The sequence below is a fragment of the Ambystoma mexicanum genome, chromosome 7q (genome assembly GCF_040938575.1).
Source record: "Ambystoma mexicanum isolate Mex_15411 chromosome 7q, UKY_AmexF1_1, whole genome shotgun sequence".
Taxonomy (NCBI): Eukaryota; Metazoa; Chordata; class Amphibia; order Caudata; family Ambystomatidae; genus Ambystoma; species Ambystoma mexicanum.
In genome coordinates, this window is record NC_090941.1 from 536,269,337 (window position 1) to 537,422,769 (window position 1,153,433).

The 1,153,433-nt window shown below is 46.2% G+C and overlaps 2 protein-coding genes and 1 pseudogene across 3 annotated transcripts; 2 read left to right on the plus strand and 1 right to left on the minus strand.

Moving 5' to 3' along the window:
- Nucleotides 1-20,491: 20,491 nt before the first annotated feature.
- Nucleotides 20,492-357,271, minus strand: GPALPP1 (GPALPP motifs containing 1). Its single transcript, XM_069640253.1, has 8 exons — nt 357,021-357,271; nt 307,309-307,426; nt 269,943-270,035; nt 241,715-241,811; nt 223,746-223,877; nt 175,151-175,315; nt 87,099-87,200; nt 20,492-21,019 (listed from the first exon to the last, which is right to left on the minus strand). Exons 1-8 carry the CDS (start codon nt 357,097-357,099, stop codon nt 20,801-20,803), a joined length of 1,005 nt encoding a protein of 334 aa, XP_069496354.1. The 5' UTR covers nt 357,100-357,271; the 3' UTR covers nt 20,492-20,800.
- Nucleotides 357,272-357,577: 306 nt separating this feature from the next.
- NUFIP1 (nuclear FMR1 interacting protein 1) lies at nt 357,578-903,776 on the plus strand. Of its 2 annotated transcripts, XM_069640255.1 has the most exons (10): nt 357,578-358,040; nt 430,115-430,206; nt 488,177-488,281; nt 512,374-512,436; nt 623,416-623,492; nt 661,297-661,389; nt 730,757-730,938; nt 771,106-771,228; nt 867,985-868,214; nt 902,532-903,776. In XM_069640255.1, exons 1-10 carry the CDS (start codon nt 357,710-357,712, stop codon nt 902,913-902,915), a joined length of 1,680 nt encoding a protein of 559 aa, XP_069496356.1. In that variant the 5' UTR covers nt 357,578-357,709; the 3' UTR covers nt 902,916-903,776. The 2 variants fall into 2 exon arrangements, with proteins under 2 accessions (XP_069496356.1, XP_069496357.1); XM_069640256.1 differs by lacking the exon at nt 430,115-430,206 and having other exon boundaries at nt 357,829-358,040; nt 902,532-903,047.
- On the plus strand, nt 644,358-645,128 carry LOC138528658 (proteasome subunit beta type-4-like; annotated as a pseudogene).
- Nucleotides 903,777-1,153,433: the final 249,657 nt, after the last annotated feature.

A 1,153,433-nucleotide genomic window follows, 5' to 3' on the forward strand; every position in this document is an offset into this window, starting at 1 on the left:
GGCTAGGATCACTAGTGCGTTGGCCGCCTTGATAGTGGACGCCGCAGTGTAAATCACCTTCTTTACCATGGCATCCATCCTCTTCCCCTTGCTGTCCGGAGGAATAGAAGACTAGGACGGGTTGGCCAACCATTTACTCGCAGCCGCCGATACCACCGAATTCAGCGATGGCTGCGACCACACGCACTTGGGTGCGGAGTCTAGTATGCAATATTTCTTCTCCAGTCTATTCCATTCGGCTGGAGACGTGCAAGGGATCTTCATGAGGGCCAGGCCCTCTTGTCAAACGTAGTCCAGATGGAGCACCACCATGATAGTCTTCCTCTGGGCTTTCGCGCCTCTGGTACAAGAATCCCACCTTCTTGGTTTCCTCGGGCACTAGTAGCTAGAATAGCTTGGAGGCTCTGGAGATAATGGAGTGGAACAATCCCACCTCATCCGGTGGGGGCACCCTATGTGGAGCATCCCAATGCTGAGATTCGCTGTACACTGAGACTATATCCTCGTGATCCGTCGTGGCCGTATCTGTCCCTGTATCAGTGTCTGGGTCTGCTGGGGAGAAGGGACCCGACGTGGTGGTGCAGGTTGAAATGGGGGCGTCAGATGACGCTTCCTCTTCTTCACTGGAGGCTGATCGGGGACCTGGGAGATCACAGGTGCAGGAGCCAGAGGCATCCTCATCTGGATCTCTGACAAGGTGTGCAGGGTCGACAGAATATCCAAGGAAATGTCCCTTGGCTGAGATGGCAGAACAGGAGAACTAGGCCCTGTGCCGTTGTCGCCGTCCTCCACATCAACATCCTTGTAGACCATGTGTAACTACTCCTGGTCTCCTTGTTTGCCCCCGAATGGTCTTGAACCAGGGCCTGAGCCTGTTGCCCCCTTCTGGCGTGCCAGCAGACTTTGCCAAAGTCACTGAGGCAGTGTCACACCTTGGGGGTAGGGACACCTTCTGAGCTGCAGGGGCTACCTTCGCAGGATCAGCACCCTTAGCGTTCGTGGCAGTAGCTGTCATTGACTCCATCGCCAACAAGGTTTTAGCCTCTGCCAGTTGAGCCTGCTTGGGCAATTCAGCTTTCTCCTCCATGCGTGGCTTCTTGGAATGCTCACGTAGTTTAGCTGGGGTAGATGACTTAAGAGGAGCTTGATTGCTGGCTAGCAACGGAGGCTGAAGGTGATGTAGAGCGCGCGCTATCCACCTTGGGACCCGCTTCCACGGAGAACGCTGACTTGCGGCTCTTGGCCTCATCTTGGGCCTTCATGGATGAGGCGCCCCCAAAAGGACATAGAAGACCTCTCCTCCAACTAGACGGTCCTGGGTGAGACATGGCCCTGCTTGGGGCACGGGTCATAGGCCACGCTGCCAATCTCGAACAATCTTTGCCCTTGAGGGGCGTGGAACTTCACCGACAGTGGGTCTCTGCTGTCGGTGGGTGAAGCAAAGAGCACACAGGCTTCTTTGAAACAAAAGGAACAAGTTACTTATTTGTAACAGTTGTTCTCCAGTATGGGTCTGGCCTGGATTCACATGCTCATGGGTATTCGCAGTCAGGCCAGGAATCCTCGGTAAAATAAAAATCAGTTTCAGCTTCGTTTCTCCTATAAAACAAACACTGAGCTCTGGGTCATACTGCCCCCAGCCAATGACTTCCCTCTACCCAAGCCCCTCCTCTGGCAGCCATCTTCAGATTTGGTAGTACGTGACAGTAGGACCAAGAGAAGAGCCGCAGAGGGGCAGGTGGGAGGGTTTCGCATGTGAATCCATGCCAGACCCATGCTGGAGAACAACTGTTACAGGTAAGTAACTTGTTCCTTCTCCAGCATGCGGTCTGGCATGGATTTACATGCTCATAAATAAAGAATACACAGCAGTACACACATGCACAACCACGGGAGGTGGCAAGGCTCAACAGAAGCAATTACTCTCACCGCCTCACAAGGATCACCTTCAGGCCGACTCTGGACTCCTCCTTGGAATCCCTGTCGACACAGTAGAATTTCGTGAAGGTGTGCGTCGACCACCATGCAGCTGCCCTGCAGATGTCCAGCAGGAGCACAACAGACAGGAACACCGTCGTAGCAGCGATCGCTCTGGTAGAATGGGCTCTCTGACAGCCAGGCAACGGTCAGTTTGCCAACTGGTGACAATGAGTGATGCAGCCTGAGAGCCACCTGGAAATGGAAGCCTTAGACAAGGCCTTCCCATGGGTCACAGGAGCAAAGTTCACAAAAAGCGGAGAAGTTTTCCAGAAACTCTTTGTGTGGGCCACATCCAGCGAGTGCAAAGTTCTCTCAGCCGGCGACAAAGGTGTTGAAAAAAAAAACTGGTAACACCAAGGGCTCGTTGAGAGGAAAATCTGACGGAACCTTGGGCATGAAGGAGGGGTGGTTCCGCAGCACCATCCTTGTCTTGTGGAAAGTGAAATAAGGTTTTTTGCAGGATAGGGCCTGAATCTCACCCACTCCTCATGCAGAGGTGATGGCCACGAGGAAAACTGTCCTCCACGACAAACTTGAGCAGTGCTGTATGCATAGGTTTGAATGGGGCCCCCATGAGTCTAGTCAGCACCACATTGAGTTCCCATGCCGTGAGGCTGGTGCCTTCACCGGGGTAACAAGTGAACAGTCTCTTGAACTCTTTGACGAGACGATGCGACCACAGCGAAGACCATCCCGAGCACCTGGTGTAGCGGGAGATAACTGCCAAATGTACCTTGATGGGGGCGTGATCCAGGCCCGATTTAGCCAACGACAGTAAATAAGGAAGCACTTAAAGGGCCGTGACACTCAAAGGGTCGATCTTCTGCAATCAGCACCAGATCGCAAAACGCTTCCATTTGTCCCCGTAGCATTTCAAAGTCGACGATGCCATGGCCTTGGTGAGCACCTCACTGCAATCCTCTGAAAGCTTGTAACTCTCAAACTCTAATGCTGCAGGAGCCAGGCCTTCAGGTTCAGAGATCCCGAGTTGTGGTGCAGGATTGAGCCTCCTTCCCCGGCGAGGAGGTCCGCTACCACTGGCAGCTTGACTGGCAGGGACGATGATGTGCTGAGAAGGTCTGGGTACCAGATCTGCTTCGGCCATGCTGGGGCGATTAGGATCATCCTGCACCGATACTGTCTGAGTTGATTGATGACTCGAAGTAGCAGTGGAAATGGAGGGAACGCATACAGAAACAGGTCATCTTAATTGAAGAGAATGCGTCCCGCATGCTCCCCAGCTGGGGAAACCTGCTAGCGAACATCTGGTACTTGGTGTTCGTCGCTGTCTCAAACAGATCGATCTGGGGACTGCCCCATTAGAAGAAAAGGTTGTCCACTTGATCCTGCTAAATCTCCCACTCATGGCAAGAACGCAGCTCCCTGCTGAGAGAGTCAGCAACAGTGTTTTTTACTCCTGCTAGGTGAAACGGAATGAAGAACATTCCCTGGGCGATGGCCCAGTGCCATAAATCCTGCACCTCTTTGGGGAGCGCCGTGGATCCGGTGCCCCCCCCTGCTTCCAGATGTATAACATTGTGGTGGTAATGTTGTCCTTGAGAGACGGGAGGTCTTGTCCTCTGGCGTGAAGACATCCGGTGTGTGCGCCCCATCCTTCCAGAGAAGCCTCCGTCGTGACCATCTCCTGGTATGGGGGCTGTGGAAATACATGCCTCCGGAGATGTTGGAGCACACGCCCCACCACCTTATCGCCCAACGGAACTCATCAGGCGTGATCCTGTCCTGCAAGCCTCCGGACACCTGGACCAAACGGATCCACAACCTGCAAAGCCAAATCAGGTATATGCATGACGAACATGCCGAGTAGACGATCGTCAGTGCTAACAGCCATTGCACCTTGCCCAAGATGGCTGCTATCCTCTCCTCCGATGGAACCGCCAGGCAGGACACTGCGCTGAGCCTGTTATCCCAGGAACAGCGCGTTCTGCGATGGAATGAAGCAGGACTTGCTAATTCACAGAGAAACCCAGATCCGTCAGAAGCTGACGGTCCTTGCCGTGTGCTCGACAGTGATGTCCTTCGACTTGGCCCAGATGAGCCAGTCGTCCAGGTACGGGTACACATGAATCCCCTGTAGTCGCAGATGGGCCGCCACCAGGGCCAGGCACTTGGTGAAGACTCTGGGCGCCGACTTTAGCCCGAAGGGAAGAGCCTTTAACTGGTAATGCTTCCCCTCAACGATGAAGTACAGGAACTTGCAATGCTTTTCGTTTATGGGGACGTGGAAGTACGCATCCTCTAGATCCAATGACGAGAGAAGTCTCCCTGCTCCAGCTGGCCCAGCATGTATCGTAGCGTGACCATCCTGAACATCTGGGATTTTATGTACTCGAGTCGTCGTAGGTCGAGAATGGGCCTCCAGTGCCCGGTCGTCTTTCTTACGAGAAAGTATCTTGAGTAAACTCTGGAACCCCGGAGTCGCCGTGGGACCAGCTCCATCTCGCCTTTTCTTAACATGGCCCAGACATCCAGCAGCAGCTCAGGGGTGCGTTGTTCCCGCCGGGCCATCAGTGGTATACACGGACACTTTCATTGAAATTCTAGGGTGTGCCCGTGGGCGAGCGCGTCCATCACCCAACGATCAGTGGAGATGGTCTCCCACATGCCTATGAAGTTGACCAGCCGGCCTCCCACTGGGGTGCATGGGTGGGGGCCGACGTCTTAGCCAGTTCAATTTTGCTTGGAGGTCAAAGGGCCACATTGCAGTCCCTCGACGACGGTGGCCACCTCCAAAGGCCTTGGAGCTACCCTTGTTGGCTTCCTAGGCTGTGGAGCAGGAGGGTTGGTGGTAAGAGGATGAGCCCCTGCCTAAACCCTTCGAGGACCTGCCAGGCTTCCCTCCCGAGGAACAAAGTACTGTTGTCGTTGCTGTAGAGTGCCTAGGGCACATGCCATCTCTGTGTCCATCTTGATGGCCTGGAGGGATTCATTACGGCGTTCCCGAACAGGTTGTCTCCATCGAACGCCAGGAGCAGGACCCTTGCCTGGACCTCCTGTCTAAAGTTGGTGGCCTTGAGCCAGCCACGACGGCGAAGGCCAACTTCATTTCCCATCTGGCTGAAGCCAGTGTCCCCAATGTCCGGACACTGTGATGGTGTGGTCCGACACCACCTCGCCTTCCTGGAGAATCTCCGAAGCCTCAACCCGCTTGTCACCGAGAAGGAAATCTAGGAGTGGAGCCTCCTTGTACCAATGCTCCCTGTCGCATCTGGCTACGATCGCTAAGGCACTGGCAGCCTAGACTATCGTCACTGCTGAGTAGATAACCTTTCTACCCATGGAATCCAACTTGTTCCCCTCGTTGTCCGGAGGGGCGGATAAGGAAGATACCAAACTCGATTTGTTCCTGGCAGCCGCTGAGACCACCGAGTTTGGCGACGGTTGAGAGCGTAGACACTTGTGTGCAGAGTCCGGCACCCTGTACTGTTTTTCAAGTCGGTCTCTTTTTGCCTTGGCTGAGGCGGGGTTCCTCAGCAGTGCCAGTCCCTCGTCCCAAACATCATCCAGGAGCGGGACCGAAAGGATGGTCTTTCTCTTCGCCTCCCGGCGCTGCTATAGGAAGCCTTCCTTCTCCTCCAGGGTGAGCTGGAAAAGCTCCATTGCCTGGGCGATCATGGAATGGAAGGATACCACTTTGTCTGGTGGAGAAGCACTCAACTGTGGCGAGGGGGTTTTCCATCCCGCCGTCATCCATGACGGTGGTCGCTGTCTGACTCTGTCCGCTGGAACAGGGGCATAGAATGTCCCCTCCTTTTCTTTGCCGGAGGTTCCCCAGGTGTCATCGGATGTGGTACTGCGTGCAGTGCCGTCGGTATCCTCCTTTGGATCTCCAACACCAGCATGTGGAGGGTCAAAAGAATGTCTTGTGAAAGGTCTATGAGGTACCTGGGGAGATGGGTCGCTGGGCCCAGTGCCTTGGTCGTCATCCCTGTGGATGGTGTCAACATCGTTATCGCCCTCGCCAGCTCTGGCAGCGTTGTCTCGATGTTTTGCTTGTCGTTGTCGTCACCATGAATGGTGTGGTCGGAAAGTATGTCCTCGTCGGATGAAGAAACCTCCGTTTCCTGGAGATCTTCATCACCCCCCCTTTTCTTTGGGTCCTGAGGGGTCGGTCTCGGGCTGAGGTCCGGCATCCCCTTCTCCGGAGTCTTCTCAACTAACTTGGCCGAAGCCTCCCTCCTGGGAGGAAGAACCATTCTGCCCGTCGTCGGGGTACCCTGGCCCGGGTCAGCCCCTATTGCCTTCAAAAAGGAGGCCACCACCAACTCGATGGGAGGATGATTTGGCCTGGTGCACCTGGGCCTTCACAGGCAGGCCGGCTCCCTTCGCCATCTCCTTCAAAGCTTGGTCGAACACCTTGTTCTGCTTGGCCTTCTTCTCCCTGGTCTTCTCCGGTGTCTCCCGCAGCTTTCCCGGGGTAGCTGACTTCCTTTTGGACAAAGAGCTGGAGCGGTGGCCGGAGATGGATGCCGAAGGGTAGGATGAACGTGCCCTGACCATCGCGGGACTCACAGCAGCAGCAGCGACCCCGACGCAAGCTGACTTGCAGTGCTTGGCCTTGTGTTGGGCCCTCACGGATGGAGTGCCCTCAAAGGACTTAGAAGCCCGCTCAGGTTGGCTGGGTCCGGAAGAAGCATGCCCCCGAGCACCACCCGGGATAGAGGCCCTGGCCTTGAGCCACCTCACCAATTTGTGATGTCGATCTTTCATCATGCACTTGGTGAAGCCACAACAGATTTCACAATTTTCTTCTTTTTGCGTCGGGTGTAAGCAATACAGGCACTCGGAATGTCTCTCCTCCGTGAACCCATTCCGCAGCCGGAGTAGGCCTGAAGAAACCTCTGGAAGCTTCCAAGAAGAACACTCTATGAAATCCACCCCTGAGGGGTGTGAAAGATACCGAAAAACGGGTCCCCTTTAATGGGAAGTATAATCGATGGAGCACAAGGGCTCGATTGACCGAAATGTAGATTTTTCCTATCGAAAAGTGAAAAAACACAGAAAAGCTCAAAGAGTGAAATGCAAGGACTTCCAACACTTGAACGTGCAGTAAAAGTCTAAAGATGGCTGCCAGAGGAGGGGCTTGGGCAGAGGGCAGTCATTGGCTGAGGGCAGTTTGACCCAGAGCTCAGTGATTGGTTTATAAGATAAAGACTGTTCAGAAATGATACAAACTGATTTTTCTTTTACCGAGGATTCCCCGCTTGACGACAGGGAATATTCATGTGAATCCATGCCAGACCCCATGCTGGAGAAATAGAACTTTTTCCGTCAAAAACATGAACAAACATACAAAGAGCAAACTTGAGGACTCCCAACACTGAAGTGTGTGGTAAAAATCGGAAGATGGCTGCCAGTAGAGGGTCTTAGGGAGAGGACTATCATTGGATGTGGGCAGTATGACCCTGACGACAGGGATTGGTTTAGAGGAAAAATAATTTAAGTGAAACTTTTTTTTTTTTTTTTTAACCGAGGATTTCCAGCCCGACAGGGAATATTCATGAGCATGTGAATCCATGCCAGACCCCATGCTGGAGAAGATGTCAAAAATAGCCACAGAGGGAGCAGGAGATGCAATCAGTGCAGTAAACAATGTATGTTATCCCACAGATCAGAGTGGGTAACATTTTTGGCCAAGAGGAAGAGGAAATGGGCCGAGAAGACCACTAGGTGGATTTCAAAACCCTCAGGGAAGAGGAGGATTTAATGGCAAACATCTGCAATAATGTTGGCATTGCAGAAGAATAGAGGACACATCATGAACATGTAGAAGCAGACGAGGCATGCAGCAAAATTGGCATGCTCCAAGAGGGGGGATGGGCTATGCTCTGCAATATAATACAGAACCAGAGGAATATTGTGCCCAAGATCACACGTAGGCTCAGATATATGCGCTGAAACCACAGCAAATGCAGCAAGTGCCATTACAAATGCAATCACCACAAGGGCAATCACAGAAAGAACCCATGCAAGCACAACAGGTACAACGCAGGAAGCACAGACACAGCAGGCCACAATGCCACAATGGAATAGGACTACAGGAGTCCAGCAAGCACCTGCACCCAAATTAGAGAGTGTGACTTTCATAGGAGGAAATCCTTCCACAGGGATGAATTTATATTCACAATAGGACAGCCCACAGAGCAACCCGATGTGTTCAGTACTAGCTGTGATACCAGACCCCCAAGAGGAACCAAGGGTGCAGGTGACGATAGGAGGCAAGACATTTTCATTTCTTGTGGACAGTGGAGCAACTCGTTCCTGTGTCTTTGAGTGAAAATACCCAGTGTCAGGTAATGCAATGAATGCGCAGGGATTTTCAGGGGTGATGAGTTCAGTTCCTTTTACCAATTCCTATAGGCGAACACAATATGTCCATGCCATTATTAAATTCTAGGCATACGCCAGTTAACATATTAGGGTGTGACTTAATGACGAATCAACATGACGATATCTTTTACTGATGAAGGAATAGTGTGTTCCACTCCAGGGACACATTATATGAATGTAGAGAATTTATGTTAGCCTTTACAGGCCAGTAAGCATTACGAGGGGTCCCTTTGGACCCAAAGGTATTTTTGTATTGAGTGACTGTTTTATTATCATGGTTGCCCAGATTTATGGGTAAAATAATATTTATTTATTTGTTTATGGTTTATATAAATCTTTACAAAATAGTTCATCAAAATAGTTCGAACAAATAGAATTACATTTTGAAAAGACAATAAAACAATGTTGATACATTATCTTCAAACACAAGTCGAACAATCATTTTAAACATATAATAGTCATGACAATTCAGAACTACTAAAACGTAAATAAACAGAAGAACATTAAGACCAAAATTAAGAACAGTTCGCATCAAGTCAATTTACAAAACGTTAAAAGATTTCATTAGCTTCTAAAACCTGTTAAAACCAATGTATTTAGGTTTCGATGTAAGGAGACAGTTCGTTATGATCATTTAAGATAAATCACAAATATTTTTTAAAAATGCCATTATTCTTAGTTTTAAAACAATCGAGGTGTTATGTCTAATTTGAAACCATAAGAATTTGGTGTCAACGGCGTGTAGGTGCAATACAAATTGTTCAAAGTAATAAATCCTCTGTTTTAAAAGAGCTGGACATTGTAGTAATAAATGCTTCAGAGTTTCTTCAGTCCCTTCTGACTTACAATGTCTACACCATCCCCAGTTTATGTTCTGGAGATTCCACCTTTTTAAAATATGGTTTGTTTTCAGGGTATCGAACCGAAACCTCATGAAAGAATTTCTAAAAATTTGTGAAGGATATTTCACTAAATAGTTCTCGAGAAGGGGGTAAAATTTCCAAAAGGAGTTTATCTGATTAATGGTGTTCGATTGTTGAACCATATCTAGAGTCATTTGCCAATCATTACATTGGAGTATCTGCTTCACTTTTTGCGGTTTATCAACATCTCCAAACTTACACCTGCCTTCAACAATGTTTTTTCAGTTACAATTTTTAAATTCACACAGTAAGGGTTAGATCGATTGTTGGCTGCTATCGTGTATAGGGAAGAGATATCATTTCTCATACATTTTCTCCATAATGACATTTTTCTCCAAACAATCGATTGTAAAGATTGCAGCCCAAATTCGTATCTGATTGCCTGAATAGGCACACCTTTAGGGATGAAGAACAACATATCTTTCCACGTATCTCTTTCAAGTTTTTTTATAAAATCTGAATCTTCAAGATCATAGAATTCTAAACCATAGGTGAGTTTAGGAATACCAGAAGTAATATAAAAGCGTTTCAGAGGTATGGCCGTGAAACTTCCATATTTGGCATCAATTTTCGACATCTGTCGCTTTATTGTTTCTGCTTTAACCTCGAGGTGTCTTTTGATTATGGCCATCGAGCTATTTGCTGTAAAGTGATATCCTAAATATCTTAGGACTAATTTACTTTTTAAGCGTTTTTCCTCGCAGCACCAGGTTAGGGATGATTGTCTTTTATTTGATTTTCCCATTCTTATAATAATAGTTTTCACAGCATTAATTTTTAGATGTAGATCAGCAGTAAATTTCACAAATGCATTAATGAGTTTTTGCAGACCAATTTTTGTGCGATCTAATAACAAAAAATCGTCGGCATATGCTATCCATTCAATTGGAGTTTCACCTAATTTCGGAGGAACAAGACCCTAACCCGATATGGCGTGAGTGGCTTTAGATACATATAAGTTGAATAAAGTGGCCGCTAACTTGCAGCCTTGTCTTGGACCATTAGCAATAGAAATTTCAGAAGAAAGTCGCCCTGCTGAGTTAAGCCTTACCTTGATCTTAGTGTCAGAATATAAATCGATAATCATATCTAATAGATGTCTGGGTTTCGAAAGATCAGTTAGGATTGACCATAAAATGTGTCTATCTACAAGATCAAATGCTTTAGAAATGTCCATGGAGGCCACAAAGATCACATAACCCAAGTTCTTAGCTGTTTTGGATTGGAGGCTTTTTAAAATAAGGCCTACGCAGACCGTCCCTACGTTCTTTCTAAATCCAATTTGTTTGACATCTATTATGTTATTGGTGGTTGCCCATGCGTCTAGTTCATCTAGTATAATGGACGTGAAAATGCTGTACTCAGGATCGGAAATTGCAATTGGTCTATAGCTTTCAGGAGCAGATCTAGGCCCGTGTTTAAAGATTGGAATTAATATTGCTGATCTCCATGAATATGGTATAAGGGTAGTTGCTAGGATATTTTTAAACAGCATGTGCAGAATATCCCACCATAGCTGTGGATTAGTTTTTAGGGTTTGGTGCTGCCGATTTCTTAGATTTACTAATAATATCAGTGATATTTTTAGGAGAGATATCCAGTGTCCATGTGTTTTTTTTTATGTGATGATGGTTGCAGCTGTCAGTATCATCACCGTACATTTTTGCAAAGTGAATTTTCCATTTGCGTTCGCTGATCGAAGTCAACAAAATCTTTTTTTGTGAAATCTGAGTCGCATTAATTATCTGCCAAAAGGTAGAGATATCTTTACCCTTAAGTATTGCAAGCATGTTTTCGCCGTCCGTTTGATCTCTAGCAACTCTATTAGCAATTAGCCAGTTCTTGTATTGCTGCTTAATGCTTCTTAATTTCTTTTCTCTTTCCACTCCCTTATCTGTTGTTTTTAGAATGCCTCGTAAGTCTCTTCTTAGCTGTTTTTTACGGTTTAGAATATCAATGTTAAAAGAGTGTACATGATTAGGGGGAATCTTAGTCATCTTTTTTTTACCACATGCAGAAACTATCACTTCACTAATATAGTTCGAGAAAAATGCAGGTGTCAAATAGTATTGACATTCTTCATGAGTCATATTCTCTTGATTTTTTTGTAGAAGTGATGTAAATCTCTTAGTATTGGAGTATGACCAGCGTATACGGGTGCCACTAGGATTAGCAATCAAACCGGCTTATGAAAATCATCGTCTTCATGTTCATTTGTGTGCGTTATGTAGGTTGACAGGAGATTATGATCGCTGGATTTCATTTCAATTACCATTAGATTCGATATATATGCGTCTAAGCCGTAAGAAACAAACACAATCTAGAATTGAACTGCAACCTTTCGCGTGCCAAGTATGGGTTTGGTTAGATAAAAGTACTAGACCCATCACTTCTGCGAAGTTCAGCCAAATAGCTCCACACAATTTAGCATTATCATTCAGGACTTTGGATTGCTTACTAGTCGCTTTTAGAGTACACATTAAAGAGTCAATTTCCATGATATTTATGTTGCAGTCTGCATTTAAATCACCAGCCATCATAACCAACCCATTGACCTTCACATCGCGCCAGGCATCAAGTTTTGTCGTTACTTCAGCTAGTTCTTTGATTAGGTGTGACACATTATATTTCAACGGATTCCAATATATGTTAATAAGACATATGTCAACCTGGGTGCTTCCTACTTTGATTGTACATGTAACTACAAGAAAGAAATTTCAGTTCAGACCATATCTCGGCGTTTCTGGCTTCAAGTGTATATTTACATGCGATTAGCAAGCCTCCCACAGGCCTCCCCTTGGGTCCTTTTTTCGCAGTTATTTGCCAGATTTCATGATCTTCCCAGGTAAACTCGGTTATGGCCCATGTTTCTTGCAAAAAAATCAGCTCATATGAAGCTAAAAGATCTGTTACTGCAGAATTATTTAGTAAATGCGCGTGGCCTCGAGTTCCAAGAAGCAATAGAGGTTCGAGTGGATGTGCTAAAGGGGTTTTGCCAACGCTTGCAGAGACGTGATAGCGTCTCTAAGTGCTAAAGTGAGACCTCTCCACTCTTGCTTTTCAGTACCAAAGCCTTCTACGTGTGTTTTGGGATATAAATGACTAGTATTACTCCCTACATACTTAGATACTATGGGTATTCCTTGTTTGAGGTCGATGTGAGGGTATGGATAGATATCAAAACCTTTACATTGCAGGGTTTCAGCTTCTTTCAACAATGTATCTCTGACCAGCGGTGTGGGAATTACTAACCGTACATAGTCCAATCTTTGTTTGTGTAAAAAATCTATCAGCACTATGTCCTGCAAGGAAACCAGTGTCAAGGAGGGGATCGTGGCAAATAGAGAGAGAATGTAAGGACGATTCAGAGACATTTGTTTACCTTCAGGAAACAGAGTAGTCATTATTAGGCTAGGTATCTCACACAAGGCTGGATTCTTTAACTCTTGGCTGTTTTTTACCCAGTCAACATTTTCCTCTGCTTTTTGTGTTTGCATTCTAGCCTCACCATGTACTTTGTTTCCAAGAGAGAAGTGTTTGTTATTAAGTTGGTCATCTAGAATTTTGTTTACAATCATTACAATTTCTGCTTGTTTGTCCACACATTCATGCCCCATTTCTTTACAGTTCACATGCGTGCCCTCTGCCGCTTTATCGGACAAGGTATTAAAGCCATTTTCAGCATTTGACACACGATCATAACAGAAGCCTTCAGTCTTTTCTGCTTCACAAATAGGACCATCAGATAAGGGCGGGTGAACTTTATTACCCAGTTCATTAGAGGTATGGGAGATATCAGAATTTTTATTATTATCTTTCGATACAAATTGCATAACCTCTTCCTGAAGAGTGTTACCGGGTGGCAAGAGTTGTTTTAATTGCAAGGTAGTTGGATCACCTGGTGTTTTTACCGGGATCAGTTTGGAATTAGAGTTATTTACCTTCTGTTTCTTAGATGTTATTTCCCCAATTTTCATTTTATTTTCGTTACATATGCCTGCAGCATTTGCTTTGAAAATTTCAAATATGTGGACTAGACCAGTTTTTAATGAAGATAATTGTGAAGCAATATACACAATTTCTAGTTTATTTTTCATGGTCCCTGAGATTGATTTTTCGGCTTCACTGTAGCCGTCTTGAATTGTCGATTTTACTAAAACTCTTCCATTCTCGCATCTAGACTCTTCATTGGGTCTACCTTTCACCATCTTGATATTTGTCTCATTGGTATCCACTAAGTCTTGACATTCTTCATCTATTATGTTTTTAAAGTTGACATCTCTTAAATATTTCCGCAATGTTTTGTTTTGATTTTTCTTTTGATTTTTCAGTTGCATTTGTTTTTTTTTTTTCTCTTTTTTAGATATTTTTACCTTATGTGGTAGAGTTATAGGTCTGGGCAATAAGTTTCTTGACTCGTTGTCCAGAGTGGTTTTCGCCACTGATTCAGGTTTAGAGACATTACTTTCAGTTTGTGAATCTTCTATGGCGATTGACTCTATAAATGGTGCTTTCGCTGAGTCGACAGTGTTGTCTATTTCAATAGTTTCGACTCTAGACTTGTCGTTAACATCATTGTTTGGTATTAATGATATTTTGCAGGTATCCTTATGTATTAACGCATTAAGGTTCAAGGGGACCTGGAGTATAGACATATTTATTTGGGTCAATATTTCGGTATGTTTTCTTAGTTCGCTCAACATTAATCTATTGAAAAGTCCCATTAGTGTATATAAGTCAGTGTTTTTAGAATTATCCATTGTGATCCCCTCAGCAGTCGGATCTTCCCCTTTCTCAGTACCATCAATATTTTCTTGAAGTTCAAATATATCCACATTCGCAGTTTTAAAAATATTAGGGGTGTCGTCCATTGACTGGTTAGCCAAGTCAGGTTCCAACTGAGTTGTTGATATTTCACCCCAAAAGGCTTTCACAATGTTTAAGGCATCAACACTTAAAGATGGATAGTAAAAAAAAAAAAAAAAAAAAAAAAAAAAAAAAAAAGTGTCCGTGATATTTAAAGTCCGTGTGAACTACAAAGTCTTACAACAAAGTAAGAACTACAAAGTCTTAGCATGGGAGCGGGTAGGCTTGTGTCTCGAATATTCACCTTCAGGCGACTAGTGTTGCAGTGAAAGACGTCCTCCTGCTCGATTTCGAGAGCACAGGCTTACAGGTTGCAGCAGCATACGGGGACGTTTCCAAACGGCTTCTGACCACTTGTCAGCATCTGTGCACAGTAAACAGTGCTTGCTGGTGCTTACTCGGCTTACAGAATACCTGATGAGATTTTGTTCAGACCAGAAATCCTTACGGATGATGAAGAAGGGCAGCTTATCCCCTTGGAGTTAGAAGCAGCAGTGGTTAGAGAGGAAAGTGTGGTTCTTCATGGGACAGAAGATGAGGGAAGAGGATTGAGAACAGTGGTAGCCCTCAGTGAAGCATACAGGCTGACAGATTTGACAAACAAGGAGCTGTTTAAGGATGAGCACTCAGACGATGAATTATCATTTTTCATAAGTCTCATTTATTGGATAAAAGTAGAGGATAGAGAAATACTGCTGATACTGGCGTAGGTAAAAAAGAAACTATTATCTTTCCAGGAAAATGTTGAGAAAGTGCCAAAGATTTTATGGACCACAAATCCATATGATGTAGGTCTATTAAAAGGAGTAGAAGCAGTTCATTTCACGCTTAAACCAGGAGCACTTTTGCCATGTGCAAAGCAATATCCCGTGTCCAGAGAGGCGGATGAAGGTATACTTGAGACCACTTGCACTTTGATGAAGCAAGGAATATTTATACCATCTGATTCTCCATTTAACACGGCCTCTAAACAATGGGGTCGAAGCAGAGTTTCCTTGAGTTCCAAATCCTGCAACAATATTGTGCAACATCCCATCGAAGGCCAAATATTTTACAGTTAAAGGTTTAAAGAATGGGTTCTTCATGAAGGGAAATTGAAAAGATCACAGGATTTTACTTCCTTTTCGTATAGAACGATCCGCCTGAAACATACTTGATTACCCTAGGGGTACTGTGAGTCCACTTCAATACTTAATAGAGTCTTCCAGATGGACTTAGGCAATGTTCAGCTCAAAGGTGCAATAGTTCAATATGTGGATGACATTTTGGTGTGCAGTGAAGAAAGATGTATAGAAGATTCAATTAGGCTTATGACTATCCTCTCAGATAAAGTATATCTAGTGGACAAAGAGAAGCTACAATATTATCAGGAAGAGGCCTTGTATATAGGACAGTTGGTTTCTCAAAGGGGGAGGAAAGTGACGCTTGAAAGAGCAGAAGCAATTATGAAGACCTCAGAACCTGAAACAGTGAGGGAAATGCAACAATTTTTAGGCCTATAATTATTGCAGGGTCTCGGTTTTCGATTACAGTACCTATATTTGAACACTTTTAAAAGGGCTTAAAGAAGCACAGGTGGACAAAAGTAAAATAATATGGACAGATGAAATGACTGAAGGATTAGAAAAGGCGTTCAGTACATCCCCGGTGTTGGGAATTCCGGATTATCATGAAGAGTTTTATTTATTTTCCCATTCAAATGGAGAAGCCATGACAGCAGTCCTTGCACAAAAAAGGACATTAGGACATGGACACAAACCATTAGCCTTTTATAGTGGGATTTTAGATCCAGTTATGAAAAGGTATTACCCCTGTGAGCAGTCTTTTGCTGCTGCTGCCTTGGGTAACATTATTTGTTGAGCATGCATTTGCAATTTTAGAGAAACACAAAGAACATCATGATACGAGATAATATTGAATCCTGCAATTAAAATGGTCAGATGTAAAACAGTGAATCCAGCAACGTTCATAGCTGAACCAGTATGGGAGGATAACTATGTACATGATTGCACAACGTATACTGAGAACTATAATGAAAGTCCCCAAGCTAGAGAAAATGTCCTCGTGGGGGGCAGGCAGGGGACAAGTTGTTTGTATTGATGGTTCTTCAAAAATGGATCAAACGACTGGAGAACGGCAGACTGGATCAGTGGTAGTAAAGCTGAACCGAGGGTGAATTTGAAGTAGTGACAAATGCGTGATGGCCTTCGCATTGCTCAGCACAGGCTGCAGAATTAGTGGTGCTTATGGAGCGCTTCAGAGATTCAAAGTTGAAGAAGTGACAGTGTACTTTGACTCTGCCTATGTGACGTCAACACCATACATGTAGGTCTGTCACGCTGGAAAAGGAGGAGCTTCATCCATGCAGACGACACTCCAATGCAACGTGCTGCCCTATTGGATAAACATATTGAAGTACTAGCACTGCCATTGACTCTAGCAGTCGTAAAATGTGCAGCACATTCTAAATGGACAGATTTAATTCCTTGTTGAAACGAAGCCGCAGATTTAGAAGCCAAACAGGCAGCCTATTTTCCAACCATTTCTAATTTTGAAATAGAAAGTGTTAAGCAAATGACAGGTCTATATTTCAGTTAATTGAGATACAATGGCGAGCACCAAAAGAGAAGGAATTATGGAAAAAAGGAGGAGATGTTCTTTATCCCCCACTGAGGCAATTTTGAGACAGGATAGCACTAGAAAGCCAGTTATGCCTCTAGCATTATTGAGGGTTACGCTGGAGCAGCTCCACTATCCAGCGCGTGTGTCTTGAGAGAGTGTAGCTGCTACAATAGCAGAAAAGTGGTTTTCACCAAACCTGTTCGAGCATGTGGCACAGTTTATTGTAAATTGCATTGTGTGCCAGTTATGTACTGAAGGGCACACTTTGTGAACAGCAAGAGGAACAATTCCTAGACCCAATGGCCCATTACAGCACCTACATGCAACGGGTACAGATATATACTGGTCGTGGTAGGACCTTTTTCTAGATGGATCGAGGCAGGTCCATACACACACCCTGATGCAACGTGTGCTGCCAAGTTCCTTGTGCGTGAAGTGTTCCCAAGATGCGGCGCGTGTGAGGTTTTGCAGTCTGATAATGGACTGCATTTTGTAAATGAGCTGTTTGAACAATTAGTTCTTCTATTAGGCATTATGCATACATTTTCCTCCGCTTATCACCAACAGGTGAATGGTGTTTGGGAACAATTAAATGGATTATTGAAGGAAAGGATTGCAAAAATAAAGATAACTTTAAAGAAGGGATGGCTACATTGCCTACCCCTAGCCTTAAACGCTTTAAGGAACCAGCCTGGCTCAGATCACCATCTAACTCCTCATGAGTTGTTGGTGACTGGACACTGCATGAGAACCCACCTTGCTCCTCCAACTAGGTTAAAAACTGATGCCCATAGTGAAGATATTAGGTGATGAGATGCATGATTACCCAACAACAATGACTGCAAGTGTTTCTTTCATGTCTCAACAGGTCAGGAATCGAAGGGAGGGGCCAAAGAGAAGCAACAAAGACTATCAACCCATTGAAACAGAGAATGAGTTAAAACAACCCAGTCTATACCCAGGAGACCAGGTGCTGGTACGAATGTTTGTACGCACTTGCATTACTTCCCGCTTTGAAGGTCCATGCAAGATGGAAGACCTCACACCCACAGTAGCCAGGTTAAAAGGACGAAGAGGCTGGCTTCATTTGCACAACACCAAGCCATATAAAGGTGAAACGCCGACCCCTCCTGCAAGTACCTACAGTTAAGCAAGAGAAGAAGCAACAGCATTAACCGGACAATGGGAAGTAGTTGTTGCAAATACAGAAAAGGAATGCAAAAACCAATGGCCTAAGATTGCAAGATTGTTGACATGGGTCGGCAATGAGGGAGGACCATTGCAGATACTACCCCTGAAGAATGAGTCTTTATGCTTCAGAAATAATGGCACAGTGAAAGTTGGAGAGAACAGCAAGAGTGGCTGAGTTTTTGATGTACCAGGCATCAAGGAACAGCAGTCCTGATGGACCATTATTTGGCCTGTGGATCAAGAGCATATATAAAGTTGACACCAAAATGGGGCGGAGATTGTTCATTGCTGCCGATAAGCTTACCTGCCTTAGTAGTACCAATAAATGACCTGCAGATTACAGACTTCCCAAACATTGATACACACCTGAGGAAGAAAAGATTGGTTTTATCAAAGTAGACCGAGGAGAGATAATTACTTCTCAGAAAAATCAATAGAAGCCTATTATGACATTCCAGATGAACATAATTTGTTTGTTAGAATAGCAGTGATATTTACAGCTATATTTCTGCCAAGAATGCAGCCTGCAGTGAACGCGAAGTGGCTGCAAATCACCAGATGGGAGCTGCTGCAAACGATTAACATGACAATAAAAGAATGTAATGCAGTCAGAGAAGAGTTGAGGGCAAACAGGCTTTCGGACCGCCAGAACAGGTTTTCATCTCTGTTTTCACAGATTCCAACTTGATTGGCAAATGCCTTCAAATTGCTTGGAGCAGTACTAGTGTTGGTATTGCTAGGATTTTGTCTCATAACTATCATCCTGGGACAATGCCAGAAGACAGCCAAGAAAGCTATTGGGATGAAGACCATGATTGATATAGATGCTGGAACTGGTGCGCAGATGCAAAATTAGTTAAGTACCCTTGAGAATATAAAGAGAAGTACCCTTGCACCTACAGGGATGAAGTTCTGCTACCCCAAGGAGCATAACAAATATGTAGAATGATGTATATTCTGTCCACCATCAGAAGATTGCTGCCACATGGCCTGGAGTGTGGATGAACATATAAAGAATGCAGGTCAACTGAGGGGGTGACAAAGATAGGAGTCCCAAAGAAACAAAAGTGTGACGAGATGATAAAAGAACAAAGAGGAATGTGGTCGAGGACTCGACCAGAGGGGGGAATGTAGAGGAGCAGTTGGACACATTTTCCCTAACTCCCGCTTCTCACTGGTGTCAAACCGGAACAGCAGAGAAGGGCCTTATGTGAGACTCCATGTGTTATGCCTATACCACATTGAGTGTACGAGAGATGATTTGCACTCAGACAACCGTATTGTATGTACCCTTGCACTGAAAGTGTGGAAGGATGCCAACACGCACCATTGGACATCATGGAATCGGATATGGGTTGCAAAGTCAGGAGACGCTTGAAGAACAGCTTTGTGTGCAAAACAAAGAGGAGTCTATGTTGGCTTGGGGAGGCAGACAGATAGTGCATGGACGAGACATACTTCTCTTAGATAAAAAGAGAATAAAACATCTGCCGCCAGAGCCAAGTATTGGACAATCAAAAGTGTATAAAGTCTATGGAAGGTAGAGCGAGCAAGTCTCTAGAGGCCAAGAGGAACAATGACACTCAGTATAATTAAATCAAATAACAGTAAATAAGAGGCTGAAATTGACACATTCGTGGTCTCTTCACATGCGACTCAGAAGTCGAAACGAAAAGTTATTCATTAAGCCGGGGGTAAAGATAGTGATGCGCTTTCACCCCCCTTGGATGTTCTAGAACAGGGAGCAGGCTACAAGGTCAACTACAGAAAGGAAACGTTGACTCATGGGCAGTCTGATGAGAGATGGACTAATTGGGAAGTAGGGAATAATCTGATGTGATTCAAGCACCCGGGATTCAGTTTCCTTACATGCTGCTAGCCAAGCCGCAAATCCAGGGTTGGATGAGAATGCCAACCAATCAGTGGGTCTATGGGACAACCTGCTCAACAATGTTGCACAGGCCAATCTGCTGCCATTTTGTTCACTATAATCAGTATTATACATATTTAGAGGTAGTTTGAGGTATGTCTTACAGATAAGAGACAACCAATGAAGTACTGACCTGTATACATTCTATAAATAGACATGTTCCCCTAACCAATCCCTTCCACAAATATTGTTTGTGTTTTGCCACGTAGGATATCATCGATGATGCATATTGTGGTATAAGACCTCTGCGTAATCAAGATTGTGTATGAGTGTGCATCCATCTGGTGCTTGTCAGTTGATCCTGCTTTATTAAACTGAGAATAAAGTAGTACTTTGCCATATTCTTTAAGTCTGTCAGGTTATGTGGTCTGAGATCTTTATTGGTAATTCCATCTTGTCCAAGAGACGCCTCAAGGTGCTAGGGCACAAAATTATCTGGTGAGTAACTTAACTACAGAACCCCTTAGCAAGCATACTGCTTGGTTTGTTGAGCATGTGCACATGCACCAAAGAAGAGAGATTTCATGTTGCTTCAGTGGATGCTGTGGGACACAATGTACGGTTAGATTTTGTATGATCTAATGTGGAAAGACAAGCGAACAATAAAAGCATTAATATTTCCCCAAAATGGTGTTTAAAACATTTATTTTTACAAGTAGCATTTACACAGTTCTATTTACATACCCCTCAACACACACGGAATATGGCAAAGAACCATTGGCCATGTTTAAAAGGTTGTGTAGGGGAAAGACGATCAGGTCAATTTTTCCCACTATTTGGTAGTACAAGTGAACACTAGCATCAATTCATCTAGTTATTTTCTAAACCCCTTTATTCTAAATGAAACCGACCATTACCTTTAAAAACAAAATACTTCCATAAGAGACATCTCAAAAGTATAAAAATATCACAACAAAACAGCTGTGTTGCTGCATTATTATAAAAACATGTTACTTTTGCCATGGGAAAATCTGGTGTTTAGCTCTCTAGATTTCTTCACAAGGGCTTTCTTCTGAGCGTCATCAAACTGATTTACTTTGAGGTCTTGGTCTCGATCAAAAGGCCTCCTCTCTTGAGGCTTTTTCTTTTCTTCCTTTGCTTTCTGCTTTAGTTTCTTTTGATGAATATCCATCAAAGATTCTGCTCGCTTTGAATCCTAACGGAAAACCAAATGGTATTTAATTCAAATAAGGAAGATATCATCAGTGTCTCTATGAATACAGCAATGGTCTAGTGACAAATGTTACTTGTAAAGCCAGTAGAAATTATTTTTTTTAAAAAGTCATTCTCTAACCGAGTATCACACAAATACTGACACACATGCTAGAAAGTTAAGGATCGCTGACGTTTAAAGTAACACACTCCAGAACCATATGTATCTATCATTTAGGTGGAGGCAAGAAGTCAGAGGTCTAGGGCATTGTCAATTCAAAATGGAAGACAATAATAGTGATAAATACCTGGAAAAATTGTGGATTAACAGTTGACTCAATTGGTTTCACGTACAATGGATAAAGAGTCCAAGTACTGGAGAACCTGTTGCCTTAATCTCTTTGATACCATTAGATCTACTGTTGCAGTCCAAACAAGCTTTATTCTCATCAGGATGGAAAATGGGATGAACACAAATAGGCTTAAGGTTTAAGGTACAACTAAAATAAAAAGTTTGCAAGATAAAGGTGTAGCTAAAGGGCAAGGTATAGTGCTTTAGGATTTCCCTACCTAGAAAGATTCCTTAGCTCTAACACACAGCATGCTTCTTAACACCCATGAGTAGTCTCAGGGATAAAACGCCAAGTAGCCTTCCTTTCCCCTCCAAGAGATGTAGTGCCCAGATTACATCCGGAGATGGAGTGCTCAGTTCCCTTTCGGAATATAGTGCCCAGCTTACTTACAGGATACAGTGCTGATATCAATTCCATCAGCCATTCCCCAGAATCCCACTGCTAGGTTGCCTTGTCTGGGAAATGTTAAAGCTTTTCTGGTTATCTTTCTCAGGCCTCTGAAGCCCCTAATCTCTCATGTAGTTTAGCATTCTGCAGCCTTTTAGTTCGGGACTCTTCAGTGCATGGCGGTCTTTCAGATACTTCTTGCAGGCTCTGGTACTCCAGCCATCACTGTGCTCCCTGGCACCTCAGCTCTTTCAGGCCCTTCAACCCAATCTTGGCTGCCTCTGTGGAACTGCTGCTGTCCACAACAAACTACCCCTCGGCCCCCACAGTAGTTTCCTACTGCTTTTTTTATGGGGCTCTGAGGCTCCAGGTACCTATGCGGTTATAACAAGGTCTGGGATTGTATCCTTGTGATTGGTTAAATACTTTCTTTTAGTAATTAGTATCAGGGATCGGGCTTCCGAAATGACAAAATGACTACTGCACTGCAGAAGTACAGGGATTAGTAGTGGATAAAACACCTCCTCGGCCATCAGCCTGTGAGGGGTCAGAAATGAAAGCCTGACACAGTTGTGCTATTTGGGTTATAGACTTTTATTCAAAGTAAAACGGTTGGGGCAAATGCCTCTCTGACCCCATGTCTCAAGAGGAGTTTCTCCACCCAAAAACCAAAACTAAGGCTCCGTCTTTGTCAGTATGTCATAAATCAAAACTGTCCTTGTGTCCAAAAAATCTACCCTAACTCTCAAACTAAAACAAAAAGTGACAAGGGAAATGTCTATAACCTGATACTTGCAAAAAGTGTTCCTAAATAAAAGTAGAATAGCTCCAACCTAAATGTTCTCCAAAATGGAAAAGACCTTCATTGCAGAGGGTGATTCACTTCCCCTGGATTCTTCACCGGTATCACAAAATGTCTCTGAATCTAACAGTTCCTTTGAGTCTTTCTTGGCCCACAACAATCCTTTTAGAGAACACTTTTCAGCCTTGTAAGATCCTCTGTAACACAAGTTCCTTCCTTTTTTTGACAAACACTGTTTCTGCTCGACACTCTTTGTAGATTTGTAATGTGCCTGGTGTACTCTCCTGCCAGGACTTCTCTCGCACTCACAGTTGCCTGGTATACTCCCTTGTCAGGACTGTCTTCACAACTGCCTGGTGTATGCTTGCCAGGACCTCTCACTGTCCTCTTCAAGTAGCATATACCTTTCTTGTTGGCTTGGTAAATCTACTTGACAATTACTTTACTTTCTGTAATTTCGCAATATTCAAAATCTTCTTGTCAATGCACTTTCTGTAACTTTACAATGTTTTTTTTCTCTTTGGCATGCTTGTCAAAAATGCCCCGGGGTACCCACTCTGCTCTGGCAGACTCACTGGTTCTCTGTAGCGTTTCCAGGCTCTCTCGTGCTTATGCGGCATAACTTTGCCACCGGCTTCTTACTCTGGGCAGCTTTGACATCTCTTCAGGCCTCCTCGCGGCTCTGCTCCTGCACGCTGGCTTCTCCGGTAAGGACAACACTGCTTCTCTTTGATGCTGTATGCATAGGGACCCTCTCGCGGTTCCTGGTGTCTCCATGGCAAGCCTCGCACCCAGCAGTTTCTATCCTTCTCTGCCACTGAGCTCCTTCGCTCTGCCACACCGGCTCGCGCCTCCAGCCTGTGTCCGCCTTCACTGAAGCAGTCACATCTTCTCCTGAGCTGCTTCTTACCACTTGGTTCACATTTTTAAAGATCCCGTGCATAGGCGCCTTCCTCCAACTAGCCCACTCAACACGTGTGTTGCTCTGTGTCAGTTCATTTAGCCTCCTCGTCTCAGTACGTAGGTGGTTGTGGGAAATGAAGTCCATTGATGGGTTTTGATGCATTTTAGTTTGAGGACCTTTTCCAATGATACCATATGATGGATCAGTTCTACATAAAGGGAAACTAGAACTGAAGAAGGTTTTCTTAAGAGTTTTTGAAAAAGGTATTCTTGGAATGGTTAGGTTTTAGATGAAGAATGAGAGGTTGATTTGTAGGGTGTTGGGAAAAAGCTTTTCTACTTTCCCTAAGAGTGGGGGGGAACAGACACATGGCACTAGGCCATTAGGGTATTATTCAGCAACAGGGGTTCTTCCTCATGGGAACATGGGGGATACCATTTCTCATCCAATGAAGCCATGACTCCCCTCGATGTGATCCTCCCTCATATAGCGCCCCCCAGGGTCAGGATCAGGTAGCAGCTGCCGTCCCCTGGCCACATAGGAGGAGAGCAGCACCGGGAAACCCGTGATGATACCATTGGATTCATGATAGCCCCATAGTACTACTAAACAAGCAGTGATCCCCAACATAAAGGTGAAACATTCACAGAATGACCAGAATACCTCATGCACCTCTTTAAGGTAGTATGGGAAAAGGTCAGGATATGCCCTTCAGGAGGGATGTGAGCTAGCACACAAGCAGGCCAAACAACAATAATACTGTTAAAATTAACGTGCAACAAGATTATATCCAAACAGGATACTTAAATTATCCTAAATTTCAAACACACTAATGAAAAACACTAACCCTCCACCCCCCCTGTAAGAGAAGACTTAGAATATGTAGCCATGTAATGAAAGGGGACACATCCAAGAATGTCAGTAGAAGAACAAGTTACTTACCAACTGGTAACGTTTTTTCGACTGGATGTTCCTCCAACGTATTCCACATCTGACATGTAATGTCCACAGCTGTGCACTTCGGAAACTTTTGCGGCAGAGGGCGTCCTGCGTCGATGACGTCGGGTCGATCTCCCTCGAAGGCCTCCGTCACCGGATGTTAGAAGTAGGACGCACGGCGCCCGTAGTCTCAGTTTATGTTTTTTCCCCCTGAACGTGTGGAACCAATCCAATGCCTGCTGGACTGCACATAGCGTTACGGAAACGTAAGATGCAATCACATAGGAAATTCTCCAGAGGGGCAGGTCGGGAGGGCGATGTTGAATACATTGGAGGAACATCCAGTCGAAAGAACGTTACCAGTTGGTAAGTAACTTGTTCTTCGAATGGATTGTGTCCTCCAACGTATTCCACATCTTTGACAGACTCCCAAAGCAGTACCATAAAGATGGAGGAGGGAAAAGAATTTATAATACCCAATCAGATGGCGGAATAAAGAAACGCCTTACCAAACGCCATATCTTGACCATAGATTGTATCCAGGGAATAATGTTTAACAAAAGTGTGGATAGAAGCCCATGTGACTGCTTCACAAATATTCCTAATAGGAACTCCCTGTTGGAGGGCGGTGGAAGTAGCCATGCCCCTAGTGGAATGATGTGCAACCCTCCACCAGGAGGGTCCTTACCCGCCAATCGGTAACACTCAGTAATGGTGAGGATAATCCACCTGGACAAAGAGCCGATCGTCCACTCTGACCCTGGACATCCTAGATATATAAAAGCTAAGAGATCTCCTAGGATTCAACTTATGGAGTCGCTCCTTTTCCTTACCAGGATAAGGAGGAGGATAGAAAGAAGGAAGAACCACTTTCTGGCTCAAATGAAATTCAGACACTACCTTAGGTAGAAAGGAAGGACGTTCCCGTAGTACAACCCTGTCCTTGTGGAACACAGTAAAGGGCGGCTTAGATGAAAGTGCCTGCAATTCACTCAGTTTGGGAGCGGAAGTAACCGCAACCAAGAACACCATCTTGAAGGACACCAATCTCAAAGGACAAGAGTGCAAAGGTTCAAACGGAGCACCCATGAGAAATTTAAAAACCAAGTTCAAATCCCAAACCGGCACCTGGAAAGGGGACGGTGGGAATACATTAGTCAGTTCTCTAAGAAATTGAGAAATCAAAGGCATCTTAAAGTAAGAGCATTCTTCTGACGAGCCCCTAAATATAGTCTGCGCCGCCAGGTAACCTTTAAATGGTACCTACATGAAGGACCCTATTGGCCAAGGAAAGAAAGAAAGACAAAACCATAGGAATGGAACATAGAAAAGGATCAACATTTTGTCCTCTGAACCAGTCACAAAACGTACGCCAACTGCAATGGTACAGGGATTTTGTTGCTGGCCTTCTGGCTGAAAGCAACACCTCCATCACATCATCCGGGAGGTCCCAATCCTTATAGCTCAACCTTTCAGATACCAAGCATGAAGGTTGGGAGTACTGACCTCTGGATGGAGAACATGACCCCCCTCTCGCGAGAGCAGATCCTCTCGGTAGGGAAGACGGCATGGAGGGCAGATGGACATTTTGAGAAGATCCGGGTACCACACTCTCCTGGCCCAATCTGGAGCAATAAGGATCATGTGGGACCTGAACCTCTGTAACCTCCGTAACACTTGAGGAATGACGGGGGCTGGAGGAAACGCGTACAGCAGTGGGAATGACCAATCCACCACAAACGCGTCTCCTAAGGCTCCTCTGAGGAAATTCCCTTGAGCAGAATCTCTCGCACTTCCAGTTGGCACTGGTGGCGAAGAGATCCACTTGCAGGGTTCCCCAAAGTGCGAAGATCTTCTCCTGAAGGACTTCCTGAGCCAACTCCCACTCATGAGAGACCATGCTCTGCCTGCTCAGAGCGTCCGTCGTCGCATTTTCGTCTCCAGCCAGATGAACTGCTGAGATCGAAATTCCCTGCTGGATGGCCCAGAACCAGAGCTGCATTGCCTCTCTGCACAACAGGAGTGACCCTACCCCCCCTTTATTTGTGAGGTAATGTATGGCTACTGTGTTTTCCGTCATAATCAGGACACTCTTCCCCCGCACAGATGGCAGAAAAGCCTTCATGGCTAGCCTGACGGCCCTCAGCTCTAAAAGGTTGATGTGGAGTTTGGACTCCAACGGAGACCAACGACAGCTGGTGGTCAAGGAGTTGGCATGAGCGCCCCATCCTGTGAGGGAAGCATCAGTCACTAGTCACCTCTGGCCATGGTTGCCAAAATGGCTCCCCCCTTCATCAGGTTTCCTTTGTTGGCCCACCACAGAAGATCCTGGGAGACCGAGAGTGGAATCTGAACGGGATTCGACATCTTGCCTGAGAACTGCGACCACTGCATCCTGAGGACCCCTTGCAGAGATCCCATCCTCAGTCTGGCCTCTGGCACTAGAAAAATGCATGATGCCATGAGACCGAGTAACCTTAAGAATTCGAAAGCCGGGAGACTCTGGGCACGTTGAAACTTGTCCACCATCTGCACAATGTGATGAGCCCTCACCTTGGGAGGCGAGCACTTCCCCAAGGACGCGTCCAACAGAGCTCCTATGTACTGGAGCTGTTGGGAAGGTGTCAGATGCGACTTCTTGAAAGTGAGGGAGAAGCCCAGCCTGTGGAGGGAGCAGCAGGTGAGACCGAGGTGAGCCAATGCTTGCTCGGGAGAGCGTGCATGGATCAGCCAGTCGTCCAGGTAGGCGTAGATGTGTATCCCCCCCTCGCCTGAGATACGCTGCCACCACCACCATGAGCTTGGTGAAGACCCTCGGGGCGGAGGTCAATCTGAACGGCAGGACCCGAAACTGAAAGTGCGAGTCGCCAGCCGCAAACCTCAGGTACGTTCTGTGCTTGGGATGAATCGGCACATGAAAGTAAGCATCCTCTAGTTCCAGAGACACCAACCAATCCTGAAGTTGAAGGGCCTGCAGGACTTGAGAAAGAGTGACCATCTTGAACTTGTCCTGCCTGAGAAGTTTGTTTAACCAACGCAAGTCCAGGATGGGTCTCAATCCCTAGTCTTTCTTTGGGATCAAAAAATAAGGGGAATACCAACCCTTGTTCCTCTCTGCTACAGGTACCAGTTCTATTGCGCCTTTCTCAAGCAGGGTCAAGATTTCCTACACATGGAGCGGATCTGGAATCTTCAAAGAGAGTTTCCCCGGTGGATTTTCTTGAGGCCGCTTTAGGAAGGGAAGGCAGTAGCCGTGGGCTATTGTATCTAGAACCCACGCATCCAAAGTAATGGCTTGCCACTCTTCGAGATACTGAGACAGCCTCCCTCCAACCAGCGAACCATGGGACATGGCCTCATGACTGTTTTGGAGCGGCATTGCCTGAAGGCAAAGAGGCAGCTGCCTGAGCGTTTTTGGCACCTCTATTTCCCCGACCACCACAGGTACTTTTTTTCGCTGGCCCCTTTGACTCGCGGCCCCTCTCGTTCTACCAAAGGAGGAGTAGTAACGAAAAGAATCTCCCCTCCATTGCTGTCCCCTAGGAAGAAAAGGCAGAGGTTGACGCACAGCTGCGCTTAAAGATTTTGCCGCAGCTATCGAGGTCTGCAACCTCTTAAGGCTCTCGTCAGCCTGGTTGCCAAACAAATGTGCGCCATCAAAGGGCATGTTCAAAAGTCGGACTTGCACATCCTGGGCAAAACCCGACTTCCGCAACCACGGAAATCAGCGTATAACAGTGCTCGCAGCCATGGCCCGACTAACACTGTCGGCCATATCTAAACCTGACTGAAGGGATTCGTTCATGGCATACTTGCCATCTTCACAGTTCCACAGAGTGTGTGAGAACCTTGCAAAGGCACAAGTGGAGTTGGCTGATTTCAATGCCATGCTCCTTGCAGAAAATACCTTGCAAGCCCAACCGTCGAAAAAAAATGTTCGTCCCTATCAGGAGGGATGTTAGGGTACGCCGCCTGCCTCGAGGTGGGCATAGTCGCCTGAACCACCAAACTCTTGGGAGTGGGGTGAGTGGATAAATAGCTGGAGTCGCTAACGGAAGGACAGTACTTTTCTGTCAATGATTAACAGCCAGAAGGGATTCCGGTGACTGCCAAGCAGCCGCCACCCTTTTCTGTAAAGTGAGATGAAAAGGTAACACCGGGTCAGAGGATGGACCTTGGTCCAAGATGTCCGTAAGCTCATCTTGTAAAAAATCTTCAGGAGGACTGGACCAGCCCAGATACTCCGTCACCCTAGCCATGAGCCGCCTGTATGACGACTCCACAGGAGCCCCAGGCCTGCCTAATTCCACTTCCGGAGAAGTGTCCAACCCACTGGCATCATGGCGAGTTGGCCTTAACTCCTCCAATTGACTGTCTCCAGAGGACAGGAGCCACATCCTGCTCAACAGGGTCCTCAAAATCAGACCTTTCTTCCTCCTCAAATGTCATCCAGAGGGAGGTGAAAACCAGGTCTGGGGACAGAAGAAGGCCTGGAGTCCACTACTGGACTCACATATTTAGCAGTAGCCTTCCTTGGAGGATCCACCAGATCAGGGTACTCCAACGGTAAATTCCAGGCAAAAATCCCCAAAGGCATCGAGGGCTTCGACGTTGATGCAGACGGGCCAATAGCTGATAAGAAGGCAAAGCCTCGAGGTCAGATTCCGACTGACAGCGCCGGCAGAGTCGACGCCGTCTTTGAACCTTTAGAAGGTTTCTGCGGTCTCGCTGGGGATGCGGACCAAGACCTGAAGGCACGTCTCTTGCGACTTTCCTGACCCTTGTCCGAACGGGACCTCGAAGGTTCCCGATGCGAGTCGCGTCGAGGACCCGAGCCCGAAGGCGTGCAAGCCATAGTACGAGACGTTCTCTGCCGGCTTCGTTAGAAGGTGCGACCGGAACCATGCCCTCCGATTGGAAAATCACCAACATCTGCTCCTTAAAGGCAGCCCATTCCTCCGGAGTCGAGGACTTTGTCGGGCATGCCACTTTCGAGGCACCATCCTCAGTGGAGGACAGGGAAGGCGACCGGTGACAACGCTTCCTAGAATGCCAGGACATGGAAGAAGAATGGCGGGAACCACTCCGGGACCGCGATCCCTGGGCCTTCTCTCGACACAAAGAGTCGCCTCTCGAGTCGTCGGTTGAAACCCCCTTGGACGATTTAGATTTTCGGGACTTACTGGGTTTAGAACCCCAACCCACCTGAAGCTTACCCTTATGCTACCGCATTTCGAATAGTCGTCGGTGTCATGGCTCTCGCCAAGCACCACAAACAAATGCGATGCGGGTCGGTGATTGTTATTTTAGACTTGCAGTCCCTGCAAGTCTTGAAGCCAGACCGCGGAGTCGGAGGGGTCGAGGAAGACATCACTACGATGTTACACACGAGGCGCGCTGAGTTCTCGAAGCAAACACGTTTGCAGAAAAAACAGAACTGAGGCTACGGGCACCGTGCGTCCCATTTATAACATCTGGTGACGTCGCCCTTGACGGAGTCCTTCGAGGGACATAGACCCGACGTCATCGACGCAGGACACCCTCTGCCGAAAAAGTTTCCAAAGTGCACAGCTTTGGACATTACATGTCAAAGATGTGGAATATGTTGGCGGACACAATCTATTTGAAATGTCATGTTCACTGAAGGTCTTTTGGAAAGGCAGGGAATAGTGTCTTTCTACCAACTAGGACCTTTTAAGGCAGGCCAGGTGGACAGGACCACTTCAAATACCTTGTTCTTGGGGCTCAATAGTATCGAGCCAAGCTTCCAAGCGCTTTTAAGTGGATCAAGTCAGCATTGAGACGCTGCAAGTTGGTTGTTCCCAATGAACTGCGGGTGTTGAGACAGTCGAGTCGGCTTGAGAAGGTCCAGCAATTCAGTGCAGTCCTGTAGTGGTGATCGGCTTGATTCGGAAGAACAGGCAAGTTATGGGTTAAGTCTGTGTTGCGAATTGGTCAAGTGCCTCACAGTGGCTCAACAATGCAATGCGGTTCTTCAGTGCTGTTCCGCTTGAAAAGGGTTGGAGTTCAGGCAGACAATGGGTTGGGTCAAAGACCCAACAGCAGATTGAATGCAGAAAAGTGTCAAAGGCAGCTCTTGGTGTGCATGTCAGAAAGCATCTGAAAATGGTTGAGCCCGCTTTAAAATGGATAGAAACAGAAAAGCAGGGTCCAGAGCGGTTCTTTGACCTCTGGTCGATAGGAGGACCCAGGACTTCAGTGGCAAGGTAAGTACTTGATCTGCAGTTTCCAGACATAAAGGGTTTTAGAAAAAATTGCAGGGTCAGTCACCTCCAATGAGCAGTTCCCAAGGAACAAGGTTAGAGTTCAATGTGGGGTTGCTACGTCACTCTGCGCTTTACCTCTTGAATGATTTATAAAGGCGACTGTCGCTAGAGGGGAGGGCTTAAGGTGTACCCATATCTTAGTTCCAAAATACTATACAGTGGGTCACCCCCCGTATTGCACAGGACCACTTAAGTTACAAATAAATAGGTTGATGCTATTAGCTGTGTGTCAAAGATGATTTTATTAGTTCAGTGCCCTTATGTCGACATGTATTTCAACCTCAATCGGTCATTTTCAAGGCAGGGCTTTCATGTTAAATTAATCATTTTGCATTAAATGTATCAGTATTGGTTGATTATCATACTTTTATCATTATTATCACATGCAAAATGTATTGTATATTAATAATTGGTTATTAGACCAACAGTGTTGATCCCAACACAAATATGACAACGATCCATCACATCGGCACATCCAAACACATAGTGTGACAGATAAGTCAATTAAGCCACAGACAGAAAAATTGGGTTGGTATGGGGAGGTACAGTGAGGAAAGACAAAAAAGGGTACACAAATTCCATTAGTTATCCATAGTCCCATTTGTGTACTATGTAGACCATATGTCGGCTTTGTTTTGCGAGTACTCCATTAGTTCCGTCGCCCTATTATTGTGAAAACAGCCACCACGACTAATCACTAGATACCTAGTTCTTATTACCCGATTGTTCCCAATTTAAAGTACTAATATAATTGTCAGTTTTAATTAGTGAAACACTATTACATTTGTGTCATTCTGATCATTGCTCCGTGCCAGCTTCATATTATCTCTCCACCCAGGTGCTTGCGAAATATTTAATTGCCATGCATTGTGTGTGTCAAGTAGCCCCATTCACCTCCATACTCAACTTATTGTGTTAATTTTACATTAGAATCCGCAACACCGTGCTGCACACTACCATAGGGGCTTACCAAACTCTCTTGAGAGGTGCTGTAGACAGTGAAGTAAGGCAGACGGGTTTGGTAGGCGAGTTCGGCCGCCCTAATGCTGCGTAATATGTTACGGTTGCTGGACCGAATGCGGGTGTCCTTTTCGCCGGCAGTTGATGTTTTACTTTCTGCCCCCTCAGCAGACTTAGCATGTGTCTTGTGTGATGCAATGATTACCGGGCAAGGGAGAACTGCCTGAGTTGGAATTGTACGTGACTTGGGATATGTGTAGTTCACTGCAGCATGATCTCGGAGACTCTGACTTCAGTATTTAGGAGTGTCAAAGGGATGTGTGTAAGCCGGAACAATGAACAATAACTGAAGAGCAGGTGGGGTATGCGCATGTATTGTGCTGAAGCCTGGTTGCCTGCTTAATGACTCTGGAATGTTAATGTTGTCACGTAAAGTACATTGCAAGGACTTGGGAGCGGACTACAGTAGAAGTTTCGGAGTGCCCCAGTACTCGCACTTTCACAACTTTTGGCCTTTTTGAAAAGCAATGAAATGAGGGCTCAGAAAGCGCTTTGGCTGCAGCTAATTTCAGTGTTATTCTAAAGCATTGCTTAATTATTTCTTGAGTATTCTATGCTTTATTGTTCTGTGTCTGTGCGATCTGCTTGAACGGATGACGACGTGCTGACAATGGAGGCATGTTAGATTAGGCCAGCTCATGCTCTATGTGCTTATGTTCATTGTCCTATGCCCCTGTGTACTGATTATGGTCATACTGGAGTAACATGGACTGCTGAGTTTGAGTGTGAATTTGATTTGGTGGTTTTTGAGAACATGCTTGGCTTGCTTATTGTATGTGATTGTTACATGAAATGTGGTGTGTTTGCAAAGTGTGTGGTTATTCTGCGCATTAGTTCATGGGGCCTGTGATACATCGGCTATGTTGGGGCTAGTGGGAGAGGGATAGCTGTATCAGTATGAGGGTTGTGATTTGGGTTGCGGAAGAGGATGCCTTATAGGGGCTTGAATAATGGAGGGTTAATTTTTGCTGGAATGTGGATGGGGAATGGACTTGTGATGAATGCATTCGTCTCCTCATATTTGTGGTGTTAGGTACGGTATGTTTGGAGAATTTCTGCAGGGTTTGACAATTTAAAATTTTTTTTATTCATTATTATTTTGTAAAACATGTTTATTCCCTTATAGTATATTGCTTGGCGCAATTAGATTTGATAAGTATGTGAGTGTTTACTGGTTATTGTTATGATTGGGGGGGTGTTGATGCTGCCAGGTGGGTTTCTTTTGATGCTTTCATATTTCTCGTTACTTGAGATGGTAGACTTTGGTGACATTGGTATTGTTTATTTTGGGTAGTATATGATGTGTAGTAATTAGAACTGTACGGTAGTGTTTCTTTTAAAGAAAAGAAAAAAAGTGGATTTGAGTAAATTGATTGGTATGTTTGGTTTTGCATGTTTTAAGTGGCTATGCAAATTAGGTAGGAGGGATGCAATGATATATGCAGTAGGTATAGGATTCTAGGAGATGGTTAGGATATGGTTTGGAGGTGTATATAGTCCACGGTGTCTTGGATTCTATTCAAGCCATGTTTATATTTTTTGTTCGCGTGTTGTCTTTTGTTGTCTCTTGTTGTCTGGGTGTGGGAGGAAGAATTGCTTAATTTTATTACACTGACTGGATACATTATAGAAATGCAAATTGGAATGTTGGTGTTGACCTGCTGGGATTTGCATACATGATGCTGGTTTCTGTTCAAGATGGGCCCGTTGTCTGTGTGTAGCTGGAAAGTGAAGGGGTTGAACTGCTTGCTTAAAAGGAAAAAAGTGCTGTCTAAGTTATGGCGGGAAAGAGTTGATGTAGTTCTGTTGCAGGAAACGCACTTAGTGGAAGGTGCTGGAAATTTATTGACTAATAATCATTACCGGAAAGTATATTTGAACAACTATTCCTCTAATTCCAGGGGCGTAGGAATTATGTTTAGGAAAGGTTTCAATGGTCTTAATGACACGGTGAGTATGGACTCTGAGGGTCGTATTATCTTGCTGGATTTGAGTATTGAGGGCAGATTGATAACATTTGGATCTATTTATGGTCCCTGTGCGAGAGGTGGGATGTTCTTTCGGACTTTGAAAGGGATGTTGCGTGATATGGGAGGAGAGTATTATCATTGGTGGAGATTTTAATTGTGTGATACATCCTGTTTTAGACAGGTCTTCGTCATGTGGTTTCACTGGGCATACGTAAAATAGGGAGTTCCGAGAATTTTTGGAAGCCTTTGATTTGGTTGATGTTTGGAGGAATTCTCATTGGAGAGATAGGGAATTTTCGTTTTACTCTCCGGTACATAACTCGTATTCGAGGCTTGATTACATCCTTATGTCAGACAGATTGGCGGCGAAGGTTTTGGATGTGAGAATAGGGGAAAGGCACCTCTCAGATCATTCAATCGTGACTGCAAGGTTGTCAGATGTTGCTGAGCGGAAAAGTGTTTATAGTTGGAGGATGAAACCATTTGTGCTGAAACATGAGGCTGCTTTGGTAGCGTTGAAGATGTTTATTACCACTTATTTTCAAGAAAATTGTGGGTCGGCAGATAGCATGATAGTGTGGGATTCCTTTAAAGCTTCTGTTAGGGGAGAGTTGATGAATTGGACTGCTAGGGTTCGAAGGGTTGAAGAAGCTAAATTAAAAGAATTAGAAGAGGAACTTGGGAAATTGCAGAGATGCTATCCATTGACAAATGATGTGAAATTGAGGACTAGAATGGCAGTGATAAAAGAAAAGTTACAAAGTGAGTTGAATTTGCAGGCAGAAAAGGGTTTGTATTATGTGAAACAAAAATATTGGGAAGGGAAAGATCGTGGAGGGAAAGTTTTAGCTAATAAACTGAGGAGTTATTCTGAGAGGGTATATATTCAGAAGATTGTGAATGATTGTGGTGAAGTCCTGGTCAAAAGGGATGAGATTGGGGATTGCTTTCGTTTGTTTTATGCCGACTTGTATAGAGAAGATATGGACCCACAGATGGAGGAGTTGGATAGCTTTTTTGAGAAGATTGTTCTTCCTGTTGTTTCGGAGGAAGGCAGGGAACTATTGGACAGTCCCATTGATAATGCAGAGGTTTCTTTGGCGATTGGGGAACTTGCAAAAGGGAAGTCGCCGGGAGTGGATGGTCTGACAGTAGAATTCTATCAAGAATTGGAGGAAGTGTTGTTGCCTATATTGTGTGATTTGTATAATTGTATGCTAAAGGACGGGAGCTTATGTGGGACAATGAAGGAGGCTATAATTATAGTGATTCCGAAGCCAGGGAAGGATGTAACTAAATGCTGTCATAGACCTATTTCATTGCTTAATGTTGATATGAAGATTTTCACTAGGATACTGACCGCTCGACTTAGTAAATATATGGGGGTATTGATTGAACGTTCTCAGACAGGATTTGTGAGAGATCGACATGGATATGATAACATTAGAAAGTTGTTGGATGTTTTGGATTTACCGGAGTCTGAGGTCAAAGATGTTTTACTTATTTTTTTAGATGCTGAGAAAGCATTTGACAAGGTGAATTGGAGATTCTTAAATTATACATTGTCAAAATTGGGGTTTGGGCCTTTGTTTATTAGGGCGGTTCAGTCTTTGCAAAATGGGATAACGGCTAAGGTATGGGTGAATGGTGGTTTTTCGGAGCCGTTGCAGTTGTTTAGGGGCACCCGACAAGGTTGTCCTTTGTCCCCCCAGTTATTTAATTTGGTGTTGGAGCCTTTACTGGCGTATATTCGACAGCATATGGGGATCAGAGGTTTATGTGTGGGGGACGGAGAACTTAAGGTGTTGGCTTATGCTGACGATGTGGTGGTTCTATTGAGTAATCCTGCTGAGGGAGGTGTCTTATTGAAGAGTATTTTTGAAGAGGTAGGTAAATTGTCAGGTTATAGGATTAATTGGGGGAAGACTGTGGTGTTTCCTGTAAGGTATTCACCACCGCAGGAACAGCTATTGGGTTGGGATTGTAAATGGTAGACTGATGGTCAAATACTTGGGTATACACCTTATTCGTGATATTAGTAAATTGGTTAATTATAATGTAGATAAGATCGTAGAGACTCTTCATAGAGATATTAGGAAATGGGAGCTATTTACGTTGACTGTTTGGGCTAAAGTTAATGCAATCAAAATGATTCTATTGCCGAAGGTCCTGTATATTGTCCAGTCGTTGCCTTTGCTTTTCACCAGGAAGGTATTGCGGCGGTTGGATAGGGTATTTCAAGATTTTCTTTGGGGAGTAGGGAAAAGGGCCAAAATTCCACATTATATCATGATTCGCAGTATTAAGGAAGGGGCTTTGGTTATCTGATTCTGAAGAATTACTGTGATGGTTTTCTCTTAAAAAAGTGTCTAGCTATTTTGTTGGTGATTTGCCCCAGGCGCCTTGGTGGGTGCAGATTGAAAAGCAGAAACTACTACCTTTTGACATTACATGTTTGTATTCATTTGGAATGTTGCCTGGGAGATTGAGGTCACTTAAAACAATTCTGGCGACAAAGGTGGCACCGACATCGCTAATAGTGGGAAATGATCAGGGATTATTTGTATACAAAGGGGCCTCTCTTTGGCTCAACCCAGGTCTGCAGATTAATAATAGACCTTTGAATTGGAGAGGCTGGATTAGTAGAGGCATTTTGAAGGTTGGGGATGTTTCGGGGGGAGACTGGAATAGTTTCATTTGAGAGGTTGGTGGAAAAGTTTGGGTTACAAAATAGAGAGTTGAGGAGATATGATATATTGGTGGATTTGGTATCGGAAAGGGTTCGAATGTTGGAAGCGCCAATATTGCAGGAGCCTGAGGTTCTTAACCTATTAGTCTGTGGACTGCGTAAGGTGTCTGACATTTTGAAATTTATGAAGTTAGATGTGCAGTGGACCGATTCGTGGGATAAATTGAGGTTGGCATGGACAGAGGAATTGACCCCAGTTGAATGGGAAAGGGTTTGGAAGATCCCGATTAGGGCTAAAGTAGATATGCAATTGCGATATATTCATCAGAGGATTTTGGGTAGAAACTATTGTACTCCGTCTCGTATGTGTACTCTAGGTATGACTGATAATGATAGTTGTTGGGGTTGCGGGAAGGAGAAAGGTACGTTAATCCATATGTTATGGAGCTGTGAGAGAGTCAAGAACTTTTGGTGTGATGTGGTTGATAGGATTGATCGGGTCTGGGACATTACTTATCCAAGGAACTCATCTGCAATTATTGACCGCGGGTTTTAAAATTGATTGGGTAATATCGAGTTGGATCGCCAAGGTCTTGTTGGTGGCTACAAAACAGATATTGAAAGTCTGGAAGACGAGGAGGAAACCTTTGGTAGAGGACTAGATTTTTGATGTGCAAGTTCTTTCTGCCTACGAAAAGACTATGTTCAGTAAATTGCACAAAGAAACATGTTATGATGAACAATGGGGGAATTTTAATGATCTTTATGGGTGAAGGTTGTTTGGTTTGATGGGGTCTATAGGTGTTGTATCTAGTCTCAAGAATTATATTGTGGGGGTGGGTGTTTGTGTTTTGTTCTGTGTGGTTTTCATGGTTGCGAATGTGGGGTTGTTATTTGTGAATAGGCTTTAACGGATATGTGATCGTTTCTTTGATCGAAGCTTTTAATGAAATGTATTTGACAGTGTATTACCGATCCATCTGCTATTTATGCATATATAATATTTTCTTAATTGTCGAAAATGGAAATAAAGTTAAAAAAAAAATTGCAACAGGTATGCTCACCTTGTTATTGGTTTTGTTTAATTTAGCATTTAGTCCTTCATCAAACATCCTATATCTGGGATAATGATCCCTGTTGTCCCTGCAATTTTAATGATAATATTTTCTCCTTATTGCACAACGCATATTTTTAAAATATGTGTATGTAAACACTGAATAATTTCTCTTTGCCCTTACACTGCTTGGCTCCTACCATTAGCCAATATTAAAAGTATGTTGGGGGGGGAGGGGCAATTCTCCCATTCTCCTTTAGGAAAAACACCCCCCTGCAACTTATAGGAATTCCCCCGCTTTATTATCTATGGGGACACATTGCTAGTTATTCGTTCGTAATGTTGCCTCACTTATTCTTTTCAGAATAATAGCTTTCTGCAGTAAGATCAGTCCCCAAAAAGAAGTAATTAAAGAATTAAGGTCCTTACCTTATACTGCCCCCTCGGGACAGTTTCACTGGTGTTACGTGTGCTTTTTTGCTGCGGACGTCATTTTAAAACCGGCATTTATTATTGTTTACAGTGTGACGCCACACGCTGGGCGCGTGCCATCACATGTTTTATTTCAACCATATTGCAGTGCAATTCGCTTACGTAATGTGTATACTCACTACCGCATAAGAGGCGAGAATTAATCTTGCTGTGTATCTTACCATAGTGACAAAGTTCTAGTTAGTAGTATTATATTATACATATGAGCATATGTTGGCGTCCTATTCATCAGATCCATATTTACATTAGAAGTCATCTTTTGACCCTTAAAGGCAACATGTGCTCAAACAGTATATATCCAATGTGTGCGCAATTTTAAATTAGTAAAGTTTAACCAAAGTATCCAATACAGTAGCAGAATCTAAAGCGGTTCTTGTACAACATGCTTATTTTTTGTATTTATATGAGTGTGATTCATGTCGTTCCCTGCTGCTTGCCATTTTGATCATAGCATTATTTACTTATTATGCTAAACGTAGCACTTAGTAAATAAACCATACTGTTCACTGTTTTCACCTACATTTACATGCGTCTATAGATCTCACAGATTGTTCCATTAGTTACAACATTGTGCAGTTGGTATAGTTCTATGCAGTTACTTATATATAAAAGAGCCTAATAATCTGTTCAGGGCGCAACTCCATGCAGTTCCTAAAATACTAAGTTATTCTTAAACCATATGTATTGTAATATTTGTTTTCAGTAACTTATGAGTGGTTATTTCTCTGTTAGTTGTGTAATTAAATATACTGGTATCAAATGGACAACGTTAATTCAATTTTCCAGCTCCTTTAGGTTCCATTACATTTGCGTATAATGACATTGCCAGTACTTTCCTTTGTTAACATTGTGTATCATTCCAGTTATATCCTTATCTCCTGTGAATAAGATACCTACAATTATTGGGATATTGCTCCATGTTTGATGCATCCTAACTTGTTAGTTAGGGTCTGGTATTCCCTCCCTTCCAGGCGATTATCGTCTTGCTTACGGACTAGAAAATAGATTATTCGCATAAACAAATACATCAGTACACAGTACATAGTCACTTAGTTAACATTATTGGCATTAGTAATACAAAAACAAGAATACACTACTTAATCAAAATTCCATTGGGTTACTCTCGTTATAAAAAATGCTACCATCTCATGATGTTTTCAGTCCAAACTCAGTCATGCACATTCTACATATCGTTTTGCCTCCATCTGTCTTACTTACAGTTCCTTGTCCCCTCCTCTTTTGCCGTGGGTGATCTTTTTGAGACTGATGAATTTAAGGTCCCTCGTGATCAATTTGGTGTGAGGCTTGCCAGCGTATGGTAAGTGGAAATGTAGCATTGTGACTCCCAACAGTCGACATATATTCCTGAATATGGATCCTTAACTCTCTGATTGTACGGGCAATTTAGATCTTGTGACATTCACATACAATGGCATACACAATAGAATTAGTAATGCAGTTAATCACAGCTCCAATTTTAATCTTGACTCCTTGTGTTCCAATAAACTCTTCAGTATTTCTATGTGTATATTTGCACCTAGTGCAGGTGCCACACCTTGAGAACCCAGTTCTCGTTGGTTGTAGCCAACTGATATTCGGTACTTTGTCCATACTTGAAAGATAAAACAGACTTAATTTATTTTTCAGGGTGCTGCCCTTGAAAAGATGATTCTCTGAGTTTCATCCGAATTCCCTTTTAAGTCCTTATCCAGGTGTAGCAGGTGCCAATGCTTCCTTACTAGTTTCATAATCAAGTTATTGTCCTTACAATATTTAGTCACAAATTTGGTATTTCCTTGAGTTATGTTCCTTTGCCGTTTCTTGGGCACCATGGTCACTTTTCTTTCCAACTTCTGAACTTTATCATGTGTCGTTTTTATGCAACCTAGTGCGTATCCACTTTCCAAAAATCGGGCTTCCAAAAGATTGCATTGTCAAACATGTTGTATTTATCAATGATTTCCGGTGACAACTTGTGACGTGCAATGCAGAATTCACCTCAGTCTTTTCGGTAGGTACTTGTCTTAAGTCTACTGCCATTTGTATAGATAGTTAGATCAAGAAAATCAATTCTCTCTTCATGACTAATATGTGAGAGCAATTCCAAAGTTATCATTAAGTCTCATCACAAATAAATCCAATTCTTCCTGGTTGCCTTTCCATACCATTAGAGCATAGTCTATGTACCTGTGCCACATTATGGCATGTTCCTTAAAGTCCAAATCTATGTATACTTGTTCATCCTCAAATTCTCCCAAAAAAAGCTTGGCCAAGGCTCTCGCATACTTGGCACCCATGGTCACTCTTTATCTGCTGGAAATATTGATAATTAAACATTCATTTATTATGGTCTAAAGTGACCCTCAGCATTTCCTTCAACATGTTGGTATACTCATAGTATGACGCCGAGCTGTTCCTGAACGTGTATTCAATTGCTCTTATTGCTAGTTCTTGATGTATAGATGTATACAGGGCCTTAGCCTGTAATCGGTTTTCCATTCTAGGTGTTCCAAAGAAATCAATACTTGAGTAGTGTCCTTCAAAAATGATGGTAAGTCTGATACCAAGGGAAGAATAACAGTGTTGAGATATTCAGAGATCCTTTCAGTGGCCCAGCCTATGCCACTAATTATTGGTCTTGTTTTTGGAATTAGGTCATAGGTTTTGTGCACTTTGGGCAGAAAAGTACATGGTTGGCATAGTGGGTTCCTTCACTGTTAAGTATGCTATCTCCTGGTCTGTGATTAGGTCCTGTTTATGCCATTTCAAAAAAGATTCTTTAGGATCAGCGATCACTTCCGGTCTTGTGTCACTTCTTTTAAATTCAACAACATCCAGGGGTTTGTAAATGTGAGTTGGCCACTGCGATATAGTATTCTCGATTCATGATAACAATACTTTCCCCTTTATCTGCCTATTTGATTACAACATTGTCTCATCAGATCTTGTATAGCTGTATATTCCGATCTTTTCATGTTGTCCAATCCCTTTTTCCCCTCTGTGTGTTTTTATCACTCAGTTTGTTAATATCTTGGACAATATTAAGAACAGAACCAATGACTGTCAATCTATCCCCATACATAATAAAGTGCGGAATGCCTATAAGTTTCAAAGGGCTGTTTTTCCTAAAGGAGAATCGGCGCACAGACTTTTGTTAATATTGACTAATGATAGGAGCCAAGCAGTGCAACTGCATTGGGGACAAAGAAATTAGTCACAGTGTGTGTATAAACATATATTAAAAATATATAACTTGTGCAATAAGGTAAAAATATTCTCATTAGAATTGTAGGGACAACAGGGATCGTTATCCCAGATATAGGATTTTTGGTGAAGGACAGAATGCTAAATTGAGCAAAACCAATAACAAAGTGAGTATGTCTTTGGCGGATTCTAATGTGAAATGAACACCATTCATTAAAGGAGTTGAATGGGGCTACTTGACACAATACATGATAATTAAATATTTTGCGAGCACCTGGGTGGAGAGATAATATGAACCTGGCACGAAGCAATGATCAGAATGACACAAATGTAATAGTGATGTACTAATTAAGACTGACAACATGGTATTAGTACTTTAAATTAGGATCGATCAGGTGATAAGAGAAAGGGATCTACTGATAAGTCGTGGTGACTGTTTTCACAATAATAGGGTGAAGGAACTAATGGAGTACTCACAAAACAAAGCCGACATATGGTCTACAAAGCATACAAATGTGACTAGATAACTTATGGAATTTGTGTACCCTTTTTGTCTCTCTCCCCTCGCTGATCCTCCCCATACCAACCCCATTTTTGTGTCTGTGGCTCAATTGACTTATCTGTCGCACTATGTATTGGGGTGTACCGATGTGATATTATTGATTTAATGATATTTGTGTAATATGTATGTTGGGAAACAACACTGTTAGACTAATATCCTGGCTACACAGTGTCTCCGTATGCAGTAGGCCTTGTCCAGCCAGCAGATCATCCCAAATGTTCTTCTGAGATGGTCTAGAGAAAAGGTTTGCCCTTTACTTGGAAGTCTGTCTTTACCGCTATGGAAGAAGACTTTGGAGCCTACTGTACCCCCAACAAAGGTCCAGGTGTAATACTTCTTCAGTAGTTCAAAGATGATTCAACAGAGGGAGGTGGTCTGAACCCCCTAAACAGGAAATCTATGTCATGATGCCTACCCCCGGGGACCTAGGCCACGTCCAGCAACCACAGAAGCAGCCATCAAGTTAACCTAAGCAAGCCCAACAACCCCTGCTAGGGGCTATTTGGGTCCAGTCCTGGTGCCTATGGCACCAGGCTCATATGGAGAGTCAGTCCTGGCTCCAGGCTCATAGATTAAAACGTACCTGATGCAGACCATACTGCAAGAGCTCCAAGCCAAAAGAGGCTTGGAAGGGACTACTTTACTTAGGGACTATTTTTTACTCAGGCGGGGCTGGGGAGGAATACTTACCTGGGACTACTTTGGGGGCTATTTAAACCACGCCCGAAGAGCAGCACACACTTCGGGTTATTCTGCATCCAGCAGCGTAACGCTCACAGTGCCTGTAAGTCTGCATCCAGCCTTCTGCCACACCCGCCTCGAGTTTGGAGCTCCTAGAAAAAGGGAGAAAGAAGGAGAAAAGGTTAGAACAAGAGCAATACCTTTAATCCTTACCTGAATTCCCGATCCATCGCGCCTTCGAGCTGTAAGGAAGAAGTTATTTTATGCGCGTCGCCTCGCCTGCTGCAGCGCTGAACTCACCGGCCTTCGCAGCATCTTCACATTCCACCGCATCGTCCTGCATGTTCCCGCCGCACTCCGGCACCTAAGGAGAAGACAAGAACAGCAAGGTGAGCCAAGGGAATACACAGAGGAATATTAGTTACCCTGCCCATAGACTTACCTGATTTTACCACCGGGGGTACTATTCCTCTTCACAGGTCGGCGCAGCTTCCACTGCATCTTCGCCGAACTCCGGCCCCTAAGGGGAAACAAAAGGACAGCAAGGTGAAACAAAGGGACTAACAAGGGGAACCCTCCTCACCACAATAGACTTACCTGATTTTACCGCCGGAGGTATTATTCCCCAAGACTTCATACTTTCTCTCAGCGCCTGAATAAGGGAGAAAGCAACAGGTTACATATTGACATTATTTTATCGAACTGTGTTGGAAAATACAAATCCTTACCAGAATACTACCAGTTGCCACGAGGAACTCTTCATTAGGGTCAAGCTGCAACCTGCAAGGAATCGGACAAGAGTGAAAGTCAGGCATTTGAACTCTTGCAAACTTTATACTTTCGGCGTCTTGCCGGGAATCTCAGAGTCAATATTGTTCTGGAACTCACCAATTCCTTCAAGCCAGTGAGGCAACTGGTTATCAACACGCCCCTGCCCTCAATGCAGGATGGAGAGCTCATCTTTTCAAACCATCAGGTGAGACTATAAGAGGGGACATCAAAGGCCATCTGTGGGGAGAACAGCGGGGGTGGAGGGATTTACGCTCAACTCCACGGGTGGTTAATTCCCTTTCTCCATTTGCAGAAGAATATTCCTACGGGCCAAGCAAACGAAGCTAGGTGGGCCAGTCCAGTCCGTCATCTCGGCCCTACGCGTCACATTCGTGGAGACCGCAGTTGTCCAGTTCCGATCGACGCCTCTGTGGAAGACAGGTGAGCGTAACAATCTACTACAGAGGATTGATTCTCTTCTAGCCTTCTGTAAGGGGTCCAATACTAGCTGCTATGCCAGGGTCTTCTGCCTGGTTAAATCACACCCAGACAGAGTACTTTGCAGTAATTAGTGGGATGGGGTGCATAGGATGTTTTGGGGCTCTAGGAAATCACAAAATGGTCGACCCCCCCTCAGTGCTGGAAAGTCTTCCTGGACTACTCTGACCCCTTCTGTTTGCCTACTACTCTTTGGTGTAGCCTACATCAAAGAGTATCTGTTAATTACCACAGTGGTGCAAGCTCTCCATTGTTCTGAAAGGACTTGACTCTGACGCAGTGGTTCCCAACTAACCTCATGGGGAGACGTTCTGTCTTCTGAAGGCGACAGGCCTTTATTATTTTGGGAGAAACCCAGTTCCCAGACGCTGGAAAGGACCCTTCAGTGTGACATTAGCAACCAAGCTGAAGATAATAAGAGACCAATAGGTTTTGGCCAGGATAATTGTGGCTTCCCAGAAACCACCAAGTCAAACCAAACGTGGCTTATATTTAGAGTTTCATCTGTCACCGGGTTCTGGGGAAACACTTTTTTTTTATTGACATAGCGGATATAAATCAACTTTACAATATCATCATAAGAGAAAACATAGTAAATTCATTATACAATCGAAAGTTAAAATAGAAAGACATTAAAAAACGTATTTTAGGACAAACATGCTAAACTTGCATAAACAAAAAAACAAAAAAAACAAAATCACAGAACCCAAGTTTAACACAACCAATGTTCAAATCAACTTATAGCCAATGTAAGTGGGGCCTAAACAGTTCTTAGACAGACATCTAGATTCTTGATCCAAAAACACTCACATCCACTGCACTATTCTCATGCTTATACCTGGGTTGACATCTCACTGACAATAGTCTCATTACTCTACTGTAGTTTCAGACCACGAAGAAACATAATTGCCCTTGTCTAGTCTGCGTGTAAGTTCTGGAATGTATTAATTTCCATAGAGTTTCAGGAGTAAGGAGACTAAAAAGTTCCATCAAGTATTTGAAGTGTGTGCATCGTTGGTCGATAAGTGCATCACACTCAGTCAGGAGATGGCTTAGTGTTTCTTCGTGATCTAGTCTCTCACAGAAGCAACAGTAATTGGCTGTGCTCTTGATAATTTTTCACCATGCCAAAACCTGTCTTGTTAGCCACAAGTTCAGCAGCAAACGAATGAAGTCATTTCTGTGCAGAGGCGATGGAGATTGCAACAGATAAGGCTCAGGTACACTATATTTTTTTATGGCAAACAGATCCAGGTCAAAATCTCAGTACTGGCTACATGTGGCTCTAGTGTTAATACAGTCTCTCTGAAAGAGTTTTGTCTTAACTTGATTAGGATTTTGAATCAAAGTGACTAGAGAAACATCTGCAAGTGTAAAGGCGTAGATGACTAACTTCCGCCACTTCGAGATGAATGAATCAGTCGAAGAAAGGACAAATTCTTATAGTATACCCAACATAGAAGAAGTTTGAAAAGCAATCAGACATTTTCTGAACAGAGCAACCAACTGCCACATGTAACGAGCAAACAAGGAAATCCAACCTAATTCATTACAAATCAATGCTACTGGTGTCGAGGGTGGAAGTTGCAAAATTTGTCACCAGTATTTGCCCTCGAGCCTTGACCAAAACACTTTTAATAGGGTCAATTTTGACTCAGATGCATAAAGAAGAATAGGTGTAGTTCTTTTGCCGATAATAAGTCAAGGCTGAAACAATAGTAAATTTGCCAAACTTGGCTTGGATAAGTAACGCTTGATGAGTGGAGGTAATCATTTTGTCTTGTAGTAACTGTTGGTGAGCAGAAATACCTCTTCGACTGGTGATTAAAGTGCCCAAATGGGTGTAGTATTGGACAATTTCAAGTTGAGTTCCACCCAAAAACCATTTCGGGGTTCTCTTGATGGAGTTCTTGGCTGGAAGAAACTGCATGGTCTTAGTCTTCTCCAAGTTTATAGCGAGAAGATTGTTTTCAGTATATGTGGCCAGTGCGTTCAGAGCTAACTGCAGACCCTTTGGTGTTTTAGAAATGAGCACAAGGTCATCAGCATACAGCAAAAACAACACTGCCTTGTTCGCCAGTTTAGGAGTGTCAGTGAGAAGATGTAAAAAGACTCTTCCAATGTCTGAAATAAAGATGTTGAAGAGAGCTGAGGCCAAGGTGCAACCTTGTCTCAGCCCTCTAAAAGTCTCTATGGGTTCAGATAGTTTACCGTCAGATGTTAATCTCACACTTATGGTATTCTGCGTGTGAAGGGATTCAATAAGTGACACAATGTATAAGACACCCATGCAAACGCAGTTTTTGGAACAAGAGCTCCCTCAAAACTGAGTCGAAGGCACATATAATGGTTGCTTCACGGTGCGATGATGTTCTATCAGTGAAGTGAGTGTTCCACAATTATTTGATTTTGGATGCTTCAAGGAAGACCTTAGCTGCTAGAGCTTTGGGCTCCATCATACTCTGTTTAAAGGAATCCAGTTGTCACTTTTTAACTGCCAAGTTGCCAAACTATAAGGCAGTAGCTGAGAGGTGCCAAAAGATCAGCCCCAACAGACTTATGTCAACACTATGCTTTTCAGCATGGAGCACTGTGAAAGGGGTGTCTTATTAGCAGTATTCACTTTCAGAGAAATAAGCATGTAAGCATGTACCGTTTTACATAAAAAAAAACAAAAACGATCTCAGTCTATTTTGACTTCATAGATGGAATTCTGTCAGAGCACTGCTGCAAAGAGCTGGACATTTAAATAACCTGGTAGCCATCTTGAATTCAGGCTGAAGTTCTGCCTCTTCAGCTCCCTGCCCGGTGCTTCTGCAATTTCTTTTCCTCGAAGGCATCCATGAGGGAACACTGTGCTCCGGTTATGAGTGTTGTTATTTAGTATCAGTAAATTAGTATCTCCCAAACATTACTATAACTCTGGTTTGGGGTATTCCCATGGGGATACTGGGTGCTTTTTACAGGCCTTAAGAACTGGTGAAGAGTGGAGGGGAGGAATACAACTTAGGTAGAAGGAAACTGGGAATCTCTGCCTGGACCACCTACAGGTAGCTCACAGCACTGTCCCCTATGCCGTGGTAGGCCAGATTTCAGGTCCTCAAAATACCCTTCATCTCTGGGGACAGGTCAGGTCACTGAATTTGCCATCTTTCTCTGTGACAATAACTTTCCAAACCATATTTCACTAGCAGCTGACTTCCATGGGGGGTTATCAACAAAACCTCTGATGGTCATTTTTGACTGAAGTAGGTACTTACCTGTAGTTCACTTGCATTGGTACATTTCAGAAGTTTCCCATTGTTTGAATATTACGTGTCATCAGGCTGGAAACCGTTGGTATAATACAATGCTAAATCAGTAATAATAAAAGTTTAACCTACAGCAATCTGCCTTGTTTATTTCCCTTTCCCACACAAACAATGAGAGGGAGAAGATTAAAATCCACTCACTGGAGCCACTCTAGATCTATACTCAACATTACCAAGTTCCCATTGGAGGAGGTTGTATTGCACATGAAACTAGGATGCACTCCAATACTGGAGATCTAGTTGCAGGTAAGTAATTGTTATCCAGCATTTGATCTTTCATACAGTGACATGATTTGAATAGAATACAGGACAGTCACAAATACACATTGAAAGAATGGAGAGGTTGTTACCATCTTAGCTAAAGACACGTTGAAGGATATGTTTCATCAATGTCTCGCCTTTTGAATCTGGGTCAAAGCAGGATTGTTTTGTGAACACACAAGGTTCTCTCCAATGTATGGCCCTTTACTTAAAGGGGCTGTGCAAGACTGAATTCCTGGTATACATGTTTCCTGCAGTCAATGGAGTTTAAAGTGGTAGAATCCCCTGCCTTTCTTCTCCCCCATGTAAAAGTGATGTCCAGCTGTGTGTGTTTTCTTTTGCTGCTCAATTATACCACCATATGATTAAGAGGTCTCTGCGACTTTGAAAGCTTATGGAACCATCATCTTAGCATAATACTTTGTTAGTCCAATAAAAAGGTATAAAAACTTGGATTTTGCTTATGTTTTTCAAGGAACTTCCAAACACTCTCCAGACATGCCGAAATGCTGATAACAAAACAGTTCCTGTTGCACAAAGATAATTGGTGACACATGGGCTCATGATGAAGGATCAGCACCTTCCCTCGTAAGGGGCGCAGGTGCAAAGACTGTTCTGTGGAAAGACTGATGAGCATCAGAAACTTGTCTTGCGCATGTTGGGGATATGAGGATCATATGGCAGGTCGTAGATGGGAGAGCTCATAGAATTTGTGGAATGTGAGGAAAAGGCATAGCTAGACACTGGCCATTCTGGTAGAAAGTTACCCCAAATAAGCCCCTCTCAGAAAATGCTGAGGCGAAGAGAGGGCATTTGGCTTTGTACAATGCAAGCGATCAAGAGTAAGACTCGGACACAGTGGCATGTAATGTATTAATTATAAACCTTTATTTGTCACAAAATAATAAGGAGGTTGTGTGAGGGGTCAGTGTGAGGCGGACAACTTGGTAAAGGTTTTCCATAAAATGCAATTTTATTAACACAAAAGGGTTTGACCAACACCTTACTATACCTACCCTGAAGTTGATTTCCCTGCCCATCAAAATAAACTAAAGGAAACACTAACAAAAGGAATTGGTCCCTCACACTTATACAACCAACACATTTATAAAAGGAATATATGGCAATTCAAATATAACAAAAATAACAGTTATGTTCGACATCAACCTGATCGTTTCTCCTTGTAACCTGGGTGAAATCCCCTTTTCCAGATTTAAAGCAGTACTTTTCAATCAGCAGTTCACAATTAGGAACGTTTTGTCTTGCCACAAAGTTCTTGTGATAAAGTTCTTCTTGCTCCAAAAGTCTCTCACTTGGACTTTCACCAACAGTTCGAAATACACAACAAGTCTGTCTCTCCACTTCTAACAAAAGGGTTTAACACAACCTCTTAAGGAAACAAAACACTTCCACAGTTCATCTGTATAAACAATTACATTTTGTCAGGATGGTTCCACGATAGTTCACAAAGTATTTAAGTGTCACTACTTCTTCACAGTTTAACCACAACACAGTACTTCAACGACTTCTTCCTGGTCCACTCACCTGCCAGGTCTAAAACTACATAGTTCCTGCCCTGGTATACTCGACTGCCAGGACTAAAAATACTTATACCACTTCTACAAATACTGTAGTAAAGTTTTACTTCAAACAACTTGGCAACATCTTTTGACGTTTAACATCAGTATTGATTACTTCTTTTGGAACAACATGAGACACAGTGTTGTTGCTTGTTCCACACCTGTGATTGCCACATGCAACACAGGTTATGCTCCTCTCCTCCTGAATACTTTCTATCAGGAGGGCTGCTCTCCTGCTACCTTGTCTTCCCACTCCTGCATCAGCCAAGTGCTGATAATGGGTTCTTATTACACTCTTGCCGCTATCTCTCTTTGGAAAACATGGGTTATACTCTGCTTGTTTCTGAATTGCCTTCTCACAACTTTGGAAATTATGGTTTTGTCAACTGATTCTAGTATTGCCTTCTCTTGGCTTTGGCAATACTGGTTCTTGATCACTTCTCTTAATATTGCCCTGTTTTGTCTTTGGAAATTGCTTTGATTGTTATAAATATAATTATACCTGTCTTGTCTGTACCCAAAATGTTTAGTATGCCACTTCAGCTTCTTTGTATCAACTCAGCATTCAAAGTCATTATCAGTCTGCCACTTTAACTTTGGTACATCAGTTCGGTAGTCAAAATGAACACTAATGGCCAGCGGGCGATAACAGAGCGTTCCACAGTATTAGTGAACTCATTGGTTGCTTCATACGCGTCCTCTCGCTCTGCTACCACTGACTTCTGCTTCCTACTACACAGCAGCCCGCTCCTTTGCACTCCCCACGGGTCGGACGAGGATTGTTCCGAGCTCCACAAACACTCCAGTGCCTACCTGCCACTGGAGCCCAACTTGTCCGGGGAAAGCTTTTTAAGTTAACGCTTCCCGCCACGCAACCTCTGCATTCACATCCCAAAGGGGAACGGTTTCCAAAACGCCGCTTCCCGCTGCGCCGCCTCTGCATACAACGTCTTCAAATGTAGAGACCCTCTCAGAACCAGCATCCGCTCTGCAATTAGCAGTGGATCCGGCATCTCTGCTCTCCTTCAACATCTGCTGCCATTGCAACGTGGAGTCACAACAATCACTCCACCTCCTGCTACTTCTCTCTATGGCCTGCACCTGAGGTGGCCTTTTATATTGCTCAGTCTCCCTCAGGTGTGGGTCCATTAGCAATATTAACCTGCAACTTGCAGACCAGTGCCTCGGCATCCCGTTTCCTCGTCCCAGTATTTTGGGCATCGTGGAACTTGAAATCCCCAATGTACAAATTACCTATTTTACTTTGAATGTTATTTCTAAATTTGCCAACTTCATTTCTATCCTTAATTACATCTTCTAAAGGAGGTTTAGAGAGACTCAATGATTGGTTATGATTTAGAGGAGATGTAAGTTTATCAGAACTTAGGATGCTAATATTCTGAGATTGGTATTTAGCCTTCCCCTGTTGACTACAAGAGTTGGTATCACAATACATATGGTCTACTTTGTGAAGGGGGGTTCTTGTTACATGAGTGCAACATTTTTCACAACCATCAAGATAAGGAGCTTTGGGAATGGAAACCCTACTCCAGCAGCGATCCATTACATATTCTGACATCACTGATTTCTTCCTGTGAGGAAGAAAAACACTTTCTCCCAATGGAGTCCAACTGTTCTGTTGGGGCCCTTTTTCCTCCCAGGTGATCCTCCCGGCTAATACCACCCCCAGGGTCAGGATCATGTAGTGTCTGCCCTCCCCTGGCCACCAGGGAGGAGACTTTAGGTCGGGTTTGTGTGAGGACTCTGCAGGATTCATCAAAGTTGGGAGAAACCCTATCGATCCCCAATACTAAGAGGGGTTTCCCTGCCTAAACGAAACTAAGGAAAGTCTGTGTCAGGATGTTAAACAAAAGAGCGTCATCCGTCCTGTGTCCCAAACCTTAAACTGACCCTTACACAGTAAACCCAAAAAAAGGCTTAATAAAGGGGATTTCTGTAAGCTAGGTACTTGTAGCTTTCTTTCAGAGTTCAAATCAAAGTTCTAAGGTGTCGAAAACAAAGGAATAAAGTTCCACCAGGAAAGGGGTCTTTCCTTCCTAGATTTCTTCTGGTAGTTTGAATGTCACTTTATGACAGTTCAAGGATGAATACGCTTCTCTTGAGTCTCCTTTAAATACAACATTCTTTTAAATATTCAGTTTATCCCACTCTGTATCTCAATTAAACTTAAAGGGGTATGGTTCTTCTCTTTTCTTTTGACGGTTCCTCTTTTTATCCGTGGTGTACTCTCCTGCCAGAGTATTGCGACTATCACTGATCCTGAAAAGGGGTATGGGTCTTCCATTTTGTATTCGTTTTCACTGTTCCACGGTTTCAGGTTTACTTCTCTTCTCACTCCTGATTTACTCTCCTGCCAGGATATTACAGTTCTGTTTCTTGGTTGCAGGTCCCAGACTAGCAGTGTCTGGTTTACTCTCCTGCCAGGGCTTTATATCCTTTCATGGGTGTGAGTCCCAGACTTGCTGTTAGCCTGGTTCACTATCCTGCCAGGGCGTTTCCAGTCACGCTTTCATCCAAGAAATAATGCTTTTCCAGTATTTGGGTCATTGACCCTTTCTCAGCAAAGTTCTAATTGGTATCCACTCCGCTTTCTTAACACTGGTCGTATTTGTGTCAATGTCCTTCTACAAGCATTTGGTCACTGACCCTTACTTCACACTGTTTGTGTTCGTATCAACCTCTCTCTCCAAGTATTGGGTCACCAGCCCTTTCTTAACACTGTTTGTATTTGTATCAATCTCCCTTTCCAGGATTAGGGTCACCGACCTGCTCTTAACAAGGTCTGTATTTGTATCAGTTCCACCAGTTACTTTAATTGGGCTTTCTCATGCTGTTCATGATATGCGACAATCGGTCTCAAGTGCTCCAGTAACCCACTCTCTCAGGGCTTACACCAGGCAGCTCTGGAGTTCCTTTTGCCCTTCCGGCGTCTTCTCCTTCGGTTTGCTTACTGTGGGTGCATCTCATTAGCTGTTTGGCTCCCGCTTTATCTTCCTTTGCATTTGGCGGCTCCAGATGCCTACAGCAATAAAGCGGTGAGCGTCTCTTGGCCCGGTTTCTCTGCATACCGTTCTCACCAGCCTCCTTGCTGACTTCCACAGTTTGCTCATCTCTGGCATTCCAACCAGAAGCTACAATCCGCTGCAGTCTCTGCCTCTCACTCGTATTCTGTTCAGCGGTGTGCGCTTTAAACTTCCCGGCATTAGTTCACATTTTCCAAAGAGTAGAACCTGGTATTTGCTTACTGCTTCTGGTCCTCCTCATTGTTCCATCCCTCTTCCTAGTTTCAGTACTAAAAAAGAGGCAGGGGTAAATAAGGTTATTGGTCAAGAAAATTTGGTAATACATTATCTGTGTCACAATAAACCATACAGGCATGTTGCAAAGGCACATGGGTGTCATTAAGAGTTACATCTGATTGTTTATTTTGATTCAGCGTTTTCCTTCCTCTCTGGAGTTTGTTCTCATCTACATGGTCCTCCCGCAGATAGCCAGCCCCAGGGTCAGTGTCAGGTAGCTTCTGCCTTTCCCGGCCATCCTTGCACAGGAAAGCTAACTGGGCACTCTTGGTTGTTTAAATAATGTATGGGCATGTGGTTTTCTGTATGGATGATCACAGTGGTCCCTTACCCGACAACGTGGAGAAAAGAACACATGCCCAGCCAACTGTCAAGCAACTCTAGGATATTTATGTGCAGATGCTGGTCTGTCACTGCCACATGACCTCTTCTGTGATTTGGCAGAGGTGTACTCATCCGGACATAGAAGCTATGCCTCAGTTCTTGACCTTTAAATGTGGTTCCTCGAGAAGATTCACCGCCATCATTTATCATCACAGAGAAGCATTGAATGCTCTGAGTATTAAGGGGTCTTCCCAACTGGGACTACTGACAGTCACTCTCTCCCTATATGGACCAAATTATGAGAATGTAACCGTCTATTCTGCAGATAGTGTGTCATGTGGACCTGTGACTGTAGAGGCATTTTTCAGTAATGTTGATTTTGGTTTCATTACAATGGATGCTGGTATGGTCTCTTTCTCTACTAGCAAGTAACCAATTCCATCTGAAGCCAGAAGAACAGAAAAACTCCAGGCTTGACCTAACATTGCAAACTTACTTTGTTGGTGGTCAGTGTCACGTGCACCTAAATTGCAGAAAATGCTTCCGTCATTGTTAGTCAACCAATCGGAATAAAGTGCAAAACTGCGTGTGACCTCCCCTGCTTCACACGTTTTTCTTTTCCCTGAAAGCACAGGACAAGTGAACATTGGGAGACACTGCATGCCAGTTTGGAGTTCTATTGATTTAAATGTGGCCACATGTTTGGAATGTTTGTTATAACCAAAGGACTCTGTTTTGTTTATTTTTATTTCTGTATTTATTATGGCATTTAGTGAGCGTGGGCCTAGCTTCGAGAAGCAATGGAGCACTTTACAGAGGTATACAACAATACAGATGCATAACAGAGCGCTTTTTAGAGGTAGCAACAGTACAGGTATATAGTGGGTGGGATACAGAGGGGTACAGAGAAAGGGTAAAGCTTTACAGTGTGGCACAGCAGAGAGGGGTGGACAGCGTCTATCGAATCAATAAGTGCAGTTTGACGTGATGACCTAGGTGTTGTTGAAGAGAGACTCCTTGAATAGGTGGGTCTCGAGTTCTTTGTAGGAGTACTGGGTCGAGTCTGATGCTGACGGGGAGGAGGTTCCATAGTCTTGGGTAAAAGGGCTTTTTTTCTGGTCCTTCCGTTTTGTAGCGGCAGATTTCAAGTCTGCACGTGTCCTGGCTTCTAGTGGTTGCTCGCTTCTGGGAAAGTGGGTGTCTCTATAATAATTCATCATGGAGATTACACTAATGAGATGTGTTCTGTGATTGCATATATCTTCTCTCCCACAATCTCACCCCACTCGTGAACAAACATACTGCATGACAATTACTTTGCATGTTGTATATGTATTGGTGGGTTAAGAGGTGAAAGGGGTATACAAGGGGGAACCCCCCATAAAATACAATTAAAAAAAATATTTGTAGTAAATAACACAAAATATATTACCACAAACTAATGTATTTCATTGAAATGACATAGAACCCACAAAGCATATCAACGGTATTTAATGGCTTCAGGTTCTAGATGTGTTGAACTTTTAGAAGAGCATCCAAGCAAGCAGTTGTGTATGGCATTTGTGATAAGGTAAAGCTTTTGGCGTTATAGGAAGATGTGTTTGTTATAGTTTAAGATTGCACGTGTTGGCGTGCGTGCATGAAGGGACACTCTCCATTCTTTTTTTGTCTTAGAGAGCATGGAATAGCTGGGCATGTGGTCTGAACCTTACTTTAACTCCCTTTTTGACCTGAGCAGGTATAATGCATACAGGTAGAGGCAGTGCTGTATATTTTTCCAGTGGCATAGATTGTATGGGTACTTCTTAACAGGTTTGCTATATATTTAGGCAAAGTACCCTAATTAACCAGCAGAGCGGCTGCATGCATTTCATGGCACAATGCCAACTATTCGTAGCAGGGATGATGTCATCCTGCCCACATTTTCTTAGCAGGACTGCTATGTTTTGGGATAGTAGCCGAATTCATCAACAGAGCTGCTGTAATATCACCAACATGCGTTGACATTTTCCACAGAGAGCTAAAGTAATAAGCAAGAACAGTGCCTGAACTCTTTCCACCATTCTCCTGAGCTGTTGTGATGCACAATGGTGGACTGTGTGTGAAGATGGCATTGCTGTCATAAACTTCAATCCATCCTACTCTGTCTTCTCGGGTGATTCTCTTTTTTCCCCACAGCTGCATGCACCCGCAGCAGCCTTTTTGGTGCTTAGCACAACCGTCTACTTCAATTCCCTCTACTTAGCCCAGCCACTCTATCTGGTGCGCCACCTCCAGATCTTGCAAAACACAGCAGCTAGACAACTCAGACACCCTTTTATATGCACATTTCTTTTGCCTTGAGACAAATGCATTGGCTTCCTGTCATTCAAAGAGTCCAATTTAAATGTATGTGCATAGTGCATCTGCCTTTTATGACATGGGAGCGGAATACCTGGAGCTTACATTTTGTCCGTATATGCCTAATCGTCCTTTGCGGTCTCAGGAGTCACTTACCATTCAAGTGCCCCGTGTCATGCTCCACTGTGTAGGTGGTTGCGCTGTTTCCGTTGCTGCTGCTAAGCTGTGGAATTTGCTTCTGCAGCTGTTACGTGCTACTAAAGATCATCTCTCTTTCTGCCACATCCTTAATACTTTTCTGTTTGAATACATTTTCCTTACTGCTTTTGTTTGATTGTGTCTGCTGTTATAGCTCCAAGATGCCCTCGGGTGAACGCTGTGCTCTACAAATGCTAATAAGATAAGAGTTCTTGCACTTTTCATAACTTCTGCCTCTCCCATGACCCATTACTGAGCGACACTGCCAAAAACCTAGCAACTTTCAAGCTGCATTATAAATCTCCTGCCTCACATGTAGGATAATCCAAACAGGCTTAGAGCATTTGATTGGCCAGTCATGCCAAGGTACGCCTCACATGTAACTACCAGTGCTTTAAACCTATGTTTTTTTCTTTTTTTGTATTGTTTATGGTACATTGAATACCTTAAATATATTACATCCAAACTAAAAATACAAAGACAGACAAATTAATTGTTAAACAAAGAAGAGAGTACAAAAAAGGAACATTCAATAAATAAACACTGATAAAAAGAATTAACCTCCAAGTAATACCCATGCTCCTTGAGATTCATCATACAATGAGTTAAAAAACCATCTCCACTTAATTTGATATCATTCAGAAATTTTAAGCGAATGTGATGTGATTATCACATATTAACTCTATGTGCCTTTCTGTATCACCAGCCTGTTGGGAAAATTAGGTCAGTGGGTAAATAAACCCTGTGGCAGCGATGCACATGTAACCTGCAGGTCCAAATCTGTTGATAGGGAAGTTAATGCGCCTGCATCAGAGGAACGTGTTTAAGATGCAGATAATATTGAACTGTAACAGAGCTGTCATCGCTTTGACTTATTAAAATGACGACTAAATGTTCAGTGATTCGGAAAATACACATTTCATCATGACTGCTATACTTGTAATGGCATACACTGCTGGTAAAGCATCTGCATTGATGCAAGTGCTGCATCTGGTGAGATAAACCTCTAATCCTAGAATTTCCAGCCTAACAGCCAAAAGCAAGTCTGCACACAAAAGGACCATCCAGTATTGAAGTTACACTAGATTTGTAGATAGAAAATGCCTTTTTAGCTTTTTGAATATTGGTTATTGCCATGTCAAAAGGCAAACAGGAGAGGAAGACCAACTCTGAACCTAAATAATACAGGGGAACAAACAGGTGCAACCGTAGAGCAGAGAGAACGTATAATGTAATAGACAATCCAAAACAGGAAGTGGAGCACCAGGAAGGGAGAGGCCAATGAGCTACAGGAGATAGAGAAACAAAGAAAGTGAGTAAGGAAACAGAGAAAAATAGTAGGGAGGGAGACAAACAAGATTGTGTGCAGTACCCTTTGGGAGACTACAGCAACCATGTCCTTCTGGCAATAGGTAACCCAACCTTTGGTATAAGTCTGTACTACACAGGTTGGTAGTGTGGCTGAGCAGCCAGGATTATCTCAAGAGGGGTCAATGTGAGCAGTAGGGTTTTTACACAGATTCACAGTGACAAGTATTCGAATACATTCTTACACTCAAGGTTTCTTGATTAAACAATTACTAACTTATTTAACAGTCAGTTTAATAAGCCTTCTTCAGAAGAGGCAATATATAGCACACAAGTACACTTCAAATAACATACTCTAAGAGTCTCTAAATCAGCAAGTACCCATTTGAGATGGCACACAGACACTGCCTACATCCTCAGGTGACAAATAACTAGGACACCGAGGACATTAATATATCACTAGTACATTTTGAGCAATACTGAGATTGGTGTCAAAGAAAAGGGTTTGGGAATAAAGCAAAGGTTAAACAAAGATTCTGAAGCAGGTAAGTACTATTGAACCCCCAATTCAAAGTAAATTGACTCTTTCCTGGATGAAAGGTAAAGCACAAAGTTAAAGGGAAGAAGAGTATTTCAGGGAGCCAGGACAGACAATGTTAATCAAGAAAAGTCTAGGTGTGCTGAAGCACTTCTTGCAGATAGGTAACAAGTATTGCACAATGTTTTAGAAGTCTTTGAAGAAAAAGTAGATTCAATGTAGGAGCACAAGCTGGGAGGATTGTGAGAGGCAGAGCTGCAAGCAACTCTACAAAAAGCAACCAACACATGTCTCAACTGAGAACTAGCAAGGCTACACAGAGGTAAGCAACCCCTTAGTTTTACAGTACCTTTGGTTAGAAGAAAGTGGTTCCAGCTGGCTTCTGTTCCTGTGTAGGTCTGCAGATCCTGTTGTTCCTGGGCCTCAGTCCTGGGGACAAGAAGGACGTCGTCTGGGGACTCCTGCACTACAACTTGAAGGTCGGCGGCAGCAATGGGCAAACTTCAAATCAGCTGCTCTTCGCAGTTTCAGCTCCTCGCGTCTCAACCAAATAGCACCACTGCGGTTCTCGGATACACACTATGGACTTTCCTCGCATCTGGGGTCCAGCACTCTGTTGAGGTGGCTCAGGTTTGGTCAGTCCTGCTTCAAGGGGGTCGGAGGATCTTCCTGGAGCTCGGGTTTAACTTACAGACACTCGCTCGATTCTGGTGTCCCTCTCCCTGGCATCGATTCCTGCAGCAGCAGTGGAAGTACAGCCAGCTCTGAGAGGACTTCCAGATGAGCTCATCTTGGGGTTGACTGGTCCCACCAACCCAAGGGGAGAAGTCATCCTTGCAGGGCTTCTCTAGTCAAGGCGAATTCTGAGTTTCAGCACAGCAGCAGGGCTTCACCGGGCAAACCAACGGTCCAGCAGTTGCAGCAGGCGTCTCTTCCAAGTTCTTCTTCGGATTCCTTTGTCCATTGGTCGACTCTGCCTTCCAAGCAAAAAGCCTCACCTTTCATGCAGGTTTCTCCCATACAGTCCAGCCTAGCTGTCAATCACACAGCAGGGTGGCTGTCCTCCAAGGACAGCCATCCAATTACCTTTGGGTGCATTCCTGTAACCAAGGGGATTAAGCACAGGGAGTTGCAGGCACCTCCCTCACTTCCTGCCCCTGTCAGACATACTGGAGCCAGAGGCGGGCTTCACTCGTGACGCTCGCCAAAGACAAAATGAACAAAGCGACCAAACCTAGTTTGGCGCACAGAGTAAATCTCAAGAAGGACCTTTCCAACAGGAAATGGCAAAAAAAGAAGACCAGGGCCATTTTGACAGAATGGGCACACATGGGTGCCTTACTGTAGCTGGGAACGCAGCCCGTGGTAAAAACACACAATGGTAGTAAAAAGTAAACCACTGCCACCAGCCATTAATTGTAGAAAGGGTAACATAAAAATGTTACATGAGCAACTAGACAAAGGGGATAAGATAGTGTGTACTGGGTCTAGAAAGTTACAAAATGTAAGTAAAGTCAATTTCACTTCACTGCTCTTGGAAACAGTAGTTTCACTAAGAGAAGGTATTTAAACCTTTGGGAAATCTAAGACTTCCCTGTGCCACTGAACTGAAGGTGATTAGTGACAAATTGTACAGATGATGCCTATGGAGTTTGCCAGACTCCAAATTGAACAGAAATGCATTAGAGAGTGGGGAAAAAGGTCTCCCTTTCTCCAGGCTACCAGTCTCCCTCCCACCCACACACCCATCCAAAACACACCCACCCACACACCCGGCAGAACAGACCGCAACACATCAACACAATTATGAGAGGCAGATCTCAGAAAATGAGACACAGGGGAAACAGAGAAGCAAAGGGAAGGAGATATACAGCAAAACATGGAGTGGCTGTCAAACAGGTAGGGCCAGGCAGCAACAATAGGCACAGAAGTGACGCTGGAAGAATGAGACACACGATTCATGAATCACCCGATGTAATTAGTGTGATGGGGTTACGCCACAAACAACTACACTGGAGACTTAGATGACGTTCCAATTGTGTGTGTTTATTACAGATTTTTCCAATAGCCTGGTCAGTGATTCTCAGGAAGATCAGGGCCAATCAGGATTTTGGGAAACTTTGGCGCTAGAGCCGTCCCTCTCCCTCTCTCGACTACCCCAGCCTTTCCCTACTCCCTAGCACAGGTGTCCTTAATAATGCAGACTTGAACTCATTTCTTTAGTGAATTTACATTGCATCTGTTGTTATGCCAGAGTTGTCAGAAAGTTGATTAATTCTTGTGCATTTTAGTTCCAGATAAAGATGAGATAATCAATGTTTTGTAACCAGATCATGGGCCTCATTACACAGTAGGCGGTGGACCAAGGTGCTAATAGCACCTTGGTCCATGCCGGTAAAATACCGGCACCGCCTTGGTGGAAAGGGGAATTACCGCCCTATTCCAAGGTTGGTGGGGCGGTAATTCCCCCCTTCCCCCATTGCCCTTCCCCATTCCCATTTTTGCCCCATAGGGCATAATGGGAATGGGGAAGGTGCTAATTACGGTACCGCAAATTTGCGATGCCGTAATTAGCACCAAGGTCCCTTAGCGGGTTGGTTTTTAACACCTGCAAAAAGCAGGCGTTAAATTCTCCAACCCGCTAAGGGACCTCGTAGTAAGGCGGTAAGGGTTAACGGTCACCGGTACCATTACCGGTGACCGTTAACCCTTACCGCCTACCATGGAATGAGGCCCCATGACTTTGTCCATGAACGTTTGGTCTGGAATTCTTTGAGTAACACTCCATGGTAGGATTGCATGCTTAGGTGGGTGAGTGAGGTACCCATGACTGTGCTTCTTTCCTGTTCGAAATACAACCCCATTAAACACAAAACCAGCATTCCTAAAGGAACGTTTTACATCTCAGCGAGCATCCTGGTGTGGTTCAAGAAATGACTTACCTTGGTGTTAAAGAAGTACTCAAATGCATCAATGTCTGTGTTGTTCTCAATGATCTAAAACGAGACCAAACCCGTTATGGCTAACCAGTAGCTTTCTTGAAAGGGTAGAATACATAGTTTTCCTAATAGATCAGTTGTGTCCCTTAAATGATGCTGGGTGACAAACAGGGGAAAATTAAGTAATTCATGCATTTGTATTTTCTAGTAACGTGGCTTCTGATGATATGACTGGTCATTCTACTGGCCTTTTGAGGCAGCTATGGGTGTGACTAGAAACTGGTCAGGAACCTTTTTTCTTCCCATTCAAACACTTCTGCCTCATACCAAGTGTCTAGCAATCAGTCATATTTGTTCTGCATGGTGGAGTCATCAAGCAACCTTGTATAACAGTTTGTCTCTTCGTTGTTGAATTGCTTTTCCAATGTAGTTGTCAGCATCCTGAATCACGTTACTCCCCTTATTCACAGATTTAATAATTAAAGTATTGTCTTGGAATAGTGTGTCAAGAGCAGTTTGTAAGTCTTTGTTCAGGCTGCTGTAATTCCTTTCACATCCGAGTTTGAGATCTTCGTTGATCAGTTCTTGATAGACATCTATTACTTTTTGTGTTGGTATACATGTTGATTTGTCTTAGTCTGCATTTTATTACCGGTTAAGTGTTTTTGACAGGCCCTCTAGATTCGGGTGGGTTACAAATATATGAAGTTCAATACTTGCAGGTACTTGTGAGAACATGGTGAGCTTGTCAAGTTCTTCAGTAATGTGGGCAGATTGCAGCTAGTAAGAGTTTTTTTTACTGTTATTGCAAAGGATGTTGCTAGTTTTATTTCGCAAATGAATTGGTAGAAAAACCTGTGCCATTGTGAAATCTGGACAAAAGGTTGCGCCCTTTTGCAGGAACAAGGGTTCTTCCTTAGTGACTGGTCTGCACGAGAGATTGGTGATCTGCAGCTAACCCATCTTGTGTGCCATTTTATATATGTAGTAATGCATCTATACAGCAACATTCCATATAGGAACTTTAATCATGTGAGATATTTGGGTATGTTTAATATATTTAAGCAATGGAACTCTGTAATGAAAAAAAATACCAACAAAATAAAGTAGAGTGCTGGAAAAGAGGTTCAAACCCAGCTCCCAGGCTTCCCCATTGTAAGAGTCAAGAACACACACCTCTACACTACTACTTCATCTATCTATGATAAGCTCAGAAACAACATACTCCACTCAGCCAGTCTGAAGCTGTCCTCTGCCCAAACAAAACTTTTATTGGTGGCAGAGATTTCAGAGTTCAGAGTGCCTTTCTATGGAACTCTTTGCCTACGCCCTACAGGCTTATGGAGGACCAACCAAAGTTCTACTATTCGTTAAAGATTACCTTATTATCTAAATTCAACAGTTGTGCTTCTCAGGCTCTGCTCTTTCCTAAAGCCTGCTTTATGAACTGTTTATGTTAAGACAGGGTCAGCATCTTCACCCAAAATCTACAAACCGGTCTCGAGACCAGGAAATCTGGCCAACTAAGGCCCTCGGCCCATTTTGGAGAGCACCTGGAAGAGATAAAGGATGGATCCCACAGTCAACCTGCTCATTTACAGGATAAAACCCTTCTGTCTCAGCCTTCCCCTCTCCCTCATTGTTATGCTTGAGCTAAAACATGGCGCTGGTGTGCAGTGCATTCTGGGGGCACTCAGAGCCATAATGGATATTTACTCCATGCCCCAGTGAAAAGCTGTACTTACTTTGCTGAGAGTTGAATTTACTTTGCTGAAGAAAACTTGCTTTCCAAACCTGGTATGCAGTTAAGGACATTCTGCTGGGAAAGCTGGTTTTGTTATGTCTTGTTATGAGTTATGGGACTGTTTTCCGTGGCGTTTGTTCTTAGGAGAGGGAATCGCTTTGCTCCTTGAGGTTACTGTCGGTTGACCCAGCTGGCAACCAACGGTTACCCATCAATGCGCAAGTGCATTGCCAGAAGGTTCAAGAAATTACCACCCCTTTTTGAGGAGTGCATATTTGCGGAACCCCTCAACGGTCAGATGGGACAAGTACAAAGACCTCAGTTGGAAGGGGGACTCCTTTGTCCGGCATACCTGTGGGCTGTTGTGCTCTCGGCCTGGCTGTTACCAGGGTCTTCCAACCGCTTCTGGCGAGAGGAGGGATTCAGTTACGCCCACGGTGATGTATTTTCTTTTGAATTCTCTGTCTTTTCTGTGATTTATTTCTCTGTTATCACTTGTTGCTTCCAAGCTTTGAATAAATAGCCGTATAAGTGCTCATCATTTTCTAAGCGTGTGTGTGGTTGTAAGTCATTGCGTCGTCTACCTGCGTTCATAGTATTGGCTCTACAATTGTGCTGGTGATTAATGACTGTCCGTGCACTCTGGGCGAGCAATACATTTTTGGCGACGAGGATGGGATATTTGTGATGAATTGCTCCAAATATTAAAGAATCTGTTTGAACGCAGATGGGCTTTGTTTAAATTACAAGCGAAAGTAATTTGGCAGCGAGTGTTGGACTGTGTTAATCTGTTTTTTTTTTTTTTGGTGTGTGCGTGCCTGCGCGAGTGACTGCAGTGTGGAAAGGAAATATATGGTATACATTACTCACCGTAATCGTATTTCTGATGCTTGTATCTGCTTAGATTCACATGCTGTGCATAGGCCGACATCTAGTGGAAGCTGCGGAGTATTACAGTTTGTTTTTCAAAACTCGAAAATGGGCGTCGACACAGGCGTGCCAGTAATACTATCCCTAGTGTGACGTCCACTGTACCCAAGATCCCTCACGCGTCTAGGATCCTCAGATTGTATTTTTTCTGACATGAGGAAGCATGAGGAGTAGCGTGAGTACAGATAATCCAAGCAGATAGACAGAAAGGTAAGACTACAAGCAATCATGCGCCTTCTCTCGGAGGGGAGGAAGGGTGGGTCGCATGTGAATCTAAGCAGATACAAGCATCAGAAATACGATTACGGTGAGTAATGTATCCCTTCTGAGGCTTGTGGAATCTGCTTAGATCACATGCTGTGCATAGATTAGCGAGCAGTACCAGAAGAAGGAGGTGGGATGTGAGAAGGGTCATGAGCAAACATGTGTCTTAGAACCGCTTGTCCCACTTGTGTATCTGTCTTGGAATGAGTGTCAATGCAGTAATGCTGAGTAAAAGTGTGAATAGAGCTCCAAGTAGCTGCTTTGCAAATGGTGTCGAGGGGAACATTTGCAATGAAAGCCAGAGTGGCCCCAATGCCTCTAGTAGAATGGGCCCTTGGCGTAAAAGGCAGAGTTTTTTCAGAAAGAGAGTAACACAGCTGTATACAGTTGATAATCCACTTCGAGATCGCGCCTTTAGAGACTTGATCCCCCTCTCTGCCTGTAGCTACGGAGACAAACAGTTGATCTGTTTTCCTTAGCGGTCTGGTTTTATTTACATAGTAGAGGACCGCCCTACGCACATCAAGGGTGTGTAGTTTCAGCTGAGCTTTGCGGGTTCTGGAAGAAAGCCGGAAGCTCGATGGACTGGTTTACATGGAACTTAGATATAAATTTAGGTGAGAACCTAGGGTGTGTGCGTAAAACCAGTTTATCTTTGTGGATAGTAAAGAAAGGATCCTGCACTGACAGAGCCTGAATTTCACTGACCCTTCTTATAGAGGTAATGGCTACTAAGAAGGCCGTTTTATAAGTCAGGTGTTTGAGACTACTTTTATGCATGGGTTCGAAAGGGGGGCCCATGAGCTTAGCTAGCACCACATTGAGGTCCCATCCTGGCGGTGGGTTCGAAATAGGAGGGTGAAGTCTCTTTACTCCTTCCATGAAGGCTTTAACTACTGGTACTTTCCACCACGATACTTTGTTATGGGATGTGGTGTAAGCCGAGAGGGCTGCCAGGTGTACTTTCAGAGAGTTAAAAACCAAACCTGCGTCCAGTAGGTGGAGCATGTATGTTACAACGTTGGAAGGAGTGCAATCAACTGGGTTGATTTGTTTATTCTGGCACCAAATAACGAATCTTTTCCACTTGTCAAAGTAACAGTGCCTTGTGTTTGGTTTCCTGGATTCTTTTAGGATGTCCATGCACCTCTGTGGTAAATTGAGATGGCCAAACTCTATGACTTCAGGAGCCATGCTGCCAGGTTCATTGAGTTGGGTTCCTGGTGCACTGTTTGACCTTGTTGCTGGGACAGTAGGTTGTACCAGGCTGGGAGTTTGATGGGTTCGCACACCGCCATCCTGCGTAGGTGTGGAAACCACAGCTGTCTCGCCCACATGGGAGCAACTAGGATGAGCGTCATCGATTCCTTCTTCATCTTGTACACCACCTTCCTGATGAGAGGAGTTGGTGGAAAAGCGTACGCAAACATCCCTGACCAGTTCATCCACAGGGCGTTCCCTTGGGAGTCTGGCTGGGGGAACCTGGATGCAAATCCTGGGCATGGTTTGTTTTCGCTTGTGGCGAATAGGTCTATAGTGGGGAAACCCCACTGAGAGAAGAGATCTTCTACGATGTCTCTGTGAAGGACCCATTCGTGTTCTTCTGGGAGGGAGTCTCTGCTTAGGGCATCCGCTAGGGAATTGAGCTCCCCTGGAACATGTTGTGATGACAGGAAGATGTTCCGTCTGAGTGCCCATATCCAGATTTTCTGGGCAAGCTTGGACAGATTTGGCGAACGAGTCCCTCCTTGTTTGTTGAGATAGAACATGGCTGTCGTGCTGTCCGTCCGGATCTGCACCGACAAGTTTAGCAGATGGGGCTCGAACGCCCGAAGCGCTCGGAATACTGCCAGAAGCTCTAGCAGGTTGATGTGGTTCTTGGCTACTGAGTGAGACCAGAGACCCTGAGCTGTGTGGTGGAGAAGGTGAGCTCCCCACCCAGTCAGGCATGCATCTGTAGTCACCACTGCCTGTACTTCGGGATCGTAAAAGGGTTTTCCCCTTGCGAGATTCTCTCTTGTCCACCAGTGTAAGCTCTGTACGAGTGTTGGCGAAACGACCACTAGATCGTCCCACTGACCACTTGCCTGAGACCACTGTTTCGCCAACCATTCCTGCATGGGACGCATGCGCAGACGCGCGTGGGGGACCAGGTAAATGCATGACGCCATCATGCCCAGTAACCGCATCGCTCTGCGTACCGTTATTTGTTGACCTGACTGATAATGTGGAATTTGCAGTAGTATATTCCGAATTCTCTCTTCTGAAGGGAAGGTCAACCCTTTCTGAGTATCTAGGATTGCTCCTAGGAACTGTTTTGAGGTGCTTGGCACCAGACTTGACTTCTTCTCGTTGATAGAGAAGCCTAATTCGTGGAGGAGGTCGATAGTCCTCTGAATGTTTGACCTGCAAATTCCTGGGGTTTCCCCCGTTATGAGCCAGTCGTCCAGATAAGGGTACACTGGGATTGCCTCCCTGCGTAGGTGTGCAGCTGCCACCGCCAGTACCTTGGTGAATACCCTTGGTGCTGAAGCTATCCCGAATGGCAGTACCTTGAATTGGTAGTGGCGACTGTCCACCTTGAAGCGCAAGTATTTTCTGTGCGCTGGGAGCATGGAAATATGAAAATAAGCATCTTTCATATCTAAGGTTGCCATGTAATCCCCCTTTTTTAGGAGGGGGATTACCTCTTGTAGCGTGGTCATACGGAATTTTTGGGGCTTGACATACTTGTTGGCAGGCCGTAAGTCTAATACTGGGCGCATTGTCAAATCTTTCTTTGGCACAAAGAAGTAAGTTGAATAGATACCCTTGTTTACCTGGTGTCCTGGGACGAGTTCTATCGCGTCCTTTTCTAGCAGAATGGCGATCTCCTCGAGAAGGATCTTCTGATGTTCTAAGGAGTGTATTCTTTGTAGTGGAGGGTGGTTCCGGGGACGCTGCAGTAATTCTATACAATATCCTGTGGACACTGTTGACAGCACCCATCTGTCTGAGGTGATCCCTTCCCAAGCCTGGGTGAAGTTGGAAATGCGTCCCCCTACTGGGGTTGCGTGAGAAGGGACCCTGAACTGAGCGTCACTGCTTTGGTGGAGGCGTGCCACCTCCCTTGTTGGGGCTGCCTCTGCCTCTTCCACGACCTCTCTTGTTACCCCTGCCGTAACTTTGGGTAGACTGCTGGTTGTTGTTCCATTGTGTACCCTGTCCTTGGGCATAGTTGCCTCTTTGTGAATTTTGGCCGCGTGGGCGACGAAAATTACTGTTCCCCCTCTGGTTAGGGGGTTTGTTGGTAAGCTGGCCAAGGGATTTGAGAGTCTCGTATTCGTCCTTGGCATTCTTAAGTGCGTCTTCGACCGCTTTCCCAAACAATAGCTCGGGTTCCACCGGCTTGTCTATTAATGAAGCCTGGGTTTCTGTTTTGAACCCCGACTGCCGTAACCACGCATGTCTCTTGATAACAGTACCTTCTGCTATCAATCTTCCTGCGTTGTCCGCGGCGTCGAAAGTTGCTTTTAATATGCAACCAGACACGGCTCTCCCTTCTGCCGAGATCCGAGCCAACTGGCCCTTTAACGGTTCAGGAGCAGAGGCTATGAGCGCCGCGACCTCTTCCCATTGATGGCAGTTGTAACTTGCCAACAGGGTGGTGGAGTTTGCAATCCTTGCTTGGTAGGCGGACGTTGAGGCTACCTTCCTGCCAAACCCGTACAGTTTCTTGCTCTCCTTGTCGGGAGGAGCTTCTGACGACGATAAGGGTGTCCCAGCCCTCTTCCGAGTGTTGGTAACCACTAGGGAGTCTGGTTTAAGATGTCCTCTTATATAAAGAGGGTCAGACTGGGCTGCCCGAAAAAGTTTTTCAACTCTGGGGTTGACGGCTCTGGTGAGGTTAGGATTCACCAGGGATGGATCTATTCTACGTTGGATGGATCTAAGGATAGGGATGGTCTGAGCGACCGGCCTCCTCTCTCCCACCAACTCTTCTGCGAAGTCCCTTTCCTCCTGTACACCGTGGGCGTCGATGTGAAAATGTTCTGCTGCGCGAGCGAGAACTTCATTAAGGAGGGGCTGGTTATCAACTGGCGAGTCGGTAACTGGGGCTTCGCTCTCTACCGGGGAATCTACTCTGTAAATTTCCTGTTCATCTTCTACCTCCTCCAGGTCCTCATCAACCGCATAGTATTCAGTCCCGGTTTGTTCCTCCATAATTTCAAACTCCTGGTCCCCTACAGGGAAAGGCTGTCCTTGGTATCTGGGGAGTAGAGTATGGAGTAGAGCAAGGCTGCACCTCAAAGGGTTCAGGTCTTTCGAACCGGGCCTTTTTACTTAGGGGGATAGGATCAGAGGAGCCTGAGGGTGTGGCCCCTTGAGGGTCATACGAAAGGAAATGCTCTGGGTTTTTGTCATAAAAATCAGCTAAGGAAGACATCCTTGACATGACCCTGTCTATGTCTTCACTGGACCATTCTTTGGAACAGGGTATGACTTTAGTAGGCAACTTAGAGGACTTATCAAGGGTACCCTTGCTGGATGTGGATGTCCCAGTAGATTTGTGTTTGTCTGTCTGCTTAGGGTGGAAGGATGGTCTTACAGGAGTGGAAGGCTGTGCTTTCCGCTGTTTCCCCCCCTCCCCGTGCGTGGAAAAATGTTTTCCCTGCCCCTTGGAGGACCCAGAGACTTTCGACGCCTGGCGTCGAGGGTCGGGAGAGGTATCTGTGTGTTTCGAGCGTGGGGCCTCGCTGGTGTTAACTGCGGCCTCGGTCTCCTGGAGCGCGGCCTGGGGGTGGAAGTCGTCTTCGTCTCCCGACGATCGAACTTCCGTTAATCTAGGGAGCGAGGCACTCTTGGCAAGAGTGGATGATTGCCTTGCGTCATGAGGCGATCTCGATAGAGAGCGCCCAGAGGACACCGAGTCGGACCGTTCTATCTGTGCCTCTTTCCGAGAAGTCGACGTCGTCGAGGTTCGGTTGGACTTAGTGTACTTAGTGTGTGTAGGGTGTGTAGCGCTTGCGTCGCCGGGGGTCTTCCCCATAGCCGCCCTGCCGGACAACCTTCCGAGGTCGGGGACCTGCGCTCGGCAGTCTTTCGACGCCGTAATGCCCTCGCCGTCCGAAAGTACGGCGTCGCTGCCATCGCTGAAGGCGCCCTCCGCTGCCATGGCCGCCTGCCTGGCGTGGTGGGCCCAACGCTTTGTCGAACGGTCCTTAAGTGTCTTAGGCTTAAGCCTACTACACGCTCTGCAGTTCGCTTCGGGGTGGTCCCTCGGCAAGCAGAGATTGCACGTGGCGTGCCTGTCGACCCAAGGGTACTTGCGGTTGCACTTGGGGCAGAATTGGAAAGGGGTACCCTCCATACGCACCTTGAGGCAGCGGGCTGGTAAGTGTAGGAAATATATAAGGTGTACCTATATACCAAGAGTGAAGAGTATGTACCACCCCCCACTCTCCCTACTTGCAGGGCCGAGGCCAGCGGCCTACTAGGCCCGGGCCGAGGCCAGCGGCCTTCCGAGGCCCAGATCCGTCGTGCAGCAGCCGACGGTCGATGTCTTCTCCAGCCGTCGTCGAGTGTCGACGTTGGGGTGGGGAAGGATGTCAATAACTAAAGTTAAACTTCAATAATTAGCAAAAGTATAGCTAAGGCCAGGGGACTCCGCAAGATGCTTCCGACCAGTATGGCGGAAAAAAACAATCTGAGGATCCTAGACGCGTGAGGGATCTTGGGTACAGTGGACGTCACACTAGGGATAGTATTACTGTCACGCCTGTGTCGACGCCCATTTTCGAGTTTCGAAAAACAAACTAATACTCCGCAGCTTCCACTAGATGTCGGCCTATGCACAGCATGTGATCTAAGCAGATTCCACAAGCCTCAGAAATATATATATATATATATATATATATATATATATATATATATATATATATATATATAGGTTTTGTACATTATTGCAATGATGAATAGTTTGCTCAGGAAAAAGAGCGTTCCAGCTGGCGGTGAATGTGCTGATGTTATCATTCCAGGCTGGGCTAAGAGCCCATATGATAAATTGGCCAAGGTGTGGGCATGCGGCGCGGGGCTAAGTGAAACATGAGATCAGGGATTGGGAGATGCTGATCCGTCTGATGTAATGTTGTGCTTACAACAAGTTTCAGCAGAAAGGGGAAGGGAATGTACCGCGCTGGGTAGGCGGGGTTGGGTCCTCCTGCATGCCTATAGGAAAATGCATCAAAGGAATTTGGAAATGAAAAATGATATTTTGCGAGTGGAAAAAGAGTTGGCTGCAGAAAAGCAGATTCAAATGAAACTTTTCAAAGATAAAGCTGACACATACCAGGCCGTGGCCGAGAGGGCAGCAGTCAAAGTAGCCCGGTATAAGTATAGGAAAAGACGGGGAGGGGTCAACCAAAGAAAGGTGGCAGCTGTAATCGCTACCGCCGGTGTGGACTGGGATCCAGATAATTGGGATGGTGACATTTTTGACTCAACCAGTCCAGAGAGCAGCTCGGCAAATGAGTCAGATCCCAAAACGGAATTTAATCAGAAGACAGTGGTGGCTAAGCCAGTTAGAAGACGGCGAGCCGGGCCCCACCCACAGAATCCTGCGGGCGGGGTTGTGGATTTAACCACGCTGGAGGATTACACCCAGCAGGAGGTTGGGGAAATTATTACTCGTTTGAGGCAAAATTCAGGGGAACCTTTATTGACATGGATGGTGAGATTGCTAGATGGGGGCGTTGCGGGGTTGTTGGTAGATTCCACGGACTCACCGCGTTTTCTACCCTTGTCAACTGACACCAATGTACAGGAGGTCTTAAGGGCAGGGCCGCCCCCTGATGAGAATGGTCAAGATTCACAGGTGTCTTTGTTGCACCTAGCATCCCAAGCATGTAACCGTTAATACCCCATTACCACAGATTGGCCTAGCGAGGAAACAAAGTGGTATACTTTGAAAGAGGAAATTCAAAAGGTCAGAGAGCATGCTATGAAAGAGGCAATTCACGTAGATGCTCCAGGACACATGGGGGGCCGTGCCGCTCTCAGTTTCAACTAAAAATATGGTGATTAGAACTGCACCGCCTGCATACAAAAGTGTCATTATGACTTTGCTTGTAGGTATGACGGGCAAACCCACTGATGAGGTAGTGGATGCCATTCGGCAACTGGCAGATATAGGGGAGTGGGACAAGAGTGATGACAAGCCACGGGAGAGAGAGGGGCATAGTGAGAGAAGAACTGAAGGCAGGAGGCAAGATAGTAGAGACTCCCGAGTGTCCAGGAAAGACATGTTTTTGGCTTTGTTAAAAGATGGTGTGCCACAAGAAGAAATTGATGGCATTGAAACTAGGGTAATGTATGAATTATACAACAAGAGATGGTTTGCAGCCAAAGAGCCCTATAAACAGGTTAAGAAACAGGAAGTAACCAAGCCACAGGGGGACACCTCACCTTCCGGTCCTCCTGAGGAAGAACAAGAAGGGTCTATGGGGACACCTTTCCCGTACCAGCCAACATACGGTGATTTGAGGAAGGTGGTGAGTGCAATGCTAGAGTCAGGTCACACTCATTCAAAATTTGACTAGGGTTACGGCCAAGCTACGGCAGCGTCTTCTCGCATAAAAGTTGATAGGCGGCCCAATGTTAATGTTAAGATTTTTTGGGGGCCAGGAAATGCGCAAGGGGTGCGAGCATTGATGGACACCGGGGTGGAGGCCTCTGATTGATGGCAATCCATCACGATTCAAAGGCAGACAATTTACTATTACAGGTCTCGGGGGGAAAGGAGACCCTCGCAGCACAAACTGAAGTGGAGATGAAAATAGGCAATTGACTAGGCAGAAATACCAAGTGTTGATTGTCCCGATACCAGAGTATATAATTGGCTTTGACATTTTCGAAGGGTTGACTTTGGGACTTGGAGGTAAAACGTACCAGTTTGGGGTGAGTGCATTGACCTCCACACCCATTACCGTAGGCAAATTGAAGATGCCCCCAGTGCAAGTGCCTGTGGCAACCAAGTGGGTACCAATGAAGCAATACCGCATTTCTGGGGGGCACAAGGAAATTTCAGACACCATCAAAGGGTATGTGGAGGCGGGTGTGTTACGCCCTATCACTACCGCATGGAACAATCCTCTCTGGCCTATCAAAAAAGGGGATGGGTCTTGGAGGATGACGGCGGATTACCGTGAGTTGAATAAACACACTCCTCCCTTAGTGCCCGCGGTCCCAGATGCCATTACCTTGATTGAGAATGTCCAAAGGTTTGAGGGGACTTGGTATGCAGTGGTAAATTTAGCCAATGCATTTTTCTCTGTGCCAATTGCTGAAGAGTGGCAAGAGCAATTAGCATTTTCTCGGGGCGGACGTCAGTACACCTTTACAAGGTTACCTATGGGGTACATACATAGCCCGACTATCTGTCACCGGCTGGTGGCAGAGCACTTAGACAAGATACCGTGTAAACCTGACATACAAATCTCTCACTACATTGATGATATTTTGATTCAGGGCAAGGATGAGCGCAGTGTGCAAAACCAGTTAGAAGTCATTACGGAAGGATTGAAGAAGGAAGGGTGGGAGATTAACCCGAATAAAATTCAAGGCCCAGCTGAAACAGTGATATTCCTAGGGATTCAGTGGCATAATGGGCATCGAGAAACGGTGCCGAAGGCCCAACAGAAAATACTTGAGTTCACCACTCCAATGAAAAAAAAGCAAGCTCAGCAGTTCATAGGGCAGTTTGGGTTCGGGAGACAGCACATTCCCCATCTAGGGAAGTTACTGGCCCCCCTCTACAAAGTGACACGAAAGAAATAAGAGTTTCAGTGGGAGGAAAGAGCAGCAGAAAGAATTTGATTTGGCGAAAGACACCGTGCAGCAGGTGCTTGATCTATGGCCATTAAAGGAAGGCGAAGTGGAATTGAATGCATCTGTACAAGACAATTATGCTAACTGGAGTGTGTGACAGAAACAGGACAGGAAACATGTGCCATTGGGGTTCTGGAGTCGTAAGTTACCCAATGCTGGTAACTCATACACTCCGTTTGAGAAGCAGTTTCTGGCATGTTATTGGGCCCTTGTTGATACCGAGCAAATGACGGTGGGCCATGATGTATTGATGAGGCCAGAAATACCGATTATGCAATGGGCAACGGTCGTAGGTGACAACGTTTTTTCAGTGCCACGTCAGCAAAGATACCAAGAATAGGACAGCCCACAGGGAGTACTTGCGTGTCCAGTCCTATCCAACACACAAAGTGCAAATGAGGAACCACTAGTGGCGGGAGAGATAGGAAACAAGCAGTTTATCTTTATGGTAGACTCTGGATCAGAAAAACCATGTCTCACAGAAGGGCGGTTTCAGCTCTCGGGAAGAAATTTGGAGACGCAGGGGTTCTCTGGGGCTATTTTAAAAGTTCCTTACACAAAAGATCTTGATTTAACAGTAGGGGGTAAAACAGTGCACGCACCCTTATTGTATTACGAAGACGCGCCAATCAATTTTATGGGACGAGACTTGCTCAGTAAATTAAACATGACCTTATCCTTTACTGAAAGAGGGATAGTGTGCTCGACGCCAGGGGTATACCCCGTACGAGCACTCCTGATAATAAGCACGATTACAAAGGAAGTTGCAGTAAGAGGGATTCCCGTTGACATGGACATGTTCGTCTATGGAATACAGGTATTAGCCCGAGTAGTGCCTGAAATAACACAAAGAGAGTGGCGAATACCATCAGACTTCATATTCCGCCCAATCACACCAACAGATTTAGTGCCAGGCACAATTATATCTATAGACATTGAGGCAGTTCAAGTTTCCAACAAACGCATTGTGGTCATAGGCCTGGACGCCCACAAGTGGAGAAGTGGGCTATGCATAGAGCCGAACATAATGCTAAAAGATATAACTGATGAAGAATTGTTTACCGATTACGAGGGGGATGGAGAAACAATAATGGAAATAAGCATACCATGTGACATTATGATCCAATACAGAGAAATACACAACCCACTCATGGCTAAAATAAAGGCCCCACTGACAATATTTGAGGAAGACATGGCCAGGGTAGCACCTGGAATTTGGACTACAGGGCCACACGATGTGGGATTGTTGCATGAGGTGACTCCCATAAAGATAAAACTGAAACCAGGTGCCCTCCCACCCAGGGTGAAACAATACCCAATATCCAAAGAAGCAGAGGAAGTTATTAGAGAAACAGTGAATGCACTCCTAAGCCAAGGTATCTTAGTGCCATCAACTTCCCCATGCAACACAGCGATTTTTCCGATTAAAAAAGCGAAAGGAGGAGGGTGGAGAATGGTCCAGGACCTCCGCCCACTCAATGACGTCATCCAAAAAGAGTTCCCATTAGTGCCTAACCCGGCATGAATATTGTGCAGTATACCAAAAGAGGCAACTTGCTTCACTGTCATCGATTTGAAAAATGCATTTTTCTCTGTGCCACTTGCACCAGAATCGCAGTACCTCACAGCCTTTACATTAGGAAACAGCAGGTATGAACACCGCAGACTCCCACAGGGGTATTGCGAGAGCCCAAGCATTTTTAACAGAGTACTACGAGAAGACATCGGAAACAGATGTAGGGAGCACCATTATACAGTACGTAGAAGACTCGATAACATTGCTTAACGTATTGGCTGCCAAGGGATACAAGGTGGACAAAGGAAAGTTACAATACTGCCTTGCAGACATTGTATATCTGGGCCAGCAAATATCTAAAGATGGAAAAAGAATACTACCAGACCGAGCTGCTGCCATTCGACACATCATCATACCAAAAACAGTGAAGGACATGCAGACATTTCTTGGCATATGTAACTATTGCCGAGCATGGATCCTCGATTATGCAGCATACACACGGCCAATGCTACAAGCACTTAAGAAAGCACAGAAGAACAGGGCCTCAATAAAATGGACACATGAGACAATTGCCCAATTCTCCCGATTAAAAGACCTTATTGCAGACGTCCCAGTCCTTGCAAATCCAGATTATGAAAGGGAATTTTTCCTGTTTTCACACAGCAATGGAACATTGATGACAGCAGTATTGACACAAAAGACATCGCTAGGCCACAAACCATTAGAGTACTACAGTGGAATATTAGACCTAGTAATGCAGGGACATTTCGCTTGCGAACAGGCCCTCGCCGCAGCGGCCTTTGCCATTGAGAAAAGTGCCACGATCGTAATGGGATGTTCAGTGACGCTATATGCGGAACACTCACAATTTGCTATCTTGGAAAGATCAAAATCTACTCTTACAACACAGAGAGCATCTGCTTATGAAATAATAATATCAAGTCCAAATGTACACATGGTCAGATGCAAGACAGTGAACCCAGCCACATTCATTACAGAGCCATGCACAACTGAAGATTTACAGGAACACGATTGTAGCACGTATGAGGGAGAGGGCGATGACATTCCCAAAGCAAGAGAAAATGCCCATACAGAAGGAGAAATCTATTTCAAAGACGGGTCAGCATCCATAAACTCAGACAGGAGAGAAACATGTGGGGATGGCAGTAGTGCGCATGGAAGAAGACACACACGAAGTGATTGTTCAAAAGCGCCTCTCCTCACATTACTCTGCACAAGCAGCCAAACTGACTGCACTAATCAGTGCATTGCAAACAGCCAAAGATTGTGCCGTAACAATATATTCAGACTCAGCTTACGCCACCACCACATTTCCCTCAGGGCTATCACGCTGGCGAAGGAGAGGGTTTAGAAGAGCAGACGGGTCCCCCGTACAACATGCCACATTGCTAAATGAACTAATAGAAGCTTTAGCAGAGCCATCGGTAGTGGCAGTGGTTAAATACCAAGCCCATACCAATAAAACAGACGCTGTCTCATTGGGGAACGCGGCAGCAGACACAGCAGCGAAGGAAGCCTCGTACTTCAATAAGACACCAACATCAGAGTACGTTGTAAAAACAGCCACAGCAGAACAACCAGCAGAAGCATGCAGTAACACGCCCATAACACAATTGATAGAACTCCAGAGAAGGGCCCCACCGGAAGAGCAGGAAATGTGGGGCAAACGAGGATGACCAATCAGCCACAGATCTCATTTGGAGACAGGAAACGACAGGCAAGGTACTGATGCCTGTAGAATTATTAGAAGTAGCATTCCAACAACTGTATTTCCCAGCTCACGTTGCAAAACAACACATCGCCTCAGACATTCAGGAGGATTGGTTTGTTCCCAATCTGCACGAATAATTGTCTAAATTTGTGATTGAATGTACTACATGCCAAACTTACAATTCAGGAATGACATTACGAACTCTGTGTGGCACTTTGCCACGCCCTACAGGTCCATTCAGAGAACTAAATATCGACTACGCCGATATGGGAGAAAGATGTAATGGAGCGAGATACTTGATTGTGGTGGTATGACCTTTTTCGCGGTGGGTGGAAGCGGGCCCCTGTCCCCATCCAGATGCAAAATGTGCTGCCAAGTTCCTTGTGCGAGAAGTATTCTCGCGGTGGGGAATCTGTGACGTGATCCGTTCAGACAACGGCACAACCTTTGTGAATGATCTCTTCAAAGAAGTAACCTCCCTTCTGGGGGTGAAACAAACTATGTTCGATTTATCATCCAATGGCGTTGTAGAGAGGATCAACGGGCTGCTCAAAAGCTATTTATCGAAATTATGCAGCACGTTGAAAAACAATTGGGTATATTGTCTGCCCCTAGCACTGTTCCAACTCAGAAATCAACCATGTAAGGATCACCATTTGAGCCCGCACGAAATCGTGATGGGGAGAAGAATGCACACGCCGCTCTCTCCTGTTAGGAGGGCGTCTGATGCACACAGGGCTGCCACAGTGTTGGGGGAAGAGTTTAAGGAATACCTAGCACAGCTAACGCGCGCAGTATGCAGCATAGCAAAACAAATTGCTCCGCCATTTACTGAAGATGTAGCAACAGACACCTCCATGCCTGCAGCAGATAGCCCGGAGGGGCCTTTAATGCCAGGGGAACACCTCTATGTTAGAAGTTTTGTAAGAAGGTGGAATTCACCAAGATCTCATGGTCCATACACAGTGGTGTACAGCACCACAACTGCAGTTAAAGTGAAGGGACTGAAATACTGGGTGCACCTCTCGGACGTGAGAAGGGCGCGCGGTGTCGCACTCCCCCAAAATGAAACAGACTGTGTGGATGGCATCGCTAACACGGTCTGAAACGATGAAAACTGCAACTAAGACAGGGAAAGAATAGTGAAAAAGCAAAATGTTTTTTATATATTCTGTCTTTCTCTCGCTATTTTTTCTTTTTAAATCTCATATGAATCGAGTTCTTTTTTCTATTTTTCTTCACTGTTTTCATGATAAATGGAAAGAAATTGTTAAATGCCTAATTGAGCAAAAAGATGAAAAAGAATGAACAATTGCAAATATATTTCTTTTCATGATGACTTAACGAATTTGTCTCGCCCACATAGGTTCAACATGAGCCAATGCGATGAAACGGCTGAGCAGGCTGAAATGTTAGATAGAAATAGGGATGCCACTAGGGCCAGTAGACTGAGCAATGTAGAATGCATTATAAAATATGCTGCCATACTATTTGCAATAATGAGGTTTTATTTTATTTAGTATAACGTTGTTTTATTTGTGGCAAATGAAATGAACAAAGGGGGGAGCGGGGCTAATATGACAAAACCAGGGCCTAAACTAATATGGACTGGAGTAACAACCATTTTGAAGGACACTTATAACGTTGAATCAAATAGCATAAATGCAACGCCACCCTATGAACAATTGCATGTGAACAAAACTGCTATTCCATTGTTGAGTAATACTATGGCCAAGGAAATAGAGCTTGGATGGAATGTAAATGACGATTACTATTGGTTGACTAACTCCAGAAATACAAGCATGCACACACACAAACGGCACCAGAAACCACTACAGAATACACACATGTCACCATGAACAACATTGATGATGCATGGTCCAGAATATTCCCGCTGCAATATCAACGAGTTGATACCCAATTAAAAAACAAAAGACGGAGGAGAAAAAGGGGGGCGGGAAAAAAAAACAGATGAACAAGTTACTTTCTTACCTGGTAACGTTCTTTCGATGGGATGGTCCGACGACGTATTCCATATCTATGACAGGTTATGTCCACAGTTGTGCTGCTTTGGAAAATCTTTGGCGTCTGCGTCGATGCGCCATCCCCGAGGACCTCCTCCGACGGCCCACGTCACCCGATGTGATAAGTAGGACGCACAACGCCCATAGCGTCAGTTATAGTTTTTTCCCAGAACGTGTGCCACCAGATTTCTGCCAGTCAGACACACAAGGCCTTGCGGAACGCAAGCTGCATTCGCAAAAGAAATTCTGCAGCAGGGAAGGCAGGGAGGGAGCGATATGGAATACGTCGTCGGACCATCCCATCGAAAGAACGTTACCAGGTAAGAAAGTAACTTGTTCTTCGAGGGGATTGGGTCCTCTCACGTATTACATATCTATGACAGACTCCCAAAGCAGTACCAAGCAAGGAGGTGGGAAAGAGTTTAGAATACAAATTTAGCATGCCCAATCAAATTGCGGAATAGAGAACTGCCTTGCAAAAGGCCAGATCTTGCCCTCTGATGGAATCGAGGGAATAGTGACGTACAAAAGTATGTACTGAAGCCCAGGTGGCTGCATCACAGATGTGACGAATAGGAACTCCCCTCTGCAGGGCAGTAGACGCAGCCACTCCTCTGGTAGAATGGGCCCGCAAGCCAGCCGGAGGGTCCTTACCCGCCAAGCGGTAACACTCAGAGACAGCTAAAATAATCCAACGAGACAAAGTCTGTTTCGTCACAGCTTGTCCCAAACGCTTTCCAGCGTAACCAATTAAAAGTTGATCGTCCACTCTGACCTGGGACATGCGCGAAATATAAAAGCTCAACGCTCTCCGAGGATCAAGCCTATGGAGCCTCTCCTCTTCCTTACCAGGATGTGGAGGAGGATAGAACGCCGGAAGAACAAACTTCTGGCTCAAATGAAATTCCAAAACCACCTCCGGAAGAAAAGAAGGACGAACTCTAAGGACAACCCTGTCCTTGTGAAACACAGTGAAGGGTGGCTTAACTAAAAGTGCCTGTAACTCACTCACTCTGCGAGCGGAAGTAACCGCAACCAAAAACACAGTTTTCAGAGTTAACCTCAAAGGGCAAGAATGTAAAGGCTCAAACGGAGCACCCAAAAGAAACTTAACAAGGTTCAAATCCCAACCTGGCACCAGAAAAGGTGACGGAGGGAACACATTAGTGAGCCCTTTCAAAAACTGCGAAATTAAAGGAATCTTAAAATAGGAACACTCTTCAGACGAGCGCTTAAATATGGACAGCGCCGCCAGGTAACCTTTAATGGTCCCCACTTGCAAGCCCCTGTGGGCCAAAGAAAGCAAAAAAGACAGAACCATGGGAATGTCACATTCAAAAGGATCCACATTCTGAACTCTGCACCAGTCGCAGAACTTTCTCCAACGGCAACGGTACAGAGACTTAGTTGCTGGCCGAGAACAACCCCTCCATTACGTCTTCAGGGAGGTCCCAATCCTTATACCTCAACCTTTCGGATTCCAAGCGTGAAGATTGAGGGATCTGACCTCTGGATGGAGAACCTGACCCCCTCCCGTGAGAGCAGATCGGTAGGGAAGACGACGTGGAGGGCAGATGGACAAGTCTAGAAGGTCCGGGTACCACGTCCTCCGGGCCCACGCCGGAGCAATGAGGATCATCCGGGAACCGAACCTCCGTAACCTCTGCAGCACTTGCGGGATGACGGGGACTGGAGGAAACGCGTACAGCAGTGGGAATGACCACTCCACCACGAACGTGTCTCCTAAGGCTCCTTCTGGAGGAAATTCCTGCGAGCAAAACCTTTCGCACTTCCGGTTGACACTGGAGGCGAAGAGATCCACTTGAGGGGTCCCCCAAAGGGCAAAGATCTCCAGGAGAATCTCCTGAGCCAGTTCCCACTTGTGAGAGATCGAACTCTGTCTGCTCAGGGTGTCTGCCGTCTCGTTGTCGTCTCCGGCCAGATGAACAGTCGAGATCGAAACTTCCTGCTGGATGGCCCAGAATTCGAGCTGCATCGCCTCCCTGCATAGCGGAAGTGACCCTGCCCCCCCTTTTTGTTGAGGTAGTGCATGGCCACCGTGTTGTCCGTTAGAATCAGGACACTCTTTCCGCGCACAGTCGGCAGAAAAGCCACCAGGGCTAGCCTGACGGCCCTCAGCTCCAACAGATTGATATGGAGTCTGGACTCCGACGGAGACCAACGACCGCTGACTGTCAACTCTTTGGCATGAGCTCCCCATCCCGTGAGGGATGTGTCCGTCACGATCATCACCTCCGGCCAGAGCAGCCAAAATGGGGCTCACTTCATCAGATTGCCCTCGACGGCCCACCACAGAAGGTCCCGGGCCACCGAGGGCGGCACCTGAACAGGGTCCGACAGCCTGCCGGAGGACTGAGACCACTGGAGCTTGAGTGCCCATTGCAAAGATCTCATCCGCAGACAAGCCTCTGGCATCAGAAGACTGCAGGATGCCATGAGGCCGAGCAGTCTCAAGAACTCGGACGCTGGGAGATTCTGGCCAAACTGAAACTTGTGCACCATCTGCTGAATGTTAAGAGCCCTCACCTGAGGAGGAAAACACTGCCCCAGGGACGTGTCTAGCACTGCTCCGATGTACTGGAGCCGCTGCGTTGGTGTCAAATGGGACTTCTTTAAATTGAGGGAGAAGCCCAGCCTGTAAAGGGAGTGGCAGGTGACGGACAGATGATCCAGGACTTGCTCGGGAGAGCTCCCCCTGATCAACTAATCGTCCAGGTAGGGGTAGACGTGAATCCCCCCCTTTCTTGAGATGCGCTGCCGCCACCACCACCATGAGCTTGGTGAAAACTCTCGGGGCGGAGGTCGATCCGAACGGTAGGACCCGAAACTGAAAGTGCGAGTCGCCAACCGCGAACCTCAGGTACTTCTTGTGCTTGGGATGGATCGGCACATGGAAGCAAGCATCCTTGAAGTCGAGAGACACCAACCTGAACAGACACTGAAGTTGAAGGGCCTGGAGGACTTGAGAAAGAGTCACCATCTTGAACTTGTCCTTCCTAAGGAGTTTGTTCAAACCGCGCAAGTCCATGATGGGTCTCAATCCCCCGTCTTTCTTCGATATCAAAAAATAAGGGGATTACCATCCCTTGTTCCTCTCCGCTACAGGCACCAATTCTATGGCGCCTTTCTCCAGCAGGGCTTGAATTTCCTGCGCAAGGAGCGGATCCGGACTCTTCAAAGAGAGGCTCCCTGGTGGATTGTCGTGAGGCCTCTGCCGAAAAGGAAGACAGTAGCCGTAGGTTATGATCTCCAGAACCCACACATCCGAAGTAATGGCTTGCCACTCTACAAGATGCTGCGCCAGCCTTCCCCCAACTGGCGAACCATGGGACCTGGCCTCATGACTGAGTGGTAGCGGCTGCGGCGTTGCCTGCGGGCAAAGAGGCAACTGCCCGAGCGGCCTTGGCACCTTGAGTACCTTTGTTTCCACCTCTGGCCCTCTTACGATGGCCTCTTTGACTGCTAGCTCCCCTCGCTTTACTGAAGGACGAGTAATAGCAAAAGGAATAACCCCTCCATTGCTGTCCCCTAGGACGAAAAGGAGGAGGTTGGCGAACTGCAGCGCCCAATGACTTCGCTGCAGCTTTGGAGGTCTGCAACCTCTCAAGGCTCTCGTCAGCCTTGCTGCCAAAAAGGCGTTCACCGTCAAAAGGCATGTTGAGGAGCCGGGACTGCACATCAGGAACGAACCCAGACTTCCGCACCCACGCAAACCTGCGCATTACGGTGCTCGCCACCATGGACCGGCTGGCTCAATCCGCCAAGTCCAAACCCGACTGAACGGCCTCACACATAGCATCCTTGCCATCCTGAACCATAGCAAGGAAACCATCCCGTTCGTCCCCTTCGGGAATATGATCAGCCGCTAATGCAACACAGTTGCACAGAGTGTGTGTGAAACGAGACAAGGCACATATGGAGTTGGCCGCCTGAAGCGCCATACCCCCCCGAAGAAAACATGTTCTTCGCCCAGCCGTCAAAACGTTCGTCGTCCCTATCTGGAGGGATGGTAGGATACGACGCCTGCTTTGCCGGGGCCGTAGCCGCCTGCACCACCAAACTCTCCGGGTGGGGTGCCTAGACAAGTAGCAGGGGTCGCTACTGGCTGGATGGTATTTTCGCGACAAAGACTTGCCCACTGCCGGAAGACTCTCCGGAGCAGTCCAAGCCGCTGCCACCCTTCTCTGCAGAGCCATATGAAAAGGTAAAACCGGGTCAGTGGGTGGACCGAGATCAAGGATGTCCGTGAGATAATCCTGAACGAACTCCCCTAGGGGAGCTGACCAACCCAAGTACTCGGTAACCTGAGACATAAGGCGCCGATATGAAGAATCGCATGAGTGCCAGGCTCCGGCTGACATAACTCCACCTCCGGAGAGGTGTCCAGTCCACTGGCATCATGCAGCGACTGCCTCAGGTCATCAAACTGGTTATGGCCCGAGATAAGGTCATCTGGAACCGTAACCAGGCCGCCATCAGCGCCTTCATCACCCTCTGAAATGTACTCCAGGCAGGGAGAGGAAGACCTCTGTGGACCAAAGCAGTGCCGGACCTTAGCCATAGCCTTTCTAGGGGAAAACCCCGTGCCATGGGGCCCCTCCGACACCACCGCCTCCAAAGGCGCCGAAGACGCCGAACGAGTCGGCGCCGGCTTCGACAGAAAGGTCGGCGCCGGCAGAAAAGGCGTCCAGCGAATCGGCGTCGACAGCTGCAGCGCCGCCATCATCATCGGCGGCGGCGACACAGTCCTCGAAGCCGGAGCTCCGAGCGAAATCGTCGACGACCTCGGCACCACAGGTGTCGACGTCTTCTTTGAAGACGGCACAGGATCACACGGTCTCGAGCGCGTCGAGGACCGGGACCTGGCACGGGCATGGCGAGAACGGCTACCCTTGTCCAAGCAGGACCTCTCCCGCGAGCCGTGCCGACCAACCGAGCCCGAAGGCGTACGAGCGGTGTCTCTCGACCGGTGCCGACCGACCCCACTCGGAGGCGCGGACGGACCGGTGCCCTACGATTCAAGAATCGCTAGCATCTGCTTCCCGAAGGAAGCCCATTCTCCGGTGTCGCTTGCATGGAGGGATAAGCGACCCGCCGACGGGCGGAGTCCTCGGAAGAGGACGGGGAAGGCGACCTATGCCGGCGCTTCCGGGAATGCCTCGAAGAGGCGGAGGAGTAGCGAGACCGACTCCTGGAAGGAGACCCACCGGACTTCCGACGATGACGTGCAGAGTCGCCCCTCGAGTCATCCGTCGAAAGCCCCGCAGACCTCGACTTCCGGGGCTTAGACACCCGGCCTACCGACAGCTTCTTCTTGCGTTCCCGCAAGGCCTTTGCCGTGAGCGACTGGCAGTCGACACAGTCGTCCGTATCGTGCGCCTCCCCGAGGCACCAGAGGGGCAGGCGTTGTGCGAGTCCGTGACCGACATCTTGGACCCACAGTCCCCGCAGTTCTTGAAGCCCGGACACAGGGTTGAAGATGAGAAAGACATTGCCACGAGCAGGCCTTCACAACAAACCGAACAGGTTCAACGAACCGAGAATAGAAAACAGCAAACTCCAACGAGTCGAGGCGTACCAAAATTCACGAAGCGAACACGATCCCGGAAAAAACGGAACTGAGGCTATGGGCGTCGTGCGTCCTACTTATCACATAGGGTGACGTCGGCCGAGGTCCTCGGGGACGGTGCATCGACGTCATCGACGCAGGAGCCAAAGATTTTCCAAAGCAGCATAGCTGTGGACATTACCCGTCATAGATATGGAATAATGGCCCCCACACTATTACAACTCAAGGAGATGTGTGTTACCTTATGACATGCAATGCAAAAGAAATTGGCAAATGCCAACAGCTCAATTTAACCAAACAGCAAAATCAAACTGTGTTCGAGAAATGATTGTGTTCACGAGTTCCACGCATATGTACCAGCGTGAATAACACTATGTCTTGTAATCATACAGTGATAGCTGCCAGTCATCTGAATCATGTGAAACTTCCCACCGGATGGCTCTTTTCATGTGGTAACATCACATACACTTATATTCCAGCTAACATTTCCGGAGGTCCATGTGCCTTAACTCTATTAGGACCAATGATGTTCCCTTTACACCCAGCGATATCTCGAGGCAAAAGGTCAACTTTTGAGTCTGTGGGTGTATCCCCCGATTGTGATTCACATGTGTATTTGCTATCAGAAGCGGAGGTTCTAGCATTAACTAGCATTAACTAGCATTAACCCTTTCATTAGTGGGAGTTTGGGGTTTAGCTGCTGGCCGTTACAAATCTTTGATCAAATTAGCATGTTTAGTAGTCAAAGGACTCAATCATACTTCTCAAGCATTAGAAGAGCTACTCCTTGATAGCAAAGTTATTAGAAAAGCAACTTTGCAAAACAGGGCTGCTGTTGATTATCTATTGCTAAAGCATAATTTAGGTTGTAACGCAGTTGAAGGTATGTGTTGTTTCAATCTAAGTGACCATTCACGATCCATTGAAAGTCATATTCGAGGTTTGAGGGATCTAATTTCTCAAGTGTCCCAAGATCATACTGGGAATTGGTGGGATTGGTTATTTTCATGGATTCCTTATATTGGGTGCACACTGCGTTACGCTTTTGCTTGTATTTGCATTATATTAGCTATTATAATAGCTTGTTGTTGTTGTATTCAATGCATTCACAACTTGGTTTTAATATTTCGTCGGTTTCAGAGACCGGCTCAACTGCCACTGGGCTATGGAAGATAAATATCCAAGGGTGGAATTGTTATGCTTGAGCTAAAACATGGCGCTGGTGCGCAGTGTATTCTGGGGGCACTCAGCGCCATAATGGATATTTAATCCATGCCTCATTGAAAAGCTGTACTTACTTTGCTGAGAGCTGAATTTACTTTGCTGAAGAAAACATGCTTTCCAAACCTGGTATGCAGTCAAGGACATTCTGCTGGGAAAGCTGGTTTTGTTAGGTCTTGTTATGAGTTATGGGACTGTTTTGCGTGGCGTTTGTTCTTAGGAGAGGGAAGCGCTTTGCTCCTTGAGGTTACTGTCGGTTGACCCAGCTGGCAACCAACGGTTACCCATAAATGCGCAAGTGCATTGCCAGAAGGTTCGAGAAATTACCACCCCTTTTTGAGGAGTGCATATATGCTGAACCCCTCAACGGTCAGACGGGACAAGTACAAAGACCACAGTCGGAAGGGGGACGCCTTTGTCCGGCATACCTGTGGGCTGTTGTGCTCTCGGCCTGGCTGTTACCGGGGTCTTCCAGCCGCTTCTGGCGAGATGAGGGATTCAGTTACGCCCACGGTGATGTATTTTCTTTTGAATTCTTTGTGATTTATTTCTGTGTTATCACTTGTTGCTTCCAAGCCTTGAATAAATAGCTGTATAAGTGCTCATTATTTTCTAAGCGTGCGTGTGGTTGTAAGTCATTGCGTCGTCTACCTGCGTTCAAAGTATTGGCTCTGCAATTGCGCTGGTGATTAATGACTGTCCGTGTACTCTGGGCGAGCAATACACTCATCCACACTGTAATCCATTTGTGAGAGTAATGGCATTGATCCTGGTCTTCACCAAAGAAGTGAAAACAAGGCTCAAGTGAGAGCAACAAACCGGAAAACAAAGTGATCAGTTAGTGCCGCTGGACACGAGCTGATAACATTGCTAATACTTTGCAGGCAACGCTTCCACATACAACTACCCTTGTGGGTTCTGCAGGAGTCTGGCAAGAGGGTGGAGGCTGGAGCATGAGCCAGTGCGTAGATGAGTATGTATGGCTGCTGGGCAATCTGAAGCCAAAGACCATGTAGAGAGCACACTTGTGAACTACTGTTAAATCAAATTGGTAAAGCAATGGGAACAACTGAAACGAGACTCAAGGAAGCTTAACCAATAAAATTATTTATTGGAAAATTAGGACTACAGAAACATGGACAAAAGGCTCAAATAAGCCAGTGAAAAAGTGGCAGTTGATGGGAACCGGCAGATGAGGAACATGCAGGCTGACAGAAGAAGCCACAGAGCACAAAACTGAGAGCTGAGTGGGCCTAAGAGACATGAATGCGTCAGGAGCTATGCCATGGCCAAGGAAGTGGAGTGGCCTATGAGAGCTGAGGTGGTCATGGAAGCTGAATGTCCCTGATCTCTTGGAAGGCCAACAGAGCCAAGTGGCTGAACAGAGTGGAGTGGTCCAAGGGAATGGTTTAATCTGCTATTTCATTGAAAGTTTTTCTTTGCTTTTTTCCAAACTCATAACATTGACAGTCAATTTGAAATTTATACTAAGTATATAGTGTGTTGTTGGTCGGCCACAACATGCATAACATGCTCTGTTATGAAGTACGTACAAGTCTATGTAAGCTTGGATACAGCAGGTTACATCACTGAATGTCAGTAGCCCTCTTGCCCAGACTTACTGAACATATACCACGTGCATGCTGGGGATGGCTAAAACCTTACAAATGGGCAGTGAGGGTGGAGGCTAGCACCATACCTAGGAGAGACTGAAGTTAATTTGTTAGATTTCGGTTTGATGTATCAACAATGTGGAAAAATAAATAAATATGTGGGAATTGGATCCCGAAAAATGCAGGGTGCATTTTGCTGCAAAGGGTACATTGTACTGTATTCATTTATATTTGAGGTTTGGTGCTTTGAATTCTTGTCAACGCTCCAAAACCTAAGAGGGTGTGGTTTGCATTTCCTGATAAACATTTAAATACAATCTGTGTACAGTATCACATGGTCCAATTTCAGAACAAAATCAGGACAGCAGGCTATGGATTAACCTTGGTTCTATCACACAAATGCCATACATCATAGCGAAGGGCCCAACCAAACACACAAGCCTCAAAGATGCCACTGGAATAGGGATATTCAGATTCAACAAAGAGATTTGGGAGCAAATGCACCTTACCAAGAACACAATCTTTCAATAGACAGCAAAATCATCCAAGGATTGTGTCCTTATTCTGCATTTCATACATCCAAAATGAAAAACCAAAATGAGATGATCCTCGGTTCAGGAGTTCATAGTTTACTGTGTATGCTTAGTATATGCAATCATCCAAGATGTTGTCCACAGAACTGGAAACAAAACAATGTTACCGAAACTGCTATGCTAACTTAAATCATTGATGATTTGTAGTAATTGTGCATTTGATTAGATTTTGTACCATTTGATTTTTGATACACTATTTTCATTCCATTATCTCTGAATGTAAAAAATAAATCTTACTGTTCAATTGTCATGCCTAGTCTTGTGGCAAAGTCAGATAATAGGATCACCTGAGCAAACAAAATCAACGTTTCTGGGTTTATTGCATAGTTAAGGGAATAAACATCAACTTTATGGTTACTAAAAAAAAGGTCACAATATTAACTTTTTTTATTGTTGCCCAAATTTATGTATTTTGTAAAAGTGCAATACAATTTTAAAAATGCAGATCTTTGCAGTTAATGGAAATATTAATGAAATCAAAGCCAGACCAGTCTTCTGCAATGTAACTAAGGGGTGCACATACTAAATCTGAGCAACTATGTTCCTTTGCAAAAACAGTACTGTGAGATAAGCACTAGCCCTTTTCATGAAGATGGATTGACTTGTTTTTAAATTCTTAATTATGGTAAAACACAGGCAAGCTATTCCTGTTTGTGCACAGCTTTACTTTTTGCATATTTCAGCATCAATTTCCACAGTCGCCTGCATCCGCACGATATTGCCCCAGTAAATAATATTCAGATTGAACAACTTGTATTCATTATGCAAAAAAATGTAGGATGAGCAATAAATTATACAGAGTGGAAATGCACCTAGTTCGTGCAGAGCATTTGCCTTGCTAGGCTCAAATGTGCTACCATGGAGAACTGAAGCTGCAGAAAAAACATTCCTTAAACGAATGCAGTGAAGTAGAGACCTAATGTCAGGGCTCCAGACATGACTTTAAAGTGAGAGTATTTGATTTGCTATTTTTTGAGGTTGGGAATAAAATGACTAATATAGGAAGCACTGCTCTGTTGGTACCACTGAACTGAACACATCCTTGGAGCTATGTTGGTCCATGCAAAGAGGGAAACATTATAAGTGTACATTGTTTCCTTTTCTTTGGAGGATTTGTATTTGCAATTTAATTTGTTGGGTATATTTGCGTTTTTTCCAGGGATAAAAAGTTGCTAGTACACCATTTCTGTGCAATGCTGTCTAGTACCATAAAGACCAGTAGGTGGAGTTCCAAAGACAATCTTGTTTGTCTTACTTACATTGTATGAGGATACCTGCACAGCCAGTTTCTGGTCTCTTTGCGAAAGTGGCACTTCCTCCTCAGCTTTAGGGGTGGTGGAGGCCTTTCCTTCTTGTTTTTCCTTAAAAAGAAATACCAAAGTTACATGTAAAGGAATTAAAGACAAAAGCTGAACTGAACTTGATGAGGTCATGCTTTACAATTCATCAATGGCTTACAGTACAGGCGTATGCCTGCGTATCGGCAGGCCAGAGAAAACTGTCCATGAAAGCAAACCTTTTCAAAATGTGAACCCACAAAATACTAACACAATGCTGAGCCAAAAGAAACATACATTTTACACTCTTAAATAGTAAGAAAGGTTATGCCCTAGAGTCTTACTGGTAATTACCATCACGCATCATCCAACCTAGACCTCCTCTCCACAGTCCTTACATTTTTCAACACCAGTGTGACAAATGACTGCTGCCCTGTGCAGAAGTACTGGGATGAGAAATGACAAACGCCTACTCAGCCCCACAATTATACTAAACCAACAGTGATCCCAATCCTAAAGGTGAACAAGGCACAACCTGAACGATAAATCCCCTTTGCCTCTTTTGGTAACGTGGGCCTCGGGTAGGCTATGCTATTCAGAAAGGGATGTGAGCTGATAACAGTAGCAACCCAAACAGCTTTAGTTCTAAGAAGCCAAAATAAAAAAGGTCCAACCAAAATTCTCCAAATATAGGACTTTCAATCAAACTAAGAATACGCACAATTTATTAAAACACTACCTGGCTCCTGTTTGAGGGATGACAAAAGCAGTTTACACTTAAAAACACTGAATACATACAAACACAAATATTCACATTACAAAATCAAAAATTTCAAAGTTAGAACGTCAATTACATATCCTCGTAATACAGTTAGTTTATCAAGGTTAGTACTGTCTCACGAATCACTGCCGGATTCCATTATACATGTCTTACCTCTATTTTCACGCATTTTAGGTAGTACCTGCTCCCAAATATGATAAGCTGTTGCTGTAATCACAAGAGATTCGGCCAAAGATTGTAGAACAAAATTGGTCCGACTGTATGCTGGTCTCACTGTCACAATTCACTGAATCCTTTCCAATAAAAACTGCAAAGTTCCATGCAACTTGTCAAGATGTGTCTTGAAGTTTCTATGTGACAGGTGCACAGACGTCGGGTGCGCGATTTGCATGCAATTTCAGCCCACAGACTTGTATATTCAAATACAGGTAGTATGTTTGTCGTAAGTATACAACAAAGCACCAAAGCTTAGGACATCAGAGGTAGGGTCTTGGTACTCCAGCTAAGTGTGCCTGTGTCATGTTTTCAGCATATCCTTTTTTTGTTGGCTGTGGCTTCTATATTCAGCACTCCGTCTCATTTGAATGCCTTTACCTTGTGTGATTTATAAAAGGCACCAATATCTTCTACAGTGGGGATTTCAAGTTCTAACAGTTTCAAAAGCGCCAATGACGTGTTAGCCAAATCCCCAAGGACCAAGTTATTAGGTTTACTCTTCATGTGTTTCGTCATGAGATTAATCAGCGTTTCCCTTTTGTCTTTTTTATTTATTGTTTATGGTTACATACAAACCTTTACACCAAACAATCATTACATTACAGCATCAAAAGAAAACACAGGGCCCCGTACAATCATTAAAAAGGCAGAGAAAAGGAAAACGGTTGCTTGGATCAATGACAACAAAGAGTCAAGGTATTTCTCACAAATATATGCCTATAAAATGTAAAAATCTTAAAGTATCTAAAATCAAGGTCACATGATCCTCGCTAAAAATCATTGCCCAGATTCTATCAGGGGAGAGATCAATAAAATCACTTTTTTTTTTTTTCAAAAATACATTTCTTGGATTCTTCAACTGATCCCATCCTGTTAATGAATGTCTCAGGGATCAAATTTCAAGTCTACAGAAGCAACAGACCTTCGTGGTTAAACACTCTCGGTTTCAAAGTGGCAAAACGTCCCTTGTGCCCCACAGGTTTAAGCAAAACCTCAAAAACTCTGACCGGTTTCACGCACATGGAAAAGGAGGACCTTCCAAGCTCCAAGGTCAAATTAATAACTCCCAAAGTGTTTGTAGTTCTGGCACTCTATTCTTTTACACCAATCCTAGTTCCAGATCTTTAGTTTTACAGAGGAAGGGATTATTTAGCAAGGCTTCCCATGATGAACCCGCTTCCTCCAGCCACCCAAAACATTTAGTTCTCCATTCAGCCAAAAATGTGGGTCGGGGAGCTTTTACTGCCATATACCAAAGGCTTAACAACGAATCTTGTGGGCCAAGGAATATTTTCCTCGAAGCAGCAAAGTCTTCCATTTGACAATAGCCTTTAGGGGAAGTAGCCCCAACTCATAGTGCAAAATCTGAATCGGGGTGGAGCTAGGGACTCCTAGGACCTTCTTCCAGAAAACTCCCTCCAATTTATTCCAATGTTTATTATCCCCGAAACACTTCCCCTCTACTCCAAAAGTGAGGGTCGGCACCACCTTTTGCTTATAGAAGATTAAAAGCGGTAGACACGAGTACGTACCATACCTTCTACGTATAATCAAAGCTTGGTAAGCCGCAGTTTCCGTCTTAGTTCTTAGGCTCCTTCTATAGGCCTGGTCCCCCCAGGTAGCCGTTATAAGGACACCAAGGTACCTGTGTTCAGACATCACAATTAATGGCGAGCCACCAATTTTCCACTGTCTCCTAGATAATCTTTTCTTTACACCTGGAGTGAAATTCATAATATTTGATTTCTGAACATTAAAGGCATGGTCTAGTAAAAATTTGTATTGTCCCTACGGGTCGGCCATGTTTTTTTAAGCCCAAGTGGCTCAATTTTAGAAAACTTTCCTATGGACCTTACCCGAGTTTTCGTCCATTAAACGCACGCGAAAACAGGTACCAGGGAGCCGCCATTTTGTGATAATCCTATCACTTGCCGCATCGCCCTGGCTGACCTGCTTCTGCGGCACTAAATCAATTCCCCCGCCCCTGAGCCTGTCATCAGCAGACTCATACCGCCCATTTCCCAACGCCAAAGCACGTCTTGTGTCAACATTCGCTGCACTTCAGCTAATGACGTGTCGCCATGGAAATGGCAGGACGCCTCTTTCCTCAAGAAGTATAAACAGACCGTTTCACAACACACAGCAGCAGATTTTCGATTCCATTCCTCTCTCTGTGTTACTTAGAGTATTTTGTGACTCGTTTCTGTGCTCTAGTTAGCTACCTTCGCCGCTTGTAGCCCGTGTGAACACCTGTACCATCTCGGTAAATTATTTTACTTTGTTTACCACACAATGGCTACACTAATGCCCTACATGTACGAGCCCGAGTATACCGAGGAGGAACTACTGGAAAGGGAAGCACGCGAAAACGATGGGGATTCGGACGGCAGTTGGCAGGACGAATCAACAGATGAAGAGCCTGGGCCTAGTCGCATGGACGGCGTCTCCACCTGGTGCACATGCAATCGGTGCGAGCTAATGCCAACCGAGGAGGAGAACTGCTGCTGCCGAGAAAACTCGCCTGGCCTACATTTCAGAAGGCGGGCCACCACCGGCATGCATCACCGAGCTACCAGACTTCAGGGCAGCCTGCCTCACACGGGCCGTGTTGAGAATAATGATGGTGCTTATGCACGAACTTCGCGCAACTGTTCGTCCTCGTAATCAGAGTAACGAGTAAGTATACTCTGCTTGTCATGCCACTCCTATTTCATGTTCTTCTACTATATCCAAAATTACATCTACATATCATTGTAACGCATGTAAGACGTTCAATAGTGTGCATTGTCTAGATAGCATTTGTCCGTGCAGAATGCCATTATTTACAAGAATTGTCATTGACAACAAACGTTTATTAAACTTATCTTGGTCATTTAAAAACAGTTTGTTTCATTCCTTTTCACAGGTGGTACAGGCTGGTGGCCTATCGTTCCTTTACATGGTGGCTCCACGGGAGGCTTGGACACCGCGTTCGAAGAGTGATACCCGCCTGTGCCGTTCGTGCCATTAGAGAAACGTTCCCGAGTGACAGCGGTCAGTACAGGGGATTTTCTCTCACTGTGCTGCAACCTGACCTGTATAATCTTTAAAGTCTTGTATTTTTGTGTCATGAAAATAAGATACAAAATAAAACACCACATATATTTTAACAACGGTTGTTTCGATTTTTTAAATGAATCAAGTGTGTCTCCATTCAAGGATGGACGTCGGACATCTGTGCTCCGAATGGGTGAAGGTCTGGTTGCTGTGAAGCAGGGTGGTCACTAACTATCTAAGCTAACATAACATATTCTCGATAATGCATGCACTAAATAACACTTGTTCAAAGTCTTTCAGTAGGTTATGTCTCTATAAAAGTCACACATATATCTATACTAACAATTACCATTGGATTACACAGGCCTTAGGGTCTTGACCACTATAATACACCGGTTGAAGTGTGTGTCACGATGTCCGCTCCCGGGGAGCCGGCTCAGGCCCTGCGTCCCCGAAAGCGGACATCAAGTCCCCGGGGAAGGTCCCAGCAACCCCTTATAGGGGCCCTTTGGACAGCATCCTGGCGCCTATGGCGCCAGGCTCATTATGAAAGTGTTTGGGTGCACTTACCTGATGCAGACCATGCTGCAGAACCCCGGCCTCCTTGAGGCCTGAAAGGAACTACTTTACCTGTGGGACTCATTTACCACCCGGGCGTGGTCGGGGAAGGATACATACCTGATTGGAGGAAGGACACATTCTAGGAACTTCTTCCAAGGCTATTTAAACCACACCCGATCAGCCACACGTGCTTCGCGTTGTTCTGCATCTAGCAGCTGGACGCTCACTGTGTCTGCTCCTGCATCTTGACTTCTGCCACACCTGCCAGCATCCTGAATCACCTGCAAAGGAAGGGAACAAGAGAACAGAAGAAGGAAAAGGCCTCACCTGCTAAATCTGCATCCCAGAGACATTTCGCCGACAATCCTGAAAAGGAAGACATTTATTTTTAAAAGCACATCGCATCAATCGCTGCAGCGCCGCATTCTACTCACCTTTACTGGGCGCCTCCATGTTCTGCAGCGACCATCCGGATTCGCAGTCGCGCCCCCGCGCCTAGGGAGAAAAAGACAAGAACAAAGGTGAGAGAAAGAAGGGAAAAGGGAAGCTAAAACTCCATGTCAAGACTTACCTGTTGGGTCATTCCCTTTTCATTTCGGGTCCGCGCCGCATCCAGGCATTTTCGGACCCCGGCCCCTAAGGGGAAAAAGACATCAGCGTTAATGAGTGAATGAAAAGACATTACCAAAACACTCTTTAAAGACTTACCTGATTTCCACAAGGATTTCACCGCTCACCTCGGGTCGGTGCCTGTTCAAGGCATTCCGTACCCCGGCCCCTATGAGGAAAAAGACACTAGCATTAGAACATTAATGCATGGACACAAGGGGAACCACTTATAGAAAACTTACCTGGAAGCCAAGCAAGTTTGGTTCTCACCCATCCGAAAATCCAGTGACGTAACTGGATACCAACGCGCCCCTGCATCAGAAGCAGGATGGAGAGCTCGTCCTTCCAGACCCTAAGGTGAGACGCTACGGGGAAGCACAGAAGGGTTTTGAGGAGGGTGAGAGGGGTAAGTGGGAGGCCGATTGTATTACCCCGCAGACAGTTAACCCCATATTCTCACCTACAGAAGGATACTTCTGCGAGTCAGACAAGCCAGATCTGGGGCCCGGTCCAGTCCGTCTTCCGAACCCTGCGCATCACCTTAGACGACGACACAGCAGCGCGAACCAGGCCAGCGCCCCCGTGGGAGTCAGGTGAGCGTTCCAGTGTGGGTCTGTGCTCACAAGAATCTCCGGTATGTGGCATTTGTTATTGATAAGCAACGATATACTATCAAAGGCGGTTCGCGCCAGTGGATGAGCGCTGGCATGGGGGGGTGTCAGGGGCGCGAAAGGCCAAGGTGCCAAACTGCATGTACACTTCAAAAGGTATCCCATGCCAAGGGGCCATTGCTCACATGGCCTCCTCAGACCCCGTGTCTCCAGCCAGGCCTCCCCTTGAAGCATGCCGCCCCCCTGCAATCCACATAAGTGTGTCTCCATTCAGCAGTCTTCCTGTGCCTTATCTGCACGCCCCAGGCCCATCCATCCCACCCCCTCTATCAAAGGCGGTTCGCACCCGGGGATGAGCGCTGGCATGGGGAGCTGTCACAGGCGCGAAAGGCCAAGGTGCCAAACTGCATGTACACTTCAAAAGGTATCCCACGCCAAGGGGCCATCACTCACATGGCCTCCTCAGACCCCGTGTCTCCAGCCAGGCCTCCCCTTCAAGCAGGCCGCCCCCCTAAAACCACGACACACATACGTCATTCATTCACAAACACACCCCTGTTTCTAATACTTTATAAACCACTTGATATGTCTCATGAGAACATCTTTGTGCTTTGCAAGTCAACTCCTGAACGTGCTACCTGGCAACCATTGAGATCTACGCTAATCTGCTTGTCGTCGTGCTATCCGTGAACTTCTGTGACCGATCAGTGTGCTACCTGTGGCCACCCACCTATTCTCCTGCAACATACTGCTCTGCTTGCTGAATCCAACTGTTTGTTGGTCAAGGTAAGGCCATGTATCCTGGTCATATTTCGCAGATTTTTAAATTTCTATCTATTTGCGAGTAGAGTACACAATAGTGCTATGTTCATTGGTCTCATTGCTATTGACTTGAGTTTCCATTGCTATGCTATCAATAGATTTATTTATTTTCATCTGTCTATTGTCATCGAATTGCATCCTTCGGGGGTCCAGTCTATAATGTAAGCATTTTTCCTTCTCGTGCAAGACAGAACATCCAAGGGACGAGTCACATGTTCAGATTTTAGTCACATCATTTATACATTTCTGCAACTTATGCAAATACTAAGTCGCACATAATGAACAGGTATAGTTCTTGCGACCAAAACAAACCTTGCATTGATCATTGTATGATTCATTTACTTTTGTATCAAATCTTTTTTCTTGAAGATTGTATAATAATGTCTATATTTACTTTTCAGATTTATCAACAATGCCTGCCTGTTCGATTAGCGGTTGCCCTTCGAAGACCCATGCAAAATCTGAAGGCACTACAATGCATGTATTCCCGAAAACTGTTGATCGAATAAGAGAATGGGTCAGACATTGCGGATATCCACTGGATGAGCTGGAAAGTAGAGTCCAACAAGTCTTACAGGACAAGAGGGGTGATCGATACCGCATCTGCAGCCGGCACTTTTCCTTGGGCATGTACACAACATCTTGGGTAACAAAGAAGAATAAACGGCGAACGACAGGGAAATTGCTCGAAAACGCTATTCCCACTCTATTCGTCCACATTCCGCCACCGGTGAGTCAAGTGTCCGGATTTAGCTTTAGGCCTTGCGGTAGTGTGTAGGTAGCCGAATGGATTAATTGATATTGTAGGTGTTCTATCCCTTGTAATAATTTCGATATTGATATGAGTGTATAGTTTTTTGAGTAATGACATTTATCAATATATTCTTTTTCGATTTCATAACCCACAAATGCAATGTATATATACGGGAACAGGGAACTGTGCTGTATTGAGCATTTTTCAAGTATTCTGTCGCCTTACATGGCTATTTTTAATATTGGCATTTCATTATCAATCATTAATTTACCTTTACAACTTCTTGACTATCCCTTGAATCTGAAGCAAGAACATTCTACATCCTTGACGTGGTCGCAGTTATCAACCACTTCTAGCGTGTATCAGGTAATCTTACTAGGCTAATCCGCTACATACTTGTTTTATGCATGTCAAGTAATAGTTTTATTCTATCGTGTAATTATTTTACCGAATGTTTGGTTAGTGCTTTCCAATTGATCTACACCTTAGTTATCGTCCACTGGTGTTTGTTTTCAGTTATAATTAGTGTTATCCATTCTAATGCAAGTAGTGTCTTTCAGGGAGATACTGAAGCGTCCGCCACATCTACAACATTTCTAGATGTTCTTCACCAGCAGGAGGTATGGATACTGACAGCTCCATCGAGCGTCATCATCAGAGCTGGAATTCTTGTCGTTTGATTGTTCTACACAATGTTTCATTCGTGGTTAGCCGTTGATATATACCTGTGCTGTCGACCCCAGGTGTGTGTTATGTTTTCACTATTGTAATCCTCACTAATGCAAGTACTATGTTTCAGGCAGTTGATGGAGCGTCAACCCCTGCACTTGATGCAGAGCCTGACATTCAAGTAATTCCAGGGGAAGTGGAAGCGGGACCATGCGTATACGAATCGGCGCAACAGCTTTCGGAAGTGCGCACTACATTTGCAACATCCATAGATAAACTTCAGCAGCAAGAGGTATGGACACGGACAGCTCCATCATGCGTGATCATATAACGTGATTCAATTTGCTATACTTTCTTCCCTATTAGCGCAAGTGCTGTGTTTCAGGGAGACGACGAAGCTTCCACTACAATCACAACATCCAATTTAGATGATGCAGATGTAAATAAATCGGAGAAATAAGTCGATGAAATGTGATCAAATTTAGATTTTCCTTGATTCTTTTAGACAATGCATCATTTGTGGTTATCTCTTTATATGTACCTGTGCGTTCGACCCCAAGTGTGTGTTATGTTTCCAATATTGAAAACCATAATAATGCAAGTATTGTGTTTCAGGGAGACGACGGAGCTTCCACTACAATCACAACATCCCATTTAGATGATGCAGATGTAAAGGAATCAGAGAAATAAGTCGATGAAATCTGCATACTTATATTTTCCTTGATTGTTTTAGACAATGCATAATTTGTGGTTATCTCTTTATATGTACCTGTGCCGTCGACCCCAAGTGTGTGTTATGTTTCCAATATTGAAAACCATACTAATGCAAGTACTGTGTTTCAGGGAGATGCGGATGCCTCCTCTCCAATACAACCATTCATGGCAGTCCATGCAGAGCCAGAGGTATGCATACTGACAGCTCCATAGAAATAGATCATCACTGGTCGAAAACTTGTTGTTTGATTGTTGCACACAAGGTTTAAATTGTGTTTGGCTATTGAGATGTACCCGTGTGTTCGTCCTCACGTGTGTTTTATGCTAACAATATTTTGATACATAGTAATGAAAGTACTATGTTTCAGGGAGATGATGGAGCCTCATTCCGTGCCGTATATGCGGATACAGAAAATATAGTCGTTGCAGCGCAAGAGGAAGGGAGGACATGCGGAAACGAATCGGAGCTACAGCGTGCAGATGTTGAAGGTCGAGTCAAAAAAGTTGCAAAGAAAAAAACCCAAAAAAAGGTTAGTTACAAACAGTTCATAATTTAAAAAAAATGTTTGTGCTGGGGACTATTTTATGTTTTTTTCCAGTCAATTGGACTACACTTTATCTTGTGTTTAAACTGAACATCCCTTTTCCAATCTCTCCTCCAGTTACCCATGGGTGTCAGAACTATACATACACAGACAGTGAAGCGAATGAGAGATGTTGCTTGTCAGACCATGTACACTATGGAGGAACTATTAATTGAGGCGAGGCGTGTTCAGGCTCGAGATGCTCATGTCCAATGGCCAGAACATGAATTAACTGTGTTTGGAGACTACAGCAAAGTTGCATTGGACCATAGCTACAGTGCGACCGCACCACCACAAGAAGATGTTATTGAATGTATTGAAGATAGCTCTGAAGTAGTTGCAGATCAATTCACACAATCTACACCCGCCAAAAATTTGCCACCCAAAAACCTGTCGACATTGTTGTGTTCTCCCATCAATGTTGAAGTAATAGATGTCGAAATGACAGAGAATGAACCAGCCGCAGCATCCATAGACGCATCAGAACTTGATATCAGCGATATTACTTTCCAATGTGTTGAAATCTCCACAACGTCACAGGCCGAAACAACGTTGACGCAGGAAGACAGTCTAATGAAAGAGAGCAAATACATTGTATTCAACAGTTGTTTGATGGAAATTATAAGTATGCTGAAATGTGTGCATTCCATTAGAGGGAAAGTATGTGGGAAGCCATTGATTAATGTGACTCGTCAAATAAAAGGCACTAACGTCAAAATAAATGCCGCCTGTAGATTAAATCATAGGTTCTCATGGTCTGCACAACCGATGCTGGGGAAACTGCCAGCAGGCAATCTACTGTGTGCAGCTGCATCACTTTTTAGTGGCTCCAGTTTTAGAAAGCTCAAGGCTTTCTTTCAGTTTGTGGGACTCCATTTCATTTCTAAAGCGCTGTACCACATATACCAACGTGATTGTCTGTTTCCGGCCATTAGTGATGCTTGGAAAATTGAACAATTGTCTCTTGCAAGTACATTCGAAGGCAAACGATTCAGGCTAGCCGGCGATGGACAGTGCGACAGCCCTGGATTTTCTGCCAAGTACTGCACCTACCACTTTCAGGACATGGATAGTAAGAAAATTTTGAGTTCGGTGGTCGTGCAGGTAACACAATTTACATCGTCAGTGGCCATGGAGAAGCTAGGATTTATAAAATCAGTGGAATATCTACAATCAAGGGGAATGCACATCAACCTCATAGCCACGGACAGACACGTTTCAATTGCCAAGACAATGAGAGAGCAGTTCCCACATATTAATTATCAATTTGACATATGGCATCTTGCTAAATCAATCAGTAAGAAAATCTTGGCTGCAGGAAAAAAAAAAGGTTTTGAAAGTATTTTGTAGTGGTCCCATTCTATCACCAACCATCTTTGGTGGAGCTCAAAAACTTGTGAAGGGTCAGTGGAAATACTACTTGAAAAATGGCAGTCACTGATGCACCACTGTACCAACGTTCACCGCTGGACAGCAAATCAACATTTCCATCAATGTGAACATGGCCCTTTGTCCCCAGAGGAGGCACAGAAGAAGAAGTGGTTGATTCCATCTTCGCCGACACACAAAGCGATTGAGAAGATTGTTTTCGACAAAACTCTATGAAGAGATTTGAGAGGACTGACAGAATTCTGTCACACAGGAGATTTGGAGGTGTTCCACAATATGTGCCTAAAGTACAGGCCAAAGCGCTTGCATTTTAGCTTTCGGGGCATGAAACATCGCACTCTACTAGCGGTCTTGGCCCATAACAGAAATGTCGGACGTGAACAATCTAGGACTAGGGGTAAAGTAAGGATGCCTCGCTACACTAAGGTGTTTTCAAAACGAAGTAAGCAATGGGTGATCAAACCAGTCTATGATGAAATGCAGTTCGACTTTGTGAAAGGCCTTATTGTTGCTGTGTAAGAGAAGCACAGATATGGAATTTTGGACGTTTCTGTGCAGAGCAGTGATCCATTGCCACCGAACATTGCGACTGTGCCATGCCCACCCGAAGCACAGCTGGTTGTGAAGTACAAATCCCGGTTTAAATAATTGCAATACGATTGTATTTTTGTAAATAAATGTTATTGTACAGTGTACCTGTAACCCTAACCCCTACCTTCACCATCATGGGTGGCGAACAAGCTGGGTGTCATCTTAGAATTCTCTATATTCACCTCATATATGTGTATGTATATATTTTTCTCATGTCTCATCTCATGTAAATGTAAATGCTGCGCACTGTTGCGCACTGTTAACGGAGGGGAGGCTTGCATATTGCAAATAATAAAACAAACAAACAATAAATCTCACTTTTAACTCAACTCCTGTGGTACTTTATACTTTCCCTGACCTTCCGCCAAAAATTAAATGTCTCAATTTTGGCTGCAAAGCTCGCAGACAACGGGGACAAAACTGGGACACTTAGAACGCGCCAAGCGGGCCGTGGCATTTGGCAAAGAAGCCAGTTCGCATTTGCACATTGAGGCGCACTACATAGAGGGATTCTAAACTTCAAGTTCTCACAGATGCCTATACTACGTGATGTTGCAAATAAAGAATGCGAAGGACAGCGGCTTTGATTTTCAGCTCGCGCCCAGATGAGGCCCACAAGTCGCACTGGAAGTATAAGGGTCTATTGTTTTTTGACCTTGAGACAGGGACCATGCCGAAAGAACTACATTTGAAGGGGGTGCGCAATAACGTAAGAGACGATAAGGCAGAAAATTCAGAAACTAGACCGAGTTTCATTTTAGTTCAGTATACGAAAAATCGTTGTCAAGAGCACGGTCCGTTTTACAGACTGCATTACAAAGAGACACAATGGAAATTTCAAATATAATGTAAGTAAATCTTTACACGCTTTTATACCGGAATGAAGATTTAATGAATGGATGCATGAATAAATGAATGAATGAAGAGCTAGGAAAAGCAAGGAAAACGTGTTCGTAGTGGGAACATGGGCATGCAGGTCCACTGGTCTCACCGATCTCGGTCCTTGGCCCAGCCACTTTTCCCTGCAGTGCCTACTTGCACTACGGGACTGTCTCTGTATCCTTCAGCCCCTTCTCCCGGCATTTACCTTGCTCTTGCCACCAGCTGGCCCTATTATTTAATTTGTATTCAACTAACCATGTACAGCACTTTTACCCCCTCTACCCCCTTCCCATGCGCGATCAGAAAGACACCTGGCCTAGTAGGATCGTTGTCTGTCTGCCCTTGTTCCCCACCTGCCTCGTCGCGCCTTGAAACACTTGAGTATAGGCGCGTTACAAATGCCATATCATATATCATATCATTCCTCACGCATGTAGACTGTAGTTTATCATTGTGTGTTGGCCTCGATTTATTTTGTTACTTTTCGCATTGATTTTAGAGCCGAACATACTCCATTGAACTATCCTTGCAAGCAAATAGTTTCTGATCGGCTGTAATAAATAAAATGAGTAATATTAATGAAGATCGGCTGGCGAGACTAATTATAATTTTTTTGTTTTCATAACAGGTATATTTGCTCCCCTTCTGCTACTGCCATCGGTTTGAGACACCAGCAGATGGCTTTTACAGTAGACACCTGCAGCTTCGTGTGAATAACTGGAGCACACTGACAATTTTATGGGACGATCGCCAAGGGCCCACATGCCCTTACGCTGTACTAGTGGCTAGAAGCAACATATCAACCTTTACGATGGACTAGTGCCTAGTTGATGGAACAGCCTTGCGGTTCACCGTGCTTCCAAAGTGCTTCTTTTAATGAAAAGCAACACCCTGTGTACCGTTGCGGATACAGATAAAAGAAAATAAATGGCTTTCGGAGTTCATATGGCAATTGCTGAATATTCTCTAAACATTTAATGTCAAATAAATGTACTTTACCAAATGTACCGTGTTGCTGTTTGATTTTAAAGTACAGTTTCATATTCCGAATTGTGGCGCGCTGTGTTGTGAGATGGTCTGTGTTGGTTTCCGGGTTCTGTGTGGAGTCGCGTAGAAGACGACTGGGCGCGTTTGCCTACGCAGCACAGTAACGTCACGGAGAGGCGGGGAATATGAATGTTTGGATAATGTCAGGCTCAGGGGCTGGGGAATTGATTTAGTGCCGCAGAAGCAGGTCAGCCAGGGCGATGCGGCAAGTGATAGGATTATCACAAAATGGCAGCTCCCTGGTGCCTGTTTTCGCATGCGTTTAATGGACGAAAACTCGGGTAAGGTCCATAGGAAAGTTTTCTAAAATCGAGCCACTTAGGCTTAAAAAAACATGGCCGACCCGTAGGGACAAAATAAAAAATTACTAGACCATGTCTTTAACTGTCAGTTATTTTGGCAATAGTCCTCCAATGAACTCAACTGCCTCTGGAGGCCAATCAGAGTCAGGTCTATAAGGAATGGATCATCCGCATAGAACAGCCACTGAACATGGGTGGGACCCAACTTGGCGGAAAGCTCCTCACTTTCCTCAACTTAATACCAATATCTTTTACAAACAGATCATATAATACTGGGGCCAATATACAGCCCTGCTTTAGTCATCTGTTCATTTTAATCTGCCTGGTTAAGTCCCCCAGATGATTTTCTCCGAGTACAGGTGCTTTAAAATGTCCAACAAATACGCCGGGCTACCTCATCCCTCCATTTTACCCCATAGCATGGGGCGGTCAATTGCGTCAAATGCCTGTCTGAAGTCAATAAGAGCGAGGAAGACTGGGTGGCCAGATTGTAATGCCATTTCTTTAATTGTGGCTAAGGGCGCTAGGTTTGAGGCAGTGCCCATACCAGCTCTAAATCCTAATAGAAATGTGTCTTTTTGCCACTTCAGCAAGTCTCTTAAAAACAATCTTGCAAATGCCTTCCCCATAACATCCAGTAAAGCTATGGGCCAATAGTTTAATGGATTGGATCTATGCCCTTTTTTAAAAATTGGGACAAGAACTGATTTTCCTCCAAGAGTTAGGGATTTGTTTGACTCTCAAGGTATATAAAAACACTGTATTCATTAGGGATTCCAAGATGGCCGCCGTTACCACACCACTGTGAGGAGCATGCGCTCACCCGGCGTTCCCCAAAAAGGCGCACTAAGAGGCGAGAAACCCCCCTACTCCAGGGCAGGAAAGCTGGGGGAAATCCTTGAGTAAGGTCCGCTACCCCCGATGGCCAGCAGCGGCCTGAGATAAGGGCGGAATCAGGTGGAGAACAGACCGAGAAGTGTCAGTGGGCCAGCGGGAGGGGCGAGGAGGCCCAGCGCCAGCGGTACGCGAGGAGAGACCTGACCAACGCAGACATATAATCGGAAGATCCGGGAGGGGCCGATTTAACAAAGACCCCCCCCGAGCAGACCAGGGGAATAGGTCAACAAAGGAGCCCTGACGGACAGTTGGTGGTGCCCGGCCCCAGCCGGTGGAGAGACCTAGGGCACAAGCACGCTGACATTCTAGGCCCCACAGGCGGGCTAGGACGAGCAGCCACACCTAAGCAGTGGACAACCCCAAGCACCCAGGAAGCACAAGTAAGAAAGGGAACAGGTTGCCCTGGGAGGCAGAGTACCCAACGATGGAACAGTGAACACAGGTGCAAGGAGACCCAGCATGCAGAGTCCGACAGGGGGGAAGGGTACCTTGCCCCGATCACTATCTTAATCAGCATCGCCTGACCCACCACACTGCAACCTCGGCTCCCCATAAACCACCATCACACTGTACCGGGAGGGCTGGTGAGCGGAGCTATAGCTCGTGGGGGGAAACCTATGAAACACAGCCCGAGGGGGAGCTGGTTCTAAGGGCTACGAGGCTTGGATCCTGACGGTGGGCGGACTTGGGTCGCAAACGTGGTGAAACATTACGGACCCCCCCCAGCCTGAGCACCCAGGTGGGCGAGCCGTCACCCTGGAACCAGGTAGTCCTAAGCACCAGCCAAAAGAGGACACAAGCGAGGAGGGGGTGCAAGCTCCAGCCAGAAGGTACGGGTGCCCGAGTACCAAGGGGGAAAACCCCAAACAAACAACAAGCAGTGTAAAACTCATTGGTGGACTGGATCTCCGCTTCAGCAGGGCAAAACCCCAGTGCGGGCAGACAATGACTGCGAAAGCAAACACAAAGCTAACATCGGACCCCACAAAGGTATTTAAAAACACACTGTAGACACTCTGACAACCTGGTGTACAGCGACTCCCCATCACCTCCCACAGGGAGCTTAAAGTAGATTGAGAAAACAGGGCATCATCACAGAGGCCCCTGTTTGCAACCCGTCACAAGGGCAGACGGTCCGAATATCACTAGTACACCAGCAAACCTCATAAGCTTGGAAGGCAGAAGCATGAAGCATGCACCCTGGGCACTGCGCAAGAAAAGCCGAGATCAGATATAGATGGACCTTCCCATTCAGGATGGTCTTCACGTGGGAGGGCAACCAACACCGCATCACAAAGTTGGAGGAAGGGCTCAAGATCCTGAACATTGAGGGAGAAGGGGACTAGACACACAGAGGGTGAACAAGAAGGCTGGTCCACGAAAGGCTTCAAGAAAAGCCCTGGGAATGGAGGAGAGTAGAAGAGTCCAGGCCTAAAACAAAAACCCCTGCGGGGTCCCGAGGGACAAAGGCCTAAGCTCCCAGCTAGAAAGATCTAAAAAATTAATTAGAAAATAAAACAAATATAAAGACAGGCCCAAAGCGGGGTGACCCAGCGAGAGGATAAACACTTAGCTTGGGGGGTCTCCCAGATAGAGGGGGATTGCACGGGTCAGTCAGGGGGATGGTTACAGTACTTGGAATCGGGGGGAGGGCTTGGGAGCAGTTCCACTCACACTTTTGTTCTTCGGGAGTTGAATAGAACTCAGCTCCCATGGCAGCGTACATGGGTGGGGGAAAGCTGAGCCGAGCTTAGCCAGGAATGGGGGTGGACCGGGAGGGGGGGGGGGAACCAAGAGGGATGGTGATCGCTGCAGGGTAGGAGCATACAAGGCAAAAAAGGTAGTAAGAAGGGGCTCCATCTACTCTCACTGAATGTCAAAGGGTTGAACATACCATCAAAAAGGCAGAAGCTAGAGAGTCTCCTGCAAGAAGTAAAACATGATACAGTGACCCTCCAGGAGAGCCACATTTGTTTGAGAGATGAGGACAAACTTAAGATAAGGGGCTAGCCCCATGTGCTGCAGGCGAACGATAAGGGTATAGTACGAGGAGTCTTCATAGCGTTCAGCGATCTAACTGACCCAAGAATAGAAGGGACAAAGGCAGGCAAGGAAGGTAGAGATCTTTGTCCAGCTAAAATGGAGGGGGGGGGGGCAAATTGCTCACAATAGCCATGGTGTATGCCCCCAAAACAGGACAGGATGAGTTCTTTCGAGGGGCAATGGCAAAGCTTCTCCAATATTTGGTGGGACAGTGTATATCAACTGGGGATTTCAACATCGAATGTCACCCAAACGAGGACAGAAGCATGGGAAGTACCCCGACATCCAAACGTTCGTCCCAGAACCTGGCTAACCCTGGTCGATGCCCAGCATGAATCGCAGGGGGGCGCCAAGGGGTATACGTTTTTCTCTCATGTGCACCGAACCTTCTCAAAAATCGATTATATTTGAGTCTCCGTCACACTGCTCAGATAGATATGGAGCATGGAACTGGGGCCCATAGTCTTGTCAGATCACGCTCCCCTCCTATTGGAATTTCAATGGGGAAGGGGGGTATCAGGGCTGTGGCAGCCCCCCCTCCCACAGACCCCCCTCCCATCCCACGCCCACACCTGCAGAGGCACACAGTGATCCGTGACAAGATAAGGGATACCATTCGCAAATACTTTGAGAGAAACAAGACCCCCGCTCAGAAGGAACAGGTCGTGTGGGATGCCTCTAAGCCAACCATAGCGGAGGGAAACTAATAGCAAAGAAAGCACTGTGAGCCAAACAGGAGAAGGCCTTACAAGAAGAATAAGAACAGCGCTTAAAGGGGATGATGACTAGAATGGAAACTGATAAGGGGGTATCAATCAGGAAACAATAAAGACACCTCAAAGGGCAAATTAATACGCTACAGACCAAACAGGCGAAAACGTAGTTATTTATGAGACAGTGATACTGCATACAGGCAAACAAGGCCAAACAACTTCTGGCACAGCAGGTAAAGAAAAAAAAAGGTGGCTAGAACAATACTCTGCATCCAGACATCTAGGGGTAACGTTACCACAGCATCAGAGGAGATTATTCAGGCTTTTACGAAATACTATTCAATCCTGTACTCCTCAGAGTCCCCAGACAGGGACCTCCAGTAGACATTCCTGAGATCATGCTTGCTACAAAGCCTAGATAAAAGCCAAAGAGACGCCCTGTAGAGAATCATCACAGAGGATGAGGTCTGGGTGGCGATCCGATCCCTACCCCCGAATAAAACTCCTGCCTGCGGGGAAGCGGATGGCTGCCCCGCAATGTTCTATAAAGCATTTCAAGACATTTTGGCCCTGATGAGGACAACCCTCTTTAACCCCTTTTCCACTTCGGGGCACATCTCCTGATCCATGGGAAGAGGTGAAGGTGATTCTTTTCCCCACGCCTAATAAGGATAAAAAACCAGTGTACCTCATATCGCCCTATTGCACTGATAAATTTGGATGCCAAGATTTTTACTAAAATCTTGACCTCCAGGATGGACAAAATAATCCCGGGTCTAATGCATCCTGATCAAGCAGGCTTTATTAGGGGGAGACAAACGTTCGACAACATAAGACGAATATATCACCTGAACGAAAAAACAAATAAGGTCGGCCTCTCGGCGGGGGTACTAGCCTTGGATGCAGAGAAGGCCTTTGACCGCATAGAGTGGTCATTCTTTTTCCTCACGATGGAGGCCATGGGGATCGGCCTGGGATTCCTCTGCCTGGTCAAGGCCAACTATCAGACAACACTCATTAGGCTAGCCATCAACGGGCAAATCTCCAAGGCGATACAGGTATCTAGGGGTACCAAACAATGTTTGCCCCATGTCCCCGGTATTATATGCAATATACTTAGAACCCCTGTTAGCCAAGATTAGACAGCAGACAGGGATAAAGGGGGTCACTTTTGGAGGGGAGAAACACAAAGCGATGACCTTTGCGGATAATCTGTTAGTAGCATAACCTCTCCACTCCCAGGGCTAGTGACACTTCTAGGGGAATTTGGCAAAGTAGTCGGCTTCAAGATCAATAACCAAAAATCTGAAGTAATAATCCTTCAAGGAGACAGATCCACACCCCCCCTGACCCGCCAGATACAGGGAAATTCATACGAACAGATGGAACTCTCAAATACATAGGGGTTACAACTACAAGCTCTCTAAGCAACATGTACCAAGCAAACTACCAACGCTTGCTAGAATCAATAAATACATAGTTGAGGGAACGTGGCCCCCTTCACATATCATGGATGGGCTGGATCAGCGTAATTAAAATGATAATCTGTATTATTTTCAAGTTCTCCCCCTGGTGATAATTCAAAATTATTTAAAGCCCCTATTTCGCACGCTGAACATTGTAGACTCGGAGGGTACTGTCCCCGGATGAAAGGGACTTCACCTTCTACTCATATGTGCATCATACTTTCTCTAGAATTGACCTGATCTTGACCTCGCCACCGATCCTAACTTTCACCGATGTGGTAATTGGCCCCCGGATCCTCTCGGATCATGCCCCAGTTACATTGACCTTGCAGTCCCATGACCCGGAGCCCCTCCACGCCACCGGTGGTGCTTATATGACCCTATTCTGGGGGACATGGCTGTGAGAGACTCAATCGCCAGCTCCATCAAGAATATTTTCGCTGAAAACCAGGACGAGGACACTTCCCATGCCATGAAAGCGGTCCTTAGAGGAGAGCTGATCGCCCAAGGTGCCGCATTCCACAAAAGAAAGCAGGCGACTCAAGATGTCCTGGAGGCTGAGGTCCGCGAAGCTGAGGCTACTCACAAAAGGAAGGGCTGGGCCCCCAAATCTTACAGGATCCTACAAATGGCTAGGAAGAAGCTTGAAGCTCACTACGCTGAGGCTATGGCGAATCTGCTAACCAGAACCAAGCAATGGCACTACGCCCACAATAACAAGGCCAATAAACTCCTGGTTAACAAACTGGCAAAGGTGAAGAGCAGGAATGCCATCCTCGGCCTCCGTGATCCACAGGGGGTGATCCACTATGCGGACCATGAGAAAGTACGCTTGGCAACCGCCCACCACCTGGAAATAATGACGGCAGCCCCAAAGGATCCGACCAAGCAACGTTCATACATACGAGAGGCGGCCCTCCCGCACCTGACCTTGACGGCCAGGAAAGACCTTGACAGCCAGGAAAGACCTTGAAGCACCAATTACGACCGAGGAGGTGGAGGCAGCCATTAAGAGCCTAAAATCTAGAGCCCGGGCCCGGATGGATTCTCCACCCACTTCTACAAAATCTTCCAGCCCCAATTAGTGGCCCCCCCTGGCCCGCCGCTACAACTCATTCGTGGCCACTGGAACGGTCACCCCAACAATGAAAGAATCGATCACAGTCCTTATCCCCAAGCCTGGGAAGGACCCCCACGACATTCGCTCGTATAGACCCATTGCCTTGCTGAATCTGGATGCCAATATATACTCCAAGATCCTGGCCAATCGTCTAGCACCTATCCTCCCGAACATCATAGACCCGGATCAAACAGGCTTTATACACCATAGGTCGACGAAAGACAACATCCGCAGGGCTCTGGACCTAACTGAGATCGCCCCTCGGGACTCCCAACAACTAGCTTTACTGGCGCTGGACGCAACCAAAGCGTTCGACAAGGTGGACTGGTCTTATCTGCGCCTCACTCTAGAGGCCTTTAGCTTCGGCCCGACCTTCCAGAAAATGATCTTCGCGAACTACCAGGCCCCTAGCACTAGGCTGAGAATCAACGGCCGCTTATCGGACTCGTTCTCCCTCACGTGCAGAATGAGACAGGGATGTCCTATGTCCCCCTTGTTCTTTGCTTTGGCCATGGAGCCGTTGGCTCAACGAGTCCGGAAAAAACCCTTAATCAGTGGCCTGAGTACTGGCTCGGCGCAATATAAAGTGGCCCTCTATGCGGATGATGTTCTGCTCACCATTACAAACATCGAGGGATCCATGGGGGAGGCCTTAACTGAAATCCACAACTTTGGGATGGCCTCGGGATTCGCGATCAACTTCCAAAAGTCAGCGGTGCTGGGAGTGGGTTTGACTCCGGCTGAACGGGAGTCCTTGGAGGAGAGAGGTCCTTTCCAGTGGAGCATCAAATCGATCCCCTACCTGGGGGTCCAGATCCCCGCACATCCAACAAAAGTCTATCGGGCTAACTTCCTGTCACTCTTCGAGGAACTGGAAAAGGATCTGACCCGCTGGCAATCACAAGAGATCTCCCTCCTAGGCCGCATCACGGCATGCAAAATGAATTTACTTCCTCGCTTCCTCTACACCTGTGCCGCCCTCCCGATCACCATTCCGCCCCCCCCCCCTACAGCGGCTCCAGAGAAAGATGGTGGTCTTCATCTGGAGGGGGAAGAAAGCACGCATCCCGCGGAGAACAATGATGGCCAGCACGAGACTGGGAAGCCTGGGCGTACCCGATCTCCGTAAATACCAAATGGCGGCGCAACTAGCCCACCTCCAAGCATGGGGGCTTGACACAGGTCGGCCGAAATGGGTGGAAATCGAACAATCCTGCCTCTCTCTCCCCCTTCGCTTCCTCCCGTTCCTAGCTACAGCCTTACGTCGAAGTTGGCCGGGCACTCCAACAGCCACAAAACAAACGATAAAGGCCTGGGAGTGGGCTCGCAGACACCGGGGTGTCCCAGGAGACCTGAGAGCGCTCTCCCCAATCTTCCTCAACCCAGCCTTTTCCCCCGGGGCCCATCCCAAAAACTTTAGAAACTGGGTCACAGGGGGCCCTCATCACTCTGGGACAACTCTTCAAGGGGAACTCCCCCCTAACCTTTTAACACTGCAAAATGACTTTCCAGTTAGCGGAAACGGATAGGTATTCCTACGCCCAACTTAGGCACAGGTGCTCCCACCCACAGACCCGCGTGGCGGCCACGAGACCCTTCACCTCACTAGAGCGGATTGTGAACGACCTACCGGCCCGGGGAAAGATCTCTGCCCTATATAGACTGCTGCAGGAGGATCCCCTCCAGTTTAGGCCTTCCTACATGTCTCAATGGGAAACGGACCTCGTCACACCATTGAGGATCACACGTGGGTCGACATCTGGACAAGAACGCGGACGACATCCCGCTGCATTACCAACCGGGAGTGTGCCCATAAGCTACTCCTGCGCTGGTACTACCCCCATCTATGCCTTCCCCACTTCCAACCGGCACTAGACCCCCACTGTTGACGACTGAGGCCTTCCAGGATCCTACTTCCACATGTGGTGGACCTGCCCCCGATTGAAGGTGACCATTCCGCTCATGCCCGAACAGGTCCTCCTAGGGATTCCACTGCCAGGCTCATACCCGCGGTCGGGGAGAAGAGCTGCCCTGGTATCCCAGTTCTGGTTAGCGGCTAATATCATGGTGGCCAGCACCTGGAAGTCTGCGGACAGACCCTTGATGGCCCTTTGCTGGGTTAAACTCTGGGATATTTTGATAGCCGAGAAGATCACGGAGGCCAAAGATGGACTGCTTCACCGATTTCGAGACATCTGGGCGCCAGTACTGGACTATCACCTGAACTACCCGGCCCTGACCCACACACCGCGCCTGATTGCAAGAGCCCTTCACACTATGGACGACCCGCTACCGCCACCAGTCCAGTCCGATTAAGGCCTGAGAACTATGCTTGCCAGGGAACGCATGGGATGGGAGAAGGGGACTCAGGGTTTGCACAATTTGAGAAGCTACATGTAATGCGTTTGTATAATTTCTCCTGTGTGTTGATTTACAGATAAATTTAAAAAAAAAAAAATTCTTTAAAGCCCTGAACAAACGGGTGGTAAATTTCATCTGGCAAGGGAAAAAGCCACGGGTTGCTTGGAAGGTCATGACGGCTCCGGTAAGGGCAATTGGAATGGGTGTCCCCAACTTTCAAACACACTATCGAGTGGACCAGCTAACGGTAATCCGAGAATGGTTTAATAGAAACCCTGACAAGATTTGGTGAAGAATGGACATGGTGGTGGTGGGAAGACCCCTCGAAGTCAAGTGGTACACAAAAAGGGACAGACCTCCCGTCCCCAAACATGTACAGAAGGCAGATAACAGCCATGGTAAGCGACACGTGGGATGCTGTGGTCAGGGGAGCTGGTATTACATCTTACCCATCCCAGTTTACACCTCTATACCGTAACCCACAATTCACCCCAGGGTTAGAGAAAGGGGCGTTTACTAGGTGGGAAGAGGCAGGTTGCGTGCGAGCAGGGGACATGATGGAAGGGCAGGAGGTTAAGTCATTCCATCAGTGTAGGCTTCGATGCACACAGCTGAGGCACTGGTTACTATCCCCGGTTACAAAACGAGCCATAACTAGGGAGTTTACACCGCTGGAAAAATACTTACTGACTAGCTCGGGAGATCGCCAGATGATAAGCAAGTTGTACAATCTGTTCTCCATACCAGTGGCCCAGACTCAATGGACCTGCATAAAGCAATGGGCGGACATATTACCCCTCCCAATCTCTGAGGAACAATGGTGGCAACTGTGGCAGAGGATCCCAAAAATGAATGAGGGGGATGCAGATCTGGGAAATGTGGATTAGGATGCTGGTGCAGTGGCACTTCACCTCAGAGAAACTGCATAAAATCTACCCCTCTGCGTCCCGGACATACTGGAGGGGCTGCAACGAGGCAGGCACATGGCTACATGTCTGGTGGACCTGCCCAATACTGAAGCCGTTCTGGGAGGCAGTTAATGATGCAATGAAAGCTATCTTCGGCTTTCAAATACGAATAGACTGTGGGGGAAATGCTGCTGGGGCTAAACGAAGTACTGGACACACTCGTGACCAAACCCCAGTAGAAGGCATACATGGTCCAGAGTGTAGTGGCCCTTTCTTTAATAGCGCAAACATGTCTCAATCCCCAGTGAACAGGAATGGATAGTAAACATCTGGCGTTACACAGATCTAGAATGGGTAACTTATACCATCCGGGGAATAACCTCAGGAAATCTAAGGTCGTTATCGCCGTCTGGTTCCATTATAGGTTTAAGAGGCCTAAATAGCCACACAAATTGTCCCTTCCTGTGGTCCAAGATAGCCTGGATAGCTGACAGGAATTTCCAAGGCACCTCCAAGCTGTCAGCTCAAATCCCAGGCCATTTTTACATCCCGTCATCAAGCCCACCATGGGATGCCCCTTTTGACCTTTAAAGGCCGGGAGGTGAAGGCATGTGTAGCCGTCAATAAGAGGGGTGCTAAGCAGCCACGTTTGCTGAAGGCAGAAAAGATCTAGAACATGTAATGGGTTGCCACAATGTTGTGTGAGATGCCTATGGCCCCTGGTATTCCAGCTACTGATATAAATGTACCTTGGTGGGATGTCACCTCTTAGATAATCTCTCATCCCTGTCCCCAAAACCCCCAGGAGCCAAGACCAATCCTCCCCCATCACCCTACCCACTTGTGGATGTGAGTGGGTTATCTCTACACGACTTTGTTGTTGGTATGGACCCGTGGGGTAAGTGATCTTTAATGGAGCATAATTTGTGCACCAAACACCCTCTCCATGGTGGTACAGGAGGGGGGGCACACTTCACCTGCTGCCTTTCCCTGTCTGAGAGCACAAATAACATAGCCCAGTGCACAGAATGTTAAACTGTCTTTCATTGCCACCTGGCTAACCATGTCTGAGGGGATGTGTAAGAAGACCTGATCTACCTCCTGATCAGATATAAATTCCATTTGATGGATATCACTCAATTTGATCACATTTAGAGTTAAGATTGAGTGGAACAATCTTAAAAAATTACATCAGTTCAAGGTCATCGGGTAACTTGCAGCCTCTAGAGGTTCCAAAAAAAAGGCAGTTATTCTCTGTAAGAGTTTTGGTACAGTCCCTTGCGCCCCGGATTCACCTGGCTTACTGTACACCCCTGTATGTGTTCACCACCAGGATCAGGCCGATACCCCCAGCTCTGTGCTTCTAGGTCCCCCCCTATAACCTGTTCCCATAGGAGCACCCTTATTAGTCACCAACAGAGCTTTAGGCCCTTTTAAGTAAGTTAAGTCTCTTTTCTTCCAAGCTGGCAAAGGAAATCACTATTAGTTCCTCCGTCGGGAAGGTATCCTGCGAGCACAAGTCAGGCACACAGTAATCAAGAGACAGGGCCTCGTCGTCGACTGAATAGGTAGAAAGATCCTGCAGCTCCCTTTCCAGCTTTCTGCTAGATGTGTTCGAGGGTGAAGCAACTGAGTCCTCAACTAAAATTGTCTTTCCCTCTCCAGATAACTGTTTGCAGGGTGCTTTGCTCTTTCTTCCCCTAAACCTCTTCCGTTTCAAGGGTGTGGGGGGTATCTAGTTTGTGCTGACAGGGAAGATCCCAAAGAGCACAGGAATTTTCTAGATCTTACTTTAGAGGCTTTGTTTGAATGTGTTAGCGGAGGTTTTTTTCTCAATACTTTGGGTGGCTGATTTAGCTTTCCCTTTTGGAATATGTCAAAAAGCACTGGAGGGGCATCCTTTCGTCTCAGTGTTACAGGTTTAGGTAAAGGGTTCCTGCTGTAAGGGGACCGTGGGAGATACTAGTCAGGATTGTTCAGGGCCCCCTATAGCAGCTCCCAGAAGCAAAGACGTCAAGTCGCTGTGGGGCGAATGTGTTCTTTTTTTATATTAGGTCTGTACTCGGAGTAAAGGAACAAAGAGCCTCTACGATGGGTTTTGGCAACTCCTTCTAAATCATAGTTACTTTTGCCATCAGGACATAAAGTGAATTATCCTGGGCCTTAACTTTCTCGCTGAATAAGTTAGAGTTTTAGCAGTACGCTAAGAGAGTTATTTATTGTCGCTAGCGTTAACTCCAGAGGGGGCTGCATCGCGTTAGGAATTGCAAAGGAGGTCCTTGGAGTAGGGTGGGAAAATAAGACAGAAGAAGTTGTAGTCAATTCCAAGGAGTTGAGTGTGTGTATGTATAAGCACGGTGACCTGGATACATTGTCATCCTGGGCAGGAAGTGGTGTTAGCTCCTGAAATCTGTCCAACTGGTCACATCTAGGTACACTATCCTGATCATAAAGTAATTGGCTGTGTTCCGGGTAGTCTGCCGGACATGGGTCAGGGGCAATCATTTGGTCCCTTAAGTCTCTGCGTGGTTCTGCCTGTAAATGACCCAGAGTAATTTCGGATTGGGAATGGACTATCGTAATAGAGGTAAGGGAAGGAGGTACGCATAGATCAGAAATCAGGGGGATGGGGTCCCTGTTCACAAGGAACTCCCTGGCCCATGGTCTCCTTTGATTTTTTGTTGCAGTCCTCACACATCAGGGACAAGGAGTGTGAGCCCAGTTCCTCCGGATAAATCTGTACTTCCATCATAGCAGAGTCTGTAATGTCAGAGAATGATATCAGTGCAGCTTCGGGGCAGACTGTATGCACAAAGGAGAAAGATGCAGTCACAGCTCTCACTGTTACGTCTTGACTTTGATCTTGAACAATCGGGACAGATTTACTCCTAGGGTTCAAATAGTCCCTGATGTCTTTCAATCGCCTGACCAGTAAGGCAGCCCCTCTTGACCATGAAGTTAGCAGGTGCGTTTTCACGGGCACATTTGATTTCAATGTGTAGAGTCGAGACATCATTCAAGTAACTAAGAAGTGGAAGAAAAGCTTACTTGTCAGGACTGCAGTGGGATGGAAAATTCAACGAGATAACTGGATGCTGCAAAACACTGAAGTCCAGGGGGTATCCCTCCGTACCACCACAGACCACTCAGCTCCCCGCTTCGCACTTCCTATGGTGCTTTGTAGAGGAGACAGCCAGCGAGGGACAACAGACTCCACCTCCAGCAATAGAACGAGTGAAACCACTCTGCAGCTCCTCAGCTTGACAAATGGGCAGTGATTAAAATGGCAAGTACTTCACCACAGACCACTCAGCGGCCGACTCCGGAGGAGTTTTATATATAAATGTACAACATGCCATCTTTCAATGCACGTGAAGAGAGGTCAGCCCCAGTTCTGAGCGTATTACTTCGACAGGGACCATCTTGGGAAGTCCCAAGATGGAACTGAAGTTTCCCTTCTAGGCCCTTAAGCTATCCAATATGTTTTGCTGGCAGAATTTCCAGCCCATACATGGCACACGGGACAAAGCTCTTATGATGTACCTCCAATAGGCCTTCTATTGAACCTCCACATTTCTTAATTATAAAATTCTTTATGATCTGCCACCGGCCCATGACCTGTGTGTAGAGAGTATCTTTTTTGAATGTATTAGCTGGGAAGGAGCATATTGGCCGCCCCAAATAAACATACGAGTTTATCCTCTCAAGGTGTGTTCCATTTATAGGAAGGGCTTTGATGCTTGTTTTGCTCTAGGGTCATGACTTTAATTTATCCCTAGGCCATTTTCCTTTATGTGCTCATAGAGGGCGTAAATGGATCTCTGCAGGCCCACCGAAGTTTGGTCCATAAGGATTTGTTTGCGCAGGCCAGCCATCCCACTAGCAATTTTGGAAGGAACATTTCTGCATTCCTCCAAGTATATCTCTAGGTCAGAAACACACAAATTGTACAGTGCCGGGGCAAATAAATAGCCCTTTTTTTTATCCTAGATTAGTTTCATAGTTCTCATCGGGGCTCCTTCCAGCGACACTCTGACAGTTGCACATGCATTTGTGCAAAGGGCTTTGATGCAGTACAGCAGTGAAGGATCAATTACCCCACCATGTCAGTTTGCTCCACAGCCTTTCACGTATCGCAGAGTCAAAGGCTGTGTCGTAGTCGACAAAGCAGAGGTACAAGCAGTTCTGTTGTCCACAAGTTGCTCTGCCACTGGCACCTGTAACGCCCAGATACTGCGAGTTGTACTGCACCCTCTTCTAAAACCTGTCTGCATAGGGCACAGTAGATTCTTAGCTTCAGCCCAATTATTCAGGTTTTTTAATAGAATCATAGCAAAAATCCTTCTTCTACAGTCGAGCAATGCAAGGAGTCTGAAATTGTTTGGTTTTGACATAAACCCTCTTGTGTGTATCGGAAAAAGTATTGCTTGGTGCCAGCTCTCTCGTATTTCCCCACTGATCATGATAGAGGTGAACCATTAAAACAGTAATTTGGCCCAGACTACCAGATTTTTATTCATGACAATATTTGTCAGGCCATCTGGGCCTGGTGCTCTAGATGGTTTGAGCTTGGTGATAATTATAAAAATGTCTTCCTCATCAAATGAAATATTTTCAATATTTTCCAAATACCTTTCTGCTCCTGTCACATGAGAATCACATTTGCTATCCCAGTATAGTGTATCTATATGTCTGTATGCAAGTTTCTTCGCTAATAGTTGGGATTTCCTTCGGTATTAAGCCTGAAATATATGTACAGTATAAATAGCAAAATAGCTTTGCATCACAGAATTTTATAAGGCAATAGATCAATTTCCAATTAGATGAGCTTTTACTGACTTTGTGCATCTTTACCCAATGTTTATAATTAATACCCAGTGTTTTAAGTTTGATCTTCTTTTCTTGTTATATTAATTTACCAGAGTGTTTCATATTACTTATGGCTCTGTAATATATGTTCTTTGTTTTATAAATCTCAATGTCAAAGCCCACCAGGGGCCTCAGATGAGCCACCATATGTTGCAGACGTAATGATCTTGTTTATCAGTAGGTATATGTTCCCTGAATCTCTTTCAGGCCAGGTGCTTCCTAGGTCAATGCAGTTAGTAATTGTCATGTTTGCTCTATTAACCGTTACTGTGGACCATCTAAGGAGATTGCCTTGTGATAATGAGCCACCATAAGTCACCTTTTCTTTCACCTATATTGAAGCTGTTAGTGCTGCATAGTCACTTAGATTATTGAATGCCACATCATATGTCTGCAGCTGAGTGCGTATAAGCGGAGTAGCGAAAATGGCATCCAAACAAGATGTGCTATTCCCACTACACAAACGAGCCACTATTTGAGGGTACCAACAGTTACAAATCATACTCCATTAACATGTTACACCATTGTCTCCCCTTATTTAATAGTAAATGTTAACTTGCTATTTCTTTCATCAATTAAATCGCTGTGCTGTTCATCTATAGTGTGGTCATCAACAGAGATGCAATACGTGTTAAAATCCCCTGCAAAGATTACTGGCCCCACATGGGAGATGTCTTGCCATTTCCTAAGAGTTATTATTAGGTGGTTTTCTAGACTCAAAGTACTGCATCAATCCGGGGATTATAGAGGTTAATAGCCAAAGATTCCAAGTTCCTTTTGGGAAAATCGGCGATCTTTACACAAATACAATTTGCGTTGGAAGCTGCATGTTATTGTTGGAAGCTGCATGTTAACCTCAAACGCCTTTTTACAGTGTTTTACACCTATGCACAGGCCTCCTTTTGGTCTTCCCTATCCGCTGAGGCTCTGCGTGTAAAGATCTTTTATCCATCAATCACCAGTGCATCCATGATCCTGGTTTTGTGCAGCACGACCAAGTCAGTTTATTTATTTATGGAGTTTCCTGGCTGGTATTCAGTGAAACAATGGAATCCTCTTGTATTCCATGAGAGGATGTGAAAGGCATCTGCTTGAAAAAGTCAATACTGCCCGTCCCGATGTTCATTTGTCACCCAGGTAGCTCTTTCTTGTTGCCAAGTTACTACTGGGCAGATACACCAGCTGCTAGTATGTATACAGCACCTTCTTCACTTGTCTTGTTTCCAGTTGCCATGTCTGATTATTTCTTTTCTCATTTTGTTTGTTGTCAGTATTCAATAGGGGTGGGTAACATATTGTATAACAAACCCTAGACCGTAGATATGATTGGAGAAGGAGCATATACGATCCAATATACCCAGTGATACAAAAGTGATGAAAGCCCAGTTAGTACTACTATCCAATTCTGGCAGCACAATACTCTTTCTATCATGTGTGGTGACGATTTGCAGTTCTGGTATTAGCTGGAGCAGCAAGAGTACCTGCGCTTAATTTAAAAAAGGGCTTGCCCTTGTATTATGGGATTTCGACGAGTTGTATAGATTTTGTTACAGTGCGTTCAGTCAGTTTCACTGGAGGTCTTATGCCATGTATCCTGGCATAATTATAACAGTTCTGCATCTTCATTTGAGTAGATTCCGGGTCTCATTTTCCTGTGCAGGGTACTCGCACCAAGCAATATTGTTAGGCGATTACTGTTGTCTTTTATTTGAGTCTGTGTTTGCCTTTTTATATTGGTGGTGCTTTCTTGCATCACTCGCTGATTTCCTGAATCATCAGCTTCTTGTGTGGTTGGTTGCTGCTCTACTACATCTACACCGCTTTGTCCACTTTCCAGATGAAGTAGCCATAAGTTCAGTGTCCCTGTGGATCTGCCTACATTAGCCCTGCACCCCTGTTTCTTTCCTGTGCCCCCGTTTCTTCTTTCGATTGTATGTTTTTGGCTAGTTCAAATCGTTCTCGATTTTCCACACAGATTATTTCATGTTGGTTGCTAGTAGCGAGAGCTTGGCAATTTTTCCTCTGGGATAATCCTTTGGTCTTCTGCTATGTAGCCTTAGCGCCCCCTTCTTTGCATTTTGTGCTTCCTTCTCTTGTTTGTGTGTTTCAAGGATTTCCCTTCCTTAATAATATCCGTGTAATCTCTCACAGATTCCAGGCTCTCTTCGTGGATCTCCTTTGTGTTGACTAATCCAGGTGAGGAGAATAAAGATGGGAGTGTTGGAATCCACTTCTGTGGGATTTTGATTATACTCCTCATCATTTGAAAAAAAACTTTCTGATCCAATCTGACTGAGTCAGGATGATATCCACTACTTTGGCCAATATGTTTTTTGTTTCACGTTGTTCTTGCGCCAAATTTGAACACAACCCAAAAATTGCATCCATCGTTGCCTCAATTGCATTTATGGTAGGCATAATAGATGCCCCCTTTTGGTTGTCATGAGTAGAGGCCGGCCTTGTTGCAGTATCAAACCAAGTTTGAGTTGTCTGAGAATGTCAATAAGTGTCTATTTAGGGCAAGGCTAGCAGATAGATTGGCGTTTGTTATCTGTGAATCCCTGTTGTCTTGTCGATCTGCATAGTTTGCTCTTTTTGCGCTTCTTTTTGTAATCCAAAACAAAGGTTGAGTATTGAATTATTGTTATCTATAATGATCGATGTAGTCAGTGAGCCTGTCATTATTGTAATCTGAGCATGGTTCAAAATCTCATTTGATGGGTGATGTATATCTTTGCTAGTGTCCCCACCCTACTGTGTAATGCATATGATCTTGATAGGGCCAGGGCGAGGGGGTTTTGATGGACCTCTTCCGACCTCTGCCCCACCCATAGCCAGCATCAAGCAAGAGTAGGCTAAATTCCAAAAGAATGAAAAGTTATATCAGGAATTGCGCTCAATTTCTCGCCCTGCATGGACTGCGCCGTACTCTGCTCATAATCTGCGCTGGACATGCAAGTTGTTGGATTTTCACTGGTGATTCAGGTCGTTCTGTCGAATGTCGGGAATAGCAGGAAGCAACAGTGGGCACAAGAAACAAATTTATCAGGATCCAATAATAGCCATGCAGGAGTGCAATACCAAAAAGTCTTCCAAGAATACAGCACAGTGGCCTGCACGGACTGCTCCGTACTCTGCTCGTACTCCGTGATGGACATGCACTACGACGCGCACAATGTTGGCTTTCCTGCTGGTGATTCAGGTGGTTCTGTCGAATGTCAAGAATGGCAGGCAGCACCAGTGGACACAAGTAACTATTGGATCGAGATCCAATAATAGCCGCGTGGGAGTGCAATACCAACAACTCTTCCAAAAATACAGCAGTGTTCTGCACTGACTGCTCCGTACTCTGCACATACTCTGTGTTGGACACACAGACCTTCAATCAAACTAAGAATACACACAACTTACTAAAACACTACCCGGCTCCTGTTGGAGAGATGACAGAGAATGCAGACTGTAGTGAAAATGGCACACCCAGTCTTGTAAATAGGGACAAGACAGGCAATGTTTCAACAGCAAAGTCCTTAAAAAGAGATCTTTGGAAATAGGTAGACAGTAGGGTCTTCCAAATCACTGGGTCCAGCAAACGCGGGCCAGAGTAACAGGACCACCGCAAATACCTTTTTGCCTGATGCTTGCAGTTTAAGAGTGTTAAGCCAGGCTTCAAGGATATTTCTGAGGCAGTGATTCGGTGTTGGGTTGGTGAGCTGACTGGGTACAGCATATAGTGTGCGTCACAAGCAACAACATCCCATGGCACAAGGAAGCTTGGGATAGGCAGGGAATGTCTGGGTCAATTTTGTTAACAAATGGGTGCAAGCAGGAATCATGACCCAGAGCTGTACCTTGACTTCTGGGTTGCTGGGAGGCCTCCTCCTTGGTCTCCATGGGACAGGCGAGTCCTTTCTTTCTGCACCTCACAGCTAGAAGGCTGTAGAGCACACTTGGAGGATTCTGCCACCTCCAGTGAGAAGGGTTTTGGGTAACAGTGTTTCAGTTGCAGTAGGCATGATCCAGATAGGTGGTCAACCAAAATGTGCCCTTGTGGATGGGTAGGGAGAAGAGCCTGCTGCTTCTTGTTTGGAGTCCTCTCTCCAACGTTATGGCAGATAACTTTGGAAAAGGTTGTATTCCCAACAGAGTTCAAGATAAATCGTCATCCTTTTTATAAGCAAAACACTACAGCAGATTGGCCCAAAGCAGCCCTGTTAGCAGGGGTCCAATACATGCTGCAACAAGTATCCTTTGCCCTCTGATGTCATACACAGAGCTCTGTTGCCAGGAACTGGGGAAGAGTAAGACGATCTGGAAACCCTAGCAGATATCAAGATGGTGGAACCGCTCAGTGGACTGTACCTCTGTCTCAGGCTACTCCAACTTCGCTCTTTCCCTCGGTCTGCTAAACTTGAAATAGTCTCTGATAATCAACATATCTGTTGTGTCCTAGCAGGCATGTCTTTGAAGTGAGTTGCCAGCCCAAACCCTACGGGGTGCTCATGCCCCAGGAAACGAGAGGACATTCCTCCACAAGAAAATCAAAGGGGAAGCTTCCAGACCTCTGCCCAGTGGACGCATGGGTGGGGTCCCAGACAGACGAACATGAATTAACACAGTCCTGCCATAAATAAGTCACTGATCCGGGTTGACAAATATATAACAAATTGCTTTGTGGCTTCATAATTGTGTGACCCCAAAAACCACCCTGTCAAGCTAGGCAGGGCTTCTTTTTATAGATTTCTCTACTACCAGGCCCTTTTGAGACACAAAAGGAATGGCTAGTATTTGACTACAGAGGGCATCCAGTTACCTGCTTGGAATTTGGCTCCCATAGGGTTTCCTAAGGGGTGGACAAGTGATCTTTGACCAGGCTCTGCTTCTACTGCAAGCAGGGTCTGGGGTAAATCAGGAGACCACCCCAGCTGAGTCATGTGTGCACAATGATTTTACAGGGAGCACTTAATGAAAAGGTTTTTGATCAGCAAAGCCCACTTTTAGAGACAGAATTACTGCATCATTTTATGCCCTTAAAGATGGCAATTCTGTCCCAATCAGGTACTAGACACCTTCCTTGACAAGTCAATCCCATGAAAGCCTCTCACGCAGTAACTCCTCCAACTTAGTACTGATAACCCGCACATTTTTACACAATTATCTGCCAAAGCAGGGGTAGGGGGTCGTGTGTAGCTTGTAGTCTAGTAAGCTGGCCACACTTTCATGACTCTCCTCGAAGGCGTGATTGAATCCTATCCTCTATAGCCCCCATCATTGCCCGATTTGATCCACTTTCTGCTGATTTCTCTTACCTCTACAAGAGATCTCATGAGGAGTGGCTATCCCCCATGCTAGCGCCAGTTATCTACTTGAGTAGGCCGTGCCTGCCCAGGCCCCGGTGTGCTTCCCAGCTGCATATGGAGGTGCCAGCTGGGAGTCTCCCCTTGGACTTGTGCAGGGCTGGAGGCTTTGGGGGATGCACCTCTGGCTACCTTGGTCCCTAAGGTGTCTGCTGAGCCCTCTGGTGCCTGCTGGTGGGTGCAGCGCTCATTTCACAGAGGAGGGCAAACACACAAAACGCTGGGTTGATGGCGATCGCTCCCACCACATGCTACATCAATATTAGAACGGACGATGTTGGGTGATCTTTACAGGTCCGATGTAACCAGGGATGCACCTCTCACCGCTTGGCTCAGACTCATGCATATTTCCAAAATCTTACTCCGCAGCCTGTTTTCAAGGTCTATGTTGGTCTTAACTTGGCAGCCATCTTTCACGTGGGACTGGCTTTGCCCCTAAAAACTAAGCACATTGGATTCTCAAGGTACCGATTCAAAGATAATCGTGCAGGTTCTGTTTTTGAAATAATCACTAATGGAGCAGTCTAAAAAAGTGAAGCTAATAATGCATGTTTGCAAGTGGATCCTCTGTTTATATTAGCTGCCGCCAGGGGAAACATCTTCAGCGATATATTTGTATCATCTGCAACCTACTATAATTGACCCCCTGAACGGTTTATGATTCTGAAGAAGGGTTTGAAAGGATGCAGCAGATCCTTGCCATTAGGAGTCATTCCATCAACTTGAGCCCTATTAGAAGACTAGGAATTCTCTTATTGGACCAAAACTATACATTGCTAGATACATAAGTAGGAATAAACATTGTATCAACACTACAAAGAATAATTGTGAAAACTGAACTTGATACTACAGCAAGGGCGATTCAACACTTCTCTGCCAAAGTGGATGACTAAGAAAACAGTTTATGCAGAAATATCTGATTTATAGGAATTGCGGAAGGTGAAGAGTGATTGGACCTTCACAATTCCTTGTGTTGCTCTTTGGAAAACACGTACATATTGCCAGTCCAACGTCTATTATAAAGGAGAGGGCGCAGAGAGCACCAATTCCCAAATCTACTGAAGAACACCACAATGATGAATCGATAGAGCTTATTCGACAGAGCACTGTTGACACAGCGGCTCATGGAACAGATTTCAGGCCATAATAGGAGTGATTGCCTATATTTAATAGCATACATTAAATACTGTGGGCACCAGTATTGAAAGCAACTCCTCTTCCACCACTATAAATAAATATCTGCCATGAAGGTACTTTGTCAAGGTCGGTAGTCTGGCCTTGTCAAGGGGGTGTAGGAGACCTTACCCGTTAACGAGGGAAGAAAAGCTTGCGACACAGGAAGAGGAGGTCCAAAATCCTTACAACCTCCCTTCTCCTTGTGCTGAAATGTATCTGTGCAGACCCTTCTCTCCAGCCGTACCTCAGAAGCCAAATACTCGTCAATGTCCTTTTGTTGCTTGCAGGAATACAACATCTGAAACAGAATACTAGGAAACCCAGTACACCAAGGAAGTGAAGGACAAACACAGATAGGCAACAACCACCAATGAAATGGAGCCAAAAAGAGAATCAGTAACTAGTTTTCCGCAGCTGAGAATGGGGGACCTGTGCAAGGAAAACACTACCGGAGACTTTAAAACCCGGCGGAAAGAAGGGAGAAAACCACCCTGATATGCGGCAGACTAAGGAGCTTCACAGAGCCGGTGAGCAACACTGGCTTCTCCACGCTACAACCAAGAGGGCACCTGAACTACCATGAAATGACATGGAAGCAAAACCCAATTCCCAAAAAATACTTACCAGGAAAGCCCATGAGAAATGGTCCCATGATATGAACACAAACTTTGGCCAACTATGGCCATCTTCAACGATGCAAAGGAGCCCACATGGAGAAAATGGGAGGGGGCTTAGCCCACTTTCGATGGCGTTTCTCCACACATACCTAACCCAGGGGGAGAATCTACAGCTAGATTGGCCAGGGAGAGGGGACCAGTACCCAGAGGGTGGGGAGGGAGACCTAAGCAGGCCACAGGAAGTGTGGGTTGTTCGGGTGAGGCCAGAGGAGGTGGTGAACCAAGAGTCCAGTAGGAAGAACAAAGGACTACTGGAGTGTGGGCATATTTATTGGAGAAAGCGAGGTATTGGCTTGGTGAGTGCAAGGGTACTGCAGTGTGAGTGTGCATGTTTGTGTGGTGTAGGAGGGTCAGTCTAAGGAGTATATGTGAAGCGAATGGTACAGTGTGAGAGGAAGGTGTTGGAGTAGTAGTGGGAGGAGTGGTGAAGTAGTGGAAGGAGGGGCAAAGTAGTGGGAGGAGGATAGCAGTTGTAGGTGGCAGAGGAAAAGATCAAAGGTTGGGGGCAAGACAGGAGGAATGAATCCTCGGAGCGACAGCTGAGTGGTGGGAGGAGGAAGAGCAGCAGAGGAGTATAGTAGTGAGAGAAGAAGAGGAGATGCAACGGTGAACTTGCTCTAAACAGCCTGTATCCAACTGAGTAAGGACAAGGCACTATCCATTTCCCATAAAACCACTAACAACTGGTTAGAGTAGGGACAGTTGGTAAGGCCCTGAGGGAGGTTAGACAGCCTACATTTAGGGAGACTGGTCTAGATGAAGAAAGTGACTAGAGAGGAGGGCTTCGCTGCTCAGGAACAATAACGAGGAGTTACGCATACTTGGGATAGGGAGGCGGTACCAAGGGAGATGAGAGAATCGGAGTGATTCTTGTGCCATCTGTGACAGTTCTCTCTAAGGATATATCGCAGAAGTGTGACCCACTACTGCAGAGGCTTAATAAAACATCACTCTGGCAGTAGAGGGAACTCTGAGCTCTCTGAGGATTTACAGGAGTAATACTGTGAGATTACCAACGGAGCAGGGACACCCAATATGCACTGGATCATTATTTCTGTGTGTTTAAGTTGTAAGAGATCTAATGTTTTTTTCCCCCCTAGTGGGTCAGTGAACGATAGTTAGAAATATTATATATTTAAAGAATCAGATTAGTGACACTTGATGCTTTTACACAGGGTGCAGTCTTTAATTGTTTGTGGTAATGGCCTAAAGGGTCCTGGGCAGCGGGATATTCTCCTTTATTTCCTTTCTTGAATATCGTACTGTTGTAGAGTTAATTGTGCAATATTGAGCTTGTTGGCGGCCAGCCAGATGCCCTTGGTGAGTGTGAGGGGGTGTGGGGTGGGGTTTAAAGATAATGGACCCTGGGTTGATATTGTAGCTATATGATATTTTAAGACACAACAGGTGTCTCCAAGATGATGCACAGTATGATAATGAGTGTTTGTTGGGATTTGTTTATCAAGTTTACCAAGGTTGATTACTTAGGGCTTACGTCTGTTGGATGCGTTGGCACTCTGTGCCATTGGATACTGACATGATATATTTAGTTTGTTTGAAATAATTCCTTGGGGAAACCTGCACTGTGTATTTGTATATAGGTTCTCAGGGTGGCTGACTGGATGGAGGAGTAAGCTTGAGCATGTTCTGAATGGCCAATGGTTCCGAACTGGTTGATAATGCTTAATGTGAATGGTTTGGGTGGCCCACTTAAGCAGCAAAGAACTGTCACGTATCTTAGGTCAATGAAGACTGGCACATGCATTCTCGAGGAGATGCACCTTGGCGAGTGTGAAGCCCGGAAATTCAAGAAGGCATAAGTGGCACAGGAGTTTCATGCTTCATTTTCCTCAAAGAAGTGGTGGGTGGGTGTATTCCCTCATTACCCAATATCCCCAGTTATGCCCAACAGAAGTATTCAGAGATTCAGATTTAATGTAGCTAAATCAGAAATCCTCTTAATGTTTAGAGAACTAGTTTATTTCAGGCCGTCTTTCAGGGCCCTTCCAAGTGAAAACAAATAAGACTTGTGTACCTATGGGTGTGGTTCCCTAATGGCCTTCAAGAGATTTAGGTCTATAATCCTGTTCACAGGGAAAATAAAGAGAGACTTGAAATGATGGAATATTATTCCTATACTTCTGACGGGCAGAATAAATTTGTTAAAAATGAAGGTTATGTTTAGGCATATTTATCTAAGCCAAATGATGCCCATGGAAAGGAATTGTACAAAAATGTCGACCTGGGAACTGCGACGGCCGAAAATGCTGACTTTTCCTTTTCTTTTTAACCCCTCCCTTACACCATATATATATATATATATGTGGGGGGGTTAAGTGTATAATATTAATATCAGGGGGATGCAGGGGTCTATATATGTGGTGTAAAGAGTTTTTAAAAAAGTCTGCATTTTCGGCCGTCACAGTGATCACATAGATCCCCTTGGAAATGCCCCATCAAAGTGTAGAGGCTTTAAATGGTTTTTTCATGAGATTTGTGTGCAAGCACAAGAAACTAGTGTATTGCACTCAGAAGACCCGCCGAATTTGATGTTCCTTCCGAAGGGCAAGATCCCTCAGAGTTCCATGACACTCCATTATAGGTTATTCTCTCAAAAGGTTGGTTTAGAGTTCAGAACTTGGGGGCCTAGCTCTCCTTCTCCCACACTTTCTGTTCATGTTCTCACAATATGGCTACCACGTGACACTCCCTATTATATTTGAAAAGACAGATGGGCAGACCCTTATTGTGTGAGACGAATGGGCATTAGAAAAAAAAGTCCTGCTAGATAAACAGCAGGTTTCAGAAAGCACTTCTCCATAATGGATTAGTGTTCAGCTCTGAATACCATAACAGAAAAATACACATAGGTGAGATGCAGCCAAATCTGCATGCCTTTTTAGACGTGTCCAAAGCGTTCAATTGTATTAACCGCAAATTGTCATGGAGAAAGCTTGATCGCATTGGGGTTCCCTAAGGCCTCTGATGAATCCGATGGTGCCATCACTTTTGTCCCGGTGGAAAAAGGAGGAGGGGTTTGAACTCTAAGAAAGAGTCCCTAGCCCGAAGAGTGAAAGCAGGGTGGTTATATCCTGCTAAGCTCCGAGTCATCTTGGAGAGGAAGAAATACATCTTCTGGCATGTTGAGGAGTTATTGAAGTCTATCCCAAAGGTTGCTGCAACCTATATGGATAAGGGATGAACACGTCAGCTAATACTGTTGGAGTGCACTTACTGAGGAAAAGCACTTTAACGGATTCATCGCACAAGAAAATGTTGTGGTATAAAACTACGGCAGCTATATTCTTTGTTGGTCTGGGTTTCCGGGGGTGGAACTGCAGTATGGTTATTAAACCAGGGGTGGTCTATTAAATGTATGCGCATAGAATAACACATGGTAATAATGCTTGCTCTAGAGTTGGAGATAGCAAGGTAATTTGGATACTGTGCATATTTGACTGCCTTTTGAGGATGTTCGTAAAGTATTCTATTCAACTCTTAAGAGGGGACTGTGAGCAAAAATATGAGGGGGCTGGAGTACATAGGATATAAACAGTACACTGTATTGATAGGAGGAAAGGATTTTACTGAAGATATTTGGGAGAGGACTTCGTATACCATAGCATGGCTTTCCGAGATTCGGAAGAGTTGTTTATTGTGATGTTATTGTGTGGTTGGGCATTCATTTTATACTGGGGCTTCTTCTGGCAAGGGCTTGGCTCTTATTGCTAGTTGTATATTAAAATACAATAAACAGAAATGTTAAAAAGAAATAACATTAGGTCATGCTTGGAGGCTTTGTCCTTGTTCATGATTTAAAATGATAAAGATTTTTTGTATGATGTCTTCCATTTTGTGAAGGTAGCATTTAGAAGAAGGTTCAGAGCATTCGGAGGATTTTTATACCCGATTAGTATGCGTTAGACTCATCGTATTATGTGATGTTTATGTTTTTTGTTAAAGGATATTTTCTGAATAAAATGTTACTACTCTGTAAGCAGAGCCCGATAATCCAGTTCTAAGGACTATGTCCGAGTGTGTAGTAAGTTGGATAATTATAGTATTACTAGAAGTGTGCATCCATTCTAAACCGGAATCCTTAAAGGCTCAATATAGGCAGATTGTGGACAGCTCAGGGGGTAAACTGTCGGATTAAAGATTCGCTCACTCTTCTGGCAGAAGTTAAAGCCACTAGAAAGATTGTTTTAAGAGTAAGAAATCTCAGAGAACAGGAGTGAAGGGGTTTGAATGGAGTACCCATTAGAAATTTCAAGACTAGGTTTAGGTCCCACATGGAACTTGAAAAGGAATTGGGGGAAAACATTGGCTAACCCTTTGAGAAATTGAATCACTAAGGGCAATTTGAAGTATGAAGGCTCCTCTGCAGTGCGCTTGAAAATAGATAGCGCTGCAAGGTAGCCCTTGATTGTGCCAACTTTAAGCCCTGAATTTGTTAAATAAAGCAAAAAGGATAACACCATCGGTGTATTACATGAAAAGGGTTCAATATTCTTTTCTTTACACCAGCTGCAAAATTTGTCCCAATGGCAGCGGTATAAAGATTTTGTTGCTGGCCTTCTGGCTGAAAGCAACACCTCCATTACGTCATTCGGGAGATCCCAATCCTTGTATCTCAGCCTTTCAGAAACCAGTTTCAGAAACCAGGCGTGAAGGTTGAGGGTTCTGATATCTGGATGGAGAACTTGACCTCCCTTCTGTGAGAGAAGATCCTCTCTTTGCGGAAGATGAATCAGAGGGCAGATGGACATGTCTAGAAGATCCGGGTACCACGTTCTCCTGGCCCAATGAGGGGCAATTAGGATCATGGGTTTCCGGAATCTTCTCAACCTCCTGATCATTTGAGGAATGACCGGGACTGGAGGAAACGCATACAGAAGTGGAAACTCCCAGTCCACTATGAACGCGTCCCCTAGAGCTCCTCTCGGGGTAAATTTCCTTGAGAAATACTGATCGCACTTTCAGTTGATACTGGTGGTGAACAGATCCACTTGAGGGGTTCCCCAAAGGGCGAAGATCTGTTGAAGGTCTTCCTGAGCTAGTTCCCACTCGTGTTCTCTGTTCTCCCGCTCAGAGCGTCCGCCATCAAGTTCTTCTCCCCGGCTAGGTGAACTGCCGATAGAGAGATTCCTTCTCGAATTGGCCAGAACCAGAGCTGCATTGCCTCTCTGCACAGTGGCAGTGACCCTATGCCTCCTCTTTTGTTGAGGTAGTGCATGGACACTGTGTTGTCCGTCATTATCAGGACATTCTTTCCGTGTACTGATGGCAGGAAAGCCTTCAGCGCTAGTCTGATCGCTCTCAGCTCTAATAGGTTGATGTGTAGTCTGGACTCTGATGAAGACCAACGACTGCTGATGGTCAAGTCGTTGACATAGGCTCCCCAACCCGTGAGTGAGGCACCCGTGACTACGGTTATCTCCGGCCAAGGTTGCCAAAACTGTTCTGCTTTCAAGATGTTCTCCCGACAGGCCCACCAATGAAGGTCTCGAGCCACTCTGTCCGCGATTAGCAGGAGATCTGACATCCTCCCTGAGAATTGTCAGCACTGGGTCCTTAGCGCCCACTGGAGAGATCTCATTCTAAGGGGAGCCTCTGGCACTAGGAAGATGCAGGATGCCATGAGGCCGAGCAACCTCAAAAAGTCGAAGGCTGGTAGACGTTGGACATTTTTTAACCTGGTGACCATATGTAGAATATCTTTAGCCCTCACGTCTGGTGGCAAGGCTTTTCCCAGGGATGTGTTCAGGACTGCTCCAATGAACCGGAGTCTCTGTAATGGTATCATCTGGGACTTCTTTAAGTTGAGGGAGAAGCCCAGCTTGTGGAGGAAGTGGCAAACCTAATCTAGATAGATCTGAGCTTGTTCCGTGGATAATGCTCTGATCAACCAGTCGTCCAGGTAGCGGTAGACGTGAATCCCTTCCTTCCTTAGACTTGCAGCCACAACCACCATAAGCTTGGTAAAGACCCTCGGGATGAGGTCAGCCCAAATGGGAGAACTCGAAATTGATAATGAGAGTTGCCAATTGCAAACCTCAGGTATTTGGGATGGATTGACACATGGAAATAAGCATCCAGAAGGTCTAGAGATACCAACCAGTCTTGAATCTGGAGGGCCTGAAGGATCTGAGGAAGGGTTACCATCTTGAACTTGCCTTTTCTGAGGAATCTGTTCAATTCTCGCAAGTCCAAGATGGGTCTCAATCCTCCGTCCTTCTTTGGTACTAGAAAGTAGGGGGAATACCAACCATTGTTCCTCTCCGCTACAGGTACCAGTCCTATGGCATCTTTCTCTAGCAGGTCTAAAATCTCCTGCATAAGGAGCGGATCTGAAAACTTCAATGAGTTGTTCCCTGGTGGATGGCTCTGAGGAGTTTATAGGAAAGGCAGGCAGTAACCTTGGGCATCTGTCTCCAATGCCCAAGCATCGGACGTCATAGCCTGCCATTCTGACAGATGTCGAGTTAACCTGCCTCCTACTGGTGTCTTGTGAGGGGAGACGTCAGAGGTGTTTAGAAGCAGCTGAGGAAGATGCTGAGGGTAAAGTAGCACCTGCTGGTGCGGATTTGGTACCTTTGACCCGTCCACCATGGGTCATCTCTAGCCCCTTTGAGCTGGCTTTCCTATGCCTTTTCTGAATGCAGAGTAGAAATGAAAGGATTTACCCCTCCAGGGTGTACCTGTGGGGCAATTTGTAGTTTGCCGGCTTGCAGCCCCAAATGATTTCGCTGCTGCTTTGGATGTCTGCAATTTCTCAGCCTTTTTTCCAAATAGAGAAGTGCCGTCAAAGGGCATATTTAGAAGTCTGTATTGTACATCAGGAGCAAAACCAGACTTCCTCAACCACACAAATCTGCGGATTGTGGTACTCGCCGCCATGGCTCTGCTGATGCCGTCAGCAGAGTCAATGCCTGTTTGGAGGGACTCTCACATTGCATCCTTCCCATCCTTGATGATGTGCAAGAATGCTTCTCGTTCTTCCCCTTCTAGAAGACAGTCAGCCGCTGATGAAGCACACTCCCAAAGGGTGTGGCTGAATCTCGCTAGCGTGCAAGTGGTGTTGATAGATTTAAGCGCCATATTGCATGCCGAAAAGACTTTTTTTGACATGGAGTCAAATCATTTGTCATCCTTGTCTTGTGGTGTAGTGGGGTATACCGACTTACTGCTTGATGACGTCGCTGCCTGCACAACTAGACTCTCTGGAGTTGGATGCTTGCTTAGATATTCAGGGTCTGAAGCTGACACACTGTATTTAGCAGAGTGTTTTTTATTTACTGCAAGGATAAATTCAGGAGTCTCCCAATTTGCAGATATTTTCCTTTGCAGTGCAGCATGAAAAGGGACGATGGGATCCTCTTGGGGTCCCTTATCTAATATATCAGTAAGGTCATCTTGCTGAAAAGAGGGTGCAGGAGTAGTTCACCCCATAAATTGCATTATTCTAGCCATAAGGGCCCTGTAAGTGATGTTATGTTCTTCAGGTTCTGGTCTAGCAAATTCTGCCTCTGGAGGGGTATCTATACAACTGGCCTCCTGTAAAGACTCTTGTAGATCTTTCAATCTGTTTTCTTCAGAAATTAATTCCTCTGGTATGGACACTGTTCTTTGTAGTCCAAAAGGTCCATCATTGTCAGAGGCCTCCCCTTCCTCATATATAGAGGATAAAGCTATGAAGTAATCAGATCTTGGATAGGGAGTAAAACCCATTTCCAGAGAGTAAGGAGCCAAATTTGTGGTTACTGTCTGTGAAAACATTGTGGTTGTCGATGTAGACATTGTAGGTTTCGACAAACCTGTTAAAGGCATCGGAAAAACATTGAAAAAGGCACGGAACTCGAGAGTATCGGAATCCTACTATTAAATTGTCGACGCCACTCTCGACGTCATGGTCCGGGCTTTCGACACCTCTGGTGCCTGTGGCGTAGTAGAGGTTTTAGGCTCATCTTTCATCGGAGTCGACGACGGCATCGATGATACAGATTTCGATGAGTTTTATCTGATGATGTTTTGCCTTTACTCAAGGGTTCATGGCGCTCTAGTATTTTTGCTCGCCGGGTTCAACGACTGGCAGCGTTTTTGTTTTTCGGGTCTTTCACCCAGCCTCTAGGCATTTCCGAGGGGGTCGAGGGCGCTTTCTCGAAGACCCTAAGCATTCTTTTTACAAAATTCTTCCCGCTTAGAGCTGTGTTTTGTGGGGCAGGTGACCCTTTCCGGGGAACTTGACGAAGAGGAAGAGGGAGATCTATGGCGCCTCTTCTTAGAGTGTCTCGATCTCGAAGAGTGATGGGAACCGCTTCGAGATCTCGATTGGGAATGTTTCTTTTGACAGCAAGGAGACGAATGTCTCGACTCAGCCGAGGAAACTTTTGAAGCGGAAGTTTTAACAGCCTTACCTCTTTTTAACTTCCCCTTATGTGCCTTCAAGGCTTTCGCCATCACGGACATGCAGTCCTCACACTTTGAACACTGATCCCAGGCACCACAAACAGATTTTGTGAGGATTGGTTAGGGACATCTTATTTCCACAATCTTGAAATTTTTTAAAACCGGATCGTGGAGTCGATGGTTCGGATGAAGATGCCATCGTTAGAAACTTAGATTTTTGAAGAATTATGAAGATGTTTTTCAAAGAATGGAACCGAGCGTTGCGTCTCCGAGGCTCACGAAGCGCAGAAAAACGGAACTAAGCAACGGACGCTGCGTGAGACTATTTATATCCATGGTGACGTCATCGCTGATACGGAGGCCTTTGAGGGACACCACCTCGAGGGACGTCGACACGCAGCGCCCTCTACTGTGAAATGTTATTCCAAGGCCAGCAAGCTGGAAGTGGATTTATCAAAGATAAGCAATACGTCGGAGGACACAATCCCATCGAAGGGGTTGCTCTATATCGCCGACAGACGCCCTATGGCGGCAGGAAAACACCGGGAATATAATGTAATGCCATTATCGTTGTTACACACAACACTTACACAATTACACCATCCTACCCATTAGGGGAAGGATGTACTTGCTGCTCACATTGGAGAAGATTGGTTCTGTCCCAACCTGGCAGAGCATGTGGCAGAATGTATGACTAACTGCCTTGACTGCAAGCAATTTACAGCAGGCCATACACTAAGGGTATGAGAGGAGCCATACCTCGCCCACTGGGTCCATTCCAACACCTTCATGTCGATTATGTAGACATTCTTTAAGTATGTCAGGGCTACCGCTACACGATAGTGGTCGTATGCTCATTTTACCGATGGATCAAAGCTGGCCCGTGTTCCTATCCTGATGCCTTGCGAGCAACGAAATTACTGGCTAGAGAAATCTTCCCAAGATGGGGCGTGTGTGAGGTCCTGCGGTCTGACAACGATCCTCACTTCCCCAATGCAATGTTCCAGCATATTGCAACCCTGTTAGCAATACAACACACATTCCCCTGTACGTACCACCCGCAGGCAAATGGAATATGCAAGACGCTCAACAGTCTGCTCAAGGAGTGCATCGCCAAGATAAAAGTAACCTTAAATAAAAGTTGGCTCCACTGTCTGCCTTTAGCTTTATTCGCATTGCGCAACAAACCAGAGTCCAACTACCAATTAACCCCACACGAGGTGGCACATGTGACTTCCCCTGGTTTCTCCCACTCATGCTCTGAAGAATGCAGGTAAACAATGTCTAATGTATTGGGACAAGGAATGTATGATTACACCGCTGCCTTGATGGCTAGTGCCTCTTATTTCTCGCCAACTGCAGGCACAACGGAAGATGTTCAAAGGAAACTAAGAAGGAAACAATACAGAAACAAATTAAGAACGTCTGAAGACACCACAACTTTATCCAGGGGATACAGTTATCTTACGTGATTTAACTCATACCCGATTCAAGCCCAGATTCACAGGTCCTCACGAGATCAAGGAAATAACAGATCGGGCAGTGAAGATAAGGGGCAAGAAAGCCTGGAATTTCATCAGTGACACCAAGCCCTGTCGAGTAGAGGCCTCTGCAAGCAACGAAAGTGAAAGGGCCAACGTCCTGCATAAAAAAAGAACAGACCAATCAACAAGGAGTACTACAGCCCAGCAGAGGCCAACCTATGATTAATCACTCCCGAGCAAGAGAGATGGGGAAAAGACTTCTTATACATCCAGAGTGAGGATAAACTGTTCATTTATTATTTTTCTTTTCGGGCACTGACAGCATTGATTGTGAAAATAGCGACTGTGATTAACCCAGTGCCCATAGTTCCCCAAGATCCTCACCCTGCGACCTTTCAAGGCCCATTTGTAAGCTTTGTTATAAGATCCAACCATGCAAGAAGACACTCTCCCAGTTTATTCTTAGTGTTTTCCTGGCCTATTTGTCCCAAACATACCCAAGACTTCATCGAAATCCTTCTGTACTTGAATTTCTTTATGACCCTAGAATACGCATTCTGTGGGAACCGTTATTGCTTATTGCAGTAGAATATTGCGACTGCAGAGCTTAAAATAATACGTACGAACAACAAAATAACACATTTCTAACACATTTCAGGTGGTCAATCAATATCTTCAAGGCTACACAAGGTTCCGAAGTGGCGTAAGTAATGAATGCTATTATTAAAAGTGTGATATTATTGGACTTGTGTCCTTTTTTTGCTTGTCGTCTTTGCCCTAATTTTTAGGCGAATGTCTTTTGTTATAGAAAACAAAGCTGTGACCCCCTGCAAACATAACCCCAATTCCGGCAGATGTGGCTACCATGTCAGGTTGGGAGGTAAGCACTGCCAGACCAATAGGAGAGGTAGATGCAGTGCTGATGTAGATTTAGGAGGGGTTGATTCCCATCTCACTGATACTGCTCGAGTATCCAATAACATGTGGTACAAGCACATGACTAAAGTAGGTAAACAAACCACTGGAGAAAGCTACGATGTCTGCCCTCTCATCCCCTAGGCCATGAGTGCCTCCAGAACTTTTGTGGCAACTGAAATACCAGCAGCAAGAGCAGAGTGTCTTATGTACCTATAAATGTGTACCACTCGAGGGAGATTCCAAGGGAAAACGGCAACCCCGAGGTGGATGTCCAAGATAACCTTTCCCTATGAAGACCGCTATATAAAAACACTAGACATGATGTTATTGGAAAAAGAGCCAAGCTATACAATATATCACCAACGGCCCGCAAAAAGGAGACACAAAAACAATAACATTGAAAGAATTACCCTGTCCCAAGAAAGGACCAGCAGATATAGGAGGAGAACCAGGATGCTGGGAAAGACCATAGATGCTTGTATATGGCCAAGTATACACAGCCAAAGGATGGAAATAGGGAGTAGTGGGGAGCAAGGCGCATACGCTCCTAAGTGTTCTAGTTTGTATAGTGCAAGAAGAAAATGCCAAACGCCTGTAGGAATGGGAAGCAAGTGCAAAGCTACTAACATGGGTGGAAAATGAGGCTGGGCCCTGGCCCATAACAACACTCAAGGGGACAGAATTAGGTTTCCAAAATGACGGAGCAGTGAAGGTTGGAGAAAACAAGGAATGCAAGCAGACATTAAAAGCTCTATGCATGAAAGTTGGAACGGCAGTACTAATGGATCACTATTGGGCTTGTGGATCCAAAGCATATGAGAAGCTACCACCCAATTGGGGAGTTACACTTCACTGGTATACATCAACACGCCAGCATTAGTAGTTCCAAAGAAGGACATGAAAATTCCCTAAAATGGACTCTGCAGAAGAAAGAGGACGTCTGTCGAATTGACTAGTGTGAAAAGAAGAAACTACATATCGTCAGCGATGAAAGACTCTAGACGACATACCACCCGAGCTCCGATTGTTCAGCAGAAAAGACATTTTCTTCACGTCCGTCGTTCCCGCAGTAGAGGCCTAAACAAATGCAAAATGGCTCCAGATTATGAGATGGGAGCTTATGCAAACAATAAACTGTGAAAGGCTTCAAAGCCATAAAGGAAGCGGTGCGAGCAGTGAGGTTGATGGCCCTCCAGGATCTTCTCACAGCAAAGGAAAGAGGAGTGTATCAAGATTGTATCTTCTTGGTGTACGTTCATTGCAGCAAATGACGAAGCCAACCGGACATTCACTGAATCAGTTACCAGATTATCGCAAATGCATGCCAAAATGGAGGAAGAACAAAAGGCGCCCGAAAAGATTAAGGGTGGTTGTCATGTAGCTTCTCATGGATGGCCAACAGACTGAAAGTATTGCTGGTGGCATTAATTCTAGTGCTACTGACAGTGTGTGATAAAAAATATGCATCACACAATGCCGAAAGACAACAGATAAAACTGCAGGAATTAAAGTACTAGTAGAAACAATTTCCGAAGAAGACAAGATAATAGCAGCTCGAGATACCCGACCAGAGTAGTGTTCAAGGACCTCCACGACTACAAAGAATATTGGGGGAAATGGGTGTGGGGTAACCCTGAAGTAGACAGCCGTTACGTGACATGGAGTTTGGATGACCTTGCAAGATTTTATGGACACCTAGGAGGAATAACAAAGATTTGGCATGTCAGCCCAAAGGACAAGAAACGAGAGATGGCACTCGCTGTTTGGCCAACCCACCGGTGGACCAGTGTATTCCACGTATGGGAACAGATATTCTCTTAGACAACCATTCAAACCCTATCCAGCTGATGTCTTCGCCGATCAGGTTGACTGAGAATAACCAGCCGTGTTGACATCATTAGTGACAACACAACACAGCAACATTAGCCACAAAGTAAACTCACATCCCTGCACGAAGTTAAGCAGACACACACACACACACACACACACACACACACCATGCTTACACTGTTCTGTAGAGAGGACAGATAGATATACATACGTCAAAAGCTTTTTCTTTTCACTAGCCAAATGCAGAAACACAAAGAACAAAGCACACATGGAGCTAGCTTGCAACTGCTTCACCGCAACTAACCACAAAGAACTACGGGGCCGTATAAAGCACCTGTAAGTCCCTGATCATTTCTAATCTATAAAGAAAATATTAGAACATATAGAGAAACCAAAGAATTACCCCAGTGAATCCGCAGCAAATTATAGGCCTCAATATGGAAGAAGAGATGCAGACTCTGCAGCACGAAGCACAGTGCTAAAGTTCGCAGCCAAGGTCAAGGGCAGGCGAAAATGTCTGACTCCCAGGACAGGGAGCCACCTGTGAAATAACAGAACAAAATCCTCACTAATTGCAGAACGAAAAGCTCTGTTTTGTGGCCCTCACCCACGTGACTCAGTCAAGCCGAACAATTACTACTCATGCTGGGAAGAGCTATTCCCAGCGTAGCAGACAAGATTGATACATGCGTTGTCCACCGGAAATCGCAACCGTGAGGCACTTTCCCCGGCTAGGTGGCTATATCAGTGGCAACAATGAGGACACACAGTCTTTCTCATCACCTTGAGAAGGTACACCGAGTGCTGTGAACAGAACAGGGTCGGCAGCGTGGAGAGACCGACTCCAGCCAATCCAGACTCTCAGATCTTGGGGTGGTGCATAATGTTGCAAGGGCCAATGGTAATCATGCGACCCTGCAACAAAGTAATAGATAGTTTTTGGGCATCTCAGGTGAACCCTCCTGACATGGAAAGACTAATGGTGCAAATATAGGGGACTTCCATAGATAGCATCACCCAAGCTACCCAATGGATATGGCCCTTAGGTCTTTGGCATGGGTTGGTGGTTGTGATGTCACTAAGAAACAAAATCAAGTGACGCGGGCTCAGGAGCTCCGATTGCCAGAGATTTTGGTGTTTCCTGTATGATCGCTGTCTTTTGGAGAATAAAGGCGGTTTATTTGCCCCATGGCCGAGTTATCCGTTATTGCCAGGCGGTAAAGGTTCGGATTGGCCCTAAATACTCTGCAGACTTGTGACTGTATGGATACGAACACCCCCCCCCGTCCTCTGACATACTATTACAAAAAGGATCTAGCAGGGGGGAAACAAAATTGTGGTTGGGAAGGAAGACTGAACTAATTACTCAAAGAGCTGTGTTTTCAGCCACTTACGAAAAGGTCAGCAAGTGTCTTTCCAAACAGAGCTCGGGAGGTAGTGAGTTCCAAGCATGCGTCATTAACACCTCTTGCTCGTTTACTCCTTGGCATGCTCAAGTACCCCCAGTTACATGAACGAAGGGATTGGCGAGGGTCGTACAGTTTCAGGATTTTATTTTTGTTTTTTAGGTACACTGGTGCGTCACCATAGATACATTTGTGAGCCAAGAAGAGGGCTTTGAAACATTTTCTTGCTTTTACAGCCAACCAGTGGAGGTTCTTTCTGTCACCAGATACATGGTCCCTCCTTGAAATATCACAGGCTATGCGCACAACTTAGTTTTGGAGAAATTGGAGCCTATTTATATAGTTTTTATTTGCTCCGATCAGAAGCACATTGCAGTAGTCTAAACAGGGCAGAATAACAGCTCTGACTAGGGTCTCAAGTTTTTAGATGAAAGAAAGGGTTTAATGTGCCAAAGCACCCTGAGATGGATTTGGGAGTTGTGCACAATTCCATGCACATGCGCATCGCCTCTAAGTGAGGCATCTAGATAAGACTCCTAGCGTCTTCACTTTCTTTGCAATGTTGAGATCATCCCCCTTGATCACCATACTGGCAAATTCTGGAGTGTGTTTGGCTCGAGCCTGAAAAGAGACAAAGATCATCAGCTCAGTTTTGTTGCAATTCAAGCACATCCAATAATTGGACATTTTTTTTAGGCCATAGATATGCTGCAGCCTAGCAGAGTCTTTGCTATAATGTCCACTCAACTCCAAATTATGCTGACTCCATTAGGAGTTGCGTGTCATCAGCATAATTTGTAAAGTGGATACCCATGGTAGACAGCTGATCACAAAGAGGTTTGATGTAGAAGTTGAAAGATGTGGGGGACAAGCAAGCTCCTTGAGGAACCCCACAGTATATAAGTTTAGTTTTTGAGCTAGCCTCACCCAACACACCTTGGACAGCCTGTTACTCAAGAAAGAGCAGATCCAGTCAGAAGCTTCCACTGAGCAATTTCCAATGGTAGACCGTGTTTACAGCAGACATTTATGGTCCAATAAATCAAACGCGGCTGACAGGTCTAATAAGATCAGCAGCCCTGACCCACTTCTCTCTAGCATGTCCATATTTGTCTGCAGACCTAGTCGGTTCCGTGATTACTCCTAAACCCTGATTGATTAGGGTGAAAGATGCCTGAGTATTCTACATGATTTGGAAGTTGAGATGCAGCTATCTTACCACCCACAATCTTCAAGAGAAAATAAGTGTGCGTAATATGACGTAGATTACTAAGGTCCTTTGGGCTTAATCAGTCGGTTAACCACAACATGCTTAATAGCATCCAGTACTGATTTCCATTTAAAATATGCATTTACAAAATGCATCATGAATGCAACAAAGATGTTAGGTATGAGTTTTGAGGGGAAAACATCACCTGTACAGGTGGTAGGACACATAGCTTTTAAGACAGTTTCCATTTGATTCTTTCGTTGTGATGTTGAAGTTGAAACAGGGGGCTTCCATATGTTCCAACACCTGGGGTTCTAGGAGAGTCTCAATACTAGGACCATGAATTATTTAGGAACCAGCATTGTCAATTTTATCCTTAAAGGCTAGTTGTGTCTTTCTGCAGTCACCATCAGATAGGACAAGGGTCTGGGACTGAGGTGTAGTCTTCTCAAGCTTCCTGTAAATCTCAAAAAGTTTACTAGAGTTGTTTTCTGCATTTTCAATTTCATTGTTAAAGATATTTCTTTTAACTGCAGAGATTTTGTTTTTATAGGTTTTTTGGGTCTACTTTTATCCTAACCTGTTTTCTTCTGATGTGTTATTTTTCCAAATGCACTCAGCTTGTCATTTTTTCCCTTTTGAGAGTCGCGAGATCCAGATTAAAGAGGTACTGGTGTCACACGCTATGCCGGATGACCTTTGATTTCAACGGAGCAACTTTGTCTAGGAAAGGGGTCAACTGTGTGCTATATTCCTTCACCAGTACCTCTGGTGGATCGGAGTCTGCGGTATGAGCCATAATCATTTCCAGGCACTGACCTAATTCCACTGGCTTAATCCTGTTTAACTTTCGACCAATTGTTCTTTACAGTGGATGTTGTGTCCTATCTATGAGAGAGCTAAGTGGAACACTTCACAAAGCAGTGGTCTGACCAGATATATGCCTGGGTGTCAGTGATTTCCATAGAGATTTCTAGATGCAACCCAATTTTGGATTTTTCCGCCTGAATGGGTGGCTTCAGTGTCACATATTATAAAAATCATGTTTTAAGGTGTCTTTCTAAGTCTGAATTTCTTTTGCCAAGGTTGTCTTTTAAGCAACGTTAAAAATCACCAAGCAAGATGGTGGCACTATTGAGTTTATTGAGAGGAGCTAGAAGGTGGACTGATTCCTTGTTGAACTCTGCCATACTAATTGGGGGGCAGTAAATCAAGACGATGCTATCGCAGTTATTAGGATTTGGAGAGAGCTTTAGTAGTAAGGCCTCACATCCTGCACATTTTATAGGAGATTCAACATGCTGAAGATGTGTTTTTGCTAGAATGGCAACTCCACCTCCTGTGCCTTGTTCCTAGTGTTTATAAAAGAAATTGTACTCTAGGGAGTCGCTAAATCCATCTTTGGTCAAACGACTCACTTAGACAGGTCTCTGTTATGCACATCACATCCACTTCTTCCTCTGTAATATAATCCTGAATATTGCATGCATTTTTACAGAGTGAGCGAGTGTTCAAGAGTGTCCGATTAATTTTGCAGGGTTCCATTCAGGGCTTTACAGAGTTCCAAATCTGGAACGTCTTCTGCATAGTCAGCCAAGATGGTTGAAATTTCTTGCTTAGCCTCGCAGGTTAGACAGCTAAGGATTCTTTTAAGGGTAATAGCCTTATTCTTCAGTAGCTCCAGGTCTGTTGAGGAATGGAACAAATCTGCACCCTTAAGTGGAAAGCCCAGGGCTTTCTCCTGTGCATCTTGCTGCAACTTCCTTGCCATAATTCAAGCCTACTTACTGACATCTGCTCCAATGCACACTCACTTAAATGCTGTGCCCACATGATAAATAGCACAACGTTTTTGAGCGGATCCATGCCCAAATGCTTAAAATCAGATAAGCAAGATAAAAGGTTGTGAGCATCTAGTTACACAATGTCAATATGGCATTTGTGTTGGCTCGGTGTAAGGAAAAAGAATAAGTTACTTACCTGTAACGCCGGTTCTTGTGAGACAGGCATGGTATCATGAGAGACACAGACTCAGTAGAGTTTGAAAAACTTTATTTACTAAGGTTCCTGGGTTGGTGTAAAGCCTGACTGGGCACAACTCTAAAGCGGTAATTCCCTTAACTGATGTTTCCAATGGCCGTTATTGTCTAATAGTCCAAAATGAAAGTCTGTCTGTGTCTAAACCTATGCTTGCCCACTCTCTGTACACAAATGTGATAGGAAGTCTTTTCAAAACAAGAAAAATAGTGGTTCAACAAAAAGTGGGAAACCAAAGTTGGTTTCAAGTGGTCTTCTCACCAGGTGCTGTTTGGTCAATGTCCGAACCAAAAAGGAGGTAGAACTGCTACTGCCAAGGATCATCACCAATTTTTGTCAATAAATGAAGCAAAACAAGTAATTTACATTGGGGAACCTGGTATACTAGTACTAATGGATTGAATCCCTAAGTTCATAACCCATGAAATTGTCCAGAAGGGAAAAAGAAACTCACACACATCAAAGACTGTGGATATACATAATTTGTATTGAAACAAAAAAAATCAAAAGGCAATTGTGAAAGCATACATATAGCAGAATTCAATATTCTGAGCACAGACAAATGGTGAAAACAAAAAATTTCAAATCGTCTTCAGTACATGATTAGTTTGCAATATGTGGCATAACCCGAGAGGGAAAGGTACATAATTTACTTGAAATGCAAAACTTAACCCATGAATGAAACATGTGGAAATCAAAAGCGCCAGTAACTTGGCGCTATAGTCTACCTGTAGCCATCTAGGTCCTAAAGTAGCTTAAATGCAGAATGTATTTAATCTTTCAGGTGCCAAAGCATATAGTCTTGGTCAATGTCACACAAATTAGTTCAATTAACAGAGCTGTTCGTTAAACCTTCTCCACAGGGCCCATGTAGTTTATTCCGACTACCTTCAGTGTCCGAGTTCCTTGGGGTTCCCTTCCCCTGGCTTCAGCTAATTCAAGTTTTAAAACACCATGGAAAAATGGCAACAATTACTTTTGGAAGCTTCCCGGGGTTCCCTTTCCCACGCTTCAATCCTTTCATAGTCCAACAAAAACGTACAAGTCTCCAACTTGGTTGGGCTCCTTATGGTTCCCGTTCCCTAGCTCAGGCACCTGCTTTCTTGGATAGGCCTCTCAGGGTTCCTTTCCCCAAGCTTTAGGCCTCTTCCAGCTTTCAAACCCAAAACATAATATATCACAGTTCTTTCTTGATTGCACAGGGTGCCCTTCTGCAGGTTTAGGCCCCTTTAATTCAAAGCACAAATTCAGCTGGTTGGTAGGTTTCTCAGGGTTCCCTTCCCTAAACTTAGGCTTCTTCTAGCTTTTATCACCAAGTCAGTTTTATCGGAATACACTTTGTTTCCTTGGATTTCCTTGGTAGGCCTTTCAGGGTTCCCTTCCCCAAGCTCAGCCCTCTCCCAGGGTCATGATGTACCTTTTTTCTTATTGACAATCCTTTAATGGGGTAGAATCAGAGGCTTTTGAAAACGCCAGGCTCTTTGCTTTTCGTAGGTGCGACCGCTTTGCCCCTCTCTATGTTTACTTGTTTTTACTTTTGCTGATACCTTTTTGTTTCCCTTCAAATGCTTCCTGCACCCCTTTTCCTCTTTCCATGCGCACTTGCAATGTTTTTTTTTTTTTTTAAACTTTCTTTATTAAAGATTCAAATCACCACCACTAATATCTTTTAAGAGTGTTTCAACAATGGATGTCCACCCCCTACACAGCAATTGGGTTGTAATCCAAATTCAGTGAATCGACATAGGACCTAGAGCATAAAGTTGGTGTCGGGCCCGTAGACCAGGCAGGCTCACAGGTAATTAGCCCCCTTCCCCGCCCACACCAGCCCGCGTAAGCGACCCCCTCCCTTTCTAGGGCTCACGTGTCCAGTTCAGTGTTCAGAGACAGCAAATAGGTGGTGCGGGGGCCCCATATGTTTTTTGGCCTGTTTTGCTGCCCACATAGGTTCCCAAACTCTTGATCAATGTCACTATGCCATATCAGATCCTTGGGCCACATGCTCGTCGTCGGAGAGGAGGGGCTGTTCAATTTCGTTAAGATGCAACGTCTAGCCAGTATTATGCATGTCGTGATCAGTTTTCGGTATTGCTTAGGTATAGGCGGTATCCAACCGAACATACAGTACAGAATTTCACAGGGAACCATTTGTCCAACCTTTGGCAAACAACTCTCCACTACCCCCTCCCAGTAGGACCTCAGGATGGGACATGTCCACATAATATGGAGGGAATCAGCTGGGTCATGTCCGCAGCGGTGGCAGCCTGCGAGTTTCGTGCTATCTAACCGGTGAATGCAGGCCGGGGACATATATGTGCAATGTAAAGACTTCAGTTGGATCAATTGCAATCTTGTATTAAAAATGGCCCTTTGTGCGTATTTTCGCATATTATCATCCACTGTTCATCTGTGAAGGGAGTCCCAACGCCCCCCTCCCACTGTCGCCTGCACTTTAATGGCCCCTGGGGGGTGTTGTGTTGAATAAGCTTGTACAGAGTAGAGACCACCCTTTTGCAGCCAGGTGAGCTGAGAATATACTGCAGAAGTGGATCTGTCGCCAGTCTTTCGGGGAATGTCCGGGCCCACTCCTTAAATGCTGTTCTCATTCTGAGATATCGTAGGCTGCGGTGCAAGCCCCCACCCATCTTTTCTTTAAATAGCTCTGGCGTGACAAAGACCCCATTTGGATACATGTCGTCCAACTGGTGGATCCCTGCTCTCCGCCATTCATGGACTATAGTCTCATCACGGGTCAGGGATATTGTTTCAATGTACCACATTTCAATACTCTGATGAAAGGGGAAATCCACCCCCACCCTCCTCAGAGCCCTCCTCCATGCATGTTTTATGCATGCCACTGGGTCAAACTTGCATCTATCCAACACTCTGTGGGACACCAGGATCCCCTGAAGGGAGTAGGGTTCAACAACGCATTTTTCTTTGCGGACATGGGGACAGGCCCGGCCCCCGGCATCCACGTCGAGGCGAAGTACAGCTGTGACACCAGGAAATATAGCTACATATCCGGGGCTCCGACCACCCCCCTGTCCCATGGTAGACTTAACGTGTCCCAGCTGATGCGTGGATTGCAGGGGGGTGCCAGGCTAATCTGATCAGCAATGACCTCTCTGAAGAATCTGACACCCGGCCATACTGGGATATTCTGAAATATATACAACAATTTGGGGACAATCACCATCTTGGCCACTGCTATCCTCCCCAGCATCGATAGTGGAAGCCTACACCATCTCTCCATCTTTTCTTTCAGATCTCGCAGGCAGCGGAGGTGGTTATCCTCCAGTAGTGTGCGGACCTCTCTACTGACCCTTACTCCCAGGTACGTGACAGCCCGGGGTTCCCTCCTAAAACACTCCGTGTCCAGGGGGCTACCTGTTTTTTCGTTCAGGGGGAACAACTTGTGTATGAGCGCGATAGAAATAAAATATCAATATCAATGAGGACTTCCCTATATTCAGCTGTAATCCCGAGAATTCCCCAAACCTCAGCACCTCCCAGAATCGGGGCCAGGTTGCGCACCAGGTCTTTAAAAGGTATAGTATTGCATCGTCCGCATAGTGACACTAGTTCCCGGGCTCTGGCCATGGTCAGGCCCCAGGCCCCATGATATTTCCGTAACCGTGCCCCCAGCACCTCAATTGGGGCAGCAAAAATCAGGGGGGACAGCGGGCATCTCTGCCTTGTCCCTCTACACAATATAAAGGGTTCAGATTGTACGCCGCTCACTCCTATGGAGGCGCTCGACCCTGTATACAGTAATCTCACAGCTGATAAGTACCTGATGTGGAACCTCAAACAGAAAGTCCCACTCCACAGAGTCAAAAGCTTTCTCCATATGGAGGAGTGCAGCCACCGCCTGGACGTCGGGGTCGATCTGGGCTAGTCTATGTAGATTGGCAGAGGTCGATCTGCCTGGTATGAAGCCCCATTGATCCACATGTATTATGCTGAAGACGTATGGGAGGAGCCTGTCCGCCAGAATTTTGGCAAAGATCTTTGTGTCTAAATTCAGTAAAGATATTAGGCAGTACGAGGCGCAGTTTAGGAAGTCTTTATCAGGCTTTCGAATGAGGGTGACCAAGGCCTCCTACATCGTCGGGGGAAGGATCCCCACCCCGAGACGCTCTTCCCACACCCTCAGCATGTGTTGTGCCACTTCCGGGCCCCAAAACTTATAAAATTCGGCAGTAATGCCGTCTGACCCAGGTGCTTTGGTAGTGGGTAGGGCCCGAATCCGTGCAATAATCTCATCAATGGTGATGGGGGAGTCCAGCGCAAGGGTCGCCTCCTCACTAAGTGTTTGAAGATCGGCTTCCTGGACGTAGTCCACCATAGCCGCTCTGATGGGTGGTGTCCTGGAAGAATATAGTGTCTCATAGTACTGTCGGAAGGTAGCCGCAATTTCGGCTCGGCTCGGCTCACCACCACAACGCCCTCAGGTGTCCGCACGGCTGTTATGTCTGCATCGCCTCTCTCGTGACGGATTATTGTTGCCAGCAGCCTACCCGGGCAGCCTTCCTCACCACATCTGCAGGCCATTGTGGGGCGAACAAAAAACGGAATCTCCCTCTCAACAAGATATTGAAATTTGTCTAGCTCTGCCCGCAGGCCGGCTACAGGTCCCAGCCCATGACCCTCATCTACCTGCCCCTCGAGAATCTTAATTTTGGTTTCCGACTCTGTGAGCTGTCTTCGAATTGTTTTAGTACCCCCAACTCCAGGGAGAGGCAACCACCTTCAAGGCTTCCCAGGTTGTGCTCATCGAGTTTACGCAGCCCAGGTTGACCTCGAAGTATGATCTGATCAGTCTGTGAATTCGCTCTGAAACACTGGATCTGTTAATGCTGCAGATTTAAATCTCCAGACGGTCCGCTGCACTCCTTCCTCCTCAGGGCATACAGGCCAGAGGAAGGGCGAGTGATCCGACAAGGTTCTGGGGAGGACGACGCACTCAGACATCCAGTGGAGCAGCAAGGGTCCGGCCAGTAGCCTTGAAGATGTACTATGTGCAGACGAGTGAAAGGAGTACTCTGATATCTAGAAGCAGTATCCTCCATGCATCACCCAACTCTAGATCCTGCACGCTCCCCCGTATTACTTCAGCCACTTTGGAGCGTGGCCTATTCCCCCCTCCCGACCTATCTTTATCTGGATCGAGTACAGTGTTAAAGTCGCCCACCCAAACCTGGCACGTATGGAGGAACCTCTGACTCATATGGACCAGCCACTCATAGAAGCCTGGATTAACCTAGTGCTCCGGACACAATTACATATCTACCGTTTGGGTGTACGATTGTCTCAGCCGCTATAAACCTCAGTGACCTGTGTATCAGCGTCATTACGCCAGCAGAGTACGATGAATATGAAGTGTAGTGTCTGGATGCGCCCCATGATCTAGCAACGTCTTCATTCGCCCTCCCTTTCAGGGTTCCATGTGTTAATATCCCCGCAAAAATATTGGCATACAAAAATATCACCATATTGTTTAGGTGATATTAAGCCATGGAACCTGTGGGGGACACCCCCGCAAACCCCATATTTTTTAAAAAGGGAGGGAGGGGGGGTGCGCACTCGCACCCCCCAGTCCCATTTACCCCATAAATTATCCCCACCAATATCGCCTATGGCCTTACCACGCAACCATATATATGGCGATATTATTGGTGGGGATAATATTACCTGATACCCCTTTCAGGTGCGTCTCCTGTAGGAAGAACACCTTAGCGCTGTGGCGTTTGCAAAACCGGATCACTTTACGGGTTTTACACAGATTATTCAGGCAACGCATGTTCCAGCTAAGGTCCTTGACTACAATTGTGAGTGTTGTGTGTGTGTACCCACATCTGTGATAGCCCCCACTCAAGGTAGGTGGTGGTTGCCCCGCCGTACAAGGCAATGTGATGGGAATCATTTTCAGCTTTAACTGTCAACATTACCCCATCTCTCCCCACTTTCTTCCACAACTTCCAACCTCCCTTTCGACCACCCGCCCCCACCCACACTGCCCGCCCACAACTCGCAGTGATACAACACCCCCCTTCTCCAACCTTTAAACCTGAGGTTCATCCTGGGGCACCAGACACCTCGCCCCAAGTGACCGCTAATCTCCCGGCCCCGGCTGGAGGAGGGGAGGAGGGGGGCCGGGGGGGGGAACAGGGGGGAAATCTCTAAGCACATCAACTAGTCTGCTACGGGGCTGATTCGTTACATCACTTATTAACTTTACATGTTCAGTCTCCAACAGGAAGCCACTTTTGGGGCCAATATTGCCATCCCATTATATTGTGAGCCCTCACAGCCCTTACCACCCTAGGTCCGGTGTTAGCGCCAATCTTGTCTCTTTTTACGCAGTTATGAGCCATCACAGTTCTTCGGGAGGGAATCTATGAATTTGTGTACCGCACTTGGGTCGGTGAAAAAGTGGGCCTGGCCTTCGTGTTGGACCCTTATTTTTGACGGGTACATCATAGCGTACTGGATTCCCTTGTCCTGCAGGGCTCGCTTCGCCGCCAGGAAAAAAGTAAGTCCTTCTGGACTGATGGCGTAAAGTCTGGGTAGAACGAGACCCTAGAGTTCTCGTACATTAGGTGCCCCAGTTCCCTGGCCCTGTGCAGCACCGCGTCTCGGTCCCTGTAGTTAAGCAGGCGTGCTATTATTGGGCACAGGTTCTGACCTGGTCTGGGGGTGATCTGCGACACTCAGTGCGCCCTCACTACTAGAAATTGATCGGACAGCAGTGGGTTTTTCAAGACCTTTATAAATGTCTCCATGAAGGTTTCCATGTTCCTATGGGGGATCGACTCTGGTATCCCCACCACCCGGATGTTGTTCCTGCGGGATCTCTCCTCAAGATCCTCGTTGTTCTTTTTTATCTGTTTGATGTCCCTCCACAGTTCCTGGATGGCCCGTGATGTTTCCCCACTGGTGTCTTCCAAGGACCCACTCGCTGTTCTGCCTCAGATATACACCCGCTCTCTTTTTCAATGCGCTGTTGCATCCTATCTACTTTGTACACAAGGCCATCGAGTTTTGTGTTGACTGAGGCGAAGCCTGCTCTCATATCAGCTGGTACTTGGCTAAGCGCGGTCTGCTGAAGATCGCTGCTGGTGCATTCAGCGGGATCTCCCATGCCATGGCTGGTTTCTCTAGCCACTTCGTCGCGGGGCCCCAGAATCTTCTCGTTGCTCGTGGTTAGGCCTGTTTTCTGGGAGAACGTTAGGCGGGATTGCCTCATTACTTTTTGCCATGCGGTTCACTATTCCCTTCAGGCATGAGCTGCTCTGTGCTGCCGTGCCGATGGTAGTGCTGGCCCTGTGATGATGTCAGACAGCAGCGTTTGTGGGTGCAGCAATCGTGCTTGCTATGTGTTTTTGGCACTGCACCCGCTCGCCCTCCCGCCAGTCGCTGGTTTGAGCAGGTTAGGGGGGTTTGGTTCCCCTCCTTGTCGCCAGTGTTGCGCAAGTGCTGGGGGCTCGTATCCTCTCCCCACTCCACTCTAAGCTGGTTTGTTGGTAGGGTTCTTCCGTGGGCCGTTACCAGATTCGGTGGTATACATCGTGTGGCACTGCAGTTGGGCCCAACTGCTGTGCGTGACAGAGTCCGCTACACCTCCCGCCAGTGGCGCTGTAGTTGCAAGCCTGGTTCCAGGCTGTAGGCCTCAGGGACCTACTACCCACCTGGAAGAGGACAAGGCACCAGGGAGGAGTGAGGGGGGAATTGAGGGGCCCGCTGTGGCTCCAAGTGTTCAAGTGAGTAATAACATCTAAAAAGGGTGAGTCGCTCCCCGACGGCCAACCTCCCTCGCTCCGTGGGAGCACCAGCAAACAGACCGCCAAGCCAGCAGGTCCTGCAGGCCTCCTCTCCGCCTCGGGGCTGTCGCTACCACTCCGTGCCTGGGATCCAATATGGCGTCTCCTCTTCCTGTCTAGGATTATGTATCCAGATGCTGATCTGCTGCTGGCAAGGAAGCCCTCTCCCTCCAAAGTGCAATGGCGTCTTCCGCCCAGGGTCCTACATGTGTGCACTAGGCATGGGCGGCCAGTGTTGGAAGTACTCCTGTCAAGTCTTGTCGAGGCTGCACCACAGCGGGAAGCCTGGAGGGGTGCACAGGGCCTGGCACCCACCACGGATCGGCTCAGCTGCTCAGGGGTGGGCTCCCTGCCAATGCCCTCCGCTCCTCACCTGGATCCCCCGCCCGACTCCCGTCGCTCATGTCTTCCTAGGCAGCGTGGTCTTCCAGGCACCAGGGCGCAATGAGCCAGCGCCTCAGCCCGCTCGACCTCGGAGTCTCCCCTTCCTCTGGCGCGGCAAAGTGACTCCAGAGCTGGGCTCACCTGGGAGAGGCGGAGCACCCCTCCGATGGTCCCGCCACAGGTCCCCATGGGGTGTCCTGCCCCCGCAACCCCACATGGCACACGGCCCACGGCCGACTACAACAATGTCGTCGTCCTCGAGGCGAGGAGAGAGGCGCAGGACGCCACCAGGCACAGCCCTGTTCCACAAGCTTCCCGGGTTTGCTTGATTTCCAAACGCTGTAAGGGCGCTGTCAACATTCTTGGTTGGGCCGGGCACTAATTTTAGGCTGGTATGTGTCCTTTGGAGGTGTGTGCAATCTCGCCTTTCCCATGGCCGCAGAGGAGCAAAACGGAGTGTGGCCATCTTGGAGCTGGGCTCTCTAGCGCCCCTACTCTTGTTTTTCTTATCGTGCCCCTGGCACTAGTTCTTTTTATTCTTTCCGTGCTACCTTGCACCCACTTTTCTGTTTTCCTCTTCATCGTGCCCCTGGCACCTTTCCTTGACTCTTTTCGTGTCCCTCTCTGTTCCGTTACGGGCCAATCACACCCTTGTGCTTCTTTACACTTTCTCTCACTTTCCGCTCCGATCAGTCTTTTGCTCGCTTTCCACTCCAATCGGCTTTAACTTTCTGCTTTACTTTTCCTTTCAGCTAGGCTTTTAGCCTGTACACTTTCTGCCTCGCTCTTGGTTTCAGCTGTGCTTACAGCCTTTATGCTTTGCTCTTGCTTTCAGCTTTTACACTTTCCTTTCTTTGCAATTCCGTGCCCTTTTTACTGTCCGTGCCTTTCTCCTGCTCCGCTCTCATCCAAACGCACGCTCCCGAGTTTCTCTCACATTCTCCATGAAACTCACCGGGCAGCGTCGCATTGAAAGGCAGTTCCTCCAGGAAATGTAGGGTTCAGGTCAGGGTCTCACCACCTGCCCTTCAGGCACCCTTGGGGTCGGCACAGGCCCCAAAGCGAACAAGCACTCTCCAGTCCAGGCCCTGGCCGGCAGAATGTAGGCTTCGCTTCTCTGGCTCCCTGGAGGCACGGCTCCCTCGCCATGCTGCAGCCCTTAATCCACACCTGGCCAGCATCTCTTCAATTGTCCTCCCCCAGCCTGCAATTCCCGATTTTCTCTGCTCCTGGGCTCCACCGGTAGGGACTGCATCCCCAGCTGGCTGATTTCTGTGCGCATGACCACACCTTTTATAGTGAACAAACCTGTCAAGTGGAGTCAGGTGTGTGTAGTTACTATTGAATGCCTGACCCTGCCTGACTTTATCATTGGGGCAACCAGAGTTCTTTCCAGGGTAAGTTTCTCTTACTTTCCCTATGTTATTCCTATGGGTAGCCTTTACTGGTCTTAGTGGCCTCCCCCTCGTCTCAGTATTTGTTTAAAAAGGGTAGGGGGAGTTGGGGTGAGATTGTAAATATCCCCTTGAGGTTAAGGGAAAGAGTTTACACGTTTAATAAGATTTGGATTGAGTTCTGATCATCTGATCAGGGAATTGACAGGGGACATAAGAAAATCGCCCGATTCATTCTTCCCCAACTGAGTAAGTTGTCTCCTTTATGTCTGCCGATGGATTATGTGTATATGGTGCTAGGTGGTTTTCCCTATGATTTGGAGAGGATGAATCCATCTTGTTCTCAGTGCTCTGATCCTGTGTTACTTGCCCGTCCCTGTCCCCTCTTGGGTAATCAGCTCCTTCCCTTCTCACTCTGGTGTCATGATGGATAGAATGAGATCTAAGGATCTTGCTCCCTGGATTTGGGTCATGAGAATCCAGATATCCCCAAGAAGGCATCTGGGACTTCCTCCTCCACCAGAGCCCTGTGGAATTGGACTTTCAGTTTCATCTACCAGGGATTTAAAGCACTCTGGCGGACTCCCTCAGCAGGGAGTTACGCTCTTGCCATGAGTTGGAACTGCACAACGACCAGCTTCATTTATTACAAACGTGGGGCACACCGCAGATCGACCTGTTTGCCACCCACGACCACAGTCGCTGAAAGACCTTTGCCAGCCGCTTCCCCCATCCACAGAGCTTGGGAGAAGCCTTTGCATTTCCATGGGAGGGGAAGTTTCTCCATGCATTGTCCCTGATTACTTTGGTGCCTCGAGTCCTACACACCTTCAAACTATATAGGTGCAAACTGACATTAGTGGCCCCTGCGTGGCCGCGACAGTTTTGGTTCTCAGACAGCCTTGTCCTCTCGTCAACAATATTGTACCCACACCATTTGTTTCTGTCCAGGTATCGGGAGCGGTACTGCACCACAACATGGCCTCTCTCAATCGGACAGCATGGCACCTGTGTTACTAAGAGTTCGGGGCTCTGTCCCTTCCACAAGATTGCCACGTGATCCTGGCCAGGGCTAGAGCTCTGTCCACCTTGAAATGCTACAAGAGCAAGTGGAAAAGTTTTCAAGTATGGTTCAGGGGAGCGATGTTGCGTGGCAAGCCAAGATGGCAGAACGTGCTTAAGCTCCGCACCGAGAGGGGGATTCATTTTCATCCCTGTGCAATAAGTGTGGACAAACAGAGCTATAAAGTGAGACTTCAACAAACAAGCGGTGAGTGCACGATTGCCAGAGAAAACGGCACTGTCGGTGCTGAGGTAGACACCATTGACCAGGAATACCAGAGTACAAGTGACGGGAAGCAAGGCTTCCACTGAGGCCCCGCCCAGCTGCTATTCGGGACGCCGGAGCCAAGTGAGTCAGAGCGGCTACAGAGGGAGACCGAAGCTGCACACAGACAGTGGCATAAACTAAGTGCAACATCACTCTGGGGTGCCTGACAACCGCATACGCTTGCGAACATCCTCACCTGCGATATAGGCACTGCCTGACCACGGCCCCCCAGCTACATGAGCGCAACGATAAGTGCTTGCACACCTCCCGTTGCTGGACATATGGGGGGTGGATTACATCACCAGGAGTGGAAGAGCATTGCCTGCCCCAGGCTGGGGCGCAGATCATCCGGGCCAGATCTCTTCAGAAAGGCCTGTGGCGCAACAGTGTGACAGAGTTACCATTGACCATCTTAGGCCCAGTGGGGGTACACACGCGGCAACGGGCCAGCGTAGCCAAATAACCCTCATTTTGAAAACAGGCTGCCCGGCCCACACGGACACATTTTAGATTCACGCTGGGCCAGGGAAGTGGGCCCCCTGTCAAACCCACAATCCGCAAGCGCGACACGCTTTAATACACCCAGAGAATAAAGACACTACAAATACAAGCAGGAGGCGTCATGACAAAGGGTGCAGGGTACAAGAAAGGCGGCACTATCAACAGGTTCACAAAGCCCACCCCCAAACCTGTGGAGAAGTATCAAGAGGTCAGGGACTAACAGAGGAAGCCCAAGCCTCAGCACCTAATGATCTGCAGGGCATGATGGACTCAATGCAGCAGGGCAGCGGGGCTTTGCTGCAATAAATGACAAGCTGGATGGTATAATGACCAACGTTACTTCAACCCGTGCCCAACTGGAAAAAGTGACCCATCGAAAATAGAAATCGAGAGCCTCATCAGCAGCACCGAGGACGCAGTAACATCATTGCAGGACACCGTGACAGCCCTAACCAAAGATATGAGTCATGTGAAAGCTACATGTGAGGGCTTAGAATCGAGATCACGGATGAACAAAGTGCGCATTATAGGGGTACCAGAAGAGGCACTTGCAGGCAATATGGAGAAAGCAGTAGAAGAACTGCTACGAGAACTTCATGATAGAACGTGCGAATAGAGCACCAACAGGTGAATTACTGTGACAGGGACTTGGCACTGTAGGCCGCCCGCGAGAAACAGGAGCTAAAGATGGGATCCAAAACCATGCCCATTTTTCCAAACTACACTGTAGTTGTGCAACAAGGGAGGCGCACCTTTGCTGGTGTCAAAAAACTCCTTAGGGACTGCAATACTGCTCATGTCATGCTCTTCCCCGCTAGGCTACGCATAAATCGTAGTAACAAAACCTACTTTTTCACCCTCCCGGAGGAGGCAACTGCGTTCATAGAGGCTCTAATCCCACTACCTTCATGACGAGGGACTGCAGAAACTTGATATTTTACTTGCCAACACCCACCTGCCTTGATCCAGCAATGATGTGTTAATGGCACGAACTAGCAATCACCACGCGCAACCTATGCAACGCCCATTCTCGGGCAGCTTTACTGTCCCCCACTCGCAGCGGCGACTGTCGCCCCCCGGATGCAAGTGCACGCACTAGTTGGGTTCGTTTGGTTGGAAGGAGGAGGGGGGAATGAACAGAGTCAGAGGACTATGAGGGGGGGTGGGGGAGTTTGAGGGCGGAGAAGGGGAGAAAATGTTATACAATGCACATGGGGAAGGGGACAGAAACTGAGGTTGCATGGAGGGACACTCTAACAGAGATAGCCAATGCAATAGATACAGGATGACACCCACAAGGAAAGGCGGCTCCACTATGAAGATGCTAAACTGGAACGTTCAGGGCCTGAGGTCCCCAATAAAAGCTCCTACGGTCATCTCATATGCTAACAGGCTTGGTGTAATGATTCTATACCTCCAAGAAACCCATATGCTTAGTCACCAGGTCCATCGCGTGGCCCCGGGTGATCAGAAGTACTATACATTATACTCCACCAGGGGTGATGATACGATTACATCACTCCCTTCCTTTTACGCACCACGAAACTGTAAGCGATGAACAGGGAAGGTTTGTATTTATGCACAGGGACTTGGGTAATCACGCGTTTTTACTCAATGTATATGGTCCCAACATAGACGACCCTGATTTTGACAGTGCTATGCTTAGTAAGCGTGCCATATACCAAACAGCACTGGTACTCTGTGGGGGGAATTTAATACCATATTGGACCCGCAATCAGATCGCACTTCCACTAGGACTCAGATCAATGCAGCTCGCACTATTCAGGCACAAAATGAGGACCTGGGCCTCGAAGATGTGTGGCAAGCTTTGAACGCAACACATCGTGGGTACACATTCTACGGCTCGGTACACAACATGCATTCACGCATTGATCTAGGACTAGTCACACAAAGGTTGTTGAAGTGGGTTCTTGATTTTCAGATACTCCCCAGAACGTTGTCAGACCATTCCCTGATCCTGTTAACTGTACATGTGCACATTCAGAGATGAGAACACAATGGTACTTTATACCAGCAGCCTTAGAAGACACAGTATTCAGGTTTAATATGAAGGAACACATCACATGCCACTTTGAAAATAATGAAGGCTTAGTCACAATACAAGTTGCATTATGTCAGCCATTTAAGGCTTATATCAGGGGCATCGCTATGTCTACAGAACATAGGGTGTTGCAGGATATTAGAAGAGAATTGAAGCGGTGCGAGTCGGAACTATCATAACTGCAGCCAAAATATGTGGCTGACCCATCCCCGGCAACCAGACTAGACTAGATATTAAAGTAACCCTGGATAAACACTGATATAGCAAACAGGGAATTGCGTTATTTCGATAGGCCAGCAGCTGCCCAGCGGTATGGGGAGGGGGGAATAGACCGTCCCTTGTGTAGTGCGACCCGACAGTTCTGTGACAAATCTGGATACCGACATTAATGCTATGTTTTATGATTTTTACGCTGCACTCTACACCCTGAAAGGGGAGACTACGGCTACAGAAATCGATCATCTTCTAGTAGAAATTCCCACCGCTCTTCTATCTTACTGATGCTCGAATGTCACCGGAAGAACCCTTCAATATAGCCGAGGTTAAAAAAAGCCATTAAAGATCCCCAAAAGGGGAAGACACTGGGATCTGATGGGCTGGGTGCCGAAATCCACAAAGATTTCTTGGACAAACTCGCCCCCCCCCCCCCGGCCTGATGCATATTTGGTCAAAGGCTCAGGAAACTGGGTCCCTACCTGAGTCGATGCGCAAGGCTGTTTAATTATTCAGCTACTCAAGCAAGGCAAGACTGCAAATGAATGCAGGTCCTACAGGCCATTGTCATTAATACACATCAACGCTCACATTTTTCAGAAAATTCGAGTCATGCGACAAACCCCACTGATTCCACACATGGTCCACGAGGATCAGGCAGGCTTTATACCTGGGAGGTCAACGGCATTAAATCTACGCTGGATGTATTATATTATACAGGAGAGCCAGGGAGTGGCGGTGGCCCTGGACATGCATAAAGCATTCGATACAGTATACTGGCCCTTCCTAGTCGGGCTACTGAACAACTATGGATTTAGGCCCAACTTTTTAAATGGGGGAGGGTGTTGTATTTGCAACCATATGCAAGAGTATATACTAATTGCCTGCTATCCTCCATACTGCAGCTGGAAAGGGGCACTAGACAGGGGTGCCCACTGTCACCTTGACTGTTCACTTTAATCATAGAACCGTTAGCAGACCCAATACGTGCTCGCTTTGTTAGCACTGGCATCCACATAGACGGCTGACCTAACTCATCACGCTATACATAGATGATATAATGCTGTACGTGAGGGATACGGAGCCCCATCCCCAAAATATATGGACTGCGGTGCTAGAGTTTGGTAGACCTTCTGGCCTGCACCTAAACAGCAGTAAATCTGAAATATTTCCATTGACGGAAGGCACACAGGAACCCACAGACACCTTTTGCCTTCATTGGTCACCCTCGAGCATTAGATACCTGGGGATAGAAATAACACATACCCCGGCTCTAACAAGAACCCTCAATTATGATAGCCATATGACAAAAATAGCTACCAAACTGGAAAGGTGGAAATACCTCCCCATATCACTGGTGGGACGGGTAGCGCTAGTAAAAATGATTTACCTAAATTCCAGTACCTTTTTAGTAACATACCACTGTGGCTGGGGAGGTCATTTTATTAATTAACTAGCCAGAAAGTGCTCCTCATTCGTGTGGAATGGACATGTCGGAGTTAAGCGTCAACACCTCACATAGCCGTACGAAACTGGTGGACTCTCAGCCCCAGACTTTGAATTATATTGCTTGACAGCGCAAGCATACTTCGATGATCCGGGTCCACCACACAATAGACTAGAATAGAGAGGCACCAGGCAGCCCCTGGTTCGATGGTACACTTGCTTGCAGGCAATAGGTATCACTGTGCACACCAGCTTGACCTGATAGGCGCTACACTTGAAGAGGGGGGATTGCTAACACTCTGCCCCAAGAATGCTGTACTGTATAATAAATCATAGCCAATTTGGGGCAGACAGCCTTGAACCCGTCCAAAGATAAACTGCTAGCGGCACACAGGAGTGCTTCGGGTGTAACAGCACTGGGCGAGGTGTTCCATGAGGGCAGCTTTATCACATGGGAAATGATTAAGACACACATAGGCGACAAATCATGGGGGCGTGGCCTGGTGCTCATGCAGTGAGGCTGTGCTTTGCTTGAGCTCCAACTGAAGATCCTTACACTGATCCTGATCACTGTGTTTTCTGTTAAACTACGAGCGCATCCACATATCCCCGCCTGGACAATGGAGTCGGCACGCAGTTAGCTTGTTTCCCCAAATGAATACTGACATTTAATGCCTCGGGAGTGCTTATGCTGGGACCCAATCAAAGAGATCCGAAATAGTCGCCGATAAGTCCTAGTGGCACAGAGAGAACCACTGAGCTTATTCACGCTGGCGAGGCAAGCATAATTACTGAGGCTGGGACTGGAGCTACGACTTGAGCCTCTTGCTGGGCAGCGCAGCGGAGTGCTCAGATTGACACTGCCTAACAGCTTTCCTGTGACGCACGACAACTGGCCTGACAGCAGAAGCTACGGGTGATCGGGAGCTGGCGCAACCCCGCCCTGCGGATGCTGCGGACAACATGAGCCTGCCCGTGGCCACACTGCGGTGATACATCGAGCCACCAAGGTAAGCGGGCTGAGGCAGGCTTGTAAAGGGAGGACGACGGTGGCTGGGTACTCTGATCACGTTACAGCAGAGAAATGCTGAGGCTCCTGACACGGGGTGGGAGCAATATCCTTCCCACGGTGGATATTTATACACACCAGTGCCTTTTGCGCTCGCACCCACCCCAAACACAGCATAGAGAGAGACTTGCTGTGGCAAGTGTGGGCTGCTGCCCGTATTACAGCCGCGATTGGATAATCCACGACAGTAGCACAGGACGGCGCTCTGCTGCCCAAGCACTTACTTTGGCACTAAAACGATCAGACACTGCCCCTGAAAATATTTGTTTTCCACTAATGTTTGACATCAGATGAGCCTTGGACATTACTGTATGCAGCGTGGGGCACATTGGGCTGCTGCTCGTGTGGACCTCTGAGTGACCAACCCCATATCCATACTTGAGCACCAGCTGAGGGGCTGTGATTAAGACAGTGCTTTTGGCACCCGGCTGAGATAGGCCAGATAGACTGGAGCACGCCTTAGACTCTCAGCGAGATTGAGCCTTGCATGGGAACGACCTGAAGTTAACACACGGTTCATACACCGCTAAAATAGCCCACATTGAGCATTTTCATGAAGACTACCTGAATATATGACGACTACTGGCCTACACCACAGACTATGTCTCCTACCAAGAACGAGCACAAGGGCTCCATCATGGATTCTTTTGTTAGCCTGGGGAAGTCTCTGTTGCCAGATCCAGCTGTCGGAGCGGCACAGGGTGGAGCCCATACACCCCAACCTGACCCACAAGAAGATAAAGTGCTCGCGGCTATAGCTGCCTTATGGTCCTCCCTGGAACACAGAATTGAGGAGGTGAAGGTGGATGTCCAAATACTCCGCGAAGATGTGAGATCGCTCGCTGAACGGGTGAAGACGGCGGAATCACTGTTGAAAGACACAGTCACTACCACTGAGGACCGGTCACAGATTAAGTCACTGGAATACAGAAACATCATCCTGGAACGGAGCGCTGAGGACGCGGAGTGCTGCTCTCGCCGAAATAATGTCAAGGTACTTGGGATTCCAGAAGGCATTGAAGGTAGAGACCCAACGACCGATGTCGAGAACTTGTTCCTATAGGAAGTGGGCCCTGGGAAACTGTCACAGGGATTCGATTGTCGAGTGGGCCCATCGGTCTTTACAGAAGAGACCTCCACCTGGGTCACATCCTCGCCCAGTAATTGCTAAAATATTACATTTTAGGGACCGGGAAGTGCTCCTACAAATGTTCAAGAGAAGGGCTATCTACCTAGATTATACCCCTACCCCTCTAAGACAGCAGCAGAGAAAAATGTGTCCCAGTTAAAGTGAGGCTCTGGCAGAAAGGGCTCAAACGCATGCTAATATATCCGGCCAGACAAAAGTGCTCTACGGCGGAAAGTCATATTTCTTTGAAAGTCCAGAAGCTGTGTCCATGTGGATGTAACATAATAATAGAGGCTCAAGATAATGCTTTGATCAAGATGGGGGACCTTCGCCTTCCTAGAGATGGACACCAATAAACATTGAATCTCGCCATTACATGATGACTAGTGGAAGAGACTGAGGGCCGGTCTGCTGGATTATATGTTGTCCTTACGATGCCTGCCAGGATCAATAACTTAATGAAAGAATAGAAACTCAGAGAGAGTGGATCTGCAATGGTTTTTGGTACTCATTGCGGAAATTGACGCTAACTGGTCAGAGCAGGCGACATCGCCCACTGTCGACTTATTGAAGTGGTGCCTGAGAATATCACTATCTTTGTTCGGCACTGGTTTGTCCGAACGGGACAGTCCTGTCGGCCAATGTTTGCACCCTATGTTTAGGGGTTTGGTGTTTGTGTTTCGGTTAATATACCCAGATGGTGCAACGATACTCGCTTTGTCCTATATAATCTACACGGAGAGTAGGGCCAGGCGAAGCCTTTTACGACAATATAAATTGAATAGCATTACATGTGTTGAACACAGAAGAGAAGTGGCCACATGTGTTTTGCTGCACGTGAAGACATGCTTATATTGCCCTATATCACGGCCAGATAATGACAACACTAATAAATCATGAGGTAAATTACACTTCTGACATGGAATGCGAGGGGTATTGGTACTTATATTCGTAGAAACAGGGTGAAATATCGCCATCGCAAAAAGATATCTATAGCCCTCCTCCAGGAAACCCACTTGACGGCTGAGGAACAAGAAGTGTGGTAAACTGTTGGGGTGGGACTGTTTATGGGGCGCCATACGTAAGTTCGCCAGAGGGGTGCTTATATGGATCACTGACTCTCTTGCATTTCCGCTATTGAACTTAGACAAAGATGTGTGGGGCAGATACATAATTTTGCGGGGCTACCTTGGCAGTAAAAAATTGTCCATCATGAACTCTTTGTCACGCTCACCTGATTCCCACGGAGGCGCAGGTCTGGCTTCGAGTGCTGATGCTTCTTCAATGGTGAAGCGCAAAACTCTGAAGATGGACATGTAGGGCCCCTCTACTCTGGCTTCTCTGGCTCGTAGGAATATTCCCCTGTGCGTGAAAAGGGAGTATTACCTACTGACTGAATAATGCTCAAGCCTCCCACTCCCTTCCAACCCTCCACGATACCCTTCCACGATTCCCCGTGAAGTCTCACCTTAGGGTCTGGAAGGATGAGTTCTCCATCCTGCTTCTGATGCAGGGGCGCGTTGAAACCCAGTTACTTCACTGGATTGAGGTTTGATGGAAGTTCAAATAAGTTTGACTATTCAGGTAAGGCGCTGTAAGAGTTCTGTTGCAAGTTCAAAAGTTCAAGCTTATTAATAATGTTCATTGTCTTATTGCAGCAAGCGCTAACGCTTATGTCTTTTTCCCCTTAGGGGCCGGGGTTCGGAATGCCGGAGATATGGCGCCGACCCGAAGTGAAACGTGCAGTTCCAATAAATGACAGGTAAGTTCTGGATGAGCATTCGGGTAATGTCTTTGCATTCGCTCATTCAATGTCTTTGTCTTTTTTCCCCATAGGGGCCGGGGTCCGGAATGCCAGGAAGCGGCAGGACCCGAAATGAAATGGGAATGACCCAACAGGTAAGTCTTAGAAGGATACTGAGATTTTCCTATTCCCTTCCTTCTCTCACCTTGTGTTCTTGTCTTTTTCTCTCTAGGCTCTGGGAAGTGGCTGCGGATCCGGATGATCGCTGCTGAAGATGGAGGTGCCCAGGAAAGGTGAGTGAAATGCAGCGCTGCAGCGATCGAAGCGAAATGCTTTTAAAAATGATGTCTTCCCTTTCAGGATCGTCGGTGTGATGTCTCCGTGATACAGCTTTAGCAGGTAAGGTCTTCTTTCTCTCCAATTCTCTCTTATCTCCTTTTGCAGGTGACCCAGGATGCTGACAGGCGTGACTGAAGTCCAGATGTAGGAGCTGACACGGTGAGCGTCCAGCTGCGAGGAGCAGAACAACGCGAAGCGTGAGTTGCTGATCGGGCGTGGTATAAATAGCTTTGGAAGAAGTTCCAGGTATGTATCCTTCCACCGATCAGGTATGTATCCTTCCCCGACCACACCCAGGTGGAAAGTAGTCCCACAGGTAAAGTAGTTTCACTCAGGCCTCAAGAGGGCCTGGATGTAGCAGCATGGTCTGCATCAGGTAAGTGCACATTAAAACACTTGAACACATGTCTAGCTTTATGAGCCTGGCGCCTAAGGCGCCAGGACAGGGGTCCAACATGAGCCTGGCGCCTAAGGCGCCAGGACTGTGTCCAAAGGGCCCCAGCTTGGGCCCGCTGGCACTTCCCTGGGGGGAATGATGCCTGCCTCTGGGGTTGCTGGGTCAGACCTGGCTCCTTGGAGGTAGGCATCATGACACTCTTATTTCCCCAATCATACGATCCCATCATACATTCAGATGCTGTGCACCCACATTGCCTTACAGTGGGACGCCTTTTTAATATGGGGAGGGGATTGTGTATGAGATATGGTACTGGACACATCTACACCTCCCAGGAGTGGTCAGTCCCAGCTAACTGCAGCATTGAATACAGCGATTGCTGGCTTAGACCTAGTAGACTTCTGGAGGGAATTTCCCCCTGGGGTTAGAGAATACTCCTTTTACTCATCGCTACATCAATTATATACCAGGATAGATTATGTTTTTGTTGGATCTGGCCATCTATCAGAAGTTGTTGGCGCTGAATACATGGGTCGCACAATATCGGATCACTGCCCATTAATGGTTTCATGGGACACCTCGAACCACCATCCCAGCATGGCACATGCCCACAGATGCGCTATTTGACTCTGCCTTTAGAGAACAAATCTTTGTCATGCTGAGCTCTTTCCTGGAAGATAACACTGGTAGTGTGATTAGCTGGGGAACCATTTGGGAAACTTTGAAAGTTGTAACCAGGTGTGAGATCACTGCTGTAGCCGGAGGCATTTGAAAAAAGTTGAGGGGAATTGGAGATCCTAGAAGCCAAAGTGAACAAACTTGAGAGGCTGCACTCCGGTGTGTTATCCTTCGAGGGAGAACTTAGGGAGATTAGATCTAAATGTCGAACCGCATGGAAGAGTTTGTCAAGCTTTGACTAGACCACCCAAACACACACTGAAGGGGACAAGTCCAGGAAATGATTAGCTTGGCTATGTAGACTGGAACACCTTAAATTATCAACCACGCTACTATATGATGAATGCAAGGCGTCATGGAGAGCACAGACAGCGATCAATGAGTTATTTGCTAATTATCATGCCAGATTGTACAGTCACGATACCCAAATATCCTCTGAAGAAATTGCTGAGATGAAATCAGAATTCGGAAGCTCACCATCAGCCAGAGGGATCATTTGGACTAGGCTTTTACATTACAGGAGCAGGGTGAAGCGATAACTTCTCTTACTTCAGGTAAGACATGGAAAGCGATGGCCTTTCGGCAAAATTCTATAAAACTTACCAATCCACCCTGGCTATAACGCTCTTAAAGTCTTCGAAGAAGCTTTTGACACCAGTGTTCTCCCGAGCACTATGCGGGAAACATTGCTGGTCACCCTTCTCAAACCCTGAAAGCCTACTGAAGTATGCTACTCATATCACCCTCTGGCTGTGTTAGATCATGATGGAAAGCTGCTTACTACCATGTTGGCCGACGCCTTCATCGGTGCATTGCAACTCTGAAAATCCTGACCAGAGTGGATTTCTGCCTGGCCTTAACACTACTTTGAACTTGCGCAGACTACAACATATCATTGACCAGACCAATACCTGCAACGGACAATACATGGTGGCATCGTTAGATGCGGTCAAAGCTTTTGACTCAGTGTATTGGGAATGGATAGATGCAGCACTACCGGGCTTTGGGTTTGGTGCGAACTTCACATGCTGGGTCAAATTATTGTACACCTCTCCCACAGCCAGAGTACGATCTGGCTGGCAGATATTGGAACTTTGGACTATTCAGAGGGGGACGTGACAAGTATGCCCGCTTTCGCCAATGTTTCATGTATTAGCTTTGGAACCAATAGCCGTATATTTGAGACAAGAGTACCTGGTGCCAGGGATCAACATTGGGGGCTCTACACACCTGTTCTCCCTATACACGGATGACATGCTACAACATTTGTGTCAACCGCAGCATAATCTGCCTATAATACTAGAGGGGTTAGATGACTTTGCCAGGCTATCACACTGCATTCTGAAAGGCACTGTAAACCCTGCTCTTCGCCTGAACAAACCTGCACTATCGGCGCTCTTAAATATGTAGGACCTGCAAATGTATATCTAATCACTACCTACTGTATGAATGCAAAATCCTGTAACCCGACAAAAACTGTATAAATGTAACATTATTGTAATCTGTCTAATCAACCTATACCCTCCCCTGTAACTAAGTTATCCGCAAGTAACAGCACCTCCACGCCCAAGGGCTGTTTGTGTGCTATACAAGTATAAAAAATAAAATTTAATATCAGGAATCTCCTTCAATAAGCAAAAGTCATGCCTTTTTCCCCTAGCAGGTCTATGTGGGGTAGACGAGGTTGCATTACCAGAATTGGGCTTGAAAATGCAAACCACACTTATTTAGATATTTGTGCATACTAATTGTACATCTCCCTGAGGAAACACACGCATCAAGAAATAAATGACATTCTGGTCTGGACTGCCTCTCTCATGGGCAGGGTTGCTATCACCAAAATGATTACCCTCCCCAGATTCTTATATAGCTTCACTAATGTCCTTTTCTATGTAGAAGCTTCCGTTTTCCGAGAACTGGAAGGCATGCTTTGAGATTTGCGGTGGGGGCCGAAAGGGCATAGACTGGCGATTACTGCCTGGTCTCTCCCCTACAAAGAGAGAGGGGTTCAACTTCTGTGCCTGTATTATTATTACCTGGCTGCCCAGTTAAGACCTGCATTACTCACCGTAATAGCATTTCTGATGCGCAGAACAACCTTATCTCTGAAATGTAACGAAAGGGTCTAAAACTGAAAAGGCCTGTAGTTCGTTCACCAACTCTCCTTATAGGAAGGCTGTTTTATAGGCAAGATCTTTGAGACGTAGTGTAGGCTGAGAGCGCAGCTAAGTGAACCTTCAGTGAATTAAAAAACCGGGCCTGAGTCTAGCAGGTGAGTCAGGTACAATACAATGTGAGTAGGAGAGCAGTCAATAGGATTGGCGCCCTTGGAATTGCACCAGATAAAGCGCTTCCATTTACTGGACTAGCAGTATCTGGCGTTAGGTTTTCTCGCCTCCTTAAGTATGTCCATGCATCTCTGAGGGAGACATAGGTGCCCGAACTCTATGACCTTAGGAGCCAAGCCTCTAAGTTCAGGGTTTGCAGGCATGGATGAAGAGTCTCCCCCTTGTCTTGAGAAAACATGTTGTACGGGCAAGGCAGTTTCATTGGAGGAGAGAGGGGCATCTCCATCAGATGGGAGAACCAGGGTCGGCAGGCCCACATGGGAGCCACCAGTATCATGGTGACTGGTTCCTGGTGCATCTTGTGCACTATCTTGTTGAGTAGGAGAGTCGAAGGGGGGGAGGGGGGAGCGTAAATCCATTTCCCTGACCATGTTCTACAGAGACCGTTCCCCTTTGATCAGTTCTAGGGGTATCTGGAGGCGTAATTTTGGCATGGAGCCTTCTGCAGAGTTGCAAACAGGTCGATCCCTGGGAAAACCCATTGTGCGAAAACGTTGGAGACAATGTCTTTGTGTAGTCACCCTTCATACTCTACGGGCAGTGGGCAGACTCTGCTGAGCACAACCGCTAGAATATGGAGTCCCCCTGGAACGTGTTGAGACAACAGGAACATCCTGTGTTTGACAGCCCATATCCAAATGTTTTCGTACAGCTTGGATAGCCCTGGAGAGTGTGTGCCCCCTTGCTTGTTCAAGTAATACATGGCCATGGTGCTGTCTGTGAGAACCAGGACTGTCTTCCTTTGTAACTGTCTGAAAGGCTTTCAGTGCTTTGAATATGGCTAACAGCTCCAACAGATTTATGTGGTCGGATGCTACTTCTGGGGACCACACGCCGTACGCCGTCTGCTGAAGAAGGTGAGTTCCCAGCCCCGTGAGAGATGCCTCTGTCGTGAGAGTGGCTTCTACTGCAGGGGTGGTGAAGGTTTGCCCCTTCAAGAGGTTTTCCTTTGACAACCACTGCAGAGAGAGAACAAGGGCTGGCGAGACAATCACCAGATCTTCCCATTGTCCGCTGGCCTGAAACCACTGGCTGTTGAGCCACTCTTGCATAAGAAGCGCGTGAGGAACTAAGTAAATGCAGGACGCCATCATTCCTAACAGTCGCATGGCTTTCCGTACCGTAATCTCTCGACCGGCTACATATTGAGAGATCTGAAACAGCATGTTTTGGACCATCTCGTTGGAGGGGAAGACAAGGCCGTCTTCTGTCGGAATTAGAGCCCCTAGGAACTGTTTGACTTGACTGGTGTCTAGGCTGGACTTCTTCTCATTGATGGAGAATCCCTGCTGAATAATAGGTCTATCGGGGCGAAACAACTTTTCTACCCTGGGATTAACTGGTCTGGGCTGGAGTTAACAATGAAGGCACTAGACGTGTCTTAATAGAGTTCAGTAAGGGAATCGTTGTTACGCTCACCTGGCTCCCACAGAGGCATCGATCTGAACTGGACAGCTGCGGTCTCCACCAATGTGACGCGTAGGGCCGAGACGACAGACTGGACTGGCCCACCTAGCTTCATTTGCTTGGCCCGTAGGAATATTCTTCTGTAAATGGAGAAAGGGAATTAACCACCCATGGGGTTGAGCGTAAATCCCCCCACCCCCGCTCTTCTCCCCACAGATCACCTTTGATGTCCCCTCTAATAGTCTCACCTGATGGTTTGAAAAGATGAGCTCTCCATCCTGCATTGAGCGCAGGGGCGCATTGATAACCAGTTGCTTCACTGGCTCGAAGGAATTGGTGAGTTCTAGAACAATATTGACTCTGAAAAGTATGTAGTTCGTAGGAGTTCACATGTCTGACTTTCACTGTTGTCCGATTCCTTGCAGTTTGCAGCTTGACCCCAGCAAAGAGTTCCTCGAAGTAGCTGACGAAGTTCAGGTAAGGATTTGGCCAGAATGTAACCTGTGCTTGCTCCCTTATTCAGGTGTTGTTGAGAAAATATGAAGTTCGGGGAAATAATGCCTCTGGCGGTAAAATTAGGTAAGTCTATTGTGGTGAGAAGAGTTCCCCTCGTTTGTCCTTCGTCTCACCTTGTTGTCCTTTTGTTCCCCTTAGGGGCCGGCGTAGGCGAGGATGCAATGGAGACTGCGCCGACCTGTGAAGAGGAATAGTACCCCCGGCGGTAATCAGGTAAGTCTATGGGGGTAGTTACTATTGCCTCTGCTTATTCCCTTGCCTCACCTTCGCTGTTCTTGTGTTCCCCTTAGGTGCCAGAGTGCGGCGGGAACGTGCAGAAGGATGCGGTGGATCGCGAGTATGCTGCGAAGGCCGCTGAGTTCAGCGCAGCGCAGCAGCAGGCGAGGCGGCGCGCGTAAAATGCTTCTTTCTTCCAGCTCGAAGGCGCTGTGGATCCGGAATTCAAGTAAGGATCGAAGGTTTTGCTTATTCTAACCTCTTCGCCTTCTGTTCCTCCCTTTTTCCTAGGAGCTACAGACTTGAGGCGGGCGTGGCAGAAGACTGGATGCAGGCTTGCAGACACGGTGAGCGTTACGCTGCTAGATGCAGAATAACGCGAAGCGTGAGCTGCTCTTTGAGCGTGGTTTAAATAGCCTCCAAAGTAGTCCCAGGTAAGTATTCCTCCCCAGCCCCACCCGAGTAAAAAATAGTCCCTAGGTAAAATAGTCCCTTCCAAGCCTCATTTGGCTTGGAGCTCTGCAGCATGGTCTGCATCAGGTAAGCTTGCAGCATGGTCTGCATCAGGTAAGTTCTACTCTATGAGCCTGGCGCCATAGGCGCCAGGACTGACTCTGCATATGAGCCTGGCGCCATAGGCGCCAGGACCGCACCCAAACAGCCCCTAGCAGGGGTTTTTGGCTTGCTCAAAATAACTTGATGCCTGCTTCCGGGGTTGCTGGACCTGGTCTGGTTCCCCGGGGGTAGGCATCATGACAATAATCTGACTGGCAGGAGGCTTTTCCTTCAGTATGTCCTCTGCAAAGTCTGAATCCTGCACAGCCTCCTGTGTGGCGATTTGAAAATGTACAGCTGCCTTCTTTAAGATAGCGTTGAACGCCATTTGATCATTCACAGGTGAGGCCTGAGGGACTGGGGTGGTAAAGGGGAATCCATACACTGCTGATCATGAGGATCAGTGGGCAACACCGAAATATCCAACGTGCCCATTGGCGCTTTGGAGCGCTTCAACTTCACCGCCGAAGCAGAACCGTGGGTTGTGCGTTTAGTTTGGGAAACGGGTGTGTCCCTGTCGCCGGGATGGATCGTCCCCATAGAAGGACTCACGTTGTGCCTATCGGGCCGGACGCTGCGGAACGAGAACTTTCCGCGATATGGACATCGCTAGCTGTCATGATGCCTACCCCCGAGGACCCAGACCAAGTCCAGCAACCCCGGAAGCAGGCATAAAGTTACCCCAAGCAAGCCTAACAACCCCTGCTAGGACTGCATTTGGGTGCAGTCCTGGCGCCTATGGCGCCAGGCTCATATGGAGAGTCAGTCCTGGCGCCACAAGCGTCAGGCTCATAGATTAAAACTTACCTGATGCAGACCATGCTGCAAGAGCTCCAAGCCAAAAGAGGCTTGGAAGTGACTATTTTACCTAGGGACTATTTTTTTTTACTCGGGTGGGGCTGGGGAGGAATATTTACCTGGGACAACTTTGGAGGCTATTTATACCACACCCGAAGAGCAGCACACGCTTTGCGTTATTCTGCATCCAGCAGCGTAATGCTCACCGTGCCTGCAAGTCTACATCCAGTCTTCTGCCACGCCGGCCTCGAGTTTGGAGCTCCTAGAAAAAGGGAGAAAGAAGGAGAAAAGGTTAGAACAAGAGCAATACCTTTGATCCTTACCTGAATTCCCGATTCATCGCGCCTTCGAGCTGGAAGAAAGAAGTTATTTTATGCGCGTCGCCTCGCCTGCTGCAGCGCCGCGCTGAACTCGCAGGCCTTCGCAGCATCTTCACATTTCACCGCATCCTCCTGCATGTTCCCGCCGCACTCCGGCACCTAAGGAGAAGACAAGAACAGCAAGGTGAGCCAAGGGGATACACAGAGGAATGCCCCCCATAGACTTACCTGATTTTACCACCGGGGGTACTATTCTTCTTCACAGGTCGGCGCAGCTTCCACTGCATCCTTGGCGAAACCTGGCCCCTAAGGGGAAACAAAAAGACAGCAAGGTGAAACAAGGGACTAACGAGGGGAACCCTCCTCACCACAAAAGACTTACCTGATTTTACCGCCGGAGGCATTATTCCCCGAGACTTCATACTTTCTCTCAGCGCCTGAATAAGGGAGAAAGCAACAGGTTACATATGGACATTACTTTATCGAACTGTGTTGGATAAAACAAATCCTTACCAGAACATTACCGGTTGCCACGAGGAACTCTTCAGTAAGGTCAAGCTGCAACCTGCAAGGAATCGGACAAGAATGAAAGTCAGGCATTTGAACTCTTACGAACTACATACTTACGGCGTCTTGCCAGGAATATTGGAGTCAATATTGTCCTGGAACTCACCAATTCCTTTGAGCCAGTGAAGCAACTGGTTATCTACGCGCCCCTGCGCTCAATGCAGGATGGAGAGCTCATCTTTTCAAATCATCAGGTGAGGCTATAAGAGGGGACATCCAAGGCGATCAGTGGGGAGAACAAAGGGGTGGGGGGATTTATGCTCAACTCCACGGGTGGTTAATTCCCTTTCTCCACTTGCAGAAGAATATTCCTACGGGCCAAGCAAACAAAGCTAGGTGGGCCAGTCGAGTCCGTCATCTCGGCCCTATGCAACACATTGGTGGAGATCGCAGCAGTCCAGTCCAGATCGACGCCTCTGTGGGAGCCAGGTGAGCGTAACACTAATCCCCTCATCACACTCTGCGGCAATGGTGGCGGGGGAATTACATTCGGCCTGCGACATACCGTAGGCCGCCCACCGCTTAAAACGACGCTCCTTAAGAGTCTTAGGCCGTATAGACCGCCTCATTGTGGTCGATGGGAAGACAATTGTTGCACCGACGGTGCTGGTCTTTCCACAGGTATTTCGCCTTACAGTAAGGCCAAAATCTAAATTGAGTCCTGTCCATAGCGCAGGATATTGTTAACGAAAACAAACCCAAGGGAATAAAGAGAGGTGAAAAAAAAGGCATTCTTGAAAAGAATATGACCACCCCGACCCGACTCTCCCTACTGTAAAGACCGGCCAGAGGGCCCAGCCATGTGGTCGGCAGCGCCGACCGGATCAACAGCCGTCTACATTCTATACCAGCAGTCTTCGGCGCTGGCACAGGAATAATCAGCCGTTGAAGGGAGTGACAATGAGAATAAAAAACCAAAGGTCGAGAGATATAACAATAACCAATGTTTAAGAAGAGCTCCGGATTAGGGCGACCAGATAGCTGGGCAGAAAAAAACAATCTGAGGGACCTAGACGCATGAGGGATTTTGGGTACACTACATGTCACATTAGGGATAGTGTTACAGGCACGCCCATGTCGACGTCCCCTTTCGATTCTCAAAAGACAAGATGCAATACTCTGCGGTTACCACTGGATGTCAGACTATATGCACAGCATGTGATTCTAAGAAGATTAACAAGCATCAGAAGCTTTGTTACGAAATAGCTATCAGATGAACTTGAGTCTGAAAATGAGCTGCTCAACACACTGACGAGCACTGCCTGGCTTAGTGAGGCCTTATGCTCCCCAGAAAGCTGGAATACAACGCAACCACTGACATTACGCATGGGTAGACCGATCTGGTCTAGAACACTTAAGATACTCCGACTCCAACACCCTTACTCTCCCAACATTCCAATCCTGGTGGGTACATGCAACAATTTAGATGAACTAAAGGCTGTTTGGTGCTGGGAACGCGTCGGTATTACCACTTGGGGTGACATGTATGTGAGTGGAACATTCAAGAAAGAGAACTGGCTACCCTTATGCAACTGGAGGGACTACCAGGTGGGCAGTTGCCGAGGATGAGAGTAGCAAGGACCTCCAGGCGCAATTGGTGCGAGTGGCCTGCTGAGCCACAGTCAAATGCTTTTTTGGCATGAATGTATGGACTAGGGGAAGGTTGGAGACTTGTTTCCAGGTTGTATACGTGTCTTCTAGATGGTGCTGGCGTTAAACCTATTAAACTGAAAACACGCTGGGAGGCCGATTTGGGTTTAGAAATGCCCGATAGGCAGTGGATACCGATGTTGGGCTTTGTTAAAAACGTAATGCGCAATGCCATATTCAGTCTCATACAGGTGAATGTGCTTCATCGCATGTATATGACCCCCCCATAGAGTGGCCAAATTGAAAAAAAGGCACACCCTCCAACTGCCCCTGCTGTGGTCAAGACAATGCTCATTTAATGCATATGTTCCGGGAGTGTGTGGTGATAACGCGATTTTGGTCCCGAATTAAACAGATCTGTGAGGGAGTTGGGATTAAAAGATACCACTGGAACCCACTCAAATATTTACTGGGTGTATATCCCAGATTGAGTAAGCATAAACATGCCAACAAATTCATGGACCTAGCATGTATATTGGCTAAGCGATGCATAGCAATGACATGGAAATCATGCAAGGGCTCACAGTTTGATCTATGGTATAGGGAATGTATGCGTTGGTGTGATGCTGAGACTACTGCATGGAGTGGGACGATAGGCATGGATGGGGGAGATGTAAAACCTAAATTTGAAGCTTGGAGAGCACTTGTCAACTCTGTCTCTTACCCTTCAGACAATAAACCACTGTGAACTCTTTCCCCGGACATTGTGTGACTTACTTTCGAAATCCTAATTATACACAGGATACATATATTAAATCTGACTCCTCCCACTGAAATGTCAAAAGTTAACTGTTCACATGGCTCAAACTGGATAGGCTATGACACTGAACAGAGACTAGCATCATATAACTTAAACGGATGAGCACTGGGTATGTTTGTATTGTTTTGTTCAGTATATTGGTTGAATCACATGAAGATGTAAGCATACTTGATAATGTATAATGTACCTGTAAAATTCACCAATAAACTTTTTTTTTAAAGAAATAAGCGACACCCCATTTCAGCGGTTTCACTATTACCGGATCCGCTCTGCGGTGGCAGCGATGTGGCCGATGTTACCGTTGGAACCGAAATCACATCCATGCCTTACTTACATCATGTCACAGCAGGCGGGGAAGAAATCCATATCGATACTACATAAAATAGCGCAAACATCCCCAATACCACGGTCCGTAGACATCAGGGCCAAGTGGGAAAGAGATCTCAGCACTTCCATCACAGACACTGGACACAGATATGTAGACTCCCGAAACAGGTATCCCTGAATTTCAGATGTAGATTATTACAGTTTAAAGTCTTTAAAGGAGCGTACTATACAGCCGGTGGACTCAAGAAGCTGTTTCCCACCTCAGAGGGGAAGTGCCCGAGATGTCGGGACTCAAGCACTAATATATTGCACATGCTGTGTGATTGCCCTGCTTTAACTGCATATTGGGAAGCAATAAGTCACATGCTCGATTAAATAATAGGTCAACCCCTGGTATGGACCCCAAACGACTGTGTACTGGGCTATACTAAGAAATTAAATGTGTTGCAGCGTAAATTTGCCAATTTGGGGCTCCAATTATCTAAAAGTCATTCTCATGCGATGGACATCAAAAGAAGCACCTTCCCTGGAGGACTGGCTCCAAGATATGGTATGGGCTAACAACATGGACGAAAGAGACATAAAACAACAAGTGCCGAGTCGGCCAAGAGACATTTGGGCGGACTTTCAGTCATATCTGTTACGCTCACCTAGTCTCTGCGGAGGCGTTGGGGCACGGTTGTAGCCCTCCCTGAACTTGAATCACCCGCTTCAGGCTTCTCCCTCAGTAGAAAAGCTTTGAACGGTGGTATGTGGTGATAATGTTCCTGCGTGGAGATAAGTGTGTGAGTGTGCCAATCTGTGATTGTTGTACCTCTCAAACCCTTCACCCCAAAGTACGGTTTCTGTGAGCATTCGCCGGCCCATAAAGGTCACCTGATAATTATGGAAGATGAGTTCTCCGTCCTGCAACTTCTGGCAGGGGCGCGTTGAATAGGATCTAGTTCCTTCAGTGATCCCTGATAAGGATTAGTCCAGTCCAGCTGCGACTATGCTTCTCCTTATGATTGGTAATTCTTTCTTGATGTCTTTTGATGCTGTTCGTTCTGTTTAATGTCTTTATATGTTGCTCCTATTTATGCCCGCAATAACGTCTCTCTTCTGTTTTCTTCCCTTAGATGGAAATGTGGCCTCAATGTAGCTGTGAGACGTGGCCGGATGGAAGATGGATGCTACCGCAATGTTCAACAGCAGGTAAGTGATGGTTTAAGGAAAGCGCGAAGTATGGAGAAGCGCAACCTTAAACTGACTGTTTTTTCGATGTCTAACCGTGTTTTCTGTTTTTCCCTGCAGGCGCTGCTGTCGACGATGGAGCGTGCCGTGCTGCTGTGCCAAGACGAAGATAGGCGTTCCGGAAAGCGTAAAGATGAATACTTGGTTCGCCGAAGAGATGTACGAAGAGCTTCTCCCGGTTGGTAAGTACGCTGGCAGGAAGGAGGATATCCAGGAAGCAGGATCTTCAAAGGTAAGTCTGACCTCCGGCGACACTGAGCGTTACACTGCTTGCAAGTGCAGAATAACGCAAAGCATCTGTCTTGAGGATCGGGGCAGCTAATATAGCTGAGATCGTGGGCACGCCCATCCATTAAGAATACACTTGGCGCTGCTTAATGGATGGAATGTTCCAGGTTAATGCATCCTGCTTAATGGATGGAATGTTCAAGGTTAAAGGGATGGTCTAGTAAAAAATTTTGATTTAAAAAATAGATAGGTCACATAAAAAAAAAATATACTAGCATCCTCCGTTTTAAAACTTCCTACATAAAATTTTGAGCTATTCAAGCTCAAAATTCGAAAAAGCAAGCACAGGGGCGCCGCCATTTTGTGAAATGGAGGCCCTCCTGTGCTGGCTTTTGCTTTTGCGGCACTAATGAAGGAAAAGCCAGCCAGCTGTAGTAAACAAGTCTACCGCTGGGTGGCTTTCCCTTCATTAGTGCTGGGACTCGGAGGACGCGGACCGGAGACCAGAGCAGGAAAACTGCAGCTGAATCTCGGTAAGTGCTATACAAAAAATAAGCACTAGCTGCGGTTTTTTTTCTAGCTCAAAATTTTACATAGGAAGTTTTAAAACTGAGGATGCTAGTATATTTTTTTTATGTGACCTATCTATTTTTTAAATAACATTTTTTACTAGACCATCCCTTTAATGCATCTGAAGTGCTATGTCCATAATAAAAGCGTTTTGGTGTTAAATGGATGTTCTTGTTTACTTTTCTTCATGTGCATGGTGCCAAAGGTGCCAGGACAGTGTCCACCCAGGTCTACAGTGCATGCGACCCCTGCATGCCTGTGCCCCTGACTTCATGGTCATGACAATATCTGACACGTGAGAGTGTGGGAGATGGAAATACACGACCACCGCTTTGTCAAACCTACATATGAAGTGTCACACCATGTAACCAAAATATAGGTTTAGAATGCTGGCAAAATGTGCTGCTACCATGTGCAATAAATAGTGTCAAAAATTAAAGTATGGTGCAAAACGCAAATGGCTGCAGCCTCAGACCATCCGACCGGAGAATCTGTTGCCATATCTGTTGTCCCTGGCTCGGTCTGGTTGAACACATTCTTCCATTAAGGCTCACCTAGCTGCAATCTCCAGGGTACAACCGCACTGTGGCGTGCCATCCCTGTGGTCCCATTGGCTGGTGAAGGATTTTTTGCGTGGGCTGTTCTGGTCTTTTCCACTGCCGTCTCCCAGCTCCAGCATGGGAGCTCAATGTGCTTCCCGCAAGACTCATGAAGCCACAGTTTGAGCCCATGTACCAAGCATCTATTAAACACCTTTCCTGGAAAGGACAAGGCTGTTCTACCTACCAACCCATCATTTGTGCCGAAGGTGCCAACTGCTTTCCATATAAATCAGCAGGTAGTTCTGCCTGTATTCTTTGGCACACCAACATCTCCAGCAGAGCTAACACTGCACACGCTGGATGTGATGCGCGTACTAAGTCATTCCGTACAACAGATCAACAGTTTGTTTCATTTGGACTTTCTGGGCCTGGGAAGGCTCTCTCAAAGTCCTCCATTGCAAGATGGCTTGCTGCCTGCATCTCATTCTGCCATCAGCAAGCCGGCAGACCACTTCCCAACAAGCCCCGAGCCACTATTAGAGCTGTAGCTGCAACCACTGCTTTCCTCTCTGGAATTCCGCTGCCCGACATCTGCCGTGCAGCCACCTGGAGATCAATACATACGTTCACCAGGTTCTACTGTGTCGACAGACATTCCGCTGAAGAGCCTTGAGTCGGCCAGTCGGTTCTGCAGAACCTTTTTGCGTGAGGTGGGTAAGTGTCCAGTGGTAAGTTATGCTGCTTGCTTGTATGTGACCCACCGATCTACCCCGCATGGCTCGTCTTTTGGCTTACTCACATGTGGTGCCAAATCGCGAAGATGGCCGACTGGGGAGGAGTTAAAGGAGGGGTTCCTATTGGCCGTGAGCAGATAGAGCACAAAAGGGACTGAAAGTTTTCAGTTTAAGTTTAAATGCTCTATGTTACCGAGGATTCCAAGCCGGACGACGGGGAATATTCACAGCATGTGAATCTATGAAAGATCCAATGCTGGAGAAGTACTCAAGCCGTTTTCCATATTTTGAAAAGGTTTGCTTCATTGTTCAGTGGGTAGGGGATAGAACAAGTGACCCTTTGTTCCGTAGAGCCCCTGCATAGAATTCAGAGAATTGGGACTGGTGGCTGGTGGGGTGACAGGAAGCAGGCCTCCTCAGTTTGTATGGGTCTGTAGACTGTGTCCAGTTTCTTATTAAAAGGGGTCACCTAATTAACTGTTTGCCATATTTACAAAGTCATCTGGAGCACGTTGTTCAACAGGGGTATGCCTGATTAATCCCCTCTTTCAGGTAGGATTACCTGGTTCCACTGATGGGGCATCAGGAAACTTTAAATGTAAGCAATTACTTTGATCGCAATGATACAGCCGTGAAATGTCTTGGTAGATTTGAGTACTTCATATTTAATTTCAACTGGATCAAACTTTCCCATCGTAAACAAAGGATGTAAAGATTCTGGGGGCCCCCTTGGTACAGTGAGGGAGGATTTTGGGGTGATAAAGTTTGTAGCGATACAATTTTTGACATTCGAGTAGGCAGCGGCGGAGCCATCACAAAACTGCTGGGTCATACTGTGGTAGGAGTAAGGATAGGAATAGGGTCCTGCTCACTAGGTGTACTGATTGGAAACTCCTTGGAGGAAACAGAAAAGTGCACCTCCCTAATAAAGCCCTTGAAATAGGATTTCATGGCAGGTGTGTCCATCAGATTTTGACATCTGTTGACGAACCTCGCCTCAGATTGCTAGAACGTGCCAGGAATTGAGCCCTGTTGAGGTCAGGATAGATGCAGCCACCAGCTCTGAGGAGAGGAGCAACATGCTATCTTCCATGGGCCAGTAACTATCAGTGGAGAAGAACAGGAAAGGAGGCTGATATGTGGATCAAAGTTAACTTACCGCAGTAAACCCTGGGGAAAACACCTGAGCATTTATCATCAAAGGATATGAAGTGGCCATGCAAGGTCTTTCCATGGGCCTCAGGTTTCTGGGAGAGAATGGGTTTGGGACGACTTATTGTGTGCCTGCATCACCCATCTTCTGAACCACATTCATGTACTGAACAATAATGTGCTTTCGGAGTATAGGGTTCACCGATCACCCTTTCCAGCATTTAGCTCCATATGGACCATCTGGCTTTACCCAGGAGCAAGGGGAGGCAAAGGGAATTTCCCAGTAGTAAACACCAGGTGGTCATCATGATAAACCCAGTATTTAATTTTGTTGTGTTAACCTTAGGGCACTTGCGTGGCACCTCTGGGTTGTTCCTGGTACAAAGATCCAAAAGAGTCAGTGTCCACAACACCAGCATTGGCTTCTGAAATGGCAACCTCAGGGTTGCCCCAACTAAAGGGGTGTTCCGCCGATAAAAACCATGATGGATCCCTTTTCACCAAGCGGCACATGTGGAAACACTGCCTGCTAGGTCCTGGAATATCAATTGGAGAAGAAATACTCACTTTCACTAAAGTGACTCTGAGGGAGGCTTCTGAAAGAAGTCCTCCCACTACTGAAAACGCGGTTAGAATTATGAAATGAAAAAAGTGTGAAAGAATGCAGATGTTCCACTGATCGTCAGTGCCTAAGAGTTGTCCTACAATGACGCCTATGCAGAAGGCAAAGGACAGGGCTATGGGCAAGCCACTGTAGTAAGAAAAAAAGAAGCATTTAATAAAAATAAAAAAGTAAGTGTGCTGCTGTGCAAAAAAAGAAATATATACCTGCTGGTGCAGAGAAAAAGCATGGCGGATGAAGCGGAGGGTGAAGTCTGTTTGCTCAGGGCCAGGCATGTGTTTGCATCCATGCATGGATTGCAGCCAGGCATGTGTTTGCTCAGGGCCAGGCATGTGTGTGCATCCCGCCACAGTGCTTCACTGTTCAAATTTTTACATGTTTGTGGTGCAAACTGCACTTAGGGACCACATCCTGCAAGTGTGATGGAAAGTGGACGGGACATGCATGTTATTTTTACAACTGGGCCCAACAAGTCATTCTGCGAACCTTGCTTTCATGCTGGCTACGAATGGCTAAACACAGTATACTTACTTTGGCTTTCTTCTCTCTCTCTGCTGGAGTATCTGTCCAAATTGAACGGTCACCTGATTTTTCATTAGTTCGTCTCTTGAACGTTCTTGGGCCAAGACCAAAGTTTGTCAGTTCTGGAGGGAGCTCGGTCATCCATGACTCTCTTGCAACTTGCGTGGACTCATCCTTCAGGAGAAAAAAGTAAAACAATTAACCTATTTTAATTGAACTCGCCTGCTATCCAACAATGATTACACTTCTGTTAATTAATTCTGCTTCTCCACTGTGACATTGAAACACATGATCTTCCTGCATTTGCAAAACATGGCAAGTGGTGCTTGTCACATTTCAGCTTCTGAATAGGTGCCCACTCAAAATATGCAAAATAAAAACCCTGAAGCCGTAAGAGCAGGTTGGACAGCAAACAAAGTAAAAACTGCAAGACTCATACATACTGGAAACAAAGGCTTCATGCGCTCTGCAGGGGACTAATCCAGGTCCTGTACGAATGGAGAACATAGCGAGAGGGCAGCTCTGACCTAAACACCTCCTGCTGTCTTATTCTGTGCAACTAATTATTTTTGTGCTCAGAAGATATTTTGTGTTCTCTTAAAAATGGTAGGAGAAATGGCCTTGTGCCATAGGCTATTCGAGGGCATAGTTGTATTATACATTAGTGAAACCACTTGCCATACGACCAAAATGAACTTGCAGTTGAAAAGTAAAATACTCAACCCTCCATTGGAAAGAAAATTGGGTACGACAGAGATGTGTACGACAGGTATTCTAAATATTATGGATATAGCTATTTAAGAGGAAAAAAAGATATAGATATCTTTGAGACTCCCCGTTGTACACATTTTATATTTCTATGCAAGGTTTTGTAGTTACTGTACGATTCAAATGCAAGCTTTTTCTGGTCTTCTGGGAAGTATTTCTCTAATGCCCAATAAACTATTTAACAAATGTTCCTCACCCATTAAACGTCTTTCTGGTGTTTGTAGCTGCTTAAAGTCACATGCTTTGCATATTCTGCCATCTAGTGGTTGGTTTGGAGCTTCACAAGTTGTTTACTTTTGAAGGAAAAGTAGGCTTTAACAGGGTATTTATTGTCTGTCACTCTAGTTCCCATGTATGCAGGTTCCCCAATGCCCCTCAGTGCCTATGGCCAGAGGTTGCTTTTCTACAATTGTGTTGGACTGAGAGTATGTTGTGTTCGAGCTTGTGTATCCTCCCTCCCAACATCCACCCCTCCCCCTGCCCCTCATGTTATTGTATAGACCCTGAATGTACTACTTTGCTGGTCATGAGACACCCAAGCCTGTCTGGGACTGTATGGGTTAAGCTCTCAACTATAGTTGGGTGCTCCTGAACTCCAGTGAGGGGTGCTCGACTGTAGATGGCAGCATAACGTCCCTTGACGTGGGCATTTCTGTTATGTAGTGACTGGAGCTAATTGCAGCCAATGATTGCGGACTTCGGACAGATTGGAAAACGAGTGATTCTGAGAGGAGAAGGTGGGAGAACTGGGTTGATTTTACCTTTGCAAGTCACCCGTTTCCGTTAAAGTTTTGTTTTAACCCTGGCCTATGTCGGACTTTGTTCACACCTTCATAAACTGGCTCGCCATGTATCTTTGTACTATTGTACAAGCACCTTTCAGGGGAATGGCGCCGCCATCTATAAATGTGTTACTGCAAGTAAGTTGTGATCGAAACTACATACCTGTTTTTCAAATAAATGGAAATACAAAAAAACTGAGAAAGGTCTAGACCTTTTCAGGTGAGTACTGGTACAAATACAATCCGTCACTGAGAGGAGTCCCAGTTAGGATATCCGCAGACTCTACACTGCTCTATTGGAAAGGGGAGAATCCAAACACATGATTGTAGGAAAAACAGACATGCGTGTCTGTTTTTGTTGTCCCTTGAGAGGGTCTAGCCCATGCATTTAGCATGAGGGAAGTACCCAGGAAGGAATAGACATTGCTTTATATTGAAGACGACCAGCTGACTGTTAGTGGGTTATTTACACATGTGAGAGGGAATAAAGAGTGAGATATAAGAGGGGTGTACATCCTGCGCCCCAAGGGGATTCATGTGCCCCGTACACTTCCATTCTTTACTAAATTACAACGCTAAGGAGAGTTGTGTGGGGGAATAGCGGCCATGCAACACAGTAGTCGGTGAACGCCTTCACAGGGGTCCCTAGGTTGCATCACAAGAGTCACACAAAATGGATCAAACGGGGAGAGCAATGTATATCTCTTCCAAGACCTTATCCGGACCGGGAGGGGTACATATGTATGTATTCAAACCGGTGTGCAGATTGCTACCAGGCATTAGGTTGACCCAACTGTAACCACCTTTGAAGTAAAGGCGATGTAGCATGTTATTTGTGCCCGAGAGCTTTACAGGTTACAGGTCCAAAGAGGCACTCTGTGTGTGGAGTACAGGTGCCTTGCAACTCACGCTGACACGTTGCGCAGTGGTGTGTACCAGGAGGAAGAGGAGGTAGGAAGGGCTAAAAGTACATGTATTTGTTGTCAATATGAAACTGTGGTTCAAAGATAAAAACTATTCAAAGAGGAGATTGTTACGGGGTTGGATGGTCTCTGACTGCACACTTAAAAGACCTAACGATTTGGAATCATAAATACACAACACATTACACACACATATATATACACACACACACACACGTTATGGTTAAGTTGCCCTACTAAAAACCTGTGCAATTCACTAACAAAACTTTACATTATGGTTCAAAGTAAAACCGAAAAACCCCTGAAATTCGCCAGTTATGGTAGGCTAAGCAACCATACCTGCCCCCACCACTGTGCAATGCTAACACTAACACCCAGGACATGAAAGATGGCATCACAAATGTCATTGATGGCATCACTGATGATATCACATGTGTAGCCCCTTTGTTTTTGTTCACTGATATATATATATATATATTCAGTAAAAAAAGAAAACTTTGTTAAAGGGACGTTATGGTTCACAGTAAAACCGAAAAACACTTGACATTCGCTCGTAGACCAGGATGAATATTTCCTTCTCAAAAATGCCCACCCTGTTACACCTCTCATTTATTTTAACCCTAAAATTCATAAGAACCTTATAGATCACCCAGGTCGACCCATTGTATCCTCAATGGGCAGTCTGCTGGAAAACACATCCAAATACTTTGATTATTTTTTCCAACCTTTTGTTTCTAGTTTAAGCTCGTATATACGAGACACTGCTGATTTGTTGGCCAACTTAGATATCAATTGGGAACCAGAATATTTACTAGTGTCTTTGGATGTAGTCTCGCTGTATACCTCTATACAGCATCCAGCAGGTATACAGGCATGTCAGTCCTTTCTCGAGGGCAGATCTATAGGCTATCGGCAACATAATATGATGCGGTTACAAATGTTGTAGTTCTGCCTCGAACATAACCATTTTCTCCATGACAATCAACTGTACAAACCAACTCGAGGTATGGCAATGGGGTCTTGTATGGCCCCGACCTACTCCAACCTGTACATGGGATGGTGGGAGATACAGAAGGCATGGACAGAGGAATTGGAGCAGTGGACCAAACATATAAAATATGGTATCGATTCATCGATGACTTGTTTATAATTTGTGATGGGACCGAATTGGAATTCATAGAATATGTGAATATACTGAATGATAACACTTAACCTAGAACTCACTACGGTAATCAGTAAACAACATTTAATATTCCTAGATGTTCAATTTCAAATAGAAGATAACAAATTGACATCCAAATTATTTAGGAAACCAACAAGCTCCAATTCAACTCTCCATGCCAGAAGTCATCACCCTAGAGCCCTAATAGACTCTATTCCCTATGGGGAATTCTTAAGAGCCAAATGAGCATGCAGTAATGATTTAGATTACAAAAATGAAGCCAAAAATATAAGTCAGAGATTTGTCAGACGTGGCGATTCAAAAAACACCATCTCTAAATGCTATATGAAAGCAGAGACATCTACTAGAGAATCTCTTTTTGCCAGGCAAAAGAAAAGCAAGGACAACAAAATTAGGCTCATCACAGGGTTTAACCATCAGTCAAAAGAAGTCAAAAAGATCATAAATAAACATTGGAAGGTTCTGCTTACCGACCCACATCTTAAATCAGTTTTAGATGAGGTCCCCAATATTACATATTGTAAGGCTCCTACCCTTAAAACTATGCTGTCTCCTAGTATGGTAATAACTAAAGCAGCTGACAGTACGAAAATGACCAATTTAAGCAAGAATGGCTTTTACAAATGTGCTAATTGTAAAATGTGCAATAATATGTCGAAAGCTGCTTTCATCAGTGCAAATGGTTTAAGCTGGAAATATAAACATAGAATTTCCTGTACCACTAAATTTATAGTATATGTGATAAGTTGTACTTGTGGTTTACACTACATAGGCTCAACCATAGGACCTCTGAAAATGCGAATTTTACAGCATTATAGAGCCATTAAGAATGGGGATTTAACCTATTCACTTACCAGTCATTTCCAAGAGAAACACAATGGAGATGTGAGACACTTATCCTTCTTGGGGCTGGCACACATACCGCACAACAAGAGACTAGGCAATCGTCAACTTAAATTGAGGCAACTAGAAGCAACTATGATTTGTAAATTTGACACTTTGAGACCGAAAGGCCCCAACATAGATGCTGAAATGTATGTGTTCCTTCAAGCATGAAACTTACGCAGGCATATTAGCCCCTGGATGAAAAGCTATCGTATCTGCCATTTTTTAACATTGATACATGGGAGTGCCATTGAATAAGATTGAGTGGATCACAAAGAAATTGCCATATATGTTATGCTTTATTTTACCATCTTCAAGCAGAAATGTTTTTTAAAATAATACATGTGTTACTTTGCACATCCTGGCGTTCCCAGTTTAGAGGACTTTCTCTTAGTCATAGGAATTGCATTTTGCACATTACCTGTCCCTTTTCTGGGACATGGATGAATGAGATCCCTTTCATTCTCACGATTGCGATTTTTGCACGATGCAATTGATTTAGGATACTGTATTGCCATTTTGCACACTTGTGATGCTGCTAGTTAAGAGTACTATATTTATGTCATAGGAATTGCTATTTGCACTTTATTTGTCTCTACTATGGGACCTGGTTGAATCATTTACTGTACAATTGAATTGTTGACTCAAATTGAAACATTGGGTTGCATCCCTTAGGAAAAGGCTTTAAACTTAGCAATAACTGTGGCTGCTGACCTATAATTGATTTTTAGACAACTAATCAGAAATTATTACCAAGTTAGGTGTCAATACGAAAGGCAGGTGCTTTATTCGTGAATTTTAGGCACTAGCCCTTTAAATATGATGGTTGATGATCGCTGTCGAGTGCTCCAAGGCTTGTAAGTGCTTGCCCCTAGGGGGAGCTTATGTCTGATAGCGGCCATTTAAGCTGCTTTCAGCCATATAATGATCAACAAGCACATTAGTGCATCAAAATATACACCGACTTTTTCAAATGTATGCATTTTTTACAAAGACAGTAGTAAGCGCAACAACATCCCTGTTTCACCGCACAATAACAACAGATACGTATCTGTTGTAGTTGGAGATCTTCTCTTTGAGTCTCAACAATGTTTGTAGTACTATATTAATAGGAAACTAACCATTCCAATATGGAGGTCTTGGTAACGGGTATGTTAGAGACTCCTATAGATGCGGTCACATGATTGTTAGACACGTGATGCAACAGGAAGTGAAACTTTTTTACTACTGTCTTTACCCCTTTTAAACTCTATGGTGTTACCAGCACAATTGGATTTCAACAGTCTGAGGAAGCCTGAGCATTCAGGCGGAACGCGTGACTTTTTTCCACCCTAGGGGTGAGTGACTTTTCTGCAAACTTATGGCTGTCACAGGGGTGAATGCTTTCACCTTTGTTTTTAATGATGTGCTGTGATACGTTATAATAAAGATGTTATTTTAAAGTAGCAAGGTTTTGTGTGCTGGGATCTTTTTGTACTTGCCTTTTATGTGGTTTTTTGTAGTGTTACAACCGCGTAGGGGCTTGTGTGTTTTTGATAATTAACGGATTTGGCTAAAATTCGTTTTCCTAGCACCAGCCACTTTTAGAGGCAGAGCGCCATATTTTAGCTAAATTTGTGTTCTGATATATATGTATACACACACATACACGTTATGGTTAAGTTGCCCTACTAAAAACCTGTGCGATTCACTAAAAACACTTCACAAACGTGCCATTATGGTTCAAAGTAAAACCGAAAACCCCTAAAATTCGCCAGTTACGGTAGGCTAAGCAACCATACCTGCCCCCACCACTGTGCACTGCTAACGCTAACACCCAGGACATGAAAGATGGCATCACAAATGTCATTGATGACATCACTGATGATATCACACGTGTAGCCCCTTTGTTTTTGTTCACTGATATATATATATATATTCAGTAAAAAAACTTTGTTAAAGGAACGTTATGGTTCACAGTAAAACCAAACAAAACTTGACATTCGCTAATTATGGTAAGCTAAGCAACCATAACTAGTGCCACCTATGTGCATTGCTAAGACTAACACCCAGGATATCAAAGAAGAGAAAGGAGGAAGAAGAAAATGAGGTGGAGGAACTCTGCACAAGCACTTGCCGGGAGTTGCGGGTTTGGCGGTTGTTTTCCATTTTTGGGAACGTACCAAAAGCACGTGCAAACCTGGTCAGGTGTAACCAGTGCCAGTTGGTGCTGAGTCGCGGGAGACCTGGTGCGTACCGCTTTGGTACGACAACCATGAAGCGACACCCAACTTCGTTCCACAGTGCGGACATTCGCAAGGTGGTGCCATGTGAAGAACGTAGTAGATTGAGTTCCTCCACAGCATCCTCCGTGTCCGATCCTCTCACCACAAGAGACACTCCTGTGGGGGAGCGCATCCCTCCTGCTGCCTCATAAGCCATTCGCGATGCTGTTGACCCTTACATTTCGAGGGTCACAATATTGTTTATGTACTGCGACACAGTACTCTGCAGGGGGGAGAGTCTTCAAAGTGCTTTTGAGGCTACGGTCACGGAGCACCAGAAGAACTGCCCCCTACCTAAGTAAAGCCCACCCTACATCTTTCTCTCCCCACCTGCCCTTTCTTATCCCCGTGGTTGGTGTCCCATCCTTACGCTCCTTTGCCCTCCTCTCCTAGAGTGTCGTGTGCTCAAAAGCAGTAAACTGGAAAACAACCAAAATTACAAAAAAGGCTCTTTTCAGAGCCGCCTTTCTCAGTTTAACAATATAACTATCAAGTGACCGTTGTAGGCCCTCGCGCATTTTTCAAAAAGTCTGCGGACAGTCGCAGGACGCACAAAAATGGAGGGTGCAAGCTGAGCAAAACCAATGCACTTTTTGCTGGGAGTAAGTGGTGGCTCTGAAAAGAGCCTTTCGGTGGTTGGTGTGTGTTTCAGAAACTGTAGATTGGAAAAAACGGATTACCAAATAGGTGACTATGAATCCAAAAAAGATTGCAATGCATTTTGTAAATTGCGAAGAAAAATCTGATTGCCAGCATATGTGAGATGGACTCCATCTCTGCGAAAAATGAAAGTGCTGCGAAACAAAATGTTTTCATTGTGGAATGAGGACATGCCAACATCTCTTAGAAAGGCACAAACAGCCTTATTGACATTGCGCCTCGCTTTCTCCATTTGTGGACCAAATGCAGAAGAACGCAGCCATATTTGTCTTTGTGCAATACAGGAAAAAACTATTTGGCAATTTGGAAACATGTCCATGACCTTCGCAAGTCCTTGCTTCATTGCAAATTGCAAAGAAATTTCAGAGACATGGCCTAAACTGTTTCCTCCGCAATGAATGATAAGTATATCAGGATGACGCTCTGTCTGTTAAGTAGCACAGAGATGTACCAAGTACAGCCACCTCATGCCAGTGCACTTCCACATGAGGAAATCCAAGATCTGCAGATATACCACAACGTTCTGCATGCACCTTCAGCCAATGTATCCATGAGTCTCCCAAAATCCAGATAATCTGTTTTCGAGCAAACAGAGCCATAGCTGTCTTTTCTCCTCTCAGGAAAAAGACGTTCTCACTAAATCTCTCTGTTCTGAACACAAACACTGAACTTTATTGACCAATCCCGACCTTCGCACACTCTCATTTGCATGCGTCTCGACCCCAGAATCCCCGTTGGTAATACGCACTGCCTGCAAACTACCGCCATGTCCGCGGACACAGAGGATCAGAGCATGACGACTGTACATTTAAATATTATTCCCCTTTTCCACTATAAGGTGGGCACTGTAAAGAGCCGTTTTACTTTTTTTTGGGCAGATGCTTTACAGACACCTGTTATTTTGTTGTTTTAAAATATTTTTTCTTCTTACTTTACTCCTACAACCATTACAGAACCTTCTCCAAAGCAAGCCTTACATTCCAAAAGAACATGGCATTTCCCAAAGAAGATAACGCAACACCATCTGCTTCAAAATAAGCCGCATTACTGGGAACAATGTTCTCGTGGCTGAAGAAAAACATACCAGCTCCTAACATGAAAGCACACATGCCACGATTGATGTTACACCTCCCAATACTCTGATCAGGACAGAAAACAGAACTGTTGCCCCATTTTCCTCTATCGAGTAACCCAGAATAAATTACTTTCGCAGTTGGAAAGATGTTCATGACTGCTTGAACCAACTGTTCCGAATCTTCCAACAAAGTACGTGAATTCACGTAGCCCAAATGGCAAGCACCACAGTGCAAAAGTACCACATGAGGAGTGGTCATCCTATGCATGTCTCTGCAAACTTGGAGAATTGCTGCAACATTGCAATCCGTCTCAGCGCTCCACACCACCTCCTCTCACATCGAAATTGTGTGGCACATGCCTACTTTCAGCATAGTGCTGTAAACCATGGACAAAAATATCTCCAAGCACCAAAACCCTGACCCTCTCCACCTCTGCCATCTTCAGTATACGCACCGTCTTTCGACACAAAAGAACTATGTGAACATCTGATTGGCTGATGCCCACAGTCCCCTTTCCATGCTGGATTTGCTGTAGAACCCTGTATGTGACACGCCTTACCCGCGGACAAGCGTTGTCTACGTGCGGCACGTAACTCTTAGTCACTCCTTCTACCCTTTCCACATCACTCTCAAATCCATTTCCTCATTGGACACAGCTAAGCAGTCACACAACCATCCACCAATCACATTCAACATCTCTACATCTAACTCCGTCATCAAAACTCTGCACTTCAAATGTACCATTGATCACTCTGAATGCAAGTCGCATATCATTGCAAAGCACCTACTTTGAAAACTCTGCAAGTGTTGCAGATTTCTACGTACAGCTCCATGCATGCGAACATGCATGAGTATAAAGTACAGGGATGCATATTTTAATCAGAGAACATGTGCAACCCTTATGATTTCATTTACACAAATCAATGGCACTAAATCTGCTAAATCTGCATAGCCAATACATACCAATGCTCCCCCCTTTAAGTGCAAGATGTCTGATTTTTCATTGAAAAACCGCACTACTTCTTACTGTCTCCCGCATAACCTATACATACGTTACAACCCTCCCTATTTAGCGCGAAACTCGATTTTCATTAGAAAATGTCACAATATTTTACTGTATACCGCCTACATTAATGCTACTTCTAATGCGATCGTATGACAAAAATAAACGCTCCCAATTGCTGTAGTGACATCTCCCTCTGAGGGTCTCCCGATTTTTCAGATTCATACTTCTAATATGAAAGTAGTGGCATTTTCATAACCTAAAAATTGTACTCATTTCTGAATCACGTGTAACTAACATACTCAAATAACATACAAAGGCAGCACATAGTGAAGTGAAATGCACATATGCACTGTGTTGAAATATCAAAGGAGAATACTCCGATGAAAGATGCAAGATTAACGTGTACAGTAAAATCACTGCTTTAAACACACAAAGTTACTAACTTCTTTTTACAATCGCAATGAAGACTACTCTCCTGAAAATCAACAGCATCTACACTGTAAATGACATATCCAAAGAAACCTGCTCATTCCACAAAAAAAGTAAGTACAGTACTACCTTTATATTCTAACTATTCCTCAAAGAGACTGTGTTGGTTATTTATTTAATTTGCGCACCAAAACAAACATTGATTTCTGAACCATTCTACCCACAAATCCCCATTTATTAAACAAAGAATAACAGGCAGAATGGCTCACAAATCCCTGTGTTTTTGGAACTCAAGTAACATACAGAAGCCTTAGAATGTTAGTACTAGAAAACAAATCGCTGTTTCGATTTTATACCATTACGTTTACAATTAATGCTTCTCCTCAACACTAGCTCACTTTGGACTCTCATCTGAAGCACATTGCAGTATTATACAAACAGAAAAATAGCCTTCCCAAATCATTGTAAGAGGCCAATACACATTCACACACCACCACAAAGAGCTTCCGCATCAAACTCGTGCAGGCATGCACACAGCACACATACATTGTACAACAGACCAAACCATGCCTTCTTTAATTGTACAGACCCCAAAGAATGCCTACCAAAAAGCAAATCCGTAGAAAGGAACACAGAAATAGAGCAAATAAAAATAAAAGTGTCCAAACTAAGCATCCATCTGTAGCAGAGTTTGTAGAGAACGTTGGAACAAAACAGCTAATACAGTCGTTTAGCGAAACAAAGGAAGCTTCAACTACCGAAACTTTACCTCCTCCATCAAAATGTGGCACGAAACACAAAACTCTTCACAAAAAAAAAAGATCGGCTACCAGTACTGCTAACAATGCTCCTATTAATCCCGATATAGTAACAAGAACCCATAGTAAAAAAAGTATTTTAGCAAAAATGTTTCGCCACAGAGTCCTTCAGAATCTAATAAGAAGAGGAGCGAAATCATCCTCAACCCTTAAAACCTACCGTAGAATCCTACAAGCTCTTGTGGCAGTGTAATCCTTCTCAAAAGGAAGTTATTTATATTAGTGTTAAATAGGATGAAGCCACTAAAAAAACTAAGTACCAAACTACAAAAGAAACTTATCAATAAACGGAATGTCATCAAAAATAACTTTTTACATAATTGTGGAGGTGAATGGAGTCACAACCACAGAACCATATTTTAATGAAGAAGCATACAAACAAAATCAAACAAACACAATTGCCATCCATAGCAGTGGAGGGTATGAAAAAAATCAATACCATCATGGAACAGGAAACACTGCTTAGAAACGTATCCCCTGAAAACTCAGAATTACCTCTCGATTCGACTGAACCAGACCGTCCAGTATACAAATGGCCGTGCACGTCAATGTGTGCCATTCCTAACAAATCTTTCAAATCTTTATGCCAGTTCCTCAATCAGTATGTGAAAGGTAAAGACAAAATTAAAATGAAAGTGCTGCAAAATATGGATATCTGTCCAGTGTCCACAGGACTACAATGACATTCATTAGCCTGCATTTCAGGACCTATTCGCAAAAGCACCTTCCATGATATCAAAAGGATATCAATACATCATTCAAATGTAAGAAATCTAGTGTGTAAAATATACTATGCTAAAAGTCCAGCTTCAGAATTAGCCAATTTAAATAGCACTCTTCTGCATGGTACACCCAAATACCTACAAGAAGAAATCGACCGTATCCAGAGAAAATATTTTGGAAATGAAAGCCACTTACAAAATGCAATAGTTTTAAAACAGACTAGCACCAATTCTGCACATAGCAACCTTCTATTACACACAGACAAAAAAGAAATACTAAAATTAAAAAGTGCATCGGCTGAAGTACCAAACCACGTGTGTGTGTTGCCGCAGAAAGTTTTACAAAAGATGCACAAAAAATATAGACATAGCATACAAAATAAAAGACAATGAAGATTCCAAATGGTTTGAATTAGCTCTCTACCTTTTAGCAGAAAACAAATACCAAATAAGTGAACCCCTAATATGTTGCAGTTACTGCACTACAAAACTGGACAACAACCAAACTCCTTCACGTGTTATCACAAATAATTTGGAATTGTTCTCACTACCAAAAACCCTGAAACAACTCAATTTGTATGAGAGCATCATAATTCAAACAGTTCACCCATTTCAAGCAATTATACGCCTTCAACCAAAAACAGCAAAATTACCTCCCTCTGAATTGGTGAAAGGCATTTGTGGCAAAGAAATGTATTTGCCATTAGATGTAACAGAAACTATACACACTCTAGGAGTGCAACGTTTAATAGAGCATTCTTTAATTGTCTTGGTAAATGGTGTACCGACAAAAGACAAAAATTTGGCAACAACTGGTGGACTTACATAAAGTTAGACAAGCCTTGCAATATCTAAAAGACAATAACGAATACTACAAGGAAATAAATATTGTAGAAAGCTTAAGGGAAACTGAAAGAGTCATCAGAAACTGGACAATTTGAACTTCTGCATCCTGCTGCAGTATCCACTCTTTTTGACCATTACCCAATTCATCCATTGCATTCCAATGAAAGCATAGATGATGTACTAGAAACTTATCAAATGCGACAAACCAAAGCGTCACCAATGAGCATATGGGAAAAAAGTATAGAAGCACGTGCTTTTCCAATGCTATTTCCTACTGGCAAAGGTGGAAGATACAATGATAGACCCACTCAGATTACGGCATCAGAATACCGCTCATTACGAAAGTGTTTTCGCAAGATCCACATTGAATACATATTCCCCCTACTCTTTGAAAGTGAACTGGCAACCCTATGTTATGGAGTTGCACACATTTTGAAATCTGGAACCCACTTTCAAAATATGTCAGCTACGCAATTAATACAAAAAGTACAAGAAAAAGATGAGGTTTAACAATCAAGTATAACAAATCTGTTTGCAAACATGCGTGGTACAAAAGAATACTGGTTCCGACGGCACGGAGACGTACGTTGTATGATCAGAAACCTTGGGCCACCGACTTTGTTACACTAAGTTGTGCAGAATATGCATGGGAAGATTTACATGAGTTCCTACGCATATCAAACAAAAACAAAACCAACATAGATATATTAACACCTGGAGAACTTTGCTCTCTAGATCCAGTTAATGTGTCAAGATATTTCCATCATTGTTTCATTGCTATGCTATACTTTATTTGCAATAAAACTGTTCCTCCCCTCGGAGAAGTGCAACACTTCTTTTGGGGAATAGAATATCAAGCGAGCAGAGCACCATATATTCACAAGCTTTTATCGATCAACGGTGCACCCAAATTTGGTCACGACAGTGCTGCCACTGTTTTGCAGTTCATCCAAAAATATGTCACTTGTGAAATCCCTTCACAACTGACACATAGTGACCTGCATGGCCAGATTTTACAATTTCAAAGACACAAATGTGGCAAATATTGTCGTGGCAAATACAAAACAAAGGGAAATACTTCACCAAATGCCACTTGGTTTCCATAGACCAGTTACAGAAACCGGTGAAGTGAACAACTTCAGGTCTTCAGTTCTACATAGTGTTAAAGTTAAATCACCTAAGAACACGTATTACATAAAAAGAACAGAAGAATCAAAATATATCAATGATTACAATACAATCATTGCCCTCTTATGAATGCAAACATAGATGTGCAGTACATTGCAGACAATTCCACTGCTGTTGCACAATATGTTACAGCCTACTTAACAAAAGCAGAAAAAACAGAGCTTCAAGACCTCAGGGATGACCTATCAACAGATAAAACACTATCTCAGAAATTGTACACCCTAGGCATAGAAATGCTCTCTCAGAGAATGTGGCGCCTATGAAGCGGCAGATCGTTTAACCAGTACTGCTTTGTATGGAAAATCAGACACCATAGTATGGCTAAGTCTTGGTCCTGCTAAATCTAGAAAGAGAGTTCTGAAATCATATGAGGACATAGAAACAATTGCCAGATATGATCCCAACAACCAACACATTTTAAAAAACAATTTACTGGACACATACTATGCGAACAGGAGTAGCACTTTGGAAAAGCATGTGTCTATACCACATAGCTCAAAACTTTGCATACAAAAATAATATAAAACCCGATGAAAGCAAAGGTAGATATAGAGTGACAGATTGTGAAGGCAGCTTAGTGAAACTTACCAAACAAAGCATAATTAATCATGTCAAATTGTCATTAAAAACTCCTCAACAGAAAGAACTATATTACATGTCTCTGCTACAACTTTTTAAATCATGGAGAAAAGAGGAAAAGATACTAGATAACTATGACTGCTATGAAGATGCTTTCAAAGCAAATGAAAGCGCTATCACTGATGTGAACTTTACGAAGTACAAAACAATGGTGCACAATGAACAGCAACACGAAGAAGAACTTAAGGCCCAACTAGATAAGGACTCTTCCGACAGTAGTCAACCTTCTGTAACAGGAAGCCAAGAACCACTAGGACAGCCACTAATAGCAAATGAGGCAGAATTAGCTATGACAGAAGTGGAAAACACCATGTGTCACTATCAAGAAGATATAGAAGACTTAACTGTACAACAAGCAAAACTTAAAGATCAGCGCACCATTTTTGAAGACGTAACAAAACAAATTGCACGTGATGTACAACATGAAAATAAAGAATGTATCTGCCAAAATTACAAACCTATACTGCTGTACGTCAGTGGTGAAGCTGGGTCAGGAAAAACATTCTTAATCAAAATCATCAGCAAGTTCCTTCAACAATTGACAAACAACTGTCAGCTGTTGTAACTGCCCCCACAGGTTTAGCTGCCTACAACATAGGCAGTGTCACTTTACACCGATTACTACTCCTTCCAGTAGAACACCAAAACAAATTAGACTATTACAAACTTTCTGCAGAAGCTGCAATGGAACTACGCAGAGTATTAAAACAAATGAAAATGCTACTAAAAGATGAAGTGAGCATTGTCTCCAACCTAATGTTGGCTTTGATTCACCTCCAATTGCAAGAAGTACTTAAAAGTAACAACGAAGAACTCTTTGCAGGGAAACACATTATCGTTTTCAGAGATCTTCTACAATTGACACCAGTGAAAGGTGAACCTATTTTTAAAACCTTAGGACACAAACTCTGCCGTAAAACCGTTGGCAGCATAGGAAATGTCAACCTTTGGCAACATTTCCAATACAGAGAATTAACAGAAAACATGCGGCAATCTGCAGATCTCACTTATGCCAACATTTTAAAAAGTATTAGAGTTGGTGTACTATCTCAAGAAGCACAAGCAATATTGAAAAACCAGCACATTCATGCACTTTATGGCGATAATGCATGTGCTACTGATGTTATGGAACAATTAGCGCACACAAATGTCAATTATATGGCCTTAATGCCAACTCTTGCAAGCTGTTTCAAATTCAATGAAACAATGTTAAATAAAGAAATGCAACCAATAATGGAAATTTGCGCCACAGACAAACTAGACGTACATGGTATGACACTACCCATGTGTGAGCAAGCCACAACAAGACTAAATAGCTTAGAAAATTCAATCACCAACACAGCTGGGTTGGAAAAAATATTGAAATTATCCTTAAATTGTAGAGTAATGCTTAAACGTAACCTTGAGGTGGAGTAAGGGCTAGTTAATGGGGCACTGGGTGCAGTTGTTGGCTTTCAAACATACCCATGTGACAACAACATTCCGTTTGTCAATGTTCGCTTTGACAAACTTTCAGAAGTGGAAAGGATGGGCGCTCAACTGCTCGATTCCTTCTCTTCAAAGACATGTATGTACGTAGAGAACAATTTTCGCTAACTCTTGCATACGCAGTCACCAGCCATAAATCCCAAGGTCTTACCCTAGACAAAGCATTGATAGATATAGGAAACACAGTCTTTAAAGAAGGCATGAGCTACGTAGCACTTTCACGCTTACGTACACTGGACGGTCTATTTCTAATCATCTTTGATGCAAGTAAACTGAACGCTGATATTCCTTGAATTTTAGAATAAAATAGACTGCGTTCACTGCACACCCCCATCTGAAACAATATCCTGTTCCAGAAAAAGTAAAACGTGGTAAAAGAAAACTAATTCAAACAGAAATGCAACAGAATCTGACGGCAAATCCTTCAAAGAAAACAAAAGAAGCTAAAACTTCATCAATTACCACAAGCAAAGAAGAACCTATTAGGGAAAGTAAGCCCGGTACTTCTTCAAAGGAGGAACAGAAACTCCGAAAAAAAGCACTCAGATACAGAACTAGCTGGTCCATTCAAATTTTCAAATGAAACTGGTGTAGGTTGCTATGCAAATGTAGCAATGAATGTTCTATTTCAATTAACACCAATTGTTAACAATATTTACTTACAAAAACAGACCAATTGTGTTTGCAAATGTTAGTCCTTCATAGAAACGCAACAAACAATCCTGACAACACGTACAGTGCTCACGGAATAAGACAAGAATTGGATTACTGTGCTGGAATGGCGAGATTCACTATAAACTCGCAAGAAGATCCACAAGAATTTCTAATGTACTTACTATAAGTACTGGAAAACAAAAGCATACCTATAAATGAAATCGTCCAGATTTCATACATGTGGAAACATACATGCACTCTCTGTAACAATGTAATGCAGGAACAAATCCCAAATGAGTGATTTATGTATGCATACCCAATTGTGAATCCATTCAATTTTAGCAACTTGTACAGAATGCAAACCATGGCAGATTATGTGCTATGTGCAATTCAGACAATCGCTCCACCTTACTGATACAAACACATAGTAACTACATAATACTTATGCTTATACGTTATAATGCAGATGGTACCAAAAACAACTGCAAGCTGACTGGATTCACACACGGTCAAGTGTCACTTGGAAAGAAAACCTTTACAACAATAGGTATAATCTACCACACAGGAGCTACAACCAATGCAGGTCACTACACTGCATACATTAAAAAGAAATGTGGATGGTTGGAATGTAATGATAACACCATTACTCTAAAGCAGAGATTGCCAGCTAATCTTACAAATGCGTATTTAATCTTCTTAAAGCCAAAATTTAATAACTAATGTGTACTTCAACATTATCAAAAAATCAAGTAAAAGACTATAAACTTTTAGAATACGCCAACAGGTATCTAACTGCCCAAGAGTGTATAAAAACGACACAGATAAATGAATACCACAGATCCGTAACAACAAATGCAGTTAGAATACACCAACAGGTATCTAACTTTTAAAGATCTGCAACAAGGCAACAGACATAATATTAATCAGAAAGAACAAAGAAACAGTCAAAGAAAACAAAGAAATAGTTTGTAGCATAGCAAATAAAGGTTTTTTTTAATCCGACAAGGATTTTTTTTTCCCCCAGACCCAAGGATTTGAAAAACACAGAAACTGAGCAAAATGCACAGTACAATGGTTTGTAAACTAAATATGAGGGTAAAAAAAAAGAGCTAAACTGTCTATTATACAATGTAATAAGTCTTCATAAAATGCAAACACTAACATGCTTTTTTCTGAAATTTAAAAAAAGCATATTTCCGCCAAGTACTAAAGTCATATAAGACATATATGGATTCTGAACAAAGTAAACAGTAAGTAGAATTACAGTCATGTGATACATATTCGAATCTACACGTCTAATCTACGGCAGTAATATGGTGCAGTGGCTGTTGGCTGGGACTAGCTTTGTCGATGTATAACCTACCACCTATACCCTACGGCCAAGCAACCAAGAATATAGGTCCTACCCACAACCATTGCAGCATATCAAAACCATGGTGCTTGTACTTTCACTACTTATATGTTTACTCTTGGGTGCATGATCTGCAGCCATGCACCCAAGACGCTACGTCGTACACACAACCGTCGCACCACAGCACACCCATGTTCACTTATAACCTCACTGCTTATGACTTCAGTCTTGGGTGCATGGCCTTTGGCCATGCACCCAAGACTCTGGGTCCTGGCCAGAACCACCACAACATATCGCATCCATTGTGGCTTCTAATTTCACTACGTATAAAGTTGCTTTTGGGAGCATGGCCTTCGGCCATGCACCCCAAACGCTCCGCCCTCCCCACAACCACCTGAATGATGTTTGATAGTATGAGTGTACCTATACATGTAAAATGCTGCAGTAGTTGTGGCCACAGGCTACAGTCTTGGGTGTAAGGCCATAGATTTTTCAATGTATGGGTATGCAGTATATAATATCCATAGTGGCTTATAACTGCAGTGCTTATAACTTTGTTCTTGGGTGCAAAGACTCTACGTCCTGGCCACAACTACCACACCCATTGTGGCTTGTAACTACACTACGTATAAATGTGCTGTTGGGTGCATGGTCTTCGGCCATGCACCCATGACTGCAGGCCCTCCCCACAGCCACCCGAGTGATGTTCAATACTATGGGTGTTTCTACAGCTCAGATATGCTGCATGAATGAAACATTGTAACTGTAGCATGTACTCAATTTGTACCCAGGACTCTAAGCCCTGCCCACACCTACCAGATACATAATCGATTGTATGGGTGTGATGTATGAATGTGATATGCTGCAGTGGTTGTGGGCAGGGTGTACACGCTTGGGTGTATGGCATACAGCCTGCAGCCATGCACCCAAATGTCTACGTCCAGCCCACAACCATCGCACTATATAAAACCCATGTTGGCTTATAAATTAAGAGGTTATAACTTTGTTCTTGGGTGCATGGCCTTTGGCCATGCACGAAGAGTGCAGGCCCTCCCCACAACCACCTGATTGCTGTGCAGTAGTACGGGTGTATCTATAGGTGTGGTATGCTTCAGTGGTTGTGGCCAGAAGCTAGACTCCTAGCTGTATGTCCATAGATATTACAATGTATGGGTGTGCAGTGGCTTATACCTCCAGTGCTTATAACTTTGTTCTTCGATGCATGGCCTTTGGCCATGCACCCAAGACTCTACACACTCCCCATAACAATCTGATCGATAAGAAATCCTACAGGTGTATCCATTGCTGTGACATGCTGCGGTGGTTGTGGCCAGGGCCTACAGTCTTGCAAGTATGGCCTTCGGCCTAGGGCCATGCATCCAAGACTCTAGGCCCTGGCCACAACCACAGCAGCATGTCACATCCATGGCGGCGTACAAATCAATAGCATACCCATAGAAAAAAATCATTTAATTATGGCATGTACTCAATTTCAATGTTCGCTAACACCACGCGTGTCCTTAGAACAGTTTTAAGTTGCCTGCGCACAGCACGGACCGAAATCCTACCCTTATGAGACCCCTCATTTTCTGTACTTACAAACATCCTGAAGAAGGCGGTCATAGGGAATACATCATTAACACCTACCGCTTGAACAAATACATTTTTTCACCCATCTCTTACAGTCTGAACCTCCCCAAGCACTCTGACAAAGCAAAACAGTTTTCGAAATAGCATTTTGCTGCTGGTTGCCGCTGCGCTGTCGACGGATCCAAGATGTCGGGCGCATCCAAACAGTCTGACGCAGAACACGGCTCACTGCAGCCAATCGCCAGGGACGTTGTGTGTCCGCGGTCACTATGCCAGCCCCTTAGCCAATCAGTATCTTGTCCGTGGAGCGAACAGGGAAGTGTGACCGCGGAGCGGACATAGATATCACTAACTTTTTTAGACCTACTTTTTGGTCATTTTAAAGAAAAGTACTGCACGGATTGTCACCAAATTTACAAACGCATGCTTTTGGGACCAAGCCCCTGCCGCAAATTTGGTGAAAATCCATCCAGCGGTTTGGCCGGTAGCTGTGCGCAAAGTTTTCCACCATTCAGTCTATGGGGGAAAAAAAAGACGTTTTGGGACACCCCCCCCCTATAAATTTTCCCCCCGTGGACAATCGTCACCAAACTTTGCAAAAAAATTCAGAGTGGCCCATATACTTTTTTTGCAAAGTTTGGTGAGGATTCGTCTAGGGGGAGCTGAGTTATAGGCCGCCCAAAAAGTGCTCTTCCTATGGAAACAGCAACTTAACCATAACTACACAGCCACTACCGTGGCAGTGTAATATATATTATACATTACTCACCGTAATCGTATTTCTGATGCTTGTATCTTCTTAGATTCACATGCTGTGCATAGGCCCACATCTAGTGGAAGCTGCAAGAAGATTATTACAGTTGTTTTCGAAATTCGAAAAAAGGGATGTCGACAGGGCGTACCAGGAATACTATCCCTAGTGTGACGTCCACTGTACCCATGAACCCCCACGCACCGAGGACCCTCAGATTGTATTTTATCTGACATGAGGTAGCATGAAGTGTAGCGCAAGTACAGTTGTATCCAAGCAGGTACGTATTAGACAAGCTCAGAAGCATCCATGAGGGGAGGACGGGTGGGCACATGTGAATCTAAGCAGATACAAGCATCAGAAATACGATTACGGTGAGTAATGTATCCCTTCTGAGGCTTGTGGAATCTGCTTAGAGCACATGCTGCGCATAGATTAGCGAGCAGTGTTAGAAGAAGGAGGAGGTGGGATGTGAGAAGGGTCATGAGCGAACAGATGTCTTAGAACCGCTTGTTTATCTGTCTTGGAATGAGTGCCAATGCAGTAATGCTGAGTGAAGTGTGTATTGAGCTCCATGTAGCTGCTTTGCAAATGCTGTCTAGAGGGACTCCTTGTGCTCCTTGTGGAGTGAGCTCTAGGTGTAAAAGGCAGTGTCTTGTTTCATAGGGAATAGCACACTGTACACATCTGACTAGCCACCTGGACATAGCATTCTTTGAAATGTGGTCTCCTTCTCTGCCTGGTGCTACAGAGACGAACTGTTGATCTGTTTTTCTTAGCGGTCTGGTCTTGTCTACATAGTAGAGGACCACCCTACTCACATCTAGTGTGTGGGGTTTTACTTCAGCTGAGCTGGTGGGTTCCTCAAAGAAAGCTGGTAGCTCAATAGACTGGTTAGCATGAAACTTAGAAAAGAATTTAGGGGAGAACCTAGGATGAGTATGTAAAACCAGCGTGTCTTTGTGTACATCAAAGAAAGGATCCTGCACCGACAACACTTGTATTTCACTAACAATTCTTATGGAAGTGATGGCCATTAAGAAGGCAGGCAGTCTTGTAAGTCAGGTGTTTGAGACTAGACTTGTGCATTGGCTCGAAAGGGGGTCCCATGAGCTTAGCGAGTACAACATGGAGATCCCATCCTGTCAGCGGGTTTGACATTGGAGGGTGGAGCTTCTTTACTCCCTCCATGAATGCTTTGATGACAGGTACCTTCCACCATGAGATCTTATTATGGGAAGTGGTATAGGCTGATAAAGCCACCAGGTCGACCTTTAAGGAGTTGAATACTAACCCTGCATCTAGCAAGTGGAGCATACAAGTTAGAATGGGGGAAAGTGTACATTCTATGGGGTTAATTAGTTTAGACTGGCACCAAATTACAAATCTCCTCCACTCATAAAAATAACAGTGCCTAGTGTTAGGCTTTCTTGATTCCTTCAGGAAATCCATACATCTTTGTGGCAGATTAAGATGTCCAAACTCTACGACCTCAGGAGCCATACTGCCAAGTTCAGTGAGTGAGGTTGAGGGTGCACGCTTAGTCCCCCCTGCTGAGTGAGCAGATTTTACGGGCATGGGAGTTTGATGGGAACCCACATCGCCAGCTTGGGCAGATGTGGATACCATGGTTGTCTTGCCCAAATGGGAGCAACTAGGATGAGCGTCATCTGTTCCTTGTGGATTTTGCTCGCCACCTATCTCGTGAGAGGAATTGGGGGGGGGCCGGGGGGGGGGAGAAAGCGTAAGCACATTTCCCTGACCAGTTCATCCATAGGACGTTCCCCTTAGAGCCTTGCTGGGGGAACCTGGACGCGAAGTCTGGGCATTGACTGTTTGCGCTTGTAGCGAACAAGTCTATTGTGGGGAAACCCAGCTGAGAGGAGTTGTTCTACGACCCCTGTGTGTAGTTGCCACTCGTGCTCTTCTGGTAGGTGATCTCTGCTCAATGAGTCTGCCAGAGAGTTGAGTTCCCCTGGAACGTGCTGGGACAATAGGAATATCTTCAGTTTGAGTGCCCATTTCCAAATTTGTTGCGTCAGCTTGGATAGATTTCGAGAATGTGTGCCCCCCTGTTGATGTAAAAGATTGCTGTAGTGCTGTCTGTCCAGACTTGCGCAGATCGGTTTGCTAGGTGTCTCTCGAACACCTGAAGGGCTTTTAAAACTGCCAGTAGTTCTAGCAGATTGATGTGGTTCTGTGCTGCCTCATGAGGCCACAGACCCCGAGCTGTGTAGTGAATGGTAATGAGCCCCCCACCCAGCAAGTGAGGCGTCTGTTGTGACAATCGCTTGTACCTCCGGATAGTAGAAGGATCTCCCCTTCAACAGATTTTCTCTTGTCCACCAGCGAAGATTTTGTACTAGTGTTGGCGAAACAACCACTAGATCGCCCCACTGACCACTTGCCCGAGACCACTGCTTCGCCAACCACTACTGCATGGGTTGCATGTGCAGGTGTGCGTGAGGTACCAGGTACATGCAAGATGCCTAGCAAACGCATAGCTGTGTGCACCCTTATCTGGCAGCCGTCCTGATAATATGGTATTTGCAGTAACAAGTTTGAGACTCTGACAGAAAGACCAACCCCTCTTGTGTGTCTAAGACAGCTCCTAGGAACTGCTTGGTTGTGCTTGGCACTAGACTGGACTTTTTCTCGTTGATGGAAAAGCCCAATTGGAAGAGTAGATTGATAGTTCTCTTAATGTCTTGCCTGCAAATTAGGGGAGACTCCTCTGTAATCAGCCAGTCGTCCAGGTAAGGGTACACTGTGATTGCCTCCCTGCGCAGGTGTGCTGCCACCACCGCCAGTACCTTTGTGAATAACCTTGGAGCAGATGCTATTCCGAAGGGTAACACCTTGAATTGGTAGTGCTTGTTTGCCATCTTGAAACGCAAGAATCTTCTGTGCGCTGGGAACATTGAAATATTAAAATAGGCATCTTTCATATCCAGTGTTGCCATGTAGTCGCCCTTTTTTAGTAGAGGGGATTACCTCGTGTAGCGTAGTCATGTGGAACTTTTGTGGCTTAACATTTGTTTGCAGGGTGCAAATCTAATACTGGGCGCATTGTTAGATCTTTCTTTGGCACAAGGAAGTAAGTTGAATAACTACCCTTGTTTATCTGGTTGGCAGAGATGAATTTGATGGCGTCCTTTAGTAGAAGTGTGGCGATCCCCTCGAGGAGGATGCGCTGGTGTTCCTTGGAATGAGTCTTTTGTTGTGGGGGGTGGGTCCGGGGTTGTTGGAGGAGCTTTATACAATATCCGCTTGATAGATGGGAGCTGTCCACTGTGTCTGTGGCGATTCCCTCCCATGTGTGGGTGAAGCTGGATATACGCCCTCCTACTGGAGAGGCATGGGAGGGCACCTCACTTATTTGTCAGTTTGCCCAATGGCTTGAGTCTCATATTCTTCTTTGGCTGTCTTTAAGGCGTCCTCGACAGCCTAGTCAAAGACCACATTGGGCTCAACAGGCATGTTAATAAGGGTAGCCTGCATCTCTGGTATAAAACCCGATTGGCGCAAGCGTGACGCTTGATAATTGTCCCCTCAGCTATTTTCCTACCTGCGTTATCCGCAGCATCGAGATTCGTTTTTAATAAGCAGCTTGACACTGCCCTGCCTTCTGCGGCCACCTGAGCAAGCTAATACTTTAGGTCTGGGGCCGATGATAGTAAGGCCGAGGTTTCATCCCTTTTGTGGCAGTTGTAGCTGGCCAACAAGGTAGAATTGTTAGCAATCCATGTCTGGAATGCCGCAGAGAAGGCCCTTTTTCTGCCCATTGTGTAAAGTCTCTTGCTTTCCTTGTCAGACAGGGCCTCGGAGGAAGCTAGGGGAGTACCAGCCCTCTTCCTAATGAATCAGGCGTTAGTTGTACTCCGATATACAGTGGGTCGGAAGGGGCAGGTCTAAACAGTTTCTCTATGCAGGGGTTTACTGCCCGCGTAAGATTAGGTGTTTCTAGCGATGGCTGTATCTTTGCTGAATGGACTTGAGGAGAGGGATAAACTGATTTACCGACTTCTTATCCCCCAAGATTTCTTCTACAAAATATTTATCCTGTTGTTCTTCCTGGGTAGCTATTTGAAAGTATTCTGCTGCCTTGACGAGCACTTCATTTAGCAGGGGTTGATTGTCAATGGGCGAGTCCATGACTGGGGGGTCCTGATCAATAGACGAGTCCAAGACATACATATTTGGGTCAACCCCAAGGTCCTCCTCATCCCCGTAATATGGGTCTGCTGCCTCTTGAATAGAGCGGTCTTCATGATCCGGTCATAGAGGTCAATGACTGTGCCTTTGCCCTGGATTCTCGGGGCGAGACTTCTTGGCAGGGGATTGAGCAGGGATCTGCGACCCAGAGGGTGCTCTAGTGAGGGGTGTGGAGTGGAAGCTTTTGAAATAGTCAGGGTCCTTTTCATAGAAGTTGGCCATAAAGGACATTCTCCTCATGACCCTGTCTATATCCTCAGCCGACTATTGGTCAGAACTGGGGATGACCACTGGTTGAGGAGTGAGCCCTAAATCTTCATCAGTGTGAGGAAATAAGGTAGAAGGAGGAGGAGCCTTGTTTTTCAGGGTGGAAGACGGAGAATCCTGATACAGGTTCTTTGGGCCTACTATCCTGAGATTTCTCTCTATGAGGGGTCTTAGAGGACTTTTTGTTGGACTCCCTCTCTTTACCCTGGCCCCCTGAAGCGTGTTTCTTGACTAAGTGGGCCAATTTTTCCTGTATGGGCTCCTGAATCGACGCAGAACGTTGAATGTCGGGTGCGGGTTGAACCGGGCCTCGTCTGCGGACCATTGGCCCCCGGTAGGAGTTTTTTTGCACAACGTCTCTACCGCCCTTCGACTGCCAGGGCCTGTCATGAGGTGATCTGGAACGAGAGTGCCCAGAGGACAGAGATTCCACAGACCTCTCCCTAGATGCTGCGTGCTGCCGTCTGCTTGACATGTGTGTCAAGTCTCGGCTATGGGTTGTGTGCTTAATGGAGGATGAAGTGATATCGCTTTCGCCGCCGGGTGTTGTCCCCATAACAGGGCCGCCGGCCTGTCTTCTGGGGTCGGGCCTGCGCTTGGGTAACCGGAGTCACACCGTCGGATACTGCGGCGTTGCTGCCGTCGCTGAAGGCACCTTCTACCTCAATGGCCTCAAGCTGCCTGGCGTAGTGGGCCCAGCGTTAAGTAGATCGGTCCTTCAAAGTATTGGGCCTGAAGAGTCTGCACACTCAACCAAGAACCCCTGATGTGTGCTCTTGGGAGACACAGGTTACACACAAGGTGTTTATCGACCCAGGGAAATTTCCTATTGCACTTTGGGCAAAAATTTAATGGGGTCTTGTCCATCACGAAGTGACATGGCAGCTAGGCGAAAGTGTAAGAAAAGGGGCATATACATCCTAAAAATCACCTCACCTCTCTCCCTACTGTATGGGCCAAAGCCCATAGCGGCCTTCCAAGGTCGGAAAGGATCCGTCGAGGGAGTCTTTCGACAGTTGTTCTTCTTTCTCACCAGCGTCTGGTATTTCGATAATCGGCGATATAAAGGATAGTAAGAAGAAACTATTGGTAATTTGAAATGGTAAACGGCTATAAGCCGAAAGAGGAACTCAACTATAAGCATCAGTCTAGAATGGCAGAAAAAAACAATTTGAGGGACCTCGACGCATGAGGGATCATGGGTACAGTGGACGTCATACTAAGGATAGTATTACCGGCATGCCCCATCGACTTCCCTTTTTCGAATTTCGAAAACAACAACTGTAATACTCTCTCGACTAGATGTCGGCCTATGCACAGCATTTGATCTAAGCAGATTCCACAAGACTCAGATATATATATATATGACAATGCATTACTTACCGTAAAAGCATTTCTGATGATTGTATCTGCTTAGATTCACATGCTGTGCATAGGTCCGACATCCAGTGGTCACTGCGGAGTATTGCATTTTGTTTTTCGTAGTTGAAAAGGGACGTCGACAAGGCGTGTCTGAAATACTATCCCTATAGTGACGTGTGTTGTACCCACAATCCCTCACGCGTCGAGGTCCCTCTGTTTGTATTTTTCTGCCCTGAGGGAGCCTTCTAGACGTGAGTGAGTACAGAAAAGAGAGATATAAAAGGAAGTCTATGTTCCTTCCATCCGAGCGGGGAGGAAGGGTGGGCGCATGTGAATCTAAGCAGATACAATCATCAGAAATGCTTTTACGGTAAGTAATGCATTGTCTTCTGATGCTTGTTAATCTGCTTAGAATCACATGCTGTGCATAGACTAGCGAGCAGTACCCGGAGTTGGCGGTGGGTTATGAGAAGGAACAGTAGAGAAAAGATGTCTTAATACTGCCTGACCCACCTGGGAGTCAGATCTCGAGTGTGCATCTAGACAGTAGTGTTTTGTAAAGGTGTGCACAGAACTCCAGGTAGCCACTTTGCAGATGGACTCAAGGGGAACATTTGCAATGAATGCTATGGACGCCCCCGTGCCTCGAGTAGAGTGTGCTCTAGGCTTAAAGGGCAGTTCTCTCTTAGCAAGAGTATATCAGAGAGTGATGCATTGAACAATCCATCTAGAAATAGTGGACTTTGAAACTGCATCCCCTTCTCTTCCTGCTGCCACCGAGACGAAGAACTGATTAGTCTTCCTCAGTGGTCTGGTTCTTTCCATGTAGAACATGACCGCTCTGCGCACATCCAGTGTGTGTAGAGTTTTTTCTCCTAAGTTGGAAGGATTTTGAAAGAACGTTGGCAGTTCTATAGACTGGTTTACGTGGAATTTCGATATGACCTTCGGAGCAAACCTTGGGTGCGTGCGTAGAACCACCTTATCTCTGAACTGAAACGAAGTTGTCTAGAACAGAAAGAGCCTGTAGTTCACTTACCCTCCAGATGGAGGAGATACTATTAAGAAAGCAGTCTTAAGCGTGAGGTCTTTAAGAGATGCTTTGTGCATGGGTTCGAAAGGTGAGCCCATGAGTCTGGTAAGTACCACGTTAAGGTCCCATCCGGGAGCTGGGTTAGGTATCGGGGGGTGTATTCTCTTTATTCCCTCCATGAAGGCCTTTATAACAGGGATCTTCCACCACGACACCTTGAGTTGGGAAGTGGTGTATGCAGAAAGTGCCGCTAGGTGGACTTTAATGGAATTGAACACTAGACCTGAATCCAATAAGTGGGTCAGGTATAGAACAATATGTGTGGGAGAGCAGTCAATTGGGTTGATGCTTTTCCCTCTGCACCCGATGACAAATCTCTTCCACTTGCTAGAGTAGCAGTGGCGAGTGTTAGGTTTCCTGGCATCCCTGAGAATGTCCATACATCTCTGCGGGAGCAGTAGATGCCCGAATTCTATGATCTCAGGAGCCAAGCTGCTAAGTTCATGTTCTGGGGGCATGGATGCAGAGTCCTGCCCTTGTCTTGTGACAGCATGTTGTACGGGCAGGGGAGTTTCACTGGGGGAGATAGGGACATCTCCATCAAGTGGGCGAACCATGGCTGTCGGGCCCACATTGGGGCCACCAGTATCATGGTTACTTGTTCCTGGTGCATCTTGTGCACCACCTTGTTGAGAAGGGGAGTCGGGGGAAAAGCGTAGACAAATTTCCCTGACCATTGCATCGACAGACCGTTCCCCTTGGATTGGTTCTGGGGGTATCTGGAGGCGTAACTTGGGCATTGTGAGTTCTCCAGGGTTGCGAATAGGTCTATTTCTGGGAATCCCCATTGTGTGAAGTAGGAACATGTTTTGTTTGAGAGCCCACTTCCATATATTTTGGGCCAGTTTGGACAGTCCTGGAGAGTGGGTGCCCCCCTGCTTGTTGATGTAGTACATGGCTGTGGTGCTGTCTGTAAGGACCAACACAGTCTTGCCTTGTAGGTGTTCCTGGAAGGCTTTTAGCACCTTTAACACAGCTAGTAGCTCCAGTAGATTTATGTGTTTGGATGCTACGTTCGGAGTCCACACTCCGTGAGCAGTCTGATGGGATAGGTGAGCCCCCCATCCTGTTAGGGATGCGTCTGTGGTTAGAGTGGCTTCCGCCGCGGGTGTGGCAAAGGGTTTTCCTTTTTCCAGGTTTTCCTTTGTCCACCATCGTAGCGAGAGAACCAAGGCCTGCGAGAGCACCACTGGATCGTCCCATAATCCGCTGGCCTGACACCACTGGCTGTTGAGCCACTCTCGCATAGGGCGCATGCGCAGGCGCGCGTGAGGTACCAAGTAAATACACGACGCCATCATGCCTAGCAAGCGCATTGCTTTGCGTACCGTCACCTCTCGACCGGTCACATATTGAGGGATCTGAAACAGCATGTTTTGGACCCTCTCGTTGGAGGGGAAGACGAGGCCGTCCTTTGTTTGAATTAGAGCCCCTAGGAATTGTTTGATTTGGCTGGGGTCTAGGCTGGACTTCTTCTCGTTGATGGAGAAGCCCAACTGGAACAAAAGGTGTACAGTCTTTTGGGTATTGGAGAAGCATGTTTCGTAAGAATCCCCTGTTATGAGCCAGTCGTCGAGGTAAGGGTAAACTGGGATGGACAACCTGCGCAGGTGGGCCGCTGCCACTGCCAGTACCTTCGTGAATACCCTTGGTGCTGATGCTATGCCGAAGGGTAGCACTCTGGACTGATAGTGGTTGCCCTCTATCATAAACCTGAGGTATTTTCTGTGCGCTGGCAACATTAAAATATGAAAGTATGCATCTTTCATGTCCAATGTTGTCATGTAATCTCCCTGTGATAGCAGTGGGATCACTTCCTGTAAGGTTACCATACGAAACTTCTGGGGTTTGATAAACTTGTTCGCTGGGCGCAGATCTAATACAGGGCGCATGTTTAGATCCTTTTTGGGTACAAGGAAGTACACTGAATAAATACCTTCCGTTACCTGAGATAGAGGCCCGACCTCTATGGCTCCTTTTTCCAGCAGTAGTTGTACTTCTTGGAGAAGGATGGCAAGGTGTTCCGGTGTCATGCGTCGTCCCCACGGGGGTCTGTATGTTGGGGAACTGTTGAATCCGATGCAGTATCCGTGGGCTACGGTGGAAAGTACCCAGCGGTCTGACGTTATTCCCCCCCATGCTGGAAGAAAGGATGTTATCCGGCCCCCGACCGGTGTTGCATGGGAGGGGACGCGAATCTTTGCGTCACTTGGTGTTGTTGGGGGCTTGGGAGCCTCTGGGGGTGGACCCCCGCCCTCTCCCTTTGCCCCTGCGCTGCCCTCTTTGGCTGTACTGCCCACTATTGGTCTGGTAACTGGTGGCAGGGTACTGTTGCTGCTGATTCTGCTGTTGGCGTTGGCCACGAAAAAAGCGTTTGTTGCCATAGCCGCGTCTGGTAGTGGGCTTAGAGATCTGGTCAAGAGTTTTGATAGTATCGAACTCTTTTTTAGCCATTTCCAGAGCCTCATCCACCGCGTTCCCGAAGAGGTTTGAGTCTTCAACAGGTTTATTTATTAAAGACGCCTGTGTCTCCGGTTTGAACCCTGAGTTGCGCAGCCATACATGGCCTTTTAGGAGTATTCCCTGAACCAGGGAACGTCCCGCTGTCTCAGCAGCATCCAGAGAGTTCTTTACAATACTCTGGTTGACCTGGGTTCCTTCGCCAATAGTTGAAAGCAGGCGTGTACGTAGTGGTTCCGGCGCTTCTTCGGCGTCCTTGCGCAGTTTGGCCCACTGCGCGTCCGCGTAGCTAGCTAGTAAAGAATTGTTGTTCGCAATTCTTGCCGAAAAGGCAGCCGAGGATGTGACTCTTTTAGCAAGGGCATATAACCTCTTGCCCTCCTTGTCAGGTGGTGCCTCACTGGTGGACAGCGGCACCCCTGCCCTCTTCCTTGTATTAGTTCCTAAAAGGGAATCCGGAATGGAATGTCCCCTGATGTACAGCGGGTCTGAGGGTGAAGGGGTGAAGGAGTGAAAAGTTTTTCAATCCTTGGATTAACTCCTCTGATTAGTGCGGGTGTGGATAGCGAAGGGATGATTCTTCTCTTCACTGAAGCGAGGAGGGGAATGGTCTGGCTGACTGGGGGTTTCTCCTTAATTACTCTTTCCACAAAGTCTATTTCCGGAGAGATCTCCCCAGTGTCCAGTTCGAAATGTGCTGCTGCTCTGCGCAACAGGGCATTGAATGTGGGCTGATCGTCAATGGGAGACGTGTTTCTAACAGGTGAATTGTCAGGAGGATTTAGGTTCAGGACATCAGTGTCCAAATATACCGATGGGGATTGCCAGGGATGAGAAGGTCCTTCTTCTGGATTTTCTCCTAAGCCTTCTCCTACCATGTCTGGGCTGTCTTCCAGACCTTCCTCTTGGTTCTGCCCTTCTTCATTGTCCACAAAATCATACTCCTCTTCTAAGTATTGTTCCTCACCAGTGAGGTCATACACATTATGGAAGTCTAAGGCTGTGTCCTGCCTCGGGTATTTGGCCCTGGGGTCCTCCTGAGGCCCTTCTCTTGTTCTCTTGGGAGTGGGAGGGTTCTGGGTGTTCATAAACCTCGCCATTCTCTCCATGCAGAGATGGAGCCTTTCCATAGTTTCATGGGGTACCCCTGAGCGGTCTAGCGGGGGAAATTTAGTGTTATCTTGTTGAAAACGGCTCGACCTCTCCCACAACGTCGAGGAAAGTGTCCCGTCGCCCTCCGAAAAGCCTTCCGGTGTGCTGGGTGTCGCCCCGAATGTTTTTCTTCGGGCCTTTTCGGCGTGTCTTTCGGCCTTTGCGTAGCGCTCGACGTGTCTTTCGGCGTACGCTTCTGGGCGTCGGCCACAACGATCCTCGCCAAGCTCTCTGTGACTCGTTTGTCAGCAGAGGGCTGTGGTTTCGACGTTACGGGTGTCGAACGTTCTCCGGCGGCGTGCGCTCTCTGCTGGTGCGCGGCGGCCGATGGTTTGGGGGCGGCGCCCTTATTTGCCGAAAGCCCAGTCGCTGGTCGCGGCTGCGAGAGGGGCTTCAAACCCGAACGGTCCGAGGAGGCCGCCGGTGTAACCTGCGTTTCCTTGGGCACTGATGCTTTCTTCGTCTTTGACGAAGAAGAGCTATGGGTTGTGTGCTTATGTGTGGTATCGTGTGCGTCAGTGTCGCCGGGGTGTTCATCCCCATAAGCAGGGTGTGAGCCGAGCCCGTCGGGGCCGGGGACAGACGACAAAGAGCGCGAGCGCTCTTTCGAGGGGTGTACGACTTCCGTAGCGGAGGTCGTGTTATCACGTTCCTCGTCACTGTCAGTGGTAGCAGCGGCGGGTGAAGACCCGGCCTTCAACATAGCGTAGGCCGCCCACCTCTTGACCCTACGGTCTTTTAGAGTCTATGGCTTTAAAAGCCGACAAGCCGAGCAACCCTCCTCTACGTGATCGAGGGGCAAGCAGCGGTTACACCGTGAATGCTTGTCCTTCCAAGTAAACTTGCCCTTACAAAGTGGGCAAAACCTAAAGGGTGTCCTCTCCATAGCTGAGGCAATAAACCGTGATAACTACCCCAAGGGAAAGGAAGGGGAAAAGGAAAGGCATTCTCAGAAAAAGAATCAGAGATGTCCCACGACCCCACTCTCCCTACTGTATTTGGCCTGCGAGGCCAGGCCACGTGTTCGGCAACGCCGAAGGATCTCCTCCGCTCGTCCCCTCCGTCGAAGATCTTGCTCGGCGGAGACAGCTTCACAACTGCGTCGAGGGAGGGATCGATATATTAAATCTTTAAACAGGAAAAAACGACCAAAGGTCGAGGAGATGGAATCTGCAATGTCTCTCGAGGAGCTCCGCGTAAAGGCGACCAGTAGCTGGGCGGAAAAAAACAATCAGAGGGACCTCGACGCGTGAGGGGATTGTGGGTACAACACACGTCACTATAGGGATAGTATTTCAGACACGCCTTGTCGACGTCCCTTTTCGACTACGAAAAACAAAATGCAATACTCCGCAGTGACCACTGGATGTCGGACCTATGCACAGTATGTGATTCTAAGCAGATTAACAAGCATCAGAAATATATATATATATATATATAAAAATACACACACACACACACACACACACACACACACACACACACACACACACACACACACACACACACACAGGAAAGTTGTTTAATTGTATCCTTATGATTATGGTTATACCAAGAAAAAGCGAACACCAATCACATTGCACGTTGTCCTCGGTTTATAATTAACTTTTTGATATGGTTTGTCCAAAGCAGTGTATAGGTTGGGAACTATTGCCTGTAACTCAACAGGTGAAAGCCCTTTCTCAAGAAAAAGCAACCTGCACTTGGTGAACCGCATATACATTCTTGCTGGGGCAGCGGTTTTAAGAACTCAGAAGTACCCCTGACCTACTGTTATCTAGGCAACACCGCAGTGCTAGACATCTAGGGCCTGGGTTTGCCCCATCAGGGGTGTTGCGCACAGAAGGGGTGGGTGCACCCACAAAGAGGCTGGGCAGGTATTTGTGACTCTAAACAGATACAAGAACCAGAAAGACTGTCACTGGGTAAGTAACAAGTAGTCTGGGGCTTGTGAATCTGTTTAGACCTGCATGCTTTTCATAGACAAGCAAGCAGTGTTGGAGTGTGGAGGTTGGCAAGTTGAAGGCATAGCAGAAAACAAGGTGCAAAGCACTGCTAGACCCACCTGCGAATCCGCTCTAGTATCTATGCAATAGTCTTGGGCAAAGGTTTGCAAAGAAGTCCATGTCTAAGTTTTGCAAATAACTCCTAGCCGAACATTGGCTAGAAAGTCAGGTATAGCTCTGGTTACTCTGTGGATTGTGTCCTTGAGGTCGAGGTCAGTGCGCTTTGTGCAAGTGTGTAGCACTCCTGAATACAAAACATAATACATCTAGAAACTGTGGCACTTGCTTACTGGATTGCCCTCCTGGCCTATGGCAAGGAAATTCAGAATTGGCTAGTTTTCCATATGTGTTTTGTTTTGCCCATGTAGAACATTACTGCTCTCTGCAAGTCTACTGGGTGCTGAGGCAGGGTCAGGGGCTTGACCATTTCGGCAGGGGGTGGGTGGGAGGAGCGGGCCCACTCTTCAACTGGGGTAGGAGGCCTACCAAGGTTTTCACCAGAGCCAGTACGCCTTAAAGGTGAGGTGAGGGAGTTGGGAGGGACCCACTCTATGTTGCATGCGGAAGGTACGACTGTCCATCACGCAATGGATACCATACCCATGCTGTGTAGGATTCCATTTGTGCCATTTCAGGACTACCAACACCAGAAGGCCATGCATCAAAGGAATGTCGCCTAACTGAAATCACCACCTTCATGAACGAATTGAAAACATAGCACCGGTCAAGTGAAGCATTCCAACATCAAATTAAGACTCACCACATCTCTGCGATTGCAGAACAACCACCGAAACCTTCATCAGAGAGACAACCTTCAATGCTATCAGCAAAAAGGGGGCGGGTCTGAACAGTTTCAAAGTTTAGCGCGCTGCTATGGCACTACCCCAGGTGAAAGAGTAAGACCAGATTGCTTAAGAAATAAAAATCAGGTGAGCAGATGAACCAATGGAAGGGGGAATGAAAGGAGGATACAGGAAGTCCGGGGTAAAAAAAAAAAAAAAACACACAGCAAGAGCTATTCAGGTGAGGTCAGGAAGAGTGGAGACCAGGCAGAGGAAGGCTAGCGCAGCGGAGCATTGAGACAATTGTATGGGACATTGTTGCAGGTGAGGTGTTGGTTGTCTAAGAGTGTGGTGCCTGTATGTAAGAGTAAGGCTGTGAATGAATGAGCGTTTGCTAGAACATGCGAGTGGTGTTAGGTGTAAAGTAGGTGTATAAGTAAGTGAGAGAGAGAAAGGGGGTGCCTGAGGGAGTGAAAGAAGTGAATGAAAGCAGGGAAGGGGAGGGAGGAGACTGGAGAGAGGTAGCAGAGGACAATGGAGAGAGAAGGGAGAGGAGAGTGGCAAGTAGAGTGTAAGAGGAGACAGTAGATCGGAGGGAGAGTAGAGTGGAGAAGAGAGCAGAAGCCAGGAGATTATGTGACTTGTGGCGGAACATGAGAAAGTACAAAGAGTGGAGGGGGAAGGGAAGGAAAGGGAAGAAGGGAAGAGAGATAGAGTGAGCAGAACAAGCAGAGAGGGAGTAAGCAGACAGGAGAGAGGAAGTAAGCAGACAGGAGAGAGGAAGTAAGCAGAGAGGAAATAGGTAGTGAGCAGTGGGAACAACAGGGAGAGGAATACAAAGGAGTGCAATACTAGAGTGAGAGGAACTGAGCAGTTGGAAATGCACCATCCCAAAATAACCTATTGAAATCCTATCCAAGGGAGTAGTTTGGATAGGTTAAATCCCACCGGGAGAAAGATATCAAAGGATAAGACTGTACAAGGTAGGTATTTGCTGATTTTTAGTTGACAGCCTGGGGTACAGGGAAGCTTGGGCTAGAGAGGTGGAAAGCACACGGGAGAAAAGAGTGGGATTGACTTTTTGTGTGCCCCGTTTCAGTCACCAACACTCGAAATACCAAATCTTTTGAGTCCAAGAAAATGAAAATCCTTGAACCATCCTTTGAAGATAGGGTGTTCTTAAAGCCATTTGAGATAGAACAAAGATCTGTCTTCATGCGATTTTGGCTTTTGAAAGAAAGCGGGCAGTTCAATAGATTGTTTTATTTGGTACATTTTTATATGGATTTCAGTGAAAGCATTGGGTGGGTTGCAAAAATCACCTTGTCTTTTTGCATTGCTATGAACAGCTCAAGAAATGACAGGGCCCGTAATTCATTCACTCTTCTTATGGATATGAAAGCAAATATGAAAGCTACCTTGTGTGTGAGATGTTTGGAGGAACACTTTTGATAGTGTTCATATGGAGGAAGAATGAGTCTTACAAGACTGTGTTTAAGTCCCATCTTGGAGCTGAATTTGGGTTTGGCGGCAGTGCCAAGCTAGAGAAAAAATAATCCCGGAGGAGGTATACGTGGGATCGCAAGACTGCTTCCTCTGCGCCCCCAGACAAAGGAGCATTAGCAGACCCACAAACACTGATGACGACCATAGTAAGGGATAAGGATAAAACCCATTGATAACTCTAACCAAAGTATTGCTACTCAAAGAGAGCCATTTCAACCCCCTAAAAAGATCCAAACATTCACCATACAAACTAAAGCCTTTCCCTTTAAGGGAATGGAGATGCAACATTCTAAATGCACTGGCAAGTGTGTATATACATTGAAGAAACATTTGAGAGACTGAGTCATGCAAGCATAGACTGGAGGAGTCCCATAGATACAGAGTTGATCTCCACAAATAAACAGAATTAAATGAAACTTCTGCAGGTTATCCATGCAAGGGACAAAATTAAGACACTGTTCTCCCACTCGCACTGCATAGATTACAAAATGGCTGTTTCCTGGAGAAAAAAGCTTTATATGTGAACACTGACAAGCTTACCTAGAATATGTGAGAAACCAGAAGGTGTCTCGCCCAGTAGTCCATGTGGATCTCTCTCTCTCTCTCGCTCTCTCAGGTGGCCAGGGCACGGCCATCGCCTTTGGATCCAGACCCTGGGGGTGGACCAGTGTGGGAGGATCACCTGGGTTCGGGGTCCTCAGGGAGTAGGACACTGGATAGTGAGAAACAGCATCCCTCTCTTTCCTGTAACATCTTTACCCCATCCTATCAGATACGATATGTAGACACTTTACTCCACCCACAAACACTTTCACACGGCCAGCCCGCTCTGGGAGAAACCAGACTAACACCCAAGCAGTATACCTGATGTGTCCCAATACAATGGTCAGGCAATTACTGACCATCACTCACACCCGACTTCCATTAAGCTTCCCCACACTGGTACAAGGCGGGGCACGAAAGCACACTGAGCGAGGCAAAGCACATATGGAAACACTAGTTTCGAGATGGCAGCTGAACGAGAGAACAAAGATGGCAAAACAGGGAGGGGATCGCAAGGAGGGAAGTTTCCTTGACCTTGCCGACAAGAAACAGTTACAGCCGTTGAGGTGGAGAGACCAATAAAAGACCGGTCTGTGTTGAAGCCAAGGTTGTGCAAGCAGCAACATTGTATGGCGAGCGCTGGAATGAATATTGTTAAAACGCTTGTGATAAAAGATGCAAGTAAAATTGAACTGTTGACGAGTGTTTGAACCTTGAAGAGACTTTGATATGATACTTTGACAGAGTTTCCCGGCACTGTGTGGGTGCTCAATCGAAGGGCTCTGTAAGGTATCCAGCTAAGAATTGTGAATCAAAGGGGTCCTGCAACGGGTCAAGCAAAATCCTGTGCACAGTCGAAAGTCTTCCATTTTGATCTAGTAAAGAAAGTTTGAAAAATTATAAATTTGGTCTGAGCCCAGCGGAGGGAGACCAATTGAAGGTTTTGTGTTAAAGTGGGTCTGAGCCCGGCGTAGAGGGACTCGGGGTGAACAGCGAATCACCCAAGAAATTGTGCATAGAATCCTGAAGAGAAAGGAACTTTGAATGGTTGTCAGACCAGGCCCTCTGAAATAAGAGACTTTGAATGGCAAATAGACTTTGGCACACAAGGTCCCGATACTGAGATTTTGAACTGCACCCTAGTGATGGAAAAATCAGAGTATGTTGCAAGTTCGAGAGTGCAGTATTGTCTCGTGCTGAAAACGTGGGTAAGGGAAGCAAATGGCTCAACTATCCTGACATATTTCTTGAACACTTTTCTTTTGTATAAAATTGTTTCCCACACCAATTGTATTTAGAAGTAAGGATTGGCAATAGGTTTATTAGCATAGGCCCTTTTATTTTGACCAGACTCTAGTAGGACTGCGTTTATTATTATTTGATGGTCGCAGCTTGCTCCCATCTTTAGAGTTAGCATTAGATTGGCGTTATTCAAACACAATTGAAGTTCAATAAACACCCTTGAACTGTGATCACTTGTATCTGTCTTCACGGTTTGATACCATGCCTTCCTTACACTTACCAAATGTTTTACTGAATGTTGAATTACACACTGGGTAAAGAGAAGGACACAGTGCAAAGCAGGTAGTGCCTGCATGATTCCAAAGATGAGGGAAGGAAAGCTCATACATTTCCAGGGGAGTTTTAAAAAAACAAGGCGTCCACGGCTTTGACAAACTGAGGCCAATCCCCTTTCAGCCAGCATGAACACAGACAGGGGCAAGTCGTAAATGATCCATGACTCAATTGCACTGGACCTCAAACGAGGATGTTTATTAACCCATCACGAAACAATAAGTACACAATTATGTCAGGTTCTTTCAACAGACAATGGTAATTGCAGTGTAATGCTCTGACACACCACAATCTCACTCCCACCTTTTGGGACAAGAAACAAGCTGTGCTGTAATAAAAGATACATTTTATTTGAATTAGACCACACAATCAATGACCGGTAACTCTCAACTCGAATGTGCCTGAAATACTATAAACAGAGGCAAGTAGATATATAATATATATATATATATATATATAATTAGCAAGGCAATTTTATTCATAAAACTTATTCCAAACACACACACAAACACACACCAAACTATAAATGGGTGGTTATACTGAGTAAGGCATGCGTAAACTTACATGTAAAATGTTTATTTAAATTAGTTGTACTTTTCGAAAAAAAATCTAAATTACTTTTGAAATGTCATGAAAACAGAATAGTGAAGGAATCACTGTTCTTTCTGTGCTGCGTACAATTTTAATAAGTAATTTTAAAAAGTACATTTTATTTTCTAGGGCAGGGTTCTATAACTTGTGGCTCTCCAGATGTTTTGAACACAAGTCTCATGATCCCTAAGCATGGACTACGCTGGATATGACAGGTGGGATTTGAATTCCAAAACATTTGGAAAGCCAAATGTTCGCAGACCCCTGTCCTAGGGGAAAATGAAAGCGAAAAACCAACCACATCCATACGGGTCTACTGGGATTCTGTTCCCTTGAAGGACTAGCAAATACGTAAATTTAGACTATGGTCATCGCTGGGAAAGCAGATATTTTAAAATTTCTGTACATCTGTAAAATGCGTTAGCCACAATAATTTACTGACCTAGCTATATTTTTGTTTCAGTGAAAAACAAGGGCATTAATTTCCCAATAAGTAGAGGCCAGTACGCCCTGTACTATATTAGATTTTTATGGAGACATATTACTTTTAAGTATTCTTCTAGGGTACTGTGGCAGGGCAGAGATAGGAGTGTTAGGCAGAATCACCTGCAGTACCCTTTGGGAACACTTACAGGTAATTAGGATTACAATTGTAAACACAATTTCACCTTTGGTACAAGCCTGTACTACACAGTAAAGTGGTAGCGATGGCTGAGCAGCCAGACTTATCTCAAGAGTTTAAGCGAGCAGTAGAACAAGTTACACAAAGGACCAACCAATACAGTGATTCAAGTAAAACACTTACTAAAGGTTTCTTAGTAAATGAATATACATTTATTTACTCAATCATTTATAAAACATTACACTAGCATAAGCAGCTCAATATCACACACTAATACACCACAAAAGTCCAACCGGTAAGTCACTGAACAAGTTTAGCTCAAAAATGAAGTTGGAGCAAAATGGCACTTCAGATACTTAATAAAGGAGGGAAAAGACAAGGTTATAAGAATTAACAGCCCAAATACATTCATAGGCAGGGAAAAGGGTTTCAGTTAAATACAACCAGCAATTCTTCTCAATAGGTCTGGGCCAAAGTTAATGGTTCAGAGTCTTTTCTATAGGATAGCACAGTGCTGGTATATAACGGTTAAGTCTTTGCCACAGATTTTTAAAGAATTGGGTTAGGCGAAAAGTTTGACGAATGTTAGGGAAGGTCAAGCCTTTATAGTTGAGGAAAGTTTCACGCACTCTCTCGATGGCTGAAAAGATTTCCGGACCGCGTTTGCAAAGTACCTTTTTAAACGAAGAAAGCTGTAGCTGAGGCAGTTGTTCCTAGCAGTTCGAGCAGATCTCGCTGTTCCTGTGCTTCAGTCATGGGGACAAGAAGGACGACGTCTGGAGGTTCCTGCACTGCCCAGGGAAGAGGCCAAAAGCTGTAGCAAGACGTCGGTTTAAGGTGCAAGTGCCTTAAAGTCCATGAGCTGGTTTCTTTCCCTCTGGCTATGCGGTTTTCAACAGCACTCTGATGAACATTCAACCAGAATAGGACGGTGTCCAGGTGGCTTGCGAGTTGGTTGTTCCCACCAAACTCAAGAGAAGAATTTAACCTTGAAGGGCTTCTCTGTCATCAGAGTTTCAGGCAATTCGGAACTGCAGCAGGGCTTCACCGGTCGTCCAGGAGTTGCAGCAGTCCTCTTCGGTTCTTTCGTTCCAGTTGTCGACTCTGCTTTCCAAGTCCCAGAGACCTGCCTTTAAACAGTTTTTCCCCCCATTCATTCAGCCTGGCTGTCACTCATCCAGCAGGGTGGCTGTCCTTGCCGGACAGTCAGCCAGCCAATCACATCAGAGTGCATTCAGGTCTCCTAGGAGACTAAGCACAGGGAGTTTCGGGAACCTCCCTCACATCCTGTCCACATCAGACACTCTGGCACCAGAGGAGGGCTTCAGCACAGAAGCCTGCCAAAGGGCATGAACAAAGGGACCAAACCTGGTTTGGCACGCAGAATTACACACAAGAAGGACTTTTCCTAAAAGAAATGGCGAAAAAAGATGACCGCAGTCTGTTTTTACAGACAAGTCTGGGGCGCCATATTGAAAAAAATGGCTACCCCTGATTTTGAGCTACTGTTAGAAACAATCACGGTAGTTGATCTAAACCACTGACCCCAGCCATTTAAAATGGGAAAAGGTAACATTTTACTGTTACATGAAAGTAACAACCCCTCCAGCACTCTATAGTAAGATAGGGTGTGCTGGGTCAGTACATTTAAAGAGACTAGTAAATTCAATTTAACTTTACATGCCCCGAGGGACAGTAGTCATTCTCAGGGAAGGTATTTAAACCTTTGGGGAGTCTGAAAAGACACCCCTGTGCCACTGCACTGAAGGTGCTGTGTGACACACAGAAAAAGATGATGTCACTGGAGTTGTTTAAAAACTCCATAACCAAAGAACACAAAAGTAAAACACATCCAAAATACATGAAAGGGTGGGGAAAAAAGGCTCTCACTCTTTCCAGGTAAAAAATAAAATCCTAGAAGTCCAGAAAAGTTGCTGGGCGTCTCTAAAGGTAAGGGAAATTAACACATTTGGAGAATTCTCCCTAAAACTCGTTCCACCCAGACTAAGGGACAGGAGGATTTAATCCACTCCTGGATGAATCTCCTTACTCCAGTCTGTCAAACATCCTGGAGAGACCATCAGCATTTTGGTGGTGACACCCTGACCTGTGTTCAATGGTAAAATCAAACCCTTGCAGGCTGATTGAACATCTCAGTAGTTTTGGGGTTTCCCCTTTCATTTGCATCAACCATCTCAAGGGTTGGTGGTCAGTTCGAATCACAAAAGTAGATCCATACAAGTATGGTCTAAGCTTCTTCAATGACCACACAATAGCAAAGCATTCACGCTCAATGGTTGCCCACCTTGTTTCTGGTTCCTTCAGCTTCCTGCTGATGAAGCAATTGGGGTGCTCCCTACCTTTCTCCTCCAGTTGACTAAGGACTGCACCTATACCTGTGTTTGAAGTATCTGTCTGCACAATGAAGGTTTGGTTATAGTCAGGAGCGGTTAGGACTAGAGCTTGACCAAGGGCTTTCTTTAGGCCTTCAAATGCTTGAGTGCACTCCTCATTCCGCCTGACCTTTTTAGGGAATTTGGGAGAGGAGATCACATTCAAAGGAGAAGCTATGGTCCCATAGTGCTCTATGTAGTTCCTATAGTACTATAGGAAGGCTCTCACTTGGGTTTGAGTAGTAGGGGGTGGCTAAGTTTTGTACAGCTTGTACTTTGCTAGGCAATGGCCTGATTTCACCCCCTCCTACCTCATGTCCAAGGTAGACCACTTTACTCTGACCAATTTGACATTTACTAGCCTTTATGGTCAGATGGGCCTGCAAAACATGTCCTTAATGGCCAACATGTTCTTTTCAAATAGGGCTGAACACTGCAATGTCATCCAAGTATGCCATGCAGAAGTTCTCCATCCCATTCAGAATTTGATTAACCATCCTTTGGAACGTAGCAGGTGCATTCTTTAGTCCAAAAGGCATTACCTTAAACTGGTAGAGGCCTGCTAGGGTGGAGAATGTGGTTTTCTCCTTGGCATGGTCTGTCAGTGCTATTTGCCAATAGCCTGAAGTGAGATCAAATGTACTGAGGTACTTGGCTGAACCAAGTTTATCCACCAGTTCATCTGTCCTTGGTAAATGCTGGGCATCAGTCTTGGTGACTGCATTAAGAGCTCTATAGTCCACACAATCTCAACTCCTTGGATCCTGCCTTTGGTACTAGAACAACTGGCCTAGACCATGGACTGGTAAAGGGCTCTATTACCAAGATCAACCATCTTGTTGACCTCCTCCTTTAGGTAGGATCTTACATGATCTGACATCCTGTAACCTCTGTTTTTGACAGGTAAACAGTCACCAGTTTGAATATCATGCTGGCCCCAAGGGTCAAGCCTGGTGATAGTGAAAACAGGGAGGAAAGCTGATTTAACAGAAACTTGCACTCCTCCTGCTGTTCAGGTGTCAAGTTAGAAGAGAGATTAACTCCTACTATCTCATCTAAAGGCTGGCCTCTGAGTAGGTCAGGTAGAGGTTCACTCTCTCCTCTTGGGCTGAAGCTAGAAGCAAAGCTCCCACTTCTGGTCTTGAGACATAAGCCTTTAAACGATTGGTGTGAAAGACGCTGGGAGCCTCCTTAGGATTGCCTAAGTCCACCAGATAGTTGACCTCTCCAAGTTTACCCACAACCTTGAAGAGTCCTATCCACTTGTCCTGTAACGCCCTCTGCCTTGTAGGTACCATAACTAAAATGTGCTGGTCTTGAGTAAACTCAACCATATTGGCCTTCTGGTCATACCAATGTTTGACCAGAGCCGGACCTGCTTTTAAATTATCAGATGCTTCTGCCATCATGTGTGACATTCTCCTCCGGAGATCTATCACATTGTCAGTGACTCATTGGCTTGGGGGAAGGAGCAGTCTCCAACCCCTCCTTAATTAGGGCCAAGGAGCTTCTAACTTGATGGCCATAAAGAAGTAAGTTCAAAGGGACTAAATCCAACTCCCTCCTGAGGGACTTCACAATATGCAAAGAGAAGGCATATAAAGAACCCATTATGCTCTTCATTGTACGGTTGAACCTCTTTACCAATCCATTTGTCTGAGGATGGTAGGCAGTTGAGAACTTGTAAGTTACTCCACAGTTTTTCCACATGGCCTGCATGTAGTGGGATATAACACTGGATCTCCTGTCAGATAACTTCCTTAGGAAAACCTACTCTGGTAAAAATACCAAGTACAGCCTTAACAACAGCCTGACCTATAACAGTCCTCATAGGTATAGCTTCAGGATACCTAGTAGCATGGTCTACTACAACCAGGATAAACGGGTTTGCTGAAGATGTGGGAGGGTCTAAGGGACCAACAATGTCGATTCTTACTCTCTCAAAAGGAACTCCCACCACTGGTAGAGGCACCAAGGGTGCCACATTCTTGGCTCCACTCTTGCCAGAGGGTTTGCAAGTGTGACGGCTCCTACGGAATTTACCTACATCAGACCACAACTTAGGCCAGAAATATAAAGAGAGCCTTTCCTTGGTCTTCTTAAAACTTACCAGCCAAAGGTATCTCATGGGCTAACTGTAGGAACTAGAGTCTGCTTTCAAGAGGCACTACAATTCTTCTGTAGTCCCCTGGGATAGACTCAGTCGGTTCACTGTAGAAGAGGCCATCTTCCCAGTACAACTTATGCTTCCCTGGCTCTTGCCGCTCCAGCTGGGAAGCTGTCTGTTGGCGAAGACCTTCAAGAGTAGGACACTCTCTTTGACCTCTGCTGAAGTCCGCCCTACAGGGTCCACCTTCTGCCAGTAAAGACTGCAGCTCAGGATGGTCTGCAGGATCCAGATCTCCAACAGGAGCAAGGTCCTCTTCCAGCTCTGATTCCTCATCAGCTGAATCAACCACACAAGGTTGTTCCACACACTCGGCCTCAGCTGATGTAGGAGTCACATGTGTAACTTTGGACAGTCCTCTCGGGGATATCCTTCTTGGTAGCATAGGAGTGCTGGCTGGTTTCTTCCTGGAGGTTTTAAGTTGCCCCCTTTTCTCCTTCCTAGAAATTGCAGTCAGTAGGTCCTGTGGACTGGGAGTTATAGTTTCCTCTATAATCTCCTCTGGAGAGCCCCTTAAGGTACTCTCTCTGGCCTTCCTAGTCTGCTCCTGATTCCTTTTGCTGTGAGGCCTGGGCGTGCTTGATACAACTAAGAGTTTTTAAGTCATTCCCCAACAGGGCTCCCCACGGTACTTCACTCTGCACAGAGGCCGTAACCCCACACCTCCTCTTTTGTTGAGGTAATGCATGGCCACTGTGTTGTGAGTCATTATCAGGGCACTTGTTCCTTGTACAGAGGGCAGGAAGGCCATCAGTGCTAGTCTGACTGCCCTCCGCTCCAAAAGGTTGATGTGCAGTTTGGACTCCAGTTTGGAGACCAGTGTCCGCAGATTGTTAAACCACTGGTGTGCCCTCCCCAACCTGATACGGAGGCGCCTGTAAACACCATACTCTCCACCCATGGTTGCCAAAAGGGTTGCCCCTTCAACCCATTCTCCATGACGGACCACCACAGGAGATCCTGCGCAACCATGTTCAGGATCCGTACCAGATCTGTCATCCTGCCGGAGCACTGTGACCACCGAGTCCTGAGGGCCCACTGAAGAGACCCCATTATCAGATGGGCCTTTAGCACCAGAAAAATGCAGTATGCCATGTGTTACGCTCACCTAGTATCCACGGGGACGCCACCAGCCCTGGTTGGATGATTTGCACTCTCAAGCCCCCCTGTGGGAATCCAGGCCTGCTGCGACTCTGTAGGTTTGCTGCTTTACAGTCTTTATATGCAGTTCTTATGTTCCTCTTAGTTCGAATAATAATGTCTTGCTTCTTTCCTTTTAGGTATGGAAAGGTATTTTGGTGTTGTCATGCAGTTTGAAGATGAGCATGGGCTGGTAGGCGAAAGTACAGTGTGCGCGATGCTGTCCGGCGAGTAAAGCGCCATGCTGTTTCGCCTTTTATATTGCTAACCTGTGTCTTTTCTCTCCTTGCAGGTTGCGATGTTCCTCACTGAGTGCCGTAATGCTCCAGCAATGATACTGACTAGGAGATGACTACCCAGGTAAGAATTGTGTGGCTTTCTTCAATATTGATGAAATTCAGAAAGTTAGTGAAAGTATGTGAATTTGGTCTGAACCAAAATTCACCAGAGAATTTGTACATGGGAAATCCATTTGAAAAAGGAACTTTGATGTTTGTCGTGTTACATCAGGAAATAAGAGACTTTGAATGGCAAAGAGACTTTGGCACAGAAGGTCCGGATGTTGAAGTACTGAACTGCATCCTTGTGCTAGAGAAGCCAGAGACTTTGCTAAGCTCGAGTATGCTGCCTTGTTCCGTTCTGAAAACATGGGGAAGGGAAGCCAACGGCTTGAATTTCTTGTGTCTAACTGTTTGATACCATGCTTTCCTTACACTGCCTAGTGGCCTGACTCAAAGATTTCGCTGCTGCCTTAGACGACTGCAACTGTTCAAGACTTTCATCTGCTTGAGATCCAAACAAGTAAGACCCTTCAAACGGTATATCCAATAATATGGATTGCATGTCCGACTGGGTGCTGAGGAGGTCCCCTGTTCAAAATATCTATAAGGTCATCCTGCTCATATTCAACAGATGATCTACCCCATCCAAGGTATTCAATAACCTTTGCCATTATGGATCTATAAAATGCATCAGCATGACCTGAAACTTCAGGTCTCTCATTTGGATTCCTGAAATATCAGCTCCTCTGGAACACTAGGAGTGGCATATTCTCTACCAAAATTATAAATCGGGCTTTCTTCCCCCACCCCTTCCTCATAAATAGGGGCCATGAACTTCAAAAAGTCTTTTTCCCTGAGGTTTAAAAACCTTCAATGGACTTTTAAAAAGTCCTCTAGGGCTTCGACCTTGACTGTCGGTGTTGATAGACTCGACTTTGATGAATGGATCGGAGAAGGAGGATCCATTCGAGGCATTGAGGCCATGAGAGGCACAAGATATGCCTTTGAGGCCTTCGAATCCTTCAAGCTACTGTCTAAGCCCTCTGGCACGCGGGCAGTGGTTTTCACAGACAACACCCTGTCTGCTTTTCACGCAATGGGGTCAGGAGTCTCAAACAACTTCAACGAAGGGGCTGGGTTTGCCACCTTCTCAAACACTTTTAACATCTGCCATCTGAACTTTTACAGTTCCACTTGGCTAGTCCCCTTTTTAGGAAATCTTAACCATTTTCCTTCGGGCGAGGAATCCATAGAGGACGATCTGGAGCGATGACTGGATCTCCTCGAAGATTACATTTTTGTGGGGGTCACCGAAGACAAACTCAGGGATGGTTTGCCCATATCCTTTAACACTTTTCCAGTCATAGACTGGCACAAGCCACAATCTTCAAAGATGTGGCCCACCCCCGGGCACCAGAGACATGTTTGATGACTATCGGTTATGAACATCTTAGCCAAAGACTCAGCACATTTCTTGAAGCATGTTTTCGGGTTATGAGTAGACATTTTTGTAACAAACTCGTAATATACAGTAATTAACATGCCGAGTCGAGGAACTGCTTCGAGCAGTTGTGCGGAAAAACAGAAGTGATGCAACTGGCGCGGTGCGTGCCATATTTACCAAAGTCGACACCATACTCGAGGAGGACAGAGACTCTCGAGGGACACGTGGTCGACAACGTCGCACAGCACCCTCTGCTGAAAAAAGTTTCTGAGCTGCAAGCAGGATATCGGAGGATATCAAAGAAGAGTAATACGTGGGAGGACACAATCCATTATAATGATACAAATAAGACCAGTGTAAAGAAAGGGCCGGAGATCAAATACTTGGAAAGAGAGATTGATACACATACAAATAGTATTAAGAAAGGATCTGTGACACAATACTTGGAGAGAGAGGTTGATACGAATACAAACAGTATTAAGATAGGGTCAGTGATCCAATCCTTGGAAAAGGATATTGATACAAATACGACCAGTGTTAAGAAAGGGTCGGTGATCCAAAATTTGAAGAGGAGTTGTTACCAATAAGAACTTTGCTGAGAAAGAGTTGGTTACCCAATGCTGGAAAAGCATTATTTCTTGGATGGAAGAAAGAGCGAGTAGAGAACGGAAAAGCCCTGGCAGGATAGTGAACCAGGCAAACTGACTCTGGGACTCACACCCATGAAAGGCGATAAAGCCCTGGTAGGCGAGTAAACCAGGCACTGTTTACGCCTAAGAAACAGAATTGAGATATCCTGGCAGGAGAGTAAACCAGGAGTAAGATGATAAGTAAACCTAAAACAGTGAGAAAGAATACAAAAAGGAAAGCCCCATACCCTTTTAAGGATCAGAAATAAAGTCTCAATACCCTGGCAGAAGAGTACACAGGGGTAAAAAAGAGGAACAGTCAAAGGAAAAGAGAACCATGCCCCTTTAAGGTTATTTGAGATAGGAAGTGAGATAAACAGAAGATTTAAGAGAACTGTGTGTTTAAAAGAGACAATGGAATGCTTATCCCCCTAGAACAACCTTATACTGTATTAATATATTGGATGGTGAAAGACAGCCCAGCTTTAGCAGTTTTTCCCACAACTTAACTTTAAAACTGTGGAAGTATAATGAGTGGAGAAACTCAAGGGAGAAGTTGTCCCCCTTGAAACTGTGAAGTGAAATATTGTATAAAGAAAGACACAAGGGGCGAGCCCTTTTGAAACCGTGGAACATTATCTGACCTTTTTCTGGGAGTACCAGACAGACAGAGAAAGAACTTAAGAAATATAGGGGAAGGGAGGAGCCCTTCCTCTCATAGAACTTGAATTCCTTTTTTGTTTTTGGCACCTTAGAACTTTATGTTTGGAACTCCGAAAGAAAGCTACAAGTGCATAGCTTACAGAAATCCCACTGTACACATTGTTTTAGGTTTAGCGTGTCAGTTTAGGGTTTTTGGACACATGACTGAGGGCGCTCTTTAGTTTAACATCCTGACACAGACGTTCATTAGTTTTGTTGAGGCAGGGAAACCCCTCAGACATAGGGACAGGTAAGATTTCCCCAACTCCATTTTTTATTTTGACAATAAAGGTCCTATTTCATACTGAAACTTGTTACTGTGTCCAAGTCTTACTCTTGATCCCTTACAACAGTTTGAAAGGATGTTTTTCAAGGTATTCATAAATTGTTTCCACATTCATGGCTCGGTAGAATGATGCATATACTTCTTCAACCACTTCATAAGGCCAGATCCTCTTCTCAATAAATTAATCAGGTTCCCTGTGCGCTAATAGAGGGTGCCAATGCATATTCCCAGGTTGCAGCAATGAACATAAGCAAATCAGTATTTTACCATACTTGGGAGAAATTTGTAGAGACATAGTGGCCAACTGAAATAGGACTCTCTCATAAGTTTACGTCTCTATGTAAAGCAAGTCGATCATGAACTGTGGACCATACTTCTCCCCAAAACGCAGATACTATCTTGCACTCAAAATGTATGTGTGCGGGGGAACCTATTGAGTGACCACAATTCCAACACTTCGGAGAGGGGAAAGCAACAGATCAGTGCAATTTATTCCGTAGAGCTTTGTGTAATACAAAGTAGATTGTCTTCATAAACAAGGATGCAATGTTTCACCAGCAGTGATAGTTAAGAGCAGCAATTCACATACCCACCCATTTTTTATGCACCCATTGGGTTGGCAGAACATAGTTTCGTGACCAGCTCTGTAGACCCTAGATTCCAGGTGGCTCATATGAATTCTGCCAATTGAAGCTGGTATGAATGTTTTTAGCATTATTTTGTATCAGAGATAGAATAATGCAGCATTGAGCTGGTGCTGAGAGACCTCTGGGTGTTTGCATGTTCAACAAAATCAAACAACTTACCATAAATACAATTGGTGATATTGTAGAAATCTGCTAGACGAGAGACCATAAGTAGTTTGAAGTTATTCCTCATGTCCATCTATCTCCACGTTTAGGATACTTTCCCCCGAGACATGGAAAGGCTACCTTACTTTCTAAATAGGCACCTTTGATTAATTCAGACACATGTTTATGTCATGTAAAAACAACAAATACTTCAAGTTCATTAAGATATAGGAACTGCTTCTCATGAAGGCCAATAGTTTTATATTCAGAAAAGTCAGGCAAAAGCAACCACAGGCATGAGTATGTGCCTTTTCTGGGCATCATCAGTCAGATGGAGCCGAGATGCAGTGTCAACTTAAGCATATTGAGCAAGTGTCTGGGGTTGCCGTTGGAACTTTCTTCAGAAAAGAAACAAACCAGAGGCTCTTGCGCCATAACTTGGGGGCAGGTAGGCAAACGTCCCTCAATTACCTCCGGTGGTGAATTGGCTGAATTAAAACAATTGAAAATGCTATCTTTTTAGAACCATGCAATGCCTAAAAGCACAGCATAAAAACAGAAATAAACAACATACATCACCACCGGAAAGTTTTTCTTTCATCTTCTGCTCTCTGCGTACAAAATCTTCAACCACAGTATTATTCCCAGGGCTCTTTGCAGGAGTTGGACCGATGCCTCCTTCTTCCTCACTGCTGCTATCGGCTGTCTGAAGAAGTGAACCAAAACAGCAGGTTATTTTTAAATGAATGATTAGAAACCTACCAGCTTTGCAAATCCACACCTGAAACACATGCTTTTAGTTTGAGTTCTAGAGCAAACATGATTTTAGAAAATAAATAATCACACAATGATATTTAAATAATTTAAAAAACATACATCAAGCGAATCAACCATATTTTGAGAGGGCTTGTACATACTTGCATATACAAAGTATGCAACTAAGACATTATAGGATAGCTGCACTCTGCCAACACACCATAACAGGCAACACAACAGGATAGGAGGAGACCATTGATTCGGTTTGCGCCGAGTGGTTTGCCATAAAGGGACATGAATTTGTACTAATAGGAGGAAATCTAAGTGCAGGGACTCTGACAGATGTGGGTCATATAAGTCTTCATACACAGTCAGTGTGATAAAGAGGAGGGTTGACACAAAATGGCTATCATTCTTAAAGGAATGGGAACGGACTATGCTAAATGATAGAACAGCGGGAGATTGCCAGGATAAATGCAATCTGGGTGTTAGACATAGACAAACAGAAGGTGGTGGGGTAACTGTAAATAGATCAGGAAACCAGATAGGTTGGACCCAAAGAAAGATCAGTAAGGCTTGGATGGCCACAGAGTATTTCTATAGGCATGAGTTATCCTATCTTTCCTCGCACAGTGTGTCTGAAATGGGTGACCATTTGAGTGCGCTTGCCTTTAAGACTGTCGCTGGGTGAAAGACATTTGGTGGTTCACCCATATAAGAATACGAACGTGTTTGACACACAGTACAAGAGGAGAAAAGGTAAACTGCAGAGTAACATTAGAAAAGTCTATAAGACTTGGGGCCCCCTAAGCAGTATGGAGGCCCTCATAAGAAAGCATAAAAACGCGTATAAAAGATGCCTACTAAGACGAAGAGTAACAAAAGAACCACCAGTGGCAGCAAATGTTAAAAGTACTGTGCAGCAAAAGCTCCAGAGAAATCTGCCAACAGCTGGCCAAGGCCATGTGTGAGGGTGGCCGGGACTTGGTAAATCCTGTTCTGGCAGTGAAATGGTCTGAGTGTATTATATCTATAAAGCACAACTTGTCTGTGGGGTCTTCGAACATACAGCTCTGAATCATTGGCCTCCCAGTGCTCCAGTTGAGGAAATATATATGTATGGCTATTATAAACCTAATGGGCTTGCGTGCAGCAGGGCCAAATGGCCTGTCAAATGCAGTACTCAAGGGAAATTGCAGATCCTATTTGACAGGGTCTGCAGAGAGCGGGCTATTCCGGCAGCATGGCAAAGTGCGATTAAGCTCCCAGTATACAAGGAAGGGGATAGGGAGCTGCTCTCTCTTCTGGACGTGGTTGGGAAGCTCTTTGCATCATTGGTTTTAACTGAAATGCAGAGGGGGGGGGGGGGGGGAAATCGAACATACTGCATATTACCCAGACATGGGTCAGACCTGGGTCAAGTACAACCCATAACATCAGGTTGCTCGACTTCTTGATCCAGGAAGCCACTAGGAGGGATAATCCAGTGTTGTACCTCAATTTGTTGACCTTTCAGCAGCTTTTGATGCTGAATCGTGTGAAGTTGTGGGAAAAACTGCTAAAGCTGGGCTGTCCAAATTGGCTGCTGGATATTATTATTAATTTTCATTCCAATATAAGTGTGCAGGTGAGGTTGGACGATGGAGGAACTTTATCAGATGAGGTGAAAAGTAACATGGAGGTCAAGCAGGGATGCGTATTGCCCTCCTGTTTAACCTGTATCTGTCGGACCTTCCTAAATCTGTACTGTCCGAGATGGGCTCCTCCGTAGAGATTGGTACCAATCCAGTTGCTTGTGCCCTTTACGCCCACGATTTGCTCCTAATGGATCGGAGCATAAATGGTACTAAAGCAAAATTTAGGGCCCTGATGGAAATATGTAGCTAAAAATGACCTCGCTATGAATATGAACAAGACAGAAATTATGGTCATAGTGGGTGGTAAATTGCATCAAGTAAATCTGGGCTTTGAAGTGGGAAAACAAATACGTCAGTAGTTACTCATACCTGGGACTCAAATTGTCGGCTAGTGGTACCTACAATTCTATCATTCTAGGGGACTCACTTAACATGGACTGCCAGAAATGTCACATTCAGGGGAATCACACTTTGTCCATTCATGTATTCTCACTGCAACTAGTAAAGATGTTTCTATTGGTCACCAACATCAATTATTCCCAATGTATTTATTTAAAAAAATAAATTAAAAGTATTGTTATTTAGTTATTAAAACTTTTCACATTTATAGAAAATGATTTAAGCATCTAAATAAGCATTTCAATATACAAAATTAAAATGTCTATTACATGATTAAAATGTTTCCATAGCAGCATTATAATAGTAATCGATTCATACAATAGTTTGTTAATATCCATAACCCCATTCCCTGTGTGATTGTAAGCCTCCTCTTTGAATGTAGTCATGCCCTATCCAGTAGCATCTTTATTTGTGTCCTTAACATCAAGTTACCTATTGCGTTTAGAGTCGGAGGCCAGCAGTTAGTGCCTCTAGAAGTCATCACTCCCAATGTCTATTAGCCTATATACGTGGCCCCAAGTACTTTATATCTAGGTCACCCATACATCTACAAGTTGTCAATACATGCCGAGCAGATTCCAGAATATGCTTCTGATGGCACAGCCCACATGCCTTATTTCGCGGCTTTCCCATTCTGGGGCCCAGGATCTCCATGACAGGCAAATGATTCAAGCATAGAAATAATAGGAATCTTCTCATTACAGGGGGAAGGACACTTAGTTAAGTATCGTTGTGGTGTCAAATAGGTGGTTTGTATTGAGACAAATTCTCTCAAGTTTTGTGTGTGGCTAGGTGAGCATGATCCCACACTCTGGCCTTAAATTCCTTTTATCAGCCTAGGGTTGTCCTTTCCCCAGTCTGGGCTCCACTCAACAGTCTCAAACAGGTTTTCTACCTGTTGACCAAAGTTCTTTCAGGGCTCTTCGGTTTCAGACTATTCAGCATGTTACCCGTACAGGCTAACATAGGGCAGAGAGGCTCAGTTTTTGCTTTTATGTATACAGTGCCTCTTATTATTTGCATCAGGCCAGTGAGGGATGTGATACCCATTTCCAGGCAAATTTCCTGGATGGGTTCACAATTTGGTAGCCCCAGAATTCATCTCCACATGCCTCCTTCCGTCCTGCTAAACCAATTGGTTTTAAAGCGGCATAGTGCCTCCAACCCATATGCCACCGCTAGGAGCGTACACTGTCTGTATACTGTGAGAATCCCAGTTAAGCTATAGCCAGCAGTGGTGTCGGAAATTGTGTTTATGCGCATTGTTAGTGTATCGGCTCTTATTTTTTTCTCTTTTCATTACAGCATATTTTTAGTCATTATCAAGGGTCACACCCAGATATCTTCATTCTGTGACCCATTCAATGTGCACCCCATTGATACAGCAAATTCACACAACACCAACAATTCACATATATTCCGTTTTTTCCTGGTTCAGTATAAGGTTGGTTGCCTGAGCGAATTCATAGAAGGCCTGTGCTGAGCAGTTCAATCCTACAACTACATGGTCCAGGAGCACCACACCATTGGCATATGGTATCCAATGTTTTTTCCGATCTTAGCAAAGATTCCCTTTGATTACGCTCGACATTCCAGCAAATCAACCATGTAAAGGTTTCCCAGTCCTCACCTTGAGAAGCAACTTTCTCTCTCCAGCAGATTTCTGCGGTTTAAATCTCCCGGCTATTGGTACGCGCTCCCAACAACTAGAGCGCAACTTGCGTTCTTGGTCTTTTCCACTTTGCATCACTCATCTCATCTTCCTCATCCCAGTATTCTTGCAGTTATGGGAATTCAAGTCCATTCATGATGTTTTACAGGGAAAGTCTGGGTGAGCATTCTCGAAAGTCTTTAAGTACAAGTTAGTTCTGAATAACTTGTAAGCATAGTCTGAAGAGCTATTGTCATGAGTTGTGAAGGGTGAGATCTTGTTAGAAGATCTTCCGTTTCTTTTCTAGGGGAATGAGGTGTAACAACATGCCATTAGGGTAATGGGTATGGATGGGGTATCTTCAATAGAGGAAGGGGATTACCATTTCTTCTCCGATGGTGCCCTGCTACTCCCCTGGAGGTCGTCTCGCTCCCTCATGTAATCTTCCCTCATAGAACCGCCCCCAGGATCACTATCAGGTAGCGGCTGCTGTCCCCTGGCCACATGGGGAGAGGTAACCTTTGGGAAAGGAGTGATGACACCATCAGATTCATCAAAGTAGCCTCTGCAAGCCCCAACCCTCTGATTCCTAAAGGATTGAAAAAAAGCTTTGAGTAAGTCTCAATTTGAAGCTTTGGGAAGTGGCGCTTGGTAAGTGTGGATAGTGTAAGCTAGAGTCCAGAATCCAGAGAACACTACACAGGTGAGTAACCTTTCCTACTCCTGGATCGATTATCCACCATTTACAATGTGTGGGAAGATTTATATACCTTATAAAATAAACAGAGCATAGAAAAACATAGGTGCATAACCTGTTGCATGCAAGATACGGTCACAATGCATCAAATATAGATGCAACTTGCAGGAAGCACGTGCATAAACTCTGAACTAGAGAAGTTTAGTCTCTTTATGATGCATGATGGCAAACGTGGTACTGCTCGAATCCAAAACAAAACTTCAAGAGGGACTAAGGAATTGTAAAATGCCTTGCAACATCTGTCCACTGGCAAGCTTATTCTTGGGGTTACATTTTTATGAAAGTATGCTGCTGCTCTCTACGATGCAACAGATAACTTCAATGCTAAAAAAATTAATAACGCATTGTTAAGGGAGTTTTGGCAGAGAGGCTTCTGGCGAGGGATGTACAACCATTAACCTTGAGATGGAGAAGAGCATCCAGCCCAAAATAAAGTCAAATCTCTTAAATGCGGTAGTGAGGCAGAGAGATGAAGCTTAACTCCAGAAGGGGGATGTAGGCCGACACAAAATTATTATTAGTCCACACTTATCCATAGAAAATGCATCACACAGGTATACTTAAATAGGTTTACATTTATTATGTTCCACATATATAGACTTCTTTTAATTAAATATGTTTTTGAACACAAGGCACTATAAATATACATGGCATATTGTAAACACAGTCAATGTCATTGAGGACTCTATTTGCCCCTGTATTCAAATGGGGTCCCACTATCTAGGGTCAGCACACAACATACAGTGACAAGGGATGGGGGAGAAAATGGGTAGCAGATATTATTAAACACAAAGCTAAAATACTTAATGTCTGCACAAAAAAAGTAAGCTATTCTACAAGACACAACCCACTAACATTTTATTTTGGGGGCCCGCTACCTGATGGTGGTAGGCACACAACATATAAATGTCCATGGGGTACGAAGGGAAGGGAACCAGACAACAGAAGATACAGTAGTAACGGTCATACAAGATCCCTAGGCCAACACCAACCATAGCCGGAGGCCACCGATTGGCAACAGTTAACAAGGCAGTATACTTCAGGGGAACATTATTACCAGATCATCAGAAATATGTGTTAGCTGCTGAAGAACTGAACATATTGATATTTTTAAATGCCTAAAACCGAGAAGATTGAAATTTAACTGGGCACGAAGGAAAGTTAAACTCATGCAAGATAGAAAGGATTAAACACTGACAAATAACACATTTTAGCAAACCAGATAGGATTTTATGGCTTTGCAAAAGAGTAAAAGCAGGTCAATCTTGCGGAAGGCTAAGGGAAGAATATTCCTTAGCAACTGTCCCAGAACAGAAAATATGTGTATGCTATGATGCATCTAATGGAGTTATCACAGATTCCTCTGTGGTGATCTCCTCCCATGTGGAATGGGGACGGTAGCCGCTACCTGATCCTGACCCTGGTGGCGGCTATATGAGGGAGGATCACATGGGAGGAGAAAACTACCAGGGAGATGTTAAGACTTCATTGGACGAAACGTGGGATCTCCACCCCCCCCCCTTTCCCACGAGGAAGACCATCTACTGGCCAAGACCTAATGGCCCATTGTCAGCTGTTTGTTCCCCCTTGTACCCAATATTCTTTAGGTCAAACCCCAATCTATGACCTAGACACACAAAGCACCAACAAAACCGTTTGTGCTTCTGATATACCTTTATGTGAAAATGTTCTCAAATGTAAAGCCACTGTAAAAAACTATTTAAATGCAACATGTCCATGGACCCCAACTCTCATAATCGCTGAAGTACTGAGATGAGGAGGATGAAGGAGTTGGTACAAGGTAACAGGAGCTCCAAGCTCAATGTGCAGACTAGTTGTTCTACAGAATCACCTGTGCGCAGGACATTTAAAGATGGCAACCGCACTACTGAGGGTGGCAGTGCAGGAAAAGGCGTTGGTTCCAATGCAGAGGCTTTGGAGCGTGGGAGACATGTACCGGTATGGCGGAGCAGAGGAGTCCGTCGAGACAGAAGGAGAAATGCAGTGAGCGAGCAGGACGTACCGTGGTGATGCCAGGAGCTGCAAAAGAGTTCCTGGGCACTCAGCAGCTCAAAGAGGCAGCGTTCTCCATACCAGGATCTGAAGGGAAGCAGGCGGGTGACCGCGGAGCAGCGAAGAAAGCCAGGTGGACGTCTGCACAATCCCGAGCGGAAGCGAGCCACGCAGCAGAAGCGTTAACAGGACAGGAGATGCTGGAGAGAACCGGTGAGTCAGCTCAAAGCAAGTTGGGATACCGGGGCATTCTGGCGACTGCACCAACGACAATTTGAATGTTAAGAGATTGCTAATACAGAAACTACAACAAGACTGTTTGAATGCAGAAAAGGCAAATTACAGATTCAAGCCCCAATAAGATATGGATGCATGAGGTGCAAGCGTGGGGCAAAGTCTGAACAAACATTACCGCAGACAGATATACCGAGCCAAGAACGGTACATGCAGTTTTGGTGATAAGGAGGAACTGTGAAACACATAATAAGTCCAGGCAAGAGAAGGATACCAAGCAATTGAAACCCAAGAAGTCCTGGCAGGTCATTATACCAGGCAAGTGAATTCACAAGAGACAGCCTGGCAGGAGAGTGCACCAGGCAGTTTTCCTGGCAGGGGAGTATACCAGGCGAGTTGCAAAGCTACAAGAAATACTAAAGGACAGCGTTGGCTAGACAAAGGAGAAACTTGTGTTAAAGAAAGACGGTTACAGAACTTGTTTCTCAACAGGAACATTGTGAGTCAAAGAGAGACACAAAGGAACTATTACTAAAAGAGGCACTGCCATGCCATTTCACAATCCAGGGTAAGGGAACCACCCTCTGGGTCCCAGGTCTTTCACATTGGAGAACATTTTTGTTGGATCTACTCTAATTTTCAGTTGCGAACACGTGTTTGCCCACATCAGGTTGAAGACATTTCCTGTCACACTTTGTTTTTTTTGTAGTGTGAAGGTCAGCATAGGATGTTTTGGACACAAGGACGGCTTTTCAGTTATTGACATCCTGACACAGACAGATGCTTAGTTTTTTGTTTTTAGGTTGGTCTTCCTTATTGCTGTCCTTGTCTTGTTGTACGTGCCCTGTTGCCTGCTGGCTTTGGCGTGTTAGAAATACACAAATAAATACATACATACATACATAATTTGTCCGATTTTCATTTCTGACCCCTCTCAATGATCTGAATGATCAAAAGTAGATATTCAGAATGGACAGACCTGGCTGGCTTATAGCAGATAATCTTCTATTCAAATACTTTAGAGCTAGACCATGAAGGCAGTTGAATACCAGACAAAGAACCTTGAAGGAGATCCTGGAATGAACTAGAAGCCAGTGTAGAGAGTGTCTAAAGGGAATGATTGACTTCAATTTAGTCAACCTGAAGGCTAAATGATTTGCAGCACTCTGAGCCACCTGTAGCCAATCCAGGTGGTATTCAGGCAAACCAGCATAAAGGGCATTAGCATATTCCAATTTGTAGTGGATGAGTGCTCCAACAATCATGGCCTGATCATCTTTAGGAAGGAAAGGGACTAACTGACAAAACAGCCAAAGTTTGTATTAAGCTGATTTAGTAACTTCTGACTTGTAAACATGGTCCCAAGTCAAATCGCCAGATTACACCTACATTTTTTCCTCTCTTTGCATAGGTCAAAGGAAGACCAAACAAAGAAGGTGGAAGAGGAAGCAGGTCACAAAACTTAAGTCTGCGTCTAGGGCCAAACAGAATCAAATCAGTTTTTATTAGGATTAAGTTGAAGGTCATTCTGGAGCAGCCAATAGTTGTAAATCATCCATAGAAGCTTTAAGAGAGGAAATCTGTTTGACCTCTGATCTTAAAATATACCTTTTGCTTGCACTTTCACCCCGGCATCAGTTCTCAAATAGATTTGCTCTGCATTAAAGTTTGATCGTGCAAGCTTGGGTTGCTCGGTTTCCTCAATCTCTTTCTATCCCCTGTTTTAGATAGGTGGTGCAGCATTGTTGGCTAAGGAAAGGAGGGGCTGTAGTAAGGGGCAGTTAGTTTCTCCTCTGTCCACTTGGAAAAGGGCCACCAAACACTGTGGTTCTAAAGGTTATATGTCTGTAGAAATGTGATGTGATGCAGGTTACCTGCTGAATGTTGTGCGATATAGATTGAGCGTAGGGTAGGCCCGGTTTAGCTCTGCAGGTGGCTTCTATGCGTTAATTGGCCCATGAATCCATCACTCAACCGAGACGACCCCCCAGGATGGGTCATGGACAGCCCTGGGATTTAGAATGGTCTAAACCAGTAGCAAACAATAAGCGGGTTCATAAAGACCCCATATGCGCAGAAGAGCCATTTTAAGCCTACCTCGAGGTTTCCCAGAACAAAGGAAGCCCATAAAACAAAATGGCAAAGAGCAGAACTGAAAAATCTATTGGTGCCCCAATGGCTACCAAAAGGGTACATTGAGCTACCAGTGTGGTAAAAACACTTGCCTGCTTCATGCCAGAAGCCTCCTACCTAAATTCAATATAGGGTAATACAGTCACTGTAGGACACAAATGACTGGGGTTCTTTGGTAAAAGTCCTTCTGGCCACCACAAATAGGTCAATGATCCACAAATAAATTAAGGGAAAAGTAAAAAAAGGTTAGAGACCCTAAAGTGGGCTATAATTAGAATTCCCAAAAAACAGAAGTTCTGTATTAACATGAATGCATGAAAGTAAGTACATGAGAGGCATAAGCAACTGAAACTGCCTCTCTCTCATGAAACTGACATGAATTTAGTTTAGAAGGAAAGCACCTTGACCATGGTGCATACCACAAAAGATTATGCGGGCAGGGGATTTGGGCTAAAAACACAATAGCTGAACATGACTGTACACAGATTGCACCAGACAAAATGTGGAACACTCCCACCCCTTCAATGAACAGTTAATTTCTATACATTGAACAATAAAGGGCTAATCCTGCAAAAGCAAAGCTTTGGCACTTGTTTTTTACAAGGTGACACTATTCTGATATGGGAACAAGAGATGGACCAAAGTATAACAATTTGCCTCCCTAAACCTGAAGGGATTGCATTAACGTGAGGATGGATGAAACATGTGAAAGTAGAGTCGAACAAGTTACTTTCTTACCTGGTAACGTTCTTTCGATGGGATGTTCCGACGACGTATTCCACATCTATGACAGGTAATCACCACAGATGTGCTGCTTCGGAAAGTTTTTGGCGTCTGCGTCCTGTGTCGAGGACGTCGATACGCTGTCCTCGAGGGTCTCCTATGAGCCGACGTCCCTGGATGTTATAAGTAGGACGCACGACGCCCGTAGCATCAGTTGTAGTTTTTTCCCCAGAACGTGTGGCACCAATCTTCTGCCAGAACTACTACAGAAAGCCTTGCGGAAATGTAAGCTGCAATCGCATAAGAAATTCTGTAGAGGGGCAGGCTTCGATGTGGAATACGTCGTCGTAACATCCCATCGAAAGAAGGTTACCAGGTAAGAAAGTAACTTGTTCTTCGAGGGGATTGGTTCCTCCGACGTATTCCACATATATGACAGACTCCCAACGCAGTACCAACGAATGGCTGTGGGAAAAGAAATTAGAATTTTAGAATGCCCAATTAAATTGCAGAATAGAGGACTGCCTTGCCAAAGGCCAGCTCTTGCCCATGGATAGGATCCAGGGAGTAGTGCCTTACAAAAGTATGGACAGAGGCCCATGTGGCTGCTTCACAAATGTTACGAAGGGGAACACCCCTCTGCAGAGCAGTAGAGGCAGCCACACCTCTGGTAGAATGGGCCCTTAAGCCTACCGGAGAGTCCTTACCCGCCAGGCAGTAACATTCAGAAATTGTCAAGATAATCCATCTAGACAAAGTCTGTTTAGTAACAGCTTGTCCCAAACGCCTTCCAGCGTATTCTACAAAGAGCTGATCGTCCACTCTGACCCGGGACATGCGTGAGATGTAGAAACTTAAAGCTCTCCTAGGATCCAACCTATGGAGCCTCTCCTCTTCCTTACCAGGATACGGAGGAGGATAGAACGCCGGAAGAATGACCTTCTGGCTTAAATGAAATTCCGACATCACTTTCGGAAGAAAAGAGGGACGAACCCCAAGGACAACCCTGTCCTTATGGAACACCGTGAAAGGTGGCTTAGTGGCTAGTGCCTGCAACTCACTCACAGCGGGCGGAAGTAACCGCAACTAAAAATACATTTTTAAAGGTCAACAGTCTCAAAGGACAAGAATGTAAAGGCTCAAATGGAGCTCCCATTAGGAATTTTAGAACTAGGTTCAAATCCCAACCAGGCACCTGGAAAGGTGACGGTGGGCACACATTAGTGAGCCCTTTCAGAAACTGAGAAATCAAAAGGAATCTTAAAATAAGAACATTCCTCAGACGAGCGCTTAAATATTGACAGAGCCGCCAGGTAACCTTTAATGGTACCCACTTGCAGGCCCTTGTGGTCTAACGAAAGCAAAAAAGACAGAACCACAGGAATGGCACATGAAAAAGGATCCACATTCTTAACCCTGCACCAGTTGCAGAACTTTCCTTCTCCAATGGCAATGGTACAGGGACTTTGTTGCAGGCCTTCTGGCCGAAAGCAACACCTCCATCACGTCTTCAGGGAGGTCACAATCCTTATACCTCAACCTTTCAGAAGTCAAGCATGAAGGTTGAGGGACTTGACCTCGGGATGACAAACCTGACCCCCCCCCTCCCATGAGAGCAGATCGTCTCGGTAGGGAAGACGGCGTGGAGGGCAGATCGACATGTCGAGCAGGTCCGGGTACCACGTTCTCCTGGCCCATGCCGCAGCAATGAGGATCATTCGGGCACCGAACCTCCGTAACCTCAGCACCACTTGCGTAATGACAGGGACTGGAGGAAAAGCGTATAGCAGTGGGAAGGACCACTCTACTACGAACGCGTCCCCTAAGGCTCCTCTTGGAGGAAATTCCTGCAAGCAAAATCTTTCACACTTCCGGTTGACACTGGAGGAGAAGAGATCCACTTGTGGGGTCCCCCAAAGGGCAAAGATCTCCAGGAGAATCTCCTGAGCCAGCTCCCACTCGTGAGAGACCGTGCTCTGCCTGTTCAGAGCGTCCGCCGCCTCGTTTTCGTCTTGGGCCAGATGAACTGCCGAGATCGAAATTTCCTTCTGGATGGCCCAGAACCAGAGCTGCATCGCCTCTCTGCACAGAGGGAGAGACCCTGCCCCCCCCTTTTTGTTGACGTAGTGCATGGCCACGGTATTGTCTGTCAAAATCAGGACAATCTTCCCCCGCACAGATGGAAGAAAAGCCTTCAGGGCTAACCTGACGGCCCACAGCTCCAACAGATTGATATGGAGTCTGGACTCCGACGGAGACCAACGACCGTTGACTGTCAACTCGTTGGCATGAGCTCCCCATCCCGTGAGGGATGCGTCCGTCACGATCGTCACCTCCGCCCAGGGTAGCCAAAATGGAGCCCCCTTCATCAGATTGCCTTCGACGGCCTACCACAGAAGATCCTAGGCGACCAAGGGCGGCACCTGAACGGGATCCGACATCCTGCTGGAGGACTGACCACTGCATCTTGCGAGCCCACTGCAGAGATCTCATCCGCAGCTTAGCCTCTGGCACCAGGAGAATGCATGATGCCATGAGGCCGAGGAAAATCAAGAATCCGAACGCCGGGAGACTCTGGGCATGTTGAAACTTGTTCACCATCTGCAGAATGTGAGAAGCCCTCACCTGGGGAGGAAAACACAGCCCCAGGGATGTGTCGAGCACTGCTCCGATGTACTGGAGCCGCTGGGTAGGTGTCAAGTGGGACTTCTTGAAGTTGAGGGAGAAGCCCAGCCTGTGAAGGGAGTGGCAGGTGACGGACAGATGATCCAAGACTTGCTCGGGAGAGCGCGCCCTGATCAACCAATCGTCCAGGTAGGGGTAGACGTGAATCCCCTCTTTCCTGAGATATGCTGCCACCACCACCATGAGCTTGGTGAAGACCCTCAGGGCGGAGGTCAATCCGAACGGCAGGAGCCGAAACCAGTCGCCAACCGCGAACCTCAGGTACTTCTTGTGCTTGGGATGGCACATGAAAGTAAGCGTCCTTTAGGTCGAGAGACACCAACCAGTCCTGAAGTTGAAGGGCCTGGAGGACAGCAGGTGATTGAAGGAGCGGATCCGGACTCCAGAAAGAGATTCCCTGGTGGATTATCGGGAGGCCTCTGCCAGAAAGGAAGACAGTAGCCGTGGGCTATGATCTCCAGAACCCACACATCTGAAGTAATGGCACGCTATTCTACAAGATGCTGTGCCAGCCTTCCCCCAACCGGCAAACCATGAGACATGGCCTCATGACTGAGCTGAAGCGGCTGCGGCAGTGTCTGAGGGCAAAGAGGCAACTGGCGAGCGGCCTTGCCACCTCGAGTACCCCGTTTTCCACCTCTGGTACTCCTACGCTGGCCCCTTTGAATTGCAGCTCCCCTCGATCTACCAAAGGTAGAGCAGTATCGAAAGGAACCTCCCCTCCATTGCTTTCCCCTAGGACGAGAAGGCGGAGGTTGGCGAACTGCAGCGCTCAACGACTTTGCTGCAGCATTGGAGGTCTGCAACCTCTCAAGGCTCTCGTCAGCATTGCTGCCAAAAAGATGTTCACCATCAAAGGGCATGTTGAGAAGCCGGGCTTGTACATCAGGAGCAAACCCCGACTTCCGCCACCACGCAAATATGCGCATTTCGGTGCTCGCCGCCATGGACCGGCTGACATAGTCTGCCATGTCCAGACCCGATTGAACGGATTCACACATGGCATCCTTGCCATCCTGTACAAGGGCAAGAAAGTCATCCCGTTCCTCCCCTTTGGGAATATGTTCAGCCGCCAAAGAAACACAATTCGACAGAGTGTGAGTGAAACGGGCTAAGGCACACACATAGTTGGCTGCTTTCAAAGCCACACCCCCTGAAGAAAATATTTTCTTCGCTCAACCGTCAAAACGTTTGTCGTCCCTATCAGGAGGGATGGTAGGGTATGACACCTGCTTTGCCGGGGCCGTAGCCGCCTGCACCACCAAACTCTCCAGAGTAGGGTGCATGGACAAGTAGCCAGGGTCGGGCGTTACTTTTTCGGCAACGACTTACCCACTGCCGGGAGACTCTCCGGAGCAGTCCAAGCCGCCGCCACCCTTCTTTGCAAGGCCATATGAAATGGCAGTACCGGCGGAACCTGTGAGGTCTTCTAAGAAGACATCGACGCCATGTCCGTCGAGGGACTCTCTCAAGGCTCCACCTCCGAGGAAGTTGGTGGACCTTGGTCCAAAATATCTGTCAGGTCATCCTGCAGAAACTCCACTGGCGGCGCAGACCACCCCAAGTACTGCCAGGCTAAGGCCTACCGAGCTCAACCTCCGGAGAGGTGTCCAGACCACTGGCATCGTGCAAAGACTGACGCAGGTCTTCCATCTGGCTATGACCAAACAATAGTTTGTCAGGAACCTCATCAGGAACCAAACCTTCATCAGACCCTTCATCCACCTCAGAGATGTAATCCAAAGGCTGGAATAAATCCCTGGATGAGGGCACAGAAAAAGGCTCAAATGCAGGCCTTAGTGACTTCTCCAGGGCCTTCCTCGGAGTTTCCACCGATGCACGGGGTACCTCTGGAAAAGCCTCCACAAAAGGCGATGACGGAATCGCCGATGGCTTTGACACAGGCCTCGAGGGCGGAGCCCTGAGCGTGTCCTTCGACAGCCTCGGCACCGATGGCGTCGATGACTTCCTCGGAGGCAGAACCTCGAGAGAGAGTCCCTCGACGGACATGGCGCCGATGTCTTCTTAGAAGACCTCACAGGTTCCGCCGGTCTCGAGGGCGTCGAGGACCGGGACCTGGAGCGGGCATGGCTAGAGCGATCCACCTTGTCCGATCGGGACCTCGACTGCTCCCGATGATTGCACCAACTGCCCGAGCCCGAAGGCTTGCGAGCGGCGGCCCTAGCACGTTCTTTGCCAGCTTCCTTCGAAGGCGCAAACGGAACGGAGCCCAGCGATTGGAAAATCGCCATCATCTCCATACGAAATGCATCCCATTCCGCAGGAAAGGAATGCTTGTTGGGACAAGCAACCCGCCGACAGGCAGAGTCCTCGGACAAGGACGGCGACCGGTGACGGTGCTTCCGCGAGTGCCTCAAAGAGGCAGAGGAATGGCAGGAACCACTGCGGGACCGAGACCCCCTGGGACTTACGCCTACGTTCCGGAGAGTCTCCCCTCAAATCGTCGGTCGAAAGCCCAGCAGATTTCGACTTTCGGGGTTTGGAAACCCTACCTATAGAAAGCTTCTTTCGCTCCCGCAAGTCCTTCAACGTTAACGACTGGCAATCGTCACAGTCATCGGTGGCGTGGTCCTCGCCGAGGCATCAGAGGCAGACGTCGTGCGGGTCCGTAAGTGACATCTTGGAACCGCAGTCCCGACACTTCTTGAATCACATGATATCTTCACAAAACACCAAGTTCGAAGAACCGATAGAATCAGAAGAACCGAGGTGCGCCGAGATCTACGAAGCGAACACGTTCGCGGAAAAAACGAAACTGAGGCTATGGGTGTCGTGGGTCCTACTTATAACATCCGGTGACATCGGCTCGACGGAGGCTCTCGAGGACAGCGTATCGACGTCATTGACGCAGACGCCGAAGATTTTCCGAAGCAGCACAGCTGTGGTGATTACCTGTCATAGATGTTGAATACGTCGGAGGAACCAATCCCATCAAAAAGGTATTACTAATGTAGCTTCAGCATGCCTGCGGGATTCCACAATAAGGTTGTGTGCACCACAGGATCTACTTCTCACTAATACCTTGTGTATGTGGGAGGTGATGCAGAGCAGTCTTTATCAGAGGGCAAAAGGGGCACTTACCGCAATTCCCCACCTTGGGGGAAAGGGGAAAGGATGGTCCCACAAGACTGCCTGATCTAAAGAAGTTAGCTCCTATTGTTCAGCAAACGCGTCAGGATGTGTAATGGCATGCTGCTGAGCCTCTAAACTGATCGCATGCTTGTTTTTGACACCTGCATTCTGCTCCGATCAATTCATCCTGTAATGCGTTCCGTTTTAACTGTGCTATACATAGTTTGTGCGTTCACTACAACTCCTGTAGCATTCTCACATTTCTGTGGGTATTCTATTGATCATGTGCAATGGCCAAAGTTAAAATGTATATTGATATGTTTTCGTGCAGAGATGGTTCAGAAGATAGCTCAGTGGGTTAAGCTCTCATTGCAGCTCTCATTGCATTGTGTTCAAATTCAAGATTACAACATGAGATTCCAGCAAGTCCGACTCAGCCTCTCCTATGTCTGAAGTTGATAAACCTGCATACATACGTACTTTATTTTGTAGCACAATAGGCATTATCACCAACGTACCTTCACCAGATATAGTTTGCTATACAAACTAAAATAGCATCCGTATGATGAAGGTCTAAACATGGGTTCCTTCAACTGAAAGGTTGTGAAACCTATGCAGTCTCCCCCACTGAGGAGCATAAAATGATAGATGTGATTAGGTATCAAAATTCAAGATTGTAGAACCAAAGCGTTCATGCTTGCATCCGGTAAAATAGCTCAGCGGGTTGAGCGCTCGCTGCTGCGATCTGAGTGTGATCTGCAGATCGCAGGTTCGAATCCCGGCAAGGCCAACTCAGCCTTTCATCCTTCTGAGGTCGATAAATGAGTACCAATTTCGGTTGGGTGATACTGTATGTAAATATGTGCTCTGTAAAGCGCTTTGGATTAAGGCGCTATATAAATAACACATCATTATCATCATTATCATGGCTTTGCCAGCAGACGATAAAGTGATCCTGGACAAATAATCTTATGTCACCGACCGTGCTTTGCTGTCTTCTGTACCTGCTCACACGCTGGCGCCATTGCTTAGCCCAATACCGGATTTATGTTTTATGTAGGCCATTTAAGAGGAAATGTGTCTAGACAGAAGAGTGCAGGCCCGATATTGCAGCAAGCATATTTTAAGGTCTACTTATTTGACAGTTTGCTTTCTTGTCCAATTTCTGCACATCATAAATAACAGTCCACAGTTTTTTTGGTGTAGTTATAGCTTTAAAATACAAAAGAGAAACCCTGATGAAATCTTATACGATCACATCAATTAGTATGCAGGTACTTAAAACTTTCTTTGATGGTGGAGATAATGAAGCTAGAATCATTCCCATTTTGCATAATATGCTTTATAATGTTTTCTGTTTAACCATGGTCATGTTTGGGTATGTGATTTGTGTACTTTCTAAGTCAGTTCTATAAATTGTGATTATTTTGGTTCATGGTAAGAACTGAAAAGTAAAGTGACAAAGTGCAGATATTGCAGATTAGTTAAGAGCTGAAACTGAGATTTTCACCCAATGTGCGATCCTGGGCATCTTATTTAATCTTATATTGCTTAACCTGTCAAAATTGCCAGTCCATAAACCTTTAAACATTGAAGGCCATTCAGAGTGCTTTCATTCTCAGGACATAATCTACTAAAAAAAGAAAAATTAACTTAGGGTTTCACATGCTATAGTGTTGCTGTATCTAGAATAATAGTGAGCATTGATATACTGCACACCACAGCCACTGGTTTCTTTGCTCTCTAATGGCAATACCACTTCTAATCTCAGTCTGTCTGGATATGGACAACTTTTCAATAGCTATGAATCTGCATCCATTATCTATGCTGCTATGGTATGTGTAGCTTACTCCTTCCTTCTAATTGCTCTCCTCCATGTTTGAGCACTTTTGCATTTTGTGATCTAGCTAAACTGAGTCCTCCGTCTATTCTGGTTTATGTGCACCTTTTTCATACGATCTGTGTTCTGCATTTATACTACAGTCCACCTTCCGTGTGGCTGCTATTGAAAAAAAGGTGTCCTTGCTAATGTTAGAGCACAAGCACACTCGTCGTGGACTGTTAATATTGCCTTGAAATGCTACTTGTTTGTTATTCTGATGACAGCAAGAATGAAGAGGGTAAGGGGACTGAAAGTGAGTACCCATGTTTATTTTGATTGATTCAAGGCAGCAGGTCAAGCTATCAGTTCCGATTGTGACGAGGAGGTCGCGACCAGATATTTTGGATATCTTTATTTCTTTAGCTTGGTGGAGGGGGCCCCCAAATGTGTCTGTGCCCCAAGCCCCAATAGTGCTAAAAGATGGCCCTGATGTTATGTCAAGTGTAAGGTTGTACAACCATGTTGAGTTAAAAATTATTTAATTCAGTTGCTCTCGCCATAAACATTTACTGAATACATCATCAACCTGCATTCAAGTTGTGAATAGGCTTTTAGACCATCTTTCAACCTTTTGACTTACCTCAGATTCACTTTCAGAGGACCCAACATTATCTTCACTGTTGCTATCCTGATTTTCTTTTTTAAATCCAGGTGGCAAAGCAGGACCTATAACAACTCTATATTACATACAGAAAAAAGAATACTCAATTAGCATAGTTACAAACAGAAAGATAAAAAAAATCAATGTGCCAAAAAATGAAACCTATATTTATGCATGTATGACAAAAAATCATCCAGGGCTGTATACAAGTATCGCCCAATCTATGACATCAGTTTTTTTCAGCCTTTTCTCAGAACTGAGCCATGTCTTGCAGAACAAACAATATGTTGATATGGATTCTCCAGGCGCTATGCTTTTGAAGGGCTCCAGGAAAGAGGCATTCCCATCTAATTGCATCTATGCGGCCAATTTGCTCAGACACAGCAAAACGATTTTGAACTACCACTGTGTGAACTCTCGCCACATGTATAATAAACAAATCCTCCAGGAATGCCTTATTCAAAACTGCTTCTGAAAAAAAGCGTCATCTGTCCAGTTAGTACAGATGTATCGAAGGTCTGAAGCATTTTGCTAAAGCCCACCACGTTGGATGGAAGGCAGTGGTCTGTCGAGAACTCTTATGCAGGGCACAGTGCACTGTCCATTGTACAGCAGATCCTGCCAAAAGTGCCGTTTTGCCCACACAAAGGTGAAAAACGTCATGCCATGTAAAATCCAGGATCTCTGGAGGGGATGGCGGGTGCAGCTTCACGGTAAAGAGGACCAGTGTACTTGATCATGGAGATATCCTCATTCCAATTAGACTGAAGGCAATAACTGCGGTCGTGTTGAGAAACACTGGGTCTACAAGGAGATATCCTCATTCATGATGTCCGTCCGTTCATAATAGTCTTTTGTCCGATTGTGTCAACCATCACATTGAGGGGCAAGACATTCAGAGTCTAGAGCGCTTGATCCTAGGCTCACAGGTTGTCACAGAGTGGCCATCTGGTAAGGGAGGGAGTGGCAAGCTTTTTGGATTTTTTCTTTCTTTATTTATAGAACGCCAAAGCCTGAGGGCATCAGGGCACTACATAAACACAGCAAGACTTAGGAGACAAGACAATAGAAAAGACGGCAAGGAGATAGCAAGGGGATTAGCAAAATAGGTGAGTTTGCAAAGTTTTCCTTGTAAAATTCTGTTTCTGAATGGGAGGTCTGCTAATCAGATCTATGCCAAATTTGTCAGAGATGGCACACAAATCACTTTGACTCAAGGACGACTCAGGGTCTTTCTTGAAAAAAAATGTGGCCCCTACGGCTGTCCCTCTGTTGGCTCCATCGGTATCTCCTCTTTAACCAAGGCATATGTAACCCAGGATAGTGACCATCAACCCATACTGTCTAGTGGCAATCTTAGACTATGATTGGTTCCATAAAACGATGACTCTCTAACATACCTCAGGGAAGTTCTAGCTGGCCCTACTCCATCCAGTGTTTGGTACGGCATTGGGAAGTGCCTTGCAGCTCTTCCACACTCATTCCCTGCTCTTCTCTTTCTTCACTCATAATCCACTCCTCCTGCCTTTTCCCTCACTTTTCTGTCCCGTTTCTCCAGTTTCTCTTACATAATCTAGGCCTCGACTCTACTCTGAGGTTACCTTTCCTTCCACATAGCCCTACAGATTCGTGGTTTATCTGTCACTTTTACTCCCTAAAAATAGGAAAATACTCCCAAAAAATAAAAATAAACAAAAAATGGGAGACAGACATGTGTGTGCCCTTGCTTTCACTCACACAGCTCCATGGATATGTTTGGACCAGCAGTGCACGTAGTACCACAGGAAGAAACAGCTATTAATATTGTGTGATCGGAAGAAGTAAAGATGTATCTTTTAATGTGCATGCATAACTAGGTGCAAAGAAATATTACAAAAACATTTCCGTTTTTACTCAATTATAAAATATTCCCATCATTTTTACTCCCTAAAAAAATCATTTTACTCCCAGCTTTAAAAAAAAGGGAGTAAAATACTCTGACTTCAAAGGCTTATCTGGAGCACTGATTCCATGCCACTACACTACTCCTCTCCACTACAGTTTCGTCCTCCGACTACTACCGCAAAATATGCACTTGACACTAGCCATTGGCTAGCAATATTTTACTCTTGGCGAGTAAGAAATGGTGTGCTGTGTCTATGTATAGAATTGAGGTGGCGAGTGACTTATAGTTGGCTAGTAGCTTGCAACTTACTTAAATGTGTGCCCTCTGCCTCAACTTTTGATACAATAGCCTCCACAATCCAATGCTTCCTCCTACTAAGCTCTTGGTCCTCTTTCTCCTCCTCTGACCTCAACGAACAGCCGACACTTCCTGTTTCTGGTCCCCAATTAAATCTCTCTCCCTCTGTACTGACTGCCCAGTTTTCCCTCGCCAATCCGGTTCGATTTTCCCCTTCCAGGAGGGGTGTATGTGGTGGAAAGTCATGAGTAGGGAGCTAGGTCCCACCCACTTTCTCAGCATGGGCTTGCCGCCGGTAGATCAATGGCAGCCCTGGAAGTCTCATGTCCTTGTTTGTGTTAGGGCTGGTGTTCGAGGTCTTCTGGTCATTTAGGTGTGTTGTTTGCTGGGCAAGCTCTACACTCTGCCAAAAAAGTGGGTATTTCGGAATACTGGGTTTGTATATCGGTTTGCCTATAAATAGTACCCACACTCATGCTTCCAGGCTTCCTTAGCCCCTATCTAGTCTACCACCAAAAGAAAAACGATAATATATGCAGTTCCTGCTCCAGGCATTTAATGTTATGCGGTGAAGAGGGCAACAAGGTCTCAGAGTAGCCTTTTCAGGCCCTACACAAATCGGACTACTGGCTTAAGCTGGGAAAGTCACAGCATTTGCTGGATTACCCAGTGGTTAAAAAAAAAGACTAATGCACAAGGGGACATTACAGGTCTTATCTATATAGGTTCAGCTAACTTAAAAGTTATGATGAATTATAAACAGCTTAAGAACATAATACCCTTGTACCATGGTTCATGGTTTATGGGTTTTCCTTGTAACCCCCCTTTTTGCTTACTGCATTTTTCACTACACATTCATCGATGCACGTTCAACTCTTGGCGCTGACACACGCATCCACTGGTGTGGCAAAACATTTCTCTCAACGAACACAGGAAGTGTTTCTTACAAACTATTCCGGTGAAGCCTCCACATTACAAGGTACCACTTGAGCACATCTCAGGTCCATTACACATCTACTCACCAGCTACATCTCGTACCATGCATGGTTTGGTCTGGATAATGTCATCACAGTAAGGCCTTTGTTTTAAACCAAGCTTTACATTCCTGGACTTTTCTCTCATGCTTACAAATAACGAATGATAGTTAAGAAACACGCATCCTGTCCACCACAATCGTATTACATCACTCTCTCATTCCACGTTCCTTTGCACTTAGTATTTGTTCATCTGCTGGATAATCCGCTTTTCTAATAAATCACTCCAACCCAACCTCCCGTTTACTTTACACAGTTCTGTTAACACCCTGGGGAGGCCACAGTACACTACCATCCGAACAAGGTGGTCATGGGCGCAGTATAAATATTTGATAAAATAATATTTCTGTTAGTACTGGGAGCAATTGTATTAGTAGACAGCATTTCAGTACAGGCTAGCTCTGCTTATTTCCTGCGGGTGTCTCCATTTGAGTCTTGAGAAAACAAAAGCCAAACACCAGATAGCGTCCAGAATGTATAGGAAGGTCGGAATGTAAAGATATGGTGATAAATGAACTGCGTGAGACAATATACAGAGAAGGATGCAAGGGACAAATCGTTATGATCATTTGAAATAGATGACTGACTTGATGGTAACCCCAGGGAGTGGTAATAAGTGGGCATCGCAAAGTTGAGTCCAGTGTTTCATTTGTAAAAAAGGAATGGGGCCCAAATATTTTCTAGCACTCAAGTGACACCGTGGGTCGGCAGATCCCCACCACTGCTGCCCACAGTGCTGACATATTTGGGGTTACACCACAGCTCAACCCTGCTCACTGTGGATGATGGATGCACGGACTATCAGTGCTTCAAAATTAAAATGAGTCTGAGACAAAAGTGCCTGGGCTCGAAAATAAGTCCCTGAGCTGAGCCCTTGCAAACACCCCCACAAATTAAGCGCTGGGTCAGTCAATTTTTTCAGATAGGTTGGTGGTCCAGGATGATCTTGGAAGTGTTGAGCATATTCAAAGTGGAGAGCTCTGGAACAAAGAGGGTTGTGATTATCCCACACAGGAAATAGACACTTGACTGGGTTGGTGCTTTCCACCTGCCTCATACAGGTTTTGGAACAGTACTCTCACACTTGTGTCATACTGTGTTACTCAGAGAGAAGAGAAGATGTGTTGTAAACTTAACTTAGTAATGTGTCAACCCCAGTGTTTCCCTTAGCTTTCTTACCTGCCCCAATCCTACATGTGTTCCTGTTCTGTTCTTGCCCTCAGCATGCTTGACATTCCAAGTTCCCAGCTGACTGCTGCTTTCTTGTGGCATTGTTCCAGCGGGGACTGCCAGGACAACAGTTGGAAGTCAGAGGAGTGGAGAAGCACATTATCCTAAAGTAAATGAAGAAACATTGCAACCCTCCTTGGGCTCGGACCTCTTCATCATATCTTCGTGTCGCCATTTCGAATGCGGGCCAAACCCATTAGGAGACTGCACCTTAGAACAGAATTGACGTCGACCATCAGTGGGATCACATTGACTCGAACATCTTGAAGCCAGCTCAACCACAGCAAAAGTACCTAAGATACTAGCTTGATGCTGTCGAGCGTCGAATAGAAGAATAAAGGTTTCGTGAAGAAGCCCTTTTGGGGAAAATAGTGACTTTTAAAAAGGGATAGTCCAGTAAAAAAATGTATTTAAAAAATAGATGGGCAGTTTTCCGGGCTCCTCCAGCCCGGAAAACTTAGAAAAAAAAACGCAGCTAGTGCTTATTTTCTTTTTTAAAATAAATAGCACTTATCGAGATTCAGCTGCAGCTTTCGTGCTCTGGTCTCCGGTCCCCGTCCTCCACGTACAGCACCAATGAAGGAAAAGCCACCCAGCGGTAGCTTTTGTTTACTACAGCTGGCTGGCTTTTCCTTCATTAGTGCCGCAAAAGCAAAAGCCAGCACAGGCGGGCATCCATTTCACAAAATGGTTGCGCCCATGTGCTTGCTTTTGCGAATTTGGAGCTTGAATAGCTCAAAATTTTCCATAGGAACTTTTAAAAAAAATAGCGCTAGTATTATTTTTTTTATATTGCCTATGTATTTTTTAAATAACATTTTTTACTGGACTATCCCTTTAAGCCCTCCGCCCCCTTACCCAACTTGTTCTTGAAAGACATACACTTAAACAATTATACTGCTGCATGTCTATTCCTTGAACACCATGCTCATCTACTGAAAGTGTCCTTTCACAAAGGTCTGCATGATTCACATTTCTTTAATATGGCTGGGGTTTTCTAGTGTTTTCTAATTAGCTGAGTGCATTTTATTGTTTGATACAAATTTATATTTTTATAGAACCACACAGACATTCTTTTATTTTGGAAACATTGTACTTAAGTTGGTTGGGTTGCTACTGTTATCAGCTCACACATCTCCCGAGGCCTGCCTTCAGCCCATGTTACCACAAAGAGAGCAGGTGCTATACGCGTCGAGCTGTGCCTGTCACCATTCTAATTGGGATCAATGCTGGTTTAGTAGCAATGCGGAGGGGAGTAGGCAGTGCAGCCACTCCTACTCCTTGTATTCCTATTTTCATAAAGCAGGTTTTAGTGTGAGCCTTTTCTCCTTGTGTCACCATGAGTGGGTGTTCACTTCCAACAGTTACTGACACAGCTCCATTGAAACCTTCCAATTTATACCCTGTAAGTGATTTCAATCCGGCACACACCCAAGTCAATGCCTAGTGTGTAATGCACAACTGAAATCCTTATTTATTTTTGTCTAAAAGTTATTTATTCTGAACGATAAACCACTAATATCACGCCCCTCGCCTGGAACCTCCCAGGTCACACTGAACCAGGAATAAGGCTGGTTTGCAAAGTTAAAATATTTATTTATGGATTTACAATTCAATCACACTATGTTTTAATGGGTACACAATAATAACCAATGGGGTGATGTAACACTGAATAATCTCTTTAATACTACAAGGAGTAGTAGTGAGCAAAACAATTCAGCACAGAAGAACAAGTTACTTTCTTACCTTGTAACATTCTTTCGATGGGATGGTCCGACGACGTATTCCATATCTATGAGAGGTAATCACCACAGCTGTGCTGCTCCAGAAAATTTACAGCGTCTGCATCCTGCGTCGATACGCCGTCCTCGAGGGCCTCCGTCGAGCCGACATCACCGGATGTTATAAGTAGGACACACGACAACCGTAGCCTCAGTTGTAGTTTTTTCCACAGAACGTGTGGCATCAATCTTCTGCCAGTATGACCACAGAAAGCCTTGTGGAAACGTAAGCTGCAATTGCATAATGAATTCTGTAGCGGGTCAGGCAGGGAGGGAACGATATGGAATACGTCGTCGGACCATCCTATCGAAAGAACGTTACCAGGTAAGAAAGTAACTTGTTCTTGGAGGAACTGGGTCCCCTGACATATTCCATATCTATGACAGACTACCAAAGCAGTACCAACATATGGAGGAGGGAAAAGAATTTAGAATATAGAAATTTAGAATGCCCAATCAAATTGCAGAGTAAAGGACCGCCTTGCCAAAAGCCAGATCCTGCCCGTGGATAGAATCAAGGGAGTAGTGTCTTACAAAAGTATGGACCGAAGCACAAGTGGCTGCTTCACAGATGTTACGAATAGGAACACCCCTCTGCAGGGCAGTAGAGGCAGCCATACCCCTAATAGAATGAGCCTACCGGAGGGTCCTTACCCGCCAAGCGGTAACATTCAGAAATTGCCAAGATAATCCATCTAGACAAAGTCTGCTTAGTAACCGCTTGTCCCAAACGCCTTCGAGCGTATCCTATAAAGAGCGGATCATCCACTATGACCCGGGTCATGTGTGAAATGTAGAAACTTAAAGCTCTCCTAGGCTCCAACCTTTGGAGCCTCTCCTCTTCCTTACCAGGATGTGGAGGAGGATAAAATGCTGGAAGAATGACTTCTGGCTTAAATGAAATTCCGACACCACTTTCGGAAGAAAGGAAGGACGAACCCCAAGCACAACCCTGTCCTTATGAAACACCGTGAAGGATGGCTTAACAGAATGTGCCTGCAACTCACTCACTCTGCGAGCGGAAGTGACCGCAAATAAAAACACAGTTTTAAGAGTTAACAGTCTCAAAGGACAAGAATGTAAAAGCTCAAATGGAGCACCCATTAGGAATTTTAGAACAAGGTTCAAATCCCAACCGGGCACCTGGAAAGGTGACGGTGGAAACACATTAGTGAGCCCTTTCAGAAACTGAGAAATCAAAAGGAATCTTAAAATAAGAACATTCCTCAGACGAGCGCTTAAATATTGACAGAGCCGCCAGGTAACCTTTAATGGTACCCACTTGCAGGCCCTTGTGGGCTAACGAAAGCAAAAAAGACAGAACCACAGGAATGGCACATGAAAAAGGATCCACATTCTTAACCCTGCACCAGTCGCAGAACTTTCTCCAATGGCAACGGTACAGGGACTTTGATGCAGGCCTTCTGGCCGAAGGCAACACCTCCATCACGTCTTCAGGGAGATCCTAATTTTTATACTTGAACCTTTCAGAAGCTAAGCATGAAGGTTGAGGGACTGGACCTCTGGATGGAGAACCTGACTCCCCCCTACCCCCTCCCATGAGAGCAGATCGTCTTGATAGGGAAGACAGCGTGGAGGGCAGATGGACATGTCGAGAAGGTCCGGGTACCACGTTCTCCGGGCCCATGCCGGAGCAATGAGGATCATCCAGGAACCGAACCTCTGTAACCTCTGCAGCACTTGCGGGAAGACGGGGACTGGAGGAAACTCGTACAGCAGTGGGAAGGACCACTCCACCACAAACGTGTCCCCTAAGGCTCCCCTCGGAGGAAATTCCCGCGAGCAGAACCTTTCGCACTTCGGTTGACACTGGAGGCGAAGAGATCCACTTGTGGGGTCCCCCAAAGGGTGAAGCTCTCCAGGAGAATCTCCCGAGCCAGCTCCCACTCGTGAGAGATTGCGCTCTGCCTGCGCAGAGCATCAGCCGTCTCGTTTTCGCCTCGGCCAGATGAACTGCCGAGATCGAAATTTCCTGCTGGATGGCCCAGAACCAGAGCTGCATCGCCTCTCTGTACAGAGAGAGAGACTCTGCCCTCCTCCCCCTTTTTGTTGAGGTAGTGCATGTCCACTGTGTTGTCCGTCAGAATCAGGACATTCTTCCCTCACACAGTCAGCAGAAAAGCCTTCAGGGCAAGCCTGACGGCCCTCAGCTCCAACAGATTTATATGGAGTCTGGACTCAGACAGAGACCAACGACCGCTGACTGTCAACTCGTTGGCATGAGCTTCCCATCCCGTGAGGGATGCGTCCGTCACGATCGTTACCTCCGGCCAGGGTAGCCAAAATGGAGCCCCGCTCATCATGACTTCGACTGCCCGCCACAGAAGGTCTTGGGCAACCGAGGGCGGCACCTGAACGGGGTCCGACATCCTGCCGGAGGACTGTGACCACTGCATCTTGAGAGCCAATTGTAGAGATCTCATCCGCAACCTGGCCTCTGGCACCAAAAGAATGCAGGATGCCATGAGGCCGAGCAACCTCAAGAACTCAAACGCCGGGAACTCTGGGCATGTTGAAACTTGTGCACCATCTGCTGAATGTGATGAGCCCTCACCTGGGGAGGGAAACACTGCCCGGGTGACTACTGCTCCGATGTACTGGAGCGACGGAGTTGGCGTCAGGTGGGACTTCTTTAAATTGAGGGAGAAGCCCAGCTTGTGAAGGGAGCGGCAGGTGACTGACAGACTTGCTCGGGAGAGTGCGCCCTGATCAACCAATCGTCCAGGTAGGGGTAGATGTGAAACCCCCCTTTCCTGAGATACGCTGCCACCACCACAATGAGCTTGGTGAAAACCCTTGGGGCGGAGGTCAATCCGAACGGCAGGACCCGAAACTGAAAGTGTGAGTCGCCAACCGCGAACCTCGGGTACTTCTTGTGCTTGGGATGGATAAGCACATGAAAGTAAGTGTCCTTGAGGTCGAGAGACACCAACCAGTCCTGAAGTTGAAGGGCCTGGAGGACTTGAGAGAGAGTAACCATCTTGAACTTGTCCTTCCTGAGGAGCTTGTTCAAACCACGCAAGTCCATGATGGGCCTCAATCCTCAGTCTTTCTTCGAAATCAAAAAATAAGGGGGAATACCATCCCTTGTTCCTCTCCGCTACAGGCACCAGTTCTATGGCCCCTTTCTCCAGCAGGGATTGCATTTCCTGCGCAAGGAGCTGATCCGGACTCTTCAAAGAGATTCCCTGGTGGATTGTCATGAGGCCTCTGCCGGAAAGGAAGACAGTAGCCGTGGGCCATGATCTCCAGAACCCACACATCTGAAGTAATGGCACGCCATTCTACAAGATGCTGCGCCAGCCTTCCCCCAACCGGCGAACCATGGGACATGGCCTCATGACTGAACTGAAGCGGCTGCGGCATTGCCTGATGGTAAAGAGACAACTGCCTGAGCGGCCTTGGCACCTCGAGTACCTTGTTTTCCACCTCTGGTACTCCTACGGTGGACCCTTTGGCTTGCAGCTCCTCTCGATCTACCAAAGGATGAGTAATATCGAAAGGAACCTCCCCTCCATTGCTGTCCCCTAGGACGAAAAGGCGGAGATTGGCGAACTGCAGCGCTCATCGACTTTGCTGCAGCTTTGGAGGTCTGCAACCTCTCAAGGCTCTAGTCAGACTTGCTGTCAAAAAGATGTACACCATCAAAGGGCATGTTGAGAAGCCGGGCTTTTACATCAGGAGCAAACCCCGACTTCCGCAACCACGCAAATCTGCGCATTACGGTGCTCGCCGCCATGGACCGGTTGACGCAATCTGCCATGTCCAGACCCGACTGAACGGATTCACACATGGCATCCTTGCCATCCTGAACAAGAGCAAGAAAGCATCCCGTTCCTCCCCTTCGGGAATATGTTCAGCCGCCAAAGAGACACAATTCCACAGAGTATGAGTGAAACGTGCTAAAGCACACACGGAGTTCGCTGCCTGTAAAGCCATAGCCCCTGAAGAAAACACTTTCTTCGCCCAGCCATCAAAACATTTGTCGTCGCTATCAGGAGGGATGGTAGGGTACGATGCCTGTTTTGCCGGCGCCGAAGCCGCCTGCACCACCAAACTCTCCGGAGTGGGGTGCGTAGTCGAGTAGCTGGGGTCGCTACTCGCTGGACGGTATTTTTTCAGCAAAGACTTGCTCACTGCCGGGAGACTCTCCGGAGCAGTCCAAGCCGCTGCCACCCTTCTTTGCAAGGCCATATGGAATGGCAGTACCAGGTCAGTTGGTATTCCGTCACCCTCGACATAAGGCGCCGGTACGAGGACTCAGCGTGCGTGCCAGGCTCAGGCCTACTTAACTCAACCTCTGGAGAGGTGTCCAGACCACTGGCGTCGTGCAAAGACTGACACAGGTCTTCCAGCTGGCTATGACCAGATGGGAGTTCGTCAGGAACCATACCTTCATCAGACCCTTCATCCACCTCAGTGATGTAATCCAGAGGCTGGAACAAATCCCTGGATGAGGGCACAGAAAAAGGCTCAAATACAGGCTTTACTGACTTCTGCAGGGCCTTTCTCAGAGTTTCCACCGGTCTCCGGGGCACCTCCGATAAAGCCTCCTCAAAAAGGCGTCGACAGACGACGTCGAGCGTGGCGCCAAAGGCATCGACACAGGCCTCGAGGGCGGAGCCCCAAGCGTGTCCTTCAACAGCCTGGGCGCCAATGGCTTCCTCGAAGGCAGAGCCTCGAGAGAGTCCTTCGACTGCCTCGGCGACGATGTCTTCTTCAAACACCTCACAGGCTCTGACGGTCTCAAGGGCGTCGAAGACCGGGACCTGGAGCGGGCATGGCTAGAGCGATCCACCTTGTCTGACTGGGACCTCGAAGGCGCCCGGTGATCGCAACGACCGCTCAAGCCCAAATGCGTGTGAACAGCGTCTCTAGCACATTCCCTGCCGGCGTCTTTCGACAGCGTGGACGGAACAGAGCCCTGCGACTGAAAAATCACCATCATCTCCTTACGAAATGAATCCCATTCTGCAGGAGTGGAATGCTTGTTGGGACAAGCAACCCGCTGATGGGCGGAGTCCTCGGACGAGGAAGGCGACCGGTGACGGCGCTTCCGTGAGTTCCTCAAAGAGGCAGAGGAATGGCGGGACCCACTCCGGGACCAAGAACCCCTGGACTTATGCCGACGATGCGGAGAGTCGCCCCTCGAAAGCCCAGTGGATTTTGACTTCGAGGGCTTGGACACCTTACCGACAGAAAGCTTCTTTTTACACTCCCGCAAGGCCTTCGATGTTAACGACTAGCACTCGTCACAATCGTCCGTGGTGTGGTCCTCACCGAGGCACCAGAGGCAGGCGTCGTGCAGGTCCGTCAGCGACATCTTGGAACTGCATTCCTGACACTCCTTAAAACCCGGCCGCGGGGTAGAAGAAGATGAAGACATCATGGAAATCTCACAAACGAACCGGTTCGAAGAACCAAAAGAATAGAACTCAGAAGAACTGAAGCATGCCGAGATCTCCAAACCTAACACGTTCGCGGAAAAAAATTGAACTGAGGCTACGGGTGTTGTGCGTCCTACTTATAACATCCAGTGATGTCAGCTCGACAGAGGCCCTCAAGGACGGCGTATCGACGCAGGAGCCGAAAATGTTCCGAAGCAGCACAGCTGTGGTGATTACCTGTCATAGGGGGGGGGGGTGTGTATATATATATATATACACCCACCAGATAGCACTGTGGTTAAAGGTTCCCCCTGCACACCCCAGGCAATGTAAATAGATAGCAGGTATTCAGGAATGGCAGAATCACATAAAATATCAATGCCACTTTCCCCCCCAGCAATCACAAGAGATAAACAGAATCGTCTGTCAAGCTATCTTGAGAATGGAATGGTCAAAACACTAAATATGGTCAATAATCACATTCTTATAGGAGCCGCTTTGGATAGAAGCACACAAGCAATGATTTAATACCAAGAAAAAATTGAAATCTTAAAATTTAAGTCGGAAGCAATCAAAAGCTGTTTTACACGTGTCAGAATTTCTCCTGAGCTGGAGCTGTCCATTGTTCCCTTTTGCCTCTGTAGACCAAGTTCTTTATAAACCCTATAATTATCGCTTATGTGTGATTTCCTGCTTTCAACTTTTCAGGACCTTGCAAGTTCACAATGATATCTTAAACTAAGTGAATTGTAGTACCCAGCAATAATTTTGGATGCTCAAGGGTGTTTTGTACCGGCATTTTGCAGTTTCAGCAACCAAGAAAAAGGGATTTGAAGCAAGATTTTGGGTTTCATTTATCAAAGGACTGCTTTTTCCTTCTGTACTCCATTTTCACTTGTTGTGGAGCCCAGTGACATTTTTTTTTATTTTTTATTATTAAGTTCTTTTAATCAAGAAACTTGATTTTTCAACAAATATCATAAATAATACTTTTAAAACAATTGGCAAAATACAAAATATTAAGATGAAGGAATAATTGAGAAATTGTAACAATAACTTACAAGAATTTCAGAATATTCACAAGGATATTAACAATGGAAATGCAATAGTTGATGACATTTTTAGGAAGAAATCATATCATTCACGATTGTTAACATGAAATCACAAAAGTTACCAAACCATTAACGAGAACCTCATTAGTAGTTCGCTATATATGTTCACAATTTGATCTCTTGTCTTGGAGTTTTAAGCTGTAAAGATAATTCAAAATAGCGTATTTGATTAACTGAGTATTGGAATGAAACAATAGCTCCCACAATTTTTCAGTTGTTGTTATGACATAATCTTGTAGTAGAGGTTTAAAATGCAAAAGTCTCTGCTTAAGGAGTGATGGGCATTCTGCACATAAATGTTTCATGGATTCAATGGCTGCTCCGCAGAACCTACATGGAAGCTCGTCATCAGTTATTAATTTACGATTATGCAGTATTTCATGAGTCGGCCATAAATTTAAGCGAAAGTGCAGAAAATCATTTTGCAGTCGAGAATCAGGAAAAATCAAATATTTTTCAGTAGATCCATAACATTTAACGTTAAAGGGGTTATTGGCAAAAGAGCGGTATTGATTACACGCTCTTCTGGTTTGTATCCAATCAAACTCCCATAAGCGCACCTTGGCTTTGTTTGGATTGGCTATCAAAAGAGATGTAGAAATGCCTGCATTGGTAATGATTTCCTGCGCCTGCGTTCGCCAAGTAAGAGGAAATATATCTTTTGAGGTTAAAAGATACCTTGCAATGATGTTAATGAGGCCATTTTTGTTCTCAGCCATCAGGCATTTTCTGTAGAAAGTACACATTTTCCACTTGTGCATGGCATATAGGGACAACAATCCCAATTCGTGCCTTACGATACATATTGGCTGAGATAACGGGAGACCTAGCACTCGTTTCCAATAGCAACCCTCAAGTAGCGACCAATGATGGTATGATTTTTTTAGGGCAGCTTCCGTACCATACATTATGACTGGAACAAATTTTTGCTTATAATAAGTTATAATGGGACTTATTGAAAATTTGCAGTATTTAATTTTAATTAAACGTGCCTGGGACACCGCTGTCAGTACTTTTTGCTTAATTCTCAATTCATCAGGATTTGAGCTGCAGTTGTGCGTGACAAGGGTGCCTAAATAGATGCAAGATGGCACTATGCTTACAGTTGTTAGTTGAAGGGGCCATTGTTGTTTGGTGCAACGTTGTCTAGATGTTCCAAATTGTACGACTTTAGTTTTAGATATATTAACAGTTAGACAATTTGCTGCTATATATTTATCTAAGATTTGCAATAGGATGCGAAGACCATTCGCAGTCTTTGAAAGAAGCACCATGTCATCTGCATATAGCAGATGTTTGACGTGGGTGTTGTTGATTTTTGGCGAATCTGTAATAGCAGTTTCGAAGTACTCTCTTATGTCCGAGATAAAGAAATTAAATATCGCTGATGCCAATAGACAGTCTTGCTTTAAACCACGTGCAGTAATTATTGGCTCAGATAGTAAGCCTTCGTGGTTCAATCTAATTTGTATGGATGTACCACTGTGTATTTGAATGATCCACTTCAAGACATGCCAAGGGCAACCTCTGTCCATAAGTTTTTTGAATAATATTTCACGAGGTATGGCATCAAAGGCCATACGAAAGTCTATAAACGCCATGTATAATGCCTGTTTTCGCTGGCGAGCTTGGTGGATGATTGAGTTCAGAGTAATGACATTGACAGATGTGCCTAAACCTGGCAAAAATCCGGTCTGAAATGGATCACGCAACTTGCACACATCCAACCATATATTCAATTGTTTCAATACCAGGCGGGCGAAAATTTTACCCGGACAATCAAGGAGGGCAATAGGGCGGTATGCTGAAGGGTCTGCTCTATTGCCCTTCTTGAAAATGGGGACTATGATAGAACGTTTCCATGAATCCGGTATACTGCCCTTTGCAAAAATGTGAGAGAAAATTGTGATGAGTATGGAGGACCACTCGTAGGGGTGATCCTTAAGCATGCCATTGTGCAAGCCATCTGGGCCAATGGCTCTAGATCGACTTAGATTTTTTATGCATAGAAGAATATCTGCAAATACAAGTGGGAAGGCATGTGATGTTACCATATTCAGAGAACTCAGATTAAAGTCTGGGAACGGAGATTGGTACAAGGTATTAAAGTGGTCATGCCATTTATCATTGGTTACAGCAGATGTAAGTATAGCTGCTTGCGATTAAAGGTGGCAATGTTCAAACAATTCCAGACACCACTAGTTGATTTGGTGAGTATCTGTTTCAACATTTCTTCTCCGTTCTTTTGATAGTGGAGGGCTCTCTCACTTTTTAACCAGCATCTATAAATTGCTTTTACTTGTCTTTTAAGCGCAGATCTATTGGCCAGGGGTTCAAACTTTAGATTGCGTATATCTTGTCTTAGTTTAGTTTTTTTTTGCTGAAGAACTGGGTTATATGTGTGTTGATGCTTATATCTGATAGTATGATCTGGCAATTTGGTCTGCTTAAAGAGCTGCATCATGCTAACATAGGACTTGGGGGAATTATCAGTTGGGGAATTGAAACAACTAATCAATGCACAATTGTAGTGGACTAATTTCTCAGGGTTCCATTGTAAGCGAGAACCACTATTATTCACGTATAAAGAGGATAAATGGGTGGATTTATAGACAGGACGCTGACCAGATAGTACTTTGAGCAGCATGATAAATTTATGGTGATCGCTGGCAGGAGAGGGTACTACATGTAGAGATTCAATCTGGGGGAAATCATTTTTGCTGATATAAATGTAGTCTAGAGTTGCCTGTCGCGATAAATACGCCCAAGTCGAGCAGCCAGGTACATCACCAGGCACAGAGTTATTAACCATGATAAATCTCTTTCTTGCATGATGTTAGACCACATTAATTCTTCAGGCATATATTTGTTATTATCAAATGGCAGGATGTGTAAATTTAAATCACCGAGAATGATGGAACATGTAATGCTAGCATCGGCAGCTATAATGTCAAGATGAGCAGATAGACAGGTAAAAAAGGAATCGACAGATAAGTTTTGTCTACTCCAATATATGTTTACAATGGCTAAATTCAACTCACCTAGAGTCAATTTCACGCTCTGAAAATAGGGAGATGGAGAGGGATATTGTGTAATGCTAAAACCGCAATCATGCTTAATGGCAATAAGCAGACCGCCAGAAGGGCGCCCCATTAACTTCTTAGTTGCAGATGTTGAAACAATTGCATGTGAGGCCCAGCATGGGGTCTCTGTAAGCCATGTTTCTTGTAGAATCAGCAGGTCGTATTGGTTCATATTGCCATCTATTGAATTAATAAAATGAGCATGACCTCTAGTGTTCCAGCAAAGAAGGGTGATTGTGCCTATGTTATTTTCTAGTTATGAATGTGTACCGCAGTCTTGTGCGCTTGAGATTCTTGAGTCTTGGGAAAAAGATATAGTTTTAGTTGCATCATTTTGTCGGGACTGATAGATGGGAATTTGTGATTTCTCAATTTTATGAGCACTCGGTTTGGATTCCTGAGACAAAATAAAACCCATATCAAAGAAGACCATCCTTGCTTGCCAAAGTAAATCAAACACCAGACCTGAGCGGACATGTACTTCCGCTAGGTCGTCTAAATTTGTGAATTCCACCAAATCGATGTCAGTGGTAGAGAGTTCTTTCAGTTGTGGTACATCAGAACAAATATTCAAAATACTTGTCCTGTTGAGAACATAGTTGTGAAATTGTGATGCGCGACACTTTAAATTAAGGGAGTGAAGTCGCAGTTTACCTGGAACGTGCAAATCTTGCAAGTTTGTTATTCCTTTGCGGGCTTGCGGATCACTAGTCCTATTTGGATTTTGTTGGTGGACCTGTTGTTTGTTTGTAATGTTATATTCTTGTGGTGCAGTGCACATTTTGGGCAAATTAGTCACTAAGGGAATTCTATGGTCTCTATCACAGGATTTAAGTTCGTTCATATATGGGTCGATGGATGATTTAATATAGTCTTGTACCTCTTGTGGCGAGGTTGTGAATATAGGATTCGATTCATTTTGGATGTGGGTGACACCATTACAAGCCGCCTCAGAGATTGCTTGCGCCTGTGGCCGGTCTATTGAGGCGGACAGAACAGACTTATTCTTGGCCTTGTTGGAGGTCAAGTCAGTAGATAGTAGCTCACTCAAGTCCTTTGGGGGGCATATAATTAGAGATGATGCCTTCAGTTGGTCCACCGTTTGAGATGGCAAGATAATTTGGGGAGTTGGTAGCGAGTGGAGAGTATAAGCATGAATTGAAGCTCTTATTTCATCTCGCAATTGAGACATGATAGATTCAGTTTCTTGCTGCAAGCTAGTATTAGATGTTATAGGTATAGATACGGCAGTGCCAATGAGACCACACTGCTTAGTCATTGCGGTGGAGACATTGGCAACTGGAGTTGGGAACATAGTGAGTGGGATAGGGTTCGGAAAAATGGTCTGTTTCGCAAGGGTCACTAGATCATCAAGTGGCTTGTATGTGGCTGCTGTTGGAATCTTGGCCGCAGGAACGCCAACAGGAAGTGTATTTATAGGGGATTCTAGCCGAGTAGGAATTTTGATATATTTACGTGCAGTGTCTTTGGATTTTGGACAGTGGTTTTTTTTTTTACTTGATCTCTTCATCCTTTCTTGAACGACAAGCTCCTATTACTTTATTTGGTAAAGTTGCCGATGGTTGCGTGAAAAGATCAAATATGTTTGTTGACTTTTCAGTGGTTACTTTAGGGATCTGTGATGGGTCTAACTCAGACACTATCTGAATTTCTTCAAGATCTAGCTTAAATTGAGTAGAATTACAATTGTTGGGCAAATCATGTGCTACAGATCGTGATTGTGCAATTTCAATGAGTGACTGTTGCGTCACGTTGTCAGCCCCTGCTATATTAGATTTGCTAGGAGGCGATGATAATGGTTGTATTTCTTCATTGTTAATACTAGTCGCAGTCCCAAGACATGAGGTTTTGACACAGAATTGTTCAATAAGTTTGGTCTGGTATGAAACTTTGTGATCTAACAGTTCGTATAGTTTTGCAACAGTTAATAAAGCAGTATTCATAGCAGTCAGTGTGTTATTAAGCGCCGGGGCCTCGGGAAATGAATAACGTTTATCTTGGGATTTGTGTATAAAAAAATCTGATGGGCGACCCTCTTCATGAAATCTAGTACGCCGTGGAGTAGGCGCAATGAAAGATGGAGATTCGTTAATGGTTTGATTAAGAGTTTTGTCTAGTACTGAGGATGAAACAGAATTCAAATGATTGGAGCGTGAAGGGGGGCCAGGGATAGCAGGTACTACTGTATTGTTATGTGACTGATCCTCCTGCAATTGGATTAAGTCACCTGTATTTGAGCATATGTATAGTACATCAGTGCTAGGACAAGTTGAATTGTGAGATAAATTCATGGATTCCATGGTGTCTTCGCCCACCTCTCCCAATATTCGTAATTGCTCATGCGCTTGCCATAGATTAACCTGTGCAGCTACAGAGCACTGGATGGGTGCCAAGGGTAATATTGAAGTTACTTGTACCTGGGGTAAATCAATGTTTTGTGCACTGTTTATCGGCTGAGTTTTATGAACAGGAGAGCAATATTTCTGTTTATTTGAATTGAGATGAAAGGTATCATGTATGTCTCCCGCTAAACATGCAGACTCTAATGTGGTATCTGTAACTTCTGCATGACTGCTTGTAGGCGGAACGCATTCAGCAGAATGGTACATGGTTGAGATGGTGCTAGGTAGATCGATAGGGATGGAACAGGTAAGTGGAATATATGTTTGCTGTGCAGATTGGGGTATTGCTGAGAGTAAGGTTTCTGTGACACTGGTGGCTTGTGAAGACGCAATGCCAATTTCTGTTGTAATTACCATAGGTACAACAAGGGGAGACAACGTTCTATCCGTTGATCTTTCACAGATTGTTTGAGAGCGGACAGTAGCAGCACGCATTACCTGACTTTGAAAATTGGGAGAGGTAGGGGTAACAAATGGCAAAATGGACTGCTTTAAAGAAGGGCGAGAGACAGCAGTAAGAGGGCGCGGAACCAAGTTTGGCATGCCTGTTTTCAAAGTATTTTTCACCATAAGCATGGTGTTCTGCTATGCAAGAGTAAAAACTTAAAGATAAACAATTACGGTGTATATCAGAATAAATGATAATAAAATCCTATGTTAAATAACAATTCTCCTAACTTGCAAATATGTCAACTTTGATTGCATCGCCTTGGGAACGCCCGATGGCTTGAGGAGCAGCCTTAGTCCGTCTCTCCTCCCCACAGTTCAATAAATAACTAGTGAGCTGTACGATTTACCTTCTTTTGAGCCACCCGAGCCAAACAGCAGCAAAACAGTTCTTTACATATAAAATGCAGTGCCCTTTACTCCGCAGTCGGGCTTAACGCCGCAAGGGTGGCTGGGGCTGGTTTTGTAGGTAAGATGATGTCACGTGACAGCTCACGTGACCAACGGTGGGCCCCTCCTCCTCCAGGAAGTAGCAACGAGCTGGCAAGAGTTTCTAAACACTCGCAGTGCCAGTAGCAGGTTAGTCCAGGAAACAAATGTTTTTGGCAAGGTTCGTTTTTTTACAAATGCAGCAAACATTTTTCCAGGTGCGATTGCGCCAGTGACATATTTCCAGGCGCGATTACTCTGTTCCACCACTGACAACAGGCGTGGCAGATTGGGCAGCCATCTTTTTGTGTTGCAAAGTGCGATTTCCAGAGGTTTTGGTGCGCACAAGGGTTTTGCACCCATTTTGTGATTTCTGGCACCATCAGAGCACAGTGATGCCGCATGGCAGAGCAAAAAGTGGGTCAAAACATCCCACAACCTGCTAGCCTTCTCTATCTGCGATTTAAATTTTATCATTCTGCCTTTCCCACTGCCATCAATGACACTGTAGGCACTTGGAAATGAGAAAACCAGTCTTCAACACTTAGACCTACTGACTTTTATTTGCAGAAACAACAGCTTCTTTAATTCTGGGGAAAATGGGGGAAAACATGCCATCCGCTTTTCTTTCTCAAAAAGAGGAAGATACTGTTCAGGAATCATTCTGCTGAGGCTAACAGTGTTCGGGAGTTTTCTCCAGGAGATGGGGCTCTATTGTCTTTTATTCTGTGGAAACGGTTTTCCTAGGGAACATTCACCATAGATTCCTTAAAGTCTCATATTGTCTTATAAGCCTCTGTGTTCATTTCTCTATTATTCTCCAGAGGGGAAGTCTCCAGTTCACTCCCTCACTGGTGTTGCTTGTACTCCAGCCTCTTTGGCCCAGCCCCTCCCCTTATGGGGAAGGCTTCCTGGACAACCGTTAACACGGTCCTTTGCCTCTGTTCATTCACTCTTCCTCTCATTCACTTGACGCTCACACCCTTGCTTCCGGCTCCCTCCTCGGTGACTTACAACAGCTGCGAGCACAGCCATCGGATCCGATAGCTCCTTTGATGACAGAGATGGATGAGAGACGTCTCCAGCTGGGTCTCAAGTGCCGTTAGGGTCGTCAGCAACAACTCTTTCAGGGCTAACTTCTTCTTTTGGGATAAATGTCTTAGCAAGTCTCTATAAACGGGTTATTACAGGATAGGGCACAACGGGTGCAACTTGGACTACTGCTTCCTTATGGTCGGCTGTCAATAGGCCCACTCATAGGCCACACCTCCTTCTCAGGCCCCGGGCCCTCCTCCAACTCTTCTCTCTAAATCAAAAGACAGAAACCAGAAACCTGTGTCAGTATGACACTCTTGGAACCTTTCTTGTTCTAGAGCATTATCATTGGTCCAATTGTCCGTCTCTCCCAGGTTGTAACCTCCCTCCATTATGACCTCATCCCCCAAGGTCTGATTGGCTTCTTGCTAGAGGCCTTGTCCTGGCTCAGATCTTCCTTCTTTTCCACCGCCTTGTCACAGACACCAACTATAGCCCATTGACGGTGCCGTATGCTGAAAGGGTCATGGCAGTCTATACAAAGGGCTTTTCATGCCACACCAATTCCAGAGGTTTTAGAACACTGATGAAAATACATTTTAGATGGCAAAATAGAGACAATAAATATGAACAGAAAAGCATTTTTGGAGCCGATGATCCAGGTCTCCAGCTGGAACCAGACTAGACATAGTGCAACATGGAAACACAGTGTATGTGTTCTCAAAACTGGGTACAGGGACGAGGTTGCTGGACGAACTAATAATTCAGAGAACTCCAAGATAAAAGGCACTGCAGCAGTGGGTTACCACCCATCTCAAAGTTACAGCCCCGAAAGGCACTCTTGAAAACGTTGCAAGTACAGCTTGTTCAATCTGAGCTGATGTTTTTTAATCTGATAATTTATTCTTCATTTCACTGTCACATCATAGGAGAATTGCATTGTGCATTTCTCTCCCACATGCTTAATGTGATAATATAATGTTATGTCCAACAAATGTCTATGTCCAATGTAGATGTTGGGCTGTATGTGATTGAGTACATTGTTAATACATCTGAACTTGGAATAAAGAGATAGAACAAATACCGGCCACAAACTTTCCCAAAGAGAAGCTTATAACATTTACATTTTTTTGTTAAAAAAGAATAGAAATTGCTGCATTCCGGTGCCGTTTGCCTGAAACTTAAAACATTAGCTACCCCAACCACACTGGGTGGGTTTGGTGCCCCCGACTTTGAGGGTTACTGTATCGCTGCGCAAGCCCACTTTGCGGCATTCTGGTTTGACAGATTTCCCCCCCCCCCTGCACGTTAAACTCGAACGCCTGGCGGCTGGCAAATTGGCTGTTCGCTCCTTGTTTCTTCCTTTCCTAAGCCTCAAATTAGACCCTATGGACCCCACCGGATCCACGATAGTGGCATGGAACAAACTCTGGAAAAAAACAGGCACCCCACGGCCATTTCATGGTAACTTTCCTCTGTGGAACCAGCTCTCTGGCTCCCCTCGTGTGGACGCTGCAACGGTTCTCCACTGGGTTGATGAGGGCTTTGCCACTGTCTGGGACGCATTCACCCTGGGGACAATCACCGAGAGGCCAGACCTCCCCGATTCCTTGCGAGGATTGCCTTCCCGCTGGCTTCAATACGCTGGTCTCCGACCAAACTCTCAAGAGCAGATGGCCTGTATTCCCCTCGATCCCTCCTGATGATCCTCTCCTAGCTAAGATCATGATGGGTAGCGTCACCAGAGGGCGGGTTTCCAGACTGTACGCCCTCCTTCAGTGCAGGATGGTCCGCTCATGGGAGGGTCTCAGGGAGCTGTGGAGCAGGGATCCAACTGTCGAAATAACAGATCAACGATGGAAGTCTATAGGCCTCATTACACGTTGTGCGTTAAATGAAGCCATTTACCGGCATGGCGTTATTTGCGTCTCCGCCCTCGCAAGAGGCCGCTAATTGCGTACTATTACGAGTATGCGGACACGAGCATAGCGCCATGCCGGTAATGGCCCTACCGCCATGCCGTAAAAGTCCCCAAAAAGTCCATTACCGGCTTCGACTAAAGTGCTAATAGCACCTCCGCCTTCACGCTGCATGCAAATTGCGGGCACCGCCATTATCGGTCACCGTTAAAATGCGGAACCGGAAATAGGGTCATCGCATAGGAACGGTAAGGAGCACAGCGGCCATCTTTAAAAACACAATCCATTGCCATCCTCCGCATCCAGGACTCCTTTCCAGGAAACTCTGACACAAATCCATCCCGGATAGCCCAAAGATGCCCAAGGCTGTAAAAAAAGCTGCTGATCGCCAACGTAACGAAAAATTCAGCGATGAGGAGCTGATCATGCTCACTGAGACACTAGCGGCAAATGCAAATGTAGTCTTCAGCAATGACATGCGGCTGGAGACCATCCTCAAGAAGAAGGCCATCTGGGCAGAGGTTGCCCACAAAGTCAGTGTGGTGGGCACCACCACCCGCACAGTCAAGGACTGCCGTAAGAGGTGGGATGACCTCCGGCTCCGTGTCAGAAATAGTCAGTGAACCGCAAGCTGGCAATGGGCACAGCAGGTGGCGCCGATTCACCTCTGAAACTCTGAGTGGGAGGAGACCTGCGCATCCACAATTGGAGTGGAATCGATAGAGGGTGTTGGAGAAATGGAGCATGGTGTGGCCACTTCATCCGATGGAGGTGAGTGTATACATCAAAAAATGCACAGTGAAATGTGAGGGCCCCCCCAAATATGTGTCCATATTCAGGCCATGGATCCAGCCACAAACATACATGCATGCATGACCACATACACATGCAACACAGACCCATTCATGCATGACCCACCCGACATCCCCATTACCGGAATCCACAATAAAGAGGCCCCAATGCATAGAGCGGCATGACGTAAACATTCAGCATAAGGCAGGTAGAACCAATAACCGATGATATTCCCCATTTCTCATCCCTACAGGATCACAGACAGAAACTGAGGACCCACGCACTGCGACACCTCCTCCCCCATCTACAAAAAAGCCCAGGAAAGATGCGACAGGGGACACCGCCACCACCTCAAGGGTAACCGGGAGGAGTGTCCAGCAGCAGAGGGACAAAGGCAGCAGGAGCACAAGTTCCACGCAGCCCGAGGCCATGGCTGCTGCCATTGTTGCACCCACGGCAGTGTGTCCCATTGCATGTGAAATTAGCACGGAGGGCACGCACTCTTCTGCCACCAGTTCAACTGGTGAGGCAGCAGCCACTGCACCACTTTCGGACGAGGAGGAAGCACTTGACAGTGTGGATCGAAGCCAGACCCCCAGCCCAACACGCTCCATTGAGGCAAGCCCAAGGTTGTCATCAGGGTCAGGTAGCCATGGAGGATCAGCCACCCACACCGTGGAAGGGGCAAGGAGCCCCCAGGTGTCCTCACCTGATGCCAGAAGCGTGGACCAGGTGCAGCAGTCATCCCTCCTGCTCGTAGCACGCAACATGACCTTGCATCCATCAGCCAGAGGCAGGCAGAGATCACTGGGCTGGTAGGGCAGCATGTGGCCGAGGCAGCCCGTCTGAGGGAGGACCTCTGTATGTATGCAAGGCAGACAAGGGAGGGCATGGAGGCCTGCACGAACAGGATTTGCAATGAAATGGCCCAACTCAGGAAGGCCGTGATCCGTATAGCGGAAGCGATAGAGCGCCAATGCCCACCCACAACACAGGATCCACCGGGCACCTCCTTCTCTGGGAGTTCCCGGCAAACAAGCCCCCTGCGCCGCTCTCTGCGCAACCCGAGGCGCACCACATTCCAACCACCCAAATGGCGGAGGAGGCACTGAGAATTAGGGCCGGCAAGGACTAGGTTGCACATGTGGAGAAGGACACATACACACTATAAGGCTCACATGGGGGTGTTGTAGAGGGAGGAGGGTAAGGGTGTTTTTGGGAGTGATGTGGGGGAGGGGTGTAAGGGTGTTGTTGGGAGTGTTGTGGGGGGAGGGGGGTAAGGGTGATTTTGGGCGTGTTGTGAGGAGAGGGGGGTGAGGTCGTTTGCACAGTTGGGCCAAGCACTGTTTGTTTGAATTTTGTTCACAATACACTGTTGAGAAGTTGAAACACAGGCTTGGTCTTCATCATTGTGTATGTGTACTGTATTGGGGAGATGGTTCTTTGTGAGACTCACCACATGCATCAGGGCAAAAATACCCATCTCCATCCATAATAGTTTTCCCTTGTATCTCATGGAATCTGATACATCAGATGCTGACGCACATTGTGTCCCTTCTGGCCATCGCCTCTTGCATGTCCTGGCGAGCCATTTCAACCATTCTCATCACCATCCACATCATCCTCATCTGGTGGTTGCATGTCAGGTGGCATAGGCACATTCCGTCTTATGCACATTTTGTGCTGCATCACACATGCCATGGTTATCTTCGGCACTTTGTCATGGCCGTACAGGAGAGCCTCACCTGGCACGCTTAGACACCAGAGCTGTGTGTTTGAAAAGCCAAATGTCTGCTCCATCACGACGCGGGTACGGGTATGTGCAATATTGTTGTCCTCTTCCTGCTGGTTCTGTGGGTTCCATACAGGGGTTAGGAGCCACCTCTTCAGGAGATAGCCGGCTTTGCCTGTGGTACCTGTTACCGGCCACCTCTGGTGCGGCCTGTATATGTCACACAAATCGTCTTTGCATTGTGATTGGAAATCACAACTGACAGCATGCATGCAGACGATCTGCGTGACTGCAATGTGCAAAGCTGAGCTCGACCATGCAAGTCGACATGCCCGAATCATGCCTCCGACAGTAATAGAAATGTCCTGGGTGAGGCCAGGTCTCGGGTGTCCTTGGGCCCAGGCAAATTTAGCACTGCAATGCCAGTGTACTGCCATTCCAACATCCATGTTGCTATGCTGTGAAGCATCACTTCAGTGGTGCTATGGGTTTGTGTTCAGATGCTATGGCTAGGGGTGATCCCTTTGCATGCATTCTAGGGCACATTGCTGTATTGATGTTGTGCTGCCCAAATTCTGTATGACTGTCTTGACGGGATGTTGCTGATTTGTGTATTATGTGGTGTGGCATGATGTGAAATGTGGGTGTGGATGGATGTGTAATCTTTCGAAAGTCGGATTGTATTCAATGTTGTGCAGCTTCACATTTCATGTGGGGTCTTCTCGAGTACATTGTGGTGTGCCCCGATGGACATTGGCGTACATCTGTATGACCATTTGTCCCACGCACGACAGTCAACTCTGTTTCTCCCCCCCCCCAATCACACCGCCATGTACATGCCCTGCTAATCACCAAGTTGCCACGATTGTTGGCCGGCTTGTCGCTCCATGGTGCGTGGTATGGTTGAGTTCTACAGGACGACTGAATCATGGGTTGAGCCAGGATGTCTGGAGCAACAATGTGTGATTATCTTGTTTGCGTCACATGCCATTCGGACAATGATGGAGTGGAATTGTTTTGGACTAATTCATTGTGATGTGGGACCACCAATTCCGCAAGGGTACAGTTGATGGCCCTGATGCTACTTGGGATGGTTGCAAGTGAATAGATGCCAACCTTGGTGTTTGCGATCTCCTGGACAGTCCGTGGCAGGAATATGTGTTCATGTGCAAGCTTCAGGAGGGCATTGTGTACCTGGTTCGGCGTGCATGGGAATACTGGTTGTGAGATGCCATGCATCTGCCACACAGTATGCTGCTAGGAGCCTGTGGCCAGGAAGTGGAGCACAGTCACCACCTTCAGTAGAGGGGGGATTGCAGTTCTGATGTCTATGAGGCTCACGCTGTCGTCATGTATCTTATCCACGATGCTGGTGATGGTATCCCGGTGCAGACGGTACGGAGTATGTATGTGCTCAGGTGTTTGGTTACATGGACTGGCTTGGATCCTGGGTATTGGTGGCTGGCTCTGTGGTATTTCTTGGTGCCCTGGTGGTGCTTGCTGCGCCTGTCTTGCCCTACTCCTACTCCTCCTGCGTCTCCTCTGTGCTGCCGCCGCACTGCAATCGTCTCCTCCAGCCCATGCAATGCTGCCAGTATTGGAACCATTTGGTGTGGGAAGGTGTGTGGGAAGGGGTGTGGTGTGCTCTTTTGTGCTGCAAGTCTCCATTGCCTCCACCTGTGCTGGATGTGTCCACCTGTGGCAGGTGGGAACACTGCTCAGGTCTCTTAACGGGTGGTTCGCGATGCCGGTATTAGCGCCATGCCAGTCAGGGGTTTTTGGGTCTTTACTGTGCTTCTATTGCCATGTCCGCATGGCTTGTGATGCCGGTCTGGGGCGCGCGCGCCCACGGACTTGTCGCTATTAGTGGCACCGTACTTACCGGTTCCGCTAATAGCGGCAAGTCCGGGTCGTAATTAGCTAGGGAATTTAGCAGTACCGGTAATCGCTTAACGGTACCGTTACTCCCTTACCGCACAACGTGTAATGAGGCCCTATGTGTGCCCACACTCGAGAAGTCTCCCTTAACTCTAAATTTAAACCTCATCCAATTTAAAATACTCCACAGGTACCACTACACCCCAGCTAGGCTTCACCGCATGTCAGTAGATCGCCTGTCTGAATGTCCCAGGTTTAGAGCAAACAATGCAGATTACATACATATTTTTTGGTCCTGCCCAAACCTTTCCTCATTCTGGAGGGAGGTGTGCGCAACCATATCCCAAATACTCGAATGCACCATCAGCCCATCCCCCCCTTGGCCTGCCTCTTTCAAGAGTTCCCCCGTATGGGTTGCGAGTTCAAGAAACTTGGTGGATTGTGTATGTTACTTGCGACTTGCTGTATTCTGCTTCTCTGGTTGCACCCTGGAACACCCACTCTCCACCAATGGCTTCAGGCTGTCACCTGGGCCTCCTATACAGAGGAGGCTGGGCAAGCTTGCAACCTGTAGTAAGTAGACCTAGAAACATCTGGACCCCCATCCGTTCATATTTGCTCTCCTCCTCCAGTGATGACAAAGATGATACTGATGACCCCTTTTCCCCTGCGCATAACCTTAATTGAGTTATTCGCCGGATCCTTGGGTACTTACCACATTTGATGAGAAGCTCATAAGTTCCATTATCATGGTCCTGCGAGGCCACAATACTAGACTATATGTCTTTCTTATAAAGTGCTGATTGCTCATGTGTTTGCTGTTCTCTGTTGTAATGTCAAGCAAATTAAAGTTTTTTTTAAAAAGAAAAAAAAAGGAGAAAGGGTTCTCATCTAAATTAGCAGTGAAATGATTAGCAATAGCAAGAAGATCCTGAACTGGGATCACTGTGGGCCAATATGAACCAACTTTCCCCTACCAATTTATGCTTGGGCGATATGACGCGACGGCACTGGCTGACCCAGCCGCTAATGACCTGCTGCGCAATTTAAGGGCCTGAGTGAAGCCGGCGGCAATCAGCTGACCCCAGAAGGTATATCGCTATTAGCACATGTGGAGATCCTACGTGTGTGCTTAGGGTGAGTATAACGAATAGAAAAATAAATCTGATCTTCAGCGCTGCTCTCCATATTCCGTGGCAGTTTTCTGTGTTGATGGTGGGGACATCATCAATGAAACTGACTCTGAAAAGGGAGCAAGGTGCTGCAGCTGAAGGCAAGATTTCTTTTTTTACATTAAATTCTACTCAGATCCAACAGGTGCTAATGGGTGCGGATGAAGCAGGGAAGAGGCTGAGGAATGGGGCATGTACCATACAATATAGCCCCCGTTGCGAGCATCCCGATTGGCCAGCACCCACTTCCACGGTGCTAATGGGCTTTAAAGTTGGGCCTAATTAACTAAGTACTCATTCATGTTGTACATTGCAAGTAGGCTGAGTAGTCAGACAAAATAAGAGCATACGCAACTGTACCTGAAATCGAGCTACATATTCAAAATGTTAAGATTTACAAGTCCTCTCCTATTCAGCAATTCGAAATGTGAGTGCCAAGAGTAAAAAAGCAACTAAAGACAGCAAAATAACACATGCATAACTTCATGCACCAGAAGTGTAAGGAATGCATGCACAAATAAGAACAGATTAACGCACCACAAGGATTTACCTGTCTGGGGAGTGGGTCTGCTTTTTGAATCCAGGTGGAAGGGCTGGCCCGAAAAAGTCATTGTCATCCTCTTCCTCCTCTTTCGTGTGTTTCCTACAATAAAAAAGATAAATATTCATTAGTTTTAGATCCAAAGGAATTTTCAATATTGAAGACAGTAAAATTATCAGTTGTGCAGGTTTTATATCAAATTGGGCCAGTTTATGTTCATAGCTGCTTAGGTTGCTCATTCAATTTAACAAACTACAATGGGGAAAATAATTATGTTTGGAATCAACCCCTGTGGAGATCAAACGTTTAGAAACAGTGCTCAAATTCTTTTTGCAGTAGATACATTAAAGGGGAAGGAAAAACAAAGCGTATTCATTTTTATTTATATTGTTTTGTACAAATCTGTTTACTGTTACAATAAGCTGATACAGGAATTACCCATCATATGACCACAGTCCTACTATCACATAGGCTCAATTAAAACAGATGGTCTAACACAAACAAGAAATAGAATCACACACTAAACCACAAAGAATACATAAATAAAACGGGAGGTACAGTAAGCCAAACAATGTATGTCAGACTTCTGCTTTCACAGACATCAGGAAAGTCTGCAGATGTTCTGAAAAAATAATACTTTGATTCTAATATATTATCAAGACAGGTGTCTAATGTCTGTCCAACCAGAAGGGAGGCTAGGTTAATTTTAAATTTGTAGTTTTCTTCTTGTTTATTAATTTAGGTCAGTCAGTTAAGAGCTATTTCTAAGGGATAGCATCTGTGGTTTTCCAAAAGCTAAGGCGTTATATAAAAGCAAAATACACAAAATGACAAGGTCTCTACAAGTTTCAGAATAGTTTCTGTAACACACAAAGAACAAGGGATAATAAACCTGGTATTAACAGAGGCACATACTGATTGGTGGTGGCAGAATGAAGCTTGTAGTATCCCCTCATCAACATTCATCTACAGTGAAGTGGACCTCAGGACAACGGCATCAGTCTACCACCCATTGGAAGTGGCATACCCTCTGACACTGGAACCAGCAAGGCTTTCCCCCTCCACACAATGGGTGGCACCAGGTACATGTGAGCAGGAGGGATGTGGGTCATATATGTGCCTATTGATGGGTATATCCATGTAATATATTGCTGCCATCTTCAAATTGCTTATTTCTTATTGCTTTCCTGCAGATTTTGCAGAAGAGCTTGTAAAATAGATGAATGTCTGCAATAGCTGCTGCATCCCATGTAGGATGCTGTGATGAATCTGGAGAGTTCGTCCCTTCTTCCAAAGGGGAGCCACCCCCTTTGAGGCTAGGAAGGTGAGCCTACTAAGCAAAACCCTACCTAGGGGTTTGGGAAAGCAGGTCCTCACTGGGAGTGGCAGCCCTCCAAGGAACAAGGACTCCCATTCCCATGGGGAACTCACGATGCACCAGATATTATCTGCCTACATGGGAGCCGACAATAGTGACAATAGCTCTGTGCTTGGCTCAAGGTAATGATGAACCTTACACCCATTCAACAACCTGTGGTGAACGATATGTGGAGGAGAAACCACGCGCGGAAGCGAGGCTCCGATGTGAGTACGCCGGCAAGGGGCAGAACAGCGCTGCACATCAGAGCACGCTGTGGCACGGAGAGAGGAAAATGCAGAAGATAGAAGCCACTGTCCAGATACGGAGGCATACTGGGGCTGAGAAGCCAATACCAACCAAAGTGAAACTTACATGGAGGGACGACCATACTGAGGACATGGTGGGGCCAGTAACTGCGAACGAACACTAAAACCAGGAAGCGAGGGAGGAGTGAATCTTCCGCTCCCAACGAGAGAGAGAGAAGGGTGAGAGAACACCAGGAATAGCAGAGTCTGAAAATCGCTTGTATCCGGACAAGCATGCTGGGAGGAGCGCTGCCTAAGAGACATACCCTCACTGGAGCTGACCCCGTAACGTGGAAGGTACACAGCTTGCCCAGGTTGGGCGGGAGCAGAAAGTGGAAAAAGCGAGTGGGGAAGAAGGAAGGATTCTACTAACTCTGTATCAGGGTCACAGAGGCTCAGAGACAAAGACAGAAAGAACTAAAGAGAAGGGTTACGGGAGCCCTAGAAACTTAGACGATAAAACTCCAGAAGTGTCGCAAAACCTACAAGAGCTTAGAGGGATTGCAGATACAGCTAAGTGAAGTACTAGAACAAAGAAACCCAAGACTACGAGAGAGGTCCAATAAAGAAAGCTAAGAACAGACACGAGGAGAGCCCAGAGGCACCCAAAATCTGAATCTATTTGGGAGAGAGCAACCCAAGTGGTTGAGAGAGATAGGAGGGATCAGGGAAATACCCCTACATTTAAAGAACTTTGGACATTTTGTTTTTTCTGGAACTTAAGACTTTTTGTTGTTGTTGAACTTGGGAAACCTGAGAAACTTTGATAATCTGACAGGAATTGTGAAATAAGGAATCCAGAAACCAGGAGAGATACCTGGCACCCCTGGGAAATATTCTAGTATCAAAGACTGAGTACAAGGCACTTCACCAACATTTCTTGTATGTTTGTCTAAGTTGTAGGGCCAGTTTAGTGGACAAGTTGGTTTATAGTAACATTTTCGAACGTCACATTTTCGAAATGCCATTTTTTCGACACAAAAATGGTGGGAAAAAAAATTGAATGTTTTTTTTTTTACTAACAAAACAAACATAAAACATATAAAATAAAAAATACATTATAAAAATTCAGGATTTTTGTTCCGAGATTTTGGCATGTCGAAAATGTGTTTTAGAACATTTAACTGGATACCGGATAAGTTTGGATGGAGGACTATTTCTTTTGACTATTGACAAATACCTTAGTTGAGTTTGATAGGAAGCAAACTCTCTTTAGCAATTGGATTAGTGAGATGTTTTCCTTTGAAGTTGAATAAAGATACTCTGGTCCGAGCCCTTCTTCTGGCTCGCCACAGTGCCGGGGAGACCGATACCAACTTGTGAGCAATCTAATTAGCATTGTGTCTCTTGTGCAATGTCTCATGAGGAAGGGCAGGACGGAGGCAGCCATTTTCTGCCAAGAAAGCATTGCTATGGAACAAGTTACTTACCTGTAACTGTTGTTCTCCAGCATGAGTCTGGCATGGATTCACATGCTCATGAATATTCCCCGTCGTCAGGCTGGGAATCCTCGGTAAAGAAAAAACCAGTATCAGTTTCGTTTCTGATCTTTCTTTCGTAGTAATAACCAATCACTGGTCTCTGCGTCATACTGACCACAGCCAATGACTGCCCTCTACCTAAGCACCGCCTCTGGCAGCCATCTTCAGATTTGGAAGCACGTGAAGTGGCAGTATGACCAAGTGAAGAGCCGCAGAGGGGTAGGCGGGAGGGTTCGCATGTGAATCCATGCCAGACCCATGCTGGAGAACAACAGTTACAGGTAAGTAACTTCTTCCTTCTCCAGCATGGGGTCTGGCATGGATTCACATGCTCATGAATAAAGAATACATAGCAGTACACACATGCACAACCACGGGAGGTGGCAAAGGCTCAACATTAAGCATTACATCAAACCCAACATTAAGCATCTTACCTCCTCACCAGGCTCACCTCAGGCGAACAGGTTGCGCAGCACTGCTTGGCCGACCCTGGACTCCTCCCTGGAATCCCGATCGACGCAGTAGAATTTCGTGAAGGTGTGCGTCGACCTCCACGTAGCAGCCCTGCATATGTCCAGCAGGGGCACACCAGAAAGGAACGCCGTGGTGGCTGCGATCGCTCTGGTGGAATGGGCTCTCGGACGGCCAGGCAGCGGTCGGTTTGCCAACCGATGACAGTACATGATACAGCCGGAGAGCCATCTGGAAATGGAAGCCTTCGAGAGAGCCTTCCCCTGATTGACAGGTCCAAAATTCACAAAGAGTTGTGACGTCTTCCGAAAACACTTCGTGCGGTCCACGTAGAACTTCAGCGCTCTAGCCACATCCAGCGAGTGCAAAGTCCTCTCAGCCGGCGACGAAGGCGACGGGAAGAACACAGGCAACACCAAGGGTTCGTTGAGATGGAAGTCCGACGGTACCTTGGGCATGAAGGAGGGGTGCGTCCTGAGCACTACCCTCGTGTCGTGAAAAGTCAAGTACGGGGCCTTGCAGGAAAGGGCCTGGATCTCTCCCACCCGTCGTGCGGAGGTGATGGCCACAAGAAACGCTGTTTTCCACGACAGAAACTTCAACGGGGCCGAGTGTAGAGGCTCGAACGGAGGTCCCATGAGCTTGGTCAGCACCACGTTGAGCTCCCACGCCGGGGCCGGAGCCTTCACCGGCGGGAACTATCTGAACAGTCCCTTCATGAACTCTTTCACCAGACGATGAGACCACAAGGACGTCCGGCCCGTGGTTCTGGTGTATCGGGAGATCGCAGCAAGATGAATCTTGATGGACGCGTGTGCCAGTCCAGCTTTGGCCAGCGTCAGCAGGTACGGCAGTACCTGGGGAGCCGTAATCCGTAGAGGGTTAATCTTCTGTGCGTGGCACCAGACAGAGAACCTCTTCCATTTGTGTCCGTAGCATTTAAGAGTCGAGGACGCCCTGGCCTTTGCAAGAACCTCTCTGCAGTCGGCCGGTATGTCGTATCCTCCAAACTCTAGCGCTGCAGGAGCCAGGCCTGCAAGTTCAGCGATTTCGGGTCGTGGTGGAGGATGGCGCCTCCTTCCCTGGAGAGTAGATCCGCGTCCACCGGCAGCTTGATTGGTGGGGACGCTGATAAGTCCAGAAGGTCCGGGAACCATATCTGCCTCGGCCACGCAGGTGCGACGAGGATCATCCTGCACCGTGACCTCTTGAGCTGGTTGACGAGCCGGATTAGCAGTGGCAAAGGAGGGAACGCGTAGAGGAACAGGCCCTCCCAGGGGAACGAGAAAGCATCGCCCATGCTCCTCGCCTGGGGAAACCTGCTGGCGAACCTCCGGCACTTGGAGTTCGTCGCCGTCGCGAACAGGTCGATCTGGGGTGTGCCCCACCGTCGGAAGAGGCGATCCACTAGATCCTGCCGTAGTTCCCACTCGTGGCACGAGCGCAGCTCCCTGCTGAGTGAGTCGGCGATGGTGTTTTTTATCCCTGCCAGATGAAACGGCACCAGAAACATCCCTTGGGCGGCGGCCCAATGCCACAGGTCCTGCGCCTCCTTGGACAGTGCTGGGGACCTGGTTCCGCCCTGTTTCCTGATGTAAAACATGGTGGTGGTGTTGTCGGTGAAGATCCTCACCACCTTGCCCTTGAGGGACGGAAGGAAGGACCTGAGGGCCCAGAACACTGCACGGAGCTCCAGGACGTTGATATGGAGGGACTTCTCCGTCGGGAGCCAAAGGCCTCTCGCGTGCAGATTTTCGGTGTGCGTTCCCCACCCTTCCAGGGAGGCATCCGTGGTCACTGTCTCCTGGTGGTCTGGGGTCTGGAAGTCCATGCCCGCCGTCAGATGCGCGCGGGTGCCCCACCACCGGGCCGCTCGGCGGAAACTCTCGTCGAGTGTGATCCTCTCCTCGAAGCCGCCCGTTGTTTGGATCCAGCGCGCGTCCAGGAACTCCTGTAACGGGCGCATCCGGAGCCTGCACATGGGAATGAGGTAGATGCAAGAAGACATCATTCCGAGGAGGGACTTGATGGACCTCACCTTGGCCGCGTCGGAAACCAACATCCGCTGTACCTTGCCCAGGATGGACTTGGTCCTTTCCTCCGACGGGGAGGCCAGAAGGGACACTGTGTCGAGCTTCGCTCCCAGAAACAGTGCGTTTTGCGCAGGTACCAGGTGGGACTTGGCGTAGTTCACGGAGAATCCCAGGTCCGTGAGAAGTTGGACGGTCCTTGCCGTGTGCTCCACGGCGAGCTCCCTCGTCTTGGCTCGGATGAGCCAGTCGTCCAGGTAGGGGTAGACGTGGATCCCCTCGCGGCGCAGCTGCGCCGCCACCGGTGCAAGGCACTTGGTAAATACCCTGGGTGCCGACCGTAGTCCGAAGGGGAGGGCTTTGAACTGGTAGTGACGCCCTTGGACCACAAACCTGAGGAATTTTCAGTGCCCCTTTAGGATGGGAATATGGAAGTAGGCATCCTCCAAATCCAACGACGACAGGAAGTCTCCTTCCTCCAGCTGACCCAGGACGTGCTGGAGGGTGACCATCCGGAACTTCTGCGCCTTGATGAACTTGTTCAGACGTCGCAGGTCTAGGATGGGGCGCCATCCTCCCGTCTTCTTCTTCACGAGGAAGTATCTCGAGTAAACTCCGGAGCCCCGAAGCCTCTTTGGGACGAGTTCGATGGCGCCCTTCCCGAGCATCGCCTTTACCTCCAGGAGAAGCTGAGGGACGTGAAGCTCTTTCCTGGCCACGGGGGGGACGCGCGGGCACCTTCTTTGAAACTCGAGCGCGTGGCCCCGGGCTAAGGCGTCCAGCACCCAACGGTCGGTGGAGATGGACTCCCACACGCTGACGAAGCTCGCCAGCCGGCCTCCCACCGGGGTGCTTCGGTGGGGGCCCGACCCCACGGCCGGTTCAATCCTGTTTCGACGAGGCTTTGCCGCCTTGACCTCCTTGGCGACGACGGCGGGGTCCGCCAGACTTGCCTCGTCCTCTGTAGGCCTCCTGAGACGACGAGCGGGCCGCTTGACGGTAGGTGGAGAAACCGCCGCCGGAACCTTTGGAGGCGCCCTTGCCTCCGCTGCTCCGAAAGGGCGTCCGTCGTTGCTGCAGAACCCCAAGGGCCCGGGCCGTCTCAGTGTCGGCTTTAATGGCCTGAAGGGAATCGTCCACTGTTTTCCCAAACAGGTTGTTCCCATCGAACGGCATGTCCAGGACTCTGGTCTGTACGTCTTGACGGAAGTCCGTAGCCTTGAGCCATCCACGCCGCCTAAGGCACACGCCGTTGCCCAACTAGCGAAACCCAGTGTCGGCGATGTCCGTCGCAATAGTGATGGCGTGGTCCGACGCCACCTCACCTTCCTGTAGGATCTCCAGGGCATCCGCCCTCTTGTCGTCCGGTAGGAAGTCCAGCAGGGGAGCCAGTTTGTACCATAGCTCCCTGTCGTAGCGGGCCACGATAGCCAAGGCATTGGCCGCTTTAATCGTCGTCGCTGCAGACGAGATGACCCTGCGTCCCATAGCGTCCAATTTCTTTCCCTCGCCGTCCGGTGGGGAAGTCGATGTGGAGGCCGCACCCCCCCCCCCGCTTTCTTCCTGGCCGCCGCGGAGACGACGGAGTCCGGGGTAGGCTGCGCCCGGAGGCACAGGGGGGCCGCGTCCGGGTCCCGGTACTTCTTCACGTACCGGTCTCTTCTAGCTGGCGTCGTGGAAGGGTTCTTGAGGAGGGCGAGGCCCTCATCCCAAATGTCGTCCAGTAGAGGCACCGCGAGGACCGTCTTCCTCTTGGCCTCGCGCCGTTGATAAAGGAATCCTTCCTTTTTCTTCTCCTCAGGGCAGAGTTGGAAAAGCTCGGATGCCCTGGCGATCATGGAGTGGAACGATCCAATCTCGTCGGGCGGAGAAGCCCAGGTGGGAGGTGACGACGGTAGATCCTCGTCGTCCGTACCCGTCGCTGCCGTGTCAGTCCCCGTATCATCCCCTCGGGTGGACGGGGAGGAGGGCTGGACGGGTCGCGACGGCTGAAAAGGAGGTGGAGGGTGAATCCTTCTTTTCTTGGGCGGGGGAACACCAGAAGGTCCCGGTTCAGGATCCCCCGACGGGAGAGGTTCCTCCGTCGGCAACGGTAGTCTCGTCCTTATCTCTGAGCATAAGGACTGTATAGCCAACAAAATGGCCGCCGAGTTGTCTTGCGGCGCTGGCAGAGGGGAATCCGACGGGCGATCAGGGGTCCCGTCGGCACCCTCGACGATGTCGTCGTCACCTGCGTCGGGATCCATCCCGACGGGCCGGTCTTCATCCACGCCAAGGCCGTGGCATAAGACCTCGATCAGCTCTTCCTCCGAGGTTGAAGCCGAATCTACGACGACGCCCTGCCCCCCCTTTTTCTTCCCCGCTGGGGATTTCACAGGGGTCCTATCGATGGGCACAAAAGAGGACTCCCTCCGAGGTGGCAGGGAGACTCTGAGCCCCGAGGTCGCCACCACTGGTGTAGCCTCCACAGGCTGAGCCAGGGCCGCCGCGACAGTATCGATAGAGGGCTTGGCCGGATGGATTAAGGCCTTCACCACCTTAGGTGCGCTCACCGCCTTATCCTTGAGGGGGGGGGACACTGCCTCGCTCCCCCTCCGATGGGGCCTTCGAGCCCGACCGGGGCCTCTCCAGGAGCTTCGCCGGGTGCTCGCCCTTCCTCTTACCCGACCCAGAGCATTGGCTCGTGGCTGAAGGTGCCGGGGAGGGTGCGCCCTGCCTGGCGCCCGTAGAGCCCGACCGTTCGGCGCTCCCGGTGCCAGCGGACTCGCGGTGCTTGGCCTTGTGTTGGACCCCCGTCGACGGGGCGTCCTCAAAGGTCTTAGAAGACCGCTCGGATTTCTTCCTCTTCTTCTCGCCTGACGGGCTCTTCCCTTCCAGCCAGTTGGCGAGGCGTTGGTGGCGGTCCTTCATGGTCCGCTCCGACATATTGCCGCAAAACGCACAGTCCTTCTCCACGTGCGTCTTGTCCTCATGTAAGCAGTAGAGACAAAAGGAGTGTTCGTCCTCCTTAAAGACGTTCTGCAGCTGGCATCCAGGGCAGACCCTGAACAGCTTTCCGGGCGTCGAGCTTCCCTTCTCCTGGGCCATGTCCGGGCCTGAGAAGCTTCTGGAGTCCTCCAAAACGTAGCTCGACGAAATCTTCACCCTTGAGGGGCGCAGATGAATCCGACACGGGTCCCCGTTGATCGGATGGAGAGTCGGTGGAGCTTGAGGCTCTTTTGACCGGAAAAAACGAAGTTTTTGAGAAAAAAACATGAAAAATAGCACTAACGCTCGAGAGCAATAGCACGAGGATCCCAACACATGAACGTGCGGTAAAAATCTGAAGATGGCTGCCAGAGGCGGTGCTTAGGTAGAGGGCAGTCATTGGCTGTGGTCAGTATGACGCAGAGACCAGTGATTGGTTATTACTACGAAAGACAGATCAGAAACGAAACTGATACTGGTTTTTTCTTTACCGAGGATTCCCAGCCTGACGACGGGGAATATTCATGAGCATGTGAATCCATGCCAGACCCCATGCTGGAGAAGTGGGTCATGTTTCTCCCTGGGAATTATTATATCTATACTCACTTGTGAGACAGATCTATTTGGAAGCCAGGCTGGTCTAACAATCGTTTCCGATAGTGATGTTTATTGTCTTGACGTTATTTGATTTTGTATTCTTGCAATAAATCGGCACTGTGACCGACTTAATAAATAAAAAAAAAAAAAAAAAAAATCGATCCACATACAGGACTTTATACATTTTAGAAATCATTAAACAAACCAGGGTAAATATTCATGCTTCAGCAAAAGCTTTTAAAAAAGAAAAGTGTTAGCGCAATGTAAGATATACTAATTGACATGTCGTTTTGTTCACGAAGCGGGCACCACCGATTTAATGCCTCCGAGTATACAGTTTTAAAAAAAAAAAAAAAAGGTAGCTGGCGCCCCTCCAGAGAACAGGTTATCATGCCATGTTCGTTCTGGAGAGGGGCGCCTGCTACCTTTTTTTGAACTCCTAGTATACAGCCCCTCTCCACATTCAGGCACATAAAAGAACTATTAATAATACTTCTAACAACTCTAATCCTAAATAATACCAGACCACCTTTAAGCAAAACTTAATTCTGTGTCCATAATGCTGCTGATCGGCCAGTATAATACTCTTTTCATTTCACCTTTACATCAAATCAACTTCAGTCAATAGATAACCAGTCCAACACATTTCATCTTCCCCAGAGAAAAGCAGTGTAAAGAAATGACATTTATATACACACGTAAGTGTGAATCTTGGGATATGAAATTAAAATCCATGTGTACGCGATTTAAAGGCTGGCTAATATGAGTTGCATCCGAGTTCTGCAGGTTTTTGGGTCTGAAAAGCAATGCTATCAATTTAGAATGCACAAGACAGGTAGATGGTTTTATGATTTCCTAATACAAGCATCAATATCCCTTCCAATTTACTTCACAAACTAATCACTGTGTAATGTCAAGAGTGAGGAGAGGGTATTGTATATTGGGATTATTTTTCATGGGAATGGCATTAAGATGGCTAACTCCCTTTAACCTATGCAATTCACTTCTTTATATCTATGACTTTAACAGAACACACTGCGGCGAGCCAGAAGGACTAAGTAGCGCCATGGTTCAAGGCTATTTATTCAAAATAAAAATAAACTGCATTTCTAGCCCTATCACTATGAGCGAGTTCCATGTCTAACAAACTAAAAAGTGAGGGTGCTTGTCCAAGGGCAAAATGAAATAGATCTTAGTTAAAAATGCTACTCACTAACTGGGCCTACCACTTTAGCAAATCTTAGGAGGGAGGCCGGATCATTGGCCTCCATCGTTGGCTTCTGCATGGCCCAGTTGCTTTAAACGTTCAACACCTTCTGTGTTTCTCTACACAGAGTTCCCCAGTTTCTTGCAGTACAGTGCTCAGCCTCTCTGCAGGTTTTATATGCCAGGTTTTTTTAGTCTTTATTCACATTTCATATGGTTTCTTTTTCGGCATAAAACAAAGACTTAACACAATACCACCATTCGCTACTTGGTGCTGGACAATGTACGCGACTTGTTAAACACTGGAACCCTCGGCACCGTCATCGGTTTACTTCACGACTTGGTGGGGGCCTCTGCCCATACGCAGCAACTTTTTGGCTTTCCCAACCTCTACCATAATTTTCTCTCGATTCTCCCGGGCTCTCCAAAGCCCTTTGGCCCTCATTGAGGTTTTCCTTCACAGGACCTCAGTTGGGTGTGTGCCTTCTTCCAGCTCTCCAATTCCTGTAACCCTTGCTTGCCCGCCCATCTCAGCAGGGAGCAGATGCTTCCCTTTCAACCCGAGGGTTTTCTTGGCTCCTGTAACCTTTATTCGCCCCCCTCAGCAGTGTTGTCTCTTCAGAAGCAGACACTTCCCTTATGCTGCCCAGCTCAGCAGTTGCTACTTTTGTCTGGTCTCTGCGTTAGTTAACGGGCCCCAGTCCCACCACGTCTTCCTTGTGGTCACGACACCAGACGAGATGGCTGCTCCAGTATCTCTGTCTCTCTCCCGACCTGGGTTTCGTGGTCGGTTAGGAGGCCAGCGTTCCGGCATCTGGCTAACAATTTGTTTGCTCTCTAAGCTGCGGGCTTCGCGGTCTAGTGCAGCTCCACCCCACCAGGACGTCTTCCCATCAGAGGCTCGCCTCTGCGTGGGATTCTCGCTCATTGATTCAAGTTTCTCTTGGTTTTATGTACATCAGAGACAAAAGGGCTGTGTCACTGCTCTTTCACTGTGGAATTAAGTGAGATTCAGCATTGCTTGAAGCCAAAGAGTTTAAGCAAATGCCATTGTTTGGTGGATTCAAAACAGAAGTAACAAACAGTTTTTCCAATTCCCATGTAGGGAAATAACATACACTGGAATGGGAGTTCCTTACCAGAATGGGAGTCCTCGTCCCCAAGAGGCGAGCCACTCCCAATGAGGTCCCACTTGCCCAGGCACCTAGGGAAGGTCTTTCTGAGTGGGCTCACCTCCCAAGCCTCAAAGGGGGTGGCTCCCCTCTGGGGAGAAGGGACAAATAGATCAGATTTGTCACAACACACTATTAAGCATTTTTTCACTATGCTATGATGCTGTACTTTAAGATTTAGTTTGTTTACAATTGGAGAGACTTACAAGATTACTTTTTTTTATAAATTAATTTGTAGATCAGGAAAATTGAAAGTTGAATGATGATTTATTTTGGCTCCTGAGGAAGGGGGAATCCTGACATGCGTGGAGCTCCAATATTGATACTGTACAATTAAAATACTTGTGTGTTTTTCAAAATCTTCGCTCACATGATTTGTTTTGAACATACCCTACATATTGCGTGTACATTTCACCTATTTTTCAGTATGGTGGTGTGCAGGGGACGCAAGGGTCCTTATTACCTAGGACTCTTTTTTTCCTATTATCTATGATCTACCTTGAGCCAGGGTAGCATTAATCTCCCCCGCCCACCAAGTCTAGATAAATATTCGGTTTAGTTACCTTATAAAGACTAGACTGTAAGGTGTGCAAACCAGTGACAATTTTTCTCTTTGTACATTGTATCCCCTTCTACCCGAGGGAGTGCCACACTATCCACTGTGGTGTAGCCACACACTTATAGTTTAGGCATTATGTCCTTCTCCAAGATTAATTAACTTACCAACAAAAAGGCAACTACATTAGCTTTCGATGAACAAGATGCATATAGAATGTTAGGTCTTATCAAGGACATTGAATCTTCAACTCCTTTGACTTCCAATGCTAAGAGGATAATTTATCAGTTGGAAAAGCTTATTCGAAGGCAAACGTCACAATAAAAAACAATAAAAAAAAAGTGTCAACATTGGCGCAATATTACCAAGCCCAAAGGATCCCAAGAGGTCTGAGAGTATACCTCTGCCCCACCCTTTGTAAGGACAATCCAGACTTCATTAATGTGAAGAAGACCGTGGGGGGTGTCTGTACTTCTGCTCTCTATATGGTAGAAGAGACGCACAGAGGACCCCAGCCAAGATTCTCTATTACGGTAGCAATGGACGAGCAATCAAGGCCTAGCTTCTCAGGAGGTGATGCAGGCTGGTTCTTAAGTACAGTGTAGTCCCCAAGCCCCCACAAAGGAATGTCCACACACTGTATTGGTTAGAACACAGTCTTTATATAATCAATATTCAAGGTTATGTACACTTATCATAACAACTCACTTTGTACTCAGGAAAATCAACAATGGCAAATATATACAATTCTAAAGTGGTACCACCCTTTGTATTAGATCTCATTAAAGTGCATTAACAATACTGTAACAATGTCACACAGATCAATAGAGTGAAACCAGCAATAGAGAGAGGAGAGAAAATAAGATGGTTGAGCAATAGGCAGAATACTGGCCCCTATCACTGGACACAGCTCTGTGTGGAGATCCCCCCCACCTGGGCAACCTGTAAAATAAAGGTATAGCACAAGCCCAGTCCATATATTGTTCTGCAAGTCTTATTTCCTCCTATAATGTTTTTACCCCCCCAATGTACCTGGTGGAGTCGAGTTCTTCGAAGAGGCGTCGACAGATCCTTCTTGAGCGACCCCCTTTCAAGCGGGAGTCACGGATCGTCGAGAGGCGTCGAGAAACGTCGAGGAACTCGGCGTTCGGCGGCGGGGAATCGACGGCTCTTCTTGAATGCCTTCCCTTTCAAGCGGGAGACACGGGGCGTCGAACGTCCGTCGACGAACAGGGTAGAACGGCGTCGATGAGGCGGCAGCTTCGTCCGAGCGGTGCTCGTCGGCGTCGGAGCGTCGGCGTCCTGCAAGGCAGAGGCGTGCGGGGCACCTCGGTGACAATAGTTCTGGACCGCAAAGATTGTGGAGACGGAGGCCCAGCAAGGGCGTTGAGTCGTTCGAGTCTTTGTGGTCTTCGGGTGGCGGGAAACCCACCGGCAGGTTTCTCTTCGGCGCGTTGGTCGTCCTCGACTTTCTCCGACAGGATAAAGCGGTCGGCGGTGCGGACGAGGTAGTCCTTCGATTCGAATGTTCTTAGGCAAGGAGCGGACGGCTCCGGTCATCGGCGGCACGGCGTCAAGTGGTTCCCACGGCTGGGCAACACAACTTCGACGGGCCTCCAGCGGTTACACAAACCTGCGAACCCTGGTCGACGGCGATGGACTTCGACGGCGGCGATGTCCGGGTGCTTCACTTCGATCTCCTCGGCGGTCCCGTCTCGGGTCAGCAGCCTTTCGAGGGTCTGTCTTCCAGGGCGCTTCGGCGAAGATGGAGCGGTGCTCGATGGTCCCTCGGAGCACGGGAAGAGGGCGCCTTACCAGGTCCTCTCTCGGGTCAGTCTTCGACGATTTCAGCAGCCTTCGGATCGGTCGAAGCAAATGCCACAGCAGGTCTTCTTCTTCCAGCTGGATGTCGAGGATCAGCAGTACCAGTTACTCTTAAAGTGGAGACTCAGCTCCAGAACGCTTCTGAACGTTCCTGAACCAACTACCAGTGGTGAGAGGTCCCCAGATATACTATTCTGCCTCTCATCCACACTGCTGGCACACACTCAGCAGCCAATCATACAGAAGGGCATTCATGCAGTAAGTCAGCCAATCAGGCACACAGTGCATTCAGGCCACACTCCTCCCCTTCAGACACTCACAACAAGGAATGTGGATTGGGACAAGTACCCAGCCATTCAACACTACACACTGCATTCAGGCCAGTTTCGGGCAGGGCTGTCTCAGTGTTTGTCTCTCATGCCAGAAACCAGAACAAGGAGTGTATATTGGTCACACACTCCATTCACCCAGGTCCCACCCACAGGAGGTACCCACAACATACAGTCACTGGGAAGGCTCCAGCCAGTCTAGCTGGGCCTTCACAACAACACCATATATGGAACTTCCACCCAACAGCCAGTCAGGGGGAAGGGACAGAGTCAGGGCTTCCCAGGACTTTGGGAAAACAAGATAACAGGCAATAGAAAGCAAGAGGCCACAGGGGCCATCTTGTTTTCTATCAGGAATCAACTGATCCCAATGGCAGGGCCTGGGTATCCCAAAATGGAGGACACCCAGAGCACCTGTCAAATTCAGCATGGAGCTGCCACCAGCCCATACCCTGCTCTGTGGGCCACCCACAGGTGCCCAAAACATACACTAGGGGTACAGGGTTGTACCCCTACCCATGGGTGCCATAAGGGTATCCCATGGGTCTGTTCACCAAACCAAAAGGGAGAGCTGCACTGCCAGGAGTCCCACATGGACTCCTGGGCAGAAAACATGACAGAACACACGATAAAAAGCAGTAAAGGACAAGGATTCAGAGGCCCTGTCCCTCCGATGCATTTCCAGCATCACAATTAAGAGATGAGAGAAAATATTAAACAAATGCTCTCTTGATTCTGTTAATAGAAGAATTATCCAAATATGTGCCCCATCTAGACTCCGAGATAGACGCCCGACGCAACAACTTGCAGCATTTAAGACCAGTGAAGAATTACAGACTATCCTTGAAGAAGACAACATATCCTTGGACAAAAAGGACATTGAGCAAAGAAAGATCCGTAAATTTAGAAGAGTCACGCTATACTACTTGCAAGATATTGTCTATACCTGGCAGGAGTTCTATCAGGCCAATAGACTGCAACGTACTAATAGACCCCAACCCAGAGCACAAAGACAAGGCAGTAGTGATAGCAGTAGTGACACCACAGCTAGCGCGGGGGGAATACTCAAAGTTCTGTCACCCAGAACATTGACACCAACGCTTCAGGCTCAAGTATTTTAACAGTAGCTGGAAGACTAAGCTCCTCTGCAGGAGCAGTTCCATCTGCCTCCACCTCCTCAGCTCCTTTTTTAGAAAGAGGAAAACCCAACGAGGCTCAAAGAAATCTAAGGTTGAAAAACAGAGAGGTGAACAGTTAGTAGTCAATATCTCGAGTAAACAGCTCTCTAAGGCTCAGATGGATGTGTTGAACTTGGGTCTCTTATTTACACCTACAGAGGGCTTAGCTTTTTTGAAGAGAGAACTAACCTCTTTAAACTCATCTTAAAATGATGCTTAAAGGTTTTCTTTGACTTGCAACCTCCACAAGTGGAACCCTCTTCAATTATCTAGAGATGTGACCGAAAGGTAGTTTTGATCCTCAAGTTAACAACATAGCACTTGAGATAATAGAGAACAAGATGATTATTGACTTAAAGAACATCAACTACACCAAGATTATAAATAATAACATCCGTAAACAACAAAGTGACCTTATCAGACACCTAGCTGATGACAATAGACTTACTCTTAAACCTGCAAACAATGGTGGCGCATAGTCATTATGGACACCACATTTTATAATAGACAATGTAGAGACCTCCTGGATGACACAGACACATCCATCAAGATTGGTGGCGATCCCACACCGATGATTGCATTACTAATTAAAGAGACACTTGATAAAGCTTTACACAATGAATGGATGAACACAACAACTAAAGCTTTTCTAACTAAGGAATTTCCCATAACTACAGTGTTCTATGGTATGCCAAAGATCCAAAAAGATTTGAAAAATCCACCGCTAAGACGCTTAGTAGCTGGTACAGATTGTATATATCCTGGGGGTTAAATGTACTCTTGTCATAGCAACTGCAAAATGATATGTTATGCCTTTGCGCTAGCACAAGGCATAGTTAAGGTTTAGACGAAGTCTCTATGGAGTTTCAGAAAAAAGCGTTTCTGAATAACTTTCAAACCGCTCCATGAATAAATCTGAAAATATTTGTCAGTAATATTTCGAGGCAGCCACCTGTGCATGCAAAATTTCAGAATTATACATTAATGGCATAATAATTTTTTTCTTCATTACTTTGCGTTTTAAACCGCTTTTAAAATGGGGTTTTCCCCATAGGAAAACATTTTTTTCAACCCAAATATCTCAAAATTGGCTGCGATTATTGCAATTTTTGATATGCTCCAAGACCTAGCTTTCATCAGTAATTGGTACTGTGATGAATCCTGTGGAGTCATCACTGATCCCCACACTAAAATGTCCTCCCACGTGGCCAGGGGATAGCAGCCACTGTCTGATCTTGACCCTGTGGAAGGTATTATGAGGGAGGATCACATGGGACTCCTTTTCCATGTGTAGAAGATCATATAATCGCCGATTTCTTGATGTCATATTGTCAGTATACAAATCCTTTTAAAACTAAAAACTCAAAGACCTCTTCTTGCCAGACACCTTAAGCAGGATAACATTCACACTTCATTTTGGAACCGGAGGGACTTGGCGCAGGAGGTGAGCTTGTGTGTGAAGCCCTCAGGGTTCATGGTTGATAGCCAGGTCTGTAGGTCTGTATGTCTGGGTTTTAGGTGGTGTTGTTGAGGGGTAGGTATGCACTCTATCAGCGAGAGGCTGATTTTCAGCCTGTGTGTCGTTGGCCGATTGGTGGCGGTGGATGTTGTGTGTGTGTCTAGCAGGGCTGAGAGCAGCTACATCTATAGGCTGAAGATCACTGGGGAGAGGATGGAACACTGCGGGACTCCACAAGTGATGGGTAGCATTGGCGATCTAGTGGAGTCCAGCTGAACAAATTGCTGGTTGTGGTTGGCAAGGTAGGACTTGACAAAAACAAAGAGGTGATGGCTGGAAGGTTTAGAATTAATCTTAACCACTGGCAACGCTCTGGGCAACCCTCCAGACCACCGTTCTTCGCCTGCCAAGCCATTACAGAAGGGAAAGACCATATGCAAATCAGGCTTGGCCCCACCCCAAAAGGGGCAGTCCAGCCCGAACTGCTAGGCCACATCCCCTCTGCACGAGACCACAAGCATCCCCAAACATGTTTCGCCCTTGTTGGGGCTCATCAGTGAGGAGTAGCTTGGGTCTCTAGGCCCAGCAGGCACGGGACCCACGTCTGGGCATACCCGTCCCACTCGGGGTGACATAGCAAAAACAAAGAGGTGATGGCTGGAAGGTTTAGAATTAATCTTAACCACTGGCAACGCTCTGGGCAACCCTCCAGACCACCGTTCTTCGCCTGCCAAGCCATTACAGAAGGGAAAGACCATATGCAAATCAGGCTTGGCCCCACCCCAAAAGGGGCAGTCCAGCCCGAACTGCTAGGCCACATCCCCTCTGCACGAGACCACAAGCATCCCCAAACATGTTTCGCCCTTGTTGGGGCTCATCAGTGAGGAGTAGCTTGGGTCTCTAGGCCCAGCAGGCACGGGACCCACGTCTGGGCATACCCGTCCCACTCGGGGTGACATAGCAAAAACAAAGAGGTGATGGCTGGAAGGTTTAGAATTAATCTTAACCACTGGCAACGCTCTGGGCAACCCTCCAGACCACCGTTCTTCGCCTGCCAAGCCATTACAGAAGGGAAAGACCATATGCAAATCAGGCTTGGCCCCACCCCAAAAGGGGCAGTCCAGCCCGAACTGCTAGGCCACATCCCCTCTGCACGAGACCACAAGCATCCCCAAACATGTTTCGCCCTTGTTGGGGCTCATCAGTGAGGAGTAGCTTGGGTCTCTAGGCCCAGCAGGCACGGGACCCACGTCTGGGCATACCCGTCCCACTCGGGGTGACATAGCAAAAACAAAGAGGTGATGGCTGGAAGGTTTAGAATTAATCTTAACCACTGGCAACGCTCTGGGCAACCCTCCAGACCACCGTTCTTCGCCTGCCAAGCCATTACAGAAGGGAAAGACCATATGCAAATCAGGCTTGGCCCCACCCCAAAAGGGGCAGTCCAGCCCGAACTGCTAGGCCACATCCCCTCTGCACGAGACCACAAGCATCCCCAAACATGTTTCGCCCTTGTTGGGGCTCATCAGTGAGGAGTAGCTTGGGTCTCTAGGCCCAGCAGGCACGGGACCCACGTCTGGGCATACCCGTCCCACTCGGGGTGACATAGCAAAAACAAAGAGGTGATGGCTGGAAGGTTTAGAATTAATCTTAACCACTGGCAACGCTCTGGGCAACCCTCCAGACCACCGTTCTTCGCCTGCCAAGCCTAGAGACCCAAGCTACTCCTCACTGATGATCCCCAACAAGGGTGAAACATGTTTGGGGATGCTTGTGGTCTCGTGCAGAAGGGATGTTACCTAGCAGTTCGGGCTGGACTTCCCCTTTTGGGGTGGGGCCAAGCCTGATTTGCATATGGTCTTTCCCCTTCTGTAATGGCTTGGCAGGCGAAGAACGATGGTCTGGAGGGTTGCCCCGAGCAATGCCAGTGGTTAAGATTCAGTCTAAACCTTCCAGCCATCACCTCTTTGTTTTTGCTTTGTCACCCCGAGTGGGACGGGTATGCCCAGACGTGGGTCCCGTGCCTGTTGGGCCTAGAGACCCAAGCTACTCCTCACTGATGATCCCCAACAAGGGTGAAACATGTTTGGGGATGCTTGTGGTCTCGTGCAGAAGGGATGTTACCTAGCAGTTCGGGCTGGACTTCCCCTTTTGGGGTGGGGCCAAGCCTGATTTGCATATGGTCTTTCCCCTTCTGTAATGGCTTGGCAGGCGAAGAACGATGGTCTGGAGGGTTGCCCCGAGCAATGCCAGTGGTTAAGATTCAGTCTAAACCTTCCAGCCATCACCTCTTTGTTTTTGCTTTGTCACCCCAAGGTAGGACTTGAACCAGTGTAGGACCAGGTCCCTGATCCCCATGCGCATCAGCATGGGGATCAGCAATATGTATGGTGTCTTGAGCGTCTGGTGGTCTATTGTGTTGAAAGCGGCCCAGTGGTTGAATAGAACAAGGAGGCAGAGGTGGCCGTTAAGGATGTTGAGGGCGTTGACCACATGTATGGTTGCCGTATTCATGCTGCATCTGGGTCTGAACCCAGATTGGTAGGTTTGGAGGAGGATGTTGATGTTGATGTGTTGTTACAGTTGCGCAGCTACCGCTTTCTCGATGATCTTACCAAGAAAGGAAAGATGGGTGATGGGACGATCATTAACTAGGTTGTCGGGATACAAAGTGGGTTTCGTCAGTAGAGGGAGGATTTGTCCTTTCTTTAGGGTCAATTGGAAGGTGCCTTTAGTTAGGGAGCTGTTGATGATCTCCAGGAAGGGAAAGGGCTTCTGCAGAGAGCGTCTTCAGGATTCTTGCGGGGAGGATGTCATCTGTACACGATGTGGCTTTGAGGGTGGCCAGGGTTTCTACCAGATCCTCTGTCGAGAGTATCTTGAATGGTGCCGAGTGTGTGGAGTTTTCGTGAGGAGGGATGTGAGGTAGGTCTGTGGATGCAGAGCTGGTGTCTATGTGCTGTCGAATCTTAACGATTTGGTTGATTAAGGTGTTGATGGCAGTGGATTTTTCAAAGATTGTGGTATGGCAGGGTAGGGTAGTGGGTTGACACAGTGCTTGACCGTTTTGAAGAGGGATCTGCTTTTGTTGTCGGCTTCTGCTATGGTGTTCCGATAGTAAGAGGCCTTGGCTGTATTAATTAGTTGTCAGCGGGTTGCTCAGAGTTCCTTGAGGAGCTCCAGGTCAGATGCGGTCGTGAAGCGGCACCAGGTTTTCTCTCGTTTCCCGATGACTCTTTTGCCGAGGTTGAGTTCTTGCATGTACCAGGGTGCTGATGGTTTCGGTTCTCAAGTGTGCTGTTTCAGAGGCGCGTGTCGGTCGATGGAGGCCGAGAGGGTGGCGTTGAGTGCTTCCAGTAGAGAGTCACAGTTCGGTTGGGTGCGTTCGGTCAATGGGAGGTGGAGGTTGGTGAGGTCATCCATGAGGGCTTCCCACTGGGAAGTTCTTGAAGGACCTAAAGGTTTGTCTGATGGGTTTCTGCTGAGAGTGCTTTATTGGGGTGGTGTGCACGATGTTGAAAGGCGAAGCCAGGTGGTCAGACCAGTCAAGCGGGAGAGGAGAGCTGTGGTGGAGGGAAGGCAGTGTGGTGATGGTGAGGGTGTTACCTTTCTCGTGCCTTTTATTTTTTTTTCGTGTGCTTTGTGAGTCAGAGTTCATCGGTTTGGTGGCTGAACAGAGTATGTACGCTACACACGCTCATAATAAATATACTGCTTCTATACACAAAGTACACTGATATGTACAATGTTTACATTACACAAACCTACAATAAATGTACAGATTCTATACAAAATGTACACTGACATGTAGAGTATGTACTTTATATATTGTAAGGGTGCAGAAATAAGGCTTGGACACAAAGGTGGCAGGTTTCTGGGTATAGACTTTTATTGATAAGTGGGTTGGAAAATGTCTCTCGGTCCCTAAAGCTAAGAGGGGTTTCCCTGCCTCAAAGGAAACTAATGAGATTGCCAGGAAGTCCGAAACCAAATGTGTCCCAAAAACCTATTTCTGTCCCCAACACAAATAATCCAATATAAATGTGCAAGGATGATTTCTTTTCAAAACAAAAGTGTTTTTTTTTGTTTTTTTTGTGCTCCCAACCAACATAAAGGTCCCCAGTTTCACCAGTAGAAAAAAGTGCTGCAAAATAATGTTCCAAAATGCAAGATTCCAATGCTAGGGTTGTGCTGCATTCCTAAGGACTTGTTCTTGATGATAAATCACTCAGAAGGAACTGTTTCTCAGCTTCACAGTTCCTGTATCCAGTCAGCTTCACAGATCCGCTGCCGGGCTGCGGGAGCGGGTCCCAGACTTGCAATACTTTATACGGCTCGTTTGGTTCCCTTGTTAAGCATATGTTTTCTGTTGCATTATATCCTCTTCTCTTTTGGCTTTGGTTTCACAGATGGGTGCGAGTCCCAGACTCGCAATATTACGTTGTGCCCACTTGGTTCACTTCTTAGCAAGTGTGCAATTCTTTCTCATTTGCTTCAAGGTCCCAGACCCCCTCAAATATATAATCATATCTTGTTCACTTCAGGTTTCCAGACCCTCTTTTTTTGTGGGTGCGGGTCTCAGACTTGTGTTGCATCCATTTGGTTCACTCTCCTGCCTAGTATGCAACTCGCTCTCATTTGTTTCAGGTTCCCTGACCCTCTCATTTTTGGGTCTGGGTCCCAGACTTGCAACATTGTGTTGTATATATTTGGTTCACACTCCTGCCAAATATTCAACTGTCTCTTATTCACTTCAGGGTCCCAGACCCGCTCTGTTTAGAATCTCAGGCCCTCTCTCTCTTGCTTTTGGGTGCTGGTCCAAGTCTCGCACAGTTGCGTTGTATCCGCTTGGTTCGCTCTCCTGCCAAGTATACAACAGTCTCTTGTTTGGTGTAGATCTCAGACCCGCTTTCTCCAGCTACAGGCCCTCTACGATTCCCCGGTTCTCTCACAGCGACCAGTGTACCCGTTTGCTGCCTTCTTCGTGATTTCAGGAGTCTCTGGGCTGCTGTCTCCTTCCTGGAAGCTCTGGCAGCGTTTGGGGACCCAGCAGGGTCTGCAACGTCCCGGACGACTGAGGCTTCTCTCCGGTTGCGCATTCTGTTCCTTCAGCGCTTCGTCTCTCGGCCGGTTCTGGTTACCGCTCTTCCTCTTCTGGGGATGGCTATCTCTCGCGGCTCTCTCTGATGCTTTTGTTTGAGCTCAACTTTTATCTGTTAAAATTTAAGGCAGATTACAGGGCCTCTCTGTAAGGATAGAATGCCACCCACACATAGGGAGATCACAGACTTCACCACGCTTACAATGATCACCCTACCCAACATCTTGACCCAGATCAACACCAAACCCTGCCCAGTCTGTTGGGAAGGGTGGTGTAGTGGGTCTCCTTATTAATAAGGCCCTTACCTTGGCCCTTTGACAGCACCTCCTCCTTTTTTGAATATGCCACTATTCAAATCTTCTCTACTACTCCTCTCGCTGTTCTGGATCTCCATTGACCGGATGGCCCTCGGAGCTCCTTCGTCACTTCCCAGAGACATCCCCATTGCCATATTGGGGGACTCTTAACCCTGCAAAGCCCTCTGCAGTCACTAGCTTTGAATTTAACTCCCTCCTATCCAACTACTCCCCCTATTACCAGCCTATCCACTCTGGTTGGAACTCTGTAGACCATATCTTTCTCTCTACTTCACACTCCTCCTCTGACCTATCCATTGACCCCTCTGCCTCTGATCACTCCATTGTTCACATTAACACATTCGTCCCTCCATTTCTTCTACTCCTGTCCCTAAAATCTCTCAAATTCCGGACACACACAGGCCTCCTCGCTCTCCTAGATGCAGCCTCCTCCTGACCACCAACTCTCCCCTCCATCCCCTTTACTCTCGACTACTTCCCCCCTGCCTCTCCTACTGAATTAGCAAACATCCTTCGCAGCAGCAACACATCTTGCAGACCTATCGACCAGTTTGCTCCTCAAACATTGAAATACTTAGACCCAATCACCTGCCTTAAGCCCATAACTCTTTAACAACGTTCCCCTCTCCAATACATTTATTCCTGCCTCCTTTAAATCTGAAACTGCCCCATCTCTTCTGAAAAAATCCTCTGCTGAACCAAACATCCCGGAAAACTGTTGCGTGGTTTCCATGCTACCCCATTATTTATAGGTCCTTGAGCACGATCAACAGATAACAGCCTTTTGAGATCCACTTCAATCTAGCTTCAATAGTAAACACTCAAACAAGACTGTGTTTACGCAGGTCTACAACTTTCTCTCTGATGGTCACCACTCACCTTTTTGTATCAGTCTGGCGCAGAGCGGGGTGCCCGCAGCGCCATGGCTTCCGTCCCTTCATTGGGGAGGAAGGGCTGTCAGTGGGCTGTCCCACCACATCATGTGTCCGTCTGTTCTCATGGGGAGGCTGGGATGACACCGGGTCCTGAGAGTCCCATCCCCTCCCTGGAATTTGCTGTGCATTGGGCTCCTTGCCACCAGAGAACTCGCGTTTGAGGGTGGAGATCGGCGCACAGTGTATTTCACTAATGGGGGAGGGGCTCACCATGGGTCTACGTTTCCCAGTGGTCCCCGACTCAGACTTGTGCAGCTGCCATCTTAGACGGGGCATTTGGCGCCCATTTTGAGGTGGGATCACACAAAGATGTTCCCTGCCTTGTCCTATGCTTGCTCTACAACTGACGTTTTCAGCATCCAGGGTAGATTTTCTTGGCCTTGGATTTATTGATATCTTTAACTCTGGGCCTCCCTTTTCGACTGTCTGAGGTTAAAGGTCAGAAATCCAAGGTTCACCAAAACTACCATTCCAAAAAAAGCTCAGATTATTCGTTGACTTCTTCCATGTCTTCCTTGGATACAGATTTGGGCTTTTTTCCCCAGTTGGGAAACCCCTTCCCTGAACGAATACCCCATCAACATGCAGTCGGGTTGAAAGACCTTCTGGACCCTGAACTTGTTGGTGCAGCTGCATACTGTTGGTTCTACAGATCTTGGGGACCTTGCAGCCCAAACCCCCACCACCCACACAGATCACATTTTGTTTCTAATGTGCCTGAGAAAAAACATTGAAGACTAGAAAGTCCAATGACATCCATGGACTCCAACTCCCATAATCACTCAGGTATTGAAACAAAGAGGATGACAAGGGAGTTTCTGGAAAGTGACAGGTGTTCAAAGTACAACATGCAGGCTAGTTGTTTTTTCCAAGCCTTCAATGCGCAGGACATTTAAAGATGGCAACCGCACTATCAAGTTGAGTAGTGCAGGAGGAGACATTGCCACCCATGCTGAGGCTCATGAACGCGAGGCACACCGATGGAGCTGGCAAAACAGAGAAAACCGCCAAGACAGGAGAAGCGCTGGGTGAGAGCAAGAAGGGCTGTGGAGATGCTGTCAGCAGCACCGTAACACCTGAAGGTTAGGACGCTCTATGTCACAGCACGGGCCAAGAAGCAAAGCTGGCACGTGACCACGGAATTGCGCAGGACGCTGGAAGAAAGTCTGCACACTTTGAACTTGAAAGTGGGTGAAGCCGTGAGCAGCATCAGAGACACTAGTAGGAACCAGTGAGTCTGAACAAAGCAGTTGGGGACCCGGGGCGTTCAGACTAGCACGCCAACAAGGGTTTAAAGGGTACAAGATTGTTGATGCAGAAAATAAACAAAGTTTGTTCAAATGTATTCAAGGCAAAGTACAAATTCAACATCCAATAAGAATAATGCTTGAATGCAGACAAGGCAAAGTAAAAAGGCTATGTTTATTTGAATCAAGAGTGATGAATCCTGAGTAATCACTAAACACCTGTCTAAAGTCTTCTCCAATGTGGCTAGGTGAAGGCAGCCGCTACCTGATCCTAATCCTGGTGTGGTTACATGAGGGAGGATCACATGGGAAGTGACGGCTGTCAAGGGGAAGTGGTGACTCTGCTCGGGGAGACACAGTACTCATCTTTTTTAGGATGAGATTCCCATTATACCCAAATACTTAATGGTATGTTGTCAATGTACAATTCCCTCTCATAGAACTACCCAAACCACAGACTACAAAAAGTCTGCTAAATTGCATAAAATTGGTACATTGGGGATTCAGGAATTAAATAACACAACATATAATTGTTAGGTCTCTGCCTTATATATGAGGTCCTAAACCCTAGGGTAAATCACAAGCTCTTTTCACAACCTCCCATAAACTTGACAACTCTCAGTTCCCAAATCAGTTTAAGTGAACTAAATATAAAATTACCCAAAACATTATGGACTTCAGAACCCATAATGACTGGGGCAAGGAAGAGGGACTCAGTTGATATATTTAGGTACCATGAAGCTTAATGAGCATTCTAGTTGTGGTGGTATGAAGCACCTGAACAGGACATTTAAAAGAAGGAATGGGTTTCAGGTGAGAAGAGAAGACAACGCTGATGGAGTATGTTGGAGGCAGCGTATCCGCACACTCAACCCAACCACGGAAGCCACATGTACACAACCCTCCCACCTTGGCTTGCTCGAGATCCCCACATTAAAAGTACGGGCCACCTCCAAACCACCAATGGGAGGGGGGGGGGGAATAGGTAGAGGTTGTGGATAGGTATGGGGAGTTTAGGAAAACTGGAAAGAGTGTTTAGGGATACCAATTGGATAGGCAGAGGGGAATATAGGGGAAAAAACATTGAACTCTAAACAAACTTCTACACCCTGACCTATTCACTCAGTGGCGCCACTGTCCTGCATAACATGTTCCTAGACCGTACATTTCTTTTAGCTGTACACTGTCCTGCGTTATCCCAAAATACATGCAGTATTCCATTTATTTCCAGACCAGTCTACTCCATCGGAAACACATTTGTTGTCCCACTTGTTCCGGAATCTACCACCCAAAACACTATGCGTGTCTCACTTATTTTCCAAACTGCATTAGTGCATAACTCATTGCTTGACCTTGCATGCTTTGCAGATGGAATTCCCAACTTTCACTCTTCTTCGAAATTTCACAATGCAACAGTTCCACTTGTGGCTGAAACCAAAATTAAGCAGAATGGTCATACTCTGCCCACCTCTGCTATGAACAGAATCATAGTAACATAAATTGAGTCGCTACTTAAAACTTAACTGTGGCCCCTGAAACCTGTGCACGAGTTCAGCAGCGGTGATGTAGCCGCCTGTACACAGCTAAAGGACACGCCTCCAACTCCTATAGCTCCAGGGAAGCTGCCAAACTCCTCACTGAAGCCAGAAGTCCTAGCAGTGCTTGAAAACCAGCACATCAGCGTTGTCGGCCGGGTCCGTAATATGCCCCCCATTCCGGGAGGCTGGAGCTCTCACCGCCGCAGCCCAGGCAACTGAGGCTTTCAGCCCCGCAGCCCGGGAATCACCCAAGCAAGAAAACGCCAGACTGCGTTCAACACAAGGTCTCCGTGGTCTCCAGCAGCATGGCAGGCGCACTTGCAGGTGCAATCACAGGCACGCTGCCTGCTTATCAAGGCGATCCCATGTGTTCGTCCAGACCCAGTGCGCCCGGGTAATGTAGTCCTGCGCCAGAGTCTCCCTCTTCCCACACCCCAAATTACTCTGGTGCGGGCTACACCACTCTTTCCTTTCCGAACAGTACTCCCCCCCCCCCCCTCTGCAACAGAGGGGCCGGGCACTCCGGACATCTTCGATGAAACAGTTTAATTTTCAACGGTGCATGCACATTTTACGCAGGTCCCCAGGACCCGTCCTCTGGCCCATAACCCACCCAATCCACATAGTACCACAATGGCCCTCATTACAACCCAGGCGTTAAGGGGTTAGCGGCGCCGTAAAAGGTGTCGGCGCCGTTAAACCCTACGCCTGATTACGAGGTCCCTTTGCAGGTGGCACTTTAACGCCTGCTTTTAGCAGGTGTTAAAAAACCAACCCGCAAAGCGACATAGGAGCTAATTACGGCACCGTAATTTACAGTGCCGTAATTAAGCCTTCCCCAGTCCCATGGAGCCCTATGGGGCAAAAATGGGAATGGGGAAGGGCCATGGCGGCATGGGGAATTACCGCCCCCCCCAACCTTGGAATGGGGCGGTATTTCCCCATTCCACCATGGCGGACTTGTTACAACACCGGCACCAACCATGGTGCTAATAGCGCCATGGTTTAGCGCCGGGGTTGTAATGAGGGCCAATGTCTTCCCTCGTCTTTCAGAGCCCAAAATGCGCTTTACCACATACTCCTCTTGTTCCTCATTTCCCCCAACCCACCAGTTCTTGTGTTGCTAATCCAGCTTCTACCGGTTTCAATACGGACGCATGGAAGTGTGTCAACTGTAACAGAATCACATTAGGTTTTAACACTTCAACCACCTCAAATGGTCCCACATACCTTGGGTGCAACTTCTGTGCCCCCTTTAAACTCAAATATGTTGATGCCAACCATGCTTTGTCCCCCACTTTATATTCAGTTGGTTCATTCCTTTTCCTGTCTGCATGCCTCTTATGCAGCTATTTAGCCTTTTTCAAATTTGGAGGAGCCTTGTGCTACCCCAACTGAATCTCCTGATTGCGATCTTGTACCGCTGAATCTGTCTGGCAACATTCTTGGATGAAAGCCAACAAAAGAAGGGAGACATTTGCAAGGAGACCTGATCAGAATTGGTAGAACACCATTCCGCCCCCAACCAATTGTTGTCTTGCTGGGTCACTATGCAACGCAGGAACTGCTCCATTGACCGATTCACCCTCTCCGTTTGTCCATCTGTCTCAGGATGGTAACCAGTGGACAATTTCACCTGGATCCCCAGTTGGCTGCAGAAGGCTTTCCAAAAAATGTAATGTAAATTGCGACCCCTGTCCGAAACCACAAAAGATGGTAATCTATGCAACTTTACCACATTTTGCATGAACAATTCCACCAATTTGCCTGCGCTCGGCACCCCCTTACAAGGCACAAAAAGAGCCATCTAAGTGAAATAGTCCACCACTACCCAAATTATGCTATAACCTTTAATTTTAGGCAACTCGCTTGCAAGATCCATTGACATGTCCTCCCATGGCTTACTTGGTGTGGGTAACGGCTCCAGTAGCCCAGCCGGTCCGAGGTGAGATGCCTTATTCTGTGCACATACAGCACATCTCTCAATCCTCTGCTGAACCCTTTGCGACAACTGCGGCCACCAACATTATCTTTGTATCTGCTGGACATCCTCCGGACTCCTGCATGCCCTGCTAACGGTCCCTTGTGAAACCACTGTATAAACTGATTTTGCACCTTAATCTGGTGAACATGTATTTGACCCTCTCGATACATCAGACCCTCCCGAATATACCAACAAGGGTTTTGAGCACACCACTCCTCTTTCATCAACTGAGTCAAATGTTCCCGGAGTTGCATCAACCACCCCTCTGTCACAACCGCCATCACCCATTCTGTGGGAATGATAGCTCGTATCTCCCTTTCCACCCGTTCCTCTTCTTGCCGTCCAGACAAGGCATAAACCTTACCATTAGAATTTCCCGGATGATATGGGATAATATAATCAAACCCCGCAAATTACTGTGACCAGCGCAATTGCCTAGCACTGAGAAGTCTTTAGTTATTTCAGATTCTTATGGTCTGTGAGAATAGTAATGGTATGTCTGCCACCCAGCAAGTAATGTCTCCATTCCCCCAATTCCTTGTCTGCCACTGTGTAATTCCCCTCACGAGCGGTTAGTTCACGTGAGAAATATGCCACTGTTCTCATCCCGTTGAGGTAGAATAGCCCTCACCGCTTGCCCTCACCGCTTCTCACGAAGCATCGGTTTCCACTTGGAAGGGCTTGGTCGTATTGGGATGCTGCATAATAGGCACAGTAGTGAACGCCTGCTTCAATAATGCAAATGCCTTGCTAGCGTGCTCATCCCATACAAAGCAAACTCTTTTATTTAGCAATCTTGTAATGGGTGCAACTGTCTCTGAAAAACTGGGAATAAATCTGATATAAAAACGCAAATCCCAGACATGATTGCATCTCTAACGTTAGTTGGGCTCCGGCCATTCCGCCATCCCCCTTACCTTGATCGGATCCATCACAATCCCTTCAGGTGTCAAGACATCCTCCAGAAAGGTCACCATAGTGGTTTCAAATACAAATTTCTCCAATTTGACAAAGTAGATTTTTCGGAATAAATCAATATGTCATCAATATACACCACAACAAAACCATTCATAGACTCCCTCAGAACTTCTTGCATATAGAACTGGAATGCACCCATGGCATTGCACAAATCAAAATGCATAACCAAATACTCAAATAACCAAAATGTTGTCTGAAAGGCAGTTTATCATTCATTACCTTCGTTTACCTGTACCAAATGATACCCGCCCCTTAAATCCAACTTTGTGACAACCTGTGCTACCCGAACCTGATCCAACAACCCTGGAATTAATGGCAACGGAAATCAATTCTTCACTGTCACCTTGTTAATGGCCCGATAATCTATGTAAGTTCTCAAAGTTCCCTCCTCCTTCGGAACAAAGAACAAAGGAGAGGAAACAGGAGACTGTGATGGTCTAGAAAAATCAAATTTCCGACATCTGGTCTAAATACTCGCACAAATGCACATTTCTGGCCTCAATTAAAGCATATATCCTGCTACACAGTAACCAGGCATTTGGCCCCTACTCAATAACACAATGATATGGTCTTTGAGGAGGAAACATCTCTGCTTTCGTTTTGACAAATACATTTCCATAGTCTTGACATCAGTCTGGTATTTCCGTGTTTATGAAACATATAATGAGTTGGACTCACACTTGCTACCAATCTAACCACTCGCTTCCCCTCGACACTATGATCTCCACATTGCTTTGCTAAGAATGACACAGTTCTGGTCTGCCATCAATCACTGGGTTGTGATTTCCCCAACCGTGGCATTCCTAAAATGACCGTAAACTGGGGAGCTGCAATCAAATCAAACACATTTCTATCCTCATGGCTAGGGAAACAATTCATCTCAATTTCCTGTGTCTGTGTAGTAATGGGTCCAGAAGTTAACAATGATCCATCCACTGATCTTATTGGTTCAATCGTAAACTTTTGCTGAATGGGGATCTTTAATTCCTGAGCATACCCAACATCATTGAAATTGCCCATTGCCACTGAATCGATCATGGCCGCTGTTGTGACGGTGTACTCCCCAAATGTTAAGGTAACCAATATGGAAACGTGAGGTTCTCCCAGAGTGGCATTAGAAGGTGTATATGTTGGAGCCTGTAACCTCCCTCCTGCCCCCCGCATCACCCCCTCCACTTCATCTGAAAAGGACCCCCCCCCTTAGCAGTATTAGGACAGTCTCCCAAAAAATCTTGACGGCGGCTATCCTGCCCAACCAAGAAATTCTCAGGTTCGTCCATTTCGTAAGATCCACCTTTATGGAGGCCAGTATTGATGGATAGTTGGCCCGATACCACCTGGGGATCTGGGAATACCCAGGTAACGGATGCCCCCTGGGCTCCAGATACATGGCAAGGCTGCCTTCAAGCTCCTCCACCTCTCTCCCCCTCACTGTGAGGATGAGCAGTTCTGACTTGGCTTCATTGATCCTCAGACTTGAAAATGCCAGAATCCCTCCAGTGCCATCCTACAAACCTCCACCAGCTCCCCAGGCTTTTTGAGTGTGAGCAAAAGGACGACGGCAAAAGCCATGACTATGTTGGATCCCCCAGAACGGTATACCATGCACCTAGTTAGATTCCTGCAGAAACCGTAGGAGAGGCTCCAAATACATGGCATATAACAGGGGGGAAAGGGAAAGCACTGCTTGGTCCCTCTTCTTAAATTGAAGTGCCTAGATAGGGACTCATTGATGGCGATATGCACGACGGGGAAACATAGTACGCCTAAACCATAAGGATGAAGTCCTCACTCAGCCCCATCCTCTCCAACTGGGAGTTGCAGAGAGTAGGAGCAGGCAGATTTAGAAAGAGGCTTTTGCAGTAGTCCAGCCCAGAGAGAACCAGAGCTCCGAAGACAGTGAGCTTCTGGGGGAAGGAGAGGAAAGGAACCATACCTCTTAGGAGGTGCAGCTTGTAGTGTCACTTGTTAGAGACGTCAGAGATGTGAGGAGAGAAGGAGAGTGTGGAGTCGAAGATGGCTCTGAGATTTTTAGCCTCACAGGTGGGAGCAGGAAGAGGTCCAAGAGAGGCAGGCCAGAAAGTGCCAGGAAAGGAGGGATAGACATATATCTCAAAGTAAAGTCTCCCACCACTAGTACAAGCCTGCCCCCTTTATCCATCTTCGCAGCTCTCATCTTGAGGTCCATCGTGCCGCGGAGTGCCAAGGCCACCCCACATGTCTTGCTCAGGCTTGAGGCGTGAATAATTCTCGAGACGCCCCTAAATTTCAATCTCGCCTGGTGAGCCCTCAGGAGGTGGGTCTCCTGGAGAGCCAAAATGTCAGGACCCAATTTCCTAGTGAACAGCTCTAGCTTTTTCCTTTAACCCCTTAACTGCTGAGAGTTTTCCCTTCCAGTACTGAGCCCGTTTTTCAGTATGTCGCCATTCAATCCCTTGTAACATTTTTGCTACACGAGATCTCAGCTAAATTTGGCCCCTTTTCTTCTCACATGTAGTCAGCCATAACGCCACCAAGGAATCCTATTTTGCTGTATGGGGGTGAGAGAAAATAACAAAAAAAAAAGAGAGCAAATGTTGTGTTTTTTCAGAAAGAGCCAATAACATGATGTACAAAGAAGCCTGTGGTTGCAAGAGCTAGGAACAAATGGTTCGCTGTTCTGAATTCGCCATTTTCCAGGCTTTCAAGAACAGGCTGAGTGGAAACAAACATTTTTTTTATAAAGGTTACCATCAGTTTTGTGAGATGTAGGCAATTTTTCCCTTTTTTCCACAATAGTACATGCGTGGACGGAATGGAAGAGGAGGGTAGGAATGCTGAATGGGAAGGCTGTCTCCCACATCAGAGACAGCCGCCCAAGGCTAGGGATATCGCCTGACTATCGTGAAGTTCTGGCTGGTCTGCGTTACAGCTTTTTTGCCCTACGGGAAAGGAAGGGGACCCTGCCAGGGCTCCCTGGGACCGCCGCTGGGCTTAGAGACACTCAACCCACATGGGAGACGGGTGCCCAAGGCCAGTGGCATGACCTCCCCCACCCCCAACCATCCTGGAACTCTGGCTGGCCTGTGTTACAGCTTCTCCCTCTGGTTAAGGAAGGGGACTGTGCCGGGCCTCTCTGGAACCGCGGCTGGGCTTGTGGATGATGAACCCACATGTGTCATGACCACTGCTTCCAAGGAGTCAGGACCTACCCAACATCCTTGGAAGCAGGCTCATAACATATACTATCGGCACCAGCAAGTCCCAATAGGGACCTTTTGGACCTTGTCCTGGCACCGGTGGTGCCAGGCTCATAGCATGGACGCGTCCCGGCACAGGAAGCGCCGGGCTCATAACAAGTGTGAAAGTGCTTGGGTGGACCTACCTGCAGCAGACCATGCTGCTTACTTACCAGCAAGATGATGTTTCACTCTCTTCTGGCAGGGACTACTTTTCCTTCTGGGTGGGGCAGGCACCACTCCCTGGATCATTGATGCTGGACCCCTTCTGGAAGCAGGAACTCTTTTGCCTGGGCGAGGCTGTGGAAGAAGACACCTAAGCACTCCTATGGACTATTTAAACCACACCCGATTGGTGCAAGGTGCTTCGCGTTATTCTGCATCTGCAGCAGGACGCTCACCGTGTCAGCTCCAGCGAATCTTCAGTTCCGGATCCTGTGAATACGAAAATTACCTGCTGGGAACCAATCCTCAGTCTTCAGCAGCTCCTGCAAAACAAAAGGCACAGGTTAGGCAAAGGTAAAGTTAGCGGTTCAACTTACCCGATCCATCGGCAGCATTCAAGGCGTTTTTTCTGCATATCTCGTCCGGCATCGGGCCTGCAAAGACAAAGAACATTGGTTAGTAACGCTTAGTTACAAAACTGCTTACCTGTGTTACGCTCGTTCCAACTCTGCTAGCGCTGCATTCCGACACCTGTAAAGACAAAAGAGACATTAAGGTGCATTCTACAGCCCTAGAGCAGCCTTTCTACTTACGTGCCTTCGTATGCACCATCTTCTTGTTACGCTCTCTGCCACGAACCTGGGGGGAGCATCTTCTTCGGCACCGACAGCATCTGAAAGGGAAAAGACAGACATTAAGGAGATAAGACATTTGAAGAGAGCAATCTAAAGGGAACTTTAATACTTACAAGTCACGCTCGTGCAGCACACGGCGGCATCGCTCTCAACTTACCCTCTGCAATTAAGAGGCTGAACTCATATCCAGTGAAGTAACTGCACCCAGCGCCCCTGCATGAGACGCAGGATGGAGAGCCCAGCATTCACCTATTTAAGGTGAGCACAACAATCGACCGAGTACCACGGGGAGAGAGGGGCTTGGAACTTCTCCCAATCTTCCAGCCACTAATACCTTGATTTTCCACTTGCAGACACCTCACCCTTCAGGTCAAACTTTCGGCGAGAAAGGGGCCAAATCCGGGAGCCAAACGAATCCTACATCTGACATTGAAGACGGTTTCACCGCCCAGTCAAGACCCGCGCCTCCGAGGGAACCAGGCGAGTGTTACACATGAGGGACAGCAGCCCAAGGCCGGGGATATCACCCCCAGACTATCCTGGAGTTCTGGCTGGCCTGCGTTATACCTTCTCCCTCCGAGAAAGGATGGGGACCCTGCCGGGGCTCCCTGGGACTGCCGATGTGCTTGGAGATGGTAGACCCACATTGAAAACGGATGCCGAAGGCCAGGGACATCACATCCAAACGCCCTGGAGTTCTGGCTGGGCTGTGTTACTACTTTTCTCTCCTGGGAGGTATTGGCACATTGCCAGGGCTCCCTTGTGGGGAAAATCTGTACAACAGGGTAGCCAGAGCGCCAGACGGTTGGGGGCGATGCCTCTGGCCTTGGGCACCTGTCGCACATGTGGGTTCATCGTCCACAAGCCTAGCGGTTGTCCCAGGGAGCCCCGACAGGGCCCGCAGCCTTCGCCGGAGGGAAAAGCTGTAACGCAGCCAAGCCAGAGCTCGAGGGCAGCCGGGAGTGCTGTCCCCGGCCTTGGGCAACTGTCTCCAATGTCGGTCGACTGTCCCAAAATCCAGGGGCAGTCCCAGGGAGCCCTACAGGGTCACCATCCGTCCCCAGAGGGAAAAGCTGTAATGCAGCACAGCCAGAGCTCCAGGACAGCTGGGGGCACTGTCCCCAGCCTTTGGTGCCTGTGTCCCATGAGGGTCGAACCTCCACAAGTCTAGCTGTGGTCCCAGGGAGGCCAGGGAGGGTCCCGATCACTCCCCGGAGGGAAAGTAACTCCGCCGAGCCAGAGCTCTAGACGGCTGGGGGTGATGTCCCTGGCCTTGGGTGCCTGTCTCCCATGTGGGTTGACCAACCCCAAGCCCAGCAGCGGACCCTGGGAGCCCCGACAAGGTCCCCATCCCTCACTGGTGGGAAAAGCTTTAACGCAGACCAGCCAGAGGTCCAGGATGGCCGGGGCTGCTGCCCCTTGGCCGCCTGTCTCCGATGTGGGTTGACCGTCCCCTAGCCCAGCATCGGTCCCAGGGAGCCCGGGCAAGGTTCACATCCCTCCCAGGAGGGAATAACTGTAATGCAGCACAGCCAGAGCTCCAGGACGGCTGGGGGTGCTGCCTCAGCCATGGGTGCTTGTTTCCAATGTGGTCCCAGGTAGCCCTGGCAGGTTCCCCATCCATCCCCGAAAAGCAGTAACGCAGCCCAGCAAGAGCTCTGGGTCGGCTGGGGTTGCTGCTCCCAGCCTTGGTCGTCTGCCTTGCACGTGGGTGGGCTGCCCCTCAGACCAGCTGCGGTCATCGGGTGATCTGGCAGGGTCCCCATCACTCCCCAGAGGGAAAAGCTCCAATGCGGCATGGCCAGAGCTCCAGGACAGCCGGGGGTACCACCCCTGGCCTTGGACACTTGTCTCCCATATGTGGGTCGCCTGTCCCCAGGCCCAGCGGTATTCCCAGGGAGCACCGGCAGGGTCCCCATCCCTCCCCTGGAGGGAAAACCTGAACAGAGCCAGGCCAGAGCTCCAGGATGGTCAGGGGTGATGTTCCCATCCTTGGGCGCCTGTATCCCATGTGGGTCAACGATCCCCAAGTCCGGTGGCAGTCCCAGGGAGCCCTGGCAGGGTCACATCCCTCCCCGGAGGAAAAAGCTGTAACACGGCGTGGCCAGAGCTCCAAGACAGCCGTGGGTGCTACCCCGGCTTGGGCGCCTGTCTTCTGTGTGGGTCAACTGTCCCCAAACCCTGCGGCAGTCCCAGGGAGCCGCGGCCCCAGGGAGCCGCGGCAAGGTCTCTATCCCTCCTCAGAGGGAAAAGCTGTAATGCAGCCCAGCCAGAGATCCAGGACGGCTGATGGTGGCGTCTTCAGCCTTGGGCGCCCATGTGGGTCGACAGTCCTCAAGTCCAGCGCCAGTCCCTGGTAATCCTGGCAGGGTCACCATCTATCCCGGAAGGGAAAAGCTGTAACACGGCACAGCAAGAGCTCCACGACGGCTGGGGGTGCTGCCCCCTGGCCTTGGGTGCCTGTCTCCAATGTGGATGGACCATCCACAACTCCAAAAGCAGTACCAGGGAGCCCCGGCAGGGTCCCCATCCCTCCCCGAAGGGAAAAGCTGTAATGCAGCCCAGCCAGAGTTCCAGGACGGCTGGGGGTGGTGCCGCCGGCCTTGGGTACCTGTCTCCAATGTGGGTGGACTGTCCACAAGTCCAGCAGCAGCACCAGGGAGCCCCGGCAGGGTCACCATCCACCGCCAAAGTAAAAAGCGGAACCCCGGCACAGTCAAAACTCAAGGACGGCCAGGGGTGCAGCTCCAGTCCTTGGGTCCAGCTCCCGGCCTTGGGCACCCGTCTCCCATGTGGGTCGCCTGTCCCCAGTCTCAGCTGCATTCCCAGTGAGCCCCTGTAGGGTCCCCATCCCTCCCGGAGGAAATAAATGCAGCCCAGCAAGAGCTCTAGGACGACTGGGGGTGATGCCCCCGGCATTGGGTGCCTGCTTAGCAGATATGTCGACCAGTCCCCCCCTCCCCCCCCATCTCATAGGCGGTCATGAAATTTCCCAGCAGGGTAGCCATCCCTCCCTAGAGGGAAAAGCTGTAACGCGGCGTGGCCAGAGATCCAGGATGGTTGGGGACGCTGAGGCTCAGCGGTGGTCCCAGGGAGCCCCCACAGGGTCCCCATCCCTCCCCGGAGAGAAATATTCCACCGTAGCCCAGCCTGAGATCCAGAACGGCCGGATGTACTTCGACGGGTAATGGGCGAAACAGCCTCCCAGCCCCAAAATCTTTTCCCTGGTGGTTTAGTGCTCCTTACTGCTTCCTAGGGTTGGCAAAAGGGGGCCCAGACAATCAATGATGCCCCCGCAAAGAAGCAGAAAGGGTCTGCCCCTCCATGGGGGGACCCCCCCCCCCCCTAGTGTGCCTCTGGAAAAATTGCCTTATGTTGTTTTGCCTTCCTTGGGGGCAAATGGGTGCGAAACTGCGAAATGCCATCTGGTTGGCCTTTTCTGGAGGTGGGGGGCTGATTGGCCTGGGTCCCAGCCCAAGATCATATTCCTGGTGGCCAAGTGGTCCTTGCTGGTTTCCTTGTGCGGCACATGGACAGGCCCCCCCCAATGCCCAAGTATGATTTTTTTTATTTTGCTTTCCTTTCTTGGGGGGCAAATACGTGCAAAACAGCACCCATCTGCCCCCAAAGAAGCAAAACATAGTAGCATTGTTTTTAGGTTTTTTTTTCGGTGGGGGGCTGTTTGGCCTGGTTGGGAGGGGCACCCCCAAAATCAATTCCCTGGTGGCCCAGTGGGATTGCTGGTCGATTCAAATTCATGAATTTCTGCACAGTGGAGTATTAGAATTCATGGAATTCATTGGCTGGAGGGCATAGCCAACATAAAAGGACAGTGACGAGGGAAGAAGCATTCATGTGGTTTATAATGGGTAATATTTTGCTTTGGAGATGTTTTTAAGTATTCTTGCTTTGCTGTGCAGATATTATTGTATTCTGTGGGGAGAGTTCTACAGTGCTTGAATTATCATGTGGTTGCATATTTTCGACAGGCTAATGAGCACTTCACTGTGAAAGTTTTTTTAAAACTGTGCCTGAAAGCAAAATAATAAGTACACACAACATGACATGACATTCTTTTGTTGTGCGTGTAGTTAACAAGATGCCTTTATGGTTACACGTGGGATGATTTCATTTTTTTCTTCTTCAGGCTTTCATTTATAAGATCCTAAACCTCTACTTCAGTTTCTATGACCAATAAACAAATGAAACCCACTAGAAAATAATGTATTTACATTTCTCATGTGTAAAAAGGCAGCTCATGAGATCGAGTGACAGAGTGCACAAATCATTACCAAATATTCGCTGCTACTTTCAGCGCTCACCTGCGTTTTAGCGAAGGGCTGTTTTCCCCGTCAGAATCTTGAATGCTGCCTTCACTGTCATCTGATGTTCCAGAGCTTTGACAAGATTTAAAGCCAGGGGGCAATGCGGGCCCCGAAACTGCAAAAAACATTGAATAAATAAACATTATCGAGACAGTCATATCGACATACAATCCAAAGAATGAAAATATCTTTCGTATACTGACAAATGTCATTAAATGGTGCCCTTAAAAGCTGCCGAGTTTGCAAAAAGACAAGCAACTGTCCCTTTTCTAGCCATGTTGTTTTATGGTGTATACCCTTAATCCCATAAAAAGTATCGTATAATATTTAAGCATAAAACACAAAATGAGTTGTAACAAAACAACCGATCTGTAGCACTAGGTCATAAACGTTCAACATTTTAGTTGAAAAGGATTAGAACACACAAAGCAAGGATACGCTACGACAAATGGCCTTTTTACTTGATACGCCATCAATTCGTTTTAACTTAACGGTCTTGCAACTCACATGTCTATGGGAGGCTTGCACGTAGATTTTCAGTGTGCCGTACTACAATTTTGGGCAGCTCCTTCTCAGCCATAGTCTTTAGTATAATGAAATCTGACCAGTTCTAGAATGTAGTACTGGTGAAATAAATGTCACCTTTGGGGCAATATATATTCTCGTATACTGCGTTAATTTACCAATTTAATTCCAGTCTGTGAATATTTGGGGAGAGTGCTGTATGGTATTCAGGGTGTGAGTTCAAAAACCTATCTCACCACCAATGTTTCATTCATCAGTATTATCACTGGATAGTACAAGGTGCTTTATAAAAAAATAAAAACAATTGGTCACTTCACCAGCACATCTCTGCACTATTTTGGACCTTATTTATCTGTGATAAATGCCAGACAGCACTTCATGAGGCTTAGTCAATTTTACTCATAGGTGGTTCCTTACCATTCAACATTGGTATAAGCACTCCTACATGGGAAATTGTAATTGGTTATTTATAAGACGCTTAATACCGAGCGTTTTCCAAGCGCAGACCTGGGGAAATCGAACCTGTGTTGCTCAGCATCTTCTTGCTTCACAGGCGATCGTGCTGCCCCTCAGCTATCCTCGCGTGACAATTAATGTGCTATCACAGGCAACAATCATGCAGTGGCGAGTAGGCGACCAATGTAGCATTCTTTCAAGTGCGAATTCAAGTGTGTTTCATGAACATGCGCTGGCATAAACAAGAGTTTGATGACGCAAAAGTCCCACTGTGTAATTTTAGTATTTATTCAATGATCTTTTGATTAGTACTGTGATCACCGAAACGTGTTTCGACCAGTTCGGTCTTTTTCAAGGCACAGTGACTAATCTACATTCAATATGATATCAAAACGTAAAGTTCAATTTGACATTCATTTCAAACACCTGAACAAATTATATAAACAGAAAATTGTTTGTGTTGTATAATAAATACCATTCACAAATTGGATCTATAGTTCATCATGTCAATTAAAGGGATGACACGGAAAAAGATGTGAAATAAATTAAAACAAATAGAAAAGAAACAAAATTGAAGAACAGAAATAAATGATTAGGTATATGTAAGAGCCAATGTGACTTATTTGATTATAGTTTCTGTTAGTCCAATGAAATCAACAACCATGCCAGCTAAATAGAATGCCCCATGCCAAGTGCAATTATAAACATTTCGAAGATATATATGGTTAGGACTGAATTATATATCAGATTCAAGCAAAAGGTGGACCAGTGGATCACGATGACACAGATTATTCACCAATTACAAATTTTAATCAATAAACATAGCAAATAACTGTATGCATTGCTTAAAACAATTAACTCACACCATCAACGTATCTTTCATATTTCAGACATCCATTCTCAATCCCACACTTTCTCATTCACACATTCCTATATAAAACCAATTTGGCATTGTATACATTGTGTATTCATATTCTAATACTACACAGAAATGTCCATAGGTTGTAACAATCGTTTATGACAGAGTCCTTATAATCAGGTGTCGTATCTCATCTGGTTTTAATTTTCCCGATTGTTCATATAATCGTCGACACGTGTTTCGGTCCACATATAACAGAAATAACTGTCTCTCTTGTTTGAAGACCTTCTTCAGGACGTAGGGCAAAATATGGTTGGTCTGCCCTTTTTGGAATTGCATAAGACAATCTTAAAATCCCCACGTTTCAACTCTAGGGATAGCAAGTAGGTAGTTGGATTCAATCCTCCACTGGCATCAATAACCTTGTTAAGATCAATATCCACTTATTTCTGCGGTAAAATATTTTCTTTAGATGTCCTCAGACATTAGTAAGCGACCTCCGACTCCAAAACCCACATGCAGAGTGTTACTGTGTGAACTGAACAAATGCTGGTTAGTGTCCTCCAGCCTTAGTAGGATGCACACACCATCAATGGTATTTGCTTAGATCACTTTCCTCAGGAAAGTCTTGTTGCAGTACATCGCCAAGCATATCACAGACTCTAATTCTTCCATACCCTTTTATTAGAATTGATGGTGTGCGCAGCTTTCTACGAGCCATGCATCATACATAACTTACGTTTCAGCCTAAAATCCCCTACTCTACCCTATAATATGCACATTTAAAATGCTCAAGGTATATTTATACAATACAGAAACAATGTTTCGCTCTGCTTGGCATGATCCTTAGGAGCATAGCATAGCAGTAGTATAGCAAAGTTTTGCCTTAGGGAGACAGCAATGAAATTTTAACCATACAGGCTTAATATTGGTTCTAACACAAGGGCTTCCACATACACTATACAGTCCATAAACCCAAAATTCAGGCACCAACCAATCAACTATTGAGCAACTGGAAAACATACAATCCTGGGGTTACTGTTCTCCTCAAGGTGTCTATTTCAAACTTTGCCCACAAAATTTAGATCATAGCACAGACGTGCATTTTTAGCTGCTCTCTCGAATCTTCCAGGCTCTACGTATTGTAAGGGTGCAGAAGTAAGGCTCGGACACAATGGTGGCATGTTTTTAGGTATAAATATTTATTTATTGATAAACAGTTGGAATAATTGTCCTTACAGCCAAGAGGGGTTTACTTACCTCAAAGAAAAACGAGTGAAATTGTCAGGAAGTCCAAAACTCAAAGGTCTGTCGAACCGATCACTTGCCCTAACACTAATAATCTAAAGTAACTGTGCAAGGATGACCTCCAAGTAAAAAAGTGTTCTTCATGTCTTCAACCAACAGAAAAGTTCCCAGTCTCTCTGGTGATAAAAACGGATGTAGAACAATGTCCCAAAAAGACACCATTCCAATGCTAGGGATGTACTCCTTTCCCTTAGACTTCTTGTTTTATGCTAGTTCCTTTAGGGTTACTGTGGCCACTTTCCTCTTAGATAAAATGTCACTGGGCAATTCACAGGGTAATGTGTCTTGTGTTTGTGCTTGTTTGTGCTTCTTTATCCTAGCAACTTGGCATAGTTTGCTATCAAGCGTAGGATTCCTTCTTAAATGGAATATCACTTTCAGGGTTCAATACCCTCTTGCTCGCAAACCACTTAAGTGGGTGCGAGTCCCAGACTTGCAACACTTTACATGGCTTGGTTCACTCGCCTACAAAACCAGCGTTTTCTTTTTGACGGTCTCTCCTTCATTCATAGGGCAGAGGCACTCTTTTCCGCAGCCAACCTGGACCCATACTCATGGTGCACTGTATCGGTTTGGTTCACTCTCCTAGCAAACGTACAACTCTTCTAGCTTTGCCTCACTTGCATTTAGGGTCACAGACCCCCTTATTCTAGACCTTTTGTTTGGGTGCAGGTCCCAATGCTGTGTTTTGTCTGCTTGGTTCATTCTCCTGCCAAGTACACAACTCGTTCAGGGTTTCCAGACCCTCTTACTCTCTTATTTGGGTGTGGGTTCCATACTCAAACTGCTTTGTTGTGTCCTCTTGGTTCACTCTCCTGCCAAGTATACAACTCACTGAATACCAGACCTTCTGCTTCCAGCTTCATATCCATCCCGTTGCTTCCCCGGGCCTCTTGTCCGTCCCGGACACCCAGCTTACTTTTCTCCTTCTTTCTTACAGGCTACAGCTGTTCCCAGGCAGCTGCATCCCTCTGGCGCATCTCAGCTGTGCATTCTCTCCTTCCCACATTTCGATGGGGCCTGGGATGCCTGGATGACTCACTTGGTGGCAACCAGAGGAGTCCACTGATGGTGGACCATGTGCCGGTACTCCCCTTCCTCTCAACCCGGCTTCCCTTGCAGCGTTCGTCTGCTGCTTTTCTGCACGACTCCCGCTGTTCATCCTCAGAGGAACTCTCTCTCCCGTCTCAGTCCCAGCTGAGCTATTTTAAAAGTCCTGCGTGGTATTGTTGTTCTTCCTTAGACCAATCACTTGTGGTGAGAAACTAGACCGCTCTCTCTGCTTCTACAGAGTGTTCCTCAGACTCCCGGTCATCATCTTCTTCACAGTACCAGTTTCCAAATCACATGTACAACACTTTGTACTTTCTCTTCTCTATGGCCTGTTAAGTATGCTGGTTTGACTGACTTGCCAACAAAATACATTAACTAGGGTTGAAGAAGGGGTTGAGTGTTCTGGGGCGGGGTCATACTGTGTTCTCGGATGACAGTTGTCCCCAATCCCATAGACGGGTCCCTTCCCAATGTGATCCTCCCTCTGTGCACCACCCTTGCCCCATGACAAAGGTCTCCCCCTAGGGGAGAAGGGACGACATCCTCAGATTCATCACAGTATGTAAAGAGACAATGCCCAGGCTTATTAGGGGAGACTGCACACTTAATAAATAGTAGAGCACTGGAGGCACTATCTTTTATCCTTGAACGCGGGAACCAATGACCTTGTTTTCAGAGGCGCCTATGCAGGACAGAAAAAGAGAAAATGTTGCAGGTCCTCCACCACTGCTTGGCACATAGAACAATGTCCGTTAACCTCGTGCATTGCTCCTTTCACCAGGAGATTACTTACTAGTAGACAGATGAATCGTGCTCTAGTTGTGTTTTATAGTTGCTCCAGGCCAAATACTCTTTGATGGTGCCAGTGGCGAGGAGCATAAACACATATTTGCAGGTTTCCCAATCTCGTGTGTCTCTCTTGCTTCCCTCGTTATAACCTTTAGCCTATTTATGAAGTCTTGGCTCTCTAGGGAGTTGAATTGTGTCATGGAGTAGTTAAAATGGGTAATTGCATTAATTCATTTTAGCGTGTATTTTACATGTGTAAGCCCTTTAATGTTCTCTGCCCCTTTGTTACTGGCTAGATTTGACATAATGTATTGGGTAAACAATGCATTAGTGTTTGCACAAATTCAAATCCACAATAAGATGGCTTTTAAAGAGTTCATCCTGTATGAAACTCAAGCCCCAATTCATTCCATGTCGCATAGTTAGGGGCTGAACTGGGAAGAGCCACCAAATTCTTAAAGACTTTCTCCTCTTAGGACTGCCGAATGTTCAGAAAATCCCCAAACTGCTGCCCTAGATTTCACTACCCCAAGGGCACGTGCAGTGTAAATGGTCTTGATTATATTAAGAGGTTGTTGTTTATGTTGCTTTATGAAACGAGAAATACCCTCTTTAGACCGTTTCAGTCTTAGCACTTGCTGAGCAGTGTGGGCCTCTGCCGTAAAAGATTTTGAAAATCCTACCCCTAGGAATTTTGTACTCTGGGGATCGGTTTCAAATTACAGCACATAGTTGGGATTTTAATCTTCCTTTTCCCATACCAACATACCATGACCACTGTCTTGTAAGTCTAGTCCCTTCGTAAATATTGTATACTTATTAATCAAGGTTTGTAGGGCTCTTGGGTTTGAGCAATACATACCGAATCATCCGCATACAACAAAGCTGAAACAAGCTAATCGCCTTTTTTGGGACATCAGCATTACAAACTAGCAGTTCCTCCTGTAGTTTATTAATATATAGGGAAAACAACAATGGGGCTAATACACATCCTGACTGAATAGTGAACCAGGGTGTGCAGTGGCCATCAGTGCCAGAATTTACACAAGCCTCATTGTTAATGTGAGTTCCAAGTATGAGTAGAATGTTCTCTGGACAATTATCCCGATCGAAGGCGGTGCTTAGGTCCATAACCGCCAGATAAACGGGTTCCTTTTTTATGTACAAGGAGTGCACGATTACCAGAAAGATTTAACCCTTGTCCCAGCATTCCCAAGGATGGACGGAAGCTCAGTTGGGATGGAATTAGCAGCAACCAATTCCTCCATAATACGCAGCAGGCATCTTCCAAATATTTTGCAACTCTTGTTGAGAAGCGAAATCGTTTTATAGGCCTGGTGGCTGCATCGATTACCCGTTTTTAAAATTGGTATGATTATTGCTCCCCGCCAATTGTCAGGGATTATATTGGTCTTCAATATTGCATTAAAGAATATTGTTAAAAATGGTCCACATATTTTGATTAAATCCAGAAAATAAATCGATGGAATTCCATCCGCCCTGGGACAACTGTTGCATGCCTGTGACATAATGGTCCTTGGGACCCCGTTATAAGTAAGCAAAATATGCCCCCCCCCCATGTGATCTAGTCATGCTGACGTTATAACCCGTTAGGGGCCCTTGGTTGATTCTCCCACCCCATCCTTCTTGGACGCCCAGAGCTTTATAGAGTTCCTGAAAATGCTCAACCCACAGGTGGTCAAGGATCATTGTTTTCATGTTGCACAGCTGCTCATTATATAGGGGGCCCATATTCATTGCCTCCCAACATGGTTTAGAATTATACTCTAGGCGCCGATTCAGGCAGAGTTATCTAAATCTAGTTTCCTACTTTTGATAACACATTTATAATGGGCTGTAGCAGATACTTGCCCTTTGATGCGTCCCCACTTTTTAATAGGCTTAATAAATCCCTTTTAGCCCGTCTACAGTGTTCTTCTACCCACCCCCTTTTCTTTCTTAAATTTCCGCTGAACAGAGCATGAAACGTTAAATGCTTTGAGTAGACTAGGTAAACGTTTTATATATGTTTATGGAATTACCTGGGCATATGATAGCAGTGCCTGACAAATGCCCATCTAAAACCTACACACAAGTCAAAACTGTTGGCTTTGTCATTGATTGTTTTTAACAGGAATTTGGTGCATGGCACAGATATAAAATCAAGTAGCAGAAGGTACACTTGTTGAAGCCAATACATCAGGGACCGGGGGGGGGAATTCTCATGCCTGAGTGTACCCTTTTGTATTCACAGATTAGAAAACTCAGGTTGTTCTACTCTGTAGGGGATATTTGGGATTTTTTTTTTTTTATGTATTTGAAGTTAAGGTTCGCCCTTATGTGAAGTACCCAGGATTTCTTTAAAACTGCTTCATAGATGAAAAAACTTTATTTTGTTTCTCTATCCACAGGGTATAAAAACGAGAGAAAAGAAGATGCACATATATGTATTTCTGTTGGATACTAGGCTTTTTTGTCTTGAGACATAGTATCAGGTGGTTTCAAAGTTTTTGAAAAACAGTTCTCCACGTCTTTTCTGTACTGGTCTTTTTCAGTATTTCTCCAGAATCCAGTTAAAGATTTGAATGCTTCCCATCTTATTTTGGAGAATCATAAACCAAAAACACCCACCGAGTTTCAAACAAGATTTTTGACTCGTCTGGGTTGTTTTAGGTAAAAAAAGCCGCAAAATGCCTACCGGTTTCAGTGGCACTATCAAGTAGAAGCCACATTCATCAGGGCTGGGCAGACACTCAGGATAGGATGTGTCAACAAGAGAGGTTGCTGATTGAGAAGTGGATTTTGATAGGAGATCCGGCCTGCAGGTGGAGGGGGACAAAAAAGGGAGGGGAGACAAGGAAAGGTAGACAAAGCACCATTATAAATAATTATGAGGTTCACAATGGAATTCTTCGAAGGTACTGTCGTCCCGTGTTCTCTGACTCAGTTTTACCCAGTAGTGGGGGTCCCCAGAAAAATCTGTGTGGTCAGGGAAGGTAGGTTGATAAGTTCCCGAAGGAGCATGAAAAGGTTGTCATGCTCTGGATTCTGAAAGGAGAGGTAGTACTTTAGTCTCATGTCGGAGGGGGCGAAAGGTACGTGATTGCTTTTCAAAGTAAATTAAAATAGAAAGTGTTCAAATGCTAGGGTCAGATCAAACTGAGGTGACCCACGGCAGGTAAAATCAAGGAGCCTCAGCAACAGATCCAAATGTTGGGGTCATAAGGGAAATGCAGGGGGAGGGGGGGGGGGGAATTCAATGCTGCTAGCAAAAATGACACCCTCCGTATATATGATGTAAAATTTCATAACAAAGATTCCCAGGCTTAGTAATATTGTGAAGTTTTCGAAACCAGCACTGATTCATGCTTAGACCGAGAGGTCTGGAAGTGGTTGGATACTCATGGCAAAGTACCCCGAGTCCGGGGGGTGGAGTGAGCGTGCCGGCGCTGCGCCGCCTGTTATTCTATATGGCGCATCCGGGCTGAGCTTACCTCCTATGCTCATGTCAGGATCCCATAGGGCCGGCTCGCGAGCAATGCCGTCCTGTGCTCGATAGCTGGTGTCTGTACGTGTAAATGCGTCCGGCCGGGATTGATGATGGTGTTTTCTATCCGTCAGGAATGCGACAATCACAGAAATAACAATCTGCAATTAAGCCATTAACTCTCCGAAGACTGCTCAGAAATAACAATGGCGAACCAAGCTTCGACGATGCGATTTGATAGTACTAGCTCAAGGAGATGCCAAGAGGATGCGTTTTGGGAGGGAGCCCAGGTAGTGGGTGGGAATGGACATGGTGATTAGCATGGCCACGGGCAGACAATGAGTGGTTAAATAATCAAACAACACTGTGACACAATGCCATCAGTTAGGGTGGGAAGCCCGAGTCATTTTGATTTGTAATAATACAATTATATGGCTAATTCTGTTTCTAGCAGCGAGATCTGGAAATTATACCCAAAAAGCCTAATGCATGCATGTACCTTGCTGTGGTGTGTCCCTCCCTTGAAATCCCCAGCAGGGCAGGTTCAAAGGTCACAGGTGCATTCCTGAACACAGCTGTTGAAATCCAAAGTTCCAACAGACAGGTTGTTTTAATTATATGGACCTCTTGTTCAAAACTTCAGAATTGTATACCTGTGACAGGCTCAGGGCCCTGACCCTGTCACAGGACCTGACCCTGTCAAGAGGGAATGGAGACCACTCCCAACCTGGAGTGGGAGGCTTACTAGGTTTTCATCAGACCCAGTCCCACCCCAGAGGCAGGGTGTGGGAGTTTGAAGGGCTCCAGTCCCTGTCACTTCTACTTGTGCCTGCCTGCATGAAATGAGTACAAACGTTTATTTCCCCATGCCTGTAGTGCACAATCCTGACCAGTTTCTTTCTTGTCACTAGGTGTTCAAGCTCCATCATGCCTAGCGGTGGAAGCCTGGGTGAGCTGTATGACCGGGAGAGACAGAAGGGAGCGCTTGTGAGTCAGAACAACCCATACAGAGAACCAGCAGATTACTGAGACAGAGGGCCGTAACACCAACTCAGTGGATAGGCAGTACGGGACCCACCGCATTCCAGCAATATCAGCGCACCAGCCAAATCAGACAACACTCATCTTACCTGGAAAAGGGCAACTGAGCATCCCCCCCTGGTAAACTGGCATAGTTAATGAGCCAGAGAACCCTAATATGAAATGGGACGAGGAGTGTGATCACAGCAGGCCACCATTTTCTAAAGTAAGCAGACCCCCATATGTGAAAGTGGCAGGGATCAAGACCCCTTTTTGTGTGTTCCCATCTGCAACACCCCCCCGAACCCCCTCTCAGGAAAGGAAAGTCAACCGTTGTCCCGGGGAACCAGGTGAGGGAGAGAGCCAATGAGGGAAAGAGGAGGATAAAAAGGAGCACAGGAAGCAGGAAGATGTGGGTTATTTGGGTGAGGTCAAGGACCAAGAGGAGGGAGCACAGTGTAGAATAGTGTAGAGGAAAATTGCTGAAGGAGTGTGCAAGGTGAGGTATTGGTTAGCGGGAGAAAGTGTTAGTTGTTGCGCGAGTGGGGCTAATAGAGGGTGAATAGGGAGGGAATGAGGCAGTGACTGGGGAAGTGAAAGGAGAGGGACTCTGGGAAGAGGCGTGGGTGGAGTGTAGAGTAAAAATACTGCAACAAGGGGAGAGTAGTATTAATAGTGCCGAGAGGGGGGTAGCAGTGGTAAAGAGCAGAGGAGTAGGACCAAAGAGAACATCAGAGGCACATAATGTAAGAAGGGGAGAGAGTAAAGTGGGAGGTAGAAGGGGAGGAGTATACAAAAGGGAGACGCAGGATAGAACATCAGGGCAAGGAGTGCAAAGGCGTGAAGAAGAAGGACCAAGTGGGCCCAGAGTTTCTCAAAGGCACCCACCTTTACATTGCACTGAACTGGGGACCTAGGTTAGGGACCACCTATATTGTCCACAGACGGAAATAGTTAGAAAGGGCCTTTGACCATAAGAACCATCCAGACAGAATCTTAGTCAGTAGGGGTTACCGATCTCTAGAGACTATACTAGGGTTGAGGGAAACTAGGGAGTGAATGGCCCGCACTAGACAAGAGAGAGAACAGCCCTTAGTGAGCCCCTTTAAGAGTTTTCAAAAGAACAACCTTGAACTGTCTTCAAGAATTTGTGTGTTCTTGAGGCCATCTGTGTCATCTCAACGGTCTGGTGGCAGTTGTTAAAAACGGAATATAAGCCATGTCTAGGTCTATTGTCAGCTTGGTGGACACCGGCTCATTCATGACTGTGCCTGGTGTGCTTTAAACGGTCTGGGCGTACCCACAACAACTATGTTGGATACAGTCCAGGAAGCCCCCCCCCCTTTGATCTTCATGAGAAGGGTGGTCATCTTTCACCAGAGAACAGGAACACACCATGGGGGAGGTTCCCTGGGAACCAGTGCTTCAAAGACAGCCCTGGCATTAAATAGCATGTATAAGATGTGTTAACTGGGCAAATCTAGTTCAGGAAAATGTTCCACCCCAAATCAGGTGTGCACATTTTTATTTATTTAACAAGGTTCTTTCTATGAACCTGGGACACTCCAGTTTAACAGTGCTGATTCTCTACAACCCACCCCCAACCCCTGTCAGAACAAGAATCATGCAGGTCTGCAAAGAAGGACTATTTAATAAAAATCCAAACTAATCAAATCAACTAGAAATATCCATCTTTACCATTCTCCATGAAATCCTGATGTCAATGATTACTACAACGATGAATGATTAATACACTAGTCAATTCAATAATTAAAGCTGCATTTACCTTTTTTTTTAAAGCACACACATCACCACATGTACATTTGGTTTACCCGGAGTGCACATTCACCATGGGTTGAACAGTGAATGAGGGTTCGGGGCAAAGCTTTAAATTGTATAGAAAACAAAATCACAACATCCCGGCCGCTCAAAGTCTCTCCATTTTTCATGTGTTGAAAATAAACACCTACTTTTAACTAAATGAATATGTCAGTATTTCAAACAGCATTTCAGAAAACTCCATTTAAAAACGGCTATTTGACGTTCCTGCATGCAAGTCGCTTGCAAAAAGCAAAATGTCTATTTAACATGAATAGTTCCTAGATTCTCTTCAATGGTGTTTCTATTACATTAATGTGTAGGAAGTGTACATTTCTCATTTTTCAATGGGCATTTTAAAGTGAGAAAAACAGGTGACAGTTAAAAACCCTTTCTGTGGCGGTCGTGGCCTGGAGCACCAGCGATGTGGTCGCTCCTCTGATGGCCTCCGTGAAGAGCCCGCTAAGATATTAAACCTGGCGGGGTTCCGTTGCCCCAAATTTTAACTGCCCGCCTCTAATGTGGCACGAGACCCTGGGGCAGCCTTTGATGTGTAATTGAGGGTCACAGGGTGTCATAAACCTACCACTACTCCGACATGATGGCTGACCTGCGCTCGTCTCTGCCCCCCCCGCTCAGATCCCACAGAGCTAGTTCAAGACCACCAAACCCTGAGATTTGTTTCCCTCAATGTCAGAGGGTTGAATGCTCCTGCTAAGTGCAAATCTAAACTACAAAAACGCCAAGATGAGGAGGCTGCAGTGGCTTTACTTTATTATAAGAAACACATCTGCTCCCAGCGGATTTTGGGCGATTTCGCGCCAGACCTTTCCCTCTTCAATTCTTTGCATCGAGCAACTCCAAGAAAGGGAGAACAGCAATTCTCTACGCTAAGGGGCTGAATCCCCAGATTCTGGACACGAAACTCTGCCCCGAGGGCCGATATGTGGCGGTCAAATGCCTGCTACTGGGTGAACTGTACACATTCATATCAGTCTACGCCCCTAATTCTGGACAAACAGCTTTCTAAGACTCACTGGGCGATGCTCTCTCTTCCTTCGCTGAAGGTCAGACTGTAATTGGAGGAGACTTCAATGGGGTTCCTGACCCTACAAAGGACAGATCGCATCCCCGCTCCTCTGGGGACTTCACCCTTGCGCTTAGCCTCCTACGTCTATTCAGGACCTTAGAGGTGGTTGATGCATGGCGAGTACTGCACCCCTCAGAGAAGGACTTTTCCTTTTACTCTTATGTTCATAGAATCTTCTCAAGGATGGACCTCCTCCCAACATCCCTCCAGATGCTAGCATACACCAATAGTGCGACCATAGGATCAAGGATTCTATCCGATCATGCCCCAATGACATTGGAGACCCGGGCACGGCAGACAACTCCTACCTCCCTACGTAGATGGACCCTGTATGATCCAATGCTCAATGAGATGCAGCTGAGATACTCCATTGCAAAGTTAAACATTTCTTCAGGGAAAACCCAAACGACGATACCTCACCGGCAAACACCTGGGACGCCATGAAGGCAGTGGTTCGGGGAGAACTGATCGCGCAGGGAGCTTCATTTCACAAGAATAGATGACAAGTCCGCCAGATTCCTGAGGAGGAACTCCGAGATGCAGAGAAAACCCACAAGGGAAAAGGCTGGTCCCCAAAAACACAGCGAGCCATCCGCATTGCACGAAAGAAACTTGAAGCCCACTATGCCGAACATACGGCACAACTGCTGACCAAAACCAAACAATTCTATTACGCAAAGAACAACAAAGCGAACAAGCTACTGGTAGCCAAATTAGCAAAAACAAGGAGGAACAACACCATTGTAGGGCTACGTGACCAACAGGGTACAATACACTATGCTGAACAAGAAAAGCAGCAGCTGGCAGTGAACCACTTGACACAGGTTATGACCGACCCGCCACGAGACCCGAGGGAACAGAAGGACTATCTGCGGAAAGCGGCACTCCCCCCAGCTGAAGGTCTCCAGCCGGGACAGCCTGGACGCTCCAGTCACAGGCGAGTAGGTTGAAGAGGCCATGAAATCTCTTAAATCCCGAGCTCCAGGCCCCGATGGATACTCTGCCAGAGTTTACAAACTCTTTAGACCACAACTGATCAACCCTCTGGTGGCGCTTTTCAACTCCTTCAGAGGAGCTGGCAGTGTAACCCCCATCTATGCAGGAGTCAATCACTGTCCTCTTACCTAAACCAGGGAGGGACCCAAGAGACCCTGCCTTTTACAGACCTATTGCTTTATTAAACATTGAAGCCAATATTTACTCTAAAATCCTTGCTATCCGACTATCTCAGATCTTGCCAGAGATCATTCATGCAGACCAGGCAGGCTTTATTAAAAACAGATCAGCAGGGGACAACATCCGAAGAGCTCTGGACCTGGTAGACCTAGTCTCCCGGAAATTAGTATTGATGGCCCTCGACGCCACCAAAGCGTTCAACAGGGTAGATTGGGCCTTCATGTGCCACACCTTGGAGGTCTTCGAATTTGGCCCAGCATTCCACGCCATGGTTTCAGCTAATTATAAATCTCCAAAGACCCTCCTTAGAATTAATGGCTCCCTATCCGCCTGACCTGCGGGACCAGGCAGGGATGCCCACTATCCCCGCTTCTATTTGCATTAACCATGGAACCTTTTGCCCAGAAAAGCAGATTGTTTAACAGTATCAAGGGCCTCCAGGTCGCCCCCGCACCCCCCCCAAACACAAAAATCGCCCTATATGCAGATGACGTCTTGCTGACCATTTCTGAACCTTGTTTCTCACTGGAGCATGCCCTCTCTGAAATAGATAGCTACGGGAGGGTCACAGGCTTCTCTATCAATGTTGACAAATCCGTAGCCCTGGGGATTGGACTATCTGCAGACGAACGGGATTCCCTAAGCCCGCTATGCCCCATTCAATGGAAAGTTAAGACTATCCCTTACCTGGGGGTATAAGTTCCTGCAAACCCGAAGAAAATATATCACACAAACTTCCCCACCCTCTTTAAAGAGCTGGCAGTTGACCTGAAACAATGGGCATCCCAGGAAATCTCCCTAATGGGCCATATTACTGCCTGTAAAATGAACCTTCTGCCTAGATTTTTATATCCTTGCTCGTCCCTCCCGGTAGCAATCCCGTTGCCCGCCATTTGCAGCCTTCAAGGGACGATGCTCCAGTTTATTTGGAAGGGGAAAAGGGCTAGGATTCCCCAAAAGACAATGCTGGGTGACTCAAGGCTGGGTGTACTGGGAGTCGCGGACTTGCAGAGCTATCAGGTGGCAGCACAGCTAGCACACACCCAAGCGTGGCATTTAATTACTAATCGCCCCCTGGGTAGAGCTGGAACAGTCTTGCTTGCCTCTTCCCCAGCGCTTCCTGCCCCACGTCCCACCCCCGCTGTGGCGGCAATGGGAAGGCTTGCTATCTGCCACTAAACACACGGTGGACATGTGGGACTGGGCCCGGAGGCGCAAAGGGATCCCGAGAGGTCTGGGCCCCTTCTCCCTGGTGTTCTATAACCCGGCCTTCTCGTCCGGTACAAACCCTCAGAATTTTAAAAACTGGATTGCAGGGGGCCTGGAAACGCTGAGGCAGCTGTTCGAAGGAGACCTATCCCGCACGTTTGAACAGTGCAAGGAGACTTTTCAGCTTCAGGAAAGGGATAGATTCTCCTATATTGAACTTCGCCATTGGTGCTCTCCCCCCCAAACTCTTCAGTCTTTAGGAGGCTACACGAACTCTAACCCCCCCCCCATTCGAATTGACCCTTGAACTCCGACCCGGGGGAAAATCTCCACCTTATATAAACCTTTTCTGGGAGATTTCCTCACTACAAAAACCTGATGTATGGCACAATGGGAGGCAGACCTAGGGCACCCCATTGAGGACCAATCCTGGGTAGACATTTGGACCCGTACCCACTCATCATCCTTTTGTGTCACCAACAGGGAATGTGCCTATAAAATCCTGTTGCGCTGGTACTACCCCCCCCCCCCTCAGACTTCACCACATGAACCAAGCTCTTAATCCTGCTTGTTGGAGACTTTGTGGCCAACCAGGCTCCTTCTTCCACATGTGGTGGGCATGCCCTAAGGCACAACAGTACTGGAAACAATGCCTGGCCACCATCGAGGTTACCCAGATGGCCCTTCCTTTAGAACCTGAGCCCATCCTGAGCGGGGTGCCTCCACCACTTCCAGAACATATAGGACCCAATATTAGACTATGACCAGAGGTTTCCTGCCCTGACCTATAGGAGAGCCCTGGGTGACGGGGCAACCCCCCGGGGCGAACAGAGTAGATGGAGCAGAAGACATAACTGACCGAAAAAAAGGCTGGCCCTGGCTAGCGGTCGGGGGGGGGGGATGGGATGTATGCCATGTTGGACAATGCAGTAATATGTAATGTACTTTGCACCACCCTGCTTTGATTTAAAATGAACACATGTTAAAAAATAAAAAAAAAAAAACGTTGTTTTTCCTTGCTTGGTTCAGCAGTAACAGGACTCTGCTCGGTGATATAACCACATAATACTTCAATCTCATTACAAGGCATAAATTAGTTTTCAAAAGTTGATTAGTGGATTTTGCCAATTAGTAGGTTGTTGATAAGCAAACAAACCCATTTGATTAGCAATGTTTTACTAATATTTTTAATGTCACCCAATGTTATTTGTTCCCAAGACATAAAATGAGCAGCAATTCCACATTTTTGTGTACCAGTTAAGACGTTTGTGAGAGGAGTCAAGCCTTGCAAATTGTTTCAAATTCTGCTAGACCTGTAGGTCGAGTTACTTGGTTTACCTACTCAACCTAAGAGAAATGCATTTTACCATGTCAACGGATGAAAAAAATATATAAATGCACTTTCTGTAAAATGGTGCAGATCACCACAAACCCACTTTGTGTGGCACACTGCTGCCACCCAGAGACCCGCCATGCACAGTGAAACTTATTTGACATTTACTGCAAACAAAGTAAATGCTAAATAAAGGTTTCAAATATCCCTGGCAAACGGTACTCACCCTAAATAAAATCTACTCTACTATGCAAGTGGGCGAGTAGACTGAGCCGTGGATGAGCGTCTGTAAAATGTAAAAGGTTAGCTGCATGAATGGACACATATAGGTATGATAAAAAAGGTTCCAAAAACCGTTTGGCCAGCTCTCTTCCACAGGTGCAAATATAGAATAAAATCATAGAGCAAAGCAAGCGCTAGAGGCTAACTACAGTGTATGGTATTACAATAGTTCTGTAGATGTACAGACTGGATGTATTGATTACTACTTTACATTAACATCTAGTTAGCTTTGTGAATTCAATATGTAAGAGGTGTGACGAATCATGGGATTGTGTCACTTCTCCCCATGGGGTAACCCTTCCCTGTGAGGCTATGGAGGTGAGACCGCTACCTGATAATTCCCCTAGGGGTGGTAAGAAGCAGGAGGACTTCACAGGAAGGCATTTCCCTCATAGGGATGAGAACTCCCGTTCCATGACGGAACTACTTAACCCGTGTGCCCTTGAGATCTCCACAAACCCCACCTAACCAAACAGTGCTACTGTTATTTATTGTAGCACCCCCTCTTGTACTCAGAGACTGACCAAAACATGACCAGGAAAAGACAAGTGGTGACTGACTCAGAAAGCGGGGATGAACAGAGGTAGCCCCCCCCCCCCCCGAGAGGCAGACGATTGGTGAACACAATAAAGCACCCTCTAAAATAGGATCAGTGGATCCCTGTCCCTCACAAAGGCCCAAAGTTACTTCTCCTGTTCACACGACCAAAGTAACACAGGCTAATAAGAGAGAGCTCCAACACAAGAGCACACACAACTGATTCATAACCCGGGAACGAAAAAAAGCTGAAACCTAAATAACCAAGGCACCTTGGGGGGACACAGAGTCCTGCACACGCAGCTACAAAAGAAATGGAGACTACTCAAAGGACTAGAGGATCCAACAAGAGATCCAAACGTAATTTTACAATGAATTTGTAAAGAATTTTGTACTTACATGACGACCTAATCATCAACAGAGCTAACATCTTGAGGCTGTTTCATAGTGTCCCTGAATTAACCTCAATCCGCTCTAAGGACATTGACTTGAATGACTTCCCAGATGAACGGAGGAACAATAAGGTGGTCTTGCACCTCATCTCAAAAGGAAACAAACAACTGCTTGTTAGGGAAATCCCTCAATTGACTATTGTGGGATTTACTCTAAGAGACACTAGTCTACTAAAGAAAATTGAGAAATCAAATGATCAAATAAGATCTGTGCTGAAAAATACCCACCAGACACTGACTTCATTAGCTAGTGAGGACAGAAATAACTCATTGCCACCTCTAAAGAACCAGAGGTTCTCTGTGAAAAACTCTTACCAAAACACTACTAGCAAATCCTTCCAAGCTACACAAGGTAAGGAACAAGACGACCAATGGGAGTGGCTCGCTAGTGCCCTGGCAACTAACTCCTAATGTCCAGAGAACGGGGATCTTGTGTCATCAAAAGATCTTACCCTTGTTTGTTGGAACACTAGGGGTTTCAGACACTTGTCTGGAGAAGGATTCTCGTCATCCGAAACTGTTGATACAGTATGCATGCAGGAAACATGGTTAAGAGAAACCCCTATACTCCAGGGCTTTACGTCACATTTAAACCCAGCTTCTAAGGGCCAGAAGGGGTGCCCTATGGCGTGCTTATTATTCTTATTAAACAACAATAGCAGCATAAAGGCCACTTGGGTGAAAACGTGTCTCCCTTCATCCAAATTGTCCTGCTCGACAGAAAAATCCCAGAAGGTAACATCTCAGTAGGCTAGCTTATTTGCAACCTCTATTGGAATTCGACCTCCGAGTATGCAAAGCACTTCACTGAACAAGTGAAAAATAAAATGGGCGGTGCAATAGTCAAAAGGCCAGCCTTGAAAGTAATTGTCCGTTGAGATTTGAACATCCACTGCTTCAATCAGGACCTAGCTCTAGTCGCAAATGTTATGGCGCACTCAGACGAAGCGACTCTACGTGGATGGAACAGCAGAAAGGAACTTGGAATGAGAAACCTCGAAATCCTGAATGGCTGTACGACGGGGGACAACCCACCTAAAGTGACTTGGAAGAGAGGCCTTGAGGGTCAGATTATTTTTTTTTCCTTTTTTTTTTCCAAACTTTATTTCTTATTTTCAACAAGAAAGAAACATATCAAGTACAAAGCAAATGTTACTAGGCCAACAGGCTATCATCCAGGTAACAACATAAACATGAATCAAAGAAAACAATAAACCTCGAAATGCATATTAACCGCAGCACATTTAAAAACGTAGCCATGAGCGGTGGCCTGACATTCCAAATAGAGGGTCAGATTCTTGATTACCTTTTTGTTTCAGAAAACTACAAACCTTACATAAAGACCCTAGTGGTTGAACCCACTACCACGAGTGACCATAACATCTTAAAACTGCAAATAGGTCCTCAGTCAAACAACCCTCTGCCAAAGCTCAAAGACTTAACAGTACATCCTGGCAGAAATAGGCTGAAACCGACCACAAGCAATATCATTGCCTTGAGAGAGGCTCTTAATTCACCTTCTTTGAGGAAATATTTCGACTACCCTAGACACCTGCGTTTATACACGGAAAAACGCAACACAGGCAAGTTACCTGGCTTTCATCACAGGCACAAATTTGATGCTGAAACATCTGAAAGGAAGAAACAGCTGAATAAACTAAAAAGAGATTGAAAAAAAGATCTTTGCGATAACCATTGACGACTGGAAAAGGGGCAGAATAAGCTATAAAAAATGGCTAAAACACCACAAGCACATCACAATCCAGAAGGATGCTGAGCACATGCTACAGCTAGTAGCCACCAAAAACTCTGGAAAGATGTGGAAAATCCTTAATGCTATGGCAGCACCCCAACAATCCCTCCTAGCTGATCCAATTGCTGCGGGAGATTGGATTATTCACTTCAGTGCCCTTTTCTGAATCTTGTCCAGATGGATGCCATGGTGCATCTTCTTCTTGGTCTTTTGAAACAGCTAGGGAAGACATCTTGGACCCAATTAAAACTTCGAGTTCCACCAGAGCTGGAGGCCCCGATGGCCTAACAAACATGACCCTGAAGAGGAATCCTGAAGAATGGGCATCATTCATGTTTGACTTGTTCATTACCAGCTTCCTGGAGGTCATCAATCGTAGTTCCCAACTTCAAGAAGGGTGTCAGGATTAGGGGTTGGCAGGGACAGAAGCGACGCCAGAAACTGAATGAGTAGTTAAAACTACATTTCCCAGGAGCCTTTGGGGAGATTGGTAGTTCTCCGCCGTGCACGAGTGTGGCCAGCTAAGTGTGATTAGGAACAGTTTATTAAGGCCACATGGCGCACGGCAGGTGTGGCTTATTGTGGGTGTGTGCAGAGCTCCATGCCGGAGTGAATTTGTGAAGCAGCAGAGGCGACGGCGGGAGGAAACCATGTGGTTCGCATTACAGACAAGACTGCAGCTGTGAAGTGCCATCTCATCCAGCATCCGGGAAGGCTTCCGAGCCTCCTGGGCTTAACATAAGTGCCCAATGTGTATTTTGTCAAGCTTGAATGAGCATTTCTTTTTACACACACAAACAGTTGGTTGACGAGGGCGGGGGTGCAGAGGGGCGGCGCTGCACTCCACAGGTCCGCTAATGTACATGAATTACTGCTGCATTGTATACAGACTTTTTTTGGGGCTATTCCTTGTTATGTACTGCATTTCTAAGGACATTTAGACACAAGGTCTCTCTCAATGGGCATTAAGGGTTCTGTGGAAAGGAAGAATTATGGCTCTAAAAGACTATGGCCTGTAGAGGGAAATGATTATAAGAAGCATATTTCCACGTGTATATGTTCTTTCATGTCATTGTGATCAGTGTTGCTATCTGCTAGCCCGAGTGGGCCATGTGTTATGTCATTCATAAGGGGGAGCTCACCCAACTGTATGTGCCATACTGCTTGCTTTATGTAGTGTTTATGTCAATGTGTGACTGTGGTACATGTATCAAGATGTGCTAATGAGGTCTCAAGGGATTTAGAATGTATGTCATAATTAGGAACAAGGCAGGTTTAGGAGAATACTAGGAATTAAGTAGTGTAGGGTTTTTCCTGTTACTTCCCCCGACCTATCCACACTATGGTTCCCTTAAACCTCTTTCAGGTTTCCCTAAATATTCCCCACCCTGTCCACAACCTCTTCCTAACCCTCTTCCCCCCCACTGGCTGCCACGTGGTGTCCTGTTCACTCTACCAGGCACCTGTGCCAACCACGGTGGGAGGGTCGACTTCATTCAGCTTCTGTGGTTCGGGGGAGAGTGTCGACTGCTCCTCCCCTTTTGTTGTGTATCTTGACAAGGGGCGATAGGTCACTACCAGGAAATTATAGGCCTATCGCCCTTCTCGATGTTATTGTCAAAATATTTGCAGCCCTGGTCTTGAAGCATCTAAACACGTGGTTACGGGAAACCAAACATCGAGATCCATGGCAATCTGGCTTTGAAAAGGGCATCAGAACATCTCTGAATCGGTTTCTTTTAAATCTGCTGAAAATACTATCTACACAAAAAAAAGTAAGAAACTGTACCTGGCGTCAGTGGATTCATCAACGGCCTTTATCTGTGTAAATTGCCTAACTCGATGGAACAAACTAGCCACTTGGGACTGCCGCAAAGACATCTTAGAACCCATAAGAAGCCTCTATACCTCAACTACTTTTCGCATAAGATTGAACAAAGAGAGGGACCTAACTGAAGCAATATCTACTACAACCGGCCTAAAAGAAGGTCGTCGTCTAGCACCTGCAATCTTTAACCTATACACAGCCGATATGGAGGAGTCATTCACAGGTATAAGATATTTCCCTCCCAGCATTGCAGGAATACAGGTAAATCTACTACAATATGCAGACAATGTCATAATTATGGATGAAACCCCGGTCGGTCTGCAGATGCAATTAGACGCTTTAGCCAAGTACCTGGCAGCAAATTACTTGAGGATTAATCCATCAAAGTCGAGTTTCCTGATTTTTGGGAGGAAAGCTGGGTGGCAGGCTAAAGGATGCAATTGGTTCACTGAAGGAGTTAAAATACCATTGATAACCTGGGTGACTTACCTGGGAGTATCAATTAATGACAGTTCGGTTGACATTCATCATGAGGTGGAGCTGAGAAGGAAGATGGCGAAGATCATCAAACCAAGATATGGAAACTTCTCGCTCACAACGGTCATCTTCTATCATGCAAAGGTAACTCCTATGTTGACATACGATTCAGAGAGCTCTCTATCATTGCCTTGGAAAATCTGGCCCGTTCAAGAGGGCTTATTCTGGAGATATGACTTATCGTTGCCAAAATTCACTCCTGTGGCAATTATTAGAAGATGGCTGGGTTTGACATCGCTATATGCACAACAGTTTGGAAAAGCCTCTGCTTTTACCAATTCATTAATAGAAAATCCGGAGAACATGAAGCGGGCACTTTTTGACCAGGATTGGATCAACACATTGGATGCAATAACAAGAGTACAAGTTGTATGGCAAATGCTGCACAGACATCAGAAAGCGAGGAACAAATCTGCATTGCCTAATAAAATTTCCATCGGACTGGGCTTCGCTCCAAATTTAAGAATGTGTTTAAACCTGCTCCCGACAAAGGCGACACTTGAGGTCAGGAAACCAGAAGTCTCTAGGAATTCATTGTAGACTGTTGTCATCCTTTGGAATCTCTCCAACACTTGATCATGAACTGTCCGTGGATCAAGGACGAAAGATCAAACCTGGTGATCTTATTCTGAATACAGCACACTAACAGAGAGAGAAATCTAGGTCCAATTGATACAAGGATCTAGGATCTCTGTGACTTTTGCTCTATTGGAACTTGTTATGACTATTTGAAAGAATCGAAGCAATTACTAATGGCTAAAGCATGTAAAGATAGTGCTGTAATTATTTTACTTATTTTTTCTCTCAATTTTACGTCTACTTTGAACTTTTTATTTTTTTACTTCTTTACTATTAGCTTTATTGTTTTTTTTCTGAATTGGTTTCTTGTGCGGTTTCCTTTTCCTTGTTTTAAATAGCTGAAAAGTTTCAATTGAAACTGTTTGCTAATAAAAAATAAAAATATAAAGAGAGAGAAGAGAAGCTGGCACGAATGCTGCAAACCCCAGAAGAATCTAACCAGCGGGTGGTGAAGCAAGCTGCAGAGGTCTGTCCTCTTGACGGACAGGACACCGAATTCAGTTTGGAGGATCGCTTTGGAGAAGGCAGGAGTGTCTAGGCAACCAGCAGCTGGAAGAAGGTAGTCGGTGGCATGACCTTGCTGAAGTCGACCGTTCGGTCAGACAACTGCACCGAAACCAAAAGACAGAGGACCCTGCAGGACCAGTGTGTAACGGTGGGAAGCGGAGTAGGAACAGCCAAGCAGAGCGGCCAACTCCAAGAACCAGCGATGTGGTCGCTGCAGCAAGAAGGTAATGGGGGCCACGATAGACCCGGTAGGGGGTTGTGGAAGATTGAAGATTGTAGCGAGAGTCATCTCTCTCTCTCGTCAAAGTAGCCACCCTAAAGCTACTGACCCTGAAGAGTGCATCAGGAGAGATCTCCCTCATTTCAGTGGTTACCAGAGAATCAAGAATGATCAAGAGAGAAGAGAGAAGACAGAGTGGAAAGCTCTGGGAGCAATATCCCTGGCTCTGGTGAGTCGAAGGTTTGCAATCCAAGTACCTACAGGAGAGGTTGGAAGAAGTTGCAGGAAAAATCACAAGAAATGTGTAAAACATTTATAACACCAGGAGAAGGAAGCCATTCTCCTGGTTGGTAAATCAGACTAACGCATTAGACCAATGGGTTGAGCCTGAAAGGAACCCATTTCTTATTCTGGAACTGTCAACACTACTGAAGGATGGCGATATCAGAAGAAAGAGCCATTCCTCAGGTTTGTTTAGAACATATGCTTTTGGGTCACAAGAGCTGTGACAAATTCCTATAAAGAACCTGAAGGAGGGAGTCATCCTTCTGGATAACATTAGTTGGTTATGTTTTAGTGGTAGGGCTACAGTGGAGGAGAATTTAGGGCAGAGGATGATTATTATCTGTTGGACAATCACCCGGACAACGAGCACCCGAGTTTCCTTAGTTAGGCTGGGAAAACTCTTTAGAATATGGCGTTAGGTTTCTTCCCTTATTATTTAATATACATTTATAGACAAAATGCCACCTTTGTCTCAGACCCCTCTAGCACGCCACAGAGTAAAGTAAGAGATGGCATAGTAGGTAGAGAACTGAGTAAAGAGGGTGGAATGTTGTAGTTTGCAGCCACCTCACTTTCAGGGTAGCTGGTATAAAGCAACAGGGTGATGAAATAAAATGCAAAGGAGAATGGGATCAGCTCATGGGTTGGGCAGTAGTAGCACAGATATATGCAACCAGCAGGTCACAGAACTAGGTTTGCCAATAAAACATTTGGCTGTGTGATCATTTTTAAAAGTGCTCCCTCGCCACTATGATGCATCTTCCCCAATAAAATGAAAACTAGTTGACAAGATTTAGATACACTAACCTAAACCTTTCTGTAAAGCATGGATACAATGCAGTATTATACAGAAGCAATACTCTAATTATGCATTATGTAACAACTTACATTTTTAGGAATGGAATTGCATGGGTCTTAAAACAAAAAGAGAAAAAGAAAGTTAATACATACTGGTCTTTGCCAGACTCGATATAGTTAGCTTAATAAAAGTACCACCCCCGATTATTTCTGGTTTTCAATTATTTGAAGAAATAAATCTTGAAAAGCAGAGATGATTACTGCTGCACTCTCTCCCCATTAGATTGCAGTGATCAGAGAAAGGAGGGTGGGGGGTTGAGGGCAAGAGAGGAATTCAGGATGAGCTGGGCATTCATTGAACGGGGTAACTTAATAGCTAGCTTAGCTAAACAAGTGTACATTTAATTTGCAAACCTACAGAATTGCATAGAAAATATGCTATGCGACACTGCTTATTTTATGCCTTGCATTATTTTCCAAGGCATGTACATAGTGAGACATTATTTGGCTCCCAGTCTGTACTTGGCCATTGCGCAGAGAGGTAGTCGGGGGGGGGAATCTTGTTTTTGACAAGGCCAAAGCCTCTCAGGGACTGGTTAAATTCCGCCCCTCTAGTAATAGGTGGCCATCAGTCAGTAAAATGGGTCAGCTTTCCTCCACAGCCCATTTTCCCTCCATCTGTATTGGGACTGCCTGCTTCCTTTTCCACTGAGGAATGCCTGGGGTTGAGCTCTATATAAGCCTTTCTCACAGTGGTCTGCCAGCAACTCAAAATGAGTCCAAAAGGAAAGCAAGCTATTTGGTTCTTCTTTCTGTTGTCAATTATTCTTTCCATCACCTTCTTCCACTTGGTCGTCCATCCGTCGGTCCCCTGAAATCTAAGGTTTGGAGCTTTAAAGGTTGTAGGCCATTACTTTTTAGGCGCGTGTACCATATATCTATTCGAATTGGTCACTATGTGATTGGACAGTGTTCCAAATGTGACATCACGGCAAACCATCCCCTTTGTTCTCATTGGGCAGTGTAAGGAAGTTATGGTATCAACAGTAAGAAAGACACAAGTGACCACAGTTCAAGGGTGTTTATTGAATTTCAAAAGGAGTTTCAAAAACGCCCATCTAATGCTAAATCTACAGATGGGAGCAGGCTTTGACCATCAAATAATAAGAATGTAGTCCAAGTGCTGTCTTGCCAAAATAAAAGGGCCTATACTAATATAAATAAACCTATTGCCAATCCTTACCTCTAAATACAAATAGTGTGGGAAACAGTGTTACGAAAAAATTGTTTACAAAATGATATGTCAGGATGTTCAGGCCATTGGCTTCCCTTCCCCTTCCCCACATTTTCAGCACGGGACAAGGCGGCACATTCAAGCTTAACAAAGTCTCTGGCTTCTCTAGCATGAAGATACAGTTCAATCATTAGCATCAGGGCCTTCTGTGCTCAAGTCTCTTTGCCTTTCAAAGTCTCTTCTTGCAGAAGCACTGATGAGACAAACAAATATCCTCTTAGGATTTCACAAGTATTCAATTTCTCAGGTGATGCACCGGGCTCAGATCAACACAATGCTTGTAGGATATTCATGCATCCAATTTCTCGTAAAATATTCTTTCTCGGGTGACTCACGGTTGAAACACACCAGATGCCCCTCATCCAGGCTCAGATCTATTTTAACACAATGTTCAATTAGTCTCCCTCCGCCGGGCTCGGACCAACTTACTTTGTCATCAACTTTCTTTATGCTATCAACATTGAAGACTTATGATTGTGCACAGGGTTTTGCTTGACACGTTGCAGGACCACTTTGATTCACAATTTTTTGTCATTCTTTCACTTTCGCCACCTTTCAGTTGCATAACTTACAGAGACATTTGAATGAGCGCCAACGCGGTGCAGGACCACTCTGTCTAAGGTATCGCATCTTGGCTTTAAGGTCCAATCACTCATCTGTTCTTCAAATTTACTTGCATGGATTATCGCATACGCATCATAAACGGTTTGATTCAGCATTCATTATACAATGTTGCTGCTTGCAACCTTGGCTTCAACACACAACGGTCTGGTATCAGTCTCTCAAACTCCACGGCTGTGCTGACTTCACTGGCGCTGCTTTGTTGTAGGAGCCAAGGACAGTACCACGGCGGCAAGCGATTCTCTCTGCCTTGACTAGTGACGCGGGAGAGGCCCGTGTATCTTGACACGCAATGCAGGATTCTTCAGCCTTGTTTCCTGGTCTTACGGTTCCTTTTCTCGAAGGCTCATGAAAGTAACAATTCCTTGTCAAAAAGGTCAGGGGCACTTCCCTCCTTGCGATCCCGTTCTGTTTTACAATTTTTCGCCTTGTATTAAACGGCCATCTTCAAACTGCGGCTTCCTCGTGTGCTTTGCTTTGCTCAGAGTGTGCTCTTGTGCTCCGCCTTTTATCCGTGTGGGGAAGTGTAATGGAAGTCTTGTGTGTGCAATGGTCAGTAAATGCTGACCCTGCCTGGCCATTGTATTGAGACATGTCAGGTAATCGGCTCGAGTGTTGGTCCGTTTTATCTCATAGCGAGCTGTCCGTGAGAAAATGTTTGTATTGGGGAAAGGGGTGGGGAGGGTTGAGTTCCTAAGTATCCTATCTGATAGGATGGGGTAAAGGTGTTATATGAAGGGGATAATGTGTCTCGCCATCCAGTGTCCCACTCCCCAAGACCCATCACCCAGGTGATCCTCTCGCACTGGTCCATCCCAAGGAACTTGATCCAAAAGCTATGGCCGTGTCTAGGCCACCTGGATGACAGATCACCAGGGACAGACACTTTCAGGTGTCTCACAGCAGATTAATGAAGAGGGCAGGCAAATAGGTTTCTAACACAATTTCCCTTCCATTTGATTTGATGCATCTTGGATATTTTTACATTAAACAATGGCAATTTCCTAAAACATTATGCCAGACAATTGTGATTAAGTTACTAATTAGATTGCCATATTGCTCACTCAAGTGAGTCATCTCAGCAAGACATTGGATGTGTGAGTGAAGGATCTTTACTTTTATATTCTCAAATACTTTCACTCAAAGATTCAATTCCAATCTCAGATTAAATCATCTTAGCCAACATGGGTGTGAGGAAATATGAACCATTGACGTGCAACCTTTCATGCAAAAATATCATCAATATAATTCGCATGATTAAACAAATACCATAAAAATATTGTTTTACATTCAGCTGATGGGGGTTTTCCAATCTGAACAATGCTTTAAAAAAATGTTTCTACGACACTCAGCTGAAATGATATTCCCAAAATGATGATCCTGTATAGAACATTAACTTTTCTTTTTCTTTTCATGCAACAGGTTTAACAAAATAATATTTTATCTGCTGGCTTGACAACAAGTCATATGGCGTCGGTCATCATCATGGCACTATTGTCAAAGTTGCTTGAAACTAGACTGCCCAGACCTCAATGTTGACACAGCTCTCTGCCCTTTGGGTGATTATACCAGCTGGCTGTCACAGATGCCAGACGTCATGTCTCTGCAAGTGTGATCGGTATCCATTAGTGAATGGAAATCCTATTTGATGAGAGTTGCTGATAATTTGGGCAAGTCCGCTATGGGACTAGATTGCAGAATATAGTTCTACATTTTCATGAATTTGTGGGTGAACCCAGCCACAAAAGGAAACTATTAATGGGCATCATCTGTTTTATTACCAAGTCATGCTTCTTAGAACAAAGAGGGCATTGGATGCTTTGTGCAAGCACTTTGTCATAAAGTGCATCACCCAGCCTCAAATGCCGTGACTGTTTCTTTTGGGATATCCTCAGCATTGTTGTTTGGGTCGGAAAAATGCAATTTTGCTTTTCAGCCAATGTTGCTGGTTTCATGTACATACGTAACATATAAAGGAACTTTTCTCTTCCATGTTTATACATTATGTTTTGTTGTTTACACAAGGGCATTATAACATGTTTGCAATCAGGATCCTGTCAATTAAAAAGTACACTTCAAATCTCTTTATTGCAAGGGTACAGAAGAAAGACTGACACAGAGGGGTCATGGTGGTTGGCATCAACTTTTATTCAAGTAAGAAAATGATAAGAAACCCCTATTTTGCCCTAACTCCAAGAGGGGCTTCCCTGCCTCAACCACAATTACTAACGTCGTAGTCAGGATCTCAAAAGCAAAACCCATAATATCCAATGTCAGAATCCTAGCTATGTCGCTCACAAGTTTAAACTAAATAGAAAGTAGGTCTTCTTAGCCCAGAGGAATGGCTACCTTCCCCTGGACAAAAAGACAGTTCTGGATTTATCAGTTATTGATTAACAATATATTTTTTTTACATCTAAAACTTAATTTTCTGATAATTTGCAATAATGTCAGCAAATTGCAAAGCATTCGATCAACAACCTTGATGTATTTATCACAGAAACGCATGCAACAATAAAAGTAATCCTTTGGAAAAATGTACTTTGTCACTGAATAACATAGACCCTTTCACTTTATGAATGGTGTATGTTTTTGTTTACAAAAACTTAAGCTGCTTAGCGAAAAAGGGAATTGTTGAAACAAAATAACATTACACCACATTAAAGGGGCCACAATGTAATCAATATGTTTTGCAGGATGATCTCACACCAACTCCCTGCCACATCTCTGATGGTTATCAGTACAGTTTTCAAATATGTCTTTTTAAAATGTTACATGTACACAGTGTTTGCCTTTATGTCAATACTAACTTAAAAATTTGAATCAGACGATTAACTGTGTCTTTTTACATAGTTTAACTTAGATTGTAAGGTCGACAATCATTAAAACAACTTTCTCAAGATGCAATTTGTAAAATCAAAGATTGTAAAATTAAATTGTTTAACAATTTAACCAATGTTCTTTGAATTTGTTATGTACAAGGAATGTACTTAATTGAAGAGACACATGGACAAGAGGTATATATAAGATATTGTAAAATATCAGTTATCCATTTTAACTGTGATGTAATATTGAATATGTTTTCCATAACAACATTTTGTTATAAGTGTATATATGATTCTTGAAGTGGAAAAGCAAATTTCAAGGTTTACAATTTCAAAATGCTGTTTTTCAGCTTGGTCTGCAAATTCAAATTTGACTGTTTCAAGGAAAACTTGGAAGAAAAGGGTACATGCCAATGTTTTCTTAAATAAGTTGTTTATCAGTTATTTGATTGATATTACATTTTCATGTTGTAATTCATATATTCTGCATGTGTGCTATAAATTAAGCATTTTTTTGTTCTCTTCGATTAGAGGCCTAGGAAGAAGAGGAGCATAATGACTCAGACAACTACACCAACTAATGATGTTGCTTGCCAAACCGTTACTTGGGAGCAGCTACAATTGGAGGCTCAGCATGGTCCCTGCAAGATTCAGTGTCGTGATGCAGATGTCCAGTGGCCGGAATTTGAATGCCAGCAGTGACTCATGGGAAGTAACCCTGGAACAATGTTACAGCACACAACATCACGCAGAAGAAACAGACAACACAGAAGATATTTCAGAACTGATTAAAGACCCGCTCACACAATCCACACCCTCTAATAAAAATGCTAAGGAACATACAATGTTCCCCGTTTCCCCATTACATGTGAACAAATCAGAAATATCACATACAGAAATAACCAAAGCATCTTCGCTACTGATTGACGATTGTGCTTCTGATGTTGACTTACACTCTTCCTAGCATGGAATCGCAAAAAAGTATACTTCTGGACGATTGGCTATTGAAGGAACCAAAATACATTGTATATGACTGCTGCCTGATCGAGATTATGAAAATGATTAAATGTGATCATAAATTGTGTAGGAGGATTTGTGGGTACCCAATGGTGAAATTTACTCGCGACATTTACTCGCGTAGTCAAAGGCACCAACCTGAAGATCAAGGGTAGCTGTGCACACCAGCATAATTAGTGTTCGTGGTCTGCTCAACCTATACTTGGAAAAGTGACTGCTGGAAATGTACTTTGTTCATCTGCTTTGTTGTTTAGTGGATCAATGTACAGTAAAATTTCAGGTTTTTCTAACTTTGTGGGATTCGAGAACCTTTCAAAAATGCAGTACTACAAATATTAGAAGGATTTCTTGTTCCCCGCTATTAGCCAGGCATGGACACTCGAACAGATGTCAATGGACAATGCACTCACTGGTAAAAGGCTCTGGCTTGCTGTTGATGGACAGTTTGACAGTTCAGGTATTTCAGCTAAATACTGCACTTACCACTTCCAAGACATGGAAACCCCCAAAAAAGAGATTTCAGTCGTCGTGCAAGTATCTGAACGTACATCTATTCCCATGGAAAATATGGTTTAGTTAAATCCATTCAGTTTCTGCAATCCAGAGGAATAAAAATAGACCCGATAGCCACCGACAGGCATATTTCAATAGCCAAGGCCATGTGACAGCATTTCCCAGACATAACGCATAAATATGATGTATAGCATATCGCAAAATCAATTTTGGAAAATGTTACAGCTGCTGGAAAAAAAAGGCTACAGAAAACATTTTACATTGGTCACAGTCTATCAGCACCCATCTTTGGTGCAGCTCTAAAACTTGTGATGGATCTGTAGACATTTTGCTTGAAAAAAATGGACATTCATTGATGCGCCATTGTTCTAAAACACTCTTGGAAACGAAACGAAAATGTCCACGAATGTGCACATTGAGCAAAGAGCAGGAACTTAAGAAAAGGTGGTTGGTTCCATGCTCCCCTCCTCACACAGCACGTCAGAAGATTGTGTACAACAAAACTCTTACAAGAGACATGAGGGGACTCTCCGAGGTCTGCCACACTGGAGGTTCCAAAATATGTGAATAAAGTACAGGTCAAAAAAGGTTGCATTTTGGCATAGACGCTATGGAGGCCAGAACAAGACTGGCTGTACTTGCACACAACGGGAAAGTTGGAAGAGGACAAGCAGACTCTGCAGGGATGACTCCTTACAACAAGGATTTACCAAAAGCAGCAAACTGTGGGTGGCAAAGCCATCTTCCAGGAGATGGATTATGAATTTGTGAAAGATCTGACATGCAAGGAATTGATCCAGATTTTGTTTCCAGGACCCAGTCTATGCCACGGAACATTGCAAGAAAGATTTGCCTTTCCAAACCTGAACTTGTTGAAAGTTTGACTTCAAGATTCAAATGATGTGTGGCTCACTTCACCGTGTTTAACAGAGCCAGATTTAAGCTTTTGCACAGTGTTTGGAAACTCTTACATTGTACAGTTAATGGAATAGTATGTCACTTGAGATGTAACTGTTAAATGATGTATTTTGAATTCATTACTGTTTGTGAAGTAATGTGAGCAGATAGGCCTTAACAATGACATTTCTATTTTTCTTTGATTTGTGTATTTATTACCATCAATATAATTGATTTATATTAGAACAATAAATGTCAGTCTGGTTATTTCAAGTATGTGACTCAAATCAAATCAAATGTAGAAGAGACTGGTGAGCTTAAAACCAACATTCACCAGAAGCTACTGTAACGCTATAAACTAGCTCCTTGCTTCATTGTGGTAGCTTCTGGTGACCGGTTACTGCTGGATACCCAGTCACTGCTTGCAATTCCTGCTTATCCAATTCTAATTTCGAGCCCTGTTTGTAATGAACTCAGAATAGTTGAAGAATCGAAGAAAAGAAATTGGAGCAGCAGACATACAGATGGTCAGTGGGCCTCATTACGAGTCTGACGGTAACCTGCCGGTTTTTCCAGCTCGGTTACCGCCGGACTTGTCTTACCATTCCGCCTCTATGATTCCCGGAATTACCGGGGCATTACGACACCGTTGTCCCGGGAATTCCGGAGGCAGAATTCGGTAAATCCCAATTCCCATTCCCATTGAGTCCAATAGGACTCAATGGGAATGGGGAAGTGGAAACACCGGCACCAAATACCTCCCTCTTTGAGACATTTGGTCATCTAGCCGCAATTCTCTGCAGATCAGTCACTATTCCAGTATTCCAGGCAGAGTGTGTGGGGTAGACCTCTTTGCTCGGCAGGAGCAGCCCTCTGTAATGGCCTCCCTGCGCCTCTCAGATTTCTGCCTGATGTCATTAGGTTCCAGAAGATTCTCAAGACCAAACTTCTCTTCTTCATCTCCCCCCTGCTAATGCCCCCCTCTGTTGCATCGACTGGCTCCTGCTAAACTCCACAGGGCACCAAGCCCCCCTCGCCCAGTCAGCCTGTCTTCCTGCCCCTCTCCCCATCGCAACCTTCACTTTATCTTCTGGGTATCCTTTCCCTGACAAGCCTGGAGGGTTGTGCATCCCTACTGAGACTGTTCCACCTCAGTCTTTGCGCTTCACATGTGGTACTCACTCCCAGCTTCCCCTGGCATTTGCTCACCTGGCCACCCCTTAGCACTTGCCTAGTCCCTTTGGCCCTCTTCTTCCCATCATGCTCCCCCCGCACTTGTATACCTCCTCTTGCCCCACACCTCACTCCCTAGCATTTTCCCTTGAGCCCGACCTACACCTCCCCCCCCTACCTCCTCCTTACCCAGACCCTCAGACCCTCCGTCCTGCACTGCTTTTTACTGCTCTTGCATGATACGAACAACACATGGCCTAGTGAGACTGGTATTGTTTTTTTTTTTCCTGACCCCTACCAGCTTGTCTTGTGGTACCTTGAAACACCATTTTTTGTATAGGCGCTTTACAAATAACCCTTTAATAAATGAAATAAATGAAGTCTAACCTCGCTGGAAAGTAGGAATCATGATAAGTGGCTGCAGATAGCAATAGACCAAAGGTTTGTGTGCCAGAGTGTTAGCCAACATTGAAATAACTAGAGAAGGAATAGGTCTTGCAAATATGTGCTATGAACATGCGCCTGTGGCCTTTACACATTTACATCTTACCGTGGAAGCTCACATGGGGAGGACAACCAGGCGCGCATTCATCAATGCAGAAATGAACGCGATTGCTGGAATAGATATACATAGAAGCCAGTGGCTGCAACAGTCCAATCAGCCTGGTGCGAAATCCTCCCCCACCGCTTTCCCGGTCCATCCGGCTCTATATTTTCTGAAAAGAAGTGGCCTACTTTGGCCCAAAAAACTGGCCCCCCACTATTATCATTATATGTTTTTCAGGCATTGCCCTATTGAAGTATAGGGAAATCCTAAGCTGTCTGCACCTCGCCTGGATCATTTTTGAAAGAATGTGTAAATGTTGTGGGACCAGGCGCATTGATAAAGTTCAAAAGGAAGTACATATTTTCATATGTGGGATACTTGAAATATTTCGTTGTTTTTCACTGCAAAGCTTGCCATTAATATTGTTCAATTTTGAGGCATGTGTTCTCAAACCGAAACTCCCTCTGACAGGCTGTGAATGCTGGATGAAAGGTTGCATTGTTCTGTGTCCTTTAATCCACTGCACTAACAATTTGAAGGCCAAAACGTGTTGAATATCCACAAAGAAGTGATAGATTCACTATATTGAAATCTTACGTAGGAATGTTAAGTTTCTATTACTTAGATCTGTCTTTCGAAGCGGTTGGTCATCTGCCATTTAGGAAGAATGGAAGCACAAGACACAAGGTAAGCAAAGTTAAAAAAAAATGTATGAAAGTGAGGATGGCAAGTGTGCTATATGCTACATGATTTACGTTGTGAAAGATGAATGTTCAATTTGATGTATATAATGGACAACCTAGGTGTTAATTGTAACTTAAAATAAATATGTACATACAATTATAAATTGGATACTGAAATATATTTTTGAATTCTCGATTTTAGATAGTTATATTATACTGATGTGCGCCTGCCATGGGTACAGTTTACTGGTCGACTGCTTCTTTAACCGTAACTGGACAATAGTCATCAACAACCCATCTGTGATGACCATTATCTGGGATGATTGCCAGACACCAATCTGTCCTTTAGCAGTTGCAGTAATAAAGATCAACATGGCAGCCTACAGGTTCTGAAAACGTGTGGCTGTGAAAGTGTTGCTTTTGAAATTTAAACCAACAATTTCTTCTCTGTAATGGAATGCCATGTGTCTCGATCAGAAATCGGTGAGGGAAGATAATACCTTTCTGTGAAGAATGCAAAGACTAGCATTAATCGATCAATGAACAGAATCAGCATTATAGGCCACCGTTCACAGTTAAACAAAAAATTAGAACCATGCATGTTCGCTAGATTTAAATTCGACTGGAAAAAGTTAGCCATGTTTTTGTGCACTTAATTACCTCTTTTCAGCATTATGTCCAAATTGATAGTACTTGTTATGTTCCCGACTATTGCGGTTTTCTTCAAAATAAACTGTTTTTATCCTTTTGCGTCTGGTGTGGATGGGTGAGTTTATGTTCCTTGTTCTGCATTACAAAACGTAATGACGTTGGTGATGACAGGGTACATTTGGCTAGACTGCCCACTAACATCATTAAAATAGGTGGAGCTCATTGTGAGCGTCTAGTGATGTCAACGTTATGGGCAGGTGATCCGAATTAGTGCCACGAGGGCACTTAAACTTAGGGCGACGGATCAACGGATAAGAATAACACAAGATGGCGTTACCCGACCCATCGTTTTCATATGTGTTAAAGTTAGGAAAAACTTGGGTAAGTTATATTTGGAGTTTAATAAAATACATGCCCGATTGATTGGGCCAATAACATTTCTGACCGAACTACCCCTTTAAGATGTTTGCTGTGAGACAAAATGAACAATTGTTTGAATAAGTATCTTAAAAAACAGGTTTTGTTACACATTATGTATGTTGCTGCTCTTGAAGATTTTGGGAATGGAACTGGGAGTTGGATAAATGGCAGAGTAATGATTTAGAGCAGTGGATGGTTTAAATACGGAGCAGGATTGCTCCCAGATAATGTATTTATTTTATAATCAGGGCGCAGTGGAGACAGATTAATAAACAGATGAGGAAAGTGACAACGGGCTAACAGTCCAGGCTGGCAAAAAAATGCCTAGTAGAAAAATATGGCCTTTAGGGTATGACCGTTCTTTTTCCTGTGTCCGTTTGAATCTAGGGCATGTCAGTCGCATAGAGTCCTTAGATCTAGATTTCCAAACAGACATTTATGTGTCATGGTGTTAATTTTGAACTCTATTCTGGCCTTTCCAGGGAGCCAGTCTATGCAGTGATGTGTACTCATGTTTCTGGGCATTTTTTAGAACTCGGACAGCATCATTTTGCAAAATCAGTACCTTTTTAACAAAGGATTTACTCGCTCCACATAACAAGGCATTACAATAATCAACCCTTGAGTGTTTTTCATTAAGTTTGCAACTTGGGCATCCGCATTAACCGTTGCCTCAATTATAACGCCAAGTGTTTTCACCTTGCTTACTGTTTTTATAGGGTGTTGGTTTATGCAGAAATTAGCGTAGGAGGTTCCTAGTTTTTCTCTTGCTTGAGCCGATCTAAAGACAGGGAGTTCGGTCTTCTGGCTATTAAAACGCAGCCCTTTTTCTGCCATCCAGATTAGTATTTTTTTATATACGAACGCAACAAAGCTGGCATCCTTTGAGTAATCTCCACTCAGCTTAAAAATGAGCTGAGTATTGTCAGCATAATTTGTGAAGTGGGGTCCAATGGAGTCTAAGAAATCACACAACGGGTTGCATCAAATATTAAAGAGGGCAGGAAACATGCCCCTTGAGGAACTCCACATGTGATAATCTCTGGTTTCGAGAAAGCATTTCCTCAAACAATCTTGGACATCCTGTTAGTAAGAAATGCCTGAATCCATTCAATTGTATTGGCAGAACAGTTGTCAATTTCCATGATTCTTTGTAAGAGTTTAGTATGATCTACAGGATCAAGGGTGCTGAAACATCTAGAAGCATCAGTAGTCCCGATTTGCTGTTATCCAGGATGGTCAACATTTCAGTTTGCAGGTCAAGCATAGCGGTCTCCATCCCACGTAAAGTCTTAAAACCTGATTGTCGTTGGTGTAAGATGTCCAACTTCTCCAAGTGTTTCTGGAATTGGGTAGGAGCTACTTTGTCAACTACTTTCAACAAAAAAGGGGACATAAGTGATGGATCTAAGATTGGAGTGGGTTGCAGGATCCAGATGGGTTTATTTAATAGTGGGGTGACGGTTACATTTTTCAGAAGGTCGGGAAAATTGTTATCAGAAAACGAGGCATTTACAAAGCGAGTCAGGAAAGGTGCAAATATGTATGGATGTTCTAAAACAAATTTAAAAGGGAGGGCGCCTGTGCATCTCTTTGAGGGTTTTGATGAGGGAGTCCAATGTAATAGCTTCAAACGAAAATAGTGGATTTTTTTGAGCTTCGGATTCAGGAGCAAAGCTCTGGGAGACCGGTTTTACATTAGCCCGTTTCTTATTAGCAATACTACACTGTGCTTTGTAAACTTTGTCAGCAAAAGCTTTGTTCACTGCCTCACAGTCTGAGTTGTTAGGGATAAACTGTTTTGTCCGAGCTTTCATTTTTTTCAATGTCCCGATGATCTCTAACAATTTCTTAGTATCATTTGCAGAGCTTGAGAGTCAAAGTAGCCCCTTTTAGCACGACAAATGTCCATCTGATAGTTTTTCTCAATGACTTTCCATTTATATTCTTGCGATTGTGTTTTTTGTCCATATCGGTTTGGCTTTCCTCTTTTCTTGCTTCCATTTTTGGTTGTTTTCCCTTTCTCTGACTTGCTTCTCTTTCAAGGCTGCTACCCGATTTAGCATCTTATGAACCCATTTAACATAACTAGATGCCAGTGAGAGGGGCGAGTCTTGATTAGATGTAGAATGATACTAATACTTTCTGAACTCCTACAAGCTTGTACAATTATGGAAACTACCGCTAAGGGTTTGCCTTGCACTACACAGGCTCATACATCCAGCTAGGGAAGGGCCTAGCCCGCTTACGTTGTGCTCCCCGCCACCCTATGCCATGTCCGACTCCATTTCTCAACTGCGCCATTCCCTGCTCCCACTCCCCCGCCTAAAACTCACCCCCACACATGACAAGGGGAGACTAGACCTGACCTGTAATGCCCACCCACTAGTCTCACTCCCGCCGGACGGTCTCATAAGAACTTCTTGACTATTTGCTCGGACTGACCAGATACACTCTCACGCCATCATAGTCCCCTTGCCACTAGCCCACCTCTCACCGAAACCTCTGCCACATCTCTCACATACTCTCCCACCACTACTATGCTCACGCCTTATCACCGGACCGGCCAGAAGAATTAGACAATCTTCTCGCTCCTACCAACGCCACACACAACAGCAGAATAGGACACACAAATTGGTCAACCATTACCTGAAAAAACCAAGACTCAATAATCCAGTTGTGGAATTAATCTCTCACCCGATTAACAGCTCTCAGGCAAAGAGATCCACCCCTCTCATCCCTTCTCAACTAAAGTTACACATGCCAGTCGACAGATCCAACTGCCTCTCCAATACATTTGCACCTACCAAGATCAGAGCCAACACTAACGAGACCCTACACCTAAAAGGTCCACGTCTTGGATATTGTAGACGTCATTAAAACTAATGATTTAGACCTCATGGGTGTCACAGAAACTTGGCTCTACACAACTTCAGGCCCCCTCCTATCCCTAGCCATCCCAGAGGGTTACTCCATCTATAGGAAAGACCGAACATCAGCAAAAGGAGGAAGTGTAGCTCAATTAGCCAAGAAAGCCTTGAATGTCAGAATCTACACCGAACCCCCCCCCCCTCCACCTCTGGCGAAGTCATCACACTAAAAATTGCCATCACACACACTTGCACCATTACGTTACACATCGTTTACAGACCCCTAGGCCGACTTCCACATTCGGGGACGACATTTTCTCGCTCCTGGCCCACAATATGAAACCTCACTCTAAAGCCATCATCAAGGGTGATTTCAACTTAGCCCTGAATGACCCTCTGGATACGCAAGCAGGCTTTCTAGACAATTCTATGAAAGCCCAAGGGTTCACTCATAGAATCTGCACCCCTACCCAGTAAAAAGGGCGCACCGTAGACTGGTTAGCTGATACTCATTGTGTCACTGACATCCTCTCTATCGCCCCTACACCATGGCCAGCCCAATATTATAATCGTTTCTACTACTCTCATTAACAAAACTGTGAAATCTCCCCAGTCGTACCCACTGCACCATCCAGAAGCATGAAAAATATTAACTGTAACACCATGTTACCACTTCTAATGCCTCTATTAGACCAGACCTACCCAGATAACGATCTGTCAGCTTTGGTATATCAATACAACAAGGTTCTGCTAGAAGCCATTGATACTCGGAGCCCCTTTGAAAATCAAAAAAGCCAAACCTATTGCCCATATCAACTCCTGGTTTACCCCTGAGCTTCAAATCATGCATGTTTCTAAAAGATCAGCCGAAAACAATTGGCTAAAATCACCAACACCTGTGAACAAAACTCTATTTCAGACCTTAGCTAATAATTACAAGAAAGAAATCCTTAAAGAGAAAAGTGAAGCCTACAACCAAAGAATCTAGAATGCCGAGTCTAACTCAAGAGAATTATTGACTATCCTCTGAGAGTTGGAATCACCAGCACCAGCCCTCTATATAAGGTGCATATCGTGCCTATTTACGCATGTAATTATAGGAAATACGGATGATTTTTGTTTCTACTGCATACCATGTACGCTGTGTTTATTAATTTAAAAAAGCATACTTTCCACTACTAGATGGCACTGTAGCAAGCAAGCTCCTGCTTTGAGGCAGGCAGACCCTTCCCTTGCCAGTCTCTGAGACATGTATCCTAATCCAGGGCTCGACCGACCCCCTCGGCCGTTTCCAGGAACGCACGTATCCTTCTGCTGCGTTTTTTTTATTTGCAGAGCGAGGAGGCCACAAATGTGGTGACACCAAAGACACCAACCAGGTAAGCATCCCGCCTTTCTGCTGCTGGCGCTTTTCAATTGCATTTTTATTTTCTCTCTGACCACTATCTGATCTAATCTCGCATGGTCCGGGCTGTCAGAGAGAAAAAGAAATACACAATTTAAACCAGTTGAAAGTATTTTGTTTCTTCCAAGCAAATCTATCTGCTCGGGTCGGATGATCAAGCAACTGCCCATTTCCCAGCGTCACAGAACCCCCTGAGACACAGGCTGTGTCCCTGATGAACTCCACGACACAGTGTTGTCGATGCAGCCTGTGTGTCTCAGGGGGGCTGTGCCTCTGGGAAACACGTTTGCTTGGTCATCAGAAGCATAACCCGTTTTATGCATGATGGTGGATAGCCAACTGAAAATCCACAAGTCCCCTTAGAAATCTATAACAGTTAGGGAGCAAGTTGCATACCAAGCTATCCAACATTCAAAAGGGAGCTTTGTGTTGCTAGCGTTTAATAGCTTGATATCCTAAAAAGTAAAGTTTACTTCGATGTCCTTGGTTGAATGTTGTAAACCATACATAACAGGCTGGAGGTTTGTGACAATGAGACACACAGGCTGCATCCCTGATGAACTCCACAACAGTGTTGTCGACACAGCCTGTGTCTCTCAGGGGGGCTGTGACTCTGGGAAACACGTTTCCTTTGTCATCAGCAGCATAGCCCATCCCCCCCACCCCCGTGACTGTCTCTGTAGCCCCCATGCCCTCCGTTACCATGTCATGCCTCCCCTCCCTCCCCCTGCGACTGCCTCTGTTGCCCCATGTCCCCTGTTACTGTGTCAAGTCCCCCTTCCCTCCCCCCGCCCCTGTGACTGTGTTGCCCCATGCATCCCATTACTGTGTCATGCCTCCCCTCCCCCCACCCCCAGTGACTGTCTCTGTGCCCCCTTGCCCCCGTTACTGTTGTGTCTTGCCTCCCCTCCCTGACTGTGCCCCCATGCCCCATGTTACCGAGTCATGCCTCCCCCCGCCTCCTGTGACTGTCTGTTGCCCCCATTACGGTGTCATGCCTCCCCTCCCTCCCCCAGCAACTGTCTGTGCCCCCATGCCCCCCGTTACCATGTCATGCCTCCCCTCCCCCCGCCCTCCCGTGACTGTCTGTTGCCCCCTTGCCCCCGTTACCGTTGTGTCATGCCTCCCCTCCCTGACTGTCTGTGCCCCCATGCCCCCTGTTACCGCGTCATGCCTCCCCCCGCCCCCTGTGACTGTTGCCCCCATCCCCCCGTTACCATGGCATGCCTCCCCTCCCTCCCCCCCACCCCCGTGACAGGTCTGTTGCCCCCATGCATCCCGTTACTGTGTCATGCCTCCCCTCCCTCTGCGACTGTCTGTGCCCCCTTGCCCCCAGTTACCGTAGTGTCATGCACCCTCCCCCTTCCCCCGTGAGTGTCTCTGTTGCCCGCATGCCCCCCCGTTACCGTGTCATGCCTCTCCTCCCTCCCCCGCCCCTGTGACTGTCTCTGTGCCCCCGTTACTGTTGTGTCATGCCTCCCCTTCCTCCCCCTGTGACTCTGTGCCCCCATGACCCTGTTACCGTGTGTCATGCGAACAACTATTTTTTGGTGTGTTTTTATAGCGCTGAAAATAAAGTGGCTAAATCAGGATATTTTCTTTTGCATCTTATCGTTTTCCATTCAGGATGTGGAAAATAAAAAGGTACAGTGATATTATTTTTCCCCCAACATGCCGCTATAAGGATTTACATGTTGTCCTGATGCTTCACTATGCAATTTGGGTATTTTGCAAGTAAACTATAGGACAGTATTTTTGTAGGTCTTGAGACCCAAAAATTAAATATTTGTTCTAAGTAAACCGTAGAAGAAAGTGGTCATGCCCAAATTGATAGCGTGGGTTAAAATCCCTACTTCGCTTTTTAGCCTAAGTGTGTGATCCTGGGCAAATATTGTAATCTCACCCCAACTTCAACTGCAAAAATTGGTGTGCTTATGAATGATCTACGAGTACACCCTTACAATAGGACAGCTTTAATAAGTGTATGGCCACATTGGTGTACGCTGGTGCTCCTCTGCTAGTAGCTCCAATACTTCCGCATGGAAATGCATTATTGCTGCACTGGCTCTCCTCCAATCTCGTAACACTGGATTCGATAGGCAGGCAGGCTCACCAGCCAGTCAGAGCACCAAAAATTCTAGTATAGCAGACTGTGGTAGAACCAACATTACATTTTCTCCCCTGTTGCTCCCAGCCACTGAAGTGGTTTGGGCCGCCCAGAGTACTGCCCCACACTCTGCAATGTCCTGTTATGCTATGATATTGAGTCTTTCATTACACACCATCTGCCATTTGGACACTTTCTAGGAGCTTCAGGATCTGCAAGAAGTGGGTGTTTCAGACTTAAAGGAGAGAGTTAACTGATTGTAACATTGAAGTTGCACTAGAATAGCCTCATTACAAGTAATGAAGTTAAATGCCCTTACACAAATAAATTTGCCACCCCTCCACCGTCTCTGAAGTTAGTGCTTCTCCCAACATTTGAAGGGTTAGTCCCGTCTAAATTGTAGCCTCGGTGCACCCCTGGATGTGTGCACTTGTACTTACAAGTTATTTTATGGCAGAATATTTTCCGCAAGTGTAATAAAATGGTTAAAGGCAAGCCAGACAACTTTGAGCTACAACTCTTTTTGTCTACGGGTCCGATTTTACGTATGCATTGTGTGTATATGTTGGATACGTTTTACTCTCTTGCAGAGGAGAAAACTAATTTTTACTATCTTGAAATTGAATTTACTCTCATTTCAAAAATAATGCGTAAAATACTCCCACCTCAAAATCTTATCTGGGGCACTGACCAACAACCACCCCTGACTATACTATTAAAGACAAACAATGGTGTTCCAATATTCAAGGTGTCCTGGCAGACAAAATCTTGCAGCTTCAATAAAAAAATAGTCCAAAGAAAATCTAAACTCAACCTTAACCTTAACCCCACCATGCCAACCATACCTTCATCAACGGAACCTCACAAAGAGATTAAACTTAACTTCTTGCCTGTATCCACCATTAAAGGTCTAAAACCCTCAAGATGAAAGGGTGACACTTGTCCTGCAACATTGGTAAAAGAATGCATGACTGAACTAGCACCCTTTATAACTAGCCTCATCAATAGCTCATTTGCCACCAATACAGCACCTAAAAGCAGCCTGGGTCTTACCATTACTAAAAAAATAAAATAAAAAACACTTTAGACCCCACCGTCCCTATCAATTTCCAGCCCATCACTACAGTTCAATTTTTACTAAAAATCCTTGATTGTGCAGCCTACTTGCAGATCCAAAAATTCTTGGAACTCAATAATCTCCTGAGCGTGAGACAATCAGGCTTCAGACCCAGTCACGGAACAGAAACAGCCCTTCTAGATCTAAAAACACAAATTGACAAATACAAGGATAAAGACGACCTGTGCATCCTCTTACTACTAGACCTCTCTGCAGCCTTTGATCTGGTCCGTCATGATAGCTTATGCCAACACCTTGAAATAGCAGCCCACTTTTCCCCTGAAGCTATTAAATGGATCGAATCCTTTCTCTCCAACCGGACTATGAGGGTCTTCTCCGACAGCTCAGCAGCCCCTCCGGCCCTTGTCACTTGTGGTGTGACACAAGGCTCTTGTGTGTCACCCACCCTTTAGAATGCATTCACCAAGCTCCTGTTCGATAAGCTAGACGAAATTGGGTCTCTCGTATACCAACTATGCGGACGATACGCAAATACTTATACCGATCACTGGATGTTACAACACCGACACCAAAAATCGAAACAAATCTTGAGATCCAAGCATGGATGGCTCTCAGCGAATTATGTCTCAACGACGACAAGACGGAGCTAATCCTAATTGGAAATAAATCCAAGCTAAACAATCTTCCACAAGATTATAAATCATTTATCATCGATAGTGTTACCATCATGGTAGCCAACGAAATAAAAATTCGGGGTCTACATCAACTCCTCCCTCACCCTAAACAGACAGGTAAACGCCATATATTCCTCCGCAGCATATACGTCTAAATTGATTAGAGCTAGTAGACCTTTACTTTCGACAGACAATTCTATCACTCTGGCCAAAGCTTTGATACTCTCCAGGATTGATTATTGTAACTCAATATTTGCTGGAACTATCATCAAAAATACTAGAAAACTACAAGTAAAACAAAATAACGCTATCAGAGCTGCATTGAATATTCCCAATAATATCTTGACTACTAGGAGGAACATCCACCGGCTCCAAGTCCACGATAGGATCAAAATCCTCATGTTCACTCATAAATGCCTCACCAACAAGGCACCAGTTTATCTCAGTAAACTGATAAATACACTCAATCCAACAGACCCACACGGTCCGCATGCACTAACCTGATACAGAAGACAGAAAGCGGGAGGCTCAAGTTTTCCGGTACTAGCAGCCAGATGGTGGAACTCCCTCCCAACACAACTAAGAAATTACACATACCTCTGGTCATTTTGAAAAAACCTTAACACCCTACTATTTAAGCTAGACCCCAAACAACAGATACTGTGCCCCAGAGCACCTAGCCTACTGGTGGACACCCCCACTGCTACTATGACTAACACTACGCATACCCAGCCTCCAGCTATGGTATCTACTATTAACAGTGATCTCTAAGTAAGCATAGATTCATGATTGTGCAATGCATCTCTGCGAACCTATATGTAAGTTGTAACACACCCCTTATGGATGAATGTGCAAAGCATATGTGAGAATATATCTCTAAGTAAGCATAGATTCCTGATTGCATAATGCATCTCTGTAGACCTATATGTACATTTGTAACCAACTCCTTATTGATGAACGTACAATGCATATGTGTGAATATATACGCAAAACTGTAACAAACACGTAACCAATCTCTTAAGAAATAGCGCCTATATGCCTCTGGGCTATGCACACTTTATAAATGTTCAAATAAATCAAATCAACTCATTGAGGTATTTTTTCAAATCATTACATTGAATTTTATTAAAGTTTCTACTGATTACTTTTTGTAAGTTGTTAGTCCTTTTTTGGCACCCTTTTTAGGGAGAATAATCTCAAAGGTCACAGTATAATGGTCTCACCAAATACATGGTTTAATGTTGGAGCATTTATAGGTGTAAGTTTCTAGCAGCAACACAGTCAATGGCATTACCCTGTGCATGCGTCGGTTCTTTACTCAAAATGGTAAAGTCGTGGCTATAAAACAATTCAGTAGCTCCTGGGTCTTAAGGGTTCCCTAATCATTTGTTAAAATCACCAAGTATAATGGTATGGCTATGAGGCTTATTAAAACGGTCGACAGGATACCCGATATCTCCTCAAAGAACATGGGCATCTCGGTCGGCAGCGATAAATCAGGATAAGGTTTAGGCAGTCGTTGGGAATGATTGTGGCTTTCATAAGTATAATTTCACATCCAGTGCATGCAATAGGTGCTTGAAAGAAGTATATTCCATATTTAGCCATAATTTCCACTCCTCCTCCTCTGCGGTCTTCTCTGTGTTGTGCATGGACTTTCCATCAGGAGTAGGAAGAAAGATGCTGGGCCCACTTGAGTCTCTCAGCCACGTTTCAGTGACACACAATGTCTATATGTTCATCGAGGACGTTGTCAGAGATATTAACAGCATGTTTATCCAGTATGCAGATCTTAAGGGGCTGCCCCTCCTTAGTCGGTATTTGACATGAAGTGACTGTATCTTCCATAGTGTAGTCAGATTTGTTGACTATGCGTGTAATGAGGAATCATTTTCTACTCACAGCCTGGTGTAGCAGTTATGGTATTTACTAGGAGTTCCTATAAAACTAGACTATTTACAAATCAATGGAAAGGTATCCAGAGGAGGAAAGCAGCCAGCTCACCTGTGGACCTGCTCGCGGGAAAACACCTTCCGGGTCAACCTGACAACCCCGAGGGAGCGTGAGCACTTCAGCACGTCTAGCGAGGACTTGCGCAGACTGGCACCTCGCAGACTCGCTGACGCACCTGCCAGGTTTGAAATTGATCTGGTAACTACAAACTGTAGGGAAACTTAGTATTTAGGTTACAACGGCACAAACACTGTTTGTTATCAAATTAACACTTAAACAGTTACAAAACAGTTCCCTAAAAGCCTAGTATGATTTTAATATGAATAAACGAAGCGTACAAATCAAGTCGTCAGTAGGAATTTAAAAATGATAAAACTCGTAAAGTTAAAAAGAGTTACAAAAAATGTTATAACAATAAAATGTAAAACTTCCATCATATGGTGTTACAGGTGTTCTGAGCAAGGGTGTGTATGTATGTGTATGCGTTTTATTTCTTGGGGAAAACATGTATGTGTAAAACATAGAAAATATGTATTAATGTATTGCTCCAAGTTAGATGGCTTAAAACAAATGTTTTAATAGGTTTGTAATTATAAATGATACCATCTTTCATTAAACCAAAGCTTTTTGGGGTTGAGTTACGAATGGTCGACAAATTTCTTAAATTCTTGCATTCCAATTTGCATTTCCAATTTAAAATCCACAAGTTGTAAAGGGGATCCCTGCTCTTCGATCATAATCAAAGAGTGTTCTCCGGTCATCATTCCAGCCTTAACCAAGTTCGTCAATGCATCCCTCGCAGCTAATAAAGTTCCGGATAACATAAAAAAGCATGGATTACTCCATTGCTAAAAAAATTCAACCTTTGCCCTCTCACCGCCTCCAACTACAGGCCTATTACTAACACCCCGTTCCTGCTAAAAATCTTGGATAGGGTGGCCTATAACCAGATCGCTAGCTATATGGAACAAAATGAAATTTATCATAAATTTCAATCAGGGTTCCGTTTGAATCACGGAACAGAAACAGCTCTATTGGCACTCAAGTCTCATCTCTCACAGAGAATGGATGGTGGTCATATTTCCCTTCTCATGATATTAGATTTGTCGGCTGCCTTTGACCTGGTGGACCATAACATTCTGTGCACCAGGCTAAGACAGAATGCCAATTTCTCTGATGAAGCAGTTAATTGGGTCATATCTTTTTTGAAGAATAGGCTAAATAGAGTGGCCAGCGACATTGCAGAAGCAGAACCAACCATACTCATGTATGGAGTTCCTCAAGGTGCTTGCGTGTCGCCTTGCTTCTATAATATATTTATGATTCCCTTTTTCCAGATGCTTCAGAACGAGGGGATTGTATTTGCAAACTATGCGGATGACACCCAATGTGCCATCCCCATATCTGGTTCCCTTGTTGAAGATGAGGCAAGAATCAACAATATTTATAAGAAAATTCAGGACTGGATGGTACTCAATGGCCTAGCCTTGAATAGCGCAAAGACCGAGCTTCTAATCATCGGCTCAGAGGCCAAATTAGACAAACTAGGGCCTAGCTATTAATCGCTAATTATTGATGACTGCCGCATTGAGGTCATGAGCAAGGTGAAAACCTTAGGCATTTACTTGGACAAAAACCTTAGCATGAACGCCCAAGTGAATAACTTGGTCTCTTGCGCTTCCTATTTTCTCAAATTGTTTCGATGTTTGAGACCTTTCATATCGGAAGCCAACGCAGAAACATTGGCAAGGGCCATAATCAGCTCTAAGATCGACTATTGCTGCAGCCTTTTCATAGGGCTGCCAGTATCTGACATCCACTGGTTGCAAGTCATTCAGAATGGAGCAGTTAGAGTAGTGAAAGGCTTAGCAAGAAGAGACCATGTGTCGGAGGCCCAGCGCAGCCTCCACTGGTTGCTGGTTAAGGCCAGAATTATGTTTAGATTGCTTCTTATCACCCAGAAATGCATACATGGAGTTATGCCACTATATCTAAAAGAACTAGTTTCAGTAAAAAAACAACATCCGTACCCTTCGTTCTGATGAAACAAACATGTTGGCCATCCCACGGGTGAAAACGAAAAAATCCAGAGATTCAGCCTTCTTCACAGCAGCTCCCCTTAATTGGAATTAATTGTCTGTTACATTGAGGAATACCACCTCGGTAGAAATCTTTAAAAAAGGGCTTAAAACTGCGCTTTTCTCATAGGCCGGATTCGCCTCCTAATCACTCTCCCCACTTGTGAACCTTTTTGCGCCCAACTGGGTTTGTCTCTCCTGTCCGTTCTTTTGTTTTGTGAGAGTTTCCTTTTGAAGCGCCCTTAAGCCCTCGGGTACCTGGTGCGCTATATAAATGTTAAACATAAACAAACACATTTGTGCATTTCTTTAATAAATGTTTTTTAAATTATACTAATAATACAATTGAGCACCTCAATTTCTTTATGACTTTTCTTTGTCAGGTCAATGTTTTAATGTTTGTTTATACTGGTTATGTAATGCGTGTTGCAAGAGGTTTTCTAATAAACCATGATGTAATAATAAAACTAAATACGTTAAAAAAAGAATTAACAAATCCAACCGTTTTGGCTTGTGCATGGTGAAAATGTTTTCTTTACTGCTAGTGTGGGTATTGAGACATATGTCCATGTACCCTCACGATCTCCCCAGAATTCCAATTGCATGTTCAAGTTACCATCATTTGCCAGAATATGTTCACATACTCACATCATGCTACAGGCATTGTTGTCATGCAGCAAGAAAACTCTAAAACACAAAACCAAATGTACACCGGAGTGTATATATAAGACCATGGGCCTCATTACGACCCTGGCGGTAGGGGTTTAACGGGGCCGGTAGAGCTGCTGGCACCGTTAACCCCCTACTTCCTCATTACGAGGTCTGCTTGCGGGACCCGCTAAGGAAACCTGGTAAAATCAGGCGTCCTAAGCGTGTCCCGCAAGCAGACCAGGATGCTAACAACGGGCCCGTCATTAATGGGCCCGTTGTTAGCATCATCCCCATCCCCATTGAGCCCTATGGGGGCTGAAATGGGAATGGGGATGCACCGGGTAGGGGTTCCCTGAATGGGGAAATACCGGGTGCTCCAAGGTCGGAATGGCCGGTATTTCCCCATTCAGGGAACCCGGACACGGTACCAGGAATGGGGCTAGTCATGCCGCAAAAGGCGGCATGGTTACCTCCAAGGTCGTAATGAGGCCCCATCCATGTCTGGCAAACTTCCAGACTATCAATATTTATATAATGTGCGCAGCTTTTTCTGTATACTTTCCTCAGAATCGGGCATGCTGTTAACAAATGACAAGAGGTCTCCACTTCGCTCTTACACATCCTACATAATCTTTAACATAGAGGAATGTGACCCCAGGGATCTAAATGAGACATAATATTGAGATGTTTGAATTGAGGCAGAGTTATAATATGAATCTTCTGGTGAGAACATTATTAATTTTAGTTAAATAAATACACAGTGCGTTCATTTTAACACTTTGTCTAACATAACTGCTTATGGTTATCTTTTAGCCCAATAGCAACATGTTGTCCCTGTCCCATTCTAGGGCCTTATCCTTTAACTCCTCCATATCAACTTTCACATTTCTAGGATCACATATCTCAAAGTCGATATCTTCAAAGAACTTTCTCACTTCTTTCATCCATAAACGGATATCTTTTGAAGAATATCTCATCATTAGTGCACTAAAATTGGGAAAGCTCCTTCTCCTGTGTAGATAAAGTGTTCAACATAAGAATACCAGTCGCAATTTTTCTTTGTACCATCATAGAGGACAATCCCAATAGGCGAGGCCTAGGATAAACCTAGGGTTGGTCGCCAGAGATTACCTTCTAGCTTCGACAACCATATGGTGTCTTTATTAGGAATAATTTCGAGTGCATACTACTAGATTTATACACTGGTTTGAGTCCTTCTATAGAATGTCCACCCCAATGGGTTGTGATGCAGACATTTTTTTCGGAATCTCGGAATCTTTCCCATCACGTTGCCGCTTATAAATCAGTGCTTAAAGAACGTGTAATGGGGACACCCAAATAAGTATAACTCACAACAGTAGCAATGGGATCCGCATTCAGTTTCCATTTGAAATCAAGGCTTTACTTTCTGCTCGTATTAATAGTTATAATTTTTGTTGTGGCAAGATCACTAGCCCATTTTCCTCTGCATGTTGGCATAACGCTTAAGACTGCGCTGCAGCCCAACCTTGGTGTGGTCAAACAGCACACGGCCATCAGCGAAGGCGAGGCACACCAAGGGATGGGTTCCTACATGAGGAGGAAAATTATTGAATTTGGCAAGAGCCTTACCCATATCGGCAAAATATAAATTAAAAAGGACTGGAGCCATGGCGCACCCCTGTTTCAATCTGTGTTTCTTACTAGATCAAGGGCTCGATGCACCGTTCTGATTTGTTCTTATCTGTACTGTGATATTAGTATATAGGCATTGAATAAAAAATAAGTCATTGGATAATCCCCATCTCGCCATATTCCTTTTTAGCCATGCTATTTTCTAGATATTGACTCGCTTTACCCAGGGAGCCTCGCCATATGTTAGGGTTTGCCATGAAATGCACAAACACTCAGGCCATTTGGCAGATGTGTCTACGTGATAGGAAACATGACAGTTCCACCTCATAGCTTACCTACGTCTCTTGTCTTCCCCTATGGAGCTTTGTAGCACTTTTTGGAGTTAACCATGCAATGAACATAAAGTTAAAATGTTATAAAGATGTTGGGGGGGCAGTGCGGGGGTACTATAGAATGCTGGGGGATGTATTATGGTGGTTCGAGCGGGGAGCAACGTAGTCTAAAAACTACCCTGCACTCACGAGGAAAACCCACCACCTCCTCTGGTCTCTTCTTTCAACTGACATGGACCCTTTCATTCCACAGGCAAAAATCCCAAGCCTGATGTAACAACTATGACCGATAAACAAGAGCACCCCCGCTGGTACTCTCCCAGTTGCCCCCAAAAGCACCAATAAAGAATCCATTTAAGAGCAGAGGTTATTTCTCCTCTTACTGTCGCACGAACTGCCTCTCACCTTGGTTAGCCTCGTCCGGATCCCTGGCACGGACTTTGAAGCCAGGTGGCAGCGCCGGACCGATAAGCTCCCGGGACATAGTTTGAGTATTGACTACCAGTATGTCAGGAACAACTTGTGCACGCCGGCTCAGACAAACATGCGGATATGCGACTGCCACGCCCCCAGTACGGACCCAGCAATGCACTGTGAATTCGTGCAGTGAAATGGAGGAGGGACTACATCTAAGATCCCCCCTCAGTAGACACAAGAAAATTAGATGCTGTTGTACACAGGTCGTTTTTGGCAATAACCGCACACAGAGATGTACACATAGCTACCTTATCATAATAGGTATACAATAGAGTCTATCGTTTTACTTATCCTTATATATAAACAATGTGTTTTACGTAAATCTTTTTTATCGTTTGTTATAAAAAAATATATACTTCATAATTGAATATACTAATTCAATATTTTCAAAATACTCTGTGGCTTTCTTTCAGCTTTACACTGTTCGTTTAGTAAGCAGCTCCGCCTTCATCCTCTAAAATTGTATTTTCAGCTGCGCTCTGCTCGGTATATTCCTCCACCGTCCTTCTTTTGTTTTGGTGGCTCCACATGCTGGGCTGTCCTGACGCTGCTCCTGTGCGCCTAAACCATGTGTGCAGTTTACTTCTACCGTGACTGGAATTAGAGGCTTAGTTTACATGACTATGGATCCGTTCGTGCTGTATCCCCCGCCGGACTTCAGTACCCCTCCCCCCGGGTACCATTGCCCAAGTTTTGGCTCCCCACTACCTGGGTTCTGCACGCCACCACCCCCACCTCAGCCACCACCTGTATTGCGGCCCCCTGTCTTTCTGCCGCCAGAGCCACTGTGGGGCGTTGGACAGGGTTGTAATTTTCAAGCACCCCCCAGAGAAGACTGGTTCCAGGGTTATCTGTCCCCATTGCAGATCCTACAACAGCATGATCATCAACTACACACCCAGAACCACCACCGCCCCAACAAGGCATGGCACCAGGGTCATCCGCCAGGTATGTACCCCCACCCTGCGTCTTTTTGGTGTTTGGTCCACTGTCTAGGTTTGTGACTCTGGCTTCATTAGACCTAATCTCTGATACTCAAAGAATTCACTTTGCTGGAAAAGTGGGTGGGTGATCGGGGAGACATGACATCGCGATGAAAGGGGCTGACCAAGTAGGGCACATTCTGCGCAGGACACTTTGGAATAAAGTGTTTAAAGCTGTGCATTTTCAAGTCACTGTTTAAATACTTGCATTAATTTTACAATACCATAGGGTCCAACACCATGGGCTCAATTTTAGGGTGGTAAAGGGGTGTTTGTTCCCCCCAACTTTCGTGGCACACCATTTTGTCCCCAGGGGCACCTTTTCTTCAGATGTCATGTCCCCTGCAACATTTTCAGCAAAGTTACTCCACTGTCCAACACGAACATAGAGTCTGAAACGAGCAATGTTCACCATAAACAAAATGCAATTTACAGCGGCAGGATTCAACACAGTGAAGGCAGTGACAATAGCACAAAACGTACTTAATCCTCTGCAGTTAGCAAACACTGCACATATGGCACCCACACTTCGCGATGTGGGGTGAGCATGAAACGGCACAGTCTGAATAAATGCAGTCTCCATATCATGGCAATGCTTGTACAGCCATATGTGCATTCTGCGCTGGGGCCCATTCCACCAGGGCATGGTGACCCTCATACGAGCCACCACCAGGAGCAAGTTGGACAGGCGTCTGACGGTGCACAGCAACTCTCTAGTGCACCCCAGATGCGAAACCATAGAATTGTGAGAAACTTGTTCACCAACAATAAGTGAAAACTTGGCCAGGACACCCCCACCCCCCAAACCAGGATGCCTGCGGGCACCCCAGGTCAAATGAAGCAACCCGCCCTGTCCAAGGCTGCACTTGGCACAGGAATCTGGGGCGGTTGCAAATGCCTTGTGACGTTTAGCTGGGGTATGATCTACCTGGTGTAAGAAGTTGAAATGGATCAGCTTGAGTTTAGAGTTAAAGGACGCTTTTCGGGTTTGCCTCAGAACATATAGCCAGCCGTCTCTCGCGATGTCCCTTCCTAAAGCCTTTTCTCCGAGTGTAACCTAAATGCTTCGCCATCCCACTGAATATCTGATCTGAAACTGCTGTATAGACGTGAAACTAGGCGACCCTCCCCCTGTAACTGTAACAACCCATGTAATATTGCCTACGTGGGGGTCTGTCGGACGAACAATGGGAATGCCTCTTTGAAGATGTTCGGCACCCAGAAATATAGAAAGATATCCAGAGAGGAAGACCCGCCCCTATACCTTGCCTGTTGTAGAGAAGGAAACGTGTCCTCTACAAAGAAATCTCCGAAAGAGGTAATACCCAGCTTGTCCGCCCATTTTAAATAGGCCCTTTAGCTGATAATCGCCGTACCTGCCACATGCCTGACCGGGAGCAGTGGCGAGTATAAGGTATCAATCCCCAGCTTGCCGGCCACCTTCTGCCAGATCGCACACTTTCACAACATGCGGAAACCCAATCACCATCTTAGAGGCCTGGAGAATCGGAGCATAGGAGGTGAAGGGTGGCCATCGCCCTTTCCATCTGAAAATGAGGGCGGACAAAGTGCATGGAATACCAGTTAGCCAGCTCCACCCAGTAGTAGCGCTCCATATCCGATAGGAGGCAAGCCCCCCCCAACCCACTCTGGCCTGTTTCCCTGCCCAGAGTCAGGATTGTTGAGGGTGACTGGCGCCCCCCGCGCGCATCGCCGCAAGCCCCGGCCCCAAGAACTCAGACCCACATATCTGTCTTGGTTCGGGCTTCCCGGTCGCTCTAACGCGGCCGGGAAACGCCCCGTTTATTTATACTGCACGCGACGGCGTGCAACGTCACGCCGCCACGTGCGCGCCCGTCATCGGGCAGCGCCACACTCTTCCTTTTTCGGGGAGAACCAACAACTATCATTGAACTATTCACTGCAAACTATACAACACTGCAATTGAAACAAGTCATGAAAACAATGGGACAACGAAAACAAATCACAAAACCCCTGTTCCATGAACACCCCTTTATTGGCATCCACGCGGGTCCCCTTAGCTAGCCTTTCTCACCCTCCGGATCCTCGGCCAATTGTCCCAGCACATAATTGGTGAGGCGAGCTGGTTTCCCTCGCCCAGCCCTCTGGGGGTACCTCCGGCTCGCCTCCGGCACGGGTGATCTGTCCGCCGACGGACCCCGAACTGGGGACTCTGGCATGCAGGGTGGGTCTCCCTCGTTCTCCAGGACTCCTCCCAGGTCCGGATCAGGAGGTGGGTCAGTTCTAGGGTCTCTGATCTTTTTGAAGAAACTCACGTTGCGAGTCACTTCCGACCGTCCATCCGACGCAGTCACCATGGAGCCCCGGACGGCCACGACATCCAGTGGCTCAGGCTCGTACGGCAACGAGAGTTTTCCATACGGGTGTCGATTGCGAATGAGAACCTCATCGCCCGGCTCCAGCTGTTGTGGGCGAAGCCCCCTCCGCACGTTTTCTTGCTCAATTCTTGCTTGCCGGTCCATTTCGACTCGTTGGTCGTCAATCAACGCAGGTTCTCGCTCTCCGACCTCCGGCAACAGCCCTCGTGGACACCTTCTGAACATTGCCTCCGCCGGGGCCACCCCCGTGGACGCATGTGGCGTGGTGCGGTACACCCTCAAGAATTGGTACAGGGCTCTCTGCAGGGACTGCCCCTGTCCTTGGGCAATTCTAAATGTCTTATTGAGGGTCCTCATCAGGCGTTCCGCCTCCCCATTCGCTCGAGGCCACAGAGGCATGATCTTCCGGTGCACCACCCCGCAGCTCACCATCAGTTCAGCAAATCGTTCACCCTGAAATGGCGCACCATTGTCCGAGCACAGCGTGTGAGGGAATCCGTGAGCCGCGAACAACTTTTCCTCCGCCACTACCACGTGTTCAAACGCCACGGACTCCACGAATTCCACCTCGGAGTACCAGGAGTACTCGTCCACCAGGACCAGGAAGTGGGTGCCCATGGTGGTGGACCCAAAATCGGCATGAACCACCTCCCACGGATGGGTCCCCCTCGGCATCGCCTCGATGACCGGCTCCCGCTGTAAGGGCGAGGCTGCCTGACACCAGACACAAGCCGCCACAAATTCGTTCACCTTGCGTTCCAGCTCGGGGAACCACACCTTCATCCGGAGGCGGGCCTTGGTCTTGGCAGCCCCTTGGTGGCCCCGGTGTGCCAGTGCGATCACCTCACCCACCTTTGACTGGGGAACCACAATCCGGTCACCCCGAAGTAGCAGGCCCGACGCAGAGAAAGACAGTTCCTCACAAACCTTCCATAGTTGTTCTAAACCAGTTCGGGCCTCCTGAGTGCGTCCCGCCAGGGCCTCGAGCGCTGACTTCCAGGAGCCTTGCTGCATGGACTGCCTCAATACCTTGAACTCATCCTGTGCTGCCGCAGCCTCTAGCTCCTGGAGGGGCATGGCATTCGGCGTGGCTGCTTCTACCACGACTTGGACATGCTCCTCAGCCTCTTGCTCACAGATGTCACAATCTCCTTCTCCAGGCGCTCTGGGGTGTCTGGATAGGTAGTCGGCTGCGTTGTTTACCCCTGGCCGGTAAACCAGGGTCACCCCATACTCCAAAAGAGCCAGCATCCACCTCTCAATGCGTGCCAGCGGTTTGGATGATGACCCTGCTAGGATGGGCAGCAGTGGTTTATGGTCAGTAACCACCGTCACCGGGCGTCCGAGTACATAGAGCCGGAAGTGGCGACATCCCCACAGCACCGCCAGCGCCTCGCGCTCGATCTGCTACTAGCGTTGTTCAGCGTCTGACAGCGCTTTGCTGGCATATGCGACTGGCCGGACGCCGCCATCACGGTCAATCTGTGTCAACACCGCACCCAGGCCAAATGGGCTAGCATCAACGATGATCTCCGATGATAGGGCGGGATCAAAGAACGACATCGTGTCCTCGGCCGTGAGGGCACCCCTAATGTCATCAAAAGCCACCTGTTCCAGCGGACCCCAGTTCCAGATAGTGTCCTTTCTTGTCAGGGCCCGGAGGGGCTCAGACCTGGATGCCAGGTTCTTGATGAACCGGCAACAGTACGTGACCATGCCCAAGAAGCTTCGTCCCTCCGACACAGATTCCGGTGGTTGTGCCTTCTGTATGTCCAGTACCTTTTTCGGGTCAGGAGACGCCCCCCCTCCTTGAACACAAACCCAAAAAACTCCAGGGAGGGGCGCAGAAATTCGCACTTCTCCTTATGTAGTGTGAGTCCCAGCGACTGCAGCCTCTCGAATGTTTTCGCCAGACGCCTCAGGTGGTCCACCTCCGTCCTTGCGAAGACCAGAATGCCGTCGCTTATGTTTAGGACGCCCTCGAGGTCGGCTAGGGCACCCCGAATGATGTTCTGGAATACTTCCGCGGCCGAGGACACCCCAAAACTCAACCTCTTGTAGCGATATAGTCCCCGGTGTGTGGTGAAGGTGGTAATGTACCTTGAATCGGGGTGGAGGACGACCTGATGATATCCGGCCCTGAGGTCAAGCTTCGAGAAGAAACGAGCGCCCTGCACCTCCGCAATCATGTCATCCAGTGTCGGTGTGAGGTTGCCTCTCCCTCTTGATGGCCTTGTTGGGGATTCTCATGTCTACGCAGATCCTGACTGCGCCCGGTTGTTTGAGTTTCCTTGCCACCACTATGGGGGACACCCAAGGAGTCGGTCCCTCCACCTTCTCGATAATGTCTAGATCGACGAGGCTGTCCATTTCTTTGTCTACCTGCTCACGGAGGTGGAAGGGTACCCTCCGATGTTTGAGGGCCACCGGCTGTACCGAATCGTCAATGTGCAGCCGCACCGGCTCCCCGGCCATCTGCCCAATCCCCTTGAATAGGGCATGATGCTTCTCCAACAAGTCATTAATGTCCTCCAGGTAGATGGGGTACGCGAAGCTTACGATGCCGAGAGCCTCCGCCGCTGCACAACTCAACAAAGTGTTGTTACTCACTGGGGTCACGTAGAAGCGGGCTGTGATGTGGGCGCCATCGTGTTCTACTTTCGCCACAAAGGCCCCGTCCAGAGGGATGGGCTCCACACCACCGAACGCGAAGATGCGGGCCTTTGGCGTGACCAGCCTGGGCGGCTGATCCATGGCGTTGTAATGTTCTCGGGCCATGACGTTCACCGATGCCCCTGTGTCCACGAGTACAGGGACTGGAGACTGGTTCACTTCGACCACACACCTTGGTTGTCGTCGGTTCCTGCCTCTTAGAAGCTCCACACTTGAGACAAAGAATATGTTCTCCTCATCTTCTTCCTCTGCTTCTTCCACCTGAGCCTCCTCCTCGCCCTGGTCCACCTGGGCGACATTGGACGGCCGACCTTGGCGAGTGGAGACAGCTCGGCCTTGGCCCCAGTACGGGCAAGGCCGCCCTACACACCCTTGAGAAGTGGTCTGGCAACCCGCACCGTCCACAGGTCTTTCCAGCTGCAGGGCACTCCGCTGGGTGAGGCAGGTCGTATCCGCATTTTTGGCAAATCTCGCCTGCCCTCCCAGCTCTGTCCCGTGTGCCGCCGCCATATCTCCTAACACCTCTCCCCCCTCGCCACATCGCGCAGATCTCTTCAGTTTTAATGGGGCGCGATCCGGCCTCCATTCTTGCAGCTCTCGCCTCTGACACCTCCTGGCACCTTCCTTGCTCAAGGATGCGCTGGAGCGTTATCCCAGGCTCCCTCAGCACTTGGCGCCTGAGCTTGCCTGATGAGCACGCCTGGATAAGCATGGTCCTGATCATGTCCTCTGCATCGCCCCAGGCGCAGGCGAGCGACAGACGCCTTAGGCGCCCATAGAACGTGTCCAAGGTCTCGTCATCTTTTTGTTTGGCAGTGAGCATCACGAATCGCTCATAGTCCGCGTTGGCTAAGGGCAAGGATGATGCCCTGCTGCCAGAGGAAAAAAACGGAGGAGAACAACAATGAAATATTAAGGAATACATAGTGGGAATTAGGAAGAATGATCATTTTCACAATGGAGATTCGCCCCAGTAACACGAGAGGGAGGGGCCGCCACCCAATCTTGGAGAGAACCGATAGTCCTTCCATAGTTGTCACAAAACAGTGTCCTGACTATGCAAGATCTCCACCCCAACTATCGAATGCCTGTTGTTGACTCCCATGCAAGTCCAAAGTAGTCTTCACACACCTCCGTCCCTTCGGTGGGGCGGGGCGAAGACCACTGACTTACTATGATTGATCTTCAGCCCAGAGAATTCCTCAAACCTTATCACCTCATGCATTACCAAGGCATAAATTAGTTTTCAAAATTTGATTAGCAGAGTTTGCGAATTAAATTATTTTTGATTAGCAAACAAGCTCATTTGATTAGCAATTTTGTACTAATATTGTTAATGTCACCAGACGTTATTTGTACCCAAGACATGAAATGAGATGCAATACAGCAGTTTTGCATACCCCTGAAATAAGACATTAGTGAGAGGAGTCGGGCCTTGCAAATTCTTTTAACTTCAACTAGACCTACAAGACGGGTAACTTACTTTACCTATTCAACCTAAACATTTAAAATGTGATTTCTTTAAAATGGTGCCTGTCCCTACAAACCCACTTTATGTTTGGCACACTGCTGCCACCCAGTGGCCAGCAATGCACAGTTTTGACATTTTTTTCTGCAAAGTAAATGTTAAATACACGTTTGAAACATCTCTTGCAAATGCTACTGACCCTTTATAAAATCTACTGTGTGAGTGGACGAAATGACTTTGCAAGCCATAGATGAATGTCTGTAAATTGTAAAAGGTTAGCTACATGAAGGGACACAAATAAATAGATATAATAAAAAAGGCTCTGAAAACAGTTTGGCCAGCTGTCTCCTGAAGGTGGTACTATATAATTAAATCATAAAACAAAGCGTACTATGGAGGCCAACTACAGTGTTTTAGTATTGCAGTAGATTGTAGATGTGCAGACTGGCTGGCGCTATTGATCACTACTTTGCGTAAGCATCTAGTTCGCTTTGTGTATTCATTATGTAAGCGGTAAAAAAGAGACTAAGCTGAGTGGATTGTCTACCAGCCATAGAACTGGGCAAACTAGGTGGAATATTGTAGTTTGTGGTCATCTCACTTTCAGGGTACCTGGTATAAAGCAACAGTGATGATACAGAATCTCAAGGAATATGGGTTTTCTCATGGGTTGAGCACCAATTACAAGATGTATGTAACCTGCATCTTACAGAACTAGGTTTGCCATCAAAAGCATATGATCGTGTACATTTTCAAAAGTGTTCACTTGTCAATAGTGTCTATTCTGGGAGGATAGCTCAGCAGCAACGTGCATGCCTTGGAAGCAAGATGACACAAAGCAATGCAGGTTCGATCCCCGGGTCTGCGCTTAGAAACCTCTGGGTGTTTAAGCGTGTTATAAATACGCAACTAATGCGAACAAAAAAAAAACTGGGCAACTAAAACTCAACAAATTCCTGTAACAGCGCCTCGATGCTCGTGGGCTGTGTGAGCACTTTAAAAATGTAAATTAAAATATGATGCATCTTTCCCAACAAAATGGAATACAGTGGACACTATGAAATTTAGATGCACTAACCTAAACTTTACTATAACACATGGGGATGATGCAGTATGTTGCAGTATCAATACTGTTATTATGCATTATGTAACAACTTATATTTTAGGAATGGAATTGCATGACTATTTTTATATAAATATAAAGTTGACACATACTGGTCTTTGCCAGACAGTATATAGAAAGCTTAATAAAAGTATCATCCCTATTACTTCTGATTTGCAATTATTTGAAAAAGACATTCTTGCCTAGCATTCCCACACATGCCTTTGGCACTTAAGAGTAGAGGAGATGATTACTGCTGCACTTTCTCTCAATTAGCATTTTAAGTGAAAAGAGGGTGAAAAGAGCACCATGGACAAGAGAGGCAGGCATGCAGGGCGAGATGTGCATTCATTGAAGAGGTCATTTTGCTACAGTGTCCATTTGATAAGCAAACCTACAGAATTGCATAGCAAATTGCTATGCAACACTGCTTATTTTATGCCTTGATTACAGGGGACAAGTTATGTGACGGGTCCGTGACAAATAACGCCACATCATCCGCATACAGTGATAGAATCAATCTATGCAGGCCCACATGCAACCCCTGCTGGAAATGCCGCTCACGCAGACGGGCCACCAGCGGCACCAAAAGAAGCGGGTACAATGGCCACCCATACCTTGTCCCATGACTCATGATAATACTCTCGGACCGGTGGCACCCGACCACTATTCTTGTCGTCGGCTCAGCATACAGAAGGGACACCAAGGATTCGAAGCAAGCCCCAAGACTACGTTTCCGAGAACAGCAAATATGTAAGGCCATTCGACAGAATCGAATGACTTCTCTGCGTCCAACAGCACTGCTACTGCCTGTGACTCAGGTGCAAGCCCAGACAGGACCCCATAAAAATGGTGCAGTCCAAACTTAGTGCACCTGCCGGGTATGATTCCGGCCTGGTCCGCTAGCGTCAAAGGGAGAAGCCGGTTGGCCAGCACCATGACAAACATCTTATTCTCCACATTGGTTTATTTATTTGATATTTGTAAGGTGCCTATACAACAAATGCTATTTCAAGGCACCACATGACAAATGTGGGGCGGGGGGGGCAATGGACAAAGATAACAATACCGATCCTACTAGGCCTTGTGACATTCGATTGTGAAAGTGCAGTGACAAGAAGTGTGGGGGTGGGGAGTGTGCCGGTTTGCACGAAATGGGAAGTGCTAGGGTGAGAGGGGGAGTGCAGGGTTAAGAGGAGAGAGTGCAAGTGAGAGCGGGGGGAGAGGACCACAAGGGGTTAGAGTGCTAAGAGGAGGCCATGTGGACAAGTGGCAGGGTTTGCATGGGGTGAGGGTTCACATGTTAAGTGCGAGGAAGGGGGTGGACTTGAGGGGTGAGTCCTGGTGCGCTGTGGAACTCGGAGGGAAACCACATTAATCAAAGATATTGGCTGGTAGGAGCCACACTCCGCCCCTGGCTACGCCTTCTTATACAGCAGGATCACATTGGTCTCCCGTAGCGAAGGGTGGAGGGACCCGGTTGCAATCGATTCTGCATACACCCACAGCAACACAGTGGCAAGTACTGCAGCATAAGCTTGTAAAACTCCCCGGGAGACCATTAGGACCAGGGTACTTGGATCGGGATGCTCCTTAATAGTCTCCACCAAGGATGCTTCTCGATTAAGGCACTCCCAAAGCGGGGAGTCCACCCAGTACAACTCTATCTTTTCAAAATACTCCTGCAAGCTTGCCTCGTCCTGCGTTATAGCAGTAGGTGTACAGGTGTCTGTAGAATACCCAGAACGCAGCAACAATTTCTTTGTCGGCATAAAGGGGCCACCCCATAGGATCTATGATACATTCCACATGCAGCGATCTCCTAGTAGCCGGATCAGTAGGGCCCCAGGTTTCTGCCCTTTGCCGTATTGCCTCACGGCATAACCCAGACCCAGGAATTTAACCTCTGTGTCTGCGTTTGCCCAGAACGCATCTACCTCCTGCCGCAGCAACACCAGGCTGAGTGTCTGCCGTAGACGCGCCCCTCTAGCCATTTCAGTCGCCCTTCACTCGCCTCAAGGTCCCTCCTTATCAGTCTGAGAATCATATTTTCTTTGGCCATGCAAACGCCCCTGATATAGTTGTGAGGAGTGAGTAATGCGAGGCGGATAATTGCTTGTAGTTTTCTCAAAGTAAGAAATTTTACTAAAGTAAGAGTTTGTAAATTAAGCCTTGTTTGTCCTGCTGTATCGAGGAATTCCCTACCTATTCTAAAGGCTAAGGGAACAATCTCTGGCATGGGTAAACTGGCCCTCACTGTAAACAGCAAACATTCAAAGTAAATAAAGCAACACAAGATAATAAACAATAATTAAACAATATCTGGATGACCTTCACCTGTACTGGGTAACATCCCTTCACCAGGTTTTTAAAGTCAGCTTAAAAAATGTTTAAAGGAAAAGAACATTCTTGAACCAGTTCTTTTCAGTTCCAAGTCAAAACAAAAGTTCATCAAATAACAATCCTCTGGTAACAATTCTCTGGTTTAGAAAATAGCACCAATGTTAATCCTGGTTATCTTCTCTTCAAGATTATTTGCCAAAGTTTAAAAGAATAGGCATGACATCTCCAACTATATAAATAAGCGTTGGGAGATACCAGGGGCTTTTGTTATGGCAGAAAAAGGGTTATGTCTGGAGAGAACAGACTTTATATATTAAAAAATACCTTGGACTGCTGATGTATGTAAAGTATAGACTATTAAAAAAAGCAGACAGATTGGCAAAGGTTTATTAAATATTCTTAGCCAATCAGTACGCACCCAGCAAATTCATCTTAAACAGAAGGTACAGTTGCTAACGTATAAAATACAATCATTACTATTTTAAAATAACCCTACAATGGTAAACCCAAAATCTACAGTACTAAATTGCAATACAAAGTGCTCAACTTTAACCGGTGTCACTATAACACCTAAAATGTGCAATTCTTACAATTAATCCATAGATTTTATTAATGATCTATTAAACCTTTACTTGGCCAGCATGTTTAGTTCTTATTTGATCTGCATCAATCAGTAGAACGTCTTCAGGGGCTTCTTTTATCCTGGGTGCTATCTTTTGTGTTGCCTTATTACTTTCGGCCAAACACTCTTTTGCTGTGCTACAAGGCGCCTTGCACTCTTCACACCCTCTTTGCTAATCAAAGGTGATGTATTCTCTACCTATTCGTCATATGCATATTCTCAGTAATACCATTTATCTGTTTCACAGTAACAACTAGGAACCAGCCTTATTACTTTAGGCTTGATTGCTTTTAGGCCATTATCATTAGCCTGTGCATTGCAGCACCAGAGAAATGTATATGTCTGCCTCTGCCGACAACTGCCTGCAACAAATCCGAAAACATAGCAACAGCTGACTGCTCACCAATGCTACATTTTATTTATAGTGGTTGTATCGCCCATGATTATACTTGCGTATTGTGAAAGTCTCATCAAGGATAGAGTCCATGTATTTCACTCTTACATCTGGAAGCATAAGACCACAGCGTCTATCTCTGTCTGTGAAGATGAGTGCATACACTGCTCAAGGCCATTAAGTCTCGTATATATATCTCTAGCGCTATTACGTCACGTTATACAGGACGTTATTTCTTTTTTTCATTCTCATCTATACCATGATACAGGTAATGCTCCACTTGTCAATTTTCGTTTTTCCGTATTGCATATCGTGTTAGCGGACAAATCTTGTCTTGGTCTGCTCTGTCAACACCACACCGTGTATCAGGTCAGCCTCTATTATCTACACTTTATTACATTTTTTTCATGTGGTTAGTCATTGTCGATAGATATAGTTGCATGCTTACTTGTGGTACGTCCCTTTCTATGCTCTGGTGTGAGTCGTCATCAATGTGCACCAATTGCTGCCACGCGACTGAGCCAGATGCTTGCCAATAGTTACCATAGGTAACCTGTCCTTGTCTCGTATCTCAGCTCTCAAGACAGGATGTTTTGAGCGCCACCTTTAGGGGTGTGTATGTGCTTCTGTCACATTGGAGAAATTTTACCTACTATTTGTCGTAATGGAACATCACTGCTAAACTATTATCTATGCGTTGGAATAAGTGGTTTAATTTACAACACTTATGGAGGGCATGACTTAAGAGATCTTGTTTTCACCATCATTGCCAGTGGTAGTGTGCTACGAGTCATGTATGTCATAGGAACAAAGTTAGCAAGGATTGATTTTGTATCTATTTATCGATCCACGTGTGCCGGACTCTGGTAATAAATTGAAGATTCTAGTTTTACTAGATTGGTATGTCTATACAGAGCATACATGTATGTTTTGATGCACAACATGGACTAGTCATGTCTTAATATACCCTAAAAATGAGGTACCTCATACTATGGTCTAATTATTGATAACTACATGGTATAATTTCTTTCTGTATCCGATATTTCACTTGATATTTTCGTTGAGACCCACCTGATTATATTTGGTCATAAAGATCACTAGAAAAGTGTAGCTATGATGACCGATATGTCACTGAATAACTGGCTAATACCTGTGAGACACCTCAAGGTGTCTCACCCGCTAGTCCACGAAGATCTGTCATCCAGGTGGCCAGGACACGGCCATCGCTTTTGTATCCAGTTCCTGGTGGTGGATCAGTGCTGAGGATCACCTGGATGGGGGGGATCTTCGGGGAGTGGAAGTGAGACACCGGATGGTGAGACGCGGTATCCCCTTCCCTGTAACACCTTTTCCCCATCCTACCGGGTAGGATACCTAGGAACTCAACCCCCCATTTCCCAACATGACCACTTTCTCACGGACAGCTCACTGTGAGCGACAAAGGACTACCACCAGAGCTGTATACCATACATGTCCCTATACAGTGGTCAGGCAAGGTCAGAAAATTACTTATCATTACACACACACCTGACTTCATCACACTTCCCCACGTGGATAAAAGGCTGAGCACGAAAGCACACTTGGAGCAAGGCAAAACACACTATGAAACAGTAGCTCCAAAATGAATGACGGCGAGACCAGAGAGGGTTGCAAGGAGGGAAGTGCCCTTGACCTTTTCAGACCGTTGCTTTTGTGAACCTTGGAAAGTAAGAAACCCAAGACCATGAACTAAAGCTGAACAAACCTACGCTGTGCATCGAAGGTACCCAGGGCTCTCCCGTGTCGATAACCAAGGCAGGGAGGAGCGATTGCCGCTGTGGTACTGTCCTTGGCTCCTACAACAAAGCAGCATCAGTAAAGCACAGATGGTGAGTCGGAGAGACTGATACCAAACCAGCTTGTGTTTGAACCAAGGTTGCAAGCAGCAACATTGTATGAAGAAATCCAAAGAGGTCAGTATGTGATGAGCGACGCAAATATAATTGGAAACCAAGGGAGTGATTGAACTTTGTGGAGGCAAATAAAGATATTATAGATGGAGTGGTGCGGCACCACGTGGGTGCTCATTTGAAAGTCTGTGTTAAGTATCCAACTGATGCTTAATGTTGAAAAGCAAATCTTGAAATCGAAGTGGTCCTGCAGCGGGTCAAGCTAAACCCTGTACACATTTGAAAGTCTTCAATAGTTTAACGTGATCTACAATTGGTCTGAGTCTGGCTGAGGGAGACAAATGGGATAAGAAGAAGGGATCCGGAGTGAACCATGAGTCACCCAAAAAAGAATATTCTCTGAACATTACATTGTAAAAAGGGGATTGAACCCGGAAGAGGGGGGTCCACAGTAACAATCGTGATAGAAAAGAGATCTAAGCTCGACTAGTGGGATCCAAGGTGAATCGCCCAAATTGAATACTTGTAAGAATAAAATAACTTTGTATTTTGTTTCTGTACATCAGTCCCTCTGAGGCAAGAGACTTGTAAGAAGTAAAGAGACTTGTATACAGAAGTTCCTGATGCTGGTAATGCAACTGTAACCTCGTGCCATAGATGCCAGAGTGTGTGCTTTGCTCGGGTGAACCGCCTTGCCCCTGGCTGAAAACGTGGAGCCGGAAAGCCAACGGCCCGAACATCCTGACATATCATTTTGTGAACACTTCTTTCTTTTTCATGAACACTACCTCCACACACTTTGTAAATTAGCGGTATGATATGATATATTTTATTTATATCGTGCTCTTACACAGGTGTTTCAGAGCGTGACGAGGCAAGGAGGGGAACAGGGGAGAACAAAACAACGATCTTACCAGGCCCAGTGACATTGAGAGCGTGCAAGTGATAAGGATTGGCAGTAGGTTTTTTAGTATAGTCCCTTTTTTATTTTGACATGACTCCGCTAGGACTGCATTTTATTATTTGGTCGTAGCGTGCTCCCGTCTATAGATTTAGGTTTAGATAGGTGTTTATCACACCCTTGTAAAAGTTCAATAACACTCTTGTACTGTGGTTACTTGTGTCTGTCCTACTGTTGATACCATGCCTTCCATACATACCTCATTATTCGGTAACAGCACAGACCTTATTAACACCACAAATTTAACCAACTGTGGTGAATTGACTCAATTGAAAAAAAAACTGATAAGAACCGAACTTCATGGCTATGTTCTACTTGAATACCTGAGAAACAGAAAGCTACCACAAGGACTCCTAGTACACAATGAGCCAAGACTATCCTTGGATAACAAAGAATTTAGGATTCAGTGGAGCTATATAGAAAACAAATGTGGAAGAGATTGGGTGATTCTGATAATAGATACAGCCAAAGGAATGGTGGACACAATAGCGATCGAATTGGATAAACTGAAGAACAAATCAAGAAATTGGTACCGCTAGATGTTTTTAAGAAATGCGTTAACAAGATTAAAGCCGAAATGGTAAAGTTCAAAGAATATACAACAAAGGAGAGAATTAATAGGATTCAAAAAAGATCTAAGCACTTTCAGCTATTCCTGGTTCTCCTCCACCTCCCAGCCCGCCCACCCCACATGATTCGTTGAATTCAGTGCTTGTTAGGTCTTGCGACCCGTGCTAGCCCTAGCTCGCTTCTTTTTCCAAAAGGAAAGAAGGTGAGTGTTGTGCTTCTTTGCTGCTCAATTGGCCTCTAAATTTGTATATTTAAATGTGTCCCTAGGCCCCTCGGCACCAGCATCTTTCTCCCTTGCCCTCTGTGCATCCCTTCCTGGTTCCCCTCCACCTCCCGCCTCCCAGCCCGCCCACCACCTGTGATTGGTTGAATTCACGGTGCTGCTTGGATCTAGCGACCTGTGCTAGCCCTCGCTCGCTTCTTTTTCCAAAAGGAAAGAAGGTGAGTGTTGTGCTTCTTTGCTGCTCAATTGGCCTCTAAATTTGTATATTATATATTTTCCCTCCGGCCCTAGGCCCTCTTCCCCCTGCGTCTGCATCTTTTCTCCCTTTCCCTCAGTGCATCCCATCTTGGTTCCCTTCCACCACCCGTGATTGGCTCTCCACCTAGGTAATAACGGACCCCCCCACCTCTATGCCAGCCCTCTGACAGTGCAGCCCCTGAGGCGAATGGGCCCAAGGCAAAAGGTGGCTCCAGAAAGTGTCTGCAGGTGTCAGTGCCCAGCCGTCAACCAGCAATGACCAACAGTAGGTGTGTTTGAAGCCGAGGTAGAGCAATTACTCTTCACCCGCAACACCACTACATTGGGCCTACTATATCGACACAAGCTCACTGTCTGAAAGTCCCCAGCTTCAAGCTCCAGAAAGTGGAGGCACCAGCTTCCCTGTGCTTGCCTCCAAACTGTGGAACACACTACCACTGACCCTTACAACAGAACCGTCCTTCCACCTCTTCAGAAAGAATTCCAAAACCTAGATTCTCTCGAAAGAGGACTAAGTATCTTAGTTGCGCTGCACATCACCTTCCATCACAGTAATCATTGTCTCCTATATTGTCACCTCAACTATATCATCCTATGTTACCTTAATAACCTATCTTGCACCACGGTACATGTAATCTATGTAAATCTTGTATCATGTGCAACTGTACTTTTTTTGTCTTGTTACCTATATCATATGAATCTGTAAATTACCTGTGTAACCATTTATTCTATGTAACTGTAATATAATGCCTGTGTAACCAAGTAATGCGCCCAGATGCCTCAAGTTTAGGTGTGCTATATAAATAAACCCTTGAAGCTCTGCCAGTTTAAAAAACAATCAAAACACTGTGAATGTTGGCCTGCGCCACACAGCGAGACACTGTCCAGACTGACTTCTAGCAAACCCTCTCTCACTGCGCTGATTCACACTTATCTATATCACATCTAGAAGCCACCCCTTAAATATTACGGTCTCATTCTCTGAGATATTTATGCCTTCCTCGATATTAGTGTCTTATTCTTCCTGAGACATTACTGTTTTTAATCTGCTTAATCTGCCTGAGATATTACTATATCACATCTAGAAGGTACTGCTGTGTTTACTCTGCCTGTCCCACTTACTTAGAATTGTTCCTGTTGGCCTGTCTCGCATCTAATTAGTACACCAAGATCATGCTATGTTCTATTTTGCCGGTCTCAATCACTGAGAAATCATTCCGCTAGCCTGTTTCACATCTACATAGTGGACCTTAGATCCTCAGATATTACTGTGTTGTATTATCCAAATCCCAAATACTGAGTACTGTTCGGGTTCAGCCTGCTTCATTAACTCTGTTTCTGATCCTAAAAACACCCCCTGAGGTGGCACTGTGATTTACCTAACAACGCTACAGAATTAATTTTCACTCGTCCCCCCCCCCTACAACTACAAGTGCCACCTCAGATAGCACTGTAAGTTACTTGCTTAATCTCTAGGTGCCGCTTCCTAACCTAGACCTTCACCCTGCCCCAAACCCCTTAGCACTTTCCCACTACCATGGTGTCCAGATCCTAGTCACGGTTTGTACATCCAGGGTCTCGCATCTACCACTACTAGTTCCCCAGTCCTTAACTACCAAACTCCTGATGGAGACCCCAGCACGCATGAATCCCCCTCTCCCACCCGTCCCGATCCCCAGCCTTCCGCCTTCCTCTCTCACGCCACCTGGCCTGCGCTCTAGCACCCACCTTCATGACCCCCACCCTCTATCCCCCTGAGCACAACCCTAGACACCTCCCCTCGTACTTCATTACACCCTGTCGATGTTCGCCCACTCTCCTACCACCACTCTGCACCCAACTCTAAAATCAGAGGTGCACTCTGGCGTGCCAATCACCTCCCTCATCAAAAGCCTATTCCCCCACCCTCCCTCTGACACCTATTGAGAACTCCCTGATACCCCATGCCAAAACACCACACCCCCTATCAAACTCCCAAACAGCGCAAATCCACCTCTTCCTCCACTCCTTCCTTGCACCTTCCAAGGAACATCTTCCCTCCCTTTTGCTCCCCATCCCTCCCACTTAACCCATCGGAGAACTCGCCTTCCTCTCGCCACTCCCTAACCCGCTTCTCGACCCGCCAACAAACCAACCCCTTCTTATCCCTTTCCCTCGCTGAAAGCAGCACCTCTCGCCCTCGCAACAACGGTAGCTTCATCTCCCTCCCCTTCCGACCCCCCCACCTTCTCACACCCCATAGCACCAAAACCCACAAAATGCAGAAAACGACTGGCCCTCTTCCTCGACTTTCTACTGCTCACCATTTCTACCTCAACCTGTCCTTCCAATCTCTTCATCCTATACCCCCTCACACTCCACCCTGCCCTCGCCCTGCATGCACCCCCTCTCTCTTGACTTCTCGCCCTGTACACCAGAACCCACGACTCCTTCCAGACTCGGCCCAATTCCTAGCCCCCTAAACCCCATCACACCCACTGACCATCATGTCTCCACTCGCCCATCCCCCCTTCGACTCTACCAACACCACTCCCATATCTTCCTCCGCCAGCCTACTCTTCCCAGCCTCCACCGACGTAACCCCATCTCCTGTCACTCAAAAACCACTGGCACCCTGCCCCCTCCCTAACCCGCCTCACCCTGTCTCAGCGACCCAGAATGTTCCACCCTCACCCTCCTCCCCTCCAAGCTCCTCATGTTCCCACTCCGATGACCTCCACTAAAACCACATCCCATCACAAAGTCAACTGCATCCTTTTTTAATGGCCCCTCCGTAGCAAGAAACGGACACAGCATCTTTGACCTCTTGTCCTCTGACAAGCCCGACCTTGTCTTTCCGAAACCTGGTTCTCGGACGACTTTGCGGCTGTCGCACATGAAGCCCCCCCGGCTACTCGCTCATCCCTCACAATAGACCCTCCAGGGGAGGCGGAGTGGCAGTCCTCTTTATCAACATCTGAGTGTCATTTTAGGCCTTTGCAAAGGGTTTAAAATCATTTTGTGAGGGAAGGTCGAATTGTGATTCTGTTTGCTGCCTCTTATCCCTGACTACCTGCTGCATCTTTCTATCAACGCGTTATTTGTGGGAGAGGGAACATTGCAGGGGGAAACCTTAACGTGGGTGCTATCCATCCTAATTCAAAAAGTGTTCCTATTCATTTGTGCTTTGGATATGTTTTACTAGAAGGTTTACCAAGTGCATTGCTTCCATTTCCATTATCCATATCACCTCATTGGTGATTGCTGCCCAATATTAAAATTTGTGTGAATTTTACAATATTTATCTATTTTTATTTTCACCAACCGACCTGGTTCATGTTGCATTGTGACCCGGGGTATTTGTAATAGGGGTGTGTGGGACGGGTCGGGTACCGGCTCAATTTGAATTCGTTGAAATTAAAAAAGCATTTGAGCACCACATCCTAAGCTACGACAAAGTGTCCTGGTCCAGTGTGTGAAGCCCAAATTGAGGGCTCTCGCCCGGGATTGAGTTTGTTTATTCACCCGTGACCACCTAACACAGCAGACTAACCTTCAAGGTAAGAATACTGTGTGTGTCTGGAACACTGTGTTAAGCTGTAGAAACGCCTCCCCAAAACAAAAATCCTAAGTACCAGGCCCGTGCATAAAATTAAAGCTAAATCAACCCTAAAAATAGACAAAAAGCAATAGAATACAGATTACCCTTCGATAAATTTAATAAAGAAAGAGCACTTTCCAAAATGCCCACTGTAGAGGTCAATATAGCTAGGGAGCACCTTCTGCACAAATTTGTCAGGGGAGAATGGCCAGAACAAGATGAAAAATTCTGGCTAGTAGAAATGAGGCAACAGGTCACTGCCATAGACTTGGATACATGGCAGGACGGTGGCCTATTGCACCAAGCTTTGAGTGAGTTATACATAACTCCGAAAATTAACGAGGAGCAGATTAAATTGTCAGAATTGCGGCCTATATGTATCTGCATATGGCAGTGATGCGGGAAAAGCATGAGGAAAATACAACTCTTGTGCAAAATCAATCCGAACTTTTAGCTCGGATACCGACTGAACTAAAATTAGCGGAACAAAAATTGCAAAAGAGCCAGGATTTTGAGGCAGAATCTGGAAATGACATTCAAAAGCTAAAAGAGGACTTGGTTCTCCAACAGCAGAATAATGTAGACCAAGAGACCCAATTTAGATGCATTGAAAGAGGAGTGTAGGGAAGTGTCTCTGCAAGAGAGCCAGCAGAAGTTAAATCAACAAATAAACTATAATAGAGCCTGCGCAGAGCAGATAGTTACTCTGCAAGATCAGATATAAAAATTGGAAGAGGGAAATAATAAATGAATTAGGAGAGACCGCCACTCTCAAGCAGAATTTGAAGAGCGCCAGAAATTAGGCACCATAATACAACAAAGGGATGACCTGCCGGAACAAAGGGGCGCTCTATATCAGGAGAAAGAGGCCCTCCACCAGGAAATGTGTAATTTAAAAACCAATCTGGAGAGAAGGGAGTCGGACCTTCAGAGATAATGGGGCCCTCTCTGAAGAGAATGATGGACTTCACAAACAAGTGGCAGCTCAATAGCGGGTCATAGAGGCCAGTAAAACCCTGATTGCTGAGCAAAAGGCTCAGATCTTTGCCTACTATCAAGAGATGGGGGCTCATAAGGAGAAACTATCAAGGTTGGGGAAAGAGTATTCCAGATCTAATACAAACTGGAGGGAACCCGAACAGGACGGGACAATCCCTGATCATAGTATGATGGCCTCTGTACTAAGGGACTCAAACCCATTTGATACATTGAACACTGATGACTTCCTGTCTACTGGTTCATATGGACCAGAAACCATGAGACCGGCGGAATTAAAGAGGTTTAGTATGATGGTTCTGACAGGTTAGTGCCCCTCAGAAATTGATGGACGGGCATCCCAGTATAGATACCAAAATATTAAAGCTGATGTCTCTGACAAGGAAGTCTCCTATGAGGGCAAAGTCGGGGAATTAGAGCTACAGAAATATTACCTTCCAAGGGACCAGTTGGTTCAATTTGTAGAAAAACCGAATTAAATGAGCCCCAAAAAGAGCAATTTTTAGACCTCCACCCATTCAGGGCAGTGGTGGGGGATCCTCTGCCAACCCTGGAAGTAGGTAGGAGTCGGAAGACTACTCTCCTGTGCGCCACAAGGGAGTACAAACTAGGCCCCACCATTCGCCGAGCCCCTCCCAAGCTCAAAGAATCAGGGAGCGCCTAGAAGATCAGGAGGGGTCCTCCAACAGTAGCGCCTCCGAGTCTGAGGGCGAGTGGACTCGGATGACTAAGCCAAAGAAGGCAAATAAACTAAATGGCAAAAGACCCCATTAGGCAGATTGAGGCCATTTGGAGTTTCATAACCCCATACCACAAAAACGTAAAATATTCTGTCTGGGAACATTTGGCACTCTATGAGCAAATGATGGACCTTAAAGACAACCAGAACTGCATAGAGTATGCTAAGTGGACGTTCCCTCCAGAGTACTCCAGCTAGTTTGCTGGACTGGAGGACCAGAACCATTCAAGATGGTCCACCTACAGGGCGGCCATCTTGAAACACTTTTCCGCCCACAGAAACCCCCAAGAGGCTCGCAAAGCGGCCTACAATTTGCAGTGCGGGGAAGATCGGGCCCCACGAGAATTTGTGTAGGAGCTAAAACACACCTTTGCACAAACCACTAGGAGGGTGCGCACGGATAGCAGGGAGTTTATAACTACCTTCTTTCATGCGCTCCAAAAGTATATCATGACCCAGCTGGTGAGGGATTTCCACGATAAAAAATCTCTGGACTGGGTAATGGAGCAGGCAACACGCATTTATGAAGTCCAAAAAAACTGCAGAAAATAAAAATCAGACCAAAACCCCCAAACGAGCCAACACCCCTGCTGCTGCTAAGGTAGCAGAGGTGAAGGTTGCCCCCATTTTAGACCTAGCAATGGGGGAGCTTTAAAATGCACCAATCCCAAACCAGAGGCCAAGAAGGCCCTCAAGCCAATAACAAACAGTTAGCAATCGAGGAGGTAATCCCACTAATGGGACCCCTAATTCTCCTGAGTATATAAGTCCCAGGTACAAGGGCAACCGGCCTATCTTGGGGTGTGTATGGACTCCTCCCGCCAAGGGGGGAGTCCAGCCAGGTAAGTACTTCCCCAGGAAACTTCCCTCCTAACTTCCCTCAAGAGGGCAGTAATTCCCCAAATCCCAGGTTAGGTTTCCTTCCCCTGTACCCTCAAAACCCCAACCTGCAGGGCAACCCACCTTTCTTTCCCCAGTTTTAGGAGCCCAGACAACTCAATCCGGGAGAGGGGAGGCCAATGGGGGAGGGCTACCAAAATCCACCATCTCCAGAAAACTATGGGAGAAGGGATAGTTACCATTCCCGTGAACAACTGAGGTATGGGCAAAGACCCCCATACCAGCTGGAACGTGTGTCCTAACTGGAGCGCCAGGTCCAGAACCTTACCCAGGATCTGGGTCGCACGTTGAGGGCTCAACCGAACCCTCAGATGAACATGGCAGCTCTGAACCCCACAAACCAAGGGTCTGGCACCCCAGAACAATGACGGGGAGCGAACCCCTGACAGTTCACCGGTTCCAGAGGAGGAGGCACAGGGGTATGGGTTGTAAAGCCCTAGAGGAAGCTTCCTTCCTCACCCGTCAAAAGCCCCTGGACACCCTGGAACAAAAATCTCCTGCCCCTGAAAATCTGCAACCCAGGGAACAGAGGGTGGATAGGGACGGTGGAATTCCTCCCAAAGAAAAATGGATCCCGAGAGATCCTAATGAAGACTGGGTGGGTGTGGGGACTGATGCAGAGTCACCCATCCCAGAATTGTTATCCTGAGAAGAAAATAGTAATGGTTGTAGTGACTGCCACCCGGTAAGCGGGGGCAGCACAGAGCTAAGGGAGACGGGGGATTCCAAATCTCCCCTATTTCAGGGGGTCAGATTTGTATTACAGATCCCCAGACTTTGACACAGAAAGTTGTCCAAAATGCCACTGTTTCAGAGTCCAAAATAAAGTAAATAACCACCCAGCTTGCCCAAAATGCACATTACCTTTGCCCACTTGAGGAGAAGGAGGGTAGATTTTATGCCCCGGTTCAAGTGCAAGGGCAATGTACTTTTTCAGCATTGGTGGAAACTGGATCCCTAGCCACTCTTCTTTCAAAAAGGGCATTTTATCAGCTAAATTCAGGAAGGGGGAGAGATACCAGATCCCTCTCACCGCTCATCCTGTACAACTCCGCACTTCAGCGGGAAGGAAATTCCTGTTGAGGGGAGAGCGGATTTTGAAATAAAAATTGGGCGACACAAGGTGAAACACCCGGTCATAGTCGTGACTCCAGAGGGCACACCCTGTCCACTAGGGAATGACATCCTGCACAGGTTGGTCCCCCCTAATAAACTGTGAACAAGGTCCTTTGGACCCAGACTAAGAGGCCAATAAAATTGACGGAGTGTCAACCATGTTAGTTTAAATGGCACATGCCACATGGTTGAACAAAAACCTGATCATTTTGAGTTTCATTTCCAAAACAATTAAATACCTGACGTGTCATGAGGCATACCCCCGGGCATCCAGACCACGTCGATCAGCACCGGGAGCAGGCATCATGTCGCCTTGAGAAAACCCAGCAACCCCTGCTAGGGGCTGTCTGGGTTCAGTCCTGGCGCCTATGGCGCCAAGCTCATATGGGACAGCAGTCCTGGCGCCATAGGCGCCAGGCTCATAGGTGCACACTTACTGATGCAGATCATGCTGCAAGAAGATCCAAGTTCATGTGAGACCTGGAAGGGACTACCTTACCTTAGGGACTATTTTGTTACTCGGTGTGGTCGGGGAGGAATACCTACCTGGGACTACTTTGGAGGCTATTTAAACCACGCCCGAAGAGCAGCACACGCTTCACATTATTCTGCATCCAGCAGCGTAACGTTCACAGTGCCAGCAGCAGCATTCGGCCTTCTGCCACGCCTGCCTCGAACCTGGAACACCTAGAAAGAAGGAAAGAAGCAAAGGTTAGAACAAGAGTATTACCTGATTTCTTACCTGATTCCGGATTCATCGCATCTTCAAACCAGAGGAAAGACTTTGTTTTAAACGCGTCGCATTGCCAGCAGCAGCACCGCGCCATACTCACCGTTCCACGGCGCTGTCTCCATCTTTACATCGCTGAATCCCGGCAGCTAAGGGGGACAAGAAACAACAAGGTGAGCAGAGAGAACAGACGGAGACGATCTCTTTAGCCGCCATATGCTTACCTGATTTTACCGCTGGAGGTATTATTCTTCCGCACGCCACATCTTCTTATGCCGCACCTGTAAGATAGGGATAAAGCAGCAAGTTTAACCCTTGGCATTATTTACCGGACAGTGTTGGGTAACAGACTTTTACCGGAGCGCTTTCAGCTGCCAATCTTCTTATTGGGTCAAAGCTGCAAGATAAAAGAGGAATTGGACAGGAGTGAATTCCAGACATTTTGAACTCTTACGGACTATATACTTACGGCTCTTCGCCAGGACCTTTTGGAGTCAGGATTCGTCTACAACTCTTCCAATATCTTCAGGCCAGTGAAGTAACTGGTCATCAACGCGCCCCTGCATGCTTCGCTGGATGGAGGGCTCATCCTTCAAGAATATAAGGTGAGATTGCTGAGGGGGCGCTTCAGAGGTGATTAGTGGGGAGGACAGTGGGGGTGCTATCACTTGAATCCACAAGTGGCTAAATCCATCTCTCCACTTGTAGGAGAATATTTCTATGGGTCAAGCAGACAAGATTAGGAGGGCAGGTCCAGTCAGTCATCGCTGCACTAGGCATCACGTGGGTGGAGGCTGCAGCAGTCTGGTCCGACCGACGCCCCTGTGGGAGCCAGGTGAGCGTAACAGACGTGACAGTAATTGCTGTAGGACAACAAACTGGTGATGGGAACTCCTCTCCATTCCTGAAAATCAACTTTCCTTCCAGTTTAAGTGGCATTCCACACTGGAAGGAAATGTTTTGAAATGTTATACTAATTCACAATCTGAAAATCCCAATTCTGTAGCCAAAACTGATGACAAACTGGCACAAAGCGTAGCTGGCATCCAGAAGAAGGGCGAGCAGCTCTTCTTCCCGATTCAGTTAAATGACGGGGAAGGAGTCTGTTCTCACCCGAGTTCACTTGAATAGCGAAGAAAGCTTCATCAGCAAAGTATTATTCAGGAAACTCCCAAAAGACCAGACCCTGCCCACTGTTGAGTCAGTTTATCAGTGGGTATGGGGCCTGGAAATTCCCTGTTCCAAACATCTTCTGCCTAGCAGTTGTATGCTAAAAATTGCTATAGGTGACCAAAAGCATAGAACATAATTGTTGGCTCGTGGGAGGTGTTCCTTCCGCCTTTTACATGGGCAGTCATATCCTCAACCGACTCAAAATTAATTTGGATCCCAGTTATTGTCAAGCCCGGCCCCAAATGGAGAGTAAATCTCAGGGCCCTGGCAGTCCTAAAGAAAACCTTCCGGTCAGCCCCGTTGCTACCGTAGGCAATGGAAGTGCAAAAATGGAGAAGAGGTCACCATCCCAGGGCTCGCCTATAGAATCTGAATCCCCAAATGAGAACTGATAGAAGAGAAATGGGTCCATATTAATCAGTTTAAAAGTTGTCACCTTAGGCACACTTTGCAGCAAATAGGTCACATCTGGAGAATGAGAACCAGAAAAAGGAAAACTGGAACGGAACAGATGGGTTTAGAGGTATAATTATTTAACAGGGAGTATGTTTCTTCATTGTTAGGACGAAGGGGATTCTCCAAAATTCTCGCCAAATCAGTGTCTTGTGAGTGAGCATTTGTCTTGTTGTCGGAATACTGTCATTATTGCAATGCATGTGTGTCCCACTGCTGTCCACCTCTCTGGAGGGCCGTCAGTGAGAAAATGTAGTAACCGGTTCTGATTTATTTGATAGATTCGTACTGGTTCCACTCATTCATGACCAAGGAGGACCGGGAAAGGAAAGAGCCAAGGAAAAGCCGGGGGTGTCGCTCCACACCATAAAGAAAGATCTAAGGGGACGCTGTGGAGATTGCGCCACACTACAAGAGACCACAGGAGGATCGTGGAGTACCGCCATCTGATGAACCCCGTTTTGCTCCACCTGATGAACCCTGTTTTGCCCACCGGATGAGCCCCATTTTGCCCTACTGATTAATCCCACTTTGCCCAACTCTCCCTCGACAAGGAATCTCAGAAGAGTGGGGGAGGGGGGGGGTTTGTGGGATATATTTACCCACTCTGCTGTACTCCCTCCCATAACCAAGCTGCACTTCAGCACAAGCGGCAAAATGGCTGTACTGGCTCCTGTGAGCACCACTGCCTCACAGCAAAACCTCGTTTTGCAACTACAAAAAGATGGCTGCACCATCTTGCCAAGCACATATTGGGCAGGATGGAACGAGGGGGCGCACTGAGAAAGCCTGCCAGTGTGTTCTTACATGTACAAAAGAAGGGGGCGAAAAAGCAGCGCTGCTTTGCTGCAAGCCCAAAGTTCCCATTAAAAAAGGGAAATATTGACATTTAAAAATGAAGCCGCTCTGATGCTCTTTTTCCTCTGTTCCTCATCGCAATACTTTTATTAATGAGACCCTGCCGTGCCCATCCACGTTCACATTGTGATTCAGCAGACAAGAACAGTATCCCTGAATGACAGGCTGTTGTTCAGGTCTGAAGAAATGAAAAGAAGCTTTACTTCAGCTACACGGGTAACGCTTTACTTTTGGGCTACAAAATATCAAACATCAGTGCGTCAAAGAGGCCCTGGCTCTCTGGGCCTATGTCAATTTCAGTGCATCTATATTTAAACAAAGTGCTGCATACAAGAAACTAACTCTGGCTCCAAAACAATGTGGAAATGCAGATGCAAGAGATGAACCGAATTTGCAAGGAAAATGCTAGCAGTCAACACATGTTTAAAAGTACTTTTGCAAATAAAGAAAAATACTTGTTTAAAAGTGTATGTTGGCTAACGCCCTGTACTTATCTAGCAATGTGAAGGGGTTTTGTGCTGTGAAATGTATATGGGAGATCTGATTCCACAGGCTTTATTCTGATTTATAACAAAAATAAGGAATTGCATTGCATTGGTTCCATGGGGGAAATCGGCCCCAAACAAGTTTCTGCTGGGGGGGGGGGTGCCAGCAATAGATGGCCCCTCACAGTAGATGCTAGAATACACAAGCGATAATTGCTACCTTGGCATACCTTTGTCTGGGCTGAGGCCTCTTAAATGGAACTTCTGGAACACCAACCTGTAAAGTGGAGGGGGCCATAAACATTCAATCAAACTGGGAAACCCCACCACCACACTGGGCTGAATTGACAGTTGGTGGTAGCTGAAATGGTCCCAGTGAAGGACAAAGGATGCCCATTTGTTTCAAAAGACTATTTTATTAACAAACTTTGAAGACTGTTATTTTTGCAACAGAAATGCGCAGGAATGTAAGTTTTAATGTAATTTTGTGGGTTTTAATTTAAGACGTTGTAGCACTCACTGCAACAGTGGGAACAGAAATGGCAGAGAATTGGATATTCCAAGGAAGTGTACATGATGCCAATGTAAAATTCAATACTGACATGCCTGATGATAATCCATACACCCGTGTAAAGTTATAGAATTGTAGGCTGAATATTTCACACTAAAAAGTATTAGAAGGGCGAAACAATGTCTTACAAATTGTAGAGTTGGACTGGCATGTTCTGCATAAATGGGTAACCTGCTTATGTAATTTGTTAAAAGGCCCCAATTGTGCAAATGTGGCATTTATATCAAAACTGGATTTTAGCTAAAGTAACTGGGGAGCTTCTGGACATCGTAAAACTCGCCTCATAAATCTGACATCATGCCCTTGAAACCAACCAGCTGACATGGAGGTGGTAACTATCACCCCTGACCAATCCAGTTGTTTAGAGGCGTCCTTAGCTAAGCCGGTCCTACCATATAATTCTATGATGTCACCATGCTCTATAAAAAGTGTGGCTGACGGGACTCTGGACACACTCTTTCCTGAATTTCTTGCGCCTGCGTTCCTGATCTTCTACATTCATCTTGCCAGATTCAACTGTAGGGCCAAAGCATATCTGATCCTATCCCAGCAAGGTCAAATCATTGCTGACCATCGCAGCAAGGCCTCAATCCAGAGATCCCACTAAAAAAAAAAAAATAACCAAAGGGAAAAGCTGTGGTATTCTTTTGGGAAGCATCCTGAGACCAGCCCGGCTTTTTGCCCACTAACTGCATGCCTGCTGCAACCCTACCATCCAGCTGTCCTGATTATCCAGTGACCAGACAGGCCCAGCTGTTGTTCTGCTAGGAGAGTCTGCCGCTACCTGGTGACCCGAGCCCTGGAGTCCAGAACCCGGTTGACTGTGCCTAATACCAAATTTAAGAGCGGATTGCGAGTATTCCCCCCCCAAACACATAGTCTACCCCATCTTGACTTTTGTTTTTGTTCCACTCTCTAAGCAATCCTATCCATACCTTGACAACTTGTATAGACTGTTCTAATCCTCTGTACACCCTGTTCTTGTTTCATAGCGTTAGCGTTAGCGCAATTCTTTCATTCACCTCATCTTGTAACTCATTAGTAATATTTGGAGTAATTAAAATGAATTCCCACATAGATCAGAACCCGGCTGGAAAAGGTTTACGTTGCGAATCCATCTTTGAACGTATCGTGGCTTTCTTTACCAATATAGTCTAAAAAATTTAGTTTAAGTAAAATGTGCATTTCATTTTTAAAACCGATTTTTCTCTTTTGAAGTGCTCTATTTTCCTAAAAATAAACCTCATTCTACCTTCCAAATCTCTCTCAATTCACCAGCTATAGCCCTCCTTTCCCTTCCATATTGTCCCTGTGCTGTGCATCTCTCACTCTGCCCAAAAACCGCATTCTGATTCAGTGTTTTGCACCCGTTATTTGAAAAAGATAAATTGGTATTTAAAACTGCAAACTAGAAAAAATGCAACTTTTCCATGTTTGAATTCGGCTGCACTGGGTTTTCAATTTCAATCCGTTTTGTGAACTGTATGCTTTTGTGATACCTTACCATATGGTTGATAGTGAGATAACATCCCTAAAACTGTGATAAAATATATGTATATCCTTATTTATACACACATAATTAATTTATCAAAATCTGAGTGTCATTTTAGGCCTTTGCAAAGGGTTTAAAATCATTTTGTGAGGGAAGGTCGGATTTTGATTCTGTTTGCTGCCTTTTATCCCCGACTACCTGCTGCTTCTTTCTATCCAGTCAGAATTCGATTATTTGTGGGTGAGGGAGCATTGCAGGGGGAAACCTTAACTTGGGTGCTATCCATCCTAATTCAAAAAGTGCACTTATTCATTTGAGCTTTGGTTATGTTTTACTAGAAGGTTTACCAAGTGCATTGCTTCCATTTCCATTGTCCTTATCACCCCATTGGTAATTGCTGCCCAATATTAAAAATGTGTGTGATTTTTGTGAATTTAAAAAATAAATATTGTATTTTTACCAACTGGCCTGGTTCATGGTCCATTGTGAACCGGGGTATTTGTAAAAGGGGGTGAGAGACGGGTCGGGTACCGGCTCAATTTGAATTTGTTGAAATTAAAGAAAAAGCATTCCTATTGAGAACCACATCCCAGGCTAAGACCAAGTGTCCTGGTCCAGTGTGTGATACCCGATTGGAATCCTTAACTAAACCCCTCATCTGGACCGACCACTTTGTCATCCCCTTCTCCATCCTCGCCCTTACCCCTACAACCCCACTGGCCTCCCCCAAAGACCTGAAATGCTGGAACAAAGTGAAGATCTTTCCTGACCTTTTCGAAGCCCTACTTCTTAGATCCCCTTCAACAACCCCCCCCCCCCCCCCAGACAGAGCCTTAACTATCAACTCTTTTGACTCTTGGCTGAATGACTCACTAATTCCTCTCACCCCCTCATGCCCCGTTTCCTCACACAATGGACCATTTCTCAAATGGTTCACGTCTAACCTGTGGAACACCAAAAAACCGAATAAATCTCTGGAATGCAAATGGCGAGCATCTAAAACTGATCTCAGCAGATCCATGTTCGCCTTGCACCATCGTAACTACAAAGCTGAAATCCGAAAGGCCAAAAAAGCCTATTCTCAACTGCGGCAACCGCAGTAAAGAACTCTGCAGAATCCTATAGAAATTCATCAAACCCACTTGCACCTCTACCCCATCTCAATCACTCTGTGACTCCCGCTCCCTACACTTCTACACCACTGCTCTCAACAGAACGACCTCTCTAAACAACAAACTGTCCCTCCTCTCCCCCACCCACAACCGACCAATCTGACAAACACCCCCTCATCCCATCACCCGACCCTCCCCAATTCCCTCCACCTTCGACTCCTTCAAACCCATCTCCAGAGAAGAGGTTTCTTGACCTACTATCTGCCAGCAAACCGTCTGGGTCCCCCCTCCATCCCTGCCCTGCTTCTGTCCTAAAAGAAATATTCTCGTCCGCCTGCGCAGGAGAACATACAAGAGCCATACTAAATGACTCCCTCACTTCTGGCATCTTCCCTGATGCCTTTTAAAAATGTGCATGCCAAACCTCTTCTTAAAAAGCCATACCTCGACCCCCCCCCCCACCCCTTTGACCCTAAAAACTACAGACCCATCTCAAACACCAGATTCCTTGCAAAACGTATCGACCGAACAGCATACTCCCAGCTCAATGCCTTTGTAGAATTTAACAACCTCCTCGACACACCGCACAATCAGGCTTCAGACCACGACATGGAACTGAAACCACTCTTACCTCGATCTAGGATGATCTGAAGGTCACTGCAGACTCTGAAGGATGCGCTGCACTAATTCTCCTCCATCTCTCTGCAGCCTTTCACACGGTTAACCACTCAATCCTCCTTGACCACCTCCACTCCCTTGGAATTCGTGGCACTGCCCTCAAGTGGATTGCCTCCTTCCTCAGCAACAGGAAACAAATAACCCAAACCTGAGGTCCTTAATCTCATCAAAAACCTCAAACCATCCCTCTGCAAAGCAGACATTTGCCCTCCCAAAGTCATCAAGGAATGCGCCAATGACCTACGCCCCTGATTACTGCCTTCATTAATGCATCTTTCCAAACAGGAACTGTCCCAAACAATCTCAAGGAAGCCTGCGTGCGGCCACTTCTAAAAAAAAGGCCACACTTGACCCAGCGCAACCCAACAACTACAGACCGATAACGACAGTCCGGTTCCTCCTAAAAGTCCTGGACAAAGCAGTTCACATCCAGATCCAATCATACATAGAAGCTAACTCCATACTAGGCAAAAGACAATCTGGCTTCCGTGTCGGGCATGGAACAGAATCCGCATTATTAGACCTAAAAAATAAAATCTCACAGATCATGGACAAAGGCAAACCTGCCTTGCTGCTCCTCCTCGATCTATCAGCTGCTTTTGACCTGGTAGATCACCAAACACTCACCACCCACCTCACCCATGCAGCCCATTTCTCTAATCAAGCAGCATCCTGGATCACTTCCTTCCTTGAAGGAAGAGCCATGACGATTTACTCCGACACAGCTAATGCAGATCCTACCACTATAAACTGCGGTGTCCCCCAAGGATCTTGTACAGCCCCCTGTACATTATGGACACTAAGCCCCCAATACAACAACTTCAACATAGACAACTCCACCATCTCCGTATCATCCTCTGTCAAGACTCTAGGTGTTCACATTGATTCAAATCTATCGATGAACAAACAAGTCGGCGCCATAGCCTCTGCATCAGCGTTCAGCACCAAACTCATCAATGCCATTAAACCCTACTTATCCACCCCCAACCGCTTGGCCATAGCTAGAGCAACTATAGGAGCCAAACTTGATTATTGCAATGCCCTTCTAGCTGGCACCTCCGCCAAAAACATTCACAGACTGCAAACCACACACAACAATGCCCTCAGAGACGCCATGAGCATCCCTAGAAGAGACCATATATCCCACGCCAGACGTGAAGCACGGTGGCTCCAGGTCAAAGACTGTATTACTCTGAAAATCCTCACCATCACTCACAGGTGCATCAACCAAACCGCTCCAGCATACCTATCTGAAGCAATATCAAGGACCACATCCACTCGCCCCACCAGAGCTCAGTACACCAACCAGCTACACATACCACGCATAAAGGGAGCCACAGCGGGAGGTCTAGGCTTCTCCTATATTTCACCGAACTCTGGAACTCACTCCCTGCCACCCTTAGAGCTGAAACTTCCATCTGTCTTCCGCAACAACCTCACGGCTACTCTCTTCAACTAGCAAGTGGAGGACTGCCTCCTCCACTTCTGCCATGTATATTGTAATATAACACAAATGTAATATAACTATATTGTAACGTGTGTGTGTGTGTGTGTGTGTGTATATATATATCTAATGACTATGTAACTATATTGCAACCTGTGTGTGTGTGTGTGTGTGTGTGTGTGTGTGTGTGTGTGTGTGTGTGTGTGTGTGTGTGTATATATATATATATATATATATATATATATATATATATATATATATATGTATATATATATATTGCTAATGTCCATGTAACTAAGTAACTAAGCTTTGTACTGTAACAAGTGCCACAATGTCTTTGGGCTATTGTGCGCTATATAAATAGGAATAAAACAAACCCTCCTCTCCCCATTTGTCTCTGCTGCTCGCTCGGTTAACACTGGAGTACCGCAAGGAGCATGCCTATCTGCTCTCCTTTTCAACCTCTATATGACCACCCTTCCTGGAATCATCCGCATGCACAACATATCGTGCTACAATTATGCTGACGATACCCAAATCATCTTAAGAATCCCCATCTTAAGCACCAATCCCCAGCCCGACCTTGATGCCTGCCTTTTGAGATCATGACCGATGGATGACAATAAACCACCTCCTCTTAAACCCCACTAAAACCGAAATCATGGTGGGTGGCAACACTGCCCTTCTACCTCATCCACTCCCCTGTCCCTGGGCCCACCCCCTCCGCCCACCGACACAGAAAAGACCTTGGCTGCACCATGGACTCTGGTGTAACCCTCTCCCGTCAGATCAACAATGTGTCAAAATGTTGTCACTACCATCTCGAACGTCTCGGACGCATCTTTCCCTGCCTCTCCTTCCCGAACAGACTTGCGCAGTTCTGTCCGTTGTGATGTTGAGACTTGACTATGTTATGTTATGTTACTTTTATAGCGCCTTATTTACCATTGGTATGGTCTGAAGGCGCTGGTAGGTTGAACGCCCTTGGGAACCGAAGTTCGAGTCAGTAGAGAGTGTAGAGTCAAAGGTGCGTGTGTGCACCGGATATGTGTGCAGCTGATGTGGCATTCGTGTAATAGCTGCTTCTTAGCGGTAGGTGTGGTGGATGAGAGATCAAGAGTATGTGTTCGTTCTGGCAGGATTTATCCAGAACGATTGTGGTTGCGTTAGGCCTGAGAACGCCTAGCTGGGGGGGTGTAACCAGCAGTGTTTAGTTAGAGTGATGGGGAGTATGAGGCAGATGTTGGTATGAGAACAGCTATACCGAATGGTGTCATAGTATCTCGAATAGCCATAGTCTGAATGCTGATGAATCGAGAATCAAGCAGAAAATACTGACCGCGGTGTCACAGGCTTGTTTAATTAAAAACAAATATTGCAAGTTTTCCCTGCTTCCAATCATTACTTATTATAAGCAAAAGTTTATTCCAGTATTAATTTATGGCACTGAAGCAACATTAAAAAAATCATACAACTACTGGTCGTTAATCGAAGGATGTTACTGGAAACGTGTCCCAAGCCTCCCACTGTCACAGCCCATCTGCATTATCAGATATGAATTGGGCTTATTGTCCTTGTATGCTATGCATAAGTGGAAGATTTGCTCCTTCTATAGAAAATGTCTCATGGTGAACGGTGGAGTAGACTTAATTAACATCACTGCAAAGTATCTCTTGTCGTCAAATGATGCTTTTGCGTTGACTTGGAGAACGAAAGCCCAGGAAATTATGCAAGAATCTGGTATATCCACTTCTCTTTTAATCCAGAATCCAAACAAAGCAAAAACTCGTCTATGGGAGTTTGACTGGATTGAAACACGACGTGCGTGTAATCATTACTGCACATTTATTGATAATCCTTTTAACCTGAAACGATATGGTTCCACTGAGAACTACTTGCTATTCTTTCCTGATTCACGATCATGACACAATTTCCTGCGCTTTCGCTTGAACTTCTGGCCAACGCGTGAAATTCTGTCCAGATAGAAATCGCTGTCAATTGATGAACCCTCATGCAGATTCAGCAAATCAGCGATTGAATCGCTGAAACATCTTTGTTCAGAATGTCCCGCACTACTTACTCAGCAAATTTTATTCTTCAAACCCCCACTGCGAAATGATGTCATTACAACAAGCAATAAATTATGGGATCTTCTGTTTCATACAAATAGTCAGTCAGATATGCCATTGTGAATTATCTTAACAACTTGAAACTTCTAGTCACAAATCCGAACCATAGTAAATTGTGAGTACACCAGCCTATAGGTAGCAAGGACCGTTTTTGGGTTTGTCCTAATGTTGATGTTTCTTATCTTTCACGAAACTATCATGCTTATGAATAATGATTATTTCATTTCATTACTCATATCTGACATTGAACCATTTAGCTTCATGTGTAAATTTGTCATGGTTTTGCAAATTGAAGTAACAGTTTGTTTTTAATGAATTGACTTTGTTTTAAGAATTTGTAACATAATGTTGAAAAATCAAGTTGTCTTGATTAAAACAACTTCTTCTTAATAAAAAAATAGTATCTCTGTGTTCTAGTTCAATGGTGGTGTAAAGAGAGGAAGCGTGGTGATGTGAAATGGTGGGTTACAAGCCCTTTCAAAGGTTCCCTGCAGTCCAAACCGCTCCACGCACTCCAGTCCGCTCCACATGATCGTTCCATGCATTCGACTCTGTTCCATGTACTCCGATAGTTCCGTGTATTTCTAAGTTGTGTTATGCACTCCATCCATGTATTTCACCCGTACCATTTGCATACTTCCCGTACCATTTGCATACTTCATCCATTCCATCCACATACTTCATCCATTCCATCCACATACTTCATCCTGGCAAATGTTTCTTTGGGGTGAACCCGACTGCAGTGCTGAAGATCTGTTTTGTAACTTAGTTTGTTCTTCACTATGCACTAAGATGTGCCCTCAACCTCCCGCGCAAGGCACATATCTACGGCTAGAAAAGAAGTCCACTGGCTCCCGATCCGTGACAGAATTAAGCTGAGAACACTGGTCATCACCCACAAGTGCCCATCACACACTGCCCCACGGTACCTTTCTGACAAATTTTCTAGACACTGCCCCATTAGACCCACCAGAGCACCTTACCTACACCAACTAAAGATCCTGAATTATAACCTAAAAACAGCAGGGGGCTCCAGTTTTCCAGTGCTCGCAGCACAATGTTGGAACACCCTCCCCACTACAATTAGATCGGAAGCCGCATTCTGTCCATTCAGAGCCATGGTAAAATCATGGCTACTAGCCTAAACACCCAGATTCTCACCGTCATGACCTGCTAGCCGCCGCTCTCCACCTGTAGTAATGTTTAGTCTACCTACAGCATAGTCAGGACCAACCTGTAACCCGGTCCGCATTAGCCACTGTAGGGGTGTCACGGTATTAGTTTTATGACGGTACAATAACCTTCTTGCCAAATGACGGTATATCATGGTTATCGCGGTATAGCAGGTGGAGTTAACTAATCTTAACAAATATTTTCTAAAAGGTCATAAATTGTCAGATTTATCATCACAAACAAAAACAGGCACCCAGGGCCAGAATTGGGCTTTTCAACATACTTTCCACTGAAATGCCACCCCTTGCTTCCACCAAACACAAACACACGTGTGGAGAGGAGAGGCGGAGGGGAGCTCTGCTGCGACTGGCAAAGCAAACTGAATAGCTTTTCTTAAGTGGTCATTTTGGCTTTTAGCCCCCCCACTGGCTACTGGTGAAGATGAACATGTTGCTATTTTGATGACCTGCATGCCACAGATCAATGGAGTCTGATGGTAGTATACGCTTGTGCGCATACACACACACACGCACTCTCTCTTTACATTACAGCCTTCAGTTTACTTGCGGGCCAAAAGGTGTTCAGTAATCACGGACATGTTACACTTTGGCATGGCAGCAGAGAATACCCACAGAGATGAGTACATTTCGCACTGTGACTTATTATATGTAAATTCAATGATGGAACCAGGGAAATCCCCCATTGTCATACGTTTAGAAAACATTATCCATTATAAATATATAAACCCCAAACCGCCAACCCAAAGTAAACACTTTTCCTTCTTGGCACTGTATTTATTCTTCCTATTGCTAACATATTGATTTTGTGTCAGTCACGTGTGGTTTATGGAATGGCATTAAAAACTGCTCCAACTGAAACTACTTGGCAGACGGCACATCCAACAGTGCAAGACCAAGACTGCGCAGCACTTGCTTACTGCAGCCTTTCCAAATCAGATTGAAAAGCACACTTAGCGGTATGAACGGTATACCGGTATAAACAATGTGACGGGTATTATTGTTCAATTAAGTGGTTCACGGTATCTTTAACGGTATACCGTAATACTGTTACATCCCTAAGCCACTGTAACTTTTATTCCTCATTCCATATTCTCTGTACATACTTTTCTTTTCTTGGTATATTCTACTCTTGTATGTAAGCACTCAGAGCTTGGACTAATGTACGCTCTGTCTGTTGTAATATGATGTTCGTGCAACGATATGTAACCCTGCTGTACACATGATTATGCGCCCATTTACCTGAGGGTTCGGATGCGCTTTATAAATAAACTAAACTAAACATGGCTGATTTTGGATCATATCTGACATAAGTGAGGCAGAAAGTCTTTATAACAAACCCACTGTTGTGGTAGCCTGGGACACACCTTGTCTTAAACACACTTTATCGGGTTACTCTACAAATCCTAGTCACCACCACTGGCTGCTGTTAACATTGCTGCACACATAATGTATTCATTGTGTTTTGTACATGGCTGCACCTGCAGGACGAAGTGCGCCATAACCTTTCACTGCGTGCCCCATGCGTTCAACGTGCACAGGAATGCGCATGCGCAACGTAAAAACACAAAGTAGCGTGCTGCCATTAGTTGTGATTTTTGCCCACCATGTAGAAAAACCTCAGGTTTGTGCTATTGGATAGAGGATCAAAACACATGTCCAGTAGAAGAGAGACATCACCTAGACTAGGAAAGCTATCCTGGCACAGAAACCACAAGACCAGTGTATCTGTTTAAAATAGAGAGATAGAGACATAGGAGCCAGACCTCATGCAGATTGCTGGGTTGCAGGGTCTGCTCAGTCCAGAAGAGTGGGGGGAAAGGAAATACTGTGGCAAATGTGGGCAGTGTGCAGGTAAAGGAGGTCGGTTGGCAATAGGAGAGGTTGTTGGGCGAGCATTGAATCTTCACCCGATCAGGCCTCCATTCACGCTAAGGGACTAGCCAACACTTTGCATGCTGCTGGGGCACATATTGCTCTTCCAGTCATTTATTGGTATTCCAGTCAAATAATTAAGCTGTTCGTATTCCTCGCCTCTTGGGGAAATGGGGAACTTCTTTGACCGCAAACTTGCAAAGACTTTGGAACGGGCCTACACGGCGGCATAACCCGCCCTGAGCCAGGTAGGGCTGTAGGCGTCATCTGGCCCTATCTTGCATGATATTAAAGAGGTGGAGATGCTCTGGGGATAAATTTCCCTGGGGTGTTACAACAGGTGTACAAACATGGCGTAAAAGGTGTACACCTGGTTTTGCACCTGTTAACTCCCTTTATCTAGGAGCCCCGGAATACCATCTAAACAAAATCCAAAGAGCACAAAACGCTGCTGCTAAACTGCTCCTTGCCCTGGGTCCGAGAGACCACATCTCTCCGAGCCCTCCACATTTTCAAGACCCTCTGCGTCACTCACCATGCAGTTCACAAGACTGGCCCATTATACCTGCAAGAAAAGATAAAACCATACCTCCCATCCCGCACACTAAGATCAAGCACTGCCCTGCTCTTAGTAATTCCAACCTTTAACTCGGTCAGGATCGGAAGATCAGCCTTCTCAACCTTGGCCCGATCTGTGGAACTCTTCCCCCGCATATTCGACACACCCAAGACTGTCATTCCGCAAAGCTCTAAAAACGTGGCTCTTCCCGTAATACCAACCACGACCCTCTGAAGCGATTGATACCCTGGCAACCCGGTGACTAATGCTCAATGAAACTCCCAACGTTGTCATCCATGAATACCCTCACTAATTTAGCGATCGTCGCTAGTACCCTTTAGCACCTCTGCTTCCCCATGTTGTCGCTGGGTGTCCCCATCCCCAGGTTTCCAGTGATGTTGCTGTATGCCCCAGCCCCTCTGGTCCCCTGTGTTTATCACTGTGTACACCCAAGCCCCCTCTGTTCCCCCATGATGTTGCGGTGTGCCTCCAGGCTCCTTTTGGTCCCCTGGGTTGTCACTGTCTAGCCCCTGACCTCCGGTTCCCTGTGATGTTGCTGTGCACCCCCTTGTTCCCCGTACTGTCGATATGTGCCCTACCCCCTCTTTCCCGTGATGTCGCTCTGTGCCCCATTGGTCCCCTGTGTTGTAGCTGTGTGCCCTCTGGTTTCCAGTGATGTCGCGGTGCACCCCTCTGCGGTCACTGTATGGTCAGCCCCCTCTAGTCTTTGATGTCCCTGTGTGCCCCTACCCCCACCAGTTCCCTGTGTTGTTACTTCATACCCAGCCCCCTCTGGTCCCTGTGATGTTGCGGATTGCCCCCAACTCTCTGGTCCACATGTACCCTTCCCTCCTGTCTGTGTCTTGGCACTTGCGCTGTCTGGATGTTGCTATGCCGAGTACAGTGGCTAGTCTTCACATTCTTGCTGTTCATGGCCTGTGGGAGTGTCTTTGCGTTTTCCCTTGTCCCCTCCCTTCTCGTCTAGCACTTCTGATGCGCATTGTGTTTGGGAGCTGTGTGGATGAACCATCATATCATATCATATATCACTATGCTTACTCTCTACTCTACACCATCACACAATTAGAGTGCAGCTACACCCCTCGATCAGTTTGGCCTAGCTGCTCACATACGAACATTATCTAATGAACACCTCATCATTCTAATGAAATGCAGCTATATCCCACGAAAAATCGGCCTAGCTGCACACATAAGCGTCCCATTGGCCTAACGCAGCCAGAACCCAGTCTTGGTGTCCACCCGCCAGACTGCACACATTGAACCTATACCAATACCACCACACCTAATGCTAGAATGCAGCTACCATCAAGCAATTACATCAGCTGCACACTTAACTGGTGCACTCAAGCACCCTTCGACACCCTATTCTTTCAACGGACCTGGACTACGGTCCCGAGGGCGTTCAACCTACCAGCGCTTTGAGGTCATACCAATGATATATAGAGCACTATATAAATGCCAAATAACATAACCTAACATGAAAAGTCTTTTCCATACTCGAAAGAAGACTGCAAATATCAAGAGTGAGAAAACAAACTAAAAAGCATGTACGATTTGCAAATACGTCCTACAGCTCCACGGAAGAAAGCTCAGGAGAAGATAACAGCTATCAACTTAGAGCAGAGGTCTCCTGCTGGGCCTTCCTGAAAGCTCTGAAAACGTGGTTATTTGCCTAATCTCCCCGTTACTGGGGAATTCGAGGTCTGCTTGTAATTTGTTTCCTTATTGTCTTACACCAGTCTGTTGGCTGAGGCGCTATCTGAGTGTATCATGTAACCGGTTGCAACAGCGCCCGGATGCCTGTGGGTTTAGGCGCTTTACAAATTGATAAAATAAATACTGTGGTGTGTGGAAATGACTTTTAACAGAGAACTACATCGCGTTTCTAGGTACTTTCTATTGAAACGTCCTTGGTGCCGCCATGGGGGCAACTGTGGCTCTGAGCATAGCAAGCCTAAATGTAGAAATGCTAGAGGAAACAAAGATTTGTTAGCCTAAATCCATACAAAAACACGATAAAACGATTCAACAGATATATCGACGGCGTGTTGATAATCTGGGAAGAGAACAACTAAGCAGGAATCATCGAATTTGTAGAATGGCTGAATAATCAAGACAGATGTCTACAATTTACTGCAAAGCAAATTAATTTTCAGGATATTACCATATTTGCAGATACAATAAATAAATAGTTGGCAGTAAAACCATATCACAAACCCAACAGATAAAAATGCACTGTTGAAATTTGACTGCTTCCACCCAAAACACACTAGAGAAAATCTACCTTTTGGACAATTCTCCGGTTGAGAAGAAATAGTTCAGTCAAAACTGACTATGAAGGAGAAGCAAAGGCACTTAAGAATAAACTGATCAAAAGAGGATATCCTAAACCTATAGTTAAAAAATCATGTAACGGAGCAAAAAATAACAGGGAACTATCCTTGAATATAGAAATGAAAAAGAAAAGAATTTCAAGAAAATTGTGTTTGTGAGCACATTCTCAGACGCGTCCAATGAAGTATCTAAATCTATTAACAAAAATTGGAGAATATTACAAGAAGGGGAAAAATACCATTGGAACCACCTTTGATGGGCCTTTAAAAGGAGCAAAAACCTGAAGGATCAGATCATGAGAAATGATATTCGGCCCAAACCGCAGAAACAAATACATTTGCCCGAAATGTGGGAGATGGAAGAAGCTGGAGGCTATGTACCATGTGGTAGGTGCAAATGTTGTGCCACAACTGAAAGATCTAAAGAGATTGATGTAGGCCTTATCACAAAATGGCAACCGACTGCACTGACTAATTGCAACACTGAAATGGTCATATATGCAATTTGGTGTCCCTGCCCATTACTATATATTGGCAAAACCATAAGGAAGGTAAAAACCTGGATAAGCGAACACAAGAGTTGCATTCACAATAAAGTGAAAGAAGCACCGATGGTGGAACATTTCTTTACAAAAGAGCATGGATGTGAAAATATCAAATCAACAGTTCTATACAAGATAATCAAAAGTAATGATAGCAATGCAGACAATGACCGCCTGTTCAGGAAACCAGAAGAGTTGCTCTTTATGACCAAATGTGATCAGGTTGGTCTCAACGAATCGAGGGGCACAAGATCAAATGAAATATCGGATACAGAAAGAAATGATACGATTTAGTTATCAATAGTTAGACTATAGTATAAGGTACCCTATTTTTAGGGTATATTAAGACATGACTAGTGCATATCTGTGCATCAAAACCTACATGGATGCTCTGTATAGACATACCAATCTAGTAAAACTAGAATCTTCAATATATTACCAGAGTCCGGGACCCATGGATCGATTTTAAATAGATAGAAAATCGATGAATTCTAAATTAGTTCCTATGACAAACCTGACTAGTAGCACACTACCACTGGCAATGATGGAGAAAACGAGATCTATTAAGTCATGCCCTCTAGAAGTGTTGTAAATTAAACCACTTAGTCTAACGATGCATAGATTAATAGTTTAGCAGCGATGTTCTGCCGCCACAAATAATAGGTCAAATGGCTCTAATTAAGAATGTGACGAAAACACATACACACCACTAAAAGATGGCGCTCACAATATCCTTTCTTGAGAGCTGAGAACAGACAAGAACAGGTGGTCAGGTTACCTTATGGTAACTATTGCCAAGCATCGGGCTCAGTCGCGTGGCAGCAATTGATCCACTGAGATGACAACTCGCGCCAGAGCATAGAAAGAAACAGACTACATCGTACCACAAGTAACCACGTAACTGTATCTATCGGCAATGACTACCCACTTGAAAAAATGTGTAGATAAGAGAGGCTGACCTGATACACGGTGTGGTGTTGACAGAGCAGACCAAGGCAAGATTTTGTCCGGTACCGCAATATGCAATAAGGTGAAACGAAAACACTCCAGAAAAATAACAAGAATCACCGACAAGTGCGACCGTTTAAATGTTTAACACTAAGGGGCCTAAACACGCCAGAAAACCGCAGAAAGCTTGATGCTCTCTTGGGGTATCATCAACTGGACTTGGTGATTCTCCAAAAGACATGTATAAACTGTGCCTTCGCCGTGCCGATTAGTCAAATGCAGTGGGTAACTATGCGGGTGTGTTATAAGCATTGAAATCTGATCCCCATTGCAAGGTGTTAAGAACACAAATTCACAAAGAGGGACGATCTGTTTTTGCAACTTTGGGAATTGGCCCGATAAGATTAACAGTGGCTTTGATTTATGCTCCCAATACGGGCCAAGAGGCTTTTTTTTGAAAATCCATAATTGTTCAATTGGAAGCGTTTAGCGAGGGGTAAATAATACTGCTAGGGTATTTCAACATAGCCTGGAATGCCCTGCGCGTTAGGAGCGCAGCTACCAGTTCGACGCACCTGGCACCCTCTAAATTACTAAAACAAAAATTTGCAAATCTAACATTAGTGGATGTATGGCAAGCACTAATGGGGGAAACTAAAGGATACACTTTTACTATTCACATGTGCACAGTTCCCGCATTCGAACACTTCTTGATAGGGTTACCCATGTCACCTGCCAGCCAACCAAACATTCGGACCACGCACCTTTGATCTTAGATATTGATATTGCAGGGACGACTCGGAGGGTGTGGTCCTGTCGATTTCCTTTTGAGATCCTTCGGGACCCGGTGATGAGGGGTAAAATTGATAGCAAAAATAGTGGAATTCTTTAATCTGATTCGGACTATCATACTTCTGCAAATACAACTTAGGACGCATTCAAAGCAACAATACAAGGTATCTTTATAGCAGTGGCAGCTTCTAAATGGAAACAAAAACTTATTTGCAAATTGAACTCGAGTCAGAACTTCAACAAATAATGGGGAAAATGGAAACTAACTCAGGCCCAGCAATTCTAAAAGCATATAGAATAGTAAGTGTAAATTAAATTTACTTCAAGCAAAAAAAGCAGAAAAATCGCTTCTGCACCTTCGCCAGTTATATTATGTTAAGGCTAACTGGGCAGACAGTTTATTAGCTAGACAGTTACACCAAAAATAGCATTGCAAACTATTCAGTCAATTAAACTGCCAAAAGGGGAAATGGTAACGGAAACCCTGCAAATCATTTCGCAATTCCATGCATTCTACTTTAATTTGTACTGCACAGAAGGTCCAGACGAACAGTCTCAGCTATCGTACTTCAAAGCAGTTACACTCCCCCGGATTCCGATGATAGACCGGGAATCTCTCAAAAAAAGGTATCACTCCTGAAGTAGAGATGAGGGTTACAAATTCGCTACCTGCAAATAAATCTCGGTCCTGACGGATTGCCTGCTTTATTTTATAAGACAATTCTGGCAGGTATTTGTGCCAACGCTTGTGCATCTGTACCACTTGTTTACAAGGTCAGGTTGTATTTCTCTCACTATGGATGAGGCAAAGATAGTACTTTTTCCAAAGCCTGGTAGGGGCCCTGGCAGATGTGGATCCTATCGCACTTATTCATTTCGATGCCAAAATGTACTCTAAAATAGTCGCTAACAGGTAAGAAGGATTACTTCCCACTATTATACATCCTGATCAGCCAGGCTTTATAAAAATACGACACTCATGAAAACATCAGGGGTATATGTCATATCTTGGAAAAAGTGGGGGGAAAATGTCTGCGATTTTGTTGTCATTGGATGCTGAAAAGGCTTTTGACCGGGTTGAGTGGTCTTTTCTCTTTCAGATCATGGCTAAGTTTATAGCGAAAATAAAGGTAAATTATAAATTCCCGATAGCTAGTTTAGTGATAACAGACAGCTTTCTCCCCCTGCACCTCATTGTTCTTCAAAGAGGGACAAAACAGGGTTGTCTCAGGTCACCATTATTATACGCCATAGGGCTGGAGCCTTTTCTAGCAAGGGTGTGACAAACTGGAGATATTCAAGAAATACAATTCGGGGGGGATTGAGCATATGCTCTTGGCTATAGCAGAACCAGCAACAACTTTACCTGCAGTAAAACGCAAATTGAAGAATTATGGCTTGGAGGCAGTTTTAACAATTAATCAACGTCAAAAATACTAAACTTATTTTTGCCCCCTAGCAAAGTGCTCTCATTGCACACTCGAACACAATTCGGTTGGGCACAAAATCAAATCAAGCTACTGGGAGTGGTCATAACCTCTGACTTAGCCAGTTTATATGAAGCTAATTACCCTCCTTTATTGAAAACGATTATGAACCAACTGGAGAAAGGCATCCACTATCGATTTCCTGGCCCAGGTGATTGAATGTGATAAAAATTACCATTCTTCTGAAGGTACTATATTTCTTCCAAGCACTTCCAATTTGAATTCCGGCCCCTTTCTTTAAAACACTGCGAAAAAAGATCTCTGATTACTTTTGGAATAACACAACTCAGGGTAGCATATGAGGTTTTTTCCACTCCCACTAAAAGAGGAGGCCTGGATCTTCTTAATTTCCAAAAATGTTACCAAGCAGCACAACTCCGAATAGTAAAGGACTGGTGGGGTATAGATGTAGAGAAACGCTGGTTGCAGATGGAACGTGCAATGCAGGGACTGCAATTGGGTGACATGTTATGACTTCCCAAAAAAGATCGCCCCTTAATATTCACGAGAGTAAGATCACAAGCCTAGTGGAAGATGTTTGGGATTTAGCGGTTAAACAATATAGACGCACAACATTTCCCTCGCCTTTCACTCCACTATTCTTTAATGCAAATCTTTTACCGGCCCTTGATCCTCTGGCATTTCCCAAATGGAAACAAGCAGGGTGTCAGAAAATACCTTGCATGTTCATGGGTAAGGTCCCTAAACCCTTTACTCAATGTAAACATGATCTTGGACTGAATGAATTGGAGCGCTTTCAATATTTCCAGGTGTGTCACTGGATTCCTGGCTCCCAACCCCCAATTAAACGGGCGGCAACTAGGGAGTTTACCTCCTTTGAAAAATGCATTACCATGAATCCAGAGAACAAGGCCTTACCATCAAACATATTTAAAATAGTGAACGAGACACCTCCCAACTCTCCCCCACACTGTAGAACAAGATGGCAACTAACGCTGGGATTACAAATTATGGAAAAGGAATGGGAGGAGTTATGGAAAGTTATTCCCAATATACCCTGTCTATCCAAATATGGGAATTTTGGTATAAACTGCTAACCCAATGGCATTACACTGTGGCCTGTTTGCACAAAATCAAATGTTCTGTATGGGAACAATGCTGGAGACAATGTGGAGCGCATGGGGACTGGGGGCATGTTTGGTGGAACTGTCCGGTATTGGCGGGATATTCGGCAGAAATTGATATAAGTATGAAACAAATATTTGGTGTATCAAAGCCTAGCTCTATGAAGTAAAATTTACTGTTGATTTGTTAACCCAACGTGTGATGTAGCCCGAAACAAAAATGTATAACCTTTGTTATGTTACAATTAGCCGGACTATTAGGAATAGCACAGAAGTGGAGGTCTAAAGATCCATTGCTGAATGGCTATTTAGAATTTGGAATTTTGTTGCACTGGAATAGATTCCTTATACGATTCAGGGTGATCAGGCGAAATTTTCGCAAGACTGGTCAGAGGTGCATGGGTTTCTACAAACTGACTTTATTCTTCGATGTTGCCCTCAATATGTGCGTGTGCTTGGCATTAATTGACTCTTTGAAAATCGCAACCTATAACATGTAAGGAACTTTGGGGGAGTGGGGTATCCAGCTGGGTAGTGTAACGTTTAACTGTAAACATTTGAAATGCTAATAAAAAAACAAATGGTAAGACCCCCCCACCCTCCTCCATCCCCGGTGAGAATTGGGGATTCCCAAACAATGGAGAGAAGGGGGAAGGGAATGACGTGATCCCGTATTTTTTTATTCATTTGTCCCAGATGTCTCCCACCAGTTTAATTATACTGCTAACATTCATGTGGGCTGGTCTGACGGCCCTAGGGGGCCAAAGTATTTCCGCAAGGAATGCCTCACCACCACTCTCTCTCTGCTAACTCTGAGGGGTCAGAAATGAGGGTCAGAAATGAGAGGCGGACACAAAGTGGTAATGTTTTCAATATCGGACATCTTTATTCAGATAAGAGGGTTGGATTGGATAAAGGCCTATATGTCCCTATCCTAAAGAGAGTTTCTATACCTAGGAAACTAAAACTAAAGATCAGTCTGTGTCTTATCGTCAAAATGATATACACTGTCCTTGGGTCCAAAACATTAATCTGACCATCACACTAAAATGAACAGCTAACAGTGTAAGGAAAGTGTCTCTGTAGGTTTGGCAAAAAGTGTTTGATAGGCAAGTAAATAAATAAATTAAAATGATCTCTGGATCCAGATGGTGGTTCCCTTACCCTGGATGTCTCAGTAAGATGGCAAGTATCTTTCAAATATTGGCTCCTTAAAGATGGCAGTGTCTCTTTCAAACAACCACCTTCCAAGGATTGCAGAAATGTCTCTTTCAAACATCCGCTTCCTATGGATAGCACACATTTCTCTTTTAAGCAACCACTTCCTGAGTAAAATGCCATTTTCAAACAGTAATTCCTTAAGGATGGGGAAAGTGTCTCTCTTAGAAAAATATCTTACGCAGAACCACCTGGCAGGAAGCCTCTAGTTGGTTTATCAGATGATCTGGTTTACTCTCCTGGCAGGAATCTTTTTCTGGAGTCGGCAGATCCCCTAGTATGCTTCTCTGCCAGGTGTCTTCTCCCCAAATGCTCAATGCCTGATGTGTTTATTTCACCAGGGCTTCTTTTTAATGTTGTATTCCTTCACTGTATATACTTTCTTGGCTTGAGGTACTACTTGTCCCAACTTTCCCCACATTCGCATCTCATGTATGGAGACTTGTACAAGTTAACCATTTTAACTTCTTCAGTCATATTCATCTGCTTTTGGTAACACTTGTTCCAACTTTCCCCATATTGATATCTCGTATATGGAGATTTTCTCAAGTTGTGTCCTTTAATTCTTTAATTAACATACATTGCCTTGTGGCAACACTTGCTCCAATCTTCACCGTATTGAAATCTCATACATGAGAAAGTTCTTACTGCCTCACATGCCTGTTGGTATGCCCCGGGGGTCCCCAACGTCTCTGGGCAGACTCGCTAGCGCCCGGCAGTTCCTCCGACCCATGGCACATTGCTATGGTGAAATTCTCACCTCTGGATGGCGTTATCTGCTCTGCAAACTTTCTCCCCGCTCTTCCTCTGGCTCTGCGTTCGTTTGCCTGTAAGCCTGCTGCTTCAGGACTCGACCGCACTGCCAGTAGCTTGCCTGTTGCTGCCAGTTCCACAGAAGTCCTCTGACAGTGCCTGCAGTGTCTTCTGTGGGCTCATGCCACTCCGGTAAGCACTACCTGCAAGCTGCAGCCCGAGAACACCTGCTCTCACCAGCACGGTCCATTCCCCTGCTTCTTCCTCCTCCCCCCACTCATCCTCCGTTTCGGCTTCTCTCACTTACGAACTGGGGCACCATTTTTTAGTGTCCCGCACAGTCTCATTACAACAAGTAGGCCACATGTTCAGCTTAGTTTTTTTTGTGATTCTCATCAACTGCCTCTTTTGGTCTAAGTACTTGAAGCCTGCTGCAGTAAAAGGCGTTGTTTTAATGTTGACGCATGTTTTTTTTGGCTGCCTTCTTGTTTTCTTGCTGTAAGGCACGCCGCCCCAGGTGGAGAGGAAGAGGAGGGAGTATACCATTACCTGCAGGTCACCCTTTCGGCAAGCTTGCTGCGGGAATGGGCGCTGTTATAACGCTGTTGAAAGGGCTGGTGTTCCTGGGAAGATACCAGAAAAGGCTAAATACTACTGTGTTACTGAAGTTCTACAGCGGCTGGCGGGATGCGGTGAGTGAGCTGTCGAGCACCACCTGTTTAGACCCACAGTTGCTGCTGTGTTGACTTGCAGCTATGTCTAGTTATGTGAGAAAAACACCTCAGTAATCCGGCATGAGGCAGTGTGTTGTTGTACTATTGAAAGCGTGCAACTATTTGTGAGCGGCAGCGTGTCAGAGCGCGCAAACAGGTACCGTTTAAATACGGATTTAATATTGCACTACTATTTGTGGCCGTATGCCTACGTTGGATGTAGCTTCTCCTCTTGTGGTACCTAGTGGATTGCGACAGGCTGTGTATATAATTGTAAAGATAACGGACAAGGAAAGCAGCAGTTCTCTGGGCACAATATCACATCCTGTATTGCCAGAGGGGCAAAGGTAGAAGGAGGAGCTGATTTTAGTGCCTCTTGACTTGTTAGATGTGACTGAATTTTATCATTCTATTTTTAATGATTTTTGCTTTAAGCTGGTTTTATTTTTTTTCTTTGCACAAGGATTTGTACAAGGGATGCCAAAGGCTGATATGGTTTTCTAAGGACTATTCCAAGGATTATTGAGGACTACTAAAGTGCTGTTAATAAGAAGGGAGGGGATGTAGTTTATGTATATGCTTTCATTTGCATACTTTTACTTTTCATGGAATAGGTGATCTATTGTACTAAAAGGGCATATAAAAGGTTATTTAATATATTTTCAATATGTCCAAGAGGAGAGCTAGCTGTTAATTTTCGACCCGGTAGAGGAATTTTTGGCCCCATTTAAGGATGTCAATGTCTGGATCACTGAGATTAGGGATTTAATACAGGACATGGACTTCCTTGATTCTAGTGGTGCGAAGGGGACCAAATACATAGGCTCGGAGAGTACCATTTATTTCAATCCTGCCTCTAATTGTGCACATTTTAACTGCACTGTAGAGGGCAATAATGATGCAATTAGTGTTTGTCCTGAAGAGGCTTTGGCGGCGGGTTATTCCATCAGGGGGTTGCATGGAAGATGAGTAGCTAATGATGCACTTAAGCCATTTGAAGTTGATAAAAGGGATGGACAAGAAGGGTGAAACTTTGTTCTGCCCACTATGGTAGGATGGTGTGCAGGGCCAGGTGGGGGATGCATCGTGTGATATAATCAAAGTATATCCTGAGCAGGAATTAGAACAATTGAGAGATTAGTCTGGATGCTCTGACCTGTTTGACTTAATTTCCTAGGATAATTATCTACAACCCAATGTTAATGTAACATCCTTAGACCACGATGAGCAACATATTGTTATTAACCCTGCTATTGTTTTGCATGCATAATAATATATATGCAGTATTGAGCCCACAGAGCTCTTGCAATATTGAAGTAAGACCCAATTAAAAAATAAAAAAAAAAGGAAAATGGTCTGTGGCCTTGTCTTAAATGCACCAGGGAAAATGCATAGGGTAAAAGAAACTGAACCCGGGAAGGGCATGAAACCAAGACGTAGTGGTAAAGGGGGACTCTTGGAGTTGAGTCACCTGCTCCTGAATTTAGTAGTCCAGTTCCCAAGCCCACTTGTGGGGGTACCATCTTTCAGAAAGAAGGTCCATGGGGATCAATGGGCAATCAATTGGAGCAAATTCTAGCAATTTTACGAGAGCTGACATCTGAGGATAGGTCTATGAACAACAATATAAGTGATTTGGGAAAGATAACTGGGCCAATACTGGTCATACGAAACCTACAGTAGTACACTGTGGTCTAGTCCCTGAATGCTCCCTCTCCCCTCGAGTTGTTGCGAAGAACCTGCCACGATCCATAAACAGGTAAATAATCTAACAAACAGGGTTTTAAGATGACCTCTAAAGGAAATCTATCTATTAATGTGCTTAGGCTGTTGTTGGAAGTGGCACATTCCTGTGTTCAATGTAATGCTAATAGCTTTTGTATATCTAGGACTTCAGAGCCATGGAGGTGAGAGGCAGGATCCAAAAGATCAAAGGGGAAGGAAGAATACTGGGCTTTTGTTATGATGCTCCGAGGTTAACTGTTGGATCCTTCGAAAATCAGTATTCCCTGAAAAACAGATGTATTTGGACGAACGGATAGACTAAATCTAAATATTTCTTGCAAACCCCTTCCTGTTAGAAGGCCTAATTTCTATTGATTTTAGAGCTTCTTCCACAGGGCACCACAATATCACTGAGGGTTATCTACCAACATAAGATGGGGCTGTAACAGTGGGGAAAGGCTGGGGTAGGAAAAAGGGTGTCCCATAGGGGTCCAACAGTTTGTGAGCAGGATGATCAGGGATAATGTCTTTCTAACAAAAACCCATGATGCGCTTGAGGATCAAAGGCTGGAGGGTGTGGATTGGTTGGCAAATGTGCCTTTTGTCCAATGCAGCATAGCTGGTTTATGACAATATTTATTTATACTGAGCTGGGTTGTGTTTGTTGTGCAATTTCAGATTGTTTTATTTCATGAAGCATGGGCATTAGGACATCCAAGGCTATCAGTTATAGTGTGCTGGCCACGAAAGGTTCAAGGGGATGCCCTAGTGGCGGATTATTGGTCTGGATAGACTAAAGATTGAACTATAGGGTAGTTAGCTGTATAGTGAAATCTGCAGATTTGCAGCACTTGGCATTAGCAACTGAGGAAGGGCTATGCATGTATATATTGTTTTTAGTACGTAAAATTCCTCAGCTGTTTTTTCAGAAATCTGTGACCATGTCATGCAAGGACTGGGTATGGGTCCTGAAGCAAGATTTACAGTTGTTTCCGGAAAGCTTCAACATGCAGTTGGAGCCGCTTTGGGAACTTGAGGTTATATGGGATGAGCAAGATGAGGCATGCAATATTCCATCAGTGCAGACCCCGTAACCCCAGAAGATAAGTGGGGCGGCCATTAATGTAAGCAAAATGTTTTATGAGATGGAGCTAAGAGCATGTAACAGCAGTTTCCCTTGTGACCAACCAGCTGCTAAGACATACGACGGGCCTTTTGGCTCTTCTTTGATTGATATACATTGTTGTGTCGGCAGGGGCATAGTCTAAGATGGCCAAATTTAAGGTTTTAAATGAGGTTGACAGTGACCATAGACTTGACAGTAATGTTTAAATCGGATCGGCTTGCTGATAGTGGTTATATAGAGGAGGCATTAAATTAACCTGTGGTAGTACAGGGTCATGGAAGGAAGTGTGCCAAATGGTCTAAATTGAGTCAGTGTGACTTAGGCCACAACTATATGATACAATTTTCCTGCTCCTACAGAAGGTATATTCACATGAGACTAATGGGTGCGAGGGCATAGATTCCTTTGAGAAGGTGGTCGAAGGTATGTTTCCCTTTGTTACCCTAACGGCCAGGCAAATGAGATCTAAGACAGTGCATCTGAATGTAATGGTATGATGCAGAGTGTGATTTAGCTGAACAAGAGCTAACAGATATACTAAAACAGGGTATCCCTGTAGATAGATCTGTGTTACGTTTAAAACGCTATAAGTACAAGCTGATCACCAAACAGAAAAATTATTCTTTCCTTAAGTCTAACTGGGAATCTCTGGCTACTGCCCTTACTGCCAAGGACTATGTAGCTTTCTGGAAGTTGGTTTCAGGCACAGAGGTAAGGGGAGACACAGGCATTCAGTGTTCCCCCAACGGCGGGGTAATGGCTAGGCCGTTTCTCTGTTCTACATGATGGAGGGGAGCAGATAATTGTATCGGGAGAATTTGATGCCTGCGCCATTGGAAACTTGGAGGGCTGCTTAGTATCGGTAATGTAGAAAATGGAATCGCCTCACAGAAGTCTGGGAAGGCTGCAGACCCTGATAAAGTGCTGATCAACATTTTTAAGGAAGAACCGTCTGTATGGGCACCGATTTTATGGAAACTGTTCAGGGCCTATATTACCACGAACACTGTGCCAGAATCCTGGCGATTGGCAAAAATCGTGTCAATTTACAAAAAGGAGGGAAGGAGAATGCGGGAAACTACTGCCCAATATCATTGCTGGCTAGTTCTGGCAATTTGCAATGGTGGTCTTGGAATATCCAGACCTGGGGAACAGAAAATGGGGTGTGATAAGTATGCTACAGGCAGGTTTTCAATGTGGAATCGGAACAAATGACCAGAGCTTTTGGCTCTTCAATGTTATCCCAAAATATATCGTCCTGAAAAAAAAGAAGTTGTATGCCATTTTTGTGGATCTCAGGACTGCATTTGATGGTGTGCCGAGGGACCTTCTCTGGCAAGTTTTGGAGAGGAAAAGGATGCCCAGTGGACTAATATCTATGGTACAAATGTTGTACAGGGAAAACAAGGCCACTGTTAGTTGGCCTGGGGTGGAGAGGTAACGGAACAGTTTAATGTCAAAAATTGCATCAGACAAGAATGTGTCTTGGCCCCACTATTCTGTATCTTTATAGAGGAAGTCATTTATACATTGCTTGTTGAGGGCAAAGACTCTCCAAAATTGGTCAAGAGAAGGTAACCCGGGCTCTTCTTTGCCGACGATGCTGTCATTCTGTCTAGCTCCACACAGGGTCTGAGATCAACCCTACTGTCATTTACGAGCTAATGTGAACTATTGGGGTTGTCTTTGAATATAGACAAAACGAAAATGCTGGTTTTCAAGCTCTGATTCCAGAAACAGTGTAACTTGCACGTTAGTGTCGGGGGATTACCCTTGAATCAAGTAAAGTGGTATGATTACCTCGGAATACAGGTTTCTGAGAGTGGGTCCTGGGTTAAACAACTTGTTAAGGCTGTGGCTTCTCTAGAAAAATATAGAGGCGAGATCTCACCTGCCTTGGATCTGTATATAGCACAAGCTACATCTGCTGCTCTTTTATATGCAGCGAAGATATGGGGGTTCGCAGTCCTAAACTCCTCGAGTGTTGTGGAGAACAAATTCCTTAAGTGTATTTTATGGTTACCCAGGGGCATGCCTAATGCTCTTTTACGTCTTGAGCTAGATGTATGCCCATTTGATCTGTTGGCAGCATCTAAGCCTCAAAGGTATGGGCTTCGATTACGGCAGACCCCGGAACTGGGTGCCTTTAGGGAGGACCTGGCCTACCTACTAAAGCTTGAGGGGGGCCTCGAGTGTGCCTTGGGTAGCCCATGTTGGGAAAGGGTTTTACGAATTGAAGGAAATTGATGCTTGACTAAACCCCCTCATTGATCAACAAGGCAAGATCTAATAGCATCAAGAGGAAACTACAAGAAGAGTATTATAAAGAGAAAATGGTGACTGCCTTTGGAAAGCTGAAGTTGGCCCCGGTATATGTAAGAATTGAGCTCAATTTTGGATTTGAGAAGTATTTGGACTTTATTGATCCTCCGCTTGCTCAAACCCCATTTATATGCAACTTCGACTCTTACATTGCGTAAATTGTCCAGTCGAATATGTCTGTACATCGCCCCTCAACTCCTCCCTTTCCTCTCCGGAGCCTATTTGACATGCATTATCCGAACATCTTACATCTTACATCAACTTTAGGGATATGCGTTCATTTTAATCTACTGATGGTGCAGGACACTTATGTCTATACAGTTACCACTATACGCTGAGGCCATCAACTCCTGCACCGTGTGCCTCCAGGAGTCGAGGACTATGTTTTGTACTCCTTGGCGGGCTGCTTTCTGCCACACCAAGGTTTCTGCCAGCATCCATTTTTGTAGGTCACTCCACCATAGTTGCACCTCACGGCCCTTATGTGCTTTCAACCCAATTGCTATCCTACGTTTCGCCAGGATGTATGCTAGGTCTTTCAGTTTACTAACATGTTTAGCTTATTCCAGTTGCGCAAAAAAGCAGAGCATACAAGCCACCAGGGTACTCGTGTCTAACGTTATACCTGCCTTGGCCAAGGTTTGCGCTATTTCCTCCCAATATTGTCAGATCTTCGTTCAAGCCCAAAACGCTTACCAGATCCGCATTAACCGATCCACATTTCGGGCAGGTCTGTTCTGTTGCCTTGTTAAATTTTGAAATTTTCTTCAGAGTTAGGTATACCCTATGAGTTATGTACAGTTGTGTTAATTGGAGCTTCGCGTTTCTAGACACCTTTTTGTGATAGGACAGTATTCTACCCCAGGCTGCATCTGATAGTTGCAGGTCTGCCTCCCAACTGCGCCTGGTTTGTATCAGCATATCCCTCCTGTGTGACATTATATATTCTAGACACTGCGTGTCTACCCTCTGAAATATCGTACAGTGTTTCAATTATATCATCCTCCTGCCACGCTCCATCTGTCTCTGGTCACCTTTGCTTTAATCTATTGAGCATTTGAGCAGTGCAGCGTGTTATGCGTTGTCCTCCATGTATGCCTATTTCGGAGGTGAGTAGGCCAAAGTCCATCGGTCTACCTTCCCGTAATAGGTCCCCCACCGTTGCTACCCTTCTAGGTTCCCAGTACTTCCTCACGTTTAACATGAGTTGTGAATCCTCTGCCTTCAGTGACACAAATGGGATCAGGGGGGTCGGGTGGAGGGAAGTACAGTGCCTGTTGTACGAACAAGCAACAGGCTCTGTGCCGAATTGTTTTACCCAGCAACAGCACAGATTTTGGGGCACGCAGTGCTCCTTAAAATAAAATAATAGGCTGCAGCATCGAGGTGTCCTGGGTCTGTTCATCTGAAAGCCAGTTTGTGACAAATTGTAGCTGGCACACTACGAAATACGCTTCAAAATTGGGCACCCTTATTCCTTCCTGCTCGTAGCTCTCTGCAATTTCGTTAGCGCCACCTGGCATTTCAAATTGTGCCACAAGAAAGCTTGTCATATGGTGTCCAACTTATTGAAAAAAAGCCTTTGGCGATGTTATACAGGACGTTGGTAAAAGAGAATCCTCGGGAGCACCACCATTTTTAACAGCGCAGCTCTTCACATCAGCCAGAGTGGCAATTTAACACAGAATGCCATATACCTTTCTGCTTTCTACACCGCTTTTGGGGTATTCTGTAAATGTTCTGTCTTGGGGTCGTGGAAAATATCCACCCATAGGTATCTGGTTGTGGTCGGCTCCCATTTGATCGATAGCACAGGTCATACGCTAGGGGATTTCCCCCTGTACGCCACTAGGGGGAACAAACATGATTTCTGTGCATTAATCGTAATGCCAGATAAGGCTGCATAACGCTCAAACACATCCAAAATGTACTGTAAATTCATTTCTGGGTGTTGCAAGTATAATAGCATGTCGTCAGTGTATAGTGATATCAAATCACTTCTGCCCCATACAGCTGTACCTGCGTACTTGTATTCCTTTCTGAAGATACACTACCAGCGGTTCAAGGCCCAGTATAAACAGCATGGAGGACCAGGGGCAGCCCTGCCTGGTGCCTTTCTACAACTGCCATGGATACGAGATGTGGGTACCTGTTTTGACTCTAGCTATTGGCCTGCTATGTAGGAACTATGCCCATTTTATATATGTTGGCCCCATGCCGAAACTCCTCAGCACTGCCAATAGCCATGGCCACCTGACAGAATCGAAAGCTTTGACCGCGTCGCCAGTCCACGGCAGAACTATGTCTTCTGGCTTGGGTGTGGTCTATTATATGGTGTAGCCTCCTCAGGTTACACATTTCTGTCTGGGACATACACTGTCTGTTACAGGTGTATTTGTTTGGATATTATCGGCTTGAGTCTATTGGCCATTAAGGCTGAAAGGATTTTCCTGTCCTGATTCAACAACAATAGGGGTCTGTAAGATCTGCAGTCTGTGCAGGCTTATTGGGCATCAATAGTGGGACTATACTAGACTCTCTGTGACTTTGGCAGTGTGCCTGTGTCCAGCATTTCGTTCAACATAGCTAACAACGGTGGCACCACATCTGTTATGAATTCCTTGTTAAATTCACTGGGTGATCCATCCGACACTGGGGCTTTTCCTGTCGCCAACTCCCTTATGGGTGACTACAAGCTCCTCTATGGTTATGGCTGCCTCTAGCCTGTCTGCAGCTTCAGTGTCTAATTTGGGGGAGATCTATCTGTGCTAGGGCCTCGTATATTACCGATGGGTGTGTTACTGATGCTTCTGTGTATAACTCCTTGTAATACGCATAAAAGCACTCATTGATGCTTTTTTGCGTTGTACAAGCCACCCCATCCCTTCCTGCAAGCTCCATTATCAACTCTCGTTTAGACTCGCTTTTATAAAGCCAAGCCAGCAAGCGTCCTGGATTATCACCTTCAGCATGTTGTCTCTCTGCGTACTTCTTGTAGTTCAGCTTGCCTAGTCTTTCCCAATGTACTAAACATGCCTGTTGTAGCCAGGTTACTTCTTGAGCCTTATCGCTGGACAAGTTCCCAGTACAATCTGTGGCCTCTAGTCTGGCTTCCGCCTCACCTAAATCTTTTTCTATCACAGCTTGCATACCCTTTGACTTGGCTGTCGCCATCCCCCTAATCACTACCTTGAAGGCCTCGCACAGTGTGCCGGCTGAGACTACACTCCCAGTATTATTTTGAAAGTAGTCTTTCACCCCTTCTCTCAATTGTTCCCAAAAAACTGTATCTCTGAGGGACTCGCTTCTAAGCTTCCAGGTCAGGATACGTGCCCTAGGGGGACGGGTTTGCCATGTGACCACTAATGGAGCGTGATCAGACGGCACCCGTGCTTTAAACTCTGCCGTCTTAAATTCCCCCAGTGTCTCTTCTCCTGTAAATACATAGTCTAGTCTAGTGTATAGATCTTTGGGGGTGGTGTAATGGGAATATCCTCGAGCCTGCAGGTGTAGGGCCCTCCATACATCGGACAAGTTGAATGCTAGCAATAACGTGTTCAAGGCTTTAGCTGGCAGACCTGGATGTACAGACTTATCATCTGACCTTTCTAGGTCTGGGTTCAGCATGCAGTTAAAATCACCCCACCCAATACTATCGTACCATCCCTATATGTGTCTATTTGTGGCTACAACGAACGGAAATAGCCAGCAGTATCGTGATTCGGTGCCTATGTGTTGATACATAGCTCTTTGTTCGACAATCCAAGAACAATCGACATCCTACCATCATCATCCCCTAGGGTCCTAATGACTTTAAACGGTACAGACGGCGCCACCCATGTCAACCCACCTCTTGCAAATTCTGAGTATGGTGAGCCTAGAGTTGTGCTACTGCACTGTCCACCCAGGGCACTTTGTCTTTCCTTTGTGAGGTGCGTCTCTTGGAGTGCAATATCATTTTTTTGGCCACTCAAATATTGCATTATTCTATTGCGTTTAATATAACTATTGAGCCCCCTGATGTTCCATGAGGCTATTCTAAGGTCCCCCATCCCATATAAGCAGTCTCACAAATTTCAACAGTCTGATGCGCATATTGTACATTCCCTATGTGGATCTATAGACTAACTCCCCACCAACTACCCCAACTCCCGTACCCTCCCAATCCCCAACAATTTCCCACCTCAACTACTTGTGCTCAGACATCCCTACTTCTCACCCCTGCCCCAGATATCTGTCCCGATGACTGGGGTGCGGCAGGTGGATACTGAACGGTTGGTTTCCCAAAACAAATCCAAATTTAGGGGGGGGGGGGAAACACTTCTCTGCCGCGCGCCCTTGGATGGAGTGTGCACTGCTGGCTCCTGTGTTGCGTAAATATTCATGCCTTTGTTGTATACAAGGGGCTGCGTCCCTAGTAATCTGCAAGTCTTGTCTGGTCGCTCATCCGCAGATCGCTGCAAGCCTCTCAGCGTGTATCCTTTTCACCTGACTGCTGTTGAACCTCTTCGGTTGCCAAGTTTTCCATGTCCATCCATGTGTGTGCGTCCTCAGGGGTGTCAAAGAAGATGGTCATACTCTTGTTCAACACTTTCAGCCTGGCTGGATATAGTAGCATGTACTTAAGGTTTGCGTATCATAGCCTCCTCTTGACAGCCGTGAAGTGCAGCTTCTGCACCTTCAAGGTAAAGTCCTGCTATGCGGTGATACTTGCCAATGCTCGTTGTATTGTACCACCTTTCCGAAAGTGTTCAAGATCTTCTCTCTATCTTTGTAATTAAGAATCTTGGCTATTATGGCCTGTGGGGAGCACCTGATGGCTGTTTCTTCATCAGGGACCTGTGTGCCCTCTAAACCATGAAGCCCTGAGTAAGGGCGCCCGGGCCGATTTCTTGTAACAGCAGGTTTTCAGTAGCATTGGTGAGGTTCGTGCCCTCTTCCCCTTCAGGGAGACAGATGATTATCACATTGTTCCACCTGTCCCACCCTTCTGCATCTTCGACTCTTCCCTCAAGATTTTGCAGTTGCTGCTGCGTCCTTGGAGGTGTCTTCCAGGCTGGCTGTGTTCACTGCCACCTCTTGCTCCAGCGTCCCTGTGCGTTCTGCAAGGGTGTGAAGATCTTGTCGCAAAAGATTCACATCCGTGCTGATGGTGTCCATTTTGGTTTCCAAGTGAAACCTTCAAGGCTTCCATGGCATCCAGGACCAGCTGGTTTCCTTTAGCTTGATTAGGTTCTCCCTGTGATAGAGCCACTGTCCGGTTCTTCTCCTCCAGGTGTGTGGGTTTTGTGAAAGTGTCCAATGGACTTGGACTTTGGCACTTTAGATGCCATGGGTGGTTCTTCTGAAACCGATATATCAATTGCACTCTTGCCTGTAATTCTTCCAATTGGGCACCAGCTAGTATCAGCTGAGGGCTGTGTACTCTATTCGTGGGTGGCCAAAACTGCCACCAAGGATCTTCTGCTGTTTCGCTATTGGTGGCACCTCCTATCTTGCTGCAATTCTAGCGACCATATGCCACTCCGGAAGGCAACTACTATGCCAGTGTGTACCATGTGTTTTCCTGGACGTGTGTCAGTACTGGGGCCTTCTTTGGAGTTTCCTTCCCCAATGGAGGCTAGTTGGTAGCTCTGGAATTGGTATTTGTGCCACTGTTTTGGCTCTCCCCCAGGCTATTGTATACGGGCTGTGTGTATCAGCCTTATGTGCTTTGTGTCTTCACACACTGCCAAGTCCTTGTGCCTCCTCAGTCACCGTTTGCTGAAATAGCCGGTATTTACTTGCTGATTGTCCTGCTCCCTGGGATGTATTCCCTTATGTGGTTCTGCTGCTTCTTCAGAATTAGTCCACTGTTCTTTGTAATGGTGTAGTAAGCTTATTTAATCCTCCAAGCGTATCTCGCGTTTCACCACTGTGCTTTGCCCGTGTCTGCATTGATGTCTGTTTCACTACTTAGAACGGTGTGATCTGGCGGTTCATTCCGAGGGTGCACACTCCCTCACTTATTCGTGTGGGCTGGGGCCAACTTGCTGCTGCGCTGCTCCTGGTTTCCGGCATCCAACTGTGAGTGTGAGGGTCTGGGAACGACCGGGCCTGCCGCACTGATAATGTTCATTGGGCCTTTCGCAGCGTGATACCAATGCTCACTCTCTCTGCCCTGTGATGGCGACTTGTCCCTTAGATGTGCACTCCTGCCTCCAACGCGTGGCCCAACCTGCGTCGCCTCCTCGATCGCCACTGCCAGTTTAGTTCCACCTGGAGTCCCGAGCTGCTACTTTCTTCACAGTTCTGTGTGGCCGTACGTGCCGCGGCTGCTGTATCGTCTTGTCTGCACACCAGGCCACCCTATGGGTCTAGTCGTGGTCCGGGAAGCGGTAGGGGTGTTGCGCTTCACATCTCAGTTTTGCCTGCTTTGTTCTTTGCGACCCTCGACTACAGCCACGCAACCGCCATCTTGTTGTCGCTGCTGCAGGTCCGGTCACTTCCCAAAAAGTCCATTACTGCAACCAGCACACTGTCAATGTTACACTTCTCTTCAATTATGCAAACGTTGTTCCACAAGCTGGTGATATTTGTAGGGGATACTCTTCCGCCGATGCCACTGATGCTGGCCAGGATCATACATGCAGGAGCTTCGAATAAAGCATCCCTACTCCATGGCTGCCAAGCCACTTGCTCGAACCCCATTTATGAACTTTAGGGTTAGCACATAGAATGTGGCAAAGTTCACTTTGTCATGGGCTCAGGGGAATTCGGGTCAATGTCTGTTATGTAATAACTTTGAGGATTATCTGACCCATCTTAATGTTCTTTTGCTCCGCAACACGAGTCCTTAGAATTTGAATTTATATCTGAAGCCCCTATTGAGATCTTCAGGTGTTAGAACTACCAGAGAGGCTTTGGAGCTGTGTAAAAAAAACTGAATATCTGGGAAGAGCATATAGAGTGGCAAAGTACATTTATCGTGCCTGGCTCCTTGGATTAAAGAAAACATTGTTAACCATTTTGGTTTTAGGTTGCAACTGTCTTAGCTATTCTATTACACCTGTTCTAGGGTGTTACCAGGCCTCCCACTTCTCTCCCCTTGTTTTAATGAAATGCTTGTTAGATTTGTCTTTTAATTGAATGCATCATGCATTTCTTGTCGCCCTTTGATGGACATTTTCTAATGCTTTTGAATGTGTCCTTTGGTGATCACATTTTCTTAGTATACTGTGTTTGTGTATTGTTTTAAAATGTATTATGATGATCTCCTTTTATGGCTTTGTGCAGTAAAAATGTTATTATTGATTGAGGTTTTATGGGAGATGGAGCCCAGATGATTCACAGGACTTTTAAGGTGATTTTGTTTGGGATTAGTAAGCACAAAACATCAGAGAACAGAGGTGTTGTGCGTGTTATGTACATATGAGGTGTAAATGGTGTTCTGTCTAGAATGTCTGTCAGGAAGGAGTTTTAGATATGCCACCTCTATCGGAATGCAGAGTTCCATTGCCACTCAGGCATGGCCGGCCAGAGCTACCGACCCCCACCTCGATCCCTTCCACCCTACCCAATAGAGATGCCAACACCCAAATGCAATTGTTTCGGGACTGTGTCTTATGAATGCTCGAACAGGTGAATCCATGCTCCCGCCCCTTAGTTTCTCGCCAAAAGGTCATTGAGGGCCAGATCCTCGATTTGGCCTTTAAGGAGCTAGGCACCCCTAGCTCCCGAGACCACGCCAAATTCAGGTCGCCCATGACTATTAGTTCCCCCCACTGCTAAGCTCTCTAGAATCCTGATAAATTAAATAGACGCCTGCCCAAAAACTGAGGCAACCGTGCAGTTGCGACCCCACATGGATCTTCTCGCTACCATGCATCTTCTGGGTTTGTCGGCCATGGTCTCTTCTATCCGAACATCGGTCCTCTCCCTAAAGGCCAGCAAATGCCCTCCACCCCACCCCCCCTGTTTTGGTTGCTGCCGATGTGTGCAAGATACATGGGAAGTGTTTGAGTTTAATTCTGCCTTGGTCGCATCACAGTAAGTGTCTCTCCTGAAGAGCGATCGTGTCAGGATGCTGGCCCTCCATGAAGAGCTCCAGTTTGTTCCTCTTTAGAGGGGAATTGAATCCCGTAACATTTTGAGTTAGCCATTTGAATGTTTTGTTGAACTCTGTTTTAAGATGACCCTCTCCAGGACTCCCCTGACCCTTCCCCGGATTCCAGCTATTGCCCACCCTTTTCCCCCTCTTTGTAACCTCTTGCTTGCCTTTTCCTCCCTTGGGTCCCCACATCCCCTCTGAGCCTGCCCTCCCTCAACCGCAGACTCTTCCGCCCTCTCGGTTAGACGAGATCGAGTAGGACTGTTTCCTCCGCACAAACCTGTGACTGACTTAAGTGCCTACGATTTAGGCGTGACCAGCCATCTCGTTGGAGGCTGTGAAAATAGACCCTTGATCATCAGTCCTGTCATATCGACATTCACTCTAGGCTGTGTCTTGGTGCTAAAAGATAGGCCTGCCTAGCTTTGTGTGCCTACCAACATGATTAAAAACATACAGTCAGGAAAGTTCTTGGACTCAGAGATGCCACTCCAACACATAACTCGTGTGTCAAGTGTATAATTCAGAGAAATCATGTTAGCGTATTTAATATGATCCCCTATCTTCTGAAGGCTCTTATTCGCCTCACACAAGCTAAAGCAAAAAGCAGATGTACTATAACATAACATCACACCAGTGAACCATGTTTGAATAGATAAATAATAGAACAAGTGGTAGTTTTAGTTTAACAGCATGTGAACCTTAATGCTTATGGAGCTATGCTATACTATACGCCATCAGTCTAAACATTCTCAGCAAGTCCCCACCCTTCACTCACGTTTAGAGCAGAACGTGATTCACATGAAACAGTGCCTTCTGAGGTTTGCGAGTTCTGCTTAGCTGGGCCCGGCTGTCTCTGCTGCTGTTCTGCTCAGGACTCCTCTTCTCTGTACTCTTCCCCAGCCCTGTGGTCCTCGATAGACTGGCAAGTCTGCTTCTGGGTTTTCTCCCCCTTTTGCCCAGGCCTTATATGTAAGAAGGAACATGGTTTCCCTGCCGTGTGTGCGCGTCATATCCGATATGTGGAAGAGTAAGGCCTAGAGCTCAGCATGTCACTGTGCTCGCTGTGTTTAGGTCTCCTATGTAAGGCTCCATTAAGTATCAATAAGCGTTTTGTACTCATTCAGTGACTGCTTCCACTGTATTCTAAGGCCCTTGGATTTGCGAAGAGACATTTCTGTCACTTGTTACTTCTTAGCCTTGCGGACATGCACCACTCTCCTATTTGTGTCTGCCTATTTCCTGTCCTTGAATCCTTAGCAGATATAACACTCAGTGGTGTGAAGTCAACACTTGCACCTACTGAAACGGGCAGCTCTCTGCTGTTTGTGGTTTGCTTGTCTGCCAGAACAGCAAAGCACCGATTCACAGACTTTGGTTAGGCCAAGACATATTCTACCAGCAAGCGTGCACACTAGCCTTCTGTGTAAAACGTGTGCTGTATGTTTGTCGACCATTCTTCGGCTATCAATGGCTGCAGGCCTGCATGAAATGTGAAAAGCTGTATTAAATTAGGCTTGTTTTCATGTCGCCTCCATTTCCATTTATCCTTATTTCTGTGTTTTGCTGCCTCGCCTGCACAGCTTTTCCAGCCCTCACTCCATTTCTGGCATGCCCACTTTGTTCTGCTACGTCTTTCTCTGCGGGCTTCCTTGACAACTCTCTGCTCCACTATCTCTGGGAGGACCCCTTGGTGCCCTCTTCTGGTCCTGCCCTTCCACTGTAGCCATTTCCCAAGGTCTGTTCCTCCTCTGTACCCTTGGGCGTGAGGGCTTCTCCCTGTGGTCCTCCTCCAAGTTGATGTGCAGCGAAGCGCAACCTTCTTGAACTGCGCTCCCTCCCAATTGAACAAGAGGCCAAAAGGGAAAGTCCATTTGTAGCAGATGTTCGTTTTTCACCAGTTCCTTCACCACCGGGTCCATTTGTCTTCTTTTTAACAAAGTGCTCCAGGCTGGGTCCTGGAACAGTTGGGTGTGTGCCCCGTTTAGTGAGAGCAGTTCCCTCATCCTTGCTGCCCTTCTGAGGGTCGGAAGAGTGCCACCAGCATGTCCCGTGGGCGTTGTCCCGCTCCGCTCCAGATTCTATCTGCCATCTTTTGTATACTGTCAATGCCTATATTCGCCTGCTGGTTGTCCCCCAAGATGTCTGTGAACAAAGCCTGTACTTGCGCCCTCAGAGTAGCGTCCCCTATCTCTTCTAGTAGGTTCTTGATCCGGTTCTTAGTGATTGTTGCGAATGGCACATTTTAGAAAAAAAATGCATCAAATTTCTTTTTTTTTTTTAAAGGGGGGGGGGGGACCCCCAACACCTGTATTGTAATCCTTAACACCCATTTTAGTAAAAAAAAAAACTTTCCCTACAAAAAAAATCATTTTTTCGATGCATTTTTTTCGAAACTTTGGCATTCGAAACTGTTTTCGAAACAATGCCTAGATACCCTTGATCCTGTTGTTGGACCTCCTGGATCTGTTCTCCTGGTCCTTAATATGTATTTCCAGGTTGTGGGATGTTCTGGCCAAATGTTCCAGAAGCTCTCTGTTCTCGATGTTGTCGCTCACTTCTTGTAGAACCTGTTCTACAACTCCGATACCGCTGCTGTCATATCGGATTTCTACAGCTGAAATTGTTCTTGAAACGAGGCCATGAGCCTGAAAGTCCTTAAAACTTTTCTGGAGGTACTGTCTAGTTAACCCCGCTTTTTGGGAGGTCCCGCTCTGCCCCTGTGGCACCGCCATCTCTCCTTCCTCTATTGGCCAACTCACCCGGGCCCCAGAGGTGTCGATGGGAATCCTGAATGGGTGGCATTTAGGCAGTTCCCTGGTTAGCTTTCGCTCCGCTTCTACTCAGGCCCAGTCTTGGCTCTGCCAAGGTTTGCTGGCTTCAGGCCTTGGGTTCCCTCTGCTGGGCTCCAGACTGCAGAACTCCAATCCTGCGCCTGCCGCCCTGGAGCTACTTCTGCAGGCCCTTTTGTTAGTCAGGTATTTTAGTGTGCTGGAGTTCCCAGCACTGCGTCACTCCAGACAGGCCCACGACGAGGGAGCACCTCTCCCTCTTTGCGCTGCTCGCACTATGTCTGGCTGAGACGTCGGGCCGCTTGGTCTTGTGGGCCACACCTCCCCACTCAAATGGGGGCCTGAACCCCATTGCACTCTATGTGGTAAACGTCCTCCCCCAAGTGGGTTGCTCACCACCCCCGGGCTAGCTGGCCCTCCATCGCGCTTCATAGTAGCTGCAGAAACGCGCCTGGCTCCAGTCGCTGCCGGGCTCTGGTTGCAGTCACGTGGCATATGCAGCTCTCCTCCACTCACTGAGTAGGGACCTCCTGAGCCTTTGGATGAGACCCCTGGTGCCGGCACTTGCAGCGACTTTGATCAGACTTCTTTCTGGTGTGGGGGTCCAACTATTTGTTTAGGGGGATGTGCAGAGCTCCCTCAGACACGTCTACTCGCTGCTGGCGACCATTTTGTCTCATGGCTCAAATTTTTATTTATTGGAGTTTCTTTATCAATAACATTTTAGCAGATAATGAGGTTATGGTTAAACCTAGATAAGTAATGTTTTCCACCTCATTTATTTTCTTACCTTCCATAAATCAGATCAAATTCTTATAGCTTTTGTTCCTAGCGAATGTAATTATTTTAAGTTTGTCATTGTTGACATTTAAAAGTTTTGCCCCTGTGTACTTTTACTCAGTGTCAGAATGTAATAGTACTTATTTTAATAAGCCTTCAGGTATTAAAGTGATTGTAGTTTGCATAGTATTTATGCTGGGGAATGTAGGCACTTTACTAGTAAAACTGTGCTCAGAAGTGCCATTACTACTTCCATTTACTCCCCTTGACAACCTGGGTAGAATGTCACTCAATTTCACCCCATTTTAAGAAGCTCACTGTTACTACCTGTATGTAAATAAATACTAATTTAAAATGAATGGCAACCCTGATGACAAATGCAATGGATTGGAATTGTGCCATTAAAATTGTTGCAGCCGTTCAGGTCTCCCTTGCAGCACTAATGGACTAGAACTTTAATTATGGCAGCCTCTCGGGGCTCAAAATTAATGTGGGAAAATCTGCTATCCTACCGTTACTGGCACGGAGCCCCTTCCTAGACACGAAAAAGAGTTACCTCGGAATGACGGTTAATCAGAGTAGCATTCGATACCTGGGCATATGGGGGACGAGGAATCTGGGAGAAATGGTGGCAACTAATTATACTCCCTACTGCACTCAGCTCACTACAGACTTGAAGAGGTGGCTCTCTTTGATACTGACCTGGTACGGAAGGATGATCTCTATAAAAATGAATGTCCTGCCCAGGCTGTTATCTGTTACAGGAGAGCTCCGTAGGTTTATATGGGGAAATAAGACCCCAAGGGTGAAATGCAACCTTTACCCTTCCAAGGGACAAGGGAGGATTTGGGTTCCCGGATATCTGCCTTTTCTATAAGGCGGCATAAATCGGAGGGATGCTGGAACATATGAGGGGAAGATCTGAGGACATACTGGACCTACTTGGAGGATCTGGCTGCGCATCCTCTGAAAGTTCGGGACTACTTCATGTCCCCACCCAGATCAATACTGGAATGCATGGGGTCCCACCCCACGCTGGGAGTTTTTTGGTCAGTCTGCCAGGATTCTAGAGAGGCACAGGGTTGCACATCGTGGCCCTCCCCTATGTCCTCAATATGGGGGCCACCGTTTGAGTTGGGGCGCCAGGGATTCACGCACTCGCAGAGGTGGTCAGATGCAGGACTTGAGAGGGTGGGACAAGTCTTTGAGGGCGGGAGCTTCCAGGAATGGGGTACGGTGTGTAACATACTGGGAGGGGACTCAATTTCAATATTTGAATATCTCTGCATTAAGGGCATCCTGACAGACCCAAAGTGGAAGAAAGGGGTCATCTGAGAATTGACGCCAGTGGAAAAGGTCCTGCACCAGTCGGGTCATACTGTTAAGTTATACAAGGCGATGAATAAAACCTGCCTACAGGGGAGGCAAACTTTCCAGAGATATTGTGTGGAGTTAGTGGGTGAGGAGATCCCAGAGGAGGAATGGGCACAAATATAGAGTGGTTGCAGTAATAATGAAAGGCTAACGTGATGGCTAAAGCACTAAATGTATATTAACCAAGCAACACCCTAAAGAGGACCCAGTAGCAGGGTCGAAACACGTGTTGGCACACTACTGTTGAATTGCAATAAAAAAATCAGCAAAAGGACAAATTGACAAACTATGGATTTTTGTTTGCTATTGTCTTTTGAGAAATAAGGATATTTTTGAGCATCTATTTTAGGGCTTATGCGCAAGCGGCTAAGGGCCTTAATGTGCTCTCACTTCAAATATGACAGTGCTTCAGTATTTCTCGCAGCAGGGATCCGGGCCTATGTTTACATTTTAATTAGCTACATTTCAGCTACTGTACTCTTTCCCACCTGGCCTTTACCGGGACCTACTTATATTTCCACAACTGCTACACAAACACTTTGTTCCACCTATTATGCATTTCTCACTCCCCGACCCCGCCGCTCACCTTCATTTTCTCATGCACCAATATATTTTTCTCATCCTAAATCGTTAGGGTGGGAATGAGAGCTAGACGTGCATCCAAACAACCGGTCACCACAGAAGCTCATTAACAAAAACGAAAGGACTCATCCTTACCTCTCAAGCCTTGTTGAGATCCACAGTGAGTTCCAGCTTCATGGGACCATCCACAGCCGGCGTAGCAACACAACCAAGGGGACCACTGCGACAGACTTTCACTGCTGCCTTTCTGACAATTCTTGGTTCCCCTGCTCGACACAGACGTTCCAGCAACGACTACTTCAGAGGGGGTCCTTCCTTGAGGGGCATTGTCTAGTAAAACCGAGAAACTCCTACACTTTGCCCTCAAGGTCACCCAAGGTACTGTGACGAGGAAGAGTGTCTTTCATCCTCCGGTTCATATACGGGTCCTGTTCTCCTGTGGCTTTCGAGGTACTTTGGGGTGGTAGGATCTTTAGACACAAAAGCAGACAATAACTGAACACCTGGGCATTGTTTTAAGTGTTGGGGATGGCACCTAATTACCTCAGCCCCAACTGGGTTACGGGTCCACCACCTGGGGAACAAGTGCATGTTTTGTACTTAAATTAGGCTTATCATAAAATCGTCCGGGGAGCAGAAGGTACCGTAGCACCAAACTAACTCAATTCTCAATGAGCCACATCAATTAATATATTTTTATACATTTTAGTTGAAAAACTCCCAGATATTTTATTACAACCCCCCTCAAACATGATTGGACAAAACATTTACAAAGAAGGTCCATCTTTTTCCAATTCATCCCTTCTCATTAGTAATCGACAATCTTTACTACCATCTTCAAATCGTGTTCCAAGTCTGCCTTTGCTGGGGATTGTTCTGTGGTAGGTCACGACACCAATGGCTCAATCAAACATTCACATACAACATAATTCATTACTTATTAACAACTTTCCTAGAGCCTTTTACCCTTCAGTGTGATTGCACATGGTCTGCTCTGATATCTTCGCAACATGAGAAAGGGCTGAGCAAATAGTTTCTCTTTGAACTACTGATTGCAATCTCATCTGCCCCAGTCTCCTGGAAGCTCTTAAGACATTCTAATTTATGCAACTACCACTCCAGCACATACAGCCTCCAGTTTCACACTGAGAAAACAATTGAACACCGGACACCCTGGCCTCGGGCCAACTTTATTGCCGGCCCAAGCAAATGGCCAAACCCCTCTGCACAACTGCAATGGGCAAGATGACATCTGTTCCTTGCAGAACTGTTAAACCATAACCACTGCGTCCTGTTTGATGACTGACCTTCTACTGGTTGACTCATTCTTCCTCCGTCAACCCCCAACCCTGTGAAACCAGAATCTCCCCATTACCTAAAATTCATCACGCACTGCTAACCACTGCAAAGTCTGAATAAATTCACAATAACCCCACTACATGCAGGGGGGGAGGTGTGTGTGTGTGTGTGTGTGTGTATATATATATATCTATAAATTAAAACTCCTTTTATATGTTCCTCCATGTAAGTCTCATATTATTCCTTCTTTACTGCATGATTTTAGGACCGCCCCCCCCCCTCTACCTGCGCATTAAAACCCTATGTCTCCCAGTTTTTAATTACTTCAGAGCACCCCATGTGTAGATTGCGTTCACGTTACATTTGCGGTTTTAACATTGTATCTTTCTACACGCGTGCAGATCTAATATGTATCAGTTCTATTCAAAAAGCAACATGAACCCCTCGTGCTCATGGGGACACTTCCTGAACACCCCAACTCAAGAAAAGTTTAACTTTTCTTACAGGTTGCCCATGTGAGGGGATCCTAACAGTGTTGCATTTTTTTCCCAAAGAAAGCATTCAGCCAAATTATTACCTGGCTGCGGTCATTGTAATGTTCAGTTTTTCTTGAGTCGATGCAACAATCTGGAACATGTCGCCCACCACGAGTTCAAGAAATTGACTGACTTGTTTTTTAGATTTGCTTTTCTGTATTTGTTTTATCCTGATATTTGTTATATTGTGTGTTGTATTTATTTTAGCACTCAGAAGCCTATGTTTGCGCTTTACAAAAAATAAATCCATTAAATCAAATCATTCCTGCATTTCTACTTTGTCTGTGGTTAAACCAAGCCTAATAATTGTAATGCTTTTTAAGAACTGTCAGCAGTTATAACTGAATCTAACGGGTAACTGTGGTACCACATAGAACTGTATACATGGAGCTAACTATTTTATTTAATTTCTGAGTACAAAGTGAGTCTTATTTATTTGTATACATCCACCTGACTTTGTATCCTTTAATAAAAGTACTCTTGGCACATAACATTGTGTGCGGACATTCTATTGGTGGGGGTTTGAGGATTCACTGTACCTAAAAACCAGCCTGCATCACCTCCCTTGAGTCACGCCCTTGGCTGCTCGCCCAACGTTGCCAATTAGAGCCTTGGCTGGGGTTCCTCTACCCCAACCATATAGTGGATAGTAGTAGAGACACCCCCTCGGCCGGCAGTCTTTAAAGAAATAACCCCAGTATTGGCAAGTAATAGACCAACAACTATACATCGATGTTTGTTGACTTTGCAAAAATGATATATGGGACAATAAGCAATACAATATTTGAGCATTAATCATTTCATCCTGAATATACTTTAATGGGGGGAGAGCATGTTGCTTAGAGATCATAGTTTTTTGGATCTATCATTCAAAGACCCCAGGTTTGGGCGTCATTAACATGTTTTTTTACGATCGTGTACTAAGCCCACTCATTTTCATTTGAATCTGTAGCACAAAACTTCATATTCAAACAACCCTTTTTCAAATCTATATTCATTAAATACGTTTAGAAGTTTAAACATATCCTACCATTAACGCTGAATACATAGATGGAGAGAACCCCAATTTAATTCAGTGCAGTATACTTCATCCGAAATGTGTGCAATTACATAAATTCTAAAGAGCACACATTAATGACATTGAATATCGCGATTTACAATATTCCGAGAAAGATTCTGTATTGATCGTGGTGTAAAAATGAACAAATCTACTGAATAATTTAATATGGAATGAATAAATATAGGACATTGAATAAGAAAATGTCTCCTGTCCTCTAAGGGCATAGTGCTGTGACTGTTTACAAAGGCGCTTAGGCCTCTCAACACCCAACCTGAGTCCTACCTCACAAGTGAGTAGCTGGTTAAATTGGAATAGCGTGATAAATTGGTGGAGTCCACTACTTGAGCACAGGATGAGATATTCCTGACGTTTTAGGAAGCCAAAGTTAAATACAGGATTTGCTGGTACAGATTTTGTTTGTGATATTATCCACTTTTCTACCCCAATTCCATTTTAAAGCTTTCGTTTTTAGTTGATCCTTTGATTACACACTAGATTACATATTGTTATTCTGCCAGCCAGTTTCCTTTATAGGCTTTCAGGCTAGAATCACCAGTTTCCTTTTATAGGCTTTCAGGCTAGAATCATCACATCTTGACGAAGTTTTGTCGATACTGTGGAGGAAATGTTTTGAAATTTTAATGAAGTAAAAGTTAGCCTTGTAATGATGCTCTGCCAATTCTAACTTACATGTTTAAGAAGTGCTTTGTTGCCATTGTTGTGTGAGCCCTATGTTCTAATGCGCATGTCCTAACTTTGAAGGCTTTACCGCCTAGTACCTAGAGGTGCTCGCTTCCACGGTTCGCTTCCACAGGTCTCGCCTCTGACGTGTTTCCCTTTTGGCATATAGAAGCCAAAGTTTTAGAGTGTCGCTTGCCCTATGCAAGGTGGCTTTAGAAGACGGAAGCTGTCATATAGTAAGTGGGCTTGCTTGCACTTAGCTGTATGTGAACTATAGAAATAGCTTGCACAGCAAAACTAGAAGATATTACTGTTTTCCTTCCATCCCGATTATGTTTTCCTGAGTGTGAAAACGCCGCTTGTGCCTAAGGCTTGTATGCTGAGGAACTTGTTCATTCACGATGATATGCTACGTCTGAAACCCCCGCTCCATTAAAAGGCTTGCTTCCTCTCCTGTATAAAGCCCAGTGTCTAGAGGGGAGGAGGGGGGGGTTGCTGTGCAGAGTTTCTTTTTGTCTTTGGGTTGCTGTTGTCCTGTGTATGCTGGCTTTGCTGATTGCAATTAAGTTATTCACCAATCCACTGGAAGAGTCTCAGATTATTTTTCCAAGACAATATACTTTTGCATCATGTGACAAAGTAATCCCATAATTCTATTATGACATTGTGTATGTGTAATAGGCTAGGTCTTATTTCCAATATTAATGTATGAAGCGATATGAGTCCCATTGTAGTCTGATCGCTTGTATCGGGGATCCTATTATAATCCCAAAGCAGATTGCCATAGTTTTCCCTCTAAAGTCTCTGGCCAATTAAGGGGATAATTAATATAGGTTTCTAGGCTATATAATAATAATACCTGAATTAATACTTGCAAATCGGTCAGTAGAACTTGATACCGCTTTCAGGCATTATTTCTGTCTCTTTTAAACATACCATTTTCTTTTGGTAAAATTGCTATGAGTTGCCCACTGTTGCCGTTATTATATGCCTTGGCAATTAAACCGCTAGCCGCCAAGTTGAGGACAGATGGTGAACGGACCGGCATAAGCAAGGGCCCAGAGGAATACAGCATTTCCCTGTATGCCGACGATATCTTACTATATATTAGTTGATGCACCAGGTCCCTCCACCGCATCTCTGCTATATTGTGCGAGTATGGACTTGTAGCCGGTTACAGTATCAACTGGGCTAAGTCTGAGGTTTTGCCATTGTGCCAGGACATCCCCTACGACCCTAGGGTGGTTGCCCCATTTAAGCATCAATTGCAGGCCATCAAATATTTCAGAATATGGATCAGCTATACACCTATATTAGATCAGATCCGCCATGACCTTGCTTTATGGGAAACTATCCTCCTATCTCTTGCTGGATTGCCTCCTCCCCCGGGCTTTTGGTACTCAGGCATTTTTCCTTTGTCTTTTAACACGGATCCATATACATGACTCCTTGTCCACGGTGGTCCAAGTATCTTGCAATCTCCGCCAATGGGATATGCATTTCAAGCTCATGCACAGAGCATACTACACCCCAGCTAGATTGTATGAAATGGGTATAGCGGGAGATGCCGAATGCTTGCGTGGGTGTGTCAGAGTGGGGACCATGGGACATATGTTTTGATACTGCCCCAGGCTTTCTCTGTTGTGATCTAAGCTCCAGAGTGTTCAGGGGGCTATAATCTAATCTACCCGGCGGCAATGCTGTTTGGACAGGGTTTCAGAAAATGGCATAGCAATGAATTGACCTGCAGACTAATACACATTGTTTTTTTACCACTCCTAAAGCCTTCCTGCTGAACTGGAAAAGGCCGGATCTACGACTTAACAATGGCGGACACTTTTGACTAAAATATGCTCCGCTGAGCGGAATTGCTTTCTTAGGTGTGCGGGCCCAGTGAGGGCATATTAGTTCTTGAACTTACTGACTTGTTTGTTTATATCCCTAAGGGGCCGTTCTGTGCACACCAAAACGATGTTGGCGTGCAATGTCTACTGCCGCTTGATGGGCAGGTTAATTTTATTTAGATTGTGTTTTATTTTGATTGTGTTATATTTCAGTTTGTTCCTCTATTCTCTTCTTGGGCTTTTTCTCATTTATGTATAGTCACTCTTTATTGCCCCTTCTGAATCCCTCTACCCCCCCACAGCCATTGCCTTCATGATCTCCTATTTTGTGCTCTTCAGATATGGGCTTGGGAGGGGGAGGGACGGAACGGGGTTCGGGGAAGGTTTTGGATAGGGAGTACAGTTGGGGTTATTTGTCGGAGCGTGGCTCCATGTGTGTGTTTTGCAATTCATGTTTGTTTTGATATATTGCAATACAAAGATTAAATCCCCCCCCAAAATTGCTATGAGCTTTAAATTGTTGTTCTCTCCTTTTTAATGCAGAGAAAAAAGTACCAAAACTCCCAAAACCGTAATGTGTGTCAAATTTACACTCTACATAATTTTTTTTAAATCGATTGCATTCTTATTCTGTTAGACTTGACCATGTTTATCCTCGACGCATGCATATTCGGAATGTTTTAGAAATGTATGCATTCATCCGTGAGGATATGGTAAAAAAGTATGTTGTTCTGGTGTTTGTACAAGATGGGTTATAATCCAGTAATGTCACAATCTCCATTATTCGGAAGGAATTTTGTCATTATCCTCTTGTCAAGTGCCGTCCTTGACGTTCCTTACACATTTACTAAGAACCGTGTTTAAATGGTCTTCTTTTGGCTTTCAGAGGATTATTAGTTAAAATGATGACATTTATGATGTTTCCGGGAAGTATAATTTTTTTCAATGATTCAGTTATTCAATAATCAACATATTTTCATGATTTTTATTTTAGGAGAACAGGGTCCTTTTACTCATGAAAGGAAAATTAATGATGCAGCACCTGTTTCTTCTAACAGCCGCCAAGGAGGGCAACGGAAGAAAAAGGTACCATCCCTAAATCATGTAGCTCTTGTATAAGCACAGTTTCTTTCTCTTAACTTTATTCTGGAGAAGTTTGTAAACAAGGTAACCTGTTTCTGTACATCCATGTCTTCTTATATGTGGAAAACATAAAAAAGATAGTACAGTAAGATAACTTTTTTTTTTGGGTATTGGGAGTTTATATAGTGCTTTACTCTGAAGCGCTTTACATATCAAACTTTCAGTACAATAAAATGAGAAGGAACAATGTACAAATCTAAGCTTTTACTTCATGATTGAAGAAGATGGGTCTTAAGAGAAGAACGGAATAAGAGAACACAGAGAAAATGGAAAGAGGGAGGGCATTCCAATTAAGAGGGACCAATAACGAAAAGGAAAGGAATCAAGATTTGGCGAAATGAGAACCAATAAATGAAATGGAGTATGAGAACAAATGGAGCAAGAAGAAATGTAAAAAGAGATCAGAGATGCGGAGGAGCAAGACCATAAAGAGACTTTAAAACATTACAAAGAAAATTACATTTGAGACGTGAATGAAAGGATAGCCATCCAAGAAGATCAGGATAAAGAAATGGAATCACGAGGAGAAAGTGAATGACAAAGGCATTAAGGACAGATTTTAGAAGAGCTGGCCGAGAAACAGGAAGACCAAAAAGTAAAGTTGAGAAAAAGCGTGAAAAAAAAAGTAAAGTAATCAAGAATTTATTAGCATTGAAAGTAAGGAAAGGTCGAGCTTTACAAATATTAAATAGATGAAAGCGACCTGAACGTGAACTCAAAATGTGTCGAGAAAAAGAAGAATCAGAGTAAAGATAAAGGATTGCGAGCGGTAGAAGAAATTGGGAGTCGAGCAGGAGAAAAGGAAATTAATGGAGGCAGAGAGAGGAGGAGGAATGGCATTGGCAGGGGAAAAAGAGGACCTCGGTTTTAGTAGTTTCCAGAGAAAGAAAATGGTCTGAAATGCAGGAATTGATTGCCAAAAGACCAGAAGTGAGATTATCATGAATAGAAGAGGAAAAAGAGGAGAGACCGATAGTTGGGTGTCCTCAGCATGAAAATGATGCGATACCCCAAAGGATGAAATGATGGCAGCAAAAGGAGACTTGTAAAGACAAAACAGGAGAGGACCCAAAGCAGAACCTTGAGGAACTCCATGAATAATAGGAACAGTACCAGAGGCTGATCCAGCCCAGCAGACAGAATATGTGCAGTAACATAGAAACAAAACCAAGCTATGATTATACCAGAAAATGATCTCCTCCCTCATGACCAGGGGACGGCAGCCACTACCTGATACTGATCCTCTGGGTGGTATTATGAGGGAGGGGACAAATATCGGCAGGAAGTGAGGACTCAACCAGAAAAGAGACGGTATTCTTCCCTCCCTTCTGAAAATAGTCTCTAACATATTGATGGCATACTGCCGAAATTATGCAATTCACACTTCATATGTGCATGACACCCTCATAATTTCTTCTCTCTGTTTGCGATTTAAACACAAATGTAAAACAATGTAACATTAAAAGGTTTGAAACTCCTATGTACTCCAACTTCCTTTAAAGCCTGAAATACTGGGATGAGGAAGAGGACGGAGGAGTCCATGTGGAATGAAAGGGACATCAAACTCATTGTGCATACTAGTTGTCTGACTGGCAATCAGCCTTGCGGGAATTTCAACGTGATGATGAACTTCAATGGAGGAAAGGAAAGGAAAGGAGAGGAGAGCTGCAGAGTAGTGGAAGCGTAATCGACAGCAGAAGGAGACGCTGAGACAATCCATGCTGTCTTAGCTGTTTTCTCCCCCAGTGCACTGAATGAAAACCTTGGACGCTGGAGAGCAATGATTTACACTGACTCTTTACAACCTCTTTACTCATACCATTGACAAAAACAATAAATCAATGAATAAATGCAACAAAAATACTAAATGAATAAGTGAATGCTATACATGCAAAGAATAGAACTCTAGATAAAATGCATGACCTTTGACACAGCAGCAAAGAACATCCTCCTCTTGCCAGATGTCACTGAAAACCCCTGAAACAGTCAAGGAGATAGATCTTGTCATCAACTGGCCTGGAGCGATGCGTACTTGACTGGGTTGGCACCCCTCGTTTTAAACTCCCTGCAATCACGGAGTGGCCACTTATAGAACCCTCTGGCTCTCGAAGTTTCTGTTGACAGCTCTCATGGGCCCCGGCCGGAGTGACCCATGATAAGATTGTCAATCATGATTAATCAAATATATGTGATTAGTCAAAACTGGATGGCAATAAACTGCTTATGCCTAACTGACGAAAAGCTAGAGATCCTCATAGTGGGCTCCACTGCCAAAATCATTGCTCTCCCCTCGGAGTATGCCTCAATCACCATCGACGGCACCCAAATTCCAGTCTCCAAACACGTCGAAATGTTAGGTGTTTACTTAGACGACAACCTAACAATGTCTAAACATGTCAACACCCTCTCCTCAACCACCTCATACACGTCCAAACTCATTGCACTAAGCTGACCATTTCTGACACCACAAAACTGCACAACACTCGCCAGAGCCCTCATACTATCAAAGCTAGATTACTGTAATGTACTACTACTAGTTATCTCCAAGACCAACATAGCCGAACTACAACTGTTACAAAACAAAGCATTAAGAGCAACCATTGGCCTAACAAAATCCCGATCAAAGCAAGAATTATCTTTAAAACGTTTTGCATCATGCACAAATGTCTTGCAAAAAAGGCCCATTGTACATGAACAGCTCTGTTACCTTGAATAAAACCACTAGAACTGTAAGATCCAACAATAAGGCACACCTTACCATCCCACGCTTCAAATACTCAAGAGCTGGAGGTAGCAGCTTCTCAGTAATGGCCCCTAATCTTTGGAACACCAACCCTCCGCATGTCCGATCTGAGCCCTCATTCCAATGCTTTAAGAAGTTACTTAAAACATGGTTATTCAATAAATTCGAACCCAATGCCCCCACTAGTCCATTTAGACAGTAACTGCGAGGTAGTTCTTTTGAACAATGATCACTACACTCCACAGTATATCTAGAACACATGGAACCTCCGTTACACCATAAGATTGTATGGTTTGTTTGTATATGTATCTTAATCTGTTAATTCTATCTTAAACTGTCTGTAAATACGCTGTGATACCGAAGGGTTTGGGCGTATTATAAACACAATAAATGAGATAATAAATACCCTTCAAGGAGCAGAACTCTTCTCTCTCTCAAGAGAACATGAAAACGACTCCATAACTCATACTCATTTTTGACAATGTCCATGGTAACGTTATCTGGTATCAGCCGGCACTGGCTTATTCTAGGCTATTTGCGCACCTTCTTACCGAAGTCTCCTTGGGTGAGCAAATGCAGACTAACCTAAGCAATGAATAACTTTGAAAACCTGTTTACCAGTGGAATAATACGAGCAACGTTGAAAACATGTTGATCAGCAGGTTAGTTCACATCAAGTGCAGATTCCACTGAGGCCTGAAGCAAATGTCCACTATGGCTTTGAGTGCACCAGAATGCACTGCGCTCAAGCGTCATGTTTTTGTCTGAAGCATTACAGCAGTGAAGGAGTGTAACTGTGTTATACTTAGAAAGAAAGCGGACATTGTAGAAAGCCCTAGTGAATAAAGCACATCAAGCAGTGAACTATTTTTGGAGAAAGATACCTGGTAGGAGAGTATACCAGGGGATCTGCAAATTTTAGAAAGCGGGATTCCATAAAGCATCTAAAATAGACCTCTTTGGAAAAATAGCGTGCAAGAGACATTTTGCCATCCTGTCACTTTGAAGTAGGTGTGAAAAATAGAAAATGTTTCCATCCTTGAGACTTCTCTTGCTCAGTGTAGTTGGAATTACTGAGAAATCATTGTTTGGAAAACATTTTGCCATCTAGACTTTCCAGCTAGTCTTAAAGACTCGGGCTTTAAAGAACACGCTGGTTATCTTACGTGAAATAATCCGGGGAAAGGAACCCTCCTGGATTCAAGGATTATTTGTGGATTTTTCAGTAAGAAAAATTCAGAACATTTACCTTGCCCCCTTTGATTATTTAAGTGTGAGGGTGAGATATAGTTTGGACACGACAACTGTTTTCATAGGTCAATTGTTTAAAAAGAATTGGGGGACTATTTCTATTATGTTTTGTATTTGCTTGCTTTTTTGAGTCAGTACATAGCGGAAAACATCCTTTTTTTCAGTTTGTTGTGGCAACTCTACATTCAGCTCCTTTTCCCATTTGACAGTCTGTCACTTCACCTTGTTCCCCAGTGAACCTGAAGCTTTATATATAGCACTAACCTTCACACCGCACAATCCAACATAGAAAGTATAGCGGGCTTTCCTTTTGCCATGTCTACTCCCTCCAAAATGTATGGCATAATGCCCCTAACTTTTATAATATTTTTCTACTTCCTGGAGGCATAGCATAAACTAAAGTTTAAGAACTGGAAACTCCACATCAAGCCGAACCTGTTTCCTTAATATGTCCTGGTTTATTCAAGATACCAATTTCAGTCTCTTACCTCTTACTGTGAAGGTGCCGATTGGCTACAGTGCCACCCGTCCCAGCAATTGCACATTTGCCCTCCTCTCATCAGTCTCTTGTGCAAATGTTGAAGGCAAGTTTTACTTGCTCTGGTGATGCTCGCTCCCAATCTCTGCTCCTGAGCCATAAGATGGTCATTCACCCTCATTGGACCTAAGGTAATGTCCTCTGCCAACGTCAATTTATTTCTGTTTCCTAGGTGTAGCCACTTCAAGAACTGGCTTATTATACAGGCTTTGTTATACCTTAGTATGGCTGGGATTCAAAAGCCACCATAGGTCCTGTTCCCTTTCAAGACTTTGCGCATGAGCTTCTTTTAGTTCCCTTCACCCCGTAGGAATGATCCAGTAATGATATATTTTCTTGAATATCTTATTTACACATTTATGGTATGCTTAAATACACCCAGCAGCTGAGCTACATTCATTTGTAAAGTTAATTATACCGTAAGTTTAGACGTGACCACCCCGCAAGTCTCTTAATGTTCTCCAGTAGTCTAGACCCATTGTCATGTGATGACTCCTGTGGAGTCAGCACTAATCTCCAGCCTAAGATCTCCTCCCATGGGCCCAGGGGACAACAGCCGCTACCTGATTCTAACCGTGGGGGTGGTATTATGAGGGAGGATCACATGGGAGGAGATGGCTGTCTGGGAGATATGGTGACCCCATCTGGAGGGACGCAGTATTCTTCCCTTCCATGTGAAGAAGACATTCCTGATGGTCTGTTGTCACTATACAAATCCTTCCAGTGTACAATCCTAAAACCCCTTCTTGCCAAAAACTCTAGACAGGATACCATTAACACTTAATATGTACATAACGCATGTTTAACACCTCCTTTTTCTGATGGTTTTGATTTAAACAAAAATCCCAAGCAATACAACTTTTAAAATGCACAATAATCCTCTGAGCTCAAAGTACTGAGATGAGGAAGGAGGAGGTAATGTGGATTAAAAGAAATGCCAAGCTAAATGTGCAGACTAGTTGTGATGGAAATCGGCTGTGTGGGACATTTACAAATGGCGTGCCTCTTCAAGTTGAAAGGAAAGGTGGAGACGAGAGATGCAGAGCGGGTGAAGTGGGAAGCTGAACCGAAGGCAGACACCCAAGAGCACCTTTATTTAAAGGAGAACCCAATATGTTGGGTACAATGTATTCAATCAAACAATCACACATTTTTCACATAAGTGTGACCAACTCTTTACCTCATTAGTCGTGATTTTAAATTACTTCTACTTCAATCAATGAAAAATGTATTTAGATGAATTAAGCATTGTACGTGTCGTTTTCAGTTTTATATTTTTAGACAAATTGAAAATTTACTGGTTGAGCACAAAATACCATAAAAACATTAATTATATGTTAAAAAAAACAAGAGCAGATCTATTCCTCCACTACCACCACGTGAATCACAACACATGAAGGAAGTGGAGGAATAGATCCTCTGCTTTTCTGTATTTTTCTGATATGTATTTATGATATTCATGGAAATACATGTTAGAGGCCAAAAGGTTGCCAGAAGGGTATCTATGCTAAATTATGAGCATAAAATAACATGAAACAAGCAAAGACATACCAATTAATGAGACAAATTGGTCAGAAAATACACGGTTCCATAAACTTTATTTTTCATTGATTGATGTAGAAGTAATTTGAAATGACAATGCGGTAAAGTGTTGGGCACACTTCTGTGAAAAAAGACACCCGAGAGCAGACTGTGCTGAAGTGGGTTAGGCGCTTCCTACCGTAAAGGCAAGAGAAGTACAACTGGTACCGCAGGTGGACCACTGGGGAGGAGTCGGCAGCGGGGAGGCTGTCGGAGACGCAGTCGTATTGAAAAGCAGCAGTTGAACCGGCTGATGAATGGAAAGCCAACGGGGAGACCTGCAAAAAAGAAAAAAAACTTGCTCTGCAGGAAACGTTTTTTGTTTGTTTTGTGTTGTTAAATCAAACTCTTACACATATTACAAACCTAGATACAATAGAAACAATAAAAACATCTCTTTAGAAAAGATGGATAGAAAAATCGGGAGACTTCAATTAAAATTCCAAGTAAAATTACAACTAAATCTCAAATCAGATATATCTCAGCACAATATAAAAAAGAGCCCACAGAGAAGGTCAATAAGGAGATCTAAATTAGGATAGATGTCAGACATACATATAGTATTCTTACTACTAGCTAACTTACTACCAACTAGACACTGGTTAGAGGTCTGGCACGAGTTAGGATTGTCATTTCTTATTTTTTTTGTTTTTTGGTTGGTCTTTAAATGATTTGTCAGCTCTTCTTCCCGTGCTTCTAATTTTTTGGAAAAAAAATTGACAACTTTATTTAAAGATTTATCAACAGAAATACATATCATTCCAAAACAACAATTATGATAACAAGAAAACGACAAATAAAACGAAAAAAGCATTATACAAGTCGATACAAATAGTACAGAATAAATAAGAAAAACCTATCAATTATCTGTACTAATCGCAACAAACCTAATTTGAAATAACTAGCCAAAAATCAGAGGAAAACAAGAGAAAAAAAAGAAAAAAAAATACAAACACACAACCACACAACACAAGACAAACACAATAAAAAGAACACAATAGTAAATTAAAAACTCAAACAAAAACCATCACCCATCAGCACTTAATTCACACATAGAGTTCATTAAAAGCCTCCCACTGTTCCTTATAAAATTCTTCTTTATGTAAAGCATAATACTTAATCCTCTCAAATCTTGAGAGCAACTGCACCTGCGATAACCATTCATCAATACTTGGTTTCTTTCTCGTCTTCCAGAGGCGTAAAATTTGACGAATCGCCACCAAAAGCACCTTATTAGCCCAACACAGAGTCATTTCTGAAGACTGTTGGTGCTACAAAAGTTACTTACCTACTTCCTTTACAGGTATAGGTGAAGTTATCAACTTTCTCGCATCCACTCCAGGGATAGTGTATATATGTTACATAGTGGAGGTTTTGTGTGGTATTTTACTAGTTTATTCCATTAGTCACTGTGTTAGTGGGCCTAGAATAAATAGTATTGAATAATATGAATGAATCATATTTTTATATATGATGGTCTTAATTGTCATTCTTAGAAGGCCGCTCACTGTGTGTGCTCATTGGAGACCCTTGATCACCTTCACTCCTCCTGAGATTTAGCCTTGACTGCTCTCCAAACCACCGTGAATTAGCCCATGTTAAAGGACATTTGTTCCGCACACTATCACCACCGGAGTGGCGCTCAGGCGGATCTGAAAGAAAATAGGGGGGGGTAGGTTAGGGAGTGTTAGGACACATTTTGCAGAGGAGCAAGGGAGCTGTGATATACTGTTGGCAGCTTCAGTTCGGTTAACACCATTCGCTGAGCTTTTTGGCGTGGTATATGGTCCAGGTCCGTTGTGTGATGGTCTATGTAGTGTGTTTGTTGTTGCAATGTGGTGAAGTGCATGCGGGTTGCTGCGGTTTAAGAGGTATGGTTGTGTTTAGTTAGGGTGTGAGGTGCGTTAGTAACATTGTTGTCCCGAGAAATGCACACTCCTATTTCAGTGATCTATTTCCACATGATAAGGCTGTCTCATCTCTCTGTCATTTTGTTAAGTTGGCTAGTCTTTGCATTTCGATCTTTGTTTTGGCCGGCCCCTGCATCCCAGCTTGTGGTTGGTGTCAACTGGTCCTCCCAGATCAATCTTCTAGCAACCTAGGCCCGTACCCAATGCCCTGTCTGAGTGGGTAAGGTTGTTAGTTGTCCCTTTTGTGTTAGGCTTGTTTGCCATTTTCCTGTCATAATAGCATTGTCGTTCGTAGTCCCCTGTTCATCTAACAAGGGTGGCCTCCTAAACATCTGTCCACCAGGCTAGAGTTAAGAAATCGATTCTAACACCTGGCGCCTGGGTAGGTGTCTTTAGAGTACACCGGTTTCCCTCGGCTCTCGGCTGCCACCACTCGGAGCTCATCTTCCAACCAGAAGGGGGACCCCCCCCAGCCACACACTGAGTTGGAGACTGGAGCACCCGGCCAGCACGGAGCTTGGAGGCCCCGCCCAGAGAGGAAGGGAGGGTGGTAGGGGAGGATCGCTCAGGGCCCCATCTCTGGTGCATGGTTGGGAGATGTCCCGGCACATTAACCCAACCTAGCCAGATGTCCCCATCTGTCTTCTGGGTCACAAACCCCTCTGGAGAAAGGGATCCCACACTCAGGCACCTTGATCCCCTCGCACCACGGCATTAGACCACTCTGCTGGCCGGACCATAGTGTGAGCCGCACCCCGGGCTATGTGTGTGCACACCTGGGATGCAACCAAAGTCGAGTCCACGGCTCTCCCTCCTGTTGCTCCTCCTTTAATGATCCTTCTGCAGGTTCACCTTTAGAAACATGACTTTTACTTCCTCTAGATAATAAAGTTTGATCGTCTTCTCGGTGCTCCGCAGAGATCGGCAACCGAGTACCTCACTAAGCCATCCAATCAGTAGTAGCGAATGGCGATGTGTAGAAAGGGCAGGGACATAATCAATGTAAGCTTATGAGCCGCACTTACTAGGAATTTCTTGTTCATGGGAAATTATTGCAATACCCAATCCCTATACCGAATGGGGTTCAGAAAGTTACCCGCACCTGTCGGCCAAGGGTAGACACATGCTGATCTGTTTCCGTGTAGCGTGCATGCAGTCACGGACATCTAAGGGCGTCACAGACGTGTTATTACTTGATCTTGTGTGGCTGAACGCCACTTGTCCCAGGCCTAGAGTAGCAGGAGCTCCCTTAAAGAGCCAAAGTGTCAGGTAATAAGCTGATTCACAGTAACAGGAAAAAAATAAGAATGAAAAACAAAATTTCACATAACAGGATGTTCTCGTATATAGAACTAGAAGAATATAGTAGGTTGCAGTTAAGTTTTCTCTTCCCATAACCAAAGATGTGGAGCACGAACGTTAATTGTGTAAATAGCTGCATGTTTACAGAATCTGGAAACGTCTGCTGAGGATCTGCTACGATGAACCAAGATGTTCCGGACTTTCGGAGGGCTCTAAGCGTCAAACACTAGCCACGTCAACAGGCAGACCAAAAATGTGCCTTCGGAGAATGAATGTGTTTGGAAGAACAAAGGTGCACCGCTAAGTGACTTCTACTCACCACCCTTATTTCAGATTTGGTCCAGACCTGGCAGGTCCAGAGGTGGTCACCAGAGGTAAGATTTCCTGCCCTCCATTCGGCCTCCAGATGCACAGGCACTGCGGATGCAGGTCTGGTGTGGCACAGGAGCTATTACTCTTGATTCTGATAAGAAACAAAGAAAACATTGCAGCAAGACTCTGGGCACTGGAAGGAACGTGGGGAAATCCTCTTCAGCAACCGCCACTGCAACACAGTGAGACAAAGGGACCAAGCTCTTGTGGTATGATGCAGCCTTCTATCAGGCGGCCCAGCACCTGCGCTGGGATGTCGAAATTCAGCGGAATGGTGCCTTGTTGGAAAAGCTAGGTCTCCCCAAAGTCTTGGGTCGAAAAATACAACATTCCTGCACAGCAACCTAGATTCGAGCTGAACAGCCCACTGGATGGCCCAGGGACACTTCTGAACAGGCTCACTTGCAGGGTTACCAGGCGGTATCAAGAGTGATTGGTCCCACCACTCCAAGGTTTTGAGGCACCTTCGGAGGTCCTCTGAGATCAGGCACAAAGCAGGTCTTGACGGGATAGCAGCAGCGTTCGGTTGTCGGACCTCTTGAAGTGCGTCTCAGGGTCGTCCATTGTTCTCCTAGGCTCCTCATGATAGTTGGCTCCTTCTTCAGATGAGTGGAATGAGTGCAGGACCCCTCCTCTTATCCACAATCAGGTGAGCGCACGCACCCAGCGGCAAGATCTGCTCAATGCATGCACACCAGCAGTGGTTCAATCTGGACCACTGGCGTCCTCATGCTCCCATGCACACCAGACACCCTGGCAACGGTAGTGTGGTTTGGGACCAGACGTCCCAGCCCACTTCATGGGTGCCTACACACGTGACCTGCAGAGGCCCAGGAAAGAAGCAGCGTCAACAGTCCACCTGACCAGCAGCGATCCTGGGGTTCCTCCTTGGAGGTCAAAGCCCCAATGCCCTTGCCGGAGCTCTGAACCCGGCCATCTGGTGGTTGTCCATAGGAATGAACAGCAGGATAATATGGCCAGCCTGCTCTGGAAGTCTGGTTGGGTGCCAATTTGGCATTTTTATCCACTTGGGTCTATAAGGCGGCTAGACACTTTTGCCCAGACCTCCCCTTTTACCACCTAGGGTAAACAGATTATAAACAGATTATAATAACATGGTGTGAAATTGATTGGAGTAGGGAGCTATTTAGATCATGCCTGTAGCCTAAAAGCACCTGGTTAGTTTTGCACCAACATCATGCCTGTATTTATTTAACGGTGTGCCTGAGGGACAATGTAGAAGTAAACACATTTGGAAGACATTTAAACAGAAGGGGGTCATAAATAATGGACAAAATGATATGTTTGCATTTTATGTGGAAGGTAGGTTTGCGAACGTGAAGTACTAGCTCCTCATTCCTCAGAGGTAGCTCATGGTCACTGGTTCAGGCTGAATACCCAGGAGCTGCTTTTAGCACCTGTTTATTCGATCTAAATTTCAATCCCTGATAATAAACCTTAGCCGCCATACCCTGTATTTCTGTAGACTGTGTATGGGTCCTGTCTGTGCTCCACTTTGTTCTCGTTGCCCCTCCTGAGCTCAGTGGCAAAACCACCTCACTCCCCAAGCCGGTCAAGAACTTGGCCTGCTGGGGGTGTCCTGCTGGCCCACGCCAGGGGGAAAAAGCTCATGGTGCTCTTCACAGAGGCTAACTTCTTTTCCGGGAAGCAGGGTGCCTGGCCCACGAGAGAACCTCAGGTGACTTGCACGCAGACGGCAGTGTGCCCTGTCCCTCTGCCTCCCTGCAGTCCATGGGATCGATTTGGTGCTCTTGCTCCATCTAAGGTTTGACTGCTTAGCCAGCCTTGACTGTTTCAAGCAATTAGCTTCAACCTGCCTTGGGACCATATCCCAGCTCCCCAGCAGTTGCATCAAAATAGAGGGGGGGGGGGCTGCGTGGAAGTCACACTGGGCATGTTTTCCCCAGCAGTCTAGGACTAAGACTGTTCCTCCGGTGGTGCCCCCCCCCCCCTTTACCATGCTGGTGGTGGAGGCATACGGAAGGTGCCCCCTCACTAAAGTTGTCGGAACCCACTCTCTCTTCCACCCCTCTTTAGTGGAGTCTGCTGGGCTGCCGGCACCCCTGTGGCTGACTTGTCCACCCAACCCACAGACATCCGAGCATGCTCCGACGCCTTGGTCCCGCAAACGGGCTGAGGGTGTGAATGTCAGCATGAGGCGGGTGCATGGATCCCCCTGTTGCCACCCTCCAGCAGGTTTGGCAATATGGTTGATTCTGCAAATAGCCTAGGCTTGTCTCAAAGATTAAGACATGCACGTGTAACTACACACGGCTGGTACAGTGAACCTGCAAATAGCTCATTAAATCAGTTCTGGTTCCTAGGATCGCTCCATCTGTTGCTTGGGTAAATGGTAATTCTAGAGCGAATACATGCCAACGAGGGCTGACCTCCTGGGATGCGTTCATTTATCAGACCAAGACCAATTCAGGCTCACCCGGCCGCTTTGGTGACTTTGGCCGATAGCAAGTTCCTATGACTGATGATGATGCATTTGAATGTCTGCCCTATCCATTTTTAATGGCACTTCCTGTTAGTCTCATGGTGGTGACCACAGGTAATGGGGAGTCAGGGGTCCGATTTCTGAGAGGGAGCCTGAGAAATGGCTACCACATCCAAGGAAGGCAGCAGTTGCATAAATTACTCCCTCCAGACTCTGGGAGTTAGTGACGAAAAATAACAGAACAGGACTCTTTTGAGGCCCTGTAATTGGAATGAGTACACTTCAAATCAACGAGGATGAATTGAAGGACCAGTCTTGCGCCAGCAGCTGCAGTAGTTCCAGCTCCCATAGCATTTAAGTTGCTGCAGTTAAAAAGCTCATAGTTGGATCTTGGTATGTAGCTGGTGGTCCACTGCGAGGCAAGCTACTGCCTGTCCCAGCCCCTGCCTCTCGACGCCCCTTGATACTCTTGACTGAGTGACCTGGTGGTCCGAAGTGTTTACTTTGAAAGAATTGGAGTGTTCAAAGCAGGCCTGTTGCCTAAATATTTCAGCTAGGAATAATGGAATAGGACTCCGGTTCTATTTCGTTGGTTTTTGGAACTCGGGCCATGATTAAGAGGGACGGCTGGTGGCATTCGTATTGTGCCACTAAGGGTGAATTCTTGCACCAGCGCAAGACAAACCAAAGCAAAAGCATTTGCCAAGAATATTTTCATTAATCAAGAATGAAAGTCCGAGGTTCGAAGATGATCAGATACAGTCGCAGTTCTGACCATAAACTCTACCGACTAGTGATCCGGCAGCGTTATTCCCATGACTCTCCGAGCAGCTTCCGGGAAACCAAAGTCTTTGGGTTTCGGGGAGTATAATTGCAAAGCTGAAACATGGAGGAATTGAGAAAAAGGGCATCTCCAGGAATGGAGCCTGAATCTTAATTTAACTGAACAAGGGAAACCTCACCCTGCCCAGGAACTGAAATGATTGATGGATTGGTAGCTCTTTCTCGATTCTGTGGGTTGTGGTGCATGGCTGTTAGTTGGTGGAGTGATTTGTCTGGTTAATTCTGATAACAAGACTCCTCCATGCGAACTAGTTATGCTACCCCTCCGCCCCCTCCTCCTTAGGACTGGCGTTCACATTCTTAGAGGGACGAGTGGCGTTCAGCCACACAAGATAAAGTAATAACACGTCTGTGACGCCCTTAGATGTCCGTGACTGCATGCACGCTACACGGAAACAGATCAGCATGTGTCTACCCTTGGCCGACAGGTGCGGGTAACTTTCTGAACCCCATTCGGTATAGGGATTGGGTATTGCAATAATTTCCCATGAACAAGAAATTCCTAGTAAGTGCGGCTCATAAGCTTACATTGATTATGTCCCTGCCCTTTCTACACATCGCCATTCGCTACTACTGATTGGATGGCTTAGTGAGGTACTCGGTTGCCGATCTCTGCGGAGCACCGAGAAGACGATCAAACTTTATTATCTAGAGGAAGTAAAAGTCATGTTTCTAAAGGTGAACCTGCAGAAGGATCATTAAAGGAGGAGCAACAGGAGGGAGAGCCGTGGACTCGACTTTGGTTGCATCCCAGGTGTGCACACACATAGCCCGGGGTGCGGGTCACACTATGGTCCGGCCAGCAGAGAGGTCTAATGCCGTGGTGCGAGGGGATCAAGGTGCCTGAGTGTGGGATCCCTTTCTCCAGAGGGGTTTGTGACCCGACCCAGAAGACAGATGGGGACATCTGGCTAGGTTGGGTTAATGTGCCGGGACATCTCCCAACCATGCACCAGAGATGGGGCCCTGAGCGATCCTCCCCTACCACCCTCCCTTCCTCTCTGGGCGGGGCCTCCAAGCTCCGTGCTGGCCAGGTGCTCCAGTCTCCAACTCAGTGTGTGGCTGGGGGGGGTCCCCCTTCTGGTTGAAAGATGAGCCCCGAGTGGTGGCAGCCGAGAGCCGAGGGAAACCTGTGTACTCTAAAGACACCTACCCAGGCGGATGGGGGCCTGCAACACCAGGTGAGCTCTGATCCATGGCACAACCAGGCCTACCCTACGGGCTGTGCGAATTGCAGGCTACATTGATCGACACTTCGAACGCACCTTTCGACCCCTGTTTCCGCTCAGGACTATGCCTTTCTGAGGGTCGCTTGAATGTCAATCGGCCTGGGTACCCTCCCCGGGGGCATGGCTGGGGTCGTTGGAGGGACCATGTTCCCTTTGTGCCCCTAGAGTTAGACACCCCCGATCAGCATAGTCGCATGATCCCTGGACCTGGCTTATTGCCTCCATGTCCTTGCCTTCCTATTCCCTTCCCCCCCGCCCTCGTGGGGTCATGATGGCTTGAGCTTCGGCTCCCCATCTACGACCTCATATCTGACGTGGCGACCCACTGAATTTAAGCATGTTACTAAGGGGATGAAAAGAAACTAACCAAGAGTCCTTTGGTAACGGCGAGTGAAGAGGGAAGAGTCCATTGCCGAACGCATGTTCGGTCGTGGGCGCGTGGGAAATGTGGCATACAGAAAACAAACTCCATGGCGTCGCTCAGGGGGCCCAAGTCCTTCTGATCGAGGCTCACCCTGCAGCTTATGTTAGGCCGGTAATAGTCCTGACGCGCGGATATCTAGTTGTCTCAGATTCGTGTTGCTTGGGAATGCAGCCCAAAGGGGTATGGTAAACTGCATCTAAGGCTAACTATGGGCACAAGACCGATAGCTGACAAGTAACATATGGGAAAGTTAAAAAGTGCTTTGGAGAAAGAGAGTTAAACAGGGTTTGAAAACATTGAGAGGTAAACGGGTAAGGTCTGTACATTCGGCCTGGAGGCTTCAACACAGTGGGCAGGTCCTCTCCCTGGAACGGTGGATCCCCTTACGGGACAGGCACCCGGCCTCCATGGGTACCATTTTTTTCCATGGTGGGGCACTTCGACCAGCTCCAGCTCAGCTTGGAAGATCATGGGTGGCAGGCGACACTATGCTGCAGCGCAGAGTTACAGCCAGCCTGGCAGTAGTTTTGCTGTGTCCACTGGGCCGAGGGAGATGGACTGCTGCTGCGCCCACCTCCGGCAACCATCCAGGCCTTTCTCATGGGTCACCAAGGCTGAGATGAGGGACGGGGCCCCTGCTCCTGTGGTGGACTGCCTTCTGTGGGTCACACCGCCACGAAGGGCACCAGGGGTCTGCGTTGATGTCGGTTACCCAACCTGCCTGTCTTGAAACACAAACCAAGGAGACAAGCATGTGCGCAAGTTGGAGGGCCAACCGAAACACTGGACGCGAGCCGGGCCCTTCCTGCGGATCGCCCCAGATGCTGTGGTTGCCTCTCTCCTCTAGTCTGGCACTGCACTTATTGTTTTTTCACTTACCCAGTGAGGCGGGTGGGTGAGCCACATGGGGCTCTCGTTTCTGGCTCCTAATGCCCAACTTTTTCTGGACACAGTTGCAGATAAGGAGTTTGACTCTTGCGGTACACCGGTTAGATAACACAGGTGTCCTAAGGCAAGCTTAGGGAAGAGCGAAACCTCCAGCAGAGCAGAAGGGCAAAATCTTGCATGATCTCTATTTTCAGTAGGAATACAGATCTTGAAAGCGGGGCCTCATGATCCTTCCGACTTTTTGGGTTTCAAATAGGTGGTGTCAGAAAAGTTACCACAAGGATAACTGCTTGTGGCGGCCAATTGTTCATAGCGATATCGCTTTTTGATCCTTCAATGTCTGCTCTGTCATTGTGAAGTAGAATTCAACAAGCATTGGATTGTTTACATGCTAATGGGGAACTTGAGCTGGGTTCAGACCATTGTGAGACAGGTTAGTTTAACTCTACTGATGATGCTTTGTTGCAATAGTAATCCTGCTCCGTGTGAGAGGAACGGCAGGTTCAGACATTTGGTGTATGTGCTTGTCAGATGATCCAATGGCGTAAAGCTACCATCTGTGGGATTATGACTGAATGCCTCGAAGTCCGTCTCCCCTGAATTGTAATGATAGCGCAGCGCTGTGGAGCCTTGGTTGGCCTAGGTTAGTGGGCCCTTGGGCTGGTGCTTACAGCCACTTGCCCCGGGACTCGAGTGTGGACAGAAAGGGGGCCACCTCTCTCGCCTGTAGTGCACCTTATGTTCATGGGGAACCTGGTGCTAAATCATTGTAGACAACCTGATTCTGGGTCACTGTTTTGTAAGTAAAAGTACCTCACTGGGATCTATTGAAAGTCATCATCTGAGCCAAGCTTTTGTCAAAAGTGCCCACCGCAGTTGCTCAGGTGTCTCCCTCCTTCCTCTTGCTCCGCCACGGGCAGCACAGGTAACTCCCACCCACCCTGGGTGCACCTGTGTGCGGTGCGGCTCAGCAGGGAGCGGTCTTCTCCCTTTCCGGTCAACCTAGCAGACCAGATGGCCTTGGCCTAGCCGGCGGCATAGTGGCAGGAGCCAGCCCTTGGGAGACTGGGAAGAGAGGTTGGGCCTTGGTGGTGGATGGTGGCTTGGGCCCTGGCCCCCAGGGCACGGAGTGGCGGCTGTGGACGGTGGCCTTGATGCAGGCACAACCTCAGGGCAGCCCAGCCATCTGCTTGGGGCTGACTTTCCTGGGCCATCTGTTCCTGCAGCTGGGCTTGACGGGCCATCTGGCTGGACCAGAGGGACCGAGTTGCGGCTGGTCTGGCTGACTCCTACATTTGTATCCGGCCGTGCACCAGAAGCCCCTACTTTTTGTGGACTTAATAGCTGAAGGGAAGTGTCTTCCTGATGGGGGTGCTGCAGGCAGCAGACTGCCTCCTGCGCACCTATACCGGTGCTTCAGGAAGGCAGTGAGCCAACCCCTGAGTTGGACATGGTGCCTTTGCAGGTGGTGCCCAACAGGCCTGAGCGCAGTGTGAGGCTTAAGTGAGCCCAGAAGCTGAGGGACTTGAACTCTGGCAGGAGTCCCAGGGAAGAGCTAGCAGGGCTCTTAGGTGGTCCCCTACGCACTGGGTTTGGCACCGCTGAGCACTGGGCCTTCACCGATTGGACACAAAGGGCCAGAGCGGAATGCAAGTCTCACTAAGCCCAGCAGCTGGACACACTGGTGTGAGGAACGTAGTCCGGGCAAGTTTCTGGGCCTGGCCAGGGCTCTCCAATGCAGGCTAGGGCTTTCCGGTCTGCATCCCGCAAGAACTGAGCCCTGGGGTGCCAGCCTCGGATGCAGGGTGGCAACCTCCTAAACCAGCACTGGTCCTCCGGTGCCCCGGCCCACACCCAAGAGCAAAGCTCTCAGGAGTCGAGGCCAGAACCCTGGCCCTTGGCCTCCCACCTGGGGTGGTGGCTTCCTAACCCAGCAGCGGGCTCCAGACTTAAGGACTAATGAGCTCTGTCATGGGCACCCATCCGCTGACTTAGTCATAAACTCGTTGTTAGAATGCATTTATAAACTCTTCCCTGGTGGACAGATGTTTAGCCTGCCACCCTTGTTAGATGAACAGGGGGACCCTTCTAGGAAGATGACCAGACCAATTCATGGTAACTAAGAGAGCAGTCCAGGCTAAATCTCAGTTGGAATGAGGGTGATAAGGGGTGTCCAATGAGTACACGGTGAAACAGCAAGAATTGAATTTGGACAGTAGTATACTAAAATGTACTATTTATTAGTGGCCCAATAATACAAATTAATATAGCAATGCAATAGTAAAACACCACGTGAGATATATATATATATATATATTTTTTCTGAGGCTTGTGGAATCTGCTTAGATCACATGCTGTGCATAGGCCGACATCTAGTGGAAGCTGCAGAGCATTACAGTTTGTTTTTTCGAAACTCGAAAATGGGCGTCGACACAGGGCGTGCCAGTAATACTATTCCTAGTGTGACGTCCACTGTACCCAAGATCCCTCACGCGTCTAGGATCCTCAGATTGTTTTTTTCCACCATACTGTTCGGAAGCATTTTGCGGAGTCCCCTGGCCTTAGCCATACTTTTGCTAAAATATTTAAAATATTAATCTATTGACACCCTTCCCCACCCCAACGTCGACACTCGACGCCGGCTGGAGAAGAAATCGACCGTCGGCTGCTGCACGACGGATTTGGGCTTCGGAAGGCCTCTGGCCTCGGCCCTGCAAGTAGGGAGAGTGGGGGGTGGTACATACTCTACACTCTTGGTATATAGGTACACCTTATACATTTCCTACACTTAACAGCCCGCTGCCTCAAGGTGCGTATGGAGGGTACCCCTTTTCAATTCTGCCCCAAGTGCAATCGCAAATACCCTTGGGCTGACAGGCACGCCACGTGCAACCTCTGCTTGCCGAGGGACCACCCCGAAGCGAACTGCAGAGCCTGTAGTAGGTTTAAACCTAAGACATTTAAGGACCGTTCGATGAAGCGTTGGGCCCACCACACCAGGCAGGCAGCCATGGCAGCGGAGGGCGCCTTCAGCGACGGCAGCGACGCCGCACTTTCAGACGGCGAGGGCATTACGGCATCGAAAGACAGCCGAGCGCAGGTCCCCGACCTCGGAAGGGCGTCCGGCAGGGCGGCTATGGGGAAGACCCCTGGCGACACAAGCGCTTCACTCACTACACACACTAAACACACAAAGTCCAACCGAGACTTGACGACGTCGAGTTCTCGGAAAGAGGCACAAACAGAACGGTCCGATTCGGTGTCCTCTGGGCGCTCGCGATCAAGATCGCCGCATGACTCCAGGCAATCATCCACTCTTGCCAAGAGTGCCTCGCTCCCTAGGCTAACAGAAGTTCGATCGTCGGAAGACGAAGACGACTTCCACCCCCAGGCCGCGCTCCAGGAGTCGGAGCCCGCAGTCAAAATCAGCAAGGCCCCACGCTCGAAGGACAGGGACACCACCCCCGATCCTCGACGCCAGGCGTCGAAAACCTCCGGAGCCACTAAAGGACAGGGAAAACATTTTTCCACTTACAGGGAGGGGGAAAACAGCAGAAGAAGCAGCCTTTGCACTCGTCCACACCTGTGAAACACTCCACTCCCCCTAAACAGACAGACAAGACCAGATCTGCTGATATGTCTAAAACCAGCAAATCTACTCAAGATAAATCCCATAGACTTGCTGAGAGAGTCATTCCCAGTTCCAAAAAATGGTCGAGTGAAGACATAGATAGGGTCATGTCAAGGATGTCGTCTTGGGCGGATTTTTATGATAAAAATCCAGAACATTTCCTCTCGTATGATCCACAAGGGGCGACACCCTCAGGCTCTAATGATCCTATCCCCACATGTAAAAAGCCCCGGTTTGAAACACCGATGGGGTCAGACCCCTTCGAGGTACAACCATACTCAAGACCATACTCACTGTATCAAGGAGAGGCTTCCTTTGGTGAGGACCAAGAAATTGGCATGGTAGAAGAGCAAACCGGGACGGGCTACTATGGGGATGATTAGGACTAGGAAGAGGAAGAGGGAGACCCGGAAACATACAGAGTGTAGATTCCCCGGTAGAGAACGAAGCCCCGGTTACCGACTCCCCGGTCGATAACCAACTCCTCCTAAACGAGGTTCTCGCACGTGCAGCAGAACATTTCCACATTGACACCCACGGTGTCCAGGAGGAGAGGGACTTCGCAGAGGAGTTAGTGGGAGAAAGGAGGCCTATTGCCCAGACCATCCCTATCCTCAAGTCCATTCAGCGAAGAATAGACCCGTCCCTGGTGAACCCGACCCTCACCAGAGCAGTCGATCCCAGGGTTGAAAAACTTTTCAGGGCGGCCCAGTCTGACCCTCTCTATATAAGAGGACATCTGAAGCCAGACTCCCTAGTTGTCACCAACACTCGTAAGAGGGCTGGAACACCCTTGTCTTCGTCCAAAGCTCCTCCCGACAAGGAGAGCAAAAAACTATACGGTTTCGGAAGGAAAGTAGCCTCAGCGTCCGCCTATCAAGCAAGGATTGCAAACTCCACCACCCTGTTGGCCAGCTACAACTGCTATCAGTGGGAAGAAGTCGCGGCACTCATAGCCTCTGCTCCTGAACCTTTAAAGGGCCAGTTAGCTCGGACTTCCGCAGAGGGTAGAGCCGTGTCTGGTTGCATTTTGAAAGCAACCTTCGATGCCGCGGACAACGCAGGCAGATTGATAGCAGAAGGCACTGTTATCAAAAGACATGCGTGGTTACGGCAGTCTGGTTTTAAGGCAGAAACCCAGGCATCATTGTTGGACAAACCGGTTGAAACCGATCTGTTGTTTGGCAAGGCGGTCGAAGACGCACTGAAGAATGCCAAGGACGAATACGAAACACTCAAGTCCCTTGGCCAGTTAACCAATAAACCCCCTAACCAGAGGGGGAATAGTCATTTTCGTCGCCCACGTGGCCAAAATTCCCAGAGAGGATCTAACTATTCCCAGGGGCAGGGTACACAGTGGAACAACAACCAACAGTCTACCCAGGGTTACGGCAGGGGTAATAGGAGAGGTCGTGGTAAAGGCAGAGGCAGCCCCAGCAAGGGAGGCGGCACGCTTCCACCAAAGCAGTGACGCTCAGTTCAGGGTCCCTTCTCACACAACCCCAGTAGGGGGACGCATTTCCAACTTCACCCAGGCTTGGGAAGGGATCACATCAGACAGATGGGTGCTGTCAACAGTATCTACAGGATATTGTATAGAGCTACTGCAGCGTCCCCGGAACCATCCTCCACGACAAAGAGTACACTTGCTAGAACATCAGAAGATTCTCCTTGAGGAGATCGCCATTCTGCTAGAAAAGGACGCGATAGAACTCGTCCCGGGACACCAGGTAAACAAGGGTATTTATTCAACTTACTTCCTTGTGCCAAAGAAAGATTCGACTATGCGCCCAGTATTGGACTTACGGCCTGCCAACAAGTATGTCAAGCCCCAAAAATTTTGTATGACCACGCTACAAGAGGTAATACCCCTCCTAAAAAAGGGGGATTACATGGCAACCTTGGAAATGAAAGATGCTTATTTTCATATTTCCATGTTCCCAGTGCACAGAAAGTATTTGCGCTTCAAGGTGGACAGTCGCCACTACCAATTCAAGGTACTGCCCTTCGGGATAGCTTCAGCACCAAGGGTATTAACCAAGGTACTGGCGGTGGCGGCTGCACACCTACGCAGGGAGGCAATCACGGTGTACCCTTATCTGGACGACTGGCTCATAACGGGGGAAACCCCAGGAATTTGCAGGACAAACATTCAAAGGACTATCGACCTCCTCCATGAGTTAGGCTTCTCAATCAACGAGAAAAAGTCAAGCCTGGTGCCAAGCACCTCCAAACAATTCCTAGGAGCAATCCTAGATACCCAAGAGGGGTTGACCTTTCCTTCAGAAGAAAGAATTCGGAATATACTACTGCAAATTCCGCATTATCAGTCCGGTCAACAAATAACGGTACGCAAAGCAATGCGTTTACTGGGCATGATGGCGTCATTTATTTACCTGGTCCCCCACGTGCGCCTGCGCATGCGTCCCATGCAGGAATGGTTGGCAAAACAGTGGTCTCGGGCAAGTGGTCAGTGGGACGATCTAGTGGTCGTTTCGCCAACACTGGTACAAAGCCTTCACTGGTGGACGAGAGAGAATCTCGCACAGGGGAAACCCTTTTACGATCCCGAAGTACAGGCAGTAGTCACTACAGATGCATGTCTGACGGGGTGGGGAGCTCACCATCTCCACCACACAGCTCAGGGTCTCTGGTCTCACTCAGTGGCCAAGAACCACATCAACCTGCTAGAGCTTCTGGCAGTATTCAGAGCGCTTCAGGCGTTCGAGCCCCATCTACTAAACCTGTCAGTCCAAATGCGGACGGACAGCACAACAGCCATGTTCTACCTGAACAAACAAGGAGGGACTCGCTCGCCAAATCTGTCCAGGCTTGCCCAGAAAATCTGGATATGGGCACTCTGACGGAACATCTTCTTGTCATCACAACATGTTCCAGGGGAGCTCAATTCCCTAGCGGATGCTCTGAGCAGAGACTCCCTCCCAGAGGAACACGAATGGGTTCTACACAGAGAGGTCGTAGAAAATATCTTCGCTCAGTGGGGTTTCCCCACTATAGACTTATTCGCCACAAGCGAAAACAGACAATGCCCAGGATTTGCATCCAGGTTGCCCCAACCAGACTCCCAGGGGAACGCCCTGTGGATGAACTGGTCAGGGATGTTTGCATACGCTTTTCCACCAACTCCTCTCATCAGGAAAGTGGTGAACAAGATGAACAGAGAGTCGATGACGCTCGTCCTAGTTGCTCCCATGTGGGCAAGACAACCGTGGTTCCCACACTTACGCAGGATGGCGGTGTGCGAGCCCATCAAACTTCCAGCCTGGTACAACCTACTGTCCTAGCACCAAGGTCAAACAGTGCACCAGCAACCCAACTCAATGAACCTGGCAGCATGGCTCCTGAGGTCATAGAGTTTGGACATCTCAATTTACAGGTGTATGGACATCCTAAGGGAATCTAGGAAACCAAACACAAGGCACTGTAACTTTGCCAAGTGGAAGAGGTTCGTTATCTGGTGCCAGCTAGACAAGTCAACCCGGTAGATTGCACTCCTTCCACTATTGTTACATACATGCTCCACCTGCTAGATGCAGGATTGGTTTTTAACTCACTGAAAGTACACCTGGCAGCCTTGTCGGCTTACACCACTTCCCATAGCAAGGTTTCGTGGTGGAAAGTACCAGTAGTTAAAGCCTTCATGGAAGGAGTAAAGAGACTTCACCCTCCTATTTCAAACCCACCACCAGGGTGGGACCTTAATGTTGTGCTAGCCAAGCTCATGGGCCCCCCTTTCGAACCCATGCATAAAAGCAGTCTCAAACACCTGACTTATAAAACGGCCTTCTTAGTAGCTATTACTTGGGTCAGTGAAATTCAGGCTCTGTCAGTGCAGGATCCCTTCTTTACTGTCCATAAAGACAAACTGGTTTTACGCACACACCCTAGGTTCTCACCTAAATTTATATCAAAATTCCATGTAAACCAGTCCATCGAGCTTCCGGCTTTCTTCCAGGACCCGCAAAGCTCGGCTGAGGTGAAACTTCACACCCTAGATGTGCGTAGGGCGGTCCTCTACTATGTAAATAAAACCAGACCGCTAAAAAAAACAGATCAACTGTTTGTCTCCGTAGCTACAGGCAGAGAGGAGGATCGCGTCTCTAAAGGTGCCATCTCGAAGTGGATTATTAACTGTATTCAGCTGTGTTACTCACTCTGAAAGAACTCTGCCTTTCACGCCAAGAGCCCACTCTACTAGAGGCATTGGGGCCACTCTGGCTTTCATTGCAAATGTACCCCTTGACACCATTTGCAAAGCAGCTACTTGGAGCACTATTCACACTTTTACTCAGCATTACTGCATTGACACCCATTCCAAGGCAGATACACAAGTGGGACAAGCGGTTCTAAGACACTTATTTGCTCATGACCCTTCTCACATCCCACCTCCTTCCTCAGGTACTGCTCGCTAATCTATGCACAGCATGTGATCTAAGCAGATTCCACAAGCCTCAGAAGGGATACATTACTCACCGTAATCGTATTTCTGATGCTTGTATCTGCTTAGATTCACATGCGACCCACCCTTCCTCCCCTCTGAGAGAAGGCGCATGATTGCTTGTAGTCTTACCTTTCTGTCTATCTGCTTGGATTATCTGTACTCGCGCTACTCCTCATGCTACCTCATGTCAGAAAAAATACAATCCGAGGATCCTAGACGCGTGAGGGATCTTGGGTACAGTGGACGTCACACTAGGGATAGTATTACTGGCACGCCCTGTGTCGACGCCCATTTTTTTGAGTTTCGAAAAACAAACTGTAATACTCCGCAGCTTCGACTAGATGTCGGCCTATGCACTGCATGTGAATCTAAGAAGATACAAGCATCAGAAATACGATTACGGTGAGTAATGTATCATATATATATCCTTGCTTCTTTAAAAAGGGACTTATTAGTTAAAGCGTGCATAACAACATGCAGCAATGAAAAATAAACAGGCTGCCAGTCTGGACGGACCAGCATAGAGACCCACTCACCCTAACCGGTAGGTAAACGCCATGCGCTCCGCTTGCAACGCGATCTTCCCCAGGCAGGATTTTAACAGTATGTAATGTCGCTTCCAGTTTCATATAGGAGCAGTGTGGGGCCCCTCCTCTCACTCCAAAAGTCATGTGACTTCACATTTCAACAAATTTGCTATTCTCAAAGTGTTAACCCAATGCACATTAATATGTGACCGATATACATACAACACTAATGTGCCGGTCATTGTCCATAACTTACTGAAAGGTATGGCCCCAACACGTCACCAATTCAATGTTATATAATAACGGAAGCTTAAAGTGCAAGTGCATTTTCATAAATATTTTGCTGCTGGTGGCAGGTAAAATAAACACACGGGCAGCAGACCCTGAGGGATGAGCGAGCCAGAGAAGAGGCAAATGGGAAGGGAAAAAGAAGAAAAGGAAGAAAAAAAAGGGGGGAGGGAAGAGAAAAAGAGGGTGGGGGAAAGAAGAGAAATGGTCATGGGGAAAGGAAAATAGCAGCTGCCTCGCTAACATGGTATAGTTCATGATAAGTATCATTTGTGCAACTACTCGAATCTAATTTCCACTACACCTTCATCAGTAACTCCCACAAATAACATCACTGTCTAACTGCTGAAGTAATGAAATATAGCTACCAATATAAAGTGCAAGTGCATTTTGGAGAAATATGCAAGCATACTTCCTAAATTAACACACAATGGTATAACAGTTACATGGATAAGACCTAAGAAGAATTCAATAGATGCTAAGTGTTCTTCAATAAAATCAAACACATATAAACCAATGTAAAGTGCCAGTGCATGCGCAAATAGCAACTCCTCTGTGCTAATGTACGCAGTAGTTGCATGATCAAGGTAGTACAAATATACGCAATCATTACCTGACGAAGTACACAAATAGGGTAGTCAAAAGGAGAAAGGGATAGAAAAAAACTGGCTGTAGTCAAAACTATTGGAAGCCGGATAGACCTCCACAATGGACATAGTGTAAATAAAGCTTAGAGGAAAGAAAACGGGAAACTACAAGAAAAGCTCAACGGATCATCTCAATAACATGCTGTACATGAAATCTAGAGAGGATCTGGAAGAAACCACTCCTATAGATGATCTGTAATGCTACAGGATAGTTTTAATGGGCCAAAAGTGGACCCAGTGTAGTTAAAACCACAACTGCATGAGATGACGTGTACCACAAATTTCATCAAACAAGTGATCTTATGTTTGTATATCCATAGTTTGCCTCCCTGATTAGGAAAAGGCTCTTTGGTCACAAAGTCTCACATTTTTCATGTCGTACATCTTTTGAAACCCACTGTCCGAGCACTGACAGAAAGCCAGTGCTCATGTTTCTTATCCATAGTAATCTTACTAGGAGCCAATATGTTTATCAAAGTAGGAGCTCTACAAAAAGTGACCTGTGGGGGAAGGACTCGACACTCTTTCTAAATCTCTATCAGATTTTAGTATTCTACAATGTTTGTTCATGATAGCCCTTATTTCATTGGCTCTATGATTAATTCCTGTGATTAACCTAATGGTATCATCTTTGGGATTGATTTGTCTTGAACAAGTCAGTTCTACTATGTGTCTTTGCTTTTTTATAACACTGTTGTATAGTAGTGTGTCCATAACCTCTATTGACAAATCTTTGGCCAATACGTTTAGCTTCCTTTCGGTAGTCCCCATCTGTACTACAGATATGTTCAGCTCTCAGGAACCCTCCATATGGTATCAATTCTTGTAAGGCAGTTGAGTGATGGCTTGTGGCATGTAGTGTAGAATTCGAACTGGTCTCTTTCCTATAGAAGTAGGATTTCAGTTTATTATTGTCAACCTTAAATTTAATATCCAAAAATATCAATTCTTTTTTGCTAATAGTGGTGGTCAATTCTAGATTCATGACATCTAGATTCATGACATTATCATTGAGAATGCTGATACATTCTGACAAACATGCCTCTGAACTATCCCATATAATTAGATGGTCTATGAAACAATGCCACATTACTATATGTTCGGTAAAAGGTTAAAGTTCTTCTTTCCATGACATTTTGTTTTCCCACCATCCCATGTATTAGTTGGCATATGTGGGTGCCATGCAAGAGCCCATTGCTGTGCCCTGTGTTTGCCTGTAGACCATGTCCTCATACACAAAATAATTATGCTCTTTACAAAATTCCAACGTTTCCAAAAGCATATGATTATGCTGTTGATAGCTAACGGATCTACCCTCCAAAAAGTACTGACATGCATCCAAACCGTATTGATGTTTAATGGAAGTGTATATGGACACAACATCATTGCAAACCAACAAATATTGTGGTTCCCAATTCAAATGAATTAATTTGGTAAGCAAATCTGAGAAATCTCTAATGTACGAGCACAAACTTAAAACGAATGGTTGAAAAAAATAATCCAAAAATGTAGAAGTGTTTTCAAGAAGACTACCAATTGAAGGCACGATTGAGTGGACCAGGGGGTTGACTAAGTCTCTTGCAGATTTAAGGATTAAAGTTTATCAAGGGTGTCGTTGGATGACTATTTTTCAAAAAGAAATGTTCATCTTCATTTATTAGTCACGTATCGAACCAGGGTTGAGGCTGTGTGTAGAATAGATAATCAGTGTCCTTCAATATCGACTCAGGAACTGTCTCATAACAGTTGCCATCATTCAATTGCTTGGATGCCTCATTATGGTACTACATCTTATCCATAATAACCATTTCTGCCCCTTTATCCGAAGGACGAATATCAATGTTAGCATCTGCTCTGACATTTTCCAGCACCAGATTTTGGCAGAAGGTTAAATTCCTGAGAGAGTGAGTGTGTGTGTGTATGTGTATATATATATATATATATGTGTGTGTGTATATATATTTTTCACTAAAATGGTTCCAAGTAAAACCGAAAAACCCTTGACATTCGCCAGTTATGTTAAGCTAAGCAACCATAACTCGCGCCATGACATCACATGTCTGGCTCCCCCTTTTTTTCCTTTACTGACATATCTAGGCCACTTGGTTTTCTTCAGTAACAGGCAGGAACTAAACATTGAAAACGTACTATATTTGTAAACTTATCTTGCAAGTATGTTCTTACAGTAATTCCCTTGAGGTCCAGTTAGATCATATGAAACATATACATAGGGGAAGACAAAAGCTTGAAAGACAGCAATCCTTTCTGTGCAAGAAGATAATCAGTAGGGTTATCAGCACTTTCTGATAGTTCTGTAGTTTTTTTATTACTGTACTTTCCCTGTATATGCTCATATTTGTATACATTGTACTCACACTACTTTCCTTAGGGTCCAGTCAAATCATGTGATACATATGTATAGGGTACAGAGCAGCTTTGAAGCAGAGCAATGATTTCTCTGCATAAAGGTAATCAGTTAGGTTATGAACACTTTCTGCTACTACTGCTGCTTTTTTCCTTACTTCAATTTCCCTGTATATACTCATATTTATGTGTTGTTATCTCTTTGTGTTTTGTCTGTAATAATGCAATTATGTATTAAGTGGGTTTTATTAGCTACTTGTTACATGTTTCACAGTACGCAAAACTCTAATAAGAAAGCAGTTATCATTTCGCTCTTCAACATGGCAAGAATATGAATATTGCACCTTCATCATGTATGCTGCACACACTGCCTATGTTTCTGCATGAGTAGCTTAGTACACTGGATAGAACTTCATAACAGAGTGCTATTTATATCAATGCATTGCTTAATGCACTAAGTAGCACATTATATTTATTCCAATTATCCTTGACATTTTTTGGTGAACATTATAATACAAATCCCTTTTACAGAGTTTTCATGAAAAGTAAATGCACATGTGATGTCATCAATGATGTCATGAATGACATGTGTGATGTCATCTTTCATGTCCTGGGTGTTCGTCTTAGCAGTGCACAATGGTGGCGCGAGTTATGGTTGCTTAGCTTACCATAACTGGTGAATTTCAAGGGTTTTTCGGTTTTACTTGGAACCATAACGCCCTGTTAACTTTTGTTTTTTTTTTGTGCAGACTTTCATAGGTTTCTAGTAGTGGCACTTAACCATAATGTAAACAAACATTTGACTGCATTGCACACCTTCAGAAAAATGCCACATGACCATATGCTGGCGCACAGCATGGTGACGTGTCCGAAACCCATACACACTTCACAATAAGATCTGTGCCTCGTAGACAGTGTGGAAGTACATTTTGTACTGCTGTAGGAACATTTCCCTTGCACAACTCCAATACCTATTTGTACTCAGCCATAACAATCTAGTACACAGTACATAGATTTAGCAAAAATGCTAATCATCTTAAAACAACATCAGCTAAGGCCATCCCTCCTCCCCAAGAAACAGCACCACTGCTGTAATGAAAGAGCATGAAACACTGCCCCTAGCTTACAAATAACACACACACACAACATTTTCCCCCGTCCCTACCCTCCATATTACTGTTTGGAGCCTCTTTCCTCAGTTCCGCCCGCAACTTTTTGTTCTTAGCTATCCTCCCAACAAAAGCCATCCATAAACAAAATAAATGTTCCTCTATGATCCACCTTTCACAGTTAAAAAAATTGGAGAAAAAAAAACGCATTAACTCCATCTACTTTATATTTTGCAGTAAAGTACATGGACGCAATAAGATTTTCCAACATTTCCATTTGCAGTTTGTGTTATGCTAATGGCAATATTGTAGAGTTCATCCTCCATTCCAGTGACTGGAACGGTGGATAAAGGGCCAGCAGGCCAAGTTATCAGCCCAATTGAAGGGAGAGTGCATAACAAAGTCTCTGGATCATTACCCCCCCCCCCACCCTTCGACCCCTAAAATGGGGGTTGAATGCCATTAACAATCTAGATTTCCAAAGCAGTAACCCTTGCTACTAAAGGATTTTTTGTCCTAGAAGCGTCCCGGTTTAGGAAATATATTCCTTTTCCAATATGGCCACCATAGAAAGGGAATGTGGGTGTTCCATACAGGGCCCTTCTTCGCTTTCCATTGCAGCCTGCAAAAAGCAAAAAGGAAACCCTGTGCCCATATTGCCATGAGCACATTTTTCTTCCCTTTCAAATGTATCCTAATGTGCAACAACATTACCACAAAGCCAGTCCCAGGTCGACATGGCCACTTTAATCCTATGTATTGTCCCTTCTGGTAATGGCCAGTAGCCACATTGTCTGGATCATGGCCGTATACCATAACCCCGACGTTCTGCCCACTGCCCATGGCTACAGCCTACCCCTCAGTCACTGAAGCTGACAGCACAGTGTGTCCATCTTGTGCTAATCTTGTCCATTGCTGCATCTGGCTAAGATAAATCACCCTGATGTCAATAAATCATATGGCCCGCCCCTGACCCTATTGATATGCAACACCTTTCTCGATGACGTTCCTCTCTAGCGTAGCCAAATGCGCCCATAAGCACCTACGTGCCGTGACGCAGAACCTGAAAATGAACACAGATTGACGTACAACATAGCGCATCACAATTTGAAATAAACCGTTTTTTTTTTTAAAGAAAACAGTTGTACTTTACAATTTGTAAAGTACTTTTATTTCACAATAAAGTGTCGGAGAACATCGGACTATTCCCATATGCAAGCAAATTGCAAAATTGTTTCTGCACTCGTGATCGGAAATGTTAATCGTGAGGCACATGTTGTTCTTTTCCCATACACAAAGTATTTGTTTTCGATAAAGGAACCGCTTTGGGCGCACAGTGAATTCCAGGGCGTCTGCATGAACTTGGGCCTAGACCACCATAAAAGATGTTATGTTACAAGCGGACACATGGGCCCTGCGCGATCGTCCCACAAAATAGTTACGATGATGCAGCCGTTCACGAGTATGTGCACCTGTCGTACAAAAATCCATCACTTGGCATCTGGAATCCATGGCAATCGCAGTAAGGCAGCATGTAACTATTTGGAAAACATAACAGAAAATACCTATCAATACCCACCCTTTATTACAGTACATTTTATTGTTTTCTTAAATCGACATACAGTTTAAACTAACCATTACTACACACAGCAAACAATTTCAAAAAAGACAAAAAGAACGTGGAAACTGATACACAAATCGATGTGGTCATACATGACATTTTAAAGACATATTGGCGTTGAACATGGGTGAATCTAGTGATAGTCTACAAACGACGGCATTCTGCACTCCCCATAACTGCAAACAAATGACAACTACACAAAAAGATAGCACTTAAGTTACATTGCCAAAATTAATGTTCAGGTAATAAAAAATTAAATCTCGTTCCGGTGTAGAGTCGTCAAAAGCAAACTTACACGATATTGACCATCTCCATTCTCCTTGTGAAACTGACAACAATGTGCTTGCACCAAAGAATCTTCATGAACTGATATTACATGTGTCTTACGTTTGGTATGCATAACCTTATCAAATGTTCCTTATTGCAAACTTCCGCTCCCTGCATTCTTACTGAATATCCCCTTTCGCTCAAGGTCACAAAACAAATGACCATTATGGGTTCAGTCCCATGCGTGGGCCTCCTGAGCTCGCAACCAAAAAAGCAAAGCTAGTGACCTTCACTCAGAATCCAAATACATTCTCACATTGCAACAACATGGCTCAACGCATTCATGAGAACTGGTACTCCCATACACTTGCAGACCCGCTGTTTCCATCAACGCTGCAGGTGGCTGCCTCAGATTTCAAACTCTAGGGCGCCAGTCTGACTGCAATATTATTTAAAACACATTGTAACACAGACACAGTAATTCTTCGCCTGTACTTAAGACATTATATTGAGCAACAACGTCAAATGTACTGTATGACTTTCGTGACAAAAAACCCACTTTTTTTCTTCCTGCTGGCACATCCCATCCCAGACTCATCAACCCTCACCTTCCGAGACAGTATTTGATAACTTTAACAAGTGCATTGTTTAGTTTTTTTATGTGTTTTAGCGGCGATGTCCGCAGACACCAAAACACGGATTGAAGATGGTGGTGCATCGGAACAATCTGATGCACTTCACGCTCTTCACCGTCCAATTAGTGAACGCGTCACATGTCCGCAGGCATGACACTGCCGATTAGCCAATCGTTAACATGTCCGCGGAGTGAACAGGGAAGTGTGACCGCGGAGCAGACATGGATATCACACATTTTTTGAGACATACCTTTTGGTTATTTTAAAGTAAACTACTGGACGGATTGTCACCAAATTTACAAAAGCACGCTTTTGGGACCAAGCTCCTGCTGCAAATTTGGTGAAAATCCGTCCAGCCGTTTGGGCTGTAGGCGTGTGCAAAGTTTTTTCCCCCTTTCTGTCTATAAGAAAAAAAGATGTTTTGGGACCCCCCCTATACATTTTCCCCTCCTGGACCAAGCATCACCAAACTTTGCAAAAAAATTCAGAGTGGGCCATATACTTTTTTTGCAAAGTTTGATGAGGATTCGTCCAGGGGGAGCGGAGTTATAAGCCGCCCAAAAAGTGCTCTTCCTATGGAAACAGCAACTTGACCATAACTACACAGCCACTATTGTGGCTGTGTAATATATAAATATATATATATCTTTTATAACATCAACAGTCTTCAGAGATTTCTTTTAATTTTTATTTATTGAACATGTATGAGGCGTATATACATTAAATGGTGTTTCCAGGTGCCACAAGGCAAACACAGGGGAAGGGAACAGGGAAATAATACAACAATAACGGTCCTACTAGGCCATGTGACATTCGGATTGTGCAAGTGCAGTAAATAAAAATGGAGGGGGAAGGGTGGTGGAACTGGGTAGGGCATGGGCCCCCATGGCTAGGCAAGTGGATGGGTGGGCAAGCCCAGGGGTAAATGCCAGAATGCGTCAGTGGTGGGCAAGTGGGGTGCCTGGGAGGGCAGTGCTGGTAAGGCGGAGTGCTGGGAAGACTGGTCAGAGGGGGGCCTGGTAACCTGTAGGACTTGCAGGGACCAGGCCACCAGTCACTGCAGCAGAAGTGGAATTAGCAAGCGAGGGAGAGGGGGAACGCGGTAGAGAAAAGCAAGGTCTTGAGAAGTGTCCGCGTCTGCGATTGGCAGGGAGGATGTTCCAGAGGGAGGCACCCGCTGAATAGAGGGAAATCTACTCCCCATTCTCTGCTTGGAAAAGAGAGTTGGAGCTAGAGGACCAAAGGGCTCTTGCAAGTAGGCTTTTAGGGAGAGAGTTGGATATCGCAGGGTGCAGGCCCCAGAAAGCCTTGTGGATGATGCAGAGGGTCTTCAATTCGATCCTTGCAGCAACTGGGAGCCAGTGGAGCGATTTTAGGGCTAGAGCAATGCGGTCCATGACCTTGAGGCCAAGGATAAGTCTTGCAGTCCTATTCTGGATTAGTTGAAGGGGTCAAAGGGAGGAAAGAGGCAGGTTGAGGAAGAGGATGTTACAGTAATTCAGCCTAGAGAGGACTAGAGCTCTAAGGTGATTGAGTTTCTGGGGGAAGGTTGAGGAAGGGCAGAATGAGTCTAAGGAGAGAGAGGAGTCGAAGAGGACACCAAGGTTTTTGGCTTCATAGGATGGTGAGGGCAGAGGGCCCAAGGAGGGCGGCCAGAGAGTAGTAGGGGAAGCAGGGTTCAGGGGTCCCAGTGAGAAGGCTCTCCGTGTTACAGGCATTAAGACTGAGATCGTTGGCAGCCTACCATGCCTGAATAGCAGTCCGGAATAAGAAAGGGAAAGGCAGAGGAAGTGGAGGGAAGCTTGAAGGAGAGCTTTGCTTCAACTTCATAACACTGGAAATTTGGAGAGAAGGAAGAGCTCAATTGGGCGAGCGGGCAAGATAGAGGTTGATGGGCCGCAGCTGCAGGATAGAGCCCTAAGGAACGATGCAGGTAGAGGGTGATGTTGAGGAGAAGAAAGGGCCCAGTTGCACCTAGGAAGGATGATTTGATAGGAAGAAAGTCAGCCAGTCCAGTGCCCGGTCAGTGATGCCATGGGTATCGCATAGCCGTTTTGAGGATGGAATGATTGACTGTGTCAAAGGCAGAGGAGAGATCAAGGGAGAATGAGAACAGCAGGAGAGTTGGTGTTCAGGATAGCAATTTCTGTGCCTCTGATTGCTCTGAAGCCAGACTGGTGGTCATAGAGACGGCCCACAAGTTTAGTGTTGTGGATCAGTTTGGGAATGACCAACTTCCCCATGAGTTTACCCAGGAATGGGGGGGGTAGTGGTGATAGTTAGCCGGGCAGGAAGGCTCATCGGGCGCTTTTTAGGAGAGGATGCACAAGCGAGTGTTTGAGAGCTGGTGGGAAAGGAGCCAGTGGCCAAAGAATGGTTACCTAAGTCAGCTAAGGCGGAAGCGAGAAAAGAGATGTTGTCCTTGATAGTTCTGGAGGAGCAAGGGAGCACCTGTTTGGAGGAGACTTTCATAGAGCGAACAACTTTAGAGAGCTCATCAGATGCTATAGGCACGACAGAGGAGAGTGTGAGGGGGGCATGTAGGCGGTAAGGGGCCAACAAAGGCCTGAGATCAGGTGGGGGAGAGGATGGGATGGAAGCGGGCTTGCATGTGGGCCCTCTTTTTGGAGCGTATGAAGAAGTGGTATTTCCTTTTGGAGCTAGCGACAGGCCAGTTTGTCAGTGGATGTACCCAAAGTCTGCAATTTCAGTTCAGCAGCTCTGCACTTTCCTTTCAGTGAGGCTAGGTCGGAGTCATACCAACGGTTACACTTGGAAGCAAGCTTCAGGCGGATCCTCATGATATGATATGTCATTTATAACGCACCTGTACAAGTGTTTCTAGGTGCAACAAGACCAGGGAGGGAAGACGGAGCGAGGACAAAACAAATTATATTAGTAGGGCTTGTCATTCAGATTGTGCAATAACGCAAAGTGGAGGGGGCCTGGAGGGAGGGGGGAGTGCCAGGGAAGGGAAGGAGGGAAGTGCAATCGGGGCAGCATTGCTCTGAGTGAGTGCATCCAGGGCAGTGCAGCCCTGGGAAAGTGCAAGGATGCAGGGTACTGTATGATTACAGTTTCAGCCCCTAAGTGCATGGTAGTCCCTGAGGCAGTGCGGGGGCGACTGGTTGTGGAGAACCTGTGACACTGAGGGTAACCAGGCAACCAGTCAACGCAGCAGACTGGTAGGTCAGCAGAAGAGATAGAGAGAGAAAGCAGAGGCAAAAATGAAGGTCTTGAGCTGCTTCTGGAACTTCAGGTGGTCCAGCTCAAGTTTGAGAGGGTCAGGGAGCCCATTCCCGAGGGAGGCACCTGCACAGGAGATATCTACCCCCCCACTCTCTGTCTGGAGAAGCATCTAACCCTCAGAGAGTTAGAGGTAGATGAGCGAAGGGCTCGCCAAGGAAGGGTTTTGAAAGTGAAAGTTGGATATAGTGTGGGCCCCAGCCCCAGAAAACCTTGTGGGCGATGCAGAGGGTCTTGAACTTGATCCTTGTAGCCACCAGAGAGATTTCAGGGCTGGAGACATATGGTCCCTTTGCTTGAGGCCAAGGACCTGTCTTGCAGTTCTGTTCTGGATTAGTTGCAGAGGGCGCAGATTGAGAAAGAGGCTGTTGCAGTAGTCCAGCCTAGAGAGAACCAGGGCTCTGGAGACGGTGAGCTGCTGGCGGAAAGTGAGAAAAGGAAGAATACCTCTGAGGAGGTGCAGCTAGTGAGCCTTCTTGGCAAGGTCTGTGATGTGAGGAGAGTGGAGACGAAGATGACGACAAGGTTTTTTGCCTCACAGGGTGGTCGAAGGTAGAGGGCCCAAGGAGGGTGGCCAGAGTGAGAGGGAAAGCGGGGGCAGGGGTCCCAGAGATCGTTGGAGGCGCACCAATCCTGAATTGTGGCTAGATGGTCAGGAATGAATGAATGAATGAGTGAGAGAGAAGAGGAGGCTTACGAGAACTTGAAAGAGAGCGGAGTGTTATCCACATAACACTGAAAGTTATAGGAGAAGGTAGAGATAAGGCGGGACAAAGGGGTAAAGTAGACATTGAAGAGCCAGGGTGAGAGGTTGGAGCCCTGTAGAACACCACATGTGGAGAGAGATAGGCAGAGAAAGGACGCAAGTTGGACCTGGGAGGGTAGGTCCAGGAGGAAGGAAGGAGGTTGACCACTCCAGGGCCTGTTCTGTGATGCCCAGGTTCTCAGTCGATTGTGCAGGATGGTGTGATTTACTGTGTCAAAAGCAGAGGAAAGGTCAAGGAGGATGATGACAGGAGCATGGCTTTATCGAGATTAGTGAGCAGATCTTCAGGAGTGTTAAGGCGAGCGGTTTCCGTGCCTCTGGCTGCTCTGAAGCCAGACTGATGGTCATGGCGACAACCAACAGATTCAGTGTGGAGAATAAGCTGGGAGATGGCCAGCTTTTTCAGGAGTTTGCCCAGGAAAGGTGTGATGGAGATCGGGGTGATAGTTTGCCGGACAGGTAGAATCGGCAGAAGGCTTTTGAAGGAGGGGGTGCACAAGGGAGTGTTTGAGGAGAGAGGGGAAAGTTCAAGTGGCAAAAGAGTGATCGCAGAAATCGGCCAAGGCTGGAGCAAGGGTGTCATTGTGGTATTTTATGGTTCCGGAGGAGCAGGGGAGCACCAGTTTGGACAACACTTTCATAGATCAGGCTTGTTGTCATGATGCCTACCCCCGGGGAACCAGACCAGGTCCAGCAACCCCGGAAGCAGGCATAAAGTTATTTTGAGCAAGCCCAAAAACCCCTGCTAGGGGCTGTTTGGGTGCAGTCCTGGCGCCTATGGCGCCAGGCTCATATGGAGAGTCAGTCCTGGCACCAGAGGCGCCAGGCTCATAGAGTAGAGCTTACCTGATGCAGACCATGCTGCAGAGCTCCAAGCCAAATGAGGCTTGGAAGGGACTATTTTACCTAGGGACTATTTTTTTACTCGGGTGGGGCTGGGGAGGAATACTTACCTGGGACTACTTGGAGGCTATTTAAACCACGCCGAAGAGCAGCACACGCTTCGCGTTATTCTGCATCCAGCAGCGTAACGCTCACCGTGTCTGCAAGCCTGCATCCAGTCTTCTGCCACGCCCGCCTCGAGTCTGCAGCTCCTAGAAAAAGGGAGGAACAGAAGGAGAAGAGGTTAAAAGAAGAGCAAAACCTTCGATCCTTACCTGAATTCCGGATCCACCGCGCCTTCGAGCTGGAAGAAAGAAGCATTTTACGCCCGCCGCCTCGCCTGCTGCAGCGCCACGTTGAACTCACCGGCCTTCGCAGCATCCTCACGATCCACTGCAGCCTTCTGCACGTTCCCGCCGCACTCTGGCACCTAAGGGGAACACAAGAACAGCAAAGGTGAGCCAAGGGAATAAATAGAGACAATAGTAACTACCCCCATAGACTTACCTGATTACCGCTGGGGGTATTATTCCTCTTCACGGGTCGGCGGAGTCTCCATTGCATCCTCGCAGTTCCCCGGCCCCTAAGGGGAACAAAAGGACACCAAGGTGAGACGAAGGGACAAACAAGGAAAACTCTTCTCACCACAATAGACTTACCTAATTTTACCACCGGAGGCATTATTCCCCGAACTTCATATTTTCTCTCCACACCTGAATAAGGGAGCAAGCCACAGGTTACTTTCTGGCCTTATTTTATTGAACTGTGTAGGATAAGCCAAATCCTTACCTGAACTTCGTCAGCTACCACGAGGAACTCTTCGCTGGGGTCAAGCTGCAAACTGCAAGGAATCGGACAAGAGTGAAAGTCAGACATGTGAACTCTTATGAACTACATACTTTTCGGAGTCAATATTGTTCTGGAATCACCAATTCCTTCGAGCCAGTGAAGCAACTGGTTATCAACGCCCCCCTGCGCTCAATGCAGGATGGAGAGCTCATCTTTTCAAACCATCAGGTGAGACTATAAGAGAGGACATCAAAGGTGATCTGTGGGGGGAACAGCGGGGGTGGGGGGGATTTGCGCTCAACCCCACGGGTGGTTAATTCCCTTTCTCCATTTACAGAAGAATATTCCTACGGGCCAAGCAAACGAAGCTAGGTGGGCCAGTCCAGTCCGTCATCTCGGCCCTACGTGTCACATTGGTGGAGACCGCAGCTGTCCAGTTCAGATCGATGCCTCTGTGGGAGCCAGGTGAGCGGAACACTGGTCTAGAAACATTGTCCGTGTAGTCTGAGAGAAAGAGGAGAAGGGAGAGGGAGAGGTGGCCAGAGGGGGGCCGAGAGAGGGAACAGGATCTTCTGAGTCTTAGTGGTGAATGGAGAAGCCAGAGCCCTACAGAGGGCCTGATAGGGAACAGGAGAGGTGTAGACTGCAGGATTGTCCAGCTACTTGCAGAGTTTGGCTGTGTTGTTAGAGGCCGCAGAGACGCAGGCTTGGATGTGGGATCTCTTCTTGGACAGGACAGAGTCTGTATTGCTTTCGCAGCAGGCGGCAGGCTAGTTTGTCATAGGATGCGCCCGATGCCCTCCACTTCTCTCAGCCACCCTGCACTTGCGTTTCAGGGGTGCGAGGTCCGAGTCATACCAATAGTTGCACTTAGAGGTTGGCTTCAGATGGATTCCTATGGGCAAGGACGTGTTGCAGATAGAAAGATGAAGGTTAGAGAGGGCTGTATCAGAGTGTAAGTCAGCCACGGGCGTAGGAGGAGCAGAGAAAGTAGTGGCAAAGGCATCTACTGACACACGCTTCATGGGCAAAATGGCAGTGCTGGGGTGGACTTAGACTGGGCGACAGAGAGATTCATGTCAGAGGAGACAAACTGGTCAATCCAAAAGAGAGAAGTTGCGCAAGGGTTCGAAGGGGGGGGATGTCTGAGGAGATGAGAACATCTAAGGTATGCCTGGCAGCGTGTCTCAGACCAGAGGGTAGAATGAAAAGAGAGATTGTGGGAGAGCCCTGAGGAGGGATTAGAAGCATCCAGGTGGATACTGAGGTGTCAGAGGCAATGAGAGAAGAGGAGCAATGAGAGAAGAGGAGCGATCAGCCCACCCTGAGAGGAAGAGGGTGACCTTGCCAGGTGGCCTGTAGATGGTGGCCACAGTCAGAGAGAGGCCAGCAGAGGTAGAGATCCTGCAGACCAGGTATTCAAAGGATGAGTAGGCCTGCGTAGGAATGACAGAAGCAGGGACCCACTACGGAAAGATCAGGGCTACTCTGCCTCGGGGACGGTTGGTACCTGGTTTGGAGACAACCTTGTAGCCATCAGGGACGAGAGTCTCAAAACCTGTGACAGCTGGCCTTGAACCATGTATCGGTGAGAGCGGGGACATCCAGTTCAAGGCCTTCGAGGGGATGGCAGATGTCAGAGGTGATAGGAGGAGCTCCCCCTTCCTGCATCTTTCTTACCTTCGATGGCTGCACTATGCGCTCGCACTCTGTCTGCGCTGCTACACCTTCATCGCCAAAGACCTGCGTCACTCTTCAGCACTTCCTTGAACTCTCACTTAATTCTCTGCACGGTGGTGTTAGCCATGTCCGGTGGCGGGCACTACTCCACCCTCTGCTCCCTCCTCCAGAGGGATGTGCCTCGGCTGCCGCTGCTTGTGCCCACCTGGTGTAGTGTGCATAGCCTGACTACGCAGTTCTATTATCCGTTCAGCCCCTCATGACAGGGGCAACGATGTCAAGGCTGTTGGAGATGGTGAAGTTTAGCAAGGGCTATGTCGGTGGGAGAGTCAAAAGAAGAGGTAGGAAGGGGATGAAGGTGGTGGCAAAAGCATTGACTGACACTCGCTTCATCAGTCGAATGACGGCGAGGGAGACTGGCAGTGCGGGCAACGACTCAGCAGGAGAGCCCAGATATGGCAACCCTAACTTTAGAAGTCCAGCCCTAAAATGAATGAAGCCTTGTGCTCAGCGTTCAATGTGTGCATAAAAGCGCACAGTCATGCGTAAAGTTCACAAAGTACTTCTTGCGGAGCAGGAAAAAGTTAGGGGAAGAATTCTGAAAGAGTGAAATATATTCCAAGAGTCAGGGGAGGATCTGCTACGATGAACAAAGCTATTCCTGACATTCTGAGGGTTTTAGGAAGCAAATACTACGCAAGCCAAAGGGAAGTGGAAGGCCAAAAATCACGTTAAAAAAAAAGAATTTACATTTTTGTATTTACTTTTCAGTTTGGTTCGAACTTACAAACAAAATGTCATAAAGCAGCAAATAATTCACGTAAAATGTAGATATAACCACACAATTTCATATCATCTACCTATATCCAAATAAAATCATGTATTGCCTCTTTCCACATAATTAATTCTATAGTGCTAAATCATCATTGTCAACATCCGTAATATCCACTTGGTACTTATGCCAACTATTTAAAAAGGTATTCAACTTGTTTCCAGACTCTATAGAGGGCTATCCTAACCCTCAAACCTCTAATATTCAGACAATAATTCAACAACATACCAGACTTTAACAGCGCCTCAAAGCCTTTGGACAGCGCCTCAATGCCTTTAGGCTGTATCACGCTTTACAAATCCAAAAAATACATAAAAGAAATGCTCTCTCCATTGTGCACATAACCAGCCAGATACTGCATAGAAACATCTTTAAACTTCATAAAGGAATTCCTTACATGTTGGTTAGTCTCTGTTTAACTGTTCGGGCCGCACAATCTTCATTAGATTGGAGATCTTTGACAGTAGCCCTCTGACCGCTCGAATTGGAAGTCTTTGTAGGTAAATCAAAACAACGCCTACGTAAGGGATCAGGAAATATGAGAAAGTAATGTTGCATCCTCCGGTAATGGTGATTTTTAAAATTTCGAAAAAGCATATACTCTTTTTAATTTCCCCAAATGATCGCAATTCAAACACCAGTCATATGCCAAGAATTTATTTTGCAATTCGTGCTGCAGAATAGATTCACCTTCGACCCAAGTTGGTACCCAACCGATTTGCTCCCAAAACTTTTCGTACTCGTTTCAAGAACGGGACTAGCTGGGATTTTCTTAAAATACAGGAGGGCCCTCCATAATCTCAATGGCGGTTTAAATCCTGCATCTAAGGGATTTCTTCCATCCAAAATATGAAAAGTTGGTCTTTCCAACATTTACTTTCAATTTATTTTCCTCTGTATACTCGCATATGTCGTGGATTCAACGAAGCATGCCGGACAGGCTGTGGTCCAATAACACAATATTGTCTACATATGACAGCCATAGTAAGCTATAATTACCAACTTTGGGAGGGAATACGTTGATCATATTACATTTTTCAGGTAAGTCTGCTAGCTATATGTTTACAACAGAGGTGCATGTTTGTCCCTCTGCTATTTAACAGTTATCCGTAGATATCTTATGCGTGCGTGCATGCACCCCTACTACTAGACATACTGGCACAGATGTTTCTTTGTTTAATTGAATAATCATGCCCAGCAGCGCAGGCGGGACACCCCACTTTGCAATTTTTTGCCACAAGATATTTCTATTCACTGTCAAAAGCGGCTTGAAAATTCATTTCTGATGTTAGTTAATCTGTTTAGAATCACATGCTGTGTATATAGTCTGACATCTAGTGGTAATCGCAAGTATTGCATCTTTCTTTCGAAGATTGAAGGGAACGTCGACATGGGCATGACTGTAACACCTGTCCCTAACGTGACGTGTAGTGTATTCAAAATTCCTCACGCATTGAGGTCCCTCGGATTCTTTTTTCGAGGGGATTGGGTCCTCCGACGTATTCTATATCTATGACAGGTAATGTCCACAGCTGTGCTGCTTCGGAGAATCTTTGGCGCCTGCGTCGATGACGTCGATGCGCCGTCCCCGAGGACCTCCGTCGACGTCACCCGATGTGATAAGTAGGACGCACAACGCCCATAGCCTCAGTTCCGTTTTTTCCACGAACGTGTTCGCTTCGTGAATCTCGGTACGCCTCGACTCGTTGGAGTTTGCTGTGTTCAATTCTCGCTTCGTTGAACCTGTTCGGTTTGTTGTGAAGACCTGTTCATGGCGATGTCTTTCTCATCTTCTACCCTGCGTCCAGGCTTCAAGAACTGCGGGGACTGTGGGTCCAAGATGTCGGTCACGGACTCGCACGACGCCTGCCTCTGGTGCCTCGGGGAGGCCCACGATACGGACGACTGTGTCGACTGTCAGTCGCTCACAGCAAAGGCCTTGCGGGAACACAAGAAGAAGCTGTCGGTAGGCCGGGTGTCTAAGCCCCGGAAGTCGAGGTCTGCAGGGCTTTGGACGGATGACTCGAGGGGTGACTCTCCGCGTCATCGTCGGAAGTCCAGTGGGTCTCCTTCCAGGAGTCGGTCTCGCCACTCCTCCGTCTCTTCGAGGCATTCCCGGAAGCGCCGGCATAGGTTGCCTTCTCTGTCCTCTTCCGAGGACTCCGCCCGTCGGCGGGTCGCTTATCCCTCCATGCAAGCGACACCGGAGGAATGGGCTTCCTTCGGGAAGCAGATGCTAGCGATTCTTGAATCGCAGGGCACCGGTCCATCTGCGCCTCCGAGTGGGGTCGGTCGGTCGGTCGGTACCGGTCGAGAGACACCGCCCATACGCCTTCGGGCTCGGGTGGTCGGCACGGCTTGCTGAAGAGATGTCCCGCTCGGACAAGGGTAGCTGTTCTCGCCATGCCGTTCCCGGTCCTCGACGCGCTCGAGACCGCGTGATCCTGTGCCGTCTTCGAAGAAGACGTCGACGCCTGTGGCGCCAAGGTCGTCGACGATTTCTCTCGAGGCTCTGCCTCCGAGGGGGTCGTCGGCACCTAGGTCGTCGAGAGACACGCTCTGAGCTCCGGCTACGAGGCCTGTGTCGACGCTGGCGGCGCTGCAGCTGACGGTGATGCCGATTCGCTCAACGTCGACGCCTTTTCTGTCGGCGCCGACTCGTTCGCTGCCCTCGACACCTTTCGAGGCGGTGGTGTCGGAGGGGCCCCGTGGCACGGGGTTTTCCCCTAGAAAGGCTCTGGCTAAGGTCAGGCACTGCTTTGGTCCCCAGAGGTCTTCCTCTCCCCGCCTGGAGTACATGTCTGAGGGTGATGAAGGCTCTGATGGCGGCTTGGTTCCGGTTACGGGTCCCGATGAGCTTATCTCGGGCCATAGCCAGTTTGATGACCTGCGGCAGTCGCTGCATGATGCCAGTGGACTGGACACCTCTCCGGAGGTGAAGTTTTGTAGGCCGGAGCCTGGCACTCATGCCGATGCTTCATATCGGCGCCTTATGTCTCGGGTTACCGAGTACTTGGGTTGGTCAGCTCCCCCAGGGGAGTTCGTTCAGGATGATCTCACGGACATCCTTGATCTTGGTCCACCCACTGACCCGGTTTTGCCTTTTCATATGGCTCTGCAGAGAAGGGTGGCGGCGGCTTGGACTGCTCCGGAGAGTCTCCCGGCAGTGGGCAAGTCTTTGTCGCCAAAATACCATCCAGCCAGTAGCGACCCCTGCTACTTGTCTAGGCACCCCACTCCGGAGAGTTTGGTGGTGCAGGCAGCTACGGCCCCGGCAAAGCAGGCGTCGTATCCTACCATCCCTCCGGATAGGGACGACAAACGTTTTGACGGCTGGGCGAAGAACGTGTTTTCTTCGGGGGGTATGGCGCTTCAGGCGGCCAACTCCATGTGTGCCTTGTCTGGTTTCACACACACTCTGTGGAACTGTGTTGCATTAGCGGCTGAACATATTCCCGAAGGGGACGAACGGGATGGTTTCCTTGCTATGGTTCAGGATGGCAAGGATGCCATGTGTGAGGCCGTTCAGTCGGGTTTGGACATGGCAGATTGTGTCAGCCGGTCCATGGCGGCGAGCACCATAATATGCAGGTTTGCGTGGTTGCGGACGTCTGGGTTCGCTCCTGATGTGCAGTCCCGGCTCCTCAACATGCCCTTTGACGGTGAACACCTTTTTGGCAGCAAGGCTGACGAGAGCCTTGAGAGGTTGCAGACCTCCAAAGCTGCAGCAAAGTCGTTGGGCGCTGCAGTTCGCCAACCTCTGCCTTTTCGTCCTAGGGGACAGCAATGGAGGGCAGGTTCCTTTTGCTATTACTCGCCCTTCAGTAAAGCGAGGGGAGCTAGCAGTCAAAGAGGCCATCGTAAGAGTGCCAGAGGTGGAAATAAAGGTATTCGAGGTGCCAAGGCCGCTCGGGGAGTTGCCTCTTTGCCCTCGGGCAACGCCGCAGCCGCTACCACTCAGTCATGAGGCCAGGTGCCATGGTTCGCCGGTTGGGGGAAGGCTGGCGCAGCATCTTGTAGAGTGGCAAGCCATTACTTCGGATGTGTGGGTTCTGGAGATCATAACCCACGGCTACTGTCTTCCTTTTCGGCAGAGGCCTCACGACAATCCACCAGGGAGCCTCTCTTTGAAGAGTCTGGATCCGCTCCTTGCGCAGGAAATTTAAGCCCTGCTGGAGAAAGGCACCATAGAACTGGTGCCTGTAGCGGAGAGGGATGGTATTCCCCTTATTTTTGATATCGAAGAAAGACGGGGGATTGAGACCCATCATGGACTTGCGCGGTTTGAACAAACTCCTCAGGAAGGACAAGTTCAAGATGGTGACTCTTTCTCAAGTCCTCCAGGCCCTTCAACTTCAGGACTGGTTGGTGTCTCTCGACCTCAAGGATGCTTACTTCCATGTGGCGATCCATCCCAAGCACAAGAAGTACCTGAGGTTCGCAGTTGGCGACTCGCACTTTCAGTTTCGGGTCCTGCCATTCGGATTGACCTCCGCCCCGAGGGCTTTCACCAAGCTCATGGTGGTGGTGGCAGCGCATCTCAGGAAAGGGGGGATTCACGTCTACCCCTACCTGGACGATTAGTTGATCAGGGGGAGCTCTCCCGAGCAAGTCCTGGATCATCTGTCCGTCACCTGCCACTCCCTTCACAAGCTGGGCTTATCCCTCAATTTAAAGAAGTCCCATTTGACTCCAACGCAGCGGCTCCAGTACATCGGAGCAGTGCTCGACACGTCCCTGGGGCAGTGTTTTCCTCCTCAGGTGAGGGCTCTTCACATTCAGCAGATGGTGCACAAGTTTCAGTTTGCCCAGAATCACCCAGCGTCCAAGTTCTTGAGAGTGCTCGGCCTCATGGCATCCTGCATTCTTCTGGTGCCAGAGGCTCGTCTGCGGATGAGATCTTTGCAGTGGGCACTCAAGCTCCAGTGGTCTCAGTCCTCCGGCAGGCTGTCGGACCCTGTTCAGGTGCCGTCCTCGGTAGCCCGGGACCTTCTGTGGTGGGCTGTCGAGGGCAATCTGATGAAGGAGGCCCCATTTTGGCTGCCCTGGCCGGAGGTGACGATCGTGACGGACGCATACCTCATGGGATGGGGAGCTCATGCCAACGAGTTGCCAGTGAGCGGTCTTGGTCTCCGTCGGAGTCCAGACTCCATATCAATCTGTTGGAGCTGAGGGCCGTCAGGCTAGCCCTGAAGGCTTTTCTGCCGACTGTGCGCAGAAAGAGTGTCCTGATTCTAACGGACAACGCAGTGGCCATGCACTACCTCAACAAAAGGGGGGGGGGCAGGGTCACTTCCGCTGTGCAGGGAGGCGATGCAGCTCGAGTTCTGGGACATCCAGCAGGAAGTTTCGATCTCGGCGGTTCATCTGGCCGGAGACGACAACGAGACGGCGGACGCTCTGAGCAGGCAAAGCACGATCTCTCACGAGTGGGAACTGGCTCAGGAGATTCTCCTGGAGATCTTCGCCCTTTGGGGGACCCCTCAAGTGGATCTCTTCGCCTCCAGTGTCAACCGGAAGTGGGAAAGGTTTTGCTCGTGGGAATTTCCTCCAAAAGGAGCCTTACGAGACAAGTTCGTGGTGGAGTGGTCGTTCCCACTGCTGTACGCGTTTCCTCCAGTCCCCGTCATCCCGCAAGTGCTGCGGAGGTTACGGAGGTTCGGTTCCCGGATGATCCTCATTGCTCCGGCGTGGGCCCGGAGGACGTGGTACCCGGACCTTCTAGACTTGTCCATCTGCCCTCCACGTCGTCTTGCCTACCGAGACGATCTGCTCTCACGGGAGGGGAGGTGGGGGGGTCAGGTTCTCCATCCAGAGGTCAGATCCCTCAATCTTCACGCTTGGCTTCTGAAAGGTTGAGGTATAAGGATTGGGACCTCCCTGAAGACGTGATGGAGGTGTTTATCTCGGCCAGGCGGCCGGCAACAAAGTCGCTGTACTGTTGCCATTGGAGAAAGTTCTGCGACTGGTGCAGAGTTCAGAATGTGGATCCTTTTGAATGTGACATTCCCATGGTTTTGTCTTTTTTGCTTTCTGTGGCCCACAGGGGCTTGCAAGTGGGGTCCATTAAAGGTTACCTGGCGGCGCTGTCCATATTTAAGCGCTCGTCTGAAGAGTGTTCCTATTTTAAGATTCCTTCAATTTCGCAGTTTTTGAAAGGGCTCACTAATATGTTCCCTCTGTCACCTTTTTTGATGCCAGGTTGGGATTTGAACCTTGTTCTTAGGTTTCTTATGGGTGCTCCGTTTGAGCCTTTACATTCTTGCCCTTTGAGGCTGCTGACTCTGAAAACTCTATTTTTGGTTGCGGTTACTTCCGCTCGCTGAGTGAGTGAGTTACAGGCACTTTTAGTTAAGCCACCCTTCACTGTGTTTCATAAGGACAGGGTTGTCCTTGGAGTTCGTCCTTTTCTTCCGAAGGTGGTTTCGGAATTTCATTTGAGCCAGAAGGTTGTTCTTCCGGCGTTCTATCCTCTTCCACATCCTGGTAAGGAAGAGGAGAGGCTCCATAGGCTTGATCCTCGGAGAGCGTTGAGCTTTTATATTTCGCACATGTCCCGGGTCAGAGTGGACAATCACCTTTTCATTGGTTACGCTGGAAAGCGTTTGGGACAAGCTGTGACGAAACAGACTTTGTCTTGTTGGATTATTTTAGCTATCTCCGAGTGTTACCGCTTGGCGGGTAAGGACCCTCCGGCTGGCTTGCGGGCCCATTCCACTAGAGGAGTGGCTGCGTCTACTGCTCTGCAGAGGGGAGTTCCTATTCGTCACATCTGTGATGCAGCCACCTGGGCTTCAGTACATACTTTTGTACGTCACTATTCCCTCGATTCCATCAGAGGGCAAGATCTGGCCTTTGGCAAGGCAGTTCTCTATTCCGCAATTTGATTGGGCATGCTAAATTGGTATTCTAAATTCTTTCCCACCTCCTTGCTTGGTACTGCTTTGGGAGTCTGTCATAGATATGGAATACGTCGGAGGACCCAATCCCCTCGAAGAACAAGTTACTTTCTTACCTGGTAACGTTCTTTCGATGGGATGGTCCGACGACGTATTCCATATCGCTCCCTCCCTGCCTTCCCCGCTGCAGAATTTCTTTTGCGATTACAGCTTGCGTTCCCTAAGGCCTTGTGTGTCTGACTGGCAGAAAACTGGTGGCACACGTACTGGGAAAAAACTATAACTGAGGCTATGGGCGTTGTGCGTCCTACTTATCACATTGTGTGACGTCGGCCGTCGGAGGAGGCCCTCAGGGACGGCGCATCGACATCATCGACGCAGACGCCAAAGATTTTCCGAAGCAGCACAGCTGTGGACATTACCTGTCATAGATATGGAATACGTCGTCGGACCATCCCATCGAAAGAACGTTACCTGGTAAGAAAGTAACTTGTTCTTTCTGCCCAACTAGTTGGTCTCCTGATGTGGAGCTCGCACAAGTTTTTATATTGCTCATTTACTTCTTTTCGACAACTGCTTTGTGGACTTCCTGCCGCCGAAGACATCCACCACTACGTGGCCTTGGCCTTCTGGCCAGGCCCTTACAGTAGGGAGTTGAGCCCTGGGTTCATCTTTCGTGAATGAATTTCCTTTTCCCTTCTCTTGTCCTTTTCGGTCTGACTGCGGTCTGCCTCTACTATGCAGAGGACACCCTCTACATTTTGTCTGTCGTGTAACGGCAAATTCCTGTTGAAGGACACCCATCGCTGTTGCAATATGTGTCTACCTCGTCGCAACAAGCGTTCTTGTAAGCTCTGCTAGCTCTTTCGTCCCAAGACTTTAAAGGACAGGCAGACAAAATGGTTGGCGGCCTGCACAATGCAGACAGTTGTTCCCCCGTTGGCGTTGTTGCTTCGGATTACGAGGACTCCAGCGGCAGCCATGGCTCTGACCTGGAAGCCATAGACCTTTCGGCGGAACCTTCCGGTTCCCAGATGCCTGTCCCCGACAGACAGGCCACCAGCGATGTTATGGGGAGTTCACACCCTGACGACAGGGTCACACACGCACCACATAAGCCGAAACACACAACCCCTAAGGCCTGTTTGACGGACACATCGAAGAAGCGTGTAACGCCAACAGGCCCATCAAAATCTTAGTGTCTTTCGAACCTCCTTGTTCGGTGCTCTCCGCGCAGCCGTCTTCTCGGCATGCAGCTGGGCTTTCTTCTCACAAGGGCGTTCCTTTCCTCCCTGCCCCCCAAAACACACTTGTCACCGGCACACCTTCCAAGGGCGCACTGGCAGCTAAGGCTTCGGCAGAGTTGTCCACCGCGACGGCGCCGCAAGGCACGTCGAAACCTAGTATTCAACCGCTGAAAGTACGCGCTAGTCTCGCAGCTATTGTTTCGGCAGCAGGAGAACAAAGGAGCAGCCCCTCTCGTCAAGAGAATTTTTCAGAAGCCCCTCAGACACTCTCAAAGGCTTTGTCAGAAAAATATCCCCCTTCTGAGCAGCCCTTTCCACGTCCAGACCTCTGTGCATCTTCCCATGGACTAGGCAAAGATTTGAGAATTACATGGACAAGATGGCCCAATTTAAAGATTTCTCTGACACATACATTACTCCCAAGGGACATAGGGAAGAAGACTCCTGCCCCATTCCTCCAAAGCTGCAGAAGCTTCCCATTCCTACACAAGAGGCCTTTGATTACTCTGAACAGGAGGATACATATGAGGACAATCCCTTGATCAGGACACAGCTGAGCAGGATCAGCCAGCAGATCAGGGGCCTTGGCTTTCACCCACACATAACCCTGACCCTGACATTATTTGTCTGGACCCACCATCTTCACCTCAGCAAAGACAGTCATCGCCTGTGGATGATCAAATGCTCTTTAATGGCATCCTCAAAAGAGCCGCAGATCATTTTGAGATCGCTGCGCAGGAGACAGCCCCTGATGGTGACTTTGTAGAAAATGATCTCAAGGAGAAGCCTCCCGCTAGCCAGGCTATTACGCTACTCAATTCAATAAACACCTAGCTCCTTCTTTACTGTCACCCTTCCCCACAAGGGCAGTCATCCCTCGGGTTGAGAAATTGTTCTGCTCCGCTCCATCCGACCCTATGTATATAAGAGGTCATGCCACTCTGAACTCCCTGGTTGTTACAACCACAAGAACAAGGGCAGGGGTTCCACTATCCACAGTGGAAGCTCGCCCTGATTAAAGATTGCAAAAAGCTTTATGCTCTAGGGAAGCATATTACTACTTCTGCTGCCTATTCTACCCGAATAGCTAATAATACAACTCTCCTCGCTATTTACAGCAACGTCCAATGGGGACTGCTCCAGGAAGGCCTTCAAGAGGTCCCAGAGCCCCCGCGATCACGCCTGCCTGCTGGCGGTCGTGACTGAGGGCAGACTGGTGACCCATAATATTTTAAAGAACACTCCAGACAGTGCTGAAACTGTGGGACGTACTCTAGCCCAGGGGACTTTTCTTGAGAGACACACCTGGCGGAAGACCTCAGGCTTCAAATCAGAGACTCGGGCCTCTCTGATTAACAAACCTGTCAAAGACACCAATTTATTTGGCAAGGCTGTCGACGGCGCCTTAGAGACTGCTAAGAAAGAGCATGAAACACTCAAGTCTATGCCAAATCACGGACAAGCCCTTCATCCAGTAAGGAGGCTCAAGTTCTCGCCGTTCTTTTCGCGGTCAGTCTTTTTCACTGTCTCCCCCATGATCCGTATGGCTCTGGAAGTACCCAGTGGTCCTCCAACCAAGGCTCATCCGGAAACAACCAATACCAGCAGAGAGGTCAACACAGAGGCAAGGGAAGATGCTGGAACTCTACTCCAAGAGGCTCCCTGGCCTCCACCGCAAAGTGACTCACCGGTTCGGGTCCCCTCCCATGCCTCCCTGGTCGGGGGATGTCTGTCCTCATTCATCAATGCATGGGAGGGGATCACATCAGACCAATGGGACCGTCACCCACGATTACTGTATAGAGTTCCACCAGCCACCTTAATATCACCCACCAAAGTGCAGGCGCCTATCACCAGCACACCTGCAAATCCTTCTGGAAGAGGTGCAGATCCTTCTGGAAAAGGGCGCTGTAGAAGTCGTCCACATTCACCAGGAAAACAAGGGTATTTATTCAGTGTTCTTCCTTGCACCCGAAAAAGGATATCACCACGCACCCTGTATTAGACTTGCGCCATGCGAACAAGTATGTCAAACCGCAATAATTCAGAATGACAACATTGCAGTAGGTAATCCCGCTGTTGCCGCAGGGGGATTACATGGCCACATTGGATATGAAAGATGCATACTTTCATATTTCAATGTTGCCATTGCACAGAAAGTACCTAAGGTTCATGATAGAGGACACCCACTCTCAATTCAAGGTTCTTCCCTTCGGCATTGCCTCAGCCCCAAGGGTTTTCACAAAGGTACTGGTGGTAGTAGCTGCTCACCTGCGCAGGCAGTCCATCCGAGTATATCCTTACCTCGACGATTAGCTAATAACAGGTGATTCATTTGGAGCATGCCCATCAAATACCCAAAAGACGCTAGATCTCCTCTTCAGCCTAGGGTTCTCGATCAATGAGAAAAAGTCAAGCCTGGACCCCAACCAAGTCAAACCATTTCTGGGGGTTCTAATTCGGACCAAAGACGGCCTCTTCTTTCCCTCCAACGAGAGGGTTCAAAACATGCTGTTCCAGATCCCTCGCTATGTAGCCAGTCACGAGGTGACCGTACGCAAAGCCATGCGGCTCTTGGGGATGATGGCCTCCTGCATCTACCTAGCCCCACACGGGCATCTGCGCATGCACCCTATGCAAGAGTGGCTCTCAAGCCAATGTTGTCAGGCCAGGGGACAATGGGACAATCTAGTGGTTGTCTCGACAACCCTCGTTCAGTCTTTGCAGTAGTGGTCAAGGGAAAACCTCCTGCAAGGGAAAACCTTCTCCACCTCCACAGTAAAAGCCACTCTCACCACAGACGCATCTCTGACAGGGAGGGGGGGGCGCACCTTCTTCATCAGGCAGTGCACGGCGTGTGCGCCCCAGCAGTAGGATCCAATCACATAAACTTGTTGAAGTGGCTGGCAGTGTTCAAGGCCCTGAAGGTTTTCCAAACTCAGCTCCAGGGGAAGACAGTTCTAGTCCTCACGGACAGTACTATGGCCATGTAGTACCCAAACAAGGGGGCACTCACTCTCTAGGGCTGTCCAAACTGTCCCAGAACATATGGAAATGGGCTCTCAAACACAAGATGTTCTTCCTGTCACAACACATTCCAGGGGAACTCAATCTTCTGGCGGATGTACTCAGCAGAGACTTCACCCCCCGCCCCTAACCGCAGAACATGAGTGGCAACTACACGAGGACGTCTTCGCAGATAGGGGCTTCCCAGAGATCGACGTGTTTGCAACTCTGTAGAACGCACAATGCCCTGATTACGCCTCCCGGTACCCTCTCAACCGCTCCAAGGAGAACGTTCTCTGGATAACATGGTCAGGGAAATGTGTCTATGCTGAATTCCCCCCCCCCCTCCGCCGATTCCCCTGCTCAACAGGATAGTGCACACGATGCATGCACCAAGAGCCAGTCAGGATGATTCTGGTGGACCTGATGTGGGCCCTGCCAACCATGGCTCACATCTCATGGCAATGTCAGTCTCTTCTCCCAAGAAGCTGCATACCCTTACAACATGCTGTCGTAAGACCAGGGGGAGCCTCTACATCCATGCCCTCAAACTCTCAACTTGGCAGCCTGAGGCCATAGAGTTCGGGCGCCTACAACTCCCTCAGAGATGCATGGACATACTTTGGGAAACACGGCAACCTAACACCAGGCATTGCTACTCCAGCAGATGGTAACCCTTTGTCATCTGGTGTAATGGCAAAAGCATCAATCCTCTTGAATGCACACCAACACATATTGTCCTGTACCTAACCCACCTTTTAGATTCAGGTCTGGCTTTCAATTCCCTAAAAGTCCACTTAGCTGTGCTTTCAGTATGCACCACGTCCCAGAAAAAGGTTTTGTGATGGAAAAATTCCAGTAATTAAAGCATTTATGAAGGGGGTAAAAAGACTTTGTCCCCCTATTTCCAACCCAGCTCACGGGTGGGACCTGAACGCTGTACTTTCCAGACTAATGTGACCACCATTTCAACCAATGCACAAGGCTAGCCTTAAAGCACTCACCTACAAGACCGCCTTCTTGGTGGCGATCACCTCGATGAGGAGAGTTGGTGAACTGCAGGACCTTTCAGTTAAAGACCCATTTGTCACGATTCACAAAAATAAGGTGGTGTTGCGCACTAACCCACGGTTTGCGCCTACGTTTATTTTAAAGTTCCATGTAAACCAGTCAATAGAACTACCCACCTTTTTCCAGAACCCCACTAACGTGGCAGAAAGAAGCCTCCACACATGGATGTGAGGAGAGCGGTTCTCTATTATCTGGAAAAGACAAAACCACTAAGAAAAACAAACCAGTTTTTCGTTTCAGTGGCAGCTGGAAGAGAAGGGGACCCTGTCTCTAAATCAGGTATTTCAAAGTGGATCGTAAACTGCATCACACTGTGCTACACTCTTGCCAAGAGAGATCTGCCCTTCACGCCAGAGCACACTATACTCGGGGCACAGGGGCTACCATAGCATTCATTACAAATGTTCCTCTTGAGTCCATTTGTAAAGCAGCAACCTGGAGTTCTGTACACACCTTTATACAACACTATTGCCTACATACACAATCTAGGTCTGATTCTCAGGTGGGACAATCAGTGCTAAGCCATCTCTTTGCTACTGTTCCTTCACAAATCCCACCGCCATCGCAGGGCAACTACTGCTCTCTAGTCTATGCAGATCATGTGATTCTCGGCAGATTAACAAGCATCAGAAGACATGCATTACTCACCGTAATAGCATTTCTGATGATTGTATCTGCTTGCGCCCACCCTTCCTCCCCCTCATGGAGTAGTCCTCCCCCTCATGGAGTAGAAGGAACATAGACCTCGTACACCTTCTCTCTTCTGTACTCACTCACACTGACTATAAGGCTCCCTCATGGCTGAAAAAACACAATCGGAGGGACCTCAACACGTGCAGGATTTTGAGTACACTACATGTCACGTTAGGGATAGTGTTACAGTCACACCAATGTCGACGTCCCCTTTCGATCTTCGAAAGAAAGATGTAATACTGTGCGATTACCACTAGATTTTGGACTATATGCACAGCATGTGAATCTAAGCAGACATAATTATCAGAAACACTTTTACAGTGAGTAAGAGTACTGCATGTCATATGCCACATACAAAGGGTAACTGTCCTCTTCTTTAGCCGCCGCGATCGATAGACTTTTTCAAAGCTTTTTTATCATAGAGCAGAACTGGAGTAAATCCACACTGAGAAGGTGATAATATAATATTAATCAGTAGCTTACTTTTTCCCATTGGTGATACGTCCACATCATCCCGTTTTTGCAATTTAACGTCAGGGTAACCTGGATGGCATGCAGACAATTTCTAACCCCGATTAACATCACCTCAAAAGGACGTCCTCTGTCTCCACGTTCTGCCAAGTTGTTAAAAACAATGTACCCATCTAGGTGGAAAGGGTACCACCAAATAACTTTCTTGGATCTGAAATAGATCAGATTCCATCAATACATATAACAATACCTTGTTGCTGCAGAAATGTCGGTGGCCCCTAGTATTCCATGATGACAATTTTAAACTTCAAGGTTTCGTGCCTAAATTTGCGTTAATATATCCTTCACACCAAACCCATTCCTGGTTATTGCCAAAATCAGCACGTGTTGGGGATTTCCAGCTCAGCTTTCTTGTTATTACGGCCTTTCCTTTCTATGAACTGCTTCCTTTGTTATAGATGCTACTGGAAATTTCACCCCCATAATGTCACAGCCCATCCTCTGGAGATTTACAATGTGAGAGAAAATTGTCTACTGTATCACTAGAATAATAGTTAACTATAGAAATTGGCCTTTTAGCAGTTGCAATCATTTCTATATATGAGAAATGAACACGTGCATCAATGGGACAATATGCCTGATTTAGCCATAAATCCATCCTTCCATGGAAAATACTGCATATCTCAAAAGCGTTTTGATGTTCAGTTGCCTCTGTCTCACCAATGGCAGTCGTGTCTCGCAGCTGTACAGTGTGAGCCTTTCCAGTGACTGCTTGATCGTCGGACGGCATACACCTTCCTCCGGAGATCTAAGCCCATGGCCTCCACTCTCATAAAAAGAGTGATTGACGCAACAAACTAATAGCTTGGAGAGATCGCTTTGACGATACTGCAGTATAAATTAGGAAGAGGAAAAAGTGTTCTACAAGGTGGTGAATTATGCGATTCCAATAGGTCCACAAGAAAAAACCTTGTGCCGCAGATAACGTGTGTGTATGATGTGATCTGCCCTAGAAACGCCAAAGAAATAGAAGCGCACTTACCGGAAGAAGATCCCTAGGAATTAGTGACTACACCAACGTCTTGTTGAATGTTTTTGTCCTAATGAAGGCTCTTTGAGGAATAACCGATTTGTTTGTCGTTGACTGACACAACATACCCAAATGATGCCGGAAACGAAATGTGTCGACCAAAGAGAGAAATCAGCTACTCTGTGTTAACATATGTCACATATACTAACCTCACTTGAAGTTTTGGCCAAGCTGTTTTTTTTACTGCTTTGACAGGCAATGTATGGACCACATCTGTAAATGTTAGTTGATATAATATGCACTGTGTTGCGCTATAATGAAAAATTAATTTTGTACAAGAATTTATTAAATTATCTTTTTTTGTTGTTGCATGTTTCTGTCCAATGAACCGATTTGTTGACACAGTTGAGCATTGTTCCATAGTCCATGCACCTACGTGATTAAGGACGGGGTGGCCAGTTTCCTCTCTCTTTGCCACTGCGAGCCCGAGACACAGCACTCGCACCAACTCAGGTTTGCACGGATAAGACAAATGGATTTTCATTGCATGTCAATACAGAATCGTCAGTGCCACTCAATTCAGATATGGCAATGCCAGGAGTACTTGGAGTTTTCATCAACCAACTGGTCATCGTTCCTTCCTTATTCTTTAAACATTTAGCTCTCCTTTTGGCCTTTAAACGTGTCTTTTTGATTGGTCCCACTGCAGGGGGTTGCACCTAGTTAGTTACAACTTTTCCTTCACAGCTAGGCACAACAGTGACTGCATCTGATTGTATGCTTTTTTAAGTGTTTGGCCTTCTGTATCTTAACTTTACGCAACCTTCTTCTCTCTTTATTATCTATGTACCATCTTGAGCTGTTATCTTCGGGGGCTGTTGCCATGTCGAAGGATTTGCATGCAGTCTCCTTATTAATGACAGTAAGAGTCTCAGAATCATTAGTTGGCCCCTTACCCAGCTCTTTTAGGGGACTATCGTTATTGCTGGCATGGCTTTCGTTTAAAGTCATACTCTGTTATTTAGAGTCGTTCAGAAGCTTTCTATCTTCCCCCATCTGGGCAAGGGTGACTGACACTTTATGTCCAGATATCGTAATAGCAAATTGCAGAGTCGACAGCGTGGTTGTTGAAATTCTTGAATTCTCCATTACCAAAATGTCATCATTTTCGTAGTTGGACTCTCGCAGATTGTTCATGGAATCAATCTGTAGGAGACACCAATGGGGCAATAGCATTAAAATCCTTAGTGCTATTAGACGACTGCACCATAGGGTGGTGGACTTCCCCAATGACCAGCAAGGCTGCCTGCCTCGTTGGGGCCTTAGTAGTTAACCCACTGTTAATAGTTGGCACTTCTGAGGATGTACAGCGGCAATTTAATTTTGTAAAGAAAACCATTAATTTAAAAGGTAGTTATTATCCACCATTGTTGACTCCTCTTCCTTTTAAGTTGTGTTCTTCAGTCGTGTCACATCCTGCTTCGGGGCCCTCCATTACCTTTGCTATTAGGGCTGAAGAAAGCAGTAATTTTGCCTTGATCACTGCCTTTAGTCTGTATGCCTTTTGTTGCATTACCATGCACGGCTGGAGCCAGAAGGGCACCAACCGGTACATTTTTGTTGCTTGCCGCTGAAGAAGTAATATGTATTTTACTATGCAAGGTTTACAGACCAGCTTTAGCTTTTTGTTTAGCTTTCATGTCTAGTTTGTTGGACAAGTGGTGTTAATACAAACAAGCACACTCTTTTACCATGTATTATACACTCACTTTGAAGATCATACCACATTTTACAGAAACAGCACAGGCTACACCAACTAGGCCCATGTATTACACTGAACATGTAATAATGCATAGACTCAAAGCAGGTAATATAGTCAGCTCAAAGGGTAAAGATACCACGCAGTTGCAGAGTGTTGACATCGAGTTTGCTGTCCTAGTCCAGGTAGGACGAACAAGGGTGTCAAATCAGGCTGCTAACAGGTTAGTAGCAATATCCAATAAGGACTGAAATGCAAAGGGCTCAGTCTGGATAACCGAACCTATAGCCAGCCGTTGAGCCAAATTGACCAGCCAGCCGCCAGTTTATGGCTTTTGGCTCCCTGAAAGGGTCGCTCATGCACATCCACTCCTTCCCTCCCGCCTCTCCCTGGTTGACCTTAAATCATGGGCCAAGGGTCCAGAAAATATCGGGGTAAAACACTCACTAGCAAAGTGCCACGGGATGTAGGGCAGAATCGAGCCGGCAGAATAAGAAGACCCAAATGCTGCGGGGAAGCAGCACATAGGCGGAAGCCGCACCAAACTATAAACACCAGGAAACGTAGGCTCAGCTGCCGAATAAAGGAATAGAGGAATGTAACTGTGCAGCACGTAACACAGCAAGGGATCGCCAAGCCACACCACAAAGGCCACTTCTGGCAAGCTCCAAAATCTCCTCTTAATTGCGTAATTGCGTTTAGACGAACAAAGGGCCACCAGTAAGTGACTTTAATACTCACCGCCATTAGCTCGGTTATGGTCGAGACCTGGCAGGTCTGAAGGTGGTGGTCAGAGGTAGGATTTCCCACCCTCGGTTCGGCTTCCAGATGCACAGGAGCTGCCAGTGCGAATACAGGTGTGGTGTGCAACAGGAGCTGTAACTTTTGTTTCCGATGAAGAAAACGCCTGATTCAGCAGATCTCGGAGCACTGGAAGGAATGCTGGAAAGCCGCCTTCAGCGACCATCACTGCCTCACAGTGACGCAATGGCACCCAACTCTTGGAGTATGACGCAGCCTCCCATTCTCGCGACCCAAAGGTGGTATGACAAAACTCTGCAGAAGGGTGCTTTGTTGGGTAAGCTGGGATTACCCAATATTTTGGGTCGGAACTCGAAACGGCAAAGCCCCTGTGCAGGAACCAAGAATTGAGCCGGACGGTCCACTGGATGGCCCAGAAACATTTTCTGAAACAGGCTCACTTACAGGGTTACCAGGAGACGTTGCCAGTGGTTGGTCCTAACACTCCAAGTGTTCAAAGCACTTTCACAGGTCTTCTGAGATAAAGCGCAAAGCAGGACTTCACTGGGATAACTGGATTCAGGTGTCAGCCCTCTTCAGCGCGTCTCAGGATCATCCTTTGTTCTGCTCGGCTCATCAGGATACTTGGTTCCTTGTACAGGTTGGTTCTGACCTGTTGCTGATCTGCTGGACTGAATACAGGACCCCCCTTCCTCTTATCCACAGTCAGGTGAGTGCTCTCAGCACACAAGAGGCAAGATCTGCCAATTAGGGACCACTGGGGTTCTCGTGCTCCAATGCATACCAGATATCTGGCACCAGTAGTGTGGATTGGGACTAGACAGTTCCAGCCCACTTCCTGGGTGCCTACACACGTGGCATGCAGGGACCCCGCAAATGAAGCGGCTTTTGCAGACAACTGCATACCCCAAATGAGGAAATCTTGGCCCTGGAGGGGCAGGGGGAAGGCCAAGGGATAAAATGACAAAAGGAACAGAAATAAGAAATTGTGGCACGGCCGTGTTGGACACTAGCCACAATCAGGTGCCAGATGTGGCAAATGCGGTAAGGCTCTGTAAAAAGTCATACAAATGAAAGAAAAAGCTACTGCTACCCCTGGTCTGTTTCAAGGGACATGTACAATCACCAAAAAATCCTTAGAGGGTATTTGGGGCCTAAAGCACAATAGCCCCATTGCGTGGTACAGTAAGGTACTTTGTGCAAAGATGCAATGTTACCAAAGAGAAACAAAGTTTCTCAGTACTGACAGCTTAAAGAACGTATCGGTTTCACCAGAACAATGAGCTAAAGCCCAGTGGAGTGCAGCTGAAGGCTGCGCACAACTGTAAAAATTCAGGTTAGGATACAGAAACAAATGCAAAACGTTTGGGTTCCATGGACTATGGAGGAAAAGTTGCTTCAAGAGAAATATTTTCTAACGGCCATTCCAGGCAACTGGTCTGCCCAGCATTCAGTTACATAGTATGGCTAGTGGTGAGTGAAAATGTTGCGCCCTGAACCAGGGCGTATTGATTAGATCAGCTGTCAGTCTGTCATAGTTTTGAAAGTTGCCTTTGACATGAAGGTTATGTCTTTATTCCAGTCCTCAGTTTTATTTATGTTTGTATTTGGCTTCATCTAAATCCTCTAGTATTTCTGTCCCATTTAACATGGACCATAAACCTGTGTTTCTCTTCCTCTACAGAATAAAAAGAGGAAGGAACCTGTGTATTCCCATTTCTGTGATACCTGTGACCGTGGGTTCAAACATCAGGATGTATTTGATGAACACATCTCACAGCATGTCAAGGTAAGAATAGTACACGATGGTCAGTTGTGCCTTGCTTTATTGTGCTGCTTTTATTCATTACACATTGTCTTTGTAAATTTGTGACTATTTTACTTTGAGCATGGGGATGAGAAATATTTTTTTTTGTTGCTTTACTTTATGCATGTGTAAAGCTATATTGTTGGGAGAATGAACCATAGTTAAACTTTTGTTTGACTTAATTGTGGAAGCCAAGTGTGTAGCAAATAAGTAATTGCATTATATATGTGCAAGATCAGAACAATTTCAAGCATTTACAAAATTGGAAGAATCAACTACTGTGCAGTTTGGAGCGTTTCCCTCTTTCAATAATGGAACAGAAATGATATGCCTCGGATAGCCCTTTGCCAAAAAAACGCAAAATATCCTTCCAATGCCGAATAGAAATTGGGTGCACATACCATTCCGAAGGAGACTTACTTGGAACTAACTTGAGCGTAACCGTTATGTTTTTGTATGATTATTGTTGTTACTGTTGTAATATATGAGGTTGGGGTAGGGGGGGAGTGGGATAGGGGCTCACCCTGCTTGTGTTGAGATGGAATACTTGTTGGGGACCGTGAGGTAACGGTCCCCATTGATGGTCCGACAAAGGACGGAACACTGCCACCAAGTCCGTTCTGGACGGCGTCGAAAGCTGCCAATGCAGCACTCTCAGTTCCTGGGTTTGATTGAGCCTCAGCAACTCCTGAGGGAAAGGGTTTTTGGTATAATGATAGCACCATTTCAATTTGTTTGCAACACCAACGTTGATGTGGGCCTTAAGGACTGAACAACTGTCTGGTCGCCAGTAGTGAAACGCACTCCAGAGGCACCCGAAGATGGCATCTCTTGATAACCAAAAAAAGAGAGATTTACTCAGAGTAGCATCCATCAAATTCCCCAACTAAGAGGTCATTAGTGCTAAGGGAGTTCCGCAGATCCAACATTGAGCAATAATGCTCATTCAAGAGACTAAGTTTGCCAAAGGGGAAGAAAGAAGCATTGTTGGGAAGCGGGGAGGACTGGAGTTCTGGGGCTCGGGCCCGTTGAGAAAGGGAGGGGTTGGTATCTTGCTCAAGCAGGGCATCCAATTCGAGGTGGAAAAGACATGGTCTGATGTGGCATGTCGGACCCTCCTGATCACGGGAAGAATAGCCAGAGTGAAAGTGACCATCGCCACTGTATATGCACCTAACACTGGACAGACTGCATTCCTCCAGAAAGTGATCCCAAAAATGTCAGAGGCCACGGGGCACGTCATTCTGGGGGGTGATTTCAACCAATGGGCTGATCCTGATATCGAATGGAAACCGGGAAACCCAGGAACAAGAAATCAGACTAAAGGGGGATGAACCGACCTCGCCGAGATAATGGATCTATACAACATGAACGATGTATCGAGAATTATGCACCCCGGTGCAGCTGGATATACCTTTTATTCGAATCCCCACCACACGTTTACACGCATTGACTATATTTACCTAACGAGTGACCTCATAACCACTGCACAACACTCAGACATCATTCCGATAACATGGTCGGACCATGACATGGTTTTGGCAGATATTTCCTGGGCTGATCTACTCGTCGTGGGAGGGAAGTGGCGATGCAATGAGACCCTCTGGAAAGACCCTGTCTTCAAGACCAATATGGAGACCGAGATCGAAGAGTACTTTAAAATAAATAACGATGGGGAGGTTTCCAAACAGGTAGTCTGGGAGGCAGGGAAGGCCACATGGCGAGGGGTCTTAATACGGGAAGCGTCCGCTAAGAAGAGAGAGCGGAAGATCATAGAGCAAAGGCTAAGGGCCGAAATAGGTCAATTAAAGGGGGAGATGAGAAAAGAACTTAAAGTAGATCCCAGAACAGTAAAAACAGCTCAGCTAAAAAGGGAAGAACTGTGGCTCCTAGAACACAACCAAGTGGTGCGCAAACTGCAGTTCCTAAAACAGAAATTTTATGAGAAAGGAGATAAAGCCGAGGCTTTACTGGCGGCTAGACTTAGGGCACAAAGAGCTGACCGTAGGGTGAACAAAATCATTGAGGATGACGTCCCCCATCCCAATACCCCCTGCAATATCCCAGAATCCTTTGCCAACTTTTATGAGAAGCTTTACACCTCTGAAATAACGCCCGACCAACCGGACCTATCAGCCTACCTATCATCGATCATCATGCCCACAATAACGAGCGCAGAATCTGAGTTTCTGGACTCCCCAATTACTGAACAGGAAGTTCATGAGGCGATGGTTAACACTAGGTAAATCCCTCTGAGAAGATGGCTATACTGCTGGTTTCTATAAGATGTTTGCCAAACAACTAGCCCCCTTCCTCTTGGATCTATTTAACAAAATACTAGAGACCGGACAGGCCCCGGACTCCTTTAAAAAAGTTTTGATAACAGTGATTCCCAAAGAAGGTAGGGACCCTAAAAACTGCGGATCTTATCGTCCGATTTGCCTTCTCAACCTTGATGCAAAAATGTATTCCAGGGTACTAGCGGCTAGATTAGAAACGCTAATGCCCCATCTGGTTCATCCAGACCAAGTTGGGTTTATACTTGGGAGACAGGGGGCTGACTTCATGCGCAAAACATTGCACCTCATCCACGTGGCCCGTGATCTCCTCGGCGTGGGAATTTTTGGGTGCCGTCCTGCAGAAGGTCGGAATAGGTCCTAAAACCAGGAGGGGTATACAGGCAATATGTACATCTCCCACAGCTTCGATATGCGTGAACGGAGAATATTCCCGTTGGTTTGAATTGCAACGAGGGACTAGACAAGGATGCCCCCTCTCTGCGATCCTTTTTGCCCTTTCATTGGAACCCCTTGCACAAAGGATAAGAGCTGACCCCGGGATAGAAGGGATCCGATTAGGCCAGACGGAATATAAAATAGCGCTCTACGCGGATGACCTTCTCCTCCACATAACCAATCCCGCAGAGTCCATTCCCTGTGCCCTTAGACTAATGGACGAATATGGTCAATTCTCCGGCTTTAAAGTAAATAAGGCTAAATCCATCCTATTCCCCCCTTCAGGGAACCATGACAGAAAATGATCTTAAGTTTCTCCCACTAGGCCTTAAGCTGGAACACCTCACACTAGAGTACCTGGGCATACAGATTACTAGAACCCTGAATGACTTATTCAAAGCCAACTTTCCTCCGCTCCTTCAGCGGTTCACTGCAGACCTTAGGAAATGGGGTAAACCTACGACCTCCTGGCTTGGCCGCATTAACGCGGTTAAGATGACGTGCCTCCCCCGCTTCCTGTACCCCTTCCAAATGCTCCCAATCGAAATACCGAACGGGTTCTTTAGTGAGGCTAAAAAAAATCATGATGAGATTTATATGGCAGGGAAAGAAACTAAGAATTGCATACACCACGCTGATACTGCCTAAGGACAGGGGAGGGGTTCGGCTCCCGGACTTGAGATCTTATTACATTGCTTCCCAGTCACGAGTCATGATCCCCCACCTCAGAGAACATCATGACCTTCAATGGGTCCAAATGGACAACCACTACTTTGCCCCGGCCACAGTATCAGAATGGCTGTGGACCTCGCACAAAAGGGTACTACGGAAAATCAAAGGTCACCCAATATTGAGCACGATATGGAGTGTATGGCGTGCAAACAAGGAGATGCGCAAGATCACCACCTGGCCATCTCCGCTCAGCCATCTATGGTCCCCCGGCATGAACAATCACATACCGGATGTGGGCAGATACCAATCTTGGTACGAGGCGGGCTTGGAGAGAGTGGGCCAGCTCCAGAGAAAGGACTCCTATATCACTCTGCCGGAACTGACGGAAGCATTGGGCATAGGCACTCTTTCCACATTCCAGTACATTCAACTGAAAGGGGTCCTGAGGAAGGCAGAATGGAAGGACAAACTGAACAGAGACTTGACCCCATTCGAGAAGATATTGGACTCTAGAGTGGAGAGGAAAGGTCTCATATCAATAATGTACCAGGAACTAATAGCAGCGGGAGACGGATCTACGGAGCCCTTGAGGTCCAGGTGGGAAAAGGACTTTGGGGAAGAACTATACCCTGAGCAATGGGATTTAATGTGCAGAGCTGCCTCCAGAACATCATTATCTTGTCAGTACAAATTACATGCCATCAAACTCCTGCCCCGGGTGGCAATATGACCCCCTCAGACTATCCAAAATGTCTCAGACAATGAGCCCAACATGCTGGAGGAAATGTGGCCAAACGGCTAATTACTGGCACATGTGGTGGGGTTGACCGCGCATCAAAGTATTCTGGGACGAGGTCCTGGGGTGGATCAAGGAAATTGATTGCATTCAAAGAGACGCTGACCCCTACCTTGTGCTTTTTGCCTTAGAAAGGGACACAGACGATTGGACCAGAGTGAAAGGCGTAACCCCCCACCTACTCCTTGCCGCCAGGGCCCTTCTGGCGATCAAATGGAAATCCGGAGCGGTGCCTAGAAAGGATGAATGGATTGCCCTAGCCAAGAATATCTACTTGATGGAAACCATAATGGCCGCCCTACACGGAAGAGCTGCCCAATGTGAAACTCTATGGATGGACTTTTAAAAGTCAACACTTAACAACAGATGAGTCCCTATCCGATGAGCCCGAGGAGTCCTAATGGAAAACCAATGCCCAGGCGACAGTCGCTGAATAACTCTCGAAACAAGTGATCACTGTGCGACCAGACTTGAATATTGCCCCATCAACGTTTTTTGCGCTTCAGTAACAATCAATGGATTGGAGCTAAATCAAGGGAGGTGGGGAGGGGGGGGAAGGGGAAGTTTTTTTCTTTTGAATTTCTTGAAATGCACCTCACCTGCGAACTGAGATAATTGTTGAACACTGTGAGCTCACATTAAGCCTTTCGTTTTTCATTATGTGATTGAAGGTTATGAATGATGCATCATTTGACAAGTGCCTTTTTTTTGTTTCTTTTCTTTGTTGTTTATGATGAAACCAAAAAAACGAATTTAAAAAAAAAACTTGAGCGTAACCAACGTGCAGGAATATATATACACACACGCACACACTCCTTTCACACCCCCCCCCCCCTGTACCCAAGTTGACCAAGTACCTTTAAGATGCTCATATCTCACTTTTTCATAACTTGGCCAAGATCAAAACTCTTTACCAAAGATAGGTGAGATAGAAGACCCATAATAACAAAATGTAAATCCACATGAAATACTGTCCAGTAAAAGGAAGTAATGAGAACTACCATGTTATATTTTCGACTATTCTATGTAATCCTAAACCACAGGCAACCAGCCAATAGTATTTTATTAATAGTGTATTTACATTTTTTCTTTTTTTTTATAAAAGTCAATTAGTGTCAAACTATTGCCTGCAGACCCCTTTAGCTGGTCAAAGCACTTGGATACAGGCCTTGTTTGAAATAGCCATCAGTTATTTTTGGGACATGAAGCAAGAGTGCTGACGCACATGGACCGAGATTTAAAGAAATGGTCTTGTGTGCTGGAGTCGCACTTAGGATGGTAAGAGGGTGAGGTCCACTAATCTGCTTGTCAGGTGCTTATAACAGCACTTCAGTTAATTTAATTTAGTTTGTGTGGAGCACACTGAATCAGAACATGAAACCTATTCTGATCTGCTTAGCTGTCTTTAAGAGCCTCTTCTACCGAAGACAGATGTTCATTTTTTGGGGCTTTTAGTAGCGGGGGGTCATGAGAAACGGTGATTTGCTTTGATGCGTAGTAAATTTAGATACACATCTGTATAGCTTTCCTTCAGGACTACATATGTTAAAAGAATTCCTTTTTTGATGCTCTTTTCAATCAACTTCATTGACTGTAGAACAGAATCAAATGTCGCTGGCGGTCAGATTCTGTTGGCCTAAATGGCAAAAACCTAACTCGAAGATGGGCTTGAATAAATTAAAGTTGGTCAGACTCCCTCAATCCAGCCCTATTGGGCCTCAAAAGCATCTGCCCTGCAAGCCGCCAAGAGATCTGTGAGGGACCCGCTCTCATGTCAGATGCCGCCTTTTCCTCATGGTTGTGATTAAATACAATCCCTATATAGAACTTCAAACAAACATGCCGCACTGTGCTCAACATGTGAAAGGCACATGACTGGTTGTGCCTTTTCCCTACCAACCTTGTAGAGATGCAAGCCTGATGTGTCGATGTGCCAAAACCGATCTTCCAAAGGGACTGGCCTGACATTACCAAGCTTAAACAGGACTGCACCTACCACAACTGGCACTATCCCATCCCCTCTGCCTGCCCGAGAGCACTCTACTGGGTGGACTGTGTTTTTAATCTCTTCTCTTTAGCTTCACTCACCCCTACTCCACTTAAGTGACCATTAAAGCCTTGCGATGTGAAGTGGTGTATTTCTGCTGCCCTAGGCCCCAATAAGTGGCTCGGCCCCAATAAGTGGCTCGCCCCCACAACTTTACTCTACCTCTGCCAGACTCTGCACCTTCACCAGATTCCACCCCTTCATCAAACTGTCCACGTTGTCCAAACTACACCCCTTCACCTCCAATTTGTCCCGCATTTCAGCTCTAACATTATAAGGACGTTTTTAAGCTTGCAAGGTTAGGAAAGTTATTGCTTCCGCTCTATTAATTCAAGCCTGTCATCTCCTATGTTATTTTAGTTGAAAGACTGTTTTCAGATCTCGGCTGCCCAAGATTTGGAGAACGCCGTGTTTTCTGCAGTCGAGTGCACTATATGTAATTGTTACGGCTAATTGTCTACTTTCGGTTAGGTCCAAAAACCATCTTTTAGAGGAAACGATAAGAATGTAAGACGTGTGCCAGCTGGACACAAGTGAGAGAAGGTTGGAACGAGGAATTTTGGCTCAATGACAATATCTGTTATCTCTCATGAATTGCCTGCTGTCACTCTGAGAAGCACCTAGACTGGACTGTAATATGAATGCACCATAACTAAATTTCTACATCCGGTCTTGTTTAATAGTAAAGTTTACATATGAAATATATGCAAGTGTTACAGGCACATCTTATAAAAATCTTGAATAAAATTACTCAACCTCCTTCTCATGGTTACAGCTTTGGTGCTAGCAGGGGGAAATGGAAATAAGTCAATTAACCTGCTGCAGCCGGTGTACCTCCAATCCCTTGGGCTGGATTATCATTAAAATGTTCTCACGGTGGAGTAATGGGTAAGGGTGACCCTGAACATTCATGTGTGGGAAGCAACAGCATTGCTCGTAGCTACACAATGCAGGCACCTTTTATAGCAAATTAAGTGGTACATACTGTTTACATCATTGCTGTTTGTGCAATTGTTCAAAATACCCAACAGTTTAAGAGTAAATTTTAAGCAATGGATCAGGCGTTCTAGCACAATATTACCATTGTGGGTGTTGTTTAGGCCGTGGTTCTTGCCAGTTTGCGTTTAAGGTAATTTAAAATGTTTGTTAACTCTGTAGAGCTGATTGGACTGTAAAATACATAGGAACATTTTGAGATTTGTTGGTATAGATATAGATATCCTGCTGTCGTTTGTAGCACTGTTTCACGGTAAAAGTCCTACCTTGTATTTAAAATATAATTAATGGAGCGATTACTTACAAACATCAGTTATGCATTGTGAGGCATACTTTGCAGTTGGTTCTACTGGTAGTAATGAGCGTGCAGCAGAATGTCATCAAAGGCATAACTAACCCTGCAAGGATGTCCTTTGCCTGCTTAGCACTGATCAGCTTCTGTGAAGATGGCTGAATGGATATCTTTACGGACACCTTTTACAGCTGTGAAACGGTGTGTACCTTTGGCACACAGTTTTTGTTCCCACCCTTCTATAGATTTGGGTTTCCTTTCACAGGTGTCTTGATGCACATGTGCATTCAAATGTATTCTTTGCCATATAACTTCTCTATGATCTATTTCATGCTTGCACCTTTTGGAAACAGCCAGAGACCTCTGAAATGTGGGGACCACGAAGAAAATGAGTGCTTGCTTCTGAACATCATTTTAGTGCCACCTGTGGCAACTCTGTGCTTGACTTACATACGTGTAATAATGTGAAAGGATGCATCATTTTTAACCTTTACTTTTCTGAACGGAAAACCCTAATTTTTGCAACTGTTTCAAAACTGCATGTCTTGCATTTGAATATAAAAGTGATTGCTTAACACAGTGAATGTGTGTAATGATTAGAAAGAACTGCAAAGATCATGTGGAGTGGCACCAATGAAGTTTGGGCTGTTTTGCATATTAAAGAGCATTTTGGGAAGATGAGAACAACCAAAGTGCTTTATATCGGTCATATACGTCTTTAAGTTGTATGACTGAATCACTAAATACCACAAGCACATTGGGTTTGGTACATGTTTTTTTTTTTTAAAAAAACAAATGGCACCCTAACAAGAAAGCTTTTGTAAATATGAAGCATATATAAAAATGAAGCCATCAAAGACTAGCTGTTTGAGTAATTTTGAGCTCTTCGTAGTCTGACTATTGTGGATCAGCCAGACTCTGAGAAACAAAATTGTCTTTATATTTAAAGAAATGACAACCAGTAAATTGAAAATTATCTGCAATAAAATGCTGCTCCTCTGGCAATTTGCCACCCTTGACCTGGTTCTTTTCGGCCTTGTTGTACATAAATCTATAGCAACGTGTGGCTTTTAACATCTGCCTCTCTGAGCAAACTTGTAATCAGGTACACACGGGCACAGATGAGGAAAGGAAGAGTTCTCTAAGGGGTTAGCTGTAATGTTTTATTTTAAATGCTTGATTTCCTTCCCGCCTGAAGTGATCAAAAATGCAAACGTTTGCAAATATGACTTGTTTGCCTAATGAAGGTATTTACTTATATATATATATTCTAACCCGTCCATTCATACCTTCCAGTAGCATAAGTGTTTGTCTTCCCTGCCTTCCTGAAATCAGTGCATGGGGGAACGTCTGAAGTACATGGCTTTGTGAAGGAGCCACACATCTGAAGCATAGACACAAACAGATAAGCAATTACATAGGTGAATGCTTAAGCTATAGCGTTTTTCCAAGAGCTTCATTCTATCTGTGCCTGCTGGAGTGATCTAAAGATGACTAAGGCTTGCAGATAAATTACTTTGTTAGCCTAATTAATTGATTGACTGTAGCGCTTTATATATAAAGGTGGCATTCAACTGATTTGCCCATATCGGATCGTTCAAGCCCAATTTTATGATTTGTACTTTTTTTTATGTAGAACAATTATGTTAAACTTAGAATTGTGGGACGAACAGATATGAAAACGACATGTAGATTTGAAATGTATGTCGCTTTGAAACAAATGTAGCATTGCTGCAAACTTGCATTGATAGAAAACTTGCATTTATCATGGATACAAATTTTGCATTGAAAGGCGCATAGCATGGAAACAAACGAAGGAAGGAATGTGTGGATTGATCGAAGTGTGGAGGCATGGCTGGGGGGATGGAAGTGTATGGATGAATGGATGGATGGATGGATGGAGCGTTGGTGGGAGTGATGCGTGGATGGATGGGAAGGCGTGTGGCTGGATGGGAGGAGGGCGCCTAGCTGGCTGGATGGGAGGAGGGCGCCTGGCTGGCTGGATGGGAGGAGGGTGCCTGGCTGGCTGGCTGGATGGGAGGAGGGTGCCTAGCTGGCTGGATGGGAGGAGGGCCCCTTGGCTGGCTGGTTGGGAGGAGGGCCCCTTGGCTGGCTGGTTGGGAGGAGGATGCCTGGCTGGCTGGTTGGGAGGACGACGCCTGGCTGGCTGGATGGGAGGAGGCTGGCTGGCGGGATGAGATGGGAGTGGAGGCGTGGGGGATGGGAGGCGTGGGGGATAGGATGGTTGGATGGGATGGGAGGCGTGGGGGATAGGATGGTTGGATGGGATGGGAGGCGTGGGGGATAGGATGGTTGGATGGGATGGGAGGCGTGGGGGATAGGATGGTTTGCTGGGAGGGGAGGAGGGATAAGATGGGATGGGAGGGCGGATGGGAGGTGTGGGGGAGGGGAAGGCGAAGGGAGGTGTGGTGTGGGGGAGGAGAGGGGAGGTGTGGGGGGAGGGGAGGGGAGGCGTGGGGGATGGGATGGGCGTGGGAGGCGTGGGGGATGGGATGGGCGTGGGAGGCGTGGGGGATGGGATGGGAGGGGAGGCGTGGGGGATGGGATAGGATGGGAGGGGAGGGGATGGGAGGTGTGGGGATGGGATAGGATGGGAGGGGAGGGGATGGGAGGTGTGGGGATGGGATAGGATGGGAGGGGAGGGGATGGGAGGTGTGGGGATGGGATAGGAGGGGAGGGGAGGGGAGGTGTGGGGGATGGGAGGGGAGAGGATGGGAGGTGCGGGGATGGGATGGGATAGGATGGGAGGTGTGGGGATGGGATAGGATGGGAGGTGTGGGGATGGGATAGGATGGGAGGCGTGGGGGATGGGATAGGATGGGAGGCGGGGATAGGACGGGAGGCGTGGGGGATAGGACGGGAGGCGTGGGGGATAGGACGGGAGGCGTGGGGGATAGGACGGGAGGCGTGGGGGATGGGACGGGAGGGGAGGTGTGGGGGATGGGGTGGGATGGGAGGGGAGGCGTGGGGGATGGGATGGGAGGGGAGGCGTATGGGATGGGATGGGAGGGGAGGCGTGGGGGATGGGATGGGAGGGGAGGCGTGGGGGATGGGATGGGAGGTGTGGGAATGTGATAGGATGGGAGGTGTGGGGATGGGATAGGATAGGATGGGAGGTGTGGGGATGGGATAGGGCGGGAGGCGTGGGGGATAGGGCGGGGGGGCGTGGGGGATAGGATGGGATGGGACAGGAGGCGTGGGGGATAGGATGGAACAGGAGGCGTGGGGGATAGGGCGGGAGGCGTGGGGGATAGGGCAGGGGGCGTGGGGCATAGGGCGGGGGGTGTGGGGGGATAGGGCAGGGGGCGTGGGGCATAGGATGGGATGGGATGGGACAGGAGGCGTATGGGATGGGATGGTTGACAGGAGGCGTGGGGGATGGGATGGGACAGGAGGCGTGGGGAATAGGATGGGATGGGACGGGAGGCGTGGGGGATAGGATGGGACGGGAGGCGTGGGAGATAGGACGGGAGGCGTGGGGGATAGGACGGGAGGCGACAGGAGGCGTATGGGGTGGGGGACAGGAGGCGTGGGGGATAGGATGGGATGGGACAGGAGACGTGGGGGATAGGATGGGATGGGACAGGAGGCGTGAGGGATAGGATAGGGTGGGATGGGACAGGAGGCGTGGGGGATAGGATGGGATGGGACAGGAGGCGTGGGGGATAGGACGGGAGGCGTGGGGGATAGGACGGGAGGCGTGGGGGATAGGACGGGAGGCGTGGGGGATAGGACGGGAGGCGTGGGGGATAGGACGGGAGGCGTGGGGGATAGGACGGGAGGCGTGGCGGATAGGACGGGAGGCGTATGGGATGGGATGGGGGACAGGATGGGGGACAGGAGGCGTGGGGGATGGGATGGGGGACAGGAGGCGTGGGGGATGGGATGGGGGACAGGAGGCGTGGGGGATAGGATAGGATGGGATGGGGACAGGAGGCATGGGGGATAGGATAGGATGGGATGGGGACAGGAGGCATGGGGGATAGGATGGGATGGGACAGGAGGCGTGGGGGATAGGATAGGATGGGATGGGACAGGAGGCGTGGGGGATAGGATGGGATGGGACAGGAGGCGTGGGGGATAGGATGGGATGGGACAGGAGGCGTGGGGGATAGGATGGGATGGGACAGGAGGCGTGGGGGATGGGATGGGACGGGAGGCGTGGGGGATGGGATGGGACGGGAGGCGTGGGGGATAGGATAGGCTGGGACGGGAGGCGTGGGAGATAGGATAGGCTGGGACGGGAGGCGTGGGAGATAGGATAGGCTGGGACGGGAGGCGTGGGAGATAGGATAGGCTGGGACGGGAGGCGTGGGAGATAGGATGGGACGGGAGGCGTGGGGGATAGGGTAGGATGGGACGGGAGGCGTGGGGGATAGGATAGGATAGGCTGGGACGGGAGGCGTGGGGGATAGGATAGGATAGGCTGGGACGGGAGGCGTGGGGGATAGGATAGGCTGTGACGGGAGACGTGGGGGATGGGATGGGGCGGGAGATGTGGGGGATGGGATGGGATGGGGCGGGAGATGTGGGGGATGGGATGGGATGGGGCGGGAGATGTGGGGGATGGGATGGGGCGGGAGATGTGGGGGATGGGATGGGGCGGGAGACGTGGGGGATGGGATGGGGCGGGAGACGTGGGGGATGGGGCGGGAGACGTGGGGGATGGGATGGGGCGGGAGACGTGGGGGATGGGATGGGATGGGGCGGGAGACGTGGGGGATGGGATGGGATGGGGCGGGAGACGTGGGGGATGGGATGGGGCGGGAGACGTGGGGGATGGGATGGGGCGGGAGACGTGGGGGGATAGGATAGGATAGGATGGGGCGGGGAGAGGAGGCGTGGGATGGATGGGAGACCTGGGGGATGGATGGAGGATGGAGGATGGATGGAGGGAGGGAGGGAGGGAGGGATGGATTGAGGGAGGTTATGGCTGGGCTTGTTTAGAAGGGATGGAGGGCTGGATGGATGGCTGGGATTGTGGGACAGATGAAGGGAGGGAGTGATGGATTGGGAGGGAATGAGGGACGGATTGGGAGGGAAGGAGGGACAGACGAACTGGGTAGGACGAAGGGATGGATGGATGGATGGCTGGTGGAATGGGAGGCGTTGGTGGGGATGGATGGATGGATGGATGGCTGGGCTGGCGAATTGGGAGGTATTGGGATGGCTGGCTGGCTGGCTGGCTGGCTGACTGGGAGCTGTGGGGGATAGATAGATGGCTGGCTGTGAGACATGGGGATGGGATAGGATTGGATGGGATTGGGAGGGATGGGATTTCTAAACTCTTCCCTGGTAGACAGATGATTAGGAGGCCAACCCTGTTATGTTATTTGGCATTTATATAGTGGTCTATTTATCATTGGTAGGACCTCAAAGTGATGGTAGGTTGAACGCCCTTGGGAACCGCAGTCCAGGTCAGTCGAGAGAGTAAGGTGTCGTAGGGTGCTTGGGTGCACTGATTATGTGCGCAGCTGATGTGATTGCTTGATGGTAGCTGCATCCTAGTATTAGGTGTGGTGGTATTTCATATCAGTTGAATGTGTGCAGTCTGGAAGATGGACACCAAGACTGGGTTTTGGCTATGTAAGGCCTGTATAGTATGCTTATGTGTGCAGCTAGGCAGATTTTCGTGGGGTATAGCTGCATTTTATCAGAATGTTGGGTGTGAATGAAGTATTGTTCGTATGTGAGCAGCTAGGCCGAATTGATCGAGAGGTGTAGCTGTGCTCTAATTGTGTATTGGTTTAGAGTAGAGAGTAAGCATAGTGATAGGAGAGGTCAGTGTCTGAGTGGAGGTTTTGATTGAACGTGCTCGCTTTTCCGGATTCCAAGTGGGTGTTTTTACAAATGCTTCATTCAGAGTACACTTAGTCATGACTAAATAGGGGCATTCAGTGTTGTCGCTGCTCGGGATCTCTTTGAGCATTTGTCATTTGGTTGCAGGGTCTCAGCAGCTTTAGATGGTCTTAGTCGGTATTATGGAAAGAGTCAGGTTTTTAAAAACTTGCAGAAGGCCATGTAGTCACGTGTGTGTCGATTATGTGGGGGGAGTGTGTTCCACAAAGTTGGTGCTAAGGTTGATAAGGCGGATGCTCCGTTCCTGACAGAATTATAGGTTGCAATCACTGGAAAGAGAGTAGAGCTTGATCTTAGGGTGCGAGATGGGAGGTAAGGTATGATCTTCTCTTGTAGGGAGGTACCTTGGGCTGGTCTTGTGCACTGCTCAGTGGGTAATGCAGAGGGTCTTGAAGGTGGCCCTTCGTCCGACTGGGAGCCAGTGGAGGGTTCGGAGAGCGGGTGAGATGTGGTCTGTGTCCCAGGGTGAGGAGGAGTTTGGCGTTTGTTGAGTTGGTATGCCGGTGGTCCTAGGTACAAGGAGTTGGCATAGTCCAGTCTCGACATAACAATAGACATAACCGTGGCAGGTTTGTTGGGGTAGGATAGGTAGGGAAAAATGTGTCTAAGAAGTTTGAGGTGGTAGTAACAGCATTTTGAAACCTTAGTGATCTGGCGGGAGAGGGTTAGGACTGAGTCCATAGTGCAGCCTAGATTTTTGATTATGTTGGGGGGAGGAGGAGGAGGAGGGTGGAGCGGGGCCATGGGAGCGGTTGTGGGAGAAGGGCAGTATTGCCGCACTCCATGATTTCAGTTTTCTCAGAGTTCAAAAGGAGGCGTTTACTTGTCATCCATCGGTCAATATCATGGAGACTAGCTTCAAGGTCGGTTTTGGGTCGGTCCTTGTCTTGGGGATTCTTAGGATCATTTGGGCATCATTGACGTAGTTGTAACAAGAGAGGTTGCGCGTGTGGATGATTCCTGGTAGAGTGGTCAGATAGAGGTTGAAAAGGAGAGCAGAGAGGCATGCACGCTGGTATACTGCATGCAGTTTTCACAGATCGAGCTGTTGAGACAAAAGTGGAGAGGAAGGCGATTTGTTTCCTGTTGCTGAGGAAAAGGCAATCCATTTGTGTGCTGATCCATGGATTCCTAGGGAGTGGAGGCGGTCAAGGAGGATTGAATGGATAGCGGTGTCAAAGGCTGCAGAGAGACGCCCTTTTTGGTTCCTTCTCAGGATTGAAGATAAACTGGTCCAAATCTGAGGGGCTCCCTGTGTGCTTCAATCAGACATACCCGAAGAGTTCAGATGGCGCACAAAAGGCATCCATTATTTGGGTGTACAGGTAACTACCTCCTCATCCACTCTATTTCAACTAAATTATATTATAGTTCTTGACCAACTTGAACATAAAGTTGACACGTGGATCCATCTTCCCATCTCACAAGTGGCCAGCATGGCATTTGCCAAAATGGTGATATTTCCCAAACTTTTATATATATTTAATGTCCCCTCATGGCCACCACCTACATTCTGGTCCATGCTTAGGAGCTTGATGATTCGGCTCATGTGGGCTGGGGGACAGGCGAGCATATCCTATTGACACCCTGATTTTAACATACCAACAAGGAGGTCTGGACTCCCCGGATTTATGGTCCTACTTTCTAGCAGCTCTGATCCAATATTCTGTATGGTGGTGGGCCCTGACCCCTGATCTTCCGCATACCCTTCTTGAAAAAGCCACGTCCCATCCAGACTATGTCAAGGGACTACTCTGGGATACCTCTGTGCGAGAAGAGAAATTGGAAATACAGCCCGTAGCCAACACATTGAGGGCTTGGAGCACCATGCAGCGGGAAATTACACACTCTAGATCAATACAAGGCCATGTCAGGGGAGTAGCAATCAGAGGGGTCCCCCTCACCCATGAACATATTTTTTGCAGACACTTTGAGGGGCTGGGCATCTTGACGTTAGTTGATCTCTGGCAACTGGGGAAATGTATACCATTGGAAGATCTGAAAAATAGAGGTGAAATGCACTGCAGTTACACAGTTGCTGTAGCTCTGAATATGTGAGGTGGTCCAAACCAAATGTCCCAACTTCCCTGTGACCCCCTCCCTATCCCCAATCCTCCAGTGTGTCGTAAATCCCTTTACCAGGTGTAAATTGGTCTCCTCCTTATATAAAAATATTAGATCGCAGAAGACGTCACTAATACATACCTCCAAGACTAGATGGGGATATAGCACTGGGGAAGGTGCTAACTGAGGACCAATGGAAATAGATCTGCCTTCACACCCGTATTATTTCCATGAATAGTCGTCTTCGGCTAATAGATTTTAAATGTAATCAGATGTAGTACTCCCCAGCTAAACGCCACAGATTCTATCCAACCAGATCCTCTCCATGAATTATATGTAGATCTGACCATGCTGACTTTATTCATGCAGCCTGGAATTGTTCACGGGTACTACCCTTCTGGTATCGCATTATGGATGCCATGTCTGAACTGTTAGGCCATCACTTAAACGCCCCCAAAACATGGCTTCCTGCCCTGCATGACGCATTCTATGAGGGCAATGTGAAATTGATAGTGATGGCCTCGGTTGTGGCCAGGTTGGTGAGCGCAAGGACTTGGGGGCAACGCAGACCCCCCTCCTACAGCGAATGGTGCAACCATATGAATATGTGTTAGAAAAAAGTTCCTATACGCCTCTTAACTCCATAAGGGCAGCAGGCCAAAGGGTTACTGGCTCCCCTTCAGAAGCTATGTGAACCGGGCCCAAGACAGATCACACCAGAGTACCCCAGGTGCCTTGCTTCAATAGTATGTAAACCTCCCCCCGACCCCCTCCGGGAGGTAGCAAATGGTTGTGCCCTCCCCCCTTTTAGCAATGTGGAAAGTTGAACCTGCCTTTGTTTTTCCATTCCCCTCTCTTAGTTTTGAGTTACTCATACGTTTGTTGTCTCCATCATAATATGCTGTCTGATCCTGGCACTTCTGTTTGGGGGGTGGAGGGGTATGTTTAGGGGTTGTTGCTTCTTCTAGGACTTGTCGCCTTGTTCATTGACATGATGTACTTATCTTTGTCTTTGTTTGTTTCTAACCAAAACCTAATAGTTTTATTTTTTTAAAAAGGCTGCAGAAAGATCGAGGAGAATCAGCGCTGCGCAACCCTCAGAATCTGCCGTGAGCTTGAGATCATCTCAGATTGAGATCAGGGCAGTTTCTGTTCCATGTCGAGGTCTGAAGCCCGATTGAGCGAGGTCGAGGAGTTTCTTTGATTCTACAAACCAGTTGAGCTGGGAGTATGCGGTCCGGTCAATGAGTTTCGCGAGAAATCTCGTGTTGGGGATTGGTCTGTAATTCTTAGGTTCAAGGGGTCGAGGGATGCATTTTTTAGGAGCAGTCTGACATGTGCTATTTTAAAGGCTTCAGGGAAGATGCCAGAAGTGAGGGAGCCGTCTAGTATGGTTCTTGCATGTTCTCCTGCGCAGGTATAGGATAATATTTCTTTCAGAACAGAGGCAGGGCAGGGGTCGAGGGGTGACCCATTGGGGTGGAGGGGGGTGGGGGGGGGGCTGCTGGCGGATAGTAGATCAAGGAATTTGTCTCTGGAGATGGGTTTGAAAGAGTCGAAGGTTGGTAAAGTGGGCGTCGGGGCAATGGGATCAGGAGGGTTTGGTGTAGGCGGCCGGGTGAGCAAGGACAGTTTGGTGTTAAGGGTTGCCACCTGTCCAGTGCGTTGTTGTAGAAATGTAGCCAGATGGAGTTGCAGAGTGGTTGTGTGGGAGTGGATTGGGCAGAGGTGCAAGTAGGTTTCACGAATTTGGAAATGATTTTGTGAAGTTCTTTGCTGCTGCTGCCACAGTTCAGAATTAGTTTATTGTATTGGGCTTTTTTGGCCTTTTGGATCTCAGATTTGTAATTACGGTGGTGGAGGGTGAACATGAATCTGCATAGATCGATTTTAGATGCTCGCCCTTTGTGTTCAAGAGTTATTTTGTTTTTTGAAAGTCCTTAGGTGGGACATGAACCATTTGGGGGACGGTCCTTTGCGTGAGGTTGTGGGGTGCAGGGGGGGGGCGTGAGAGGAATTAGTGATTCTATAAGCCAAGAGTCGAAGGATTCTATGGTTAAGGGTCTGCCACAGGACAGTGTTGTGGGGGGGACGAAGTAGCAGGGCTTCAGCTAGGTCGGGAAGTATCTTGACTTTATTCCAGCATTTGTGATCAAAGGTGGGGGCGGGGGGAGCTGTAGGAGGAGAGGCTGGTGTGTGGATAGAGAAAGGGATGGCAAAGTGGCCTGTCCAGATAAGGGGTTTGGGTTTGGATATAGAGACCAGATCATAGGAGCTGAAAATCGCATCAAGTCTGTGTCCACCTGAGTGAGTTGGGCCAGTGATATGTTGGCAGAGGTTGAGTGCATCAAGACTCGACCAGAGGATGGGTCATGGGGTTGTTGGGTATATCAAACCAGATTTTGAAATCTCCCAGGAGAGGAACAGATGGGTGATTTACCTGAATGGTAACTATTGTGTCACAGAGGTTGTTGGTGAAATGTCTGTCGTACCTCAGGGGTCTGTAGACGAGTAGGAAGCTGTGGGTGAAAGTCAATGATGGCTAGCGTTTTACCAGAAGAGATTTGCAGGAAGCGTTGCATGTGCAACCTGTGCAAATGGGAGATCTCGTCCTCCTCAAGAACTTGTTTGGCGCTGGAATGCGCCCTTTTTCACTGGTCCTCACATCATCGAGGCGGTAACAGACCGAGCAGTCAAACTGCAAGGAAAATCGGTCTGGAACCATAACCAGGACGTCGATCCCTATAAAGCACTGGCCTCTGCCCAACATGCAACTGCAGAGATCGACAGGGCCAACAATGCAACTATTGGCAATCCACAAGGAAGTACAGCTGTCCCGAACCCCTCTGAACTAGATACTACTGGCCACCCAATGATCAGGCTCTCCCAAACAGAAGTCCCCAGAGCAACATTGGTGCAAGTTGACCAATGAAGAACACTGCCCCTTGTCCCAAGTAAATTGATTCCTGAACTGTCCCCTCTTCACTCCCTTAAGAAAAACAGCTTGGACATAAATGTACATTGACAGCATTAACACGATTTAACATTCCCTTTTAGCACACGCAGGTCGTGCACTGACTACAGCAGTTACACTCTTAACATTTCTCTTTCTTCTCTCATGCAGGGTGCTGCGACTCTGGTATAAATCTTAGAGAGGATTGTCTGAAGTTACCTCCTATTGAACTCCCCGAAGCATTTTCCAACCAGTTCGTCCATACCATAAGAAGACTCTGACACTTTAGAGTACAATGACCTGAGATTTACTTCCTAGTCTTCATAGAGTATTTGGCCCAAGCATACCCACAACTTGAGCACAGCGCATACCCTGTCCTTCCCACGCTATGAAACTCATCTATACAGAAGATTTGGGTAGGGATATTTGCATGGGCACTTAGTGATCATGTAGTTCGCGGAGCTTGAAAATACTCACAAATACTAAAACAATACCGCTTTTCTCGCGATTTCCAGGCTGGCAACTTTATAATCACATCAGCTGCTCAAAAGCAAAGTAATTGATTATGGTACCTTTTAATAAAGATTGTCGTGACTGCTGTGTGGTTACTGCTATCCACTGGGCTCTTAGCCACTGCCCTGTGGGAGCTGTACCTTGCTTTGCATGTCTCTGCTATATCACTCACCAACCCTTCCCCAATTGAAGCTGCCAGGACTACTGTCAGGTGGTACAGAAGACACTGATGATAAGGTAATAAGAGGTAAGCGCAGTGTTTGCACAGACATGAAGGGAGTTGACCAGTATCTCACAGACACAGCACATGTAACAAACATGTGATATAAGCATAGGGCTACAACCAGGGAGAGCTGCTATGTCTGCTTGTTAATCCCCTATACAATGAGTGCTTCCAGGACCTTTGTAACAACAGAAATACCTGCAGCAACAGCACAATGCCCGATGTATCTAGCAATGTTCCAAACACCAGGAAGATTGCAAGGGAGAACAGCCACCTTAAGATTGATGTCCAAAGCGACCTTTCCATACGACGACAACTATATCAAGACATTACCTGTGATCGACAATTACTGGCAACTCAGTGAGGGGTTGCAGTACGTGGCAGAAGCACCGGAGAAAGGAGAAACAAAGCCGATCACATTGTAATACCTGCCATGCAAGTGGAGAGCAAGAGAAATAGGAGGAGAGCCGGGGTGCTGGGAAAGCCCACAGATATTGATTTATGGGCAAGTATACACAGACGATGGCTGGGTAGACAGAGTGGTGGGAAGCAAAGCAGTAACATTGGCAAAGGCAGAAGTGAATAAAGTGCAAGAAGAATATGACTCGTGCCTCAAGGAGTGGAGAAAGGCGTAAGATTGGTGACATGGGTAAACAACAAAGCTGGACCTATGCCAATAATTCCCCTTAATACACCAGCACTGTTATCAACACAACAGTGAAGAAGAAGTAGGAGAAAACATCTGATGCAAGAGAATAGAAACAATACTGGAAATGATAGTAGGAACAGCTGTACTGCTGGACCACTATTGGGCATGCGGAGCTAAGGCATATGACCAGCTGCCACCAAACTGGGGAGGAATATGCTCCCTAGCACACACGAACATGCCCTCTTTGGTGGTACCAAGAAAAGATGTCAAGCTTGATGAGTTCCTGAAAATGCAACCTAACAAAAGGAAGAAACGATCATTGGACACTGCAACCACTGTCCAACTGGACAATACCGACCAGCACACGACACTCAACAGGGTGAAGAGAGAGGGAAATTACTTATAGGGAAGGTCAGAAACAGCACTGGATGAAGTACCAGCGTCTCACAGATTATTCAGCAGGACAAAAATGTTCTTTGCACCCCTACTATCCGGAGTACAGACCTATGCAAACGCCAAATGGTGTTGGATCACTCGCTGGGACTTGATGGTAACCATAAATTAAACTGTAAACTGATTCAACGCAATAAAAGGGCTCAGGGCGATAAGATTGGTGGCGCTCCACAATAGATATGTTCTGGACCTCCTTACAGCTATGGAAGGAGGAGTTTGCTCAAAAATAGGGAGTTCCTGTTACACATTCAGACCTGCCAACGACGAAGATAACAGAACACTCTCAGATGCAGTAGCCCAGTTGGCCCAAATGCACGCAAAGATGGAAAAAGAATCAAAGGGAACGGAGAATGACAAGAGCTGGTTCGCCGATCTCTGGTCATGGATGCCCTCCTGGCTGTCTGACGGCTTGAAGGTGATAGTTGAAGGACTGGTACTAGGAGCAGCATCTCTGGGCGGAATAAAGATATGTATTGAAAAGTGTCAGAAAACGGTGTAAGAGTTAGTTGGAATGCAACTACTAATGGAGCTGGAAAATGGAGTAGCAATGGATGACATTGTTGAAGACAAGAGAGACTAAGGCAGAAGATAGCAGAATCTGACATATTCCCACCTGGAATGAAGGTAGAAAACCCACGCAACCCAAGGAAGTACGTAGGAAAGTGGGTATACTGCAAACCCCGGAGGTGGGTGCGTCTACATGTACTGGTCTTTCGAACATCACATCAACTACTAAGGATACCTGGCAGGGATAACGAATGTATGGAGTTTGATAGACGACAGAAGAGATTATGATGGTGTGGTCGACAAGTCGACCAGCGGGGGGACTGAAGAGGGAAGGTCAGAATACGCCTCCCGTCCCAGAAGAAGCACCAAAGACAATATGGCCAACGATCATATGAACTCACACCAATTCCCACTGCTCCCACAATGGACAATTACCACAAGAGATACCCTACAACCCAGGAGCACTATGAACACTACCCAGATTGGACAAAGACGCACAGGAGGGAGCGGGAGGCAGCTACATGGACATAATCGACTAACGCGCCGAAAAGCCATGCCTCAAGTCGTCGGAGACCTCACTACGACATAGCTACGCCAGACATGAAGCACACGTGCCATCCGCACATTTAGGACACTTACACACCCAATTACATGAAGAACACACGCAGACAGCTCTGAGTTAGAGGAAAGTGACCTATACATACTGTCTGCATGTTTATTTTGCCATTGGGCATGCCGCAGGAACGCGAGAAGGGCTTGTGTAAATGCTTGCAGATGCTTTCATGCAATAACCTGATGGTACGGCAGGAACGCTCAAGGGACCCGACTGCCATGACGCACTAACCTATGGATACTATGGAAGACTCGTACAGTAGAAGCCAGACCATGGCTTAGAAAATCTAGTAGGCCATGATCGTTTTAGAGAAACATTAAGCCACACAGAACGCTGTGCAAGCAGAACCACTGCGGTGGGAGCTAAGCCACTGCCACGTTTGCAGTGTTGCAAGTGACATACCTAACCCTGAACCGAAGTAACACCGGCTGCAGGATAGGCACGTTCTCCGACAAATACAGAATAATTCGGAGCTTCTGTGCTTACAAACGTGGTCTCCAAGCACGTAATCCGGCCGAGCTGGTGAGGAACCAAGCTTTGGTCACTGGGAAGAGCAAACCATCCCACACACCAGACAGTGGTTGCAACAAATTTGTTCCACTCAAGCTAGAGTTCTGCGTTTGGGAACGTAGCGCTCTTATGGCAGTAATGGTTTGCATGCGATTATGCCGCAGACACATTTTTGCACATCAGGAACATATAGCTGCACATGCACAGTGAAGAGGTCAATAGCGGGCTGAGAAACTGAGTTTGTCCCAGGCTTGGGGGCCCGCGGCTCAACCAATCAGAATTCATAGCCCTAGGGGTGGGTAGCTGGGATCACTGACCAATCACGGGGTCCGCACACAGTAACAATTAGTTTGTAGCAGGTTTCAGGGATGGTCCAAACCTAACACCTGACGCAGCCTGGTCCAATATGGGCTTCTATAGGGGAACTACCACTCGGCAACCTATCCGGAGTGGTTTTGGAGAAGGGCCCGGAACGTGACGCAAGTTGTGACGCCACTCGTCACCAAAACTGGCCTGCGAGCCAGAATGCATCGAGATGTGCCTGGACTTCCCTCCGTGCATGTGATCCCTACAGTTTGTTGGCTGTAATAAACCCCAGTTGTACCTTGCTACTTGTGTGGACCTTGCGTTCTTTTGTGCAAGGGAAGGAGTCCGGCCTTCCATGAGTTTGGCATCCGCGGACTCTTAGCAAAGGCTCTGCTTGCCTGGGGGTCCACCCTGACAGATGGGTTGTCCACAATCTTTAACCGACCTGAACATGAGACCCATCCTGGGTTGGATTAGTTCCATCTGTTCTTGGTCTGGCCGTGCAAGTGTTGGAAAAGATTTCTCTTAAAGCATGTTTTCCTCCATAGTCTGTGGATCCCCAAACCTTTTGCATTTGTTTCTGTATCCTAACCTGACTTTTTACAGTCGAGCATAGCCTTTAGCTGCACTCAACTTGGCTTTAGCTCAGTGTTATGGGAAAACTGACACGTCCTTCAGGCTGTCAGTACTGAGAAAGGTTGGTTCTCTTCGTTTTTTGACTTTGTTGCCACTTGTTGGTAACATTTCATCATTGCGCAAAGTACCTTACAGCTCCATGCAATGGGGCTATTGTGTTTTATGGCCCTAGACACCCTCTAAGGAATATGTGCCTTGCGTACAGACTGGCAGCCACTGTAGCCTTTTCTTTCTTCATTTGTATGACTTTTTACCAGCCTTAACACGTTTACCTGCAGGTCGCATGTGTTGGCACCCAGGAAGTGGGCTGGGACTGTCTGTTCTCAATCCACACTACTGGTGCCAGGATGTCTGATGTGCATGAGAACCCCTGTGGTCCCCTTTTGTTCATCATAGCAGATCCTTACCTGACTCTAGGACTCCGTTCCAACCCTTCAGAATTCTTCCCCTAACTATTTCCTACTCCCTAAGAAGTACTTAGTAAACTTTACGTATGGCCGTGTGCTTTTACGCGCACATTGAACGTTGAGTACAAGTCTCCATTCATTTTAGGGCTGGACTTAAAGTTACGGTTGCCAACTGTGAAGTCGGTTGGTGCTATACAAGTTATTCAGCCTTTTCCATTACAGGTATTTGTGGAGTTAACTTTCTCGCACTGACTCCAGTGAGTGTATATATATTACAGAGTGTTGCTTGTGTGTTGTTTTGCTATTGCATTTCTGTATTCATTTGTGTTATTGGGCCTGTAATAAATAGTATATTTTTGTATTTTATTGTCTAATTATAATTCTTGGTGTTTCACTGCGTGTGCTCTTTGGAGACCCCTTATCACCCTAACTCCCCTCAGATTTAGCCCTGACTGCTCCCCAACCCAAGCTACTGTGAATTGATCTGGATATCGCCCCAGATGTGTTCCCCTGTTCATCTAACAAGGGTGGCCTCCTAAACATCTGAGCACCAGGCCAGAGTTTAAAAATCCATTCTAAAAATTTTACATTTTTTCTGTAGCATCAGCTTATGAAATGCTACAGCACATTTTCTTGCTTTTTGTCTCACTTGTATCTTCTATGCTGTTGTGTATATGGTAATAAAGTTTTAGTATTGTACAATTCATCATATGAAGTGATCAACCAATTTATGAAAATATATGGTGGAAGGCTGTTTTTCTTTTCAGCTGGTATTGTAAATGGAATACATCCCAATAGTTCTCTATTTGCTTCTCTTTGCAGTGTCAAGTTGCTGGTTGCAAGTACAGCGCCCATGAAAAGCTGGTCCAGATTCACTGGAAAATTGTAAATATGTCCTTTCTTTCATTAGTTTATTTGCAGCCTGTACAGTATTTAGAGCTTTATTTCTGATGGGTCTGAAGCTAAGCTGGACACGAATAAAGATATTGGTCTGTGATAATTAAAGACATAATAAATCTGAAGGTCCTGTCTGTAATGTGCATAATGACAACTGAGAGGGTCAACTGAAAGATATTCGTCCACTTTAAACTTTGAAGATTATTCCATTGATCATGTGTCCTTCCCCATCAAAAACAGTTCTTGTTTTTGGAATGGACTTGGAATGGACAAGAAAATTGTATGTCATCGGTATGTGTATACCACCATCTGCCATTGATAATATCTTGCATCACTGTTGGCTTGTCTGCGAGTGTATAAAGAGATGGCTCTGGGTCCCGGCATCCATTGATCTTACTAAAAGATTGAGATGTTATCTGAATTCCAATTAATTGTTCGTATAATTGAATTCTTGTTCGAATTAAAGACACTGAGGGGAGAATTATTCTTCAATAATAAATCTCTGCAGCAAAGGAAAAGATAAAACAAATATATAAATATGGGCATTTTCGTAGTTGCACATCGATAAAAGCATGAGACAATTCATCTCTGTAAGGCCATCCCTGCAACCTCACATCCTGCCTTTTGCTCAAACTCTTTCTTTGATGCGATAATCCACAGCTCAAGGTCAAGCACCACCAGTCAGTCAGGAACCCCAACAGACATCCTAGCATCCAAGAAAAGGCTGGAAACCCACCGCAGTAGGGAATGCATCTGTAACATAATAGGCCGCCCACTAGAGGAACTATCCCACTGACCGCCTGTAAAGGCCATTGCAACACATCTGTGGATCAGCATCTTAATTCCAAAGCTTTGTGCTCCAAACTTTCAAGTTAGAAACAACCTCAGGAAGAGTGGGGACCAAATGTCTGCTGCACCATTCTCTGCAATACAAGTCACAGTAGCGTTTTCTAGTAGCGCATTCTGCTTGTGTATAATGGACTAAATAGTAGAAAACCTTTGTTATACAAATATATAATGGTAACAACTCCTATTTTTAGTTAATAAATTACCACCAATGAAGCTACCTTCCCAACACATTTAAAATATAAGTCCTTAAAAGTAGTGTCCCAAGACAAGTTGGCTGTTCTCAGGAAATCATCAAGCCAGGCATCAAGGCATAGCCCCTCTCTTACTCAGTACCAAATACCACTGTGCAAAATTAGCCTGTTCCATAGTCGAGGTGATGCATCACCCCAGTGTGGGCATGGACACCTGATAGTGTTTGCGCCGGCTTAATAACAGTGTGTCCAGGCCAATGACCTTGTGTTCATTAAGGCACTGCACCACGCACAGTTGGCTTATATGCCAAGTGGCAAATGACATTGAGGTCAAATTGGTCCGAGTACTGCAGTTAACCATAAAGGTATTCACTACTGGGTAGAATATGAATCATGAAATGTCCAGTGCTTTGACATCTCACAAGTGCTTTCTGGATATGTGGCACAGAAGCATAGGCAATTTACTCAACAAAGCTTTCTGGGACAAGGATGTATTCTTCCCTCCTCCAAAACCCCCCACCCCCAATCCATTGAAGAGTCTCAAAATAATGTCGATGTCAGATTGAGAAGATCATTTTAAGTAAAGGAGTCTGATACACTTCTGAGACAACTCAACAGCGGTAGTACCCATAGCCCTCTTTTCCCCGCCACCACTGGTGCTCCATCTTCTAAGTCCTCCCCTGCTGAAATAGCAGATCTGTAACCATCTGTGGTCCATAAACCATTGTCCTAGAAGTCTGGGAAAATCTTCTCCATCTCCAGTCAAAATTGCAAACAGAAGCCTTGAATTTTTATTGTGCTTGCATACTACTCCTCGAAGAAGCAAAAAGTCTCTAGTAAGATATGCAGCGAAACAATTGTTGGCTTTCATCAATTTCTTTTTTTTTAAACATTCTTTATTAATTGATTCACGTTTCAACACTACATTATCAGAGTGAGACACAACAACAAAAAAAGATGTGTAATTCGGTAGAGCAACTTTCCCCCGACAGCAGGTGACATAGAGGGGCAAGATATTACCATGGACCACCCTTCGACACAGTGATGCGAGTCTCTGCATGGAGTCTGAGCTTGTTTGCTTCTCAGGGGATCAGGTCCCATATCTTAGATGTAAGAGTCCTGGTATTGGGGAGATTAGGTAGGCTGCAAAGGGGCCCCCATATACTCCTCTGCCTGTTCTGTTGGCCAGATAGATAGCCATATTCTTGGTCAGTGTCTCTAAGCCAAATCAAATCTTTGAGCCACGTCCTTATCCCCGGGGGGGATGAACCAGTCCATTTCATCAGGATACAAGGCCTAGCAACAATCATGTATGTCATGAGAAGCTTCCAGCTTTGTTTAGGGATACTGGGAAACCAACCAAACATGCAGCACAAGGTACGTTACACCCCAACATTTTGGAAGCAACCTCGGCCACCCCTTCCCAGCAGTCTCTCAGCTTGGGGCAGGGCCACATCATATGGAGACAGTCTGCTGGTTTAGCATTACATTTCCGACCGCTACCCCCAGCTGTCAAACGGGTGTATAGGAGCTGGGGATATGTACACTCTATGTAAGGTCTTAAATTGAATCAACTGTAGGCGAGTATTGAATGCCCCACTATGTGTGCGCTCACAGAGCATTGCGCATTGTCTGTGAAGAGGGCCCCCCGCTTCCTCCTCCCATCGCTGCCTACACTTCACGGTCTTCCGGGGGGAAGTCGTGTTGGATTAGCCCGTACAATGCAGAGACCACGCCTCTCGTCGCTGGGCAGCCCACTAAGAACTTCAATACAGGGATTGCGGGTGACATGCCGGGGAACGATAGGGACCACTCCTTAAAGGCAGCACAGATTCTGGAATACTGCAGTGTGTGTCACACCCCCCCCCAACCATTTTGTCAGAGAATAACTCCAGAGACAAATGTTCTCTCCGGATATAGGTCTGACTAGTGTTCAATCCCGGCTCTCCTCCACTCCTGGACGATGGCTTTGTCGCATGTTGGCGGCAGGCACTCTGTGCCACAACTGAAACCCTCGGTCAAAGGGAATATCCACTCGCAGCCGCTTCAGGTCCCGGTTCCATGCATACACTGTGCATGCTATTGGGTCAAATTTACATTTGCCTGGCTTTCTCCTAGACACCAAGACTCCCTGCAGGGTGAACGGACGTACCAAGCATCTTTCTATGCGCACGTTTGGACAAAATTGGGCCCCCGGCATCCCGAAATACGCAAAGTATAGTTGTGCCACAAGGAAATACAACTCGACATCGGGTGCACCGACCCCTCCATTTTCCCTGTGGAGGACCAGGGTATCCCACCTAACATGCGGGCTTCACGGGTGCCAGGTGAGCCTGACCAGCTGGGCCTTCCCCTACGCAAAGTATCCGACTCCTGGTCACACCGGGATGTTCTGCAAAATGTAAAGTAGCGTGGGAACCACCACCATTTTAGCAATCTCTATCCGGCCCAGCAACGAAAGGGGAAGTTTGCATCACCACTCCAGCTTGGGCTTCAGAGCATTCAGGTATACCATGCGGTTTTCTTCTAGCAATGTGTACTCCCAGATACCTAACTGACCTCTGTTCCCATCTGTACCCTTCAATGGTAGGGGGCTCAGCTGTTGGCTCATTTAGTGGAAATATAATAGACTTTGACCAATTAACCTTGAATCCCGAGGCCTGCCCAAACCTTGCAACCTCTTGCAATAGCGGTCGCAAATTGGACGCAGGGTCTTTTTAAATATAGGATTGCATCATCCGCATACTGCGACACCAACTCCCTGGTCCCTCCCAATGCCAGGCCTCTTCTCCTGTGGAATTTCTGCAGCCGGGCCGCTAGCGGCTCGATCGTGGGTGCAAAGAGTAATGGCGACAGCGGACATCACTGTCTGGTCCCATGACCCAGGTCGAAAGCCGCCAAGCCCAATTTAAGCGTTTGCCCCGGCGTACCGCAGGCGCACAGCCTTCCGGTAGTACTCCTACACCTGTCTGAGCACCTCCAAAAAGGTAGCTCCACGCAACGACGCCTGTTCCATGTTGTCGAGTAGTGCCACCACTGCCTGCACTTTGTGGTCGATCTGAGCCAGGATTGCAAATAGCCTGCGTAGGTTAAGTGAGGTCAACCTTCCGGGTATAAAGCCCAATTGGTCTGTATGGCTGATGCTCGAGACGTACGGGAGCAATCTGCCTGCCAACACCGTAGCAAAGATTTTGCTATCAAGGTTCAGCAGGGAGATGAAACTATATGAGGAGCAGTCCAGGGCATCTTTCTCTGGTTTCAGGATCAGCGTGATTACGGCCTCCCGCATAGTTGGGGGGGGGGGGGGAGAAGCTGACCCACCCTCATCCCCTCCTCCCACACCGTCAGCAGATGCTGAGCTACCTCGGGCCCAGCTCTTTATAGAATTCGTCAGGATGTCATTTGCCGTAATGGGTTCAGCTAGTGCATCCCGCTGCAGTACCGGCATGGACGCTTCCCTTACGTATCCCTCCAGGTCTAGAGCCGATGTTGACCCTCTAGATGTGTATAACCGCTTGTAGTGTCAGAAGGCATCCAGTATATCCTCCGGCTTTACGACCACATCGCTGCCTGCTGTCCACACAGCGCAAAATGTCCGTACTCCCTTTTTCACATCGGATCATTGCTGCTAGCAACTTACCCGGCCTGCCCTCCTCCCCCATACCGCCTGGCCATGGCTGGGCATGCCAGATATTTGACTTTGCGCTTGGCAGGAATATTAAATCGATCCAATGCATCCCTCAGTTTGGCCCTTGTCTCTCCCTCCCCACCTCCCCCCCCCCTCCCTCTTCATCCCCATCCTCATGGCCTTTAATTTCTAGTTCTATCTCAGTTAGCGGTCTGTGTATCATTTTCAACAATCCCGTCTCTAGGGACAGACGCCCGCCCCGCAGGACCAGCTTGAATGCCTCCCACACAGAACCCATCTATGAGTCTGAACCAGCGTTCTCGTGGAAATATGACTTGACCAGGCTTAGCACCTCGCTTTTAAAGCCACGTCCGACAGAGCCATGGCTTTAAATCTCCAGAAGGGCTGAGAAACCCCTTCGAGACCAGAGTCTAGGAACCAGAGCACTGGCGAGTGATCGGACAGTGTTCTGGGGAGAAGTACGAAGTCAGTCGTTCCATGTACAAGGGCCGGGCTTGCCAGGACATAGTCCAGACGTGCAGAGGTCCCATGGTCCGACAAGTGGAATGAATATCCCCTCTTCCGATCGTAGCAACCTCCATATACCCCTCGGATCTAATTCACGTAGGCTTCTGCACCGCTGCTGTTGACCGGGATCGCAGGTGTGCGCATCCGACTGACCGGTTTATTTCCAGGTCTAAGGCGATATTAAGATCTCCCGCCCATACAATGTTGGTGTGGTGGTACTTATAGCATCTACAGAGTAAGGACTCAAAGAAAGAGGGGTCGTCCACGTTGGGGCTGTATATATTAACAAATGTCATCAGTGTGGATCCCCAGCATCCCGAGACAATCACATAGTCTGTCCCCACCCCCCCACTGCCCCAGGTCAGTCACTGTTTCTGTAGTGCGGAATCTGACTGACTTGTGCACAAGTGTCATACCCCCAGCCGAGTGTGTAGAGTAGGAGGTGTAATGTTTACAGTCTTCCCCAGGACCTAGCGACTCCCTCATTCCCCCTTTAGACCAGGTGGGTTCCTTGCCGCTCACAGTACTGGATTACCTTACGGGCCTTCCGTGGGTTATTAAATCCCTGTACATTCTTGCTGATCACCTTAAAGCTTGCCATGGACCCAGAATACTTTCAACTGGCTCAGCCCTGCCCTCGCACCCCACACCAGCTGCTACCTGAACGCAGTTTGTAATAACCCCCAACATCCTTACCCCCTTTCCCTGCAGATCCCCCCCAAAAAACACCCCATCTACCCCCCCACCCACACTGCCCTCCCCAACTCGCAGTGAATTGTCTCACTCTACCATCGTTCCCCAACCAGTAAGTTACCATGGGTCTCAGCCCGGGGGCACCGGACACTGCTGCCCGCCCACTAGCCCACCCACCGCTCTCGCCCGCAGGGGAGGCTCTTACAGAAACACTGCGCAGAGGAGATGAGAATGATTACTGCTTTGGTTGAAGATGGTAAAGCAGCATCAGTGCGGGAAGTCCCTGTCGGAGGTGGCTGTTCTAGGTGGTGCGGCCTGATGCAGCCTTGTCCCAGTGTAGGGTCCCTTCCTCGAATCTCGCGGCAGTGGTGCAGCTAGTCCGGCCGCAAGGCGTGCAGGGTTGAGAGGCCTAGCAGGAATAAGGGTACAGACCTGACCTCTGAAACTGCTTCTACCTCTGGGTCGGGGCCATCTAGTATTCACTCCGATGCAGTGAGCAGGCTGGAACTCTTCCCCACACTCACCACCCCCGACTCTCCATAGGAGTAGTAACCGTTTATCAGAAGATTTAGCACTAAGTGCTAAAAGGAGACAAAAGCTCCAGAAAGAACATCTCCTACTCACTGAACTCTTGCTTTCTAATAAAGACTTCAAGAGCGACTTCAAGAATGATGCCAGCGTTGCAGGTTCCTTTTCGCCCACAACTATGCATTTACAGTCAAAGGTACCTGACCCACATGATGACCATGAAGTGGTAAATGGGGTGCTATTAGAGAACAAGGAACCTGATAATTCAGAAGGCCATGTGCAGATGAGTGCCCAGATTTCGTCAGCTTAGCAAATATTAAAAGGGGATTAGTCAGGAGAAGAGACTGTAGAAAGTATTAATAGGGGTTGGGCGACACCATGGCACCAGAAAATTGGTTGCTTTTTAAGGAACCGATGCTGCAGGAACTTGCGGCATGTTCAAACATCAAGGAATTTCAGTCCTGGGTGGTTTCTGTAGGTCCAAAAATGCTCACGTCATCTTTGTCAAAATCGCAGAAGCCTAAACAAACATAATTTAAAGGAATGGAAAAGTCCTCCCAAGCCTCCCTCTTTCAGATTGGTTTTCATCAGGGCCGCCAAACAGACCTTATTGAGTCTCCTCATATAGGTTTGTCGTTGCAGGCGAAGGCAGCTTTCCCTGTCCCTTGCCCAATCGGTGAGGTTCCATTGGAGGATACTCTGCCTCCTACTAAGCCTGTTACTCTATCGGCTCCCCCATCTCGTAAGGACATCCGACAAAAAAAAATGGTCAAAGTCATGGATTCAAGTTTAAGGAGCTTTGTTTTGAATTCCAGAAATTTCATCATCACTAATGTTGACAGCCGAGACAATTTGAATCAAAGGAGGCACTTAAGAACACAATTCTAGCTTGGCTCAAGCTAGAAGTGGGTACTAATTGTGTCAGAACTAAGGATTTGACGGTCCTCCGTGGAATACAGATTGACAATTTGTGCCCCACTGTCAACACTGTGTCGTTGTGGGATGTGGCTCGAGTTGCTTCTTTTTGTTTTTGAACAGAATCACAAAACTGCAGTACATGCCCTCGCGCATCAAGCTAAGAATTGTTTTGAATTGACCTGCTTTATTCACTTGTATGTTTTATATAACGGTTTCCATTTTTATTTTCTTGCTTTGATATTTAATTTGCTTTTGTTTCGCAGATTTTGTGCTCATTATCTGGGCTATTGATTTCTGTATTTGCTTGTTTGTTGGCACCCTCATACCTCAGGGTCAATGGTGCGCGGTATAAATCAAATCAAAATATAACCCTCCAGGAAAAACATTGTGTGCTGAACATCGGGGCGCCTAGGGCCCATAACAGCAATGCACAACCGGAGGGCCACCTGCCCCATTTGGTAGTAATATTCAGCCCCGGACAAATGCTGTCTTGCGGTTGTCCCCGCCCCTTCTCCACTCAACCCACATCACTTCGGCAGCATCTCAAGTAAGTTGACCGCTGCCTCCAGGATCCTTGAAGATATGTGCTTGGCCTCTGTGTTGCACACGCAGTTTGGACCGGTACAGCGTGGTGTACTGCTGACCACGGTCACAGAGGGCCCTCTTTGCCACCAGGAACGAGAGGCGAGCCTTCTGAACTGAGTGAAGTCCGGTTATACGGATCCTGGCGTTCTTGTAGGTGAAGTCCCCCAACTCTCGAGCTCTGCAGAGAATGGTATCCCGGTCTCTATAGTTTAACAGACGAGCTATAACTGGGCTGGGGCTTTGGCCTGGCTTGGGAGGTGGGGGGGTTGCGACACACCATGTGCTCGCTCAACCAGAAATTGTGTCGCCAAAGAGGGCTCTTACAGAACGTCCTTTATAAATGTTTCCATGAAGACCTCGATATTTTGCTGTGGGACACGCTCCGGCACTCCCACTTCTCAGATGTTTCTCCGGGATCTTGCCTCCAAATCTTCATTTTTATCCCTGATGGCTGAGACTTCCTTCTGGAGCGAGCGGATTGCTTGTGTCGCTTCTCCACTAGTATCCTCCAGCGACCCTACTCTGTGCTCCACCTCAGATATTCTTCCACTCTCCTTCTCAATGCGCTCTTGCATTCAGTCGACCTTATATGCCATTCCGTCCAATTTCATGTTAATGGACGCAAACCCCGACTGCATCTCTGCCAGAATCAGACCGAGCTCTGACGTTTAGTTCCCCCTGCTGACCTCGCGGGGGCCTCATCTTGCCCAGGGAGGGATGGTGTGTCAGGGGCTTTGCAGGGAGCCAACATCTTCTCACTCCCACTGCTTAGTCCTTCCTTCTGGGAGAAAGGCAAACGGAATTGCCTCTTGTTGCCTTTAGCCATATGTCTCCCCCAGCACTGCTCTGCCGTGCTCTTCCCAGTGAATATCTGCGCTCCCTTCACCTGAGTGGGAAATGTTCAATTGACCTAGAGTCCAGTGCTCCTGTCCTCGGCTCATCACGGCACCCCTGCCTTCAGTGTGAGTATTTGGGGGCGAGGGGACAGCTCCTCCGGCCTTGGATATACGTCCTGGTATAGGCCAAGGGGCCAGCTATTGCCCCAGCCAAGGTGGAGCCACCGGAGGGAGGCCCAAAGTGTCTCTGCAAGCCCCAGATCCCAGGGACCCTGTTGCTGGGGGGACCCCTAGACCCTGTTACAGGTTTCTCCTTAGAGCCGTGGGCCCACAGCAGCGAAGGTTCCTCCCGCTCTCCCTAGCACCAGATTTCAGGGAGGTGGCTATGACTCAGCCTGTGCTGCTTAAGGAAACCCCACTTCACTGGTGCCAGGCAAAGGATCGTGGTCGCCCCCAACGTTTGCACGATCATGCACTGATGGTCTCTCCAAGCTCTCGCTAGGCCAGGACAGGGGCTGCTGTATAGCGTTATGCCGAGGTCTGAGCAATGTTTGTGGGCCACCTGGCCGTCTGTTTGCCAGGCCACTCTGTGGTTACTTGGAAACCCTGTCCAGTCACAGCGTCGGCAACAAAAGAAAAACAAAAAACCAGGTGGGGGTGCTATGAGCCTGCAAATTAAGGGTCCATACGCAGGAGAGGGGCAGTTGTCTGCAGCACTTGGCCGGCAAGCATAGCATTAGTGGGAGCGCCACAAGGGCTCCCCCACGTTCCCACCTGTTCTAATGACGGTCGTGGTGATACCGGCCACACTGCTTAGAGGTGCTCCTTCTTCAGCACCAGACTCGATGCTGCAGCCTCCGGGGCCCCAACCTGACCGGGGCAGGATTGGTTTCTATTCCACTCATGCAGGACCCACCAGCGTCCACGTGCCGGGTGCACCCACTACCGCAGTCATCTGATCCCCCTTTGCCACTGGTGCTCCCCAACGGGCCACCCTCAGGCCCACCGTCTGCAAATGCAGACTTTGCTTATATCGCAGGGGGGGGGAGGCACCAGACTGGCTTGCATGTCCTTGCCAGCCCGCCCCACCCCCCCCACCTGTTACTAACCTCGGATGGGCCGCCTGCCTCCTCCTCCACTCTCCCTGGGAGGCCCAAGGATCAGCCGGACCGCGCCCGTTCACAGTGCTCTGAAGTCAGCTCTCCTGACTCCACTAGGCGTGCACTGCCTCCTCTGATGGTGCCCAACTCGGTCTGGTTCTGGAGCCCAGAGCCACTGCCCCGCCACTTTATTGCTGCACGTCTCAGGTTCCGCCGGCCACAATGCTCGCTACCTGACGGGCAGTGTCAGCTGGCTTCTCCTCCCTTCACGCCAGGCCATGCTCATTAGGCAGCTGAAGCCGAGCAGCCTCCCGGCTGACGTCCAGCACCCGCAGAGTCCCTCGGGGGTCCAAATATCTGCTACGGGAGGGCGGCACGTTTATGGTTTTGTCCCCCCCCAACAGCTTTTCAACTTTGCCTGGTGGGTATGGTGCCGGCCTCCCCTCTTAGTGGGCTTCTCGCGGAGCTTCGGGAGATTCGGCCATCTCGGCTGCGGGCTCAACAGCGCCCCAACCCCCCATCACGGCTTTCATGACTTCACTGGCAATGCCAGGGGCAAAAAGCAACATGCTTTTGAGAACTATCCAAAATAACTTGTAAAGGCATATATAGTTGAAATAATTTTCCCCTAAATGTATGACATTGTACAACCCTGAAGAAACATCTGAACTAACCATTGAGTGCTGAAAGAGGAAACCAAGTGTTGGTCACACGTTAACAAATGGTTTAAAGTATACAACAGTGCCTTTGATACACAGCCTTGCTTGTCAGCGCAAACAAACCTTCGGGAAAGAATGTTATTTGCATTGGGGGCCTTTGATACGCCGGGTAAAGATGGATGAATTGGGACCTTTGAACTGTGCTTCGTGTGGATTTTTGGATTGCACACCTTTGCCTACCCTGTTAAAACTAAAGAAAGATTTAAAAAAAAAACAGGAGTCACCTTCCAAGGCAAAGTTTCTTTGAACCTAGTCTTCTGCCGAAGCGAAATGCAATACTGTCCTATGACTACGACCCTGATTTCATATTCTTAAACAGAATGCATTTAATAATGATTTTTATTTTCTGTTCAGAACCTATGTATATTTATTTTATACCTGGTTATTGTACATCAATTTTTCAATCAATATGTATGAACTCACCACTTGCATTTTACCAATCTGTCATATTGACTTGTGTGCCATTACATTACACTATATGTATTTATCATCCACTATATATCTTTAATACATTAATGAGCCTGTGTTTGGGGGGCAGTGGCAGCTTTTTGGTTTTTCAGTGCAAGTTACGAAGATGTAAGTTTTGATTTAATTATAAAATGTATATCTTTCACCTAAAACAGATGCTTTGCGCTACTAGTGTCATGCATTGTGACCATGTAGTGGCAGCCGGGCCTGAACATATTGGCATGGCACTCCGCAGGGTCGCATCCCACACCAAGAACATTGTCTCTGCTTTCTGTATGGAGACTGAAGAGCTCTGTGCAGATGGTGTAGAGTTTGCTGTATCCCAAAGATAAACTTTGGGGCCAGAATGTACATGGAGCAGTCTTCGTTGGGCTACTTAAAGAACACACCTGGCCGCACTTGGGGGCCATCTAACATGCTGTGGCATAACTGCTACCCAGAATTGAAACACATTTCTCCTAAGGCTGCTTCACTTGCTTCTAAAACCTGCCAGAATATTCTTTAAGACTGCACCTATAAAGCAACGACCCCCGCACACCTGCCTACTTATCTACAAAACTGTGTAGCTTGGGTGAGTCTCACTCCTCCAGGAGCCAGGCCAGTGTTCGGCTTGGAACAAAGCTGGCATGCAAGGAATACAACCATCTCTTGTTATGGCTCTGCCTACCTGAATATCATCCCAGTGGCAATCTGGACCGTACCAACTCTTGCCAGAGAGTGCTCCATACAGACCCAGGCTCTCCAGCAGACGTGGCACTGACTGCACAGGTTTAGTATAATAAAGTAAGGCATCATCATCGAATAGACTGAACTTTTATTCCACCTCCCCTACCACAACCCCGAAGATTCCTGCGTCTTCTCACATCCCTAATAGCCCAACGCTCCATAACCAATGCATGCAGGAGAAGGGATATAGGGCCCCCGTGTCTTGTACCCCTTTCCAAAGGGAACCCTGTGGGATTTGCTGCCATTGACCACCACCTTTGCCTCTGGGTTGAAGTATAGGGCCAAGATCTAACCCATTCATCTGGGGCCAATCCCTATAGCTGACAGAACACTGCCTCGGAATGGCCAACTGACCTGATCAAATGCCTTCTCGACATCGAGGGTAATGAATGGGGATCCCTCTCTTTTCACCCTTGGAGCGGTGAGGATGTGCAGGGTATTGCGCAAGTTGTCAGAGTCTTGTCTGTGCAAGATAAACCCTGTCTGGTCTGGGTGGACAATCCCTGGTAGATGCAGCTCAAGCCCAGATGCAAATCCTGCCAAATATTTTTGCGTCGATGTTCAACAGGGAGTTGGGCCTGTACGAGGAGCAGTATGTATGGTCCCTCCCTGACTTTGGGATGACCGCTAGCCACGCTTGCAGAAAAGACGGTGGGATTGTTCCCTCCTCGCGATTGAGTTGAAGAGCTTGGCTAGGGATTCCACCAGCAGAGCCTGATACTGTTTATAGATTTCTGCAGTGAACCCATGCTCCCCAGGGGCTTTGCCGGTCTTCAACCGCTGTATCTCTAACGCTACTTCCACCGCAATCTCTGCCTCCAGGGATACCCCTTCCAACTCGGCGCTATGCGGGCGAGCCAGACCACTAAGAGGTCTATGTATCTTGTCTTTGAAGCCGGTTCCGGCTGGGCGTCCAACTGTTCGTAGTAGGCTGCGATTTGAGCTGGGAGGTTCCCCCTATCTCCCACCTCCCTGGCTGCCAACCCACACACCTTACCAATGCTCCTCTCAACCCGGCAGCCCCACACCCTTTTCGTGAGGAGAGTACCAACCGTATCTTCCTTTTCATGGTACTTTTGTCTGATGTACCTCATTGTTTTGACCACTTTTCCTATTCGGACCGAGCGCAACTCCCGATGCTTCTCTCATCTCTACCAGGAACTCCCCCCTTTTGTGCCTTTCTTCATGAGCTGAGATCTCGGGCCTTTCAATTCCTGCGTAACCACCCTTCTTCCAAGCCCCTTTCCCTCTTCTTCCTGTAATGTAACCTTAGATGCTTCCCAGTAACTGTGGAATTGTTACTGGTTCTCTCTAGGCTGGGGGGGAGGGCGGCTGCTCTTGCTGCGTTCCCCCTCTCCGGAGCTGGATCTCGCCCCATTCCTGAGCTGGCCCCATACCTCCTTGCACCTGGAGCCCACACTGTGTGGTATGGTCTCTGGGCGCTGGCCTTCCCCCATGCCATCCCTCATCTCTGCCTGCGTTGTGTCCTCCCTATCGCTGATACCTACACCAGTGCTTCCTTCAGACAGACTCACTGACATCCTCTTTGTTGTCCCCTGACATACTCTTTGTCGTCCCCTCTCCAGACCTATGGACCCTTCATATGGTCTGTTATTTCTCCTCTCTCCCATTAATGGTGGCACTATGTGGGAGGTCCTCTTGTACCCCTTCCACTACTCCAAGACCGCAATTAATGTCTATCTGAACAGCACCGTCTTGTTTCAGGGCCCTCCTCTCAATCTCCTCCTTATTGATGGGTGTTTCCCACGTCATATCAACTTCCTCCCTTCTCCTGCTACTCCTTCCACCACCCCTCTGCCACCTTCATCTTCCTCCTCTGCCCACCCTTGAGCCCCTCTACCACCTCATTGGGCTGTACCTTAAGCCTGTACCCCTCCACAGAAGTCTTTCAAATGTTGCAACCTGCTCCATGTTGCTACACTCCACTCTCATTCTGCTGTCAAGTGCTCCTCCGACATCTGTCTCCTCCTCTAGGAACTTGATGTCCTTGCTCTCACCGAGACATGGTTTACGGCCAGTTCTTTCACAAGTTTTGACACACTCCTCCCTGTGGGCTACAAGATCCTCTGAGAACCCAGAATCATCTGACCTGGTGGTGGATTAGCTCTGATCTTTCTGGAGTGGTTCCCGACCTTATCCCTACGCAGGGCTACTACTCCTTTGAATGTCTGGTCTGCAGGCTCGCTATCTCTCCTGCCCTCTCTTCACCTGTGGCCACCATCTACAGGCCCCCTGGCAAGGTCGCCCTCTTCCTCACTGAATGGGCCGACCTCTCCTCTTCGTTCCTTGCCTCTACTTCTCAACTTCTCCTCAGAGATCTCAACATCCACCTGAATGGTTCTAATACCTCCTCTGGGCTTTTCTGCAAACTCTGTGACACTCTCCCTCTTTCCATTCTGCCCTTTGGCCCGACACACTCTGCCAGACATACTTCAGATGCTCTCATCACCTCAGACATCGCCCTCTCACCACTCCTCTCTTTGACCACTTTCTACTCTCCCCTCATCTGAAACTCTCTATCCCTCAGACAAATCTCTCTCCCCCCCCCCTCTCAACACTGCCACCTACCTTTTCGGTCATTCGGCCCATGAAGTGAGTGTCGGTGTATGCCTTTACCTCTACTTTCTCTGCTTCTCCTACTCCTGCGGCTGACTCGCACCCTGACGCAGCCCTTTCTAATCTGCATCTTTCTATTTCCAACATCTGGATATCCTTGCCCCTGTCATGAGAAACTGGCTGAAGCCAACCTACAAATGAAACTCTTGGTATGATTCCGACCATGCCATCTTGAAACGCAAGTGCAGGGTTTCTGAGAGGAAGTGGAGGGTTTTGGGCGTATCCTCTGACAAACTGGCCTGCCACCTGCTCCAAAGGCAATACAGACCCTCTGCCCTGTCCAAGAAGAGATCACACATTCAAGCCTGCGTCTCTGCGGCCTCTAACAGCATGACCAAACTCTTTAGAAATCTGCAAGGAACTGGCCAATCCTGTTGCAGCCTCCGCCTCTCCTAATCCCTCCCAGTCCCTCTGGACGGCTCAGACCTCTCAATTCTCAGCTAAAACTGAGGCCATCCTGTCCTCCATCTCCTCTTCCTCTCCCTTTCTCGGCACCCCTTTGGCCATCTCTCGCTCTCCTCATCCTTTCTCCTCTTTCTATCTGACAATACCCGATGAGGTTTCTAGACAATTCTTATCTATGAAAGTGTTGTCCAAATAGGTGCTCCCCTGCTCCTACGGAACCATCAAGCACCATATTGACACCCTTGCTCCAGCCTTGGCCGATTTCTGTAATCACTCTTTCCCCTCTCCCCTTAAGCACTCCCTTGTGCAACCCCTCCTCAAGAAGCTGTCTGCTGATCCTACCTGACCGGCAAACTATCGCCAAATCTTCATCTCCCAGTTTACGCCACACTGAATCTGTTGGTTGTCTCCATGACCATCAGTCTGGCTTCAGAGCTGCCAGAGGCATGGAAACTGCTCTCTTGAACATCCGTGAAGATCTGCTCTCTAACCTTGATTCCAGGATTCCTTCTGCCCTCATCCTCCTTGATCTTTCCTCTGCTTTCGGCACGGCCAACCACGCCATCCTGATCAATCGACACTGTGAGAACCTGGGCATCAAGGATCAGGCCCTGGAGAAGCTGCCTCCTTCCTCTTGGAATGCCCGTCCGACGTCCAACTTGGTGCCTTTCTCTCTGTCACCCCTCTCTACCTGTGACATTGCTCAGGGCTCTACCCTCTCACCCTGGTTTTTCAACCTCTACTTCGCCCCTTTGGCCCACCTAATCTCCACCTTCTCTAACTTTCAGTGTTATGCGGATGACACTCTGCTTTCCTTCAGGCTCCTCTCAGTCTCCTCTCCCCTATTGCTCATTCCTGACTGTCGACGATTAAGGATTGGTGCGCCTCCAACGATCTCTGCTTTAAAGCCAGTTAAGATGGCGATCCTTCTCATTGGGACCCTTGCCCCTGCTTTCCCTCTCTCACTCTGGCCGCCCAACCACCTTGGGCCCTCTTCCTTCGCCTTCCTGCGAGGCAAAAAAGCTTGGTCTTCTCTTCAACTCCACTTTCACTGTCTCTCCTCACATCTCGGTCGTCGCCAAGAAGTCCCACTACCAGCTCCACCTCCTCAAAGGGACTCTTCCCTTTCTCACTTTTCCCCCAGACGCTTACTGTCTCGAGAGCCCTGGTTATATCTAGGCTGGACTTACTGCAACAGCCTCTTTCTCAATCTGCCTTCCTCTACTCTCTGCAACTAATCCAGAACAGGACTGCAAGACTTGTCCTTGGCCTCCAGCCCAGGGACCATATCTCTCCAGCCTTGAAATCCCTTGACTGGCTCGGTTGGCTGCAAGGATCAAGTTCAAGACCTTTTGCATTGTCTACATCCAATGCTCTCTTCTAAAATACGTTCCTTCTCGGGCTCTTCGGTCAGCTACCTCTAACTCTTTAAGGGTTAGACGCTTCTCCAGGCAGAGAGTGTGGGGTAGATCTCTCTCTCCTCTGCAGGTGCCTCCTTCTGGAATGGCCTCCCTGCCCCTCTCAAACTTGAGCCGCACCACCTGAAGTTCTGGAAGCAGCTGAAACCTTTCCTCTTCTCCTCTGCTTTCTCTCTCTCTCTCCCTCCCCTCCTGACCTACCTTACCTACCTGTCTGCTGTACCGACTGGTTGATTGGCTACCCTCGGTCTCACTGGGTACCAGGCTCTTTCTTGATCAGTCACCCTTGCACTGCCTCCGGGTCTACCACTCACTAAGGGGCTGTAATTGTAATCTACAATCCCTTGTTCTCATTGCACTACCCAGAGCCACGCTGCCCTGGCTGCACGTACTCTGAGCATTGCTGCCTTGCTTTCCCCTCCCTCCCTTTCCCCTTGCACTTCTCATTCTCGCATTTGCACAATCTGAATGACAAGTCCTAGTAAGATAGTTTGGCTTTTCTTCCCTATCTTGTCTTGCCCCACCTAGAAGCACTTGTGTACTGGCGCGTTATAACTGACTTATCATATCATCCCATACTGTGGACCTGGACATCTCCCGTTGTCATTCACCTCAGAGTATGCCTCTATTTTCCCAAGAAATCCCTGAAGACCCGCTCTTTGACGCATGTTTGTAAGGTGGATTTCTAAACTCTGACCTGGTGGGCCACCCTCAGTTTAGTAAAACAGGGGAACTTTCTGGACAAACCAGACCAATCTAGGTATCTTGGCAGGTGGTCACAACTAAGTTTCAGGAGGGGTGAGAGTGATCGGAAGCCCACAATGAGAACACAACTCAATTAATTACTCTTGGACAAGTGTATTTATTTATATGAACAATATCTATGCATTTGTCGGCTGGACCAAATAGACACAGGTAACTTTGGCACTGAGAAAAACAGTTCTCACACAAATCCTTAACTATACAATATATATACAACACATTTCCTAATGTTATTTCAGTTGGAGGAAATAACCAGAACCTGTGAAGGGAGGGTTAAGTTAGCACACAAATGGCATTAGGTAATTTTTCAGAGTTCATTTCCTAACTTTTGTGTCCAACCCTAAGAAGTGGGGATCCTTATGCTCAACAGTACAGTTGTGCGTAAAAACGCACCATCGCACAGATGAATAAAAAGCGGGTCTTGTTGTAGGGGCTGTAGTAAGTCAGGAAGGGGCTTCAGGTGATGAAGAATTGGTTCCCACTATTCGAGGCAAAGCAGTGTTCAAATGGCGAGAATAGCTAGGGAGCGCAGGCTTACCCAGCCAAGTTTGAATACCTTTAAGGGATACTTGTGCGTAAAAACACTCTGTTGTGCCAGGGGGTCACCTGTAAGTTATGCAAGTACTCGCCCACCCTTGGAACAGTCTGGACACAATTAAGTCGAGAACACTAGTAGTTTTGAGTCCTGTAGTTTTGCAGCGCTCCGGCTCTCGGAGGCTGCAGTGGAGAAAGATTGTCTGTGACGGGATTGCTGTCTTTTTCTCATCTTCCAAAGGAGGTAAGAAGAAAATTCTGGTACAGCTGGCTTCAGGGCAGAAGAGAGCAGAACAGGGGAACTACAGCGACTGGCACAAAAAGCCTGTGACGCAGGAATCATGGATGCGGGCAGCGTTACGCACTCTACTTATTCGGGACCCAGAGGAGCTAGGCATGCGACCACAAGCTAGCAATGTCCCAAGTCTCGGGCCTGCACTCGAGGTGGCGGAGGTGCTGCCGATCACCCTGTGGTAGAGCTTCACAGTTCGCTGGAAGGCCCAGGAACACTTCCGAAGGGGCTCATTCAGTGGGTAAGCAGGGGGCGCTGAGGGTAGCTGTACCCACTACTCCAAAGGGACGAAGTGCATTGGCAGGCCTTCTTGATCAAAGAAGAAAGCAGGGGTGTGACGGGACAGCAGAGGGCAAAGGGTGCCAAAATATTCCAAAGCGTCTCCGGCGGTTTCACAAGTCCGTTTCTTCATGTGGGAGAATTGGCTCCTTCTGTAGTTCAGTGAGAGCACAGGTGATCCACCTGGAATGGCTGCAGAGTTCCTTCTCTTATCCAAGATTAGCTTTGTGCCAAAATCGAGGACTTCCAATAGAAGATCTGCTCTCGTGCAGGCATCCCAGACGTGGACCAATCACACCTCACAGTGGTGTCAGACATTCAGGCACTTCAGACATACTGGCAGCCATAGTGTGGATTGAGACTAGACGCCCGAGCCCTCTTACTGGGCACACATACTTGACAGGCAGAAGCCTCCAAAAGAGATCGGTTTTCGTGGGAGGCTGCATGCCAAAATAAGGGAAACCCGGGTTATTCGACCTGGGTGAAGACAAGGGACAAAATGGCCATGGGACACAACAAAAGACTTTGCGGCTCAGCCATTTTCGGACCTTGCCACAGTCTTAAGCCAAACGCGGTTTAACTCAGTAAAAAGAAGTAAAACATTATGAAAAGTAACTGCTGCTACCAGTTCATCCCAGGCACACTCGTACAATCACCAAAAAATCCTTTGAGGCTGTCTAGGGCCATAAAGCAAAAAGGGACCCCATCGCACTGTACTGGAAGGTACACTGTGCACTGTTAGAAAGTTACCAAGAAGTGTCAACCTAGTCAAAGTCTAAGGTAAACAATGTTTTGCAGTACTGACAGTTTGAAGGATATCAGTTTCCCCATAACAAGTGAGCAAAAGCCCAGGGGAGTTCATCTGAAGGTTGGGCTCCACTGGAAAAGTCAGGTTAGGATAGCCAAACACAAGCAAAATGTTTGTGGGGTCCATAAATGGAGGGAAACTTCCACATGAATGAAATCTTTCCTAACACATGTCATTCATTACATCTCCATCTATGCATCCGCCCACAGGACCCCCTCACTCTCCAATCCGTTTTAACAAGCTCGTGGTCAGACCACGTGGCCACCTTTCCTCCCTCTCTTCCTTTCCTCTGTTCTCCCCCGACAAGGTTTCTAGATAAGTCTAATCTATGAAAGTCTCATCAAGGACCACATTGACACCCTCGCTCCTCCCCTGGCTGACTTCTGTAACCACTCCTACGCACTGGAGTCTTCCCTTCCCCCCTGAAGAACTCTCTTGTGCATCCTCTTCTCAAGAAACCCTCAGCCGACCCCTCCTTCCCGGCTAACTATCGCCCGATCTCCATCACTCCTTTCCTGGGCAAACTCCTGGAAAAGCTGGCCATCTCCCAGCTTAATCTTCACACTGAATCTGTTGGTTGTCTCCATGACCTTCAGTCTGGCTTCAGAGCAGCCAGAAGCACGTAAACTGCTCTCCTGAACACCTGTGAAGACCTGCTCTCTAACCTCGATTCTAATCTCCCCACTGTTCTCCTCTTACTCGATCTCTCTCCTGCCTTTCACACGGTCAACCATGTCATCCTGCACAATAGTCTGTGATAACCTGGGTATCACCGATCGGGCCCTGGCCTGGCTGACCTTGTTCCTCTCTGATCGACCCTCCCAGGTCCAACTTGGGTCCTTCCTTTCCTCTATCCCACTCTCTACCTGTGGTGGTCCCCAGGTGCCTAACCTCTCTCCCTGACTGTTCAACAAATACCTGACACCTCTCGCCCACCACATTGCTGCGCTCTGCTCCAACTTTCAGTGCTATACGGATGACACTCGGCTCGTTTTCAGGCTCACCTCTGCCACCTCTTCTCCCATCTCTGACTGACTGCTATCCAGGAGTGGTGTGCCACCAATGATCTCTGCCTTAATGCCAGTAAGACGGATGTTCCTCATCGGCACACCTGCAGACTCCTTTCCTGTCACTCTGACCGGCCTCTTGGCCCTCTTCCTGCTCCCACCTGTGAGGCTAAGAACCTCTGGGTTATCTTTGACTCCACACACTCCTTTTCTCCTCACATCTCCGACATCTCTAAGAAGTCAAACTACCAACTGCACCTTCTCAGGGGTGTTCTTCCTTTCCTCTCCTCCTCCCCAAAGAAGCTCCCTGTCTCTGGAGCTCTGGTTCTCTCTAGGGTGGACTACTGCAACAGCTCTTTCTAAATCTGCCTGCTTCTACTCTGCCCTCTGCAACTCGTCAAGAACAGGACTGCAAGACTTGTCCTTGGTCTCAAGCCCATGGATCGTATCTCTCCAGCACTGAAATCTCTGTATTGGCTCCCAGTGGCTGCAAGGATTAAGTTGAAGACCCTCTGCATTGTCCACAAGGCCTTCTGGGTCCTGGGCCCTCAATAACTCCATCTCTCTCTTTGTAAATACCTTCCTACTCGAGCTCTTCGCTCCTCCAACTCCACTCCCTCAGGTTCAGTCGCTTCTCCAAGCAACGAGTTGGTGATAGATCTTTCTTCGACTGGGGCCTCCCTCTGGAACAGCCTCCCTGCCTCTCTGAAACTTGAGAACCATCTCCGGTTCCGGAAGCACCTCAAGAACTTCCTCTTTGCTTCTGCCTTCTCTTCCTCTCCCCTGCTGATTTCCTGTCTGATACTGCACTGGTCACCTGGCTACCCTCCGATTTTGGGCCCAATTCACTGCCCGCCCAGTTGCTCACCTGCACTGCCTCCCAGCTTGCACTTGGGTCTGTATCTGTAACTCTACAGTCCCCCAACCTGCACTTTTGGACACCTGCTGTCTGCACTTACCCTTGCACCTGCCACCTGCTGGATGTACTTCTTATTGTTTTGATCCCATGTACAGCACTGCCCACTCCCCTTCTCCCTGGCACTTTTCCCCTCCCCCCTCCGCTGCACTTGCTCAATCTCAATGCCACTTGACCTAGTAAGATCGTTGTCTCTGTGTCACAACCCCCATCCAGAAGACCCCCTGGCAAGCCCATGGGCCAGAAAGGGTCTTGACTCGGGTCTCCACTAAACCCAGGCATCCTTGGCCTAGGACTTCTTGGGGCCAGTCCTGGCGCCTTTGGCGCCAGGCTCATACTTGATAAAGGACTTGTATTGGGAACTACGTTATTTCAGTGTCAATCAACATGGAGGCATCCACATAGATTGGCTCATTGGAACCAAGCTATGCAGTATAGTATTTTTGGGTGTGGTACCATAGGAACTATTTTACCTGGACTACTTTCTTGAAGCTATTTAAACCACACCCGACTGGGATTACACGCTTCGCGTTACTTTGCAATTCTGCGACGTGACGCTCACCGTGTTCAGATGCACCCGCGAACCTCGGAAGAACAGCATCTGTTAAGGAGGAAAAAGGACATCATTAGCAGCAGCAGCTTACCTGAAATTTCATCGTTGGCAGTCCGCGGCTCTTGCGATCAGCATTCCGGAACCAGCGCTCCTCCCGAACCTACGGATCTGCAAAAAAGGAAGAAACAAGGCATTGGACATTTTTACAATTTAACAAACGGTGCTGAAAAGCTTACCTCGCAAGCCGCTCCTCGACCAGCATCGCCTCAGGAATTCCATGCACCGGGTGAGCACCGCGACCTGTGGGGAAGACAAGACAACAGGTTAGCAAAAGGCAAGGCATCATAGCGCTGTGCTTAGCGCCTACTCACCGCATCAAGGCGCTCTAAGAACGCCATTACTTACCGGCGAGACCCAATTCAGTCTATGCCACATATTGGACTTCCACGCACCTAAGGAAGAGAAAAGACATTAATTAAACCAAAAAGGCATAAGGCATGCAAGGACAACAATATACCACAGCAAAAAGACCAACCTGAAAGACTCAAAGCGGGTCGGCATCAGTGAAGTAACCAGGTGAGCGTAACACTCTGTCCTCCCTCTGTTTCCCCTTCCGTGCCCCGTGGTGCTTTGAAACACTTGTGTATAGGCACATTACAAATGCCATATCATACCATGTCAGTTGTTTGCTCCTGCGGAACCAACAGGAGATCTATCATTGTATACGTCTTGTTCAGAGACGAGAAGAACGTATAACCTCCTGGACTCTAGGTTCGCCACACATGGATCCAGAAATGATCTGCTAAGAGGTTCCCAAAATCGCTTTTGTCCTTACTGGCCCTCTTTGAGCAGTCCCCCTTTGCAGACCACCAATCCAGGACTAGATCTGATATGATGTTAAAATCATCCCCCAACAGGGTGGCTCCCTCGACCCAATCCTCACAGTGCAGAAATCTGTTGCAGGAAGCGCATCTGGCCTGCGTTAGGTGCGTACAGTGCACCAAACGTGGCCCTAGCCCCCCCATGGAGCCCTCCCCCAAACCTGTGCACCGTTATTTCCGTTAGCTGGAAAGCCTTCCCCAGGAGAATACCCACTCCCTCCTTGTGTTCACAGTATAAGGCCCAGAAAGCGTTCCCTGCATGTCTGCTCCTTGTCAGGAGTTCCTTCCCCTGCTTATAGTGAGTTTTGCTTAAAGAGGACCTCGAAATGCTGCTGACGCACCAAGTTACCGATCAAGGACTGCTTGTTTTTAGAATTAAGATGCTTTACATTCAGGGTGGCTACCCTTAAATCAGCCATACCCCTTCATCTGGAATCCTACTTTCCTGTTAGACTGTCCCACCACCTTCCTGTGTGACGAACTGCATGAGAGTTGCCGCCATCCCCTCTCCCTTCCTCCGAGGCATTCTGCTTTGTGACCCAATGAACATGGTCCCACCTGTCGAACCACCAGAGCATCGTCCCCTGTTCCAACACCCTCAACAACATTGCAAATCGTTTTCAATCCAATTTAGGCTGCATCTGCCCTCCACCTACCCGAGGCACATTAGCTGATGCATCGAAAACACCCCTATTCCCCTCCCCTCTCCTCAACAGCAGCCCCCTCCCCTGGACCTCAACAGCCCTCATGGGCCAAAGTGAGCACCCCAACCCCTAAACCCCACCGCCCTCCAGAAGATTCCCCCTCCCCTCCGACTGCCTCTTGTGAGGGAGTCCCAGAAGTGGGCTCAAACGTGGGCAAAGGGAAAGAACGGCCCCAGCTAGGGACCACATCCATGTCTTGTTCCATCCTTCCTTGGTGAGTGTGTGTTAAGCTGCTCAAATTTCCGCACCCCCATAGCTTCCTTTAATGTTCCAGGGGCCATTCTGACTGGAGGCCTTCACCCCGGGGTCCCAGCAAATCAGCCATGGCCTGTGAAATTTCCCCCTTCTCAAAATTAAATCTCTCTCCCTCCCCCTCAAAGACCAATGTAAAGGGGTACCCCCCGCACTCCTGCTATTTCACTCACTTTTCCTGTAGCCACCATTTGAGTTGGGCACATTTCTTCCATATCAGAAGCTTGTGAGCCGACAGGCAACCTGCATGTCCTCATAATCAATGTGGCCCGTCCGCCTTGCCTTTTCCAGGATCCTCACCTTGCCACCTCCCCCAGCTCGATGCACTCTGTCCAGGACCACCTTCGTGCCTTCCTTGGAACCCAAAGTCATACATATAATCTACTGAATCCTTTGCTGCAGGCTAATCTGTGATTCCTCCTCTTTCTCCTTGAGACCAAAAAAGTAGAGATTGTTGCACCAACCCCAATTTTCAATATCCTCCACTTTGAGGCGCAGTTCTTCCCTCCTTTCCGCTTTCAAGATGTGTGCATCCATCTGTGTTCCCAGGACCTCCGTCGAGGTCTGGTTCAACTCCTTGCCCTCTACTCTTTCCTCCATGGTCTCCACCTTTGCCGTGAGGTCCGCCACCTTTGCTCCCAGGTCAGTCCTCTTCCCTTGTATTTCTTCCAGAGTGATTTGGATTTCGGTTTTGATTGCATCTATCTCTGCGGTGCATGGGTGGGAGCCCTCTTGCCTCACTTTACCATGCCGCCTCCTACCGTGTATTGGAACTGCAAGATCGATTCCCTTCAGCTCATCCATCCAATTGCAAGGTGCTGGGCCCCTTCGGCCAATGATGCAATCCCCACTCCACTGCTTCCTCAGGGGTTGTTTCTCTTTTAGCGCGCGCAGCTACTGTCCATTCAGGGCATCCTCTGTGCCTCGAAAGTGTCACCAGCAAGAGTGCGCTCCTTGTATCCCTACCCAGTGCACCGCCACTTGGGTGGACCTCTGCTTGTATGAGCCCCTGCTCCTCCACAGTTCTGCCTTCTGTAGGGCCAGGCCGCTAACTACACGTCACCTGTGGGCTGAACTAGACACGCAGCAACAAGGGAGCCAGTGCCCAGAGAGCACAGACAACCCCAGAGAGCGCCTACCCAAACAGTCTCTATCCAGACCGGGTTCTGGTAGCAGTTAAGTCTGCAGCAGGAAGGGAAACTGAACTAGGTTCTTGCATGCGGTCAGAGTGTTGCAGGGTGCCTCGGGTGTCTCATGCTGGTGGCTGCCAGGGCTATCTCCTCCCCCGTCGCAACTGGGGGCTCCGTGTCGTGACAGCTCGCACCTCAGCACCCCCCCCATGCACCTCTGGGGCGGTATTAAGCCACGCTGATGTGTCTGCCCCCTTCACAGTTGGCCCCTTTATCTCCTGTGGGGCCCCTGCCTTCCAGTACTATCACACTTATGGGATCATCTTCCTCGGGACCCTGGGCCACTCTGGCCCTGCACCTCATCCGCCGCAGGGGTTCCACGTGGGCTATGCCGCACACAACCTTACAGGCAGGCCTGGCGCCCCTTATTACACTCTATGCTACCCTGCAACCAGTGAGCAGATGGTCCTTTTTAGGCAGAGAGGGCCACCTGCTGACAGGCTTGCATTCCTCTTGGCAAAGGCCACAAGGGCTCCTCTGCCGGCGGTCTAGCTCACCCGTTGTCCCCTCTTCTCCATTAGCCTCTCCGGAGTCCGCTGTACGGAGCCCGCATGTTTACTCCTCTTCAGGCAGACTGTGCCGCCCGCCGCCAGATATCCACCACAGCTCGCCCCAGGCTTCCCAGGGCCACCTCATGCTGGATCTGACTCCTGGCAACCCCGATCTCGGCCAAGCGGGATGCTCAGCCTGCCAACTGTATCTTGGTGGATTGTGCCGGTGGCCTCACCGCCTCTCCTCCCACAGTCGCCTGGGCCTCTGGTTATCCACGCTGGCCCTGCAATGCCGCCTTTGCTACCGCGTCCAGTAAGTGGGTAGGGACGCAATTTATGTGGGCTAATAGTGTCGTCCCTACTTGCCACACTCTGCAACCTCTGGCATAGTTGTCCCACAGCCGCAACTCCGCTCTCTCTGCAATTCATCAGGTCAAGGGACAGAGTGGGACTATCGGGCTGCCATCTTGCCTGCGCCCCCCCTGGTGTCCCCTGTAATTATTTTAAAAGGCCCCTTCAGGCCTTGAGCAGCGCAATGATCCTGGACCCTAGTAGGGCCCATGTTTGAAAGGGGCAGGGCTTACCAGCCCTTTTTAAGCCCTCCCGTGGCCCTCCCCTATCACACTCCCTGAAGCCAGGTTAGAGATTGGACAGGGGGAGCATTCTGAGAAACCAGAGTGTCTCACCCGCTAGTCCTCTAGGACTTGTCATCCAGGTGGCCAGGACACGGCCATCGCTTTTGGATCCAGTTTCTGGGGGTGGACCAGTGCAGAAGGATCACCTGGGTGAGCGGTCTTTGGGGAGTGAGGCGACTGATGGTGAGATGCGGTATTCTCCCCCTTTTCCGTACTGATGATCCCTTCCTATTTCATAGGATTCTCCGATGTCCCAACTCCACCCCACTCCCTTCCCTGCTTTCTACACAACCACTTGGCCGAGGAAGAGTGCGACTTAGAGTAACAAGGATAACCATCACACATGTCATTGGACCTGTCCCACTATTCGAGTCAGGCATAGTCAGGCACTTGACTTTAATCATGTACATCTGATGGTCATTAACTCTCCACAAATGGATAAAAGGCAGAACATAGGGACACACTCTGAGGAAGGTGGAACACGAGTAGCAGCAGAACTTCCCGAGCGAAGGCAAACCTACTGAAGCAAAACGAAAGCGAGAATCATTGGTGAAGAAACCCAGGGGTTCACTGCAGGAGGTCATTGTCTCCAAAGAAGCGTAAGAGATATGTGGAGAAGGCCAAATCCCAGACAAGAAGACTGCATTGTGTTTCAAAGGTGCCCTCGACCCTCCCAGGTGAGTGACTGAGTTGGGGAGGCGAGGACAAGCATGTGCTATTAACCTTGACTTGTGAATTGAAACGGAAAAGACAAGAAAGTAATGCACACAGCCAGTCAGTTGGCAAGCAAGATGAGACTGGTGTGTGTTAAGGAAAGATTGAAGTAGCAACAATATGTCTTACAATTGAAGGCTGCACGCGGATGGATGAGACTCGAAGAAAGGCAGACCTGTGGTGAACTTTAAAAGTACTGATGACTGTGAGGCCAGTGATACAGTGTAGTGAGTGGTCTGGTGAACGGAAGTAGCCTACTCAAAAGTCTCTGTGAAAGGTGACATTTCTTTATTATAAAGCAACAAAGTGAATGAAAGCGTGATGATCAAGATTGACACCGGCAAGAGGGGGAATGGAGAGTGAATATTGAACTCTTGTGCTTATGATATTGAACTACATATACCAGGAAACACTGGGGCAAATAACACAAGAGTGCGAGCTGAAGGGCAAGTCGAAGTGGTCCTGCGGAGGTCTATAGTAAAAGCCTCGCACATTCGTAAGTCTTTGTCATCAGAAAAAGTCTGAGCCTGACCGAGGGAGACCGAAAGTATAAGTTAGGTGAAGGGAACCCCTGACAAATGTAAATAAAGCTTGGGGAAGGGAACCCCTACAAGTGCTGTGAGTGAGACGTCCGAGGCAGACAGAGGGAGACCTACGTGAACTTTTTGTTGAACTGTGAACCCTTTTTGTTGAACTGTGAAAAGTTTTGGAATGCTGGAAAAGTGACTTTAACGTGGAAGGCCAGGAGGGCATCGATCCTTCAAACACTGATTTTCCTTTGCATACATGTTCCCCTTTACCCTTTTTGGATAAGAGATGGGGCAAGCATTAGGTTTTGTTAGTAAAGGCCATTCTGATTTGACAGAGACTGACTAGGACTTTGTTTTCTATATTATTTGATGGTAGACACTACTCCCATCTTAGCTAGAGGGCAAAGTAGGAGTTTTTCCAAACCCGAAGAATTTAATAAAGGTTTTACAAATTGTAACTTTTGTCAGTGTTGTACTTGTGATACCATGCATCCCTTGCAGTATCCAATTCTGGCAGGAGATGGGATATTGAAGGAGGTGTGTGTGAGTGCGCAAGTGTGGGTTAGTTGGGTGAGGACAAGAGGTGGTGGAGGAAGTCCGAGAGCCCCAAGGAGGGGAGACTGATTGTAGTGCAGAGGCTATTGTTAAGGAGGGGGGTCTGTGGGGTGTTTGTGTGCGAGAGGGGAGAGTGTGAGTTGTAGAGGTAGAATAAGAAGAGCAGTGGGGCGTAGTAGTAGTTGTAGAGTAGTAGCAGTAGTTGTGGTGGAGTTGGTACTAGTCTGGAATAAGGATAGCAGGCAGGGGGAGTAGCGAGTGAAGGAATATAGTAGTGGTAGTTGGGGGTGGCAGGGCACGATATTTCTGGGAGTAGAGAGGGAGGGAGAGATAAACGGTGGAAGGGTAGGGGTAGTAGCAAAGTGGGAATAGCAGTAGAGAGGGAGAGAGCGTGACAGTGAGTGGGAAAACTCTGAGTAGCTATTGGCGTAGAGTGAAACAGAGATTATAACTAGAGGGATGGTAAGAAGTGGGGGGGGAGTAGAGTGGGAGGAAGGCGGGAAGTGACAATAATGGAGAGGTTGTTGGAGGTGCGAGTAGAAGTAAGAACAGGAGTAGGAAAAGAAGTTGGGCCAAAGGGTGGAAGTGGAAAGGTAGAATGAGAGATTGGAGGGACAGTGACGTGGTGGGTGGAGAACCGCTTAACAGATCAGTATAGCCCAGAAATTAAGACAAGTAGGGGTTACCGATCCTAGTGCTACGAACATCCCCTATAGGGACCTCTGGGTTAGGGAGACGGTGACAAGGCCGGGGTAGACCAGAGAGAGAGAGGGCGGGCCCTAGCGCCAATTCCTGTTAGACCCTGGTAGGCCCTGAAAAACATTGAAATCAGAAGCCATGCTGACCATCTATAAACACCCTTAAACTCTATATCGGAGTCAGCATGGTTAAATGTGGTAGGCTACCCCGTCACAATACATAACAAAGCAAATTATCCAAATGGTATTGAATGCAAAAGCAAAATCTTCGATCTGAGCGTCTGGGACCGGAGGGCAAGAACGTGTCACCAAACATTGATTTCAACATATGCAGGCTCTCTATCTCACTAAGGATGTGAACAGCTTTGTCAGCACTGTACTATTGTTTCAGAGGAGGGAGAAATTATGAAATTGTTGGGGTTTATGATATACCTGTTCCTGTCCTTAACGTATTTTTAAATGGCACCCATGTCTTTAAACATTTGGCATAAGTGTTGGACAGGATCGCCGAAATCTTTTCCATGGACAATGTTTCCCATATCTTTATCCACCAGCAAAATATGGGAGGAACCTCTGGGATTTTCCAAAATGGTGCTATCGTCAAGCGGACTTTATTCAACAGTGGAGTAATCAAAGATGCTGATGTCCTGGTAATGGGTATAACCTTTCCTCATTATCGCTGCCCAAAACTAACACGAGGTGATACAATGGGAGCTGTATATTTGATGCCTTTGATCGTAGTCAGGATTTCCTTCCAGTAGGTCTGAATTACCAGACGGTGCCACCAAATGTGGCCCATGTTGCCCACCTCCCCACATCCTCGCCAACAAGTGTCCGGGTCTCCGGAAATAACTTATGCAGCCTATGCCGCGTTGGCAACCATCTATAACACCTGGGAACACTTTTAAGGACTCCTCCTGGCCCAGGAACTGCTGTAGAGGTGATGAAATCATATATAATGGATACACAGAGCCACACACTAGACACCAGCTTCTCTAGTGCAGGATGGTAACCTCTCCTAGTAATCAATTGAGCCTTGTTGGTGCATCCATGGTCTGTTTCACAGAAGACCGTGAGCAGAAGCTTGAGGCTGCACCCCACACCTCACAATATTGCGAGAAAGGGCTGAAAGGACTGAGACGCTGGTGCAGAGGAGTTCAGTGTATGTGTGTGTACGTGTGCTGTGCGATGTGCAGTGCATGTGGAGGGGGAACGAAAGAGGGTAAAGGGGGAAACCCCCAATTAAAAGTAGATCACGCCATTTTCCGACACTTTAAATGCTGCACCAAACCGGCCTAATAAACGTTGTCGTTTTGGTATGTGTCCTTCAACAGGTTGCAATTTAAACATAGAACCGTTTGGAGATGCTTTCCATCAGCACATAATCATTGTTCATGCTCTGGCAGTTTGGCTTTCTAAAGTTTAAGTGCAAAGTCATCCATGGTTTCCTCAGACCTGAACTTCAGGATGCTGATGGGCATGAATTCATAGTTATTTTACTGCATTATGTGGAAAGGCCGACATGAGTGTGTTGTTGTGTGGCAAATTCTGGCCTATATTGGCACAGCCAGCAGGTACATGATTGCTTGCAGTGGTATTAGTGCATTATGTACAAAGCTGATGTGTGTGTTCTTACATGGCAAATGCTGACTTCTTTGGTTCAGCCAACATGGGGATGATTTGTTAGTGCCATTATTGGCATTATTGAGGACACCCAGCATGAACATTTCTTACACTGGCAGAATACTGGCACCTATTGGACGTTTGAACCTGTTGCTCTCCAAAACAGGTTACATTGTATGGGTGTTGACCAAATGTCAGTGTGCTGTAAAATAGATTTTAACCCATGATTTGGAAAGATTTCTAGGCTAGAGAACCCCCACTCACCCCCGCAACCTCTTGATTGGGGCTTTCGCTATGCATGGTCACATTCGTTGGAGATATCTACGCCCCACCCATCCCTACAGGAAAGGGGTGCATCAGCCACTTTTAGTAAAAATAGGCAAATACTCCCCAAAAAATAGAAATGGGGAGTAAAAATACGCCCAGCAAAATTAGCAAACAGCCCTGTAGAACCTTGTGCCCCTGCTTTCACCCACACAGCTCCATGGATATGTTTGGACCACTAGCGCACGTAGTACCACAGGAAGAAACAAACTACTATTATAGCTGCCTGATCCGAAGAAGTATACGTTCATCTTTTAATGTGTTTGAATAACTAGGTGCAAAGACTTAATTTTACAAACCATTTCCGTTTTCCAGTTAAAATATATTTGTATTTATATAATACTCATTTGAAATTGTGCTCCCTAAAAAAAAAAATGTACTCCCAACTTTAAAACATAGGGAGTAAAATACTCCCTCTTTCAAATCGTATCTGAAGCACTGGGCCCATCAGTGGAACAAAAAGACCAGCTGCCACTGATGAGGGGTGTTGCAGAAATATGCTGATATGATGTAAAAAGGCAATGCTATCAGGAGGAACGTTGTTTTACTGATCTTAATCCTGTCGTCGACGAAATAGTTGGACCCAGACGCCAATTTAGGTGCGTGGTAGATAGTTAATAGCAGCAGCTGTGGGTGCCCACAGGATAACATTCTTAATGCAAGTGCCCATCCTGTGTACTCCCGCTGCAAGGGCATCTCCGTATATAGATTTTCAAATACTTTGTAGTCTTATGAGCACAGTAGAAGAATTTACTTAATTAAGGCGGTTTTTCACATTTCTCATTTAGTACATCAGCGCTCTTACGAAAGCTGCCATACTCTGAACTCTCCTGGAACAGTCCCTACACCCCTGAATTAGATAAGCCAGGTGTGTGTTTGCATCTTAATTAAACTTGCATTCCCTTTTCAGTGCTCCGTTTGAAGCTAGGCCACCTTACACCACGCTGGAAATAAGATTTGTATGCAGAATTGCATAAAAAAACGCATGCTGTCACTAGCAAGCATGTGGATATATCTTGCTTTTGTGTGCCGAAATGGAAACCAATGTCATCAGCATAAGCTAGGCTGGTGAAAGGATTATAAAGCCTAGCCTACTTAAATCAGTATAACATTTTCGTAATTTCTCTTTTCACTTGCACATATATTGCAACTTAATGTTCTCTTGACTCCTCATTTCTTCCTACTGCATTTTTGCTCTACAATACTGTCCTCCCCCTTTTTAGTGTAATGCCCAAAGTCTCATACCTTCAAACATGTTCAGTGAACAGTTCAAACAAGCCAATGTCCTGACCCAAACGTCTCTTGTAAGGTTTTCATTTTCAAGGTTTTTATGGTTTTCAATTCTGTACATTCCAATGTGAACCTAACTTGCATTGTATCCCCAACATGACTGTAACAATCAGCAATATTCCATGTAATGCGGATCCTCCTTATGAGCCAACCGATCTGGTGAACCAGGAACATAGGGACCATACAGTGTACATAATTCTTTGTGTTGTATGATGGCCACAAACCTTCTAATGTGTGTAATGATGTTTGTGAGGGTATCTCCATAATTTATGATAAATGTACAGCATTCTGACCCCACGGGAACACAAACGCCTCCCTGAGGGGCCAATATAGTATCTAGCGCCAACTGTTCAGCTGTACCATCTTGCACATAGCTAACTTGTCGTATCGTTTGCCCCTTTCTCTCTAGCTGTGAGAAACCTGGAGGTGTCTCACTTGCTAGTCCCCGGGGATCTGTCATCCATGTGGCCAGGACTCGCTCATTGCTATTGGATCCAGTTCCTGGGGGTGGACCGATGCGGTAGGATCTCCTGGATGGGGGGTCCTCGGGGTGTGGAAGTGGGACACAGACGGGTGAGATGCTGTATCCCCCTTCTTATAACAGCTTTTCCCCATCCAACCTCGTAGGATACTCAGAAACTCCACCCTCTTTTCTGACACAAACACTTTCTCACACAACGAAAGACAACCGACTTACACCAGAGCCGTTTACCTGACATGTCCCAACACAAGGGTCAGGCAACTTGCATGAAGAAATTAAATGAGTTTAGAGTTCCCTACCATCCTCGGTCTCTGCCCAATCTGCATATTGTATACATTTCTTAAGGGGTGTCTACCGTCAGACCCAATACTGCCAGTTTAGACTGGCAGAAGACCTCCAATTCTAATAACACCCCCGATTTCGTGCTTCCCACTCTGAGACTACCGCCCAGTGCCTCATAAAGGGTACGACTACCACCTTGGAGCAACTTTCTGTACAGCGTTAAATGACGCCAGGAGACGATTGCTGTTAAATATTGTAGTCCAAGTTCATACCTTATTGCAGAAATTGGCACAGACTTTGGTAAACAATATAAAACACTTTTTTCCAAATTTTAGACTAGTTTTTTTTCCAATTCTATATCATTCCATACAGGAAATAATTCCAGATCATATGCGATTTTCGGAACCACTTTTAAATTATAGAATTGTATCAGAGGTACAAGAGAGAATTTCCCATATTTTATATCAATTTTTCGAATCATTGGAATTTGGCCTTGAACCTTTTCAGCTATACAAGTGCAATAATATTGTTTCAGGTTTTACTAAATATTGGGAACCCCAAATGTCTTGTAGTGTGCACACCTAGCTTTTCTTGGTTAATGAACCACGAATAGCCTATTGGAGACCTTCGTCCACTTAATCTCAGAATTACTGTCTTTTTAGAGTTATTTTTTAAACCATTCAGAGTTAGATATTCAAGAAATGTTACTATAAGATGCTGGAGTGCATGTTGAGTTAAGCCAAAGAGTTAAAAATCGGGTGCATAGGCACACCAAGACAGTCTGAGATTTTCTATAAGTGTCGGGGCAAAGGAGGCTTTATCTAGGAATACATCAACATCAGAGACATAATGATTAAATAATGTTGGGGCAGAAATGCAGCCTTCTCTCAACCCGTTAGAGATGGGAATTGGTGTAGTTAGTTGTCCCAAGATGTTTAAGCAGACTAGGATGTATGAATCTTCATGAAGGGCGATGAGGACAGACAGAATCGTCTCAGGCAAGCCCATTTTTTTTTTTTTTTTTACATGTTTTTACTGGCATTTGTATAGTTAGTCGTGCAATTCAACGTCCACTTTTTCATGCCTGCATTTAGATTAATAACAAACAACAACTAACAAACAACTTCCTACATGTGCCATGTGTAATTTTATGTTATGTTATTTTGCATTTATATAGCACCTTATATACCATTGGTATGGTCTGAAGGCGCTATAACATCGGTTGGGGGCAAACGCCTCAGTGTCTGGGGCTCAGCTCTTTTTGTACTCTTCATATCTTCCAGTTGGCCAATGTCAATTGGGTGCCGTGGAATGATTAACTGGGCACATAATGGGTGACTCGTGCCTTAATTGGTGCACTCATGGGGTTTGTCGTCAGATGGGTGAAACATGTCCCAGATCAACGCTTTCCATGCTACACACTTATCGTTACCATCAGGTTCCGATCTGTTCGCTCCCTCCACCCACACCTTGGTCTCCGCCTCTGCCCACCTTTCAAATTCATTACCCCATTTTCCATATTGTGGCCCGCAGCAATTTTCCAGGACATGGCGATAGTTCTCTTGGCTAGTATGCATGCCAGATCCATAAACCTAACCACATGTTTGTGTTTGCTGATTCTGGGGTAGGCACCAAGCAGGCATTCTTTCAGTGACCACTCGTACCTCTCTACTCCAGCCTCCCTGAAAGCTCGCTCTGTGTGCCCAGAAACTTCGCATAAACCCTCAGAACATGTGCACCAGGTCAGCATCCTCGCCTTTGCACCACGGGCATGGTGAACTCGCTTCCTTGTTAAACGTAGCTATCCTGTGCAGGGTCATGTATGTATGATACCGCACATTCAGTTGTGTTAGTTTGAAGCGCTGGTTCCTCGATACTGCTTTAGGAAAGCTCAGTATTCTCTCCCATTCTTTCTCTGTTATGTCTACACCCAGGTCTTTCTCCCATTTCTCTTTCAGTGCTGTACCCTTAGGGTTAGGTGTGTCTATCAGCATGTTGTACAGCCGAGAAATCGGCCTCCAGCCGTCGTTTAAATTGTACATCAGGGTCAGCAGTGGGTCCGCCTGTGGTTCCTCTGGCCAGCACTCCCACCTTTCTTTGGCCACTTCCCAGACTCTGTTACCAGAGAACTTGCCCGCTCGGTAGCTCCTCTTTTTCTTGCATTGAATCGAATCCCCTGAAGACCCTGTCTTCATATACATCTCCCCATGTATATATCCCTGTCCCCTCCCATTTTCTCACCACTGCCATGTCTGTGCTATCTTTGCATGTGTCTGCCGCTATCGGCACCTCCGGTGAGTAGGGGTTTACTAGTTTCAGCAAGGCTTGTGGTCTCCTCCATACCTTCTTACCCAGTGTCACCATCAGTTGAATGTGTTTCGGGCCCTCTTGTGTTACAATATTTCTTTTAGTTTGATGGGAGCCTCCAGGTGTTGCAGGAAGTCTGTTTCCGAGGTAGACTCATCTGCCAGCCATTTGATTACGTGACTGAGCTGGGCTGCCAGGTAGTAAGTACCTCTCGAGGTTTGGCAATTTCACCCCTCCCTTGGCGTATGGTAGATATAATGTTGCTAATGAGAGTCCATGGCGGTTAGTGCCCCACAAGAATTCTCGGAGCAGCACCTCCAAGGAACGGAAAAAGGACGCCCTAACATAGCAGTGCACGTTGTTGAAGTACAAGAACCTCGGGAGAAAAATCATTTTGGTGATGGCTACCCTACCTAACAGTGATAGTGGCAGCTTAGACCAGAATTTCATGGACTTCCTCAAGCCCTGAACCGCCTTTGCCGTGTTATGTTCATGCATTTGTTCAGGTGTTTGTCTAATGCTCACCCCTAGGTATTTGAACGAGTCCACCTCCCAGTTGAGTCCCACCGCTGGCAGTTTGTTGATACTCCTCCCTCTTAGCCCTGCTATCGGGAATATGCAGGATTTGGTCTTGCTAAAATGGATCCCGGTCACTTTACCGTAGTTATTAAATATGTCCAGGATCACCGGGACATTCAGGTGCAGATCTCTCACGTACAGCAGCATGTCGTCCGCGTAGAGAGATAGCAGGTGCCCTATTCCTCCAACCCAGATGCCAGCATCTAGGTGTTGCTTCCTGAGGTATATTGCTATTGGTTCAAGGCCCAGCACATATAGCATCGGGGATAATGGGCATCCCTGTCTCGTTCCTCTCTTTATGTCCCAGATTGCTGACACTAACCTCCCTGTTTTGACCCTAGCCTTTGGGTTTGTGTATAGTATTCGCACCCATCAGATGAATCCCTCCCCAAATCCAAATTCCCTTAATGTTGCCACCAGCCATTCCCAGAATATTGCGTCAAACGCCTTTTTGGCGTCCAAAGAGAGTATGGCATATTGTTCTTGGGATTCTGCTGTTTGCGCAAGAATGTTTTGTATCTTAAGTTCAATGCAGTGCTACACCCTGGTATAAAACCATTTTGGCCACTATGTATCAGGTCCCCCATTATCCTATTCAGGCACCTGGCCAGTATCCTGGTCAGAATCTTGACGTCCTAGTTCAGCATCGCTACTGGGCGGTAATATTCGCATTCATCCATTGGTTTCCCAGGTTTGGGTATTGGTATAACTAGGGTTTCCCTCATGGATTCCGGCAGCTCCCCTTTGGTGTATGCCTCCGGCAAACCTCAAGCAACACCGGTGTCAGGGTTGCTTCGTATGTTTTATAGAACTCTGGGGGGAGTCCGTCGCTTCCTGGTGTTTTACTGGAGGCTAGTGACTTTATTACCTCCGCAATATCGTCCCCTGTTTTCCTGTTGTGACAAGTCTATTTTGGGAAGGCCTATTTCGTCCAGTGTGTTTAGTATGTCGATTTGTGGCACTTGGTGGTCATGGCTGTAGAGATGGGAGTAGAAATCTCGGAATGTATCGTTGATTTCTTGCTGCGTCTTATGTGTTGTGCCTGTTGTGTCTTTGATCTCTGTGGTTTCAGATCGTGGGTGTTCTCTCCTACATAGCCAGACTAACAGTCTGCCTGGCTTATCGCCCTCAGCGTGTGCTTTTGCGGTTTTCACTGAGTAATCAAACTTGGAGAGCCTGCCCCATGCTTCCTGGCAGTTCCCTCGCAACCGTGCTAGCTCCGTCTCCTCCTCCCTTGTCTGCCGTGTGTCTGACTCTTTGCCACTCACCACTACTTTCATTGCCTCCCAAACTGTGCCCCATCTTTCAACACATCCTACGTTCTTTTTCATATATTCCTCTATTTTATCTTGCAGCTCTTCCGTAAAGGCCTGAGATGTTAGGGCGTCTGGTGCCATGCACCATAGCGATATGGGCGGTCTAGGCCCCTGTGTTTTCCAATTCATCAGCAGTGGTGAGTGGTCTGATATTGACCTACCTAAATACTGTGCCTATTCGATTTGTGTTTGATGGCCCTTGGCCACAAATAAGTAGTCAATTCTCGTTTGCAGAGAGTGTGGCGATGAGAAGTATGAGTAACCCTTGTCTGTGGGATGTAGCTCCCTCCACACATCTACCAAGTCCAGGGCTTCTACTTGTGCGTTTAGCGCCCCTGTTGCAACGTTGTTTCTGGTTGCTGTCAGTTTAGACCTGTCCAGCTCCCAAACCCTAACACAAGTGAGGTCACCTCCCCATATGGTTGGGGAAATTATGCAGACTTCCACCAGCTCAATGAATCCTTTTACTATTAGGTACCGTCCTTCTGGATCTGCCTCCCAGCTCAGTAGTTTGAATGGAATTGCCAGACTTATCCAGATAAGCACCCCCCCCTGGCATATTTTGAGTAAGGGGCACCATACAATTGCCCGTTTGCCCATTTATTTGGCGTGTTGAGAGTAGATAATATTTTAAAGCGCTGATAGATTTTGTACGAAGATTTGGGAGTATTTGGCATAATTGTGTGGTCTTGGTCTATTTCATTGAAGACCAATTACTACACACGTTCCCTTACTTTGAAAAGCAAAGTTCCTTGGTTTGGTGTTTCAGTCTGTATATGTTCTTTGGGCAGTAAACATTTTGTCATGGCTTCACGTCAGATGTCTGGTGAGGAGGCTCTCGACTTACTGATGCAGTCTGACACGGAACAAGGCACAGAACAGAATCTGAAACAGAATCTTCTTCTGAGGGTGAGCATGAAGTAGATTCGGGAAGTGAGTTTTCTGTTGAGGCTAGTTCAACCTCCTCATCTGATGAGGAAGGGAACGGAGGGGTACATGCACCTCGTGTGGCACTTCCCACGCAAAGTTCACCTGCAAGGTCGAGGGGACATGCAAGGAATATACCAGTTCATCACATGGCTGATGAGTCTGACTGGGTGCCTCCAGCAATGGCTCAGCCTGTTGTGCCACCTTTCACTGGAGTATCAGGATGCACAGAAAATACAGATGGTTTTGAGCCTATTGACTTTTTCAACATTTTTGTGGTTGATGGGTTCATTTCAGATATGGTTGAGCAAACCAATCTGTATGCTGAACAGTTCTTCAGGGAAAGAGGTGCCAATCTGAAACCCCATTCCCGAGCACACCTTTGGGTTCCAACTACGAGTGTTGAGATGAGAACATTTTGGGGTCTCACTCTGCTCTTGGGACAAACAAGGATGCCGTCTATTTCGAGGGGATTGGGTCCTCCGAAGTATTCCATATCTATGACAGGTAATGTCCACAGCTGTGCTGCTTTGGAAAATCTTTGGCGTCTGCGTCGATGACGTCGATGCGCCGTCCCCGAGGATCTCCTCCGACGGCCATCGTCACCGATGTGATAAGTAGGACGCACGACGCCCATAGCCTCAGTTCCGTTTTTTCTGCGAACGTGTTCGCTTCGTGAATCTCGGTACGCCTCGACTTGTTGGAGTTTGCTGTTTTCTATTCTCAGTTCGTTGAACCTGTTCGGTTTGTTCTGAAGACCTGTTCATGGCGATGTCTTTCTCGTCTTCAACCCCGCTTCCGGGCTTCAAGAACTGCGGGGACTGTGGGTCCAAGATGTTGGTCACGGACTCGCCTGCCTCTGGTGCCTCGGGGAGGCCCACGATACGGACGACTGTGTCGACTGCCAGTCGCTCACTGCAAAGGCCTTGCGGGAACGCAAGAAGAAGCTGTCGGTAGGCCGGGTGTCTAATCCCCGGAAGTCGAGGTCTGCGGGGCTTTCGACGGATGACTCGAGGGGCGACTCTCTGCGTCATTGTCGGAAGTCCGGTGGGTCTCCTTCCAGGAGTCGGTCTCGCCACCCCTCTGCCTCTTCGAGGCATTCCAGGAAGCGCCGGCATAGGTCGCCTTCCCCGTCCTCTTCCGAGGACTCCACCCGTCGGCGGGTCACTTATCCCTCCATGCAAGCGACACTGGAGGAATGGGCTTCCTTCGGGAAGCAGATGCTAGCGATTCTGGAATCGCAGGGCACCGGTCCATCCGCGCCTCCGAGTGGGGTCGGTCGGCACCGGTCGAGAGACACCGCTCGTACGCCTTCGGGCTCGAGTGGTCGGCATGGCTCGCGGGAGAGGTCCCGCTCGGACAAGGGTAGCCGTTCTCGCAATGCCCGTGCCAGGTCCCGGTCCTTGACGCGCTCGGGACCGTGTGATCCTGTGCCGTCTTTGAAGAAGACGTCGACGCCTGTGGCGCCGAGGTCGTCATCGATTTCTCTCGAGGCTCTGCCTCCGAGGGGGTCGTTGACACCGTCAGCGCCTAGGTTGTCAAGAGACACGCTCGGAGCTCCGGCTTCGAGGACTGTGTCGACGCCGCCGATGCTGGCGGCCCTGCAGCTGACGTCGACGCCTTTTCTGTCGACGCCGGCACCGACTCTTTCGGCGCCCTTGATGCCTTTCGAGGCGGTGGTGTCGGAGGGGCCCCGTGGTAGGGGGTTTGCCCATAGAAAGGCTATGGCTAAGGTCCGGCACTGTTTTGGGCCACAGAGCTCTTCCTCTCTCCGTCTGGAGTACATTTCAGAGGGTGATGAAGGCTCTGATGGCGGCCTGGTTCCGGTTCCAGATGACTTTATCTCGGGCCATAGCCAGTTTGATGACTTGAGGCAGTCGCTGCATGATGCCAGTGGTCTGGACACCTCTCTGGAGGTGGAGTTTTGTCGGCCGGAGCCTGGCTCTCATGACGATTCTTCATGTCGGCGCCTTATGTCTCGGGTTACCGAGTACTTGGGTTGGTCAGCTCCCCCAAGGGGAGGTCGTTCAGGATGATCTCACGGACATCCTTGATCTCGGTCCACCCACTGACCCGGTTTTGCCTTTTCATATGTCTCTGCAGAGAAGGGTGGCAGCGGCTTGGACTGCTCCGGAGAGTCTCCCGGCAGTGGGCAAGTCTTTGTCGCGAAAATACCGTCCAGCCAGTAGCGACCCCTGCTACTTGTCTAGGCACCCCACCCCGGAGAGTTTGGTGGTGCAGGCGGCTACGGCCCCGGCAAAGCAGGCGTTGTATCCTACCATCCCTCCGGATAGGGACGACAAACGTTTTGACGGCTGGGCGAAGAAAGTGTTTTCTTCGGGGGGTATGGTGCTTCAGGCGGCCAACTCCATATGTGCCTTGTCTCGTTTCACACTCACTCTGTGGAACTGTGTTGCATTAGCGGCTGATCATATTCCCGAAGGGGACGAACGGGATGGTTTCCTTGCTATGGTTCAGGATGGCAAGGATGCTATGTGTGAGGCCGTTCAGTCGGGTTTGGACTTGGCGGATTGTGTCAGCCAGTCCATGGCGGGCGAGCACCGTAATGCGGAGGTTTGCGTGGTTGCAGTAGTCTGGGTTTGCTCCTAATGTGCAGTCCCGGCTCCTCAACATGCCTTTTGACGGTGAACACCTTTTTGGCAGCAAGGCTGACGAGAGCCTTGAGAGGTTGCAGACCTCCAAAGCTGCAGCGAAGTCGTTGGGCGCTGCAGTTCGCCAACCTCTGCCTTTTCGTCCTAGGGGACAGCAATGGAGGGGAGGTTCCTTTCGCTATTACTCGTCCTTCAGTAAAGCGAGGGGAGCTGTCAGTCAAAGAGGCCATCGTAAGAGTGCCAGAGGTGGAAACAAAGTTACTCGAGGTGCCAAGGCCGCTCGGGCAGTTGCCTCTTTGCCCTCAGGCAACGCCGCAGCTGCTACCACTCAGTCATGAGGCCAGGTCCCATGGTTCGCCGGTTGGGGGAAGGCTGGCGCAGCATCTTGTGGAGTGGCAAGCCATTACTTCGATGTGTGGGTTCTGGAGATCATAACCCACGGCTACTTTCTTCCTTTTCGGCAGAGGCCTCACGACAATCCACCAGGGAACCTCTCTTTGAAGTGTCCGGATCCGCTCCTTGCGCAGGACATTCAAGCCCTGCTGGAGAAAGGCGCCATAGAACTGGTGCCTGTAGCGGAGAGGAACAAGGGATGGTATTCCCCTTATTTTTTGATTTCGAAGAAAGATGGGGGATTGAGACCCATCATGGACTTGCGCGGTTTGAACAAACTCCTCAGGAAGGACAAGTTCAAGATGGTGACTCTTTCTCAAGTCCTCCAGGCCCTTCAACTTCAGGACTGGTCTCTCGACCTCAAGGATGCTTACTTCCATGTGCCGATCCATCCCAAGCACAAGAAGTACCTGAGGTTCGCGGTTGGCGACTCGCACTTTCAGTTTCGGGTCCTGCCGTTCGGATTGACCTCCGCCCCGAGGGTTTTCACCAAGCTCATGGTGGTGGTGGTGGAAGCGCATCTCAGGAAAGGGGGGATTCGCGTCTACCCCTACCTGGACGATTGGTTGATCAGGGGGAACTCTCCCGAGCAAGTCCTGGATCATCTGTCCGTCACCTGCCACTCCCTTCACAAGCTGGGCTTATCCCTCAATTTAAAGAAGTCCCATTTGACGCCAACGCAGCGGCTCCAGTACATCGGAGCAGTGCTCGACACGTCCCTGAGGCAGTGTTTTCCTCCTCAGGTGAGGGCTCTTCACATTCAGCAGATGGTGCACAAGTTTCAGCTTGCCCAGAATCTCCCAGCGTCCGAATTCTTGAGACTGCTCGGCCTCATGGCATCCTGCGTTCTTTTGGTGCCAGAGGCTCGTCTGCGGATGAGATCTTTGCAGTGGGCGCTCAAGCTCCAGTGTTCTCAGTCCTCCGGCAGGCTGTCGGACCCTGTTCAGGTGCCGCCCTCGGTAGCCCGGGACCTTCTGTGGTGGGCCGTTGAGGGCAATCTGATGAAGGGGGGGCCCCATTTTGGCTGCCCTGGCCGGAGGTGACGATCGTGACGGATGCATCCCTCACGGGATGGGGAGCTCATGCCAACGAGTTGACAGTCAGCGGTCTTGGTCTCTGTCGGAGTCTAGACTCCATATCAATCTGTTGGAGCTGAGGGCCGTCAGGCTAGCCCTGAAGGCTTTTCTGCCGACTGTGCGCGGGAAGAGTGTCCTGATTCTAACGGACAACACGGTGGCCGTGCACTACCTCAACAAAAAGGGGGGGGGGGCAGGGTCACTTCCGCTGTGCAGGGAGGCGATGCAGCTCGAATTCTGGGCCATCCAGCAGGACGTTTCGATCTCGGCTGTTCATCTGGCCGGAGACGACAACGAGACGGCGGACGCACTGAGCAGGCAGAGCTCGATCTCTCACGAGTGGGAGCTGGCTCAGGAGATTCTCCTGGAGATCTTCGCCCTTTGTGGGACCCCTCAAGTGGATCTCTTCGCCTCCAGTGTCAACCGGAAGTGCGAAAGGTTTTGCTCACGGGAATTTCCTCCAAAAGGAGCCTTAGGAGACGCGTTCGTGGTGGAGTGGTCATTCCCACTGCTGTACGCGTTTCCTCCAGTCCCCGTCATCCCGCAAATGCTGCGGAGGTTACAGAGGTTCGGTTCCCGGATGATCCTCATTGCTCCGGCGTGGGCCCGGAGGACGTGGTACCCAGACCTTCTAGACTTGTCCATCTGCCCTCCACGTCGTCTTCCCTACCGAGACGATCTGCTCTCAAGGGAGGGGGGGGGGGGTCAGGTTCTCCATCCAGAGGTCAGATCCCTCAATCTTCACGCTTGGCTTCTGAAAGGTTGAGGTATAAGGATTGGGACCTCCCTGAAGACGTGATGGAGGTGTTGCTCTCGGCCAGGCGGCTGGCAACAAAGTCTCTGTACCGTTGCCTTTGGAGAAAGTTCTGCGACTGGTGCAGAGTTCAGAATGTGGATCCTTTTGAATGTGACATTCCCATGGTTCTGTCTTTTTTGCTTTCTTTGGCCCACAGGGGCTTGCAAGTGGGGACCATTAAAGGTTACCTGGCGGCGCTGTCCATCTTTAAGCGCTCGTCTGAAGAGTGTTCCTATTTTAAGATTCCTTTAATTTCAAAGTTTTTGAAAGGGCTCACTAATCTGTTCCCTCCGTCACCTTTTTTGGTGCCCGGTTGGGATTTGAACCTTGCTCTTAAGTTTCTTATGGGTGCTCCGTTTGAGCCTTTACATTCTTGCCCTTTGAGGCTGCTGACTCTGAAAACTGTGTTTTTGGTTGCGGTTACTTCCGCTCGCAGAGTGAGTGAGTTACAGGCACTTTCAGTTAAGCCACCCTTCACTGTGTTTCAGAAGGACAGGGTTGTCCTTAGAGTTCGTCCTTCTTTTCTTCCGAAGGTGGTTTCAGACTTTCATTTGAGCCAGAAGGTTGTTCTTCCGGCGTTCTATCCTCCTCCACATCCTGGTAAGGAAGAGGAGAGGCTCCATGGGCTTGATCCTCGGAGAGCGTTGAGCTTTTATATCTCGCGCATGTCCCGGGTCAGAGTGGGCGGTCAACTTTTCATTGGTTACGCTGGAAAGCGTTTGGGACAAGCTGTGACAAAACAGACTTTGTCTTGTTGGATTACTTTAGCTATCTCCGAGTGTTACCGCTTGGCGGGTAAGGACCCTCCGGCTGGCTTGCGGGCCCATTCTACTAGAGGAGTGGCTGCGTCTACTGCCCTGCAGAGGGGAGTTCCAATTCGTCACATCTGTGATGCAGCCACCTGGGCTTCAGTACATACTTTTGTACGTCACTATTCCCTTGATTCCATCAGAGGGTAAGATCTGGCCTTGCAAGGCAGTTCTCTATTCCGCAATTTGATTGGGCATGCTAAATTTGTATTCTAAATTCTTTCCCACCTCCTTGCTTGGTACTGCTTTGGGAGTCTGTCATAGATATGGAATACATCGGAGGACCCAATCCCCTCGAAGAACAAGTTACTTTCTTACCTGGTAACGTTCTTTCGATGGGATGGTCCGACAACGTATTCCATATCGCTCCCTCCCAGCCTTCCCCGCTGCAGAATTTCTTTTGCGATTGCAGCTTGCGTTCCGCAAGGCCTTGTGTGTCTGACTGGCAGAAAACTGGTGGCACACGTTCTGGGAAAAAACTATAACTGAGGCTATGGGCGTCGTGTGTCCTACTTATCACATCGGGTGACGTCGGCCGTCGGAGGAGGTCCTCGGGGACGGCGCATCAACGTCATCGACGCAGGACGCAGACGCCAAAGATTTTCCGAAGCAGCACAGCTGTGGACATTACCTGTCATAGATATGGAATATGTCGTCGGACCATCCCAATCGAAAGAACGTTACCAGGTAAGAAAGTAACTTGTTCTTCTCTGTACTGGTCTACTGAACCTGTAATTGCAAGCCCTTTTTTTTCCAACAACAATGAGTAAAGATCGCTTCCTAGCACTAGAACGTATGCTGCATTTCAATGACAACTCTGCAGCATTGCCAAGAACTGACCCAAATTGTGATAGGTTATTCAAAATTCAGCCATTACTGAAGCACTTTGCACATCGATTTTCTGAGGTTTATGTTCCTAGTCAGAACATGTTAATTGATAAACCTTTGGTATTGTTCAAAAACCAGCTACTGCTCAAGCAGTACATTTCAAGCAAGAGAGCGCAATATGGAATCAAGGTTTATATGTTGTGTGAAAGTACCACTGGGTATGCCTACAACATGAAAGTCTACACTGGAAAAGACTAGAGCATAAACCCTCCCGGCTGCCCAGCCCATTTAGGGACCAATGAGAGGATTGTGTGGGATCTTGCCACATCATTGTTCCACAAGGGTCACCAATTGTATGTGGACAATTTCTTCACCGCAATACCACTGTTCAAGGAATTTTACAATGTGGGCACACTGTCATGCGGTAGAATCCACAGCAACCGCAAAGGATTCCCCAGACAACTTGTGTGTAAGAAGCTGGACAAGGGAGCATGTATGGCATTGCGGCATGATGAACAGTTGGCACTAAAATTCTGCCACCGAAGGGATGTGCACATGCTGAGTACTAGTCATGATGAAAATACTTCCCTTGTCACTGTACACGGGCAGGCTCAGCAAGTGCTAAAACCCAGGTGTATTCTGGACTACAACAGGTGCATGGGAGGAGTAGACAAAATAGACCAATTACTTGAGTTATACTATGTAGAGCGTAAGACTTGCATGGGGTACAAGAAGTTGGCAATTTACCTTATGCATCTAGCTACATACAATGCATATGTTGTATTTCGTGCAGCCGCTCTAGAAAACAAACTGACATTTTTGAAGTTTGAATTAGCAGTTTTAACTTCGCTGACCGTTGTGCATGTACCGACACCCAACTTTGCAGAAGTAGAGGATGTAGCCAGATTGCAAGAACGACACTTTGCTGATTATGTGCCTGCCACCCCCAGGAAGACACAACCATACAGAAGATGTAAGGTGTGTACAAAACAAGGAAGGAGAAGGTATACTCGGGTGTACTGTCCCCAATGCCCTTCAAAGCCAGCCCTCTGCCTACAGCCTTGCTTTGCTTTGCTTTGTATCATACAAAGAAAAAATATTGGGAGATCGAGTGATTTCCTGAAATGCCCATCTTTCCTACAAAGTGACCCATAGAGACTCGATTCATGCAACACCCAATTTACTTGTGTCTTGGAAAAGACAACACCATTAAGGCTTCCTCCACTTGAGGCGTGCCTCACCTTCCATCAGCATTAGAATTGCAACTGCAAACTTCTTGATGGCTCTGGCCTTGGAGAACACCAATGAACTAGAACTGAAGTAGATATAATTAGCATTTTCCCTATACATGTGCAAGATCCACTAAGTTGAAATCATGGGCTCCCAGTGGCATTGATCCAAACAACTATCAGTATGTTTCGTTATAAATTTTGAAATTGCAAAAAATGGCATGATCTGCTGCAGGTGGGAAATTATGTGCTCTGTCTTATACTTTATACAGTTTAAGGAAATAGCTCGTAATCATGGTGTTCAGATATCAAACACAAATGCATTGGAATCACTGTATTTTGTTGTTAGGTGTCATTTTTCTTTTATGATGGATGACGTATGCATTTGTAATTGAACGTACAAATGTTATGTTTTTTTTAAAATCTTTTTTATATTATAAAAATATAATCACCCTTTTCTGTGATGTGATTTATTTTAATATGGCAGGTATCCTACAACATTTCTACAATGTCAGTGCTAACACATTATATTCTCCTAGTCTAAACATGTATGTGTCCCTAAAGAATACCTTTGTTTACTTTTATCTAAATCCCACCTCTATTACCCAGTCAACTTTAAACTAACTATATGCCTCAGATTTTACAGCCACTATGAGAATTTGAAAGAAGGTCATGCTTTGAGGTAAACCACCAGCCTGTTTGTCACACTTTATTCACGTGTGGCTTATACTCCACATTTGTTCCATTGCTCCCATCCCATAACATTTCCTGGTTCCCCATTTGTATTTTTACACGTTGACTTTCCCTCTCTTCTTTATTCATTGTGTATTTCTTCCACCCGAATCATCTTGGTTTGGACTCCATAGATCGTCTGTCCGGTCGTATTTGTCCTCTTTTTAGGCATGCTTTGTAGCAAGTTCCTGGGACTTTCACTGCATAGGCCACTTAGCCCATTCAACGATATGGGAGTTTTCACAGGAGTTTGACCACTGTCAAAACTGCACAGCAGACACATTTGTGTATGGGCATCTGGTTAGGTGCCTTGACCCTTCTCTCTGCTCATAGGTTCGAGTGCCGCCAATTCTCCGGGTATATATAGGCTTCTCTTTCTCCCCACCTGTAATATAAAACGGAATGAGTTTCCTTTGAAAAATAAGTGTCTCTATTGTCAATATTTTTCCTTTCAACCCAACCCTTTAAAACCCATTTATGTGTTACCTTTAAACATTCCATTCCTTCTACTCCTCAAACTATCCAGAAGAGACCACATCACTCCAGCCCTAAAAACACTACACTGGTAAAACATCGCATCACCTTCAAAACAATGTGCATAACGCACAGGGCAATCAGCGGACAAGGAGTAGAATTCCTACAAAAGAAAATAACAGTCTACAAACCGAGACCCCTCCGATCAAGCAACGAAATCTGCCTGGAACTCAAACCATACCTTAAGAAAAAACTTGGCGTTACCTCCTTCTACCACTTGGCCGCAAAAACCTGGAACAACATCCCAAAAGAAATAAGAAACACTGAAGATCACCTAAAATTCAGGAAATCACTAAAAACCTGGCTCTTCAACACCACAGACTAAATCTGGAAACCGGAACTGGAAAAAAGATCACTAATCTGGAAAGGACACGGACATCCCCGACCCGAGAAGGTAGCTCCCACGGCACCTGGACGGGTGACACCAGATAGACTGGAACACAGGCGGCACGCAAGAAGACTGAGCCAACTCCCCCAGACAATCCCACCAACACCTTTGCCCGTCCCTTAGTTACCACAGTGGTGTGGAATTGTTGAGATATTGGCAATCACCACTCTACCTGAGAGGTTGACATTGGCAGGTGCACTGGCCACAGGAGTATGAAGGGAGGATAAGGGGAGCTATGAGAGAGCATGTTAGAGGTGGGGGCCAGAGGAGTAAGGAACCTTGTATGCCGGTCGGACCCAGATCAGGACAGAACCGCACCAGGGGAGACTGCGCAAGCCGAGCGCCTGAATTCAGGATAGAGACGCAAACTAACCAACCCTACTAACAATTTCCCTTTCTGCATACACCTCTCAAACTCCAAACCAAACACAACCAAAATCTACAGCACAACAAACTGCACAAACTTCACTACATTTCAAAAACAAAACAAAAACACATAGTCTTGCACAACATTACACAACGACTACCGGCCGCAAACGCCCCAGGCCCAGCCAACGGACCCACCGGACTGAGGCCGTCAATAGCACATCCTGCTCTCCTGCACTTTTCCTGCCTCCTCCCACTAACTCAACCTCCCCTCCCCTCCTCTTTCAGAGCCGCCAGAGCGCCAGGGGACCACTCCGGTGGTGATAGTGTGCGGTACAAATGTCCTTTAACATTAACATCCCAGTGTTCCGTTACCGCGGCCATAGTCTGCTGGGTCAGATGGGTCTCCTGCAACAGCGCAATAGCCACCTTTTTCCTATTGATAAAGGATTTAACCCGATTTCTGCGCATATGTTCCCAGGCCTCGAACATTCCATGTCAATGCTCTAATTTCGTTGACCATTTCAATATGCGAGTCGCCCCCCCAATCCCCCCAGGCCTCCTGCCCCCCTGTTCTCCAGTTTCTTTTTTAGGCCGCCCCAATTACTTTACTCCCCAGGTAGCCACCGCCCGCCTTCCAATTGTGTAAAACCACATTCACACATTTCCTGGCACATACCTTGCTCCGTGTAGAATTCAAACCATTAAAAACTCTGAATCAAACAAGAACTAGAAAACTGCACTCATCTGCCACTTTCCAACCGTGGCGCTCGAGCGCCCCCGCGTCTGCTTGGCCCATCCGGGCTTCAGCGTGCGGGCTATGATGCGCCATCAACTGGCCGAGGCCTACCAGTTTGTGGGGTGTCTGTTCTCTCTGTTCGAGGTTCCCACCTCACTCCTGCCGTTTGACAATACAAAGTACTCCATTATTCGGTGTCGCTCACCAGCAGGCTTTCTGTTGACGTGTCCCTCCCGCGCCCCATTCCTTTTCTGGGCCGGCTGCTCTTCATGTTTTCGCCTCCTGTCCGTCATCCAAATTGTTATGTTCCAGCCACATTGGGGCCGCCGCCGGCATTTCCAAGAAAACAGCCCGTCCTTTGTAGAGTACCTTCAGCCTAGACGGATACATCAACATATACTTGAGGTTCAGTTTCCTGAGTTTAAGCTTAGTTGGCACAAATGAGTTTCTTGCCCTTTGCACTGCAGTTGTGTAGTCCGGGTATATAGCTATGTTGGCATTGCCACGACGGATCTCCCCTCCCTCTCTGGAGAATTTCAAGATGGTCTCCCTGTCGCGAAAGTTCAGTATCTTTGCTATCATGGGGCGAGGGTGTGAGCCCGGCGGCTGTCTCTTTTGCTAGGATCTGTGCGCCCTTTCTACCACAAACCCCTGCAACAGTGTTTCTGCCCCAATTTCCTGTAGTATCATGTTTTCCACGAAGTCTGTCGGGTTGGATCCTTCCATCCCTACCGGGACACCCAGCGGGCGTACGTTGTTGCTCCGGGCGCGCCCTTCTGCATCCTCTGCCCGGGCTTCTAGTGCCTCATTCTTCCTTTCTAGCACTGTCAGCCGCTTTTCTAATTCTGTGGTGGTTTCTGTCGTCTCGTTTAGCTCTGTTTCAGCCATTGTGACCCTTTCTGTAAGGTTGCGGATATCTTGCCTCATCAACTGCACGTCTGATTTAACCTCCTCTATCTTTGTGTCTATGAAGGATCTTAGGGCTGCAATTGCTTCCAGTACTTGGTCCTCTTTAGTGGTGGCTTCTTTGTCTGGCTGTGCTGTTTGTACTTCTGGGGCATTGTGCGGCTGCACTTTCTGTTTGGCAGCATTAAAGGAATCCATGATCGTTGGGTCCTTTCTGTTTTTTGTTGAAGGCACATCTTTGCTGGTGCCTGGTTATACAATGAGTGCAGTACTGGCGGTGGGCGCGCCTCTGATTTGTGGTGTTGTCCCTCCCGTGCGGGGTTCCCTCAATCCATTTAGCGCCTTGCTACCAGGTTTCTTGTTTGAGCGTCCTTGGGTCTGTTTTCCCTTGTATCCGGCCGCAAGTTATGGGGGTCTCGGCTCTTCTGTGTGGGGTCACAGTACGTTTTGTCAGCGCTGTGTGTCCTGCTCAGCACCGTGCTATTGTTGCGTTGCAGGTGCCGCAGCGCTGTGGGCCTTGGTTCCCCTTCCTCGGCCCCAATCGGTGCCACTGTGAGTCCCCAACTCTTCACTGGTCCGGCCTGTGCCTTTACAGTGGGGACACAGTCTCAGTGGGCTTCTGCTGCCTCTAGCATTCACCACTGTGGTCTGCTTTCCTATCTTATTGTCCCAGCCCCCCTGCTGTACCTGGATCTGCCGCTCTGTCCACTGCTGTCCCGCGGGTCTTAGACGGGTTGCCGCTTTCCTGGTGTTGTGGCCCGGCTTTCTGTCTCTTGGCTCGGCGCATACCGTGGATAGCATCCTCTGCCGCCTGCCTGCCCGTGTCCCTTCGGTGCCTCCTCTGGCCCAGTTCGTTGCAGCCTGTGTGTAGCCTCCTCTGTTAGCTCACCGACTCATGCTCCTTCTCCGTGTCACGTTGTGCCTCCTGTGAATTCTGGGCCGCCCTCTGGGACCTTGCCGTGGTGGTCGCATATTCAGGCTTGCGCTTCCATCACCCTGCTTGCCTCAGTCTCCTTGCTTACCTTACGGTCCCGCTTCTCGTGTTCGTTCTCCACGGGGCGCTTGTGTCTTGCGATGTGGCGTCGTTGCCTGCACCTCTCTGCTCCTAAGAGCTTGCCACTCGTTGGGGCCGCCCGATAATCTGTGCTGCTTCCTTCGCCTTCCAATCTTCCTGGTTATGCAGCGCGCAGCTCTGGTTCTGCGCTTCTGTCCACCGGCTTCTCCTTCTGGATTGGGTCCGACTTTGTGTACTCGGCGACCCGAAAGTCGCAACGCTGGGTCCGGTATGTTGGGTGTGTTGCTGCTGCCGTATCCGACTCGTTTGCAGAGCCTTGCCTCCAGCCGCCATTAGACCACTGCGTCGGGGCTCCCCACGTTATCTTGCGTCTCCTCCTGCCCTCAACTTCTTCCTTCTCACCGCCGGGGCGCCGCGTCCACCATCTTGGATTTGTAGGAGGTCCACTTCACCGTCGCCTCAGCTCGCTGCTGCTTTCCGATTTTTCCTGCTGCTTCGCTCGGGGGTCAGGGAATCGGTTGCTACGTCCGCCGGTGTGCTTGTTTCCACTCGGGCCGTATTTTTTCGGGTAGTTATGTAGGTTCTTTGAAGGATCTCGGAAGGAGCTCAGGACGTACGCAGCCTCACGCCAGGAGCTCAGGCCACGCCCCCACCAGGCAGGCCCATTTTATTCATCTTGGTCCACAAGCGGGCCCTGTCCACTAAATCAAAGGACATGGACAAGTCCATGGCCGATAAGTAAACAGGATTGGCTCTTACCTTCCAAGTTTTCTCTTGGAGTAGAGAAATCAGCAGTCCTCCCACTTCAGTCCCAGCCCCTCTATGAAAACCATATTGCTGGGCTGATAATATTGCATTTGTTTGAGACTAATCTTTGATCCTTTTCAATACCAGCCTGGCAAAGATTTTCGATTCCACGTCCAAAATGGCAATCGGTCGATAATTCTGCGGATCATTGTGATTCTCTTGTTTGAAAATGGGAATCGAACTAATAGACAGGGACCAGACGGGATTTATCTAGGGACAGTCGGCCCATGAAAACATCCAGAGAGCAATAGATTTAATAGCTCTAGCCCCTCTATACCAGGCCCCCTTTCATTGCTCTCCCTAGACGCCCACCGGGCCTTCAACAGCATGTTATGGGACTACCTGCACCTAGTTCTGGAGGGGTTTGGCTTCAGCCCACATTTCTCCAAATTGGTTTTGGCCAACTTCCAGATCCTCTCTACTCGAATAAGAGTCAATGCCCACTGGACACCACAGATATACAACTTGGTAAAGGGACCAGGCAGGGATGTCCCCTATCGCCTTTGGTTTTCGCTTTAGCTATTGAACCTTTAGCCCAACACATCCGTCTTCATCCTGAAATTCAAAGGTTCGAGGTGGAGCCCAAAACAACAAAGTAGCGTTATATGCGGACGACGTGCTTTGTTTCCTGAGAGAGGCTCAGACTTTGGTCCCTCCGCTCATGAGACTGCTGGGAAGGTTTGCGCAGATAGCGGGCTTCACAATAAACATGGCTAAGTCAAAGGGTCAATCTTTCTGAAACACCAGAGGCGCTAAATGTCCTACAGAACACCTTTTCTCTTAGTTGGGTAAACTCCAAAATAACATACCTTGGGGTGCACTTAACCCCAACATATGCAGGACTTGTGAGAGCCAATATCCCTCCCTTGATAAAAGGGGCGAAGGATTCGCTACTAAAATGTGCCCCTCAGGAGATATCTTGGTTGGGGACGGGTTACAGCCATCAAAATTACCTTACTACCCTGAATGCTTTACACATTTCGGGGGCTCCCAGTTCACATCCCGGAGCGAGATTTACACAACTTGCAGAAAGTAATAGGTAGATTTATTTGGCAGCCTAAAACACCCAGAATACAGCGCAGCCTCCTCACTAGAAGCAGACAATTGGGAGGCCTAGGGCTCCCCTCGATTTTAAGATATTACAGAGCAACGCAAATTGCTCCCATTCTGAGCTGGGCAATTCAAGTTGATCACCTCCAAATGGTAAGACATTGAACAGTTGTTCACAGGGGCTCCTCTTTCTCACCTCCCCTTTCTACCACAGGAAGCACAGGGTTCCTGGAGACCCCTTCTCCCAACTACGCGCTCCACGCACCAATGCTGGGATAGGCAGATAACACTAAGAGGAATCGCCCCCGGATTGGGCCCCCTGACCCTGATTATGCAGAACCCATTGTTCACCCCAGGGCTCCAACCTAGATCATACCATAACTGGTCGGGAGCGGGGACCTTGAGACTACAGGAGCTATATGTTGATAATGACCCCTTAACGTTTATCCAATGTAAAGGAAAATTCAACCTCCCTGAAACGGAGAGATTCAGATACATACAACTTAGACACTGGGTCACTAACCCGACTGTGAAAAAAGCGGCCTCCAGGCAGCCCACGGATCTAGAAATAACTGTCGCAGAGGGACAACGCTTACACAAAGTGGCAACCTGCTACCGATTGCTAGAAAATGCCCCAGAGGAAGAAAAACTGTCTTACATGTTAGCATGGGAAGGGGAGCTAGGGAGAGAGAGAGCTCCAGAATCATGGCGGAGAATTTGGGACAGGGCACATAGGTCCTCTAGATGCACAACTATTAGGGAGTGCGCACTTAAGATATGTTATCGATGGTACTTTACGCCACAGAGACTGCATGCAATAAACGTAGACTACCCAGATGATTGTTGGCATGGTTGTGGGGCTGAGGGGGATCTGGGGCACATGTTGTGGCATTGCCCGATCATTCAATCCTTCTGGCTAGAGATCAGGTCCAAAATTAAGGATATCTGTGGCACTCTTCTCCCCTTGGACCCATTAATAATGGTGTTGGGCGACACCCCAGACGATGGATCCTACCCTCAATATGGTCCCAGAGCGCGGCTAATCACAGAGCTATTAATAGCGGCCCGTCTCACGCGCGCTCAATTCTGGAAAGAGCGGGAGGGCCCCCACATTGTGCACTGGTCGGTCAAAGTCTGGGACATTCTGGGAATAGAGAAACTAACGGCTGCCATGCAAAACCGATCGGACAAATTTCAGAACATTTGGGGTCCATTCCTAGACCATGTGGAGGAAAAGGAACACATGTTCTTCCAACCCAGACTGGTTAAATTCCTCCTTCATCCCTGAATACCTTGGGATTAAGGGGACGATCTACTGGTTTGAGAGCAAATAAAGGGATTCTGAGGGACACTGAAGACAATACTTGGAACTAAGGATGAAATTGAGGAAGGGGTGATCTGAACTGAATCTAACAATCTAACGGTGACTCTGATGAAGGTGATAACTTAAATGAATGTTTTTTTTTTTCTCCCCTTTCTTCTCTTTCCTTCTTCCTTCTAACAAAGTACGCTATGGAACGCAAAGCGGTAATACAATACCCCAAAGGATATCTATGAAACAGATTTAGTACCAAGAATTATAAAGATGTTAAAATGAAATGTTGATGCATTGCCACAAATTAATTGAAGTTGAATGAACAGTGACAAACGGCGATCTTTATGAAACTTTGAGTTGCATAAATTGATTCTATGGACAGGCGCCAATGGGGCGACTGACCGATGTCTTGTTTTAATCAATCAATATTGCCACTGACTTGTTTATTAATGAATTCAATGTTTTTGATGTTTCAATAAAAAGATTTTGACAAAAAAAGAAAATGGGAATCGCATAAGAATAATGCCATGAAGACGGAATACGTTTGGTCAAGATAATGTCATTCAAGAAAATCGACAAAGCCTTAGCCCAGAGAAGGGGGTTACCCTTAAATAGGAAGTTAGAGAGACAACATTTGGCCCTACTGCTCTTGAGGAACTGCACTGTTGAATCTGTGCTAGGATGTCAGAGACTGGAAAGTTCAACTTCCTCGAGGGCTTTTTAACCATTGTCCATTCCAACTGAGTGTTTACTGTGGAGTACATTCTCCCAAAGTGGCTCTCCCAGACATCCTGAGAAATGGGGGTTTTCTGAACCGAACCTTGTGATCTTTCCGTGTTGTTCAGAAGGAGCCAGAACCGTCTTGCAGTGTCATCACCTAGCGCCTTCAACATGCATTCACTGTCCCTCTGTACTCTGTACTAAGCAAGCTCTGTAAGCCTTGAACCAATTCTTAAAAACTTGATTTACTCTCCGCACACCCAGCTTTTTCTCATCCATAGTCCGACTTGACCTCTACAGTCTAACTTCTCGATTGCTACCATTTTTATTCTGTCTCACCAAAGTATCATATTGAAGTTTATGCTTTACATGTTTCAGCAGAGGGCGGGGGGTCTTCATTGTATCTAATATCATGTTTTCCATGACTGATAGAAACTTATAATTGGTAAAGAGAGCTCTCTTGGTATTTATATCCGTTTCTGTATAGTATTCTAGAAACCTAGCATTCAATTTGGTCACATTATTTTTGTACCATGATATTCTTGATTTTGCCGAATTGACCGTAAAATTTGGTGAATAATCCAATATAGAGGCATTTTTGCACTCAAGACACCACTCTAGTTGTAGCATGCAATGATCACTAAAAGTAGAGTTTGCAATTTCAAAGTGTTGCGACCTCACCCATAGAAGATGAGACGTAAATATATAGGGCCTCAATACACGGATGGCGGTAAGGATTTACCGGTAGCGGTAAAATACTGGTACCGGTAAATCCTTACCGCCTTACTACGAGGTCCCTTTGCGGGTTGGGGGATTTAACGCCTGCTTTTTCCAGGTGTTAAAATCCAACCCGCAAAGGGACCTCGGAGCTAATTACGGCACCGCAAAATTGCGGTGCCGTAATTAGCTCCTTCCCCATTCCCATAGAGCCTTATGGGGCAGAAATGGAAATGGGGAAGGGCAATGGTGGAAGGGGGATTTACCGCCCCTCCAACCTTGGAATGGGGCGGTAAATCCCCTTTCCACCAAGGCGGTGCCGGTATTTTACCGGCATGAGCCATGGCGCTAATAGCGCCATGGCTCACCGCCTACCGTGTAATGAGGCCCCATAGTCAATGGAGGAGGACTGGCGACCGCTTGACCAAGTCGTGCAATCGTCAGTCTGCCAATAATCCAAAGGCCGAATAGAGACCCCAGTTATCAAGAACATTTTTCCAGAGTGTTCCATGGAGTATTTTTCTTGAGCTGCCTGGAGGACCACCTAGAATACCCTTCCTTGTGCCTTCAGTATTTACAGAAAGGTAGCACAGTTCTCTAACCTTTTGAGAGGCTTGTGGGATAGCAGAATTGAGGTCGCCTAGAATAACAATCTGTAGGCCCAAGCAGGCGAATACTTCTGCAGTAACTACTTCATTAATGATATCTAACGTAATTTGTAAATTGTGGTGAGGGGGCCAGTAAACATTTATAATCAAGATAATTTGTGTCTCCCTGCCGCTATGTTTCTCTAATTTTACTGCTAGTGCGTAATGGGAGATGTGTATGGTTTTAATTATCTTTATACCTACATAATTTTTAATAGCAATAAGAAGCCCCCCACTCGGTCGCCCCAAATGGCACTTCTTAGCCGGTTCATTGCACGCCTCAAAGCCATCCAGGACAACGTTGTTTACCATCCAAGTCTCTTGAAGGCAAATAAATTGGAATTTATTAAGTGTCTCCAATGTTTCTATGGAACTGTTATGTGCACTATGCTCTCTCGAGTTCCATAAAAGAAGGGAAATTACCTTCTTATTGCTAAATACCCGTTTTTAAACTTTTAAATTGAGAAATCGAGTCTTAATGACAAGGCCAGCCATCTCCAGCTCATATTCTCAGAGAGGTTGTCTTGATTGGAATAATTCGATCCCAGAACCCTATTTGCTATTCGTATCTGGGAACTTTCATTACCTTGGGCTATATTTTGGTTATATTTAAGACCAGGGCTAAAGGACACGATGTCATAACCAAGTTAGTTGATTTGGCTCGTTCCTAAAATATTGCTTATTAGAGTAGACGAGAATGGAAAACTAGCGTAACATGCTCATACCTCTCTGGATGTATGAAATCGATCAATTTTAGATCAGCACTAGAGAGTCTGTAAATGGGGGATTTCATTCAGTAATGAAAGAACTCTTACCCTATTTAGGGAATCTGGACCCCCAAATCTAAACATGAAATAGAGAAAAATATTGGGGTCGTCCGGATAGCGTGCCGGTCTCCATTTTACCCTTTTCAGGTTGCTATCTAAAACAGATTGAAGTTCTACCTTTCCCCCCACCCTGTCCCATGTATCCCTTTTGATATTTCCTATCAGGTGCCTGAGTTTGGGTATTAAAGAGAGGTCTTTCATGTGAGGGAGAACAGTTTTTGTTCTGTCTTTTCTAAATTTCTGGGCGGATCATCCAGAATTTCTTGCCTTAGGACACGTTTAGGAGCTTCTACAGAGAGTTGCCCATAATCTTCTGCCGTCCTACCCTTGGTATTATTATGTATAGCGGAACGTCCCACGTCCCCTGGTGGATTAGCCGTGATTTGCTCCACAATGTTTTTAATGGGGGATTGGAGACAGGAGTAGGCATGGGCTGATTCATTATCCCCCCTTCTCCAGTAATAAATTGTTCAACTCATTTAACCTCCCTGGATTAGTAGAATTACTAGGCAATTCCGCAACCCTCCTATTTACCATTAGACTGAGTTCGTTAGTTAGCCCAGAATTCGTGTGATTTCCTAGGTTTGTTTTATTCATTGGAGAGAGCTTTCCACATCAAGGACGTGCATCGCCTTGGCCAAAAGGGCAGGCTCAGTTGTGCTCTTAACTAATACGGGATCCAGAAATCTGAAAACTCCTCCTTTCCGATTGCTCAATGTTAAATTCCCTAAGTAAAGGTGGGAATGGGTTACTCCCTTTATTCTCCAATCCAACTTTCTGAGTTTTCTCCACCCCTCTTCTACTATGATCTAGTGATCTGAGTAAGGGTTCACCGTCAACCCTCTCCATCACAACCCCCTGGCACCTGGAGATGGAAACATTTTCACCCCGGATTTCAGGAAGAAGTCTAGAGATCCCCTTTTTTTCAGCCTCTAGAGATTTTATTTTCCTTTGGGGCTTTAGTATGTGGAGGCCCTTTTTTCTGTTTCCCCTTTATTCCTTTGTTTCATTTCTTCCAAAATTGTTTTCAGAGTCAAGGCCCCAGTATCCCGGTTGATTGTTTACTAATTGACCTTTTCACAATTGACCTCGGGAGAATTGACGTTGGTAGAATTTACCTAATTTAGAAGGTCAATTAGGACATATATTTGGGGGAAACCCCCTGCAATCCCCCACCCAATCCAAAACCCCTGTGACCCCCAATCCAAAACCCCCTGCACCTCCCCAATCCCCTTATATTATTTTATAATCCAAAACCATCCCAATACATATATAAAATAACTAAAATAATATAAAGGTCAATTGTGCAAAAGGTCAATTGTAAAAGGTCAATTTGGGTAATTCCTCCCATCTTATTTCCTCTTCTGTTTAGTCATCAATACTCTGGATTGATGCATGTAAGGAAATGTCATCCCTAATGAAGTTCTTCCAGGTATTTCTCACCTGCTTATTAGTGCCCTTTTTTTGCATATATTTGGCCTTTGCATTTTTTATTATTTACAGCAGGCGGAGGAGTCTTCATGCCAATTGTGGACCCATTTGTGGGGCCAGGCGAGGAAACTTTCATTCAATCTATCACATCTCCAATTCCAAATTCAGATTCACACTCAGCAGGATCCACTTGTAAGGTTCCCATTGGGTCTGCCTGAATCTCTTCCACAATCAGTTTGGGTAGATTTGATACATTTTGATCAGAGACTTCTTTCACTGGGGGGGATCCCACGATCCCACCCCTACTCTTAGTGTGGACAGAAAACCAGTAAGTTCAGAAGGGCAGTATGTTTTTGCAATTCAATTAATATAGCCCGATTAATAATTTGGGTATCCTTTTCAGACCCAGGAGAGCCTCCATTCTTCTCATATTGCACCAAAGGCAACGATTCATCCTAGTGTTACTTTTCTTCCATTGGGTATTCGGAAAGTGCTAGGCGGGAGATTTTGCCGGGTTGGAACACAAGCAGTGTATCTGAAGGTACGTCCACAACCCCCTCATCCATTTCCCCATGTACAGTTTATCCCAAATTCTGTTCCCTCTCCTCCCCTCCCAATACCTCCCGGGGGATGCCTGACTCAATCAAGAGTGGGTATCTGTTTCCATAGTTCAACGTGAGAAGGCCAGAATCAGTCGGGGATTGTGGAGAAGGTGGCAGAGATAAAGCCAGCACCGTCTTCATAGTATTTTTAATGGAAGTGAAGACCAGGGGGGCGGATAGTATGTCGTCATACATCCACAGCCCCTTCGACACCTACCTGCACGCTCTGGGACCTGCCCTCATTATGCACACACTACAGATGACACTGAGAGCAAAGAGACTCTAATACATACATACAGACCATACCAGCGGAAATAGCCCCAAGAGACTCCTGTTTGCCCGCGAGCCCATCGAAGAGGCACTTACAGTGGCTCTTCCGGAGGCGCGTGCCGGTGCCTAAAGTAGTAGAAATGCGATCCAGTGGGTGGGGCTTCTCAGTGGCGTTCACTAAATAAACAGAAATAATAATCCATCGGGAAGATTAAGGAAATAGAAATACATTGACAGGATATACCAAGCAGTCTTATTGCTGGAAGCTACAGTCCATTCAAACACACTGTGCATTCCCAGAGTAACAGCGTGTGAAAGCAAACTTCCGTGGCCTCTCCAGAAGAACAGGCACTTACGGGCCCGTGCTGAAAGCGGAAATGTGATCTGGTGGGTGGGGCTTCTCAGTGGCGTTCACGTGCGTTCCCAGAGTAACAACCTGTGAAAGCAAACTTCTGTGGCCTCTACAGACGATCCAGGCGAACAGGCACTTATAATGGCACTTCTGGGGGCGGAAAAGATGGTTCTATCAGGAGAATCAAGCCAATCTCCTGGAACTGCTCGAGTTTATTTTTATAGTGGTAGGAATGATGATTCACATGATCTATGCACTTCTCCCCAGAGGACAGCCCTTCCCTGTGAGGCTAGGGAGATGAGCCAACTATGCAACATTACCCCTAGGGGTGGCGGAAAGTGGGACCTCACAAGGAGAGACTCCCATCTTGGGGCTACAGACTCCTGTTCCGGCCAGGAACTCTCTATAACCTCTTCTGAGGAGATGGCCAGAAAATCAAATAACCAACACCTCCCCACCAAACCAGTCCCTATTTGCTACAGCAATATTATCAATTACCAGTCTTCAGCTACCACTCATACTATGAAGAAGATTAGGAGACCCATGAAGTCGTCAGTAGTTTGCAGGTAACCACACTGAAACAGATAGAACGAGGCATAGCGAATATGTCTTGGAAAAAAACTGTGCCTACACTGGGGAGGGCCCAACGCTGCTTCATAAAAACCAAGAAAAGCACCAATGAAAGACATTCTTTTCTTTGGAGCCTGCGAAGTTTGAATGGAGGTGGACCAAGCAGTAGGACATGGCGCAATCTCTCGTTTGGGATCTGGAGAAGAAAGAAGCACTGAGGATACAGGAGCTCCACTTGAGTGCCCGAAGAAGACTTTGAGGCGGTGGTGTGACCCGGAGAGGGTAGACCGTGTAGTCCTCTGACGACACCAAGTTGAAGGAAGGAAAGGAAACCCACACTGGTTGTGTCAGTCAGACAAACCTGACCCTGCAAGAATAACCAATGACGCAAGTCCGGTACAACAGAGCTCCCTTGGGCAGAGGGAGACCTGGGCCAGGAAAAGGGGCAAGATGTTAATGAAGAGTACCCATGGACCAATTATACTCGGCCCAGTATAAATGAATGTTGAAAAGCTAGTGAAGATTACCAGCAAAACCCTCGCACTCGTCCCTGTATAACAAGAGGACACATTTTTAAACTAAACGAAGGTCAGGAGCATACCAGCAGTTGGGAAACAACATGGAGACATTGCTAGACTTGGTGTGAAGCAAAGGCCAGAGTCTCTGGCCATCAAAACAATTAACTGTAACAACAGTAGAAAAGGGGAAGCCCCGGAGGCAGTAGAGCCCCCTTGAAGAACTAATGCAACTTATTCATAATATCGCCAGAAACCGTCCCAAGACAGACTGGTTAAGGCTTTAGAAGCCCGTCTAGGAGAAGGGAGGCATTCTCCTGGACCCCTTCTTCTTTTGAGCCTTTATGACTAGTGGTAGGGACGGAACAGGATTGTTTGGGACAGAGGACAGACTATTACTTTGGACAATCTCACTGTCGACAAGCACCCTAGTTAGTTTTGTTAGGTAGGGCAAACACCATACTATTAGAGAACGATAAGCCTTCTTCTTTATTATTAAAATAAATCTACTTGGGAAAATGCCACCAGTTTCTCAGTCTCCTTCTGACCTACCACATAGGATCAGGGTAGAACTAGATTTGGATGCAGGGCTTTTCTTTCTTTGGGACTTCCTGACGACAGATGCGCAACTATAGTTCCTTTAGATGGGTAGGGAACCCCCTTTAGAATAGGGAAAGCTAGGGTTTTCTCTTACCATTTAAATAAAAGTAATTTGGAAATGTCCTCAAAGAGTCCGACTTCTTCCGACCAACCACAGTATCTAAAATGGTCTTAATGTCCCCCTGCTGCACCATGTTCGTATCCACAAATTACAGGCATCTGCTCGCTAGATTGGAAAATAACTGCTGGTCATACAAGTTTGGAGCATGTATGTTAATAAACATTACAGTGCTAGTTCGCCGGAGCCCTCATAAATTGACACATCTGCCTTCTTGATTGATCTGTTGCTGCAACTCAAATGTGAGCTATCTGTAGATCAGGATGACAACCTCTCGAGTTGGACGAATATGATATGTAAATTCGGTGTGGGCTCCATGTTTTGCCAAACGGGTTGCTCTAACCTTGTAAGTGCAACTCCTGCAGCATTACAATCTTTGCCCCTTGGCACAGACAATATGCTTGCACTTTCCTAGCCTTAATCACATTCTTAAGCTCTCTAACATTCCTGCTCAGCATCACGATAAGTCTTTACGTTATCATCCAGTATGTAGGTCCAGGCCTAGATCTCGCCATACAGAGCTATATCTTTTTCCATGTTGGAGGCTTGAGTATCTGTTCTTGCAGTGCTGGGTCATTTTCCCCACACGAGATACATCCCAACATAAGTACCTTTTAATCCTTCCACCCCTCCTCACTCACTGCCAAACGCCAACCAGCAGTGTGAAATATTTGTCAATTCCAAAACATTTTACCAACGAACAGGCCAGAGAAGGGGCCTGAAATCCAACCAAGATTAGCTGTAGGCAACTGCCTGGGGGGCACTGGAAGAGCTACCACATGCCTAGATGGCAGCTGGAGACCACAGAGCCAGGACTTAGCTTCAGAGATTAACCCGCAAGTGGTGACTGAACTGTTAAATTCTTAAACACACATGCACTACCTCCGAACATGACGAATTTCAGACAGTACAGAGAATAGCAACCACCTTGCAGTTTCCTTAGCCAGATACTGATGGGACGGTGTCCCAAGAATGTATGCGTGTTTTCTGGTATTAGAAAGAAATGCGTATTAATTCCATGCCGTACTCAGAGCATCAACAGAAAGCGTGTAGCATACTTCATGCCTTTGTCATCTAGTCTTTGCTTCACTGCCAGGAAGAATTGCTGGGCTTTTTGTGTATTCACTGTGAAGTCAGAAATAAAAGGAGATCCTCTGCTCCTGGTAGCAAACTTCTCCCAGCTCTCTCACTCGCCGCAGGATAGTGTCCCGGTTCCTATAATTGAGCAGATGGACAATTGCCGGCCTCTGATTCTGGGCCGGCTTTGGAGGGGGGCATAATAATCTGTAGGCACGATCCACCAGAAATTCTGAGGATAGCGAGGGATCCTGCAGGACAGTTTTGATGAAGAATTGCTTTGATTGCTCCATGTCCACAGTGGTAGAATGTTCCGGGAGACTAACTATTCACAGGTTATTACACCTAGAATGTGCCGCCATGTCCTCCTTTTTAAACTGTACTGCCTTCAAGTCTGACTGTAGCATATGGACTGTATGTGTCAGGGTTGTGTCATCCTCCAGGGTACTGATGCAATTTTTTTCCTCAGTCCCTCGCCCACTCTCCTTTTCTTTTTACTGTTGCATTGTGTCGACTTTAAAACACCAGGTTGAGTTTATGATCAACTGATTCAAAGCTGGATTTCATTTGCAACAGTATCCATGAAAGCTCTGGAGAAAGAGCCTCCGGCGATGGTTTCCCTGTCCCCTGCAGAGCAGGAGCTGGGAATGACGCGACTCCGTCAGCTCGTAGTGTCTGCAGACTACACTGCAGATTTTCTGGAGTTAGCCATTGTGCTGGGTCTATACGAAAAATGTCAATTGGGTCTGACGTTTGCCTCCTTCCACAATGTATTCTGTCTCCTCACCAATCCATTCTGTCTCCTCCTGCAGGTATTGTGGAGACCGTTACAGCAGCATAGGAGAACCCTAAGAATTCTCAAGCCACTGTTTCCTCTCAGGCCTCAGCACGAAGCCTCCAGTTCCAGCATAAAGAGCTTTTACCACCTGCCGCCAGGTGCCCCCCATATGGCGGGCACGAGGTCCAGTAGTAGTAGTAGTAGGTTTCCTTCCCTTGCAGTAGCCTTCTCTTAGTTTCTCCCCATATGTCTGAGCACAAGGGTGCCAAGCTGTGTCTAGCAGAGTCTGCCGTCTAGTGGCTCTCCTTGCTTTTTGGGGTGCGAACCCCCACCGGCTGCTGCATTGCGGGCCAGCTGCAGCTCTTACCTCGCTTCCCCGCTACTGCGCCACTCGATAGTACCCATCGGCTCGAAGGGGGCTATCTTGATTTTGTGCAGGCTGTGTAGCTCAAGCGCTGCACCCTCCTCTGGGCCCTGTGTGTTCCGGAGACCGCCTGATCACCACTGTGGGAATGCAGTCCTTGGAAGCAGTCACCCGATAGGTGTATGTAGCCGTGTATATCACTAAATCAGTGTGGTGGCAGGACTCTCCTCAACATCTGAGGGCTGTGAAATGCCTGCAGGTAGGGTCAGTGGAACCGTCCTTATCCATCCCAGCTCTGCTTGCCTTCACCGGAGTTTCACTGCAAAGTCGCCATCTTGCTTCACAGCCCCCTAGCGGCCCCTAGAAACCTCATTAACCACCCATCGAGAATAGTTATCGTCTCAGCTGAAAGTTCTCAGTGTGTTATGCCTGCAAGGTCCAAGATTGAGTCGGCTCTTTCAAGTTCTCGAAATGGTGGTATGCAGAATATATGGGTAGAAGTAAGAAAAACAGCAATGCAAGGATGTAAAAACAGTTATTTGGGTCAGTTACTAGAAGATCTGAAAGGTCAACTGAGTCTGGCATAGTCGTAAATGTCCATACATACAAATCGGAACAAGAAAGCCAGCTACAAATAAAAACAATCTAGTAGCGCAATTGTAAATAGGAAGCCAGCAAGGTTTAGATCTGGTTTCTTTACAGCTACTCTGTCTCCTTCAGTTTTCCTACGATTTAGAGGAGTCTGTGCTTCAGAACACTCGGGACAGAATTGGGCAGACATTTTGTCAGAACACAGCCTAATCGACATGCCGTCCTCTGCTCAGTCAAAGGTCATATCCTGTGGGGACTGGAGAATCAGAACCTTGGAGAGCAAAGACAGGCTTAGACTGTTCTCCTGTCATGTTTAAATCAACACTTGCTGACAGTGAGAGTCAATCACTTGCTGGAGCTGCCTACAGAGACTCGATTGAAGCATCAGTGTGATCTGTAAAGATGGAGTTGCAGATCTCAACTCTGGATCGCTGAAATGTACAGGGGTGGGTGCAGAGCAGTTGGCTTGTGTCCCCTCTAAGAGCAACCAGAGAATTTTGACACAAATATGTTCATAGTTGTTCAGAGTGCTCCTTATGGTGGAACGTGCTGTTAGTTGAAGGAATGGACGTGTGTCGGATGTCCCTGATACTTCACAGCCATCTGGTTGGTGAGAAGGATTTACAACGGCCCACACCAACCAGGTTGAAGCACAGATTTCCTATGGTGCTTCCTTACTCACATGTACATCCAGTTACCTGGTTGAAGAGAATGGCAGGGTCCAGCAGCTGGCTCTGGCAATGCTTCATTGACCTAGAAATGGTGAGATTGGATAACCTTCACAGGGGACTTAAAATAGTTCAAAACATTTTTTTTCTCTCTGATTGGAAGAGTTATAACCATACATATGGGGTGTAAAATCCATATCTCATTAGGTGATGGCCCATAAATCTTGTTGGGATGATTTTGCATGTGTAGCAATAGTAAGTGCAAGGACTGAGCCCATTGGAGGGAAGTCTCGTTGTTTTTTATTTTTTTTAATTATTTTTTTTATCCAAATATCACCATTACAACTTTCAACTGCTGCACTAGATTGGAGATGAGCATAATGAAAATGCTGAGAAATAATTGGTGCACTTCAGATGTCTCTGACCACTTGCACAGTGAAATTGGAGTTTCTTTCACTGTCATAATGGCAGGAAGTCCAAACTTTCATATTAAATCTGTAAGAAGTTTCTCAGCCACTGTCATAGAATCAGCTTTTCATCATGAGTAGGCCTCTGCTCAGCCTGTAAGTCGACATTAACGCAGAATTAAAAATTAAGACATTTTGCAGTTGCATGAAGTCGATCTTCACGTTAAGAGGCTGTCTGGGGCCGAATGTCCAGACTGAACAGACTTTAGAGCTTTCCCCACATTATGAGCCAAGCAAACTGGGCAGTTGTTAAAGTAGTTCTGGGCTACTGTGGGGAAGTAGGTAGCAAACTGGTCTCTATTTGTAATGGTTATCATTGCTCCTTTTCCAGAGTGACCTTCTCAGAGCCAGGTGCCAAGTCCTGCAGCACAGCCAGACTGGACATAGTTACGATCAGTGATTATTCCACTGGAACACAGAGAAGGAATTGTAGGGGAACAGGGGGCCTGCTAGGACCACAGTATGGGCCAATTGGTCAGCCAGGTTGTTGCTGCCCACAGTGTGGATGTGAGACACATTGTGGACATTTAAAATGGCTCAAGCAGATGGGAGCCAACAGAGCGTTTATCAACAGCGTTCATATGCATAAACATATGCCCTATTAATTATAGGTGTGCCAGCAGAAGTCAAATAGCCATGGTGCTTCCACGTGTAGTACTCCATGATCATGCCTGGAATCAGTATATATTGCAGCAGTTTTACCCTTGACTAGGTTGCAAAAACATGTGAGTGTTAACAATTCAGCAACCTTTGCTGAATGAACACTAGGCTGTTGATAAGCCTCGGGTACCTCATGCTATGTTCATACTGAATAGCCTGCCAAAATTCTGCCCAGTTTACGGAAACAAGATCTGTCCACAAACCGAATCCTCCTTTTAGTCCATTCTTGGAGTCATGAGGTTCTCAACTACCACTAAACAATCATGATGTTGCCCCTCAGAGTTGGTGTTGCCCATATTTCCTTTTCAGTTGGTGAGCAGGTTCAGTGGATCTATGTCACCTGGCCTAAGCCCTGCCCACCTGCCAATCACCTCAAACTGTTGGTGCATTCCTGTTTTCCCATCCTTTTCCCCTTCTTAAGCAGTGCTCCAGCCTCTTTCCTTTGCAGTTGGTGCAAGTGGATCTAGCAAAAACAAAGAGGTGATGGCTGGAAGGTTTAGAATGAATCTTAACCACTGGCAATGCTCTGGGCAACTCTCCAGACCACCGTTCTTCGCCTGCCAAGCCATTACAGAAAGGGAAAGACCATATGCAAATCAGGCTTGGCACCACCCCAAAAGGGGCATTCCAGCCCAAACTGCTAGGCCACATCCCTTCTGCACGAGACCACAAGCATCCCCAAACATGTTTCGCCCTTGTTGAGGCTCATCAGTGAGGAGTAGCTTGAGTCTCTAGGCCCAGCAGGCACGGGACCCACGTCTGGGCATACCCGTCCCACTCAGGGTGACAAAGCAAAAACAAAGAGGTGATGGCTGGAAGGTTTAGAATGAATCTTAACCACTGGCAATGCTCTGGGCAATCCTCCAGACCACCGTTCTTCGCCTGCCAAGCCATTACAGAAAGGGAAAGACCATATGCAAATCAGGCTTGGCACCACCCCAAAAGGGGCATTCCAGCCCAAACTGCTAGGCCACATCCCTTCTGCACGAGACCACAAGCATCCCCAAACATGTTTCGCCCTTGTTGGGGCTCATCAGTGAGGAGTAGCTTGAGTCTCTAGGCCCAGCAGGCACGGGACCCACGTCTGGGCATACCCGTCCCACTCAGGGTGACAAAGCAAAAACAAAGAGGTGATGGCTGGAAGGTTTAGAATGAATCTTAACCACTGGCAATGCTCTGGGCAACCCTCCAGACCACCGTTCTTCGCCTGCCAAGCCATTACAGAAAGGGAAAGACCATATGCAAATCAGGCTTGGCACCACCCCAAAAGGGGCATTCCAGCCCAAACTGCTAGGCCACATCCCTTCTGCACGAGACCACAAGCATCCCCAAACATGTTTCGCCCTTGTTGGGGCTCATCAGTGAGGAGTAGCTTGAGTCTCTAGGCCCAGCAGGCACGGGACCCACGTCTGGGCATACCCGTCCCACTCAGGGTGACAAAGCAAAAACAAAGAGGTGATGGCTGGAAGGTTTAGAATGAATCTTAACCACTGGCAATGCTCTGGGCAACCCTCCAGACCACCGTTCTTCGCCTGCCAAGCCATTACAGAAAGGGAAAGACCATATGCAAATCAGGCTTGGCACCACCCCAAAAGGGGCATTCCAGCCCAAACTGCTAGGCCACATCCCTTCTGCACGAGACCACAAGCATCCCCAAACATGTTTCGCCCTTGTTGGGGCTCATCAGTGAGGAGTGGATCTAAGTCACCTGGTCTAAGCCCCACCCACCTTCTTAGCCCTGCCTCTTCCTTTCTGCTCTTTACTCTTAGATCAAGGGCGTCCCTTGCCCGACCGTCCAAAGTGAAGGGCAGACAAAGAAAAAGGCAATTCCTGTTCAGACCGGGAGGACCCAGAGTCTGAACCCCTGCTCAGACAACAGGTAAGCACACACTGACGTGCATTTTCTCCCTCCCCATCATCACCAGGTAACACCAACGCCATCACCCCTCCTCTAAGGCATTGACTCCGCAATGTAGCAACCTCACCCACATCAGCCACTAGCCCATCAACACCCCCTTAGCATCCACAAGCCAGAAGTTGATGCTCTCCATCGTCCGCTGGGTTATCACCCATGCAGCAGACATCACTGACCTCCTCACGACATTGATGCCATCTTAATCACTGAGACCTGGCTGACACCCACCTGCACCCGCATCCTAGACGTCCTTGTCCCCAACAGCTACAGCATCCAACACAAAGACCGGCCAAACAAGATGGGCAGAGGCCTTGGAATCGTACACAAGACCCCGTGTCCCTGCACCAGACTTGACCTCGACAACATTGGCTCCTTCAAAGTCTTCTCCTGCCAGTTTCCGCTGTCCCCGATGGACACAGTCACCTTTCATCTCATCTACAGACCACCCAAACCCAACACCACTTTCACCTGAGATTTCACTGACCTGGTCACCACCATGTCCCTCACGCATGCAAAGATCTTCCTTAGATACCTCAACCTCCTCACTGAGAAAGGAAGCTGTCCTCTGCCTTCTCGACACCCTCAGCCTCACACAACACCGAAAAGACCTAACACATGTGAAAGTTAACATCCTCAAGCTAATCACTGCATTTCCTCTACTACAGCTCTCCTCTCCCGCTTAACTGGCCTGACCACCTAGCCATGCCTTTCAACATCATACACACCACCCCAGTCAAGCACTCCCAGCAGACAAACCCTCGGATCCTTCAAGAACCTCCCAGTGGAAGCCCTCACAGAAGACCTTGCCAACCTACACCTTACATGGACCGTACACCCCCAACCAAACTGTGACTCTCTACTGGAAGCACTCAACGCCACCCTCTCAGCCTTCATCGACCAACATGCGCCTCTGAAACACACCTGCAAACCAAAACTGTCTGCACCTTGGTACACGCAAGAACTCAACCTCAGCAAGAGAGTCATCAGGAAATGAGAGAATCTGGCACCGCTCCAGGACTGCATCCGACCTGGTGCTCCTCAAGGAACTCTGAGCAACCTGCCGACAGTGAATCAACACAGCCAAGGCCTCCTACTATCAGAATACCATAGCAGAAGCCGAAAAAGCAGAGTCCTCTTCAAAGTGGACAAGCAGTGCATCAACCTGCTACCCAACCCTACCCAACCTGCTACCACACACCATCGAAAAATCCACCGCCATCAACACCTTCTTCATTGACAAAATCAGCAAGATTCGACTAGCATAGCACATAGATGCCAGCTGTGCATCCACAGACCCACCTCCTGTCCCTCCTTGCAAAATCTCCACACCCTTTAAAGATTCCAGGCACTCTCGATGGAGGACCTGGTAGAAACCCTGACTGCCCTCAAAGCCGCATCCTCTACAGATGACATCCTCCCAGCATCTATCCTCAAGACCTTCCCCACAGAAGCTCTCCTTCCCTACCCAGAGATCAACAGCTCCCTGACTCAAGGCACCTTCCCATCGACTCTAAAAATAGGACAAATCCTCCCTCTACTAAAGAAACCCACTCTGGAAACTATCGCCCATCACCATTCTTCCCTTCCTAGATAAGATCGAGAAAGCGGTAGCCACAGAACTGCTGCAACACACTGACATCGAAAATCTCCTCCAAACCTACCAGTTCGGATTCAGACCCAGATGCAGCAACCATACAGGTGGTTGACTATGCCATCAACATCCTTGATGATGGCCACCCTTGCCTCATGGTTCTACTCGACCTCTTGGCCGCTTTCGACACAGTAGGACCACCAGGTGCTGTAAGGAATCTGAGGGAGTCCTCACTTCTTTTCACCCTGTGCCCTCCTCTCGGGTGGCCAGGGAAAGGCCATCGCTTTTGGATCCTGACCCTGGGGGTGGATATGTGAGGCAGGATCACCTGGGTGAAGGGAACTTGGGGAGTGGGCAGAGGACGTCCTTAGGTGAGACATGCTAGCCTCCATTTCCTTTTCATAATGAACCCTCAGTCCCTCGAGCCTTAGTAGTCTATTGTCAGCCCTTTCCCTTTTCTTCCTTCCAAATTACCCCCAAGAAACACCAGCTGAACACTGGGACGAGGAAGAGACCAACTAGGAAGAGACATCTTTATTTTGTAGAGAAACACTCATTTTCTTAATACAGACACATATCGGCCTCAGCTGTGTACTGGTACGAGGACAGCACGAGTAAGGCAGAACTACTGTTCTAATGGTGAGTGGTAGTCTTTCCTGGACTCATCGTGATGGCGGGAACTTTAAAAGCCAACATCCTTTTGGAAGTGCAGTAAGATGTGGAGGCTGAGGCAGCAGCTGGGGAAGCAACCCATCAGCAACTTGTGGAGAGGTGCGTTGTTTCATCAGCCTTTGCTTCAGATGACTGTCACGGATGCACCTCTGACTGTTTGGGGTGCTCACCTGTCAGATCTAATTTTGGTCTCCCACGGAATCTCTATAGGAATACATCAACTTGCTGGAGCGGAGGGTGATCAGGGATACCCTGGTCACTTTCCTCCCCTCTGTGAAACGCAATATTGTGCTGGTCCTGAAGGACAACACCGTGGCCATGCACTACCTTAACAACCGCTGTGGTGTGCGGTTCTTGCCTATGTGCAGAGAAGCGATGCGACTGTGGTTCTGGGCTCTGGAGAAAAGTGTCTCTGAAGGCATTTCATCTGGAGGAAATCTCCTTTTGGGGTACTCAAGTGGACCTCTTTGTTTCCAGTGTCAACATGAAGTGCGAGTTTTTCGAGGGGATTGGGTCCTCCGACGTATTCCATATCTATGACAGTAATCACCACAGCTGTGCTGCTTCGGAAAATCTTTCTGCGTCCTGCGTCGATGATGTCAATACGCCGTCCTCGAGGACCTCCTCCGACGGCCGACGTCACCAGATGTTATAAGTAGGACGCACAACGCCCGTAGCCTCCGTTCTGTTTTTTCCGCAAACATGTTCGCTTCGGAGATCTCGCCGCGCCTCGACTCTTTGGAGTTTGTTCTTTCAGATCTTCAAACCTGTTCGTTTTGTGTAGTATTATTGGGATGTCTTCCTCTTCTTCCACCCCGCGTCCGGGCTTCAAGAAATGTGGGGACTGCGGGTCCAAGATGTCGGTCGCCTGCCTCTGGTGGCTCGGGGAGGCCCACGACACGGATGATTGTGTCGACTGCCAGTAGCTTACGTCCAAGGCCTTGCGGGAACGTAAGAAGAAGCTGTTGGTCGGTAAGGTGTCCAAGCCCCCGAAGGCGAGGTCCACTGGGCTTTCGACGGATGATTCGAGGGGCAACTCTTTGCATCGTAGTCGTAAGTCTAGGGGGTCTCGATCCCGGAGTGGGTCCCGCCATTCCTCTGCCTCTTCGAGGCACTCTCGGAAGCGCCGTCATCTGTCGCCTTCCCCGTCCTCATCCGAGGACTGTGCCCGTCGGCGGGTTTCTTATCCCACCAAGCATTCCTCTCCGGAGGAATGGGCTTCCTTCGGGAAGAAAATGTTGGCAATTCTTGAATCGCAGGGCACCAGTCCGTCCGCGCCTCCTAGTGGGGTCGGCCGTGACCGTACTAGAGACACCGTTCATACGCCTTCGGGCTCGGGTGGTCGGCACGATTCGCGGGAAAGGTCCCGCTTGGACAAGGGGAATCGTTCTAGTCATGCCCGTTCCAGGTCGCGGTCCTCGACGCGCTCGCGCCCGTGTGCACCTGTGAAGTCTTTGAAGAAGACATCGACGCCGGTGGCGCCGAGGTCATCGACGGACTCTCTCAAGGCTCTGACTCCGAGGAAGTTGTCGACGCCATCGGCGCCAGGCTGTCGAAGGACAAGCTCGGGGCTCCGCCCTTGAGGCCTGTGTCGAAGCCGTTGATGCTGTTGGAGCTGCGCTCGACGTCAATGCAGTTTCGCTCGACGCCCTCAACGCCTTTCGAGGCTGTGGTGTTGGAGGTACCCCTTGGCACGGGGGAACCCCCTAGAAAGGCTCTGGCCAAGGCAAAACATGTCTTTCTCCCTTATTCAATGCCCACTTTCCAGCCTATGGAGTATATTTCCGAGGTGGAAGAGGGTTCTGAAGATGGGTTGGTTCCTGACACGGTACCAGATGAGATTCTTTCTGGTCATAGCCACATTGAGGACCTGCGTCAGTCACTGCATGACGCCAGTGGTCTGGACACCTCTCCGGAGGTGGAGTTCTGTAGGCCCGAGCCTGGCACCCATGCCGAGTCATCGTACCGGCACCTTATGTCAAGGGTCACGGACTACTTTGGGTGGTCGGTGCCCCCAGTTGATATTGTGCAGGATGACCTGACGGATATCCTCGACCAGGGTCCACCCACTGACCTGGTTCTGCCATTGCATATGGCTCTGCAAAGAAGGGTGGCAGCGGCTTGGACTGCTCCGGAGAGTCTCCCGGCAGTGGGCAAGTCTTTGCCGTGAAAATACTGCCCAGCCAGTAGTGACCCCTGCTACTTGACCACGCACCCCACTCCGGAGAGTTTGCTGGTGCAGGCGGCTACGGCCCCAGCAAAGCAGGCGTCGTATCCTACCATCCCTCCTGATGGGGACGACAAGCATTTTGATGGCTGGGCAAAGAAAGTGTTTTTTCCAGGGGGTATGGCTCTTCAGGCGGCCAACTCCGTATGTGCCTTGTCGAGTTTCACGCATACTCTTTGGAACTGTATTTCCTTAGTGGCTGAACATATTCCCGAAGGGGATGAACGGGATGGTTTTCTTGCTATTATTCAGGATGGCAAGGATGCCATGTGTGAGTCCGTTCAGTCGGGTTTGGACATGGCAGACTGTCAGCCGGTCCATGGCAGCGAGAACCATAATACGCAGGTTTGTGTGGTTGAGGAAGTCTGGGTTTGCTCCTGATGTGCAAGACAGGCTCCTCAACATGCCCTTTGATGGTGAACATCTTTTTGGCAGCAAGGCTGACGAGAGCCTTGAGAGGTTGCAGACCTCCAAAGCTGCAGCAAAGTCGTTAGGCGCTGCAGTCCGGCAGCCTCCGCCTTTTCGTCCGAGGGGACAGCAATGGAGGGGAGGTTCCTTTCGTTATTACACCTCTTTTAGTAAAGCAAGAGGAGCTGCAAGTCAAAGGGACAACTGTAGGAGTGCCAGAGGTGGAAAACAAGGTACTCGAGGTGCCAAGGCCGCGCAAGCAGTTGCCTCTTTGCCCTCAGGCAACGCCGCAGCCGCTTCTGCTCAGTCATGAGGCCCATGCTTCGCAGGTTGGGGGAAGGTTGGCGCAGCATCTTGTAGAATGCCATGCCATTACTTCAGATGTGTGGGTTCTGGAGATCATAGCCCACGGTTACTGTCTTCCTTTACGGCAGAGGCCTCACGACAATCCACAAGGGAATCTCTCTTTGAAGAGTCCGGATCCGCTCCTTGCGCAGGAAATTCAATCCCTGCTGGAGGAAGGCCCCATAGAGCTGGTGCCTGTAGCGGAGAGGAACAAGGGATGGTATTCCCCTTATTTTTTGATTTCGAAGAAAGACGGGGTTTGAGACCCATCATGGACTTGCACGGTTTGAACAAACTCCTCAGGAAGGACAAGTTGAAGATGGTTACTCTCTCTCAAGTCCTCCAGGCCCTTCAACTTCAAGACTGGTTGGTATCTCTCAACCTCAAGGACGCTTATTTTCATGTGCCGATCCATCCCAAGCACAAGAAGTACCTGAGGTACGCGATTGGCGACTCGCACTTTCAGTTTCGGGTCCTGCCTTTCGGATTGACCTCCGCCCGAGGGTTTTCACCAAGCTCATGGTGGTGGTGGCAACGTATCTCATGAAAGGGGGGATTGACGTCTACCCCTACCTGGACGATTGGTTGATCAGGGCGCGCTCTCCCGAGCAAGTCCTAGATCATCTGTTCGTCACCTGCCACTCCCTGCAGTGCTCGACACGTCCCTGGGGCAGTGTTTTCCTCCCCAGGTGAGGGCTCACGACATTCAGCAGATGGTGCGCAAATTTCAACATGCCCAGAGTCTCCCTGCATTCGAGTTGTTGAGGTTGCTCGGCCTCATGGCATCCTGCATTCTTCTGGTGCCAGAGGCCAGGTTGCGGATGAGATCTCTGCAATGGGCTCTCAAGCTCCAGTGATCTCAGTCCTCCGGCAGGATGTCGGACCCCGTTCAGGTGCCGCCCTCGGTCGCCCAGGATCTTCTGTGGTGGGCCGACAAAGGCAATGTGATGAGGGGGGCTCCATTTTGGCTGCCCTGGCCGGAGGTGACGATCGTGACGGACGCATCCCTCGCGGGATGGGGAGCGCATGCCAACGAGTTGACAGCGGTCGTTGGTCTCCGTCGGAGTCCAGACTCCATATCAATCTGTTGCAGCTGAGGGCCGTCAGGCTTGCCCTGAAGGCTTTTCTGCCGGCTGTGCGAGGAAAGAATGTCCTGATTCTGACGGACAACACGGTGGCCATGCACTACCTCAAGAAAAAGGGGGGGCAGGGTCACTTCCTCTGTGCAGGGAGGCGATGCAGCTCTGGTTCTGGGCCATCCAGCAGGAAATCTCGATCTCGGCAGTTCATCTGGCCGGAGACGAAAACGAGACGGCGGACACTCTGAGCAGGCAGAGCACGATCTCTCACGAGTGGGAGCTGGCTCAGGAGATTCTCCTGGAGATCTTCGCCCTTTGGAGGACCCCTCAAGTGGATCTCTTCGCCTCCAGTGTCAACTGGAAATGCGAAAGGTTCTGCTCGCGGGAATTTCCTCCAAGAGGAGCCTTAGGGGACACGTTTGTGGTGGAGTGGTCCTTCCCGCTGCTGTATGCGTTTCCTCCAGTCCCTGTCATTCTGCAAGTGCTGCGGAGATTACGGAGGTTCAGTTCCCGGATGATCCTCATTGCTCTGGCATGGGCCCGGAGGACGTGGTACCCGGACCTTCTGGACTTGTCCATCTGCCCTCCACGTCGTCTTCCCTACCGAGACGATCTGCTCTCACGGGAGGGGGGTCAGGTTCTCCATCCAGAGGTCAGATCCCTCAACCTTCACGCTTGGCTTCTGAAACGTTGAGGTATAAGGATTGGGACCTCCCTGAAGACGTGATGGAGGTGTTGCTTTCGGCCAGGCGGCCGGCAACAAAGTCCCTGTAACGTTGCTGTTGGAGAAAGTTCTGTGACTGGTGCAGGGTTCAGAATGTGGATCCTTTTTCATGTGACATTCCTGTCGTTCTGTCTTTTTTGCTTTCTTTGGCCCACAAGGGCCTGCAAGTGGGTACTATTAAAGGTTACCTGGCGGCGCTGTCTATATTTAAGCGCTCGTCTGAGGAGTGTTCTTATTTTAAAATCCCTTTAATTTCTCAGTTTCTGAAAGGGCTCACTAATGTGTTCCTTCAGTCACTTTTCCAGGTGCCCGGTTGGCATCTGAACCTTGTTCTCAAGTTTCTAATGGGTGCTCCCTTTGAGCCTTTGCATTCTTGTCCTTTGAGACTGTTAACCCTTAAAACAGTGTTTTTAGTTGCGGTCACTTCCGCTCGCAGAGTGAGTGAGTTACAGGCACTTTCAGTTAAGCCACCCTTCACTGTGTTTCATAAGGACAGGGTTGTCCTTAGAGTTTGTCCTTCCTTTCTTCCGAAGGTGGTGTCGGAATTTCATTTAAGCCAGAAGGTTATTCTTCCGGCATTTTATCCTCCACATCCTGGTGAGGAAGAGGAGAGGCTCCATAGGCTGGATCCTAGGAGAGCTTTAAGCTTCTACATTTCACCCATGTCCCGGGTCAGAGTGGACGATCAACTCTTTATTGGTTACGCTGGAAGGTGTTTGGGACAAGCTGTTACTAAGCAGACTTTGTCTCGATGGATCATCTTGGCAATTTACGAATGTTACCGCTTGGCGGGTAGGGACCCTCCGGTAGGCTTACGGGCCCATTCTACCAGGGGTATGGCTGCCTCTACTGCCCTGCAAAGGGGTGTTCCTATTCCTAACATCTGTGATGCAGCCACCTGGGCTTCGGTCCATCCTTTTGTACGTCACTACTCCCTCGATTCTATCCGGGGGCAGGATCTGGCCTTTGGCAAGGCGGTCCTTTACTCTGCAATTTGATTAGGCATTCTAAATGTGTATATTCTAAATTCTTTTCCCACCTCCTTACTTTGGACCTGCTTTGGGAGTCTGTCATAGATATGGAATACGTTGGAGTACCCAATCCCCTCGAAGAACAAGTTACTCTCTTACCTGGTAACGTTCTTTCGATGGGATGGTCCGACGACGTATTCCATTTCGCTCCCTCCCTGCCTACCCCGCTACAGAATTTCAAAAGCGACCGCAAACATAAATACAACGTTTTTAAAGCTGTGGTTTTATTTCTAGGTTTTCCGGGCTCCTCCAGCCCGGAAAACTTAGAAAAAAAACCCCAGCTAGTGCTTATTTTTTTTAAAAATAAATAGCACTTACCGAGATTCAGCTGCAGCTTTCCTGCTCTGGTCTCCGGTCCCCGTCCTCCGTGTACAGCACTAATGAAGGGAAAGCCCCCCAGCGGTAGCTTTTGTTTACTTCAGCTGGCTGGCTTTTCCTTCATTAGTGCCGCAAAAGCCAGCACAGGAGGGCATCCATTTCACAAAATGGATGCGCCCATGTGCTTGCTTTTGCGAATTTTGTGCTTGAATAGCTCAAAATTTTACATAGGAAGTTTTAAAAAGAGAATGCTAGTAATTTTTTTTTGTATGTTGCCTATCTATTTTTTAAATAAAAGTTTTTACTAGACCATGCCTTTAATCCCTTTGCTGTCCCTTGTGTTGGATTTTCTGCTTTCCTTGGCCCTAGCAGGCCTGCAGATTGGCACTGTAAAGGGTCACCTTGCCACTATTTCTGTTTTCAAGAATTCCTGGAACAGGGCTTTTTCATCACAGTAGCCACTGCTATGCAGTTCTTGCAGGATTTGTGTAACCAGTTTTCACCCAGCCAGTTTGTGGCTTTGGCATGGGATTTGCATTTAGTTTTGACATTCCTTATGGGTGCTTTGTTTGAGCCCCTCCATACCTATTCCGTTAGATTACTCACCCTTAAGGTGATTTTCCTGGTTACCATCACTTCCGCGAGGCGGTTGAGTGAGCTCCAGGCGTTGTGTTTTTTACCTCCCAATTTGTTTTTTTCCAAAGAGAAGGTGACTTTCAGAGTGAGGCCCTGGTCTCGGATTTTCATCTATCTCGGCAGGGTGAGGTGGAGGAAAAAATACAGGAAGATGGAGCTACCAAGGTAGAGGAACGATTCTGTAGGCTGGACTCAGTTCAGGCCCTTAAGTTCTACGTCTCTCGTATTAGAGAGGCTAAGAAAGACGACCTTTTTTTGTTTGGTTAAGCTGGTGCTGGTGCTCACAGGGCTGTGACCAAGCAGACCTTGTCAAGGTGGATCATTCTCTGCATTACAGAATACTATCTGGCTGGGAAGGATGTGCCTGAGGGTCTCCGAGTTCATTCTACCAGAGGAGTGGCTGCCACCTCTGCCCTGCAGCGCGGTGTCCCTGTCTTAGACATTTGCCAGGTGGCAACGTGAGCGTCTTTGCAAATGTTTGCTAAGCATTACTGCTTGGATTCCCTTGTGGCCAGGATGCCTGATTGGTAGGGCGGTCCTCCAACTGTTTCTGGTTTAGGTGGTATCCTTTCTTCCTCCCTCCTCCACATTAACTTACTACTTTGGGAATCTACCAAAGATGAGGAATCCTTTTGAGGAAATAATCCATTAGAACAAATGACTAACCTCTTGTTAATGTTCTTTCTGATTGATTCTCCTCTCCTCCCACGGTTTCCTCATCTCCCTCCCTATCTGCCCCTCCTGGCAGATAGCTAGTACACCATTGGTTCTGCAGTCTCTCCGTGTCGGAGTACTAGGGAAAAAGGCTGTTACTTAGGTCACAGGGCGCTGTGCCTTGATATATAATGGCCCCTTATTCATCTCTGGTGCGTACTTACGTCGGGTGCCCCCCGGTACCCCACCACCCCTCCTCCCCGGTGGCAGAAATCTTTCTGTAAAACAGCTGCCCTGGGATAAGAGATATCATAGATGGATGTGGAATCCATGGGAGGGACTTCCATCAGAAAGAAAATTACAGAGCGTTAATTTATTTTATTTAGAGGCTTCAAAGCAAGAGCCGTCAACAGACCAAGAGAATCTTGCTTGCAAGCTTCCAATGGGGGAGATGCCAACATAAGGCTATCTGCATTTTGAAGCAAAAATGCCACCCCCTTTTTGAACACCAGGGGGTTGAGATCCATTTCAAAATCTGAGAAAAGACTGTCAGACTTTCCACAACCCCCCTGCAACAGCCTTGTGAAACATTGTTGAAGATTTGTATGAGGAAATGAAAATAAAACATGACTTGCTCAGGTAAAGAAAAGAAAGCAAAACACAAGTATAGTGTGAGTGTGCACAGGTATAGAAAAGAAGGCAGAAGACCAATGTACTGCATTTAAATGCTTGGTGGCGGCAGGGATGGTGGCATGAACCTTCTTCAGCCTCTTTTGAAATGGGATACTATGGTATGTACCGAAGAGGATTGGCTTGGTTCAGAGTAATATGCAATGGTTCAACTTTTATTTAACATGTGTTCTTTTTATTTGCATGCATGGTCCACAAATGTGATGGAGCCCAGTCCAAAAGTCCATGTTGCAATAAGGGTGTATTATAAAGCGGCTCTCCTTTTGAATTTGGAGAGTCTTGCAAAATGGCCAACAATTCCAATGCCCTATCTATTGTGACATCTAAATAAATACCATCAGAGTAACAACCCATTTTCCACAACTAAGCCATTCCCAATAAATTCACAGGAGTAGAAGGGCTCAATATAAAAAGATGGTCCTCGGAGAAAAAGGATCAAGCAGTATCAACGGTGCAACAGAAGGTTCCCTGGCTGTCCTATTGTGTATTAAGCATATTCGATGGTGGAAAAGAATGAGATGGAAAATGGGAGTTGCGTTAGTCTTGCAGACAGCTGAGTCGGTTGATGCATGCACGCAGACTTCCAATGCCCAAACTTGTTTACAATAGCTGCATGGAAAACTTTCTGATGGGTCGGAAGAAGACAGATTAGATTGTGTTTCCATTCTGAGCTTAATTTTATTTAAATAATATAAAAACTGCCTCAATTTTCCTAAACTATGGGTTTCCCTACCTAACAAAACTAAACTAGGGTGCTCATTAGTCAGTTGTGTAGTCATAAGGAATAGTCTGTCCTCTGTCAAAATCTTACTTAATCTGACCCTACCACTAAGTTAAAAAAAAAGCGAAAGTCCAGGAGAATGACTTCCTTCGCTTTGGTATTTCTCTGCAAGTTTCCATCAATCTAGATTATTCTAGTGTTAGTCTGTTAAAGGCATTTAAGGGATTTTTCCAATTCTCTTGGTCCCTCTTGTCTTTTCAAAATTCTCTTTAACAACCTTTCTTTTTCCTTGAGATTCTTTCATTCTCATTTTATCACTTAAACTTGAAAGTCTTTCTTTATCTGACACCCAGCTTGTATCTGGAGTATTATGAATAATGTTATTCTTAAGTTATCATTCCTCTTATCACTTTGCTTTAAATTGGGATGAGTATGATGAACCCAGCAAGGCATCTCACACTTCTGGTTACTTGACGTTTCACTCGGATGAGTGTGATGGTTCCAGTAATTATGCTCACTCTTCTGAATACTTAAAGCAATCTTATTCTAATTAGAACTCTCAATCCTCTTATCACTGTTTTTCACGGGGATGAATATGATGAACCCAGTGATGATTCTCTCTCTTAATTACTCTGCGTCTTACTGAAACGAGTATAGTATTCTTTATACTCTCAACCCTCCCCTGGTCTCTCGCTCTTCCGTTATCTTTGTGGTGTTGGGACTGCGTCAACGGGTTGGTAGTTCACTTTGGGGACTCCTCACTGTGGGTCAGGATGGCAACTTCAGCTATCTTTCTGACGCCCTCCCCTTTGTCTTGTTTCGTGCATGTCTTTGCTGTCTAGGAAGCATTTCTCAGAACTTCCCCATCCCCCTACCCCCTATCTCGGTCGTCTGGTCTGAACGTCTTTTCCCAGAGACCTGCACTAGTTTGCTCAGCTCTCCAGAGCTTTGCTGCTTCCTGGTGTGACTCGGGCACTGTTTTATAGACAAGCTTCCTCCCTTCATAGGAAGCCTTGCCCTCTTCTCCCTTTCTCTCTCTGCCACAGAAGCTTTGAACTTCCCAGGATTCTCTCTCATTGTAGTCTCCTCCTCCAGTCCTTATGACGTTTTGCTGGGGCTTCCCATGCGTAACATTATAGTCCATCTTTTCTGCTGGACTGGTGCTCATTATTGTTCCATTGGTTTTCTTCATCGCAGTACGAGACGGGCACTTTTTCTCAGGTGGAATATCACAATAGCACATGTACAGTGATTTGCCCTTTTTTTTCATTTTTTGTTTTGTTGTTGAGAGATTTGGATGGAGAGTTCCTCGTCGGAACGGGAGTCCTTGAATCCAAGAGGGGAGTCTCTCCCTGTGAGGTTCTGTTTGCCTCTGCCCCTAGGGACATTCTTGCATAGTGGACTCTCCTCCCTATCCTGCAATCCTCCTAGACCTATATTAGCTGGGGCTCCTCTTCGCCCTCTGCTCTGCCCTCTTCCTCTTGCTCTGAAGCGATCACACATTTGGTGCTGCACCCTTCCCTGCGTGGTTGTAGCTGCTGAGTTTGCGACATTTGTTTAGCCTCTTTGGTAAGAAAGATTCTTGCCTTCCCAACAAATGAGTAATTCAATTCCATCAGCAATCAAGCTGCAGCCCCATTACCAGTGCCAGAATCCTGGCTTCCGGTGCCCTAATTGCTGCATTCGGGTCCCCTGAAAACTGATCAAAACACTTCATTAAGCTTTAGAGAAAGTGGTCAGATTTTCTCCATTAACCCGTTTGAACACAATTATTTTAGTCCATTCTGTCTAGTTGGGTCCGATCCGTAGCACAGTGTGAAACAGTCTGTTGGTGAAATCCTCAATGCATCGCTGTGGCCAATTGCTTTTCTGCTTCAATAAAGTGAGTGGAGGAAAGGCAGCCCTCAATAACTGGTTGGTATCGGAGCATGGGTGAGTAAAGTGTGTACATGAAGTGGGCTGGACTTCCCTTTGGAGAAGTGCCACTTGGCTTTGATCTACCTGATTGCATTTCTCACAGGGTAAGTCTAGGATTGGCTTATTGATGAAATCTGTGCTGCTCTTTTTCAGTGCCCCTCGCTACAGTGCCAAGACAACACTGCACCCAGCAGGGCTCAATGACCGCTGCGTAACAGCACACCAGTGCCAAGACCCCATTGCACTGTTTTTCAATTTCTCATTTCCCCTCTAACTATGCCCCATGCATTTGCATTGAGATAGTTTATTTCCTCATTGCTTTCCACATCAGTAGTAGTCAATAGAAAGGCTAGGTAATGAGATGGGTTCACTAATTGAAGGAGGATCTGAAAACCTGATTGGTTTAGTTACTAGAATAGAAAGAGCAGAAACCAGTCTTCACCAAAGCCACTCTTGCAAAGGCAACGGGTCTATGGATGCACATAATCAATTGAGTTGTAGAATCGGTAGACGGGACAACAAATTCTTCATTCATTCAAGGATTATTCTTACACAAATACTGACCGTCTCTCTGTACTAACGATTTATGTTCATGAATGAGAAATGCTTAAAAGTACAACTTTACATTTTCTGACAGCCAGCTGTCGTCTGAACCGAGATGGGGTTTTATTTAAGTGCACTCTTTTTAACAGATTCAGAAAACCAGTTGCCAGAGACAGAAATGAAAAATAGGACACACACATAATTAAAACTTGAATATTTACCGAACCAGCCTCTGAATGAAACTGCTCTCTTCCAGTTGACAAACTGGTTCCCTGACCTACAGACATCTCCATTAAGAGAAGTGTCTTGCCTTCTTCAGAGGGTCGCCATTGAGAAGCTGGTCTACAGCTCCTCTGGTGTGTGCCCGCCACAAATGGCACTTTAGCCTCAGGCACCAAATGTCGAGGAAATCAAATTTGTCTGCATTCCAATTTACGTGAGGTTAGTTCAGTAGATATTTACTAGTAGCAGCTGCGAAGCAGACACAAGATAACGCACCACAAAGACACTTCAGGAAAGTTCCGATCCTGCATTCTCTTGCCTCCAGTGCATCACCTCACAAGTGTCGCTCATCAACAAACCAGTGGAGGATTCTAACCTGTTTGGCAAGGCTGTAGATGAGGCGCTTGAAACTGCCAAGAAAGAACACAAGACTTTGAAATCTTTGAATCAAATCACTCCAAGTTCTTGCTTCTCCTTTCACAGACAGTCCTATTCTCGTTCCCCATATAACCAATATGGTACAGGCAACACATGGTCCTCAGGACAAGGGTCTGCTGCCTCAAATCAGTATCCCCCTTTAGGCCGCCGCCATGGGAAGGGGTCTCAATACCACCCCCACAGGCTCCCCGGCCTCAAGTCAGAAATGACTGAGGTCCGGGTCCCCTCCCATGCCTCCCCGGTCGGGGGATGTATAACATAATTCCTACATGCATGGGAGGGGATAACAACAGACCAGTGGGTGCTCAAGACCATCACCCACAGTTATTGCATAGAGTTCAGCCAGCCACCTCAATTCAGACCACCGAAGTCCAAACGTCTAACACCGGAACACCTCAGAATCCTGCTGTAAGAGGTTGTGATCCTGCAGGAAAAGGGCGCAATCGAAGTCGTCCCCGTTCTACAGGTAAACAAGGGTATTTATTCAGTGTACTTCCTTGTACCCAAAAAACATGCGCCCTGTGCTAGACTTGCGCCCAGCGAACAAATTTGTCAAATCACAAAAGTTTTGAATGCTAACGCTGCAAGAAGTAATCCCTCTGCTAACGCAAACATGCCAACATTGGACATGAAAGATGAATACTTTCATATTTCAATGTTGCCGGCACACAGGAAATAACTAAGGTTCATGATAGAGGACAAACACTATCAAGTTCTTCCTTTCTGCATCGCTGTAAAGACCGGTGGGGGGTGTCTGTACTTCCGCTCTCTATATGGTAGAGGAGACGCACAGCGGACCCCAGCCAAGATTCTCTATAAGGTAGCAATGGACGAGCAATCAAGGTCTAACTTCTCAGGAGGTGATGCGGGCTGGTTCTTAAGTACAGTGTAGTCCCCGAACCCCCACAAAGAAATGTCCACACACTGTATTACTGAAAAACAGTCTTTATATAATTAATATTCAAAGGTATGTACACGATCACAATAACGCGCTTTGTACTTGGCAGTCAATAATGATAAATATATACACGTCTAGAGTGGTACCACTAATGTTATCAAATCTCATTAAAGTGCATCAACTGTACGGTTAAAATGTCACACAGATCAATAACGAGTAAACCAGCAATAGAGATAGGAAGGAACGCAAGGTGGTTGAAACAATAGGCAGAATACTGACCCCTACCACTAGGCACAGTTCTGTGTGGAGATCCCCCCACCTGGGCAACCTGTAAATAAAGATATATAGCACAAGCCCAGTCCAAATGTTCAATAGTCTTACTTCTTCCTGTTAAGGTTTTACCCCCCCAATGTACCTGGTGTAGTAGAGTTCTCCGACGATGCACCGACCGATCCTTCTTGAGTGCCTCCCTTTCAGACGGGAGCCACGGATCGTCGAGAGGTGTCGGGGAACTTGGCGTTCGGTGTCGGGGGGAATCGACGGCCCTTCTTGAGTGCCCTCCCTTTAAGGCGGGATTCACGGGTCGTCGAACGTCTGGCGGTGAACAAGGTGAACTACGGCAGGGAAGTGACAGCTTCGTTCCTAGCGGTGCTCGTCGACGACAGAGCGTTGGCGTCCTGCAAGGAAGAGGCGTGCGGGGCACCTCGGTGACAATAGTTTTGGACCGCAAAGAGATGATGAAGAACTGTGGCCCAGCAAGGGCGTCGAGTCGTCGGCGTCTCTGCGGTCTTTAGGTGGCGGGAAACACACCGGTGGATGCTCCTCGGCCCGTCGACGGTCGGGCCTTCTCCAGCGGGAGACAAGCGGATGACGATGCAGACGAGAGCCACCGATGATCACTGAAAGTTCTTAGGCAAACGGGAGCACGGCGGCTCTGGTCGGGGACGGCATTCGTCGACAGTGGCGGACAACAGTCCGGGTGCTTCTCCTTGGAGTTCCGCAGCAGTCCCCGTATCGGGTTGGCAGCCTGTCGTAGGTCTGTCTACCAGGGAGCGTTGGCAAAGATACAGCTGTGCACGATGGTCCCTCGTAGCTCGGGAAGAGGGCGCCTTACCAGGTCCTCTCTGGGTCAGTCCTTGGAGGCACAGCAGCTTTCAGATTGTGAAGGAGAGCAACAGCAATTCTTCTCGTCCAGCAGGGCTTCAAGGTCAAGCGTCAGTTAATCCAGTTACTCGTCGTAGTGGAGACTTCAGCTTCTGAACACGATTCCTAGCAGTGAGAGGTACCCAGATATACTGTTGATCTCCCATTCATTCCGCTGGGTCACACTCAAGCATCCAATCACGACTACAGGCATTCATGCAGGCAGGCAGCCAATCAGGCACACGAGGTATTCAGGCCATTCACTTCTCTCCAGACACTCACAACAAGTTATGTGTATTGGGACAAGTACCGAGCCATTCAACACTCCAAGCTGCATTCATACCGGTTTCGGGCAGGTTTGTCTCAGTCATTGTGTCAGCCACTAGATACTAGACACCCACAACACAGAATGCATATTCATCACACACACTATTCACCCAGGTCCCACCCACAGGAGGTACCCACAACATACATCACCGGGAAGGCTCCAGCTAGTCTGACTGGGCCTTCACAACAACACCATATATGGCACTTCCATCCAACAGCCAGTCAGGGGGAAGGGACAGAGTCAGGGCTTCCCAGGACTTTGGGAAAACAAGGTAATGGATAATAGAAAGCAAGAGGCCACCGGGGCCATCTTGTTTTCCATCAGGGATCAACTGATCCCCATGGCAGGGCCGGGGTATCCCAAAATGGAGGATACTCCGCGCACCTGTCAAATTCAGCATGGAGCTGCCACCAGCCCATACCCTGCTCTGTGGGACACCCACAGGTGCCCAAAAAACATACACTAGGGGCACAGGGTTGTACCCCCACCTATGGGTGCCATAAGGGTATCCCACAGGTCCGTTCACCAAAGCAAAAGAAAGAGAGCTGCACCGCCAGGCTTCCTACATGAACTCCTGCGCGGAAAACACGACAGAACGCACGATAAAAAGCAGTAAAGGACAAGGATACGGAGGCCCTGTCCCTACGATGCATTTCCAGCATCACAATTGCCTCCGCACCAAGAGTATTTACAAAGGTGCTGGCAGTTGCAGCAGCTCACCTGCGCAGGCAATCCATTCCAGTATATCCTTACCTCGACGACTGGCTAATAACAAGGGACTCCTACGAAACATGCCTGTCAAACACCCAACAGACTATAGACCTACTTTTCAGTCTTGGATTCTCCATGAACGAGAAAAAGTCCAGCCTAGACCACAGCCAAGTCAAGCAGTTTCTGAGGGCCCTAATTTGGACACAAGACGGCCTCGTCTTCCCCTGCAACGAGAGGGTCCAAAACATGCTGTTTCAGATCCCTCAGTATGTAGCCGGTCAAGAGGTGATGGTACACAAGGCCATGCGACTGTTAGAGATGATGGCATCCTGCATTTATTTAGTCCCTCGCGCAAACTTGCGTGAGGGACTAAATAAATGCATGCGCCCCATGCAAGAGTGGCTCAACAGCCAGTGGTGTTAGACCAGTGGACAATGGCACGATCTAGTGGTTGTCTCGGCAGCTCTTGTTCTCTCTCTGCAGTGTTGGTTGAGGGAAAACCTCTTAAAGGGGAAAACCTTCACTGCCCCCGCAGTAGAAGCCACTCTCACGACAGACACATCTCTCACGTGGTGGGGGGGGTTCACTTCTTTCAGCAGATGGCGCACAGTGTTTGGTCCCCAGCAGTAGCATCCAACCACATAAGCTTGTTGGAGGTGTTAGCGGTGTTCAAAGCCCTCAAGGCTTTTCAGACAGAGTTGCAAGGAAAGACAGTACTGGACCTCACGGACAGTACCCTAGCCATGTACTACCTGAACAAGCAAGGGGGGCACTTGCTCTCCAGGGCTATCCAAACTGTCCCAGAACATTTGGAAGTGGGCTCTCAAACAAATCAAAGGATGTTCCTACTGTCTCAACATGTTCCAGGGGAGCTCAATCTTCTGGCAGACGTGCTCAGCAGAGACTTCCCACTCCCCTTAGAGTATGAATGGTGACTACACGATCGACTTGTTCGCAACTCTGGAGAACTCTCAATGCCCAGATTATGCCTCCAGGTACCCTCAAAACCGATAGAAGTGGAACGGTCTCTGAATAATATGGGCAGGGAAATTGGTTTATGCTCTTCTCACTCCCCCCCACCCCCTCCACCCGCCTCCCCTACTCAACAAGATTGTGCACAAGATGCACCAGGAACCAGTCACTTTGATATTGGTGGCCCCGATGTGGGCCCTCCAACCCTGGTGCTCCCATCTGATGGAGCAGTCTCTCTCTCCATTGATGAAACGGCCTTGCCCATACACCATGCTATCTCCGGACAAGGAGGAAGCACTTCATCCATGCCTGCAGTCTCAACTTAGCAGCTTGGCTCCTCAGGTCATAGAGTTCGGGCATCTCCAAATTCCTCAGAGATGCATGGGCATACTTCGAGAAGCAAGAAAACCTAACACCAGACATTTCTACTCCAATAATTGGAAACGCTTTGTCATCTGGTGCAATTCTAAGAGCATCAATCCCATTGACTGCTCTCCTACTCGTATTATACTATACCTGACTCACCTACTAGACTCTGGTCTAGTTTTTAATTCCCTGAAGGTCCACTTAGCTGCACTTTCAGCCTATACCACGTCCCAGCACAAGGTATCATGGTGGAAGATCCCAGTAATTAAAGCTTTCATGGAAGGGGTTAAAATAATGTATCCCCCTATTTCTAACCCGACTCCCGGATGGGACCTAAATGTGGTATTAACCAGACTTATGGGGTCTCCTTTTGAATCTATGCACAAGGCAGGCCTCAAGGCACTCACTTACAAAACCGCCTTCCTAGTGGCATTCACTTCTATAAGGAGAGTTGGTGAACTACAGGCCCTTTCAATTCTAGACCCTTTTGTCACAAATCAGAGATAAGTTTGCGCCCAAATTAATTTCAAAGTTCCATGTGAACCAATTAATAGAAATAACCACATTCTTCCAGAACCCCACTAACGTGGCAGAAAGAAGCCTACACACACTTGATGTGTGCAGGGCAGTCATGTACTATCTGGAAAGAACTAAACCACTAAGGAAAACAAACCAGTTTTTCGTTTCAGTGGCAGCTGGGGTTATAGCTCAAAGGTGCAAATCAAAAGGTCCGAACAAAAGGTCCGAAAAAGTTTTTTTTTTTTTTTTACATTTTCTTTTTTTTTTTTGGGGGAGGGGGGTCCCCAACCCCTGTTTTCGTGGTAAAAACCACTTTTTTACCTAAACGGAATCCCCAAAAAAATATATAATTTTAAAAAAATGTGAACCTTTTGTTTTCGATCCTATTGACTCTCACTTTTTGCATTCAAACCTTTTGTAATCGCACCTTTAACTGGACACCTGCGGCTGGTAGTGAAGGGGACCCTGTCTCTAAATCAGCCATCTCAAGGTGGATTTTCAATTGCATCACACTCTGCTACACTCTTGCCAAGAAAGATCTGCCTTTCAAGCCTAGAGCACACTCTACTCACGTCATTGAGGCTTTCATCGCATTCATTGCAAATGTTCCTCTCTAGTCCATTTGCAAAGCGGCAACCTGTTCTGTACACACCTTTACAAAACACTATTGCCTAAACACACTCTAGGTCTGATTCTCAGGTGGGACAAGCAGTACTAAGACACCTTTTCACTACTGTTCCTTCTCACATCCCACCACAAACTCCGGGTACTGCTCGCTAGTCTATGCACAGCATGTGATTTTAAGCAGATTCACAAGCATCAGAAGACATGCATTACTTACTGTAATAACATTTCTAATGATGGGATCTGCTTAGATTCACCCATCCTCTCTGCTCAAATGGAAGGAACATAGACATCTTACTGCTTCTTCTCTCTCTCTGTACTCACAATAGTCATAAGGCTCCCTCGCAGCAATCAGATGGACCTTGACACGTGAGGGATTTTGGGTACACACTACATGTCATGTTAGGGATGGTGTTACAGGCACGCCCATGTCGGCGTCCCATTTCGATCCTCGAAAGACAAAATGCAATACTCTACGGTTACCACTAGATGTTGGACTATTTGCACATCAAGTGAATCTAAGCGGATACAATCAACAGAAATGCTATTACGGTAAGTAATGCATGTCATATTGTAGTCCAAAGAACACACAGGGAATTTCTTTTATACGTGTTACCTTCAAAAACGGGTATTGTATCCTTTCTGTTATCCAATATAACTATAACGCACAAAACAGGAATCGGACAGGAAGCTTCTATTGAGCCAATTACTTTATTGTGCCATCAATGCAACCCCTAACACTCTCCTTACACAAGGCACACTATCCTAGCCATTCATGATGCTCCTCACCCTAGAAAGCTCTGCTGCACCGACTAATTGGGGGAGATACATGAGGGGAACACTCACCCTATTCTTACATCTAATGAGGTCATTTGCAGGTGAATTATTCACAATAATTACATTTGGCACAATCTTAATTTTGACACGAAACAATTAAAAATTGCAGTTATGGGACTCCGTACCCCCCCGGCTGCACACTTTCGTCAAACAGACAGTTCACGTGGGACTAGACGTCAGAGTTCATACAATTTATTTGCCCCCCGTGAGGTGTGTCTGGTTGTCCCAAGTATTATGTACTAAAACATTTAAGAGTATAAATATCACACTCTCAACAAGTTGTAATACTCCCACTGTTCATCTCTTTTTTTGGAGTACACACAAGGTTACCTATTGTGAGAGCACATAGTGAACACATAAAACCAATTATAATAGCCACAACATTAGTTCAAATTTCTGGTCTGCACAAGTCCCCTATGTGTCACTCTTGGTCAGGTGACCTCTATACTTCTGGTCGACCGGTTTCAATGATTTTCTTTCGTGTATCATCTTCCTCAGGACCCATTACTTCTTTCTCTGACCTAATCTGCACGCCCCTCAGAGCCGTAGATTCAGCATTTTCTGTTCGTCTGCTGCATGTGCAATGGTATAGAACACCTAACATGAAGTTTTTGGGGCAGTTCCTGCTGGTCAGATCAGGGCATCTATGTCGATGCTTGATCTGGCTTGTGGTGTTGTCTCACTGTAGAACTGTTGGCATCTTCTGATGTGCATGTCTTATTGTTGATAAGCCTGGGAAGATCTTAGTTCTTCTCTCTTTTCCAGTCTGATGACTTGGTGTCACATGCGAGGTCTGTACTATCCTCGCAGCGTTCAAGTGGTAATTGTTCAATTAGTCGGTGCAGCAGTGCTTTCTAGGGTGAGGAGCATCATGAAGGGCTAGGATAGTGTGCCTTGTGTAAGGAGAGTGTTAGGGGTTGCATTGATGGTGCCATATTGTAGTCCAAAGCAGCAAGAAACTGGCATTTGTCGAGTCTTGATTGCTACTTCAAGTCTTAAAACTGTCTATCTTAGTGAATCCTTTCCCCAAGATCCACTCTCGGCCCCTGATTGCTCGGGGGAGAATGGAAAACAATGGATGAAAAGTGCACAGGATGACAGAAAATACTGTTCTTTGCTGGTAATGCCCCATCTTCCTTTGCCTTTCCTGCACTAACATATAGTACACACGTTCTCCTGGTTTTTGCAGTAGATTTATTTTCTTATGTTGTGCTCATTTCCATTTTTGTAATTGTTTTCTTGTACTCCTTAATTTGTTTACTACACTGGGTTGGTTGATTCCCTTAAATTATGTTTTCTAATGCTTACACGTAAGGTCAGTTTAGAATGTATTTCGAAAAATCAATACACACACACTTCCACAGTCTTTCTTGGGATGGTGTGCATAGGGAGATCCAACAATTGATTAACTTTTAGCAATGGAAAATAATTGTAAGGTGAAGTGCTGAGACTTACATTTGTATTGTATTGGGTTATTTATATAGCGCTCGTTCCCCACTTGTGTGGTGTCAATGCGCTTTCTGGTGGGAATGCTCTCGGGTACTGAAGTCAATGTGGTGAAAAGGTCTAAGGGGTTTAGTTTAGGTGTGTGCATTTTGCCGTTCTAGGAATTAGGCGGCTGGCTTGGCTCGACTAAGCAGCCCAAAGAGAGGATAGGCACGTGGGTGTGCGCTGTTGGTGGTTTGCGATAGATTTCTATTGTATAGAGAGTTGATGTGTGGCCAGCTATACTGAGTTCCTTTCGGATGGTAGTTGCTTCATGCTAGTGGCAGAGGTGTTGCGGTAAGTTAGGTGTTTCAGTCTGGGCGGCTATGTGTGTTGCTAGACCGGATGTGCTTAGCCATAGCAGTATTCTGTGGTGCATGGCTGCATGGACGTGCCTGCTGCCTGTGTCCACACAAGTGGTGTAGTGCTGGAGGGGGAGAGGGGAGGAAACAAACAATCTGCTATCGTACTAGGTCAGATGACATTTTCAGATCGAGTAAGTGCAAAGAATATAGTGAGGGGAAGGGGGGAAGAGGAGAGGGCAAAGATCAGGAGAGGAAGAGAAGACTGAGAGATGGTGAGTGTGGTGAAGAGAAGAAGCAAGCAGGAGGGGAGGGGCAGACAAACAGACATCACAAGCATACAGAAGGGGGGAGCGTAGTACAACAGGCAGGCAAACAGCATAAAGCAGGGGGGAACCTGTGCAAATGACGCAACAAGTTTGCATAAAACACAGCCACATTTGAATAGCAACCAGAATCAGAAGCTAGCAGTGGGTGCAAAAACGCAGTGCAACCAGAAGTGCAAACATGGGAGACAAGCAGAGAAGGAAACGGAGTCCGAAGAGGGTAGAAGCGTATCCAGCGGAGGGAATTAACCAATAGTTATGGAGGTGTGTTATGGAAGTCCAGATTGCTTAGTGAACTGAGGTAGCATCATAGAAGTGCAGAGGTGACAAGAAAATACCTCAAGCAGCGTTCTGGTAGCAGACAGGAAGCAGACAGGGGCCTTATGTGGGCCTTTGGTGAGGGGGGCCTGCTAAAGTCTGCTGGTCCCTTGTTGGTCATGAAAAAGCACACCAGGGTCAATGAGAAGGCAGGAGGTGTAGGAACAACAGAAAGGCAGCCTTAATGACCAAGAAAAGGAGGCAGCCATCTTAAAAGTACTGCAAGGGTGGCTGGAATGCAGGCAGCAATGTGAAAGCCCAGATAATTTCAGCAAGGCTGCAATTTGGCTGCAAATGAAGAATTGCCAGGCAGCGCAGTGGTAGAGCGCTATAATCAAGTATTTTATGCACAAAATAAAAAATAAACATATTTTTTCCATTTGGTTTTTCTTTTGCAGGCAATTGCTCAAATGTTATAGACATTGTTGAAGCTCAATTTTTTTGCTGACAAAGGCTCCGGTACCGGACCCATGGTGGGGGGCGCCCACAAGGATGGAGGAAAGGGGGCGGGACGTATGAGTGCTTACACAAATTCGAACACATCCAATAAGAAAGCGATTGACCCATCTGTTGCGAGTGCTTGAGAATATTTTTTTTCATAGAACTTTTTATTGCCATTTATAACAACAACTGAACAAAGAAACCTTAACCCTCCAACATGCCCTGCCCTTCCACCCCCACGGGTCTTGGTGCATCACTACATTTCTCTTAGGTTCTGTCTATTGTAATGTCCTTACTTTGCCCACCCCTCACCCCCACTCACCCATACTGCACGCAGTCCAAGTTCCATCGAATGGATCCACTCAAACTTCAGAGTCCTCCCATTCCAAACCTCCCCTCCCTCCCTGTCCCTGACCCCGTATCATGCCAATCCCAAAAGCTTCATGCTACGCGGGCACCAGGCAGCCCTGGAGTCTCTTTTGAGAAATTGCAAAACCAAGTCCCAATCCAAAAGAAACAGCTGATGCTCTCCTTTCAGTGAGTACGTCAACTCCAGCGCTGCTAGCCTCCAAATCCTTCCTACCCATTCATGTTCCGTGGCCCCCTCCTTTGCCTTCCATTTCTGTGCTATCACCAGAGCCCCCGCCATCACCAAGATCACATATACTTTCCTTTGGGCATTCGTCCGTAACTTGTCTAGGGTACCATCCAGCCCCAACATAAACAGCCCTGTGTCTGTGCCCCCAGTGATAGCAGTGCCCATCATGTCTTGCACCGCTTCACGAATCTTGACCCAGAACGGGGCAATCTTCGGACAAAGCCAGCAGACGTGTCTCCAGGAACCCTCCTTCGCACACACCCTCCAACACAAGGCGGTTCCGGTTCCAGACCGATATATTTTAGCTACCCTGTGGGGGGTGAGGTGCCATTGGTACATCAACTTCACCCAGATTTCTTGGAGTTGTAGAGAATTAGTCAGCCTGGGAATCCGCGCCCATAGGGATTGCCATTGCTCCAGAGAAATTGCTGGCCCAGTTTCTTTTTCCCAATTGGCCATAAAGCACCTCTTGCCCGCTCCTTCTCCCTCCTTGAGCAACATATATAAATCCCCCACTAGGTGTCTATCCCCTGCTTTAGTACACACATTTCTCGAATTGGGTAAGCTCCCTAGTGTCCGCCCCTTTTATAGCGGGGTGTAGGGCCCGATGTCTTAATTGCATATATCGGAACCACTCCTTTTCCCCCACCCCGAAGATGCTCTTGCAGGTAAATAAGTCCCTCACTTGCCCTCCTTCATAGAGGTCTTTGAGGCACCTACAGCCCCCTCTTGCCATGCATCAAACCCGGAGTCAGTCCAGCCCAGGGGTGAACTGAGGATTAGCAAAGATGGGTGTGAGAGGTGAGGGAAAGGTAGTGAATTTTGATCTACGCACCGCTTCATCCCATATCCTACCCACCAACTCCTCAATTGCGCTGCAGTACATCCGTCTGGGCCTGTCCTCCCGAGGAAGCCACAGAACTCCCTCCAGCCTGTGTCCCACCACCTCTCTATCCATTTCCTTCCACACCTTTCCCCTATCATCCTTCAACCAATCACGTAGTATCCTCAATTGCGCTGCCCGGTAATAGTTCACCATATCTGGTTCCTCCAAACCCCCTCTATTTCTAGGCATTTGCATCAGCCTACTAGGAATTCTAGGCTTCCTCGACCCCCATATGTAGGCCTCAGTAAGCTTACTTTCTAAAGAAGGCGGCTGGTACCCTAACCGGTAATGCCATAAATAAATACAACAACTTTGGAAGGATAACCATCTTTAAGGCATTGACCCTGCCTAACCAGGACACAGCCAGTGGACCCCAGCCCAAAAGCAGCCCCTTGATTGTCCCCAATAATTTGCCTCATACATTTGCTCTATCGTTCCTGTGATAACAGTCCCCAAATACCTTATTTTACCCTTCGCCCAGGCAAAATCAAAGCTCTCCCTTAACTCCTTCTCCACCCCAGGAGCTATCTGTAAACACAACACCTCTGACTTACTTTCATTAATCCGTAGCCCTGCAATTTGGCCAAACCACCCAAAAACGCTCTCGACTGCCTCCAGGGATTCTCGGGAGTTCGTCAGGGTTAGAAACATATGGTCTGCAAAAGCGGCCACCCTATGCTCCCTCCCCCCAAACTTCACCCTTTTAATCTCATGGTTAAGTCTGATTTTACTCAGGAGCGGCTCTAGATATATTGCAAAAAGAAGCGGCGACAGCGGCCAGCCCTGCTTCATGCCCCTAGATACAGTCACTGGATCGGATGCCTCCCCATTAATCATCAGGCGCAGTGTGGGACTACAATAGTTCGCCTCTATCTTACCCATACATGTTTCCCCGAAACTCATCTTACGCATAGTGGCAAAGAGAAAGCCCCATTCCACTCTATCAAACGCTTTCTCAGCGTCACGGGTCACCACAATAGCCTCCATCCTAGATTTATTCACTTTCTCTATAATGTGGGCAATCCTCCTGGTGTTGTCGTGCATCTGTCTCCCCTTAATAAAGCCAGGCTGATCCTGCTCTAGTAAGGAAGGAAGGAGAGGTTCGAGCCTAGACGGCAAGATCTTAGTAAAGATCTTCGCGTCCAAATTAATTAAAGCAATCGGTCTATATGCCCCGCACGATGTAGGATCTTTGCCCTGCTTAGGGAGTAACACTACTTTCGCCTCCTCCATTGATGGAGTTATCCCTTTCCCTCCCCCGAAGGCATTATATAAAGCAAGCAATCTCGGGGCCAATACATCCGTAAACGTTTTATAGAAATCTGCCGTGAACCCGTCAGGCCCAGGAGCTTTGCCGAGGGGAAGAGCCGCGATAGTCTTGTGGACCTCCTCTATAGTTAGGTCCTTCTCGAGTTCCTCCCTATCCGCTACATCAACCCCGACGAGCTGACACCCTTCCAGATACCTTCCCTGATCCCCTTCCACTAGACTATCAAATACTCCTCCCCATAATACCGCGTAAACTTCCGTTTGAATTCTTGGGTCTCCGTCACCTCCCTCCGCCCCACCATCTTAATTCTCAGTATTGTTCTATCCTTCTCCTCGCTCCTCAGCTTTCTTGCCAGCAACCTATCCGCCCTGTTCGCCCTCATATAGTACTTCTGTTTGAGGTGCACCAGTGCCCTCTCCGCCTTAGCCGAGACTATCGTGTCCAACTGGCCCTTAATCACCCTATACCTTCTTCTGATCTCCGCGGAGGGTCTAACAGCTAGCTCCTGCATGACCGCTTTCAACTTCGCCTCTATATCTTCTTCCATCTTCCTGCATTCCCTATCCCTCCTCGCCTTGATCCCAATAATCGCCCCTCTAATGGTGGCTTTAAAAGCACCCCATAATATCCCAGGATCCATGCCCTCCGTATCATTCCTCTGAAAGAAGTGACCTATCTCCTGTCGCAGCTCCTCCTGGAGCACCAGGTCCTTAAAAATATGAGAATGGTACTTCCACTTCGATAGCCCCACCGCCTGCGACGGCAGTGCAAGCTCCAACACAATCTGGGCATGGTCTGAAGTCGAAATCGCGCCCAACTCAATCTCCCTGAGCCTACCTACCAGAGAACGAGACATCCAGACATAATCTATCCTAGAAGCGGATCTGTGCACATGAGAATAGAAGGTATACCCACTATCGTTACCCCTCTTTTCCCGCCATGCGTCTACCAGAACTAGGTTCTCCAAATTGGACTGTAACTCTCTGGAAGGCTTAGTCAGTGCTTGAAAGTGTCTCACACTCCTATCCCTCGCCGGATCCCAAGCTAAATTGAAATCCCCTGTGAGTATTATGTTACCCCTAGCCGCCCTTTCCAGTTTACCCAACATATTTTGTATAAAATGGTCCTGCCCCGTATTTGGCGCATAACGGGTTGCCACTGACCACACCTCCCTGGCGCTGTGAAGGTTCAACACCAGAAACCTGCCCAAATTATCTCGGGAAGAGCCTATGACCACCACATCTAAACAGTTTCTTAGGGCTATGAGGACGCCCCCCCTTCTTCCCTTGGCCGTTCGATTGATGGAGACGGCCAAACCCCTTCAGCCTCACCCTCATCTGTCCTTTTCTGGTATGAGTTTCCAGAAAGCTAATAATGTCAGGTTTTTCTCTCGCCAGCATGAGTTCCACTTTTTTCCTCTTCACTGGCGAATTCAAACCCCTGACCTTCAGGGACAGGATTTTCAAACCTTTACCCATTGCCCAAAGAAACCGTGGATCTCCCTCCGACAGGACCCAAACCCTGAAACCCCCCACCAGACCCATAGCCCCCCCCCACCGGCTGCACACTGCCAGCCTCTAGCCCCCCCGAACCTCTCCCTTGGGAGCAGTGCCGCTTCCCCACCCCAGCGACCCCATTGGCAGGTCAACCCTGACCCATAGGTAATCCTCCATGACCCCAACCCTCCCCCCAGCCACTACAACCTCATCTAGACACCCCTCCCCGGGTACCCCAAAAACCAGTTAGAACATAACCTAGAAATCAACGTGGCAACACTATTCCCCCCGATCCCCTCGGGCTCGGAGCCTCTCCCCCGGGGGGAACCCCCGCTGGGCCCCTCCTCCTCCACACTTTCCTTCTTGGCGACTGTGTTGACCACTCCCACTCCTTACGTTTGGGGCTGGCTTCCCCCCGTCCGGCGATTCACCTGAAGATTGGTCCACCTCTATCCCGAGGATGGACGCACCCATCTCCACTGATGTGACCCTTCTCTGCCTTGTCCAGTTCAAACACCAAGCCAAACGGAAATGTCCACCTGTATTTCAAGCCCCTCTTCTGAAGCTCCTGCGTTATCGGGCGCATCCGCCTCCCCTTGTTGAGAGTAATAGCCAACAGATCCTGGAACAACTGAATCGATGACCCATTGAAGCTGATGGCATCCGTCCCCCTTGCAGCCCTTAAGATTTTCTCTTTTTGCGTGTAATCGTGCAGCGCCACTAACACATCACGCGGTCGGGCACAGGCTCATCCCTTCTGGGCCCCATTCTTTGAGCCCTGTCTACTCTGATCTCCTCCGGGCTGGAGACATCTGCAAGGGGAGCAAACAACGACCTCTCTGTCTGTAGGAGGCCTGAGTCTGTAACAGATTCCGGTAAAAACTTTACCCTGATGTTGGCCCTCCTTGACCTATTCTCAAGATCTTTGGTCTGAAACTCCAGGTTGTGGGTGGCATTGGCCAGGCTCTCCATCCATTCCTGCACTTTTTGAGAATCTTCTGCTAAATCTTGGAGGGCCCTTTCATTAGTGTCCACCCTTGAGCCCAGATTGGTTAAGTCACTGCTCACCTCCCGGATCGCCCCCGCGAGTTCCTCCTTCATTTTGTCAAGTTGCACTTGCATGACCTGGACCATCCTATCTCCAAAGGATTGAAAACACTCCTCCAGGGGCTTCTTTGTGACCCTTTCATCCCCTTATCCATCCTCCAGGGCCAACCCCTCCCCGCTCCTGCCACTCTTTCCTTTCCACGGACTCTGCCCCCTCCTCCTTTCTCCATAACTTATGAAGCATTCCTTCTGGTGATTTCTTCTCACCTTTCGCCGGGGTCCCTGGAACCTTTCCTCTGTTCTTAGACATCCTCCTCTGCGAAGACACCTCCTGGCACCTCCGCTGCCCCTGTCTGAGCCCAACGTCACCTCCTCGTGCGGACCTGTTTTCTCTACTCGCCACCGGCACTTCGTGCCACTCACCCCCCAGGTCACCGGGGCACAAGCACCCCCAGCCGTGTGCCCAGTATTTCTGGGGTTGCTATACCTTCTTAAAGACCTGACGTGACTTTACAGTGGCCTGAGGCCTTAGAAAGCGATCCAGAAGATCCACTGCTCCTCCACCTAGGGTGGGGTTGGGCCTCTTGCTATCAGGCCTCCTCGCGCTGGCCCATGCACACCACCTCCCCGGTGCGAACTGTGCATCCCCACTGGACACACCAATACTGGAACTGTCCCAGTTTAAGGCAATGGGGCGAGAGGGGTCTGGGGGTAGCCCGAGACAACTTCTCTGAACACTGCTGACACAGTCTTAATATAACAGTTAAAGTGGAGGGGCGAGGGGCCAAGGAGCAGGCACAATGCACAGAGTTCCAGGCAGTGCCCTTATTCATTTTCCCCCATAATAGTGCTCCTTTGTGCTACAATACTCTCAATGATCCTCCACCTGCCCCCACGCTCAACACCGCTCCTTGCAGAAGCTATCAAAATTACTGCAAACCTCACAGCTGGAGCTCCAGGTCTTCCCCCGGAGTTGCCCCGCTTTGTGCTTCCCCACAGCGGGCTCCTCCTCCTCCTTCCAGTGGGGCCTCAGGCCGCCCACTCACTCAGCCCCCGGGACGCCACTGAACCGGCCTCCCACAGGCCGCTGATGATGCTACGGGTCCTCCCCCGGAGCTGCTCAGCTTCACTGCAGGGAGCCCCTCCTCTGTCCTCCGCTGGGGCCTAGGAACGCCCACTCTCACCGCCTTACTGCGCCCGCCTCCTACAGCAGCCGCAATCCATGGATGCCCCAGGGGGCGAAGACGGGTCCAGGCCAGCCGCAGGTCCCACACGGGTCCCCGCCCCTCTGCCCACGTTCCGCACCCGCCAGGATGCAAACCCCGGGTCCACCGCTGTATGCCTCACTGCAGTTGGCTCCTCCTCCTGCACCGGCTCCACTTGTACGTTCCACCGGCAGCGCCACGCGGCCCAGTCACTCTTCTTCTTGCTGACGAGGTCCCCCACGCCTGGGGTGCGCACCAGGCCAGCTTCACCGGCGTTCCCCTGTGACAGGCCGCGCCCCGCCGCTCTAGCTGGAGATCACGTCCTCCAAGCCTGCCGCGCAGCACCACTAGGCACCACTGCTTCAGCCACCAACACCAGCAGGTAGGGGCACCCGGGGAGGGGAACTGCTCCAGTTATCCCACTTTTTGGGCTGGGGGCTCCGAGAGCGCCTCTAGCACAGGGTTGTCTCTCCGGTGGCCATCTTGGATCCCCTTGAGAATATTTTTGACTGCCTGTAGACAAACACTCTTATATGGGTATGTACGTGTAAAGCCCTATGTTGTCTGTCATGGGTATGAATATAGCTTTCATGCCCCGACACGAGGGAGGAAGTGGCCGGTAACGGCCCGCCAGTCTGAGCCGTGGTAGGCCAGAGTGAAGCGAGGGCCTCAGCGAAGGCTGTGGGACGTTACCGGTCATGTGCCCCCCCGGCCCCCAACCGCTGAGGCGTGAAAGCCATTTGCACCCACGGTTCACCCTGGGTGTGAATGACTTTCTTTTTTCCCTCCGTAGATTGGCTGCCTTAAGAGACGTTAATCTCAGAAGAAAAAAGAAATTCTTCCAAGATGGCTGCTTCCATAGGGAAAAGGGACAAAGTAGCGGCCAGAGCAGGAGGTGCGGCAGACCGGAGCAATAATGCTCCAGTCCTGAAGGGAAGTGGAAAGGGAAGAAGGGTGTGCAGAGGGGGATGGGATTGTTTTGGGAGAGTGGAGAGGCAACAGGGAGAGGCTCCCTATTGCCTCCCCACATAACATATATATATATATTTTTTTTTTAAGCTACCACTCGGGCAAGGGCCTCAGGGGGGCGGGGGGGCTGGAACAGCGGACGGAGACTGTATATTCGAGGGGATTGGGTCCTCCGACGTATTCCATATCTATGACATGTAATCACCACAGCTGTGCTGCTTCGGAAACTTTTTTCGGCGTCTGCGTCGAGGACGTCATCCGATGTGATAAGTAGGACGCACAACGCCCGTAGCCTCAGTTCCGTTTTTTCCGCGAACGTGTTGCTTCGTGATTCTCGGTTCACGCCTCGACTCTTTGGAGTTCTGTTCTTCTCGGTTCTTCGAACCTGTTCGTTTTGTGACAATCCTTCGTGTGAAGATGTCTTCTACTTCGTCTTCGACCCCGCGTCCGCGTTTCAAGAAGTGCGGGGAGTGTGGGTCCAAGATGTCGGTGACGGACTCGCACGACGCCTGCCTCTGGTGCCTCGGGGAGGCCCACGACACGGATGACTGTATCGACTGCCAGTCGCTCACGTCCAAAGCCTTACGCGAACGTAAGAAGTTGTTGTCGGTAGTTCGGGTGTCCAAGCCCCGGAAGTCGAAATCTGCGGGGCTTTCGACGGATGATTCGAGGGGTGACTCTCCGCGTCATCGTTGGAAGTCTCGTGGGTCTCCTTCTAGGAGTTGGTCTCGCCACTCCTCAGCCTCTTCGAGGCATTCTCGGAAGCGCCGACACCGGTCGTCTTCCAGGTCCTCTTCGGAGGACTCTGCCCGGCACGTCGCTTACCCCACCAGCCGTGCAACGCCGGAGGAATGGGCTTCCTTCGGGAAGAAAATGCTGGCGATTCTTGAGTCGCAGGGTACTAAGCCGTCCGCGCCCCCGAGTGGGGTCGGTCGTGAGAGGTCGAGAGACACCGCTCGCAAGAGTGGTCGGCACGAGTCACGGGAGAGGTCCCGTTCGGACAAGGAGACTCGTTCTCGACGTACCCGTTCCAGGTCCCGGTCCTCGTCGCGTTCGAGACCGTGTGCACCTGTGAGGTCTTCAAGGAAGACATCGACGTCTGAGGCGTCGAGGGCGTCGACAGGCTTTCTCGAGGCTCCGGCTCCGAGGAAGCCGTCGACGCTCAGGTCGTCGAGGGACACGCTCGGGGCTCCGGCCTCGAGGGCTGTGTCGACGCCGCCGATGCTGGAGGCGCTGCATCTGACGTCGACGCCGATTTCCTCGACGTCGACGCCGATTTCCTCGACGTCGACGCCGATCCTCTCGGCGCCGATGCCGGTTCTCTCGACGCTGGCGCCGATTCGCTCGACGCCATCGACGCCTTTCGTGTCGGAGGTACCCCGTGGCACGGGTGAACCCCCTAGGAAGGCTCTGGTTAAGAGCAAGCACTCTCGGGTGCCTTCTTTTCGCTGCCTGGATTATATTTCAGAGGCGGATGAGGATTCTGATGGCCTGGTTCTAGTCAGGTTCCAGATGAAATTGTCTCGGGCCATAGTCAGTTTGACGATTTGAGACAGTCACTGCATGATGCCAGTGGACTGGACACCTCTCCGGAGGTGGAGTTTTGTAGGCCTGAGCCTGGCTCTCATGCCGATTCCTCGTACCGGCGCCTTATGGCTAGGGTTTCTGAGTACTTGGGATGGTCTGCTCCCCCAGGGGAGTTTGTGCAGGATGATCTGACGGACATCCTTGATGTTGGTCCCCCAACTGATCCGGTACTGCGGTTCCATATGGCTTTACAGAGAAGGGTGGCGGCGGCTTGGACTGCTCCGGAGAGTCTCCCGGCGGTGGGCAGATCCTTGTCGCGAAAATACCGTCCAGCCAGTAGCGACCCCTGCTACTTGACCAGGCACCCCACTCCGGAGAGTTTGGTGGTGCAGGCGGCCAACTCCATTTGTGCCTTGTCTCGTTTCACACACACTCTGTGGAACTGTGTTGCGTTAGCGGCTGAACATATTCCCGAAGGGGACGAACGGGATGGTTTCCTTGCTATGGTCCAGGATGGTAAGGATGCCATGTGTGAGTCCGTTCAGTCGGGTTTGGACTTAGCTGAATGCGTCAGTAGGTCCATGGCGGCGAGCACCGTGATACGCAGGTTTGCGTGGTTGCGGAAGTCGGGGTTTGCTCCTGATGTGCAGTCCCGGCTCCTCAACATGCCCTTTGACGGTGAACACCTTTTTGGCAGCAAGGCTGACGAGAGCCTTGAGAGGTTGCAGACCTCAAAAGCTGCAGCGAAGTAGTTGGGCGCTGCAGTTCGCCAACCTCTGCCTTTTCGTCCTAGGGGACAGCAGTGGAGGGGTGGTTCCTTTCGCTATTACTCGTCCTTCAGTAAAGCGAGAGGAGCTGGCAGTCAAAGAGGCCAACGCAGGGGTACCAGAGGTGGATGACAGGGTACCCGTGGTGCCAAGGCCGCTCGGGAAGTTGCCTCTTTGCCCTCAGGTAACGCCGCAGCCGCTCCCACTCAGTCATGAGGCCATGTCCCATGGTTCGCCGGTTGGGGGAAGGCTGGCGCAGCATCTTGTAGAGTGGCGAGCCATTACTTCAGATGTGTGGGTTCTGGAGATCATAACCCATGGCTACTGTCTTCCTTTTCAGCATAGGCCTCGCGACAATCCACCGGGGAACCTCTTTTTGCAGAGTCCGGATCCGCTCCTTGCGCAGGAAATTCAAGCCCTGCTGGAGAAAGGCGCCATAGAACTGGTGCCTGTAGCGGAGAGGAACAAGGGATGGTATTCCCCTTATTTTTTGATTTCGAAGAAAGACTGGGGATTGAGACCCATCATGGACTTGCGCGTTTTGAACAAACTCCTCAGGAACGACAAGTTCAAGTTCTCTCTCAAGTCCTCCAGGCCCTTCACCTGCAGGACTGGTTGGTGTCACTCGACCTCAAGGATGCTTACTTCCATGTGCCGATCCATCCCAAGCACAAGAAGTACCTGAGGTTCGCGGTTGGCGACTCGCACTTTCAGTTTCGGGTCCTGCCGTTCGGATTGACCTCCGCCCCGAGGGTTTTCACCAAGCTCATGGTGGTGGTGGCAGCGCATCTCAGGCAAGGGGGAATTCACGTCTACCCCTACCTGGACGATTGGTTGATCAGGGGGAGCTCTCCCGAGCAAGTCCTGGATCATCTGTCCGTCACCTGCCACTCCCTTCACAGGCTGGGCTTCTCCCTCAATTTAAAGAAGTCCCATTTGACGCCAATGAAGCGGCTCCAGTATCTCGGAGCAGTGCTCAACACTTCCCTGGGGCAATGTTTTCCTCCCCAGGTGAGGGCTCTTCACATTCAGCAGATGGTGCACAAGTTTCAGCATGCCCAGACGCTCCCAGCGTTCAAGTTCTTGAGGTTGCTCGGCCTCATGGCATCCTGCATTCTTCTGGTGCCAGAGGCTCGCCTGCGGATGAGATCTTTGCAGTGGGCGCTCAAGACGCAATGGTCACAGTCCTCCGGCAGGATGTCGGACCCAGTTCAGGTGCCGCCCTCGGTCGCCCGGGATCTTCTGTGGTGGGCCGTCGAAGGCAACTTGATGAAGGGGGCTCCATTTTGGCTTCCCTGGCCGGAGGTGACGATCGTGACGGATGCATCCCTCACGGGATGGGGAGCTCATGCCAACGGGCTGACAGTCAGCGGTCGTTGGTCTCCGTCGGAGTCCAGACTCCATATCAATCTGTTGGAGCTGAGGGCCGTCAGGCTAGCCCTGAAGGCTTTTCTGCCGACTGTGCGAGGAAAGAGTGTCCTGATCCTGACGGAGAACACAGTGGCCATGCACTACCTCAACAAAAAGGGGGGGCAGGGTCACTTCCTCTGTGCAGGGAGGCGATGCAGCTCGAGTTCTGGGCCATCCAGCAGGAAGTTTCGATCTCGGCAGTTCATCTGGCCGGAGACGAAAACGTGACGGCAGACGCTCTGAGCAGGCAGAGCACGATCTCTCACGAGTGGGAGTTGGCTCAGGAGATTCTCCTGGAGATCTTCGCCCTTTGGGGGACCCCTCAAGTGGATCTCTTCGCCTCCAGTGTCAACCGGAAGTGCGAAAGGTTTTGCTTGCTGGAATTTCCTCCAAAAGGAGCCTTAGGAGACGCGTTCGTGGTGGAGTGGTCATTCCCGCTGCTGTACGTGTTTCCTCCAGTCCCCGTCATCCCGCAAGTGCTGCGGAGGTTACGGAAGTTCGGTTCCCGGATGATCCTCATTGCTCCGGTGTGGGCTCGGAGGACGTGGTACCCGGACCTTCTCGACTTGTCCATCTGCCCTCCACGTCGTCTTCCCTACCGAGACGATCTGCTCTCACGGGAGGGGGGTCAGGGTCTCCATCCAGAGGTCAGATCCCTCAACCTTCACGCTTGGCTTCTGAAAGGTTGAGGTATAAGGATTGGGACCTCCCTGAGGACGTGATGGAGGTGTTGCTTTCGGCCCGAAGGCCAGCAACAAAGTCTCTGTACCGTTGCCGTAAGTTCTGCGACTGGTGCCGAGTTCAGAATGTGGATCCTTTTGCATGTGACATCCCCATGGTTTTGTCCTTTTTACTTTCTTTGGCGCACAGGGGCTTGCAAGTGGGTACCATTAAAGGTTACCTGGCGGCGCTGTCCATCTTTAAGCGCTAGTCTGAAGAGTGTTCTTACTTTAAAATCCCTTTAATTTCACAGTTTCTGAAAGGGCTCACTAATGTGTTTCCTCCGTCACCTTTCCTGGTGCCCGGTTGGGATTTAAACCTTGTTCTTAAGTTTCTTATGGGTGCTCCGTTTGAGCCTTTACATTCTTGCCCTTTGAGGCTGTTCTCTGAAAACTGTGTTTTTAGTTGCGGTTACTTCCGCTCGCAGAGTGAGTGAGTTACAGGCACTTTCAGTTAAGCCACCCTTCACTGTATTTCACAAGGACAGGGTTGTCCTTAGAGTTCGTCCTTCTTTTCTTCCGAAGGTAGTGACGGAATTTCATTTGGCCCAGAAGGTTGTTCTTCCGGCATTCTATCCTCCTCCGCATCCTGGTAAGGAAGAGGAGAGGCTCCATAGGCTTGATCCTAGGAGAGCTTTAAGCTTTTATGTTTCACGCATGTCCCGGGTCAGAGTGGACGATCAACTCTTTATTGGTTACGCTGGAAAGCGTTTGGGGCAAGCTGTGACGAAACAGACTTTGTCTCGCTGGATTATTTTGGCCATCTCGGAGTGCTACCGCTTGGCGGGTAAGGACCCACCGGCTGGCTTGCGGGCCCATTCTACCAGGGGTATGGCTGCATCTACTGCCCTGCAGAGGGGTGTTCCTATTCGCAACATCTGTGATGCAGCCACCTGGGCTTCAGTACATACATTTGTACGTCACTATTCCCTCGATTCCATCCGAGCACAGGATCTGGCCTTTGGCAAGGCGGTCCTTTGCTCTGCTATTTGATTGGCTATTCTAAATTTTGATCCTAAATTCTTTCCCTCCTCCTTGCTCTGGTACTGCTTTGGGAGTCTGTCATAGATATGGAATACATCGGAGGACCCAATCCCCTCGAAGAACAAGTTACTTTCTTACCTGGTAACGTTCTTTCGATGGGATGGTCCGACGACGTATTCCATATCGCTCCCGCCCTGCCTTCCCCGCTGCAGAATTTCTTTGCGATTGCAGCTTATGTTCCGCAAGGCTTTGTGTCTGACTGGCAGTTGACTAGTGTCACACGTTCTGGGGGAAAAAACTACAACTGAGGCTACGGGCGTCGTGCGTCCTACTTATCACATCGGATGACGTCTGACGTCGGAGGAGGTCCTCGACGATGGCGCATCGACGTCATCGACGCAGGACGCAGACGCCCAAAAAAGTTTCCGAAGCAGCACAGCTGTGGTGATTACATGTCATAGATATGGAATACGTCGTCGGACCATCCCATCAAAAGAACATTACCAGGTAAGAAAGTAACTTGTTCTTCTCGCCCACTCTTCTGATTGGCCCATGGCCCTTCCCTGAGAGTGAATGGGTCATCATTCAGAGCTGACGTCAGCTGTTCTCTGAGATTTTTACTCCATAGATCAAAAAATAAACTGGGGCCCCACTGTCTTTATACTGAATGAGCATGTACTGGTGCATCCTGACAACCTTAAAGTTACATATGTCTTTCTCTGTTTATCTACAGCTCCTAGTCCTAGTCCTATTTCTGTACAAAAGCTACACAAAAGCTTTTAAATAGGAAAAGTAACATATTAAAAAAAATATATAAAAATTACCAATCTGGCTCATTTCAAAGTTATTTTTAAGTTTTCCAAAATGTATGTTATAAATTCTGAGTTTTCCAGGATCCCCCCCAAAGGCTGGGCTATTACATGTTTGTGAATATTAAGTAACATTCTAAGTTGAAACAAAAGAGGTATGCAGGGATCGAAATTAAAATTGGATGAGCGGGAGCTAAAGGCAGCTCTGGGGTATTCAGCATTAACCAGTGACTAGGAGCTGCCACAGAAGAACAAGGAGCTACTACATAGCCTTCGGGAGATCTAACTTCCACATAAATTGCATCTTTTTGTTCATTATTTAGGACTCCGTATGCTTTAAATATTGTATATATGTTCCTTAATGTAGATTGATCCAGACGTACAGAGTTAAATTCACATATGTTTGTTTAGCAGAAGTTGGCTGGGAGAGCCAAAAGTAGCTCCTGGTAGCTGTTGGTATCAAGCTAACCAGGCTCTTCAAGGCTACAAGCAGGAGCTAAATAGCTCCAGAGTGACCTCAAATTCGAACCTGGGGTATTGTTGGTGTTCTAACAGACAATTTTAGGTGACACAGGATAACGCTCTCACTTGAAAGGGCAGGAGCACCCCCTTAGAAGGGTAGTGAAGGACAGAAGGGAAGGAAACGCAGTGGAGTACTAAGTTATATAGAAAAGTGAAGGGAGAAAAAAGGGGGTGGAATCAGAGTTGGCTTAGTGAGGAACAGGCAGGGACAGCAGGGGTAAGTCAGCAAGCACCCTAAATCCAACAATGGTTGGGAAGAAACAAGGAGATGAATACATCAGGTGATCATCTCAAAGAGAGAAACAGAATAGTGCACTAAGAACAAGCAAAGTAATCATTTCAAAATCAGAAACACACTTCTAGGATAAAAACTAAAGAGTATGTGTAGTATGTGTATGAGGGACATATTGAAAGGACTTCATGAAATGGCCATGGCACCCGTGAAGGGGTATTGGGTACAATAGATGCATTGCTGAAAGGAGTCAGAGCTTTTATGACATATGATATTTTATTTGTATGGCCCTCGTACACAAGTGTTTCAGAGCGCGACAAGGCAAGGGAGGGGAACGGGAGAACACAACAACGATCTTACTAGGCCTAGTGACATTGAGAACGCGCAAGTGTATTGGAAAAAGAAAGGGGAAAGGTGCATGGGAAAGGGAGAGTGGAAAGTGCGGAGCAGAAGAGAACAAATAATAAATACAAATAAATAGATGATGGTGGCAATAAACATTGGTAGTGCAGCCAGCAAGTGGCAAGTGCTGTGTTAATGGCAGCAGACTGGGTAAGTCTGATAAGTGCAGAAAAAGAAGAAAATGAGGGGATGTGGGGGACTACGTGGATACAGATACAGTCCCCCATGCAAGGGGCAGCCAGGAGGCATGGCAGGGTGAGCAGGCACCTGGGCCCAGGGGACAAAGGGTGGCCAAGTGCACAGTGCCAAGAGAAAGCAGATCAGCAGGGGGGAGGGGGAGCAAAGGCAGAAGCAAAGAGGAAGGTCTTGAGGTTCTTCCGGAGATGGTTCTCATTAAGTTTTAGAGTGGCAGGGAGGCTGTTCCAGATGGAGGTCCCAGCCGAAGAGCGAGATCTACCCCCAGCTCATTTCTTTGAAAAACGACTGACCCTGAGGGAGTTGGAGGTAGAGGAGCGAAGCGCTCGAGAGGGGAGGTATTTGTGGAGGGATAGCTGAAGGTATTTTGGACCCAGGCCCCAGGAAGCCTTGTGGACAATGCAGAGGGTTTTGAATTTAATCCTTGCATGCACTGGGAGCCAATGGAGAGATTTCAGAGCTGGAGAGATAAGATCCCAGGGTTTAAGGCCAAGGACACGTCACGCAGTCCTGTTCTGGATTAGTTGCAGAGGGCAGAGAGTAGAGGCAGGTAGATTTAGAAAGAGGCTGTTACAATAGTCCAACCTAGAGAGTACCAGAGCTTCTGGGTGAAAGAGAGGAAAGGCATTGTACCTCTGAGGAGGTGCAGTAGGAAGTTTGACTTTTTAGAGACCTCAGAGATGTGGGCGGAGAAGGAAAGTGTGGAGTCAAAGATGACCCTGAGATTCTTAGCCTTGCAGGTGGGGGTAGGAGGGCGGCTGAGGGAGGACGGCCAGAGAGTGAGGGGAAAGGATGGGGACGGTTTGCAGATGAGGAGGATCTCAGTCTTGCTGGCATTCAGACAAAGTTCATTGGCAGCACACCAATCTTGAATGGTAGTTAGGCAGTCAGAGATGAGAGGGAGAGGAGGTGGCCGAGGGCAGTCTGAAAATGAGTTGAGCGTCAGTGTAGCACTGGAAATTTGAGCAGAAATTGCGATGCAATGGGCGAGAGTAGCCAGGTATTGGTTGAAAAGCCAGGGCGAGAGGTTAGACCACTGGGGAACATGGTGTCCAGTCAAACGATAAAAAAAAAAGGATCGAATGACCTTTTGCTCGAATGCAAAAGGGTCGAATTTTTTATTTATTTATATATATTTTAGTTTGGGTTGGTAAACAAAATGTATTTAATAAAGAAAACAGGTGGTTGGGGGAGAACCGGGGAACACCACAGGTAGAGAGGAAGATAGGTGATGGGAAGGACCCAGGTTGGACGTGAGAGGGTCGATCAGAGGAAAGAGGTCAGCCAGGCCAGAGCCTGATCAGTGATACCTAGGTTATCACGGAGACGGTTGTTATGCTCACCTGGTATCCACGGGGGCGCCATGCGATACTGTATGGAGGTCTAAGCGCTATCCCGGACCCCTCTCTGCTTGGTTTTTGCCAGACGTTGGGTAGCGCTTATACCAGGAGAATTGAGGGTTAAGATACTGGTTCTGTGATGGGTGGACTCCCACCTCCCTCTGGTCCAAATACTCTCCCTTGGGGTTATTGCACACTCTAGGTTTTTGTGCGTTGTACTCTCAGTCCTGCGTCTGTGTGCAGGGGCGCATGGTTGGTGTGGGCGTTCCGTGGACCTAGTTGCTTCACTGGTCCGTGTGCCCTTTTGTCTGTGCTGTCTTCCAGGTGAGTTATAATGTCTTTTTCGTCTTTAATCTGTCTTTCTTTCCCTCTGTTTTCTCTGTCTTCTCTGTGTCTTGCTCCACTATGCTGTTCCCTAACCATGTCTTTTTGTTTTCACAGGGATGGTTGCGATCTCAGTGTTGCTGTGCTGATGGCGAAGACCGCGGTGAGTTATTGATGCATGGAGCGCTGCGCTGTCTATTGGTGTTAATTGCTGACCTGTGTTCTCTTCTTTGTACAGGTTGCGGTGATGTTCCGGAGTGATGAGCGATCAAAGCGCTGCTTGCCCAGGTAAGTGCTTTGTTAATGCTGACCTTGTTCCTTCTCCCTTACAAGTTGCGGTGAAACCCGGAGATGGGCGAGGTAAGAGAAGCGCAGGGTGCTGCCAGGACTCGGTGCTTGCCCAGGTAAGAAAGGTTGTTAATGCTGACCTTGTTTCTTTACCTTTGCAGGTTGCGGCGAACTCCGGAGATGGGCGAGGTAAGCGAAGCCCAGGATGGATTCAAGACCGGTTACTTCACAGGTAAGTGTTCTTGCTCGCTAATGCTGTTCTTGTTCTTCAGGTTATTAATGGAATCCGGATCTAGGGCTTCAGGATCAGCCGCCGGAGAAGCAGATGAGCAGGAGCTGGGCACGGTGAGCGTTACGCTGCAGGAGTGCAGAATAACGCGAAGCGTGTTTTGCTGTTTGGGTGTGGTTTAAATAGCCCAGGTAAAGTAGTTCCAGGCCAAGTAGTTCCAGGCCCATCCACACCCAAAACACTAGACCCCATAGCTTGGTTCTAAGGAACTAAGCTGTGTAATAGGCCTCCATGTTGGATTAAGGTTCAAAACTGGTATTGCTTTATTCCTGATAATGAGCCTGGCGCCAAAGGGGCCAGGACTGACTCCATGTATGTTTCTAATGGAGTTTTAAGGCCCTTGGGGCCAGTGTGAAGGGATTTAGCCCCACTGCTGCCAGGGGGCTGTTATACCTGAGGGGGGTCAGGGGCTTGGATCGTGACAACGGTTGAGCAGGATGGTATGGTTGACTGTATCGAAGGCAGAAGATCGAGTAGGATGAGGACAGAGGGAATGTTAGAATCAAGGTTGGAGAGCAGATCTTTACGGATGTTCAGGAGAGCAGTTTCCATGCTTCTGGCACTCTAAAGCTGTACTGGTGGTCATGGAGACAGCCAACAGAATCAGAATGAAGGTTAAGCTGAGTTCTGGCCAGCTTTTCCAGGAGTTTGCCCAGAAAGGGAGTAATGGAAATTGGGTGATAGTTAGCTGGACAGGAAGGATCAGCTGTGAGTTTCTTGAGAAGTGGATGCACAAGGGAGTGCTTCAGAGGGGAGGGGAAAGATCCTGAAGCAAAGGAGTTGTTACAAAAATCAGCAAGGGTGCAGCGAGAGTGTCAATGTGGTAATTGATGCTTTTAGAGGAACAGTGATGAACCTGTTTTGACGAGGCTTTCATAGATCAGACTTGTTTAGCGACCTCATCAGGAGAGAATAGAGGAAAGGAAGAGAAGGAGGGTGGGGGTGGTAAAAGGGGGATCAGCGAGCACAGACTGAGAGGGAATAGGAGGGGGAAAGGAGGAGAGGGTGGACAGGATGTACTGGGTTTTTGAGATAAAGTGAGAGGCAAGGGCATTGACAGAGAGCCTGGGAGGCGAGAGGAGGGGTAGAGACAGCAGCAGGGTTGGCAAGCTCCTTGCAGATTTTAAAGAGTTGTTAGATGCCGCAGAGACACGGGCTTGAATATGGACTCTCTTCTTGGTGAAGACTCTCTTCTTTTAGGAAGCCTATATATCTTCCCAAGAAATAGTTGAAATCCAACAGAATGACATATAAAAGAATCTAAGCCGACACTACTTTGGTTAAAGAATCAGACATTTTAAGGGCCTTATCTAGCTATGTCCGAGAGTTGCTAAACACTCTACCCCTTCCTTTCAGTATTGAAGTTATTTACTAATGATAAGACAGTGGTTAAAAGCATCTCTCTTGCAAACAGTTGTAATGAAGCAGTTTTCTTGCTTCACTGGTCTAAATGTATCATATGGGATTATGATTTTATTTCTGCGGTTTACGCCAATTGATGAAGGTCTGTGCAGCACCCCAATGCCTGTTTGGACCAGGTCTGTGCTGTGCTTTATACATTTGGTAAATAGTAAATATGTGCGTGATTGAAGCAGCTGCTACTTTTGTAGAACTGCACTAATGCATAAGAAAGACCTTCTCAATGTTTTACTTTTAGAGAAAATCCTATGTTTGTCATAACAAGAATGTAGATTGGGAAGTGGTAGAAAAGTGAATTTTATCCCAGTGATGATGCTTGATTTGTGAGGACCTGCCAGCGGAAGAATATTAATTACTTTAGTCTACCAAACTGTGAATGCAGACAACATGTTTGTAAAACAAGCTAGTTTTAGATTTCAAGCTACAGTGGGATACGTTCATATTTGGCTAAGATACACGCAGACCTGATTCTGATATCCAAATATACCAAAAGATGTGGATCGAATTGTGAGTAATAATGTTTACCTTCTCCTTCCTAAATATTCAACTTTCGGACATTTCTGCTGAATCCTTGTTAGTTTCCTTCCTAAATAGCTATATCCCATGTATTGATGCAGGCAAAGACATGCAGTGATTGTTTCTAGAAGCATGCTGCATACAATTAGAATGACAACTATATTATGGAATTTTTTTAATATTGTTAAATATAAAAAAATTAAATGTAGTTTATAGTGCACTTGATTAATTAAAGCCTTATAAGCTATTCACATATACAAATATAAAATCTGTTTCAAACAATACAAGTAGATTCCATTAGACACATGCATATAAGATCATTAATTACAAAAAGTCAAGTTCTATACTTAACAAATTGATCATAAATCACATTCTTTTCTTGTGACTTGTATTTTTAGAATATTAATTAAAATCAGCATCCTACAATGTTAAAAATAGACGATACCCTCAAGGGCATAGTACCACGAATACAATAATATGAAGCGAAAGTAAAATCCTAAATAATTTTAAAGTGCAGTGCATTCATCACTGGTTGCTAGCAGCATTTTTTCAATTGTATTCCAAATATGATATGCCTCTCCCACATACAGCTAAGTGTTTGCTGTGTATATAGCTGACCAGAATTGGTCTGTTGGCACCATTCTGAGATCACTCACTAGTTCCTATAGCCTTTGTAGTAATAGTGTTGGCAGTGTGAGCAGTTAGTCAGTAGATGTCTACTAGTTTTAACCTCCTTCTTACACAAGTAACACAATCTGTCCTGCTACGCGACCCACAACCAGCTCCCCACATACTAATAGCAGTATGTTAAATCGTAATAGTAGAATGAAACGTAATAGCCCCTTGTTACACATTTTTGTTAAATATCTTTTAGGTTTTGCAGTTTCGAATCCCATCGGGGTGTATTGTACATACCGTTTCTTCATACTGAGTATCGCCATGTTGTTGATGATATCCCACTCCATGGCCTTCTTTTTGATAAGTTTCTGAAAGATAGTCTCCATTCCATCCCCAGACATGGGATGACCAATATCGTAAAGGCTTCCACATTCTTTTGTAAATATACAAAATGGTCCACCTCAAAAAAGCAATATATTGCAGATGAAGGATGTGAACATATTCTGGGACATCTAAGTGTTCTTACTTGTAACACTAAATGCCACAAGTGGCTTCAAGGTGCTTGGGAAAGATGGGCAGGGAAGGGAGTGAGATGAACCCATGGGTGAAGGTATTCGCTCTGGAAGAGCTATATGTTCAGGGGACAGTTCGTTGGGAGAGAATGGCGCAGTATGCCCCTCAAAAACAAAAAAGCTTTCAATTATTTGGTGACAAACTGGACTTTTGAAATTAGGAGGTTTGCTTCAGCTGTGCAAATGGGTTTTGGGGGGATTACGAAGGTGGGTGCCAGGAGAATTTGTAGCTTTAGTCACAACCAAGGATTTTGTAGATGAAGCAACCCGATTTGAATTGAAGATTTTATCCAATGCAGAGGTTCAAATGGTCAGATGCGATGCATTTAGAACAGAGCTACTTCTCTGGTAAATGTTGTTTTTCTTTTCTGAGATTGTTTTAAATAAATAAAAAATGTAAGATTAATCCATAGAAAACATTTCTTCGTTTCCAGACTCATGCGCCTGGTGCAAAAAAAATAAAGCTAGATACTCCGGAAGAAATTTCCAAATGGAGAGAAGACAGAAAAAAGTAAGTCAACATAATGAGTAAACAGTTCATTGCTTGCTCTGTAGACCAAAGATTTGTTTACTTATTTGGGATAACGAGATCTGTTATTTATTGTACACCAATACATGACCTAACACTTTTACTGTGTTCAAAAAAATGTTGTGTTGGTTTCTCTTTATATGGCAGAGGTCACATGTGCATACACTGTTTACAAACCGATACCCACTGCTGAACATGATCTATCCTGGAATTGATTGGAAAAGCAGAGACTTGGGTTTTCTGTGATGGTCCACTGGTCGGGCATTCAATATTTTAGCTGATTGGTAGGCAGAGCGCCACTCTAGATTTTGATCACAAATTGGGGGACTATTAAAAGCCCCTGCTCTGAAGGTCTCTGGGGACGGTGGAGTTTGAAGTGATGACTTTGATGAAGTCTCCAAAGTGTACATTGGTTAGTAGCAGGCAATGTCTTATTTTATAGGCTAGACATTGACTTGGTTTCTTAAAGCTGATACAGAGAGCTACTGCCATGCATTACCAAACCCTTAGCACAAACTCCACTCGCAGACCTGCATGATGACAAAAACATTTTTGTTTTAAGGCCATAAACAACTTGTTCTAAAAATGTTTTTCTTACTTACTCTAAGATGTACTTTTGTTAGGATGTGACAGTGGCACAAGAGGAGAGCCTGCTTTCTTGCATTAAGTGTAGATTTTTAGGAAGATGAAGCCGACCCTCAGTTGTAGCGATCATCTCCCCCTGCCGGTCGCTTAACTTCCTTGAAGTGTCCAGCAACGTTCTTTACTATTGACGATAACCCTGTAATGGACCTGCTGTCATGATGCCCGCTCCCGGGGAGCCGGTTCAAGCCCTGCGTCCCCGAAAGCGGACATCCAGTCCCCAAGGAAGGACCCAGCAACCCCATATAGGGGCCCTTTGGACAGTGTCCTGGCGCCTGTGGCGCCAGGCTCATAAGACATCAGTCCTGGCGCCATAGGCGCCAGGCTCATTATGGGAGTGCTTGGGTGCACTTACCTGATGCAGACCATGCTGCAGGATCCCGGCCTCCTTGAGGCCTGAAAGGAACTACTTTACCTGTGGGACTAATTTACCATCTGGGCGTGGTCGGGGAAGGATACATACCTGATTGGAGGAAGGATACATACCTGGAACTTCTTCCAAAGCTATTTAAACCCCACCCGAACAGCCACACGTGCTTCGCGTTGTTCTGCATCTAGCAGCTGGACGCTTACCGTGTCTGCTCCTGCATCCTGACTTCTGCCACGCCTGCCAGCATCCTGGATCACCTGCAAAGGAAGAGAAGAAAACAGAAGAAGGAAAAGTCCTTACCTGCTAAATCCGCATCCCGGAGACATCTCGCCGACAATCCTGAAAAGGAAGACTTTTATTTAAAAGCTCATTGCGTCGATCGCTGCAGCGCCGCATTTCACTCATCTTTACAGGGCGCCTCCATGTTCAGCAGCGATCATCCGGATTCGCAGTCACGCCCCAGCGCCCAGGGAGAAAAAGACAAGAACAAAAGGTGAGAGAGAGAAGGGAATAAGGAAAGCTAAATCTCCATGCTAAGACTTACCTGTTGATTCATTCCCTCTTCATTTCGGGTCCGCGCCGCATCCTGGCATTTCCGGACCCCGGCCCCTAAGGGGAAAAAGAGACATCAGCGTTAATGAGCGAATGAAAAGACATTACCAAAAAACGCTCATTAAAGACTTACCTGATTTCTACAAGGATTTCACCTCTCATCTCGGGTCGGTGCCTGTTCACCGGCATTCCGTACCCCGGCCCCTATGGGGAAAAAGACACTAGCACTAGTACATTAATGCATGGACACAAGGGGAACCTCTTATCAAAAAAACTTACCTGGAAGCCAAGCAAGTTTGGTTCTCACCAATCCGAAAATCCAGTGAAGTAACTGGATACCAATGCGCCCCTGCATCAGAAGCAGGATGGAGAGCTCGTCCTTCCAGACCCTAAGGTGAGACGCTACGGGGAATCACAGAAAGGTTTCGAGGAGGGTGAGAGGGGAAAGTGGGAGGCCGATTGCATTACCCCGCAGACAGTTAATCCCCTATTTTCGCCTACAGAAGGATACTTCTGCGAACCAGACAAGCCAGATTTGGGGGCCCTGTCCAGTCCGTCTTCCGAACCCTGCGCATCACCTTAGAAGAGGTCACAGCAGCGCGAACCAGGCCAGCGCCTCCGTGGGAGTCAGGTGAGCGCTACACCTGCTCTGAGAAGCTTTAGGTAGGTGAGGGGGGAAAAATAAATATATATAATTTCTGCTTGAACCTTTTTAGTTTCAGATCTTGTATGCGATGTTCACTTGTTCACCAATGATGCACTTCTATGTGTATCCCACAAAAAAAAGTTGTGGTAGCCTTTCAAGGCCTGTAAATGCCTCATCCTCAATGGACTAAAATGGAGATCCGTGGGCTTAAAAAATACCTCAAACAGTATGACACCATTTGCCAAACTCTGACCTCCTTTGGAAAATGTGTCTCCATCTGTAAGAAAGTGTGCAGTATCTGTTACACCTGGGTCACCCAGCTGGCACTTCATGCCAAAAGCAACTCAGTTTTGAAAAAATGTTTTTCTTTCAATTTAGGATGCCCGAGGAAAATACTTCCTTAATCCCTTAAGTTCCCAGAGAGAAAAAGCCTGCGGAACTGACTCACTGGTCCACCCTTCTTTGGCCTCCCGTATTCCTTAAGCAGAGGATGTATAAACTTAAGGACACTGAAAAAAGGCCAATCAGTGGCTGCTCTCATGAAGAGCCTTTAGTAGCGCCATGTCCATGCCAGAGTCCTTCAAAGTCCTGTACCTAGTTTACAGAATCCTTTCTATCAAATATTTCCAGTATAAATTCCTACATTTACCATTTGAAACAGTGGCATCAATCAATGCTTTTTAAAATGTTTTTTCAATTGGTTCTTTTGCTCTAAATATTGTTTTCTCCATTAGCACCTTTAGTTCTCCAGCATGGGGTCTGGCATGGATTCACATGCTCATGAATATTCCCCGTCGTCAGGCTGGGAATCCTCGGTAAAGAAAAAACCAGTATCAGTTTCGTTTCTGATCTGTCTTTCGTAGTAATAACCAATCACTGGTCTCTGCGTCATACTGACCACAGCCAATGACTGCCCTCTACCTAAGCACCGCCTCTGGCAGCCATCTTCAGATTTTTACCGCACGTTCATGTGTTGGGATCCTCGTGCTATTGCTCTCGAGCGTTAGTGCTATTTTTCATGTTTTTTTCTCAAAAACTTCGTTTTTTCCGGTCAAAAGAGCCTCAAGCTCCACCGACTCGCCATCCGATCAACGGGGACCCGTGTCGGATTCGTCTGCGCCCCTCAAGGGTGAAGATTTCATCGAGCTACGTTTTGGAGGACTCCAGAAGCTTCTCAGGCCCGGACATGGCCCAGGAGAAGGGAAGCTCGACGCCCGGAAAGCTGTTCAGGGTCTGCCCTGGATGTCAGCTGCAGAACGTCTTTAAGGAGGACGAACACTCCTTTTGTCTCTACTGCTTACATGAGGACAAGACGCACGTGGAGAAGGACTGTGCGTTTTGCGGCAATATGTCGGAGCGGACCATGAAGGACCGCCACCAACGCCTCGCCAACTGGCTGGAAGGGAAGAGCCCGTCAGGCGAGAAGAAAAGGAAGAAATCCGAGCGGTCTTCTAAGACCTTTGAGGACGCCCCGGCGACGGGGGTCCAACACAAGGCCAAGCACCGCGAGTCCGCTGGCACCGGGAGCGCCGAACGGTCGGGCTCTACGGGCGCCAGGCAGGGCGCACCCTCCCCGGCACCTTCAGCCACGAGCCAACACTCTGGGTCGGGTAAGAGGAAGGGCGAGCACCCGGCGAAGCTCCTGGAGAGGCCCCGGTCGAGCTCGAAGGCCCCATCGGAGGGGGAGCGAGGCAGTGTCCCCCCCCCCTCAAGGATAAGGCGGTGAGCGCACCTACGGTGGTGAAGGCCTTAATCCATCCGGCCAAGCCCTCTATCGATACTGTCGCGGCGGCCCTGGCTCAGCCTGTGGAGGCTACACCAGTGGTGGCGACCTCGGGGCTCAGAGTCTCCCTGCCACCTCGGAGGGATTCCTCTTTTGTGCCCATCGATAGGACCCCCGTGAAATCCCCGACGGGGAAGAAAAAGGGGGGGCAGGGCGTCGTAGATTCGGCTTCAACCTCAGAGGAAGAGCTGATCGAGGTCTTAAGCCACGGCCTTGGCGTGGATGAAGAACGGCCCGTCGGGATGGATCCCGACGCAGGTGACGACGACATCGTTGAGGGTGCCGACGGGGCCCCTGATCGCCCGTCGGATTCCCCTCTGCCAGCGCCGCAAGACAACTCGGCGGCCATTTTGTTGGCTATACAGTCCTTATGCTCAGAGATAAGGACGAGACTACCGTTGCCGACGGAGGAACCTCTCCCGTCGGGGGATCCTGAACCGGGACCGTCTGGTGCTCCCCCGCCCAAGAAAAGAAGGATTCACCCTCCACCTCCTTTTCAACCGTCGCGACCCGTCCAGCCCTCCTCCCCGTCCACCCGAGGGGATGATACGGGGACTGACACGGCAGCGACGGGTACGGACGACGAGGTATACGACGAGGATCTACCGTCGTCACCTCCTACCAGGGCTTCTCCGCCCGACGAGATTGGATCGTTCCACTCCATGATCGCCAGGGCATCCGAGCTTTTCCAACTCTGCCCTGAGGAGAAGAAAAAGGAAGGATTCCTTTATCAACGGCGCAAGGCCAAGAGGAAGACGGTCCTCGCGGTGCCTCTACTGGACGACATTTGGGATGAGGGCCTCACCCTCCTCAATAACCCTTCCACGACGCCAGCTAGAAGAGGCCGGTACGAGAAGAAGTACCGGGTCCCGGACGCGGACCCCCTGTGCCTCCGGGCGCAGCCTACCCCGGACTCCGTCGTCTCCGCGGCGGCCAGGAAGAAAGCAGGGGGGGGGGTGCGGCCTCCACATCGACTTCCCCACCGGACGGCGAGGGAAAGAAATTGGACGCTATGGGACGCAGGGTCATCTCGTCTGCAGCGACGACGATTAAAGCGGCCAACGCCTTGGCTATCGTGGCCCGCTATGACAGGGAGCTATGGTACAAACTGGTTCCCCTGCTGGACTTCCTACCGGACGACAAGAGGGCGGATGCCCTGGAGATCCTACAGGAAGGTGAGGTGGCGTCGGACCACGCCATCACTATTGCGACGGACATCGCCGACACTGGGTTTCGCCAGTTGGGCAACGGCGTGTGCCTTAGGCGGCGTGGATGGCTCAAGGCTACGGACTTCCGTCAAGACGTACAGACCAGAGTCCTGGACATGCCGTTCGATGGGAACAACCTGTTTGGGAAAACAGTGGACGATTCCCTTCAGGCCATTAAAGCGGACAAGGAGACGGCCCGGGCCCTTGGGGTTCTACAGCAACGACGGACGCCCTTTCGGAGCAGCGGAGGCAAGGGCGCCTCCAAAGGTTCCGGCGGCGGTTTCTCCACCTACCGTCAAGCGGCCCGCTCGTCGTCTCAGGAGGCCTACAGAGGACGAGGCAAGTCTGGCGGACCCCGCCGTCGTCGCCGAGGAGGTCAAGGCGGCAAAGCCTCGTCGAAACAGGATTGAACCGGCCGTGGGGTCGGGCCCCCACCGAAGCACCCCGGTGGGAGGCTGGCTGGCGAGCTTCGTCAGCGTGTGGGAGTCCATCTCCACCGACCGTTGGGTGCTGGACGCCTTAGCCCGGGGCCACGCGCTCGAGTTTCAAAGAAGGTGCCCGCGCGTCCCCCCGTGGCCAGGAAAGAGCTTCACGTCCCTCAGCTTCTCCTGGAGGTAAAGGCGATGCTCAGGAAGGGCGCCATCAAACTCGTCCCAAAGAGGCTTCGGGGCTCCGGAGTTTACTCGAGATACTTCCTCATGAAGAAGAAGACGGGAGGATGGCGCCCCATCCTAGACCTGCGACGTCTGAACAAGTTCATCAAGGCGCAGAAGTTCCGGATGGTCACCCTCCAGCACGTCCTGGGTCAGCTGGAGGAAGGAGACTTCCTGTCGTCGTTGGATTTGGAGGATGCCTACTTCCATATTCCCATCCTAAAGGGGCACCGAAAATTCCTCAGGTTTGTGGTCCAAGGGCGTCACTACCAGTTCAAAGCCCTCCCCTTCGGTCTACGGTCGGCACCCAGGGTATTTACCAAGTGCCTTGCACCGGTGGCGGCGCAGCTGCGCCGCGAGGGGATCCACGTCTACCCCTACCTGGACGACTGGCTCATCCGAGCCAAGACGAGGGAGCTCGCCGTGGAGCACACGGCAAGGACCGTCCAACTTCTCACGGACCTGGGATTCTCCGTGAACTACGCCAAGTCCCACCTGGTGCCCGCGCAAAACGCACTGTTTCTGTGAGCGAAGCTCGACACAGTGTCCCTTCTGGCCTCCCCGTCGGAGGAAAGGTCCAGGTCCATCCTGGGCAAGGTACAGCGGATGTTGGTTTCCGACGCGGCCAAGGTGAGGTCCATCAAGTCCCTCCTCGGAATGATGTCTTCTTGCATTTACCTCATTCCCATGTGCAGGCTCCGGATGCGCCCGTTACAGGAGTTCCTGGACGCGCGCTGGATCCAAACGACGGGCGGCTTCGAGGAGAGGATCACACTCGACGAGAGTTTCCGCCGAGCGGTCCGGTGGTGGGGCACCCGGGCGCACCTGACGGCGGGCATGGACTTCCAGACCCCAGACCACCAGGAGACAGTGACCACGGATGCCTCCCTGGAAGGGTGGGGAGCGCACACCGAAAATCTGCACGCGAGAGGCCTTTGGCTCCTGACGGAGAAGTCCCTCCATATCAACGTCCTGGAGCTCCGTGCAGTGTTCTGGGCCCTCAGGTCCTTCCTTCCGTCCCTCAAGGGCAAGGTGGTGAGGATCTTCACCGACAACACCACCACCATGTTTTACATCAGGAAACAGGGCGGAACCAGGTCCCCAGCACTGTCCAAGGAGGCGCAGGACCTGTGGCATTGGGCCGTCGCCCAAAGGATGTTTCTGGTGCCGTTTCATCTGGCAGGGATAAAAAACACCATCGCCGACTCACTCAGCAGGGAGCTGCGCTCGTGCCACGAGTGGGAACTACGGCAGGATCTAGTGGATCGCCTCTTCCGACGGTGGGGCACACCCCAGATCAACCTGTTCGCGACGGCGACGAACTCCAAGTGCCGGAGGTTCGCCAGCAGGTTTCCCCAGGCGAGGAGCATGGGCAATGCTTTCTCGTTCCCCTGGGAGGGCCTGTTCCTCTACGCGTTCCCTCCTTTGCCACTGCTAATCCGGCTCGTCAACCATCTCAAGAGGTCACGGTGCAGGATGATCCTCGTCGCACCTTCGTGGCCGAGACAGATATGGTTCCCGGACCTTCTGGACTTATCAGCGTCCCCACCAATCAGGCTGCCGGTGGACGCGGATCTACTCTCCAGGGAAGGAGGCGCCATCCTCCACCACGACCCGAAATCGCTGAACTTGCAGGCCTGGCTCCTGCAGCGCTAGAGTTTGGAGGATACGACATACCGGCCGACTGCAGAGAGGTTCTTGCAAAGGCCAGGGCGTCCTCGACTCTTAAATGCTACGGACACAAATGGAAGAGGTTCTCTGTCTGGTGCCACGCACAGAAGATTAACCCTCTACGGATTACGGCTCCCCAGGTACTGCCGTACCTGCTGACGCTGGCCAAAGCTGGACTGGCACACGCGTCCATCAAGATTCATCTTGCTGCGATCTCCCGATACACCAGAACCATGGGCCGGACGTCCTTGTGGTCTCATCATCTGGTGAAAGAGTTCATGAAGGGACTGTTCAGATCGTTCCCGCCGGTGAAGGCTCCGGCCCCGGCGTGGGAGCTCAACGTGGTGCTGACCAAGCTCATGGGACCTCCGTTCGAGCCTCTACACTCTGCCCCGTTGAAGTTTCTGTCGTGGAAAACAGCGTTTCTTGTGGCCATCACCTCCGCACGACGGGTGGGAGAGATCCAGGCCCTTTCCTGCAAGGCCCCGTACTTGACTTTTCACGACACGAGGGTAGTGCTCAGGACGCACCCCTCCTTCATGCCCAAGGTACCGTCGGACTTCCATCTCAACGAACCCTTGGTGTTGCCTGTGTTCTTCCCGTCGCCTTCGTCGCCGGCTGAGAGGACTTTGCACTCGCTGGATGTGGCTAGAGCGCTGAAGTTCTATGTTTTCGGAAGACGTCACAACTCTTTGTGAATTTCGGACATGTCAATCAGGGAAAGGCTCTCTCGAAGGCTTCCATTTCCAGATGGCTCTCCGGCTGTATCATGTACTGTCATCGGTTAGCAAACCGACCGCTGCCTGGCCGTCCGAGAGCCCATTCCACCAGAGCGATCGCAGCCACCACGGCGTTCCTTTCTGGTGTGCCCCTGCTGGACATATGCAGGGCTGCTACGTGGAGGTCGACGCACACCTTCACGAAATTCTACTGCGTCGATCGGGATTCCAGGGAGGAGTCCAGGGTCGGCCAAGCAGTGCTGCGCAACCTGTTCGCCTGAGGTGAGCCTGGTGAGGAGGTAAAATGCTTAATGTTGGGTTTGATGTAATGCTTAATGTTGAGCCTTTGCCACCTCCCGTGGTTGTGCATGTGTGTACTGCTATGTATTCTTTATTCATGAGCATGTGAATCCATGCCAGACCCCATGCTGGAGAAGGAACAAGTTACTTAGCTGTAACTGTTGTTCTCCAGCATGGGTCTGGCATGGATTCACATGCGAACCCTCCCGCCTACCCCTCTGCGGCTCTTCACTTGGTCATACTGCCACTTCACGTGCTTCCAAATCTGAAGATGGCTGCCAGAGGCGGTGCTTAGGTAGAGGGCAGTCATTGGCTGTGGTCAGTATGACGCAGAGACCAGTTATTGGTTATTACTACGAAAGACAGATCAGAAACGAAACTGATACTGGTTTTTTCTTTACCGAGGATTCCCAGCCTGACGGGGAATATTCATGAGCATGTGAATCCATGCCAGACCCATGCTGGAGAACAACAGTTACAGGTAAGTAACTTGTTCCAACTTGCGCAGTACAAACTGTTGGTATTACATGCCCTCCTTGCTCAATCAATGGCCACCATCTTGGCTTGCTGCTCGTCCCCAACTCCGATCTGCTGCCGGATGCCTCACGCACACAGCAAGTACTGTATTTAAGCTCGTTGTGAAGGCCCTTTGTTCACTCGTTGATGCTGCAGCACATCTAATCCCATGTTGAACCAGCCTAGCATGCTAGCCACTGGAGGGCATTCTCCACTTCTCTGCACACAGGGCCTCCGAGTCTTCCAGTGCCGCTGATGGGATATATCCTGCCATCCCCAGCATATTCAACCTGCAAGCTGTTGCCGGTCAGCGCTAACTCGTCGGAACATGTCCCTGCCATTCCTTGATTTGACCCAGTCTCTGTTACCAGACGAAAAAGCCTGGCTAAAAGCAGTTGAATACCAAAGACAAGAATACGTTATTTGTTTGTTTCACCAAAACTGAAGTTATTTGAAGAATCCCTGTTCCCCTACCTTCCTTAAGGGATCCTAGTGACTTTCAAGCCCCCGCTGTCTATCCTTTGAGAGACATAGTCCTAAACATTGATATTTTGCTGCTGAAATCTTTGCCCGAGTACCAATGTCTACAAACCCAGAGTGCCCCTTAAAGTCTATTTAAGTCTATTTGTATTAGTTGTATGCATTTTGGTTAGGTTAATTAAAGATTCTATTTTCATAAAACCTTGGTTTGTGTGACAAGGCCACTAACCTGGCCTTGTCAAGGTGTGTGCAGTGGGCGGGAACCACTCTCAGCTGGGCCTGGGATGCCTACCGGAGAGGAATCCAGAGCCAGTTCTACCCTGGGGAGGGTGGTGGAAGCGGAGAGGGACCTAATTCCTGTCTCTCCTCCCTCTTGTGAAAGTCTGTTTTGTAGACCCTCCTCTCTAGCCTTGTCACTTGGTTCAGATACTTGCCAGTGATTTTTCTTTATTTTCCGAAAGCCACAGAGCGAGGGCAAAGAACAGAGGTCAAGCAAGAGAATCCGCATCAGTGCACCATGCTCCGAAAGCAACTCAAAACTGATAAGAGCCGCCATATGCCTGCTGACCCATGGGCAGCAGCTCACCCACCACAGAGAGAGAGTGAAACCACAGCTGCAGTCCCACACCAGAGCAGCATGGAAACCTGTGTTATGAGTAAGGCGGATTCCGCCGGCAAGCTCTCACCATCAATTAAATGTCCCAGAGACCACAATGGACTGAGGGGGCAGAACAGGAGGGACTTTGCTCAAACTTACCTAAACAGTCCACAGTAAAGGACCCCAAAACACAAATTGGGACGAGCCCAATTACATGACGAGCCCAATTACATGACGAGCCCAATTACATGACGAGCCCACACAGACAGTGGGTGGGGCTTGGCCCTCTTTTCAATACATTTTCTTCTTCACTCCCCGGGGAGGGAAGAAGGGCACAGATTGGTTAGAGGAAGGCAGCAAATGCCCACAGGGGTAGACATACCTATAGAGGGGACATGAAGCAGCAAGTGTGAATTCTTTTGGGTTAAGCAAGAGGTGGAAGTGGAGGGTGACATAGAGGCCACCAGGAGGAAGGAAAGTGGGTCGGTTTGTGAAGGAGATTATTGGAGCAGGTGAGGTATTGTTTTAGGAGTGAAAGTGGTTCTGCAGCTTGAAAGTGCTCGTTTGTGTGTGGCTGAGTGGAAGTTAGTATAAGAAATGAATGTGAAGGGAATGATAATGGATGAAAATAGGGTTTTAGTAGTGGGGGAATATAGTAGTACAGGGACTACTAGAGTAGTAGAGTGTGAGAAGTGGCAATATCAAAGGGTGGAGGCAAGGAGTAGGAGTGGTGAAACATCTGAGGTGACGGGAGGACTGGTGAGGGGAGTAAGTCTGAGGGAATTTTAGTAAGAGTAGCTGAGAAGAGATGAGTGTGTGTGACCAAACCTGCCTGAATCCAACAAAGTACGTGTAAGGGACTACCCAAACTCAGACTCTAAGCCTTTGATTCGAATAGGGAGAGTTAGAAAATCCCTGAGGGAATCTAGATAACCAGCATTTTAGGGAACCACCAATAATGCAAGACAGAGCTTTAGAAAGTAGGGGTTAGGGTGGAGGGTCATGGCAAGACGAAAGGGCGGGGGAGGGGTGGTCCTTGTCCCCACAAAGAAAATAAAAACCATTGAACTTTCTCAAAGACAGTGTTTTCTGTCACATTGGACATTCTTTTGTTTTGATACTATTATACTATTGTATTTGTTGCTTGTGTGGCAGCTCAACCTCCTCCTAAAGCGCATATAGCCAGCCCTCGGGCCATGTTACCGAAAGAGGGAGATATATCTGTCACTGTGCCCCTTTCCCCTTTGATTGGGATCACTGTTGTTTTAATAGCACTGTGGAGCTGAGGAAGTGCATTAGCCACTGCTCATCTCTGTACTGCAGAGCAGTGGTCATTTTGTCACATCCCTAACTATGCAGTTACTGCCATATTTCTGTTCAGGATTCTATACATGTCACTTCTGCCCTTTGAGAACTGCACTACCTGATGCTGCTAGGTTTCTATAAGTAAAAATGAAACATGCTAATCTCTCTCATGTTCTAGCCGACATGCACTGGCTCCCTTTAGATGCCAATATTCCCTTCAAATGGGTTTGCATTGCTACAAGACGATTTTCCTTGGAATTCGTCTCCAACTTGACAATATACTGCAGATTGCAGGTGGTGCAAGAACCACTAGTTTCAAGGACCTTTTGTATTTATTCATCCCTAAGGTCCTTAAATATCCGACCACAAATCTATTGTTTCCAGTTTTGGAATTCTGTGCTAGACCAGTTTCGCCTGGAACCTTCCTTGATCTGCTTTTGGAAAGCTCCTTACCTCATTAGCCCAATGTGAATACTGGCTGTTTGTTGAAAGCTATCATTAGCTTGCATTGAATGGGCTGCTCTTCGATGCTTCCTGCCAAGGTTCACGCAGTATGAAATGTTGCATTAAAAAATAATGTGTGTGATGCACTTTTCTTCGACATAAAAGCATCCTAATGTTTGAATTCATTTCTAAGAACCACTGTCTGTTTATATTCCGGTTTTGCTTCAATTCGTTTCATATATGTAGTCTCCCAAGTGAGCTTTTAAAAGGGCCTCAAGTGGGTTTTATCACCTCACGTTACTTTCTCCTAAAGCATAGTACCAAAATATTGCTGCTTTCTTTTGGAAAAAGACCACCTTGTCATTCCACTTTAGAAGTATAACACAAGGGTTGAAAGTCTGTTTTGTCCCTGCCCTCTGAGTCTTGACTACTTCCTCCTGGGTTAAGATCGGACCAAGCCCACCGCCACTTTGAGCAGCTTTCAAGGCCCCATTTTGAATAAACCTGATGGCACTGACCATACCGCTAGACACACAGTTGCACCAACCCCTGTTCAGTCTCCCATTGAACTTCATCTTTGTCTCTGTACACAGATATGCCTTGAAATAGTTTGAAGTGAAGCTGTTGCATCATCCCATGTGGAAGTAGAACTTCACCAGTCAAGTATTCAGGGCACTTACAACACCCATCACCATGCTTCCTTTTCGCACCAGGAAGCAATTTCGTTTTGCAGTGGGTGCCTTTTAAGACGAAAAGCAAATCTTTTAAAGCATTTTAACTTTATCAGCCCTGTAGCCATTAAGGTTTAAGCGTCCATAGAACACTGACATAAAAATGTGAGCCCTTGATCGCCTTCTTCTTGATATGGAATTTCTGCCTCTAATCGTCAAACTCTAGAGGTTAATAATGGAAGAAATCGACTCAGAATAAAAGAAACCCAAATTGTCAGACTGTCAAATGAAATACAGGAGGGAATTCACGATATTGCAAAACCTCTAGACTATACTCCTTTGCTTCCATACTTGAAAACAGGTTTTTCCCCAAAAAATCTCCCCATCAATAATAATCACAAGAATAAATGGAGTATCACCTTGAAAAATCAAAAAAAGCAGCTTAGGAAAGATCTAACTAAATTGAAAAAACAGCATGGAAAGAATGCCTCGATTGTTTTGAAACAAAGGAAACAAAATTACCGAAACTGGCTAAAAACTTTTTCTCATCAGCGAGATCAAGAGCATGGGGAAGAAATGCTAGGATTGATTAAAAAAAACAATTCAAGAGAAATTTGGAAAATCCTGAACAAAGGAACTGTTAATCAGGATGCTTTAATGACAAATGGAGTGGCTGAAAATGACTGGATACTGCATTTCCAGAAAGTGTTCACAGGATTGGAGTTGTCGCATTCACTAGAAACCGGAAATGAGGACACAACCTGGGACATAATGGAGACCAGTGAAGACATTCACACAGCAATTACGAAGCTAAAGACATCAAGAGCTGCAGGCCCAGATGGCATCAGTAACGTGATGCTCAAGGAACATAAGCAGGCGTGGTCGAAATTTATCGAACAGCTGTTTATGGTGATTGCTAAGAGAAAAGATTCCGAGCTCATGGACCGAGGCAATAATAGTACAAGTGTTTAAGAAGGGCAGTTGGGACGATCCCACCCACTATCGCCCGATTGCCCTTCTGGACACAATTGGTAAAGTGTTGGCAACATTTCTTCAAAGAAAACTGTCTGGATGGGCCAAGGAAATAGGCTTACTTGACGACAAACAGGGTTCACTAAGGGCGTGGTAACAGAGAACAATTTAGCCTTGGTGAACCTGATGAAGTTGGAAGCAATACAAAAGAACTTATTCATGGCTTTTATCGACATGCAGCAGGCATTCGACTCCATTAATCATAATAAACTATGGGAGAAACTGGAAACTAGAAATTGTGCAAACTCTGTTATTGTCAATAAAGGCATTACATTCCAACACAACACTCAGTCAGATTGAATGCAGGAGGAGACCTGTCGAAATCCATTATCACTGCCAGAGGGGGTGAAACGGGGATGTCCTCTCACGGCTGTACTGTTCAAACACTATATTGCCGATATTCCTATAGCTTTAGCGAATGTCAACTGCTTTCCTCCAAAAGTTAACGGACAACATATAAGTTATGTGATCTACGGTGACGATCTGGTACTGGATGACAGGACGCGGATAGGTCTACAGTGGCTTTTGTCAAAACTGGAAACTTATATGCTCGACAATGATCTGTCAATTAACGTAAAAAAAACGAAAATTATGAGGTTTGGAAGCGATCTGGTTGACAAACACAAGAACTTTAAGTGGCGAATTGACAATAAATCGATTGACGAAGTCACCGAAATTCGCTATTTAGGAATATTGATGAATACATCGGTACAAGATTTATTCAATCGGATCCGAATGTTTGCCTTACAAGGAGCAAGACTTCACACGTTATATGGGAATTTTTCAGTAATACCACTCCGTACGTTTTATCTCCAAAAAGTGGTTCCCACAATAACTTTTGGGGCGGAAGCCGGCTGGAATATAGACCAGAAGATCTGGTCCCAATTAGAAGGATTATTCTGGCGTCTAGTCTTGAGATTACCCAAAAATCTTTCAATGACTATAATACGGCACGAGCTGGCCTTGTAAAGCCTTTATGGAACAGTATTATGGAAATCCATGTCCTTATTGCGAAAGATGGAAATATCGAATCCTGAACCAGCATATAAAATATTAAGATCAGGAGGAACACAAAAACACAAAGGTTTACTCCTAAAATGGTCAGAAAAAGCGAAAACCATTATGCATAATGCAAATATCTTGATGGACACATTAATTAATCGACCACAAATTGCGAGAAGGAAGCTGAGAGAATGGCTGTGGATCGTTAATCTAGACAAGTATGAGGTGATGCCGACAGCATTAGATCTGGGTCCAACGAAGAATAAATTGGATAAAATGCCAAAATATCTATGCCAATTTCCCTCGAGATACCATCGAGACAAATTTCTTAGATTAAGAATGAATATGTATAAAACAAACCAAATGATGGCTATGAGACAAATGAAGACCGTTACAGATGAAGTTTGTCGGCACTGCCAATCACATTTGGAGACTTTAAAACATCTGATATTCGAATGTGTGGCTATAAGTGACCTGAGATCCATCCATCTGAGACAATATAAGCCTATAAACTATACGATGGAAGATCTATGGTTTCGGATTTTGAGTGGCAGTTCTGTACACTTAACCTATTCAGTGATAAACTTCCTGGATAAAGCGATAAACTGAAAGGACAAATATCTAATTGATACTAGAAATGTAATCTCTGCACAGTGGAAATGAGTTGTAATAAAAGTTTGTAAGAAACTAGAAGTTACAAATAAAATTTAAAAAAAGAAAAAAAAAAGATGAAATAATAAAATGTTTATGGTACATTTGTACTGGCATATTGTTGATAATGTTGAATTGGTTCTAGTAGCGTTATGGTATTAGATGCATATATAAATAAAGATATTGATATCTCACTTGTGTCCCTCTTTTGATGGTTAATTTGAGATCACACAATTAACATTTACCCATTTATGGTCATTGGGGTCAGTCCTACATGTAAGGGGTTTATCGGCCACTATTACTCCCTAAGAATAGGCAAATGCTCCCAAGAAATAAAAATGGGGAGTAACAGACAAATAGGAAACAGACATGTAGATCCTTGTACACCTGCTTTCGCCTACACATTTTGATGGGTATGTTTGGACCAGTACTACATGTAGTACCACAGGAAGACAGTACTATTACTGCCTGATTGGAAGATGTAAACATGTATCTTTAATTGTGTATGAATAACTAGATACAAATAATTATTACAAAAATATTTCCGTGTTCTAGTTCAAACATATTTTTAACCGCTTATAAAATACTCCCATTGCAAATTGGACGTGCATGTTGATTTCATTAAAAAAAAAGTTTACTCACAACTTTAAATTGTAAAATACTTCCACCTCCAAATCTTACCTGGAGAACGGATTACAGTCATTATAGGACATGTTGGGAGGCAGTATATCTAAAACCACAGAGTTGGAGGGAGAAACATTAGTGATCTATCTTATGCAAACGACACAGTTTTGTTGGCACATACTTCATTAGCATTAAACAAAGAAATAGTTATGCGCGTCGGCACACATACCAAAAATCTACCCCCATCTCAGCATCAGGAAAAAAAAAACCTGATTGGGTAGAAAAACTCACATATTTAGATCTGACCTTTAATAGTAAGGCTAATTGGTCAGATCACATAATTGAGGCCACATGCACATTTTCTCAGGCTTGTGGGGCGCTGTATAGATTTGGTCTGGAGATGGGCGGCTTACCTAGCAAACCTACACTAGACATTTATCGTGCTAAGCCAGTTGCATCGTGTATCTATGGTACAGAAGTGTGGGGTTTGTGTTCTGCCCAATGGATTCAGGTTAAAGAAAATATCCCAATGGATTCAGGTTAAAGAAAATAGTTTCTTGCACAGCATTTGGGGGCGACCAGGAGCTCCTCAACTTATTTGCTCCAGCAAGAATTAAGCCTGGAATACATAATAAATTTCATAACTCTAAAACCTGTGTTTTTGGCTGAGAGTATGGGAACAAACCGAGACTCACCTAACTCATGTAATTTTCCAAGAATTGATGTCCTCTGACATCTGCAGAAACATTAACTGGTTGAATAAACTGGGCAAAATATTTAACACTCTTGGTTTGGTCTTTACGCTGTCCCAGTAAATATATCTAGTGCTGATATTCATTTAGCAAAGGAAAAATGCATGGAGTTCTGAAGGGAACAGTGTACTGTTATTGAGATGAAAAATTGGTTGGTCTCCAGGTATATTGATTACTGCTGTAGTGGACTCAATGCTGATTATATGCACTGGTTTTATCGTAAGCGAAAGGGAGGGTTCTGTTTCATCTGAGGATTGGCTGTCTTCTATCGTTGAGGACTATAGCAGTATATATATGGATCAGAAATTGTTTGTCCTTGTAATGTGATTTTAACTCATGATATGGCCCACTGTCAGTCTTTTTACGAACCAAGGAAAAAGTTTATAATACCAGAACTAAGGTTGTTAAATTGTAGGCTGTTTGAAGAGGCATTTCCATGTATACTTGCTTTACCATCTACAGACGTAGCAGCGGCTGTTCAAATGTTTTTAGAAGCATCAAAGCAGCCCCTTTGATGAGGTTTTATTATGGACTTTTAATGGAATCTTATTGTATAGTGATGTATTAATTCAATGCATTTTGTATATTAAAGATTTTTATGTTTTGTGTGTTGTCTTTTATTTACCTTGCTTCGAAATAAAAGATTTTCACCTACCTATTTGAGGGTGAGGCCCCTTGCCAATGTATTGATGCCTCTTCACTTTGCAGCTTTGATTCACAAGTCAAGGTTAATACCACAGGCTTGGCCTCGCCTCCCCTAATCTGTCATTCACACAGGAGGGTCGCTGGCGTCCTTGAAACACAATGCAGGCTTCTTCTTGTGTGAGATTTGGCGGTCTATGCATCTGTCACGGTTTCCCAGAGTGAACAACCTCCTGCAGGGAACTTCAGGTTTTTCCTACCCCTCGCTCTTGTCCCTCGATCGTTTGTCCGGCTCCAGAGGGTTCGCCTTCGCCCCGGAAGAACTGCTCCTTCTCATGTCCCACCTTGCTCAGTGTGTCCTTTTATCCGTGTGGGGAAACTAAAGGGCATCAGATGAATTTGATTAAGGTTGGGTGGGGGGTTTGGGACGTTGGAGAATCCTAAAAAATAGGATGGGGTAATGGGGGATACCGCGTCCCACCATTGGGTGCCTCACCCCACTCCCTGAAGATCCCCCACGCAGATGATCCTTGCGCACTGGTCCACCCCCAGGGTCTGGATCCAAAGGCGATGGCTGTGCCCTGGGGGGGGGGGGGGGAGAGAAAGAGGGGAAGAGAGAGGGGGGGGGAGAGGAAGAGAGAGGGGGGGAGAGGAAGAGAGAGAGAGAGAGAGAGAGAGAGAGAGAGAGAGAAAGAGGGGGGGAGAGAGAGAGAGAGAGAGAGAGAGAGAGACAGACACTAACTAGCAGGTGAGACACCCTTTGGTTTCTCACACCTCCCATGTGGCATGGGGGAGGCAGTCGCTACCTGATCCTAACCCTGGGGGTGTTATTAGGCGGGTGGATCACCTGGAAGGAGAAAGCCATCAAGGAAATGAGGACTCTCTCAGGGGAAACACCAATTTCATCCTCTTCTGAGGGTGAGGGTTCCCTAATGCCTGAATATCTGATGGCTTGTTGTCATAGTGCGGCTTCCTCTCCCAGACTTCCCCAAGGCATAAAATGTCAAAACCGTTATGGTAAACATGGAAACGAAATGTGCAAAAGTCAGGAAGTTAATACTACTTCTGATTGTTACAATTCTACATTATGTTTGAATTAGGAAATGAAGAAATGCCCATTAATTCCTTTCAGAACTTCCTCTAAATGTACATCCTATAAATCACTAAAGCAGAGCAAACTGAATAATCTTAAAAGGAGTAAGAGCCTTATGAACTTCAAGTCCCATACTGCTTTTAGTACTGAGACGAGGAAAAGGACCTCAGAGTTACAAAACTGTAGCAGTCTAGTGGTTGTAATGACCACACCTGAGTGGGACCTTCAAACATTTAAATGCCTTTTGGGTGCATGCCATTAGGAGGAAGCAGTAGGAGCAGCAGAAGCAGAAAGAAGTAGAAGATGGAGCCACCGCTGTATTGGAAGTGGGACGCTGTGTTGAAGTGGCAGAGGGCGGGAGTCCTGTACAATGCAGAGAATGTGCAGAGGAAAGTTGTACAGGGACTAGTCCCGAGGGAGAGAAAAGCTCTTCTGGTCCTGCGTGCGGCTCCTGTGTGTGGCGTTCACCGGAAGGCGAGTAGAGAAACCTCATACTACTGGAGGCGGGAGCAACTGTAACTTCATGAGTTGTCAGACGCCTGTTTAAATCTTCTGAAAGAAGAAACGGGAGCATCCTGTCCAGCGGAGATGCACAGAAATACCAGTGAGTTGGCCTTTGTCAGGTAACCCCGGGGCACTCCCAAACAGACCGCTGGCTCCAGACAAAGCTTTTGAATACCAAACTATTGAATTGAAGCAATATGGGTGCAACTCTCATCTTAAGAGATTGAGTTTAAGAATATTGTAACAACCATTATCAAAGCCAAAATGGATAATTCTTAACCAAAGTGTAGAAGAATATTATAACCACTATTGCCTAAGCCAAACAAAGGCAATTAAAGCAAATCAAAGATGGCAGAATAGAAGTCCTCCTTGTAACAATCATAAAGGGGGAGAGAAATATAACCTGCATTTCCTGGAGTAAATGAATTGGTGGAAGAGACATGGTTAATGTGTACTGTATCCTTGTAGAAGAAGTTATAAACCCTTTGTGGTTGTTGATTTTTTTTTCTCCATGAAACAGTTGTTGATTTAACTTTCCCTGTTGAGGAGTGAAGTGTGGAAAGTTTGAAGCAAACCGCACTACAAAGTACTGAGAGTAGTAGTAAGAGTTTTATCCCGGCAAGCGAGTATACCAGGAAAGGGATAATTAGTGGCTAGTCCTGTTGGGCGAGTGGACCAGGACAAAGAGAAGTTGAACTACTGCAATGTGATTGAAGGTTGTGGTGGAAAGAAAGTGGTACATCCACTGGCGCACTTTGTGAACTATTGTGAAACCATCCTGACAAAACTGTGTTGCTTATGACAAAGACATGTGATATGATGCAGTGATTGATGTTCAGATAGATGCATCATTATATTGCATACTGACTTGATGTATGAAGACAGTCTTTTTGGTTTATCAAATAGCGGTTTGTGGATACTTTAACCATTGTCTTGAAGAGTGAGAAATCCTAATTGAAAATAAGACCATTATATTGCCAGGTGAAGGGCCTATGGAATGAACAGAACTTTGTGCCCTACTTCAAGTGGAATGTGGCTATTCAAAATAACTTTCTTGATTTTGATTTATGGTTTGAAACCTCCTGAATTGATCCAGGCGAATGGGATTCAACCCTGGTTACGAGGATTTATATTTATAATGTTTTTATCTGTTTGAATTTAAATGCTATGCTATGAAGTTTGACCAGCCAGATAATCCCTGTATGATTGTTTTGTATGTACGAGTGTGAGGGACAGAGATCTTTGGACATAATGTAATTTTCCTTTAGCCTTACAGGTAGGAAAAACCTTGTTGGGATAGGGACAGTTAGGTGGTTGTCTCACCCTTATTTTGTAATAAAATGGCTACTTGTCGCATTGCTGACACTTCCCATTCTGCTGTCAGTTATTCATGCACTGCGCTGTGAAAAACTGTGTCAAAATAATTCAAACAATCCCTCTTTCTCATTATTAACGCCAAAACCTTAAGCTTATAGTACTCATTTGAAATCTGCCAAAGACTGAGACATTTTCTCACATATTGCTAGTGCCGAATATCATTCGTGGGAACGTTTGTGTAAAACATTTCCTCAATCCTTCCCTCCTCCAGTACTTTGTCCCTATATATCCCACCTGCCTTTTTGCAAACCATACTTATCATAAATGGAAGGAAAATCTTAATGCTTTCCTTATTGGGGAAAGTCTTGGAAAAATGCCCAAACTGTAAACTTCAACTCCCTTAACAAGGCTCTTATTAGGAGACTTGGAAACATTGGAATGAAAAAAGCCTATCTATGGCTGATCACCTCCTTCCTCATCAGTAGAACTGAAAGTACCATCATGATACCCTACCGATCCCAGCTGCGTCTGCTAACATGTGGAGCAACTCAAAGGATGTCACTGACACCCCTTCTTTTCAACGTTTGCATGTCCCAACTACTGGACCTCATCACGCTCATGCATCACATGCTTCAAATAAATGATCTACAATCTCAAACGATTTCTGGGGGACTGAAATTCTGGCCTGGGGGTCCCGCGCCAGGCGAGCTGTACAGCCTCCCTTGAAGGAAGGAGGTTTGCGGACCGCTCAGACATACCCTAAATCCAATGGTAACGGGCACCTCTGTCCTCGGGGTGAAGTTTGATGGCAGGGTGATCATTGCATCAGATATGCTGGGATTTTATGGCTCTCTTGCCAGATTTCGCAACATTTGTAGGATTATGAAAGTAAATGACAACACCATGCTCGGGGCTTCTGGCGACTATGCAGATTACCAGTACCTGAAACGGGGCATAGATCAGATGGTAATTGATGAGGAATTAGTTGGTGATGGTCACAACTACAGTCCAAAAGCAATTCACTCCTATTTGACTCGAGTCATGTACAACTGCAGGGGTCGAATGAACCCTCTCTGGAACACAATTGTCATTGGTGGCTTTTGCAATGACGAGAGCTTGCTTCGCTATGTTGACAAATTGGGTGTTGCATATCAATCCCCTACTCTTGCAACAGGATTTGGATCCTACCTGGCTCAGCCACTGATGACGGAAGTAGTGGAAAAGAAACCCCTTTTAACAAAAGACGAGGCCCGGCATCTGGTAGAGCGCTGAATGAAAGTTCTGTACTACAGAGATGCACGTTTCTAGAATGGATATAAAATTGCGACTGTGACCGAAAGTGGCGTAGAGATAGAGGGGCCGCTTTCTACAGTAACCAACTGGGATATCGCTCATCTAGTCAGTGGATTTGAATAACTCTGGAAGAAACTGGTATCCTGTGGTGCAGAATGTGCCTTGCTATACTACGTTAAAGTACTTTTGATGTTACAATTAAACATTTGTAATTTGGGGCAATGGGTGGAATTCAAAACAAAAACGATTTTTCATCGAACGTAAAAACCTGCCTTGCATAAGTGGATGCATGGATGGCCATGACTGATGCTCTTCAGTGCAGCTCCATCATGCACCACTTTGTTCTTTTGACCTGTTGAGATGGGCCTATGCCCAATACCTTTCCTCACAACGGACAACAGCTTGATACTTGTACCACAACTGAGAGCCATTATCTGATTTTTTTTTTTCCAGTTTAGCACTTGAAGGCAAATCATACCCTATCTATTGTTTACCCACAGGACCATGTCTGTGATATCGCTATTGCTAACAAGACTAGACTACACAAACAGCCTCTATCGCGGGCACCAAAAATATCTAATGCAAAAACTACAAAGAATGCAAAATGCAGCAACTAGATTACTGCTCAGGCTGAAACAATTTGAACACATCACTCCAGTAGTTTGTATGCTCCACTGAGTCTCTATTAAGAGAACAATACCAATTCAAAACACTCTGCATCTCTCAAGGTGCTTACCATGGAAAGGGTCCAGCATCCTTCACAAATTCAGCACTCCAAAAGCCTAAGTCCGAGCACTGCAGCACTTGGTCTGGCCCCCAACTTCAACAGGCAACAACAAGGGGATCCTTGTTCTTTTTACTGGCTGGCAAATGTGAACTCGCTACCTAGGCAAAGCTGCATGGACGTGAACCACCTAACTGTCAGGAAACGGCTGAGGATATGGCTCTTCAACTAACTAAATTGTATAGACATAAACTATACGCTGCACAACTATTCATCTGTACAATCCTTGTGACACCCTTTTTCAGGAACAAGACTTGTATCTCGCCATACAAAGTCACTCTGTGGTTCGAGATTAGTCTGCCATCTCTCCTACTCAAAGAACTGCATTCTTACCTTTCCTCATCACCATTAGACACTGTAATCGGACATGAAAATCGTAATTTCAGAACATCCAGGAGAACTGGCTAATGGAATTCAGTCTAAGAATTCTGTTTACTCTACAACACATCTCATGAACCTGTTAGGTTGACTCGCTATAAGGTGCCTACCAGTTGCACTCACTACTCCTACGTGACTCCATAAACAACCACAAGTTCTGGTAACAAAAAGGACTCTAGCACACCCTTCCATCTTTTCCACTACTGTCCTCTCCCACTAACTCCTCTCTTGCACCCTACTGAAAATGACTCCCTCTGCCATTCTCCATTTGAATCCTTCTTTCTGGGGCTTTTCCGAAACCTTTCAAGCAAAAGCAGATTTACTCTCATTTAAAACCAATAATCTGCATAGTTTCCACCCAATTATTAGTGCCTTTTTTCTGCGCAAGTGTCTTGACAAATACATATCCTCTTTGCTTATGAGTTACCTTTCAGATCACTAACTTATTTAAGCCTACCATTCGGGGGATGGAGAAGAGGTTCCTGTCAGGTGCTGCTCTTAAACCTCTCTGCAGTCTGACATAGCTGACTATTGGTTACTCCTTCACATCTTGATAGAGTGAATTGGAGATAGCTAGCACAATTCTAGATAGGGGTTCTCCTTGCTGGCTGGAAGATGTCAATGGGTTAAGATTGGTGCCATTAAGTCAGACCTTGCCCCCATGGGGTGGGTATCAATCATGTTCCCTACCCTGTTTAATATGTAAATGTATATGGAGTCAAGGATCAAAGTCAAGATTATATTAGCAGTAGCTAAATCCGCTCCTGGTCTGAGGGTATCACCCGCTAAGCAATGGCTACCTCTGGTGAACAAGGAGCTAGCACATAGCAAGGCACAAATTTAAACCACCTGGGAAGCAAAACATAACTTTTCATCCATTATATAAAATCCATTATGCTTTAAATGTCTTCAATGTGTGCCGTAATGCTGCATTATTATACACATCACAAATGTTAAAATATTGTGTTTTTATTGTTCTTGACTAAGTGCCATCCTATGATTTGACACCCCCCTGGTATACAATCCCACACCAAAATTCTGGGACACGAAACAATTCTGTATTAGGAATTAATACAGCTTTACAATCAATATTTTATTAAAGTATACATCAATTCAAAGGTGGCCCCCTAGTTTTATGATGTGGAAGTCACTAACTTAATAAATATAGGGAAATTATTTACCCAAGAGTGTATCTGCCTGTTTGAGGATCTCACTAAGATGCAATACACACACTCCCTCGGTCTCCTTCCACTTGCTTCCCTCTCCTCTTACCCTTCTGTCCCTCTGAAAGAAATGGCTCTGTTACTGAATATTTCTAAAAATACCTCTTTAAAGCTGCTTGCCAGCCAGTCTGTTTTAATACTTTGCACAGCATATACAAAGCATGCAACCAACTCATTTGTAAACCACAGATTTTAAGACATACTTTATTTTCTCCAATGTCAATAACCAGTATTCGTACCAGAGAAAGGTTTCATTAACATGCTACATTTGCAGTGAATCGCTGCACCCCATGTAAATATAGTGTATAAATGAAATACAAGCCAAGGTGAGTTGCATCACAATCTACGGGCTTGTTTAGGAAAGCTGTACTCCTAGACAGAACGCCTCTTGCCCTACCAGTCCTGGGCTGCTCGGTATCACTAGATATTATCCCCACCAAAAATATCGCTGTATATATGGTTGTCTGGAATGGGCATAGGCAATATTTTTGGGTGGGGACAATTTTTGGATTTTTTGGGAGCAGGGGTTTCAGGGGTGTCCCCCCCCCCCCCCGCTCCTTTAAAAATAATGTGGGGGTTGCAGGTGTGTCCCCCGCAGGTTCCATGCCTTAATATTGGCGCAAAAATATGGTGATATTTTTGTATGGCAATATTTTTGCAGGGATATTAACACAGGGAACCGGCTGCTCTACACGTTTCCAAGACCATGTTAACTATCCAAGAATAAAGAACAAGATATGGCACACACCAGAGGTTTATCTTGCTGTATGATTGGACAACTGCGGACACTCAGTCCCTAAACGTTGCTCCTTTCTTCTTCTTTTTAACACAGTGAAGGTCTGCGATTTTGACACCTTTTGAGAATCTTTAATCTGTCCTTTTGGACACAAGGACCCTGATGTCCTGATATCCAGGTGAAGGATTACCAAACACATGTGAGTTAGGTAACTTGAAAATTGTAGAATGTTTAGCTAATTTGAATACTGATGATGATATGCTTTGTTTAAATTATAGGTTCAATTCGAAAGAATTCGGAAATAAGTCTGATCAAGTCTATTGCTCCTGATATAGGCTAATATAGCTGAAAAGCATCAAGCTCATTGTAATCGAATTGTTTAAATGGCTGAATGTTTCCGTCCACCATAACTTCTGTTATTTGGAAATTTAAAAAGTAAAAGTTGTATACAGATACACAATAAATTGTGCGTTATTGAATACCCTGTAAACTATCTATTTGGATACCAATACTTACATGTTGTAACTTCTGACTGGTTACAGTTTATTGGTGTGCAGGGGGCGCGAGGATTTCCTTAAACAGGAACACCTCTTTCCTTCCATATACTAGTCAGCCTCGTGCCAGCGCTGCTGCCCCCCACCCCGAATTATGCTACAGACATTCAACTCTGAGCATACACTTGCTCATATAAAATTGCTTCCTGAAAAGGTGTGCACATACAGGGAAATGTCCATCAATTTAGAACACAAAGCATATTGATTTATCTACACAATGTATCCACCCAAGAGTATTTTTATCTGAAAGGACAACCACTATCCTCCAATTTCCTTGGATGATTTGGGTGTAATTAATTTGTGGGTCCTCTCACTTCAACACAATGTCATTGGTGAAATGTTTACTGTTTATTAGAAATTGAATCTTTTCTATGGTCATGGAAATGGCCTAGCTAAGCCCCCTATCAACCCAACATGTAATTTAACACATTTTTCACTTTCACAGGCCAAAATGTATCAGTCCATTTTGGAACGGTGGGCATGTTGTAAATCATTCCTCAAATCCAGTGTCACTGTTCCCACTTCTCTAGAAAAACCTACTTCTTGCACCCCACTTCTACTCCCCCTCTCTACTATCCTGACGCACTCACTCTCACACCAACAACTACAGTCACTACTCTTCTACGATCACCCACACACCCCCTTCCCCTTTGCCAGCACTGTTTTACAGTCAGGTGTTTCTCTGCCTTGCTGTGTGCTGGAGATTTGATTTTCTGCCTTTGAGGGGAGATTTCTGCATTGCTGGGGTGCTGGTCTTTGTTGGGATATGGTGCAGCTTCACAGTCGCTGCCTTTCTGCATTTCTGGTTGTTTGGCAGCGGTCAGGGTTTTCCTGGCTGCCCGCAATGGGGATTCTGGGAGTTGTGGTTCTGAAATTTGAAAATGGGGACTGTGGCCAACAACTGCACTGAGAGTCATTGAGAACATAAAAGTGGCATCAGTGTTGTCATTATTGGCACATGAGGGGATTTTCCGGGGACCAGTGAACACCCGACCAGCACCCCAACTCCACATACTTTATTTGTAGACAAGTTGTGATTCGAGCTGGTTGGTCATTTTACTGTGCAAGGAGTGTGTGCTGCCAGCTATGTGGATCTTAGCCGCCACGTACACGCTGGTGTACTTTGCGTGACTGCTTTGTAGATGATATATGCAGTCTTGAACAGTATCCTGACTTGGATAGGAAGCCAATGTAGATTGCCCATTATGGGGCTGATTTGGTTGAATTTCCGCACACCTGTAATAAGACAGGCTGTGATGTGGCGGACTTCTTTTAGTCAGCGGCTAGGAGCCCCAACAGGGGGGCATTTGTCCCATCATTGTGCAAGACCACAAGCGCCTGCACTACAGTCTGAAAGCCATGGATGGAGTTGAAGGGTTTGATTTTGACAAGAGTGGAGATTTTGGGCCAAGCAGTACGGGCCTTCTTGGCTATATGTTTCTGGAAGGACAAGCTGTTAATGGGGAATCCTAATGATTTAGCTGAATCCGAGAGCTGACGATCAAATATTTCTAGGCTCATATCATTGAGCCATTGTTGCGCAAGTTGTTGCTTAGCGGGAGGACCAATGAGGACAAATTCGGTCTTAGATTTGTTAAGTTTGAGGTAGGCAGTTGACATCCAGGAGGACTGGATGATGGCTGGGTAATCGCTGAGACGTCTGATGTGCTGTGAGTTTTTTGCTCTCATGTACAACTGAGTATTGTCAATGTATTGGTGGATGGCTATATTAGAATCTTTGAGGCATGTGCCCAGATTCAGGCTCCATATAAAGGCTGAAAAGCAATGGTGAGAGGATGGAGCCTTGGTGACTCAACAGAATACTGGGAGTCAGAACGCAACATGTTCATCTGGATGGCCTGGTTTGTGCCTGAGAGATGGCAGGTTAACCAATTCAGCAGAGTACCAAAGAATCCCATCCTATCGACAAGGAGGCAGAGGAGGATGCAGTGGTCGACCGTGTCAAATGCAGCGGAGAGGTCAAGAACATGGCAAAAATCGCCTACCACTCACAACAAGGCATCGTTTTTTACAGCGGCTGCCTCCTACAAATCTGCCATCCTATCCACTAAAAAAGAATCCTACAACACTAGAATCCTTGACGCTAAATCTAGCACTAAGGAGCTCTTCAGCATCTTAAAGAAACTAGAATCCCCAGCACCGCCAACTGAGGATTGTATGAAGGATGCGGCCAAGCCTGAGCTGATAAAATAGCGTTACTTCAAAACAAAATAGAAGCTAAAAAGAACAGCCTCACGAGCAGCCCTTCTACAAAGCATTTGCATGAGCAACAACCTCACCCCCCAATGCCCGCCAATTGCATTCTCCCCAGTCACTCCTAAAGAAGTGGAAGACATTATTAGAGGCCTAGAAACTTCACGATGGCAAGGAGATACTTGCCTGGCTTCCATCATTAAGGCAGGGGCCAAAGAATTGTCCCCCTTCATTGCCACCTTGATAAATTCCTCATTCAAGATGAGCCTAGTCCCCAACAACCTCAAGGAGGCCTAGGTCATGCCACTACACAAAAAAAAAAAAACCTAGACCCTAAATTCCAACAAACTATATGCCTATCACAACCGTCCCCTTCCTTCTAAAAATCCTGGATAGAGTTGCATACCTGCAAATCTAGAAACACTTGGAGGATAACCACCTACTTGGCCTTAGATAATCAGGTTTTCGGCCTAGACGTGGCACGGAGACAGCCCTCCTGGACCTGTAAATCCAGATGGACGAGGCTAAAAACAAAGGTAATCTGGCGATCCTACTGCTGTTAGACTAGTCGGCTGCATTTGATTTGGTCGATCACCAAACCTTAACTGGACACCTGACCACAGCAGCAGCATCCTCCACCAGTGCTTCCAATTGGATCCAATTCTTCTTATCCAATCGATCTACTAGACTTCTCAGCCTCAGCAGATCCGATCCTTATACACTGTGGGGTACCTCAGGGCTCCTGTGTCTCACTAACGCTTTACAACATATTCACGAAACTCCTCTTTGATCGCTTGGATAACATGGGTGTCATCTACACTAACTATGCAGATGACACTCCGGTTCTCATCATGCTCACAGGCCGGTATGAAGAGGATTCCATGTTAATTAATGAAATCTACCTGGAAATCCAGCGTAGATGGCTGCCAACAGTCTATGCCTCAATGATGAATAGACTGAGCTCTTGATTGTCAGCACACAGGAACACCTAAATAAACTAGACCTGCAGTACACTTCCTTCAATATTGATGGGAACACAATCAAACTCGCCAAGGAAATAACCTTAGGAGTTTATCTTGATTCTACCTTGCCCCTAAAGAAACATGTCAGCTCTGTGGCGTCAGCTACAGCCTACACCAACAAGCTGATCTATGGCTGTAAATCCTATTTGTCCCCTATCCTTTGCATTATGCTAGCCAGAGCCTTAGCACTGTCAAAGATTGACTACTGCAATACGCTCTTCCTAGGATACACTAAACAGAATCTTAATAGGCTACAGGTCCTACAAAATAACTCCCTGAGAGCAGCGCTAAACATTCCCAGATCCAGCCACATTTCGCCTCTCAGATGGAAGACCAACTGGTTGTCGGTGCGCGATAGAATAACTCTTCGCACGCTGGCAATCACCCACAAATGCTTGTCAAATTCGGCTCCTAAATACCTGTTAGACAAATTCTGCAAATACCAACCAGCTTGCCCTACCAGATCTGTCCACTCCCACTGCCTCACAGTACCAAGTTTTAATCTAAAAACTGCAGGAGGAGCTAGCTTCCCAGTTCAAGCGGCCAAGTGCTGGAACTCCTTGCCTCTCAACATCAGAATGGAACCCTCCTTCTGTGCTTCAAAACCAGAGTGAAGAGCTGGCTCAATGATGAGCCTCTCCTATGATGCCACTGTCCATACTCTGATGCTCCCGTCTGATTTTTACTTATGATTGTACTAACCCTCATGCTCTTACTTGTAATTATTGTCACTAGACCCAACTGTAACCCTTTGTCGACCTGACTGTTTTTATCCTATGTATGTATGCCTGTAACACTCGTTTTCCTGTGCCCAGTTACCTCAGGGTTTGGCACGCAATACAAATAATAAACAAATACAAAATACAAGAAGGGCGAGGACACCCGAGTCTCCTTATCCATGATGTGGAGGGCATCATCGACAGTAGTTTAGGAGGTGTACTTGTTAGATTCTGGTGAGTAGTTGTATAGCGACTACTTTTTCCAAGATTTTGCCAACAAAGGGAAGGTTCGTAATAGGCTGGAAGTTGACTAGGTCTACTGTGGTCTAGTTTTTTTTTTCTTCAAAAGAGGTCATATGATACCCGTCTTGAGGGTGTCCAGGAATGAGCTTTCTGTGGGGGAGGAATTAATGAGGTTGAGGGGTGCTTTGAGCGCCTGGACCCATCAGTTGTTTAATGATGGAGGTGAGGATGATATTGGCAGAGTAGGAAGTAGGTTTGAGGGAGGATGTCTTGGGAGGGCATCACATCCAGGTGTACCTGTTAGGCCAACACCTGATGGGTTAACCTCCCCCTTCCTTTCTTTGCACCTTGGTAACCTGTTCAGATGCGTCGATGTGATACTAGTAGGTCCAGTGGTGTTGGATGTTTTCATATGTAATTTTTCTGTGATTGCCTTGAATTCCCTGTACTCAGTTTAGAGCCCATGTTCTTTATCCCCCATTGTTGCAAGAAGCCTTTCCTCTGTAGAAAGAGTGAAATCTCTCCACATCTTTTTATCCGGATTGGTCTTTGGCAAGTATGGTGTGTTCTGTGTATTTTTAAATGCATATGTAAGTCCTTGGGAAGGACATATGCAATTTGCTCCTCAACAAGGCCCCCCTTCAGTCCATACCTTTGCTTTCCTAATTTAATTATTTAAAACATAGTTTACCCCAGTTGGACCTCTTTTCCAGGTCCTCACACTTTACTTACAACTGTGTGGTAATGGCTTTGTGAAGCCCTATGCCCCCCTGTCAATGGGAATGTCATTGGAAAAATCTATAATTGCCTCTTCTGTCAATAATCTTTTCTCCGAATGATGTAAATTCCTTATGCATGCCTCTAATGCTTTTGTTTAGTTCTTTAAATGCTACTTCATCTTGTCTGATATTTTCACATGGTCTGATATTTTCACATGGCTCGTGCAAGTCAGACCCCAGGGGCAAGGGGGAACGCGTCTTCCAGTAGGTATCTGCACTCTGTCATTTAAGGTGGAATGGACTGTATAACTGGTGTCACAGGTGCTGTGCTCCACTAGATGTTTCCTGACAATATACTGATAACCAAGCTGCCCATCACTGCATCAACCATATGTGAGCCTGCTTAAAACCCTTTGCCCTCCATCTACTTTGTTCCTCCTCTCCCTTGCTGAAAGGAGTGTGCAGCAACCCAGCCCCTCTGGTTTTGTCCTGTGTCTGCCTTCAGACCATCTAAACCCAGCAGGGTTGCACTGCGGTAAAGAAGGTAATGCTTGAAACCCTGACACTCCCCGCCCCAAATTCTGCACATCCGCTGCTGATCACACAATAGAACTAATGGAACTCGCCCTCCCCCCATCTTCCCTGCCCCTTCATCCCCACCCTCCCTTCACACTAATCCCCACCCATATGCCTACCTCTCACCTGTGGATTTCTCACTGCTCTTTTTTATGCACTGTTGTGATAGCCCCTACTGGTAGCTTTCTTAGTGTGATCAGTGGTGTAAAGGCAGCACCCTGTTATTGTCTGATATCTTGGGCATCAGCCACAGAGTCTCGTATTGTACAAATGCCCTACACATACCACCAATCGCCACAAGGATAACTGAGCTGTTCATGGTTGGAACAAATATCTGCGTTAAGTAACTCTGGCCCCCTCATTTTAAATAGCCTAATTTGTGGAAGGGATCCTCCATCCCTGGCAGGAGCACAGCAGAAGCCCGTGTCAAGCTGCCTTTTTGGCCATGCTCCCAATGTACAGGGATTTAAGATGACTTGAAAGAGGAATGTGGACTGTCCTGATGATAGTCAGAAGAATTGTGGAAAATATAGCATCTGAGACAGTCTGCCCCCCCCCTATTATATTGTTTTCATTAAATTTGTTAGGAGGACTTTCCCCATGCAACCATTCATACGTTTTCTTTCATTCTCATTGCATATTACTTGTACTCCTTGTCACAGTCATACGCTGCCATAATTATGTTGGCATTGATTGTCGCATGCATGGAAGAATAATCATTTACATGCAGAACAGTTAATCAAATCCGTGATTAGGGTTAACTCTTCATTAGGTTCGTTTTATTAGTCTGTTTTCGCTTTCCCCAATGCCTTTCTGCTGGATATCTGGTTTTGACTTAATCCAGAATTTTACAGACCAGATCTAGAGATAAGAGAAATAAAAACTTCTATCTTGAAGGGCAAAGATAGTATGTCAGAATTGAGTAGTCCCTTAAGCAAATTGGGCGTGACTTAACACCAAGAGTGGAAACATTCTAAAGGATATTCTATTAGCAGGAAACTGTTCTTCCAGGGCAAAGTCCTCAATTATGCACACCTTCGTTCCCCTGGTCGAGCTCTTAACAATAATTGTTGCTTCCCAAGATGGGTGCCAACTGAACACACCTGGTACCTTTACTGTTAGCCTCTGCCAGGAGTGATTTCTGGAGCAGGTATATAGCACCTTTAATTAAGCTGCATTAATTGTTGGCTTGGCACTGCCCAAACCCTAATCCTTCCCTATGAAGCACACCACATGCCTTAACTAGATTGTTGTGCCTTCTGTGCCCCGAATAGCTGGAGGCGTGAAGTCTTAACACTGCTACCTAAAGGCTTCTGACGAGCACGGTTCGATTTCACTCTGAGGGTGATGGTGACAGCTAAAGTGATTATGACAGAGGTACCATTGCAGGACATTTGGTGAGCTGCTACATCGACAGAGCCCTACATGTTCACCTACACTTTTGACAGGACAAAGAGGTCAGACAGGCAGTACTGAAACACCTCTTAGTAAGGCGAACCTCCGTTTTCCCTCCCATCATCTTCCTGAATTCTTGTTCAATGCTACTTAGTTATCTATTTGCAGTGTGTGACTATATGAAAGATCCACTGCTGGAGAATTAGTTACATTTGGCTATAGTTTTCCAGCTTTGATAACTTGCAAAGATTCACGTGCTAATTGTCCACCTACCTCTTGCTGAGGCTGAGCTTTACTGTTCATCTTTCTGTGAAACAAGAATCTAAAGCTGACTTCCAGGATAGGAGCCTAGGGACCCCTCCACCTTGTTAGAGGTAGTGCAAACCGCCCCAGAAGTGTTGGATGGGAGGAACAAAATGCTGTTTTCTTTTCACTGGAGTTAACGTACATTTTCAAAGAATTTGAATCTATGGAATCAAGGCTTAAAGTAGGCAGTGCTGCATAGCAATTTGCTATGCAAGTAGGTTTGCTAATTAAATAATTAAATTGAGACTTGAGTAGCAAAGTTGGTGATTTAAATTACCCTTTTCAATTAAAACACAGCTCACCCTGCATTCCTCTTGCCAGCTAGACTCTCCCTACCCTTGTTTCTCTGTTCACTGAAAGTTTAAAGAAGCTAATGGAGGGAAAGTGCCAAAGTAATCATCTCTCCCACTCTTTCCATGCCAAAGGCCTATGTGGGAGTTCTTCTTGAAATAATTGCAAAGGAGATGTAATCGGGATGATACTTTTAAGCTGACTATATTCTGCTTGGCAAAGGCCAGTACATGTTCTTTTTTTTTCTTTAAAATACACTCCTAAAATTCCTTTCCTAAAAATATCGGTTGTTGCATAATGCAGAATTACAGTATGTCTACTGTAAAACATTGTATTGTCTCCATGTTCTTTCAGTAACCTTTAGGTTAGAGTATCCAAATTTCATAGCGGTAACTATATTTCAATTTTGTAGGGAAGGTGCATCATATTGACGAGTGAACACTTCTGAAAATGGTCAGGATCGCATTGCCAAATCATTTTTTGATGGAAAACCAAATTCGGTGGATGACCTGCTGGTTGCATACATCTGCAACGGGTGTTCAACCCATGAGGTGATACAATACTCATTGACATTCTATCTTGTCACCCTATTGCTTTATACCAGCTACCCTTAAAGTGAAATGTTGACGAACTACAACATTCAACCTACTTTGCGAAGTTCTTTCTTTCCTCTTGCATAATGAATACACAAAACTAACTAGATGTTTACGCAAAGTAGCGATTAATAATCCCATCCAGTCTGTATATATGCAGATCTACTGCAATACAGACCTACTTCAATAACATGACACTGGATTTCGTATCCAGTGGTCGCTTTAATATCCATTCATGATTACCTTATACATTCAAACCTGGGGGAGAGACCTGGACAATCGGGTGGCTGAGAACACAAGTAGAAACTGCACGTAGCGCCTGCTGCGCTTCTGCCAATCCTTCCCCTTCCCCTTCCCATTGGAGGCAAAAGGGTGTCCGTCAATAAATTCAGGAGGTGGGGGGGATACACGACCTGGGTACACTATGGCAAAATGAATTGCATGGGTAAATACAATGACTGTCCACAATTTCAAGTAATATACAACTTTTTACTGATAAGGAAAAAGACAAATTCATTTGAAAAATGTAATAAGAAATATATTTTGTGGCAATTCAATTTGTTACAGCACAAAAGAAATTGACATTTCATTCCAAATAAGAAGGTGGGTCCTGGGGGTCCCTTCTGCCAGACATTAGTCCTGGTTATGAGAGCCTTACCCAGAGTCTTTAGCTCACTATCTTTCACAGAGAAGAAGTTAAAAGAAATATCCAACACATCAGTCTTTGTCCTACCCTGGGGCAGTCCAGCACCGAAATGCTAGGCAATTCTCCTCTGAACAAGAATACCACCACCCCAGACACGTGTTTCGGTCTGGTTGTTCCTCATCAGTAGGGTGGAGCTGTGCCTCTCTAAGAATAGTGAGCTAGGGGTCCATGACTGGATTCCCCTAGTAACTTACGGTGAGAGATATTGAGCTAAAGACTCTGGGTAAGGCTCTCGTAACCAGGACTAATGTCTGGCAGAGGGACTCCCAGGACCCCCCCTTGTTATTTGCATTTCATTCAAAAGACTGTTTTTTTAAATTGATACAATTCCACTGCTTGTGCAGGATTTTTTGTGTTTAGCAAATTAGAATACACACGTGTCAAGTGTCACATTATATAATGACATTCAAAATAGAAGAATTAATAAGAACAGACATCTCAGTGGGTAGACAAGATGGTATGGCTCGATGTGTCTCCTCCTATTCCTTACGACCTGTTTTGGCAATAATGCCCTTCATCGGGTAAGTGATATTTGTGATTCTGTTTGACTCCTGTGGGTTAGAGTAACAGTGTGTAAGTCCTGATATTCATTTTAGGGGATAAAGTATCATGTATAGCCTGTGCCAATAATCCAATAATTAACTGACCTTAGAGTTTTAACGGGAGACAGCAGGTGAGTCTTCATTTGACTGGATAAACCTTTGCTGTATCTGCTAGTAAAAGCTTGGCTGTATTTAGATTATTGGGATAACCCAAGTACAGACTTTGATTGGTAATGTGTGGTCAAACATGGGACCAGTCGCTAGAAAACAGCGCTGGGTCCCACGTTATGACCGCATTGCAAGGATGTAACACATTCCATTTTGAAGTATGGAATAGCCCAAGTGCAGACATTAATTGAGGATAGGCAGTCAAACATGGGACCAGTCGCTAGAAGGTAGCGCTGGGTCCCACGTTATGACCGCATTGTAAAAACATAACGTGTTCGGTTTGATTCAAAATAGTCATGGGGGCAGCCTTGATGGTGTCGCTCGCTGTAAGACGAGAAAGATAAATCTACAGACTCACCGATTGTAAGTGAGAAGAAACAATCTGTGCAGACTCGGTACCGCTCTCTATTCGCGTGTCATGACAAGTCTGGTTGCTAGGCAACCTGAACGCATGGGCTTAGTTTAAGAAATAGTACTTTGAGCTGGAATGGATGCGATAACAGCATGCCATCTTGGAAATCCGTGTAATTCGGTGAAATAGTTTTGAATTCTAAGGATTAACTCCAAAATCAGACTAGGTTCGACCTAGAGACGAGATGTTTAAAACGGTCTAATTGCATGATGGTGGTGGCAACTGCCTGTAATTTATGTAATTGTGTCTTAGTCGATGTGCTTCCAAGATTCATAACGAGGCATGGATGACCCTAAAGTTAAGGTTGTATAGATGACACGGGAGACAAGGCGTCAGAAATAAGTTAAAATTTAGAAGGAATCAGATTCTTTATGCACTAAGATAAGATAATTGAATAGCCAATAAGGGAGTAACCCGCTGGTTGAGGATTACAAAAAACATCTTAAGCCCCAATCCAAGTTCATCCCTCATGGGGACAGTGAGTCAAGCTAATTAATCTCCCGTTGCTGTATCAGTCTGATTAGATTACCACCCCTTCTGGGTAGGCATACGTGTTCCAAAATGATCACACAAATCAAGTTAATAATTTTGGAACACATATGCCTATCCAGTTCCCCTCATGTAACACTCAACAGTACTGAAACGAGGAAGAGGCAGCTGAGATTAGTGAACACTATAACATTTTACCACTTTAGTACTAGGATGAGGAAGATGCCTACAAAGTATTGTGAAGGTCATGCATGTCCCCTTAATCATGGTCAGGCAATCCAAACCGGTAAAGAACACCAGCGACGGTTGCAGGTGTATACAATGAGGAGGAGAAGGCAACATGGAAAGCAGCAGCAGGGAGGTGGGTGAAATCAGCAGGGAACCTTTTCTGAGGAGAGGCGAGCAGCTGGGGAAGATTGCTACGGGCTGGTCCATCGTGTGCAGCATGCCAAGATGCTGGGGACTGCAGAGAGACGGTCTATGGAAGCGTGGCGTGGGAGCTGGGGCTCCATGGAGTGGACTGAACCTTGAGAAGGGAGCCGTGCAGAGAGGCTGTCCCTTTCCCTGTTGTTCGATGTGCTTGTTTTCCTGTGTTAAGAGGTCGACATAGATTCTGAGGGGCAGAATGTGGACCACTGACTTTAAAAGCAGATGGTTGTGTGATCCGCACTGCTGGGAAAGCTGTCAAAGCCAACAGTGAGTTTCTAACAAATGAGAAACCTGGTGCGCGAACATTTGAACATTTCTATTGATGAGGAATACTTTGTATTGGCGTGGTCGTGTGTTTAAGGAAGCATGTTTTCGAAAGTCTGAGTGGTGGGCATTTCATTTAAAGCTAGCTGAATTAATATTGCAGGTTGAATTGAAAGTGAGTCACGAGCTAAACCCTTGTCTATTGAATACTGAACTGAATAACAACGTTTCAAATAAACAGAACTATTACAAGTTGAATTCAGAAGTTAACAGAAATTTAAATTCAAATAAAACCACTGTATGCTGAATTCTGAAGTGAATTAAACTTTGAACAAAGGTATGCTGAAGCTTAATTTTAAATGGAACTTTACAATTGAACCAAAGAGATGCATATTGAATATCAAATTGTGTGATAGCTACAAACAGCAGAAATATACATTGAAATCAGAATTAACTGAAATCCTGGAGTTAAATCCAATACAGTCAAACCATCCACATGAAAAATTATAACGAGGGGGTGCACGTGTGGCAAAGAATCCTAAGAAGACGAGGATATTGTTGTGATGATTAAACTAAATCCTGGGGGAGGGAACCCCGAGATTTTAGACATTTGTTGCCATGTTTCTTTGTTTTTGTGTTGGGACTATGTTACTTCCAGAAGGGAACCCAGAGTATTGGTTAAAACTGTATCACCTTGTACCTAAGAGAGGTACTTTTGAGACTTTTGTTGGAACTGTTATATACTTGGGGAAGGGAGCTGCAAGGAAGCTGCGAGGTGGAAGAAGCTCAGAACTTTGTTGAACGCTTTCTTTTGGTTGCTGACATCTCTACACATTGTATAGATTAGTTGTGAGGGCCAGTATAGGTTCTGGAAACAGATTTTGAAGTTGAACTCTTTGACTCAGACTTTCATTTAGATGGGGAATTTACACCCTAGAATATGGCAAGGTAGGCCTTTTTCCATCCTGACATTTAAGTTAATAAAGTATTTTATTTTGTACTTTGAATCTGTTCTGTCTTTTGCTTCATGATGTCTTCACATGTCTTATTTCAGAGGCACACAAAAATGCTGTATTGGTTCTTATTTTAGGCCTTGGGTGCAAATACCCCCTGCTGACACTAAAAATAAGCTTAAAAATGGATAATCAAATAGGTTTTTTTGCTAACCATGTACATTTTAATTAGAACACTTTGCTAATCAATTTTTGAAAACTGAGGTATCTCTTACAAAGATACCAAATCTGGAGGATAATAATTACTTGCATGTAAACTTTTACTTACTGAGCCCGATAGCCAAGGCTACAAAGTTAAATTATAACGGCATGCCTCTGTTTTCTCAATGTAAATGCTGTGTACCTATTATCGATGGGAATCTATAAAAAAGTGGCGATAGACAATGGATGGAAGTAGTATTTAACAAAAGTATTTAATCTTGAAAAGCTATGAAAGCATGATTGAGAAGTGTACATGCTGACACTTAAAGAAACATGCACATCACTAAATGAAATTGCTAAAAGGTGTTCCACAGAATTGTTAAAAAGTGTCTTTTTTTCAGGAACTATCCAACACTTGCAAATATTCAGAGGAAAAAAGCACTAGCAAGAGAGAAGGGTCTGAGAGGAGAAGTGCTAACAACGCCTCATTTTGGGTATGTAACATTGAAGTTAAACTGTTCGGTTTAAATGAGAATATCCTCAACTTTTCAATCAATCCAAATAACCCTTTATCAAGAATCCATTTTATTTGGGCTAGACTGTTTGTGGTCAATAGGCAATTTCAAAGAAAAAGTTAATTCCATAAAGGACATTATTCTTCATTTCTAATGTATTCTTTCCACCATCCTATTTCTCATCTTGCAAATATTTTCTCGGGCGTCAATCCAGCAAATCCAATTCTAAAATGAGGAATCTTCTGTTGGAGTAAGGACTAATGCATCAGAAAGATTACTGGGACATCGAGATTTGTTCTTCTTGTGTTGTAAGATGACAATGGTTTGTAGCTCCTACAGTTGCTATACTCAATGAGGGATAGCATTTCTGGCCAAGAAACGTCCACTTTACATTACACAATTACTCCCTTTGCATAAACTGAGAAGATAGTTGTCCCTTCCATATTCCAATATATTCCAACATTTCAAATTTCTTGTGGAACAAACTTCAGATTTCAGCTTGGTTTTTGTTTAAGTGCATTGATAGACGTGTAATGTTTGCAACACACTGGGGGGTGGGTGGATTGTATATCCAGCTTAAGAGTGCAAATTAATCTGGTATTTCCTCAAATCCTTCCGTTCTCTCCTCAGACTCAAAGTAGTTTTCATTTTCACAGTAAATAAAACTACTATATTCTTCCTGTCCTTTGTTCGTACAGAGAAAGAGAAAATATTGAAAGATACTGTAAGCATATTCTACTATACTCGATGCATAAAGGCAACTCATTGTTTCATAGTTTAAGCTTCACTCAAGGAGACCTCTTCGTCTAAAAGGACTACAATCAATGCCCACTTTCTGCCCCTCACATTGAGCTCCTGTGTGGCGATGCTCATGGCCTGGCTAGAAAAAGCTCTTTATTAAATCTCTTCTCACAGAGAACTCTTCAGAGGTTCAGAAATAAAAATAAACTTGACTTTAGTAACCTTACAGTTTCCGGTTCTTTTACATGCTGCAATTTATTTTCCTTTTTCAAGGGATGAAGCAAGAACTTTACTCTTGCTAAAAAGAGGGAAAATAAAAGGAAATGGCGTGTATACTATCCAAAAGAATAGTACCTTAATGTGTTTACTTTACACTGTGCAGACTGGATGCAATAGGTTATTTGGAACACGTAGCAGTGTGGGCATGTTTGCACTCATTGGGATATTGGATATGACTGTATCCAAGTGATTGTATTCAAAACTAGGACAAATGTTCTAGAATGAGGCAATATGCCCCTCCGCGGCGGGCTGACCCTGTAGGTAATGGCCCGGCGGCCAAGTTAAGGGCCCGAGTGCAGCGAGGGTACCTTAACGAGGAGGGCGGTGCTGTTACTGATGGGGTCAGCCCGCCGCTGAGGGGCTTATTGCCATTAGCACTTGTGTAGTTTTCTACATGGCTGCTTAAGTATTTTCTTTTTGTATAAATAATTTAAAAATAAGAAACGTGCCTTTCTGCGGCCCAACTGGGCCGCAGAGTGCTACTGAAAGCTGCAGTCCATTTTTATTGTTGATGACTGAAAACGGACTGTGGAACAACACTGCGGGCCCGGTGCCGTGCAGGAAATGTATGTTTTTATTTATTTATTTATTTTTAGGGTGGAAAAAAGACACCTTTAGCACCCGTGTAGGAAACTACACCACTGCAAATGTGAGTGGGAAGGGGAAATGGGGAAGGGAAGCGCCCGAAACTTGAAAGTGCTCTGAACGCAGGCTTACCTTTGTGAATATAGCTCACGTTCCGAGCATTTTCATTGGCTCCCGGCACCTCCTATTAATTTACCATTACATAGGGCATGCCAAGATTTCAGTCGCATGACCACTTATTTTGAGAACGTACATGTTACATTGATACATGCATTTGAATTGATGTGTGAAACATTATTTTCCCTTCTTTCTTGTTTCTCATTTTTGTTTTCAGGTTTGTGTCTTTGATGTCTGTCTGTATCCTTACCATATGATATATTGTGGGAGATGCTAGTGTATTGTTTATGTATCTCATGATGTAACTTGTTTGGATCTGCATGCTTTCTTTTGGATGCATTTTTTTTTTAATGTGTCATGTTTGAGAATTGTAGAAATCCCAAGCCCATTGTTTGCCTTGATAAAGACTGATTGGGTCAAAACACATGTCAGCGGGGGGTTTCAGGAAACTGAATTCAGGACGTGTCTAATGACATTTCTTTGAGTTGTTTATTTTCTGTTTGATGACTTTGATCTTTTTGCTTGATTAAAATTCTTTGGATAAGCGCGATTTATCTGGTCTAAAACCTTTTTAACTGTGAATTTGTGATCAGGCAGGAACTTAGCCTGACTAGACCAGACACTGCCCATAAATTGACACTTCCAAAAATGATGGGGCTAAACCAAGTCATCATGGGAGCTTTGGCTTAGTGAGACACTATAACGTTATGTATGTTAGATAGCCTAATATCTGCAGGAATCTGCAGCTGAGCCCCTGCCCAATGATTTAACAGAAATAAGCATAGTGTGCCTTCACCTAATGCGCTCTTCTAAAGATATCTCCTTCAAAATGTTCAATATTATCCCAACAAAACCTCAGTCAGCCAGCAACAAATATCTTTCGTTTTTAATGGTCAAAGTCCTACATCAGTTGCTATAATTTGCCAACACGTGTTTCAACCAACATGGTTCTTTTCAAGGCACCACTCTATTGAGCAACTTTAACACACATAATTATTAAATCATAAAACAAAAAAGTTGAACATTGTTGATATCAAACCTATTTTTTATATATAACGTATATACTGGACAGAGGAAAAGAGACAAAAAATATGGAAAACCAAAAGAAATGTATATTAGATTTACACCATCAATTAGTGAGTACATTATAAATTCAATAATGTCTTTAAAAACCTATAGCGATATGTATTAGACTATATCATTCCATAATTCAGTTAGATTTTAAATAAATATCTCAAATTTGCCCTCATGATCTCATCATCATCTCTAAATTAACATTCATGTTCTTAAGCACCTAATCGCCATTCTATCGTGTCATATGCTCGTGAGAGCAGCCATGTTCCCAGAGCACAAGATTATTCCTACCTCTTCCGGGCTATAATTTCTTTGAATAAATCTTTATTGCCGATCATATGTCTAACTGCTTTGGTAAATTGTGACATGCATCCAATCAATCCCAAACACAAAACATCTTCAATATACTTATACGTTGTGAGATATAAAACTCGCCCCCAAAAGTCTTAAGCAGTCGTACTTCAAATTGAATAACATTATCCCTCAGATACCATTAAGTTTACATTTGCGGAGTTATCCTTACGCCAAACTAAAGATACATAACTAATTTACCCCTGTCACAGAACTTAGTATCTCATATAATGCTTGCAGTTTTTCCCATAGATCTACAAAGTAAGAAATCCATTATCACACGATTCCCAATACCTCAGTAAATAACAATGCCAAATAGACCCTTTGCTTGAAACCATATTCTGTTGTTACTACACCTTATTGTCAAGATTCCTTAGATCCTTTTGGGTTCTCCTCATTAAGGGACCCGGCCTCCATCTGGCGTCCGCATGCTTTCACTCGCAGACACCATTTTGTTAGTTTACTTATATAACGTGCCTGATGTCGCGCACACATGGCGCGCTACGTCAGAAGACGCATCCGAATTGTAAACAAAGTCAGACGTTTTCCTTGTGGACCTTTCCGCTTCAATTTCACATCCCTCAGTATTCTTCATACAACAATCTGTCATGGGTCTGGTTACCCTTATTCTAATTACTTTAATTCTGATACACAGCAGTAATTGGATATTATGCAAATTAATTGATTCGATGATGCCCTACTGATTTCAGGCTTACATATTGTTAATTATTTCACTGATGAGATACTAAATTAGGAGACGTTACTCTAGATGAGTAATTATTGGAATATATCAGACATAATGTCTTAACAGCTGAGCCCCTTATATGATGGCAAAATGTGTAGTTCGGTTTTGACAACAGTAGTTGGTGGCTAATTCTTACTTCTGTCGCATGTATATAAATTACCATATTTATGTTCTGGGTGGATGGCTGTTCCTTACAATTCTAACATGTAATAGGTTTTTATATTATTATATTGCATATTCTAATCACCATAGAGCCTAACAATCCAATATCAGAAATGTGATACATTCCACAAAGTCTCTAATCCCAGAGAAAATCCATTACACCTCACTGACCCAGTAGGGGACATAAAAGCCCTCGTAGGACAAGGCCACGGTTTTGAATGACGCAGGTTCGCAGGTGACTTTGCCCGACAACGTGCTATGTCCACGCTACCGAGCTTATAAAATCTGGGGTTACGACCCTCTGCAGCAAAGCCCTCACAGAACAAGGCCGCGTTGTCGAGCGACACAGGTGTTTGGTGACAAATGGGTCTGCAGTGTAGACCGCGAGTGCGGACGACTCACCCTTCTGTCCGCGACTGCCAGGTAAGAAGTTGTGGGGGAGTTAGCTTACTCTGCTCTTCTTAGCCCTTTCGATTGTACCTCCCCCTGACTGCGTCCCCTCCTACTCCTACTGTTAGGGAGAATTCTCTGTTTAGGCTGAATTTCCTAACCTAGTGAGTCCCCCAGCAGCTTTGCTGGATTTTTGGGGTTTATTTTTTTTCTCCTGCCAAGAGTGAGACTCTTTTACCCTCACTCTTGGACATGATTTGAGAGTGTTTCTGTGACTTGCTATGTGTTTAGGGGTTAGGGGGTATTTTTTCCCCATAGGCTATCATTGGTTTTTGAATGTGTGTTACACAGCACCCTCAGTGCAGTAACACAGGGGTGTCATAGAGACCCCCAAACATAGACTCCACACCCTGGGACTGACTACTGTCTCCCTGGGTCTGTAAAGTCACCATTGACTTTACTAGTCTTAACTTAGGAACTTAACCAGTACAAACCATCTTACTGTGGAAGTACTGGTAGGGGCAATTAGATTGCCCCTGGGTCTGTTGTCGATGGGGTACTGTCCCGTCCCCCCTCGCCGAGTTCTGGCTGGTAGCAGTGGATACCACGGAAATATTCCACCGGAATATTTCCCAATGGGATTTCCCATTGTTTTTAATGCACCACTTTTTGGTGCAATGTTAAAGATACCGCCGGTTTATTTATTTAATATAAATTCACCGGTTGGGATTCCAGAATGTTGGCCAAGGTGACAGCAGCTTGAACCTGCAGCTCCTGGTCCCCTCCCTGAAGCTATTTCATGGTTGATAATGAATTCAAAAAAGAAAATTCAGGAGCCAGAAAATCCTAATTCCAAAAAACAGAAACAACTGATGGAGATGGAAGAGGAGAACCCGAGCAGTCATGACATTTATAAGCTTCTGAAGCAGGTGTCCATGGACATGGTAGAAGTGAAAACTACCTTGGCAGAACTGAACTCTAAGGTGTGCCATCTGGATGGTAGAGTGGAAGAGCTGGAAAAGAGATCACACTCAATGACTTCGGAGATGGCGGGAAGCTACAGGGCCTATAACAATTTAAAAAAGGACCTCCATGATGAAAAAGACCGGAGATTGGAAATAGATTTTAAACTGCGAGAAAGAAATGTCAGACTGGTTGGAGTAGAGGAAGACCCTGGAGTGGAGAAACTGATTTCAACAGTTGTTGGGATTTTTAAAGATTGCTTTGGTCTAGCGGTAATTAAGGAGGAGGATATAGACCATGTTTACAGGATTGGTAAGCAGCCTGGCTCCAGACCTAGGCATATCATGGTGGTCTTTGTTTTGACCAGGAGGAAAGAAGGGTTGCTGCTTGCTGCTCGGTCTAAGGGACCTACCTTCTACAAGGGTAAACCTATTTTTGTCTTCCCGGATTACCCTAAAGAAGTCGTGGCAGCTCGGAAATGCTTTAAGGGTGTTAAAGACCTGGCGAAGTCCCTGAAGGTGAAGTCTTTCCTGAATAGATATAATGCTATGACCTTGATGTTGCCAGAGGGAGAGAGAATTACTTCTGACCCAAAAGAAGCCTTATCTTGGCTTGAGACATTACGGGATAATACTAGCACAATTGATGCTTGATTTGACGTCTTGTATTTCATAAGGAGCTTCCTCCCCCTCCTCGTATAAATTTTTCTTTTTTTTTTTTTTTTTTTAACATACATTTACATTGGTGGAGATGGCGCCGAGTGCTTACTACAATTATACATTTGAAAATCGCCTACGTTCGATGTCGGAATGCAGCTCTTGCTTTCCTTTCCACGGGCGATACGTCTCAGAAGAAGGGACCCTCATTGCTGATGCGTGACGTACGGTGTTGCATTACGCTCCAGTACGCTCCGCATCACGTGTCTCTGCTTCGGCATTAAGGATGAGTCCGGAATATGGCTGGGATTCCGTATCGTGTTGGCAGATCGGCCTGCGACGTGGAATGAAGACGCGTCCAGACTCTGCGGTGCCCCTTCTTTGATGGCAGTTTAGTGTTGTAGTTACACTTATAATGAGGAGGTACGTGAGGAATAGCTATTGGTCATTACGTTTTGCCCGGGGAGTGACTTTTTTTTGCTCCGGACTTGCTGGATAATGCTGTAATATAAGTGACGGCTGCTCGTGGAAATGGCACGTGACGGCGTCCTTTACAAAAGCCCTCTTTGGATCGGTGGTATCTGTCAGGTGCACTATTGAAGAGCGTACCATATGATATCAGAGACAATGGGTGTGCAGCCGTGATAACATGGTTATTACAATGAATTATGGCCATTATTATTGATGCTCTACTGCGGAGGTTGTTCTACGCTGTACATTAGCCTCATGGTGGATCCTGAGAGCCGATATAGGATTGTAACTATTGATGCATCTGTTGTTTGGTCTGGGTGCAGGAATGGGCATGTTTCTGACCCATGAGGATATGTAATACCTTTCATTCTGCCATTGCAAAAGGTGACAATGTGGGTTGGAGGCTGCTCACTGTGCCCTGGTCCATGATACAACTGGGAAGGGCCAGGGGCAGAGACTTTACATTATGTCTGTCTGCTATGTACTTTGCTTTTTGTTTTACCCTTTTTGTGTTTTTTTATTTCACATTTTTGGAGGGGAGGGGGAGGTGATATCTCTGCTTATATGCTCTCCTGAGTGTTGTTTGGACTACCAGTGGTATGGTCCGCATGTTAATTTAGATATATTTGTTGTTGCACCCTTATCACCCGTTACATCTACCGGGGTGGCTTCTGAAAGGTTTCATGTTGTGCTGATATGTTATATGATATGTAAATCTTTGAGATTTACATGGGCTTTTTAATTTTAGGGTTTTCTGGTTGGTGATATTTATATGAGATTGGGAGGGGTACTGGGGGTGGCTTGGGCTTGTTCTGGTTGACGTTGGATTCATACTTCTGCAGGTGGGGGTGGGGGAGGGTGTTTAATTTCTCTCAGTACAGAATTTTTGTTTTGGTTTTTTATTGCACTATTTTTTTTCTTGCAACGATGTCTGGGAGGAGTGACCAGTTGTCTGTTTCCTCGTGGAATATAAATGGACTGAACAATTCACTCAAAAGACAAACGATATTTAATTGTTTAAAAGATATGCACAGTGATGTACATTTTCTCCAAGAGACCCATTTACTGTTAGAGGATGCTAATATGCTGCGCAAAAGCTGGATTGGGGAATTTTTTGTCTCTTGCTATTCATCCAGGAGTAGGGGGGTGGCTATTTTGATTCGAAAGAACTCCCCGATTACGATACTGAAATCTCGCACTGATAAAGAGGGTAGGGTCGTCATGTCCTTGGTGGAAGTTCAGGGAGTACAGTTTATTCTTTGCAATGTTTATGCCCCTTCAGTGGACGATGGCACATTGTTTGGGACAATGGCTCAAATGCTACAGGATCTGGCTTGTCAGAATGTTATTATGGGAGGCGACTTTAATTTGGTTATTGATAATGTCAAAGATCGCAGCGGGCCACATATTGCTGTCAGGAGAGACCCGACTTTTTGTTCATTTAACTCACTTATTGCTGAATTTGCATTAGTGGACTGTTGGAGACTGCTTCATGAAGAATTGAGAGAATATACATTTTATTCTAGTTCTCATGGCTCGCATTCTCGCATAGATATGTTTTTCTCGGCTGGTACAGCGACCTTGTCTTTGAAAAGTTGTGAGATTGGTTGTATTGCTGTATCTGACCATGCACCAGTGTTTATGAATGTAGATTTGCGGTTTAGTATTCCTAGATCGTTCAGTTGGAGGATGAACACCTCAATTCTTCGGGATGAAAAGATTGTGGAGAAAATCAGAGCTGAGGCTGATCATTTTGTTATAGAGAACAGAACAGATGGTATTGCTGTTGGGACAGTATGGGAGGCATTTAAATGTACTATGCGGGGATTGATCTTGGGTTTGTCCAGTAGCAAGAGGAAATATACAGAGAGGAAAAGCTTGGAATTGGAACAAAATATTAAGCAGCTCTCAATGGATTTGATAAATGACCCAGTTAATCAAGAGAAAAGGAGAAAACTTAGGGAACTGCAGAGGGAGTTGAATGAGACTTTGAAAGCTAGGTCTGAAAAGGATTTGTTCAGATTGAAATGCTCTTATTTTGAATATGGTGAAAAGTGCGATCGCTGGCTGGCCTATAGATTACGACAACAGCAATCAGAAAGATCTATTACTTCAATCAAAAGAGAGAATGGTCAGGTGACTTGTGATCCGGAATTGATTAATGAGACTTTTAGGGAGTATTATATGAAACTCTATCAAAGTGAGTTGGGTGTCAATGGAGTGAATGATTCCTTTCTTAATGGATTAGAGGTACCTAGAGTAAATGAGTCTGAGAATGCGATGCTGGGTGATGCTTTGACTGTGGATGAATTGAAAACTGCGATTGGGAAATTGAACTCGGGCAAGTCTCCGGGTCCGGATGGTCTGCCTGCTGAATTTTATAAAATCTTACCTGATTCAGTGGTGGAACTTATGCGGGATATGTTTGTAGAATCCAGGGTGGGAGGTTTGCTTCCTGCTTCTACTAGTCAGGCCATTATATCAGTTTTTCTAAAAAAGGGTAAAGATGGTTGTTTGACTTCAAATTATCGTCCGATTAGTTTGATTAATACTGATAATAAGATCCTTGCAAAACTGTTGGCCCTTCGTTTGCAAAATCTTCTTGTGAAGTTAGTGCACACTGACCAGTCAGGCTTTGTTCATGGCCGGAGGACATCTAGCAATATTAGGAACTTATTGTTGTTGATGACACATGCACAGGATATGGATGATGATGTTGCGGTGCTTTCCTTGGACGCGGAGAAAGCGTTTGATCGTGTGGATTGGGACTATCTTTTTTCAGTATTGCGTGCCATGAATTTGGGAGAGGAATTTATTTCTTGGATCGCCTTGCTTTATGCTAGCCCGACTGCCGCTGTCAGAACTAATGGGCAATTGTCAGACACTTTTGTGCTACGGAGGGGTACGAGACAGGGATGTCCTTTATCCCCCCTGATATTTGTTTTGGCCATGGAACCATTGGCGATTGCCTTAAGGAGTGACGTGGGGATATCGGGTCTGAGTTTTCATGGTGCTGACCAAAAGTTGTGGTTTTATGCAGATGACCTACTTTTGTTGTTACGGAATTTGACGGTGTCCCTTCCGGCCTTGCTGAATGTTTTGGATAGATTTCATGCTGTATCTGGCTTTAAAGTTAACTGGTCTAAATCTGAGGTGTTGCCAATTTCAGGATATTGTGACAAGAATTTGATTACTGGGATAGGATTTCAATGGTGTGAAAGGAAACTAAAGTACCTGGGTATATGGCTAACCCCACTGGTGGATGAGATGGTTGTGGTGAACATGAACGAGGTTTGTGCTGATTTAAAAATGAGCATCTTGAGGTGGTCTTTGCTTCATTTGTCTCTATGGGGCAAAGTGAACGCTATCAAAATGAATGCAGCCCCAAAGATTAATTATGTTCTAGGTATGCTTCCGATAAAGATTGGTCAGCATTATTGGAAGAAAATTGATGGTTTGTTACAGTCATTCCTGTGGGATAATAAGCCGCCTAGGCTTAAATTGTGGAAACTTCAGTTACCAATAGAAAAAGGTGGTCTAGGAGTACCGAACTTCAGGGCATATCATTTAGCCTTTTCAAGTCATTTTATTGTGCCTTTTTTGATGGATTTGCCTGATCAATGGGTAATTGCAGAGGCTAGTATGTTGGGTCCGCTCCCTCCAAGGGCAATTCTCACAGCGACCAACAAGTCATGTAATAAATCACCTTTGACGGTTTTTCTGAGAGAGACGTGGAGACAGGTTCATGAATTGTTAGGCTCGGTTGCTTCAAGGACCATTCACTCATCCATCTGGTTGAATCCATTGATTGCTATCGGGGGCAGGTCTCTATTTTGGCCGGATTGGTTTCTAGGCGGAGTGCTCTGGATTGATGATGTTCTGGTGGACGGGGGGTGGATTGGGGAATGTGAGTTACGAGCAAAGTTTCACATTGATAATTTCAGAACTGAAGACTTCAGGAAATTGAAAAGATGTATCGGAGATGTGGCGGAACTAGGAAGTTCAATGGTGAATCTTTATCTTATGGGAAGGGCGCCAGGTGGTTGTTCCATTGCTAGCAGGATATATAATTGTATTGTATCTGCTTATAAGGAAAATTCAAATTTGAGAGATGAATGGGGACGGAGGTTAGGGTGTGAGATTTCGCCTGAGATGTGGTTGAATATGTGTGCGAATGTTAAACTCTGTGCAATTGATATGGTGGAACGGTCAAGACAGATAAAGATCCTCAATAGAGTCTTTTGGAGCCCGGAGTGAATGTTTAAGAGGGGGCTGATGGACTCTGATGAATGCTGGTGTTGTGGGAATGGACAGGGAAGTCTGGAACATCTGTTGTGGGAATGTATGCGTGTACGGGGATTTTGGCACGAGGTTTGTGGTGCCTGTCTGCGTGTTTTGGATTTGAATGTTGAATTGGATTTTATGACGATGATTTTGGGAGGTGGTGAATTGCTGGATGATCTCTCTATGTCACGGAAAAAGTTTTTATTCCGTGGAGCTTGTATGGGCAAAAAGTTGGTCCTCAGGGGCTGGAAGTCACGGAATGCACCTTCTCTTGATGATTGGGTTGAGGGGATGTCTGCCCTTGCATCCATGGAAAGGGTGGTCTACAAGCGGCAAGGGAAGTTAAGGTTGTACGGAAAGGTGTGGGATGACTTTCTGAGTATTTATTGATTTATTGCAAGCTATGTATATGTAATTCTGTTATTCTGTGTATTATTGCTGAGTATTTTTGTTCTGATTGTTTGATTGATTATTTATGTAAACTTTATAAATAAACAAATAAAAAAAAAAAAAAAAATAAATTCACCGGTTGGGATCTTTTGCCAGAACTCGCCGCCAAAATGGCGTCTAGGTTCACTTCAGTAACCCTGAACCCGAGTCGAGCCTTTGTTCCACTTTTGGCGGGCTTCTGCACAGAAGCCCTCCACAGTGGTGCCATTCTGTCTGGGTACCACAGGGGGTGTGGGAGGGGGTTTAGGCACCCTGGACTGAGTTGCCTTGCCAACTCATGTCGCACTCTGGTGTGATTGGCCCAAGTGGTGAGCCACCCCGCTCACCACTTAGCATGTTTGAGTGACAGCTAGGCTGTATGAATGGGGGTTTGCTGCATAAAAGCAGGGTTTTTGGGACTGGTTCTTGAGAAGTCGCCACAGGACCTAAGAAGCCGAAGAGGGAGAAGCCGAGACGACCTGCCAAGACAACACCACCGGTGAAGCCCTGCGGAACCGTCTCACCACTTTTCCCGACGACAGAGGAGATCTCCCGCCGGAGCGTCTCCTTCCCTTAACTGGTGGGGACAACCAGTTGCTGCCTTCTTTTCGCCGTCCCGAAGCATCTCGTGGCCGCCTTGCCTGTGCCAAGCACCCCGGCAACCGGGATACCACTTTTTACCTCAACCGCGAAAGAGGGGTAAAATCCTTTGTGACCGGAAAACTCCACGGCTGGTCTCATCCCTGGTAGTGCAACGACCTGCAGCTTTCCTCCACGTAGAGATCACCTCTTCCTCTGGACGACGCCGCGACTTGCACCCACTACCAGGTACAACTTCCACCGCTGGAGGATCCTTTCCACTTTTAAAGGTACTGTGTTCCGCCCGGCTTCCCTTGCCACCGATTGTACGGGGTAGATTTAGCCCTCGGCTCTCGACCCTGGGTAAGCCTGGGACACCCTAACTAAACTTTTTCTAAACTCAGTAAAATCTTTTCTACTCACCTGCAAAGACTTGTGACATTGTGTGATCTTGGGCATATTTTCGCCTGGCTCTCTCTAAAGCGGGCCATGAACCAATTCTCCTTGTTCCACAGTTGACTGCCTTTGCTAACCTTATGTGAAAAGTGTTTTACCTTGCTGCTTTCATTACTTCTGCTTTTTCCCTCCCTTTTCTAATAACTTGTTGGAGTGCCATCTGATGTTAAGCGCTCACCTCTGTTTGGAAATAAGTGGTGTTAACTTAGACTTGTCCAACAAATGACTAGGGATGTACATATAAGTAATAGTGACTGTGTTTTGACTTACTTACCTTTTTCTGTGCTTGTGTAATTTATGAGTGTGCCTTTAAAATAAATAAGTATATACTTTTACACCTAGCTCTGGTCAGAGTTTGCTTGTACTACTGTGCCTCTGTACCTATCCTGTATCCTCTATATACTGCCTAACTCTTCTTGAGGGAAGTCTGACTGCTCAGCCACAGCTACCACAGTGAATCTGTGTGGTACAGACTGCTACCAAGTGGGTTTACTGCCAACACCTGTAATCTTAAATCTTTTGCAGTGGTCCCAGAGGGAACTGCACAGGTTTCTGCTTAACACCTACCCCTGCGCCCTGCCCCTCTACCCCTTGGCATGGTGCCCCCGCCACCAAGTTCTACCTACATTGTCCTCTCCCACCCCTCCTTGAGTGTTCTCTCTCCCCTTCCATCCCTCCCCCTGCATCCTCTCCCTCCGTGGTTCCCCCCAAATTCCTGATTGCGTGCTCTCCGTGCCGCTTCCATCCTTGCCTGTTCGAGCGGCGTGTCCTCACTCTGTGTGGTCCCTTGCAATCCTTGATCACGTGTGCTTCCGCATCCTTCCACCCTTGGCTGCACTCGTGTCTGCGAGTCATCAGCCCGCGTGGTCCCTCGCAACCCCTGCCCGCAGCTCCCCTTACATCCTTGGCTATGCTCGCGCCCACATGTCCTCACCCTGCGTGGACCATCACATTCCTTGATCGTGTGTGCTTCAGCACCCCTTCCATCCTTGGTTATGCTTGCGCCTGTGCGTCCTTAGCCTGCGTGGTCCCTCGCAATACTTAATCGTGTGTGCTTCTGTGCCCTCACTAGCACCCACGCACCTTCTGCACGTCCTTGTTCCCCTACAGGCCCCCTCTAACTCCTCAACCCACTCCTTCCCTCCCATACCCTGTTGCTATGCTGTGCTGCTCTGTTTCTTCTTCTGGGCCCATTGCTTATTTTACTGTTCCTGTTTTTGTTTTGCTTTCTTGACTACTGTTGTGTACTGTGTACCACCATTTTTTTTCTCTCATTCTTCTCCTTAGGTTCCCTTTGATCACTGCTCATTTATCTAGTCCTAGCTCTGCCTATTTGTTCCCTGCTGTGTCCTTCTCTTCCATGTGCCTTTGTCCCAGCCATATACAGCACATTCTACTTCTGTATGTTTTCTCACACTTCTCCTTGGATTCCCTTGATCTTTGTTTTCCAGCCCCTGCTCTGCCTGGGTGTTCCCCTGTGGTGTCCTTTTTCCTTAGTGTCCCCTCCCTCTTACTCTGGTCACTAGTTTGTTTTTTACTTCTATTTGATTACTCTAGTCTTTGTACCCTTGAGCCCTTCATCTAATCATCTTATTATGTATTACTTGTTCTCGTCATGTTCCGTCTCATCTGCTTGCACCCCTCTTGTGTCCTTCCCCAATGTCTCCCCCCCCCGTCCCCTCTTCCCCTCTCCTCTTTTCCCCACCTCTGCATCCTCTGTGGTGCTCTGTTTCTCATATTTTCTCTAACTGCTTTTCTATTGACTGTCCGGCTCTTCTCACGAAGTCTGGTAGGAAGAAGTTCAAAAAGGATATCCTGGTCTCCAACCCAGGCCTCCCAATCACCGAAACCTATACCAGCGCTTCCTCCAGACAGACTGATCCCCAACATCCTCTTTGTTGTTCCTTCGCCAAACCTATGGACTCATCATATGATCTCTGGGCTCTCTCCTTTTTTTCTTCCTCTCCCATTAATGGTGACACTCGTGGGAGGCCCGCCTGGCCCCCTTCCACTCCTCTAAGGTCATCATTAATGTTTACCCGAATGGCACCGTCTTGGTCCAAGGCCCTCAGACCAACCTCCTTCTCTTTGATAGACGCTTCCTGCGCCTTATCAATTTCCTTTCCTCTCCTGCTGTCCCTTCTCTACCTTCTTCGGCTCCCTTGCCTCCTCCCTCTGCCACCTTTCTGGCACCCTCATCCTCCTCCTTTGGCTACCTTACCCTCACCTCTTCCGCCCTTCCTCAGGCTCCTTTTGCACCACTGCAGGGATTAGCTCTGATCTGTAACCGTCCCCGGAAGTCTCAAGGTTTTTAACCCCCACCTTGCCTCTCAACTCTTGTTCAGCTGTCAAACACCCCTGTAACATCTGCCGTCTTCTGGAAGAACTCAAACTTGATGTTCTTGCTCTCACCGAGACATGGTTCACAGCCAGCTCTGTTACAAGCTTTGACATTCTCTTCCCTGATGTCTACAAGATCCTCTCCGTGCCCAGGCCCCACCGGTCCGGTGGGGGTGTAGACTTGATCTTCCCGGAGGGGATTCCTTCCTCTATCATTCTTATGCAGGCCTACTCCTCCTTTGAATGCCTTGTGTGCAGGTTCTCTTTCTCTCTTGCTCTTTCTTCTCTTCCTCCTCCGGAGTGACCACTTTCTCCTCTCATTTCTCTCTCTACCCCTCAGGCAGAGCCAACTGCCACCCACCTTCTCTGTCATTCGACCCATGAAGCGTGTGTCATGAGGATCCGCTTGAAGCCCAAAGGCAAGTGCAACTCCTGGTACGACTCAGACCTCGTCACACTTAACCGTGCAAAGTGGCTGAGAGGAAATGACTGGCTTCCTGTGCATCCTCTGACAAACTGGCCTTCCGCCTGCTCCAAAGACAATACCGACTCTGTCCTCACCAAGCATAGAGCTTACATCCAAGCCCGCGTCTCTGCTGTATTTAACAACTCGGCCGAACTCTTTAAAATCGGCAAAAAGCTGGATAATCCTGCTGCAGTCTCTACCTCTCCTGTCCCCACCCAGGCCCTCTGCATGGCCCTGGCTTCTCATTTCATCTATAAAACCCAGGACATCCTGTCCCCACTCTCCTCCTCCTCCTTCTCCCTCTACTTTCTCCTCTACCTCTGGCCTCCCTGTGGCCACCTCTCCTCCTCCCTTCTCTGGCTTTCCTCTGTTCACCCCTGACAAGGTTTCTAGATAAGTCTGATCTATGAAAGTCTCGTCAAAACAGTTTATTCCCTGTTCTTCCAAAACCATCAAGGACCACTTTGACACACTCGCTCCAGCCTTGGCCGAATTCTGCAACCACTCTTTCACCACTGGAACCTTCTCCTCCCCCCTGAAGTACTCTTGTGCACCCTCTTCTCAAGAAATCCTCAGCGGACCCCTCCTGTCCAGCTAACTATCGCCCGATCTCCATTACTCCTTTCCTGGGCAAACTTTTGGACAAGCTGGCCATCTCCCAGCTTAATCTTCACACTGAATCTGTTGGTTGTCTCCATGACCATCAGTCTGGCTTCAGAGCAGCCCGAAGCACGGAAACTGCTCTCCTGAACATCTGTGAAGACATGCTCTCTAACCTTGATGCTAATCACCCCTCTGTCCTCATCTTACTTGATCTCTCTTCTGCTTTCGACTCGGTCAACCATGCCATCCTGCTCAACCGGCTCTGTGACAACCTGGGCATCGCTGATCAGGCCTTGGTCTGGCTGACTTTTCTTCTTGGACTGACCCTCCCAGGTCCAACTTGGATCCTTCCTCGCTATCTCAATCTGTACCTGAGTTGTTCCCCAGGCATCTAACCTTTCTCTCTGGCTGTTCAACCAATACCTGGCACTTCTCGCCTACCTCATTGCTGCTCTCTGCTCCAACTTTCAGTGCTATGCAGACGACTCGGCTCGCTTTCAGGCTCCCCTCTCCCGCCTGTTCTCCTTCTCATCCCCGTTTGTCTCGACGCAATCCAGACCTGGTGTGCCGCCAATGATCTCTGCCTCAATGCACCTTCATCTCCTGACGCTCTCTAGCCGGCCACTCTTGGCCCTCTTCCTGCTTCCACCTGTGAGGCTAAGAACTTAGGGGTCATCTTTGACTCCACCCTCTCCCATTCTCATCACATCTCTGACGTCTCTAACAAGTCAAACTACCAGCTGCACCTCCTCAGAAGTATTCTTCCTTTCCTCTCCTTCCCCCAGAAGCTCACTGTCTCCAGAGCTCTGGTTATACTCTAGGCTGGACTACTGCAACAACCCCTTTTTAAATCTGCCTGCCTCTACTCTCTGTCCTCTACAACTCAACCAGAAGAGGACTGCAAGACTTGTCCTTGGCCTCAAGCCCACGGAACGTATCTCTCCAGCCCTGAAATCTCTGCATTGGCTCTCAGTGGCTACAAGGATCAGGTTCAAGACCCTCTGCATTTTCCACAGTAACGTCTGGGGCCTGGGACCTTAATACCTCCAACTGTCGCTTCGGAAATATCTTCCTACTCGAGCTCTTCACTCCAACTCTTTGAGGGTCTGTCGCTTCTCCAAGCAACAAATTGGGGACAGATCTCTCTTTGGCTGGGGCCTCCCTCCGGAACAGCCTCCCTGCCTCTCTGAAACTTGAGCAGAACCATCTTCGGTTCCCAAAGCACATAAAGACCTTGCTCTTTGCTTCTGCCTTCTCTCTTCCTCTCCCCTGCTGATCTCCAGTCTGATACTGCACTGGTCACCTGGTTACCCTCTGTATTTGGGCCCAGGTCCCTGCCCGCCCAGTTGCACCCCTGCACTGCCTCCTGGCAATCCTTGCACTTTGGTCTTTATCTGCAACCCTACAATCCCCTTACCCGAACTTAATAGACACCTTCTGTCTGCACTTTACCCTCACACTTGCCACTTGCTGGCCGCACTACTTGTTTTTATCCCATGTTCGGCACTTGCCCATTCTCCCCTCCCCCTGGCACTTTCCCCTCCCCTCTCTCCTGCACTTGTGCAATCTCAATGTCACTAGGCCTAGTAAGATCGTTGTCTTTCTCCTCCCTGTTTCCCCGCCCCTTCCTCATCGTGCTTTGAAACACGTGTATAGACGCGTTATAAATGCCATATCATATCACACTAAGAATATTTAACCTTTAGTCTGGTTCCTTTAGTCGTAGGCTCCAACATTATCAAATTGCGCATATATGGGTAAGTAGCAGTGAGGCAGAGTCACTATAAGTTGCTGATTTACATATCACCTTAGACATGGGTCATTTGCAAAAAGACATTCAGTTAATGTTACTTATTAAGACCCAGCATTGTACACCGTCATTTAGAAATAATTTTAGATTCCAATTGTCTTAGACAATGTCACAGATCCCTACCTCTTTTGCTGCAATGTGCCTTTTGAATTCCGATTAATTGTATATCGGCTTTATTCCCCATCTGATGTTTTTCCTGCCAATGATGGGCTAATGGTCATTTCTGGTCTTGCCTCCCAATTCTGAATAGATGCTCTCTAATACGGACACGCAATTCCAGAATACTAGTGCCCACATAGACTTTTTTTGCAAATGATGGCATACACAATACATTTCGATCGACAGTTAAGTCAGTGATCTTAATTTACATACCATCATTATATGTAAACGTTGCTGTATCTTGATGTGCATACCTGCACATACATGTTCCACATTTGTGAAAGCCCCTGTGTGAGAATTTTAGCCAGTCACTGCCACTTGTTACATCAGTATCAGACTTAAGAAATGACTGGCATAGTTTATTTTTGATTGTTGATGCCTTAGTGTATATATAAATCTTGGTTTGTCCTCTAAATAATTGCTCAGATCTGCTTCAAATAGTTACGGATGCCATTTTTTTTAACACCATTCTATACGTTATGTGAATTTCATCACAAAGAATAGTAACTCAAGTTCTACAAGAATCTAAACTCTTTTTGGGTGGCTGTACCATACTGTTTCTCTGTATTGGTTTTGTCTTTTTCTTGTGCTTTTTGCACATAACCTTGTGAGTACCCTTTTCATGAAATCTTTGTCAACAACTCCCACTCTTGCTCATAAATAATAGTGTTGCTACAGTTCCTTCATGCTCTATAGAACTCTCCCACAGGAATATTAACAATAGTGGACCATTTATGACAACAAGGGGCAAATAGTGTTGAATTAATCTCTGTTGGTTTGCTAAAAGTCCTAGTTTCCCCTTATATACATATATCTTGAGATCTAGAAAATCTATAGCATAGTTTCAATATGTCCTGTGAACTCTGTATCAAAAGTATTATTATTCAGTTAACCTGTACATTTTCCAAAACTCTTCTTAGTACCATTCCATATTAGAAACACATCATCAATATCTTTTCCAGAGCCTGATCTCATCCGTGTATTCATGGTCACCATAAATATAGTTGTTTTCAAAATGCCACATAAATACATTTGCAAGCAATGGTGTGTATTTGGCCCCCATTGCTACACCTTTACTTGGAGCATAATATTGATAGTTGAACAAGAAATAGTTATGATCCAGTGTAAATTTAAGAAATGACTTGATCATGTCTATGTGCTCACTATTGGAAGCAGAAAACTCCTTGGTTGCCAATAAATACTGTGGTTCCCAGTCAAAATCTTGTAGAATTTGCAGTATTTGTGTAAAGTCTCTAAGATATGATTGCATAGATGGAACCTGTACTTTGATGGCTTTATCAACATATTCCGAAAGGCCTTCGGTGGCCCAACCTATGCCCCTCATAATCGGGTGAACCTTGGGCAATTTTTCTAAATTCGTATGCACTTTCGTAAGGAAATACATTGTCGGCATAATGGTAGGAGGCCTTACAAGAAAGGAGTTTTCCTCATTAGTTGGCATACCTCTCATGTGCCGTTACCATATCAATTCTAGCAGTTTTTAAACCACCTGCTCAGTGGGATTGCCAGAAAACCTAATATAGCAACCTGGTGTTGATGAGTGTAGTTCTGCCATATGTATATAGTCTTTTCTATTCAGAATACCTAAATTCCCACCCTTGTGTGCTTCCTTGATAACAAATCTACTGTCCATAGCTAACATTAAAGACTGCCTTTCTGCTTTAGTTTAGTTCTGGTTTTTAATCCTTTGTGCCTTCCTTTCCCTGTCCATGTGTCGATATATTGCTGATGTCACTGCTTTATAGAAGGTATCAATGACACTGTCGGCAAATGCACAGTACATTTTGATCTACCTTTTTTAAGCTCCTCAATATCAAGGTTCCTTGGATGTATTCCCAAATCTTCAGATTTCTTTTCTGGTTTTCGGGGTGGCTGTAGTTAGTGACATTAAATGAGCGTTCTCAATATCTGCTGTTTGAGTATTCAGACATGCCTGCTTCTTTTGGATCCTAAGTCTTAGTTTTGTGATGAAAACATTTCTTCAATTTTAGTTTTCTTATGAATTTATATAGATTTATAGAGCAGTCCGTCCGGATTCCGATGGGCGTAGGACCCCACCTCACTGCAGGAGCAGTGCTGCCTCCACGCCAGGTGAGGCCAGGGCAGTTCTACATGGCAGGACCGCCATTCTCCACCTTTCTCATTTAGCGCTACAAGCAGAATCGAAGTCTGCATTATTTTCCCTAAATCAAGGAAAGCTGCATTATCAGTGCTCCATGCAGCACCGTGCCTCGGATGCTGCATTAAGGATATTATTTTGTATTGGCCGCCATTAGCCTCCTCGAGGCTACAACCAACTCAAAGATGGCCGCCCGCCTACATTCGCCAGGTCACACAGCCCATCTCAGTGTGAACCTGGCCTCATTGGCTCCCTTCCCGCTCTTCAGCCAATCCCGTCGCCGGCAGGCCTCAAGCCGGCACACCCACTAAGGCCACACACCAAGGCTGCCTGTCTGGAGCCTGTCCGGAGGCGTCCAAGGCCTGGGCCACGGACCCTGGCCCCATTTCGGTAAGCCTATCCTGAACTTACAGCGCACCGTCTCTTTCCCTTGCAATTATCCCACATGCGCAATGGTCGGCATCGCCGTTCGCCCATAATCTATGCCCGCTGCATACACCACAGCTATAGTGGGGGAACTCGCTGGATGATTCAGCCTGCACACGCCAACGCCGACCCACATCGCACAGGCGATCAGCTGCCTCGCTACAGTAAGACTCTTTATCAACACAGACATAGACTATTTGTTACATTCAATCAATACCAGACAGGATCGTTGCATTTCCTGCTAATGTGCACTCTGCCTGTTTAATGCCTCCTACTACCCGTAATATTGATAGACACACACCCTCTGTCTAGTCTTCATGTGTGCCTCTAACTACCACATTCAGTATATATAGCCGTTTCCCTGGCCCAATTGCAATATTCAAATCTAGGTGTCCCACAGTGTATGCATTTTTGAACTGCTGTTCCCTGGCCCTATTGCAATATTCAAACCTAGATCGCCAGAAACTACTATGCAACTGGGTTGTGCCTCATGGTCGCTTAGAGACCACTGTGCTACTGGGTTGTGCCTTATGGTCGCTTAGAGACCACTGTGCTACTGGGTTGTGCCTTATGATCGCTAGAGACCACTGTGCTACTGGGTTGTGCCTTATGGTCGCTAGAGACCACTGTGCTATTGTGTTGTGCCTTATGGTCATTTAGAGACCACTTGCTATTGCGTGGTGCCTTATGGTCGCTAGAGACCACTGTGCTATTGTGTGGTGCCTCATGGTCGCTTAGAGACCACTGTGCTATTGTGTTGTGCCTTATGGTCGCTAGAGACCACTGTGCTATTGTGTTGTGCCTTATGGTCGCTAGAGACCACTGTGCTATTGTGTTATGCCTTAGGGTCGCCTAGAGACCACTGTGCTATTGTGCTGTCTAACATATATAGCATCCCAGCTCTCACCGTCCTATCCCAATATGTACACCGCTCACACACTATACATCCTCGTAGGTTTAGTCTTTACTAGCAGTATTGCCTACTTCATGCCCACAGGGCAACCCAACAGCCATATTATGGAACGAAGGCACTCCACCACCCACGCTACTCCCCCCTAAATGCCAGAGATCCTGCTCAGGCAGCACAGACTCAGAACACGCACATTCCCCATAGCATTCCTCTCCACACCCATGCAGGTAACACCTAGGAACGCACGCCTAGGTTCGCGCACCCATGCTAAGACCCTCTGCCCGCCATACACCATTACCCACATGCGCCTTAACAAGGCTCCGACGCTAGCTCCTCCTAGACGTCACATGACCAATAAGCCTACGCACACTACCAAAAAGCTCACTCCAACTACCGACCTCAAACCACCACAATCAAAAAAGCTCCAACAACCTTAAATGTGCTCTATTGTTTGCTCACTCAATGCCCACGCTTTAGAAGTCAATAATATTATTACCATTCAAGACTTAGATATGTTAGCTTTAACAGAAACATGGTTGCATTCTGCATCTGGCCCTACTATCAGCCTAGTTGTACCGCCAGGTTACTCAATCTTAAGACAGGACAGATCGGCTAAAACGGGAGGTGGGGTCGCACTAATTTTTAAAGATTCCCTAGCCTTAAGACAGACTCCCACCACCGGGGAAGACACTACTGACATCCTCTCAGCCAAACTCACCCTCTCCCCTAAAGATACAGTAAACATTCACGTCATATATAGACCTTCAGGCCTTGTCAATAACTTCACAGGCATAGTCAACCATCTCCTTGGAAAAAACATCAAACTTCCAAAACACTGCTTCTAGGAGACCTAAACCTTGGATACAATGATAAACTTGACAAAGCAGCTACCACTCTCGCCAGAAACCTCACAGATCTAGGATTCACACAGATAGTTACTGCCCCGACCCATAATAAAGGCCGTATCTTAGACTGTGTGGCAGATCACAACTGTGGCTCCACCATCAACTCCAACATAGCCCTCCCATTGTCTGATCACAACTACCTTCAATTCTGCATCCCCATATCCTTATACTCCAAACCACTTATACCCGCACCAGCCAAGCTAGCCAGAAGTGCCAAAAAACGTACAGCAGACAATATACGTCCCTTTCTCAACAACCCTTGCCTAGCACCTCCTTTCTCCACTGACCCCAACATTCTAGCAGAGATCTTCAAAGACACCCTCACCCATGCCATCAACACCGCAGCTCCTCTTGAAAGCAAAAACGAAAAAAAATAGTTTCACTCCAACTCATGGTTCACGGAGGACCTATTAAATCTACGCCAATGCAAGCGCCAAGCCCTCAAAACATGGCAGGCCAATCCCTGTGATGCCACCAAAGTAGACTTTCTTTGTATTTCTAAAAAATACAAAAGTGCCATATTTCAGGCAAAGTCAGAAACCTACAATAAACGTATCCTGGAAGCCAACTCCCACTCAAAAGAGCTTTTCACCATCTTTAAAGAGCTCACCATCCCCCCAATCTGTACAGATAAGATTGTTAAGGATGAAGCCTGGTGCAATAGCATCCAAACAGCGATGTTAAATAAAATAGACCTTCTTCAAAATAAAATAGCAGAACATTTCAAGGCTCTGCACCCCCAATAGACCCTCGCCGCCAATACCGCTAAAGACCAGCACGCCTCCAAATTTAATTTTTCTCCAATCACCGAAGCAGATGCTCTCCACATCCTCAAACAGCTCAAACCATCTCAATGCAAAGGCGATATATGCCCCCCCCCCCCAACATCATTAAAGAGTGTGTGGCACCCCTCACACCGATCATCACAGCATTCATCAACGCCTCATTCAAGACGGCATAGTCCCTGACAGCCTTAAAGAGGCAAAGAGGCATGGGTGCGTCCGCTCTTAAAGAAACCAACTCTGGATCCTGCCCAACCTAACAACTACCGACCCATTACAACGGTCCCATTTCTTCTGAAAATCTTAGATAAAGCGGCACATATGCAGATACAGTCCTACCTGGAAAACAACTCTGTCCTAGGTAAAAGGCAGTCCGGATTCCGCAAAGGTCATGGCACTGAAACCGCTCTCTAGATCTAAAGAGCCAAATCACCCTAATACTAGACAAAGGCAAGCCAGCACTTCTGCTCCTCCTAGACCTCTCGGCGGCATTTGATTTAGTCGATCATGCCATCCTCACGAACCATCTCACTCAGGCCGCACATTTCTCCAAACAAGCCACAAACTGGATCACCTCCTTCCTTGAAGGAGGAGTAATGAAAGTGTTCTCCAATATAGCTAATGCAGAGCCTACCACCATCGGGTATGGAGTCCATCAGGGTTCATGCACGGTGCCTACCCTTTATAACTTGTTTACCAAACCTCTCTTTGATAAACTGGACGATCTTGGGATCACATACACCAACTACGCTGACGATATCCAAGTACTCCTCCCACTCACAGGACTCTACCATCAGGACGCAGCCACCCTCCAGAACATATACGCCACCATCCAAGCATGGGTGGCCACAAACGGTCTATGTCTTAATGGAGATAAGACTGAAATTCTCATCCTTGGTCAAAAATCCACCCTCATGAACCTCGACCCACTTTACACCAACTTCTGCATAGACAATTGTCATCCCAGTTCTACCTTCTGTAAAAACACTAGGAGTCCACATTGACGCCTCACTCTCCATGGACAAACAAGTCAACTCCATTGTTTCTGCCTCTGCCCTGAGCACTAAGCTCATTAATGCCATCAAACCTTTCCTAACCAAAGATAATTGCCTTTCTATTACCAGAGCCACCATTGGAGCCAAACCAGATTATTGTAATGCGCTACTGGCTGGCACCTCCAACTCCAATCTCAATAAACTCCAAACAACACAGAATAATGCTCTAAGAGCAGCTCTCAATATACCAAAAAGGGACCACATTGCGCAAGCCAGAAAGGCAGCACACTGGCTACCTGTCAAAGAGCGCATTACATTCAAAATACTTACCACCGCACACAAATGTATCAACCTGTCTGCACCCTCATACCTGTCTGATACGCTAGCCAGATCTCTCTCCACCAGACCAACTAGGCAATGCCACTCCAACCAGCTTGGGGTCCCACGCATCAAACGAGCCAGAGCAGGTGGAATAAGTTCCCCTACATTGCCCCTAAGCTATGGAACGCACTACCTAGCACGCTCAGAGCAGAAACCTCTCTCACTGCCTTCCGAAAAAAGCTGAAAACCACCTTGTTTAACTAATTCCCCTTCCTTCATGTCGTTTACGCTCTCCTCATCCTCTCCTCCTATCCTGTAGCTACTTCTCTTCTCTTTCAACTAAGTAATGATTTCAATGTATGTACAACTAGCTATTTTCATAGCTGTAATCTTCTCTTGCAACTAGGTAATGACTTCAATGTATGTACAACAAATCATTTTCATATCTGTAACAAGCGCCATGATGCCCTTTGGGCTGCCTGTGCGCTAAACAAATGCGAATAAAGAAATGAATAATAAATAATATGAAATTCAAATAAGGCTGTCTCCACTGTTGATGCAAATGAAAGTCCTCTATTCAATACAGACGTTCAAGAGTCCTATCCGACAAATTAATTACATGGTGTTGTGTTAACTCTTACTCAATGGTGTCCTTGCGTTCGATTGGGTTTGTCTTTTTGCTAAAGCGTGTCCTCTGCTTTCCCCTAGATCTGCATCCTCTTCTTCCGTGAAGAAGTTCTTAGTGTTTGCATATTTTGACCTAAAGGTTCTTGAAATCAAACTTGTTCAACAGCTGTCTGTTGATTTGCTCTTTTGTACCTCCTGATTTCTTTCATAAAACCTTTGAGGGTGAGTTTTATATCTCTTAACGTATACGTTTATTGGAGATGTTGTTTGTTTGGGATTGATTGGATGCATTTCACAGTTTACCAAAGCAGTTATTAGACACATGACTGCCAATTATGATTTATTCAAAGAAATGACATCCCGGAAGAGGCAGGAATAATCTTGTGTGCTGCGAATATGGCTGTTCTCACGAGCATATGACACACTAGAATGGTGATTAGGTTCTTAAGAACATGAATGTTAATTATTTAGAGGTGATGAGATCACGAGGGCCGATTTGAGATATTAATTAGGTATTTGAAATCAAATTGAACTATTCGGAGAACTAAAGTCACGCTTCCGCTGCCTTGCCCACTCTGATGGCGAGCTACTATATGCACCACCAGTAGTGTGCAGGATCATTGTGGCAGCATGTGTCCTGCACAACATTGCAACACAGCGTGGCGTACCGGTGGACATGGTGGTGCCCCCACATCCCCCACCACACGCACGCCGGCTGTATATGGGAGCGGAAAGTGCACGTGGTGAGGCTGCCGTACCCAGCTCGTGCCACAATTTTTCACCTAAACTCCAAACCCTGCGGAGTGCACACAGTGCTGGCACATTCCAGGTGACAATCGATGATGACAAAGGGACAATTGTATGTCCCAACCTTACCACGCTGAGAACCTGTCCTTGGAAGTGCTAAATTGTGTGCATCCCTCAGCACATAAACTAACTCAATCTGGTGTGCACAAAAGTAGCACATGGAAGATGTAGCATGTCACCAACACCATGGCAAAGTACACCTCTAAATGCCGGTATGTCACCAAACCATCCCACGCTCCATGTCACCTGGTCACCACACCTTGCCATGGCATGTAATGTCAAAAGTGTAAATCAAATGGCCATCTCTCAACTCCACTGTCACAAAGTGCTCAACAATCAACAGAACCAGTTCATAAACAAAGTACGCTCACACATCAAACTATCAATGTACACAGGGACGCCGATTGGACAGTACAGCATACCAGATACACATGCCTGAATAGTGAATGTGTCTGACGGTGAACAATCACAATTGCCTCAACATGTCGTAACTTGCACATGCCACCATTCCATTATTTGGTGTGGCCCTGATTGTAACGCTCACCTGGCTCCCACGGAGGCGCTGACCTGGTCTGGATTGCTGTGACCTCTTCAAGCGTGATGCGCAGGATTCGAAACACCGACTGAACTGGACCCCCAAATCTGGCTTGTGTGGCCCATAGAAAAATCTTTCTGTAGGTGGAGAAAGGGGATTAACTGACTGCAGAGTATTGTGATTGCTTCCCACCTCCCCTTTGCTCTTCTCTGACCACCTCCGAAATCCCCAATCAAGGCTCACCTTAATGTTTGAATGGATGAGCTCTCCATCCTGCTTCTGGTGCAGGGGCGCGTATTTGACCAGTTACTTCACTGGTTTCGGAAGGCGAAATGCCGTAAGTATGCAGTTTAAAAAGTTCCAGAGTAGAGTCTTCTCTTTGTTTGCTTTTCTTAACCTGCGATCTGTCCTTATTTTCAGGTGCAGAGTGGAAGTGAAGCTTCGAGGGATATTGCCGGAGATAAACTCAGGTGAGTTTGTGATAAAATGATCCCTTTAAATGTCTTTGAATCCCTCTAGTAATGTCTTTCTTTTTTCCCCTTAGTGGCCGGGGTGCGGTACCAGGCCAAGAAGTGGCACCGACCCGAAATGAGGAGTGGTTCCGTCAAATATGGCCAGGTAAGTCTTGACGGAAAATCGGGCTTTCCTCATTTGTTCCTCCTGCTCACCTTTTGTCTCTTCTTCTCCCCTGCAGGTGCAGAGATGTGGCGGAGTGCCCAGAAGGTTGCGGTGGATAGTGACGAGCCCACAAGGCAGGTGAGTGATGCGCGGCGCTGCAACAAGTAGCGCGATGCTTTTAAAGAATGTCTATCTTCAGGATCGCTGGCGTGATGGTTCCGGACACAGGTAGGAAGTTAGATTAAGTTCTTGGTTTTCACCTTTTCTCTTCCCTTCCTTCCTTTCAGGTATCCCAAGATCGAGGCGGGCGTGGCTGGAGGCAAGATGCAGGAGAAGGCATGGTGATGCTAGATGCAGAGCAACGCGAAGCACGTGTGGCAGTCCGGGCGTGGTTTAAATAGCCTTGGAAGAAGTTCCAGGTAAGTATTCTTCCACGGTCCCCACCCAAGTAAAATAGTTCCTTTGATAAAATAGTCCCTCCTAAGCCTCATTTGGCTTGAGGCTTCATGCAGCATGGTCTGCGTCAGGTAAGTGCACCAAACACCCTCTTTCATGAGCCTGGCGCCTATGGCGCCAGGACTGATGTCCTACATGAGCCTGGCGCCAAAGGCGCCAGGACAAAGTCCAAAGAGCCCCTATTAGGGGCCGCTGGGCTTTTACCCGAGGGCATGATGCCTGCTCCCGGGGGTGCTGGGCCTGTCCTGGTGCTCCGGGGGTAGGAATCATGACATCACTCCCCCTTCCCTCTAAGGCCCCTCCCAAGGTCGTTCCCTCTGGAGGTTTCGGTTTGTTTGGGAAATCCCGATGGAACTTTTTTACCAGTCGAGGTGCATGTACGTGGTCGCTGGGTTCCCAAGACCTTTCCTGAGGCCCGTACCCTTTCCAATCAATTAGATAGAAAAGTTTTGATTTTGAAATTTTAGAATCCAAAATGTTCTTCACCTCGAATTCAGGCTCCCCATCTATCTGAATTGGTTCTGGTGGCTTTATTAATCTGGTTCCTGGTTGCACTGGTTTCAAAAGTGACACATGAAAAACGGGATGAATCCGCATGTTAGCTGGCAGATCGAGCTTGACTGCCACTGGATTAATGATAGCTTTGATCGAATAAGGGCACAAATACCTTGGATTAAAAGTTCGAGGTCCCTTGAGCAATAAATGTTTGGTAGCCAACCATACTTGGTCTCCTATTTGGTATGAAGGCGCCTCCTTCCGATGCAGATCTGCATTTTTCTTGTATTTCTCTTTCGCTTGTTGCAAATGGGCAGTTGCATTCTTGAATGCTTGAGTTATAGTGGAATGCAAATGGTCTACTGTGGGCATTTCAAGGCTCAGAGGAGAGTCCAGGTCTGAAGTACGAGGGTGATGGCCATATAGGGTGTAAAAGGGGTTTTGTCCAGTTCCAGAGTGCACCGAGTTATTGTATGCATATTCGGCCACCCATAACAAATCCTTCCAATTACCCTCCGATTGGTGCAACATACACCGTAGGTATTGTTCAAGGGTCTGGTTCGTTGTCTCCCTCTGACCATCGGTCTGTGGGTGATGGCTGGTTGAGAGTCTTACGTCGATTTGTGCCAGTTGACCACACCTTTTCCAAAAATGTGAAATAAACTGGCTTCCCCGGTCGGAGACTAATATGGACGGGAATCCATGCAAGCGGATGATATTTTCGAGGAATTCCTTAGCAAGGACAGAAGCTGAAGGTAATCCTTTCAACGGAATAAAATGAGCCATTTTAGAAAATAGATCCACCACAACCAGAATAGTATTGTATCCAATACAAGGGGGCAGGTCCGTGATAAAATCTAGTGACAAGGTGTGCCAAGGCGCTGGTGGAATGTCTAAAGGCTGAAGAAGACCGGCGGGTTTTGTCTTTTGGCCTTTGTTTTGGGCGCAAACTCCACAGGACATCACAAAAGATTTAATATCCTTTCGCCAGGAAGGCCACCAGAATTGTCGTTCAATTTTTTCCTCAGTTTTGGCAATGCCAGGATGTCCTTCCATCAGGGTATCATGATGACTGGAAATAACCAGTTCTTGTAATTCCTTTTCTGGCAGAAATAAGCGTCCTTGGAAGTAAGGTAGGCCATCGTTGACCGAAAAGTAAGACCCCCTTTGGATCCAATCCTTCAAGGCGGTAGATTCCAGGAGTTGTTTTACTCGTGCTTGAATGTCTTCAAAGGTTTGTAAGGAGGTTAATCCCAAAATTCTTTGTTCGGGAATGATCGGCACAGGTTCTGAATTAGTGTCTATTTCTCCCATTCCTATTCTAGATAGTGCGTTTGCTTTGCCATTCTTACAGCCGGGACGGTAAGTGATTACGAAATCAAACTCAGCAAAGAACAAAGACCATCGGAGCTGACGTGATGATTGAGCCTTGACAGTCTTTAAATATTGTAAATATCAGTGATCAGTGATCACGGTGATGGTGTGCCTGGCGCCAAGAAGATAATGTCGCCAAGCCTTAAAGGCGGACTTAATGGCTAATAAGCCCTTATCGGTAATTGCATAATTTACCTCGGGCGGTGAGAACTTTCTGGACCAAAATGCTACAGGATGCAGTTGGTTGGTTTCAGGGTCTCTCTGAGACAGGACAGCTCCCATGGCTAAACTGGACGCGTCAGTTTCGACTATGTATGGGAGATCGGGACGCGGGTGCTTCAAAATAGGTGCAGACGAGAATTTAGCTTTCAATTCCTGAAAGGCCTGTTCGGCTTCCTTGGTCCATTCGAAAACATTTATTTTTCCGCAAAAGTGCAGTGATGGGTTGTACTACACGTGAAAATTCCGGAATAAATCTGCGATAAAAATTGGCAAAACCAAGCATGCTTTGGACCCCTTTTACCGAGCTAGGAGATGGCCATTTGAGGATGGCCTCCACTTTCCTTGAGTCCATTTGGACCCCATTAGGTGTCGCGATGAATCCAAGAAACTCCACCTCGGTGGTATGGAAAACACACTTTTCCAGCTGTAACGCTCACCTGGTTCCCACGGGGGCGCTGGTCTAGTCTGGATTGCTGTGGCCTCTTCTAGCGTGATGCGCAGGACCCGGAACACCGATTGGACAGGACCTCCAAATCGAGCTTGCCTGGCCCGTAGGAATATCCTTCTGCAGATGAGAAAGGGGATTAACAGTCTTCAGAATAGTGTGCTAGCTCCCCCCTTTCCTCCTTCGTTCCTCTCGAACTTCCTCCAAACCCCGGTTTAAGCTCACCTTATAGTTTGGAAGGATGAACTCTCCATCCTGCTTCTGGTGCAGGGGCGCGCGTTCGTCCAGTTACTTCACTGGTTTTCAGAATGGCGCTGGCAAAATCCCCTTGACTTTCCTGAGCGATGCGCCGTAAGTATGAAAGTTCAAGTGAGGCCCCCTTTATGTTGTCTTTCTAACCTCTGATCTGTCCTTTATTTCAGGTGCAGAATGAAGGCGATGCGTCGAGGGGTTAAACTGCCGAGGTGAGTAGTGATGAGGGCGATCCCTCTAAATGTCCTTATCATTCCCCAGAAATGTCTCTTGTCCTTTCCCCATAGGGGCCGGGGTACGGTACCTGCCAACGGGGCGGCGCCGACCCGAAATGTGGAAGAAAAGCCAGTAAGTATTATGGCTGTTAATCAGGCTTTCCTTCTGTGTTCCTTCTGCTCACCTTTTGTTTCTTCCTCTCTCTCCTAGATGCAGAGATGTGGCGTCCGATGCTGACAGCCGCGATGGAGCCGGCAGATGTCTCGAGGACAGGTGAGTGAAGCGTGGCGCTGCAGCGAGCAACGCAATGCTTTTAAATGGAAGTCTTTCTTCAGGGATGCTGCCGAGAAGATTCCGGATGCAGGTAAGAAGTTTGAAATAGTCCTTGGTTTTCACCTTTCTCTTCTCTTCCTTCCTTGCAGGTCTTCCAGGTTCGAGGCGGGTGTGGCTGGAGTCCAGGAGCAGGAGCAGACACGGTGAGCATTAAGCTGCAGGAAGCAGAACAACGCGAAGCATGAGCTGCTGTCTGGGCGTGGCTTAAATAGCCTCCAAAGAAGTCCCAGGTATGTATCCTTCCCCAACTAGGTATGTATCCTTCCCTGGCCACGCCCGAGTGAAAAAATAGTCCCTATGAAAAAATAGTCCCTTTCAGGTCTCAGGGAGGCCTGAAGCGTGCAGCATGGTCTGCATCAGGTAAGTGCACAAAACACCTCCCTTTATGAGCATGGCGCCTATGGCGCCAGGACTGATGTCCAACATGAGCCTGGCGCCAAAGGAGCCAGGACTGAGTCCAAAGAGCCCCTATAAGGGGCCGCTGGGCTTTTACCAGAGGGCATGATGCCTGCTTCCGGGGGTGCTGGGCCTGGCCTGGTGCTCCGGGGGTAGGCATCATGACACCAGCTTAGCAAACAGTTTGTGCTGGCACAATTTCTCAAGGCCGCCCCGGACATGCTTTCTGTGATCAGATTCCGAAGAGGAGTACACAAGAATGTCATCGATATATACGAAAACACAAACATCGATAAGTTCCCGAAGGACATCGTTCATGAAGAATTGGAAGGCAGCAGGCGCGTTGCACAACCCAAAAGGCATCACCTGGTATTCGAATAAACCATATTTTGTACGGAAGGCCGTTTTCCATTCGTCGCCTTCTTTTACTCGCACCAGATGATAAGCCCCCCGGAGATCTAACTTGGTGTATACACAAGCATCCTTCACCTGGTCAAGGAGTTCAGGGATCAAAGGCAGAGGGTAACGGTTTTTAACCGTTATCTGGTTCAATGCGCGGTAGTCGATACAAGTTCTAAGGTCGCCTTCTTTTTTGGGCACGAAGAACAAAGCCGAGGATGCCGGGGACTTTGACGGGCGAATGAAACCATTGGTTAGGTATTGATCTAAATATTGTCTCAAATGCCGGTTCTCAGGTTCAGTAAGGGCATAAATCCTGCTACAAGGGGGTTGTGCACCGGGCATCAGATCGATTTGGCAATCGTACGATCTGTGGGGGGGTAACGTGTTGGCCTGTTCCTTTTGGAAGACGTCCTGAAAGTCTTGGTATTCCGGAGGTAGTTGCATGGAGACAGAGGTTACAGATGCTAGACTAATCTTCAGATTTTCTGGGTAGCAGGTTTGTGCACAATCCGGGAAGGTTATTCTCTTTGCTCACCAATCAATTCAAGGATTATGTGTCTCTAACCAAGGAATTCCAAGAATAACCTGAAACTGTGGGGCCTTGATTACGTCAAACACAACTGCCTCCCGATGGCCGTCCAGACCAATAAGAGTCACCTCAGTAGTGGAATGTGTTACCGGTCCTGAGGCAATTTCAGTTCCATCGACTGTGGTGATTACATCTTTGCTGGTTTTTGGACGCAGAGGGAGGTTAATCCTAGAGTCCAATTCACGATCCACATAGTTTCCTATAGCCCCACTATCGATGTATGCCTTTATTGCATGCCACCGCTTAGGCTGTTCCGGATCTACGAGAACCATTGGCACAATGAAATGCGAGGTCTGAGAGTTCGTTTTCAAGCTCGGCAAGCGGACCCCTACGCTTGTCGGGCAGAGTCGTTTCCCGAAACAGAGTCTTCATGGTTTTAATCAGCGGCTCCTACCACCTTCTTGGGCGGTTTTGCCGGGCAATCTCGTAGAAAGTGTCCAGAGTTCCCACAATAAAGACATAATTTTAACTGCCGCCTCCTTTCACGTTCCTTTTGGATTAAAGGTCCTCTAACCCCTCCAATTTGCATAGGCTCGGAGACATCGGCACCCTTGGGAGTGACGTGGGTCTTGACCAACACCCGTGTTTCAAACTTCGACCGATCCGCTTTTCGGTTTTGGAGCCTGTGATTCAATTGGACCACTAAGTCTATATATTCTGTGCATTCTTGGGGCGGATTTACAACTTGGGCCAAGACATCTTTAAGTTCTCTGCGTAGACCCCGATAGAATAATGTGATTCTTTTATCCTCTGGCCACCCAGTTTCCACGATTAGTCTGTTAAAGGTTGCTATGTAGGAGAGGAGGTCTTGGTTGCCCTGTCGCAGGGATAGAAGTTCATCATCCAGAGCTTGTCCCTGAGAATGTCGAGCAAATAATCTCTCCATGCTTGCTTGAAATCCTTGGAAATCCCGGAGGATTGGGTCATCTTGAGTAACCAGTGGTACTGACCAATCGGCAGCACAGCCGCTAAGGTATGACAACACAAAAGCTACCTTGGTCTGGTCATTAGGAAAGGCCCCAGGACTGCATAGGAAGTGCAAACGACATTGATTCATGAATACGGCGAACCGTTTGGGGTCCCCAGCAAAGCGTTCAGGTGGGGCCAGCGGCATATTTCCAGGTAGATTGATTTGCACAGGGTTACTTGAAGCCACAGGAACAGAATTCCCCCCGGAACCAGGTAGAGGGGTTTGCCCAGCTTGACCTTGCAATACCTGCCTAGCCAGGTCATCAGTTCGTTCCTTAGATACGATTATTTCCCTCCTGAGGGCATTAGTCTTTTGACGAGCGGCATGTACTTCGGCCCGTAATTCCCCCAGTAATTGGGCCAACATATCAGTCTCAGAAGTTTCCATAGCACCTGGGTTGGAATTTGTAGGAAGGCTTCGCGTTCTGTAATGCTCACCTGGCTCCCACGGAGGCGCTGACCTGGTCTGGATTGCTGTGACCTCTTCAAGCGTGATGCGCAGGATTCGAAACACCGACTGAACTGTACCCCCAAATCTGGCTTGTCTGGCCCGTAGAAAAATCTTTATGTAGGTAGAGAAAGGGGATTAACTGACTGCAGAGTATTGTGATTGCTTCCCACCTCCCCTTTGCTCTTCTCTGACCACCTCCGAAATCCCCAATCAAGGCTCACCTTAATGTTTGAATGGATGAGCTCTCCATCCTGCTTCTGGTGCAGGGGCGCGTATTTGACCAGTTACTTCACTGGTTTCGGAAGGCGAAATGCCGTAAGTATGCAGTTTAAAAAGTTCCAGAGTAGAGTCTTCTCTTTGTTTGCTTTTCATAACCTGCGATCTGTCCTTATTTTCAGGTGCAGAGTGGAAGTGAAGCTTCGAGGGATATTGCCGGAGATAAACTCAGGTGAGTTTGTGATAAAATGATCCCTTTAAATGTCTTTGAATCCCTCTAGTAATGTCTTTCTTTTTTCCCCTTAGGGGCCAGGGTGCGGTACCAGGCCAAGAAGGGGCGCCAATCTGAAATGAGTGGTTCCGTCAAATATGGCCAGGTAAGTCTTGTGATGGAAAATCAGGCTTTCCTCATTTGTTCCTCCTGCTCACCTTTTGTCTCTTCTTCTCCCCTGCAGGTGCAGATATGTGGCGGAGTGCCCAGAAGGTCGCGGTGGATAGTGAAGAGCCCATGAGGCAGGTGAGTGATGCGCTGCGCTGCAACAAGTAGCGCAATGCTTTTAAAAAATGTCTATCTTCAGGATCGCTGTCGTGATGGTTCCGGACAAAGGTAGGAAGTTAGATTAAGTTCTTGGTTTTCACCTTTTCTCTTCCCTTCCTTCCTTTCAGGTATCCCAAGATCGAGGCGGGCGTGGCTGGAGGCAAGATGCAGGAGCAGGCACAGTGAGCATTCAGCTGCTAGATGCAGAGCAACGCGAAGCACGTGTGGCAGTCCGGGTGTGGTTTAAATAGCCTTGGAAGAAGTTCCAGGTAAGTATTCTTCCACGGTCCCCACCCAAGTAAAATAGTTCCTTTGATAAAATAGTCCCTCCTAAGCCTCATTTGGCTTGAGGCTTCATGCAGCATGGTCTGCGTCAGGTAAGTGCACCAAACACCCTCTTTTATGAGCCTGGCGCCTATGGCGCCAGGACTGATGTCCTACATGAGCCTGGCGCCAAAGGCGCCAGGACAAAGTCCCAAGAGCCCCTATTAGGGGCCGCTGGGCTTTTACCCGAGGGCATGATGCCTGCTCCTGGGGGTGCTGGGCCTGTCCTGGTGCTCCGGGAGTAGGCATCATGACACCTATGACTAAAGTGGGCAGGGAAGCACATACAGACCGAATGCCAACAATTATACAAATAGGCAAGCCAATACATGAAGATGGAACATGATCAAAGGATGGATGCCAATGTACAAACAAAAAGGGATGGCAACCATGCACTGGACATACAATCATGAATCCCACTAGGGGTGTATACACAGGTCGGACTTGAGACTGACCACAGATAGAATGGAAGCACAATGCGTCTGTGTAGGTTATTTTGACACGCTGCCCTCCTTGCAAGCCCATGGAAAGGGGAAGCAGGAGTGGCATATGTGTCTGGACCCAAGGGACAAACACCAACACGAGTCAAGCCTCTATGGGTCCAGCTGGAACCTACAGTGGATGCCCTCCGATGCCACACAAAGCAACACACTGTCACATAAATGCACAATAGACAAAAAACAACAACAAAAAGTCCATGGTGGATGGGGGTGGCCCACCCACGAGGGTGTAGGGGCAGGGTGCACGTCCACACCCACATGTGCGGATGTTGAGAAGAAAAAACAAAACCCCCTCCATGGGTCGCACGGCTATAATGGATTGGGAAAGCTGTCGCTGTTGTCACCACCCTCTGGTGTAGCATTAGAAGGTGGTAGTGTTGAGGGAGGATCACCATGCATAGCCTTGGCCTGGTCCTCCATGGCATCGACCATGCGGGACTGATATGCTTGCATCTGCAACATGATGGCTCTGAGGTCCCCATGCAACACCTCACAGGATGCACAGAGTTCCTCTGTGATGGTATGAGTCAACTGTTGCATCTGCTGTTAAGACACTCTACTGCGGGCTGCCTCAAGTGCAGCAAGTGTAGTTCTGGGGGACCAATACTCTTCCCTCAGGGCGTTCCTGTGTGCACGACCCTCTGCAACCAGGGATGCCCGCAGAGCACTGAGTTCCACCCATAGGCTCCTGTTGCTGGCCTCCATGTGCAGCCTGTGTGAGCGGCATGTGGACCGCAATGCCTGCAGCTGGAGATCCACCTGTCTTTCTGGGAGGGTCATGGAATTGGCCACCCTTTCCATGCCCTGAGCCAACATCTCATAGGAAGTACCCTGTTGCCGTGCAACACCATACATGGACTGCTCCCACACAATATTGCCAGCTGACAAACGGCCACCGCTTTGGCGGACCCCACGCCTGGCAGGCCTAAAGGAACCTTGGCCTTGATTTGATGGGCGTGTCTGTGGCTGCTGGACTGCATCCCTCCCTTGATCAGCTGTCCCAGGACCAGGAGCCAATACTGTGGAGCGTGACCCTACATCCGTAACCACCACAGACGGATGTACTAACACTGACTGGCCTTGTGAGGGGTCTTTACCCCCTGCAGACGTTTGGGGCACAACGTCACCCACAGTTGATGCACTCAGTGTTGAGGAAGCCATATCTGGTTCACCACCAGACCCAAACGAATCATCAGAGGCAGACTCCGACTGAGTCAGGGCCAGGATGGACTGTAGCACCAGTGAATCTTCATGGGCTACCACACCACGTCCTCCACAGGTGGTTGGTAGTGGCTCAGTATCCTGTACCACCTCCCCCTCCTCCTCTGCATCAAGTGCCTCATCACCTGCACATGGACAGAAAAGGGAATGAAGACCCATGTACATTACATAGCCCACTCACAAAGCTACCACAACGTTGACATGCAACACATTAACCTGCCATGTCACTCATGGCGCAAAGACCATGCACGTACGCAGTGTAAATGGAAGGGGAACTATGAATGCAGTCATGGATGTGATCAAGGGCTCAACAACACATATAGTTCATGGTGCATAGTACCTGCTTCACACAAAAGCACCTGATGAGCATAGTTCACGCAATACACAGATGCTGCATAGCCATGCCTGAACTGCCAAACAGCATGAGATGGAACGTGATGACTACAGTCCCAGAGCCATGTACAGTAGTTGTGACATGACATTACATTGAACGCACAAAATCAAAATACACAAGTGTCTCAATGCGCAACGATGCTAGGGTGTCGGAATAGAGTGAAGACAAGTACACGGATACCATGATATGCAAGGTCACATTGACATCACGCCAGTGAATAGGCATGTTGAAGGGGATACCTGGGTTTGAAAATGAGGGGGCAGTGCAGAACATGTGAACGACATCAATTTCAAAAATAAATGCATACATCACCAGTAATGTAAATGTTGTGGACTGTTGGCAGTGGAAGGGCAAGGTGTCTAGTGGCGGTAGTGGGTTGTAGGGATACAGTAAACAGACATCAAGTGCGGGGAATGCCCGGGATGCAGTGCATGGGTGAAAATGTTTGCTCAGAGGACCGCGTCGGAGATCAGATTGTTGCCGTGTCACTAGTGCATCATCTCAGTCATCCTGGACTCCAGCAGGGGAGAGGAGGAGAGTAAGTCCAACACATGAGAAAGTATCAGATGTGCCTAAATACCTGGAAAAGGTTCACCTCCAGTTCCATTGAGGCAGGGAGGCTGTACCAGAGGGAGGACCCAGCCGATGACCGACATTAACCACCAACTAATTGCAATGAGGAGCTACTCACCAAGAGGGAATGGGAAATAGATGAGTGAAGTCTATGACAAGTAAGCAAATTTTGAAGATGAAGTTGAAGTAATAGCACCCCCAGGACTCCTAAGGACTAGTGGTCAATGCACAGGGTTTAGTCAAGAACAGTCGTAGCCACTGGGAGACAATGGCATCATCACAGTCCGAGGGAGACACAATCACTGGTCCCAACCCAAATGGACACTTCTCACAGTCCTGGTCTGGAGGAGTTGCATAGGCAAGTGAATTCAACCACCGAAATCTAGTAAGAGTCTGTTGCAGTAGCCCACTATAGGTAAGACCAGTCCTCTGGAGACAGTGAGCTGCAGTTGTAATGAAAGGAAGAATGCCTCTAAGGAGGTGCATCTGGCAGGGTGACCTCTCAAAGACGTCACAGATGTGAGTAGATAAGGAGAGTGTGGATTGGAAGATTATCACAGGCTATCCGCCATCACAGGTTAGACGAAGATGAGGGCCACGAGAGGCTGCACAGAGAGTGACATGGAAGGAATGATTGTATGGTGAGGACGATTGTCATGGTGTGCAGCACATCTTATGCTGCAGTCTGCAGAACAACAAGCACGTGTCAGTCCACTAGGACATGCCCACCCATGGCAGTCGGGTAAATACAGGCAGAACTGCCAGACAATCAGAACAATCTATCCAAGCAACATACACATGTCATGGACGCACACGCATCAACACTCACCGGACATGTCCTCATAAATGGGCAGGTCTCCCAAGCTTGGATCTGCTCCACATCAATCATATCAGACTTGTTCTTCATGTTGAGTGAGCTCATCGTCCTCTTGTGGTGGCCCACCTCCAATCACCAGAGTAGAGGCGCAGGCGCTACCAAGCTTATCTTTGGCTCGGCGTCGAGGTCATTCCAATGCTTCACTGCCTCAGAAGCTGTGCGCCTCTCATTGCCCACTGCGTTGATTAGATCTGCGACGTGCTGCCAGTGGGCCATACGCTGAGCATGCGTATGTGTGCTCCCTGTCCGCACCAGCCTGTCACGTTCGTGTTCCCGCACGTAGTCCATGAGGATCTGGAGTTCCTCATCACTGAAGCTCTTCTTCCTTGACGTGTGGGTGTCATGTGCTGTGCCTGGAGTTGGAGCCTGTCCCGCTACTGCACGCTTTGCCTTCTTGCAAGGCCGTGCAGACCCTGAGTGGCTGGGACCACTTGCGAGTAGGGGCTGGCACACTGGTGGACTGGGTTATAGCATCACCCACTGATGTTTGGACAGGAGGTTGTCTTGCAGGTATCCGTACCTCTGTGCTGGTGACAGCCACTTCCCCGAAACGTCCCTTCCCCATTGAGACAGGGACTACTGCACCTGGGTCCCTCTGGACCACTACAGGCCTGGTTGTGTGACCCTGAGCCTGGGTGGCGGGTGCTGCAGCTGCCCCTGCAGCTTCCTGACCCTGGCTGGTAGGGACAGCAGATGACACTGCTGCTCTGTGACCCCTGGTGCTGGTGGCTGCAACTTTTCCGACACCTCCTTTCCCCTTTGAGACAGGGACTACTGCACCTGGGTCCCTCTGGACCTGTGCCTGGACCACTACAGGCCTGGCTGTGTGACCCTGAGCCTGGGTGGCGGGTACTGCAGCTGCCCCTGCAGCTTCCTGACCCTGGCTAGTAAGGACAGCAGATGACACTGCTACTCTGGGACCCCTGGTGCTGGTGGCCACAACTTTTCCGACCCCTCCTTTCCCCTTTGAGACAGGGACTACTGCACCTGGGTCCCTCTGGACCTGTGCCTGGACCACTACAGGCCTGGCTGTTTGACCCTGAGCCTGGGCCGCGGGTGCTGCAGCTTCCTAACGCTGGCTGGTAGTGACAGCAGGTGACACTGCTGCCCGGGGACCCTCGGTGCTGGGGACGTCTGCATCAGCTGCATCTCCCTGACCCTGTTGGGTGGGGGTCACAGCTCTTTCTGCATGGCCCTGGACACCTCGTCCACCCTTCCCACTTGTTGCCCTCCCACTCATGGCACTGATGGAATTGTGCAATGGGAGGCACAGATATCAATTTATATATTTTATTGATATCGTGCTCGTACACAAGTGTTTCAGAGCGCAACCAAGCAAAGGGATGGGAACAAGGGAAAACAAAAAATAAAAATGATCTTACTAGGCCCAGTGACATTAAGAACACGAAAGTGCATGGAGAAGGGAAAAGGGGGAAAGTGTGTGGAAGGGGAAGAAGTGGAAAGTGCAGAACAGAGGAGAGAAAAGAATGAGTTCAATAAATGAATAAATACAGGCAATGAAAAAGTGGTAGTGCAGCCAGCAAGTGGCAAGTGCAAGATTAGTCAGATATGGTATATCTGATAAGTTCAGAGGAGAAGTGGGGGACTGTATGGGTACAGATACAGAACCCAGTGCAATGGGAGGCCCGGAGGCAGTGCAGGAGGGAGGCAGGGTGAGCAGGTACCTGGGCCCGAAGGACGGAGGGTGTCCAGGTGCACAGTGCCAAGAGAGAAAAACAGATCAGCAGGGGAGAAGAGGGGCAAAGGCGGAAGCAAAGAGGAAGGTCTTGAGGTGCTTCCGGAACCGGAGATGGTTCTCAAGTTCAAGGTGGCCGGTAGGCTGTTCCAAAGGGAGGCCCCAGCCGAAGACCGAGATCTGCCCCCAGCTCGTTTCTTTGAAGGTAGAGGTAGAGGAGCAAAGGGCTCGAGAGGGGAGGTATTTGCGGAGGGATAGTTGAAGGTATTTTGGACCCAGACCCCAGAAAGCCTTGTGGACAATGCAGAGGGTTTTAAATGTAATCCTTGCATCCACTGGGAGCCAATGAAGGGATTTCAGAGCTGGAGAGATAAGATCCCAGGGCTTGAGGCCAAGGACAAGTCTTGCAGTCCTGTTCTGGATTAGCTGTAGAGGGCAGAGAGTGGAGGCAGATAGATTTAGAAAGAGGCTGTTACAGTAGTCCAACCTGGAGAGAACCAGAGCATGAGAGGCGGTGAGCTTCTGGGGGAAGGAAAGGAAAGGCAGAGTACCTCTGAGGAGGTGGAGTAAGAAGTTTGACCTTTTTAGAGACGTCAGAAATGTAAGCGGAGAAGGAAAGTGTGGAGTCAAAGATGACCCAGAGGTTCTTCCAGGTGGGGGTAGGAGGAGGGCCAAGGGAGGCCGGCCAGAGAGTAAGGGGAAAGGATGGTGAAGGTGTACCGATGAGGAGGATCTCAGTCTTGTTGGCATTTAGACAAAGATCATTGGCAGTACACCAATTCTGAATGGCAATTAGGCTATCAGAAATGAGGGAGGGAGAGTAGGTGGCCGACGGCAGCCTGAAAATGAGTGGAGTGTCATCAGCATAGCACTGGAAGTTTGAATGGAAATGCAGTAGGCGAGAGCTGCTAGGTATTGGTTGAAAAGCCAGGTCGAGAGCTTAGACCCCTTGGGAACACCATAGGTAGAGAGGGAGATTGATGAAAGGAAGGGCCCAAGTTGTACCTGGGTGGGTCGATCAGAGAGGAAAGAGGTCAGCCAGGCCAGAGCCTGATCAGAGATACCCAGGTTGTCACGGAGACGGTTGAGCAGGGTGGTGTGGTTGACCGTGTCGAAGGCAGAGGAGAGATCAAGTAGGATAAGGACAGAGGGAATGTTAGTCAAGGTTGAAGAGCAGATCTTCACAGATGTTCAGGAGAGCAGCTTCCATGCTTCTGGCAGCTCTGAAGCCAGATTGGTGGTCATGGAGGGAGCCAACAGAATTGGAATGAAGGTTTAGCAGAGAGATGGACAGCTTTCCCAGGGGTTTACCCAAAAAGGCTGGACAAGAAGGATAGGCTGTGGGTTTCTTGAGCAGAGGATGCACAATGAAGTGCTTCAGTGGGGAGGGGAAAGATCCAGAGGCAAAGGAGAGATTGCAGAAATCGGCAAGGGCCGGAGCAAGGGTATCAATGTGGTCCTTAAAGGTTTTAGAGGAGCAGGGATGGACTTGTTTTGATGAGGCTTTCATAGATCGGACTTGTCTAGTGACCTCATCAGGGGAGAAAAAAAGGAAAGCAGGAGAAAGAGGGTGGCTGGGCACCTGGAGGAGGGACAGCAAGCAGAGACGGAGAAGAGAGGGAGCGGAGGAGAAGGTGGACAAGATGTCCTGGGTTTTATAGATAAAGTGAGCAGCCAAGGGCATTGCAAAGAGCCTGGGAGGTGAGAGGGGGTTGGACACTGCAGCAGGGTTGGCCAGCTTCTTTCAGATTTTAAAGAGTTCAGCCGAGTTGTTAGATGCCGCATTTTAGGGAGAATTCTCATTCAATGGCTAATTTCCCTTACCTAGTGAGTCCCTCAGCAGCTTTGCTGGATTTCTGCAGTTATTTTTTTTTTTTAACTTGGTAAGAGTGTGAGCTTTTCCCCCACTCTTACCAATGTTTTGCCATGTGTATTGTGATTGTGGGCTCTGGAGTACACCACTTCAGTAGCCCCCCTTCTTTTGTCTGTTGAACAGCACCTTCAGTGCAGTGACACAGGGTTGTCTTTCAGACTTCCCACCGACTACTGTCCCCCAGATAAGGGTAAAGTTGCCATTAACTTTACTTAGTCATTTAAACCACAGATCTGTACACCCCATCTTACATGGAGTATTGGAAAGGGTTACTTCTTAGCCCTTTTATCTGTACCTCCTAGAGTATTGTTTCGCTCTTTTAACATTTAGACTTGGCTGGTGGCAGTGGTATCTACCCTAACTTTTCTACTGCGATTCTACTATATAAACGTGGTATTGTTGTAGGCTATTATATTAGCCTCGAACTTAAACCCGCTTGACCAAATACTTTTTCTTTTGGCTCCGGTCGGGTTTATTCGCCATTCTTTTTGTTAAAGACCTCCTTGTGTTTTACTTTGCACGGCAAACCAGGTTTGCCTTCTTTGTTCACTGTCTTTTGGCGGGCTTCTGCCAAGAAGCCCTCCTCTAGGCGCCTGGGTGTCTAGGTGGGCTGAATGTGAGGGAGGGGTGTAGTCACCCCCTGCACAGAGTATCCTAGGAAACCCAAGTCACACTTTGCCATGATAGGCTGAGGTGGTTGTCCGGGCTGGACAACCCGCCTGCTGCGTGATTGACAGCCAGGCTGTGTGAATGGGGCATTTTTATCATAAAAGGCAGGACTCTTGGGCTAAAAGCAGTCACCACTGGAACTACAAGGCACCGAAAAGAAGCGGAGAAGTAGTTGGCTGCTGCAACTATCCGTCCCGGTGGAGCCCTGCTGCAGTCCTGAGCTATCTACCCTTCAATGACCAGAAAAGATCCAGTCCGGAGTCGTCTTCCCTTGAACCTGGTGGGGATAACCAGCTCATCTTCTACAGCCAGAGGATCCTCTTCGTGGTCGAAATCACTGCACACTGCTGTAGTGGTCCCGATAGCCATCTGAAGAGCGTCTCCTGTTTTTAAGGAGCGCACCTTTTATTCACCGTCGCTGCTGCCAGCTTCAGCCCTATGTGGTGCAGACCCCTACAGACATCCTCCTTCTTGCCGAAGCTCCAGGAACCGTGGGTCTGCAGGAAACTACCGGAACAACTGCTGTGGCACCAGCATTTTATTGAATAAGGTACTGTGTTCTGCTTGAGGAATTCGGGTGAATCCCTTTTCCTCCTCCTACAAGGCTTCTCCTTATCTTCCCTCCTTATAACTTTTGCTTCCTCCATTGACAATATCTGAGTACTCCTGGCTACGTTGAATCGCAAACTGTCCGACTGTGTGATCCTCGACAACAGGAACCCGGTTCCACTTGACACTGGCTCCGTCCTATTGATTCTTGAATTTCTGTCCATGAGTGTTCTCTGATTCTGTCTGCCTATGATTTTTGCCCCAAACTCTCTCTGGGTTTCTCAGGTGCTAAGTGTGTTTTTGCCCCGGTAACATTTCTTGCCACAGATACGCGTTTATTTAGTAATACCGAACTGTCATTACTGTCAAAAAGAGATTGCAAATGTATTCCCGGTAACTTCTCTTGTTTCACAACACCGGTCCGTTAAAACATAGGGTACTTACCTTGAGTTATACCGTACAAAGTGAATTGGTTAGTTGTAGTGTATTTTACGTGTGGTTTTGAATCAATATAAGTGTTGTGTTTATAACAAACGGTTTAAAAATTAATGTACTTCTATTTTTTTACCTGAAACCTTGAGTCATTGTTTGCTTGAGTCACAGTAATTGTGGTCCCTTTGTGTATTCTCTGCTACTGCTCATATACTCTTGAGATAAGCCTGGCTGCTGCACTACTGCTACCACTTTAACATAGTAGTAGAGGCTTGTACCAAAGGTAAAACTTGTATTGCCACCTGTAGTCTTAATTGTGTGTAGTGGTCCCTAAGGGCACTGCAAAGGATTCTGCCTAACACCGCAGAGACACGGGCATGAATGTGGACTCTCTTCTTGGTGAGGACAGAGTCTGTATTGCCTTTGGAGCAGGCAGCAGGCCAGTTTGTCAGAGGATGAACAAGAAGCCCTCCATTTCCTCTCAGCCACCCTACACTTAAGTTTAAGTGTAGCTAGGTCAGAGTCATACCAGGAATTGCACTTGGATTTGGTCTTCAAACGGATCCTCATGACAGGGGCAAGAGCATCGAGAGTATCAGAAATAGAAGAGTAGAGAAGGGACAGGAATGTGAGTCAGCCAGAGGACGAGGGGGGGGGGAAAGGTGGCACCGAAAGCCTCAACTAACACACGCTTCGTGGGCCGGATGTCCGAGAAGGTAGGTGGCAGTGTTGGGGTAGGCTTGGCTTGGGGGGAAGAGAGTGAGAGATGAGGAGATGAGGCAGTGCTTACGTCAGGAGAAGATGAGTAGTCAGAGGGATGGAGAGGGGGAAGCCAGAGGAGACCAAGACATAGTGTGTGACCAGCAGAGTGAGTCGGGCCGGAGGGGAGGATGGAGAGGGAGAGTGAATCGCAGAGGTCGCGAAAGAGCACAGATGAAGAACAGGGAGAATCCAGATGGATATTGAGGTCACCGATGAGGAGGAGTTGAGTGGTTGAGGCCAGGAGGGAGGAGGAGAGGTCTGCCCGCTCAGAGAGAAAAGAAGTAATTTGAGCAGGGGGCCGGTAGAGAGTAGCAACGGTGAGAGAGTGGCTAGGAGAGAGCGAGACCGACTGCAGACCAGGCATTCGAAAGAAGAGTAGGTCTGAGTGGCGATGAAAGAGGCTGGAATCCACTCGGGGTAGATCTGGGCTACACCCCCTCTAGGCCGGTTGGATCTGGGAGCGGAGAGGATCTTGTAGCCGTCACGGAGGAAAGTGTCAAAACTCATGACAGAGCTGGCCGTGAACCAGGTCTCGGTAAGACCGAGGACATCAAGGTCAAGTTCTTTGAGGAGGTGGCAGATGTCAGATGAGTGTTTTACAGCTGAGCAAGAGTTGAGTGGCGAGATGAAGAAGGTTGCCAGCCTAAAAGACCTTCCGGGGAGGGGTACAGATCAGAGGTACACCCTGCGGAGGAGAAAGAGCCTTAGGAGGGGCAGAGGAGTAGGAGAGAGATGCAAGGTAGCCAAGAGGGGGAGGGGAGGGAAGGGAAGGAGAGGAGGGGGGAGGGGAGGGGAGGGCCTTGTACCATGACAGTGCCACTTAGGTAGACATAAATGAGGACTCTGGAGGAGTCGAAGAAAGCCATGAGGACTTCCCAGCGGGTGCCACCATTAATGGGAGAGGAGGAGACAGGACAAAGCATAGAGATCATATGAGGGGTCCATTGATCAGGTGAAGGAACGAAAAAGAGAATGTCAGTGAAGGTTTATCTGGCAGAGGCACTAGAATAGGTATCAGCGATGGGGAGACCTGGGTTTGAAGCCAACATATCCTTTTTAAATTTCTTCTTACCAGACTTAGTGAGAAGGGAAAGATAGTTGATAGAGAAGCTGTTGCAGCAGATAGGAGCGATAGATAACGCCATGAGTGAGTAGAGAGAGGAGGCAGTAGGAGAAATATGCATGAGAAGCGGTAAGAAACAATCACTGGGCTAGCCGGTTACAATTTAGGACCTGAGGTGATGTGGAAAACACACCCAAATTTGATTTTTAGAACAACCCAAATTGCAGTTACAAAACACACCCAAATTTGACTTTCAGGAACAACCCAAATTGTAATGTTAAGGCTACATTGGTGAAAGAAATGAGAAGAGTTAGAGGCAGGCTCTGAGCCTAGAGCATTTGATAGCATACAGGGAGACCAGTTGAAGTTAGCAGAGGGAAGAGTGAAAGTCAATGAGTGGAATAGAAAGGATAAGCAGAAGGTTGGAAACTAACCCATGGGGCGGGAGGGACAAGAGTCTTAGTGGTCCAGAATCATGCCTGTGAACTGAGAGCACCCGGGAGGATCAAGGTGCAGTATTGGATTCATGTAGTGGACTGGCAGCAGACAGGGAAGCTGATAGGGGCCTTAGAAGTGGGCATTAGAACAGGCCGGCTAAAGCCTGCCGGTCCCCGGTTGGCCAATAAGGCTGGCTAAGTGGGCAATCGCAGGACAGCTGAGGGTGGAAAGGCCCAGAGAGGAAGCCACTGTTACAGGGAAAATGCGGCGGCCATTTTGAAAAAACGCTACGAAATAAACGGCATAGGCAGATTGAACTAACAGGGATTTAAAACACAGCAAAGTGCAGCAGTCCAAGCAAGGCAGTAAGTCACCAGATGATCCACACAATCAATAAAAGCCACTGTCTTTTTTCCAAGTATGTCCTGGCCAATTTAAGTGAGGGGGCAGTGTACGTGATGTTAAACGTACCAGTGTGCTCCCGCAAGGCTCAATGTAACCCCTGGGGAAAAATGAACGGGCCGCGTAATGCACAGGCACCCCAAAAAGGAAAGTTATGTGTATGTGACCCCTTGTTAGCCCACTTGTAAAGTAAAAACGTAACGCAGTACGCTGTGGCACCCAGCAACACAAAAAATTGCATACGTGAAGAACACTTAGGGTAGTACGACATTGAAAATGGGGGTACGCGAGACATAGGGTCACCCACTGTATGCAAAATGCATACATGATTCACCGTCAGCCTCAAAATTCACGCGCGTGTGCATGGAGGCAAATCGCTCATCAAAAGAAAAAGCTTGCACTCTCGCTGTAGGGAAGAGATTGCGTGGAAAGGCTAGAATCGTCCAGCGCGTGTCATGTAGCTTACGCGCGTAGGCCCTTTCCTTTAAATCCACGATAACGTGCTTTTTCTGCACGTGCCGTGTCACTCTGCCCACGTGAGTAACACGGAAGACCCACGCTCCTGCCTACCAGCCAATTTATCTGCTTCCAAGTGTCCCGAGCTACCTCCTTCGAGCCATCTGCTGGTGCCTGCTCACTGTGTGTGCGCCTGCTGCCCATGTGCCCTGCAATTTTGGTGCCTGCTGTACAGCCATTGCTCCTGTCGTCTGACCTGTGACCACATCTGCTGATCCAGAAGACGCCCGACATGCCAGACCACCGCTCCACAGCCCAGCACCTAGACCACCTTGCCCACCCACACCTGCCTCAGGGTTTTCCATGTCTGAAGCAACATCATCGGAGCCAAGTGGCAACCCTACGGCAGCGAGGCAGAGGGCTGTCAGCTTCTCAGCCAAGGAAGTTGACATCCTGGTGGAGCAAGTCCTGGTGCATTATGATACGATGGTCCGTGGAAGAGGGCAAGTTGGCAAAGGAGGACTGAGGAAGATCTGGGCAGACATCGTGGGTGCCTTCAACGCAGATGAGGTGGCACCCCGCGACTACATCCAGGAGGACTTCAAAGCCAGGACCCACAACAAGACCTGGCGCTTCCTCAAGGCTGGCGTGAACCATGAGGGGCGCCGGGGCCGGTTGACCACCGACAACATGCGGGTCCTGGAGTGGTTCTACCCAGCGCTGTATGCCCAGGTCATGGATTTGGATCTCCGTCTGAAGTCGACTGGTAAGTGTCCATGTGTACTTCTCCACCATAGTGCATTTTGATGTATGGTTGGAGTGTGCACCTTGGCCTTATGTCTGGTATGCCTCTTTTTCAGATCTGTGTGCATGTCTGAGACAGTGCTGCATGTGAGTCCATTCAAGCATGTGTCACATCAACGGTGTTTGTGTAGCAATGTGTGATGCACGGCAGCATGTAACAACATGCACATGGTTGATTTCATGTGTCTGGATTTGTCCATGTGAGAGGTGTCGCATATGGGTGCTTTTGGTAACATCATGGACATGCATTGTGCATATGTGCATGTGTCTGAAGAGTAAGTGTGACTGGCCAACCCTCCGGGATGGATGTCACTTGAGCATTCGATTGTGTGATTGACTCATGCTGCCAAATTGGCCTCCAGTACACTCTGACGTGATAGCTCCATGGCTTGCTTCATGACTGTCAGCTGATGTGTGTGAATGAGATGTATATGTCCCATGATGCATGTGAGGTGAATGCACAATTTTGAGGTGCTGACAGTGCCTTGTCCAAGGATGTGATTGTCAGTTGAGAATGCCAGACATGATTGTGCATGCGTGTTAATTGCACTAACCTTTGTGTTGTGGACGGTGATGATGGTTGGAACCTTTGACCGTGCCACTCATGTACATTTTGCTTTGTGCAAAACACACATGTTCAGTACCCTGATGTTTTGTGTTCTATGTCTCCCTATCCACAGCGACGATGGAAGAAGAGGGCGGAGAAGGCGCTGTGGAGCAAGGCAGCAGGGATGCCTCCACCAGGCACAGACGTAAGGCCCAGTCACGCTCCGAGGTCCTTTCATCTTGGGGGAGCGAGGAGACTGGTGCCGCGTCCGAGGCAATGGACGCAGCTGCTGAGGGGAGGCCCAAGAGGGAGAAGTTGGTTGTGGGCTCTTCGGCAGAGGGAGGGACAGTTGAGAATAGCACAGGGGCAATCGGATGCGGAAGACGGTGGGGAGGCATCCAGGTCGGCAGAGGTGGAGGAGGCGACCACATCAGCCCAACCCATGGGGCCCGGTGGGGGTGATGACGTGGGTGTGACTGGTGCAGTCCAGACTCAGGGGCCAGAGGCAGAGCAGGTCGTCGGCGAGATGCCTGTGCCTAATCCTGCCCCTGGGGCTGCGACTGCATAAGTATGCACCTGCGGGCATGCTTCAGGCCGGACCCATCCGCAGGTGGCAGATGTTTTCATGCAAACAGAAACATCAATAACTGCAGATGTCACCATTCGGGACAGGGTGGAACCTGTGCTAGCCGGTATCACGAGGCGTACAGGCACCATTCGTGATGATGTGCAGGCTTCCAATCGTGGGCTTGCATGTCATCACGATGAGCTCTGGGTCTTCTGAACTGGCTAGTACGTTTTCTTGTCTCGCAATCGTTGCATGGGCTGGCCACTTATGCAACCCCCTCCTTGTTGTCCTCCTCTGTGCGCCAGTCCTCCTCCCTGCCGTCTTACGGCCCAGATACCACCAAGGCCCCCTGTATACCTGTCTTAACCCCGGCGGCCAGTCTGGTGGAGACCACATCCCTGCCAGAGTCGGGAGTCAAAGTTGGATCAGCCGGGGTGGTCCCCACGCAGATCCAGCAGGCGACAGGAGCTCTGGCAATGGAGGAAGAGCAGGCACCAAGTAGCAGGGCACGTGCACGACAGCCCCGGGGGGTGTCATCATCCCAGAGGCTGTCCTTTAGGCGCAGGCACCAGGCTATTTGGCAGCAGCAGGCTCGGAGTAGGAGGCTACCGGACTCTGGGCATTCAATCGCAGGGAGGCAGGTATCGGCCATCAGGCAGGAGGCAAACGTGGACCTTACACAAAGGATGTCTTCTGTGTGGGAGCGTTTGGGCCAGCAGATCGGGGCAGAGTGGCAGCGGGCACGGGAGGCAAGACTCACCATGGCCAGGGCGGAGAATTCACTGCGTCGGGCAAAGAGGCGGGCTGAGGTCCTCGAGGAGACTTGCAGGGAGTTTGAGAGGAGCATTTTGGAGTGCCTGCTAGCCCTCGAGGGGGAGGCGGAGGCCAGCCTAGGGGAAGTGGACGCAGTGTTCAATGATGCCCTGGCCGAGCAAGACTATGAGGGAGCATGGTGAGGAGAAGGACTAGCCTGCTGCCATTGTATATAGTTAATTAGGGGGCAGTTTCATTTTTTTTTTCTCTTTTTTTTTGTTGGAGTTATTGGACTGTGCGCCACTTTTTTTTTTTTAAACTTAATTTTATTGGAGTTTATATCAAACAGATTACATCTTATACAACCAAAGTTAACAATCATAACATGAAAGCAGGTATTACAGTCAAATAGAAAGCGCGGTTGAGATTCAGTTTCATATATCAGCAAAGTTCTTGCATTTCATTCCATCAATAGTTAACTCCTCTCTACAATGTCAAACCTTGGTCGCTCTTCTCCCATTTCCTCCTTGCCCCCCCCCTCCCTCCACCCCACCCCACAAGACTTTATAAGCTTCCGCCAAGGGATGTATTGTCTAGCGTTTGGCGGATTGGTTGATAGGTTTGTTAGACCTTGAGGCCTACCTTGTTCGGGAGGTTATCATGATGTTTCACTACTCATGGCACTGGTCATTCACTAGGCGTTAGTGAGCTGTTCCGGGCATATATTTGTTGACAAACTCGAACTAAAAGATGTCTCATTGCGTGGCTTTCCCGTGTATAGATGCCGTGATTTTTTCCATGATACACATATTGGAGGTCACATTAACCCATTCTTTTTCTGTGGGGGTTACAGGGGATTTCCATTTCGTGGTCAATAGAGCCCTCGCGGCTAGTAACAGTGGTGCAGCTATGTCTGTGACCCTTCTCAATTCATCCTCGATCCTCCCGAGGCCAAATAAAATCAAGTAGGGATCCGCTGTTCATTGGATCCCGTCTAGATCCTTAATCCACCCTAGCACTTCATTCCAGTATATTTTGACCTGAGGACAACCCCACCATATGTGCCAGTAATCTGCCGCGGATCAACATCCCCGCCAACACACTGGACTAGATGACTGATACATCTTGGAGAGCCTGTGCGGGTCATATTGCCACCTATTCAATAATTTAATCGAGTGCAACTAATATTGCCATGAGATCGAGGCCTTGGGTGCTGTCCTACATAACTTATCCCATGTCTCTGGGTCGATGTCTCCGCCCATGTCCCTTTCCCATTTTAACCTAAGCGGTTCTGTTGAGTCCTTTCCAGCTTCCATTAGTGTTTTATACAAGGCAGATATTAACCCTTTAGTTTCCGTCCTGGAGTCGAGTATGGTTTCAAACGGGGTAAGTTCCCTGCTCAGCTTTTCCCACCATTCTGGTTTTGTCAATACACCCTTGATCTGCAGAAAGTGGAATGCAGACAGTGTGCCTATTCCGAGTGCCTCCTCTAGTTCAGGGAGTGCAATGAAGGAGTCCTTCTTTAGGAGTTGTCCCACCCTCTCCAGGCCTGCCTCATACCAAGCTTGAAACCTTTCCACATTGGGGATCTGGTCGTTCATGCCCGGTGACCAGAGGTGACTTAATGGTGATGGCCATGTGGTAATCTTTTCCATATCCCTACTCTCTCGCCCATATGTCCCATATGGTTACAAACATCGGGTGTGACTTTGATCTTTTCAGTACCCTCCTTCTAGGGGACCATAGCCATTCGGAGATTGTTGCCGGGGACAGGTAGTGATTATCCATAGCAATCCACTGGGGTGTTTTTTGGTTACAAAGATGGGGAATAAGAATTCGTAATTGGGCTGCCTCGTAATATTTTTGGATGTCTGGGAGACCCACTCCACCCTTCTCTTTTGGTAATGTCAAGTCGGAGTACGCAATTCTGGGCTTTTTCCCTTTCCATAGGAATTTTAGTATCGCCTTCTTGACTTCTGAATTGACGTGGCATCTGAATTGGGAGCATTTGAAAGGGGTATAAAAATCTCGGGAGACAGGTCATCTTTATCGCGTTTAAACACCCCAACCAGGATATAGTTAGGTTGTCCCATCGGGCAAGGTCTGCGTGAAATTTTTGGAGAAGCGCAGGGAAATTGGCTTCATATAAATCTTTTAGTGATCTTGTGACATGTATGCCTAAGTACTTCATTTTTTCGTGTTCAATCATAAGGCCCAGGGACTGGTATCTTTCTGTGTTTGTATCCATTGATCCCTGTAAGGGGAAAAGGATGGACTTGGATTTGTTAACCTTGTTCCCGGATACTTGGCAGTATTCGTCTAAGAGGTACAAAGCCCTGGGAATGGATGCAGTGGGGTTCGTCACATGAAGGAGTAGGTCATCGGCATATAGCGCTACTTTGAATTCCTCGTCCCCTAGACGCATGCCTGTTACTTGAGTATCCTGTTGCAATTTTTGGGCCAGGGGTTCTACAGAGAGGGCGAAGAGGATGGCCGATAGGGGGCATCCCTGCTGGGTACCATGTTTCAGCTCGAACCATCGAGTATTCCCCATTGACAGACACTGAGGCTTTTGGAGCGGTGTAGACTGCTTTTATCCCCCTTCTAAATTTCGGTCCTATTCCCACAGCATGGAGGACTGCGGCAAGGAAGCCCCATTCCACTCTATCGAAGGCTTTTTCAGCATCAATGGAGAGTAAGGCGGGATCGTTGCACATAGTTTGGGAGGCTTCGATCAAATGGAGAGTCTTTCTCATGGTGTCTGCACCCTGTCGTCCAATTATGAACCCTACCTGATTGGGATGGACGAGATGGGGCATGTGGACCTCTAGCCTGGCTGCCAGGACTCTTGTGTAAAGTTTGGCATCAAGGTTGAGCAAGGATATGGGGCGGTAAGATCCGCAACATTTGGGGTCTCTGCCTTCCTTGGGAATGACTGATATGAGTGCTCGGGCGAAAGAGTCAGGGACAATCCCTGTGTCAAGGATTTCATTAAATAGGGTGGTCAGGAAAGGAGCTAGGAGGGTACAAAAGGTTTTATAGAAGCCGGCATTGAATCCGTCTTCGCCAGGGGATTTGCCCAGTGTAAGTCGTTTGATCGTCTCGTGCAATTCGTCTTCAGTTATGGGGGATTCAAGATGGGCCGAGTCAGCGCTTGCAACTTTCGAAAGAGCAATGCTAGCGAGGTAATTGTCTCTCTCTTGTGAGTGTGGGTCTACTTCTGAAGTGTATAGGGACTCATAGAAATTTGCGAACAATTCTGGGATGTGGCATAGGTTGTGCCTGATCAGGGGTTGGATCTGTGATCTCTTTCACCCTACAATCTGCCCGTTGCATCCTGAGTCTATGTAACGCTCACCTGGTTCCCTCGGAGGCGCGGGTCTTGGCTGGGCGGTGAAACCGTCTTCAATGTTAGGCGTAGGGTTCGTTTGGCTCCCTGGTTTGGCCCCCTTCTCACCGAAAGCTTGACTTGGAGGGTGAGATGTCTACAAGTGGAAAAATCAGGGGATTAGTAGCTGGAAGGTTGGATGAAGTCTCTACCCCCACACTCTCTCCTCCCGTGGTACTCGGTTGCTAACTGTGCTCACCTTAAATAGGTGAATGCCGGGCTCTCCATCCTGCGTCTTGTGCAGGGGCTCTGGGTCCAGTTACTTCACTGGATTTGGGATCAGCCTCTTGATTGCAGAGGGTAAGTAGAGAGCGATGCCGCCGTTAATTGCACGAGCGTATTTTGCATATATCAAAGTCCTTAATGTCTCTTTTAACGTCCCTTTTCTGCAGGGTTCACTGAGAAGAAATGATGGCGAAAGAATGCCAAAGTTCGTGGAGGCACGTAAGTAGAATGAATGCCACAGTACTTTAATGCGCACCTTAATGTCTTTTCCTTTCAGATGGAGAATGATGAAGGCGCCGGAGATGATGCCCAGGTTTGTGCCGAAGAGTGAACAAGATGATGGAGCATATGAAGGCACGTAAGTAGAAAGTCTGTTCTAGGCCTTTAAAAGCACCTTAATGTCTCTCTTTTGCCTTGCAGGTGGCGGAGTGCGGTGCGAGCTGACTTTGGAGCGTACGTCGCACAGGTAAGCCGTTCAGAAACAGAACGTTACTAACCAATGTTCTTTTGTCTTTGCAGGGCTCGATGGCGGAGAAAGAATGCGGCAAATACCTTAAACACTCCGGTGGATCGGGTAAGTTGAAGCGCTGACCTTGACTTTGCTAACCTGTGTTTTGTTGTTTTGCAGTTGCTGCTGAAGACTGAAGATTGGATTCTCATCAGGTACATCCGGAGATTTCGCGTTCACAGGAGCCGGAATGGAAGATTCCCTGGAGCTGACACGGTGAGCGTCCTGCTGCTGATGCAGAATAACGCGAAGCACGTTGCACCAATCGGGTGTGGTTTAAATAGTGCACAGGAGTGCTCAGGCGTCTTCTTCCACAGCCTCGCCCAGGTAAGAAAAAGAGTTCCAGTTTCTAGAAGAGTTCCAGTCCTAGGGAGTGGTGCCAGCCCCACCCAGAGGAAAAGTAGTTCCTGCCAGAAGAGGATGAAGACATCATCTTGTCGGTAAGGAAGCAGCATGGTCTGCTCCAGGTAGGTCCACCCAAGCACTTCTGTATTTGCTATGAGCCCGGCGCTTCTTGTGCCGGGACCAGTCCCCACAATGAGCCTGGCACCACCGGTGCCAGGACAAGGCCCAAAAGGTCCCTAAAGGGACTTGCTGGCGTCTGCAATGAATGTTGTGAGCCTGCTTCCAAGGGCGTTGGGCTGCTCCTGACTCCTTGGAAGCAGTGGTCATGACAGCACCCCCCCCCCCTCAAGGCCCCTCCCAAGTTCGTCTTCTCCGGGGTTCTTGGTTTGTCGGGAAAAGTTCGATGAAACTTCTTGACCAGACGGGGTGCATGCACATGTTCCGATGGTTCCCAAGACCGTTCCTGGGGGCCATAACCTTTCCAGTCAATCAGATAGTATAGCTTTGATTTGGAAATCTTGGAGTCTAGGATGTTCTGAATTTCGAACTCCAGTTCTCCATCCACTAGGATAGGGTCTGGAGATTTTGTCAAACGGGTTCCAGGTTGCATGGGTTTTAGTAAGGAAACGTGGAAGACGGGATGAACTTTCATATGAGTAGGTAGGCCCAATTTAACTGCCACTGGATCTATTATGGCAGTGATTGGGTAAGGTCCCAGGTATCGTGGATTGAAAGTACGTGGTCCTTTTAAGGGTAAATGTTTGGGGGACAGCCAGACTTGATCTCCCACTTGATATTGGGGAGCTTCCTTTCGATGTTGGTCTGCACCCTTCTTGTAATGTTCCTTGGCTTGCTGAAGATGAGAAGTGGCTTCCTTAAAGGCTTGAGTGATTGTAGAGTGCAGGTGATCTACAGCAGGTGTTCCAAGAGTCTGAGGTGGATCGAGATTTGAGGTGCGAGGGTGGATTCCATACAAGAGGAAAAAAGGGGGTTTTCCAGTTCCAGAATGGACTGAATTATTATAAGCGTACTCCGCAATCCAGAGGATTTCTTTCCAAGTGCCTTCTGCTTGCTGCAACATGCAGCGTAGATATTGTTCCAGAGTTTGGTTGGTCCTCTCGGTCTGCCCGTCGGTCTGGGGATGATGGCTGGTTGAAAGCCTTACGTCAATTTGGGCTAAGCGACAGCAACTCCGCCAGAAGTGGGAAATAAACTGACTTCCTCTATCCGAGATTAGAACTGAAGGAAAGCCGTGCAACCGAACGATGTTCTCGGGGATTTCCCGGGCTAGAATTGAAGCTGTGGGTAACCCCTTCAATGGAATAAAATGAGCCATTTTAGAAAATAGGTCCACAATTACTAAGATCGTATTATATCCGGAGCATGGTGGTAAATCCGTGATAAAATCCATGGAGAGAGTTTCCCTGGGGTGAGGAGGAATGTCTATTGGATGTAAGAGGCCTGATGGTTTCTCCTTCTGACTTTTGTTTTAAGCGCACACACCACAGGAGATTACAAAATCTTTAATGTCCTGCCTCCAAGATGGCCACCAGAAATGTCTTTTTACTTTTTCAGGCGTTTTAGAAATGCCGGGATGCCCTTCCATTAAGGAGTCATGGTAACATGAGATGACCTGTGATTGCAAATCCGTACATGGCAGATATAATCTACCTTGAAAGTATGGTAAGTCTTTTTCCGTTGTAAAATCTTTCCCCTTGAGTTTCCAATCTTTTATTTCTGCTAGAGTTATAAGTTTTTTAACTTTCGCTTCAATATCTTAAAGGGATTGTGTGTTAATTAAACCCAGGATTCTTTGTTCCGGAATTATTGGTACGGGTTCAGGACTAGTCGTGAGTTCATCTACTCCCACTCGGGAGAGGGCATCTGCTTTTCCATTCTTGTTGCCTGGTCGGTAAGTAATTACAAAGTCGAATTCGGCGAAAAATAAAGCCCAACGGAGTTGTCTAGAGGATTGAGCTTTGGCTGATTTCAAGTATTGTAAATTGCGATGATCCGTAATGACGGTGACTGTGTGTCGGGCTCCCAGGAGATAGTGCCGCCAGGCCTTAAAGGCGGACTTAATAGCTAAAAGTTCTTTATCAGTAATGGTATAGTTGATTTCGGGAGCCAAAAATTTGCGGGACCAAAAGGCCACAGGGTGCAACTGGTTTGTTTCTGGGTCCCTCTGCGAAAGCACTGCTCCCATCGCGAGACTGGAGGCATCGGTCTCAACAATATAGGGAAGTTCCGGGCGGGGATGTTTTAAAACCGGAGCTGAGATGAATTTAGTTTTCAGTTCTTGAAAGGCTTGTTCGGCCTCCGTAGACCATTCGAAACGTTTGTTTTTTCTGAGAAGGGCTGTAATGGATTGAACTATTCGAGAGAAGTCTGGAATAAACCTACGATAAAAGTTGGCGAAGCCCAACATGCTTTGGACTCCTTTTACTGAAGTTGGTGAGAGCCACTTAAGAATAGCGTCCACTTTTCTTGAGTCCATGTGAACTCCATTAGGTGACAAAATGAATCCCAAAAATTCGACCTCAGTAACGTGAAAAACGCATTTCTCCAGCTTGGCAAAAAGTCTGTGTTGACGGAGCCTCTCCAGTACCGCTGTGACGTTTTTTCGATGATCAGCCTCAGAGGCCGAGTAGACCAGAATATCATCAATATAGACAACTACACACACATCAATGAGTTCTCTGAGGACGTCATTCATAAAGTACTGAAAAGCGGCCGGTGCATTGCATAATCCAAAGGGCATTACTTGATACTCGAATAATCCATATTTAGTACGAAAGGCCGTCTTCCATTCATCGCCCTCCTTTATTCGTACCAAATGGTAAGCTCCTCTGAGGTCCAACTTAGTATAAATACAGGCACTTTTAACTTGGTCTAGTAGTTCTGGGATCAATGGTAACGGATATCTGTTCTTGATTGTTATCTGATTCAGGGCACGGTAATCTATACATGTTCTCAGGTCTCCCTCCTTTTTTGGAACGAAGAACAGAGCTGAAGAGGCTGGGGACTTTGAAGGACGGATAAATCCATTAGCCAGGTATTGGTCCAAATATTGCCTTAGGTGAAGATTTTCTGGTTCGGTAAGGGCATAAATTCGACTGCACGGAGGAGTGGATCCCGGAATCAGGTCTATCTGACAGTCGTATGACCTGTGAGGAGGCAGGGTGTTAGCTTGATCTTTCCGAAAGACATCATGATATTCCCGGTATTCAGGAGGCAATTGTGGAGTCTCAGAGGAGGTTGCTGCCAGCTAGTTGGGAGGCTGAGGATAACAGGTGGGAGCGCATTCTGGAAACCGAATTGTCTTTGCTCGCCAGTCGATTTGAGGATTGTGCTTCTCCAACCAAGGGATTCCCAGAATAACTTGAAACTGCGGGGCCTTGATCACGTCAAACACGATCTTCTCTTGATGTCCATCTTGGCCTACCAATGTCACTTCCAAGGTGGTGTGAGTTATTGGTCCGGAAGCTATTTCCGTACCGTCCACGGTGGTAATGACATCTCTCACCGTCTTAGGACAAAGAAGTAGATTCATCCTGGCGGCCATTTCACAATCCACGTAATTGCCGATCGCGCCACTATCAATGTATGCTTTTATGGCATGCATACGATTAGGCTGCTCTGGATTCACGAGGACCATAGGCATGACGAAATGCGAGGTCAAAGAACTGGTTTTAACGCTCGGCAAGCGGACCTCTACACTTGTCGGGCGAGGTAGTTTTCCGACTCAGAACCTTCGGCACCTTTATCGGATGCTCCTACCATCTTCTTCTTTGGTTTCACCGGGCAATCTCGAAGAAAGTGTCCTGAATTTCCGCAATAGAGGCATAATTGCAATTGTCTTCTCCTTTCCCGTTCCTTTTGGGTTAGGGGTCCTTTCATGACCCCAATTTGCATGGGTTCCACGGAATCATTTCCTTTAGCGGAGCTCTGTGGTCTTGAAAAAACACGAGATTCAAATCTGGAACGATCGGCCTTCCGATTCTGTAGCCTGTGATCTAATTGAACCACCAGATCGATATATTCAGAACAGTCTTGTGGCGGATTTACCACCTGGGCCAGAACGTCTTTAAGTTCCCCTCGCAGGCCTCTGTAGAAAAGCGTGATTCTCTTATCTTCCGGCCATCCGGTTTCCACCACTAGTCTGTTAAATGACGCAATGTAAGCCAAGAGGTCTTGATTACCCTGTCGTAGTGAAAGAAGTTCATTATCCAAGGCCTGACCCTGGGTGTGTCGTGCGAACAATCTCTCCATACTAGCTTGAAAGTCTTGGAAGTTATGAAGAACGGGGTCATTCTGAGTCACTAAAGGTATAGACCAATCTGCGGCACTGCCACTAAGATATGAGAGCACGAAGGCCACCTTGGCCTGGTCCGTTGGGAATGCGGCGGGTCTACACAAAAAGTGCAAGCAACTCTGATTGAAAAATACAGCGAATCTCTTCGGATCACCAGAAAAACGCTCGGGCGGGGCCAAAGGTACATTTCCTGGTAGATTAATCTGCACCGGGTTAGTGGAAGTCGTTGGAGCATGGCTCCCTCCCGCGGCGGGCAGAGGAGTTTGTCCCACTTGGGCTTGTAACAACTGTCTGGCAAGATCATCAGTTCGCTCCTTAGAAACAACTAACTCTCTCCTTAAGGCATTCGTTTCCTGGCGTGCTGCGTGTACTTCTGCCCTCAACTCCCCAAGCAACTGGGCCAATTGGTCTGTCTGAGGTTTCCATTGCGCCTGGGCGGGAAATATGCGGAGGCGCGGGTCTTGGCTGGGCGGTGAAACCGTCTTCAATGTTAGGTGTAGGGTTCGTTTGGCTCCCTGGTTTGGCCCCCTTCTCACCGAAACCTTGACTTGGAGGGTGAGATGTCTACAAGTGGAAAAATCAGGGGATTAGTAGCTAGAAGGTTGGATGAAGTCTCTACCCCCACACTCTCTCCTCCCGTGGTACTCGGTTGCTAACTGTGCTCACCTTAAATAGGTGAATGCCGGGCTCTCCATCCTGCGTCTTGTGCAGGAACTCTGGGTCCAGTTACTTCACTGGATTTGGGATCAGCCTCTTGATTGCAGAGGGTAAGTAGAGAGCGATGCCGCCGTTAATTGCACGAGCGTATTTTGCATATATCAAAGTCCTTAATGTCTCTTTTAACGTCCCTTTTCTGCAGGGTTCACTGAGAAGAAATGATGGCGAAAGAATGCCAAAGTTCGTGGAGGCACATAAGTAGAATGAATGCCACAGTACTTTAATGCACACCTTAATGTCTTTTCCTTTCAGATGGAGAATGATGAAGGCGCCGGAGATGATGCCCAGGTTTGTGCCGAAGAGTGAACAAGATGATGGAGCATATGAAGGCACGTAAGTAGAAAGTCTGTTCTAGGCCTTTAAACGCACCTTAATGTCTCTCTTTTGCCTTGCAGGTGGCGGAGTGCGGTGCGAGCTGACTTTGGAGCGTACGTCGCACAGGTAAGCCGTTCAGAAACAGAACGTTACTAACCAATGTTCTTTTGTCTTTGCAGGGCTCGATGGCGGAGAAAGAATGCGGCAAATACCTTAAACACTCCGGTGGATCGGGTAAGTTGAAGCGCTGACCTTGACTTTGCTAATCTGTGTTTTGTTGTTTTGCAGATGCTGCTGAAGACTGAAGATTGGATTCTCATCAGGTAAATCCGGAGATTTCGCGTTCACAGGAGCCGGAATGGAAGATTCCCTGGAGCTGACACGGTGAGCGTCCTGCTGCTGATGCAGAATAACGCGAAGCACGTTGCACCAATCGGGTGTGGTTTAAATAGTGCACAGGAGTGCTTAGGCGTCTTCTTCCACAGCCTCGCCCAGGTAAGAAAAAGAGTTCCAGTTTCTAGAAGAGTTCCAGTCCTAGGGAGTGGTGCCAGCCCCACCCAGAGGAAAAGTAGTTCCTGCCAGAAGAGGATGAAGACATCATCTTGTCGGTAAGGAAGCAGAATGGTCTGCTGCAGGTAGGTCCACCCAAGCACTTCTGTATTTGCTATGAGCCCGGCGCTTCTTGTGCCGGGACCAGTCCCCACAATGAGCCTGGCACCACCGGTGCCAGGACAAGGCCCAAAAGGTCCCTAAAGGGACTTGCTGGCGTCTGCAATGAATGTTGTGAGCCTGCTTCCAAGGGTGTTGGGCTGCTCCTGACTCCTTGGAAGCAGTGGTCATGACAGTCTAGCCGCTAGCAGCGAATCAGTCATATCTCCCTTTTCATAAAATTTCTGCTTCAATAGGTGTAGCCTACCTGCTATCTGACCATGCTCTAGGTGGCGGAGTTCTTCCCGTTTTTTCCTGGCCTCTTAGATCTTATCAGGGTCCGTGGTGTCCCCCACCCTAGCTTCTCTATCAAGATGACATATTTCACTCCGGAGCTTATTCTCAATAAGGGTTCTTTCCCTTTTCTTCCGAGCCCCCTCCCGTATGAGGATAACCCTCCAGGTTGATTTGGCCGCCTCCCACACACTCTGTTTGGGGACTTCCCCGGTATCGTTGGCTTTAAAGTATTCTTTGATCTCTGTTTCGAGTTCCTCTTTGAAGACAGGGTCTCTCCAAAGGGCCTCATTACATCTCCACTTCCCCCCCATAACTGGTAGATGTTCCCACTGTATATCAACTGTGACAATGTCGTGGTCGGACCACGTTATTGGGGTAATCCCTGAATGTGAGGTGGTGTTGTTCAGTTCTCTTGAAAGGTAGATGTAGTCTATTCGGGTGAAAGTACTGTGTGGGGGTGAATAAAATGTATACCCCCTTTCATCAGGATGCATCATCCTCCATGTGTCTACTAGCGCATAGACCTGCATCATGTTTGCAAAATCACTGCGTTCTCCCCTCACAGAAACATCGACGTCTGGGCGTCCCGCTTTCCGGTCTAAGTCGTGATCTGCCCATAGGTTGAAGTCCCCGCCTAGTATGATATGGCCAGTGGCCTCCAACATTATTTTGGGGACAGTTTTAGAGAGAAATCGGAGCTGTCCTACATTGGGAGAGTAGATTGTGGCAATCATTACATCCACCCTCCCAATAGTCCCCACAACTAGCAAAGTTCGCATTTCCGCGTCTGACCAGGTTTTGGAGACAAGGAAATCGAGTCCCTTTCTGATAAGGATTCCCACCCCCCCCCCCTTTCACAATGCTCCCGAGCCCCAAAACTCCACGCCAAAACGTTTCCGTAATAAAAGTAAAAGTTCCGTAATAGTTATACCCTCCCCCTTGTCTTGCAGATCCCTCCCTCCCACGCACCCCCCCATATGTCGGCGTCTGAGCAGGTCCAGTTAGATTCACTGAACTAGCAGCCAACCACCAATAGGGACCATCGTCGCACGGTCCTTTAATTAACAATAAACACCACATAAATCTGAGCACCCCCTACCCCCTTCCACCCCAACTTACAACCATCGAAAATAACTTTAGTGTTGGGACGAAAGCGGTCCTTATCTCAAACATACTCATAGTGTCAAGGTAGTTGCCGCTGATCTAGTTCACTTGTCCCCCTCTGGGGAGCTGTTACCTCTCTGAAATGTTCTCAACCCTTTCACTCTCTGCCTCTTAGGTCCCCGGAGTTTCCAATCTCACCCTTCGTTTCTTGGAATGTTTCCATCCTCCCTTCGTTCACGGGGATCAACAAGATCGGATATGCAGGCCTTTATTTCCCTCTCCGACTGTAGACTGATTCTCGTGCCATCGTGTTCAAAAGAAAGCCAGAAGGGGTATCCCCACCGATATCGGGTATCCCGCTCTTTCAACCATTTTGTCAGGGGGCCACACATCCTTCTCAGCGCCAATGTCATGGCAGATAGGTCTTGATATATGGTGACCTGGGCACCGTTGAGTGATCACGCCTCCACGCCTTGCCTCCTCGAGAATCTTTGCTTTGTCCTGGTATCTGTGGAAGCAGGTGAGGACCGATCTTGGGCCTCCAGTTGGGCCACCCACTCTGTGGATCCGTTCTGTTCTTGATTCATCAATCTCATCTGCCGCCAAGAGTTTGATGATATCATGAAGTGTTGCTTTCAGGCTCTCTGTCTCCCCATCCTGTTCCGGGATCCCAAAAAAGTGTAAATTGATCCGCCTCTCTCGATTTTCCAAATCATCCATCTTAAGCCTGTATTCTTCTTCCTGCTGTTTGAAATCCGTGATCCTGTGTTCGAGTTGTGTTTCCAAAGTATCTATGGAGGCTTGATTGTTTTCTACCCCCTCCAACCTGTCCTCAATCTTATCTATGCGTTAGGTGATTTTGTCAATATTGCCGCCTATGTTGGCCCCCATATTCTTTATCTCTGTCAGGAGGGCCGCTATGTCACCTTTCGTGGCTGCTGTCTCTCCGTGTGCCATGGGTTCCGTCGCCATCTTGGAGGTGACGAGTGTGGGGGTGGAAGGAGCGTAAGCGTAACTAGCCAGTTTTATTTTGGCCTGCATATACTTGGGTGCCTCGCCTCAGTCTCGGGTTCGAGCAGGCGAGGGTAGGACGTGAGGGCTTACCCCTCAGACTGCGCTGCGACCCCACACAGTTCTTAGTCGTCTGTTAGCGGTGATGTGCTTACCCTGCAGGAGGGACAGGTTGACGACACGCTCCAGCAGATAACCTTCGGAATATGCAGGGTCCCTGGTGTAGGGGCAAGGTTGGAAGGTGTCTCCTTGGTCTCAATTCGAATCAATACCAGGGATGTGAGGAGGCACACGCCCCTGTTTCAGGGCCTTACCCTCAGTCCAAAGGATCCTTGCCCTATGCATGAGGAGGAGCAGATGTTCTGCGGGGCTCGGAAGGCTATGTGTCTATAAGGAGGGGGGGCCGGTATAAGACTGTATGTTGTTGGGATTCACCTCGCCCCGTGCTTCTCCATTTTGCATGTGGTAACGTGCGTTGTAGGTGTTTAGAGAGGTTATGGTCGCTCCGGAGCGCACCCACTGTTGCTAGAGGTCCAAGAGTAGGGGTCTTCGCGGGCCACTTGGCTGGAATGTCGTCTTGCCACTAGCCTAGTGGATTGCCCACTTGTCTTTCGCCTCTATGGGCTGTTTCAAGAGGGGGAGGCAGTGGGCTCCTAGATCAAGCCCTCTATCTGATGGCTTAAACTGAAGGGGACCGGACCCCGTATGCCAAGCTTTTCGGGTGTGCGGAGGACCTGCAGTCAGGTGTCTATACGCTGCGGTGCGAAGGGCGCCCTGTGCGGAGGCTCCTTAAACCGTGGGGGACTTGCTTCAGCCCTGCGCCGCGTCCATGTATGTCAGGGCACGCATCCCCGATGCGCCGGACGCCCGTCATAGAGGCACACGAATATATGGGCCCAGTTAGTCCCTTTGAGGGCCGGGGCCCTACACATAAGCCGCGGCACTCCAATGTACCGCGGTTGCGGCGGACAGTGTGGGCTGTATATATAGGAAGGCGCAGCTTACCTCTCGGCGGGGCTTTCCTTATTTTCCGATGATCCGCGGGCCGGAGGGTGTGACTGGGGGTCCACGCTGTGGATCGTTCGGGGGCACCTCAGGGGAGTAGCTCTGTGGGCCGGGGGGAGGCTCGCTAGTCAGCGCCTCACGGGGTGCGCGTCGCTCTCCCACTGGGCTTGCTCGCTGGTCCGGCCAATTTGCTTTCGGTTTCGTGCCGTCTCCGGCAAAGAACTTCACTCGGAGTTTACTTGGGCTTCACGGGTCCGATTTCGATCGGTTTTTCTCCTGGTTGGTGCAGGCGTATTCCGATGCACGATTCTCTGCTGTTTTCACCGTGGGGTGGGTCGCGGGGTGGGGGGCTCAGGCCACCTCGTAGACCTACGGGGACAGAGCTCACACGGAGGAGGACACCATCCGTGCGCCCCCTGGTGGCCGATCCACTTTTTATATATAGTTATTTTTGTTGTCATTTTGTGGATTTTTTGTTTAAGGTTTTTGTTATGCATTTGGGACAATGGACCTCTTATACTTTTTGAATCCTTTTGTGTTCACCATGATGGAATGGATTTCTTTTAATTTTTGCTTTTATTTTGATTCATTTAAGGGCATGGACCTCATTTTTGAGTTTGACATATACTTTTCTGTGTCCTATTTTTTTTATATTTGGTCATGCTTACTTTTTTTATTTATTTTCAGGAAATGATAGTGACTTTCATACTTGTTTTACTATATTTTCTTATTTTTGCTACAAGTGGTGTTTGGTCTCGGATTTTGTTCAAGTTTGACGCTTCCTTACTCTTTTCTGTATCCCTAATGATGACCAATGTTCATGTGTGTGCACACAAGCATGCAGGTGTCATGTTTGACATCCATTTGCATGGGTCATGTCCTTGTGTGCATGACCAGTGGATGGGTGTTAACGTGGAGTTGGAGGGTGCACCGTGTGGTGGTCTTTCATTTCACATGTGCAACATATTTGTGTCTTGGTCCTCCATGTTTTTGGGAGGGTGGTGGGTTGGGTGAGTGATGGGAGTGTGTAATTTTGAAAATGTTTGAACAGGATTTGCTTGATGCAGTGTAAGTGCTTTCACAATCATGTGTTTGTTTTAAGTTAATTGTATCTTGTGTAGTTGGACATCCTGCTTTGCTATTCCTATTTTTCTATTGCTAGGGTTTGACACATGGACAGACCAATGCTGCAGTATGTGTTTGTTTATTATTTGTATCGCGCTCCGAACCCTGAGGTAACTGGGCGCTGGAAAACGTGGGTGTTACATGCATAGAAAACAAATGAGTTGGGAAGACCAGTGGTTACAGTTTTGTCTGATGACAAACAATGACAAATAAGCGCAGACGAGATAGGCGTGATGGTGTTAGTTAACTGTATGTTTGCCATGTACACAATCATGACTTGTCATTCCTCAGTGCTTGTGCCTGATTACGTCCTGTGGAAATCTGCTATGGTCAGCTATGTACCCTCTGAACTTGTCATAAGGTCCCCTCACATGCCAATTGCACACTGGCACTGGCTCACAGGCTTGCACAATCTTTAGACTGTTTTTTATGTATGCCAGCAGACACCTACCGACAGTTTGCAACTCCTGTTTTCACTTAGGCTTGGAATTGACACAAGCTGGCCAGATCAACTTTGTTGTCGTTTTGGGTATTTTTCTTGATGTCCTTCACATGTGCAGAACTGCCACCTCCACAACCACATTTCATCTATCAACACTTCCCAGGCACGGGCACCGTCTCAATGTCACCTGCCCAGATGAATTTCTAGTGTCTTGTCTTCACTCACTTCCCCTTCCTGGGGACTCTTTGGCCCTTTGCACACTTGTGTACATGTGCATTGAGAATGACATGCGATTTCATTGGATGTCATGTCCCTCACACATGGGAGTATCACTCGTGTGTTTATGGGGTAATAGGTTCATGTGATGTGTGCTCATTGAGGCTCATGCCATGATACGGCAGGCAAATGTCTCTTAATGTGACACAAATCGAGGGTGCTTTGAATTCTGTCACGGTGTGTCTATTTGTACATGTTTTTTTTTTACGTTACTTTGTCACATGGCATGCAGGGACGCTCTTTGCCATACACTTTTGTGATGTGTATGTTGGGATGTGGTTGCAGTCAGCAATTGCATGTGATCAGCTGGGACACGGATGCGCGTGGGCCAGGTGTATGGCCTTTTTGTTGTTTGCTGTATGTTTTGTGGACAGGAGGTTGGTGTCAATACATGACATGCAAGTTCACAGACATGCCATCGATGGAGTGTACGTGTGTCACTATGTCAGCATCCGGCATGCAGGTGGTGTCCAGTATGCAGGGCCTGCCCTGACGGGTGATGGGGGTGAGGGTGTCCCATGACACGGGGCCTGCCTACAGGTTGCTGTGATGGGGGTGGGTGTGTACTATGACACAGGGCCTGCCTGGAGGTTGCCCTGACGGGTGATCTGGGGGCAGGGGGTGTCCCTTGACACGGGGCCTGCCTGCACACCAGCCAAATCGCATGGAAACTCAGCACGTACCCTGTCCGCACCCCGCCAAATCGGGTGAAGACTCAGCACGTACCCCGCCAAATTGCATGGTGACTCAGCGCGTACCCCGTCCGCAACCCAGACAAATTGCGTCAAAACTCATGGCGTACCCCGTCTGCACCGAGTTTTCACGTGATTTGGCTAGAGGGCTGTATGCTGGACCAGGGATGGCGCTGGGGCTTCTGCTGTTTTAGGCATTTTACTGGCTTTTTACTGCGTGCGGGGGCGTGTTGGGGGCACTACTGGCGCTGCATGATGTTCCTTGCGCCACGGCTAGTGAGGACTTGGGAAATCCATTAATACACGTGCCGCGCAATTGTTTTTGCACCACGGCTGCCGCACGCATGGCACATGCTCCTTCTCAACGCGTGGCACTTGTGCCTTTTCTGCGCTGGATTCCATGAATCTGGCCCTAAATGTTTTTAAGCCTACTTACACCAGACTATGCCTTAACGCCCCTGACATCAGTATGTAGCAAAGACATGCAGCCAATTCGGGCATGCTGGACATACAGTGAGTCTCCGGCACTCACGCCATCTCCTGACTCCTCTCAGCACCCATCCATATGCCTGACCTTATGGGTTGCTTTCTACCGCAGCTTGGACAGACCTGCAAAGCCTTATTTGGCCAAATGCACACACAGATTCTAATCCTACTCTGTGACCATCAACACTCTGGACTTTGGTCTTCGAGGGCGTTACCACCACCAGCGCATTGATAGTTTAATAATGGTGAAAAGTGCTATATAAATGGAAACTACAATACAACATTTTTTAATTAGTCATGATTACTCCTCCAGTCCCCATTTCGAGTCTTGCAACCCAATAATTCACATGATCCAATTTGATCTCGTGCATGTAAGCTTCACAATCAGTAATAAAATCTGCAAGCATCTGAGATTTCTTATCCAAGCTGACGTATTCACCAATGGGTGTATGGACTGATGCTTTTCAAATTGTATTTTACCATAGAGTAAAATTCTTTTCAACATTGCTACTGTATGTAAAGAGCTAAATCTAAATTCCATTCTTAATTTCCTGGACGGGAAGGAAATTGGAAAGGTGTGAAAAGCCATCACCTCTCTCATGCTTCCAACCAACCTCTGGGAGCCACAAAATAACCTCTGGGGGCTATTTTCTGTTCATACAATAATATGGGAAGCTTAGAAAAGCCTGCATACTCTGATACAATTCTTTAAAAATGAAAGACCAAATCTTTAAGCATGTCTTGTCTTTAGTTTATGCTCCGAAATTGTTTGTTATACAATATCCCAGCAAAGATACCTCTGATTTTTCTGCTAAAGAAACCTTATTTAAATGATATACAAAACGCTTCCAGCCGTATCGCTTTGACAAATCTCATTCTACGGAATTTGCTTGGATTTAGTTGTTATTGGTTTCTATCTGCATACTTCCATATTTTATTTAAACTACATTGGCGCACCCCATTGCCGTTTGATCAAAAATAACCAAGTTTTCAGCATAGGCTACCCAATTTATTTTTATCATAATGCATCCGGGATAACTGCTAAATAAAGATTAAAAAAGCTGGGAGCTAAAAATCATCCTTGCTTTAATCCTTGCACCGTGTGTACGTGACTATTATTTAACCCATTATCTAATTTTACTAATGGCAGTATTTCAGTGTAGCAGTATCAATACATTCAGTAAGCCCAGTGAAACTCCCAAATGATCCAACTCTAGCCATAGTTTTTCTGTCTACCATTTCCTAGGCAGCAGTAAAAATTCAAAAAGAAATAAAAATAAAATCTCGATAAGCTGCGTAGATCGGCAGTCCTGGTTTGTTAATCGACTGGCACTTCAAAATCAGCCCACACACTAATAAGAAAGAACAGGATATTGTTTTGTTATCTGCACCCATTGAATCCCTTTGGGGCAGGTGGGCACCAACAGTAGTAAGCAAAACCCTGAAACAGAACTCTAATTCTCATATATACCACCCCCAGGTAAATGGGAATTGCTAGGGTCAACTAGCCATGTCTTTGGTCCAGGGGACACTGGTGCAGAGGTAAATCTGGTTGCTGGATTTGGGCCTGGCTAGTGGTGGTTGAGAAATCCTGAATAAGGATCTGTTCCATGAATCCACCAACTGGATGGGGCAGACAATGAAACATGACCACTGCAACTCCCACGATGGATACATCCCAGGAGACTGGAGGCAAGGTGCATTTGTGGGACCACTCCGGTCAGGGTCAGGCAGACTTTGGTCTTGTAGGTGATGGAGCTCTCAAGATCAAGAAAGGCCCTTTTCTTGGGGGAGAGCATCTGCTGCAGGTGACCAAGTTTGTGTCCCCTGCCAAAGTCATTTGCAAAGTGCCATGCCTCCAAACGAAATGGTGTCTGTTGCGGCAATGTGCCCTTTCAATGGATAATCCTCCTCTGGGATGATCCAGGGAATCTTATGAAATCTTTGTCAGACGGACTGCCGTACTGGATGCAAGGTATTGGGCAACAGTCTAGGGGAAGAATGCACCTGATGGTATTCCCTTACCACTGAGGATGGTCCTGCGGTTCCATGGTGGATGGCTTTGGCAATGTCTGTTCCTCAGCAGTCTTTTTGCATTTCTCTGCATCGTCTTGAGTATTCAGACTCCTGGGTTCAGTGGGAAATGTGCAGAATAGCTCTAGTTCTCATTTCATTTAAAATCTGGGCTAACGCCTGCCCAGCCCAACGCCGGGTAGGCTGTGCACCATTCATACAGGCAGCGGCTGTCCAATCATAGATGGGCTGCTGCTCAGCGTCTGCCCAGCAGACGCTCCCTGGTTGGAAGGTGCATTTGGAACAGAGTTTCAATCCCATGCTCACATAGTTCCAGGCCCAAATAGCACTTATCGGGAATCCAAGGCTGTTTCCCCTCAAAGTTCATAACCTTATTTGGGAGTTTCCAGCCCCAGAGGGCAGGAAAATGGCCAACAAGAAAGATGCACAATGGACAGTTGGTGTACCACAAAAGTAGGCATTTTGCGTACACTGTACTCACAATAGCATTATCGCATTAAATGAACGATGCCCGTTAGTGCACTGCCAGCATATGCTGCGCACATCATAAATGTACCAGACATGTTTTTAGGTAAAAAGAAAATGTTCCACAGTGCTTCAGTAACACCCCACTACAAGTGGGTTGTTGCCATGTACAATAAAGGGAAAAAGTAAACCTGAGAAACTTCCTCGGCAGTGGCGCCTAAAGCGAGTGACCAGTGCCACCCAAAAATGTGCACTGGGTACGTGAGTGAGACTAGAAGGACCTCGCTTATCGCCAAAAGCATCCAGTTCAGAACATATGTGCTGGCAGCTCTATTGAAATCAATCCAGAGAAAGTGGCAAAAAGTGAATGTCCCTAATAGAAATCATAACAAGTTACTCATCATTGTGACTGCTCATAGTCCATGTTTTTAATTTCTTTACTGCCCATCCATTAGCCACCTGTTGAAAAGAAATCCAATATAATTGGCTGTTGTGGCTGGTACAATATGCAAGAGAGGAATTTACAAGTGGTGTGGTTATGCCTGTACACTAGCACCTCCATTATTATTGTTTAGAATGATGCTCTGGTTCATGCTATGGTCCTATCACTTTACTGTGTGGATATCCCACAAGTATTGAGGAAAGGGGAGTTTTGGACTAGATGTACAGTAGCCACTATTGTGCATAGCTAGTTCTACATGTGACACACCTTGTAGTATTTTAGGTACTTGGTGACATGGCTAAACATAGCCCACTGTCCATGAAAACATTAAAGGTGGCCACAAGTAGTCATGGGTTGTAGTACTGTTAACCTGTATATCGATTCATGCACTACCAGAATGTCTCTCCTTGTGTAAATGTCAACATAAAACTGAGTGAGTGCCGTAGAACTGCCCCCCAATCCTGTGTAAGTATACACCGTGCGTAGATTGCAGCAGTTCTACAAGGATGCGTTCTTTATTTGCAGCAAGATGAAAGGGATGCAGAATGGTCCTCAAAGTCATGCTAATGGAAGCTCCAGGAAGAAGTTTAAAAACGATTTGCAAGTGGCGGCCAATAAGACTATATCCTCCGAATCTGAAGGCGCACAATCAAAGACACTTAAGGTGGATGTGGACCCACTCAGCATTTTGGTGGACAATGACGCAGGTAAATTAATTCCTTCATATTGGCACGGGTTGTCTGGTTACAGCATTTTCCAGTACAAGACATATTATTGTTTACATGATGCTTCATTGCAATGATTAATGTTGGGCGTGTTATGAAGTTGATTTCTCACAACCCAATGGTGTTGATATTTTAAAATGCCCAGATATTCAGCTACCCATTGACATGTTTTGCTTTGGCATTTTGCAAATGTAGCTGGGGGACGGATCTATGCGTGCTTGGCGGCAGACTGGTCTAGGCTGGCGCTGTAATACACTTTTGTGCTGTGCAAGTATTTAACCTGCCTCTTGCCTGTCTCCAGCATCCCCCAGCCTACCCGAATTCCTGGATCAGCCTGGGTATGCCGCTGTAGGAAAAGCAAAAACAAAGAGGTGATGGCTGGAAGGTTTCGAATGAATCTTAACCACTGGCATTGCTCTGGGCAACCCTCCAGACCATCGTTCTTCACCCAAGGACTTGGTCTGGAAAGGCAAAAGGTAAATGTATAAGAATTCCCCCAAACTTGTAGGAAGAAACACTAGTTTAGCATATATTTGCATCACAAGGAAAGGTAGACAAAGGAGTGCTGGTATACTTTGTTTCTAGTTATTGGTTAATATATATTGACTTCAACCTCGGTACACCAGCAGTTTTCTATTTTTTGCATGAAAAGGGGTAATATATTTAACACTATAACTATTCCTAAGCAACTGCATCAAGAAACCAAGAGTCCTTTAAATATATATATTTCTGAGGCTTGTGGAATCTGCTTAGATCACATGCTGTGCATAGGCCATCTAGTGGAAGCTGCGGAGTATTACAGTTTGTTTTTCGAAACTCGAAAATGGGCGTCGACACAGGCGTGCCAGTAATACTATCCCTAGTGTGACATCCACTGTACCCAAGATCCCTCACGCGTCTAGGATCCTCAGATTGTTTTTTTCCGCCATACTGGTCGGAAGCATCTTGCGGAGTTCCCTGGCCTTAGCCATACTTTTACTTATTATTGAAGTTTAAAATTTATTATTAACATCCTTCCCCACCCCAACGTCGACCCTCGACACTGGACGACGGCTGGAGAAGACATCGACCGTCGGCCGCTGCACGACGGATCTGGGCCTCGGAAGGCCGCTGGCCTCGGCCCGGGCCTAGTAGGCCGCTGGCCTCGGCCCTGCAAGTAGGGAGAGTGGGGGGTGGTACATACTCTTCACTCTTGGTATATAGGTACACCGTTAGGTACACCCTATATATTTCCTACACTTACCAGCCCGGTGCCTCAAGGTGCGTATGGAGGGTACCCCTTTCCAATTCTGCCCCAAGTGCAACCGCAAATACCCTTGGGTCGACAGGCACGCCACGTGCAATCTCTGCTTGCCGAGGGACCACCCCGAAGCGAACTGCAGAGCGTGTAGTAGGTTTAAGCCTAAGACACTTAAGGACCGTTCGACAAAGCGTTGGGCCCACCACGCCAGGCAGGCGGCCATGGCAGCGGAGGGCGCCTTCAGCGAGGGCATTACGGTGTCGAAAGACTGCCGAGCGCAGGTCCCCAACCTCGGAAGGTTGTCCGGCAGGGCGGCTATGGGGAAGACCCCCGGCGACGCAAGCGCTACACACCCTACACACACTAAGCACACTAAGTCCAACCGAACCTCGACGACGTCGACTTCTCGGAAAGAGGCACAGATAGAACGGTCCGACTCGGTGTCCTCTGGGCGCTCTCGATCGAGATCGCCTCATGACGCAAGGCAATCATCCACTCTTGCCAAGAGTGCCTCGCTCCCTAGATTAACGGAAGTTCGATCGTCGGAAGACGAAGACGACTTCCACCCCCAGGCCGCGCTCCAGGAGACCGAGGCCGCAGCTATCACCAGCGAGGCCCCACGCTCGAAACACACAGATACCTCCCCAGACCCTCGACGACAGCCGTCGAAAGTCTCTGGGGCCTCCAAGGGGCAGGGAAAACATTTTTCCACGCATGGGGAGGGGGGGGAAACAGCGGAAAGCACAGCCTTCCACTCCTCTAAGACCATCCTTCCACCCTAAGCAGACAGACAAACACAAATCTACTGGGACATCAACATCCAGTAAGGGTACCCTTGAGTCCCCTAAGTTGCCTACTAAAGACACTACTAAAGTCATACCCTGTTCCAAAGTATGGTCCAGTGAAGACATAGACAGGGTCATGTCAAGGATGTCTTCCTTAGCTGATTTTTATGAAAAGAACCCAGAACATTTCCTTTCGTATGACCCTCAAGGGGCCACACCCTCAGGCTCCTCTGATCCTATCCCCCTAAGTAAGAAGGCCCGGTTTGAAAGACCTGAACCCTTCGAGGTGCAGCCTTACTCTACTCCATACTCTACTCCACACCAGGAGTTTGAAATTATGGAGGAACAAACCGGGACTGAATACTATGCGGATGATGAGGACCTGGAGGAGATAGAAGATGAGCATGAAATTTACAGAGTAGATTCCCCGGTAGAGAGCGAAGCCCCAGTTACCGACTCGCCAGTCGATAACCAGCCCCTCCTTAATGAAGTTCTCGCCCGCGCAGCAGAACATTTTCACATCGACACCCACGGTGTACAGGAGGAAAGGGACTTCGCAGAAGAGTTGGTGGGAGAGAGGAGGCCGGTCGCTCAGACCATCCCTATCCTTAAATCCATCCAACGTAGAATAGATCCATCCCTGGTGAATCCTAACCTCACCAGAGCTGTCAACCCCAGAGTCGAAAAACTTTTTCGGGCAGCCCAGTCTGACCCTCTTTATATAAGAGGACATCTCAAACCAGACTCCCTAGTGGTTACCAACACTCGGAAGAGGGCTGGGACACCCTTATCGTCGTCAGAAGCTCCTCCCGACAAGGAGAGCAAGAAACTGTACGGGTTTGGCAGGAAGGTAGCCTCAACGTCCGCCTACCAAGCAATGATTGCAAACTCCAACACCCTGTTGGCAAGTTACAACTGCCATCAATGGGAAGAGGTCGCGGCGCTCATAGCCTCTGCTCCTGAACCGTTAAAGGGCCAGTTGGCTCGGATCTCGGCAGAAGGGAGAGCCGTGTCTGGTTGCATATTAAAAGCAACTTTCGACGCCGCGGACAACGCAGGAAGATTGATAGCAGAAGGTACTGTTATCAAGAGACATGCATGGTTACGGCAGTCGGGGTTCAAAACAGAAACCCAGGCTTCATTAATAGACAAGCCAGTGGAACACGATCTATTGTTTAGGAAAGCGGTCGAAGACGCACTTAAGAATGCCAAGGACGAATACGAGACTCTCAAATCCCTTGGCCAGCTTACCAACAAACCCCCTAAACAGAGGGGGAACGGTAATTTTCGCCCAAAGAGGCAACTATGCCCAAGGACAGGGTACACAATGGAATAACAACCAGCAGTCTACCCAAAGTTACGGCAGGGTTAACAAAAGAGGTCGTGGAAGAGGCAGAGGCAGCCCCAACAAGGGAGGTGGCAGGCCTCCACCTAAGCAGTGACGCTCAGTTCAGGGTCCCTTCTCACGCAACCCCAGTAGGGGGACGCATTTCCAACTTCACCCAAGCTTGGGAAGGGATCACCTCAGACAGATGGGTGCTGTCAACAGTGTCCACAGGATATTGTATAGAATTACTGCAGCGTCCCCAGAACCACCCTCCACGACAAAGAATACACTCCTTAGAACATCAGAAGATCCTTCTCGAGGAGATCGCCATTCTTCTACAAAAGGACGCAATAGAACTCGTCCCGGGACACCAGGTAAACAAGGGTATTTATTCAACTTACTTCCTTGTGCCAAAGAAAGATTTGACAATGCGGCCAGTACTAGACTTACGGCCTGCCAACAAGTATGTCAAGCCCCAAAAATTCCGTATGACCACGCTACAAGAGGTAATCCCCCTCCTAAAAAAGGGGGATTACATGGCAACCTTGGATATGAAAGATGCTTATTTTCATATTTCCATGATCCCAGCACACAGAAAATACTTGCGCTTCAAGGTGGACAGTCGCCACTACCAATTCAAGGTACTGCCCTTCGGGATAGCTTCAGCACCAAGGGTATTCACCAAGGTACTGGCGGTGGCAGCTGCACACCTACGCAGGGAAGCAATCCCAGTGTACCCTTATCTAGACGACTGGCTCATAACGGGGGAAACCCCAGGAATTTGCAGGTCAAACATTCAGAGGACCATCGACCTCCTCCACGAATTAGGCTTCTCTATCAACGAGAAGAAGTCAAGTCTGGTGCCAAGCACCTCAAAACAGTTCCTAGGAGCTATCCTAGATACTCAGAAAGGATTGACCTTCCTTTCGGAAGACAGAATTCGGAATATACTACTGCAAATTCCACATTATCAGTCAGGTCAACAAATAACGGTACGCAAAGCAATGCGGTTACTGGGCATGATGGCGTCATGCATTTACCTGGTCCCCCACGCGCGTCTGCGCATGCGTCCCATGCAAGAATGGTTGGCGAAACAATGGTCTCAGGCAAGTGGTCAGTGGGACGATCTAGTGGTCGTTTCGCCAACACTCGTACAGAGCTTACACTGGTGGACAAGAGAAAATCTCGCAAGGGGAAAACCCTTTTACGATCCAGAAGTACAGGCAGTGGTGACTACAGATGCATGCCTGACTGGGTGGGGAGCTCACCATCTCCACCACACAGCTCAGGGTCTCTGGTCTCACTCAGTAGCCAAGAACCACATCAATCTGCTAGAGCTTCTGGCAGTATTCCGAGCGCTTCGGGCGTTCGAGCCCCATCTACTAAACATGTCGGTGCAAATCCGGACGGACAGCACGACAGCCATGTTCTATCTGAACAAACAAGGAGGGACTCGTTCGCCAAATCTGTCCAAGCTTGCCCAGAAAATCTGGATATGGGCACTCAGACGGAACATCTTCCTGTCATCACAACATGTTCCAGGGGAGCTCAATTCCCTAGCGGATGCCCTAAGCAGAGACTCCCTCCCAGAAGAACACGAATGGGTCCTTCACAGAGATATCGTAGAAGATCTCTTCTCTCGGTGGGGTTTCCCCACTATAGACCTATTCGCCACAAGCGAAAACAAACAATGCCCAGGATTTGCATCCAGGTTCCCCCAGCCAGACTCCCAAGGGAACGCCCTGTGGATGAACTGGTCAGGGATGTTTGCGTACGCTTTTCCACCAACCCCTCTCATCAGGAAGGTGGTGTACAAGATGAACAAAGAATCGATGACGCTCATCCTAGTTGCTCCCATGTGGGCGAGACAACCATGGTTTCCACACCTACGCAGGATGGCGGTGTGCGAGCCCATCAAACTCCCAGCCTGGTACAACCTACTGTCCCAGCAACAAGGTCCAACAGTGCACAAAGAACCCAACTCTATGAACCTGGCAGCATGGCTCCTGAGGTCATAAAGTTTGGCCATCTCAATTTACCACAGAGGTGTATGGACATCCTAAAAGAATCCAGGAAACCAAACACAAGGCACTGTTACTTTGACAAATGGAAGAGATTCGTTATTTGGTGCCAGAATAAACAAATCAATCCAGTTGATTGCACTCCTTCCAACGTTGTAACATACATGCTCCACCTGCTAGACGCAGGTTTGGTTTTTAACTCTCTGAAAGTACACCTGGCAGCCCTCTCGGCTTACACCACATCCCATAACAAAGTATCGTGGTGGAAAGTACCAGTAGTTAAAGCCTTCATGGAAGGAGTAAAGAGACTTCACCCTCCTATTTCGAACCCACCGCCAGGATGGGACCTCAATGTGGTGCTAGCTAAGCTCATGGGCCCCCCTTTCGAACCCATGCATAAAAGTAGTCTCAAACACCTGACTTATAAAACGGCCTTCTTAGTAGCCATTACCTCTATAAGAAGGGTCAGTGAAATTCAGGCTCTGTCAGTGCAGGATCCTTTCTTTGCTATCCACAAAGACAAACTGGTTTTACGCACACACCCTAGGTTCTCACCTAAATTTATATCTAAGTTCCATGTAAACCAGTCCATCGAGCTTCCGGCTTTCTTCCAGAACCCGCAAAGCTCAGCTGAGGTGAAACTACACACCCTTGATGTGCGTAGGGCGGTCCTCTACTATGTAAATAAAACCAGACCGCTAAGAAAAACAGATCAACTGTTTGTCTCCGTAGCTACAGGCAGAGAAGGGGATCGCGTCTCTAAAGGCGCGATCTCGAAGTGGATTATCAACTGTATACAGCTGTGTTACTCTCTTTCTGAGAAAACTCTGCCTTTTACGCCAAGGGCCCATTCTACTAGAGGCATTGGGGCCACTCTGGCTTTCATTGCAAATGTTCCCCTCGACACCATTTGCAAAGCAGCTACTTGGAGCTCTATTCACACTTTTACTCAGCATTACTGCATTGACACTCATTCCAAGACAGATACACAAGTGGGACAAGCGGTTCTAAGACACCTGTTTGCTCATGACCCTTCTCACATCCCACCTCCTTCTTCTGGTACTGCTCGCTAATCTATGCACAGCATGTGATCTAAGCAGATTCCACAAGCCTCAGAAGGGATACATTACTCACCGTAATCGTATTTCTGATGCTTGTATCTGCTTAGATTCACATGCGACCCACCCTTCCTCCCCTCTGAGAGAAGGCGCATGATTGCTTGTAGTCTTACCTTTCTGTCTATCTGCTTGGATTATCTGTACTCGCGCTACTCCTCATGCTTCCTCATGTCAGAAAAAATACAATCTGAGGATCCTAGACGCGTGAGGGATCTTGGGTACAGTGGACGTCACACTAGGGATAGTATTACTGGCACGCCTGTGTCGACGCCCATTTTCGAGTTTCGAAAAACAAACTGTAATACTCCGCAGCTTCCACTAGATGTCAGCCTATGCACAGCATGTGAATCTAAGCAGATACAAGCATCAGAAATACGATTACGGTGAGTAATGTATCCCATATATAATGTCCTTTAAAAAGTACACTTTTACCAAAACTTATATATAAAATCCTTATTTGAGAAACGACCTGGCCAGGGCTGTCTCAAGATCCTTTATGCTGTGCAAGATCTTGTAAGGTGCTAGAGTCCTTAGATGGTGCAGGCAGGGCTTTTAGGGAGCGCCAAAGTTCCTTTTAACCAGGCTGTTTATGCAAAAGGCACCCCGGCACTTGAGCAGTATTGTGGTGGCCCCTGCAGGGAATCTTGGCCAAGCCGTATGTCAGAAGCAGCCCAGACTTAATTGCAAGTAACAGAGGTGAAGGAGGGCAGACAAGTACTTCAACACGGCCTGCGTCTACTAGTAGCGGCCTGGGCATTCAATGGCCAGCACCAATCGTGCAGCGCTCCCTGTGAGGACAGAGCATCCAGGGCGGTGAAAGCGCAATGTTTCTTGTCTCCAAAGGAAGTGCCAAATAAGTGAGCTGAGCCATGGGGTGAAGTCCAGTGTGGCACTCTTCCTGGCAATGGGACACTGCATCTATCCAAAGCTCGGCCGCAGCAGTGATTTCAGTGAGCAGCGCCCCTCCTGGCAACCAGTTATTCGTTTTCCTTTTAGGTGGCACTGATCGGAGCACCAGGCTTAACCCTCCTGAGTGAGGGTCAGGCAGATTTTCAAATGATTTAATTGTGCTCTGCCAACCTCAAAGTTCTGTATGCTTTTGCTTGAAGGGCCCCACACACTGCACATGCGCAGTGGGACTCTTCATTAACTTCCTTTTTCTCTGAATGCATATGGGCAGGGTTTTACACATACTTTGTCTTTGCCGCTTTACTTTGTCTTTTAAGAAAACCGACTACTAATTACTTATGGATGGCAGGAGGGCAATTCTACCACAAACATTGACTTCGTTTTTCAAGTTTTTTAAATCCCCACTCCATTTGAACTGAGTGGAGAGCAGCAGATCCATTTCAAACTGTTTATTTTACTTGGTTGGTCTATGCTGAGATCCCTCTAGTCCCATTAATGTATTTCAATTGAGCAGGTCTAAGGGCTAGCTTCAGATTACATATACCTTCAAGGTAAAGGTTTGCATCCTGTGACGGCTTGCTAAAAACCCACGAATATCAATGTAAATTTGCAGTTTGGGTGGAAGGTGAATATTTTAGTCTTCCCCACTCCAAATGGGATAAGGTTCTAAAACTGTGGCTAAGACCAACCCAGGATGGATAGCTCTACGATGTGGTTCATGCAGCATGTACTTTTCCTATTGAACAGGTGTGCTTTCACTTTTTAGTAGTGATTACTTTTCTATTAATTTGAGTCATTTGTCATATGATGGACTTGTCTAGACTCTAGTGCTTTGCAAGCGTCACAAGAGCTATATAATGAACAGTAATATGCAACTACTTAAAAGCTGAGGATCAGAAAATTGGGAAAATGTTAGCAGTTATTTAAATATGTTCAGGGAAACTGACATTGAATGGGAACGTATTGAGGTTTCTGTAGAGAAAGAGGTGATTATGGGGTCAGATGAATTCATCTGGGATGGATGAACTCCTCTGTGCAGGTGATTAAGGGAGGAGTGAGTGGAAAGGCCCAATGTGAATCTTTCTCTACTATTAAGTAGTTTTGCAGATAAAGAATGAAAAAATGTGTGCATTCAACCTGGCTTTGGAGTGAGTTAGAGGGCCAGAGCATGGATGGAGGAGGCTCCAACTTTGTTACCTACTAATACTTCAGAATGTTATGTCTAGGAAGGTCTTTTTCCTAGACTGGTTATAGTGGAATAGGTTATTTATGATGAAAGAAGGGTACTTCCCTGGATCAGAGTGATGCAATGTGCAGTCGTAAATTGAAAATAATAGGCAAGAGAAAGCCAAGAAAGACCTACGAAGGCACTATAGAAAATAGGTTGCCAATTATTTTATAAAAAACGAGGAACCCTTGCATTCGGAGTACTTGAAGTTGATATGAGAGGTAATGCGGCATGTCCATGTGGTGTACATTATAGGAAAGTCCTGTGTATTTTGCGCCCCAGTCAGCAGTTAATTGTGTATTTTTTAGGTTAAAAGGTAATTGAGGAGGAGGACCACCACCCAGACCCACTTGGATCATGGGTGAGGGATGCCTGTTGTATCGATGAAAGTGAAGATCGTGCAGGTCTGAGAAGCTGGAGCCGGAGTTGTTCCTTGCATCGCAAAACAAAGGAGCCTGGCCAGGCGAGCACTTAGCTGCAGTGGTGGAGAAAGCTGCTCCCGCTTCACCCTCTTGAACCAGCAGATCCCATGAGCTCTTTACGGGAACAGGCAACCTCCTCCACAAAATCTTGTGCACGTGGCTGAGTGACTCTGATTAGATGCCGCTTCATGACATTTGCAGCCACCAGTGTTGGGAACTAAGGCCCACAGCTCAGCAGATGGAGAGGACAAGGGGGTGAACACCTCTGGCGAAGATACCCTGGTGTTTGCTGCCCATTCACCTATTTAAAAGGTCAGTGAACCCAAATCGCCTAAATCCACGTGGTGGTCAAGAGCTCTCCCCCACCTGTAGAATGGACACATTCTATAGCATGCTCCAGTGATTCGGCCTGCCCTCTTACCAGAGGCTGCACCCTCAAAGTGCCCATCGCCTGACCCACAATAACCCGGTTGTGAAATAATGTATGACCTTGGTCTATACCTGCATATATTACATGTCATGACCAAACTTCATAAAAACCCTAAATCTGGGGATGTTTTGGCAATGATGGCATTGGGAGAAAAAGCAAAGTAACATGAATTAGCTATCACTGCGTAGAATCGGAGTTCCCGCATCCGATGCACCTATGGACACTGCAGCTAAGATGGACCTTCAGAATGTATTGGCTGATCTATAAAAAAGAGCTACACAGCAATGTGGTGGAACTATTGCAATAAGTAACCTCCCTGGACCAGCAACTGAGTGAAATAGAACGCTGAGTGGAAGAGATGGAAAACACCTAATGCAAGCAGTCTTTTGAGGACTCCGGACTTACCAACAGAGTGGAAATCCTTGAAGTGCTCAGTGAAGCAGTGATGGCGAAACAGGAACACCTTGAGAATAGCTTGAGGAATAACCTCAGGGTGCGCATAACACCTAATGCAAGTAGACTTTTGAGGACTCCGGACTTACCAACAGAGTGGAAATCCTTGAAGTGCTCAGTGAAGCAGTGATGGCGAAACAGGAACACCTTGAATAGCTTGAGGAATAACCTCAGGGTGCACATTATACCTAGTGACATCCAAGACCAAAATCTATAAGCATATGTTCAGGACCCCTTTTGGAAACTCCAGACAGACCATGCAGCTCGGTTGAACACACTTGGTCTACTCTACATTTCAGAAGGAACGCAACCAGACGTGCTCATGACAACTTTTTTTTTTCTTTCAATTGAAAGAGAATCCTGAAACTAGTACAAGAGGTCCAATACTTTTTCCATTCTGCCAAAGTTCCCATCCTCCAAGATTTCTCTCCCAACACCCTATCCAAATTCAGAGCAATGTGAAAAGTTACATCCTGGCTCCAAACAAATGTAATCAAATATCTCTAGTACCCCTCAGCACACTTACGTTTACCCACAATGCCCGTGCATGGACTTTGTCTTCTCCCCATGATGCAGAGACCTTGCTGTGACCAAATACTGACTCGGTCTCTGGAACTCCTCTCCTGAAGATAAGGACGTGAGTGTGAAACACGGCTCCATAAAACCCAACAGGAGGCTGATGTAAAGGCCCGAATCTTCTACAGGTAAGATCACATCCGGAACTATCCGAAACGTCAAACTGTTATTGTAAAATATGAAACCACCCTGATGTAATACGTGCAGGGACAAAGGGCTTGAGAATGCTACAATTGAGCAGTAGGACTGTTCCCGCTATTTAAACGAAATAGCAAAGGACAGACTTCTTTGTCGTCTTCTGACCCTTTCGGCAGTGGCCCGTGCAGTTCTGGTATGTGGAGAGCTGTTATTTGTCAAGAAGGAGAACCCAGCGAGTGAGGTGGCCGCATTGAAGCCCACAAGGCAGATCTTGGGCTTCGGGAGACTGCAACGAGGCACAGTAAACCTGGAGAGGCAGAAAGGTGACGGCACAACCTGCAATGGGTGGATCATTTTGTTGAAAAGCAGTGCCAAGACCGCCTGCTGTAGCCTACAGCAAAGCTGCATAGGCACGAGGGTGCAGAGAGTACAAAAAACTGTTGGCGTGACCTGTCGTGGTTGGACTGAGTGGTCCAACAACAGCACCAAGGCCACCAACAGTAATTGGCTGCAGAAGAAGTTGGCCGCAGAAGTAGCGTGAAGGAAGAAGCTGAAACTGAGAGATTGAACCTGCAACCCCTGACAAAGACAGTGAAGAGTTCCCCGGGAGAAGGTAACGGGAACAAGTCCAAGTCCGGGAGGGGGCCGGGAACACTCAAGACTGTAAATCGTGAAGTAGTATATGAAGTAGTTAATCTCTTTGTAGCACAATTCCCTCAGCAGTTCCACAAGAGCATTGGGACAGGATAAAGAGAAAAAAGGAAGTGTGTTGAAACTTCCTTTTACGGAATTACATGTTTTATTGAAGTCTATAAAGGACATTGGGGAACCAGGTAGGAGAAGGGAGTCCTTCTCCTAGCCCACTGAGGATCCTGTTTTTTTGGTTGTCACAAAAAGCTTGGGACTTTACCGGAACTTTTATTTTGAGAAGAATTGGCTTCTTTGTGACACTTTGAATCCAGGAGCAGGGAGTCATTCTTTGGGTCACGATCAGATCCCAAACTTTATTATTGTTTCTTATAGTGCCAGGGATAGTGTAGGAGCTTTTGGACTGGGCGGTGCCTTTTGATGTGGATTTTACGGACATCCTGACGAGCACCCGAGTTCCTTTATTTTAGGTAGGGAAACCCCATTAGATCTAACGACAGATAGGTTAATCTTTTACTTTGATATGATATGGCATTTATAACACGCCTGTACACAAGTGTTACTTAAAATAATAGTTTATAGCAATCGGTATGGCACCACTTGTTCAGTCTCTGCATTCCTTGTCACCACAGTATGCAGGAGCACCCAGTGGGTGGTCCTGGACAACCAAACAGGCACAGGAGAGTGGAGACACAGGCGGCAGCCAGGAGATACACTAGCACCTTTTGACCTCAACTGACCCTTAACATAACACGCAGTCTTCGTCAGGCCTACATATCCGCACTCTCAACTCAACCACAGAAGCTGCATGCCCACGACCCTCCAACCTTGGTTGGCAGGAGATGCGTACTTTGAATATACAGGCCACGTCCAGGCAACCAATGGGGGGGGAAAAGGGATAGGTAGAGGTTGTGGATAGGTATGGGAGAATTCAGTTAACTGGAAAGAGGGTTATAAGCAGTAAAAAAAAATGTAAGCAGTAAATGGTTAGGCAGGCGGGAAGTCGGGTAAATGCATAAGACACAAACATGAAATCACACTGAAAAGCTGCCTCCCACTTTTGCCCTGTTGCCTCACTTATTTCCAGAACTCCTGACACCTAGCCACCCTATGCCTGTCCCTGCTTTCTTCAGCAAGTCATTTGATGTTGACCAATATGCTCTGCTTTGAAACACATTCACGTAAACTTCCAAACCAATAGATTACACATGAAAACCTTTTTAACTCAAGTTCCATCAATGTCCTGTTCGTTCCCAAATACTTATGCCCCACATTCCATGTTACCCAAATTAATCCCGAGTGCCCTTCCCCTACTAGCACTTCAATTTCACACTCCTCGTATGATCCACAGTTTCAAACAGTCCAAACAAGAAGCATATGTTGTATAAAAGCAATCAGAACAAGGCCGTCATAACTTGCTCCCCTTGATACATTCAGAAATAATGTGTAATGTGTGTGAAATGCCACTTAACTGAAGCCCCTGAACCCGCACGCGAGTTCAGGGGCATGGATGAACTGGTGTCAACAGCTGGAGGTCGTGTCGCCAGCTCTTGCTGAGTTCCGAACTAGGGTATGACGCTGCGCAATCACTGCTGCAGCCCCGGGAATGAGGAGTGTTGTCCGCTGTTCCAGAATAGAAGGTACAATCACTGCGGCGGGCCAGGAGACAGAATGTTCACTGCTGTGTCCCAGGCCCTCTGCTGTGATCGGAACAAAGAAGTTAAAAAATCCTTGTGGCGGCTGGTAGTTTGGCGTGCTTCCCGGGTGCAATCACAAGCAACAGCTGAAGCACGCTGCATGCTTATAAGTGTGAGCCAAGCGTGACCTTAGCCCTGAGGCAGCTGGGTAATGTAGTCCCTCGTCAGAGCCTTCATTTCTCAAACTCCAAACCACACTATCGCAGGCTACGGATCCTCCTTTCCTCTTCCCATTCCCAACATTACCTATGCAGCGGAGACCCTAACTTGACACATCAATGCTCATGCAGGTCCACATACTCACCGACCATGGCCTAATTAAACTTTCACAACTCTTCACTGGTGGGGCCAACTGTGGCTATGGACTTGTCTCCAAAGAGGTATGCTAAACAGGTCTGTTTATAGACTCAATACCTTCATCTCGCCTCCCTCCCCAGCCCCCCCCACCCCCAAGTCCCCCATTTTTCCCACTGGTTATTCACAGGTTTAAGACAGATTGTACCTCTACAGATTCAGAATCAAATGTTTAACCCTCATACCTACATTGCACAGCAATGAATCACTAATAGAAATTGACCACTGCACTGATCCCTCCAAAATGGGGCAGTAACAACTGAAACATACCAATGCTGAACTTCAAACACCCAACAGGATAGTAACTCTTATGAATATCGGCACTCGAAATGTGCAGGGACTCAATTCCCCCTCTAAACGCTACAGCATCCTCTCTTGCTTGTCAAAGTTGGGGATTCAAATGCCATTGTTGAAAGAAACCCACCTCCTGATGATTGATGAACACCATGAGTTCCCGGCACTACCTTTCACAATTCTCTTCAACCGTAGCAGCCAAAAAAAGAGAAGTGGGTTGCCTCCTAGCTAAAGATTTACTTTTTTTTTTAAAAAAAACAATCCACAAGAAAGAAACAGAGTTCAAGGCTTGCTGTTCGGTCACCTGTTGACTATCGTACTCATCTATGCTCCCAATGAGAAACAAGATGTCTCCTTTGTCTCCTTCCTAGATCTATATTCTAGACAGGTGACCTTTATGGGAAGATACCTAATAATTGGTGGGGGGGGACTTGTAATACAACACTGAGCCGTACAACAGATACATCCCTTCCCCTGACTCCCAACAGACTTTAGGAACGCATGCACGCTTTTGAAATTTGATTCTTAAACTTGATTCACATTTTAATATTTCACCATGAAAGTGAGTACCTTCTACTCTTATGTCCATCGAGGCCATTCAAGAGTAGACCAAATTCTAGCTGCCTCCTCCCTGCTTGCCTGGATTTACAGCTCGGCCATAAGGAGAAAGGCCCTCTCGGACAACTCTCTGGTATAGAAAATGTTAAAGTGGATCGCCTGAACCCCCCTTCTCCCCTGTGAGGGGCCCTGTGATTCGCCAAGATATTTCCTCCCTATTCGACTCCTATTTTGACCTTGATACTACACAGGGACAGCCTCTAATATAAACTGGGACGTTTTCAAGGCAGTGGTAAGAAGACAGCTAATTTAAAAGGCGTGATTTGTATGGATTGGAAGCCGAATGTTGACAAATGTCGTCCGAGCAAAATTAAAAGCCTTTCTCACTGAGCGTACTGCTCAATCCCGGATAGCCACAAAACAAACAAACTATACCCAAGCAATAAAACAAATCGTTTATTAGCTTAGAAGTTATTAAAAGCCAGGAAACTGAATGATATGGCATTTGTAACGCACCTATACACGAGCGTTTCAAGGCTCGACGAGGCAAGGTAGGGGGAACAGAGGGAGGACAGAGTGAACCATCTTACTAGGCCAAGTGACATTGAGATCGCGCAATTGTTGGGGTTGGGTAGTGCCAGAGGAAAGGGGGGGGGGCAGTACTGTACCTAGGATCAAAACAATAACCAGAAGTGCGGCCAGCAGGTGGCAGGTGCAAGGGTAAGTGCAGACAGCAGGTGTCAAAGGGAAGGTAGGGGGACTGTAGGGTTACAGATACCGACCCAAGTGCAAGGGTTGCCAGGAGGCAGTGCAAGTGTGCAACTGGGCAGGCAGGGACCTGAGCCCGAAATCAGAGGGTAGCCAGGTGACCAGAGCAGTATCAGACAGGAAATCAGCAGGTGAGTGGACGAGAGAAGGCAGAAGCAAAGAGGAAGGTCTTGAGGTGCTTCCGGAACCGGAAATGGTTCTCCTAAAGTTTCAGAAAGGCAGGAAGGCTGTTCCATAGGGAGGCCCCTGCCGAAGAAAGAGATCTACCACCAACTCGTTGCTTGGCGAAGAGACTGACCCTGAGGGAGTTGGAGGTGGTGGAGCGAAGAGCTAGAGTAGGGCGGTTTTTACGAAGAGAGAGTTGGAGGTTGAGGACCCAGGCCTCAAAAGGCCTTTTGGACAATGCAGAGGGTCTTGAACTTAATCCCTGCAGCCACAGGGTGCCAATGCAGAGATTTCAGTGCTGGAGAGATACGATCCCTGGGCTTGAGGCCAAGCACAAGTCTCGCAGTCGTGTTCTGGATGAGTTGCAGAGGGCAGCGAGTAGAAGAACATTCAGGGAGTGAGGTTAGACCACTGGGGAACACCACAGGTAGAGAGTCAGATGTGGGAGGGTCGATCAGCGAGGAACGATGCCCGCCAAGCCAGTGCCCGACTGGTGATACCCAGGTTATCTGTACTCTAATGCAATAGTTTCGGCTTATAGGTGCCGTAAGTGACACCTAATAGCCCGAACTAAAAAGACCTTCAAGATATTCCTCTTGCTGAGCAAGCCACTCAGCTGCACAAATAACTACACTGTCAGCTTTTTTAATTTTTTTATTTAAAGAAAGCACGTTTCAGCTAGAACTGCCACCTAGTCATCCATTATATTCACCTGGCATGTTGGGGCCAAACAAAATAACCTAGCAATATACTCATGTTACGTGACTCGGATGGGAAGATTTAATGTGTGATGAGTCCAAAATCTATACAGCCTTTTCACTCAATGTCCTCTCTTATCCTTAAAACAGGCACAGTGGGAACAGACTTCTCCTCATAGCGACCTATTTCCCTTTTAGATGTGGAAGCAAAAATTACGGGAAGATATTAGCCACCCAATTAGCAATGGTCCTCTCCACCATGACCCATCAAGACCCAACCGGCTTCATCACTCAGTGATTTCCACAGGCTAGTATAAGAAGAGCAATTAGTGTAATATTGACTGACCCTCAATTTCATCTAGCCTGGTTCTGATAGGCCTCAACGCCAACAAAGCATTAGATAAATTAAATGGGTGATTGCTATGCCAGAGGATGGAGACCATGGAATTCGGCCCCAGATTTAACCCAACAGCAACCCTGAAAAACCAGAAAACGAGATTGAAATTAAATGGGTACCAATCCCCCCCCCCCCAAATCAAATTCACAAGAGGAGTCCAGCAGGGCTGGCCACTCTCCCACTCCACTTTGCTGTGTTGATGGAACCTTTCGCCATGAAAATTAGAGCCAAATTAGGAATTGAGTGTGATCTGAGGTCTTCCACATAAAATCGATATGTATGCGGACAGAATCATTCTCTTCTTGGCACTTGTGGACACCTCACATCCTGAGGCAATGAATGAGCTTTCTAGCTTTGTGCACACCATGGGTGTCTCCATCAATTAACTTAAATCAAAAGCCTTAAACTTCTCGGAGAGGGACTGCACTATCGCATGCCTAAAGAGGACATCACGTCTACAGTGGGAAATCGATACGTAGGACTTCCCAGGGATTAAACTACCCAGGAACAGAAAGGATCTGGGAAGTGCTATGAAAATGTTGTAGACTGAGAATCACTTCCATTGAAACTTTGAAGGTCATAGTATCTTATATTCTGTGATGAGCTTTTTCTTTGAGCGTGCTTCCAAACAATAGACCTTTGTGTTTTCTGTTTTAGTAATTTGGGACCATTTGTACAAGTTTATTATGAAGAAATAAGTTACTCAATGTTCTTTTTTTCCTTTTCTTTTGTTTTTAATTGTAGTTTGATGAAATGTAGAGTTTTATTGTGAACCTTTTGAATTTGTATTTTAATTCTGTAAGTGTGAAAAGTTTCTCTTGTAAACTATAACGCACTATATTAATAAAAGAAAGGAAAAAAAAGGAAGGATCTTCTCCAACATAACTTGAGCCCCCTCTTTAAAGACCAAATTACAGACCATGACCGGTAGGACGCCCAAAAAAAATCTCCTGGGTGTGCAGGATCCAGACACTGAAAATGTACCTATTCCCAAAACCCCTCTGTTTTCACTAGCATACCAACTAAAGTCCAAACCCTATATCTTACCCCCTCCACTTCAGAAGAAAATGTTTTACTTCATATTGAAGGGTAAACCTCTGCCAATAGCTAGAAGGATCTTGCTATGTTCCACATCCCTAAGAGGCCGGGGAGTCCTCATCAACCGATATCTCTTAGCGTCCCAAATTGCTTATATACTTAACTGGTAGCACTCTCTTTTATAGACCTAGGTTGGGTGCACATTGAACAATCTTTCACTCCGATCAAACTAAAGAACATCCCTTTGCTTAGGACAAAAACCCTCCTTTGTGCTGGCCCCCTGCTTCTGACAGCTATCACTTCTCAATGCTATTAGGGTAGGGCTCACAAACCCTGGGCGCTGAAACTGGGCTTGGGGCCTATGTTCCCAATGACTGGTAATCCAGACTTTTCCCTGGGTTTTCACCAGGGAGCTTACCAGAAATGGATCAACTGTGGTCTTGGTAAATTGGGAGATTCTTACCACCTCGGACAACCTCTGTCCTTTGATTAGGCCAAATAATAAATCTGAAAGCTACAGGTGTAGCCCTTGTCCCCATGGGGCCCGGCTAGTGTGGCTGGATGCTTGTCGATGAGGGAACACCTAGAAATAAAGACGCAGACACCAGGGTAATAAAGCATTTGAATACATGTTATGTTGATTTATACCGCGCCCTGCTACAACCCAGGGGCAGTCTCCAGGTGCTAATGTGTTGTAGGTCTATTTAAGTGTCCTGTGTGTGTGTGCGTGCGTGTCTTGGAATAAACACTCCAGCCCCCGACGGGGCTGGATGGAATGTTAAAAGAAAAGAGAAAACAATAGAATAGAACTCAATAGAAGAAAAACGGTTAGAAAAGGACAGTTGGAGAGTGAGATCAAGGAAAACGACTTGGCTGGGGAGGTCGATGCATCGAATGGACTCACAGGGCCCAAATCCTGCGAATGGTTCCGGCCGGCGCATGGAGTGTCTCTCAGAGTTGAATTCAAGGGTGCTGAGCTGCTTGTGTCGGGGGCAGCTCGGCCACCCCATGGCCGTGGCGGGTGTAGGCCCACCCTGGGACCAGACCAAACGAGCCCAGGCAGTGTGTCATGTGCTTCCTGGGCCAATAAAGAGCGTGTACAGGCCCTGCAGTGAAGTCCCCCCAGACTACGTATGCTAGGCGCGCAGCCTGGGAGCTGAATGGAGGGGAGTAGTGAACAGTAAGTCCCTGGTTGGTCTTGCCGGCCAACCAGGTGAAGAGGAGAGGGGAAGTCCCGGGTTGCTTTGTTAAGCGGCCCGGGTGGAAAAAGCCCTGTGCCGCCCAGTGGAGCAGCTTGGGTGTGAATGCGCCATCTGCACCCAACGATCCATTGCTAAGGGTGCGGGCCAGAAGGCGGCCACAGCGGTGATCATGGTAGTGTCCCCCTGTGACCATGGAGACGCTGCCTGACCTCAACATTGCAGTGGATTGTGGCAGGGAATATGTCGGTGGCAGGGATGCTACCTTATTTCCAAATGGTGCTGCAGTGATGCCGGGTGGGCCCCCTGCCAACAGGGCCCACCCAGGATAAGGACAATGCCGCGGGGCGAGTATGGGCAGACCTGCACTCACGCAGGGAGCTGCCCAGACTTTTTAAATAGCGCCACCCTGAATTAAGAACGGGGGCCACGGCCCCATAACATGTCATCTGGGGACAGGCCACGGCCTGGAACCAGCACCACAGCAGCCAGCCACCATCCAGCATTGCCTGCAGCCAGCCCACCATCCAGGAGCCACCCTGCACCAGCTTGCCCAGAGACGGGGGTCAAGTTAATATGAAGGGGGGCTGACTGCAGCAGTCACCCCACTGTGGCAGTGTTTTGTGTAGTATAAATGCTGTAAGTCACTGTATATATCTGTGTAGTTATATGTGTATATTTAAGTACTGTTATGTAGGGTAATTGGTATGTAGGGGGAGCGTAGTGTCTGGGATAAGTGTTAGGGGAATGCTAACTAGGGTTAAGTCAGGGTAGGACAATAAATGTAGATGGCCATTATTTAAATGATGGGAGGTACTCTGGCCTGAAGTAGTGGAAAAAGGTGGTATCCTGTTTTGGGTTGTGTAGCGAGATTGGACCACCCACAGAGACCATCCTCTGGCCTCAAACTCCATGTGATGGTACCCGAGTGGAGGTAGTGGGGTCTGTTGAGACACCTCCAAGGAAGGGTGAGCTGACATAGCAGGTCCCCTGTAAATTGGATCTCACCCCAGGGGACTCCTATGGAAAAGGGAAAACATATTAGTTTTTTTTTAAATTTATTTTATTAAAGAGGGGTCCCTGTTGGGATCCCTATAAAACTCACTCTGGTATCTGTGTTCCCTTAGTGATATAAGAACTCTGGGTGTGACCCATCTCCTGGTAACATCAATTTGATGAAAGGGTGCAGCACCCCTCCCTACTCAGCGGGCTGGGGGGTCGTTTCCATGGGAAATGTCCCTGACCTAGGCCAGGATTGGATGATCCATGGTTTGCGTTGGAGCCAGGAAATTGGGGCTACACGGGTACATTCAATTATGTCACTGGATAACCCAAACCATGATCAAGAAGGCAGGGGCATGGCAACCAACATCCCTTGACATCTTCATACAAGATGAGATGCATAAAGGAAAGATCATGAAGCTAAACTGTCTGCTTGACTGAGCTGCTCCAGAGGAAATCTATACTCTGAATGGAGTTAACCATATATTCTCATAAATTGTAAATTACAGTAGGTGTACAGTGGTACAAAATGATGATTTTATTTTTTCGTACATGCTAATACACTTAAAGGAACATCATTGGCTTCATGCAATTTTAACCTTTTAAATTATGCAGTTTTGGTTTCTAAACATTAAAAACAACCATACAAAAATGTGTGTAATTCTCATCCTGTGTGTGGTAATACCTGAACAATTAAAATGCATAAATTGTACAGTGTCTCGCGTGATTTATAAACCCAGGTTAGACAATGCAAGTGGAAATGTACATTACACCAAATTATTAAATCTTTCGTCTCATGTGCATGTATCAGTTTATGATTCACATTAAAAACAAATGTAATGAATAACAATTTCCTTAATCTTCTCTGGGTCGTTGTTAAATATTTTACCAAGCTGATGAACAAAATATCAATACAGATATAACATCACATGTATGAGATAACCTCTTCCCGGAGGAAAGCATGCCATTTATGAGGAGGTGGGGACTAGGAGCTGTGAGCGAATATACCCATGAGATGTGGCAAAGCGGCAAAATCGAGGCATATTGCCATAGAAGGTCTTTAACATTTTCTTGCGCTGGTGCTATGATCCGAAAAGCTTATATAGCGTTATAAGAGTTTTCCCAATTATGTTGGAGAGGTTGCAGCGAGCCAGGCAACTTTGGCCATAAGGTGTGGTCATGCACCAGAGCCCAGACTTTTCTGGAAGGAGGTTTTAGCCATGATGAAAGACATGACAGGAGTGACACTGCCACTGGATCCGGTGTGCTTGGTTTTGGGCAGCTCGAAAGACATGAATGAGGAAACCATTTCCCAGATTTGTCACCCAAGTTCTCAATGCAGCCAAGCTTACTTTGGTTCAGTGCTGGAAAGCCCCCACATAATGATCTGGTGTGATAAACTATGGAGCATCTCAGCAATTGAAAGACTGACGCCCATCCTGAACAAGGCGCTCGGGTTCAACGTGATTGGACCCCATTTGCTGACTTTTGTTATTCCACTTTAACACCCATAGAACTGCCATGTATATTTTTGTCCTTAATTTAGTTTGACTCCAGTGATACTTGAGCTTTTTACTTACCTGCCGTTCATTTGCCTGCTATTTATTTTTTTTATAAATTTTTGTTCTGATGTCACCTCTGCCCTACCTTCCCCTGTTACTAATTCCCCTATTAACCTGTTCAATTTGTAAATCTGAAATTTAAATCCGGTTGTGGAAAAAGAGTAATGGGAAGAGGAGGAGGAGGAGGAGGAGGAGGAGGAGGAGGAGTAGTGGAGTGGGAGGAGACTTAACATCAAAGGGTGGGGGCGAGGAGTAGTAGGAACAAAACTTTGGCCGAACTGAAGCATGGTGGTAGGAGTAAATCGGAGGGCATGCATTTGTAAGAATAGGAGATAAGAGGTGAGTGTGCATGGCTGAACTAATCTGAATTCACCTGATTAATTGCAATGTAGTATTCCCATTAAAGCACTAATCTCTGGTGAAAGTAGGAACAGTTAGGAAGTCCCTGGTGGAGTTTAGGTTGCCTAAAAATTAGGGAGCCATCACTGGCAGAAGGCCTACCTTGGACAGTAGGGTTAACATTTGGTTGCACTAACTAGGAGTTAAGGATGTCTGGTTTAGGGAGGGGAGTCAAAACAGGATATGAGGGGGAGAGGATCTGCTCTAGACCACACAAAGAAAAAGAAAAACCATTGAGCGGTCTCCTAGTCTGAGTGATTTCTGTTCCATCTGTGACACTGTGCTTTTAAGGTAGCACAACCCTTGTGGAATCCTGGTCAGGCTAGGTCCAAAGCATCCTTACTGTCTATCCAATCCTGGCTTCTCTTGAGTAACCTATTATAACATGTTCGGGATTAGTAGTGGTAGATTTGTACAGGGGTATACATTGGAGAATAGCTTTGCAGCCTATCAATCTTTTCACAATTCAAGGTTACACTTCATTCTGTACATCAGACAGGGGAGAGGAAAGCAGCTCTATATAATTTTTACTGTTCAGGTAGCTACAGAAATCCGTCCACACATTTCTTGGGCGGGAGTTATAGGGGAGGGAGTTGATGTGGTCTTCCTCACACATTTGAGTCCAGGTAAGTGCCTTGAGCCACATCTCGAGGGAGGGAGGGGGCGGGGCGTCGCTTCCAGCATTGTAATATTCATTTCTTGGCCACCATGGATCCTATGTTCAAAAACCTAGACACTTTCTTCGCCCCTGTCCCATCCCACACCCCGAACAGTATAGCAAGCGGATCAGGACCGAGCTGGATCCCCACTATCTTTGGTAAGGTTTCAAACACTGCTTCCCAAAACGGAGCTAGCGCACTGCAGGACCAAAACATGTGGGTGTGATCAGCCTCTATAGACCTGCATCTCGGGCAGGCGTGGGACTGGTTCTGTGTAAATTTCCGCTCCCTGAAGGGCGTGTAGTACAGCCGGTTGAGGAGCTTGTATTGCATGCATCTGAACCTGGAATTAAGGGAAAACGTGCGTGTGTGTAAGCACATTTTACCCCACAAGTCGTCAGTAATACCAGACCCAGTTCCTGACTCCATATGTCTAGCGATTTCTGGGGGACGTCAATCGCCTTTGCCATCAGCATTTTATAGAGAGAGGATGTAATACCCCTTCTCCCGGCCGAATTGGATATGTTGCGAGTCTGGGGGCCCGTTAGGGTATGAGGGCCACATGGCTTGAACTGCCGCTCTTAGTCTACAGTATTGCAGCAGCTCCAGAGCCGAGCCAGAGTGGCCCGGTCGCCATGTCTGCGGAGTGATGAATTTCGCTTCAGGATACAGATCAGCTAGCGCCTGGTATCCAAGGTTGAGCCAGTGTGCCATGAGGAGTTTATCGTGCGTAGGGGTGAGACCCGGAAAGAGCCAGATAGGCAGCCACTTATAATATGGGTGATGATCAGGGTGAAGTTGCAACAGTAGTCTCCACGCCATAGTTGTGGAGGCCACAGGGTCCGCGAGAGTGTCCGTGTGGTATGAACGGTGGAGGATAAGGGACATGTTTACCTCCTCACTAGCCAGGTTCTCAAGTTTCACGTGGGGGGACTGGGCGGGTCTTGAAATTTGTACCAGTGTGTGGCATGTTGAGCTTGTGCAGCAATCCAGTATCAGGCAAGATCAGGAGTGTTAAAGCCCCCTCTCCCATATGGAAGGGTCATGTGTTGCCACTTCTTGCGAACTGCGCCGGAGTGCCATAGAAATTGGGCACATGCCGAGTGCAAGTTTATAAAGTACTTTTTCCCCGGCCAGATCGGGACGTTTGTAAAAATATAGAGAAGCTTGGGGACTATTATCATTTTGATTAGTGACATCTTGTCCGATAGAGGGAGCGGGAGGTTTCGCCACCTTGACATATTGGCCTCCGCAAGCTGCGCGGTCACAGTGTAATTGTTGGCCAGTAGGGAGGATCTATGTAGAGAAACCTTGACTCCGAGATGTCTGATGCCTCCGGGAGACCAACGCAGGGGGAACTCGAATACCGGTTGGGGAGTTGCAGTGGTTAGCGGGAATATTTCGGACTTGGAATAATTTATGGTGAAGCCTGAGAATGTGCCAATTTTTGTTATATCGCAGTTTATCGGAGCTAAGTGCACAGAAGGGTCTCTGATTTAGAGGATTACATCGTCGGCATATAGGGATATAATTTCCGGTGTGTTGCGCAGTCTGATAACCTTACGGGTATGTTTGTCTCTGACATTGTCAGCCATGGGCTCAATGGCCAGTGCAAATAATATAGGGGAGAATGGTCAGCCCTGGCGTGTGCCTCTGTGGAGCGTAAAGGGAGCCAAAGTTAAAGAATTAACCAGAACCCTGGCCCTAGGATTTGTGTAGAGTAGTTTGATATAGGATATCATGCGTGGACCGATTCCCATTTTCTGTAGCACCGCCCACATATATCGCCAGGACACCATGTCAAATGCCTTTTGAGCATCGAGGGTGACCGCGACTGTGTTAGATTTAGGATCTATTCTAGACATGACATTAAAAAGCCGACAGATATTTAGGGCTGTTGAGCAGCCAGGAACGAAGCCACTTTGGTGCTGGTGGACCAGGTGCAGCATTATGGGGAGGAACCGGTTTGCAATCACCATGGCAAATATTTTAGTTTCTGTGTTAATGAGGGAAAGGGGTCTATAAGAACCCATTCGTCAGGGGGTTTACCCAGCTTAGGGAGCACGGTTATAAGGGCTTCTCGCAGGGATTGAGGCAGAGTCGCTAGGCGGAGCGACTTGGTCCAGACTTCATGGAATCTGGGAGCCAGAATGGAAGCATGCTCCTGATAGAATTCTGAGGTGAGTCCGTCCGGGCCGGGGGCCCTGCCCTTCGGGAGGTTAGATATAGCCCCAGTGATCTCTTCAAAGGTGATCGGTGCGTCCAACTGATCTTTGGTTGTTTCAGAGATATAGGTCATGGGAATCTGGTCCAGAAGTAGGTTAATGTCTTGGGGATCATGCTCTCGTTGGGGGGCATATAGTGCCGCATAGAAGTCCGCAAAGGTCTCCAGGATGTGCTGGCCTGACCAGCATTGGGCGCCACTTGCATCACGCACATTATCGATACGAGTCCTACCCCCTTCGATGCGGGCCAACCTGGCCACGGTTCGTCCCGGTTTTTCCCCCTCGCCATATTTCTGCGCAGCTAAGGGGGGGCGTAATATTGTACCTCCCTGAGGCCGAAGGATTCAATAGATTGCAGCTCTAATCTTATCTGAGCTAGTTTGGTAGGGGAAGGTGCAGAGGTATATTCCCGCTCCAGTTCTTTTAGCTTGCTTTCGGAGCGTTGTAAGCTGTTTTTAATGTCCCTAAGTACCCCAGACTCCCTAGAGATGCACATCCCTCTGATAAAAACTTTGAATGCCTCCCACCGGGACCCATCAGATGTGTCGTGTCGTTTGTTGCAATCAAGAAAGGTGTTAATATCAGCAAGGATTTCAGCCTTAAAGATTAGATCACGCAGTACTTAGGATTTGAAGCGCCAGGAGGAGTGAGAGGGTGGAGAGGGCCCCAGTCTGACCACTAGCGTCACTGGGGAGTAGTCTGAGAGAGTACGTGCCAATATCTCCATTAATTCAGCTGATATAAGAAACAAGTCTATCCTAGATACTGTCATGTACCGACGAGTAAAAGGTGTAATCTCTCATATGTGGTTAGAGAGCTCTCCAGGCATCACGTAGGTTCAGTCTGTCCATGTGTGTGCATAGGGGTTTAGCCGCACGGGACGTGGCTCTGCTAGCAGTGCCCGATCTGTCCAGTGCATTGTTGAGCATCAGGTTCATGTCTCCCCCCCACTCCCCCCCATATAATTGGAACCTCAACGTATTTCATGAGTAGGGTGGCCACGTCATCGAAGAATTCAGGGGCGTCTATGTTCGGGGTGTATGTATTCACAAGTAGACACTCTGTGTTGGCCAGAAGGCAGTGCAGGGTGACGTACCTACCGCTCGAGTCGATGTAGCTGGTGCGAAGTGAGAATTCAACCGATTTATGGATTAGGGTCAACACTCCTCTAGATTGAGTGGAATATTTAGTGTAGAACCTGTTGGAGCCCCAGGTCGGTGCGAGGGATGCCGCAAGATGCCCAAGGGTATGCATTTCTTGAAGGAGAAGTATTTTAATGCCGTGTCTCTGGGCATATGCAGTTATCCTACTGGCTTTTGTGAAATTGCCTAACCCCTGGACATTCCACATCATTACTTTAATGGCCATGACATATCGCTATGGAACATCCCAACAGAAGGAATCAACATCTTGAGAGGTGTACTCGCTGCTACCGCAATGTCGCGCCTCAACGTAGCCTCGGCCACCGCCATCTTGCCATTTTGTACCGTAACAACCCCCAAATTTACCCTCCCCCACCCTCACTGCCCTTTCCCAACTAGCAGTGTAAGAAGACCCACCCAAGTAATGTGCGTCAGCGTTCCGGACCCAACAAGGCAACACTTGATCCCTTGCCCAACAGGGGCACAACTGGAAATAAACCTGCCAGACTTGGTATTGCAACTGCAACGGGGGTCGCCGCTGCCATGTACCCAATTTAGCTAGTGATTAGGTGCAAGGAGCACCAAAGAACATTCAGCGGTGATTTATATCTGGATTCAAGAAAGAACGTTATAATGCATTGTAATTGAAAACGAATGAGGACATGTTGATTGTGACGTGAGGAGTTGTGGGGGCCTGTCGGAGAGGCCAGAGGTGGCAATGTTTCCATTGCAACTGTAGGTGTGACAGTAAGGAGCAGGGTAGCAAGCGCCCCAGACCAGGGCCGTCCCCACCTGTAACGTACCGGATTGCGGTATTGTACCATGGTGTCAGATTCGACTGGAGGTGGATCTTATGACAGTGAACATGGTTACCCACGACAGGCCCTACTGCAGGTAGCAAGTATCAGTTGCCTTAGTCATTAAGCATAGGATCCTCCACAGGCTCCTCAAGGGGCATCTGCAATTCAATGAACTTCACTGCTTCATCTGGAACTGTAAAAAAGTAGAGTTTGTTGCGATGAGGAAATTTCAAGCGAGCAGGGAAGAGCATTGCGTATTAGATTTTCCTTTCCTTGAGCATCTTCTTCACTCCATTAAATTGTCTAAGCTCCATCTGGACTCCCACCGAGAAATCAGGAAAGATTCGGATGATCTGCGAATCAAGCCTCCGTTCCCCTGCTCACACGCCAGCCGTACTATGTGATCCCTATCTCTGTAGCTAAGGATCTTAGCAATTATTGGTATAGGAAAGTCGCCAGGTTTAGGGCGAGGGGCCAGGTTCCGGGTGCCCGCTCAACCGTGAAGAACGGGGAAAATTGAGGGCTATCAAGGAGGTTCTTTAGAAGATTTTCGACCGCCAGTTCCATTCTGCCCTTGAGATCGAGATTCAAAGTCGTCACACTTAGCCTTGACCTGCTTCATATCTTTTACCAGTTCCGTGACCGTGGCCTGTAGGGTGTGCACCCCGTCCTCATTGGCCCCAATCCTGGTTTCCGCCTCGGTTATCCTGGTACCGTGCTGGTCAAGCTTTGTTTTTAGGGGGGCCACATTGGTGTTAATGTCATCAAGCTTTTCGTGAAATGAGGTGAAGTTTTTAGCCATAGTTTTCATCATCGCCGCCAGACCCGGTAGAGGGGGGGTCCAGCGGCGGGTCCACGTCGTCCAGGTTCGGGGAGGAGCCTCCCAGTTCAGGTCTGGTCACGGGTTTGGTGTATTTATCCGTTGCTACAACCTTGTTGGCCCCTCGTGATTTGTTTGCCATGCTGTGGGCGGGTGGTGCAGTAGTGTGAAGCCGACAGGTATGCACTGTGTGGTCAGAAGGAGCCCGCTCTCACCACAACCGTGCCGCTGGGCAGGCGCGGGTGCGGTTTATTATGGCAAAGGATACAGGTGCACTGTGGAGTAGGAACGGCCGGCTGGGCCCAGGGAGAGATCCAGGCGGCCGGGCTGCAATGCAGGAGTCAGGGGGCAGACCCCTGGATCAGGAGTCCAATGTAGCTCTTGGGAGACCCGCGAAGCGTCAGGCACCAGGTAAGCTATAGGTACAGGATGGCTGTAGAGGGTAGGCACCGGCTGCCAATGCTATGGGTCAACTGATGCGGGCCGGCAGGGGCCCCCGCAGTAATGAATAGGCAGTCAAAACAAGGGGGAGGCTCCCCACCACAGGGATCGTAGGTGTGTAGCAGAAGGATGGCGCAAGTGCCGCCGCAGGCCCTCTTCCCCTCCCCCCGGGGGCCCTTTGCGGTGTCGTAGGTGGCCTCCAAGACAAGTTCACGGACCATAAGGTGTTGCGGGGGGGTTTGGAGTGTAGTAGTCTCTTTTGGCAGCTCTGGGGCTCAGGGCCCTCCAAGCGCTCACCGGAGGCGAGGGCACAATGCAGGCAGAGATGAGGGATGGCATGGGGGGGAAGGCCAGCGCCCAGAGACCATAGTACACAGCGTGGGTTCCAGGTGCAAGGAGGTATGGGGCCTGCTCAGGAAGGGGGTGAGATCCAGCTCCGGAGGGGGGAACGCAGCAAGAGCAGCCGCCCTCCCCCCAGCTCCTCATCTGCAGAGTCGATGTCGTGGGCTCCGGCGCAGGGTTAGTAGGAGCCGCCGCGAGGGGGCCGCGAGGGGGCCGCGAGGGGGCCGCGAGGTCCCTTCAGTAGATGTAAGAGGCGGGGGCAGCAGCACCCCCACCGAGCAGCCCCACCAGGAAGGGCCAGCCGTACGCCGCCCCTGGGTCCAGGCGTCGCGGAGCAGGGCATGCGGTGGCCCCGCGGGGCAAGGCAGAACTTCTCCCGGCAGGCAGCTTCAGCCGCTGCGGCCGCCCCAGCAGGCCACCAGCGCAGCACCCACTCCGATGCAAGCATGCGCGGCTCTCCGTTCACAGCAGGCCCCAGGGAAGAGGCAGGGGAGTCCAACGGCGCAGGCGGGAATGAGAGCAGCCAGCCGCCACCCGCAGGGGCTCTCAGCAGGTGGCGTCCCAAGAGGTAGCGTCACAGCCAGCAAGTGCACAGGGCCCCGCCCCGGTCCAAACCAGGTCCAGGTTCAGCCACGCGCGCCAAAGAAGGAGATCGGCCCGGATAAGGCCGCGAGGCTCCGATTTTCTTCCGGATTGAATGTGAGCGTAGCCCAAGAAGTAGGCAATCTAGGGAGAAGGGTGCAAATGCAGGGTTGTGATGTGGACCGCTGATGTCGGCGGATAGTTTACAGTAGGGCACGGAGCTCCGAAGCTAAGCACCCATTTTGTAGGCTGCTCAGCAGCGCCCCCCATCCTGGACATTTTTTAAAGGATAAATCCAGAAGGAAAATTAGCCGAAGGTTGGGAGATGTATCCCTGTATTTATGGATAGGATCAATCAACACAGACTTCTATGAGCAGGGATATGTTGTATACAAAACCATGGCATTAACAGCACTTGCTGGAATAGGCGCCTGAGATCTGGAGATGTGCCATAAAAATATCTTCAGGAATATGACAAAGGCCAATGGCTTGGTCTTACTACTTTCCCAGTATAGCCAGATAATTAACATCAGGTTAATTGTCATCCAACGCCCCAGATCATCATCATTATTATTATTATTATGGTATTTATTGAGCACTGACCTAGCTCCGAGAGGCAAGAGAGCACTTTACAGATGTATATAACAGTACAGATGCATAACAGTGCTTTTCAGAGGTAACAGAACAGATATACAGCGGGGGGTAGGATGCAGAGGGGGGTACAACTGTACTGGGTGGCAGGGAGGAGAGGGCGGGCGGTTTCTAGTGAGTCAGGTGGCGCCTAGTGAGTCATGTGGCCTAGGTGCTGAGGAGGAGAAACTTGAAGAGGTGGGTCTTGAGTTCTTTTCTGAATTGTAGGAGCATGGGGGCGAGTCTGATGCCGACTGGGAGGAGGTTGCATAGTCTTGGGGCATAGGCAGAGAATGCTTGTTTTCTTGTCTCTTCATTTTTGCAGCGGCAGATTTTGAATCTGCACGTGCCCTGGCTTCTGTTGGTGTACTGTTCGCCAGCGATAGCTGGGTAACTTGAGGGCGACTGTCTTATAGATTATGCAGCAATGCTTGAATGTGATTCGTACATGCAGTGGGAACAAGTGAAGGTCAATGAGGGCCGGTATGATGTGGTCGTATTTGCGTATACCCTTGATGATGATGATGATGAGGCGGCCGCATGTAGGACACTTCTCAGGGGCACAAGGGAGGACAATGGGAGGACCTTGAGGAGTGCATTGCCCCATCCAGTTGGGATAGGACCAGTGCTTGAACAGTGGATCTGAAGCTCTCTAGCGAGTGGAATCGCTTGACTTTCCGCAGACGTGAGAGAGTTTTCTTAGCTATGTTTGTCTTGAAGGAGAGGTGTTTGGCGATGTGGAACCTAATGGACTTTGGGCAGGAGGAAGCCCTCAGAGTTCATGGTTGGTAGCCAGGTCTGTATTTCTGGGTGTTGTTGGTGAGGAGTAGGAATTCTGTCTTGGAGGGGGTTGAGCTTCAAGTATGCAATGGACATCCAAGACTGGATCAGCAAGAGGCAGGTTTTGAGCCTATGCATGTCCTTGATGGAGTCAATCCTGAGGTATAGCTGTGTGTCGGCATGTTGACGGATGTTGTGTGTGGCTAGGAGAGCTCCCATGTATAGATTGAAGATCACTGGGGAGAGGATGGAACCCTGCGGAACTCTACAGTTGATGGGTAGCATTGGCGATCTAGAGGAGTCCATCTGAACAAACTGCTGGCCATCCATGTTTTCACTCTTCATTTTATAGCACACAGTGGAGCCGGATGCATCTTCCATACCCTCAGAAAACATATTTTTATAAAAGACGTATTCAGTTTGGCACACCAATGGCACAATATAGTATAGGGATGTTTTCAGTGAAACACCATGATTCTAGAAATACCTCGAGTTATTTATTACTGAATTCAGGTCCATCTAGAACTTAACACGTTGTTTGTTTTCCCCCTTGCTGAACATTTTATATTTAAACCCAGCATCTCTCCATGAAACTATTATTTGTTAGCCTGCCAGTCGAGGAAGCAAGTGATGCTAATTTGGTAAAAAATAATACCCTGGGGTGTAGACCAACTATTTGAACTGCCGCTGGTTTAATGTACTATAGTATTCAAGTAGCAGCTGACCTATCACACGAAATAACTATTCCTAATGTGTGCCAAAAGAAAGTACAAAGTTGGGTAGAACACGCTATTAACATAAAATACCACAGAAATATGTAAATAATCCAAACATAAATTGAAAAAAAGGAAACGGAAATAAGCATATATCCATAAAGCAATGTGTCGCTTAATGTAAGTAACATCATAAATCTACAATAAAGTCAAGTCAATAAAGTCTATCTAATTGTGTCTATGTATGTTTGACTTGTCTTGTGACTATTTGGTTATTTTTATGTGTCCCATTCTCCTTTTGCTCAAATTTGCTTTTCCCAATGTATGTTTTGATTGTGACAGGTTTTGTTAAAGGTGTAGAGTTTTTTTTTTTGCTGTTGATGTGTGCAGGGTAGGATGGTTTTTAGCTATTGTCAATATGCAGTGTCACGGTGGCTGACCGATGTGTGTACCGTACGGTGGAAAGTAGACTGGTGAGTAGGTTAGTGAAGGACACAAAATGTCAAGAAGCCACATTTGGCTAGTCAGGATATGACAACGCATAAAATACCCAAAGAAAGATTTGAAAGACATAGCAAGTCATAAAAAGGCACAGCATTGAACCCTTCCTGCCACTGACCTCTGCAGACAGCTCCCATTTTTCTCCTTGCCACTCAATCGCTCTCTCCTATTTGTTCGTCATGTGGCTCCTGTTTCTGAATTGGATTTCAACAAATAACCTTGTACATACAGTCTTTCATTTCATGAACAGCAGAATTTAAAATGCTTGAAGGACGTTTTACCAATCGTGCACTTAGGCTAGGACAACGTTTACATGCTTTGATATGACTATGGTGGTGATCTGGCGCATTATTAAAAAAAACAATAATACAATCGGATGACATTGAACCGAATGTGAGGGTCAGGGTTACCCCCAGCAAAGGAATTCATCAAGTTGGAATAGGCTGTGGAGATTGCACATCTGTTCATGTTGGCACCATATACATGCCACTTTAGCTTAGATAATGATTTAAAACTAGATGTTCTAAATAAGAAATACACTTATTTGTGTAAATAGGCCATTGACTTCTGCTTCAAGAATGGCTTTCTGCTCGTCAGCTCCAGTAAGTGTGCAGCCCCCGGCTTGGCTTTCTGCAATCGTAGCCGTTTTAACATGCTTGCATCAGTCATATGTGGCTGGACCGTTGTTGGCATGAATACATTTTTCTCTAAGCAATGGTGTCATCCCTCGGGCATCTGACCAAACTGATTTGATGAAACTGTTAGGTGTCGGTAATGAATAAAATGTGAATTATAGTTGACTTTATTGGTCATTGAATGTACTATTTATTGTCTTCATATTGTTTTAATAGTGTACAAGTTTATATGTAAAACTAAAAGCACTTAAAAAACAAAATGTGTTTGCATTTTATGGAACTTAATAATATGCTTATTTCCCTTTAAGCACAATTCTGATCTGAGAGCATAATGGTGTCCATTCTTGTCTTAGCTCTGCCTGGGTCAAGTTGTCCTTTTAAATAGTACATGGCCTGGTCGTTTTCTGCCTTAATAAGGTGGTTTAATTAAACGTTAAGCCACCATTGGCATACAAGGTACAACATTGAAATGGTGTGAATCCTGCATCTATGACCAGCGTTGTCTTTGCACCCATTTAGATCAGAATTTACTTAACGTACATGGGGACAGACTGGTTGGGCAAGTTTTTATTTAATACACATTAGCTGGTTGTGATCTGCCAACATTGAGCGTTTGGCTTGTCAGTATAAGACTATGCTGATATACAAATGCCTGTCATTTTAATATCTGGCTCCTCATATCTTTGTGTCAAATGAATATTATTATTTGGGTATCTGAGTGCGGACCTAGCTTTGAGAAGCAACAGAGCGCTTTACAAATCCTAGTGGGAAGGACATGGTGAGGGAATTCGAAATACAAGGTAGTGGATGTAGGGCATGCAATTTGGCAGTAGGTGATCTGCAAGCAATCAGCGGAGGAAACAAAGAGCAGATCACGCAGTCTTGGGTAGGGTTTACACCTACTCAGTTGATGAAAAATGCTGTTTCTTTAAAACTGGTCTCCAGGTCGATATGGGGAATGAGTAGGCCTCTTATTTGGCTGCAAAATCGTGGCTGCTGTCCAACCGAATTCTCGCCTAGGAGCCTCACTGGTGAAGGCAGGCACAATTTACATCCATGGTTGGCACACCCCCAGGGGGGCAATGGTGACAGTAGTTTTGTCCCGTTGGCAAAACCAAAACAATACAAATGTCTCAAAAAAACTTAATATGAATGTAGTGGTGCCCTAGCCAAATTATGTTTTAAATGTAATAAGGCTATACACTGTTCAGCCATGAAGGACATTATTCGTTTTATGTTGAGCATATACGTTTGTTTTCTTGTAGCTCTTCTGGTTTTTAGGTACCGTGGATTCGAATGGATTGTGTCCTCCAACGTATTCCACATCTTTGACATGTAATATCCACAGCTGTGTTACTTCGCGCATTTTTTTGGCAGAGGACGTCCTGCATCTCTGGCGTCGGGTCGATGTCCCTCGAAGGCCTCCGTCGAGGGGGACGTCACATGATGTTATAAATAGGACGCACAGCGCCGTAGCCTTGGTTCTGTTTTTTCCGCAAACTTGTTTGCTTCGAAAACTCGGCGCGCCTTGTGTATTCCTTGTGAATGTCTTCTTCTTCGACCCATCTGACTCCGCGGTCTGGCTTTAAGACTTGCCGGGACTGCAAGTCTAAGATGTCGATTACGGACCCGCACCGCATTTGTTTGTGGTATCTGGGCGAGAGTCATGACACAAACTACTGTTCGAAATGCCAGTCGATGACTGCTAAGGCCTTGCGGGAGCGTAAGGGGAAGTTACAGGTAGGTAGGGGTTATAAACCCAGTAAGTCACTTAAATCTGCTAAGCGGATGTCCACTGACAATTCGAGGGGCGACTCTCCTAGTTGGAAGGAGTTCCGGGGATCTCGGTCCCGGAATGGTTCCCGCCATTCGTCCTTGTCTCGGCATTCCCGGAAGCGGCGTCACCTGTCGCCTTACCTGTCCTACTCAGTGGATGGCGCCATGAGGAAAGTGGCTTGTCCCACTAAGTCCTCAACTCCGGAGGAATGGGCAGCCTTCAGGGAGCAGATGATGGCGATTTTTCAATCCCAGGGCACAGTTCGGTCCGCGCCTTCAGAAGAAGTCGGCAGGGATCGGTCTCGGTCTGTGGCTCGTGCGCCTTCGGGTTCGGGTCCTCGGCGCGATAGTCATTGGGAACCTTCAAGGTCCCGTTCGGACAAGGTTCAGGTTGATCACCAGAGACGTGCTGCTTCCAGGTCTCGGGCTTCGTCCCCGGTGAAACCGCTGAAATCTGGTAAGGGCTCGAGGTCGGCATCAGTGCCATGTCCGTCGGATACGTATGTCGAAGCTTTGCCTTCACACCAGCCCTTGGCGCCGTTGTCAACGCTGAAGCCGTCGGTCCCCTCGACGCCTTTGGGGTCTTTTGGCCGGAATTTGCCGATGGAGGTCCCTAGTCCTGTGGATCCTCCAAGGAAGGCTACTTCCAAGTCTGTGAGGCCTGTTAAGGATTTCAGACCCTCTTCTGTCCCGAGGCAGGAGTTCTTTCTTCCTATGGATGATATCTATGAGGATGAGGAGAGGTCAGATTTGGAATTCGACCCTGTTAAACCTGATGTTGCTCCTGACTTTTCCAGGGACAGTCAGTTGGAAGAGTTACACCGATCTCTTCATGATGCCAGTGGCTTGGACACTTCTCCTGTGATGCAGTTTGGTAGGCCTGAGCCTGGGGCTCATGCTGAATCATCTTATAGGAGACTGATGGCTAGGGTCACTGAGTATCTTGGTTGGTCTAGTCTTCCGGACACATTCGTTCAGGATGACTTAACAGATATTTTGGATCAAGGTCCGTCCTCTGACCCAGTGTTACCTTTTCATTTGACGTTGCAGAAAAGGGTGGCGGCTGCTTGGCAGACACCAGAATCTCTTCCGGCGTTTAACAAGTTAACTACAAAATACTGCCCTTCCAGTAGCGACCGCAGCTACCCATCATCTCACCCCACTCCTGAGAGTTTGGTGGTTCAGGCGGCTATGGCCACCTTGAGGCAGGCGGCGTACCCAACCATCCCTCCTGATAGGGATGACAAACTCTTTGATGGTTGGGCACGCAAGGTGTTTTCTGCGGGGAGTATGGCACTGAAGTTGGCCAACTCCACTTGTGTCTTAGCAAGATTTTCACACACGCTGTGGAATTGTTTCTCTAGCGGCTGAGCATATTCCCGAGGGGGAAGGAAGGGATGGGTTCCTTGCTCTTGTGCAAGATGGCAAGGATGCCATGTGTGAATCCCTTCAGTCGGGATTGGACACAGCCGACATTGTTAGCAATCCATGGCTGCGAGCACCGTTATACGCAGATTTGTGTGGTTGCGGAAGTCTGGTTTTGCTCCGGATGTACAAGCCCGTCTTCTAAATATGCCCTTTGATGGCGCGCATTTGTTTGCCAGCAAGGCTGAGGAGAGCCTTGAGGGGTTGCAGACCTCAAAATATGCGGCTAAATCTTTGAGCGCAGTTGTGGATCAACCTCCGCCTTTTCGTCCTAAGGGACAGCAGTGGAGGGGAGGTCCCTTTCGTTACTACTCCTCTTTTGGTAGGACGCGAGGAGCCGCCAGTCAAAGGGGTCAACGTAAAAGTACTCGTAGTGGTCGGGTAAATAGAGGTGCCAATGGCGCTCAAGCAGCTGCCTCTTTGCCTTCAGGCGCTGCCGCAGCCGCTCCAAAACAACTGAGTCCATGTTCCATTGTTCACCGGTTGGGGGCAGACTGTCTTAGCATCTCGAAGAATGGCGAGCTATTACTTTGGATGCGTGAGTTCTGGATACAATAGCCCACGGCTACTGCCTTCCCTTCCTAAAGCGGCCTCACGACAATCCACCGGGGACTGTCTTTTTGAAGCTACCGGATCCGCTCCATGTGCAGGAAATCTTGACCCGGCTGGAGAAAGGCGCTATAGAACTGGTGCCTGTAGCGGAGAGGAACAAGGAATGGTATTGCCCATATTTTTTGATTCCAAAGAAAGACGGGGGATTGAGACCCATCTTGGACCTGCAGTGGTTGAACAAACTCCTCAGGAAGGACAAGTTCAAGATGGTCACTCTTTCTCAGGTCCTCCAGGCCCTTCGACTTCAGGATTGGTTGATGTCGCTGGACCTACAAGATGCTTACTTTCATGTGCCGATTCATCCAAAGCACGACCTGAGGTTGCGGCTGGCAGCTCGCACTTTCAGTTTCGGGTCCTGGCATTCGGATCGACCTCCGCCCGAGGGTCTTCACCAAGCTAATGGTGGTGGTGGCTGCGTATCTCGGCAAGGGGGGATTCACGTCTACCCCTACCTGGACGACTGGCTGATCCGTGCGCATTCTCCCGAGCAAGCGATGGATCATCTCAGTCTCACCTGCCACTCCCTCCACAACCTGGGCTTCTCCCTAAATTTCAAGAAGTCGCATCTGACACCTTCCCAACAGCTCCAGTACATCGGGGCTGTGTTGGACATGTCCTTGGGGGAGTGCTCGCCTCCCAAGGTGAGGGCTCATCACATTGATGGTGGACAAATTTCAAACTGCCCAGCGTCTCCCGGCTTTCGAATTCTTAAGGTTGCTCGGCCTCATGGCATCCTGCATTTTTCTGGTGCCAGAGGCCAGGCTGCAGATGAGATCCCTGCAATGGGTCCTCAAGATGCAGTGGTCACAATTCTCAGACAAGAGATCCCATTCAGATTCCACTCTGTCTCGCAGGATCTTCTGTGGTGGGTCAACGATGGGAACCTGATGAAGGGGGAACCGTGGCCAGAGGTGACAGTAGTGACGGACACTTCCCTCACAGGATGGGGAGCTCATGCCGACGATCTGACCGCCAGCGGTCGTTGGTCTGAGTCCAAACTCCACATCAACCTATTAGAGCTGAGGGCTATCGGACTTGCCCTGAAGGCTTTTCTGCTGTCTGTGAGGGGGATGAGTGTCTTGATCATGACGGACAACACAGTGGCCATGCATTACCTCAACAAAAAAGGGGGTGGGGAGTAGGATCACGTTGTGCAGAGAGGTGATGCAGCTCTGGTTCTGGGCAATACAGCAGGGAATATCACTCTCGGCAGTACATCTGGCCGGAGAAGATAATGTAGCGGTGGACACACTGAGCAGGCAGAGCATGGTCACTCACGAGTGGCAGTTCGCTCAGGAAGTCCTTCTGGAGATCTTCGCCCTTTGGGGAACCCCACAAGTGGATCTCTTTGCGACCAGTGCCAACTGGAAGTTCGAGAGATTCTGCTCAAGGGAATTTCCTCCGAAAGGAGCCTTAGGAGACGCGTTTGCGGTGGATTGGTCATTCCCACTGCTGTACGTGTTTCCTCCGGTCCCCGTCATTCCTCAAGTGTTAAGTCCTCCCTACCGAGAGGATCTTCTCTCTCGTGCGAGAGAACGGGTGGGGGGGGGGGGTTCTCCATCCACAGGTCAAGACTCTCAACCTTCATGCATGGTGGCCGGCAAGCAAATCCCTGTACCATTGGCGTAAGTTTTGCGACTGGTGCAGAGGACAAGATGTCCATCCTTTTCAGTGTTCCATTCCCATGGTGCTTTCCTTCTTGCTTTCTTTGGCCCACAGGGGCTTTCAAGTAGGTACCATTAAAGGTTACCTGGCGGCACTGTATCTTCAAGCGCTCGTCTGAAGAATGTTCTTATTTTAAGATTCCTTTGATTTCACAATTTCTAAAAGGCCTCACTAATGTGTTCCCGCCGTCCCCGTTTCAGGTGCCGGTTTGGGATCTGAATTTGGTCTTGAAACTTCTGATGGGTGCTCTATTTGAACCTTTGCACTCTTGTCCTTTGAGACTGTTGTCTTTCAAGACGGTTTTCTTGGTTGCGGTTACATCCGCTCGCAGAGTGAGTGAATTGCAGGCACTTTCATCTAAGCCGCCCTTTACTGTGTTCCACAAGGATAGGGTTGTACTGAAGGTACGTCCTTCCTTTCTACCTAAGGTAGTGTCTGCGTTTCATTTAAGCCAGAAAGCGGTACTTCCTGCTTTCTATCCTCCTCATCCTGGTAAGGAAGAGGAACGACTCCATAGGTTGGACCCTAGGAGAGCTTTGAGATTTTATATTGCTAGGATGTCCAGGGTCAGAGTGGACGATCAACTCTTTGTGGGGTACGCTGGACACCGATTGGGCCAGGCTGTTACCAAACAGACCTTGTCCAGGTGGATTATCCTCACCATTACTAAATGTTAGATTGGCGGGCAAGGACCCTCCTGAAGGGTTGCAAGCTCATTCCACTAGGGGAGTGGCTACTTCCACAGCCCTGCAGCAAGGAGTTCCTATTGGGAATATTTGTGACGCAGTGACATGGGCTCCTATCCACACCTTTGTCAAACATTACTCCATGGATACGCTCCATGATCAAGATATGGCCTTTGGTAAAGCTTTTCTTTATTCTGCCATCTGATTGGGTATTATAAATTCTTTTCCCTCCATTTTCTGGTACTGCTTTGGAGTCTGTCAAAGATGTGGAATACGTTGGAGGACACAATCTATTAGAAGAACAAGTTACTTACCAACACGGAACGTTCTTTCGACTGGATGCTCCTTCAACGTATTTCACATCGCCCACCCAGCCTGGCGCTCTGGAGAATTTCCTATGCTACTGCAGCTTGCGTTCCCTCAAGGTTATGTGCAGTCAAGCTGGCATTGTGTACGAGGGTTTATAGTCATAAAGTCGAATGAAATAATATTGAAAGTCATAATGTCTAAAACAAAAAGTTGAGGGGTTGTTTTTTGTTTGAAATGGGGGGTTCCCCCTGAATCCCCCTTTTAAAACATTTTTTACCCCCGGAACCCAAAAAAAACATGTAAATGAAAAAATAAAAAATTCGACATTTTTTTTCTCGACATTGTTTAGACATTTTTGCAATTCAATATTATTTTTTCGACATTGACTGCACACCGTGTACGAGCATGTCGCACGTTATGGAGGGGAAAAAACATAAACTGAGGCTACGGGCGCCGTGCGTCCTATTGATAACATCCCGTGACGTCACCCTCGATGGAGGCCTTCAAAAGACATCGACCCGACACCATTGACACATGACAAGACACCCTCTACCGAAAAAATTTCCTAAGTAACACAGCTGTGGATATAACATGTCAAAGATGTGGAATACGTTGGAGGAACATCCAGTCTAAAGAACGTTACCAGTTGGTAAGTAACTTGTTCTTCTTAATGGCTGTTCACTGCACAATAGATGCTAGTCATTCCATAACACCTCTTGTGACCTGCAGACTCTGTTGCGGGAAAGGCAATATCAGAAATTGAATTCCGATGGGTGACTACTGTTCCTTTTTTATTTAAAACAAGCCTTTCTGTCAGTGCTAGCCTCCGTTCTGTTTGCTTAGTGTTCGGAGTATTTGAATCTACATGTAAAACAGAAGTGCATGTATACCTATGACCACCCACTACATGTTGTTGTTGCCAATCCGTTTTGGTGGTCTAACTGCAGAACAGAGAGCAGTGTTTTTACGAGTTGGGGGTATAGCTTCACACAACCACTAAAAGGATCTTGATGGATGTACAGACATTTCTGTTTGCTGCTTTATATTGTTCATCTGAGTAAAAGCAGGCTTTATCTAAAGAGCCTAATGAATGTGTCCTTTCCTGCATAACCGAATACCATGGTTACAGCTTCACTTTGGGCTTTTTCAGCCATGTAGATTCTAAATTTAAATATGAATTCCTTTCCTCGCATGGATGATTAAGTACTGACCTTGTTGTTTCTCCTACTAGTCTTTCAGCTTAAATTATAGCTCACATTACAATTGTGCCTCTATGGCACTGCATGCTACCTTATACTGCAAACAGCACAGCTTTTTAATCGGGATTTCTATGTGATTTTAGGCTAGGACCCTCAGCCTGTGACGGTTGAATGGCAACAGAGTCTGCACCCACTACCCTGCTGCGTAATGTGTGTAGGGTAGTCAGTCTGTAATGAGGATTATGGCTACTGCAACAAGCAGAAAAAAGAGGATGACGACTTTTTTATGGCAACTGGAGACCAAACTATATGGTCTCTAGTTGCATACTGTTACTTTTACACACCTCAATGGTACTCATTTTGTCGGTCGGTATCTGAAGGGTGGAAAGGGCTTAGTAGACCCTTCTAGTAGTCAGATCTGTGACATGTTCAGCAGTACATCGCTAAGGCCAGCTATTTGATCGGTTAAATGGGAGCACAGGTCAAAAAACATGCTCCCTTTTTCAAATGCGATTTAGGAAGCAATGACTTATAGCTAAATCTGAAGAAGGATTTTGACTAGCCTTGAAAGATGGGACAGTGTTCTATGATTGTTTTCCTTAAGTTATTAATTATTAAAGGTGTCCTGTTTTTATGCAGCATTGAGGTCCTTCTGCATTCTTTGCGTGCGTGCGTGTGTGTGCGTGCGTGCGTGTGTGTGTGTGTGTGTGTGTGTGTGTGTGTGTGTGTGTGCGTGTGTGTAACAGTTGTGGGTACACTAACTTTCTTTTTCCTTTTATAGACTCCGACAAGGATGAAAAAGTCAATGGGAACATGGGGCTCATTGTCATACCAAAGCAAGTCACTTCGGGTCTGGCCTCCCTCGTAGCCAACTATGGCAGTACTTCAGAGAGCGAACCAGAGGGTGAGTCCTGAATTACGCAAGTTCTTAAATACTTCAGTAATAATGTCAAAGTAACCATACCAAATGCTCCTATGAACAACAAAAGCCCGAAAAAAGAGCAACACAGATGATTGCGTTGTCTTTGTTCTTGCGCAGTCCAGCAGAACACAAAAATGGAAGTTATCAAGTTCTAATAATTAAGAAAACTATGGGAACAGCCGCTGAGTGCAGAATTATGAACTGATCCCCTAGTCTGTGAAAGATCTGCAGTGTTTAGATGTTTCAGTTAATAACAGTACCTGTGAGAGGTATGTGGACATTCCTTATCGCAAGTAAAGTTTTGAGGGTAGATGGAGAGATGACTCCTGACCATTAAGCCAAGAGTTGGTGTCCGCTAAGAAATCAGTCTTACAAATGATTATTGGCCATTTAATCTCCTCCCTATGTGGGTGTGAGGCTAATCCTGGATTTTTATAAAACATTACTTGAAGTAGCAGACCCACCTCCAAATGTGGGTGCCATGCTGGACGTTTTCTATTCCATCACACAACTTCAAGGGGGGACAAATTATAGAAATGTTGGTGCAATCAGAGTTTAGCATTGTTAGTACCAATATTCAGTTTTACTGTAGTGGCAAAATGATCTATAATTAAAATTGATCACATCGAAAAGTTGGGTTTTGAGATCAACAAAAATGTACACTGGTCTGCTGTGTCAGGGAGATATTGTAGGTAATACTACCCCTTTTGGGCAACAGATTTCTTCTATGGGTCTATCAATGCAAAGAGGGACTCACTCGAACATTATTATAATAACACCATGGGATGGCAAAATAGCACTATGTACAAATCCATAGTTCACAACCACGGATGATCAAAATTGTCTTCAGATAGATTTGTGGAAATGGATTCTGTGGTTTATAGGTGCTTTGCAACCAAACTTACCAAAGTTGCACTGTTGAAATGTAGAACTTTCATATATCATAGGATTCAAAAATCATTCATATGATGAGCTTATTAGTTGTAATTTTTGGAATACACAATGTTCATTTTATTACAGGATCTGGCTAACATATTAAGTGTCTTTTGAAGGCTTGTGCCTGATGAAGGAATTTGTGAAAAATGGTGAGGGGTTGCGCAAAAAAAGGGACTTTCTCGCAAGGTTAATGTTTTCCTTAACTATCAACGACTATTGATACAGGTGTGTCCATGCATTTAGACTTGTCATACCCTTCAACTTTCTGGCAGAATGTTCCTCATTACCTTATCTCACCCAGGAGAGGAATTGTTTTGAAAAATAGGATGTGGCATACCTGCATGATTTATAAGGCTTATGGGCAGCAATACCCGAACATGCTCTGAGTTTGGCTACAAGTGAAACTTATAAATTAATGAATGAAATATGGTGCATTGTCAAACCAAAGCCATTAGTCTTGGGTATCCACTGTCAGGCAAGAAAATCAGAAAACGTGGCAGGACTGTTGGTGATTTACCGGACAGTTTCTCTAGTCACTGGAGAGTCAGTTTCTATTATTGATTAGGTTTTTTGATTGAGCATTGCCAATATGTAAGAAACCTCTATGTGCAAGCACACCTGCCGCTAGTACCTGGAAGGTACCCATGCAGCATATGGGATCTTTGACGAGCCCAACAGACCAGATTGTGGACAATGCAGCAAGTCGCATTAGAATGGCTCATCACCAGCTAGTAGAAATTGGTTGCTGGCCAGAATCTTTGGACCTTTTGAACTTTTTGGGTTTTTCTCACATCCCTGCTAGCGTAATGTAACAGTCACATGGCAGATAATATTCTATGGTATATAGTGGCTAGTACAACATTGAGCATTAATACAGAACACATCCTACTATATCCTACTATATAAGGAGGCCCAATGGATCCATAGGATGCAGGCACACAAACATGGCACACATTCATGGATTAAATGAGCAACTCCTGCTCCCACAGTGAAATATAATTGCATTCATGTATTAAATGAACATTGTAAAATAATATAATCTGGGGGTATATTCCCTTATATTTAATCCTGTGGACATTCTCCCTCCGAGGGTACCAATAATACATTTTCATGTAGACACATATAATGCACATTTAATTTGTTAGAAGATAGCATATATTGTGATATTAGTTTTCTACAAGGGTATTCCACAATCGGTACTCAACATTTTTTAATCAATCTTTTTCTTTCTGGTATATGGAATCAATTGTGCATTGTCATGTTTCCAAATAAAAGTACCTCAACTGTGCATAAACATGGTGACATCATCACATGGCCCCACAGCGATTTTAACACCTGCAAAAAACGGACTGTTTTTGCAATATGGCACCAGTGAGTACCGTGGTATGATGTACACATGGAATCTCGGCACAGGAATACTGTTAAGACTTTAACAATATATGAACCTAATACTATAATGTCCTTTTGTGGCTCAGAGACAAGATAAATATGTATAGTTCTCTCTTGTTCTGTCCGCATATACAATGAAATACATCATAATGAGTTTTTAGAATATGCAATTTAAATATTTCTAAATTAACTCCAGTAAGAGGTATGCACAATGGGTTACATACATAATGCATGTTTTATCAGATACCATTGTCTGTTACACATAAACATATTTCTAACAGTAATATTCCATCTATATGGTAGGCACTAAAGAAATAATTGGGGTTAAATAGTCTATTAGTAAGGGCAAGTTACAAAAGTGTAGCACCATTTCAGAGAAATTGATGAGCCATTGAGGTTTTCTTTTGGCAAACAGCTGTCATATTTTTTTCTATTACAAAACCTTTAATAGCATATCTATAACTGCTTTACATATACAGTGTCTACTTAGCTTTAATATGGGTCCTGAAGAAGGTGATCAACTGGAAAATGCTAAACATAAAAATACGTTAGCCCTGTACTACTGAAGTTTAGAATTTCAGATGAACAAAAACATCTAACTGTACTGTGCTACTATAGCTGCTTTCATATTCATCACAAAAAGTACCATGACGTAAGTATCACAACTCAGTCTTTACACACTTTTTCATTATTTATGAAATATTTGTTACTGGTATGATTGAATAGATGACTGCTTTCTCCTACTGGTTGATGGTGAACAATGACTGTGATGTTTCCTTTGCTAGTAAAAATGTATGTTATTTTGTCTTTGTTACTATGTCATTGACCTGATTCCATGCACACACATTCTGTCCGTTCATAAATGTTTGTTTCTCTATTAATAACTGTTATGGAATGCATCCTTTTGTATGGAGAATCAAATTATGTAGATATCCATTACAAACACATTGTAATGTAGACATTAATTGTAGAAGAAATTAATTAAATAATTGTAGAAGAAATTAATTTGCTATTCCAATGGGAACTTGTTGCTGTATTTGATGTTGTTACCCCATTTCCTTGTTGTGTATGGGTATTTTCTTATTATAAGACTAAATAGAATTTGACAGGGTGATCCTTAAACAGTTGCCCTCAGGAATCATTTGAAGGGACTTGCCACCCAACTTATCACGAAGGTAATGCCATGCAAAAGTGCACAGAGGTTGGTTTGGAGATTTGGGCCATTTATTCAATCTCTGAAAAGGGCAATGCAGTGAACACCCTGGTTAATTCTGGGTAAGGATGCCCTTCACCTCAAAGATCTGCTTAGAGCAATTAGGAAGATTAACTAGTTATCTCAAAAACAGCCTTATTCACCACAAATAAGCACACTCTATATAGGTTAAAATGCAGGCCATAATGGGATCTCAGTATGACTCTCTTTTTTGGAGGCTAATTGTCAACTGTGGTGGGCCTGTTCAATTTAATACTAAAAATTGGATATCTAGCATAGTTTGGAAAGAACATCGCGCCCCTCTATTGTCTAGGATTGGCATCAGTGAAATAAAGTGTGGAAGTTGAAATCAACTAAGACTGTAAAGCCACAGGCCAATTACAATGTCCCCTTTTTTACTAAAGATCTTAGACGAGGCAGCCTACCTCCAAATCCAGTCTTGGGTAGAACTTAACCTGTTAGGACTCCGACAATCAGGATTTAGGCCAAAACACGGAATGGAAATGGCACTCATTGACCTACAAAACCAAATGGATGCACTGAAGGACAAGGGGGAACTAGCCATCCTCCTACTCTTGGACCTCTCCGAAGCCTTGGAATTGGTGGACCACCAGGTCCTCTGCAATCACTTGTCATCATCTTCTCACTTCTCCAAGGATGCCACAGCTTGGATCAAATCTTTCATAGATAACTGCTCAGAGTTTTTTCCACTACAGACTCCGCAGACAGAGTCCCTGTAACCTGCAGAGTGCCACAGGGTTTGTGTGTCTCACCTACCATGTATTACGTCTTCACGAAGCCCTTGTTTGACTCTCTTGTCCATCTCGGTGTCTCCTACACTAATTATGCGGACAACGCCCAGATTCTCAATCCAATCACCGGGGACTACAAAACAGACGTAGCCAGGATCAACAAAATCTACCTTGTCATTCAAGCCTGGGTGGCCACTCCTGGGCTATGCCTTAATGATGGGAAGACGGATCGCCTGCTCATTGGCTCACCACCCAAACTTGGCAAACTGAGTAACCAATTCATGACCTTCACCGTTGATGGCTTAACTATTAATGTATCCAAAGTGATAAAAACTCTAGGCTTCTACCTAGACTCAGCACTGAAGCTGAAAATACAAGTGAACGCTACCGCATCAGCCACTAGCTACACTTGCAAACTGATCAACGCTTGAAAACCATTTCTTTCCACTGACAGCTGCATTACACTAGCCAGAGCTCTTATTCTGTCCAAGCTTGACTATTGTAATGCACTGTACCTAGGATCTAGCAAACAGACTATTAACAAGCTACAAACGCTAAAAAACAACGTCCTTATAACTGCGATAAGCTTCCCTAGAATGCAGCACATTTCTAATGCCAGATGCTCTTCTAAATGGATGGCCATTAAAGACAGTGTTAGTCTTAAAGCCCTCAACTTAACATTCAAATACCTCTCCAACCAGGCCTCAAAATACTTGGTGGACAAATTCATCAAGCACACTTCTGAACGTCCTATCTGATTGATTCACACCAACCACCTTAAGGTACCTTACTTCAAACTAAAGGAAGCAGGTGGAAGCAGCTTCCCAGTACTGGCTGCACAGCTTTGGAACTCCCTGCCTGTACCCTTAAGATCTGCGCCTTCACACTACAACTTTAGCAAAGAAACGAAAAAATGGCTTTTCTCACTATATCATTAAGAAATGTACCCCCTAGCATGATGCACTCCTCTGATCGCCGACTGCTGCTAACCCTTCTGCAGCTGGCCTGCCGGTACCACTCTGCCTATAGTATTGTTTATTTTAACCTTCGCAACTGCCTAGACTGTATATATCCTGTTCCATGTGTACACCTGTACATTCCTTTCTTCCATGTGCAAAATGTGTAAAATTCGGACTTGTGTACTGTGTAGAATGCCTATGTAACCGTGTAACTGTAATGCGCCCAGATACCCTTGGATAAAATAAACAAACAAAGGAAATTGAGGACATACAAAAATGAAAGCTTCTAGCACTCTGGTGGGCTATGAAATCTCCTTCTGAAATCTGATGCAAATGTTTGGTCACAGTTTTGTGAGGAGAATGATAAAGTAAGGTTGGTCCCTTGGACCTGGACTCAAAGTACGCTGATCAACATTCATAAGAAGACTAGAATTGTTAACCTGTATAGTTAACGGCTGATTGCTCTGCTAAATGTCCAGGCTAACTATTTTGCCAGAATTGGTTTTTATAAGCTTTTATTATCATTTTTTAAGGGAATCATACCAGTCACCAACTGAGCTTTAGACCATGTTGTCAACCAGTGCAAATTGTGGGAGACCCTCTGTTGGCTAGAAAGGCGTGCTATCCAGGGGAAAAAAAAACTCACCTGATATTTCAGGACTTTACTGCTGCTTTTGACATCATGGAAACACCTTGCTATTCCAGTAAACTTAACTGTTGGGTGTAGATCCAGAATTTCTGAAAACTATCAAAGTTCTTTATGAAGACCGCTTTGTTAACCCAGTTTTAGGCTCTTATTGGTCATGATCTCCTGCAATAATCCACTCCTTCTTTTTCACCCTTTGGTTTGGCCCCATTTCTTTTGAGCTTCTGTATGGCTGATTTATCTGAGGCCCACAACAAGATCTGTGCCTTTCTGCACAAGCTTGGTCAACAGCCTATCCACTGGTTGGTGTGAGTTAAACCCCTGGAGGCCACATTGCGATTCTAACCACACGTCATGCTTGAAGGAGTCCTATCTCAAAGGAGAAATTATTTTCCAAATTAATTTGTCTGCAAAGAAAATTTGTATCATTAAGAGATTTATAACTACTCGGTTTCGTTGGTATGAGCAATGTTTGAGGGGGATAAACATGAAGTCTGAATCTATAGTTTATGCCTTAATTGTACTATTGAATACTGTGATAAGTCAAGGATAGCGCCCCAAAATGCTGAAGGACGGACACAGCCACCTGGTGTGCTGACTCCATATGGGAAATTATACTCCCTCAGAGGCAGTCCTCAAGAAGTGTGGCGACCACTGGATTTAGAGCAAAGACCTGGGTCTGAAGAAAGGTTGCATAGACCAGAGCAGAAGAGGAAACATAGCCCCATGGCAAAAGGTCAAGAAACTCGCCAATACCACCGTGTCCCGCCGATGAGTGGTCTCTCTACCAAGACAATGTCAAAATCTCAGAGCATCCAATTGCCTAGCAGTCAGTCTACGTGGACCATATTGTGTCGACGTCAGACCCGTCGAAGGAAGCAGTATTCAGAAGCGCATCAATGAGATAATCTAAGGACCCAGTGACGGGAGTGTCTTCATCGATATCAGAAAAGCACTGTTCGATGATGGCATCGGGATCATTATCAAGCAACTCTGACAAAGGCATAGTCTTTGAAGTCACTTAAGCACTGACTGTTCACAAGACATTGTAACTCGTCAAACGGGAGAACAATCCAAGAAAAATATGAAAAATCATCTATACAGTAACTAGTCGGATCAGAGAACAAAGTTCTCACCGCCTAAGTCCCCGTCAAAAGGGTCATTGGCGATGCAGAGGCAGTCCAACCCAGCGAGGGGAAATTCCCCCGCAAAAATCTCAGCGTAAACGAATGGGCAATAAATCATGTAGACTACAGTGGCATAAGTGAACCGACAAAAAACAAATAGATCTGCAGGGACAAAAAAACATGAAGAGGAGGAATTTCACTCACCACAAAGACCTCCAAGTATACCTGTTTTTCCAATTATATTCTCAGAAGAGATGCCATATCAAATACTGGAACATCATATTGACTTAGAGTTTGAGGCACAGCAAGGATTTTCACCAATGTTTTCCAGACTCTTCAGTGTCTGTCCAAATAACAAACTATATCAGACAACCTCCCATAAGGCTACAAAAGACGATGACTTGGGTACCAATGCTGCCAACACCTCAAGGGCCTACAGCTCCTCAAATGACTATACCTCCAATGCTGATACCACAACACGAGCCTACGTGGCCACAGGTATCGGTGCCTCAAATTCCAAGACCCCAGATAACTATATCCGGTCCAGGCATCCACCCGCAAATGCTAACAATACAGGTGCTAGCTTCACTGCAGAACCTAGTCTCAGCCGATTAGGACTGCCAATATCCAGAACTCCAAGACACAGATCTAGGTCTCTAGGGGCCCTCCACAGCCTTTCAATGCTGAAGGCACAGGCCGGCCAATATCCAGGTAGCCGAGACAAAGTTCTAGGTCACTCAGTCATCAGTATAATGAGCTAATCCACTCCCTGATTAGCCCTAAAAGACCAGGAAGAAGGGGAATTACCACAAACTGACAGAGGAAACACGTTGGCACATATTCGGCATCTTTCTCGAACCAAGATGACTGGGATACTGATTCCGCCCCCAAGGAATACATCTCGGATGACCCACCGAGGCATTTGCCACCAGATGAGGTTTGGAGCCTTTCACACCACGATGACCAAGGCATGCACATCCTTTGGCCTAAATCCAATGGAGGAAAAGGACTGCTTCTTATTCAACCATATAAAGAATTGCATAATGGCAGTCGATTTCTCCCTATTTTAGATCATGTGTGGATGGAAGTCCTCCACGTTCATAAAACACCCATTTTCGGAGCCGGCACTGAAAGGACAACTCGAAAAGAAGTATAGGGCACCAGATTTGACACCAAAATGCCACAACGCACACCGAGTCAGTAGTTTCAGTATTGGCCGGCGAGTGAGGTCAACTCACATTCTACAAACTGCTCTGTCCCGCCGAATAATGAAGGAAGGGATGCCTTTAGCAAAAGATTCTAGCCATAGGAGCCGCCACAGTGAAGGCGGCACATGCACAAGCCATAATGGCTAGATATGATAAGGAGATGTGGCATAAAATGGCACTCATACTGGAGCATTTGCCAGAGGAAAAGAGAAAAAAATCCCTAGGGATACTGCAAGAAGGATAAACACCCAATCATAACATTAACATAGTGGAAACAGGCTTCAAACAAATAAATAATGGGGCTGTTCTTGGAAGGCAGGGATGACACATTTTTGCCCATAGGTGCAATTTAAAAGTACAAGACATGCCGTTGAAAGGTGAGCAGTAGTTTGGGCAAAAAATAGATGAGTCCATAAAGTATGATGCAGACACAGCGAGGTCACAGACACCATTACATGCAAGAAAGTACTTTTGCCCCTTTCTTCGAGCCACAGGCCGATCATCCGCTAATACAAAAGGGATAAGTCTTGCCAGGGCTAATCCTACTATATGCAGGGATTCGGGAAGAATTACCAGAATGATCAAAGATCTAAGGACTTCAGAACGGCTTTGAAGTGCAGAAACTATTGCACCAAAGAGGCAGACCCAATAAGCAATGAATGTGACTCCCTGGAAAAACAGTGCAGCACGCAACAGAAGCTTGGGGGCATGATCATAAATAATCTTTCACACTGGCAGAAGATAACTACAGACAAATTGGTATTGGACATCATATGATGGGCATGCCAGAGTTCAACAGGAACCCCCCAAATATTCCACCAAAGAACCAGAAATCACCTTACCAAACCTAGTTGCATCACAAGGTAGAAAGCATGCTCCAAAAGAATGCCTTACAAAAAGTTCCATGAACGCACTGGGGTACTTTCTGGTGAAGAAGCTGGATGGAAAGTGTAGACCAATACTAGACTCCCAGACACTGAACAAATTTATAAAATGCACACATTCAAGATGATAACCTTAAGACATCATAAAATCAGTGTAACCTCACAATTTCGTTGCATCACTATACCTAAAAGATGCATACATCCACATACCAGTGTGCAGGGCTCACAGGAACTTCTTAAGGTTCGTGGTAGGAAACGGCCATTACCAATTCAAGGTACTAATGCTCGGCCTAAGATCAGCATCCAGAATGTTCACAAAGTGCCTGGCGCCAGTAGCAGCCCGCGTAAGCAGGAACGGTCACCATGTATGCCCATATCTGGATGACTGACTGGTACAGGCTGCTACACGCGGTCAAGTGACACAGTCCATTGCACTCGCAGTGAACATGTTGTAGTGCCTTGACTTCTCCATCAAATACAAGAAGTTGTGCATACAGCCTTCGAATCGCCTTTTCTGGGGACTCTACAATGGATGCTCTAATCAGGCCATCCCCGGACAGGATCCTAACTATCCTATCCATTCATGGTACTCTCATTCAAATCCAAAATGAAAGTGTCAGACGCTTCATGATGCTGTTGGTATGCTTCTGATCGCCAATTGCAGACTCCAGATATGACCCATCCAGCAATTCCTAGCCGACAGGTGGTCGCAAACGAGAGGCAGCTGGGAGGACAAGGTTACAATCAGCCCAGCTGTAGTGAGACGGCTGCAATGGAAGAGGGAAAGATGCAACCTATCAAAAGGAACGTTGCTTCAGAAACAACACCAATAGACAATAACTACATTCATCCCTCACAGAATGGGGAGATCTATTAAATCGCCTGTGCATAAAGGGCCCTTGGACACAACAAGAGGAAAAACTGTACATCGATGTGCTTGAGCTACGACCAGTCTGCTGGGCATTCCAGTCGATCTTAATGATTTTATAAGGGAAAACGCTAAGGATGCTCATGTACAATGCGACAACCATGTACTACATATGGAAGGGGGAGATGGAGGCGGTGGGGGAGGAGGGTTTACCCATTCCAGGCAGTTGTCTCAGGAGGCTAAATTACTGTGGAGCTGGACAATTGGCAACACAATATCCTTACATGCTTTCCATTTGCTGGGGGTCTAAAACTTAATTGCAGACCAGCTCAGCCGGGCGACCAACCAGTGTCCTGAGTGGGTGCTGAAAGAAAAAGCTCACAAAGGTGTTCAGACGTTGTGACTATGTCACTGATAGACTTGTTCGCCATCAAGGAGAACAAGAAATGTAAGCTCCTAGCCAGGTTCCCACAGAAATGCTCTCTAGGAGGTGTTCTCCTTCCCGTGGAAGGACCTATGTGCCTATGCATTTCCTCCAATCCAATTGATTCAGAGAGTGATAGAGACAATGTGAATATACCTCTGCCACGTCATCCTCCCAACCTCTCCATGGCCGAGACAGCTGTGGTACTCAGACTTCATACATCTGTCAGAGGACCACCTGATATGCTTGAGGGTTATGGCAGGCCTATTGTCACTGAACCAAGCATGCATTTTCCACCGCGATTCAGGTTTGTTCAGGCTCAAAGCGTGGATTCAGACTTGGCTGAATATGGGAACTGTGGGATATATTGACCCACTCAACCGCATTTCTCCACATCACCAAACTGCATTTGCACAGATACAGCAAAATGGCTGCACTGACTCTTGTGAGCGCCATGGCCTCAAAACTGCGTTTTGCAGCAACAATAAAAATGGCTGCACCATCCTGCCAAGCACACATCAGTCAGGATGGAACCTGGGAACACACAGAGAGCGTGCCAGTGTGTTCTGACACATACAAATGGAATAAAGTGAAAAGGCAGCACTGCTTTGCTGAAATCCCAAAATCCCCATTGAAAAGGAAACTTTCACCTTTCGAAAATGCTGCTTTGACGCTAATTCCATCTGTTCTTTCTTAAATCACTGTGATCAATAAGGCCCTGCCATGTCCAGTATATCTCATTGTGCCTCAGCAAACCAGGCATGAATTCTGAATGACAGGCCCTGTTAAGCCACATTTTTTTTTAAAGGCACTAGAAACTTCACTTTCTGCCGTGCACGGGAAACGCTTTATTTTGTACTACAAAGTGTCAAAGGAATTAACCCTGCAAAAGAAATCCTAGATCTGTGGCCATGTCCATTCCAGGAGACCTTTGTCTTGTACAGACTGTTGTGTACAACAAACTAACTATGGCTGCAAGACAATATTGGGAAGTCAGATGATAAAATCGAATTTGAAAGGAAATGCTAGCAGTTTTCACCACGTGTGTAAAATGGGCTTTGCAAACCAAAAAATAAATGCCCGTTTTAAAGGAAAAGTTATATGTTGAATGAAAGCAAGTCTGTGCCTAGCAATGAGAAGGGGTTGGTTGCTGGGAAACACATATGGGCTATTTTTGCTCCACAGGCTTGTTTCTTTTAATTCAGGTCCAAATAAAAGAAAATAAAGGTTTTAAACTGACTTGGCTAGATTTTGCAAGCTTCCAAAAACAAGTTATTCTAGTTGGCAGAGCTAAGGCTTCCCCAAGTAAGGGAGCCACCACAAACTTCCAGGACACACAAGTGATAATTGCTATGTTGGAAAACTCTGACCAGGACAAAGAAACTTCACTACTTATCAGACTTCAGTCTGGGCTGGGGCCTTTTTCAGTAGAAATTCTGGGCCATCAAAGTGCAAAGTGGATAAGGGGCAATAAAACTTCAATCAAGCTGGAAAAACCCATCCTCCCTTTGGGGGAAGTGACAGTTGGTGGTAGTTGAAAAAGAAAAAAATTGGTCCAGTGCAGGACAAATGACTGCCATTTGCTTCCAAAGACTATTTTATATTTAAACTTTAAAGACTTTTATCTCTGCAGCAAGACTTTGTAAAAAATCTCGCAGTTTTAAAGGTGATTTTGTGTTTTTATAATTTGAGACATTGTAGAAGTCACTGACACCTTGGGAATAGAAATGGCAAAGAAGCAGGGATTACAAGAAAAGTATCAATGATGCCAATGCAAATTTTTATACTTGCATCCCTTATGATAAACTACACGTGTATAAAGTTATGGAATTTTAGGCCGAACCTTTCATACTCAAAATTACCAAAAGGTATCAGAGGGGCAAAACAATGTCTTGCAGAGTTGGAGTGGAATGGTCTGCATAAAATATGTAACCTGCTGATGTCATTGGGTAATATGCCACAACTGTACAAATGTGTAAATTCTGTTATGACTGATTTTTGGCAAAAAGGTATGTGGGAAGTCTTTTCACCTCATAAAAGTACAACCCCCAAACTGAGTCACATCCTAGGGGAGGCAGCCAACATTGATTGCCCAATCCAGTTGATAGAGGCGTGTTTAGCAGACCTTGCCCAGCCATATACTTCGATCATGTCACTATGCATTATAAATAAGAGTCCCTGACAAGTCTCTGGACACACACACTCTTCCTGATGTTCCTGCGCTGCGTTCCTGATCTGCTCCATCCAGATTCCAGACCCCCACTACAAGGCCAAAGCATTGCTGACCCCACTCGAGAGGTCAATTCAAAACTCAAGCATAGTTGATTCCTACTCCAGCAAGATTATTGATCCATAAAAATCCACTAATCGCCCATTAAGAAGGGGAAAGCTCTGGTATTCTTTTGGGAAGCATCCTGATCCAGCCTGGCTTGCTGCCCACTAACTGCATGCCCGCTGCCATCCTGCCATCCAGCTGACCTTTAGTATCCAGTGACCAGAATTGCCATTCCCGTCCTTGCCATCCGGTGACCAGAACTGCCCTGCTGTTTGCCAGGCGCGTTGCCATGTAGTGACCAGAACCATTGACGGTCCAAAAATCCCAAACTAAAATTGGACTAAGTATAAATCACTACCCCATAGAAATCCATTACCTACTTGTCTTGCATTTGTCCTTGCCCCATACTCTCCAAGTCATCCTATCCTCATCCTGATAACTTGTTAAAACTGTCAGAATTATCCGCGCAACATTACACTTGATTTCTAGTGCTAGCGCCATCTCTGTTTTCAATTTTGTCTAGTGTAATCCTATGCCATTAGTCATATTTCGAGTGATCGGACTGGTTTTCGCCAAGGTTGGGCACTGGGGTGATAGGGTTGAACTTGCGAATCAACCTTGGATCTTACTGTGCCCATCTTTGGTGGCCTAGCCTGAATACTCTAGTGTAGAGTAAAACTGTTCTTGTCACAGGTGATTTCCTTTCCTATTTCATGGTTTCATTTTACTCAAAGCGCACCTTATATCTTGCATAACTCATCCAATTTACCAGCTAGAGACTTACTTTCACTTCCATATTATCCCTGTGATATACCTCTATCTCCACTCCAAATCAGTGTATTTCACCTGTTTTTAGTAAAAACTGTCTGGGTAATTTAAGGCAGGAATTGAAAAATGCAACTTTTACACGTGTCATAGTGCTGCAATCTGTTTTAAATTTTCCACTAATTTTTGGAACTGTATGCTTTTGGTAATTCATTCTTTGTGATTTTTAGTGTCTTTGCATTGTTGCTTTAGTGAGGAATTATATTTGCTTCAAGGTTTTTAACACACATTCATTATTTATTTGTCCATTTCCGAGTATCATTTCATAACATTGCAAGGGGTTCTTTTCTCTTATTTGGATTGTCTCCTGTTTCTTATTCTTGATTACCTGCTGCTTCTGTTTATCCATTAAGAATTGATTATTTGTGGGTTGAGTGAACATTGCAGGGGGAAATCCTAACTTGGGTGCTATCTTTCCTAAACCAAAAATTGTTCCTATTCCACTGTGCTGTGTATCTGTTCCACTAGAAGGTTAAGCCCAGTGCATTGCTCACATTCTCATTGTAATTATCACCCCATTGGTGATTGCTGCCCCATATTAAAAAGTGTATAATTTCTTTTGAATTTTAAAATAAATATTGCATTTTACCAATCAGCCTGGTTCATGGTCCATTGTGACCTGGGGTATTTGAAAAGGGGGTGTGTATGAGTGGTGTACCATCTCAAAATTGAATATGCATCAAATGAGGAGAAAAGCATCTCAATTCTCAATTAGAGTTCACCTGGCAGCCACATGCCGCTACACTAGGACAATTAACAGCCTTATTTAGTGATTGACTGGTTAAGCAATTCGTGAGGGTTCTCTGCCTTACTTTACTGCCAATCAAGAAGCCTTCACTCACATGGAGCCTTAATATGGTACTCACTATGCTCATGAAGACATTGTTTGAGCGTTTAGCAATGGTCGACGTAGTGTTTCATTTTATAGTATTGAAATACATCTTCACAACATAACCATCTTAATGAATCGCATATAATAACATTGCCACATTGCAAAGAGTTACGTTGACAGTAATATGAATGCGATCTTCAATGTCATTTGGTTTCCAAACTTGTGCATAAAGGCATGTAAAACGACAGTAAACTGAACAATAGAGCTCATTTGGACCATCCCATCAGCAAGTTCTTGGGTACAATGGAAGGAAGTCTTAGTACGGGTATGTTTGGGGATGTCTGCCCCAGGGCGGGGTCATCGTAAATCAATAATAGGCGTATTTCTAATCATACCATCTACATAGTAATACCTTTCTTGCTCAGGGCGGTTTGTCATCGGAGGGAAGAAACATCCATACATTCAGATCTCTCCATGCGACAAACGCGTCCAACTGCTCTCCTTCGTCGTCTCGTGTAGCCCCAGCCCACACTATCGTTTCAGCAAGACACCGGCATTCAAATCCCTTGTACCACTGATTATATTGAGGGCCCTGCTTATTTTTCCAAGACATGGCAATATGTTTCTTGGCCAAAACACACGCCAGATCCATACATTTAATCACGTCTGCTTTTTGCAGGCCTCAGATATATTCCCAGAAGGCATTCCAGTGGGTTCCACTCAAACCTAACGATCCTGCTCTCATGCATGCCTGCTCAGTGCAACACCACAATGATTGCACCCTCCTGCATTTCCACAGAATATTCATCAGGTCTGCTCTTTCTTCATTGCACCAGGGGCATTCAGGCACCGTTTGTTTGTTAAAGTACGCCACTCTGCTGGGAGCCATGTAGTTACTGTGCAGTAAGTTAAATTGGATAAGGCGAAACAGCGCATTTCTAAACCTATTTTTACCAGAAGACCAAACCTGTTCCCATTGTTTTTCAGTGATCTGTGTACCCATATACCTCTCCCATTTGCTCTTCAACCTTTCTTGCGAAGTGCTGGACTTGCCCAGGAGACCTTAATACATTCTAGATGTTGGCCTACAGCCATCTTCCAGATCGTACAGCAGTAATAAAAGTGCTTCCTCTTCCGGCTCTGCAGGCCATCCGTGCCACTTTTGTTTAGCCACCTTTTGCATGCTTGTGTACCGTAAGTATTGGCCACCGGGTCGCCCCTCATTTAGCATCAGGGCTGTCCAGCTCCCTAAATTCCCCATTGGTGAACATGTCTCCCCATGTGTATATGCCATACTCTTATGTCCCGTCCCCTTTCCTCCATACTGCATGGGCGTCCCTTCCAGGGGATGGGAGACTGAACCTTTTTCTTCCCCTTTAAATTTAGAGGCGAACGGAGGCGAGGAGGTAGCATGCGCTGACCTGACTCCGCCCTCTGGCACCACACCTTTGTCCCCTTTTCTGCATCGACAGGAACAGGCCGAATTCACCAGCGCTCCTGGGTTTGGCTTCAGCCATGTAATTCCATGCGCGGATACTTCTTCTCTTCTGTCGTCTTGACTTTTTATCATTCAGGTACTTGGTCCTCAGGCGTCACACTCCTCCCCGGCGCAGGTCGACTTCTACAGGGGTCTGCCGGTGTCCATCCTGCAACAAATTCTCTCCAACTTTAGACACCCAAGCCCTCTGCCTATGTTATCTTGGCTTCGACCACGGCTGGCAAGCAGGCACCGCGTTCAACGCGCTGTCCTCTAGGTCTCTGAAGAACAGACTAGCCAGGAGGGAGCTCTTCCAGTGATCACCTCCAGAAGACCTGAAGGACTTAGTCACTCAGAGACCCAGGCCTAAGGTAGGGCCACTTTTTTCCAGCACGCCCCGCAAGGGAGACTCCTTCCAGGGACGCGCCCACGCGGTAGGGACCGCTCGGGTTCTCATACCATCATGAATACCAAGGCTAAGTCAGCTACCGGCCAACAGGCCCGAGGGGTCAGCTGATCCTCCCGGTGACAGTGCTGAGGGACCAGAAGGTTCTTATTTCCTGAACCTGTTTGGTTCTAGTACCAGCACATGTACCGAGGCTAGTCCAGCTACCGGCTTTCAGTATTGACTCCCTCAGGCTCTAAGGATCCTATACCACCAAGTAAGAAGTCCCGGGTTGAAGCTCCTACTTCAGACCCCTTTGGTATACAGCCCTATTCTCAATATCGGGGAGATCCATCCTTTTGTGAGGATCCAGATTTTGGCATGTTGGAAGAACAAACTGGGACGGGCTACTATGGGGATGACGAGGACCAAGAGGAGGTGGAGGAGGACGACGACGACCCAGAAACCTACAGGCTAGATTCCACGGTAGATAAAGAACCCCCGGTTACCGACTCCCCTGTCGACAACCAGCCTCTCTTGAATGAAGTGCTGTCCAGAGCGGCAAACATTTCCACATTGACACCCAGGGTGCTCAGGAAGAGAGGGACTTTGCCGAGGAGTTAGTGGGAGAAAGGAGACCTGTTGCCCAGGCCATCCCTATCCTTGAGTCAATACAAAGAATGATAGACCCTTCCCTTGTGAAATCCCAATCTCACTAGGGCGGTAAACCCCAGAGTTGAGAAGCTTTTCAGGGCAGCCCAAACAGACCCACTGTACATAAGAGGGCATCTGAAACCGGACTCCCTAGTAGTTACAAACACCTGTAAGAGGGCGGGATCACCCTTGTCATCGTCGGAAGCTCCTCCCGACAAGGAGAGCAAGAATATGTATGTCTTGGGCAGGAAAGTAGCCTCCACTTCCGCCTACCAGGCAAGGATTGCCAACTCCACCACCCTGCTGGCGAGTTACAACTGCCACCAGTGGGAATAAGTCGCGGCACTCATAGATTCCGCCCCAGAACCCTTAAGAAGCCAATTGGCACAAGTTTCGGCGGAAGGAAGAACCGTGTCAGGTTGCATATTAAAAGCAACCTTTGATGCTGCGGATAATGCCGGCAGTTTGAGAGCAGAAGGTACTGTTATCAAAAGGCATGCTTGGTTGCGACAGTCTGGGTTCAAAGTCGAAACCCAAGCATCATTGATAGATAAACCGGTGGAGCCGGATCTATTGTTTGGAAAGGCGGTCGAGGACACGCTGAAAAATGGCAAGGACGACTATGAGACACTCAAATCCCTAGGCCAACTAACCAATAAACCCCCAAACCAGAGAGAGAATGGCAGTTTTCGTCGCCCACGCGGACAAAATTCCCAGAGAGGGTCTAACTATTCCCAGGGGCAGGGTACACAGTGGAACAACAGCCAGCAGTCTACCCAGGGTTATGGCAGGGGTAATTAGAGAGGACGTGGTGAGGGTAGAGGCAGCGGCACGCCTCCACCAACACAGTGACGCTCCGTTCAGGGTCCCTTCTCGCGCATCCCCAGTAGGGGGACGCATTTCCAACTTCACCCAAGCTTGGGAAGGGATCACATCAGACAGATGGGTGCTGTCCACAGTGTCCGCAGGATACTGCATAGAACTGTTAAAGCGTCCCCGAAACCACCCTCCACGACAAAAAATACATTCTTTGGACCACCAGAAGATCCTCCTCGAGGAGATCGTCAATCTTCTAGCAAAGGACGCGATGGAACTCGTCCCGGGACACCAGGTAAACAAGGGTATATATTCAACTTCCTTGTGCCAAAAAAAGATTTGACAATGCGCCCAGTATTGGACTTCCGGCCTGCAAAGTAAGTATGTCAACCCCCAAAAATTTCGCATGACTACTCTCCAAGAGGTAATCCCCCTCCTAAAAAGGGGGGACTACATGGCAACATTGGACATGAAAGATGCCTATTTTCATATTTCCATGTTCCCAGCGCACAGAAAGTACTTGCGCTTCAAGGTGGACAGTCGGCACTACCAGTTCAAGGTACTGCCCTTTGGGATAGCCTCGGCTCCAAGGGTATTCACCAAGGTACTGGCGGTGGCGGCAGCACACCTACGCAGGGAGGTGTACCCTTACCTGGACGTCTGGCTCATCACGGGGGAGACCCCAGTAATTTGCAGAACAAACATTCAAAGGACGATCGACCTCCTCTTCGAATTAGGTTTCTCATTAAATGAGAAGAAGTCAAGTCTGGTGCCAAGCACCTCCAAACAGTTCCTAGGAGCTATCCTAGACACACAAGAGGGGTTGACCTTTCCATCAGAGGAAACAATTCGGAATATACTGCTGCAGATTCCGCTATATCAGGCCGGTCGCCAGAGAATGGTACGCAAAGCAATGCGTTTGCTGGGCATGATGGCGTCCTGTATTGACCTGGTCCCCTACGCGCGCCTGTGCATGCGTCCCATGCAGGAATGGTTGGCGAAACAGTGGTCTCAGGCAAGTGGTCAGTGGGACGATCTAGTGGTCGTTTCGCCAACACTGGTACAAAGCCTTCACTGGTGGACAAGAGAAAATCTGTCCAAGGGGAAACCGTTTTACGATCCCAAGATACAGGCGGTAGTCGCAACAGATGCATGCCTGACACGGTGGGGAGCTCACCACCTCCACCACACAGCTCAGGGTCTCTGGTCTCGCTCAGTGGCCAAGAATCACATCAACCTGCTAGAGCTTCTGGCAGTATTCAGAGCGCTTCAAGCGTTCGAGCCCTACCTGCTGAATCTGTCAGTGCAGATCCGGACGGACAGCACTACAGCCATGTTTTACCTAAACAAGCAAGGAGGGACTCGTTAGCCAAATCTGTCCAAGCTTGCCCAGAAAATTTGGATATGGGCACTCAGACGGAAGATTTTCCTGTCATCTCAATATGTTCCAGGGGATCTCAATTCTCTGGCGGATGCTTTGAGCAGAGATCCCCTCCCAGAGGAACACGAATGGTGTCTACACAGAGAAATCGTAGAAGATATCTTCTCTCAGTGGGGTTTCCCCACTATAGACCTATTCGCCACAAGCGAAAATAGACAGTGCCCAGGATTCGCATCCAGGTTCCCTCAGCCAGACTCCCAGGGGAACGCCCTGTGGATGAACTGGTCAGCAATGTTTGCGTACGCTTTTCCACCAACATCTCATCAGGAAGGTGGTCAACAAGATGAACAGAGAATCAATGACGCTCGTCCTAGTTGATCCCATGTGGGCGAGACAACCGTGGTTCCTACACCTACGCAGACTAGCGGTGTGCGAACCCATCAACTCCCGGGCTGGTACAACCTACTGTCCCAGCGCCAAGGTCAAACAGTGCATCCTCAACCCAACTCAATGAACCTACCAGCATGGCTCCTGAGGTCATAGAGTTCAGACATCTCAAGTTACCACAGAGATGTATGGACATCCTAAAAGAATCTAGGAAGCCAAACACGAGGCACTGCTACTTTGACAAATGGAAACAATTTGTTATCTGGTGCCAGAATAAGCAAGTCAACCCAATTGATTGCACTCCTTCCACAATTGTCACATACATGCTCCACCTGCTGGATGCAGGACTGGTATTTAACTCACTGAAGGTACACCTGGCAGTGCTGTCAGCATACACCACCTCCCATAACAAGGTGTCGTGGTGGAAGATACCAGTGGTTAAAGCTTTCATGGAAGGAGTAAAGAAACTTCACCCTCCTATTTCAAACCCACCACCAGGATGGGACCTTAACGTGGTGCTATCTAAACTCATGGGCCCCCCATTCGAACCCATGCATAAAAGCAGTCTCAAACACCTGACTTATAAGACGGCCTTCTTAGTAGCAATAACATCTATAAGAAAGGTCAGTGAAATTCAGGCTCTTGTCAGTGCAGGATCCATTCTTTACAGTTCATAAAGATAAACTGGTTTTACGTACACACCCTAGGTTCTCACCTAAGTTTATTTCTAAATTCCACGTGAACCAGTCCATCGAGCTTCCGGCTTTCTTCCAAGACCCACAAAGCTCGGCTGAAGTGAAACTACACACCCTAGATGTGCGTAGGGCGGTCCTCTACTATGTAAACAAAACCAGACCGCTAAGGAAAACAGATCAGCTGTTTGTCTCCGTAGCTACAGACAGAGAGGGAGATCGCGTCTCTAAAGGTGCCATCTGTAAGTGGATTGTTAACTGTATCCAGCTGTGTTACTCTTTCTGAAAAAACTCTGCCTTTCAAACCAAGAGCCCACTCTACAAGAGGCATTGGGGCCACTCTAGCTTTCATTGCAAATGTAACCCTTGACACCATTTGCAAAGCAGCTACTTGGAGCTCTATTCACACTTTTACTCAGCACTACTGCATTGACACCCATTCCAAGACAGATACTCAAGCGGGACAAGCGGTTCTAAGACATTTATTTGCTCATGACCCTTCTCACATCCTTCTTCTAACACTGCTCGCTAATCTATGCACAGCATGTGTTCTAAGCAGTTCCACAAGCCTCAGAAGGGATACATTACTCACCGTAATCGTATTTCTGATGCTTGTATCTGCTTAGATTCACATGCGACCCACCCTTCCTCCCCTCTGAGAGAAGGCGCATGGATGCTTGTAGTCTTATCTATCTGCTTGGATTATCTGTAGTCACGCTACTCCTCATGCTACCTCATGTCAGAAAAAATACAATCTGAGGGTCCTAGAAGCGTGAGGGATCATAGGTCAGACCCTCCAGCTTATTGCGATTTTGCGATCCCGCAAAATGCCGCGAAAACGGCCGTTTTGCGCAAAATGCCGCAAAAATGGCCGTTTTGTGCAAAAACAGCATCTTTTAAAAAAAAAAATTTTTTTTTTTTTTTAAGTAATCTGCAAAAATTACTGTTTTGAAAAAAAGAATCCTCAGGGTGCCAGGTGCTCAACTTTTTTTTTTTGTTTTTATTTACACAAGAAATGAAATCACTTGCGCCCCAAAAATTGCAGCCCAATCCACAAGGGACACATGAATGGGCACATTTTATATGCGCGCCCATTCAGATGGCCTTTTTCACCTCCTTGATCAAATAAAGTGGCGTTTCTGTCAATTTAAAAGCACATCCCGCATTTCCAAGCAAGATGCACTTTTAAATGTGCAGAAATTGTAGGCAACCCTACGCGTACGGGATGTGGGGCTGCCACTGCATGACAGGGTCTTTCCTGACCCTGTCATGCATTTCTTTTAAGGTATGAACCGCTGCTGAGTCGCTTGCATTTCTGTTCCTCAAACAGGATAAAAATGCATTTTTTGGGTCACATTTTCAGCGGCAGGCACCTAGAGTGCCTGTCCCTGTGAAAGGCGCTGGGAGCTTGCAGAACACTGTCGGGAGAGCGATTCTATTCAAAGTACTCCCCATTTTGATGACAAAAATCTATCGAATGTTACAATTTGACCAATTACGTGCAGTTCTATTCGATCGATTTTTATAAATACTGAACATGTGTTGCGGGGGTGTCACCCGCTCCCCTTGTTTAGTATTTTTGGTCTAGGGTGGTTGCAGAAGTGTTTTCCCCTTTTTCCTCAAAATTGGAGGCGGGGACAGGAAAAAAAAGGAAAATAACGAAAAAAGGACCCTGCAGAGTCGGATCCGACCCGCGTTAGAGGGACGGATCTGGCACCGCAGGGTTGCAGGGGAAGCTGCAGCGACCAAGCGGTTAAGTAGGGGAGGGGGTCGGGTGGTGGTGAAAGGTACATTTTGGGTTGCTTGGCTGAAGTGCAAATCAATTTGCATCAAAATTGACTACGGTCAATTCCGCCGCAAATAATTACACTTCGTTCAAACAACCCAGAACACCATTCAAGGCAGCTGCCAGCGCACAATTTGCGCTACAGCTCAAGCCTGTGGAAATGCGCCGGTCACCTTTGAGAATAAGGTGACCTGCTCATTTCCAAAAATGGGTTGTCTAAAAATAGCATATCCTCCGTTCTTTTTTTAAATGCCCCCTCATTTGAGGAACTGGGACAAAATCTACATTTAAAAAAAAATAATAAAAATGGTTACACTATGAGAGAGAGGGAGAGTGATGGGTGAGATGTGAAGTGATGGGCAAGAAAGCAGAGGAAGAGCAGTGGGTCAGAGGAGGAAGTGCTGCACAAGAGAGCAGAGGAAGCAGTGATGCAGTGGGCCAGAAATCTGAGAGCGAGCAGAGGTACAGAAAGTAGAGGAAGCGGTTGGCCAGAAAGAGGCAGTGAGCTGCAGATTGGGAAAAAGGATGAGGGAAGAATGTGATAGAATGGGAGAAAAGATGCAAGATGCAGAAGCAGCACAAAAGAATGAAGGACTGTATATTGAGGGAGGAATTGTAGAGTGTAAGGTGTGAGTTGGGAGTATGATTTGGAGTGTGGCAGGGGCTGGGCAGTGCAGATTGTGACTTGACAGTGTGACATAGCACGTGAGTATTTGTATGACAGAGTGAGAGGTTAAGGAATGTAAGTTATGATGGAGAGTTGGTGAGATGTTTGTGGGTGTTTGGGGGATTGGAGAACATAGAAGGGGAATATTTTCAGCATTACAATTGATAATGATCAATTTAGTTAATACTATTAAATAGGCATGAACATTAAACCAGAAATGTAGCCAAATCAAACACTGTTCTGCCAAGCCAGAGACATCTGGGACTCTTCCTATTAAATTAATACAAAAGACACATAATAATGATACCCTGGCTCTCTTCTAGCCTTGCACTCTACCTATTGCCTGCAATGTGGCAATCTTACACCCTCCAGTTAATACAAAATGTCCCGCAAAAATGCCGCAATAAATAAAGGTTTGTGCCGCAAAATTTGCCATTTCATGCCGCAAAATTTGCCATTTCATGCCGCAAAATCCTGGAAGGTCTGTTAGGTACAGTGGACGTCACACTAGGGATAGTATTACTGGCACGCCCTGTGTCGACACCCATTTTCGAGTTTAGAAAAACAAACTGTAATACTCCGCAGCTTCCACTAGATGTCCGCCTATGCACAGCATGTGAATCTAAGCAGATTCAAGCATCAGAAATACGATTACGGTGAGTAATGTATCCCATATTTCTGTGGCTTGTGGAATCTGCTTAGATCACGTGTTGTGCATAGGCCGACATCTAGTGGAAGCTGCAGAGTATTAGTTGTTGTTTTCGAAACTCGAAAAGGGATGTCGACAGGGCGTGCCATTAATACTATCCCTAGTGGGACGTCCACTGTACCCATGATCCCTCACGCGTCGAGGTCCCACAGATTGTTTTTTTTCCGCCAGACTAGACGGATGCCTATAGCGAAGTTCCTTTCGGCGAGAGGCCATTGAATTTGTAAAATTACGATAGTTTTTCTTTCTGTCCTTTCTTTGACTGCCGTAACACCACGCAGACGAAAGAGAAAGAATACTGCCGTCTGAGACCATCGCGACAGACCGTACGGCCTTGGAAGGCCGTCCCGGGCCTCGGCCAAGACAGTAGGGAGAGAGGGGGGAGGCCATTTTAGAATGCATATTCTCCCCTTCCTACACTTTGTTCGCCCAGCTGCCATCCCCTTTACCCAGAATTATGGAAAACACTCCCATTTAAGTTTTGCCCTGAGTGCAACCGTAAATTCCCCTGGGTGGACAAACATTTAGTTTGCAACTTGTGTCTCCCGAGAGACCACGTCAAAAAGTCTTGTCGAGCATGCAGGCTCTTCAAGCCTAAGATGTTGAAGGACCGTTCCACTAAGCGCTGGGCCCACTACGCCAGGCAATTCGAGGCCATGGACGTAGAAGGAGCCTTCAGCGATGGCATCAACGCTGCACTTTCGGATGGCGAGGGCACCGGAGTAGCTCCAGCTACCCAAGCGCAGGCCCCTTACCCCGTAGGACAGGCCAGCAGCCATGCTGTGGGGACTACACCCGGCGGCGGGAGCACTTCAAAAGCACACACCACAAAACACAAGCCCCATTCGACAGATGAGTCGAATACTCGACAACGTTCGACACCCCGTCCCGGTTCTCTGGGCAATCTTGTTCAAGATCGCCACACGACAGGGCTAGCATGTCGAAACACGGCAAGGGTGTCGCATGAAAAAACCCCTTACGAAGGTCGTTCGTCCGCGGACGAGACCTCAGCCCCCACACTCGAAGTTTGACATTCTTCGTCTAGTAAAACATCAGGCGCCAAAAAGTCTGATACACACTCCTCTGGGCCCAGGGTGGGGAAAACATCATAAAAAATCCTATAAGACCCCTCATTGGGACAAGAGTCCTAATAGGGACAGGTCTTCACAAAAGGGAATTTCATCCAAACCCATAGAGAAACCTAAAGACTCTAGGCCAAAGCGTATCCCTCCAACTAATGAAGACAGGTATTCCCGACACTGTAATCACAAGTTCAAAGGAATGGTCTTCGCAGGGTATCGACAGAGTTATGCGAAGAATTACCTTTATGGCGAATTTCATTGAACAAAATCCAGATTACCTTCAAAGCTTTCAGACCACACGTCCCACCTGGCCGCTTCTGGCTCTCAACCCTCTGTCTCTCTACCCCCTGCCAAGAGGGCTCGTTCTGATGTCCCCGTACAGGGCAGAATTATAGATCCATATGACCCTGAAATAGATCCAGAAGACCAGGATAATCTTTCATTTGTGGAAACATCTGACCCTCAAATTATTGATGATGACACAGGCAAACTTTATTATGGGGACAATGAGGACCCAGACCAGGAGGTGAACATGTGTTCCATAGATTCTCCTATTAATCAGGACCCTCCAGTGGTAGATTCCCCTGTAGACAATCAACCCCTCCTCAACGAAGTCTTAACCAAAGCGGCAGAACATTTCCGCATTGACACACAGGAAGTACAGGAGGACAGAGACTTTGCTGAACAATTGTTGGGGGACAAAAAGACAGTAGGGCAGTTTATCCCACTGCTAAAATCTGCAACGAAGAATCCAAACTTCTTTGGAGGCACCGAATCTCACACGGGCCGTTAACCCCGTGTGGAAAAACTGTTCAGGCCTGCACCTTCAGGCCTCCTATACATAAGAGGCCAGTTAAAACCAGACTCTTTGGTGGTTACCACGACACGAAAGAGAGCAGGCACACCCCTTGCTTCCTCCGAGGCTCCTCCGGATAGGGAGAGCAAGAAAATATATGCGATGGGCATAAAAGTAGCCTCTTCTGCAGCCTACCAGACAAGAATTGCGAATAATGCTACACTTTTGGCAAGTTACAACTGCCATAAGTGGGTGGAGGTTTCCGCGTTACTCTCATCCGCACCTGAGCCACTTAAATCTCAATTAGCTCAGGTGGCATCAGACAGAAGCACTGTCTACTTGTCTCAAGTCAAATTTTGACGCGGCTGACAATGCAGGGGGAGTTATCGCAGAGGGCACTATTATAAAGAGGCATGCATGGCTTAGCCAATCAGGCTTCAGGTCAGAAACACAGGCCACCTTAATGAATATGCCAGTGGAACCTGATGTGCTCTTCGGCAAGGCTGTAGAAGTTTTACTTAAGACAGCAAAGGATGAGAATGACACTCTACAGTCAGCTCACGAACAAGCCCACGGGGCAAAGAGGTAACAGCAATTTTTGCCGCTTTCGGGGACAAGATTCTCAGAGGGATCGGGATACAACCAAGGCCAAGGTTCCTATGGCAACAACCAAGGACAAACCTTTCCGGGCTATCCATGAGGACAACGTAGAGGTCGTGGTAATCGGGGCGGGGGTCCAGCTCAAGGTGGCATCCCACCTCAGAGCAAGTGACATTCTGTCCAGGTACCCTCCCATGAATCTCCAGTGGGAGGATGCATTTCCAACTTCACCCACGCATGGGAGGGTATCACCTCTGACAGATGGGTGCTGTCCACAATAGCAGGGGGCTACTGCATAGAACTTCAACGTCCTCGCAATCACCTTCAGAGACAAAAGGTCCACTCAGAGGAACATCAGCGGATCCTTCTAGAAGAAATAACAACGCTTCTATAGAAGCCCCAGCCAACCAGGTAAACAGGGGTATTTATTCAACTTACTTCCTTGTGCCAAAAGAAATCTAACAATGCGCCCAGTATTAGATTTGAGGCCTGCAAACAAGTATGTCAAGCCACAGAAAATTCACATGATTACGCTACAAGAGGTAATCCCGCTTCTAAAAAAAGGGGGGATTACATGGCAACACTGGATGTGAAAGATGCCTATTTTCATATTTCAATGTTCCCAGGGCACAGAAGATTCTTGCGTTTTCAAGATAGCGAACCAGCACTACCAATTAAAGGTGCTGCCCTTCGGAATAACCTCGGCTCCAAGGGTATTCACCAAGGTGTTCAGAGCACCAGGAACCGTGGGTTGCTGCGCCTACAGTCTCGGGTATTAAGGTGCACTAGCAGCCAGTCGGTAGAAACTGAAAGAGGCCCATGCTCGTGGTGCCTGTTGTATGTGTCATGAGAAGTTGGGTTTTAGTTTCTACTCGTTCGGCGCGTATGCTGATTTATATACATAGGTTCTCTTCCCTTTTTTCTGCTCGGGTGCATGAGGAATTTCGGTCCGCACAGGTCATGATTTCGTTTTATTTTATTCAATGAACTCCTCAGTAAATGGAGTTATCAAGTGGTGCCGACACGTGTTTCGACCTTACAGGTCTTTTTCAAGGCTACCAACATGTTTTTTTGGATACATGATAGTGGATGGTTTTGTTTAATGGAAACCGTGCACAGTGCACGAGTATGAGAGCCCAGTGTGGAGTATTGTAGCCATTGTAATACATTTAACAGGGTGTCAATAATTTTAAGAGTGTCATCAATTAACCACGTGTGTGTTGATCACATCCCAAGTGAGGTGACATGGTGTCAGATTTCTAATTGTGTCAATTCATTTCATGAAACTTACAAATTAAGTTCAGCATACGTACAGTTACATTTGCGCATAGTCATGAGAATGTTGTATTATAAATTTACGAAACAAGTTTTGAAACAAAAGGAGAGAAGAAAAAAAGGGGTTTTGCGAGACTTTTAGTATTGTCCTCGGAATTAAAGAGTTGGTCATTTAGAAAATGAAGTGGAGGACAAGGCTCACCTGGTGAGTAAGGGGGCATAGGTATGCCTTCATCTATGCTTAGTGCATAAGTGTCTGGGTCTCCCAGTTCGTCCTGGGTTGTTGGAGCTGGGTCTGCCCCTGTTCCTAAATGTGGTTTGAGGTCGTTGCCTGAGGGGTTGAAAACGGAGAGTTGTTGTGAGAGCCGGTGGCCAATTATCAGGTACTAATACATAGAAAAACTAGATTGCACGTTTGCTGGGGGTGAATATGCGTCCTGACTGCTGATTGAGTGTTAGGAGGTCTGTCTGTGGTGGCAGCGCACCTGCGCAGGGAGGCAATCCCAGTGTGCCCTTACTTGGACGACTGGCTCATAACGGGGGAATCACCTCTGATTTGCAGACAAAAAATCCAAACTACTATCAACCTCCTCTTTCACTTGGGCTTCTCAATCAACGAGAACAAATCAAGCCTAGTGCCAAGCACTTCCAAACAGTTCCTAGGAGCTATCCTAAACACAGAAGGATTGGTCTTTCCCTCAGAGGAGAGAATAAAGAATTTGTTACTGCAAATACCACATTATCAGGCCGGCCACCAGATAAGCGTACGCAAAGCAATGCGTTTAATTGCCATGATGGCGTCTTGCATATACCTGGTATACCTGGCTCCTCTCGCGCACCTGCGCATGCGTCCCATACAGGAGTTGTTTGGCGAAACAATGGTCTCAGGCAAGCGGTCAGTGGGACGATCTAGTGGTCGTTTCGCCAACACTGGTGGACGGGAGAAAACCTGACTAAGGGGAAATTCTTCTACGACCCACAGGTACAAGCAGTGGTCACAACGGACGCCTCACTGGCAGGGTGGGGGGGCTCACTACCTTCACCACACAGCCCAGGGTCTGTGGTCTCACACTGCAGCTCAGAACCATATCAATGTGCTGGAACTTCTGGCAGTATTGAAAGCCCTCCAGGCGTTCAAACCCCATTTACCAAACCTGTTGGTGCAGATCTTGATGGACAGCACCACAGCAATGTTTTATATCAACAAACAGGGGGGTACGCGCTCTCCAAATCTATCCAGACTTGCACAGAAAATTTGGAAATGGGTACTCAGACGGAAAATGTTCCTGTCATCACAGCATGTTCCAGGGGAACTCAACGCTCTAGCAGACACATTGAGCAGAGATCCCCTACCAGAGGAACACGAGTGGCGTCTACACGAAGAAGTCGTAGAACACCTTCTCTCAAAGGGGTTTTCCAACTATAGACATATTCGCCACAAGCGAAAATCGTCAATGCCCAGACTGTGCGTCCAGGTTCCCCCAGCCAGTCTCCAATGGGAACGCCCTATGGATGGACTGGTCAGGGAAGTTTGCTTATGCTTTTCACCTGACTCCTCTCATGAGGATAGTGGTGAACAAGCTACACAAGGAACCAATGCTGATCCTTGTTGCTCCTATGTGGGCCAGACAGCGGTGGCATCCACATCTGCGAACCCATCAAACTCCTGTGCCAGTACAACCTACTTTCCCAGCACGGAGGACTAACAGTGCACCCACAACCACACTCTATGAACTTGGCAACATGGCTCCTGAAGTCGTAGAGTTCGGACATCTCAATCTACCGCAGAGATGTATGGATATCTTGAAAGAGTCAAGAAACAGAACACGAGGCACTGTTAATATGATGAATGGAAACGATTCGTAATTTGGTGCCAGAATAAGCAAATCAGCCCCGTTAATTGTACTCCTTCTAATATTCTTACCTATATGCTCCACTTACTGGATGCAGTGTTGGTGTTTAACCCATTAAAGGTACACCTGGGGGCTTTGTCAGCCTACACCACTTCCCATAGCAAGGTCTCATGGTGGAAGGTACCAGTCGTTAAAGCATTTATGGAAGGGGTAAAGGGGTGCACCCTCCAATTTCTAATCCACTGCCAGGTTGGGATCTTAATGTGGTACTCGCTAAGCTCATGGGACCACTCTTTGAGCCCATGCACAAGTCTAGTCTCAAACACCTGACATATAAAACTGCCTTCTTAGTAGCCATCACTCCACCCTACTGATGCGGTCCAACCAGACCGAAACACTTGTCTGGGGTTGCTGTTGGTACTCTTGTTCAGAGGAGAATTGCTGGACAGCCCCAGGGCAGGACAAAGACTGATATGTTTTGGATATTTCTCCTCTTTGAAAGATGGGGAGCTAAAGACTCTGGGTAAGGCTCTCTTAACCAGGGTTTATGTCTGGCAGAAGGACTCCCAGGACCCCCTTTGTTATTTACAGAGTGCAAGGTGCGTCAGGCTGAGCTTTCAGTGCTGCTACTTCTAAAGCTATGAATTTCTTGGAATTCCCCATAGCATAAGGTGGAGTGCACAAACATAGCAACTCTCCTTAGATGTCCTTTCTCCCACCTCTTTCATGTGCTGATACCACACGTTATTCCCCAAATGTGCTGTACTGTGTAGATAATTATTTAACTCATAATTATCTTCCATTGTGCATCTCCTGGGTCTCCCTCTTGCAAGGGGGGTGCATGCATAATGCTCATAAAGTACATCAGTAAGGGTCCTTCCTACAGGGGGAATCATAGGAACACTTGTCAGAGAAATGTGTGACCTTACACGTGTCACTTGTGTAGGGATAATCACAAATGGCCTTGGTCTCTCTGTAACAGATAATTCAGCATAAGTCACTGAAGTGGGAAAAATCAAAGGGGCGTCTACCTTACTTGGACCAATGAAGTACAGTGTTGATTACCAAAATCAGAAAAACAATAATAAATGTTGAGCACGCATATATTATGCACCAATGTATTGGTCCCCACCATTTACGATTCTCCACAGGTTGAGTTTTCTCACTTTCCGAAACTGTACCACTCCCAACATTACTCATTGTGTCTGTGTACTGCTTTAAGGCAGCCTCGTCAAATGATCAGGTAACTGCAGGATCTGTTCAACTATTTCTACACGTAGCCTCCTAATTGCAGGGCCATTTTTAGGATCTTGCTGAAAAACATGTATATTAGTACTACGCCCAACAAGAGCAGGATAAGCTTGAAGTATGTTAACAAAGACAGCGAGAAGTAGTTTATGGGCATCTGACCATGGGATTAACCAAAGAGAAACTCGGTGAGGAATGAATCTAGGAACTGCTCACCTTTCCAGTTGTCAAACTCAAACTCAATAATTAGCATGTTTATCACATCAACACTTTCTAAAGTCAAATTCAAAGATTCCTGTGTTTTGAGAACTTTTCTTTGCACTCCTGCTATGATATCTACGAGTGTCCGGGTTGAGCCACAGTCCAAATGCACACTTGCATTTATTTAGTCAGCTATTTTAGCATCCTTCTTCCTCGTCATCGATGGAGTCTGCACGTGCTGAACAACTTCTTCTTGCTTCCGAATCAACGGTTGGGGGGTGCGTCGGTCTCACCAGCGTAATTCTTTTACATCACTTAAGTGGATCCATGTGTGTCACTCTTGGAATTTTACTGCTGAGGGAGTAAGGTTCTCAGCAATGTAGGGAACACTAAAACGGGGCTTGTGCCACTTCCTTGTGAAGTTGTGCACTAGGACTGAATCTCCCACAAACAATCTAGGTACAGGAAGTAATTCTTGAAGTCTGGTTGCTGAATGGTCTTCATCTCTGGCATGAGATCACCCCTTACTCCCACGCCCCCCTTGCGCGAGTTGATCTGAAATGACCGATACTAGCAGTCATACATGTCAAATAAGCACGTAACTCATTTCCTAACATTTCTGCAGTCTTCTGTGGATCATTTCTGCTCCTCGATGGAGGAGACAAAGATGCTCTCATCTGCCTACCGGTCACTAGCTCGTGGGGTGTGATGAGGTGGTGGTCCGACCCAGGCTGATTCCTTAATACATATAATGCAAGGGGCAGGCAATACAGCCATCCCTTCTTCAATGTCAATTTCAATTTTGCAATTTTCTCCTTAAGGAGACCGTTGAGTCTCTCACAAAACCAATTCGGTTGCGGGTGATAGGCAGAAGAAAACTTGTGTTTTATACTGAGCACTAAGCAATAAGCTAATCTGATCAAAAACATTAACAAAATGGGGCCCATTGTCGGATCTTACCACCTCACATACTCCACATCTGGGAAAGACTTCTCGGACTAAAAACTTTGCTGCCCAAGTGGCATTGGGGTGTGTACAAGGACCTGCTTCGATCCGTCTAGAAAAGGGACACACCACCACTATCATATACCTGTATCCACTACATACTTGCAGCATATCAACATAGACGATATGTAAATGCTGAAAAGGACCGTTCGGTCGAGGAATCACTCCTCTGATCGTTCGCAGTGTATGCCCAGTGGCAAACCTTTGACATACGATGCAATTTACTACATAAAATGTACTACATAAAATGCACTACATAAAATGTAACAAGTTCTAACTGGTTCGGTGTGAACCAGTCCTTCGCAATAGCTGCTGCAAGACTTTCCCTAGTTACATGTGCAAGGTAGTGCAGCTGTTCAAGCACTACCCTTAACAAGGCTACAGGCATCTCTGGCTTTCCAGTGCTGTCCTGTCGCCACAATGCTTCAGAGGGGGATAAAGAACACCCCCTTTGTTTCCACAATTCTTGCTCTTCCTGTGGTGCACTGCCTTGAACCTCCATCAATTGTGTTCTTGATAAATGATTAAACCCTTCATTTACAATCATAATTGTGACTACTTTTTCCTTTACATCTCGAGTGCGACAATAAGCACCACTAATTCGAGGGGATTGGGTCCTCTGACGTATTCCATATCTATGAAAGGTAATGTCCACAGCTATGCTGCTTTGGAAAATCTTTGGCGTCTGCGTCCTGCGTCGATGACGTCAATGCGCCGTCCCCGAGGACCTCCGACGGCCAATGTCACCCGATGTGATAAGTAGGACGCACAACGCCCATAGCCTCAGTTCTGTTTTTTCCGCGAACGTGTCGCTTCGTGAATCTCGGTACGCCTCGACTCGTTGGAGTTTGCTGTTTTCTATTCTCGGTTCATTGAACCTGTTCGGTTGTTGTGAAGACCTGCTCGTGGCGACGTCTTTCTCATCTTCGACCCCGCGTCCGGGCTTCAAGAACTGTGGAGACTGTGGGTCCAAGATGTCAGTCACGGACTCGCACAACGCCTGCCTCTGGTGCCTCGGGGAGGCCCACGATACGGACGGCTGCGTCGACTGCCAGTCGCTCACTGCAAAGGCCTTGCGGGAACGCAAGAAGAAGCTGTCGGTAGGCCGGGTGTCTAAGCCCCGGAAGTCGAGGTCTGCGGACTCGAGGGGCGACTCTCTGCATCATCGTCGGAAGTCCGGTGTGTCTCCTTCCAGGAGTCGATCTCGCCACTCCTCCGTCTCTTCGAGGCATTCCAGGAAGCGCCGACATAGGTCGCCATCCCCGTCCTCTTCCGAAGACTCTGCCCGTCGGCGGTTCGCTTATCCCTCCATGCAAGCGACACCGGAGGAATGGGCTTCCTTCGGGAAGCGGATGCTAGCGATTCTGGAATCGCAGGGCACCGATCCGTCCGCGCCTCTGAGTGGGGTCGGTCGGCACCGGTCGAGAGACACCGCTCGTACGCCTTCGGGCTCGAGTGGTCAGCACGGCTCGCGGGAGAGGTCCCGCTCGGACAAGGGTAGTCGTTCTCGCCATGCCCGTGCCAGGTCCCGGTCCTCGACACGCTCGAGACCATGTGATCCTGTGCCGTCTTTGAAGAAGATGTCGACGCCTGTGGCGCCAAGGTCGTCGACGATTTCTCTCGAGGCTCCGCCTCCGAGGGTTCATCGGCGCCTAGGTTGTAGAGAGACACGCTCGGAGCTCCGGCTTCGAGGACTGTGTCGACGCAGCCGATGCTGGCGGTGCTGCAGCGACCTCGACGCCTTTCGAGGCAGTGGTGTTAGAGGGGCCCCGTGGCACAGGGTTTGCCCCTAGAAAGGCTATGGCTAAGGTCCGGCACTGCTTTGGTCCACAGAGGTCTTCCTCTCCCTGCCTGGAGTACATTTCAGAGGGTGATGAAGGCTCTGATGGCGGCCTGGTTCCAGTTACGGTTCCAGATGACCTTATCTCCGGCCATAGCCAGTTTGACGACTTGAGGCAGTCGCTGCATGATGCCAGTGGACTGGACACCTCTCCGGAGGTGGAGTTTTGTCGGCCGGAGCCTGGCTCTCATGCCGATTCTTCATATCGGCGCCTTATGTCTCGGATTACCGAGTACTTGGGTTGGTCAGCTCCCCCAGGAGAGTTCGTTCAGGATGATCTCACGGACATCCTTGATCTCGGTCCACCCACTGACCCGGTTTTGCCTTTTCATATGGCTCTGCAGAGAAGGGTGGCGGCAGCTTGGACTGCTCCGGAGAGTCTCCCGGCAGTGGGCAAGTCTTTGTCGCGAAAATACCGTCCAGCCAGTAGCGACCCCTGCTACTTGTCTAGGCACCCCACCCCGGAAAGTTTGGTGGTGCAGGCGGCTACGGCCCCGGCAAAACAGGCGTCGTATCCTACCATCCCTCCGGATAGGGACGATAAACATTTTGACGGCTGGGCGAAGAAAGTGTTTTCTTCAGGGGGTATGGCGCTTCAGGCGGCCAACTCCATATGTGCCTTGTCTCGTTTCACACACACTCTGTGGAACTGTGTTGCATTAGCGGCTGATCATATTCCCAAAGGGGACAAACGGGATGGTTTCCTTGCTATGGTTCAGGATGGCAAGCATGCTGTGTGTGAGGCCATTCAGTCGGGTTTGGACTTGGCGGATTGTGTCAGCCGGTCCATGGTGGCGAGCACCGTAATGCACAGGTTTGCGTGGTTGCGGAAGTCTGGGTTCGCTCCTGATGTGCAGTCCCGGCTCCTCAACATGCCTTTTGACGGTGTACACCTTTTTGGCAGCAAGGCTGACGAGATCCTTGAGAGGTTGCAGACCTCCAAAGCTGCAGCGAAGTCGTTGGGCGCTGCAGTTCGCCAACCTCTGCCTTTTCGTCCTAGGGGACAGCAATGGAGGGGAGGTTCCTTTCGCTATTACTCGTCCTTCAGTAAAGCGAGGGGAGCTGTCAGTCAAAGAGGCCATCGTAAGAGTGCCAGAGGAGGAAACAAAGATACTCGAGGTGCCAAGGCCGCTCGGGCAGTTGCCTCTTTGCCCTCAGGCAACGCCGCAGCTGCTACCACTCAATCATGAGGCCAGGTCCCATGGTTCGCCGGTTGGGGGAAGGCTGGCACAGCATCTTGTAGAGTGGCAAGCCATTACTTCGGATGTGTGGGTTCTGGAGATCATAACCCACGGCTACTGTCTTCAGAGGCCTCCCGACAATCCACCAGGGAATCTCTCTTTGAAGTGTCCAGATCCGCTCCTTGCGCAGGAAATTCAAGCCCTGCTGGAGAAAGGCGCCATAGAACTGGTGCCAGTAGCGGAGAGGAACAAGGGATGGTATTCCCCTTATTTTTTGATTTCGAAGAAAGACGGGGGATTGAGACCCATCATGGACTTGCGCGGTTTGAAAAAACTCCTCAGGAAGGACAAGTTCAAGATGGTGACTCTTTCTCAAGTCCTCCAGGCCCTTCAACTTCAGGACTGGCTGGTGTCTCTCGACCTCACGGATGCTTACTTCCATGTGCCGATCCATCCCAAGCACAAGAAGTACCTGAGGTTCGCGGTTGGAGACTCGCACTTTCAGTTTCGGGTCTTGCCGTTCGGATTGACCTCCGCCCCGGGGGTTTTCACCAAGCTCATGGTGGTGGTGGCAGCGCATCTCGGGAAAGGGGGGATTCACGTCTACCCCTACCTGGACGATTGGTTGATCAGGGGGTGCTCTCCCGAGCAAGTCCTGGATCATCTGTCCGTCACCTGCCACTCCCTTCACAAGCTGGGCTTCCCCCTCAATTTAAAGAAGTCCCATTTGACACCAACGCAGCGGCTCCAGTACATCGGAGCAGTGCTCGACACGTCCCTGGGCAGTGTTTTCCTCCTCAGGTGAGGGCTCTTCACATTCAGCAGATGGTGCACAAGTTTCAGCTTGCCCAGAATCTCCCAGTGTCCGAATTCTTGAGACTGCTCGGCCTCATGGCATCCTGCATTCTTCTGGTGCCAGAGGCTCGTCTGCGGATGAGATCTTTGCAGTGGGCGCTCAGTGGATCCTGTTCAGGTGCCGCCCTCGGTAGCCCGGGACCTTCTGTGGTGGGCCGTCGAGGGCAATCGGATGAAGGGGGCCCCATTTTGGCTGCCCTGGCCGGAGGTGACGGTCATGACGGTCGCATCCCTCACGGGATGGGGAGCTCATGCCAACGAGTTGACAGTCAGCGGTCGTTGGTCTCCGTCGGAGTCCAGACTCCATATCAATCTGTTGGAGCTGAGGGCCGTCATGCTAGCCCTGAAGGCTTTTCTGCCGACTGTGCGCGGGAAGAGTGTCCTGATTCTAACGGACAACACGGTGCCCATGCACTACCTCAACAAAAAGGGGGGACAGGGTCACTTCCGCTGTGCAGGGAGGCGATGCAGCTCGAATTCTGGGCCATCCAGCAGGAAGTTTCGATCTCGGCTGTTCATCTGCCCGGAGACGACAACGAGACGGCGGACGCTCTGAGCAGGCAGAGCTCGATCTCTCACGAGTGGGAGCTGGCTCAGGAGATTCTCCTGGAGATCTTCGCCCTTTGGGGGACCCCTCAAGTGGATCTCTTCGCCTCCAGTGTCAACCGGAAGTGCGAAAGGTTTTGCTTGCAGGAATTTCCTCCAAAAGGAGCCTTAGGAGACGCGTTCGTGGTGGAGTGGTCATTCCCACTGCTGTACGCGTTTCCTCCAGTCCCCGTCATCCCGCAAGTGCTGCGGAGGTTACGGAGGTTCGGTTCCCGGATGATCCTCATTGCTTCGTCGTGGGCCCGGAGGACGTGGTACCCGGACCTTCTAGACTTGTCCATCTGCCCTCCACGTCGTCTTCCCTACCGAGACGATCTGCTCTCCCGGGAGGGGGGTCAGGTTCTCCATCCAGAAGTCAGATCCCTCAACCTTCACGCTTGGCTTCTGAAAGGTTGAGGTATAGGGATTGGGACCTCCCTGAGGACGTGATGGAGGTGTTGCTCTCGGCCAGGCGGCCGGCAACAAAGTCTCTGTACCGTTGCCGTTGGAGAAAGTTCTGCGACTGGTGCAGCGTTCAGAATGTGGATCCTTTTGAATGTGACATTCCCATGGTTCTGTCCTTTTTGCTTTCTTTGGCCCACAGGGGCTTGCAAGTGGGGACCATTAAAGGTTACCTGGCGGCGCTGTCCTTCTTTAAGCGCTCGCCTGAAGAGTGTTCCTATTTTAAAATTCCTTTAATTTTGCAGTTTTTGAAAGGGCTCACTAATGTGTTCCCTCCGTCACCTTTTTTGGTGCCAGGTTGGGATTGGAACCTTGTTCTTAAGTTTCTTATGGGTGCTCCGTTTGAGCCTTTACATTCTTGCCCTTTGAGGCTACTGACTCTGAAAACTGTGTTTTTGGTTGCGGTTACTTCCGCTCGCAGAGTGAGTGAGTTACAGGCACTTTCAGTTAAGCCACCCTTCACTGTGTTTCAGAAGGACAGGGTTGTCCTTAGAGTTGGTCCTTCTTTTCTTCCGAAGGTGGTTTCGGACTTTCATTTGAGCTAGAAGGTTGTTCTTCCGGCGTTCTATCCTCCTCCACATCCTGGTAAGGAAGAGGAGAGGTTCCATAGGCTTGATCTTCGGAGAGCGTTGAGCTTTTATATCTTGCGCATGTCCCGGATCAGAGTGGACGATCAACTTTTCATTGGTTACGCTGGAAAGCGTTTGGGACAAGCTGTGACGAAACAACCTTTGTCTCGTTGGATTATTTTAGCTATCTCCTCAGTGTGTTACCGCTTGGGGGGGTAAGGACCCTCCGGCTGGCTTGCGGGCCCATTCTACTAGAGGAATGGCTGCGTCTACTGCCCTGCAGAGGGGAGTTCCTATTCGTCACATCTGTGATGCAGCCACCTGGTCTTCAGTACATACTTTTTTATGTCACTATTCCCTTGATTCCATCAGAGGGCAAGATCTGGCCTTTGGCAAGGCAGTTCTCTATTCCGTAATTTGATTGGGCATGCTAAATTGGTATTCTAAATTCTTTCCCACCTCCTTGCTTGGTACTGCTTTGGGAGTCTGTCATAGATATGGAATACGTCGGACGACCCAATCCCCTCGAAGAACAAGTTACTTTCTTACCTGGTAACGTTCTTTCGATGGGATGGTCCGACGACGTATTCCATATCGCTTCCTCCCTGCCTTCCCCGCTGCAGAATTTCTTTTGCGATTGCAGCTTGCGTTCCGCAAGGCCTTGTGTGTCTGACTGGCAGAAAACTGGTGGCACACGTTCTGGGAAAAAACTATAACTGAGGCTATGGGCGTCGTGCGTCCTACTTATCACATCGGGTGACGTCGGCCGTCGGAGGAGGTCCTCGGAGATGGCGCATCGACGTCATCGACGATGGACGCAGACGCCAAAGATTTTCCGAAGCAGCACAGCTGTGGACATTACCTGTCATAGATATGGAATATGTCGTCAGACCATCCCATCGAAAGAACGTTACCAGGTAAGAAAGTAACTTGTTCTTCTGCTGCTTGTGCTGAAAAGTGAGACGGCAGTCTTGCACTTGCTAAAACCTCAAATTCACCATGGGCTCTGTATTTTACCACAGCTGAACCTGAACGTCTTTCCCCATCAGTTTGATCAATTTTTGAAGACCCATCAATGAAGAATATCCCCCCTCGTCCGCTAGCGCATTTTCTTTTACATGCGGGATATTGTTGTAGAACTCCTCGTAATTAGCGCAATCATGCACATGCTCACCCTCTGCCACAGACTCGGCTACAAACGTGGCAGGGTTAACTATTTTACTACTGACTATTTTGATTGCTGCATTCGATATAACTACCTCGTATGCGGAAGCCCTCTGAGATGTCAATGTACCCTTAGGTTTCTCCAAAATGGCAAACTCCCCATCACAATACAAGAAGACTTCTCTATTGTGAACGCGGCTGCAGCCAGAGACTATTTGCAATGAAAGTTCCTGCTCATAACTGGATCTAAAATCCCACTGTAATATGCCAGGGGTTTGTACCCCATTGTAATCCTCTGTGTAAGCACCGCTGTCATAACTGTCCCATTCGTATACGAGAACAAAAAGAATTCCTCATCATAGTTGGGAATTCCTAAAACTGGAGCTGTACATATTGCTTTCTTCAAACCCTTTCTCCACTTCCTCAGTCCATTCTTTTCTTTCCTTATTCACTTGTGATATCTTCAGAGCCTGCAAAAGGGTTCTTGTGTCTGAACTATAATCAGATACCAATGCTCTAACATAGTTGCATAATCCCAAAAACGGCTGCATTTGTTTTATCGTGTGCGGTTTTGCTGATTTCAAAATCGCCTCAGCTCTTTCAGGTGTGGCTCTCTGACCTATATACATCATCTCTTTTTGACAATATTGCAACTCTTCCTTGTCCACTTTATATACTTTGTCTGGTAGAATAGTCATTAACTGAATCGAATCTTGTCTGCACTCATCTTCTATCGTACTACAAACCAAAATGTCATCTACTTACTGCAGCACAACACTTTTCAAATCAATATTGCCTAGGTCCATCTGCAGGACTCTATTAAAGATCGATGGAGACTCGCAGTACCCTTGGGGCAAACGAGTGTTCTTCAGCTTAGTTTGGCGAAACGTAAATGACGTAAGGTCTTGGGAGTCTTTATGCAACGGGATTGAGAAGAACGCATTTTTCAAGTCAATCACCGTGAAATATCGTGCTTCTGCTGGGCTACTACATAGTATTGTCGCCAGATTCGAAACTAAAGGAAACTCTGCCTCCACAATCTGGTTAATCGGTCTCATATCTTGTATGAATCTCCACGACCCACCCTTTGATTTTTTTTTTTATCGGATACACAGCGGTATTACACATTGACTTCAACGTCACTAAAATGCCTTGTTCCATCCGGGCTGATTTAGTCTTAAAAATACCCTCATCAAAATACCCTCATCCGTCTCTCGAGACATTGGGTACTGCCTTGCTCAAGGTCAAATTGCTCCTGGCTTCAGCTTAATCTTGACCTCCACTATCCCCTTCAATAAGCCTATGTCGTAGCGGCCTGTAGTCCATAAAGAATTTGGCTATTTTTCCAAATCTTATTCAAAATATGCTGGCTGCTGCTGCTGCACTATCACAATTTGCTGTGGGATTTCTCTTTTCGCTATGCTGATCCAATATGTAATGCTCATCTCAAATATTACTTCATCATCTGATAGATCATCTCTAAAAATATCCTTGTCAGTCAATCTATACCCTTCCCTGATGGCAATCACTGTTCTCCATGGCCTGCCCTTGTCATCTGTTCCTTAGAGCATGGCCAATTCCCCTTGCTCTATGGGCTGCATTCAACTCTACAGGAATAGTCTGTCCCCCCTCTTCATCCATAGTTATCTGTGGCCTGAACAAAAACTCATCAGGTATTCTTATAATCTTTCCCACTAGGCCGGGTAGCCATGTCAACAAAATGCGTACCCCATAAAGAAAAATATCTGGCTCTAATGGCATTCCTCGCAGAGCCATTTGCCCTGTAAACACCAATATAACTTCGCCCACATTCATATGATGTATCCCTGAAGTAGAGCACACTATGCCTTCATCGGTAAAATAAATCATCATGTTAAGCTTTGTAATTAAATCTCATCCTAGAATGTTAACCAGTGTCTGCCTTGAATACAATAATGGAACAGATATGTCACACTCTCCTATGGAGACTGCTAATTCATCATTAAATGGAACTCGACACGCAGCTCCAGAGAAACTTTGCATATTCATGCCATTTACCGACATTGGATATTTTCTCTCTCGTATACATTAACAAGTAGCCCCAGTGTTTACTAAAAAAGAAAATGATTTGCCTCCTATTGTCACATCAACCCTTGGTTCCTCTTGTGGGGCCTGGTGTCACCGATAGTACTGAACACATCAAATCGCCCTGTGAGCTGTCCTATTTTGGGTACATGCTTATCCCTGTACCTGTAAAGGGACGTCCTCCTACCACAGTGACACCCCCTACTCTAGGTGTCAGTAGCTGTCCCGTATTTGCATTCTGCTGTATCTGCATGCGTGCATGGTGTGACTACCCTTGCGGCAGATTCAACAGTGCTCGCTGTGGCTGCAATGCCTGTTGCATTTGCGGCGCTTGTGCTTGATACATTGTCTGATCTTGGGGAAAACCCATCCCTAGTTTGTGTGCTATATGCTGGAGGCTAGGCCGTCGCACCCTCTTGAGAACTGCCCATTCTATTCATACTCTTGGCTTCCACATATGTGCGCAATGTGCCCCGTCATTCCTCATTCCACATTCCTAACATATAGGAGGAGCTCTTCTGACCGGCCCCCCTTGGTTGAATCCTCCTTGCACACTCTGATTATCATTTTGCATATTCTGAAAACCGCCTTAATTATTCTGAAAACCACCCTTCCTCTGCCTCATGGCATAAACCCATTCCCTCCTTGATCGATTTGGCATAGATTATTCACCTGCGATGCACCCACTGCTTGCTGCATTCCCAATCCTTCTCCGCTTGTCATTACTGCCCCTTCTATGGCGTACTTCGATAATTTCTTCTGAACTAATTTGGCTTCCTCAAGTTTTCTAGCATCTTCCTTCTTATTTGTCTCTTGTAACAGCCGGCAGCGATACGGTATAGTCAACTGTATTTCTGCCCATTCCAACTAATTTCTTGAGCTGCCTCTGTACTTGCTCCCTGACATAGAATTTGTTAAAATACTGCCACTGATTTCCCCCACGGCTCCCTGGTTTCAAGAGTCCACCGACACAGGTTGGCATCGACTCTGTCGGTAGCCGACGCCGAAGCCCTCTACGCTGAAGCCATCTGCGCCTTCGGGGCCTTTTGGCCGGAACTTACCGTCTGAGATCCCTGGTACTGTGGATCCTCCAAGGAAGACTACTGCAAAGCCTTCGAGGCCTGTTATTGACTCCAGACCCTCGGCTGTTCCAGTACAGGACTTTTACCTTCCTCTGGATGACATCTATGAAGAGGAGAGGTCAGATTTAGAGCTGGACTCTGTTGAGCCTAATGTGGCTCCTGTCTTTTCAGGGGATAGCCAATTGTAAGATTTGAGACAATCTCTTCATGACTCTAGTGGCCTGGACACTTTGCCGGAGGTGGAATTTGGCAGGCCTGAGCCTGGGGCTCATGCTGAATCGTCATACAGGAGGGTTATCGGTGAAAGGACCGAAATGCAATACATTAGAGTCAAAAAGACCGGGATTTTTTTTTTTTTTTTAGGGGGGGTCCTCCTCCCAGATCCCTGTTTTTAGGCCAAAAACCATACATTTTACCTACACCAGCTTTTATTCAGGATGACTTAACGCACATTTTGGATCAAGGTCCGTCCTCTGACCCTGTGTTGCCATTTCATTTGACTTTTCAGAAAAGGGTGGTGGCTGCTTGGCAGGCCCGGAATCTCTTCCGGCAGTTAACAAATCGTTAACATAAAAATACCGCCCTTCCAGTAGCGACCCCAGCTACCTATCATCTCACCCCACTCCCGAGAGTTTAGTGGTTCAAACAGCTACGGCCACCTCGAGGCAGGGGTACCCTACCATCCCTCCTGATAGGGACGACAAACGCTTTGACGGTTGGGCATGCAAGGTGTTTTCTACAGGGAGTATGGCGCTGAAATCGGCCAACTCCACTTGTGCCTTGGCAAGATTTTCACACACTCTGTGGAATTTTCTCTTGCGGCTGAGCATATTCCCGAAGGGGAAGAAAGGGATGGGTTCCTTGCTCTCGTGCAAGATGGCAAGGATGTCATGTGTGAATCCCTTCAGTCGGGTTTGGACACAACCGACATTGTTAGTTGCAAGCACCGTTAGCTCCGGATGTGCAAGTCAGTCTTCTGAACATGCCCTTTGATGGCGCTTATTTGTTTGGCAGCAAGGCTGACGAGAGCCTTCAGAGGTTGCAGACCTGAAAAGCTGCGGTGAAATCTTAAAGCGCAGCTGTGCATCGACTTCTGCCTTTTTGTCCTAGGGCACAGCAGTGAAGGGGGGTTCTTTTCGTTACTACTCCTCCTTTGGTAGAACGAGGGGAGCCGCCAGTCAAAGGGGACAGCGCAAAAGTACCCATGGTGGTCATGGAAATAGAGGTGCCAGAGCTGCTCAGACAGCTGCCTCTTTGCCTTCAGGCGCTGCCGCAGCTGCTCCGAAACAGTCATGAGGCCATGTTCCATGGTTCGCCGGTTGGGGGCAGATTGTCTCAGCATCTCGAAGAATAGCGAGCCATTACTTCGGATGCGTGGGTTCTGGATACCATAACCCACGACTACTGCCTTCCCTTCCTACAGTGGCCTCACGACAATCCACCGAGGAATCTCTCTTTGGAGCTTCCAGATCCGCTCCTTGTGCAGGAAATCTTGACCCTGCTAGAGAAAGGCGCTATAGAACTGGTTCCTGTAGAGGAGGGGCACAAGGGATGGTATTCCCCATATTTATTTATTCCAAAGAAAGCCAGGGGGATTGAGACCCATCTTGGACTTGCGTTGGTTGAACAAACTTCTCAGGAAGGACAAGTTCAAGATGGTCACACTTTCTCAAGTCCTCCAGGCCCTTCAACTTCAGGATTGGTTGGTGTCTCTGGACCTACAGGATGCTTACTTTCATGTGCCGATTCATCCAAAGCACAGAAAGTACCTGAGGTTTGCGTCTGGCGACTTGCACTTTCAGTTTCGGGTCCTGCCATTCAGGTTGACCTCCGCCCGAGGGTCTTCACCAAGCTAATGGTGGTGGTGGCAGTGTATCTCGGGCGAGGGGGGATTCAAGTCTACCCCTACCTGGACGACTGGCTGATCCGTGCGCGTTCTCCGGAGCAAGCATTGGATCACCTCGGTCTCACCTGCCGCTCCCTAAACAAGCTGGGCTTCTCCCTCAATTTCAAGAAGTCGTATCTGGCCCCTTCCGAACAGCTCCGGTACGTCGTTGGGGAAGTGCTCGCCTCCCAAGTTGAGGGCTCATCACATTGTGCAGATGGTGGACAAGTTTCAACATGCCCAGAGTGTCTCGGCTTTCGAATTCTTAAGGGTGCTCGGCTTCATGACATCCTGCATTTTTCTGGTGCCAGGCAGAGGATGAGATCCCTGCAATGGGTCCTCCAAGATGCAGTGGTCGCAGTTCTCAGACAAGATGCCTGATCCCGTTCAGATTCCAATCTCGGTCTCCCAGGATCTTCTGTGGTGGGCCAACGAGGGGAACCTGATGAAGGGAGCCGTTTCGGCAACCATGGCCGGAGTTGACTGTACGCTTCCCTAACAGGATGGAGAGCTCATGCCGATGATCTGACCGCCAGTGGTCGGTGGTCTCCTTCGGAGTCCAAACTCCACATCAACCTGTTAGAGCTGAGGGCCATCAGCTGGCACTGAAGGCTTTTCTGCCATCTTTGCTGGGGAAGTGTGTCCTGATCATAACGGACAACAAAGTGGCCATGCATTACCTCAACAAAAAGTGGGGGGGTAGGGTCACTCCCATTGTGCAGAGAGGCAATGCAGTTCTGGTTCTGGGCAATCCAGCAAGGAATTTCGCTCTCGGCAGTACATCTAGCCGGAGAGGACAATGCGGCGGCAGACGCTCTTGAGCGGCAGAGCACGTTTTCTCACGAGTGGGAGTTGGCTCAGGAAGTTCTTTCTGGAGATCTTCGCCCTTTGGGGAACCCCACAAGTGGATCTCTTTGCCACCAGTGCTCCCCGGAAGTGCGAGAGATTCTGCTCAAGGGAATTTCCTCTGAGCGGAGTCTTAGGAGACTCATTCGTAGTGGATTGGACATTCCCACTGCTGTACGCGTTTCCTTCAGTCCCCGTCATTTCTTAAGTGTTAAGGAGGTTACGGGGGTTCAATCCCACATGATCCTCATTGCTCTGGATTGGGCCAGGAGAGCGTGGTACTCGGACCTTCTAGAAATGTCCATCTGCCTTCCATGCAGTCTTCCCTACTGAGAAGATCTGCTCTCGCGCGAAAGGGGTGCGGGGGAGGGTCAGGTTCTCCACCCAGAGGTCCGGGCTCTCAACCTTCACGCTTGCTATCTGAAAGGTTGAGGTATAAGGATTGGGACCGCCTGGATGATGTGATGGAGGTGTTGTTTTCGGCCAGGAGGCCAGCAACAAAATCCCTGTACCGTTGGCATAAGTTTTGCGACTGGTGCAAAGGACAAAATGTTGATACTTTTCAGTGTTCCATTCCTGTGGTTTTGTCTTTCTTACTTTCTTTGGCCCACAGGGGCCTTCAAGTGTGTACCATTAAAGGTTACCTTGCGGCGCTGTCTATCTTCAAGCGCTCATCTGAAGAATGTTCTTGCTTTAAGATTCCTTTGATTTCCAAATTTCTTAAAGGGCTCACTAATGTCTTCCCACCGTCCCCTTTCCGGGTGCCGGTTTGGGATCTGAATTTGGTTTTGAAATTCTTGATGGGTGCTCCGTTTGAACATTTGCACTCTTGCTGTTTGAGATTACTGTCTTTTAAGACTGTGTTCTTGGTTGCGGTTACTTCCGCTCGCAGTGTGAGTGAATTGCAGGCACTTTCATCTAAGCCACCCTTTACTGTGTTTCACAAGCACACTGAGGGTATATCCTTCCTTTCTACCTAAGGTAGTGTCTGAATTTCATTTAAGCCAGAAAGTGGTTCTACCGTCTTTCTATCCTCCTCCTCATCCTGGACCCTAGGAGAGCTCTGGGCTTTTATATCTCTAGGATGTCCAGGGTCAGAGTGGACGATCAACTCTTTGTGGGAAATGCTGGACACCGATTGGGCCAGGCTGTTACCAAACAGACCTTGTCCAGGTGGATTATCCTCACCATTACTGAATGTTACCTATTGGTGTGTAAGGACCCTCCTGAACGGTTGCTAGCTCATTCCATTAGGGGCGTGGCTACTTCCACAGCCCTACAACGGGGAGTTCCTATTAGGAATATTTGTGATGCAGCCACATGAGCTTCTATCCACACCTTTGTTAAACATTATTCCCTGGATACGATCCATGGTCATGATCTGGCCTTTGGTAAAGCAGTTCTTTATTCTGTCATCTGATTGGGTACTTTAAATTATTTTCCCTCCTCCATTTTCTGGTGCTGTTTTGGGAGTCTGTCAAAGATGTGGAATACGTTGGAGGACAAAATCCATTTGAAGAACAAGTTACTTACCAACTGGTAACGTTCTTTCGATTGTGTGTTCCTCCAACGTATTCCACATCGCCCTCCCAGCCTGCCACTCTGGAGAATTTCCTATGCGATTGCACCTTGCCTTTCCGCAAGGCTATGTGCAGTGAAGCAGGCATTGGATAGGTGCCACACGTTATGGAGGAAAAAGCATAAACTGAGACTGCGGGTGCCGTGCGTCTTATTTATAACATCCGGTGATGTCACCCTCAACGGAGGCCTTCGAGGGACATCTACCCGACGCAGTCGACGCAGGCCGCCCTTTGCCGAAAAAGTTTTTGAAGTACACAGCTGTGGACATTACATGTCAAAGATGTGGAATACGTTGGAGGAAAATCCAATCGAAAGAACGTTACCAGTTGGTAAGTAACTTATTCTTCGGTGGTTGTTGTTTCCTCCAGTGCGGCTTATGCCTGCTCCTGCTTGTAATCCCTCCGAGGACCTACTGCACCACTCCCAATTTGTCTGCCTTTCTGTCTTTTGATTTCTGTGCGTTGTCTGCTCATTACAGTGCTCCTTTTTTCATGCGATGCTGTGTGGGCCAACCAAGGCCACCATTTACTGTGTTTCGCAGATCGTTAAGCCTCTTTCCTACTTCAGGGCATTGCCATAGGGAGGTCAATGAGGTCACCACCAGTGCTCCGTTTGTTCCGATCACTTGTCTTGATTCGGCTCATGGTGGTGCCCTTTTACCCAATTTTCCAGCAGATTGCCACTCACGAGCTGCAGTCGAAGTCTTGGGTTGCTTGACACCATCCAAACTTTGCATGCACTGCCCCAGCTGATTCCACTTTCGGACAGCCGTGGACGCTGTTCTACACACAGTATTTGTCACCAGCACATGGTCTTCTCCCTCTCCGGCCTGGTATCCTGCTCTGTGTGCCTCCCGCCTCGGTTGTGTAGCAGGGGCCCAGTTCCTTTGTCTGATCAATGACACGTCCGTGTCTGCAGCTGCGGCTCACCGCCTACAATCCATCTCGCCTACAGAGCGAAACGGAGTGTTGCACTGTATTTTGTGTCGATGTACTGCCGTTCTGTGCAAGCTCCCGACCTGCCACCGCCCGCTGCCTCGCATTCCATGTGTCCATATCAGCACTCATCTTTATTCATTTTCATTCACTGCTACCATGTAGCTATTATCTGCGCAATGTTTCACAATGGCAGCTTTTGGCAGCATATGGCCCGAGCGTGCTCTGTACTCTCTGATCACCCACAGAGGCCCGCCGGTTTTCAGATAAGCGCTGTCGCTCCGTCTATTGCAGGTTTTATGGGGCACATCCACCTTTGTTTGTTAGCGCTTCTGTGTCATCGCCGCCGCCTACAAAAATGAGTTTGCTTTCATCCTCTGCTCCATCATTCCTGGCCGTTCTTGTCCCTGCGGTGGCGATTGTGCACCCACTGGTTATGTTCCGCTGTATTGATCCTCTGTTCGCACCAGCTGAGCTCTTCGGTGGTGCCAGCTGCCCTCTGACCTGGCTTTATCCAACTTTCGGCAATTGCACTCCTCACCTACCGGTGTTGCAGAGGTCTATTCGCCCAGTCTTTTGTTAGGCAGAATTTCTTATTGCACTGATCTTGTCTTCCACACCCTTCATTCAAGATTGGCAACTGTGAGGGTAGGCAGGATACAATGTAGCACGCAATTCCTTACAGCCCAGTCTTCTTTTCGGCAGTTTCGCTCCTTCGCGGCTGTGCCCTCGGCCCTTTCTCGCTTCCATTGCCTCCTTGCTACCCTCGTACAGGGTCCGCCCAGCTGTCGTATTCACTACCATGTTTCTCGCTATTGTTGGTGATGTATCTCCGCTGTTGCTACATTCGGTAGCCTGTCCTTGTCTGCCGCTCTTCCGTTTTCCAAGCGGCTGTCAGCGAGGGATGTCCCGCTACTTTGTTTCCACTGCAGTGCACCCGATGGCTCTTACAGACATAGGGGGGCTCCAGCTTCACATTGCACGTCCTCACCCCATCCAAAGTGCAGGTACTATAGATGCACCGTCCCACTGTAGAGTGCAAGCTGGCTACTGACCGACCTTGTTTAGGTTAGCTGGCTAGTCACTGATCCGGTTCTCTGACCGCTGACGGCCAACACTCTGTGCTGCTTGCGAAATATTATGCTTTTCCTTTGTCTTGTTGCGCCGGCCATCTTGTTTTGCTCGAATTACGCTGAACACAATATTTCAAATGACATATTTTGTTCATCTCCTCTTTTCCAGACCCCAGTTTGCTCATGGAGATGCTCCAGGACTTTGCCTCACTGGCCTTCTGTTTGTGTGCACGCCTGCACGTTGCTGCCGCTGTTACATTAAAGGATCAAGTCAGATCGGCAGGAGTCATGAAGAAACCTGTCCTACAGCATGACCTCTAGGCCACTCCCCCTCACAATCCTACATCTTCTGTACTATCAGTTTACTTCGGGCGAGGTAAGGGGAGAAGAAGGCTCAACACCTTTCTTCCTACACTGATTAAGCATCCAATCCTCAGGAGGTGGATCCTCCCGCTCCTCCTGGTACGTTTTCCAGAGCTCTAAAAAAGCTAGCTTCTTTTCCAATTTCTTGCCTGTGTACGCAGCGTGCAAGTATGTGGCCATGTGTTGCAAAACCACCTTTGACAGCGATCCCCCTTGTGGCCATGGCATGAACATTTTGTCTGCTGTGCCCCTTACCCAATCTGCACTGTACTGTTTGAGTTTAGGCACATGTTTTTGCAGCGTCTTGCACAGATGCATCAGTGGAGTAACATCCCCCATTGTGACGAGTCTCAATTGACAGTCAATACTTACTGTTAGTTACACAGATACGTTTCAGAAAAACAACAAACATGAGCGCACTCCAAACTCCGCCGCTCAAAGCCTCTACTTCTCAATTATCTCAATCTATCTGTTCAGTCGGTGCTGACAATCACCAAAAATAGTGAACTTTTTATATCTTCTTTAACGTCAGTTTATTCTTGTCGTTCTTCGACACCTTTTTTCATTTACAAAATACACAAAAAGACAAACTAGTCGACTTTTCACAAATACACCATGGTACTCCTTTTCTGAAATACCCTGATTGGATTTTGAGTCATTCTCTATCATAAACCTGTTTATGTGCCGCCTCTTTACCCTCTTGGGGTTTTGAAATGACTCCTTCTAGACCTGCCTTGAGGTAGGAAACCGGGTTCTATAAAACGCTCCTAGTTGAAATGCTTGTTTATAATAGACAACCCCTGTTACTTTTACCACAATCCCATCCCCTTATTTTGCCAGTCCCCTCAATCTACTCACCATTCGTTCTTCAGCTCAAGGCCCTCGGTATAGTCTCACCTCCTCCAACCGACCACCGTCTCCTTCAGTTTGCTCAACGCCTGTGGAAACCAGGAGGGATTTCGTCAAAGGGGGGACCCGTCCCACCTGTAGAAATTTTCTTGCATGATTTCCATTTCGGCCGCTCTCCACAGGAAACTTTGCGATCTTCCTGTTAGATGGCGGAGGGTGTCCGATTTATCCCAAAATTTTGAGACCTACTAATCGATGGGTCTTTTAAAAATCCATCCACCCTCTGCTACCATGTGAACACGTAGGCCCTTTAAGCGAGGTAGCACTATCTGGGATGGATGGGGATGCAGGTTTTACTCTTACACCAATAAGATCGACTCAGGAAGTTGGCAAAAACATAACTGTTTTAATTGCAATTGTTTAACACGGGGAGTACAACGAACATCAACGGACATTTGCTCAAGTCTCTCGAACTCTCAAAGCATTTCATAAAAAATGACATTTATATAATAAAAATGTGTCATTATTGATGTCATACCATGTGGCAAAATAAGAAAACCTACTTGGGGTTGTGATAGGCTCAAGGGGAACACCTAGGTATACTCTCTATGGGGGACAGGATTGTGATTGGGTCTCTAAGTCAGGTGGAGAGCTATGCCCACCCCTAGTACAAGTCATCTTCACCGTCATGAAATACATGACGTTTCATTGGCTTTCAAACTATAGGGCTCTTTACCATGTAGCCCTCTACGATTGGTTGGCACGCTTGCACCCTTCTGAAATTTTCCACTCGGCAGCAGCATGCAGGCTGGTAACCCAGGTGCTTGTGGGTTGGACTTGACCATACATCGCCACCCAATTAGTCGCATCATCCATCATCACTCCTGCTGTCTGCCATTCGAATTAGTCTTTGAACTCAGCCGTGCAAATTATAACTGCGCTTGAGAATAGAAGGGAGTGTGAGCACGGTCTTATCTTCAAGTCTTGGTGTAGCTTGCCCAAAGTCTATTTTCATCTTGACCATGTGACAGCATACCGTGTTTGAACTCTTTCTTTCGTATTTAACACTATTAAATTAATAAAACCTGGCACTTCTAGTGTTTTTCCATTACACCTCAACAGGAGCTTGTCTCGCTTCTCACATTTGTTGTATCTTCTCGAATAGATAACCAGTTTCTTGGCTGCCCCAACCCTTGACAATGGGCCAGACAACCTTTCTCGAATCTTCCCTCATCGTCTGCTGTTTTCTTCTATTGCGCCACACTTTCAGCACTTCTGTTCATGGGGTCCTAGTTCATGGGGTCCTAGTTTGCTAAAATACAACATGGAACGTCCATATATATATTTCTGAGGCTTGTGGAATCTGCTTAGATCACATGCTGTGCATAGGCCGACATCTAGTGGAAGCTGCGGAGTATTACAGTTTGTTTTTCGAAACTCGAAAATGGGCGTCGACACAGGCGTGCCAGTAATACTATCCCTAGTGTGACGTCCACTGTACCCAAGATCCCTCACGCGTCTAGGATCCTCAGATTGTTTTTTTCCGCCATACTGGTCGGAAGCATCTTGCGGAGTTCCCTGGCCTTAGCCATACTTTTGCTTATTATTGAAGTTTAAAATTATTTATTAACATCCTTCCCCACCCCAACGTCGACCCTCCACACTCGACGACGGCTGGAGAAGACATCGACCGTCGGCTGCTGCACGACGGATCTGGGCCTCGGAAGGCCGCTGGCCTCGGCCCGGGCCTAGTAGGCCGCTGGCCTCGGCCCTGCAAGTAGGGAGAGTGGGGGGTGGTACATACTCTTCACTCTTGGTATATAGGTACACCGTTGGGTACACCTTATATATTTCCTACACTTACCAGCCCGCTGCCTCAAGGTGCGTATGGAGGGTACCCCTTTCCAATTCTGCCCCAAGTGCAACCGCAAATACCCTTGGGTCGACAGGCACGCCACGTGCAATCTCTGCTTGCCGAGGGACCACCCCGAAGCGAACTGCAGAGCGTGTAGTAGGTTTAAGCCTAAGACACTTAAGGACCGTTCGACAAAGCGTTGGGCCCACCACGCCAGGCAGGCAGCCATGGCAACGGAGGGCGCCTTCAGCGATGGCAGCGATGCCGTACTTTCGGACGGCGAGGGCATTAGGGCGTCGAAAGACTGCCGAGCGCAGGTCCCCGACCTCGGAAGGTTGTCCGGCAGGGCGGCTATGGGGAAGACCCCCGGCGACGCAAGCGCTACACACACTAAGCACACGAAGTCCAACCGAACCTCGACGACGTCGACTTCTCGGAAAGAGGCACAGATAGAACGGTCCGACTCGGTGTCCTCTGGGCGCTCTCGATCGAGATCGCCTCATGACGCAAGGCAATCATCCACTCTTGCCAAGAGTGCCTCGCTCCCTAGATTAACGGAAGTTCGATCGTCGGAAGACGAAGACGACTTCCACCCCCAGGCCGCGCTCCAGGAGACCGAGGCCGCAGTTATCATCAGCGAGGCCCCACGCTCGAAACACACAGATACCTCCCCAGACCCTCGACGACAGCCGTCGAAGGTCTCTGGGGCCTCCAAGGGGCAGGGAAAACATTTTTCCACGCATGGGGAGGGGGGGAAACAGCGGAAAGCACAGCCTTCCACTCCTCTAAAACCATCCTTCCACCCTAAGCAAACAGACAAACTCAAATCTACTGGGACTTCAACATCCAGTAAGGGTACCCTTGAGTCCCCTAAGTTGCCTACTAAAGTCATACCCTGTTCCAAAGTATGGTCCAGTGAAGACATAGACAGGGTCATGTCAAGGATGTCTTCCTTAGCTGATTTTTATGAAAAAAAACCAGAACATTTCCTTTCGTATGACCCACAAGGGGCCACACCCTCAGGCTCCTCCTATCCTATCCCCCTAAGTAAAAAGGCCCGGTTTGAAAGACCTGAACCATTCGAGGTGCAGCCTTACTCTACTCCATACTCTACTCCACACCAGGAGTTTGAAACTATGGAGGAACAAACAGGGACTGAATACTATGCGGATGATGAGGACCTGGAAGAAGTAGAAGATGAGCAGGAAATTTACAGAGTAGATTCCCCGGTAGAGAGCGAAGCCCCAGTTACCGACTCGCCAGTTGATAACCAGCCCCTCCTTAATGAAGTTCTTGCTCGCGCAGCAGAACATTTTCACATCGACACCCACGGTGTACAGGAGGAAAGGGACTTCGCAGAAGAGTTGGTGGGAGAGAGGAGGCCGGTCGCTCAGACCATCCCTATCCTTAAATCCATCCAACGTAGAATAGATCCATCCCTGGTGAATCCTAACCTCACCAGAGCCGTCAACCCCAGAGTTGAAAAACTTTTTCGGGCAGCCCAGTCTGACCCTCTTTATATAAAAGGACATCTCAAACCAGACTCCCTAGTGGTTACCAACACTCGGAAGAGGGCTGGGACACCCTTATCGTCGTCAGAAGCTCCTCCCGACAAGGAGAGCAAGAAACTGTACGGGTTTGGCAGGAAGGTAGCCTCAACGTCCGCCTACCAAGCAAGGATTGCAAACTCCACCACCCTGTTGGCAAGTTACAACTGCCATCAATGGGAAGAGGTCGCGGCGCTCATAGCCTCTGCTCCTGAACCGTTAAAGGGCCAGTTGGCTCGGATCTCGGCAGAAGGGAGAGTCGTGTCTGGTTGCATATTAAAAGCAACTTTTGACGCCGCGGACAACGCAGGAAGATTGATAGCAGAAGGTACTGTTATCAAGAGACATGCGTGGTTACGGCAGTCGTGGTTCAAAATAGAAACCCAGGCTTCATTAATAGACAAGCCGGTGGAACCCGAGCTATTGTTTGGGAAAGCGGTCGAAGACGCACTTAAGAATGCCAAGGACGAATACGAGACTCTCAAATCCCTTGGCCAGCTTACCAACAAACCCCCTAACAGAGGGGGAACAGTAATTTTCGTCGCCCACGCGGCCAAAATTCACAAAGAGGCAACTATGCCCAAGGACAGGGTACACAATGGAACAACAACCAGCAGTCTACCCAAAGTTACGGCAGGGGTAACAAGAGAGGTCGTGGAAGAGGCAGAGGCAGCCCCAACAAGGGAGGTGGCACGCCTCCACCAAAGCAGTGACGCTCAGTTCAGGGTCCCTTCTCACGCAACCCCAGTAGGGGGACGCATTTCCAACTCACCCAGGCTTGGGAAGGGATCACCTCAGACAGATGGGTGCTGTCAACAGTGTCCACAGGATATTGTATAGAATTACTGCAGCGTCCCCGGAACCACCCTCCACGACAAAGAATACACTCCTTAGAACATCAGAAGATCCTTCTCGAGGAGATCGCCATTCTTCTACAAAAGGACGCAATAGAGCTCGTCCCGGGACACCAGGTAAACAAGGGTATTTTTTCAACTTACTTCCTTGTGCCAAAAAAAGATTTGACAATGCGCCCAGTATTGGACTTACGGCCTGCCAACAAGTATGTCAAGCCCCAAAAATTCCGTATGACCACGCTACAAGAGGTAATCCCCCTCCTAAAAAAGGGGGATTACATGGCAACCTTGGATATGAAAGATGCTTATTTTCATATTTCCATGATCCCAGCGCACAGAAAATACTTGCGCTTCAAGGTAGACAGTCGCCACTACCAATTCAAGGTACTGCCCTTCGGAATAGCTTCAGCACCAAGGGTATTCACCAAGGTACTGGCTGTGGCAGCTGCACACCTACGCAGGGAGGCAATCCCAGTGTAGCCTTATCTGGACGACTGGCTCATAACGGGGGAAACGCTATGACACCCCTGGGAATTAATGAGGACTATTTTCTAGGGCCATTCCTATGAACTCCCACTACAAGGAGGTAGCCATCTTAGTCTCACTCACATAGGTCAACCTTACACTAGATATAACTTTCCGAACCAATGACATGTCCTTTAGAAGCTATTTTCGGTTTAATTCTTTACATTCAAAACCTTATCCTTTTTTGGATTCTGCTATGTCATTGTGATTGAAATGTGTGTTTTCCTTATGCTCCACTGATTAACTAAGAAACGTTTATAAGGGTCTGAAAAATGCTAAATGTGTTAAACAAAGTTTCCACGACAGTATTGTTGATGATATATACACAAATTATAATTACATAACATCACAATTCAGAGAGCAACCTACTCTCTTCAGTTGCCCTAGTACAAAAGCCTAATCATTAGCCCGTTTGACCCACTTTTGCCCATATCGAGGTTCACGGATTACCGCTATTTCAAATTTTAGATTAGAAATACACATCTACGGCCATCACTTTTTACTAAGTAACGCCATATAATTAAAAATCGATATCGTTGCTTCCGCATATGGATCGCCTATGGTAGAATGCTGCATTTTAATTCATACACAACATGGGGGATTGTTTACATCACTCCGCGCATGCGCGGGTGACGTCATGCGTAAGCGTGACGCCGCCAACGCATGCGCGAGTGACGTCATAACACTTAACAATATAAAAACATGCAAAATGTGAGAGAGGCTCATTCAACTGCCGTTTCCTACGGCTCCTGAACTCCTCCTAGATTGCTGGTGTGAATCGAAGTGAGTATTTAGACCGGACTTTAAAACTACTTAGTAAACGCACTTAACTTTGGGCTCTAAGCCTATTTTTTTCTTTTAGAAAGCTTTTCACATACATTGTTATAAAATATATTTCCTTCTCTCTAGGCTTGAGAGATTCGCTTCTGCCATCGGTCCCCATTGGTCACAGATTTAAAAGAACTAGTTACCGTGAGCCTAGTGGACAATACACAATCGTCTACCCTCTGAGTCCTTGCTGGTTATTAGCATAACTCAAGGTAAGAGGTCATTTTGCATCAATGCAGCACAATAATTTGCACTCCTTAGTAATAAATTATCCCCCCAAAATTCACTGCGCCAAAGGCAAAATATAGGGGCAGCTACCTATTTTCTATATAGACACATATGTGGCATAATCACACTAACTTGGTGAATGTGGAAAGACTAGGGTAATGTTGGGCTTTTTTTCAATAGAATGTGTTACCCACCAATACAGCTAAAATGTTTAAGCTAATTACTGTCTTCATAACAAATGTGATTTTGTTGTTAGATTTTGTTCACCATTAAGTCTATCTAAAGCACTAATATATTGCATATAATTTTCCTTTTATAGAAATTGTTTGATGAATATGTCGCCCCTGATGAAGAGTTTTTTCGACTCGAAACGCGTTGGGCACTTGAAAACACAAATAAATAACAGAATTTACTGTTGATGATCACTAATTGTCTATTGAATGTGTTTTTCCTAAATCTTCTGTATTTTGAATATAAAGAAATTCATAAACTTTCAAAATAATCTTCGGATTATCAACTCCATTAGGCCGTTCGGCCTGTTAGACAGTGTGCAGGGGACGCGGCTATCCCTCACGGATTGCTTTCTCTTTTTTGCATAACGGGGGAAACCCCAGGAATTTGCAGGTCAAACATTCAGAGGACTATCGACCTCCTCCACGAATTAGGCTTCTCTATCAACGAGAAGAAGTCAAGTCTGGTGCCAAGCACCTCAAAACAGTTCCTAGGAGCGATCCTAGATACTCAGAAAGGGTTGACCTTCCCCTCGGAAGACAGAATTCGGAATATACTACTGCAGATTCCACATTATCAGTCAGGTCAACAAATAACGGTACGCAAAGCAATGCGATTACTGGGCATGATGGCGTCATGCATTTACCTGGTCCCCCACGCGCGTCTGCGCATGCGTCCCATGCAGGAATGGTTGGCGAAACAGTGGTCTCAGGCAAGTGGTCAGTGGGACGATCTAATGGTCGTTTCGCCAACACTCGTACAGAGCTTACACTGGTGGACAAGAGAGAACCTCGCAAGGGGAAAACCCTTTTACGATCCAGAAGTACAGGCAGTGGTGACTACAGATGCATGCCTGACTGGGTGGGGAGCTCACCATCTCCACCACACAGCTCAGGGTCTCTGGTCTCACTCAGTAGCCAAGAACCACATCAATCTGCTAGAGCTTCTGGCAGTAGTCCGAGCGCTTCGGGCGTTCGAGCCCCATCTGCTAAACTTGTCGGTGCAGATCCGGACGGACAGCACGACAGCCATGTTCTATCTGAACAAACAAGGAGGGACTCGTTCGCCAAATCTGTCCAAGCTTGCCCAGAAAATCTGGATATGGGCACTCAGACGGAACATCTTCCTGTCATCACAACATGTTCCAGGGGAGCTCAATTCCCTAGCGGATGCCCTAAGCAGAGACTCCCTCCCAGAAGAACACGAATGGGTCCTTCACAGAGATATCGTAGAAGATCTCTTCTCTCGGTGGGGTTTCCCCACTATAGACCTATTCGCCACAAGCGAAAACAAACAATGCCCAGGATTTGCATCCAGGTTCCCCCAGCCTCACTCCCAGGGGAACGCCCTGTGGATGAACTGGTCAGGGATGTTTGCGTACGCTTTTCCACCAACCCCTCTCATCAGGAAGGTGGTGTACAAAATGAACAAAGAATCGATGACGCTCATCCTAGTTGCTCCCATGTGGGCGAGACAACCATGGTTTCCACACCTACACATGATGGCGGTGTGCGACCCCATCAAACTCCCAGCCTGGTACAACCTTCTGTCCCAGCAACAAGGTCAAACAGTGCACAAAGAACCCAACTCTATGAACCTGGCAGCATGGCTCCTGAGGTCATAGAGTTTGGCCATCTCAATTTACCACAGAGGTGTATGGACATCCTGAAAGAATCCAGGAAACCAAACACAAGGCACTGCTACTTTGACAAATGGAAAAGATTCGTTATTTGGTGCCAGAATAAACAAATCAACCCAGTTGATTGCACTCCTTCCAACGTTGTAACATACATGCTCCACCTGCTGGACGCAGGGTTGGTTTTTAACTCGCTGAAAGTACACCTGGCAGCCCTCTCGGCTTACACCACATCCCATAACAAGGTATCGTGGTGGAAAGTACCAGTAGTTAAAGCCTTCATGGAAGGAGTAAAGAGACTTCACCCTCCTATTTCGAACCCACCGCCAGGATGGGACCTCAATGTGGTGCTAGCTAAGCTCATGGGCCCCCCCTTCGAACCCATGCATAAAAGTAGTCTCAAACACCTGACTTATAAAACGGCCTTCTTAGTAGCCATTACCTCTATAAGAAGGGTCAGTGAAATTCAGGCTCTGTCAGTGCAGGATCCCTTCTTTGCTATCCACAAAGACAAACTGGTTTTACGCACACACCCTAGGTTCTCACCTAAATTTATATCTAAGTTCCATGTAAACCAGTCCATCGAGCTTCCGGCTTTCTTCCAGAACCCGCAAGGCTCAGCTGAGGTGAAACTACACACCCTTGATGTGCGTAGGGCGGTCCTCTACTATGTAAATAAAACCAGACCGCTAAGGAAAACAGATCAACTGTTTGTCTCCGTAGCTACAGGCAGAGAAGGGGATCGCGTCTCAAGTGGCACAGCGAGTAGAGCGCTCGCTATGACATCAGTGCAGAGCCTGCGAACGCAGGTTCGAATCCCGGCAGCGCCAAACTCAGCGTTTCATCCTTCCGAGGTCGATAAATGAGCACCACACACCGTGGGTAATAATAAGCAGCGCTCAGATACCTGAGGGTTCGTAGCGCTATATAAATGCCAAATTATTATTATTATTAAGAGCGCGATCTCGAAGTGGATTATCAACTGTATACAGCTGTGTTACTCTCTTTCTGAAAGAACTCTGCCTTTTACGCCAAGGGCCCATTCCACTAGAGGCATGGGGGCCACTCTGGCTTTCATTGCAAATGTTCCCCTCGACACCATTTGCAAAGCAGCTACTTGGAGCTCTATTCACACTTTTACTCAGCATTACTGCATTGACACTCATTCCAAGACAGATACACAAGTGGGACAAGCGGTTCTAAGACACCTGTTTGCTCATGACCCTTCTCACATCCCACCTCCTTCTTCTGGTACTGCTCGCTAATCTATGCACAGCATGTGATCTAAGCAGATTCCACAAGCCTCAGAAGGGATACATTACTCACCGTAATCGTATTTCTGATGCTTGTATCTGCTTAGATTCACATGCGACCCACCCTTCCTCCCCTCCGAGAGAAGGCGCATGATTGCTTGTAGTCTTACCTTTCTGTCTATCTGCTTGGATTATCGGTGCTCACGCTACTCCTCATGCTTCCTCATGTCAGAAAAAATACAATCTGAGGATCCTAGACGCGTGAGGGATCTTGGGTACAGTGGACGTCACACTAGGGATAGTATTACTGGCACGCCTGTGTCGACGCCCATTTTCGAGTTTCGAAAAACAAACTGTAATACTCCGCAGCTTCCACTAGATGTCGGCCTATGCACAGCATGTGAATCTAAGCAGATACAAGCATCAGAAATACGATTACGGTGAGTAATGTATCCCATATATATATATATATATATATATATATATATATATATATATATATATATATATATATATATATATATATTATGTGTGTGTGTATATATATATCTATCTCTGAGGCTCGTGGAATCGTGGAATCTGCTTAGATCGCATGCCGTGCATAGGCCAACATCTAGTGGAAGCTGCGGAGTATTCGTTTTTTTCCAAAAGTCGAAAATTGGCGTCGACATAGGGCATGCCAGTAATACTATCCCTAGTGTGACGTCCACTGTACCCATGATCCATCATGCGTGTAGGACCCTCAGAATGTTTTTTTCCGCCATACTTGTCGGAAGCATTGTTGCGGAGTTGCCTGGCTTTCAGCCATTTTGCAAAAAATCATATTTATATTCCCTGTTCTTTCACTCCCACGTCGAGATCCGAAGATCGACGCCGGTCCGAAGAACAAACCACCATCGAGACTGCACAACGGACTTGGGCTTCTGAAGGCCTCTGGCCTCGTCCCTGGAAGTAGGGAGAGTTGGGGGGTGGAAACATACTCACACTCACTAATATTTTCTACATACACTAGCCCGCTGCCTTAAGGTGACCTATGGAGAGTACTCCATTTAAATTTTGCTCCAAGTGCAACCGCAAGTACCCTTGGGTTAACAAACATGCCACCTGTAATCTGTTTGCCTAGGGACCACCCCGAAGCTAACTGCTGAGCGTGTAGCCTTTTTAAGGCGAAAACACTAAAGGACCGCTCCACTAAACGTTGGGCCCACCACGCCAGGCAGCTCGAGGCCATGGAAGCGGTGGGTGTCTTCAGTGATGGCAGTGACACCGCACTTTCGGGCGGCGAGGGCACAGCGGTGTCGAAAGACACCCAATCGCTAGTCCCCGACCTCGGAAGATTGTCCGGCGGGCCAGTTATGGGGACCACACCCGGCAACACGAGCTCTACCCTAACTACTACACCTAAACACACTAAGGCCAACTGGAACTCGACACACGTGTCGAGTTCTCGGAAGAAAGAGGCACATAGAGAGCGGTCCACAGAATCGGTGTCCTCTGGGCGTTCCAGGTCGAGATCGCTGCACGACACACGGCAACCATCCACAGTTGCCAAGAGTGCCTCGCTCCCCAAAGTCACTGAGGTATATTCGTCGGATGACGAATCCGACCTCCACCCCCAAGCTGCACGCTTAGTCAGCTCCGGCAGCCTGTTCGGCGTCTGCCTCTGAAAGTCGACGTGCACATAACCGAAAGATTCAGAGAGTACCCAACACACTCCCGAATCTCCACACCAGGCGTCGAAAGGTTCAGAGAAGGTCAAACCATCAGGAAAACACTCTTCTACTTGGGGGAGGGTGGGTGAGGCAACAGCAGAAAAAGTCATCACACTCTTCTGCACCCCAGGTACACAAGGACAGACACAAGTCTTCAGATAAGGATAGATCCAAGACCCCTGTCCCTGTCTCTAAACCCAAACTTATCCCTCCCACTCCTCAGGACATGGGAATAGAAGATTAACCTCAACAGGAGGTTGTCATCCCCATCCCCAGTTCCAGAGAATGGAGCAGTGAGGACATAGACAGGGTAATGAGAAGAATGTCTTCATTGGCTAATTTCTACGAAAAAAACCCAGAACATTTCCTCAGTTTTACCCCTGGCAACGCTACTCCGTCAGGATCCAGGGACCCTCAGCCTCTTAATAAGAGACCTCGGTTTGAGGCTCCAACTCGAGGCCTGATTTCAGACCCTTACTACATCCAACCTTACCAGCAGTACAGTGAGGATCCAGACATAGAAATATTGGACAACCAAACAGGAGTCGATTATTATGGAGATGACGAGGGTCAGGATGGGGAGGAGGAAGATGAGGCAGAAGTCTACAATATAGACTCTCCTGTTCGCAAAGAACCATAGGTTACTGACTCTCCAGTAGATAACAGCCCCTTTTAAATGAGGTCTTGGCTAGAGCTGCAGAGCACTTCCACATAGGCACTCGGGGGGCGCAAGAAGAAAGACTTTGCAGAAGAGATCATGGGAGACAAAAAACCCATTGCTCAAGCTATTCCAATTCCCAAGTCCATACAACACAGAATTGATCCTTCCTTTTTCACCCCTAATCACATCAGGGCTGTAAACCCCAGAATTGAGAAAATGTTCAGGGCCACCCAGTCCGACACACTTTACATAAGAGGTCAGCTTAAGCCCGACTCGTTGGTCATCACTAACACCAGCAAGAGAGCGGGGACACCTCTATCATCATATGAGGCTCCCCAGACAAGGAGAGCAAGCGAATTTATGGGTTAGGAAGGAAAGTGGCCTCCACTTCCGCTTACCAGGCAAGAATCGCCAATACCACCACTCGGCTGGCAAGCTATAATTGCCACCACTAAAGGGCCAGTTAGCCCAGATCGCGTCGGAGGGTAGAGCCGTGTCCGGATGCATTTTAAAGACGACCTTTGATGCCGCAGATAATGCAAGCCGGCTCATAGCAGAGAGCACCGTCATTAAGAGGCACGCTTGGCTTAAACAGTCAGGGTTTAAACCCGAGACCCAAGCTACCCTTATTGACATGCCAGTGGAACCGAATGTCTTGTTTGGCAAAGCAGTAGAGAACGCACTCAAAACTGTCAAAGACGAGTACGATACCCTTAAGTCCATGGGACAATTGACTAATAAACCCATGAATCAAAGAGGGAATAGTAATTTCCGTCGCTCACGCGGCCAAAATTCCCAGAGGGGCTCCAATTACGCACAGTGGCAAGGTACATCGTGGGGTGGCAACCAACAGACTACCCAGAGTTACGGCAGAGGTAACAAGAGAGCCAGTGGTAGAGGGAGAGGCATCCCAGGCAGAGGCAGTATGCCTCCCGCAAAACAGTGACGTTCTGCTCAGGGTCCCTTCCCACGCATCCCCAATAGGGGGGCGCATTTCCAACTTCACCCATCTGGGAAGGTATCACATCGGACAGATGGGTGCTGTCCACAGTGTCTGCAGGATACTGCATCGAACTACTGGAGTGCCCCCGCAACCACCCTCCACAACAAAAGATTAATTCCCTAGATCCTCCTCGAGGAAATCGTCAATCTTCTCGCAAAGGACGCGATAGAACTCGTCCCGGGCAACCAGGTAAACGAGGGTATTTATTCAACTTACTTCCTTGTGCCAAATAAAATTTAACAATGCGCCCAGTATTAGACTTACGCCCTGCAAACAAGTATGCGAAGCCCCAAAAATTTCACATGACTACTCTCCAAGAGGTAATCCCCCTCTTATAAAGAGGGGATTACATGGCAACATGGACATGAAAGATGCCTATTTTCATATTTCCATGTTCCCAGCGCACAGAAGATTCTTGCGCTTCAAAGTGGACGGTCAGCACTACCAGTTCACGGTGCTGCCCTTCGGTATAGCCTCGCCTCCAAGGGTATTCACCAAGGTACTGGCGGTGGCGGCAACACACCTACGTAGGGAGGCAATCCCAGTTTACCCTTACCTGGACGACAGGCTCATCACGGGGGAAACCCCAGTAATTTGCAGATCCAACATCCATAGAACTATCGACCTCCTCTTCGAATTGGGTTTCTCTATCAGCGAGAAAAAAATCAAGCCTGGTGCCAAGCACCTCCAAACAGTTCCTAGGAGCTGTCCTAAACACTCGAGGGGTTGGCCTTTCCATCAGAGGAAAGAATTCGGAATCTACTACTGCAAATTCCTCTATCAGTCCGGTCACCAGATAACGGTGCGCAAAGCAATGCGTTTGCTAGGCATGATGGCGTCATGTATTTACCTGGTCCCCCACGCACGCCTGCGACCCATGGAAGAATGGTTGGCGAAACAGTGGTCTCAGGCAAGTGGTCAGTGGGACGGCCTAGTGGTCGTTTCGCCAACACTTGAACAAAGTCTCCACTGGTGGACAAGAGAGAACCTGTCAAAGGGAAACCCTTTTTCGATCCGGAGATACAGGCTGTAGTCCCTACAGATGCGTCCCTATCGGGGTGGGGAGCACACCTCCTTCACCACACAACTCAGGGTCTCTGGTCTCACACAGCGGCCAAGAATCACATCAATCTGCTAGAGCTTTTGGCAGTCTTCAGAGCATTCGAACCCCACCTGTTAAACCTGTCAGTGCAGATCTTAACAGACAGCACGACAGCGATGTTTTACATAAACAAACAGGGAGGGACTCGTTCACCAAATCTGTCTAGGCTTGCCCAGAAAATGTGGACATGGGCACTCAGACGGAACATTTACCTGTCATCTCAACATGTTCCAGGGGATCTCAATACACTAGCAGACGCTTTGAGCCGAGACCCCCTCCCAGAAGAACACGAATGGTGTCTGCACAGAGAAGTCGTAGAAAACCTCTTCTCACAGTGGGGTTTCCCTACTATAGACCTATTCGCTACAAGCGAAAACAGACAATGCCCAGGATTTGCATCCAGGTTCCCACAGCCAGACTCCAAGGGGGAACGCCCTGTGGATGAACTGGTCAGGGATGTTTGCCTACGCTTTTCCACCAACTCCTCATGAGGAAGGTGGTCCACAAGATGCACATGGAATCGATGACGCTCATCCTAGTTGCTCCCATGTGGGCGAGACAGCTGTGGTTTCCACACCTGCGCAGACTAGCAGTGTGCGAACCCATCAGAGACCTGTGCTGGCACAACCTACTATCCCAGCACCAAGGTCAAACGGTGCATCCTCAACTCAGCTCAATGAACTTGGCAGCATGGCTCCCGAAGTCAGAGTTTGGACATCTCAACCTGCCACAGAGATGCATGGATATCCTAAGAGAATCTAGGAAACCAAACACGAGACACTGTTACTTTGATAAATGGAAGAGATTTGTTATCTGGTGCCAGAATAGGCAAATCAACCCGGTTGATTGCACTCCTTCCAATATTGTCACCTACATGCTCCACCTGCTGGACGCAGGGTTGGTATTTAATTCACTCAAGGTACACCTGGAGGCGCTGTCAGCCTACACCACCTCCCATAACAAGGTGTCGTGGTGGAAAGTACCAGTGGTTAAAGCCTTCATGGAAGGGGTAAAGAGACTCCACCCTCCAATTTCAAACCCACCACCAGGATGGGACCTTAATGTGGTGCTTGCTAAACTCATGGGCCCACCCTTTGAACCCATGCATAAGGCTAGTCTCAAACACCTGACCTATAAAACTGCCTTCTTAGTAGCCATTACATCCATAAGAAGGGACTATGAAATTCAGGCTCGGTCAGTGCAGGATCCTTTCTTTACTGTTCATAAGGATAAACTGGTTCTACGAATGCAGCCTAGGTTCTCACCTATGTCCATTTCAAAATTCCACGTTAACCAGTCCATTGAGCTACCGGCCTTCTTCCAAGAACCCAAAAGCTCTGCTGAGGTGAAATTACACACACTAGATGTGCGAAGAGCGGTCCTCTACTATGTAGACAAAACCAGACCGCTGAGAAAGACAGACCAACTGTTCGTCTTCGTAGCTACAGGCAGAGAGGGAGATTGCGTCTCTAAAGGTGCCATCTCAAAATGGATAGTAAACTGTATCCAGCTGTGCTACTCCCTTTCTGAGAAAACTCTGCCTTTTATGCCAAGAGCCCACTCTACAAGAGGCACTGGGGCCACTCTGGCTTTCATTGCAAATGTACCCCTTGACACCATTTGCAAAGCAGCTACATGGAGCTCTATTCACACTTTTACTCAGCACTACTGCATTGACACTCATTCCAAGACAGATACTCAAGTGGGACATGTGATCTAAGCAGATTTCATAAGCCTCAGAAGGGATACATTACTCACTGTAATTGTATTTATGATGCTTGTATCTGCTTAGATTCACGTGTGCCCGCCCTTCCTCCCCTCTGAGAGAATGCACATGGATGCTTGTAGTCCTATCGATCTATCTGCTTGGATAATCTGTACTCACGCTTCTCCTCATGCTACCTCATGTCAGAAAAAATACAATCTGAGGGTCCTACACGCGTGTGGGATCATGGGTATGGTGGAAGTCACACTAGGGATAGTATTACTGGCATGCCCTATGTCGACGCCCATTTTCGACTTTCGAAAAACGAACTGAAATACTCTGCAGCTTCCACTAGATGTCGGCCTATGCACAGCATGTGAATCTAAGCAGATACAAGCATCAGAAATACGATTACGTTGAGTAATGTATCCTATATATATATATATATATATATATATATATATATTCGCATCGGCGAGAGCGGACATCCCTGACGGGTCCCTCTTTGTATGTCGCGTACCTCTGATATGCATTTCCCAGATTTAACCCTAGCCATCGGGTTAGTGTAAAGCAATTTAACCCAATTAATGTACGCTTCTCCAAATACAAACCCCTTTAGTACTGCTTACATCCACTCCCACAACAGTGTCGATTGCCTTAATGGCATCTAGTGACGCTATCGATAGGTGTGCCTGTTGATAGTTGGTCTGGTCTATTATGTGCTGTACCCTACGCAGATTATAGGCTGTGTTGCAGCCTGGTAAAAATCCCACCTGGTCGGCACGAATGATGGTGTTTATAGCCCTGCGCAAGCGGCCGGCCAGTATTGTTGTAAGTACTTTAGCATCATAATTCAGCATGGCTAGTGGGCGATACGAGTCAGAGCTTTCCATGGGCTTCCCAGGTTTAAGTATGGGCATCACAATCGTCTCTCGCATACCCAGTGGTATGACACCTTTTTCGTAAGCCTCCTCATAGACCTTTAATAGCAGCAATGCTAATATTGAGCTATACGTCTTGTAAAATTCTGACGGCAGTCCGTCAGTCCACAGGGCCTTGCCTGCAGCTACCGCTGTTATTGCCTCCTGCACCTCATCCAACTAAATGGGTTTGTCTAAATCTTCCACCCGTATTTTTGTCAGTTGTGGGAGTCGGACTGGTTAAGAGCATCCCCAATCTCCCTGTGGGGTACGTGCATATCATGTTTATACAACTGGGAGCAATACACAGCAAAAACGTAGTTTATAGCTGTTTGGGACCACCATGGGACACCACTCTTGTCTAGCAGCAGCGTAGGCAGCACTCTGGGTTCTTCCCGTTTGCATGACCATGCAAACATCTGCCAAATATAGCTCCCTCAGCATGCATCTGTGTCACCCGTGCCTCATAATCAAATTTGGAAAGTCTACCCCAATCCTGCTTGCATAGCATTATCATTTCCGTTTTCCGGCTGTCCTGCAGGCCTCCAGTTTAGCAAACCTGTCTTCTAGCGCCTCCAGACTGCCCTCAATCTTCTGCGTGTGCCCCCCCCCCGCCTTTGCTATGATGTCTTCCCCTGATCACACCTTCAAAAAATCAATTTTCTGATTAAAACTGATAATAAAAAAACACGCGCAATTAGAGATCATTCCCAAGGCAATGGCTTTCTACATGTCCTTCCTCTTTTCTTTGTTCGGTCTCCAAATCATGCCTTTGTTCGTCTTTTTCGTCATAAGCGTTTTCAAAAAAAATTGTTGAAGGTTTATGCGGGCGAAAAACGATTGTTTTCATATTGGGCAAATGGACATGCGGGATTGCTACAGCTGCCATAGCTGTTTCGTAAACAAGCTGTGAGGAGGGCGCTTCATTTCTCTGCCATTTGCTTCCTGTGTGAACATTGATTAGTTAACAGCGACCCTCAGTGGCCAGACATTTATGGGGATGGTAGATGGTTAGGCTGAGCAGCACGGTCAGATGTTGTCGGGTAATAATGAACGTATGGGGCTGACTGACGGGCAGGATCCCGTGCTTGCAGGCCTTGCTGAGGTACTAGAACACATGTATGGATTTCAGTGGGCACACAAAACAAAAGAATACATCCATTTTAAAATGGCCAGAGTAACTTTAAAAAAAAAAATGCGGTCAAATGTACCTGACAAAACGGTTCATTATGACAACTATTGGCGGGAGAACGTGAACAATAACAATATTTTTCACTGAAGAATCGGCAGTATCCCGCCTTCATCGGTAGGGTGACCGCAAAAAAAAGGTGATGGCTAGAAGGTTTAGAATTAATCTTAACCTCCCATTGCTCTGGGTAACCCTCCAGACCATCGTTCTTCGCCTGCCAAGCCATTACAAAAGGGTAAAGACCATATACAAATCAGGCTTGGCCTCAAGCCAAAAGATGGGCAGTCCAGCCCAGCTGCTTGGTCGCATCCATTCTGCATGAGACCACAAACATTTTTCGGACTCATCGAGAGGATTGGCATCTATTCTAGCTTATCGTAGGTAGGAGGTACAATAATTAAAACATGTATTTCTAAGGTTGCATCTGTGAACCAAAACCTGCTTCGTGGTGAAAGTGGGAAAAGCAGCTTTGTCAAATTGGGATTAGATACATGCTGATGGGAAGGTTCACACAGGAGCAACTTAACGGTCGAAATGTTTACAAGGGTTTGCAGAGGAACCCGAAAACAGGAGCTCGATTGAACCTAGAAATCAGAATAAGTGCTGAGGGGACAATAAATTCCTAGGAGTGCAGAGATCGCTAATATTAGCTTTGCCGTATATAATACATGTTCATCAAAATTATGTCTGACATAAACATAATTACATATAGTGTCACACATGTTGGCGCATATATTAACTGTCATATATACTACCATGACTAGACGTAAGCAACATAAACGCATTGTGTGATGCAATGTCTGTCATTGCAAAGGTGCGCAAGTGTAATGGTACCCCGATAACTTTGTGCTGGAAAAATAATGTAGATTGCTGCATCCTGTAATTCATACATTTTTAAATAAGTTTGCTTTATATATCGCAAAAAAGATGCAAATCACCACATGATGTAGTCCTAGCAACCTTGATAATAATTCCGTCAACCAACAGGCTGTTAAGTGTGGCTGAGTATAGATCGTGTGGGCTGTGTACAAATGAAGCATAATCCTCAGACTCGGCCTTTTCTGACTGCATCAGTCAGACGGATCCAGTACACCTCTCTGTTTTTAAACATTTGTGCAGGGTCGCCCTGTCTACGAGACAAGGTGAGTTTCTCTATAATAGTCTATAATAGTGCACCGTAGTTCATTCCCACTATGCCCATATTGTGCAAAATGTTATGTTTTCCTGCTGGAGGCTGTTTGCGTCCTGATGCGTGATCTATATTCCGATAACCTCATTGAAACCTTTCTACTAATCTGTCCAATGTAGGTTTTGTTGCAAGGTCATGTCAGCACATATATTACATGGCTCGAATTACAGTTAGAATGGAACCCAAGTACCCACTTAAGGCTGGTGTACCTGAAATGTTTGCTAGAGTTCAATAGCACTAGGTACAACTCCTGTATGGGTAGTGACCCCATATACTCCTACGTCCCGTCCCCTTTCCTCCATACTGTATGTTTGGCCATCCCTTGCTAGGGATGGGAACGGAACCTTTTTCACCCAAAAAAATGACTTTCCCCTTTAAATGTAGTGGTGCGCCTTCTGGCGCCACACCCCAGTCCTCTTTTCCACGTCAACGGAAACTGACCTACTTCACCTGTGCTGTGGTTGAGGCCCTTTTTTCCCCTCGTAGATCCACGCGTTTGGAGTCTTCCCCAGGGATATTTGTCCCTGTTTTATATTCTTTATTAATAATCAAGATTTACATTTTTTTTATAGGAACTAAAATGTACGTTGTCCTCTGGTGCTTCGCCCCTCTCCAGCACATCGGCTGCGGCAGGCTTTAGTAGGCGCCCGGCCAGCGACTGATCCTTTCCTACATCGGACCTGCACACACACTGCTTCGGGTATTTCGGGTTAGACCACGGCTGGCATGGTTGTTCAGCGTGCAACGCCCTTACTCCACTAAAGAACCGCTGGCGAGGTGTAGGAAGCTGTTCTCTAGATATCCACTAGAACATATCAAGGAGTACGTATGTAGAAAAACCAAATCCACCCAGGAGACGGGGCCAATCAGGCACTATCACCTCCAAGGGGAACAAGGCTCTCCGAGCTACAGGCCTCGCGGGCGAGGGGTCCACAGATCCTCCTGGTTCCAGCGCTGAGGGGCCAGACGTCTCTTTTACCAGGGAATCCCCAGAGAGGCTCTGCTCTATTACCGGGCCCAAGCCTGAGGGGGCACCTACATGCAGTAAAAAAAGCACTAATGGCACCATGCCCGAGGGCGAAAAAAGCCTTCCAGGTACACACCTGAGGTGCAGGGGAGGTCCGAGCCTACGCGTACAAGCAAACGGGCGAAGCCCAGAGCCAGTACTTCCACGGACACGCAGGTCGCACGTGGCATGGTACAGGACAAAATGGAGGCACGTGCATTAGTGTGCCAATCCACTGAACCCCAAAGACAAATTCACCCCGAGGGTGGCATGGTCTCCCATGAGCATGCTGCAAGTCACGTGGTGCACTTTCTACCCGTGCCCTCTGGACAGGTGTGCTACACAAAAGCGGTTTATTCTCAGCGCAAGCACAGCGCGGGAAGAGCACAGCATTACACATCGGTCACCCTGTCGGTGCCTGCTCGCCAACATGCGAGGAGTGATTTTTCAAACAAAATTCCTCACACTGAGATCTCCTCAAATGGGAGGTACCCTGAGGGGAATCATTCAAGACTTGATTCCGCCTATCATCCTGCATCCCCCGGCTCCAATTCAAACGCTGCTGGCTCCAAGCCTGAGCTCGATGCCCTCTCAGCCCACAGATGCCGGCCCCCGCTCAGCCTAGCACTCAAGTCCAGTCCCCGCCGCCTATGGCCCCCCAGGCCATGCCACCTGTGAGCACGCCGCCTGCAGATAATTCAGACCCACAGGACACCGCGAATCAAGTTGACAAGGAGAATGAGCGGACACCTCTTCTTTAGTAAAGGCTTTCCACAACAGGCTAGCCAGATTGGTGGAATACCTGGGCATTCCTCAGCCACAAAAGGAGCAACCAGAAGCGGGGGTACTAGCGGAGGTGTTGACCATCCACTAAACCACCATATCTGTAATTCCGAAGAAAACAGATGTGGAGGCTCTGGCAGGGAAGGGCTGGACCAAACCCTATTCTATGCAGCCAACTAACAAGCTGCTGGGCGCAAAGGATAGGCAGACTGGGGGGACTCTCTTATCCTGTCGATACACCCACAGCCATATTCATCAGTCATTGTGGCGGCTTCCATGTGCACCAAACCGCAGACATTCACTACATCCTCGTCTATGTCAGCATCACTAGGCAAAGAGGAGAAGCTTCTGGAGGCCTACGGAAAAAGGTATACTGGAACGCCGGCCTCCACCTGCGACAAGTGAATGCGGATGCCATGCTGGCTGCTGCAAATCAGAGGCTATGGAGTGAGATTGCAGATTTCCTTCCGGAGTTGCCAGCGCACAGGCGGCCGTCTTTGAAGGCTGTTTTATTCAAAGCCAAAATTATGGCACAGTTGTTGAATGGAGTCCTCTGCGGCTCATATTGACACAGCAGGTTTAGCCATTTTTGTGGCCACAGATGAGGACGACAGCAGGGCTCAAGGTCACCAGATTCAATCCTGGCGTACAAGACCGCATCCTCAACCTCCCTTTTGAAGGAGGGGGGACCGGGGGACCTGTTCCACTCGTCCATGGATGAAGAGTTGGACAAGAAATAAACTGCTCCCAGACAGCCAAGTCCTTGTCCATACTTGCAAATCCACGATCCAAGACCTTCGGCAAGACCAATCCCGATCCGATAGAGGTCGCACGTTAGGCAGCTCCAGGATCGGAGTGTTAGGCAGCCTGACAGGTCCCCCAGCCAGCACAGGTGCAAACAGCAAAAAACTTCACACAAGGGCTTTGTCTAGTCCCCCTCGCAGGCACCAGCCTTCGAGGGAAAGAAGCAATGAAGGGATCATGAAGGTCCACAGTTCTCCGGTGTGGGGCAGGCTTGCTCTTCACATTAAGTCCTGGTGGGCACTATTCGAGGACCCATGGATCCGCCCTGTGGTATCAGAGGACTTCAGCATCCCCATCCCTCAAATCTCCCCATTCCCTCCTCCCCTACCCCCGATAGGGTCACCCTCTTTACATGCGTAGATTAGCTCACTTGTTGTGAGCGGAGCAGTAGAGGAAGTTCCCCTCTAGCAAAGAGGCTTGGGTTCTACTCTTGTATCTTTTTTTATTGTGATATGGTTTAGAAAAACTTTCCATAAATTCATACAAAAAAGAAAATAAATAGTTCCATAATAGTTCCATAATGCATACATACAGTAATCACCAAAAACACAAGATTTAGCAATTAAAATAATACCATTTAAAAAAAAAAAAAGAAATTAGCAAGAGCAATAATCTGTGATATGTTCACTCCCCACATCAGTCGAGACCAGAACAATTCTATCCTTTTCCCTATCAAAGGCAATCAATCTAAGCTATACATTTACTGCGACTCTTAAATGTCGCCCGGGACTAAAACAGCACCTTTGCACAGTAAAACAATTCTGATCCCCATTACTGCGTCTAATCGAAGCGGCGGTGTCCCCTGCTCCTCTTAGTCGTGGTAATGGGGGTCGGCAGTGGCAGGAATTGCAAGGGTGTCCCCTGCTTCCGTTAAACGGAGAGCGGGGGACTAGAAAGATTTGGGTAAAGAAAAAAAAAACGAAAAATGGACCCTGCGGCCCCAGCGCCGACCCATGTAAGTGAGTGGAAACTGACGCTGCAGGATCGAGGGAAGTCAGCAGCACTCTTCCGTGTGTTGTACGATTAAGGTAAGTGGCTGGGAGGAGAGTGGGATAGGGGGATGCAGACCACAGTGAGCTTAACTGATCATTATGCCGCAATGGTTGTCAACATTTCTGTCGGTGGGATTACGGGTGTCGCAGTGGTCACATAGATTCAATCAATCTAGTGGAGTTTAAACCTTTTCAATCTAGAATCCAGTGTTTTAAGATTTTCATTAGCATTTGGGCATTCGCAAAAACCACATTCCACTGAAGGACCAGCTTGCCTGTTGGACACAGTCCAATACTTTGTTCTCTCTCTTGTGTGAAATTGATTTATCTTCAAACGTAGGGAAACCTGTCTAATCTTGTGACAAGGAAATCACTGAAGATCTATAAGATCTATAAGCAAGTCCCCCCTCTTTCTAGGAAACTTGGTATGCACTTTATAAAAAAGAGCATGGGCACAAGGACTCCATGGTCTGCCTCCAGTCACCCTGAAAAGTTTAGATTTTACTTTGTCAGGGTTACTCATGAGTTCCATGTCTGATGACCTAATTTGCATTAATCGATAACTCAAGCGAGACTTAAACAGATTGACAAAGAGAACTGTACCAAGTTCTAACATCTGGTGAAAGTCAACAAAGAGAGAATTGGCAGGAGACTCTCGTATCTTCACAATATAGAAGAACAACCAGGCAGGCCTGAGAGTTGTTGCTTTACTTACCCATCCAAAAATTCAAAATGGTTAGTGGAGTCTCTGTGTGTGGGAGACAAAGGGAGGATACAGGAAGACTGAGGAAGAGGCTGTTGCAGTAGTGCAGCCTAAAGTGCACCAGAGCTCTGGAGACATTGAGTTTCTGGGGGAAGGTGAGAAAATGCAGCTGATAGTGGGCCTTCTTGGCAAAGTGCATAATGTGAGGAGAAAAGGAGAGAGAGGCGTCAAGGTTTTTTTTGGCTCGCGTGGTTGAGGGGAGGGGACCCATAGAGTGCAGCCATAGGTTAGGAGGAAACTGGGCTCCCAGTGAGAAGGATCTCAGTCTTGCTGGCATTAAAGCAGAGATCATTTGCAGCATGCCATGCCTGAATAGCAGTCCGACAGGGTTGAGAGGGGAGAAAGAGGAGGCAGTGGAGGGAAGTTTGAAGGAGTGCTTTGCCGTCTGCATAACACTGGAAGTGAAGTGAAGAGGGGAGATCAGATCAGGTGGGCCAAAGGGGCAAGATAGATGTTGAAGAGCCACGGCGAGAGGATAGAACCTTGAAGGACGCTGCAGGTGGAGTGTGATGGGGCGGGAAAAGAGCCCAATTGAACCTGATAGGTCACTCGGAGAGGAATGAGGTCAACCAGTCCAGTGCCAGGCCCGTGATGCCAAGGGTGTCACAGAGCCGAATTGTCAGGGTGGCATGATTGACCGTGTTGAAGGCAGAGGAAAGATCCTGAATGATCAGAGCGGATGGAGAGTTTGAATCGAGATTTTAGAGCAAGTCATCACAGGGGTCCAGGAGAGCAGTGCAGCCAGACTGGTGGTTGTAGAGACAACCAACAGATTCAGTGTGTTGGATCAGTTGGGAGTTGACCAGCATCTCCAAGATTTTGCCCAGAAAGGGGGTAATGGAGATAAGGCTGTAGATAGCCAGGCTGGAGTAGTCGGCAGGGGGCTTTTTGAGGAGAGGATGAACAAGGGAGTGCTTGAGGGGTAGCAGGAAGGGGCCAGTGGCAAAGGAGTGATTTCAGAAATCGGCCAAGGCTGCCGCAAGGGAGGCAAAGTTCTGGATGAGCAGCGGCGCACCTGTTTGGAGGAGACTATTCTAGGGAGGACTTGTCTAGAGACCTTCTCCGTTGGTATTAGCGAGAACGAGAAGAGTAGGAGTAAAGGGGAGAGCTGGGCCAAAGGAGATATGAGAGCTGGGGAGGGAGGTGTGAGGGATGTAGAAAGTTAGGACAGGGTGTCCTGAGTTTTGATTAAGAAGTGGGAGCCCAGTAAAGTAGAGGGTCAGGGGAGGCAGGGAGAAGCAGAGACTGCAGTAGGAATGGCGAGTTCCTTGCAGATTTTATACAGTTTGTGTGTGGCTAGTGGCCCCAGAGATGCAGGGTTGGATATGGGCCCTCTTCTTCGCACAGTGTCTCTATTGCCTTTGGAGCAGGTGGCAGGCCAGTCTGTCAGAGGATGTGGCTGAAGCCTGCCACTGCCACTCAGCACTGCATTTCAGAGGGGCATTTCAGAGGGGCTATGCCGGAGTCATACCAGGTGTTGCGCTTGGAGGCAGGCTTCACACAGATCCTCATGATAGGGGAAAGGAGGTCCAGGTTGTTGGTAATGAAGTGGTGAAGATTAGCAAGGGTAGAGTCCGTGGGGGGGGGAATGAAAGTGGTAGCAAAAGCAACAACTGACACTTGCTTCATCGGTTGACTGACCGAAAAGGAGACTGGCAGTGCAGGCAGAGGCTTAGCCGGGGGACCTAAGAAATCCAGGTGAGTGGACAGGAGAGCATGGTCAGACCAGGAGAGAGTTGTAGTGAGAGGGTTGGAGATGGGGATGTCTGCTGAGATGAGCGCACCCAAAATGTGTCTGGCCAAGTGCATCGGAAGGAGGGAAGAATGGTGAGAGAAAGAAACTCACAGATCATGCGGAAGAGTCCAGTGGCCGAATCAGGGGAGTCAATGTGAATATTGAAGACTCTGAGGAGGAAAAGTTTGGAGGTGGAGGCAACAAGAGAATAGAAGAGGTGGTGAGGTCAGACCACTCCGAGAGGAAGAGGGAGACCGAACCAGGGGTCCTGTAGATGGTGGAGGGAGTCAACAAGAGGGTGGGAGAGACACCAAGCCTGCAGACGGAGCATTCGAAGGAAGAGTAGGTCTGAGTGGGAATGATGGTAGCATGGACCCATTCAGGGAAGATCAAGGCCACTCCGCCTCCAGACCGGTTATGCCTGGGTTTAGAGAGGATCTTGTAGCCCTCAGGGAGGAGTGTGTCAAACAGTGACAGACCTGGCAGTGAACCACGTCTCGGTGTGCGTGAGAATGTCAAGGTCAAAGTCTTCAAGGAGACAGATATCAGAAGTGTGTTGAACAGCAGAGCGAGAGTTGACGATAGCAAAGTGAGGCTGGTTGCCGTCTTTGAAGGTCTTCCGAGGAGGGGGTGCAAGGATGTGGTATTCCTGTCGGTGGTGAAGGGCAAGAGGAGTGGCAGACGGAGGACTAGCAGGAGAGTGGAGGCAGTTTGAGAGACTGAAGACACCTATCGAGGAGGAGGTTGAGCTTGGAGCCCTGGGCCATGACTGTGCCGTTCTGCTGGACATTAATGATGCACCGAGAGGATGGAAAGCATGCCAAGAGTACTTCCCATCTAGTTGCACCGTTAATGGGTAACAGAAAGGGGAGAGGACTGAGACCATGTGGGGAGTCCCTAGGTCCAGAGAGGGAACGTCCACGTGGATGCCAAGTGACAGTCTGACACGAAGAAGCGTTGACGTAGGTGTCAGCGATGGGTAGGCCTGGATTAGAGACCAGGAGATGTTTTTGTAACCTTTTCCATTCAGGCTTCGAAAGAGAGGTAGGATAGGTGATAGAGTAGCAGTTAAAGTAAATAGTGGAAATGGGGAGCACCATGGAAGGGTAGGGCAGAGACGGAGAAAATGCACAATGCGCAACAAACTCACCAGGCGGGCTAGCAGCAAGACCGGTGCAGAAGTGCACGAGACGTCCCAGGTCGCCAAAAATGGGTGTTGCGCTGCTCCTGAAATGAGCGGTGGGAAAGCCGTAGGGCCAAGCACGAGGGTGGAGAGATCCGTGGCAACTCTTGATGGTGAGGTGAGACAGGAGGTGTCTGGAGTCATAGGCCGCAGGTACTTCAGGCTGATCCAGGCAGCCTAGCTGCAGGACAGGCACTATTGAGTCTATTGCACTTGGCAGTGTGCTTTCAGTCGGAATATTTGGTTTGACCGGGCCAAGTCAATCAGAGAAATGCTTTGGAGAGGGATAGCAAAGGGCTCCAGGGACCCCTCCAGGCTCCCCCAGGAGCAGGTGAAGAGGGACTTTCCTCTCCCAGGTTGGACAACACTGTGCTCCCACAGCTAATTATGCCTTCCCCTTCCAAAACCTTGTTATAATTATTCAATTTTCTTTGTTGCAGATTTTTTTTTTAACTGTATTTTAATTCCACCAGGAACCCCAGGTTGTCTCTTTAATCCGAAATGGGGGTGGGGGGGTTTCCTCTGTTAGCCCCTTCCACCGAGCAGGATTCCCTCACTTACCTACGAAAATCAACCCAGATGTTTGCGAACCCAAAGTGGCGAACACATGACAATATGCCACTCCATGGTGCCCAAAACGTGTGCAATTTTACAGTTAGAGTGTGGAATCCAGAGGGCGTGGGCTGTGCGCCCAGTGTCTGGGGCGCTCCCAGTGTGGTATCCTGACTCCTGCCCCAGTGCAGCGTGGCCGGAGAGAATGTCCTTATGTCACCCGGGGAATGTCTCCCCCAGACTGCTCCTGGGATATGGCCTCCTCACCTCATGGGCTTGTCCCCGATGGTGACGGGTCCGCCAGGACCTTTTATGCTGAGCCTTGCCGCAGCTACATACATGGCGCCACATGTGCCATCTTGGATCAGGGGCGGAGCCACCCTTGACCTGAATCACAGCTGTCACACACACTCCCTGGGTCTGCCACTGGCACAGGCCCACCGACAGCTGCACAGGACTTTCCGATGGCTGCTGAGCACAGCAGCCAACTGCTCCTCGATATGGGCTATAATTGCATGCTTGCCGGGCACCCCATGGAGGCTTTCAAGCAATAGTGGCTTATTCTTACTTCCCGTATTGATGGGGTTCCAGGCCGTTGGTGGTTGTTCTATTGGGCAAGACGGTTCCTTACATGATTCTAGGGAAAGAGACAGGTTTTTAGTGCTTACCGGAAAGCCGTGTATTCTTGGCTGTGTAGAATGTGGGGAGGAACGGAATTCCAATTTTTTTGTGCCATGGTTGAGTAGGCAGACCCTCCAATCCTGGCAGAATTTGAGGTGGGAACCACTAGGAGGAGAGCCATGCTTGACCTTAGGGTTCAGGCTGGGATGTAGGACATAATCTTTTCTTGTAGGTATTTGAGGCCGGCTTTATGCACTGCTCGTTTAGTAATGCCCAGGATTTTGAAGGTGGCCTTTCGTCCACTTGGCAGCCAGTGTAGGGTACGGAGAGCAGGTGAGATGTGATCCCTTCATCCCAGTGCATGAAGCAGTCTGGCAGCCGAGTTTTGGACTCCAGTTTTAGTTGGTAGGCTGGTGCACCAAGATAGAAGTTTGCATAGTCCAGTCTGGACATGACAATGGACATAATTGCAGCCAGTCTATTGGGGTGGCTGAAGTAAGGGAAGATGCGCTTCAGAAGCCTCAGGTGGAATTGACATGATTTGGATACTGATGTGGCATTTATAACGCGCCTGTACACGAGTGTTTCTAGGCGCGAGTACTGGTCCTCTGGACGCGGCCTATGTTCTACTACCTCCTAACATGCCTTTGCCTTTCATTGTGGTAGCTGATGCTTTTTCTTTCGCTGGGGGGCCATTCTCTCTCTCTCAAGAAGATCCCTATTGATGTGGTGCGACAGAGTTAGTTCAGAGTCCATTGTGTAGCCCAGGTTTTTGACCTTGGTGGAGGCAGGGCAGGACAGCTGAGCAAGGGTGGCCAAGGAGACGGTTGCGGGAATAGAGCTTTGTTTCCTCACACCATGATCTCAGTTTTCCCCGGATTCAGAAGGAGATGGTTATTTGTCATGCAGAGGACAATGTCTGTGGGACATACTGCTAGGTCAGGGTGGGGCTCAGAGGTTGATTTGGGAAGTTTCATGATGATTTTTTTTGTCATCAGCATAATGATAGCAGTTGAGGTTGTGTGAGCAAATTATCTCTGGCAGAGGGGTCATGTAAAGGTTGAAGACTAGGTGGTGAGAGGCAGACTCATTGGGTGTGCGATGGAGGAGAAAGAGAGGAGGTAGGTGATTTGCTCTCTGTTAGTGTGGAATGAGGTGATCCAGTTAAGTGCCGAATCCTGCATTCCTAGAGCGGTTAGTCTGTCAAGAAGGATCGTGTGGTTAACAGTGTCAAATGCTGCCGAGAGGTCGAGAAGAACAAGTGCTGTGCCTCCATCTGAGTCTGCTGAGACTTTTACGGTCATCCCAGACAGATCAGTGTGGTTTCTGTACTGTGGCATGGACGGAAGCCGGATTGTCTGGGGTCTAGGAGGTTGTTGGATTCCACAAAACAGTTGAGCTGTGAATATGCAGTGCGGTCAAAGAGATTTGCCAAGAAGCAGGTGTTGGAGATGGGACTGTAGTTCATAGGTTGGGGTGGGTAAAGGGATGCTGTCTTTAAAGGGGTTTGACATGCACGATTTTGAAGGCTTCTAGGAAGATGCCGGAGGTAAGGGAGTCATTAAGTATGGACCTCACCAGCTCTGCTGCACACGTGGAGGTGAACATTTCTTTGAGGAGAGAAGGGTCAAGGGGACAAGTGTAAGACTGGTTTTTGAAAGGTATGGCTTCTTCGAATACCAGGTAAAGCCCTTCACCCTCTGTAACGCCTGCCCACCTTTCTGAGGTTCATGAACGATCTATTTTGTGATTTCCTCTGTGTGTATATATATATATATATATATATATATATAGAGTGATCATTTACTTGGACGATATACTACCCTTCATACACAGTTCTGAACTGATTACGAAAACAACTCTTTGTACGCAAAACTTAAAGTGTTTGTTCCATGTGCAAGAAGTGAAATTCATGGATGTTTTGGTCTCCAACAAGGGAATACAAATATGTTCCTCGAAGGTGCGGTCTGTCCTGGATTGGCCAGTCCCCACGACAGTTAAGAAATTGCAGGCCTTTATAGGTTTTACTGATTTCTATAGGTGCTTCATTCAAGTTTTCTCTTAGCTTGTAACACCCCTAACCAGTCCCGGCCTCTGTTCTAGCTCCTAACATTCCTTTGCCTTTCATTGTGGAAGCTGATGCTTCCTCTTTCGCTCTGGGGGCCTTTCTCTTTCTCAAGAGGATCCCTCCAGGGGACATCACCATCAGTTTGTACGCCATTCACACAAGCTAACCGCAACCAAATGTAATTAATCCATCACAGAAAAAGTACTCCTTGCTATAAAAGATGCCTTCTGTACCTGGCATTATCTATTCAGGGCTGTAGGCCAAACTGTATTTTACACTGACCACCAACATTTTTGTGACCTTTTTTTTGTGACTGGCTTCGCTATGATGCGAAAACAGTAGCCAGGCCAAGTGGCATCTGGTTTTTGCTTCCATTTTATATCATTAAGTACCACTCTGGAACCAGGGATGGTAAAGCAGACACTCTTATCTCGCAAAATGGGTGGCGAAGCGCTTTTGCACAATCCTGATTTTGTAATAAGTAAAGACGCTTTGTCTGTGTCTGTACACTCCTGGTCCTGTTTCTCTCTGCTATACGTTCCTGGGTTCTTGTACATCAGGATGAGCGGTCTGGCTGGAATGTAACACATAACAGTGGGCTCACTTATATTCAGGGTCTCTTGTATCTTCCTATGCCATCCTTGAGTGAGCATGCTATGCAATGGTGTCATGACACCAAAGTTGCAGAACACCCAGGTCAAAAGAAAACCTTAGTGCTGCTAAAACGCATGTGTTGGTGGCCCCTCATGAGCCGAGACGTAACATACTACAGGGAAAACGCACAGAAAAAAGCTTAGTGGCTTACATCAGACTATGCCCGTTCCACACAAACCATTGTACGTGGTTTTATGGACCTCATTACAGACCTTCCAACCATAGATTCTTAGGGCATTATTTGGGTATTGGTAGATTAGTTTTACAAGATGTCATGCTTTGTCTCCTGCTCAGGCCTCTTGATGGCTGCTGTATTGGGGGACTTGTACTTTCGTCATGTTTCCTGCTTGTTTGGTATGCCTTTTATCATTGTTTCTGGCCAAGGACCGCAGCTCATGTTCTGGTTCTGGTGCACACAGACTTCCCTATTGGGTATAGACATTCGGTTTTCTTCTGCCTATCACCCTGAGACAGACGGCCAGTCTGGAAAGGTGAACCTGACGTTGGTGCAATATCTTAGGTACCTCTGTCTTCAACATTAAGCTAATAGGTTGTCCTTGATTCATACTGCTGAGTTTACATACAATAATGTGCCCCATTTTTCGAAAGGCTACTACACTTTTTATATGATGTATGGACAGCATCCACATGTTTCCTTGGACGGAGGTGGGATCCACTAACATTTCCACGGTGGGTACCTGCTATAGAAACGTACAGGAGATGCATGCATCCACTCCAAGCCATCTTTATGAGGCTCAATTATGAAAGTGCCGTTATGTCAACAGACTGAGAAAGGCATCTCCAGTATATGAACCAGATGAGTAGGGATACACCTCCACTGAACCTGAAAACTTGTATTACTTTCTGTTAGTCCCTATAAAGTGATTAAGCCGATAAACCCAGTACAGTTTCCCTTGTCCATTTCGTGTACCTCTGGATACATCCTGTTCTTCACACCTCTTTGCTCAAGCCATTTAAACCCACAACTCAGGAACTCCTCTTTTTGCACTTGTGAGATCCCACTAGAGTATGAGGTCCATCAGATCTTGGGCTTCCATTTAGTGCAAGGTTATCACCAGTGTCTTGTTGCTTGGAAAGGGTACAGGCCTGAGGAATGATCCTGAGAATCTGCTTCTCGTGTCCACACATCCCGATTGCTGGCCCATTTCCATGGCCTCATCTGTCTTGCCCGTGGTGACAAGTGACCCTTGGGGAGGGGCCATGTTGCATTTCAGGGATTGCGTCACTTACTGCACTACAGTTGGAGAGTCCCATGGGGTCTCTTCAATCGCCTGTGGGGGGGGCAAAAAACTACATTTTTCAGAACTCTTGCAGCTGTGTATGCCGCTCAGCTTGGCACGGACATAATGGAAAGTGTTTTGGAAAACCGTACGAGAATGCAACTTGAGGCAGTAAAATGAATGCGACGCTGTCATCACGCCTTTCCCAGCAGTGACCACTCCTCATGTGACCAGGGGACGGCAGCTGCTACCTGATCCTGAACCTGGGGGCAGCTACATGAGGGAGGATCACATGGGAGAAGACAGCCTCCAGGAGAGTATCATGGCAACATCGGACGAGACATGGTATCCCCCTTTGCTTGAGAATACCCTATCCATGCCCAATGCTTTAATGGCATATTGTTATACATCCCCTCATTCATCTAGGAAGCTTACTGAAGACCTTTTCACAAGATCTGTATGTAAGCCGTCAAAATCTGACTTATCTTTAAAGACTCATGAAAACACCTTCTCAGACTCCACCTACAAGTTATCCAGAGCTGACTTGCCCTTAGAGATCCCTGAGAACACTTACCCAGACTTTACATGCAAATGAGCACCACACACCGTGGGTAATAATAAGCAGCGCTCAGATACCTGAGGGTTCGTAGCGCTATATAAATGCCAAATAATTATTATTATTTTATTAAATCATCAAGAATGGACTTCTATTCCCTAAACTACAAGAATACTGGGATGAGGAAGATGAGCTGAGTAATGCAGAGCAAAGCAGGCCAAGAGCACAATCTGCGCTCTAGTTATGAGTACATACCTGTGGCCGGGAAATGTAAACAGCAGAAGCACCTGACTGAGGTGCGCTTTTGGCAGGAGACAACTGCTCCTCGCGGTACGGACTGAGAGACCGTGGGGCTGCAGAGAATTTGCAGAGCCATCTGGCTCACGGACTAGGTAAGGGAAAGCTGACCGCTAAAGAACACGCTGCGGGAACACCGGAAGCCGATGCAGGGCTCCTGGGTGTTTGCAGGTGTTGAAAGGCAGCGTTTGCCTTACCAAAACCTGAAACTAAGCAGAAGAGCCTAGCAGGAATCGCGAGAGGCAGAGAAGCTGACGGAAGGATGTGGCGAAACGAAGGAAACTAAGCAAATGAAGTACATGAAAGAGAAAGAGCCAAGTGAGCATTTGTTTAAAAGGGAAAACTGAACAAAAGTAAGAGACTTTCTCTGGAAGGATAATATACCAGGCAGATAAAATATCAGATAAAGCAAACCTAAGAGAATATCAAGTTTGGAAGCGTGTGCAGAGCCCACTTGAGAAAAGCCCTGGACGGAGAGTACACCAGGTAAATTAAAGCTGCGGGGAAAATACACACATAAGAATGCCCTGACAGGAGAGTATACCTGGCAGTTTCAAGTGCGTGCATTTCAGAAAGTCCTGGAAGGAGAGTACACCAGATAATTGACAGTGTGTTCATATAATAAATCCCTAGTAGGGAAGCACACAGGCCAAGGACAAGCTGAACAGTGCATAAGAAATAAATCGCCTAAAGCCGTCCTGAGAAAGATATATCAGGACTAGCAAAAGGCTGTGCTGATTGAGAAGAGGAGTGAAAACCTGTATAGAGAGTACAGCAGGTGTCCTAACAAGATAGACAGTCAGTTGCTTTGTGTACCAGTTGTGGTGTTTATCAAGAGAAACTCAAGGAACTGATATATTTGAATATACAACAGAGTGAAGAGAAATCCAGGGCAAGGGAACCACCCTTTGGAACAAGGAACTCTATCCTTTTGGAACTTTTGTGTTACGCATTTTCTTTTTGAGAATTTATAAACCACTCGAGGCCAAAGAAATTGCCCTTTTCATCTTGGAGTTAATTTTGTTACAATGTGTGGGGCAGAATAGTACTTTGGACACAGGAAGGGTTTGCTTTGGACATTCTGACATCGACAGATCCTTAGTTTTGGTTTTGGGTAGGGGAAACACCTCTTAGAGCAGGGACAGAGAGGCATTTTCCCACCCCCTTTAATTTTAATAAGTCTTTGACCAAAACCATAACTCCCTTCTGTCCAAGTCTCATTCCTGGCTCCTCACAGCAGTGTCTTCAGCAGTGCGGTACCTCACAGCTCTGATATTAACTTCTGTGGTGCGTTATTCCTATTTGCTTCTCCTTGTGAATTCCTGACCCTTTGCTTAATTTTTCTGGATTGTTTTCTTGCCTGCTGTTTTGGATCTTTGGGGGCTTTGGCATTCTGAATATTTTCCTTCATCTAACCTAGGACTGCTTCTGGAACTCTGAATGAATTGCCATTGCTTGGGCTTTTGTGTTGGTACTCTGACTTTGTCTGGATTCTTGGAACTCTGCCTGCCCTGGATACTCCTCTCCTATAGCTGCTCCCTCGTGCCGTTCGGGTAGAATTTGTAAATGTTTCCCCTGGTTTGTTTTTGTGGGTGGCACCCATATGTCTGTGTTTTTGTCCTTTCCTCAGGTGGTGCTTCGTTTTCCTTCACCACCTTTACTGGACCTCAGATACTTGCACAAACTGGTTGTTTGTATGGACCCACTGGGCTTTAGAACTTTGTTCATATTATCTTTTTTCTCCTTAGAGCTCCTGAAAAGCGCAGCTAAGCTTCCTGTTTCCTTTTGTCTATTCGCTTAGTGAAGGGGTTACTTTTTAACCCTTGGCAGGTAGCATAGGAGAAGGCCACTGTAAAGACTGGTAGGGGGTGTCTGTACTTCTGCTCTCTATATGGTAGAGGAGAGGCACAGAAGACCCCAGCCAAGATTCTCTATAAGGTAGCAATGGACGAGCAATCAAGGCCTAGCTTCTCAGGAGGTGATGCGGGCTGGTTCTTAAGTACAGTGTAGTCCCCGAACCCCCACAAAGGAATGTCCACACACTGTATTACTGAAAACAGTCTTTATATAATTAATATTCAAAGGTATGTACACGATCACAATAACGCACTTTGTACTCGGCAGTCAATAATGATAAATATATACAATTCTAAAGTGGTACCACTAATGTCTCATTAAAGTGCATCAACTGTACGGTTAAAATGTCACACAGATTAATAACGAGGAAACCATCAATAGAGATGGGCAGGAACGTAAAATGGTTGAAACACTAGGCAGAATGCTGGCCCCATTACCTAGACACAGTTCTGTGTGGAGATTTCCCCCCCCCCACCTGGGCAACCTGTAAAATAAGATATATCGCACAAGCCCAGTCCATAGGTTCATCAATAGTCTCACTTCTTCCTATTAAGGTTTTACCCCCCCCCCCCCCCAAATGTACCTGGTGGAGTAGAGTTCTCCGACGATACGTCGACCAATCCTTCTTGAGTGTCTCCCTTTCAGGCGGGAGCCACGGATCGTCGAGAGGTGTCGGGGTACTTGGCGTTCGGTGTCAGGGAATCGACGGCCCTTCTTAAGCGCCCTCCCTTTAAGGCAGGAGTCATGGGTCGTCGAACGTCCGACGGTGAACAGGTGGAACTATGACAGGGAAGTGGCAGCTTCGTTCCTAGCGGTGCTAGTCGACGACAGAGCGTTGGCGTCCTGCAAGGAAGAGGGGTGCGGGGCACCTCGATGACGATAGTTCTGGACCGCAAAGAGATGATGAAGAACTGTGGCCCAGCAAGGGCGTCTAGTCGTCGGCGTCTCTGTGGTCCTTAGGTGGCGGGAAACCCACCGGTGGATGCTCCTCAGCGCGTTGACGGTCGGGCCTTCTGCATCGGGAGACAAGCGGATGACGATGCAGGTGAGAGCGTCCGATGATCAATTGAAGTTCTTAGGCAAACGGGAGCACGGCGGCTCCGGTCGGCGGCGGCGGTCGGCGACAGTGGCAGACAACAGTCCGAGTGCTTCTCCTTGGAGTTCCGCAGCAGTCCCCGTATATCGGGTCGGCAGCCTGTCGAAGGTCTGTCTACCAGGGAGCGTTGGCAAAGATCAGCTGTGCACGATGGTCCCTCGTAGCTCGGGAAGAGGGTGCCTTACCAGGTCCTCTCTGGGTCAGTCCTTGGAAACACAGCAGCCTTCAGATTGCGAGGGAGAGCCACAGCACTCCTTCTCGTCCAGCGGTGGTTTCAAGGTCAAGCGTCAGCTACTCCAGTTACTCGTCGTAGTGGACTTCAGCTTCTGAACACGATTCCTAGCAGTGAGAGGTCCCCAGATATACTGTTGATCTCCCATTCATTCTGCTGGGTCACACTCAAGCATCCAATCACGACTACGGGCATTCATGCAGGCAGGCAGCCAATCGGGCACACGAGGTATTAAGGCCATTCACTTCTCTCCAGACACTCACAACAGGTTATGTGTATTGGGACAAGTACCGAGCCATTCACACTCCAAGCTGCATTCATACCGGTTTCGGGCAGGGTTGTCTCAGTCATTGTGTCAACCACCAGATACTAGACACCCACAACACAGAATGCATATTCGTCACACTCTATTCACCCGGGTCCCACCCACAGGAGGTACCCACAACATACATCACCGGGAAGGCTCCAGCTAGTCTGGCCGGGCCTTCACAACAACAGCAAATGGCACTTCCATCCAACAGCCAGTCAGGGGGAAGGGACAGAGTCAGGGCTTCCCAGGACTTTGGGAAAACAAGGCAATGGGTAATAGAAAGCAAGAGGCCACAGGGGCCATCTTGTTTTCCATCAGGAATCAACTGATCCCAATGGCAGTGCCGGGGTATCCCAAAATGGAGGATACTCCGCGCACCTGTCGATTTCAGCATGGAGCTGCCACCAGCCCATACCCTGCTCTGTGGGCCACCCACAGGTGCCCAAAAACATACACTAGGGGTACAGGTTTGTACCCCCATCCATGGGTGCCATAAGGGTATCCCACGGGTCCATTCACCAAACCAAAAGAGAGAGAGCTGCACCGCCAGGAGTCCCACATGAACTCCTGCATGGAAAACATGACAGAACACACGATAAAAAGCAGTGAAGGACAAGGATACGGAGGCCCTGTCCCTCCGATGCATTTCCAGCATCACAGCCATTATGTCTACAGTCTGGTCGGAAGGGGGGAAACCAACCCAAAGCATACCACCCGTTTTATATTAGCTGCACTTACAGTAAAAATTGTCACGGGTGATGGGCAGGAGCAGATCAATTTGAGATAGCCTGCTCTTTGAGCCACAGGGACACTGAATAACTGCTTTATTTTATAATAGTTTGCCTGCTCTTTTTCGAAAGGATGGGATGGATTAATATTACCTGTAGGGAAGAGTAGACCAGCGTTTTGTACTATTGTTAACAAATCCCCTGGGAATGTTCTGCGGTGGCTACATTTATCTAGCAAAAAAAGAACTTGAGTTCAGTATGTCCATTCTGTATAGGAATTCATTTTTGCAAAACGGCCATATATTATAATGCCTCATTTTATGCATCTGGTAATTTTATGCTTTTGTTATTTGATTACTATTGTGATTTGATTGTACGTTGATGGATGCAATTCCTCTTAATAAATGTAATTGGTGGAGACCATCAGGGGACGCAGAAGGCAATGACTGCCTGAAGCTCGGCTCCACACTCCGTGGGGACCATAGAGATGATTAAGAGCTTTTCCTGACCTTCAAATTAACTTGAAATAAGGTTAACACACTTCGGAATCGTGTGGGAAGAAGGAAAGCCCTTGCTAATAGGAAACAAGGCGGTGCAAAACGGGGAACCCGAAGTTGACCCTTCCCTCCACGGGCTGCAGGAAATAGCGTGTGAGCGCAACGGACCCTGAAGTGGGGAACAAACAACAGCAGCCGCCTGAAGCATCGCAGGAAGGGGAATCCAAATAACGGGAAACTATTCCGAGACGCGTGGAGTGACACCCCGTCAACCGTGTGAAAAGCGATGAAGCATCGGCTGCTGAACAGCAAGGGAGGTGGAGAGTGCAGACAAGAGAAGCGCTCCCGAAGTCCCAAGGCGGGCCGACAGTGTGACATAAGCGAGGTATCTAGGATGAAGTAACTAGAGCGCGGCCCCAGTACGACAGAGGAACGAGAGAGTGGGGCTACCAATGATACAGATACAGAGCCGGGAAGGCTTGGTGGGACCCCTTCAGCGGGGCTTCACAGGGAGGCAATCTAGGGCAGACAGTGAGGAGCGGTCCACGCCCCCGAATGAGAACCCTCGAGGGAGGCTGCGACGCAGCATTGTGGGACAGAGAAAAGTCAGGAACCCCTGATGAAGTGCGAACACCGCCCATCCACTCGCGTCGCGGTCCTGTGGCAGGGGTCATTACCAAGAGGGAACCACATGGTGGAGGAGGAGCTCAAAAGGGAGCAGGAGCGAGGAGGGACAGACCCACAGGTCGGTGAAGCGTGGGGAGAAGCAGGGGGCGCTGTCCTGCCGACAGGATCGAAGACTCTGGGATCCAAAGAAAGGGTGAAGCCCGGGGGAAGACGCAGATGACGGCGCTCCAGAAAAGACCGGCGGACGAAGCATAGCGCAGGGGTAAGCAAACAAGATAGCGGGTGGCTGCCCTTCAAGAAGGAAATGGGGGCTGGGAGCTAAGTTGAAGGCCCAAACAAAAGAGGGAGTCCACGGACAAGACGCAAAGGAATTTATTTGGGTAACATAGAGAGGGGGCATAACGGAAAGGTCCAGCAGAGGCCTGCAGACTGAATAGAAACTTCACAGAAATCACTGCTGCCAGCTACAAGCCATTAGCAGCAAAAGGAGATGCGACCTCGACAATAAAAGCAAGAGAAAGATTATTAGACTTCACATCTCGGGGTGCAGGCTCTGAGGGACATAATAGCAATTAGCAAGTCAGCACGTGGCCAAAAGCGAAGAGCGCTGTACAAGCTGGGAGCATTGAGGAGGATATAAGCCCCCGTTTGACGCCCCTTAAGCAAATGGTATAACTGCTATAAGTGCAAAAGCTCTATCATAATCACAGACAATACTCGTGGCGAAGCATACAGGTCTCACAATCCTTGTGAAAACACCAACCAGGGGAAAGTAGCAGGCCGGATTCAAGGGCAAAAGCAGCAAGGAGGCATCCCATCTGTCGGGGAGCCAGCTGCCCTGGGAGAGGACAAGTGCATGCTGAGTGCCCGCCATGAGGGTGGCCTTCATAGACTGCAACAGTACAGGAGAGCACGCCTAGTGGCCCAAGAGACCCCACTGGGGGGGCACGGCTGCAATGAGCATGGCAGTCACGAAGGAGGACATAGCGGGGATCATGGCACAGATCAAGGCGCTGAAGTCAGATACAGACATCTATATCCGAAATAAGGGGGAAAGTGGCGCGAATAGAAGTAAAAGTGGAAAATCTGGAGAACAATCAGGCCAATGTGGACCTAATAGAAATGAAACTCAACGCTAGAATGACGGACATCGAACTGCGAGAGGAAGAAATCACGCTCAAGATGGACGGTATGGAGAACAGGGAGCGAAGGTCGAACCTGCGGATCCTAGGTCTGGCAGAGAAGGACGGTGAGACTCTGCAGCAGGTGGAAAGAAAGATCCAGGACATAGTTAATCAACTGTTCGAGGAAGGAGGAGGAAAGGTGGTGACAATTGAAAGAGCTCACGTTACAAGGAAAAAACTGAAATCCTAACCAAAGCAAAACAGAAAGAGGACATTGAATTCCAAGGCTGTAAAATTAAAATATTTCAGGACCTCTCGAGTCTGACGTTGGCTAGAAGAAAGGGCATGTAGGCCACTCACCCTGTGGCTCACAGAACATACAATCTGATACAGGTGGGGCTACCCATTTGACCGAACATTCGAATTTCAAGGGGTGAATTACAGGATCACCACACCTGAAGAAGCAAACAAAGTCCTCAAAGGCTTAATGGGTCAGATGAGCACTCGAGGACCTGTGGTCCCACAAGAAGTCTCACACTCTCAGTCGGAAGAGCTAAGAGGAACCCAGCTCAAACAAAGGAGGGCCAAAGTGGGGAGGAAATACTTCATACCCAAACCTGTGTCGCCGGCAAAGCCACCATGAAAAAGGTATGAAAATGGAGGTTGAAGGGGACACGGATATAAGAACTTCAAAGAAGGCACACGAACATAGAAAGAGAACTTTGAGAGGAAAATGGGAAAGCAAGGCAGGATAACCGATTGTTACCCCATGGGAGGGCAGCGTATAAATCCTGGTGCCCCTCAATTACGGGAGGGCGTCTCAAACCATGGGACCAGAGCAATCATCTAGGGCTGCGGTTCAGTTTACACGGTTAACCAAGTTTATTGTTATGTGGAAAACAGGGGGGCAACTCGGAAGACAAGGAGGCATTTGCAATTACGGAACAGGGGTGAAAAGAACAGAAGGCGACAATGGGATCCAACATAAGAGTGGCGGAACTGACGGACCAAAATGTGGGAAGGCCTATTTTAAGGGTGGGTACTTTGAATGTCAAAGGGCTCAACTCACCAACTAAAAGGTCCCTACTAACAAGGGGATTTGTAAGAGCGGAATTGGATGTGCTCTTTGCGCAGGACACTAGATTCAAAGTTGGGGAGAGAGTCCATTGAGGGGTAGAGGGCTGGGACAAACGTTCTGGGCATCAGGAAACAAAATAAAAAAGGGGAGTGGGGATCCTTCTGAATAAACGGGTCAGGGTGGAAAACCCAATAGTGGAACGGTCGGCAGAAGGTAGACGGATAGTAGTTCGGGGAGAATGAGAAACGCACAAATCACTCTAGGGGGGGTTTACGCACCCAATCGAGGACAAGCCCCCTTCGGTGTAGCGGCCCTGGTATACCTGGGAAGGAACGATGAGAACCCTGTGGCGGTAGAAGGCGATTTTAACACTTGGGCAGTTCCTCAAATGGATAGGCAGCAGACGAAGATCCAGACTAAAAGAGCCCCACGGGCAGAGGTCAGTAGGTTCGCAGCTACCCTGCAGGGGGAGGATTTAGTGGATCTCTGGAGAGCATGCAACCCGGGGAGAAGAGGGTACATGTTTAAGTCAGAGGTTCATGATGCCTTCACACAGATCGACTACCTTTTGATCCATAAAGAACATAGATCCAGGGTGCAGGACACTATAATCCGTCCAATAACGTGGACAGATCTCGATTTGGTTATAGCCACCATAGTGATTGGGGGATCGGTCACAGAAACACCAATTTGAAATGTAACGACTCTTTATGGCTGAATAAGCTATATGCCCAGGAATTGAGGGTAGCAATGGAGGAGTATTTCCAAATTAATAATAATGGAGAAGTTGGCATGAACACTGTGTTGGAAGCGGGTAAGGCAGTGTGGAGAGGTCACCTTATAAGGGAAGGAGCTAGACGAAAGAGGGAACATAAACTAATGGAGGATAAATTGAGGTAGGAAATTACAGAATTGGAGAGGAAATTGTATGCCCGGGGGTCATACCGCAGAGAACACCTAGCAACCCTCAAAGAAAAACTGAAAGAGCTGAAAACTCTGGGGAATGGAGAGGTAATAAGAAAGTTAAAGTTCTTAAAACAAACATTTTGTGGAAAAGGGTACATGGCCGACAAGATGCTAGCCACTAGACTCCAACCACAAAGGGCGAAAGATGGGTGGAAGGGCTTCAAATAGAAGGGAGAGGGCTAACAAGGTCAGCAAAAGAAATAGCTGGCCAATTTGCTAAATATTATGAGACCCTCTATACCACTGAGGGGGTCCGGTTAGAGAGTGAGATGGAGGAATACATAGTAGCGGCTGGCCTAACCCATCTAACGGGCGCAGAACACGCCCGTTTGGAGTCAGACATTACCTCAGAGGAGGTGCAGGCAGCCATAAAGACTTCCACTGGGGGGGGGCAGCACCAGGAGAGGATGGTTATAGCACGAGATTCTATACAGTTCAGAGACATCCTTTCCCCACACCTAGCAAATCTGTTCAATCACATAAGGGAGAAGGGCCTGGCACCACTGTCATTCTCAGTAGCACACATAGCAGTAATCCCTAAGGCAGGGAGGGACCCCACAAGCTGCAAATCATACAGGCCCATATCTCACCTGAACACAGATGCTAAAATATATATAAAAATATATATACGAGAGTGCTTGCCTCACGCATGGAGGACATTATGCCACGCCTGGTCCACCCAGACCAGGTAGGCTTCATAAAAGACAGACAGGGAGCGGACGCTATGCGGAAGACCCTGGATATCATGGAGCATACCGCAGGAAGCGAGGGAAACCATGCACTCCTCAGCATGGATTCAGAGAAGGCGTTTGATAGAGTAGAATGGAATTTTCTATGGGCTGTGCTGAGGAACATGGGATTTGGTGAAACATTCGTAAGAGGTATTCAGGCTCTGTATAGATCCCCAAAAGGGAGGGTGGTGGTAAACCACAAAATCTCTGAGATTAGCATGACCAGAGGGACTAGACAGTGGTGCTCCGTTTCGCCACTCTTGTACGCCCTGTCCATGGAGCCGCTGGGGAACAACATTAGGAGAAATAAAGAGATCAGAGGGATGCGCGTAGGTGCAGCGGAATACAAACTGGCCACGTTTGTGGACGATATCTTACTGTATTTGGCAAAACCCCAAGAGGATATTCCGAAAATCCTCCAAGTAATAAAGGAATTTGTGAAATGGGTGGGACTTGAAGTGAACGCCGACAAATCCACGCTCTTCCTCTACGAGGCCCCTGAGAGTGAGGGTCAAACTGCATCAGTTGTAGGGGGAATACCCACTAACCACCAGGGTTTTAGGTATTTGGGAGTCAACATAACGAGAACTACAGATAAACTTGGAGGCAAATCTATCCCCCCCCGCTCCCTCTTAAAGGAAATAACCAACGGCCTGGAGAGATGGGCCAAGTTAACTATCATGGTTGGGTCGAGCGAATGCCCTTAAAATGGTGGTGCTCCGCAATTGCTATACCTATATCAAATGCTCCCAATTTCTGTCCCAGTCCACCATTTCACTGAAATAAAAGGGATGATCTGTAGATTTCTATGCCAGGGGAAAAAACAGAGGATAGCGTATAAAATGCGCACCCAACCAAAGGAGAAGGGAGGGGTGGGTCTGTCGGATATGTATACGTACTACCGAGCCACTCAGCTCAGGGCCCTGGTAACCCATCTGCGAGGCAACAAGCAAAAGCAATGGGTAGCCATCGAGAACCATCGAATGAGACCCTCGCTGCGGGAATGGTTATGAGCCCCAAGGAAATCCTTCCCTAAAAGTGTCATCAATCACTTTGCAATGGGCTCCCTCCTAAGGTTGTGGTGGAACAAAGGGGAAATGCGTGGGCTCACAACTTGGCCGTCCCCTATGAGCTGTATATGGTCGCCTCCAATTTGTGATGGTATCAGAGATGCAATACGATTCCAGAGCTGGTATGAAGTGGGTTGGAGAGAGCAGGCCAGATGATAAAACCGACCTGGTGTAGAACTATACAAGAACTGGAAACCGGCTTGCAAATTGGACCATTGGAAGTGTTCAAATTCCTACAGCTCAAGGGGACCTTGTTGTCTGGGAAATGGAGGGAAAAGCTGGGGAGAGGCCTTACCACCATGGAAAGAATCCTAAGTGAATCGACTCTTACGAGGGGTCTCCTCTAATGGTTATATATGGCCCTGCTTGAGGTGAGAGGAAATAAAGCAGAAGGTCTTAGAAAAAGGTAGGAAAAGGAAATGGGCACAATGATGACAGATGCCTTGTGGTCACGAATCTGCACTGCAGCGTGCAAAACATCTATCTCCTCCCAATCTAAGCTGCAAGGACTGAAGTTGTTGCATAAATGGCAATTTGACCCCAAAAGACTTTCCAAAATGTTCACCCAAACGAGCCCCATGTGCTGGAGAGGTTGTGATGTAGAGGCAGATTACTGGCACATGTGGTGGGCATGCCCTAAATCCCAAGCATAGAGTGCCACATATGATGCACCTCTTGCTCCTGCCGGCAAGGGCCTGTATAACTATAGGCTGGAAATCTGAATCTCTCCCAACTAAACAAACGTGGGCTATAAAAGCTAAGGACCTTTACGAGATGGAAAGTATAACGTCCCAGCTGCACAATACTACATCGAACAGAGAAATGGAGTGGGTTCCATTCAACGAGGCCTACAAATAACAGATGTGAAGACTGTTACCATTCACAAATCTATTATCCCGACTAGCCACCAACGGGGCTGCCGTTGGTGCCCCGTTCGAACACTGGGGAGGGAGATCTGGGAGTGAACATTCTTTGTTTTCATGTTAAAGCTTTTGGTTATGCTTTGGGTATGCACAAAAGTTTTATTCGAAAAATGTTCAAAAAAAGCAAATAAAATAAAGATGTAATTGGTGATAATGAAATAACAAGTCCACGAAAGACCACAAAATAACATTACAAGGCCTGCAGCAACCAGTAATACATGTTTGTTCTACTGTACCTATGCATCCTTATCCCAAATTGTTAGTGATAGAAGGGTCCAGTGATCCTGTAAGCCCACACCTCCTGTCTGGGCCTCTGCAATTGTAAATCTGACAGTGTTCCAGAGCTATAGTGATTTTAAAGGGAACGTGTTTGTTCAAACATGTTAGTGGTATAAGGTCTACTGTCGGGAACTAAAAAATACGACCGTAAACCGGAAGTCACTATGGGGTGGGTGGCCAGGCAAGTGCCCACTAAGAATTGTTAGTGAATATGGAAAGTTAGGCAAAGATTGAGCATGAGTTATTGAGATGATGCATTAAAGGAATGGTTCGGTCAGAAATATTAGTGGCCAAAAAGATGGCCAATAATAAAACAAATACCTAAAATATATATTTTTTTTTAAGTCCCTATGCAAAGTTTCGAGCAAATGAAGCTCAAACTTTAAAATTGCAAGCACTAGGGGGCATCCATTTTGTGATTTCAGGCAGCCTCCTCGGCTCTGCCTTTGCGGCACTAAACAAGCAGCAAAAGCCCCCTACTGGGAGCTTTTGCTTACTGCATCTTAAGCAGAGCTGAGGAGGCTGCCTTCACTTTCATTTTACGTTTTCTGTGCTCCCCAAGCCCAGGCAAGCACAGAAAACGTAAAATGAAGGCAAAAAGCCAAGGCGCACCAATTAAAAATATGACGTTGTATTTGTGATTGCCGTGGTTGGAAAATCACAAATACAACAACGTTGCTATTCTGACAGTGGCAGCTTTCGCTGGGAGTCTCCTGGGGTCCCCCAACCCTGAGGGAGTCCAGGAGACTCTCAGCGAAAGCTGCAGTATTCAGAATAACGTTTTTGGATTTGTAAATACTGCAGCATTTACAACTACAAAAACGTATTTCGAAACACCGCGGAACGGAAACACAACCACGTTGTCTTTCTGCCTACAGCAGCTTTCACTTTGGGACTCTCGGGCTCCCCACGGTGAGCTCGAGAGCTCCAAAGTGGAAGCTGCTGTAGGCAGAAACACTGCGGCATTTCTGAACACCCGCGTTTCTGCCTACAGCAGCTTACACTTTGGAGCTCTCGGGCTCCCCACGGGGAGCTCAAGAGCTCCAAAGTGAAAGCTGCTGTAGGCAGAAACACCGCGGCATGGAAACACAACCGCTTTGCGTTTCTGCCTGTCTTGGCTTTCACTTTGGGTCTCTGGTGCTCCCCCGGGGGAACACCGGAGACCCAAATGATAGCCGCGGCAGGCAGAAACACAACGCAGTTGTTTCAAAAAAGCTGCGGTTTTTCTTTCCATGTTTCTCAGGCTCCTTCGGCTGGAGGAGCGCGAGAAACTTGGAAAGAAAAACTGCAGCGTTTTTGAAACACAACGTTGTATTTATGTTTGTGGTTGCTTCAGCTTGGAGCCCAGTGGGCTCCAAGCTGAAGCTACCGCAAACATAAATACAATGTTTTAAAAGCTGCGGTTTTATTTCTAAGTTTTCCGGGCTCAGCAGCTAGTGCTTATTTAAAAAAAAAAAATAGCACTTACCGAGATGCAGCTGCAGCTTTCCTGCCTGTAGTCTCTGGTCCCCGTCCTCTGAGTCCGGCACCAATGAAGCAAAAGCCACCCAGTGGTAGCTTTTATTTACTACAGCTGGCTGGCTTTTGCTTCATTAGTGCCGCAAACGCAAGCACAGGCGGCATCCATTTCACAAAATGGATGCCCCCTAGTGCTTGCAATTTTAAAGTTTGAGCTTCATTTGCTCGAAACTTTGCATAGGGACTTAAAAAATATATATATTTGAGGTATTTGTTTTATTATTGCCCATCTTTTTGCCCAATAATATTTGTGACCGAACCATTCCTTTAAGGAGAGGAAGACAAATGAAGGTTATGTGGATGGTCATTCTGCTCGTCAATCCACCTCATTGCCGAAAAAGACATAACGCTAGACAATGAACAAGCTAAATAGAAGAATTGGAAGGGATAACTTGGGTAAATTAATTGAGCTAATAGGTAAATTGAGGGGCGGGAAGACCCACTCAGTGCATTGGCTAGGGTAATTGGTGGGAAGTCAGCAAAGTATTGCCGTTTCAAGGGTGGTTAATTGAATGTGTGGTGTTGCTATCATTTGCTGGGTGAACCTGTCTTTTCGTTATTTAATTTAAGTAATTCAATTAAAAAAAAGTGTAAGCAAAGTGGTTTTGGGTAGAGATATTCTTAAAACTTTTAAATAACATAAATTACAGTAACCATGCGGTTTGGTCTGCAGGTGGCTTCCCACAGAGCAGGGCGCATTAACTCATTTATGAAACATAGTAGATACTACAGAACGATGTGTGTGTTTAGGTCAAGTTCTTTAACTTGTTAAGCTGGTGGGTGATAATTTTCTCACTGTAACATAGACTTGCCGGTCATCGTTTCGACAATTGATGATCAACAGCATTTCATATCCATTCTGTCAATTGTCTTTGGAAAGCCGAGGGTTCTGTAAATCTGGTATTATGGTGGGTCATACAAATAACATGGAGCACGTTATTTCTCAAGCCAGATGTTTCAATGAAAAACTCTAGGATCTACTACCATTTGTCAGTAAGAACCCGACACCCTCATCAAAACGTAGTAACATTTAAAACAAGTACTCTGCATGTCATTGCCTTTACTGAGCACTGGTCTCTACTGTAAACCACCCAGCACGGCCCCTCTTTTGTTTGTTTTTCACGCCCAGAAATCTTGAGACCTATACAGCCTTAAACTCAATACTTGTGGGAGTGGATGTTGTGGTTACATGGAGAAAATTATAGTCTTTGGCTATCTGTTTTTCCCTTAGTAACATTATGTATTTTCCACAGATCTGCATTGAGTGGGATGCAGTGCAATACCCTTAATTGACACCTTATCCGTCCGCTTCAGTAATAGAACTAATTCTCTTATGAACCATAGTAATAGTGACAGGGGGTTCATAGACCCGTTCTGACCTTAATTAGTCACAGCCAACCATCAAGTATTGTTATTTATAAATGTAATTCCTGGATCAGTAATCTTTTAATTTGGGAGTTGGAGGTTGGGCATAATTTCATGAATATGGACCAAGGTAATGAAAGATATGCGACCTTGAGGAGGCTGATGTTTGACATTTTCAGAGCTTAGAGTGCCAAATGCTCCCAAATGCTCCCAAAGAGAATCCAGTGTTGGACCGGTTATTATGATGATTTTATCGTCCCAGTGTCAACATGCACAAGCAGCAGCTGAACCCCAAAAAACGGGGAGCAAAAATGCGGTTGCTTGAGCCTATCAGTAGTTCAGTTCCTAGCATGATCAATTTCATGAGGCGCTCTCCCGCATACGTTTAAGGTGGGTATCCGGTCATTTTTTCGAATACATTTCTTCGAAATGCAATTATGGTGAAAACATTTTGCTGAAAAAAATATATTTTGAATGTATTCTTTTTTAATTTAATATTTTAAATTTTTTTGGGGGGGTCTTGAAAGTTAAAAAAAGTGTTTTCCACAGATCTGCATTGAGTGGGATGCAGTGCAATACCCTTAATTGACACATTATCCGTCCGCTTCAGTAATAGAACTAATTCTCTTATGAACCATAGTAATAGTGACAGGGGGTTCATAGACCCGTTCTGACCTTAATTACAGACAACCATCAAGTATTGTTATTTATAAATGTAATTCCTGGATCAGTAATCTTTTAATTTGGGAGTTGGAGGTTGGGGATAATTTCATGAATATGGACCAAGGTAATGAAAGATATGCGTCCTTGAGGAGACTGATGTTTGACATTTTCAGAGCTTACAGTGCCAAATGCTCCCAAAGAGAATCCAGTGTTGGACTGGTTATTATGATGATTTTATCATCCCAGTGTCAACATGCACAAGCAGCAGCTGAACCCCAAAAAACGGGGAGCAAAAATGCGGTTGCTTGAGCCTATCAGTAGTTCAGTTCCTAGCATGATCAATTTCATGAGGCGCTCTCCCGCGTAAGTTTAAGGTGGGTATCCGGTCATTTTTTCGAATACATTTCTTCGAAATGCAATTATGGTGAAAACATTTTGCTGAAAAAATATATTTTGAATGTATTCTTTTTTTATTTAATATTTTTAATTTTTTTGGGGGGGGTCTTGAAAGTTAAAAAAAAGTGTTTAAAAAAAACAGGGTTTGGGGGGAAACCCCCCACCCGGTTTAAAAAAAGACATTCGAAATATTTTTTTTCGCCGACATTTTTTCGACATAATGGCATTCGAAAAAATGCCATTTGAAAAAGTCACTATAAACCTTTAAGGTGTATGCTGTTCAGTAATACAAGTGTACCGTATTGTAGTGCTCGTTGTTATAACATTGCATGTAAGTAGAATGGAATCACTGCCTAGGTAAAGTGGTCTGTATTTGCCCAGCTGGAAAAATGTGACGCTCCATGAGCCTCTTGCCTTAACTGTTAAACTGGAACTTTGTTATTGTTGGGTTATTTTACAAAGCTTGTATGCTGCACCAATCGCCACCAGAGTGCTGCAATGGTTCCAGTAGCAACTGCACGTGTTTATATTCCTTTGTTGAAATCGTGCTTGGCTAATGATGGGATCCATCAATTCATCAATTCGTGTGTTTATGGATATGTCAAGTCATTATGCAACGTACAAATAAAATAACATTGCCCTTTTGGGTGCCATATGGGGCATTCATCCAATTGCTGACAAACACTCGATTTTTCTTCAAAGTACCCCATGTGATGTTTTTCGCCTCTTATGGATTTTCATGCACCCGAGTTGTACAGTAGTTTTATTTCCAGCAAATGCAGAGGTATGTTTGATGGGTCAAATAGTGGATAAAACGGCCCTTATGCATTTAACCAAACATTTTTGACCACCGTGTTCTAGCTAAACCATGTTTGTGTGTGCTTTGTTTCTCTAATCAGAACTTCCTGCCAAGATATCAAAACCTATAGTGGAAAATCCCAGAATTATTCAAGATGTTGCTAACTCCTTGGACCATAAAACTGTTGTGGAAAGCAGAGGGAATGCTTCTAATGTGAGATGTGAAGACCGGGTTAGGCGCAGAGGCCGGAAGTCCAAGCATAATTCAAAAAACAAACGCAAGCAGCGACTCCTTGAACCACCGATTCGTCGCCGTACCCTGCTAGAAATGGCAAGTGTCTGCTTCCATTACATTTTTATTCCTCTATGAACGAAAAATCGTCCCCTTTAAAAAAAAAATTGTTTTCATTAGTGGGATTTTGTTTTACTATAACTGTCAATTGCACAAACTCCTTTATAAACACTTAGAGCTCATTTCGACTTGAACGTGAACTAGAAGTGAAGAAATTCCAGTGTGAATCTTATGTCTTTCTGGTAGGCTTTGTTGAGCGGAATAATGAATGTAAGCATCTTTCTTCAGGGATGTCTGATATCTACATGACTATCACTGGGATTAACTGCTTTCTTTTCCTTTTTAAAAAGGTGTATTTACATGTTGCATGCTTCAGGTTCATTATGTCACTGAATCCCACTAAAAACATTCTGCACGCAAAATACATTGCATATCTAATTTCCCTTGCTTTCCATGTTCCTGTATAGCGTTGTTTATATAAAATGAGTCCCTATGAAACTTGCTGCTAGAACAATTGCGCACCATTGTATGGGGCTAACTTTCACATCACAACAGACAGTTTCTGTCACTTCATTGTTCCCAAAAAGGCTTCTGAAACGTGCCTGTTTGGGTAGCGTGGGTGGGATTTCTATAGACCTAGTCCCCAAATGTGACTTTTTTTTTCTCAAAAATTATGCAGTCGTGTACCTTTCTGAAAAGTGGAGGCGTGATTGGTTTAAACTTTCAGAACTAATGGTATACGCATTGTCATTTATTCACTTCCAAATTTAGCTTGTTTTAAACTTGGAGATATTTTTCTCTCTGAAGAATGTGTACTGCTTGAATTGTCCTTTTTATTTGATCACAATGGTCTGAACTCGTCACCGAAGACTAAATTGTGCAATACAACAGTTGGCAGTAAGAAATTATGGCCCATTTTTCAGACAAAGCAATGCTAATAAACATTAGCACCCTGTGCGGGGGACGCAACCAAACTGGTTGCTTGGATTGCGGGCTGAATCTACTGATCAAGCCTGCATTCCAAACAACCTCAAGGCTGCTTCCCCAACCCCGCCAGCCCCACTTTCCTGGTTACCTCGGCGGTGGCAGCACTCGCCGCTGCTGCCGCTCCCTGTCCCTGCTGGCCATCATGGAAATGGGAAAATTGGGATCCGTATGGAGCCCCGCCTGATTGATCCATGGCGGCCATCATGTCGTCCCGTTCATTGAAACAAAATACTTTGTGCTTAGCACCCTGGGTCTCCAGATTGCAAACCGGGGGGTGCGAATAGCACTAATAACCAATCCGGCAGGCCATGTGATAATGTTAATGGACAGTCTTATAATAAACACAGCCAAGGATCCACTCAGTTTAATCCTCAATTCGTGGACATATCTACCACAAAGGTCATATACATAACAGACTAGGTGAACAGATTACCTACGCGTGGTCTACTCTACACTTACTGTACTGTCCCTCTGGAAGAACGCAGATTCACTTAAAATAGGAAAGGAACACTGACCCTAGTACACAATGGTGGGCCGCCTATCTAAAAGGGATAGAGGGAGAGCTATTGTAAGGAAGACTTGGTCCTTCCAAAACATGGGATAGTAAACGCTTCCAAAATAAAAAAAATGTTGTCTGAACTCCTCATAAGGAGGAGTTGCCCTCTCCTCCCAGCCTATCGTACGGGAGTGAAGATAGCATGAACTTTAAAAACGGTCTTCAAGCAATGAATACAGAAATGTGGCTACATTCTTCAAAGGTTTTCCATGAGAATCAAGGTACATTCGAGTGGGGATTTTCACTCTTTATTGCACTCTCCCTCGAGTGTTTAATTTAAGATTATATTTAACGACAGTCATTCAGTGCCAGAACCAAACTGTTTCTATTTTTAGTTTTTAATATATCTAAAACCCATTATCCGTAGCCAAAATAAAGGATATCCAAAGTTAGGTGGACTGGTTTCAGTGACTTTAGTGCCGTTATGTCACCTTTGTCAGGACAGTGGGATTTCCAATATTTCATAAAACTACATCAAATGATTTTAGAGAATATATTCCATTAGTACCCGGCCAGGGCTTTAGCCCACCGGGAATCCCTCGGCCAGGATTCCTTGCCATTGTTCCCGGCAGGCGGCGTTGCAGCCCTTCAGCAAATGAGGATGCTCGAAGCTGGGCCATCTCTGCTCCGAGCCTCCACACGGCTGGAGGCTGCCGTTCTCCCCTGCCAGGGATTCGGGTACGTGTTTTTTTCTTTTTTCTTTTTTCTCGCCCTCCCAACTCCACTTACCTTCTTATTTATGCTTTTTCGGGAGCGCACGCGCAGGAACACTTCTGTACCCAGCGTATCCGCTCCGATGGCTGCCATGGAAAGGGAAAACTGACTCTGTTTTCCCTTCTCCGGTGGCCATTTTCTTTGACTTTTTATTTTTTATTTTATTTTTTTAATCCACCATCATTAGGACGTGCAGTGTTTATTAGCTTTGTTGGCAAACAATGGTTAGGTCCTTTGAATGGTCATCCGAGTGTATCTTATTCTCAATATGTGGCGCTGCACTATCACATCCATGGACCTCCATCTGTTTGTTTCGTCTAACCATTGGAAACGAACAGCCGGAGGTCCATGGTTGTGATCGTTCACCACAGCCTCTTGGGATGAAGTCAGAATGTGTCCTCTGCTTTGGTCCCTTTCTGGCCCAGCTGGGAAATCGTTTTTGGGGTCAAGTCCTCCTTCCCTTCATCCAATTTGCGTGTATATTGCAGGCAGTCAGAAAATCCAGTTCGTCCCACTTTTGTGTAGCAAAGGTTCCCTTTTACAATAGCATCATTTGACTCTGTTTCTGATTCAGCGATTTTTGTTATTGGGTCTTTTCTCTTTTTCATACCAAGCACAAGACAGCCCCCTTGCTTCAGTTGATCAATTGAACTCTGTGCCATAAGGGGATGCAAGTGAGAAACCAATATTGAACTTGAATATTCATGTTTCAAATAACTGTTACATAGAGACGTAATATTGGTGGAAATAACATTCAGACTCTTTCCATTTTTCTGAATACAGAGATAAGTTTCCGCCACTTTATACATGAAGATGTTAAACTAAGTTAATTATGCATAAGCCATGTATTTTTAATATCATTTTTCATACGCATTTGATCCATGTTTTTCTGCCGTAACCAGATCTGTGCTATGTCTTTCAGTAAGTTGAATGGTTCCGAAATTATAACTGATAATGCACTTTCAAATGCCAACTGTTCTGCAACCTTTGTAAGTCTAATTTGCGCTGTACGTTTCTAAGTTGTGACTGGGTGTGGCTTTACCAGCAGAAACACATCTGCTGTTTTAAGGGAGGTATTCTGTTTAATAAAAAGTCCTTTTAACAGGCCAGTTTCCATTAAGGAGGTTTTATGAAATAGATGCACATTCCCTGTAAAACATAATGCTTTGCAGATACAAGTATCGAGGGCGGTGTAGGCTATTTGAAGTTGCACTTAAATGTCGACCAGCATCCATCAAATGCCATAACAATCTTAGATCATCTAAAACAACAAAACCATGTTCTAACCTGAATTTCCAATATAAAGCTTGTATTAAATGTTTTTGATGTTTGGAAACAGGACTGACTGTTTTAAGCACACACAGGTGCTTTGCATATCTATCTGCATTGATCTAAGAGGTATACAAATGTGGTCTGGGGATTCTTGCTTTACATAGAGTTTAATTCAAGTTATTTTGCATGAGCACACAGTTTCAGATAAGTTGGGGTTCGCAGCTGAAAATGCAACATGAGTGAGATATTCAGTCCCATGTAACATACTTTGCAATTTACATTGTTTTACTTATAGTAATCTGTCAATATGTGGTATATCACCAGATACTTAGGCTGTTATTTGTAATGAATATTCATCTTTGTAAATCACTCTGCATTCTCTCATTTTCCCTAGAGAACACTGAAGTTCAAGATGCACAGTTTTACATTCTTTCAATTGACCATAAAAAAGCAGAAGCACGTTAAAAGTGTAATTTTAATAACACTTACAATCCTCTGCACTCTTTGTACTTTCCCGCTGGGAATTTATTGGGACGAAGGGCTCTGATTTTCTTAGTCTCTTTTGGTTTTGGGATTTGTTCAAGTCCTAATAAAATAATTTTGTACATAATTTTGTAATTGTGTTCTTGTCCTAATATTCCCTATCACATTCTGAAATTGTAGCTTTTTCATTTAGTTTGGTACGTCAGCTGTGACAGCTCTTGGATTTTCCTTTGGGATGGGGTCCTCCAAATGTAATCTCCCCATCCAGGATCTGATCACCATGCTGAAATTGAACTGATTTTCTTTTTGGTACTGTAAGAGGGGTAAAAAGTTGATCCAGTATAGGACATGGCTACAGAGAATAGACTTGTTTACTACTGCACATTTGATTTATTGAAATACTCCCAATTTTAATAATGCAGTCCAAACATTTATCCTTTCGCTTTAACATTTTTTCTTGGCCATTGAACGCAGATTCCAGTTCACTGTTCCTTCTGGTCACATTCAAGTCTTATTCAAAGTCCACTTCGACTACAGGTTCAGATGATTCCTCTACTAGTCTGAGGGTTGATCAGGGAGGACCGATCATCCATTGCTTAATAATTACCCAGTGTTATTCAGTCTGATATCTTTCTGTATGTTTTTGTAGGCAACCAGCAATACCTTGTCCATAATTTCAAATGCTTATTTCCACATGTTTGATTGGTTCCTTTAACTTATAGAGGTTGACTCTGTCAACTACTTAATATTCCCTTTCGAGGTCATAGCATCTCTTAATACTGACCACTGATTTCGACAGGTTTCGTTGGGCATAGGCAAACTCATGTTGCAGGTGTTTTCAAAGGTTTTCAACATGTTCTTGATTAGTAGAGGCAATCGTTGATGTCTTCTCCTGTGTTCGGTAGAACAGGTGCTGAGGAAATACCATTTGTCTGCCAGTCAGGAGTACAAAATGGGACAATAGGGTGGCTGAAGTAGGGGTAGACTTCGGGACATTATAAACTCGCACCCCCATTGTTGTCTTGTTTTATAGCTCTTCCCCTCGCCCCTGCTAGATGCCAGACAGTGGCCAATATATCATTTCCTTTTTACTTGTAATATATCCCACCATCTAAGTCAACGCTTAACTGGGGAAGTGACTGCCTTTGTTGAGGTTGGTCCTTTGGGGAAGGCCGAAACAAGAAGAGATTTTATTGAATTATAAAATGGCAGCTTTCTCTGCCTTACAATTTTGGGCTGTGAGACATTTGATCTACTTTGTAAATTGGCAAGTAACCGTTACCATATACTTGTTACCATGCACCTGCCTCTTTTCGGGAGAGGATCCCGGTGAATGAGTGAACTCTATTGGAAATGAGCACATACCCGACACCTGTTTTAAATATAGGTTTAGGTTGACACGTGTGTGGCCAATAAGCAATCTTGCATTCTATCCATCTTTTGAAATCCCCTCTGATCGACGGTCTTAACCAGATTGGGGGTTCCTTAACCAACAGTCCATCTTGATTTTGAAACATTTTTTGAAATTGTATTAACACTGAAATATTCCTTCCCTTGCTAATCTTCAAATACAGAAACGTTTTCTGGATCGTGGATCTATTAATAACATTTCCTAATACTCAGAACGACTTTTGAGCACTAATTAAATTGATTTCTGAAGCATCTCTACCCCATTGAAGAATGGAAGGTTCACTTTCGACACAAATTTGTGATGGTCTCTTTTGTTACTTTTATTTCTTCCAGGAAATGTGCCATCCAATGGCAACCCCTTGGGGAGCTTCAGTATGGCTAATATATCTGCTAAATTGTCTCCCTTTTTGTATGTACCCTCTAGTTATCTTGACCTTTAATCTTTTTCCAATAGATCATCTTATTGTTTGACTTCCTCAAATCTGTGGTTTGAATAGGGTTTCTGCGCTGTAACTGTTTATTGGCACACAGCATACCCATGGTTTTCCCAATTATTAAATGTGTGCTACAAATCCATTTCTAGCATAATCTGAAACATTCATTTTTTTTTTTAAAACTTCTTTTTATTCATTTAGCGTGGCAGCAAAAAACCGGCGGACAGCGCCAGGCAAGTACAATATGAATACAAAAATACACAGTATAGGCAAACAAGGATTACATTGCAAAGAAACTCAGCCATTGGGGACTTTTATAACATGAGCAGTATGTCAGAAAACTATGATGTGGGCGAGAGCTCGGGTCGGTGGGGGGAGGTAGTTGGAGGAGATGTGGCCGGTGTCGTATTCAGGTCTGACATATAAGAACGGAATTTGAGCCAGATGTTCCTGGGCCTGGAGTGGGTGGGTTGTAGATGAGACCAGGCCTCCTCGGAGTCTGAGGCCCACGTGACCGCACTTAGCCATTGGGCGTGCGTGGGAGGCGAGGGGCGAAGCCAGCACAATAGGATGGATTGTACAGCGAGGAGCATGCAGAGACTAGCTAGTTTTTTGGAGTCTCGGGGGAGGCCCGGGAGGTCATGGAAGAGACATACCACCGGGGAGGGGCTGATGAGATGGTCGAGCATAGCCGACACCGTCGAGCAGACTGCCTCCCAAAACTGTGAGAGATGGGAGCAGGACCAAATCATGTGGATGTAATCGGCAGCATCTATGCCGCACCTAGGGCAACTAGAGGGGTGATCACTGAACATGCGGTGTAATCTGATCGGGGAGTAGTGGAATCTATGTAGGACCTTAAACTGAATCAGTTTGAAGCGGGAGTTGAAGGACACCCAGTGTGTGCGTTCACACAGATGCGCCCAGCGCTCATCGGACATTTCGACACCAAGGTCCACCTCCCACGCCTGCCTCAATTTAGTGAATTCCGGAATGGATCTGGACTGCAGCATAGTGTATAGTCTAGATATTTTACCTCTAGTGGGTGAGGGGGAGGTGAGTTCCTCGATGAGGGGGTCGTCCGGCGGCATGGCCGGGAAGGTCGGATAGTTACGCTTGAGGGTCCTGCGAAGGGATGAGTATTGGAGCCATATACACTGGCCTCTCCTTAAGGGCAGTGGGAGGTCGGGCCATTCTACAAATACACCTTGATCAAACACATCGCGCAGCAACTCGTATCCCGCCTCGGCCCAGCGTCGGACCATGGCCGGTGGCACCCGAGGGACCCCTGGTAGGAAGTTCCAGAGAGGGAGGTTACCATGAAAGGTGTGAGCAGTGCCGGACAATTTCCATGTTTTTGACAATGCCGGGGATGTGCAGGCGACCGGGTTCTGTGAGTCCAGTGCCAGAGGGGAGGGTTGTATCACCAGTGAGCGAATGTCACGGTCGCTGACCGCAAGTTTCTCGAGTCTAACATGTGGGGGGGGGGGGTCCGTCGTGTTGAACCAGTGGGATGTATATTGGATTTGGGATACCAGCCAGTATTTAAGGAAATCCGGGGCACCGAAGCCCCCATAAACCATGGGGGTAGACAAGGTATCCAGTTTGAGGCGGACTGCACCCGAATGCCAGAGGAAGGAATTGGCCATGCGGGTCAGTTCCCGGAAGAAACCCACCCCTGGCCACAGGGGGATGTTGGTAAACTTGTAGAGTAACTGGGGCAACACTACCATTTTCAGTAGACCTATCCTGCCTGCGAGGGATATCAGGAGTTTGCCCCAGACTAGAACCCTAGAGGACAAATGTGTGAGATACTTTTGGTAGTTCTCATTGAAAGTCAGCGCTCAATGGCGCGTTATCTCAATCCCCAGGTAGGTGAAAGTAGACTGGGCCCATGTGAACCCCTGAGTGTCCGGAGGGGGGGGGAGTGCATTCTGTAAGAGGGAAGAGTATAGATTTCGAGCAGTTCACCTTAAGGCCCGAGATTCGGCCAAAATGTATGACGTCTTCCAGCATTGGGGGTAAGTTGATGGAGGGAGAGCGTATAAACAGCAGGGCATCATCGGCGTATAGGGAGACTACGTCTGCCTGGCCTGCCGTACGGAGTCCTCTATGAGCATGAAATTGGCGGAGCATATCAGCGAAGGGCTCTATTGCTATGGCAAAGATCAAGGGAGAGAAGGGGCATCCCTGTCTCGTCCCCCTGGCGATTCTAGAGAGGGGGGAGCAACGGTCGCCGGTGCAGACCCTAGCCACAGGATCAGAGTAGAGCAATTTAACCCAGGAGAGAAAAGAGGGACCAAATTTACAGCTCTCGAGGACCCGCCACAAATACCTCCACGAAACTGAATCAAAAGCTTTTTGCATGTCAAGTGTGGCCGCCACCGCATGTGTCTCGGGGTTAATTCTATTAATTATATTAAAGAGGCGCCTAAGGTTCAGAGAGGTAGAGCGACCAGGGATAAAGCCCCCTTGATCCGGATGGATGATGGAAGGCAAGAAGGGAGCCAACCGGAGTGCTAGTGCCTTAGCATATATTTTGACATCGCAATTTATAAGTGAGAGCGGGCGGTACGATCCGCATTGTGAGGAGGGTTTGCCAGATTTAAGTAATACCGTAATTGTGGCTTCGCGAAGTGAAGGGGGAAATACACCGGCTTCAACCGATTCCTCCCAGAGACCCATCAGATGAGGGAGCAATAGTGATTTATAGCGTTTATAAAATTCAGCTGGGATACTATCCGAGCCAGGGGCCCTCCCTGAGGATAAGGAATCAATCGCTTCAGAGAGCTCCTCAAGCGTAAGCGGGGAATCAAGGAGACCCGCAGCTTCCGGAGTGAGAGTCGACAAAGGAAGGGGTATCGAGAAAGGAGTCAATCTCCGCCGCCGGCACCTCATCAGAGTTGGAATATAGGGTTTCATAGAACGTGAAGAATTCTGTATTGATGTCCTGTGAGGTGACAGCCATAGAGCCGTCCGATCTCTCAATCCCAAGTATATGCGGGGACCCCATCTCGTGACGAATAAGTCTTGCCAGAAATCGGCCCGGACGTTCACCCTCCCCGTATTTTCTCGCCATGCCGGGATTATCCAGAAATTTTTGTTCGCGCTCGGCGAGGGATTGGAACGTATCCAACTCAACCCCGATGTCCGCCAGGGCTCCCGGAGTGAAGTCAACATTTAGCCTCAAGGATCGATAATTTAGATTCACTCTCGGCGAGGTCCCTGCGGATCGACCTAAGGACACCGTTCTCCTTCGATAGCGCTATCCCTCTGATGTAGACCTTGAAAGACTCCCAAAGAATGGCCTGCGATGTCACCAAGCATGTGTTTATATCGAAGAACTCCTCGATTGGATTAATTGGCTTCCTATGTGAAGCCAGGGGAAGGAAGTCTTTAAAAGGCTTGACACCATTTTGCATTTCTTTCATTTGGTTTTCAGACCAGCAGCTGGTGCTGTCTGCTACTCTGCCCCTGCCTTGCCTCCTGGCTGTCCCCATGCACAGAAGCTCGCCTTGTGGTTTTCCTTTCGGTAGGAAACCTTTCTTTTCCTGAAATGCTGCAGGGGGAGGGAAGGGGCTGTTCTTTACAAGCACTGCATCACGGGTGGTCTTGAGGGGGAGGGGGGTTGGAATGAGTTAGGTTTTCCCCTTCAAGGATCCACTCCTGTTTTCTAAGGGTTATCTCTTAATGCGCCAGTGTATTCCCATAGCATTTCTCCCTTTGAATCGCTGGTAGACTTTCTGGAATCTGCTCTAGATTTTGGTGCTCTAAACATGATGCACCTTGGGGGATGTAGTGCCGAATACCCTGTGAATTTGGGCCCCGGTTTTCATAACTAGTTGCTTTCTCAAGGGTGTTGTGGGGAGGGGGGTCTACCTAATATTCTAGGTGTGATTTAGAGGGACTCGGTGGTAATGATAATGATGTGTTATGATGTGTTATTTATATAGCGCCTTAATTGAAAGTGCTTTTCTGAGCACATATTTAAATACAATATCACCCAACCGAAATTGGTACTCATTTATCGAAAGGATGAAAGGCTGAGTTGGCCTTCCCGGGATTCGAACCTGCGACCTGCAGATCACACTTGGATCGCAGCAGCGAGCGCTCAACCCTCTGAGCTATCTTACCGGCATAGTCTGGTAGGGTCTTTGGGAAGAATCCTCTGGGGTTCTTCCTTCTGGAAGGTCCCCCTGCCCCTTGTACACGTATGTGTTGCCTTGTTCTAAATGATATTCAGGATGCTTGTGTCTGGTTGGGGTGCGTATCAGTGCCGTGTCAGCTTTACTTTTAAGCAGACAGAGGACAGGCTATGTGTAACCCTGTGATTTTTGTCGCATTGTCTTGCATTGAAATACTCTTGGAAGTAATCTTTGAATTAGAGGCATTCTCCGTCTTTATCCAGTCACTGCGACTATTAGAGGCTTGTGAAACGTCTCCACTAGAATATGATCCCCATGCATCGACAGTACATTTTCAGTGCCCATATCGTTACCAGGATTGATTTTTCACATATGTTAAATTGTATTTCTTACTTGCATATGAAGTGATATGATTAACCTGTTCATGTTTGTGATACAAGACCTCAGTAATAGGTGTCAAAAGATCCTGTTTCTTGGAGCAACTCCTTGTTTTTAATGTGATTTGGCACGCAGGCAGCTTGGGAAAGACTTATTTTCAATTTCTACACACTGAGATCCCCCGCACTCCTTCACGACTGACTTCAGATGGGACTAGGGGCTGAGTTATTTCTCTGTAATACTCTATGAATATTTTACGACTGTAATTGGTCAATCCTAAGAGACTTTAACTCCTGTATAGTTGTGGGGTTCTTCCACTTAAGTAAAGCCTCAACATTATCTTGTGAATTAACACCTTGGGCTGTGATTTCAGGGCCTAGAAAGTCTATTTCGGTTCTGCTCCATTGTGCTTTCTGGAGTGAACATTTTTTTTCCTTAATTCTAAGCACTTGGCATATCTCCACCAGGGGGCTATATTACAGAAACATTGCATGGTGTTAGTAATATGGCAAAGTTTGCCTTGGGGCAAAAAACATTGGAGCCTTATTAGAAAGCCCATGACAAGTGCAATTGTGCATGGTGTAAGCACTAGGGCAAAAATTAGCCTCAAGTGCATGTTTTTGCACTACGGCAATGTTTGACCTAGTTCTTAGACCATGCAAAACTGCACTTGTCATGGTGCAAAGGTTTTCCAATATGGCCCCAATGTTTTTTACACTAGGGCAAACATTGCCCTAGTGCTAATACCGTGCACCTTTGCACTTGTACCGGTGCAACGTTTCTGTAATCTGGCCCCAAGTGTTCTTCAAGACTTTTACTTTTTAATTATTGGTCATCTATGTTGGCCAAGTTCCCTGTTTCAATCAGATCAGGCATGGCTTTATGTAGGAATATATTGGATTCATGACCACTCTGTACACAAACTGCATACGAGTCAACACATCTGCTGGCCCCAAAGGTAAATGCTGTACATTTTAGAACCATTGATCTGTCATTTATATGTGTACCCTCATGTTCACTTCCTTTAGGTCTGCAGTCTCCATTATCTTTTGGATTTTAATATACCTAGCACTGTGGTATTCATTGTTCTTATAGATTGGACAAATGAGATCACATATTTTTAATGATACGCGAGTGAAGCCATGGACACGAGAGGCATCCTGCACTGTTACAAATACAGATGCCATATCAGGGTCCTTTGAGTATTGTCTAATCTAGAAAGGGGTGTGCCCAGCCATATCACTGGGCAGAGAAAATGGTCTGGAAGATAGGAAACACTTGTATCAATTGTTGTCTGTTCATCTTCCTCACAGGCATCAGCTAGACTCCTCTACTCTACGAACATCTGACGGAAACCTGGCAATGCAATTTCTGAAATAACTTTAAATTGGGTGCAAAGAGCTCTATTTATGTGTCTACCTGAATGTGTTTTTCCTTAGTATTGATGTTATTGGTAACGCTGAAAACTATTTAACTTTTCAAAATTTCACAGATTGTGTCCTCCACCCCGAGTGTATAAAGAGCACACATGATAATCCTCCCTTAATGAGTGTAGAGTGTCGCTAGTGCAATATCCTCAGTATTTTTAGAATGGTCTTTAGGTATTTGACCAGTTGTGGACTTTGTTGGGTCCACTGAAAGTGTTTTGGGCTCCAGTGCCCTTTCTATGAGTGAACATAACACTTTGGGGGGATCATTATTGTCAACCAATATTCAAATAGTGTCATCTTTCAAATCTGATGAAGTCTGATGTAGGGAAAGTCTTTTTTGCTGTAGATTTTATTTAAATTGATGAAAGCTGCTTGGTAGATCCTTTTCTGAACTTTGCAGCAAAGTATATTGTCTCGTATTTCAAGGAATACCTTTTTATTTGAACTACAGCATAAGGCAGCAATTGATCACACAAGAATGCTTTCTCACACAGATTGAAATCTATATGGTTTCCTCCGATTTTGGACCAATGTTTGTTTATAAAATCAAAAATAATTGCTAATCTGTGCATTATGTCATTACTATATAAGAATCAGATATCACATCTCTTACTATCGAGCAATTGATTTGTTTTTGTTCCGATTGTGATGTTCATCATGCACCTGCTAGTGATCAGTTGTTTTAAATCCACATGATCAAGACCAGATTCCCATTTATTTGACAGATTAACTTTTGCAATAGTGTCAACTTTTTGTAATTTTCTAAACTGTGTTTCACTAATGGAGGTTCGTTCTTCAGTGTCAGATTTTTTAGACAGGGGGCTCCTTACCTTCATTAAATGAATGGGGAAGCATTTGAGCTCTCTTCCTTTATTTAATAGCTAGGCTATTTACTTTATTGCTGGATTTACCCACTGGTTGCCTCGGATTATCACTTCAGACCCGCCATAGATGGTACTTCAACGTATTTCCGTTGAAAGTGGAGTCCCATCCATCACTTGGTGGAATATTTATTTGTAAAGGTAAAGTGGCAGTACCTTCACAATTGTCTTGTTCCTTCACAGATATAATTGTGTTCTCAGGTACTTACGTGTACTGCAAATAATTTCCACTCATTCTGGATGCTTTTTAATCGGGTGACAAACGCCGTTCAAATTGGCATAACTGCCACTGCTAAATTTGATCGGGCAGCAGATTTTGGTATATACTTAACGTTGCCATATTTTGATTACCAATTCAGTGACTCCATTTACTGTAATCTCATTTCCATAAAAGTTGTTTAATTCTCCAAGGAGGGGGTTGAGGGTAATGCATCAATTTTCACCAGCTCCTTAGTTCAATAAATAAAAAGCGCCCCCCCCTGTTTTTTAATTTGTTGCGTTTACTAATGTCTTTCACACTCTGTTCCCTCCCTTTGCCCTGTGGGTGCTTTGAAGCAGTATTTACTTGCTATATAGGCCCTTAACAAGTGAACAATAAATAAAGCGTCACATTTCTCAAGATCAAAGCCACCTCAGTCCCTGTCTGCAAGAGCCAATAAAACATACTGTCCCTGAACCTGGATTGGTTTGATAAACCTCATCTTTCAATTACAATTTACAGGGAAAGTATGAATTTGGCATCAGTTAAGAATGTATCTTCATCCACTTTCAAGTTTCATGAACTTGACCTTGGGCCGTTGTCATGTGGGCATCTTCCTCAAGAACAGGTATAGGTGGCTTGGTCAAGGACTCCATACGAGTAAAAATGCATTTTGAAATCACAAATTGGATAGGGAGAGATGGCCACCACCTCTCATATTGCAGATCACCGATTGTGCTTGGAATACTGTGTCTAGGATATTGTTGAGATATGTGTCTAGGATATTGTTGAGATTACAGAATATCCTATTTTTTCAGTCTCTTAATCGGATCATTTGACTTCTTAGGTCTCAAGTTCCAAGGTTATTTATTTTATTGTAACATGGTTTCAATTTCAATTGTACACGTATCATTTGTTATACAATTTATACCATTCAACTATGAATACAAAAAATCAATATCATTGCAGTACACATGCCTATTGACAATGATGGTCAGCCTAAATAAAAAGCAAGTCCATACTACTTAAGTAATGTTTTTTCGCCTAGAATTTATGGATTAACATAAATCTTAAATCCCCTCTATAATTAAAGATATTTGGGAACTGATCATAATTCTTTCCCAAAGAGCTTTGGTATAGTGTTAATCATGGACAAAACTTTTAAATCTTGGCCATCTAATATTGGTCAGTATGTCACAGTAAATCATGAGGTGTTTCAACGACTCGATAGAGTAGAGACTTTTCCAAGACGACAGAGCTGCATGTCTTTCTTGATTTTATGTTTACGGCCCATATTTTCAAAAATACCTAGTAAGCTGAAGCCAAGTTTCATGTATACTGTAATTAGGGCATGGACATTTCTGAACATACGAAGGACACCCTGGTTTGCTTACAAACTTAACAAGTTCCCATAGGAGTACACGTTTTGAAATGCAAGCTTCATTCAACATGCAATCAGGACTCCCATAGTTTCATTTTCATTGTCAATAAGCAATCAATCACAGCTTCTCTGTGCATATACATCTGCAATATTACTTCACAGCTCTGCATGAATCGGGATACTAAAAGAGAACTTACAAATGCTTCCAAGATGGATGATGATAAACGCACAACAAATACATCTTCAGGGGAGACAAAATAATGAGTCGCCCTAATTTGTCTAACTGCGAACTCATTCCTCCACTTGGAGCAATGTTCTCCAAACCAGCAGAGGATGTGAATGCTCTTGAGGCATCATACCCTGTGTTATATAGGATCTTAAATTTATTGGACAGGGGCCATGATTATACACACTATGAACTTAAAGAGAACTTACATTTCCGTTAATTGAACTAAGATCATATAGGGACGTCGGTGCTGCAGGCATTATTTTAAACTAAAGAGACCATGTCCTCCATACAATGAGGGTCTTCAATGAAATCTGCTCTAATTCGAGTCCTGCTTTTGCAATTTTAAGAACGTTTTCCAAATGGAACCCTTGAAGACAGATGGCCAATCCCATTTCTTTGTCCCAGATTTCCAATCCATATATAAGACATGAAACAACCATAGCTTTAGAATAATTAATCACAGGTAATAGAGTATTGACCGAATTTCTGGTTTACTTTTCTCATTTCGGCTAGAAACAGGATAATTTATAATCTAGCACTGTCTCTGATCGATAATTCTTGAGTCTTAATAAAGATTTGAAAAACCAAGTGCACAAGCTCAGATGCAATTTACAATGGGTCTCCTGACAAAGTCCAGAAATACTTGGGCTATTGCGTCTTTTTGCATCTTTCTTGAAATGTATTATCCTAGATGTCCCCACATTTATTAGAAGATTGGTTTCCTAGGCTACTTTATAAACATATAAAGGTATGATTAAACAAAATGTCATCTGCATACGCTAACTGTATAAGGTGCCGGTGACCTAGAATGTGGAGGGAAGCTGAATTGTGGTATCAAAGGCCTCCTTCACATCTGATCTATATCATTTCTCCAGCATTGGATCTTTCATGGATTCACATGCTTAGAATATTCCCCGTCATCAGGCCGGCAACCTCGGTATATTATGAAAACATTTTTCCTTGGAAAAACCCGACACACTTGTGTCCTATCGACTCCATAGAGTTGGTTGGACTGTACAATACATGTACACATTTTGAGATGTGTGGGTATATATATATATATATATAGAGGTCCTGCTGTTGTTTGAAGTACTGTTTCACTGTAAAAGTCCTACCTTGTATTTAAAATATGAATGTAAAGATTACTTATAAGCATCAGTTATGCATTGCGTGACATACTTTGCAGTTGGTTCTCCTGGTAGTACTGAGCGTGCAGCAGAATGTCATCAAATAGACATGATAAACCCAGCAGGGATGACGTTTGCTTGCTTAGCACTGAGCAGCTTCTGTAAACATGGCTGAATGGATATCTTTACGGGACACCTTTTACAGCTGTGACACAGTGTGTACCTTTGTCGCACAGTTTTTTGTTCTCACTCTTCTATGGCTCTGGGTGTCCTTTCACAGGTTTCCTAATGCACTTGCGCATTCAGATTTACCTTTGCCATTTTAACCTCCCTATGATCTATTTCAAGCTTGCACCTTTTGGGCGGCAAAGGTATCAGGAGACAAAGTTTAATAGCAGGTATTGGAAGTGTGTGGTGTAGATACTCTCAGTAAAAACATTAACAGGGAACAAGGATGGTTAAAAAGCCAATATCAAATTTTAATAATAAACAATTCATTCAGATTAAAACCTCAATTAAATAAATAGGTTAGTAATACAGGCATTGTCAAATCCCATGTGCAAAGGCAAACAATAGGGAATACGTAACAGGCTCAGTGGCCAGTTAGAAAGATGTTGTGACAATCATACGACCACTCGGGGGTACTTTTCAAAGTAACAGGGTACCCTATCCAGGTATGGATAAATGTGTCATCAATTATACTCTCTGTCTAGGGTTCAGAGATATGTCTCGACATGTTTCTGTTCCTAAAGAGCAAAGTGTGGAACATTCATCAGGAGGAAGTACATAACAGTATCGCCTATTTAACAATTGGGATCGAGAGCAGACATGTTTCTGTTCCTAAAGAGCAAAGTGTGGAACATTCATCAGGAGGAAGTACATAACAGTATCGCCTATTTAACAATTGGGATCGAGAGCAAAAATGCCACTACAGTATCACAGCACCTGCAAGAGAATAAGAACAACAATCATCAAAAATTCACTATTAAATAGTTGTATATTTTGGAAAGTTCAGAGTATGAACTGGGCAACTATTAAGGGGACATAATTACCTTATAGTGTGCCTGTGGGGGCTCTCTACTAACATTAGTAGGTATAGGGTAGTCCGAGTCTCGACCCTAAAACAACAACAAAGGGATAATAGCCAGTGAAATAAGCTATAACCAAGCCTAGTAGTACTCAAAAACAAACAACAGCAGCCTGAATGGCGAAGGGCACAAAGTATCCAGATGAGTGTAACAGCGTGAATTGGGAAAACTTCCCTGGTAAAAAACCCCATGCCAGCAGTGGGCGCCAGTAACACCCTGTAAAAGGGACATAAACCCGTGATGGAAGGCGGTGTAGGAGTCCAGGTAGTGACCAAAAATTCATGCGAAGCAATTTAGAAAGAATGTCTGTCACTATGTGATAATGAATAGGGAAAACACCCATGAGACTGGGGTTTATGAATCAAAGTGACCCTGGAAAGGAATCAAAACAGACTAGCATAGAGTACCGTGATCGCGGTGATAAACAGGGTGCCCTTGTAGCCATAGATACAAGAATGTAACGAGGGATCATACCTTGAGACGACCAACCTAGTGTCGTCGAGGTCGATTCATTACTCTCCGCACTGTAGATAAAATACAATAGAGACGTGCGATAAGATATACGGAGATGCGAAGACTACGCAACATCTTTAGTAGGTAAACAAGTCATAGAGAGCCACATACTGTTGAGCCATACTCAGTGCGGTAACTTACCCCACGCGGAGGAGTGAGAGGCAAGCAGTTATTTCGCTCGCGAGGAACTAAACTAAGTGTCCGCTATCTGCATGTAGCTGCCGATGCAAGTTCGTAGTCAAGGAAAACTCCGGCTTAGTCCTGCTATTATGTTAATGTATCTGGAGACGAGTATTGTAAGTAAGTCGAACACGGCGGCCATCATGCAAGGGAATGATAGACACAGAAAGTGCCAGTGGGGAACATCAAACTGAATATAAAATTGAATCCCCAGGTGTAAAGCGTGTCCCCATAAACTAGTGGTGCAACCCCGTTTCGAAGATTACTACGAATAACTGGGGGCAAGAATGTAGTGGGCTCACTGGGGGAACCGTAAGTCCTACTATTATGTTGATGTATCTGGAGACGAGTATTGTAAGTGTGTAGAACACGGCGGCCATCATGCAAGGGAATGATAGACACAGAAAGTACCAGTGGGGAACATCAAACTGAATATAAAACTGAATCCCCAGGTGTCAAGCGTGTCCGAATAAACTAGTGGTGCAACCCCATTTCGAAGATTACTACGAATCACTGGGGGCAAGAGTGAAGTGGGCTCACTGGGGGAACAGGGAATCAACGAGTTACACGATAGAGGTGCCAACATTAGTGTCAAAAAAATGATAGTAAAATTGTAACAATATATACACAGATCAATAGCAGGGTCATTATATATTATGCCAATCAATCGACTCGTTGAGTCCAATAACATCACTGTGTAGTGTGAAAATCATCTTTTGTTCCAATTTCAACAATTTCTTTTCTCGTGCTGTATTTTTAAGTCCTTTCACAACCAACAGGATCGTCCAGGTAAAATCCTCATACTTGTGTTTCAAAAGGTTGAAGTGTTTCACAAGGGGGGCGTTCTCAATTCTGTTCTTCAAACAGCTCCGATGTTCCATTATGCGGGTTTTTACTTTTCTAATAGTCTTGCCAACATAGTGCAATCCACATCTACAGGTAATCATGTATACAACAAAGTCAGTGTTACAATTAGTTAAACTTTTTTGAGTCCAGGGTTTTGAAAGACCAACATCAACTTCTTTCGTTCTCATGGTTAATTTGCAAACGCCACATGAGCCACAAGGGTAGTGTCCCGTGGCTTCTGGGAGCCCCCAGAGTGAGGTTAATTTGGGTTCCAAAGTATTGACCAATTTCAATTTACTGTTACTCACTATATTGCCAATAATGGTACTTCTTTTGTAGGCGAAAATAGGCATAGGAATCGGTTGAGTTGAGGTTCTGAAGATTTTCCAGTTTTTCTTTATGATATTGGTAATTTCAAAACTCCGGTTCGTAAAAGTGTTCACACAGACAATCCTATCCTCTTTAGGTTTCTTGGGTTTGGGTTCTAGCAATGCCTCACGGTTGTTATTGAATGCCCTTTTAGCTGATTTATTTATTAGTTTTTTGGGGTAGCCTCTCTGTCTAAGCTTCTTACTGAGGGCTGACGCCTCAACCTCATAGGTGTCTTTATCCGAGCTATTTCTCTTTAGACGGAGAAATTGTCCAAAAGGGAGGAGGTTGTCGCGTAGATGTTTAATATGGTGACTAGAATAATCCAAGAGAGAGTTCTTATCCGTGGGTTTGTGATAAGGTTTTATTTTTAAGATCCCATTTAGGGGGTAGATGGTTAAATCCAGAAAGTTAGTAAACTCATTACTACAAGTCATAGTGAATTGTAGATTGGGATTAAGACCGTTGAGCCAGGTGAAGAAATTGTTAGCATCATCCCGTGAACCTTTCCACAATACGAGGATATCGTCAATGTAACGACTCCACTTGGTAATATTGTTGTTGAAAGGATTACTGATGTTGTAGATATATAATTTCTCAAATGTTTCGACATAGAGGTTAGCCACACTCGGGGCCATCGTGGCCCCCATCGCTGTGCCTTCAATTTGTTGATAAAATTTCCCATTGAACTCAAAGTAGTTACGTCTCAAAGCGAGTTCTACACACCAGAGGATAAATGAGGTAGGTACTGGGTCATTATCTTCTCGGGTCAGTAATATTTCTTCAATAGTATCAAGTGACGCCTGTTGAGGTATGTTGGTATAGAGAGAAACAATATCCAAACCTATAAGTAGGTTGGATAGAGGGTCAAACTCGAGATTTTCATAGCTGTTAATAACATCTCTGGAGTCTTTTAGATAAGATTGCATCTTTTGTACGTGTGTTTTAAGATAATGGTCCGCAAAGGTAGAGAGTGGTTCCAAGACAGTCTATACCAGCTACAATGGGACGACCAGGAGGGTTCAGAAGAGTTTTATGGACCTTAGGCAAGGTGTAGAACGTGGGAATGCTAGGTTTCTTATTAACAAGGAAGTCTGCTTCCTGTTTAGAGATCCATTCCCGATCTTTCGCTTTGCCCACCTTGTCAGCAACGAGGTGTTGGAGTTAAAGTGTAGGGTCATGAGTAAGTAGGTGGTAGTAAGAGGTATTGCTTAGTTGTCTTTCACATTCATCAATATAATCTGAGCGGTTGAGAATGACAATCCCTCCACCTTTGTCCGCCTTCTTAATGACAATCGAAGGGTTAGAGGATAGAGAATCAAGAGCTTTGCGTTCCTGATTAGATAGATTGTGAAAGGTTCTACGGTGTTTAGCTTCAAGGGCCGTGACCTCAGTAATAACTTTCCTTTCAAATACTAATGACTCTGGAGAGAAGCTTTGGGGAGGAGGGTAGAATGTCGATGGATTACGTAGCCCAGTACAATTAGTGGGGCCCTCAACCGTGGTGTCATCAGGGGAAGAAAAAAATTCCTTCAAATGGATTTTTCTCATCAATTTTTTGAATTCGATCTGGAATTCGAAAGGGTCGTGCTCTTTCGTTATGACATAACTTAGGCCTTTATTAAGCACTTGTTGTTCCATCATAGTGGGTGAATAGTTCGACAGGTTAATTAGAAGCGACTCCCGCTTTTGGTTTGTCTCGAACCGTCGTTCCAATTGTTTCTGTTCTGGGCCTGGTATAAAAAACGACCCTGATTAGGTCTCCTACCTCCATTACTTTGCCGTCTTACAGATTGGCCTCTGCCCCTTTTAGGAGTTGCTCTGTTACCAGAGGAAGTTCCTTCTCCTGAATCATCGGGGTCACTACTGTCATGACTTGTGCTGTAAGACGTGTTGCGAAACCGTACTCGTCTGTTTTGTCTTGTGGGTCCATTCGTTTGTAACGATTTATTGACATAGTCCGCTTGCACATAGGGGAAAGCTTTCTCATGCGCAAAACGAGCCAGATCTTTTTTCATTCGTTGAATTCGCTCATTAGTATTTATAGCCTTAAAATCTTTCATTTCTTTTTCTATTTCTTCAAGTCTTTTTTTATAAGTTTCTAAAGGAAGCTGTTTTTTTAAATTATCTTCAATCTTATGTAGTTCGATTTCAATTTTGGCCGATGTTTCTTTCGCAGTGTCAATAATCAAAATGAGCCAATCACGACCACAGCGGTTCGCTATATAGCTCCATTGCACACAGAATTTTTCATTATCTAGGAATAATCTAGGTTCATTAAGGACTGTCAATCCTTGAGGTAGTGCTTTATTCTTCAGATATTCAAGCATAATTGCCCCATGTAATTCAGTTCTTGTAAGTCTTTTACCTAGCTGGGTCAGTTCATTCCATTCATCTTTATCTTGTGAAGTCTCTTGAATACCGTCATGGTCAAGGATTGAAATCGCTTTCATGAGGGCTGCTGCATAGTCATCGCTATAGGCGAGGATTCTATCTTCAGCCATATCGGAGACAAGAGAATCCAAAATACCAAAGGAGCTGTTGTCTGTGAGGGTACTACTAATAACCCAATTAGAAGAAGTTTCCTGTGACCAGAAGGCCACTATGAGCTATTTACAAGGAAAGGAAGCCCGGTATACCACTGTACTCATAAAAAAATTTAGCAGTGTATACTCTGTCTATGTCCGGGAGGATAATGATAAAGGTATCAGGAGACAAAGTTATATAGCAGGTATTGGAAGTGTGTGGTGTAGATACTCTCAGTAAAAACATTAACAGGGAACAAGGATGGTTAAAAAGCCAATATCAAATTTTAATAATAAACAATTCATTCAGATTAAAACCTCAATTAAATAAATAGGTTAGTAATACAGGCATTGTCAAATCCCATGTGCAAAGGCAAACAATAGGGAATACGTAACAGGCTCAGTGGCCAGTTAGAAAGATGTTGTGACAATCATACGACCACTCGGGGGTACTTTTCAAAGTAACAGGGTACCCTATCCAGGTATGGATAAATGTGTCATCAATTATACTCTCTGTCTAGGGTTCAGAGATATGTCTCGACATGTTTCTGTTCCTAAAGAGCAAAGTGTGGAACATTCATCAGGAGGAAGTACATAACAGTATCGCCTATTTAACAATTGGGATCGAGAGCAGACATGTTTCTGTTCCTAAAGAGCAAAGTGTGGAACATTCATCAGGAGGAAGTACATAACAGTATCGCCTATTTAACAATTGGGATCGAGAGCAAAAATGCCACTACAGTATCACAGCACCTGCAAGAGAATAAGAACAACAATCATCAAAAATTCACTATTAAATAGTTGTATATTTTGGAAAGTTCAGAGTATGAACTGGGCAACTATTAAGGCAACTATTAAGGGGTGGCAACAGACCTTTGAAATGTGGGGCAGTGGAGGAAAATTAGTGCTTGCTTATTAACATCATTTTAGGGCCACTTGTGTGAACTCTGCGCTTGACTTAAGCATATGCATGTGTTTGATATTGTAAAACGATGCATCATTTTTAACCTTTACTTTTCTGAAGGGAAACCCTAATTTTTGCAGCCGTTTATAAAATGCATGTTGTGAATTTTAATATAAGTGATTGCTTAACGCTCTGTATGTGTGCATTGATTAGAAAGAACTACAAAGATAATGGAAAGTGGCACCAAAAAAACCAATGAGATTTTGGCTGTTTTGCATATTAAAGAGCATTTTGGGAAGATAAGAACAACCAGAGTGCTTTAAAGCGGTCATAAGTCTGTGAGAGTTGTATGTTTGAATCACTAAATACCTTAAGCACGCTGGGTTTGGTACAAGTTTCCTTTTTTCTTTTTCTTTTTAAACAAAAGTCTCCCTAACAATAAAGTTTTTGCAAATATCAAGCATATATACAAGTTTGGCCATCAAATACTTTAGCTGCCAGAGTGGAATGACTGCTAACAGCTCAATATTACTCGCAGTACTCTGAGAAACAAAATTGGGTTTATATTTAAATAAGGATAACCAGTAAATCGAAAAAAAAAGTGCAATAAAATGCTGCTCCTCTAGCAATTTTCCGCCCTAGGCGGCCCTGTTGTAAATCAGTGGCGGCTGGTGAATTTTTTAACTGGAATGGTGTGTAAATGTATGTTTCCAATATGAGGGACAGACTGAAAAGGTTTGAGGGATATATATATATATATATATATTTATCTTTTTTTTTTTTTTTTCTTAAATGGTGCACTTCTCCAGCATTCGGGTATGGCATGGATTCACATGCTTATGAATATTCCCTGTAGTCAAGCTGGGAATCCTCCGTAAAAGAAAAAAAAGTTTCACTTTAAAACTGTATTTCTCCTCTAAACCAATCACTGTGCCCTAGCTCATACTGCCCCATCCAATGGATCTTCTCCCTAAGCCCCGCCTCTGGCAGCCATCTTCAGATTTTCTACTGCACTGTTGGGAGTCCTTGAGTTGCTCTCTGAGCTAGTTGTATGTTTCTTTGAGTTTTTCAACGAGTAAAGTTACATTTTTGTTCCAAACAGCCTGTGTGTTTTCCTCAACTGCCGGCAACAGGGATCAGTTGTCAGTGAAACGCTGCGGCCCCTCAAGGGCGAAGATTCATCGTAGTTTCTAGAAGGCGATCTTGGGCCTACTTTGCGCGCCCTCTGACCATGACTGAGGAGGAGGGGAAGCCCCCTCTTCAGACCGTGTGCCAAATGCAGGCTACAAGTGTGTTTGTGGAGGACAAGCACCTACAATGCCTCTACTGCCTACACCCAGACCGCTAGGAGGTAGAGTGCGAAATATGCCTCAGTTTCTCTAAGAAAACGATGAGACAGGCATAGTAGGCTGGCGGCATGGCTTAACTCGAACAAGGCCTCTGCCCCGTGCTTTGAGCAGGGTCCTGCCTCGTACAAGACAGGCCGGTCCGAAGAGCCATCTTCTAAGTCCTTTGAGGTAGCCCCATCTGTGGGGGTCCAAGATAAGGCCAAGATCCTGAAGTCCGGTTCCACCGGGTTCGCAGCTGTTGCGGGTCCCAAGTTGGAAAGCACCTCCATTGCCAGTCTACCATCGAGCTCCTCTTCCAAGAGGAAGTCATCCACCCTGGCAAAGCTATGGGAGAAATTGGATAAGCCAAGGACAGTAGAGGAGAATAAGGCAGCGCAGCCCAGCCCAAGCAGCCCAGCCCAGCCCAAGCAGGCTCAACCGGCACAGACAAAGTCCTCGCCTGCGACTTTGTTGACGTCTACTCCTACTGCAGCTATGGGCGCTGATCCTATGAGGGTGACTCCTGCAGCGCTGAAAGTGTCCCTTCCCCCCACAATGCGACACTACCACAGAGGCTTTAACAAAGGCTGCAGGCACTCGAGGGGGGGCTTAAGGTACCGGCCTAGGTCCTGGTTGAGACCCCTCAGGGAAGAAAAAAGAGGGGCCATGGAGGCCCCGAATCAGTCCTCCCAGGTTACCGTTCCACCTAGGGATGTCTCGTCCACGGACGACGTTCAAGAGTCCATGCATACAGTCCATGATGACGACGACGATGGCGCAGGGCCTAGTTTTCCTTCCTTACTTTCTCAGCCGAGAGACATTTCCTTGGCCATTCTATCGACTCTACACACCTTGGTGTCGGAGATTCAGCTGTGGTTGCCCCCTGCACCCGGAGTACATCAGGCTTCTGATCAGCCTCCACCTAAAAAGAGGAAACGTCATCTGACGCCCCTGTATCAACCTCCTCCACCACGTCTGGCCCAAACTCCCCCAGCGGACCCGGAGATGGTTACTGGGACGGATACGGCCACAAGTATGGACGAAGACGGCCACAAGTATGGACAAAGACTTCGTCCCAGTGGACAATGAATCGCCACCTTTGGATGCTCCTTCGTTTCCCCACCGGACAAGGTGGGATCGTTCCACTCCATGACAACATTTGCTCAAAACCAGCCTACAGCTAAGAAGCATATACACGATCCATTGTTACTCCCTAAAAACAGGAAAATGTGCCCAACAAAAACAGGAAACCATGAACATATAGGAACCTACCCACTGCTTCTACCCACAAACTTCCACTGATATTTGTTTGAATCGGTAACCTGCAGAGCAGTGACATTGGTAGAAACTCAAATAATACTAATGCCCAATCTCAAGAGGAATTTTAAGGGGACAGAACATATTTTAATAAACATGAAATATCCCTACTGGCAAAGCTAATTACTTTCTTACTCCCTGAAAAATCATTTGATTCGGAGTAGGGTGTAACATATCAGAGCCCGCCTTGTAACCCTGACATAGGAAGTGATATGACCGGATACATAATACAGCTTAGTTTTGCACAGCCTAGACACAATTCCACGAGTCTTACTGAGGTTTCGTCTTGAGCACCGTTGAAGAAAATTGCATATATTTGCCTTTTAAGTCAATTGCAGCAATGTTCATAGGTACAACAGATTGAGTGCTTTCTTTAATTAGGGCAATAAACGCGAACACATTATTACATTGAAAAGCCCTCAGTAGCTGAGCAGAGAAAGAAACTGAAGGCACAGTTTCCTAGACTGTTACTAGAGTATCCTATCCTTCAGAAAACGAACACATTTCCTTCACTGTATTGCCCTGTCAAAATGTCCGATTTGGTTTTTGAACGTTGCTGATTTGTTTTTCACCCCAAAGGACTGTTCTCCTGTGTCCATTCATCTGTACCCCACCCCGGCTCCTGTGCTAGCCTCCAATACAAGTTGTCAGGGCTCTGTAAAAAGTGAGGGATTGTAGCAGTAAAACACTAACTGTGATATTTGCATACCCATAATACTTTGTAATCCAAAACATGTTTAAAACCTAACCATGATATTATGTGCAGTTTGAGAAAATGCCATGAATCTTTAAGTGCACAACTACTATGAAGTGTATACAAGATTGTTTGCAACATACCCCACCTTTAAATTGTTGGGTAGGATTATAAAAATGCTCAGTGAAACTGTTTTTGTATAGCAGCGAGCTAGCATAGAATTTAAGGTCTCTGCCCCATGGAACTTTGAAAACTTGGAAAGGTGGCAGATTGTGTGAAAAGCATTTTAGTAATCTGAATATCTGTTGCCCTAATACTATATACGAATAATGGTAGGCATAGTCCATACCCATTATCCCTTGCAGGCCAGGTAAATGATATTGCAATGTTGCTCTTCACTTATAAGGTAGACATGACATTTGCCTGCTCAAAATCCTTATAGTGAAAATTCATTTTTGAGTTTTAGAATGTGTTAACTTGCAAGGGGTATTGCTTCAAAGTGCTTCTGTGACATATGTACAAAGAGTAGGAATCATGGAATGAGGTAACACATTCAGGTAGCCTGGTTACTTGCACTCAGTATCTGATATTTGAGCTGACAGTTGGGCTACATAGTCTGCGTGACGCTTTTGCTAAGGTGTCATGAGTAACAGAGATTCTTGTGCTTAAACGTCATTCATATTAGAAACATAAAACAAGTGGATGCAGGTACAAGTCTGGTTACCATTTGCAGAGCCAAGGTTGTCTGGTATTATCTGAATGAGGTCTGGGATGGAACTTCGAGTCATGAGGTATAAGTGTGATAGTCAAGTGTAGGAGCCATGGGTGAGGTGGGAAGATACTGTGGTTAATGTGTGCAGACATCTCTTAGTTATATCTTCTGTTCATGCAGTAATGATTTCATATTAGTTTCTAACCTATTGTGGATGTATTCTACTTTTAGGGTTTGGGGTGTTTTAAGGTGAAGCTTGCACAGTAGGGCAATGTAAATAGGCTAGAGCAGAATATCAATACAAGTTCATATAATTTAGCTTCATTTTGAGAGAAAGCAAATATTGGGTACATGCTGTGCCTTGTGCATTATTCAAGCAGCACCTAGAAGGAAGTTGGGCAAGCGCACAGCTTAGAAAGAACATTGCTCTCTACCTATTATTGCTAATCACGTTTTTCTTCTTGCAGGAAACGTGGCTAACCTCATCTGTTGTAATGAATGGATAATACTATCCATCAAACCCTAGCCAAGAAGGGCTTGCGGGGAAGACCCTACGGGGGGTTGATCATTGGGGTAATTCACACACTGAAATCCTGTAAGATAATCACGAAATTAGAGGATAACAATGCTGTGGAAGTTGAAGTGGCGGTTAGTGACCGCCAGGAATTCTTTTTTTATTAGTAAACCTATATAATTCCTGGGGGGCAAGTTTGAGAGAATCTCTTCAGGAGGCATTACACAAACTATTCATCCAATGGGCGAATACCTCTAAGAGCAACTTTATTATAGTGGCTGGCCATTTAAACTGCCATATTAGAGGAGGGTCTGGTATTATATCTAACCCATCTTTGAAATCTGTGAACATGAAGTCGAGGACCCTGAGGGACTATATTGGCTTTATTTTTCAATACTTGGGAGCTTGAGATTGTGAATGGGCGTACAATTAGTGATTGTCCAGGAAAACATACCTGGAAAGGTGGGCGCACCCAGAGCACCCTTGATTATATACTCATCACTTGTGAAGTAGCCTCCCTCGTTAAGGACATGATTAGTAGCCCAAACCAGTGAAGTGACCATGAAGCACTAATTGTGACTTTTGGTGCCAATGAAGGCAGTCTTAAGGTTAGAGCATTGGGGAAATATGATGGTTAATTACTCACTAACCCGAATTAGCTGGTCTGAAAAGAATATCTTAAGCGCTGGTTTGGCTACATCTGCCATAATGATTCCTAAATTAAAACAGTTTGAGGTAATTTCCGCAGTTGAAATAGAGAGATGGATTTTTTCTTTCACCAGTTCACATGCAACGTCATTGGTTAATAAATGAATCTGAGAAACGAAAGCCCTTTGATAAAAGCATAAGCGATGCTAAGCGGAAGGTAAGGTGTGATATTGGTAAGGCCAAGGCGGCCTGTCGCTCTCTAGCGTCTTTTCATTAAGTCTCTAGAACATTAAAAAATAAGTAAAGAGCCTGGCTGAAACAAAGGAGACGTTCCAGTAGAGAGGCTTTAAGGCAACGTATGGTTAGGATATTATGTACTCGAAATACTTGCAGTATTTGGGCGCTTCTAGGTGATGCCAAGGGTAGCAAGAGCTATCCCCTGATCAACCCTATTGGTGCTCAAGACTGGAAGACATTTCTAGGGAATCGCAATGCCCCTGTAAGCTCAGTGGATAAATGTGAGATTAATATCGAACCTACTTGTCTTCCTTTTCTTGTTACACTGGATGTGTTAGAATCCAAAATAACGAGCATAAAATCTTCTCGAGCCCCAGGCCCCAATGGGTTAGCGAATGTTGTACTCAAAAACAACCCCCACTTTTGGGCATGTCTATTAAAAATATTGTTCAATAAGGTACTCTCGGAAGGCAAGATACCCAGTTCTTGGCAGATGGCCATTCTTATTCCAGTGTTTAAAAGAGGCAGCAAGACAGAGCCGGGTAATTATAGATTACTCTCCATGCTTGATTGCATGGGAACATTTTGCCACACTTTTTACAGGAGCTCCAAGACTGGGTTGATAAAGGTCTTTTGAATAGATTTCAAAGTGGATTCAGTCCAGGTTACTCCAGAGCCCATAATTTGCTTATTATAGATACTCTCTGTGCCAGAGCATCACAACCTAATAATCCTCCATTGTACGCTCTATACATAGATTTCAAAGCAGCGTTTGATCTGGTATGTTGGGAGAGGCGCTGGCAGACTTCATAACTTGGGCTGTCTTGTTGCAATACTCTATTACTTTAAACTACTCAATCATAGCACCTCGGTCTCCCTCAAACTTGATACTCGAGGCACAATGACTGAACCCATCAAAAAAAATAGGGGAGTTAAGCAGGGGTGTGTGACAGCCCCCTGCTATACGATCTTTTTGTATATGATCTTCCAGCAGCCATCGGGGGGGAAGTACACAATTGTCTTCCCAAAATGTGTACAATGCATTGCCTTGTATTAGCATATGCGGATGACTTAGTCATCCTGAACCATACTTTTAGAGGATTGCTGAGATCTGCAGAAGCGCTATGGACATATGTCAATACCAATGGCCTTATGATCAAACAAGATAAAACCCAGTTGATTGTATTTACGTGCAAAAAAATAGCTTGCCCCCGTCTGTATGTCCGTGACTTAGAGATTCTATACACTCCCTATTCCAAATATCTGGGGGTTGAGATTGATGCAAGAGGGGACTATCTTTCTTGCATCCAGACACGTATGGGTAGAGCTGCCCAATTAACTGTGTTAATGCATCAATTTACCTGCAAACAAAGTGGGTACTGAATTTGGGGCGTGTGTCAACTTTACATTCAGTGTCTGGGCCCCATGGTAATCTATGGTATATCAATTAATTTGAAATGGCTTCAAATAGTCGAAAGGAAATTTTGGAGGAAGCTAGCCATATGTATTCCTATGGCTATTATTAGATTAGAAATGGGCCTTCTTTCTCTAAAGTCACTGATTCTGAAGAGAGCTGAACTGTACGTAAAAATGCTTAATGCCCCTGAAAATCTGCTCTTGGTTAGTATGGGTGAGAAAGTGCTAAAAGAAAAGGTGAATTCTCGGTTTAAGAAAGGTATGGATATTCTGTTTAGAGATATAAGTTGGACCCCCAGATGGGGGTGGGGGAGGATGACTCCACTACAATTAAGTTCTTGTTGGGTAAATATATTGACCAATGGGATTGGCATGAAAATGATGTGCATCTTGGCAGATTGAAAAGATATCAATTTATATTGTATGTATTATACACATTTAAGAGACCACAAAGATATCTGAATTCATGTCCTTCACCCAGTCTTAGGAGATTTATATTACTGTTAAGAATCGATCATCTGCCTGTCTTGTCGGTGATTGGAAATGAACGACAGATTGTTAAGGAAGAACATTTTGCTGCATATATTTGAATAAAGCGGCAATCCCAAATAGGAGTAAGGTCTATAAGACCTATTCTAGTAGATTTGTACATCAATTGGAGTCGATAAGAGAATTCACCTTTTGGCTACAATGTATTAATACAAGAAATATTAGGCTATTTATGTCTCTATTTAATGTATGGTATGTTATTGAAAAACGCTGGAGCATAAATATTTAGCTACTTTGGGTTGCTATTATGATCAATATGAGTGGAATCTAATGTTTCACATAATTGACTTTGGTTGACCGTGTTTAGTGGTAGACAGTGAATTGAAGCCCATAGGAATAATTGGTTAATTAATTGACTACCTCTGGTAGTTTTGACGAAAGAGTATCATGGAAGCATATAAGGTAGATCCACAAAGATTTGATCTTATCCTCCTCCCACCCAAAGGGATGAGTTTGTTAGTACTGCACATCTGTATGGTGCATGGAAACGTTAAGGGCCATCGATTTAGTGTAGTTAATAGCATATCCCTAAATCCACCAAAATAAATGTAACTCTGAGATAACAGCTGGGAGGGTGGCTACAGGATTGGACATCCTAAAAATTATATCGGCATGAAAAGGGCATATTTGTGCGGGGACAGGGATAGTCCATCTGCGATTCATTTTGAGGGATGTATGTGGGCAATTATAATTCGGGAGAATCAATTTTACAAAATTATGTCCAAAGGCAGCTAAAACCTCTGCTAAGTATGACAAGCGTATGCTGTGAAAAGCTTTTATTGCGTTGAGCGACAGCAGAGCCATCGGTAGCTTTTCTTTTTTTTATTGCACCAGTTGACTGAATTGATCACCTTGGATATTATCATGCATTTGGCGATTGAGGATAAAGCCCAACTGGTCCGGACTAATCAGCTTGGAGAGCAGGGGCGTAAGGCGATTGTCCAAAACCTTAGAATAAATGTGTGCATCATAATTCAGGATGGCTTATAGGCCTGTACGCTGAAAATCTTTTGGATCTTTCCCAGGCTTGACTAAAAAGGTAAGGGCAGAGGCCGCCATAGGAGAAGTCACACTTCCAGTCACAAGAAAGTTATTAAATAGCATTGTGAGTGGTTGTACAAGTTGGGCCGCACATTTTTTTTATGAAAAAAGCTATACAGTACCCATCTGGGCCTGGGGATTTGCCAGAGGGAAGTCATTTGATGGCCTGTAAAACTGCCTCTGTGTCAATAGGGTGCTCCAGCTGCAACCTGTATTCGGTGAGAGAACTGACCGGGTTAAGTGGTGAAGGTAGTGTTGCTGTGGCCCACTAAGTCTTCCACCGGAAATTGAGAGGTGTATTAATATGTCAGAACTTTCAACTTAGTTGGTTCATCAGAGCTAAGTTTTTCATTGGGCGCTCTAAGACAGCAAATGTGGTTTTTAGTCCAGAGCCCTTACAACTTAAACGCCAATATTCTATTTGCTTTGTTACTCTGAGAGTAGCAACATGTTTAGTATACAAGAGGAATTTAGTAGCCTCTTGCGTGAGTAAGTTTTCCAACTTCCCTCTGGTAGTTCTTAATTGACAATAGGTTTTCTGCGAGCTTGTCCGTTTATGGTCCTGCTCCAGAGCCAGAACTTGGGCCTCTAGGGCAGAGATTTGCTTGTGCAATAATTTGTGATGTGTAGCAGCCATACTAATAAACTTGTCCCGAATTACAGCCTTACATGCCTCCCAAATCAATTCCAGAGATACCTCCTGGTATTGTTAAGTGTAAAGTACTGGGCAGTATGGTCCCTAATTTTCTCCTCTATTAGGGGGTTTTGCAGTAAACCATCATTGGGACTCCAAAGAGAGGGCCTGGGTTGCTGATCCTATCTCCAAATGGACAGTTTGTGTATGTAAGGCTTGGTCTGAATGAATTTTTCTCCCAATATTTTCTGGACAGTGTCTAATGAGGAAATGGGAGAAAAGAACATGTTGATCCTGGAATACCAACAATGTACTTGGTAATAGAACGTGTAATCCCGGTCCGTTGGATGAAGGAGTCTACAGGTATCCACTAAGCCCAAATCCCAAACCCCCTTAGAGTCTGACGCTAAGGAATGGATGCATGCTGAGGAAGCTATAGAGGAGCGGTCCCTTATTGGGTCTGTTACAGCATTAAAGTCGCCCCCTAGAAAGGGCTCGCCTTCCGCAAACTGAGAAATGTTGAATGGGAAAAGATGTTCAAAAAGAAGATTGTTGGTCATTAGGGCCATATATTGAGAAAAAAGTAACTGGAGTCCCTCCTAAAACGCCTGATGAACTCTATACCGCCCTTCTTTGTCAGCGAACACATGTTTCTTAATAAAGTCTATTCGTGTGTAGTATCGCTACCCCCCTTTGCTTCTTGCCCCCCAGTGGCAAAGAACTGGCAAGGGTATTTTCGGGGATATTTGTATCTTGTATGTTATGTTGGGTCTTGCAGACTGTAGCGTGACTTGACACTTGTATGCCCTCTTTGTTCTTTGGGTTCCTTTCAGAGAGGCAGGGGTCTGGGGTTGTTATTGAGACAGCTGGGCCTGCTGTTTTATTTTTCTCCCCAAGGTGTTGGTGCAAGGCAGTTCTGCGAAACTGTGTTCTGCTTTCTAGGTAAGTGCTTTAGTATATTGTGATGTTAAAGGCGATCTCCCCAGGCAGTCCGTAGGAGACCGCTTCACTGCATGGTCTGAAGCATAGGAGTGCTTTGGTATTGGTCATAGTGAAAAGTTGCAGATGAAAATGAGGGTGCAGGGAATGGGTGGGTCATTGCTATATTTAAATGGCTCTGTAGCATGAGGTGGGTGCTTGTGTATAGACACACAGGGGGTCAGGGTTATGGGGTTTGCATTTACAGGTAAATCACTCATTGTCTAAAACGTTGCATAAAGTAGCAAGAATCGCAACATCAGTCGTTGCATAATGTTGCACAATTCGCAAGACAGTGCACTATGGCAGAGCATACCATCACATAGCAAAACGTTATTGTGAAGGCCTGTGTTTGTGCATCCATGGAAAGTCTGTAGGTACATATTTGAGCGATTCTGAGGCAGGAATGCCCAGAATGTGGCAGTGGCAGGTGAAAGGGTATGGGAGGGTTTTGACTGTGCGCAAAAGTAATTGCAGATAGGACAGGAGTCTGCACAGTTCATAAGAACATAGTTTCGTTGGGAAAGGAGGAGGACAAGACCACATCATAAATCTGATTTACTTGGTTATACAAAATTCCGTGGATTGGCATTTGTGTGGGGGCATGGGTTAGTGGGATACATGTGGATTAAGGGTTACAATCAATTATTCTTTCTCAGATGGATAAAAAGGTTTCCCCTTTCATATCTGGGAAATGCCTGTGGCAGGGTGGGGCTGAAATTACACAAACAGCCTGGGGGTCCTTCGCCTTCCTGTCACCTACCTGTGATGGTTATCTTTAACACATCAATTGTAATAAACGGCCCTGCATTCTTAATAGCCAGTACACGTTTTATACGTTCAGCTGTTTCGTTGGTTAGATGGTCTTGGACTACTGTTTGGCAATGAATTCTACATGGTTGCAACGATCCTAGGGACAGATCCCCCTAGCTGTGGTATATATTCACAGCCTCAGCTGACCTGCGAGGGCACCAGAGCCCGAATTTGTTTTGTCACTTCTCAGAAGTTGAATAGTTACCTGCCTTGTGTTCAAAGCACTGGCTTTTAAACAACAGAAAGGTGGTCAAGACCAAGTGTGTGCCGGACAGACCAAAATACACTACTAGATATGTGTTAGACATTTGGAGTACCAACTACTCAGACATGTGATTTCGTAAGCTTATTCATGTATTAGTCAATTATGTTAAATATACTAGACGCTTTTACAACACCAAATAAAATGTGTCTATGAAAAAGACCGTCACAATCTATTGTGTTGATACACCCATATCGGGGTGCATACTTTGTTTTGCTGGTTTACACTTGACTCCTCCAGCCTCAAGTACTTTTAATGTCATTAAAGGGAGAGAATGCAGACAAAGGTCAATCTTTAGGCGAATGGCTTAATAGGGGCTGTGGTACACATAGTCGTCGTCCTCGTGGATCTGCTCAGAAACCGTCCTGCCTAAGGGGTCCCTTCCACTGGGCGGTTTTTGTGCAAATCCACGAGGACAGCTGTATCCCTGGGAAACGAGACCTAAATATAATGCCTGCATAAATAAGAAAACCTACACAAGAAAGGCATCTTACAAGTGACCCACCCTTGACTATTTACATCTAAGGATACATGTTAGAAACAATATAATACCTCCTGATGACCCACTAGAGGCCTAGTGGGGAAACGCGTGTTGGGGTTTTAAATCAATTTAGAGAATTGGAAACTACTGCACTTCTTCATGTTTTGCCGTTGGGACAGTGTAAAATACGCACGAGGACCTAATTAAAGAACTTTCCGTTTTTTTTTAACACTTTAAGGTTTCAAAATGTGTATTTTCTGACAGTTGGCATGTGCCCCACCCTTGCTCTTTCAAATTACTTTTAATGTCAGTGAAGCAGTTGGCCATTGGAAATGTGCGTATTGGGATTGTCAACCTTGTTATTTTCTGATGTATGTCTTTACTTCACCTGCATTTGCTTTGCCACATTTACTTCTTGATACCTTTACTTCTCCTTTCACTTCCCCTAGCACTTGCTTCTTCATTACAGGGGGCACTCCCTGTACCCCCTTTTTTACCACATGCTCCCTCCAGGTCTCTTTGGCCAGAGCCCCAACCTTCAGCTAACCTTTACCACATGCATTATGGATTTTCATAGATCACCACTCGGTTACAAATGTAAACTCACCCTTGTTACTTGCGGGTTATTATACATCACTGTAGAGTGCTGTTGAATGTAACATGTTTTTTTTCTCCCTTTAGTTGCTGGCGCCTGACATACGGCATGAACGCAACGTGATTTTACAGTGCATAAGATACATTCTCTGCAATGACTTCTTCGGTCTTCATCGGAAGAGCGATTCCCCAAGCAAAACGCTAGATGGCAGTACTGGGGAAGTTGCCAAAGTGGCTTTGACAGACAAGACTGCAGACTGCACAAATGCACCGAGCTCTGACCTTTCTGACCATCAGTCAGCTGCCGGGCATCCTGAATTATTAACGGGAAAGAGTAAAGCGGAGACCTTTGTTCAGGTCTCACAGAAGCGTCACTCTGCAGAGGAGGAGATTTGGGAAAGCGCACCCCTAATTCTTGAAGAGAGCCTCGATGGCGGATACAGTGAAGAGCACATGCAAGAGACACTTTGATGCACGAACCTACGAATTCTTGTAAAAACGTCTTTATACATGTCCGTTTGACATTTTTAGCATCTACCGCTCGGTCTGCATTTCTTAGCAGACCCTTGGATTGTTTTGACAATCATGGTGTTCCTGAGCGGCATTCACGGCAACCACGAGGGCACCGGTGGCAGAAGAATATGGAGTTGGCATTGAAATTAAGAACCCCATCCACCACAGTGTGTGCTGGTTTCCCACTCACACTTTCATATCGTGTTGTCCCTCAAAATGCATTAGTTGTGTGGGAGCTTAACATCCTCTAAACTTTGATTATCGCTTAAATGCTAAATGTGTGTTTTGCAGGATTTTCCAACCTCTCGTGAACCAGTTTTCCTCTGTGGCTGCAGAAAACAGTCAGGTGCCTTCAGGGCGGTATGCCCAGCGCAATTAACATTTCCTCATTGGATAAGTGGAGACGTGTTCATCCACACCCCTGAGCGTGGACTCACAGCACACTACACTGTCTCCAGGTAAAGGTCTTAATGTAAGGACTTTTAGCAGTATCAAATACTTTATTATTTCTTTATCCCACACTGGTTAATTTACTGCTCCTGTGTAAAGTGAGGACTTTGCATTGAACATTCGTGGTTGAGAACAGACCCTTTGTGCTCTGATGTGCGGGTCGTTTCCTTGTGTAGAAGAGGCATATTTTTACTGTTTTTTAAAAGTCGTTGAGGTTTAGAAAGACACCCAACTGGTTTAATTTTTGTTTTATTCACACACATTCTGTAGCACCAACAGCGCAAGCTCAGTAGCAAAATTAATAATTACAACGAAAACTATCCGTGATAAAAATGTATATAAAATGATTAAAAATACTCTTTAAACGAGTACTTTGTAGGTGTCTCCTAACCGCACTCCTTGGACTAGGAGGGTGATTTGCAGGCACTGTGAGGGGGGGTGTTATAGTGTGGAGGGGCGTCAATGGAGATATTGACTTTCGTGTCCGTTCCCATATCCTTGAGTAGCGGCATCGCCTCACGCCCCGCCCGGCTCTGTCTTGCAGAGGGAAGTAGACATTCTGAGCTTAGACCACTTCTTTTCAGAATTGATAGATCACTTAAACTCTCTTGCTACCCCCTCCCATCCACCACTTAGGATACAGTACCAAAACCTCAATATCTAGAGTCATGTGGGCCCATCCTTTAGCAACTGTCGAGGCATGAGCGAGTCGTTCTGTATCAAGTTTTGTTTTACCAAATCAACTTTGTATCTTCTGTAAATGAAGGTCAGATCAAGTGTTGGTGTCAAGGACAAGAGACGACATAGGCACTTTTGCATTTCCGTGTTCTGCTCAATGACAAACATTTGTTTATTTTTCCATGGGGGGGGGGGAGACTGGCAGCTTGGTTTATAAACTTGTTTGAGGGAGATGGCAATTTAATACGTACCCCACTGTCTTGACAGTTTTCGAGACCAATGAATTGTAGCACTGTCAAAGAAAGGTACTCAAGAGCTGTTTTTTTCCTGATCAGAGATATTCTTTTGTAAAGAACACCCTGTACTCTACCTCAAATTTCAATAGATAAACATCAGTAAACGCAATTGTAAACCACCCCTATCCGAATGCTGTATTTAGATTGGCTGGTGACATACCTGCATCAAGGCAGAATGTTGTCTTCCTGTATACTTCTATCTGTAGAAAGTATTTGCCCCTCTGCGCCCTTGTCCTGCTCCAATTTGAGCTACATGATGAAGATAGTGGTTCTTTTTACTTAAAGTGGTTTTCTAATTTTAGCATTGTTTTGGGATCATGGGATCAGAGCAGGAATGTGAGGGTTGAGGGCATGGAGTCTCGGCACCAGTGGAGAAACTCTTCTAGTGCCAGGCAGCAGGCAATGTCCACTGATTGAGAGCAACCTTGCCTCTTGCTTCTCCTCATTCTCTGCGGTAACAGTGCTATTACTACTGACTGTGGGGCAGAAACACAAGCGTCCCCATCCCCAGTTGCTTTTGAAAAGTTTTGTTCCTGAGTCATGAGCCCAGAAGGAAGCTGATTAACTACACCAATGTTTGGGGAGATGATACTGCTTGGTAGGCATTGAACAAGGAGTTTGCTATGACCTCGAGACCCACCCTGGTCCTTGACCCTGGTCAATACCTTACTCTCAGAGTCGTCTTTTCCTCATCCAACATTGCTTAAGCATGTTCCACACGTTTAGCAGTTCAGTCGACGGGGAAAGTTAGGCGAATATATTACTAGAAGCGTATGAATAAATAGCAAGCAAATGTTCTGAACAGTGTGTAATTTCAAATGTGTGTTTACTTTTTTTTTTAAAAAAAACATGCAGAGAAATAAAGACTATATATATTATTTGTATCTTTGTGAGAAACCAATTGCATTTCTAGTTCTCTGCTGCCCTTATGTATACCATGTTTTACATTGCTCCAGAACAGGTATCTTAGATGGGTCATTCCCAATTGATTAGGCACCTCCCTTAATCACACGAACAGCAGCTGTCATTCCAGTAGGATGTTGTCATTTTGATGGACATCAAAATACATGGAGTTGTGCTTCTATCGCATTGTGATTGAAAAATGATCCCTAACTTGGAAAGTGCAATGGTCACCTTCAACAATAGATTTTTATCCCGCAGTTCCGTTCTTTAAACACAATTGACCCACATTATACAAACAGCTCTTGGAGAGAAGGTTTTTTTTTATTATGTATTTAACTGTGTCTTAGTTCAAGAATGTTAATCCTTGGTAGAATGTTTCGAGATGCAGACATTTTCAGAATGTGCAAGGTTTGCGTCTTCTACACATTTTAGTGGATTGTCATGCGTGTTTCAAAAGTGAGTACACTCTTTCATCCCTTCCCCTTGCCTCCATACTTATATGGCGTCCGTCCTATGGACACTAGACAGGAGCCCTTTGCGATGACTTATATAAGCACAACGCTGCCATGTGTGGGTACGGATTGGGTCCTTCGCCATGCCTTAAGAATTTGATACCTGCACAGCAGCAGTTTATATATTTTGCTTTCTCCTTTTTGTAATGGGTTTTCTTTGTTTTTCTCCAGGATACCTAGCAGTGATCCCTGCTGCATCCCCCTTCAACCCTCTCCAAACCCCCTACCATTCTAGGCAAACCAGTTTCTTAGATTGCAATCCTGCGCATTTCAGTCTCTGCATTGGACCCTCGCACACTCTGACTGGAGTGTTTAGGCCCAGATCACTCCTTGTAAACTAGTGCAGCTACCACCCTCCCCCCTTTCCTATTGGTTGCTGAATAAACTTCTCCATAGGTGGGTGGGATGGATACTTCTCCTCTCTGCCACATGATCAACAGCAATTATTCCTGTCAAACAGAAAGAAGGTAAGCAGCTCTGTCTTTTGTGACACCATGGCACAGCATCTCTATTTTCCAGGGGAAATCCATCTCAGGGAGGAAGCCTGGTGGTCTTTCTGCAACTAGCCACTGCTGCTTACCGGGGTGACCTTGAGTGTCTCTACAAAATGTTTAGGTGGTATCAGAGGGTCCATCAGTGCCTGTACTAGGCTCTGGCTCGAGGTGACGCATCAGTGCCCTGAGACATTTACCTGAGCATCTCACTGCGAGGGCGGTTCGCTTCTTACTGGAGTCTGCTCTGAGGTCTAAAGCCTCTATGCGTCTCAGCCTTATCCTTCATATGAGCCTAAGGTATAGAATAAAGAAGAGGTTCCAAAAAGTAGCATTATATTTGAAGTGCGTTACAACCTCATGGGGCTAGAGTGGGGGGCCTGCTGAGGGTTGCTCTGTTACCATCTTGTCAGCCATGGTGGACTCTTCCCTTGGCTAAGCCTTCATCACAGGAGTCGTCTTCCCCATAAGTGTGACCAAGTATAATTTTCCAGGAGGGAGCTTTCCACTGTAATGCTACAGCCCATAGTCAGCAGGGAGTTCTCCGACCCCCTCTATCACGGAGCACCCACCGGGCCACATGGTACCAGGCAGCTACCTCCAAATTGTTACCTTCCTATACCCTGCCCTGCCATCATGGTCTTCAAGAGAGTGCTGGTGTTTTTAGCGTTTCCAGAGGCTGATGCACTCCTCAGCCATGACCACCTATTTTAGAGGGCCCATTAAGGAGTTCCTGTCACATGCTAAGCCATGCTGCTGCTTCTGGCTACTCATCCTCCAGCTCCTATGGCCCCCACAGCACTGGCGGCTCCTAGCACTCCAACTGCATGTGTGCTGGATCAGAAAAGGTTAGCATCTAGGTCAAGACAAACCCACTCCACTAGATTAACCCTTAAATACTTGAGCGCTGAGAGCAATGCTCCAGATGAGATTTTGAAGTGGGAGTATTTTATTCCCTATTTTTGTTATTAGTGTATATAGTTATTAAACTTTTACACACATTCAGCATTAACATAATTACATTTAGACAATTAGATACAATTATTCATCAGATTAAAATTCATACTGAAATTACTATAAGATTCACTAAAAAGGAAAGAAAGAAGATATATACATTTTAGACATGAAACTTAAAACGTAAATGTGATCCTTAGTCTCCTACCGAAGATCGATACAAATAGTCATTAAATCATAAAAACCCTATAAGCATCATAGATATACAAAATAAGCTATACATCGTCATACACACATATATCCATCCTACCTAATCATAAATAATTATCCCACAGATATTATTATTAGCAGCTACTATGTTCATAAAAAGACAAAGATATAATGGTCCCAATGGATAAAATGACATTTTAACATTGCGCCATAAAGGAGACGCTTATCGATCAAGTACCATTGATAAAAAGGGCATCCTAGCAGAGATACTCAATGATTTCACGCTGGCCATTTTCTCATTACTAATGACCCAATCCCTATTTCTTTTTTAAAGTTTGGAGTGAAATTACTTTGTAGGTAGTACAAATTTAAGTCCAATATCCAAAGGGAGTATTTTTATAGGATGAAAGTGGCTGATGCGCCCCTTATCTGTAGGGCTGGCTGAGAGATCATTCCATTTCAGACACCTCCTTTCCGGGAGGGTCCTCCCAACACCAGGCTGCTCCATACATATCTAATCATATGGGTTAGGACCACCCCCATTGTCTGGCCTTCCTTGACAGGATGACTGAGGTGTCTTAGTTTCTAGGTATCTCCATTCCCGAGGATCCTCTTGTTGAGACCAGAGTACTCTCAGGAGCTCTTTGTCACTGGGGCCCCAGAGCGTTTGGGTAAATAACCTATCATATCATATCATTCTCCTTCAGCGGGCTAGGTTAACTAAGGTATAAATCAGATACTTGAATTGCACGCTGTCACCAAAAGCATTATGGCACAGTGCACAATCCAGCAGAAGCTTCAATCTTCTAGTTGAACAAATGTAAAAACTCAAGCTCTGATTTCAGCAACTGAATTTCCAGAATGGGTGCATTTCGAGCTATTCGCAATCTTCATCTTTGGTACTAGCGTTGGCCTCCCTCTTGTCTGAGGCTGCTTGTTCCTCTTCTTCAAATCTATCCTCCTTACCTCTTGATAGGGGAAGATTCTTGGATAGTATTTGGAAAAGTATATACTCTAACTTTGAGCTGTATCTCGGTCCGGTTAATACAAATTCCTTCTAAGCTTTGAAAAGAGATCACTGGCGTCCAGTGCAATCCTCTGACAGACTCCTTTTAGTTTCGGCATCATGAACGCATGCTTCGCCGGCCAAGATATATAAGCTTCAGTCAATTACACTGACATGAGTGCATCACGCTGGACAACATTCTTGATCAAAAATATCCTGTCAAGACAAACGGCAACATCTTTTCCAGTGCTGAGTAAATCCCCCTTAAAAGCCCCTTTAATCGTCTTTGGGACCGAGGCAAGGCAGTAGGACAAGGACTTTGGGAGGCATTGTTGACTGCAGGGGCAGACAACTGAAGGATTCCCACAAAAAAAGCAGAGGTTCTCCTCCAAGAAGGGACTTGTCTGCCAGCCTTTCTCCTCCCTCTACACCAGAGGACATGTCCAAGTTTCATCACTCTGCCCCTGAATCACCTTGGCCAGGTCAACGAGTTAATAACATGACTAGTGTCCTTCTCCTCAGACCAATGGGTCCTGTCTGTAGTCTCCAGTGGGCATCTTTCTTTTGCCAGGTGGGATCAGCGTCTTTTTTTTTTCTTGAGGCTCACAGCCTGTGGATTCACACAATAGTAGCTAAGAGGCTTGAAGCTAGCCACCGCTACCCCCCACACTCCTTCACCCCCCGTGATGAAATGACTACTGCGATGCACATGGAAGAGTAGTGGTGGCTAAAAGGCCTACTCAAGCCTATACTAGACCAGCAGTAATTCCAATCATAAACTCAAAACTAGCACAGCTTCCCAGGTATACCGCCTTCACCTCTTTTGGTAGTACAAGCCGAGGGCAGGCTATATCTCCAGGTGGGGTATGAGCTGGTAATAGTAGCAGCCCAAACAGTTTTAGTACAATGGTTGTAAAATAAAACCATATCCAATCGAGGCTCCATAAAACTTAATAAAACAATCCATACAAAAAGCAAACGAAAAACGCTTCTAACCCACCACTGGAAAAGAAGCACAGAGAATGCATACATTGTTGTGAAATGGCCCTCTAGGTTGATCAGCAGATGTGTTCAGGCAGGAGACGTGGTAACAATGCCAATAGTTCATGGATATGTCTTTGTAGAAAAAAAAGTAGAGAACAGGGGCTTAAATCTGGTCACAAAAAGTGAACTGGGGACAGGGCCTCTTCACAGTATCTTTGGATTCTTGTATTTGGGGTCCCAACAGCATTCAGCTAGACATTAGTGTTTTATATTTATCTAATTTAATAACCAGGAAACCGCAAAATCTGAACCTTATCTTTTAATCAATATTTTCCAACTGACCCCTCAACGTTCCCCTTCAACATTTCAGATTCCCAAATCCATTACCACATTCTAATGATGACATAGGCAATATTATCATTCTAGTACTGCAATACCTATTACATTTACACAATACAACAATTAGGAGCTTCCTGAGGTGGTGATTTTGTGTCTGGTTGGTGAACTGGCCCACTGGATCCAACACGCTACGCAGACCAATCAGCAATGGTACGTGGCACGAAAAATCCTGGGATAGGCCGAATATATTCGGGTTGATGTAGCTCGCAAGTTGTTCAATGCCAGAATCGGGCCCCAGAGTTGTTTCCTGACTTCTGGGTTGCTGAGGGGTCAAAATCCAGAGTCTTCATGGGCAAGGGGAGTCCTTAGTTCTGCATTTCCACTGCCAGAAATTATCTGGCACCTATGGGGAGGTGGTGATATTCCAGGGGAGTGAGTCCTTTCGTCTCCTGTGAGCAGGGTGCTGCTTCCTGAGCACACCTGATGGACAACACAGTGGCCAAGCATTACCTCAACAAACAAGGTGTTTTGGGGTCCTTTCCTCTGTGCAGAGAAGCAATGCGACTGTGGTTCTGGGCTCTGGAGAAGGGTGTCTCTCTCTCTCTCTCTCTCAAGGCAGTTAATCTTGCCAGATGAGAGAATGTCAGCGCAGATGCCTTGTGCAGACAGAGTTCGGCCTCCCACTTATGGGAGCTTTGCCGGGAAGTCCTGGAATCGCTCTTTTCGGGGAATCGCGTGAACCTCTTTGCTTGCAGTGTCAACAGGAAGTGCGATTTGTTCTACTCCTAGGACCTTGTCAGGGAGGACGCACTGACGGCTGAATGGTCTTTTGACCGACATTACACCTTCCTGCCGATCCCTGTTATTTTGCTGGGTCTTGGGGGCTTGTGCCTGTTCGATGATCCTGATCACTCCAGACTGGGCCTGAAGAACATAGTATCCAGAGTTGCTGGACATGGCCATCTGCCCTCCCCTGCGCCTTTAGAGGAGAGTCGTCTTGCCCTCCCAGTCAGAGGGGCGGCTCCTCCACCTGAACCTCACCAGCCTGAACCTTTTGCTTGGCTACTGAGAGACTGAGATGTAAGGAGTGGGACTTGTTGGACAATGTGATCCTTTCAGCTCGGAGGTCCGCTACATAATCCATTTATGCCTGCTGGTGGTGTACATTCTTTTTTTTTAATTTAAAAAAAAACATTTTATTGATTTTGTACAAACAAAACAATAACATACTCCAACACAAGTCAAAACACAAGCAAAAGGAAAATCATTAATATCATCGGGTTCTAGGATTCCATGGGTTCTCACCCATAGCAAGAAACTCAACCAGTTCTGTGTCAACAGCGTCTTCACATTTGCCTCCATCCTTATCATAAGTTCACATAGCATCCTCCCATGTTGGCCAGATTTTATCAGCCTTCTCTGGGCATCCTCGTGCCCTATAGACTCTTCATTCCATAGGTATGCATATCTGGATGTCTGTTACCATTGTTCAACGTCAGGCAGCACTGGGGAGCCCCATAGTCTGGCAATGTTCTGCTTAATCACCGCAGTGGCGGTTGAGAAACAGAGCCTTTCATACCGTGACATCTCAACATCACCCTCCACCCCCATCAATAGCATTTTGGGATCCCGGGGGATTGATCGATTCAGGACTTTTGACAGTATATCGCAGCACTGCTGCCAGAAGTGTTGTAAGTGTGGGCAGCTCCATAGTATATGAAAAAAGGTTCCTTCCTCGCTCCTACATCGCAAGCAATTGGGTTCTGTGATCCTGCCCCAGCGGTAGAGGGTGACTCTTGGGTAATACATTCTGTGCAGGATTTTCAATTGGACCAGGCGCAGCCTGGCCGAAATGGCTGTCTCGCGTGGATACATCAAGACCGCTACCCAGTCTTCGGCGTAATATTCCCCACCTCATTTTCCCACTTGGTTTTCAAATTCGCTAGCTCGGGGGTGGCAAAAGAGGTAATAGCACTATACATCACTGTAGTAACCTTCGATTTAATGTGTTCCATAACAATGTTCCTTTCCATTGGGGTGCAGTCTGGCATATTGGGCAATGCTGGTAGGTGCCGTTACGGTGCATGCCTGAGCTGTGTGTAGTGTTATCTCTCAGATACGGGTGGATTGAATTTCGACGCAAGGTCTTCAAAGGAAATTATGCTACCATCCATAACCACATCACTCACCTTTCCTATGCCACTAGCTACCCAGATCGGCCATTTTGGTAATTTATCAATCTTGGGGAGGTGCCAGTTTTCCCAGAACCGTTGCAGTGGTGTTATTTTATTGTCCCAACCTATGAAGGTGTGGATTTCAGCCCAGATTCGGGGGATCTGTGACATCATCCTCGGGGGGGGGGGGGCGGGGTGAGAGATTCTGATGTCCTTTGGTACAAGCGTATGGCCATTGATGCTCTCACATGTGACAACAATGCGTCTGCATGGAGTACGTCATCAACCACAGACATTTGACTCGCCCAGTAGTATGTTTGTAGCCCAGGTAGGCCAATACCACCTTCCCAGATCGATCTCTGAAGTGTTTGAAGCGCTATCCTCGATTGCTCACCACCCCATAGGAGTTTCCTAAGTATATTATCTGGAACACCCGGGTCGGGATATGGAATGGGGCATTCTGTAGGACATACAGGAAGCAGGGAAGCGTTAACATTTTGAACAATGCAGCCCATCCCAGAAGGGTCAAGGGTAGGGATATCCACTGTTGGACATCTCTTGTAAATATGTCTATAATCGGTTGCAGGTTGTCAGATGTAGTCTGCAAGGTCTCTTGTGACTCAGATACCTAGATATAGAAAGTGAATTTGCTCCACTCTGTATGGGCAATCCTCGGGATGCTTTCCACCAGTTTGTTGAGTGGAAAAAGGATTAATTTGGTCAGGTTTACTCTCAAGCCGCTAAAGGCCTCATGCTGTTTTCAGGAGTTGTCACCACGGGGCATGCAATAGCAGGGTCCTTGAGATATAGGAGTAGATTGTCTGCGAAAGAGATACCTGGTCTTCCCATCCTGACAAACCGTTGAAACCGCTCCAAGTCCGCGTGTCCTGCAGCAGAACTGCCAAGGGCGCTCTATTGCAAGTGCAAAGATTAGCGCAGATACGAGACAGCCCTGCCGTGTCCCTCTTCCTAGCTCGAAAGGTCATGATGCCCAACCGGTCACTCTGGTTTTAGCCATTGGAGAGCTATATAGAAGTTGTACCCAACCCAGGAACTGTTCGTCAAATCCCATCGCAAGATGCATCGCAATAATGCGCAAGCATTATTTCCCACACTGCTTCCCAATAAACCGAATCGAATGCCTTTTTCAAAATATATTGCTAATAGCGCCAAGGGGTATCGAGATGATTGCATGCGTTTGATTGCCAGGTGCAATCTGCATATGTTCATTCTCCTGGATCTTTCGGTCATAAATCCACATTGTTTAGGGTGTATTAGGGTTGTTATAATGCGCTGCAAGCGCGTAGCCAGCACATTGGCCAGGATTTTTGCATCCCCATTGATGAGGGAGAACGGTCTATACAAGCTGCATTTGTCTGGCAGTTTGCCCGCCTTGGGTATAACTATTATGGTGGCTGTCCTAAGGTCTTCCGACAAGCTGCCCACTTCCCTTGCCTGATGATACATATTTAAGAGATGCATTGCTAGTTCAGCGCCTCCCACCTTTTTCCATGTCTCAACCGGGAAACCATTTGGGCCCGGTGCTTTCCCCGATTGGAGTTGTGCCAGCGCCGACAGTACCTCGTCTTCTGTAATTTCAGTTTCTAGGGAAGCTTTTTGTACGGCACTCAAGGAGGGGAGTGTGATTGTGTCCAGAATAGGGGTATCCGGAGTAGCCTCTGGGGTTCGATACAGGTCTGCATAATACTTTGCAAATTCCTCTGCTGTCCCTGCATCCGTGAGGAGTGGGCTAGCATCGTTGGGTGTGATTGCTCTCACCTGACTGTGGCCTTCATCCCTCCGCTCTGTCCATGCTAGCATTCTCCCTGCTTTGTCACCAGTTTCATAGATTCTGGCTCTCAAGGCTATTCTCAGCCCTAGCTCTGAATAGCCTATCTGCAATGCCAAATGTGTTTTGAGCCAGCATAATCTGTGTTGCCAGCCCTAGCTCTGAATATCCATTTGTAATAACTAAATGTATGGTCAAAGATCATAATTTACCTCTAGATAACGTAGGGTGATTGAGCAATCTATCACAGGCATAGATTTCTGCAGGGAACAGCCTCCCCTCCTCACCCGCAGTTTGCTAACTACACTCCACCACCTGATTAGCACGCTAGGTACAATATTCCTTTTTAGCATCTTAATGCCTTTTGCTATAATGCAACCATACCTATGCTTAGACCCCTCAAGTCCTACTAATCGCAACCTGTCCAACACCACTACTGATCTTCCTACTCCCCACACCACACATACAACCACCCATATACCTAACGGCCACGCTAGACTAATCGGACTCAGAACACGCACTCTGCCCATGACTTTCACATCCTTCTCCACACACACACCACACACAGGAACCTCAGACTAGGAACTCGCACTTCTGTTAGACCTACCAATCCACACAATGTACCACTCTCCCTCCACCCTAGTACTATACTGCCACAGGCTTATACTAAGCCCACTCATAACAGCACCAATCTACCTAATCCCACGCATAAAGGTGCTAAACAGCCGCACCTTAACAAAAACTACAGGGCACCACACCTCAAATGCACCCTACTCAATGTCCGATCTCTCACCGCCCATGCTCTAGAAATAAACAACCTCGTCACCAGCCAGGATTTAGATATATTAGCCGTCACTGAAACATGGCTACATTGGGCATCTGGCCCGATCTTAACTCTAGCCTTACCCACAAACTACTCTATCCTTAGAAGGGATAGACCATCTAAATTAGGAGGGGGGTAGCTCTGATCTTCAAAGATTCCGTCCATTTTAGGCACACACCTCACCCATGGGAAGGCAATGCATACATCCTATCGGCTAAACTGTCTCTCTCCCCAAATAACACAATCAATATACATGTAATATACCGACTTCCTGGACTCCCGGCTTACTTCCAAAGTCAAATCACCCACCTACTCAGCGAGAATATCAAAAAACAACAAAAACCCTACTTATAGGAGATCTCAACTTAGGTTTTAATGATCCCAATGACAAAGTGGCAATCTAGTTCCTCAAGGACTTCACAGATATGGAATTCTCCCAGAAAATATTGACCCCTACCCACTCAAAAGGCAGAATTCTTGACTGGTTGGTTGACACAACTGTGGCTCCACATCACCTCAAACACCATCTACCCATGGACAGACCATAGCTGTATACAATTTACCATCCCCACAACTCCTATTACTAAAACCATTGCACACAAACCGGCCATGCTAGCTAGAAGCTCAAAAAAGTAAACCGCGGACAATTTACGATCCCTTCTGGACATCCCATGCCTAGCACCGCCTTTCACGAAAGACCCTAACATCCTAGCATATATTTTTAAAGACACCCTTGCTAACGCAGTCAACACTATTGCCCCTCTAGAAGAAAAAAAAGAAAGTCATTCCACTCAAATTCCTGGTTCTCAGAAGACCTTCAAACCCTACGCAATAATAAACGATGGGCACAAAAAAACTGGCAGGCCAACCCCTGCGATACCACCAGAGAACTCTTCAAAATGATTGCCAAAAAATACAAAAATGCCATCTTCAATGCTAAATCTCAAGCCTATAATTGCTAAATATCAGACACCAACTCTCTCTAAAGAACTCTTTACAATCTTTAAGGAACTCAGACACTCCCACCTCCACTGATGAGATCATTAAAGATGAAGCATGGTGCAATGCATACAAGCTGCCATGCTAAATAAAATAGACCTTCAAAACAAAATATGTGTCCATTACACTGCCTTGCAGAAACTGCATCAGCCAACACAAACTCTGCCCATCGACAGAACTATCAACGTTCCTAAATTCGTCTTTAACGACATCTCTGAATCAGAAATCAAAGACATCCTGAAACACTTGAAGCCATCACAATGCAAAGGTGATTTATGCACCCCTAAGATCCTCAAGGAATGCGCAGAGCCACTCGCTCCAGTCATTACCGCCTTCATTAATGCCTCTTTTAAGACTGGCATCGTCCCAGACAACCTTAAAGAAGCATGTGTGCGCCCCCTCTTAAAAAAGCCCACTCTAAACCGTGCACAGCCTAACAATTACAGGCCGATAACAACTGTCCCATTCCTTCTCAAAAATTTGGACAAGGCAGCTCATTGCCAAATCCAACGCTACCTAGAAACTAACTCCATCCTAGGAAATAGACAGTTGGGATTCCGCAAAGGGCACAGAACTGAAACAGCCCTACTGGACCTAAAAAAAAATCAAATGACTCAAATCATGGACAATGGTAAACCAGCTTTACTCTTCCTCCTAGACCTCTCAGCGGCTTTCGATCTTGTAGACCACAAAACCCTCACCACACACCTTACACACTCAGTGCATTTCTCCGACCAAGCTACTGCCTGGATCACCTCATTCTTAGAAGGAAGAGCCATGAAAGTATTCTCCAACACAGCCGAACGCAGCCCCTACCATCATACACTGCGGTGTCCCACAGGGATCATGTACAGCTCCTACACTGTACAACCGCTTCAGTAAGCCTCTCTTTGATAAACTTGGTGCACTTGGGATCACATATACAAATTATGCAGACGATACCCAGGTGCACCTCCCACTAACAGGCTCCTATCACCAAGACGCCTCAGCTCTAAGGCAAATCTATGCCACTATCCAAGAGTGGATGGCCACCAATGGCCTATGCCTTAACGGGGACAAGACAGAAATTCTTATCCTTGGACAAAAGACCACGCTATCCAGGCTAGACTCTCTATTCCAACTTTAACATTGATAACTGCATCATCCCAGTCCTAACATCCGTCTAAACATTAGGGTCCACATTGATGCCACACTCTCCATAAACAAGCAAGTCAGCGCTATTGTCTCTGCCTCTGCCCTAAGCACTAAACTTATCAACGCGGTCAAGCCATTCTTAACCAAGGAAAACTGCCTATCAATAGCCAGAGCTTCTATAGGTGCAAAGCTCAACTACAGCAATGCACTCTTAGCGGGCACGTCTGCAAAAAAATCACCCAAAATAACTCACTAAAAGCAGCCTTAAGTATTCCTAAAAGAGACCACATCTCACAAGCAAAACAGTCCGTTCACTGGCTCCCGGTCAAAGAACGCATCACATTCAAGATCCTCACAACTACACATAAATGCATACACTTTACAGCACCAACCTATCTTTCAGACACACTCCATAGACATATCGGTGCAAGGCCGATCAGATCAGGCTACACCAACCAACTCACTGTACCGCGAATTAACAGGTCCAAAGCAGGAGGGTTGGGCTTCCCTTATATAGCTCCTAAGCTCTGGACTCCCCCCCCCCCCCCCACTGACCTAAGAGCAGAAACTTCTCTCCCTGCTTTCAGAAAAAAATCTTAAAACGCTTCTCTTTAACTAAAACACTTGCCAACACATTGTTCAAATTGCCTTATGCAATTTTATAATCATGCCTGTCTTTTTTTTTTCATGTCTAACTAAGTTGTGATCTCTTTATGTAACAAGTGCCACGATGCACATCGGCTGTTGCGCGCTCTACAAATGTGAATAAATAAATTTTAAAAAATGGTATAGTGAGCATGTCTGGCATTATCCAACGCAATGTGTTGTAGTTGTTTCTGGGCCAGGGCTAGTGCTCTGTGTGTATGTGGCTGCCCGTCTGTAAGGTGTGCTTCCTCTGCCTGTCTAACCTTGACCTCCGCTTCCTCTACTGATTTCAAGTGGGCTTTCTTTTGGGCTGTGGTCCAGGAGATAATTTCTCCCCGTAGCACCGGTTTGTATTCTTTCCACAGTGTTACTGCATTATCCACTGACCCTGCAGTCAATTCGAAGAATGATATAGTAGGTGACTGCATACGTTCAAACAGTTCTGGGAAACCCAGATAGTAGCTGTTCAGCCGCCAGGTCAGTGTTGGGCGAGGTGTTTCGGTCTCAATCTCTGAGTATACCCCTGGGGAGAAAATGTGCCCGAGTTGCCATGTGTATCGCAGTTACCGGGAGGAAAAAATAATCTAACCACGACAGAGAGGTGTGTACGACTGAGTGGTATGAGTATTTTTTTACCAGGGTTCAGATCGTGCCATACATCCTGAAGCCCCAATGCTTCAGTAAAGGTGGCGAGTTTGGTGCGTGCGTTTGGGTTCCGCCCGCGTAGGTGTGCGATCTAGTTTGACGTCTATGACCTCCTTAAAGTCCCCTCCTAGAATCAGGATGTCTGCTGTGTTGTCCACCAATATTGGTGTGACATCAGTGATGCAAGCAGTGTGGTGGGGGAAATAAAATTGCCATCAGGGATATTTGTTTGTTCCATAATGAACCTGTGACATGTGAATCTGCCACTAGTGTCCTGCAGTACTTTTGCTAGGGTGAAGGGAAGCCTTTTATGTATTAGGATCAGCACCCCCCGTTAAGCCCATTGTGAAACCGGCCTGTATGGCGGTGCGATAGTGCGTTTGAAGAAACTACAAGCTGTGCCCGCCAAGTGCGTTTCAGTTAAGAGGACTATATCCGGGCTGTGTCTGTTCAACAACTGTAGAACCAGTCTCCTCTTTAGGCTATTGCCCAGACCGTAAACATTCCAGGTTAGGCGTTTTAGGACACGGGATGTTTTGTCATGTGAGGCCATCTGTTAGTCGTGGATATAGGCCAGTGTCGCTCGCTGTGGCGCAGATGCGATATCGACCAGTTAAATAGTGTTGCGGAGCCATGTCATAAAGGTAACGGACATATTTTATCTGTTTCTGTGATTGGCCCATTAGAACCCCAGTTAGAACCCGCACATTCCTCCATTTTCCAGCAATCCTATTATGTTCTGAACTGCAACAAACTTCCAATTCCCCACCCACTCCCCATACTTCATCCCAACTTGAAGCATCTGTCGCCCGAATGATAGTCGGGGAACAACTGCCACTTGCATGCGACTATATCAAAAACACAAGTCAAACAACAAACTCCCCAGGAGGCGGTAACTTCCTTGGCCGTCTATCTTTCTCCACGGCTACTGTTTCTCAATGAATGAACAGCACTCAACACAGAGAGTTTTCAACATCGCATGCTTTCGGAGGGGGCCTAGAACCTGGACGAGTTCCACATTCATTCTCCCATTTCTCCTCATGGGTCTGCGACCAGAGGGTGCAGTGGCATTAGTCTGTGGTCAGGGTGGGCACATTGGAATTCACCCCTATTATTGCGGATGGTCAATGTGAAGTTCTGCCCATTTCCACGCCTCTTTGGGATCAGTAAAGTGGACTGCTGTGCCTTTGTGGTAGATCTTCAAATGAGCTGGGAACATCAGTCTGTACTTCACGTTGAGTGAGTGCAGTTGTTGCTTGAGTTTGTCGAAGGATTGTCTGGCTTTTTGTACGTCCCTTGATAATCAGGAAAGAAAGCTATTTTGGAGCCATTGTAGGTCAGTGTGCCTTTAGCGCATGCCCTTTGCAGGAGTGCATCTCGATTCCTGTAATTAAGGAGCTTTGCTATTACTGTACATGGTGGAGTGCCAGGGATTGGTTTGCCTGTTGGCATTCGGGGCGCTCGCTCTATGGAAAAGAATTTCGAGGAGGAGTCCGTTTCAAACATGTCTGTAATCCATTGCTCCAAGAAGAGCTCCATACTCGGTCCTTTCGTGTTTTCCGGTAAGCCCAGGATCCTGACATTGTTGCGCATTGAGCGCCCCTCACCCTCATCCACTGTCTTTCATTGTTTTGAACATCCACTTGACACCCTCCAGTTGTTGTAATCCCTGTATGCTGTCTTCCGCATCCGAGATGCGCTGCTCTGCCTCTCCTGTTCGGGATATCAGTTTTTGCAGATCGTGACGCGTCCATACTTATACCGTCCATCTACTGCTCCATAGAGGCTCGCAAATCTGCTATGGCTGCCATAACATCTTTCAAGGACAGGACGTTCTTGACAGTACTGGCAGTGTTGTCCAAGTTGGGCTCCCCACGATTCTGCGTAGGTTGCATCGTGAATTGGTCTATTCTGCTGTGTGGCTGTCGCAGGGACCAGCTCCTGCGTGCAATGGGTCTCTATTGGGAGGGTGGTCTGGCACACATAGTCCGTACGTACTCTCACCGTGGGAGGGCAGCAGGTGACTCGCTTCACACCGGTCCAGCACCGGTGTTTGCATTCACTTTTGCTGTCACAGGATTCTCCACTGGTACCTCTCACATGATGACAACTACTGTTGTGGCTCCGGTGATGTTTCTACCCCTGGACTTGCGGGGTTGTTAGAGGGGTCTTGGTAGCTCTGTGTGCAGTTGGCACCAGGTGCGCAGTACCTGCTGCAATCGGGTAAAGCGAGTGGCCCCCTGCGGGAACTAGATATGCCACTCGGTCGCTGACTGTATGGGGGGGTTACTTCATCACTCAGGCCGACCCCACGCTGCGTTCTGAGGGGCACCGTGGTGCTGGGCGTTGGCACCCCGGGCCGCCACGGCTTGCAAGACACTAACTGCACCTTGTCGTGGTTCACATTATTTTGTGACTTGCCTCGCGCTGATTCCGTCGGCCGCCCCCACCTGCGAGGCGCGTGACCCCTTTCAGTTCGATACGTCCTGGATCCTGTCTCAGGATCTGGCGTGTTGGTGGCAGCCACTCATCCGTTGCTCTGCGTATGAGGCTGTCGGCTAGGCCCGCCCAGGCAGAGTTGGGGGAGTTTTGGGTGACCTCCCGAGCCGGGGAACTGTCGATGAGCTGTGCCCCAGAGTAGGAAATCACGCAGGTCTGCCGTTCACTCAGGGCCCTCGGGTCGGGCCATTATCCTCCGATCCGTCGCCAGCACCATTGCATATAGTAGAGTGGGGCGGGAGCGTCCCGCAGACCCTCACCTTCTGGACTCTGGGGGATATGGAGGATGTCCCCGCGGCCCGCCAGCAACTGTTTGGTGTGCTGCTCTTGGTCCTGCTGGGACGATCGTCTACAGGCGCTGGTGGCGGTGCCTTCTCCTTCCATCTGCTCTGCGGCTGCGTTTCATCCTGCGGCGGCAGCACAAGACGGGAGGTGCGCAGGGTGTGCGTGGGTCGCCCAGTCCAATTGCAGGGCTATGGTAGGATGCCGTCTCTCGGCGCACCAGACTGCCACGCAGTCCTCTCTTCCTGGGAGCCATGAACTTCGGGTGCCGGAGTGTCACAGCTGCCATTTTTGTGGGCCTCGTCCCACTATGCCACCAGTTTCAATCTGCCGTAGGTCAGCCCTGTGGGCTCCCCGGGCCGTCTAAACTCACAGGATTGTGCCACAGGTCTACGTCTTCAAGCAGGGCTGTTTGGATTTCGGATATCTTGTGGGATACAGGCTGGATTTCTCAGGATTTTTCCGGCCGGAAGCGGAGCAAAGCGGACTCGCGTCCACATGGTTTCGCTGTTGGCCATGTCCCAGTTGGTGTACGTTCTTGTTTTGGTGACGGGAGAAGGACCTGGATACTTTACCCTGTTCCCTTGTATTTACTCTCTGCTATCTTTGGTCCAGCAGGCCTGCAGACTGGCAAGGTAAAGCGTTCCCTCGCTGCTATTTCGGTATTCTAGATGTCCGTGGAGCAGGGTTCGTTTTTCACAGTCCCCACTGTTATGTAGTACTTGCAGGGTTTGTGTAACCAGTGCCCTCCCCGCCCGTTTGTGGTTCGACCGTCTGATTTGAATTTATTTTTAACGTTTCTTTTGGCTACTGTGTTTAAGCCCCTCCAGGCCTGTTCTGTTAGATTGCTCACCTGTGAGCTGATTTTCCTGATTGCCATTGTGAGGAATTCGCCAATCCTCACAGGGAGAGTGCGCTCGCCTGGGCTTTTTGATTTTTGTTTATTTAAAAGAATGAATAATGGGAGATCAACCGCTGGAAAATATGTGGGGCCATTCCCACACATTTTCCACGCTCACCGCACAGCAGAAAAATAGTCATGTACTCTGGGAGGACACAGTTTATCAGCGCTACCCTCACCTGTCATGTGTAGCTGACACCTGACCGCTGTGCGTTCATCAAAGCCTTTGGCCATGTGCAGCCTGATTAGCATGCATTTCAAGATCCCATGGATTAGCATCTGCATTGTTACACCTTGCTGGTGGCAGCGAATACTGAAGAATGTTAGTGACAATGGAGACCAGAGACCAACACCTCTTTGTAATGCAATGTGTCAACTTGGTACTAGCACCCCTCCTCGGTATGAAAGGGCAGTGAATGTCCTCTCTGGAACCACTCCTTTCAGAGCAGAGAAGTATGAAAGTTGTAGGAGACAAAGATCTGCCTGCCGCCCTCTACTTCAACGGAGGCCCATGTTGTGACCATGTGCCGCATAGGGCTCAGTTAGTTAGGTAGACACTATGATGTACAGCAGACAGGAATTTGGGTGGGACTTAGAAGTATATGTTGTCATTCTTCCCCTGTCTGTTGCCAAGCGCTCTGATTCTGACCTGAAACATCACTGAAGATTGTTGGTGGGGACCTTTTGGCTTTAAAAGAGGGCTCAACCCCTCACTGATGAGATCATCTGAAGACTTTGCAAGGAGTAAGGACGACTCATTTGGACCCAAGCTCAAGGTACAGTCTGCCTTTCATCTTCTGCCAGTGAAGGAAGGTCAGGAGTTCCAAGAGAGAAGCAAGATCCCTCCCCTAAACATCTCCCAGGGAACAGAAGGAAATACCAGACTCAGAGGACCTGTCCAGCCGCTCCAGAACAGGTACCCAGCCAGCACACAGCATGCCCTGCTATGTTCTGTCAGCAAGCTTCCTTGGTAGGAAGTGCTGGATCGTCTCTGGACAAAGCACAAGGCTGTTGCCTGCTAACAGCCTCCTGAGCTTGGGGCCGTCAGTCTTGAAAGGACACAAGCCCTGTGAAGAAGGTAGGGGGAGTGTCACACAAGCATCATCCAGCATCCATCTTTTTAAGGACAATTTTGAGACAGTCGAGTCCTTGAATCACATCCGGCTGCACCGCTGAGTGTTGTCACGCCGCAGTCACGAGAGCCGTCCGAGGCGCCTCGACCAGCATTCCATATCTGCCAACCGGCACAGAGACGACGCGTCTTGGCCCCGAGCCACTGCGCCGGACAGCCTGCAGACATCCGTCCAGCCTCGCTTGCCGAACTGCCTGCCACCTGGTACCTGCAGCTGTCTCCTGCCACTGTCTCACAGGCTGCGAAGCGCCCTGGAACTGCCTTGACGCTGTCGAGTCCCAAGAATCTCAGCACCAGGTACATTGTGGTTCTGCCCCCCTGGTCCGTCTCCGAAGGCCCCCGGAGACCATTAAGACCCTGTGGTGTTGAAACCAAATAATCATGAACTATAAGACTGATTACTTTACCAACTATCCTCCTGTCTTGAGAGGATACCTCAGGGGCAACATACTTGCCTTGGAAGCATGACGGCACAGAGCACCACAGGTTCAATCCCCGGGTCCGCGCTTAGAAACCTCTGGGTATTACACACGTTATAAATAATCTATGGTATCAGTATCCAGACTGCATCCCTTTCCTTTGTGAAACTGTCTGTCCTCTGTGTTCCTTTACAGTGTGGGTTGTAATTGTAGTGTGCTAGAACTGACTGTTGTAGTAATAATAAAGTAGATATTTTCATACAACCATGACTGGACAGTCCCTTTTATCATTGGGTATTAATTGTATTTTCGCTGAGATGCAACTAACCAATGATCCACGACTTTGCAGAGATAAGCATGCTGTTAGGTTCATGTTACCAAAATTGGACAAGGTCTTATAATTCACTTCTGTTCAGATCCCATTTGGTGTACTAGAGGTGTGGGGTTGATTGATGGTCTAGGAACTGATATTCATCCCTAGACCACTGGTGCCCGGAAGATGATTAGTCACAGCCATCACTTCCGTGAGATGGGTGAGTGAGCACCAGGCATTGTCTGTTTTACCTCCTTTTGGCTTTCTCCAAGGAGAAGGTGACGTTGAGAGTTCTATGTGTCTTTCAGCTAAAGGTTGTCTGAGGTTTTCATCTCTCTCAGAAGATCCATATTCCTGTATTTTTTTTTCCTCCACATCACCCTTCCAAGGTGGTCGAACGATTCGATCAGCTGCACCCGGTACGGGCCATTATGTTCCAAGTCTTCCATACTATAGAGGCTAGGAAAGATTAGCAGCTTTTCTGTTGGTTGCGCTGATTGGGCAGTGACCAAACAAACTCTGTCTGTCCAGGTGGATCTTTCTCTGCATCTCGGAATGTTACTATCTGGTTGGTAAGGATGTGCCTGAGGATCTTGGAGCTCATTCTAACAAGTCCTGGATATTTGCCAGGTGGCAATGTGGGGGGTCCTTGCACACATTTGATAAGCATTACTGCTTTGATTCCCTTGTGGGCTAGGATAGTACTCCAGAGTTTTCTGGTTTAGGTGGTGGTGTTGCTTCCTCCCTCCTCCAGGTTTACGTGCTGCCTCATAGATGAGGGATCCATGGGAGGAAAGAATACATTAGTAGAACAAATTACTTACCGCTCTGTAAAGTTCTTTCTGATGGATGTTCCTCCCATATATTTCTCACTGTCCTCCCTACCTACCCCGCTTTGTGATAAGCTGGTACACCAACGTTTCTACAGTCCCTCAGCTTCAGAGTGTTCGGGGAAAAAGGGTGGACCTGAGTGTAAAGACTGGAGGGCGGTGTCTGTACTCCTGCCCTCTATATGGCAGAGGAGAGGCACAGAGGACCCCAGGCAAGATTCTCTATTATTGGTAACATAGTCGAGCAATCAAGGCCTAGCTTCTCAGGTGATGCAGGCTGGTTCTTAAGTACAGTGTAGTCCCCAAGCCCCCACAAAGGAATGTCCACACACTGTATTAGTTAAAACAGTCTTTATATAATTAAGGTTCAAGGTTATATACACAATCACAACAACTCATTTTGTGCTCAGTAAATCTACTATGGCAAATATATACAGTTCTAAGTGATACCACAATTATTATTAGATTTCATTAAAGTGCATCAACTGTACTCCGGTTAAAATGTCACACAAATCACTTAATAAAGGTAACCAACAATAGACATAGGAGGAAAGCAGTTGGCTAGAACAATTGGTAGAATACTGGCCCCTACCATTAGACACAGTTCTGAGTGGTGATCCCCCTACTTGGGCAACCTGTAAAGTAAAGATATATCACAAGCCCAGTCCATATATTGTTCTATAAGTCTTATTTTCTTCTATGTTTCTACCACCCCAATGTACCTGGAATAGCAGAGTTTGACGATGAGTCGTCGATGGATCCTTCTTGAGCGGCTCCCTTTAAAGCAGGAGCCACGGATTGTTGAGATCCCTCGAAGAAAGTGAACTCTGCGTGACGGAGCGTGGACGTCCTGCAAGGAAGAGGCGTGCAGGGCACCTCGATGTCGATTGTTCAGGACCGCAAAGAGTTTGTGAAGAACTGTGGCCCAGCAAGGGCGTCTAGTCATCCGGTGTCTCTACGGTCATGGGAAACCCACCGGCGGATGCTCCTCGGCGCGTCGATGGCCTGGCCTCCTCTGGCGGCATAAGGCGGTTGGCGGTGCGGACGAGCGTGTCCGTGAATCAAAAGTTTTTAGGCAAAGGAGTGTTGCAGCTTCGGTTGTTGGCAGCACGGCATCAAGCGGTCCCCTCTTCTGGGCAACACGGCTTCGACGGGCCTCAGCAGTTATAGCAAACCTGTGAACCCTGGTTGACGAAATGTCCGGTGCTCATCTTTGTTCTCCTCGGCGGTCCCAGTCTCTGGTTGGCAGCCTTTTGAGGGTCTGACTTCCAGGGAGCTTCGGCAAAGGTTAGCGGTGCTCGATGGTCCCTCAGAGCACGGTATGAGGGTGCCTAACCAGGTCCTCTTGGATCAGTCTCGACGGCTTTCGGATTTTGGTGAAGGGAGACCGCAGTCAACCTTCAGGCTCGGCTTCGAGATTCAGCTTCAGTTTCAATGTTAGTTTCAACTCCAGCTTCTGAATGAATTCTAGCAGTGAGATTCCCCCAAATAAACTAGTTGATCTCTCATTCATTCTGCTGGGTCACACCCAGGCAATAAATCACTCAAAAGGGCAATCAGTCAGCCAATCAAGCATACAGTGCGTTCAGACCATACTCCTCCCTCTCAGACACTGACAACAAGGAATGTGTATTGGGACAAGTACCCAGACATTCAACAGTACACACTGCATTCATACCAGTTTCGGGCAGGGCTGTCTCAGTCATTGTATTGCATACTAGTAACCTGACATCCACAACAAGAAGTGCATATAGGTCACACACTCCATTCACCTAGGTCCCACCCACAGGGTGTACCCACAACATACAGTCACTGGGAAGGCTCCAGCCAGTCTGGCCTGGACTTCACAACACCACCATATATGGAACTTCCACCCAGCAGCCTGTCAGGGGGAAGGGACAGAGTCAGGGCTTCCCAGGACTTTGGGAACACAAGGTAACAGGCAATAGAAAGCAAGAGGCCACAGGGGCCATCTTGCTTCCTATCCGGAATCAACTGATTCCAATGCCAGGGCCTGGGTATCCCAAAATGGATGAAACTCAGAGCACTTGTCAAATTCAGCACAGACCTGCCACCAGCTCATACCCTGCCCTGTGGGCCACACACAGGTGCCCAAAAACATACACTTGGGGCACAGGGTTGTACCCCCTCCCCCACACATGGGTGCCATAAGGGTATCCCATTGGTCTGTACACCAAACCAAAAACAGGAAGAGCTGCACTGCCAGGACTCCTGGGCAGAAAACAATACAGAACATGAATGAAAAAGGACTACAGGACAAGGACAGGGAGGCCCTGGCCCGCCAATGGATTTCCAGCATCACACGGAGGTCACAGGGCTAGCGCTGCTATATATAATGGCCCGGGTGTTCTATTCGGCTTGGGCGTCTAGAGGCATCGAACTGAGTCGCTCTGTGCCCCCTGGTGGTAACGTTTCCAGAGAACAACTGTTCTAGGATGGGGATATCATAGATATGGAATCTGGGAAGGAACATCCACCAGAAAGAACATTACTGAGAGGTAAGTTGTTTGTTCTTCTGTGCGGCAAATTCATATTTGGCTTTAAGCGATAACGTCCCATATTGAATGATGGGCCCTTGAAACATATATTGGAGACTGCTATAGCACCTCTGTAGTTAAGGTTAATTTGAACTTTGTATTATAAAAGGTTTTTTATAGGACCGTTTTCTGAAGGTCTGTCCCAGAGGAAAACGTTTTATGAGGGATTTCTCAGAAAAGGAAATTCCCTTTCTAACTGTTGTAAGGCAATTTTTTTCTCTCGTGAGAAGTTGAAGTCTCGTCCCTGTAAAAATTAGAACATTAAAGGGCTTTGGTGGATGCCAGGCTGAGATTTTGAGTTCAATCATGTTGCATTTGTGAATTCTGTTGAGAGTTTGTGAACGTCCCACTAGGAGCCCTTTTTCAGAGGGTATTTTACACCTGACTGGAGCATGTCCTTACTCTTAGGAGTGCAAGGGCATTTCTGAAAGGGAAGGCAAATGGCACTAAAGGTGATATTTGGACACGGTTTGCAAACGCCCAAAAAGGTTTCACAATTTCTGTAGATGGATAGAAGTGTTATTGTTTTCCTTCTCCCATCGATGTGAGTGCATTTCTGGCAAAAGTCACTGACTTTGGATTGGTCTATTCACATTTTGCACCCACTGACACACCTTAAGCAACATTGAACTATAGGAAAAGTGAATTTTAGAAAGCCACTGTTGGTGGAAATGTTTGAAATCTACCCAAAATATATACAGCTCACCCATTCCATGAAATGTTTTGTGATGTTCCCTGCCATGGGCAAGGCTGTGGAAGAAAATCAACCATGTCCAACGTGCCCCATTCAATAGGGATGTTTGCCAAAGTGTACCACAAACAACTGCATGTATGGCTGTATGTGATTTATACAGCATTACCTTGCAGTAATGTGTTGATGTACAAACAAGCATTCGCAAACTCAATTGCTTTTTTACTGAGCTATCTAAAGTTCAGCCTGGAATACTCCATTAGTGCTTTCAAATGCCTGGCATAGTGCTTGTATATTAATACTTAACCCAATGTGTGCAGCTGCTTCCATCATATTCCACGTACAGCTATGAAGGTCTCAATACTGCCATTATATTGCCTGTAGGTTGAGGGCTGTTCTGAGCCCAGTCAGTGACCGTGTGGCCTTCAACCATGTATAACAACACTCCCTCTAGTGCATAGTGTGCACAATGGCCATCACTGCTCCTAGCTGAATCTGGAACAGAGCAATAGCATGCTATTTTAAACTGGGCGACTCAAAAAAAGCGGTTGTGTCCATTCACTTCACAAGACGCAAGTCTTTCCAGCATTTGACAGATCTGAAAGGGGCACAATGTCCAAAGCCTATGCTATGATTTGGAATGAAGTGTGCAGCAAACATGTCTCCCCTCTTATCCATCCTTGATATGCCAGCTCTCTCTGCCCTGTGACCTACGACTCCCTGCTTCCGAGCTGCTGCAGGCAGATTCTGACATGGTGTAATGCATGAGCGAAAATCAGCTAAAAAACATGGTGCCGGTGTGCAGCGATTTTGGACATTAACTTCCATAACCACAATGATAGTCTATGTTTCCGTGAACTCAATTAGCAGACAGGAGTTCTGCCACTGTTGCGATGTGTACATTTGGAAGCAGATGAGCTCATTATCGAGGATAGTTGGTGCAATGTTCAACCAAGGATGTGCCAAGAAGGGAGTCAGAATTGTGCAGGTGCAGTGATAAAGGGTGCTGGGAATGAGCACGCAGGAGGCGACCTGGGCTTTTCCAATACTAACTGGATTTTTCCACTCTGTGCCCCCATGTTTGCTGTCTGCCCTTCGGCCAGGGTTGGTTGGCAACCTATGGTGCGCAGGGATTTGTTCCCCCATCAGAAAAGAGCTATCCAGGTAGTAGATTCAGAATTGGAACCCTGCGTGATGAAGTCTCGCTGAGAGGGAGGATGCGCCGCTCCAGACCCAGTTAGCACATGTGAACTGTCTGTCTATCTGCCTTGGGACTAGAAGGTCTTGTGGTGGCTGAGATGACGTTTTCTTCTTCAGCTACATCTCTATCCTTACTTATAGTATGTGTATGCCTAATCAACCCTATTCATTTATAGAGTGGTGTGTATGTTTATATTCTATGTGAATAAAGGGCCTGTAAAGAGCCGATTATAGTCTACCTATTGGTCTAAGTGTGGGCTATTGCCTCCCTGAGTCCAAGAACCTTTGGTCTGTGTGGTCTGGTAAGTAGTTTTAGGGTCACACAAACAAAAGCAAAACATTTTGGTTCTATGAGCAAGGTTTTTGTGCTGTTGTTGCCAAAGAATCTGACAAACTTGGAGCTTGGACTGAGATAGGCAATTCTCTTTTTGTGATCAGAAGGAAAGTGGGTGTGTTTTGTGGTATTGTTGATAGGGACGTGAAATATTGATACCATGATGTCTGAGTTAACGATCCTAGGGTGGACAAAGAGTCCATTCGATAAATTGACCCAGACTTGGGCGTGTGGTGCAGGTTTGAGTGAGACCTAGTATACAAGTTTAGGAGAGGCGATTCTGGCTGGAGTGGCAGGGTGCCTGCAACAGGTGCCCATAGAAAAGGGAAAGGAGTGTTTCGCCTTAGGTAGACGAGGGTAGATTTTGTTGCATGCGTTTAGAAGGATACAACAACAGAGTGTAGAGTTACAGGTGCATGTTTTAAGATTGGAAAAGGAGCTGGCTGCTGAGAAACGGATTGCGTTAATGCAACAGCTTCAAATGAAGTTGTATCATAAGGCTGACAAATATCAAGCAGTAGCCGAGCGAGCCTCTGTGAGAGTTGCTTGATATAAATATCAAAAGAGAAGAGGGAGGGTGAATACCCGAAAGGTTGCAGCAGTCGGTCCGATAGCACAGCGAGTAGAGCACTCGCTTTGACATCTGTGCAGAGCCTGCTGATGTAGGTTTGGATCCTGGCCGTGCCAAACTCAGCTTTTCATCCTTTCGAGGTCGATAAATGAGCACCACACACCGTGGGTAATAATAAGCAGTGCTCAGATATCGAAGGTTTCGCAGCGCTATATAAATGCTAAACTATAATTATTATAACAGTAATTGCCTCCGCCAGGTTTGTTTGGGACCCCAACCAATGGGACAGAGATGTTTTCGATAGTACCATCTCAGAGAGTGGGTCGGAAAGGGAAGCGCCGTCCAAACTAGAACCTGGTCGGAAAGAAGTGGCCGTTAAACCAGTCATGTGCATGTGAGCTGGCCCAAATCTGAATAAACCGGGAGGTGGGTTAGTGGATATGACAACGTTAGAGGATTACTCTCATCAGGAGGTTTGGGAGATAATCAACCGATTGAAACAGAGGACTGGTGAGCCTCTGACATAGATGGTTCGATTATTTGATGGAGGTGCAGCGAGTTTTCTTGTGGATACGACCGCTGCAAGGTTTCTACCATTGTCACAGGGAAAACATCACATATTCAGGAAACTTTGCGGGCGGTACCACCTCATGATCGGGATGGGAGAGAACTGCAAGTGTCACTCTTAGTTAGCTGCACAAGGGTGTAATCGCAACTATCCGATGGCATCAGACTGGCCTAGTGAGGAGACAAAATGGTATACTTTGAGAGAGGCGATTCAGAGGCTGAGAAAACATGCTATGAAAGAAGCCATTCATGTTGACACCCCCGAACATATGGGGGTAGTAGCATTATTGGTCTCAGCCCGGAATACCATTATTCGTACTGCTCCACTGGGATTCCAAAAATGTCATTATGACTTTGCTGGTGGGGATGACTGGTAAGATAATGGATGAGGTGGTGGATTCTATCAGGCAGTTGGCTGATCTAGGGGAATGGGATAAGGCGGAAGAAGGACCCTGAGAAAGAGAGAGCAAGAGAGAGAGGTGCAGTGATAGACGAAGCCCTAGAAGGGGGTTCGATAGCCAAGATTCCTGAGTATCCTTCGGAAGGATATGTTTTGGCGCTACTAAAAGATAGAGTGCCCAGGGAAGAAAGACATTGATGGGATGGAAACCCGAGAAATGTATCAGCTTTATAAAAAGAGATGGCTAGAAGGAAAGGAGCGTTACAAGCAAGTGAAAAGGCACAATGTCAATAGGTCCAATGGGGGAATGGTTCCTTCCGCAACCCCTGAGAAGGATACGGATGAGGAGTCCTTGGGGGCGCTTTACCATATCAGCCGACTTATGCTGAGTTACGGAAGGTTGTGAGTGCAATGTTGGAGACAGTCCGAGCATTCAAAATACGAATAGGATTGTGGTCAAACTCCAGTAGCGGCTGCCCGACTTGGCAATCGGGAAATACAGAAGTAGTTTGCACCTTAATTGATACCAGGGCGGGGCCCTAATTGATTCATAGAAATCCTTCAAGGTTTAATGGTAATCATTTCACCATCACAGGGTTGGGAGGCAAAGAGACTCCCGCAGTCCAAACCAGACTTGACATAAAAATTGGTAATATGAAAATAAATAAATGTCAAGTGCTGATTGTTGTAACACACAAAACAGAAATCGGACAGAAAGCTTCACTCGAGCCAATTTCTTTATTGCGCCATCAATGAAGGCCCTAACACTCTCCTTAAACAGGACACAATATCCTAGCCCTTCATGATGCTCCTCACCCTAGAAAGCGCTGTTGCACCGACTAATTGAGGGAATACATGCGGGCAACACTCACCCTATTCCTACATACAATGAGATAAATTTCAGAGCAATTTATTCACAATGATTGCATTAGACACAGTCTCAATTTTGGCACGAAACAGTTAAAATTTGCAGTTCCAGGGAACCCTATCCCCCGACTGCACACTTCCGTCAAACAGACAGTTCACGTGGGACTAGATGTCAAAGTTTGGACAATTTATTTGCCCTCCGTGAGGTGTGTCTGGTTGGCCCAAGTGTTATATACTAAAACATTTAAGAATATAAATATCACACTCTCAGCAAGTTGTAATACTCCCACTGTTTGTCTCTTTTTTTGGGGTACACATAAGGTTAGCTATCGGAGAGCACATAGTTCTCCAGCATGTGGTCTGGCATGGATTCACATGCTCATGAATATTCCCCGTCGTCAGGCTGGGAATCCTCGGTAAAGAAAAAATCAGTATCAGTTTCGTTTCTGATCTCTTTCTTAGTAGTAACCAATCACTGATCTCTGGGTCATACTGCCCCCAGCCAATGACTGCCCTCTCCCTAAGCCCCGCCTCTGGCAGCCATCCTCAGATTTTTACTGCACACTCAAGTGTTGGAAGTCCTCGTGTTTAGCTCTCGAGCTTTTTTTTTACTGCGTTTTCACGTTTTTCAGGAGATTTTCACAATTTTTCGGTTTAATCGAGCCTCAAGCTCCACTGTTTCTACTTCCGATAATGGGGACCCGTTTCGGAATTCTTCTACGCCCCTCAAGGGTGACATTTTCGTTGAGTTTATACTTCTTGGAGGATTCTGGAAGATCTGCCGCCTACCTCAACGGGCATGGCCCAGGACAAGGGAAGTTCGACGGCCAGATCCAAGCTGTTCAGGTGCTGTCCTCGATGCGGATTACAGAACGTTTTCAAGGAGGACGAGCATTTGCGATGTCTCTACTGCCTTCATGAGGACAAGACGCATGTGGAGAAAGACTGTGTGTTCTGCAAGAACCTTTCGGAACGGACCAAACAAGACCGTTGTTCCCACCTCGCCGCCTGGCTGGAGAAGGGCACAGCAGGTGAGAAGGCGAAGAAGTCTGAGCGGGCTTCTAAGTCCTGTGAGGGCGCCCCGGCGACAGGGGCCCAACAGAAGGCCAAGCACCGCCAGTCCGTGGGCACCGGGAGCGCGGAAAGGTCGGGCTCTTCGGTTGCCAGGCAGGGCGCAACTTCCCCAGCACGTTCGACCACGAGCCAGCACCCGGGTAGGCCGCTGGAGCAGACCCGGTCGATCTCGAAGGGGGAGCGAGGCGCTGACCCTCCCCCCAAGGCGAAGGCCCAGGCCGCACCTAAGGTGGTGAGGGCTTTGATCCACCCGGCAAAGGCCTCTACCGAAGCGGTTGCTGCGACCCTGGTGAAGCCGGCTGAGACTACGCCTGTGGAAACGCCCTCCGGGCCCTATCTAAAGATTATTTCATTAATGCCAGTGAGTTCCATTGGATTTCTTTGTTTAACCCATGTCTGACTGTATTCAACCGAAAAATCCATTGTTCTTTTTTAAGGAGCATGTCATGAAAATTACTTCCCCTCCGGGGTGGACACACCTTCTCAAGAATGGTCCATTTAAACTCATCCTCTGTATGATGATGTAACTCAAAATGGACCACGAGTGGTGCAGTCATTTTCCTTGTCCTTAAACAGGATTTGTGTTCAATCAAGCTTGTTTTTATTGGGCGTATTGTCATCCCAATATACCTCAGATTACACGGACAGGTAATCAAATATATGACGCCTCTGCTGTTAGTTAGTCAAATGCCTCTGTATCCACGGTGTCTTCCACCCTATATCGATGGACTTACTTCTTGTTGTCTGCTTGCACATCACACAAGCCCCACATGGAGTAGGTCCAACTGCACTAATTGTGTCCCAAATGGTATTTTGATTAACAATGTTCTTCGGTTCTACAAGAGTGTGAACCAAACTATCCCGAATATTCCTTCTCTGTTTGATGGCAAATGTTGGCTGAGCCAATTCTATCTTTCCAGTATTCAAAATTGGCCACAGTTTCTTAATCTCTCTTTTTAGAGTATTGAAGATTGGAGAGTAACTCAATACTGCTGCGATAGTGGCTCCTTGGGTCTTTTTGGCATGCTGTTACAGCGTAGTCGCACGTGGTATATTCCTTGCCCATTTTTGGGTGTCTTTCACAATTTTTCTTGGATATCCTCTCCTTAGTAATTGATATTTGAGCTCTCCTGATTGTTGTTGGTAGTCTGCAACCTTTGTACAAGTGTGCCTATAACGTAAAAATTGCCCAAATGGCAAATTATCACATAGAGCATATGGATGGTAGCTACCATAATTTAGTAGTGCATTACGGTCGGTAGATTTTTTTTTATAGATCTTCGAGATCAGTCTTTCATCTTCTGCCACCACATGTGAATCCAAAAAATGTGTTTCTGTTTTGCTAAAATCCAAAGTGAATTTCAGAAAAGGATTTTGATTATTAAGCCATTGATGCAGTGTCGCCTCACTACTCTCAAAGATGATAAAAATATCATCAATGTATCTCCACCACACCTTGATGTTATTCAAAAATGGGTTAGTGGCGGAGTATACATGTTCTTTCTCAAAATGGTCCACATAGAGGTTTGCCAAACTGGGGGCAAATGTGGCACCCATTGCCGTCCCGGAAAGTTGTTGGTAAAACTGATCATTGCATAAGAAAAAATTCTTAGTCAATGCTATTTCTGTCAGGGCAGCAATGAATCTGATGTGGCCCCTACCAATGTTGGCTTTTTGTAGGAGATGTCGTCTTACCATCTCAATGGTTTCCAATTGAGGAATACTCGTGTAGAGCGACTCCACATCCATTATTACAAGCCACTGTTTAATGTTATTAAAGGGAAGATTGTCAATTAAGACAAGCATCGTCGTTGAATCCTTGACATACAATGTCATCTTAGGTATGTCATCCCGAAGGAACCTATCCACATATTGTGATGGGGGTTCCAAGATCGATTGTATCCCTGACATAATAGGTCTCCTGGGAATTGGGGAGACCCCCTTATGCACCTTGGGTAGCGCATAGAAAGCCGGGATTCTCGGATTCGGCTGTGTGAGGAAAACTGCTTCATTGTTAGTAACCAGCTCTTCCAGCCTCTTACAAAAACTCCAGTAATAACTCCAACAATGGCGCTAAGGGACAAGGAGAAGGGGGACAGGGTAGACCAAGACAACAAGTGCGTTTCAACGCAAAAGGTTTCCAGGGAAATTAAGGAGGCGGCTATAACCAAGAACAACAAGCGCCCCATTTTTTTAGGCCCACGCGGCGGCAACTGAGCAGGCCAAGATGGCAGATGTTTTCACCGAGGGTAACACGGAGCAAGGGACAGAACTTCCCACAGCCAGTGTTTCCTTAATAGGAATTTCTCACACCACCATTTGACAGTAGCAGAAGAACAAATACTACAGAAGGGTTTGTCATTTGTACCAACGGCAAGATACGACCCGTTTTAGACTCGCAAAGACGTAACCCAATTTATGCCAAAAATAAGGTTGAAACAATTTTTTGCAGATAAAAGGGATTCAACATCAGTCGAGGATACAGGCCTACAACCTCCATCAAAATTCATCCTGCCGCCACATAGTAATACACCGGAATCAGCAACCTTCGAGCAAGCCTTAATGAAAAAATTGAAGGAATTAGAAGATAACCTCCCATTTATCAATAACAATTGCACAAAAGAACAAATGATAGCATTGAACAACCTAGCTAAAAATGATGCCATCATAATGAAACCAGCCGATAAAGGGGGAGGTATGGTGATAATGGACCAGGAAGATTATGAGAACATGGTCAATGACCTCCTGAAGGACGTAAGAAGTTATCGCAAGTTACCAGGCGATCCCACGCAAGCTATCCATAATTTAATTGCACCGTTGGTAGAAGCTGTCATGATGCCTACCCCTGGGGCACCAGACCAGGTCCAGCAACCCCCAGAAGCAGGCATCAAGTTATTTTGAGCAAACCCAAAAACCCCTGCTAGGGGCTGTTTGGGTGCGGTCCTGGCGCCTATGGCGCCAGGCTCATATGGAGAGTCAGTCCTGGGGCCATAGGCGCCAGGCTCATAGAGAAGGACTTACCTGATGCAGACCATGCTGCAAGCTTACCGGATGCAGACCATGCTGTAGAGCTCCAAGCCAAATGAGGCTTGGAAGGGACTATTACCTTGGGACTATTTTTTACTTGGGTGGGGCTGGGGAGGAATACTTAACTGGGACTACTTTGGAGGCTATTTAAACCACGCCCGAAGAGCAGCACACGCTTCGCGTTATTCTGCATCCAGCAGCGTAACGCTCCCGTGTCTGCAAGCCTCCATCCAGTCTTCTGCCGCGCCCGCCTTGAGACGGCAGCTCTTAGAAAAAGGGAGGAACAGAAGGAGAAGAGGTTAGAATAAGAGCAAAACCTTCGATCCTTACCTGAATTCCGGATCCACCGCACCTTCGAGCTGGAAGAAAGAAGCATTTTATGCGCGCCGCCTCCCCTGCTGCAGCACTGCGCTGAACTCACCGGCCTTTGCAGCATCCTCACGATCCACCGCATCCTTCTGCACATTCCCGCCGCACTCTAGCACCTAAGGGGAACACAATAACAGCAAAGGTGAGCCAAGGGAAGAAACAGAGGCAATAGTAACTACCCCCATAGGCTTACCTGATTACAGCCGGGGCTACTATTCCTCTTCACGGGTTGGCGCAGTCGCCATTGCATCCTCGCCGTACCCTGGCCCCTAAGGGGAACAAAAGGACAACAAGGTGAGACAAAGGGACAATCAAGGGGAACTCTTCTCACCACAATAGACTTACCTAATTTTACCGCCGGAGGCATTATTCCCCGAACTTCATATTTTCTCTCCACACCTGAATAAGGGAGCAAGTAACGGGTTGCATTCTGGCCTTATTTTATTGAACTGTGTAGGATAAGCCAAATCCTTACCTGAACTTCGTCAGCTACCACGAGGAACTCTTCGCTGAGGTCAGGCTGCAAACTGCAAGGAATCGGACAAGAATGAAAGTCAGACATGTGAACTCTTACGAACTACATACTTTTCGGAGTCAATATTGTTCTGGAACTCACCAATTCCTTCGAGCCAGTGAAGCAACTGGTTATCAATGCGCCCCTGCGCTCAATGCAGGATGGAGAGCTCATCTTTTGAAACCATCAGGTGAGACTATAAGAGGCAACATCAAAGGTGATCTGTGGGGGGAACAGCGGGGGTGGGGGGATTTACGCTCAACTCCACGGGTGGTAATCCCCTTTCTCCATTTGCAGAAGAATATTCCTATGGGCCAAGCAAACGAAGCTAGGTGGGCCAGTCCAGTCCGTCATCTCCGCCCTATGCGTCACATTGGTGGAGACCGCAGCTGTCCAGTTCAGATCGACGCCTCTGTGGGAGCCAGGTGAGTGTAACAGAACGCGAAGCCTACCCACAAATTCCCACCCAGGCATTATGGATACCTCAGAGACTGACCAATTGGCCCAATTACTAGGGGAACTGAGGGCTGAAGTGCATTCCGCCCGTCAAGAGACCAATGCTCTTAGGAGAGAACTGATTTTGTCAAAGGAGCGAACTGATGACCTTGCTAGGCAACTATTGCAAAGCCAGGCTGGACAAGCACCCCTACCTGGTTCCGGGGGAAATCCAGCTCCTGTGTTATCAAGTAACCCTGTGCAAATAAACCTACCAAGAAATATTCCATTAGCTCCACCCGAACGCTTTGCCGGAGATCCCAAAAGGTTCACTGTGTTTATGAACCAATGCCGCTTGCATTTTTTATGCAGACCTGGAGCCTTCCCAAACGATCAAGCCAAGGTAGCCTTTGTATTGTCATATCTCAGTGGCAGTGCAGCTGATTGGTCAATTCCACTAGTTACTCAGGATGACCCAATTCTTCGGGATTTTCAGGGCTTTCAAACTAGCATGGAAAGACTATTTGCCCGGCACTCCCAAGGACAGGCCCTGGATAAAGAACTTTTGTCCCTACGACAGGGTAACCAGGACCTTCTATCCTACATCGCAACCTTTAATAGGTTGATAGTGGAAACTGGATGGCCTGAGGTAAAACAAATCATGTTATTTCATCGAGGGCTTCGAGGAGAACTCAAGGATGTCTTGGCTCAAGTCGTGAACCCACCTCAATACTGCGCTGAATATATAGACTTAGTGGTCCAGTTAGATCACAGACTTCAGAACAGAAAGGCTGATCGAGCCAAGTTTGAGAATCGGGTGTTGGTCAAAACCCATGCTAACCCCAAAGGAGCAGATACTTCAGAACCCATGCAAATCTGAGGGGTTAAAGGACCCTTAACCCAGAAGGAAAGAGAAAGGACACGGCAAATGCAATTGTGTCTATATTGTGGAACTTCTGGGCATTTTCTATGGGATTGCCCTGTAAAACCACCCAAAAGGGTGGTAGGAGCTGCTGATAAAAGCCATATGGAGTCATACTCAGGAAACGACCACGCCCGACAAGCGTAGAGGTCCGCTTGCGAGCTTGAAGAAGGGTACTCAGACCTCGCATTTCATCATACCAATGGTTCTCGTAGATCCAGGGCAGCCATCGTGTATGCATGCAGTAAGGGCGTACATTGATAGCGGGGCCAGAGGAAACTATGTGGACTATGAATTGGCTTCCAGGATGAATCTACCTCTCTGCCGAAAAACCACCTCAGATGTCATCACCACAGTCGATGGAACTGAAATTGCCTCTGGGCCTGTAACTCATTCCACCACAGAGATGACACTATTGGGTCAGGATGGGCATCGAGAGACTATTGTGTTTGATCTAATCAAAGCCCCACAGTTCCAAATAATACTGGGGATACCTTGGTTGGAAACACATAATCCTTGTATTGATTGGCGAGAGAAGAGAATAACCTTCCCGGATTGTGCACAAACCTGTTACCCAAAGAAAAATCAGAATGCAGGCCTGGCCACAGTAACCACAGCAGTCATGCAACTACTTCCAGGATGTCTTCCAAAAGGAACAGGAAAACACCTTACCTCCTCACAGATCGTACGATTGTCAAATCTATCTCATACCTGGTGCACAACCCCCTTGTAGCAGGATCTATGCCCTTACGGAACCTGAGAACCTTCACCTACGACAATACTTAGACCAGTACCTTGTCAACGGCTTCATTTGCCCATCCACTACCCTGCATCTTCAGCTTTGTTCTTCATGCCCAAAAAGGAAGGTGACCTCAGAACGTGCATAGACTACCACGCATTGAACCAGATAACTGTTAAGAACCGATACCCATTGCCTCTGATCCCTGAACTACTAGACCAAGTGAAGGACGCTTGTATATACACTAAATTATATCTCCGGGGGGCATACCATCTGGTACGTGTAAAAGAGGGTGACAAATGGAAGACTGCTTTCCGCACTAAGTATGGGTTATTCTAATACCAGGTGATGCTTTTGGGTTGTGCAATGCACCAGCAGCCTTCCAATACTTATGAACGATGTCCTTTGTGAACTCATTGACGTTTGTGTTGTCGTGTATATCGATGATATTCTAGTATACTCCTCTTCAAAATCTGACCATGTGAAGCACGTCTGAGCAGTCCTTGAGAAATTGCGCCAGCACAAACTATATGCAAAATTAGAAAAATGCGTTTTTCATGCCACAGAAGTTGAATTCCTTGGGTTTATCCTGACCCCAAAGGGAGTCCGAATGGACTCAAGAAAGGTGGACGCAATCCTTAAGTGGCCATCACCAAGTTCAGTTAAAGGAGTACAAAGCATGCTCAGCTTTGCCAATTTCTACCGCAGATTCATCCCAGATTTTTCACATGTCGTACATCCCATCACAGCACTCTTGCGAAAAAATAAACGCTTTATGTGGACTGAAGAAGCTGAAAAAGCCTTCCAAGAGCTGAAAGCAAAATTCACATCTGCACCTGTGTTAAAGCACCTGCGCCCTGAACTTCCATACATAGTGGAAACTGATGCATCCAGTCTAGCCATGGGAGCTGTCCTGTCTCAAAAGGACCCTGAAACTGGCCAGCTTCACCCAGTAGCATTTTGGTCCAGAAAATTCTCGGCACCCGAGTTAAACTATGCGGTTACAGACAAGGAGTTATTAGCCATTAAATCCGCCTTCAAGGCTTGGCGGCACTATCTTCTTGGTGCCAGGCATACCATTACTGTGATCACCGAAAGTTACAGTATTTAAAAACAGCCAAGGCCCAATTGTCGCGTCAACTCCGATGGGCATTGTTCTTTGCCAAGTTCGATTTTGTGATAACCTATCGACCAGGTTGTAAGAATGGAAAAGCAGACGCCTTATCCCGAATAGGGATGGGAGAGGCAGAAGTGAACCCAGAACCAGTACCTATAATTTCCGAACAAAGGATTCTTGGCATGACTACTCTACAGTCACTATAGGACATTCAGGTAAAGATCCAGCAACTCCTTGATCCTACAGCCCTGCAGGACTGGGTAAAGAAAGGCCCGGACTACTGTGTCACCAATGATCTGCCTTATTACCAAGGGTGGCTATTTCTGCCACACAAGGAACTACAAAGGCTAGTCATTTCCCGTTATCATGATACCCTAATGGAAGGGCATCCAGGTATTGCAAAAAATGAAACTAAAATTAAAAGACAATTCTGGTGGCCCACCTGGCGAAAGGATATTAAATCATTGGTGATGATTGTGGCATTTGCGCCCAAAACAAAAGTCAAAAGAAAAAACCAGCTGGACTCTTACAACCTTTAGACATTCCGCCTACACCATGGCAGACCTTATCGTTAGACTTTATTACTGATCTAACCCCATCCAGTGGATTTAACACCATTCTAGTTATTGTGGATCTTTTTTCCAAGATGGGCCACTTTATTCCTTTAAAGGGATTACCTTCAGCTTCAATCCTGGCCAAGGAGTTCCTCGAAAACATTGTTCACATACACGGATTTCCGTCCGTATTTGTCTCTGACCGGGGCAGTCAATTCATTTCACATTTTTGAAAAAATGTCAATTGGCGCAAATCGATGTGAGGTTATCGACCAGTCACCACCCCCAAACCGATGGTCAAACGGAGAGCACAAACCAGACTCTCGAACAATACCTGCGTTGTATGTTACATCAGACTGAGAGTAATTGGAAAGACATTCTTTGGATCGCCGAATATGCATACAATAATTCAGTACATTCTGGAACTGGACAAAGCCCCTTTTATACCTTATATGGGCACCATCCTTGAACCTCAGACCTTGACTCACCCCAACACTTAGAAATGCCCGCAGTGGACCATCTGCACGCTACGATTACACAAGCCTTTAAGGAAGCAAATGCCCATTTAAAAAAGGCGAAAGAAAAATACAAGAAAGATGCTGATCGGCATAGAAGTGATACTCCACAATACCAGATAGGGGACCAAGTATGGTTAGCCACAAAACATATACCTCTAAAGGGAACACGGACCTTTAACCCCAGATATTTGGGACCTTACTCTAATAAGGCCATTATCAAACCGGTTGCTGTCAAGTTGGATTTACTTGCTAATATGCAAATTCACCCCGTCTTTCATGTGTCACTTTTGAAGCCAGTGCAACCAGGGACAAGACTAACCAAGCCACCAGACCCCATCCTTGTAGACGGGGAACCCGAATTTGAAGTTAAGAACATCCTGGACTCCAAGCTGATAAAGTCAAAACTTTCTTATTTAATTGACTGGAAAGGTTACGGGCCACAGGAAAGTTCTTGGGAACCTAGTGACCACGTGCATGCACCTCGATTGGTGAAAAGATTCCACCGAAATTTCCCAGACAAACCAAAATCACGGGGAAGAACGACTTTAGGAGGGGCCTTGGAGGGGCGGGGGGGAGGAGTGCTGTCATGATGCCTAGCCCCAGGGCACCAGACCAGGTCCAGCTACCCCGGAAGCAGGCATCAAGTTATTTTGAGCAAGCCCAAAAACCCCTGTTTGGGTGCGGTCCTGGCGCCTATGGCGCCAGGCTCATATGGAGAGTCAGTCCTGGTGCCATAGGCGCCAGGCTCATAGAGAAGAACTTACCTGATGCAGACCATGCTGCAAGCTTACCTGATGCAGACCATGCTGCAGAGCTCCAAGCCAAATGAGGCTTGGAAGGGACTATTTTACCTTGGGACTATTTTTTACTCGGGTGGGGCTGGGGAAGAATACTTACCTGGGACTACTTTGGAGGCTATTTAAACCACGCCCGAAGAGCAGCACATGCTCTGCGTTGTTCTGCATCCAGCAGCGTAACGCTCAGTGTGTCTGCAAGCCTGCATCCAGTCTTCTGCCACGCGTGCCTCGAGTTTGCAGCTCCTAGAAAAAGGAAGGAACAGAAGGAGAAGAGGTTAGAATAAGAGCAAAACCTTCGATCCTTACCTGAATTCCGGATCCACCGCACCTTCGAGCTGGAAGAAAGAAGCATTTTACGCACGCTGAACTCACCGGCCTTCGCAGCATCCTCACGATCCACTGCATCATTCTGCACGTTCGCGCCGCTCTCTGGCACCTAAGGGGAACACAAGAACAGCAAAGGTGAGCCAAGGGAAGAAACAGAGGCAATAGTAACTACCCCCATAGACTTACCTGATTACAGCCGGGGGTACTATTCCTCTTCACGGGTCGGCGCAGTCTCCATTGCATCCTTGCCGTACCCCGACCCCTAAGGGGAACAAAAGGACAACAAGGTGAGACAAAGGGACAAACAAAGGGAACTGTTCTCACCACAATAGACTTATCTAATTTTACCGCTGGAGGCATTATTCCCCGAACTTCATATTTTCTCTCCACACCTGAATAAGGGAGTAAGTAACAGGTTACATTCTGGCCTTATTTTATTGAACTGTTTAGGATAAGCCAAATCCTTACCTGAACTTCGTCAGCTACCACGAGGAACTCTTCGCCGGGGTCAAGCTGCAAACTGCAAAGAATCGGACAAGAGTGAAAGTCAGACATGTGAACTCTTACGAGCTACATACTTTTCGGAGTCAATATTGTTCTGGAACTCACCAATTCCTTCGAGCCAATGAAGCAACTGGTTATCAACGCGCCCCTGCGCTCAATGCAGGATGGAGAGCTCATCTTTTCAAACCATCAGGTGAGACTATAAGAGGGGACATCAAAGGTGATCAGGTGATCTGTGGGGGGAACAGCGGGGGTGGGGGGATTTATGCTCAACTCCATGGGTAGTAATCCCCTTTCTCCATTTGCAGAACGAAGCTAGGTGTGCCAGTCCAGTCCGTCATCTCGGCCCTACGCGTCACATTGTTGGAGACCGCAGCAGTCCAGTTCAGATCGACGCCTCTGTGGGAGCCAGGTGAGCGTAACAGAAGCACTATTGGAAGAGCTGGTTGCTAACAATAAAGCGCTTTCCTCACACAGCCGAATCCGAGAATCCCGGCTTTCTATGTGCTATCCAAGGTGCATAAGGGGGTCTCCCCAATTCCCGGGAGACCTATTGTGCCAGCGATACAATCGATCTTGGAACCCCTATCAGAATATGTGGATAGGTTCCTTCGGGATGACATACCTAAGATGACATCGTATGTCAAGGATTTGACGGCGATGCTTGTCTTAATTGACAATCTTCCCTTTAATAACATTGAACAAGCCACTGCTTGTAATAATGGATGTGGAGTCGCTCTACATGAGTATTCCTCAATTGGAAACCATTGAGATGGAATGACGACATCTCCTACAAAAAGCCAACCTTGCTAGGGGCCACGTCGGATTCATTACTGCCCTGACAGAAATAGCATTGACTACGAATTTTTTCTTATGCAATGATCAGTTTTACCAACAAGTTTCTGGGTCGGCAATGGGTGCCACATTTTCCCCCAGTTTGGCAAACCTCTATGTCAGTGGTCTTCAAACTTTTTTGGCCAGGGCCCCCCTGAGCAAAATTTGGGCAGGTCGGGACCCCCCAGAAATGCCAAATGGACAGTATATATTGCGCGCCGTCACCTGCTCCCATCAAAGTCGCTGGGCTCCCTCATCCCACTCCTACCCAGTCGCTGGTCTCCCCCCACCCCATCACACACCCAGGGCTCTCCCCACTCTGCTCCCATCACTATCCCATGGTTCCCGCCCATTGTGCTCCCACCATAGTCCCTCGGTTCCCCCATCCCGTTCCCAACACAGTCTGAGGGCCAGTGGCGGCTGGTGAATCTTTTTTAAGTGGAGGGGCATTAAGGGGAGGTTCGGGGGGGTTTCCCCCTGTGAATTTTTTTTTAAATAATAGGTTAAAATGTTGCATTGTAGAGCATACTTTTAACAAAAAATGGGTAAATAGCCAAACAGTTTGCAATTGTTGCTGGGAGTCCAGGGGGCAGGCATTGATATTTTATTTCTATCGTGCTCGTACACAAGTGTTTCAGAGCGTGACAAGGCAAGGGAGGGGAACAGAGGAGAATAAAACAGCGATCTTACTAGGCCCAGTGACATTGAGAACGCGCAAGTGTGAGGGGAAAAGTGCATGGAAGGGGGGAGAAGTGGAAAGTGCGAAGCAGAGGAGAAACAGATAAATAGCAATAAATAAATAATAAAGGCAACAAACAGTGGTAGTGCAGCCAGCAATTTGCAAGTGCTACGTTTAAGGCAGCAGACAGGGTAGGTCTGATAAGTGCAGGAAGAAAGATGGTTCTCCTCAAGTTTTAGAGTGGCAGGGCGCTGTTCCAGAGGGAGGCCCCAGCCGAAGACGGAGATCTACCCCCAGCTCGTTTCTTTGATAAACGACTGACCCTGAGGGAGTTGGAGGTAGAGGAGTGAAGAGCTCGAGAGGGGAGGTATTTGCGGAGGAATAGCTGAAGGTATTTTGGACCCAGGCCCCAGAAAGCCTTGTGGACAAGGCAGAGGGTTTTGAATGATAGATGTCCGGTAAAAAGATACCATCCCTGTCCCCTGGGCCCCACTGGTCCTAACACAATGAACATGATTATGTGTATATGCAAGGCGCTGCACATTCATACAGCAATCACTCTATCATTCACATGAGCATCCAGCACCATACACTCACTCATAACGCATCCATACACATGTTTAAATAAAAACAATGAACATAAACGTACCTTCTGCATTGGCCTGTGTGTGGGTGCTGAAACGGCCTGCTCCAGCTGCTCTGTCCGTATGTGCGAGGAGGCGCAGGAGCTCCCCCTCGGACATACAGACATGCAGTGCCCCAGCCAGCATTTCCAATGAGCTATGCAATGCTGGCGAAGCAAAACGCCCCAGCACTTGCATGGCTCAGTGAGCATGTGCGGCTGGGGAACTAAACTGAACTGTCAAAGGGAAACAGTGTTTCCCTTTGACAGTTCAGCCAGCCCAGGAGCACTCCATTAGCTGGATAAAGTAGCTGAGGGAGTGCTCACTGTTTCACTGGGCTGGCTCCTTAGCTCCTCCATAATGGGTGAGGGGCCACTGGGTGGGCGCCTCTTGCCATTATGGATGAGCCGCCAGGCTCGGACAGGCCTATAGGGCAATGCCTGTACCAAAAATGTAAAATGCTAGTTTGGGCCAATCAAAATGGGCCACCATTTTGGCCAATGTGGACCATTTTGATGAGTTACTTAACTATGCAGTTAGTAATGTTGACCATTGTTGCTGAATATATCACAATTTACTTACATTTTAACACAAAGCACCCCTTTGGGTACTATTGAAACAGTGGGCTTCATAACTACTCTGGCGGTAGCTGTGCCGGTAAAACCGGCACGGCTGCCACTGGAGTTGCATCCGGGTCTGGCACCCGCGAATGGGCAATTACTAGGTCATGCCGAGTTAGGCGGACATGATAATTGCCCTTTCGAAGGTGCCGGTAGATCCCCATTCCCATTTGAGCCCCATATGGCTCAAATGGGAATGGGGAGCTCGGATGCACCGGCACCGTTAATAACGGTGCCGGTGCATCCGACGAGCTGAGGTCAGACCTGGCGGGGGCTGTCAAGCACCCACGAGCACAACTCTTACTATGGCGGAACGGTAGCAACGGTGCCGGTAGCTTACCAGCACCGTTGTTACTGGTCCGCCATAGTAGTAATGAGGCCCAGTCTGTGACTAAAGGAATGAATATCCATTTACAACTGTGGGCCACTTTTTCATTGTTGCCTGAGACAGTTTCATGCTTCAGCCCGCCCATGTGGGCCACCCCTGCCCATTTCTTCCAATCTAAAAAAAAAAAAAAAAAAATCTTTTTTCATGCTGAGCTCTCAGGGCCCCCCTGGGATGCACCCGCGGACCCCTATGGGGTCGCGACCCACAGTTTGAATACCACTGCTCTATGTGGACCATTTTGAGAAAAAACATGTATACTCCGCCACTACCCATTTTTGAATAACATCAAGGTGTGGCGGAGATACATTGATGATAATTTTTATCATCTTTGAGAGTAGTGAGGCGACACTGCATCAATTCCACCAATGGCTTAATAATCAAAATCCTTTTCTGAAATTCACTTTGGATTTTAGCAAAACAGAAACACATTTTTTAGATTTACAGGTGGTGGCAGAGGATGAAGGACTGATCTCGAAGATCTATAAAAAAAAAATCTACCGACTGTAATGCACTACTAAATTATGGTAGCTACCATCCATATGCTCTACGTGATCATTTGCCATCTGGGCAATTTTTACGTTATAGGCGCCCCTGTACGAAGGTTGCAGACTACCAACGACAATCGGGAGAGCTCAAATATCAATTACTAAGGAGAGGATATCCAAGAAAAATTGTGAAAGACACCCAAAAATGGGCAAGGAATATACCACGTGCGACTAAGCTGTAACAGCATGCCAAAAAGACCCAGGGATCCACTATCACAGCAGTATTGAGTTATTCTCCAATCTTTAAACTCTAAAAAGAGAGATTAAGAAACTGTGGCCAATTTTGAATACTGGGAAGATAGAATTGGCTCAGCCAACATTTGCCATCCAACGGAGAAGGAATATTCGGGACAGTTTGGTTCACACTCTTGTAGAACCGAAGAACATTGTTAATCAAAGTACCATTTGGGACACATCTAGTGCAGTTGGACGTACTCCATGTGGGGCTTGTGTGATGTGCAAGCAGACCACAAGAAGTAAGGCCATCGATATTTGATATTTGATTACCTGTCTGTGTAATCTGAGCTATATTGGGATGACAATACGCCCAATAAAAACACGCTTGATTGAACACAAATCCTGTTTAAGGACAAGGAAAATGACTGCACCACTCGTGGTCCATTTTGAGTTACATCATCATACAGAGGATGAGTTTAAATGGACCATTCTTGAGAAGGTGTGTCCACCCCAGAGGGGAGGTAATTTTCATGATATGCTCCTTAAAAAAGAACAACAATGGATTTTTCGGTTGAATACAGTCAGACATGGGTTAAACTAAGAAATCCAATGGAACTCACTGGCATTAATGAAATAATCTTTAGATATGACTGAGTTTGTAATAAACCCCCCCCCATGTGACAAAACCCTGGGTGAATGAGTTACAGTTAGTCTCCTGCCCATAGGGTGCCCGTTTTTCATTTAGTCCTGTGCCCACTCGTGACATAATAAAGGCATAGGAAGTGGGATGGTTTGTACAACACACACCTGACATGGGAGATGCTGAATCATCTTTACAGTATCCCGAAAAAAAGAAAAAAAATGTAACTTACTTTGTCTAAAGAATAAGATAAATTGTCTACCTTGTGAGCCTATACCACTAAGGGGATGGATAGTGGACAAATGTGCCCATTCTAAGATGGCCGCCATGTCATATGACATGGCATTGCATTCCAACTGGCCGTCGGGACGTCCCGCATAGTGAGCGCCTATACCAGTATGGGGATGGACAGTGGACAAGTGTGCCCATTCCAAGATGGCCGCCGTATCACATGGCACGGCATTGTATTTTCATTGGCCGTCGGGATGGCTCATGTAGCATACATTGCTTGACGCGCTGCTCACGCAATCTTGAACAGCATTTGAACGCTGTAAGGATAGCGTATACCTTGCGTGAGACGCCGAGTCGATAGACTGGACTGGAAAAGAAAAGAATCAAGTAAGTAAATTTAGTACGAGTGGTACACGGGATCCGTATATGCTGAAATTATCCCAATTACAGAAGGGCTACAATTAAAATCTTTGACAGGCATACTCTGGAATTGACGCTTGATAACTTGAACTAATGGGAATCTGACCGGATTGCTATTGTAGACACCGTGGGAGGGAGACTTGGCGTGACAATGTGCGAAAGGTGTTCATATGGATGCGGAACACAATGAAGGCTGCAGATAGAGTGAATAAATGCATTTATGTCGCAGATCAAGCATCGACATAGATGCCCTGATCTGACCAGCAGGAACTGCCCCAAAAAACCTTCATGTTAGGTGTGCTTTACTACTGCACATACAACAGACGGACAGGTATGACCATCAGCACCTGAAACTATAGAAATAATGTCGTACACCAAATGGTGGTGGGGTGTGGTGAAATAGCCTATTTTAATGTCACCAAAAGGACTTGTAGATATAAATTATCCTTGTTAAAGATGAATCATTCTATACATGAAAAATAGTATAAGTGCCATACACTCTAACCTACACATGAGAGAAGTCACCCTGACCTTCTCTCGTTTTGCCCCACAGAAAATGTTGAGTCTACGGTTCTGAGGGGCACACAGATTGGGTCTAAGAAAGAAGTAATGGGTCCTGAGGAAGATGACACACGAAAGAAAATCATTGAAACCGGTCGACCAGAAATGTAGATGTCACCTGATCAAGAGTGACACAGGGGACTTTTGCAGTTTGGAAACTTTGAACTAATGTTGTAGATATTGGAATTGGTTTTATGTGAGAACTATGTGCTTTCACAATAGCTAACCTTATGTGTACTCCAAAAAAAGAGACAAACAGTGGGAGTATTACAACTTGCTGAGAGTGTGATATTTATATTCTTAAATGTTTTAGTATATAACACTTGGGCCAACCAGACACACCTCACGGAGGGCAAATAAATTGTCCGAAACTTTGACGTCTAGTCCCACTTGAACTGTCTGTTTGATGAAAGTGTGCAGTCGGGGGGTAGGGTTCACCGGAACTGCAAATTTTAACTTTTTCGTGCCAACATTGAGACTGTGTCTAATGCAATCATTGTGAATAAATTTGCCTGAAAATTATCTCATTGGATGTAGGAATAGGGTGAGTGTTACCCGCATGTATTCCCCTCAATTAGTTAGTGCAACAGCGCTTTCTAGGGTGAACAGCATCATGAAGGGCTAGGATAGTGTGTCCTATTTAAGGAGAGTGTTGGGGCCTGCATTGATGGCGCAATAAAGAAATTGGCTCGAGTGAAGCTTTCTGTCCGATTTGTGTTTTGTGTGTTACAGTTATATTAGATAACAGAAAGGACACAATACCCGTTTTGGAGGTAATGTGTATTAAAAAAAACTCTGTGTGCTTTAAAGTGCTGATTGTTCCCATACCAGAATACATAATTGGCTTTGATATTCTGGAAAGGTTGACACTTGGGTTAGAAGGTAAAATCTATCAACTTGGGGTGAGTGCATTGACGTGTACTCCTGTCCTTGTAGGAAAGTTGAAAATGGCCCCTGTGCAGTTCCCTTTAGCCACAAAACAAGTATTTGTGAAACAATATCAGATTCCTGGGGGTGCAGAAGGACATTTTGGAACCCACTAAGGATATGTTGAAACAGGTGTATTATGACCTGTGACTATGGCTCGCAACAATCTGGTCTGGTTGGTTATAAAAAACCAATGGAAGCTATAGGATGACTGTGGATTATCGAGAGTTGAATAAGTACACTCATCCGTTAGTCCCCAGTGTTCCTGATGTGGTTACCTTGATTGAGAATGTGCAAAAGTTTGGAGGAACCTGGTATGCAGTTATTCTATCTGGCAAATACATTTTTCACAGTGCCGATTACAGAAGAATACCAGAAGCAGTTTGCATTCTCTTGGAATGGGAGGCAGTATACGTTTCAACGTTTGCCCATGGGGTACATGCTTAGCCAGACAACCTGTCACTGGCTGGTGGCAGAACACTTAGATAAGATTCTCTCCAGACCTGATGTGCAAAATGTTCACTATGTCAATGATATCTTTATACAGGGAAAAGATGAAGAGAGTGTGCGGATGCACCTAGAACTCATTAGTGAGGGATGTAGAAAGGAAGGTTTGGAAATGAATGAGAGGAAAACCCAAAATCTCGCAGAGACTGTTTTTTCTGGGGATTCAATGGCATAATGGTCATCGTGAGGTGGTGCCAAAGGCTAAACAAAAGATCACTGAGTTCTCCACACCTATTGAGGGCCTGGGAAGTGGACTTGAATGTGTCAGTACAACCGGAAGCATGTCCTTTTGGGGTTCTGGAGTCGTAAATTACCTGATGATGGTGACCGATATACTCCTTTTGAAAAAGTTATTGGGCTCTTGTGGATACAGAGCAAAGGACGGTGGGTCATGATGTATTGATCGGACCAGAAATTCCGATTATGCAGTGGGTGCTAAGCCGAATAGGGCATGTACAAGAGGCAAGCATCATTAAATGGAAATGGTACATTCAAGATCGTGCCAAAACGGGGAATGGGGGGGGGGGGTTGTGAAATTGGCATGAGCCAGTGGCTGGTGTTCCATTGATTGATTTGGAACCTTCGGAGGAGGCTGAAGTGAGGGAGATTCCTGTGAAATGGGGAGTCCCGTATGGACAGTTGACTAGTGAAAAAACTGAGCATGCATGGATCACTGACGGTTCTGCCAAATATGTGGGGACCAAGCGACATTGGAAAGCTGTGGAATATAATCCCAAAATGAAGAAAATATTGACCATGTCAGGGAAAGGGAAGAGTAGTCAATTCGCAGAATTGTATGCAGTATATCGGGCATTAAAGCATGAAACACCTGGTTGTTATGTATACACCAACTCCTGGTCAGTGGATAATGGGCTAGCTGTTTGGCTGCCAACATGGCAAAAGAATGGATGGAACATTCATGCTAAAGAGGTGTGGGGGAAAGAGTTGTGGCAAGACATTGCTGAGATGATACATAGAACAGTGACTGTATCATGTAGACTCCCATTGCGCAACCGACTCATTAGAACGCTGGTTCAATTCTGTTGCAGATGTCCACGCCAAAATTTCAGTCATGGACACGAGGTCCGAGGAAGATGATCTGGACGGGCTTGCTAACTGGGCACACCAGAAAAGTGGGCATCTCAGAGAAAAGGCTATCAGGTGGGCACAAGATCGGTGAATTAGTCTTCCGTTAGGGATTGTGAAAACTGATTTTACAATGCCCATTGTGCCAACATCACAAACAAAGGTTTATCCCACATATCATTCAGGGTACACTGAAAAGGGGCAAATTGCCTGGGCAAATCTTATCTATATCGGTCCCATGCCACTCAGCAGAGGATGTCAATATGCGTGCACTATTGTGGACCCATATTCCGTATATTTGATGGTGATACCAGAGAAGAGAGCTACCCTATTGAATATGATCAAATTGTTAGATCAAGTGGCATTGATATCGTTAAGATAGCTCAGCGGGTTGAGCGCTCGCTGCTGTGATCTGAGCGTGATCTAAAGGTCACAGGTTCGTATCCCGGCAAGGCCAATTCAGCCTTTCATCCTTCAGAGGTTGATAAATGAGTACCAATCTCCGTCGGGTGATATTGTATGTAAATATGTGCTCTGTAAAACGCTTTGGATTAAGGCGCTATATAAATTACACATCATTATCATTGTACTATGGAATACCTTTACAAATTCAAAGTGACAATGGGTCACATTTTAAAGGAAAGCTGATTTAAGACTATTGTCAAGAAAAGGGGGTTGAATGGATTTTTCATGCCCCCTATCATCCTGAGGCTTCGGGATTAATCGAAAGAATGAATGGCTTGTTGAAAGAACAGTTGCGAAAAACTGGTGTAGGTAGTCTGAAAGGGTGGTGTGAACAAGTTCTGGATGCAGTACAAGTGCTTAATAACAGACCAATACCTAATGGAGAGACTCCCTTGATGCGCATACTAACTCCAGCTTTACAAATGAAACCAAATAGGGTTGCTGAAATCTTGGTGTATTGGGAAATGTCACCTGGAGCACTAGCTCTTTATTGAGCCACACCAGAGTCTGCAGGGGTGGATTTGCATGCGAGGGAGGAAATGAGACTAGAACCAAGGGGAATTGGTGTAATTGACACAGGAATTTGAGTTCAAATTCCATCAGAGCATATGGGTTTAATTGCAGCTAGCTATGGGTTAGCCTTGAGAGGAATCTAGGTATTATGAGGGATCGTTGATGCGGACTATCAAGGGGAAATAATTCATTCTGATTAATGGCAGAGAACAGGTTACCTATCCATAAAGGTGATGGGGTGGCGCAGTTAATCATTGTACCTGTGAAAGTGTCTATGGTGAAGAAGGGAGAGCCACCCACTGTGATAACTACATGTGGGGATAGAGGTTTTGGCTCAGATAAGATGGCTCCCGGGAGCGAAAGTCTGGGTTGAGAAACCTAGTAGCGCATTGCAAGTGTATACAAGTGTGCTGTTTTGCTGGCACTCTTTCATCCACGTTGAATCAACATTGGGACCGACCTGTGTTGTGGATGCGCTGTATGCGCAAGAGGAAGGGCTCCTATTATCAGGCGAAACGCCTGTGGACTTGTGGAATTCAAGGACCAAACTGCCTTGTGCTGCGATCCCACCCCCAAACATCTAGAAAAGCATCTTCAAAATTTGCAGTGCATGCACATTTTCGCGCACGCAATGCAAGTGTATACAAGTGTGCTGTTGTGCTGGGACTCTTTCATCCACGTTGAATCAACATTTAGACCGACCTGTGTTGTGGAGGTGCTGTATGCGCAAGAGGAAGGGCTCCCATTATCAGGCGAAACGCCCGTGGACTTGTGGAATTCAAGGACCAAAGTAATTATACAGGCTACAGCTAAAACTGTCTTCTTCCAAGCAGGGGGTGTTAAGTAGGGAATACTGCTGTGGGCTGGGCTTGTGGGCTGGACTCGAGGGTGCAGGGTTGTGGGCTGCGCTTGTGGGTTGAACTTGCCTTTGTTTGACTTGTGAGAAAACGAAACGACATTTACGTACGTTTGTTTTTTCCTTCCCAGCTGCCTTGTGCTGCGATTCCGCCCCCAAACATCCGGAAAAGCATCTTCAAAACTTGCAGTGCACGTGCGCATTGCAAGTGTATACAAGTGTGCTGTTGTGCTGTTAGGGTGGGAGGGTGGAGTGGTGGAGCCAGCTAATAACTTGTGGATAAAACCTGGTAAGAAAAAGGTGTTTTTCTTTTCGTTTTCTTTTCTTCTTTTTACTTTATTATAAGGTTAAAATATCAATAACAGACTGTTTCTCAGTAGAAGTTCCTATAATGGCAAGTGGCTGACGCAGTGGTAAATGCGTGGTTGCTTCACCAATAGATCATTCTATTGGTAAATGTAACATTGATGCAACAGTGTGTGCTGGTAGAAGTACTTACTCGGACATGAACCTTGAGGAAATGCATGTTTTTCACAATCGTACCGACATAAGCACCATCATAGAAGTGATGGTTGTATCGTCGGAACCACAGTTAGTGCCAAATGCTCTTAACAACAATGAGGAGGGTGAAGAGGGGGTACACACTAGATTTGTACATCTGGTGCAGATTCATTTTTTGGAACAAAATATTACCAACATGAGCAATATGCACAAATTCTTCAGTGATCAAAGTAAGTCTCAAGAGGTGAAATCCAATCCCTGTCTGAACACGGCTGAAGCCTTATTGGATGATGAGGTTGTCTGTGGATATGATTTACCCCAGGACTTTATAATGGATTCTACAAATGCTTCCAATGGAGTTAATAATTCTATGGAAGAGATTTCTATGATCGGCCCTGAAAAGCTTATAGAATTGGATAAACGTGTCAGGCAATCAATAGGTATCTTGACCCCATTAATAACATGCACACATTTTACTGAATCATTTAAGCATTCCAACTCAAACACTCCACTAAGCTACCTAGGAAGGGATGTAAGCCCTGTTCCTGTTCATAAAACCATCTTTAGCAAACCTGATGGAGTTTGTCATCTGTTCACGGAGGAGAATGGCTTAACAGTGGGTTGCAATAAACTGAAACCTCTTATAAAATTAACAGATATTGAGGCTGAAAGGGAGATTATGTGCAATGGTGTTGAAACATTAAATAATGTATCCTCACCGGTTGCACCTGAGGTTCCATTTACCTTTCCTGTTATTATATGGGTATTGGATTTGTTGGACAAGGTACACGCATTATGAGATCAGAATAATTAAGTCATCAATGACCGACATGCTTGCCAAAATAAATAAGCTAGAGGGATTTATTATGGGAAGGGGGAGCAGTCATGATAAAGTAACTGAAACAATCAAACCACTGCAAATCCAAAATCCTGATTCTAAATATAAAAGTATGCAGTATTCTGAACCTAGTACCCCCACCAACGCTGCAATTGTTGATGATATAACTGAAATTAAAAGTATGCTTCAGGATATGAAATTTACGATACAACAGACCATGGCTGCTCCTGCATCACCAAGGTCGCAGCCTGTAGATGAATTGTCTAATAGTCCAACTGTTCTTATAAAAATAATAGAACAAATGGAGGCTGATGATGGAAGTGAAAACTCCAATTCTGAGAAAGCAGTCTTTATGTCATGACGCACAAAGAAATTGCAAAATCGTGCTATCAAAAAAGCAGAAAAAAAAGAAAGCGGCTAAGGAATTACTACAAAAAGCTAAAAAAAATTTAAAAGAATGATGAAGACAGCACAAGACAAGGACTACCAAAAAAAGAAATTCCAAATTCTAATTTAACTAACAAGGATGATATTATTGACATGGAGCAATTAAGAGAAGAAAGCCAGGCAGTACTGCGGCACAAATTGCTTGGGCATACTGAGATGAAAAACTCTAAAACAATAAGCACTGGGATTGCTGTTGGGACTATTGATAGATCTAATAAAAATAAGCCACTAGCAAATAAGTGCGAATCATCAGCAGAAGTAGAGAAAAAGCAGATGCATATGAATAACTACTTTAGTAACGAGGAAAGGAAGTGTACGCTTATAGTTCCCAGGACTGGTGCGGTTGATTTACTCCCCCAAAATTGTATTACATCAAGTAATGTGACTAGTGGAAGTCATTTAATGTGGGAGGACAAGGGCTGCTCATATGCACAGATATGCATGAGAGATACAAATAGACAGGCAGACTCTGTCCAGAAACCACAAACGGATTTCATTACTGTAAGTGGCCCCGGAAAAACCATGGTACTTAGTCCAGGCTCTAAGGTTGGGCAGGTGGGACAAAGGTCTGGTGGGCAGCTCAACCAAGCAATGCTCTCTAAGGCCTTACCACTTGAAAATGATTCTACTTTGAGTCAAGCAAAAGTAGCAAGGAAAGAACCTGATCAGGTAAGAGACAGACCAGAAGAAGTTAAGAAGAGGCTCATTACAAAAACTGGTTTTGGTAAGTGTAGAGAAATTGATGAGTCAAGAACAATTAAGGAGGGGGCTTTTGGAGACGCACCACAGAATAAATATCTTAATGGGCCCTGTGTAGCGCCTAGTGACTCACTAGCAGGATGTCTATTTACCATAAATAAAGCCGTACAGGAGGGTGATGGCTTTTATCAGACAGAAAAGGCAATTTCCTCAACTGATAAGCATGGCCTTGGTTGTAGGCAGGAGTTTCCAACTGCACAAGTATGTATACCAGCTAATACTGATAACCCAAACGATCAAATAGGCTTCCTGTTATGTTCCTATGAAAGAGGTCAGATAACTTGCGAAATACTGATTAACCTTTTAACTGCCATGGGTTCCCCCCCCCAGTGCCAAGGCCTTTTTGGTGATTTCAGTATTTCACCATGCAAAGCCTTCTAACATTTTCTCCTTCATTAACCCCTTAAGTGCCAAGGACAAGCTATTTCGTCCTTGGCACTGGGGAGGTAATCCCAAGGACGAGATACCTCGTCCTTGGCACTTTAGAACTTGTATCAAAGAGGTATGCTATAAATAGTGAGAACACGCTAATAAGCTCTAAATGAGTCGATATTGGACACAGGGTAAAGAGGGAGAACATGATGCAAGCAGCTGACCAGTGGCAAGAAAAAGAGAGAACAGGTGCTGCCATCTGTCCTGAAAATACACCTAGGGACTCCTGTGTTATTAAAAATGACCCGAAGGATAAAGGAGAAAGCAATGGGGGATTAATTAACATGATTGGGTTGGAAGGTAAACCTGAAGTTTTAGCAGGTGCTCGCATTAACAGAAAATATTTGTTAGATCTATTGGCCCAGATTCCGCCATTAAGAATGTTGACTATGTCCGATTTCATAAGTATTCCTTTAGCTTGTGTGAACAACTACAAAATGACTCGTCATGTTCATTCTGTGAGTGTTTTGAAATGTTCTGGGCACACAGATCGGAATTGTTGGAACTTGGTTTTAAATTACACACATTCGGTGATGAAACATTAGCATTTGATTTTCTAAAACAGTCTACTCCCAATATTGGGGGAGATGTGGGAACCATCATGGGAAACCAGAGTAACAATCCCGATGAAAAAATGTGTAGACCATAACTGATATCCATTGCAGCGAAAAATAAGGAGCTCACATGGATTGAGCCCATGCTGAAAGCAATATTTAGCAACAAGAGTGTGTCACCTCCAAATTAGCAGCAACGGATTCACGATCTCTCCATATACTCATGGGATTCCTGCGGCTTTAACAACATTGCAAAATGGTTAGATCAACTCTCGCCCTCCCAAAAGCCTAATTTCCTGTTACTACCGGAAACTATGAAGGCTGACGATTTGGTAATTCATGGATATCGTACATTTTGTGCTCATGCACTTAAAGTAAAAGAAGGGCGTCCAGTAGGAGGTATTGTAATTGCCATTAATAATAGTATTGAGTGTGTTGCAAAGCTTGTCTATGCATCCAATTGCGTAATGGCAGTTGGTATTACTCTTGAAGCTAGTAAACATAAACCTCTTCTCTTAGTTAACATATATTGGAATCCCCTAAAAATGGAATTAGATGCAATGTTTGATGAAGTTGATTTATGTTTAGAAAATGCATGGGACAGTGACGTCTATGCAGATATTATTCTAGAAGGAGACTAATTCATATTGTTTTGAATGTACTGTACAAAGTGTTAATGATGTGTCAAGAATACATAGGACAAGAGGAATTAAATGGGTGCAATATCTAGAAGATTGGGCACTGTGTTTTATTAATAATGTGGAGTCAAATTCAAAATGTACTGGTCAAGAGGATTATTGACTTCAACGATTGATTATTTTTGTGAGTCATACTCACTGGTGCAGATAGTTAAGCCCGTGATTATACACACATTCACACATAGTGATTGTGCACCAATCGAATTGCGTATTGATATACAGTATTCAAAACATGTAGTTGATGAGCTGTTGCAATTGTTGGAAATTGTTGTCCGACTATATCATTAAGGTGGAATTACACCCTGATTAACAAATTAGTGAATATGGTGGATTGTAAATTTACTGAACTTCATGATTTGATTTCTGTATTGCAATCGAACAGTGATCTTAAATAATTGATCTGTCTTAATATTGTTAAGAGCTCACTACTTGACTTGATGGTTGGTCAGAAAAATAAAATAACCAAATATTTCCGAATAAGCAGTTCAACTATAAAGTCATGCTGGAAAAGCGTTTAAGAAATAAAGCACTGCGTTTACTAAAACATGATAAATTAATAACATCAACATATATCGCAAAAAAAAGAACTATTATCCAAGTCTCTAAGAATAAAATTAGAGGTATTCAAATTTTGGAATACAATCACGAAAATCAGGAATTAATAAAATCAATATGTGGACATGACTCAAGGCGTATATGGGAATACCTTAGACAACCAAACAAAAAGGTGGTTAATCTGACTCCAAACATTATATCTGCTCAGGACTGGGAATTACATTTAACAATGAAATACTGCATACCTGTGCGTTTTGAGAACTGTACATTTGAGTTCATCTTAGGTACCGAAGAAAAAAGAATTAATTGGGCAGTCCAAGATATTGCATAGGCAATCAGCCAGCTTAATCATTCGAAGGCAGCGGGGCCAGATGGTATTCGACTTTGTGTCTATAAAACGAACCCGCTGTTATGGGCAGAAATCTTAAAAATAAAATTCGATAATATTATGTCCACCTCAAAAATACCAAATTCCTGGGTGACTTCCATCATAGTACCCATTTTTAAAAAGGGAGATCCAGGTAATCCTGATAATTACCGCCCTATTTCACTTGTGGATGGAGCAGCAAAAATGTTTGCGATATTACTTAAGCATGACTTGGAGAAATACATATCCACCCATAATATCTATTCTAAATATCAGATAGGATTTAGAAAAGGGATAAGCACATTACTGAATGCTACCATCATAGCACACATATTGGCTAATTCAAAAATAAAAGGCGCATGCCCGGCCTATATTGCTAGTATTGATATGACCAACACATTCGACTATGTTATACGTAATATGCTGTGGAGGAAAATGCTAGTTCTTGGGATCCCAGGATATCTTATATATTGGATTAGACAATGATATTCCGGAACAGCATATATGATAAGACTAACAATGGAAGGAGCACTCACAAGACCAGTATGGACGCATCTTGTGGTAAAACAGGGTTGCAATTTAGCGGCACTGCTTTTCAATCTATATCTATGGGACCTTGATGCTCTATGGACAGACCCAGGGGTATATGCAGTAAGATGTGGTAAGTTAAGGCTAAATTGATTGGCCTTCACTGACGATATCATCTTATTCGACTCAACACCATCAGGTTTACAGGCAAAACTTGCACTCTTTGAAACGGTACAGTTGGAATCTAAATGAAATTCGTATTTCTCCATCAGAGGAGATGATATATCTTGGGTACTTGGTCTCAAATTCTTTGTCAGTTAAGCTATGGAATAATAGGCTGAAGTTAAAATCAAGTCTGCTTTTGAGTCAAATGAAACTCATCTTTGTTAATTATTGCAGGTTCTCACTACAACCACTGCTCACATTTCTAAATTTGTAAGTTGAGCCTGTGATCCTATATGCGCTTGATATATGTCTCCACGATCTTGGAAAACACCTTGATGTATTACAGGGTTGTCTGTTGAAAACTGCATTGCGCCTTCCTCAATGTGTCCCAAATTGCATAATCAGACACGAATTGAGATTAATATCACTCATGTAGGAAACAATGGCAAGCATTGTCTAATTATGAAAAAATGTGTGATCCCCCTAACACTAGCCTTTATCAAGAGTTCAATGAGATATCAAAGGGTGACAACACAGGTTCAATTGTGCAATACCACAGGAGAATGATGAAGATCCTAGAGGATCTGCATCTTACTATTGATGATCTATGTGTGAGACCAGTGTATGTCAAAAAAGAAAATATTTGAATTAGATTGGATCTGCACATTAGAGGGAATGAAGTGTTATTCTACATATACAATGTATCAGCAGAAGAGAGAGCTGCACGGTACATATATAGCAATGTTTCCTTGCAACCTGGTATGAATGCGGTTCATGCGATTCAAAATGAATCAATATCGTACAAAGGAATGCGTAAAGTACCGGGGTGACCATACCCAGGATATCTTATATATTGGATTAGACAATGATATTCCGGAACAGCATATATGATAAGACTAACAATGGAAGGAGCACTCACAAGACCAGTGCGGACGCATCTTGTGGTAAAACAGGGTTGCAATTTAGCGGCACTGCTTTTCAATCTATATCTATGGGACCTTGATGCTCTATGGACAGACCCAGGGGTATATGCAGTAAGATGTGGTAAGTTAAGGCTAAATTGTTTGGCCTTCAATGACGATATCATCTTATTCGACTCAACACCATCAGGTTTACAGGCAAAACTTGCACTCTTTGAAACGGTACAGTTGGAATCTAAATGAAATTCGTATTTCTCCATCAGAGGAGATGATATATCTTGGGTACTTGGTCTCAAATTCTTCGTCAGTTAAGCTATGGAATGATAGGCTGAAGTTAAAATCAAGTCTGCTTTTGAGTCAAATGAAACTCATCTTTGCTAAATATTGCAGGTTCTCACTACAACCACTGCTCACATTTCTAAATTTGTAAGTTGAGCCTGTGATCCTATATGCGCTTGATATATGTCTCCACGATCTTGGAAAACACCTTGATGTATTACAGGGTTGTCTGTTGAAAACTGCATTGCGCCTTCCTCAATGTGTCCCAAATTGCATAATCAGACACGAATTGAGATTAATATCACTCTCATGTAGGAAACAATGGCAAGCATTGTCTAATTATGCAAAAATGTGTGATCCCCCTAACACTAGCCTTTATCAAGACTTCAATGAGATATCAAAGGGTGACAACACAGGTTCAATTGTGCAATACCACAGGAGAATGATGAAGATCCTAGAGGATCTGCATCTTACTATTGATGATCTATGTGTGAGACCAGTGTATGTCAAAAAAGAAAATATTTGAATTAGATTGGATCTGCACATTAGAGGGAATGAAGTGTTATTCTACATATACAATGTATCCGCAGAAGAGAGAGCTGCACGGTACATATATAGCAATGTTTCCTTGCAACCTGGTATGAATGCGGTTCATGCGATTCAAAATGAATCAATATCGTACAAAGGAATGCGTAAAGTACCGGGGTGACCATATTGATGATAAAGAACAGGATTGTTCATGTCGCTTTCCTGGATGTGTGGACTAAATGAAACATTAAAGCATTTAATACTTGAATGTGTGCATTTTAGGACTGTTAGAACTAAGTTCCTAATGAAATTTGTAAATATCGACTTTGGTGATGCACTGGATTTTCTGTGGAATAGGTTAATGTCGGGGACTTATACTTCTTTGATTTTTGCGTTGGATAGCTTCTTGAAAGTAATTGAACATGAGTTGGAATTATATAACTCAGTATAGGATTACTTGAAGAACCTTCTTACCTAAATTCACGCACATGAATGCTGTTCAATGGAACCAGTTTGATGACATTTTAAAAAGTGTTAAATGGTATCCTTTTGATGTAATTTTTTATTTTATGTTTATATGATATTGTATTTTAATTGTAAATAATTTAGAAGATGTGATCTTTATAATGATACTGTGAAATAATGTTGTAAAGGTATTTCAAACCATAAAACAAATTAAAAAAAAAAAACATAGTAGTCCGCTGGTTCTGGCAGATGTAATTGGAGCAGGAGAGGACTAAGTGGTTCTTGTGATGGAGCCGGGGATGAGGAAGTGGAGTCCTCTTCCCGCTGACAAATGTTATTTATGTGAGTGATATACTCCACTGATATCTCGTTCTCTTTTGACATCTTGTTTTCAGACCCTGGTCGTGGTGTTTGCACTTGTGGATGTGTGTGGAGTGCATTTGGGCGGGCCCAGGGACATGCGAGAAACAGTGGCAAGTTTCTCCATGTTGCAGCTGAATTCAATGATCTGGATGACAAATGACAATGGTGATGTCACCACTCCACCTGCTGCCAGTTCCGCTGTGTGGTATCATGGCTCCTGGAAGAAACATTGTGGGCATGATGGGCCCCCTTATGCTGTTTGCATGTCTTTTGTTCGGCATGGCTATGCCGCAATTAAAGATCAACCTGAGAATGAGTCTTCCTGGCCTGTCCTGTACCGAGCATCTCTCATTTTTGTTTGACTGACGTTCCCGATGCACAAATTTGATTTTAACGTGTCTTGTGGCTGTGCCTAATCCGGCCCCTGTGTTTGCAGCACATTTTTGGAGTACTGCATAATGACTCCCTCATGGAGGAAGGCAGGAGTTATTTTTCTGTCTGAGTACTGCCCATTTTGGGCAGACACTGATCGCAAATGGAGAAATCTTACTCACATTATTACCTACAATATTGTTCCTGCTAATGTGTGCTATCTACTGACTTGTGATCCTCAGCGCATTGGCAAGTGTCGACAACTACACCTGACTGGTGCTCAGAGTGGCACTGACTTTGAAAAACATTTATGTGCCAGATCTTTATCTGTGTACTGATGTATCTAATAACATGTTTTGCAATTTTACTGTTTTGGCAGCCAGTCATATTAGAAATGATTAACGCCCTACTGGTTGGCTATTTTCCTGTGGTAATATTACCTATTCATATATTTCTGCTAACATTTCTGGTGGCCCTTGTGCCTTAACACGCCTTAGCTGAATGATGTTTCCTTTGCAGCCTGCTATTCGGGGCTCTACGCGTGTTGTTCACCATATTGGTTTATCCCCTGATTCTAATGTGCTATTGATGTCTGAAGCTCAAGTGTAAGCACTGGCCTTTTCTTTGGTGTGGGTGTTTGGGTTAGCTGCTGGGGGTTGTAAATCCTTAATTAAGCTGGCTTGTATAGTACTGAAAGGGCTTAATGAAACCTGTCAACCTTCAGTACCAAGCCATCACTCATACAAATTAGATGGACAGGAAAGAAAAGTGAAAAATATGCCTACCTATAGTACAACCGGATGCATAGAACAAGAATTATAAGGACCAAGAGACATATAACCACTAACCCTATGCTGAAATCTCTGCATACCTACCTCACTCAAAAATCCACGCTACCATCTTCTCTCTCAGCAAACTACACTCACTTCACCGCAACAACAAACACATAAACTGCACGAACAGCACACAAGGTCTTGCATTGCCGATACTCGCACCAAAGGTCAGCGCACGGTGAAAAACGAACTGAGGCTGTCAACGGCACACCACTTTCTCACTTTGCTATTCCCTCTTCACCTTCCTGACTGCCTGGGAACCAATTCCGTTGGTGATGGTGCAGGGTACAAATACCTTTTAACTGAGCTGATGTTAGACAACAAACATTTTAGGAAAGCTATTTTACAGAACAAGGCTGCTATTGATTATTTTTTTTGAAACATAACTTAGGTTGCAATGCCGTTGAAGGGATGTGTTTTAATTTAGAGGATCGTTCCCGTGCCATCGAAAAACATATTGGTGGTTTAAAGGACTTGATTTCCCAAGTTACTCAAGATCAGGGCGGGAGCTGGTGGGATCAGATGTTCTCATGGATTCCAGGGGCATTGCTTTATATTTATATTTTGATTTTTGTTGTATTGATGGTTTTCATCATTTGCTCTTGTATTTCCTGTATCCCAAAGTTATTGGGTATGTTTCGTTGGTGGCAAAGACCAGCTTTTCATTCCATTGGGATATGAAAATTGATTGTCCAAAGATGGAGTGTAATGCGTGTGCGAAAATGAGCTAAAAAAATCATGGCGCCGGTGCACGGCCATTTTGGACATTCACTTCCATAACCACAATGAAAGTCTACATTTCTGGGGCTTCAATTAGCAGACATTAGTTCTGCTACGATTGCGATGTGTATATTTGGAAGTAGATTAGCTCATTATGGAGGATAGTTGGTGCATTGTTCAACAAAGGACACGCCAAGAAGGGAGTCGGAATTGTGCAGGTGCAGTGATAAGGGGTGCTGGGAACAAGCGCGCAGGAGGCGAGCTGGGTTTTTCCACTATTTACTGGATTTTTTCACTCTGTGCCCACATGCTTGCTGTCTGTCCTTTGGCGGGGGACGGTTTGCAACCTATGGTGGGCGGGGATTTGTTGCCCATAAGAGAAGGGGTATCCAGGTAAGAGATTCGGAATTGGAACCCCGGGTGAAGTCTCGCTAAGTGGAGGGCGCTCTGCTCCAGACCCCGTTAGCACATGTGATCTCTCTGCCTACCTGCTTCCGAACTGGGTGGTGTTGTGGTGGCCGATATGATGTTTTCTTCTTCAACTACACTAATGGTGATGTAACATCTCTATCCTTACTTATTTTGTGTGTATGTCTACGTATAATAAACCCAATTCATTTATAGAGTGGTGGGTAAGTTTATATTCTATGTGAATAAAGGGCCTGAAAAAAGCCAATTATATTCTAACTATTGGTCTAAGTGTGGGTTATTGCCTCCCTGAGTCCAAGAACATTTGGTATGTGTGGTCTGGTAAGTGGGTTTTAGGCTAACTACACACAAACAGAAGCAAAACACGTGGTTTGTGAGTTCTCGAAGTGGTCTCTTTTAGAGGTTGCACAAGATGCACATTCTGAAGATCCAATACCCTTTAAATTGGCCCTCCTTTGAAGTGAGTTGCAGTTTTGAGGGTCTTCTGCTTCATGTGCTCGTCTGCCCACAAGTCCTGAAACCTGTAGTAATGTTCATTCTCCCACCCACTGCATACTCTTGATCAGTTCTGCTTGCAGGGAGGGGATCCAAGCCATTTTATCCCAAAGAAACTAGTCCCTTGATTTGTTCACCCTGTTGTGCGTGCAAGTGCATTCGGCCATGTCCCTAGAGTCACTACCCGTGACATAGCCCTACCAGTCCTTTTATAGGCACCAGACAAATCGGAGCCTTCTGCACCACGCTCCTCATACAGTTCCCTTGTTTTTTCTATTCTATGTTCTTCGTGGGGGAAGCTGCTTGCCCGCCTGCACCAACAGCAATGGCCAGGTACACACCTCCGACCCCCCACTCTCTGTGCCTCGAGTGTCTGGGGCTTTGGCACCAGTGGGACCTGTGTTGGTGCTGCTATACTTTCTATGCACCTACAGAACATGGGGTGAAAGGTATGCCAGCATTCCACACACTACTCACGCTAAGCGAATTTGGGTGCTTGGTTGGACACTGCAAAATTAAAACTTGCAGGACCTGTTCAGAAAGGGCTTGTGGGGGGTGCATCAGTTAGTGCAGGACTAGCTTATATTGGCCGCAGACTGCTTCTGCATAGCGGTCAGAGAGATGCTTGCGTGAATGGACATGCAAAGTCAGGCTTATTTTGGATCCAAAACATTTAATAATGAAGTTCAAGAGCATATCATTGATTTGCCTTTTGAGGGAGCTTATCCTTTCTAGTCTTTGGACTAGAAACATCTAAGGAAGAAGACCTGCATGCAGACTCTGTCTCTTTTGGTCCTAACCAAGCCTTCCCATAAATCCTTTCATAGCTCCAGAGTTCTCTTTGAATTGCTTTGGTTTATGTCTCCCTCTCTCCACTCCTCTTCCCCTTCTTGCCCTTCTTTTATGCAGTTTCAATCTGTCCTTCTCGCTTGAGATTCAGAGGGGTCAGGACCTTTTCTTTAGACTATTCATGGTGACCAAGAGCAACCAGCTGGGCCTGTGCAACATTCTGGATCGATCATCTTCCAATTTATCTCATCCCTTACAGAAGTTCAGGATGTTCACGCCAGAACAGATTAGGTCTGCTATTTCCAAGGAGGAATGTCTGTTTGGTGGATTTGAATTGTGAAATCCCAATCTGAGTGCCCCACTGCGGCTTTTGATGGCATTTGTTGGCAAACACGTAGTAACAATGCAGAGTTATTCCATTTTGGTGAATGCAACCCCCAGGGTCTTCACCAATATGTCTGCAATTGTGGTTCAGGTTCAGTTTGGCTGGTTAAGGTCCCAGTCCCCCAGAAGTACGTTCTTCTCTGTCCTGCTTCTTGGAGATTATTTTTCATCTGGCCCAATCAATGAATCTGTGGAAATGCTGATTGATGGCTCCAAGAATCTGATTTTCATTGCTTTTTGTTGGGACAGCCAAGTGCCCAGGGCATTTCCGTTTTGGGAGAGAGTCTGAGATTTGATGGCTCCCTGCTAATTCTTCCTGAACAACCCATCTACCCTGCATTGGTGGTTCTAGAGGCTACCTGTTGGATGGCATTGTGTGTCCACACAGTGCCGCATGTGAGACTCAAGATGAGATTAGCACGCTCTACATTTCTTCTGTCTGTAGTCCGGTCGATCACCCACATTCTACGGTCATTCTCATTCCAGCACACCTTCAGCCAGGTCCTAGGTGGTGGTCGGACATGAACAATCTGATGAATAGGGTGTGTTTTCAGGACTCTTCCGCGGTTAGTAACAATTACTACCAATACTTCATTCATGGACTGATGAATCTGGTTGGGCAGCCGACCTTTGAGAGTTACAGATTGATGACCTGGTGGCCAGGGGATCTGTTATGCCACATAAATGTGCTGGAACTGCAAGCGATTTTCAACACTCTGACATCCTTTCTGCTGATGTGTTGGGGCTGGTTGGTGAACAGTAATGTTTTATATCAGTGATCAAGGTGGCACCAAGACCCCAATCTCACAAAGTTGGCAGTCAAGCTAGGGAATGGGCCATCTCACATGACATTCTGCTGCATGTGCTCCATCTTACATAGTACCCAAACATACAAGCAGACTCCTTCATCAGACTTGGAACCACAAGTATGAACGCCACCCAGTGTGGCCCAGGACCTTTTCTGCAGGTGGGGCGATGTGAACGTGTTTGTAGCTCATCTGAATGTGAAGTGTTGGTTCTTGGCTTCTTGCTTCGGGAAGTCCCTGGGTTCTCTGGGGATGGTCTGTCCATTCTTAAGGGGTGGGGGGGTCTTCATCTATGGGTTTCCTCCCTTTTTACACTCATTTACAAAGCTATCCGGAAATAGTCTTTCCACCATCAGAAGGGGCTTCAACTGGGCTGAGAACAACATTGAGTTCAGCCCTGCATCCGATCTTCCATCTGCTGTTCCCTCCTCCCACCAATAGATGCTCCTTGCCACCCCTCCTACTTTACTCCTTGTTACTGGGACAACTTAGCCCTGTGTGACCAAAGCAAAGGGCAAACTGCTAAGGGCAATCCCCAAAGCCTTTACTCCCAGCCTCTTCAACAGTGACCCTTTATACCACTTCCTCTCCTACTCCACCTGATAATGCCTAAAGTCCATGTTGTACATTGCCAGCTGGCCTGGACTATTACTGAACTAAAATGCATTCTCTCTTCATCCTGCTATTCTTGCGTTATGCTCTCTCCAATCACGCTACATCCCCCACCTTTCACAACCTTATCAAAACTCACAACTAGCCACTCACTACATCATCTCCATACCACCCCCTTCTACTAAGCCATGCCAGCCAACAGACCACTCAGATCACCTATGAAGAGTAAGGTCAAAGTCTATCCCTGCTTTCCCTCCCACCAGACACTCGAACCGGAAGAAGAACCGAAAAAACCATAACCATTTGCACCATTTCGAGCCAGTTCCAAACGCACCCATAATAGACAAGTACGTTGAGAGGTACCCACTCAGTCAACCCTATAGCCCAGGAGCAGTGAAAGCATTGCCCAAAGTGGATGAGCCTCGAGACGCGATCCAAGACACCTCCATTGACAGTCTCGACTAAAGCACCACAAAGCTATGCATGATGTCGCTAGAGACATCACAACATAGCAGCGTTAGACATGAAGCACAAGTGCCATCCGCACATCGGGACACGAACATGCACCCGAATACACGCATAACACATGCGTACAGTTCTGAGTTCGAGGACAGAGACATATACATACTGTCGTCACGTTTATTATTTTGTCGGTAGCTTGACCGCTACAACGCAGAAACTGCAAGGAGCAAGATATCATATGTACAGGCTTGCAGATGCTTATATGCAAATAAATCCATGGAGCTGCAGGAGCATCTGAGGAACTAGGCAGAGCCACAAACTACTAACCTATGGACACTATAGAATAGCACAATATAGACACCATGTTATGGCTTAGGAAGAGTAAAACAGACCCTCAGCTGAAGCTGAACGAAGCAGGGCACGGCTGCCCAGAAGAGCGAACATGTGGGACAGAGCATGCTGCCAAGGCCACCAAGATATGAGTGACATTCCATTCCCTAAACTACAGTAACACTGGCTGCAGCAAACACAAATAAATCCGCCGGATTCAGACTAATTCAGAGCTGCAAAGCTCCAAACATGGTCTCTGGACACGTGACGTGACGGGCCGAGCCGATGATGAACCGAAACTAGCAGCTGGGAAATTGGAGCAGTCTCACGCAGCCAGACAGTGGCTTGCAACAAAGTTGTTACAGAAGAAACAGAGTGTTACATGATGAGAACGAGCACTCTCATAGTCTGTTGGTGGTGCTCACACACGATACAATGCAGACACACTTATTCTTATTACCTTGAAAAGGTACACTTCGAGCTGTGAACCGACTTGGGTCCCAGGCCTGGGGGATGACAGCTCCAACCAATCACAGTACAGGACCCTAGGGGTGGGTAGCGAGGGGCAAGAACCAATCATTAGACCCTCACGCTACCACATTGTAGAAGGGGCATTTTTTCAGGGATGAACCAGGCCAGCCATCTGACACGTGAGAGCCAATAAACTAGCAGCTATAGGTTTCGCCATAGGTGGAATACCACTCGGCCGCAAATTCACTTGCTCAATAGTTTTGCTGGAGAGGGGCCCAGGTTGTGACATCATTGTGATGTGAATTTGACTAAAATTTGGTCCGTGAGCCAGGGTTCGCTGAGACGATACAGGATCTTCTTCCTTGTTCTGATCCCTGTTGGGTTTGGCTGTAATAAGCTGCAGTCTGAAATTGCTGTCTGTCTGGGCCCAAGTTCCTTTGGGAAGAGGAAGGAGTTGGACCTTCCTTGAGTTTGGGGTTTTCAAACTCCTAGTAGCCCTCCTGCTTACCTGAGAGTTTAGCCTAACAATTTGGTAGCAGAGAGATGGTTGGCTGCGCCAACCCGTCACCAAGCCGACACCCTTCACCGCCGAGCCTGAAAGGCTGTGGGCCCCCCACATGCATTTCGAGAACACCTGGAAATGCGTGACTAGATAAAGGCTGTCGGGAGCCGTTTGGAAATCATCCCGCCCGGAATTGGCGAGTTGTCCAGGCATACCAGGAAGGGGAGGCGAGCGTCTTGACGGGGGAGCCGGCAGCCGAGCAGCGCCAGTGCAGCCGAAACGTAAGTATTGGTCTAGACTAACAGCAATTGTGGGTGCAAGGTAGGTTACGGAGTTTTGTGGGGTAACAGCGGGTATTGTTAAGTATTAGTGAAGTATTGTCTACCAGTGTGTGATCGCATTGTTTAATGCCGTTGTTGTGAGTAGGAACTGGAGCGGAGGTAGAAGTACCCTTTTGTGTGTTTAGGCCACATTCGGGTTTAGAAGGCTGGGATGACAAAAGGTTATGAATAAAGGTATTCCTGTGGGTTGGGCGTTTTAGCTTGGGTCATAGTTGATGGAATTCCTGTGACGGCTAGCTGGAGCTATCCTAGATTTCGGAAGGTGAATTGGCTGGTTAAGTCTCCTGGAGATAGGCGTTTCACAAATTAGGCGGCGCAACCGGTGCAGTTCAATCACAAGAGAAGAGAGGTATACTCTTCCCCGGAGAGGCAGCAAGACAGCTGTGGGGTTGGAGCAACGGGACATTTTTGTGTGTGCACAATGGTTTATTCACCTATATTGCGATTTTAGCTTGGTGATGTCACCCTGAGGTTTGCACATAGGGACATTTTGGATGGTGAGGAGTTAGTATTGTGAACTTGGGATTGGCAGACGAGGTGAACCAGTGGCGGTGCGTGGAAGGCACATGCGCAGGATTGTGGTGGTGTGCCAGAGAGAGACAGCGATTGTGAAGGAGGGGCTGTGCGCGGAGCATGCCTGGTATGGTGCAGGGCCGAAGAGGCTCGTAATAATTGGAACATACTATCATTGCATTGTGACGTTTATTCCTTGAACAGCGGATTATCGAAAACCTCGATTTGAGGTCAGGTAAAACAAGGGTTTACAAAATGTATCAGGGAACTAGTGGGGGAGTAACTCCCCTTCAGCATTTGTGTAAGATGTTGCCACCTTACAAAGAAAAGATTGTCAAGTACAGTATTGAGTGGTCCAAAACCACTAAAGGCAAATTTACCAAACCATGGCTGCCCTGCGGCAAGTTCTCCAGAGACGTGCAGCAATTGCTATTGACACACATACAGAGTGCGTATAAAGGGAAGAAATTGACCAAGCGCATGGCTATATTTGAATTGTGGCACATGTTTCAGGAGGGAGAGGGGGACGCGGTTAGATGCCAGTCGATGCTAAGCCAGCACGAGGTGAAGAATGAGGGATCACACCCTTCTCTCCCTGGTCCTCTAAGAGTAATGTCTGATGACAGTAGATGAGCAGGGGATATATCCAGTAAGGGAACTAATGGCGGCAGAGGGTTATTCTAATCCAACATATAAGCTACCACCAAACACGAGAGAGGATTAACAGAAGGGCGCAGGACAGCCTGCTGACTGCACGGAAGCGAGTGAGAAGGGGCTGCAGCGCTCAAAGGCAGAATTTGAAGGCATAGGTATGAAGGAATGGATAGCAGCACAGATACTCTTGAAACATAATGGGAAGACCACAGGAAAAGCAGAAGGAGCAACTAAAGCAATGAAGAATTTGGAAAAGGAGCATGAAAGGCTTGACTGGGCAGAACATATGGAGGAGGAAGAGGAGAAAAGGGAGAAGGACAGGGTGATAAGGTTGGAACGCGAGGATAGGGAAAGGAGGAGAGAACCGAAACTGGAACAGGAAGACAGGGAACGAAGAAGAGGAGAAGAAGGAACTGATGGAAAATGAGCCGGAGGAAAGGATAGAAGGGCATCTCAAGGAGAGAAAGAAGGCAGAGAGAGAAGAGGGAGGGAGAGAGATATAAAGAAGGTGGAGAGATGAAGGGAGATAGCAGAGCAAGAAAACGCAAGTCAGCAGAAAGGGTACAGAAGATTTTGCAGTTGGATAGACTGGTGAGGGAGCGAGCACGAAAGGAGGAGGAAGAGTGAGCTATAAAGGTGGTTAGCGAACATGTTTCCCTGGAATGGGAGCTAAATAGATGGAAGGAGGAAAGGCAGGTAGAACCAGACAGTACGAATGCGCAAGAGCAAGCGGCACCACACGCCTAGGGGTATGGGCAGGAGGCAGCAAATATAACCAGGTAGATATTGATCTTGGGTCAGAATCCAACATCGATTTGACATCAAAGAGATTTAATTTTTCTGATGACTTTTGCAACAACATGGGCATAGGGTCTGACAATTACGAAGGTGGTGACGAGAGGGGAGAGCAGAGCAGGGTCAACTCAACAGGGACAGGGGCGGGAGCATTGTGGGAGTATAGATCATATGGATAGGCAGAAAGAGGGACCGATCTAGAAGAACGAACACAGCAAGCCACCGACGGGTGCACTGCGCATAACACATATGTCAATAGACTCAGGGATCTCCCAGGACACAGGAGCAGGAGACCGCACTGGCGCATTCCAGAGGGTGATTGTCTAGATCTCATGATGACAGCAAGCGACTTCCCAAACTAGAGCCAGTGGACATATGCACAGACATTGAGGACGAGAGGTGGCCAATAAAACTTAAGCTCTACCAGAAGACACCGGAAGAGAGGGCAGCATGTTTACAGATGCCACTACTAGAAAATGGAGGGACGAGGCCTCAGTATGTATCATGGAAACCCACACACAAGCAGAATGTGAAATGCAGGATACCAATCCTTAATTGCGGTAGCCGGGAATTGGATTTATGAGATGGAGAAACTGGCAGTGGGTGACATAAAAGAGTTTTTGTTATCGATACTGGGTGACGCAGCTGATGACATATGGAAGAAGGCGGGATTCCCAGGGGTAACAATACAAAACACAGCGGATAATGGGTTGCCATTTGCAAACTGCAGAAATGCAGTTTGGCAGGCGCTATGAACGCAATACCCGGACACCTCAGACATTGGGGCAATTACGTCACGCAAAATGCGTGAGGATGAGGACCCAGTTCGATACATTCAGGAGATTAAAGAGCTTTTGCCCCTTGGAAGCTCGAGAGCCATGTGACACAACGATAGCCATCTTCTATCACATCTTTGTGTCGGGGCTACCTCAGACAGTGCAAAAGAGTTTGAAGAAATTAGTGGGGATGGAGGCAAAGGGATGGCCAGAAATACAGCTCACAATAGTACACAATTGCAGACTATGGCAGGAGAAGTTAAAACAAAAGGCAGAGGAGAGGAGGGTGGATGAAGCCAAATGAATGCAAAAGAAGTTATCAAAGTATGCGATGGAAGGGGCGGTCATAACCAGCCCCACCAGACAAGCACCAGCACCACATCAGCAATGTCAACCACCACAACCCTACACATCGGCCAGGGAGGAGGGTACATGGGGCAGGTTCCAACCAGGGTTTCGAGGGATGAGAGAAGTCCAAAGGGGGCGTGGTTTTGGGTCACAAACGCATCACAATCAAGGGGGATTTCGGGGATATGGTCAGCAAATGCAGCAGGGACTGGGGGTTTCCCAGGGCAGGGGAGGGAACCACCTCAGTGCTGGATCTGCGGGCAGCTGGGACACATTTTGAGGGTGTGCCGATTTAGAGGGGCACAGCAAGATTGGGGAGACCAGGCACAGCAGAACTATCACGGGGACAAGGGGATTATTATGCTCTCGGTCAACAGCAGCAAGGAAGATACAGGGCACCTACCAACAGATGCCACAAACGCAAGCGCCAGCATCGCCACAGATGCAGCCACAAGCACCACAAATAACAACACCACTACCACAGTATTTGCAGGTGCCACAGATCAAAGGAAGCACACAACTGCTAGCACAACAGCACACCAGAACCAATGGACATGATGGCAACAGAGCCGGTTAGGCAAATGGGAGGGGTTGCTATGGTGGGGAACAACCCCTTTACAGGGAACGGGTTATCCATGTACCCCCAATAGGACAGCCCACAGACGAACTTGATGTGTCCCATCCTGTTGGTCACTCCCAATCCTGCGGAAGAACCTTGCATAGGAGTGGCTATAGGTGACAGCTTTTTCCTTTCTTGTTGACACTGGGGCGACTAGGTCAGGGAAGGGACATTTGCATTGTCAGGTAATGCCATGAACACTCAAGGATTCTCTGGTGCTGAAGAAGTGGTTCCTTTTACTGATAACATTTCACTATCTATAGGAGGTCATGACTAATCATTACCTTGACTTTGGGACGGGAAACCATGAGCAGACAATGACAATCTCATTCACAGACAAAGGCATAATATGCTCAACACCAGGCATAAGCATGATGAATGTAAGGCAGATTATTCAGGCCTATTGTGGGCAAAGAACACAGAGGGGGGGTGCCAGTAGACCCCGAGATGTTTAAATACGTGACAGACATTGCCATTTCATGGATGCCAGGCATCACAGGGAAGTTGTGGTGAATACCGAAAAAGTATCTGTTCAGGCCAGGGACACCACTGGATGGGTCATAGGGGACCATGGTGTCCCTCGAGATTGAGGCAGTGTTGGCAAGGGAGGACTGGATTGCAGTGCATGCAACATATGACACTGGGAGGGCATGGAGAGTAATAATCACAGTTGCAGAAGGGTGCAGGCTCACAACGGTGACTGATGAGGAACTCTTTGGGGAAGGGAGACTGGAAATGAAAATGATGTTCGAAATGAGTGTGACATTCTTGTTACAGAGCCATTACGCAGAGGTGCCACAGAGAATGGCAATGGCACTGGAGGCGCCGCCCTCATTCTGGGAGAAGGACATGGCCAAACTACCAGACAGCTTATGGACCACAAGTTCTTATGACAAGAGCATGGGGTAGAAATTACATTTAAATGAGGAGCAATATTACCCAGAGTGAAACAATATCCCCTAACCAAGGAATCAGATGAGGGCATTTATGAAACAATCAGCGCCCTCATAGAGAGCGGCAAACTGGTACCATCAGAATCTCCATGCAACACAGCACTGTATTCTGTGTGCAAGGCCAACGAGGTGTCGTGGTGTTTCATACAAGACTTAAGAACCCTTAACTGTATTATAGAAGCCGAATATCCAGTAGCAGCAAATCCAGCGACCATTTTGTGTGGCATTCCAGCAGAAGCCACCTACTTCAGTCACTGATCTAAAGAACACATTCTTTTCAGTGCCATTACATCCAGAGTCACAAGATCTCACCAGTTTTATGTGCCGCAACCAGAAGTGGAAACTAATGATCCAGATGGATTTAAGCAACATAGAGACAGAAAGCACAGTCCTATAGTATGTTGATGATATTTTGATTTGTAGTGAGACAGAAGACACATGCAGAAGGGACTCAGTGCACATGCTGACAGTGTTGGCTGGCAAGGGGTACAAGGTAGACCATGCAAAACTACAGTACTGCCAGAAGGACATTTTTTTACATTGGACAGTTGATATCTCAGGACAGCAGGCACATTGCCCCAAAGAGAGCAGGAGCGATATTTGCCACACCACAGCCCAAAACAGTGAGGGAAATGCAATGATTCCTGGGGTTGTGCAATTACTGGAGAGCATGGATCTTTGGCTACAGCATATAGACCAGACCACTCTTGAAAGAAGCCCAAAAGGGAACAAAGACATTACAATGGACTACAGAAATGACTGACGCCTTTGAAGAACTGAAGCTGGCCATATGTATCGCACCAGTGTTATGGACCCCTGACTACAAAAAAACATTCTTCCTGTTTTCCCACACTGACGGTACAGTGATGAAGGCAATACTGGCACAGAGAACAAGGAGAGGCCATAAGCTAATTGCTTATTACAATGGACAGCTTGACCCGGTGATGAGAGGACATTATCTGTGCAAGCAATCCTTGGCAGCTGCAGCTTTCGCAGTGGAAAGAGCATCAGTGGTGTCAATGGGGTGCACCACCACTCTTTACATGGAGCACGCCCTGTTTGCGATACTGCATAAGCCAAAGAGCACACTGACAACACAGAGAGCATCAGGGTATGAGGTCATACTGTCAAATGTGGGACTAAGGATAGTGTGTTGCAAGACAGTAAACCCAGCCACATTTTTGGCAGACGTCCTTCAACCAGGGGACTGGGCCCATGACTGCACAAGGAACATTGAGCAATTCAGTGAGACACGCAAGTTGGAGGAAGATGCACTTGAGGGGTTAGACGTGCTGTACAATGATGGTTAATCGACTATTGATCAAACTAATGGGGTCAGAAGACCCTGACTGCTGTAGTGAGACTGAAGGAGGACTGGACAAGTGGGGTGGTTGCAAGTGCACAGTTAACATCCCATTATTCAGCACAGGCCATAGAACTAGTGGCCCTCATATTGGCGCTAGAGCGCAGCGTAGAGAAAAGTATGATGATCTATTCTGACCGTGCCTACGTTACATCAACAGTACATTCAGGATTGGCGTTATGGCTGAGAAGGTGGTTCAGAAGTGCAGATGGGACCCCAGTACAGCATGCATTCTTGTTGGGCAAACTGATCAAAGTGATTGCATATCCAAAAGAACTAGCATTGGTGAAGTGCCAGACCCACACAAAAGGGGAAGACGCAATCTCAAGGGGAAATAACGCTGCAGATATGAGGCAAAATGCGCAGCATACTTTGGGGAATTGTGGGAGCTGAAAGCGACCCAACGCCCTGGGAGGAGTAAGAAACATGGTGATGAGGGAAGGCAACAACATACCATAGAGGAAAATTATGAAATTGCAGGGAGCTGCACCACAGGAGGAGAGAGAATTATGGTTAAAACGAGGGTGATCCATGTCTCCACAGATGCCTTATGGCGACAGAACAACACAGGGAAGGTGGTCATGCCATTAGCACTCTTGAGAACAGCAGTGGCTCAAATGCATTATCCAATGCACTCAGGGAAAGATGTCATTGCTACATGCATTGGTGAATGGTGGTTTTGTCCAAATCCGACTGAACATGAACCAAATTTCATTTGTAATTGCTTGACTTGCAAGCAAGCCACAGCTGGACACACCCTGAGAGATGTGAGAGGAGCATACCAAGACCCGAAGGACCATTTGTAGATTACATAGACATGATCCAAGTGTGCCAAGGATACCGCTACATGATAGTGGTTGTCTGCCCATTCTCAAGGTGGATAGAAGCAGGGCCCTGTTGTCATGGTCATGAAGGCAGGGGCACAGGCATGCAGGGGTCGCATGCACAGGCGACCTTGGTGGACACTGTCCTGGCCCCTTTGGCACCAGGCTCAAGAACAAAAGTAAACACGAACATCCATTTAACACCAAACATATTTTATTATGGACATAGCACTTTAGATGCATTAAACTTGAACATTCCATCCATTAAGCAGCCCCAAGTGTATTCTTGGGTGTGGCTGCTAATGGATTACCTTTGCACGTGCTTACTCTCTAGGAGTGGCAGGGTGTGGCTGGTAAGCCGGACCTAATGGGCGTGCCCACAATCTCAGCTATATAAGCTATAAGCTCCCACGATCCTCAAGACAGCCACTTTGCGTTATTCTTCACTTGCAAGCAGCGTAACGCTCACTGTCGCCGGAGGTCAGACTTACCTTTGAAGATCCTGCTTCCTGGACATCCTGCTTCCTGCCAGCATACTTACCAACTGGGGGAAGCTGTTCTTACCTGTACATCTCTTCCGCGAACCAAATATTCATCTTTACACTTTCCGGAACACCGAAATCCTCAACTTGGCACCACAGCACGACATGCTCCATTGTCGACTACAGCACCTGCAAAGAAAAACAGAAGACAAGGTTACACATCAAAAAAACAGTCAGTTTAAGGTTGCGCTTCGCCATACTTGGCGCTTTCCTTAAACCATCACTTACCTGCTATCGAACATTGCGGTAGCATCCATCTTCCATCTGGCCGCGTCTCGCGTCTCACAGCTGCATTGAGGCCGCATTTCCATCTAAGGGAAGAAAACAGAAGAGAGACATTATTGCGGGCATAAATAGGAGCAACATATAAAGACAATAAACAAAATGAACAGCATCACAAGAGCTCAAGAAAGACTTACCAATCATAAGGAGAAGCATAGTAGCAGCTGGACTGGACTAATCCTTATCAGAGATCATTGAAGGAACTAGATCCCATTCGACACGCCCCTGCAAGAAGTAGCAGGATGGAGAGCTTATCTTCCATAATTCACAGGTGAGCTTTATGGGCCGGCGTATGCTCACAGACACCGTACTTTGGTGTGAAGGGTTCGAGAGGTACAACAATCACAGATTGGCACAGTCACACACTCTTATCTCTCTGCAGGAGCTTTTGCTTTTTTCCTTTCTGTCAAAACGCTTTGTAAATATATTCTGTGCTTCGAACTCAGACACAGTGCGAGGCCACGGCCTGAATGCTGAAATACTAACACCGACAGGAATGTCAAACTGTGCAGAAATACATTGTTTTTCTCTCTCACTAAGTGCTTGAAGGCAAGCAGAAGCTGCATCTAATCAGCAGACCAGGTGCCGGGTTGTCTTGCAAACGCTAGTAAAAGGCAGTTAAAACATTAATTATATTCTTCTAGCGGTGCTCCTTCGCGGAGAATGGTATTTTCTGCTTCAGAACTATCTAACCCTTAGCTCATGACCCAAGTCACACAGATAACGTAGTAAGGGATGTTTCCCTGCTAAGAACATGATATCCTTGCTGAGCCAGAAGCTCCATTTTCCCCATAACAGAAAACTGTCACTGCTGCCTTTGCTAAAATAACTATGTTTAGGCTGAATGAAGACTTGTCAGAACGTGTCATAATTGTCATAACTGTATAATTGTCAATCGCTGAACCGTAGCCTGAATGACATGAATATGGGCGGATCGAATTGCCTTCACACAGATTATGTCTAATGTATAAATATATTGCTGCTTGAGCGCTGTTCGCTCTCTCTCGCATCTCACGGTGTTTGGGAACACACGTCGTGAGGCGTTGAGACCCAGTCGGCTGACTGAGAATACTTTGAAATAAACCAGACTTGTTTGGAAAACAAACCTTGTGTCTGACATGTCACTTTAGTATATGGTTATTGTGCCTTAGTTTCCATATGCGGTCTTTTTGGCCTAGCAAATATGGCTCCCGAATAGGGACCCTCCCACTTATGCTCCATCGTATACGTCGAAGGCGAAGAAGGCAAAAATGAGTCGAGGACGAAGCTGTCGAGCCGGGATCGGAAGGTGTTCGGGGCACCCCTGTAGAAGTGATGAGAGACTCCTCCGAAGATCTGAACCCAGCCGATCCCTGATCGACGAGCAGCACCCAGAGAGCATCAAGGTGAGGGTCCTGGAACAAGGCAGATTGAGCCAGACACGCAGTCACAACGATTCTTGGTTGCATCTGTATACGGGTGAATTGCGTCCTGAGTGATGAATTGGTTGATCAGGTGAGTCGTGCCCCGATTCTTAAAACGTCCTGGTATTGGCTGAGTGTTGCTCTTGCAAGATCAAACGCCCAGGGTAAGAAAAGGGTAAGAATTAACCATGCCTGGGAAATTGTCTTCCTGTTTAGTGAGTTTTTTTCACTGCGGTAGACAATCTTTGGAAACTGGCTAGGTCGCACCAACCGAAGGGTCGCCGGCACATGAAATGTACATAAAATACGGTATAGGGGCAATAGTGTTTAATGCGATTTGGCATAGATAGACCAGACGTGTATCAGACCTTCAGTGGCCTAATAATGGGAGCTTTGAATTAGCACATATAGAACACCTAGAATCAGTATTGCTATGCAAAAAGGCCGACCAGCAGCGTTCGACGTAAGATACTGGAGGAAGGAAGCTAATCTCAGATTGAGAAGTAGGGAGAAACACGTGCGCAGACATAAAACAAATGTAGAGAAAGCACTAGAGCATGAGCAACATCAGCAGAGAGAAGCCATTAGGAACATGGACAGGGCTTTCCAGTTAGATGTACAGAAAATATATCCTCAGCAAGACTTACATACATCAGATGAACTAATAAACAAAATATTAAATGAGCGAAGAAATGAACATCAAAGTACTGACCCAGTTGCACCTCCTCCTTATGTGTTGCCCATTCCCGTTATTCCATCTCCACCTGTAGTAAGCAGTTCCTCTCCCCCTGTGACGGTGACATCATTTCCTCCACCGCCACCAGAGCATGAGTTAGCCGCTTTAGCAGGCAGTTCTACAGAGATGGGGCCTGCGCAAGGAAGCATTAGACAGACTCGTAGCACGATTAGCAAAGGAAGGAAAGAAGAACTGAAAGAATGGGCCGAAAATTATATGAATCATGACAATGAAGTGGCTGTGCAGAGTTCCATATCTGATCATAGAGGCCTTGGTGAACAACAGGTATTGTTAGAATGCATGGGGAATTATCTTGTGAAAATATGGGGTGATTTGACTGATACAGTGGTACTGCAAGAGTTGCACGATTTGCTTGTTCTTTCACATTTGCGAAATAATGCAACAAAAGTACGAGAATTCGTAAGCCGAATATTTGTGTGTAAGCGAGAACTTGATCGTTTGCATAAAGAGCTATTGAAAAAAGATAAACCGCATATGTCGTATGTCCAGCAATGATTTTTGCCACTGTTGAAACCTGTTAGTGAAGAGATGCAGATTTGTACGCCAGATGCGCGTAGATGGATTACGGATGCCACCATTTCCCCAGTTGAAGTGCATGATACGTTTAGTCAGTATACACCAGAAGTGCAGAGAAAGGTATTACTGGTTATGGTAGAGTACCTACAAGATGAATGTATGAAGAATAAGATGTGTTGTCCCGCTAATCTAATGACAATTTATAAAAGAGCATTTTCTCCTGAAACTGGAACGACTGCTTTTTCACTTGGTTTAGCTTTGTTGCTTAAAAAACATTGGATCCTGTTGCGTGTGCTTTGCTGCGTTGCTTGCGAGCTGTTGCTGCAGCCGCTGCGTCAGTAAAACAACCGAGGGAATGGTTTTAGGTCACGCTTTAACTTTAATGGTACCTCATTCAGTGGACATTCTTTTAAATAGAATGCAGACGCAACACCTTACATCTGCCAGATTAACAAGGTATGAAATAGTCCTATTTGCACCGCATATCCAAATTAAAGGGTGTTGCGCTTTAAATCCGGCTGAGTCAATTCCCCCTCCAAATGAGAAAGGGGATGAAAAACAATTCCCCCATGATTGCTTAATGATTACTGAACAAGAGACAAAAGGAAGAATTGACCTAACTGACACCCCACAGAAAGAGCCAGATGGAGAACTGTTTGTGACGGTTCCTGTTTTAAATTATCAGATGGCACATCAACTGCTGCTTATGCCATCACTACACTGAAAAGCATTATAGAAAGCAAAAGAATCACTATAACTCAGCACAAGGTGCAGAAATAATAGCGTTGACAAGAGCATGTGAAATCTCTGCAAATCTCAATGTAAACATATATACTGATAGTCAGTATGCCTTTGGGGTGGTACACAATTTTGGTCGATTATGGGCTGAAAGGGGTTTCCTGACATCACATGGAACCAAAATCCAACATGGCACTTTGATAGTGAAACTGTTGTCAGCACCTGCGCTTCCCAAGCGATTAGCAATAATGAAATGTGAAGCACGTCAAAAAGTAACATGTAATGTTGGAAAGGGAAACGCATTTGCAGACAAAATTGCGAAACAAACTGCCACTGATGTACACACAAAAATGTATGTTGAAAAAATGGAGGAAGTACCCTGCATGATAGAAAATGGAATTGCAACAGTTAAGGAAATGCAAGCAGAAGCTACTGTAGATGAAATAAAAAACTGGTCTGAGGGCCCAGCAGAATTAGATTCTAAAGGTTGTTGGGTGGACAAGAAAGATAACCGTTGGATGTTACCAATGCCTGTGCCGGTCAAGTGGCACAGCGAGTAGAGCGCTCACTTTGACAGCAGTGCGGAGCCCGCTGATGCAGGTTCGAATCTCGGCACGGCCAAACTCAGGCTTTCATCCTTCCGAGGTCGATAAATGAGCACCACACACCGTGGGTAATGATAAGAAGCGCTCAGATACCCGAGGGTTTGCAGCGCTATATAAATGCAAAATTATTATTATTATTAAATGCCTACGTAATGGTAATGGTCACTAAGGCCCACAGTCCGACACATATATGTGCTAGAAAAATGATTCAACACCTGGATTCTGTATGGCAGAATCCACATATTAGAAAAACTGCTGAAAGATTGGTTCAAAATTGCATGACTTGTTTACAACATAACATTGGAAAGGGAACAGTGACGCCAGTAGGAAGCTTTGGCCCGCCGTCCATGCCATTTGAAGTCATCCATTTTGATTTCATAGAAATAGAAAGGTGTCAAAACTATAAGTATGTTCTCGTGGTAGTTTGCACCTTTAGCAAATGGGTAGAGGCCTATCTCCTGAAAGATTGTACTGCTATATCCACAGCTAAAGCCATGCTAAAGGAATACTTTCCCCATTTTGGGCTGCCCCGTGTCATATGGTCAGATAACAGGCCGCACTTTATTGCGGCCGTGATATTGCTGTGCAGGTCTCCAGATTGAGAAACGATTCCATTCGGCCAGACACCCGATGAGTGCCGGTTTAGTAGAAGGTCAGAACGGTATTTTAAAAAACAAGTTGAGTAAAATATGGGCAGGGAGCAATTTGAAATGGCCCGATGCACTACCGCTAGCCTTACTCTGCACGCACACAACTGTACAGGCGAGGACTGGTCTCTCCCCTTACGGAATCGTGATGGGGAGACCAGCGAATGTTTGGAATGCCCCTCAACCGAAACGGTTGAGGGACATAGAGTACCCATTACTTATTGGTTACTGTAAACAGTTAACTCAAATCTTGCGTTTGATTCATCAGCAGGTGCAGGAGGCTCTTCCTGTCAGATATACCGCCCAGGACATTGTCTGCAGCCTGGGGACTGGACTCTTGTCAAAAATGTTGAAAGAAAATCTTCACTTGAGCCACGCTGGACGGGACCCTTCCAGGTATTACTGGCTACGCAGACTGCAGTCTGAGTGAATGGACGAAAGCATTGGATGCACGCAACACACACGAAAAGAGTTCCGGTTCCTTTGCCACATGAGAAAGAGCTTGATGATCCTGACACTGAAAGAAAGACAGCTGCACTTGATCACAAAGATATCATTGCCAGTCCTCTGTCAGAAGTGCTTTCTAAGCCCGAAGAAGGGCCTGGGGAGATTGCAATGAAGATCGAAAGGCCAAAGGTGCTTCAACTTTGTCCGACTGCTGCCTCATCATCATCACGCAGTGCATCCCAAACTGGCACTGATCTTGCATCTGGAAATGAGAGTGCATTATTCATCGACAATACTGTACCTGGAGCTGTGAGGTACAATCTATGTTCACAAAATCGGAAATGATCAGCTTTTGTTTTGCCTTTGTTGCTAGCTCACGGGCCACTGGGAACGGAGGTCTAGGGAAAAGGCGCGTATGAGCTGTATCAAGTTCAAATTGAAAGCTCTGACACGCGGTTTCCAGGTGCTCCCATTGACAAGTGAAGGAACAGTGCAACCTAGCACGAACAAGCAGGGGCATATGGTACCGACACAATCAAATTGATACTTGCTCCTGCCTTTTTGGAGCTCTGTGCAAATTTACATCAGCTTGCCGTCATCAATAAGCAGGCTAGCCTGGACTGGCCTGAACGTTTGTTGCTAATGTGTGTTGGTGTGGAGAACTTTCCCCGACGGACAATGAAAAGTTTTCCTGAGATAGACATTACAGACAATGCCTATATTCGCTCCTGCTCCCTCCTGCACCGATGCTGTTGATGATATAGAGATAGAGATTAAGCCTACTGCAGGAAAGACTTGGCTCGGAAAGAATAATATGCTAATGGTTATGATACCGCTTTGCATTTTGGTTACACTATTTCCAATATTCTGGTATTTAGAAACTGTGCATCCTTTGAACTCTCTCTTGACTGCTACCACTGCTCCTACTATGAGTAGCCCAGTACATGTGCTCTCTTATACTCTTCCCCCCACAAGAAGTGAAACATAGAAAAGGGTATGACAATAATACATTGCTACTGATTATGAATATGACCCATGCTATCTTGAATAGGTCCAATTCGTGGGTCTGTTACCATTTACCCCAGCACGGGGAAAGAAGAATGAGTTGGTAGGTACATCATTTGCCACTTAATACTGCCCATTATGCATCATTGTGAGCGTTATTTTTCGGAAAATGGAATGATAGTGTCACTAGTCAGTTTGATGGAACAAACATAAATGAATTTGAAAGATTGGTATTGGAACCGTTGGGTTGTTCTGTTTTTACAAGCAGAAGCAAAATAAACCCGCTACCAACAAGTCCAGTAGATAGGCTCTCTAAGCCTTACAAGTCCCTAGTCACTTTTAAGATGGCCCCAGTAGCAAATAAAAATGCTGTGCCTCCCTCTTATAATATTAATCATAGTCCACATTCTGTCCCATTTTGCTTACGGAAAAAAGGTTCCCTCCCAGTGGGAACCTTTACTAGATGCATGAACATTGCTGTGCTTGAGCAAGAAGAAAAACCATTATATATAGGAGGTTCTGTCTATTTTATATGCGGAGATCAGGCCTACCCATGGTTACCTAGAACTTGGGAAGGGACCTGTTATTTAGGGATACTTTCACCTGGTGTATTTCTTTCCAAAACTTCTGAGATAGCAAAACTATCTAGATCTCGGCCACGTCGAGATGATACTGCAGGTCAGATTGTGGGGGATATAGCGAAATCATTTATATCATTTTGGGGACAAGCAATACATTCATGGAATATAAGAAAACTGTTCAGGGTGTTAGAAAATATGATAAATGGAACAACAGATATACTCTACAATATGACACTGGAACAAAAAGTAATCAGATTAATTGCACTTCAAAATAGAATGGTTCTTGATATAATTTTCGCTGATCGTGGAGGAGTATGAAAATTGGTGGGGTCAGTGTGCTGTGTATCCGTAAGTGACTCCTCCCCCACAATATCTGAAGCAATTAAAAAATTGCATGTCCTAAGCTCAGAAATTCATGTTCCCACAGGTGGTTGGAATCTGAATCTAAGTTCATGGTTTTGGGAACTGCTGCGATCATGGGGATGGAAACTAATTGCAATTCTGGTTATGATATTTGGAATCCTCATGTTCTGCTGTTGCATACAATGCCTGCAAGTCTTCTGCTCCCACATTACAAATTAGTGTGTACATGCAATTAGAACAAAACCTCCTTGCATGTTAAGTGAAGGGGCACAACACGAAAATTAAATAATTAAAGAATTCATGGCAATTAATATTTCTGATGACGATTATAGCAGCATAGGTAGTTTGTAATTGGACACGTGGTCCGATGAAGACACATTGTATGGATGATGCTATTGGCTTATGGCCAGAAGGAGGGTTTGTTAGACCAGAAACGTAACCCTATAGTCGAATTATATGTATAATATGTTGGCCTGAAACCAATCACATCATGTGACAAACATCGCAATCAAAGAATCGTCAATGTAACCAAAGGGTGTCCGTTTTGTATAATGTCAGCCATTTGCTTTTTTCCTTTCTGTCAAAATGCTTTGCAAATATATTCTATGCTTCGAACTCACACACAGTGCGAGGCCACGGCCTGAATGCTGAAATACTAACACAGACAGGAATGTCAAACTGTGCAGAAATACATTGTTTTTCTCTCTCACTAAGTCCTTGAAGGTGAGCAGAAGCTGCATCTAATCAGCAGACCAGGTGCCAGGTTGTCTTGCAAACGCTGTAGTAAAAGGCAGTTAAAGCATGCATTATATTCTTCTAGTGGTGCTCCTTCGCGGAGAATGGTATTTTCTGCTTCAGAACTATCTGACCCTTAGCTGATGACCCAAGTCACACAGATAACGTATTAAGGAATGTTTCCCTGCTAAGAACATGATATCCTTGCTGAGACAGAAGCTTCCTGTTCCCCATAACAGAAAACTGTCTCTGCTGTCTTTGCTAAAATAACTATGTTTAGGCTGAATGAAGACTTGTCAGAATGTGTTATAATTGTCATAATTGTATAATTGTCAATCACTGAACCGTAGCCTGAATGACATGAATATGGGTGGATCGAATTGCCTTCACACAGATTATGTCTAATGTATATATGTTGCTGCTTGAGCGCTGTTCGCTCTCTCTAGCATCACAGTGTTTGGAAACACACGTTGTGAGGCGTTGAGACCCAGTCGGCCAACTGAGAATACTTTGAAATAAACCAAACTTGTTTGGAAAACGAACCTCGTGTCTGACGTGTCACTTTAGTATATGGTTATTGTGCCTTAGTTTCCAAACACGGTTTTTTATGGCCTAGCAGGCCAACATTGAAGATCTTGATGAACTGCAAGTGTAAGCAGATCTCACTAAATTAGAAAGACCTGGCCATCCTATGGTCCGATGATCCCAAGCAGCTGAAGTAGCAACCGACATACTTGTGAACACTCACGGCTGAAACACACTGTATTTGCTTTTTCTTCTTTTCGCACACGCAGGTTGTGAAATTTGCAACTGGACTACTTGTGCACACGGACAGCTGAAGCACTGTGTTTGTATTCTCTTTTCGTCCGCACATTCAGGTTGATGCAAATGTTGTTAGAACTGTGTAGAGAATGCTCCTAATGTTACCTCCCACTGACTACCCAGAAGCCTTTTCCAATCAATTTGTGCACTATATAAGGAGACCCAGATGATTCAGAGCCCAATCCCCTGAAGTATACTTCCTCGTATTAATAGAGTACATAGCCGAAGCATACCCACAACTTTAACAGAGTGCTTACCCCATTGTGCCTACACTCAGAGATCCCCTAATAAGAAAGGTCTGGGAGAAGGTCTTCGCATTTGCCATTAGCGATTACATAGTTTGTGGAGCTTAAGAGTACTGACACGTATTAACACAGTAAGCCTTTCTCGCAATTTTTAGGCATGCAACTTTATCATCTCATCAGCTGCAAGGACCAAGCAGCGTAAGTGGTCATGTCGGAAAGAATAAACTTTGTTTTAACACTAGTGTGCTTATTGCAGTGTTGGGTATTATAGTATGGCAGCTCTTTTTCGCAATGCATGCTACGGCTGTATCCCCTACTAACGTTTCCCTGACCCAAGCAGGAGGAACTACCATGTCAGTTGGAAGAGGAGATGTTGCTTATAGGGTAAGCAGAGGTAAGTGCAGTGTTGATGCAGACATGAAGGGAGTCAACATGTATCTCACAGACACAGCACAAGTAACAAACATCATGTGGTATGGTACAAACACATGTCCAAAGTTGGTAGGGACACCACCGGGGAGAGCTGGTATGTCTGCTCCTTAGTCCCCTACACCATGAGTGCTTCGAGAACATTCATTGCAACTGAAATACCCGCGGCTAAAGCACAATGCTTGATGTACCTTGCAATGTTCCAAACACGAGGCTGCTTCCAAGGAAAGACAGCAACCTTAAGATGGATGTCGAAGGGAACCTTCCCATGTGAAGATAGTTACATCAAGACACTAGACATGATGAACTAGCAGCTCAAGGAAGGGTTGCAATACATAACAGATGGGCCAGAGAAGGGAGATACTAACAACATAACACTGAAGGAATTGCCATGCCCATGGACGAGAGTAAAGGAGACAGGAGAGCCTGGCTTCTGGGAGAGACCACAGATACTGATCTATGGACGTGTGACTGGGAGGATGGAGTGGTACTGACCTTAGCCAATTCACCAGTGAGCAAGGTGCAAGAAGAAAATGACAAGTGCCTGAAGGAATGGGACAGGAGTGTAAAGTTGGTAACGGGTGGAAAACAAAGCTGGACCAATGCCAATAATCCATTTGAAGACACCGACTCTGTTAGCAACACAATGGTGATGAGGAAGGTGGTGAAAACGTGGGATGCAAGGCGGTTCAGATTACCCTGGCAATGGGACTGGGAACAGCAGTACTGATGGATCACCTTTGGGCATGCAGATCTAAACCCTATGAGAAACTACCGCCGAATTGGGGAGAGCTCTACTCCTGGTGGACATCAACATGCCTTCATTGGTGGTAGCCAAGAAAGATGTGAAGCTTGATGACTTCCCGAAGATGTAAAACAATAAACGGAAGAAGAGGTCATTAGATGGAACACCACCTGTCCCAGTAGGAGAGACTGATGAGCAGAGAGGACAGAGCAGACTGAAGAGAGGGGGGAATTACTTTTCAGGCAAATCAGAATCAGCATTGGACAAAATACCAGCATAACACAGACTGTTCAGCAGAACACAAATGTTCTTCACAGCTCTGATACCAGGAGTACATGTATACACAAATGCCAAGTGGTTGCAAATCACTCGTTGGGAGTTGATGGTAACAATGAACTCGACTGTGAACGCCATAAAGGAAGAGATCAGAGCAATACGGTTGGTTGCACTCCAGAACACGCACGTTCTGGACCTCTTCACTGCAATGGAAGGAGGAGTGTGTGCGAGGATAGGGAGTTTATGCTGCACGTTTATTCCTGCCAACGATGAAGACAACGGAACTCTCTCGGATGCAGTAGCACAAGTGGCACAGATGCATGCAAAGATGGAGGATGAAGCACGTGGAACAGGGAAAGACCAGAGCTGGCTAGCCTATCTGTGGTTTGTGGATGCCATCATGGCTGGCAGATGGACTGAATGTGATAGTTGGAGCACTGGCAGTAGGGGCAGCATCCCTGTGTGGGATCAAGATCTGCATTGGAAGATGCAAGAAAACATCAGAAGAAGCAATAGGAATGCAAATCCTGATGGATTTGGCTTCATGAGGCTGCAAGACCAACACTAATGCTAGCAGTGCCCGATACATACCAAATTCTCAGAGCTGACAGGCCAAATACCAGAGGCGGTGGACTAGCCATCATCTTCAAATCTACCCATCCCATCAGATATGCTACGTCAGTCGCCTACTCATCCTGTGAAACACTCACAGCTAAAATGTCCCTCTCTAATAATCGCACGTTCTCAATCCACTTGATATATAGACCTCCTGGGTCACTAGGTACCTTTGAAGACGATCTAACTAGCCTTATAGCCAATAACACTAAAGACCACTCCCAAACCCTACTGATGGGAGACTTTAACCTCGGCTTTAATGAAACTGACAATAAACATGCAGAGCCAATCGCAGCCCTGCTTAAGGACCACGGGTTAGATCAAAAAGTCCTCTCCCCTACCCACATCAAAGGAAGGACACTCGATTGGGTATCTGAACTGAATTGCAATATCAGTATTACAGATATTGCTCCACAAACATGGACCGATCACTATCTAATAACCTTCTCCGCCACACTAGATCTCCTTAGCCCTAAAATCAACAACATGGCTGCCCCTCTTCCGACCAGAAGCAAGAAGGATGTGACTGCCGAAAATATTATCCCTCTCCTCCTTCCAGCCATATCTGGACTGGAAAGCAACAACCCTGACGCCCTACTAAACACTTTCAATGATGCTATGATCAAAGCACTAGACGCAACTGCCCAAATCAAACTGCACAAAGCTAAACAGGAAGCCCACCTAAATGCCTGGTTTATGCCCCACCTCAAATCTCTAAGACTACAAAAAAGAAAGCTCCAATCCATCTGGCGCCACTCACCTACTGAAAATAACAAAAATAACCTAACTGAATTCGGCAAATCTTACAAAAAAGAAATAATCAAAACCAAGAAGAACACCTTTAACGACAGGATCGCAAAAGCTAACTCTAATACTAAAGAGCTATTTGCTATCCTCCGTGAACTGGAATCCCCTTTTCAACCTACTGACAATGCCCCTAAAAACAAAGACTGGTGCACCAACATACAAAACACCCTTTCTAACAAAATCTCCTCGCTTCAATGTAAAATTGCAAAAAAAAAAGCCACACTGTCACTCTTGGACCAACAAATACTCCAACCAGTGGCGGCTGCTATCATTGGGGGCCGGGCGCCGCCCCCCCAGAAAGAAAGAGAGAAGCTAAAAGAGATTCAATCAGAGAAGTTCTCTGATTGAATCTCTTTTAGGTTCTAGAAGGTGCATTTCCTTTGCCAACAGCGCGGGGGCGCTGTGGCAAGGCTAGGCTATGTGTATGTCTGTGACTGTGTAGGGCTGGGCCCGGCTTTCATAGCGGGGCGCATCCCAATTTACTCTTCTTTTTTAATAGTAGAGTGCGTGGAGCTTGTAGCTCCACGTACTCTACGTAGCCCCTTTAATTAGCAGGCTGGCGGGGCGCTTCAGGGTTGGCCCCGCCAGCATAAAATGTGCGCAAACAGCGCACTGAAGATTCCTTCCCCCTAGCTACAGTAATGTCATTGGCTGTTTTCCAGCCAATGACAAACCTTGCATTGGCTGGCAAACAGCCAATGACATTACTGTATCTATGCAGGTGGCGCAGGGTGTGTATGTGCGCCTGCACCACCTTCACACTTCTCTTCCCGACGAGAGCGACGAGTGGACAAGACCTGCTGAGACCAGAGAGAGACAGCTCTGAGCCCTTGCCTGCGGTAAGTTACTAGTACCCCCTGTTTCGGGGGTGTGTGTAACACGGCCCCTACACAGTCAGCACTGAAAGACATGCAAGCCAGGGCCTACACGTCTTTCAGTGCTGACTGGAGGGACCATGTAGGCAAGGGCCTTGTGTCACTAAGGTTGCCTGCATTAGAAGCCAGGCTTCTTTCTGAGTCGGGCAGTGCCCTTCTCTCGTCTTTGACAAGAGAGGTGCCCAGCCCGACTCAGAAAGAAGCCTATTGTGCTGTGCATGGTGTGACCGTGCCAGAGAGGTGCCCGACTGCTTGCGGACCCCAAGGTGTCTTCAGCAACGTCCGGTGCTGGAAACACCTTGGGGCCTGTGGGGCAGTTGGCAGACCTGGTGTAGTGCGGGGCTCTCGCGAGATCTCACGCGCAAACACGGCTCCGCCCCCGCGCGCTACGCGCGCATTACGGGACAAGCTCAAGACGCGAGGAGAAGCGTCTCCCCCGCTCCTCGGAGCACGGGACCGAAAAGCATTGCGTTCATGCAGCCTGAGGAATCCTGAGCCTCAGCACTGTTAGGCCCGTTGGCCATTGATATTGCAGCTTCAGTTTACCACTGCAATCCATCTTAAATAAACCACTGGTGCAAGTAAATTACGGCTCCTGTCTTCTCTTAATGAGGCAATTTACGACATAAATTGGCGACAAGGATCACCACCAGAACCCGCACAGAAGCATGCAAGGAGCCACGCCACCGCCACCCTTTCTGCAAACGCCAGGTAGGCCTGCTATTCCGTGGCCACAATGGCAGCCCCTGTTTATGACATACGTGGAGGCTATGGGCGGAGCAGGGTTTTCGGCGGCAAGACGCAGGGCCATGTTACTCAATGCCCTAGGAGTGGAGGGGCAAAGAATATTCGAGGGCCTTACCCCGATTCCAGTGAACGAGGACAATGATGATGTGTTCAAAGAGGCGGTCAGGAGAATCATTAAGAGATTCGCCAGCAAGGAGAACACAGTGCTCCACAGAATACGGTTTTACACTCGGAAACAGGAACAGTCTGAACCCGTCGATGACTATGTCACCAAATTGAGGGAATTAGCAGCCTTATGTAACTTCGGCACCAACGCAGAGAACCGTATATGCGATATGTTGGTCGTACACACTAACAGTCGTAAGGTCCAAGATAAATTTATCCTCGAAAAGGAGCTACAGTTAGAGAAAGCCGTCGAGATCGCCAGAGCGGTAGAAGAAACGGCGGGAAGAAGAAAGGAATTTGCAGGGGCCCAGGGTCCCGCGGAAATTCAAGCGGTGCGCTTCCACATAAGAAAAGATAGGTCGACAGCGGACACGAGAGAGGTGAGAGGAAACAAGAAAGAACCACTCAAGTGCCACAGGTGCACCAGCACGAAGCACTTGGCGTTTGACCGAGAGTGCCCAGCCAGAGACAAGGAGTGCTCCATCTGCAAACGCATCGGGCACTTCTCCACAGTGTGTCGATGGAGAAACAAGAAAGTCACCAGCCTCACCACAGATCGAATGGCGGTAAGAGAATCCTCCTCGGAAGATGATGGAAGACCCACAGTCATTGTGGTGAGCAGCACACGGGCCAGGAGAGAGAAGCCCCATTGCCTAATCAAAATCGATGGAAAAGAGACAAGGGTCATGGCAGACTCTGGATCAGATCTCACCATTTTACCCCTGCGCACATACAAAGAAATGGTGGGAAAGGAGAAAGTGCAGGTTCTCACCACGCGACACAAGCCCACTGTGTTTGGAGGGGCGTCAGTTGAACTGTTGGGTTACATCAATGGAAAAGTCGAATTCAAATGGAGAGAAACCACCACCCGAGTCTATTTCAGTCACGAAGGTCCAGCGGTCTTGGGCTGGGACGACCAAGACAAGTTAAAAATCAAACTAGACCCCAGTACAGAAGATCAGGTCCTGTCTGTCAGTGCAAGGAACGGGTCAATTATCAAGAGCGATTATCCAACACTGTTCTCGGAGGAGCCGGGGCACATCAAAAATTTTCTTCACAAAATTGTGCTCAAAAGAAATTCAGTCCCAGTCAAACACCGGGTGAGACCAGTACCAGCCACAGCAAGAGACACCCTAAAACAACAGCTGGACAAAATGAAAACGGAAGGGGTAATAGAAGAAATTGAAGCGTCCGAATGGCTGAGCCCAGTCGTCCTCATTAAGAAACCCCAATCACAAGAATTAAGGGTGTGCATAGACCTGCGCAGTTTAAACCTAGAAGTCATCACGGACAACTACCCGCTCCCGAGCATTAATGAACTCATATTACTAATGAAAGAAGCCAAAATATTCTCTAAACTGGACATGAGAAATGCATACCACCAAATACAGCTGCACGAAGAATCAAAACCCCTTACGGCATTCATCACTCCTTTTGGTACATACCAATTCACCAAAATGCCTTTCGGGCTGTCGTCAGCTGCATCTGCCTTCCAACGCATGATGGACGTCCTGCTACGGAAAGTTAAGAACGTCGTATATTTCGAAGGACTATGGGGGAAACGACGAACGAGAACCCGAAGGAAACGACGGAGAAAGAGAAGAAACCGAGACAGAACCTGAAGAACTCTATCTAAACCCAGAACCTGAGCAGCAGGGACCTTGCCCTGGAATCAGTGAGAGACCCAGAAGGGAACACAGAAGACCGGTGAGATACAATGACTATGTATTACAATGAACTCGTTCTGCTTTGAAAAAAGGGAGGTGTGTAGTGCGATCGCGAGAGCCCCGCTCTCGCGAGATCTCGCGCGCAAACACGGCTCTGCCCCCGCGCGCTACGCGCGCATTACAGGACACGCTCAAGACGCGAGGAGAAGCGTCTCCCCGGCTCCTCCGAGCACGGGACCGAAAAGCATCGCGTTCATGCAGCCTGAGGAATCCTGAGCCTCAGCACTGTTAGGCCCGTTGGCCATTGATATTGCAGCTTCAGTTTACCACTGCAATCCATCTTAAATAAACCACTGGTGCAAGTAAATTACGGCTCCTGTCTTCTCTTAATGAGGCAATTTACTACACCTGGGCCCTGATTCAGGGATAGGCCTGACTGGGCCTGTCCTGCTGCATCAGACCCTGGCAGGCCTGGCCGGCCTGCCCTGGTGCATCGGCGTTTGCACAGAATAAAAAATGATTTTTTTATTCAGTTACTTAACTGAATAACAATCATCTATTTGTGTGTGCGCGTCGCGTGCACTGCAGCGGCATGCACGCAGCCAGGCCAGGCAGAAGGCCAGCTTTCCCATACGCTTCAGCATAGCATGGTGCTTTGTTTGCGATAAGTGTAGGATTCCCAGGGCTGAGCAATTTCTGTGTTTTTATGGCACTGTGCATTGTTGCCAAATAACTGTGATAATAATTTCGAAGTGGGTTTTGTGAATTTATGTGATGCCTGGATTCGATTAAATATGGTTGTCAATAAAGGTTGCAATTGGTTTACATTCGGATTTCATAATGGCGTGTGGAGTTAATATTTTGTGTAAACATGCTTTGTTGGTAACTGAAATGTACATCCCGCCTGAACGGGACTGATCCTGTCCAGTTTTAGAGCTCGTAGCTTTTATTTATGGCAGGTAAAGGGAGTGAATTTCGTAAGACATGCACACGTTTTTATTTCTTGAAAGCATTCTGTTTCTGTGCAGCATATTGAGAAGGAATGCAATGTTATATGTGGCGAACAAACTTACTGCTGCTATGTATTATAATGAAGGTTGGTTATTAATAAAGGTACATTCCCAGTGACCTTGTGTGTATAATTATTCTTAAATTATATGTACATATAATAATGGGAAAATTAGGTGTTTGGGTGAATACACGCAGAGTTTAGTATTAGACTACATTAATATAAGTGTGGAAATTATTTTGCTTTAAATCTATGAAGTTTGACTAACCTACAGGTCTGTAAAATGACAATAAGGATAACAAAGTGAGGACGATTAGGAAAGGTTTGATTGTCATGTGGCCACGTAGGAAGCGAAGCAGGGCCTGTTTGGGTTGTTCATTGGATGGGACACTGCACAGTTCTTGGCACGTTATGGGTTGAGCTCCTTTAAAGTCAGGGCTGTTGCACGAGCATAACTCCCCCGTGCTTTGGATGTACTGGTGCATTACCGGCACCCCTCGTTATCACACAGGCACTGTACATGTGTAGGTCACTCGTGTCACGAGAGTTGGAGAACTTTTTCAACTCTCAATTAAGGGTCACCCGGGGCACAATGGCAATATCAATGGAAAGGGTGAGTTGCGCATATAAAGGTGCTGGCAAGCACAAGCAGAGAGGGAGCATAGGAGTAAAAGCTTACTGGGGTGGAATTTGTAACCAACAATTATTGTCTTTCCTGAGGAGTTTCACCTCTTTGCATGGGGAAGCTCCTCACACAAGTAAATACACACAAAGTACATGTTTCCAGATTCACTGTCAGTCCCATCCTCTCTCCATTAATTCCTATCCCAATTAAACATGAGACATCTGTTTAACAGTCGCCACACAAACTTGCTAAAATATGCTTTAAAATGTCTTTCCAAATTGTGCAATTATCAGGAGAGCGCAGTTGCCCTGTAAAGAATTATAGTTGCATTCAGAGAGTGAGGAGATTTCCTTCTGTGCCCTGTACCTGCATCCATTCCAGTTTTCAAATTCACTTTAACCTCTGACACGACACCACCGGGGTGTTGCTAGGTCTGGCAAAGATCCGGGGCTACACTGATGTCAGGATTATCAGGACTCGGGGCTAGCTAGCCTTTTGGTTGAAGCCCCTGAGATTCTATCTGGGGCTACAACCAAAAGACACGGGGCTATAGCTCACCCCCACCCCCCAGCAATGCCTCTGGTGCCCAAGGGTCCAATGCTATCCAAGGGAGTTGTGCAGGGCTGCTTTGACTATGATTGTCCTCATAAATGTATTCACCAGTCACTGACTATGAGTGCCAGAACCTAATTTACAAAAGTGTTTTACAATTGCACAATTCCATTGGAAAACGTTTTGTAAATCAGGCCTTCAGTTTCTCTTCATATGTCGCTCTTTTCCCGTGTGGTGAAAGAGCCATCTTTCCTCTATCTTGAGAACATTTCTCAAGAGTGACAAGCAGAGCTAACGCTCACAATGGGTAACTGAGCCAGCACCATTTTCCCTTTTTCTCTCGTCACCGTGAGAGAGATGGAAAACTCGCCACTGCTCGCTATCTACCTGTAGTTACACGAGGCAAATATGCGTGAAGTGCTGGTGTGTGCTATAAAAATAAACAAAGATGATTTAAGTAACTTTCTTATATCACTAACCTCCGGCCCCTCCCTGAATATGCTCCACATTGTCTTCAAATCCATCTATGGGCGCACACCTCTGAGCACAGTCCATCTCCTAGCCCCTAATCCTGCCTGAGCCCTTTCGCTAAACCACTTCTAGCACCTTTGCTAGACAAACAATTCTGTACTATCCATCCCCAATCTCCTCTGAGCACGTGGCATCTACTACCATAAATGTATGTCAACAATGGTAGTATAAATTGGGTGGAGGGGTGGCGAGTGGCGATGAATGTAGGAAGGAGATCCCGCTGCAATAGCAAAGGACCTTCATGGACATATGCATGGCAGGGCACCCAGCCCGATTACACTATAATGTTGGACATTGGACTTTATCGTTGGAACTTGCAGTACCATTTCGGTACTGCAAGTTCCAGAGAAAACATTTGTGTAGGTTTGTGGAGTTTAAAATATGCACACCTTTTAACGTTTTCAAAAACACTATTAGAAGCAAATATCTTCTCTTGGTTTTGTGTGTGTATTGATTTTATGAAAGACAAATGCCATTCGTCATGTGCAATTTGGATGGTTATGCAAAGCCAATTTAATGAAATGTGCATATTTCACCTTGATATGGTCATTTCTGGCGACAGCACAACCCGACTGCATTTGCAGATGAGTCCCCCCACTTCTATTTTTAGGACTTGACCCCTTCTATCAGTTCTTGTACACGGGGATCAAAAGCCACATCACTCTGCCGAGAGGTGGGTCACTGCCAGCTCCCGGGACTGGGAGGCATGCATTGCAGAGGAATTTGCTGAGACTCTCATCCATCTTGTTACAGTACACGGGAAACCCCTACAGGTAAGAGACCTCCTTTATGCAGAACATAATTCAGCCATACTTAGACAATGACTGAGTGACGTCACGTTTGCATGGCATTTGCGGCATAATCCGCATTGTATGAACTGGTGGCCTTATTAGTTTGGGCTATTTGCACCACCTATTAGGCAAATTGTGTGCATTAGCGCACAGATAGGGAGAAATGGCACATGTGGAGGGACACACAGCTTGTTGGTGCTGTTTGGTTATTTGCCCTCCCATTGACTTCCCATGGCCATGCTAATTTCTATGGCCATTTCCTCGTAGTACCTTCCCTTCCCAGCCCATAACTCCTCTTCATGGGAATTCTATGAGCTCGAGTCGATTCATTCAAGCCTTACCATTAACCTTCGTGCTTTAGGGCCTGCCTGTGTTTTTAAAGCAGTCTTCTAAGAGTTAATGACTTGATGGAGCTGTAGACCTGGTGTAATAAAAATGTTTTAACCAGGTTCGTGTTCCGCCACTCGATTTGTAAGCGCTATCCATGTCTTTCACTAAAGGACTGTTAAAAACAAGCATTGGCAAAGCCAACAGCTTTGGCCTGTCTATAATTATTAGGCATTTGCCAGGCACTGCTATTATATGCCCAGGCACTTACACCATTTTGCAGCTGCTACCATTAATGATGAATTTCTTTATGTATACACCATAGTATCTACTATTCTCAAATTTACAAGCTGCTGTAAAATACACCACCACACTTGCACACGTAAGAATAATGCCCACCATTAGTATGTAAAACCTAATGCTTTTTATGTCATATTTCGGTGGGTTTTGGACAGTAAATAGCATATTTTGGAGGCCAGTTTCAAAAAAATGTGCAGGGGGAGAACCACCCCACTTGGGTGGTGTGGGCTTGCACGCTGCGCGCGCTCGCTCCGAAAATTCGCCCGGGGATCTTTACGCCCCACCAGCTTTCAAACTCACCAGCCGCCACTGACTCCAACCTCAGGAGAATAAGTCTACCGCACCCTTCAGCTTCAAGACCATCTCCATAATTGACACAGAAAAAATAATACTGTCCCTCAAACCTTCAAATTGCAAGGGCGACTCCTGCCCAGCACAAATAACAAAGCATGCAGCTAGGGACTTAGCTCCCTTCACTACCAAGCTCATAAACTCCTCCTTTAAATCCAACATGGTACCCACCAACCTCAAAGAGTCATGGGTCCTCCCACTACTGAAAAAACAAACCTTGGACCCCACTATCGCCACCAACTACAGGCCTATAACCACTGTGCCATTTCTACTTAAAATCCTGGACAGAGCTGCCTACATACAAATCCAGGATTACTTGGAAGCTAACCACCTGCTTGGCTCTCGGCAATCTGGCTTCCGCCCACTCCATGGTACGAAAACAGCTCTGTTAGACCTCAAGACACAAATCGAGGAATTAAAGGACAATGGAAAAACAGCCTTGCTCCTCCTACTGGATTTGTCGGCAGCTTTCAACTTGGTGGACCATGAAGTCCTATGTAACCACCTTGAATCTGCCGCCAACTTCACCGGAGATGCCATAGCCTGGGTCCAATCCTACTTAGCTAATCGCACCATGTGAGTCTTCTCCGCTTTCGACTCTGCTGACCCTATCAAAATAACGTGTGGCGTCCCACAAGGATCCTGTGTCTCCCCCACCATGTACAACATCTTCACCAAGCCTTTGTTTGACAAGTTGGACAGACTGGGTGTCACCTACACGAACTACGCAGACGCCACAGAGATCCTCATACCCCTTTCGGGCGACTTCGAGGCAGACTTAGCCTTGGTGAACAAGATATACACCCTCATTCAGGCAGGTATGGCCTCACATGGTCTCTGCCTGAATGACGATAAAACTGAGATACTAATTCTAGGCTCTGAAGCCAATATTCAAAAACTAAGCCCAAACTACACATCCTTCAGCATTGATAACAACCATATCAAGGTGATGTCTGTGGTCAAACCCTTGGATTCTATCTGGATTCCTCCCTCACTCTCAAAAAGCAAGTCAACTCCCTCGCCTCCTCCACCACTTACACCTGCAAACTTATCCGCGCATCTAGACCGTACCTCTCCAGTGGCAGCTGCATCACACTAGCTAATGCTCGCATCATGTCTAGGCTAGACTATTGCAATGCCCTGTACTCAGGAGCCAAAAAATACATCAAAGACAAAATTCAAAGACTGCAGAACAATGCCTTGAGAGCAGCACTAAACATCCCTCACAAAGAGCACGTCTCCAAATTCAGGAAAGAGGTTAATTGGCTAAAAATAACGGACAGAATCCTACTTAAAACAGCTTCCCTTACCTCTAAATGTCTGAATAACCTAGCCCCCCGTACCTAATGGAAAAAATTACAAGGAAATCTTCCATGCGACCCACGAGGTCTGCCAACACCTTTAAACTAGCAACTCCCAGGTTCAAGCGCTCGACCGCGGGAGGAACTAGTTTTCCTGTCAAAGCTGCTCACTGCTGGAACAAGCTACCGCTCGACCTCAGAACCGAACAACCGTACCCCATATTCAGACACAAGATAATTAAATGGTTGCGGGACAATAATACATAACTTGATAACACCTAGCCCACTGCCACCCTGGCCATTACCAAACCCTCTGCCTCCATGTATTCTCCACACTAAGATAACCGAGACTGCATCCCCACCCCCTACCTAGCCCATATACTATAACTACACTTATAGTCCGACCTATAAACCTGAGTATATATCCATCTGCTTAGATAGTCTTGATAGTATATATACACTTGCTCAGTATTATCCATTTGCTTAGATAGTCCTGCTAGAGTGCCTCATCCGAAGATTTGCCTTGTACTTGTACATCTGTTTGTATATATGTTTGTATATATTATTTTTGCCTATGTGTTCTTTATATTCATGCCAAACATTGTAATAATCTTAAGATTTCTTGTACACTGCTGCGCCTGGCTACCCTAGGGTTTGGTGCGCATTACCAAATAAATAAACAAACAAACAAACAAACAAACATGTGAGCATAGAAGGAGCGATGGATGACATTGTGAGAGAAAGAGACAGAGTAATGGAGAGAATAATGATATGTGACCTATTTCTGGCAGGGACAAAGGTGGACAATCCCTGTGACCCAAGTAAGTGTGAAGGGAAGTGGGTTTGGTGCAATCTTGAAGGAGCATGCGCTTACATGTACTGGCCCTTCGATGATCATGTAAAGTATTATGGACACCTCGGAGGAGTGACAAAGCTATGGCGACTTAAAGAAGACAAGTGGTTCTTTTGTGATGTGGCTGACATTTGGACCCAAAGGGGGACTGAAGAAAGAAGGTCAAAATTTACCCCTACTTGCCATCCCACCAGACACTCGAACTGAAAGAACCATGACCGTTTGCACCATTTTGGGCCCGTTCCAGCATCCCCATAGTAGACAAGTACGTCGAGCAGTACCCACTCAGTCAACCCTATAGCCCAAGAACATTGAAAACATTGCCCAAACTGGATGTGGAGCCTCGAGAGGCGACCAAAGACACCTCCATTGACAGTCTCAACTAAAGCCCCAAGAAGCCATGCATGACGTAGTTAGAGACATCACGACATAGCAGCATTCGACTTGAAGCACACGTGATATTCGCACATTGGGATATGAACATGCACCTAAATACACAAAGAACACATACATACTATGAGTTAGAGGACAGAGACATATACATACTGTCTTCACGTTTATTATTTTGTCATTAGCTTGGCCGCAGCAATGCAGAAACCATAAGAAGCAAGAGATTCTGTTTAAAGGCTTGCAGATTCTTATATCTGAATAACCCCATGGAGCTGTAGGAGCACCTGAGGAACCTGACAGAGCCATACACAACTAACCTATGGACTCTATAGAATAGCACAATGTAGAACCCATGTTATGGTTTAGGAAGAGTACAACAGGCCGCAGACCCCAGCTGAATGAAGCAGAGCAAGCTGCAAGGCTGCCCAGAAGAGCAAATGTGTGGGACAGGGCCTGCTGCCAAGGCCACCGAGATAGGAGTGACATTCCATTCTCTGAACTACAGTAACACTGACTGCAATAAACTTTGTTGAGAGGAGCGGGATTGAGCAGTCGCCGGTAGCCCTGTTGTGACCAGACGTGAGGCTTAGCCCTGCCAGGACCCGTGGGGGCCTCCTGTGAGGTTTTTATTATTTAAAAAAAAATTACAATCTGTTTTGTGCCTTTCTCGCGCTCCTGAGCGCATTGTGCTGTCCCCTGCCCCTGCAGCCACTTCCTGGTCCTCCTCTCTCCCTTCCCGCCTCCCTGAAATGATTGGGCCTTTCGTGGTCCCTCCAGGATTACACGACGGCCGCTCTCCACGCTCACTTCTTTGTTGAGCGGAGCGGGATCGAGCGGTCGCCGGTAGCCCTGTTGTGACCAGACGTGAGGCTCAGCCCTGCCAGGACCCGTGGGGGCCTCCTGTGAGGTTTTTATTATTTAAAAAAAAATTACAATCTGTTTTGTGCTTTTCTCGCGCTCCTGAGCGCATTGTGCTGTCCCCTGCCCCCTCCCCCTGCATCCACTTCCTGGTCCTCCTCTCTCCCTTCCCGCCTCCCTGCCTGCCCACATGCTCTCCCCTTCCTCTCCTCCTCTTGCCTTAATTCTTCCCCCCTGGGCAGTCCTCTGCCCGGCAGCCCCCCTGCCTGGCAGCCCCCCTTGGCTAAGGGCCCCTAGGCAAAGGGCAGCTCCCACGGCTGCGGCTCCCCTTGTGTCTGCAGGTGTCCGCAGGGGACGCCTGGCGCCGTTCCGCCGTTCCATCTATTAGCTCCACCTGCCGCCCCGGCCCACCCCACCTTCACCCGTGTCACTTCATTACGCAGGGTGCCTACACTTCACTGTTGTTCTGCAATTGTGGTAAACTAGGGCTTTTTCTCCCCTCTCAGGATTCTGAAACTTAGGTGACCTCTCCACCGGTTACCTAATACGCATTTACTGTGTTTACTGTGTTCTGCAATTGTGGTAAACTAGGGCTTGCCGCTCACTATCTTGTCCGCTTGCTCTCGTCTGTCTCCCCCCCTCTTATTTCATGGTGCTCTCTGTCTCGCCTATCTTCTCTAACTGCTTCTCCATTGACTATCCCGCTCTCCTCACTAAATCTGGTAGGAAGAAGTTTAAAAAGGACATCCTGGTCTCCAACCCAGGCCTCCCTATCGCTGACACCTACACCAGTGCCTCCTCCAAGGAAACTCTCACTGACATCCTCTTTTTCGTGCCTTCACCTGACCTATGGACCCTTCATATGGTCTCTGTGCTCTCTCCTTTCTCCTCTTCTCCCATTAATGGTGGCACCCGTTGAGATGTCCTCTTGGCCTCCTTCCACTCCTCTAAGGCCATCATTAATGTCTACTCCAATGGGACCGTCTTGGTCTAAGGCCCTCAGGCCAACCTTCACCTGTTTGATAGACGCTTCCCGCACCTCATCAACTTCCTTTCCTCTCCTGCTGTCCCCCTCCTCTGTCCTCGGCTACCTTGCCTCCACCCTCTCTCCCTGTCCCCTCTCGTGCTCCTTCTTCACCTCCGCAGGGCGTACCTCTGATCTGTACCCCTCCCCGGAAGTCCTTCAAGGATGGCAACCTTCTCCACATTGCCACTCTTAACTCTCGCTCTGCCGTCAAACATTCCTCTGATATCTGTCGCCTTCTTGAGGAACTGGACCTTGATGTCCTTGGTCTCACTGAGACTTGGTTTACGGCCAGCTCTGTCACCAGCTTTGACACACTCCTACCTGATGGTTACAAGATCCTCTCCGTGCCCAGGCCTAACCGTGCTGGGGGTGGTGTTGCCCTTATCTTCCCTGAGTGGATTCCTGCCACTGTCACTCCTACGCAGACCTACTCCTCTTTTGAATGCCTTGTCTGCCGACTCTCTCTCCTAGCCATTCCCTTACCGTGGCTACTATCTATCGGCCACCCAGTCAAATTTTCTCCTTCCTCTCTGAGTGGCTGGTCCTCTCCTCCTCACTCCTGTCCTCAACCACTCAACTCTTCTTTCTTAGAGACTTCAACAAATACCTGGATGCCTCCTGTCCCCCCTCTGGACTCTTTCGCCACCTATGCGACTCTCTCTCACTCTCTATTCTCCCATCTGGGCCGACTCATTCTGCAGGGCACACTCTTGATGCTCTGATCTCCTCTGACCTTCCCCTCTCTGTCCCTCTCTCTACTCCTCTCTCCTGGAGTGATCACTTTCTCCTATCCTCCCACCTCACCTTCCCTACCCCGGAGGCAAAGCCACCTTCATCACTGCCACCCTCCTTCCCGGTCATCCGACCCATGAAGCGTGTGTCAGTTGAGGCTTTCGCTGCCACCTTCTCACCCCCCTCCTCCTTCGGCTGACTCCCACCCTGACACAGCCCTCTCCACTCTCCACTCTGCAATATCTGATACTCTTGATATCCTTGCCACTGTCATGAGAATCCGCCTGAAGCTCAAAGCCAAATGTAACTCCTGGTATGACTCTGATCTCGTCACACTAAAACGCAAGTGCAGGGTGGCAGAGAGAAAATGGCGTGCTTCATGTTCTTCCTCTGACAAACTGGCCTGGCAATACCGACTCTCCGTTCTTACCAAGAGGAGAGCCCTTATTCAAGCCTGCATCTCTGCGGCATCTAACAATTCGGCTGAACTCTTTAAAATCTGCAAGGAGCTGGCCAACCCTGCTGCAGTCTCTACCTCTCCTGTCCCCTCCCAGGCCCTCTGCACGGCACTGGCCTCTCACTTCATTTCAAAAACTCCGGAAATCCTGTCCTCACTCTCCTCCTATTACCTCCCCCTTTCTATTCCCTGCTCTTCCTCTGGCCCTTCTGCAGCCATCCCTCCTTCGCTGCTTTTCCCCTTTTTTCTGCTGACGAGGTTTCCAGACAAGTCCGATCTGTGAAAGTCTCATCAAAACAGGTTCATCCCTTTTCCTCCCAAACTATCAAGGACCACATAGACTCCCTGGCTCCTGCCCTGGCTCACTATTGCAATCACTCCTTCGCCTCTGGAGTCTTCCCATCCCCCCTTAAGCACTCCCTTGTGCACCCTCTTCTTAAGAAACCCTCTTCCGACCCCTCCTGCCCGGCTAACTAACGCCCAATCTCCATCACTCCCTTCCTGGGCAAGCTCCTGGAGAAACTGCCCATCTCCCAGCTTAATCTCCATGCTGAATCTGTTGGTAGTCTTCATGACCATCAGTCTGGCTTCAGAGCTGCCAGAAGCACGGAAACTGCTTTCCTGAACATCCGTGAGGACCTGCTCTCGAACCTTGACTCTAACACTCTGTGTGTTCTCATATTGCACAATCTCTCTTCTGCCTTTGATACTGTCAACCATGCCATCCTGCTCAACCGTCTCCGTGATAACCTGGGCATCACTGGTCAGGCCCTGGCATGGCTGACCTCTTTCCTCTCCAATCAACCCTCCCAGGTTCAACTTGGGTCCTTCCTCTCTGACATCTTTTTCTCTACCTGTGGTGTCCCCCACGGATCTACCCTCTCTCCCTGGCTGTTCAACCAGTATCTGGCACTCCGCATCACCGCTCTCTGCCTTAACTTTCAGTGCTATGCGGATGATACCCAGCTCATTTTCAGGCTACCCTCAGCCTCCTCTTCTCCTTCCCTCACCTCTGACTTTCATTCCGCTATCCAGGAATGGTGTGCCGCCAATGACCTCTGCCTTAATGCCATTAAGACTGAGATTCTACGCATCGGCACACCCATTCCCTCCTTCCCTGCAGCTCTCTGGCCGGCCTCTCTTGGCCCTCTTCCTGCTCCTACCTGCAAGGCTAAAAACCTCGGGGTCATCTTCGACTCCACACTCTCCTTCTCTCCTCACATTTCTAAGAAGTCACACTACTAGCTGCACCTCCTCAGAGGTATCCTTCCTTTCCTCTCCTTCCCCCAGAAGCTCACTGTCTCCAGAGCCCTGGTTCTCTCTAAGCTGGACTACTGTAACAGCCTCTATCTAAATCTGCCTGCCTCTACTCTCCGCCCTCTGCAACTCATCCAGAACAGGACTGCAAGACTTGTCCTTGGCCTCAAGCCCAGGGACCGTATCTCTCCAGGACTGGAATCACTACGCTGGCTCCCAGTGGCTGTGAGGATTAAGTTCAAAACCCTCTGCATTGTCCACAAGGCCTTCTGGGGACTGGGGACAAAATACCTTCAACTCTCTCTTCCCAAATATCTTCCTTCTCGAGCTCTTCGCTCATCCGCCTCCAACTCCCTCATTGTCAGCCGCTTCTCCAAGCAACAAGTTGGGGGGAGATCTCTCTCTGCAGTAGGGGCCTCCCTCTGGAACAGCCTTCCTGCCTCCCTGAAACTTGTGGAGAACCATCTCCGGTTCCGGAAGCACCTCAAAACCTTCCTCTTTGCTTCTGCTTTCTCTCTCCCTCTCCCCTGCTAATCACTGAAACTGCACTGAATCTGCAACAGGGCCACTCACCAAACTCGGTCCGTGGCCCAGCCTCTCTCCCCTGCACTGCCTCCCTGGAAACCCCTGCACTACGGGACTGTCTCTGTATCCCTACAGCCCCCCTTCCCAGCACTTGTCTGCACTTATCTTGCACCTGCCACCAGCTGGCCCATATTATTTATCTTGTATTTACTAACCCTGTACTGCACTTTCCCCTCTCCCTTTCCCCCTTGCACTTTTCCCTTGCCCCCTACCCATGCACTTGCGCGATCTGAATGACACTTGGCCTAGTAGGATCGTTGTCTGTCTCCCCTTCTTCCCTCCCCTGCCTCGTTGCGCCTTGAAATACTTGTGTATAGGCGCATTACAAATGCCATATCATATTATCATAAATACATCCTCATGATTCAGACTAATTCAGAGTCGCAGAGCTCCAAACACGGTCTCTGGACACGTGACCGGCTGAGCCGATGATGAACTGAAACTAGCAGCTGGGAAAGTGGAGCAGCCTGACACAGCCACAGAATGGCTTGCAACAAAGTTGTTACAGAAGAAGCTGAGTGTTCCATGATGAGAACGAGCACTCTCATAATCTGTTGGTGGTGCACAGATGATACAATGCAGACACAGTTATTCTTATTACCTTGAAAAGGTACACTTCGAGCTGATAACCGACTTGGGTCCCAGGCCTGGGGGCGACATCACTAACTAATCACAATATAGGACCCTAGGGGTGGGTAGGGAGGGTCAAGAACCAATCATTAGACCCTCAGACTGCAACATTGTAGAAGTAGCATTTTTTTAGGCATGAACCAGTCCACTTGCTCAATAGGTTTGCTGGAGAGGGGCCCAGGTTGTGATGTCATTGTGACATGGATTTTACTAAAAACTGGCCTGCGAGCCGGGGTTCACTGTGACCATCCAAAAGCTTCTTCCTTGTTCTGATCCCTGTTGGTTTTGGCTGTAATAAACCGCAGTTTGAAATTGCATTCTGTCTGAGCCTACGTTCCTTTTGGGAAGAGGAAGGAGTTAGGCCTTCAATGAGTTTGGGGTCCACAAACTCCTAGTATCCTTCCTGCTTACCTGGCAGTTTATCCTAACACGTAACCACCCTGCCACTCCTACTCTGAAACTAAACCCCTCTACTCCTCTCTGCCACATCAACTGAACATTGTCCTCTTGAACGCTCAGTCTGTTTTCAAAAAGACTTCCTTCATCACAAATTCATTTTACTCATCACTGACTACTTTCACTCTCATCTCTGAGTACTTTCATTCCAGCTCTCCCCCTGTTAATTTCCTTGTTATCACTGAAACCTAGATCTCTCCCTCCACTGTTACCCTGGCAGCTCTTCATGACTTCAAACTTTCCTTCTCTCTTCCCTGTCTGATGGCCAATGGTGGTGGTGTTGGGGACCTGTTTTCTTTCCAACATAACATCTCACATTTCCCAATGCCAAATCCCTCCCCCTGGGGGTCATTCCGAGTTGGGTGGTAAGGGAAAAACGATGCCGGTAAAGGACTACCGGCATCGTTTCCCGTTACGGCCCATTCTGACCCACCAGACCGTTATTTACGGCACCGTAAAGTACGAGGCCGTAAATAGCGGATTAGTGGCGCGCGCCCGACACGCCATGCCGAAATTAGCGGCATGGCGTAAACCGGAGCTGAACCCGAGTAAAGCGGACATGGAAAAAACGGCCTCCACAAGACCGCAAAGTACCTTACCGCCATGGAGTAAATACCGGCATCGCCGAGAAGGTGTAAAGAACCCTGAGCAGTGTTTCCAAGAGGAACAGGTGCACTCAATCAGCACAGGTGGAGGCAATGGAGTTTGGCACAGCACAAAAGGAGCACACCCACACACCACACCCCCTCCCACACCAAGATGATACCGATTGTAGCAGCATTCCTGGAGCTGGAGGCCCTGCTTGCAAGGCAGCAACTACAACAACAGCAACAACAACAACCACAGTCCCCACCACAGAGGATACACAGGAGGAGAAGGAGGGTGAGACAGGCCCAGCATGCCCTACCGGTGCAGCCACCATTACCACGCCGGCAGCCCCCAATCCCCCGCATCAGAGCCACCCCCTTCAACCTCACACCAGAGCAGATCCACACCCTGTACCGGTTTGACCGGGACACCATTACCACCATAGTGGACCTGATACATGACGATATAGTGAGCCGCATAGAAATCAGCACTGCCATCCCCCCTCTACTGAAGGTAGTGTCTCTGCTCCACTTCCTTGCCACAGGCACCTACCAGCATACAGTGGGGCACATGCATGGCATTTCACAGCCCATATTTTCCCGGATACTCAACCAAGTGCTGGATGCCCTCCTCAACCACACAAGGGACTACATATCCCTACCCCGGACTCCCCAGGAGATATATGACACGAAAGTTGCCTTCTATGCACTGGCAGGCATGCCAAATTGCATAGGTGCCCTCGACTGCACCCACGTTGAATTGGTGGTCCCGCATGCCATGGAGGTGCCGTATCGCAACCGCAAGCAATACCACTCCATCAACGTCCAGATGGTGTGTAATGCCAGTAAAGCCATCACACATTGCAATGCCCGATACCCCGGATCAACTCATGACTCCTTGGTCCTGCGGAACTCAACACTACCACGCTACATGGAGCGACATGCTGGACGACATGCCTGGCTGCTTGGTGAGTAACCTGAATGGGCCATGGCAGTGCATTGGGGCTGTGAGTAGGTTGTCTGCATACTCCACCTGGGTGGGAAAGGGAGGGGAGGGAGATGCATACTCCACCTGGGTGGGAAAGGGGGGGGATGCATACTCCACCTGGGTGGGAATGTTCACGCCAGTGCACAATGTTCACCTCACAGCACACTGTGCCCCAAGGCAAGTGACACGGCACATGACCACATAACCACAAGGTGATGAATTCGAGCCGACACCTAACACTACATGACTAACAGGAAACCTGGCCAGATACCACAACACATGCACCACTCATCGGCGGCCCTTACATACCATAGGGGCATCCTGCACCATGCAGTGCAATAGCATAATTTCGCTGATTCCTGCATCTCAACACACAGGACAGTCATCCCTGGGAGTGCATAGAAGTGAGTGTAACAGGGATCCTACAGCGTGTCACTGGTCCTGCACCCCCATAGGATTGCTGCAAGTCCCCATGGTAGGGATCCGTGCAGAATGACGAGTATGCTACCAACTACAGCCAACACCCCCTTTCAGCAAGTCTCGCGCAAGACATCAATGAATGCAGTCCAACACTGCTGCATGCATATACGATGCACATGCAACAAGACGTGAGTGCACACCATGACCCATCAGGGAGAAGCTACCCCCTCCATCATTCCATTGCACGTAGCCGGGCCAGTTATGGGGTGACTGTATCCTGGGACATGTGTGTATGGCCAGTAATCACCTGCGTCCATGTAAGACTAGTACAATTCTCCACCATGAATGCACAAACACTTACCTTCATTCCACTCTCATGCAGGTGATGCTGGCTACCCATTGAAGCCGTGGCTCATGACCCCGGTCCGCAACCCACAGAACAGGCACGAGGAGGACTACAATAGATCCCATACTCGTACATGGGTGGTGATAGAGCAGACCTTCGGCCTGTTGAAGGCACGATTTTGTTGCCTCAGCCGGTCGGGTGGGGCACTCATCTACAGCCACGAGAAGGTGTCCAAGATCACCATGGCATGTGTAATGCTGCACAACATGTGCATCCGTCGGAACGTGCCACTGCCCCCTGACGTGGAACTGCTACCACCAGATGATGATGAGGGGGAGGAGGAAGGAATGGCAGGACAGCATCACGGTGCCGATGCACAGGAGGGACGTTCCGTGCGGCAATCATTGATCGGACAATATTTCTGACTCACAAGTCAGCTGAGGGTGTGAGGATGACAGGACATTGGGCACTGGGTGTGGGGATACATGTACACCATGCACTGTGCGACATTAAAAGACACATGCACAATGATCAATGTCCACTCTGTTTTTTAGGGATGATCAACCAGTGTATTGAATAATAATGTAGAAACGTGTACAACAAAACCTCTACCCTCACCCCCCTCCCCTCCAACTCCCACACACACCCTCACCCTCCTCCCCCTCCCCCCAACTCCCACACACACCCTCACCCCCCTCCCCCCAACTCCCACACACACCCTCACCCCCTCCCCCTCCCCCCAACTCCCACACACACCCTCACCCCCCTTCACCTCCCCCCACAACAACCCCACAATAGTCCCATCAGTGCAACATAGGCCACATGTGTGTGGCAGTATGGTCAATGTGCACTCCCAGAGCCAGGGGGATCCATGTCGTGGCGGCGCAATGTACGCAGTGACCGACGGACAAGGCTGGTCTGCGTGGAGGAGCTTTGGGAGGGTGGGTACTCCCACTGGGGTTGCTGCCTCCAGGGCATCTGCGATCAGGCTCAGCACCTCACAGAGCCAGTTTGTGCTGGCAGTGATCACCTCGCCCAGAGCCTGAAGGTCATTGTGCCACTCCAACCTTGATTCGCAGTTGGATGAACTCCTCAATCATGCCCGTGAGGTGCTGGGAGCGCACTGCATCCATGGCCGGTGTGGCCGATGTGCTTGGCAGGCTTGGTATTGAGCCTTCAGCCCTTTCGGGACTTTCTGCAGGGGAAGTGGATCCAGGACAGGCAGGTGGTACTCCTTGGCCTGTGAGCCCTGAAGTGCCACTCTCCCCGGAGTCGCTGTGTGCCACCTGGCTGTATGATGGAGTGTCTGGGCTATGTCCAATGTCATTGGGGTCCTCCACGTTGGCCAAGGAAATTGATGTGGGGCTGTCTGGCACATCGAGGAGGCACATGGCAGCATTCTCCCCTGCCACACTGAACTCCTCAGAGTGCACCGTGGGGCATGTGTCCGGCGGCACTGCAGGCATGGGTAGGGGTGCGGGTGGGGTTTGTGCACCCTCCATGGGGGTTGCTGGAGCAGGTGGTGTTGCATGTGTTTTCGTCCTGCTTGCAGGTATACAGTGTCCCCTGGCTCTGCCCCTGGAGGTACTGGCCCGGGTGGCTTCCTGGTCCTCACTTTCATGCCCGCTGCCTGTGGTGGGGAAGAGAGAGACGGCATGAGCAATGATTTGGGGGTCAGCATTTCTTCAAGCCTATGGTATCACAATGGGATTGCAGCGTTTTGTTGACATTTGGGTGGTGAGTGGGACAGTGATCTGGGCTTGGATGGAAAATGCAAGCAGATGTCTGGGTCAATCATGTTGGCAGAGTACTGTGGTGACTCACATTGACAGCCTCTTTGTGTGGTATGGCCAATATGGGTTGCAGCCTTGCACCTGACATCAGCCTGGGTCCCACTTGTTACGGCATGATTTCATTGGGGGGGGGAGGGTTCCCATACATGATGTGACAGCTTGCCCAGCCCTTGGCGGTGCCTTACATTAGGAATGCATTTAATGTCTTGACTCATGACACTCACCTCCATCAGCGGATGACGGAGCACCGCACTCCATTTCGCCAACCCCTTCTATGGCTTCTGTGCCCATCATGTCCGCACACGTTTGCTCCCAGGCCATCATTTGGATGGGAGAAGCTTGGCCTCCTCCTGTCTCCAGGGCCTGACTTCAGTTGGCCGATAGGATGGCCCGCACCCTGAGACGGAGGTCATCCCACCGTTTCCTGCACTCCTTCGTGGTGCGGGGGGTGTTTCCTACGGCGCTCACCCTCTGTGCAACCAAGTCCCAGATCTCCTTCTTCCTGATGACGGTGGGCCTACGCATGTCACAGCTGAATACTATCTCTGCATGTTCGTGCATAGTGTCCACCAGTACCTGGAGCTCGTCCTGTGTAAAACGCTCCTTCCTTATGCGGGTGGCACCCTTTTTCAGTGCTTTCGGCATGATGCTGGTCTCTAATGGCTATTTTTCCGATCCAAATATGCCTCTGGGTCCTGTATGAAGAGGATGGCAATGGATTGTGTTTTTAAAGATGGCTGCCGCGCTCCTTCCCGTTCCTGTGCGATGACGTAATTGCCGTATCCGTTAATTAGCGGCGACCGTAATTTACGGTATCCGTAAATTACGGTCGCCGCTAATTACGGATGGCGAAGCTTCGATGGCGGTGTTGTAAAGAACATCTCGCTTCATGCTGCTAAGGGGTTTAACGGGCCCTTTAGCGGTATGCCGCTAGGGGATTTACCGGCATGGCAGAAAGCTTGTGCCTGCGAGGTCAGAATAGCCTGTAAATAGCGGCGTGGTACCAGATTGGACTCGCTCTTTCCGCATGCCGGTAAAAACCAATACTTACCGCCAACCTCGGAATGAGGCCCACTGTCTTTGAATTTACACTTAACTATTGCTCTTCCTCACTCTACTCACTAAATTTCTATTTAACGCCCTACTAGCCCAACTGGACCATTCTTTGATGAACCTGGGCAGCTTGATTCTCTGCCAGTCATATCACCTCATCCTCTCAGGTGACTTTAACCTTCCTTCTCCTAACACTTTGCAAAAATTAGACCTTCACTCTTTTCTCAATGAACACGCGATTCACTCTATTCATAACGTACTCACTCACTCTGCTGGATACTCTCTTGACCTCCTGTTCATCTCCAATTCTCAGCAACTAACACTACTGTCACGCCATCTCTTTTGGACCACCCCACTGTATCCACCACCATTATCTTTCCTCCAACCTACCACTACCATTTTCCAAGAGAAAATGTAAACCCCCTGCTTTCTCTCCCTTCCCCTGCTGAACCTTCAGCTCTCACTCTCCTTCTTTCCAGAACCTTCCTCCACTGACACTGCTTTCTTTGCCTTCTAGTCCCTACTTCATGACTCGTCTTACTTCCCACTGCTAACGGTCACCACTAAATCCATGTGTCCTCAGCCTTCGGCCTCACCATTCATACGAGGTCTCTGTGACGACAAGCAGTGAAACCTGCACAGATGGAGGCTCTTATGTGGACCTGCAACTTACCTATCTGGCCTTGTCTCTCTTCTCTTGATGGTATTAAAAGGGATTTCTACCTTTCTCTCATTGACACACACTCCAACCACCCTCACTGACTCCAAGGCACCCTAAGCTCAGTTCTTACTCTTCCTAATCCCACAACTATTAACTCTACTCTTTCAGCCGGTGACCTTGCTGACTACTTTGCTTCTAAATCTCCAAAATCAGTCAATCTTGCCTCACCCTCCTCCTGCTTTGCTCACTCCACCTATACCATGTTTCACTGCCTCTGTCTCATTTCAGTTAAACCAACACTGAGGAATATTCTAGACAAACATTAACCATGAGTGTCCTCATTACATATCGATTACCCCTGCGCTCAATTGTTTCAAAAGTATTGACAAGCAAGTATTGCTTCAGCAAAGCTTCAGCCATTCGCAGTGTTCAGTCACTGCATCTGACATACAGATCTCACCTGGTGACATGTCCCTATCTTCAGGCGAATAGCAGGTCAGTTATTTCTCTCTACAAGTTTCACGTGAACAATTTATTGATTTTTAGGCTATAACACTGACAATATCATTGATATTACAAGCAGGAAAAACAGATATCACTTACCTGATGGACTCTTCTGTCCGAAACACACTGTGGCATGCACAAGAAGACGTAATAGGACAATTCAGCCTGTTCCTATGAATCCACTCACTTGATGCGTATATCTGTTCATCTCAAGAAATTAACCCATTGTGTATTATGTCAAAATCTTCACTTTTCTTTTCTATTGATAATCATGTTTTTGAGTACCAATTTTCACATTGGTCAAAACACTTGTAAAAAAAAACTGACATTTTTTTGTTTGTTATTGATTTAGCTGAGGTAATCAACTTTTCAATACAGGTCTCAAGAATAATTGAAAACATAGTAACGTGATAACATAAAATCTAAAATATACAATATAAAGTATAAAGCCAGTCTCATATTACAGAAATGATATACATCTGTGTTGCTTGTCTTTTACATTATCTATTAATATTGCACTTGATGTCTTCATAAAACAAATTTACAATTTAATTGGATAATTAATCAGTAATCCTCCCTACATTGATCAATTGGATATTATTTAGAACAAACTAATCTGCATTGTTCTGTTAGCATTAAAGATCTATAGTTGTCATTCGTTATAGCATACTAATTTTTCCATGAACCATGCACACGGTATCATGCGGCCACCATTGATTTCTTGGAATTTGACAAATACATTATAAGTGCTAATCTTAACATTGCAAACAATCAAAATTCATTATGGGGAAAAACATTCAAAGGATATTACAGCGATCAGTTACTAGAACTGTTGCAATAATCTGATACAACTCGCTCTTCTGATATTCAGATCCGAAAACAGGTAATACACGAGGCTGGATATAGCCAAACATTAGTTCCATAGTTCATGACAATAGCATTATTTGATGACACTGGCTTTGACATTATAAATAGTCCCATCCCTTTCAAAAGAAATAATTCAAGAGAATATTACAACTGATCAGTGTCTGGATCTTAAACATTTGATAGTGCCAGCTGTGATGCTGGAAATACATCAGAGGGACAGGGCCTTCGTATCCTTGTCCTTTACTGCCTTTTTATTGTGTGTGCTGTCGTGTTTTCCGCGCAGGAGTTCATGTGGGACTCCTGGCAGTGCAGCTCCCTCTCTTTTGGTTTGGTGAACAGACCAATGGGATACCCTTACGGCACCCATGGGTGGGGGTACAACCCTGCGCCCCTAGTGTATGTTTTTGGGCACCTGTGGGTGGCCCGCAGAGCAGGGTATGGGCTGGTGGCAGCTCCATGCTGAATTTGACAGGTGCTCTGAGTATCCTCCATTTTGGGATACCCAGGCCCTGCCACTGGAATCAGTTGATTCCTGATAGAAAACAAGATGGCCCCTGTGGCCTCTTTCTTTCTATTGCCAGTTACCTTGTTTTCCCAAAGTCCTGGGAAGCCCTGACTCTGTCCCTTCCCCCTGACTGGCTGTTGGGTGGAAGTTCCATATATGGTGTTGTTGAGAAGTTCAGTCCAGACTGCTGGAGCCTTCCCAGTGACTGTATGTTGTGGGTACACCCTGCGGGTGGGACCTGGGTGAATGGAGTGTGCGACCAATATGCACTTCTTGTTATGGCTGTCTGGTTTCTGGTATGAGAGACAAAGACTGAGACAGCCCTGCCCGAAACTGGCCTGAATGCAGTGTGTATTGTTGAATGGCTGGGTACTTGTCCCAATCCACATTCCTTGTTGTGAGTGTCTGAGAGGGAGGAGGATGGCCTGAATGCACTGTGTGCCTGATTAGCTGACTGACTGCATGAATGCCCTTCTGTATGATTGGCTGCTGCATGTGACCCAGCAGGGACAGGATAGTATATCTGGGGACCTCTCACTACTGGAAATTGTTCAGAAGCTGTGCCTACACTTGAAGAGTAACTGGAACTGCTGATCCTCTGCGCCCAGCTGGAAGAAGACTTGCTGTTGCATTTGCTTCGACCTGATCTGAAAGCTGCCGAATTCATCGAAGACTGATCCGAGAGAGGACCTGGTAAGGCGCCCTCTTCCCGTGCTCGAGGGACCATCGAGCACCGCTAACCTTCGCCAAAGCTCCCTGGAAGTCAGACCCTCGAAAGGCTGCCGACCCGAGACGGGACTGCCGAGGAGAACGAAGCAAAGCACCCGGACTTCGCCGCTGTCGAAGTCTATTGCCGTCGACCAGGGTTCGCAGGTTTGTGTAACTGCTGGAGGCCTGTTGAAGTTGTGTTGCCTAGCCGTGGGGACCACTTGACGCCGTTCCGCCGACGACCGGAGCCGCCCGCTCCTTTGCCTAAGAACATTTGAATCGAAGGACTCCCTTGTCCGCAACGTCGACCGCTTTGTCCTGCCGGAGAAAGTCGAGGACAACCAACGCGCTGAGGAGAATCCGCCGGTGGGTTTCCCGCCACCTGAAGGCCACAAAGACTTCGACGACTCGACGCCCTTGCTGGGCCACTGTTCTTCTGAAACTCTTTGCGGTCCTGAACAATCCATCGCCGAGGTGCCCCGCACACCTCATCCTCATAGGACGTCGCTGACGAGCACTGCCTGGATCGACGTTGTGGTCTCGGCACCCTTGAACTTCTCATCGACGCCAGGTTCACCATCTTCGATGCCTCTTTACGATCCGTGGCTCCTGCTTTAAAGGGAGTCACTCAAGAAGGATCCTTCGACGCGTCTTCGAAGAACTCTACTCCACCAGGTACATTGGGGGGGTAAAACATTATAGGAGGAAATAAGACTATTCAACAATATATGGACTGGGCTTGTGCTACATATCATTATTTTACAGGTTGCCCAGGTGGGGGGATCTCCACACAGAACTGTGTCTATTGGTAGGGGCCACTATTCTGCCCATTGTTTCAACCCTCTTGCATTCCTTCCTATCTCTATTGCTGGTTCCCTTGTTATTGATCTGTGTGACATTTTAACTGTACAGTTGATGCACTTTAATGAGATTTGATAACATTGGTGGTACCACTTTAGAATTGTATGTATTTATCATTGTTGATTTCCGAGTACAAAGTGCGCTATTGTGATCGTGTACATATCTTTGAATATTAATTATATAAAGACTGTGTTTTCAGTAATACAGTATGTGGACATTCCTTTGTGGGGGTTTGGGGACTACACTGTACTTAAGAACCAGCCTGCATCACCTCCTGAGAAGCTAGGCCTTGATTGCTCGTCCATTGCTACCGAATAGAGAATCTTGGCTGGGGTCCTCTGTGCCTCTCCTCTACCATATAGAGAGCAGAAGTACAGGCACCCCCCACCAGTATCTTTACACCAGCGCCGACAAGAAGTTCACTCTGGCAATTCTGATGCCAATGGAAGGAGTGGACAGAATTAATTGCCACCTTAGGTTGGGGTTCAGATCTCCCAAATATTGGTAGTGATTAGAGAAGAATTTCTGCCTTTTTGACACCAGGGCTGGACAGTGTATTATCAAATGTTGGAGTTTCCTTACAGGTAGGTTCACAGCAGAAGCGACATATGTTCTTATCAGCATTTATTATTTTTCATTCAACTAACAGATCTCGAATCAGCCATAGGTTTGATCTCAGCCGCAAAATTGACAATCTGAAAGCTGGTGATGGGCTCCTGCATAAATAAGTCTCCATCACTCTAAACATTTTTTCACCAAAAGGTTTTTCTGCAAAATGTTTATATTAAAGGCAGTGTCTCCGTGTGTCTATCCAGTCGGCCACGTATATTTTCTGTTTAGCTCTATCTGGGTCAGAGACAAGGATCTCAACCATCACATCATCATTGGCCAGTACTTGACAGATAACTCTTGTCCATTCTTTGGCAACGGTCTGATTAGTGAGGAACATGTACTGAGACAATGTTTTTAGTAGTTTGTCTGAGTCAGTGGATATGAGACATTTTCTGTCAAGGATGGCACTCTGTCAAGAGTGGCAAAGGGCCCCCAGGTAGGGTTTGGGTGGCTTTGTTGATGTACGGTGACAGATAAGTACACACACAGCAGGAAACTCATCAAGAAATAAAAGTAGGCAACTGTAGTTGTGAACAGAAAGGGGCAGGAAATACAAAGATACAAACAAACTGGATTCCCTCTTGGGGTGTATGCAGATATGGAAAAAGAGTGTTCCACGGACCTTTGGAAACTCCAGCCTTCTGCACGGATTACTATTACAGAGGCCCACTCTGCTCATGGCTGGGAACAACAGCTGTGGTTGTCTGTTAAACAGAAAACGCGACAAGGGAAGGGGCAGAGGTTGCCTTCTGGAAACCAACAGTCAAGCTCTGTACAAAGGATCAACATAAGACACAAGAGAGACAAGAACAGAAATAACCAGGGACAAGGAAGTCTAAGAGAAATCTAGCAGACGGGAATGAAGGAAGAAACAGTACAATAGAAATGGGTAAACTAAAGGGGAGGACAGAGGATTCAAGGAAGAGAAGGACAGAGATCAAGAACAAGAGGTTGCAAACAAGGAAGAGAGCAAGGGAGCAGCAGCCAGGAAAGAGGGGGGCTGCAAACAAGGAAGCAGGGCTGCGGTACCAAATGGTACAAGGTACAGAAAAACTGTAGTGGATTGCAGAGGACTGTAGTAGGCTGCTAGGCAGAGAGTCCAGAGGAGCAGGACTGAGAGCTGTAGTAGGCGGCAGATAGAGAGCCCAGAGGAGTAGGGCAGCAAGGAGCGAACCCAAAGGAACAGGGCGTAGAGGTAGAGAGACCCGAGGGTCAGGGCTGAAAGCAGAAGAGAGTAGCAGGCTGCAAGGCAGAGAGCCCAGCGGAGCAGAGCAGCAAGGAGCGAGCTCAGAGGAGCAGAGCAGCGAGGTAGGGAGCCCGGAAGGCTATGGCTATAGGCAGCGGAGTGTAACAGGCTGCAAGGCAAGAAGCCCAGAGGAGCAGGGCTGTGAGGCAGGGAGCCCAAAAGGCTAGGGTTGTAGGCAGCAGGGTGTAGCAGGCTGCAAGGCAGGAAGCCCAGAGGAGCAGGGCTGTGAGGCAGGGAGCCCAAAAGGCTAGGGCTGTAGGCAGCAGGGTGTAGCAGGCTGCGAGGCAGGAAGCCCAGTGGAGCAGGGCTGTGAGGCAGGGTGTAGCAGGCTGCAAGGCAGGAAGCCCAGAAAGAGCACTGGAACAAAAGCAGGAAAATGCAGCAGCAGGAACAGCATACAAATTCGAGACAAAAGGCAAAAAGGGGTTGGGAGGACTCTTGATGCAAGAGACTGAGCTCCTGCAGGCGGCTGCTTAAATACCGCCCTGCCCTGTACTGAGGCAGGCTAATTGGCAGCACCTGGAGCAGCACACCTGAATACAATCTGCCTCCTCCCTCTCTGGTACTGAGATGGTGGAAGCAGCACTGATCCCTAGGGCTTCTGGGGATTGTGGTTCCAATGCTGACGAATGGGAATGGCCAGGAATTGATAGCTGTAGCAAGGTGCATTGTGGTACATGTAGTTAGTTGAGTTATATAAGAAGGCACCAAAGTCACGCAAATGGGAATTAAGTACCAAAGTGTGAAAAGGGGTTGTTCCAAGAGTATTCTGAAGATAAATGAATAACAAATAGTCCATGATGGTTGCCAATGTGTGCGCCCATGGCGCAGGCATGACATTTTCTAAACATGGCACATAATTGCCAATGATATAAGGCACTCAAGGATATTAACCCCAATTCATATCGCAGCCATGCAACTGGTGTACACTTCCGGAGATGCAAAGCTTGTCTCCAGTATTTCACCTCTAATCTATTGAATAATGTTTTCCAATCCATATAATAATGGGGTACATTTTTAAGTGTAATAAGTCATGGCCGGACATAGGGAAAATTGGCCATATCTGCTAAGAATAATCTTTCTTTGCGATATGGCTGTTGTTAATTTCTGCTCCAGATTTAGTAGGTGAGATCTATTATGTTGTTCTTTATCAATGATCATCCCCAATTAGGTATAATGCTGTACTACTTCCAGTTTATCATTTTTATGGTCCATTTCATTTTACCACAAGATGTTTGCTTGGGAGTATATGCTAGTATTTTTGTTTTTTGCAAATTTCTTGTTAGTTGATTTTTGTCTATATATTGTGTTAACACGTCTAGCAAAGCTTGCAGACCATTGGAGTTTTAGAAACAAGAACCAGATTGTCGGCATATAATAGAATGGAGATGGGTATGCCATTTAGTTTGGGAGAGTCAGCAATGATATTTTCAAATGTATTCTTTATATCATGTATGAAGATATTAAAGAGGGCTGAAGCGAGGATACACCCCTGCTTCAACCCTATCGCAGTATGAATAGAAGAAGATAACCTTCCCTCTCTGGTAAATCTTATTTGGATTGAGGTGTTTGAGTGTAATGCATAGATGATCTATCTCAGAGTGAGTGGACAGCCTGCCTTGATAAGTTTGGACATGAGAAGTGTTCGGGACACCGAATGAAATGAGGGATGAAAGTCTACAAATGCAAAGTAGATTGGTTGTCTAGTAAATTGTGCCTGTGCCTTAATGGCATTGCGAGATAGTGGATTAATAGCAGTCCGCAACCCCGCTACAAAACCAGTTTGATTTGGATCTCGTTTTTGCTGTGACTGCGATCTGTAGTATCTAAGGCACTGGAGAAGCATTAGGAATCAAGTAGGAGGTTGGAGGTATATATATATATATATATATATATATATATATATATATATATATATATATATATATATATATATATATATATATATATATACATACATATTACATGGACGCGGTAGCGTCCATGTAGTTATGGTTAAATTGTTGTTTCCATAGGAAGAGCATTTTTTGGGTGGCTTATATCTTCGCTCCCTCTTGACGAATCCTCACCAAACTTTGTAAAAAAAAAAGTATATGGCCCACTCTGAATTTTTATGCAATGTTTGGAGAGGTTTGGTCAAGGGGGGGCAAAGGTATAGGGGGGGTCCCAAAACTTTTGTTTGTCCCATAGACATAATGGGAAAAAACTTTGCGCACGCCTACAGCCCAAACCGCTGGACGGATTTACACAAAATTTGCGGCAGGAGCGGGGGCTTGGTCCCGAAAGCGTGCTTTTGCAAATTTGGTGTAAATCCGTCCAGTAGTTTTTTTTAAAATGACCAAAATGTAAGGCAAAAAAATTTGTGATATCTCTGTTTGCTCCGCGGACGGACTTCCCGGTGTGCTCTGCGGACAGTGCCCTGATTGGCCGAGCGGCTTGCGTGATGTTCGCGGACATGTGACGTGTTCGCTGATTGGACGGCATGGTGCGTGAAGCGCGCCAGATTTTCTGTGGCGCCCGCCATCTTGCATTCGCAGACGACCGCGGACAGCGCGGTGAAACTTGGATTAAAAGTTGTATTTAGTGGAGTGTGTTGGTGTGTAAGAGTGTTTGGGGAGTGTGGCGGAGTATGAGATAGGTTCAATGTTCGGTTTTTTTTATGTGCTAGACACTTTTGTTGTGTTCGATTTTTCTGCGGACAACACGGCTGTTCTGAAATGTTCGTAAATAAACAGAATGGATTCGGTGTCAAGTTGAAAGTGTTCTAAGAAGACTCGTTGGGTCCTGGAATGTTCACAGGGGGTGTCCTGATGACGTTGTGTGTATTGTTCGTTGTCAAGCTGAAAGTGTTCTAAGAACACTCGCGGTGTCCAGAAATGTTCGTACATAAAGAAAATGGGGGTGTTCTGAGGACGTTGTCCATATTGTTCGCTGGCAAGTTGAATGTGTTCTAAGAACACTTGTGGTGTCCTGAAATGTTCGAAAATAAACAAAATGGGGGTGTTCTGAGGACCTTCTCCGTATTGTGTGCCTGCTTAGCTGTATCCAATGGGGGAATGGCACAGAGAATGAAGTGGAATTGGTAGAAGGGCTGTCTAAGAGTTATGCGGTCTGCGGACAGGGCGTGCTACATCCGGGGTTTTCCAGCAAATCCAGCATGGAAAGAAGACTGTAGGGATCAGCCAATCAGATGTTGAGGTTGTGGATTTGTGTTCAAAGAGACTGTGTGTAGTGAAGATGGCAGAAGTGGAGAAAGTCAGGGTGTTGGTGCTCGGAGATATGTTTGTGCATGGTTTACAACAGTATGCTCAATGCAGGCATGTTGCAAAGAATGTTGATGTTAAAGGAGTGGGGTGGTGTGGAGCACTGTGCCTGATTGCAATGTACAGGGAATTGTACAGGTTTGTGAAGATATGGGCAGGATCAACAGTCCCCATGTGGTAGTTTTGCAATATGGTACTTTCCATTTGGGCTATGTCAGTGCCCCTACTTTGTTGGCAGATTTGGAAGACTTGGTTCAAGCAGTAATCAACATCCTTCCAAACGCCAGAGTAATTTTTTCTGGATTAGTACCTAGGGCAATATGGGACAATAGTTCAGTTTTTTGTCCTCAGCAAAACAATGCTAGGTGTGTAATCAACCGAGGCATGTGTGCCTTCATGCTTAGAGCTGGTATGTTCTTCTGTAAGAATGAGAATATTGATTCCAGTAATGCTGTTTATTTTAAAGAAGATGGCATTTCCTTATCTTTTATGGGAAATGCCATTCTGTTTTGGAATGTAAGGGTTGCTTTGGAGAAGGTTATGTGAAGATTTTAGGAGTAAAGTAAGAAAAATAAAAATAAAAAAATACAAAATAACAGGTGTCTGTCAAGCATCTGCAAAATAACCCCAAAAAAACTGCTCTTTTCAGAGCCAACCTCAAAGGGGAAATGGGGCACACTATTTAAATTTACATTCACCACGCTCAGATTTTCGATATGTTCACGGACATGGCGGTAGTCCGCGGACATCGAAATCACTAGCTAGGGGTTCAGTATGTTCTATGTTTCATGTATATAAAGTCAGGGATATTATGGTTAAGTTGTGCTACTAAAAACATATGAAATTCAGTAAAAAACTTTGTTAAAGGGACGTTATGATTAAGTTGCGCTACTAAAAACCTATGAAATTCAGTGAAAACACTTTGTTAAAAGGGACGTTATGGTTCAAAGTAAAACCGAAAAACACCTGAAATTCGGCAGTTATGGTAAGATAAGCAACCATAACTCGCGCCACCGTGCACTGCTAACACTAACACCCAGGACATCAAAGATGACATCATAAATGTCATTGATGATATCACTGATGACATCACATGGCTGGCTCTCCCTTTTTTTCCTTTACCTACATATCTAAGCCACATAGTTTTCTTCAGTAACAGTTAGGAAGTAAAAATTGAAAAGGTACTATATTTGTAGACTTAGGGTCAAGTCATATCATATGAAACATATATATAGCGGAAGACACAGGCTTGAAAGAGAGCAATCCTTTCTGTGCATGAAGATAATCATTAGAGTTATCAGCACTTTCTCATAGTTTTATTTGTATTACTATACCTTCCCTGTATATGCTCATATTTCTATACATTGTACTCACACTCCTTTCCTTAGGGTTCACTGACATCATTTGATACACATACATACAGTAAGTAGCACCTTTGAAACAGAGCAATCATTTCTCTGCATAAAGATAATCAGTTAGGTTATGAACTCTTTCTGCTACTACTTCTGCTTTTTTGCTTACTTCTCTGTCCCTGTGTATACTCATATTTGTATGTGTTGTTGTCTCTTTGTGTTATGTCTGTATTAAGTGTAATTATGTATTAAGTGGGTTTTATTTGCTACTTATTACATGTTAGATTATGAATATTGCACCTTCATCATGTATACTGCACACACTGCCTAAGTTTCTGCATGAGTTGCTTAGTATACTGGATAGAACTTCATAATAGAATGCTATTTATATCAATGCATTGCTTAATGCACTAATTAGCTCATGATATTTATTCAAATGATCCTTCACACTTTTTGGTCAACATTATAAGAATCCCTCCTACAGAGTTTTCATGAAAAGTAAATGCACATGTGATGTCATCAGTGATGTCATCAATGACATTTGTGAAGTCATCTTTGATGTCCTGGGTGTTAATGTTAGCAGTGCACGGTGGCGCGAGTTATGGTTGCTTATCTTACCATAACTGCTGAATTTCAGGGGGTTTTCGGTTTCACTTTGAACCATAACGTCCCTTTTAACAAAGTTTTTTCACTGAATATATATATATATGTATGTATATATATATATATATACATACATATATATATATATATATATATATATATATATATATATATATATATATAAAAGTAGGAAGCTTTATTGTAAGTTACAGAGTAAGCTTAGTTAAATGTTAAATGAGGCAGGCGCTAGGTATAACACATCTTCTCAGTAAGCTCTCCCATCCTGAAGATCTCAACTGTAACAATTGGAAGCTTGATGTCCCATCAGGTTCTGGATGACATCACTACAATCTACTGTCTGCACAGTGTGCACCCAGCGCAGACCAATACTCCAGATACTACAAGATCACGCAAGACTAGCTGGGCAAAGATCTTCCCCGGGGGCATCAAGCAATGCTATCGCCATATAGTTGGTAGGTGAGGATCGATCCCCTTTTTTAAAGATCAGGACTATTAGTGATTTGCACCAAGAAATCGGTATGGTACGTTTTAGTACAATATCTTGAAATATGATGTTTAGTATAGAGGACCATATTTCAGGGTGTGCTTTAAACCTAAAGTTACTCAGGCCATCAGGGACTGCTGCTCAGGAGCTGTTCAATTTCTTTGCGGTCTTCGATTGTTTCTTCAGATAATTGTAAGTCCTATGAATCTAAGAATTGCTGGGGATATACAACACTATCGAAAACAGAATCAGCGTACAGGTTAGAATAATGTTGCAACCACAGATGTTCCATTATGCCATTAATTTGGCTGCTACTTTGTTTATTATATTCGCTGTTGTTCAACAGTGTCCACGTTTGAACTGTGGTTTTGTTTTGTAAAGATTTTAGCATGGCTTCAACATCTTTTTGGAACATGATAGCTTTTCTTCCTCACGTCCAGTTTCTATACCTGCACATTTACAAGAATATATTTTATGCTTTCTCTTGTGAAATAAAAGTGGAATTGATTCACAATTCCACATTAAATACTACACCTCTTAAAAATAGTTTGAGTCTCACCAGGCAGCTGTGCCTAATTGGATGCCCAGATCTTTTCCTCAATCACTGAGGAACATCCATTCAACACATTCTTTAGCCAAGTAGCCAAAGTCCATTCACATTTGAAGTACTGTTGAACGCATTGTCAATTTATGGTGTGCACCTCTACACCCAGCTTTTTGTTCATACCCGTATTGTCTTTGGTCTTTCAAACAATGCATTTTCTCCCCTTGACAAGATTAACTTTGCTACTCGGACTGCGATTTGTTATTTGTGTATGTTTTTTTGTTTTTATGTCAACTCCTCCTTGATACTGTGTATGCAGTGATAAGTTGAACTTTACAAATAAATGATACATTTTTTGGTCAGAGGTGTCGGAGGCGGCTTCTGTTTAGCAGTAATGCGGTAGACCCACTTCCTTGCACATTGCTAGGTCCTTTCCTCTTTCTTTCTCACGGTTCCCTGTTCCTTGTTGCTGGCATTCCCGGTGCCTCTGCATTGAGCTGAGCATTGTTGCTGTTGCTTGGTATCCCAGGCTCCGGGCTCCGGACATCTCCGCCTCCACAATCCGTGTGGGGGGTGAGGAGGAAGCAGCCTGAGGACTCTGTGAGGACGTTCCGGGTTTGATCCGGGTGCATGCTACGATCACCCAGGTAAATAAAATTTAAAAACTGCTCCATTATAGGCTCTCCCCCTCCTAACCTGTGGTCTGCTAAGCAGTGAGTGCATCTCTGCACCCTGCATGGACTGCCTGCCTGGGGGAGAAAAACATATAGGGGCACCAGAGCCATTTACTGGCCAGTCTCTTGTTTGTTTGGAGGGTGTCTGCACTATTGCTGGAGGAAGGAATAGCATTTGAGGACCGTGGAATATTATTAGCCAGTAGGGACTTTCACTATCCAGACCCGCCATTGGTCGAAGTGTTGCATGTGCTTTTCTCCCTTTGATGGTGCTGAAACCTAGGACAAAGAGAGTGGCAACCGTGAGATGTGGCTGTGGGCATGGCAAACCCTTACCCCCTGCCGCAACTGAGGGGGGCTGAGCTGATGCAGTCTACTATGAGGTGGGACCTGAGAAGCCAGAAGATCACAGCCACAACTAGAAACACAGCCTCAGCCACAGCTTTTGCACTAGAGGCAAGTCCAGCCCTCCATATAGGCGGGCAGGAGGAATTTGTGTGCGAATGGGTGCCTCTCATGGGGGGTGTTGTGGGTTGTGCTGTGGGCGAGCTGACTTTGGGGGGGATGAGGCATGTTTCATGCACTTCAGTCCCCCTCTCCTCTGAGGTCTCTCAGGTTCCTACACACATGCCCAGGAGCATGGTGTCTATGGTCCCCCGGGGGTCTTGTGTTCCCTGCAGACCCCACAATCTCTTTGGTTCCTTTGCGCCTTATTGTTTGTTCTTACTGGAAGTGGCCGCCCTGGAAGAATCTGTGTCTCAGCCAGAGGTGCATCTGGCAAATGCTCCCCCCAGGACAGATCGCTTTACTTTGGAGGCCCTGGAGGGTTCCATTGATCGCTTGCATGTGGAAAATTGTTTGGAGCCTACCTCTGTGGATCTGACTGATGTTGTACTGATGTTGGACAGGCACAGACACAGTCTAGTGTAGCCATGTGTGGGGAGCTTGTGGGTTCAGAGGATTATGGAATAGTGGACTCTGGCCCCTGAAGGAACATTGTCGTCTCTGGTAACTAGCCAACCAGTTCTGGTGTCGATGCAGCCTAGGCCTTTCACAGCAATCCCTGCAGTAGCTGCCCCAGGAGAGGAGAGGGGTATATTGGACCGGAATGTGAGTTGTTCCGCTGCCCCTCCATTTTCTGCACCAAGTGCCGAGGTAGAGGCAGGCACAGGTGCTGGCACAGGTACAGCCAACACTGGCGGCACTGGCCGGGCTCCCTAAGTTCTGAAGACTCTTTTTTGACTTTTCCAACCGTTTCATTGCTATTGGCATGCTTGGATCAGAAATTATTGGACCTGGCAGCAGCCATGCAAGAAATTAGTGAACCAATGAGGGCTGATGCTGGACACATGGATAAATGTCTAGAGATTCATGCTAGATTGTTTAATAGCCATTTCAGAACACGCTCAGCAGTGACAATGGAGGCTGGAGGAGTGGCGACTGGGTTGCGGGTAGTGGATGGTGCTACACAAACTCCTGAGGAATGGGGTCTATGCCATCCTATAACACCGCACTTTTGTCTTGACCTAATGTGCCCACCTATTCTGCCACCTACTTTTGTGTCTTTGGGTTGTGCCTGTAAGGCGGCAGCCTCCAGTCCTTTTATTTCTGCTACCCTCCCCTTTGTCCCAATTGTGGCTCCAGCAGAAGTGTGTTTGATGGGTTGTGTGGACCGCCAAGGGCTACAAATGGGTTTGGTTGCTTCTCTGACACCCCCTGCTGTGATTGACACCCCTGCCAGTGTGGTGCATGGCCTCTCTTCATCTGGTGCGAGAGATCCTTTGGTGGGGTGGCGGTCTATGAACCTGATATGTACCTTCAGAGGGAGAACGCATGGGAGTAAGAATGCCTATAATCGTACCCTTGTTAAAGCATTTTGGGGTTAACATATGACGAGTAGCATTTTTACGACTTGCCATATCCTGTCGGATTGCATGTTTTGTGATGGTTGTAGTGTCAGGTTTAGTTTTATTAACCCATATGTGAGGACGTGCCTTTGGAATTGCAAAGAAGCCTTGGCTTCCAAGGGCATTATGGTTTGTTTTGATGCCATCTTTAAAACCTGTCACTTGCATGATGCCTGGCTTGAGTCCACTTGGGGGGTTCTGCCGGTTTTTTCATCCTCAGACGCTCAAGCTTCTGGGCTCGGGTGCAGAACTTGACGGCATGTGAGCTGCTTTTGGACTGCTCTCGTGAAACCCTGGAAGTTGCTTTAAAGGTCCCAGCTGTAGCCATTTCCCAGGGTGCTTAAGCCACCGTAAATCGATGCATGGGGGTGATACCCCTCCCTGCCCCCCCTGCTTGGAGTTTGATGCTAACCCTGTCTACGTGGGGGATCCTAGGGAGGGTTTAGTCAATGGTATTGAGTTTGAGCTGGCATTAGTTGGCGATTCTACTGCTGGCACAACGTTGGAGGAAGTGCCGGCTCTGCATAGGCCCTTAGTGGGTAGCTTTAGGGCCCTGAGTGTAGTTGATCGTATTACAGTTCTATCGAGGAATATCAATGGGCTTGCCAATAAATGATAAGATACTGATTGGCATGCCCTGATGAATAATTACAGGATGATATGTTTGCAGGAGACGTGGTCACTTGCCCAGGTGCACATGCCTAATTACCAGGCCTTTTTCTCACCACATGCTAGATTCCCAAGGGGCGCCCTAAGGGAGGGTTATTGATTTGGATTCATGCAAGTATTAAGGCAACATGCAAAGTTTTGGATGTGAGTTCACTTGACCTGCTTTGCGTGGTGTGCAATTTCAGGAATGGCCCGACTGTAATTTTTTCTAAATGTATACTTGAGGCAAAACCGTCCCTTGAAGCTGGCTTTAAACAAGCTCACCCTACCCACTACTGCTTCCTCTAACTGCTAGTTATTTGTGCTGGGCAAATTTTACTGCCAATTGGAGGAACCAAGTCAGTCCATGTGGAATCTTGCTGTGGAAGATGAACTGGGGGTATCCCATGGCCATTGGTCGACTCCAGCAGTCAGTGTTACCCCTTACTGGGTAAGGTCTGGTTGATGTTATAGGCTCATGGTCTGAGAGCAGGCAATGGGAGGTTTGTGGAAGATTCTCCGGCACATATTACCTCTCACACTCAGACCAAAGAGAGCTGTATCGATTATATTTTTGCTCTTGTTTCCCATTGGGACGGGTTGGTCTCATTTAAAGGAGAGTTCCGGGACTTTTTTTTTATTGTCCCTACGGGTCGGCCATGTGTTTGTAAGCATAAATCGGTAGATCGTAGGAAACTTTCCTATGGACCTTACCCGACTTTTCGCCCATTATCGCACTCGAAATCAGCCTCCATTTTGTGATAATCCTATCATTCCGCCGCATCGACCTGGCTCACCTGCCTTTGCGGCACTAAATCAAATCCCCCGCCCCTGAGCCTGACATCAGCAGACGCGTACTGCCCATTTCAAGCACGTCTCGTGTCAACAATCGCTGCGCCTCAGCTATTGACGTGTTGCCATTGAAATGGCAGGACGCCTCTTTCCCCAATAAGTATAAACAGACCGTTTCACAACACACAGCAGCAGATTTTCGATTCCATTCCTCTCTCTGTGTTACTTTGAGTATTCTGTGACTCGTTTCAGTGCTCTGGTCAGCTACCTTCGCCGCTTGTAGCCCGTGTGAACACCTGTACCATCTCTGTAAATTATTTTACTATCTTTACCGCACAATGGCCACAATAATGCCGTATATGTACGAGCCCGAGTACACCGAGGAAGAACTACTGGAAAGTCAAGCACGCGAAAACGATGGGGATTCGGACGGCAGTTGGGAGGACCAGTCAACGGATGAAGAGCCTGGACCATGTCGCATGGACGGCGTCTCCACCTGGTGCACGTGCAATCGGTGCGAGCTAATGCCAACTGAGGAGGAGAACTGCTGCTGCCGTGAAAATTCCGGGTGCTTGGCCTACATTTCGGAAAGCGAGCAAAGTCTGCAGGAAGGCGAGCAAAGTCCGCAATGCATCACCGAGCTGCCAGAGTTCAGGGAAGCCTGCCTCTCATGGACCGTGTTGAGGATGATGATGGTGCTTATGCACGAACTTCGCGGCACTGTTCGTCCGCGTAATCCGAGTAACGAGTAAGTATACTCTGTTTGTGATGTCAGTGATGCCACCACTATTTCATGGTCGTCTCCCACATATAAAATTACATTTACATATCATTCGAACGCATGTAAATTTGTTCCATATAGTGCATTTTCTAGATATAATTTTTTTCTAAGAAAAATGACATGTGTTACCTGAATCGACATTGATAAGAAAGTTTGGTCAGTTTAATACAGTTTGCATCTTTTTTTTTCACAGGTGGTACAGGCTGGTGGCCTATCGTTGCTTCACTTGGTGGCTTCACGGGAGGCTCGGACACCGCGTTCGGAGAGTAATACCTGCCTGTGCGGTACTTGCCATTAGACAACATTTCCCCAGTGACAGTGGACAATACCGCGGATTTTCCCTCGATGTGCTGCAACCTCAACTTTACAATGTGTAATGTTTATTATTTATGTTTAATTAAAATCTAAAATAAAGCCCAACATATATTTTAACAATGGTTGTTTTGATTTTTTAAATGAATCTAGTGTATATTCTCCTGGGAGGGTGAGGTATTTATAAACTCACCCCCCTGCATTCCATGTAGTAGATCCTGCAGCCATCCTCTTACATTCAGTTAGATGGCCTCTCCTTGGTGAGGCCCTGCGGCAAACGGGTCTTGTCTGCACGACCACCGCCCCGATCCACCCCCCGCCCTATCAAAGGCAGTTCGCACCGGGGTACTTGTGCTGGCAAGTGGAGCTGTCAGGGAGCGATAAAGGCCAAGAGGTGCCAAAGACCATGTACACTTCAAAGTGGTCTATAGAGCATGGGTTGTTGTTCCCATGTCTACCTACAGACCCCGTGTCTCCTGCCAAGCATCCCCCCTCACGCTGGACGCCCCCCTGCAATCCACATAAGTGTGTCTCCATTCACGAGTCTTCCTGTGACTTGTCTGCACGACCACCGCCCCGATCCACCCCCCGCCGCCCTATCAAAGGCAGTTCGCACCGGGGTACTTGCGCTGGCAAGTGGAGCTGTCAGGGAGCGATAAAGGCCAAGAGGTGCCAAAGACCATGTACACTTCAAAGTGGTCTATAGAGCATGGGTTGTTGTTCCCATGTCTACCTACAGACCCCGTGTCTCCTGCCAAGCATCCCCCCTCACGCTGGACGCCCCCCTGCAATCCACATAAGTGTGTCTCCATTCACGAGTCTTCCTGTGACTTGTCTGCACGACCACCGCCCCGATCCACCCCCCGCCGCCCTATCAAAGGCAGTTCGCACCGGGGTACTTGTGCTGGCAAGTGGAGCTGTCAGGGAGCGATAAAGGCCAAGAGGTGCCAAAGACCATGTACACTTCAAAGTGGTCTATAGAGCATGGGTTGTTGTTCCCATGTCTACCTACAGACCCCGTGTCTCCTGCCAAGCATCCCCCCTCACGCTGGACGGCCCCCTGCAGACCGCATAATGCCACGACATATACACGTCATTCATTCACAAACACACCCCTGTTTCGAATTCTTTATAACCCACTTCATATTTCTAATGAGAACTTCTTTGCGCTTTGCTAGTCAACCCGTGAAGGTGCTGGTTATCTGCTCTTCGTCTCTGTGAACTTCCGTGACCACTTTGAGCAAACTCGTCAGTTTGCAACCTGTGAACTGCTCCCTGTTCTACGACAAGAAACTACTCTGATCCCTGCATCTAACTGTTTGTTCGTCAAGGTAAGTCCATGTACCATAATCATTTTGCGTCCTATTTTTTGATTTATATCTATTTGCTAGTAGTCATCAAATTGCATCCATGTTTTCTTTTCGTTCACGACAGTACATGCAAGGAACTAGTCACATGTTCTGAGTTTAGTCAAATTAGTTTTTCTATTTTTTGAAAGTTATTGAAATACTTATCCGCATGTGAATAACGTGTATAGTTCCAAGAACCAAAACGGACCTTGCATTGAACCTTTTATGTGTCATTTAATGTTTTAACACATTGGTATTCATAGAGAATTGTTGATCTTTACTTTTCAGAACTTTCCATAATGCCTGCCTGTTCCATTGGCGGTTGCCCTTCAAAGACCCATAACAAATCTGAAGGTACTATAATGCATGTTTTCCCTAAGACAATAGATCAGATAAGAGAATGGGTCCGATATTGCGGATATCCAGCCTCTGAGATAGAAAGTAGAGTCCTAGAAGTCTTTGCGGACAAGAGGGGTGATCGATACCGCATCTGCAGCAGGCACTTTAGCCCAGACATGTACACCACATCATTGCTAATAAGGACGAAAACACCGCGAGCGAGGCGAAAATTGCTCTCAACCGCTATTCCCACTCTATTCGTCCACATCCCTCCACTGGTGAGTCAAGTTTACGTATTTATCTCTCGGCATTGCGGTAGTGTGTAGCATTAGCTAACAATAATTTCCCCATTTATGTATCCACTCAATATGAAGGCTGAAGATTCTCCATCCGTGTCGTTATTGCAGTCATCAGCCACTTCAAGCGCCTATCGGGTAATCTTACTTAGCTATTCTGACACTAACTTGTTTTAGGCATGTAAATCAATAGTTTTAATTGATCGTGTAATTATTTTACCTAATGGTACACCACAGTACTCGTCCTCTAGTCTTTGTTTTCAGTTATAATTATTGTTATCCAAAATAATGCAAGTACTGTCTTTCAGGGAGATGCTGAGGAGTCCAACGCATTGACGACAACCGTAGATGTCACTCAGATGCTCGAGGTACGTTTCCGGACAGTTCCATCGATGGAGATCATCAGATCTTGCATTCTTGTAGCGTGATTGTTACACACAATGTTTCTTTCGTTTTTAGCCATTGGTATGTCCTTCTGTCGTCGCCCTCCTATGTGTCTTCTTTTTTCAATATTGTGTTCATTACTAATGAAAGTCCTATGTTTCAGGGAGTCGATGGAGCATTAGTCCAAGAGGAAGGGGGAGCATGCAGTTACGGGTCGGCGCAACAGCTTGCAGAAGTGTGCACCGCAGTTACAGCGTCCCTTGATGTTCTTATGCATTTCGAGGTATGGATACTGACAGATCAATCATGCGAGATCAAATGACGTGATTACATCCGCTATACTTCCTTCTTTATTAACGCAAGTACTATGTTTCAGGGAGCTGACGGAGCTTCTTCAACAAGAACATCACCCCTAGTAGTTGATGCAGATCTCTGGGTGGTGACACTTCCAACGATGGAGCAAATCGAATCATATTTAGATATCCATTATTTATTTTAGACAACTGATCATTTGTGCAGGTCTATTTAGATGAGCCGTTGACGCCTGCAGAAAGTTTATGTTCTTTTAAACAAAATACAAAACCATACTAATGCAATTACTGTGTTTCAGGGAGTTGCTGAAGCCTCATCTTCAATAATATCATCAATGGAAGTCTATGCGGAGCCCGAGGTATGGATCTTGACAGTTCAATCTAACTAGATCAACAATGCGTGAACTATTGTCGTTTGAATGTTCTACACAATGCGTTCATTCGTGTTTTGCTATTGAGATGTACGTATGGGTATTGGTCCCCAAGTACATTTTGTGTTTTCAATATTATTATACATACTAATGAAAGTTCTATGTTTCAGCGAGTCGATGGAGCCTCAGTGAGTGATGGATGTGCTTATCATGAAAGTATAGTCGTTGCAGCGCGAGAGGAAGTGGAGACATGCACACACGAGTCGGAGCAACAGCGTCCAGATGTTGAAGTTCGAGGAAAGAAAGTTTCAAAGAAAAGAAAGCAAAAGAAGGTTAGTGTCCTGTTCACTATATTATGTTGTCTTTCACTGTCAATAGTTCAATACTGTAAGTTGTGTTTAAACTGAACATCCCTTTTCTAATCTGTCCTCTAGTTGCGAGTGGGTGTAAGAACTAGATCTACACAGACAGTGAAGCGAACGAGAGATGTTGCTTGTCAAACCTTTTGGCAGGGACTTGAGACTGGAGATGCATCGTGCCAATGGGAAGAATATGAAGTGATTGACAACGGAGCTATACCACCACCAGCCATTGATAGTGAATGTCCTCCTGGTAGTTTGGATGCAGTCGTAGATCAATTCACAGAATCCACACCCGCAAAAAATAAGAGCACGCGAAAGTTGAAGACATTGTTTTTTTCTCCCATCTCTGGACAAGGAACAGATGTTGCAATGGAAGAGAATGAAGTGGACGACAATGAAACACCATCAATATCACTCAGCATAGCGGAAGACGATATCAGAGATTGTACCTTTCATGTGAGTGACATGTCCTCAACGTTACAGGCCGAACCAGCTGGGATGCAGAGTGACAGTATAAGGAAAGAGGCCAAATTCATTGTATTCGATAGCTGTTTGATGGATATTATTATGATGATGAAATGTGGGCATTGGGTTGGTGGGGAAGTATGTGGGGAGCCATTGATTAATGTGACTCGTGCAATTCGAGGCACTAACCTTAAAATACATGCCACCTGTACACAATATCATCCGTTCGCATGGTCTGCACAACCCATGCTGGGGCAACTGCCAGCAGGCAATCTACTTTGTGCAGCGGCCGCACTTTTTAGTGGTTCAAGTTTTAAAAAGTTACAGTATTTCTTTCAGTTTGTGGGAATCCATTTCATTGCGAAAAGTCAGTTCTACAAATACCAAACCGATTATCTATTTCCAGGCATCAGCGAAGCTTGGAGAATGGAAAAAATGTCAATGGAAAGTACATTCGCGGGCAAACGCTTCAGGCTAGCCGGTGATGGACAATGCGACAGTCCAGGATTTTCAGCCAAGTACTGCACCTACCAATTTCAGGACATGGAAAGTAAGAAAATTGTGAGTTCGTTGGTCGTGCAGGTGTCACAAAGTACATCCTCAGTGGCCATGGAGAAAGTTGGCTTTGTAGCATCATTGCAAGAACTACAATCGCGGGGAATGGTGATCGACCTGATAGCCACGGACAGACACGTTTCAATTGCCAAGACAATGAGAGAACAGTACAAAAATATAAATCACCAATTTGACGTTTGGCATCTTGCAAAATCAATCAATAAAAAATTGTCGGCTGCAGGAAAAAAAAAAGATATGCAAGGTATTTCACAGTGGTCCAAGTCAATCAGCAACCATCTTTGGTGGAGCTCAAAAACATGTGAAGGGTCGTTGGAAATTCTACTGGAAAAATGGCGGTCAGTAATGTTGCACTGTAGCAACGTACATCGATGGTCGACAAATGAGCATTTCCACAAATGTGAACATGGCCATTTGTCCACAGAGGAGGCACGGAAGAAGAAGTGGTTGATTCCTTCATCACCCACTCACAAGGCCATTGAAAAGATTGTATTTGATAAAACTATAACAAAAGCTTTGAGGGGACTCACGGAATTCTGCCACACAGGAGATTTGGAGGTGTTCCACAATATGTGCCTCAAGTACAGGCCCAAAAGATTGCATTTTGGCATGGAAGGCATGATAAATCGGACTCTTCTAGCGGTCTTGGCACATAACCATAATGTTGGCCGTCAACAAAGTAGGACGACCGGAACTTTAGGGACGCTTCGCTACAATAAGGCCTTCACTAAAAGAAGTAAACAATGGGTGATCAAACCAGTGTTTGAGGATATGCAATATGAGTTTATTGAGAGACTTATCGTAGATGTCCTCGATAGGCACATACATGGAGTGGTGAACGAACCTATGCAGGGGACAACTGCATTGCCACCCAACATTGCCTCTGTTCCATGTCCACCTAAAGCAGAGCTCATTGAGAAATACACATCACGGTTTAAATGATTGTAATTCGATTGTCTGTTCTCTCTTCTCTCGAGTCTCCTCATGTTGCAGGCCCATTGCAATTAAACCAAACAGTAATATAAATCATTTTTACAAAAATTATAGAATGTTTCCGTATTACAAACACATGGCCGACCCATAGGGACAATAAAAAAAAAGGCACGCAGACAAGATGCCCTTACACTAACTGGAGCTAACTAGAAATGTGTGCTCGCTCAAAGTGAAGGTCAGCTGCTTTGATGTTTTGCTCGGGTGGCGGAACGGCCCACGACCCAATATAAGGTTCTATTGTGATTTGACCTTGACAGGCCGGGACCATCCTGAAAGACTAAGAAAAGATAATGAATAAAATTTCAGAAACGAAACGATGAGCCACGTTCATTAGAAGAAGTAACGTCGGCAAAGAAGGAGTGGTGTTTCGGGTCTGCCCTACACAGAGACACAATGGAAAATGCAAATATAATGTAAGTAACTTTTGATGAGTTTATACCGCAATTTCATTACTATACAGTGGCTTTAAAGACGGGTTCAGTTGTACTTGTTCGTTCTATGTGGCATAGTGTTTTCTACCGCGCTCTATCTGGAGGAGAAACATCTGCTTTTACTGAAGCACCTCAAAACCTTCCTCTTTGCTTCTGCTTTCTCTCTCCCTCTCCCCTGCTACAACTGGTCCACTGTCTGCGACCTCGGTCCTGGGCCCTTCCACTCTCCACCTGCACTGCCTCCCTGTCAACCCCTGCACTGGGGGACTGTCTCAGTATCCTACAGCCCCCCCTTCCCAGCACTTGTTCTGCACTTACCTTGCACTTGCCACCAGCTGGCCCTATTTATTTATTATTTTATGCTACTTACCTTGTACTCCACTCCCCCCCCCTCCATGCCTCGCCACGCCTTTAAACACTTGTGTACACCCAGTAGCGCTGTCCTCGCTATGAAATGAATAATTTTAATAAGGATCTGATGGTGAGACTAATTTCATTTTTTATGTTTTTAGGTACATCATTCACTACTGTCTGTGTCACGAGTACCAGACACCGGCGGACGGCTTCTACAGCCGCCAGTTGCTTCTCCGCGTGAACAACGTTACCACCCTGACCATTTTATGGGACGATCGCCAAGTACAAGTATGCCCTTACGCGGTACTAACGGTTAGATGCAACATACCTACCGTTGTGGTGGCCTAGTGCCTCGTTGTTGGAACAGCCATGCGATTATCAGTGCGACAGAAGAGCTTATTTTTATCGTAAACCAACACCCTGTGTACTGCACACGAACATCGCTTCCCTCAAGACGAACTAATTTGGATCGAGAGCAAAGAAAAATGCAAATCGCTGAATATTCTCTAAACATTTGATGTCCAATAAACGTACTTTGACAAATGTACAATCTTGCCGTTTGCTTTTAAACCACGGTTTCACATTCCGAATTGTGGTGCTGTATTGTGAGATGCTCTAAGACCCTGTGTACAGCAAAGGACCATCGCGTTCCTCAATACGAACTTTTTGGAACATGAGCAAATAAAAATGCAAATCGCTGAATATTCTCTAAACATTTGATGTCAAATAAATGTACTTTACCACATTTACAATCTTGCGGTTTGATTTCAAAGTACAGTTTCATATTCCGAATTGTGGTGCGCTGTATTGTGAGCTGATCTGTGTTGATTTCCGGGGTCTGTGTGGAGTCGCGTAGAAGACGCCTGGGCGCGTTTGCCTACGCAGCTCAGTCACGTCACGGATAGAGGCGGGGAATATGAATGTTTTGATAAAGTCTGTTTCAGGGGCGGGGGATTTGATTTAGTGCCGCAAAGGCAGGTGAGCCAGGTCGATGCGGCGGAATGATAGGATTATCACAAAATGGAGGCTGATTTCGAGTGCGATAATGGGCGAAAAGTCGGGTAAGGTCCATAGGAAAGTTTCCTACGATCTACCGATTTATGCTTACAAACACATGGCCGACCCGTAGGGACAATAAAAAAAAAGTCCCGGAACTATCCTTTAAGGTTTTGGAGAGAGCCGAGAGTGACCATGATTCCTTGGTGGTTTCTTTTTTGATCTTTTTCTACACCAGTGGCCAAAATAGGCCCTCCCCTCCATCATTTAGAACTCCTTCCCAGCTTCGAATTTCCTGTAGATGGCCACAAAAACCATCAGCCGTTTTTCAGGCCAGAATTTACAAAGCTTTGTTGCCAATCTTGGGGGTTTATGTCGCGACATACTCTATTTCATCACATGTTGGTTTTTACAGATTGGTGATGGAGAAACCTTCTCCGTTCATTACCAAAAAAAGTCGTCTTCAAACTTCGGCTAATGGAAAATATGTGGATTGGTACGATTGTGAATGTCGGGCGCCCAAGATTGTCTTGGTTAACACGCTTAAGTGCTGGGTCGCTATTCCCCTGGGGATGGTTAAAAAACGTAGGCATGACAATAGACTCATGCTTGTTGAAAAGAAGAGAGAACAGGTTAAAAACATCTGGTCAGTTCTTGGTAGGGCTTCTGGGTCAAATGATTCTAAGATGTTTTGGCACTTGGTGAAGAAAAATCTTAGACCAGAGCAGCCTGGTGTGATAAAAATAATCTCCTTGGATGTCTGGCATGATCATTTTACAGCCTTATATGCTGCAGGGTGGTCTGTGCTGGCTAATGGAGAGAAGACGCGACATGCACTGGTACCCATTTTTCCCCCCAATCAGGGTAGGGTTGATCCGATTACAGCCCTAGAAGTAGGATAGGCGTTGTCTGAACCGAAAAAGGGAAAGGCTTCTGGCCCGGATTGCATTCCTATTCATCTTTTTAAAAGTGAACCTATGTTATGGGTACCATTTTTAACATTTTTTAATGATGTTTTTTCTAGTAACCTCCCAGTTGGAGGGAGGCAATCATTATCCCACATTATAAGAAAAGCGATCGGGATTAGCCTTGTGGATATAGGCCGATTTCGTTGATTGATTCATTGGCAAAACTTTATTCCAGGGTGCTCTTGCACCGCTTAGAGGATTGGGTTGACAGTGTAGGAATTCTTTCCAATGTGCAAGCAGGATTCAGAGCGGGTAACTCCGTGCTAGACCAGGTTATGAGTCTCGACCTCTTTTGCCGGAAATACGCACTTCTCAGTTCACAATGCTTGTATTTGGCATTTGTCAATCTAAAATTGGCCTTCGATACAGTGAAGAGGGATTTATGTGGTCCGTTCTAGAGGAACTAGGCATCCCCTCATCCTTGGGTAATGGTATAAAATCTTTATACACTGGCAACTCGGCACAGATACTTTGGGGGCCATCTGGCAAGCTAACCCATCCAGTATCTATTGATATCAGGGTTAGGCAGGTGTGCGTTGTGACCCTTTTGTTATTCTTATTATATATCAATAGCGTAATCCCTGCATTTCTAGAAGCTGCAAGGGATGTCCTAACTTTGGGAAACAGAAAATGTAACCTTTTGTTTGCGGTTGATGCAGTTTTGTTGTCAAAAACCCTGGTTGGCCTGCGGAAGCAATTTCATGTTTTTAATAAATTATGTGCTGCAAAAGGCCTCAAATTATTTTTTCTAAAACTAAAACCATGCGCTGTGCTGGTGCTGGGAAAAAGGCCCAAGTACAGGTGAATGTTCTGCTAAATGGCCAGCTGCTGTGGATTAGTGTATGTATTTCGGGTTCATTTTCTCAAACAAATTAAAATGGCAGGACCAGATGGAAAAGTGTTTGTTATCGCATTTGCGTCAGTGTGGCCTCAATAGGAACTTGGTGAGGTTCTTTCTGTACCTTTTAAGATCTACCAGGTGCACACAAACCCGGGGGAAAACCTCTGAGCCGAATTATGGGGTGCAAATGATTGTCCTTCCCCTGAGATAGCTGAACGTAGATTTTTTAAATCCTTGCGTGGTTTAACCCCTAATGCACTGTCCACGCCGGTGGCATACGGATTTGGCCTCATTGAGATCCGATATACTATTATGATTCAGCCAGTGTTATACTGGCTGCAGATCTTGAGCAATAAAGTTTTAGTTTTGTTTAGGGATGTTTTGGAGGAGCTGCTATCTTTACCAGGTGGTAGGAAACTGTCTTGGTTTAGGCCTGTAAGAACCATGCTTTTTAACATTGGGCTGGGGGATTTATGGTGTTATCCCACAAGCTTAGGCACAGGCTACAAAGTGGTGGTTAAGAACAGATTCATAGAGTTGGTGTGGAGCATGATGATTCATAATTGCCTAAGGGGGAAGAAAGCTAGGGCTTATTTGCAGCTTAAGGTCGTCTGGGGCTCTGAGGTATATCTGGATCTCCAAATGTCTGTGAAATTAAAAAGCTGGTTTGCAAAGTTTCGATTAGGCATACTCTCATTGGCTTATTTGTCTGCCAAGTGGAAGAATGGGTCTTGTTTCTCAACCCTATGCCTTCTCTGTGGCAAGGGGCATGAGGATGGGGTGCATATTTACTTTTTTTGCTGGGCAAGTGTGTGTTTGCCCCCTCACCCCCCAGTTTGGAGTCACCTAGACCAGCTCTCAATCCCATCAGCTCTCCGAGCCCTGAAATGCTGCACCCACCCTTCATCTGTGCTAGCATTTTCATTTTTCATAAGATCTGTTTTTAATAAGAGAATGTCAGAGGTTAGAAAAGTCACTGGTTTGCCAGAGTGTTTGGATGAGTGAGGATTTGTGTATGTGTGTGCAATATTATTCATTGCATTTACACAAGTCTACATTGGTTTTACATATACTTAGTGTATAATGATTTTATGACATTAACAATGATGTGGTTATTGTGAAGGGGCCCCTAGGAGACCCTCACATAGTGGAAACAAGGCAAATCACCACACACAAACTGATACGCCAGACACAAGGTTGTATTCCCAAAAGTTAAGGTTTATTGCAAAGCAAATAGTCTCAGTTGGCCAACTCGGTCTCATGCCCTGCGAAGTGTGTCTCCAGACCTCGAGGGATGCAAGAAGAGCAAATAACATACACCAGTTACATATATACAAAATGGACATCTTACAATCAGTCATGACATGTTTAACACCGCCCATTGTATAGTTTCTTTGAACTGGGTTTGATGATTGACAATTTCGACGATATGACACCTTCAAACATCTATTTTAGCAACAATATGCAACATTGCGAGTCTAGAGACATATTTCTTTGTTGAACAGAACACAGTGCTTCTGTTCTTGCGAGCAAGCTGTGTACGGGGGAAGCGTCGCATTACAGGCCTTGCTATCTCCTATTTGCTATTCATGTCCTGGGAGCCAGCACCCTCTACTGGGCTTAGGAAAGGGGTGCCGTAAGGAAAGCATAATTCAAGCCTTTAACTGTTCCTTTCTAGCATTTCTACCATATTAACAAGACTAACTGGCATCAGTGAAATGATTAAATGCTGTGTTGCTCTCCTCCAAAGCTATATGCAGGAGGGGATTGGGCATTCCTCTCTGTGGCTGCCCACATTATGTTTCAACGAATAACTCCCGGCCTCACGGCCTTGCTCTTTTGTGTTGAACAACAATGTAACAGTGAAGCAGAATAAGCAGAATAAGCAGTCGGCTAAGCAGTTTAGAACAAAAAGCAATGAGCAAACGTTAGAGAACAAAATGGCGATTCTTGCTACATTAAAATGGCCGCACACAGGTTAAACTTATGAGTCTGTATTTCTGACGTTTAGTACATGAGACGGTTGGTTTTCGGCCAACACGATACATTGCCATTGATCGTGAGAGGTATTGATTTTTCTAGATTGACAAACCCTCCTTTTGGCCGATTGCCAAACGCCTCATCCATACATTGCATCCTCCTCTGATGATGTATCTGAAGTATCTGAATTTGATTTTGAACCTGAATCTTGCATGCTACTATATGCGTCTTCATTTCCACCAATATATATGGCCATGAATTATTTTATTGTTTTCATTTCATGAGTATCTTTATTATCTTGGCCATATGTTTGTTTTTGGGTTACCATATGCATACACTCTTCACTTATCTCAGTGCAAACTAGGGCTAGACAGTGTATGAAACAACAGCAAGTCATAAATATTCCGAACACTACTACTAGTGTTGCAATTAACTTCCATCCCCAAGCACGTAATATCTCCCAGAACCAGGACCCTGCCTCCCAGTTCCCATTCATGGTATGGAGTTCAGAGCTCAGGATGTGTAACTTTCTTATCGCTTCAAAAATCGTAGGGGAGGAGTCATTTACCAATACGCAGCACGCTGATCCCACGATTTTGCAAACTCCCCCACGATCAACCAAGATTACATCAAGAGCCATTCTATTTTGTAGCGTCATTAACCTAATTCCTTTTTCCTCCAACGTCATGTTGTATAGTATATCTGTTGTTATGTTTATTGTACTCTCTAATACTCTGGATAGTTGCCTTATGTTATAGGAATGTATAGCTTGGGCCAAAGATGGTACGAATGATTTTGCCAAGTCTTCTGTTCTCAAAGCATCTTCTGTGCTTCTTTGCGGCCTAAAGCTGGATAACCTGGCTACATCTGCTGTCTCTAAGAGGAACACTCCTGGGAACAGTAGACCCAAATAACATGTGCCTCCCCAGTTTCTGAGTAACCAAGGATACGCTTTTTCTCTGCTTATAAAATAAACAGGATCACCTACATACACTAGTTCTACTTCTCTCTTGAGAACCGCTGTATTCATACATCCTGTGAACGTTCCTACTAAGTAGGAGCCTTTCTTCTTTAGGCAAAAAGGGACAGATCGTGGGCTATAATTCACTGTATAGGAAGGGGGCATTGCATCTTTATTTCCTTCTGCTCTTACACGAAACGTGATTACTGATGTTTTGGATGGACAGACAATCTATCTTGCCGTGGAGGTTTAGGCATAGGTTTTTGGATTATCATTCGTGCTTTATGAAATATAGAACAACCTACGGGTCTCATAATTATTTCCTCAAATTCATTCATGTTTGTTTTGTCTAATTGATCCGTATCACTCTTATTCCATTTCCCATAAAATAATGCATTTAGCGATGCACTGCATGCAGAACTTAATGGTAATGGCTGCACATACCAACCTATTCCCTTTCCAGCATGTTGTGCTAAATGGGCGCATACCCAGCAGTTATTTTTCTTTAGAATTGCATGTGTCATGTTCATTATAAGCAGTAATGTATTATTCCCATATCCTTCTCTGTGCCTCTCCTCCATTGGGGACAAGGTGTAAGTGATTACATGAACCGGGCTTTCATTAGTGGAGATATTAATTACTGGCAGGAACATCTTTAATGGGTGTGTTGCTTCCACGTACCACAGTATCAATGCTGTCATTGTTGGTGCTAACATACTCATGGCACACATAATTATCGTCAGGATCAGCATACAGTTTTTTCGACAATGTGCTTTCTCTAATTTCTCAGTCTTTATACCTAATTTGTTATTAGCAGCGGTGCAGGAGGAGGCTAAAGCTGGTTCTGGAATCCACTCTCTCACAGTCCTTCTTCTTCCACAGTGGTCGTAGTGAATATCTCTCCTTGTGGCATTCGTCCAAATGTCAATGAGTTTGATAAATGTCAACAGTTTATTCTGCCAGTTCTTAGCAGCCTGGATTGCTTACTCGCTAAGCTAGATCGTTATACATTCACATATTTGCTCAAAAGAATTCCAGAGCAGTTTATCAATTGCCTTTGTACCATGTGCGCCACGCTTGTTTGCTCGGGTTCAGGACACATGGATTTTTATGATCGCACCGAGGAGCCGCGAGTCTTGAGCTGCCCAATTTGCACAACTCTCACGCTTCTCTCCTCTAGACCTCCAGTTCCCTCTCCATCCGTGATGGGAACCAGGGGCAATGATGAAAAGATCAATTAAATGCAGGTTCGATCACTCCTTCTTTCGAAGTCGTAGATTGTACCGTCTAGCTCCAGGTACAGTGTGGTCAATAAACAGTGTCAGTGCACTCCCAGACTCAAACTCGGAGTCCTGTGATGCAATGACAAGTGGCTGTGGGTGCCGCAGCGGTGATGCAGATTTCGTTTCAGGCTGTGGCACAATGGCAGATGCTGGTGGGCGCCAAAGTGGTCCACGCTTTGTGTCGGCCAGCGGTGATGCAGATTCTGCTGGCCAACGTTGGGGCACTCTTTGCCCTTCCTCCTTTATAGCAATCTTTCCAGGCTTCGCTTCAAGCTTCATTTCAGGATTAGGCAGATCCTGTAGTAGGGGGCTGGCAACAGTTTCTTTCGTTTCTGGAGCTGATGTTTCTTTCTGGTGGTGCTGCCTGTAATCTCTTCAATCACTCCCAATTTCACCAAATCAGAAACAATACTTTTCAATCCTTTCTCTCCTTCTGCTGAAATTTTATACTGCGGGATGCACGGTAAGCGTTACTCCTACTTTTAAAACAATTTTCACTGGCTCTATCTACAAGCATCCCACATCATTGTCATTCACTGCCCAAATACAATTTGGCACCTCACTCAATTCCCCTGTTAAAGGTTTAGTCTCAAATTCAGATGTTGGCATGTTCTGAGGAGAAATGGTCAAGAATACCCCATCTGGTGTACAGTGGATAACTGCGCTTAGTTTTTTCAATAAATTTAATCCCAGGAGATTTTCCCCACAATTCTCTGTTAAAAGAAATGGACAATGTTCATTAAAAGTCCCTATTGTCACTGCTACTGATTTGGACTCAGGATTTATTACAGGGGTACCTGTGAACCCTATTGAGATATTTTGTCGCCCTGACAGATATCTGGAACCAAGTGATGGTCTATCGAGCACTTCTGTGCCCCCGTATCTACAAGGAATCTATGCTCTTCATTCCCGACTTTCATCTCTCCGTAGGGTCCTCTCTGATTCACGGGAATGGACACTGGTTCCGACCCCTGTCGTGGGCTGTCCTATTGCGGTAACAACACATCATCCGAAGTGTAGTCACTGCTATTATTGTAATATGCACCCGATTGAGTATCAAAAATGTTCCCGCCTCTTCCTCCATTTCCATTTTGTATACCCTGCTGATTTTGGCTCTGGGTAAAAGTAGTTTGATTCGGAGCCTGACCTTGATTCTGTGCACCAATCCCTTGATTATTCTGGTGCAGCTGCATATGGTTTCTGTTGTGGCCATTTGTTCCTAGGTGCCCTCTGTGCTGCCTTCTCTGAACATACCCGCCTCTATGTTGCAAGTGTGGACATTGCGCTCACCAGTGTCCTTCCTCTCTGCAATACGCACACTGATTCTGCCCCAACGGCCCTCCATGCATATTTGAATTACTCCTTCCTTGTGCGTCTCCTCTCCCTCTATTGTGTCTCGCTACTTGCTGAAGTAGCACCCTCGTCTTCAATAAGCATGCTCTCAAATCCTCCTCCATCTGTTTTAACAATAATAATTCATCAACTATCGTCTTTTTCGTCCTCCCTTTCCCAATATCCTTACTCCTATACCCAGGTGTGGTAAGCATTTCAGCATATTCATTATCAAGTTAATTTTTAAGCTCAAAAAGTCCATATACATGTTCCCTTATTTATTCATCTCTTTCTCTACAACGTGCTAATGCATTTAAATCCAACAATCGCTGCGGCGGTCATTTCCCAATTAACTGTTTCCATCTTCTCACTAAATATTCACCCATGCATTCCAACACTACCTGTATTTCATTGCTTCTTCGGAAGTTATACATCGAATCCAATGCTGCCATCCCATCATTCCCCAAGAGTAAGGGGTCCCATTTGTGTTACTGGTATTGAGACCGGATGATCCTCTGTCATGCCATCATGATTCGATTCTTTCATTTCAGATCTTGCAAAATAAGGCATCTCCATTAATTTATGTGAAATTTATTTGACAGCATACAGGAATCCAGAATCTGCTGTTTTTCACATGGTGAAGCACCGCTTCAAGGGCCCTTCATGGGATTTAAATGTGATGCTCAGCGCTCTAGCAAATAAACCATTTGGGTCCATGGTTTATGTCGATATTAGCCTAATCTTATGGGAGACAACGTTTCATGTTGCCATAACCTTGGCCAGAAGGATCACTGAGCTTAGGCCTTGTGCAAAGCTAGTTCTGTTTTTTCATAGGGATGAGATGACGCTGTGTATGCATCCATTGTTAATCTCCAAAGAAATGTTTGCTTTCCATATCAACCAAGAAAATCCTTACCCACCTTCTTCACTCATCCCCATTCAGACGCGCAAAGTGTTCTACACACACTGGATGTCTACTGTGCCTTAAAGCTTTATAACGACAGGACAAGTTGGTTCTGTTCCTCAGACAGACTTTTTGTGCTATATGGGTGTTCCCCTAAAGGAAATCTGGCTTCCAAGACCAATCTAGCCAGGTGGCTTGTCTCCTACATTTCAAAGAGTTACCAATATCAGAATCTTAATGCTATGGAAGATCTCAATGCCCGTGTTGTAAGGGCTAAGGAAGCCTCTTGTGTTCCAACACCAACTGGATCGAACAGCAAATTGAGAAGATGTCATCCAATAAACAATTGCAGACCCAATGAGACACAGGGATGACCGTAGGTAGACCTGCCATCATTTAGCCCAGTTACGTTTTGAAATTCGAACAACTCAACACCGAGGACACTGCCAAACAGGGAAAGACACGGCATGCCTGGTAATCAGAACAAACTCCACTCTAGACAAGAATGTCTCGGAGAACTAAGGCTCTGAACCTATAAAATGGATATGGTCACCTGACAGGTACTGGAAGGTAATCAGGAACAGGGGTCTCCCTTCAATCCGCTCACTCACACATCAATCTGCTCACGCTCTCCTCCACACACACATAAAATAGTATGCAGCTATACCCCCTCAATTAATTTGACCTAGCTGCACACATACCTATCCACCTCCATGAGCACCTCAACAGTCTTTAGAAAACAGCTAGACTCCATGAGAAATTGGCCTAGCTGCTCACATAATCTCACACACAGGCTCCACCACTGCCAGAATGCAGATAACGATGTCAATCCGGCCTTGCTGCACACCATGTACTTATCTCATACATTGATAAACAAGGGTTGTAGAGGTGCACTCTGGGAATCTAGATGGTTCAAGTGACAAGCAGTGATGTTTTATCAATACGATCAATACAGAAATGTAGGTGCTCCTGTGGGTGTCTTGGCTACAAGACATGAAATTAAACATGAAACAGGTCTTCACCCCAATGGTTGGGGGACAACAACAGGGCACACTGTAGTCTGATGAATATCAGAAATGTAATTAAATGAACAGTAATAGAGTACTAAAAAATACAATCAAAAAGCAATTTAATCCAAACAATTCATGTGTTCAAACAAATAACAATGGAAGGATCAGAAGTCTCCAATGGCAAACACAGTTCAAAAAAGTTCTGTCAAAAGGATACAAAGAAACATAAAAGAATAATATGTATCTACTAAATCAATAATGAAATCAAGGTTAACATAAAAAATATTGATGAATTTAGCATTTCAAATCGATGAAAACATGTTTGTAGTCTTGTTTAGAAAGCACAAACACTGCAAAGGGACTGTGGGGGTGCAGTGTTGTCCTTTATGCGTACGACGCGTTTCCGGCATTGCCCTTCATCAGGCACAGGACATAGAGTAATTTTTGCAATAAATGAAAGAATTGGGTATGTTCAAGGTAATTATACCAGACAGGGGTAAATATGAGGCTCTATCTCAATAGTTGATTTGTTTAAATGACTGACCTGTGTTCCAGAGTTGTGGCCCAATGAACGAGGTAAATGTTCAGTTTGATCTAAGTCAAATGCCGGGAGACAGGTTACAAAACCTGTGGGAATTCTAGAGGAAAGATAACAAAAAGGGTATTTAGCAAAAGATTTTTTTATGACCGAGTGTGGGACCAGTCTCTCAAAAGAAAGCGCTGGGTCCCACATCCATGTAAACCGCATACTGAGTGCACCCAAGCACCATCTATTACCTCTCTCCACTGAGCTGGACTGCGGTCAGCAAGGGCGTTCAACCCACAGCGCTTTGAGATCATGCCAATGATAAAAAAGGCACTATACAAATGCCCAATAACATAAGATATCCAGGGCCTGCACTTGGTCCTTGCATTCTGCGGGCACCCCTGTTCTAACTTCAGGTCTTGGGTCGATGCTTGATTTGGCCAAGAAATAATGCAAAACTGATTTGGTTAGATCAGACAGAGCAGTCTTCCCTCTGGATTTGCTTTTGTATCTCCTATGAGTATGGAGGAAGGGAGGCAGGGTGTATATGTAAGTTGCTCACCATAGTGACTACTGTAGTCCATACACGCCACCCGCTTCCACCATATGCCCCCCTGCACCATCCCTGTTAAAACAGACATCAGTCAGTTATAGCCAGATGGAAAGGGTGAGGCTGGGTGTGTTGCCTTGAGGGGTGTTGTGGCTGTGATGAATTGCTGTCTGGCAAGGGCTTGGAAGCCCTGGCATTTTTTATTTGTATTCATTAATACAATGATGCTGGTAATTCCATCTCTGAAAGGGTAATTGATCAGATTCCCCTTTCATAAATTCCATGCCAAAAACATAGTGTGCCCTACTGCATCAGTATCCTTCTTTGCAGCGCATGCTCTACCAGTGGCACAGCAGGTTCAGAGGTCACAGTTGCCCATTTGACAGCTGCAGTGACAGCCAATTCTCTGCAGTGCAGGGGCAGCATTTAAGATATGCACCACTTACCAAAACTGTGATATTCATGACTATACCAAGCAGTGGTAGGAAATACCCTCCTCCAGAGACAGCTATACAGATGTCCTGGGCCCAGGCATCAAAGGAGCACATCCATTCAAGTGGAGTAGCTACTGCATTGCAAAGGGCATTTTCTTCCAAGTGAGAAGGGGTGGGGGGATGGTGTTAGAGTAGACCAGAGGATCCTGTACAGTGAAGGAAGACTTCCATTATCTTGTTTCTCTCTGCCTCTCTCACAACTTCCTGTCCCTTCCACTTCTGCTGGAGCCAAGCACTTTGGGTGTGATATCTGAAGGGCAAGTCTGTGTATTTCAAGAACAGGGATTGGACCACTTAGGTAGCTAGCTTTAGTCCAAAGACCTGCTGATTTTTACCTTTAAAAGAAGGTGTCTCGCATCACATCTTTGAACTATCTTGGGAATCATCTTGGATTCATCATTTGAGCTCAAACCCTTGAAGATTTCATTTGGACCCTGCTGGGAGAGCGGTCCTTTCCAAAGGCCTCCAGTTGTGAGGTGAAGGCAAGTGTTCCAAGGCATAGTCATGCTCTGTCCCCTAACCATCCCCAGGGACCATTGGTGGTGAACCTGCTGCTGGAGCAAGACTTGTCTCTCTGCCAGCCACAGTGGTACCCAGGACCTCACTGTGTTGAAGGACCCCTGCAGTTGCGTCCTGGCCTCCCCTGTATTTGGAGCATGAGAAAACGACCCTCCTTGTCCCGGCGTCCCTAGATTGCGACTCACAGCGCTATGCGATCCAAGAAAGCCAGGGTCCTAGTGTTTTTCACCATTGAGCTGCTTGGAGCCGTGTTTCCAGAACCATTCAACATATTCATCCACCAGGACCCTCCATTGCTGCCTTCTGCACTCCTGCGGCCTTCTCACAACACCAAGAAGTCTGGTTTGATACTGCCAGACTGCCAAGAACTGTACAAAGATACTATTGACTGCTAACTGGTCTCCTGGTCAATGTTTGCACCCTAAAGTCTGGTTAGGTCACTTTAATTCGTAATTGGTTATTTATAACGAAGCACGGACCTGGGGATCGAACCTGTGTTGCTCCACGTCGTCTTGCTTCCAAGGCGAACACGTTTCCCATGAGCTATCCTCCCAAGACGGCAAGCTCTAGAAATATCATTTTTGAACATTGTGGTTATTTTATTTGCCCTTTTCTTCCCTGTCACAGTACCGAGAGTGCTACATCTATTCTATCTTTGCATATTGTTTTCCTTATATAGGGGCAGGTTTTTACAGTATTTTCTGGTTTGTGTTTGTTGTACATGATGTGTTTGATTAAAGTATATATTTTTATAGAACTTTCCTTTATTTTGGACTGTTATACTTCGCTGTCTGTGTTGCTACTACACCATATTCATGCCTCTCTTGAGAGTATAGCCCTGCCTCGGCCCACGTTACCATAAAATGTGAATGAGGTATATCTATAATCTGTGCCCATTTTCCCTTTATGATTGTGTTGGCTTTTGATTTGAAGAAGTTTGAAGGCTGAGTGGGCGCTTTAGCCTTTACTCATCCTTTTCATCCTGCAGGGCAGAAGTCAATTTGTCACAGTGGCCACTTGTTGCACAGCAGCGTCAAGCAATAAAATCACATTTTGTTTTTTTTTTGGCTGAAAAATGCCTTACCCCGTCAATGAAAATTCTCATGAACATTGAGTAAGAGCTACCATGAACTAGGCGTACAGTAGCCACTATTTTCTGTGTAGTTCGATTCTCATTCTTATTTTTGTTGATGGTAGAAACAAAAGGTGATTATTAGTTTGCTTGCAAGTCAAGCAGACAGCATCCTGTCTTCTAACCTAGTCCCCCAACTGACCCGACCCCACCCTACAGACCAATAAGTCCCCCTTATAAGGTATCAACCACATGACCATCAAAACCTCTAGAACTACTTGGTTAGGCCTTCCAGCACTTTTATCCCACCTTAACCAAAGAGTTCATATTTGCCCATACCTTAGTTTGCCATCACTGTCTATGTTAGGAAATGACGTTCGTTTGGCAATGTACTTCCAGTTCACCATAAACCATTAGATGTACTTCCGGTCTTGCCCCCTCTGGTGAGGGGTTTATGGCCTCCATCCCCACGATGGCATCCAGCTTCTTTGAACTGCGTAATGTCCAATTCCGGCTTCTGCCGGCATGATCCTCTGTCTTTTATTCTAGCGACCTTTTCCCATTTACCTCGGATGGTAAGAAGAATGCAGAGTCCGCGTTTTTGGCACACATCCACAGTTCGAATCATTGCGCACAGCCAACAGGGGAAAAGGGTAGCCTAGAAAGGTCGGCTTAAAGGAATAGAAAAGAACAGAACACCAAGGAAGGGATCATTGTCCAATATCGTAGAAGAGGGAATTAAGACAATCCTTCAAAAGGACATTCCTGAAAAGAAATGGTCCCTCCTGCCCCCCTCCAGTTCTCATATTTAGATTAGGTATTTTCTAGTCTGAGAACTGCGCGCTACCACACTACAGTGAGTAACATTTACTGTGTTAGTTCTGTGTCAAGAGCTCAGCTTTTCATTTTCCTTCAGTATGTGAAGGAAGTATCAAGTTTGGCAACTGACATGCTGAAAGCCTGGGCATGGGTCGTTCTAATAGCATTTAAAATTCAGATACTTTTGGTATGAAATACTTTGTATCATAACTGATGATATCTCTTGTATTTAAGGAGCTGCTGCCTCAACCATGTGCATCATAGTCTATAATCATGGCAGTTAATCAGAGGAGTCTGTTGTTATGTATCCTGCCTTTAAATCCGTAACACCCCACACACGTACGTAATACAGTCCACATATTCTGAAACCAATAGTATGCTGGTCATTCAGAGTGCCTGTAATATCTAGAGCAAACAGGTCATATATGGGTGGTCTCTGTGGAAGCTATAGTTAAGAAAAATTACATTTTCAATCTGGGATAGAACTTTCTTTCTGTGTTCCTTAGGTATTCATCATCGGTATGCCTCTGTGATCTAAATCTCGTCTCGCGGAAATGGGGAGGTGGGGGGGACTGAGTGCTTTTAAAAAAATGAGAATTAGATTTACTGTGAAGGCACCAAAATTTTTTCCTATTTCCAATTTACTAGAATATATCTTTACAAACACTGTTTCACCAATCTGCAACAAATGGTGTACAGTCGCCTCCCTGCCGACATTATTGGCTACATGACATTTGGACACCCCACCCCTTTCCATGGATTTCAGCAAGAGTCTGGGTTTGTGGCTTCGCGTATGCTCCCTATACAATTCTACACCGTTTCACCAATCTGCACCCAATTCTGCACAGTCACCTGTTGGGACCCTCCGGACATTACTGGCTACATGACATTTTGACACACCACCCCTCTCCCTGGATTTCATCAAACGTGTCTGGGTTTGTGGGTTTGTGCTTCGTTTATGCTCCCTACACAATTTCACAGCGTTTCACTAATCTGCACCAAATTTTGCACAGTCACCTGCTAGAACTATCCAGACATTGTTGGTTGCATGGCATCTGGAAACCCTACCTCTTTACCCTGGATTTCAGCAAAAGTGCAAATGTGGGTGTGGGTTTGTGGGTTTGTGGCTTTGCGTATGTTCCCTACACAATTCCATGCTGTTTCACCAATCTGCACCACATTTTGCACAGTCACCTGTTAGAACCCTCTGGACATTACTGGATACATGACACCTTCACACCCCACCTCCTTTCCCTGGATTTCAGCACCTTCACACATGAGACGGTTGCCTGAAATCGGCAAAATGTCAATGTGGTTGTAGAAGGACCAGTCCCAACACAAACAAAAAAAGCACATTACAAAGCCCTGGGATGCATGGTTTCTGAGATGTTTGCACCACAACGAACTGCACCATGCCAGGGTGGGGCAACATGTAGGGAAGAGAGCACAGAAGGTTGCAGTATGCAACAGCACACCAACTCTCGCCTCCCACCAACGTCTGCTCCAGGGTTTGTCAGCCAGCCACACGCACCCATACTCTGTGCAGTTTACTTCAGGGTGGCAAGCACATCAAGCAATAAGTGATGAATTTATAACTATTCTCAACAACCTCACATCACCCAACATGGAGACCATACTGTTGGGAGATATAAACAGATGGAGGGGTAATCAACAAGGGCCCCACGGCAGCCACAGGGAACCAATTTGACTGGATTGTCACAAATATCACCAATGTGACCGTGCTTGGAACTTATCCATGTATTCGGTCAGATCACTTCAAAATAGAAACCTCTCTGACTGTGAAACACAAAAAGGAAAAACCAAACAATACACCTAAATCTGTACTTGTCAGGAACCTGAAAAAAATTACGAGCAATATGCTCTCTAAAGAAATGAATAAACTCATGACTGACACTAAAGATGAGGACACATGCGAACACATCATATTGATGTACAATCAAAGCATGAAAAAACTACTCGACCTCCAAGCCCCTTTAAAAAACAAGAAAGTTAGACCTAATACCAGCCACCAAAAATGGTTTAATGCTGAAGCCGTCGATCTTAAGAAAGATAAACGGAACCTCGAGAGGAAATGGTTAAAAAAACCCACTGAAACAAACATAATGCATTGGAAGAATGCTGACCGCATTTACAAATCCAAACTTATTGATTTTAAGAAAAACTATTACAACAAGCTCATTAGTGCAGCGGCTAACTCCACGGGGAAGCTCTTTCAGATTCTTAAATCCATAGATAAACCCACAACACTCACCCCACCATTCCAGCCCACAGAAATAGATTGTGAGAAAGTTCAAATTGCATTCCACAATAAAATCGTTAAAGCCAGAGAGACCATTCTTAATTGTCAGACCACAAGCATACCGATCAAGATTAATCAAACTAGAAATCAGGAATGGGCTAGAAAATCCCAAATTCCAATTTAAGTCCATCACTTTAGAAGACATGAAGAAAACACTCACTAACATGAGATGTACCTCATGCTCGGAAAACGTATTATCACCCAAACTCATCCTAGACAATCTGGACATTTTTGCCCCTTTCTTCAGAAGAATTGTTAATGCCTCATTTAGGGACCAAACGGTACCTACTACAATTAAAACAGTCACGGTCACTCCTCTACCCAAGAAACCCGACTTAGACCAAAAAGATCCAGCTAAATTGAAACCCATAACAAACTGCAATTTTTTGCTGAAAGTTATGGACAAAGTAGCTACCGAACAGCTCCAAAGCTATGTAGACGACAACAACCTATTACACCCTCAACAATCCGGCTTCAGGTCCAGTCATAGTACTGAGTCAGCTCTCTTAGACCTCCAGACCGAAATGTTGTCCATCTTGGAAAAGGGCAAATCAGGGCTGTTAATTTTATTGGACCTTTTGGCAGCATTTGATCTGCTAGATCATACAAAACTCTGAGAGGCCCTCGAAAACTCAGGTAACTGCTCACCAGGGGCAACTGAGTGGATAGCTTCATTCCTACAAGATAGACAATCCAGGATTGTCTGGGGAAATAAAGCCTCAAATACCAGACCAGTGGACTGTGGATGTCCACAAGGAGCCAGCTTCTCCCCACTACTATTCAACCTGTACATGCGCTGCCTTTGCACCATGCTGTCCCAAATGGCTATATTTTTTACGAACTTCGCCGACGATACCCAACTGGTTTTTGAACTCAGTGGGGATCACAAAAAGGATAGCGACAAACTTTCAACCTTATACAACACCATCGAGAGTTGGATGAAGGACAACTGGATGCGTCTTAACGGCTCTAAGACCGACCTCATGATCTACGTGTCCACTCAGGCCAGAAAGAAACTGAGTCCCCTTTACTCCTCATTTTGTATCAAAACCACCCAAAGCTCAATATCGGAAAAAGTAAAGACTCTAGGAGTTTATCTACAAGCCTCCTTAGGAGCAGAGGCACATACAGCCTACCTAAAGAAAAATTGCCAGTACCATCAAATTCTACTGAAAAAAGTCAGACCTCTGCTCGATCAAAAGAACAGCACCATCATTGCTAGCGCAACCATATTATCCAGACTGGATTATGGACACTCCTTGCTCCTGGGAGCTAACAGCAAATGTTTTAAACAATGCCAGGAGATCCCAAATAACGGCATCAGGGCTATTACAGGCAGGCCAAGGAGAGAACATATCACCGGAGACAGAAAAGCTCTTCACTGGTTGGCCATGGACGAGAGAATCATCCTCAAGTCACTCACCATGGTCCACCGTAGCCTATATGAAAAAGCTCCAGCTTACCTTAAGAAACAGTTTAAGTGGCATGCGTCATCTAGGTGCCTTAGATCTTCCAACATAGGTTTACTGCAAACTACCACAACGAAAAAGCAAAATGGCCTAGGTAAGGCCTTCCCGAACAAAAGCACTAAAATACGGAACGAACTACCAATATCACTGAAACTTGAATCCAACTATTCTCAGTTCAGGAAGAAATTGAAAACACTGTTATTCAGATCATTCCTGGATTAATGACAATCCTATTATGATGAAGTAATGGCCTGGTTCACGTCTTTGTCCCGTATTTAATCTTTATTGCCTTGTCTCTTTGGAAGCGCTCTGATGCCTGCGGGCTTTAGCGTTATATAAACAAATAAATAAAATAAAATAAATAAGCAAATCAGAAGAGCAGCCTACAGGATCATGGATATTCAACAATTGATGACTGTTGTTATGTCCGTCTACAGAACCTGTTTGGAGCACGGGTACATAATGTTTTCATTTATTTAAATTGTTTTTAAATCAGGGTCACTGCAAGTGAGGATCATTGTTTTCATGATGAGTACTTTTCAAAATGAAGGTGTTGAAGGTTATTTCAATAACATCTTTTACCAGTGCAGCCTCAATATAAAGTATTATATTCTGATTAATTTGGTCCTATCTATTACTATAATTCTGCTTGCAGGGATTTAGCACTTAGCTAAGGCAAAACTCTCATGCACTTACCTGTTGGGCATGGTAGCAGGAATCCATATGCTTTTAGAACGGCAGCAAAACCATTCTATAATAAATGGAGACTATTCTCCAAACTTCCTGCTAAACGATACTGAATCCCTGTGATACTGAATCTCTGCATCTAATCACATGATCAGTCACGTGTCTGTGGCACATATTTAGGTCCTTTCTTCAGAACGCTCTGCGCTTCTGATTGAATGTATTCCTTGCGCACAGTTTGTTTACTCACGAACCGCGTTACCTCATTCTAAAGCTCCCCTGGGATATAGCCTACCTCAGCAATTCTCCGGACGCTTCCTTGCCTACTTTTAGAACTTCATGGAGGCGTTCCCCAATCGGCGGCTGTAACCTGCAGCATTTTCAAGTGTCCGCTGTTCCACGCGGTGGCTTCCCAGCCGGCCGCGTTCCTCTGCGTGACTGCTCCAGCTCTCCCCCATCGGCTGCATTCTTCCGCGGAACTGCTCCAGCTTCTTGCTGTCTCACGTGATGGCCTTCCAGCTCCATGCCATTCCACGCGGTGGCTTTCCATAGCCAGTGGCTGTAACTACCGAGGAGTGTCGCCTCAACTACGACTCTGTCTTTGCTGCTACAGACGGGTCCAGTTTTCACCATAAGGTACAAGACTTTACGCTGTTGAGTTTTCCGAAGTATATTGAATTCTCCAAGATACTTCCGGAAGTACAGGAGTACTACTGGTTATTGTTTAGCTTGGTTTCCAGGAACATTGTATGATTAAGTACTACATCCCAGTCGGGATTTGAGTTTTTTTCAAGGGTGAATTTCACATTATCATCAGAGGATATATTTAGGTTGGACTTTGTTACAGATATTCTATGGTGAATAACGTACTGCACTCCAGTGAAAACCTCAAAAGCTCACCCTGTTGGAGATACCAGGAATTGTTTATGTTATGTTTTGTGCATTCAACTAACGAACGCTATCCAGAGTGCACCAACCCGACACTAGCTCGGCCCTCGTTCCGTTCGGGATTAGCTACATACTAACCTTCCCTTCCTTGCCGTTGTTTTGTGTTGGATTCATCTGGAACATCACAGTTCTTCTCAACTATCAAGTCATCTCATCATATAAGGTTAGTGTAGAAATAGTGGAATTTAAGGGAGACCAAAGTGGAAAGTTCTGGTATTTACCATTTGTTTTCTTGTAAACAGATTGGAGACTGTGCAAAGTTATTCATCCTTTCAATTGATTCCTCACTCTGGCTGTGTTATTACATCAGGCAGTGGGTGTGATCAATGGAAAGGATTCTTCCTTGAGGATTCTTCACTGAAGGTTGAGAAGAAAGACCCGGATCCTTCTTGTATCCTTTATTTACCACTACTTGTATCCTTTTTGGTAAAAGTTACTATAGAGTATTGAGGGTGGCATGTCAAAAACAGATGGTAACATTAGTTTTGCTAAACAATGACCAACAGAAGCTGTGCAGAGCAATGCACCTAGAGAACCATTTATTATGCCTCATATATTTTACAATTACCCAGCAGTCGACATTTAACACTAACACTTCTGCAGTCCCCTAGCGAGACTTGCATAAAGATAACCATAATGGTCATTCATAGACCAGGTGAATTTAAGAAAACATTTCTTTAAAGGCAACATTGCACTTACTAAATGTGAGTGATGCATTAACCGAGAGAATGGCACGTGTTCTGACGTGGAGCAACAATGCCTCGACAGCATGAGTGAGGAAACGGTGGGAACGTGGCCAAAGATTGCCTTAGATGTATTTATCTAAGGATGAGGAGGCAGGGAAGATAGCTCAGGTGCAACGCGTTTGTGTTGGAAGTAAGACAAAGCAGAGCAACACAATTTTGAATCCCGCTCCTTTAGAGACTGACCTCTTACTTAACTATGACCTGCCATTTTTGTTGTTGTCCTGATGGTCGACTACTCCTAAGTATTTAACTTGAAAAAAATGTCAGGCATGTTTTTTTCTTCCATTCTAATTTGACTGGGTTTTCTTCTGGTGCTGATTTAGGGTTCCACAGATGGTGAGTTTTTCCATGAAGTATGTGATTCAGGTAGGGTTACTGTGCCTGTGGTATTGGTGGAAGCACATATCTGGACATCGTAGTCAGGTAACACTGCCCATGGCTGCATGGCAAGATGGTAGGGTCCTTGTGCCTGGGGCATGGCCAAAGGCAGGTCCCATGCCAAGTCTCGGGCCCTGCTCAAGGCTCACGGGAGAGGGCTCAGACCGGTCTTGGAGGCCTGTGGACCTTGAGCTGGGGCAATGCTGAGGCCTATGTTGGCTTGCGGACCAGGTTTTGGCCTCTGTCATGGCCAGCATACCTGACTTGAGGCAAATTACCCACAGGCCATACCCAGTGGGCACATGTTTTTTTATATGCTGGTTGAAAGCCATTCCATGCACTAATCTCCTACTAGGCAAAGCCAGAGGCCATTCCCAGGGGACACATTACAGCTCTTGGAGTAACCTGGGGCCTCAGGCCCTGCCCACTGAGTTTCTTGGAGGTGCCTGGGACATGGCCGTAGGTATGTTAGCACAGATCATTTAAAAATTGCAGAAAAAAGTTACACATTTATGGCTAATCTACTATAGGTAATATAGAAATGATGGCAGCACAAAATATCAAACCCCCAGAAATTCACCAGTTGTGGGGTCTAAACCCAACCTTTCTCCAGCATTGGATCATTTGTTGTTTTAACAAAGAGGTACTGCTAGCATCTTGTGGCTTACTTCGTTTCTATTTAAGTAGTCTTCTACAACAGCCCCATCTCCCTCCTCCTTTTGCAACCACCAACCTTTTCATCTGACAGTATTCCATCAATGCTCTCATAGAAGGTCCACATGACAACATTCCTGATTCCATTTCACAGTCTGGTTCTGTGCAACAAAAATAACTGTATACATATAATGCTAGCTACATACACCATTTGATAACTTACACTTCACAACATACTTCCTTCCCTTTGTCAATTGCTAACATTAATTACACTGAGTACTTGGGGATGTCCTGTTAAGATCTCATCAAGGCAATTCTTCCTTGGTTCCAGGCATCACCTCCCTCCAGTCTGACTGCATTTCCCAAGTCCCCCTCCATGATTTTCCTGCTGGAGTATTTTGACTCGCCTGTCCTCACTTGCCAGCTAATCAGACTTTGACCTCAGTGCCGGGCATAAATACCTGTTCCCTCCAGCTATTTTTGTTGTCATAACTTCTTTTCGATGCTATCCCTAGCACCCTCATTCCCTCTTTCACACCGTCCAGCTCAACACCCAACAGCCTTGCTCTTCCCATCCAATCTGGATACAGTTTTGAATTAGGTTTCCTACCTCTCAGCAATTCAAACAGTGTTTCACCTGTGGAATCGTTGGGTTCTATTCTCTACTGAAACACTTTCTCATTCAATGTCCTGATCAAGTCACCTCTACTGCTTACAGACATCCTTATGCTATCCATCACTGTCCTATTAAATCTCTCATCACACCCACGGCTGGTAAAGAGCTGTGGTTACATGCTTGATTTTGCAACCATAAAATCATTCTTCCACTCCTTAGACCTCGCTTCGGTCCATTGTCCGACAGCACCCTGTGGGGTAATCCTTCCCTCCAAAATATTTGCTGCAACACTCTATACTCATGGCAGAAACATTCCTCAGTAGACTTATCCCAGGCCACTTGTATAATAGAGCCATTACTACCAAAACATATAGACCTTTCCTGCTCCCTTGAAATTTAGTGGACCAGGTAAATCCATGCCCAGCTCACCCCAAAGCATCTTTGGTGCTGGGAGTACCACAATTGGTGATGTTTGTGTCTTCAACACTTTGTCACTCTCCTTGCATTATATGCAATCTCTAACACCCCTCTCAACAAATTCATCAATTCCTGGCCACTAGAAATCAACTCTAATAATTGCTTTGGTCCTCCACTTGCCCTTTTGTCCCTGATGACCCAAACTCAACACTCTGTTTCTCACACCTTCTGGCACTACTAACCTTTGACCTTGACACACACTTCCATCCTGCACTCCCATCTCATCTTTGACAGTCCTGCAATCCTTGACACCCCTTGTCTCACTTCCTTTGCACCAACCATGCCCGACCATCTTTTTCAATTTATCATACATGTCATCCTCCTGGCATGCCTTATCCCACACTTCCTTTTCAATACCACTATCAATTAAAATTGTCTTGCTCATCACTCTCTGTGCCCTCTAAGTACTTCTCTTCAAGACATACCGCATTCCTCGACAACCCTTCCAGAACCACATTCTTCTTTCTAGAAATATACTCTGCTTCAACCTACAGTCCCTGCAGACCCGTGATCCTGAGGGATACTCCATCTACCCCTAATAGTCGCCAATGGTTTGTGATTGTATCTTATGATAAATGGCTTCCCCCAAATGTATGCTTTTAATGTATTGTTTGCCCAAACACATGACAGTGATTCCTGCTCTATCACTGAATATTTGATCTCTGCCTCCTTCAATCGGCCTGGATATAAATGCAAAAGTGTGCTCAACACGAACATTCTGCATCAATACGGCTCTTAAAACTGCTTCACAGGCCTGCATGTCTATTATGGCTTGACAATCTTCCTTGAACCCTTTCAGTACAGGTGCTCTAACAATGTCTTGATTTATCTCATGAAACTCGTCACACTTCTTTGACCAGACAAATTGCATTCCTTTCCTGATTAGCTTCCTCAAGCCTACTGTTTTGCTTGACATCCCTTTTACAAAACTAGAGTAATACTTTATCAAGCCTAGAAATGACACCAAATCCGACTATTTTCTTTAGTCTGAGCAAGTCTACAATGACCTTCACCATGTCTAGTTTCAGTTGTACACCCTCTGATGTTAGTTCACGACCCAAAATAGTCTACTTTATCCTATTTGAATGTGCACTTCTCTAGGATTTCAATAAGCCCTGCATCACCCAACCTCATGAACACCACTTTCAATATATTGTAATGCTCTGCTTCATCGCTTCCCCATACAAAGATGTCATCTTGATAGTAATTGACACCGCTTATTCTATGTAGTATTATGTACATTATTATTTTTGAAAGATGCTCACTGCCGATACCAGCCCAAATGGTATACCCACACAATGAAACAGCCCAATAGGTCTTATGAACGTTGTGAGCTCAGATGATTCTGGGTACAACCTTACTTGGAGATACGCTGACTTTAGGTTGTTGGTAGTGGAAACCTTTCAGCAATTATGTTTCTATTAAGCGGTCTCAGGGCTATGCATAACCTTATGGCACCATTGACTTTCCTCCCCACCACAACAGGGCTCAGGCACATCAATTGGTTCTATGGTGCCCTCCGCTTATAATCTTAATAACACTCTTTCTACTTCCTGTCTCATGTAAAATGGCACAGTCCTCAACTGGGATGATACAGGTTCTGATTTTCTCTGTCTAATTATGTGTACACAGCCTTCAGACAACCCATCCTGTCACTAAACGCCTCCACAACCCATTTGGCCATCTCTTTCTCACCTGTCCTGCCTTAATCGGCACATTCCACTAAATAAACGTGTTGAGTTCTATTGGGATACAATTTTATACTAAGTTGGGCTTGGTGCCGCCATGACAACACATCACACCCATGATTACTAATGAACAGAGTGCCGTTAGTGTTAGCATCCTGACACTCCAAATTGACCTCTAGCTCTCCAATAATATGACAACCATGGGCACCTCCCCATCTGCATTTGCTCTCACCTTCGACTCCTTTAGGATGCACCATCCCAATGGGGTTTTCAGTGTTACAGATCTCTAGGATGTAGTCCATCCCACTAACAACCAACATATTGACTTCTTTACCATTAGCTTTAATTGGTGCATGTGGTTTCTTTGACCTTTGTCCCAAAACAGCATTAACCAGATTGAATTCTTCCATGTCACTATCTATACCCATCTGTTCGCAATTTGCAATTTCACCAATCATTCTTACCTGTCCTCTTCCAAATCAACAGCATCTCGCAAGATGTCCCCTCTTCCACATTCTCAGTATCCCACGTTTAATGCCATACAGTCCTTGTCCATAGCCAGATGCTGGGTACTGCCACATCTATAACATCTCTTCATATACGAATTACAGCCTTCACCTCCTGCAATTGAACGTGAATCCTTGCATCCCCTGTGTTGTAATCCTTGAGACTTCTTCTTGCTCCATCGACCTCCTACCCGCCTTATTCCTTGGTGTCTCTCCCCAGGTGTCGCCTTCCTGCACTCGCTATCATACTAATTTCTCCTGGCTAATTCACACTGTTCTCTCCCAGTTCCTTGATGCACCTTGCTCTGTGTTCCACATCCTGGGCTATCTTGATGGCCCTTTACAATATGGGAGCGTTCTCCTTTCACAGTTCTTCACGGATCCTATAATTTATGCAACTTATCATGAGTTTGTCACCTATATGCTCCTCACGCTAGTCTTCAAAATTACATTTAAGAGCTATGTAATGTGCACTGTACATATTGTTTGTCTTTGAAGCAGCTCCATTGAGAGAGGTATGTACACATATATATAGTTGAACCATGTACCAGGTTCCAAACTATGAGTATTGGGAGAGAATGCCGTTAAGTTCATTTGGAGAAGTGAGATGGGAGAGGGAGGAGGTCGGTGAAGCTGGGGGCCTGTTTACCCACAACTTTGTATCATTAAGCCATGTGACAAACTCCTCTATTGACTACCCCTTCTTCTGCTCCCTTGTTCCAAAGTGATATCTTGCTAGGATCTTGTTTTACTTTACCTCTAAGAGTTTACTGAGTTTGGGCAAGCTTTTTAAAACACATTCAGGGGTTGGTCTCCTACATTCTCCAGAGGTTCATGTAAACTTTTTTAAGCATCCTGGCCAGCGTGTCCTAAACAATGGAATAAGAGTGCATCTTCGGGTAGTTTGGACCATATAATGGCAGAATATACTTCATAAATCTCTCCTTCCAGTCTTTCTGCTTTATGGAAGGATCACCCGGCGTAGGAGAATAGCCATAGCTTTAAGATGAGCACTATAATGTGCTTCTAAATTAGTCCACTATTGTTCCCAGCAAAAAATAACAAATCCTGGTATTTAACAACTAGATTGCTTCCCTTGCCTGGCCTCTTCCAATGCTTCTCTCTCGTTATGGTCCCCTCATTTATGACCACAAGATGGTGCACAGGCCTACTGCTTTTCTCGCAATGACTCACGGCTTGTCTCCTCACTTCAGCTCGTGATCACAAGGTGGCACTCTGGATTGCTGTTTCTCTTGCAGCGGTTCTCTGCTCACTTAGCATCCTGTCACCTAGCAACACTCTTTGCTGACGTATCCTCCAGCAGCATGCCCGCTATGCTCATGCTTATTGTTTCATTCATGCACCGTCAGCGGCCCTCTCCTAAATCTTCATCAAGCGCCCTTGACTTACTGGTGCCACACCTCGTAGCCAGGCTTCTTAAACCGGAAAGCTCTGCACTCCTGTCGCGCTTCACACATGGTGCTTCTCAGTGCCTGTATGCCTGTACCAGTTCAATCTGCAGCTTTGCACCATTGAGTTTGTCACTAGATTATTGTGTTGAATGAAGCACTGCTAGCATCTTGAGCTTTCTTTTTTTAAAAAATGTAAGTACTCTTCTACAACAGCTGCAGCCTTCCCTCCCTCCCTCCATCTCCCTTTCGAACCACCAACCTTTTCATCTGATAACATTACATCAACGCTCTCATAAAAGGTCCACATGACAACATGAGCGAGAGGTGAGGGTGTTCCTTCGGGACTATCATTTTAAAGCCACTCATGTTGCTTGATTCAATTTTAAATTGCTTCTAATTGTTCCTAAGCTGTGATTTAATTGTTTATACTGTTGTACTGTTGCTACTTATTGGGGTGCATTGCGCGTGGTGCTGCTCCCCAGAGGATCATTGTTTTTCTGCGGATCCTGGTTCTCTCCCCTTTGCTGGGGTTCCCGACTTACAGCCTCACCTACTGCAAGTCCTCTTTCTATCTTTATCAACTTGTACTGCACACTCCTTGTTGTCCTTCTTTGCGGCTCTTGTAAGTATCAGCTCCTCCTCTGATCTCATTGTTTACTCGCATGATGCACTGATAGCCCTTGCTCCCACCACAGTGAATTGGCCTCTTGGCTTCTCTCTCCAGCTTTCCTCTGATTTGCCAGAGGTGACTGATACCCCTCCTTCCCTCTTAAAAGGTTGTTTAATCAATGTCCGCTCCGCTGTGACCCACTGTGATGATATTTTTTACGTTCTAGATGATTCTAAGTGATCCGACCGCAGCTGAATTTACTGTGGCCGGAACTTTTGCATGAGAAAGGTGCGAACTACCAAAAGTTTGCACCTTTCTCATGCAAATACACTTACATACTCACACCCACACACACAATACACCCATAATACACCCCCCACGCACACCCTCAGCACACCCCCATGCACATCCCCAACATAAACAAACCCCACTTACCTTCTTCTTCACGCTGGGTTCCTGCAGCGCCAGTTCCCTTTCACTTCCGTGATCGGGAACCGGCGCTGCAGGTTCCTTTTCGTTTTTCTTTTTAATGGAAGGCTGCGGGGTGTCCCCCGCAACCCCTGCTCACTGTACCATAAAGTATAGTGAGCAGGGCGATGCGGGGAACACCCCTGCAGCCCCCATTTCTTTTACAATGCTACCACCAAAAGTTCGAATTTTTGGTGTTCGAACCTTTGGTGGTAGCATTTTTAGATGTTATGGTTCATGCAAACCATTAGATTCGGTCAAAACGACCAAAACCGTTCTAGATACCTATGGGCCTGATGTTTTATGCATCACAGAGACATGGTTTAATAGCCGCTGTGGCCCCGATATCATCCAAATGCTTCCTTCCAACGACATTATTTTACAACTTGATCAACCCGCCCCCAAATTTAGAGGTGGAGTCGCCCTTGTATTTAAGAAATCTTTAAATCGTCAGGTCAGTGAATTCTCAAACAGACTTACTTGTGAGCTACTTTTTATTAAGATGCAGGCTTCTTCTGAAAATTCTGTGTATTTTCTTATATATTTTTTTATTTAAAATGATATAGTTTCATTACAAAACTTTTCATTTATGCTTTATCAACATGGTTTACAATCGGTATAAAAAAGAAAAAACAAACAAAAATAACAGGAAAAAACACAAGGAATTCACATTTCAAGTACTTTCTCAGGTTAAAGTTGAGGGACTAAAGCAGCAGAAATTACCTTTCATTCAATGAGTGGCTGAGACTATTGGTTTCCAGTTATATTGTTCCAAAAATGAATAATGGTAATTATCACGTTTTTATTCGTGCCTGCCAATATCTGGGCCCAACGCTTGTGTAGTGTTCTGAAGGACGCATGATTTGTGAGTCTTTCTCTAAATAGGTTTCTTTTTTCCACAAATTTGGTACACTCCATAATGATGTGGAATAAGGTTTCAACAGTGCCCTCTTGTTCGCAAAAGCTGCAGAATGCCGTTGATTTCGGCAATTGTCTGGAATTGGTGAGAGCTTCGCGTGTAGGTAAGAGATTCAGACGAAATCTGAGAAATCGATCTCTGATATTTCGATCTGGGAAGATGGCTAGATATGCAGGGAGCTGGTTAATGGGTCTAATGTCTATATCGCAATTGATGTTCATTTTGTATTTGTTTTTGGCGGCGATAGTCTTTATCCAATCGTTCTGTAGCAGTCATTTTTTTGCTGATTGTGGACGATTGACCACAGACTCCAAGGTCATGTCGTTTTCCCTCATTAGCTGCTCTATGGTGGTTTTCCATGCCTTAAGAACAGTATCAGCTGTCGAATTCTCTGTTACGGAGGATGTCGAGAGCCGGAATGTCGTCGTTGTTTATGTTTTATCTGTATAAATCGAGTTTTTTCCTGGTGACGATGGAGCTGAGGGATTGAGTGCCTATCTCATGCCGGATTCTTACCGCAGGGAATGAGTTAGAAAGTTTCCTTCTAGCGTATCCCAAATAGCTTGATCGATGTTAATCAAGGTTTCACTCCCATACGTGATGATAGCACTCACCTTTTGCCGGTAACATGTTATGACTGGTTTCATCGAGAACCTCCCATATTTGAAGAGGATTGTGGAACCTTTCTGGGCCAGGGAGGCTGTCTTAATTTGAGGCTGTGTGATCCATTATTTCTATATCTCAGAGTGATTCAATAGAATTCCCAAGTTTTGCCATTGGAGCTTTTTATTATCCATAAAGAATGATGTAATTTTCTGTTCGGTTTGCCGGTTATTGGTCAGAGACATGATCTTGGTTTTGGTTGTATTGATCTCTAGATCGTTCTGCTTCACGTAATTCTCCATCTGGGAGAGGCTTCTTTGTAAGCCTACTGGGGTGAGGTCTAGGATCACGATTTCGTCTGCATACAATAAATGTGGCACATGTATGGCATTAACTTTCGGTGGGTTGGCTGTACGGAAGCGATCTTCCTCCAGCATGTCTGAGGTATATAGGTTGAACAAGGTTGCTGCCAAAGGGCAGCCTTGCTTCAAGCCATTGTTAACATCAATCGGCAGGGATAGCGTTCCATCACGGGAGACCCTAATTTTGATGGTGGTATTAGTGTATAGTTGTGTAATCGGCTCTATAATATCTGATGGACAGTTCCAGAGTCTCAATTTTTGGCAAAGTTTTTCTCTGTTAACCAAGTCAAAGGCTGCATGTAAATTGATAAAAGCGACATAAACAGGCTGTTTTTTCTTAGAAGAGCTTCATGTTTAAGGATGTTTAATATCAAAAGATTGATGTTGGTTCCTGTATTTTTGATGAAGCCAGTTTGGCGGATATCAAATCGCTTGTTATCTTTAATCCAGATATTAAGATTTCTTAGTGGGAAATATTTTGCCAATAGGGTCCAATAGAGCAATTGGCTGATAGTTTGTGGGACTATTTTGGTCGCCGTTTTTATAGATGAGGATCAAGATGGCAGACTTCTAACAGTTCGGTATTTGTTAGCATTTTTCTATGTTGGCAAATAGATGTGTGCATAAGTTTGCCCATTCAACCGGGTTCCGTTTGATGATGCCATTACTGAGGCCGTCGGGGCTGGGTGCTCTTGAGGCATTTAATTTCCTTATTAATAGCAGGATAGTATCTTGTTCCCATATAGCTGGCCATTTGATTTCAACTCGAGCCACTGGTTTAAGGTTATTATTGCTTGGCTTTCCTGTATAGATGGCTGAGAAATGGGCTAGCCAGGTATCTTCTGGAATAACCTGTGTCAGTTTTTCTTGTTGGCCCTTCTGTGCATTTAGTAAATTCCATAGGCTTCTTGTGTTGTGCGATTTAAGCATGCTGAGTACTGATTCCGCATCTTTTTGAAGTAACAGAGCTTTGGCATTCTTTCCCCAATTTCTATGTTTTTGCTTACCCTTTTTCATCAGAATGGTGCCGTTTGGCAGTTTTTATTTTTTAAGACGAGTGAGTTCTTTCCGTAGTTCTCTTTTTTTTCTCAACCATAAGTGGATTATAGGAGTGAGTGTGGGATTCCTAGACTACATGAGTGTGATTTATATTTTGAAGAAATGGACTAAGTATCCATTCATAGTTTATTTTATTCAGCATCTGCCGCTTAGAGCAAATTTAATTTTCCACAAGCTCGTTGACTTGAGATGGATTAATGCGCAATCTAGTCACCGATTTGTTTGTTTCCATCTGAATAGTTGGGAAGGTCTCTGTGCTGCCCCAGACGGTTTCCCAATCTATACTAATAATGTGATGATCACTGTTTTAGGATGTTACATTTCCAATGTTTATTGTTCTCTTTTTAATTGCTAGAGATGTGTAAATGTAGTCCAGTGTAGCTGTATGAGTCCCGCTCAACCAGGTTGGCTTAGTTGTTCGTTCTTGTGGTGAGAGTGTGTTATAGAGCGTTAAGTTTCAGATCTTCATCTCATTACACCAATTGTTAGCTCGTGATGAGAGAGTGGATTCCAATAACGGATTTCCTTTGTTGTCAAATAGATGTAAATTAAGATCCCCACAAATGATGAGTTGAATGTTACGATACGCGAACGAGACCTTGTCAATAGCAGTAAATACTGAGTCAATGAAGACATCGGAGTTGATTGCTGACGGGTTGCAGTATATATTACATTTCCAAAGAGTCTCTTTTTGGGGTATTATATAATTTGTATGATAAATAGATTGAGTAAACCTGTTGTATTTGCATATGGTAATCTGCGGCCATGGATTTAGGTTTTTAGTTTCAATTATTCGTATGGCTGGAAGATTCTTAACCATAGTGAACTGGCCGGAAGAGGGGCGGTCTTTCTTGCTTTGTATGGCAGGATAAATCATCCAGGCAACGATGAGAGCCAAGTTTCTTGAAGGTATATTAATTTGTGAGTCAGAAGAGTGTCCTTCATATTGTGGAATAAATGATTGGACCCTATGGTATTCCATGAGCAGAGTGAAAGAACTTTGTTATGTGGAGGTATTGGTAGTTATCTTTGTGAATTGATCGTAGAGTTGCATGATGAGACACTGGGCCTCATTACGAGTCCAGCGGTAACCGAGGTGGTAAAACCACCTGGTTACTGCCGGACTCGTATTACCATTCCGCTTCCGTGATTCCCGGAATTACCGGGGCATTACAACCCCGGTTTCCCGGGAATCACGGAGGCGGAATGGTGTTAATCCCCATTCCCATTGAGTCCTATGGGACTCAATGGGAATGGGGATCATGGAAACACCGGCAGCATCTCGTAATGCTGCCGGTGTTTCCTCGGCCACCTGCAGGCGGACGGTGTTAAACCTGCCAGGACAAACCTGACGGGAACATCACCTCCAGCCTGCAGGAGTCGGGATCAGGCGGTCCGGAAACAACTGTGGCGGCGGGTTTACCGCTACCGTTATTTCCGGACCGCCTGATTTGTAATGAGGCCCAGTGTAATCTAGGTCTCTCCAAAAAAAGTGTTTAGTGTAATTCGTCGTTACTTGTTCAGTTCGTACTTGTTGGTATGCCGCAGGTGAGTTTCTCTCTTTGTTCTGATGACAGTGTTGTTTCTTATTGTTTATCGCCCTCCTGGTTACGTCACTAACCAGTTTGTGGGTGAGTTTGTACACGCTCTGATTGATTTATCCTAAGATAGTAATACTAGGTGATTTTAATCTCCACTTTAATCACCCACAAACTTCTAAACTTGTCTATTCACTAGCAGACTTTGGCTTTCCTTGGGTAACCATAGTTCTATGCATTTAGGCGGCAAACAGCTTGATCTTATTTTTTCTAATATCTGTGAACTTCAATCCTTCGGTCCTTTACCAGTGCTCTGGTCGCCCACTATTTGCTCCCTTTTTCTTTCTCTTTTGCACGAACTAAAAATAGATCAAGCCCTCAGCTGAAATATCAACGCTGTCGGTCTAAGCTCCCTCTTGAGTCAATTTTTGACTCCATTGATGCATTATCCCCTTTGGGTATTAATTAGGGTACAACTGTATGCAATGCCTTAGTCTTGGCCCTACAATTAGCTTCTGACCCCCTGGCTCCCTCTTGGCTACTGTCTACCCATACCCAACCCTCTGCCCCTTAGTATTCCTCCGAACTGAGATTGCTGAAGCAAAAATGCTGGCGAGCCGAACGGAAATGGCACTGCCTACCTGATTGCTTTACGAAATTAGCTTACACACAAGCAGGCAATACCTATCAGAGCTCTACAAAAATAGCCAAAGCTTAATACTTTGTCAAATGTATTCTGAATGCTTTTTCAAGTGGCTAAAGAACTCATCAGCCCTATCCGCCCCTCCCTGCTTTGCTTTACACACACAAATTCACTGTGACCACATTGCTTCTTTTTCCAGAGAGAAGATCTGTCTTATCTGTGAAAAGATATGTGGGGAAAGATCCACACCTCCAACGTTTCTGAACCCCTCTTCTCTATTTGGCGGAACAGCCTGCTAGTGCTTTCAAATTCGCGTAAGTGATGGATACCATGGTCTTAGCTGCCTTGTTAAAGTTGAAATCTGCTTCTCCTGCTGATCCATTCCTGCTTTGCATTATCCAGGATCTTTCTCACAAACTAGCTCCCCTCCTTATGGAAGCTTTTGAATACTCATTCACTATTGGCTACATCCCTGAGTCACTCAAGCACGCTACAATTTAGCCCTTGCTGAAAAAAACTCATCTTGACCCTGCTGCTGTGGAAAATTACCGCCCTATATTCCTTCTTCCTGCCATGATGAAATTGCTCAAATCCATTGCCACACCCAGCTCTCCGTCTATCTCGAGACTAACCATACTCTCCATCCTCTCCAGGCTGGTTTCCGTCATGGTATGGGCACAGAGTCTGTGATGGTGGCGCTTCTCAATGATATTGCCATGCTTCAGGACCGAGGAGAGGTTGGTGCTCTTATTCTTTTTGACCTCTCCGCAGCCTTTGGCACTGTTGATCATCATAGACTTCTCCAGTGCCTTTTTGATGCGGTCATTTCGGGTGTCCCCCTCAAATGGTTTTCATACTTTCTTCCTAATCGAATACAGATGGTCTCTCTTCCCCCTTTTACTTTGCCCCCCCATTGTGCTTGATTGCGGGGTCCCTCGGGGCTCAGCTCTCTCCCCACTACTTTTGAACTTCTACATGTTGGCTTTGGCCAAACTTACTTCTAGCTATGAGGTGCATTTTTTCACTTACGCAGATGATACACAGATCCTCTTCTTTCTTAATGGCCCTATTGAAGACTCTCCCCAAAAGCTGAGGGACTGCCTTTCGGCAGTGGGGACTTAGATGGCCAATAATTGGCTTAAACTAAATGGACCGAAAACCAAGGTCTTGGTGGTTGGCCCGATCTCTGTAAGACATCTTTGGACTTCAGAATACTGGCCTACTTCCTTTGGCCCTTGCCCTGAACCTTCTAGCTCAGTTAAGAGTCTGGGCATTAAAATCATGGCCTCCGGATCTAGAGAAGCCCAAGTTTCTGTTGTTTGTCAAACAGGTTTTGTCAAACTCAAAGTGCTGAAGAAGGTTCTCCCCTTTCTTCTGATTGCTCCAGGTCAAAAATAATGACCGCTGCCATCATGGGATCAATAGATTATTGAAATGGGATCTACCTTAGTCAACCTGAGGCCCTGCTTCGATGTCTTCAGGCTGATTTTGCCGCGGCCGGACAGAAAGTTTGCATGAGAAAGGTGTGAACTACCAAAAGTTTGCACCTTTCTCATGTGAACACACTTACATACTACGGGGGCTGCAGGGGTTTCCCCCACAACCCCCACTCACTATACTGTAAAGCAGGGACACCCCCACAACCCCTGCAGTATTTTTCTTTTTTTTTTTTTTACTTAACTGCAATGCTACCACCAAAGGTTCGAACTTTTGGTGTTCGAATCTTTGGTGGTAGCATTTTTTGGTCGTTTTGTACGGTCAGACCTTTTTTTTTGGTCCGATCGTACAAAACCTAAAATTGAGTTTCTCCAACCAAGACTCTCTCCGTACCATCCTAACAGGTCTCTCTGATCAGCCAATCAGTCTTTGCTGGTCGTTCCTCGCTATCAGCGGGCGCAAGTTGGAGGCATATCTTTTTCTGTGCTTGCTCCATCGCTGTGGAATGTTCTACCTCCTCTGATTCGGGGCATCCCCATTTTCACTTCCTTTCTAAAGCAGCTAAAAACTCTTCTTTTCTAATTCCCGTTTGCAATCTCACTCTCTCTTCAGCGCCTTGATGCAGCCAGGTCTTGCTGCGCTTTACAAATCCTTATACAATACAACATTATTAGTTCCATTTCACGATGTGGTACTGTACAACAATGATAGCTGTGTATATATATATATATATATATATATATATATATATATATATATATATATATATATATATTACATGGCCACAGTAGTGGCCATGTAGTTATGGTTAAGTTGCTGTTTCCATAGGAAGAGCACTTTTTGGGTGGCTTATAACTTCGCTCTCCCTGGACGGATCCTCACCAAACTTTGCAAATAAAAGTATTTGGGTCACTCTGAATTTTTTTGCAAAGTTTGGTGAGGATTCGTCCAGGGGGGGGCAAAGTTATAGGGGGGGTCCCAAAACTTTTTTTTTCCCCATAGACTGAATGGGAAAAATGTTTTGCTCGCGCCTACAGCCCAAACCGCTGGACGGATTTCCACCAAATTTGGACCAGGAGCAGCGGCTTGGTCCCGAAAGCATGCTTTTGCAAATTTGGTGAAAATCCATCCAGTAGTTTTTTTTAAAATGACCAAAAAGTAGGTAAAAAAAAATTAGTGATATCTGTGTTCGGTTCGCGGACACACTTCCCTGTTCGCTCCGCGGACAGTGTCCTGATTGGCCAATCGTCTTGCGTGATGTTCGCGGACATGCAACGTGTTCGCTGATTGGACGGCGTGGAGCGTGAAGCGCGTCAGATTTTTCGGTAGCGCCCACCATCTTGAATTCGCGGACGTCCGCGGACAGCGCGGTGAAACTTTGTTCAAAATGTGTATTTTGTAGAGTGTGTTGGTGTGTAGGAGTGTTTGGGGGGGGGGTGGAGTGTATGAGATAGGATGAAAGTTGTGTTTTTTATGTGTTAGACGTTCTTTTTGTGTTCGATTTGTTTGCGGACATCACGGGTGTTCTGAAATGTTCTAAATAAACTGGTTAGGGGGTGTTCTAAGGACTCAATATGTGTCCTTTTTGTTCGCAAGCAAAGTGAAACTGTTCTAAGAACACACGCGGTGTCCGGGGAGTGTTCGTAGGGGGTGTCCTGAGGACGCTGTCCGTATTGTTCTCTGTCAAGTTGAATGTGTTCTAAGAACACCGACGGTGTCCTGAAATGTTCGCAAATAAACAAAATGGGGGTGTTCTGAAGACGCTTCTAAGAACACTTGCGGTGTCCGGGGAATGTTCGTAGGGGGTGTCCTGAGGACGCTGTCCGTATTGTTCTCTGACAAGTTGAATATGTCCTAAGAACACTTGTGGTGTCCTGAAATGTTCGCAAATAAACAAAATGGGGGTGTTCTGAAAGCGCTTCTAAGAACACTCGCGGTGTCCGGGGAGTGTTTGTAGGGGGTGTCCTGAGGACGCTGTCCATATTGTTCTCTGTCAAGTTGAATGTGTCCTAAGAACACTCGCGGTGTCCTGAAATGTTCGCAAATAAACAAGATGGTGGTGTTCTGAAGACGCTTCTAAGAACACTTGCGGTGTCCGGGGAGTGTTCGTAGGGGGTGTCCTGAGGACGCTGTCCGTATTGTTCTCTGTCAAGTTGAATGTGTTCTAAGAACACCCACGGTGTCCTGAAATGTTCGTAAATAAACAAAATGGGGGTGTTCTGAAGACGTTTTTGAGAACACTCCCGGTGTCCTGAAATGTTCGTAGGGGATGTCCTGAGGACGCTGTCCGTATTGTTCTCTGTCAAGTTGAATGTGTCCTAAGAACACTCGCGGTGTCCTGAAATGTTTGCAAATAAACAAAATGGGGGTGTTCTGAAGACACTTCTAAGAACACTCACGGTGTCCGGGGAGTGTTCGTAGGGGGTGTCCTGAGGACGCTGTCCGTATTGTTGTCTGTCAAGTTGAATGTGTCCTAAGAACACTCGGGTGCCTTGAAATGTTCTCAAATAAACAAGATGGTGGTGTTCTGAAGACGCTTCTAAGAACACTCGCGGTGTCCGGGGAGTGTTCGTAGGGGGTGTCCTGAGGACGCTGTCTGTATTGTTCTCTGTCAAGTTGAATGTGTCCTAAGAACACTCGCGGTGTCCTGAAATGTTCGCAAATAAACAAAATGGGGGTGTTCTGAAGACGCTTCTAAGAACACTCGCGGTGTCCGGGGAGTGTTCGTAGGGGGTGTCCTGAGGACGCTGTCCGTATTGTTCTCTGTCAAGTTGAATGTGTCCTAAGAACACTCCCGGTGTCCTGAAATGTTCGCAAATAAACAAGATGGTGGTGTTCTGAAGACGCTTCTAAGAACACTCCCGGTGTCCTGGAATGTTCGTAGGGGGTGTCCTGAGGACGCTGTCCGTATTGTTCTCTGTCAAGCTGAATGTGTTCTAAGAACACCCGTGGTGTCCTGAAATGTTCGCAAATAAACAAAATGGGGGTGTTCTGACGACACTTTTAAGAACACTCGCGGTGTCCGGGGAGTGTTCGTAGGGGGTGTCCTGAGGACGCTGTCCGTATTGTTCTCTGTCAAGTTGAATGTGTCCTAAGAACACTCGCGGTGTCCTGAAATGTTTGCAAATAAACAAGATGGTGGTGTTCTGAAGACGCTTCTAAGAACACTCGCAGTGTCCGGGGAGTTTTCGTAGGGGGTGTCCTGAGGACGCTGTCCGTATTGTTCTCTGTCAAGTTGAATGTGTCCTAAGAACACTCGCGGTGTCCTGAAATGTTCGCAAATAAACAAGATGGTGGTGTTCTGAAGAAGCTTCTAAGAACACTCCCGGTGTCCTGGAATGTTCGTAGGGGGTGTCCTGAGGACGCTGTCCGTATTGTTCTCTGTCAAGTTGAATGTGTCCTAAGAACACTCGCGGTGCCCTGAAATGTTCGCAAATAAACAAGATGGTGGTGTTCTGAAGATGCTTCTAAGAACACTCGCGGTGTCCGGGGAGTGTTCGTAGGGGGTGTCCTGAGGACGCTGTCCGTATTGTTCTCTGTCAAGTTGAATGTGTTCTAAGAACACCCGCGGTGTCCTGAAATGTTCGCAAATAAACAAAATGGGGGTGTTCTGAAGACATTTTTGAGAACACTCCCGGTGTCCTGGAATGTTCGTAGGGGGTGTCCTTAGGACGCTGTCCGTATTGTTCGCTGGCAAGTTCAAAGTGTTCTAAGAACACTCACATTGTTTGCGGACATTAAAAGTTTCCCATAGATCATAGTTGAAATGTTTGACTCTATCTATGTGATATGCTGCGGTGGTTGTTGCCAGGGCATAGAGTCTTGGGTGCATGGCCATTTGGCCATGCACCCAAGACTCTATGCCCTGGTAAACAACCACCGCAGCATATCACATTCATATTTGCTTATAACTTTGGGTGAAAAACAAATGTATAAGGAACAAAGGTCTTAGATACTATGGATTTGATATGCTGCTATGGTTGTCCTTATTATTGTATACTTACTGTTTGGTCTAGTAATGGGAGTCCATGTTTTTCTTCTTCATTTCTGTGATAAAAGAAAAAAGCATGTTAGTATTAGTATTTTGTAATGATTTATTACATTGTATAAGCAATATACTTTTATTTTTTTCGACCCTCATATTTAGTAGAGTACAAATCAGAGTACTGTGCAATTTGCTCAGTTTCTGTATTTGTTGCTAAAATCATTGGGTCTGTGGGAGAAAAAAAAATCCATGTTGGATTAAAAAAAAAAACTTTTTCTGTTATGCTACAGTTTATTTGTTTGTTTTCAGTATTCACTTGTTGTTTCTGGCTAATGCTTTATACTTTGCTTTGTTGTATTTTTTTTTGGAGCAGCAACAGATTCTTCATTTGTTTTGATATTATAAACTTTTGGAGCAGTTAGATACCAATTGGCATATTCTAACTGTCTATTTTTTTAATATATTTTAGTGGTTTTGATTTATCTATTTGGATATTGTTAAATTTTGGGACAGTTAGATACCAATTGGCGTATTCTAACTGTGTATTTTTTGGCCTGATTTAGTGGTATTCATTTATCTGATTAGTTGTTGTAGAATCTTTGAGCTGTTAGATAGCTTTTGGAGTATTCTAACAGTTTATATTATTTTAACACAAATTTATAATTTTGGGACAGTTAGATACCAATTGGCGTATTCTAACTGTGTATTTTTTGGTCTAATTTAGTGGTATTCATTTATCTGATTAGTTGTTGTAGAATCTTTGAGCAGTTAGATAGCTTTTGGAGTATTCTAACAGTTTATATTGTTTTAACACAAATTTACTTAAAGGTTTAAATACAGTTTATTTATCAAATTTTGGTTTTAAGAACATCAAATAAGCGTTTGTAAGATTTGCTGGTAATCTCTGCTTTAGAGTAATGGTACTATCATTACATTCAAACCATCCACATTTCTTTTTTATATATGCAGTGTAGTGCCCTGAATTGGTTGTGGCTCCTGCGTGGTAGATTATACCTATTGTTGTGAAGGTTTTCTTACCAAGTGATATTTGACCATGTGTGAATCCAGTCAGCTTGCAGTTGTTTTTGGTACCATCTGCATTGTAACGTAGAAGCATTAGTATTACGTATTTACTATGTGTTTGTATTACTAACGTGGAGCGATTATCTGAATTGCAGGTAGAGCATAATCTACCATGGTTTGCATTTTGTACAAGTTGCTGAAATGGAATGGATTCACAATTTGGTATTGATATATATATGAAGCGTTCATTGGGGATTTCTTCTTGTGTCACATTGTTGCAGAGAGTGCATGTATGTTTCCACATGTATGAAATCTGAAAGATTTCATTTATAGGTATGTTTTTGTTTTCCAGTACTTGTAGTAAGTACATTAGAAATTCTTGTGGATCTTCCTGTGAGTTGATAGTGAATTTCACCATTCCAGCACAGTAGTCCAATTGTCGTCTTATTCCAAAAACACTATATCTGTTGTTAGGATTGTTTGCTGCATTTCTGTGAAGTACTAACATTTGCAAACACAATGGGTCTGTACTGTGTAAGTAAATGTTGTCAACAATTGGTGGTAATTGAAATAGAATATTCATTGCTACATTTGCATAGCAACTTACACCAACTGTATTTGAGAATTTAAATGGTACAGGTAGTTCTGTATCTAACTGCTTTTTTTGGAGTTTGTCTTCCTTCTTTAAAGAAGTACCTGGTTTACTTTCTCTAATCGATTCTTTTTTGTTTGTGGTACTTGATGAAGTATTACTTTCTTTTACTCTCTTTGGAGGATTTGCAGTGACGTCCTGTTGCATTTCTGTTTGATTTAGTTTTCTTTTACAACGTTTTAGTTTTTGTGGAACAGAATATGTGTTTAGATGGGGAGTGTATAGTGAGCGAAGTCTATTATATTCTAAAATGCAAGGAATATCAGCGTTTACTTTACTTGCATCAAAGTTGATTAGAAATAGACCGTCAAGTGTACGTAAGCGTGATAGTGCTACGTAGCTCATGCCTTCTTTAAAGACTGTGTTATCAATATCTATCATTGCTTTGTCTAGGGTAAGACCTTGTGATTTATGAATCGTGACTGCGTATGCAAGAGTTAGAGAAAATTGTTCTCTGCATACATACATATCTTTGAAGAGAAGGAATCTAGCTGTTGAGCGTCCTATCCGTTTTACTTCTGAAAGTTTGTCAAAGAGTATATTGACAAACTGAATTTTGTTGTCACGTGGGTATGTTTGAAAGCCAACAACTGTACCCAGTGCTCCATTAACTAGTCCTTGGTCCACGTCAAGGTTACGTTTAAGCATTACTCTGCAATTTAAGGATAATTTGAACATCTTTTCTAAGCCTGCTGTGTTTGAGATTGATTTTTCTAAATTATTTAGTCTTGTTGTGGCTTGGTCACACATGGGTAGTGTCATACCATGTACATCTAGTTTGTCTGTGGCGCTAATTTCCATTATTGGTTGCATTTCTTTACTTAACATTATTTCATTGAATTTGAGACAGCTAGCAAGAGTTGGCATTAAGGCCATACAATTGACATTTTTGTGGGCTAATTGTTCCATAACATCTGTAGCACATGCATTATCGCCATAAAGTGCATTAATGTGCCGGGTTTTCAATGTTGCTTCTGCTTCTTTAGAAAGTATACCAACTCTCAAACTTTTTAAAATGTTGGCATAAGTTAGATCTGCAGATTGGCGCATGTTTTCTGTTAATTCTCTGTATTGGAAATGTTGCCAAAGGTTGACATTTCCAATGCTGCCAACAGTTTTACGGCAGAGTTTGTGCCCTAATGTTTTAAAAATAGGTTCACCTTTTACTGGTGTTAATTGAAGCAGATCTCCAAAAACAATAATGTGTTTTCCTGCAAAGAGCTCTTCATAGTCTGTTTTGAGTACTTCTTGTAATCTGAGGTGAATCAAAGCTAACATCAGGTTGGAGACCATGCTCACTTCATCTATTAGTAGCATTTTCATTTGTTTCAATACTCTGCGTAATTCCATTGCAGCTTCTGCAGAAAGTTTGTAATAGTCTAATTTGTTCTGGTGTTCTACTGGTAATAGTAGTAATCGGTGTAATGTAACACCACCTATGTTGTAGGCAGCTAAACCTGTGGGGGCAGTGACAACAGCTGACAGTTTGTTGTTTATCAACTGTTGAAGGAACTTACTGATGATTTTGATTAGGAATGTTTTGCCAGAACCAGCTTCACCACTGACGTACAGTAGTATAGGTTTATAATTATGTCAGGAACATTCTTTATTTTCCTGTTTTACACCATGTGCAATTTGTTTTGTTACTTCTTGAAAAATGCTACTTTGCTCATTGTTTAGTTTTGATTGTAGTATAGTTAAGTCTTCCTTATCTTAATACTGACACATGGTGTTTTCTACTTCTATCATAGCTAGTTCTGCCTCATTTGTTATTAGTGGTTCTCCCAGTGGTTCTTGGCTTCCTGTTACAGAAGGATGACTACTGTCAGGAGTATCCTTATCTAGTTGGGCTTGGAGTTCTTCTTCATGTTGCTGTTCATTGTGCAACATTGTTTTGTACTGTGTAAAGTTTACATCAGTTATAGTGCTTTCATTTGCTTTGAAAGCATCCTCATATGAGTCATAGTTATCTAGTAATTGTTCTTCTTTTCTCCATGGTTTGAAGAGTTGTAGCAGGGACATGTAATATACTTCTTTATGTTGAGGAGTCTTCAATGACAATTTGATATGATCAATTAAATTTGGTTTAGTGAGTTTAACTAAGCTGCCTTCACAGTCTGTCACTCTATATTTACCTTTTTTTTCATCAGGTTTCATATTATTTTTGTATGTGTAGTTTTGGGCTATTTGGTATAGACACATGTTTTCCAAAGTATTACTTCTGTTTGGGTAGTATGTGTCCAATACATTGTTTTTTAAAATGTCTTGGCTGTTGGGATCATGTTTGGCTATTGTTTCTATATCTTCATATGATTTTAGAACTCTTTTCTAGATTTAGCTGGACCAAGACTTAGCCATACTATATTTTCAGATTTACCATACAATGAAGTACCAGTTAAACGATCAGCTGCTTCATAAGATCCACATTCTCTATGGGTGAGCATTTTTATTCCCAAGCTGTATAATTTCTGAGATACTGTTTTATCTGATGACAGGTCATTCCAGAGGTCTTGGAGCTCTGTCTTTTCTGCTTTGGTTAAGTATGCTGTGACATATCGTGCAACTGCAGTAGAATTGTCTGCAATGTACTGCACATCTATGTTTGCATTCCATAAGTGGGCAATGATTGCATTATAATCATTGATATATTTTTCTTCTTCTTTTCTTTTTATGTAATATGTATTTTTAGGTGACTTACCTTTAACATTATGTCTAACTGAAGACATGAGGTTGTTTACTTGACCTGTATTTGTAACTGGTCTAGGGAAACCAAATCAGCATTTGGTGTAGTATTTGCCTTTGTTTTTGTATATGCGACGACAATATTTTCCACATTTGTGTCTTTGAAATTGTAAAATTTGTGCACGAAGATCACTATTTGTGGCTTCTGATGGAATTTCACAAGTGACTTTTTTTTCAATAAACTGTAAAACAGTGGCATCACTGTCTTGACCAAATTTAGGAGCATCTTTAATCCATAAAAGCATGTGGATATGTGGTGCTCCTCTGGCTTGGTATTCTTTTCTCCAAAAGAAGTGTTGCTTTTATCCAAGGAGAGGAACAGTTTTATTACAAATAAAATGTAGCATAGCAATGAAGCGATGGTGAAAATATCTTGAAACATTAACAGGATCCAAAGAACAAAGTTCTCCAGGTGTTAGAATATCTATGTTTGTGTTGTTTTTATTTGATATGCGTAGGAAATCATGTAAATCTTTCCATGCATATTCTGCACAACTTAATGTAACAAACCAAGTGGGTGGGCCAAGGTTTCTGATCATACAACGTACATATCCATGACGTCGAAACCAGTACTCTTTAGTACCACGCATATTTGCTAATAGATTTGTAATATTTGATTGTAAAACCTCATCCTTTTGTTGCACTTTCTCTAATAATTGTGTAGCTGTCATATTTTGAAAGTGTGACCCTGATTTTAATATGTGTGCAACTCCGTAACATAAAATTGCTGGTTCACTTTCAAAGAGTAGGTGGAATATGTATTCCACATTTTGTCTAAATCTGGGATCTTCAGAATACATCCATAATGAGCGGTATTCTGAAGCTGATATTTGAATAGGTCTATCATCATACCTTCCTCCTTTGCCAGTAGGAAAGAGTAGAGGAAAAGCACGTGCTTCTATACTTTTTTCCCATATACTGATTGGCGATCCTTTTGTTTGACACATTTGGTAAGTTTCCAGTACATCTTGTACGGTGTAATTACAGTGCAAAGGATGAATTGTATAATGGTCTAAAGTATTTGATATTGTAGCAGGATCTAGTAGCTCAAATTGACCAGCTTCTTGTGTTTCTTGAATTATTTCAGTTGTATCTTTCAAGTTTTCTTCAATATTAATTTCTTTGTAATATTCATTATTCTCTTTAAGATATTGGAAGGCTTGTCTAACTTTATATAAATCTACCAGCTGTTGCCATATTTTTTTGTCTTTTGTAGGTACTCCATTTACTAATATAATTAAAGATTGCTGCATTGGACGTTGCACTCCTAGAGTATGCACATTTTCTTTTAGATTTAATGGTAAATAAACTACTTTTCCACGAATGCCTTTTACCAATTCAGAGGGAGGTAATTTTTCTGTTTTTGGTTGAAGGCATATTATTGCTTGAAGTGGGTGTACTGTTTGAATTATGATGCTCTCATATAAATTAAGTTGTAGAGGTTTTGGTACTGGGTATAATTCCAAATTATTTGTGATAGAACGTGAAGGAGTTTGGTTGTTGTCAAGTTTTGTAGTGCAATAACTGCAAAGTATTAAGGGCTCAGTTATTTCATATTTGTTTTCTGCTACAAGGTAGAGAGCTAATTCAAACCATTTAGAATCTTCATTGTCTTCTATTTTGTATGATAGGTCCACAGTTTTTGTGTTACTTTGATAAAAAATTCTACGGCAACATACACATACATGGTTTGGTACTTCAGCTGATGTACTTTTAAATGTTAGTATTTCTTTTTTGTATGTGTTTAGCAAAAGGTTGCCATGTGTAGAATTGTTGCTTAATTGGTTTAAAGCTATTTCATTCTGTAAATGGCTTTCACTTCCAAAATATTTTTTCTGGATATAGTGAATTTCTTCAAGTAGGTCTTTTGCTGTACCATGTAGAAGGATGTTATTTAACTTTGCTAGTGCTAAAGCAGGACTTTTAGCATAGTACAGTTTATAGACTAGATTTCTTATAGTTGAATGATGTGTTGATATCCTTTTGATTTCATGGAAAGTGGTTTTACAAGTAGGTCCTGTAATGCAGGCCAATGAATGTCTTTGTAGTCCTGTGTACTTGTGCACTGGACAGGTATCTATATTTTGCAGTAATTTAATTTTGATTTTGTCTTTTCTTTTTACATATTTATTGAGGAATTGGCGTAAAGATTTGAAACATTGTTTGGGAATGTTACACATTGACGTGCATGGCCATTTGTACACTAGACGTTCTGATTTAGTTGAATGGAGGGGTAATTTGTCATGATGCCTACCTCCAAGGAGCCAGGTCCAACCCAGCAACCCCAGAGGCAGGCATCATTCCCCCCAGGGAAGTGCCAGCGGGCCCAAGCTGGGGCCCTTTGGACACAGTCCTGGCGACTTAAGCGCCAGGCTCACGTTAGACCCCTGTCCTGGCGCCTTAGGCGCCAGGCTCATAAAGCTAGACATGTGTTCAAGTGTTTTAATGTGCACTTACCTGATGCAGACCATGCTGCTACATCCAGGCCCTCTTGAGGCCTGAATGGAACTACTTTACCTGTGGGACTACTTTCCACCTGGGTGTGGTCAGGGAAGGATACATAACTGATCGGTGGAAGGATACATATCTGGAACTTCTTCCAAAGCTATTTAAACCACGCCCGATCAGCAACTCATGCTTCGCGTTGTTCTGCTCCTCGCAGCTGGACGCTCACTGTGTCAGCTCCTGCATCTGGACTTCAGCCACGCCTGTCAGCATCCTGGGTCGCCTGCAAGAGGGGATAAGAGAGAATTGGTGAGAAAGAAGACCTTACCTGCTAAAGCTGCATCACGGAGACATCACACCGACGATCCTGAAAGGGAAGACATCATTTTAAAAGCATTTCGCTTCGATCGCTGCAGCGCTGCATTTCACTCACCTTTCCTGGGCATCTTCAGCAGCGATCATCCGGATCCGCACCCACTTCCCTGAGCCTAGAGAGAAAAAGACAAGAAAACAAGGTGAGAGAAGGAAGGGAATAGGAAAGGCTCAGTTTCCTTCTAAGACTTACTTGTTGGGTCATTCCCATTTCATTTCGGGTCCTGCCGTTTCCTGGCATTCCGGACCCCGGCCCCTATGGGGAAAAAGACAAAGACATTGAATGAGCGAATGCAAAGACATTACCTGAACGCTCGTCCAGAACTTACCTGTCATTTACTGGAACTGCACGTTTCACTTCGGGTCGGCGCCATATCTCCGGCATTCTGAACCCCGGCCCCTAAGGGGAAAAAGACAAAGACATTGAATGAGCGAATGCAAAGACATTACCTGAACGCTCGTCCAGAACTTACCTGTCATTTACTGGAACTGCACGTTTCACTTCGGGTCGGCGCCATATCTCCGGCATTCTGAACCCCGGTCCCTAAGGGGAAAAAGACATAAGCATTAGCGCTTGCTGCAAAAGACAATGAACATTATTATTAAGCTTGAACTTTTGAACTTGCAACAGAACTCTTACAACGCCTCACCTGAATAGTCAAGCTTATTTTGAACTCCCATCAAAACTCAATCCAGTGAAGTAACTGGGTTTCAATGCGCCCCTGCATCAGAAGCAGGATGGAGAACTCATCCTTCCAGACCCTAAGGTGAGACTTCACAGGGAATCGTGGAAGGGTATCGTGGAGGGTTGGAAGGGAGTGGGAGGCTTGAGCATTATTCCGTCAGTAGGTAATACACCCTTTTCACGCACAGGGGAATATTCCTGCGAGCCAGGAAAGCCAGAGTAGAGGGGCCCTTCCTGTCCGTCTTCAGAGTCCTGCGCTTCACCATTGAAGAAGCATCAGCACTCGAAGCCAGACCTGCGCCTCCGTGGGAATCAGGTGAGCGTGACAGAACGGAAGCCTACCCACAATTTCCCACCCGGGCGCTATGGAGACTTCCGAGACAGATCAGCTGGCCCAGCTTTTGGGGGAATTACGGGCAGAAGTGCACTCAGCCCGCCAGGAGACTAACGCTCTCAAAGGAGAACTGATCCTATCAAAGGAAAGAACAGATGACCTGGCCAAAAGGTTATTGCAGGCCCAGGCAGGGCACACTCCTTTACCTAATTCCGGAGGTACTTCCACGTGAACCAACTTGTTATCCAAGAAATCCAGTTATGGGTCTAGCCTCAGAAACTTCCACCCCTGTACAGCTACCATCAGAATACCAAGAATTCCAAGACGTTTTTCCGAAGGAACAGGCTAACACGTTACCTCCCCATCGGTCTTATGATTGCCAAATCGATCTGGTACCCAATGCTCAACTACCTTGTAGTAGGATTTATGCTCTTACGGAACCTGAGAACCTGCATTTGCGTCAGTATTTAGATCAGTACCTAGCCAATGGTTTTATTCGCCCGTCCAAGTCTCCACTCTCCTCAGCTCTGTTCTTCGTGCCGAAAAAAGAGGGCGACCTTAGAACATGTATAGACTATCGCGCCCTAAATCAAATAACGATTAAGAATCGTTATCCTCTGCCCCTGATCCCTGAGCTTATCGACCAGGTGAAAGACGCTTGTGTGTGCACCAAGTTAGATCTCTGAGGAGCTTATCATCTGGTGCGTATAAAAGAAGGCGACGAATGGAAGACTGCATTCCGCACCAAATTTGGGCTCTTCGAATATCAGGTGATGCCCTTCGGTTTGTGCAATGCACCTGCCGCCTTTCAGTACTTTATGAATGATGTTCTTCGGGAACATATCGATGGCTGTGTCATTGTTTATATTGACGACATCCTGGTGTACTCTTCTTCAGAATCCGATCACAGAAAACATGTTAGAGCAGTTCTTGAAAAATTGCGCCAGCACAGACTATTTGCAAAGCTCGAAAAATGCGTTTTTCATACCACAGAAGTTGAGTTTCTCGGTTTCATCCTGACACCTCAAGGAGTCCGAATGGACTCGCGAAAGGTGGACGCCATCCTCAAATGGCCATCTCCTAGCTCGGTGAAGGGAGTTCAGAGCATGCTCGGCTTCGCCAATTTCTATCGAAGATTCATCCCGGAATTTTCCCGAACAGTCCAACCCATCACAGCTCCCCTAAAGAAAAACAAACGCTTTGAATGGACTCTTGAGGCCGAACAAGCCTTTCAGGACTTGAAAACCAAATTCACCTGTATTGAAGCACCCGCACCCAGATCTCTCTTACATTGTGGAAACCGACGCATCCAGTTCGGCCATGGGAGCTGTCCTGTCGCAAAGAGACCCAGAAACTAACCAACTACACCCTGTGGCCTTTTGGTCCAGGAAATGTTCTCCTCCTGAAATCAACTACGCAATTACCGACAAAGAGTTACTGGCTATTAAATCTGCTTTCAGGGCTTGGCGTCACTACCTTCTCGGGGCAAGACACACCATCATCGTAATTACGGACCACAGAAATGTACAGTATTTAAAGACGGCCAAAGCTCAATCTTCACGACAACTCCGATGGGCTCTATTCTTTGCGGAATTTGATTTTGTAATTACCTATCGCCCTGGCTGCAAGAATGGTAAAGCGGACGACTTATCCTGGATTGGCATGGAAGAACCCAATTCGAGTTTAGAACCTGTGCCAATCATACCTGAACAAAGAATCTTAGGCCTAACTTCATTGCAAACTATTGAGGACATCCAAACGCAAGTAAAACAACTTCTAGACTCTTCAGCCTTACTGGAATGGAATCATAAGGGTCCTCATTACACCGTTAAGGATGATTTACCCTACTTCCAGGAGCGGTTGTTTCTGCCAAGTAAAGAATTGCAAGAACTTGTTATTGCCCATCATCATGAATCATTAATGGAAGGACACCCTGGTATCGCTAAAACGGAGGAAAAAATCAAACGCCACTTCTGGTGGCCTTCTTGGAGAAAAGACATAAAGTCTTTTGTATTGTCTTGCGGAATTTGCGCCCAAAACAAGGGTCAAAAGAAAAGGCCAGCCGGCCTACTTCAACCCTTGGATATTCCACCGGCACCTTGGCACACCTTGTCAATGGACTTTATAACTGCCTGCCTCCTGTGCTGGTTACGGCACTATCCTTGTAATTGTGGATCTATTCTCCAAAATGGCCCACTTTATCCCTTTAAAAGGCTTGCCTTCAGCTTCCACCTTGGCCAAGGAATTTCTGGAGAATATAGTTCGCATACATGGTTTCCCTTCCATATTAGTCTCGGATCGTGGAAGTCAATTTATCTCCCATTTTTGGAAGAAGTGTTGCCAACTAGCACAAATAGATGTGCGGTTATCCACCAGCCACCACCCCCAGACCGACGGACAAACCGAGAGAACCAATCAGACTCTCGAGCAATATCTTCGGTGCATGTTACACCAATCCGAGTTAAATTGGAAAGACATCCTTTGGATCGCAGAATATGCATACAACAATTCAGTGCATTCTGGAACCGGACAAACTCCTTTTTATAATTTGTATGGTCAGCACCCTCGGACCTCTGACCTAGATCCACCTCTGACCCTGGAAATACCCGCAGTAAATCATCTGCATTCCACAATAACCCGAGCCTTCAAAGAAGCTGCAACTCATTTACAGCAAGCCAAGAAAAAGTATAAAGAAAACGCTGATTTGCACCGAAGTAAAACTCCTCCTTATCAAGTAGGAGACCAGGTATGGCTAGCAACGAAACATTTACCCCCTCAAGGGCCCGAGAACCTTCAATCCCAGATTCATAGGACCCTATCCCATCAAGGCTATCATCAATCCCGTGGCCTTTAAACTGGATTTACCGTCTAACATGCGTATTCATCCAGTTTTTCATGCATCACTTTTGAAGCCAGTACAACCAGGGACCCGACTGTCCAAGCCTCCAGACCCAGTCCAAATTGAAGGGGAATTAGAATTCGAAGTTAAAGACATTTTAGATTCCAAGGTGTTAAAGTCAAAACTCTTCTATCTTGTTGACTGGAAGGGATATGGACCTCACGAGAGATCGTGGGAGCCTAGTAACCATGTTCACGCACCTCGATTAATACAAAGGTTCCACCGGAGATTTCCGAACAAGCCAAAACCCCCGGAGGGAACAACCTTGGGAGGGGCCTTGAGGGGGGGTACTGTCATGATGCCTACCTCCAAGGAGCCAGGTCCGACCCAGCAACCCCAGAGGCAGGCATCATTCCCCCCAGGGAAGTGCCAGCGGGCCCAAGCTGTGGCCCTTTGGACACAGTCCTGGCGCCTTAAGCGCCAGGCTCATGTTAGACCCCTGTCCTGGCGCCTTAGGCGCCAGGCTCATAAAGCTAGACATGTGTTCAAGTGTTTTAATGTGCACTTACCTGATGCAGACCATGCTGCTACATCCAGGCCCTCTTGAGGCCTGAATGGAACTACTTTACCTGTGGGACTACTTTCCACCTGGGTGTGGTCAGGGAAGGATACATAACTGATCGGTGGAAGGATACATATCTGGAACTTCTTCCAAATCTATTTAAACCACACCCGATCAGCAACTCACGCTTCGCGTTGTTCTGCTCCTCGCAGCTAGACGCTCACTGTGTCAGCTCCTGCATCTGGACTTCAGCCACGCCTGTCAGCATCCTGGCTCGCCTGCAAGGGGAGATAAGAGAGAATTGGAGAGAAAGAAGACCTTACCTGCTAAAGCTGCATCACGGAGACATCACACCGACGATCCTGAAAGGGAAGACATCATTTTAAAAGCATTTCGCTTCGATCCATGCAGCGCTGCATTTCACTCACCTTTCCTGGGCGCCTCCATCTTCAGCAGCGATCATCCGGATCCGCACCCACTTCCCTGAGCCTAGAGAGAAAAAGACAAGAAAACAAGGTGAGAGAAGGAAGGGAATAGGAAAGGCTCAGTTTCCTTCTAAGACTTACTTGTTGGGTCATTCCCATTTCATTTCGGGTCCTGCCGCTTCCTGGCATTCCGGACCCCGGCCCCTATGGGGAAAAAAGACAAAGACATTGAATGAGCGAATGCAAAGACATTACCTGAACGCTCGTCCAGAACTTACCTGTCATTTACTGGAACTGCACGTTTCACTTCGGGTCGGCGCCATATCTCTGGCATTCTGAACCCCGGCCCCTAAGGAGAAAAAGACATAAGCATTAGCGCTTGCTGCAAAAGACAATGAACATTATTATTAAGCTTGAACTTTTGAACTTGCAACAGAACTCTTACAACGCCTCACCTGAATAGTCAAGCTTATTTTGAACTCCCATCAAAACTCAATCCAGTGAAGTAACTGGGTTTCAATGCGCCCCTGCATCAGAAGCAGGATGGAGAACTCATCCTTCCAGACCCTAAGGTGAGACTTCACGGGGAATCGTGGAAGGGTATTGTGGAGGGTTGGAAGGGAGTGGGAGGCTTGAGCATTATTCCGTCAGTAGGTAATACACCCTTTTCACGCACAGGGGAATATTCCTGCAAGCCAGGAAAGCCAGAGTAGAGGGGCCCTTCCTGTCCATCTTCAGAGTCCTGCGCTTCACCATTGAAGAAGCATCAGCACTCGAAGCCAGACCTGCGCCTCTGTGGGAATCAGGTAAGCGTGACATAATTCTAAGTTTTCAGGGCATATTTTTGTAAGAAGTACTTCTTGTTCCATTATGGTATTATTCACTTTTTCATAACCTCGACCACTGCTATGTATGGCAATTGTATTAGTTTGCTTTTGTTTGTACGCTTCTTCATTAAAATATGGTTCTGTGCTTGTAGTGTGATTCCATTCACCTCCGCTGATACTTAAGAAGTTCTTTCTGTTGATATTTCGCTTATTGAGAAGTCTTTTTTGTAATTTAGTTATTAGTTTTGTTAGTGGTTTCATTTTGTTTAACAGTAAAATAAATACATTTCTTTTGAGAAGAATTGCACTGTCCATCAATGATTCTAAGATTAATTTCCTACGATAGGTTTTAAGCTTTGAACCTGATTTCTCTCCTGTTTTTATAAGATTTTGAAGGACTTTGTGACGGTATATTTTGGCTAAAATACTTTTCTTGGTATGCTTACTTTGCACTATATTAAAATTTGAAGAAGTAGTTTTATCTGTACTGATAGCTGATTTTCTGTTAATTGTTTTTTGGTTTGTTTTACATTTTGATAGAGAAAGCGAATTTGTTGTACTTGAAACTTCTTGTGTTTCACTAAATGATTGTATTAGCTGTTTTGTTTCAACTTTTTTTACAAATTCTGCTAGAGATGGATGCTTATGTTGGACACCTTTATTTTCATTTGCTCTACTTTTGTGTTGCTTTCTACGGACTTGACTTTTGGTAGGCATTCTTTAGGGTCTGTTGAAAAAAATAAAGAAGATATGGTTTGGGGTGTTCTGGAATGTATGTGTGCTGTGTGCCTAAGTGTTTGAGTAAGATGATAAAGATATATGTAATGGTGTGTGATTGTGCATTGGGAACTAAAACTAGTAGGGATAGGTATTCTTGAATGTATGTGTTACTAAACTGGGGTTCAGATGACAAAAAAAAGTAAGCTAGTGGTGTGGAAAAGTACAAATAGTAAATTTAATGTATACAATTAAAACAGTTGTTTGTTCTATAATATGAAAATTGTAGTGGTTCAGTTGGCTAATTTGTGTGTCCAAAAATAGAAATTTGTGGGCCATTCTGACTGTAAATCGCTGTTTAAGACATGGAAATTTTTGGACAAAATGGTACAAAATCTCTATTTTTAGAAACCGAAATAGCTCGTATTAATGTGTTATAGTATATTTGATTAATAATACAAATATTATGGTGATATTTTACTTACTTTTTTTAAAATTAACAGGTAACTTCTTAGTTTTTCTTTCTTCTTCGAATTCGGCTGCTTCTTTTCAGGAAACTGGTCTTCACTGCAATTGTAAAAGCTTCAAATTAGTAACTTTGTTTGTATATAGCACTGTTTTTAATTTAGATATTGATTTTTTTAATTGAAATCCTCAGTGCCTTCTGTAAAACCATTAAACTAATTTATTTACATAAGATACATTGCATCAGTTCAGTACATATGATATGTTATTAATGAACAAATTGTATTGAATGACTAACTGTAGCAAAAAAAGAAATATCTTTACTATGTCTTGTGAAATTTATAATATACTAGTGAATACCATTATTTCTGTAAGTAAACTGTTCTAGGTAATAGCGCCTCAATGTCATGTCTAATTTAAAGTAATTAAGTAAATAAATAAATAAAAACAAAAAATATGAAATTGTATAAGTATTTTTATAAAGGTTTAAACATAGATTGTGTTTGCATGCAATTTTGTTTGAATATATTTAGTCTATATATTTCATTTAAAAAATGTTAGTTTAACATAATTTGAGTGTGTGTGTATAAAGAAAGTAAAAAGTATAAAGGTTTATAAGTGATAGTTGATTTTAGGAAATTGAAAAAAGTACAGTAAATTCATTTTACAGATTTTACAAGGTAAAAGTCTGTTTGAAAATGTGTTCATCTACTATACAGAAAATATGCATACCTGAAGTTTGTGTTCATGCATATGGATATGCATGGAGCTGCAAGTAGAAATCTTGAAGACTTGTACAGTATTTCTGGTAGATGCTGCTTGCCAATGATATGACACTTGTACTCAGAGAGATTCAGAGTACATTTGCAGTGCTGATCTATGATGATGCAGTTAGATGTAGAGGTCTTGAATGTGATTGGTGCATGGTCATGTGATTTATGAGGTACATCCAATGAGGGAATGGCAGAGAGAGTGTAGTGGAAATGGTAGAAGGGCTGTTCATGTTACGATATGTCCGCGGACATGGCGGTAGTTCGCAGACATCGGGAGTTACATCCGGGGATTTTTGGGTTCAGAAGTCATGCAAATGAGAATAAGCACTGAAAGGGATTGGTCAGGAAAGTTTGGTGGGTGTGTTGTGCTAGGAGAGATTTTCTCAGATACTCTTTTTGCTGAGAGAACAAAAGATAGCTATGGCTGTGTGTTTCAGAAAACAGATTGTTTGGATTTTAGGAGATTCGTGGATACATTGGTTGAAGGTGCATGCAGAAAGCTGTGGAGTAGCTGTAGAACTTGGATTCCCACATGTGGAAGTACACTGGCATGGAGTACGTGGAATGAAGTGGTTGGACTTGCTACATCTCTGTGCTACTTTGGAGACAGAGCAACATCCAGACATAATTGTAATTCATTATGGAGGGAACAGTTTAGGACATGTGACTGGAATTCTTTTGCAATTTGCTATGAAAGAAGGACTTAGGAAGGTTATGGACATGTTTCCTAATTCTCAAGTGATATTTTCACGGATTGCGCAGAGACAAATGTGGCTTTGTTCTTCTTCATTTGGTCCACAAATGGAAAAAGCAAGGCGCAATGTTAATAAGGCTGTTTGTGGTTTTCTAAGAGATTTTGGCATGTCTTCTTTTCACAATGAAAATATTATGTTTTGTAGTACATGCATTTTTCGCAGAGATGGAGTCCATCTTACTTATGCTGGCAATCAGATTTTTCTGAGAAATGTACAAAATGCATTTCAACCTTTTTTGGAATTACAACAACGATTTTGAAGTAGATGTTAAGCATTTACAATTTTTGACTTACAAACACCACCCAAAGGCTCTTTTCAGAGCCACCACTTCTTTCCAGAGAAAATTACAATGTTTGTGATGGAGTAGCGACCCAATTTTTTTAATGTTCGCGAACTGTCCGCGGACTTCTAAAAAATACAAAGAGCCCTGCTTCATTTATTTTCACTTCTATTTTTTAACTGGGAAAGGCGGCTCTGAAAAGAGCCTTATTTTTTTTTGATTTTTGTAATTTTGTATTTTTTTGGTTTTTCAGACACGACACACTAGGAGAGGAAGGTAAAGGAGGGTAAAGGGGGGACACCAACCACAGGGATAAGAAAGGGCGAGCTGAGAGAGGAAGATGTAGAGTGGGTTTTATTTGGGTAGTGAGCAGGTCTTCTCGTGCTCTGAGACGATAGTCTCAAAAGCACTCCGAAGTCGCTCCCCCCTGCAGAGTACTGTGTCACAGTACATACATACAACTGTGACCCTCGCAAGGTAAGGGTCCTCAGCATTCTGTATAGCCTGTGAGGCAGCTTGAGAAAGACGCTGTCCCACAGAGGTGGTCCTTGTGGTGACAGGATCAGAAACAGAGGATGAAGTAGAGGAAATCAACCTGCTACGTTCTTCGCAAGGTACAACCCTGCGAATAGCCCCAGAGTGAAATGACCTCAGGTGTCGCTTCATAGTAGTGGTCCCAAAGCTGTACTTACCGTGCTTCCCGCGACTGAGTATCATTTTGCACTCATTGCAGGTAACACGGTTCGCACGAGCCTTAGGACCATTCCCATGAATGGTAAATAACCGCCACACCCAAGACTCACGCCTAGTGCGGGTAGTAGGGATTTCCTCTACCTCATTCTCATGATCCTCTTCTTCCTCCTCCGCATCCTCACTCCTGTTCCCCTCTTCAGGCCCTTGGGGAGGTGGTGGTGGTGGAGGGGGTGGGGGTGGTGCTGAAGCAGGTGCAGCACCAAGTGGCAGTTCAGAGGCCAAGGATGCCATCTCGATGATGGTGTAGTCTGCAGGTGGCAGCAAAAATCACTGTGTTCTGAAGAATAGCCAGAAACACAATGGGAATAAGCTATTGGGGTGCTTGTGCGCGGTCCGCGGACATGCGCACTGTCCGCGGACAGATCGAACACAAAAAAAGGATCGGAAAGTTTCAAAAGGTATATAGAAACTCAGGATTGCTATGTGGGACTTGTGCCATGGTAAGATTTTATTGAAAAATATTATGGATTAACTGAAAATGTACTTTTAAATTGTTCGGGGACATGAACAGTGTCTGCATTTCAGGACACACGATGAGCGTGGGCGCGGTCATATGATCTGTTTGCGAACTAGTCCGCGAAGGAAGCGCCTGTCCGCAGGACACCAAGTGCACAGAGATTGGTTAACGCATGCGCATTGATGTCCTATGGACACTGTTCGGGTTCTGAAGTAATTAAAAGTGGGTCACACGTGAAACGAACATTTCAGGACACCGCGTGTGTTCTTAGAACAGTTTAAACTTGGTAGCGAACAGTAAGGACAGATATAGTGTTCTTCAGGACACGTGTAATTTAGTTTATGTACGAACATTTCAGGACACCCATTGTGTTCTTAGAACAGTTTCAATTGGGTAGCGAACACTACGAACAGGTATAGTGTTCTTCAGGACACCTCCATTTTCGTTTACGTACGAACATTTCAGGACACCAATAGCGTTCTTAGAACAGTTTGAACTTGCTAGCGAACAGTACCGGACAGGTATAGTGTTCTTTAGGACACTTTAATTTTTGTTTGTTTACGAACAATTCAGGACACCGCGTGTGTTCTTAGTACAGTTTCATGTTGCTAGCGAACACTACGAACAGTTGTACTGTTGTTCAGGACACATAATTTTCGTTTATTTACGAACATTTCAGGACACCAATTGTGTTCTTAGGACAGTTTTAAGTTGATAGCGAACATTACGGACAGATACAGTGTTCTTTAGAACACTTTAATTTTTGTTTCTTTACGAACATTTCAGGACACCACGTGTGTTCTTAGAACAGTTTCAACTTGCTAGCGAACAGTACGAACAGGTGTGGTGTTCTTCAGGACACCTCCATTTTCGGTGTGTACGAACATTTCAGAACACTCGCACTGTCCGCGGACACTTTTATTGTTTTTTTAAAAAAAACGGAAACTATTCACAATACAATATAAAAATTAAACTTTATTTAACATATATTAATAATTTATGACAGAGAAGGTGAGGCAGAAACAGAAACAAAAACAGGAGAATTTGGGGTTTCAACATGATTGGTATTAGGTGAAGAAGGGATGGAAATCTCATCAAAACTTTTGGATTATGGAGAGGGTTTGGGGATAATTGACTGGGATATGGTTAGGAGGGACAAGTACATGTGGGGCAATGGTACGAGGTTTTTGGTTTGAAATGATTTTCTACAAAAGTTTTTAAATTATTAAAATTAGCCAACAATACATCCATTTTATCTTCTATATTGTGAAGACTGTTATCCATAACAGGGTTTTCTGAAGTTTTTTCTATTCTGGTATGCTCTGTACAAAAAAATAATATATATGTTAAATGTATATAAAAAATAATAAATAAATGGTTTATATTATAAAGTGTTTACCATTAGTTTCACTATCTTGTGACATTTCTTCATGTGGGAAATTGTCCTCTAGCCATTCCAGAGTAGTAGACATTTCTGTGAGAAAAAAAAAAAAGATAATATATTTTTTAATCTAATACAGAAAGTTTATAAATATATGAGTAAAATGAAGTACACTTACTATTTCTGGTAAGATAAGTCCTATGTATTCAGTGGGTCTGGTCTTGTTCTCAGTTCTGTTGTGTCTGTGAGGTAATTATGTTGGAAGCCAATTTATCTTCTTGTGGTATATTCCATTTCAGAACATATTGTATTTAAATGAATGGTTAGTGTGTTGCATATATGGGTTACATTTCTTATGTATTACTATATATAATGTGTTTGTGTGCTGTTTTTTGAATTTGTTAAATGTTCCTATATTATGATATAACAATCAAACATACCCCACCACCCCCCCACAGTTTTTAGGTAGTGGTACTGTTCTCCAAACATGTCCGCGAACATTAAATAAGTTCACGGACATCAAGTTCATAAGAAGAGATCTAGTCAGTTCCATATGACATGTATATAAAGTCAAAGTCATTATTGTTAAGTTGTGCTACTAAAAAACTATGAAATTCAGTGAAAAAACTTTGCTAAAGGGACGTTATGGTTAAGTTGCGCTACTAAAAACCTATGAAATTCAGTAAAAAAACTTTGTTAAAGGGACGTTATGGTTAAGTTGCGCTACTAAAAACCTATGAAATTCAGTGAAAAAACTTTGTCAAAGGGATGTTATGGTTCCAAGTAAAACCGAAAAAACCCTTGAAATTCGCCAGTTATGGTAAGCTAAGCAACCATAACTCGCGCCACCACCGTGCACTGCTAAGACTAACACCCAGGACATCAAAGATGACATCACAAATGTCATTGATGACATCACTGATGACATCACATGTGTATGTACTTCTCATGAAATATGTGTAGAAGGGATTCTTATTATGTTGCGAAAAAAGTGTCAAGAATCATTGCAAGAAATATACCCTAATAAGTGCATTGAACGATGCATTGATATAAATAGCATCCTATTATGGGGTTCTATCTAGTATACTAAGCTACTCATACAGAAACATAACATTGTGTGCAGCGTACAAGATGAAGGTATGATATTCGTAATGTTAATATGTTGAATAATGAAATGATAATTGTTTTCTTAATAGATTTTTGTGTACTGTGAAATATGTAATAAGTAGCTAATAAAACCCATGTATTACATAATTGCATTACTATAGACAAAACACAAAGACACAAGAACACATACCAATATGGGTATATACAGGGAAAGTGAAGTTAGCAAAAAAGCACAAGTAGTAGCAGAAACAATTCATAACTTAACTGATTAGTTTCATGCAAATAAATGATTGCTCTGTTTCAAAGCTGCTATTTACCCTATGTATATGTATCACTTGATGTGATTGGACCCTAAGGAAAGTAGTGTGAGTACAATGTATACAAATATGACCACATACAGGGAAAGTACAGCCATAAAAAAACAGAACTATCAGAAAGTGCTCATAAGTCTAGTGATTATCTTTATGCACAAAAAGGATTGCTGTCTTTCAAGCTTGTGTTTTCCCATATGTATATGTTTCATATAATGTGACTGTTATCTAAGGGAATTACTGTAAGAACCTACTAGAAGGATATGTCTACAAATAAAATACAATTCTTAGTTTCTGACTGTTACTGAAGAAAACCATGTGGCCTAGATATGTCAGCAAAAGAATAAATGGTGAGCCAGACATGTGATGTCATCAGTGATGTCATCAATGACATTTGTGATGCCATCTTTGATGTCCTGGGTGTTAGTCTTAGCAGTGCACGGTGGTGGCGTGAGTTATGGTTGCTTAGCTTACCATAACTGACGAATTTCAAGATTTTTTCGGTTTTACTTGGAACCATAACGTCCCTTTAACAAAGTTTTTTCACTGAATTTCATAGGTTTTTAGTAGCGCAACTTAACCATAACGTCCCTTTAACAAAGTTTTTTTCACTGAATTTCATAGGTTTTTAGTAGCGCAACTTAACCATAACGTCCCTTTAACAACGTTTTTTCACTGAATAAATATATATATATATATATATATATATATATATATATATATATACTACAAAAAAAACTTTGTTGAGGGGACTTTATGGTTAAGTTGTCCTACCAAAAACCTGTGTACTTAATTAAAAAATAAATTCCTACCTTCCCATTATGGTTCAAATTAAAACCGAAAAAACCCTGAAATTCGCCAGTTATGGTAAACTAAGCCCCCATACCTGCCATCACCACTGTGCACTGCTAACACTAACACCCAGAACATGAAAGATGGAATCACAAATGTTATTGATGACATCACTGACAACATCACATGTTTAGCCCCTTTGTTTTCATTCCCTGCCACATATATATATGTACATTCAGTAAAAAAACTTTGTCAAAGGGATGTTATACTTCACAGTGAAACCAAAAAACACTGCACATTCCCCCATCATGGTAAGCTCAGCAACCTTAACTCGCAGCATCTACGTGCATTGCTAAGACTAACACCCAGGACATCAAATATGACATCACAAATATCATTGATGACATCACTGATGACATCACATGACTGCCTCACTTATTTTGGTGCATTGAAAAATCTAGGCCAGGTGGTTTCATTCACTGACAATTACAATATAAAAATTGAAAAGGTGCTGTATATCAAAACGGTAACCTTGTTGTGTGTTCTTAAAGCACTTTCCTTAGGGTCTGGTCTGAGCTCATGATGCACATGAATGGGGTAATAGCAGGCCTCAAACTCACAATTCATTTATATACAGGAAGATAACATTTCTGATGATGCTGTTTCTTTCTTCCTTACTTGAGTTTCCCTGTATATGCCTCTGATTTATATGCATTGGATCTTCATATGTATTGTTTGTACTAGCACAAGTGTGTATTAAGTCTTGAATTGTTAGCTAGTTATTACATATTTAACATTACACAATTACCCCTGACATCTTGCTACCAGCATAACAGAAAGAACCCCTTGTAGGTAGGAACTTTTCGTCAACATTATTTTCACATGTGATGTCATCAGTGATGTCATCAATGATATTTGTGATGTCATATTTGATGTCCTGGGTGTTAGTCTTAGCAATGCACATAGATGCTGCTAGTTATGGTTGCTGAGCTTACCATAATGGGGGAATGTGCAGTGTTTTTTGGTTTCACTGTGAAGTATAACATCCCTTTAACAAAGTTTTTTTACTGAATGTACATATATATATGTGGCAGGGAACGAAAACAAAGGGGCTAAACATGTGATGTCGTCAGTGATGTCATCAATAACATTTGTGATGCCATCTTTCATGTTCTGGCTGTTAGTGTTAGCAGTGCACAGTGGTGATGGCAGGTATGGGGGCTTAGTTTAACATAACTGGCGAATTTCAGGGGTTTTTCGGTTTTAATTTGAACCATCATGGGGAGGTAGGAATTTTTTTTTTAATGAAGTACACAGGTTTTTGGTAGGACAACTTAACCATAAAGTCCCCTCAACAAAGTCTTTTTTTTGTAGTGAATTTTTCAGGTTTTTGGAAGGGGAACTTAATCATAAGATTGTGTCAATGAAGTTGTTCTGCTGAATATACACTGTCATCATGTGATTGTGGGAGATATGTAGTACAATGTACATACTCTATATACATTTAACATAGAACATGCAGAACCCCCTCCGTATTGATATTAGAAAGGGACGGACTGAGCGCATGTTTGCGGACAGGGGGTGGACGGGATGAACATTACCCAAATATGCAGGGAGTATCTGAAAATGTACTGTTGTCTTACACAAAAAATCTTCAACGTAGAAGAAGGACATAAAGACATTATAAGTAGTAATAAGTAAATATGGAAACCTAAAGATGTGAAATGAAAACCACACATTTAATAACCATGTAGAATGAAATGGATGATACCATAAATAAAAAAGGATGTCTCCATCGTAAGCACTTCTCAGAAACTCTGCAGCCTGGACCGACAGTGGACGGACGCAGTAGGACGAAGGGAAATGACATCAAAATAGTGAGTGAAGGTCATTTTTTTGTATGTGTGTGTAATTTTTTTAGTATGTGGTGCAGAAATAATAATTTCTTTCTGTTGTTTTGACACAGAAATGGCTGGTACTTTGGAGTGGCTGGAGGAGAATTTTCTGCATGAGGAAATGTCTGAAGACAGCGACAATAATGGTACACACTGCTCTGCATAGGCAAAATACTGATCAGTATTTTATAGGCATTTAATATATGTATATTTGTTTTGTACAGACCAGGAAAGAAAAGAAGAAAGGCCAACAAACGAGACAGAAGAAGACAGGATGAAAAGGATTGAGCAGAAAATGGATGTACTGAATGACAATTTTAAAAGTTTAAGGGAGTTTGTGGAGGATTGTGTGAGAGGAAAAGTATGTTACCATTGTCCCACCTGTACCTGCCCCGCTTTTCCATTCCCTAGTGAACCATCCCCAAACCTTCACGAAGAAAGTAGACGTTTTGATGAAATATCCATCCCTTCCTCCCCTCAGAAATCTTCTCCTCATGTGACCACAAAAGTGATGGGTGGAAGGTTTTCAATGAATCTGTACCACTGGGAACGCTCTGGGCAACCTTCCACACCACTGTTTTTTAGCCAGTCTGCGCCATTGCAAAAGGGATCCAGCCATATGCAAATCCGTCTGGTACTGCCACCAATGGTAGCAGCCCAGCCCGAACTGCTAGGCCAGATCCCCTCTGCACGGGAACACAAGCAACCCAGACATGTTTCGGCCTTGTTGGGCCTCCTCAGTGAGGTGCAGCTTGGTTCCCTATGGCGCAGCGAGCAAGGGACCTACGTCTGGGCATACCCTCTCTCACATAGTGAGACAAACTGTGACTACAAAAGTGATGGGTGGAAGGTTTTGAATGAATCTGTACCACTGGCAACGCTCTGGGCAACCTTCCACACCACCGTCTTTTAGCATGTCTGCACCATTGCAAAAGGGGTCCAGCCATATGCAAATCAGTCTGGTACTGCCACCAATGGTAGCAGCCCAGCCCGAACTGCTAGGCCAGGTCCCATCTGCATGGAAACACAAGCAACACCAAACATGTTTCGGCCTTGTTGGGCCTCCTCAGTGAGGTGCAGCTTGGTTCCCTATGACGCAGCAAGCAAGGGACCCATGTCTGGGCATACCCTCTATCACATAGTGAGACAAACTGTGACCACAAAAGTGATGGGTGGAAGGTTTTGAATGAATCTGTACCACTGGCAACGATCTGGGCAACCTTCCACACCACCGTTTTTTTAGCCCGTCTGCGCCATTGCAAAAGGGGTCCAGCCATATGCAAATCAGTCTGGTACTGCCACCAATGGTAGCAGCCCAGCCCGAACTGCTAGGCCAGGTCCCCTCTGCACGGAAACACAAGCAACCCCAGACATGTTTCGGCCTTGTTGGGCCTCCTCAGTGAGGTGCAACTTGGTTCCCTATGGCGCAGCGAGCAAGGGACCCACGTCTGGGCATACCCTCTCACATAGTGAGACAAACTGTGACCACAAAAGTGATGGGTGGAAGGTTTTGAATGAATCTGTACCACTGGCAATGCTCTGGGCAACCTTCCACACCATCGTTTTTTAGCCCTTCTGCGCCATTGCAAAAGGGGTCCAGCCATATGCAAATCAGTCTGCTACTGCCACCAATGGTAGCAGCCCAGCCCGAACTGCTAGGCCAGGTCCCCTCTGCACGGGGTGGGGCCAAGCCTGATTTGCATATGGTCTTTCCCCTTCTGTAATGGCTTGGCAGGCGAAGAGCGATGGTCTGGAGGGTTGCCCAGAGCAATGCCAGAGGTTAAGATTCATTCTAAACCTTCCAGCCATCACATCTTTTGTTTTGCTATTGTCACCCCGAGTGGGACGGGTATGCCCAGATGTGGGTCCCGTGCCTGCTGGGCCTAGAGACCCAAGCGACTCCTCACTGATGACGCCCAACAAGGCTGAAACATGTCTGGGGATGCTTGTGGTCTCGTGCAGAAGGGATGTGACCTAGCAGTTCGGGCTGGACTACCCCTTTGGGGGTGGGGCCAAGCCTGATTTGCATATGGTCTTTCCTCTTCTGTAATGGCTTGGCAGGCAAAGAACGATGGTCTGGAGGGTTGCCCAGAGCAATGCCAGAGGTTAAGATTCATTCTAAACCTTCCACCCATCACATCTTTTGTTTTGCTATTGTCACCCCGAGTGGGACGGGTATGCCCAGACGTGGGTCCTGTGCCTGCTGGGCCTAGAGACCCAAGCTACTCCACACTGATGACGCCCAACAAGGCTGAAACATGTCTGGGGATGCTTGTGTCTCGTGCAGAAGGGATGTGACCTAGCAGTTCGGGCTGGACTACCCCTTTGGGGTTGGGGCCAAGCCTGATTTGCATATGGTCTTTCCCCTTCTGTAATGGCTTGGCAGGCGAAGAACGATGGTTTGGAGTGTTGCCCAGAGCAATGCCAGAGGTTAAGATTCATTCTAAACCTTCCAGCCATCACATCTTTTGTTTTGCGATCTTCTCCTCATTACCAGTCTGTGTTGAATCCTAATTCCCCTATATTTGTGTCAGTATCTGCTTCCCCCGCTATTTCTTTGGATTGAAGTGTGTGTGTTTGCAATGTTTTTGTATAGTAGTTGTAGTTATAGAGTTTTGTGGACATATTTTTTTTAAAAAGACTGAAAATGTTCGTGAACAGCGTGCCTGTTCGACCTATCCGCAAGGAATGGAATGTGGGTGTTGTAAAGGCAGTACACCAACCCTTACGAATGTCAAGTAAGATGGAGTTGATGTTTGACCGCAACATCTGTGCAAGTTATGCGCACATAAACAGAAAGGGGCGTCCTAAAGACATTATACCTCGCTGTGCCGCTTACAAACGAGATGAAACATGTTCGTAGAACACACCAGGTGTCCGGGATGGTTGTAAATGAGCAAAATGGGAGTGTGTTAAGGACAGTATACCTGTCCGTATCGTCCGCAGCCAAAATGGTGGCGTACGTAGAACAGGCACGTTGGCCGGCAAGTTCTAAGTCAAACCAAATGGAGTTGTCCTAAGGACACTGGACCTGTCCGTACAGTGAACATATCATGTATGCACATGCGCAGTACAACTGTAAGTATAGCGAACATTGCGCCTGTCCCTAACTGTCCGTCTCACTTGTGTCGCACTTTGAATTAGTTTGAGAACCCGAACACTGTCCGTAGGACGTTTGCGCACATGCGCACGTTTGTTACTCTGCATTTGCTGTCCAGCGGACTCCCATTTCTGTCGCGGATATGTTCAGAACGTCATCATGTTACCGCACCCACGCTGAGCGTGTGGACTAATTTGCGCAGTTTGTGTGCTTCTGCAGCAGTTTAAAAGAACGTGTAGACACAAGGCAAAATGTTGTAGAGTGTAAAAATATCATTTCACATATCCCAGACAATAGCTTACCTGAGGACTTGTTGTGTAAAAGTTTTGTACCGCTTTGCAGGGATGAAGATGGTCACGAGGCATATCCCTCCACCCCTATAAATGGCCACACCCCCGAGCACATCTACATTGTCCTAGCTATAGCAGATTGAGGTGTATTGCCTTTACTGCTGTAGTGACCAAAAGGAAAGTAATTGGCATAGCTTCCATGGCTGCTGTTGGTTCATTAGCCTCTGCACCACCCCCAAACCCGCCACCACAACCTCCCCAAGGGCCTGCAGAGAGATATACGGGTGAGGATGTAGAGAGCGAGGAAGAGGAGGAGGAAGAGAATGAAGTGGAGGAACTCTGCACTAGGAGCACTCGCCGGGAGTCGTGGGTGTGGCGGTTGTTTTCCGTTTATGGGAACGTACCAAAAGCATGTGCGAACCTGGTGAGGTGTAACCAGTGCGAGGTGGTGCTGAGTCGCAGGAGACCTGGTGCGTACAGCTTTGGTACAACCATGAAGCGACACCTCACTTCGTTCCACACTGCGGACATTCGCAAGGTGGTGCTGTCAGAAAAACAGTTGTTTGGGGCAAGAAACAGCGCGTTACAGCCAGAAAATAGGCTGTTCTGGGATTAAACTACGTTTCCCAGCATGTCTAGGGAATTCAGTAGTCCAGGGTTTTCGCGCGATGCAGCAGCTGGCAATTAGGAAGGAATAAATCTTCAACCGCCGTTGCCTCGGTGCAGATAATTAATGATTATGTGCACGGGCGGCAGTGTGGAGAGTTTGTGAACCAGGTTATTTTCTCGGACGCCGGAGGACTGTTGGGCGTCAGCACGGATTCCAGGATCAAGATAAGCATGCATCCCGGGCCGCGGTGGTGATTTACAAGCAGCTTGGACGTGCTTTGGAAGCAACAGTCTTCAGGGCTCGGATGTCCTCGTGAGGCGCCCGGCCCATCAGCTAAGTGCATTTTCCGTGGTGTTCTATTTTATGGCTACGAAACCTTTGAAGTCATTAGTTATGTGTGCGTGTGAGGAAACACGGGAACACTTTGATACAAAGCAGGCTGAATTACTTTGTTCAGGAAGATCAAGTGTTTCACTAAAAACCAGGAATTAATGTCTAAGCATATGAAAATAAGGACACTGTGTTTTGTTTGTTGCATGTATTTCCTGTGCAGCATTTGTTCGTTGCTTTGTTGTGATAATGGGGCCATGAGTCCAATGTGCTTCATCCCAGTGTGTGCTACCATGCTTTATGTGCTAAAGTCTGTTTGGAGCATAAGTGTTCCTAAATGTTGTGTTCATTACGTTTGAGTTTCTAACACCATTTACGTTGTGTTTAAAGTCAGGTTATGTGTTCTTGCTTATGAAAAGATACTATGAATATGCATATACAGTTTGAAGGACAGGTCAGGTGCAGGGTTTATTATATAGCTTTCAACGTACTTATTTAGAGCTATTGTTATAAGTTGTATGTTGTGTTTCCCCCTCCTTTCCTTTGTCATTCCACCCCCTTTCCCTAACTCCTTCTTCCCCCCATTGGCTGCCACGTGGCTCCTTGTGTAACTAGTTCAAGCGCCCGTGCTAACCAAGGTGGGAGGGTCGAATCTATTCAGCTTCTGTGGTTCGGGAGAGAGGGTCGAGACCCTTATCCCTTTGCTTGCATTGACAGAATTATCTGCCCCCGATTTCGGGATAATAGAACCACCCAGGCCAAATGGAGACGAATCCTCCTTCGTTAGCAGATGTGCTAAAAGCACTACAAGATATTCAAGTGGAGTTAGTACAAGCCAGACAAGAATCAAATACATTAAAAGTTCAGGTGCAGGGTCTGGTCGCGCAGAATATCCAGTTGGATGGGACAGGACCATCTACAAGTGCTCCTACAAATAGAGTCCCTGCCACGGTGATAGTGCAACCACCCAGTAGTGTGCCCTTAGTGGCACCCGAAAGATTCACAGAGGACCCCAGGAAATATATGACCTTTTTAACCCAGTGCCGCTTACATTTTTTATGTAAACCTACAGCCTTTGAGACCATACAGGCTAGAACAGCATTCGTCATTTCATATCTAACTGGAGATGTGGCAGCGTGGGCAATGCCTCTAGTACAGAAGGATGATCCTTTATTATACAATTGGGATGGTTTCTTGGGAGAATTTGGAAGGTTGTTTGACCGCCGAGAAGTTTCTATGGCACAAGATAAAGAGTTGTTGGCTTTAAGACAGGGACCGCGCGACTTAGTGTCATATGTTACCCAATTTAATAGATTAGTCATTGAAACAGATTGGCCCGAGAATAAGCAGACTGTGTTATTTTATCAAGGGTTAAAGGAAGAATTGAAGGATGCCATTGCGCAAGTGGAACCTCAACCGACTACTTGTAGGGCCATGATTGATTTAGCTTTAAGACTAGATCATCGTATCAATGAGCGCAAAGGAGACAAGAAAAAACCCGAAGTAACACCCTTCGCCCGACTGGATCGGGGAAGAGGCAATAGGAGTATAGAAGAACCCATGCAGATTGGTGGAGTGAGAGGGCCCTTGTCAACAGCAGAAAAGGAACAACGCAAGGTGAACAATTTGTGTTTGTATTGTGGGCAACCAGGACACTATATTAGGACATGCCCGAACACTCCCAAGAAAGGAGTAAGTGGTGAACAAGGTAAAGGGGAGACGGGAAAAGGATTGGGCCGGCATTAGGGGGAACTAAGGTGACAGGCTCGAAGGAGACTAGGTTCCCCAATTGGATAGCTAACACTACAGGAAACAGGAAGTCTCATGTGTATATTCTAGTGACTTTATTTTTTGCCTGCAACAAACAGATAGTATCAGCCATGGTTGACTCAGGAGCCACGGGTAATTTCATTGATATTGGGTTGGCCAAGAGGTTACGTTTACCCTTAAGAGAAAAATCACAGGTGGAGGGGGTGCTATCGGTGGATGGGTCACCCTTAATTTCTGGATCTATTTGTCAGCAGACTCAGCCTATTACCATGAAGTGTGGGTCGGGGCATTCTGAGACAATTGTGTTTGATTTGATAGCGGCACCTCAGTTTGGACTCATTTTGGGCATGCCTTGGTTAATGAAACACAATCGTAGGATTGATTGGGTTAAACACGAGGTGAATTTTGAAGATTCAGGGTGTGCGAGTCACATGGAGGAGGAGATGGGCCCCGCATTGTTGCTGGCGGAACAAGTGGCTGAACCACACAAGGTGGGAGCTGTGGTGAAAAATATTCCAACACAGTACCAAGATTTGTCTAAGGTATTTGATAAAGGGGGAGCAGACAGGTTACCACCCCATAGATCATATGATTGTGTAATTGAATTGGAGCCGGGGGCCAAGTTACCTTGTAGCAGAATGTATGCTTTGACGGAAACAGAAAACCAATATTTAAGGGAATATTTGTATGAAATGTTAAAGAAGGGGTTTATTAGACACTCTACTTCACCTGTCTCGTCTTCTTTATTCTTTGTCCCCAAGAAAGAGGGAACTCTAAGGACATGTATTGATTATCGAGCATTGAATAAGGTAACAGTAAAGAACAGATATCCTTTACCTTTGATTTCTGTGTTGTTAGATCAGGTAAAAACAGCAGTGGTATACACTAAACTAGATTTGAGAGGAGCTTACCATTTGATCCGGGTGAAGGAGGGAGATGAGTGGAAAACGGCCTTCAGAACTAAGTTTGGTTTGTTCGAGTACCTTGTCATGCCCTTCGGCCTATGTAATGCCCCTGCAGCGTTCCAATACTTTATGCAGGAGGTGTTGAGTGAGTTCCTGGATGTGTTTGTCATTGTATATATAGATGACATTCTAATTTACTCAACTACTGAAGAGTTACACATTGGTCATGTTAGAGCAGTGTTGGAACGGTTACAAGATTATCAGTTGTATGTCAAACTAGAAAAATGTGCCTTTCTACTCAAGTAGAATTCCTTGGTTTCATTTTGACCCCTTCTGGTATAGTGATGGACAAGAAAAAATTTCAAGCAGTTACTGAATGGCCAGCACCTCAATGTATTGAAGACATACAGTCTTTTTTGGGTTTTGCTAACTTTTACAGAAGATTTATTTCTAATTTTTCACAAATTGTTACACCCATCACGAAATTATTAAAGAAGGCCACTAGGTTTTGTTGGAATTCTGAGGCAGAAATAGCCTTTCAAGAACTGAAGAAGGCGTTTACCTCAGCTCCGGTACTGAGACATCCGAATCCGGAGAATCCTTTTCAAGTGGAAACAGATTCATCCAATCTTGCAGTTGGGGCAGTGTTGTCGCAACGGGATGAAGCAGGGGTGTGGCATCCAGTAACTTTCTATTCTCGTAAGCTTACTAATTGTGAACAAAACTATTCCATTACTGATAAAGAACTATTGGCCATTCGAGCAGCCTTTTTGGAGTGGCGACATTACTTGCTAGGGGCCAAACATCAGGTGGTGGTTGTCACTGACCATAAGAACCTACAGTATTTCAAGACTGCCAATACTCTGAGTCCCAGGCAATTACGGTGGTCACAATACTTTAATGAATTTGACTTCTTGGTAACTTTTAGACCAGGAACAAAGAATGGGAAAGCGGATGCTTTGTCTAGGCAGCAAAATCTAGAAAATACTATAACTGAAACTAAAACCATCATTCCAGTGGAAAGAGTGGTGGGAGTGGTTATGACACAGTTATTGAGACAAGTGAAACAGGAAATGCGGAAACCCGAAAAAGTGCAATGGGGAAAGGAGAATCCATTAGAAACTTTTCGCAATGGTCTTCCGTATTATGCTGGTAGATTGTATTTACCCACACTTACTTTACAAAAGAAAGCGTTGCATTGGTGTCAGGATTCTCCTTTGGCAGAACATTCAGGAAGTAAAAAGACACAGAGTATGCTAGAAAAGTACTTTTGGTGGCCAGGATTGAGACAGGATACTATGAAATATATCCAAGAGTGTGAAACCTGTGTACGTAGTAAGGCAGACCATACAAAGAAAGCAGGGCTGCTCCAACCTTTACAAACACCTGAGAAAGTGTGCACACATATATCCATGGATTTCATTACTGATTTACCTCCAGATGATCAGTATGATACCATATGGGTGGTGGTGGACTATTTATCAAAACAAGCTCATTTTGTGCCTTGTAAAGGTATTTCAGGAGTGGGAAGATTGGCTGAATTGTTCTTGCAGCATGTGGTTCGGTTACATGGGTTACCTCAGAAGATTGTATCGGACCGAGGTCCTCAATTCACTTCTAAATTTTGGTGTGCATTCTGTCTGATGCTAGGAATTGTTTGTGCCTTGTCCACCAGCTATCACCCACAGACGGATGGACAAACTGAGAGGGTCAATCAGACGCTGGAGCAATATCTGCGCTGTTATTTACATGATGGTCGTGATTCTTGGGTACAATCATTATAGTTGGCGGAATTCACGTATAATAATACCGAACACGCATCATTGGGTATGGCTCCGAATGAATGTTTGTATGGCCAAGTGCAAAATATGATACCTGAATATTTACCTGATGTTGAGACTATTCCCACGCTACAGGAAAGAAAACAGTTACTTCTGAACATCAGACAGACAGCAAAAGCCAATTTAGAACAGGCTAAGGAACAGTATAAAAAAACATGCAGACAAGAAAAGGAGAGAGGCTCCTCAATACAAGGTGGGGGATAGAGTATGGTTGTCTACTCACAATCTGCTTTTAAGAGGACCTCGAAAATTTGCACCTAAGTTTATTGGACCATATGAGGTGATTAAATGTATATCTAAGGTGGCGGTTAAACTACAATTGCCGCAATCATTGAAGATCCATCCAGTATTCCATGTGTCTTTGCTTAAACCCGCAGCTCCCGGGACGCGAGCACAGAAACCCCCAGCAATCATCAAGGATGGGCAATCGGAATACGAGGTGCAGAAAATACTGGACTCCAGGCACAGACAGAGGAAATTATGGTATCTTGTCCAATGGGTGGGATATGCACCTGAGGATTGTTCATGGGAACCAGCTACTGCGGTTCACGCACCTCGTTTGGTGCGTCAATTTCATCTGCGTCATCCGGAGAAAACAAGACTTGGAAAGGGCCCTGAGAGAGGGGGTACTGTCAGAAAAACAGTTGTTTGGGGCAAGAAACAGCGCGTTACAGCCAGAAAATAGGCTGTTCTGGGATTAAACTACGTTTCCCAGCATGTCTAGGGAATTCAGTAGTCCGGGGTTTTCGCGCGATGCAGCAGCTGGCAATTAGGAAGGAATAAATCTCCAACCCCCGTTGCCTCGGTGCAGATAATTAATGATTATGTGCACGGGTGGCAGTGTGGAGAGTTTGTGAACCAGGTTATTTTCTCGGACTTCGGAGGACTGTTGGGCGTCAGCACGGATTCCAGGATCAAGATAAGCATGCATCCCGGGGCGCGGTGGTGATTTACAAGTGGCTTGGACATGCTTTGGAAGCAACAGTCTTCAGGGCTCGGGTGTCCTCGTGAGGCGCCCGGGCCATCAGCTAAGTGCATTTTCCATGGTGTTCTATTTTATGGCTACGAAACTTTTGAAGTCATTAGTTATGTGTGCGTGTGAGGAAACACGGGAACACTTTGATACAAAGCAGGCTGAATTACTTTGTTCAGGAAGATCAAGTGTTTCACTAAAAACCAGGAATTAATGTCTAAGCATATGAAAATAAGGACACTGTGTTTTGTTTGTTGCATGTATTTCCTGTGCAGCATTTGTTTGTTGCTTCGTTGTGATAATGGGGCCATGAGTCCAATGTGCTTCATCCCAGGGTGTGCTACCATGCTTTATGTGCTAAAGTCTGTTTGGAGCATAAGTGTTCCTAAATGTTGTGTTCATTACGTTTGAGTTTCTAACACCATTTACGTTGTGTTTAAAGCCAGGTTATGTGTTCTTGCTTATGAAAAGATACTATGAATATGCATATACAGTTTGAAGGACAGGTCAGGTGCAGGGTTTATTATATAGCTTTCAACGTACTTATTTAGAGCTATTGTTATAAGTTGTATGTTGTGTTTACCCCTCCTTTCCTTTGTCATTCCATCCCCTTTCCCTAACTCCTTCTTCCCCCCATTGGCTGCCACGTGGCTCCTTGTGTTACTAGTTCAAGCGCCCGTGCTAACCAAGGTGGGAGGGTCGAATCTATTCGGCTTCTGTGGTTCGGGAGAGAGGGTCGAGACCCTTATCCCTTTGCTTGCATTGACAGAATTATCTGCCCCCGATTTCGGGATAATAGAACCACCCAGGCCAAGTGGAGACAAATCCTCCTTCGTTAGCAGATGTGCTAAAAGCACTACAAGATATTCAAGTGGAGTTAGTACAAGCCAGACAAGAATCAAACACATTAAAATTTCAGGTGCAGGGTCTGGTCGCGCAGAATATCCCGTTGGATGGGACAGGACCATCTACAAGTGCTCCTACAAATAGAGTCCCTGCCACGGTGATAGTGCAACCACCCAGTAGTGTGCCCTTAGTGGCACCCGAAAGATTCACAGGGGACCCCAGGAAATATATGACCTTTTTAACCCAGTGCCGCTTACATTTTTTATGTAAACCAACAGCCTTTCAGACCATACAGGCTAGAACAGCATTCGTCATTTCATATCTAACTGGAGATGCGGCAGCGTGGGCAATGCCTCTAGTACAGAAGGATGATCCTTTATTATACAATTGGGATGGTTTCTTGGGAGAATTTGGAAGGTTGTTTGACCGCCGAGAAGTTTCTCTGGCACAAGATAAAGAGTTGTTGGCTTTAAGACAGGGACCGCGTGACTTAGTGTCATATGTTACCCAATTTAATAGATTAGTCATTAAAACAGATTGGCCCGAGAATAAGCAGACTGTGTTATTTTATCAAGGGTTAAAGGAAGAATTGAAGGTTGCCATTGCGCAAGTGGAACCTCAACCGACTACTTGTACGGCCATGATTGATTTAGCTTTAAGACTAGATCATCGTATCAATGAGCGCAAAGGAGACAAGAAAAAACCCGAAGTAACACCCTTCGCCCGACTGGATCGGGGGAAGAGGCAATAGGAGTATAGAAGAATCCATGCAGATTGGGGGAGTGAGAGGGCCCTTGTCAACAGCAGAAAAGGAACAACGCAAGGTGAACAATTTGTGTTTGTATTGTGGGCAACCAGGACACTATATTAGGACATGCCCGAACACTCCCAAGAAAGGAGTAAGTGGTGAACAAGGTAAAGGGGAGACGGGAAAAGGATTGGGCCGGCCTTAGGGGGAACTAAGGTGACAGGCCCGAAGGAGACTAGGTTCCCCAATTGGATAGCTAACACTACAGGAAACAGGAAGTCTCATGTGTATATTCTAGTGACTTTATTTTTTGCCTGCAACAAACAGATAGTATCAGCCATGGTTGACTCAGGAGCCACGGGTAATTTCATTGATATTGGGTTGGCCAAGAGGTTACGTTTACCCTTAAGAGAAAAATCACAGGTGGAGGGGGTGCAATCGGTGGATGGGTCACCCTTAATTTCTGGACCTATTTGTCAGCAGACTCAGCCTATTACCATGAAGTGTGGGTCGGGGCATTCTGAGACAATCGTGTTTGATTTGATAGCGGCATCTCAGTTTGGACTCATTTTGGGCATGCCTTGGTTAATGAAACACAATCCTAGGATTGATTGGGTTAAACACGAGGTGAATTTTGAAGATTCAGGGTGTGCGAGTCACATGGAGGAGGAGATGGGCCCCGCATTGCTGCTGGCGGAACAAGTGGCTGAACCACACAAGGTGGGAGCTGTGGTGAAAAATATTCCAACACAGTACCAAGATTTGTCTAAGGTATTTGATAAAGGGGGAGCAGACAGGTTACCACCCCATAGATCATATGATTGTGTAATTGAATTGGAGCCGGGGGCCAAGTTACCTTGTAGCAGAATGTATGCTTTGACGGAAACAGAAAACCAATATTTAAGGGAATATTTGGATGAAATGTTAAAGAAGGGGTTTATTAGACACTCTACTTCACCTGTCTCGTCTCCTTTATTCTTTGTCCCCAAGAAAGAGGGAACTCTAAGGACATGTATTGATTACCGAGCATTGAATAAGGTAACAGTAAAGAACAGATATCCTTTACCTTTGATTTCTGTGTTGTTAGATCAGGTGAAAACAGCAGTGGTATACACTAAACTAGATTTGAGAGGAGCTTACCATTTGATCCGGGTGAAGGAGGGAGATGAGTGGAAAACGGCCTTCAGAACTAAGTTTGGTTTGTTCGAGTACCTTGTCATGCCCTTCGGCCTATGTAATGCCCCTGCAGCATTTCAATACTTTATGCAGGAAGTGTTGAGTGAGTTCCTGGATGTGTTTGTCATTGTATATATAGATGACATTCTAATTTACTCAACTACTGAAGAGTTACACATTGGTCATGTTAGAGCAGTGTTGGAACGGTTACAAGATTATCAGTTGTATGTCAAACTAGAAAAATGTGCCTTTCTACTCAAGTAGAATTCCTTGGTTTCATTTTGACCCCTTCTGGTATAGTGATGGACAAGAACAAAGTTCAAGCAGTTACTGAATGGCCAGCACCTCAATGTATTAAAGACATACAGTCTTTTTTGGGTTTTGCTAACTTTTACAGAAGATTTATTTCTAATTTTTCACAAATTGTTACACCCATCACGAAATTATTAAAGAAGGCCACTAGGTTTTGTTGGAATTCTGAGGCAGAAATAGCCTTTCAAGAACTGAAGAAGGCGTTTACCTCAGCTCCGGTACTGAGACATCCGAATCCGGAGAATCCTTTTCAAGTGGAAACAGATGCATCCAATCTTGCAGTTGGGGCAGTGTTGTTGCAACGGGATGAAGCAGGGGTGTGGCATCCAGTAGCTTTCTATTCTCGTAAGCTTACTAATTGTGAACAAAACTATTCCATTACTGATAAAGAACTATTGGCCATTCGAGCAGCCTTTTTGGAGTGGCGACATTACTTGCTAGGGGCCAAACATCAGGTGGTGGTTGTCACTGACCATAAGAACCTACAGTATTTCAAGACTGCCAATACTCTGAGTCCCAGGCAATTACGGTGGTCACAATACTTTAATGAATTTGACTTCTTGGTAACTTTTAGACCAGGAACAAAGAATGGGAAAGCGGATGCTTTGTCTAGGCAGCAAAATGTAGAAAATACTATAACTGAAACTAAAACCATCATTCCAGTGGAAAGAGTGGTGGGAGCGGTTATGACACAGTTATTGAGACAAGTGAAACAGGAAATGCGGAAACCCGAAAAAGTGCAATGGGGAAAGGAGAATCCATTAGAAACTTTTCGCAATGGTCTTCCGTATTATGCTGGTAGGTTTTATTTACCCACACTTACTTTACAAAAGAAAGCGTTGCATTGGTGTCAGGATTCTCCTTTGGCAGGACATTCAGGAAGTAAAAAGACACAGAGTATGCTAGAAAACTACTTTTGGTGGCCAGGATTGAGACAGGATACTATGAAATATATCCAAGAGTGTGAAACCTGTGTACGCAGTAAGGCAGACCATACAAAGAAAGCAGGGCTGCTCCAACCTTTACAAACACCTGAGAAAGTGTGCACACATATATCCATGGATTTCATTACTGATTTACCTCCAGATGATCAGTATGATACCATATGGGTGGTGGTGGACTATTTATCAAAACAAGCTCATTTTGCGCTTTGTAAAGGTATTCCAGGAGTGGGAAGATTGGCTGAATTGTTCTTGCAGCATGTGGTTCGGTTACATGGGTTACCTCAGAAGATTGTATCGGACCGAGGTCCTCAATTCACTTCTAAATTTTGGCGTGCATTCTGTCTGATGCTAGGAATTGATTGTGCCTTGTCCACCAGCTATCACCCACAGACGGATGGACAAACTGAGAGGGTCAATTAGACGCTGGAGCAATATCTGCGCTGTTATTTACATGATGGTCGTGATTCTTGGGTACAATCATTATGGTTGGCGGAATTCACGTATAATAATACCGAACACGCATCATTGGGTATGGCTCCGAATGAATGTTTGTATGGCCAAGTGCAAAATATGATACCTGAATATTTACCTGATGTTGAGACTATTCCCACGCTACAGGAAAGAAAACAGTTACTTCTGAACATCAGACAGACAGCAAAAGCCAATTTAGAACAGGCTAAGGAACAGTATAAAATTTGCACCTAAGTTTATTGGACCATATGAGGTGATTAAATGTATATCTAAGGTGGCGGTTAAACTACAATTGCCGCAATCATTGAAGATCCATCCAGTATTCCATGTGTCTTTGCTTAAACCCGCAGCTCCCGGGACACGTGCACAGAAACCCCCAGCAATCATCAAGGATGGGCAATCGGAATACGAGGTGCAGAAAATACTGGACTCCAGGCACAGACAGAAGAAATTATGGTATCTTGTCCAATGGGTGGGATATGCACCTGAGGATTGTTCATGGGAACCAGCTACTGCGGTTCACGCACCTCGTTTGGTGCGTCAATTTCATCTGCGTCATCCGGAGAAAGCAAGACTTGGAAAGGGCCCTGAGAGAGGGGGTACTGTCAGAAAAACAGTTGTTTGGGGCAAGAAACAGCGCGTTACAGCCAGAAAATAGGCTGTTCTGGGATTAAACTACGTTTCTCAGCATGTCTAGGGAATTCAGTAGTCCGGGGTTTTCGCGCGATGCAGCAGCTGGCAATTAGGAAGGAATAAATCTCCAATCCCCGTTGCCTCGGTGCAGATAATTAATGATTATGTGCACGGGCGGCAGTGTGGAGAGTTTGTGAACCAGGTTATTTTCTCGGACGCCGGAGGACTGTTGGACGTCAGCACGGATTCCAGGATCAAGATAAGCATGCATCCCGGGGCGCGGTGGTGATTTACAAGTGGCTTGGACGTGCTTTGGAAGCAACAGTCTTCAGGGCTCGGGTGTCCTCGTGAGGCGCCCGGGCCATCAGCTAAGGGCATTTTCCATGGTGTTCTATTTTATGGCTACGAAACCTTTGAAGTCATTAGTTATGTGTGCGTGTGAGGAAACACGGGAACACTTTGATACAAAGCAGGCTGAATTACTTTGTTCAGGAAGATCAAGTATTTCACTAAAAACCAGGAATTAATGTCTAAGCATATGAAAATAAGGACACTGTGTTTTGTTTGTTGCATGTATTTCCTGTGCAGCATTTGTTCGTTGCTTCGTTGTGATAATGGGGCCATGAGTCCAATGTGCTTCATCCCAGTGTGTGCTACCATGCTTTATGTGCTAAAGTCTGTTTGGAGCATAAGTGTTCCTAAATGTTGTGTTCATTACGTTTGAGTTTCTAACACCATTTACGTTGTGTTTAAAGTCAGGTTATGTGTTCTTGCTTATGAAAAGATACTATGAATATGCATATACAGTTTGAAGGACAGGTCAGGTGCAGGGTTTATTATATAGCTTTCAACGTACTTATTTAGAGCTATTGTTATAAGTTGTATGTTGTGTTTCCCCCTCCTTTCCTTTGTCATTCCACCCCCTTTCCCTAACTCCTTCTTCCCCCCATTGGCTGCAACGTGGCTCCTTGTGTTACTAGTTCAAGCGCCCGTGCTAACCAAGGTGGGAGGGTCGAATCTATTCGGCTTCTGTGGTTTGGGAGAGAGGGTCGAGACCCTTATCCCTTTGCTTGCATTGACAGGTGCCATGTGAAGAGAGAAGTCGATTGAGTTCCTCCACAGCATCCTCCAGGTCCGATCCTCCCACCACAGGAGACACTCGTGTGGTGGAGCGCCTCCCTCCAGCTGCCTCACAAGCCATTTGCAATACTGTTGACCCTTACCTTTCAAAGGTGACAATAGTGTGTATGTATTGTGACGTAGTACTCTGCAGGGGGGAGAGTTTTCAAAGTGCTTTTGAGGCTACGGTCACGGAGCACCAGAAGATCTGCTCCTTACCTAAGTGAAGCACACCCTATATCTTTCTCTGTCCACTTGCCCTTTCTTATCCCAGTGGCTGGTGTCCCTTCCTTACCCTCCTTTGGCCTCGTCTCCTAGTGTGTTGTGTGCTGAGAACCAATAAACGTGAAAACAATAAAAATGACAGAAAAGGCTCTTTTCAGAGCCGCCTTTCTCAGTTTAACAATAGAACTATGAAGTGACCGTTGTAGACCCCCACGAAGTTGTGGAAAAGTTCGCGGAAAGTCGTAGGGGAAAAAAAGGAGCGTGCAAGGGGAGCAAACACAATGAAGTGTACGCTGGGAGTAAGTGGTGGCTCTGAAAAGAGCCTTTCGGTGGTGTGTTGTGTGGGTCAAAAACTGTGGATTGGAGAAAATGGATTGTCACATAGGTTATTGTGAATCCAAAAGAGGTCCCAATGTGTTTTGTACATCGCAAAGAAAAATCTGATTGCCAGCATATGTGAGATGGACTCCATCTCTGCGGGAAATGAAAGAGCTGTGAAACAAAATGTTTTCATTGTGGAATGAGGACATGCCAACATCTCTTAAAAAGGCACAAACAGCCTTATTCACATTGCGTCTCGCTTTGTCCATTTGTGGACCAAAAGCAGAAGAACGCAGCCATATTTGTCTTTGTGCAATACAGGAAAAAAGTATTTGACAATTTGGAAACATGTCCATGAGCTTCGCAAGTCCTTCCTTCATTGCAAATTGCAAAGAAATTCCAGAGACATGGCCTAAACTGTTTCCTCAGCAATGAATGATAAGTATATCTGGAGGACGCTCTGTCAGTAAAGTAGCACATCGAGGTACCAAGCCAGCCACCTCATGCCACGCACGCCATGCCAGTGCACTTCCAGATGAGGAAATCCGCGATCTGCAGATAAACTGCAGTTTTCTGCATGCACCTTCAACCAATGTATCCATGAGTCTCCCAAAATCCAGATAATCTGTTTGCGAGCACGCAAAGCCATGGCTGTGTGGTCTCCAGTCAGGGAGAAGACGGTCTTACTAAATCTCGCCGTTCAGAACACACCCACTGAACTTTATTGACCAATCCGTAGGTCTGCTCATTTTCATTTGCATGCGTCTCCACCCCAGAATTCCCGTTGGTGATATGTGCTGGCTGCAAACTACTGCCATGTCCGCGGACAAGTATAGGATCAGAGCGTGACGACAGTACATTAAAATATTATTCCCCGTTTTCCCCTTTAAGGTGGGATCTGAAAAGAGACGTTTTTTAATATTTTTGGGCAGATACCTTACAGACATCTGTTATTTTGTTTATTTGTTTGTATTTTTTGTCCTTACTTTACTCCTACAACCATTACAGAACATTCTCTAAAGCAAGCCTTACGTTCCAAAAGAACATTGCATTTCCCAAAGAAGATAGCGCAACACCATCTGCTTTAAAATTATCCGCATTACTTGGAACAATATTTTTATGGCTGCAGAAAAACATACTAGTGCGTAACATAAACGCACGCATGCTGCGATTAATGATACACCTCCCAATACTTTGATCTGGACAGAAAAAATAATTGTGGTCCCATTGTACTCTAGGGAGTAAACCAGCATAAATTACTTTTGCAGTTTGAAAGATGCTCATGAGTGCTTCAACCAACTGTCCCAAATCTGCCAACAAAGTACGTGCAGTCACGTAGCCAAATGGCAAGCAACGTAGTGCAAAATTACCACATGAGGAGAGGTCATCGTACCTATGTGTCTGCAAACTTGCAGAATTGCTGCAACATTGGCATCAGTGTTAGTGTTCCACACCACCTCTACTCATCTCACATCGAAATGGTGTGCCGCATGCCTACTCTCTGCATAATGTTGTAAGCCGTGGACAAAAATGTCTCCAAGCACCAAAACCCTGACCCTCTCCACCTCTGCCATCTTCATTGTACGCACCATCTTTGGACACAAAAGAGTAATGTGAACATCTGATTGGCTGATGCCTAAAGTCCCCTTTCCATGCAGGATTTGCTGTAGAAACCCATATGTGACATGTCCTACCCACGGACAAGTGTTGCCTACGTGCGGCACGCAACTCTTACCCAGTCCTTTCACCCTTTCCACAGTGGTAGCAAATCGAGTCCCTCATAGGACACAACTAAGCAGTCACACAACCATCCACCAATCCCATTGAAAATCGCTAAATGTAACTCCGTCATCAACATTGCGCACTTCAAAATTACTGTTGATAATTCTGAATGGAAGTCGCATATCATTGCAAAGCACCTACTTCAGAAGCTACTGTGCAAGTGTTGCGAATTTCTACGTACAGCTCCATGCATGCGCACATGCATGAGTATGGAGTACAGGTATTTATATTTCAATTGGAGAACATGTGCAACCTTTATGATTTAATATAAAACAAATTAATGCTGCTAAATGTGCATAGGCAATACATACCAATGCTCCCCCTTTTAAGTGCAAGATGTCCGATTTATCATTGACAAACCGCAAGACTTCTTACTGTCTTCCGCATAACCTATACAAAAGTTGCAAGGATGCCTATTTAGGGCGAAACTCGATTTTGTATTAGAAAATGTCGCAGTTGGATACTGTGTACGACCTACAGTAATGCTACTTACAATGTAATCGTATGACAAAAGTAAACGCTCCCGATTGCTGTGATGCCATTGCCCTCTGAGGGTCTCCCGATTTTTCGGCATTGTGCTTTTAAAATGTTTTCCTATCTACTACTGTGCCCTATCGCTTACAAACCTCTCTCCCATTGATAGTACACCTTGTAAAAAACAAGGCATTTTCATAACCTTAAATATTTTAGCAATTTTGAAGGACTTGCAAGTAACATATTTCAAATAAAATGCAAAGCCTGCACAGAGTGAAGCGAAATGCGCACATGCACTGGGTTCAAATATGAAAGGAGAATGCTCTGACGAACGATGCCCAATTAATGTGTGCCGTATCAGCAATGCTGTAAACACACAAAGTAATTAATTTTGTTTTTTTGTTTTTTGAATCACAGTGAAGACTACTCTCCTGAGAATCAACAGCATTTACACTGCAGACGACATATCCGAAGAAACCTGTCATTTTCCAAAATAAAGTAAGTACAGTACTACCTTTATATTGTAACTACTCCTCAAAGAGTCTGCATGGGTTATTTGTTTAATTTGGGCACCAAAGCAAACATTGATTTTTGAACCATTGTACCTACAAATATCCATTTATTGAACAAAGAATAACAGGCAGAATGGCTCACAAATCCCTGGGTGTTTGGAACTCAAATAACGTACGTAATCCTTAGAATGTTAGATTTAGAAAAGTAGTTGCTGTTGCAAGTTTATGGCATTTTGTTTATTAATAATGCTTCTTGTCACCACTAGCCACTTTGTAGTCTCATCTGAAGCACATTGTACTAGTATACAACAAACAGTAAAATAGCCTTACCAAATCATTGCAAGAGTCCAACACAGATTCACACACCATAACAAAGAGCTTCCCCATCAGACTCATACATGCATGCACACAGTAAAAATACATTATACAACAGACCAATGTATGCCTTCTTTTTTTCAACAGACACCAAAGAATGCCTACCAAAAAGCAACTTCGTAGAAAGGAACGCAGAAGTAGAGCAAATAAAAATAAAAGTGCCCAATCTAAGCATCCATCTGTTGTACAGTTTGTAGGGAATGTTGGAAGAAACCAGCTAATGCAGTCGGTTAGCAAAACAAAAGAAGCTTCAACAACCGAAACTTTACGTCCTCCATCAAAATGTGTCACAAAACACAAAAATGATGGCAAAAAATCGGCTACCAGTACAGCTAACAATGCTCGTACTAATCCTGATAGTGTAACAAGAACCCATAGTAAAAAAAGTATTTTATCAAAAATGTTTCGTCACAGAGTCCTTCAGAATCTACTAAGAAGAGGACCGAAATCATCCTCACCCCTTACAACCTACCGTAGAAAGTTAATCCTACAAGCTCTCGTGGTCAGTGCAATCCTTCTGAAAAGGAAGTTGTTTATATTACCGTTAAATAGGACAAAAGCACTAACAAAGCTAAGTACCAAACTACATAAGAAACTCAGCAATAAACAGAATGTGAACAAAATCATTTTTTTAATGTTTGTGGTGGTGAATGGAGTCACACAACAACCACCGAACCATATTTTAATGAAGAAGCATACAAACAAAATCAAACAAACACAATTGCCATCCATAGCAGTGGACGAGGGTATGAGAAAATCAATATTACCATCATGGAACAAGAAACACTGCTTACAAAAGTATCCTCTGTAAACTCGATTCAGCAGAACTACACCGTCCAGTATACAAATGGCTGTGCACATCAATGTGTGCCATTCTAAACAAAGCTTTCAAATCTTTACGTCAGTTCCTCAATCAGTATGTAAAAGGTAAAGACAAAAGTAAAATGAAAGTGCTGCAAAATATGGATATTTGTCCAGTGCGCAAATACACAGGACTACAAAGACATTCATTAGCCTGCATTTCTGGGCCTATTCGCAAAAGCACCTTCCATGATATCAAAAGAATATCAATACATCATTCAAGTGTAAGAAATCTAGTGTATAAAATGTACTAAGCAAAAACTCCAGCTTCAGAATTAGGCAATTTAAATAACACTCTTCTGCATGGTACACCCAAATACTTACACGAAGAAATTGAGCGTATTCAGAGAAAGTATTTTGGAAGTGAAAGCCAATTACAAAATGCAATAGTTTTAGAACATAGTAGCAACAATTCTGCACATAGCAACCTTCTATTACACACATACAGAAAAGAAATAGTAACATTTAAAAGGTCATCGGCTGAAGTACCAAACCATGTGTGTGTGTGTTGCCGCAGAACCTTTTACAAAAGGAACACAACAAATGTAGACATAGCATACAAAATAGAAGACAATGAAGACTCTAAATGGTTTGAATTACCTCTCTACCTTTTAGCAGAAAACAAATATGAACTAACTGAACGCCTAATGTGTTGCAGTTACTGTACTACAAAATTAGACAACAACCACACTCCTTCACGTGCTATTACAAATAATTTGGAATTGTTCCCACTACCAAAAATCCTGCAACAACTCAATTTGTATGAGAGCATAATAATTCAAACAGTTCACCCATTTCAAGCAATTATACACCTTCATCCGAAAACAGCAAAATTACCTTCCTCTGAATTGGTGAAAGGCATTTGTGGCAAAGTAGTTTATTTGCCATTAGATGTAACGGAAAATGTACACACTCTAGGAGTGCAACGTTCAATAGAGCATCCTTTAATAGTCTTGGTAAATGGTGTACCAACAAAGGCCAAGAAAATTTGGCAACAACTGGTAGACTTACATAAAGTTAGACAAGCATTGCAATATCTAAAAGACAATAACGAGTACTACAAGGAAATACATATTGATGAAAGCTTAAGGTAAACAACTGAAATAATTGAAGAGCCATCAGAAACTGGACAATTCGAACTTCTGGATCCTGCTACAGTATCCACTCTTTTGGACCATTACACAATTCATCCATTGCATTCCAATGAAAGCATAGATGATGCACTAGAAACTTACCAAATGCGACAAACCAAAGTGTCACCAATGAGTATATGGGAAAAAAGTATAGAAGCACATGCTTTTCCACTGCTATTTCCTACTGGCAAAGGTGGAAGATACGATGATAGACCCGCTCAGATTGGAGCATCAGAATACCGCTCTTTACGAATATATTCGCAAGATCCCAGATTTAGACAAAATGTGGAATACATATTCCACCAACTCTTTGAAAGTGAACAAGTAATCCTATGTTACGGAGTTGCACACATTTTGAAATCTGGAACCCACTTTCAAAATATGTCAGCTACGCAGTTAATACAAAAAGTACAGGACAAAGATGAGGTTTTACAAGCAAGTATAACAAATTTGTTTGCAAACATGCGTGGTACAAAGGAATACTGGTTCTGACGGCACAGAGATGTGCGTTGTATGATCAGAAACCTTCAACCACCGACTTGGTTTGTTGCGCTAAATTGTGCAGAATATGCATGGGAAGATTTACATGAGTTCCTACGCATAGCAAACATCAACAAAAACAACATAGATATATTAACACCTGGAGAACTTTGCTCTCTAGATCCAGTTAATATGTCAAGATATTTCCATCATCGTTTCATTGCCATGTTACACTTTATTTGCAATAAAACTGTTCTTCAACTTTGAGAAGTGCAACACTTCTTTTGGAGAAAAGAATATAAAGCGAGAGGAGCACCACATAGTCACATGCTGTTATAGATCAAAGGTGCACCGAAATTTGCTCACAACAGTGATAGCACTGTTTTGCAGTTTATCCAAAAATATGTCACTTGTGAAATCCCTTCACAACAGACACATAGTGAACTGCATGGGCAGATTTTACAATTTCAAAGACACAAATGTGGCAAATATTGTCACCGCAAATACAAAAACAAAGGAAAATACTATACCAAATGACTCTTTGGTTTCCCTAGATCAGTTACAGAAACAGGTGAAGTAAACAACTTCATGTCTTCATTTCGACATAGCATTAAAGGTAAATCACCTAAGAACACGTATTACATAAAAAGAAGGGAAGAATCAAAATATATCAATGATTACAATGCAATCATTGCCCTCTTATGGAATGCAAACATAGATGTGCAGTGCATTACAGACAATTCAACTGCTGCTGCACGATATGTTACAGCCTACTTAACAAAAGCAGAAAAAACAGAGCTTCAAGACCTCTGGGATGACCTAGCATCAGACAAAACATTATCACAGAAATTGTACAGCCTAGGCATAAAAATACTTTCTCATAGAAAATGTGGCGCCTATGAAGCAGCAGATCGTTCAACCAGTACTGCTTTGTATGGTAAATCAGACAACATAGTATGGCTAAGTCTTTGTCCTGCAAAATCTAGAAAAAGAGTGCTGAAATCATATGAGAACATTGAAACAATTCCCAGAAATGATCCCAACAGCCAAGACATTCTAAAAAACAATTTACTGGACACATACTATCCGAACAGGAGTAGCACTTTGGAAAGCATGTGTCTATACCACATAGCTCAAAACTTTGCATACAAAAATAATGTAAAACCCGATGAAAGCAAACGTAGGTATAGAGTGACCGATTGTGAAGGGAGCTTAGTGAAACTTACCAAAGGAAGCTTAATTAATCATGTAAAATTGTAATTAAAAACTCCTCAACAGAAGGAACTATATTACATGTCTCTGTTACAACTTTTCAAACCATGGAGAAAAGAGGAAGACATACTAGAAAAATATGACTGCTATGAAGATGCTTTCAAAGCAGATGAAAGCGCTATCACTGATGTGAACTTTACGCAGTACAAAACAATGTTACACAGTGAGCAGCAACAGGAAGAAGAACTTCAGGCCCAACTAGATAAGGACTCTTCCAACACTAGTCAACCTTCTGTAACAGGAAGTCAAGAACCACTAGGACAACCGCTAATAGCAAATGAGGCTGAAGTAGCTATGGCAGAAGTATAAAAACACCATGTATCAGTATCAAGAAGATACAGAAGACTTAAATGTACAACAAGCAAAACTTAACAAAGATCAGCACACCATTTTTGAAGACGTAACAAAACAAATTGGACATGGTATACAACACGAAAATAAAGAATGTACCTGCCAAAATTACAAACCTATATTGCTGTGCGTGAGTGGTGAAGCTGGATCAGGGAAAACATTCTTAATCAAAATCATCAGCAAGTTCATTCAACAATTCACAAACAACCAACTGTCAGCTGTTGTAATAGCCCCCACAGGTTTAGCTGCCTACAACATAGGCAGTGTCACTTTACACCGATTACTACTGCTTCCAGTAGAGAATCAAAATAAATTAGACTATTACAAACTTTCTGCAGAAGCTGCAATGGAATTACGCAGAGTATTAAAACAAATGAAAATGCTACTAATAGATGAAGTGAGCATGGTCTCCAACCTAATGTTGGCTTTGATTCACCTCAGATTGCAAGAAGTACTTAAAAGTAACAATGAAGAAGTCTTTGCAGGGAAACACATTATAGTTTTCGGAGATCTTCTACAATTGACACCAGTGAAAGGTGAACCTATTTTTAAAACCTTAGGCCACAAACTCTGCCGGAGAACTGTTGGTAGCATAGGTAATGTCAACCTTTGGCAACATTTCCAATACAGAGAATTAACTGAGAACATGCAGAAATCTGCAGATCTCACTTATGCCAACATCTTAAAAAGTATTAGAGTTGGTGTACTATCTCAAAAAGCACAAGTTGTATTGAAAAACCGGCACATTCATGCACTTTATGGCGATAATGCATGTGCAACTGATGTTATGGAACAAATAGGGCACAAAAATGTCAATTGTATGGCCTTAATGCCAACTCTTGCAAGCTGTTTCAAATTCAATGAAACAATGTTAAATAAAGAAATGCAACCAATAATGGAAATTAGCGCCACAGACAAACTAGACCTACACGGTATGACAGTACCCATGTGTGAGCAAGCCACAACAAGACTAAATAGTTTAGAAAATTCAATCTCCAACACAGCTGAAGACGAAGTAAAGTTTCCAAATACATGAATACGCTATTTCATGCATGAAAAAATATTAAAATTATCCTTAAATTGTAGAGTAATGCTTAAACGTAACCTTGATGTCGATCAAGGGCTAGTTAATGGAGCACTAGGTACAGTTGTTGGCTTTCAATCATACCCATGTGACAGCAACATTCAGTTTGTCAATATTCGCTTTGATAAAGTTTCAGAAGTGAAAAGGATAGGGCGCTCAATTGCTCGATTCCTTCTCTTCAAAGGCATGTATGTACATAGAGAGCAATTTTCTCTAACTCTTGCATATGCAGTTACCATTCATAAATCCCAAGGTCTTACCCTAGACAAAGCATTGATAGATGAAACACAGTCTTTAAGGAAGGCATGAGCTACGTAGAATTATCACGCTTACGTACACTTGACAGTCTGTTGCTAATGAACTTTGATGCAAGTAAAGTGAAAGCTGATATTCCTTGCATTCTAGAATACAATAGACTGTGTTCACTGTACACACCTCATCTGAAACAATATCCTGTTCCAGATAAAGTAAAATGTGGTAAAAGCAAACTAAATGAAACAGAAATGCAACAGAATCCAATAGCAAATTCCTCAAAGAAAAGAAGCTAACGTTTCAGCAATTACCACAAACAAAGAAGAACCTATTAGGGAATGTAAACCAGGGCCGTCAGCAAAGAAGGAACAGAAATTCCAAAAAATGCACTCAGATACAGAACTAGCTGGTCCATCCAAATTTGCAAATGAGAGTGGTGTAAATTGCTATGCAAATGTAGCAATGAATATTCTATTTCAATTACCACCAATTGTTAACAATTTTTACTTGCACAGTACAGACCAATTTTGTTTGCAAATATTAGTGCTTCACAGAAATGCAACAAGCAATCCTGACAACACATACAGTGTTCATGGAATACGGCAAGAATTGGACGACTGTGCTGGAATGGTGAGATTCACTCTGAACTCACAAGAAGATCCACAAGAATGTCTAATGTACTTACTATTAGTGTTGGAAAACAAAAGCATACCTGTAAATCAAATCTTCCAGAGTGGAAACATACATGCACTCTCTGTAGCAATGTGATACAGGAAGAAATCCCAAATGAGCGATTTGTGTATGTTTCCATACCAAATTGTGAAAGCATTCCATTTCGGCAACTTGTACAGAATGCAAACCATGGCAGATTATGTACTATTTGCAATTCAGACAATCGCTCCACCTTACAGATACAATCACATAGGTCCTACATAATACTTTATAATGCAGATGGTACCAAAAACAACTGCAAACTGACTGGATTCACACACAGTCAAGTGTCACTTGGAAAGAAAACCTTTACAACAATAGGTATAATCTATCATGCAGTAACTACAACCAATACAGGTCACTACACTGCATACTTTAAAAAGAAATGTGGATGGTTTGAATGTAATGATAGCACCATTACTCTAAAGCAAAGATTGCCAGCTAATCTTACAAATGCGTATTTAATCTTCTTAAAGGAAAAATGTTATAAATAATGTGTACTTCAAGATCGCCAAAAAATTATGTGAAAGACTACAAACAGAATACGCCAATGGGTATGTAACTGCCCAAGAGGATATAACAATGACACAAATAATTGAATATCACAGATTTGTAGGAACAAATGCACAGTTAGAATACGCCTACAGGTATCTAACTGTTGTTAAAAATCGGAAGGAAGGTAACAAACATAACATTAATCAGAAAGATGAAGGAAACAGTATATAACAACGACACAAATAAATGAATATCACAGATCTGTAGGAACAAATGCACATGTACAATACACCTACAGGTATGTAACTGTTGCTAAAACTCAGCAGGAAGGCAACAAATATAACATTAATCAGAAAGATGAAGGAAACGCTCAAAGGAAAGAAGGAAGTAGTTAGTACCATAGCAAAAGAAGGGTTTTTAAAATCCGACAAGGATTTTTTTTCCCCAGACCCAAGGATTAGAAAAGCAAACACACACAGAAACTGAGCACAATGCACAGTACACTGGTTTGTAAACTAAATATGAGGGTAAAAAAAAGGTAAACTGTCTATTATGCAATGTAGTAAGTTTTCATAAAATGCAAAGACTAACATACCTTTTTCTTTTATCACAGAAATTAAAAAAGGGATACTTCCGCCAAGTACGAAAAGCATTTAAAAAATATATGTGGATTCTGAACAAAGTAAGGAGTAAGTATATTGGCAGTCATTTTCTACACATGCGAATCTACACGTCTAATCTATGGTAGTAATATGCTGCAGTGGCTGGAGGCTGGCCCTTGCATCTTAAGTGTCTAATCTACGCCTTACAACCAAAGTACAAAGAGTATACTTCCTAGCCACAACTATTGCTGCATATCGAAACCAAGGTCCTTGTAAATTAGCTACTTATAAATTTACTGTTGGGACCATCGTCTGCAGCCATGCAGCCAAGACATTAGGGTGTGCACACAACTAGCGCATTACACCACTCCTATATTCACTTATAACTCCACTGCTTATGACTTCAGTCTTGGGTGCATGGCCTTTGGGCATGCAGTGGCCAGAAACATCACAGCATATCGGAACCATTGTGCCTTCTCATTTCACTATATACAAAGTTGGTTTTGGGAGCATGGCCTTTGGCCATGCTCCCAAAATGCTACGTCCTCCCCACAACCATCTTAATGACGTTGCATAGTACAAATGTACCAATAGCTGTGATATGTTGCAGTAGTTTGTAGCCACAGGCTACAGACGTGAGTTTGAGGCCATAGAATTATCAATGTATGGGTGTACAGTAGATAAAATGCACAGTTGCTTACAACTGCAGTTCTTATTACTTTGTTCAAATACTCTGCATCCTGGCCACTACTACCACACCATATGACATCCATTGCGGCATATAAGTACACTATATACAAATGTGCTTTTGGGGGTATACCCATGATTGCAGCCCCTCCCCACAGCCGCCTGAGTGATGCACTACCACACCATATCACACCCATTGTGCCATGTAAGTACACTACATACAACTGTTCTGTTTGGTGCATAGCCTGCGGCCATGCACTCATGACTGCAGACCCTCCCCACCGCTACCGGACTGATGTTGAATACTAGGGGTGTCTCTGTAGCTCTGAAATGCTTCACTGTTTGTGGGCAGGGCCTACAATCTTAGGTGTATGTCCATACATTTTAATTTATGGTTGTGAAGTGGCTTATAACTGCAGTGCTTACAAGTTTCCTTTTGGGTGCATGCTTGGGTGTATGGCATACAGCCTGCAACCATGCACCCAAAAGTACACATCTTGGCCAAAACCACCGCACTAGATTAAACCCATGTGGGCTTGTCAGTGAAGAGGTTATAGCCATGCACTCAAGACTGCACACACTCCCCACAACCAGGCAATCGATACGCATTACTACGGATGTTTCCTTTGCACTGCATGGACTGAAATGCTACCGTTATTACACCCCTCATTTTCTGTGCGTACAAGGTGGCCATCGAAAATACATCATGAAGAGGTTCTAACTTTATTATTGGGTGCATAGCCTTCGGTCATGCACCCAAGAGTGCAGGGTCTCCCCACAACCACCTCAGTGATGTGTGGTAGTGTTTTTTTTTCTATAAATGTGGTATCCTTTACTGCTTCTGGCCAGAGGCTTCACTCCTAGCTGTATGTCCATAGATATTACATGGGATGGGTGTGCAGTGGCTTGCACGTCCAGTATGTACAACTTTGTTGTTGGGTGCATGGCCTTTGGCCATGCACCCAAGACTGCACACGCTCCCCACAACTTAGCAATCGATACGCAATACTACGGGTGTATCCATGGGTGTGACATGCTGCGGTGGTTGTGGCCAGGGCCTACAGTCTTGGAAGTAAGGCCTTTGGCCTTTAGCCGACGGCCATGCATCCAAAACTATAGGCCCTGGCCACAACCACTGTAGCATGTCACACCCATGGCGCGGTACTAATGAATATAATAATACCCATAGGAAAAAGTATTGCAATTATGGCATGTTGTCAATTTCAATGTTCGCCACCACTACGCGTCTCCTTACAACAGTAACAAGTTTCCTGTGCACTGCATGGACTGAAATGCTCCCGTTATTACACCCCTCATTTTCTGTGCGTACAAATACATTGTGAAGACCGACCCCCAGAACAAATGCATTGATCACCCATGTCTTACTGTCTGACCCTGTCCCAACGCTCTGTGACACAGCAAAAGAGTTTTATAAATATAGCATGTGAACGCTGGTTGTTGCTCCACTATCGGCGGATCCAAGATGTCGGTCACAGCCAAACAATCTGACGCAGAACACGTCTCGCAGCAGCCAATCGGCAGAGACGTCGTGTGTCCGCGGTCATGGCGTGAGCCCATTAGCCAATCGTTATCTTGTCCGTGGAGCGAACAGGGAATTGTGACCGCGGAACGGACATAGATATCACAAATTCTTTGAGACATACTTTTTGGTCGTTTTAAAGAAAAAATACTGCACAGATTGTCACATTTCGTGAAAATCCGTTCAGCCGTTTGATCTGTAGCCGTTCCCATTCAGTCTATTTGAAAAAAAGACGTTTTGGAACCCCCCCTATAACTTTTCCACCCGCGGACCAAACATCACGGAACTTTGCAAAAAAAATTCAGAGTGGCCAATTTACTTTTTTTTGCAAAGTTCGGTGAGCATTCGTCCCGGGGGAGCGGAGTTATAAGCCGCCCAAAAAGTGCTCTTCCTATGGAACCAGCAACTTAACCATAACTACACGGCCACTACCCGTTATTTGCACCATCAAAGCAAACAACATATATAAAAAAATCACATCAAGACATCTAATTATCACTAGAAATTACTTTGTCAATTACATTAAGAACACTCTTTCTCCTTATCCATGCCGGCCACAGATAATCGGCATTAGTGGTGCAAAAATGAAGTCCTTCTACTGTCCTCTGAAATCCGTTTGATCTAAACATAGGTGATAGTTATCTAGCTCTTAGATTGTCATACCCATGGCACAACAGCATAAAGTGGCAAATTGATTCTTCAAATTGATTCTTCGGATTCACCACAAATTAAGCATTCTGGGGAATTTGTCTGCGTCCAGTTCTTAATGTAAGCAGCAATTCTCAAGGTGCCAGTTCTTAAATCTAAATAATGTGACCGTGCAAGTGGGGGTTGGATAACACTGAGATATTGTTCAAACCCAGAGTCTATTTTAATGCTCAGGTAGTAATGTATGTAAATCTGTCCTATGTAAAGCGCTTTAGATTAAAGTGCTATATAAAAAAACAGATTATTATTATTATTGCTGGCAGCCACATGAACGTTTTAGGCTCGCATTCTTAACCAGTTCTGAGTAGCCGTTCACCATGGATGATAGTCGTTCCCACAGGCTTGGAAGATTACGTTTGTCCAACCAGAACGTTTACATATTTAAACCACGGGGTGGAACCGCTGCCTTCCGGAGACATGAAGTCTATCAGCACTGCTCTGTATTTGACTAGGGGGGGGTCCATAGAAAGAGTGATTTGAGGGCTATCAGGTCTTCGATTGGCCGGAGGTCATTCTCTAAATGTAGGATTACATCCGTTGACCCTTTTGGGTGGGCTTGCGCAAATTTGAGGACATTGTTTTTATAGACTCCCAGGGTGCTTGTTTTGGCAAAACCCCAGACCTTTGGCAACTCGTACTGTCTGAAGCCTGTATAGTTGTAATACTGGATATATTGCATTCACCTGCCCCCCCCCCCCCCCCGCCCCCAAGTGACACTGCACATTTTCATATTCCTCCTCAGTACTTTTCCAGCTTCAAGTTTGCTTTGGACATGTGCTCTGTATAAAGGCTGTTGTCAACAAGCAAAGGCCAGTTTATGATTATAATAAATTATAATTGTTCTTTCATAACTTGCTTAATAATGCAAGTGGTTTCTAAGCGTCGGATCGGGATTCAAACCTGTGTTGCGCTGCGTTGTCCTGCTTCCAAGAAAAACGCGTTGCCCCTGATGTGTCCTTCCTCCCCAAGATAGGTCCCACACCTGCTCCTGTATTTCCCCGTTCACTTCTATGTCAACAGTAGATTTCCTAGCCGCTCTTGCCTAAAGATCATTTTATTTTTGCCTAGTTTATATCCAGGAACAGTTCCCCACATTTTCCTGAAAATCAGGAGATGGCATGCTTGGCTCCCAAAGGGCTGGTTGCGAGCAGCACGGCATTGTCAGCGAAAAACAAAGCAGGGTAGTGCGTGCTGCCCATCCTAGGGGCATCCAAACAGTTGACCACCAACTTCTCTACTACTGCTAGAATCTTGTGGTTTCTTCCATTTTATTTAAATACTCTTCTACAACAGCTGCAGCATTCCCCTCCTCCATTTCAAACCACCAACCTTTTTCATCTGATAACATTACATCAACGCTCTCATAGTAGGTCCACATGACAACATTCTTTGTTCCATTTCACAGTCTAGTTCTGTACAACAATAACTGTATACATATATTAACTATATACGCCAGTGGATAACTTACACTTCACAACATCTGTGATAGATTCCCACGGTTTAAAATGTTCCCTGTCGTGTCATCCTTTGTACATGATAGAGTTGTTTCCCTTGTAAAAAAAAAAAAAAAAAATGATATAACTTTATTGTTCTATCAGGCTCATTTTGGGCCATTTGCCCTGTAGCCAATAGGCACCTGCTCCCTTTGCGCTAGACCTGGAGGCCAGTATTTTCATAGTATTTACTGCACGTTCAGAGTTGGGAGTCCTCACTTTATTCGATGTTTTTTAAAAGAATCTTTCAAGCTACAGCAATAACCGTATAAAAGCCCAGAAGACAACACCCCATCAACAGATTCCCAGGAAGGGACATATCAGGATACAGTCTCAAACATTTCTTGTCAATAGACTAATCCGGTGACCTTGTCCCAGCAGATGGGGGAACCAGGAGAACACACCTTTAGAGTTCACCTACCCATTCCTAGAAATTCCTTCCCCAGACATGATCAGGGCATTGCACACCATTATGGTGAAATCCTCCAAGATGCTTGACCTGTTATCTACAGATCAGAGGAAAAAGGGTTACCTATACGAGCGAAGGGAAAGGTCAAGGAAAACTGTGATGCCTATTCCAATCTTTGAAGACCTCTGGGAGGATGGCTTCTTCGCCATGAAAAACCACTTTTTTGCCCTGGAAAGAGGGATTTGCAATACAAAAAATATAGGGCACTGGAAAACGCACAAAATGTTTAAGGCTGCAGCTGAGCCTGGTTTCAGAAGTCTTTGCATCAGCAAGGAAAAGGTTGGCTAATGCATCCTCACTGTGTACAGTCCCTTGAGACGGAGATCTTGGCCAATTCGATGCTTGTGGAAGCGATTATTCGCCACTGCTGCAACAACTATTAATTCGGTGACCTTCCTAACCATATATGACAGAGTGCTGTGATATAAGAATGGGCAAATACTTGAATTCCTGCCAGAGGATAAACAGCAGGAGGCTGTAACGTTGCTGGGGGAATGGGTTAAAGGTTCTGACCACACTATGCCAGTCGCTGTTGATATCGAGGACACAGGCTTTAGACAAATGGGGAATGGAGCAGTTCTTTGCGGTCAAGGCTGGTGGAAAGCTACAAATTGTAGCCCCGAGGTTGAGGCCAAGATAATTGATATCCCCTTTGATGGGCAAGTCCTTTTCTGAGAAAAGGTGAAGAGCCCATTGCTAGTAATAAATACTGACACCAATGCAGGCACCATTTTTGAAGGTCTGGCTAAAACTCCCATTCGTCCCATCACTCCCACTCTTATAGAAGAGACCCTACGTAATGTTGGATCAGCATGAATCAAGATTTCAATCATAAGTGGGCGGCAGCAGGAGAAGGGGCACATTGTAGGCCAAGGGTCAGTCTGGCAAGTAAGCTTAACACCTGTCATCCTTTGTCAATCAATGGAAGAAAATAACTTCCATAGGTGCTTTCCATGGTGAGACACGGCCACACTCTGGAATTCCTAAAAGAAAATGCCGGCAATCCCACCACCCACCTGCAGGGAGGGAAATCATCTGGATGTGCTGGAAAGAGAAGTAATAATACTGCTCAAAGGGTCACAGAGTGAGTTACTCATTGCCAAAGAAATCCAGGAGTATACTGCTGTTACTTATGGCTCCAAATAAACGTTTTTTTTGGGGTGGGGGGAGACTGAAAGTCCATCCTGGACCTCATGTTCCTAAACAAGTTCCTCAGCTCTTAAACATTGCATGCGATTACACTACTGGAGATCCTGGGCAAGATTCACAGTGAAGACTTCCTCAAATCCTTGTACATGGAAGACCCCTACTTTTATATCTGCAGTCACCCAAGACACTGCTCGTATCTTTGCTTTGTCAGACTGGGATAGCATTACCGATTGAAAGTGCTCCCTTTCAGTCTCAAATCAGCTCCAAGTGTCTTCACAGATTGCCTGGTGTCAGTTGTGGCCATCTCAGAACAGGGGGGCTTCATGTCTACTCTTACCTGGATGACTGGCTGGTTCGGGTGCCAACACTGGGGTCAGGTCAACAGGACACGAAGGGAACAGATGAGTACTTGATATCATTTTGATTCTCAATTACAAACACCCATGCAGGAATCCATCGCAGTGTATTTTGTTTTTGGGGGAGGCCTTGAATATGTCCACCTTATAGAATATGTACACCTCGTATGCAAGAGCCACAAAATATCGAGTCCAGATCATCTTTGCCAAGATTCGATCATTGGCACAAAGGACAGCAACCAAAGTCTAGACCCTGAAATCTCTCTTGGGCATGCTGTCATTGAGCACCCTGTTGGTTCAGAATTGCATTCTCTGCATGCGCCTCCTGGAGGGGTTTCTGGACCCTCATTGAAGCCAAGTATAATCTTCAAATTAGTCTCAAGTGGAATACCCATATGCTTGGTGGCTTAACTCCACCCGTCTGGAGTCTAACATCTCATGTAGCAAAACTATCAAACATTTTGAATCTAGTCTGTAAAGAGAGGACTCTCATCAGCCCTTCCCCTGCCACATCCTGACCATCTGGAACTCCATCCCAGCAGAGGCTCGAAATGCCTACAACATCCTCCAGTTCTGCAAAATACTAAAAACGTGCCTCTTTGAACAATACCTTTACATGTTTATATACAGAGAGGAACAATGCTTTGATCACAAGATCATACAATAGATAAGAAATTAGATTTGATGGGAAGCCATGAGCTTCTTACAATGGGGTGGGTTTGAGTGACATTCTGACCAGGTTGTGGAGGGGAGTAGATGGAACAGCTACCAGGGAGGACATGCATAGATTAAGACCAACCATCATTAGACATTTTTAAGTACAGGTAGGTGGTACGGCCAGCTGTGTTAGGGATGTAACCATGAAGGATGAAGTGCTAGAGTGGAGGAAGAGAATGTGAGGGACAAAGGCAGGTTGGAGGTGAGGGAAAAGTGTTAGCTAGAAGGCAGATGAGATGTAGATTAAAAGAGTATCTCCGAGGCGAGGAGGTAGGCTTTTAGTTTGGTTTTGACAAATCGGTGTGGACTGTTACTAGGATGTCCAGAGGAAGTGAATGTGATGCAAGTGGAGCAAGAAGAGAGAACGAGCAGAAGCGATAGTAAGCAAAGGGTGGGCGAGGTTCTACAAGCGTAGCCGAGGAGGCAGAGCTGAGATTACGAGAAGGTTTATAGAGTTTGATAGATATGGATGGTGCCTTACCGTGGATAGATTTGTGAACCAGGAGAAAACATTTAAATCTGGCCCTGTTTCGCGTCATCAGCCTTCCAGCCTGGTGACGGTACAGCAAGTAGGTATGAAGTGAGGGAGTTCCAAGAGAGTTACAGTTAATGATCTTGTTGAGAGGACAGGAAGCATAGTCGGGGAGACTAAAGAGGACGTTGGCAAAGTAATCCAGTTTAGAGAAGACAAGAGTGGTTAAGAGATGCTTGGCTGGGATGAAAGGAAGAAGGTGCCTGCTTTTCCTACTATTTAGGGGTTGAGACCATCCGCCGTTGCAGTTTTGGAGATTACATCGGATAAGGTGTGAGAAGGGTCATAGGTGATGCCAAGGTTTCTAGCTGAATATTAGGGGAGGGTGTTGGGTGGAAACCAGACAGGCAGGGGGGAGGGATGAGTGAGATTATTTGGCAGGGAAGAAGAGATCCTCTGTTTTGGTAGAATTTAACATCAGATTCGAAGCCATCCAATATTTAATGACAGAGATACAGTTTGAAATTTTGATAGAGAGATCAGAGGAGAGTTCAGGTAAGGAGTACAAGATTTGGATGTCATCTGCGACTTGTTATGAGAACCCAAAGGAGGAAATTAGTGCCCAAATAGCAGAGGTGTAGCATGTAAAGAGGAGAGGACCTAAAACAGAGCCTCGTGTAACACGAACAGTTAGAGGAGTGAGTTGAGAGGTGTTGTTGCTCCAGGAGAAGAATTGGTGAGGTGCCAGGTTGGATTCAATCCAGGCAAGGGTTTGATCGTGAATCCTGAGAAGAAAGCGAGTATTAAGGAGATCAGAGTGATCAACAGTGTCAAAGGCAGCAGGCAGATCAAGGATAAGAATAATTAAGATGGAGGGTAGGTTAGAGTGCTAAGCAGAGGCGATGAAGTTGGAACCATTCATGAGCGTAATTTGTGTGGAGCGATTGGATTGGAAAACTGCTTGTAGGGGTTCTTGAAGGTTGTGGATGTCTAAGAAATTGATGAGACGGTTGAAAACAACCCCTTTGAGCACTTTAGAGTAATGTGGAAGGAAAGACACAGGGAGAAAGTTAGCCGGTAGAGGGATGACCATGGCTGTTTTGAAAATAGAGGGAAAGCAAGAGGGAAGGACAGGTTAAAGAGTTCAGCAAGGTAGGAGGCCACTTAGTGTCGATAGGCTTGACTAGCTGAGGAGCAATAGAGTTTGATGACACACAAGAGGGATTAGCCTTAATCAGTAGAAATAGGACTACTTCAGTATTAGTGTGACTAAAGTGGAAATGAAGGCAGAGGATGATGGTAGAGCAGGCACAGTGTAGAATGTAGGAGGTGGGAGTGTGAAGAAGGTCTGGAGAGTCTCTGTTTGCAGCTAGGTATTCAGCTAGGTCATTAGGTGTGAGAGTGGAGTTGATAGTCATAGGTTTAGGAGTGCAGAATAGGTTTAGTGTGCCCTGTAGCCAGTGAGCATAGATGGAGTTAGTCAATGAGGGTGACGTAAAATTAATTTTTTGCTCTATCGAGATCGGACTGGAGGGAGTTCCGGGCAGAGGGGTAGAGTTGCACGTCCTCATGCAAGTGTGTGGATAATGAATCATGTAGTATGGATTTGAAGCTAAAGAAGGCAATATTAGTGGAAGTGGCATCAGGTGTGAAGGAGGTGAGTAAGAACTGTAGGTTGGAGAAAAAGTGAGGAATGGCAGAAGGTTTCAATTTCCTTTTAGCAAGTGGTGAGGCGAGTTCAAATGGTGGAAAGGAGATGATGATGATGGCAACCATAGAGTGATCAGTGTTAGGCAAGATTGTAGGCAGTACCCTTTGGGTGCACTACAACAACCCTGGCCTCCTGGAAATAGGACCCCAACCTTTGGTATAAGTCTGTACTTGTCATGATTCCTACCCCCGGGCATCCGGACCATGTCCATCTGTCCCGGGAGCAGGCGTCCAGATACTTGGGAAAAACCCAGCAGCCCCGGCTAGGGGCTATCTGGCTACAGTCCTGGCGCCGTAGGCACCAGGCTCATAGAAGGGGTCAGTCCTGGCGCCATAGGCGCCAGGCTCATTTGCTTTCACTTACCTCATGCAGACCATGCTGCTCAGCATTCAAACCAATGTGAAGTCTGAAGGGGGACTACTTTATTTCAGGGACTATTTTCTTACTCGGGTGTGATCTTGGGAACTTCTTACCTGGGACTACTTTGAAGGCTATTTAAACCACGCCCTAAGAGCAGCTCACGCTTCGCGTTATTCTGAATCCTGCAGCATAACGCTCACCGTGCCTGCAAGCCAGCATCCAGTCTTCTGCCACTTCTGCCACGCCCGCCTCGAGTCTGGAGCTCCTAGAAAAAAGGGAGAAAGAAGGAAAAAGGTTAGAACAAGAAAAATATTTATTTCCTCACCTGATTCTGGATCCATCGCGCCTTCGAATAGGAAGAAAGACGTTATTTGATGCGCGTTGCATCGCCTGCTGCAGCGCCGCGCTATACTCACCAGTCTTCGCAGCACCTCCACGATCCACCTCTGTCTTCATCCTTTCTTCGCCAAACTCCGGCACCTAAGGGGAATAAAGAACAGCAAGGTGAGCCGAGAGAATAATAAGGCAATATTAGTCACCACAATAGACTTACCTGATTTTACCGCCGGAGGCATTCTTCATCTCCATGGGCCGGTGCAGCCTCCATTCACCTTCGCTGAACTCCGGCACCTAAGGGGAACAAAAGGACAGCCAGGTGAGGCGAAAGAACAAACCAAGGGAATCTCTTTCACCATAATAGACTTACCTGATTTTACCGCCGGAGGTATTATTCCTCAAAACACCATAATTTCTTACTCTGCACCTGTAATAAGGGAGAAAGCAACAGATTACATACAGTTGTCATTTACTGGTCAGTGTTGGATAATACAGACTCTTACCTGAACTTTACCAGCTGCACGAGGCAATCTTCTCTAGGGTCAAGCTGCAAGCTGCAAGGAATTGGACAAGAGTGAAAGTCAGACATTTTGAACTCTTACGAACTATATACTTACGGCTCCTCGCCAGGAACCTCAGAGTCAATATTGTTCTGGAACTCTCCAATTCCTTCGGACCAGTGAAGTAACTGGTTATCTATGCGCCCCTGCATTCTACGCAGGATGGAGAGCTCATCCTTTAAAAACCTAATGTGAGAATATAAAAAGAGACATCTGAGGTGATTAGAGGGGAGAACAGTAGGGAAGGTTATCACTCAAATCCACGGGTGGCTAATTCCCTTTCTCCACTTTCAGGAGAATACTTCTTCGGGTCAGGCAGACGAGATTAGGTGGTCCAGTCTGTCATCTCTGCACTACGCGTCACGTGGGTGGAAACCGCAGCTGTCCAGTTCCGATCGATGCCCCTGTGGGAGCCAGGTGAGCATACAGAACGCGAAGCCTACCCACAAAATCCGACCCGGGCGTTATGGAGACCTCAGAAACTGACCAACTGGCCCAATTACTAGGGGAACTAAGGGCTGAAGTACATTCTGCCCGCCAAGAAACTAATGCGCTCAGGAGAGAACTGATTTTGTCAAAGGAGCGAACTGATGACCTTGCTAAGCAATTGCTGCAAAGCCAGGCTGGACAAACACCCCTCCCTGGACTAGGGGGAAACCCAACTCCTGTTTCCTCAGGCAATGTTAGGCAGAAACCTGTGCAGTTCCCTTAGGGACCACTGCAAAAGGCTTAAGACTACAGGTGTTGGCAGTAAACCCAATTGGTAGCAGTCTGTACCACCCAGATTTACCTGGTAGCTGTGGCTGAGCAGCCAGACTTCTCTCAAGAAGAATTAGACAGTATATAGAGTATACAGGATAGGTACCAAAATACAGTAGCACAAGCAAACACTGACCAGAGCTTTGGTATCAAGTATAAAATGATTTATTTAAAGACACACTTAGAAACACTCTAGCACTATTATTGTAAGCAAGTTAAAAAACACAGTCACTATTAACATATATACATCCCTTATTCCTTATTAGACACGTCTTAGTTAACACCACTTATTTCCAGACTCAGAGGTGAGCGCTAACTAAAGATGGCACTCCAATAAGTTAAGAAAAAGGGAGGGAAAAGGCAGAAATTAGGAACAGCACACAACACAATACTTTAGAAACACTCAGCAAGGCAGGAAAGGCAAAGTCTACTTGTGAGCAAAAGGTTCAGAGGCCAGGCTCCCTCTTGGAGAGAGTAGAACACCAATGCGCCCAAGATCACACAGTTTAAAAGACTTGGAAAGTCTTGCAGAGAGTTTAAAAAGGAATCAGTTCAGTTCAGATCAGAAAAGTTCAGTTAGCCAGCCTAGGGCCAACCCAAGTGGTAAAATGAGGATTTACGAGACACCCCACACAGACCGTTGCGAGGGAGGCCAGGCGGACACAGTAACTTGAAAGTGTAGAAAATCCTCCAGCGGGGGCAGTTGTTCCTGGCAGTGGATGCAAGTTGCGGCGTCGTCCAGAGGAAGAGAAGAACTCGACTTGGAGGAAAGCTGAAGGTCGTTGCACTGCCAGGGAAGAAACCAGCCGCGGAGTTCTCCGGTTAAAAGGTACTACCCTTTTATTCGCGGTAGTGGTAAAACGTGGTATCCCAGTTGCCGGGGTGCTTGGCACAGGCAAGGCAGCCACGAGATGATCCAGGAAGGCGAAAAGGCGGGCAAACTGGTTATTCCCACCAGTCAAAGGAAGAAGACTCTTCGGGATGAAGATCTCCTCTGTCGTTGGAAGAAGTGGTGAGTCGGTTCAGCAGGGCTCCACCGGTGGTGTCGTCGTTGCAGGTCGGCTCAGCTTCTCCCTCTTCGGATTCTTTGGTCCTGTGGCGACGTCTGAAGTCTGAGTCCCCAAAGCCCTGCTTTTATGCAGAAAACCCCCATTCATCAGTCCTAGCTGTCACTCAAACATTCTAAGTGGTGAGCCGGGCGGCTCACCACTAGGCCAATCACACAAGAGTGCGGCTTGAGTTGCCAAGGCAACTCAGTCCAGGGTGCCTAAACCCCCCTCCCACACATCCTGTAGGCCCAGACAGAGTGGCACCACTTTTGGAAGCTTCTGTGGAGAAGGCCGCCAAAAAGTGGAACAAAGGGCTCGACTTGGGTTGGAGTTACAGAGGCGAACACAAACGCCATTTTAAAACCGGGTCCTGGCGAAAAGAACCAGCCGGGGAATAAATATTAAATAAATAACCCGGCGGTATCTTTAACATTGCACCAAAAAGTGGTGCGTTTAAAATGAATGGGAAAATCCCATAGTAAATATTCTTAAGGAATATTTTGCGTGGTAACCACTGCCACCAGCCAGAAACTCGATGAGGGGGGACTGCACAGTGCCCCCTCGAAAAACAGACCCAGGGGCAATCTAATTACCCCTACCAGTACTTCCACAATATGATGGTTTGTACTGGTTCTGTTCCCAATTTAAGACTAGTAATGTCAATGGTGACTTTACATGCCCTGGGAGACAGTAGTCAGTCCCAGGGTATGGAGTCTATATTTGGGGGTCACTATGACACCCGTGTGTTACTGCACTGAGGGTGCTGTGTAAGACACTTACCAAAAACCACATGAAACCCTATGGAGTAAAAGACCCCATAGCCCATAAAACACATCACAAAGTCAAAGGATATCTCAAATCATGTCTAAGAGTGGGAGAAAAAAGAGTCTCACTCTTAGCAGGAGAAAAAAAAACCCAAAAATCCAACAAAGCTGCTGGGGGACTCACTAGGTTTGGGAAATTAGCCTTAACAGAGAATTCTCCCTAACAAGCTACCCTGTGCAAGTGATCCTACCAAGAACAATTCCTTTAGCTCCACCCGAACGCTTTGCTGGGGACCCCAAAAGGTTTGCCGGGTTTATGAATCAATGCCGCCTGCACTTTTTATACAGACCTGGAGCCTTTCCAAATGATCAAGCCAAAGTAGCCTTCGTATTATCATATCTCAGTGGTAGCGCAGCCGATTGGTCGATTCCTGTATTCAACCAGGACAACCCTCTTCTTCGTGACTTTCAGCGTTTTCAATTGAGCATGGAAAGACTATTCGCCCAACATTCACAGGGACAGGCCCTGAATAACGAACTTTTGTCCCTGCGAGAGGGTAAACAGGATCTACTAACCTATATCGCTACCTTCAATAGGATGGTGGTGGAAACAGGATGGCCCGAGGTAAAGCGAATTACATTATTCCATCGTGGACTGCGAGGAGAACTCAAAGATGTTTTGGCTCAAGTTGTGAACCCACCTCAGGATTGTGCTGAATATATAGACTTAGTGGTCCAGATAGATCACCGACTTCAGAATAGAAAGGCAGATCGAGCTAAGTTCGAGAATCGAGTGTTGGTTAAACCCAATGTTACCCCCAAAGGAACGGATGCACCGGAACCCATGCAGATCGTGGGGGTTAGGGGACCTTTAACTCAGAAGGAAAGAGAAAAGAGACAACAGTTGCACTTGTGTCTGTACTGTGGAACCTCGGGAAATTTTCTACGGGATTGCCCAAAAACCACCGAAAAAGGTGGTAGGAGCTGCGGACAAGAGTCAAACAGAGTCTGATCCGGGAAACGACCACGCCCGACAAGCGTAGAGGTCCGCTTGCCGAGCTTAAAGAAGGACATTCAGACCTCGCACCTAATTGTGCCAATGGTCCTCATTGATCCTAGGCAGCCATCACATATGCACGCAGTAAGAGCGTACATAGATAGCGGGGCCATAGGAAACTGTATGGATCAAGAACTGGCTTCAAGGATGAACCTATCTCTTTGCAAAAGAACCACTACAGATGTCATCACAACCGTCGATGGAACTGAAATTGCCTCTGGGCCAGTAACTCATTCCATTACAGAGATGACACTGTTGGGTCAAGATGGGCATCGAGAAAGCATTGTGTTTGACTTAATCAAGGCTCCACAATTCCAAATAATTCTGGGAATGCCATGGTTGGAAACACATAATCCTTGTATAGAATGGCGAAAGAAGAGAATGACCTTCCCAGATAGTACACATACCTGTTACCAAAAAAAAACCTTGAACAAGGGCCTGGCCACAGTCACTAACCCACCTGTTCAGTTACCTCAGGAATATCAAGAATATCTGGATGTTTTTCAGAAAGAACAGGCAAACACTTTACCACCTCAGATCTTACGATTGTCAGATCGATCTTGTACTCGGTGCACAACCCCCATGCAGCAGGATCTATGCCCTTAATAGAGCCTGAAAACCGTCACCTACGACACCCTGGATCAATACCTTGCTAATGGCTACATTCGCCCATCCAAGTCTCCTGCATCCTCAGCTCTGTTCTTCGTACCTAAAAAGGAAGGTGACCTTAGAACATTATAGATTACCACGCATTAAGCCAAATTACGGTAAAAAACCGATACCCTTTGCCTCTGATCCCCGAATTATTGGACCAAGTTAAGGATGCTTGTATCTATACTAAGTTAGATCTCCGAGGGGCATATCATCTGGTATGCGTGAAGAAAGGCGATGAATGGAAGACTGCCTTTCGCACCAAGTACGGATTATTTGGATATCAGTTGATGCCTTTCGGATTGTGCAATGCACCGGCAGCCTTCCAGTATTTTATGAATGATGTTTTTCGCGAACCCATTGACATCTGTGTTGTTGTTTACATAGACGACATTCTAGTGTACTCCTCCTCAAGATCAGACCATGTTAAGCACGTTCGAGCAGTCCTTGAAAAATTACGCCAACACAAGTTGTATGCAAAGTTTGAAAAATGTGTCTTTCATTCCACAGAAGTTGAATTTCTAGGATTTATCCTGACCCCAAAAGGAGTTCGAATGGACTCTCGAAAAGTGGATGCCATTCTCAAATGGCCATCACCCAGTTCAGTTAAAGGAGTTCAAAGCATGCTTGGCTTCGCTAATTTCTACCGGAGATTTATCCCTGAATTCTCTCATATTGTACATCCTATCACAGCACTTTTGAAAAAGAACAAGCGCTTCTTGTGGACTGAAGAAGCTGAAAAAGCCTTCCAAGATCTAAAACTTAAATTCACGTCTGCACCTGTTTTAAAACATCCTCGCCCCGAGCTTCCATATGTAGTTGAAACGGATGCATCCAGTTTAGCCATGCGAGCTGTCCTGTCTCAGAAGGATCCAGAAACCGGCCAACTTCATCCAGTAGCGTTCTGGTCAAGAAAATTCTCGGCACCCGAATTAAACTATGCGGTTACCGATAAAGAGTTATTGGCCATCAAATCTGCTTTCAAGGCTTTTTTTTTCCATTTCTAAAGCGCTCACACAGCCCGCAGGCACTGTTAAAGGAGTTGTTTTTTTTTTTGTTGCGTAATAGTTTTTTTTTTTTTTTCTTAGTTGCGTATTTATAACGCGCTTAAATACCCAGAGGTTTCTAAGCGTAGACCCGGGGATCGAACCTGTGTTGTTTCGTGTCGTCTTGCTTCCAAGGCGAACACGTTGCCGCTGAGCTATCCTCCCGGGATAGCCGGGCATACCATCACTGTAATCACCGATCACAGGAATTTGCAATATTTGAAGACAGCCAAGGCCCAATCATCATGTCAACTTAGATGGGCATTATTCTTTGCAGAATTCGATTTTGTGATCACTTACCAACCAGGTTGTAAAAATGGCAAGGCCGATGCCCTATCCCGAATAGGAATGGGAGAAGCATACTTGAACCCGGAACCTGTAGCTATAATTTCAGAAGAAAGAATCCTTGGCATAACTACTCTACAAACTCTAGAAGACATTCATTCAAAAATCAAGCAATGTTTTAATCCAGCAGCCCTATAGGACTGGGTAAAGAAAGGCCAAGATTATTCAGTTGTCAATGAACTACCGTACTATCAAGGTCATCTATTCATACCACACAAGGAGCTACAGGAATTAGTCATCTCCAACTATCATGATGCGCTGATTGAAGGACATCCAGGGGTCACAAAAACTGAAGCTAAAATTAAGAGGCAATTTTGGTGGCCCACCTGGCGAAAAGATGTTAATTCATTTGTGCTATCTTGTGGAATCTGTGCCCAAAACAAAAGCCAGAAGAAGAAACCAGCTGGTCTTTTACAACCTTTGGATGTTCCACCTCTGCCATGTCACACTTTGTCTCTTGACTTCATTACTGATCTGCCTCCATGTAGTGGATTTAACACCATTCTAGTTGTCGTAGATCTTTTTTCCAAGATGGCCCACTTTATTCCTTTAAAGGGATTACCGTCCGTTGCAATTTTAGCCAAGGAATTTCTTGAAAATATTGTTCGACTACATGGATTCCCTTCCGTATTGGTCTCAGACCGAGGTAGTGAATTCATCTCACAATTTTGGAAAAAATGCTGCCAACTGGCGCAAATCGACGTGAGGTTATCTACCTGTCACAATCCCTAGACCGATGGTCAAACAGAGAGGACTAACGAGACTCTTGAACAATACCTACGTTGCATGCTTCACCAAACCAAAGGGAATTGGAAGGATATTTTGTGGATTTCTGAATACGCAACAACAATTCTATACACTCAGGAACTGGACAAAGCCCCTTTTTTACCATGTATGGGCATCACCCTCGAACTTCTGAACTCGATTTGCCCTAACACCGAGAAATGCCCGCGGTGAATCATTTGCACTCCACAATTACACAAGCCTTCAAGGAAGCAACAGAGCATTTAAAAAAGCAAAAGAGAAATACAAAAGAAATGCTGACCAACATAGGAGTAATGCTCCACAATACCAGATTGGGGATCAAGTCTGGCTGGCTACTAAACACATACCCCTGAAAGGAACTCGAACCTTTAACCCTAGATATTTGGGACCTTACACCATTAAGGCCATCATCAACCCGGTGGCCGTTAAATTGGAACTACCTTCTAACATGCAAATTCACCCCGTCTTTCATGTTTCACTCCTGAAACCAGTCCAACCCGGGACAAGATTAACCAATCCACCTGATCCTATCCTAATTGATGGGGAACCCGAATTTGAAGTTAAAAATATCCTGGACTCTAAGATAGTTAACTCAAGACTTTTTTATTTAATTGACTGGAAAGGTTACGGACCACAAGATAGATCCTGGGAATCTAGTGACCACGTTCATGCACCCCGACTGGTGAAAAAATTGCATCGGGACTTCCCGGACAAACCAGGGCCAAGAGGAAGAACGACCTTGGGAGGGGCCTTAGGGGGGGAGTGCTGTCATGATTCCTACCCCCGGGCATCCGGACCAGGTCCATCTGTTCCGGGAGCATGCATCCAGATACTTGGGAAAAACCCAGCAGCCCCGGCTAGGGGCTATCTGGGTACAGTCCTGGCGCCATAGGCCTCATAGAAGGGGTCAGTCTTGGCGCCATAGGCGCCAGGCTCATTTGCTTTCACTTACCTCATGCAGACCATGCTGCTCAGCATTCAAACCAATGTGAAATCTGAAGGGGGACTACTTTATTTCAGGGACTATTTTCTTACTCCGGTGTTGTCTTGGGAACTTCTTACCTGGGACTACTTTGAAGGCTATTTAAACCACGCCTTAAGAGCAGCTCACGCTTTGCGTTATTCTGCATCCTGCAGCGTAACGCTCACCGTGCCTGCAAGCCAGCATCCAGTCTTCTGCCACGCCCGCCTCGAGTCTGGAGCTCCTAGAAAAAAGGGAGAAAGAAGGAAAAAGGTGCGAACAAGAACAATATTTATTTCCTCACCTGATTCTGGATCCATCGCACCTTCGAATAGGAAGAAAGACGTTATTTGATGCGCGTTGCATCGCCTGCTGCAGCGCCGCAATATACTCACCAGTCTTCGCAGCACCTCCACGATCCACCTCTGTCTTCATCCTTTCTTCGCCAAACTCCAGCACCTAAGGGGAATAAAGAACAGCAAGGTGAGCCGAGAGAATAATAAGGCAATATTAGTCACCACAATAGACTTACCTGATTTTACCGCCGGAGGCATTCTTCATCTCCACGGGCCGGCGTAGCCTCCATTCATCTTCGGCCGAACTCCAGCACCTAAGGGGAACAAAAGGACAGCCAGGTTAGCCGAAAGAACAAACCAAGGGAATCTCTTTCACCATAATAGACTTACCTGATTTTACCGCCAGAGGTATTATTCCTCAAAACGCCATAATTTCTCACTCTGCACCTGTAATAAGGGAGAAAGCAACAGATTACATACAGTTGTCATTTACTGGTCAGTGTTGGATAATACAGACTCTTACCTGAACTTTACCAGCTGCACGAGGAAATCTTCTCTAGGGTCAAGCTGCAAGCTGCAAGGAATCGGACAAGAGTGAAAGTCAGACATTTTGAACTCTTACGAACTATATACTTACTCCTCGCCAGGAATCTCAGAGTCAATATTGTTCTGGAACTCTCCAATTCCTTCGGACCAGTGAAGTAACTGGTTATCTACGCGCCCCTGCATTCTACGCAGGATGGAGAGCTCATCCATTAAAAACCTAAGGTGAGAATATAAAAAGAGACATCAAAGGTGATTAGAGGGGTGAACAGTAGGGGGGGTTAACACTCAAATCCACAGGTGGCTAATTCCCATTCTTCACTTTCAGGAGAATACTTCTTCGGGTCAAGCAGACGAGATTAGGTGGGCCAGTCCAGTCTGTCATCTCTGCACTACGCGTCACGTGGGTGGAAACCGCAGCTGTCCAGTTCCGATCGACGCCCTTGTGGGAGCCAGGTGAGTGTAACAGTACTACACAGGTTAGTAGCGTGTTGAGCAGCCATGCTTATTTGAGCTGTAGGGGAATTACACAGAGATTCACAGTATTCAAATACACTCTTGCACACAAGGTTTCTCGATTAAACAATTATTAATTTATTCAACAGTCAGTTTGAGTAAGCCTTCTTCAGAAGGGGAAATATAATAGTAACACACAAATAAACTCCAAAATACACGCTCGGAGTTTCCCTAAAGCAGCAAATACCCATTTGGGATGGCACACAGACACGTCCTACACCCTCAGGTGACTTCAATAGTTAGGACACTGTGGAATTAATATATCACTGTTGCATTTAGGGCAATACTTAGGAGTATGAAAAAGAAAAAGATTATTAAAATAAAACAAGAGATCTCACAAATATTCTGAAGCAGGTAAGTACTTTTGGTAACCCCCAATGCAAAGACAGTGAACACCTTCTGGAAGGAGGGCTAAACACAGAGTCAGAGGGAAGAAGAGTTATTCAGAGAGCCAGGCCAGGCCAAAGTCAATTGGACAAAAGTCAAGGTGAGCTGAAGCAATTCTTGCAGGTAAGTAAACGTCTTGCACAATGTTTTAGAAGTCTTTGTAGAATGAGAAGAAATCAAAGTTGGGCCACAAGCTGATTAGGCTTGTGAGGTAAAGAAGCTGTTAGCAACTCTACTGAAGCAACCAAGACAAGTTTCAACTGAGAACAATTGAGGTTACACAACAAGAGGTAAGTTCTCTTAGACTTTACAGTACCTTTAGTTAGAAGAAAAGGGCTTTGGCTGGCTTCTGTTCCTGTGCAGCTCTGTAGATCCAGTGTTCCTGAGCCTCAGTCGTGGGGACAACAGGGAGGATGTCTGGAGGACTCCTACCCTGCAACGGGACGGTCGGCGACAGAAGGGACCTACTTCTATTCAGTGGCACTTCGCGGTTTCAGCTCCTCGTGTCTAAGCAAACAGCACCACTGCAGACTCTTGGCTGTTGAAATGGGCTTTCCATGCATCTGGGGTCTAGCACTCTGTTGAGGTGGCTCAGGCTCGGTCAGTCCTGCTTCCTGGGAGTCTGGAGGATCTTCCTGGAACTCTTGGCCAACTTAAAAGCAATGCACACGATCTGGTGTTCCTCTCCCTGGTTCTTCGGTTTCCAGCAGCAACTGCAGTGGAATCACAACCAGCTTCGAGAGGATGTCCAGGTGGCTTACTTTGAAGTTGATTGGTCCCACCAACTCAAGGGGAGAAGTCGTCCTTGCAGGGCTTCTCTAGTCGTAATGAATTCGGAGCTTTAGCACAGCAGCAGGGCTTCACCAGGCAAACCAACGGTCCAGGAGTTGAAGCAGGCGTCTCTTCCAAGTTCTTCTGCGGAGTCCGTTGTCCAGAGGTCGACGCTGCCTTCCAAGCCAAAAAAGCCTAGCATTTTATGCAGGTTTCTCCCATTCATTCTAGCCTAGCTGTCAGTGACCCAGCTGGGTGGCTGTCCTTGGCGGACAGCCAGCTGGCCAATCACCTAATAGTGCATTCCTGTCTCCTAGGAGACTAAGCACAGGGAGTTTCGGGCACCTCCCTCGCTTCCTGCCCCTGCCAGACACCCTGGAGCCAGAGGCGGGCTTTACCTGTAAATCCCGCCAAAGACAAAATGAACAAAGCGACAAAACCTGGTTTGGCACAGAGTAAATGTCAAGAAGGACCTTTCTATAAAGAAATGGTGAAAAAAGACAAAATACAAGACAAAAATGGCACTGTTGGGTGCTTTACTGCAGCTGTGAACGGTGCCCACGTTAAAAGCACACCATGGTAGTTAAAGGTAAACCACTGCCACCAGCCATTCATTGAGTAAAGGGTAACATAAAAATGTTACATGAGAAGCTAGACAAGGGGGATACTAAGTAACCCCTCCAGCGCCCTATTGTAAGATAGTGTGTGCTGGGTCTAGAAAGTTACAAATGTAAGTAAAGTCAATTTCACTACACTGCTCTTGGAAACAGTAGTTTATCCAAGAGAAGGTATTTAAACCTTTGGGAAATCTGAAAGACTTCCCTGTGCCACTGCACTGAAGGTGCTGTGTGACACAATGTACAAAATGATGCATATGGAGTTTGTCAGACTCCACAACCAAAAGAAACACAGTGTTCAAAATCACATTAAAATATATGAGAGAGTGGAAAAAAGGGTCTCACTCTCTCCAGGTTAAAGATTAAAAGTCCTAAAATCCAGCAAAGTTGCTGGGGGTCTCTAAGGTAGAAAGGAATTAGCACATTTCAGAGAATTCTCCCCAACAGATAGAGGCTGAGAGAAAGGTGGAGATGAATAAGAGATTCAAACAGTTACTCCTGGTGTAGATGGGTAAGGTTATGGATAGAGTTGAGAGGGTGTTCACTAAGAAAAGACTGAAGTTCAGATGTATGAGAAGTGGTTGGAGAGGGAAGGTTAATGTTATTTGGGAGAATTAGGTGATATTTAGTGGAAAGAGAATCGAGGAGATTCCCAAGTTCACAAAAGAATGGTCCAGTGGTATCAGGGGGATGATAGATGGAGATGATGTGAACTGAGTGAGGCAGTGTAGTAATGGGCAATTCAAAAGAGGTAAGAGAGAACGTGGCATTGGATATTTTTGAGGCATTGAGGTGGGAAGAGAGTAGGGTCTGACTTCTCCACCTCTGCCAGTCAGACAAGTAGAGTAAATGATGGATAATTTGGAGTTGTATAGAGCCACCAGAGTTGCAGTGTCAGATGGAGAAATCCAGGTTTAAGTGATAGCAAGGTCTAGTAGAGGAGACCTGGTAGGAAAGTAGGCCGTGACAAAGGAAGAACTTTGGAGATGCTTCTGATTGAGAGTGCACCTCAATAAAGAAGACCGAAACACACCTGCGCTGACAGTTTGTTGAGTGTTTTGTATTGAACATTAATCTAAGTGTGGTCTAAGATAGGGTTATCTTTAGCATACAATGAAAGAATACTGTATGTAGATGGCTACATCCTGCAGGCTACCTAACAACTTATATGAGCATGAAATAAAGGAGGCTGCTTTTGTCCTTCGGGAATAAGTGATAGTAGAGTGAATCTAGACCAGTGCAATAATAGAAGTAAACCATGTTTTTGTTTTGTTTGCATTCCAGAGTGCAATGTTCAGTTGATACGGTAAGGAAGAGTAGAGAAGTTGAGTGTGAGAGGAAACGAGGTGAAGTAGATGGGTGTTTTAAATTGTGTATTGAAATGTGTCATGTACTAAACCCAGCACTTTAATTAAATGAGTTTTGTGTTTAAAAAGTGAGTAAAAGAGAACATTATGGTGGTTTAAGTGATTATTTTGTGTGACAAAAATGTGGTAGGTATATTGCTAATATTGTTTTGATATTTGAGAAATGTGTTCGTTAAAATGAACTATTTTTGATAATTAGTCTACAAAAATGGCAAGTCTACAAAAAAGGCATGGTGTAAAAGTACATGAGTACCTTCCAAAGTATCCTGGTGCAGGGAGGTACTGTCTTTCCGGGCCGCCCACCAAATTCATAATTTCTACTGAGTTCAACTATGTTTTTCCATCCAAGGGAAACATTGACAAACTGTGTTTGGGCCGTTAATGAGCTCATATTTGTGATGGCCTTCATCAAGACAAACATAGGTTTTCTCTTTCAACACTAATGGTATCCCATGTGTCCTCAATCTACAGAAAAACAATATTGGTGTTTCATAATTCTTTGTGTGTACCTATATTGGTACTCATCAATTCTCCATATCTTGAAATTGTGAATTATCTTATGCTAGTGCCAAGCTGCTCAGGATCATCAATGCCTATGGGAATATATTGAACCCATCAAAATGCTAGCCCCTTACTGTACAATTTGTTATCAGTTATCATTCACCCATTAATTACTTTGAATTTGTGCATTATATTTGCAGTCAACATTATTTATTAACACTGATCAGTATTATTAACAGAAATAGGAACTCTAGGTGGTGGCTCCCACCCCATGTTATTTGAGTTAGTTTATTATTCCCAATTATAATAATCTTAAATGTATGAGAATACCTTGAATTTGTACAGGGTTCTATTCTTGTATTTTCATACTTTGTCATACAACTCTCTTTACTGTGAAGCAAACAAGCTTATGAAATTAACTTTCTGGGCATACGTTTCCTCTAGAGAACAAATCTAACACATGGTCCTTTGTTTCCTTACCTTTCAAACTTCTTTATTTAGTATGTAGCTCCAAATGACCTATAAGCTAACATAGCACTTTTGTATTCAACACTTAAATTGAATCCATTGAGAATGTTGCTTTTGCACGTCATGCTTTCTACCAATGATGCTTAGAAAATACTACAGTATCAAAACAGCTTCTGTAAGAAACTCATAATGGCAACAGTAAAGACAGACACAAGTGATCACTGTTCAAGGGTGTTTATTAAACTGTATAATGGATGAGAAAAACACCTAATCTAACACTAAATCTTAGATGGGAGCAAGCTATGACCATCAAATAATAATAATTCAGTCCTAGCGGCGTCTTGTCAAATAAAAAGGGCTTATACTAAAAAAAACTATCGCCAATCCTTACAACTAAGTTACAAAATAGTGTGGGATAATGTTCTCAAGAAAAGAAAGAAGTGTTCACCAAATGATAAGTTGGGATGGCATGGCTGGGTCTCCCTTCCCCATGTTTTAGCACGGACATTTGAGCACATCACACTCCTGGGCCTCACCAGCACGAGGTAACATTTCCTTTTGACGATGCCAGAACCTTTCGGGGCCAAGTCTCTTTTCCTGCAAAAGTCTCTTGCCTTAGAAAGCCAGGTGTACCAAAACAATAAACAAACAAAAGTTCATTTGGCAATCTTTTCACCTTGGGTGACTGCTTCTCACCCCTTGGATACCCCTCAGCTGGGGTCTGATCCTTCTTGCGATGTCAGCCTCCCTGAATCAGGATCACTACGGCCTTTCACTCAAAAATTTATTGCTTAACAATCACAGTATCCTTTGTACCAACTAACCATTGTGGACATCCCTCAGCCAGGTTCACACTTGTCAGTTCACAATTCTCAATTTGCAGGCATCCCTCTGTTGGGTTCAATTTGCCACAGTTCACAGAAACTCTCATGCGTCAGAGACTTTCAAGTGTACAAGTGGTTTTGCTCAACCCTCATAGGACCACTTTGACACTAGTCTCTCCTAAGGCCTCTTGGTCTTTGTAGTTTCATCACAAAGATAACCCCAAAAAGGTTTCCAATGAGCGCCCGCGACGCCTGACCACTCTGCTTCTGAACCTTTTCCTTGGGTTTCTTTAAAGCTCAATTACAGGCGCTCTTTGTTTAAACAAGGTTGCCGTCTGCAACTTTGGGCCCAGCACAGTTTGGTTTCACTATCTGTCTTCTCTGACTCACCGGCTGTGCTGAACTGAGTCTCTCATCTCGGGAATTAACGATGGCACCATGGTGGCAAGGGCTTCTCCCCGCTTTGATTATCAGCATGGGAGGGCTCTGTGTGCCGTTGACACCTTTCACACCACACGCCAGCTCCACTTCCCAGTCTTATGATTTCCCTTTCGGAGGCTTCACGGTTCTGAGGTGAAAAGGGCAAGGGTAATTCCCTCGTCGTCATCCCACCAGGTCTCTCTGCTTTTCTCCTCCGTTTAAACTGCTGGTCTGGAATGGCTGTTTCCTTGTGGTTTGGCCTTGCTCAAAGTGTGCTCTTGTGCTTCGCCTTTTATCACTGTAGGGAAGGGAAAGGGCCGTCGAATGTGTGTAGTTATTGTCAATTGCCTGACTCTTGTGTTGGGACATGTCAGGTAAACAGCTCAGGTGTTAGTTGTCTGTCATGGTTTAGGAAAGTGTTTGTGTTGGAAGACGGGGGTGGGGAGGTAGAACCTCTGAATATCCTGTGGGGGAAAAGGTGTTAAATGGAAGGAGGTACCGTGTTTACCCAGCAGGCATACCCAGTGTTTCTGTAATCCCTCCATGATGTGTGGTAAGTTTCACTGTGCCAGGATCCTGGAATCATGGGTGGATCCTTTAAATCTGGCACTCATATCACGTGTCGGCATCACAGACCATCTGCACATTGGTGAAATGCTGCCTATGTCGGTTTCTGAAGATCTAATTTCTTGTCCTGGGTGGTATAAGGGGCACATGTGCAGTCAAGGGCCCCTACCACTTTGGGGAAGCCTGCTATGGCATAGAACTGGGCCTTTGTGTTGTTAATTGCATCTGGGTATGTGAAGAAGGATGTGTGGTGGTTCAACCATTGCATCATGATATTCAGAATTTCTGCAGAAGAAGCACTGATACACACACACCCCAAGCTCCGCTCTTTCACAACTGCACTGGGGCTAGCTGTTACGCTCACCTGGCTCCCACAGAGGCGTCGATCGGAACTGGACAGCTGCGGTCTCCACCAATGTGCCGCGTAGGGCCGAGATTACGGACTGGACTGGCCCACCTAGCTTCGTTTGCTTGGCCCATAGGAATATTCTTCTGCAAATGGAGAAAGGGAATTAACCACCCGTGGAGTTGAGCGTAAATCCCCCCACCCCCGCTGTTCTCCCCACAGATCGCCTTTGATGTCCCCTCTTATAGTCTCACCTGATGGTTTGAAAAGATGAGCTCTCCATCCTGCATTGAGCGCAGGGGTGCGTTGATAACCAGTTGCTTCACTGGCTCGAAGAATTGGTGAGTTCCAGAACAATATTGACTCCGAGATTTCCGGCAAGACGCCGTAAGTATAAAGTTCGTAAGAGTTCAAATGCCTGACTTTCACTCTTGTCCGATTCCTTGTAGATTGCAGCTTGACCCTAATGAAGAGTTCCTCGTGGCAACCGGTAGTATTCTGGTAAGGATTTGCATTTTCCAACACAGTTCGATAAAATAAAGTCAATATGTAACCTGTTGCTTTCTCCCTTATTCAGGCGCTGAGAGAAAGTATGAAGTCTTGGGGAATAATACCTCCGGCGGTAATATCAGGTAAGTCTATTGTGGTGAGGAGGGTTCCCCTTGTTAGTCCCTTTGTTTCACCTTGCTGTCCTTTTGTTTCCCCTTAGGGGCCGGGGTTCGGCGAAGATGCAGTGGAAGCTGCGCTTACCCGTGAAGAGGAATAGTACCCCCGGTGGTAAAATCAGGTAAGTCTATGGGGGGGTAACTAATATTCCTCTGTGTATTCCCTTAGCTCACCTTGCTGTTCTTGTCTTCTTAGGTGCCGGAGTGCGGCGGGAACATGCAGGAGGATGTGGTGGAATGTGAAGATGCTGCGAAGGCCGGTGAGGTCAGCGCGGCGCTGCAGCAGGCGAGGCGACGCGCATAACATAACTTCTTTCTTCCAGCTCGAAGGCGCGATGGATCGGGAATTCAGGTAAGGATTAAAGGTATTGCTCTTGTTCTAACCTTTTCTCCATCTTTCTCCTTTTTTCTAGGAGCTCCAAACTCGAGGCGGGCGTGGCAGAAGGCTGGATGCAGACTTGCAGGCACGGTGAGCGTTACGAAGCAGGATGCAGAATAACGCAAAGCGTGTGCTGCTCTTCGGGCATGGTTTAAATAGCCCCCAAAGTAGTCCCAGGTAAGTATTCCTCCCCAGGCCCGCCCGAGTAAAAAATAGTCCCTAAGGAAAGTAGTCCCTTCCAAGCCTCTTTGGGCTTGGAGCTCTTGCAGCATGGTCTGCATCAGGTAAGTTTGCAGCATGGTCTGCATCAGGTAAGTTTTAATCTATGAGCCTGGCGCCTATGGCACCAGGATTGACTCTCCATGTGAGCCTGGCGCCATAGGCGCCAGGACTGGACCCAAATAGCCCCTAGCAGGGGTTGTTGGACTTGCTTAGGATAACTTGATGCCTGCTTCTGTGGTTGCTGGACGTGATCTGGGTCCCCGGGGGTAATCATCTTGACAGCACTCCCCCCCAAGGCCCCTCCTAAAGTCGTTCTTCCCTGTGGTCTCGGTTTGTCTGGGAAATTTCGGTGTTATTTTTTCATCAATCAGGGTGCATGAACATGGTCACTAGGTTCCCATGACCTTTCCTGTGGTCCGTAACCTTTCCAGTCGATTAAATAAAAGAGTTTTGACTTTATCAGCTTGGAGTCCAGGATGTTCTTAACTTCAAATTCTGGTTATCCATCTACAAGGATAGGGTCTGGTGGCTTGGTTAGTCTTGTCCCTGGTTGCACTGGCTTCAAAAGTGACACATGAAAGACGGGGTGAATTTGCATATTAGCAGGTAAGTCCAACTTGACAGCCACCGGGTTAATAATGGCCTTAATAGAGTAAGGTCCCAAATATCTGGGGTTAAAGGTCCGTGTTCCCTTTATAGGTATATGTTTTGTGGCTAACCATACTTGGTCCCCTATCTGGTATTGTGGAGTATCACTTCTATGCCGATCAGCATCTTTCTTGTATTTTTCTTTCGCCTGTTTTAAATGTGTAGTTGCTTCCTTAAAGGCTTGTGTAATCGTAGCGTGCAGATGGTCCACTGCGGGCATTTCTAAGTGTTGGGGTGTGTCAAGGTCTGAGGTTCGAGGATGGTGCCCATCTAAGGTATAAAAGGGGATTTGTCCAGTTCCAGAGTGTACTGAATTATTGTATGCATATTCGGCGATCCAAAGAATGTCTTTCCAATTACTCTCAGTCTGATGTAACATACAACGCAGGTATTGTTCGAGAGTCTGGTTGGTCGTCTCCGTTTGACCATTGGTCTGGGGGTGGTGACTGGTCGATAACCTCACATCGATTTGCACCAATTGACAGCATTTTTTCCAAAAATGTGAAATGAGTTGACTGCCCCGGTCAGAGACCAATATGGACGGAAATCCGAGTATTCGAACAATGTTTTCGAGGAACTCCTTGGCCAGGATTGAAGCTGAAGGTAATCCCTTTAAAGGAATAAAGTGGGCCATCTTGGAAAAAAGATCCACAATACCTAGAATGGTGTTAAATCCATTGCATGGGGGTAGATCAGTAATAAAGTCTAACGATAAGGTGTGCCATGGTTTTAGGCGGAATGTCTAAAGGTTGTAAGAGTCCAGCTGTTTTTTTCTTTTGACTTTTGTTTTTGGACGCAAATGCCACAAGACATCACAAATGATTTAATATCCTTTCGCCAGGTGGGCCACCAGAATTGTCTTTTAATTTTAGCTTCAGTTTTTGCAATACCTGGGTGCCCCTCCATTAGGGTATCATGATAACGGGAAATGACTAGCTCTTGTAGTTCCTTGTGTGGCAGAAATAGCCGCCCTTGGAAATAAGGCAGATCATTGGTGACAGAGTAGTCCGGGCCTTTCTTTACCCAGTCCTGCAGGGCGGTAGGATCAAAGAGTTGCTGGATCTTTACCTGAATGTCCTCTAGTGTCTGTAGAGTAGTCATGCCAAGAATTCTTTGTTCGGAAATTATAGGTACTGGTTGTGGGTTCACTTCTGCCTCTCCCATCCCTATTCGGGATAAGGCGTCTGCTTTTCCATTCTTACAACCTGGTCGATAGGTTATTACGAAATCAAACTCGGCAAAGAACAATGCCCATCGGAGTTGACGTGACGATTGGGCCTTGGCTGTCTTTAAATACTGTAAGTTCCGGTGATCGGTGATCGCAGTAATGGTATGTCTGGCACCGAGAAGATAGTGCCGCCAAGCCTTGAAGGCAGATTTAATGGCTAATAACTCCTTGTCGGTAACCGCATAGTTTAACTCGGGTGCCGAGAACTTTCTGGACCAAAATGCTACTGGATGAAGCTGGCCAGTTTCAGGGTCCTTTTGAGACAGGACAGCTCCCATGGCTAGACTGGATGCATCAGTTTCCACTATGTATGGAAGTTCAGGGCGCGGGTGCTTTAATACAGGTGCAGACGTGAATTTCGCTTTCAGCTCTTGGAAGGCATTTTCAGCTTCTTCAGTCCACATAAAGCGTTTATTTTTTCCCCCAAAAGGGCTGTGATGGGATGTACAACATGTGAAAAATCCGGGATGAATCTGCGGTAGAAATTGGCAAAGCCGAGCATGCTTTGTACTCCTTTAACTGAACTTGGTGATGGCCACTTAAGGATTGAGTCCACCTTTCGTGAGTCCTTTCGGACTCCCTTTGGGGTCAGGATAAACCCAAGGAATGCAACTTCTGTGCCATGAAAAACGCATTTTTCCAGTTTTGCATATAGTTTGTGCTGGCGCAATTTCTCAAGGACTGCTCGGACGTGCTTCACATGGTCAGATTCTGAAGAGGAGTATACTAGAATATCATCAATATATACAACAACACAAACGTCAATGAGTTCACGAAGGACAACGTTCATGAAGTATTGGAAGGCTGCTGGTGCATTGCACAACCCGAAAGGCACCACCTGGTATTCGAATAACCCATACTTAGCGCGGAAAGCAGTCTTCCATTCGTCGCCTTCTTTTACACGTACCAGATGGTATGCCCCCCGGAGATCTAATTTAGTGTATATACAAGCGTCCTTCACTTGGTCTAGTAGTTCAGGGATCAGAGGCAATGGGTATCTGTTCTTAACAGTTATCTGGTTCAATACGCAGTAGTCTATGCACGTTCTGAGGTCACCTTCCTTTTTGGGCAGGAAGAACAAAGCTGAAGATGCAGGGGACTTGGATGGGCGAATAAAGCCATTGACAAGGTAGTGGTCTAAGTATTGTCGTAGGTGAAGGTTCTCAGGTTCCGTAAGGGCATAGATCATGCTACAAGGGGGTTGTGCACCGGGTATGAGATCGATTTGACAATCGTACGATCTGTGAGGAGGTAAGGTGTTTGCCTGTCCTTTTTGGAAGACATCCTGAAATTCTTGGTATTCTAGAGTTAGTTGCATGACTGCTGTGGTTACTGTGGCCAGGCCTGCGTTCTGACTTTTCTTTGGGTAACAGGTTTGTGCACAATCCGGGAAGGTTATTCTCTTCTCTCGCCAATCAATACAAGGATTATGTGTTTCCAACCAAGGTATCCCCAGTATTATTTGGAACTGTGGGGATTTGATTAGATCAAACATAATACTCTCTCGATGCCCATCCTGACCCAAACGTGTCATCTCTGCGGTGGAATGAGTTACAGGCCCAGAGGCAATTTCAGTTCCATCAACTGTGGTGATGACATCTGAGGTGGTTTTTCGGCAGAGAGGTAGATTCATCCTGGAAGCCAATTCATAGTCCACATAGTTTTCTATGGCCCCGCTATCAATTTATGCCCTTACTGCGTGCATACGCGATGGCTGCCCTGGATCTACGAGGACCATTGGTATGATGAAATGCGAGGTCTGAGTATCCTTCTTCAAGCTCGGCAAGCGGACCTCTATGCTTGTTGGGCGTGGTCGTTTCCTGAGTCTGGATCCATATGGCTTTTATCAGCAGCTCCTACCACCTTCTTGGGTGGTTTTACAGGGCAATCCCGTAGAAAATGCCCAGAAGTTCCACAATATAGACACAATTGCATTTGCCGTCTCCTTTCTCTTTCCTTCTGGGTTAAGGATCCTTTAACCTCTCCGATTTGCATGGGTTCTGAAGCATCTGCTCCTTTGGGGTTAGCGTGGATTTTGACCAACACCCGATTCTCAAACTTGGCTCGATCAGCCTTTCTGTTCTGAAGTCTGTGATCTAACTGGACCACTAAGTCTGTATATTCAGCGCAGTCTTGAGGTGGGTTCACGACTTGAGCCAAGACATTCTTGAGTTCTCCTCGAAGCCCTCGATGAAATAACGTGATTCGTTTTACCTCAGGCCATCCAGTTTCCACTATCAACCTATTAAATGTTGCGATGTAGGATAGAAGGTCCTGGTTACCCTGTCGTAGGGACAAAAGTTCGTTATCCAGGGCCTGTCCTTGGGAGTGCCGGGCAAATAGTCTTTCCATGCTCGTTTTAAAGCCCTGCAAATCCCGAAGAATTGGGTCATCCTGAGTAACTAGTGAGTGGAATTGACCAATCAGCTGCACTGCCGCTGAGATATGACAATACAAAGGCTACCTTGGCTTGATCGTTTGGGAAGGCTCCAGGTCTGCATAAAAAGTGCAAGCGGCATTGGTTCATAAACACGGCAAACCTTTTGGGATCTCCGCCAAAGCGTTCGGGTGGAGCTAATGGACTATTTCCTGGTAGGTTTATTTGCACAGGGTTACTCGATAACACAGGAGCTGGATTTCCCCCGGAACCAGGTAGGGGCACTTGTCCAGCCTGGCTTTGCAATAGTTGCCTAGCAAGGTCATCAGTTCGCTCCTTTGACAAAATCAGTTCTCTCCTAAGAGCATTGGTTTCTTGACGGGCGGAATGCACTTCAGCCCTCAGTTCTCCTAGTAATTGGGCCAATTGGTCAGTCTCTGAGGTATCCATAACGCCCGGGTGGGAATTTGTGGGTAGGCTTCGCATTCTGTTACACTCACCTGGCTCCCACAGAGGTGTCGATCGGAACTGGACAGCTGCGGTCTCCACCAATGTGCCGCGTAGGGCCGAGATGACTGACTGGACTGGCCCACCTAGCTTCGTTTGCTTGGCCCGTAGGAATATTCTTCTGCAAATGGAGAAAGGGAATTAACCACCCGTGGAGTTGAGCGTAAATCCCCCCACCCCCGCTGTTCTCCCCACAGATCGCCTTTGATGTCCCCTCTTATAGTCCCACCTGATGGTTTGAAAAGATGAGCTCTCCATCCTGCATTGAGCGCAGGGGCGCGTTGATAACCAGTTGCTTCACTGGCTCGAACGAATTGGTGAGTTCCAGAACAATATTGACTCTGAGATTCCCGGCAAGACGCCGTAAGTATAAAGTTCGTAAGAGTTCAAATGTCTGACTTTCACTCTTGTCCGATTCCTTGCAGATTGCAGCTTGACCCTAATGAAGAGTTCCTCGTGGCAACCGGTAGTATTCTGGTAAGGATTTGTGTTTTCCAACACAGTTCGATAAAATAAAGTCAATATGTAACCTGTTGCTTTCTCCCTTATTCAGGCTCTGAGAGAAAGTATGAAGTCTTGGGGAATAATACCTCCGGTGGTAAAATCAGGTAAGTCTATTGTGGTGAGGAGGGTTCCCCTTGTTAGTCCCTTTGTTTCACCTTGCTGTCCTTTTATTTCCCCTTAGGGGCCGGGGTTCGGCGAAGATGCAGTGGAAGCTGCGCCGACCCGTGAATAGGAATAGTACCCCCGGTGATAAAATCAGGTAAGTCTATGGGGGGGGTAACTAATATTCCTCTGTGTATTCCCTTAGCTCACCTTGCTGTTCTTGTCTTCTTAGGTGCCGGAGTGCGGCGGGAACATGCAGGAGGATGCAGTGGAATGTGAAGATGCTGCGAAGGCCAGTGAGCGCTGCAGCAGGCGAGGCGACTCGCATAAAATAACTTCTTTCTTCCAGCTCGAAGGCGCGATGGATCGGGAATTCAGGTAAGGATTAAAGGTATTGCTCTTGTTCTAACCTTTTCTCCTTCTTTCTCCCTTTTTCTAGGAGCTCCAAACTCGAGGCGGGCGTGGCAGAAGGCTGGATGCAGACTTGCACGCACGGTGAGCGTTACGCTGCTGGATGCAGAATAACGCGAAGTGTGTGCTGCTCTTCGGGCATGGTTTAAATAGCTCCCAAAGTAGTCCCAGGTAAGTATTCCTCCCCAGCCCCGCCCGAGTAAAAAATAGTCCCTAAGTAAAGTAGTCCCTTCCAAGTCTCTTTTGGCTTGGAGCTCTTGCAGCATGGTCTGCATCAGGTAAGTTTGCAGCATGGTCTGCATCAGGTAAGTTTTAATCTATGAGCCT

Excerpts from the sequence above, each read along its gene's own strand:
- GPALPP1 (XM_069640253.1), bottom strand. The coding sequence starts at position 357,099 with ATGTCCCGGGAGCTTATCGGTCCGGCGCTGCCACCTGGCTTCAAAGTC. Across the intron at positions 270,036-307,308 it reads AGCCCTTCGCTAAAACGCAG|GAAACACACGAAAGAGGAGG; the intron begins GTGAGCGCTGAA and ends TTTTTATTGTAG. Across the intron at positions 223,878-241,714 it reads CCTCTGAAAGTGAATCTGAG|ACAGCCGATAGCAGCAGTGA; the intron begins GTAAGTCAAAAG and ends TCACTTCTTCAG.
- NUFIP1 (XM_069640255.1), top strand. The coding sequence starts at position 357,710 with ATGACTATGGATCCGTTCGTGCTGTATCCCCCGCCGGACTTCAGTACC. Across the intron at positions 358,041-430,114 it reads GCACCAGGGTCATCCGCCAG|GAGAACAGGGTCCTTTTACT; the intron begins GTATGTACCCCC and ends TTTTTATTTTAG. Across the intron at positions 623,493-661,296 it reads TGGAGAGAAGACAGAAAAAA|GAACTATCCAACACTTGCAA; the intron begins GTAAGTCAACAT and ends TCTTTTTTTCAG.